The sequence below is a fragment of the Oryctolagus cuniculus genome, chromosome 3 (genome assembly GCF_051225735.1).
Source record: "Oryctolagus cuniculus isolate XC-2025 breed Fujian yellow rabbit chromosome 3, ASM5122573v1, whole genome shotgun sequence".
Classification (NCBI taxonomy): Eukaryota; Metazoa; Chordata; class Mammalia; order Lagomorpha; family Leporidae; genus Oryctolagus; species Oryctolagus cuniculus.
The window spans coordinates 3,570,605-4,704,904 of NC_142869.1; the positions used below are offsets into that span (position 1 = coordinate 3,570,605).

General features: G+C 57.7%; 5 protein-coding genes and 1 long non-coding RNA gene across 32 annotated transcripts; 3 read left to right on the forward strand and 3 right to left on the reverse strand.

The window, feature by feature from the left end:
• Window positions 1–3,983: 3,983 nt before the first annotated feature.
• On the reverse strand, window positions 3,984–10,628 carry LOC138849143 (uncharacterized). Of its 3 annotated transcripts, XR_016231336.1 has the most exons (4): window positions 10,353–10,628; window positions 4,979–5,561; window positions 4,246–4,425; window positions 3,984–4,152 (listed from the first exon to the last, which is right to left on the reverse strand). It is a non-coding gene; the product is annotated as an uncharacterized LOC138849143 (long non-coding RNA). The 3 variants fall into 3 exon arrangements; XR_011387545.2 differs by lacking the exon at window positions 10,353–10,628 and having other exon boundaries at window positions 4,979–10,134; XR_016231335.1 differs by lacking the exon at window positions 10,353–10,628 and having other exon boundaries at window positions 5,030–10,130.
• Window positions 10,629–27,265: 16,637 nt separating this feature from the next.
• On the reverse strand, window positions 27,266–38,417 carry ACKR3 (atypical chemokine receptor 3). The gene is made up of 2 exons (XM_002723240.6): window positions 37,531–38,417; window positions 27,266–29,295 (listed from the first exon to the last, which is right to left on the reverse strand). Exon 2 carries the CDS (start codon window positions 29,267–29,269, stop codon window positions 28,178–28,180), a length of 1,092 nt encoding a protein of 363 aa, XP_002723286.1. The 5' UTR covers window positions 29,270–29,295; window positions 37,531–38,417; the 3' UTR covers window positions 27,266–28,177.
• A 44,011-nt stretch (window positions 38,418–82,428) lies between these two features.
• Window positions 82,429–235,564, forward strand: DRC11 (dynein regulatory complex subunit 11). 3 transcript variants are annotated; one of them, XM_070070001.2, is made up of 19 exons: window positions 82,429–82,698; window positions 92,776–93,100; window positions 93,616–93,735; window positions 95,895–96,086; window positions 96,916–96,987; window positions 110,934–111,139; window positions 133,483–133,567; window positions 149,206–149,346; window positions 161,118–161,193; window positions 170,072–170,178; window positions 170,354–170,452; window positions 182,442–182,509; window positions 185,893–185,975; window positions 197,244–197,351; window positions 201,073–201,272; window positions 215,276–215,362; window positions 221,561–221,738; window positions 228,825–229,063; window positions 234,944–235,564. In XM_070070001.2, exons 1-19 carry the CDS (start codon window positions 82,688–82,690, stop codon window positions 235,058–235,060), a joined length of 2,514 nt encoding a protein of 837 aa, XP_069926102.2. In that variant the 5' UTR covers window positions 82,429–82,687; the 3' UTR covers window positions 235,061–235,564. The 3 variants fall into 3 exon arrangements, with proteins under 3 accessions (XP_069926102.2, XP_089185001.1, XP_089185002.1); XM_089328875.1 differs by lacking the exons at window positions 197,244–197,351; window positions 201,073–201,272; window positions 215,276–215,362; ... (1 more) ...; window positions 228,825–229,063; window positions 234,944–235,564 and adding an exon at window positions 186,655–187,639; XM_089328876.1 differs by lacking the exons at window positions 149,206–149,346; window positions 161,118–161,193; window positions 170,072–170,178; ... (7 more) ...; window positions 228,825–229,063; window positions 234,944–235,564 and adding exons at window positions 134,014–134,101; window positions 134,412–134,689.
• Window positions 235,565–271,072: 35,508 nt separating this feature from the next.
• On the forward strand, window positions 271,073–328,536 carry ASB18 (ankyrin repeat and SOCS box containing 18). 2 transcript variants are annotated; one of them, XM_070070004.2, is made up of 6 exons: window positions 271,073–271,355; window positions 286,485–286,607; window positions 290,037–290,304; window positions 308,689–309,193; window positions 326,375–326,488; window positions 327,822–328,536. In XM_070070004.2, the coding sequence occupies exons 1-6, from the start codon at window positions 271,151–271,153 to the stop codon at window positions 328,005–328,007; spliced, it is 1,401 nt and encodes a 466-aa protein (XP_069926105.2). In that variant the 5' UTR covers window positions 271,073–271,150; the 3' UTR covers window positions 328,008–328,536. The 2 variants fall into 2 exon arrangements, with proteins under 2 accessions (XP_069926105.2, XP_069926103.2); XM_070070002.2 differs by lacking the exon at window positions 286,485–286,607.
• A 13,800-nt stretch (window positions 328,537–342,336) lies between these two features.
• GBX2 (gastrulation brain homeobox 2) lies at window positions 342,337–345,423 on the forward strand. Its single transcript, XM_002723237.6, has 2 exons — window positions 342,337–343,422; window positions 344,303–345,423. The coding sequence occupies exons 1-2, from the start codon at window positions 342,912–342,914 to the stop codon at window positions 344,824–344,826; spliced, it is 1,035 nt and encodes a 344-aa protein (XP_002723283.1). The 5' UTR covers window positions 342,337–342,911; the 3' UTR covers window positions 344,827–345,423.
• Window positions 345,424–373,197: 27,774 nt separating this feature from the next.
• On the reverse strand, window positions 373,198–887,362 carry AGAP1 (ArfGAP with GTPase domain, ankyrin repeat and PH domain 1). 22 transcript variants are annotated; one of them, XM_070071487.2, is made up of 20 exons: window positions 886,523–887,362; window positions 723,594–723,652; window positions 716,076–716,163; window positions 715,365–715,376; window positions 694,541–694,626; window positions 690,737–690,878; window positions 686,918–687,052; window positions 636,814–636,941; window positions 634,997–635,152; window positions 626,331–626,423; window positions 568,668–568,772; window positions 547,917–548,085; window positions 526,430–526,588; window positions 497,910–498,071; window positions 460,440–460,514; window positions 442,092–442,246; window positions 439,008–439,098; window positions 432,349–432,571; window positions 377,524–377,779; window positions 373,198–374,411 (listed from the first exon to the last, which is right to left on the reverse strand). In XM_070071487.2, exons 1-20 carry the CDS (start codon window positions 886,683–886,685, stop codon window positions 374,208–374,210), a joined length of 2,661 nt encoding a protein of 886 aa, XP_069927588.2. In that variant the 5' UTR covers window positions 886,686–887,362; the 3' UTR covers window positions 373,198–374,207. The 22 variants fall into 22 exon arrangements, with proteins under 22 accessions (XP_069927588.2, XP_069927590.2, XP_069927579.2 ...); XM_070071489.2 differs by lacking the exon at window positions 886,523–887,362 and adding an exon at window positions 784,763–784,923; XM_070071478.2 differs by lacking the exon at window positions 886,523–887,362 and adding an exon at window positions 747,998–749,360.
• Window positions 887,363–1,134,300: the final 246,938 nt, after the last annotated feature.

The window sequence follows — 1,134,300 nt, forward strand, 5'->3', positions numbered from 1 at the left end:
TTTATTTGAAATGCAGAGGCAGAGAGAGAGAGACAGAGACAGAGAGAGGTCTTCCATTCGCTGGTTCACTCCTCAAATGGCCGCAATGGCCGGAGCTGTGCCGATCCCTAGCCAGGAGTTTCTTCCGGGTCTCCCACGTGGGTTCAGGGGCCCAAGGACCTGGGCCATCTTCCACTGCTTTCCCAGGCCACAGCAGAGAGCTGGATCGGAAGTGGAGCAGCCGGGACTCTCGGCGCCCATATGGGATGCCGGCACTGCAGGCGGCAGCTTTACCCGTTATGCCACAGTGGCGGCCCCTCCGAATGTTTTATATTATTGATGGTGCTTCCTTGAGCTCTCTTTATTATTATTTATTTATTTATTCGAGACACATCCACATAACCAGACAGTAGAGGGAGCTTCATGCGCTGTGTCAGCCCTCAGATGCCCCCATGGCTCGGCTGGGCTGAAGCTGGGAGGCGGGAACTCAATCCAGGTCTCATGGGTGCCAGGAACCCAGCTCCTTGGATCATCATGGCTGCCTCCCAAGGCCCATTCCAGCAGGAAGCTGGAGTCAGGCGCTGGAGCCAGGCCAACCTCCCAACCAACGTCTTCCCGCTCGGCTGCAAGCTCGTGCTGAAGCGCGTTAACCCGCGTCCTCTGAAATCGCTCGCTCGTTGGCCGCCCCACACGGCTTCCCGATTCACCTCCTGCTGTCCGCCCACACCCAGCGCCACACGCGGTGCCCATGAGGCGCCCCGCTCCTCGCCCACGCAGGGCCTCCCTGGAAGGGGCTCTGCACAGCCGTTAGCCCCGCCCCAGACCAGCCGTCACTTCCGGCCACGCCCACACCTGAAGACGCCGCGGTCTGCAGGGCGGAGCGTGCTCCCTTGCCTTGGGAACACGTCTGCCCTTGTCTGACTCGTGTTGCCTCCCAGCACCCAGCGCCATGCCGGGAAGGGAGCAAGCACCCAGCCAGTACTCGGTGAGCGAGAGCCAAGCAAGATGAGGCCAGTGTGGGTGTCTGGCTCGGTTCCGCCCACCACGGCCGTGGCTTCGCTGAGACCACACCATCGCCCGTGCCGAGCCACGGTCAGTCGGAAACCACCCTGCGTCTTTCTAGGCTCCACCCACACGCAAGCAGGAGCAGCCGCGAGCACAGTTCAGCCAGCGCCTTCACGCCCCTGGCCCTGCGACGGCGCCTGGACATGGTACCCATCCGCTCCCCTCAGACCCAGACTCCCAAGGTAACTCCCGCAGAGTCCACCTGTAACGGGTGCAGGGCGTCCCCCAAACCCCCTCAGAACCGGCAGCGGAGAACAGCAGGCTCAGATGTCTGGAGAGGAAATCAAGTTCAACTGATGGCACCCGGGAGTAGGGTGGGCCCTACACACAGTCCCACCAGTGTCCTGCTGAGAGGGGCGCAAGAAACACACAGAGGAGAGCTTCCTGTGAGGAGGGGAGAGGACTTCCTGTGAGGAGGGGAGAGGACTTCCTGTGAGGAGAGGGGAGCACTTCCTGTGATGAGGGGAGAGGACTTCCTGTGATGAGGGGAGAGGACTTCCTGTGAGGAGAGACAGAGGACTTCCTGTGAGGAAGGGAGAGCACTTCCTGTGGGGAAGGGAGAGGACTTCCTGTGAGGAGAGGGGAGCACTTCCTGTGAGGAGGGGAGAGGACTTCCTGTGAGGAAGGGAGAGGACTTCCTGTGAGGCGAGGGGAGCACTTCCTGTGATGAGGGGAGAGGACTTCCTGTGATGAGGGGAGAGGACTTCCTGTGAGGAGAGACAGAGGACTTCCTGTGAGGAAGGGAGAGCACTTCCTGTGGGGAAGGGAGAGGACTTCCTGTGAGGAGAGGGGAGCACTTCCTGTGAGGAGGGGAGAGGACTTCCTGTGAGGAAGGGAGAGAACTTCCTGTGATGAGGGGAGAGGACTTCCTGTGAGGAAGGGAGAGGACTTCCTGTGATGAGGGGGAGGACTTCCTGTGAGGAGAGGGGAGCACTTCCTGTGATGAGGGGAGAGGACTTCCTGTGAGGAAGGGAGAGAACTTCCTGTGATGAGGGGAGAGGACTTCCTGTGAGGAAGGGAGAGGACTTCCTGTGATGAGGGGGAGCACTTCCTGTGAGGAGAAACAGAGGACTTCCTGTGATGAGGGGAGAGGACTTCCTGTGAGGAGAAGGGAGCACTTCCTGTGAGGAGAGACAGAGGACTTCCTGTGAGGAGAGGGGAGCACTTCCTGTGAGGAGAGGAGAGGACTTCCTGTGAGGAAGGGAGAGGATTTCCTGTGAGGAGAGGGGAGGACTTCCTGTGAGGGGAGGAGAGCACTTCCTGTGAGGAGAGGGGAGCACTTCCTGTGAGGAGAGACAGGATGCAGTGCTGGTCCAGTCAGGGAATGCCGTGATTGACAGTGACCCCCGGGAGCTAGGCCGAGGCTGGAAGGACGGTCCCTGGGGTTTCAGCAGGAGCTGCCCTCAGCCTCTCCCAGGTGGCAGAGCGCGCTGTGTGGTTTGGCCGCCCGGTTGGTGGCACTAAGGACTGCAGCCCCGGTTTCACCAGGAGGTGAACCAGGCAGCCCGGCACACACAGGCTCCTCTCCAGGACAGGCGCCCCTGGATCCCCCTGAGACCCCGTGTCAGCCGTGCAGCCCGCAGAGGTGGTGCGAGAGGAATCCACAGCGGCTCTTGTTCAAGTGCTCCTCCTTCCCTGACCCTTCTCTCCACCTGTCATGGTGTGCATCCCTGCTGGGCTTTTATCTATTAAAGATTCATTCATTCATTCATTCATTTGAAAGGCAGAGTGACAGAGAGGGGTGGGGAGGAAGAGAGAAGGAGAGGGAGATCTTCCATCTGCTGGTTCACTCCCCAGATGGCCACAATGGCCAGGGCTGGGCCAGGCCAAAACCAGGAGCCTGGGACTCCATCCGGCTCTCCCAAGCGGATGGCAGGGGCCCAGACACATGGGCCATCTTCTGCCTTCCCAGATGTGTTAGCAGGAGGGACCAGAGGGCAGCATGGGATGCTGGCGTCGCAGCCGGCTGTTTACCCACTGCACCACAACTACGGTGCCTGATTCACTCTTTCTGCCGCCCTCCCTAGCGCACAGGCACAGGGACAGGGTGACTGCACAGGACAGAGCCCTGGCCTGGAGCTCAGCGGGTTCCCTCCCCACCCGCCCTCCGCCAGGTGCCGAGCGGGGGTTGGGGACAGCGGTGCTGTGGGCAGGCAGCAGCCACCCCAGGCACCCAGCCCAGCCTCCCCAGCCCCATCAGACCTCCCCTCCCAAACACAAGCCCCAAACGACACTGCTAAGGATTTCAAGATGGCAACCGCAGCATCCTAACGCCGAGTGGGGGGCCCCGTGACGGCCTCGGTCACACACCCAGGAGACCAGCCCTGCTCGGAACAAACCCAAGGCCCCTCCCATTCACTGCACTGCCGTGCGCCAGGGCCTCGGCTCCTATGTCCATCACGCCCTGGACAGGACAGACAGCTCGGTCACCCCCATTCCCGGCTGATCAGACGGAGGCTCGTGGGTGTGAGGGCGGGTCCGGGTCAGCCTCTGCGCTGCGGCCCGGGCTCTGCGTCATCCGTCCCTGCACGATCGGCTCCCCCGTGACAGGCAGCCCCCGCAGCGGACTGGGGAGAAGGTGGCCTATTTCCAGAGAAGGTCTGGGGCAATTGACGCTAAGAAAGGTGCAATAAATCCCAAAACCACTGGAGCGAGAACAAAGAACAACTACTTCAGCAGAAAAGGGAAGCTGAGATGAACGACTTTAGTCAGCACAGAACTCAGCCCCGGGCTCCCTGGCGCTGAGACAGAGGGGACGTGACGGTGACCCAGCTCTTGGCCCCTGATGAAGGGCGAGTGCCAGGACAGAGGACCGGCGGAGCTGGGTGGTGCCTGTGCCACCTGTCTGCTCGTCTGAGGGCCCAGATCAGCACGGTCGACCTGGAGAATCTGGAAGATTTTACTTTTTTTAAAAAAAAATTATTTATTTGAAGGAGTTACAGAGAGACAGGGAGAGAGGTCTTCCATCTGCTGGTTCACTCCCCAAGTGGCTGCCACAGCCAGGAGCCAGGAGCTTCATCCGGGTCTCCCATGTGGGTGGCGGGGCCCAGGGACTTGGGCCGTCTTCCACTGCTTTTCCCAGGCCACAGCAGGGAGCTGGGTTGGAACCTGGACAGGTGCATACCCAGCACAAGGCTGAGAAGCACACGGCTTCCCGTCTGCACCCCACCCAGCGTGCCCGGCCACCGCCTGTAGGCTCACCTGCACCTGCCCGCAGTGCAGGTGTGTGGGTCCCTCGGGAGGTAACGCCCAGTAGGAAGCTCCTCGCAGGGACCTTGGAGCCTGGAGCCTCCGGATTCCTCGGCCGGCACTGAGGCCCTGGGCGGGAGTGGCTGCCTTCGGGTCTCGGTGTTGTTGGTTCAGATGAGCTAACTGAGCCAGCTGGAACAAGACGGAGGGGAGTCCTTGACTGCGCGCCTTCCTCCTGCCTCCCGACAAGAAAAATGGCAGAGGGCGAGACACCACCGGAGCTGCACAGGGACACGGTGGGCCAGGCTGGCCAGGACCGCTCCGAGCCAGACAAGGCTGGACAGGGCTCAGGGCCTGACAAGCAGCCTGGGGTCCACGGCCCGGGGGGGGGGGGGTGCTCCCACAGAGAAAAGCAGCCCCTTCACACCAGGACACTCCCACTTCCTGCCCTGCACACTCGGGGTGGGGGAGGGGCGGGGAGCCTGGGGGCCGGGGCTTCATTGCAGAAAGCTTAGGCGTGAGGACAGTTGTCTGGTGGCCCGCAGGGTGTGGAGCAGCTGTGGACCGGGAGGCCCCTGCCTACAGAGCCTGGGGCTGGAGTCAGGGAGCGAGAAAGAAGGCCAGCGCCTTCTAGATGCAGCTGGATAGGTGGAGACGGAAGTCAAGGTCGACTCCCAGGTTTCAGCCCCTGCCCCCAAGCCCTGTGCAGGTCACCATGTGGGACCGGCACTGACTCTCCACCTACCCTGAGGGGGAACCGGAGAGCAAGCAGGCAGCACTCCCAGCGCTTTCCAACCTGTGCTCCTGGGAAGTGGAAGGTGACAGTTCTCCAGCGTCGGCACGGGGCTGTCCACAGCTGAAGCCACCGTTGTCCCCGGTGAACCTTCTCCAGGGTCAACAGAGCCCTGAATTTCAGGAGAGAGAGCAGCCAGGCAGGACTGTGCAGTGAGCCTCCTGCCCTCCAAAACACCTGGGCCAGCCTGTCCCATCCATCCACGCCCCGGGCACTTCCTGGGCACGCCAGCCCACCCGTGAGTGGTCCTGGCCGATCCCACGTTGGGGAAGTCGGCTTCCTGCACTTGAGGAGCGCGCGGTCCAGTGCGGAGGGACGCAGCATGTGGCTGTCACGGTCAGACAGTTGCGTAGCAACGAGCTCCCGCCTCACACCCTTCCCATAGCAGGTGCAAGGGTGCCCAGCAGGCACAACCCACAGCCGACTCTCAGAGACTACCCAGCTCCGGGTTCCTGAGTGCTGCCAAGATGGTCCATGGGATCCGCCCCCACCACTGCTGCACAGCGGCTTCTGAGAGCACTGCTCAGAGGACTTCCTGTGAGGAAACAGAGGACTTCCTGTGAGGAGAGGGGAGGACTTCCTGTGAGGAGAGGAGAGGACTTTCTGTGAGGAGACGGAGGACTTCCTGTGAGGAGAGGGGAGGACTTCCTGTGAGGAGACAGAGGACTTCCTGTGAGGAGACGGAGGACTTCCTGTGAGGAGAGGACTTCCTGTGAGGAGACAGAGGACTTCCTGTGAGGAGACGGAGGACTTCCTGTGAGGAGAGGACTTCCTGTGAGGAGACAGAGGACTTCCTGTGAGGAGAGGGGAGGACTTCCTGTGAGGGGAGGAGAGCACTTCCTGTGAGGAGAAGGGAGGACTTCCTGTAAGGAGTGGGGAGGACTTCCTGTGAGGAGACAGAGGACTTCCTGTGAAGAGACAGAGGACTTCCTGTGAGGAGGGGGAGGACTTCCTGTGAGGAGAAACAGAGGACTTCCTGTGAGGAGAAACAGAGGACTTCCTGTGAGGAGAGGGGAGGACTTCCTGTGAGGAGAGGAGAGGACTTCCTGTGAGGAGACAGAGGACTTCCTGTGAGGAGAAACAGAGGACTTCCTGTGAGGAGAGGGGAGCACTTCCTGTGAGGAGAGGCGAGGACTTCCTGTGAGGAGAGGCGAGGACTTCCTGTGAGGAGAGGGGAGCACTTCCTGTGAGGAGACAGGACTTCCTGTGAGGAGGGGGAGGACTTCCTGTGAGGAGAGGGGAGGACTTCCTGCACAGCGGCTTCTGTGAGCACTGCTCAGAGGACTTGGAGCTGAACCTGCTGGATTCCATGGAAGGCAGCACCGCGGCAGATGAGCGAGTGCTGTGGCCACCCGAGACGTCGGCGAAGCCACGGACCTGTGCTCCTGCTCTGTCCTCCGTCTACACCGCAGGCTCCAATCCCACACTGAGCCGGTGCAGGAAGAACCTCAGAGCACCTCTGACTCGGGCTGCGCTGAACGTCCGGCTTCCCCGTGCGGCCTCCCTGCCTCCCTTGCAGGCAGCTGCGACTGTCGGCAGAATAAACTTGGGCCTGGTTAGCTCACTCGAGTCGTCCACCACCAAGGCACAGCCAGGAGGTTCGGACTGAGTGATGATGTTGCTCAGGCTGAATGGAATCGGTTACGTAATTCCGAGCTGTGGAGCTGTAATTCCACTGAGCTTACATCACGCGACCGAGCGTTAGCGAGGGGGGCTTAGGAAAGGCTCCTAGGTATGGCTGAACATCACGGGCGCTATTCCTGTGTGCCGGAGACCCGCTGTCAACATGACAGTGTTTAATCAAATGCTGTGGGCCTCCCCCACCCGCCACACACACATACACTCACACTCACACACACACACACACCCCAGGGTGGTGCCAGCCACCAATCAGCCAGGCCACACATACACACAGACACACACACACACATACACACACACACGCACACACGCACACACACACGCAAGGATCTCGTAATTGAAAAGCCCCCGTGCCGGCTCCAGGACCCGAGCCTGTCTGTTCTGGGTGGTGCACATTGCATTGGCTGCTTTTGCCTCTGCTCCCCTCCGGGGGGCGCTCTGGCTGCAGGTGTCTCTGCCGCTCTCTGTCCACGCCTGACACACCAGGGAGCTTCACTTTCCAGGGGCTACCACTGCAGCTGCTGGGGACCTGAAGGGACTCCGACCTTGGCCTCTTCCTTCTAAATCTCTCCCTTCAAGACCGTGGGTGGTCATCGGTTTGTTTTACTTGCAAGAACGTTGAGTCTGGCCGTGGGTGTAGATGGGGTACACAGCGGACCCCCATGTCCCTAAACAGCCCTGGATCCCACACCTCCCCGCTTCTCCAAATGAAGCCACGTGGGTGCGTGGGTGCTGTCCCGGGGTGGGCTTGCTGTGCAGTCCTCACGGTGTTGCGTGTGTCAGTTCAGAGAGCGTTAGGAGGGCGCCTGCCCACCAACAAGCAAGACGTAAGTCTTCCCTTTCGTCAGCCTGTCACAACTCACGTCTTCCCAGTCTGGCCCAGATCACATCAAAAGCCACGTCGCGCTGTGCTGTGAGGAAGACCAGGGCTGGAGCCGAGAGCCGCACGCGCCCGGGCCGCGGCGTCATCCCCAGCCTTGCTGGCCTGACACAGAACAGGACACTGACTCAGCGGTGGCGGTGGCCACGAGACAGGGTGAGAGCCACAGGGGAGGAGCCCCTGAGTGAGGTCTGGCATGCGGGGGGCCCTGATGGCCTGGGTGCAGAAAGGAGCCCCCCATCAGTCAGTGTCTGCGTCTCCTCCCCTATCCCGGCTTTCCGGGCCACCCCAAGGCCCGCCTCCCTCCCAGCCATCCCTCGCTAAGGGGCTGTCATTTAAAAGCCTCGTTTTGTTTTGAAAATCCAGTCCTCCACCAACAAATGGAGCGCAGCTTTGATTTCGCCCTGCACTGAGCTTTATCCCTTCCCTTCTGCTGCAACGTGACTGACGTGGGTTACACATTTAATCCGAGGCTTGATCATTTCAAAACCAGAGCAAACAGCCGTGAAGTGTCAGGACGCAGCAGGAGCACAGAGCAGCGGGAATGGGCCGTCCCTGAGCTGGGTCCTGCGTCAGAGGGGCGGTCTGACTTCAGCCCCCTCCACCTTTGAAAGGCGGAGTTACAGAGAGGCAGAGAGAGAGAGAGAGAGATTCTTCCTTCTGCAGGTTCACTCCCCAATTGATCGCAACAGTCGGAACTGTGCCAATCCAAAGCCAGGAGCCAGGAGCTCCTTCCAGGTCTCCCACGTGGGTGCAGGTCCCAAGGATTGGGCCATCTTCTACTGCTTTCCCAGGCCATAGCAGAGAGCTGGATCGGAAGTGGAGCAGCCGGGTCTTGAACCAGTGCCCATATGGGCTGCCGGCACTGCAGGTGGTGGCTTCACCCTCTATGCCACAGCGCCGGCCCCTCACTTTTTTTTAGGATTTATTTATCTGAAAGGGTTAACAGAGAGAGGAGGAGGGAGAACAATCTCCTATCCCCGGAGTCACTCCCCCGATGGCCGCAATGGCCAGGGCTGGATCAGGCCGGAGCCAGGAGCTTCGGCTGGGTCTCCCGTGTGGGTGGCTGTCGGGTCATCCTTGCTGCTTTCCCAGGCACATCAGCAGGGAGCTGGATTGGAAGTGGAGCAGCCGGGACATGAAACAGCACCCATGTGGAGCGCCCATAGCTCTTCCTGCTATGCACTGCCCCAGCCCCCACCACCTTTGAACCTCCTGATCGTCTCACAGCTTTGCTTCCGCTGGAGAAGTGGTGGATAACGTCAGATTCTGTCATTGGGCTGGAAAATCTTGTTGGTGTTGCCGCAGGTGATAAACAGCAAGGACTCCCTCGTGGCCAACGAGACCTGGACGCGGCTTCCTGGACGAGCGGCCGCGAGGCACCGGGGAGGAGCTCGCGGTCAGAGACACGGCTGCAAATGAGTTTGGAAAATGCAGAACACTTGCTGCCCGCATCATCCCCTCCGTGAGTGACCTGGACGCAATAGCTTTTGCTTTTCCCGCGTCTGGCCGGCGCCGTGGGGTAGTGGGCTAAGCTGCCACCCGCCATGCCAGCATCCCATGTGGGCTCTGATTCGAGTCCCGGCTGCTCCACTTCCAACCCAGCTCCCTGCTATGGCCTGGGACAGCATCAGAAGATGGCCCAAGTGCATGGGCCCCGCCCCCATGGAGGGAGCTCCTGGCTCCTGGCTTTGGCCTGGTCCAGCCCTGGCTGCTGCAGCCATCTGGGGAGTGAACCAGAGGATGGAAAAGTCTGTCTGTCTCTCCTTCTCTCTGGAACTCTGTATTTCAAAACCTTTAAAAATATCAACAGGGAGTCTGGGTGGTTTTCAGGCTGAAACACAGTCAGAAGGCGGGGCTGCTGCTGAGCGAGCATCGGACAGCCCAGCAGTGGTGCGGATGACTCGACTCACTGGCTGCAGCCGTGCCCTGGGGTTGCCTGGGAAACCGGAGCCCTCGTTCCCCTGACACCCCTCACCAGAGACGCCCAGTCCTCAGTCTGGGGCATCTGATCCTCTTCGAGAAAAGGTTCTGCATCCAAAACGCACTGCAGGGCCACAGCCCTGCTCCAGCACAGCCCACCCTGATTACAGATGTGGAAACTGAGGCTGCTCTCCACGGCACCCCCAAACTCTGTGGGAACCCAGAGGGAGAGCCTCCCCCAGGGCCCTCTGTCCAGGCTCACGGCCCCCACCCCCGCGAGCTCGCGCTGCTCACGTCCCCACCTGTGTACCCATCAGACCACCTTACGCTGGGCCCGGCCATACTCGAGCTGTCCTGTTGTGCACAATATATAGAAAACCATGCGAGCCGGCGCCGCGGCTCACTAGGCTAATCCTCTGCCTGCGGCGCCGGCACACCGGGTTCTAGTCCCGGTTGGGGTGCCGGGTTCTGTCCCGGTTGCCCCTCTTCCAGGCCAGCTCTCTGCTGTGGCCTGGGAGTGCAGTGGAGGATGGCCCAGGTGCTTGGGCCCTGCACCCCATGGGAGACCAGGAGAAGCACCTGGCTCCTCCCATCAGATCAGCGCGGTGCGCCGGCCGCGGCGGCCACTGGAGGGTGAACCAACGGCAAAGGAAGACCTTTCTCTCTGTCTCTCTCTCTCTCACTGTCCACTCTGCCTGTCAAAAAAAAAAAAAAAAGAAAAAGAAAAGAAAAGAAAAGAAAAAGAAAAGAAAACCATGTGATACCATGGCAGACTCACGCAGCGCAGACCTGAGATCCTGCTCACAGGACTTGATGAGAAACAGAGATAATGCATCCTTTGAGATGACTCCAGAAAGCAAAATGTAAAAGAACAAAACAAACCCACGAAGGTGGTTTAGCCCTGGCGGGGTGCTGGGCTCCCGGAGGCCCGGAGCTCCTGCCGAGCGTTGCGGGGGTGGTCAGGGACACCTGTCCGGGAGAAGTTCAGTCCTAGGCTGGCTCCTGTAAGCTTTCAAAAACGTCAGGACAGGTATCAGGTAAGACAAGCGAGCCGAGGACGTAGGAACAGTCCCGCCCCTGCATTCCACGTCTGTCATCTGGAATTCGTTAGATGCTAACGTTATTAAGCTCCTAGTCACATAGGGGAAAAAGGGCTGTGTTCCCTGGAAATGTGAAGGTATTCAAATGTCAGCAACCGGGCCCCACCCCTAGAGACGAGGTTTCTTTGAAAAAACATGTTATTGCAGCAACAAATCTGTTTTCCTGGTAATTTCACCCAATTTCCACATGGCTGTCATCAAACTTCGCTTTCACAAGTGATGCAGGAGATGTGGCAATCCTTCAGGGGTCATGCACATTCCAGGTCACCACACCCGGCCTCTCCTCGCCGTTACCCCGGCCCCGCCGGGGAGGTCAACAGGGCCAAGCCAGCAGGCCAGACAGGCCCACAGTTGAGACACAGCAGAGCTGCATCTAGAAGATTCCCCCGGGCTCCTGACACCATGCACCTGACATGCCACCCGTCCCTTGTGCCCTGGTGCCTCCACAGTGGACTCACCAGTGTGCTAGGATTTGGACAGGGAAGGGACACAGGGCTGAGCTGGTCAGGACACAGCCCGGAAGCCTGGCAATGCTCTGAGGCCATCGCAGAAAGGACATGGGCACAGAGACAGAGCCGGGGCCCTGGAGGCCCGGCCTACACAGCCGGGCCCAGAAAGGGTGGCCCAGACCTGTCCACTCCTGCTCTCCTAGCCCACCCCTAGAGGGGGCCCAAAAGGAGCAGCTCCCCTCCAGGGGCTGGAGGCAGCGGGGACGCCACCCAGCATCCACCAATGGGGCTGAGGGCCAGGACGTTCAGGGTGAGGACGGAGGCCCCTGGTGTGGAGGCAAAGCTCGTGGGTCCTGCTCACACCTGCTGAGGGCTGACCCCATGAGAGGGCCACAGCGCCTGCTGCAGATCCCCGGGGACAGGCTCAAGAGCACAGCGGACGCCCACGGGGAGGAGCAGGGTGAGCAGGCACTGGGGCAGAAGAGACGGGGATGAAGGCTTGGAGCTCGTTCCTGCCCACGAAGGGACGTCCTGAGGATTTCAGTGGGCGTGGAATGCTCAGATCTGCAGTTTGGGGAGGTCACTCCGGTGGCATGGCGGGGGAGGGTGAGGCTCGGAGCAGAAGGGGCCAGCCCCCAGGCCAGCACCGTAGTCCCCGTAGCCAGCTCCTGAGCAAGGCAGAGCGGCAGAGGCAGAGGCCGGAGGGCATCGAGCCCCGGGACGGCCAGACCCACAAGGGAAGGGAGAACCTCCGGATTCCCAGAATCCTGCACGGGCTGCTGGAGACTGACAGAGGCACCATTATGGCCACAGGACAGGGGGACAGGCAGGGGGCAGGGGATTTGCTGGGGCACCTGAGAAAACCCCACAATGCTGCCACAGCGGAGGCAGGAACCGGAGCTAGGTCTCAGACGAGAGGGCTGGACTAGATGCACAGAGCAGGGGCCACGCCTCCGGGGTGGCCCCTTAGAAGACCTGCTGCTGTGGCTCAATTTTGTCCCCCATCCCAAATTCACATGCTGAAGCCCCAAGCCCTAGCAGCCCAGAATGTACCTGTATTTGCAGACGAGCCCTTTAAAGAGAAAATTGAAGGGGCCGGCAGTGTGGCACAGCAGCTTAAGCCACCGCTTACGACCCTGACATCCCATATTGGAGAGCAGTTTGAGTCCTGGCTGCTCCACTTCCTGTCCAGCTCCCTGGTAATGGGCCTGGGAAGGAAGTGGATGGTGGCCCACATGCTTGGGTCCCTGCCGTCCACGAGGGAGATCAGGATGGAGCCCTGGATGCTGCTCCTGGCTTCAACCTGGTCCAGACGTGACTGTCGCAATCATCTGGGGAATGAACCAGCTGACGGACAATCTCTCTCTCTCTCTCTCTCGCTCTCTCTGCCTTTCAAATAAATGAATCTTTTTAAAAAGAAAGATAGGGGCCTGGTGCTGTGTTGCAGTGGGTTAAACCGCTGCCTGTGGTGCCAGCATCCCATACGGACACCAGTTGGAGTCCCGGCTGCTCCACTTCAATCCAGCTCCCTGCTGTGGCCTGGGAAAGCAGCAAATGATGGCCCAAGTGCTTGGGCCCCTGCACCCACGTGGGAGACTTGGAGGAAGCTCCTGGCTCCTGGTTTTGGACTGGCTCAGGCCCAGGTGTTGCAGTCATCTGGGGAGTGAACCAGCAGATGCAAGATCTCTCTCTCCCTCTCCCCCTCCCTCTCCTCTCCCCTCCCCCTCCCCTCCCCCCTCCCTCTCCCTCTCCTTCTCCCCCTCCTATACCCCTCTCCATAGCTCTGATTTTCAAATAAGTAAATACATCTTTAAAACCTTGATTTAAGTTTGAATAGCCACAGCGGTCCTTGGCTACCATGTTGGTGAGGGAAAGCATGGCCAGGTTGAGCCAGGGACAAGACCAGGTAGCCAGGACCACCAAGGTCAGAAGCAGTAAACACGAGACTCGTTGGGGCAAGAGAACCATCCAGAAGCGTTTGATCTCCAGTCACTGAACGGAACAACTCAAGAGGAAAAGGGGCCACTCGCCCGGGAGCTGGTGGGAGGCCCTGGGCGTTTGTCCGGGATGGCTGCACCTGGCACGGGCGGATCATCTCCTAGCACATGGGGCTTCTCTCTCGGGACAGGGGTCCCCGCGCCCTCGGGGGATCCAGTGCTTCTACGGTGAGCAAGCAGCCCACCGACGCTGCCTGAAGCTGCCCAGATATCCTGGAGAGCGGCAGGCCTGGTGCTCCCGGCATTGTATCAGATCGCTGAGTGCCCCCCGTGCTATAGAGAAATCTCTCCGGGGATAAGGTGCCCGCTGGCTCGTGAGACTCCATAAACCACCATTCGCGCTCTCCCAGGGCTTGTGGCGCCACAGCTGTCCCGCAAAGGAGCCCCGGGAGGAGCTGCGTGCCTGGAGAAAACGATTCGGTCATGCTCGCTCACCCACAGAATCTCACAGGTTTTCTGCACGACAAATGCACGCTTGGAAACTTGGTGGTCCTCCATGCTCAGGCCACTGCCCCAGGTCACGCTCCCCACGTCCAAGACACGCAGCAGGCAGCCGGGACATGGTCCCCGGGCCCAGGCTGCAGGGCCCAGCCAGATCCCCATCTCTGGGTTGTGTCACGTGGTCCTCAGACACCTCGGACCCTGAACATAACACAAACACGTCAGGGCAGCCCCGCCTCCGAGTGCTGTGAAATCTCCACCATGCGTGTCCGTTCAGATGGCGAGAAGAGAAATTGTCCTGTAGTCAATCCCACGGAAGAATCATGATCAGAGAGGGAAAGCAGAGGTTGGGACGTGCTCACTCGCTAGCGACGGGGAGACCTGCACGCTGGTGCTCGCCGGAACCCTGCCCGGGCCTGCGAGCCGGGGCTCACGCGCAGGTGCGGTTGCTCTGCTCCCCCCGGGCCGCGGACCCCTGATCCTCGGACATCGCCCGCTGCCAGGGAGCCGGCCTGCCCTGTGTGTCCCAGCGATGAAACTGACGGGATTAATGAAACCTACCTTGCACCATGGTCTTCCTGGACTGACAAGGAAATGCAGGTTAACCCTTTGCTCTGGCCCCCTGTGCTCTCTGGCGGGCGCGGGAGCTGGGCCCGCCGAGGCCGAGGTGGAGGTGACCATGCTGGCCGTGGGGTTTTCGTGTCTAACCCCTTTGTGCTCTGCGTGCAAATTTGCCCCATGCACTCAAACCTAACTGACGAGAAGGTCAGGCGGAGAGAGCTGTCATTTCAGAAGTGGGAGTTTCCATTCCAACACAGTCATGACGATGTCCTTGGGGCATTTTGAAAACCAACCTTTTTCCTTCAAAGTTTCCAAAGTTGGGCTTTCCTCTGCGGGTCTTGGCGAAATGAGCATTCCCCGGTGACATTCTCGGAAGGGCCCGCAGGTGACCAAGAGGCAGTAGCTCTCTCCGGCCAAACATGAGGTCACTCGAGGTCGCTCTTAGTAAAGACATCGGAGCCGGCATTTGGTTCCTGCAGCTACAAATCTGTTACAACGTCTGCACCAGGCCGGTGAGGATTTGTTACATAGTTAACATCCTTTGTGGGCTCAGAGCTAGACAAGCAGATGTCACTTTGGCTCTGAGCTTCATCCCCGGTGGGGGGAAAAGCCTTTGACATCCTATGTCGAGTGCAGATCACCTTGTCCTGGGGTGGCAGGGGCTGTGGGAGGAGCCAGGCCGAGGTTGGTGTGGAAACTTCCACTGTTGTTCGTGCTGAGTGATGTCACGCCGTGGCCTGAGCCCGGGGCGTGGGGCGCTGTGACCGTGGGGTTAGCAGTGATGACCTGGACTGTGTGCATATCTGGCCACGCCCGGCCCCCACCGCCAGCCACCGTGCGCAGCAGGTAATTAGAGCAGAGACTGGCTTCCCCGGGGCTGTCGCTTGTGTGTCTTGGCACGATTGATGGTGTTTGGTTTTCACTAAAGGAACCCACAGAGAGTTGCTTTCAAAACCCAGCCTGCCCCGAGGATTGATGTGGTAGGTCTCGGCCAAATTTGCCGGCGTTCCCTGAACGTGCACACGTGGATCAGCTGGTGCTGGGGGGGGGGGGGGGCACAGGGCTCACGCGTCCACTCCACTGTGTGGCGGGCCCGAGCCACGATGATGGAGACGTGGCTTCCTGCTCGTTGGTTCCTCTGCCTTCCCCTGCTCCCTCTGGGTGAAAAGCACACACGCCCCCCGACTTGCCACAGGGCTGCATCCTGACGGATCCGTTGCAAGCAGAAAATACCCCAAGTCGAAGACGCACTGCAGGCACCCAACGCGGCAGCACCCCGCTGAGCAGCACAGTGCCCGCAGCTCCCACCGCCCGCTGCCCAGAGCCAGGGAGGGAGAGGAGCCGATGGAGCGTGGCCGGCCCAGGACAAGCTCCAAGCTCCAAGTATTTGCTGAGCCAGCAGCAAAGCACCCAGGCGGCCAGGGACGGCTCGCTGCTCGGGGACGGTCAGCCCAGAACGCCGTGTGCAGAGCATGTGGAGTCCGTTCTGATCCTGGTCCTGCAGGAACTCCCCTCCTCCAGGCAGCCCCCGGGGGCTGATAAAGCCGACTGGAACCCCACCATCCCTTGGCTGTTCCAGCGAAGCTGAGCTAATGGACCTCAGGGAGTGAGGCCTGACCCCAGGTCACTCAGAGCCTGGCGAAGACGGAGGGCTACGTGCGCGAGTCACTGTAGGTGGAGTCACGAGTGCGTTTTGTCTTTTTTCCACAGTTACCAGTTCTTAGCAATATGTGAATTCCTGAAATAGCACGTGTACGACTGCAGGGTGAGGTTTTGGAAGCGAGTCGCCGAGGGCCCTGAATGTCCCCGGGAACCGTGAGCACCGGGAGCTCCGGCAGACCCACGTGGGAAGAATGGCCCTGCGGGGAGCGCCCTGCCTTGGCTGACTGGAAGCCTGCGGCCCAGGGGTCGGCGTCCAGTCATGGGGAAATCGGCCGGCTTTGCTTCCATCGCGGGGCCTGTGGTCAAAGCTTTCTCCACGCCCTCTGCACTGTCCTTCCCCGGCCTGGCCAACCCCGGGGCAGAGCTGGAAGGAGGAGCCGGCCAGGGCAGCCGGGGAGCCGGGGACGACGGGAAGGCACTCACCACGCTGCGTGGCGGGGGCACAAATTTGCACAGCACCTTGAACACACACCAGGACCAAGTCCACATTCTAAAGGACAGAGGCTCAGAGAGGCCGGTCCTTGTCCAGAGTGAGAACTTTAATCCGGCCGCCCGAGCCCGGGCCCTGCCACCATCCCCGCCCCAGATGTGCTGGACAGAGACAGCAGCCGCCGCTGGCAGGCAGGGGAAGGCAGCTGGCTGGGGCCGCAGCCTTGCTCTCAGCACCGGGTTGTGTCCCACCGGTTGTGGGGAGTCTGGGGCTGGGGTCCTGAGACCCCGGACACACAGACCGGAACTGGTGGGATCGGGGAAGAACCCATCTGTCTGTCCACCCCGGTGCTGGGGATATGCAGAGGAGGGGAGCAGAGGTCACGCAGAGCCCAGTGCCAGAACCGACCTGGTGGTTTTCTCCCGTCAGCCTCGGCCACTTCCTTAGAGCTGAATTAGAGCCCAGTGGGTCCACTCTGTCTGCTGTTCCCCAGCTGGGGGGGTGGGGGCAGAGAGAGCAGCCGTTTCTGCTCCCGCTCACTCGCCTATGCCGCTAAGGAGCCTCGCGTAGGCCCCGCGTCACCAGGCACCGGGCTAGACCCTGGAGTCAGAGCTGCTGAAGGTACCTGCCCCTTAGAACGTGATCGATTGAGTCTCTGACCCCAGAGAAACATACAGAGAAGACGCTGTTAGCTGGTATTAAAATCGGCGTGCGTTTTCTACATCAAGTACCAAATGTAGGCCCTGGACCAAGGAGAGAGCGCATTACAGAAATGATTGCGTTTTAGAAAAGCAGAAACCCAGCAGGTGGAGTGGGTGTGGGATACAGTGGTTCAGATGCGCACATCCCGCATCGGAGTGCCTGGGTTCAACTCCAGGCTGCAGCCCCTGCCTCCAGTTTCCTGCTCAGGCACTCCCTGGGAGGCAGCGGTGATGGCTTGCGGGAGGCTCCCAGCTCCAGCCCCTCCCAAGGCCCAGCCATTGTGGATGTTCGCGGGGTGACCCAGCGCAGAGGAGCTGCATCCCCGAGTGTATGGATGCGTGCATGTGTGTGCATCTTTCAAATAAATTCACAAACAAATTTTAAAGTACGGTAAGCTTGGTCTGCTCTGTGAAGGGTCTTCACAAAGCCGTACAGCCCTGTCTGACCGCCCCTGAAAGCTGCGTCTGGTTCAGGATTCAGCGCCAACCCCGGCCCCATTGTTTGGGTTTTCCACCTTACGAGACTGCTCCCCGTCCAGCCAGGATCCAGCTTACAAGGAAAAGCTGGCCGTGCATCGGGCGATCCATTCTGCTTTCACAGACTGTCCGGAAGAATGACGGACGCTCAGCCTCACCATGTTGGGCTGATGGTCTCGGGTCAGGTGTAGCGGTGATGGAGGAAGGAGGCGAAAGCCACTCGAGGCGGAGGCGCCGGTACATTCTGCTCAGCTCTAAGCCTGCCTTTCCGCTCTCGCTCATTTAGCCTGGACCCCCAAGGCTCCACTTTCTATTTCAGCAAGCTCCTGGCAGCCAACCTCCCTTGCCCTCTGGCTGACTTCTGGCTCGGGAGAACTCAGTAAAACAAATCCATATCTCAGCAGGTGTGTCGGCTCTTGAAAGCCGTGACTCGAGGACTCACACCCAAACCCAACGCTTAGAGAAGAGAAAAGAAACCGGCAAATTCTTTTGCAAACCGGATCTGGGTCTCTGCCAGGGCCACGCCTCACTCTGGTCAGCCGAACTGGCTGCCTCCAAAACTGGGGGTTCCTGACGTGGAGGCTGCGCAGAGTGATCTCCTCCTCTGGACGCAGCCTGGGGAAGTGGCTCCTGATCCACCTGCTCTGCGGTTCCGATTCAGAGCTGTCAGTCAGCTGTTCCCAGGGGCCGCTCTCGTGGCATTGCTGGAGCTGCCAAAACTCTGCTGGCTGGAGCCAGAACTGCCCGGAGCACCTACGTGTGAGTACCGACGCGGCAGCTGCTTGTTTCTTTTTCTGCTCTGTGGGCCTGATACTACCTTGATTTTTTTTTTTTTTTTTTTTTGACAGGCAGAGTGGACAGTGAGAGAGAGAGACAGAGAGAAAGGGCTTCCTTTGCCGTTGGTTCACCCTCCAATGGCCGCCGCGGCCGGTGCACCGCGTTGATCTGAAGCCAGGAGCCAGGTGCTTCTCCTGGTCTCCCATGGGGTGCAGGGCCCAAGCACTTGGGCCATCCTCCACTGCACTCCCTGGCCACAGCAGAGAGCTGGCCTGGAAGAGGGGCAACCGGGACAGAATCCGGCGCCCTGACCGGGACTAGAACCCGGTGTGCCGGCGCCCTAGGTGGAGGATCAGCCTAGTGAGCCGCGGCACCGGCCCTGATAATACTACCTTTAAGGAAAACCCTATAGAGACAGAAATTAAGAAAAACCATATAGCCACATCCTCTTCAGCATCGCAGCCTCCGGGACTCAGAGCGGGAGTCCGCTGATGTGGGACGATGCTCCAAGGCCACCTCCTGGCTAGATGGGTGATGGGAGACGCCCGGCTCGGCTCTGTGATGATTCCTGATTAAACCTGTTTCAATCCATTGCGTTCCTGCTCCTGTAAAGGCCAGAGAACACGGGGGGGGGGGGAGCTTGGGGCTTACGGGGGGAGCTCTGACGTTTGTGCACTTGTTTGTTCAACAAGTACGCGGCGAGGAGCTGACACAGAGCCAGGCCCACGTGGGGTGGGGATAGTCAGCTCACTGTCTGGCTGGCGGGTTGGGGAGGTGTTCAAGCGCTACGGAAGCCCAGAGGGACACGAGTGTTGCTGCTAAGGCGTGCCCTGTCTGGAATGTGTCTGCTCAGCCGGGATTGCGCTGTCTGCTTCAGCACCGTCCCTGATTTAGCCCACGCGGAAGATACCGCGGGGATCCCCATTTCTCAAACGCAGCCGCCAAAGCTCTGGGACGTAAATAACTTTCCCCAAGTCAGAGTGGAGGGAGGAGGAAACCCACCCTGGCCCGAACCCCTGGTCCTGAACCCCAGATCCTGAATCCCCGTCCTGGCTGCCTCCCTCGTAAAGCCCCGAGGCACCTGGGTAGGGAAAATAATGCACACAGGCAAAGCACTGTCGGTGCACCCTGGGGCTCCCGTACCAGGAAGTCCTCCGTGCACTGCGCCAGGTGCTGCTGCCCGGTCACAGCCCTGCCACTGGCCCTGGGCACGGAGCGCGGCCTCTCGAACGTGGCTTACTCCCTTCGACAGCAGATTCCTTGGTGCAGCCAAGTTCAGCCACCCTGGATACCCATCAGTTGGGAGGAGCCCAGCCTCCTTGTCTCTGGGGCTTCATGGCCAGGTCCACCAGAACAGGGCACTGGTTACGGAATCGAGAAACTTCTCTCGGACGCTGGCAACCGCGGCCCTCGTCATGACGAGATGCAGGGGGAGCAACACCCCCATGTGAGCCTCCCTGGGTTCCGCGATGGCTTCACCCTGGGAGACCGGACACGGCCCAGCTGCTCCGCCCGGGGTTCCCTCTGCTCAGGGCACCTTGATGGAGCCGCCTGCAGGGGCCTCCCATGCACAGACGCCCCTGGTGCATCCATCCCCATCCACGACCCCAGGCCCCTCCTGGGGTGGGCTGGAAAGGGTCCACACACACCACAGATGGCCCCTCTGACTTGCTGGTCCCACGCTATGTTGAGTACGTTTCTTGGGTTGGGTTGGAAATGCACTCAAAGTGTCCGCCTGGATGCTGCCTGAGGCAGGGATAAACAAACACTCCCTCCTCCCCCAAGGAAGGGCTGCCACTCCGCAGCACAGGTAAGACACTGCGGAGCCGCCGCTTGGCTTTGCGCGCCCAGTGCCGCGTGAGCCGCTCCTGTGAGATGACTTTCCCCTCCAGCCGGCTGTTCCACCCCGTGAAAGACACGATTGTGCCATCAAGGTCTCTCCTGGGACGGGGTTTTCCAAGAGGCGCACCCACAGGGCGGGTCTCCGAGGGGTTTGCCCTGCCACTGACCCTTCTGTTCTGTCTGCCTCTGGAAAGCTCAGACTCGGAGGAAAAACTCGCCTCTTGGGCTCTTGGGCAGCTGAGCCCACATTCTAACCAGGAGACCAGGAGAGCTGCTTGGCTCCGTGACTTCTCAGGGGCCGGGAAGTACCCAGGACATAATGGGAGTTTCCCACAATGCAATGCAGCATCTGCCAAACTCGTTTGACTACAAGTGCTGCTAAGTATCCAGGATGGTATGGGAGTTTCCCACAATGCAATGCAGCATCTGCTGACTACAAGTGCCACTAAGCGTTTAACTGGGCTGAAATTCTTCATCCCAACAAGGGTCCCAGTGCCCTCACGGGACAGTTTCCACGGGACAGCGCTCATCTTAGCTGCATCTGTTTTCTGCCCCATAAGCTGAGCACTGACCCCGGAGGCTCGGAGTCTGAAAGCCGAGAGTGATGAGCCCGGGCTTTCAGCTCAGGCCAGGAAGGAGGTCCTGCTCATGATTTGTTTATCCCCACACGGATTCTGGCCAGGAAGATAAATGTGCAGGGCGCTCGCAGGGAGCTGGGCCCGAGCAGTCCCGGAATGATGAACGTATCCAGACAGCCCTGAGGCCGGCCACCAGCAACCACACCTAATTACTCACTGGCCACTGGGGCTGCCTACACATTCCGCATCCCTGAGTCAATGGCCCCCACCAGGCCGCCGGGGCGTTTCCCGCTGCGGTGCGCATGTTGGATGAGCCCTAGGAGGGCTCCCACCACCGCGGGCGGGTGCCGTGGACACTTGGAGCGCCACCAAGCCGCGTAGAGACCCCCAGTGCTGACCGGGAGATGATCCGAGCACAGCACTCCACCGGGGCTGGCCGCAGCAGAGATGAAGTGCCCAGGACGAGCACAGAGTGTACAGCAAACACCAAGTGCCAGTCAGAGGGAGTGACGGCTGGAAGCCCTCTGAGTGAGGCAGGGGTGTTCAGGGCAGAGTCCTCACTCGCCACCCGAGAGAGAGGGCGGCGTGGGGACCTGGGCGAGCCTCAGAAGCCGCTGCAGGCGGCGGAGCCAGGAGAGGACAGCCGCCCCCAAAGCTGGCGGGACTCAGGGAGGGGTGGTCACCCAGCCCCCAGGGAAGCCAAGGCAAAGGGGCAGGAGCAGAGCTCTGGTCAGCCACTGGCACGAGAGGCCCTGCGGGAGACGCTGACCTCAGCAGAGAGGCCGGCCGCCGTGCCCTGGGTGCCAGCAGCTGGTGACTGGGTCCCGTGCAGTGCGGGTGGCAGAAGCCACCCCCTCGATGCAGGCAGGCTGGGGAAAGCGTCAGGACACAGGAGCAAGACTGGCGTGGCGACAGATGACAGCTCAACACCTGCCCAGCAGGTGGAGGGCGCAGAGCCTGGGCCTGCCTCTGGGGTCCGCATGCATCAGGCCGCAGACCATGCCTGGGAGAGCACCCCCAGCACCGGTGTGCGGGTTGGGGGTACAAAACGCAGACACGCCTGCCTCAGAATTGGGGTGGTGAACCTCATGCGGCAGCACTGGCAGCTGGGGCAGAGCTCGTCACTGCCCAGCCCAGCCCAAGGGGATGTCTGGTCCAGTCTAGAAGCACCCCGGCCTCCGCTCACGGGGCGCCAGTAGCAACCCCTGGTTGTGGCAACCGAGACTGACTCCGGACAGAGCCACGTGTTCGGGGCCAAATCACCCCCGGCGAGAGCCACGGCTCTGAACGTGAGAAGGTGAACATCAGGGCAGCCGTGTGGCCTGTGTCCACACTTTGTCCCCTGGGCCTGTCTCCAGGGGCCTGGACTAGGAGGGCTGCCCCAGCTCCTGCAAGGCCAAGGCCACTCCTGGGCTCTGAGGCTTCGCAGGATCCTTCTCTCGTGCTGTCCAGAGCCATTTCTCTGTGTCTCAGCCCGAGGATCATTAACCCTTACAGCCAGGGAGATGTTTAGGAGGAACTGCCAAGTCCTGAGAGCTTACAGATGGGCCAGGCGCCTGGCACACCGCGGGCGCCCCACGGAGCTTGCCCAGCCCGCGGTGGAAGGAGCGAGTGTGGGGCTGGGTGACCAAGTCAGCAGGCACAAGCTCGGAACAGACCTCAGGCGGCGCGGCCGGGGGCCGGCTGATGGACACCGGGTTCTGACCCGCCTTCCCGCACCGCGACCCTGAGAAAGGCGCCGGCCTGGCAAGCTTTGATGCGCCCCTCCAGCAAATCGCGGCCCGGCCTAGGGAGTGAGAGCTGAAAGGACGCAAATCCAGCGTCGCCGGGGCGGTGAGCGGGCTCGGTGGCCCCGCGCCGGGTGACGTGTTGCCGTGCCAACACACATTCGGAGGCACCCAAGCAGATGTAATGCCGCGGCCACGCTGCCCTGCTTTGGGTCTTTTCTTCTTCTGAGAATTGTCAGGGACGATTCCGACCTACCTAGGAAATGATTCTAATCACTTTAGTTCCGGAAATCACTATGGAAATTCAGATTTTTCCATGCTGCTGCTTCCAAACGTTATATCGCCACCAATGGCCGGCGCAGGCCCCGCTTTCATCCCTGCCAGCCGCGGGCGGGAGAAAGGGCATGATTGGCAGGTGTTCCGAATCCCACACGGGGCGACTTGGGTGGATAAGCATATGAAAAGCCGGCGAGAAAGAAGCTTGCGAAAAATAAGAAAAAGTGCAAAGCCGAGCTCCACTCCTCACTCCTCACAGACAGCGCGCCCTGCACGCGGCCCGGCTGTGCATGTCAGAGTTTCAGAAGCAGGGGTTGGGGAGGGGAGACAGAGGTCACGTGCCTGCACCCCGCGGCGGCAGACAGGTGGACAGGGACCCACCGGAGCCCTCAGACGGACCTGTGAAGTCCACGGTCACGCGGACGTCCCCAGACAGCTCGTCCAGGGAGCACTGAGGGCCCAAGGAGGGACGGGAGCTGTACAGACACTGGTGTGGGCTCACGCAGACCCCAGCGCCCGTCACTCGCTCCTCCAGGCGTTCATCCGGCTGCGTCTGTCCACATGTGCATCCCTCTTCTGATGTCTTCAATAACTGCACAAAGGCCCAGAGTGACTTTAGGGTAAGGACGCGGGACTCGCGGGAGAAACACCACCAACACCGTTCACCGCGGCCAGCACAGCCCTGCTCACTGCGCTCCACCAGCAGCCCGCCTCCCACCCCCACCTCAGGTGCTAACAGACCTGTCCCGTCCTTCCCCAGGGGTGGTCAAAGGCGCTACTCAGAGGCAACGAACAGCACCCAGAAGATGTGTCTTTTTTTAAAGATTGTATTTATTTATTTATTTGAGAGGCAGAGTTACAGAGAGAGGGAGAGGCAGAGAGAGAGGTCTTCCTGCTGTTCACTCCCCAGATGGCCACAACAGCCAGAGCTCGGCCAATCTGAATCCAGGAGCCAGGAGCTTCCTCCAGGTCTCCCACACAGGTGCAGGGGCCCAAGGACTTGGGTCATCTTCCACTGCTTTCCCAGGCCACAGCAGAGAGCTGGATAGGAAGAGGAGCAGCCAGGACTTGAACCAGCACCTATATGGGATGCCAGCATCACAGGCTGAGGCTTAGCGCACTACACCACAGCACCAGCCCCCGCTTTGTGTCAGAATGATTGGTTTTAGCCCAAGCCGGGGTCTCCCATCTCAGCTCTGTTGGCTTTGGGGGCCTGGTACTTTTCTGGTGTGGAGCCATCCTGTGCACCATAGGAGGTTCAGAGCGCCTGTGGCTCAGCCCACTAGATGCCAGCAGGTGCATGTGTGTGTGCACAAACGCACATACGCAAGCACATATATGCACACACGTGTGCACATGCATGTGCATATGCACATATACATACACGTGCACACACACACAGAGACACAAACACGCACTGCCCCAAACCCCCCGGGGAAGAATCCACTGTCTGTGGTGGGCGTGCCGTGCCTTTTGAGCCACTGCCCGCAGCCCCGCCCCGGTCTTGGAAACGTGAATTCTTCTGAAAACAGGCTGTGCTCAGAGCGCACGTACCTGGACAGCTGCTGTCCTCTGCGTGTGCTCCGTGTGCCCCGGGCACTGCGACTGTGCTTTTTGGAGACAATAATCTGCTGATCTTATGCGTCAGCGCTGTCATCAGTGGGCTCTATCATTGAGGACATCGAGGTTTGGCAAAGCTAAACCCCCGCCCCGTTCCCCAGGACAGCAAAAGGTGACGGCTCCTCGGGCTGCTCACCGGCCAGCCCCACTGTGGCAGAGGCCGGGACTGCCAGAGGTGGACCTCAGCTCTGTGACCCAGGCTCCCGCTAGGACCACGCCAGACACGAGCGCAGGAACTGACCTGGGTTTGTGTGTTAGTTACACCGATGGCAGCAAGTCCAGGCATGTGCGCGTGTGTGCATGTTGTGTGTGCATACGTGTGCACGTGTGCATGATTGCGCGAGAACCAGACAAGAATCTGTAGAGGTCAGTCCTGCCCCCACCACCCAAAAGGCAGACCAACCACTGCCCAGCCCAGCGTGCACCTGCAATTTAGTTTCCTATCATACCTTGTTCAAACTAGCGTCACTCCACATCAAACGTCCTTGGTGTCAAGATGGGGGATCCACACAGGCGACACGCACATGTGCACCTGAAAGAGGGGAGCTCTCCCAGGGCCCCACAACCAGTGGAAGTGTTCGTAGCACGGGGTGAAGCTCATGATGCACTCGGACCCCCCGCGCCCGCCGACCATGAAGGGCAGAACGCTCAGCAGTGTGAACGAGGGTCTTGGTGGACAACTCGGTGAAAAGGTAGGAATGCTCACTAACAGAGATCTTGCATCTGCCGGTTCACGCCCCAGATACCTGCCGTAGCCACGGCTGGGCAGGCAGAAGCCAGAATCCCGGAGTTCAATCCCAGCCTTCCATGTTTCCAAGGAAGAGAGCCCACACCCCTGGCTGCTGCCTCCCTCAGAGACGGCCGTGCTTAGGGGGCCTGGCCGCCTCACAGACCCGAACCCACGTGTGCGCGGTTCTCAGCCTGCGGCAGCGACGCTCCTAGGGGGACGAAAGGCCACCGGCAGCGAGTGGGCCGCATCCCTCTGTGCCCGAGGCGCCCATGTCTGGCGTCTCAGTGGCATTGAAGTCAGCTGCTACGCCCGAGCCAGACGGCAGGCATTTCAACGTGACTCACGGGCGACGGCTGCCATTGGCTTTGGCTGACACAGCCCCCTGGGTGAGGGGAGGGGACAGAGAGGGAAAGCTCGCACCTCTGGGGTGAGGCAGGGGCACGCAGGAAGCAGCGTCACCTGCTTTGCTCCCAGCTGTGAGGACCTGCCCAGCCCAGGGCTCCAGCTGCCAGGGGCTGTGGTTTCTGAAGATCTGTCGTGGAAAAGACACCAGAGAATGACCCTCGAGTGGGAGAACCTCAGGTCCCCTGGTCCCTGGAGCTGAGGAGGGCCCAGGGGCTTCCCCCACCCCTTAGGCCCTCCCCCGCATCTCCTCCAGGCCGCCGTATGCACAGGGAGGGACAAAACTGTTTTCAGGGCTGGCTGATGGCTCCGCCCTCCCTGGCCACTCTGGGCCCTGACACCTAAGGCCTGATTGTCCCACGGGGCTCCAGGGGCTCTGATGAGCAGGTAACTAGGCGTGAATCGCAAGATGCAAGCCCCAGGCATCCCCAGAAGGGGATTTCTAGAAGGAACAGAGAAAGCTTAGTCACGGGGCTTCCCCCGGATGAGCTGCACCCTAGAGACCATGAACCTGGACATTCCTGAGGGGCTGGGCCCCCAGAGGCACTTGCCCCGGGCCCGTGGGAGACGGAAAGTCCCCCGGAGCACAAGGGGCAGGCTGGGGGCAGAGGTGTGTGCAGCTCAGCCCTCACCTCCCCCCGGCCCGCTCCACACCTCCACAGGGAGGCAGCAGCTGGGGCAGCCCCACCCCACCCCTGCCCCGTGGTCTTGCACAGCAGGGAGCTGCCCGAACAAGGGTGACACAGGAGACCCGCACGAGCACTGGGCCGGCAGTGACAGCTCAGACGTCAGCGTGGACGGCTGGCCATCGAGGACCCCGGCCTCCCCCATGGCACGGTGCAGCCCCCTTGAAATTCTAGGGGAAGGCAGGGACTCCAAACTGGAACTCAGCTTCCTCAGCCCCACAGCCGAGCCTGTATGTGACGCACGCCCCACACCCCCACCTGGAACCCACAGCCTGCAGGGGGAGCGTCTGTCTGAACTCGGACCCACCAGGAGCTCACAGCAGACGTGGGACCCGCTCTTATCACCCAGGCACACTCGCTGGGTCGTCAGGGGCCCCTGCTTCCCGGTGCCTTCTCCTCCAAGCCTTCCTTCCACTCGGTCTCTGCCTACCGCTGGGCTGACACCCCCTTATCGACACTGCTTGGAGCAAGGCCAGGTGCACAGACACCTGGGGAACCACGTGTGCAGAGTCAGGGCCCCTGCTGCGGAGAGCTTGGCCTTGAAGCCCTTTGCAGGAAACGGGGGCTCTCCTGCAGCCAAGTCCACGGACGGGTCCCCGGGGACGCACGTGCTGCCCGGGTCAGTGTGTGGGCGAGTCCTCACGCTGGGGTGTTTTCCTAGAGGGTCGCGGCCCCCATGCACACGGGCGAGATGGAGGCTTCTGTCTGGGGACCCCTGTGTGGCAAGCGGCCCTGTGTGCGCAGTGTGGTCTCACCCCCGGTGGAGTTGGGCAGGGCAGCGCTGGGAGCCGGCCTTGCCAGAACTCCTGCCTGTCGCAGCCTCAGCCACTCTGCTGCTGCTCCGTGCCCAGTGGGCGAGGGCAGGACCAGCCGTTCTGAGCGTGCCCTTGCTTGGTTTTCTTTGGTAATGTGCGGGCCAGGGAGTCACCTGCTGCGGATGCCTCAAGAGGATAAGGACATGGTGTGTTCTGAATAAAAAGCATTGCTCCTGAAGGCAGGCGACAGAAAGGGAGAGGCGGCCCCAAGCCACGGACCCTCGGCAGGGAAGGGGCACACAGGAGCACCGGCGGCCTGCGGCCTGGCACCTCCTCCGCCATCCCCTCTGCCCTAAACGCATCCTTGTCGGAAAACCTAAAATAAAAGCACCCCACCCTTGCCCCTCCTACCTTTTCACCCAAGCCGGCCCCTTGGGTTTGGCTCCAGGGTGGTTCCCCGGTGTGCCCGGCCACGCCGTGTGTGCCGCACGCACGCCTGGGTGTGGCTGTGCCATCGTCTTCCCAGTCACAGCCACCCAAGTGCCAAACACGCTTGCCAGACTGAAGCACGGGCAGGCACAACGTTAGGAAACAAAAATCTTTATTTAAAAAAAAAATAACTTACAAATCGAGAGAACTCTCCGTTCCTCCGTGCACAGACCTGCAGCCCGGGACAGTTCTGCTTTGTTGAAAATGTAACGTGACAACACGTTCGCGTCACACACTGCTGCTTTCAGAGCCGCTCTTGCTCCATGTCCTGTGCCGGCGCAAAACAGCACACGCACACACACGCATGCACACGCACACACACGCATGCACACGCACACACGCATGCACACGCATGCACACACACACGCACACATGCATGCACATGCACACGCACACACACACGCACACACACACACGGATATAAAACTATGGTCAATAAAACATTTCAGCCAGGACTGGCATATATTTATATATATATATGTACTTATATATATATATATATAAAGTTCCAGGTCAGCTAACAATTAATGTCATCCTTAGTCAAAACTGAAGTCAAACCAGTCCTTAAACTACCACACTCTGAATATGTCAGCACTGTATCTCCCATACAATATTTAAAATATATTTAACTTTCAAATACATTTATAAGGTACACCAATAGTGAGAAAATAAAGTCTTACAACTTAAATACAAATCACCATACCAAAAAAAAAAGAATTCCAGGAACACAGCACTTCTGTACAGGTGCCGGGGCCGGCCAGTCCTGACGCTGGCTTGAGCGTGGCTCTGGTGCACCAGCTGTGACGCTGTCCGAAGGCACAGCCAGGCGACAGCCCGTGGGCCCGAGCGAGAGGGGACGGATGCCTGGGGACACCTGTTCCCTCCTCCTGTCACTCAAGCATCGAGAGCAAAGCCACTCCGCTTCCGTCGAGAAACCCACAGCAGCCCGCCGCCGCCCCGTGGGCCGCATGCATCCGAGTCCCCGAGCCCCGGGCGGGGCCCGGCGGTCACTTGGCGCTCTGCTCCAGCGCCGAGTACTCTGCCTCGGACACCCTGGAGGCGTCGATGAGCTTGGTGAGCCCCGTCTTGGCCGAGTACTTGAAGATGAAGGCCTTCATGAGCTCGTACCTGTAGTTGCGGTTGATGAAGCTGTAGAGCACGGGGTTGACGCAGCAGTGCACCAGGGACAGGCACTGCGTCACGTGCAGCGCCGTGAAGAGCGCGTTCTCCAGCTGGCACGTGAAGGGCAGGTAGTGCAGGATGGAGAAGATGTCCAGCAGCACGACCACGTGGTAGGGCAGCCAGCACACCAGGAAGACCACCACGTAGGAGAAGATGATCTTGCGGCTGCTCTGCTTCTCCTGGTCGCCCGACGCCGCGATGGCTCTGGCGAGCAGGAAGTAGAAGACGGCGATGACGGAGAAGGGGACGGCGAAGCCCAGGACGACGGAGACCAGCTCCATGCCGATGAGCCACTCCTTGATGCTGTGCTCGGGGTAGAAGGACCGGCAGTAGGTCTCGTTGTTGGAGGCGGACGTGACGGTCTTCAGGTAGTAGGTGTCGGGCAGGGACACGCAGAAGGCCAGCAGCCACACGAGGACGCAGACGCCACGGCGCACCCTCTGCTTCCGGCAGCTCGAGGTGCCGGCGAAGCGGGTGACGGACAGGTAGCGGTCCACGCTCATGCAGGTGAGGAAGAAGATGCTGCCGAAGAGGTTGATGGAGAAGATGAGGTGGGTGACCTTGCAGGTGAGCTCGCCCATGGGCCACTGATTGTGCTGCACCAGGCTGACCACCCAGACGGGGATGGTGATGACCACCCACAGGTCCGCGATGGCCAGGTTCAGGATGTAGCAGTGCGTGTCGTAGCCCGTGGTCTTGGCCTGGACGTTCACCCAGACCACCACGGAGTTGGCGATCATGCCGATGACGAAGATGAAGATGTAGACCAAGGCGAGCGTGTACAGCAGGACGCTCTTGTTGGCCAGGCCGGGGCACTGCACCGTGTCCACCGCGATGCAGTCGCCGCTGCTGTTGCAGGGCCACACGACGTCGGAGAAGTTGCCGGGTTCCGCGTAGTCGAAGAGATGCAGATCCATGGCTCCCAGGCGAGTGGTCCCACGGCCTGTGGGGCAAACAGAGAACATGGAGCAGGAGTTTCCAGTCCAGGCGCGTTCGCGGGCGCTATGACGCTTTAGCCCTGTTTCATCTTGCATAGAACGCAGAAAAGAAAACCCTAACAGAACCCTGCATCAGACAGCCCAGCGGCTCAAGAGAAACAGTGTTTATTCTCTGTATCTTCTCCCGGCTGTGTGCTGCAGGCACCAGGCTGGCTGTGCCCAGGGTGCAGGATCCGCAAGGCACAGGGGCCGAAGAAACCGCAGACACAGGGTCCATGTGCGCCCCCGGTGGGGTCGGGGGCCCTGTGATCTGTGTCCTCCAAGAACGGCACCCTGACTCCCTCCGAACCCTGCTCTGCCTTTGGGGTCTCCCGGAACACACTGCACATCCTCTTCTGAGTCTGCACTTAAAATGTGACTCAGCGCTTTCCACCTTCCTGCACCCTTCACTTGTAAACCTTAGACGTGGCAGGAGAAACTCGCTCACCCAACCTGCGCCCCAAACCTTCAGGCCCCCGGCTTTGATTTTCAACAGAGGGCAACCAACCCTGCCCGGAGCCCTGGGCCACCTCCTGGCTTCCCAGGGAGTCCCTGTATGCGTTCAACTGCTTCAAAAACAGCAGGGGCCAAGGCCCAGAGCACCAGGGCTGCACCTGTTGCCTTGCTGCAGGGCTGAGGAATTCCTGCTGACCCCAGTGCTGTGAGCTGTCACCGCTTCACACCCCGGGAGATGCGGGCACGAGACACCGCTTTGTCTGGAAGTGACCTCCCCACCAAGGCACCAGCAAGGACAGACGGCTGCCAGGGGCTGTCTTCTCTTGCCCATCGTCACCTGAGCTCCCCACAGTTCCTGCAGGCCCCAGGCTGCCACTGGGTGATGGTCAAACACAAAGCACGAGTCCACAGCCAAGCCCACCGGGAGGGAACCCCAGGTCCCATGCAAGGACTCCCTGGGGGCTGAGGGCAACGGCCAGTGGGTCAGTGCCCCATGGCTACACTGAGGTGGTGAGGAGCCTGATTCCCAGGCCAGGGCTCCCCTGCAGCCCGACACTGGGCAGCGACACCCAGCTCAGAGCATCCCTAGGACGAAGGCCTGGCACAGAGGCCTGCATACAGCAGGTGCTCAACAAAACCTCAGCTCCAGGAAGAACGAACCTGGGGCTTCTCCAGCCGGGGAATCCGATTTCTCTTACTTCTTTACCATGTTGGAGACTGGTGAGTAAGAAACACCCCCGGGGAGGGCACCCCCAAGCGCACCCAAGGCCAGGAGTCTGATGGGTCCATCCCTCGGGACCACAGGAACAGATCCCTGAGCGGTGAGCAGTTTGGCTGCCTCCCAGGTCGGCTCCACAGCCTCCAACCCCCAGCAGAGGATCCGCTCTGGAGTCCCAGCGAGCAGAGACCCCCTACACGCTCTGTGGGCTGCACATGGCCCTGGTTCCCCTCCCGGGGACCCCCCTGGGCCTTGGTGACCGCTGCCGCCATCCATGATGGCCACCTCCCCTCCCCTCCCCTCCCCTCCCCTCCCCTCCCCTCCCCACGGTGACGGCTCTCTGCAGAGGGAGCTGCTGGCCACGCGGGCCACCCCACCAGGAGGACACCCTGCCCTGTGACCCCCAACATGACACGCAAGCACAGGAGGGCGGCCGGAGAGATGAGCGAGAGCCAGGTCAGGGGGTTCACTCACATGAGGAGCTCTGGGCTCTTCCTGTGCTGAGGCCCCCTGACCTGCCAGCGGAGCCTCGGGCCGGCGGCCAGCCCCAGACTGTGCCCTGGCCACTGAGCGCCCTGGGGCTGACCTCGCTCTGCATTGCTGACTCAGGGAGAAAGCGCAGAGGCTCCAGCGTGGGGACCCTGGTCCTCAGCCCAGTTGCCTTCAAATGAACACACGTACAGTGTGGCTCTGCGATGGAGCGTTTCGCCCCGTCATCACCCCAGACCCCAGTCCCTGGAAGAGGGGAACTCGGATGGAGACAGGCCGCAGCCCCACATCCTGGCCGGGCAGGACTGGCCCTAGGGGGAGGGCAGCTCAGCACACCTGCCTGGCCCCCTCGCCCAGACCCACTGGCCTGAGCAGAGGCAGCCATGGATGCTGGGGCCAGAACGAAAGGACCAACACTCAGTTCTGCCAGCCTGAGCCAGGATCCTGAGCCCTCCACGGCTCTGCTCTGGCCTGGGCCTCCCTTGACCTCTAGGGCTCAGCTATGTTCTGGGCCTGGCCAGGCCCTGGCCGGTGCACAGCAGGGACAGCCCCAAGCAGGACCCCACAACGAGAACACACTGTGTCCCTCCACTTCTCCCACGGACACCCCGTGGGCAGCCAGCCCTGGGGGCTCTCCGAGCTGACAGCATGGGGTGGGGTGGGGGAGCCAGCAGACAGCTTCCGCTCTGCCCTTCGGGCAAAGAACACCCGATGTCAGAAGAACTGTGCTCCTGAGCTGGATACCCCTCCCCAGTATACGGGGCTCCCCTCCCCACTCAGGGGGTGGCCCAGTGGGACACTGCCCGCAGGGCCACGGCTGTCACTGCCCAGGGGCTGAAGGGGAGAGGGGAGGCACTGATGACCGCCAGTCATCCATCACTGAGCACCATGGACCCCTGGAGTGGGCAGGAGAAGAAGCTAGAATCCCACTCGATGACCAGCCCCCTTCTCCCAGGTCCTGATGGGGGCTGTCAGTTTGCACCGTAGCAGGCTCCAGTGGCCGAAGGAAGGAAGAGAAACATAGAGACAGGAGCTGGCGGCACCCCGCACGGCCGCCCCCACACTCTGTGTACAGACAACACCACATAGCCCCTGCACGAGGGGCACCATACAACCTGGGGTCCCGCGGGAGTCTTCCCTGTCCCCCCTGCCCCAGTCCCGCTGGGCTGGAATCAATCAGCAGTCCCGCCCCCATGGGCCTGAGGCCAAAGCGTAGGCGCTACCTCTGAGTGTCAGTCACACCTGCCCACTGCCTGACTCTGTGGGCCCGGGCCCACTCAGACCCCGGGGTTGTCAGGATTCCAGCAAAGGGGGCTTGGGATCAAAGCCCGTCCCAGTGCTGCGACTTCGCAAGTTCACGCGTTTCTCTTCTGCAAACAGCCACGTCCCCCAGTGTGCACACAGATGTCGGCTGAAGCAGGATTTGTTCCCGAGCAAAACCCGAGCGAGACAACACAAACATTCGTCAGGAGAGGCCCGGCTCCAAAAAACACGTGAGCAGCCACTGCGTGAAATCGGATGCAGCTGGGGTGAGAGCGGGCGGCCGACACGCAGAACACGCAACGCTGGGAAGGGCAGGGCCCCGGGCGCACGCACACGCGCGCACACACATGCACGCGCATGCGTGTGTGGGTGTGCGTGGACAGCGAGGCGAAGGGCGAGCTGTGCAGGCAGCACAGAGCCCCGGGGGGCCGCAGAGGGGGAGCTGTGGTTTTGCTCCGCGAACTTCTGTGTGCTTGGAACCTGGACCTGGACAACGAGGCGCAAGTTAATAGCGAGAGGAATGAGCCGCGGCGCAGGCGGGGTTCAAGTTCTCTTTCTCTAGACCCCAGAGGCCCGGCCGAGAGCCAAAAGCAGTAAACGTCAGCTTCCAGCCCTGCTCCCCAACGCCACCTCGTCTCGCTCAGCCCTGGCCACGGCGACAGCGTTTCCAGCAACCTGGCCGCACACCTGCACCGAGACAGGCAGCTCCCACCCACAGCCACCCAGGGGACACGTGCACCCCTCGCGGCCCCAACACTGTGGGCCACCGCCGCGTCCAGTGGAGGACCATGCCTCTCGCCAAGGTTCCTGGATGACAGCCGAGCTGCATCCAAACAGTTGCTGGAGCCCCCCCACACACACAGCCCCCCAGCAAGCTGGGGCGAGGCCAGGATGAGCCGACTCCCGGTTTCGACTCGGGGCTGGGGGACTAGGCCTGCAGTAACGTGTCTTCCCCCTGCTGGCTCCCTCCCAGACACTGCCCTGTGTCCAGGCCCCTGGCTGGTGTTCTCCAAAACCACCTTCAACACACACAAAAGCTGCCTCCGCGACGCGGGGCGCTCCTCCCAGCTGTGCCCTGGGCCCGTCTGCCTCTCCTGCCTCCTCCCCAGCCCGCGGCCCTGAATCCTGCTGTGCACCCTACCTACCCCCCCACCTCCCTCCTGCCCATGGCTGGCACCCCCCCCCCACCATCCCTGCACAGCCACCGACGGTGCAGGCACCTGGCACAGAGCAGGTGTCCAGTGACCCACAGCCATCAGTCAGGCTCCACTGAGGCTGCACTACTAACAGTTGCAGATTTTCTGTGACCCCGGCTGAGCCAGGAGGCCCAGGAGGGAGGCAGGCCTGACTCCTCTCACCACTCGTTCCCCCCAAGAACCTCCCACCCCACTGCAGAGGCCAGGGAGGTGCAAGGGCACTGGGGCTGCCCTGCGACAGGGGTGGGGGTGTCCACTGGGCCTTCAAGGAGAAGGAGGTGACCAAGGGAGGGTGCGGGAGTCTGAAAACAGAGCCCCCAGCTGGCCCGGGCAAAGGGGAGATGAAAACCAGGAATGAGCTCAGCAGCTCGGGCAGGGAGGTCAGGCCTGGGTGCGTCCACGCAGAGCCATGGCTTTGGGGCAGAACAGGCCTTAAAGAATGGACAGTGATACAGAAAGTACTTGGGCTCTGGTGGCTGGGTGTGGGGCGGGCAGGCTCCCCCCAACAGCAGTGCAGATAAGATAAGACACCAGGCCCCCGGTGAGGGGCCCTCTGCCCTCCTTGGGCCCTGCAGGACCTCTGTCTACTGGCCACCTCCTTCCTGGTAGTCTGAGGCCTGCACCCCACAATGGCAGATGGAGGGCAAGTTCAGGGTCAGCCCTGGGCAGCCCCTTCTTCTGACACTCGCCATTCTGTGCACCTGCAGACAGAGGCCAGCGCAGGAGAAGGCGGGAGTTACTGGCTGCCTGTGGCTGGGAACAGAGTCCTCGGCCCCCTTCCGACTTCTCCAGGGATGTCATCCCCTGTGAGTCACCCTACAACAACTCAAGCCCTGGCTCTTCCCTTTGGCTGGCGTCAGGTCTTCGAGAGCGTGCCGTCAGAGTCAGCAGATCCGCGCGACCTCAGCAGCACCATTAGACTTGTTTTTATTTTTGTTTTGAATCCATCCTGAATTAAATCCATGCGGAAATCAACCAACCCAGCAGGCGGAGGGAGAAGCCAAGGGAGGCTCCGGCCCAGGCGGCTCTCTGTGGCCCTCGCCGGGATGGGAGCAGAATGGCAGCTCTGTCCCCTGGTGCCCCCCAAGCAAGAACCAGGCCTCATGGGTGACACGGTCTTCAGTGGCCTAAGCGGTCTTGCTTTCCCTAAGGAAGGAACTTCTCTGAGTTATTTGAGAACTCAAAAAAATCATGGCGGGGGGGGGGGGGGGTCATGCTCTGATGCAGGCGGGGCCCACCCAGTCCCAGAAGCCCTAGAGCCGCTTCGGGCTGACACTTGAGGGCGGCAGCCTTATCCACTGGCAAGTGTGTGGGGAAGAAAAACAAGTCCCACACCCAGAAACCCCACTGGGTCCGCCGAGCCGGGAAGAGCAAGGCTGTGGCGGCAGGAGCAGATCCAGGGGCCCCACCTGGCCAGGGTGGGGTCAGGGCTGGCCCGGGGCACTCAGACCCGACTCCCACGCAGCCTAGGACCCGGACAGGCAGCAGGCTGGGAGAATCCTCCACCCAGGGCTCCCCGCTTGGCGCAGGGGGATGCCCAGGACACTGCACAGCCAGGCTGCTCCTGGGAAAGCCAGGCCGGACACCTGCAGAGCTGTCGGTCACCATGGGAACAGCAGAAGATGCTGACAGTGCGGCCACACAGCCCTCAACACGCAGAGACCCCGCACTGCCCACCGGGGGCCCCTGTGTCCGTCCCTGGGCCAGCAGCAGCTCAAGGCCACTCCTTAGCCCCTTGTCCACCTGGAACCCAGCACTGACTGTGTGCAGACCCACTTGCGGCTCTGGAAAGCAGTCCCCATAGACAGAGGCAAGTCCACAGCCACCACAGCCACAAGGCAACAAGGGATTTTCTTCTACTCTAAGTGAGTGGCTGCTTGGAGACCAAAGTCTCCTGGCAGAAAAGCACCAAAAATTCAACATCAGGGACGGGACCCCACCTCCTTCCCGACCTGTCTTGTTGCACCCTGCTGGTTTTCATTGTAACAGAAAATACGGCTCCTGGAGCTGCCTGCTCCTTGGCTTTTCTGGACTTAAAAGTAGCTGACACACACAGACTGAATTCTTTCTAAATTACGGCTGAACGCACGCAACCCAATTAGAAGGCATTTGTACACGTTTCCTGGTCCTAATGGCAAAATGCAGCTTCCCGCTTGTCTAGTTTTAAGCACACACGCCTCCGGCCCCTGATTCCATCCCGTCCTGCAGAATCGCGGAGAGCGATCTCAAGTTGGGAAATCTCTGGGATCTGTTTCTTACTCCTGGTCACTCTCACGGTTTACAAAGTGGCCGCCCCGCAGCCCCATGTTGAAGTAACTGCAACCAACCTTCCCCCCACGCCCACTGGAAAACAGCGGCCCTCCGCCCGAACCCACCACACAAAAAGCCACTGTTCCTGATTAAGTAAGGGTTTTTGTTATTTTATTTTTTTTTCCGCCCAGAAAGCCTGCCCTTGGCCTCTCCCGGGCCTGATTAGAAGTCATCAGGCCTCCTGGCCTCTCCAAGGGCGACTCACGCACCTCCCCAGTCAGCTCCCTGTTGAGCACAAGCCTTGGAACTTTTTAAAGTTATGACTACAACGCATGCCCTTAAAAAAAAAAAAAAAAACCTGATGGACAGCCAAGGGCAGCCATTCCTCCACTTTTCCTTTGCGTTTCCACCCCGTCCTGTGCAGCCCGGCCCAGCCTCCCCGAGGCCGGAGGCTGTGGCATTGCACTCAGCTGCTGTGTGCACATTCAAGTGTTTACGGCACAAACCGGGGAAAACAGCACAAATCATTTCCAAGCGAGCCCCATGTGCAGCTCTGCTCCGAGCGAGGCTTTGCATCTGCAGAGGGCTCACAGTCTGATGAAAGAAAAGACAAGCAGTTTATCCATTTAAAATCTGCAGAGCCCTCGCAGCCCCCACTCTCCTTTCCAGCACGCCCATTTGATCTCCACATTTCCCTGGAATAAATACAGGGACACAAAGGCAGCATCTGTGTTTTGAAAGAAAAGAAAAAAGTTGTCACACGGAGACTCTGCAGGCTGAGGTTTCAGGGGACCTCACTGCCCCAAATACGTTCAAAGGACCCGAGCCATTCAAGGGGGCTCGCTCCCTCTCTGCAGACACGAATCGATCCTGTTCTAAGCAAATGAATAGAAAGGAAAGGAAAAGAAAGGAGAGAGAGAGAAAGAAAGAAGAGAGGAGAGCTAGGGAGAGAGACAGCCAGTCTGACTTTTACAACGTCTCATTGTCCTGGAAGTTACAAGCCTTGGCTAACAACCCATCCCTGATCTCACTCCAAAGTCCTCACTCGCAGTCGCCCCTCAAATCCACGGAAACACGTGCTCCACCTGGAGAGAGCGTATTTGAATTATAAAATACCCGACTTTGCTGTGCGCCCCCCCCCCTTCTTATTCTTCCAGCTGAAGCTGGCTCGGCTTAACACTTTCTGAGACAACAATAAATACTCAAATTAGATTAGCGAGGATGCAATCAAGAGGCAAGAAGACGGGGCTGTATTTAACTTCACATTTACAGCTTCCGGGCTTACCGGAGCTGGTAATCTCCAGGGGGACCCCCGGCACCCTCCCCAGCAAGGCAGGGTGGCTCCTGATAAAACACACTGCCCTTTCAGAAGCGGGCATTTACCCCCGGTTCTGTCTGCTTCCCAGCTGACAGGCCCGCAAGGAAGCCGGGAAGCAGCGTTGCCAAGCTAACCCCTTGCCAGCTCGGGGCAGGCAGAGGGGACGGTGGGCATTTTTGCAAAGCTCCCGTGCTCCCTGGTGAGTGACTATCACAGCCTCACATAAACTCCGCACTCCTAGATCCAACACACGCTCACACGCGCAAATTTCCGTCCCCAAGTGACGGAAGGAACAGCCCTTGGCTCCTGCGCTGCAGGGCGCACCCCCACCCCGCATCGGCAGAGTTTGCCATGCAGGCATGCGATGAGCAGCCAGCCTGGGCTTCCAGGCGCCAGCCGTGTGGACCCTCAGGCACTCGGCCCACCCGCGCCAGAGAAATCCTCTGGGCGGGCCCAGCAGCGGGAGCCCTGCCCGCCTCCCCTCCTGCCCCGGGGAGCCTGGCCTCCTCACCTCCGGGCTGGCTGGGCTCCGCCGTGTGCTGGCTCCCTCTGCGCAGAGCGGTTTCCTGCAACTGTGAGCTCTCTGCGGCGGACTCGCGTTTTATACGCTGCGGAAGGGCGCCTCTAGGTGGCAGCTTGCTAACTCTGGTCTAGGGCTCGCTCGCTCGCTCGCTCTCCCTCCCCTCCACACCCCCTTCCCTCTCCCGTAAGCCTCCCCCAGCCTGCTGTTTCCTGAACAAGCAAGCTCTCGGGAAACCCCAGCCTCCCCTCATTTGCAAAGCCTAATGAAGCCACAAGGTCCAGACCCCAGGGGGGGAAAGATGGCAGAAAAAAAAAAAAAAATACTGCAAAGAAACCCTGGTGCTTTGCAAAACCATCAGCCATTGATCTGGCCTCAGGTGTATCTTTAGCAATCCCATTAGCACCGCGGGAGTCCCCTGGCCGGCCCGAGACGGCGATGGCTGGGAACTTCTGAACCTCGCTGCTGACGGACAAGCCGGGTTTGGCTCCAATGCCTCCAAAGCGGAGCTCGCTCGCTCGGCCAGGGCGCCGCACCCTGACCCCAGAGTGGAGCACGCAGCCGCCAACGTCCACGTCCTTCCACCACTTGCATTTGTAAAGGACGTCAGGGCCAGAGCTCTGCAGGGCGATGCCCCGGGAGCCTGCCCGGTGCCAGACACGCCCCGGGGGGCCGCTCGGCGCGTCCCGATAGCGCCCTCCCCGCGCGGGAGCGAGCCCGTCTGCGGTTGTTGGCATTAGCCTTAGTGAGATCTACATCCTTATCGGCGCTGCGTGCGGGCCGGGGCAGGGGGCGCGTACACGGAGCTGCACTTGGGACGCACGGCCTCGCTCCACGCACGCGGTCCCCGCAGCCAGGCGCCCTGCGGCTCTCCCTTTTGCATGGACAGCAGCAGCAGGCTGCCAAATGCCGGGGCTGGGGTCGCGAGGCCAAAGTCTCCCGCGGCTGGAGGGCCTGGGTGTGGGGAGAGCACTTACAAAGGAAATATTTTGTTTAGACAAAAGCTTCGCATTTTTCTCGTGACCGAGGGCAGCCCAGGGCGGAGCCGCCGCCGGGGCAGGGAGGAGCGCACCTGCTCCCGGGGCCCTGGGGCGGGGGGGGGGGGGGCGCCGCGCGGGGGGCCGTGGCCGGGACAGAGGGGCTGCGCGGTCGCCTTTCCCCGCGCCAGGGAGCGAGTGACCCCCACCCCCGCCGACTTTCTGCCCCGTTCCCGTCTCCTGCTGCCGCGCGTCTGAGCTGGGTGTAGCCGATGGGTCCCTGTCCCCGGGGAGGGCGCCCTCAGACCCTGCAACCCGCAGCCCGCAGCCTGGGGCGAAATTCCAACGCGGCGCCGGCCCCGAGGCGCCTGGACCAAACTCTGGCGCCCAGGAAAGCCGCCTGGGCACCCGCGCGTTCTGAGCCCGGGTGCGGGGGTTGCCCCAGAGCGGGCAGGAGGGAGCGCCCACGCCCCCCGGCGGGATCCCCAGAGCCCGGAACGGACCTGCCCCCCAGCCCCCACCCAGTGCTCGGCTCCCAGCCCGGATTGCACCCAACCCCCAGGGCCTGAGCGCGCACCGGCCGCAAGGCGGCAGCCCGCATCCAACCGCGGCGCCGGGAGGATTCCGCCCCGCGGCCACAACCCTCCTGCAGCCCGACGCGCTCGGCCGGGGGCGGGGCTGCAGGGGTCCTCCCGAGGGCCTGGGCCGGCAAGCGCTGGCCGGAGCCAGTCCGGGGCTCGCCCGTGGAGCCGCACCGCGCCGGGGTTCCCCCGGGCCTTCCCCTGTCCTAGGGGCAAGGGAGCAGTAAGAAAGTACGAGTGCATTGTCCCTGGGCCTGCAGCCTCCGAGTTTTCTGCGGGATGCCCCTGCTTTTAGGGGCCTGTTGGGGGAAAGTGGTGCCTCCCGCTGCGGAGGCAAGCCTGTGCCCTGAGCCCCCAGCACGCCCGGCACTCCGAGTCCCCGGGGCATTCTGCCAGCCCCCAGTTCTCTGCCCAGAAGGGTTGGGAGGGGCTTTCAGACACTCCCCTTCCCTTCATTCTCTGTAATCTGCACCTGGGATTTCACGCCAGAATGAGCAGGCTGTGCCCTCCCCGCAGGATCTGCCTGCAGCTGTGGCGCTAGCAGGCTTAGAAGACTGAAATCCACAGTGCTTAGAAGAGCTGCGTCCCTGGGGGCAGAGCCCCAGCCCCACCCCAGCACAGCTCCAGTGCCGGTGACTGCAGACTGGCTCCGGAGCTGTCGTTTGGGCTGGGACTGGACATTCCCCGAATAGTAGTGTGGAGCCCCTTCTGTGCCGGAAGGGCCCTCAGGCAAAGGCAGGTGCTTATGAGTGCAGGTGTTGGAGCCCTGGGCGAAGCCGCCACTCGCAATGCCTGCACCCCATAGCGGGGTCCTGGCTGCTCCTCTTCCCACCCAGCTCCCCGCTAATGCACCTCAGACGGCTCAGGTGCTTGGGCCCCCACCACCTACAGGGAGCCCCTGGCTTTGGCCTGGCCCAGATCCAGCTGTTGCAGGCGTTTGGGGAGTGAACCAGCAGTTGGAAGATCTCTCTCTCTCTCTCTCTCTCCCCCTCTCTCCCTCTCTCCCTCTCTCCCTCTCCCTCTCTCCCTCTCCCTCTCTCCTCTCTGCATTTCGAATGAATAAATAAATCTCAAAAACAAAGCGACAGGCCCCATTCTCAAAGGGAGTGGCTGCCCTGGCTGGGCTCTGCCAGACATACCTGCCTGGGAACTCCGTGGTATCAGTCTACACAGCCAGCAGACGGCTTGACTCTTTGTGTATTAGGTTCCTATCTCTAGCAGTTATAACAGAACCTTCTGTACTCCCAGGTGCAGGTCAGGACGGAGTGCAAAGTCCCTCTCAGGTTCCAGAACACCTCATTCTCTTCCCACCGCCGTCCGCAGCCAGACGCCGGGGAGGGACACCACGCACTGTCTTCTGGAAGGGCTATAGCAGACGGTCCGAGCTGGGCGCAGCTTAGCCAGGCATCACTTACTGAGCCACGTGGAGTGTCCACTGCTCTCCCACCTGTCCGGCAAGTATGGGCTTCGCAGTCTTTCACTTCGTCTTCCCAGCAGCCGCGCGAGGCGTATTTCTGACTCCCTTTTGTAACCGAGGGGACCACGGCCCCGAGGGGGTGGGCAGGGAGTGAGCAGCGCTGTGGAGGCCCACGCAAGCCCACGCTTGCCCGGCCTGGTAGCAAATGCTCTTAAAAGGAAACGGAAAAGCCACCGAAAAACACGGGTGGGGGTGTCTGAAGCTGGATTCTCTAAACGCAGACCCCAAGCACCGAATTCAGAAAGAGCTGAGTTTAAGGAAATGCTCCCAGAAATTCGAAATCAACGCATGAGAACTCTCAGTGTGTTGAAAACCGATGGGCTTGTTTCCTGGACTCCATCCATGGTGTCTGTGAGTTTGGCGTAGGCCGCGTCTGAGTGCTGAGAGCCAGCCTCGTCCTCGGTGGTGACAAGTTAACACCTGACTTCTGACGTCGAGGACGAAGCAGGGATGTCCCTTTTCCACTTCCTTTCAGCTTTGCTTTGGGGTCTCAGCCAGCACCACAGAGGAGAGCAAGACAAATAAAGGACATGGAGATGGGAAGATGTAAGGGGCTGGCACCGTAGGCTAAGCCTCTAAGAGCAGCACCAGCATCCCGAGTGGGCATCAGTTCGAGTCCCTGCTGCTCCACTTCCCATCCAGCTCTCTGCTGTGGCCTGGGAAAGCAGTGGAAGATGCCCAAGTGCTTGGGCCCCTGCACCCACGTGGGAGACCTGGAGGAAGCTCCTGGCTCCTGGCTTCGGATGGGCCCAGGTCCGGCCATTGCGGCCATGTGGGGAATGAGCCAGTGGATGGAAGACTTCTCTCTCTCTCTCTTTCTGTCTCCCTCTCTTTGTAACTCTGTCTCTCAAATTAATAAATAAAATCTTCTTTAAAAAAGAGAGATGTGAAGCTGCTTTTCCTAGCAGATGACAGGGCTATTGATGCAGAAAACCCTGCTGGTCACACAACAGCTTGAAGAAGTCCTAAGTGAATTTGGAAAGATGCGGAACAGTAAATCAATGAACAGCAGCCGTAGTGTTTCCATCAGCACCAGTTAGAAAATAAAATTTAAAAATTCCTTCATGGCTCTCGACTGTTGAGGAACAGGGTTTTTTTTTTTTTTTCATTTTTCATACATTTGTGGAACTCTTTACTTAGTATAGAGTTAATCTTCTGTGTATAAAGTTAATTGAAAATAGATCTTAGGAAAAGTAAGAATGGGAATAGGAGAGGGAGGAGGAAGAAGGGTGGGAAGGCGGGTGTGGTGGGGAGAGTCACCATGTTCCTAAAGTTGTGCTTAGGACATGCATGACGTTTGTATACCTTAAATAAAAGGTTTCTGGGGAAAAAAAGTTTTTTTTTAAGTTCCTTTGCAGTAGCATCGGAACACGCAGGCATCAGTTTAACAAAAGACGTACGCGACCTGACACTGAGAACCACAAAACAGCCCTGAGAGAAATCAAAGACCTAAACCAACGGGGGCAGATCCTGCGCGGGGATCGGGACTCAGCATCGCTGCGTGTTTCTGTGACCTTTGGTAGGCGTTTTTCTCATGTCTTAGTGCAGTCAGAACAGTCAGCGTTCACAGTGAACCATGACCAACGTGCAGGTGTGCGTGCACCTGCTGACCGGCACCGTGCTGTAGTCAGGGCTCCACAGCAGAACCGTCTTGCCAGGCTCCCAGGCCCCTGTCTCCCGTGGCTGTTGGTCCCCTGGGACTGCGGGAGGGGGGCCGTTCCGGATGTGACGTCACTCAATGCTTGTCTTCAGGACCCAGATCTGAGACTGTAAGGCTCCTTCAAGATACCAGAGAGAGAAAGTTCCGTGATTCGGGTCCTGCGATGATAGGTATGACACCAGCAGCACAGGCGACAAGCACAGAGTCAGTAAGTGGGCTCACAGCCATCAACAGAGCAAAGAAAAACCCTCAGAGTGATGGCCCAGCCTATGGGGCCAGCGGTGTGGTGCAGTGGGTGGAGCTGCCGCCTGTAACACCAGCATCCTACGTGGGTGCCGATTCGAGTCCTATCTGCTCCAATTCTGATCCTGCTCCCTGCTAATGCACCTGAGGATGAGGCGGGGGATGTGGGAGACTCAGATGAAGCTCCTGGCTCCTGCCTTCAGCCTGGCTCTGCCCTGGCCATTGCAGCCATTTGGGGAGTGATACAACATACAGAAATCTCTCTCTCTCTCTCTTCTCTCTCTCTCGCTCTCTCTCTCTCTCTCTCTCTCCTATCTCTCTCTTTCTCTCTGTAACTCTGCCTTTCAAACAAATAAAGAAATCTTAAAAATAAAAAAAAGCAACCAATGGAATCAGAGAAAATATTTGCAAACCATATCTGATAAGAGGTTGGTCTCCTATATACAGGAATCTTCTGCAACTTAGCTCAAACTTAAAAATGGGCCGAGCCCTTGAATTGACATTTTCCGAAGACACACAAATGGCTGGTATGTCGACGTGGGCCGGTGCACCTGCACTCGTTCTCCTTTTGGTTTTAAGGTAAGAAAGCCGTCCACGTTGATATTATTTGTGAAATTCAGCTTGAACCAGTTTAAGCAAAAATGGGGCTCAGACAACCACACCAAGTCTGAGAATGGGGCAGAGCTGGGGCCAGGGTGACAGGAAAGGGGGCTCCGAGGGCGTCAGGATGCCTGCTCCCTGTCTCTCCTCTCTGCTCCCCTCTTGCCTCGGATGCCTCCCCCCAGCTGGCACCAGGGCTGCAGGCAGCTCCCACGGCTCCTGTCACCTGGGCTCCGTCGCCCACTGGGAAAGACTTGGCCTTCCCAGGGCAGATTGAAGCCGCTAGGTCAGAGCATCCAGCAGAAGTACCTCTTAGAACAGTCGGCTGATGTCAGGGGCAGTGAGGGCTGAGGTGGCAGAGGGTGATGCAGTTCGGCCTCCATGGGCAGGGGCAGGGCACGGCGGGGCATGGGCGGGGCAGCTTTCCGAGGGGGACGCCCCACCATGAAAGGGGGAGGGGTGTGGCAGGGAACTCACCCCTGCCCCTGGGGGCCAGGGTATAATGGGGCACCTGGCACCAGGGTATAGTGGGGTGCTCACCCCGGGGGCCAGGGTATAGTGGGCACTCACTCCTGCCCCTGGGGGCCAGGGTATAGTGGGGCATTCACACCTGCCCCTGGAGGCTGGGGTATAGTGAGGCACTCATACCTGCCCCTGGGGGCTGGGGTACAGTGGGACACTCACACCTGTGCCTGGGGGCCAGCGTATAGTGGGGTACTCACACCTGTGCCTGGGGGCTGGGGTACAGTGGGGCACTCACACCTGCCCCTGGGAGCCAGGATATAGTGGGGCACTCACACCTGCCCCTGGGGGTCAGGGTATAGTGGGGCACTCACACCTGCCCCTGGGGGTCAGGGTATAGTGGGGTACTCACACCTGCCCCTGGAGGCCAGGGTATAATGAGGCACCTGGCACCAGGGTATAGTGGGGTGCTCACCCCTGGGGGCCAGGGTATAGTGAGGCGCTCACCCCTGCCCCTGGGGGCCAGGGTATAGTGGGCACTCACACCTGCCCCTGGGGACCAGAGTATAGTGGGGCACTCACACCTGCCCCTGGAGCCTGGGGTATAGTGGGGCACTCACACCTGCCCCTGGGGGCTGGGGTACAGTGGGGCACTCACACCTGCTCCTGAAGGCCAGGGTATAGTGGGGTACTCACACCTGTGCCTGGGGGCCAGGTTATAGCAGGGCACTCACACCTGCCCCTGGAGGCTGGGGTATAGTGAGGCACTCATACCTGCCCCTGGGGGCTGGGGTACAGTGGGGCACTCACACCTGCCCCTGAGGGCCAGGGTATAGTGGGGTGCTCACACCTGTGCCTGGAGGCTGGGGTATAGTGGGGCACTCATACCTGCCCCTGGGGGCCAGGTTATAGCAGGGCACTCACACCTGCCCCTGGGGGCCAGGGTATAGTGGGGTACTCACACCTGTGCCTGGAGGCCAGGGTATAGCAGGGTACTCACACCTGCGCCTGGGGGCCAGGGTATAGTGGGGCACTCATACCTGCCCCTGGGGGCCAGGGTATAGTGGGGTACTCACACCTGTGCCTGGGAGCCAGGGTATAGCGGGGCACTCACACCTGCCCCTGGGGACCAGAGTATAGTGGGGTACTCACACCTGCCCCTGGAGGCTGGGGTATAGTGGGGCACTCACACCTGTGCCTGGGGGCTGGGGTATAGTGGGGTACTCATACCTGTGCCTGGGGGCCAGGTTATAGCAGGGCACTCCCACCTGCCCCTGGGGACCAGAGTATAGTGGGGCACTCACACCTGCCCCTGGGGGCCAGGGTATAGTGGGGTACTCACACCTGCCCCTGGGGGCAGGGGTATAGCAGGGCACTCACACCTGCGCCTGGGTCTCGTTCACAAGAGACAGAGCTGATGGCAGGGCTGGAGAGCAGTCAGGTGCAGACCAGGTAATCAACCACAGAGCTGGCGGTGGGCGCTGGCTGGGTGTGGGAGGAGCCTTCCCACACCCACAGCAGGAAGCTGCCGGTCCTGTGGGTGCTGCAGCACAAGCGAGGGGACCACGTGGTGGGCTGTGAGGGTCTGGGAGTTGAATGCCCTACGTGTGGAGGTGGCGTATAGCAAGTGGACTTTGCAAACCTGCCCCCATGGAACCCCACGGAGGCGCTGAGCCACTTACCACCTCCCGCCTACCATTTGCACCCTCCGTGCCTGTCCTGGGGCTGAGCGCTGGGGCTGCCCAAGCGTGATGCTGAGCTGATCAGGAGAGACAGAGACAGGGTGGGAGGCGGGGCTGGCTTCCCACGGGGTCAGCGCCTGTCCTGCTCACAGCTCCTCCTGTGCCGGTTCCTGCAGCGAGTGGCAGCTGGCAGTGGCCGCCCCTAGGTGCTGGATGGCTGTGGTTTGGGGTGACTTCCCCAGAGCTCTCCCCATGGTACTGGACCTCAGCCCCAGCCCAGCCGGGACCAGGACTGCTCTAGCTCTGCCAGTCCTGTCTCCTCCCATGAGCCATCCCCACCTCCGCCGCCCTCACCTTGCCCGGTGCTGGGCGGGGCCCCTTGCTGGCTCCTTGTCTTCTGCTTAGAGAAGCATCCTAAGGGCAGGCTCAGACGCAGTGCGCAAAGTGGTAAAGTTTGTCTGAGAGGTGAGAAAGCAGACACAGGAACACCTGGGTACAGCTAAGGAGTGCAGGGGAGGATGGGGGAGGAGCAGAGGGAGGGGAGAGGGAGGGAGAGAGGGAGCACCGGCCCCTCATCTAGTCTTGGGAGAACCCAGCGTGCTCACTACATAAAATCCCACAGGCAGCTGAACATTCATACTCACAGGTCCCCGGGAGCCGGGTGCTGTGACGGACAGGCCGGAGAGACTCTCACAGGGCGGGGGCTCGTGGCTGAAGACCTCCCGCCCCACTCATCTCCTTCTCCCATATCACGGGAACATTTCAGGGAGACCTGGCCGGGCCGTTGTCTTGCCTGGTGTTACTGTCATGTGTGCGAGACAGACGATGGATTAGGAGCCCTCAGTCTGTCCTTTGTTCTCCCAGCACTGGGGGAGGGAAGGGGCAGGGACAGAGGCACCTTGGGGCTTTTCTCGAAGGCCCTCTGGGGACCCAGTGCGCAGCCAGGACGCGGCTGGGGCCACCAGCGCTCCCCCAGCCCCGTGTCCTCGGCCACCTCTATCCTGCACCCACCCAAGGATGGGGCAGGCAGCAGGTGCGAGGGAAGCCCCACACTTGGGATGGCTGCACAGCGTGCAGGACACGTTCCCCAGGGGCACCGCCACAGGAAGTGACGGACCAGGGCCACACGGCCGAGGACAGCTCTGACTTCGGAGGCCGATGCTGCTTTGAGGTGCTTGGAGCGCTGCTGACCACACGTAGTGCTTCCCAACCAACGCTTGTCCTTGCCCGAGCCTGGCGCCACCCCGGACCCCCGCCCCTCCCTGCACAGAGCCCCTCCCTCTGGCCTCCGCCCTCCCGTGGTGTTTCAGGAATGAGCGCTCCCAAGCCTGTCACCAGGGTGAGGAGCTGTGGCAGGGACTTCTCCGTCAGTTCCCTAAAGCCTGGGTCCCTGTGTATGCAGCCGGAGCACGGTGAGCAGAGCCCAAGCAGGCAGCTGGAGATCAGAGTGGGCAGACAAGTGGGCTCACCCAAGCCCAGAAAACCACGGCCTGCTGCAAGTGTCCCGAGACACACCCTGGGCGACCCACCCCAAGGCCCAAGGAGGGGCAGGTGCCAGTGGCCCCTCATAACAACCATGGGAGGGGGGAGTGCTTCATGGTGCAGCTGGCCACGCCACCACGTGGGACGCCTGGTCAAAGACCCAGCGACTCCATGCTTCCAGTCCAGCTCCCTGCTATGGCCTGGGAAAGCAGCAGATGGACCAAGTGCCTGGGCCCCTGCACCCACATGGGGACCTGGGAGAAGCTCCTGGCTCCTGCTTTGGCCTGACCGAACCCCCCCCCCCCCCCGATTGCGACCGTCTGGGGAGTGAACCAGCAGATGAAAGATCTCCTCCCCGCTCTCCATAACTCAGACTTCCAAGCTAATAAATATCTTTTAAAAAAGAAGCCAATGCGAAGAACTCTAGGTAGATGATGGACCTGCTCTGTCTCCCAGCTTCTGCTCCCACACAGGAGCAGGACACACTGTCGTGTCCTGGGCCAGGGCAGCCCAGCAGGAAGCTCCCTGCCCTTTCACAACCAGAGTCAGGCCCACCTGCCCGCCTGCGTCTTACGCGCTCGCCAGCATTCTGCTCCAGGAAACGTCCGAGTCTGCGTGTCAGGCAGGAGACCCAGGGAGAGGCTGACGGAGCCAGGGGTGCAGCCGCACAAGCAGCCGAGCCTCTGACCTGCAGCCCTGCCTCCCAGGGCGAAGCTGTCTCCAGCTGACCTGGGCCCGGGGGGCGGCCCCAAATGCTGAGCACAGCTCTGCTCCCACGGCAAGGCCAACGCCCAGCAAGCTTGCATCCCACAGCCCAGGGACGTGAAGATCCTCACCCAGCTGTCGGACCTGCGCCTCTGGAACCTGGGACCTGGTCTTTATCCCAGCTGGGCGGACGGCACCGTGGCCCGGCAGACACGTGGGCAGCAGGACGCCTGCCCCACCCCCGGTATCTCCTGCCAGGACCTGGCAAAGCGAAGCTCCATCTTCCCAGGTGCCTCCCCACCCCCCAACCTGGGCACAGGCGCCAAGGAGGACGTCACGGACCCTTGCCCACCGCCTTCCCTGCCAGGCCGTCCAGGGAGAGCAGCCCCTCTCGTGACCTTGACAACAGAGAGGGACTGGGTGGGAGGCAGGAGGCCATGTGGTTCAGCTGGAGACCCTCATCTGCTGGTCACTTGCCCAAAGAAGACAGGGTGACGCCTGCACTGTCCAAGAAGCGCCTGTCACAAAGGCCAGGCTGGGCGGGCGCTGCGGTGTGGCAGGGTGAGCCACCACTTGGGACCCCTGCTTCCCGTAGCCGAGCCTATTTAGAGCCCAGCTCCTCCGCATCCGACCCCGCTTCCTGCTAGCGCACCTGGGAGGCAGCAGATGACGGCGCGAGTTGTGGGCTTCCTGCCACCCACGTGGGAGACCGGACCGGAGACCCCGGTTCCTGACGACCGCCTGGCCCAGACGAGCCTGCTGTGGGCATTTGGGTGGTGAGTCAGTGGAGGGAAGACTCTCTCTCTCTCTCTCTCTCTCTCTGCCTGTAAATAAACAATACAGCAATCAGAACAAACAAGCAACAGTGCATCTGGTGGGAAGGCGGAGCTTGCCAGCGTAGTCACCCCCACCCCCCAACAGTGACTTCAAGGACACGGGAAGCCAGGCACTTAGTCACTTAGAGAAACCGTTGATTTGCAAACACGATTCTCCCACTCTGGAAGTACAAGGAGTCTTCAAAAAAATTTTCTGGGAAAATGCGCATCATGGAGAAACTTTGCACAGATTTCCAGTTTTTCTGCCCAAGTAATCTTATTTATTACTTTTTTTTAATTTGGAAAGGCAGAGAGAGGCAGAGATCTCTCTGGTTGCCTTCAATGACAGGGGCTGTGCCAGGTCAAAGCCAGAAGCTGGGAGCTGAGTTGGGCTCTCCCACGTGGGGGGCAGGGACCCCAGCTCTCGTCTCCTGCTGCCTCCCATCGTGCCCAATGACAGGCAGCGGGACTCAGGAGTGGAGCCAGGACTCCGCGAGGCTCCCCGAGGTGCCGTGTCAGCACCCCCAAGACTGAGCTGCTGCACCCAGCGCCCCAGATTAGCTTTTTTTTTATTATTTTTTGACAGGCAGAGTGGACAGTGAGAGAGAGAGACAGAGAGAAAGGTCTTCCTTTGCCGTTGGTTCACCCTCCAATGGCCGCCGCAGCCGGCACACCGCGCTGATCCGAAGGCAGGAGCCAGGTGCTTCTCCTGGTCTCCCATGGGGTGCAGGGCTCAAGCACTTGGGCCATCCTCCACTGCACTCCCGGGCCACAGCAGAGAGCTGGCCTGGAAGAGGGGCAACCGGGACAGAATCCGGCGCCCCGAGCAGGACTAGAACCCGGTGTGCCGGAGCCGCAAGGCGGAAGATTAGCCTAGTGAGCCACGGCGCCGGCCCCCAGATTAGCTTCTGATCCACCCTTCTGCAGGTTCTTCGCAGTATCCCAGTAAGCAAGTGGAGACACGATTCACAGCCAATTGATTTTTCCCAACCCAGGACAGAGGATGTCCACACTGAGGATGTGCTCGGGGTGGATGCCAGCCACCAGGAAGGTCGTACCTGCCACAGCTCCGCAGGGCCAGCAGCGGCCACCGTGCCCTGCCAGCTGCAGCGGGGCTGGGTGGCCCGTGCTCCAAGCACAGATCACAGGCACCGGCCGTGGCCTACTCCTGTTCGCGTAGGCACAGGCAGCCAGGGGAGGAGGGTGCTCCCGTGGGCGTGCACCATGACTCCACCAGAGCTCAGCTGAGTCACGCAGCTGTCAGTGACCCTAGCCCACCGTTGGTCAGACGCTGCATGGAGTAGAGCCACGTGCAGGGCCCCAAGGAGGCAGGTCCGGGGACAGAAGGCAGGACACAGAGGGACCTGTGCCGGCAGCACCGAGCACCCGGGAGGTGCAACTGAGCAGCTCTGTACGCAGGGGGTACGGCCAGGCTTGCAGAGACCAATGAGAGGCTGTGAAGCGGCCTTGGACCGGCTACAGGGGGAAGCTGCCCCCTCCCCCACCCCAGGCCCCAAGTGTCAGGCAGATGGGTGGAGCCTGCAGCTGGCAGGGGCGAAGCTGCAGAGAGGGGAGTTGCATGGCACTTGGGGTTCAGGGGAAGCAGGCACAGCCACGCCTCCATCAGGCGGGGAGAGACCGGGCCAGAAGCCCCCAGCTAGAAAACATCACAGCCCGTGCTCTGGGGAGAGGGAAGAAAGCACCTCGTTTTAAACAACGTCTGTGCCGGGTTCGTGGATGTCGAGGCAGCCTCAGCTGAAGCTGAACCAAGTAGTTAAGGTTCTTGACTTGGGCACCTGTTCTCGTGCTTGACCCAAGGTGCTCGCTCACGCGAAGCTTCAAGAACACCACCCAGGATGCGTGCCGGCTGCCGCTCGGCGCTGTGGCCCACGCCCGTGACGTGGCCTCCGCGGATTCATGGGAATGGGCTTTTAATAAGCTAGCTGGCAGGACTCCCACCCCGCGGGTATAAATCACCAGCACGTAAATACTGACCTGCGCTCGTGTGCGTTTTTGTTGGCTGTTTGTCAGCAAAAGTCAACATCTGCTGCTCTGCTCAGACGATGCTCCGTGGTCACGGCCCTGAGGTGTTCCCCTCCCACGTGGAGCTGCCGCTCCTGCCCTGCGGCCCGCCGAGGCCTCCCCAGCTGTGCTCTTCCTGGCTGGCTTCCCCCATCCAGCTCAGACCACCACGCACGGCCACACCCTCTGCAGGACTCAGCGGGAAGATGGGAGATTGCTAGCGTCTTCTCCCTGGCTCTGGTCGAAGGCAGAAATGCTATTCCCTGAGCACTGAGGATAAGACACCAGACCTGCTGTGGGCTGGGGGCCTGATTTCCCAGCGCCTTTGTGGTCCACAAAAACAATGTGTGGAGAATGTAAATTAGCCCTTCCTGCAGGAGCAGCTTGAAGCAAACACAGATGCTCCCTGCAAGGCAGCGCTCAGCGCCCGGGCCTCCGAGGGCTTCCTGAACACCACCGACAGCAAGTCCTGATGGAACTCCGGGAGACACGAGGTCCCGCAAGCGCTTAAGCAGAGCCAACAAAGCAGCATCAAACCCACAAGGACACCACCCTCAGGGCTGCTGAGCGCCGACCGTAAAATCAGGATGTAGGAAAACGGGACGAGAAGCGGAGAGAGGGCGGGCCCGTGGGACGATCTAACCCATAGTCGATTGAAAGTCCACGGCACCGTAGACAGGGAAATGGCTCAGAATGTTCCAGAATCGATGAAGTCTCAAGTCCTCAGAACCAGGCAGCACAACACATTGTGGGCAGCTCGCAGGGAAGGGGTTCGACGCCCAGACACGTTGCAGGGGTGCACAGTGTCGGGCCACCCGACCCAGGCAACCGCAGGCAGGACTGGGAATACAGTAAACCCTCCGCGGGCTAATTTTTACATTAACTTTGCATGGCCCATGAGTGACATCCTAAATACCCAAATGGCAAAAAGCCCCACGCCTGTGAGACACAGAGAAGGTTTTGTTTTTTAAGTTGATTTATTTATTCAAAGGGCAGAGTGACAAAGACAGAAGGAGAGGCAGAGGCGGAGAGAGATCTTCCCTCTGCTGGTTCACTCCCCACATGGCCATCCTGACTGATCCAGGCCAGAGCCAGGAGCCAGGAGCTACATGTGGGTCTCCCACAAGGGCCTGGCCAATGCGGAGTGCAGGCACCATGAGTGGCAGCTTAACCTACCACGCCCCAGCGCCGGCCCTGAGGGAAGATTGCAAAAGCAGCCAGCGAGAACAAGCAGGGCACGTGGAAGCCTGGCGAGCAGACCACGGTGTGACCGCAGCTTCGCTGGGCGCTGGAAGCCGGTGGAGCAGCGTCACCCGAGAGCAGCAGCCACAGCCTCCCGCTGCAACCCAGGAGCCTTGGCATAGCGTCGTGCCCGTGCACCACCGGAACGCGGGTTTTCCAGCAGTGACACCTTCCTCCAAGCAGCTTCTTAGAAGGATCACTTCTGGAGGGGACAGGAGGGACCCCAGGGTGGGGGTGGGGAGGATCACGCTGTGGTCCAGGCACAGCCACGAGCCGCCTCCTGGACGAGGAATGCATCAGGCTTCTGCAGGGAGCTGGAGACGTAGCTTCCTGCCCGGGGACCACGCGCCACCGAGGACCTGCGCGTCAGGAGCGGAGCTTGTGCGTTTGTGCTACACGGTTTGGAACGTGTGGAGAGTGAAAGGAGAACACTGTCCAACAGCGTCTCTGTGAGAGGCTCTGAGCAAGGCGCACGTCCTGCTTCCCGTTTGAACGTGCCTTCCACATTTACTCAAACTCTGCCGCTGAGGTCTGGGTGCCACCCATCGTCATCTGTCACCGGCCTCTGACCCCTGGCCCCAGAGCCAGGGCCTCCACCCTACAACGCAGCCGGACCCCTGCCAGGGCCTGGGGGTGGGAGCTGCGTCACTGTGTGAGGCAGGACCCCTTCCCTCCCTGGAGGGAGCTGAGGCATCATGGGAAGCTGGCCCCACGGGCTGAGCGGCTGGAAAGGGCCCCGGGCAGCGGCTGCAGGACACACAGCCTCCTCGTCCTTCCTGCCCCTGGACCGGTCACCCATCTCCCAGCTCAGGTCTGGGGGCTCTGCCAGCTCCGCCTCTGGAGCTGCCCGGGCTCACGGCCGCTCTCCCTCTTCCTGGGAGTGGGGAGGGAACCTGCGGTGGGCGGTGGGGGCCAGGCAGGCAGCCGAGCACCGTCTCCACGGCCATGGCTCAGCTGCTTGTCTTGATTTTCCGTGGAAGTCTCAGAGGACATCTCGCACCCTTACATCTGGTTTTTCCACTTCACCTTTGAGAGAGCTGGCACCACGTTCTGTGGAATGTGTCATGGCACAGTATCCCCGTGACGGAAGAGCAGGACAGGGCGGCCCCTCCTGCCCTTGCCCAGAGCAAGACCGACTGAGGGACGGCGAGGAGCCGTCTGTGACCAGGGAAGCCACGCGGCTCGGCGGGCCAGCCCTAGGAGCCGGCCGGCTGGAGGGAGCCGCGAAGGAGGCCGATGCCCCTCGGGGTCACAGCATTCACGCTCTGCCTACAGCTGTGTGCCAACCAGTCTCCAGAGCACCGATCGCAAAACATAGCCAATCGTCCAGTTTCTCGTGAGACCCGAATGGTCGGAATGAATCCGGCGGACTGGTAGAGCGCTGCCATCGTCCAGAGTCCCTGATCCAGGAGTCTGTCCTGTGTGTCCACAGTAACACACGCGAGGAGCCCCTGAAGGGGAAGCCGTGCTCACGGGGCTCCGAGCTCGGCCCCGCGGGGGCAGCCCGGGGAGCAGCTGGTCCCTGAGTGCACTTCCTGTCTCACGCACCACGAACGCGAGACGTTTCAGCTCTGCCCAGGCTGCGTGTTGTAGGCCTGTGAAATCCACCAGCAGTAGACCAAGCCTCGCATGCACTCCAGTGAATAAACACGACTTCTCCTTCCAGTAACGAAAGCATTCGGCTTGGAAAACACGAGGAACTCCTGTGCCCTGCCCCTGCCACACCCAGGAAGTAGACCCCAGGGTTCCCGTCTGCCTCCCCAGAGGGAAGGGAGCCCGTGAGGTCTGGGCGTGAGGTCTGGGTGCTTTACTACCAGGTTGTCGAGGGCAGCAATGCCACGGTGTGCGGAGACCCAGGTGCGGGCGGAAGTGCCCCGTCCCCTTCTGGCCGCTGAAGCCCGGAGCTGCCTGTGGGGAGCGGAAGTGGAGCAGCAGCCCCTGCTGGGTCCCCTGACCTCCATGTCTGGGTGCACTTAGGGGAGAGACTCGGGGTGCTGATCTGACCCATTGTAACACTCATTCCTCCCTGGGGCCCTACTGTCTTGTGCACTCTCCCCGCCATCCTGAACGTCATCCTCTCCACATGCCTCAGGCACGCTGGCTCCGTGACCTTGGAGTGCGCACTGCAGTGAGCAGCCGTCTTCCCTCTTCCACATGGCTCAGGGGAGAAGGGCCAGGGACACAATGACGTGTGCACGAGTGATGGAGAAATGCCAGGCGTTCGGTCCTGATGTGACTCTGAGTCCGTGAGCCAAGCAGAAGCGCGGGGGTTGAATGCTCCGGCAGAGTGACCCACGAATGGGCTGGGCTCCCCAGAGAGCAGGCGCGTCAGCGCTGTGGACGGCACCATGCAGTGACAGAGCCGCTGGAAGGCAGGGGGCTCATCTCAACCACGCCCGGGCTTCTGAAGACCACGGATGGTCAGAGAGGAGGACACAGGCATCTCGTAGAGCCCACGGTGGTGAAGCCCGACCTCCCACAGGGTGTAGAGAGCAGGGCCCACCGGCCAGGGTCCCGGGGCCCTGGGTGCCCATAGTGAGCCAGACTTCTCTCCTCTGGGGCAAGCACAAATGGCCCGAGTCCCCTGTAAATATGTCTGAGTGTCTCCAATTAACAAGAACAGATGCCATAATTTATCATCTTATGTGTTTCTCTCACACTTCCAAAGTTTCCTCAAATAGATATCTGTGCTGCATGTCTGACTGTGTCCCAGATCCGGCCCAGACCCCTCCCCCAGGCATCAAACCTGTATTTACTCCTTCCTCAGTGCGCTCAAATTCCTGGGCGGAGCCACCCATCCTCCCCTAAACCTCCCCCCGTCCTTCCCCACCTCCCCCTCCTCTTCTTCCTCCTCCCACTCTTGTTCCTCCCCCTCCTCCCTCTCCTCCTCTTCCTCCTCCTTCTTACCCCCCTCCTCCTTTTCCTCCTCCCCCTCGTCCTCCTCCTCCTCTTCCTCCTCCTCCTTCCCCCCCTTCCTCCTCTTCTTCCTCCTCCTTCTCCCCCTTCCTCCTCTTCTTCCTCCTCCTTGCCCCCCTCTCCCTCCTCCTCTTCCTTCTCCCCCTCGTCCTCCTCCTCCTCTTCCTCCTCCTCCTTCCCCCCCCCCTTCCTCCTCTTCTTCCTCCTATGTTCCTCTCGCTCCACTTCCTAAAGAGCTCTCAAATCTGTCCTCAGCTTCACACTCCAAACTGCAAGCCCTCACCAGGGTCCTCAGCTTCCCCGCCCCCGGGCACAGAAGCCACGCCCCCAGCAGGCCACCTGCTACCAAAGGAAACCGAGGAGTCACACGCTGGGCCTGTGAGGTCTCTGACAGACAGAATGGGCTCCCGGCCTGGAGCCATGGGCCAAAGCTCTCTGCACCTTGGACCCTCTTTGAATAAAGACACAAACCCTCCCCGGGGGAAGTCACACACATCTGTGACCTCTGCATGGGCCAGCAAGACCACAACAGCAGCCACACCTGGGGTGCCGCCACCCCTCCAACTCACACTGGGAGGCTGACCCTCCTCCTGTCCCTGCATGGATGCCAGGTCCTGTCCCATTGCTCTCCTGGTCACTTTCAGCAAACAAAACTGCCCACCCAAGCTGGTGGTTAAAGCTTCCAGGGTGGGGACTTCGTCCAAACGTGCTGTTCTACAGGAAGGGACGGCTTCTTGCCAGGCTGTGCTACCGGGCACGGTGACGTTCACTCCCCTGGCTAGGGGTGAGGCCGGGGCTCACAACATGCCATAACTCTCTAGGGGTGAGGCCGGGGCTCACAACGTGCTGTAACTCTCTAGGGGTGAGGCCGGGGCTCACAACGTGCTGTAACTCTCTCCACAAGCTCCTCCATCCCCAAGCCCCGTCCTCTGGCCTCGATGGGGGGCGTGCAGAGTGACAAAGCTGCTGTTTGTCCCCACCGCCCTGCATGGTGCCCTCCAACTTCACGCTGGAACGTGGGCATCAGCCAAAGCCGAACCAAGTGGCTCATCAGGGACACCCTGCTCCACAGACTCCCTGGGGTCCACAAGTCATGAAGCCCACCCTTCCTGATGAACCCTGCCTCTGCACGTGCACCCCCGAGCCCCGGGGACCCCAGGGCCAGGCCTCCGCACCTGCTCCTCCCCCTGCCTGACACACCTCCCTCTCTGGGACGACTCCCGCTCAGCATTGCGCACTCCAGGCAGCACCTGGCCCAGAAGGTGTCCCTGGTTCCTTTGTAGGCTCAGCCAAGCTCACGACTCTACGCTATAATTGCTTGTGGCTCGGTCTCCCATGATACACCTGTGCTCTGGAGGGCAGCCTCACTCTCCCCGTCCCCCTGATGTGTGTCACAGGGCCTGCAGCCACACAGGGCGCAGAGACAATGGCGTGCTGTGCTAAGTGTGATGGAATGTTCTGGGTGTCTACAGAATGTCAAAATGTAGGGGAAAGTTCCGTGTTCCAGACCCGTCCAGCTTTCCTTTTAGGTTTACGCTGTTGATGAGAAATGTCACATACGCTTTGATTGTACGTAAACTTAATTCAAACCGAAATGCAACTTCTCTTGAAAATACCACAATGCTGTTTGGAACACAATCCACACCACTCTTCCCTAACCCAAAACATGTGTAAACAGACTTACAAGTTTCTCGCTGCCAATTTGGTCTGATGGTGTAAAAGACCCCAGAGAGTGTCCGAACACCACAGGATAATGACTGAGCTAACTGAGAAATTGTCCAGCTACGTCTGCGTGCAGGCAGCTGCCTCTGCACAAAGAGGCGTAGAAATTCTGGGACCAAGTGGTCCCGGTGCCCTGCCGATGTCGGGGTGAGCGGTCCCGGTGCCCTGCCGTTGTCGGAGTGAGCGGTCCCGGTGCCCTGCCGTTGTCGGGGTGAGCGGTCCCGGTGCCCTGCCGTTGTCGGGGTGAGCGGTCCCGGTGCCCTGCCGATGTCGGGGTGAGCGGTCCCGGTGCCCTGCCGTTGTCGGGGTGAGTGGTCCCGGTGCCCTGCGTTGTTGGAGTGAGCGGTCCTGGTGCCCTGCGTTGCTGGAATGAGCAGTCCTGGTGCCCTGCCGTTGTCGGGGTGAGCAGTCCCGGTGCCCTGCCGTTGTCGGAGTGAGCGGTCCCAGTGCCCTGCGTTGCTGGAGTGAGCGGTCCCGGTGCCCTGCGTTGCTGGAGTGAGCGGTCCCGGTGCCCTGCCGTTGCTGGGGTGAGCAGCGCCGAGGCAGGCAGGCATGCCTGGGGACGCAGAGTCGGCACCTGGGCCACTAATGAGCTGCTGTCTCCCGAGGCTGCCTGCAGATTGTTCCTGGGTGAGAGTCCCTCCTCACGCCCCCCATGACGTCACAGACTCAACGGCACTGGGGTGTGGGCCTTGACTGACCGCCCGGCGCAGCGCGAGCCCATCTTGCAGGCACCTGTCTTCTCACCAGCAGGAAGGCTGCACCCAGCGTGAGCTGAGCAACTGCTCCTGCAGAGCGGGGTGGGGGAGCCCTAACTTGACACCACTGGGGCTGATTGGAGCTTCCAACGTGGCCCTGCTGGACCTGGACCTGGGAGGAGACCAGGGCAAGCCCCTCGTGGCCACCGTGAGCTGACTCCAGGGTAGCACTTCCTGGACCCTAAATTCCCATCACCAGGAGGTACCAGGGGTTATCCCACTGCTTACTCGGGCGTCTGTCCAACAAGCACGAAACCCCTGTGCTACCTGGCGCTGTTCTGGGTCACACAACACACAGAGCCGCCGATGCACAGTGGTGCGGGACACAGGCGACCTGTCACTCAGAACGAGGAGCAGGTACAGGAGGGGTGGCCACGGAAAGCTAAGTGGAGGCTTCCGGGCCATCAGGTGCCAATCATTCTGACATCAACGCACATTTCTGAGCAGGAGGAAAAGAGTAGGGCCCTCGGGACGGTACAGGGACTTCTTTAGAGAGCTCGCAGGGCGACGGGAGTGTCACACGGGGGCGTCGCCTTTACCACGTGTCTTGTGGGAGGAGGACAAAAAGGCTGAACTCTGTCAGAATGAACAATCGTGCTGGCCTCGCTCTGTGGTGGCAGCGAAAGTAGAGAAAGACCAAAACCTAAGAGTTGAAAATGCAAAGTCAACTTTACTTGTGAGAACCTTCAACAGCTCTCATTGTACACCCTGCAAAGATAGGAAGAAATTATTGCAGAGAGAAAGAGAAAAAACAAACACGTGTCCTGTGGTGACACCATTTGGAGAGCCACTGTGAATGCTGTGGGCTCAGGAAAAGATGCAGGACCCTGGAAACACGGGCACCACGACGAGGAGGCGTGGGATGTGGGATGAAGGACGCCCAGTAACGCTTGCCCGGGGGTCCCAGCTGGGAGTCTGCCAGGAAGCAGCCATCTGGGACAGGCACTTGGGCGCACGTGGTTTAATTACCTACTGTGAAGCTGCAATCCTCAAGCGAGGGCAGAGCTGTGTAGACAGACATCTAACTCAAAGGACCAGAATGCATACAAGAGACAGGCGCGCACACACACACACACACACACACAATCATTTAATTTATAACAAAGACACCTGGTGACATGACCCTGGGAACAGAGGTGCCTGGTAACTTGGGGAAAGGGTAGGCGCCTAAGTCAATAGAATCGCAGCCATTTGGGCAGTGACACGGGGACAAGAATGCATCTGGACACTCACATGTCATCGCAGGGAAAATCCACTCACAATGTATCACAGACGTAAGTGTGAAACACCGAGCCGTACACTTTGATAGGAAAGTGATTTCTTAGAGCATGAAAAGCTCCATTCATGAAAGCAGTAAATTGAACTTACTCAAAAGTAAAGGTGATGTCTTTTCAGAAGACACCCTGCAAGTAAGCGGCAAGTCACAGGCTGGGAGAAGACGTCTGGAAGGGATTGGTGTCCCGGGTGCAGGGAGAACTCGGACAGCTCAACAAGGAAAATCGCCTAAGGAAAAATGGGCAAAAGCCGATGATTTGAACACACAATCTCAAATGCACAAGTGGACATTAAGTACGTGAAAAGATCCCGGCTGGATTATCTGAGGCATGCAAATTAGAACCATAACAAAGAACTACGTAAAACTCTCCAAACCATGAGAAAACAGCATAGACAATGCCAAGTGCTGGCAAGAAAGGAGAACGGGAACCCTCACATGGCGCTGGGGACCATGCAAAATAGTGCATCCATTCTGGAAAATGGGTGGGCAGACTTTTATAAAGTCAAATATACGCTGACCACAGGATCCAGTGACTCTACTCTTAGGTGATTGACCCAGAAAAATGAAAACATTTGCCTTCCTCTCTCTTCCTCTCTCCCCCCTGCAAAAACCCTCATTTGTACATCAAAACTCAAAGACGCTCTATTCTTAATAGATGAGACCTGGGACAACTGAGGCCATCAAGAGGTGAACGGCTAAACTGTGGTGTGATCGCACCATAGAATGCCACTCAGTATGACAAAGGACACCCACCAGCACAACAGACAGCATCTGCATGGCTCCATCTACGTGAGGTGCCAGAACCTGCCAGAACCAAACCGCCCAACACAACACACACAGCCTGTGCAGGCGCCCTCTGGGCTGCACCAGCGTTGCCAGGCTGAGCGGTAAAAATACAGGAAACTCCATTTCAGACAAATCACTTCAGACAAGCCACAGCTCCCATTTCCTAGAAACCACACAGTCATTTTGCAAATAGAATAAAGCGTCTGCATTGCCTCATGCGATATCCGGGATATACACGCACATACACGCCTGGGTCACAATTACACTGGGAAATTATCCACTGTTCATCTGAAACGCAAATGAAGCCAGGTCTATTTGTTCCGTGACGATTTCCTGCTGGCTTTGTGAGGGGCGGGGCATCCGTCAGTCAAGCGCCCCAGCGGGCCTGGTCTTACCCCAGCCTCTTCCCAGAGGGAGGGGCCCGCTCTGGCTCGGTCAGCCTGGCCCTGGATTGCTCCCTGGGCCCCTCTGGAGGAGCTGGGGAGACAGAAGCCCGTTGTCCCTGGAAGGTCAGGTGGTGGCCTGCACCCAGGGAGGGCACCTGGCTCCCCCTGGGGCCACAGACACAGCCCGGCTCTGGCGAGGTTCCAGAGAGTTTTCCTTGTGAAACTACGTCAGCGCCGTGTGGCTGCTGCTTCGGCCATTTGTGTCTGATGTGCTCTTCCTTCCAGGAGACACCCGTAAGCTCCTGACACTCCGCAGGACACGCTCCATCGCAGCAATCACGGCGGGGATTACGGTGTGCGGGATCTGGAACCGGTTTGCAGGACGTCAAACACCACACACAACGTGCCTGGTTTCCACCGCTCCGCACGACGAAGGGAGCCGGTGATTTCCACTGCTTTGTGCACCAGATAAACAAGGGAGGTCGGGAAGCTTCCAATCAGACCCGTTAAGAGCTGTTGGGGCCGGTGCAGCGGCTCACTAGGCTAATCCTCTGCCTGTGGCGCCAGCACACCGGGTTCTAGTCCCAGTCAGGGCGCTGGATTCTGTCCCGGTTGCCCCTCTTCCAGGCCAGCTTTCTGCTGTGGCCCGGGAGTGCAGTGGAGGATGGCCCAAGTGCTTGGGCCCTGCACCCCATGGGAGACCAGGATAGCACCTGGCTCCTGCCTTCGGATCAGCGCGGTGCGCCGGCCACAGCGGCCATTGGAGGGTGAACCAACGGCAAAGGAAGACCTTTCTCTCTGTCTCTCTCTCTCACTGTCCACTCTGCCTGTCAAAAAAAAAAAAAAAAAAAAAAAAAAAGAGCTCTTGGGGAATTATTTTTAAAAGCACTATCCTTTCTAGAATACTTACAGCATCAACACTTTCTGAACAGCTTATTTTTTATTTTCCTAGCACATCGATGTGAGTGAGTGCAGACAGCTGGGTGTGAGGAGGGAATCACACCTTTTGAGGAAAGTGCGGAAAATCATTAAGGAGACAGAAGGAAGCACTTGGATCATAAAATTAGTATGCGTTTTCCCTCCCCCCAGTTCTCTGAAGAAAATTGCTAACCTTGGTTCATAAATAATAGCAGGAAATAGAGAAAAACAGAAAATTGAGAGCAGGCCGTTTGATAAAAGCAAGACCCGTGGCACTGAAGCCATTCTGAAGGGTCGAGAGACGAGTGGGGGTCCGCACCTGCTGCGCCGACCTGGGGGCAGCCCAGCTGCAGGAGAAACTGGAGGAATTAAAACCTCACGGCCATGGATTGTTAAGACTGCGATAAAAGTCATGGACCTCCTTCCCACAAAAGGGCAGACACATGGGCGTATACTCGTGACCTGATGGGTTATTTTAAGGGGTTCAGACGCTGTCCCAAGTCTGTTTGTGGAGTCGGGGTTAATGATCCTTGCGCTTAGCGATGCCAACATCCCCGGTGCTCCCGGCTTCCTTAGGGCTCTCCCCACCGGCCTCTCACTGATAGCCAAGCCAGGCCGCCCGTGGGGTTGGCCTCTGCCTCCTCTGTCGGCACACAGCGGCTAGCAATCCCATTCCTAGAACACCCCGGCTCCCCAGGTTTGACCCAAGCCGTGGTGAGAGATTTGGGACCCCATGGAGGCAGAGCAGAGCCCGTGCTGTCTCGCTTACCACAAGACCCGTGGTGAGGCCTCCGGTCTCTGGGTTTCTGTGTCCTCGTTTGTGAGTGGGGGTGATCTCGGTGAGCTTCTCAGAGGTTGCAGTAAGCACCCACTGATACTGTGTGTATACAAGTGTCCAGTATACAGTAGGCACTCTAGAATGCTCATGAGGCCATCAGTCCAACTGCCAAATACATTGATGTTGGTTTTTGCCGTTAGTTATATTTCACACTTGAGTGGGGGTTTACAAATTATAGAACATTGCCACTGGAAATGCATTAATGATAATTCATCATTACCTGGAAACACCCAAGACAGAGGCAAAGTAAAGGTTGTGATTCCCATTGTGTCAGAGAGAGACAAGTCTTACATGGGCTGGGTTGCTTTCCCTGACTCCCAGACCTGGTACATTCCACCACCACCAGTAACCGGGCAGACATCCAGGAACTGAAGTCACCAATAGTCCCTCCCCCAGAGAAAGAGAGAGGTCACCCACGAGCCACGACCAAGTTCATGAACAGCTCAGGAGGCACCCAGAACACACCACAGAGCGGAACTGGAGCTCAGACCAGACCTGGCGGGAGGCCTCTCCTTGGGCCCCACCTCGCAGTCTCTCATTCCCCGTCTACACCATCATGGCCAAAGCCAGCTTCCTGCAGGAGGTACCCGTCTACACAGCAGCCCAAGTGCGGCAGCCCTGGATCAGAGGGCAGGGGCCCTGCGCCCCCTGTGTCCCCGGGCAGACCGTCCTGAGAGGTGGAGCCCTCACAGCTCCACAGAGCGTGGCAGTGGGTGGGACCCCTCAGCCCACAGGGGCGGTCAGGCTGGAGGAAGCCCATGCACAGCCCTGCCTCCCAGCTCCACCCTTCCCGGGGTGCCCTCCTGGTCCCTGAGAGGAGCCCAAATTCCCAGCTGTGCTCTGTGGGGGGCCTTGTCAGTCCCCTGGTCTCGCCCTGCCCTCCACTGCCGGGCACAGGAGCCTTCTGGCCACTAAGCACAAAGCCACGTCCCTGCAAGCTGCTGAGACCCGGGCCTCGGGTTGCCCCCCAGAGGGACCAGGATCCGGTATCCAGGTCTCAAGACTGAGCTGGAGCTGTCAGCCCTCTAACTCCCCTAAAAACCCCACACCAAGACCTGGGCTCTGCTGTGGGGACAGAAGCGCTGGCCCCAAGGCCCCTTCCCAGGGCCTCAGTCTTTTGCCCAATGAGAGATGTCAGAGAAGCCAGTGGCCTGCACCAGCTTCTGCTAGGCCCCTCCCTCGCATACCTGACCCTGGCAGGGACATCCTAACCCCTGGCCAGGCCTAGAGTCAGGTGAAAGACATTTGGGTGGCCCTGGCCAATGGCAAACCCATCTGTGCCATTTTGCTTGACACACTGCCTGGCTTTGTGCAGTGAAGCATCATGGGACCCCTGGCGTAGCTCCAAATCCCCTCCATGTGAGACCCCACCCCAATTCCCTACTGAGGCTTGTGAGCTCTTCCTGTCCATCTCAACAAGGGGAAAGAAGATGGTGAATAGACCCCCCCCCCAGGTCTTGGACAGGCACCCAGAGTTGCTGGAAGATTCCTCTTTGGAGCCAGAAGTGCTTGGAGTCTTGGGGAATTCAGAATAACCAGAGACAGACAATGCCTCCACCTGGGGCGAGATTCCCCGAGTGACAACGGCCTGAAATCCCTCGCTGGGTCCCAGCAAGTTCAGTGGGTCCCTAGGGAAGGAGGCCGCGGGGATGAAACCAGGCACCCAAGCTTCTCCTGCACAAGTTCTCTCTTTGGTTAGGGTCCCAGCTGTCCCGGGGCTGTCCGTGCTGTCGCGCTCTCTCTGAGATGAGAAGACCCAAAGGCTAACCGTAGCTCCACACCGCACTGCACACTGCACGGGCCAATCCTGATGCTTGCAGAGTGAGAGCACCTTGGTAAGACTAAGAACAAGGGCTTTGCAGGGCCGGTGCTGTGGCACAGCAGGTTAGAGCCCTGGCCTGAAGCACCGGCATCCCATATGGGCGTCGGTTCTAGTCCCAGGGGCTGCTCTTCCGAGCCAGCTCTCTGCTGTGGCCTCGGAGGGCAGTAGAGGATGGCCCAAGCGCTTGGGCCCCTGCACCCACGTGGGAGACCTGGAAGAAGCTCCTGGCTCCTGGCTTCAGATCGGCGCAGCTCTGGCCATTGCGGCCATCTGGGGAGTGAACCAGCGGATGGAAGACCTCTCTCTCTGTCTCTACCTCTCTCTGTAACTCTGTCTTTCAACCAATAAAATAAATCTTTAAAAAGAAAAGAAGAAGCGTTTTGGGAAAGGCTCATCCTCATCAAACCCTTACACTCGCTGCCTGCTGCTTACTGTGACCCCTCGAGTCCCGAGAGGCGTAAAAACAAGACAGCTTCAAGAACAGGCCTCTCGGCCTCCTCCCCGACGCGCCGTCGTGTCCCGAGGAAGTCCTATCTGCAGGGCTCCGTGCTCCATGCTGGAGCCACCAGGGCAGCCCACGCCGGCCCCTGAGTGGGACCTGAGCTTGGGTCTTGCACAATGGCTGAACTGAGCCGGACAAAACCGCACCCACGGGGAGCACGAGGGCCTGAGACGTAGGACCCTAAGCATCTGAAAGCAGCGCGGGGCCAGCGACTGCCACCAGGACGTCTGTCTATGCACGTCACAGAGCGGACAGGCGGGAGCCGGGGGGACGGAGGACAGATCCGGATGAGAGGTGACCGACCCGCTTGTGGCAGCCCACTGGAACCTTCGAGGAGGAGGACTGGCTTAGGTGGGGAGGCAGGTTGGGCGCAGATGTCCTTGTCTGAGTATGAACGCTAAGGCCTGCTTGGCTGGTGCGGCTTTTATAGACCGGGTCGGTTTTACACGATTTTTTTGTGTCTGACCAATGTGCTACCTAAGAGGAGCTTCCCCTCTGATATCACGATGGTGGGGGTAACCTTAGCCACTGCCATCAAGTCACTTCGTCCCACGACCACGAAAGCAAAAGGCTGAGAAACTGAACACAGGGAGACGCCCCTGAGAGCCAGGGACCCACCACACAGGGAGGGGGTCAGAACCTGGTGTTTCTGTGTGGGGTCCCCACTCAGGGCACGACTTCCGGGCCTCGGGAGACCATGGCACGGGGAAGCCACTGTCCCTGTGGGGCCCGGTGAGCCACCCTCCTGGGGCGGGGGAGACCGTGCCCACCACCCTCTGGTGCTCCGGGGCTGTGCGCAGAAGCAGCTGGTGGCTCCCAGTGGAAACGGGGCGTTTCTGTGGCCGGGCGCGTGGGTTGTCTGACGACAGACGGGTGTGTGAGGTGTCAGGCGGGCAAGTTCTCCGGCAAGCGAGGATGAGCAAGACCTCGGCGGGTGACAATGGGCCGAGATGGGGCGAGTGGCGTCAACGCCCCCAAACGACAGAGGGCTTCACCTGCTTTACCAAATCCAAACCCTGAGCTGGACCATCAGCAGAGGGATGCTCACTCCTCCGTCCATCCGTCTGTCCCTCCAGCCAGCCATCCGTCCATCACACACGTAACCTTGCATTCACTTCCTAGGTACTAACTGGATACCTCCTAGACACGAGTCCAGGTAATCATTAACTAACACAGGCCAACGCCAGCATTGAACTTACCTTGGACAAGGAAGCAGATGCTACACAGGTCAAAACGCATAGCTAACCTGGTTGTAGGTGGCAACTGTTGTAGGACAAGTTAGGAAAGGTTTGGGGGAGTGGAAGAACTTCTCATCAGGAGGCAGTTTCCAGTCCCTGCTGGCTTTTGGTGACTCTGCCTCTGTGCACAGAGCAAAGCAGCCCTCAATGTCTACTCAGACGTCCAGGTCGCAGGCAGAGACAGGCCGGCCACCTGTGTCAGTGAGAATCGCTCCGAGTATTAGACAAACTCCCTATCAACTCGATCGGCAGTGACTAACCGGGCCGATGGCCAGGCTCGTCACCAATTCCTGGGCTTCATTCCATTCTCCCCGCACGCCTTTTAATGGGGCAGCTCAGGTGTGTGCAAGCCAGCGTCCCTGCCCCGCGGGCAGGTCACTCTGCTTTCCCAGCATGCTCCAGAGGAGCCAGCCTGGTCGCCAGGTCAGAAGCTGCCAGGAAACACAGCTTTCCCGGATTCCGCTTCCTGCCTCACCCTTAGCTGTCTGGATCGCCTCCCAGACAGGCAATATGGACGCAGTTCCTTGCCTTTGGGAACCCAATCAGAGACAGAGAACACTGACGAAGGCAGACTCCGGGCCGACGACTTCCATGGCAGAGAGAAAGGAGCCAGACTCGGGCTGCCTGGCTCAGGTGGCCCCCAGGTGCCGGTGGTGCAAGGAGAGCTGGTGGATCACCCTGGAGAGTACACCGGAGACGGGCTTCTCCGGTGGGCAGCCCTCTTGGGGGGGGGGGGCTGCCTGCTCGCGTGCTCTGTCCTCACGGAGCACACCCACAGGCAGAGCTGCACACGTCAGCTGCCACGGACACGAGTGCCCTGGGCGGGCGCGGGCCAGTGAAGGTGTTGAGTGGGGTCCGTGACAGACAGGACCGTCGGCAGACACTCGGGGGCCTGGTTTCCGAGTGGTCACGGAAGGCTTGGCCTTGACAGTTCCCTTCCTCTCATAGTTAGTTCGGAAGAGCACAGGGAGGCAACCCCTGTCTGGGCCAACATCAGGACACAGCGCATGGAGGGAAGGGGGAGGTCTGGACATCACAGCAGGGAGCAGGGGCAGCGTGGCAGCACGACGGGAAGCCCATGGGCTCTGAGAGCCCTGACAGGTGACCGTGACCTCAGGGAGCAGTGGCCCTGGCCCTGGCTTGTGGTTAACCCTCACCTATGCAGCCAGAGCTGTTGCAATGCCACGGCCCCAGCAGGTGAGAGAGGAGTGCATGAAATAGTGCAAGGAGGCCTTTTGTCTTGCTTTGATTATTTTCAAAAACGTAGGGTCTGGCACTGTGGCATAGCGGGTAAAGCCACCGCCTCCAGCGCCAGCATCCCAAATGGGCGACAGTTTGAGTCCCGGCTTCTCCACTTCCGATCCAGCTCCCTGCTAATAGCTTGGAAAAGCAGCGGAGGACGGGCCAAGTCCTTGGGCCTCTGTACCCATGTGGGAGGCCCAGAAGAAGCTCCTGGCTCATAGGTTCAGCCTGGCCCAGCACCTGTTGTTGTGGCCATCTGGAGAGTGAACTAGTGGATGGAAGATGCCCCCACCCCCACCCCCCGTAACTCTCTCTTTCAAAAAAAAATCTTTAAAAAAAAAGTATGGCCGGCACAGTGGCTCACTAGACAAATCCTCCACCTGCGGCACCTGCACACCAGGTTCTAGTCCCGGTTGGGGCGCTGGATTCTGTCCCGGTTGCCCTTCTTCCAGGCCAGCTCTCTGCTGTGGCCAGGGAGTGCAGTGGAGGATGGCCCAAGTGCTTGGGCCCTGCACCCCATGGGAGACCAGGAGAAGCACCTGGCTCCTGCCATCGGATCAGCGTGGTGTGCTGGCCACAGCCCAACATCCACAGCAGCCACTGGAGGGTGAACCAACGGCAAAGGAAGACCTTTCTCTCTGTCTCTCTCTCACTGTCCACTCTGCCTGTAAAAAAAAGCAAGCGTGTTGTTGGATAATGCGGGTGGACGAGCGCCAACCTCAGGCCCCTTGCACCTCTCCCCACTCCCTAGATTTTCCGACAGCTGTGTCTCTTCTCTGAGCACCACCCAGCTCCAGCCCAGACCCCCAGCACATTCAGAACAAAGGGAGGCAAACCCACTGTACCCGAACGGGGAGCACGCGGGGTGGACGCTCCCACAGCTCCGCACCTGTGCCGCTCAGAGCTTCTGGTCTCACTTGCAATTCTGATATGAAGATTCGTGTGCCACTCGGCTTCAGAGTTCACCGCACAGAGGCTGCCCTGGGGCTGGGGCCACTGCTGATTTCCAGTCAGAAAATGTGTTTTCTGTCCCTCAGGAGAAGTTCCCAGGGCAGGTGGGAGTCACAGTCCTCTAAACCAGTGCCCATGGAGTGAGAGTGGGGGCCGTGCACCCTGATTACTCCCGGGAGTGAACGTTTCTCCATCTCGTTTGCTAATGGCAGCTGTTCCCGAGCGAATGTTGGCTCCCGGTCCCACGCAGCAGCTCAGTCTGTGTGCCTGTTGCTGCAACGTGGCTGCTTTCTCTGTGGCTTCCTCACGTGGCCACGTCCCCCGTGGTGACTTGTGAGTGCTGGGCTGCTGGGGTCCGGAGCTCAGGGCCATTCACGCCTGGCTCTTGGGGTCCTCCTGAGGCCGGAGCAAAGCCAGAGGCAGTGGTTCTGAACGGCTGCGGGTGTTCTGACACATCCGAGAGGATTCAGCGTTCCCAGCGAATGTGTATGAGAAAACGGCATGAAAATCAGTGTTTCCGCACCAAAATAACCTTATCTTGGAATCCCACTTCCCACAAGTGTTTGAACTCGTACAATGGAGACATTTTGGAGGCAGGCTTCCTGGTCCCAGGGTCTGTTCCACCCGCAGCCCTGGTGCCTATCTGGGAACTTCCTACACCACACCCGGATTGTTTCATAGCCTACTTTTTGTTGACTAATTATAGTCCCTCTTCTCGAGGGAAAACCATAAGCTACCCATTTCTTTCTTTATGGATTTAATATCCAATGGGAGAATCAGCGATCATTCTATACAATAGAAATCCTATCCTGAGATTTTGCTAGAGAGATGGGTGAACTTATTTATTTATTTATTTATTACTTTTGAGTGATGGCATAGCAGTATGTCTGTGAAATTTGATACGAAACACTCCATAAAAAACAATATCACCTTGTTCAAAAATGATTAATGACATTTTAAACTTGACACATGGTGCTCTCCCTCAGTGAACTATATTGGAACATACATTGTAACTTATTTGGAACATACATTGTAACTTATCAAGCCTATGCTTTCTACCAAGGAGAACCAGGGGCAGAGAAGCCCAGCGCTGAGCAAGGCGGATGCAGCAGCCCAGGCTGGGAGGCAGGACTCGGGGCTCAGCAGCCCCATGGGGAGCGAGGCAGCTGACCCGGCAGTGCCTCTGGGTCCTGGCCCTCTAAGGTCCAGCGGCCTTGGATTCCAGATCTGCCCTTGAGTCTTCTTCGTGACCTCTCTTTTGGGGAAAGTTAGTTTGTGTGGATTTCTTCTCTGACCAAAGCTCAAGCAGTAACTTGCTCTTCAAAGTTCGCCCACTCTCTGCTTCGAGTCCGCGGAGGTTCTAGGCTATGGGGTAGGTCTGGCTGTGCCACACCTGCTGTGTGACCCTGAGAAAGTCGCTGGCCGTCACTCTCACAGCCGTGCAGTTCCAATGATACAGCCGGCCTTACTGGTACACAGACGAAGCGCGATGTACACAAGAAGTGCTTCAGGAAGGACAAAGCTCCCTGCAGCCATTCCACATCAGTTTGTCCCCACAGCCGCCCTGAGTGCTACGTAAGGAGAATACGGCCGCGGCTGCTTTCTGGTGAGGATTCCGGGGTGGCGTGGAGCGGAGAAGCAGATACAGCCCCGCCCACTGCTGCTGGCAGCGCAGGGACTGAAACCCCAGCTGGGCAGGGGCCAGGCTCTGCTACAGATCCACATTTAGAGGGCGGGAAGGGCATGCACGTGCGAGTTGGTCTGAAGAAGACAAAATCGCAGGAGGAGGTTGTGGTCCTTGCCAGCCCAGCCGGGCAGGCACACGGCCGAGGCCTGCTCCACGGCCAGGGCCTTAGATGCCGGCCCCTGGGGCAGCCCCGGATAGAGCGGGACTGAGGGCTGCCGTCTCCCCCCTTGTTTTCAATTTTCTCTGCTCTCTCCTTGTCCCCTCCCCTCTCTTTCCAGAGAGAACATTGAAGAGGGCCAGCAGCCAAGAGCAGAACAGGGTCCAGCAGGGGGGGCTGGGTGATGGAGCCCCCCCCCCACAGATGAAGGGATGGAAAGAGAGGGACTGATGCTCCCCCAGACTTCAGGACTAGAAGCCAATGGAACCCTGACCTCTCCATCCTCTGCTGCCCAAACCAAGCTTATTTGAGAACATTAAAGATATACTTTTCATTTTAGTGAACAGAGTGCTTTTCTTTATCAAAGCATGGCTGTCAGTCCTACTTTCCTGGTTGCATGGACAAACGCTATTTTGGCGAAGGCTTTGAATCTTGATCTCCTTTGCTCAAACTGGGTACCTCTAATAATTCAGCAGAATGGATCGCTTCCTCCTTGTGCACTGGAACGAGACAGGCCATCGTGAGTGAGCACGTGCCGGGGCGGCAGTGCAAACAAGTGCAGCTGGCCCACATCTCGGATTCGGGGTGAACCCACACCCAGGACCCCAGGACGCACACCCAGGTTGTGTTGTGCTTCTGACTGTGGGTTGCTGCCATGCAGGTGTCACCCTGACACCTGTGAGGGACACTTGCATGTGTGAACAGGAGAGCAGTTCCAGGATAATTCAGAGATACATAATATAATAGATAACATGAACCATTAACACGCTTCCTAAAGCACAGGGAAACAGAAGAGCTAGCCCAGTACTCAGACGGCCGATCACATGTGTGCAAGATCAACGCATGCATAGCAATATCACCATTGCTGTGACTACTGTCACCAACACATAGAAGCACACACACGTGGAGTCATGCAAATGAAAGCATGACTTTGAAATTGAATCGCCTGATTTTGGCAAACACATGGCTGACTCAAGATGAGCCAGAAAAATGTCCCAGCTAGGTCATGCCCCTGCGTCACAGAGAAGGTTCTGGGTGAGGTGAGACGATGGCCCAACTCCAGGTCCCGCCTCGCAGGCAGGCAGAGCGACTCCTGGGCTGCTTGAGTTTGTATCCCAGGAAATATTTCTTTGGGCTAAGCTGCTTGATTTTAGTCCTGCCATTTACAACCTAAAAAACCAAGTGCCCAGGAGCTTAGCTGAGGGCAGCTGGCCACAGTCAGGGCCGGGAGGAGGGGTCCCCAGCAAAGGAGGGGTCCGTCCCGTCTCTGAAGGGCACAAGGAGCGAGAGGTGGGAGAGAGGCGTGACCAGAACTGCTCTCGGCTGCAGGATCAGACAGGCCCAGTCCTGACCCTCGCCAGTAACTCGTCCTAGAGAAGAAACGGAAACAGACGCCAGCCCCAGGGGGAAGCCTGCGGCGGTGGGAAGGAAAACACAGCCGGCTGCATGTTTGGGTCCATCTTTCACCACAAAGATAAGGAACAGCCCTGGCATGATGAACAGCCCGGATCGCGAGGACTCAGCCACGGGGCACGTCCAGTGCTGAGCACAGCCTCACAGCGCCTGAGCACGGGGAGTTTCCAGCGTCAGCTGGGACGTGGCTGACAGCCGTGATTGAGCGCACGTCTGCGTGTTTACACTGGAGCGCAAGGCGTCCCTCCCAGCGCCTGCAGAATGGGAGAAGTCACCCATAACGCCTCCTAACTCGCTACAAGTTCACGCCGGGTCGGTGTGCCACTATAACTCTGCCCCTGACGATTTACGCTGCTCTGCTGCTCATCATGTCCGATGCCAGGAGCAGGGAGCCGTCCCGCCAGCTCCCTAAGCAGCCGGGGGCACGCTGACGGCCTCTCGGCTTTGTCACGCTGCTCGCGCCTGCCAACAGCCGGGCTTGCCTCCACCCGTGCAGCCAGCAAGCTGGGCTGGCGCAGGTCACCCGACAGCCACCGTGAGCTGTAATGGTGCATGTGTGCTCAGGGCCTTCTGTGTTTACAATGAGGAAGAAGAGGCGCACGACGGTGGTCTGTGTCATGCTGAGAGCCGCACGCACTGCCATTCATCTGTGTAAATGTAGTGGCCTGCGAGCAGCCTCACCTCCAGCACCTGCTCCGGCCCTACTGCAGCGGCTCTGCCGTGCCTGGCGAAGGCATCGGCAGAACCGGCCCTCAGGACCCCCTGGGACAGCAGCAGCCCCTTCCTGCTACATGACGACAGCATCCGCCCCTTAATACACACATTCGATGTGCATGGGGCTCTTGTTCTTTATTCACAGCCTTGAAGTGAATGCAAGGATGATTAAGATGCAAAACACCAGCTGGAGAGGTGCTAGGCTGGTCAGGAATGGATCTGAGTACAGAGGGAACAGCAGACCAGGGGGGTGTGTGAGGACACACAGCAGACCAGGGGTGTGTGTGAGGACCTAAAGCAACCAGGTGGGTGTGTGAGGACCTAGAGCAGACCAGGGGTGTGTGAGGACCTAGAGCAGACCAGGTGGGTGTGTAAGGACACACAGCAGACCAGGTGGGTGTGCGAGGACCTAGAGCAGACCAGGGGGTGTGCAAGGACCTAGAGCAGACTAGACAGTTGTGTAAGGACCTAGAGCAGACCAGGGGTGTGTGAGGACCTAGAGCAGACCAGGTGGGTGTGTGAGGACCTAGAGCAGACCAGGGGTGTGTGAGGACCTAGAGCAGACCAGGTGGGTGTGTGAGGACCTAGAGCAGACCAGGGGGTGTGTGAGGACCTAGAGCAGACCAGGTGGGTGTGTGAGGACCTAGAGCAGACCAGGGGGTGTGTGAGGACCTAGAGCAGACCAGGTGGGTGTGTGAGGACCTAGAGGAGACCAGGTGGGTGTGCAAGGACCTAGAGCAGACTAGACGGTTGTGTAAGGACCTAGAGCAGACCAGGGGGTGTGTGAGGACCTAGAGCAGACCAGGTGGGTGTGCAAGGACCTAGAGCAGACCAGGGGGTGTGCAAGGACCTAGAGCAGACTAGACAGTTGTGTAAGGACCTAGAGCAGACCAGGGGTGTGTGAAGACCTAGAGCAGGAAGGTCCGATGGGACTTGGATGGTAAAGAGGGAGGCGTGCAGAGGGAAGCATCTGGCATGGGATATTTTGCTGCATGCTTTGTGTGTCCACACACACACATGTGTGCATGCACATGTATGCACTTGTACCCACACATACACATGCATGTCCACGTGTCCCACATGCAAAGCAGCAGTCGCTTTGCAGAGACCTTTCACATACATGACCCAGTCACTTGCCTAATCCAGTCACACATGATCCCCTCCACAGTGATCCAGCCACACATGATCCCCTCCCACGATGATCCAGTCACACATGATCCCCTCCACGGTGATCCAGTCACACACGATCCCCTCCACGGTGATCCAGTCACACATGTTCCCCTCCACAGTGATCCAGTCACACATGTTCCCCTCCCACAGTGATCCAACCACACATGATTCCCTCCACAGTGATCCAGTCACAAATGATCCCCTCCACGGTGATCCAGTCACACAGGATCCCCTCCACGGTGATCCAGTCACACACGATCCCCTCCACGGTGATCCAGTCACACATGTTCCCCTCCACGGTGATCCAGCCACACATGATCCCCTCCCATGATGATCTAGTCACAGCCGGAGCCTGGAGGAGCCGGGTTTCCTCCATCATCACCACTGCACAGAGGGTGGCCACCAATCTACCTCCCAAGAATGCTGTTATTTTCTTTTATAAAATAGGTTTCACTCACTTATTTGAAAGTCAGAGTTCCAGGGAGACAGAGAAAGACAGAGAGAGAGAGAGAACATGAGAACATGAAATCTTCCATCTCTTGGTTCAGTCCTGAGATGGCTGGGCCCGGCTGAAGCCAGGAGCTGGGAGTTTTATCCAGGTCTCCCACGTGGGTGCAGGGGTCCAAGCACTTGGGCCATCTTCTGCTGCTTTCCCAGGCCACAAGCAGAGAGCTGGATCAGCAGTGGAGCAGCTGGGACATGAACTGGTGCCCACAAGAGATGCTGGCATTGCAAGCAGCGGCTTTACCCACTACACCACAACACCGGCCCCAAATATTATTTTCTTTATCACAAAATCTGTATCGTTTTACCTACCTGATTTTATAGAATTCCAAGACAGCCACCAAGGCTGTCAGCCCGTAGCACACACCTACAACCCCCACCCCTAGGGTGCACGGGCCTCACCCGATAGTCATTCCCTAGACAAGACTCCGCCAAGGCTAACCAGAGGGAGGGTCCCCCGTGGCTTGGCCTGTGTGAGCTGCTTGTTGAGTGAGGCCCACGCAGACAGTGAGGACCCAAGAATAGCTTCTAAGGCCCAGCAGCCACAGGGAACTGAGTGCTGTCAACAAGTGGCACAAGTTTGCAAGGGAGAGAAGAGCCCAGTGGGCACCTAGGTCTGGCCTGGCAAGACTTGGGATGGGACTCGGGGCCACCAGACACCAGACGAGTGCTGTGCAGGTCACTGGGTTGCGGCATCAGTTAGCCGGCCACAGACACCAGCAGCGGCATCTTCCTTGGCTTTGCTCAATTTCCCCATTTTCTGTTGCTTTTCCTTCACTCCTGACCACTTATTGTCTCCATTTGCCTGAATTCTGTGTGCCCGACATTGTCAGTAGTAACAGAGCCTCCCAATCACAGACACGGGAAAGGTGGCGCTCGGTGACCCTAGGTCAGCCGCTCGTCCATTTCACCGGGGGCCTTGAAGGCAGCAGAAACAAAGGTGATCTCAGCCTGACTCTGGCTCCCCGAAGAACACACCTGTTTGCTTTTTTTTTTTTTTAACCAGAAATCCCTACATTTTTCAACATGTGAATGTGAAGGTTTGATTGGACCAGTGACTATCTCAGAGGGTCACATGGCCAGCGTGTGGGGACAGGGCAGAGCCTGTTGCTGGAACGTGGCTGTGGCCAGACCCGTCCTCAGAGCTGGAGGATGTCGGGCGGCTGACCACCAGTGGGGACAGGTCGGGGAGACACAAGGAGCACACGCGCTGGGTCAGGCCCCACCCCCGGCTTGCCACACCCCTGTCCTGCTTGTCCTGTCTCCAGGCCTTGGGGTGCCGTCACTTCTTTTTTTGTCCATCCTGATGCCGTCCGAGAGGAATGTGGATGGCGGCTCCCTGTCCAGGAGGAAGCTCTCTGCCAGCGCCAGAGGTTAGGACTTTGGACATTGCAATAAATCTGTCTGCACAGGAAAGAGGAGGTGGTGACATCCAGGTCTGGAATGGAGAACTGGACGGAGCAGTGATCAAACAGCAAAGAGTTAAGCGGAACCATAATTGTGAGCACACACTATTCATCTGCCCTCTGACCTCACAGCATGGCACCTCACGATCCGCTGCTCCTGCGGAATGATCTTTAGATTCTATCGGCTACCGTCCCGTGAACGCCATCAGCGCTGCAGATGGGGCGCTGCCGCTTCTTGCTAACCGTGTGCCACGAGGTCTCGAGGCAGCTAAGGCACGGGCAGAACAGAAAATACTCATGAAGCACGAAGCGGAAAGACAGATCATTGGAGAGGAATCCATCTCCCAACGCCACGGAGTCCAAAAGCCCAAGGGGACGGCTTATGAAAACGAGTCCTGTAGGGCTCTCTCCTGAAATCCTGGGTTTAAGACTATCCCTCCCCCATAATAACCCTGTTGAGTGCTCAAAGTTACCAACCTCCTGTTGTCCAGGCATTTTTCAGACAAGAGGTTGTGCAGGGTCTGAGAGAAGAGAAAGCAGAGGTGAGGGGATGCCAGGCCCAAGTCCAGGGTGAAGACAGACTCTTCTGTTCACTGTGCCCCAGCCCTGGCCTGGAGACCCTAATGCAGTCCAGCTACCCTGCTGTGGGCAGTCACCACACCGTGAGCCACAAGCCACCGTGGAAAGGTCCACGTGGGAAGACCACCTAGCAAAGCCGGCGCACACACGACGGCTCAGCCCAGTGGCTCAGGAGGCGTTTCATCCTGCCAACAGCCACGTGAGTGAGCCCGGAAGCAGAGCGTCCCCCTGCCAAGCGTTTAGATGACACCAGGGCACCAGCTGACCCCTCAACTGCAGCTGCTGGGGTCCATCTAGGAGAGGCAGCCCACTAAGCTGTGCCTGGGTTCCTGCACACAGAAGCTTGGAGATAATAACCCGTGTTGTTCTAAGCCACTGGGTTTTCGGTTTTATGCAGCAACAGACAACCAATACAGAAGACAAACAAGAAAGAAAATGAATCAAACCACAGGTTGTCTCTTTGAAAATACTAATACAAATGATAAACTCATTAGTCAAGCCAAAAAATTAGAAAGCACAAATCAGAGACATCAGGAACGAGCAAGGAGGTACCAGCACAGACCCTATAGATGTTAAAAATATAATGTTGAGGCCGGCGCCACAGCTCACTAGGCTAATTCTATGCCTGCAGCGCTGGCACACCGGGTTCTAGTCCCAGTTGGGCACTGGATTCTGTCCTGGTTGCCCCTCTTCCAGGCCAGCTCTCTGCTGTGGCCAGGGAGTGCAGTGGAGGATGGCCCAAGTATTTGGGCCCTGCACCCACATGGGAGACCAGGAGAAGCACCTGGCTCCTGGCTTCAGATCAGCGCAGTGCGCCGGCCAGAGTGTGCTGGCCGCAGCGGCCACTGGGGGCGGGGGGTGAACCAACGGCAAAAGGAAGACCTTTCTCTCTGTCTCTCTCTCTCACTGTCCACTCTGCCTGTTAAAAAATTAAAAAATATATATATAATGCTGAGCATTGTAAAGAATTTACTATAATAAATTCCACAGCTTGCATGAAATGGTCAAATCACCCGATGAAACAAGCAACAACCAAAACAGACTAAGAAGTCGTAGAAAAGCCACTGAATTTGCTTAAATGAAATGCTTCACACAAAGAAAACTTCGAGCCCATCTACAAACATTTAAGGGAGAGCTCATTGTACATGGGATTTTAGAAAACACAAGACAAAGGACACTTCCCAACTTACTTTGCACAGCCAACGAGGCTCTGGTAACTGCGACAGTCACCCACTTCAAGACTCACGGCCTTCGGGACAGTGCAGGAGCCCTCAGTCTCTTTTTTTTCTTTTCTTTTTTTTTTTTTATGATGGGCAGAGTGGACAGTGAGAGAGAGAGACAGAGAGAAAGGTCTTCCTTTGCCGTTGGTTCACCCTCCAATGGCCGCCGCAGCCGGCACACCGCGTTGATCCGAAGGCAGGAGCCAGGTGCTTCTCCTGGTCTCCCATGGGGTGCAGGGCCCAAGCACTTGGGCCATCCTCCACTGCACTCCCTGGCCACAGCAGAGAGCTGGCCTGGAAGAGGGGCAACCGGGACAGAATCCGGCGCCCCGACCGGGACTAGAACCCGGTGTGCTAGTGCCACAGGCGGAGGATCAGCCTAGTGAGCCGCGGCGCCGGCCTCAGTCTCTTCTCCCACACAGCTGAGGAGCCTAGGAAGCGGGTGAGCCGCTGAGAGGACATTTCTTCATCGTCACTGTTCGTGTATTTAAAAGTTACAGTTGTTGGGACCGGCACTGTGGTCAGGCCTCAGCCTGCGGCGCTGGCATCCCATATGAGCGCCGGCTCAAGTCCCGGCTGCTGCACTTCCGCTCCAGCTCTCTGCTGATGGTCTGGGAAAGCACTGGAAGATGGCCCAAGTCCTTGGGCCCCTGCACCCAGAGGGGGGACTTGGAAGAAGCTCCTGGCTCCTGGCTTTGGATTGGCCCAGCCCCAGCCACTTTGGTCATTTGAGGAGTGAACTAGGGGATGGAAGACCTCTCTCTCTGTGCCTCCATCTCTCTCTGTAACTCTGCCTCTCAAATAAATAAATCTTTCAAAAAAGTTATAGTTGCTATTATCACTTTTCTCTATATTCCATGCATTAGGACAACTAAAAAGTCTGCAACAACTTTCCTCACATGGAAAATATAGGTGAACAACCCCACCCAGAACACATTAGACAGGTGCAGGCCCCAGATGGCCTTGGCATTCAACCACGCCGTGATGGCAACAGGCAGCGCTGAGTTTTCTGAACAGGCCATGGGTACAGACAGATGAGGTTTGGCGTCACTCCGAGTGTCAGGACGGGCGAGGCCTTGTCTCAGGAAGCGTCACACTCCCAGGTATAAAGAGAACAGCACGAGACGAGGAGGCAGACGCCTGGGAGACAGATGGAGGAGTGCGCGTGCCAGAAGGTTTCCTAACCTCCGTGCCGCCTGGCAGCGCCCGGGGAGGGGCTCCCATCGCACCTTGCTCACGCAGCTCATGGCCCTCAATAACCTCCCGCAGGCCCACCTGTGTCACTTTTGTCTGCTGAACAATGCAGCTGTTATCCTCCCTGGGTTGTTTCCCTGCAAGCACTGGGAAAACAAAACAGCAAGAGGTGGCCTATGAAAGGCGAGCGGAACAGAACAAAACAGACACCGGGCAGACACACGTGTTATTTACTCCGAAGCATGATCAAAACACAGGACAGCAGCATTTCTGAGGCAGGCTCAGGCTGAAGTTCTCAGTGGCCGGTGGAAACCACGCTGCCTTTAGAAGACAGCAGGTGTTAAAACAATGAGCAGTGACCTCCTCCGCATCGGGGTTACGAAAGCTGCCCCAGTGCTTGTGAAAAAAACAGGATAATAATAAAGAACAACATCCTGCCTCTGGCCAGTTCCTCTGTATTTTTTTCTCACACTGGGTGGTTTTATTTATAGATAACAGAGGCAGCGAATAAGAACACACACACACACACACACACACACGCACACACTGAGACGCGTTTCCAGGGGAAGTGATACCTGACGTAAGCGGCTCTAGTGTTTCTACGCCCTCTGGAATTCCATCCAGCCTGTAACGTTCGGATTGCTCATATCCCTTTTACGTTAATTTACTCACATATTCCCAGCAAAAATCTATCACAGTAGACACTTTCCAGGACAAACTATGCTTTGGGATGCTGTTGTCAGCGGGGGGAGGGGCCGGGACCCACAGCTCGGACTGCGGCTGCTGGGAGTGCCCGTGCGTGCCGGCGTGGGGGCTGATTCATCACCCACACCCGAACCTCTGTGTGAGATCTCCGACTCCTGGGTTATGTCCCAAGGTCTCTGTGAGCCCCCAGACTAGGACTGCTGTTAACTGAGCTGCGGCCCTCCAGCTCACCCCAAGATCCCCGTGGGAGCCTAAGGGCTCACCTGCTTTGCAACCAGGTTGGCTCCAACTTGTGCCAAGGACGTTCAACACGCCCGCATTATTCATTCTGCCCTTCTCATCACCACCCTCGGAGGCAACAGAACCGCCCGTAACTGGACTCACCGTGGTCCGTGCAGCCTGCTCAGACTCCAGATGATCTTGGAGGGTTAGGTCAGGGGTCCTGGAACGATTATGAATCAACAAAACCCGTCCTCTGTCCGGTTCTGGTTACACCTAAGTTAGGCAAATGTAGCCGGCTCAGCACTTCAATCTCCTTCTGTAGGGACATAATATCCGACATCAAAAGCGGCCCATTACAGCCGTTTCATACCTGACATGTCAAACCGCCCCTCTCGTGCAGAACGGCGTGGGACTGAGCAGCACAGAAGACGCGTCTTCCACCCGAGTGCAGAGGAGGGCGCCTTTCAATCGCTCGTGAACTCTGCCCCTCCCGGCTTTCATCGGCTGACTGCACTCCCTTTCCGCAGGCCTACCTGAGGAGCAGGCAGGACTGAATCAAAGTCCACCGGCAACTCGCCTTGAAGTGCCCATCAAGTCACAGTAGTCCCTGTCCCCAGACCCCAGCACGCGCGCTCGCGGACGGCTTAAGTGGCAGCCTCGTTACAAAGCTGAGCAAACTCATTTGGGAAAGATGCGGGCCTTCCTCGGTGGGGGGAGGAGGAGAGCGGCCGGCAGTGCCGCAGGCAGAAGCAGCTGAAAGGCGCCGGTGAACAAGACCACGAGAATCGGAACCCAAGGCCATGCCATGCAGGTTTCCAGAACACGGCGATTTTTTTAAAAGATGTATTAACTTGAAAGTGTTAAGAGAGAGAAGGGGAGACATGGACAGAGGGGTCTTCCATCTGCTGAGTCACTTCCCAAGTGGCCGCAATGGCCAGGGCTGAACCGGGCAGCAGCCAAGAGCCAGGAGCTTCATCCAGGTCTCGCATACGGGGGGCAGGGCCTCAAGCACTTGGGCCAGCTTCGCTGCTTTTCCAGGCCATCAGCAGGGAGCTGGATCGGAGGCGGAGCAGCCGGGGCAGGAACTGGAGCCCATATGGGATGCCCGCACTGCAGGTGGCAGCTCTACCAGCTGTGCCACACAAAGGCCCCAAACGTGGGGGTTTAAAACCCACACAAAGCACCACCTTACAGTGCTTGCAGTGACACAGGGGACATTTTCTCACGATACAGAGAGAGACTCGGGTCCGGAAATTTCCCTGGCGCGGATTCGAGTCACACTGTAGACAATGGAAGACCTGAAACGGATTGCTCCACCTGCCGTCACTTTCCTCGCTGAAATTCAACGCCCGGTTTTGATGCTCGCGTGAGCCTGCAGCTTGGCATCCGTCTGAACGCGCTGAAACCTGTTACTGAGTTCCCAGCGGAGGAACTGAAGGATCCGAGGAGGCCGCGCAGCGTCCAGCGACACCCGCAGACCAAGCAGGTGCAGGCACACCCTCGGGAGCTGCGTGCAGGCGTACGGGCAGGGACGGCACACGGGATGCTGTCCAGCTCCCGCTGTGCTCTGGTCCCTGAGCGGACATGCCGGCCTCCGGAAGCAGACCTGTGCGGAGAGAACCTCCAGAACCAGCGCCACGGCCCACTGCTCACCGCTACTGGTTCCCTCTACACAGACAAGGAGCACTTCCAGGCCAAGGTGTAGACCCCGGGCACATCTGGCTAGGGAACACACTTCCAACTCCTTCTTTCCGCTACTGCTAAGTTCCCGCCTCCCTTCCCACAACCCTAGAAACCCTTCCAGCTACTCTCCTGTCTTCTCCAAGCTTCCACAGGCGGCCCAGACCCAGCTGTCCCGGTTCGGTACGTGTGGCTCCAGCTCCTGCCCCAGATCCTCCGCCTTCGGCGCCCACTCACCACGCTCTGCCTTCAGCTCGGTCACCGTCACGCCCTCCCCGCCAGGTGTCCGACACAGACATCTCAGTCACCTGAGCCGCACCACACCTCCCACAGATGACAAGTTCTCCATCTCTTACACCTTCTTCCCCATTCTGTCTCCTCTTCAAAGGAATCCGGGTCCTGATGACGTCAGGTACAATATCTCCTTTGCCATTTCAGCCCCCGCAAGTGTACAGTTTAGTGGCATCTGTTGTGTTCACGGTGTTGTGTGGAGGCACTGGGCAGCACAGATCTCCCTTTAAGACCTAACCCACCGCCACAGGCCCCACCTCCCTACACCACCTCCCTACACCACCATGATGGCCATCAACAGAAACTTCCGGGGGCACGAACCAACCACGTTCAAACCCCAGCACAAAGCTAACGAGAAGACAGAATGAACGAATGGACTGCAGGACCCCTGGCATAAATACGATATCAGGAAGTGGAAGAACAGCCGAAGCTCCAGAGACGCAATCAGAGAGCAGCTGGGCTGTTCCCCTGTGGTGGAATGAGAAGGCCATGCCAAGATGGCCTCTGGCAACAGAAACTGCCTGGCAACAGGCTGTGATTGGTTAGGGCATAGACCGCCCCTTGACCGGATTGGCTGCCTTGGCTATATAAGCTGCTGTACCAACTGAAATAAATGAGTCTGCAGGCTGCTCGTCTCAGGCCTGCTTTCACCCGGCTCCCGGGGTCTGTGTGGTGACTCCGCACCTCTTGCCCCCACCACACTCCTCCTCTCAGAACAAATCCACCTCAACATCCCCCTACCCTGCTTACTGGGGAGATCTGTTCCCGTCTCCTCATGTGGGGTGTTGGGCTAATCTGCGCAGCACGACTTGTATCGTGAGTCTCTGGGTTTCATCGTCAAGTGATGTATTTTCAGGCAGAGCTCACAGGCGGTGGGACAGGTGGACTGTCGCCTACACAACTACAGATCCTGCCTCCTCCGTGCTGGCAGGGTCCTGACTGGGCTCCCAGCCCACCTCTCTGCCTCTCAGCCCAGGAAGACCCACGTTGCTGTACAACAGCTTCGAGGGGCCAGCGCTGTGGCATCACAGGTTAGACCACTGCCCACGACACCGCCTTCCCACATCGGAGTCAGGTCCCAGCCCAGCTACTCCGCTTCCAATCCAGCTTCCTGCCAGTGTGCCTGGCTGACGGCCCTGGAGCCTGTGCCCCTGCCACCCATGGGGAGGGCAGGATGGATACCTGGTTCCCGGCTTCAGCCTGGCCACGCTCTGCCTGGGGCAGCTACTCGGGGAGTGAAGCAGTAGAGGGAAGATTCCTGCTCGCTCTCTCTCTGACGCTCAGCCTTTCAAATAAATGTTTAGAATTTTTTTTTTCCCAAAAAGTGTGGTCCATGGACCAGTACAAAACAAGTTAAAAAAGTAAAAAAAAAAAAAAAGTAAGTTAAAAGTAACGGCAGTGACAAAAGGAGATCCTTTTTCTATCTCAAAATGTCAGGCCTCGAGCTGCTCCAGACATTTTATGACCGTGAAGGGTTCGTCCAAAATCCTTCACTGGACAGCTCCATAAACCAGGCAGGCGGTCGCGGCTGAGCCTTGGGCCCAGGGAGCACCAGCCCTGACCCGGCCGCACTCTCTTGCCGAGGTCAAGGGTCTGGCTCACCCACGGATGGACGCACGCGGGGCCTTCCAGGGCCTGTCTGCCACCACGCCCTTCTGACAAGCACGATGCATTCCTGCGGGCGTTCCCACGTGGAACTCTGAACCCGAGGGAGGAGAGAGACTCGGGGTCACACGCGTCCCCCAGAACTCTGAGAACTCCGCTCCTGTCCACGTGGCGGCAGAAGCCAGCCAGGTGCCCGCGGCCTCTCTGAGTTCAGCAGCGCATCCGGGGTCTCAGGAAGTCTCCTGGTGTCTGGAACGCAGCGTGCTTTGATCTGCAGGTTTAATTCTCTCATTTCGGAAATGAAGATGTCTTTCTCAGCGACACCGCCTCGCCCTTCAGCGCCTAAAATTCTCCGCTCTCCCTCTGCGGGCGCTGCTGCTCCAGCGCCAGCCGGATTCAGCCTGCTCAGTGCCTCGACTTCCCTAACTTGTCTCCGGTTGCAGACTCTGTGCGACTCTCACTCGGTTTCCTGGGCCGTGGGGTGCCATTCCCACGCGCAGTCGCGGTCCCAAACGCCCGCTGTGTCTGCCCCGAGTCCTGATGAGGGTCAGCTCCACCCCACGCGCGGAAAGAACCCGCTTCTCCCGCTGGCCCGGCGCGTGGTCAGCGCCTCGCCCGCACGGGCGCCCCGTCCTCCCCCACGTGCATGGAACCCTGGGGTGGGGCGGCGTGCGTGTCCCCACGCAGCCGGGCTCCGCGCATCCAGAGGCTTCCGCAGACCCCCGCGGGGGCTGGACGCCGCCCTCTCCTCTGAGACTTCTAGAAGCTTCCCGCCGCGCCCCGAGAGCTCGGACCTCTGCGCAGGTCCTGCACGGACAGGGGCCCGTCACGCCCACTCCCCAGCCGGGAAGACTGAGGCCCACGGCGGCAGAGCGGACGGCGCGCGCCCCGCGGGGCCAGCAGGGAAGCGGGGCCGCGCGCGCCCCTCTCCGCGGCGTCCCGCGCGGTTGCCAAGGAAACCGGAGGCGGCGGCGCAGGCGCAAAGCGCGCCGGGGGGGGGCGGGGTGGGGGCGGGGAGCGTCCGCGAGGCCCCAGCGGAGCAGCACTGCGCACGCGTGGCGTCTCGGTTGCTAAGGCCACCTCGGGCCGGCTCTGGAGGCCACAGCAAGATTCGGACGCGGCGGGAAGGAGCGTAGCCAGCGCTGTGTGCCTGCGCGCGCCTTTCCCTGCCCAGCCCCCAGACCCCGGCCCCCGTCTCTGTGCGTTCGTGCCGCTGCCCCAGCCCCGCACCCGGCGGCCCCCGCAGACCCCAGCAGGAGCTTCCCAGCGGGCGAGGGGAAGAGGGGAAGTAGCCAGCCATGTCGAACGCGTAAGTGGCAGGCCCCGGGCCGCGGCCGCGGGAGGGCGTGCCCGAGCCGGACACCGGCCACCTGCGTCCTGCTTTCTCCCCCACCACGGCCTCCTCCGTGCTCCTGGAGGCCTGAGACCCGCCTCGGTGCGAGCTGGGATCTGAGGCCTAGGATATGGCTGCCCCGCACGCCGGCCGCGCCATGCCCACCCCTGTGCGGCGGGGGGCGCCTCACCCCTACGGGGGGGGGGGGGGTGGTCCTAGAGTCCGGTCCCGGAAGAGGCAGCGGCCTCCGACGAGGGTCTGGGCCGGAGGGAGCTGACGCAGGTGCTGGCCTGGGGAGCCGGGAACACCGCAAGCCTGCGGCCCCCGCAGCGCTGCCGTGCGGGGCTGGGCCCGCGAAGACCCCTGCGCCCCGCACTGGGGTGCCCTGTGCCTCCCCGCCTGAGCGCCCGATCGCGCACACGCGGGGACCGGGGCTGCGGGTCCTGGGGAGGGGCCGGCGAGTGGGGGCTCCTTCTCTGTCTCCTGGACAGGGGCATCTCAGTATTTCCATTTTACGGACGGGAAGGTTAAGGCGCAAAGAGGGAGGCCCGCACCTCGTCTAGACGGCGCCATCGGGGGCCCTGGGTCCCTTGAGTTGTTTATTTAAAGGCAGCGAGCGATGGAGAGATGGATCCCATCCTCCCTCTTCCATCCGCTGGTTCGCTTCCCAGATGGCCACAGCAGCCTGGTCTGGGCCGGGCTGGAGCCAGGAGCCCGGACCTCCCTCCTGGCGCCCCCGCGGGTGGCAGGGGCCCAGGTACCCCCTGTGTGCCCCCCCCACGCGGAGGCAGGGAGCCGGGACTGGCAGCACCCACACGACGGGGATGCTGGTGTGTCAGGCGGGCTTTGGGGCTGGCCCTGCGCGGCGCGGAGCCGGCCCCAGTAACCCCGGCCACAGCGGTCAAGGGCTGGGGGTGGGGAGACTGGAAGTTGGGTTTGTGATCTGCGGAGGGGCAGGTGTGGGGGGGGGGGCAAGAAGGCCATTGAGCGTCCGGGTCTGTGAGTCCAGGAAAGAGGACCAAACGGACACGCAAACAGGACGGCTGTTGGACACGTGTTTGTGACACGGAGTGAGGACAGGTGGGGCAAGGGACGTGACCCCCAGTGAGAGGTGGGGGGAGAGGAGACACCTGGGGAGGAAGACGCTGAATCGGGCGCTGGTGCCCTGGGCGTGCGGAGAAGGAAGTGGCGTTCTCGGAGAGGGAGGACGTAGCTGCGGGGACGTGCGGGACAGGGCCAGGAGCCGCCACTGGCCTGCGGGAGCTGGTCAGCGGACCACGGCGCGGGAAGATCCGTTGGCGGACTGCGGGGAGCCCTCTCCAGGGGCTTGGCTGCAGGGGGTGGCAGAGGCCGAGGGTCTCGACAGACTCCTTCCCAAGGCAGGACACAATAGCGTGTTTGTTTGCAGAAGGAAACTGCCGGTGTGAGGCAGAGGACACAGAGGAGGGGACCAGGGGGGAGGAGGGGACCTGGAGGAGGAGGAGGAGGAGGGGACCAGGAGGAGGAGGAGGAGGAGGGGACCTGGAGGAGGAGGAGGGGACCTGGAGGAGGAGGGGGGGGGGGACCTGGGAGGAGGAGGAGGGGACGTGGAGGAGAGGAGGAGGAGGAGGAGGGGACCTGGAGGAGGAGGAGGAGGAGGGGACCTGGAGGAGGAGGAGGGGACCTGGAGGAGGAGGGGGGGGGACCTGGAGGAGAGGAGGAGGAGGGGACCTGGAGGAGGAGGAGGAGGAGGAGGAGGAGGAAGAAGGGACCTGGGAGGAGGAGGAGGGGACCTGGAGGAGGAGGAGGAGGAGGAGGAGGAGGAAGAGGGGACCTGGGAGGAGGAGGAGGGGACCTGGAGGAGGAGGAGGGGACCTGGAGGAGGAGGAGGAGGGACCTGGGAGGAGGGGGGGACCAGGGAGGGGGTGGAGGAGGGGGGACCAGGGAGGAGGAGGGGGGGACCAGGGGGGAGGGGGGTGACCGGAGCGGGGACCAGGGGGGAGATCTGGAGGAGGAGGAGGGGACCTGGAGGAGGAGGAGGGGACCTGGAAGAGGAGGAGGAGGGGACCTGCAGGAGGAGGAGGAGAGGACCAGGAGGAGGGGGGGACCTGGGAGGAGTCCTTGACGTGAGCACCTGGGGCTTGGCGGGGGTCAGCAGTCAGCCCAGGGACAGGTGGGAGGGCAGAGGCTGCGCGGGTCCCAGTGGCTGCTGGGAGCTCGGGGAAGTGGTGTGAGCGTCTCATGCCGTGGGACTGGATGGACCAGGGGGCCTGGGATTCACATGAAGGGCAAGGAGGCCGCTTAGCGCCACACCAGGGTCGGGAGGGCTGGGAGCGGCAGGCGGAGGGTAGGGGGTGTTCTGGAAGGGGGTGAGAGCCCGGAGGGCGCTGCAGAAGCAGAAGGCTTTGTGGTGAATGGGACAGCTTGGGGGGCACTCCCCCCCCGGCAGTGCTCAGGTCCCCGCAGGAAGCATGCAGTACCCCTGACCGTCCAGTTCTCCCCAGGCTGCCCTCTGTGGGGAGAGTTAGCACTGGGTCCCCGGGCCTCCCTCCATGGGGGGAGTTAGCGCTGGGTCCCCGGGCCCACCCTCCATGGGGAGAGTTAGCGCTGGGTCCCCGGGCCTAACCTCCCTGGGGAGAGTTAGCGCTGGGTCCCCGGGCTGCCCTCCATGGGGAGAGTTAGCGCTGGGTCCCCGGGCCCACCCTCCATGGGGAGAGTTAGCGCTGGGTCCCCGGGCCCACCCTCCATGGGGAGAGTTAGCGCTGGGTCCCCGGGCTGCCCTCCATGGGGAGAGTTAGCGCTGGGTCCCCGGGCTGCCCTCCATGGGGAGAGTTAGCGCTGGGTCCCCGGGCCCACCCTCCATGGGGAGAGTTAGCGCTGGGTCCCCGGGCTGCCCTCCATGGGGAGAGTTAGCGCTGGGTCCCCGGGCTGCCCTCCATGGGGAGAGTTAGCGCTGGGTCCCTGGGCTGCCCTCCATGGGGAGAGTTAGCGCTGGGTCCCCGGGCCGCCCTCCATGGGGAGAGTTAGCGCTGGGTCCCCGGGCTGCCCTCCATGGGGAGAACTAGCCGTCTGTAGAAGCCTGGCCTTCCTCAGCTGTCGGGTCCAGTCCCCTCTACCCACAGCCCCCGGAACATCTGTGGCTCAGGTCTGAAAGTGATCACGCACTCCTACAAAGCACCGGGCAGCCTCGGGGACCAAACACGCCTTCTGTCGCCGGGCTGCTGAAAGTGTTAGGAGCGCTTTTGGCCCCTAGACTCCCTGGGGGTGTGTGGGCGCTGTCATCTCCCACCCAGCGCCGGGCGGCCTGGTAGCATGGGAGGTCAGGGGCGTGCAGGCTGAGCTGCCGCAGGAGGCGGCGTCTGTGGTCAACTCACCACACCTGTGCCTTTGACGCCCACCTTCCAATACCCACGGACATAAGAACCCACATCCACACCCAAACCGTACAGCAGTGCCTACACAGGCGAGGGACCCAAATGTCCATCACCCGAGGAGCGGATGGAGTATCCGTGCATTGGAGAACTGGAGCTGTGATTCCTGGTGCGACCTGTGGGCTTTGGACTCGTGGCAAGAGGAGGCGGCCACCAAGGGCCACCTGTCGCACCAGCCCGTTCCCAGGCAGCGCCCCGTTTGCCATGGTCTGACTTAGAGGTTTCCGACTGTTTGCTGGGGAAGAAGACACGCGCGTTCCACAGAAACTGGATCTTGATCTTGGTCTTGCCCCGGGCAAGCAGCAAGCAGCGAAGTGTCCGGGCCGCCGGGCAGCGCGGTGAGCCCCGCGGCCAGGCTGTGGCGTGCACTGTTGGCTGAGCTGCGGCGTCGGGTGGCTTAGATGACTGAAGGCATTTTCGGGCGTGGTTTCAGTCCGTGGTGGGCTGAACTTGACGTAGCCAGATAAACAGCTGGGCAGTGTCTGTGCGTGTCAGGAGATGGAGAACATTTGGGGCCCGCGGCCCTTTACGGCCTGTGAAGTCATTTGGCCTGGCCCTGCCAAGGCAACCTCAGGCAAGACTTGAAATTTAATACATCCACAGCACGCAGATTTGTAAGTCGGTAATTTTGTGTGACCTGCGAGTGCTGTGATGACTCCAAGTGACCCTTGGCAGCAGAAGGCCCCCCACCCTTGAAAGTAGACACAGAAATTGCCAAGGGCAGGGAGGGCTGGGGCTGGGGAGCCACCGCACCGGGTCTCTCTGGGGGTGATGGAAGCGGTCTGGAATTAGCGCTGATGGGCGCGCAGCTCAGCAAACACGCGGAAAACCAGGGCCGTGCGCCTGGAAGTTGGGGCATGGCGCCAGGTGCACTAGGTACAGCAGCCCCGAAACTGAGACGTCTCGCCGCGTGCCTGTCCCACGTTGTTCTCACAGACACCTGCTGTGGTGGGGGGAGCTGAGGCTGGGGGGTGGCCAGAGGCGGGGCTCACACCCAGACTGGCCCTCAGAGAGAGGGGGCTCCGGGGGCTGGTGTGGCCCAGTGGCGGTGGTCAGGTCCCTGACAGTCCAGCAAGAGATGCGCTGGTGGGTGGTGGCTGTGGTCACAGCAGGGCGGCTGGAAGGCAGGAAGCCAGAGACCACGCCTAGGAGAGAGGGGCTCCAAGCCCCCAGGAAGCAGGGGAAGACGCAGTGCCCAGGCGCTCCCCAGCTGCGGACAGCACCCCCGCCTGCCCTCCCCAGTCTGCAGTCCCTGGAAACCCAGAGGTGGGGAAGGAAGAGGCTGCAGCTCCAAGGGCAGCACCTGGCCAGTGCCGGCCCCGGGGCTGTCTGCTGAGAAATTCCAGGTCAGGGTCAGCCCTGCCCTGCCGCCGGGGCTCCCTGCTACTTTGAAACCCTGCCTGACCTGGGGCAGCACGGCTCTGCCCGGGGCGGAATCGACCTCGGGCGCCAGGTGCACCCATCCCGCCAGGTCCCGGCGGAAGCTGGAGGCTCCCTGCTCTTGGTGGGTTTGGGTCTTCCCGGTGGGGTCCTGTCATCCCACGTGCAGACTTCCCGGGAGGGTGGGCGGAGATAAATGTTGGGCAGGCCCCTAGGGCACCCTTCATCTTTCTACCTACCTGTTCTCCCACATGTAAACATCACATGTAGATCTGCTGTCGTCTCGTCTGTTTGTGCCGGATTCTTGGTGACGTCCATTCTGCAGGTCACTCGCAGGGGCTCGGGCTCCTGTCATTTGGGGCAGAAGCACATTCTGCCTCCTGCTTTTCTCACTTTCTGCATTCTAGAATTTTTTTTTTTTTTGACAGGCAGAGTGGACAGTGAGAGAGAGAGACAGAGAGAAAGGTCCTCCTTTTTGCCGTTGGTTCACCCTCCAATGGCCACCACGGCCGGTGCACTGCGCTGATCCGAAGCCAGGAGCCAGGTGCTACTCCTGGTCTCCCATGAGGTGCAGGGCCCAAGCACTTGGGCCATCCTCCACTGCACTCCCGGGCCACAGCAGAGAGCTGGCCTGGAGGAGGGGCAACCGGGACAGAATCCGGCGCCCCAACCGGGACTAGAACCCGGAGTGCCGGCGCCGCTAGGTGGAGGATTAGCCTATTGAGCCACAGTGCCAGCCACATTCTAGAATTTTCTTCAGCTGCCGCCGACTCCCACCCCGTTAATTGGTGTTACGCATGAGGTGTCTGCATGTAGCTTTTGTGGGCTTTGGGCTGAGTGCTGCAGCTTTGTGTGCTGACGGACGTGTTGGTTCGGATTTCCTGGGATTTCGCGTCATGCACGCAGTGGTGTTGGCGTGTTTTGCATTGGTCCCCTGCACAGTTCCCTGGTTCTTCTTCTCCCTGGAGGGCGTGTTCCTCGCATTTCTGCATTGAAGAGGTTGGAGCATTTGCTCCTGGGTGTTTGGTGTTTTGCACAAGTCTGTCCCCGCCGTGTGTGCCGTAGCCAGTGGTGGGCATCACGGTTGAGCAGGTTAAGTCAGCACTTAGTATGCCCCATCTGTTATCTGAGTGCCAGGTTGAGTCTTGGTTGCTCCTCTTCCTGTCCAGCTCCCTGCCAATGCACCTGGGAAGGCAGCAGATGATGACCCAAGTGTTTGGTCCATCGCCACCCACATGGGAGACCCAGATGGAGTTCCAGGCTACAACCCTGGCTGTTGCTGGCATTTGGGGAGTAACCAGTGGATAGAAGATCACTTTTGGGGCTGGCACTGTGGCGTAGATGGTTAAGCCTCCACCTGTAATACTGGCGTCTCATATGGGCTCCAGTTGGACTCCCAGCTGCTCCACTTCCAATCCAGCTCCCTGCTTATGTGCCTGGCAAAGCAGCAGAGGATGGTCCAAGTGCTTGGGCCCCTGCACCCATGTGGGAGACCTAGAAGAAGCTCCTGGCTCCTGGCTTCTACCTGGCCCAGCTCTGGCCATTGTGACCATTTGGAGTGAACCAGCGGATGGAAGATCTCTCTCTCCCTGTAACTGTGCCTTTCAGAGAAATAAATGATAAATTAAAAAAAAATCATGTCAGTCTGCCTTTCAAATAAATGAGTGAGAAAATAAACAGATAAAGAATAACCCTTTCTGTAAAAGTGCATTGAGCGCCCCCTTGGCATCCGTGCAGATGGGCTCCCGTTTTCTGTTCTGTCGGCGCAGGTCTCACGCAGGGCTTCGTGGGGAACCGCAGGCGTCCTGGTGAGCCCTCCCGGCTCCCTTTGATCGACGCCGTGTTCTGCTCGCCAAGTGGAATTTCCACTCAGTTCTACGCCAGATCTGCGAGTGCTTTCCCCCTTCGGTGTGACCCTGCCAGGCCCAGCCCCAGCCGTGTTCCGTCCCCAGGACCCTGGGAGCACCTGTGCCCGTCGGTGGGTGGCGCTCCTGCCCCCTCTGCGGTCCGGGTGACCGTCCCTTCTCAGATTCCAGTAGTGAGGGCTCTGGCACACCAGCGCCGTGCCCAGCTCCAGCCGCCCCTCCACAGCCCCGCGTCCTGCAGGCAGGGACGGAGTGCGCTCCTTGCTGCCCTGCAGAGCCCGCCTGGCCCCCGCGAGCTGCTCTCGCGCCCCCACGGCCCTCCCCGTTTGCCTGTCCTTGAGGCAGAGCCGGCCCAGGGCTGCCGGGCACTGGGGGCTCTGAACAGGCGCCAGGCGTTGCTTTCCTTGTGTGTGTTCTTTTGCGGGATGTGGTGACTGTTGGCCCTGGTCAGAGACACTGGTGGCCAGTCAGGAGTTGGGCTAGGGCTGTGATGCCCGGGGCTCCGTGGCGGCGGGGCTCTGAGCCAGTAGCGTTCTCTTTTACAAATAGGGTCACGCGCAAGTGCTCCTCCGCGAGCACACCTTCTCGGTTTTGCTAAGTTTTGGAAAGCCCGGTGCCAGGGTCAGAACGGGGTGCCCGAGACAGCAGCTCGCTCCGTGGGGTGCTGAGGGCAGGGAGCGCGCCTTGCGGCATCGTCCCTCTTATCTGGACCCTGTGGCTCCTCCTTCCCGCCGTCTTTCTTCTTGGTGGGCAGGAAGAGGTCAGACTGAGACCAGGAGGCGGCCGAATTGACCGGTTCAGAGTGCGAATTCTGGCGCCTGACCGCTGAGTGGGAATCCTGCTCGTGAAGAGCAGGATTGCTGGCAGTGGCTTCTCCTTGCCTGTCGCCTCGCCAGCAGACGGGGCGGTCGCGTACCCACGAGGAGGGGAGTGGTGGGATCGCGGGAGTGACTGTAGGTGAAGCCTTAGAACAGTGACAGACGATGTGTAAATTCAAGTGACCGTCAGCTCCGGCTTCGGCAAGGGTTGTTCCCCTGAGGACGCGCCTGGCCATTGCTCCAGTGACCGATCAGCTGTGACTGTTTGTCCCCCAGGGTGGGCAGGGCTGGGGAGGCTGGGGATTTGTCCCCCAGGGTGGGCGGGGCTGGGGGAGGCTGGGGATTTGTCCCCCAGGGTGGGCGGGGCTGGGGGAGGCTGGGGATTTGTGCCCCAGGGTGGGCGGGGCTGGGGGAGGCTGGGGATTTGTGCCCCAGGGTGGGCGGGGCTGGGGGAGGCTGGGGAGTGGCAGCAGGTGGTGGCCCGAGCAGGGGAGGTTTAGGGTGAGGGTTGAGTGCGAATCTTTGTCTTAGGCCGCAGGAAAGAACTTAGGAGGCTCTGACTTGCAAGGCAGAGAGGATATTTGAGCGTCTGACGAGAGATGCGGAGAACAGACGGGAGAGCGTGGACTTCCGTGCTCAGTCAGGACCTGGATGCCCGCCTCCCCGTCACAGGGCTGCCTGGAGCCCCAGCTCCCTGCTGGTGTGCAGGTGGTGGCGCACGTGCACCTGGGAGACCCACACAGAGTCAGCCTGGCCCGGCCCAGGCTGTCGCAGGCTTTCGGGGACTGAACCGGATGAAAGATCTCTCTCTGTCGGTCTGCTTTTCAAACAAAATGAAAATTGACTTAATTCATTAAAAAAATTTAAAAGAGAAGACGAGAGGGAGAGCAGATGGGGACGAGTGGAGGTAGAACCAGGGCAGAGACGGGCCTGGGACGAGGGGAGGGGGGCACGGTCCTGCCGGGGGACGACAAATGGAGGAGTCATTGTCCCCCAGTGTTCGGGGTTGAGACTGCCGACGTCTTGCACCCCAGGGAGCAAGGAGCCAAGGTGCTCCCAGCCCCGCAGAGGGTGGCACAGCCAGGCCAGCTGGGCCCGGGGACGCTGGGAGCGAGAGCCAGGCTGGTGGCCAGGAGGAGGGGACAGTTATTGGCCAGCTCGGCCCCCTCCCTGTGCAGCCAGGGAAGGGGTCGTCTTGTCCCTTAGCTGAGGGGACGATGGTACAGAGACGCCAGCATTCCAGGTCTCCCTCATCCCAAGGAAATCGGCGGCGCTGGCCCTGCACACCCACCCCGTGGAAGCCCCTTCCCAGACACTCTGTCGAAATTCCCCGCATGGGGGGGGGGGGTGTCAGTGCTTATCTCCGTAAGGGTCCCGGCAGGAAAGCAGCTCCCAGTAATGAAAGCCCCAAGACAGAGGTGCGGGCAGCGTCTGGGGAAACCAGCAGGGATGGTTTCAGGGCCCCCCACCCAGAGCCGGCGGTGGGGGCACCTGTGGCTTTGCTGCCCCGCCCTGGGGAGCACGGGAGCCGTCCCTGCCATCCATGGTTCCCTGCTGTGGTCGGGTCTGGCTGTCAGCCACAGGAAAGGAAGGGAGAGTGCCGTATGATAAGATGTGTGTGTGTGTGTGTGTGTGTGTGTGTGAGAGAGAGAGAGCATTCACGTAAGCTTGATGCCAGTACACTGTTGGAGTTGTGTGGTTGGTGGGCTGTTCATCTTACTGCACCTGAGTTCTATGTCTTACGTTGGCCGTCGTCACAGCTGTGTGTGACTAGGGTAGGACGTGGAATCCTCGGGTGCAGGGTCTCGTGCTGCCCACAGACTGGGGCGTCCGCTGGGCGTGTGGCTGTGTCTCCCCCAGAGTCAGGCACTGCTCCTCTGCCACACTCCTCTCTGGATCCCTGGCTCCGTGTCTGCTGACTCAGCCCACTGGAGGGACGCAGGCCATCAGCCCACTGGAGGGACGCAGGCCGTGCTGGGTGGTGATTCTGGGGCTGGAAGTTTTGCCTTTGGCTGAGTTCATCCACTCGTTTTTCATGGCTGTGTAATATCCATCGGCAAATACACTAGCATGTATTTATCCGTTCTCTCCTTAATGGATGCGTGAGTCATGTCCAGGGTTTGACTGTTGTAAAAAAATGCTGCTGTGTTCAGTCTCGGTGCGTAGTTACAAGAGCTCCTCTGGGGTCTAACTGATCCATCACAGGGCGCGCTCAAGTTCAGCTTTGCGTTGTTCCAACTAGCACTCCACCAACGGCACGCACGGGCCAATCGGTTAATTACTGCAGATCCAACAACTTCATCGTGTAAGTGGGTATGCTCAGCGCTGGCGTCACAGGTGTATTCAGGAGCAACTAAAACTCCTAGAGCAGAGGCTGTCTAAGCTGTTTGTCTGCTGGCACTAGCAGCGGTCATACCCCAAACCACGTGTGCATCAAAACAGGCCATAAATCGAGCCACGTGCGTGTTCTCGGCTCCCCCTCCACCCGCGTTGTATTTTCGCGTGCCAGATGCCCTGTGTGTGCACTTTCCAGAGGCACTTTGATTCGCTGTTTCTCCGCCGTCCCCCGTCTTCCCTCAGGATGTATAATAAGATGTGGCACCAGACCCAGGACGCCCTCCGTGCCTTGCTTCACAAAGAGTCTCAGAAGACGGCGGAGCCGCAGAGCAGTCCGGTGCTCGTCTTCCAGATGCTCGCCACCTTCTACATCAAGTACGTGCAGATCTTCGGGAACCTGGAGAACGTCTACGACCAGGTCGTCCACCCGCAGAAGCGCATTCTGATCCGCAGGATGCTGGACGGCGTGATGGGCCGCGTCCTGGAGCTGAAGAGCGAGATGGTGGAGCTGGAGCTCACCGAGTTCCACTATTTTGACGACATCTTGCAGGACCTGAAGTTAGCGCCCGTACGTACGCGGCCGGGGTTTGCGCCGAGTTCCGGTGTGCAGGCAGACTTTCTGGACGGGCTCGCTGGCTGCTGGGTGGCCCGAGGCCTCAGCCATCCCTCAAGGACATCACACTGCCACGGTCAAGGCTTGGGGTCCCTCGGCGTGGGGCGCGCAGGCCTGGACATGGCCCTGGGGTCTTCCTGACACTGTGGCATCTCCCAGGACTGACAGGACAGGGCACCTGGACCCTGTCACAAACATCCCACAGCACCCCACCCCGGGCTCCCATAGCAGCACCCCTACCCTGTGTGTGCGCGGGGAATAATCATGGGATGGTGAGGCCTCGCTGATAGAAACTGCCATCATGATTAGAACCAGGGACAGGGGCATGACGCTGCCTTGGCTGTGCCCGTGTCTCCCCCGGTGTGAGCCTCGCGTCCCCTCAGTGACGGCGGGAGGAGGGCCAGTGCCTGCCGTGCAGTCCGTGTGTGTTTTAAGTGGTTTGAGTCCTGCTTGTTCTTCGTCTTCTCCAGCAACAACTAGATATTCCCATCCCAAAGTACTTTCTGAAGGAGAAGTTGGAGGTGATAAAAGGAAGAGAGAAAATCCTCGCTCAGATATTAGCCAGCTGCGGCCTGGACACCGCGGATGTGGTTTGTATCTCCTGTTGGCAAACGTTATTTCCTAGTCGCTAGAACCTCTTTCCGGCTGCTGCTCGCCGGGCGAGACACGCTGGGTCACTCTCGGTGTGAGGAGCGAGGCGCCCTTCCCGGCTCGGGCCTTCCTAGCCCGTCCACGGGAAGTCGCGTACCGTTCGCCAGTGTCCCTGGCGCCACGTGGATTGCTGACTCTTAGACTGAGTTCACTCTCAGTTCAGTCCGACTTTTCTTCCCCACCTCACTCAACTCAAGTGAGCAGCTCAGGCCGCTCTTACACAGCCCTCAGGTGCCGGCTCAGCTCAGCAACTTGAAAATGAGTGCCCTTTCTAAAAACGGCGATTGACGTCGCTGGAAGCTGAGTGACCCTGGAGGACTGTGGGGCCAAGGAGGACACCTCCTGAAGGACCCTGCCCCCAGCTGGTTCTCTCTGTGGCCCCTGCCTCCGGGCCCCGGAACCCGTGTGGCTGCCCTTTCTTCGTGTCGGCCCTGACTCTCCTTCCCGGCTCCCGGTCCGTGCAGCTCTTCCCCGTGCAGCCTCGTGGGAGGGTGTCCTTTCCACGTGGCACTGCCAGCCAGCCTCTGCCGGCTCCGCCTGCAGCTCAGGGACCCCTCACTGCCCACGGTCTGAGCATCCCGCTCCCTGGCTGTCCTCACGGCCCAAGCAGGAGTGCAGACTTGGCCGTCACAGCGGGCACCCGGAGCGAAGGGGCACCGGTGGAGACAGCAGGTGCAGAGCGGGGTGCCCAGGCAGTGGGATGGATGGCACGTGTGATCTTCAGACCCCGGCGGGTACAGCCAGCCTGGTCATGGTGTTAGGGAGGACACTGACTGTGCCAGGGATGGCTGGGGAAAAGCGTGCCGTCTGCCTGCCACAGGGCACGGGCAGGCACAGCTGTGTAGCCAGCTCGGCCCCGGCTCTCATGGTGCCTCGGCGTGCCCGGTGCTGGAGGGAGAGCTTGCTCTCCCCCCCCCGCCATGCCCACCTGTGCAGACGGTTCACGCGTGCGGCGTCCTGACCCCGCCAGCTAGCTCCACCTGACCTCCCCTTCCTGCGCCCCTTCCCCCTTGACAGTACGAGGCCTGGAAGTCAGTGCCACGGCTGCTGGGGGGTGTCTGGCGTTTTCTGGTGCAAGCGAGCTGCCCTGCTGCCTGTGTCCATGCATGAACTGCCCCAGAGCCTGGCCACACACTCGGCTGCCCCCTCCCTGCAGAGGCAGGGGCGGGGCCTCGCCCTGAGCCTGCTCCGGGCACCCCGGGCCCTTGCACAGCCCCTCCCCGCCCCTGGTCGGCCACGCCCCAGCTGAGACTCCGAAGACCACACTGGGTGGCATGAGCCCTGCTGTGTTTTCAGGTTTGACAGCCTGGGTGTTCCACAGTGCAGACTCGTAGACAGCAGGAAGCATGTATAAAATAAATGCTCCAAAAACATACTGGGTTTAAACTCAGCATTTTGTTTCATGCGTATTTAGAATTTTAAACACTTGGTTGGAGTTGAGTTTTTAGGTTCTGTTTCTGCTTATTAATAAGCTATCAACAGCAATTACAACCTTTTTTTTAAAGATTTATTTATTTTTTACTTGAGAGAGTTGCTCAAAGAGAGGAGAAGCAGAGAGAGAGAGAGAGAGAGAGAGAGAGAAAGGTCTCCCATCCGCTGGTTCACTCCCCAATTGGCTGCAACAGCTGGAGCTGGGCTGATCCAAAGCCAGAAACCAGGAGCGTCTTCCTGGTCTCCCACGCGGGTGCAGGGCCCAAGGACCCGGGCCATCCTCCACTGCTTTCCCAGGCCACAGCAGAGAGCTGGATCGGAAGTGGAGCAGCCGGGTCCAGAACCGGCGCCCACATGGGATGCTGGCACTTCAGGCCAGGGCGTTAACCCGCTGTGCCACGGCGCCGGCCGCGGCAGTTACAACTTTTATCCAGTCTGTTTTCGTGGACTTTCTTGATTCATCAGCTGCCGCCACGAAATGCTGCGGAGCTCGGTTGGTGGTGCTGTGCCTGGAGGGTGGAGAGCCATGCGTCCCAGGATTTGGGCCCACAGCTGGGCGTGGCCTTGGGCGCCTCCTCCCCTTTCTCAGCGGGGGGACCCTGAGCGGGGCGTGGTGGGCCCGCTGCTGTTGTCAGCGTGCTTGAGGGTTGGCTTCGGGCTTTTGCAGAGATACGTCGCAAAGATCATCCCCGTGGAGGAGGCCGCCAAGTTCATCCAGATGGCCGAGCGGGCGCGGCAGGGCCGCCTCCGAGCGCTGTTCATGAAGGAGATCTACCTGCAGGAATGCCGGGCGAGGCAGGCCAAGCTGCTCAGCGAGAAGGCCGTGGACGTGGGCGCCGCTGCCCTGTGCATTCAGAAGGTGTGGCGTGGCGTGGGGGCGGGGCAGGAGGCCAACCCCAAATCCCACCTCTGAGGGCAGCGGCCAGGTCCACCCCAGGGCTGGCCGGGAACCACACTCGGTCCTGTTTCAGAGTTGGTGTCCTAGACATGAAACATGGGGCAGCTTATTCAGCTGTCGTTCGAGACTGTGGGTACTTATTGGAAATGTTGCTAAAATGCAGGGGAACATAAATCCTTAACGAAGATGTAAAATTACATTCACACCCAGGTGTACGACCACCTGAGGAGAGTGGGGTACAGGGTTAATAGCCAGTGGCCGGAAGAAGCAGGTGCACCCCAGCACGGCCAACAGGAACACAGCCCTCCCTTCTAGTGAGACGAGGCGAGGGTACCCAGGCAGTGGACACAGCTGGAGTGGGGTGGGGGGAGCGGGGGGCTGGCGGGGAGCAGTGAGATGCTGGTTTCCACCAGGTCTCTGTGGGCTGCAATTGCCCTTTGGGGCACGAAGCTCCGTGCGCCCTTGGCAGTTGCTGTGTTTCCCCCATGTGACTTTGGCCATTTTTCTGCCGAAACCACGGAGGCCCACGCTGCGATCCAGCCTCCCGCGTCTGCCATCCGGAAGTTTCGAGGAAACCCGCGTAGGCCCTCCCCACTGCAGAGCCCCGGGTCATCCCTGTGAGGTGGTCTCTCCTGGCCGCTTCCGCCTGGGGTCCCCGCAGAGTCCTCGCTCCCCGCACACGGGCGCAGCCTGCACTGAGCGTCCCCAGGGCGTTTGCGACCCACAGGGGGAAAGCCTGCGACGGCGCTTCCTGTCTGGTGTGTTTAACGAGTGCTGTCTGTGCCCCCAGGTGTGGCGAGGCTTCTGTCAGTGCAGGAAAACCAAGCGAGACAGAGAGGAGGAGATGGTCTTCCTGGGCATGGTGAGTGTGCTTGCTTTCTCCTTCTGAAGATCTGTGTGTTCATTTGAAAGTCAGAGTTAGCGAGAGAGAGAGAGAGAGGGAGAGGGAGAGAGAGGGAGGAGGGAGAGAGAGAGAGAGAGAAAGAGAGAGAGATGTGTCTTCCATCTGCTGGTTCACTCCCCAAGTAGCCACAATGGCAGGGCTGAGCCTGGCTGAAGCCAGAGCCAGGAGCTTCATCCGGGGCTCCCTCATGGGTGCAGGGCCCAGGCACTGGGCCCATCTTCCGCTGCTTCCCCAGATGCATTAGAGAGAGGTGGATTGGGTGTGGAGCAGCCGGGACTCGAGCCAGTGCTCATATGGGATGCTGGCGTTGCAGGTGGGGCTTTACCCGCTATGCCACAGTGCTGGCCCCAAGTTTGGTTTTCTTAAAGATGGTGGATTCTGTAAGTCTTCGGTCCTTTTGAGAAAGAAAGGAAACCAGAAAAAATGACCTTTGAGAATGGGGTCGCCCTCCTTGTCCAGAGTCCCGGGCTGGGGAGACCTGAAGCGGTGGGGTTGTGTGCATGCCGCCGTGGCAGCTCCCGCGTGGTCCGTCAGGCTGTGTGGCTGCTGTCCACCGCCCACAGAGCCCTCGCCTTGCTGGTGTTTGTGGCCCTGAGCCGGCTGTGCAGTGATGCTCGGGGTTTCCGCGGAAATCTTCGTGCTGGTGGTGAAATCAGAGATGTGGGGGCCGTGTTCATCCTCTGACGCCATGTACCAGCGTCCCCCCAGCTGTGGCTGAAACAGCACCCACTTGGGGGTCAGCTCCTGTGTCAGGAGTCGGGCACCGCTCGCAGCTCCCGAGGCTGCCGTCAAAGTGTGGTCCCCGGCGAGGTCTCGCCGAAGCCCGGCCGGGGAATGACCTGCTTCCTCGTGCTGAGGTTCTCCCGGGGCAGCTCCTCGCGGCTGGCAGGCCAGAGCCTCCGTTCCCCACGGGCTGACGGCAGCAGGAGGCAGAACCAGCCCCTTGGCCTACAGCCGCCTCTTCTTCAATGCCAGGGAGTCCCGTGCCATCACGGGAGGAAGGGGCCTGGCCTGTCCCTTCACTTCCGCCCTGTGGCAAGGCTCAGGAGCCAGTTGAGGGGCCACCATCACTGGGAGGGGGGGGGCCGTGGGGGTGTGAGGAGCAGGAGTGGGGGCCTTGGCGACACCCCGGAGCCTCTGACCGCAGGACCTCCTGCCTCGCCCACATCACCAGGTGCCAGTCTCCCAGGAGGATGGTCTTGTCTCCAGCCTGAGCCCCTCCCGAACAGAGACCCCTAGCTCCCACGGCCCCCTCCCTCTGAAAGCTGCTGCCTCTCCCTGGACCCGCCCACCGCCTGGGGTTCCGCCCCCTGCCCTGGTTCAGACTGTCTTGGTTCTTCTTCCCATGATACCCCCTCAAGTGCCCCCTGGAGCCCCCTAAGCTGACTCTTTACAAAGCCCACTGCCTGTGGAGGGCCCTTGTTTGCGCACCTGCTGGCCTTCAGAGACCCAGCCACGCCCCCACACACCAGGTCTTTGGAAATGCTAACAGTATGCAGAGCCCTGGCTGGCTCATCAAGAACACGTGAAAACACGAACTAGCCCCAGGAATGAGCAAGTCCAGCTGCTGTGGGAGAGGCCGGTGAGCAGCCCCAGGCACAGATCAGAGAAGTTGGCCTGGGCAGGTGCAGGCACCCAGAATCCCCTGGGGCAGCAAGGAGCCCACTCACCGTCGCCAGCACCAACACAGAAGAGGTTTGCATCCCGGTGTTGGTTTGGACGCCGTGAGAAGCAGGTGCCGAGATGGAACTGGACATGCAAGAGAGTTTTTAGGAGGTCTGTGAGGATAAAGGGAGGGGACAAAGGAGACCCTCGAGCCAGGGTGCAGGTGTGACGCGGAGGGGGCAGGAGGGAGTCTCAGATGGCAGCACAGTCCCGGTAAAGCGACGGGGCCCCTTTTAAACTCCCGTTCTCAAGAAAGGAAGAGAAGCACTCGTAACGGTGGCCGCTGGGGCAGGGAGCCGCCCCGGGTTCCGCCTGGAGGACTGCCGGTGACCCCTGGGCACACACGGCTCTGCCCTTCCCGCCCAGTCAGGCCACGCCCTGGGATTTCTTCACTGAGAACTGCGAGAAAGAATGGCGGCAGGTTTGTGGCAGATGGACAGTCCCGTCGGAGTGGATTTGTGGTTGTAAGCCGGGGCACCAGGAACAGCGGATGGCATCGGAGCAGCCGGGGCCTGGCGCGGGGCTGCCCTGGGGTCTGCCTGCACCTGCAGAACTCAGCCAGGATTCTGTGTTCTCTGTGCTGGCTCTTAGCTCTGCCGGCGGCAGACGTGCATTTGATATCTTTAAAAATTACAGATCAAATGCACATTCGAAATTACATCGGGGGAAGGACGGATTTTGACTCCAGCAGTGTGTGACTGTTTCAATTGAGACGTATTTCAATAATAGTTTGCAATGTGTTTTCCCAGTTCTCTGTGCTTATCAAATGTGCAGCTCAGGAAGACAAGAATTGGGACTTAAAGATTTTTCCTAGACATGCTCAGAAAATAAGAAATGAAAAAAACAAATATAATTTATAGTTTTTAACCAATGGGGGATATGGTTTATATATGTGTGTGTGTTATATATATATATATATATATATATATTAAGATTTATTTACTTGAAAGGCAGAGTGACAGAGAGGGAGAGAGATCTTCCATCTGCCGGTTCATTCCCCACATGCCCACTGCAGTCAGAACTGGGCCAGGCTGAAGCCAGGAGCCAAGAACTCCATCCGGTTCTCCCGCAGGGTGGCGGGGTTCGAGTCCTCGAGCCGTCACCTGCTGCTCTGCAGGCACGTTAGCAGGGAGCTGGGTGGGTGGGGAGCAGAGCACCCAGGACTCTGATAGGGGATGCAGGCCCCCAGGCAGCGGCTTCACCCACTGCACCCCGACACCCGCCTTCTTTCCCTGTGAGGCGCCATTTTCCAATGCTGCATTCCCGCGTCTCGCTCTTAGAGAAGTGAGTCCGGGGCCCCACCAGTGAGGTTGATCAGCCGAACCCCTCTGCTCTGAGGTGGGTCGCAGACGTGGCTCTTCAAGGCAGTTAGGTCCTCTGGGATTTGAGGATTTAAAATAAATTGGGAGATCCTGCCAGTGATGTGAAATATAGAAAAAGTAGAATTTAGTCCCTTTTTCAGGGCGTTGCCATGTAATTTTCCCGATTTAGACTGGCACTTTGTAAATGACAGTCTCAGGGCCCCGCCCCCTCCCATCCCGGATGGCTGCACCTGTGCGTGTGGCCGTGGTGCTTTACCCTTGTGGTCAGCACAGAATTACCCTGCTAGAGGAAGGAACTCAGGTCCCTGTTCCGGAGACATGGAAGTGCCTGGTTTCCTGGTGGGAAGGACTTAGCATCCCCACATCCGTGTTTATCAAGTGTCCAGGCTTTACCGCCTTCCCAGACAGGAGGAGGCAGACCAGAATAGCTCAGAGAATATAAGAGATGTCTTGATTTTATCACTTTTTTTTTTTTTTGACAGGCAGAGTTAGACAGAGAGAGAGAGACAGAGAGAAAGGTCTTCGTTCCATTGGTTCACTCCCCAAATGGCCACTACAGCCGGCACTGCGCCAATCCAAAGCCAGGAGCCAGGTGCTTCCTCCTGGTCTCCCACGTGGGTGCAGGGCCCAAGCACTTGGCCCATCCTCCACTGCACTCCTGGGCCACAGCAGAGAACTGGACTGGAAGAGAAGCAACTGAGACAGAACCAGTGCCCCAACTAGGACTAGAACCCGGGGTGCTGGCACCGCAGGCGGAGGATTAGCCTAGTGAGCCGCGGCGCCAGCCTACCCGCATTCTTGATTTCCCTTTGGTCTTTGAGTTTCAAAAATTAAGTTAACACTCAGGTTTTTAAATTGACACCCTGGGACCCAGCCCACCTGTATTTTCTAGTGGTGTAGGTGCGCTGTCGGAATCAGGACCGCTGTGATCGGTGTAGAAGTTCACTGGGGTGGAATATTACTCGGCCACAGAAAGAAAATTCTGACAAACGCTGGAACTCAGATCACCCTTGAGGACGCTGGGCTGAGTGAGACAAGCCAGCGACAGGTGCACAGAGAATCCACGCTTCCACTCGGGCGACAGTGTGGGGACAGGAAGTGGATGGCGGTTCCGGTGGGGGTGTGGGGTGGGGTTGACGCGTGCGGAGTTTCAGATGGTGACGAGGAGCAGCCCGAGGTCTGTCGTGCAGCCGCGTGAACACAGCACCGCTGAGCAGCGCAGGGTGGCGAGCAGGCCGTGCTTTCCACCCGACTCCGAAAAAATGCACTGGGACGGAGAAACCTGTGCTTTCCGATGGTTCTCTCTTTCTCTCTTTCTTTTTGACAGGCAGAGTGGACAGTGAGAGAGAGAGAGACACAGAGAGAAAGGTCTTCCTTTGCCGTTGGTTCACCCTCCAATGGCCGCCGCGGCCGGCGCACCGCGATGATCTGAAGCCAGGAGCCAGGTGCTTCTCCTGGTCTCCCATGGGGTGCAGGGCCCAAGCACCTGGGCCATCCTCCACTGCACTCCCTGGCCACAGCAGAGAGCTGGCCTGGAAGAGGGGCAACCGGGACAGAATCCGGCGCCCCGACCGGGACTAGAACCCGGTGTGCTGGCGCCGCAACGCGGAGGATTAGCCTAGTAAGCCGTGGCGCCGGCCCCGATGATTCTTTATAAACCATGGCTGTTGACTGGTGTCGAAAGTACAGATTCGCCATTAACCGGAACACTGCTGTGTTCCGCCGACTTTAGACGCCTCATTATTTTCAGGGGTCATTAAGGAAAAGAAGTGCTACCGACTAAGACAGAGCAGACACGTCCATTCCTGATTCCAGATGTTGAACTGGGAAGCCTGCATTGTAGAACTGTGAACAGGGGAAGTTGGGTCTGCCTGTTGACAAAGAAACGGTAGCGGTTGGGGACGGTGTTGGGGCACAGTGCGTGAAGCCACTGCTTGCAGTGATGACGTCCCGTTTCAGAGCACCAGGTCAAGTCCCAGCGTCTCCACTTCCCGTCTGGCTCCCAGCTAAGGGACCCGGAAAAGCAGCAGAAGATGGCCCGAGGACTTGGGCCTTTGCCACCCCAACGGGAGACTCAGGTCCAGACTCCGTGGCCTTGGCCTGGCCCAGCCCCAGCCATAGTGGCCATTGGGGAGTGAACCAGTAGACAGAATATCATTCTCTCTGTCTCCCTCTATAATTTTTTTTTTTTTTTGACAGGCAGAGTGGACAGTGAGAGAGAGAGACGGAGAGAAAGGTCTTCCTTTGCCGTTGGTTCACCCTCCAATGGCCGCTACGGCCGGCGCACCACACTGATCTGAAGCCAGGAGCCAGGTGCTTCTCCTGGTCTCCCATGGGGTGCAGGGCCCAAGCACTTGGGCCATCCTCCACTGCACTCCCTGGCCACAGCAGAGAGCTGGCCTGGAAGAGGGGCAACCGGGACAGAATCCGGCGCCCCGACCGGGACTAGAACCCGGTGTGCTGGCGCCGCAACGCGGAGGATTAGCCTAGTGAGCCGGGGCACCGGCCTCCCTCTATAAATCTTTACAAGAAGAGAAGAAAATTGTTCTTGTGAGGGTGTCGTGAGCTCTTGGTCTCATATGCGATGGGTTAAATGGATTCAGCATTTCTGAAAGTGAGTTAGCAAGAGGCTAAGACAGAGCAGGAGCCTGAAAATATTTAGGTCCTTCATCCTGATTCCTAGTTCTGTCCTAAGGAAGCCATCAGAGACCTGTGTGCACAGTGATGATTTTTAAGGACATAAAATGCTCATACATGAAAATTCATGATTTAGAACATACACAAACATAGACGTCCATGAACATTGAAAAGAAAATATCCAAGTTTGACTAGAATGGTTGTCTTTTTCAATTTTTATGTTTTATTGACTGAGTTTTTGTCCATTTATTTGAGAAGCAGAGGGAGGCAGATGGGCGGAGAGACAGAGAGCTCCCATCTGCAGATTCAGTCCACAAACGCCCGCAATGGACAGGGCTGGGCCAGGTCCAGGTAGGAGCCAGGATCTCAGTCTGGGTCTCTGCGTGATGGACAGGAACCCACGTCCTAGGACTGTCACTGCTGCCGCCCAGGCCGTGTACCGGCAGGAAACTGGAGTCAGGAACGGAGCTGAGACTCCAACAGTGCCACTCGCCTGTGGGATACGGGCGTCCCGAGTGTGTCTTAACCACTAGGCTAAACGCCCACTCTGTTTACTGTAAAGTTGACAGAGCTTGGTGCCAATTTATGTAGCAGTTTTCTACGGCAAAAATTAAATTACCCTTCAAAAGTTTCAGTCCAGGGTAAACTGAGTTTACGTGAGGTCTTGCAGTAGCAGCCATGTTGATGTAACAACTCCCATTTAATTACATTTCCATCGGACTTGATTCAGCCCGCTTGTCCTGGACAGCTGCTCCGTGCCACCTTCCGGAAGCTCTTCCTGAAGCCTGAACAGCTAACGTCAATACCGCACGAAGACACAACCCGTGCCTTTGTTTATTTTCCCAGTAGTTTCTGTGGGCTCGCCCCATGAAGGGGGTCTGCGTGGGTCTCTCAGCCGCACACAGCCACTCGTCGGTTTTGTACTCAGTGGGACTTTCCGCAGTTTGCTTTTTTCCCAAGTGTGTTTTTTTCTTGGTAATTCCACGTTCTGTTGAAATCTTACACCACTGAGCAATATATGGGTTCAATTTTTTAAAGAATGTTATCTTCTGTTCACTGGCTGATAACCATAAAAAATCCATTACCCCAAATCCAAGCAGTGTTTTCAGTTGAATAGATTTTCCACTGTATCACTGATTGAGATATTGCCGACTCATTTTAAAGTTTCATTTTTCCATTATTTCATTTTGCTCACCGTGCCGATGTATAAACCATTTATTTATCTGATCTGTATCTTGATGAGAAGCTTGGCGTGCTTCCAGGAGTGACTGTGGCGTCCCCAAAGCAGAACTAGAGCAAGGACCCTCCTCACGCCTCCGCCCTGGCCACACGGTCTCTTACGGTGGTCCTGTAAGGGACTATTGTGGATACTGTCGCTTTAAATATTTATATTCTAAAATCTACACAGGAAAATGGATAGCTGTCTGGGAATTCACGAGCAGTTACTTTAATTGGCACAGCCAATGGAGTGGATCCAGTAGAGGGAACTTAATGAATGTGATGCATTTCACTCTGTGCTCCCGACATGACCATCACGCTTTCTATGTGCCCCCGAAGCTATCAGCCTTCGCACTGTAATGAGGAACACCAAGCAGGAGACCTGTGCCTAGCACCGCATCGTCCTGCCCTGCGCGCTTTCAGATTCCAACATGGAACAAGCTGTGTGCCATGCTGTTTGGGGAGCAGGGCGATACATTGTATTTCCGTCCCATTAACAACAGCACTAAATGGGAGCGTGGGCGCCCCGTGCACCGGGCTCCTTTCCCAGGGTCCCTTGGGAGAGCTCAGTGCTTGTCCCGCTGCGCCTCTGTTGCCTTCAGAGCCTGGGCCCTAGGGGGACTGTGGCACTGCCACGAGAGCATGCAAATCAAGGCCTGTTGTGACGTACCCCCTAGCGTGGTCCTGCGTGGTCCAGCATGGTCCTGCGTGGTCCTGTGTGGTCTGGCGTGGTCCTGTGTGGTCCGGCATGGTCCTGCGTGGTCCTGTGTGGTCCGGCGTGGTCCTGCGTGGTCCTGTGTGGTCCCGTGTGGTCCTGTGTGGTCCGGCGTGGTCCTGCGTGGTCCTGTGTGGTCCGGCATGGTCCTGCGTGTTCCTGCGTGGTCCGGCATGGTCCTGCGTGGTCCTCTGTGGTCCTGTGTGGTCTAGCGTGGTCTTGTGTGGTCCTGTGTGGTCCTGCGTGGTCTTGTGTATTCCTGTGTGGTCCAGTGTGGTCCTGTGTGTTCCTGTGTGGTCCCGCATGGTCCTGCATGGTCCGGCGTGGTCCTGCTTGGTCTTGTGTGTTCCTGTGTGGTCCTGCATGTTCCTGTGTGGTCCGGTGTGGTCCTGTGTGTTCCTGTGTGGTCCCGCATGGTCCTGCATGGTCCGGCGTGGTCCTGCGTGTTCCTGTGTGGTCCTGCGTGTTCCTGTGTGGTCCTGCGTGGTCCGGCGTGGTCCTGTGTGGTCCAGCGTGGTCTTGTGTGTTCCTGTGTGGTCCTGCGTGTTCCTGTGTGGTCCGGTGTGGTCCTGTGTGTTCCTGTGTGGTCCTGTGTGGTCCGGTGTGGTCCCGCGTGGTCCGTGTGTTCCTGTGTGGTCCCGCGTGCTCCCACGTGGTCCAGCGTGCTGTTCGTAGTCGCTGTGATTGTTTCCAGAAACCGGGTTTGCTGTGATTCTCGGAGCTTGGTCTCCCTCCTGGGGAGAGGCAGCGCCTGGAAGTGAGCGTGTGGATGGGGCTGGCCGGAGGGGAGCCAGTACTGGAGAGGCAGCCAGGCCTGGGGCGCGGCTCAGCTCCGTCTGCGCCCATGGCAGGGCTGGCAGCCACGCGTTTCCCTCTGCCGGTGCAGGACAGCAGGGCCTGGTGCACGGAGCTGCTGGGACGACTTCCTGAGGGACGAGGGGTGGCTCCAGGGCCTAGCCGCACCCGCAGGAAATACTGGGTGGCGTTCATGATCCCAGAAAATTATGAGCCGTGCTCCCAGTGACCGAATGACTTCCCACCCTGGAGAACTCCCAGAAAGTGCAGGAACATTGTGGTGTAATGAAACAGAGGCTGCATAATCCCCGTGCGTGGATTTCAAATCGCAGGTGTCTCAGCCTTTGTTACCGTACACCACGTCCAGGCCCTGACCCGGAAGCAGGCTGTTAGAAGGCAGAGCGTCACAAGCAGCCGGGCTGCGGCCTCCTCACCCAGCTGCCCAGAGATCCCGGGGATGCCCGAGGCACAGGTGCGGCCCCACACGGCGGCTGCGCTGAGGTCCACGGGCAGGAGCAGCCCTTGAGGGACGGCCGAGCACGCGAGCTGTCCCGCGACGGGGCACCGCGGTCAGAATTCGGGGAGGACTCTCTGAAGAATCTCTGTGATTGCTTTTTTTTTAACTTTTTTTTTCATATTTCTATCTGGTCGTTTGTTATTTTTATCACAGGTGATTAGTTGCAAACAATTTTTCTTTTTTTTTTTTTAAGATTCATTTTATTTATTTGAAAGGTGAAGTGACAGAGAGAAAGAGATCTTCGACGCACTGGTCACTCCCCAAATGCCTGCAACAGCCGGAGCTAGGCCAGGCCAAGGCCCAGAGCCAAGAGCTCCCTCAGGGTCTCCCACGTGGGTGCAGGAACCAAGCACTTGGCCCATCCTTTGCTGCCTTCCCAGGCGCATTAACAGGGAGCCGGGTCAGAAGTGGCGCAGCCGGGACTATACCAGGGGTTGCTGGGGTCGCGGGAAGAGGCTTGACCTGCTGCACCCCAACACTGGCCCGATCTTTGTGATTTGAAAAGTCTACCCAGGAGGCTTCAATGTAAAAAGAATTCTTTTCCATTAAATGGGATTTTACGGTCTGGTCCCTTGGGAACCTTCGATTTCTGTTATTAATATGTCTTCATTCCGGCTATTCCCATTATTCTACTTTATTCATGTTCCAGGTCTGTAAAGGACAAAAAGCGTTCTCTTCCTTGCCCTTTCTCTTTGCTCCGGCTCCCAGGAGTCCTTCGTGTGCCCTCCAGGGCCTGACATCCGCCCTAAGCACAGACAGTGCTGGTGGCCAGAACTCCTCAGCCGGCCAGCGCCAGGACACGCTCCAGGTCTGCTGTCCCAGCCCCGTGAACTTGGTCCGGCCCCTCCACCTCTGTGTCGCGGGTTCCGTGTGTGTGCAGTGGAGACGGCACAGCAGCCGGCTCCTGGGAGTGTTCAGTTTTCAGGAAACTGACATCTGTAGAGCATTTACAATCACGCGTGGTACATCGCACACAGCACACAGCAGCTAAGTGTCAGCTGCTTTTAAAATCACGCGTGGTACATCGCACACAGCACACACCAGCTAAGTGTCAGCTGCGTTTTGGCAAATGCTTATTATCAGGGGTCTAGGTGCTCATGTCATTCATAACCCAAAAGCACCTTGTTGAATTGCCATTGTAATATTTAAATTAGCAGAGGTGAAAGGTCATTGAGAAGCGTCATCAGGGAGAAGGCATCACATCGCTCAGGCAGTACAGCAGTTACTGTTAAACCTGCGATTCTCTCTCTCTCTCTCTCTCTCTCTCTCTGTCCCTCTGCCTCTCAGATGAATATTTTTTATGAAAGGGGGCTGGTGTTTGGCTTAGAGGTTAAGACTTCGGGTCGGGCCGCCCGTATCCCCATCAGTGCCGGGGTTCCAGTCCCTGTTCCTCTTCCCTGTCCGGGCTCCTGGGGTTGCACACCCTGGGAGACAGCAGGCTCAGGCATGGTCCCCGCCACTCACTCGGGAGACGCGGATGGAGGTGGCAGCCGGTGACATCAGCCGCCTTGGCTGCTGCGGGCATTAGGAGAGGGAACAGGCAAACCGGAGATTTAACTTTCTCTCCTCCACACCTTCAGTAAACGAGTAAACACAATCTTTAAGTTACCAATATGCATCCTGTGGTCCCATATGGTTCCCTAGAAATCATTTTCAGACCACCTGCTTTGAGCCAGAGGAGACCGGTCAGCGCAGACCGCAGCGCACAGAGAGGGAGAACAGTTTCTGGCCCAAACCCCCGTCTGCCGCTCCCTGGCGATGCGCCCTGTGCCCGCGCCTCGGCCCTGTGTGCCCCAGCTTCCTCTTCTGGAAAATGAAAACAGTGGTGGGTGCCCCCCCCCACTGCAGAGAGCCCCCTGGAGGAATAAACGGACCCCTCAGAACAGCACCCGCATCTCGAGCCTGCGGCAAGCAGGACGAAGCCCCCAGCACTCCTCAGTCCCAGGCCTCACCAGACCCTGTCCCAGCCACTTCTCACGAGCACCTTTTTTAGAGTGAAGGTGTTAAATTAGGCTTAACAAGGGAGATTTTTTTTTACTCTTTTTAGAAATTATTTATTTATTTGGAAGCAGAGGGAAGAGAGCGAGCCCCCTAGTGCTGGCTTGCTCCCGGGATGTTTGCGATGGCCGGGGTGAGGCTGGAAACTCAGTGTGGGTCTCCCATGGAGGGGGCAGAAACCCAGCCACCCGAGCCGTCCCTGGCTGCCGGCCAGTGTGCACCGCAGGAAGCCGGAGTTGGGAGTCAGAGCCGGGATCAGATCCAGGCTCTGCAGGGTCGGACGTGGGCACCTTAACCGGGGTCTTAGCCGGGCTAGGCTCCACTCCAGCCCTGGTTTTTCACTGTAATGGTTTTGTCCCCACTACATGATGGCATCTAAGATAAGGCTGTAGCCTACCTCTGAGCAGAGGGCCGAGGTCCCAGGCCGCCATGTTTGCCCACCCCTCCAGCCGGGCTCCTCCTTAGGAGGAGGGACCCTGTGTGCAGGAACACAGATCCATAAATGGGAGCTCTCCCCGGAAAGAGAAGGATGCAAAATGGCCGACTCTGGTCGACGACAGAAGGATCCTGAAATGGACGGACGGAGGAGGCCCGTGGGGTGCACGGCAGGCGCCAGGCGTGCAGGGAGGCGGCTGTGGCGCCTCCGCAGCCTCTGAGGAGCGCAGCCTGGCATGCGGGCCTCCTGGGAGACTGCAGGGCGCCGTGTCTGCCCTCCCGCCTGCACCGCCCGCACCTCCCGTGACAGCAGAGCCAAGGCCAGGAGCAGCCCCCAGCCCCGCCAGGCGCGGAGACCCTCCGCCGGTCGCCAGCACTAAATCACTTGTTTGCAAGTTTATTTGCAACTGATAAATGGGACAGGTTTTCACTGGGACGATGTCCATTTTCTCTCACTAATTTGAACGCGGATCTTTAAAGACAAAACCCATCAAACATTAGCTAAGCATTGGAAGTTAATGGGCCGTGGTGTCCCATTTCCCCACGAACTCGGGCAGCACCGCGGTCTCTCCTCTGTGTGCAGCCGCATCAATTATTAATATGTATATTTTTGCTGACAGAGGACCTTGCTATAAATGTAGGTTTCGTTATCCCGTTCTGGGTCATTAACTCTGGAAAGCTTGTAAATATAATGGTGTATTCACGTGGGAAGCCTTCATTAAGATGCATTATTCTCCAGCTGATGTGTTTCAATATATATGGTATATTATCGTGCTCTGTTCTCTGCCTTTAATATTCGTAATTTATTTTTAAATGAGTTGCTGTTTGCGCGGTGAGTTAACAAATTTGAGTTCCATGTGACCGAAGTTGCTACAGAGGGAGATGCGGCAGCCCGAGGAGGAAACGCGGCTCATGAACCTGGAAGGTCTGTGTCGGGACCCACGCACAGTGCGCGGATATTAACAGCTTGGCGCGGGGCGACGGGAGACCCCCATGGCGCACAAAGGGCCCCGGAGCCCCCTGTGCTCGGGCCTGGCTGGCGGAGGCACCAAGCCCTGCGCCTCCGTTTTCTCATCTGTTCAATGGGACGGTCACATCGCGCTTCTACCTTGAAAGCCAGACATGAATGAAACAAGGTGGCGTGGTGAGGGGATGTGCGGGGCTGTGGCGCGCTGCGAGGCCGGCGTCTGGCCCGCAGGAGGTGGAGCTGCCAAGGAGCCCGTCAAACACTCCCTGCAGAGCTCTTGGCAAACGTGAGCCAGAGCTGCCTGCCCACTTGTGAAGGCCCAGCTCAAGCATCACCCGATTGCTTTGCAAACCTGGGTGTCTTATGCAATTAAAGACACAATTCTGAGACGAGATCTTAGACTCCATGGCACAGGGAAGGATGGGAGCGCGGCTCTCTGTTGGGGTCGGGAGGTCTGTGCGTCCTGCCCCTGCCCAGCTGTGTCCCTTTACCCCTAACCCACGCGTTCCCCACTCCTTGCCCCTGGGAAGGAAGACGGGCAGCAGTGGGCGGAAGGCGGCAGCCAGTGTGCGGCGGGCGGGGAGGCTCCGTCAGCGGAGCTGGGTTTGCCCAGGGTGTGCTGGGAATCGGCCAGCGGGGCTCCCTGGGTAAGGTGCGTGCGTGCGTGTCTATCCTGCGTGCAGGCATATTCGCACCTAAGTGTGTCGCAGTTTTCTTGGTCTGAGGACATGTGCACACAATTTGCAAATAATGGAACACCACCGTTCTTCGTGGTGACGCCCACAGGGCCGCTCTGAGGGTGGGGGTGTGGCGTTGGCCTGTGCGCGCTTGGCAAGCGAGTTCCGCTGGGACGTAGGTTCTCACCGGCGTCAGCAAGCAGATGGGAGGGAGTGACGCGGTGCGTGCGGATGCCAGTTACCGCTGTTCTCCAAGCTGGCCCGTCTTTGCTCAGCTGGGGATATTTCTTGGATTTTTTTTTTTTTTTTTGCAGTTCACAGCATAACTGATACAGACATGGTCTACTCTTACGTTAATCTGCATTTACTCACGTTTTATCTGCCATTTCTTAAATGAAGCAGTAAAACCAGGCGCTGACTTGCAGCCTTTGCTGGTGTCCATGGTCTGTAAATTCCCACGCCGCGTTGTGCGTCTGTTAGCAAGACCTGGCGCCCGTACTGGGCGTCGAGAGAGCGCTTCCGGGCCGAACGCTTGTTGCCTTGCCGGCTGGTGGATGGCGAGGGTCTGACGCAGTGCCGGGTGCCCGGAGCCAGCGCTGGGAGCCCCTCCTTCTGAGGGCTACAGGGGTGCAGGGGAGGGGGGTCTCCTGAGTTGACTTCACGGTTCTCTCCTCCAGTCCAGAGCAGGCCAGTGCTTGTCCTCAGCTCTTCCGTCAAGTACTTTGTTCTTATGTGTCTGGATTTGGCAGAGCTTAGCTCTCTGTAGTCTGCGGCGCCAGCCCCCAGCCTGGGAACTGGTGGGACAGGAGCCCCGCCTCCCCCCATGGTGACGAAGGGGCCCTCGGTGTCCTGCCAGAGTGGACCCAGCGTTCTGGAAGCTTCTCTCAGGCTTTTGGAGCGTCTGTTATGTTTTGCCAGCTCTGTGACCTGACGGCAACCCTTTGGCTTCTCGTTCCAGAGCCCCCCTCCCCTCTTCCATGAAGTCAGCGCCACAGTAGCCCAGGCCGAGAAGGTGAACCGGCTGCGCAGCGAGGTGCAGAGGCAGCATGAGGAGGAATACAGGGAGGCCATGGTCACCATCAAGAACGACCTGAAGGCCATCGAAGGCCCCGACATGAAGGAGAGCCTGCAGGACCAGATCCGGCACTGGTTCATCGAGTGCAGGTGAGCGCCGCGGCAGAGCCCCGGGCTGTGTTGGCACAGAGCTGCTGGTTCAGTCCTGAGGCTTCTTGGCTTTGCTTTTCGTTAAGATTTATTTATTGATTCTTTATTACTTAAGGGCAAAGAGAGAGCGAGAGCGCGCTCTTCCAACCACTGGCTCACTCCCCAAATGCCCACAACAGCTGGGGCTGAGCCAGGGTGAAGCCAGGGGCCAGGACCCACGTGGGTGGCAGGGACCCAGCTAGTTGAGCCCCCGCTGCCGCCTCCCCAGGTGCACGTCGGCAGGAAGCTGGGCCAGGAGCAGAGTGGGTTCCTGAAGGAAGGCACCTGAGACCCCAGGCTTCCCTTTTCAAAGTGAGCTGGTGGTACAAGTGGGGTCCTGCCGCGGGAAGTCCCCGCGCCGCCCTGGCCGGTCCTTCGCTCTCTGAGTCGCTGCTCTATCCCTGTGGCCCGAGGGCAGGAGTGCTGGCCTTTGGTGGGGTTCTCACTAGACGGCGAGGGCCTGGACCGCTGGGTGCGGCTGCTGCTGCCTCTGCCGCGGGATAAAGGGCTCCCTGTGCTGTGCCCTCCCCCAGGGAAACCACAGCCAGTTCCCGAGTGAGCGCCGGGCGGTGCCAGCAGCTGAGCGGTGACGTTCCCGGCGTAGCCCGCTATGTCCTGTGGCTGTCGGGAGGAGTTTGTGCACCTGCACTCGGGGAGAGTTAGCAGGGAGGGCACCTTCTAGTGAATGCGCCGTGACAGGGGTGGGAGTCCCGCTGCAGCCGTTGGGGGGCCCTCGGGAAGCACACATCCTATCGGGCGCTTGGGTCGAGTCCTGGCTTGGCTTCTGCCACAGGCTTCGTGCCAAGTCGGCATGCCCTGGGGCCGCATGGCAGGGGGCAGCTCGACTTCCTGGTTCCCTGCCGCCCACACAGACCTGGATGGGGTCGCTGTCTCCTGGCTTTGGGCACTGAGCCAGCAGATGGCAGATTTCTCTCTCTGTGCCTGTCTGCCTTTCAAGGCAAATATAAGTGGTTGTGAGTCACTTGGGGGTGTAACTAAACCCTGCATTGTCACGGTTACTGGGAGTCGCGTGCCCCGAGTTCACGAAGGTGCGTCACCAGGAACTACCAGGAGCTCCCCTCCTTTCTGTGTTGTGGAGCAGGCACTCGACACTGTGTCGTCTGTACGTGAGATGGTTTTATATGAACACTTGAAAATCCAGCTAATTGTTAGGGGCAAAACCAAGTGCAAATCACTGCGTAGAAATGCAACCCCACATTGAGTTAAAACATGCATGTATACGTACTGTGAACACAACAGTCTCCCTTATCCATGGGGGGAGGGGGTCTCTTCCAAGACCACTGGTGAGTATCTGAAGCCGTGGCTTGTCCTGAGCTCTGTATACAATGCCTGTGACAAAGTTCAACTTAGAATCAGGCACAGAAAAAATGCCTAATAATAAAGGAGGACAGAGAGAGGATAAATACCGTGTCGCGACATTGCCAGCACCGCTGCTGTGTGCATGGGGGCTCCGCTGAGTAGAGCGAGAGTGGCCAGCCCTGTGCTGCCCCAGCAGTCACTCTGACAGCTGAGAGGCGACGGCGTGATTGGCGGGCGGGGAGACTGCACGGCCGGGACGTGTCTGACAGAGGGGTGCGACTCCTCCCAGGCGGGACGCAGCGGGGCGACGCCCTGTTTCACCACCCCGCTCAGAATGGTGCGTAAGTTAAAACTTATGAATTATTTATTTCTGGAATTTTTCACTCGATGTTTTCCAACCATGGGCGACCGCAGGTAATTGAAACCATGGAGAGCGAGGCCGGCGATAAGGAGCAGGTCTGTGTTCGCACACACGTTTAACTTATTAAGTACGTGTTGGTGCGTGCGTGGAAAATTACCGGGAAGGAGCCGCTAGGAGCTGCTGGCGGGGCGGCCTCTCGGGACCCGAGTGGTGGGATCACTTCTCTTATGTTTGTGCTCTTGGAGGTCTTTTCTTATTAAGCATTGCTTTCGGTTAAAACCCCAGTTTAAAAATATGTGAGAGGAAAAACCAGAAAGGCAGGGCATCGATCCGGGTGGATTTGGAATGCAGAAGCCCCTGATTCTAGAGACGTGGGTTAGCGTTCCAGCATCCTGAGGCTCCTGGAAGCCCCCCGGGCGTGTGAGGCTGGGGGGAGGCCCTGGGAGCGCCCTGCGGGTGCCCGTGGTCGTCCCCCGGTCTGTGGGCTGCTTTGAAGACCAGCAGGCCAGGCCAGTCCCCGGAGACCACCCCGTCCCGCGTTCCTGACCCGCCGGTCTGCGGCCTGCTGGGGCTGGCCTCTCGGGTCCGCTGCGTAGGCTTCACAGGGAGAGAAAAATCCTCTTTGGAAGTAACGTAAGGTCAAAGCACATTTATTTCCACAATTGGATTACATTTCTCGGGTTGACTTTGATAAAGTCCTTCTCTTTGCTGTTTTTAAACCAAAAGCAGCTGTAAAGCAAATATTGTCTTTTGAAACATGAAACGCGATCAGTCCCCAGGATGAATTCCAACACGACACGCAGGACAGCCCGATGAGTTATTAGAAGTCACAGTTCACAGATGCGCCACCGCTCAGAGTACCTGCACTTACTCAGCCAATCCCTGTCACTCCCACGGTGGATTGTTTGGGTGGTTGTTGTTGTTTATTTGAGAGGTAGAGTTAGAGGGAGAGACAGACAGACAGACAGAGAGAAAGACAGAGAGAGAGACAGAGAGAGAGAGGTCTTCCATCCTCTGGTTCACTCCTCAGATGGCCACACGGCCAGAGGTGGGCTGATCCGAAGCCAGGAGCCAGGAACTTCTTCTTGGGCCATCATCCACGGCTCTCCCAGACCATAAGCAGAGAGCTGGATCGGAAGAGCTGGTGCACGAACCAGCGCCCACATGGGGTGCTGGTGCCACAGGCAGAGGCTTAGCCGACTCCGCCACAATGCTGGCCCCAAGACACAGCATCTTCCATCTGCTTGTTCACTCCCCAAATGGCTGCGACAGCTGGGGCTGGGCCAGGCCACATCCAGGAGCCTGGAATTCCATCCGGGCCTTCCACATGGTGCACGGGCCCAGGCGTCTGGGCCAATCACTTGGGCCGTCCTCTGCTGCTTTTCCAAGCCTCATTAGCGGGAGCTGGAGTAGCCGGGACTTGACGCTGCGCCCCTACTGGATGCCGGCACTGAGACAGCCGATCAACACGTGCGCTGCAGTGCCAACCCGATTGTTTGGTCTTCAAGTCGGTTTTTAAATGAAGTACTTCCTCTGGTGTTAAACGTAGCACGGGCTCACTGAAGGGAGTTTGAGGAAGACGGTGAGGCCCGTCGGTCAGCGCCGCCCCGACGACGACAGGGCCAGCGTTGGCTCAGCTTCCTTCCGCCCCCGTCCCTCACGCCGATCTCTAACTACAGTCTTAAGAATCCTTTTCCCAACTTTTAGAACTTCAACGTTGGGCTTTCCCGCGTCCTTTAAATGCGTTCCAAAGCACGACTTCAGTGACTGGTTAGCGCGAGACTGCCCGGGCAGTCGTTAAGGTTGATTCTGATCTTTTACGTATTTGCCAACTCGATAAGACCGCTAGGTCAGTCACCTCTTAATTTGCATTTACTATGTTCGCAGAGACGCTGAAGAATTCTCTTTTTTCTTCCTCTGTGAACTGCCCTGTCGTTTAGGTCGTTCCCCTTGTGGCACGTTTGTGCATGTGTGTGTGTGTGAGCATGTGTGTGCATGTGTGTGAGCATGTCTGTGTGCATGTGTAGGTGTGTGTGCATGTGGGGGGTATATATGTGTGTACATGTGTGTGTGCATGTGTAGGTGTGTATGAGCATGTGTGTGGGTGTGTGTGCATGTGTGTGCATGTGTAGGTATATGTGAGCATTGTGTGTGCATGTGTGTGCATGTGTATGTGTGTGTGCATGTGTAGGTGTGTGTGCATGTGTGGGGTATATATGTGTGTACATGTGTGTGCATGTGTGTGCATGTGTGTGCACGTGTGGGTGTGCATGTGTTTACATGTGTGTGCATGTGTAGGTGTGTGAGCATGTGTGTGCATGTGTGTGCATGTGGGGTATGTATGTGTGTATATGTGTGTGCATGTGTGTGCGTGTGTGAGCATGTGTGTGCATGTGTGAGCGTGTGTGTGCATGTGTAGGTGTGTGAGCATGTGTGGGTGTATGCATGTGTAGGTTGTGCGTGCATGTGTGTGGGTGTGTGTGAGCACGTGTGTGTGCATGTGTGTACATGTGTATGTGTGCATGTGCAGGTGTGTGTGCATGTGTAGGTGTGTGTGCATGTGTGGGATATATGTGTGAGCATGTGTGGGTGTGTGAGCATGTGTGAGCATGTGTGGGTGTGTGTGTGCATGTGTGTGCATGTGTAGGTATGTGTGCATGTGTGTGCATGTGTGAACATGTGTGTGCGTGTGTAGGTGTGTGTGAGCATGTGTGGGTGTGTGTGTGAGCTCTACAATGTATCTAAATGTATGAAAGATACTAGAACTTTCTGACATTTTACTTAACTTCATTCAGAAAATGTAATGTAACAGGTTTGTAGCACTCACTTTCCCTCTTATTTCTGCAAAAGTGTTTTCATAAACGTTTAGCCTCTGTGGGCGTGGTTATCTCGCATCGACACTAACTCGCGAACACAGAGCAGAGGAGACCACGTGAGAAATGGGCAGTACGAGCCTGCAAGAGGATGCGCATGGGCAGTACGAGCCTGCAACCGCGCATGCGCAGTACGAGCCTGCAGCCACGCATGAGTGGTACGATCCTGCAAGGTGATGCGCATGCGCAGTACGATCCTGCAGCCGCGCATGGGCAGTACCATCTTGCAAGGTGACGCCCTGCTGGGGCTGGGGCTGAGCGCCGTATCGGCGTCCTCTGACTGGTCCGCGGGCAGCTGGGGAGACGGGGAGGAGCGGAACCAGCTGGGGGACGGCTCGGCCCTCCCGAGCCCTGGCTGGTCTCCGAAGGGCGTGGCTTCTGTGGGAGGCAGAGGCGGCAGAGGCCGCGGCCCCGCCTCCCGGCCGGTTCTGGGGCTCAGTGAGCCCACGCACGAGACACGCGGGCGTCCCACGCTCTCTGGGTCTGCCCGTCTCCGCGGACGTGTCCTGTTCGGAGGGAGCGCGTCTCCCACTCCTGTGTGTTGCTGCTACTGGCCTTCTGCGTCTGCGCAGTTCGTGCACCGGGTGCAGGTTGGTGGGCGCGCGCTGCCCACCGCGCGCTGAGCGCTCAGGCGAGGTCCCGTCCCGCAGGCTGCCCCGCAGCCACCTTAGACAGACGGGGCCCCAGGGCTGGGGGGCACGCGCCCTCCCCGTCCTGCTGCCGCCCGACAGGAGAGGAGCCACTGGGGAAGGGAGGGTCGTCTCCGCTTACGGTTGGGAGGGTTGCCGTCGGCGGTCACGTGACCCCGTCCGTCTGGACGGTGGACGGCTGTGCAGGGGATCCCCGGGGAGTCAGGAAGCAGACTCGGCCTAAACCCCCCCTCCAGAGCCCCTGCCAGGGCGCACCCCCAGGGACCTCGAGACTGAGCCACCTCCTACTCCCCACCCTCGGACCAGGTCTCCTCGCTGCAACCCTTAAGGCTGGAGCCCAAGACCTCAACACGGGGCCTTCTTGGGGACGCTGGGACTGCTGCCCAGCCGCGCCGCAGCCCGCGCTCCTGCCCGGGGCAGCCGGGCCCCTCTGCCGCGTGTGCTCCTCGGCTTCACGCCCGCTCGCTGGGGGCTGGAGTCTTCCAGAAGGACAGTGCACCGACCGCGTTGGTTCCGCTTTGCACAGCGAGGACTGCTCGGGCCGGCCGTTCTATCAAGCTTCAGTCTGGGAAACTGGCTGGTGGAGGGGTCCTTCAGCCATTCATCAAGCCGGCCCCAGAGTGCGCCACTCACCCCGGCCCCTCCTCCTCCTCCCACCCACCGGAGCGCTCCTGGGTGCAGGGCCCCTCCCTGTCCCGCCCCCTGCTCGGAAGCGTTTGGTGATTGGCTCCATCAGGTGTCTGTTAGGAAGAGCAGTGGTCACACCAGTCACTCGGTCTGCACCCGGAGTCCCCGGGCTTCCGCGAAGAAGCAGCTACGTGAACTCGAGGTTTGTATGAGTTAGCCATCACCGCCGTGGCACGTGACCACAGAACTCGGTGGCCTGAAACCTTGGGAACCCACGTGCTGGGAGTCAGAGATGTGAAGTCGGGGTGTCTAGGGGAGACTCTGTCCCGCCTCTTCCTGCTGCTGGTGGCCGCCAGCCTGCCTAGGCTCCCATCCGCGTCACTCCGCCTCCTCTGGGGTCGCCTCACCCGCCCTCCCCCCACCCGTGTGTCCGGGCCCCCCTGCCCCTCTCATAAGGACCCGTGATTGACATCACGCCCAGGCCCTTGGTTCAGTCACGGTCACCTCCGCAATGTGTTTTCCACGCGGTTTCTGTTCTGCCAGAGCTTGAGGAATGGGTGTCAGCGGCAGGTTGTTTTTTTTTTAAATTTTAAAAATTAAGGTATAATTTTAATGCAGCCACATTCACCCTTCCCATGGACAGTCCTGGGGCTCGGCTGTGCCATTCTAGGGCTACTCCTTACTAGGACCTGGACCCCTGGGAAGACAGCTGTGCCGGCCCCTGGCGCCGGGGCAGTGAGCACGTGTGTGACGGTGTATTGCCTGGGGCGCCAGGTCCCTCTGCCCTCACCGGCCGCTCTCCTGCCTCAGCCTGGTCACGCTGTCCCTGTGGCTCTTGTCCCTCAGGTGCACCTGTGTCCCGCTTACCTGCCCTGCTAGCCCACGTGCCACAGCAGGTGCAGCCCCAGGTGCTCTGGGAACCCACAGCTCAGACGCGCTCAGTGGCTGTCTTGGGGATCCTGGCTTGTGAGCGGCAGGGCTGGAATTCATACGCTGTGTCCTGATTCCCCCAGCACTGAGTGTGTCCCTGCCTGGGGCCCTGTGCTCCGTGAGGGCTCAGGGTCGCTTTACGGAAGAGACGGCAGATACCCGAGTCCACCTGGGGCCCTCGGCTTTCCCTCTGTGTCATGCAGAGCTGGGGCTGGTTGTGTGCTCCTGGAGGAAAAGAGAGACGCAGGGAGAAAAGGAGAGAGGAGGGGAGACGAGAGGGCGAGAGCTAGAAGAATCCTGGGATTTGGGGACGCCAGCTTGTGGTTTGCCCCAATTATTTTATAGATGAGAAAGCGGACTCAGAGAAGTTGGGTAAGTTGGCTGAAAATCCGGCATAGTTCCTGGCGCCCGAGAGCTGACACGGGCGAGTGAAGACTTCTGAAACAGCGGCATCGTGTGAAACCAGAATTGGTTCTCGAGGGACGGCTCCCATTGTTCTCCGCGAGGACTTTGAAGGACATCAGAAAGCAGCGCCCAGAATGTTCACAGTGGCCGTCTTCAGAGTGGAGGGCGCGTGCCCGCGTTTGTTCTGTGCTGTGTAGCCCGAGTTTTCCACGGAGAGCATGAATTACTTTCAGAATGAAAAAGTTTCCGAGAGACACAGGGAGAGAGAGGGCCGGGCAGTCAGGGAGGTGAGCTGGGGCTCGTTATTCTGAATTCCTCGTGTAATTACATGTTCCAGGAATCCTCAAAGGCGGCTCTGGGCCGCCGGGAGACTGCACGAGTGTGTGCATTACCCGTTTCTCTCCTCTTGCTTCAGTGGGAAGAAATGCGTGGGGCTGAGTGGGGGCCGTGGGAGAAGGCGAGCAGGATCTGCCGAGGCCGCAGGGACAGGTGCACGGCCCCGTGAAATCGGGTGTTTTGATGTCAGGCGTCACAGTAAATCAAATTCAGAACACCCAGCAGCTCCAGGCGCTCAGGGCTGTGTGGGCGCCAAGTCCTGATGGCAGACAGACCCTGGGGCTCTTCAGCAGATACCGAGAGTGACTTCCCTGATAGGGGTCACGGGCTGCTGCAGGTGAGAGCCCTGGGACAGGCACGGCCTCTGCGGGGCCCCGTGTGGCCCCCCAGAGTGCGGGAGGTGAGCCCTGGGACAGGCACGGCCTCTGCGGGGCCCCGTGTGGCCCCCCAGAGTGCGGGAGGTGAGCCCTGGGACAGGCACGGCCTCTGCGGGGCCCTGTGTGGTCTCCCAGAGTGCAGGAGGTGAGCCCTGGGACAGGCACGGCCTCTGCGGGCCCCGTGTGGTCCCCCAGAGTGCGGGAGGTGAGCCCTGGGACAGGCACGGCCTCTGCGGGCCCCGTGTGGTCCTCCAGAGTGCGGGAGGTGAGCCCTGGGACAGGCACGGCCTCTGCGGGGCCCCGTGTGGTCTCCCAGAGTGCGGGAGGTGAGCCCTGGGACAGGCACGGCCTCTGCGGGGCCCCGTGTGGTCTCCCAGAGTGCAGGAGGTGAGCCCTGGGACCCGGCACGGCCTCTGCGGGGCCCCATGTGGTCCCCCGGAGTGCGGGAGGTGAGCCCTGGGACAGGCACGGCCTCTGCGGGGCCCCGTGTGGCCCCCCAGAGTGCGGGAGGTGAGCCCTGGGACAGGCACAGCCTCTGTGGGGCCCCGTGTGGTCCTCCAGAGTGCGGGAGGTGAGCCCTGGGACAGGCACGGCCTCTGCGGGCCCCGTGTGGTCCCCCAGAGTGCAGGAGGTGAGCCCTGGGACAGGCACGGCCTCTGCGGGCCCCGTGTGGCCCCCCAGAGTGCGGGAGGTGAGAGCCCTGGGACCCGGCACAGCCTCTGCAGGGCCCCGTGTGGTCCCCCAGAGTGCGGGAGGTGAGCCCTGGGACAGGCACGGCCTCTGCGGGGCCCCGTGTGGTCCTCCAGAGTGCGGGAGGTGAGCCCTGGGACAGGCACGGCCTCTGCAGGGCCCCTTGTGGCCCCCCAGAGTGCGGGAGGTGAGCCCTGGGACAGGCACGGCCTCTGTGGGGCCCCGTGTGGTCCTCCAGAGTGCAGGAGGTGAGAGCCCTGGGACCTGGCACAGCCTCTGTGGGGCCCCGTGTGGTCCTCCAGAGTGCGGGAGGTGAGCCCTGGGACAGGCATGGCCTCTGTGGGGCCCTGTGTGGTCCTCCAGAGTGCGGGAGATGAGCCAGCTCCGGGTGCTGCCATCTGCGGGGAGCGCCCTGCAGAGAGGCCACCCCTACCCAGTACAGCCGGGTCGTCCTGCAGTGTGGGGGACCCCAGACCAGCTGGGTGCGTGGGTGAGACAGGTCCACACTGGACAGGGACTCCAGGCTTGCCCAGGAGCCCTCAAGTTCCGTGTCGTGAGGGGACGCCCGTGAGAGCAGTGAATTCGAGGAATAAGCGTTGCCACTTGGTCGGATGAGGCCAGGGTGTCTGTGAATGAGCCCCAGCCCAAGGCTGCCTGCCGCAGTTCTCCCTCGTGCTGCCTAGCTTCCACAGTGTCGTGAAGGAAGGGGGTGAAGGCGTCGAGGACGGAGCGTTTCCCAGCGTTGCGCTGGGACTCGAGGGTATAAAAGCTAAGTTAATTTTGATGCAAAAAAAAAAAAAAAGAGTGAAGTGCATGCATAGGTCTTTCACAGTTTCTGTTTTCCACAAACTTTTTAAAGACCTCCTGCGTTTTCTTGGGCTTTTTGGATTCGTGAACTAGAAGAGCCAATGACTCGCTCCTATACAGGAGGAAGGGCGAGTGACGGCTGGGGTCTGAACGGGGCTGGAGAGACAGCTGACTTCGGGGGGATCTCCCTTCCTGCCCAGAGACTCTGCCCTTGCCTGGGCATCCATTCTCCTGTATAAATACAGAAAACTGAAAATAAAAACCTGCTCACCACCAGGCAGTCGTGTCACACGTAATATATTGTTCTTCCTAATAAAATTTAGAAGGCGGTTTGAGTAGAGGCTCCCGTAGGATTCAGACCTAGAATTCAAGGTCTGCTTCCCAGTCGGGAAGGGAGCCTGGGCCTCGGGTGATACCGGCGAACCACGTCTCACTCCCGCACAGCCCCGTCGGTGAAAGCGCCTGGCTCGGCACACGAGGGTCTCCGCCTGTCCTTTGGGGGGAGGTGGCCCCTCCTGGCTCGGCACACGAGGGTCTCCGCCTGTCCTTTTGGGGGAGGTGGCCCCCTCCTGGCTCGGCACACGAGGGTCTCCGCCTGTCCTTTGGGGGGAGGTGGCCCCCTCCTGGCTCGGCACACGAGGGTCTCCGCCTGTCCTTTGGGGGGAGGTGGCCCCTCCTGGCTCGGCACACGAGAGTCTCCGCCTGTCCTTTGGGGGGAGGCGGCCCCCTCCTGGCTCGGCACACGAGGGTCTCCGCTTGTCCTTTGGGGGGAGGTGGCCCCTCCTGGCTCGGCACACGAGAGTCTCCGCCTGTCCTTTGGGGGGAGGCGGCCCCCTCCTGGCTCGGCACACGAGGGTCTCCGCTTGTCCTTTGGGGGGAGGTGGCCCCTCCTGGCTCGGCACACGAGGGTCTCCGCCTGTCCTTTGGGGGGAGGTGGCCCCTCCTGCTTGGCACACGAGGGTCTCCGCCTGTCCTTTGGGGGGAGGTGGCCCCCTCCGTTTTCCAGGGAGGGTCGTGCTAATGTAGTCCATGTGCAGTCCGTTGCCTTGACTTCGTGCAAGCGAATTTATAGGCAGCGAGTGACACGTCCGGAGGCTTCCGTGCAGCGCACGAGCCGCTCTCCGTCCAGCGCGGGACCAATTTATGAGTCTGCTGACATTAATGGAGGTGGCTGGATGACGGGGCGGGGGGTGGGGTCGGCCGGAAACCCTTCCGTCCATATATTTTTCGTACTTGATGAAACACAGATAAATCTGCCCCGTGAGTCTGGAATGGTGAGGCCCGTGGACGCTCACGTCGGCCCCCGGAGGGAGATGGATCATTCCCCTCGTTCTGCTCTCTGAATCGCTGCAGGCTCCAGCGCTGGTCACGTTTGCGTTTGTGCGAGGGTTTCTGGCCATATGCTTGAATTTTCAATAGGCCCCCGCTTTACCAACCTACTGTACCTCGAGGTTGCTAGCCAGAAGTACTTGGGCGTGGGCCCCTTACTCCCCCAGCCTCCCCAAATAAAATAGGAGAGAGGCAGCTGAGGGGCTTTTATTTAAAAAGCAGCATTAACCCTTGAGTACAATTTTTAAGAAGGTAGCACTGCCCCTCCCCCGCCCGGGCACCGGTCACGTGCAAATCACAGAGTTGGGAGAGCTGAACGGAGCTTTGGGAACTGACCGCTGGCCAGCACTGTCGGCCGAGGCTCCCTAGTCTGAAATGCTTGGGGCCAGTAAGTAGTAATTTAAGACTGGGGATTTTTTTCCCACATTTTGAAGTATTTGCACGCCCATATACCTTGGAGGTGAGATCCAAGTCTAAACCCCAGATCCACCTGTGCTTCACACATACATTAGCCACGTACCCTGAAGGTGACTTACACGGTGTCTGTAATGATCGACGCGTCGAAGCTGCACGCTGGGAAAGCTTCCTCTTGTGTCTCGTCAGCACCCACAGCTCTGGGACAGTCCAGGTCTGGGGCTCCTGGATTAGGGAAGCTCAGCCTGCACCGGGTACTAAGTGCTGCACCGCAGAGGGGCAGCGCCGGGTCCCCGGGGGTGCGGTGCGGTGATTGCCGGCATAACAGCTCTGCGTTCCCAGCAAGAGGCTGCTTGCGTGGTGCAGCTCCCCTGCGGCTGCGTGGGCGTCGCGTGGGGAGGGTGCATTGTTGGCGCCTGCTCTGACAGGCTGCCGCCCCTGCCGGGCAGCTCGGCACGGCCCAGGAGCCCCGTGTGGCCGGGCTCAGGCACTGGGGGCCGTGCTCTGCCCCCGCAGGGCTGCTAAGGCTCAGTTTCCTCGTCTGAAAAACCCCAGCGACGTAACAGCACGGCTGGGGGGAGAGGGGGGTGTTGAGTGAGGCGGGGATGCCACGTGCTGAGCCTGTGAGTTTCTCTAAGTGAATGTGTTATTAAAGAGGGATTTTTTTTGGCAAATTATTCAAACAAATACACTGAGCCAAGTTCTCTAAAAGTAAAATGAGATTTCACATGATCAGAGGTCATCCGGTTTACTCGGGCTACTGGCTCCCCATAGAGCCAGCAGTGGACTTTGAGACGGTGCCCGCCTCGGCGCTCAGGGCGTGCCTGTGCAGCTAGGGGGCCACTGGACTGGGAGCGGAGTCCGGTTTCTATGGCATCGGCAGCCTCATCCCGCAGGCGTGCCCCAGGGGAGCCGCCTGTGCCCCGAGCCAGGTGCATTAGCTGGGCCAGGTCAGGCATTTTCCACTTGGGATATTTTAAACTTGGGATGGGCTGACGGGGCCATGCCCCTCGTAAACAAAGGGTCATCTGTGCACGGCAGAAGCTCCCAGGTCCACTGCGGGCTGCCCCCTCTGGCCTCCCGCGGTCACCTCACCCAGGCACGTGCCTTCAGTCACTCCCAAGCATTAGGCTCCACCCCGGCACTGTCTCTTGAACTCTGTCCGTGTGGCTCCAGGTGCCCGCTCTGCTCACCACTGAGACACGTGGCAGACAGCCACGGCTCCACCGTGCCAAAGTGAGCTGGGTCCTCCCCCACCTGCTCCGCCGCAGCCCCTGCCAGCCCTGGAGGTGGTGCCCCTCCTTGCGGGCATCTCGGGCTCTAGTCCAGCTTCACCCTTGACTCCTCTCCCTCCCCCAGCCAGCACCCATCCTCTTGACTTCACAATCAGCCCCGCGCACCCTCTCCTCAACCCTCCCTCCTCCTGCCCCTGCCCCAGAGCCGCCACTCAGGGACCTCCCGCCCATCCCTGCTCTCTCAACTCTGCTTCCCGCCACAGCCTCCTCGCCACCTACCCCCGCACGGTGGCACACACGTGTCCTCCCCCAGCGTCTGAGGTCAGAGTCGGGGCTCTGCTGGGCTGCACGAGGTGTCTGCTGAGGCCAAGGTCTCATCTGCTCCTGAGCCGCCATGGTTGGTGGCAGCATCGTATTCCCTGTGGGCTGTCAGCGCCGGGGCTCTGTTCCTCACCTCCTGGCGGGCAGCAGACACAGGAGTGTGTAGGTCAGCCTCCTGCGGGTGGCTGCACCTCCCGCAGGGCCGCCTCCTGGATTCCAGCACCTGGGAGATGCCACCTCCCGGCCCTGGCCCGGGGTTTCCCGCCCACAGAGCGCCCTGGACAGCTCCCCGTTCCCGGCAAGGGGCACCCGCGTTTCTGTACATCGTTTGTTCTCTGCGCGTTGTTTCTAGCTTGGCACACTCCCATTTTTTTCTCAGCAGCTGTTTCAGGAAGCGCTTGGAGGTTTCTTGGTGGCTCAGGATTAGACGTGACTGTCGGTCCCCAAGAGGGTATGTAGTGACCGTTGGTCCCCAAGAGCATACCAGTGAAAGGGCCGGGCAGAGCGGCATCGCGTGCGCCAGTGGAAGCTGGGTGGTCGCATCACCTCGTGCAGAAGAGGCATTTGATACAATGAAGTCCCCCCCCCCCCCCAGCTGTTTAAAACCAGAAAGGGAAGTAGGATGTCGCGAAGCCTGGGCGCGTAAAACGTAAGCCCCGTGAAGACAGGGCTGTTCGCGTCTTCTGGTCGCTGCTTTTCCCAGGGCTGCACACAGCGTCTGGTGCGTCGGAGACGCTGTCGATAAGTTCTGAGTGAGGAACCATCATCCCGAGGGAAGCGGGAAGTGCCGCCGCGCGATCGGGAGACGTGCCCGGCGCCTTCCCCGGAAATGACTGAGGGTGAGCGCCGGGTGACAGAGGACCGCAGGGCCAGGAAATAAGAGGACTAAGTGTTTGTAAATAGAGTGGAAAGGGCGCTGTCTGGAAAAGCCGTGATGAGCCCGCTGTGGGAGGGAACCGTGGGAGCCGCAGGAGACCTGCAGGAGTCGTGAACAGTGAAGGGCGGGACGGGCACTTGAGTAGATGGGGAAGTGCACCCGCTCCTGCTCGGTAGGAAGATGACGGATCTGCTGTGGGTAATTTATGGGGCTGACGCGATTTCAATTAAAATCCCAACAGGATTATTTATTGAACTTGCAAACGTAATTATTAAAGTCATTAGGGTTAAAATAAGAGACTAAGAACAGTAAGGAAGGACAAATGGCACTTTATTTTCAAGTATATCATAAAGAAAAATAAGGTAAATGCATTATACTAATAAGGAGACATACGCATAGATCAGTGAGACAGCGTGGATAGCCCAGGAGCTGGCGGAAATAGATGGAACTCGGAATCTGATAGATGAAGTTCCAGGCGCGATCAGGATGAGAAGCGTGGAGCTCCAGACACGAGGTGGCTCACACAGGAAGCCGCCGGCCACAGGAGCCACATTCGGGACTCCGACTCCCCCAGAAACGGGTCCCCGAGTTCTAAGTGTAGAGTAAGAAGAGTTTGAAAGAAGATGGAACTAATGGTGCCGTAAAAATGACACGCTCTGTGTCACAGTCAAACTCGTACGACACAGAAGGAAACCAACCGTAAAATATGAAATTTATTTTTGTTAAAAATTATTTTACTGTATTTTATTTAATTACAAACCCAGTTCCTGTCTGCTGTAGCGAGGAAAACAATACTGAAATGTATGAAAACACAGAAGAAAAGAAGTCGCTGCAACAACCCCAGGTGGCGTTTCGACGGCCGACGCGGGCACCTGCCGACGCGGGCGCCGGGGGCTTCTCCTCTGCGCCCCTCGGCCCCTCCACTTCCACTCCCTCCCCTCGTGCAGTGCCTTCGTCTTGGGGGAGACGGGGCTTTTTCAGGCACTCACCCTACAGCACTGGTGGGACTGGTTAACATCCCGTGTGTGCGTGCGAATCCCTCCCAGCTGCTGCCATCGGCAAAGAAGCCTCCGAGGTGACCGGACCTGAATTTCGAGGCGGTGGGGCAGGTGTAGACAGGCTGGGCCTGGCTGTGCAGAGAGCCTCCTCACTGCCGAGCCCTGTGGGGACGTGCCAGGCACAGGAATTCCCCCAGATCCCAGGCAACCTCTGGGTGTTTGTGCGCAATACCAGGTGCCTTCCGGAGGTTCATGGAAAAGGCATATTGCGGAAGAAGACTCTGCATGGGTTTCAAAAATTGTTTTGCAGCAAAATAAGCTTACTCTCTTTTTAATTGCTCTGTTATTATTTTAATTGTACGTATTTATGGCCTCCAGTTAGAATAGCTATTATCAAAATAAAATAAAAAAAAAAAAAAAGGCCTGGCCAGGATCCAGAGGAGGGGAGGAGGGGAGCTCTCGCGCCACATGGTGTCGGTGGGATGTAAATTATGGTACAGCCACTGTGGGAGAGCGTGGGGCTTGCTCAGAAGGGCAGAGCAGGTCTGTGAGGCGAGCCGGCAAGCTCTCACTGGGCGTGGTGCACCAGAGGAATTAAACCGTGGAACTCACCTGTAACTCCGCTTTCCCAGGAACTCGGTGACGCCACCTCCTGAGACCTCAGAGCTGAGGGCTGAGGGCAGGGCTGCAGGCAGGGCTGGAGGCTGCAGGCAGGGCTGCGGGCAGGGCTGGGGGCTGAGGGCAGGGCTGGGGGCTGCGGGCAGGGCTGGGGGCTGAGGGCGGGGCTGGGGGCTGCGGGCAGGGCTGGGGGCTGCAGGCAGGGCTGGGGGCTGCAGGCCGGGCTGGGGGCTGCAGGCCAGGCTGGGGCCTGAGGGCAGGGCTGAGGGCTGAGGGCAGGGCTAGGGGCTACTGGGCAGGGCTGGGGGCTGAGGGCTGAGGGTGGGGCTGGGGGCTGCAGGCAGGGCTGCAGGCAGGGCTGGGGGCTGCGGGCGGGGCTGGGGCTGCGGGCTGGTCTGGGGGCTGCGGGCAGGTCTGGGGCTGCAGGCAGGTCTGGGGGCTGCAGGCTGGGCTGGGGGCTGCGAGCAAGGCTGGGGGCTGCAGGTGGGCCTGGGGGCTGAGGGCGGGGCTGTCCTCTGAAGCCAAGGCAGGCCCAGCTCAGGTGCTGTATCTGTGGGACCAGAGGCAGAGACTGACAGCCAGAGCCACAGACAGGCGGAAGCGTGGCGGTCGGAGGGGACCAGGGGAGCTGGAGGTTGGGCTCCGACCAGGGGTGGTGGCGTGGCTGGGGTTCAAAGCCGTCTCAACATCTGAACCCCAGCATTCAGGGGGAGCAGCCCAGTCTAGAGCTGGGGCCGGGCCCAGACAGTGCAGCGTGGAGGAGGTGCCCCTGGGTCAGGAGCACACTGATGGGACGCACACAGGGAAGCAGGAAGGATGTATCATTCATTGCACACCAGCCAGCCCTGTCCTGGGTATGCTGGGACCTGATTTGGTGGGTGTTGGTGTCCTGAGTGGGGGAATCAAGGAATGTTAAGCAAGGAGTGGCACAGGGCGGCTTCGGTGTAGTGCATCACGGTGACATGGGTGGCCTGGTCACACCCAGGCGTGCTTGGGGGCGGAGCCAGCGGGATGTGCCGTGGTGGGCTGAGCCTGGGTATGGAGGAAGGAGGGCCAGGATCGACTCCAGGGCTGGGTCCTTGGAAGAGGAGGTTCCGTTTTCTGAAATGGGAAGGATGCGAGAGCAGCAGGAGGTTTGGGACTTGGAGCGTGTGGTGGGGAGAACCAGAGCTGAATCTGAGACTCTGAGGTTGGAGGGGCTGTCGCTGCGTTTCCCAGGGGACCGTGGGTGTGCAGCTCAGGGAGAGGAGAGGCAGGGGCGAAGCCTCAGGCTGTGTCGCCTCCAGGGTGTTTGTGACACAGCACGGGGCAGGGAGGGTGGAGGACAGTCCAGAGACCCAGCCCTGGGCCCCCGTGTTCAGGTGGGGAGGCAAGAAGCACCCGGCAGAGCAGAGAGAGCCAGGGTGGTGCAGGGGGGGAGCCACCAGGAAGGAGATGGAGAGGGCACACCCTGCCCTGGGTCACTTCATGTCCTTCCAGAGTGAGACGGGGAAGCTGGGTCACACGGGCTGGAGGAGACCTGGGGGGCTTCCACGGGAGCTGGGGGAGAGAACTTGGAGCAGGGAGGGAGACAGCCCCTCCGGCAGCAACCTCGGGGTGTTGCTAAGCTTGGGTATTGGTCTTCTGGGGGCTGTCCCGAGCAGCGTCGATGGTGCCCCCTCCCCAGGTCTCCTTGTATCCTCTTGCCCCCATGTCCATCTGTGTCCTTGGATCAGGACCTTTGTCGGAGTGATTGGCGTCTGCAAGGCCCCTCTGTCCAACAAGACCACCTCCCGAGGCGCTGGGGCTAGGACCCGACGTAGCCCAAAGGCCGAGTGAGCCCCCTCCGTGGGGCCTGTGCTGGGAGGGGCGCAGAGCCGACCAGGCAGCTCCAGGAAAACCTGTGTTTGTGACACGCCTTGGAGGGGGGAGCGCGGAGGAGAGGGAGACCCTGGGGACTGTGGCTGTGACAAGGCTGGAGGCCAAGGCTGGAGCCAGGCCACACAGGGAGGAGGTGCGTCTGAGGGCCCAGTCCTCTCTGCAGGTGGCAGCACCTGGCCCCTGCCCAGGCGGGGCTTCAGGCGGATGTGGTGAGCTCCGGTGTGTGTGGTCACCGGGGGTGACAGCATGGCCGCCCACACCGCTGCGGGTTTCCCAGGCTCTGGGCCTGCAGGTTCCGGATCTGGGACCGCAGACACAGGGAGGCAGGAGTGCACGCCCTACGGGGGATCAGGTTCCACACGCGGGAGAGAGCTTGGTTTCCGCTGCTAATCAACGGTGCCTGTTCCTGACAGCCTGTCACTTGGGGTCCGCGGTTACTCCTGGGGACGTCCCAGGTGGCCGACACCTGCAGCCAAGGCTGTCAGATCCCTTTGCCCCGGAAACATGGTGGGAGCTAAAATAATGTTTCCCTTTCACTCATCTTGTGTCGTGAGGGTCTCTCCTCGGGGCCCCTGCCGTGCTGTGGAGCACAGAGCCAGGAGCAGAACATGGTGGCCGTGTGGCTGGCCCACAGTAAGAGGCTCACAGGGGGATCAGTGGGGCGGTGAGCTGTTGGTCCCCCCACCGCTGGTGCCACAGTACTCAGCTGAAGGTGTAGGGAGCAGGCAGGGGCATCTCAGAACTACAGACTCAAGACCTGTCTCTTCTGGGACCAAGGCCCAGGGAGGGGCTTGGGACAAAGTCCCAATCAGTGTGAGCCAGGGCACCCTGGGGGTGTGGTCACTACCTCCACCCCCACCCCCCAAGGAGACAGCTGGAGCAAGGGAAGCATGAGGAGGTAGTGCACACGTTGCACACGAGTGTGTGTGTGTGAGCTGTCTGTGCACTGTCCTTTTCTAGATACAAACTTTAAAACATGTTTTAGCTTATTTAAATGGTCTTGGGTATTCTCTTTCCAGGTTTAATTTTTTTTTTTTTAACATTTGTTTTCATCTATTTGAAAGAGCAGCAGAGAGAGAGAGAAGGAGAGAGAGAGAGAGAGAGAGAGAGAGAGACTGTCTTCCACTCTGCTGGTTCACTCCCCAAATGCCCACAACAGCCTGGGCTGCGCCAGGCCCAAGCCAGACGCCCGGAATTCCCTGCAGTCTCCGGTGTGGGGGGCAGGGCTCCCAGCACTTGCAGCCGTCCCCTGCCGCCTCCCAGGGCGCACGTTAGCCGGAAGCTGCATCGGAGGCGCAGAAGCCAGGATTCAGAGCGACGCTACAGTGTGGAACGCGGGCGTCCTGAGCGCGGCTTCACCTACTGCCCACCCAGCCACAACACCCACCCCAGGACACGGCTTCAATGTGCACCCTACAACGGGGTTTTCATTCTTTCAGGATAAGATTAATTCGGTTTCAGATTATGATTGATTACATAAACAAACGTGACCAAGGATAACCAAATATTTCATCGCTCTTAAAAATAAGAGTGGTTGATGCTGTTGTTTACAGAGGCACTGTGAAAATGTGGTATTAAATCATGATACAACAATTGGCGAAAATCCTTTTTGTCTTGAATATGTGTATATAATTATACACACATACACACAGGTTGGTTTGGTTTATGTCCTTGAAAACTCTTGTCATGGATCCAGCGTTGTGTAGCAGGTAAAGCTGCTGCCTGTGAGGCCAGAATCCACTGTGGGCACCGGTTCAAGTCCCCGCTGCTCCACTTCCAGTCCAGCTCTCTGCTTATGGTCTGGGAAAGCAGTGGATGGTGGTCCAAGCGGTTGGGCCCCTGCACCCACATGGGAGACCCAGAAGAATCTTCTGGCTCCTGGCTTCAGCCTGGCTCAGCTCTGGCCATTGGAACCATGTGGGCAGTGAACCAGCAGAGGCAAGATTCTCTCTCTGTGTCTTCCTCTCTCTCCCTGTTCCTCGGACTTTCAAATTAATAATAATAATTTAAAAAAGACTTTTGTCGCATTGCATAATAGAAAAAGCCTCTAACGGTCATTATTTGGGAAGTTCAAGCATCGAGTGCATTGGAAATTCGTGTCCCGCCGTGAAGTCTGAGTGTCCTTGGGAGTACAGGGAGGTTCTTAAAGGCGAAACGAGGAGGACCGGTGAGCCGTTTCCATAGCCTTGGTTCAGGGCCGGCGGCCGGTGCTGGCAGTCCACGTAGCCTTGGTTCAGGGCCGGCAGCCGGTGCTGGCAGTCCACGTAGCGTAGCCTTGGTTCAGGGCTGGCGGCAGGTGCTGGCAGTCCACGTAGCGTAGCCTTGGTTTCAGGGCCGGCGGCCGGTGCTGGCAGTCCACGTAACGTAGCCTTGGTTCAGGGCCGGCGGCCGGTGCTGGCAGTCCACATAGCGTAGCCTTGGTTTCAGGGCCGGCGGCCGGTGCTGGCAGTCCACGTAGCGTAGCCTTGGTTCAGGGCCGGCGGCCGGTGCTGGCAGTCCACATAGCGTAGCCTTGGTTCAGGGCCGGCGGCCGGTGCTGGCAGTCCACGTAGCATAGCCTTGGTTCAGGGCCGGCGGCCGGTGCTGGCAGTCCACGTAGCGTAGCCTTGGTTCAGGGCTGGCGGCAGGTGCTGGCAGTCCACGTAGCGTAGCCTTGGTTTCAGGGCCGGCGGCCGGTGCTGGCAGTCCACGTAACGTAGCCTTGGTTCAGGGCCGGCGGCCGGTGCTGGCAGTCCACATAGCGTAGCCTTGGTTCAGGGCCGGCAGCCGGTGCTGGCAGTCCACGTAGCATAGCCTTGGTTCAGGGCCGGCGGCAGGTGCTGGCAGTCCACGTAGCGTAGCCTTGGTTCAGGGCCGGCGGCAGGTGCTGGCAGTCCACGTAGCCTTGGTTCAGGGCTGGCGGCAGGTGCTGGCAGTCCACGTAGCGTAGCCTTGGTTCAGGGCCGGCGGCAGGTGCTGGCAGTCCACTGCCAGGCGGCGCCCTCGCAGGAGCTCCCTCTCTGCCGTTGGGGGGCTCTTGGTGCGAGGCGGGTTCCTGCAGAGGCCTTGCCACTCCTCTGTCATCAGGCGCACGCGTGAGATCCTCCAGCCTTCGTCATTCCTCGGCTTGAGGAAAATGATTCCACTCTGGTTCTAACAACTTCCCGCGCAGGCTTCAGGATGAGGAAATGGAGTTGTTTTCGGGGTTGCTCGGGCAGGGGCTGTTGCAGGAATGAAGTGGGTGGGTGTGAAGAGACAGCGCTGGGATTCTCGGTGCAGAGACTTTGGTAGATTTTATCCTGGTCGGGCTGGGCAGAAGGTGGTCAGCAGTGTGCAGGGTGGAGGTATGAGGCTCGTGGACAGGCGGTGTGTCGGAGAACGCCGGGGCATCAGCCCCGTGATTGTGGACGGTGAGGCGCCACACCTGCCCCTTGGCTTCTCCGATCCCTGTCACCACTGCGTGCAGAATCTACTTGGGACTACACAGACTTTTGTTGATTCGGGCGTCTGGAACGTCCAGCCTGCAGGCCCTGTGAGGTCCTCGAAACCACTGGGTCCGGCGCTGCCAAGGGAGGCGCGGGCAGGGCTTGAAGTTCAGTGCAAGCACAGCAGGTGCACTTTGGAGGTGATGGTTGTGTGCGGCCACTATCCCACCAGCCTTCGCGGAAGAAAGGTTCCCAGCCCTGGCTCGCGTGAAAGGCCGGATGGGCGAATGGACAGGTGGGTGGTGAGTGCCCCCTGGACCTCATGGCCTTCCACTGACCGGCTCCACCACCACCCTGCCAGCGTGCTCCGAGGCCCGGAAGGTGTGGGACCTCACGCAGACCACGTCCCAGGCACTAGGGCACCGCCCTGGACCTGGTGTGAGTGGAATCAGAGCAGAGCATCCAAGCTAGGAGAGGCTCGGAGGCTCCCTCCCCTGCCCACGGCACAGCCGCGTGAGGCCGGGAGGGGCTCGGAGTCTCCCTCCCTGGTCCACGGCACAGCTGCATGAGGCCGGGAAAGGCTCGGAGTCTCCCTCCCTGGTCCACGGCACAGCTGCATGAGGCCGGGAAAGGCTCGGAGTCTCCCTCCCCTGCCCACGGCACAGCTGCGCGAGGCCGGGAGAGGCTCGGAGGCTCCCTCCCCTGCCCACGGCACAGCTGCGCGAGGCCGGGAGAGGCTCGGAGGCTCCCTCCCCTGCCCACGGCACAGCTGCGCGAGGCCGGGAGAGGCTCGGAGGCTCCCTCCCTGGCCCACAGCGCAGCCGCGTGAGGCCGGGAAAGGCTCGGAGGCTCCCTCTCTGGTCCACGGCACAGCCGCGCGAGGCCGGGTTGCCTTCGTCTGCCTCGAGACAGACAGTTTGGAATCCAGAAGCAGACACAAGCGTGCTCCTCACTCCGTGAAGGAAGGCAGTAAAGGGACCTGGAAAGATGCAAAACTGAAGCGCAACTCAGTAATTTTTTTTCAGAAAATATATTTGATATTGATAAAAATGTGTGCTTTGCATGTTAGCATTTAATGGGTTTGCATTTCCATGGATTGAATGTCTGTATTTTGAAGTCCTGGGCTTTACCGTGTAATCCAGTGAATCTCAAGGAGTGTAACTCGCGTAACGAAAGCTTTCTGGGGCCCTCAGAAATTACTGAGTGTGAAGGGTTCCTGGAGATGCAAAGTCATTTTCAACGTTACGCTGTCGATCCCTTAGATCGCACACGTTTGTGAACTAGTGGAACCAGCTTGCCAGTAACGGGGTCCTTCTCTGTGTAGAGTAAACCCAACTCCTGTGGCAACGCGAGTTTCCTTTGGAGATAGTCAATGACCCTGTTCCAGCGGGAGTTGTCAGCAGTAGGTCCCGCGTCTGCTTTAGAAAGTGCAGAGCTCGCAGGGCCAAGGAGAAAGCTGTTTGTGACACACAAATACGGGGCCCAGGCTCACGGGGAATCCGGACGTGAGAGTGCGGCTCGCACGCTGTCCCGACCTTGTGATGTGCGCAGCTCCGTCCTCCTGTTGAGTTTCGGAATCCTGTGTTTACCCCGAAGGTTAAACAGGAAGCAATGATTTGTGCTTCTGTCTTCATCCTCAGCTCACAGGCACTGAGCTTCTCAGTATTTAAGGGGAAAAGATCTGTTGCAAAGAGAAACGTTTGTCCCGTTGTAGCGGGTCCCTGGGGGAAGGGCCATGCCCTCAGTACCCCCAGTTCCTGTGCGCTGCTCCTGCTACAGGGGCCCAGCGTGTGACCACCTGCCCGTTGCCCGGCCGTGCGCAGATCCCTGAGTGCCGGTGGCTGGGCCTCACGCTGCCTCTGCTCTCCGCAGGAACCTGACCGGCACGTTTCCCAACTACCCCACCGAAGAAGAGGGAGGCTCTGCCGTCATCTTCTCCAACAAGACCCCACAGCAGGTACGGTTCCTGAGCAATGAGCCGCCGTGTGGGCTCTTGGTGACCTTCCCACGGACGTTCCCGTGAGGTTCTGTCGGGTGCTCGTCAGCAGGCACCAGGAGGCTTCAAAAAGGCCAGAAAAACGGAATTACACGGCCTTTCTTTTGGTGCAAAAAAGTTTGAAATCCATGTATGGTTTTCCATAACTCATTTTCCATGAACTTTTTGTTTTTGTTTTTAAAGATTTATTTGAAAGGCACAGTTTACAGACACACACACACACACAGGGAGAGATCTCCTCTCCACTGATTCACTACCCAAATGTCCACAGCAGCTGGAGCTGGACAGGTGTGGGAACAGGAGCCAGGAGCTTCTTCCAGGTCTCCCATGATGGTGCCGGGGCCCAGGCACTTGGGAGGGCCAAGCAGGGAGCTGGATCGGAAGTGGAGCATTTGGAATTTCAACAGGCACCCGTGTGGGAGGCTGGCTTCTCAGGCAGCGCCTTTACCCGCAGCGCCACAGCTCTGGTCACTCCCAGGAACCTTATGAAGACGCGTAAGGCCCATTTTCTGCCCTGGGTTTCAGGTGTGTCCACCCTTGGTCCTGGGTCACCTTGGAGAGGGGTGCTGACGCGGGAGGCTCATTTTCTCGGTAAATGCTCAGAGCTGGATTTCCGGAGCCCTTTCTGTGCTGGTCTCCCGGCCCCTCCCAGTGCAGCCCCTGTCCCCAGCACCGTCAGCGTCCACTCACCCACGCTCCCCAGGCCTTGGCACCTGCCCCTGTGCTGCCTGGGGGCCTGGCCCGCCCTCACCTCCCTCCAGAGCCCTCCTGCCCTCTTCCCGGCCTACTCCCTGTGCACCTGCAGGATTCACGTCTGCAGGACTCCACTCCGCGGCTGATGCGGTCGACACTGAAAGCTGCTTTCAAAATATCTTTGTTATCTCCAAGGAGGAAACTCTTCTCCAGCTCACGTGTACCATGAAAGCCAAGGGCACACACAGTTTATGCGTGACCTTGATGTGTCAGAGGCATTCCTACTAAAAGGGAAAACTTGTTAGAGGTTCCTATCAGAACTGCGAGTTAATGTTTCCTCGGAAGTTTAACAAATGTAATAAGATAAAAAGGAGCTGTAAATATTTAATAAATGAGGATATTATTTTTTACAATTACATGATTCTATTTACAGAAAACTCAATGAGTTTAATAAGAAATTATATTGATAAATATTTTTAAAGATTTATTTATTTTACTTGAAAGTCACACAGAGAGAGAAGGAGAGGCAGAGAGAGAGAGAGAGAGAGAGAGAGAGGCTTCCATCCGCTGGTTCACTCCCCAGATGGCCACAATGGCCCGGAGCTGCACCGATCCAAAGCCAGGAGTCAGGAGCTTCCTCCAGGTCTCCCACGTGGGTGCAGGGGCCCAAGGACTTGGGCCATCATCTACTGCTGTCCCAGGCCACAGCAGGGAGCCGGATCGGAAGTGGAGCAGCCGGGTCTCTTACTGGCGCCCATATGGGATGCCGGCACCACAGGTGGTAGCTTTACCTGCTGCCCAACAGTGCCGGCCCCTATATTGATAAATTTTACAGAATTGTACAGAATTATATTGATAAAAATTTACTGAAGAAAATGAAAGATTTGAACAAGTAGATTGAGGAATTACTTGAAATCACTAAAAACTCCGAGTGCAAAAGCACATTACTTTTCCACTACTCTGTGCTGTGAATCCAATTCCAATCAGAATCAGCAGTTTGAGTGAAAAGCTCACTCTGAGGTTCATAGAGAAGTGGGCTCAGGAGATGTCCAGAAAGTCCCAAAACAGGAAGAATGCAGGGGCCTGTCCTGGTGACTTGAGTTGAGATTGAAAGATACAAAGCAAATTAAACACAGCAGTACTGGAAGAAGAGCAGACCGCAGGGACAACAAAAAGAGCATTTATGGGACAAATATTCTGTGCCAGATAGTATGCAAAGTGCTTTATGTAAATTAACTCACTTCGTCACCCAGCCTTCGGAAATCAAGAGGAGGCTGATGTATTGAACAACACAAAATTCAAACGGCAGATTGCACAAGCGATGTTAAAGTCGTATTATAAACTAAGGAAAATATTTGCAACTGTGACGCAGAGAATCTTTCATCTGTAGAGGTCATAGAAAACAGTAGGAAAATTCTGAACCAGCACCATGAAAAAGAAGGCAAAGAAGAACCGAAATGTAATAAAATAGATGTTTGGAACACACTGGCAGAGAAATTTAAATGCAGGATGATCTTCCTCCATCTCCTCACCTGTGTGGTTGGTGAAAGTTTGAAATCATGATAGTGAGTTGGGGTGCGTGTGGGAAAAGTCATTCCCATCCATTGTTGCTGGATACATGTGTTAGCATGAAATTTATATGCATAGATATTTTTCAAGGATTTATTTATTTATTTGAAAGAGTTACAGAGAGAGGGAGATCACACACACATGCACACACACACACAGGGAGATCATCCCTCCACTGCTTCACTCCCCAAATGACCACAACAGCCAGGGCTGAGCCAGGCTGAAGCCAGCAGACAGGAGCTCCATCCGGGTCTCCCCCGTGGGTGCAGCTGGACTGGCAGTGGAGCAGAGCAGCGTGAGCCGGAGCCCGCAGGGGATGCGGCGTCCCAGGCCGCGGCTTTACCTGCTGCAGCACAGCACAGCCCCAGCACGACGTTTTCAGAGGAGCGTGGATCCAGGCTGGCATCGGGGCTCAGTCAGCAAGGCCAGCATCCCATACGAGCGGCGGTTCGAGTCCCACCTGCTCCAGGTCTGACCCAGCTCCCTGCTAATGAGCCAGGGAAAGCGGCAGAAGACGGCCCACGTGCTGGGGACCTGGCCCACGTGAGAGACCTGATGGCTGTAGTTCCAAGCTCCTGCCTTCCGCCTGGCCCAGCCCCAGCATTGCAGTGAAACGGCGGATGGAAGATTCATTCTCATTCATTTGCTCTCTCTCTGTCTCTCTCTCTCTCTCTCTCCCTCTCCCCTCTCTCTCGCTCCCTCCCTCTCCACCCCCCCCTTCTCTCTCTCTCCCTGCCTTTCAAATAGACAAATCTTTAAAAAGTGAGCGTGGATCAAGGACATACCAGGAATTTTAATGTGTATGCCCTTTTACTCGTACGCACTATTTGAAGAATTTATACTAAAAAATAATAAGACAAGTCGCCATAGAAGAGAAATCAGTGAGTGTTTGCCCTAAAGGGCTGAAGAGTCAATATTTTAGGTTGTGGAACTCAGGTCGTCTGCCACACGGCTCAGCTCTGAAAGCCACCAGAAGCCCCCTGTGAACGGATGGCGGGCTGCGGGCCCCTCAGTCGTCATCCCGGACCCCGACGGCAGGCCTGCTCCGGCCCACGCGGCGTGATTTGCGGATGTCTTCCATGGAGGATTTCGAAAGCTGTTTGTGTCTGCCTTGTTTGTAGTGTGGACAAAGAAGAAAACCCAGAGCAGCCTCCAGCAGGGAGCTGGTGGGGGACAGCAGCACGCCCCCCCCCCCCCGTCAGCCTCCTGTGTCCCTTCACCCGTGTGACCCCGCAGGCCGTGCACATGGGGCTCCCCTTCAACAGGAAGTGCCACGCCCCTCCCATCCCGTCACTCCCAGCCTTCCCTCTTCCCCAGAGCGCCCCAGCCTGCTCCCCGGAGCTCCACGGAAACTACGTACGGACCCTGCTGTTGGGCAGCTCATCAAGCCCTGCCTGGCATTTAGTTCTTGTCCCCCAGCTGACGTGCCGGGCACAGGTAGAGTCCTGAGCGGCCAGTGGCCAGCACAGGATCAGGTGTGAGTGGAAGGTCTGAGTGGCCAGCGAGCGGCATTCAGAAGTGGAGTTCACCGCCAGTCAAACCCAAAACCAAAGAGAACTCAGAGCAATGGTGTTACCTCCTTCAACTAAATCAGGGGACACAGAGGAGAGTGGTTGTGTTGTTGAGACAGACAGAGCTCCCGTGTACTGGCCGTGGGCTGAAGCCAGTAGCCAGGGACTCGATCCGGGTGTCCCATGTGGCTGGCACAGAGCCAGCTGCCCAAACCCTCTCCTCTGCCTCCCAGGGTGCACAGTAACAGGAAGCTGGAGCCGGAGCCAGAGCAGGTTACCACACTCGGGCACCTGATGGGGACGTAGGTGTCCCTGCCAGTCCAAACATCCACCCTCAGGCGACTGACAAGTCAGGTGGCATGTTGATTAAATATCACGCGGCACCACACAGAAGTCTGCGATTCCTCCTCTGTCGTGGGCTTCTCCTCTGTAAATGGAGATACCGGCAACACCTGCCCCCTGGTCAGAGGGGGTAATCAGATGAGATGGCACAGTTCCGTACTTAAACAGAGCCGGCACACTGACACCTGCCAAAGCCGTGGCAGTGGTCACGGGTTGTGGTTGTGGTTGTGGTTGTGGTTGTACCCATTGTGGAAGCCGCATGAAGACAGGCTGAACCAGGCGTGATCACCGTGACAACGTACCTACATGGTGAAATCTATATTTGTAAAACACAAAGATGACGCGAGGATGTTCTGTGACATAAGCGTAGCACTGATGCTAAGCCCGAGTGAGTGCAGATAAAACCACGGCTCTGTTTTGCTTTGGGGTATCAATGCATAATGCAAACTAACATATTCTCACGCTAAAGCCAGCCGCACGTTAAATCAGTAAAACACGGAACTGAGTGGTGGTTATTCCCGAGTGCAAGAGCAACTCAAGTCCGGGATGTCTAAAGAGACGTCTTCCACAGAGAGCCCAAAGGGTGATGAAAGGACAACTTACTACCTCAGTGGCCGTTCCTGATACTGAAAGGTAACACTCAGAGGGCCAGTGCTGAGGCATCACTGGTAAAGCCGTCTGTAACGCCTGCACCCACATGGTTGCCGGTTCAAGTCCCGGCTGCTCCACTTCCCATCCAGCTCCCTGCTCATGCACCTGGGAAAGCAGCAGAGGATGGCCCGGGTGTTCAGTCCCCTGCCACGTGGGAGACCTGGATGAAGCTCCTGGCCCCCGGCTCCTGTTGCAGCCATCTAGGGAGTGAACCAGTGGACTGAAGATCTCTGTCTCTCTCTGTAACTCTGACTTTCAAATAAATAAATAGATCTTGTTGTTTAAAGATTTATTTATTTATTTGAGAGGTAGAGTTACAGACAGGGAGAGACAGAAAGAAAGGTCATCCGTCCGCTGGTTCACTCCCAAGATGGCCACCATGGCTGGAGCTGTGCTGATCTGAAGCCAGGAGCCAGGAGCTTCTTCTGGGTCTCCCACGTGAGTGCAGGAGCCCAAGCACTTGGGCCATCTTCCACTGCCTTCCCAGGCCATAGCAGAGAGCTGAATTGGAAGAGGAGCAGCCAGGATTTGAACCAGTGCCTAGATGGGATGCCAGTGCCGCAGGTGGCAGCTTTACCTGCCACACCACAGCATTGACCCAATAAATAATTCTTTACAAATGGTAACACTTGGGGCTAGCGCTGTGGTGTAGTGGGTAAAGCTGCTGCCTGCAGTGCCGGCATCCCATATGGGCGCTGGTTTGAGTTCCGGCTGCTCCACTTCCGATCCAGCTCTCTGCTGTGGCCTGGGAAAGCAATAGAAGATGGCCCGAGCCCTGGGGCCCCTGCACCCACGTGGGAGACCCAGAAGAAGCTCCTGGCTCCTGGCTTTGGACCAGCTCAGCTCCAGCTGTTGCAGCCAATTGGGGAGTGAACCAGCAGATGGAAGACCTCTCTCTGTCTCTCTCTCTCTCTCTCTCTCTCTCTCTGCCTCTCTTCTCTGTGTAACTCTGACTTTCAAATGAATAAATAATTTAAAAAATGGTAACACTCAACAAAATTGGAATATGTGAGTACTTTTTTAACATAACAAAATATTTCTATCTTCATTCATAACCCAGTGTCATATTTAATTAAATTTGCTGAAAACATTTCAACAAATGGCAGCGAAAACACAAGGGCCACTTGCAGCGCTGCTGCTTGGCAGTGTCTGCCAGGAACTGCTGAGGGCTTAGGGGGACGCACGGGGAGTGGGGAGTGGGGTGGAAGGGTAAGGGATCACTGCGGGCAAATGGTTCCTACACAGAGAAAAGCAAAGCGACTTCAATGGGAATACACTTCAAGTAACAGAAGTAAGATGGGGAGCTAGGAAGTTAGCCTGCGGAAAGCTGTAGCTTTGTATATGGGAACAGCAGTTAGACAGCAGTCTGTGTACAACAGCAGTGACAGAACCGCGCGTAATAAATGGCCATGCCGTGGACAGACTGTGAGATGCATCAGATACAGAGAAATGGAAAAGTAGCCGTGTTCTTAGGTGGGAATACTCAGCATCATAAATAACTCGTTCAGACATCATCTACAACTAAAATAGAATCCAGATACAAATACCAGTAGGATTACGCTGGGGCACTTGGGGTGTGGGAGTGACCACCCTAAACTTTGGGTGGAAAACAAGTAACTGAGAGTGGCCATTAAAATTCTGAAAATGGAATGTGAGGAGGAGGACGGAATCCTGCCAGGTGTTCAGACGTGTTATTAAGAGCCCTGGCGGTCAGACAGAGGACTGGAAAGACCGCAGTGGACACGAAGAGCAGGCTGGGAAGAACACCCAGACACATATAGACGTGCACCCTGTAATTAAGGTGGCTTCCTGACATGTGAGAAAAAGGAAAGTAAATGTGTGAGAGCAACCCCCAAGCCCCTGGCAAAGGAGACAGTGCGTGTCCGTCTCCTCACGCGGTAGCCCAGACGACTCCAAGCAGACCAGAGACGTAAAACAAAAACGTGAAGGAAATACGCCATCACCTCCGGGGGGAGCAGCCTCCTAAATACGATGCAAACCCAGGAGTCAGAGAAGGGAAAATTGACCAATTCAGCTACACAGAGTCCTTCCTACATCCTACACCCGGGAAGGGAGGTTACACTCGGTACCAGACGACACCCGGGAAGGGAGGTTACACTCGGTACCGGACGGCACCCGGGAAGGGAGGTTACACTCGGTACCGGACGGCACCCGGGAAGGGTGGTTACACTCGGTACCGGACGGCACCCGGGAAGGGAGGTTACACTCGGTACCGGACGGCACCCGGGAAGGGAGGTTACACTCGGTACCGGACGGCACCCGGGAAGGGAGGTTACACTCGGTACCGGACGGCACCCGGGAAGGGTGGTTACACTCGGTACCGGACGGCACCCGGGAAGGGAGGTTACACTCGGTACCGGACGGCACCCGGGAAGGGTGGTTACACTCGGTACCGGACGGCACCCGGGAAGGGTGGTTACACTCGGTACCGGACGGCACCCGGGAAGGGAGGTTACACTCGGTACCAGACGAGAAGGCATTTTTCTGTAAGAAGGTCAATAATCCAATATAAAACATAGCAGAGGGATGTGAACAGATCTCGTAAAAGTCATGGTGGATGTGGAACATCGTAAAAGATGTTCAACACGGGAAAGGACCAGCCCCGCACATACAAGGAACGCAGGGGCCAGGGCTGTGGCGCAGTGGGTTAATCCTCCGCCTGCAGAGCCAGCATCCCCTATGGGCGCCGGTTCTAGTCCCAGCTGTTCTTCCCGTGTCCCATGCAGCTCTCTGCTGTGGCCTGGGAAAGCAGTGGAAGATGGCCCAAGTCCTTGGGCCCCTGGAAGACCTTTCTCTCTGTCTCTTTCTCACTGTCTGTAACTGTACCTCTCAAATAAATAAATAAATAAATCATCTTTTTTTAAAAAAAGGACTGCAAACTACCTGGACAGACTAAATTGCTGAATTGAACCTCACCAAAATTCAAAACTTTCCACTGCAAAAGGCATCGTTAAGAAATCAGGAAGGCAGGCAACAGACTGGAATAAGATATTTGCAAAATGTGTGCCTGCTACAGAGTTCTTACCTACTGTACAGAGTACATCTCCAGAAGACAGACGGGTGAGTGCGTGGTGCAGGGGATGCCTGTGTCCCGTACGGGAGGGCTGATTCCAGGTCTGGCTGCTCCACTTGCAATCCAGCTTCCTGCCAATGCACACCCTGGGAGGCGCACGTGATGTCCGGAGCACTGGAGCCCCAGCTCCTGCACACATGGCACAGCAGGTGGAAGTCCAGGCTCCCAGCTTCCTCCTGGCCAGGCCTTGGCTGTTGCTTGGAGAGTGAGCCAGCAGATGGGAGTTATGTCTCCGTCTCTCTCTCTCTCTCTCTCTCTCTCTCAAATAAAATTGAAATAAATAAATATTTTGGGGAAGAAGGAAGGCAATCCAATCAAAAAATGGGCAGAAGCCCTGAAAGACACCCACAAAGGAAGATGATGAGCTAAGAAGACCGTGAGAAGAGGATCCACACCACTTACCACTAAAGGAGTGAAAATGAACACCACAGTGGAAGAGTTCCTGCATTTCCCACCCACGGGGATGTCCGTGGTCAAAAAGACAAATAGTTACAAATGTTGAGGTCTTAGAGAAAAATGAGCCTCACATGGGCAGTGTAGAATGGTGGAGCCTCTTTGAAAGACAGTTTGTCAGTTTCTTAAAAGTTAATCATGGCCGGCACCACGGCTCACTAGGCTCATCCTCCGCCTGCGGCGCCAGCACACTGGGTTCTAGTCCCGGTCGGGGCGCCGGATTCTGTCCCGGTTGCTCCTCTTCCAGGCCAGCTCTCTTCTGTGGCCCGGGAGTGCAGTGGAGGATGGCCCAGGTGCTTGGGCCCGCACCCCATGGGAGACCAGGAGAAGCACCTGGCTCCTGCCTTCAGATCAGTGCAGCACTGGCTGTAGCAGCCATTTAGGGGGTGAACCAATGGAAGGAAGCCCTTTCTCTCTGTCTCTCTCTCTCTCCCTCTCTCTCTTTCTAACTCTGCCTGTCAAAAAAAGTTAATCATAAATTCACCACTCAGTTCCACTCTTAGAACTCTGTCCAGGAGAAATGAAAATATATGTCCATACAAAAATATTGCATGTGGGGCCAGCCAGCATTGTGGCACAGCAGGTTGAACTGCTGCCTACGATGCTGGTGTCCCATGTGGGTGCTGGTTCAAGTCCTGGCTGCTCCACTTCAGTCCCGCTCTTGCTAAGCACCTGGGAAAAAAACAGAAGATGCCCAAGTGCTTGGGTCGCTGACCCACGTGGGAGACCTGGGTGGAGTTCTAGGAGTTCTCGCATCTGGGAAGTGAACCAGCAGATGGAAGATTCTCTCTCCCTCTCACTGTAATTCTGCCTTTCAAATAAATAAAATATTTAAAAATACATTGTACATGAATAGTCATAGTAGCATTACTCAGCCAAAAATATAAAACAGTCCAAGATCCATATGCTGGTGAATGGATCATTGAAATACAGTGTATTTGTGCAATGGAATACTCTTTGGGAGTAAAAGCTGAACAACCGACACATGCTACAGCATAGACAAACCTAAAGAAGACTGTGCCAAGTAGAAGAAGCCAGACTCAGTAGGCCGTGCATCGTTCCGCTTCTGTTGAATGTCCACAAGAAGCAAATCTCTGCAGGCAGTGGATTATCGGTTGCCTGAGGAGAAAGGAAAGGGTTAAAGTTGACGAGCGGGAGGGGCCCTGGTTGGGACGATGACACTGATCTATTGGGATGGTTGCAACGTGGCTACAAAAAGGAGTGGGTGAATTGTGATGTGGATATATGCCTCAGGAAGGGTATAGTTGTAAAAAACAGGCAGCAGGCTAAAAAAAAAAAAAAAGTGGTGTCTGACCGAACGGGTGGCACAGCGCATTTCTAGCTTTGGAAGGTTTTGCTGTGGTTGAAGACAATGGCAAAACAAATTCACTGTTGGCTTCTTGAACAACAACAACTGCAGAGCATACCAGTTTCAGCCATGGCACACGTGCGGAGACAACTCCCTCCTGCATTGCTGGAGGGACTGTACGTTGGCACCAGCATGCAAGGGAACTGGACCGTGTCACACGCGTGCACGCTTGGGCCAGCACTCCAGCGTATGTCTGCTGATGCACGCACGCCACCTGCAGAAGTGCGTTTGCCCACATTAGTTCACCGCAGCACTGAGCGCCAGCCTGGATTCAGAAACGCCGGCCGCGCTAACCACGAGGGCCCTGCGTTTCTTCCACAGTCACAGTCTTCCTGCACCTTCTGCCTCCGTCACCCCTCTCTGGAGCCACCCGTGTCATGTGGCTGAGCCCCTCTTGGGGTCTCCCCATCCCAGGGACCCACCCTTCAGGTGTCTAAACCACCACCCATGCTGCCAGAGCCACCCCAGCTGCTGCCTCCGTGGGCCACTCTGGCCCGAGGACCCAGACCAGCGACTGCACCTGCCTGCCCAGCGCAGAACCCTGCCCCAGCCCTGCGAGCACCCAGGGCTGAGCCCTGCAGCCAGGCTGTTGGACCCTGCCAGCCTGGCCCTGCCCTCTGCCATGCTTGCACCCAGAGCTGCCCCTGCAGGAGCACCGCACATGCACTGCTGGTTTGGCCCACAACCACCCACATGCACAAATAGCCTGACCCTTCTAACTGGCCTGCAGCTTGGCCCTGCAGTCAGGAATGTACACGCTTCTGTCGCCCCTCCACGTGGTGCACTGGGTCGGTCCCAGCCCGCTACCTCTACCACCATGCTCAAGCCCATACCCGGCCTCTGATAGCACTCGTGTGCCTGCAGTCCTGCCCCGAAGAGAGTGTGCACACCCTGGCCTGCCCCTCACCCCTGCTGACTCCACCCCCTGGCTGCTGGACCCAGAGACACAGCTGGGGACTCCAGCAGCCCTCATAGCCACGAAGACCACCCCCCCAGCTTTTGACCCCAAGAATCACATAGGTGCCAACATCACAGACACCAGCTCCCTGAGTCCGAGACTCGAATTCTCACAGTGCCCCCCAGCAGGTCGCTATCCCCCTACCCCTTCAGGTGAATAGCTTTCCTTAGAAGCCACCCTAAGGTGCAGAAGAGATGACTTCATCAAGTTTGTAGGCTCCTTCACCAAGTCTGCAAGGATCATGAAGAATCAGAAAATCCGGCACCATCTGTGGTTTGGGGAGATTTGCATGTCACCCCAGGGCTTTGTGTATTGACATTTAATCATTGTGAGATATTAAAACTGCAAATGTTTGGGGAGGAAGTCAGGTTTAGATGAGGCATTATGGAGGAATCCTGGTGGTTTTGCAAAAAGGGGGAGAGACCAGACAGACAGGAATGCTATCCTTTTATTTTTATTTCTTTAAAGATATATTTATTTATTTTTAGGAGTTACAGAGAGAGGGGGAGAGAGCGAGCTTCCATCTGCTGGTTCACTCTGCAGGTAGCTGCAACGGCCAGGTCTAGGTCAGGCCAAAGCTGGGAGCCAGAAGCTTCCTCCAGGTCTCCCATGTGGGTGCAGGGCCCAAACACTGGGGCCATCTTCTGCTGCTTTTCCCAGGCCATTAGCAGGGAGCTGAATCAGAAGTGGAGCAGCCAGGAGTAGAACCAGCGCCCACGTGGGATGCCCGAATTGCAGTCGGCAGCTTTACCTGCTTTGCCACAATCGTGGCCTTGCTCACCATCTCTTGCCATGTGATGCTGTGTGGTGCCTTGCGCTCTGCCAGCAAGGAGGCCATCACCAGTGGCCAGAAGAACATCACAGAACACAAGTAAATTAATTCAGGAAAACAACACAAGAACAAACTGAAAAGGTGAACCTAGAAACAAACATGAACCTAGCAGAAACCTTGGAACTGAAGAATACAAGAGTAGAAGGAAAAAATGCAATAGAGAGTTTTGAGCACTGGCCTGATCAAGCAAAAGAAAAAATAAGCAAATGTGGGGCCGGCACTGTGGTGCAGTAGGTTAATCCTCTGCCTGTGGTGCCAGCATCCCATGTGGGTGTAAGTTCTGGTCCCGGCTGCTCCTCTTCCCATCCAGTTCTCTGCTGCGGCCTGGGAAAGCAGTAGAAGATGCCCAAGTCCTTGGGCCCCTGCACCCTGGGGAAAGAGAGACCCGGAAGAAGCTCCTGGCTTTGGATCAGTGCAGCTCCAGCCATTGTGGACCTCTCTCTGTCTGTCTCTACCTCTCTCTGTAACTCTGTCTTTCAAATAAATAAAAAATAAATCTTTTAAAAAAACAGTGTATGTGCTGCCTGCAAGAAGTTTCCTTTACCTGCAAGGACACGCGTGGACTGAGAGTGAACGGATGGGGCAGATGGCTCATGTAAATGGGAACCAAAAGGAGCAGAAGCGGCTGCAGTTGCTTCAGACAAAATAGGCTCCAAGTCAGAAACTACAGGAAGGGCAGCTCGGCGTGATGCATTGTCACCTGCGACTTGGCATCCATCCCTATGGAATGATGGGAGGGCCAGCGCGTCAGGAGGACGTAGCAGTGGCAAGCAAGCAGGCCCCAGCATCAGGACACCTAAATATACGGAGCGTGTGTGGCTGCCTCTGAAGGGAGAGCGAGATTATAACAGCACCGGTTCACCAACGTCCAGGTCACCCAAACAAGATCAGTGAGGAAACGTTGGATTCGAACTCTGCTTCAGACCCAAGGGACCCAGCAGCCGTCGGCAGGGTGTTTGATGCAACAAAATACCCACTTGGCAAGTACACACAGAACTTCTCCAGGATGAGCCGCGTGTTGGGCCACAGAACACGCCTGGCAGTATTAAAAGGATCAAAATCCCCATCAGGATCTTTGCAGAGCACAGAAGTAGGAGACTGGAACTCAGTAAAAGAAGCAGCTGGGAAAAGCAGCATACAGAAATAGGTAGAGATTCTGTATACCGAAAAAGAAATTAATTCTACATCCAAAAAAAGAAATGAAAAACAATCTCATTTACAATATGAACCATAAAATTTGGGGCAGGAGTTGTAGCGGAGTGAGCTAAGCTGCCACTCGGGACACCCACATCCCATCTCGGAGCGCCTGGGACCGAGTCCCACCCCCATTTCCATTCCAGCTCCTGCTGGTCAGCCTGAGAGACAGCAGACAGGGCCCAAGTACGTAGGGTCCTGCCGCCACGTGGGAGGCCAGGGGAAGTTCCTGGCTCTGGGCTTCAGCCTGGCCCAGCCCTGGCTGTTGTGAGCACCTGGCGGAGTGAACCAGCAGGTGGAGGATTCTCTCTCTCTCTCTCTTTCCTTCCCCCCCCCACCAAATAAATAAATAAGTAGCTTTTAAAAAGAGAACTTAGAAACAACCCTAAGCAAGGATGATCTCTACAATATAAACTATAAAACATTGATAAATTAATTTGAAAAAGTCACAGGAAGTGGAAAGATAGTTCATGATCTTAGGTTGGAAGAAATAATATTGTTAAAATGTTCATAGTACCCAGGTGATTTGCAGATTCAATGCGATCCCTGTCAAAATTCTAAGGACATTGTTCACAGAGATAGAAAGAAACCTGAAATTTATGGGAAACCACAAAAGACTTCAAACAGCCAAAGCAGTCTTGGCAAAAAGAGGAAAGTGCTAGACATCGCACCGGCTGACTTTGCAGTACATCACGAAGCTACCACAATCAAACAGTATGATGCTGTCGTAAAAGCAGACCAGCAGAACCAAGTGGAGAGTCCAGAAATACCCCACGCGCTGCAGTCCACTGGCGGTCAGCAGCGATGCTGGAGATACGCAGTGACAGGTCAGTCTCTGACAGGTGGTGCTGGGGACACTGCATGCCCTCAGGCAGAGCGTCGGTCAGGCCCTTGTCTCACACCACACACAGCAGTCAACCCAGAGTGCATTGAATACGTGAACGTAAGACCTGACAGGTGAACTCTAGAAGAAAACAGAGATGCGCTCACGACGTGGTCCGGGCAAAGACTTTCTAACTATGGGCCTGAAAGCCCGGGCAACACAGGGGTAAGGAGGCAGAAGGATCGACTCCAGCTAAAACTGCTACATAGCAAAGGAATCCGCAGGCTGGAGAGACCCCGTCTGCAAGCCACAGCCTGGTAAGCGTCCTGTGTCAGAATATGCGCGGAGCTCAAGACACGTAACCGACGGAGGGAGGGATTGGCGAAGGACCTGGTTGACTTTTCTCCAAGGAAGACTTCCAAATGGCCAACAGCCGGCTGAACAGAGCCCTGGCATCACAGGACCGTGCAAGGTCCAGGCACAGCGAGGTGCCGCCTCACGCCTGTTTGGCTGTTTGCGTTTTTTATTTATGTGTATTTCATACTGTAGAAGAAATGGACGTGTATCAAAAAGTTACGCAGGCGTGGGCCAGGACGCGGAGCGGCGGGAGCTCACTTGGCAGGGATGCAGCCACGATGGGCGAGGGCATGGGCTCCTCTGCACACTGAAAACGGAGCCGCTGCGTGACCAGCGACACTACAGGGGGCTTTCCAGAGGAACGGAAATGAGCACTGGAAATGTGGCCCCTGGCGCGTGACTCGCACCGCAGGAGTGATGTGAGACAGGCAGACACGCAGACGACCTGGGCGCGTGCCAGAGCGAGTGGATGAAGACAGCTCCTGTGCACAGTGGGAGTCCGTCCTGCCGTTTAGGAGGGACACCGTCATTGGTGACCACACGGGTGAGCCGGGAGGACATCACGCCGCGGGATGCGTTTCCTGTGCGGACTCCCTGTGCGCGACCCTGACACGCGGAGCGTGCGTGACCCTGACACCGCGGAGCGTGTGCGACCCTGACACGCGGAGCGTGTGCGACCCTGACTCGCGGGGCGTGCGCGACCCTGACACGCGGAGCGTGCGCGTTTAGTTTCCCCGTGTGCGTTTCGTGCCGTCGACTACATCCACGCGCGTTCTTCTGCACCTTGCCTCTTTCTTTCACCATTGAGAAATTCATCCCAGTTAGCAGAACCCAGCTCCGCTGCGTGGCGGTGTGTACTCGGCCAAGTTCCTGAACTTCGTGTTCCAGTTCCGTCATCTGTAATAGAGCACGCGTGTGTGTGTGTGCGCGCGCGTGTGTGTGAAGAGAGAGACTGTGTGTTTGACAGCAAGTGAGGTGGTGTTTCTGAGGCTCTCGGAGCAGGGCCTGGCGTAGCATCAGAGCTCTGGGTGGAAGCCCCAGCCTCGTTCTGCAGCGGAAGAAATGGGAGCTTTTTCCGTCACGTGACCAGGGAAGAGCAGAGCCCAGGGCCCACCAGGAGGGGGTCCAGCAGCTCCCCCGTGGTGTCTCCCAGAATTCACAGCTCTGTGGCAGTGAGCATGTCCTCAGTAAACCCCTGCTGTACTGGAATGTGGTGTATGCGGGTTTTGTTGTTGTTACAAATCTGCCGATTCTCCAGTAGCATTAATCCTGTGTGAACAAGGCGCTTTAACATAGGCTGTAAATTTTAGAATGAGTGGTCTGTGGGGCTGTAGGAAATACACATTATGAGTGAGTGAGGCCGACTGTGAGACCAGGCGTGTGGTCATTCATACAAAGGGAGTTATCTCGGGAGCACCTGTTGCCGGCTGGGCGCAGGCAGGACACAGAAGGTGTCCTGAGCTGGACTTCGGAGGGTTGTGGGCAGGGCTGGCATGCTCAGGAGGCTGTGGCCTCTGCTGACCTCCGTGGGACCCCTGAGAGCCAGGGAAGCTCCAGAGCCCTCAGAAATGTCGGCCCTCTGACATCCGGCAGACCGTGTGGTGCCCCTGTAGGGTCGGCCTCCGGGGTGCAGAGCAGGGCAGCAGAGGGCTGCTGACCGGTAAAATCGTCCTCCCAGATGGGAAGATCAGCCCTCCTCTTGAAAGGGGTCGGCTCAAATGCTACCACTGTTTTGTTTTTTTTTTTTCCCCAGGTTATTGATGATATCATTGCAAGCCAAGAAGAAGAAGAAAAAAACAAAAAGAAGAAAAAAGAAAAGGAAAAAGAAAAGGAAAAGAAACCCAAGAAACCAAAAAAGGAGATGGAAAAGAAGGCAGCAAAGGACAAAATAAAGGTAAAGAGTTTGCATATGGGATTTTAGAAATTGTATTTGATTATTAGCGACTTTTCTGGCTTGATTTGATGGGATACCCTCAGATCTCCTGACACTGACGTCACAGGCAGCTGTTCCTCCTGTCTAACCACAGTTTTGTGTTTATATAATCGATGAGCAAGTTGCCATCATTTCTAGGACTTAATATCTACGAGGATAAGGAGCAGCCCAGCGGCTCGGAGACCCTGTGTCTGTGCACACACAGAGGGGCTTCCGAGAGTTCACGGAAAATGAGTATTGTGAAAAACTATGCGCGGATAGCAAAAACCTTACACCAAAACAAGCTTATCTTTTAATGTTGCTTTTTCATGAATTTTGGAAGATCCCTACCTGTGAAAAGTTTGAGTTTTCATTCTTCAAGATAAACTGTCCCACGTGTTTTCCCACAAGTGTAGAGAGAGGGAGAGAAATACTTGACAGACAAGTAACACAGGAAAGTGAAGGTAACTAAAGCATTGCCATCTCGGGTCCATGTGAGCAGTGTTTGCTGCTTCCTACCCGAGGACACCAGAGCCCACCTGGTGTCACATGGGCCGGGCCTCCCCTGGTGGCGTCCGTGGTGAGTCAGGGGCTCCTACCCTGGGCTGGTACCTGCAGGGCCTTCATCTGTACGCATGTGAGAGGTGCGTCCCGGGCTGCAGTGAGCTCCCTGTGTGAACTCCTTCCCTGGGCACCAGGGCCCGGGTTTAGCAGTGGCATCGTCCCAGGCACGACGGTCAGACGTCCTGCACAGCTGACCACCCTCTGAAGATCCCCGTCCTGCTCTGACCCCGGCGTGTGTCACCCCTCGAGGGTGGGTCCCCCCAGGTTGTGGCCCTCTGCGCCTCATCCCAGTCGGCCCTCGGGAGTGGTCCCTAAGGATAGGACCCAGAGTGGCTGCTGGAGGCCGACCCAGCTGTGGCACAGGGAGCAAGGCCGCGCTGCCCACTCAGCAGGACGCAGAATGTGGATCCCGTGACTTTCTCAGGGAATGGCAGCCTGAACCCCAGCGCCCTGTCACAGCGGGCTTCTGCGACCACTCAGGACAGGACCAGGCTGAGGACTCAGACGTTGTAAGCAAAGAAGGAGAATGTGCAGTGGCAATGCCTAACGGCCACCTGCATCCCACAGGGACACGACGCAGACTCAAGCTCCTTGTGGACAACGGCCCCTGGCATGGTGGCAGCTGCACGGCTGGGGACAACTCGTCCCCTACCCTGGGACAAGCCACAGATCTCTCGTCTTCCCCCACCCCTTTCTCTAACCGTGTGCCTTGTCACTCGCTATGTGAACCAAAGGAGAGAGCTCCCAGGCCACAGCCCCAAACCCCTGTGTAGCTGTCCACCTGAGCCCCCACCCCATGTCTCCTGCAGGACCGAGGCATTCACCCTCAGCGACCCAGGGTGTCAGTGCCGCAGCTCACAGCCAAGTCCCCCCACCCAGGAGTTAATCCAGTGTGAGCAGTGTCTCCCTGAGTCACGTGCCTCCTGGGGAAGCCACCCCAGGGACAGTCCTGCGATGGAACCAAGCCCAGTCTCCTGCCTGCCACCTGGTGTTGAGGTGGATTTGTTGTGAGAGGAGGAATGTGGTGGGGGCAAGAGGCACGGAGTCACCACACAGACCCCGGGAGTTGGGTGAAAGCAGGCCAGAGGCGAGCAGCCCGCAGACTCGTTTATTTCAGTTGGTACAGCAGCTTATATAGCCAAGGCAGCCAATCCGGTCAGGGGGCAGTCTATGCCCTAACCAATCACAGCCTGTTACCAGGCAGGCTCTGTTGCCAGGCAGGCTCTGTTGCCAGGTGGGCTTTGAAGCCGTTCCTGAGTAACTGATGCTGGCTTGCCAGTGGCCATCTTGGCATGGCCTTCTCATTCCACCACAACCGGCAACTCGGTTCTCCCAGCCCCTGGGCCTCCTCCGGGGCCAGCTAACAACTCAGCTGCCTGAGGCTCAGCCTCTCTCTCCTTCCCCTGTGAGCAGCAGGCCCGGTCTTCCCAGGCCCTGCCCATGTCCAGGAAAGCAGCCCGTGAGACTGTCCTGTCTGCCTGCGCCCCCAAAAGTCCTACCTTGTCCCAGAAGCAGGAAGCTCACCCTCGCTCCGTACAGCGAGCTTTTATAGTCCTGCTCGCACTTTGCAGGATAGTTTTGAAGCGCCCATGCATGAGGAGGATCGGAGTAATTTCAATATTATTCTAAGCTTATTTTCCCTTAAATACACATGAGGGAGTTTTACTCTTGCACATTAACATTTTCTTGTTGGTGAAGCCTTTTACACTCAGCACAATCAAAGGTGAACTTCTGAAAAGTAGTTTTTTATCCATGAGCGAAGAGAACGAGTCTCTCCTTAAACGTCACAAGTATTTACTCAAAATGAACATGAACTTGAACAAAAAAATACGAAACCTTGGGATTAGGTGAACAGTTCTTAGGCTCAACACCAAAAGCAGGTCCCATAAAAAGAAGTGGACCTCTGGCTGGCGCCGCGGCTCAGTAGGCTAATCCTCCGCCTGCGGCGCCAGCACACGGGGTTCTAGTCCCGGTCGGGGCGCCGGATTCTGTCCTGGTTGCCCCTCTTCCAGGCCAGCTCTCTGCTGTGGCCCGGGAGTGCAGTGGAGGATGGCCCAAGTGCTTGGGCCCTGCACCCCATGGGAGACCAGGAGAAGCACCTGGCTCCTGCCTTCGGATCAGTGCAGCGCACCTGCGGCAGCGCGCCAGTCGCAGCGGCCATTGGAGGGTGAACCAACGGCAAAGGAAGACCTTTCTCTCTGTCTCTCTCTCTCTCACTGTCCACTCTGCCTGTCAAAAAATTTAAAAAAAAAAAGTGGACCTCATCAAATTAAAAAAAAAAAGTTTGCCGTATGAACAGCCCAGTGAGGAGGAGGAGGAGGAGACAAGCTGTGGACTGGAAGGAAGTGTTGGCCAAGCACTCATCGGACAGGCTGGGCTGTATCAATCACTCTCGGGATGAAACAGTAGCGAAAATCTTCGGACACCTTGTTTTTAAACCCACCATTGCTCTCTGCCCATAAGGAGCACCTCTGTCAAGAGTGCTTCAGGGACTGGCATTGTGTGGTAATGGGGACAGCTGCTGCCTGCAGCACCAGCATCCCACACAGGCGCCAGTTCAAGTCCCAGCTGCTCCACTTCCCATCCAGCTCCCTGATAGTGTGCTTGGGAATACAACGGAAGATGGCCCCAGAGCTCAGGCCCCTGCACCCACGTGGGAGACCTGGAAGAAGCTCCTGGCTCTTAGTTTTGGTCTGACCCAGCCTTGGCCATTGGGGCCATTTGGGGAGTGGATGGAAGATCTCTCTCTGTCTCTCCCTCTCTTTCTCTGTAACTCAGCCTTTCAAATAAATAAGTAAATCTTAATAAAATAAAGAAAGAATGCTGCCAGAGAGGAGAATGTTGGTGCCTCGGGCACTTTCCACAAACCGTAGTAGTGCCTCCCATACTCCCAGTGCCAGAGTGACCTCACCTCCTCGGCCTGTTGTGTGAACCTCACATTGGCTAAAAGAAAGAAGGAAGGAAGGAAGGAAGGAAGGAAGGAAGGAAGGAAGGAAGGAAGGAAGGAGGGAGGGAGGGAGGGAGGGAAGGAGGGAGGGAAGGATGGAAGGAAAAAGAAAAAGCAACAGAAAGGGTGCAGTCCATCCTTACAACTGTTTCCTCTTTGTTATGTTTCAAACCATATGAGAGCTCATTTGGAATTATTTAGAACGATTTTGACCCATCCCTTACACATAATCACTTAAATACTAACAAGTCTGCCCTAAATTCACTCCAGCCGTGAAATGACTTCTCACGGGGCTGAGTTCTGGGCAGCCCCTGGGCCCTGCGTGCAGCATGATTCACTTCACAGGCCCTCGTCTGGGCGGCATTTAGCCCAGACTTGGGCCCATCAGGTGCCTGAGCTCCGTGCCCAGATCCGGGTTCTGAGTGCAGGTGATGGCCCAAGTAAGTGCGTCCCTGCCACACTCGGGAGGCCTGGGGTAAGTTCCCAGCTCCTAGCGTTGGCCCAGCCCAGTGGATGGCAATTCCCCCTCTCTCTCGTTCTCTCTCCCCCCCACCCCTTGCTCCCTCACTCCCCTCTCACTGCCTCTCTGGTAAATAAAGTTAGAAAACCAGAAGCCCTTGTCCGTCTGCATCGGCAGCGCCACAGGCCTTATCCGACCATAGCGCGTCACCTCCTCTCGGATCCTTGGGTCCAAGCTGGTGCTCTGAACTGAACCCCTGAGAAAGCCACTTTTGTTAGTATCAGCATTTATTCAGAGCATCTCAGACCAGACTTCCCACCACTCCACGAGGATGGGAAAGTGGGTGCTGTGCCTTCCCAAAGGGCGTTGTCAGGAGTGGAGACACCCGCGTGGAAACCTACGGCCTCTGTGGAACCGAAGCACAGAGGAGACGCGGAGCAGGGAGCGGCTCAGCCGCGGAGAGAACCAGAGGTCCTTCCTGGGACGAGGGACCCCACGTCCAGACTCCCTGTCAGTGGGGGCAGAGCGTAGGGGTGTCAGGGCTGGAGGGAGGTCGGGCAGGCAGGCAGGGAGGACGCGGCTTGGAGGGGGAGGAGCTTTCTCCGCCGCAGAGCAGGGCAGGGGAAGCGGAGGGGTCCGAGAGGCCAGGAAGGGGGCTGGGGGAGGCTTACCCAGACGGCTGGAGGCAAAGCCGGGAGAGAGAGTGAGGAAGGGAGAGTATCATAGCAGCTTGGCACCGCTCAGCCGGGCCTGGGAGAGACCCACGGCATGGTCCCCGGCAGGTCTCCCTCCTGACAGCTACCATGCCCCACAGGTCAACGCCACCAGCACCAGAACCAGCCTCCACTGGGTTGCCTGAGCTCCCTGGCCCCGAGGCCAGCAGGTGGCCATGTGGAAAGAGGACAGTGATGTGCCTCCGTGAGAACCAAGCAACGGGGCAGACGGGGCCCCAGGTGCCTGGGCGCGTGTGGCACTCAGGCAATGCGCGGTGGATACAGAGGGGAAAATCAGCCACTGTGCGTGGCGGCTCTCCAGGGCCACAGAGCCGACAGGAGATAGATATGTGTATAGGTATGTGTGTATATATGTGTGTTTACATATAGCTATGTTCATATATCAGGAAGCCCATGCCTGGGAAACCGAAAGGTCTTGTTTTGGGGCAAGAATTTTTGAATCCATGCATGGTTGTTTCATAATACTTTCCATGAGCTTTTTGAACACACTAGTATGCGTGGATTTCAAAACGCATTTACACCAAAGAAAGTTATCTTTTAATTCCATTTTCAACAGACTCTTTTAAAAATGTGTGTTTTATTTGAAAGACAGAGAGCTCCCATCTGTGGGCTCACTCTCCAAATATGTGAAAAACCCAGGAGTGGACAAGGCCAAAGCCAAGAGCCAGGGGCTCATCCACGTCTCCCATGCCGGTGGCTGGGCACCTGCTGTCTCCCGTGGTGCTCGTGGGCAGGACGCTGGAATCAGAAGCGGAGCTGGAGCTCAAACCCAGGGACTCCAACACAGGGCACAAGCACCCTGAGCAGCTTCTCGCCCGCTGGGCCAAGTACTCGCCCCTACAGACGTTTTGATCCCACAAACGTCTTGAAGTCCTTCATAAGTACATACGATTTTTTCTGGGAGCACTCCCTGCAAGCCGGTCGCCGGGGCAGCCTGTGACAGGTTCTGAGTCAGGGCCAAGGCGCAGCGCTCCTGAGGACGACTGGCTGGTCCAGCCCTGGGCGATGCGGCAGCCGCCCGGCTGAGCCTGCGGCTGGCCAGGTCCTGCAGTGCAGAGAGCTCAGGCCCGGGACAGGGTCATCCAGTGAGGAGCCAGCAGAAATCAGGAAATGAAGAAGACAAAGCTGCGCTAACCAGCTTCAGCAATGTTCATTCAGCTGAGTGCGGTGTCTTGCCTGTGCTACGGGGAAGCATTCGTGTCTCTGGTTATGCTGTGGTCTCAGACACCCAGTGCACACAGACAGGGAAGAGAAAGCCAGAGTGCCTTGGACATGCACACAGACAGGGAAGAGGAAATGCACGTCTCTCAGACATGCCAGTGCACACAGACAAGGAAGAGAAAGCCAGAGTGCTTTGGATAAAGTGGGGGTGACGTGGCTGATGGTTTTCCTTTGCCTTTTAACATTTTTATGGCATTGTGATCATGGTGTCTTGTGCAGTTGATGATGATGGCTCTGCCCTGGCCAGCAGGAGAGTCCAGAGGGGTCTCTTGGAAGAGCCACTGGCAGCCAGCGCCCCTGTCTGTGTATCCCAGGCCACTGCCTCTGTAGAGCAGACCCTCTGTCATATTTGCAAGCAAGCCCAGAGCCTGGCTAGGCCCAGGTTGCTTAATGGGTCTCCTTGGAATGGTTGGGTGTGGGAACAGGCTTGCTTAGGTCAGCAGAGATAAGCTCAGGCAGGGAGCGTAGAAGGTTCCGGCCCAAGCCTGGCTGTCCTGGGAGGGGCAGGGAGTAGTCAGGACTGAGGTCCCCAGGGCCAGCTCCCGTCATGCCCCTCTCTGCAGACCTCTGTAGGTGGCTGGGTCTGTGTTCCCAGCTGGCTGTGGCCTGCTGTGCACCTGTGCTTGCCTGTCTAGAGAGCGCCACGGCGACTGGTCACTGCGTGTGGCCAGCTGCTCAGGACAAAGCTTGCTGGGGATGGCAGGGACAGTGGTGGAAGGGTTTCCTTCAGCACCGAGCTGAGGGGCCCGGCACAACCCTGACCCCCTCACAGGCTGGGCATAGAACAAAGGCTTCATTCCATGTGGTCGAGAAGTTGCATGGGGTCATTCCAATTTTTTTGAATTTGCTGAGACTTGCTTTATGGCCTCCTGTGGTCAGTCCTAGAGGAGGTTCCATGCACTGGTGAGAAGCAGGTGTATTCTGCAACTGTGGGGTGAAAAGTTCTGTAGAATCTGTTGGGTCCATTTGGTCTGGGGTGTCAATTAAATGTTGTTTTCTTGCTGATTTTCTGCTGGCTAATCTGTCCATTGCTGAAAGTGAGGTATTGAGGTCCCCATCACTGTTGTGTGGGAGTCTATGTCTCCGTTTAGATCTCTTCACATTCTTTTAAATAGCCCGGTGCCCTGTAATTACGTTTATAATAGTTACAGCTTCCTGTTGAATTGATCCCTTAATCATTGCATAGTGCCCTTCTTTGTCTCTCTTAACAGTTTCTGTGTTAAAGTCTATTTTGTCTGATATCAGGATGACTGTGTCAGCTCTTTTTTGGTTTCTGTTGGCATGGAATATCTTTTTCCAACCTTTCACTTTCAGTCAGCCTGCATTTTTGTTGGTGAGATGTGTTTCTTGTAGGCAGCAAATAGATGGGTTTTGTTTTTGAATCCATTCAGCCGGTCTGTGTCTTTTAACTGGAGAGTTGAGGCCATTTACATTCAAGCTGACTGTTGATAAGTAGTGACTTGGTCCTGCCATTTTCCCATAAATATCCCTTTTGTTCACTTTGGATTTCCTTTGTACTTTTACTGGGAGATTTTCTGCCTTCACCCTCTTTGATAGTTATGACCATGTTTCTGTGTAGCACATCCTTAAGCATCTTTTGTAAGGCTGGACGAATGGTGACAAATTCTTTCAGTTTCTGTTATGGAAGGTCTTTATTTCACCTTCATTCATAAATGAGAGCTTTGAAGGGTACAGTATTCTGGGTTGACAGTTTTTTTTCTCTTAAGACTTGGAATATATCTCGCCGTTCTCTGTTAGCCTGTGGGTTTCTTTTTTTTTTTTTAAGATTTATTTATTTATTTATTTGAAAATCAGAGTTACATAGAGAGAGGAGAGGCAGAGAGAGAGAGAGACAGGGAGAGAGAGAGAGAGAGAGAGAGAGAGAGAGAGGGAGAGAGAGGGAGAGAGAGAAGTCTTCCATCCGCTGGTTCACTCCCCAGTTGGCCACAATGGCTGGAACTGCGCCAATTTGTAGCCAGGAGCCAGGAGCTTCTTCTGGGTCTCCCACGTGGGTGCAGGGTGGGCCACTTCTACTGCTTTCCCAGGCCACAGCAGAGAGCTGGATCAGAAAAGGAGCAGCCGGGACTTGAACTGGCGCCCACATGGGATGCTGGCACTCAGGTCAGGGTGTTAACCTGCGGTGCCACAGCGCTGGCCCCAGCCTGTGGGTTTCTGATGAGAAGTCTGCTGTGAGTCTAACTGGAGAGCCTCTGAAAGTAATCTGACGTTTCTCTCCTGTATATTTTAGAATCTGTTTATGTTTTACTGTGGAGAGTTTGACTACACTGTGTTGTGGTGAAGATCTTTTCTCGTCTGTTAGGAGTTCTGTGTGTTTCCTGTACTCGGATGTTCCTTTCTTTCTCCAAATTAGGGAAGTTTTCTCTAATTATTTCACTAAAAAGGCCTTCTAATCCGTTCTGGCTTTCTACACCCTCAGGAACTAAGACCCATATGTTGGGGTATTTGATGGTATCTCCAACACTGTTTTAATTTCTGACTGCAAAATTTCCACAGATTCGTCTTCTAAGTCAGATTCTTTCTTCTGCCTCACCAGTTCTGTTGTTAAGATTTTCTACCACATTTTTATTTGTTCTATTGAATTCTTCATTTTCAATATTTTGTTGTGATTTCTCTTTAAAATCTCAATTTCTTGGGAAAAATTTTCTTTCCTGTCAGATACGGATTTCTTTAGTTTGTGGGTTTGCTCCTGAGTAATCCTGCCATCAGTTTCTGATCTGTTTCTGGCATTTCTTTAGTCTGTTTTCACGATCCACCGCTGAAGTGTTCTGTTCCTTTGGGGGCGTCATGTTGTCTTCCTTACTCTTGTCTTGAACTGCTGCGCTTCCTTCAGGCATTTGTGGAGATATTTGTTGGTTATTTTTCCCCTGTGGCGGCTTTTATCTTTGGACTGTGCCTCTGTGCATTAGGACAGTGTCTTCCCTTTCAGCAGCGACCCTGAGGCGTGTCCTGGGTGTGGCCAGGGAACTCTGTTCCGTGTCCAGGGTGAGGGGAAAGTCCAAAGTGACTCTCAAACTGGGCGTGGTAAAGCTTTATTTTTCTTTTTTTAATCAGAGAGGTTTGTTCAGCTCTGTTGACTTAGTCTCACACTCACTCCCCTCCTCGAAGGAGACCAGTGCCTGGGTGCCAGCCCCAGTGGGTGCAGTATTCATCCACCTGCCACAAGAACCACACACAGGATCCATGCCGTCCTCAGTGGGAGCAGAGACCCCACAGCAATGACCCTCACCAGGGAATCAGGGAGCCCGGAGCGTGTGGAGCAGCCACAGTGACTGCCCAACGTCCCAGCCACGCCCTGCACCCTCCCATGCAGCCACAGTGTTCTCACAGTCCTGGCACACAGGCCTGCCACAGTCACGAGACGCAGCCGCCTGTCGGTTCTCCCAGCCAGACTCGGGCGTCTCCTCTCAGCTGGTTGCTGGGCACACGGACACCAGCTGGTGCAGCTGTTATGTATGTCCAAAATGGCGCCTGCCTGCTCTCGGCTGGTTACGGGACACAGGTGCCAGGTGGTGGGGAGAGAGAAACGTTCCCCCTTTTGTCCCTCTAGGTTGGCAGGTACAGTGTCCCCGCAGGGCTCCAGGCCAGACTTAAGCCAGGCTCTTCCTGCAGCGTGGGCTGCAGCTGCCTGGTCTCACCTCACTCCAGAGCTGGGGCCGAGCCCCTGTCTGCCGGGTCCTGAGTTGTGGGCGTCCACGCCCTCCGCGTAGGTCCACAGGGTCCCTCTAATCTGCGTGGAGTTCCCTCTGCCGTTTCCCCCACTCTTCCCTGAGATTGCACTCTCCACGTTTTTTAGAACTATCTTCCCTGGGCTGGAGCAGCAAGCGCCTTCCTAACCTGCCCTCTTGGGGTCTCTCTGTAAATGTCATTTCCCCTCGCGTGCCATCCACGCCTGACCCGTGCAAGGCACTGTGCAGCGCTGGGCGGAGTAGAAACAGCAGCCAGAGCCCTGCGTGAGGGGTCCTCCAGCCCCAGCGAGCGGTCGCACGCATGCAGAAGGCCAACGATGAGTGTGAGAAGCAGGGGCCGGGAAGTACACACACAGGCTCGGAGCAGGGGCGAGGTCTGTGACCTGGGAGAACCCAGAATGGCTTCACAGAGGAGGGCACAAGTGGTGTTTCCACCAATGAAGACAGGGGAGGCAGCCGTGCTCAGAGGGCACCTGTGCCTCCCCCGGGGCTCCCTGAGCCCCGTTCCAGCCGGAGCCTTGTCCCTGGGCCGGTGCCTTCGCACCAGGCTCCTGCGGCGGTGCCCTGATCTCCAGGAGCTGCACAGTCCTCCCAGGGTCCCGTCCCTCGGCCTCGTGTCCTCGGCCAGAGCGGCAGGACTGGGCCAGGGGGAGGGAGAGGCCCTAGGAAAGCTGCAGAGACAAAAGAAGCCGGCTCGCAGCTTGCTCAGCCTCGGGGCAGGGGGAGTAATCGTGGGGACCTGAGGCAGACACGACTCGGCCACCAGGGCATGAGTCTGGGAAAGGAAGGGCACGTCAGGCGCCCAGGGCTGCGGCTCTGGGAGCAGCGCGTGGAGAGGAGTGGGCTGTGGCTGGCAGACTGTCCACTCCCGCCCTAGCTCGTGGAAGGTCCTGAGAGCGCTCTGGAAACCTCACGTGGGCACAGCACAGGCCAGCAGCGCTCCTTCTGCCTGGGGTGGTAACAGCCAGGAAGCCGGTCACTGGAAACCTGACGCACGGAGAGGTCAGACAGGGATCGGCAAGGCCTGGATCCTGGGGTCAGGAGCAGGTGGACCTGGAGGCTTCGGGCCTGAGGCCTTGTCTTGCCGGGGCTCAGAGAAGAGGCGTGTCCTGGGCGGGTGGTAGATGTTGCTGCTGTCTCCCATGTCAGAGCCGCCGAATGGGCAGCGAGCCAGAGAAGACACGGCAGGGCTGTCCCTGCAGGGGACAGGGACCCCAAGGCCCGGCTCCAGGAAGGAAGCAGGGGCTGCAGCTCCTGGCTCGGCTCAGGGTGGCTTCCAGGCCAGGGAGGGGACAGGTGAGCCAGAAGAGGGAGCCACCTGGTCCTGTAGAAGCCAAGTCCTGGAGGGTGACGTGGCAGAGGACGGGACACAGAGCCAACGCCCAGATACAGGAATGTGGGGAAGGGCACCAGGCAGGAGCAGGCAGGGAACCCGGCAAGGAGGCAGGCAGAGCAGGGAGCAGGCAGGGCAGGAGCGGGCAGGGCAGGAGCAGGCAGAGCAGGGAGCAGGCAGGGCAGGAGCGGGCAGGGCAGGAGCAGGCAGGGCAGGAGCAGGCAGGGCAGGGGCAGGCAGGGCAGGAGCAGGCAGGGCAGGAGGAGGGAGAGCAGGAGCAGGCAGGGCAGGAGCGGGCAGGGCAGGGCAGGAGCGGGCAGGGAGCAGGCAGGGCAGGAGCGGGCAGGGCAGGGAGCAGGCAGGGAGCAGGCAGGAGCAGGCAGGGCAGGAGCAGGCAGGGCAGGGGCAGGCAGGGCAGGAGCGGGCAGGGAGCAGGCAGGGCAGGGGCAGGCAGGGCAGGAGCAGGCAGGGCAGGAGCAGGCAGGGCAGGAGCGGGCAGGGCAGGAGCAGGCAGGGCAGGAGCAGGCAGAGCATTAGCAGAGCAGCCCCAGGCGGGGCGGCCGCCGAGAAGGGAGAGCCGGGGGCCGCGGGGGCCGCCCCGCCCTGGCTGGCGGGTGCAGCGTGCCCTGCTCAGATGGGCCGGCAGGGCACCGGCCAGGAGGACAAGGTCACGCCTTCCTGACCTACGTCGCAGTCACGGCAGGTGCAGCGCCCCCATCCGCGGCTGTCTGGCCTTGACACCTGGACTGGGCCTGTATTAACAAACGTGTTACTCTGCTTTGAACAGGAGGAAGAGGAGGGGTGGAAAATGTCCCCCAGCGTTTTCCTTCATACCTTGGAGGAAGAAAATAACTCATACAGAGGTCAGTCTGGGAGGATTCGATGGTGACTCTGGTAACCAAGGGGTCCCTCTGTCCAGCTCCGGGCGCGGTCACCAGAGGCTGCCGGCCGCAGCTCACGGCCACGACATTCTGTCCTGCGTTTGGTGGCGTCACGGCACCCTGGAGTCATCAAAGCTTCCCTTCTATTCTGTTTTTGCGCCTTTGGAGCCCACGACTTCAGCAGGTCGTCCTGCCACGTGGTGCTGGGGAAGAAAGCTGCTTCCCAGGTCGTTTAAATGAAGACAGTCGAGACACTGAACAGCGACGTTTCTTAATCCTATTAGACGTGTGTCCGAGTTCTGACATAATTCAGCGTAACTAGCATAGCTGCACTCAGCAAGTGTCTGGACTGGTCTTTCAGACGGTTCCCTTACACCAGGGCTTCTCCTGCACACTCAGGACGAATCCTGACACAGTGACCCGAGCGCGACCCTGGCCGGCAGTGCTGTTGTTGGAATTCCTGAACACGCCAGTCAGGATGTGGCGGGGAGTCATTCCAAATGGCAGCCTTCACGTGCCTCCTCCCCGCTCCGCTCTTCTCTGGACGGCACGGGTAGGGTCCTGGACTCTGCCGGTTCTCAAGGTTCTTGCCCCAGTACGTGGAGTCTCACCTGAGGTCCGATGTGCTGCATACAGGGGATAAGAAGGCCTGGGCACCCACAGTTCTCCACCCCGCAGTGGGAGGGCGCCGCAACTCACCAAGCCATGACACGGGGGCTCTGCCCCTGCTGTCACTGGGGAGGGAGGAGGCCGCAGCGGGGAACTAACATTCCAACATGTGGGGCTCGGTCTTCCCCTGCCAGTCGCATGGAATCCTCGTAACAGGGAGAGAGACCCGTGGTCTCCGTCTCAGCGGGTTCTGAGAATGTCACCCAGGTGGGAAAGGTGGCCAACTCCTCACCACACGGGGCACGGAGCAGCCACCCCCACTGTGCGCTCACCCGCACACTCTGCGCATTGAGCGTCTCCAGGGCCGGGGCTATGCTAGCCTAGAAGATTCCTGCATGAACGTGCCCACTGGGGGGCGTTACTAGGATGGGTGAGCCCAGGGATAAATGCCGTTGGGCAGGAAGGCAGGCAGGGTGAGGCTTTTTCTATTATCCTTTTAATATTCCTTGTTTAAAATAATGTGCATGTATTACTTCCTAATAAAAGCAAAACTTAGCTAGGGGAAAGTCAGACATTGCCATGGGAAGCCAGGGCTCGCAGCCTGGTAACCCATTCAGGAAAGCTCTTCAGACCGCCTGTGCCGTCCGTGTGACAGCTGTGCTCTGCTGGACTTTGCCACTGTCCGTGTAACAGCTGTGTTCATGGACTGCACACCATCCGTGTACAGCTGTGTCCATGGACTGCACACCGTCCATGTGACAGCTGTGTCTATGGACTGCACACCGTCCGTGTGACAGCTGTGTCCATGGACTGCACACCGTCCGTGTGACAGCTGTGTCCATGGACTGCACACCATCCGTGTGACAGCTGTGTCCATGGACTGCACACCATCCGTGTGACGGCTGGGTGCACTGGACTGCACACCATCCGTGTGACAGCTGTGTCCATGGACTGCACACCATCCGTGTGACAGCTGGGTGCACTGGACTGCACACCGTCTATGTGACAGCTGTGTCCATGGACTGCACACCGTCCATGTACAGCTGTGTCCATGGACTGCACACTGTCTATGTGACAGCTGTGTCCACTGGACTGAACACCGTCCGTGTACAGCTGTGTCCACAGGACTGAACACTGTCCGTGTACAGCTGTGTCCACTGGACTGAATACCATCCATGTGACAGCTGTGTCCACTGGACTGTGCACCGTCCATGTGACAGCTATGTCCACTGGACTGCACACCATCCGTGTACAGCTGTGTCCATGGACTGCACACCATCCGTGTACAGCTGTGTCCATGGACTACACACTGTCCATGTGACAGCTGTGTCCATGGACTGCACACCATCCATGTGACAGCTGTGTCCACTGGACTGCACACTGTGTACAGCAGTCTCCACTGGAATGCGCACTGTGTGACAGCTGTGTCCATGGACTGCACACCATCCGTGTACAGCTGTGTCCATGGACTGCACACCATCCATGTGACAGCTGTGTCCATAGACTGCACACCGTCCGTGTACAGCTGTGTCCATGGACTGCACACCATCCGTGTATAGCTGTGTCCATGGACTGCACACCATCCGTGTGACAGCTGTGTCCACTGGACTGCACACCATCTGTGTACAGCTGTGTCCATGGACTGCACACTGTCCGTGTGACAGCTGTGTCCACTGGACTGCACACTGTGTACAGCGGTGTCCACTGGAATGCGCACTGTGTGACAGCTGTGTCCATGGACTGCACACCATCCGTGTACAGCTGTGTCCATGGACTGCACACCATCCTTGTACAGCTGTGTCCATGGACTGCACACCGTCCGTGTGACAGCTGTGTCCACTGGACTGCACACCATCCGTGTACAGCTGTGTCCATGGACTGCACACCATCTGTGTACAGCTGTGTCCATGGACTGCACACCGTCCATGTGACAGCTGTGTCCATGGACTGCACACCGTCCGTGTGACAGCTGTATCCATGGACTGCACACCGTCCGTGTGACAGCTGTGTCCATGGACTGCACACCATCTGTGTACAGCTGTGTCCATGGACTGCACACCATCCATGTATAGCTGTGTCCATGGACTGCACACCATCCATGTGACAGCTGTGTCCATGGACTGCACACCATCCGTGTGACAGCTATGTCCACTGGACTGCGCACCGTCCATGTGACAGCTATGTCCACGACTGCACACCGTCTATGTGACAGCTGTGTCCACTGGACTGCACACCATCCGTGTACAGCTGTGTCCATGGACTGCACACCATCCGTGTACAGCTGTGTCCATGGACTGCACACTGTCCGTGTGACAGCTGTGTCCACTGGACTGTGCACCGTCCATGTGACAGCTGTGTCCACTGGACTGCACACCGTCCGTGTGACAGCTGTGTCCACTGGACTGCACACCATCCGTGTACAGCTGTGTCCATGGACTGCACACCGTCTGTGTACAGCTGTGTCCATGGACTGCACACCGTCCGTGTACAGCTGTGTCCATGGACTGCACACTGTCCATGTGACAGCTGTGTCCACTGGTCTGCACACCGTCCGTGTGACAGCTGTGTCCATGGACTGCACACCATCCATGTGACAGCTGTGTCCATGGACTGCACACCGTCCGTGTGACAGCTGGGTGCACTGGGGCTCAGAGCCAGGCAGTGCCCTTCCCGGGAAGGAAGCCTGTAGCCTCTTCTCCCAGTTGAGTTGGGTGCTATGGCTTTGGGTGTGCTCTCTGCCAGGTCTTTGGTGACTTCCATTAAATGTTGTGTCTTGGAATTATTTTCTTAGAAACCAAAGTTTCCCTTTTCAAGTAAAACATCAGCATTTTAATCTCTGAGATTAAACCCTCCCCTCCTGTGTCACCCTCCCGCGATGTGTGAAGCTGCCCTGGCCCCCTTTCGCATTCTCAGATAAAAGCCCATTCTGTGCTGGAGGAGAAAGTGGGGCAGTGGTTGTCTTTGAGGACCCTGAATAGCTCCCTGCGTTTTCTGAATGTCCATGAGATTCTTGCAGGGACTGGGCAGTGCCCTGTGCAGCAGTGTCGTGAGAAAAGCAGAGTGCTGGTGGAGAGCCCGGCCGGCCGAGTGATCCGGGGGGAGTGGGCAGCAGCTGCTGTGTGGTGCCCCCGGGAGGAGAATGCCGGTGGCCAACGCCAGCTGGCCTGCCACCAACCCCGCACCACTGTCGCCTTCCTGTTCAGTGTTCCGCATCCCTTTTATTACTGTCTGTGTTATCCCGCCATCTTCCCGAACCTGTCTATTGAAAAAAAAAAAAAAAAAAAAAAAGGCTGAGTTGTGAACAGCAAAGCTATCTTGCTTTAGAGACCTCCTAGACACAACAGGCAGGTTTCGCATTGTGATCCTGTCACGGGAAACCTGTTTGACCCCAGCGTACAGGACACACTGAAACCTTTCCTACTGTTGTCAAGAGGGAGAGCTTACAATTTCTACTTTACTGTTTTTTAAATTTTATTTAAGGCATACAAATTGCCCGTATTTGATACACACAGATTTGGGTACATAGTGATACTCCCCACCCTCCCCCCTCCCATCCACACTCTTACCCTTCCTCCTCCCTCCTCTCTTATTCCCTCTCTTAATTTTCACAATAATCTGTTTTCAGTTTACTTGATACTCACAAAATTAACCCCATGCCAAGTAAAGAATTCAACAAGCAGTAAGAAAAAAACTTCCTCAACATTAGAGACAAAGGCTGTAAATAATCATTCGAATCTCAAAATGTAAATTTCCCTCCTAAGCATTACATTTTGGTGCTCTCTTAGTTACCACAGGTCAGGGAAAACAGATGGTCTTTGTCTTTGACTTATTTCATTAAGTATAATGGTTTCCAGTTGCATCCATTTTGTTGCAAAACAGATTTCATTATTTTTCACAGCTGAGTAGTATTCCATGGTGTGTCTATACCATAATTTCCTTATTCAGTCACCAGCTGATGGACATCTGGGTTGACCCCACACCTTAGCTGTTGTGAATTCTGTTGCAGTGAACGTGGGGGTAGAGATAACTCTCTTATATGCTGACTTCACTTCCCTCGGGCGACTTCTCAGGAGTGGTATTTCTAGGTCATATATGGCACATTTATTTTCAGACTTGGGAAGTATCTCTATATTGTCTTCCACAGTGGCTGCACCAGTTTACATTTCTGCCAACAGTAAATTGGGGAGTCTTTTCCCCACATCCTCACCAGCATTTATTGTTTGTTGATTTCTGTATGACAGCCTTTGTAACCAAGGTGAGGTGCACCTTCGTTGTGGGTTTTAATTTACATTTTCCTGATGGCTAGTGACCCTGAGCATTTTTGAGTGTGTGTATCTATTGGCCATTTGAATTTCCCCTTTTGAAAAATGCCTGTTCAAGTCCTTTTGCCCATTTCTTAACCAGATTGTTTTGTTACTGTTGAGCTTCCTGAGTTCTCTGTAGGTTATAGGTATCCATCCTCTCTCAGTCGTGTAGTTTGCAGCTACGTCTCCCACTTTGTCAGTTGCTTCGTCTTTGCTGAATGTTTGCGTTACAGTGCAGAAGCTTCTGAACTTAATGGATCCCATTTGTCGATTGTGGCTTCAATTGCCTGTGCTCCTGGGTCTTTTCTGAGAAGTCTTTGGCTATGCCAATGTCTTGCAGAGTTTTCCCAACGTTCTCCTCTAGTAGTTTAATGGAATCAAGTCATAGGGTTAGATCCTTGATCCATTCTGAGTTGGTTTTTGTCTCAGGTGTAAGGCAGGGTCTTGTTTCTTACTTCTGCGTGTGGAGATCCAGTTTCCCCAGCACCGTTTGTTAAAGAGACCGCCCTTTCTCCAGGGCTTGATTTTAGCTCCTTCGTCAGAGATTACTTGATTGTAGATGCATGGATTTATCTCCGGAGTCTCTGTTCTAGTGGTCTACATGTCTCTCTTTGTGACAGTACCAGGCTGTTTTGATTATAACTTCCCTGTAGTATGTCCTGAAATCTGGTATTGTGATGCCTCCAGCTTTGTTTTTTTGTATAAGATTGCTTTAGCTATTCAGGGTCTCTTGTGTTTCCATATGAATTTTAGCATCATTTTTCCTAGATATGAGAAGAATGTCCTTGTATTTTGATTGGGATTGCATGAATCTGTAAACTGCTTCCGGTAGTATGGACATTTTGATGATATTAATTCTTCCAATCCATGAACATGGAAGATGTTTCCATTTTTTGTTTCTTCCATTTCTTTCTTTAATGTTTTATGATTTTCATTTTAGAGCTCTTTCGCCTCCTTGGTTAAATACATTCCAAGATATTTAATTTTTTCTGTAGCTATTATGAATTGGATTGATAGAAGTTCTTTCTCAGCCATGACACTGTCTGTGTGTACAAGCCTTTGGGTTTTTGTGTGTTAATTTTACATCCTGCCACTTTACCAAACTCTTTCATGAGTCCCAACAGTCTCTCAGTGCGGTCTTTGGTCCCCACATATGTGGAATCATGTCATCTGAAGATGGATAATTTGACTTCCTCCTTTCCAATTTGTGTCCCTTTGATTTCTTTTTCCTGCCTAATGGCTCTGGCTCAAACTTTCAGGACTATATTGAATAGCAATGGTGAGAGTAGGCATCCTTGTCTGGTTCCAGATCTTGGTGGAAATGTTTCCAACTCTTCCCAGTTCAGTAAGATGCTGGCTATGGGTTTGTCAGAAATTGCCTTGATGGTATTGAAGAACGTTCCTTCTCTATCCAATTGGCTGAAGGTTTTCATCATGATGAAAACTGAGAGCTTACAATTTTAAAACCAAAAAACAAAAGCAATTGTTATTCCTACAATTTAAAGTTTCCCACAGTTTAAGCTTATTTACATTTCAGAAAATGTACTGAAAAAAGAGCAACCACCTTCAAACGAGGAGGCCATAAACTAGCTGAGACCTTGGTATCCACACCCAAGCTAACCACAAGTCTACTCTCTGTAGGGATTCAAGACGAAGAATAAATCTCCCAATATTAATGACATAAAATTGTCCTTGCATCAATGCCATGAGCTGGACAGTGCATCTGTGCCCTTTCTGGTGTCACCCCCCCCACCCAGGAACGATTACTTAAAAAGAGAGATCAGCCCGGGCTCTCCAGCTGTCTCCTGCCTGCCCACCTCTACGGGTCCCTCTCCCTTTTTCTCCTACCTCAGTACTGGAGGGTAAGGGCCCTCCTGTGCACTTCCAATGGGCAAGACCTACACCCTCTCCCGCCTCCACTCCCCAGGCCATCTCCCCTGTGGTTGCCCTGTCTGGTCAGTGAAAAAGTGTGATTTATTTCTATCTCATTGCTTATCCATGTTTAACCATTCTGGAGGAAATTCAGATCCTTTCCACCTCGCTGTCTCCAAAGCCTGCCCCTGCAGCCCTGCATCCCCCACACACCTGCCCTGCATGCCTGGTGACGAGGCCAGGCTGAGCCGCGGCTCTCACAGCCCTGCCCTTCAGCCCACTGGGCCCAGGCAGCTCCGCTCTGGCCGCCACCTGCTGAGCCAGCTGTGCCAGCACCTGTCCAGGAAGCGGGTGGCCTCCCTCACCTGTGCAGGGTGAGTTATGCTTGCAGACCTGCACTTTTTGGAAAGGAGCTGTGTCTCCACCTCCCCTCCGCTGACAGCTGTCCATCCTGCAGGGCCCTGGCTCAGGCCACTACAGACAGCACAGGCTCGGGCCCTCGGAGCCCACCTCCTCCTCTGTCTGACAGGTGTCTGCTCTTGGGCACAAATGCTTCTCGTGGGCAGCTGTCCTGCAGGGCGCGGTCTCAGAGCAAGAGAAGGCCTTTGTGAGAGGCCACAGTTGAGAACTAACCTGGGGACTTCAGGAGGCTTATTCCACTTCAGCCTCGCCCCAGGGCTAGGAGGGAGTAAGGATTTCCATGCCTCAGAGGAAGAAACAGGCTCAGCAGGGCTACGGTCACCTAAGGTCACAGCTGGTGAGAGGAGGGACAAGGGTTCCACCTGACGCCAAGCATGGGCCTGCCAGCGGTGCTGCCAGGCGGGCGCCGGGGCCCCAGCCCCGGGATGCCCTTCCTGCCCCCTCGGCAGTGCTGCCACGCGCGTCTGCTCGCCGTGCGTCGCCGTCTCTCCAGGGATCTGGCCCTGCCTGGACTCCTTGTCCGTTCTCGGTCATCCCTCCCCTCTGCCGATCCCTGGTCCTCCGTGACTTCTCTGGATGCTGACCTCCCCTTGTGTGCCGACACCAGTCTCCAGGGGCTTTCTCGTCTCTCCACCCGTATCTGAGAACTCCGGTTCTCTGGAGCAACCAGATGTGGGTTTGTGTCTAACGCGGAGCTGCGGGGCCGCCCTTCCCCCTTCCAGGAGCTGCGTCAGGGCCAGTGGAGGCTCAGCCTCGGGACCCGAGCTCTGGGGGGGGGGGGGCCAAGGTGGAGAGCCCTCTGCGACCCTCCCTTCCTCCCAGTTGTAGCCCCTGTCCCCCAGAGATGAGTCCTAGTGCTCCCGCGGCCCTCCCCACTGCTGCCCCCAGTTGAAGGGCACTGCAGCCCTAAGCTCAGTTCCCAGGGATTCAGCCAGGCCAGGCGCAGCTGCTGGACGGTAGGCCCCAGCGAGTTTCCCCCGGTGCTGAGCCCAGGCTCAGGAAGAGGTCTTGTTTCACAAACTGGCAGGCCTTCCCCGGGGAGACGCCCCCCAGGCCCCGCCTCCAGGGCCCAGGGACCCCGCACCTCCGAGAATTCCTTTCTGAGAGATGACCTCCATGTCAATGTATCTCATGCAGAATTATCCTCACTTTCTCTAGGGTCACAGTTCTCTAGGTCTTCCTAAATACCAGGAAAAGGAAAATTTCAAATGGGTGGGACTTCAGAAACATCCAAAAAGCAATTCACAAATAAAGCTACTGAATTAGGAGAAAATCATGGGTACTTGGTGTCTCACGTTGTCTGGAACGAGGGTAGAATTACTAGTGATTGCACTGGGTAACACAACTGCTCCTGTTGTAGCGAGCCGTTTGAATAATTCAAGTGTCGGGAAAACGTATGGTGGAAATATTGACCTGCATTGTATGATCAGCTGCGGCACAGCTCCTGTTTGTTCCCTACCTTGTCTCCGCCTGGTTCCCCGGGAGCAAGCCCTTCACATCTGGATGGGAGACCTACCATTTTCTCGCCTGTTTCACTCACACTTGTACTCTGTGCACGTGGCTAGGTTAGTCTTGGCTCTGTATGCAGCAGCTGCTTTCTTTAGCCGGCGTGTTGAAGTTCTCCATTTCTTTTCCTTATCCCTTGTGGAGTACAGACATGTGGATGAACAGAGACGAGTCTTGCAACTTCCCTCAGGACTACGACCCAGAACTGCTCAAAGAGGAGAAACGGAAGGAGCTGGAGTCGGAGATCCGAGTGCAGGTGCAGCCACGTTCGGGGTACAGTGGTGACACATCCCGCACCGCGGCTCGTGTGTCTTCTCAGTCTCCTATGAGTGACTTGCCCCAGAACTTAAGTGATTTGTACATTTTGGGGAAAAAAAATACACCACGAGGCGCACAGAGGGGCTTAAACGGCGTGTTCTGTACTCACCCAGGTGGATGAGTTGATGAGACAGGAACTAAAGAACCTGCAGCTCGCTGTGAACAGAGAGAAGGAACTGCCAGTCATGGCGGGGAAGAAGAAAGCAGAAAAGGTGAGTGATAGGATGAGGGTGCGGGGAGTGAGGCGGGCGGCAGGAGCCCCTGCCCAGGCCCCGGCCCTGGCCCGTCCAGGAGGGTGCCTGGCTAGACCCAGGTGTTGCCAAGGCCCCGTGCAGTGAAACAAACAGCCCTTGCTTTGGTAAACTGAATTGGCCCTCAGCCCCCAGTGTGGTGGGTGAACCACACCCCCTCCTCCCAGCACTCACAGCTGCAGCCACCCTGCCCCAGGGGAGGCTGGGAACTGAGTGAGCAGCCAAGCACAACACGCCCAGGGGCCCGCCCGGGGCTCCCTGCAGCTGGATCCACAGAGGGGACACCCGGGCCAGCGCCCAGTGCTGGGAGGCCCAGTGTGCTTGAGCGAGGACCGTGGGGGTGGGGAGGAGAAGTCCATCCAGGGGAGGAGAAAGCAGCAGGAAGGTGGGGCTGGCGAGTGCTGCCTTTATTCCTGGGGGCTGGGGGCTGGGGTGCCACCGACAGCTTCAGCAGGGAGCGGCACAATCAGATCTGTGTTGGAAAGGCCCGCACGGAAGCCCTGTGAAGATGAGTTCCACGAGGCCGCCGTCTCTGGAAAATGCTGGCTAACGCCGCCGAATGCTGTCCGCTGGCTCCTGTCCTGCTCTGCGTCCCCTCCTCTGCAGCTGCGGACGGGACCAAGTGGGGGCCTGGCCAGCTCTTCCCCCGGTGCCGGCACAGAGGAGCAGAGCCACGTCTGCACAAACCTGGGACTGGCGAGGTGGCAGAGTAGAAGTGTCCGTCCCCTTGTCCACACAGAAGCAGCAGCTCGGCAGCCATCTGTGGACCCCGTGTGAGAGGGTGCGGCCCCCAAGGGGGACAAGGGGAAGGGAGGAGGAGGAGCCCCACCTCGCCCTCGTCTCCTCTCAGAGCCTCTCCTCCCTCCAGCGCTCACAACGGCGGCACCGGGGGAGGTGAGCCAGGCCCACGGGGTCGTGGGGGAAGAAATCAGTCAGTCACCAATATGCACCTTCCGCTCAAGCCCCGAGAAGGCAAAGCCGGGAAGGCCAACATCTGAAGAGGAGAAGAGACAGCAGCGCAGCAACAGGAAGACTTCCACAGGCCACTTTTGAACATGGCATTCTCCCCACAGCAGACCTGAACCCACTTTGGGCCAGACGAGCTAGCGGTCGTATCCAGGACATTCTGTCCAACAGCACAAGCTCGCGCATTCTTTTTTTTTCTTTTTCTTTTTTTTTTTTTTTTTTTGACAGGCAGAGTGGACAGTGAGAGAGACAGAGAGAAAGGTCTTCCTTTGCCGTTGGTTCACCCTCCAATGGCCGCCGCGGCCGGTACACCGCGCTGATCCGAAGGCAGGAGCCAGGTTGCACATTCCTCTTAAGCACACATGGACCATTCTCTAGGATGTAGGACGTGCTGGGTCACGACACAAGTTTTAAAAATTCAAGAAGGTGCCGGCACCGCAGCTCACTAGGCTAATCCTCCGCCTTGCGGCGCCGGCACACCGGGTTCCAGTCCCAGTCGGGGCGCTGGATTCTGTCCCGGTTGCCCCTCTTCCAGGCCAGCTCTCTGCTGTGGCCCGGGAGTGCAGTGGAGGATGGCCCAGGTGCTTGGGCCCTGCACCCCATGGGAGACCAGGAGAAGCACCTGGCTCCTGCCATCAGATCAGCACGGTGCGCCGGCCGCAGCGCGCCGGCTGCGCGGCCATTGGAGGGTGAACCAACGGCAAAGGAAGACCTTTCTCTCTCTCTCTCTCTCTCTCTCTCTCTCTCACTGTCCACTCTGCCTGTCAAAAAAATAAAATAAAAAAAAAATTCAAGAAGATGGAAAACATGCCATGTAACAGCTTCTTGAATCACAGTGAAATCAAACCAGAAATCAGGGAGATTGGAAAATGCCCAAATAGGTGGAAATTAAACAGCAAAAATTTGAACAGCCATTGAGTAAAAAAAAATTAAAAAATCAGAAAATGTCTCAAGACAACAATGAAAGCACAGCATACCAAGCTTATAGGATACAGTGGAAGGTGGTACTGAGAGGTTTATAGAAAGAGATGCCTGCATTTAAAAAAGATCCCAACGACCTGACACTACACCTCAAGGAACCAGAAAAAGAACAAGCTAAACTGAACCCAAAGCTGGCACAGGGAAAGGAATCATAAACGCTGGAGCAGAAATAAATGAAAGCTAAGAGTTTTTTGAAAAGATAAAATTGGCATGCAGGCAGGCACGTGGTGCGGCACTTAAGGCCTTGCTGGGAAGTCTGCATCCCACACTGAAGCTGCTGTGGTGGGGTAGGGACCTGCGTCCTTGCCAGTCACGTGGGAGACAGACAGCTCCAAGCTGTTGTGGGCACTGGGGCTGGACCAGCAGACAGAGTGTGATCTCTGCCTCCCTCCCCGCACCCCCTTTTCTCCCTGTCCCTCTTCCTTCCCCCCTCCCTCCCCTTCACACTGTTTCCTTCCAAATATGCAAAAAAATACATTTTTAAAATTAACAAACTTTATGCTAAATGAGAAAATGCCCAAATAAGTACAAAAAAAAAAAAAGAGGAGACATTACAACTAATGACATGGAAATAAAAAGAACTGTAAGAGACTATTATGAACAATTATTTTCAAAAAAAATGTAATGGATAAATTCTTAGAAACACACAACTGGCGGGCCCACACGGTGGCACAGTGGGCTAAACCTCCACCTGCAGTGCCGGAGTCCCACGTGGACACTAGTTCATGACCTGGCTGTGCGTCTTCCGATCCAGCTCCTGCTGTGGCCTGGGAGAGCAGTGGACGATGCCCAAGTCCTTGGGCCCCTGTGCCCGCATGGGAGACCTGGAAGAAGCTCCTGGCTCCTGGCTTTGGATCAGCTCAACTCAGCTGTTGTGGCCATCTGGGGAGTGAACCAGCAGATGGAAGACCTCTCTCTCTCTCTCTCTCTCTCTCACTCACTCTACCTCTCAAATAAATAAATAAAATCTTTAAGAAAAAAGACAAAAAAAAAAAAAGAAGGAAACATTCAACCTACCAAGACTGAGTCAAGAACAGAAAACCAGAACAAATCAATTGTAAATAAGGAAACTGAATCAGTAATTAAAAACTCTCCAACAAAGACATGCCCAGGACCATACAGCTTCTCCAATAAAAGGAGAATTAGCATCTCTCTCTGTTAAATGTTTCCAAAAATGGAAGAAGAGGGAACATTTCCAAACCCTTCTTACGAGGTCAGCATGGCCCTAAAACCAAACCCAGACAATGACAGCCACCACAAAGGAGAACCCAAGTCAGTATCCCTGACGAGCATGGATACAAAAATCCCCAGCAAAATGTCAGCAAGCCAAATTCAGCGGCACAGAAAAGGGTCATCCCCATGGCCAACCGGGATTCTCCCTGGACACAAGTGCTTCCGCACATGCAGGGCAGTCAGTGGTGCACACCCCATTAGCAGGATGAAGGATGAAGTCACAGGATCACCTCAGCAGATGATGACAAGGCCACCTTTGTACGTCTGCATGAAGCCTCTCCAGTTATGTACGGCGAGGACCACTAGGGACAGCTCAGCGCACTGGGGGCCACGAATGAAACACCCACAGCCACGGCACGCTGGATGGTGAGAAACTGAAAGACGGGAACCAGACAAGGGGCCAGCGCTGTCCACTTCCATTCCAGACAGTACTGGGAGTCCCGCTACAGCAACCAGGGAGGAAAAGGGAGTCACTCGGCTCAACAAGGAAGAAGTCAGCGGATCTCCACTTGCAGATGACAAGATCATGTACGGAGAAAATCCTAAAAAGCACACGCATTAAAACTTTCAGATCTAATACACAGATTTAAGAGTCTACATATCAGATTTAGTTGGATTCCTAGATATATTAACAATGAATTATACAAGAGGAAATAAGAAAATAGTCTCACAGTAGCACCAAGAACAAAGTATTTAGAAACAAACTTGGGCCCAGTGCTGTGCATAGCAGGAAAGGCCACCACCTGCAGCTCTGGCATCCCACAGGGGCACTGGTTCGAGTCCCAGCTGTTCCACTCCCCACCCACCTCCCTGCTTATGCACCAAGGAAAGCTGTGGAAGATGGCCCATGTGCTCGGGCCCCTGCACCCACGTGGGAGACCCAGAGGAGGCTCCTGGCTCCTGGCTTTGGCCTGCCTAGCCCAGACTCTTGTGGCCATTGGGGAGTGAACTAGTATATGGAGTCATTCAGTCTCTCTGTCTCTCTCTCTGTCTCTTTCAAATAAATAAAATTAAATATTAAAAAAATAGAAACAAACTGAACCAAGAAAATATAACATAGTCTGCTAAAATCTATAAAGCATTAATGAAGAAATTAAAAGAAACAGAAGTGGAAAGTCACCTTGTGTTCATGGATTGGAAGAGTGAATATTGCTGGAATATTCATACTAACCCAAGTGAACTGCTGATTCAGCGCAATCCCTAGCAATATCCCAATGACACAGGGATAGGAAAAAATAACTTAAATAGGTTAATAGGAAATAGAAAATAGGGGGAAATAACCTAGCATTTTTAAGGAACCATAGAAGACCCAAAGTAGCCAAAACAATTTTTAGCAAAAAGAACAAGGAAGCCATCACACTTCCTAATTTAAAAATATATTACAGCATAATCAAATGAGTGTGATACGTGCGTAATAACAGACAAACGGGACAGAATAGAGGACAGTGGACCACAGTAGACTCCAGTCATCAGATTTTCTCTTTGGTAGCAAGATCGCAGAATAGGGAGATGATTGTCTCTTCAATCAGTCGTTTGGAGAATACCTGCTATTTACATATAAAAGCATGGACTTGAATCCATACTATGTACCATTCACAAAAATCAACTCAAAAGATTTAAGTGTAAAACCTGAAACTCTAAAACTCCTAGGAGGGGCCAGCTCTGTGATGCACTGTGATGCCAGCATCTCATACAGCCGCCAGTTGGAGTCGCAGCTGCTCCACGTCTGATCCAGCTCCCTGCTAATGCACCTGGGAAAGCAGCGGAGAATGGCCCAAGGACTTGGGCCCTGCACCCACCTGGGAGACCCGAAGAAGCTCCTGGCTCCTGGCTTTGGCCTGGCCTTGCCCTGGCCATTGTGGCCATTTGGGGTATGAGCCCACAGATGGAAAATCTCTAGATTTCTCCCGCCTTCTCTCTGTAACTCTGCCTTTCAAATAAATAACTATTTAATAAATAAATGAAACTCTAGGGAAAAACTTCTTGACATTGGCCTTGATAATGATTTCTTGGATATGACATCAAAACTATAAGCAACAAAAGCAAAAAAATAGAAAAGTGGAATTGAATCAAACCAAAAGTCTTGTGCACAGCAAAGCAGACAATCCAAAAATTAAAAGACAGCCTACAGCCGGCGCCGCGGCTCACTAGGCTAATCCTCCGCCTAGCGGCGCCGGCACACCGGGTTCTAGTCCCGGTCGGGGCGCCGGATTCTGTCCCGGTTGCCCCTCTTCCAGGCCAGCCCTCTGCTGTGGCCAGGGAGTGCAGTGGAGGATGGCCCAGGTGCTTGGGCCCTGCACCCCATGGGAGACCAGGAAAAGCACCTGGCTCCTGGCTCCTGCCATCGGATCAGCGCGGTGCGCCGGCCGCAGTGCGCCAGCCGCGGCGGCCATTGGAGGGTGAACCAACGGCAAAGGAAGACCTTTCTCTCTGTCTCTCTCTCTCACTGTCCACTCTGCCTGTCAAAAAAAAAATAAAAAAAAAAAAAAAAAAAGACAGCCTACAGAATGGGAAAGAATACTTGCAAGTCATAAGGAGTTAACATACAAAATGCATAAGCAACCACAACGCGATACATAAGTAAAACACAGGCAGAGAACTTGAGTGGACCTTTCTCAGAGACGTACCAGCAGCAAATGGGCATATGGGAAAAAAGTTCAGCATCGCGAGGCACCCGAGAAATGCAGATCAAAGTCATGGGGTGTGTCGTCTCATATCCGCTGGGATGGTGATTATCAACAAGCTTTAGTAAGGACGTGGAGGAGACGGGAACCTTTTCACATTGTTGGTGAGAGTGTAAATTGGTGCAACTGTGGGAAAACAGTTGGAACTTCCCCCCAAATTTAAAACTAGAACTACCAGATGGTGCAGCAACTCTACCCCCGGCTGTAAAGCCGAAGGAAGTGAAACTGGTCCCAGAGAGAGCTGCACTCTTGTATTCACAAGAGCCAAGACATGGGAGCAACCTACCTGCCCCTCCGTGGGTGACTGGACAGAGAAGATGCAGTATATGCACAGAAAGACACGGACGTCCTACCATGCCTCGTCAAAGTAATGGGCCTGGAAGATTTCACGCTCAGTGAAGGAAAAAGCACATACCTAAAAACAGCAGCAGAAGGGGGCAGGCGTAAGTGTTCCTGGAAGGCTGTTTTGTGGTGCAAGGCACTGTACTGAACTACTGAAGTAGCTTCGGATTCGTTAACGACACGTGCTGTAAGCAACCAACAGAATGACATCAGTTCTTATTTGTCAGTGTTAACCTTGAATGTAGTTTTTGAATGATATCAAATGTATCATAAAAAGTAATAGTGAGAAAATGCCGAAAAATAAAAATAATAATTGGAAAGAATACAGGAAATGAAAACTAAGATAAAAAAGCAAATAAATTAAAAATGGTAAAATTAAACCCAACCAAATCCACAAATATATCAAATATAAGCAGACTGTTCTAATGAAAAGATAATGACTGTCAGACTACATAAAAAGCAAAATTTATGCTGTGTATAAGCAATGCACTTTAAACACAGAGACTAGATAGGCTGAATGTTACACAATATGGTCAAAATATGCACCATGAATACATTAAGCAGAAGATCATCGCCATACCTCAACAGATGCTGAAAAAGTAGGCTTTACATTTTTCTTAGTATTTCATAAAATTTTCAATTAAAGAAGAAGTAATACTCCTAAATTTGTTTACATCTAATAATATAGCTTCCAAATTTACAAAGCAAATGCTAGCAAAATTAATGAAAAAGATAGGCAAATTCAAAATCATTGTGAGGGGCCGGTGCTGTGACATAGCAGGCAAAACCACAACCTGCAGTGTCGACATCCCATATGGGTGCCGGTTCAAGACCCGGCTGCTCCACTTCTATCCAGCTCTCTGCCATGACCTGGGAAAGCAGTGGAGGATGGCCCAAGTCCTTGAGCCCCTGTACCTGCATGAGAGACCCGGAAGAAGCTCCTGGCTCCTGGCTTTGTATCGGCACAGCTCTGGCTATTGCGGCCATCTGGGGAGTGAACGTACAAATGGAAAACCTCTCTCTCTCTCTCTCTCTCTCTCTCTCTCTCTGCCTCTCTGTAACTCTGCCTTTCAAATAAATTAATAAATATTTTTAAAAATCATTGTTAGAGATGTTAACCAGTCTCTCTCAGTAACTGATAGAACAAACAAAATGAGTACAACACAAAAGATATGTATAATAAACAATTTGATCTAAATGACTCATAAAGATAACTTAAAAACAAAACCCTAGAGAATGTGCAGTATCTCCAGTGTTTGTACCCATTCACCAAAACAGATCCTATTTTGGAGCATAAAACAAGTTCCAGCAACTTCAGGTGGTGAGATCATGCCACGACTGGTCTTGGACAACTGTGGAATTCAGTTAAGATTGCAAAACAGATTACAAGAAAAGCATCTAAAAATGCTTGAAAATTGAGCAACAAACTTCTAAATAACTTCAAAGTAGAAATCATGAATGGAGAGAAAGTACACGCTAATCTTCATGTATTAGAAGAGAGCAAAGATTGAAAATAAATAAGCTTTTCACTGAAGAAGCTAAGAAGTGAGCAGCAAATTAAATACAAAGGATGAAACAATTATAGTTTTTTTTTAAAAACAGAGTGGGTATCTTTGAATTAGAAAACTTAGATGCAGCACAAAACATTAACAAAACTAAAGTAAATTATTTAAAACTACTAATAAGACGTAGTAGCATCTAGCATTGTATGACTAAGAAACAAAAATGACCAAAATAACATATCAAGATTGGAAAATAGGACATTACTATATATCCTATAGACATTATTGCAAATGACCCATGTCAATAAATTTGAAATGTACATAAAATCAAATTTTTTGAAACTACAATTAAACAAAACTAAGATATTTATAAAATCTAAATTAGACTATGTTTATTAAAGAAATTAATCCATAATTTAAAACCTTCCCCCAAAATAATGTAGACCTCAGTAGCTTCATCGATGAATTCTTCAAAACATTCACAGGAAAAAAAGATCATAGTCTTATACAAACTCAGAAAATAGAAAAGAGAGTGGGCACTTCCAAACTTATAAGACTGATATAACCCTGATAAGATAAAATGACAAGGACATTATAAATATGAAAATGATAATTTGGAATCTCCTTTGAATTTACACACAAAAATCTTAAGCAAGTTTTTAATGATAGCATTGAGTGTTTTTTTAAAAAAATCATAAAAATGAAAATTATTCTAGGAATGCAAAGTGGGAAATCAATCAGCATAATTAACCACATTAACAAAATAGAAGAACCATATGGTCATCTAGACACAAAGAATGAGCATTTAGTAAAATCCAGCACTTTCCAGGAAGGGGAACTCTCAGCAAACTAGCGATAAAGCGAATCGTCTCAATCTGACCCTGCAGGCCACGCCACGCTAAACAGTAAAACATTAAACACTCTCCCTGGTCTGGAGACTAAAACAAGGATATTCATTCTTACCATATCTATTCAGCGTTGCAGTGGAATGCTTGATGAGTGCAATGAGTCAAGAAAAACAAACAAAAATGTACTGATTAAAAGGAAAATAGAAAACTGTCCCTTATCAGAGATGAAATGATTATCTATGTAAACAATCCAAAAGAACTTAACAAGCTATTAGAATTAATCATTGAACTTGGCAAATTTTTTGCACAGAATTAATATATTAAAAAAAATCTTTTTTTTTTTTTTATCTTGGTCTACTGATAGGGCCTTGGAGCAATGACAGCCCAGTGGAATGAGCATGTCCAACCCCTAGACCTTGGCTTCCAGTCCCATCCCACAATAAAAGGAAGCAGGGCTGACTCTAGGGCTAGCAGGTGCCCCAGAGCCCAGAGCATCTTTTAACAGTGAGAACACCCTGAATGCACACCAAGGCCCAAAGACTTCCCACAGAGCAAGACTGGCACACCCGGAGCAAGAAGGCAGACGATGAGATACTGAGTTATAATCCAAAGTATAAAATGAAGAGCTGTGAGCATTCTGATGAGTACCTGAGTGAACAAGGGAATAAGACAGATGGCTCATGCAGAAGAATTCCAAGTAGTGAGTGCACAGTCTTCCCGCCAACGAGGTGCAGCTTAACTCCCCCAAGTGCAAACTGCTTAGTGACTTGCTCCCAAAGGCTGGAGTGTGGAAGAGATGAGACCACCTCTAGAGAAGCCTGACAAGTGCTACCTCACCCTAGTGACTGGGTTGACCTCATCTGTGATGATTCATGGGCAACAAGCACCCTCGATGTCACATTATGAAGGTGGCGGTTCACCCTCTGTTCGCCCTCCCCAAACAACCATAATCCAAGACGAATCATGCAAGACACATTAGAAAAACATAATTTAGTGACTCTACAAGATACACAATCAGCACTCCTCACAACTGCCAAGGTCTCCCCAAATAAGAAAAGTATAAAAGCAGCCACAGACCTGAGGAGACTGAGGAGCAGGACAACTAAACCTCATGTGGGGTCCCTGGGCGGGGGCAGTGCACAAAAGGACATTGGGAAGAATTAGTGGAAACCTAGTAAGCTGAACTTTTATTAAACATATGTGTTGGTAGGGGCCTGCGCTGTGGCACAGCAGGTTAACACCCTGGCCTGAAGCGCCAGCATCCCATATGGGCACCGGTTCTAGTCCCAGTTGCTCCATTTCTGATCCAGCTCTCTGCTATGGCCTGGGAAAGCAGTAGAAGATGGCCCAGGTCCTTGAGCCCCTGCACCTACGTGGGAGACCCGGAGGAAGCTCCTGGTTCCTGGCTTTGGATCGGCTCCAGCTGATTGGGGAGTGAACCAGCGGATGGAAGACCTCTCTGTCTCTCTCTCTCTCTCTCTCTCTCTCTGCCTCTCCTCTCTCTGTGTAACTCTGACTTTCAAATAAATAAATAAATCTTTAAAAAAATATATGTGTTGGCTCATAGTAAGGTAAGATGATACTAGGAAAAACTATGTGAAAAATATATGGGACATCTCTGTACTATTTTTGCAACATTTCTATAAATCCAGAACTCTACCATTAAATGAAAAAGACTTATGTGCAGATGGAATATTGTCTTTATAGAAAATCCTAAGGAATCTACAGATAAATGCCTAGAAATAATAAGTGCAGCAAGATCCCAGCATACAAGATAAACATGCAAAGATCCATTATATATCTGTATGCCAGCAATGAACACAGGGACACCAAAATTAAAATACAATATAATTTTAAATCACTCAAGAAAATGAAATATTGAGTTATGAATCTAGCAAGACATATGCAGGTCTCGTATGCTAACACTGCATGACACCTATGGAAGAAATCAGAGAAGTGCTGAATAGAAAGGCATACCATGTTCATGGATTGAAAGAGTCAACATAGTAAAAATGACAATTCCACATTTATACAAAGGTTTAATGCAGTTCTTATCAAACTCCCAGTAATATAATGTGTGCACATTGAAAAGATTATTCTAAAATTTATGTAAAGGCAATGGAACTAGAAAAACTAATGGAATTTGGAAAAAGAGGAATAAAATGAGATGGATCAACTTATGCAAAGTCAAGGCTTGTCATGATACAAACTGTGTGCAACTGGTAGATAGTTGCACAGAGAGCCACAGAAACAGGCCCACACAAATATACCAAGGAGACTTTTAGACAAAAGTGCAAAAGCAATTCGAGGTAGAAAAGATACCCTTTGAATACATGGTACTGGGCCAACTGGGCATTTATTAACCAAAAAATATGAACCTTGACCCCAGTGTCATATTTTATACAAAACCTAGTTCAAATTGAGATCCTAATGTAAGGTAAAACCATAAAACTTTTAGAAGAAAAATGCAGACTTAGGATCTAAAACTAGGCAAAGACTTCTTAGAATTACAACAAAATCCACAGAGCAAGGACAGTCTTTAACAAGTGGTGCTGGGGAAACTGGATCTCCACATGCGGAAGTATGAAACTAGACCCCTACCTGACACCTTACAGAAAAATCCACTCCACATGGATCAGAGACCTAAACCTATGGCCTGATACCATCAAATCATTAGAGAACACTGGGGAAACTCGGCAAGACTTCTTGGAAAAGACCTCAGAAGCACAGGCAATCGAAGCTCCTGCAGGTGCGGGATCCGCCAGGGGCGCAAAGCGGGCTGAGCCTGCTCCCTGCGACCTGTCTCATTAGGGCCTCGCGAGTGACGGCCCTGCCTACACGCCGGCACCTGGGGCCTGGCTTTCCCGCAGGAACTGGGGGCCGCAGACGTTCAGCCAGTGCGGCTCAAGCCTGGCACCCTTGGGGGCAGCCCAGGAGCAGAGCCCGGATGGGGGCCAGGTGGGGCCCTGGCCTGCAGCCTCACCTGCTCCCAGCGCGTCCCCCACGGCCCGGGCCACCCCACAGCCGCAGCCCGCCTAGACCCCGGCCCAGGCCTAGCACCCTTGGGGGGCAGCCCAGGAGCAGAGCCTGGAAGGGGGCCTGCCCAGGTCGGGCCCTGGCCTGCAGGCTCACCTGTGCGCCCAGTGCTGCCCCCACGGCCTGGGCCACCCCGCAGCGCAGCCCGCCTAGCCCCCGGCCCAGGCCTAGCACCCTTGGGGGGCAGCCCAGGAGCAGAGCCCGGATGGAGCCCAGGTCGGGCCCTGGCCTGCAGCCTCACCTGCTCCCAGCGCGGCCCCCACGGCCTGGGCCACCCCGCAGCGCAGCCCGCCTAGCCCCCGGCGAGGGCCCCCTGGCTGCGTGGTTTTACTAAACTCCTGGTCTTTTCCACTTTCAGAAAAAGAAAGAGAAGAGAGGCAGGCGGGGGAAGCGGGAGAAGAAGGAGAAAGACCTGACGGCCGACAGGTGCGTGGTGCGGTGGCGGGGAGACCCCACCGCGGCCCCAGCGCGGCCTGAGCCCCCTCTGCGGCCCCGCACACCTGGGAGGCCAGGGCCGCCCCGCACCCGCGCCTCCCCCGGGCACAGCCCTGCACCCGCGCACCACCCCCACTCCGGGCACGGCCCGGCCCCGCCCCGCACCCGCGCCTCCCCCCCCACCCCCGGGCACGGCCCCGCACCCGCGCCTCCCCCGGGGAACAGCCCCGCACCCGCCGCTCCGCGGGCCTCGGTGTGAACTGTCCGTAATGGCTCCCACATGGAAAACAGCGCGTGGGTTCCAGGGCCAGGGATTGTAGAGGAGTTTGCTAAATCCTGAAGAGGCCTTTCGTCCCCTGGCCCGGGGGAACCGGTCCGCGCGGGTGGGGTCTCCGGAGCCCTCACTGGGCCACGTGCTTCCCGGCGCTTGGTCACGTGCCCCCCCCCCCCCCCGGTCATTTGTTCGGGTCACGTGTTGCTCCTCCCAGGAGGAGACACAGCGTGTGCGGGGGCGCCCGGCCTTTGGCCCGTGGAAGAGCCGTGCGGGGGTGCGGGAGGCTGCCGAGAGCGGCCCGCGCGGTTCCCCAGGCGGGGCTCGGTTGTCTGGGGAGCAGCTCAGCATCCGGGCGCTGGCTGGCTGCCTGCACAGCGGGCCTGGGCCGCGTTTGAGATTGGGGTGCCCTGGTGCCTGGGGAGAGCCGTGTGCCTCTGGGCACCTGCACCGCTGTGGTGCGTCCAGCCAGGCGCATCCCTCGAGGAGGCCTGGCCCGCAGAGGCAGGAGGAGCCCCCATCCTCCGGCCCACTCCCCCAGTATTTAGGATAGCCAGGGCTGGGCCAGGCCAGAGTCGGGAGCCAGGAGCTCCATCGGGGTCTTGCACGTGGGTGGCAGCGGCCCGAGTGCTGATGCCACCAGGGCCGTGTCCGGGTCTGCACAGGCAGGAGCGAGAGGCGGGAGGGACCCGGGAGGGACCCGGCCCCCCAGTGTGGAACCTGGGCGTTTTAATCCCTAGGCCAAGCGCCTGCTCCCTTTCAGGAACCTTTTTTTTTTTTTCTGACAGGCAGAGTGGACAGTGAGAGAGAGACAGAGAAAGGTCTTCCTTTGCCGTTGGTTCACCCTCCAATGGCCGCTGCGGCCGGCGCACTGTCACAGGTGTGCCGTGCTGATCCGATGGCAGGAGCCAGGTGCTTCTCCTGGTCTCCCATGGGGTGCAGGGCCCAAGCACTTGGGCCATCCTCCACTGCACTCCCGGGGCACAGCAGAGAGCTGGCCTGGAAGAGGGGCAACCGGGACAGAATCCGGCACCCCGACCGGGACTAGAACCCGGTGTGCCGGCGCCGCAAGGCAGAGGATTAGCCTAGTGAGCCGTGGCGCCGGCCCTTTCAGGAACTTTTAAATATCCCTGTGTCACTGGCTCGGGTTCATTCTCCCACGATACTGTAAGACCACTCCTGTTTCCCTCATCAAACTGACATCACCATTACAACCAGCATTTTCAGTATGGATTAGGTAGTTTTAAAGTTGAAAATGTGTTATCCCATAGCAAAAGTCGATCTCACTGGAAAAATCCAAATACGGTTTTCTGATTGGGACTGCAGAGTTAGAGAAGAGAGAGGTCTTCCATCCACTAGTTCACTCCCCAGATGGCAGCAGTGGCTGGAGCTGGGCCCATCTGCAACCGGGAGCCAGGAGCTTCTTCCAGGTCTCCCACTCAGGTGCAGGGGCCCAAACACTGGGGCCGTCTTCCAGTGCTTTCCCAGGCCATAGCAGGGAGCTGGATCTGAAGTGGAGCAGCCAGCACCCATGTGGGATGCCTGCCCCTCACGCAGAGGCTTGACCTACTACACCACAGCACTGGCCCCAGGAGTGTCTGTTTTTTGTTTGTTTGTTTGTTTGTTTGTTTTGTTTTGTTTTTTAATTTTTTTGACAGGCAGAGTGGACAGTGAGAAAGAGAGACAGAGAGAAAGGTCTTCCTTTGCTGTTGGTTCACCCTCCAATGGCTGCCGCGGCCAGTGCACCGCACTGATCCAAAGGCAGGAACCAGGTGCTGCTCCTGGTCTCCCATGGGGTGCAGGGCCCAAGCACTTGGGCCATCCTCCACTGCACTCCCGGGCCACAGCAGAGAGCAGGCCTGGAAGAGGGGTAACCGGGACAGAATCCGGTGCCCCGACCAGGACTAGATCCCGGTGTGCTGGCGCTGCAAGGTGGAGGATTAGCCTAGTGAGCTGCGGCACCGGCAGGAGTGTCTTCATATATTCTGTTTTGATGAATGTAGACTTTCTTCAGTTTTGTGTTGGTGTTTTCACCTATGTGTTATGTTTATGTTAAATAAGTGTCAGATGAAGTAGTTGATGCTTCCTTGATAGGTCAGATTCTGTTCTCCTAAATTCCATTGCAATTAAACCATTCTTAATTTTCAGCAGGAGGCATAGTCTTTTACATATATTTGATGGAACACGGTTCCAATCAACCAAAGATGGCGATCATTAGATTGAAATTTATCCTAATAGTATTTGGCTTGAGTCTGATACTCTCGGGTCTTCTAATCGCACTAACTCAGATCACAGAACAGTGGGTCTATTTAAAAACACTTATGTTTACAATTATCAGCCTAAGGAAAGACTAGGATAAAACAGAAGAATAAAGGAAGGGAAAGACCTAACATCATAAGGGACCCTACTGAGTGGTGTTTCGCCAGCACCGCGCTGAGTTCCCTGAGCAAACCCCAGTGAGAACTGCGGGAGCCTCGTTCAGTGGGATACCACATCCGTTTCTTCTCAGTTAATATAAATGACCAGTGTGCTGGCGCCATGCCCACGCCTTCTTAGAGAAGTGGTTCAGACATCTGTAGACACTGCAGAAAAATATAGCGCCCTCCTAAAAAATCATCACACTCACAGCTTTAGACATTCTATGTTCCGTGTAAAAATGGCCTCCGGTATAAGCTTTGTTCTCTGCAGGTATTTCTTTTAAACTGTTATAGTATCGGGTTAAAAGGAAACATGTATCACAAAGAATTAATGACCTGCCATAGCTTGCAGACGCCAACTGCATATGCAGTTCTGGGCTCGTTGCATCACTATTGTTGGGTAACTTCTGATTTATGTTTGCGCCATCATAGGAGTGATGGGAGGGCGGTTTGCAGGAGCTATAGCTGGTCTCAGACACTCAGAGATAAAACTTCTCTTGCTGGGAGACTTCCAGTATGCATGTGGATGAGTGAAGGTGTTGTTTTTAGAAACCTAACGTAGTCCCAGAGTCCATCGATTTGCACATGCACAAACATGCTTTGCAGTAGGTGTGGTTCAAGTTCTTGGCGTCTGTGGTTTTGATGTCTTGTGTGTTCATGACGCAGACGCGCTGCTCTCTCCCCAGGACCATCGAGTCCCTGTACAAGGAGCTGGTGGAAGAAGGGCTGCTGATCCCAGCTCGGAAAGTCAACCTCTCTGATTACATTGGTAAGGGACACCCGCACGATGCTACCTGGGTCACGTGACTCCCCTGGGCTTGTGAGACCCCAGAGCTTGGGAATATACTTCGTTTGTGTTTTTAGCCAAACCAGAACCTAGCCCACGGTGGCTTCTGCTACATATTTGCCAGACTGAACCGATTTGAATAACCTAAGAGAACACTGTAGACTAACAGGTTCTCTTGATCAAATTGGCCCAGCTCCTCTGCCCTAACATGGTAGCAGCAGATTCTTTTTAACCTGCTAACAGGTTCCTCAGCTCATTCTGACGTACTCAGACCTCAGAAGATGAATCGTTCATGTGCTCATGGCTGAACACACATCCTTCCAGGACACATTCTTTCCAAACGAGGCCTCCAGCAGAGAGAAAGGGAAGAGGGGAGGGGAGAGGGTACCAATTCCTCAACTGATGTTTTTATCTTGATTTTTATAAAACAATACGATGAGCCCAGGACATACTGGAAGTTTGAAATTCTTGCACCCTAGTGGAGTTACTCTCTTTGCTTTCATGAAGAGTGTATGTCTGGTAAGCAGGGACCGTCTCTCTTACATAAGCACAAAGGATCGTCACACTCAGGAAACTTAGCGTCAGTCCAGATGCTGAGACCCCAGTGACGTGTGGCTAACAGTTTCCCCGTAGTCCGATCGTGTTTGTCCTCAACCCACAGTCCAGTCCGGAGTCTTCCAGGGGGCTGTCAGCTGCCTTCAGTCTTCTTGAATTGCCTTCATTCTGGAACACTGCCCTGGACTGCTCTGATCCTCCAGGACACTGACTATCTTTGAAGACTCTGAGATGTGTTCGAGGCCGCCTCAGGACTGACTTTGTTGATGGTCTCCTTGTGAGCTGATTCGGGTTCTACATGTTCAGCAGGAAACCGCAGATGGCCGGGCTTCCAGCTGAGGGTCCGTGGTGCTCCCCAGTCCCCCACGGGCAGTGCTAGGGCTGATCACAAGCAGGAGGTGCTGTTTGCCGATTTCTCCACCTCAAAGTCTCGTCTTTTCCTTTGTACTTAATGAGTGGTCTGGGGGCCGTCCTCTGAGGCTGTGGGGATGCTGTCTGCACTGGTGTCTCAGCCTCCACGGTGGCTTTTGCCTGCGTCAGTGATCACTGTGATGGGTCCTTCTTCCTCCAGCAGGTTCTGTTCCTTGTGTGGAAATACGGAATCTTGTCGAAATGTTGCAGCATCGGTGTCGACTGGTGGCCGCTCTCTGGTTAACTGTGCTGTAATGCACCCCATCCTTACTCCGTCTGTCTGTGTGGGCCCCGTTTCGGCCCGAGAGAGCGAGAAGGCCAGCATTTTCCTTTGACCAAGTGTTTATTTGACTCCTGTGAAAGGCAGCCTTGTTTCCTTCTCGGAGACTCATTTCCAGCAAGTGTAACAATTTGACCAGAACATGAATTGGCGTGTGTATTGAGTTCCTGCTTACTTCATGTGTTTCTTGTTCAAGTCCTGGACAGTTTCCTCCTGTATTCCCTTGATTGTGTTCTGTTAGTTATGTTAGTAATGAAAATGACAGCTTCTGACAGAACGGGCTCTTATGTGTGGCTCCAGTCTTGTAGCTAAAGATCCCACTGCTTCGTACAGCTCCTGGTGCTTTTACGGTGCTGGCACATGGTGCATTCCCAGTAAATATTTGTGGACTGATTTCTCAACTCCTTATGAATTTAACCATTCTGGACTTTTCCTGTGATCTTCCAGTTTCTAACCTCTGCGGTACCCAAGGTCATAGTGGGTAGCATCAGCCCCTGAGAAAATGAACCATTTCTTAAAAAAAAAAATTCAAATTTTCCCCAAGGGCTGGCATGCTTTAACCTTGTCCGTATTTGACTTATTTTTCCCCAATCAGATCTTTAGCTTCAACAGCAGCAATGGGCGTTCTGAAGTCCCCACATAAAAAATAAACAGAGCAACTAGGTAGCAAAAACACAAGTTCATAGGCCAAAAGTTTAGCTGCAACCTGGGAACTAACAGATTTTTGGAAAAGCCCAGAACAGGGAAGAAGTTAATAGAGAGTTGGCACTGAGGGGCCTCAGAACACGAGACCCCAGCACAGCCTGCACTCACTGGAAAGGGCCGTGGCCACGGTGGGACAGAGCTGACCCGGACAGGAGGGGCTGTGCCCACTTTCAGCACATGAGTTCCCTGGGGAGGAATGGGGGAGCATGGAGGAGCTGCAGCTGTCAGACTCTTGGGAGTGAGTGCGTGGTTCCTTCCCCAGCAGGGCCCCGTGGCAAGAAGAAACCTGGACTCAAAGGTCAACAGGATGGGGGAAAATAACACAAAACAGGAAAAAGGCCCAGAAACAACCGAGGACAGGAAGCAGAGCCGGAACTCCTGAAAAAGTCGCCGTGGCTGTAGTACGTACGAAAGTGTCAGCTGTCCTGACCATGGCCGCCCCTAAACATGTGGGGAAATCAGCTACATAAATTTCAGCAGTGGAAAATTCAAGGTCAAAGCCCACATAACATTAATGTGAGAAAAAAAGACTAAGGGAAAATCAGCATCCGAGGAGACAGTCCCATAAGCAAATCTGTACCGGAACTTCCTACTTCCAAACAGACTAATATGCATTAATATGCACAGAAGACACCTCAGAACAGCAGGAACAAACTGGAATCTGTGAGAACTCGGAAGTGAGGTAACAGAACTAAGTATTATAGATAAAGGGAAAATACTTGAGAAAAAATGAATTACGATGGCTGTAAGACAAAGAAGATCCAACACACGGATAACGCACTTCTCGTTCAGAAGAAGAAAGCCAAGCAGAGAAACAGAACGAATGCTGATAACTGCAGTTCATGCACACTGTCTTTACAGAGACACTGACAGCGCCCCATGGGAGGCTCACTGTGTACCCAGGGATGCAGCTCAGGCTGACAGCACCAGGGTGCTCTGCTAATAAAAGTACTTTGGGGCATCACTGTGAAACAGAGCACACAGCTTGCACAGGGAAGGAAACTAGAATATTCTCAGGCTTTTCAACAGGAATGCTTTATGGCAGAAGTAAATGGAGGGGCCGGCGCTGTGACACAGCAGGTAAAGCTGCCACGTGCCATGCCGGCATCCCATGTACGCACCAGCTCGAGTCCCGGCTGCTCCACTTCCCATCCAGCTCTCTGCTGTGGCCTGGGAAAGCAGTGGAGGATGGTCCACGTGCTTGGGCCCCTGAATCTGCAAGTGAGACCTGGAAGAAGCTTCTGGCTTCATATTGGGTCAGCTCCAGCCATTGCAGCCATTTAAGGGAGTGAACTAGTGAATGGAAGACCTCTCTCTCTCTCTCCCTCTCCCTCTCTCTCTCTCTCTCTCTCTCTCTCTGCCTCTGCCTCTCTGTAACTCTGCCTTTTTTTTTTTTTTTTGACAGGCAGAGTTAGATAGTGAGACAGAGAGAAAGGTCTTTCTTCCGTTGGTTCACCCCCCTAATGGCCGCTACACCAGCGCTGCGCCGATCCGAAGCCAGGAGCCAGGTGCTTCTCCTGGTCTCCCATGGGGTGCAGGGCCCAAGCACTTGGGCCATCCTCCACTGCACTCCCAGGCCATAGCAGAGAGCTGGACTGGAAGAGGGGCAACCGGGACAGAATCCAGAGTACCGGCACCACAGGTGGAGGATTAGCCAAGTGAGCCACAGCGCCGGCCAAACTCTGCCTTTCAAATAAATAAATCTTAAAAAAAAAAAAAAGTAAATGGAGCAATCATTTTAGATGCTCAAGAAAACAAAGTAAAAAAGATCCAAGGATTTTGTGCCCAGCCAAATTTAAGTATTCAGGACACAAACTTATAGACTTAGAATGCCTTCCCCAAGAGCATTCCTGAAGAATGTTCTAGGAATGAGCTACAGGCCACCAGAATGGTGGGGAGCCTTGACGGAGGGTGGACAGAGAACATTCAGTGTCTACTCCACTATGAACCGAGCCTCTGGGGCCAGTGTGTGGCACAGCAGGTTAGGCCGCCACTTGCAGCACCAGCATCCCGTATCAGAGCATGGGCTCAAGTCCAGCTGCTCAGCTTCTGATCCAGCTCCCTGCTGACGTGCCTGGGAAGGCAACAGAAGAGGGCCCAGGTGGCTGAGCCCCTGCCACTCATGTGGGGATTCCTGAATAGGGTTCCTGGCTCCTGGTGTCCACGTGGTCTAGTCCCAGCTGTTGTAGCCATTTGGAGAATGAACCAGTGGATGGAAGATTCGCCCTCTCTCTCCCTCTCTCTCTCTCTCTCTCTCTCTGTCTTCTTCTCTCTCCAACCATTCTGCCTTTCAAATAAACAAGTAAATCCTAAAAACAAAGCAAAAAATAAAAATACAAACTGTGCCTAACCAGGGCCTGCAAGGGAGGGAGCACGAGCCATGTGGGGCCCTGTGCTGTGGCTGCAGCACGAGGGGGAATCTGAAAACTTCAGGAAAATGAGCTATGAAAAAACTAATACGTGGATTTCAAAAACTTTTGCAGCAAAATAACTTAACCTTTTAAAAAATAGTGATTGATTGATTTGAAAGGCAGAGAGAAAAGGAGAGACAGAGAGACAGAGAGAATGAGAGTGAATGAATGAATCGTCCATCTGCTGAAATCTCCCCAAATGGCAGCAATGGCCCAGGGCTGGGCCAAGCTGAAGCCAGGAGACAGGAACCCCATCCAGTCTCCCACGTGGGTGCAGGGGCCCAAGTATTTGGACCACCCTGCTGCATTCCCAGGCTCATTAGCAGGAAGCAGAAGTACAACAGCTGAGACTGGAGCTGATGCCCACGTGGGATGCTGATGTCACAGGCCGTGGCTCTCCCACGGTGCCACAGTGCCAGCCCCAGTCATTCATCTTTTAATTCCATTTTTCCGTGAACTCCTCCCAGCACCCTCATACAGACTCGGGAACCAGGAACTCAGCCCAGTACTCCCGCATGGACGGCGGAGCCCGTCACGTGGCCCAGCACTGCTGCCCCCCGGGACTGCATTAGCAGGAAGCCGGATCAGGTGCCGGCCTGGGAACTGAAGCCCGGCACTCTGAGGTGGTCATGGGGTCTTCGCCGCTGCACCAAATGCCCTCCCTCAAGGGTATTTTTTTGAAAATACTCAGCCTGCAGTTCCAAACCACAGCGCACTCGCCAGCTCCCAGGCTGCCTGCTGTCTCTCTCCCAGGGACCGCAGACCGGCTCAGCATTGCCCAGGGACCCCACGTGAAGGGGGTCCTATGTGGGGGTGCCCCCGACCCTGCCCACAGTGCCTGCTGCTTCCCGCCTGGCAGGCCACAGCGTCACTCTCCCCGTTCTCACTGAGGCTGTTGCGGGCCCTGCGGTGAGCTCATGAGGTCACACTTGGTGCAGACCTGCAGTGTCCTTCTGAATCACTCAAATAGAGCAGCGCTCACCCAGACATCGCGACAGAGCGCACAGCGTCTGCGCAAGACTCGAGTTCTCCGGCGAAGCCTCGGCGACCTCGGGTGGCAGGTCCAGGTCGACTCTTTAACCGCAGCCTCTCTTGCTTCCTTCGTCCAGCCTGGTCATCTCAGTGGGTTGGGGCCATGGGAAAGGCTGTGCTGTAGTCCTCACAGTGGGGGAGGAGGGCCAGCCAGCTGGAAGAGAGCTCTGGTGTCTGGGCAGGTGTTTGGTTACCCATCGCTGGCTTCCCTGGACCCATGTCTGAGTCTGGAATGAACCACCCTGAAGCTACAGTCGTTTCTGCCTGCCTGCCGGTACTGACACCCGTGCTGGCCTGGTGTTTCTCACGTTGCCCTTGGCATTGGTCACCTGGCCTGGTGGCTGGCAGACTCAGCATCCAACACCAGAAGCTGTGATTAGCACCCAAGCCCGTGAGCGCTGCTCGAGGCTCAGGACACGTGCACCATCTTGGCAGGGCTCCTGCAACAAGAGGTGGAGCCGCAGGGGTCTCTGCCGGGTGCTGAGGCCGATTCCAGCCCCTGCGGGAAGCCGGGCCTCCCGCACCAAGCAGAGCTGTGTCTTTCGGCAGCTCCGGAAGACTCTAGCAGCCGTCAGTCAGCCTGGATCCCGGCTCGCTGGCCTCGCGTCGTCGCCCTGCCCTAAGGGGATAAAGCCCCTGGCCGTGCTGGCCGTCGTGGGGCGGGGTGGGTGGCGGGGAGGGGATGACTGTGTCCTGGCCGTGCCCTCAGAGGCCCGGCCACCAGTGAGAACAGTCCGTGTCCTGCCCCCGCCCGCCTGGAGTAGCTTCTCTAAGAAGCCAGTGTGGAAATGGAAAGGCCAATTCCGGCCGGCACCGCGGCTCACTAGGCTAATTCTCCGCCTTGCGGCGCCGGCACACGGAGTTCTAGTCCCGGTCGGGGCGCCGGATTCTGTCCCGGTTGCCCCTCTTCCAGGCCAGCTCTCTGCTGTGGCCAGGGAGTGCAGTGGAGGATGGCCCAAGTGCTTGGGCCCTGCACCCCATGGGAGACCAGGAAAAGCACCTGGCTCCTGGCTTCGGATAGGCGTGGTGTGCCGGCCGCAGGGGCCATTGGAGGGTGAACCAACGGCAAAGGAAGACTTTTCTCTCTGTCTCCCTCTCTCTCACTGTCCACTCTGCCTGTCAAAAATTAAAAAAAAAAAAAAAAAAGGAAAGGCCAATTCCTTTCTGTTTCTCGAATTTCGTTTTGTTTCTCGTTCCTTCCTGACTGCGCACTGACATTCTTCTTCTCTTCCGGTACGTCACTCATTCCGTGTCCGTGTGTCAGGGCGACCGTAACGTGCGCCCCTGCTGGACGGCATGGGTGATAGAAACTGACCGTCTCAGGTCCTGGAGGCCTGAAGTGCAGAGCTGAGGCATCGGTCGAGCCGCGAGGGCAGGTGGCTGCTGGCCCCTGGCATTGGCTGGGGTGCAGACACAGGGCCCCATCTCCACCTCTGCCTGCCCAGGGTGCTCTCCCTGTTCATGGGGACACCACTCCCACTGGGTTCGGGGCTCACCCTGAGGGTCTCAGCCCAAACGCGGGCATCCACAGCGACCCTATTTCTGAGTAAGGTCGCATTCCGAGCCCCCGGGAATGCACGCTTCGGCATAGAAGCACGGGGGACACAGCCCGACACTGGGCACAGGTCCTGCTTCCCTGGCCCTGCCCTGCCTCTGTCTAGGACACCCCTCCACCTGCTGTGTGCTGCTCCCCTCCCTCCTGGCCACTCTGTGCAGGGTCTCTGCGGGAATCCCGACCTTCTGAGCTCTGAACAGGAGGTGGAGGGCAGGAAGGGGCGTGGCCTTTGTGCTGGGCAGTAATCCGCTGGCAGAGCCGGCCTCAGAGCTGGCAAACACCCCGGGCTGGCCGTGCACATCACTTGATTGGGACCGACACCCACCAGTTCAACTTCACATCATTTGTTTAAAGGAAATCAGTTAGGATCCAGAAGATATGGTGCATCAGGATGTTAATATGGGTTTACAGGGGCAGGGAAATTGGGGTCACTTTCATGCCACCGCTGGTGTCACGTTTACTAGCAATAAGCGCTGGAATTAATGGCGGCGGCAGTCTCTCTGTCTAGTGGAGGCTAAATTAACCACTCCTGTAGTTATTACCTGCTCATTAAGCAGCGCGGGTAACTGGAGCCGTAATGGACGCTTTCATTAGAGCTCGTTCCCCCAGCCGACGCCGACGCCATTGTCCTTGCCGGGGACTTTCTGCTGTCACCGGGAGAGGCTGCCCTCCCCGGCAGCCCTGCGCGCATCCTGTGCGTTGGAACCTTAATTTGCATAGCGTTTGAAAACACCTAATGGGCTTTGATGTCTTCAGTGCTTTGTACACACATCCATGTGCGAGCCGCAGTCGTCAGGATGTGCAGGGCACGGAAGGCGCCACACGGCCAGAACCTGTTGTAAAAAGGAAGCACCAAGGAGCAAAATCCAGGACACTGTGGTTCATCAACTGCTTTTATTCCAGATTCAGACACAAATCAAGGGAGACGCACACGGGCACAGCAGACCCCTGCTCCTGACGAATGGAGACAGCCAAACTAATTTTCCTGGTGACCTTATCCAAGTTAGTTAGAAAATAACACTTGCGATTTATGGCGAGTTACAATTAAGACCTTTCATATCTTCTAATTAAACCCGTAAAGATTTATTTCTGCATGATTCCTTGGGTAATCCTTTAAAAATGATAAAAACTAAATGGACCTCACCTTCCAGAGGAGAAGCTTCTATTTATCCTAAATTAGACTCATACCCTTCCTTTCAAATGGCCGCCTCTCCGATTCAGATTTATACCTCTCCAGTACAAATTCCACAGCGCCCTTACGTCGTTTATTTTTAAAGTCTGTGCAAACGGTAAATGAGTATAGGAGAGCACTCCCGCACGTTCGAGGAAATGGAACTGAAAGTTTGGTTTGGGGGCCGGCGTCGTGGCACAGCGAGTTCAGCAGCTGCCTGTGCCGCTGGCATCCCGTATGAGCACCAGTGCCAGTCCCAGCTGCCCCTCTTCAACCCAGCTCCCTGTGTATGCGCTTGGAAAGGAAGCAGATGGCGGCCCGAGCGCCTGGGGCCTGCCACCCACATGGGAGACCCAGATGAAGCTCCTGGCTTCCCCCTGGCCCAGCCCGGTCTGGTGCAGCCACTTGGAGAGTGATGGGTGGGTGGGAGATCTTTCTGTTCCTCTCTCCAGCTCTGCCTTTCAAATAAACAAATAAGTCTTTTAAAAAAATTATTTCAGTGGGCCGGCGCCGCGGCTCAACAGGCTAATCCTCTGCCTGCGGCGCCGGCACACCGGGTTCTAGTCCTGGTCGGGGTGCCGGATTCTGTCCCGGTTGCCCCTCTTCCAGGCCAGCTCTCTGCTGTGGCCCGGGAGTGCAGTGGAGGATGGCCCAGGTCCTTGGGTCCTGCACCCCATGGGAGACCAGGAGAAGCACCTGGCTCCTGCCTTCAGATAGGTGCAGTGCGCCGGCCATTGGAGGGTGAACCAACGGTAAAGGAAGACCCTTTCTCTCTCTCTCTCTCTCTCTCTCTCTCTCTCTCTCCCTGTCCACTCTGCCTGTCAAAAAAAAAAAAAAAGCAAATTATTTCAGTGTAAAAATACCTTGAAAATTCATGCACCCAAATCTTTGAAGACGTCATGAAAAAGGCATATTGTGAAAAATGTGTGTGTGGATTTCAAAAAATTTTGCACCAAATTAAAATCCCCTTTAATTCCCTTTTCCACGACCTTTCGGTGCCCTGGGTAATCGCGCGTGGTTAAAGCTCAGCCCTGGCCGCCTTCCTGGTGAGCCCTCAGGGTGGGGCTCTCCCCTCGCCCACAGCCAGGACGGAAACGCCCCGGAGGCCGGCATCCAGCCAGCGTAACTCCCGGTCTACGCCGGCCGGTGCACCGGGCTTCCCGCCTTGCAAGCCTTCCCTTCAACTCTCTCTCTGCGACGTGTTCTCTGTGTGACTCCTGACATGTTCTCTGTGTGACTCCTGACGTGTTCTCTGTGTGTGACTCCTGACGTGTTCTCTGTGTGACACTCCTGACGTGTTCTCTGTGTGACTCCTGACATGTTCTCTGTGACACTCCTGACATGTTCTCTGTGTGACACTCCTGACGTGTTCTCTGTGTGACTCCTGACGTGTTCTCTGTGTGACTCCTGACGTGTTCACACTCCTGACGTGTTCTCTGTGTGTGACACTCCTGACGTGTTCACACTCCTGACGTGTTCTCTGTGACACTCCTGACGTGTTCTCTGTGTGACTCCTGACGTGTTCACACTCCTGACGTGTTCTCTGTGTGACTCCTGACATGTTCTCTGTGTGACTCCTGACGTGTTCTCTGTGTGACACTCCTGACGTGTTCTCTGTGTGTGACTCCTGACGTGTTCACACTCCTGACGTGTTCTCCGTGACACTCCTGACGTGTTCACACTCCTGACATGTTCTCTGTGTGACTCCTGACGTGTTCTCTGTGTGACACTCCTGACGTGTTCTCTGTGTGACACTCCTGACGTGTTCACACTCCTGACGTGTTCTCTGTGTGTGACTCCTGACGTGTTCTCTGTGTGACTCCTGACGTGTTCTCTGTGTGACACTCCTGACGTGTTCTCTGTGTGTGACACTCCTGACGTGTTCACACTCCTGACGTGTTCTCTGTGACACTCCTGACGTGTTCACACTCCTGACATGTTCTCTGTGTGACTCCTGACGTGTTCTCTGTGTGACACTCCTGACGTGTTCTCTGTGTGACACTCCTGACGTGTTCTCTGTGACTCCTGACGTGTTCTCTGTGTGTGACACTCCTGACGTGTTCACACTCCTGACGTGTTCTCTGTGACACTCCTGACGTGTTCACACTCCTGACATGTTCTCTGTGTGACTCCTGACGTGTTCTCTGTGTGACACTCCTGACGTGTTCTCTGTGTGACACTCCTGACGTGTTCTCTGTGTGACACTCCTGACGTGTTCACACTCCTGACGTGTTCTCTGTGTGACACTCCTGACGTGTTCTCTGTGTGACACTCCTGACGTGTTCTCTGTGTGACACTCCTGACGTGTTCACACTCCTGACATGTTCTCTGACTCCTGACGTGTTCTCTGTGTGACACTCCTGACGTGTTCTCTGTGCGACTCCTGACGTGTTCTCTGTGACACTCCTGACGTGTTCACACTCCTGACGTGTTCTCTGTGTGACACTCCTGACGTGTTCTCTGTGTGACACTCCTGACGTGTTCTCTGTGTGACACTCCTGACGGGTTCACACTCCTGACATGTTCTCTGACTCCTGACGTGTTCTCTGTGTGACACTCCTGACGTGTTCTCTGTGTGACACTCCTGACGTGTTCTCTGTGCGACTCCTGATGTGTTCTCTGTGACACTCCTGACGTGTTCTCTGTGTGACACTCCTGACGTGTTCTCTGTGACACTCCTGACGTGTTCTCTGTGTGACACTCCTGACGTGTTCTCTGTGTGACTCCTGACGTGTTCTCTGTGTGACACTCCTGACGTGTTCTCTGTGTGACACTCCTGACGTGTTCTCTGTGCGACTCCTGACGTGTTCTCTGTGTGACACTCCTGACGTGTTCTCTGTGACACTCCTGACGTGTTCTCTGTGTGACACTCCTGACGTGTTCTCTGTGCGACTCCTGACGTGTTCACACTCCTGACGTGTTCTCTGTGTGACTCCTGACGTGTTCTCTGTGTGACACTCCTGACGTGTTCTCTGTGTGTGACACTCCTGACGTGTTCTCTGTGTGACACTCCTGACGTGTTCTCTGTGTGACACTGCGTGTCTGATTCTGCCTGGAAGGTGGGTTGTGTCCTGTATCGTCCTCAGGCACCAGCTGTCACCCACTCATGTCTCCCGTCTTTTCTCCCCAGGTGAGTACAGCTACCTGGGGACCACCCTCCGCCACGTGTCCATAGAACCCATGCCGTCCCCCATGGACGTGAGACAGCTCATCACGCTGTACGGGATCCTGCCCTTAGGTGAGACCCCCCAGGCCCCAGTGGGCCTCTTCTGCCAGCAGGGGGCGCCGCTCGCTGGCTCTGACCCTGGGCTCCTGGTGGTCGCTGCAGCTCCGTGTCTTGAGCCCCTGAGTGAGCCCGGGTTCATCCCAGCAGTGCGTCCCTGGGCCCCCCGAGCGGCACCAGCAGGTGCCGTCCCCCTCCCCGTCTCCGTGTGCTGTGGCTTGCACATGGCTTGTGTGGTGCCCAGGCTTCCTGGGTCCCCATTTACCCTCACCGCCAGGTCTGGCGAGAGTGGGAACTTAGTCCTTGCTGGGACCTCTGAGCCGTGAATGGGATTAGACACGGGCATCGGAGCAGAGCCCCGCGCGGGATGCACGCATTGTGCTGGGGGCAAGAAGATAAACTGCTGGTGGGGCCCTGGGGGCTGCATACACAGATGAGCCCCGGAGCCCATCGCAGAGCCGGGAGGCAGCACCCTGCGGGCTCTCCCGCTGGGCCCCTCGCGGCGCAGACGCGGGGCGGTGGGTGCGGGTCCGGTGCTCAGGCAGCCCCGCCGGGCCCTCCCGCTGTCACCGAGGAACCTTCCGTCCACGACCGCGGCCGAGTCCTCAGGCCCCTGCGCTGGCCGAGGCGTTTGTCTCCTGGTGGGGCTTCTGCGCCCTGTGACCAGACCGCGTCCGCGGGGTGAGTGGGCGCAGGAGGGGCACAGACAGCCCTGCACGTGCTGCACCGAACCTGGCCAGGCTGACGTGGGATCCTGTTCTGAAGGCAGGTGTTTGTTGGCTGCAGCTGTTCAGGTCGGCTTGGTGGTGGCCAGCGTGTGGACACTGCGGACAGCTCCACGGGCCATGTCCCACACCTGGCCAGGGAGCAGCAGCCCCATCCGGGGCACCCGGGACGAAGGCTGAGGGTGCTGGGCCCCCTTGGTAGACAAGAGAGCCCGGAAAGTGGCTGGCCGGCGTCACCGTCCCCCAGAGGTCTGGGAGCGGAGTGGGGGTCACTTCCTCAGCAGAAACGGCCTCCTCGGGGTCCCGGCCGCGTCCAGCCCGACATTGCCCCTGCTTGTGCGGATCAGCAGGCGTCTCCGTCCCTTTTCGGTGGCTCTAGTAGAATGCTGGGCGCTGCCGAGTCAGGAAGAACAGACGTCCACTCTGGCCACAGTTCCAGAGGCAGCTGCCCGGTGCTGCCGCATCAAATGGCGGAAAACAGAGAAGCAAGGCGCGTGCAAGACACGCAAAACCCAGCGGCGGGCTTGACTTAGGACAGCCTGCGCCCGCAGGAAGCAGCCCAGTCCCTGGTGAAGTCCAGCTGCCCCTCAGAGCCCCACCTCCAGCACCACCATCCAGACCAAGAAACGTCAGCGCGAGCTCGGAAGGGGACACACCGTCTGCAAACCACAGCGCTAAGCATCTCCAAGGCCCAGGGCCAGCAAGAGACAGAGCTGGGCCGGGGACGTCCAATGCCGGCCTGCTGGTTACCCTGCGGTCCTCCCGAGGCTGGGCAGGGCTCTGAACAAAAGCTGGAAATGCCGCAGGTCTCTGGGGAGCTCCAACGAGGAGCAGGCAGAGCCGAGGGTGCAGGCAGCTGTGTCCTGTGTCCCTCCCGCCACCTCTGCCTGCCTGAGGTCAGCCAGGCCCCAGCTCAGAGGCCTCCCCGGACCACGCTCTTCCCAGCTGAGCGGCCCTGGCGGCCAGCCCTCTCCTGGGGCTCCCGCCCCTCCCGAGGTTGTGGCCCTAGCCCCAGGGCCTCCTCCCAGCCCAGGTCAGCCAGGGCCCTTGGCAAGGCTGGGTCCCGGCCCCCCACATTTCAGGAACCCCAGCAGCTGCACCCTGCTTGCGGTCCATCACCCGCCACTGCCAGTCAGTTGCCTGCCCCTCCTCCACCCCAGCCGGATCCCCGCCATGGCCCGTGCTCGGGTCCCCCTCACACCCCCTCCACTACAAGCTGCCCCCACAGTGCAGCCCGACGGCCCCGCCCCCTCGCTGGAGTCAGTTCTTCTCTGAGCGCTCTGAGGCTCTCCTGGGTCGTGGCACCATTTGCCTCCCACTCAGGTCAGATCAACGCAGGCCTCAGCTCCCCTCTTGGCAGCAACTCCTGAGTGTTTTCCACGTTGACTCCACCTCCCTTCTCACCACCCACCGAGGCCCCGAGCCAGGGCCACGCGCAGAGCAGCCTCTGATGCCCCCGCGCCGAGTGGACAGTGGGCAGGCGGCACTCCTCTCCTCCGTGGAAAGCAGCGTCTGGGACCCTCCCCCTCCGTGACCCCGCGGGAAACCTGCTCATCTCCTTCCCCTTCCATGAAGCCCGTGGTGTCATTCGAAGACCTGGCTGTGGGCTTCACCCAGGCGGAGCGCCAGGACCAGGTGACGCTCAGAGGTGCAGGGTGTGGTGCTGGAGCCAAGCCTGCCGTCCCTGGGGCACTGCATTCCCAAGCCTGATGTGGTCTCCAAATCGCAGCGAGGAGCAGAGCCCGGGACGGTGGCAAAACCCCGAAACCAGAGCCTGTAAGCGGCCCGCAGAAAGGATGAGCTGCTTGGAACCAAGTGGGAAAGTCAAGAAACAAAGTTGAGATCTGATTCTCCTTAGGCAGCCTGACAAGAGGCCAGCTGCAGAGAGACATGGTGGCCCTGGTGCTCTGGGCTCTCGCCGCGGGGCCGGGCAGAACTCAGCAGCCCAGGATTCACGCGGCGCGGGAGCTCCCCGAGCACAGTGGGAAGAGAGGCTCTGTGTCAGAGACACCTGTAACTGCGGGAAAAACAACTCCACTTTCCATCAAAATCGCGCTTCAATGAACATCAGCCAGCACACGCACTCGGGAGAGAAACTCCACGAACCTCTGGAGCTCCCCAGAGACCTTTAGGGAAAAAGGAATTGCTCCAAATTGTTTTCCAGGTTGATCGGAAAATGGGAGGTGGCCCTAAAAGTCATATTCTCGTCCCGTGAATTTCCTCTGTCTCGTCCATTACGAGCGGTGATGAACTCGACATGATCTCAGCTGATCAGAAAGGCCTAGACGTTCCCCAGAAGCGAGCTCGCCTGGCGGTGGTGGGTCCAGGGCTTGGTGCTGTGCCCTTAGAGGGGCCTCGGGGCCAGTCTGGGCTCCGCCTACCTGCGCTGCAGCCCGCAACACCCAGGCACAAGGTCCCTGTGACCTGGGAGCTCCAGTCGCTTTCTCACCCAGTGCTGGTTCACCCGGCCGCTCCTGACTGGCCAGCAGCCGGGGCGGGGGCAACAGGTCCAGGCCCCAGCTGCCTGGACCTTGGCCTTCCTTCCCCTTCCCCTCGCGAGGTTGCTCTCTTCCCCTTCCCCTCGCGAGAAGGGCTAGGAAGGAGGCTGCAGGAGTGAGCACGCCGCGTCTCACTTCCTTTCCCAGGCTGTGCGAGGATTTACTGCTGCTGCCGACAAGCAGAGAAACCCCCTCAAAAACCCACAAAGCCCGAGGCAAGCGATCGCAGGAATGCTCCTTAGAATTACGAGTGCCGCGGAAACGCTGGGGAGAGTGGGAGAGAAGAGGGTGTTGGGGACCAGAGACCCTGTGGCTCCAGCACACGCCCTGGCGTACAAATTAAGGTGTCACGGAGCCAGCTGGGACGGCCGGCGGGCCCCTGGTGCGCGATGCCCAGGGCACGTGGATCACGGTCGTGGAAGGAAGCCGGGGTCGCGGGGTGCGCGGAGGGCCTTGCTGTGGCCTCGCCCGAGAGGGGCAGGGTCTCAGCGCCTGTGCCTCTGCGTGTTTCAGGCTCCGCCTCCGTGCACGAGAAAGCTCCCCTGGTCAAGTCGCTGCTGCTGGCTGGGCCGTCCGGGGTAGGCAAGAAAATGCTGGTGCACGCCATCTGCACGGAAACGGGAGCCAACCTCTTCAACCTGTCACCGTCCAACATCGCCGGGAAGTACCCCGGCAAGAACGGCCTGCACATGATGCTGCACGTCGTCATCAAGGTACAGCGCCCCGCCCTCCGTGACCCGGCCACGGCCACACAAGACGGCCCCAGGCCGCGAGCACGAGTCCCTCAAACTTCCCATCACATCCCGCGTGAATTGCTTCATGATTGCACCCGGCCCCGCCTGTAGCTGTAAGAGACGGCTCTGTCCCTGGCCTGAGCAGCCCGCGTGCCACCCAGAGCCGCCTCTGTGGCCGGAGCCCACGCGTGCATCGCTGCAAAGGGTAACCCACTGCTCACTCTAAGAGCTGGCGTCCTCCGGCGTTTGCGTTTGGGGCATTGCTCTCTCACGTGGCCCCCTGTGCGTCAGCTCCTCACATGGGCTCCATGGGCCACGCAGGAGGCCACGCTGACCACAGGAAAGTGTCAATAGACAAAGGGATCGCAGGGCCAGAGACGGGGAGTTCCAGACAATCAAACCCGCCTCCCGGCATGTGCTCCGACCTAGCCACAGAACCGCCCCACGTGCCCCTTTTGTCGTCACCAAAATGAGTGAGTTCTAAAGAGCTTGGGTACAGACCAGTTTAGGGACATCAGGGTTGCTCTCTTCCCCACTGGCTACTGGAGGTCAGCGTCAGAACCGACACACGTGCAGACGCCGTCCCACGCTTGGGGCTGGATGTCACCCACAGGCGCTTTCTAAGGGGCTGTAAGCGAGGGGAGGAACCCATGGAGTGCACAGCTGTGTGGCCGCCCTTTCTCCTGCCTTGTGTCCTGGTCTAACTGCTTTTTTCAGAACGTCTATTCCAGCTGTCATGGAACTGTTGGATTTGTGGTTTGTTCGGGCTCTTGGTAGACACGGGATGGAAGTCTGTGTCAGATGCACCTGCTGCAGACGGCTTCCCTCAGCCGTGCTCACCTTCTCATTTTCTTACTGTTTTTTGTTATTTAATTGCTCTGTCAGTTACCAAAAGAGGGTCTTAAGGCCTCCCTCTGGGTGGATTTCTCGGTTTCTCTTCTTCCATCAGCTCTGGCCTCATCTGTGTCGGAGTGCTGTTATGAGCGGCCCCTTCGTTCAGGGTAATGTCTTGCTGATTGCTTTGTCAGGGATGAAATGCTGGTTTTGTTAGCACACCAGGTCTCAAAGCTGATCTGGCCTCATGTTAAAGCCACACGTGCTTGCGTCTGCTTCCTGCATGGGTGCATTTTTACATCTTGTGTTCAGTGCCTCCGTGTCTTGGTAGTTTAAGAGCAGTTCTTGGCCGGTGCTGTGGCTCACTTAGCTAATCTTCCACCTGCGGCGCCGGCACACCAGGTTCTAGTCTTGATTGGGGCACCGGATTCTGTCCCAGTTGCTCCTCTTCCAGGCCAGCTCTCTGCTGTGGCCCGAGAAGGCAGTGGAGGATGGCCCAAGTGCTTGGGCCCTGCACCCCATGGGAGACCAGGAGAAGCACCTGGCTCCTGGCTTCAAATCGGTGCAGCGCGCTGGCTGTAGCAGCCATTTGGGGGGTGAACCAATGGAAGGAAGATCTTTCTTGCTGTCTCTCTCTCTAACTCTGCCTGTCAAAAAAAAAAAAAAAAAAAAAGAGCAGTTCTTGTGAACAGCCCATGGTTGGGTTTTGCTTCCTTATTCACTCTGAGAATATATGCCATGTAGTGGGAACTTCACAATTATTCATAGGTGACTTAGGGCTACCATTTTGGTGTGCATTCTTAGTTTTCCTCCATTCTTTTCTATTCTGTTTCTCTTTTCCTGACTTCCTCTGGGTCAGTTCATGTGTTACTGTATTTCATTTACCTTCCTTGGCTGTCCTTTCAGCCACACTTTTTTTTTTTTTTTAACTTTTTAGTAGTTGCTCTGTTGATGACACTAGACAGTCTTAATTTATAAACCAAGATGAACTCTTTTTAAAGATTTATTTATTTATTTGAAAGAGCTACAGAGTGGTGGAGGGAGAGAGAGAGAGAGAGAGCGAGTGAGCTCTTTCATTCGCTGATCCACTCCCCAAATCGCTGCAATGGCCAGAGCTTCGCCAATCCAAAGCCAGGAGCCAGGAGCTTCTGCCAGGTCTCCCATGCAGGTGCAGGGACCCAAGGACTTGGTCCATCTTCTGCTGCTTTCCCAGGCCACAGCAGAGAGCTGGATTGGAAGAGGAGCAGCCGGGTTTTGAACCAGTGCCCGTGTGGGATGCTGGTGCTGCAGGCCATGCCACAGCACCAGCCCCAGTAAACTCTTAGTTTATCAACCGTGCAGTGTTGGTGTTGTACCCTTTTGCATAAAATGTGAAACCCTTGCAACAATGTAATCCATTTATTGTCCCCATCTTCTGTGTGTTTAGTGTCATACATCTCACATATGAATGCTACCAGTGCCTCAGCAGAATGCTTTTGTAACAGTGTAATGCTTTCTGTGCACCCACAAGTTCACTGTTTTTAATGTTCATCACTTTCTGTCAGTCCAGGTCTCCACCCGGTGTCGTGTACTTCCGTCTGAACTTCCTGGGGCGTTCGTGTTGGTGCAGGTCTGCCGGCACACGTTTTCCTGGCTTCTGTTTCATTTGTCCTAGAACGTCTTCATCACGTCCATTTTTGAAGGATTTTTTTACTGGATGTAGAAGCACAAGTTGACTGCTTTCTGCTTCCATCGTCTTGTGGCTGCCATTGTTCCTGATGAGAAGTTACCGAACACCGGGGTCCTCCGAGGGTTGTGAGATTTTCTGGGTTTTGGTTGTCGTTGGTTGACTGTAATGCAGAACAGTTTCCTTGTTTGGTTAATATTTTTTTCTATCTAATCTGTTGTGTCTCACTGTGCTCATTGAATCTGCATGTGTTCAAAACCAAATTTGGGAGATTCTGGCCATTATTTCTTCATTTTTTTCTAGCACATTCTCTTTCCTCTCCTTCTGAGGCTGCAATTACATGTGTATTTGACTTCTTGCTGTTGACTGAGTCAGTGAGGTCCTGCTCTGATTTCATGTTGGGTCGTTTTGATTAATCCGGACTCAGGTTTTCTTACTCTTCTGTGGTCTCCAGTCTACCAGCAAACCCGTCTTGTGGCTTTTTCCTTTATTTCTGGCATCTTGCTCTTCAGTGCTAGAACTTACGTTTACTGGTGAATATTACTGGTTCTCATTTCTCTGCTACAGTTTTCCACCTGTTCACTCACAATGAGCATCTTCTCCTCTATGTCCTTGACCTTAGTAGGTGCCTACAGTCCTTACCTGTTCATTCCAGCACTGGGTCATCATGGGCACGAGGACGCCTCTGTGCTTCACTGTGTGCCACACCTTCCTGTTTTGTTAGTTTGATCAGTTTTTATTGTATGTGAACATGTGGGTGATATGATGAAGAGGCCCTGAGGCAGGCAGATTGCTGGTTGTTCAGCTTGAATGCTCAGCGTTTTGTTTTCTGTGTGGTTAATGTGGGTCTGTTTGGACTTTGTCCAAAGAAAATCTGTTGGTCTCAGGACATATCGTCTGCTGCAGGGTTCCATGGAAACTCTGTCTTCCAAGCCCCTCCAACCCAACAGTAGCTGAGGCCTGTGCTCAGTTATTTTTTGTTTGGGGATTTTTTTTTTATTTCTGATTTTTGTTTTAACACATTTCTAGTAATATTGAAAAGTATAAAGCAGAGTTCAAGGAAGACAAAGATTTAGCAATGTTTAATATTTTTTGTAGACATTTAATATGTAAACATCTTACACACGCATACCATTTTTCTTGAAAGCAGAGATGGATATATTAATGTCATGTAATGTGAGACTCATGACAAAGATCATACAGTGAGGAAGAAGGGTTTACATATATATATATATTTTTTTTTTGACAGGCAGAGTTAGTCAGTGAGAGAGAGAGACAGAGAGAAAGGTCTTCCTTCCATTGGTTCACCCCCCAAATGACCGCTATGGCCAGCACTGCGCCGATCCAAAGCCAGGAGCCAGGTGCTTCCTCCTGGTCTCCCATGTGGGTGCAGGTTTGAGCCATCCTCCACTGCCTTCTCGGGCCACAGCAGAGAGCTGGATTGGAAGAGGAGCAGCCAGGACTAGAACCCGGGATGCCAGCGCCTCAGGCAGAGGATTAGCCTAGTGAGCCGTGGAGCCAGCCAAAAGGGTATATTTTTACACAAGGGGTATAATTCAGGGAAGACTACATTTATAAATATCTATATACCAAATAGTATGGCACCCACATGTTTTATGCCGAATATATTAACTTCGCATACGAGAGAAAGCGTGGAGTTTGCCTTTCTGTGTCTGGTTTATTGCATTTTGCATGGTGATCTCCAGTTCCATTCATTTTGTTGCAGGTGTCAGGATTCTGTTCTTTTTATGGCTGAGTGCTGTTCCTGTGTGTGTGTGTGTGTGCATGTGTGTGTGTGTCCCGTTTTCTTTATCCACTCATGCACTAATGGACATCTACATGGATTCCATATCTTTGCTGTTCTGAGTTGGGCTGCAGTATGTGTGGGAGTGCAGGTATCTCTTTGATAAGCTGATGGCATTTTCTACATCCCAGAAGTGGGATAGCTGGGTCATATGGCAGGTCCGTTTTTCTTTGAGGAATGGCCCTGTTTTCCACAAGCACTGTGCTAATTGGCTTTCTCACCAACAGTGTGTTGTGGTTCCATTTTCTCCACTTCCTCACCAGCACTTGATAATTTTGGCTTTTGGGTGATAGCCGTTCTAACTGAAATGACATGATACCTCACTGTGCTTTGTATTTGCATTTCCCTGATGGCTGGTGATATACTGAGCATTTTTTTCGTGTATTTGTTTGTATTTCTTGTATGTTTTAAAATATGTATTTATTTTGTTTACTTGAAAGGCACAGTCACAGAGAGATATCCCAACTTGCCATAGTGCTTGGGCCTGGGCTAGGCCAATGCCAGGAACCAGAAACTTTATCTGGGTCTCCCATGTGGGTTGCAGGTGTCCAAGGACTTGGACCATCTTCCACTGCTTTCCCAGGCACAGTTGCAGGGAGCTGGATCAGAACTGGAGCAGCCGAGACAGAAGCCAGCGCTCTAGTGTGGATGCCACGGGTGTCACCACCAGCAGCTTAACCTGCTGTGCCACAGTGCTGCCACCTTGCACTTCTGAAAACTTGCTATTCAGATTTCTTAACTGGATTGCTTGTTTTACTGCTGTTGAATTTCTCAAGCTCTGTATATGTTCTGGACTTTAGTCTCTTGTCATATGCATAGTTTGCAAATATTTTCTCCTGTTCTGTCGGTTGCCTCCTCATTCTTGGTTGTTCCCTGTGCTGTGCAGAAGCTTCTTGGTTTGATGTTAGCCCATTTGTTTAGTTTTGGTTTTGTTGTCTATGCTTTCGGGAAGGTAGCCAAAAAGTCACTGCCTTTGTTGTACCTGAGCAAGTGCAAACAAAGGAGCACCTCACACTGATACAATCCGATGGTCCTTTATTGCCGGCGATGGAGAGTGGGCTCGTGCCCTAAAGAACTCTCGACCCTGAAGCCCAAAGCAACAGGGTTTATAAAGGCAAAAACCACAAAATTGGAAGGGGAATACATGGTTGCTAGGAACAGGGGGAATACATGGCTACTGGGGTCAAGCTGACCTAAAACCTATGTGAAACTAATAGCAATTATAATCTTGGCAATACCAGTTCCAATCTTAGCAATTTCAATGATAATCTTGACATTAATCCAGCTATTGGCTTAAATCACATGTAGGACATAGACAAATTACACTTTTATCATTAACCCAGGTGCAGCCTATCCACTTCCAAGCTTGAGCGATCGTGCTAGGGGGTTGCTATGCTCTGTCAAATGTGATGTAGTGGACTGCTATTGTCCGAGAATTTTAGATCACAGTGTCAGACCAGAGCCTCACGGGGCAGGGGGCCGCTTTCCCAGAATAGAGTCTCAGGTTCTCCAAAATGGAGTCCCTACCGTCAGGGTGTTACTTCACGTTTTCCGGTACATTAGAGCATCTTCCTCGTGTAGTTAAAGATCCGACTTTAGATCTTTGAGCTGTGTGCAGTTGATTTTTATAAAGCGTGTGAGGTGAGAGTGAGGGGTGTGAGGTAGGGGTTGATGAAACCCTGTTTACCAAGCTCCTCGAACATGGCAGTGGCCACGCTGGGTGCTCGGCTCTTCCGTTTTGCAGTTTCTGCTGAGATTCTCGGGTGCCTCCCCGTGCACGCACACTGAGGTTCGCCAGACTTTGCAGCCAGGCCGCCCTGCGTGCGTTCATTCTCAGCACCAAGTCCTGCTGACACTTGGCACCGTCAGGAACGGACACACGTGCGTTGTAGCATAGTATTTGAAAGGCTTCTGCAGTGCACTGTGGTAATTCGGGGATCCTCACAAAGGCCTTCATCAGTACCCCCATTTCACTGCCTGCAAAGCTGAGGCACAGAGCACGGAAGCCACGTTCTGGGGTGGTAGTGCTGCGGTCTGACCCCAGCCTGTGTGCAGAGCCTCCAGGGTCTTCAGCCTCAGGGTCCCGCACCGCACCCCCCTGCCCGAGGTGGGGCTCACGTAGGGCCGCCCAGCATCCCGCACCCCACTCCCAAAGTGGGGCCGACACAAGGCTGTCCCGGCGTCCGGCACCCCACTCCCAAAGTGGGGCCGACACAAGGCTGTCCCGGCGTCCTGCACCCCCCTACGTGAGGTGGGGCTGAAGCAAGACCGTCCCAGGGTCCCGCACCGCACCCCCTACCTGAGGTGGGGCTCCCACAAGGCTGTCCCCTCCCACCTGCCAAGTGGCCTGGTAGCTCCCGCGGTGACTCCTGGACCTGTTCTCACTCCGGGGACTTCCGTGTTCCTGTTCTGCTGGGAGACTCTCTCGGGATACTAGAAAAGCTCTCTCCGCCTGTATCAGAGTGACTGCAAACTGACGTTGTGCGGACCACAGAGTGCTGGGGTCAAGCTGTTGGAACGGGACAGGCGGATGGATCTGGGCTGCGTCCCGCCGGAGTGCCCCACCGCCCCACCGCCCCACCCAGGGTCAGCCCAGCCTGCCCCTGCTCTCTCAGTTACCATTCAGGGTTTGCACCCAGCTCGCTCCCTCTGAGGGCTTCAGGAGATGGACATTTGCAACATAATTTTAAAACTGTGGGAACGCAGACCAAAATGTCTGCACTTACTAAGTGTTTAAAAAGAACCCAGGGACTAGCGTATGGGAAAGTGAGCCCCCACCCTGTAACCCGCACTCCACTAATCCCCTGCTAGGCGGCCGGCCCCTCGCTGGCAGCTGCTGACTGCCTGGGGACTCCCAGCCCCCAGTCGGGGCCACAGCACACAGGCAGGCACGCGGCTCCCACCAGCCTGAGCTCCCCCTGCCCGAGGCCTCACGGTGTGCGGTGAGTGAGTGACGAGGGGGCCTTTCCAGCTTGGAAAACAGAGACCGGGCAAGAGTGACATTGGTTTTCGCCTGTGGTTGTCTACGGCAAGCAAGATGGGCCCCTCGCAGCAGGAACTGCCCCCCAGCCCCTCCCCGGAGATTTGACGTCTCCTGTCGGTAACTCAGCCGCCAAAACACAGACGGGTCTTCATTGCTGAGCCACCGTATCCTAAGACTCATTTTTACGTATTCATTCATGTATTTTCATCTACTTGAAAGCAGAGAAAAAAAAGAAAAGAAATTTTCCACCCACTAGTTCATTCCCCAAATGCTCACAATTTCCCAGCGCTGGTCCAGGTTGAAGCCAGGAGCCCAGAACTCCACCCACGCCTCCCACTTGGAGCCTGAGCCCAAGCACTTGAGCCATCACCTGCCTCCTTCCAGGGTGTGCATTAGCAGGAAGCCGGACCGGGAGCAGAGCAGCTGGGTCTCAGGTGGGCACTCTGATATGAGAGGCAGCGTTCCCAGCAGTGCTGAACCCACTGCACCGCAACACCCACCCCACGACTCTAATTCTGATGGGGACCGTTTGGCGGTATTCCTTTTGGAGAATAGGAAAGGTGAAAATCCGCAGAACCCTCCGGGGTGGAGAAATCTTTGTTTGCTAGAGTCTCCCAGGATGTAAAATGCGCTCACTGGTGAAAATTCATCTTTATGCCATGAGTGACACGGAAACTAACCCCATAGAGATATTCGGTAGGACTGAAGAGCCCTCTGCTGGCCATTGAGGTAAACTATCGCATATAACTTCCGAAAAGTTCAATTATGAATTAATTACATTTAATTGTCCATGACCTCAAACTATCTGTGGGTAATTTAAGCGAAGCCTTCTCATCACTAGATGAAAATTAAGAGAGCAAAGGATACCATTTGTCATTAGCAAATTGGCAGAGATTTTTTATTGCTGACACTTGCAGAGGAGAGGCGTGGGGCACGTGTGTCGCTGCAGCGTGTGCACAGACAGCCTGCAGGTCAGCGCACCTGCACGCGTGAAGACGGGAGGCGTGTACAGGTCCTCAGCCCACAGAGGACGATGGGCCCCGAGGTGTCTGGTTAAGTAGACAGAGGGAAACTGTGCAGACGTTCAAAAGCAAGTGTTAAAGTCGGGGTGGAGAAAGGACCGTGCAGGAACCATGGGCGGGAGCAGCCGGCCCTTTAGCGCACACGCGGCGGTCCGGAGGGCCTGTGGGGGAACAGGGAGTGTTCACCCATGGATTCTGGGTGCGTCGAGGGAGGAAGGGGCTGTCTGTGGCAGCCTGTCCGTTCTGAGACTCCCAGTGATGAGCAGGACCTTTGCCGTGGCCTCTGGAGAAGCCCCTGCAGGTGCACAGCTCCTGTCTCGCCTGCTCGGGGACCTGCGGTAGCAGCCTCCCTGTCGGCTCCCCCAGACATGTGTGCTACAAGGAAGCGGAGCCCTTCTTGCCCCAGGGTCACCCTCCCCCCCCTTCCTCTTCCTCTGCGCAGCCCTCCTGCCCGGAACACACCTCGCCTCGCCCACAGTGCCCTCCCCCAGGCTTGCCGCCGGCCCACCTTTCTGTGGGCACTGTCCTGTCTGCCCTGTCTCTGACCTGTCCACACCTTAGCTGCCTGTCCCCCAGCTCCTGTCCCCTCACCTCGTGCCAAGGCCACCATGACTGCCTCATGACCAAGCCCTCCGGCCAGCCCCGGCCGCTCCTGCCCTGCCCCCTCTGTCTCCTGGCTCTGAGGCCAGCTCGCCCTTCCATGGCCCCTGTTCCCCACAGCCTGGAGCTGCGACCTCCTCCAGTGTCTTCCCTGTGGAGTCCCCGCTTCGTCTCTGCAACCCTCATCCCGCCTCCGCTCCCCTAGGATCCCTTCTACCCATTCTGCTGGCTTCCACTGCCCCTCTGGCCACTCCCTGGACCCGCTGTCCTCTGCCTGCCCGGCTGCCCTGAGCTCCCCGTGGCCCAGACCGGCCTCATCATTCCATGCCTACAGCGCCCACCCCAGCCACCCCTGCCTTCAACCTCGCCGCTCACCAAGCCCGCTGCCCGCAGTGCCCACCCCGGCCACCCCTGCCTTCAGCCTCCACTCACCAAGCCCGCTGCCCACAGTGCCCACCCCAGCCACCCCTGCCGGTGCTTCATGCTCTCACTCTCCATTGGGTTTGTCCGCAACGCTAAGTCCCCCAGCTCTCCCCTGCATGGGTAAGGCCTTCTGTGACCCCTTCCAGAAGACCCCAAGAGCCCCCATTCCACGTGTGGCGGCTCCTCCCTGCCCCCAGGCCGTGCGGCGTCAGGAGCCCCCTGAGGTTGTGACCCTGTCTGCGGTTTGCATCCCTCACCCCGCCTCCTGCCTCTGCCGATGTCGGTGCCCTTGGGCCACTCCCACCTCTGCCCTCCGCCGTCAGAGAGGGCTCCCGAGGTTGGGGCCTGCTCCGTCGATCTCTGTGACCCCAGCGCCTGCCACCCTGGGCCCTGGAGGGCACGACAGTGTCTCTGCGTTCTCCCTGCAGAGGTGACGTATGACAGAGAGAGGAGGACGCGGGCAAGGGTGGGATGCGTGGGAAGAGGCATCTGGTCTCCTGGGGCCACACATCAGGTGCAGGCAGGCGGGCAGCCCCAGGCTCAGCCCCGGCTCCAGCACTCCTGTGCCTCAGTGACTCATCCAGGAAAGGGGAGGACGCCGTGGAGGTGCTGGGCACCCCGTTGGACATGTGGCCAGTGAAGACACAGGGGCGTCGTGGGTGTTAATGCACTTTACTGGCGGCCGTCGGATTTATTGTCATCCCCATCAGATGGCCCTTTGTGTCTTTCTGATAAGAATTCCAAACCACGTCACCCCAGAGTCCCCCCACCCAGTGCCCGTGAGCCCCAGAGCAGGTGAGCATCCCGGGAAAAGAGTGCGTCACAGGTATGTGGGTTGGAAAACGCGGGAAGTGTGGCATCCCCCCACTGGGTCCAAAGGAGCACGGAGTTAAAGGAACTTCACGTGCACAGCCAGTGGAGCGGTGTGGCCGAGTTTCAAAGTAGCTCTCAGCGAGGCGCCAGAAGTAAGACTTTTGGTCTCCAGGTGACGCCAAGTTCGGAGGACTCCTGCGTTTCAAGGCAGTCTGTGCAGCTTTGATAGAAGCCGACAGAGCAAGCGCGCGGCGGTGGGCACTCCCGCCCACGGCTCCCGTCGGGAGGAGCTGCTGGAGAGGCTCGCAGCGCCCGGATGGGAGCCGCGGAAAGTCCCTTGCTGGCCGAGTGGACTCAGGGCAGGGACGGTCTGCTCTGCGGCGGGGACACCGTTCGCACTGAGACAAGAAGCGGCTGTTCACGAGAACGTGGTTCTTCCACGGGTGGCGGTTGAACCTACGAGAGACTGGAAAGAGGAAGGTTTTGCCTCTGTTACTATAAACGGCCTTTTCCGTAAGAAACTGGAAGCCTGTTTCAAGCAGCTTCTCATTTTCATGTTTGCTCTTGGGGCTGGGAAGAGGAAGGCTTTGATGTAAAAGAGCTTTCAGGGAGCGGTGGCTGGTCGGAGCCACAGACGGTGGAGCTCACGCCACAGGGCTGAGACGGGGGAGGAGCCACGCGGTGGGAGGAGCCCAGGAGGCCCAGTGCGCAGGCATCAGCGTGGGGCTGAGGCACGGGGACACCCGCGTCTGTGGGGGGTGAGACGGGTCACACTGGAGCTGGCAGGGGGCAGGGGTGCAGCATGCAGGGGAGAGGCCTGTGTGGGATTCAGAAGCTTCTAGAAGGCAGGCACCACGCCGTGAGGCTGTGGCACTGCAGAAGATGTGGTGCTGGGCATCGTCAGCACCAGAAGCCGCCTGGAGCCCCCAGGCTGCGGTGGGGGTGCGCAGAGAAGCAGGAATGAGGTCACTGTCGAGACTCGGCTGTGCGTAGCTAAGGGAGGACGCCATGGAGAGCCACGCGGTGGGGCAGCCGTGTCTGACCTTGGGGTGGTGGTGTCTGACCTTGGGGCGATGGTGTCTGATCTTGGGGCGATGGTGTCTGATCTTGGGGCGATGGTGTCCGACCTTGGGGTGGGGGCGTCTGACCTTGGGGCAGGGGTGTCTGACCTTGGGGTGGCAGTGTCAACCTTGGGGCGGGGGGGGGGTGTCTGACCTTGGGGTGGGGGTGTCTGACCTTGGGGTGGGGGTGTCTGACCTTGGGGTGGCAGTGTCAACCTTGGGGCAGGGGGGGGTGTCTGACCTTGGGGTGGCTGTGTCTGACCTTGGGGTGGTGGCGTCTGACCTTGGGGCAGGGGTGTCTGACCTTGGGGCAGGGGTGTCTGACCTTGGGGTGGTGGTGTCTGACCTTGGGGCGGGGGTGTCTGACCTTGGGTGGTGGTGTCTGACCTTGGGGTGCTGGTATCTGACCTTGGGGGTGGGAGTGTGTGACCTTGGGGTGGTGGTGTCTGACCTTGGGGCGGGGGGTGTCTGACCTTGGGTGTCGACCTTGGCTGTGCCTCAGCTTCCCCGGGGAGCTCTGGAAACCACTGGCGTCTGCACAGCACCCCAGTTACGTGGGAACCTCAGGGCCGGGGCAGCGCCGCCTTTCAGAGCTCCCTGGCGAGTCCATGAGAACCGCTGAGCTGTCAGGAGTGAAAGAGGCTGCCCTGCCTGCCTCGGTCTCCTTTCTGCGCAGTGCAAGCGTGCGGTGTTGCCGGCACCGCCCGGCACCAGCGCCCTTAGGCGGGGATGCCGTTGGCCGTGGTTTCTGGCAGGACTCACACCCCGTGCCTGTCGGTGTCTTCAGTGCCCCGGCAGCAGGCAGATGGGCCCAGGGCACAGCACGGAGCCCTCCCCACAACCCCTCCCACACTTCCCCCCGCGTCCCTGTCGTGCCCATCTTTCTGCCGGACGGTGACCTCAGTCCGTGCGTCATACGTGACCTTGCTCGGGGACGCGGGAAAACCAGCACCACGTTGCTTGCCACACAGAGAGCTGCTTGTATTCAACAAAAAAATCAGAGGGGCGCAAGAGAGCGGGCGGGTGGTAGCCCCTCTGTCTGGTGGCATCGGTCCCTCCTCCATGGAGAAGGGACCACTCACCTGGCTTGCGGTTCCCCTCTCACCTGGGTGACTGGAGATTTGAATCCACCACCGGGCAGCATCAGCCCCAGCCAGGACCCCTGTGAAGTGGCAGCCCGGTCAGAGGGCCGTGGCACCGGGCAGCACAGAGAGAAGGCGCGGTTGCCACGAGGAGGGCAGGACCCACTGCGTGCCTGGCAGGCGCAGGTGCATCTATTTCCGCCGCACCTCTCTGAGCTTCGTCTTTTTCTCTAATGATCTGAATCCAGGGAGGAGGCAGTATCTACCCAGACTCTGGTACAGGGGAAAAAACTCAGAGGCCAGGCCAAACGCAGGGGGACCAGGCAGGTGGGCGGTGCCCAGTGTGACCTAGGGGACACCAGGAAGGAAGAGAACAAGGCCTTAGGGTTCAGAAGATCAGGATTTGGGCTGTAACCCGGCCACTTGCTCCCTCTGTGTCTTGTCTGTGAAGCACGAGTGGGGGGGACCACATGGGTGGGGGGGGCCACGTGGGTGGGGGGACCACGTGTGTGCCCTGCTGCCCAGCATCACCCTGTCTTTGAGTCCTGCTTCTGCCACTTGGCAGCACTGCTGTCACTACGTCTTCCAGCCTCAGTTTCCCCATCTGTAAGCAGGGCTGGTGACAACATGAGGACACAGGAATTATCACAGGACTGGGCACATGGTGGCTCTGACCCCATGAGATGCTGTGAGTGACGTGTGTCGCCACCGCCTGGCACATGCCTGCTCACTCACCAGCGTCCAGGGCTCCCTCTTGTTGTCAGGCCACACGGCCTCAGGGACTGGGATTCCCAGGGGGGCTTCCTCATCCTTAAACTCTGGCTCTGAGTCTATACAGTGACACAGGCCCAGCAGAGCGTGGCTGGTGCTGTCTCCCCCGGGCTCCTGCCTGTGGGAGCCGTGCACACAGCCAGCCCAGGTGTTGAAGGGTCAAGTTCATCAGTGTCCACTGCTGTCCATGAAGGTGCTGTCTAGGCGGCCAGCCACTTGGTCCCCAACAGCCGAGATGTGGCACAGCGGCCCCAGAGCTTCTCCCGTCCCGGGGTGGGTGCCCGTCTTTGTTGCACGTTGAGCCTCTGCCACCGCGATGTTGTCAGACATACAAAAATAGGAGAGGACATTACGCGGCCCGATGAGGCTGACACAGCTTTCATCCGTCCCAGTTCACACAAAGCACAGACGGCTGCAGAAATGCCTGAACTTAGCTGTGGTGGCAGCGCTTTGAAGGGATTGTTGGGTGTGTGACAATGACTCGCGAGCTGCAGCAAGTCCCGGCCCAGCTCTGCCACGGAGCCCTGCAGGAGGGGCTTCAGAGCCGCTGCCTAGGGGGAGCCTCGGCCACAAAGTGCAGCCTGGGGGCCTCGGGCGGGAAGGGCCCTCCCCGTGGGGAGCAGTCCCGATGCACCCGACAGCCACGGGCAGGCTGAGGAAAACCTGTGGCCCGGGCCCCACGCATTTTCAGCAGACAGCAGCCAAATTGAGCGGAGGCAGAACACACGTCCCGCCGGTCAGGACAGGCCTGCAGGGTGGAGGGGAGGCCGAGGCCCTGTGTCCCACGCAGCAGGGCAGGTCCGGAGCCACAGGTGCAGGGGTGCACCATTGCCGGGGCCGGAGGACGGGCAGCACTGGCCAAGTGCTGTGCACAGCCGAGCGGGACTCGCAGCTGCAGGCGGCCACTTCTTTCTCCCCTGCAGGTGGCTCGGCAGCTCCAGCCCTCCGTGGTGTGGATCCAAGACACCGAGAAAACCTTCTACAAAAAAGTGCCCAATACAGAGAAGCAGGTGAGGGGCTTGTGCCCACTTCTCACAATGCTCGTTTCCTTGCCCCAAGGGGACCCCTTCCCGGGGGACCACTTCTGGAGCGGGCCTTGCCTTGCCCGGGGAGGAGGAAGGCACTGGGCTTTCGCACCTGCTGCGCTGGTCTCTGTCTGCCCCCAGCGCTCGTCTGCATTTGCAGGGACCCAGTGGTCTGCTCTTAGGAGACATAATTTAAAAGAAAATCAAAGAAAGTGGGAAAGCTGGGAGAAGGAGGGTTTTCAGCCCAAACATATGATTCACAGGAAAGAAACAACTTAGAGAACTCGGCTCAGTGACAGCAAATGGCACACACAGGAGTTATTATTAGGATTTCCTATTGTTCATCATAATAAATAGCAAAGAGCCTGAAATTTATGAACAAAGGCCGTCAACAGAACCGCTAAGTGCACCGCGTTCGGGCCTCCGGGGAGCCCGGCTCCAATTGCTTCCTTCCTCCTTTTATCCGCTCTCAATGGCCCCCCTCCCCAGGACTTCCCCCCGCAAATCACCAGCAAATTTCCCACAAGTTAAAAAAAAAAAGTGCAGACACACAGGATGGTTATCCACTTTGTCTTGCACCAGGGCCAGCAGCGTCTGGCTGGGAACCCCTGATTGACCCTGTGAGGGAGTGATCCCCGCTGATGTGCGTGTGTGGACCTCACTCTGAGCAGGCAGAGGCGACTGGGATAACAGAGGAAAGTGCCATCTCCGGTCCCCAAGTGAGCCGAGGGCCGTCAGCTCCCAGCTGTCAGAGGGCGCGTTCCTAATCACCCGGAGTCAGCCAGTCCGCTCCCTCTGCTGGCCGGCTTGCCACACTGAGGAGGAAACCCCACAGACACAGCGTGTGCCAACTCCAACTCCACGGCCGGCGGTGCCCCGAACAGGCTCCCAAGCCAAGAGGACCGCACAGCGCCACACCCTGAAGTCATCACCAGTGTGGTGCAGGGACGGACGGGGGCGACTCGCTCTCCTCCAGATGTCAGCTGGGCAGCGGCAACGCCCAGGCCTGCAACTCGGGAGATGTGGGCTGCAGGCGTGCCCTGGCTGTGTGTCCTGAAGCGTGAGTTAACTGCTTTGAGCCTCCACAACCTTACCTTTTGTGTTTTTTTTTTTTTCAAGATTTATTTATTTATTTGAAAGGCAGAGTTACTGAGAGGCAGAGGCACAGAGAGACTGGGAGGTCTTCCATCCACTGGTTCACTCCCCAGATGGCTGCAACGGCCAGAGCTGAACTGATCCAAAGCCAGGAGCCTGGAGCTTCTTCGTGGTCTCCCACGTGGGTGCAGGGGCCCAAGGACTTGGGCCATCTTCTACTGCTTTCCCAGGCCACAGCAGAGAGCTGGATAGGAAGAGGAGCAACCAGGACTAGAACTTACGCCCATATGGGATGCTGGCACTGCAGGCTGTGGCCTTACCTGCTAAACCACAGCGCCAGCCCCACTTTGTTTTTGAGATTAGTTCATTTGAAATGCAGTTATGGAGAAAGAGAGAGAGAGAGGGAGAGAGAGAGAGATTGTCCATCTGCTGGTTCACCCCTCAAATGGCCACAGCAGTGGGGGCTGGGTCAGGCCAGAGCCGGGTCTGCCATGCAGCTGACAGAGGCCCAAGCACTTGGACCATCTTCCATTGCATTCCCAGGTGCATTAGCAGGGAGCTGGATGGGAGGTGGAGCAGCCGGGACTGGAACCAGCCGGCAAATGGGATACGGGTGTTGCAGGCAGCTGCTTAACCCACTGGGTGACAGTGCCAGCGTCCTGCCACCTTCAGTTTGTCACACATGCACACCTGAGGGCCTGGAGAGTCCGAGAGAAGTGAGAGGCAAGCAGAGCAGACCAAGCCAGCAGGAAATGGAGCAGCAGCCAGGGGCCAGGGGCCACTGCACAGGGACTCGCGGCGAAGCAAGAGGCCGCCCCAGGAGGGAGCCGCGGCAGTGCAGACAGCCCCACGGCCCTGACGCCGCCATCATCGCTGCCCCGATCCCGGTCTCCACGTTTGCCCCAGTCAGCAACGAAGGCCCTCGGTGGCCCAGGCTGCGTTGTGGACGGCCAGACGCTTCCTGCTCACTTGTGCACTGGAAGCCTCTGTTACGTCGCAGGAGCCACGCATGTTGAAGACCAACCTGTGAATGCGAGTCCACACGGGAGATCCACAGTCCGGCCAGGGGTCTGAGCCACACTGGGCACAGAGCCGCTGGAGGCTGTGGTCCACCCCCAGCCTGGCCCGGCCCCAGCGCCCCAGCAGGAGGAGAGAGAGGGAGGGAATGCTGCCCATGGGAAGACAGATCTCCATCCAGCGCTGCCACACCCCCGGGACCCTGGGACCCTGGGGCTGGGCCTGGGCCAGCGCTGCCCTCTGAGATCCTGTGTCTCTGTGGACTTCCTCAGCCCCAGGGCCCTGGGCAGTCACACTGGGGGTCTCCATTCTGAGGTGATGAGCAGGAGCCAAGGGCAGCAGGCAGGCGGAAGCCGGGAGGCATCGTCACCGCCACCTCCTTGGATCCCTCACCCAGTGTCCTGCTCACCTGCCCGGGCCTCTGTGCGAGAGGCCCACCTGATCCCCAAGGGGCGAGGGTGCAAGAAGAGTGTTTGCCTGCAAAGAGGCCAGGATGCAGGTGTCCTGCCCGCCACGGCCACACTGCAGAGAGCGGGGCCCGACCTTGCCCTGGGCACTGCCTGCTAGCTGTGTGGGATCCAGGAACACCCCCTGAACACTCAGCTTCTTGTTTTAAGATTTATTTTGAAAGTCAGAGTTACAGAGAGCCAGAAGCAGAGAGAGAGAGAAATCTTCTATCCACTGGTTCACTGCTCAGATGGCTACAACGGCCAGGGCCAGGCCAGGACAAAGCCAAGAGCTAGAAGCTTCATCCAGGTCTCCTGAGTGAATGCCAGTGCCCAAGAACTTAGGTTGTCTTCCACTCCTTTCCCAGGCCATTAGCAGGGAGCTGGATCAGATGTGGAGCAGCAGGGACTCGAACCAGTGCCTGTGTGGGATGCCGGCAGCAGCTTAACCCACTGCGCCACAACACCGGCCCCAACATCCAGCTTCCAAATCCAGGACCTCCGCCTGTGGGCCGAGGCCTCTCCCGTGGCGAAATGCACAGAGCCCACACAGTCAGGCAGCGTGGAGCCTGCGTCACAGGATGCCGGAGGAGGCCATGGGGATGGTGACTGATACTTTCTCCTTCCCAGGCGCTACAGACACTGACTCCAGCCTGAGCAGGAGGCGGCCCCGCCTCTGGGACAGAGGAGGACAGGGCCTCTGAGAGGGCGCCCTCTGCTTAGAGAGTGCGGGATGGGAGCACACGGCCAAGTGCACAGTCCAGCCCCCTTGTGCGGGTTGGGAGCACACGGCCGAGTGCACGGTCCAGCTCCCTTGTGCGGGTTGGGAGCACACGGCCAAGTGCACAGTCCAGCTCCCTTGCCCGCTTCTGCCACTCACAGGCAGGAAGACCCAGAGTGCAAGCCACTGGCTCTTCCCCTCATGCCCACAAGGCTGGCCCCCTCGTGTGCACCTGTGTCCCCAGGCCCGGGCCCTCCTTGACCCCCATGTGAGCTCTAACCCTCGCCCTGAAAGCAGCCTTGGCTTTTGAAAGGTGCACTGCTCCGGGTTCTCCCTTCTCCAGGCCCCTCGTATCATCCGCAACAGCCCTCACAATGCTTTCACACGCAGGGATTTCTGGAAGGTCCGAACCCTGAGTGACCACACCTGGCAGGTGCCTGCGCGGTGCCCCCTCCCTGCCTCCTGGGAGGAGGAGCACACGGGTCCCCTCGCCCTGCGCGAGGCTGGGGTGTGCTGGGTGAGTGTGCACGGGTGCAGGCACAGAAGGACGCGGCAGGGCCGCCCGTTCCTGTGCTTTCTGCGCCATCACCCTTCGCGACTCCGTAAGACGAGCGCCTTGCTGACATCACCGCCAGCCTCCACGAGGGGGCCGCTCGCTTTGTTGGGGCTGGCGGCCGTGGTGGTTTCGTGGCGCTACCTGCAGAAAAGCAAATTGAGATGGCCGTGTGGATGCTAGCCGCTAATTTGAAACTGCCCACAGGTGCACAGCTGTGAGGGTTGGCAGGCCCGGCAGCATGGGGTGGGGCGTGAGGCAGGTTGCCAGGTGATGGGGGCTGGCTGCTGGCGTGCCGGCTGAGTGCAGGGGTCTCGCAGGGACTGGACAGCTCCGAACTGCACCAGGAGAGGCCCAAGTGCAGGAGGGAATGAACACGCCTCTTCCTTCTGCCGCCTGCCGAAGGTGCCGCGCCTCACCGTCAGCACCTGCTTCCGTCTGGACGCGGCCCGGGGTCAGCACTTGTTAGCCGCAGGGGCTTGTTAGTTTCAGATGTCCCTGCCATTTCAGGATGCACAAGCAGCCTCAGAACGGGCAGGGACCACGCTGCCATCGCCATGGCAACCGGGCAGCTGAGGATGGGCTCAGACCACACAGGTGTATCCCACCCCCACCCCGGGACCCATCCCCATGCACACCAGGACCCCCAGCTGAGTCGTTCTTCCACTGGCCTTTGGGCGGCTGACATGGACACCCTGTGTGGCCCAGTGGCCTTCGCCCCTTGCTTTGTTCTCCATCAAACTTCTCAGCAGACAGTTCCCAAAGTCCCCGGTCACTCAGCCCACCACCATCAGCTTGCCGCCCTCACCACTCCACAGAAATGGTTCTCATGAGATTCTTTGACACCAAAGAAGTGCAGAGCTTCTTTGAAAACTACAAGAATGTTGTTGAAAAAACGTGAAGATGGAAACAAAGTGAAAGACGTTGTGTGAGGCGATGTTACGGCGGCAGTGACTCCCAAGTTGATCTACAGATTGGATGCAATTCCACTCAAAATCTCAGCCAGTTGATTTGCAGAAATTCGTAAGTAAAATTCACACAGAAATTCAAGGGACTCAGTCAAAACATTCTTCAAAAATCATACAAAATCAAAATGCTCAAATTTCCCAGTTTCACTTCTGAATACGCCACAAAGCTGCACCCATCAAGACCATGTGGTGCTGGCATAATGAGAAACAACAGAGCAGTGGCACAGAACTGAGTTACCCAGGAACAAGCACCCACATTCGACAAAGGACAGTCCAGTGCGGAAAGTAGTCTTCAGCTAGTGGGCTGTGGGCCAACGGAGTGAAGTTGGACCCCTACCTCACACCATAAATGAAAATCAGAGGCCTGAAGGCTAGAGCTGCAACCTTTCTTGAGAGGCATTGGTGTGCGTTTCCGTGGCCTGGGATTAGACGGTGGTTTCCACACCAGAAGCACGAGCGACAAAAGAAAAATCAAATTGCACGTCAGCAAAATCTAAAACATTTTGGTGCAAAGGCACCACAGAGAGTGGAAAGAAGGGGAGAAAGCATTCGCCAACCTCACACTGATAGGAAACTTGGATCCAAAATATATAAAGACCTGTTACAAGTCTGCAATGAAAAGACACATCACCCGGCTTTAAAAATGAGCCAAGGAACTCAACACCCATTTTTCCAAAGAACAAATCCAAATGACAGTTCAGCCCATGGAAAGATGTCAGGCACCGTTAGCCCCAAGCCCGGGGCGAGTTCAGGTGGCCAAGACTGGGCTTGGGACTTCCCTGAAGTGCCTGTCTCCACCGCCCCCCGCGTTCTTCCACACCTCCTCTCTGCGTCTCTAAGCCAAGCGAGTTCCCTGACAGCCAAGACCTGACTCCCGGGCCGGAAGCCACCCTGACCCGCTCCTCCCTCTTGGGGCAGACACTGCACGCTGCCACAGAGGATGTCCCACAGCCCTCTGTGACTCGGTGGTTTTCAGACACGAGACCCCGCCTCCAGCAGTCAGCAAGGAAAATCTCTAGTCCACCTCCCGAACAAGTCAGGGGAAAACCGGAGCGCCGGGAACCAACCGTGCACTTGAGCGAGATTCCTTCCGCTCGGTTTCCCATTCTGAGCGCCAAGGTGCTCCGAAGGTTCAGGCAGGTGCTTCCTTCCTGCCCGCCTTCCAGATGTGAACGGCAGGGACTGGGGAAAGGAAACGCAGACAATCCCGATCACCAGCTCCCGGCGTCCCGGGACGTGTCCTGGGATAAACTTTAGGAAACGAACCTCAGCGCTTGGCCACCCCTTTAACCATCGCGTGGCACAGTGCGCCCCGTTCTGGAGAACCTTTTCTTTAGTTTTTAGTTCTGATGGGGTCTTATTTTCTTCCCCTCTCTCACCCAGAGTGAACCCAAACGCCTGAAAAAGCAGCTTCCAAAAATCCTGAAGCTCCTGAAACCAGACGACCGGATCCTGATCGTGGGGACAACACAGCGTCCTTTTGATGCTGAACTTCAGTCATTCTGCAAAGTTTACCAGAAAATCATTCTGGTTCCCAGGCCGGACTACGCCTCCAGATACGGCAAGTACCCCGCGCCCTTCCCGTGCGGCCCTGGGCTGGGCCGTGCGTCATTCGCTTAAGGGTCGTGAGGCCAGAGGGTGGTCTTCCTCACACGGGGGGCACCGGGCGCCTAGGAGGCCTGTGGACCTGGACTGAGAGTGGAGCGAGCCGGGCCCCGAGTGTCTGTTCCGTTAGCAGGTCCGTGTTACCCAAGACAAAAGCAAGTGGGATGGGGACACTTATTTGGGGCCTTGCTGGTGCTGGCTTCTCTTTCCGCAAGTGGGTTAGGGGTCACTCATCTCGTCCCCCAGGTGACAGTGACTGTCTCCTCGAGCCCCGTTTCTTTGTACTGGACTTGTTGTCACTCGCAAAGTCTAGGCCCATGTTGCCTTTTAAATGCAATAGGTTACTGCCCCCACGCTTTCTTCTTGAATTGGCAGTTTCAAAAGCCACTTCTTTTGAGACATGTTTTTAATCAAAGACAGGACAAAAGGTACCCCACCCCACCCCGCCCCCCAGAGGCAGCGAAGTGAAAGTGGGAAAAGCCGTGGGATTTTGGACCTCAAGCCCGAGAGACCCGGCTCTGCCGCTTGGGGGCCCCCAGCTTCACATCCGTGAAGTGGGAGAGGAACTGGCTGCAGGGAACTGTCGTGGCCATCACGAGGTAGTAAGCGGAATCCTGGCACCACATCCCCGGGGAGCCTGGGTGCTGGCGGTGGAGGAGGAGCCGATGGCGGGTGGTAAGTGGTGCCGGTGCCGGTGCCGGGGTGGTTCCCGTTACCCATGGCTGTACAGAAACCTCCCTGGGGTGGGCGGTTAGCCCAGCAGGGAAGAGGCCAGTTAAGGGTCTCACAGCCTGTGACAACCTGTGACATGGGCAATCAACATGTCATTCTTTTAAATCCAGGTTCCCGCTCCTACAGAGATAGAAATACTAACCAGAGACTGGTGTTGTGTGAAACAGGAAGAGTTTATTTGGCAGTGAGGAACTAAATGTACATTCACATGCAGGGGTGGGCTGCCCCACACTGAGATACCCCAATGAGCGGGCCACAGAGCTGCCTGTAGACTAGAGAGAAAAGGAGAACCGAAAACGGTGCCCCCACTTGGGAGGTCCGTCAGAGCTCCGTGGCACAAGGGTATTCCAAGAACATTCCGCCGTGGGCAGAGCAGACATGGGCACAGTACCTCCAAGCAGGGTCGGTGGTGGAAAAAGAGCCCCTGCCTCTCCCACCTCTTTTTATAAGGAAGGAGGTGGTGCCCCAGTTGGATATGCAAATGGGGTGGGGTCTGAGCACGCACCCTGGTCCCAGATGGGACGTGTGCATCCTAGGAAGGTGGGCATAGTGGACCAACAGTTACAGAGACAGCATCATTGGGCCAGGAGACAGGAGTTCTAGCTCACCGAAACTAACCTCCTGCCCACGTACCCCACGTCACTTGGGTTTAGCACCATGCTGATCCCAGCACCCTGCATTGCAGACCGTGGGACGTTGCAATGATCGCTCAAGTAATCAGGTTCCTGCCTCCACTTGGGCGAGCTGGATTGAGTTCTCAGCTTGAGCTCAGTCTCTTTGCCATTGCAAGCATTAGGAGAGGGATCCATTGGCTGGGAGAGCTCTCTCTTTCGCTCTCACTCTCGCTCTCTCTCGCTCTCTCCCCACCTCCACTTCTCAAATAAATAATAAATAAAACCCTCCCCAGTAGCTTAAGACAACACATTATTCCCTCTCATGTTTTGGAGGGTTGGAGGGTTCCGCTGGGGCCTTCTCTTTGGGTATCTCATGATGTTAGGTGCAGATGTCAGCCGGGGCTCTGCTTATCTGAAGATGGGACAGGGCTGGACTTCAAGGAAACCGGCTGAGGCGACTGGAGTTGACGCTGGCCATCAGTTGGGGACTGAGATCACATGTGCACCAGGCAGCCCACACATGACCTCACCTCTCCGTGCAGTTTTGCGCACACAAAGAGGGAACACGTGGTGGCAATGGAGGCAGTGTGTGATGCTGGGGAGGTGGCTTGGTGGTCAAGGGGACAGTGGCGTGCACAGTGGTAGATGTGACAGCGGTAGCAGCCGTGGGGTAGTGGTGGTTAGCACAGATGGTGGTAACAGACGACTGGGCCAGAATCCGTTTCCTTGACTGCTTCTCCAGTCACATTAGCACCACCAAACAAAGAGGGGTGTGGCCCTCCCTGGTTGCTCTTAGTTCCTGGTCAGTATATTTGAAAAAAAAAAAAACTAAACTAAACAAAAAACTCTGCTATGCAGTATAAACTGTCAGCCAATTGGTCATTGCAGGGTGCTCTCTAATCTGCATATAGCAAGAACTGCCAGCTGATTGGCCACTGAGTGTGTCACATGTACTCTCTAATCTGCATGTAGCATGAACTGCCGGCTGATTGGCCACTGTGTTTGCAGCGTGTGCTTACTTCTGCCTCCGTAAACTGTGATCCTGGCTTCATCCGCGGGGTTATACACCAAGCACAGGAAGCCTTGGGCTCCAGTAAATTCTCCGTGCTTCCGGTGGCTTCCCCTCCTTTCTCGGCCTCAGCAGCTTCCCCTGCACCCTCTGCATGGAGCCAGCAGCCAAAGGAAAGGGGAAGACAGCGTAGAGAACACACTGGAGACGTTAGGGACCACGTCCCCTAACCCGTATCGCTTGACCAGAGTGAGTCGCACGGCCCCAGCCAGCTTCCGGGGAGCAGGGCCGTCCAGCCAGGAGAGGAGACAGCATGGAGACAGGGGGCAGCCTTGGCTGCAGCCCGCCGCCGTCCACGTCCAGGACTCGTGCTCCCAACTTTCCCAGAGCTTTCCCAGCTGCTCTCTCATGATTTCTTCCCTTTTCATTGTGTGCGTTTTCAAGCCTCTTAGTGAGAGAAGGTAGGGAACGGCTAAGGTGTTACTCTCGACTTTGGACTGAATGGTTTCTACTGACACACACCACGGCCCCTTGTCCTTGTGGTCGGGTGTCAGGCACCCCAAGGGCTCCGGTCACAGTGCGCATTCCCCTCCGCCTCGCCTGGGGCCCAAGGAGGGGGCACGCTGCCCCAGGCAGGTGCTGACTCCCTACGTGCCCCCATGGGACCAGGGCCCGTCCACTACGCCAGGCGCCACTCGCATCTGTCGTTCTCCGTGGGTGATTGGTCCAGGCTGCCGCTCTTGCTGACACTCTACGCACTGCCCGGGGAGGGCTTCCTCTGGGGACCCCAGACTTCTCACAGCCGCAGTGGCCGGGGCATCTGTCCGAAAGGAAAGGGTTCTTGTCTTTACGGTGATCCCAGGGGGCCCCTTCTGGCCCATCGAGCTCGGGCTGCAAGTCCATCACTTGGGCCGTTGGCCAGCCAGCCATCTGCCCGCAGCAGAGCGCCACGGCTGCGGGGGCCTTCCTGGTCCCATGTGTCACGTTGCTCCAAGCCTCGCGGGAAAGTGACAGTGACAAGGCGCTGGCTGTGGGTGTCAGAGGGTCAAGGAGGCGGCGTCCCTCAGGTTCACCAAACAGAGTCCAGCATCCACTGCCTCGCGCCCCACGTCGAGCTCCCCTGCAGAGGAAGCCCACCCCCGGGTCGATGGACGCCTTGTCCGTCCCCAGGAATCTGGGTGCCTCCTCGCCACATTCCTCACGCCTCCCTTCCCTGCCTCTCCGCCATGGAGTCCGCTCTGCTAAGAGCCCCATTCATCCCGGCCCCGCCCGGCCCCGGGCTCTGCTCACACCCACACGCACGCGGCCTCCGTCTGCAGAGCTTTCCGGAATGCTAGACCTCAGAGGGGCAGGATCTGCACCAACTCCTTATCCTCTCCCGCTTCGTGAAAACTGAACATTAACACACCGCGACCTCGCAAGCTCCCAGCCTGGGTGCAGTCCAGCGGGAGCCGAGGACCAGGCCTGTTCCTTGGCAGAGAGCACAGGAAGCCGCAGAGGGGAGGTGAGCACGGAGGAGGCCGCGGGAGTGTGGACCCTTTCGCATCCAAGAGGGGAGCATGACCGAGAGCGCGCGGCCCAGGGTCCCTCCCTGCCGCGGGCACCCTGCAGGCCGGCCGCAGTGCTCACCCACCCGTGCGGGTCCCAGGGTGGCCGTGGTTTTGTGCCAGCACCGGTGGCTTGCTGGTCCCCCACTCGCATGGAGACGCCCTCTGCCTCCGTCTGCGGGAGTGTCAGGAACCATGAGGCGGTGGCTTGGTGGCAGCTGGAGAAGCGGCTCTTTGAAAGGCCGTCAATCAGGCCTGTCAATCAAGCCTGTCAATCAAGCCTGTCAATCAGGCTCACCAAGCAGGAGAAGGAAGTCAAACCTGGATGGTGAGGGGATGCCGGCGACGCATGTGGGAAGTTGGGCTGCCCCGCACGGCTCTCCTCCGGGGTCGCTACCGCTCAGCAGATGGGGAGCCCTGTGAGCGGGGGTGACGCCATTGCACACCCTGAAGGGGCGGTGGCACAGTCCCACGTCCGCTCTGCCAGGGCGAGCGCATTCGGGCTGCCTCTGGCGAATCCTGGGCGCAGTGGCTCGGTGGAAGCAGGGCGACTGCTCAGGCCGGGAGCTCCCAAGGCCCTGAGTGTTGTAGCGTCGCAGGGCAGCAGAGTGGAATGTCAGTGGGATCACACGGCCCCACTGCTGGCCCAGGCCGGCTCCACGCCGCAGCCCAGGTGGGCGAGCTGCCTGTGCTCACCAAGACTGAAGCCGCGCTGAGCCCCCGCCTGGGGACCGCTGGGCTCTCTCCTGTGACAGCCACACAGCAGGTCGTCTTCTCCACTTTCAGGTCCCCTCAGACCGGCGGCCCTTGGCGTGGGTGTCACGGGGGTGGGCAGGAGGCGTGCCGAGGCCCAGGGCTGCAACTGCACCGGCGGCGGCGGTCTTCGAGGGTCTCACCAGGGCTTGCGCGTTCTGATTTCTGACTCTGCGGCAGTTGGGCTTCGGTTCAGCCTCTCCTGCTCTGAGCTGCCTTCACACACGCGTGTTCTGAAATGTCCCCATTCGCTTAGCCTGATCTCGTGTCGCAGCTGTTTTAATGGCAGTTAGGAAGCTTAGGTGTGGATGCAATGGCAAATACAGCGACACAGCTGGGGAGGACGGAGCAGCCGGCGCCTGCAGGGGCCCCGCGCAGTGCTGTGTGGGCGTCGCCGGCCCTTCCTCACGGCGGCACCGAGAAGTCTGGCTCTCCACTCCCGGGGTATGGCTAAGATGCATTTGGGTGCGAGCTCAGGTAAACTCCCTGCGGAAGCAGCGGAGTAGGTCCAGGGTTAATGAAACTCTGGGCCACTTTGGGGTCTCCGGGGCCCCACTGGTGTCACCGCAGGTCCACACGCCCTTGATGCCCCCCCTTCCCCAGCTCAGAGAAACGGGCAGGCGCCTTGGTAAGATCGACACCTGCCGGCCACCCTGCTCCTCAGGACGGCAACGCGAGACCCGCTGATGCGGTGCACAGTGACGTTAGCCATTTTACCCCTTTGCAGTGAGTGGCCCTATTCACTTCACTTCAGCCGTCCTTGGCTGCACGTGTCTGGATGACGGAGTCACCGAACAGAGGCAGAACCAGCCCTTTGTGAGACCTGGCAATGCTCAGATCATGGTCGTTTTTTTTTTTTTAGACAAAGACTGGGCGAGCCCGTCCCAGGGCTGAGAGCGACCCCTGGTGCCGAGACCCCTCGCCTTCCCCCTGCCCCGGGCACAGCTCCATCCGTGGCAGAAAGTCTGGTTGCTCCCCTCGAAGCTCCCCGCACGTGACGGATGCGGTTCTGCAAGCCAAACGCCGCTGTAAATGTGCAAGGGAAGCGCGTTCGCTCTCGGAAGTCAGGCACCGAGCACCCATTTCCTAGTTCCCTTTCACAACATCCCCTGTTCTGGCTGAAATCTCTCGGTCCCCTGGGTCTCCCAAGCCGGAGAACAGCCCTGCACCTGCCATGGTCTCAACCAGTGGGTGCATGTGCACAGTTGCTAGGGGTGGAGGGTGAGGGGAGAATCAGAGCCCAATTGCTCTCTTGCTCTCTTCATTCTTTTTTAAGATCTATTCATGGGGCCGGCACCGTGCCTCACTTGGTTAATCCTCCACCTACGGCACCAGCATCCCATATGGGCGCCGGGTTCTAGTCCCAGTTGCCCCTCTTCCAGTCCAGCTCTCTGCTGTGGCCTGGGAAGGCAGTCAGTGGAGGATGGCCAAGTCCTTGGGCCCTGCACCCACCTGGGAGACCAGGAAGAAGCACCTGGCTCCTGGCTTCAGATTGGCGTAGCTCCAACCATAGTGGCCATTTTGGGGGGTGAACCAAGGGAAGGAAGACCTTTCTCTGTCTCTCTCACTGCCTAACTCTGTCAAATAAAAAAAAAAAAAAGGTCTATTCATTTATTCAAAACGCAGAGTTGGAGAGAGAGAGAGAGAAACGGATCGATCCTCCATTCACTGGTTCACTTTCCAAATGGCCGCAACAGCCAGGGCCGGGCCAGGCTGAAGCCAGGAGCCAGGAGCTTCTGGCAGGCCTCCCACGGTGGGTGCAGGGGCCCAGGGACTTGGGCCACCCTCCTCTGCTTTTCCAGGCACGTTAGCAGGGAGCTGGGTTGGAAGTGCAGCAGCCGAGTCTTGAGCTGGCACCCGCGTGGGATGCTGGTGTCAGAGGTGGCAGCGCTACCCACTCTGCCGCAACGCCAACCCCAAATTGCGCTATTCAATACGATGTATACTTCAGGGTCTTAGACCCAAGAGAACGAGCCGGCCCAGTCTAACAGTGATGTAAGAAGAAATTAACCTTGTGACTGGAAGTAAAGAACACTTACCTGTTCAGCCTATTCGGGAAATAATCGCATTCTGTCGAGTAGAGACGCTACTGGACAGGAACCACGAGAAAGCCGTCTGACCGCGTCTGGATTTCCGGGTCAACTTGCCAGGGACTCTGGATCTGTAGAGTCGGGTGGTTGATGGGTGGGTCTTGTGGATGAAGGTTCCCCAGAGGTGAGGTGTCAGTTATTTGACTCTCTGCCCATGAGAACCACAAATAAATGGGCGTGCCCTCCTCGCGGGTCCCTCTCTCAGCGAGATGCGACTTGGCCGCGACAGGCAGCCTGATGCCTCCTTGGTGGTAACCCTTGTTCTCTGTGTCTTTTCTACTGCCTTGGATACAACAGTTCTGTGGAAGCAAGTGATTCAGCGCCTTGGAGGGGTCCTCACCAATGCCTTGAACATCAGCTGCCTGGCCAAGGTCACCGACGGCTTCACCCAGGGACACGTGGTGGAGGTGGTTCAAAGCGTGCTCTCGGAGCAGAGGATCCGGCAGCAGGGCCGCCGGCCGCTCACCGCGGGCGAGTTCATCGCGGCGATAACCAGCATGAACCCCGTGTACAAAGAGGAAGAGGAGAGCTTTAAGGTAAAGGGGACATGTCGGTGGCCGAACCTGCACCCAGACGCCTGTCGCGTTACTCCCCCTTCCCCTGGTTTCCTGGATTCGAGCTGTCACATACAGTGAAGTTACTGGCATCACAGATCCTTTGAGCCTTAGCAGTAAAGCGTCTTCCAGATTTCAGGCAGATCATGGCCCAAGCCCTGAGACATTAGCAGTCAAACTGCAGAAGTGAGCCTCAAAACCATCGAATTCCCACACGCACACGCGTGCACACATGCACACACCAGCCTTATTCAGGTTTTCACTCCATATTGTGTGTTAAAGCTCAGGGTTTTACATGGAGAAAACTATTCCCTAAAATAATACATTTCATGCGGATGCTGCTTCTGTCCCGCATTCGCAGGGTACGCAAAAGGAAACAGCACTAAGATTTCCCTACAATTAGTTTTCCCATTTGCAAATATTCTCTGACACTCCGAGCTTCGTACATAAAGATCTGACGGCGGGGAGTTCAGGCACTGAGAGCCGAGCAGCGTCCGTCCCGAGTGTCTACCCCGTGTCCTCGCACAGAGTCACCCGCACGCGAGGTGCCAGCGCCTGGGCACAGCCAGCGGCCTGCAAAGCTTGGTTTGTAGACACAGGCAAGCGGTCACCAGGTCACATTTGGCCCTACGCCATATGTGCATGGCTCCTGCCAATCCCAGCTGAGATTTTGCCAAACATTTGAATTCATATTCTTGTGTGGTGTTTAAATCCTGTTTGTGTTAATGACTATTTTTCCTCTTCCAGTGTACTCTGTTCTCTGCTGAGATTCCCAAGCACTTTTTCTCCTCCTAAATGGCTAATTCTCCCCCTTATTTTGAAGAGCTAGGCCAAGGGTATTTTTTTTTATTTGACAGAGTTAGACAGTGAGAGAGAGAGAGAGAGAGTCTTCCTTCTGTTGGTTCAGTCCCCAAATGGCCGCTATGTCCGGTGAGCTGCACCGATCAGGAGCCAGGCACTTTCTCCTGGTCTCCCATGTGGGTACAGGGGCCCAAGGACCTGGGCTATCCTCCACTGCCCTCCCGGGCCACAGCAGAGAACTGGGCTGGAAGAGGAGCAACAGGGACGAGAACCCGGCGCCCATATGGGATGCCGGTGCCACAGGCAGAGGATTAACCTAGTGCGCCATGGCGATGGCCCCAGCTGAGGGTATTAAAAGCTGTGTGTGGCCAGCGCCGTGGCTCAATAGGCTAATCCTCCGCCTGTGGCGCCAGCACACCGGGTTCTAGTCCCCGTGGGGGCACCAGATTCTGTCCCAGTTGCCCCTCTTCCAGTCCAGCTCTCTGCTGTGGCCCAGGAGTGCAGTGGAGGATGGCCCAAGTGCTTGGGCCCTGCACCCCATGGGAGACCAGGAGAAGCACCTGGCTCCTGGCTTCGGATCAGCGTGGTGTGCCAGCCGCAGCGGCCATTGGAGGGTGAACCAAAGGCAAAGGAAGACCTTTCTCTCTGTCTCTCTCTCTCTCGCTGTCCACTCTGCCTGTCAAAAGAAAAAAAAAAAAAAGCTGTGTGTGCTCCTGGCTGGGTTTTTGACTTCCTCAAGGGACCTCGAGAAGTTTCTTGTTAAAAGTGTGAGCTCTGGCCGTGCTGTTGCGGAAGCTCACTGTGTGAGCTGGAGTGAGACTGTGCCTGCAGAGACAGCCATCCGTGTAGTGCCCACCACCTTACGTGTCCTGTAAGGGAGCTGCCCCCACACGCAGTGCTGGCCCCACGGAGGTGCTGAGTGAGTCTGTTGCACTCAACAGTGCAACACAAGTGGAGTGGCTGGACAGGTGCGAGGGGGCACCACTGCTGCGGGGCCTCTGAGTCAGGCCTCTCGTGTTTGCCCTGAGAAACTGGTCCCCACGGTGCTTCCGACACCGTGTCAGGGTGAGAGCAGGCAGAGTCCCCAGACACATCACAGCCTGCTCCGTGGGCGTGGTGGAGTAAGTAGGGAGTGAAAATGCTCACAGGAGCTGTGATCCTATGGGTGCGCTGACACTGACTGCCCCCAGCTGGTGGGCGCTACACTCACTCATGCAGATATCACAGCCCCCCTGTTTTGCAAATGAGGGCGCTGAGTTCAGAATAATCGCCCCTCAAAGAAGTCCACATCCTAACGCGCAGCAGCTGTGAGTGTGTTCAGTTCACACAGCACAGGGAGTGTGGGGGTGCGGATCAGCAGAACGTGAGATTCGCGTATTAATTATCCTGCATGACCCCGGCCAGTCCAACGTAGCCCCGAATAAGTGGAAGAGGGAATAGAAGAGAGAGCAACTGGAGAGGGACTCGGTGCTCCAGGTGGCCCGGCGTTGCCAGGCTGCACCCGGAGGAGGGCCCGCAGGCCAGAGGGACAGGTGACCTCTGGAAGCTGCGACGGCGACGGAGTGGATTTACCCCACAGCCTCCATGCGCTGGTTTTGCCCGTGGGGCACATTCAGAGCTGCGAGCCCAGGGAGCCGTGGGGAAGGCACACGCGTCAGCCTGAGCCACTGAGTCTGCAGGAGTCACCTCAACAGTAGTTCAGAGAGACAACCCAGGAGGCGAAGTCCAGCGCCGCGGCTCAGCAGCCACGGAGCCGCAGGACTGAAGCCACATTTACTGTGGCCGGGTGTCTTAACCACATTCCCTACTGCGTCCCGGCAAGTTAAGAGTTCATCACCTTAAGTACTTGGTCATCTCACTTTACATTCAAAACAGAGCCAAGGATAAAAGAAGGAAGAAGAAATCCACAAATGCCAGAAACACAGAGAAGTCTGAGAGACGGGAGTGAATGCGTGGGTGACGCAGGGAGCGTAAGATCCGAACATCGGGACGAGCAGTCCTGGCTTAGGAGCCCAACGTCCGGCTGCCCGAAGCCAGGGCATCCCCCAGGCCGCCCCGGGGAAGCCTCGAGAGGTTGTCAGGACCCCAGACGGGGAGCAGAGGCATTCCAGAGCTCCGAATCCTAGCCTTGCACACGGGCCTCCACGGTGCCGGAATCTGCAGTATTCATACATTTCCAAAAAATGGCGTGGTCTCTTTAGAGCCCCTGAAGTCACATCAAAAGCAAATCTAACAACTATCTACATGGAAATTTATCCACGTCAGTGAACAAGGGACTCCCGCGGGAAGTGTTACCCTTGCTCGAGATGGGCCTTGGAACAGAGCTTGGGCCGCGGGGAAGCCGTCTTCCGTGTGGAGAGGCAGAAGGCACACACGGCAGAACTAGCACCACCAAGGACTTTCAGGGAGGGACCTCATAACTGAAAGGACTTTCGGTTATTGGGCACCAAAGTGTTATGGTGGGAAGGCAGGCAGACCCAGAGAGGAACCAAATACAACTTCTTGTAGTGTAGTCATTGAAGTCAAAATGCAATGAATGGGAGCCAGCATTGTGGCACAGCGGGCGAAGCCACCACCTGTGACGCCAGCATCCCATGTGAGCACCGATTGGAGTCCTGGCTGCTCGGCCCCCCGCGAACGGGCCTGGGAAGGCAGTGAAGGATGGCCCAAGTGTCTGAGCCCCTTCCGTCCACGTGGGAGACGCAGATGAAGTTCCAGGCTCCTGGCTTCAGCCTGGCCCAGCCCTGCGCATTGTGACTGGCTGTTTGGGAAGTGAACCTACGGATGAAAAATCCCTCTCTATCTGTGCCTTGTAAGTAAAGTAAATCTTGGTGAATGGGTTCTCTGTGAATCAGACACAACTGAATAATAAAAGAACTAGGAAGGGAGCACAAAAAACTGTCGCGAATGCAGCGTAGAAAGAAACACATCAGGGAAGAGAAGACGACCGCTCCTGCTGCCTGGGCCTCTGACATCCACGGTAAAACCACGGGGCACTGACGGCAAAGCATCCCCGCACGGCCTGGCTCTGTGTGGGGTCAGAGAACCTCACAGAACCAAGTGCAGAGCTGCTCAGGAGAGAGAGATGACAAGCGGCACGGAGACCAGGAGTTCCCACTCAAAATAAATCTGGAAACCAGGATTCCAAACAGTTCAGAAAGTTGCGTGCCAGGTGCAACCTGACAAAACGTTTAAGGAAAGGAGTGAGGAGCTGGCTTTGTGGTGCAACGGTTGAGCTGCCACTTTCGACACAGGCGTCCCCTATCAGAGGGCTGGTGCAAGTCCCAGCTCCTCCACTTCCCATCCAGCATCCTGCTAATGCAGCTAGGAAGAGTGGAAGATGCCCATGTGGATCCCTGCCACCCACATGGGAGACCTGGATGGAGTTCCTGGCTGTTGGGTTCATTCAGAGAGTAAAAATTCTCATTCTCTCTCTCTCCATCTCTCTCTGTAATTTTGTCTGTCAAATAAATAAATGAATCTTTAAAAAATGAAAAATGACTTCCATTTAAGAAGTACACAAAGTTTCAAAAGACAGAAATCGAATAAGGAGCGATAATTATGAAAAACCCACAAAATAAAGCTTGGAAATAAAAATATAGTAATTGCCATTAAATGCAAAAAAATAAAAGGGACATAAACTCTAGGCTAGACATGGTCAGAGAGCAGATTAGTGAACTGGAGGATGAGCCTCAAGAGTTCTCCCAGAAGGTAGCCCAGAAAACAAAAAGGTAAAATCCATGAAAGTGAGGTTAAGAAACCTGTGGACAGGTTGAAAGACACTGACATGCAACTAATGGAAGTTCTGAAAGAAACAAATAACAAGAAGTCTGAGAGAATTACCTGAAAAAATACTTGCCCAAACTTCTGAACCGAAGACACGAGTTCTCAGATTAAAAACAAACCCTGAATACTCAGCATAACGTAAAAATAAGTCCATGCCTAACTACATTATTGGGGACCTAAAATTAAGATAAAAATCCAGATGTAAAAACCACTGGATCACTTGTAAAGAACTGATAAGCAGCGAATCGGATCTCTCTGAGATTATGCCCACAGTGTGTGGGGGGAATGACTATCTGCCTGGGATTTTATAGCCAGCTAAAGTAGCATCCAGGAGACAAAGGGAAATACAGGTATTTAAGACACATGAGGGCACTTCAAAAAGTTCATGGAAAATGTGAAACTGCAGGGATTCAAAACAGTTTTTCACCAAAATGTATCTGTTAGTCCCGTTTTCCACACTTTTGAAAGCACTCTCATTTGTACACTAGGGAGGTTCTCTCGCACGTCCACAAGTGCACGTGTAAACTCAGGAGCTGCAGCCTTGTTCATAACAACCAAACCCTGAAGACGACCTGTGTGCCCATGAGTAGGAGAACTGATACATGATCTGTAGTGGAATCATTCAGTGGAACAGTACAGCTGTAAGGCTTTTAAACCAAAGTGTGTCTCAGCTTTTAAATACAAGGCAAACACTGAGGGGGAATGCATCACCGAGCCAGTTCCCGTCATGAGTCCTCTGTTGGCGTTGTGGCTGTGTTCCACCCAGTCTCCCTCAGAGATCTGAATGACCCTGTGGTTCCTACATGACGCAGTAGGGGCTGCTCCTGCTGCCACTGAGCAAACGGGGTGTGTGTTCTGGGAGGCTGAGCCGAGGGGGAGACTTTTAAAGGCAAAACTGGGGAAGGCGACGTCAGCGACCCGAGATGATCACCCTTGGCCCCCAGGATCAGGAACAAGTGTGGCGCCGGTCCAGGGTGGCACAGGTGTGGGCAGACGTCCCTGCATGTGGTGGCGGTGGCTGTGGTGAAGGTGTGGTGCCGGCCGTCTCCTGCGGTAGTTCCTGTTGTTAGGACGTCATCTGTGAGGACCCTCCCTTCACAACCGCTCAGCCTTGCTGACGTGCTCGTCCTGAGGTCGGCACGGACGGCGTTCAACACGCCTGAGATGGCCAAGCGTAAGGGCTGCTCGCCCCTCCATCCTAGCGGGCTTTTCTCGTTCTTACGGAAGCTGCGGTGAATTCAAGTGCCTCTCACCTTCCCCTCTCTTCTGTTTCAGGACTGGTATGCAAGGACCCCTCTAGGCAAGAGGCGAGCCCTGGCATTAATGGGAGGCACAGAAAAGGAAACGGAAAAGGAAAAAGAAAAGGAGAAAAAGCAGAAAAAGAAGAAGTAGCGCCTGTCTGAGAAGCAGCCCTCGAGTCTCTCTCAGAAACGGAGAGGGCCCCAGCCGTCCCAGGAGAAGTTCCCACCCCTGCCCGTCGGAAGATGGCCCCGGGACTGCGCAGTGACCACAGGGGCCCGCGCTCTCCAGCCACGGTGCTCGGCTCTGCCTGGAGTAGGCTGGCCCCCGCGTTAGGTCTGCAGGACACTGTCTTCTGTGACAACAGCAGTGGTCCCTCGATGATCAGACAGTTCGCATAGGAGCGAATTCCCCTGCCTGAGCTCCACGCCTTGCCGACCCGGTCGCTGCACCTTCCCCGCTCTGCTGTCCGATTTCCAGCGTGGTAGTCGGGAGCCTTCCAGTGTGGCCGCCGGGAAGCCGCGCCAACGGCACCCGTGCACCCGTCTTCACTCGTGCACGGGCGCTGTGTATCCCCTTGCACCTTCGTATTTTAACAAATTAACCCTTTATTCTAGAAACGTCATTCATGTAGCAGAATAAAGCCATTGCTTTGAAGTGACTCTGTAATTTGACGACCAGGTCTTAGCAGGGCCCTGTTTCTGCCTCCTGATTTCGAAGGTGAGGTCGCACCACTAATAGTCGCTAATAGTTGGAGCTGGGACTGGAGCGGCGGCGCCAGGGCAGAGCTCGTTAGAAGCGTCACACGTTGGCAGTGACGAAAACCGAGACAGAAAGACCAAGGGCAAATGTGGAGAAAGAAAAAGCAAGACCAGAAAGACATAAGGAATAGAAAAGTAAAGGTTGAAAGAGAATTTTTAATTCTGTGAGGACACGAGCAGTGACTTGGTAGAAGGCAGATGAATCCCACTGCTGAACCTGGTAGACCTCACACGGTGGGAGGTGCCGCTGAGTGAGTTTCCAGTTGTGCCTCACGTAATTTAAATTTAAATAGCCACGTGGGGCCGATGAGGCGCGTCTACTGGGCAGCAAAGCGTTAGAGCAATGTGAGTATTAAAAACAGGTAGCAAACAGCCTAAATACCCTGCAGCGTGCCCGCTGCTCTCTCCCGGCACACACGCGTGGACACGGGATTCCCGTGGCCGCTGCATTCTCCCAGACGCCAACTCCCTACCCTTCCTAACTCTGCATCTACACTCTGGGGCCCGGGAACCTGGAGCCTTTGAAACCTGGGCCAGCATCCGCCAGCCCCTCCTCTTCAGATCCCAGCACCACAGCTCCGCCTCCCCCCTGTGGGGCTCCGCCTCTTTTCCCAGGTGCACACCGATGGGCCCCGTGTGTGTCCTGCACGCAGCCCAGGCTGGTACACGCTGATGCCTGCAGCACAGCCTCCTGGTCTTTGTGTGAGGCGTCTAGGGAGCAGGGGTGTAGACGTGGACATCCGTTCATGCACAGGTACGCCCCGCTTTCACACGCGTGGTCACGTGCCATCCACACAGTTTGACTTCTTTGCTCTTCGCCGATACTGTATCTCAGATACTGTGTCTTACCAACGTATACAGATCAGCCGTGTAGTTCATCCCCTACCAGCACCCCCTTGGGGGTGTAACAAGTTATCGAGCCGTCCCACTCTGGGGAACCTGTTTAAGCCGTTTCTATCCTTTCGCTGTTCCATGCATGCTGTAGTCAATGCCTGCAGATACTTGTCTCAGGCGTGTCCAAGAAAGACCTGCAAGAGAAAGTTCTAGAAGAGAATCAGTGGGCCATGCCACCTGTGCATTTTTCCTCCAGGTGGCCATTTCCAGACTGCGCTCCCTAGTGGCGCCCCCCCCAGCCATGCTCCCTAGAGGCACGCGCCCCCCCCCCCCAGCCACGCAAGGGATGCCCTGCTTGGTCCTGCACCGTGTGCCCGTCTCTCCTGCTCTGGTCCACAGAGCAGCAGTCCCCAACCTCGGGAGCCCGACAGCAGCCCAGGGGATGAAAGCCCCAGGTCCCCCGGCAGTGCCGGGGCTGCCGCCACACCTGCGCCTCCCGTGTGTGGCCATCGTGGAGACAGGAGACGGAGCAGGCCTCTGTGTCCTGGGTGAAGAGGTGGCTGGATGGGTGAGAGAGGGGACTGCAGGTTCTTCAGGGCTCGGCCGGGCCCCAGCTGTTCCTGGGCCGTTCTGTGGCGACTAGCCGCTCTTGGGCTTGTTCTTAAGTGAAGGGGACAGTAATTAACATCATTAACCCTCATTAAGGGAGCAGTGCACGCAACGGAATCTGATTGAAGTGGAATCGAAGCTCTCGGGTGTAGTGCTCGGAGCTGGCACTTAACGATAAGTACGGCCCTGCTCCCCAGGGTCTCCCCGAAGACCACTTCTGAGAGTGCAGGGCCTCGGCAAACACCCCTGCTCCCAAACAGCAGGTGTGGGATCGTCCCCCACACGCAGCTGCCCTTCCTTCAAGGCAGTGGTTGTGGTGGAGACACTGGGCCATTTCACGAGAGTGATGCTATTCGTAGCCACTAACTGTGGAACCCACGGAAGCCAAGCCACTGAGGCGGGCTAGTGATGAAAGCTCTAAGATTTTGCTGGGAGGGAGGCATGGGAGGATCTAACCAAAGCAGAGAAAGTAACAAAAGATTCCGGGTTGGAAACAAAACCGGCAGCTCCCTGGACAACACGATTACAAAATGAAAAGGACTCTGGCCCAGTGTCTGTGCCTCAGACCTCCCAGAATCTCCACCCCCAGGGTCGCAGGGTGGCCTTCGCGATCCATCGGAACTCACAGGGGCAGCCAGCGAGGCTGGAGAGCTTGTCCGCCAAGCCTTGCAGCGAGACTCGGGGAAGGAGCGGTGTCAAAATGAGGCTGGAGCCGCCTGCACCTGCCCTAACAGGTGAAGCTGGGGGCTGGGACGGGAGGAATCCTGCATGTGACTGCCTGCCAGGCGTCGTCACAGAAGTCCACCAGAGCCCCAGCCTCGCCGAGGCCACTGCGGCCATGGAGGAAGTGACCGAGTCAAGGCCACCACCCCCCCACCAGCTGCTCAACCTCACGCTAGCATCCCGCTGGCCGCGCACCCCTGGGGCCAAGGATTGCTGTTTCATGGGGACAGGTGCCTCCCTCCTCCCTCTCCCTCCTCCCTCTCCCTCCTCCTTCTCTCCTCTCTTCTTTCTTCTATTTTTTTTTTCAGTAAATTTCCTTTGCCCACTCTTCCTTGTCCATGCCCCTAATTCTTCATGGTCACAAGACACGACCCCCAGCAATTAGAACCGCCAACTCCAGCGACAACGCCAGAATCCCGTATGGGTGTGCCGGCCGAGTCCTGGCTTCTCCACGTCCAGCCCGACTTCCTGAGAATGCACTGAGGGAGGCAGCAGGACACGGCCCAGCTGTCACAGGGTGTCCCCTGCACCCATGGGGGAGACCGGATGCAGTTCTTCGCTCCTGACTTCGGCCTGGCCACGCTCTGGCTGTCGTGGCCATTTGCCAGTGAACCAACAGACGGAAGATCCGCTGTGTCTTTCAGAGAAATAAATGAATCCCTCTGCCATCAGCAGGCGCTTGCTGCCTCAGAGCTGTCAGCGAGTGGGCCTGGGAGAGGTCAGTGGGACCCCCAGAGCCGGGGGGGAGGGAATGGCCCCTCCACCTCCCGCTGGCCTTGTCATCAGAGAACAGCCTCATTGCCCAAGGTGTTTAGCCCAGTCCCTCAGCACGGCGCACGCAGTACCTCTGTCTTGCCTCTGGCCAAGGGATTAAGCCCCCAGAAGCGGTCTGCCATCAGCTCTAACGCAGAGCAAGGGCTATGAGTGACCCACACTGCAGCCCAGCCCAGCCCAGCCCTCACCCTGTTGGCTCTGCACACGCAGCACACGAGTGGGCACACCCTTGGCCTCTGCCTCACGGGGCTTCTGGGAGGTGTGGATGGCTTCCAGTGTGCTTAGCGCCACGCCAGGCACCAGGTGAGTGCCTCGAGCTGGCCACCTGCTGGCCACTTATTTCTGAGCGCCCGAGGTCGGCCCTGGCCAGCAGAGCTGGAGCTTTGAGGAAGTCTCTGCCTTCGTGAAGTGCAAACGCAGCACTAACAGCCCACGGGCGGGCAGAGGGAGACAGCGCCCGCCTGTCCCAGGCCACATAGCACACACATAGGCCGAAAACGCAGATACACACTGCGTACACACATCCTACACCTACAAACACATATACATCCCACGTGTACATGTTCACTCACATGCACACATTACCATGTGTGTAGTTACACATGCGCATGTTCACCCAGTGTGCATATACGTGTACACATTGACACGTGTGTGCACGTACATGTGTGCACATGCAAACACACCCTCACCCCCATGTACGTGTTCACTCGCATACACACAGAAACGCATGCACACACCCACAGTCCCACTGAGCCCACGGTGGGTGCCTGTGGCCCGTGCATCCCTGAGCCCCAGGCCTCCCACTGCGGGGAGCCTGGCTGCAAGTCCAGGAAATGCCCAGGCAGGCGCTGTGGGAGGGGCCTGAACACCGAGAGCCACGCGCCAGATCCCACTTCCTGCTCCTGTGGGCTGCAGCGGGAGAAGCCGAGGCAGGCGCAGTGGCTCACAGCACAGATGGGCAGGAGGGGCCATGGCTGCAGCGCAGGAGGGCACCACAGGAGAGCCACCGTGCCGCCATGCAGCCTGCTTTATGGAACTTCCAAGCCAGGGTGCCTCTGCCCTGAGAGATCTCGAGACCATGAACTCAACTCAGGGCAGCAGGCTTGCGGCTGAACACCCGGTGGGCTGGAGCCGTCCTGGGGGACCCCAGGGAGCCGTGTTCGCTTTCTCACCGTGAACGACCTGGGGTGAGCTTCGTATGTGTCCCTCTGGCTCTGAGTTCCCGTTGTCCCGAGGACTGAAGCATCCCCAGCACAGGGGTCAGTAAACTCTTAACCTGTGCTGGTCCCCGGGGCGTGACCAGGCCACCCCTCCCCCAGACAGCAGGGCTTCAGACACACCCTTGAGCAGGTACCCCAAGTGCCACGTGCAGTCCACTGCAGGCCACGGAACACCCAGCACAGACAAGCAAGGGCAGGAGAGTGCTGAGGTCTCTATCCTGACAGGTGCACGGCGAAGCACTTCCGAGAAACATGGACAGCAGGAGGGCAGAGCTCAGGTGCCCGCTACGCCGGGAGACTGAACGCCCCGGCTTGGACTAAGCCCCAGCGTCGCAGTGTTTGAGCCGGAGTGTTCTCTGGCCACACCGCCTTCGTCTCCGAGAGCAGGGACCACGCTTGCCCTGATCTTTGCCGGCTGCCCACGAGCCGTCTGGAGGCCGCTCTGGCCCCCAGGAGAGGCACTGCTCCTGCTCCCTGCTGTTGGCTGCTTGTGTGGTCTAAGCTGTCTCCACTGCAGTCCCGCCAGCCTGCGTTAGGTTGTCTGAGCCTTTACCGCCTCCCGACCTGGGGTGTGGCCACCTGCTCTCCGTCCCCTGCCACCAAGCTGTGCCTGAACGTGAGCCCCACCGCAGAGCACAGCACTGCCCCCTGCCGCTGCCTTTGTGTCCCCAGAGCCTGGAGCAGGTGTTAACCACTGGACGGATAACACACAAGAAAAGGCAGCTGCGGCTCCAGCTACTGTCTCAGCAAACTCGGGGGCTGAGCACAAGGGAAGCCCCTTGACCCAGCTAAGGGGACCTCCTCCTGCTCCGTGGCTTCACCCAGGCCCCAGGCTCTGCCGTTTTCCAAGTTCATCTTGGACATCAAAATCCACAGACGAGAGAGGAGGAAGCACGGAAGATCAGGAGAGCTTGTACAGCCCAGGCCTGCAGCGGGGCACGGATGATGTCCACCTGTCCTCGCCCAGGGCCACTCTCGGCTGTGAGGGAGGAGACACAGGTGGGCTGCATGTCCAGCCTCCACCACAGACACATGGAAAATTCTCTGCGGTTCTTGGATCATGGAACTCAAATGCATTGCTTCAAGAGAGTTCGATTTAATCGTATTTACATGGTATTTCTTTAAAAAAAAATTATTTGAGAGGCAGAGTCACAGACAGAGAGAAGAGGCGGAGAGAGAGGTCTTCCATCTGCAGGCTCACTCCCCAGATACCCACAACAGCTGGAGCTGGGCTGATCTGAAGCCGGGAGCCAGGCGCTTCTTCCAGGTCTCAGATGGGTGCAGGGGCCCAAGGACTTGGGCCACCTGCTGCTGCTTTTCCAGGTGCGTTAGCAGGGAGCTGGGTTGAAAGTGGAGCAGCCGGGACTCGAACCGGCACGCACATGGGATGCCAGCGCCGCAGGTGGCAGCTTTACCTACTACACCACAGCACTGATCCCAATACGTTATTTCTTAAGACTAATATAACTTAGCTTCTCAGTTTTCCTTTGTGATTATCATCCTTTGTGCACTCTAAGAACTCTGCGTGACGCAAGATATTGCAGCTCTTGTTGCTAATATCTTTAGAAGTTGTGTTTTCTTTATTTGCCACATTTATGTCTGTCAGCGCACCTGAGGTGATTTTTGGTTTTGAATTGAGTTTCATTTATTTTATTTATTCTAAAGGCAGAGTGACAGAGAGGGAGAGGCAGAGAGAGAAAAAGAAATCTTCCATCTGCTGGTTCACTCCCCAAATGGCTGACACAGCTGGGGCTGGTCCAGGCCAAAGCCAGGGGCCAGGAGCTCCATCCGGGTCTCCCACACGGGCTGCAGAGCCCGGGTGCTGGTGCCGTCTCCCATTGCTTTCCCAGGCGCGACAGCTGGGAGCTGCACAGAAAACAGAGCAGCATCACTGCGTGTGTGATGCCAGCGGCGGCTCAGGCAGCAGCTTAATTGCTGGCCCCTGAGTTCCATTTCTTTAAAAAAAAATTTTATGTATGTATTTTAGAAGTCAGAGTTAAAGAGAGAGGGGAAGAGACAGAGAGACAGAGAGAGAGAGAATCTTCTATCTGCCAATTCACTCCCCCAGGAGCCAGGAACTGCATCCAGATCTCCCACATGGGGGCAGGGGCCTTAACACTTGGGCCGTCTTCCACTGCTTTCCCAGGCCATTGGCAGGGAGCTGGATTGGAAGTGGAGCAGCCAGGATACAAACAGGCGTCCATGTGGGATGCCAGTGTCACAGGCGGCGGCTTTATCTGCTACACCACGATGCCAGCCCCTGAGTTTCATTACGTATTCACATGAACATGCACCAGTTACGGAAAACACTGTCCTGTCCCGGCCTCTTGGTGGTGGCCCCCGTGTCGGGGGCAGCCAGGGCCCAGCAAACCAGCAATAAGAAGACAACACGCAGGGCTGGCGCCATGGCTCACTTGGTTAATTCTCCACCTGTGGCGCTGGCATCCCATATGGGTGCCGGGTTCTAGTCCTCGTTGGGGTGCTGGGTTCTAGTCCCGGCTGCTCCTCTGCCAGTCCAGCTCTCTGCTGTGGCCCTGGAAAGCAGTGGAGGATGGCCCAAGTGCTTGGGCCCCTGCACCCGCGTGGGAGACCGGGAGGAAGCACCTGGCTCCTGGCTTAGATCGGTGCAGTGCTGGCCGTAGCGGCCATTTGGGGGGTGAACCAACGGAAGGAAGACCTTTCTCTCTGTCTCTCTCTTTCACTGTCTATAACTCCACCTCTCAAATAAAAAATAATAATAAAAATAAAAAAAGACAACACGCGGTATGCATGAGTGCAGCCGACGGGTTAGCGAGTCCTCTCCCCCGAGCTCCGCGTCTGTCTGTGCCTCTGCCGGTTCCACGCGGTCTTGGCCAGCTGCACGCGACTCCGTGTGGGCAAAGGGAGCCACCCTGCCTTGTTTTTCCGCCAGTGTCTTCCCAGCACTGGAGCGTCCTTGTCCACCCGGAGGTGGCGACGTGGTGCTGGGCCTCACCCTGCGCCACGCCGGCTTCCAGTCGTGCAAGCGGCGTCTCGCGCCGTCCGCAGCAGTCCCTGCAGTGCGCTCTCTCTGGAGCCCTCGCACACCTTTCCTGAGGCCCACCTCCGGGTGGTGGGCAGTGTTGCCTTTTAAGCTCTGTTATCTTGGGGCCGGCGTTGTGGAGTAGTGAGTTAAGCCTCCACCTGCACAGCCAGCATCTCAGATGGACACTGGTTCGAGTCCCAGATGCTCCACTTCCCATCCAGCTCTCTGCTGTGGCCTGGGAGAGCAGTGGAAGATGCCCAAGTCTTTGGGCCCCTGCACCCGCGTGTGACACCCAGAGGGAGCCCCCAGCTCCTGGCTTCAGCCTGGCCCAGCCCCAGCCCATGCGGCCACGTAGGGAGTGAACCAGCAGATGGAAGACCTCTCTCTCTGTCTCTCCTCCTCTCTCTCTAACTCTGCCTTTCAAATAAATGAAAATAAATAAATATTCTTTTAAAAATACATAAAAGGCGGCCAGCATTTTTAGAAAATATTATGTATTTATTTTTTGAAGCTGTCTTATGCTTATTTGATGCTGGTATATCTAAATATATTGACCTTTTATATTGACTTTGATATCCAGCATGCTAAACTTACTACCTAATTTTATTTATGTACAGATTCTTATACCCACTGTTATATTGTCATTAAAAAATGACAACTTTGTGGGGCCAGCACTGTGGTGCCACAGATTAACGCCCTTGCCTGAAGCGCCGGCATCCCATATGGGCACCGGTTCAAGACCCAGCTGCTCCACTTCTGATCCAGCTCTCTGCTGTGGCCTGGGAAAGCAGTGGAAGATGCCCAAGTCCTTGGGCCCCTGCACCCATGTGGAGACTCAGAAGAAGCTCCTGGCTCCTGGCTTTGGAGCGGTGCAGCTCCAGCTGTTGTGGCCATTTGGGGAGTGAACCAGCAGGTGGACGACCTCTCTCACTCTCTCTCTCTCTCTCTCCCTCTCCTCTCTCTGTGTAACTCTGACTTTCAAATAAATAAATCTTTAAAAAATGACAACTTTGCTCATCTATTAGCATGCCCCAGTTTTTGTGTCTCTCTCTGGCTTCACGGCCCTGTCTGGACCCTTGGGTTACCATGGCGTGTAGCAGCCATGCAGGCAGTCCCAGCCTGCTTCTTCCAGCGCTCACCAGGGAGGGCACTCAGCATGTGACCTCGAGTACAAAGCTGGATGCAGATTTCCTGAAAATACATTGTATCCAAGTAAAACACACACTGTCAGGTGCCGTGCGCCAAGAATTGTTACCACACACGTGCATGTGTACCAGATATTTTTTCTGCATCTATTGAAGTGATTACCTGGTTTCTCCTTTTTGTTACCGTGTTTCTTTAATTGAGTGATTTTAATTGAATTGCCATTGAGAGCAGTATTGATCCACACAGTAGTACAAACAGACGCAGGGCAAGCCCTTGCACCATTGGCCTGTCCTCCCTCAACAGTAGCATCTGTGCAACCATGGCATAGCACATTGATAAAATACACCAACTTCATTCTGTTCTCATCTCTGTGTGTGCACCAAGTGTTGTGCAGTGTCATCACCTGTGCGGGTTTTCGTATCCACGACCTCAGCCATGATACAGGAAGAGTCCAGGACCACCAGGGTCCCTCAGGCTGCCACCTCCTGAGACCCGTCCGTCTGACAACCACTACCCTGTCCCCAGTCCTCAAGTTCGTCATCGCAAGAGTGTTTTGTAAATGGAGTGACACAGCGTGATACCCTGGGAGGGCCTTCTTCACCCAGCATAAATCCACGGGAACAGCTCCAGGTGTCGGTAAATCGGTAGTTCAGGTTCTTTCTGCTCACGTGATGTGGAGGCCCCACGGCTGGTCTCAACGTCCACCTGTCAAAGGCCGTCTGGCCGATTTCCATTCCTGGCTATTATAAAGCTGCTATAAGCACGCAGGGATAGGTTTTTGAGCACAGAGGTTTCCCTTGAAAAACTGGGACAGGTGCCCAAGGGTCTGTGCGTGGTTGGCTTTGCAGGAAGCCGTCATGGCGGCCAGCCTGTTCCCGGGTTGCCTGTGCCTGTGCACGGCCGGACAGCAGTGCGTAGTGATCCGCCTTCCTCACAGCTTCTTCAGCGTTTGGTGTTGTCATCGTTGTTTATCCCAGGCTTTCTGATGGGTTCGCAGTGACCCGTTGACTTTTTTTTTTTTTTTTTGGACAGGCAGAGTGGACAGTGAGAGAGAGAGAGACAGAGAGAAAGGTCTTCCTTTGCCGTTGGTTCACCCTCCAATGGCCGCCGCGGCCGGCACACTGCGGCTGGCGCACCACGCTGATCTGATGGCAGGAGCCAGGTGCTTCTCCTGGTCTCCCATGGGGTGCAGGGCCCAAGCACTTGGGCCATCCTCCACTGCACTCCCGGGCCACAGCAGAGAGCTGGCCTGGAAGAGGGGCAACCGGGACAGAATCTGGTGCCCTGACCGGGACTAGAACCGGTGTGCTGGCACCGCAGGCAGTGCCGGCTCCGGTGACTTTTCAGTTAAACAAGCCCTGCGTTTAATTTTGTTTATTTTTGTTTAATTGTGTTAATTTTGCTTAGGATATCCGTGTCTGGGCTCTTCAGTGTCTTCATCTATAGCTTTTTTTTTTTTGGCTAGGTTTCCTATTGACACCTCATAAAATCAGTAGCAAAATTTTCTTTTTCTGTTCTATGCAAGGATTTGTGTAAAATCAGCACTATATCTTCTGTAAAGGTTTGATGGCATTCAAAGGTGAGTTCATCTGTAATTTTCTTTTTAGAAGAAAAGTTAAATTTTTAATGCATTATAAGGCTATTCAGATTTTCTATTTCTTCCAGTGTCAGCTTTGGTAAGTTGTGTGTTTTGAGGAGTGTGCCTATTTCATTGAGATTTTCAAATATATTAGCATAAAACTGTTTGCAATATCCTCTTACTACCTTTAGTATCTGAAGACCTGAAATGGTGTCGTATTTTAACTTTTTGATGCTAGTTAATTGTGCATTTTTTTTTTCATTTTTCTTGATCAGTATCATCAGGGCTTTATCTTTTTAAGAAAGAGAATTTCAAAAGGCCAGCTTTTGGATTTGTTAGCCATCTCTATTGTGATTTTTTATTTTATTAATATCTGCTCTTAACTTTCTTGTTTAACTACTTCTTGATAATTTCCCAGTCGAAAGAAACAGCTTCGGGATACGATCCACACGATGCATTTTAGGACGCACTGCACGCTGTGCATGCAGAATTAGAAGGGCAGACGTCAAAACTCGCAGGCCTCTCTGGACAACGCAGTTGTGGGGGTGCTTGTCTGCTTTATGCGTCCTGAGCTTTGCCGGCCTCCTCCCAGCTAGTACTGACCGCGTTTGCAATGAGCACAAAATACATGTGCATTAAAACTATGATGCACCGGTGTCAACACGAGAAATAAGACCATACTCCAGAACGGGGGAGGTCTAGCCGAGTGACAAACGGCTGTCACAGTCCCACGCACTCAGCGGCTGTCCGAGAGAAGGCGCAGCAGCATCTGCACACGGCTGTCAAATTATAATTTTAATTTTTGCACAAAGATCTTGTCTCTTTGTCTCTTTAGGGGGCACAGCTGGAAATTTAAGGTTTGTTTTTTTAAATGGAGGTCCTATTGAACCATGGAGATAGGGATTGTGAAGGAATGAGCTGATGATAAAAAAGTACAATAAGACACACGGATGCACTACCTGGCTACCAATCGCCCAGGCAGGAGAGGGGCGAAAGAGGAGGCCAGCGGAGCTGCACAGGTGAGCCCCCAGGGAACCCCATCTGCCTCCCCCCCCCAGAACAACCGCTGCTCTCACACCCTGGGCGTGGGCATCCAGGCATCAGCTTGTCTCCAAGACCAAACCCGGGAATCCCCCCACCGCCCCGCTGGGCTCCCAGCTCCGCAGCCCAGCCCGCCTGTGCCTGTGTGCTCACTGCTGCCTCTGAGCCCAGGACCTCACCATAAGCACTCTGTCCGTCCAACCAGCCTTCAGCCCCTGGGACCCGGGAGAGTGGCAGCGTTGCAAGCAGGGCCGGGCCACTTCAGGTCCAAGGCAGGACAAGGCTCACCCTGGACCTGAAGTGCAGAGCAGAGACCCCCTCTGGGGCTTCCCACCCGGCAGGAAGCAGCTGGGGGACTAAGGGCCCCCAGCCCACATCTACCCTCACAGTGCTTTTACGGGGCCGCCCGTCACCCCGACACTTGCTTCCTAGCCTGTACACGGAGCTGCGTCGGTCCCTCCCAGTGCTGTCCACCCAGGGCGGTGTGACGCTTTCTGCGGGCAGCCGAGTGCCAAGGTTTCCTGGGTGGAGAGTGGCACGAGGCAGGTCTGGGCTCGGGCGGAAGCTGACACTCCCCAGGGCGCAGCCTGGGGGCCGGGCTGGGGGCCGGGGACTCCTGAGCTCCGGGAGCACAGGACGCCGCCCCCGTGGCTGTGACTGGCCCGGGGCTGAAGCCTCCAGAGCAGGGACGACCAGCCTGGCTCCGGAAAGACCGAGCCGAGTCGGGACGGAAGCTGATTGTTCGTGCCTCAGCCACTTGCCCCGTTTACTGGACTTCGACAACGGGTACAGCTGCGGAAGGGGCTGCTACCTCTCTGTGAGACAGCCAGCCCCAGCCTTCAAAGGCTTCTCTAAGGTACATTTAATGACATTCTCCCCAACCAGACAGCACAAACAGCGTGGCCACGCTTTTGTGCGAGTATTGATAGGAAGCACAATGCCTGCATCCCGTGACATCAGATGTCCCCGCGCATCATTACAAACACGAGCGCTTTGCAAGTGCTCGGAGCAAATTATAATGCCCCCAGCCAGGCCCTTTTGTTACGCAGCCCTGCAGCCGCGCTGCCTGCCTGGCCCTGTGAAAGCTGTGGGCCCACCGGGGTTCAGCGGAGAACGCTGCACCCCAAGTTGGTCTTGCAAATTATTTCTGCCCTATGCAGAGTCCCTTTCTTCCCTCAGGACGCCAAGGGACTTTGAATCTTGCATAATACAAACTCACTCAATCAGAGAAGAAAGGTGATTACGCGGCCGGGATGAAATAATGCTGGCAGTAATGAGCAGGCGGCAAATGGGATCATCACGGCTTCGTGTTTGTCCCTGGAGCACGAGGGAGCCACGTCCGGGCTGGGAGGAACCTCAGGCCCGCCGGGCTCGGCTTGCCCCGACAGAGACTGGCCCAGGACCTGGATTCCGGCTGCCGTTGGCCTCGGGGAATCCAAGTCCTGCCTTCCCTCCTGGCCCCAGGCAGAGGAGCAGCGGTAGAATTTTCCAAGGTCAACCGGGGCTGGGACCGCAATGCGGCAGCAGAGGGTCTCCACCGTGGCTTCCCCGGCTGGAGGGCCATGTCGCTTGCCTCTCCCACCAACAGCTGAGCCAGCTGGGGGACAGGCGCCTGCGCACGGGCAGCCCGAGAGAGAGCTAGCCACCAACCGCCTCCAGCAGTAGCTGAGGCCGTGGCCCAACACGCTCTCTGCACACAGTGAGCAGACGGCCGGTCGCTTGGCTCTAGGCCTCTGTCCTTGGTCAGGATGGCCACATCCATGGTTCCCTGTGGAGCCCCGGAGAGCTTGGAGAAGAGGTGGACGGTCGGGCACCTGCCCCGGGGTCCCACTGAAGAGGACACCAACCCAGCCCTGGGGAGACAGTGCCCTCCAGTGGAGACTCGCAAGCACTGCTCTTTGGCCGGTGGCCGGCAGCGGGCTGTATGGACGCCATTTTTCATGTGTTGGTAGCAAAGAAGCTATTTGCCATCTTCAGAAAGTATCCGTTGGACAAATATTTTTAAATAGTCAGCATTCAGCCTGTGGATGGAAGGGCGCCACCTGGCCACCTCCCCCGGGTCTCCTTTGTGGCCCCTCCTGCACCTGCTCAGAGACCAGGCCACCCCTGAGAAGAAACAAGGGTTAGGACGGGAATTCCTCAGGTTGGGGGAGCACTGGGCGTGGGCCAGGGCGGGAGGAGGGCCGGCCAGCACGGGAAGAAGCACTCAGCTCATAAGCAGCTGCTTCAGTCCCCTCCGTGCAGGGCCCGGGCCCCCGCGGGCTCTGAGACACGCGCAGATGGGAGCTGCCTGCACTCTGGCCAGGGACAGCAGTGTGGTGGGAGGCCACGGCCCGTGTGCGCGAGCCACGTTGTCCCGGTGCGGCTCTGACTGTCCGACAGGAGCTGCAGCAGCGCTGTTTGCTAACCGCTGGAACCCCCAGCTGCTTATGAACGGACACCCTGGGGACAGCAGTGGTGGCTCAAGTCCTTGGGCCCCGGCCACCTACGGGGGAGACCCAGATCGAGTTCCTGGCTCCTGGCTTCCGACTGGCCCAGCCCGTCATTGTAGGCATTTGGGGAGAATCAGTGGATGGAAGATTTCTCTCTCCCTCTCTCTCTTTCTCTCTCTCCCCCCTCATTCTGAAGTAAATAAATATTTTAAAACTAACTTTAAAAAAATAAATATAAAGTGCAATACTGGGAATCTCTGGTCCTTACAGCAGGGCTGTTTAATCTTTGGATCAACCTGTTTATCACCACCTCTTCAGTGGATTTCATTATCGAAAAGGCATTGAACTTGGGGCTGGTGCTGTGGCACAGTGCGTTAAGCCACTGTCTGCAGCATCGGAATCCCATATGGGCGGGGATTTGGGTCCCAGCTGCTCCACTTCTGATGCAGCTCCCTACTAATGTACCGGGGAACGCAGTGGAAGACGGCCTGAGTGCTTGGAGCCCTGCACCCATGTGGGAGACCTGATGAAGCTCTTGGCTCCTGGCTTCAGCCTGGGCCAGCCCAGGTCGTTGTAGTCATTGGGGAGTAAACCAGTGGGTAGAAGATCTCTTTCTCTCCCTCTCTCTTTCTCTCTCTCTCTCTCTCTCCCCTTCTCTCTCTCTCTCCCTCCCTCACTGTAACTCTGACTTTAAAAAAAAATCAATCTTTTTTTAAAAAAAGGCATTAAACTTAATTTGTTTTATTTTTATTCTAATTGCACGTGTTTGTGGAGTAAATATGAAATCATATTAAGCTAGCACTTCCAATTCCTTAAACATTTTTTTGACAGGCAGAGTGGACAGTGAGAGAGAGAGACAGAGAGAAAGGTCTTCTTTTTACCATTGGTTCACCCTCCAACGGCCACTACGGCCAGCACACCTCGGTGATCTGATGGCAGGAGCCAGGTGCTTCTCCTGGTCTCCCATGGGATACAGGGCCCAAGCACTTGGGCCATCCTCCACTGCACTCCCTGGCCACAGCAGAGAGCTGGCCTGGAAGAGGGGCAACTGGGACAGAATCCGGTCCCCTGACCGGGACTAGAACCCGGTGTGCTGGCGCCGCAGGCGGAGGATTAGCCTAGTGAGCCGAGGCGCTAGCCCCTTAAACATTTTTAAGCTGAGATGATTACTGCTCGAATCTCTGGTACGTGACACTCGAGCACACGTCCCCACGCGCCCTGGCCGGAGCTGGTCGTGGGCCTCTTGTCCAGCCCCACTGCGGCTGAGCAGCTCTCCTGGGTGCAGGGACGTGCTGTGATTGTCACTGTCCGCTGGCTGCTTCTTCCTGTGCGTGCTGGGTCACGGTGCCCCTCCCCAGCAGCCTGTCCTTTCTGGCTCTGTGTGCCATACAGAGACGTTTCCCCGACCCCACACACGGCCGTTCCCGCACAAACGGTGTCAGTGCTCACCTTGTTGAGCCTGCTCGTGTTCCCCAGGAGTTCTCGAAGGGCCTCCCTACTCCAAGGCTTAGAAAAGTCCTCTATTTTACTTTATTATCTTTATACAGTTTTCTTTGAAATCTAGTTAATATATCTGGAATGCACGAGGGATCTGCAGAGAATGCATGAGCAATGTGTATTACAAGAAACACTAAGCACAGATTGCAAAACATTCGGCTCCAAAATAAACACCTTTGAATTCCATGGACTTTGTGAAAGCCCCTCCTGTCTCCACCTGTGCTACTGGTGCAGGACCCGGGGAGGCGGAGGAGGGGAGTGCGGAGCTGTTGACGAACAGTCAGCTCGACTGCCTTCCAGGGAGCGGCCGTCACCCCCACACTGCTCGCTGCTCTGAAAACGGGCGTCACCAAGCGTGCCGACTACAATGCCGTCTCTGAACAGAGCCTCCTGGGAATAGACCACCTGGTAGTTACGGCTTTGTCGGGTTGCTGATGGCTTCATAAGTGTTCTCTGATTCTCTAGCATGAATATGTGATAATATGTGTAAGTCTTTATTTGTGTGTTAGGTTTAATGTTAGGGAGGTGTGGGTGTGAATGGGTGTGTGGGTGCAGCATACGTGTGTGCACTTGCATGTGTGTATGTGTGTGTGTGTGCTTGTGTACAGTAGGTGTGTGCACGTGCACCTGTGTGTTCTTTGTCCACACGTCTACCCAGCACCGCCCGTGGTCGCAGGGATGTGCCGGGGCTGGGATGCGGTTTTCAGAGCTCTGCCCTGGGCCTCCCCGTGACGGTCCCTCTGTGCAGGCAGAATCCAGGCAGGGTAACCCAAGGAGCGTGGGGCACGGATTCTGTTTGCAGAATTGGGCAGAGGCACTGGCCTGCGTGGCAACTGACCGCGTGGCTCCAGACAAGAGATGGCTCCGCCCTTCCAAGCCCACCTGGGCTTCAGTTACAACAGCTCTCTCAGCTTCCACGGCCTCCGTCGCTGTGGGCCGAGTCCAGGTGCCCTGGCTGAGCCGTGGGGGCCTGCCCCTCCTGTTACTTCCTATGTCACAGCTGGGACAGAGAGGGAGACGGGACCCAGCCCCTCCCCAGCCCCTGGAGGCACCAAAGCTCAAACACCCAGGTCTGCCAGGGGCCTCGGTGCCACGGCTGCCTCTCGTCATCCGTGCTGCCGTGCCTGGCTGGGTAACGAGAATGCTGGGCGTCTTTGGGGTGATTTCGTGTGCCTTCTGTTGAGTCGTGATCGGCACCTGTCGCCCAAGCCAGCAGTGAAAACCGCGCCTTTCCCGCCCCGACGACGGGAACGCCGCCTCTTCCAGCCACAGCGCCCAGGACGGTCAGCCTCCAGCCCCTCTCCGGGCTGCCGGCAGCTTTCTCTCTCATTTTTTGCTTTCTCCAGGGGTCTCTCTTGGTGCGTTGAGGTTTTTTCTTTCCTTCTTCATTTTTGTTTTCTTTGTCCCCGCTAAATAAACCTCTTCTCCTTCCCACCCCTGCCTGGTCCGTGCTCCTCCGTTTTCGTGAACGTGAGACCCAAACCCAGCAGAGGGAAACAGATTTTAAGAACCACAGACGCCTGCAGCATAGCTCTGCTTCCATCGGCACTGACCTGTGGTTGCGCAGGCTGCTGGGAGTATCTGTGGTAAGAGTGCGCACCGTGTGTGGGTCACGGATGGGGGCGGAGCCGGCAGTGTCCAGTCCCGCAGGTGGATGCTCCCTCACTCATCTCCACGGACGAGGCCAGCCGGACATGGTGGGAGCCGACAGAGCACATGGCCAGGCTCCTTCCTGGCTGTGCCATGACGCGTGGTTCCCCAGAAGCCACCCAAGCCAGCATCAGAGACGGAGAGATTCTCCCACCCCTCTCGGCTGCACAAGAAAATTACAAATAAAAGAGAGGCATGGAGACAAGAAGGCAAGAGGCCATGTGGTCTTTCATCAAATGCAGGATAGACCCAAGCGTGGCGGCAGACAGGCCTGGAAATCAGTTCTCCCAAGTAGGATCCACCTGCACCTGGGGAAGACTCGAGGAGGACGCTAAAAACCAAAAGGTCAAACTTGGTGAAGTTACATTTTATATTTTGGCCCTTTTCTGTTCTTTCAAGGTAGATGTAAGCATACTTAGAATTTTTTATTATTTTATTTTATTTATTTGAGAAGCAGGGAGACTGAAAGACTGAGAGGTCCCATCCACTGCTCACCTCCCAAATACCTGTGACAGTAGAGATGGGCCAAGGCCAAAGCCAGGATCCAGGACCTTAACGCAGGTCTCCTACCATGGGTGGCAGGGACCAACCGCTTGGGTGTGGCGGAATGAGAAGGCCATGCCAAGATGGCCGCTGGCAAGCCAGCGTCAGTTACTCAGGAATGGCTTTGAAACCCACCTGGCAACAGAGCCTGCCTGGCAACAGGCTGTGATTGGTTAGGGCTCAAACCGCCCCTTGACCAGATTGGCTGCCTTGGCTACATAAGCTGCTGTACCAACTGAAATAAACGAGTCTGCCAGCTGCTCGGCTCTGGCCCGCTTTCACCCAACTCCTGGGGTCTGTGTGGTGACTCCACGCCTCTTGCTCCCAGAACAAATCCACCTCAACCCTTGGGCTATCGATACCTCCTTTCAGGGTCTACTTTAGCAGGAAGCTGAAGTCAGGAGTCAGAGTGGGGCGTCAGACCCAGGCGCCCCAATATGGACTCGGGCATCTTCACTGCTAGGCTGAGTGCTCGCTGAGAGTATCATTTTAAAAAATATATAGTGAAAAGACAGCTCACGGGACAAAAGAAAGTATTTGTAAGTCATACATCTGATAATGACATATTCAAAATACTTAAAAGAATAAAGAACACTCGAAATTCAGTAATGAAAAGTCGACCCCATGTTTAAATGGGCGGTGGATTTAAGCGGCCCTTTCTCCAAAGCAGAGACATCAACGACCAATAAACACATTTAAAGACACATGGAAATTCAGATCAAACCCGCAGTGAGAGGCCACGCCACGCCCACCAGGATGGCTGTCAGGGAAACACACACTCATGAGTGCTGGCGTGGACGTGGGTGTGGACATGGACGTGGAACCCTCCTGCGGCTCTGGCAGGACTTAGAACAGACAGTCGCTTTGGAGCCGCCGGCAGCTCCTCGGTGTTGAACAGACGGCCGCTGCGGGACCCAGCGGTTCCTCCCCATGCACATCCAAGAGGAACGAAAACACGTCCACACAAAACCCTGCGCACGTGACGCCATAGCAGATTTATCACGTATTACATATTGATTATACTATTTTTAATATTTATTTATTTTTGAGAGGCAGAGTTACAGAGAGAGAGAGGGAGAGACAGAGAGAGAGAAAGAGGTCTTCCACCTTCACTCCCCAAACAGCTGCAACAGCAAGAGCTGGGCCAATCCGAAGCCAGGAGCTTCTTCCAGGTCTCCCACGTGGGTGCAGGGGCCCAAGCACCTGGGCCATCTTCCACTGCTTTCCCAGGCCACAGCAGAGAGCTGGATTGGAAGTGGAGCAGCTGGGACATGAATGGGATGCTGGTGCCACAGAGAGACTTAGCCCACTACACCACAGCACTGGCCCCCGTAGTATACTGTTAGAGTCGAAACAGAACAATTATGCTTTAGATATTAGTTTGGGTGTCCCCCTAAGGTCCCTGTATGGAAGGCTTGGTCCGCAGTCTTGTGAGTGGTTGATGGATTACAGATGGAGAGCCGATGAGTTAGGAGTTTAGAAGGTGGGCCTCGTGGGGGTCCTGGAGAAGGTGGTCTCAGCAGAGGACTGGCCATGTGGCTGAGCTTGGCCCCGCCCCTCTGGCTCCACTTCCTGGCTCAGCACCTGCCCCCTCCCACACAGCCCCACCACTGCCAGCTTCCACCTGCCGGACACCAGCCTGTGGGGCCTCCCCATCCTGGACTGGGAACCTCCAAACGCTACACCGCCTTCCTCTGCTGGGAGTTTCTCTCGGGGCTTCTATCATAACAAAAGATGGACAAACCCACACAAAGGTCCTTACACAAAAGGTGACCGAGCCACACGGTGGAGATTCCTCAACCATCGGATGACTCAAGTCCCAGCGTACATGGGCCTCGCAAACAGGACGCTGGGTGAGAGGAGGCGCACACAGAAGGCCGTGTACTGTGTGGCTCCATTCACGTGAAACGTCTAGGAGAGGCACATTCAGGCCCAGAGAGGAGCTGCGGCAGCCAACGATTAGGGCCGAGGGCCCGCGAACCGTGGGCTTTCCTCTAGGCTGGTAGAAAATGTCCTAAAGCTAAGCTTCGGCAATGGCCGCACAGCCCGTAGAGGTGGGAGCTGGAACAGCATTGAGTCTTACACTTTATAAACGAGTGGCTTGTCCAGTGCCTGAACGGCGTCTCATCAAGTTGTCCATAAATCAGAGTGCCACGGAGCCCTCGCGCTGTCTCTAGGTTTGGAATTAGCAGGAAAAACATCAAAGAGAAGCGCGCGCACAGTAAGCACGCAGCCCAGTGAGTTCTCACAACTCAGACAGCCCGGGGCCAGAAGCAGCACCCAGAGGGCCATGGGCCCCTGCAGTGGCACCAGCTCAGCTGTTGAATGCCAATGTGAATTCTTTCTTCTTTACTTTATTTATTTATTTGAAAGGCAGAGTTACCGAGAGAGAGAGAGAGAGAGAGAGAGAGAGAGAGAGAGAGGGTCTTCCATCTGCGGGTTCACTCCTCAGTTGGCCGCAACAGCCAGAGCTGTGCCAATCTGAAGCCAGGAGCCAGGAGCTTCTTCTCAGTCTCCCACGTGGGTGCAGGGGCCCAAGGACTTGGACCATCTTCTACCACTTTCCCAGGCCATAGCAGAGCTGGACAGGAAGTGGAGCAGCCGGGACTCGAACCAGTGCCCATATGGGATGCCGGCACTGCAGGCAGCAGCTTTACCGGCTAGACCACAGTGCTGGCTCCCAATGTGAATTCTAATCCATCACTTGTTTCTGCTTAGACTTGAACTTCATGTAAAAATCGTCACACTGTGGACTTGTGTATCTGGCTTCTCCTTCCTGAGTCGTTTGTGCAAGGTGGAGCCATTTCTTGCACGCGATGGTAGCTGTTCCTTCCCCTTGTGTGAACACACCACGCCGCGTTTTCTGTGTAGCAGGCATTCAGTTTTCCCTAGCGCATGTTCCAGCTCGTTTGTGACCAGCAAGGCGGGGGAGCTCCAGGCGGCCCCAAGCTCGCCCACTCTAGGGGTTGTCACTGTGGTCTGGGGGGGCAGTGGAGGAGGTTAGCCATTCGGGTAGCCCCCTGCTTGCCTTATTCTTCTTTCTGAAATATCCCAGTTGGCACAGTGGGGTGAGCAGCTGCACCCCCAAGGAGCCCCTCCCCCAGCAGCGCGGGAGTCAGAGAAGGACTTTGCTCGTGGATGGCTTACCCGTCCTGGGTCACCGGCCCAGGAGTCACATGCTGACCCAGACACGCGTGTCCCGTTCCTTCGGGTGTTATGGCCCCTTGAGAACAGGATGGGTGGGCGAGGGTCTCAGGTGGGGCAAGAGGATTTGGACGTCTCCCCCCCCCCTTTTCTACTTTAGATGATTGTAGGTTCACACACACTTGCCATAAAAGATATGAGGGAGGAGATCCAGTGGAAACAGCTCTGGGAACCACGGTGCACCTCACAAGAATGCTGACAGAGGTGCAGTGCCCCCAGCTGCTGCAGACCCACAATCACTGTATCCATGTGCGTGTGTGTGTGTGCGTGCAGTCATCCCTCGGTTTCCATGGAGACCTCCTCCAGTGGCTACCAACATCCATGGCTGCACAGTCCGTCATGCGCAGTGGCATAGTGTGTGCATACAATCCGCACACGCCCTCCCGTGTGCTGGGCATCCTGGCTCTGTCACCCAGGATACCTAGGACCCTGTGTACACGGCTGTGCACGTGGTGCCATGTGCATTGTCTGGGGAAGAACGAAGAGGAGAAAGTCTGCCCATATCCAGTACCGGCACAACGATGGCAGGCCTGAGTAGAGGGAGACAGGAGGTGGAGACCTCGGATCTGTGACAGGCGGAGGCCACTGGCGGGTGAGCCCACACGTCACTTCTTCCCCATGGGTGCCCCATCATGCTGGGGCAATGCAAATCCAAGCTCTGTTTGCTAGAACTTTCTGGAAGTTCTGGGCACACTTTCACCCTTAGTTGAATCTGCAAACGTGGAGCCAGAAGATACGTAGCCGACTGTACTGCATTCTGTGGTCTGGAGGAGGCTTCCGTTTCCACCGCCCAGGCACGCTCCACATCTGCACCAGCGGGGTGCCCGGCGGCCTCACCTGCGTACCTGCCTCCTCCACGCCGCCCCGGGGCATCCACCCGCCAGCTCCATGATTCCCTTATTTCAGGAACGTTACCTAAAAGGCTTCTTACCCTGGGGGACGGACTCCCTCCCCAGGCTTCTTGCTCTTGAGATCCACCCAGGCTACCGCATGCAGAGACAGTTCTCCATGACCGCTGAGCCGTGCCCTGGCGTGGCCACAGCGTGGCTGTCCAGCCGTTCGCCCTGTGCGGGGCACTGGAGCTGTTTTTGGCTTGGGGTTACTACCAGTAGAGCTGCCGTGGATATCCACACACAGGTCCGGTGCGAACGCAGTTTCCCCTGCTCTGGGGCGAAAGTCCAGGATAGAAGGTTCTGGACGGTGGAAATCACAGGTTTGGCTTTGTAAGTGTCGCGCTGCCCCTCCCGGGCCCCCCGGCAGAGGTGGGGACTCTGCTTGCCCACAGCCTCCCGGCACTGGAGTTCCCAAGCTCACCGTCATCTCAACTTGAGCTTTCCATGGCTGATGATGTTGCACACGTGTGTTCGCCAGCTGCCTGCAGTGACACGTCTGCTCGGGGCCTTTGCCCACTTCTCTCCTTTTATCCTCATTTAATTAACTCAAAAACCCAATGCTACCCTCAGAGGAAGAGGAGGCACGGCGCAGCAAGCGTGGGAAGCTGTGCGGGCCGACCAGCCTAAAGCGGCGGAATTTAATGAGCAATTATTGTCAACGGGGGCATCCACAGACTTAAGCCGAAGCCTCCCACTCCTGCCAGGCTCTCCAACGGCCACGGGTGGTTTCCACGCCCGGCTCTCCAGCAGGTTAATGCCGGGACTATTGGAAGGAGGAGAGGTGTGTTCAGAACAGTGGCTGCTGTGTCAAGGCGGCTCCATTAGGCTGCCGGCCAGGTCTGGAAGCCCTGTGCTTCTGTTAAGATTCCATCTGGAGGCCGGCGCCGTGGCTCAATAGGCTAATCCTCCACCTTGTGGCACTGGCACACCGGGTTCTAGTCCCGGTCGGGGCGCCGGGTTCTAGTCCCGGCTGCTCCTCTTCCAGGCCAGCTCTCTGCTGTGGCCCGGGAGTGCAGTGGAGGATGGCCCAGGTGCTTGGGCCCTGCACCCCATGGGAGACCAGGAGAAGCACCTGGCTCCTGCCATCGGATCAGTGTGGTGCGCCAGCCGCGGCGGCCATTGGAGGGTGAACCAACAGCAAAGGAAGACCTTTCTCTCTGTCTCTCTCTCTCTCTCACTGTCCACTCTGCCTGTCAAAAAAATAAAAATAAAAAAAAAGATTCCATCTGGGAAGAAACGAACATTAAGGAACACTCCCGGCTTATGCTTTCCCAGGCCACAGACATTTTTTTTCTCTGCTCTCCACTGTGGCATTCTGGAAGACACTCGGCTCTTGGAGAAGAGAAACAGACTGGAGTGGCGTCCCAGCCCCGGTGGGGGGCAACCTCAGCAGCCCCTGTGGGCGGGGCGGGGGGACAGGAGGACGCAGAGCTCAGAAGCGCTCTCCCCCTCCGATGCCACCCTCCCTCCCCGCGGCAGGACCCCCCAGGCCAAGGCGGAAGCAGCCGCGGTGTCGGGAGATGGGCAGACGGATAAGCAAGCTCTGCCGTGTACATCCGCGTACCTGCAGCGGAGCATCTGGTGGCCTTGAAAGGAGGGGCCCCGACCCAGGCCACGACACCGAGGCGGGATCCGCCAGGGACCGCAGGACAAACCCTGGGCAAGTCAGCTGCACGGGGCAGAAAGGGGACGGCCGCTGCCAGGGGCTGGGGAGCGGGGCGTGGAGGCAGCGTCCCGCTGGCTCTGCAAGATGGGGCTCCCAAGATGGTGGTGACGGCTGCACCACAGCCACCACGCGACCCCCTTAAATACGGCTAACGCGGCCATTTTGTCAGGTGCACCTGCCACAGCTTATAAAGCCATCGACTCTGTCCTCTCAGACACCAGCTTTCCCGGAGACTCCCCAGCCCTGTTGGGTTCCCCAGACCTCCAGGAAACAGCAAAGCTGACCAAGTCGGCGCCGCCGCCCATCCCCGGGAAGCAGCGGCTGTGCCAGGGGCCGCGGAGGACCCCGGCCGCCCCCAGAGCTGCAGCAAAATAGGTTCTGCAGTGAGCCTGAAGGGAAAGTCAGGCCCTGCGGAGGGAGGGCACGCCGACCAAAGGCTTCGGAGCTGGGATGGAGCCCAGGGACCATGTGATCCATCGCTGTCCGTGCTGGGGAACTGAGACCACCCACGTGGGCAGGAAGGGGCAGGTCCAGGCTCCAGCCCCGCCCCACAAGCAGCCCTGGCTTCTGGGCTTCAGTCATGATGGCGTCGGGGCCGCAGTGAGGTCATCGCCACAGGTAAATGTCCAGGAGCCTCTGAGCTGTGGCCCTGCAGGGCACTCCTGGGCATCGCCAGGCACCTGCAGCCATTGGCTAAATGGACACAGGCACAGGGACGCCTGTCCTCATGAGGCCACATGCACGGCCCCGGGTCCTGGCCGACTATAGCAGGGCCCACAGGGTGCCCTGTGCAGGCCTCACCGAGTACCGTCCACACCCTGCTACAGGAGCAGTTATGGGGTCCTTGCTGGGGTCAGCACGGCACAGGGCCAGCACCAGTGCCCACAGGGGTGTTATGTTCCCGCCATTCATGCACAAGACAACCTAGGCACGTGGCAGGCGCAAGAGGTCTGCCCACATGCAAGTGGATGGGATTCAGTTTCCAGATGCTGTGCCCCACCCCCACCCCACCCCCTGGGGGCCCTAACCCTAACCCTAACCCTAACCCCCTGGGGGCCCCACCTCCTGCGGGGCCCATGGCTTTCTGACGTCACCACCTGCACCAGCCTCAAGACAGCCCAGGGAGTTCCCAGCCTGCGGTGAGCCACCTGCTCACTGGTCTGCGGGGCCAACAACTGGGTGCTGCTGCCCCCTGCTGGTCAGCCTGTGCATAGGCCCCAGGCTCACCCCATCCTGGCCCCTGGAGGACCAGGGAGGTGACCACTGGAGCCAGGATACCGCTTCCACCAGAATAGCTCCTCTCCCCACTGTGGGAGTGTGCGGAGGAGCTGTGAGTGGATCTCGGGCTCCCAGCTTCCCCCGAGTGGCCTGCCGGGTCAGGAGGCCTGGGTGTGAATTCTCTCCTTTGTCCTGGGCAATGATTTTCATCTCCTGTCTCCTAAGGAGAGAGCTAAGGTCCATCAAAAACAGAGCCAAGGGCCCCAGCAACTCACAGTCTCCACCCCCTTGGCCTTGAGTGCTGGTGCAGAAGTGAACTTAGCACAGGGGCCGGTGCTGTGGTACACGGGTTAGGCCACCACCTGGAGTGCTTCCATCCCAGGTGGGCTTCGTGTCCTGGCTGCTCCACTTCCCAACCAGCTCCCTCCTGATACACCTGGGAGAGCAGAGGAAGGTGGTCCAAGTGCTTGGGCCCCTGCATCCATGTGAGAGACCTGGAAGAAGCTCCTGGCTCCTGGCTTCGGATCGGCACAGCTCCAGCTGTTGCAGCCATCTGGGGAGTGAACCCACAGATGGAAGACCATTCTTGCTCGCTCTCTCTCTCTCTGTCTCTCTCTCAGTAACTCTGCCTTTCAAATAAATAAGTAAATCTTAAAAAAAAGAAAAAGCACTTAGTGCAAAGGGAATAAACTTGACTTCGCATAAAAATTATCTGCCTCTTAGTGTTTACGATCAGAAAGGTTCCTGGGGCAGACGCCTGCGTGGGAGGCCGGTTTATCCACAGGATTCAGAAGACAGAACAAGTCCCCTGTCTCTGCGTGTCTGAGGTCAGGGTTTTGTCGGCGCTGCCGGCCAAGCTCCACGGTCTGCCGCCCTCTGCCAAGCACGCTGCAAACACGTCCCACGGAAAACCTGCAGAGCCCCAGCTTCGTTTCCCCAGGAGTCGGGACACGGAAAACATCCTTGTCCATCCGTGGTGACGGGGACTTGATGGACGCGTTTACCAAGACTGAAAATGTCGTGTGTCCACTACATCTCAAAAAGTCACCATTGTGAAGTCTGCAGCCCGGAAACCCCCTCCGTGGAGGGTCACCGGCTCGGCGTCTCGGGCTCGGTGCAAAGCCTCTGTGGACGCTGGAGCTAACCGAGGCTGCCGTGTGCACGGTGGCCTTCATGGACTGCAAGGGCCGCGCCCCCGGGACCCCAGCCTGCTGAGCCCCGGCTCCCTTCTCTCTCAGGGCTCCCCAAGGTGGCTGCCCCAGTTTTCTCCCAACACCACCCCTCCTCTTCTGTCGCCAGTGCTCGGGCCCCTCCCTGGTTCTCTGCCCCCCTCCACAGCCTGGGTGACAGCGACCCCTGAAGGCCTCATCTGGGTGCTGACGACTCCCATGCCCCTCCCTCACCCACATTTCCTGCTGGCAGCTCGCCCCCGACCCCGCCCCAGACGCGGAGAGCCCCTCCCAAAGGTTTAGGGACCTTGAATGCAGAGGCAAGTTCACGCTGGCACAGAGGGTCTGGAAACCCACCTGTAGTGCTTTCATAACACGCATTTTGCACTCAGCGAACGGGCAACTCAGGAAGTCCAGAGTCACCCTGGGTTTAGCCTCTGAGCCCGGATCCCCCCCACGGCCACCCCGCACTCCCTCCGCTGCTCCCCACCTGGGTGTCTCCCTGGACTGCCCTGGTTCAGCAGGACGGCCGGGCTCCTCCAGCCTCCAGCGTGACCCCGGACCCAAGCCTTCCACGCCGTCACTGCCCCTGCCCTGGTCTCAGCCACCGACTCCGCCCGGGCTGTCGCAGTAGCTCCTAAGGGTCTCCCTCGCCACGTCTTGCCTCCTGCGGCCCACCCTGAGACCCCCCAGTGCCCCAGGTCTCCTAGGAGCTCCTCCACGACTTCTCCCCGTTCGCCCCGTCTCCCTGCGCTCCGGGCCTGGAGGTTCTTCTCAGTGAGAACTGGGCTCCTCTCCGACTCTGGACCCGGCTAGGCACGTGGGGCGGGCAGGGGAGCGCAGTCAGAACTAACCGTGTGCGGTCTGCACACAGCAACCTCCGGGGGAGGCAGCGCGAGGGACGGCCGGGGCCTGGGGTCTTGGGACCACAGCTCCACCCACAGCCCTGGCTCCTTCCCCTTTACCCTCCTCCCGCTCGCCACCAACAGAGCGGCAGCTTCAAGCCAGAATACATTTGAATGGCAAAGTAATTTATGCTTAATTAGAGTGCTGGATTTAAAATTAGAAGTGTGAATGCGTGATCACATGGATTGTTGAATCTCATTGTTTTGCCACTCATTAGCCTTCTTAGCAGCCTGCCGCATGGAGGGCGCGCCTCCCCTGCCCTCCTGCCTGTAATGGGGCCAGGCTAACCTTCCGAGAGCGCAGCCCAATCCCCGGGGCTGCCCACAGGCGGCCTGCCTGACCTGGGGACCCGCCTGCTGACCCCGGTCACGCACCGCCTCCTGCTCCTGCAGGCCCCCTCCAGAGGCCGCCGTCTGTGGCTGGTCCTCCTCGCTCTTGCCAGCCCCGGACTGGCCGTCTGACCGCGCCCAGCGCAGCCACGCTGTGCGTCCCGTCCAGAACTGCTCTCTTCCAGGTGCTCCTGCAGCCCCTCCCCCCACGGCACCGCCGACCCCTCCCTGTCACCGGCACGGCTTCTTCCATCACAGCTCATCTTTGTCCAGAGGAGCACGGCTCACCGGCCTCGCTTTAATCCACCCGCAACCAGAGGGAAGTGGACGCCCCTGGCAGTGGCCACCACACCGGGTCGGCAGCAGAGAGCCTGCGCAGCGGCGCGGATGTCCAGCGGCCCTGGCTGGGGGGGCCGCAGGCGTCCCGCTCACAAAGTAGACGGCTTTGCCTGTGGGTCTCTCTCCGCGACCCAGAGGCCCGAGGTCTTCTCCATGGGCTGGGCGTAGGACACCCCCCGGTGTGTGCCTCTCCCGTCTTTTATTGATGAACCCCTTCTGAATGCCCTTTTTCTTGGATAGACTGATACATTCAATTGTTTGTTTTTATTTATTTGAGAGGCAGAGAAACGCAGAGACAGAGCGAGCTCTTACATGCCGGTTCACTCCCCCATAGGCCCACAAAAGGCTGGGCTGCACCAGGCTGAAGCCAGGAACTCAGCCCAGGCCTCCCACCTGCGTGGCCGGGACCCAGTGCTTTGGGCCCTCACTGCCGCCTTCCAGGGGCAGCATTAGCAGGAAGCTGGAGTCGGGAGCCAGAGGAGGGGCTGGAGCTTACGTACCTGCTGTGGGGCGTGGCTGTCCTTACCCGTGTCTTAGCCACTAGGCTAAGCACCTGCCCCTCATTTGGTCATTTAGATTCGAGTCTTACTGGCCTGAAAGACGTCCTCTCCCCATTTGCATATAAACTGCATACAAACGGTGCATAAACTATGCCTGTGGTGTGTTCTCCAACAAAGGAAATAGATGACCGAAAAGTATGTATACAAAAAGTGGGTGTGGGGGTGTGGGGGGCGTATATATATAATACTGTGTGTATATATAATATGTATATATAGTGCAGGGAAGTCAATAGGATAAATCATGCCCTTCAAGTCTTCCCCCTAAATAAACAGTCTCTTTTACAAATCGTGGTCACACACAACAGTCACTTGGCCATGAGTAAGTTGCCAAGCTGTCAGCTGCTTCCCCAAGTCCATGTCCCAGGCTCACTAAACAGCTCCCTCTCGGACCCGGATGTCTGCGCTGATTCCGATGCCGGCCTCCGACCAGTGGCCGCTCCCAGAAGTGGCTGCCACCCTCTGAATGGCAGTTTCAAGAGTGGACCTTTGCTGAGGACGGTGTGGGGCCATCCCCCCTGCCCGTCGCCTGTCCATTCCCTCAACCAAACCACGCCCCAGTCACTGTTGCTTTGCACCTGCTGGGGAGCCCTGTCTTTCTTCATCCATCAAGCTTTCCTAAACCTCTCTCACAAATGTCTTCTTTTACAAAGATAAAAGACAGCATAATCGCAAAAGTAACACCGCTTTCTTGGAGAAAATGCAGACAAAAAGTAAACTATTCATGGAGAGGTAATCGCTGTGGGTGTCTGGAGTCTGCTTCCCACCCTTCTCAAAGTGTAATCTTGAATCCTTTACCCCCAAGGTAAATCCTGCTCGACATTCTTCTGGCAAGAAATCCGACACCTACCGGGACGTCTGTACACGTCTAGAGCACACACACGTGTTATCACTTCTTCTTAGTTTTCACTGTACGTGAAAAGCAGACAAAGACAGACACAGAGACAGCTCCTCCATCTGCTAGTTCACTCCCCAAATGCATCAAGAGCCAGGGCTGGGCCAGGCCAAACCCAGGAGCCCTGAACTCCCTCCAGGGCTCCCACGTGGGTGGCAGGGACCCAAGCACTTGAGCCATCACCTGCTTCCTCCAAGGTGCGCCGCAGCAGGAAGCTGGATCAGAAGGGGAGGCAGGACTTGAACCCAGCACTCCAATAAGGGGTACGAGTGTCCCGAGTGGTGTCTAGATTGTGTGTCAAAACCCACATTTCACAAGCTTTGCCAACTTAGTTTCTTCCTTTAATTTGCTTTTACTTGATATTGGTGAGCTGCGACGTTACAGCAGCTGCCGACACTTTAACGTCTTTGTTCTCTGACCCGGCTGCAAATGCCTTGGTTTTTTGCCTTGGAGACTGGGAGCTGTGCCTGCCTGGCGTGAAGAAGCCGTGACCCTGACCCAGGCAGGTGCGACCCCGTGTCCCAGGCGTTCCTCCGTTTGCTTTCAGGGCGTTTGGCAGGGGAAGTTTAACAGCGACCTGCTGCTGGATTGTGCCTCTGTTGGAACATTGCAGGAGCCTTCCTCACCCCCAGGATGACCCCCGTGCGTGTCTGGGTCTCAGGGATCAGAGGACTCGTCTCACTGTTTAACTTCCGAGTTCCTCGGGGACGTCTTTGGTTCACGGAGCGGCGGAGTCAGCGTCTGCCTTTCCGGTCACGCCGACCTCGTTCGCTGAGCGCCTCCCGCATCGCGTTCCAGGTCGCCTGCTGTCTTCTCCCCGGCCCTGCGGAGAGCCTGCCGCTCCTGCCGCCTGCAGAGGCGTCGTGGCCCCACACGCGTTTTGTCCCCTCGTTCTTCCTTGGCTGAATTTCCTGAACGCTGGCCTGAATCTATTTTGTTTTTTTTGTTCCATAGCTTGCCCGATTGTCTAACTTGGATGCTTTATGGAAAGGCTAGTTCGCTTTGCCATCTTCAGAGGGTGATAGGTTAGTTTACTGAAATTTATTGAGAGACAGAGAGAGAGAGAGAGAGAGAAAATATTGTAGCTGCTGGTTCACCCCCCAGATGCCTGCAGCAGTTCAGGGTGGCCAAATCCAGGAACCAGGAATAGAATCCAGGTCTCGCACCGGGCGACAGGAACCCAGTCACAGGAGCCGGGGCCGGGCATCAAACCAGGCTCTCTGGTGTGGGATGCAGGCATCCCAACTGGCCAGCGACACACCCACCCTTTACCGAATGCTTTTGTCCGTTCTAATCAATAGTTTTAGGTCGATTTTCTAAGCTGCTGAATCATCCACAGCCCATGTTCGATCACTTCTGGCTTTTCTTTAAACTGCACTGTTCCTGTTCCTTCTCCCGCCTCACCAACCTCACCACAGTAGCTGAAATGTCTCAAGGGACATAAACCTCTGCCCAGGCCCTTGGCCTTGTGCCTCTGTGGCACTCTGACCCCCCACTCTCACAGACCCCGCCTTGGGGCTCCCTGACAGCACCTGCGGGCCTGGCTCAGCCCTCTGCATTTTCTCTGGAGAGGCAGATCCCCACTCCCTGCCTCCAGGGAAGGCCAGTCCCAGCTGGCTGTGGCCAGGGCGGGTGGCTCATGGCCAGCAGCGGCTGTGCCGGCGGTGCCTCCCACAGGGATGGGCAGTAAATGCCTCTAGCTTCAGATCTAAGGCGGTGCTAAGCGGAGCTGACCGCCTGATCGCATGTCTGGCACCTGTCGGCCGACGCCAGCCTGACCCGGGGAGGAAGTGGTGACCACGAGCTTGCTGCTTTGTTCTTGATGGTGGTAAAAATATCTTGGCTTTGGCGTCCATCGTGATGTGGGTTGTTACTTTTAGAAAGATAATCTCTATTATATAAAAAAGCATGCTTTTATTCCGGCCTACTAGAGATTGTAAGAAGAAGTGGAGATAGGGGCCGGCGCTGTGGCGCAGCAGGTTAAAGCCCTGGTCTGCCGTGCCGGCATCCCATATGGGTGCCAGTTCAAGTCCCAGCTGCCCCTCTTCTGATCCATCTCTCTGCTGTGGCCTGGGAAAGCAGTGAAGATGGCCCAAGTCCTTGGGCCCCTGCACCTGCATGGGAGACCCAGAAGAAGCTCCTGGCTCCTGGCTTCAGATCAGCGCAGCTCCAGCCCTTGTGGACCTGGGGAGTGAACCAGCAGATGGAAGACTCTCTCTCTCTCTCTCTCTCCTCTCTCCTCTCTCCTCTCTCCCTCTATAGCTCTGCCTTTCAAATAAATAGATAAATCTTAAAAAAACAAAGAAGAAGAAGAAGTGGACATTACCTTTTGCCAGTAACTGGCATCTGTCGGGTGACCCTGGTGCTTCCTTCTCTGCACCCCTCGTCCGGGGAGATGAAATGGAGCCCTGGGTTGTGGGAAGCCACGTGGGGTTCCGCCTGCCACGAGCAGTCGTCTGTGTGTTACTGTTGCTGTTTTCTTAAAGACTTAAAATGCTACTCTTTGTCTAGTTACAGCCTCTTTTCCCTGTTTTTTGTTATTCTGGTTTTTTTTTATTTTTTTTATTTTATTTTTTTTTTTTATTTTTTTGACAGGCAGAGTGGACAGTGAGAGAGAGAGACAGAGAGAAAGGTCTTCCTTTGCCGTTGGTTCACCCTCCAATGGTTTTTATCGCCTTAGATTTTGCTCCCATTTGCTTGTCAAAGCGATGCTGACTTCTCAATCACGCAGACCGCTTTCCAGTCCATCTCAGTCCCCCAAGCGCGTTCGCTGCACGACCTCGCTCTCCCAGGCTTGCAGGACCTCGCTCTCCCAGGCTTGCACATCCTTGCTCTCCCAGGCTCGTATTCGCTGTTCTTTTCTGTCACTGAGGTGGACGCTCGGTTCTTTCATTTCCCATCCTTCTTGCTTCAAACTGAACACAGTTAAGGCTGTGAATTTTCTTCTGAAGACAACCTTGGCTGCCTCTCACAACTTCTGATGTAGCATTTTACCTGTCCTTTCTCTGAAATTAAAAATCTGACCATTGGTTGGGTTTTTCCTATTACCTATGAGTTACTGATAAAAACCCTTTTTTAAAAAAAAAAAAAAAGAATTCTTTAAAAAAAAAAGAATCACTTTATTTATTTGACAGACAGCGTTACAGAGCGAAGCAGAGCCCGAGAGAGAGAGAGGTCTTCCCTCTGCTGGTTCACTCCCCGAATGCTCACAACGTCCAGACCCGGGCCAATCTGAAGCCAGGAGCCAGGAGCTTCCTCTGGGCCTCCCACATGGGTGCAGGGGCCCAAGGGCTCGGGCCATCTGCCACTGCTTCCCCAGGCCATAACAGAGAGTTGGATGGGAAGTGGAGCAGCCAGGACTTGAACCGGTGCCCACATGGGATGCCGGCAGTGCAGGCTGGGGCCTTAACCTACTACACCACAGCGCTATTCTCCCCTTTTTGCTTTAATATGCCAGATGGACGATGGTTTCTGCCTTTCCTAAGGGCTCTGCTATGTTTGCACCCTGGCTACTTGTGACCACGAAACAGAAGTGCGTTTCTCTGGTGCGTGTTTGAGAAGACTGTGGCTGCGCGTTCTCGTACGACGGTGGGTGATGCGGCTGCCGCGGCTTAGCAGGCTGGGGGCTCCCCGCGGGTTCTGCCCGGCCCCCTCAGTGAGCTCTCCCCCCACGAGCCTCCCGCCCGTTTCCTGCTGCACTGCCTCCCTCTCGCCATCCGGTTTTGGGAGCTCTCTTTCCAGCAGGGTTTTTTTAATACCCAGACTCCTATATTTCTTCCTTTCTTCCCACTGCAGCCCACCTGAACAAAAACCAGAGAGAGAAGAGGGACCAGTGAGGACCAGACGGGAGCCCACACAGCCCTGAGCAGGGACAGCAGCAGCGGCCTGGGCGTGGCGCTGACCCGAGAGCGCGGACCAGGGCAGCTCTCCAGGCCTGTGGGACGGCAGAGACATTACAGGCTCAGAAGTGAGTCTGGGGTTGGAGCTGTGGCACAGCAGGTGACTCACTGCCTGGCATCCCACATGGGCACTGGGTCTGGTACTGGCTGCTCCACTTCAGATCCAGCTCCCTGCTAATGCACCTGGGAAAGCAGTGGAAGACGGCCCACGTGCTTGGATCCCCACACCCACGTGGGGGACTTGGAAGAAGCTCCTGGCTCCTGGCTTCAGCCTGGCCCTGCCCTGGCCACTGCATCTACTGGGGAAGTGAACCACCTGGCGGCCGTCTGCCCAGGTCCCGCACCTGAGCTCACGGGGGCCCCAGTGCCCCGGGACCCGCCCTCCCCCGGCCGCTGACTCAGGTTGCTGCGCCCTGAGAAATGAGACCCGAGCCGCAGCCACTTACTCATCAGCATTTTTATTTTGCTGCAAAAATGTTCAAAACTGCAAGTCTTGCCAGGGCAAAGTCCCAGGGCTGGCACTGCCTCCAGGCAGGCCTCCAAGCCCCTGCACCAGCCTGGCCTCGCGGGATGCAGACTCGTGTGAGAGAGAAAGTTCCAGCTGAGACGTGGGTCCTCTGTGTCTTTAGACCTTGTCCAGACACATCTGGACACACAGCTGATGTGAGTCGCGTCCAGGGCACCACCGGAAACACGGGAGTGACCGCACCCTCCAAGGAGGACCTCAGAGTGACATGGGATGATGAAGCAAGCTGTTAAAAAGGTTGTTTTATTTCTTTGAGGAAAGAGAGAGGAGGGGGGAGGAGGAGAAAGAGAAGAAGAAAGAAGAGGAAGAGGAGGAGGAGGAGGAGGAAGAGGAGGAGGAGGGGGAGGAGGAGGAAGAGGAGGAAGAGGAAGAGGAGGGGGAGGAGGAGGAAGGTCTTCCACCACTGCTTCAGGCCCCAAATGACCGCCACGGCTGGAGCTGCCGCAGGAACCCAGGCCGGCTCCGCTGCTTTCCCAGGCAAAGCAGCAGGGAGCTGGATGGGAAGTGCAGCACCAGGACTTAGCAGGCTGGGGGCTCCCCGCGGGTTCTGCCCGGCGCTCGGATACCGGCTGCCGGCGTCCCGGGTGGGCGGCCGCTGAGCCACTGCACCACGAGGCCAGCCCCAGAAGCGACCTTTCTCCAAGTCAGAGACAGCCCGGCTCTGCCTGCCTTCGTGCAATGGCTTAAACGCAAGGCCAAAGTCCTCCATCGGAGTCCTGAGAGCAGGTGTTGTCTGTCCCGGGTTCCCGCCTCCTTCAGGGAGGCGCCGGGTGGAGACGGGGGGCAGGCTGGGGCCACCCCAGCTAATCGCAAAGAGAGGTAAAGAAACAGAGAAGAGACGGTTCTGTGCCAAAATACAGAAATTCATGTTGCCTTAAATATAATTTGTGTTAGTTACATTTCAGTTCCTAATTTATACATCGCAGGGTTGATGAAGAATTACATTGTAACAAAATTAGCCGGCATAATTAGCATAGTGCATGTGCCACTGATTACACACCCAGCAGATAACTCGGCAATTAGGACGAGCGAGCGAGAGCCCATCGCCGCCCTTTCTGTCTGAAGTTTCGTAGCAGAGAGGCGACGTTGTCAAAAGCAGGGAGGCGTGAGGGGCTTAACGCCTGCTCCTCATCACGGCCTGAGACGCCCCTGCTGCTGCTCTTCGGACAGAGCCAGGACCCCTCCTCGACTCAGGACAGAGTGAGCACACGGCCTGCATCAACCACGAGTGCCTTCAGCTACCAGCTTCTGAGAACCCCCTAAAGGAATGAGAGCGAGAGTCTGGCGCCTGGCAGCCCTGAGCTGCCGCTGAGGTTCAGGAACGCCCTCTCCCGGCCCCTCGCCTCCTTCTGTTCCCACTCTTAGTTACTGATCCTGTGTGTCATGTCTGCTGCCTCGTGGCTGACACAGCTGCCACAGCTCCAGACATCATGTCCATGTCCAAGGAAGGAAGAAGGGAAAAGGAGGTACTAGCCCTTTCTGTCCTCTTTGATTAGGAAAGTAAACGACCTCCCAGACCACACCTGCTCTCACTGGCCAGAACCCAGTAGCAAGGGAGGCTGGGATGTCAAGTAGCCAGCAAAGGAGCCCAGGGCTGATGTTCCGACCTGAGTCAGGTGACTCCTTCCCAGGGGCTGGGGCTCTGTTGGGCTGGAGGGGCAGGAGGGGCAGCGTCCGGCACCTCCAGCGTGGGTGGGGCGGAGCCTGCAAAGCCATAGCCAGGAGCGCGGGGGAACAGGGCGCACAGGTCAGTCCTCCAGGGAAACAGAGAGATGGGTCGCACGGAGCGGGCTCGCCTGGCTGTGGACACTCGTTAAGTCCAGGATCCACAGAACGGGCCGGCAGGATTCCTCCCTCTCTGTTCCAGCCTCGCCTGCAGCTGACCGGACACGCCCCCCCCCCCCGCCCTTTCCCCAGCTTCTCCCAAGGTCGGCGTCCTGCAGACAGCAGCTCTCAGAGACATGGGGGGCGGGGGCCGGTGAGGCGGGGAGAGGGGAGGGGGGAGGAGGGGGACAAGGGGCCCGACCAGGGTGCAGAGCAGGAGGCCTGTGAAACTCTGCAGCACACGCACGGAAACTTCTGGAACCACGGTGCGGGAACCCTGGAGACAGACATCACTGTGAAAGCCCATCCCGGGGGCCAGCGCTGTAGCGTCACAGGTTAAGCCGCCACCTGCCATGTTGGCATCCCTATGGGTGCCGGTTCAGGTCCCAGCTGCTCCACTTCCGATCCAGCTCTCTGCTGTGGCCTGGGAAAGCAGTGGAGGATGACCCAAGTACTTGGGCCCCTGCACCCATGTGGGCGACCCAGAGGAGGCGCCTGGCTCCCAACTCCTGGCTTTGGATTAGCTCAGCTCCAACCGTTGCGGCCAACTGGGGAGTGAACCACCAGTGGAGGGAAGACCTCTCTCTCTCTCTCTCTCTCTCTCTCTCTCTGCCTCTCCTTCTCTTTCTGAGTTACTCTGACTTAATAAATAAATCTTAAAAAAAAAAAAAAAAGAGCCCAGCCCAGCCCCAGGACGACACAGACGCCGTCCCCAGGGACTCTGCCCTGCACGGCTCAGGGACCTGTGTGCTCTGAGCCCAAGGCCGCCTGCTGGGGGTGCGGAGGCCTCAGCTATGCCATGCTTCTGTCTGCTGAGACCGGCTGCCCAGCTCCGTCCCGCTGAGGTCTGGGCGCGTCCGGTTCGTAGGAGGGCAGGCCCGCCCCGTGACCTATCACTGTCTTTCTGCTATTTATGGCCATGCACACAGCGCCCTGGGGACAGCTGCTAACCTTGGACCTGGTGTGGGGGAGCAGACAGGCTGCTCCCGGGCAGACACAGCCACCATGTCCGGCTCTGAGTCCCTCCCTGACTTCCCGCTCGGCTGCGACTTGGTGCAGAGATTAAAGGCGGCGCTGGAGGCCCAGGATGAGCAGCGAGTCCGGGAGCTGATCTGCGCGGAGGTGGAGCCCGTGGACGCCGTGCTGGAGCTGGCCAACGACGACTGGATGAAGGAACCCGACGCTCAGCTGCCCCCCGGCGCGCTGCTAGGTACTCGGGGCGGGCGCTGGCTTCCGGGAGGAAGCCACGTGGGGGGAGGGGCATTGCCGCAGACGGCGGTGGAAGGGTAGGAAAGGCAGATGGGGTGCACTCAGATAGCTGATTCTACCTGTCCATCATCTGTCACCTGTCAATCATCCATCATCTGTCTTCTATCTGCCCATATCATCTATCATCATCACCTATCATAGCTATCATCTATCTTTAATGATCTATCAAATAGCTATCATCTTTCTATAGCATCTACTATCTAACATCTATCACCTATCTATCATGATCTATATCTGCCATCTATCATTTATATATAATCCATCATCTATCTGTCAATCATCTATCAGTCTATCATCTACGCCACCTAATCAGCACTGGAGAGAGTCTGCCAAGAATGGACTCCCTTGGGAAAGCACGTTGCAATGGGAATACCCCCGCGTGGTGACCTGGGTGGGTATCGCAGGAGGTTGCGGCAGGGAGAAAGTTAAAGATAAAATGGAGTTGAACACTAATCCGTGCCCCAGGGGTCGGGAACAAGGCTGGCGCCGACTGCAGGTTGGACAGCAGGTGGCTGGCCATGGGCCTTGCTGGAGCATTTTCCGCGCAGAGCCTCCGGTGCCAGTTCTGGTGTCAGGCCACCTCCCTCGGCACCTGCTGGCTTTCTTTACTTGTTTATTTTGTTAGTGCTTGACACGTCAATTCCACTTTGAGTCTGACAACTTTCCCATGTACTGTGTGCGTGTGCGCCTGTGTGTGCGTGTGCACATGTGTGTGCGTGTGTGCACTACGTAAGCAGCAGGTGTAGCACAACACAAAACGGTTTTAAAGACAAAAAGTAATCCTTGTACCACCATCACAGCGTCTGTGGGTCTCCAGGCTTGTCCTTTGGCGTGGGAAAATTTCTCCCATTAGAGTCACATCAGAGCCATAATTGGCATTCTGCTCTCTTGACCTCTGAAAAAAAGTCTGGAAAGGATCTCGCCCCCCCCCCCCATGACTTCCGGAGCTGCCTGTGCGCGTGCTTGTCGCTGTCGGCAGCACCGCAGCGAACGTCTCTCTCGGCATTCGCCATGGCTCTGCCTCACGGGCGATTCCATCCTTCGGGAAAACCCCTGGGAGCAGCGCTACTGGAACAAGGAGACAAAGCTGTCTGAGGTTCATTGCCAAGTGGGTTTCCCACAGCAGCCCATCCCCACTGCGAGGGACTGTGCAGTACCAGACCCCACCAGCAGCAGGCGCTCGCGTTCACACTGGGGATTCCTCACCACCCCTTCTTTCCTGGTCAGGGCCAGGGGCTGCCCGCGGGGTTTGGCTTCTCTCCATTGGCCTCTTCGCCTGGGGCGCCTCCATCTGGGTCGGCAGGCAGTCTGCCCTACTCTTCGAGTCTTGTTTGTCGTTGCGCAAGATGTCTTCTCATAACATCCTCACCAGACGTTTTCCAGACGTGTGGTTTGCTTTGCATCACCGTGTGCTGCTTCAAGCTGGTCGGATGTGCACCCCACAACGTCAGCCTGGGTGCCCGAGCGACAGAGGGCTCCCCGGCACCCACCAGGGGGACGCCCTCCCCACACCTGCGATGCATACACACACAGGCACACACGGGCATGCTCGCGTGTATAACACATGTACATGTATGCATGTACACACACGTGCGGGGGAGCACAGATCTGAGACACGAATGGGACATCAGTGTGTGGGCGTGGAACTTTCCAGGTGATGAACAGGGCAGACCAAGACAGGAGCTTGGGGGGCGGGGGGCGGCTCTGCCCCTGCAGCCCAGCCCCAGTGGGGACTTCAGCAAAACTGCTTTGAGGAGAAATGTCCCTGCTGCTGTTTCTCTTAAAAAGATTCAGCATATGTATTTGAAAGGCAGAGTGACAGAGAGAGAAACAAAGAGAGAGAGAGAGATCTCCAAACTCTGGTTCACTCACCAAATGGCCACAGCGTCTAGGACTGAGCCAGGCTGAAGCAAGGAGCCAGGAGCTTCTTCCAGGTCTCCCGGGTGGGTGCAGGGGCCAAGTATTTTCGCTGCTTTCCCAGACGCATTAGCAGGGAGCGGGCGCTCCGAAATGGGATGCCGGTGTTGCAGGCAGCGTGCTAACCCAGCACGCCACAATGCCAGCCCCATCCCCTCTTTCTTCTTGGTCTTGCTTTCCTAAAATCACAGCTCAAAGTGCAGGAGCTGCCATCCAGGATGGCAGCACCCTATCTCTCCAGGAGGTTGCTCTGGGGGGTGGGAGGGGCGGAGTTTAGAATCACAAAGGGCAGTTTGATCGGCATTGTCCAGCCCAGCTGGGCACATGCCCCGTGCCTGTCCCACGGGGCTGAGCCTTACAAGTGGCACCAATCCGCCCCCACCCTCGAGGGTCCCACAAGCAGAAGGTGCTGGAAGGAGAAGGGAAGGCAGGGTGATTGCTCCCTGGGAAGCCTCCCCACCTTGAGGGGCAGCTCAGGTCCTAACCGGCAGCTCTGGTCCCCTCGCTGGCCCCTTCACCTGCCGCCACGGCCGCGGCCACTGCCACCGGCAGCTGGCTCTCCTGGCCTCCCAACCTCTCTTCCGTCCGCTCTCCGCTGAGATTGGGGTTGGAGCAGCCGACTTCCCTCCCCTTGCGCAAACCTGTCCCAGGCCCCTAAGGAGCTGTGTGTTTGGGATCTTGGAGTTCAAGTGGCCCTGAAACGCCCCGGCTGTTCTCACGTTGCTTGAAAGCAAAACTGCTTGTGTCCGGGCAGTTTCTGCCATGCCTTCCCCGGGCAGTCTACTGTACCTTTCCCCACCCAGTGGCGGGGTTTGAGGGGCTGGGGTCTGCTCGGGGACCCCGGCCGTCACTACATGAACGTATACAGCCTGTTCCCAGTGACCTTGTCCCCAGGGAGGTGGGAACCCTGCGGTGAAACTGATGTTTGGGGTCTGGAGGAGGGGGAGCTATGAGACCCAGGTAGGAGGGGCTGGAAGGCATTTCCTGGGTGGGAGACAGGAAGGGGGTAAGCCCGGCTGTGGGGTCCGCAAGGGGTCTGGGGGGCTCTGGCGAGGAGTGGAGGGCCGTGTCCCCAGCCAGGACAGCGGATAGAGGACTGTGCCCATGACGATGCCCATGACCCAGCCTCTGCAAGGGACAACACACAGCTCCCTCCCCGGGACTCGCACCACAGAGAAGCAGGGGCCACTCAGCGGGAGATGGAGCCAAGCTCGGCCCTGCCACCAGTGGGCCATGTGACCTCAGCGAAGCCGCCTCTCCTCCCTGGGCCAGAGGTCCTGCTGGCTGGAGAAGGCTCTGTGGCCACCGGCACGCATGGCGGTCTCAGCCCCTTACTGCTGCTCTAGCGAACACCTAACGCTGGACACTGATGAGCAGAGGTGCACCAGGAGAGAGACACCCCAAGGTCGGGTGGCCCTGGTGAGGGCCTGTCGGCTGTGCCACGAGGGACGCATCATGGTGGGAGTGCACGAGGGAGGGAGAGCCAGGAAGCCCGAGGGGGTAGAGGCCAGCTGTGCTCTCTTTATAGCAACTTGCTGTCCCTGGAGCCGAGAGCAGCACCCTCAATGACCTCATGCAGGGCCCCCCATCTCCCAGCACGTGACCCCAGCCACACCCAGGGCCCAGCAGTGGCCTTCCTGGGCTGGCCTTCACGTCCCCACTGGTTATTTCAAACTCATGTAGAACCTGCTCAGGGCAAGAACCCTGACCAGCACCTGCTTGTGCCCGGCGAGGGCCGTGGCCCCAAGGAGAAGCCGGAACTCTGGGTGCGCGGCTTGGCACGGGTTGGCAGTGCCCCTCTGCTGGGTGGGTACACTATGGGTGCTTCTGGGATGCGCTCGTCTGCAGAGAGAGATTTAAATTCTACCTCCTGCTCAAGCCAGGCCTCTCCTGCTTCATATTCGCGACAATGGCATTGTTTGTCCTTGCCTCCTTCAATACTAATTGGTGTACACGCCACTGAGAACACGGAGGTGGGGGGAGAGTGGCTGGGAGAGGGGTGCTGGGATCCATTGTGCCCCCCAAATGCATCCATGGTACAATTGGGTAACTGGCGCAATCAAACTACTTAAGAAACAACTGATTACTAATTGCTATTATTAAGGATGCCAGCATCCTGTGATTTTGCGGCTGATATATTATATACAAGTCAAGATGCTACTTGAATTCCTGATTGAAATAGAAAAATAGAGGCATGATGTTGTGTTTGGGGTAATGGTATTTAAGCATCTGAAGGAAAGTTAAAGAAAGACTAATTGGGTTTTTATTAAGAGATCCCACAGCACGGAGAGGTGGGGAAGCAGAGGGGAGGCACACGATGGCCTGTGCAGCGCGGCAAATGGGGTCCCCTGGCGGATGTCAGACTTCCCACACACGTCTTGGTGCTGGATACACCGTGGCACGTGGGCTGTGTCCACTGCTGCCCAGGCCACGCCGTGGCATGTGGGCTGTGCCAACTGCTTCCCATGTCACAGCAGGCACACTGTGGTATGTGGGCTGTGTCCACTGCTCCCCAGACCACGCTGTGGCACGGGGGCTATGTCCACTGCTACCCAGTCCACACCGTGGCACGTGGGCTGTGTCAACTGCTTCCCATGTCACAGCAGGCACACTGTGGTATGTGGGCTGTGTCCACTGCTCCCCAGACCACGCTGTGGCACGTGGGTTGTGTCCACCACTCCCCAGGCACACCAGGCATGCCATGGCATGTGAGCTGTGTCCACTGCTTTCCAGGTCACACCAGGCATGCTGTGGCATGTGGGCTGTGTCCATTGCTTCCCAGGCCACACCACACATGCTGTGGCACATGGGTTCAGTTCACTGCTCCCCTATGTCAGTCATCCCTCTACCTGGAGAGGGGTCTCCTCCAGGAGGAATCAAACACCAGATACAAGTTAACTGAGCCCGGCTCCCACCACAGAAGTTAACTGAGCCCGGCTCCCACCACAGAAGTTAACTGAGCCCGGCTCCCACCACAGAAGGCTCATCTTCCGATACCTGGACAGTGGCCTCTGAGACGGGCGGGGTAGCAGGAAGGAGAGAAGTCTAACAGAAAAGGCCAGCGGCCTCCCACCTGGGCTCTGCCACTACTGGGTGGCCTGAAGCTGGCGGTCTCCTCTCAAACCTTCGTTTCCTCGTCCTGAAATCGGGATGCCTCTGAGCCACCTGTGGGGCCTTTGCAGATGGGACCACTGGAGTTCCAAGGCCGAGACTCGGGTGTGTGAAGGAGGCGGGTGGCAGCCCCCCCTCCGTGACCCTCACAGGAGTGGGGCCTCCCGACAGGGCCAGTGTCGACCTCCCCCAACCCTGTCTTCCGTGAAGGCCTCCAATAGCTGGGCTGAGGCGAGTGGACGTCGAAGGTGTAGACCACGAGTGGATGTCGAAGGTGTAGACTGGCGGGAAACTGGATTCTGAGCTCGCGAGCGGTGGGCTGAGGCCTCAGGGAGGAGAACAGGCTCTCGAGCCACAGCTGTGAGCCCTGGGTGCAGCCTTGCAGAGAGCAGGAGGGGAGGAAGCCACAGCACAGCCGAGAGCCGCTCTCCCCCATGATCGCCCGAGGGCTACTCCACGGCTGGGCCACGGCACGTGGGAAGGCCAGGCTCGGGGAGGTTGAGTCCCACTGCTGAGGCTTCACAGCCGAGAGGCCACAGGAGCCCAGCACCTCCCCACCCTGCAGGCACCTGTGGCTGGCTCTACGGACAGACATCTGGCTCTATGGACAGTCATCTGGCTCTACGGACAGACATCTGGCTCTACGGACAGACATCTGACTCTACGGACAGACATCTGCTTCTACGGAGAGACATCTGGCTTTACGGACAGTCATCTGGCTCTATGGACAGTCATCTGGCTCTACGGACAGACATCTGACTCTACGGACAGACATCTGCTTCTACGGAGAGACATCTGGCTTTACGGACAGTCATCTGGATCTACGGACAGTCATCTGCTTCTACGGACAGACATCTGGCTCTACGGACAGACATCTGCTTCTACGGACAGACATCTGCTTCTACGGACAGACATCTGGCTCTACGGACAGACATCTGCTTCTACGGACAGACATCTGCTTCTACGGACAGACATCTGGCTCTACGGACAGTCATCTGGCTCTACGGACAGACATCTGGTTCTGCGGACAGCGACACGGGTTTGCTCGGTGATCAGCGGTCAGGTAGAAGCAGAGGGTCGACCAGGCGTGGCTCCAGACTCCCGGTCAGGAGCTCATGCCGCCGGCTCTGCCAGGGCCGTCTCCTAGGGAGAGCTACGAAAACAGCTCCCCACTGGTGTTGTGGGCAACATTTGACTTGACACAATGCACATGCATGCATGTGTACACACACACAGCATCACTAGTCCAGAGACCCCAGTTTCAAAGAAATCAGAAAAAAACAATGCAGACAAATCGGGGGGGGGGGGGGGGGCCGGTCTGGAGAACGCACGCAGACAGGAGAGGCGGAGGTCACCGTGGCAGGGAGGGGAGGAGACGAGCGCTCTCCATGGCGGCCGCTCTCCCTGCTAGCGAGCGTGGGGGCAGGGAGACCCTGCTCGAAGCAAAATGAAATTAAACCTTTCTAAGTACTTATAAATCAGCACCTAATGACACTATCCCACCACCAGCCCGAGCATCGCTCTTATTACTTTGATTCACAAGCCAGGAAAAGATCCGGAATTATGCACAAATTATTGTCCCATCTTCTTAATTAACGCTGATTGCAAAATTCTTGCTAAAGTCCTTGCTAACAGACTCAATTATGCGCTGCCTGAATTGATGCACCCAGATCAAGTGGAATTTATTAGAAATACACTTTCCTACAATAACATCAGATTATCTTTGAATATAGTTAAATTATTTAGGAATAAAATGGCTGCAGCAGCAGCTCTTGCTTGAGATACAGAGAAATCTCTCTCAGCACCCAGAATTAAAATGTGTCTTTGCTTCCTACAAGGCACACGGCCCGGGCTTCTCTTCTCCCCACAATCAGGTTGAGTCGCACTGTGGATGAGATGAGATGCGTGCCTCAGAGCTAATGGTCCAGCGTCAGAGGCAGAGGGGCAGGAAGAAAACCCTACAGGGTCCTGCCGGAGCTCCCCCCAGGCTGAGCCGCCCCTGCCAGTGGAACGCGGCGCAATTGCAATTAGACCAAATCAGACTATTTCCAGAATCAAAATTGAGAAACAGGCTAATAAAGACATAATGTATGCTGATGACACACTCCTATTAGCGTCACTCCCAAGCACACTGCCGAGATCCGGGAGAACAAAAAGGAGTGAGGACGATAGCGGGAGGCTGCCCTCCCTCCCCACGTCCAGGCTGGCGACCGCCCCGGAGTGCTCGGCGGCGGAAGTCGGAAATGCCGACCTCACTCTCTCCAACACCAACCCCAGCACCTGCATGGGGTTGGTCTGGGTTTCTGTTATTTGCCATATCACTCGGTAGAGAGAAAATCGTCTTTATGGACCAAACCGTGGGGGTCTCCTGGGGTGGGGCCTGGAATGATGAAGGTGTGTGTGAGAGGCTGTGATGGGAAGGAAGGGGACCCCGGTGCGCAGAGCAGAACAGTGAATGGAGAGCGGGCAGGGCAGGGCAGCCATCGGACCCTGGGGTATTCGGGTCAGAGGGGGGAGGAAACCCCAGGCAGAGAAGTGGGCGGTGTCGCTGAGGCCAGGAACTCCAGACCCGGCGCTCCGTGCTGCCGTGGAAAGACAGTGAGCAGCCATTCCACAGAGGAGCGGCATCTTGTGATTCAGAAAGGGTCACAAAACTCACCCACGTCTGGGAAGGACCGAGCAGGAGAGACCCGAGGGAGGAGACCCCCGCTGTCTGCCCCTTGCCTACTGATGGAGCCGAGAGGGAGTGGGCGAGCCCGCTGTCCTTGACGGACGCTGGCCTCGTTCTACCGCCAGCCAGCTCAGCAGCAGGTCCCCAGTGATGGAAAACAAGAACCAGCAGAGTGGAAAGCGGCCCAGAGACCGTATCCGGTCTGCAGGACAGAGAGAAGGGATTGAAGACAAAGTGCCCAGCGGCCGCAGGATAAAGAGAAGTTCTCATTCAGAGTTCAAACAAGAGACGAAGAAGGTCACAGCAGAATGAGATTCGAGAAACCACTCCCAAGGCTTCGCAGAGTTGGTGGTGAGTTTGCCCAGCAGGGCGTGTCCTGGAATCAACACCTAGCAAGCCAGATGGGCAGAGGAGCTGGCACTCTGTGACACCGCCTGGCCGTGCCATGGCTAGTCCCACGGTGGCCTTGGAGTTGACGTGCCCTTCACGGCTTTCCCACATCAGGTCTAAAGGGCGGGACCTCTGCACCCACACCTGGACCGGTCACCAGATCTGGAAGGGTGGGCAGCTCTCTGCGGCTGAGGCCAAGGAGCTGACGGCAGGGGTGACAAGTCCTCCCCCAGAGGTGGGGTCAGCCCAGCCCTGCGCCCAGCCTAGGCTCTAGGCTCTGCCCCTCGCCCCGGCTCTGGACGTGGGGCCTGCCGTCTGCAGGGAGTTTATTTCCCATCAGACCCCCCTGCCCAGCCCCCTGCACCATGAAATCGCCGCAGGCTGGCTCCCTGAGCATCCGCCCTGTAAGAGCCTTGTCTGCCCGCGCCACGGCACTGAGGCAAGAGGAGGAAGCAGACACGCCCGGAGCAGGGAACCCTCCTTGTCCTTGCCACCCGCCCACCCCCACCCAGAGACCTTGCCTGCTGCACCCTCATCCTCTGCCCGCACCTCTGCACGGGGGATGGTTTCCTTCCACCTGTGGCTAGCGGCTGCTGCCTCGACCTCCCCCTTGGGGTGGCCAGGATCCCTGCTCTCCACCTCCCTCCGCTCCTAGGACCTGGAAGATGCACTTGGCACATCCTGGGCGCCTCCCTCTGAACAGGAACTGAGCCCCCCGCACAGACGGTGAGAGCATCGGCACCACCAACCTCTTCCAAACCTCGATTTTTAAAAAAATCTTCCACAATTTGATGGAGAAGAAAATTCAACTTGCATTTTAAAATTAGTAAAATGGGGCATTTTTCATATTCATTTTTATTTCCTATAATGATTTTTTCATATGTTTCTGTTGGATGTTGAAAGTTCCAATCGTTTGCCAATGGGTGGGGGGCACAATGAACTTTAAATCCATCAAAGGAAACTTGTCTCTCTTTCCATGCGGAGCCCCAGAGCGACCCAGAGGCTGCTGGGAGACACCGCGGGGTCCGTCAGCTCCTCATTCCTGCGAGGGGTGTGAGGGAAGATGAGGCATAACAATCAGACCCAGCCAGCTTCGCGAGGGAAGGCTGGGGCGCGCTGTGTGAGATTCATAAAAAACAATCAGTCTGAACGTGCAATTTGTCTCAAGAGGCAGGAGCTGCAATTTTATCATGTAATTAAATCCCCACGACAGTTCAAGTTTGTCACTTTTATCAGGGAGCACTTGGGTGACACGTGTTCCAGCAATGTCCCCAGTCTACAAATGGCCTCCCCGGGCTGTGTGCTCACAGTCGGACCCGCCGGGGACCTGGCCGCCGGGGTCCAGGCTCGGCCACGGCCGAGACGCAGCGTCCAAGGTCACCTTTAAATCTGAGCTTCCACAAAAGCCCTCCTGGGCCACCCAGGAAAACAGCACTGGACCTCGGATGAAACCCGGTCACTTCCGAGAGGCGACTGCGGTTCCGTGCTGCTCTGGGCTCCGCGACAGAGGTGGGTGTCCCCACCCCCACCCCGCCGTGCTCCGCTCCTCCACGAGATGGGAATGAGATTTCTGCATCTCGGAGAAGTTAGCGCAGACAATTTGGGTCATTATTAATAGACGCACTTGATCTGAGGAAGTACAATGTTTTAATGTTTTGTTAAATGAGGTGTGATGTGCTAACATTGTTATTCAGATAGGAGGTTAGTGTTTTCCAGGCTAATGTCTGTGCGTCTACTCCACAGGGTGGATTGCTTGCGCCCTAAGAAGCCGGGAAAGCAGAACCCGACACACCTGCACCGGCTCTTGCTTGTAAAAACCTCTCCAAAGGAAAAGGCACTCGGGGACCGGAGCCAGGGAAGGCTGGCCTCGCAGCCAGCTGCGTTTAGTTTAGTACGTGGTCGCTTACAGACCGTGCGGCTAGGGAGCGCAGACCTGCCCACCCAGGCCGACACTGCCGTGGCACAGTTAAGGAAGCGTGCCAGTGTCCACGAGGAGAAGTCCCCCCGCGATAGGTGCCATAGGATAGTTTCAGGAACTAGAGATATTAAACGCGCCGATCTGGGGGACAGTGTGCCCGTCAGAACCCCTCACTCTCCAGAAAGACACGCCGGTTGTGTAGAGGCATTTCCTCCAGCTCCCAGGGACTAGAAGCTGACACCGAGCAGGCCTGTGGACGCGGGGAACCAGGCTTCAGGGCGCAAGGGAGGATTGTAATGGCCGTACCAGAGAAGGAGGCAGTGAGATGAAGGAGACGCGGCTGTCCGTGCGGCGGCCAAGCCTGCCGGGTGGTGCTGTCAGAGGGCTTGCTGGAAAACCAGCCAGCCAGCCAGCAAAGCCACCCGAGCTGATCGGGGGGAGCACCTGGGACTCCCACGCTCCGTCAGGAGGCGCCAGCTCGGGCCCCGGCTGCCCCACTCCCCATCCAGCTGCCTGCTAGTGCACCCGGGAGGTGGCGCATGCTGCGGGCTCGAGTGCTGCAGTTCCTGGCTCCCACGGGAGACACCCACGTGGAGCCTTGGCCTAGCCCAGCCCTGGCTGCCGTGACTGTCTGGGGAGGGAACCAGCGGACGGAAGGGCTCTGTGTGTGTCTGTCACTGCGCCTTTCAAATGCACAAATAAATCTTTTTCAAAAAGTTCAATAGCAAATTTTTTTAAAATTCAGCTTTTAATGAAGGAGCCAATTGTGTGCCGAGGTGTAGGACAGCACATATGGGAATACTTGAAAACGTTCACAGAGGGAGGCTGCACTGTGGCGTAGGGGGTAAAGCCACTGCCTGCAATGGCAGCATCCCATATGGGCGCTGGTTCGAGTCCTGGCTGCTCCACTTCTGATCCAGCTCTCTGCTGTGGCCCGGGAGGGCAGTGGAGGATGGCCCAAGTGCTTGGGCCCTGCACCCGCATGGGAGACTTAGAGGAAGCTCCTGGCTCCTGGCTTTGGATCAATGCAGCTCTGGCTGTTGCGGCCAGTTGAGGAGTGAACCAGTGAATGGAAGACCTCTCTCCCTCTCTCTCTCTGTGTAACTCTGACTTTCAAATAAATAAATAAATAAATCTTTAAAAATATTCATGGACAAATTAAATTAAAAGTATTAGTTTATTTTGGTGCAAATTTTAACCCACACCTAGTCTTTTCATAATAGGTACTTTGCACGTTATGAAAGAAGTTTACACCAAAATAGACCCGTCCTTTCAGTTCCATGTTGGACACCCTCACATACAGTCCAAGGAAACACCTCATCTACAGAGGTCACGGGAAACACCCCAGGCAAACACAGAAGCTGCCGGGAGTGCCCGAGCGGGGAGCGGCACCCCCCGGAAGGAGCCACTCCTCCAGGGCAGACCTGCTCCCGTGTCCCAAGATAGCTTCAAACAACTCCATTTGTGCCTCCCAAATTCGGGTGTGAACACCAACACATCCATAGCGCGAACAACCTCTGAGCCTAAAAGCAAAAGGGGGCTGGTGCGTGGTGCAGCAGGTGAAGCCGCTGCCTGCGACGCCGGCATCCGTATCCAAGCACCAGTTCAAGTCCTAGCAGCTCCACTTCCTACCCAGCTCCCTGCCCGGAAGACAGCAGGAGATGAGATTGAAGCAGGCACGAGGGGCAGAGCTGTGGGGCAGCAGCAAGGAGGAGGCAGCAAGGGCACGGGGTCGGGCAGGGGCGCTGTTGCCAGGGCTGCCGAGCCCGGCGGGCTGGCAGGAAGGTCAGAGCTACTTCCGTCTGTCGGGGCCCTCTAAGTGTCGTTTTTTTCCCAGCATGATCCTGGCAGGCCAGGGTGTGTGTGTGTGTGTGTGTGTGTGTGTGTCTGAATCCCCAACGCCTCACGACATACTGAAAACATAGTAAAAGTCCCCGAAGTATTTATTAAATAAGTGGTGAATAAGTGCATTGTATTTCAGATTGGTTTGTTTCTTTGCGGCACTGGTCAACAATGTGGCTATTCTTGTCCTTAAAAAAAAAAATTGCCCCAGCTCTTGGCCACACTCATGAAGCAAAGTTCAGGCCCCACTTAGGCAACCAAGCCTGGCCACCGTGAGCTATTTTTAAAGCTCTACGAAGAACCAGGTCTGTCTCGGCACTCCTCCTCTGTCCACGGAAACCAAGCTCAGATATTTAGGGAGCTGCTGACAAATACTCGGGCAGCTAAATTTAGAGGAGGAGACCGTCTGAACGGCTCTCATCCCTGGACAGACCTCCAGGGCCCCACCCCTTTGGAAGATAACCGGTGACAAATTACTCAGGTACCAGAACTCCTCCCTCGGGAGGAGCACCACGGGCTCGTCGGATCACCGTCCCGCTCGGTCAAGGCCCCTAGAACCCCAAACAACCGGCCTGAGAAAAAGAAGCCGGCAGAAGAGCGGCGCTTCGAGAAAGGAGCTCCGGAGGACTGGGTGGGCAGAGCCGCCGGGCGGTGTTTCAGGGCGCAGGGGACCAGCAGGCGACTGCGGCCCGGAACGTCCTCCTGTGTGCAGGGGGAGGCACAGTCTCCAGGGTGCGGCTGTGCCTGCAAAGGCCTCTTCTCCCCGAGACGGCCGTGAGTTCCCAGTAGCACCCTCTTCACCCACGCACCGTCCGTGGCACCCAGCAGCGTCCGGGACACGTGACGGACCCTTGAAACAACCTGTGCTGTCCCCACCGCCGGCATGGGCTCAGCGGACGGGGGAGAGGAACTCGTCTGGCCTAGCAGCTAAAACACCCACATCCCTATGGGGGCACTCGGGCTCCGTGTCCAGCTCTGGCTCCTGACTCCAGCTTCCTGCTGACCAGAGGAGTGGTGATGGCTCACGTGATCAGGCACCTGCCACTCACGGGGGAGACCCAGAGTGAACGCCCAGCTTCCTGCTGCTTCTGACTGGGGATTGGGAAGTGAGCCAGTAGATGGGAGATCTCCCTCTCTCCCTCTCTCCCTATCTCCCTCTCTCCCTCTCTCCCTCTCTGCCTGTAAAATAAATGAGAAATGACATCTTTAAAAAAAAGAAGCAGCATCTTAAAGAGCCCTCGTGGAGCCGAGAAGGCAGAGCCCTCCCCTGAGCGTCCGAGGTGCACCTGAGCCGGCCGAGAATCCAGGCCACGGCAGCGTTCTTCCCTAAGAGGGAAAGTAGCAGAGGGCCAAGGCTAGGAGAAGCAACGGCTAAGAGAGCCTTGCACTCACTCCTCCACACATGCGCGGGAAGGACCTTCTGGGCGGGACTCACAGGGCAAGGCAGGGAGAACCCCACGTGGTGAGGAAGCCACCCCTGCCTGCCCCAGGAAGCCGGGCGGGGCCTGGGTGGTCCAGGGCATGGCCAGGACCCCAGGCTCCCAGTATGCTAAGCGGAGTGCTGAGGGAGGACCAGGCCAGCCAGTAGAGGAGGGGAAGACAGAATTCTAGGCAGAGGCAACCGCTCGGGCAGGGCAAGCACAGGACCCCCGAGCCGCACGCTGAGGTGCGATGCACAGGGGACAGTGCAGAGGACAAGGTAGGAAACCCTGGCCTCCCAGTGAGGTGCGTGTGGTTGGCTGTCTCCAATCAGGAACCCTGAGCAAGTCCTGGTTTCCTCGCCTGCCAACGGCACCAGGGGCAGCCCCGTGGGGGGATGCCCGGCCGTAAGACGGCGGGCAGTGAAGGCTTCGGGAGCGGCCGCTCCCTGCCTGCAGCTCTCCCAGGCCTCCGGGGGCTAAGCCCAGTGTGCCCTTGAGTCTCGGCCAGGTGTCACAGCACAGCCACCCGCTCCCCCCGCCAGAGCTGTCCCCCCGCCCTCCTGCTTCCAAGGCCTGGCCAGTGCCCCTTGTCTGCCTGTGAGAGGGCATCACCCCCCAGCCAGCCGGCCTCACCCCTGCACCTCTGCTCCACAAGGTGGCCTGAGACACCTTTTGGGAGGAACCTCCAGGCCTTGGCCAGTCTGTGAGGCACACTGACGCCTGTAGCTCAGTTTCCAACTGGAGTCAAGGCACCTCTGTACTAACCGACGACGGTGTGTGTTTTCCATGCCGTGTAAGGAAGATGGAAGACTTCTTTCCTGGGCTCCCTTGGCTCTGCAAAGCCCTGCGGAAGAGGCCAGGTCGTCCAGCCTCGGGAGCCGACACAAATGCCCACTCGGCCTTCCGGGGAGCTCAGAGAGACGAGGAGGCGTCGCGGCACAGCAGCCTTAGCACAACCTCGTCAGCCGTTCCGACTTCCGGTGGCGAGCAAGAGTTGTCCATATCTGCACCTGCGTAGAAGGGAACTGACGCAAGCAGAAACCCCAGAAACTGGGCAGCAGGGCTGGGGGTGGAAGGCAGAGTCTGAGACCTCCGATGAACCACACAGCCTCGGCCAGGCTGCTTCTCTCCCGCGGTTGTCACCGCAGTAAGGGCGCAAATCCACTGAAGGTGTCCGGTGCACCCCTGGCGCTTCGCGGATGCGTGTTCCTTCCCCTCGGAGCTTCAGCTGCCCTTCCAAACCCTCCACAGAGCACCCACTTTTCCACGCTGAGGGGACTGACTCACTCGCTGGGTGTTTTGGTCGCTGACGTCACATTCACAGGTTGCTCATGCAGTCTGCACGGGCAATGGGAGTCGGTGCTACTTGCGCTGGGCAGTCATGCACCGGATGAAGACGGGAGCCCTCCCAACCGAGTGTGCGTGGGGGCCTCGGCCCTGGACAGGCAGAGAGCCAGCCTCTGTCCCTGACCTCGTCCGTACAATCACAGGCGTGGCCTCTCCCCGGTCACGTGACCCTGCCCATATCAAGTAACCACCATCACATCGGCGTCCACGGGAGCTATAAATACACCGACATCGAGTCCCAACGGGGGGACAATTGAGTAATGACAATGGAAATAGCTCACACGCCCCACCTCCACCTTTCCCTTCCTGAAAAGCTTTTCTGAAATCGGCCGTCTTGCAAAATGGATAGACGGCCAGAGCCAGCCAGAGGAAGACTTCGAATCTTTGGGAAGATGGACAGGGAGCCGACAGCAGGGTCCCCGGGGCTCGAGTTCCACGCCGCGCTGGTCGCAGGAGACCTGCACCACGTCCGGGCCCTCATGGACGAGTACTTCCAGGACGCCGACGTGGTGTTTGAGATCCACACGGACGAGATGGAGTGGCAGGTGGCATCCCCTGCCACGTTCGGAGTCTCAGGTACCCGTGCCTGTCTTGATTTTTACAGAGGTGCTGACCCCAGCCAGTGTGCAGACAGCACACATAAAGCACGGGGCTAGGGCCGGCGCTATGGCTCACTAGGCTAATCCTCCACCTGCGGCACCGGCACACCTGGTTCTAGTCCCGGTCGGGGCGCCGGATTCTGTCCCGGTTGCCCCCCTTCCAGGCCAGCTCTCTGCTGTGGCCAGGGAGTGCAGTGGAGGATGGCCCAGGTGCTTGGGCCCTGCACCCCATGGGAGACCAGGAGAAGCACCTGGCTCCTGCCTTCAGATCAGCACGGTGCACCGGCCGCAGCGCGCCGGCCACAGCGGCCATTGGAGGGTGAACCAACGGCAAAAGAAGACCTTACTCCCTGTCTCTCTCTTTCACTGTCCACTCTGCCTGTCAAAAAAATGAAAAACAAAACAAAACCAAAAAAAGCACGGGGCTGAGCAAGCCCCAGGAGAGGGGTCTGTCAATTAGCGGAACTGAGCCTGCACAGCCGTGGGGTCTACACCTGGCTGCTGGCGTGGGAGACGTCCAATGGGAAAGGCAAAGCAGGGGTGAGAAATGCCGGTCTGCTGACGCCAGGCGCGGTTCTCGTCTTGAGGAAGGAGCTGGACGACTCTTGTCTTGGCAACCAGCAGGGCAGGACCTGGAAGGGGGAAGTCCCTCCTCTGGCTGCACCCTGGGAAGGCCCCTGGCACACAGCTCTGTACAAGGCCCGTCTGTGACTCGGTGACAGCCACAGCAGCTGGTGCCCAGCCGGCACGCACAGGAGGACGACCACAGGGCCAGCGGCAGGTCCTCCCTGGGGAGCCTGGGACAGAGGGAGGAAAGGGGCGGAAAGCCGGATCCTGAGGTCATCTGTCTCAGGGTCCACTGGCTACCTGCATGCAGTAGGCAGCAAGCAAGGATCCCAAATGGAGAGACAGCCCCCACCCCACCTGGGGCGAGCAGGCACCTGCCGACCACACGGCTGCCCGCGGGGCTTCTTGGCTGGCAGTCTGCCCTGGGTACCCTATCTGACACGGCTCCAGGCCGGCTTGGGTGCTGGAATCCACACAGCTCTGCCACGGCAGAAGGATTTGAGAGGCTGTGGTCAGTGGGCCAGTGGCCAGTGTCCCGTGTCCCTGACTCGTGAGTTCTGGCAGGCGAAGAATGCGGGAGGGTGGGCTTCTGGCGACACGGCACAGTTCTGATGACGCCGCACACGCTGTCCAAGGGCTGAGCGGTTCCAGCAGCCCACGCAGCAGCAGCAGCGGCTCCTAGCCGGGTCGTCCACCTCCCTCCGAGTCCCTCTGGCCTCCTGTCTTTCATCTGTCCCAGCCCAAGGACGCCTCTGCTCAACGCAGAGCTGGCTGTCCCGGACACACCCACACGCACACGCTCAGATGTCGCATTTCATGTCGCTACGAAGGCAGAGCCCTCTCACACGCTGAGTCCCTGTCTAGCCCTTCCTTCCTCCCACACCTTTCTCCCCATCAGCTCGGCTGCCCCTCTGCAGCCCACCCAGAGGACAGGAAGCGACAGCCCGCAACAGAGAAGGGACAGGAAGCGACAGCAAGCAACAGAGAAGGGACATGGGCTGTTGCTGAGGAAACACAAGCCCAGAGAGTTGGTGCCAGGCTGGGCTGGCACAGACTGGGGGAGGGGAGGCAATGCTCAGGGCTGCCCTGGTTCCTTGCCCTTGGCTCAGCTTCGTGGCTTCCGCCATGGGGCCAGTAGCAGCAAGGTGCAGACTACCAGAGAGCAGGGACCCAGGTGCTCAACCCCTCTGGCTCCCTGGAGGTCAACACCAGCTCCCCTGGCGAGGAGGTGTTGGGGGAGGAGCTGCTCTGAGTGCAGCCAGCCCTGGGTCACCTCCAAGGTGGCAGGCTGGCCCACCCAGCTCAGGGTCCCAGGAGAATGTTGGCAGTGGTGCTTAGGGGGACGGACCACGTGGAGAGAGACCTTGATCCATGCTCTTCCTGGTGGCTGAATGGGACCAGCAGGTGGGGGTTTGGGCTGCAGATTCAGGCTCTCTGATGGAGACAGCTGTCGCAGAAGCCCAGTTCTCAGGAAGGCCTGGGGGCCGCCCACCAGCATCTTCCAGGACCTGGAGAAGCGTGCTGGCCCTGTGCTGTGGCTGAACCAATGCCTACCCTTGGAGAGACTCAGGAACCCAGGGTGGGGGCAGCTGGGATTGGGCTGGGGACTTGGCGTCCCCTAGAGGAGGCCATAATGTACACTTGACAGCCCAGGGAGCACACAGAAGGAGGGAGCCCAGAGTTGGCCCTTGCAGGTACAGAGGCATCGTCATAGGGACCACAGCCACCCTTCGCCTCCACATGGGACGTGGTCTTTGCTGGGGAGGGCAGCCCAGGTCCCCGCAGGCCCCCGGCCCCAGAGCCTGGGGCCACCCCCAGTCCACACCAGGGTCCAGAGACCGCCACGCCCCCCACGGAGAGGGCAGCAAGCTGCAGGCTGGGCCTTTGGGACGCGGGCCAGGGGGCACTCGGCACCACATGCCGGGAGGTAATTAATGAGTGGTCTTTCAGAAGCGCTCAGCATGGGTCCGGGGAAGGAGGTGGCCTGTGAAAAGGTGTCCTGTGCCGCTCATTACAGCCAGCGATCGATTCTGCCGTCGTTACCAGAAGGCCTTCCTGCCGTGTGAAATCCTGTCCCTTGAAGTGGGTCCTCCGGGGACGGCTGCCTCGCTTCCACCAGCGCTCCTGGCCGCTAATAACCTGCCCCGGGCTTTTTGAAAGCACCAAAGTTTTCAGAGAAGTAAAATGTATAGCACCTGCCTCATTCAGCCCTCAAGAAAGAGCGACCCTACACACGCGCACACACACACACCCTAAAAAGCGCAAAGAAACAAACCAGAGCTGCACTGAATGCGGACGCCGCATCAAAGAGCTGCCAGAGCTCAGCTCCTTCCAGGCGGCCGCGCCGCGCCCTCCTCCGCAGCCGTCTTGGGCATGTGGGCCAGTTTGTTTCGTCTGCTGTTGCTCCTTAATGATACGGGGGAGGTCAGGGGCTCACCCCCACCAGGGCTGGATTCTGGGAGATGTCGCAGCCGTCTCCCCTCCCCGCAGCCGCCCGCCCTCCCAGCCTGGAAAATTGAGTTCTGCACTTGGGTTCTCCCGCTGTCCGCCCTGCATGGTCTGCTTTCCACTCCTGGGCTCTGCCGGATCCCCCAGTCACCCCCGTATTCTGCAAAACCCTCTTGCGTCTCCGCTCTGGACACCTCCAGGACCCTGACTCGGCTTTGTCTTTCTTGCCCCCTGCTATGTCTCTCGGGTCTCTGCCCCTTGTGTCACCTCCCTGTGCCCACCTGCTGCCTATTTCTGGAACAGAATTTCACCCCCTTGAGGCCCAACAGGCACCGTGGTCAGCTCCCCCAGCCCCCAGCTCACCTCACACCGGACCTTCCTCTCCCCCCAGGCCTTTGGACCCTCGAGTACAAGCGCGAGCTCACCACGCCCCTGTGCATCGCCGCGGCCCACGGCCACACGGCCTCCGTGCGGCACCTGCTCAGCCGCGGCGCCCACCCCGACGCCTCCCCCGGCGGCCGCGGCGCGCTGCACGAGGCCTGCCTGGGGGCGCACACGGCCTGCGCCCGGCTGCTGCTGCAACACGGCGCACACCCGGACCTGCGCAGCGCCGAGGGCCTGGCGCCCTTGCACCTGTGCCGCACTGCAGCCTCGCTGGGGTGAGTACTCCCGCCCCGAACCCGGGCGCTTCCCGCCGCCAGCCCCGCCTGGACACTTGGCGGAGCCTCAGAGCCCACATCAGCGATCGCAGACTCTAGGCCTCAGGCCTGCCCCCGGCCGCCACTCCCCAGCCCCTGGCCCCTGCCTGCGGCTCCCCGGACCCAGCCCGGCCCTGAGGGCCATCAGCCCCTGATAGAGAGTGGGCGGCGCCACGCGGCGGTAATGAGCGCGGTGGAGGCCCGAGGACGCGCGCCCGAGGACGCGCGCCCGAGGACTCTGGAAGGCCACTGTTGGATCGGGGGCTGGAGAATCAGGGTTTTAATGACAACTTTATGCAGAGTAATTGTCACAGTGGGACGTCCACGGTCGGCTCCTCGGGCGGGTGGGGGGAGGTGCCGGGGAGCACGCGCGCGCGCGCATTGGGGGCGATGCGGGACCGGGGTAGCAGATTCCGCGCACGGACCCGAGCCGGATTCGCCGTCGCTGGCCTCTACGTCCGCGGTGACGAAGCCAGAAGGCCACAGGCGGAGTGCGGGGCTCCCGCGAACCGCAGCCTCGCCGTGACCGCATTCTTCCCAGAGCGGCTTTTCCCGGGTGTAACCGACGTAAGTCAGGTGCGCCTGGCTTTAACCAGGCACGGCGTGACCGGACGCCGACCCCGCCAGAGAGCCACAGAAGCTGCGGGTCTTCCCGCAGGCGCCTCCCACCCGCCATGGCCTCCGCCCCTGGCCTCGCGCTCTCCCCGTGCGTCCCTGCCTCCCCAGACTTTTTTTTTGGGGGGGGGGGGGGTTCCGGTGGGTGGCAGGTGCTCGCTCGGTCCGGCTTCCTGTGCCGTCGTCCGTGACCCACTCCTCTTGGAAGCTGAGTCGTGACCCACGGTGTGGGTGGTCCCGTATGCACCCATTCGCGCTCTGAGAGCCACCAGGCCGCTTCCCACCTGGGGATGTTACAGACACGGCCGTGCAGGGGACCGGGGTTCCAGCTCTGCAGGGGCATCACTTTGGCTTCTGTTAGATGAACACCTGGGATTCCAAGGGCTGAGCTGCGCGATCTGATCAAGCAGAGGACAGCCCGGCAGTGGGGCCCCTGCCACCCAGGTAGGAGAGCCCGTGGGATGAAGTTCCCGCCTCTGGTCTCTGCCTGGCCCAGCCGATTCCCAGCCATCTGGGGAGTGAACCTGCGGATGGCCCCTCTCTTAGTCTCTCCCTCTCTCTCCCTGTAGCATTTTCAAATAAATAAATACATCTTTAGAATGAGAAGAAGAAGAGAGAGGGAGGGTAGAGGGAGAAAGGAAGAGAAGGAAAAACAGACAACTTCCATTCTCTGGTTCCCTCCCCAGATGGCTGCAACAGCCAGGCAGGTCTGGGTCAGGCCAGGAGCCAGGAACTCTGTCCTGGTTTCCCACGTGGGTGGTGGGGGCCTTCTCCACTGCCTTCCCAGGGGCATCAGCAGGGAGTGGGTCAGACACTGAGCAGCTGGGACTCTGACTGGCGCCTCCACTGGGGATGCACCTGCTGTGCACCTGCCCGTCTTACATCCCAGCGTGGATGTGGAACCCTCTCGCTGCCTCACGCCTGCACCAGGACTTGGTGTGTTAGTATGCTCGGTCCTTAATCACAGGCCACCTCACAGGTGTGCAGAGTCTGGACCTGCTTTCCCGTGATGAGACGCTGGTCCTCTGTCGGTGTGCTTCTTTGCCACCCACTTTGTCTTTGGTGAAATGTCTGTTCAGATCTTTCTCTAATTTTAAAAATTGGGTCAATTGTTTTCTTATACATTTGTGAGCTTTCTTTATATGTTCTAGATACAAGTCCCTTGTCAGATATGTGATTTCTAAGTATTATCTCCCAGGCTCTGCCTTATATCTTCTTCTCTTAGCAGTATCTTTTGAAGAACAGAATTCTTTAATTTTTTTTTATTTTGTTGAATTAGTGAATTTATTAGGGAGAGAAAAAGAGAGTTCTCAGTCACTGGCCTATTCCTCAAATGCCCTCAGTGACCAGGGCTGGGCCAGGGCTGGGCCAGCGCTGTGCTAGACTGAAGCAGAGAGTTGGGGACCTAATCCGGTTGTCCAAGCTAAGTAGCAGGAACTCAGCCCCCAGGGTCTGCACTGACTGGAAGTTGGAGTCAGGAGCCGGAGCCTGGAATCAAACCCAGGTCCTCCAGGATCAGGAGCTGCAGCTGGAGACCAAAGCCAACCAGAGTCCCAATGCCAGGCCAAAAAGTTCTTACTTTGGATGGAATCCAATATATCGAATTTTTTTCTCTTAGGACTTGTTTTGGATTATAGCATCTAAAGAAATCTTTGCCTAACCCAACCCAAGATTGCAAAGATTTTCTTTTGTTATCTTCAATTCTGTAATTTTATATTTGAGTTTATGACCCACATTGAGTTAATTTCTGGGTGTGGTGTGGGTATGGATTGAAGCACTTTCTCATTTGAATGTTGATCTCTAAGCATGGTTTTGTGGAATGCTTTTGCTTCCTCCAGTAGGCTGCCTTTGCAACTTTGTCCAAAAGCTGTTTTTTTCAAGAAACCCATCAGTAAAATACACATAGGCTTATTTCCAGACTCTTGTCCAGAACACGCAAGGCAGGGAAACATCTAACTGGTTAGCCTGCAAAAGACACAGGGACCCACTTGGAGGACAAGCCCAAGCCACCAGCTCCTGATGGTCCTGGCCTCCCACGCCAGGCAGGATGAGATGAAAACCGAAGGGGCTGAGGCCAGCACCATAACACACTAGGTTAATCCTCCGCTGTGGTACCGGCATTCCCTGTGGGCACTGGTTCTAGTCCAGCTCTCTGCTGTGGCCCGGGAGGGCAGTGGAGGATGGCCCAGGTGCTTGGGCACCTGCATAGGAGCCCTGGAAGAAGCTCCTGGCTCCTGGCTTCTGATCGGCACAGCTCCAGCCATTGTGGCCATTTGGGGAGTGAACCAATGGAGGGAAGACTGTTCTCTCTGTCTCTCTCTCTCTTTCTCACTGTCTGCAACTCTACCTCTCAAATAAATAAATAAAATCTTTAAAAAGAAGAAGAAGAAAAAGGGGCTGCAACAGCAGCAGGAGCTGCTGGAGGCCCCTCACGGGCCAGATCAGCGTCAGCCGAGCGTTTCAGCTCTGTTCTGAAGGGGGGAGCCCGGAAGCCACCAGAACCCAGCAGTGGACAAGAAACTGTCTGTTGGCAGCCTCGCGGGGCACACTGGGAAGGAGCAGCAGTGGCCTCGGAGCAGTTCCCCGTAGAGAGTAAGAGCGGTGCTGCCAAGATTCGGGTCCAGCGGTGGCTCCAGCTTTCGCTGGCCTGCGTGGGCACCTGCGAGGTCACCGCGGAGCATGGCAGAGCCCCTCCCCTGGATCCCTGCATCGCTCTGATCCGCTGGTCTATTTGGACGCCGCACTGTCTTGTACACTGTGATGTCATACTAAGTCTTCAAGCCAGGTCCTGTGAATTCTCAGGCCTTGCTCTTCTCTGTCAGTTATTTGGGCTATTCTAGCTCGTTTGTATTTCCATATGAAGTTTTTTAAACAAACTCTGGCAAGTTTTATTAAAGAAAAGTTTTGCACGGCCTGCTGTCGGCTAGTGTGTCAGAACTGCAGGCCCGGGGATCGCCAGCGTGCGTCCGCTGTGGTGCTGTTGCCACTGAGGCGAGGCACCCGTTTTGGCCAGGCTGCTGCATTCTGCGTCGGCGTGCTCCAGATCACGGGCAGCACCGATATCGTAGCAATGCAGAGGCTCGCGACCCGTGAGCACGAAGCGGCCTCCGGTCACTCGGGCCTTCCCTGAGCTCCCCCCGCTGGGCGTTGGTTTTCATTACACAGAACGTGCGTGCGCTATGTAGGATTTCCTAAGTACTTCACATTGTTGTTGCTATTGCAAATGGTAGGTTTTTAAAAGATTTATTTATTTATTTGAAAGGCAGAGTTACACACACACACACAGAGAGAGAGAGAGAGAGAGGTCTTCCAACCACTGGTTCACTCCCCAGTTGGCCGCAACAGTCAGAACTGCACTGATCCGAAGCCAGGAGCCAGGCACTTATTCCTGGTCTCCCATGTGGGTGCAGGGGCCCAAGGACTTGGGCCATCCTCCACTGCTTTCCCAGGCCACAGCAGAGAGCTGGATCAGAAGTGAAGCAGCCAGGACTCGAACCAGTGCCCACATGAGATACCGGCACTGCAGGTGGCAGCCCCGCCCACCATACCACAGCGCCGGCCTCTGATGGTAGTTTTTTAAATTTCAACTTCTGATTGTGTGTTGCTACTATAAAATTGATAATCATTTATTTTGTATATCAATCTTGTATCCTGGAATCTTGCTAACTCATTAATTGTTCTAATAGCTTTTTTGTAAATTCCATAGGATATCTATGTGGGCAAACACATCTCTGAAAATAAACACAGTTTTACTTCTTTTGCCACCTGGATGCCTTTTACTGCTTCCTCTTGCCTATTGCACTGCCTGGAGCCTGCAGTGCAGTGATGAGCGGAAACACTAGAGCAGCCACCCAGCTGAGCGACAGGGTTTCGCATCGGAGCGCCTGGGTTCGGGACCCAGCTCCAGCTTCCTGCTGCTGCAGACCCTGGAGGCAGCAGTGACGGCTCATGGCTTGGGCTCCTGCCACCCTGTGGGAGCCTTGGATCAGCTCCCAGCGATGGGCTTCAGCCCTAAGCAGTCCTGGTTGTTGCAGGCACTGGGGAAATGAACCAACAATGGAAGTACTCACTTGCTCGCTCTCTCTCTCTCTCTCTCTCTCTCCCTCCTCAAAATAAAAAATAAAGTAAAATAAAATAAGAAGTAGCATGAGCAGAAGTTTTCTTTGTTCCTGATCTTATAGGGAAGCATGACATCTTCCACTATTAACTGATTTGTGGATATTTTTTCAGAAATGAAGAGATTCTCTTCCTTGTGTACTGACAGTTTGTAGTATGAATAGATACTGATTTTTCTTACTTTTCCTACGTCTATGGAGACAATCATGTGGTCTATATCTTTAATCTGTTGATACATGATTTGCGTTGGTCGACTTCCAAATATCAAACCAACCTTGCATTCCTGGGCGAAGCCACACTTGCACACGAGGGAATATCCTTCGCATGTATTGTTGGGTTTATCCTGAAACAGTGTTGAATATCTGCATCTGTGTTCATGAAAGATACGGATCTGCAGTCTTACTTTCTTGTAACATCTTTGCTGGTTTCACTATCAGAGTAATGCTGGCCACAAAAGTGGTTTGGGACGAATTCCCTCCTCACCTGTTTTCTGGAAGGCCCCGTGTAAAATTGCTATCATTCATTCCTTAAATGTCCTGTAGAATTTGTCACTGAACCTATGAGCTTTCTTTGTGAGAAGATTTATAACCTGGAAATCTATTTCCTTGTTTTACATGGAGCTACTCGTACTTGGTCTGTTTCCTTCTTTTTGAGTGAGTTTAGTAGCTTGTATCTTTTAGGAAATTCATCATCTAGTTTGTGGTGACTGTAGGATCTGCAGCGATATCAGCTCTCTCACTATGAGATTGGAATTTGTCCCCCCATCTGTCTTTCTTTTGGTTTCGTTGAGTTTCTCTACTGCTTTTCTGTTTTTTTATTTCATTAATTTCCACTGTGATATCAATTAATCTCCTTTCTTTGCTTTTATTGGGTTTCATTAATGTTCTTTTTCTAGTTTCTGAACGTGGAAGCCAATGTTACTAATTAATTTGAGGATTTTCCCATTTTCTCAGTAGACTTTCTGATGTTATACCTGCCCCGCTGCACGTCATGTCAGCTCAGTCTCTCAAACTTTGGTGTGTTGTGCTTTCAACCAGTTTAATTTCCCTTTGCATTTTAAGTTGAATCATGGGTGAACAGACACCTGTGCTTCAGTCTCCAATTTTCAGAGACTTTCTGGGTATCTTTCTATTACTGATTTCTAGTTTGATCCCTTTGTAGTTAGAAACCTTCCTCTGTATGACTTTGCTGCTTTTAAATCTATACACAGCTGTTTTGTGACTCTGCTATTATGAAATAATATGCTTTATGTCTAGTCTTGCTCTGTGACCTAAAATCTAGTCTGGTGTTAACAGAGCTTTCTTGGCACTGGCACCCCGGGTTCTAGTCCTGGTCGGGGTGCTGGATTCCGTCCCGGTTGCTCCTCTTCCAGGCCAGCTCTCTGCTGTGGTGAGGGAGTGCAGTGGAGGATGGCCCAGGTCCTTGGGCCCTGCACCCCATGGGAGACCAGGAGAAGCATCTGTCTCCTGCCTTCGGATCGGTGTGGTGCACCAGCTGCAGCGTGCCGGCCACGGCAGCCATTGGAGGGTGAACCAACGGCAAAGGAAGACCTTTCTTTCTGTCTCTCTCTCTCTCACTGTCCACTCTGCCGGTCAAAAAAAAAACAAAAAAGTCGGTCACCTCTTGCATATCTTAATAGGCTCAGCCTTCGCTCTAGCCTCTCGCACATGTACAGTTTCAACAACGATTTTAGTGGCCCTGTGTACCGATTCCGTCATCTGTGTCATTTCTGGGCCAGTTCTGGATGACTTTTTTCTCTTTGTTTCATTGGGTGCTGAATATTTTTGTGTTCTTATCAGCGTTCTTGATCTCCGCTCTGGGATGTAAAGTTGCTGCAAAGCGGGTTCACCCTTTGGGTCTTGTGAGCTTCGTTAGGTGGAATTAGAGCAGAAACTGTGCAAGGTCGGTTTGTTTTCTCCACTAAGAGGACATTGGTTATTCCCTGGGGTTTCGTGCTTTGCTTGCTGAGAACAGATAGGATTCCTGGGCCCACGCATACATGAGCACTGGCCCGTCCTGGGGTGCTAGGTGGTTCCTCCATCCACATACTCATCAGTCCTCAAGGGGCCTCCTGCAAAGTCCCCTGTCTGGGAAGCTCTCTCCCCTCTGGTCCTCAGCCCTCCGAGCCACAGCTGTGTGGGCCTCCCAGGACTTCCGGCTCCACGTCCCCAGTCGGAGAGCTCCTGTGCTCATCCTCCATGTCTAAGCACCAACACTGCTCCCCAGCCCCCAGAAAAGCAGGCCTTGAGTTCTTTTATTCAAAATTAAGTTTCCTAAGTGCGACATAATCTCCTGGATTGTATCCTGGAATAGAACACGGACATCAGTGGGAAAAGTCACGAAATCCAAATGCCAGAGTCTGCAGTTGGGTTCACTGTGTGGAGCCCATGTTAATTTCTTCATTTTAACAAAGGTGGCGTAATAACATGACGTCGAGTTCTATTAGGGGAAGGTAAGTGAAGAGCGAATCCGCCATACTACCCTTGCAACGCTTCTGGAAATCTAAAATAACTTTGGGATACCAAATCAGTTCAGTTTTTATTTTTACTGGAGAGATGAAGTTGTCTTTATGCAGAGATGAGAGTGGTACAGGGTCCTGGGACTCCTGACAAGAGCCCTTAGGTGAGCCAAGGAGCTCACATGTGGCCGTCACGAGGCCCAGAGGCCGTGTGCAGGTCGTTAGAGCCGCTCGGCTCGCACTCTGCAACGGCAGCTAATCTCCTGGTCTCACTGGGTCTTTCCAGAATCATTTGGCTCCAGGACCTAGCCTGAGAAGGACTTTTCAAATGCCTTTGTGTTAGAGGGGGCATTTAAAAGGGAAAAATCTCTTTCCTCTGTCTTCTTCCGTTCCTCCTCTTTCTTCTTTTTTGTCTCATTATCTTCTCTGCGTGGCTCTGGCTGCGAGTCTGTCTTTTTCCTATTTAATTTGCCATCTGGATTCATCTTGGTTATTGGGGAACGTTTCAGAGAAGCGATGGACCCAGCAGAGGTTCAAGCAGACCTGGGTAAGACCTTCCATACCGGTGATTGTAACGGGAAAGAGCCCCTGAACACCTCCGCAATCACACAGCCGGCTCCCCTGAAGGAGACCAAGTGAACGGACGCCAGAAAGCACTGGTGGTGTGGCCAGGGCTTCGCAGCTCCAAAGAGACTCCGGGAGTCGGACCCCAAGGCGGGCTGGTTGCATAAACTGCCAGTTTGACAAGAAGGGGCTACCTTCCCTGCAAGCTGCGTCTACGTGGGAGATTCGGGGCCATCCTTAATTTCTGTGCCCATTGTGGAGAGGGGGTCATTGACCTTTGCACGGTGCCATTTCTTTCTCCCGCTCTTGACGATGGTCTGCACGCCCAGGGCCCAGCAACGCTCCGTGGACGCAGGACTTTCAAACCCTGGAGTCCCTGAGTTCCCCTGCTTCCTCCCGCGCCGACATGCTGCAGAATTCAGAACCCGGCACACAGAAAGTATCCCTATCGGAACTTTAATCTGGGAGCTTTTTGAAGTGGTTTTCCCAAAAAGCCACGTGCCAGTAGGGCTGGTCTGTGGCGGTCACAGCCTGCGCGCCAGCCACGCCCTATTTATTACCGGACTCCTCTCCCTGGGCCTTCTGTGCTGACGTCATTGAAATGAAGAAGGAACACACCAGAGCTGCCGAAATTAAAGACACTTGCTACCTTTATGGCACACATTAATACAGAGTGTGCACGCTTACTTTTTTGTATCTGTTGTGTCAAGTCAACCAAATAATAATAATAATAATAACTCAGAAGCTGGAGCCGGACCTGAGGAAGCAGCTACTTATTCTATGTGAAGGAGCAAATCGTCGGAGAAAACCATGAGGCTTTCTCGCCCGGGCCCAGCAGGCTGAGTCTGGGCAGAAAGCAGTAGCGGGCAGTCTGCAGGAGGGTGGGTTCCAGGGCCCCCCGTGGGTCCCAGAGTCTGTGGGTGTTCAGTCCCTGTGGGAGATGGTGTGACGTTTGCTTGGCACCCATGCCTGTGTCCCATGCACTTTTTTTTTTTTTTTTTTTGACAGGCAGAGTGGACAGTGAGAGAGAGAGAGACAGAGAGAAAGGTCTTCCTTTCTGTTGGTTCACCCTCCAATGGCCGCCACGGCCGGTGCACCGCGCTGATCCGATGGGAAGAGCCAGGTGCTTCTCCTGGTCGCCCATGGGGTGCAGGGCCCAAGCACTTGGACCATCCTCCACTGCACTCCCGGGCCACAGCCGAGAGCTGGCCTGGAAGAGGGGCAACCACGACAGAATCCGGCGCCCCGACCAGGACTAAAACCCAGGGTGCCGGCGCCGCAAGGCAGAGGATTAGCCTAGTGAGCCGCGGCACCAGCTCCATGCACTTTCAATCATCTAATGCCGACTGCAATGCCAATGCCACAGAAACAGTTGTGAGTCCGTCTAGGCTAGGGAATAATGACAAGAAAAAAGCCTGCATGTCTAGCAGAGATGCATGAGTGTTTTGTTTTTTTTTAAGTTTTCATTCTACGATTGGTTGAATCCATGAGTGTGGAACCCACGGACATGGCGGACTGATTTCCGAGGGCTCTCGGATGGGATCCGAGCAGGGACAACTGCCCAGATTCCCTTCCCCAGCCCGCAGCATCCACGTGAGAGGTCACCTGTGGGGGCACCAGGCTCTCGGGCCTTTGCTGCATCTCCCAGAAAACAGTCCACTCCATCCACGTCCCAGATGAGTGGCAGACTCAAGCAGAGAGGAGGAAGACGGGGTCTGGTGCCACAGGAGCTCACCGGGACTTAGGGATCGTCAAATAGCAAGGAGGCAGAGGGGGCAGCTCCCAGCGAGTGACTCAGTATCGGTCGCACGGCTCGTGCCGTGTGCCGTGAGCACGGGCTGGGGTCCTGGTAGGCCCCCGAGACACGGCCATCGCCAGGCCACGGATCCGAAAACTGAGGTCCAGGGTGGACGAAGCTTGGCCAGCAAGGCAGAGACAGGGCCCAGAGCCAAGCATTACGTGGGCAATGCATAAGGTCACCTCTTCCTGCCCGGCCTAATTCTAATTTATTTAATTTTGGAAAGCCATCCATAACCAGGAACTAGCTACATCCTCTCTCACCACTACCTTGCGAGCACGTTCTATCTCAGGCTTAGACCCTTCCCTGTCCCCTGGTGGCATCCCGGACAGACGCCTCTACATTCTGGTCACTTGCTAAGTCCCATTTTATTGCCTAAAACACAGTCCAGGCCAATTCAAAACTTTGCCCTTTGGCCACGAGTCTTGGTCAAATACTTCACAGAAGACAGTTAATAAACAATTGAAAACATGCTCAACATCATTAGTCACAGGGGAGTGTGGATTAAAACCACAGCGAGGGGCCGGCGCCGCGGCTCACTTGGTTAATCCTCCACCTGCGGCGCTGGCATCCCATATGGGCACCGGGTTCTAGTCCCAGCTGCTCCTCTTCCAGGCCAGCTCTCTGCTGTGGCCCAGGAGGGCAGTGGAGGATGGCCCAAGTGTTGGGCTCCTGTACCCGCATGGGAGACCAGGAGGAAGCACCTGGCTCCTGGCTTCGGATCAGTGCAGTGTGCCGGCCATGGCAGCCATTTGGGGGGTGAACCAACAGAAGGAAGACCTTTCTCTTTCTCACTGTCTAACTCTATCTGTCAAATAAATAAATTAAAAAAAAATTTCTTAAAGCCACAGTGAAAGCAGTCGGCAGTCAGCCTCCGGCTAAGACGCACAGGGTGCCTGGTTTGATTCCCAGCCCCTGCTCCTGGCTCCAGATTCTACTGATGCAGACCCTGGCTCAGCCGACCGCGTTCCTCCACCCACGTGGGAAACCTGGATGGAGCTCTTGGTTCCTGGCTTTGACCGTGATGCAGCCCTGGCCAGAGCAGGCATTCGAGGTGTGAACCAGCTGACGGAGCACACTCTCTCCCTCCCTCTCAAAAAGGAAATCTGAAATAGTCGCCACTGCACACTCATCAGAATGGAACAAGAAAACGGAAAGGGAAGAAGCCCGACAACAGCAAACGCTGGCAAGAATGCAGCAACAGGAACGCGCGCGTCGGAGCTGAGTGCGTAAAGTGACGTGATCTCGGGAGACGGCTTAGCGTCTCCTGGGAAGGTCAAGTCCAGTTCTAGGCATTCACCTGTGTACAAAAAGGTACCTAGCAGCTTTATTCATAATCAAATGGAAATATCCCTTGGGGCCAGCGCTGTGGCACAGCGGATTAACGCCCTGGCCTAAAGCACCAGCATCCCATATGGGCACCGGTTCAAGTCCCGGCTGCTCCACTTCCGATCCAGCTCTCTGCTGTGGCCTGGGAAAGCAGTTGAAGATGGGCCAAGCCCTTGGGCCTCTGCACCCACGTGGGAGACCCAGAAGAAGCTCCTGGCTCCTGGCTTCAAATTGGCTCAACTCCGGCCATTGTGGCCAATTAGGGAGTGAACCAGCGGACAGAAGACTCTCTGCTTCTCCTCTCTCTATGTAACTCTGACTTTCAAATAAATCTTAAAAAAAATGGAAATATCCCAATGCCCGTCAAGGTCAATAGCAGAGTAGATTAAATGTGGTGGTGTAGCCTGCCCATTGAAGATTGACAGACCAAAGACTTACTCTGCGCATGCATACAAGTATCAAAAACATTGTGCTGAGCAAAGGAAGGTAGAAAATTCTAGAACAAAGTTTAAATAATAGCGAGAGAAATCAGAGTGGGGTGGTGCTGAGTGTAGTGAACAGCAGAGACTCTCTTGTGGAGGTGGGCCTGTCCCACACCGTGGTCGGGGTCTTGGTCACCGGGTCTGTCCCTTTGCTGAGCCTCATTCAGTTGTACGCTTTTGCCGCTGTGTTACTCTGCGTACGCATTGTACCTTACTCTGCAGATACACACATTTGAATCCGACTTCTCTCTCACCCAGTTCTAGAAGGAGGCAAAGGGTCTTCCCTCCCTTCTCCACCCCCACCCTCAGGCCTCCGGGTCTCCTTCCTCATCCAGTCTCGGGGCCAGGGGAGGAAAGAAAGGCTCCCGTCTCGTGTTGAGGAAGGGGCATCAGTGAAGCTTCCGGAAGGGCGGCTGCTGCTTGTGGGGAGCGCGGTGACGCCGACTTCTCCATCTGGAGAGAATTTTCCCACCATATCATTATTCACCCCAGCCATCCGACACTCAGAAAAGCATCAAACAGCAGCCGGTGCTCCCAGGGAACCACGATGCCAGACATGGCCAACGGCCATGGCTCCCAGCCATCCCTCGCCTGGGATTTGTCCATTCTGATTGCAAACGTGTGTGCCTGGCAGTCCCGTGGCCAGCATCCCAGGAGAAGGGAGAAGGAAGACAACAGAGCACGGGAAGCAGGCAGCGGGCAGGTGCCCAGATGGTGCAGAGAAGCAAAATGGGACTGCTCTGCCATCAGCGTCTCAGGCCATGGCCGTCACGTCCCCCTGCAGCCAGCCGCTGTCCCCTGCAGCCAGCCGCTGTCCCCTGCAGCCAGCCTTTGTCCACCTACGCCAAGTGCTGTCCCCTTGCAGCCAGCCATTGTCCACCTGCGCCAGCCGCTGTCCCCTGCAGCCAGCCATTGTCTACCTGTGCCAGGTGCTATCCCTCTGCAGCCAGCCATTGTTCACCTGCGCCAGGTGCTGTCCCCCTGCAGCCAGCCGCGGAGCCATCACACAGAGGGAGCTATCCTGCACGGCTTCGGCAGAAGACTCGGCTGCGTTTTCCTCCCACGTCCCTGCCTGTTTCCCTGCCCCTCCGGCAGGCTGACCCGTGCCCGGCACCCTGACAGCCGCTCCCACCCACACCCTACATCCAGCCCTGCGGCTCCAGCTGCCCTTGCCCAGGGACGTGTCTCCAGCCCGTCCGCCTCCCTGACAGCTCCCAGGAGGAAAGGAGCAGGAACGATGATTCGGCGAGACGTCGCCTGCGCCGAGCATCCTGCTGAGTGATCGCGCCCCCCCCCCCCCGCCCCGTCTATCAGAAGGGATCAGGCAGCAGGCGAGGGAGACAGTAAAGGGCACACGGGGTCCCCGCAGACTCAGCCACTTGCGGCAAGGGGCCCCGCACAGACAGGGCCACTGGTAGCTTCCTGCCCATTGGTAGCTAAGCGCCTCCCGCGTCTGTCTCTCCCCTGCAGAAGTGGGTGGGTCTGGATCTCACAGCCGCATTTCCGGTCGTTCTTTGTGACCATTCCATTGCTCGCTCAGTGTCTTTTCTTGCTGCTCATGGAACCTTCCATCATCCCGAGAAGCTGGCGCCCCCTTCCCAAGCCAGGTGTGCTGCCTTTGAGGCCCCCATCCTCATCTCCCGGGTCCCCACCCTGCAGACCACTACTCAAACCTCAACACCCGAATCTGCACCCAAAGCCAGGGAGAATGAAATCTATCCTGTGCCTGCCCCACCGCAGGGGTCCAGCCTCCAGCGTCCCGTCCAGGAGTTCCTGTGGCCAAGAGAAGAAACACATGGGCGCGTGCTCTGTACTTGCCGAATGCATGGGTGAATGAAAGAAAAGGCTGTTGATAACCTATGGAAAATGCCTAGAGCCTGGCTCACGGAACTGCTTAGCGAATCACAGCCCGTGCAGGGATCCCTCCTGGGAAATGCATCCTGGGGAGAGTCGTAGATGGCACTTTCCAAACCCAGACGGTATACCCTCCTGCCCCCCTGGGCTGTGGGATGCCACCTAGTGCACCCAGGCTACCATCCTGTGCGGCGTGGTGCTGTACGGCACCCGTGCATCTGCACGTGGGAACGGCACAGAAAAACCCTGGGGACTCTCCAGCTCTGTTGTATGGGACGACCGTGGTCCAGGTGGTGCAGGGGCGGTGGCGAGAGGTAGCAGAGCGGGTGACGGGCGTGCGTGAGAACTAGGAAGCCGGAAGTCTGGGCCTCTGCTTTGCCGCTTCCTGCTGCCTGCCCTCGTGCCAGCCGTGGATTCCACCTCCAAGGCAGAGCTGTTGTGAGGTCTGAAGATAACATTTGTTTGAAGAAAAAACACAAAAGACCAATTCCTAAGGAATCCAAAAGACATCCCAGTCAGTCAGCAGGAGGCAGCAAGGCGCCACCTGGAGGAATTTGCATAAATGGTGACGGGCAGCCCGGAGCGCGGCAGCGTGAGTGGCTGGGCAGACAGGTGCGTCAAAGGTGGTGAAGGAAGCAGGATGCAGTGAGCAGCCAGCGGGGCCGCCAGGCAGAGGCATCGCACCTTCTGCCCCAGGGGGCGACCAGGAAAAGGGTGGCCTTGGTTAGATGCCGGCGGGCGGGTGGGAGCAGGTGCGGCGGCGGGCTCCCCTTCAGAAAGGAACTGGAGTGACACTGACCCCACAGCCTCCGGTGGGCTTCGGCTCTCGCTGTCAGCCTGGGCCCCGCAACAGCTGTCGCTGCGCTCAGCACTGAAGACCCGGAGGACGGATCAGGGGCCAAGTGTGTTTGTCCAAGTTGCTTCTCATCAGAGGCTGTGGAGACAGCAGGGTGTCCTCGCAGTCCAGGAAGACAGAGACAAAGTGGTTCTGACATGCTGATGGCAAGACGCTACCCCTGGTTCCCGACAGCGCTGTCCCCCCAACTCCTGCCCACCTGTCCATCAGACGAGCAGGAAACTCGCTCACAAAGCCCCACATCTGAGAAGAGGCGTGGACCCAGCTGGGCCCTCCAGGGAGGGGGGTGATGCTATCCCCACTGGGCCCTTTCTCCTGCGGGGGATGGGACACATACACACACACACACACACACACACACACACACATACACACACGACAATGATATGGTGGACACTGCTCAAAGGATGGGCCAGGCCCTGGGGGCAGGCCTGGGGAGTCCCCAAGGATACCATTCACTCTGCTTTCCTCTGAATACCCCACAGCCCCTGGGCTCTGTTCTCCTCGCTCCCCTTGGTCTCGGCCCCCACACAGCCTGAGATTGCCACTTACCCCTGAACAGAGCAGTGGAAAAGCTGAGCTAACGTTCTTTCCTTTTTTTTCAAAAAAAAAAAAAACACGGAGAGAGAGGGGGAGATCCCACCCGCTGGTTCACTCCCCAGGGAGGTGCCTGCAAACCCAGACCAGAGCAGGGGCCGGAGACTCTGTCCAGGTCCAAGAGGGCAGCAGGAGCCCAGCTCCTGGTGTCACCACGGCCGCTCAGGGTCCGCACCGCAGGAAGCTGGAGTCAGCAGCGGAGCCAGGAGCCAGCCCTGGTGGTCCGGGCGGGGACCCAGGCCGCTCCACCTCCAGGCTGGACGCCTTCCCCACGCTAATGTTCTTGGAATCCGCGGGCGGCTGCTGCCGTGGGTGGGGCATGGCGTTGTGGTTATTCACTTCTGTTGTTCTCTCGTCAAACTCTTCCTCCAAAGTATGTTGGAAAATTTGGAAATGCAGGCCGATGAAAAGGAAATCACGGCACTCTGACCCTGAGACAAACTCACTGCCCTTCCCTCGGCCGCCCGGACGCCAGGGGACGCACAAGTCGGTGCAAAACGAAATTCAGAGATCGGTTGATTTTGGGGAAAAAACATTTTGAAATCCAGGCATAGTTTTGTTTTTCTTTTTCATGATACTCATTTTCCAGGAATTTTGTGAAGATCCTGCATATGTATTGGTGTTTTTATTTTAAAAAATAAGATTTATTTATTTGAAAGAAAGAGCGTTATCTTCCACCCACTGATTCACTCCTCAGGTGGCTGCAAGGGCCAGGGCTGGGCCAGGCTGAAGCCGGGAGCCAGGAGCTTCTTCCAGGTCTCCCACATGGGTGCAGGGGCCCAAGCACTTGGGTCATCCTCCACTGCTTTCCCAGGCCATTAGCAGGGAGCTGGATCAGAAGAGAGGCAGTGGGGACACAAACCAGCGCCCATGTGGGATGCCAGTGCCACAGATGGCAACTTTACCTACTGTGCCACAGCGCCAGCCCCTGTATTTTGAAAGACAGGCCTGTACCCGTTATGCACCCTCACATACCCACTGCAGAGGTCCTTCCGAGACATTGGCCAGGCCGCCACTCCTGACCTTGTAACCGCGGCCTGTGTGTGCCAGCACACGCCTGCCCCCGCCGGCAGGTGTGCGTTTCCTTCCCATTCCTGCGGTTCTGTAGCTTCAGCCACTGCCCACTCTAAGAAACCGCCAAGGCTTAGCCCATTAGAAGCACAAAAGGGGAATGTAAGATGCCGAGAGCCCACAGCTGGCAGTGGATGATCCGGTGCCGAGCCCCGGGTAAGCAAATAACAGGACCCCGACAGTGGCGTGGGGGGAAACGCTGAGAGACGTAGAGCAAGGAAAAGCTCACGTTAACACGCCGCGAGGGGATCCCAGCAGCGGGCCGGGCACTGCCCCAGGCACCAGATTGGACAGCAACAAAGCCCCGTTTCTCCTGGCAAGGAGCCCAGATCTGAAACAGGAGTCAAGGTGCCAGCCCAGGCTTGAAATGCAGGGTGACAAACGCTGGAGGCTGGTGGCAGTACAGAGCTCCGCCCTCCGCCAGGTAGTGCTGGGAAGGCGGCCACGAGACAGGAGGGCAGGAGTGTGGGGCCGTCACGGGGGCAGAAGGAGCCCACATGCAGACATGGGGCGGGGGAGGGGGGCACGCAGCAGGGGGCATGCGGTGAGAACCAAGCAGGATGGAGGCTCAGAGGGTAGAGCCCAGCGGGGCATCCCATAGGGGCATTCGTTTGAGTCCTGGCTGCTCCACTTCCGATCCAGCCCTCTGCTATGGCCTGGAAAAGCAGCAGATGATGGCCTAACTGCTTGGACCCCTGCACCCACGTGGGAGACCAGGAAGCAGCTCCTGGCTCCTGGCTTCAGATGGGCACAGCTCCAGCCATTGCAGCCATTTGGGGAGTGAACCAGTGGATAGAAGACCTCTCTCTCTCTCTCTCTCTGCCTCTCTGTAACTCTGCCTTTCAAATAAATAAATCTTTAAAAATAAATAAAACAAAACAAGAGATGAGGGGAGATTATCAGCCTGTGATGGCCGAGAGCAAGATGCCGAGAGCTGCTGGACCACGCAGCATCACGGGAGAGGTTTGCTCTGGGCTGCGCAGCCTGCTGGGTCGGGCCAGGGACAAACGAGCAGACTTGGGAACATTCCTGCAAGCAGCGAGTTGGTCTCCACAAAAGACCGTGACAGTGGCAGTGGAGGAAGGACGTCGTTCGAGTGCTTATTAAGAGACGGCTCCCACAGGGCTGAGTGACAAGTGGCCGAGGGTGGGGAGAACATGTGACCACAGAGCGAGGCCCCTCCTGGGCGCCGGGGGTGGGGGAGACCGATGGGGCAGGGGCCAGGACGGCGTTCTTAGCGCAGAGCAGGCGGGGCAGCCGAGCAGCGGCACAGGTCCGCGGCTGCTGAAACCGAGTTGTGCTCGAGGCCGGGATTCCTGGACAGCCATTACTGTGCACGAGGAAGAGGGAGAGCCGGAGGACGGCGGTCAGCATTTGGAGCCACAGAAGAGCAGGGGGTGAGAAGCTGGCCTCCATCGTCCACGCCCAGCTGGGAGCGAGGCCAACCTGCAGCAGGGCCCAGCATCCCAGGCTGGGAGGTCCGGCCACTGGGAGCAGGCAGTGGCCATCTCGCCCTGGGTTCAAGGGAGCAGAGGGCGAGAGAGTGAGCGCAGTGCTGTGGGGACAGGGAGGGAAACCAGTCGGAGCTGAGCCAGGGTGGAGGGCGGCGTCCCAGGGGAGCACAGAGGACAGGCGGCACTCACAGGCGTGTGCCTGAGGGGCTGGGGCTGGGCTCTGAAGTCCGTGTGCTGGAGCCACAGACCCCAAGGCTGGAGCCACCCTGCGGATGGCAGTGTCCGGGAGATGACAACAGCAGGTGTTTTTCAGAGTGTGTGACGACAAGGGAGTCTTCAGAATGGATGAGGGTCTGTGTCTCTGTCCCCTGCCCCCACTTTAAGGGGCACAGACTGAGGGTCCCATCAAGGCCTTGTGGGACTGCCAGCCAGCAGCCACCACCATCAGAGCTGGGGGGGAGGGGTGTGCTCCCAAGGGAGGCAGAGGTCTCAGTGCCTGGGGCAGAGCACTCTGGGACAGCTGGTCAACCTGGATGCTGCATGGGACACCCACATCCGGAGGAGTGAGCAGTCTTCCGGGGGGGTCAAGAAGCCCCTGGGGACCACCTGGGGACCACCTGGGGACCCCACATCGGTTGAAGGGGAGTCTAGTAGGAAGGAAAGGAGGCGGGCGCTTGGGCGAGGTCCCACCACATGCTGCCAGCACCTGTCTGGGGACCCTGTTGTGCAAGGAGTCGCTGCCCTCCAGTCCAGGCTGGCCTCACATCCCCGCCAGGGCCTGCTCCTCGGGGGCCAGATTAGCGCCTGTCCAGGCCCCCGAGGTCTGGACTGGCCATCAGCTCCATGGAAGCACCACACGGGGCAGTCACCAGAACCTCGCTGGTTACCTCCCCAAGCGCACTAGGCAGTTCCAATCGTGACCCATGTGGGCTGGGACCCTCAGTGCTCGCCATCACTGCTCCTTCCGTCCCCCGAGACCGGTCGTGGCACGGGGGACCCCAACTCTCCCCCTCTTTCTCGGGGCCACCCTTCGTATTCTGCTGCACCAGCTCACCCTCGTAAACCCGGACCCTGGAGGGGCGGGGGGGGGGCGGCAGAGTGTGGACGCCGCGCCCCTGCCGCCCCGGTGACCCGCCCTGGCCTCCCCGCAGGTGCGCGCGGTTGCTGCTGGAGCACGGAGCCTCGGTGCAGCGCGCGGGTGGCGCGGCCCGGGACACGCCGCTGCACGTGGCGGCGCAGCGCGGCCTGGACGAGCACGCGCGCCTCTACCTGGGCCGCGGGGCGCGCGTGGACGCGAGGAACGGCCGCGGCGAGACGGCGCTGAGCGCGGCTTGCGGCGCGGCGTGGCGGCCCGAGGAGCAGGCACGCGGCCTGCGCCTATGCGCGCTGCTGCTGGGGCGCGGCGCGGCGGCGGACGCGCGCGACGAGGACGAGCGCAGCCCGCTGCACAAGGCCTGCGGCCACGCGCGCCCCGACCTGGCGAGCCTCCTGCTGCAGCACGGCGCCGACGCGGGCGCGCTCGACTACGGCGGGGCCTCGCCGCTGGCGCGCGCGCTGCAGACGGCCGCCTGCGCGCCCCAGGCCGCGGCGCAGCGCACAGTGCAGGCGCTACTCAACCACGGCTCGCCGACCGTGTGGCCCGACGCCTTCCCCAAGGTAAGGCGCGCCCCGCCAGGCTGGCATGCGCCCTGGCGCTGTAGTGGGACTGGTTCAAATGCAGACTCTGGGGTGAAAGAACCTGTGCTTCTAACAGGATCCCAGGTCGGTTCTGGGCCGTAGTCCCCTTCCCTCCCCGCTCTGAAGGTCAAGGGCTTCGAGGCTCCCTGGCCAGAGGCACGAGGGATTAGGTAGGGGTGCGCGCCAGCGAGCTAGGACTCCCGGACAGGACGCCTGGCGCGGCTCAGAGTCTTGGCAGCATATCTCTTGGTGTAATTTTCAGAGCGAGAGAAATCAGTCTCTTGTCGCATCTGGCAGTTGATCTAAAATGAAATTACCCAATCTGAGCATCCACCTTATTAATGACAGCCCCGTGCGCGTCGACAGATTGCTCTCCGCAGCCCTCAGTGCGCCGCTGTGAAATGCGCCAGGCAAGCGGGGTCTCCTTCTACCCGGGTTTCAGCCAGGTGACAGCGCGCGCGGGGTCCCGGTGTGCAGACCTGGTTCTGAGCAGCCCGTCCGTGTGCACACCCGTCAGTTCTACCTGCAGAGATAATCGTGTAGAATAAAGATGCTCCTCAAAGGCTGAACGGGAACGAACAGCTCCCCCACTAGCGATGGGAACACCGGCTTGCGCTTCCCAGAAAGACTTCGCTGAAACTCTGGGTCTAAGCAAAGCTTGGCCCCATCGCTTGCGACTCTCCAGCCACGTGCAAGACACAGAGTTGGGCAGGTAAGTTTGGAACAGGGAGCTGAGAAGCTGTTGTCCAAGGACAGCCTCCCAGGGAGTGAAGTGGTGAGCGCCACACCTCGCTGTCACCTGCACTTGGCATTAGAGATGTGTCCGGAGTAAGACACTGTGTCCACGAAAGGCGAGGAGGGGGTCGGAAGCCCGCCGAGACAGCGGCCCAGAGCCCCCCCCCCCCCGCCAAACACGACGACCACGCCCCGTCTCAGATCGCTGTGGTCTCAGCACGGCGGACTCCGGAGACGGCAGTGCAGGTGTTGGAACACCTGTGCCACCCACCTTCTACACTCCCCACTGAGGGTTTCCCCTTTCCCACCGTCAGCGGGCTTAGCTCATCCACCTGTGACGTGGAGACCAGGACCGCCCAGTGCCCTTCCGGCTCTGCCTGCCGAGTCTGCACTAATTCCCTCGTCCTGTGGGACTCCATAAAGAATGAAGACGCTCCCTCGGGGCGAGCACGTGGCACAGCGGGTAAAGCCGCCACCTGCAATGCCAACACCAGCATCGGGTCCCAGCCGCTCTGCTTCCAATGCAGCTCCCTGCCAAGGTGCGTGGGATGGCAGCAGAAGACAGCCAAGTGCTCAGGCCCCTGCCACCCACATGGGAGACCCGGAAGACACTCCTGGCTCCTGGCTTCAGCCTGGCCTAGCCCTGGCCATTGCGGCCATTTGGAGAGTGAACCAGCAGATCTCTTTCTCTCTCTCTGTCTCTCTCTGTAACTCTGCCTTTCAAATAAATATATACATCTTGAGGGAGAAAGAGAGAGAGAGAGAGGGAGAGAGAGAGAGAGAATCGGGCTTTACCTGATAGGTCATCAGTGGGAAATACTTGGGGCCATTTCTTTTGAAGAAGAAAAGGAGTCGATATAGTTCGAGAGTGATCAGAAGTAGGCTTTGTTTGCCTTGAAATCATTTCCGTGTGAGGGATGTTGGGGACAAGACCCCCAACACCTGCCGTGTCATCGGGGCTGCAGGTGTCACCCTCCCTCGGCCTGGCGTCACAGGACAAGGCACAGTGCTTCCTCTGTGGTCCTCCAGGGCCCTCTCCTGAAGCCCCCCATCCTGTGTCAGCCCCACAGAAATAGGGTGCAGTTGGCAGGGTGGCTCATCCCCTGTTCAGCTTAGCGGTGGGCAGTGTGTCGAGCAGGGCAAGAAACCATGGAAAGTGCTTTCCTGTGAGTGACGGTGGCTCTCCAGCAATCCTGTGCTGTTGTGGGAAGAATTGCAGTGGCCTTGAGACAAGCAGCACCTTGAGGCTCTCCCCCAGAAAGCATTGCTCACCATTGCCTCCCCTGGACACAGCACGCGCCGGCCTCTCAGCCTTCCGTTAGCAGGTGCAGAGCCAGTGAAAGCAATGGCCACAACTCCGGGCACCAGGCCTGCCTTGAACTCTGGGCAGAAGGCGCTGACCTCTCGGCCCTGAGATCCCTGCACCTCTAGGGGGCACTTCAGTACCTGGCCAGGAGCAGGTGCAGCCACCAGGCTGCGTCCACCACGCTGAGAATCCTTTAAGCCGACACAAGTGCCTGTGACGTTCTAGTTGGTCCTAGGACGACCAGAGCAAACCCTGCAAATCCGGAATCGGAGTCTCCCTCCACCCGGGCCCCTGCGAGGTCCCCCAGGGAAGGGGAGACCCACCTGGGCTCAGCAGCCCAGCGGAGCCCGCAGCAGACCCTCAGTCAGCCCACAAGGATGCCCAGCACAGAGCCGCCAGGAAAGTCACCGAGCCCACCTGATGTGGGCGGCAACCACCTTCCAGATGGCTGCAGAGAGACACCTGTGGAGCTACGAATCACACAGAGGTTTCCGGGTGAGCTTGTGACATATAAATCACAAAATTCCCAGGCTGGGACAAAGGTGCCAGTGGCGTGGCACGTGGATGCCCCGAGCAGCCATGGGAGCCCCGTGTGGTGCTCGGCCCTGACAATCAGCGTTGGTGCCACAGCCTGGGGAGCCAGCACGTCCACCAGGCCAGGCTGTCCTGCCCCGCTGGCTGCTGGCCAGCACCCAAGGCAGAGACAGGGACGCGAGAGCAGGGGCCGGCTGCAGCCAGGCCTGCACTCTGGAAGGTGGCAGGCGGGCCTGGGGCCAGCGTGCAGAGGAACACGGGAAGATGGGCCGAACTTGAAGTCACTTCTGGTTCGACCACCGAAGAGACTGCTGGAGCCCCAAAGAGCCTGGAAAAGGCATGCAGTCCAGCGCCTCTCCAGGCTGGGACGGGGCAGAAGTAGGTGGTGCCAGGACTGGCCCTCGCGTCCCAGACTCAAACCACTGCCCTCCTGCATGGGAGCCGCTGACCCGTCCCTCAGTGCCACCTGAGCCCTCCCACGAGCACTGCTCGTTTGCATCCAACACACGTGGCCAGCGAGCTCCAGCTCCCTGCCCCCACCCTACTGTGTTCCCAAAGACGCTTCTGTTACCCGTGGACCGGACGTCAGCACCACACTTCCCCTGGATCAGCCATGGCCCCAGCTGTCTCGTGGGACCCTCTGTGCTGGGCACTGGCCTTATGACGAGGTTCCGTCATCCTGTGTGATGTTGCCATGGTGACAAGTGCTGCCAATCCAAGGCCCATCTCACCTGACAAGTGCTGATCAGGCCTGAGCACCCCCCAGGCAAAACGGGGTCGGCAAGCCCAGATCTGAAGGCAGAGGACTCACCTAGGAAGAGGGGACAAACATCCCAAACGGAAGCAGAGCTCGAGCCCCCGTCCTGGGGCAGGGCAGAAGCCGCTCTGTGCGCCCGCAGCGAGGTGACCCGGGAGCTGGAGAGGAAGGAGACGAGGGAGACCTGAGACTGTGCAGGTGTGGGCCCTGCTCGGGGCTGGGCCTTGGCCTGAGAACAGTGAGACTCGTGACATTGTGTGCAGCAGAGGCGACCCAGGCACAGTGGCGTTTGGAGTGAAGGCAACGCCCTGGGCAGGTGCAGATGGACAAGCACCGGCCATCAGTGAGAGACACGGAGAGCTTGCACAGGGCAGGGCGGAGGCTGATGGCGAGAGTGACAGATTCTTGAGGCGTTCTGGGCTAGGCCTCCGCCTGCGGCACGAGCATCCCATATGGGTGCCGGTTCGAGTCCCGGATGCTCCTCTTCCTATCCAGCTCTCTGCTATGTCCTGGGAAGGCAGTGGAGGATGGCCCAAGTGCTTGGGCCCCTGCACCTGCATGGGAGACCAGGAAGAAGCTCCTGGCTCCTGGCTTCAGATTGGCACAGCTCCGGCCATTGCGGCCATCTGGAGAGTGAACCGGTGGATGGAAGACCTCTCTCTCTCTCTCTCTTTCTCTCTCTGTGTGTGTGTGTGTGTGTGTGTGTCTCCCTCTCTGCCTGTAACTCTGCCTCTCAAATAAATAAATAAATACATAAAGTGGCAGATTCTAGAAGTACCTACACAGCCTGGGTCTTGCCTCGCCTGGTGGGCACCTGCAATTCTGGAAATAAGAACCTCGAGTTCTGCGTGTTCTTTTTACCGAATTCCAGAATTAGGTTAAGCGACCTCACAAATGCGCCCCAGTGCACGGAGGCCTCAGTGAGAGAGCCCTGGGCGGAGCAGGCTTCACGGAGCTGTGCGTCTCCGTGTCCCCGGAGGGCGTGGGGCGCGAGGCCAGGCGCCATCAAGAGCGCGCCCGTCCTCCTTGCTTTTGCTGTATCTCTCCATCTACATACAAAGCAATGCGCCTCTGTGTGTCGCCCCTTAATTTTCTTTCTGCCGCCTCATTAGCCGGAGCGAGTGTGCGCCGACACTAATGACATCAGCATGTCAGGGTAATGTGGCAGGCGCCCCTCGGCAGACACGAGGAGGCGGCGGCGATGTTTAAACCGTGTTGGCGTAAAAATAATGAAGCCAGCCAGCTGCCTGGCACACGTGCGGCCCGGTGCCGGGGAGCCCCAGAGAGGTGGAACCGGGGACAGACAGGAAATGATTTCCCGAGACAGGCAATAAGACTTTGTTACAGTCTGTGCCCCGCGGGCGGGGGCGGGGAGGCAGGGAGGGCAGCTCGTCCTGGGGGTGGGTGCACCGGGCCTGGGAGCCATTTAGCATCCTGCAGGGAAGTGGCAGGGCCTGTCAGGGGTGGCTGGGGAGACCCGGGCAACAGGGATAGCACCGTGGAGGGGGCGTCGTGTCCGGTGTGGACCACTCTGCATGGCCTGGTTTCCTCCCGAGGACGAAGAGGGGAAGGTGGAACCGGGGCCAGGCTGGCTTGCAGAAATGGCATGTTGGTGGCGGGAAGTGGCAGCTGAGCAAGAATGTGTGGTGGGCGCCGGGCCTGGCTGGTGCGGGCGGCCTGTGTGGCCGGGCCTGCCCGGCGCTCCCTCTGCAGCAAATCTGTGCCATGCTCTATCGCTCCCTTCTCTAAGGCCTGTGCGGACAGCACTGGGTTAGGAAGAAAACAAATCGGGGGAGGGAGGAGAGCCGAGGTCATAATTCTTCCAGTGTCAGTGTGATGACCAGGTTCAAAAAGCAGCCACCTCTGTCTTCTTAAAAATGTCTCTGGGGGCCGGCGTTGTGGCCAGCAGGTAAAGCCGCTGCCTGCGACACCGACACTGGTGCGCAGGTTCAAGTCCCGGCTGCTCCACTTCCCATCCAGCTCCCTGCTGATATCCTGGGAAAGCAGCAGAGGACGGACCAAGTACTTGGGCCCCTGACACCTGTGGAGCTCCTGGCTCCTGGCTTCAGCCTGGTCCAGCCCTGGCTATGGCAGTCATCTAGGGAGTGAACCGGCGGATGGAAGACCTCTCTCTGTCTCTCTCCCTCTCTCTCTGTACCTCTGACTTTCAAATAAATGAATCTTTAAAATAAAAACATCTCTGAACTCAGAGGCAAGAGGAAGGGAGTGGGGAGGAGGGGGAGGGCAGAAATGCTCAGCGCCCTCAAGGCAAGCTCTGGGCAGGCGTCACCCCCCAAACAGGCGTCACCCCCCAGCAGGCGTCACCCCCCCCGAGCAGGTGTCACCCCCCCCCAGCAGGCGTCACCCCCCCCGAGCAGGTGTCACCCCCCCCAGCAGGCGTCACCCCCAGCAGGCGTCACCCCCCCCCAGCAGGCGTCACCCCCCAGCAGGCGTCACCCCGAGCAGGTGTCACCCCCCCCCGAGCAGGCGTCACCCCCCAGCAGGTGTCACCCCCAAACAGGTGTCACCCCCGAGCAGGCGTCACCCCCAGGCAGGCGTCACCCCCCCCGAGCAGGCGTCACCCCCCAGGCAGGCGTCACCCCCCCCCGAGCAGGCGTCACCCCCCAGCAGGCGTCACCCCCCAGCAGGCATCACCCCCAAGCAGGCGTCACCCCCCCCCGAGCAGGCATCACCCCGAGCAGGCGTCACCCCGAGCAGGCGTCACCCCCAGCAGGCGTCACCCTCCAGCAGGCGTCACCCCCAGCAGGCGTCACCCCCCCCAGCAGGCATCACCCCCAGCAGGCGTCACCCCCCCCCCCGAGCAGGCGTCACCCCCCCCCCCGAGCAGGCGTCACCCCCCCCAAGCAGGCGTCACCCCCAAACAGGCGTCACCCCCGAGCAGGCGTCACCCCCCCCAAGCAGGCGTCACCCCCAAACAGGCATCACCCCCAGCAGGCGTCACCCCCCCCCGAGCAGGCGTCACCCCCCCCAGCAGGCGTTACCCCCAGCAGGCGTCACCCCCAGCAGGCGTCACCCAGCGGAGTAGTTGGGAGTGGGGAAGCTTGGGGAGATGCAGCGTATTTGGGGAGCTGGAGTGAAGTGCCTGCCGCGGGGGCTCTGCCTCGGCCGCCGCTCAGGCCACCCCGACTCCGCCTGCACCCAGCCCACCCCTCCCCGCCGACCATGACTGGATCGCACCTTAACCAAAGTTGGGCAAAGAGAAAAGTCACCAGATTCACGGAAGAAACGGACAAAAAAGGAATCCAGAAAGGAGAGAGGAAATCCGCGTCTCCCATCCCAAGGCCCAGAAGAAAATCCCAGGAAGAAGACAGAACAGGAGGCCGCAAAGCCAGCAGGAGGCCGTGACCAGGAGGACGGAGGAGAGAACTGGCCCTGGACGACAAGGGTCCAATCCCAGGTTAAATCTTTATGTTACAACTCAGAGACAGGACTCACTCACTCAAAGCCAGCCACGTCGATGGCGCAGCTCCCGGTGCTGGGCTGGCTGCCTGCGTGGCCGCCCGCCCCTCCCTGCTGTCCTGAGTTCTCCGCTGGACGCCTTCAAGCTGAACACAGTCTCCTGGCTCCACGGGAGACGCCGCGGGAAACGAGTGAGGAGGGAAGGGAGCCACAGTGTTTCTCCTCCACCCAAGTACCTCGTGCAGCCACCAGGCAGCTCCTCCCCGCAAGGCACCAGCCACACCGGGCAGCTCCAGACTGGGATCCAGCCGCCCGTGGGCAGGCCTGCACCGTGCACTCCGAGGACCCACCAGGCATAAGGTAACAGCAGCTGTCTGGGTTCTGGTTTCTGGGCTGCCTCACTTTGCCCTTGTTGGCCTCTCGGTGGCGCTATTGCTGGTGTCTTCGGTGCCAGGTGTGAAATTCTCTCAGGTTGAAAGATCTAGAATGTTCTCTCTTGTCTGATTGGACTCTGGCTGATACAGACGGTTTTGGACACAAGTAGCAGAAAACCCAGCTCAGAGAGGTTTGAATGGGGAAACGCATCTTGTTTTGTCACAGGGCAAGATGGACAGACGTATGCACCTGAGGAGGGGCTGTCAGCGCCCTGATGATGTCATCGAGGGGCCAGCCGGGGTCTGCTCGGGGAGTCAGCTCCGTCCTCAGAATGGCTCCTCTCTCTGCCTTCCCCCGACTGCTGGACTGTCCAGCTGCCTTGTTCATGTCCAGCCCCAAGGAAACCTCCTGGATTGGCTTACTGGGGTGGGGGGAGGGGGAGTGGCCATGACTTGGCTTACTGGGGGTGGGGGGAGGGGGAGTGGCCATGACTTGGCTTACTGGGGTGGGGGTAGGGGGAGTGGCCATGACTTGGCTTACTAGGGGATGGGGGGAGAATGGCCATGACTTGGCTTACTGGGGGTGGGGGGAGGGGGGAGTGGCCATGACTTGGCTTACTAGGGGTGGGGGTGGGGGGCTGGCCATGACTTGGCTTACTAGGGGTGGGGGGAGGGGGAGTGGCCATGACTTGGCTTACTAGGGGTGGGGGGAGGGGGAGTGGCCATGACTTGGCTTACTAGGGGTGGGGGGAGGGGGAGTGGCCATGACTTGGCTTACTAGGGGTGGGGGGAGGGGGAGTGGCCATGACTTGGTTTACTGGGGGTGGGGGGAGGGGGAGTGGCCATGACTTGGCTTACTGGGGGTGGGGGTGGGGGGGTGGCCATGACTTGGCTTACTGGGGGTGGGGGGAGGGGGAGTGGCCATGACTGTCAAACAACCTCTGTGCATTGTTGGGAAGGCAACCGCAGTGCTGCTAAGAGGACTGAGGTCCAGGTTCTTCCTGGGCCCTGGGGTCTGGCATTTGGGGCAGTGGTTAAGATGCTGGGAACCTGGGTTCGAGTTGCGGCTCTGTCCCAACTCCAGCCTCCTCCTAACGCACAGCCTGGGGGGCAGCAGGTGGTGGGTGAAGTTCTCGGGTTCCTGCCACAGACGTGGAGTTGAGTTCCCAGGTCCTGGCTTCATCCTGGCCTTGTGGGCGTTTGGGAGGGAAACAGTGGAATAATCTCTCTCTCTCTCTCTCTCTCTCTCTCTCTCTCTCCTGCCTTTCAAATAAATGCAATAAAAATTTCTGTTAAGGACACACAAAAAAGAACAGAGCCAAGAAATTATAAAATAAAATAGCAATACGAAGGCAGAAAGCAGAGAGCCAACCTCTGGATAAGTCACGAGCAAGTTGGAGCAGGCAGCTCAGAAATAATCACACGGACGTAGCAGAAGACGACTTCGCTGCCTGGCAAGCCTGCGCTTCAGTCAGAAGCTGGATAGCTGTTCTCTGCAGTCAGTGGTGGAGACACACACCTGAACGCACTCCAGCAGGAATCTCCCACAAAGACCTGGAAAAATCCGCAACGTCTTCCAGGAGGAAGCAGGCTGTTCCTCGAGGAATAACAGTCAGTCTGGACCCGTATTTCCCTGCCGCAACAGAGCGCAAGACGATGAAATATCACCCGCAGATTTTTATTGTTTGAAGATTTGCTTATGTATTTGAGAGGCAGAGTTACAGATGGGGGGGGGGGGTGGTCTTCCATCCACTGACTCACTCCCCAGATGGCCGCAACAGCCAGAGCTGGGCCAGGCTGAAGCCAGGAGCCAGGAGCTTCTTCCGGGTCTCCCACATGGGTGCAGGGGCCCAAGGACTTGGGCCATCTTCTACTGCTTTCCCAGCTCATAGCAGGGAGCTGGATCAGAAGAGGAGCAGCCGGGACTCAAGCCAGTGCCACAGGCAGAGGCTTAACCTACTAGCCACAGCACAAGCCCCATCAGCAGATTTTTAAAGGGAAAGTCTGAATAATTGTAGACTCAACCAAAATAGGTTTCATCCTGATAGCAAAAGAAGGCACTTTTAGATATCAGGGTCTCAAAAACATGCCCTCCTAGTGCACTTTTTGAAAATAAACTTCTACCCAGTGGTTTGTTCAACAGTCTTCACGGAGCACCCGTTAGTTACGTAGCCGCTTAGGAGAACTGGGTGAGCAGAGCAACGTGAAGAAGTCCCTCTGCCTCACATTTGACCGAGGAAGACGGGTGCCGTAGACCGAGGAAGACGGGTGCCGTAGACCGAGGAAGATGGGTGCCGTAGACCGCAGGCACACGCAATGGACCGTTGGAGTGACAGGGCCCTCGAGAGCAGGAGCGGGAGGGGGCTGTTGCAGGCTTACGGAGGGTAGACAGGGTGGGTGACTTTCGACCAAAAGGCTTGCATCAGCCGGGCGTGGGGTGAGCTGTGCAGCAGGGGGCTGCAGGGGGCCTGGCGTGCGTGCAGAACAACAGCCCCCCACCCCCACCCCGTGGCTGCCCGTGGAAAGAGCCCCCAGCTCAGTGGAGGAGCGGGCAGGGGGAGGGAGCAGAGGCTGGCCGGGCTCCTGAGGGTCCCCGTGGTGACTTCGGCCACTGGAGGTCTGAGCAGAGGTTTGACACCCCTGACTAGTGTTTTGTGAGGATCCTCCTGGCCGCTGTGTCAAGAAAATCCTTTAGGAGGGGACAGGAGCAGAGAGGCGAGTTGGGAGGCTGTGGCTAAGATCCTACGCAGAACGACGCTGGCGTGCACGGGGAGGTGACCGGATCGGGATGGGTCTTGAACGTGGAGCCCCCAGGGTTTCAGGTTGGATGCAGGATGCCAGGGACAGAGAAGTCAGGACTGTCGTCCGAGACCAACAGGCGGCGAGCTCAGGGCGGGGGGCACAGGAGTTGGGCTTGTGCTGTGCTGTGGCCAAGAGCAGACGACAGCGCTACGTGTCAATCCTGGAGTCAGAGAGACTGAGCAAGCCGGGGCAGACCCTGCACAGCCAGCGGCGTGCGGACTCCTGGCGAGCTCACCGGGGAGTGGGGCAGCAGGGCGTTCCAGCGGGCGGACAGAGGAGACAGCAGCGGGGAGGAGTGGCCAGTGCAGCCAGTGAAGAAGGGAGAGGGTGACCTTGTGACTGGCTGGACGTGGCTGAAACAGCCAGAGAGGCGGAGCGTGGACCGTGGGCTGTGGCCAGCTCACAGTGCTCGTGGCAAGGGAGCAGTGGGGCCGAGGGCAGCTGGTGTGGAGACAGTCCAGCCACCAAGGGGACGGCGCTCAGCGAGAGCTCAGCCGGAGGAGTCACGGCCACTGTGCCCCGGAATCTTCCCTCTCCTTCCATCCTGACTGCCGCCACCATCGCCCCTCTGGATGGCGGGAACCTTGGCCAGGCTCTCTAACCTCTTGCCCGTGGTAAGATTGCCAAGATGGAAACGGAGCCCTGTCCCTTGTCCACTCCCAACCCTCGGGGCTCCCTCGTGTCTGCGGCTCCTGGCTGACCCTGCCCCGGACTCCCTCCTTCCCCGTCACGTGCCACCACTGCCCTGGTCAAACCCCATGCCCCAGCCAGCGCTGTCTGCTCCTTCTCGCCTCCCAGACACAGCACGGTGAGCCTGCCCCGCCTGCACCACCCCGCTCCCTGTCTGGCTGCAGCCTGCGGCACCATAGCCGGGTCTCGGTGGGGCTGGCACTTCCTCCAGAAATCTTCTCGCAGCCCACTCACCACCTGCCAACAATCTGCCTTTGCTGCCGTTTCTTTATTAAAAATAAAAAAGTATTTTTTTTTTAAAACCAGAGTTACAGAGCAAGGGGCATACAGAGAGAGAGAGAGAGAGAGAGATCGAGAGATCTTCCATCTGCTGGTTCACTCCCCAAAGGCCAGAGCTGGGCCAGGCCAAAGCCAAGAGCTTCATGCAGGTCTCCCACACAGGTGTCAGGGGCCCAAGCACTGGGGCCATCTTCCACTGCTTTCCCAGGCCATCAGCAGGGAGCTGGATTGGAAGTGGAGCAGCCGGGACTCAAACCGGCACCCATATGGGATGCTGGTGCTGCAGGTGGAGGTTTAACACACTACATTAACACACTACACCACAGCGCTGGCCCCTGAATTAAAGATTAAAATTAAGGGATATGCAGAAGTAACACTGGAGAAACCAAAGTAGAAAATGTATCTTTTATCAATATGCCACATGGAAGAATCGGGAAGTGAGGAGGGAAGGACTCGCCTGGTGTTGGCGAAGCCGTCAGCAGGGAAGAGATGAGGCTCTTCACCTCCAGGTGCCGAAAAAGATGCCGCTAACGTGGAGAAACGGCGGAGAGTAAGGCCAGGCGGTTTCCTAGTTCATCTCTCACGGCCCAGCTGGGGAAGAAGAGCGTGGGAGCTCCAAGTCATGAACGCGACAAATACAAATGGAACTGGAATCCAGCAAAATAGGACCGCTCCTCGTGTCCCAGCCAGAGTCTGTGCGATGTTAAAGTAAAAACTGCTCCTTTTTTTAAAGATTTATTTATTTATTTGAGAGTCAGAGTTACACAGAGAGAGAAGGAGAGAAGGGGGGGGGGGGAGGTCTTCCATCCGCTGGTTCACTCCCTAGTTGGCCACAACAGCTGCAGCTGCGCCGATCTGAAGCCAGGAGCCAGGAGCTTCTTCCGGGTCTCCCATGTGGGTGCAGGGGCCCAAGGACTTGGGCCATCTTCTACTGCTTTCCCAGGCCATAGCAGGGAGCTGGATTGGAAGTAGAGCAGCCGGGTCTCGCACCAGCGCCCATATGGGATGCCGGCACTGCAGGCGGAGGATTAACCACTTCGCCACAGCGCCAGCCCCAAGCTGTGACGTTTCTAAGGTACCCCTCTGCACATGGTGTCCCGCACTCCCAGATCACCGCCACACCTGTGGTTTCAGACTCGCAGGCAGCCAGAGCGCTGTGCCTCACAACCTACGGACACCACCACAGCCAGGTTCAGAGGCAAATTCATACCACTTCAGAAGCCGGAAAGGGAACAGCACACCCCTGCGGGAATGAACAATACAACAAAAATTAACAGGGTAGAGTATTTTGTAAGAGAACCAGTTGACAAAATACGATAACTGATTCCTTGAAAGAGAAATTAAAAGAGAAGTCTACAGCAAGACTGAACCAGGAAAAACAGGAACACTGGAAATACAATTGCAGTGAACTTCAGTGAGAAAAGGGTGCTTATTCCCGGAGTGGAGCGCCCGCCTTGCGGACTTGCTGTGCACGACAACCCCAAGGCTGCCCCGGGGTCTCCCAGCCGGGTGTAGCCAGTGGGTGTCAGGGCACTTCTGCGCCAGGCTCGCTGGGATCCCGCACCAGAGACCGGCGCCTCTGAAGAGCCAGCCCCACACCGCCGGGTGCTGAGAGCTCTGCCCCCACATCCAGGACACCGCGCCTTTCCTGTCACTCCCCAGCTCCCGCACCTGCCCCTGGAGCCCCGAGTCAACAGCACTTCCGGAATAATCTTCCGTCACCCATGCCACCTCCTCCCTGCTGCACCCACACTGAGCGCCTCTAAACGGGAGGTCGTTTTCCAGGAAAACATAGATTAGCAAAATCAAAGTCAAATATGTTAATATCCGTGGGGGAAATTGAAATTAGCCAAGTGTTTCCGGCCAGACATAGGCAATGTGAGACGCAGGCTCTACCAAGCCTTCTTCAACCTTCCCGACCGAAACGACACACATTTCTTGGGTAGCTTCACTAAGTTATTTAACATAAATTGATGTTAAAACCTGGCCAAAATAGCCCTAAAAATAAAGCTACAAGCCAAATTCAGTTATTCAAAAGTAGGCAATGGGACCAGCGCTGTGGCGCAGGAGGTTAATCCTCTGCCTGAAGCACCAGCATCCCATATGGGCGCCGGTTCGAGTCCCGGCTGCTCCACTTCTGATCCAGCTCTCTGCTGTGGCCTGGGAAAGCAGTAGAAGATGGCCCAAGTCCTTGGGCCCCTGCACCCACGTGGGAGACCTGGAAGAAGCTCCTGGCTCCTGGCTTCAGATCAGCTCAGCTCCAGCCATTGTGGCCACCTGGGGAGTGAACCAGCGGATGGAAGACCTCTCTCTCTCTCTCTCTCTCTCTCTCTCTCTGCCTCTGTGTCTCTGTAATTCTGCCTTTCAAATAAATGGATAAATCTTAAAAAAAATATAATTCTATCAAAACCAGGAATCCAGGAATAAGATGATTATGCCTACCATCATTGTTATTTAACATTGAACTTAAAAACTCTAGCCAATATAATAAGACAAGAAAAATAAACAAAAAATATTAATATTTAGTAAGAAAAAATCATCACTTGCAAAAATGCTTGTCTGCCTGAAAAATAATCTTAGTAAATGAACTTACAAATCAGTTTAAAAATGAATATAGCAACAGGAAGGTGAGGAAAAGAGAATTATCAAGTCACCAAAGAAGAGAGACAACTGGTCCATCGGAAGGAAAAGTGAATGTTCCCTGCTGCGCCTCTCGAACCCAAATAACCGATGAGACGCCTTGGGCAGAGGGCAGAGGCCTGTCACACACAGGCCTTCAAAGGCACCAAGGACGTCGGCCGTTGGTTTTCAAAGCTTTAAAATGGACCTTGCAACTCTGCTCCCAGGAATTCAATGTAAGCAATGAAAGTAGAATAGTTGGGTGCAAAAAGGAATAGATTTATGTTCTAAAACATTCATCGCCATCAAATCGAAGAAGGCTGAGCATGTGGCACAGTGGGCTAAGCCACCACTTGGCACATCTGTGTCCCCTGGGAAGTGCCTGGCTCCAGTCCAGCTTCCTGCCATGCACCTGGGAGGCAGCCAGTGAGGGCAAAGTCCTGGGCTCCTGCCACCGGTGAGGGAGACCCAGATGGAATTTCTGTATCCTAACTTTGTCCCGGCCCAGCCCCAGGTATTGCAGGCATTTGAGAAGTGAGCCGCAGAGATCTCTCTCCCTCTCTCTCTCTCTTTCTCTCTCTCTCCCTCTCTCTCTCTCCTTCTCTCTCTCCTCCTCTCTCTCTCTCTCTCTTTCTCTCTCTCTCTCTCCCTCTCCTCTCTCGGTCACTCTGACTTTCAAATAAATAAATACATCTTTTTTAAAAAAATTAAGGCAATTTACAAGTTAATTCATTGAACACATTATGGAGACATTCATGGAATAGTAAATGGCCATTACAATAATCTTGAAATTCTTGTTTATAAGTTTTGAATTTTGAGAATTTATTTTGAGTAGGAAAATGATGAAGTTTCAGAATAATATGCAGGGCAGTCTTCCGTTTTTGACCTACGATGCTCCTTGACGTGCAGTGGGTACCGTCCTGCTAACCCCACGATAAATGGGTCATAAGTGGGAAATGCACGCACACCACCCTGCCCCCGGGCAGCACAGCTCAGCAGCCCAGCCGTGACCTCTGGCTTGTCCTGTGAGCGTGGACCCAATGGAGCTGCCCAGTGCCACCATAGAGAGAGGCCGCACACGGCACTGGCCCACGGAGACCCAAATGCCCTGTTCCAAGTTTGGTGTCCATCAAATGTATGCTGCTTTTGCCCTATCATGGTCCAAAAATCCTAAGTTGAACTGTAGTCAAGTTGAGGACCATCTGTAGAAGCACTAATTTTTTTGTTTAAATGCATAAAACGTCAGCGAAACAAAATTAACAAAATGTTAGCCATGATCATCTCTAAAGAAAGAAAATTAACTTAGAAAATTACCTTAGAAAATTTTATCTTTCTTGTTTGATATTGTGAAATTCTCCTGTAGTTAGTTCATTTAAGAATTACTTACTTATTATTTGAAAGTCAGAGTTACGGAGAGAGAGGGATAGACAGAGGTCTTCCATCCGCTGGTTCACTCCCCAGATGGCTGCAACAGCCAGGGCTGGGCCAGGTCAAAGCCAGGAGCCAGGAGCTTCCTCCAGGTCTCCCACGCAGGTGCAGGGGCCCAAGCACTTGGGCATCTTCCACTGCTTCCCTAGGCCATTAGCAGAGAGCTGGATCAGAAGCAGAGCAGCCGGGACTTGAACCAGCGCCTGTGTGGGATGCTGGTGTCCCAGGCAGTGGCTTTACCCTCAGCACCACAGCACGGGCGCCGTGTCTGTCTGTTTTAAAGGGGTTTTAGGTCTGAAACCGTAGGGGTGAGTGAGAGATAACTGCAGCAGTCACGCTGAGTGATGCAAGTGCTCCCTTGGGGGGCAGGTGTTGTGGGGTGGTGGGGTCAGCCTCCACGTGGACACCCACATCCCACACTGGACCACCTAGTCCAAGACCCGGCTACTCTGTCTGTGCCTCCGATCCAGCTTCCTGCCAATGGCGTGGGAGGTAGCAGATGATGGCCAAATACTTGCATTCTCACCACTCATGTGGGCAACTCGGATGGAGATCCTGGCTCCTGGCGTCCGCCTCTCCTACCTCTGCTGGTTGGGGACGTCGAGGCAGTGGAAACTCCGTCTCCGTCTTGTTCTTGCTCTAGCTCTCACTCTCTCTTTCAAATAAACTTTATATATACACACATATGTGTATGTATGCATGCATGCATGTGTGTATATGCATGTCATATGCATGAATATACACATATGTGTGCATGTGTGTATGTTCATACGTGTGTGTGTGTATGCTTCCTTCTGTTTGACCCTGTGTTCAGAGAGTACGATGCAGGCTGGGATTGGCCATTGGCTGTGATCCTCAGCTGCAGAGACACGGTGCCTGGTCCTAGCAAAGCTGTGTCATCTCAGCCTTCCGAGCCAAGAAACAGGAAGAACTGTCTCTGTTACATGTTTATTTGGGAGTCAGACAGACAGACAGACAGACCGACAGACTCCCATCTGCTGGTCCACGTCCCAGATGCCCACATCAGCCAGGCTGAAGCCCAGAGCCAGGAACTCAATCCAGGTCTCCCAGGTGGGTGCAGGGACTCAGGTACCTGGGCCGTCACCTGCTGCCCCCCAGGGTGTGCACTAGCAGGGAGCTGGAGCCGGGGATCAGATCCAGGCTCCCTGGCGTGGGGGGTGGGGCTGGGGCAGGAGCACCGTAACCAGCGTCTTCGGTGAGGAACAGTCCTGGCCAACAGAGAGCCCTTCCCTGCCGTCTGCGTCTGGTCCGACTTCTAACGCCAACCACAAATGGACAGAAACAGGCAGAGCAGGGCGGCCCACCGGGACGCAGCCGGCAGGACCGCCGCCGTGAGGAGCTCGCGGGACAAAGCAACCCAGTTTCTACAACAGACAAATCCCATGAAACAAAAGAGAGCAATTTAAACACACATCCCATCTGCCGATTCTACTGTGTCGGCCGTCTCTGGGTTCTTCCGCAGACACAGGAGTTGTTCTGTTAATGTGACAGCATTGAAGAGAACACGGTGAGCCTGCGCCCCGGCTGCACCGCAGATGATGGCAGGAGACGGCTGTTGGTTTCCCGGGGGTCACACGGTAACCCTTTACTCACAGAAGAGAGAGGGCACACACGCAATTTGCTTCCAAATACTACTGGGGGACCGGATGGCCAGGACTGGCCAAAGGTTGGGGAAAGAGACCTGGGATTTATTGTACTATTTGGTCTACACTGACGTATGTTCAAATTTCTGCAGCATAAAAAGTTTGCCTTTTAAACAATTCTTCTTAAGTTTTAGGATTTTTAAAAAATTTTATTTGAAAGGCAGCCAAAGAGCCAAACAGACAGGGACATCTTCCACCCACTGGTTCACTCCCCTAACGCCCGCCAGCAGCGGGGGCCGAAGCCAGGAAGTCAGCCCAGGTCTCCCACGTCCCACGTGGGACCGAGCTCCCTGCATCCTCACTGCTGCCGCCCAGGGTGCGGGTCAGCAGGGCGCGGGGCCTCTGCTAAGAGATGCATCCGGCATCTCAGCCCCCAGGCTAAACGCTTGCCCCAGCCGATGCCCCCCGGCCAGCTCCCTGCAGAGCCACTGCCCCTGCTGCTCTGCACGGAGCCCTCCCGACCCCTGCGGCCACCCCCGTGTGACGTGGACGTGGTGAGGTCACCCAGGGACCTGGAACCCACGCGCCCGCCTGTCCCCACCCGGACCACAGGTGCTGAGGATCTGCGCGCCGGCCCCCGCCGTCATCGAGCTGCTTTCCAACTCCTACTCGCAGCTCCGCGTGTCTGAGTCCTGGAAGGAGGTGATCCCGGAGGACGCGCTGCAGGTGAGGGGCCGCCTTCCTCCTCTGCTCACTCTGTGTGGCGTTTTGCACTGACGTGCAGGGGGGAGAACAGGCGGGGGGCGGGGAGGAGAACAGGACGGGGGGCGGGTGTGTTTCTGCCTCTCCTCTGGAGCTCGGCGCTCGCACAGCCAGGAGAAGCTGCCGAGCCTTCGGCCCTCGGCGTCCGCGTTGCTGCTTCCGGGGACTCGGCAGCCTCGGGGCAGAAATATTGGGGAAAACACTGCACCTGTAGTGAACAAGCACAGATGTTTTTTCTTGTTATTCCCTAAGCAACGTGGTATAAAGCTATTTACATAGCATTTACGCTCCAGCAGGTATCCTAAGCCATCTGCGCATGACTGATTTATTTTAAAGATTTGTTTTATTTATTTGAAAGAGTTATAGAGAGAGGTAGAGACAGAGAGAGAGGTCTTCTGTCTGCTGGTTCACTCCCCAGATGGCCGCAACAGCTGGAGCTGTGCCGATCCGAAGCCAGGAGCCAGGAGCTTCTTCCTGGTCTCCCATGTGGGTGCAGGGGCCCAAGCATTTGGGTCACCTTCCACTGCTTTCCCAGGCCACAGCAGAGAGCTGGATCAGAAGTGGAGCAGCCGGGACTCGAACCGGCGCCCACATGGGATGGCAGCACTGCAGGCAGAGCCTTTAACCCACTGCGCCACAGCATCGGCCCCTACAGATGAGCTGAAGTGTGCAGGGAGATGTGCAAGGTTCTGTACAAATGCTGTGCCCTTTATATACAGGAGTTGAGCCATCCTGGCCAGTCCAGTGCCCTGTCACAGGGCGGGGCCTTGAAGCCAATGTCCTGTGGGCAGCCAGGACACTGTAGCTGGGGCGCACGCTGTGGGCCAAGGCTTGTGGCGAGGTTCTGGCTGCACTTTGAAGGGCCCGTGTGGCCCTGTGGGTCAGTCCAGTCTTCTAATGGTTCAGGATTGGACTGATGCAGCCACAGGCATCAGAGGTACAATTCAGAGTCTGCATCCATCGATAGACCTCAGAGCAGCCCCCATGGGCGGGCTGCTGGCCCGGGCCTGGGGCCCTGAACCCAGCACTGGCCCCAGGGAAGGGCTCGTCTGGACCGGTGAGGTTGAGAGCTGTCCCGAGGCTGCAGGGCTACTGTGCACAGGGGCAGGGCAGGGCAGGGCAGGGCAGAGTGGGAGGAGGCTGCCGGAGTCATCCATCCCCTGCGGGTGGAGGGCCGGGCCCTACATGCTGGGGGCGGCACCCTGGGAGGCGATGCTTGCTCCCTCGGGGCTGTGGCTGGGAGGAGCCCACCAGTGGTGCCGTGGCCGCCCCTGACGCTGCACCCCTTGCCTTCTAGACGCACAAGGCCTTCTACCAGTCCTTCTTTGCCCTGGGCCACGCCCCGCGCTGCCTGCAGCACCTGTGCCGCTGTGCCATCCGCAGGTTGTGCGGCAGGAAGTGCTGCTACGTCATCCCGCAGCTGCCCTTGCCCGCGGCCCTGCAGAGTTACTTGCTTCTGGAACCAGAGGGCGTCCTGCACTGAAGACCCCAGCACGGGAACCCGGCTCCTGTCCTCATGGCCACCCCTCCGAGGAGGCCTCGTGCGGAGGACCTGGAAGAGGAGGGAGGGGTGAGCCGTTGCCACCTCGCTCTGCCACGGGGCCAGGAAAGCTCGGACCTCGCTGAACTGCAGGCCCTCGAAATGGGATTGCTTTTCTACAAGCCTTGTCCGGAGTCTGGCCTTGTGGTTAGCCGCCGCCTGCAACGCCCCTGTGTCTGCGCCAGTTCCAGTCCCGGCTGCTCCACTTCCATTCCAGCCCCCTGCTAAGGCACCTGGGAGAGCAGCAGAAGGTGGCCCGAGTGCTTGGGCGCCTGACACCCACGTGGGAGACCCAGAATGGCTCCTGGCCTCAGCCTGGCCCAGCCGCAGCCGTTTCAACCATTTGGGGAATGAGCCGTGGGGTAGATCTCTCCTCTCTCCTCTCCTCCCCTCTCCCTCCCCCTCGCCCTTTCCTCTCCCCACGTCACTCTGCCTTTCAAATAAATAAAATCTTCAAAAAACAAAAACAAAAGCGCTCTCCGCCTCCCAGAATTGCCGGTGACAATCCCATGAAACCGTGGGAAAAGTGTCCCTCAAAGAAAGGACTGGGAGGTACACGCGGACTCTTCAGAGAGCTCTCGGAGACAGCGGCCCATGGGGGGCTATGCTGGCCCTCCGGGATCTCTGGCACCAAAACGAGCCTCTCTTTCGACTCCACCCCCGGGACCTGGGTGCAGTTCCCTGGCCCGCGCTCTTCCAAGCTCTGTCTGCCCCCTTTCCTCCCTGGAAAGGCTTCCCGCGGCCCTGGGGAGGCTCCGGGCTGGCCAGGACCTCAGGGACCTGCACGCTAGACAGGACGCATCCAGAGCTCGCCCGGGGGACACCTGGCAGGGGGGAGGGGCTCCCCCTGCGCTGCGTCCCTCCCCCCATGCTCCTGAGTGATGCTGGGGCTCACAGGTGGCCCCTGCCCGGGGGGGGGGGGGAGGGGGCCAACGCTGGGGCTTTTCAAGGGCAGTCGCTGTGCCCCACCTGCAGGCCTTAAGCTCGCAGCCTCTGTGGGTCCTCTGATGAGCGTGCTGTGGCTCCTGGGCTCTCTGGCTGCAGCCAAGCTACACATCACATCCTCCCGTGTGGCAGCAACTGTGCGTGGACAGTTGACCTCTCCAGGGGCTCCAAGAACATGCTGCATCCCAGGCAGCCTGTCCCCAGCCCCCACCATATCCAGAGGAAAACATCGACAAAGGCAGGGTCGGTGATGCAACCCCCCGGAGGGCAGGGTGCCCACACTTGGGCTGGGAGGGTGGGGGGCGGAGCCAGAGGGCCTCGGCTCCCCCCAGGGGGCAGGGTGCCCACACTTGGGCTGGGAGGGTGGGGGGCGGAGCCAGAGGGCCTCAGCTCCCCCCGGAGGGCAGGGCGCCCACACTTGGGCTGGGAGGGTGGGGGGGCGGAGCCAGAGGGCCTGGGCTCCCAGACCACGGACTCGGAACTTCTCTGAGTCACAGCAGGTGAGCAGCGGAGGCCGTGGTGGGACTCTGAGGGCCGGCTTTGGCCTGGGAGGGGCTGCAGCACGCTGCCCGGCCGGAGACGGGGTCAGAGCCACAGGGACGGTGGCCAGGCTCCCTGCTGACTCCTCCGTCACCCCAGGTGCTGTGCCCATGGCTTGGACTCCTCTGAACACCTCGTGCGCGTGGCACCACGCGGGCTGGGTCTTCGGCGGCTGGCTGAGGGCCCAGATGGCTCGTGCAGTTGTCCGGCTGCGTTCACATGCCACGAGGCGGAATTCATTCTCAATTCTGCAGAACTGTTCACTGCTCACAACCTGCTTTGTTAAAACCACGTGAAAAGTGCTGCGTCGATGACTGTGTGCAGCCGTGCTCTCTGCTCTGTGTGAGACATGTGAAATGCGAGGACCGCGTGATTCCACACGGACAAGAACGAAGGAAGGGAGGATACAGGGAGGGAGGGAGAGGGAGGGCGGGAATTAGTTGAGAGAGGCATCCACAAAGATGACACTAGAATCATCCTCACTTCTTTACAGTGAACTAAACACACCCTGGTAGCTTTTTATTATTATTATTAAAGAATCTAACAACGTTTTCCTTCTTAAACGCAGCCCACACTGGTGATCATTATTTTTCTCGTTGAGAGTATTATATGAGCTCAACTTACCTTGTTTTTTTTGGTGGGGGGCATGGTAAGCAGGTTTTTTTTTTTTTTTAAGATTTATTTGCTTATTTGAAAGGCAGAATTACACGGTGGAGGTGGGGGAGGGGGGAGAGAAAGAGAAATATCTTCCATCCACTGGTTCACGCTCCAAATGACCACAACAGCCAGGGCAGGGCAGGGCAGGGCAGGGCAGGCCAAATCAAGGAGACAGGCGCTTCATCTGGGTCTCCCAGGCACCTGGGCCATCTTCCACTGCTTTCCCAGGCTCATGAGCAGGGAGCTGGATCAGAAGTGGAGCAGCTGGGACTGGAACCAGTGCCCATATGCGATGCTGGCACAGCAGGTGGCAGCTTAGCCTGCTGCACCACAGCGCCAGTCCCTTAACTTATCTTCTTTAATTCCAAGTTCAGTTTTAAATCATGCACTCATAATATAACGAGCAAATAGTTGGGGCCTGTGCTGTGGCGTAGCGGGTAAAGCCGCCGCCTGTAGTGCCGGCATCCCATATGGGTGCCGGTTTGAGTCCCGGCTTCTCCATTTCCAATGCAGCTCTCTGCTATGGCCTTGGAGAAAGCAGTAGAAGATGGTCCAAGTTCTGGGTCCCTGTACCCTCCATGGGGGACCTGGAAGAAGCTCCTGGCTTCAGATCAGCATAGCTCTGGCTGTTGCAGCCAACGGGAGTGAACCGGCAGATGGAAGATCTCTCTGCCTCTCCTCTCTTTGTGTAACTCTGATTTTCAAATAAATAAATATTAAAATATAAAGAGCAAATGGTGCCTTTACCTATTTTCGCAAAAGACAGCAGGGAAATATTCCCTCTATTCCCACCTGTTATCTTTGATTATTACTCATTATTTGATCACAGAGAATTAAAACTGCACCAAGCCCGGTGCTGGGGGTGGGGCTGGCCTCTCTCGGCACCAAGCATCCCCCACACAGGCTGAGAAATCCCCCTCCCGACTCCCAGATGCGATCCACAGTCCTTGAGCAATCAGGCACCGTGTGACGTGCTAGGTTTAAAATTCTGCACGGAGCCGTGGGCCTGTCTCCCTTCCCGTGTTTGTGTCGGTTTTATTTAAAGTGACTTGGTAATCACCAACGTAGCGCGCTCTGAACAGCAAAGCCACCGACCCTGTGAGGCGCACGGGCCAATCCCAGCACCGCTGTGACTGTCAAATTTCCAATCTCGGAAACAGCCCTTTAGACACAGCGCTGATGGGACAGGCTGTTGAACCCTTGCAAAGCACACTTGACCTTGTACAGAAGCGGTGTGAAATACAGGTCTGCAGAATAAACAGTCTGCTGTGCGACCGGCCCCTCCCTCCGGGCTGAGCCTCGGCGGGGCGCCATCGGCAGGTCGGGTGCCTTTCCGCTCTTAAGGGCGCCCCAGGACCCCGTGATGAGCCAGGAACCTCTTACTCCATCACTTCAAGGATGCATTTATTCCGTGGTCTAATTTTCTGTGCAGAGCTAGCTGGGAATGTGTAACAAGGGGAAGCCCCAAACCTCGGCCGCGCCCAATACTGCAGCCGATTTCTGAGATTTAAAATCCAGAATTCGTCTCGAAGTCGTTAACATCTTTCTCTGTTAAAAGATTAATCTCAGTCCACTGCTGAAATAAGTCTCTGGGGCCCTGCAGAACAACTGGGGAGAATTTGAAACGCGTTGTCACCTCCAGGTGGCGCCATAAGCAAGCGGTCCCGGCCTCGCCCAGCCACCTGCTCCCCAGAATTAGGAGAGGAGACCGGTGAGACAGGCTGCCTTCCGCACCCTCCAGGGGTAGGGGAAGTGTAGAACTGTGCAGCCGTAATGAGAGATTCGGTAATTAAAATATCGATTATGGAGTCGCCTCCTTCCTCGGCACACGGCAGGTGCGCGTAGTAGAGGCGGTGTGCGCGCCAATCAAGGCAATTCCCAGCAGAGTGTGGAGCGACGCCACAGCCGCAAGCCGAGCGCCTTCCTCCACCGACGCACGCATTCGCCGCGGCGGTGCCCGCGCCCCCGGCGTCCCGCACAACCGCGCCTCCGAGACGCCAGCACGCGCGGCTTCGCCCCTGCGACCCCAGGAGCGCGTCTCCGGCCAGCGCCGTCCGCGCGCGGGGCGCGCCACCGAGGACGCTGGGCGCAGGCCGGCCCTGGTCGGTGACGGCTCGGGGCGGGGGCACCCCGCGTCCCCGCTCGGCTCCCCTGCTCGGACGGACCCGGAGGCCGGCAGGCGCTGGGAGCCAGGGCTGCCTGCGCGCGCCGGGCGGGAGCCGGCCTCTGATGCCGGCGGGATGCGAAGAGAACATTTTTTTTTATCTGCTAAAGACAGGAGGTCACATGAACTCGTAATACAGACACATAAAAATGCGATTATGGGTTCCAAACAGAACGCAGTAGGCCCCTAGTTAACACAATCAAATTTCCAGGAAGTGATGCAGAAATTCTTCAAAAATGACACATTGCTCACGTTCCATTCCAATTAAATTACTGAGGCAGCTAGCAGCGGCGAGCGCCGGGACGGGGATAAAATGAGGGTTTTCTTGGAACTGTGTCTCTGCGAAAGTGTATTTTTATGAGGAGCAGTTAATATTAAGCTATTATCTTCAACGGCTGCAAGGCTGTCTCAGCCCTTCCCCACGCGCGCCCCCCACGACCGCCGCCCCCTTTGTTTCCTGGGTCTGCTGGCGCTGGGCACCGCGCCCACCCGCGTCCTGGGAGGGGTCCCGCGTGCCGCGCCCCCTCCCCGCGGGGCCGGGCCGGGAGCGGCGAACGCGGAGCTGGCGCCCACCCACTCGAGATGCGCGGACGCGGGGGTCGGGAGGGGGCGGCGAACGCGGAGCTGGCCCCCCACGGCGATCGCTGTGAGGCTAAGGAGCCCCCCGCCCCCACCCCGACCGCCCCGCCGGGCTGGGTTCTCCGGGGTCCGTCGGGGCCGCGGGGAGACAAAGGCCCGGCAGCGCGAAGCTCCGGGGGGCGTTTGGGGCGGGGGCGGCGGCGGAGCGATCCCAATCAGAAACGCGCACCCGAGTCCTTAATGAACTTGATTGCGCGAACATTTATAATCCCCCGGGGCCCTAAATGAAATCAGATACAATCAGAAGATGCGGGGACGCGCGGGCGCGGGACGGGGCGACGCGGCCCGGCGTTGGTGTCGAGAATGATGGATCGCGCGGGGATGGCAAATATACTATTTGTCTAATGGCTCGGCAATTAAACTCCCCTGTAAATGACCCATGCCTCATTTCATCCTAATCTATGGAATTTTGATTGAATTCGTCAGCTCTAATTGAAAAATACTGCGCTTTAATGTCTGCATCGCCGTCTCAGGACCGTGGTGGCTTTAATGAGACGCTGCCCCTCTGACCCGGGAATATTCCAGACTTTTATTCGGAATTTAACGCCAGAAGACGGCTCGGCAGAGCCCCTCCCCTACCCCGGTCCCCTCGCCGTGCGCACGTCCGTCCGGCTCCGGACACCCAGTAACGGCCGCGCGCGCCCCCCCCCCGGGGACCCGCCCAAAGGCGCTGCCCCGGGGGCCGCCTCCCGCCAAACCCAAGCGCCCTGCCTGGAGGAGGCGCCCCCGCACGCCCCTGGCGGGCTTCCGGTGCAAAACGGAGGCGAAGCCACCCTGAGAAATGAGCTCTGGGCTGACGCGTAGCTGCTGGTGGAAACATTTTGAGTCAAGCAAACGAGATTTTTGGGCCGCGTTAAAACTGGGGTGTTTGCTCCCTTTCAAAAAGAAAAAAATGGCCGAGGAGAGGAGCGCGGTAAAGCGCGCGTGGAAACCAAGCCCCGGCTGCTCAGAGACGCGAATTCCAGGGGTGCGCCGGCGGGGACCCCCCCCCCCCGGAGGACCTCGACGGGGCGGCCCGGCCCACGGGGGCGCGCTGCGGCCAGGCTCCGGGAGGCGACAGCCGAGCACGGGGAAGGAAGGCGTCGGGTCAGCTCTGGCGCCCCGGCCGGCGCTCAGGACCCGCCCCTGGCCTCGCGCACCGCCGCCTTCCGAGGCGTTGAAACCCCCGGAGGTCCGACCCAATGCGGGGGCGGCCCGAGGCCAGACGGGCGGTTTGCCAAGAGGCTAGAACCGAACTCAGGTCCTCCGCCTCCCGGGAAGCCAGCGCCCCGCGCCCGTTCCGGGCCGTCCCCGGCGAGGCGCGCACGCCGCGGGGGCCGCTCCCGAGCCGGGGCCGCCTGTGCGCCTCGCTCTCGCTTCGTGCCGCGCGGCGACCCTGAGCCTGCCCGGCGGCGGCGCCCGGGGGCCGCTCCCTCCCCGCGGAGGCGTCGTGGGTGGCTGACATGGCAGGGCATCTGCTTTCCAACGGGGACGAGCGGAGCTCAGAGCCGCCCGGTGCTCTCGCGCGGAGCGCACCTGCTGGCGACCACGTTCGCCCGCGCCCACCGAGCGTGCTCCCGGGCGCCGGCTGCGGGCCAGGCACGCACCCTCTCTCTAGTCGGGCGCGCTGCGCTCATCATCCCGGTCTTAGGGACTCGGGCCGCTGGTGGGAGCTCTGGGACCCCCGCCCGTGACGCGGGCAGATAAGCAGAGGCCGCATGCGCTCGGCCGAGAGCGAGAAGGCCTCCGGGCTGTCCCCCGCCGGGACCCCTCGGGGTGAGTCGGATCCGGGTGCAGTTGTGGTGCCTGGCTCTCCCCACCCTAGTGACAGAGGCGTCTCTAGCGCCCTAGAAAGTTTAGAACGACGAGACGCCGTGCGCTTGGAGGCGAGACCGAGAGAGGCGCCTCAGCCCCTCGGATCCTGGGAAGGCCCGCGACCCCCGGAGCTCGGGAACCGCCGAACCCAACCCGGCCCCAAGACCGATGCCATCTCCAATGTGGCCCACAGGGGGCGCTCTGCACACCCGGCCGTGCTTCTCTGGCTCCAGGGTTCACCCGTGGCACAGCCTTGCATCCACTCGCGACAGTCTGCAATACACTTTTGAATTCTGGGTACAGATCAGAGCTACCCTTTGGTGGATGGTTAAAATAAAGATACGCGGTGCACAATTTTGTGCAACCCATTACTCTTCTCATTGCTGTATAGAGAATAAGGTACAAAATAGTGGATGAACTGAAGTGGGGTGGGTTTTGGTTGGTGGTGTTTTTTTCCCGTTAGGACGAAGCTGAACTTTGAGAAATGTCTCCTCTCATATGGTCTCTGGGGTGTTCTTTCTCTGCTTGTGGTTTAAGTGGCTTTGCAAGCAACTGAAGACAGAGGCAGGGTAGGGGGCACCATGGTAACCACGAGATAGACAGACTTAGGGACATGCCAGGAGCAAGCAGATTTTTGAAACTCAGCTTCCAAAAACAAGGGGAGGGGGAGGCCCTGGTGGGGCCCCTAGGGGAGGGGAAAGTCCCTTGATTCAGGGAGTGAATCCTGTTCAGGCACATGATTGCCAGTTGCCCTCTCTTTCTGAGCCACCTGGCCAACTTCCGCTGTGCCCCTGCACATCAGGGCCCAGCGCAGGGGGTTTGCCCAGGTGAGGACAAGCCACTGCTGCTGCTCTGGGCTCATTTCCCAGAAGGCATCAGTTTTCCTCCAGCCTCACCGCTGCCTTGCTACCGATGTCACTGCCATCCATGGGGCAGCCATGTGACACCCACAGGAGCCCCAGAGCCAGCCTCAGCCCCCGGCCTTCTGGGGGATCAGTGGCTCTGGGCCCTGCATTAGCAATTGCTTGCACACTGTAGGACCTGGAGTGGCACCGGGTCCTTGTAAAGGACTTCCTCCCGGGGGGAGGGGTTTCAGATTCAGTGTGCAGAACCAATACTGGACAGCAAATGATGAAGACCTTTTCTTTAGTTCTGTGTTCACCGTGAAGAGAAGACAAAAAAAGCCACTCTCCACACAGGTGCACGGTGCACCCCCGTGGAACACCTGCTCCACGCAGAAAGTGTGGGCTTCCGGCAGAGCCCAAAAGGGTTCTGAGGCCCCCAGGTCCTTGCCCGTCTCTCCTCCTCCCCAGGTCCTGTGGGCTCTGCTTCCGCTCCAGCACACGGGGCACTAGCTGAAGGCACTGGGGGCTCTGGGCTTGTTGTCTGACCAACCCCTGATTCTGGCTCCTTCTTTTCCTAAGTCTGGGGGGCCCCCGGGGCACACCCACAGGGCAGCCACCACGGCAGTGCCATGCCAGCTGAGTCCTCCATGTGTTCAGAGGACAAATGCAGGAGACACCTTCTGCTTGCAAGGCCCAGGAGGTCAGCATCCCTGTCACTTCTGCGGCCACCACGGAGCACTTCCAGGTTGGCACCAAGGCGGCCCAGCCTTGCATGCTCCTCTCCACCCTGCCCGGCGGCAGGGCAGCAGGCGGGGATGAGGACTCGCCTGTGGGAGGGAGAGGGAGGAGGTCCTGGCCTGTGCTGCACCCCTCAAGCCCCTCCACGGCGGGGGGGGGGGGCGGGCTCAGCCCCCTGTGAGGCCGTGACCTCCGGCCCACCCTGCAATCCCGGGGCAGGTGGAGCTGACTTCCATGGCCAGAGCTGCCCACTGCCCTCCTGCTTGCCTTTGGTTCAACAAGGCCCAGGGTGGGCTCTGCCCGCTGGGGTCCAGAGAAGCCCCCTCCCTTTCTGCTCCCCTAAGCTGGCTCTTCTTTTTTGAAAGGGCCCTGTCCTGTTTACTTGGAGGAGTGGGGCTTGGCTTCTGTTATTGCTGATGAAGAGAATGGACGCACACACCCAGCAGCGGACAGAGCTGCCCATCCGGACAGCCTGGACAGCCGGACCGGGTAGACCCACCCTTGATTTCCCAGAGACTGCTCCTGAGTTAATTTCTCTATGCTGTTTTCCCTGGGAGTCCCAGCTGGTGCTCTCCCAATCCGGTCATTCAGCCACCACCTCTCCCCTACTCACACCCGGTGTCCTGCCCCTGTCTTGTAAACTCCTACCTGGGTTACTTTAGCTCATGAGGAGAGGGACCAGTAAGCAGAAAGCAGGGTGGCGGGCTGCATGGGGGTGGCTGCTGACTTGTTTCTTCCAGCGAGGTTTCCAAGGGGTTAAACGATGTGCTCCAGGTCCAGCATGTCGGCACCACTGAAACTCCCCAGTAGGAGGTGGGGGCAGAGGGCGGGGTTGGGGCAGCTGGGGAACTGGTTGGAGGGGGTGGCGTCCAGGGTCCCCAGAGGCTCCAGCCACCCGAGCAGCCGCGCCTGGGTCCCTGGCCAGCCTCTCCCCCAATACCAGGGATCTCGCGAGGAGGGTTGGGAATTCCTCGGGCGCACAGCTGCGCCCTGGAGGCCGGCCGTTGGCCTGGCGCGTCCCCCGCCTGCTGCAAGCATAGGGCATTGGCTGTATCCACAGCCCCCATCACTAGGTGCCGGCAGCCTTCCAGGAAAGGTGGGCAGGAGGATGCGCCCGCGCAGGGGCAGACCCGTGTTCCCCAAGGGGGCTGCCCGTGCGGGGGTCCCCAAGGCCCCTAGCCCAGGCATGTGCATCTCCCTCACCCCTCCGTGCCCTCTGCGGGCCTCGCAGGCCTCGTTGGCGTGGCCCCGGGATTAGCATCTCTGTTAAGTCCCGCAAACAATGCCTGCTGTGCGGGGTGGGGGATGAAAGCCGGGCGCCGGGTGGTGGGGTGCATTTGAAGTCCCCGAAAGGTGAGGCCGCGGGAATCCGAGGGAGCAAACTGAGCCAGGCGAGAGGCGCTCTCCCTGCGGCCTGAGCCTCCCTCCGCAGTGCCCCGGGGCCTGGGGTTTCCGGACTACACGGCCTGCGGGACCCCCGTGCGTGAAGGAAGTGGACGTCAGTCGCGCGGACCCCGCGCCACCCCCGGCCGGTGCCTTCGGTGTCCTTCGTCGCTCCAGTCCGAGCCTCCGCCCTGATCGCCTTGAGGCGGGACTCCTAGCCCAGCCTCTGTAGAGTGCTCCCACTGGGCGTGCAGGGTGGGCGGTCCTGCGCCCCGGACCCCGCGGACAGGCCCCCTTGCTCGGCTGGGCACTGTTGGGGAGACGCGCGGTGAGCGCCGGCGCGCGGCTTCCAGGGGGAAGGCGCTGGACAATATGTTACCCGCGGTGGTCATGAACTCCCAGTCCGACCGTAGACGCTGCTCCGAAAAGGAGCTAGGACGCCCATCTGTGCCCCACGGGAGAGCCCGGCCCGGCGCCCAGCGCGTGGGGAGAACCCCGGCTCCGAGCGCGCTCTTGGGGCGCGCCGTCCGCGCCCGCCATCTCGGCGGCTCCCGGGGTGCGCAGGAGCCCACGCCACGCGCTGTCCCCGTGTCCCACGAGGGTCTGTCTCGAGGGCCACGCGGCTATGGCTCCAGGGCGCCTCCGAGCTGGCGTGGGGAAGGCGACGCAGGTGTGAGGGGTCGCGTTTCCTGGCCTCAGGCCGGCGGCAAACACGTTCCAACTCCCCGGAGGAAATGCAAAAGAAAAAGAAAAAGAGAAAGGAAAAGGCCCCTCCCCTTCACGTTTCGAGTTTGAGGTTTTGTTTCTACCACTTGGAGGGTGGGGACAAAAAAGCAAACTTTCTCCATAAGAATGTGGCTGTGCCGGCAGCCCTGCCAAGTGCGGCGTCTTCGGGCGCTTTAGAATAACCCCCTGTGCCGCTTTCTGCATGGCCAAGGAGCAGAATAATGAGACCAAGGACTTTTATTTTATCCACCACTTGATCTTTGCTTGGGAAACTCTATTAATTGAATGGGTTTGCCTTTTTCGCCCGGCCCCTTTATCATTATTTATGGGCTTTAAATTGTTTAAAGTTCCCTTGACGTTCAATTTACAAGTTTGGGGACTTTTTTTGTTCTGCCTTTTGTCCTGGAGAAAGACATCGTGTTGGAGGTGCTTTGACAGGCCAAACATGAGAGGCTGGGAATGAAAGGGAAGCGGCCGAGATCCCTTTTAATTCCGTCCTGTTGGTGAATGGCTCTTTTACATAATTGCAGGAGCTATTTCAAAGCCGGCCAAGGGCTGGCTTCACTTAGAGCCACATGGAGTCTATTTTGAGCTTTCAGATTTAAAAAAAAAAAAAAAAAAACTGAATAAAACAGTTTAAAAAGATGAGGCTTCAATGCTTTCTGCTACTTGCAAATTGGTGTGTCTGATGGGGAATTTTACACAAGCACCCCTTTGTGAGTGCGTCTTGGGCCAGGGAGGGACTGCTCCGGGTTAGCTGGGTGTGAATCCCAATTGCCCGTCCATAAATAAACCCATCCCGAGTTATCTCCCAACTCCTGCCAGGGGCGAGAGCCGCCACAGTGACCCAGTGGTCAGGCCCTCCAAATCCCTATAAATAAAACAACCCGGTTGCCGGAGAAACCAACCAGCCGCCTGCGCCCCGGCCCGCGAAGCCAGCGGTTTCCCCGCGTCCACCGAGATTGGGGCACCCAGGCCGCCCCCTCGCCACGACCACCAGCCGCCTCCACCCTGGCGGGCCACATCCAAGTGCGCACGGTCCTCTGCGCCTGCTCGCGAGGTCCCGGCTCAGCAGGCCCACGCGAGTTCGCTGTGTGAATATTCACTCACTCGTGTGCGTTCTGTTGTGCACGCTCGGCCTCCACACACCCGCACATGAACGCCGATGCGTGGGGCCCGCGGAATCGCCGTCCCTGTGGCTGAACGTCTAAGCTACGATTCCCGTGGCTTGGCGCCATCCGGTCACTTACTGGTCACCCCCGGAGTCCAGCGCCTAGGGGCTGACTGTCGCCCTCCTGAAGGGACGCTTCCCGGGAAAGGAGAGTTGGCTGGAACCGGGGGCCGGGTCTCGTTCCGTGCGCCCTTCCCCTTCCGCGGCTGGAGAGGGGCGGGGCTCTGAAAGGGAACTTGCGGGGATCCGGCCCGTGGGTTTTCCCGCGCAGGACCCTGCATCCGGAGTCAGCTGGCCGCAGAGCAGGTGTGAATTCAGGAATGCCTGAGCGGTGCACCTGTCGCTCGCTACCCATCAGTCTCCTTGGAGGGCCGAGGAAAAACCGTAGACTCTGGTTCTCGGCGGCGCCCACGCCTTGCGGGTCTGGAGACCCACGCGGAAACCTGAGGATCCTTTGAGGACGCGGGCAGTGGTTTCCTAAGCACTTAGGCGTTGGGTGAGAAAATATGACAGCATTGCATTCGGGGAGGGGAGGAGGAAAAAGCACACTAGTAAATAAGATTCGCACTGATGAGAATTATCTGAGCTCACTAATAAAAGATGAGCGCCATAACCCCCGCAGTCAATACTTGTCCGCCGCAATTTACGCGTCTTCAAATTATCTCAAGTGTGGCAGCAATTCCGGGACCCACACCTTCCTGCTGCTGAACTTGAAACCTGGAGTTACCACCAAAGGCATCCAGTGAATCCCTGAACCGGGATTCTGCCGGTGAACCAGCAGGGCGGGGGGGGGGGGGGGGGAGGCAGGCAGGGGAGCCGGGACCCCCAGGGAGGAGGGCCGAGCGCTGTCTCCCAGCATTGGAAACACAGGGAAAGGCCCGGAGACTGCTTATGCGCGCATCCCATAAGCAGAGCGAGTGTTGCTTGCGCCAGGAACCCAGCCTTTTTTGCCCTGGGCTTCGGTATACACACACACATATATATACTATATTTTTTCTCTCTTTCTTTCTCTTTTCCCCTTCTTGTGTGAGCGGAGAACGAGGGCTTGGAGCTCCGAGGCCCCGCGGACGCCTCCCGCCGCGGGGATGCCGGCGGAGATTCAGGGCCCCCCGCACCACCTGAGCCACCCCGGGGTCTGGGCGTGAAGTCGGTGCAGGCAGCGCAGGCCGCGTCCTAATGAATTCCTTTCAAGCCGCCTGCTGCCGAGCCATCTATTACTGCGGCCGGGAGTGGGGAAACGCGCTCCACACGTCTTTGTCCCGGGGACGGTGGGGTGGGGAGGGGGCGACGGCGAGGAGGAGGAGGGCGGCTGGCGGCGAGGCCGGCGAGCTCGCTCGGAGCCCCCCGCCCCTCCCCACCAGGGCCCGCTGGAGGGGTAGGGGGTCTCTGGGCAGACCCCAGGCGGAGGAGGCGACCGGCGATTAAGACGTCCCCCCCCCGTGGAGGGGGGGTCTCGGGGTTACAGGGAGAGATAGAGAAAGCAGGAGACAGAGCTTCGAAGAATCAGATCGATAAATTCATAAACATCGATTTGTCTTTATCTCCCAATTAAACGTGCTTGTAGGTGATCCGCACGCCCGGCATGGCCCAGCTCCCCCGCCGCTGGCTCCTTGGCCCGAGATGACTTTCCACGGCCCACGGAGCAATGCCCCCTCTCGTCTTCGCCGTGACGCGGTTCGGCAAGGACACGGAGACCCGGGACCTGGAGGCGGAGGCCCTGGCAGCTCTTGGAAGCCCCGCGCGCGCCGGCGCGCTTGGCACGGTCTGTCCTTGCCACGAAACGGCTCTGTTTCCAAAGGGACCCGAGGGCTGGAAGTTTTTGTTTTACCGTGGTGGGGGGGTGGGGGGCGGGAGCAGGGCTTTCCCCCCTCCCCCCCACCCCTTCTCCCCTAGGCCGGCATCTTTACCGGGGTCGAGCGCGGGGGAGGTATCCCGAAGGAGGCGTCCGTCCCGCAGCCGGCCAAGGAAGCCGCGCGCCCTCGCGTCCCGGCGCTGGAGCCCGAGCGGCGGCGGCGCCAGGGCGAGCGCTCCCTCCGCGCCCAACGTGCTTAATTAGCGCCTATTTACAAAACGCAGCTTTTATTTGAGCAAACATCATAAAGCTTTCATCAGGATAATCTCACGTTATACAGGCTGGAGGCGCAGCGACTCCCCCTTCCTGCCCGGGAAGGGAGCGGATAAAGGACTCGCTTTATTATCATAATTGTCGTGGCTGTTATTTCGGTGCGCGCTGGCAAAGTGTGCAAATAGGTGCGATGATTAAGAATGTGAAAAATGAGAGGAGGGACCGCTCACGCGAGGGCCCAGCTCGGGACGCGGGAGCCAGCGGCCACCGCTCCCCGCCCGGAGCGCCCGCCAGGCTCCCCGCCGCCAACAGGATCTGCCGGATCCGGGCCGGCAAGGGGCTGGGGGCGGACCTGGCGGGTCACGACCCTGCCCCCAACTCCAGGACCTTCCCCACCCCGCGCCGGGACCCCCAGCGCAGCGGCAGAGCCCAGCGCCAGGGCTGGCCTCAGGCATGAGGTGGCCACGGCCCCCGGGCCGCCCGCGGCGACTTTCGAGGAGGCTAGGCGAGGCTGTAGGGCCCCAGGGCTGCAGCCTTGGAGGTACCAGCGGCCCCCGCCAAGTTTGCTCGGCGCGGCCCGGGAGCCCGAGCCCCCGCTCTCCGACGGTGGCGCCCGCATCCCGCTCGCGGCGGGCCGGGTGGAGGGGGCGGAGCCTCCGGGCGGAGTCCCGCCTCCTCCCGGCGCAGCCAATCAGCGGCGGCGCACGGCCCCACGTGCAGCGAGCCCGGCGGGGCAGGAGGCAAAACGTGAATGAGAAAGAGGAGCGCGATTTAAAGGCGCTGGCGGCGCCCGCCCGAGACGAGTGCGCCGGCTTCGCGCGCTCCCCAGCGGCCCGCGGGCGGCGGTGGACGGCGGGACGGACGCACGGCCGGCAGCGAGTCGGGGCCGAGGGTCGCGGACGCGACGCGCGCGGGCTTGGACGAGCCAGCAGCCGGCGGCGGTTCCGGCGAGCGCGCGAGGCCCGCGCGCCCTCTCCACCCCGGGGCGCACGGCCTCTCCCGGCGCACCGCCCGCGCCCGCCGGGCATGCCGCGGGCCCAGGACTGAGGGCGCGGCCGCGTCTGCTCTGCGGGCCCCGCTCGGCCCCGGCCCGGCGCTCCCGGCGTCCGGCGGGCTTCCCGGCGGCGGCGGCGCGGCGCGGGCACTTGGCACCTCTCGCCGGCCTCTCCCGAGCGCGTCTATGAGCGCAGCGTTCCCGTCGCCGTCTCTGATGATGATGCAGCGCCCGCTGGGGAGTAGCACGGCCTTCAGCATAGACTCGCTGATCGGCAGCCCGCCGCAGCCCAGCCCCGGCCATTTCGTCTACACCGGCTACCCCATGTTCATGCCTTACCGGCCGGTGGTGCTACCGCCGCCGCCGCCGCCGCCCGCGCTGCCCCAGGCCGCGCTGCCGCCCGCGCACCCCCACCACCAGATCCCCAGCCTGCCCACCGGCTTCTGCTCCAGCCTGGCGCAGGGCATGGCGCTCACCTCCACGCTCATGGCCACGCTGCCCGGCGGCTTCTCCGCGGCCCCGCAGCACCAGGAGGCGGCGGCCGCCCGCAAGTTCGCGCCGCAGCCGCTGCCGGGCGGCGGCAACTTCGACAAAGCGGAGGCGCTGCAAGCCGACGCCGAGGACGGCAAAGGCTTCCTGTCCAAGGAGGGGTCGCTGCTCGCCTTCTCCGCCGCCGAGGCGGTGCAGGCGTCGCTCGGTGAGTCGGCGGCGCGCGCAGCCGGGGCGGGGGCGGGCGGGCGCGAGGTTCCCGCGGGGGTCCGGGGGGCGAGGCCGCGCCCCCCTGCCGGAGGAGCGGGAGGAGCCCGCTGGGTCGCGCTGCGCCGCACGGCCTCCGGCGGGCATCTAGAAACACACCGAAAGGGGGGTCTCTTGAGGGGCGTTCGGCGCCCCCAGCCAGCGGCTGCGCGGGGCGCCACATGTCTGCAGGGGCGCGTGCGGAGGAACCCGCCGCCCGGCTCCACCGGACGCAGCCTTCAGGGGAGTCTGGGCAGCTGCTCTTCACAGTGGTGCGGGTGCCCAGGAGCGCCCGGCCTCGCTGAACCCTTCCCTGGGCGTGTGTGCCGGGGGTGCCCGGTGGGAACTTCCCCCAAGGCTGCGGGAACACCTCTTCGGCCAGCACCACCTGTCTCGCGGTCTGGCACCTGCACGTCCCCGCGTCCCCGCCGTGGCTGCGATGGAATTCACCTTCGGGGAATTTTTCCTTCGTGGGCCCGGGGAAGAGCCGCCGGCTGGGTCAGGAACTTCCCCTCTGTCCCCAGCCCGCCGCCGCCGGGGGACAAAGGGGACGCGCGCCCTTGGGCCTCCCGCCTCCCACTGCTCCCTCGGTGGCCAGCGCAAGCAGGGTGCGCGGATGGCATGGCGGGCCCTTGAGCAATGGCCCCGCGGCCTGTGCGGTCCCCTGCGCTCCTGTGGGCTTTCTCAGGCTCTCCTGCCCACCCCCACCCCCACCCCCACCCAAGGCCGAGGAATCCCCGCGGGATAACGTCCAGGACTGGCGACCCGCGGCCGGAGGCGCGCAGGGGAGAGGAAGGCCGGAGTGCGGGCGGTCATAAAAGGCCGTTTGGTTTTGCTTTCAGTCGGGGCTGTCCGAGGACAAGGGAAAGACGAGCCAAAGGTGGAAGACGACCCGAAGGGCAAGGAGGAGAGCTTCTCACTGGAGAGCGATGTGGACTACAGCTCGGATGACAATCTGACCGGCCAGGCGGCCCACAAGGAGGAGGACGCGGGCCACGCGCTGGAGGAGCCCCCGGCGAGCGGCGGCGCGGCGGGCGGCACCACGTCCACCGGCAAGAACCGGCGGCGGCGGACTGCCTTCACCAGCGAGCAGCTGCTGGAGCTGGAGAAGGAGTTTCACTGCAAGAAGTACCTGTCGCTGACGGAGCGCTCGCAGATCGCCCACGCCCTCAAACTCAGCGAGGTGCAGGTGAAGATCTGGTTCCAGAACCGCCGCGCCAAGTGGAAACGCGTGAAGGCGGGCAATGCCAACTCCAAGACCGGGGAGCCCTCGCGGAACCCCAAGATCGTCGTGCCCATCCCCGTCCACGTCAGCAGGTTCGCCATTCGGAGCCAGCACCAGCAGCTGGAGCAGGCCCGGCCCTGAGCGCCCTCCCCGCCGCCAGCCGCGGAGAGGCCCAGCGCCCGCAGCTCCTTGGTGGACTCCGCTGCGTTTGAAACAACACTGGGTGTCACAGCCCAGCACATTGAGAATATACCCACAAAACAGACCGCTTTTGGGGGGCTGAAGCCAGCCACGCCTGCAGATGCATTCAGTATTTATTGTAGGAGCCTACTTTGTACATAGCTCTCTAGAGAGACCGGATCTCGGCTGCAGTATTTTGGAAAGTCACACGGGACCAAATGACCAGGAATGGGCTCCGCTCTCGCTCCCGGAGAAAGCAAACAGCCCGCGAGTCGGCAGCCATGGCAGCCGCTTTTCCAAAGGTAAACACGAACGCAACGAACACCGGGTCACACTTATTTTTGTTTCTGTTCTGGAGTTTTAGTTGACGGAAGCAGACGCTGTGGCAGCCTGCAAGTTTGCTTTGCTTTGGCCTGGCTTCCTTTCCCATCTCCAGCCGTCTCCTGTGTTTAATTTATTTCAATGTAGCTTATTTTCCTTTAAGTTATGACATTTAAGCAATCTCGATCTTGTGAATAATAAAAAGGAGAGAGGAAAGCAAAAAACAAAAACAAAAAACAAAAACAAAACAATCAGACCAACCCCTGGGCCTCCGGAGTGTGTCCAGTGGGGGGGGGGGCACTGCCAGGGTGACCCCAGGCTGGCTGGTCTTGGGCCGAAAAGCACCTCGCCTGGGGTTAAGTTGGATGGGCAAGAGTCCCGGTGGGGTTAGGAATTTAAGAAAACTGAATTCTCAGAGATGCAACCCGCCCCCCTCCGGCGCCCCCATCCAAGGCCAGAAGGCTGCCCGGCCTCAGCCGGAGGAGCGGTGGCCAGTGCGGGCACCCGGGGAGCTCCGCACAAACTCCTGGGGCCCTAGATCGACCGCAGCCAGGCAGGAAGCGCACCTCTGCGCCCACAGCCCAGACCCGAAAAGCCGCGGCGTGGCTTCGCCCGCAGGGCACGGGCTGCGTCCATCAGGGTCCCGGCCTCGTCTTCCGGCAGCACCGCCGCAGAAACCCGGCCAGCAGAGCTGGGCTTTCCCGGCGATGGAGGTGGGCGGTGGGCGGTGAGCGCGGGCGGGGGCGGAGGGGGCGGGCCTCGACCACCGCCCCACCCCAAGGGCGCCGGGGTGGTCAGCGCCACAAAGACGCAAGGCGAGAGGCGTGCGGGCGACTGGGTGTCGCGGCGCAGGGCCCTGCGCGCCGGGCTCCTCCCTGCCCTAGTGAGGCGGCCGACGGGGCGCGGGAGGGACGTGCTGGGGCCCCAAGCCCACGCCTCCGGGACCCCTGGCCCCGCCCGCTGCTTTCCCAGATGCGAGCGGCCAGGCCCCGGGTGTCCCCGGGGCGTGGAGCGGGTGAGCGCGGGGCCGGATCGCTTGCACCCACCAAAGCCAGCCCCGCGAGGAGCCGGGGGCTTCGCCTGCTCAGCCTCCCGAATGGAGGCAGGGGAGGTGGGGGGCCGCGACGAAGGCCCCGCGCGTGGCCCTTACGCGCAGGGCTCGGCCCCGGAAGGGGAAACGATGGCCGTGGGCCAGGGCTAGCAGTGACATAACTTGTCCCCTCCTCGCGGCCGGCGGACCTGGGTCCCGAGGCCGCGGCCCGAACTTCAGGGGCAGCGCGAAGGCCGGGAGTGACCGTGGCCAGGGGCGGGAAACGGCCAGGCTGGGTTTTGAGCGCAACAAACCGGAGGCGGCGGCTGCTCTGGGGACGTCCGCGGCGGCTTCCGCGGCCGGGAGGGGTGGGGGAAGTGGCTGCACGCAGGTCGCGCCGGGCCCCGAGCCCCTTGGATACCGACCCCCGGCGCGCGCCAGGATGGGCACACGCCGCCTGCCCGGGGCACGTCCCCACTGGCCACACGCGGTGGCCGCGGCATTCGAGGGCCGCGGGGGACGCCGATCGCCCGCCCTCAACACTCACACGGGGCCGCTGTGCCCTCGGGCGGACCTGTGGTTGGTGGCCCAGAGTCCGGCGGTGGGGCCAGGGGAGCTGCGGCCTCCCTACGCGCTCCGCGTCTCGGGGAGGGACCCTGCGCAACGGGGGTCCCAAACGCCCCTCCGCCACAACAGGAGCAGCATTCCTCCGCCTTCTCCGGAGCCCCCGGCAAGGATGGGGGGCACACCCGAGGGAAAGCCGAGCTCCCCGGGGAAGGAGAGGCGGCTTGCGCGGGCAGCCCCAGGCCCGGGCTCCCCGGCCCTCCCCAGCCGCCTGGCCCTCGCCCCCAGGGAGCGCCCAGAGCCCCGCAGACACTGCGGCCCCGCCGGCCCTCGCAGTCCCTGGGCGCCCGGGCGCCCCGTGGCGAAGGCCGAGGCCCAGGAGACAGGCAGGGGAGGAAGATAAACAAGCGGCGTTTGATGGCCGCTGTCATCATGGCCATCATCACCGCTTTCATTTGGCTGCCTAATGAGTCACATCACAGGCAGAGAGAAAAATTGTCAATCGCCCGGGCCCTAATGAATTTTTTTGCAAATTGTAATCAAGCCAGGCCGTCTCAGCTGGCTGATTAATGAGACCCACGAGGCTCGGCCAGCACCTCAGCTTTTTATCCCATCCCGTCCTCCCTGCACTAAATTAACAGCAACTTGTCTGAGCTTCAAATTAACTCCCAATGATTAATTCTGATGGGGGGGTCCTGAGGAATAGCTTGTTCTAATAGGCTGTGGCCCGAGATGCTGCTGGAAATTAATACACTTCCCCTCTGGCTGCCGGCTTTAATCCAAGGCTGGGTTTTGACATCACTATATTTGTTGTAACAATAAATCCCACTTACATCTGCAGATCAAATAATTACGGCTCAAGAGCACCATGGACCTGTGCCCCTGGCGGTGCCACCGGGACGCTTGGGGGCTGCCAGAGCCCTGCCTCGGCTGCCCAGGCGGAGGAACAAGGTCGGGGGCTCGGGGCAGTCGCCAGACCCCGCGACCCCCCCTGCCGTGGCTCCCCCCCCCCGGGAGCCGGGTGCCCCCCACCCCTTTGGAGACGGAGGGAACTTGGAAAACCCGAAGCCGTGACTCCGCCGTCTCCGGGCAGGGAGTCTGAGTTGGTCCCCGGTCGGAGCAGCCTCCTCTTCCAGCTCCTGACGGGGGGCGAGAGGACCCCCAGAGTGGCCTGGGCCGCCTGTGCTGGGGCCTTCCCCAACCCTAGCCTCCGTGGGACTCCGGGGCGGTGCCGGCCCTGCCGCCAGCGTCCGCTCCACCATCCCTGGGCGGGTGCTTGTTTACAGGGTTCCCTTCAGCTGCACGGGTGGAAGGTGAGGCCCTTCCAGACCCTACGGGGCCTGCATTTGCCCCCACAGAGCCATCCTGACTGCGAGGGTGCCTGCCCACTGGGCCTCCAGCCCTCGGATCCTGGCACAAGTGTCCGCATGGCAGAATGCCCCTCTCAGGGGGTCAGCGCCCCACTGGCTCCTCTCTGTTTGCTTGGGCTTAATTGGCTTAATCATTTCAGCCCGGTCTGGTGAACCCTTCACAGAGCCTCCCCCAAGGCTGTTCCTCCAGCCCGGGCCTGTCCCCAGCAGGGCTCAGCCCTGGCTGCCCAGAAAGCAGGAGAGAGATGCTGGCTTCGCCACTTCCAGGAGGGTGACTATCCCAGTTTTGTTGCTGGGCTGTCACCACTGGGTAGGGTGGTCCAATGGGCAGCGCTGGCAGCAGCATTGGCCTCCATGGCCGCCCTGTCCTCCTGCCTGCCTGCCTGCCTGCCTGGGGCTTCCACCATCCGGTGCACCACTGCCTATTCCTGTCCCTGGAGACCTGCTCGAGGGCACAGCCAGAGCAGGTGGCCTGCTCCCACCTCCACCCCCCCAAGCTGGGGCACAGGTTCGGGGGTAGCGGAGCTCTGGTATGGGGGGGTAGCCTCAGCCCAGGGTCTATAGGGATGGCCTGGACTAAAGGAAGCAGCATCAATCTTCATTTTGGGCCCTTATGGTATAAACAGGAGAAATATGATCCTGGTAAGCGAACATGAATGCAAATCGCACCGTCGGAGTAATAAAGCACCCGAAACCCCGGCACACAAAAGCAACACCATATGTATGAAGACAACCTGCATAAATTATGAATTACATCATAAAAATTGATTGTCTATTTGCACCGCTGAGAAGTGGCAGACCTGAACCGGCTGCTGCCCTCCCGGGTTCGGGGACTGGTCCAGCAGCGCCTTCTCAACCAGGACCTGGGCCCGGGTCTAGGGCAGCGCAGCGGAGCCGCCCCGTCGGCGCCGGGCCTGGGAGGCTCAGCGGACACGACGGGCCCCGCACGCGAGCAGGCGGGGCTGAGGGCGGTGGGGGCAGGCCCGCAGCGTGGACACCGCCAGCGTACTCCAGCTCGGACCCAAGGCCCGGCGAGCAGTGGTGGGAGCGAGCGCGCAGTCCTTGCGCGCGTCCCAGCGCGTGTGGCCCTGGGTTCCCCTCTCCCGCCAACCCCGCTTTGCGGGGTTTCTCCGCGTCCCTGGAGAGCCATGGGTCCCACCCCGTGGGGGGAGCCCGAAATGCGGTCTGGAGGCGCCCAGCGTAACCGAGCGGCCCCTGCTCTCCAGTCGGCTCTCTGGACCTCCTGGCAGGGCGACCCCATCCCCGACGGAAGTCCTTCTCTTCCCGGGTCCCGCCCCTGCGAGCTGCCCTCATTCAGTCCCCATTGCGCACGGGGCCCGGCTCCGCACTCGGTCCACCTTCCACGGCGCGGACCCCTCCCTTTCCGGTCTCGGGGTGACCTGGGCTGTGCAGGTCGTCCCTCTCCCCGCGGTGGGGGGGGGGTCTTTGAGCTCTCCCTGGATGGGAATGGCCTCTGGGGTGCTCCCGGTCCCTCCATCCCCTGCCTGGAACCGGCGCACGAAGCTGCGGGGCTCGCTGGAAACCCCGACCCGGCCGCGCCACCGCCAGGAGCCACAGGCGCTGCCCGAGCCGTCGTGCGCCCCGCGGGCCAAGCGGGACAGAGGTGGAGGCCGTCAGGGGCGCGGCGGCCCAGCCCGCCCGACCTCGCTCCGGGCCTGAGCCCCAAACTGAGGGCCCCGCCGCGAGGGCGCGCCCAGGCCCGAGGGCGCCCGGGGCAGGCCCGGGACGCGGGGTTGCGCCGAGCGCCCACCCCCAAGGCCTTCACTTCTGCCCTTCCCGCCACTGGAGCCCCCGCGGCCTTTGTGGTGCCGCTTGCTCTGGTGTGGCCGCGCGTCCTCTTAAAGAGCCCGGCCGCCCGAGTGACAATGGCTGAGATGGGATTACACCGACCTGATCCTATTAAGCCCGCCCGCCGGCAGGCAGGCCCCCGGGGCTGCGGGCCCCTCCTTGTCCCCTCTCTGCCTGCCCCCGACCCCACTTCCGCGGAGGCACCTGGCCCAGAGAGGGACCGGCGCTGAGCTGAGCGCCATGGGGGTCTCCAAGTGGCCGCTTGACCCCAGGAAGGGAACTCTGAATAACAAAAGCCCGGCTCGGGAAGGGAAGGGGGAGGGGCAGCCCCATCCCGCTGCCCGCCAGCAGATGTGGGTGCCGTCCGGGTCGTCGGAACCCAGCAGGCTGGTTCAGCCCACAGCTTCCCACGCACCTGTGCACCCCGCAACTGGGTGATCATGGCCCCTAGACACGGAAAAGGGCGGCCCTGTACCCAGCACTTCAGCCCACGGGGGTCTCACAGCAGCAGGGGAGCCAAGCCTGAGGCTTCCCTGCTGCACCTGTGGCTGTGAGAAGGGGCGGGGCTTTGGGCAGGGTCCGCCTGGTGGCTGGACAGGCCTGGGCCCCTCCAAAGCCTGGCTCCCAGGGGTTGCACAGGCCTTGGCTCTTAGGCCAAGGCCCGGGCACCTAGTCCTACCCCAGGGTCAGGGGCCAGGAGCCAGAGCCCGAGACCCTGGGTGGCTGACACAGGTGGGGTGGGCAGGAGCACACTGAGATGCTTGCTCCTTGTTTCGCATGGTCTGTTCCTTCTCTTCCTGGCACAGCCTTCATCTTCCCTTCAAATGCGGCGAGGGCGCCCATCACTCGGCGTCCTCCCGCTTAGCTAAGCTCACTCAGACCCCACCAGCCTCTGAACGGTGGCTCCCCAAGACGTGGTGGTTCCGGGGGAGGCTGGAGACGGGGCGTGTGATAACGCAGACCCCATGAGTGCCTGCCCGAGCCTCAGTTTCCCCGTCAGCACACGTTGGGCTGGTGCTCCGCAGAGCTGGGCACACAGCCAGTGCCTGTCCACGCTGGCCACTGCCTTCTGTCTTGGGTCCCACGGCTGAACAGAAGCCAGGGCTCAGCGGCAGTTCCCGTGCAGGTCTTTGGTCTTGGGGTTTGCCGTGTGTGGACTTCCGGTTCTGCAGAGGGAGCCCGGCCACCTGCTCAGCCCAGGTCTGGCCACATCATTCAATGCTCTCCTCATGGAGGTGGTCCGAATCAGCACCCCCACCTCCCCGCATCCAGCTGGCAAACAGCTTTCAGTTCCTTCCCAGAGACCTGAGGTTCGGGGAGGAGGGGGTGGGCAGGGACGGCCCTGTGGACCGGTGACAGAGCCCCTGTTGGATGCTCCCGCTCATCTCCTCGACCCTGCAGACCACCTCAGCCCAGCCCTCCTTAAACGAAATGGCACCTGCTTCGAGATCCTGACCTAGAGTTGGGGTCCTTGGGGCAGGGGTGCTGTGGAGGAAGTGAGCTCTGTACTGTGCAAGCCCTTAGCACCATGCCTGGCTGGGGCGGCCTCGTCGTGCAAGTCCTGAGCAGCCCAGAGAAGTCTTGCCGGCTGGCCTGGCCGTCCCTGCCATTGGCACAGGGCCTCCTCTGCGCAGGCTCCTGTCTCTGCCTGCGGAGGAGGTGCCGGGTGGGACCGTTCAGACGGCTGGCGGGGACCCAGGCCTTGTAGAAACGAAGACAAGAATTTAAGCCCCGCGTCGTCGCCCTCCCTGGGGGAAACATCTCTGAGCTGTGTGCACAGCAGCCAGACGACTCAACTGCTTTTCCGGGAACACGGGGCCCTGTGCCACCCGGTCTGGATGCTGACCTTAAAGCGATCATTTGGAGCACTTGGGTTACCAAGGCGGCCCTTTTGGGCACGTGACGGCCACGTCTGACCTTGGCTAGGGGTCATTTTAAATGTGTTCATCAGTAACTTGGAAGGGAATTTCCGTCTTCCGTGACCGTGGTGGCAAGTCTTTCCCCAGTGATGTTCCCATTTCAGCATTTTGAAAGCCATACGTTGTCCAGAAGGATGGCTGCCCATCTTTAACTGAGAAATTGTTAATCGGGGGTTTACAGACTTTTCTCGCCAAGCGATGGCTAAGTCCGCTGACTCTTCCGCCTCCCTCTGCAAGGCCATGTTTGCAAAGGCAGGCGTTCCCGTGTGCCTCCCACCCTGGCCAAGGGCCGCTCGGCAGCCAGCCCGAGCCGGGGCGCCGCAGTGGTGCCGGGGTTCCCAAGAGGGTGGCGGCCACGCAGCTGCTCTCTGGCCACCGCACGAGGGGTGCAGGACACTTCCTCAGGGCTGGCCAAGGAGGGGACGTTGTTATTTGGCTGAAGGTCTCAGCCCCTCCAGTGCCGAGGGGGCCCGAAGGCCTTCCTGGTGGTCCATCCTGGCAGCCCCAAGCTCTGGAGCCCTAGAGGTGGCTGAGCCGGCCCTGTCTCCACCTGGGCTTTGGAATGTTCTCCAGGATGCAGGAGTGACAGCGGGGGTAGATCATAATAATAATTAGCAGATAATAACACTCCTTCCACCCCACGCCACCCAGCCGCAGCCACCTGACAGCCGTGGGGACTGAGGGGCGCGGGGCTAATTGGGAGTCATTTGGCCACGTCCTTGGTGAGGTCTGAAGCCACAGCTTCCGAGGGATTCAGCAGGTGCAGCCGGTGCTGCCAGCATCCTGGCACTTGGGCGGCTTCACCGGAGGACTGAGACGATGCTCCCTGGAAACTGGCGCACTGGCGTGGTTTTTCCTAGGCCTGGCCCTCTGGGTCTGGACAGGCTGACGGGGGGAGATGAACCCCTAACCCCACACAGCTCTGGGTCAGACCCTGGCAGGCTGGGCTCTGCCCTGCTGTCCCTGCCCAGTGCTGTGGAGACCGTGGAAGGCCCTGGAGCCCTGGGGGGAGAGGGGGCTGTGAGGGGCTACCCCTCCTGCATTCCTCGACCCCCCCCCCCAGCTCAGTCCCCAGCGCAGGCCCAGCCGGCTTAGCTCTGAAACCTGACCAGATGGTTCTGAAGCTCACCGGAAGGCACTAGCAGGTGGACACGGCATCCTGCAAGCCGCTGGCACTCACGAGGAACTAAGTAAGGGGACCCCCCCACGACCCCGGAGGTGGGTGCCGCGTGGATACGTAGGAACTTGCGGGGACACAGTGGCTTGGGGCTGTTGAATTATGGCCACCGGTGGTTGGCCAAGGCACAGAAGAATTAGCACTGGTGCAGGCCACACAGCTGGACACGGGCAGACCTCGCGTTGAGCCCCACGCAGGCGGGCAGCAGGGCTGTGCTTGTAAGATGACCTTCCTCACGTGATGGACAGATCACCTCGCTCACAGGAGACCCTAGACCGCTCACAGGAGACCCTAGACTGTCCGAACATCAACCTGTGCCCGAGAAAGCTCCAGAGGCGCGGGAAGAGGAGGGATTGTGCATCCCGCGGACTGGGGAAAAGCGGCTAATTGGGGGACAGGCAGGACAGAGGCTCACCTCCCACCCTGCTCGGATCGGTTACGGATGGATTAAAGAGCGCAGCGAATCAAAGGGAGCCTCCAGCACCCGCACAAGAGGATTAGCGGGCGATTATCCGCCGGTGGGGGGGGGCGCTATGAACTGCGCACATGGAGCAGGGTGCTGATGGCGTCACCGCGCGTCCACGTGGAGAGCTGGAGTAGACGGGAAGAAGCCCAGGAGAGGGAAAGGACGGGCAGTCCAGGCATGTGAAAGGCAAGCGAATGTTTAAAGCTTTTTTGTTTATTTATTTGAAAAGTGCAGCAACAAGAGAGAGCGAGAGCCGGGGTGGGGGTGGGGGATCTTCCATCTACCGGTTCACTCCCCAAATGGCTCCCAATAACCAGGGCTGAGCCATGCTAAAGCCGGGAACCCAGAACTCCATCTGGGCCTCCCAAGGACCAGAGCCGTCACTGCTGCCCCCACGGGGACGTGCTAGTAGGAAGCTGGATCAGAAGCGAAGGCGAGACTCGAATCCAGCTCTCTGATATGGGGTGTGGGTGTCCCAAGAGGTGGCAACAACCCCTGTCCCTTGGCGCTGCAGACAGCCTGGGGCACTGGCGACTCGCCATCTTGGGGATGGAGCTGCACACCGTGGGGTGAGCACACCGACACGACACGCGGCGTGTCAACAAGTGCCACTGGCTCGCTGGCTCGGAGACAAGTCCCGGGGAAGGAGCAAGGCAGAGCGGGGCGGCAGGGCCGGGGGCTGCTGTGGGTGGGAGGTGGCTGTTGGGCACCCGCCTGGCAGAGAGAAGGGAGCGAGCACACAGGACCTCGGAGAAGAGCCGCCCAGGCCCAGGCAGGGCACTGAGTCGGCGTGACGGACAGGTAGCTGGCCAGGGGCAGGTGACGTGGGGCCGTGGGCTGACAGAGGCGGCTGGCCCCTGACCACGCGAGGCTGGGCGGCACTGGGAAGAATTTTGGATTTTATTTCAAACAACATAGAAAGGCATGGGGAGCATTAAAGCAGAGGTGTGTATTTTTTTTATTTGCTAAAAATCATGTAAAATTGCTCAGACTCAAGGAGCCGTAAGTTAAAACCAAGGTGAAGCACCAGAAATGTGCAGCTCCCCCGCCCCCGGCCATGACCGTGGTCAGAGGAGGCCCTGCTGCAGCAACCAGGCTGAGCCAGGCGGCACGGCCAAGAGAGACCGAGATCTATGCTGGGGGGCGGGGCAGAAGCTCTCTTACGCGGTAGCAGTAAGCCTCAGCGTGGGGGGGGGGGGCATTGTGGCGCAGTGAGGTTAGGCCACCCGCATCACCGCATCACCGGCATCCCGCATCCCGCATCCCGCATCCTGCATCCCGCATCGGGGTTCCTGTTGGAGTCCAGGCTGCTCCTCCCTCCTGCTGCACCTGGGAAAGCAGTGGGTGGTGGCTCCGGATGGAGCTTCCGGCTCCTGGCTTTGCAGCCACTTGGGGAGTGAACCAGTGTATGAAATCTCTCTCTCTCTCTCTCTCTCTCTCCTCTCTTTTTCTCTCCCTACCTCCCCCCTCTTTCATTCTTTTTTAAATGATTAAAATCTTTGTTAAAAAACAGAAAGAGGAAAACCAGTTTTACTGCTTTTATTCAGCACGGTAATTACCGGGCCTAACCAAAGCAGTACGACAAGAAAAATAAATACAAGGGGCAAGGGGTGGCGAGGGCGGGGAGAGAGAGCCTCTTCGTGGAAGGTACGTTTAAAACAACAAAAACAGAAAAGAAGCCGGGTCACGGACGAGGCCGATGGAGAGGCCCCTGCCTACGGCTGGGAAGAGCCCGCGTGTCAGTCACCCGCAGTCCCACTGCGAGACTGGGGTGCTCCTCTCCTAGGCTCAGACCAGGAGCTCTGAAGAGTTAGGGAGAGTCAGGGACAATGCGGGGGGCGGGGTGTCTCTGAAAGGGGCGGAGCCTGAGGGACTGCAGTGTGGGCAGCTGAGCAGAGGGGGAGCCCGGGCACGTGCCCCATGCACACACGGAGAGGAGACTCGTGGCAGGGCTCAGTGGACGAGCGCTCCATGGGAAAACAGGAAGAAACCACACTCCCGAATCGCCCTCACACTAGCCAGCCGAGGGCAAAGGCCCAAGGTAAAACCCCGTAGCTGAGAATAACGAAGACCATTTTGCTGGGGGAACACGTTTACTTTTCTATATAAACTACACTTTCTAGGGAGAAGGACTTTTTAAAAAAAGATTTATTTGAAAGGCAGAGCAACACAGAAAGGGAGAGTGGGAGGGATAGAGAGAGAGAGAGAGGGAGAGAGAGAGAGAGAGGGAGAAAGAGAGGGAGAGAGGGAGGGAGAGAGGGAGAAAGAGAGGGAGAGAGGGAGGGAGAGAGGGAGAGAGAGGGAGAGAGGGAGAGAGAGAGGGAGAGGGAGAGAGAGAGGGAGAGAGGGAGAGAGAAAGGGAGAGGGAGAGAGAGAGGGAGAGAGAGAGAGAGGGAGAGAGAGGGAGAGAGAGGGAGAGAGGGAGAGAGAGAGGGAGAGGGAGAGAGAGAGGGAGAGAGAGGGAGAGAGAGGGAGAGGGAGAGAGAGGGAGAGAGAGAGAGAGAGGGAGAGAGAGGGAGAGAGGGAGACACAACAGCTACGCTGGGCCAGGCTGTGGCCAGGAGCCAGGAACTCCATTCGGGTCTCCCACACGGGTGCAGGGGCCCAAGCACTTGACCCCTCATCCACTGCTCCCCAGGCCACAGCAGGGAGCTGGGCGGGAAGGGGAGCAGCCAGGACTCAGAGGGGCCCTGGGCACTGGATGCCCGTATCCCAAGCATAACCTACTGTGACTCAATGCCCGCCCCAGTACACGACTGGAAGAAAACCAACAGGGAGCATGGAACGAGCGCCGTGTGTGCTGCTAAGCCAGTGTCTGATCGGCCCCCTCCGTGGCTTTCCCAGGCCGCCAGGGGCTCGTTTTCTGAAAGGGGTAGCTCCGAGCACTGCGGGAGGTAACCTGGAGTCAGGCAAATAGGCCGCCATCAGGCCAGGCCTATCCCTGCTTCACACAGCCGATGGGATTCCTGAGTTCGGAATACAATGAAGCAGAGTTGCTTTGCCTGAAAAGATGATCGAACTATTTCAGCGTCAAGTGTTAATATTTACGATGCACCAGACTTACTTCCTTTTCTTTGTTGTGGTTGTTTTAAATGTTCTTTTTTTTAAAAAAGTCTTACCTTTTTAATTAGTTTTTAACAGATTCAGTGTAGTTCGTAGATATAATTCCCAGAGCTGGGCCAGGTCAAAGCCAGGAGCCAGGAGCTTCTTCCGGGTCTCCCACGTGGGTGCAGGGACCCAGGCACTTGGTCCATCTTCTGCTGCTTTCCCAGGCCACAGCAGGGAGCTGGAAGGGAAGTGGAGCAGCCAGAATTCGAACCAGCGCCCGTATGGGATGCCGGCATCACAGTGGAGGCCCAACCGGCTGCACCACAGAGCAGGCCCCTGTAGATACAGTGCTAAGAATGTAATGCTGTTTCCTCCCCCTCCCCTTCCCCCTCTCTTTTTTTAGTTTTTGAGAGAACATATTTCAAATTTACATCACAACAAAAGGCTTAATACGTCACCAAATCTGCAGTCTAACAAGTAAAAGAACCACAACCTTTTCAACTTCTCACCTTACAATAAAAAAATTGAGATTTCTCTTATTCAAAAGATTTATTTATTTTGAAAGAGTGAGAGAGACAAAGAGAGACAGACAGTGAGAGAAATCTTCCAACTGCCGGTTCACTCCCCAAATGGACACAATGGCCAGGGCTGGGCCAGACGGACACCAGGAGCCTGGCGCTCCAGCCCGGTGGCCCATGTGGGTGCAGGAGCCACCGTCTGCTGCCCTCTCGGGTCATTAGCAGAGCTGCATGGGAAGTGGAGTAGCGGGACTTGAACCGGGGCTCTGATAGGAGAGAGACGAGACGCTGGCGTCACAAGCAGTGGCTTGACCTGCTGGGCCACACCACCAGGTCCCCAGGTTGAGAGTTCAGCTTTAACACCTGCCAGAGGACACACCGCTGCCCACATCCTTTTAGAAAACACACGAAGGGAAAGTTGGAAGACCACAGACCTGGACAAAGTCCTGCATGCTGGAGTGAATGAGAATATTCCTGGTAGCCTGGTCAATGAAGGCAAGAACCAGACATTCAAACTGAGAGAAGAGGACTGAGTAAGTGGTGGCACATTCTGGAATAATGCAAATGACCCAGCTTCCGGAACACCCCACATCTCGGAAAATTTGTTGAGTGGAAAAGAATATGATTCCATCTTTGATTTATTTATTTTTTGACAGATAGAGATAGACCGTGAGAGAGAGAGAGACAGAGAGAAAGGTCTTCCTTCCGTTGATTTACCCCCCAAATGGCTGGCTGTGCCGATCTGAAGGCAGGAGCCAGGTGCTTCTCCTGGTCTCCCATGGGGTGCAGGGCCCAAGCACTTGGGCCATCCTCCACTGCACTCCCGGGCCACAGCAGAGAGCTGGACTGGAAGAGGGGCAACCAGGACAAAACTAGCACCCATATGGGATGCCGGCACCGCAGGCAGAGGATTAGCCTAGTGAGCCATGGCGCCGGCCCTGATTTATTATTATTATTATTATTATTTTTATTTATTTTTTGACAGGCAGAGTGTACAGTGAGAGAGAGAGACAGAGAGAAAGGTCTTCCTTTTGCTGTTGGTTCACCCTCCAATGGCCGCCGCGGCCAGCACACCGCGCTGATCCGATGGCAGGAGCCAGGTACTTATCCTGGTCTCCCATGGGGTGCAGGGCCCAAGCACTTGGGCCATCCTTCACTGCACTCCCTGGCCACAGCAGAGAGCTGGCCTGGAAGAGGGGCAACTGGGACAGAATCTGGCGCCCCGACCTGGACTAGAACCCAGTGTGCCGGCGCCGCAAGGCGGAGGATTAGCCTAGTGAGCTGCAGCGCTGGCTGATTTATTATTTTTAAATTTTTAAATTTATTTTAGAAGTGGGGGAAAAGAGAGACAGAAATCAGACTTCCACCCCCAAATGCCCAGAGCGGCTGGGCCGGGCCGGGCTGCAGCCAGGATCCCAGTGCTCCCTCCGCGTGTCCCAGGAGGGCGGCAGGGACGTGGTGCTCGGGGTGTGCACTAGCAGGAAGCTGGCCCCGGAGCTGAGCCGGGTATGGAACCCAGGTACGCCGACGTGGGGGTGGGCTGATTTTTTATTTTTTGAAGATGTATTTATTTATTTATTTGAAAGGTAGAGAGAGAGAGGGAGACAGACAGACAGAGGGATACACACACACACACACACACACACACAGGTCTTCCATCTGCTGGTTCACTCCCCAATTGGCCCCAACAGCTGGAGCTGTGCTGATCTGAAGCCAGGAGCCAGGAGCTTCTTCCAGGTCCCCCATGGGGGGTGCAGGGACCCAGAACTTGGGCCATCTTCTACTGCTTTCCCAGGCCATAGCAGAGAGCTGGACCAGAAGAGGAACAGCTGGGACTAGAACCAGTGCCCATACGGGACGCCGGCACTGCTGGCAGAGGCTTAGCCCACTGCGCCACGTGCCGGCCCGTCAGTTATTTCAATATCTGGTATGGTTTCCTTGTTTTCCATTTTAAATTATTCTTTCTTAATGCTTTATTTATTTCAAACCAGATTTTGTTTTTTATTTGCGAGGCAGTGAGGGGTGGAGGGAGAAGGAAGCTGGGACATGGGGTGTGGGCATCCCCTTGCGTCTCCCCTGGGACCCCCAGGGCTCACAGGGGCCTTGCTCTCACTCTGGGGCCCAGAAGAGCCCTGGACAAGCACCCTAGCCACCAGGGCCCTGGCCACTGTTCGCGCTAGGCGTGGGGCCAGATCCAGCTCTGCCGCTGGTCCCTGGGGAGCTGTGCTCCCTTGGTGGGCCCGGGACAGCGCCGGCACCAGAGGCGGCGCGACATGCGAGGCCCTGGGTTGAACTGGGCCTGCTGGCTCAGCCCCTCCGTGCTGAGGGGCAGACGGAGGCTCCACGGGGTCCTGCATTGCCATAGGCTTGCGGCCACAACGTCTTTTGGGGATGAAGGTGCAGAGAGTAAAACAGTTTCTTGTTTCTTCTACTCTCAGGCGGGAAAGCCCCTGAGTTATCCAAAAACTATTCATTTCGGGGGGGGGGGGAGGGGGGGGGAGAGGGAGGGAAAGAGAGTTGAAAGGCACAGAGAGAGAGAGAGAGCCTTAAAATGCCTGCATCATGGAACCGGCCCTGTGGAGTAGTAGGCTAGGCCTCCGCCTGTGGCCCTGACATCCCATATGGGCGCCGGTTCGGGTTCCGGCTGCTCCATTTCCCATCCAGCTGCCTCCTGATGGCCTGGGAAAGCAGAAGATGGCCCAGGTGCTTGGGCCCCTGCACCCACGTGGGAGACCCGGGAAAATCTCCTGGCTTTGGATCGGCCCAGCTTTGGTTGTTGCCGCCATCTGGGGAGTGAACCAGCACATGGAAGACCTTTCTCTCTGTCTCTCCCTCTCTCTCTCTATAACTCTACCTCTCAAATAAATACAAAAAGTCTTTTTAAAAAATTTAAATAAATGCCTGCAACAGCTGGAGCTGGGCCAGGCCTGAGCCAGGAACTCCCTCCAGGTCTCCCCCGTGGGGGGCAGGGACCCGTCCACTCGAGCCATCACCCACTGTCACCCTGGGTGCCCACTAGCAGGAAGCTGGGATCGGGAGCTGGAACTTGACCCTGGGTGCTCTGATACGGGATTCGGGTATCCCAGGTGGCACCTGTATGGCTGCGGCAAACACCCGCCCCACCGTGGCCAAGGTCCAGCCGCCCGTGTGAGTGCCGGTTTCATCCTGTCTATGCAGACCCCAGGAGGCAGCCGTGGTGGGTCAAGTAGTTGTAGCTCCAGCCACTCACGTGGGCGACCTGGATTGAGTTTCTGGCTCCTGGCTTCAGCCTGGGGTTGTGAGCATTTGAAGGGGGGAACCAATAGATGGACATGCTCTCTCTTTCTCTCTCTCTCTCTCAAAAAAAAAAGTTAGGGCTGGGTTTTGCTTCTGTCTTGCTTTGTTGAGTGAAGGAGGGACTGGTGACCTCCCGGTGCCAGGGGCTGGACGTGGCGCCCCCAGAGCCTTGAGGTGCCCAGTGTGCTGCCTGCCCGACTCTGGGGGCAGGGACCTCAGCGCCCAAGACTTCGAGCTGTCCCGAGACCTGTCCTTTGGTCACGGAACGCTCTTGCTGGGGGGAGGCACCCTCTGCAGTTGGGTGTGGCTACCTGCGGGGCGCTGGCCAGTACAGGATTGTGTCCACTTCGTCTCCTCAGTGGCCTGTGTGCAGGTGCACCTGGGGCCGTGGGGACGAGGGTCACACCCCAGCGATGGTGAGAGCTGGCCTGGAAGGAGCCTGGGCCCCCACTGCCTTGGCCCCAGAGAGCAGGGCTCTGCAGTTTGATGGAGAAGGAGTGAACTTGCCTCTCACTTCGGCTGAGTTGGACTCAGCCCTGCTGTTTCATGGTTTTGTGTCCCTGGCTGCGTGGTGGGATCCGTGGGAGACACCAGTGATGGGATGGGACCAGCGTTCGCTTTCCCTGGGGATTCCAGTGAGCAGCTACAGTTGGCAATGAGTGAGTGATCTACATACGGCACAGAACAAAATAGAAGCAAAGGGGCGGGCGCATTGCCAGTGAATTTGGGAGGAACATTTGGGGGGCTCGTGGTGGCTCCCTGGGGCACCACGAGGAGCTGGGCAGACGGGCAGCCCAGCAGGCAGAGAGGCCCTGCTGCCCGCTCCCCAGCGCACCAGGGCGGTGCCAGCCGAGAAAGCAGACAGCAGAAGCAGGAGCCCCGCCCACCGGCCGCTCTGGAGCCCAGACGGGATGGCCAACAGCATTGCCTCTCATCCGGCCCCTCTGTGGTGAGCGCTGAGATTGACCAGCCTAATCAGAGCCAGCGACTCTCCTAAGCAAGGGGGGGAGGTCAGAGTGTAGCCTTTCAATATTTTTACTGAGAACTTTCTAGATGCAAGGTGCTGCCTCTGCAGCTGGGAGAGAGGGTCGGGGAGACAGGTGTGGGTCCTGCGCCCCCAGGGCTCCTGCTGCTGGAGGCGATGCCGGGAGCCCTCCACAGTGACCGCCAGGGGCCACGCTGACTTCAGTGGCCAGCTAGGCTGAGGAGGGGGGAGGGATGGAGGTGCCTCCGTGGTGAGCTCAGAGCAGAGGAGCTGGACCGGGTGAGGGCGGTGCAGAGACCTGCAGCTCGCTGGCCTGGGTCAGTGAGGGGGGGAGCTTGTAGAGCTGGGACTGCAAGTCGAGCCAGACGAGGTCAACAGGCGCCACGAGGAGCCAGCTCGGTGGGACGGCTGGCCCCACTGCAGTGGACATCCAACAAAGGGGACGCAGAAGATGTTGGGGCTGCTGCAGTCATCCGGGACTTGGAACTGAAGAGGGGAGACCTGGACAGCGTGGGGTGGATCTTTGGGGATGGCAGAGCAGGCTGGTAGTAGGGGGTGGGGGAGGGGGAGGGCAGGGGGCAGAGGATGATGGAGAGGGGGAGGGGAGGGAGAGAATGGAGGGGGAGGGGAGGGAGTGGGGAGAGAGGATGGAGGGGGGAGGGGAAGGAGTGGGGGAGGGAGAGGATGGAGGGGGAGGGAGAGAGAGAGGGTGGAGAGGGGGAGGGGGAGTGGGGGGAAGGTGTAGGGTGGTTCCCCAGCTCTTGGCCCAGCCCCACAAGAGGGTAAAGTGAGGTTTAGTGAGAGGGAGTAACACATAACTGAAGATGACATTCTCTGGGGGATGTCCCTTAAGACAACCCCAGGCAGAAAAGCCCCATTTCCTGGTGGCCCCAGGACCTGCTCCAGCCTCCTTTCGCTCCATCCCACCGCAGAGCAGAGACTAAACAGGCCCTGTGGGCGGGTTCTGGCCAAGGGAAGGTTCCGCAGAGGACGGGGACCGCTCAGAAGGCTTGTGTGTGTGAGTGTGTATATGTGTGTATGTGTGTGTGTGTCTGTGTGTGCGTATGTATACACACACACATATATATATATTTAAAAGGCTGTGAGGACACATCTCCTATCTTGGGGGCTGTTGGGGCGGTTGGTAAGTGTCGGTGTCAGTTTCCCCTACTTTTAAGAATGGTTACCCCTGTTCAGCCAAGCAGTCAAGCTGCTGGCTAAGACACGTGCGCCCTCGTGGGAGCGTCCGCATGAGGGTCCATATCCGGCTCCTCTCCGGATTGCAGCCTCCTGCTAACGCAGCCCCTGGGAGGCAGAGGTGCCGGCTCAAGTCCCTGGGTCCCTGCCCCTCCCCCACTGGAGAGACCTGAATTGGGCTCCTGGCTCCAGCACCGGCCCAGCCCCGGCTGTTGTGGGCATCTGGGGAGTGACCCAGCGGATGTGAGCTCTCGCTCCCTCTCCGGTGTATTTCAAGTGTAGCTATAGAAGTTGTAGCATCCGGGTGGTCGAAAAACTCAAGTAAGCGAAAGGACAGCTGAATGGAAGACCCAGCTCGGAAGAACAGCCGGTGAGTGTCTGCTGGCCGATCCTCGCCGCGCTGCCCCCGGTTTCTCTCCTGCCTCAAAGGACTTGCTCTGCACCTGTGGGGGGAAACGCGCCTTTGGCACATTCTGCTTTATAAACAACTTTCCATGTTTCTAAGACAATTCTCATCGTGTTGGCGTTGTGGTGCCATGGGTTAAGTCCCCGCCTGTGGTGCTGGCATCCCAAATGGGCCAGGTTCGAGTCCTGGCTGCTCCACTTCCGACCCGGCTCCCTGCTCACGCAGCTGGGAAAGCTTCGAAAGGTGGCCCAGGTGCTTGGGCTCCTGCCGCCCACGCGGGAGACCAGGATAGAGCCCCCGACTCTTGGCTTCAGCCTGGGCAGCCCCGGCTGTTGTGGCCATTTGGGGAGTGAACCAGCGGATGGAAGATTTTCCTTTCTGTCTCTCCCGCTCTCTGTAATTCTGCCTTTCAAATAAGTAAATCAATCTTTTAGAAAAAGTAGATCACTTACCAATCAAAAATTTGGGGAGATTTTACCCGTGCGTTTGGTGATGCTGACTTGCACCGCCCACTTTGCTGTGATACTGAGTGCTGTGCACGGAGTTCTCTGGGCAGCAGCCATTGGCAGAGGACTGAGTTGGCCAGAACTGTGAGGAGACACAGTCCACGCCTTCAGTAGCCCAATGCCTGATTCACGGACAGCGTGGCATTCGCTCACACAGGGAGGGAAGAACATTTTAGCACTGCCTGTGCTCTTGGTTGCCTCGTCTCTGGGGTCATTTTGCCGAGTGTGGTTTGGCAAGGCCACACCCCTGTCCATCTGCAAAGTCCACAGCAGTGGGCGCTGTGCCGGGGTTCTCTCTCCTCTCACCGTGGCCTCAGCCAGTAGGGAGGCAGCCACCCCCCGGCGCTGCCACAGCACTGGCACAGTCACCTGGCTGGGCTGTGTCCAGTGAGAATTTGGTGAGACACAGTGAGGAACCCACACCCGGGGTGCCCCTCACCCCTGCTGCTGTGTGTGTGTGCACGTGTGCCTGTGTGTGTGCCTGCGTGTGCGTGTGTGCGTGTGCGTGTGCGTGTGCGTGGTACCTCCCCTTGTACTGCAGTCAATGAGCCCCCTCCCAGCTTTAAAAATAAACAGATCTTGCGACTGAGTGCAGCGAAGATTGGTCAATACCATATGCAAATAAATAAGTGCTAATTGCCTGCAGCGGCTCTGGGTGTCAGGTGCAGTTATTGGGCCACATTTATGGGCCAATTAGGCGCCTTCCCGGACCTCGGTGGTGATAAATCGTGGCGTGGCCGCTGCTCCGAACGTGCCGGAGACTGCGGGGCTGCGGGTTGCTCTTCCCCACGCGCACAGTCCTGTCGCCATGGGCGCCACGGTGGGGGAGGGGATCCTGTCCAGGCCCGCTCCTCACCCCCCTCCCCAGCCTGAGTTACAAGGAGGCTTGCGTTCCTGAAAAGCAGAATCCCGCCAAAGAACTGCTGCTGTAACTGGCCCCTGGCCCCTGGCCCCGGGGGCTGTCCCCTTGCTCACCCACCTCTTCCCCAGGGCGCATCCCGGCCTCGGAGCTCGAGGGAGGTGTGGGGGAGGGGCCGGTTGTCAGGGGAGCGCCATGAAAGTCAAGAGGTGTCAGGTGCACGAGCAGAGAACCCTGCTGGAGCCGGGGAGGCGTCTTGAGGCAGGGTCGCTCACCTGAGAGCCCGGAGAGAAGGAACAGGTGGGGGGGTGGGGCGGACGGGTGACAGAAGTCCTGAGTGGGACAGCGGCCAGGACGGTGGGGCAGGGTAGTGAGGCACACGAGGACAGAGCCGAGCGGGGGACGGGGTAGGAGCAGGGTGTGCAGTTAGACCCCTGGGAGCTGGGAAGGTTCCAGGCAGGAAGTGGCAGGACCAGACCCTGGGCGGGACGCTGACAGTGGAGAGGAGGCCGTTGGGGACAAGTGTGGGCCCGGGGCGGGGGCCCAGAGGAGCCGGCCACAGGCCCTGGGCGGGAGAGGAGGGCCCGGGGGGAGGGGTTCCCAGCTGCAGGTGTGGGTACAGGGGCTGCACTTGGTTCCCTTCAGATTCTAGGGCTTCCGTTCGTCCTCATCCGAACGCCCCCTAGTTTTTACTCAATTTGTTTCAGTATCAATGTTGTTTATTAATCGATTACTGTTTCTCCAATTTCAGTATCAGTGACTACTACGAACCCAACCACTTTCTTCCAAGTCAGGGGCATACCATGAAGCTTCAACAGCACTTTTTTTCCAAGATGTATTTATTTATGTGAAAGGCAGTTACAGAGGCAGAGAGAGAGAGAGAGAGAAGAGAGAGAGAGAGAGAGAGAGAGAGAGAGAGAGAGAGGTCTTCCATCTGCTGGTTCACTCCACAATTGGCCACAACGGCTGGAGCTGGACTGATCTGAAGCCAGGAGCCAGGCGCTTCTTCCAGGTCTCCCACGTGGGTACAGGGGACCAAGGACTTGGGCCATCTTCTACTGCTTTCCCAGGCCACAGCAGAGAGCTGGATCAGAAGTGGAGCAGCCGGGACTTGAATCGGCACCCATATGGGATGCCGGCACCGCAGGTGGTAGCTTTACCAGCAGTGCCACAGCGTCAGCCCCTCAACATAACTTTTAGAAAACGTTTGAGAGGCGAGAGGGTGAGCGAGCGAGTGAGCCTGCTGTCTGCTGGTTCACTCTCAAAAGCCTGCGAGGCCGACAGAGGGCTGGGCCAATGCCGGGAGCTGTGAACTCCATCTGGGCTCCCAGGTGGACGGCAGAAGCCCAACTACTCGAGGCTCCCAGAGCGCACACTGGCGGGAAGATGGAGGCCAGAGCTGGGCCAGACTCCAGTGAGGGACGTGGGTGCCTTAACCCAGGCTAAACGCCCACCTTGACATCCACGCTCATGGACGCCCACCTTGACATCCACGCTCATGGAGAGAAATGTGGACGGCAAACTCTAAAGGAGGCAAGCAGGCCGGCCAGAATCCCCACGTAGGAAGCGTGGTTGCCGTTTTCTGTCTCTGGATAGGAAGTTCGGAGATCCGTCTTCTCACACTGTACCGTTTCCTCCTGGGAAAACAGTTCCAAGGCCCGAGCTTCCCCTGTGCAGCTGTGCTATCCTGTGGGACCTTCCGTTTGTTTCCAGAACGCTGCTGTTAGGAATACCATACTCATGAACACTGTGGGCCAATTTGACATGCTCACCTTATTCCCAGGGCCACATCCTGGGGCCCTGAACCCCCCGCTGCAGCCCCACCCTGTGACGGCCTGGAGCTCAGGTCAGAGGGCAGGGAGGAGGCACTGAGTGTGAGCAGGTGCAGTCTTGGCTGTGGGATCCAAGCACTGTCAGCCTTGGGCGGCCGGCCTGAGCATTCCCCAGAGCAGAAGACCAAGTGCCTTGGCGTGGAAGCTGACTCAGCCCCCGCTGTACGGCCCAGAGAAGCTGGGCACGCTTGGGGTGGGGTGAGCTGCTGGGCATCCAAAGGCCAGGGGCCGCCTGGCCCCTCCTGCACCTCAGGGAGGGAGTGCTCCGAGTTGCCCCAGGCACGCGTGGATGCCCGGGAAACCCAGAGGGTGGACAGGCCGAGACTGTGGGCTGGCCTCCGATACCTGCTCACTCTCACTTCTCACTAGGCCAGCCTTGTTCCCCTGCAGCTGGAGGGAAAGCTGACGGTGTGTGTGTGTGTGTGTGCACGTGTGCGCGCGCCTGTGTGTGTGTGTCTGTGTGTGAGAGCGGGAACAGCCTGGAGTTAGCGAGCACCCAGGAACCAACCACAGCTGCTTCTCTCCGGAGGAAACATCCCTCCGTGTAGGGGAGCTGCCGTTTTGGAAACGTGTGACCACACACACAGGTGACCATCGTGTGGCAGTGGACCGGTTCCTCCTGGAAGCTCCTTTCTCTGACCCTGGACTGCCTGGTGGAAGACAGTCAGCTCGGCCCCTGGGCTGTGACCAAGGACAAATGCCAGTGAGTGCTGCCGGGCGTGGCCACGCCCTCCGCGGGCACCTCTGCTGCTGTGGGCTCCCTGTGACTTGGGGAGATTTCAACAGAACACGTGACCCCAGAGCCCGCACACGTGACCTGCAGGGAAGGGCATCGGCTGGCCACAGTGTCGCCGGTGTGCCGGCGTGCGCATGTTGGCCGAGTTGTCCCTTCTCTGTGTTTTTCTGATTTGGGGGTGAAGGACACGTGTGTGCACGGGAAAATCACGCCAGTGTTCATGGTAACAGCAGTTTCCAGTAGGCGGGTCCTGCCAATGCCGCGGCCCCTGGGAGTTTGTGTCCCTGTCAGGGTGGACATGGGGATGGACAGATGCCCCTGTCCCCTCGGTCAGCCGACTCCCCAGGCCTCGCGCCCGGGCCCAGGCTAATCCCTCCCTCAGGCAGCCGGCCCCTTTCTCTCTGATTTACTTTGCCTGGGAGCAGAAACCCAATTAGTTGTGACAAATGACCGACACCACACACACACACACACACACAGTCCCCGGAAGCGGTGTGGACATATTTCCATGTCTTTATTAGAAAGAGGCCTCTCCACTCCAAGCCGCCTCTGTGACTTTACACATTTTCCTTTTTTCCCTTAGAATTCTGTACAGCCGACACAAAACAATCCCCAGGCAGGAACATACAGACTGGCGTGTGGAATCCGGGCGGGAACCGGGAGAACAAGCAAGGCGAAATGTGTCAGTGGTTTTAATTACAGTACAGACAGCATAAATAAAGCACGGCTGAGCCATTGCGGAACAAAGCTGCTGAATGAGGTAATATAAAAACAACCGAAAAATATCCAAAAAAAAAAAAAACCCCAAACAAAACCCAAGCATCTCGGGATTGAGCCCACGGCGCTCTTCCGCCTTCTCTACACGGCTACGCACAGAGGGAGACGCGCCGAGGGCCCGCTCGCACCCAGACACGCCGCCTGGCTCCCTTTGGCAACAGGGGGACCCAGTGGGCAGGAGAGTGGGCAGGGGCCCGGGGTGGGTGTGGCCAATGCCAGCCCCGCCCTCTCTCCTGCCCAGCCCCCTGGGAGGGAGGGGCCACCTCCCACCCCTGCCTGGCACTCAGCTTCGGAATGTGATCTGTTTTAGACACCCACACACCCACCCACACACCCACACACACCCACACACACCCCCACACACACCCACACCCACCCACACACCCACATACACCCACACCCACACACACCCCCACACCCACACCCACCCACACACACACACCCACATACCCACATACACACCCACACACACACATCCACACCCCAACACACCACACCCCCAGAAACACCCACCCACACACCCACACCCCCCACACCCACCCACACACACACACCCACATACACACCCACACACCCCCACACACACCCACCCCCCCACACCCACACCCCCACACCCCCCCCACACCCCAGAAACACCCACCCACACCCCCACCACACCCACACACACACCCCCCCACACCCACACACACACACACCCACACCCACCCACACACACACCCACACCCACACACCCACACCCACACACCCACCCACACCCATCCACACCCACACCCCCACCACACCCACACACACACCCCCCCCCACACACACACACACCCCCACACCCACCCACACACACACCCACACACACACACACCCACCCCCCCACACCCACCCCCCCACACCCCCCCCACACCCCCAGAAACACCCACCCACACACCCACCACACCCACACCCACACCCCCCCACACCCACACACACACCCCCCCACACCCACCCACACACACACCCACACACACCCCCCCACACCCACACACACACACACACCCACACCCACCCACACACACACACCCACCCACACCCACACCCAGTGGGCGCGTGCAAAGCAGTGCTGTAGGCGCAAGTCTTTCTAACAGGAAGCTACAGGCCTCTCCCTTCTCCTGGTGCCCTGAAGCAGTTTCTAAGTGCAAGGTTTGTGAATCCACCATGGAAGGGCCGAGCCCCACCCGAGTCCTGGTGAGAAGCCTGCTGGGCCCCCTGCTGGGCCCCTGGGAGCAGCGACAGCCCAGCCCCTGGACCGGTTCTGGCCCCCCCCCCGGCACCCCCAGTCCCGTCTCTGTCCGCACACTGTGAGGAGCCGGGCAGGACATCCTTGCTGTGCCTCTCCGGGGGCGGGGGCCAGCATCCTCGCCCAGGTCAAGATCTCTCCCTGGCATGTCTTTCATCAGACCCCACAGGCTCCCGATGCCCCATTAGCCCCTGGCCACGGGGGTCCCCAGCGGGGGTGGGGTGCCATGCCTTCTTTCCAAGAATTCTCGAGCCAGCCATAAAATTAGCTCTCTGGGGAGGGGGCAAAGTGCACTCGGAGGTGGGGGCAGCTCCTCCCAGGAGCTGGTATCTTGTGGGGTTTGCCCCATCAGGAGGATCCCTGATGTCCCTGTCTGGTCCCTGTATTTCACTTGCATCTCAAGGCAAAGACCATGCCCTTCCCCCACACGGAATTCCACAGCAGCCCTCAGTGGACCTGGACAGGCAAGCTCTGGTCTGTGGCTTTAGCTCCGGCGCTGAGCTGACCCCTCTCACCCAGGAAGGTGTCCGGTCCTGGGCAGGCCGCGTGGCTGCACATGCTGGGAGTCCTGGTGTGGCTGGCCCGGGTGCCATGGAACCATGTGGGCCTCTGCCGGCCGCTCCTGCCCACCCCCAGGCCTTGGGGCCACCTTGGTGGGGGAGAGGGTCGGGAAAGGCTTCCGCGACTGCCTACCCGTGCCGTGTGGCCGCCTCGGGGCGCGGGTTCACGACGCACTTCTAAGACTTGGGCATCTTAAAGACCTGGCAGGGTTAGAGCACCCTCTCTGGAACCTGCACCCGACATAAAGCCCTCTGAACCCTGACACAGGACGCGAGCCCGCACTCAGGCAGCAGCAGGCAGGGGCGCCACGCAGGGAATCCAGCGGCGTTCTAGAAACTTCTGGCCTGTTTGAGACTTGTGCTGCTTCTCTAAGAGGGACAAGATCTGTTTGGAAAGGGATGTCTAGGTTGTTCCAGGGAGACGAGGTTGTGGACGGGGGCTCCGCCTCTCTCAGGCCCGCTGGCCTACTTCCTGGCAGTGTGGGCGATGTGTGTGTGTGTGTGGGGGGGTCGCTCTCCTCCTCCCTCGTGGTGAAGGACACCCTGAGTCGGCTGCTCGGATGAGAAAGTCCCCATCGAGACGCACAGCCGGGAACAGCTCAGCAGGGCCGGAGGATGGGGTCCCGTGCCAGGCCCAGGCACTGCACCTGTGCACACCCACCCGGCCCAGCCTGGAAAGACTCAGGACCACAGGGCGTCCTGCAGGAAGCCCCTGAGGATCCAGGAAGGGGCCTTTCCGGGTGGGGGGGAAGCAGTCAGGATCCCAAAGCCCCTGCACAGCCACGGGGAGAAAGACGCCGTCTCCACCCACTTCCTCTGCAGCCCCTGCTGCCGCGTTCCTACCCGTTCGCTCCAAAGCCATAAACGCAGGCCACGAGAGCTCTAGGAAAAGTCCCTGCCACCTTGCAGGCCACCGAGAGCGGCCGGACAAACGCGGAGAAGCCTGGGAGGCTCTGCGCTGTCCCCAGGGGCTCCTGCCCCCCTGCCCCTGCCCCCCAGGAACGCAGTCCTCATTCTCACCTCGTGCTCAGGCTGGGGAAAGGCAGTTCAGCAAGTTCACACACCAGACAGGGTGGGCGTTGGGGTGGGGGGGCTTGACAGGGAAGGCAGGTGCCCGCTGTCCACTCGCCCAAGCTCGGTGTGGGGACGGCGACGGCAAAGGGCCACACCTGGCTGGCCCTGGGGGCCCTCCGGCAGGCGCCCATCTTCAAAGGAAGGAGGCAAAGGAAGGGCTGGGAGAAAAGGACCAAGGCACGCGTGCGTCCCAGGCCGAGCCAACAAACGCCGTGCCGATGGAGGCGCCCAGAGGGAGGCTGGCTGTCTCGGGCCTGGAGCCAGACCAGCAAAAAATGGCACAGAGAGGGCAAAACGCAGCCCCTTCTGTGCCCCTGGGACAGCAAACTCGAACTCAGAAGACGTGGAGGGCTCCCCGGTCACTGCTCCCAGGCTCACCCGGGAGGGGCTGGCTCACATGACCCTCCTCGCCGCCTCCCCGGGCTGCTGGCGTGAGGGCGCCCTGTCAGCTGGGGCAGGCAGCCAGGTGTGTGCTCTGGCTGCCGGCCTACCACCATTTCTGCTCTTTGTAAATGCTTCTGCTCGCGGGGCACAGGTCCCCATGCAGGCATGCGGCCAGCACCGAATGTCACAGCAGCCTGCAAGATCCACAGACGAAGACAAAACGTCTGAGAGGCTGGATTTCTGCCCCAGGCTGCACCCTACAGGTGACCTCGGGTCACCCCTCTCCCTGATGGTCACCCTCACACCCACACAGGAACGCCCCCACGTGGGCCGGTGTCAGAGCACCAGGACACCAGTGTCCACCCTGGGTGGCGGGGGATGGACCCACCGCTCCTCCTCCCAGGCAACGTGGCAGAAGGAGCGGCCCTCCGTGCCCGGCCCTGCCAGGAGAGGCCGGCACCGGACACGCGGGCTTGGGGATTAGCGTCAGGAGTGCTGAGTGAGGGCCTTCTCCCTTCGGTGTTTGCTACGCCCTGATCAGCGAGCGCCCGGCGGCCCTCACCTGGCTGGGAGATGTGACTCCGCCCCTGCGTTGGGGACCAAAGACTCGCGGCCTGGTCATCACCTCACCCTTGAGATGCTCATCTCCTGGACTGACGGGCACGGCGCAGGGGGAGGGGGCAGAGGCCAGGACGGGGTGCGGGACCACGGGGACAGTATCCTTCCCCTGCAGGGTGTTCTCGGCCTTGCAGGGATCCAGCCCAGGAACCAGCAGGCGCCACGGTGGTGCTGCCTGGACGCCCATGTGTGCGTGTGCGTGTGGGTGCGTGTGTGTGGGGGGGCGCATCCAGGCCGCCTTCCTCGGCAGGTGTTTCTCATCAAGGCGACTCAGCTCAGCAGAGCTGTGGATTCTGCGGGGGCGGTGGCCTCTCCTGTCTTCCTCACCGTGGCCGTGAGCCCACCACTGCAGCCCCGTCCCCGCGCTGGCTGTCTGTCCCGGCCCCTCCCCGGCCACGGTGTTCCTGAGCCCGAGAGCGGAGTGAGGGCAGTGCCCGCAAAGCACGGTTTCCGGTTTGATGCTGAGACGCACGCGGAGCAGCAGAGAGCCCTGGACGCCCACTACCGCCTTTCTCTGTGCTGCCCAGTCGGGTGCCCGGGGCGGGGCTGCCTCCTGCAGCAGGCCAACCAGGTGGGGCGGGGCCGCAGGAAACCAGGAGTCCTCAGGGAAAATATTCTCTTATAAACACATACAATATGTACACACTCATGTACAGCCCACGACAAGCCTCCCAGGGCCTCGTCTGCTCTCAGGGGAAGAAGGCCCACTATGACACTGCATTCCGCTACTGGCCACCGAAATAACTTAGGGATTCCACTTCCCGGCTCTCTGTGCTCAGGCCGGGGCCGGGGCCGGGGCCGGGGCAGGCGGGTCAGAGCTGGCCTGGGCGTGGGCAATGCCCGTCTTCTCTCTGTTCACGGGGAAATTAACCACGCAGGCGCAGCGCGGGGCGGAGAGGCGGGCGCAGGCTCCCAGGCGCGGGGCGTGTGCCACAGAAACGTCCACGAAAGGCCTCCTCCCTCGAGTGCGGGTTGTCTGCCGGGCTTTATTTTGTAGCCCTCCTCCCATTTATTTATTTGTCAGTGGTGAAAGAAGAGAAAAAAAAACTCTCAGAAAATAAGGTTTCCCAAATGAGCGCAAGGAACTTAACCCAGTGCCGAGGCTGCTGGGTGGCTGAGGCCCGCTGTCCTGCGCCGCATCACGTCCTTGTCCCCCGCATGTAAGCCCCTCACGCACCCCCGAGCTGGGGGGGGGTCTAAGGCAGAGCTGCCCCCTTGCTTTCCTGGATGTGTGCCATCGCACGGCCGTGCGGAGGCTGCCTGACGCCACGGGGATGGTCAATCGGCCGAGAACTCGGGCGAGGGCCGGGCCACCCCGCCTCTGCACGCACCCTCATCTGTCACTCACGGCCGCCCCGGCCTGCCCTGCTCAGTTGGCAAAGCGGCCTTGGGTGTCAGTCACAAACCTCTCCTGCCCCCCTGCTTCCACACTGCGATGTCTTTGATTTTTTTCCCCCTCTCCTCGATTTTAATAAGCAAACTGGACCACCACAGCGGTATTTAGATAGGCTGCTTTTAAAAGCCGGGGGCCGCGTTAATGGCAGCGTGGGCTGCTGGGAACATCCCCGTGAACAATGATCTGTGACCCTCTCAGCTCAGCGAGTTGCAGTTTATAAATTAGCAGAGGTGCATATTCATGAACTGTTTTTATTCAGACCGATTTGGACACATCTCATCTAAAGACAGAATACAGAAACCTGTGGGGCTCGGGCAGCGCGGCCCCGTGGGGACCGACGCCCACCACGTCCACCTTGGTAAAAGGACAGAAAATATCTCTTACTTTTTGGGGAAAAAAATAGCCTTTTCTATATTTACTGAGTTTACTAGATGCGCCGGAGCCGCTGTTCGCAGCTGCATTCGGGACTTCCTTGTGGGTTTCCGAGTTGCTTGCTTATTTATTTATTTATTTATCTTTTTTTTTTCTTTCCATTTTTGCTTGTGCACCAAGGAGACTGTAGTCAAATACACTCAGCGACTGATTTCCTCTCTTTGGACTGAAAAATTAAACAGATACTAAATTATGACAGTGGATTTAGAAAGGAGGGCTCCAAGGGCTGGGAAGCACATGTCTGGGATAATATGATGCTTCTAAGAGTATTGCAATCACATCGAGGCACTCACCGGAGCGTGCCGCGCCGCTACCGCCTCGGCTAATATGCTTTCTTCTCCGCGATGACTAATCATGTTCTATTACACAGCGGCAATGCTGGAAGAACTCAACTCTACGAGTGTAATGAAGCCAGTATTCTCCCTGGACAGATTAGCTACAACTGATTTGACACATACCATCATAGGGGCTTCAGACCTGACAAACTCTGTGCTTGCTACTGATTTATGCCGTCAAGCTGCTCGGAGAAGAGATGAGATCCAACCAAGTGTTGGCGCGGTCGAGGTGAAAGGTACGGATGTGCTTAACTGCCATTGAAGGGGGAGCTGCCCCTTCTCGCTCCTCGCCTGCCCGCCCCTGCGTCCCCCGTCCCTGGCGCCGGACGCCCGGCGGTGGCTCCGGCCTGCTCGCGGGAGTCGACCACGAAGGGAGCGGCTCCTGCAGCCTCCTGTCCCCTCTGGGCCCCTGCAGGGGTCCGGGCTGCAGACTGCGGGAGCGGGGAGGAGGGCGGGGCCGGGCGGGACTCAGGCCGCCGCTCAGATGACGGCGGGCGCCCTCCCGCCACTGTTGCTGCGGTGGTTGCTCTTCCTGGACAGGTTGGGCGTGGCCATGAGCACGAAGCGCTCGTCCGGGCAGCCGTACTGCAGCAGGACGTCCACGCACTCCTGGCTGGGGGCCTGCCGGGCGTAGGCCAGCGCCGTGTTCCCGTGCGCGTCTCGGGCCATCACGTCCACGCCGTACTGCGGGGCAACACGGCCACGTTAGCCAAGCAACTGGGGAGCTGACCGGAGGAGGGGCGGGCCTGGGGCGGCCGCTGGCCGGGACCCCTGGGCGGGGAGCAGGGCTGCGTCCAGCCTCGCCCTGTAGGCAAGGAGGAGCAGGTGGCGGGCGGGTGGCTTCCCCGCCATTCAAGGCAAAATCGCTCCTGTGGCACCAGTTCTCCTTGTGGCAGAGACCCGGGCAACACGGGAGAGCCGCAGAGGGAGCCTGCGCCTAATGAGACCCCGCTACCCCACTCCTCAGCAACAGGGCTGTCTTCTTTTAAGGATTTATTTTCTTTATTTGAAAGGCAGAGTCACGGAGAGGGAGAGACACGGATAGACGATCTTCCACCTGCTCTTCACTCCCCAAATGGCCATGACAGTCAGGGCTGGGCCAGGCTGAAGCCAGCAGCTTCTTCCAGGTCTCCCACGTGGGTGCAGGGGCCCAAGGACCTGGGCCACCCTCCGCTGCTTTCCCAGGTGCATTAGCAGGGAGCTGGGTGGGAAGTGGAGCAGCCCGGACTTGAACCTGCACCCATATGTGGGATGCGGGCATTGCAGGCGTGGTTTACCCCGCTGCGCCCCAGTGCCGGCCCCGGAGACGGGTTTGGTCCACAAACGTGTAACAGATAAAGTGTGCATCTCGTGCCTGCCAACACTGCACTGGTGATCTTATACAAGAAGATCCCTCAAAGCGGGACACCCAGTCGCCACAGAGCGGGCCGCCCGCGGACACGATTCAGCTCCTGGCCTGGGCTGCTGCGCACTCTGCTCCGAGGCTGCCCAGGGGTACCCAGGGTCTCTGGCTGCTGGCGAGGTGACGAGAGGCAGTGTTTGTGGGGGTGGGGGGAGGTGCGTCTGGGGGGTGGGGTCAGGTGCGTCTGTGGGGGTGGGGGGAGGTGCATCTGGGGGGTGGGGTCAGGTGGGTTTGTGGGGGTGGGGGAGGTGCGTCTGTGGGGGTGGGGTCAGGTGTGTTTGTGGGGGTGGGGGGAGGTGCGTCTGTGGGGGTGGGGTCAGGTGGGTTTGTGGGGGTGGGGGGAGGTGCGTCTGGGGGGTGGGGTCAGGTGTGTTTGTGGGGGTGGGGGGAGGTGTGTCTGTGGGGGTGGGGTGAGGTGTGTCTGTGGGGGCGGGGTGAGGTGCGTCTGTGGGGGTGGGGGGAGGTGTGTCTGTGGGGGTGGGGTCAGGTGTGTCTGGGGGTGGGGTCAGGTGTGTCTGTGGGGGTGGGGTAAGGTGTTTTTGTGGGGGTGGGGTCAGGTGTGTGTGGGGGTGGGGCCAGGTGATTTGTGGGGGTGGGGTCAGGCATGTCTGTGGGGGTGGGGGGAGGTGCGTCTGTGTGGTGGAGTGAGCTGTGTTTGTGGAGGGGGGTCAGGTGTGTTTGTGGGGAGTGAGCTGTGTTTGTGGGGTGGGGTCAGGTGCGTCTGTGGGGGTGGAGTCAGGTATGTCTGTGGGGGTGAGGTGAGGTGCATCTGTGGGGGTGGGGTCAGGTGTGTCTGTGGGGGTGGGGTCAGGTGGGTCTGTGGGGGTGGGGTCAGGTGGGTCTGTGGGGGGTGGGGTCAGGTGCGTCTGTGGGGGTGGGGCCAGGTGTGTATGTGGGGGTGGGGTGGGGTGTTTTTGTGGGGGTGGGGTGAGGTGCATCTGTGGGGGTGGGGTCAGGTGGGTTTGTGGGGGTGGGGTCAGGTATGTCTGTGGGTGTGGGGTGGGGTGTTTTTGTGGGGGTGGGGGGAGGTGCGTCTGTGGGGGTGGGGTCAGGTGGGTCTGTGGGGGTGGGGTCAGGTGGGTTTGTGGAGGTGGGGTCAGGTGTTTGTGGGAGTGGGGGGAGGTGCGTCTGTGGGGGTGTGTGTGGGGGCGGGGTCAGGTGGGTTTGTGGGGAGTGAGCTGTGTCTGTGGGGTGGGGTCAGGTGCATCTGTGGGGTGGGGTCAGGTGTGTCTGTGGGGGAGGGTCCCAGGCCAGGGTGACGGGTGTCTGGAGGGAAGGCCAGGAGAGGCAGTGAGAAGGTGCCCCTGCAAGCCCAGGACAGGGGCCTCAGGAGAACCCAGTGCTGCTGGCACCTGGCACGGGCGTTCCCAGCCACCAGGACTCGGGACGGAACCTTCCTGACCCTCTGCCGAGGAAGCCCTGGTCCCTGGTGTTTGGGCACGGCAGCCGCAGCAAAGCAGGCACAAGTGTTACGGGTTTGGCAGTAAATCAGCTGTCTAGGGCCAGCATCGTGGCACAGCGGGTGAAGCCGCCGCCCGTCACGCTGGGTCCCGCGTGGCCACTTCTGATCCAACCCCCTGCTAAAGCGCCTGGGAAGGCAGCAGAAGACGGCCCGGAGAACTTGGACCCGACACCCAGGTGGGAGACCCAGATGCAGTTCCAGGCTCCTGGCTTTGACCTGGCCCAGGCTTGGCTGTCGCAGCCATTTTGGAAAGTGAACCAGCAGATGGAAGATTCTCTCGCTCGCTCTCTCTCCCTTTCTAACTCTGCCTGTCAAATAAATAAAATAAACCTTAAAAAATAATAAAAAGACTCCCGTGTCTCCCTAGTGAGGGACAGCTGGGCTGGGTACCTGGCGCCAGTCTTCATCGGGGCGCCCACTCCGGGCACGGTGCCCGCTGGTGCTGAGCACACACCTCCCCCTCCACCCACTCCAGCTTCCCGACAGGTGCTCCTGTGTGGACGGTCCCTGTCTGGGTGGGAATTCGCCCTGGGTGGGTGGGGGTCCCTCGGACAAACTCCACCAACACCACATCTCCAGGTTTGGGGGCTGGTTCTGTTGTGACGAGTGAGTGAAGACACCAAAGGTTTGGCGATGGGGAAGCTGCACCCATTTGGCTGGTTCCCGGATGAAGAAGTCAGCCACGCTGACCGTACCCGGCGACAAGGTGGACTTTCACCAAGTTGCGACCGCCGTACAGCGTGGGCACTGTTCCTGTGTCAGGACAGGCCAGCCTGGTGGCTTCACTTCTCCCTTCAGCAGCCCGGGGCTCGGGGCCCTGGTTCTCAGCCCTCACACAGGTGAGCCCACGAGGCAGCGGCCTCCGAGCCCCACTCCCTGTTAGGAGCCACCCCCCACCCTCGGTGGCCCTGCCGGGCGCGGGCCGGACCTACCCAGATCAGGAGCTGCGCCAGGACCACGCTCCCCTTGCGGCAGGCCAGGTGCAGCGCCGTGCGGCCGTCTCCCTCCCCGCAGGTCTCGTTCACCTCGTCCCGGGAGCCGTGCGCCAGCAGCAGGATGACCGTCCGCAGGTCCTCGTCGGCGGTGGCCCGCAGCAGATGCTGGCCCAGGGACAGCTCGGAGCAGGGCAGCGGGGCCAGGAACAGCTTCTGCTCATACTTGGCCCGGATCCACCGTTCCTTTTCCTCCCTGCAAGAGCCACCAGACAGGTGCGGTCACAGTCGGGCACGGGGGCGGGGCATCGGCCGGTGCAGCTGGGAGCCACAGAGGGGAAGGGCAGGCAGTGGTGTGCTGCCCCCACCTGGGGGGGGTACCTGCTGTTAACTCAGAACGCGCCTGTGGGGTTGAGGGACAGTGTGACTCCCCAGGGTCTCCCAACGCCTCCAGCTGAGAACACTGCCCTGCAGGGCGGGTCTCCGGCTCCGGCGGGAGCTGTACGAGGGGGCTCGAGGTGGGCTCCGCAGCAGTGTCCTCGGGGCCTGGGGCAGGCTCAGGTGCAGGTGGACGATGTCACCAGCTCCTTACGTGGCAGAGGCCAAAGGCAAGCCAGGGGCTCAGAGGACAGGGTGCCGCCGGGGAGGGGCCGGAGGTGGACAATGGCGGCTCCGGTCCCCTCCCCCCGCCACGTTCCGCCACCTCCCCTCTGGTGCCGTGTTGTCGCCCCTCCCCCTCCCCCACTCCGAAGGCTCCAGAGGGATCCTGCGGTCTCAGGTGTCTGACACACCTGTAAGGATGCCGAGAGAAGAGAGGAGGGGACAGGAAGCGGGAGAAGCTCCAGGGACAGGGACAGGGACAAAGCAAGCGACCCCAGCGGTGCGTCCGTCACGCCACAAGGCCAGGACCCGGCAGGCTGATCCCGAGATCCGAGGCAACTCGGGGCAGACCTGGGTTTTGTTTTCTCAGAAACGACGGACGAGAGCTCCAAGGCCCGGAAACCCTCCAGCCCGCGCAGCGCCGCCCGAGAGGACAAAAAGGGGAGACAGACAATCAAACAGGAGATTCTGACGCCGCCACGTGCGAGCCGACAGGTGGCTCTCGGAACGGCATGCGTGCAGCCGGGCGGTGCACTTTGGATGAGGATGAGGAGGGTCTCGGGTTGGCCACGTCGCGCGTGGATTCACCGTCGCCCTCTCCTGAGCCCAGGGTCCCCACCAGGCCAGTAACCGGGCACAAAGTTCCAGCCACACAGGGCGGCTGCTCGGGGCTCGGGGCTCCTGCCGCAGCCTGCAAAGAAAACTCATTACCCATGACAGCCTGCTTCCCAGGACAGGAGAAAGGCTTTGTTGACACCCTGGCCCGTGTTTACACTGCGCACGGTGATCTAGTGTCGGGTTAGCCCTAATCTGTTCTTAAATACTTAGGCAAACAGATGCTTCCAGGGGTAAATCTGGATTAGTTTTGCTTCACTTCCTGGTACATGCGGGCGACCCCAGCGTGACCCCTGATTCCTTTCATCAGGAGGTTTCCAGGACAAACACTTGTGGCGGCCGAGAGCCCGCGGGCACCCCCAGATGGCGCGAGGCGCCCTCACGCACGTCCCCGCTGGGGCAGAAGCGCTGACAGCACCCGGGGAAACAGGGTTTGAGGACAAAGACCGGCGATCCCTAGTGATGTCGATGTTCTCTTAGAACCATATTTAATATACAGTTTGGCATCTGTGGGTGCGTTCCAGGAATCGCGCAAGACAAGGAAGCGAAATGTGAACTGAGTGCGAGGGGCCCGTGGCCAAGCGGCTCCATTTGCTCCCTCTCCTGCTTTGTAAGGCATCAAACATCACAGCTTCTGATGTTACCAGTCACTGCAATCACCCAGGGATACGCCAAGGGACTCAGCACAGGGACTCTGGGCTTCAGTGCTATGCCGCAGTTTTCTTTATTTATTTGAAAGAGTTACACACAGAAGGGAAGAGAGAGAGAGAGAGCGAGAGCAAGTTTCCATCAGCTGGTTCACCTCCTAAATAGCCACAGTGGCCAGGGTGGAGGCGGCTGAAGCCAAGAGCCTGGAGCTTCTTCCTGGTCTCCCACCTGGGTGCAGGGGCCCAAGCACTTGGGCCATTGAACGAGCATCGAACGCTCGGCTAGCAGGGGCTGGAGGCCGTGGCCTGCAGAGAGCACGTCTCTCACAGTCCGGTGCGAGCAGCAAGGGCTCACCAGCGAGGGCGGCGTGTGCGGCAGGGGCAGCTGGGATGGGGTGCCAGGGCTTCTTCATGGGACTCAGTGTGCCCAGGGTGGTGAGGTGGGGCCCTGGGACCAGGCACCCGAGGGTGCAGGGGCCCTGAGGCGCTGGCCTGCTCTGAATTACCAAGCACCTGTCGGGTTGCTGGGCCCTGGCCGGTCGGCTGCTGCCCACAGCCTTGAGCCGGCTGCAGGCATGGCCCGAACTGTGCACCCTCCCTAACCCCAGCTCTGTGTATCCAAGTCCCAACCTCTGACGTCACACTCTGGCTGGACACAGGATCGTCAGGAGGTGACACGGGGTAAACCAGGTCACGAGGGTCCACAGGGCAGGTGCACCCGGGAAGGCTGCGTGAGCGGAGAGAGGCCTCCCCGGGAACCAGCCCTGCCAGCAGCCCTGCACGAACGGCAAGGAGCGCTCTCCTCCGTGCCGAACGTCCTCCATCCTACACCACACGAGGGACGGGGTCCTGACGGCGGCTTCCTTCCCATAAGGACGCGTCTGTCTAAACCACCGCCCTGTGGAGCCAGGCGGCCAAGGTGCAAGCGGGCCAACAGTCACCGCCACGTCCCGGCTTCCCTTCTGGGGTCCCTGGCCTGTCTCGGCCGAGCCTTTCGCCCTCCCCCAGGAAGGCCAGTTCAAGAGCAGCCGAGCGGCCGTAGATCACCTCGCCTCGCTCCGATCCCCCGGAGGGCCACCGCTCGCGGCCTCTGTTAGCTAATGAGCTAAGAAATGAGTTATTGGTGCGGCCAGCCGTCGGCAGGGGGGAGGGGCTGCTGCTCATTTGGTCCTTGTGCTGAGATACCTTTAAATAGATCAAGTGCACAAGTGAGGGAGGACGAGAGCAGCAACCAGGCGGAGGAGGCACTGACCGGTCCCCCAAAGTGACCAGGGAAGGCGCCTCCGGAGGCGCGTGGTAAACATTTTCTTGCTTAAAACAAAACCTCTTTTGTAGGTGGCCTTCTGCCTCCCTGGGGACCAGCTTGTGTGTGGGCCCCCCGGCCCAGCGACCCGGCCAGTGAGGGAATGACTGACTACAAGACGAGGGGTCAGGGGGCTGGCGCTGTGGCACAGTAGGTTAGGCCTCTGTCTGCAATGCTGGCATCCCATAAGGGTGCGGGTTAGAGTCCCGGCTGCTCCACTTCCCATCCAGCTCCCTGCTATAGTGCACCTGGGAAAGCAGCAGAGGGCGGACGAAGTTCCTGGGTCCCTGTGCCCACATGGGAGACCCGGATGGAACTCTAGGCTCCTGGCTTTGGCCTGGCCCAGCCCCGGCTGTTGAGGCCATTTGGGGAGTGAACCAGCAGATGGAAGATCTTTCTCTGTATCTCCCTCTTTATGTAACTCTTTCAAATAAAATAAAATTTATCACTAACAAAAACCAACACTTGGGATTGGGGGCAGGTGGGCCAGGCCCCCTCTGTGTCTTTTGGGGTCCACCAGGCCCGGGGACACTTGGCTGCACCTGATGTTGAGGGGTGCTGGCATGGCTACGGCTCCAGGTTCCCACCCCAAAGACGAGGCCCTGGGACAGGTCCCACCCGAAGCCCGCAGACTCGGTGCCCGCAGATGGAATCGGCAGATGACCCAGTGAGCCAGCGCGAGCTGTAAATATGGGAGCCCCTCCTGCAGCGACACTGAGGGGCTGCTCCCAACCGTGCCAGGCTCTTCAAGGGATGCTGGCTTGCTATCAACGTGCTTTATCGGGTGAGCTGTCTATCAGACGAGGACCCACGTGCACACACGGCGGCATGGTTGTGGCCGTCATTCACAAAATCCTGGCGAAATGCAAAGACTTCAGAGAGCTGACTCGCTTCTACTCCACGTCTCCGAAGAGGGGAAGAGGAGGGGGAGCCTGCAGCTGCCAGGGACGGCTTTTCTTTCTCTGAGACTGAGCAGCAGGACCGGGAAGGAAGTCCCGGGAAATTCTGCACCATGGAGGCTGGCCATGCCAGCAAGGCTCCCGGTCTGGCTGCGCCTGGGGATGGGATGCGGCTGCCTGGGAGCCACCCTCTCTTCTCTGGGACTGGACCACGTGGAGGCCCCTTTGGCCTGCACGGGTGTGGGTCAGGGTCCGGGGGAGCAGGGGGATACTCTGGCCGGTGCCTACCTGAGCATGGACAGCAATGACCCTGTCCCCACCCTGCCCAGTGTGACCTCCACAACGTCCAGGGCCTGTGACACAGAGATGACCAGGCAGCGAATGGAGCTACGACAGAGGCAAGAAGAGGCTGGGAGAGGTGGCCCAGGGATGGAACTAAGTGTTTCTGTTTGCAAAAGAAAACCTGCGGGGTCAGAGCTGTGGGCAGGGGGAGCTTTCTTCGTCCGTGGGGGAGGACCCTGGGGAGACGTCCCCCTCACGCAGTGCTGGAAGACCCTAGGTGGGGGCACTCGCTCCAGAGCTCCGAGAATACACCGGGGCAAGGTTGGCAACGGACAGCATGGGGGATGACCACGCGACGGGGGCCACTGCCAGTAGCAGGTGGCTGCGCAGGGACCTGTGTCCCCAGCAGTCCATGCTGCCCAATCCGAAGCCAGCGTTGCTTGTCCCAGCGGGCAGACACATTGCAGTGGGGATGCTGTCCCTGTTCTCAATACAATCTGCAGTTTTATCATTTCTAATTTTTTTTTTTTAAGAATGAGAGTAATCAGGAAAGTGAAACTTTTTTTTTTTTTATATGCAAGGCAGGCAGAGACAGAAAGACCTCTTGCATCCACTGGTTCACTTCTCAAATGCCTGTAACAGCCTGGGATGGCCCAGGCCACTAAATCCGTCTCCCACGAGGGTGGCAGGGACCAAGCACTCGGGCCAGCACTGTGCTTCCCAGCTTGTGAGTTGGAGTCAGGAGCTGAGCTGGGGCCCGAACCTTGGCATTCTGACGGGGCGCAGGCATCCAAGTGGTGGGCCAAACACCAGCCCTGGCTTGCCGCGTTATGACTGTGGTGGTCTGAGGGTGGGTCCCCCCGGGATGGCTCTGTTGAAATGTTAACCCCCTAAGAGGATGGTATTACGAGGGGGGCCGGGAGCCTTTGGGAGGTGACTCCTGAGTCCTCTATGGGATTCCCGGGATCCCCGGGATCGAGTCCTGGCTACTCCGCTTCTGATCCAGCTTCCTGCTAAGGCTCCTGGGAGGCGGCAGGTGATGGCTTCAGCGTGTGGGCTCACGCCCCCAGGTGGGATGCCCAGATGGAGTCTGGGCTCCCGGCTCCCGCCTGGTTCAGCCCTGGCTGTTGTGGGCATTTGGGGGGTGAGTCAGCAGATGGGAAAGCGCTCTCTCTCGCTCTCGCTCTCTCTCTCTCTGCCCCTGGCACTGCCTTTCAAGTAGACAAAAATAAATGAACATTAAAAAAAAGTAGAAGTGTGACCGTCCCTTCTTCCAGTGTGTGACGGTGCACGGCGAGGCACCAGCTGGGAACCAGAGAGCGCCCCCACCCCCAGACCCAGAATCCACTGGTGCTCGGACCGTGGCCTGGCCCCCTCCAGACCTGTGAGCTATGGATTTCTACTGAATATAAACTACCCAGGCTAGGTGTTCCATGACAGCAGGAGCACTCAAGTCCGACTGAAACAGCCGGACTCTGCTGCGCAGACCAGGAACGCTGTCTGCGAGTTCACAGCCAGTGCTCAGTGGGCTGACACTCGCGCACGGGAGTCCTGTTCTGATGCGCCTGGTGAGGTCGGGCGCCCACTGTGGAGCAGGAGAGGCGCACAGAGGTGAGCAGTCAGCCAGGGGCCAGCTGGGACGGTGAGCGGCCAGCCTGTGGTTCTGCCAGGCTCTTCCCCGGCCCTGCTGCCTCACGCCCATTCTCACAGCTACACCTGGGGTATGTGTGGGACCCCACAGTCCACAGCACGATTCTGCGCACCTCTGCCTTTGGCCATCTCAGAGCCGAGCCGCTGTGACTGGTAAAGGGGGAGGTGCGAGGGATCAGAGACTCTGGAGCTGTGCCACCAGGACACGGAGCCCATGGCAGACCTAGAACACGCCCAGCACTGCAGATCCAGACCACTGAGCACTGCAGGACACAGCCCCCTGCAGGCACAGGACACGCCCACCACACAGGACACGCCCACCTACAGACACAGGACACACCCACCCACACAGGACATGCCCACCTACAGAGGAACACCCACCTACACAGGACACACCCACCCACACAGGACACACCTACCACACAGGACACGCCCACCTACAGGCACAGGACACACCCACCTACAGAGATAGGACACACCCACCTACAGACACAGGACATGCCCACCCACACAGGATACGCCCACCTACAGGCACAGGACACACCTACCTACACAGGACATGCCCACCCACACAGGACACGCCCACCTACAGGCACAGGACACGCCCACCTACAGGCGCAGGACACACCCACCTACACAGGACATGCCCACCCACACAGGACACGCCCACCTACAGGCACAGGACATGCCCACCTGCAGACACAGGACACACCCACCTACAGACACAGGACACGCCCACCCACACAGGACACACCCACCCACAGACACAGGACACACCTACCCACAAGGACACACCCACCTACAGACACAGGACACACCCACCTACACAGGACACACCCACCTACAGGCACAGGACACACCCACCTACACAGGACATGCCCACCCACACAGGACACGCCCACCTACAGGCACAGGACACACCCACCTGCAGACATACTGACCTACAGACACAAGACACGCCCAGCTAGACACAGGACACGCCCACAACGTGGATTCTGGAATGAGACAGACATGCAGCAGTCGGAGGGTGTCCCGGCAGCAGGTCCCAGGGGGAGCCTTGATCACTGTGTGGCGATGACCACTGCTTGGGCACCTCCTCCATCTGTGCAGTCATCTCTAACCCTGGGTGACCTGCAGGGCAGGGAATGGTCGCACCGGGCCTGGGCCCCGCCCCAGGGAAGGTCCCCGGCAGTGCGGCTTTCTGTCCCCACAAGTCCGGGAGCTGCAGAGCCGCCTCAGCTTCCTGCCGGGTCTGGCTCGGAGGCCTCAGCACGCTGCCCGCGGCTGAGAAGGTTAATGGGCCGGATTCCCGGAAAAGGAAGTTTTTAACAAATACCCGAGAAGCTTCTGACCGGCTTTCGACACTGTCTGGTGGCGGCCGTGTGTGCGGCCGGTCAGCGGCGACTTCGTCCTCACGGGGCCGGGGGCGCTCCGGGGTGCTGCGAGGGGCCGGTCCCCGGCGGCCCGCCCCTCGCCCTTCCGATCTCCACACAGCGGCTTTCTGGACACTTCTGTGCGACACACGGCGGCGACAGCTTTTCCAGAAAGTCCACTCCCTGTCAAGTCTCATTGCATCAGCACCCCTCCTCCCCGGACGCGAACAGGCCACAGAGGGTTTGTTTTTGTGCTGCCACCTGTCACTTCGCTCCTCTGGAAATGTCTTCTTCCCGCTCTGGGGTGGGAGAGGACCCTTCCACACTCGCTTCGCGGGAGGCTCCGCAGCCGCGCCCGCGGGGTTCCGGGTGGGTGGGTGGGTGGGTGGGTAGGACAGCCTCGGGGTGGGGAGGAGAAAGGAGACAGGGCAGGGGAGGAAGGCCAGAGGAAGCCGGGAGAAGAAAGGGCTAGCAGTAAGGAATTTCCAAAGTGCTTCCTGCCTCCAGCAAAACAGGAGCGGGGAGGGGAGGCACGGAAGACGGGGCTGGAACAATGTGCAGGGCAGGCAGAGGGGCTTCCTCTCTCGGCAGGGGCAGGCCCCGGCCGCTGCGGGCCGCTGCGAGCCGCGGGCCCTCCTGCACGCATGCCTTCTCCCCGGGCCGCGTTGCTAGGGGTCGGGACACGGGACAGAGGCCCGACAAAGAGCGATGGATATTTATTCCTTAATTACTGAAAGCTTTTAAGAAACTGGCCACTGTAAATCCGCATGCAGAGAGCAGGAGGCAGCAGACAAGGATTTATGCTCGCGGGGCAAAGACAAAATAAATATCCCGCTCGACCGCGGATCAATATTATGAGTGTTTTTGCCAACCTGCAGGGTGTTTTATGAGCACGGGGGAGCAGAACAGGAGCCGTATTAATTAAGTAAAGCCAGCCGTATTGGGCTTATTACTGCTCCGAGTTACACGTGCCGTGCGCAGGTGAGGCCAGCGGGCAGCGTGCGGGCAGGTGCTGCCCGGGGAGAGCGAGGGTGGTGTGCCCAGGTGCTCCTGGCCCAGGGAGGGACTCGCACACCACCTGCTGTGCCCCCACAAGTGGCCCAGCGGCGATGTCCCAGAAGATCCACGTAGGAAGAGGGCCACTCTCCCTCTTAGCTTAGTCTGAGGTTGTGGCTGAGCTGGGGCCCTTGGAGACCTGCCCCCAAACTGCCTGCTGAGACTGAGTGGGCTGAGTAGGAAACTCCCTGACGACCCCCAGGAACAAGGCAGACGCAGCCTGGTCCCTGTGGGGGCTCCCTTGGTGTCACCGAGGCCAGCATAAAGGAGACGTGGGGTGGGGTCGGCGGCCCACGCTGGCCTGGAGTGAGGCAGCCGCCTCTCCTGGCTTGCAGCCCACCTGTATGGGGTCCAGCACACTCACGGCCAGGGCAGAGACAGCTGGCGTCCTCCATCCTGGGCCCAGGCCGTAAGCCCTGCTGACCCCTCCAGCCACCAGCACTGGGAACTGTCGCCCAGCCTGGGCGCTCCAGGGGCCCCGCCCACTGGCCCTCCCAGGGGCCCCCAGGCACTCTCTCCCATTCCATTCACGGGAAGTTCACCCCAGAAGGGGAGAATTCGCCTGGAATCACAGCACAACAGTCCCCAGAGCCTGTCCCTGCCAAACCTCTTGGGTGCACATCTGGGAAGCCACCAGGAGCTGGGGCCTTCGGGAGCTGATTAAAGTCTTCCTCCCTCCTCCTCCTCCTCCCCGATCCATCTGTCTTCCGCCCGTACCTGGCCATGATGGTAAAACTGAAGCTGTCCTTCATTTAAAAGCATGTGAGTGGGACGCCGCGTCTCACCACTCGGACCCACTGGCCACTCTGCACACCCCCAGCGGCTTTCCCATGGCCTGTGGCAGACACACTGCTGCTGGCCCACGGGCTGGGACAGTCACCCTGAGTCTGCTTCCTTGGGGACGGCCACGTTGCCCCTGACCTGGACGGAGGGAAGGAACTCAGCCGCCTCTTCGCAGCCACTCCCAGGGAGCCAGTCTCTCCGACACTAAGCCACCGGGCTGGGGTTTACTGAACTCCAGTGGGATCAACGGGGGGAGGGGTGATGCCACACCCCTGTCCCTGTCCCAGCCGCCCTGGTCTCCGCGACCTCAGTGCCACTTTCTTTTTAAACTGAGTTTTCCTCTTGCAAACTAAAATATATATATTCGAAGGGGAGAGTAAGAGAGGAAGGGAGGGGGCGGGGGAGGAGGGAGAGGGGGACAGAGAGGGAGAGATATTGGGAGAGTGCTCCCACCTGCTGGTTTGCTCCTCAAACATTCAGGACAGCTGGGCCTGGACGGAGGGCAAAGCAGAGAGCTGGGAGCTCCATCCAGATCTGCCACACGGACGGCAGGGACCCAGCTACTTAAGCCACTGCCTGCTGCCTCCCAGGTTGTGCAGCAGCTGCAGGCTGGAGACAGGTAGAGTCCAGGCTCCCCAGTGTGGGACATGGGCATCCTAACGGCTCAGCAAATTCCCAGCCCAGACCTCCCAGCCAACTGGCTTCAGAAACGGCCTGTTTCCAGGACGCAGAGGAAGAATAGGTGTGGGGTGGCTCCATGAGGGTGAACAGCTCAGACACTGGCCTCTGTGTGTGTGTGCACAGTCTCACAGCTGGGTGACACTAGGGGTGTGTGTGCAGTCACACAGCTGGGTGACACTAGGTGCGTGTGTGTGCAGTCACCCAGCTGGGTGACTCTAGGTGTGTGTGCACAGTCACACAGATGGGTGACACTAGGGGTGTGTGTGTGTGTGTGCGCACACACAGCTGGGTGACACTAGGGGTGTGTGTGTGTGTGCACAGCCACACAGCTAGGTGACACCTGCCACATTCAGAGATGTTTCCCCCCATTAGAAACACATGCAGTTTCAAAAACATAAATTCCAACAGGCCTGTGCCAAAAGAGAGCGCGGGCCAGTGAGGTGAGGCAGTCCTACAAGCGCTAATGTGGCATGAAACGTGGCATGAAATGTGGCCGCACCTCGGCGACCTCCCCGCCGCCCTGGTGGCGGAGCCCCCATCACCGCGAATCAAGTTCACCATAACAGTGGCTGGTGGGATCGGCTGTGGAACACATCGCATCATAAACAGAGGAGGGAAGAGAAATGGCCCTTCTCCTCCCGCGGGACCCTGTAAAACGGATGCAAGCTCTCGCTGTTCACGTACCAGTGCCCTGTAAACACCAGGGAGAGGACCGTCCATGGCCTCGGTCTACGCAGACGAGCCAGGAACAGCCCCGCACAACCTGCCAGCTACGTGGTGGTTCAGTGAGGGGAGGGGGCGCAGGGGCAAAGCCGCAACCCATCTGGAAACCCGCCAAGCGGCGTCCCGAACGGCGGTCCCCGGATGTCTTAAGACAGAAGACATCCGACTGTGGATTCTGAACAACGTGTTGTCTTCAGTGTAGTTTTTCTTTTGATCTGGGAGTCGGAGGGGATTAGAAAGGTCCCAGAGGTCAAACAAATAACCCCAAGAGATTTGCGGGGGGCGAAGTCTCGGGAGAGCATTTGGTGCAGCGGGGAAGCCAGCGGCCGGGACGCCCACATCTCACACTGCAGCGCCTGGGTTCCGGTCTCTCCTCGGCTTCCGATTCTAACCTCCAGGAATCAGCAGGTGATGGCTCAAGCGGCTGGGTCCCTGCCACCCAAGTGGGAGACCCACTCCTGGCTTCAGCCTGGCGCAGCCGGGCTGTTGTGGGCATTTCGGGAGTGAACCAACGGATGGAAGACCCCCAGCCCCCCAGTCCCGAGCCTCTCAAATAATTATTTTAAAAGAGGAATGGCACTGTGGGGGGTAGGCAGATTGTAACGATTTTTGAAATGTCACAGACATGTGCTGACAAACGCTCCTGGGGCTCCGTGGACCCGGCTGCTGACCTCGGCAGCAGGGAGAGCCCAGAAGGGCCGAGCGGCTTCCATCACGGCCAGGGGCAGGCTGACTGAAGAGCGCGTGCCCCCAGCACACGATGAACAGCTGGTCTTGCCCAGCTCCTCTGTTTCCTTTATAGATTTATTTATTATTTATTTGAAAGGCAGAGTTAGAGAGGGAGGGAGAGAGAGAATCTTTCATTCGCTGGTTCACTCCCTAAATGGCCATAGCCGGCCCAATCTGAAGCCAGGAGCCAGGAGCTTCTTTCAGGTCTCCCACGAGGGTACAGGGGCTCGAGCACTTGGGCCATCCTCCACTGCTTTCCCAGGCCCAGCAGCAGGGAGCTGGATCGGAAATGGAGCAGCTGGGACTTGAACCGGCACCCATATGGGGTGTCGGCACCGCAGGTGGTGGCTTTACCTGCTACGCCACAGCGCTGGCCCCCTGAGCTCATCTTAGATGTTAGGAACACTATACACAAACGCACACATCCACTAGGTGTTTTGTCCCAGCTGGGCTGAGTCATGGAGAATGAATCAGCACGGGTACAGAGCCTCACTCTCTACTGTGAGGGCAGCAAGGCTGTTTGCGAAGCCAGAGCAAATTTCTTTCCCTGACGTCAGCCCCTCCTAAGCCACGGCTCAGGAGGCAGCAGACGGCGGCCACACGTCTGATCTCCCACAGCTGCCGGATGCCACGGACCTCACCAGAACCCCGTCCGCTGAGCTTTCCGGGGAGGGGGATGGGACCCCAGGCTCTACTGCCCGAGGCTGGCTGTGCGCACGGCCTCTGCGGCTACACGGGGCCCTGCGCTCGGGAACGCCCACGCTTGCCTTAGGCTTTGCGGCTGCCATCTTGAAATGCCTGCTGATCACTGAACAAGGACCCCATAAACTCTGTGGCCGGCCCTGGAGAGCCCAGTGGCTCTCAGGCATCAGCTGCCGGCAAAGCAACTGCCAGTCCCCTGAGAAACAGCGACACAAGTCGCAGTGAGGTCTGCGTAAAGCTGCATTGGCGAGTTTCCGGGCAGTTCGTCAGAGGGTTAGGTCCTCCCTCCCTCTGTCTGTTAGAACATCCTTGGATGAAGTGACGGTGCCGGTAAGCGATGCATTCCGTATCCTTAATGTGGCAAAACTAATAGCCAGCCACCATAAGTCTGTCTTCCAAAAATATCTTCAAACCTGGCTTGGCTAGGAAGCCCAACCACCTGACCCCATGCCTGCAGAGGGGGCCCACGCCAAACTGGCCAACTGCTGGCTGCTGGCGTGCGCGTGGTGGTGGGGTCTTTGTTGCTAAGCCCGTGAGCTTTCCTCTCTGCCCTTACACACCAGGGCCATTCACGTCCCAGCTGCTCCATTTCCGATCCAGCTCCCTGCTAATGGCCTGGGAAACTAGCAGAGGATGGCTTGGTCCCCTGCCACCCACGTGGGAGACCTGGATGAAGCTCTTGGCTCCTGGGTTCAGCCTGCCTCAGTGCCTGCCGATGTGGCCATCTGGAGAGTGAACCAGTGGGTGGAAGAGTGATCTATCAATCTCTCTCTCTCTAACCCTTTTAAAATAAATAAATCTTCAAAAAAAGTTGTCTAAAAAAAGTATTTCATCCACATGGTCAACACTTGCTAAATTTATTTTATTTTTTAATAAAGATTTATTTATTTATTTGAAAGGCAGAGAGAGAGAGTCTTCCATCCACTGGTTCACTCCCCAGGTGACTTCAACAGCTGGAGCTGGGCTGATCCGAAGCCAGGAGCCTGTAGCTTCCTCCAGGTCTCCCACGCGGGTGCAGGGTACCAAGGACCTGTGCATCTTCCACTGCTTTCCCAGGCCACAGCAGAGAGCTGGATTGGAAGTGGAGCAGCCAGGACTCGAACTGGCACCCATATGGGATGCCGGCACTGCAGGCGGCAACTTTACACACCATGTCACAGTGCTGGCCCCCAACATTCACTATTCTAAAGGTGTCAAAAACCCAGAATACAGAAAAACATTGAGGGTCGTTCTTCAGATAATTAAGCATGGAATTATCACGTGACCAAGTACGCACCCCGAAGTGCTGAAGGCAGGGACTCAACAGGTATGTGTGCACCCACTGGAACTGAGCCCCAGTACGGTGCCTCGAGCGCAGACCCCAGACACCATCAGGCTCCAGGCTGCCAGCCTCTGCTCTTCCTTTTGGATAACAAATCCGTCACTGAGCCGAGAGAGGTGCAGCTGACCTCCATACAGGGTGCTGATCACCGGACCCACGGGTCTCCATACAGGTGCCGATCACCGGACCCATGGGGTCTCCATACAGGTGCCGATCACCGGACCCACGGGGTCTCCATACAGGGTGCCGATCACCTGACCCACGGGGTCTCCATACAGGTGCTGATCACCGGACCCACGGGTCTCCATACAGGGTGCTGATCACCGGACCCACGGGGTCTCCATACAGGTGCCGATCACCGGACTCACGGGGTCTCCGTACAGGTGCTGATCACCGGACCCACGGGGTCTCCATACAGGTGCTGATCACCGGACCCATGGGGTCTCCATACAGGTGCTGATCACCGGACCCACGGGGTCATTCCTTTCTCCACTGGGTAACTTCTTGAGGTTCATGCTTGTCTCCAGGGGGCTCTTTTCCAGGAACCCCAGGCCCTGAGCAAAAAGCAACCACCGTGGACGTAGCCCCAGAATGAGGGCAGCCCACTGGGCCAGCGTAACACCATATCACTGACCAACCAAAGCAAGGCCACCGGCACCACCCCCAGGAAGCCGGACATGAGCTGCGCACGCACCTCTCGGCCCCAACTTCGGTAAGAGCCTTCTCCCCCTCGCCTCCCGCAGAGCCTGGGAACCCAGGGAGAGAGCCGCCAGCCTCTTGCTCTGTGCTCTGCAATGAACGCTCCCCTTTCTCCAACACCCTGGCGTCAGCCATCGGCTCTCTGAGCGTGGGGCGGGTGGGCCGGGTCTGGGGGTTGCTCCCTGCCATCACGCTTCCGGCGGCACCATTCTCCACAGGAAAGGCACGGAAGCAACCCAGGTGCCGGGTAAGCGAAAGGTGGCGCGCACAGACAACGGAATGTCATTCGCCCTCATCGGAGAGGGAGGGAGTTCAGGTCCGCACTTGGGAGAAGCTGGAGGGCGCGTGCTGAGTGATAAGCCGGGTAGAGGAGGACAGTTTCCAACGAGTGCGCTCAGATGAGGCCACCGTGGCAGTCAGCCCCGGAGATGGGACGCAGAGTGGGAAGTCGGTGTTTAGCAGTTTGGGATGAGAGCTGGATGCTGATGGCTGCGCCTAATCAGGTAAGTGTACCTAATGCCAGCATACTGTGCCTCAGAATGGCCGGGATGGCAGATTTTATGATCTACATATCTATAAACCTTTTTTAAAAAAACTTATTTATTTGAAAGTCAGAGTCACAGAGAGAAGAGACAGAGTGAGATCTTCTATCTGCTTCCCTCACTCCCCAGATAGCTGCCGTGGCCAGTGTGGGGGCACGCTGAAGCCAGGAGCCAGGAGCCAGGTGTCTCCTCCAGGCCTCCCAGCAGGCAGCTGGACCGAAGTGGAGCAGCCAGGACATGAACTGGTGCCCAAACGGGACACCAGCATTGCAGGTGGTGGCTTTACCCTTTCTACCACAACACCAGCTCCTATAAACAATTTTTTAAAAATCCAGAGTCTGAGTGTCCTCTTGTCCCCTCAAACAGACAGCAAAGGACAAACCCTGTATGATTCCACTCATACGAGGGAGGCACCTGCAGCCCTCAGGTTCACGGAGACAGGAAGTAGAAGGGCGGTGCCCTCCAATGATTCCACTCTAGGGTTCAGCCAGGGAGGAGATGTTGCACGTGGCCACTGTCTTCTGTCCTTTCATCCCACAGTCCTGTCCAGACCGCGCCCTCCTTTTGGTCCCGCACTGCAGGGACACTCTGCAGAGCCTGGGCTGTTCCCACAGGTACAGTACAACGTGCCCCGACTGTCTCACTCCACTCGGGCCTCCCACGTGTGCCCCCAGGGCCTGCCCACTGGGTCGTCTGCCCCACTTCACAGCAGGTGCACAAGCTTACAGCAGGGGCCACCAGACCTGATCTCCATCCAGGTACCTTGTGTTCTTTTTAAAAAGATTTATTTGAAAGGCAGGGTTAGAGAGAGAGAGAAATAGAGAAGAGATCTCCATCTGCTGGTTCACTCCTCAAATGGCCACAACGGCCAGGGCTGGGCCAGGCTGAAGCCAGGAGCTAGGAGCTTCCTCCAGGTCTCCCACACGGGTGCAGGGGCCCAAGGTCGTGGGCGATCCTCCACTGCTCTCCCAGGCAGGGAGCTGGATCGGAAGTGGAGCAGCCAGGACTTGAAGTGGTGCCCACACGGGATGCTGGCACTGTAGGCTGCAGCTTAACCTATCATGCCACAGCGCCAGCCCCACCTCGTGCTCTTTATAAGTGCCAAGGGACCCGAGGGCTGGTGACCTTGAGACTGTGAATGCCTTGCTCCGTACCCCCAGAACCTGCGGCATCAGCTGAGGAGTGCTGAGTGAACCAGTGCTCACTGTCTTGGTGACAAGATGGAGACTGCAATTCCTCCATTCTCTGTTTATCAGCTGGCGTTTTCCAACACAACAGCTTCTCCCCCTCACCTTTCTCAAGCATCTCTGGACACATGGGCATTTGAACACGGCCTGTGTCATGTTAACCGTGGCCAGCATTTGAGCACACACATGTCACAATGACCACGGCCAGCGTCCTGCTTTCTGGTGCCGACAGTGTCCCTGGTGTGGCAGCGGGAGCCCCTCGGAGCTGTTCTTCTTTGCACCTGGCATGGTGCCACAGTCCCCGACAGCTCCCTGCTTCCTCCTGGCACAGCGATGCCCCAGGGCCATCCTGTACGCGCTCTGGCCGGAGTGGAAGGGGTCATTTCCCCAAAGCGACCTGGTTCTTTTTACTGAGCCACCTTTTGCTTTGATTTGCTATTATTCTCAAACTTTCTGCAGACCCACTGCAGGTTCACAGCTGTCCCCGGAGAGTCTACAGGAGACCGCAGGTGCCCCTCACCTTGTCTTGCCCAGCAGAGAAACGACAGTGCAGCATCACAACCAGGACGTCGACACAGCCCACCGACCCCGCCCAGAGGCCCCGGGTCTACCTGTGGTCACTTGTGTGCCCATGGATTTGATTCTGTGCTACTTCAACACCTGTGAGTTCCTGTGTCTACACCACAGTCAAGACCCCGAACACTCCCAACGCAGCGGTCCCCTTGCTGTCCTTTTTAAAAGATCACTCACCGCCTTCCTGCCACCCTCCCCCCCCCCCCAGCCCCTGACAAATTCTAACCAGTCGTTTCTCTCTCTACTTTTGTTCCTTCAAGAATAATGTACAAGGTCCGGCACTGTTGCTGAGGGGGTTTAGCACTACCACCTGCAGGGCCGCATCCTATGTGGGCACTGGTTCGAGTCCTGGCTGCTCCACTTCCAATCCAGCTCTCTGCTGTGTCCTGGGAAAGCAGCAGCAGATGGCCCAAGCGCTTGGGCCCCTGCACCCACGTGGGAGACCTGGAGGAAGCTCCTGCTCTGGTCTGGCCAGCTGGCCCTTGTGGCTATTTGGGCAGTGAACCAGCAGATGGAAGACCTCTCTGTCTCTCCCTCTCTAACCCTGCCTTTCGAATAATACTAATGATAGTAATAAAAAAGAATGTTGAACAACTGGACTCGCACGGCGCGTACTCCTTTCGGGGGTAGAAGCTGCAGATTCGGCCCTGCTGCTACGTGCGTCACCACTCCTCTCCATCGCCTGGCGGTTTGCTGTGGTGGGGATTGCAACAGCGGCTTGAACTATTCACCCACGAAGGACATCTGCGTGCTTCTCACACCCTTTGACTACTACCAATAAAGCTGCTACGATGTGCGCATACAGGTTTCAGTGTCAACTTGTTTGCACTTCTCTAGGATAAATACCCAAGAGTGCAGTCCCTGGGTCCACGTGGGAGTTGTATATTTAGCTTTATAAGAGCTGCAAGGGGCTGGCGTTGCGGCACAGTGGGTTAAGCCGCCACCCGTGATGCTGGCATCCGGTGCGAGTCTCGGCTTCCTGCTGACGCACCTGGAAGGCAGCAGATGATGGCTCGAGTGCTTGAGCGCTCCACCCACGTGGGAGACCCGGAGGGAGCTCATGGCTCCTGACCTCAGCCTAGCTCAGAACTGGCTGTTATGGTCATTCGGGGAGTGGACCAGTACGTGGAAGATATCTATCTCTCTCTCTCTCTCTGCCACGCTTCTAAATGAATGAAAAAATAATATTTTTTTAAAGAGAAGACTAACTGTTTTCTGGAACAGAAGCCACCAATTTTTGCCAAGAGTGTTTGATCCGTTATGAAAAGGGGCTGACGGGGGAACGCGAAACGCAGTGCACGCAGACAACCTCTGTCTCCGTCCCTTCCAAAGCTCCAGGACACAGAGAGGCAGGGATGAAGCAGACGTGATGTAGGAGTGAGTACAGGTGTGCAAGTGTGTGTGCGTGTGTAACACACGTGGCTGAGGAGGCCGTATACAGGGGAAAAAGCTCGTGTTCATAAACGTGTTTCCAAGGCAGGATTCTGCTTACAGGCTAGGCGGTAAAACCGTGAAGTGCCACCTCTGCTGTCGGATAAAAAAAAAAGCAAGAAAAACACCAGAGAAACCTGAACGTCTGCAGCCCGGGGCAGAGGGGCCTCGCACACCTGCTCCGCCCGTGCCCCCTCGCGCTTGGCAAAGCGCGGTCTGCTTTTCCACGCCTCTCTTCCCCTCCCTTGGCAGTCTCTTTGGGGCACATTTGGAAGTTATTTAAAAAGATAAAATGCCTCTAATCTGTTACCAATTAGATGAAACATGTGAATATTATTTTCTAATTTGTGGCTTGAGTGTGCGTCTCAAAAACCAGAGAGGAATAATTGGAATAATTATGCCTGCCCATGAATATTTCTATTATGTTCTTGAAACGAGAGAGGGTGGCTGTGTCCTCTCGGCGTGGCGTGCCCGCGTGTGGACTGTATCAGCAAGGACGAGGAATTCCTGTGCGTGGCCGGCCACAGAGCTGCGCGTCCCCCAGCCCTGCTGGGGCTGGGAGGGGGCGGGTGGGCCTCCTGTCTGATGGGACTCCCCCACCCCTAACTCTCCATCCAGTGCCTCATCCGCAGCGGCAGAGCGGCTGGCCAGGCGTAAGCCTGATTTATAACGGGAGCAGCTTGCATTTCTTTTTTTCAAAAGCCTAGTTAGAGTGTGACTTGAGTGACTAACCCCTGGAAATTGGTAATTTCTTGGTGGTTAACAGTGGAAGCTCTGCCAATGCCAAGTGAGGCTCGCTAATAAATTTATAGGGCGTTATATGCCCATTAGGCCTGGTCAGCCGTTCAGCAGGCAGGCAGGGCAGGCAGGCGATCAGCCACAGACGTGGTCTGCCGCCGCACTCGCTCTGCTCAACCCCCTCCCCCTCCGCGTACGCTGGAAAAGCAGCACATTAATGCTGACTGTACAGGAATCTGAAATGTGCGGAGAAGGCCCTCTTGGCTAAACCTCCTCTCCTCCCTCTTCTCCTGTGCTAAGCCCTCTTTGTTCTCCAGAGGTAAACGGGACTTGGGGGTGAGCGTGGAATCCGTACGGACCAAGGTTCCGTCCAGACTTTGGGTGTCACCCATAGGCGCAGGCCATCGGGGAGCCTCCCACACCACACAGCTTCTGCTGGGAGCTGAGCCCAGCAGGCGCTCTGCCCCCATCACAAGGTCACTGAAGGCCAAGCTCCCAGAGCAGGGCTGGCACCTAGGAGACGGGGACACCCACAGGGGCAGACTCTTCTTGGACCAGCGTGGGGACCTGCAGAGCTGCCCGGGTAAGTGTGGACGCTTGCTGTTTGCACCGAAGCCATTGACTGGACCGACTTTCACTTCATTTTTCCTTTCGGAGACACACACACACACACACACACACACACACGTGCCTGCTCCTTGAAAAGTCCTCCTTGCAGGAGTGACAAGGTGGAGGCCGTGGATGCAGCCGCCCGGGGAACACAGCCTGGTGGACACTTGCTACCCGGTATGGGACCTCCCCCTCCTCTGTCCATCCCCACACGATGGCCCGCGTTGGCCCTTCCGCCTTCTGTGCCTTCAAACACGCAAGCGAGGTCTTTCCTGTCCCCTTCTCCTGGCTGGAGTGAGCTCTCTAATCCCAGCCCTGTGTGTCTTCCACAGTGACTACGTCTCCACCGACCGCCCCGGTAGGCATCCGTTCTTCCAACAAATTATCAGTCGAGCACTCGCTGGAGCGCCAGGTTCTGCGAAACAGGTGCAAACAGGCCAACGGATAAGGAAATTGGAGACAACGAGAAAAGAGCTACACGTGTGGTACAAGCGGCCATTCGCGGGAATGAACCAGAGAGAATCTGTGTTCGCTCGGCTTTTACGGCGCAGACAACCTGGGATTTCGTTTGGAAAGGCTGAAGATAAAGAATTCCCACTGCGTCCTGCAGCCGATGACCACATCACACACCAGCAGTCATCAGACACATGTCAGTTCACAGCCGGCTCAGCCCCACCGGCACCCCGCCAGCCACCGACCCGGCAGCAGGGACCTGGCCTGGCTCGCACAGCCTCAGTGGCCACGAGGGAGGTTCAGAGGCAACCCAGGGCCCCGACTCCAGACACTCCAGAATCCGTGGGCCGGCTGTCACCCAGGCAGGCCAGACACGTCCAAGCACTGCCCGAGACCAGGCCTCTGGCCTTGCTCAGTAAGGCTGAGTGGGCATCCCACTGTCCAGTGTCGCCTGACAAGGAAGGCTGGGGACTGGGAAGAGGCATAGCTGGGGGTCCTGGAGCCCACCTGGGTCCTCACCTCTCTGGAAACGACCAAGGAGAATAAGGGTCTTTCTGCCCCAGAGGGGGTCTTGCCAGACCTGCCTATCAGCAGAGTGGATAACCTGGCTGGGGCCTGGGACAGTGAGGGTGCCACATCCCCTTCTCTGCCCCTGGCTTCGCTGGGTGCTCATTGTATTGGATAGGTAGAGACAGACAGACTGGTTCACTCTCCAGATGCCTGGGGTCAAAGCTGGGAGCCAGGAACTCCACCAGGCAGGTGGAGGGAACCCAGTTCCTTGAGCCACCCCCACCCTAGGGTTGCGCTAGCGGGAAGCTGGAGTCGGGAGACAGGGCTGGGTAACAGACCTAGGCTGTCTCATGGGTTCCTGGCCAGCGTCTTCCCCTGCGGGACCAACACCCACCCTGGCTGCTGGTGTTTAACCCGACCTCCTCCCAGGACAGGGCCAGCACAGGCCACCCTCAGAGCCTCCACACCCGCTCAGGCACGTGAGCCACAGCGTCCCCTCCCCTCGGATCTCCGGCTGCCCACTCCCCACTGCAGCACATTCTAGACCCAGCAACGATGATTAAGTGATCCCAGTTCCCGGGAAGCCAATCTCCTCATTTGGTCCTTCATGGACAGAGAAAGCAGACAGCATTCTTGGTTGTCCCTCACAGGTCCTGCCACCGTACACGGCCTCACCAGATGGTCCACGGCGCCACGTGGAAACAGAAGGAAGTTTTCAGAGGCTGGGCGGCCACGTTACCACGCTACCAGGGGGTCCCTGTTGAGGACACGGAACAGGCCGCACCTGCCGTTCCTGGGGGAGGGTGCACCGCGGGCCTGTGCTGCACCTGCTACTTGGGCAGGGCCCACGGGGCTCGTGTGGGAGGACGGAGTGGTGGACTCCCAATCAGGGGACTGCCCGGATACAAGAGGCAAACGCCCCTGAGCCGTGAGACTGATTCTCTTTCAGTGAACACGGCCGGCTGTCCCCCACCCCCACCCTGGGCCCTGGCTTCCTCTCATTCCCACCTCGCCCCCTAAACAGCACTGGAATGCCCTGTCCCCTGATGGGCTCCATAATGAGAAGCGCTGTCAATCACAGCTCCATTAGCCTGCACAGACTTTCACTTCCTGAAACAATTTATTGGATTCCCAGAAGCAAATGGGCCTTCCTCCTTTTCAGCTCTGTTTTTAGGGAGCTATTCAGAGGGAGTGTGTGTCCCTCTGTCCCCGCCGGGCGGCCTTTGTCTCCTTCATTTACTCATGAAAACAGTTTCCTGAGTTTACCCACCTCCTCTGTCCTGGGTCTCCCCAGTGTTGGCCACAACTTTTCCCCCACTGTTCCGTGGCTACACAAAACGCACCAGCTGTTTCCAGCTACTGAGCCGGGGGAGGGGGGCAGCCCTGAGTTTTATTTGCAGATTTCTGGAGGGAGGGAGGCAGGCAGGGCAGGGGGAGGGGACAGGCACATACCTGAAGAAATTAATGTAAAGAAAGGGGGAAAGAAAAGTGGAGGGGGGCATCGGTGTCAGCGGCACCTCCTGCTCCTCGACCCGGGTTCCAGTCTTTCCCACTCTTCAGGTTCTTGTTCTGGTCCATTCCCAATCCTGAATTTAACTGGCTTTACGAATACTGACTCAAAAAGCCCAGGTCAAAATTTGAATCCCAACAACACTCCTTTGTTGTTGTTGTTGTTGTTACTAATTTATCGTATTTGCAACACTTAAGTGATCTGCTGTAAGCGACGATTACAGTTTTGCTCTGATAAAATCAAGTCTTTAAAAAAAAAAAAAAAAACCTCCAGTTAGAATCCACCTGCTAACCAATGGCCTTGAAAGGCTGGTGTACCGTTCGGTTTCTGAATGGAGAGAGAGGATTCAAAATTACATGAAATAATATTTTTTCTTCTACTGCTCTTCTTAAAGAATAATATACACTGTGCAACAGCACTGGCGGAGGAAGGCGATATCCTGTGAGCATAAATCAGTTTAACTTTTAACCTGGGAAAGCAGGCTGAGGAGGGAGAGAGTTATGCCTCGCCTTCTGAGGATTCCAAGTCAACAGTAAATCCGGGGCGCTGAGTTAGTGCCACTGGGATCCAATCAGGGGAAAATTATGCAGTCATGTAAGAAATAATATCTATTAGGCTAATTTAATCACCGAATACTTTACAGATGAATTAGAATTTAGAGTCCAATTATTTCCAACATTCGACTGTCAGAGCCTGTTTCTAAGCAGGAGGAGGGGGAAAAAAGGGGGGGTGGAGATTAGGGCTGCTTTAAGCACGCAGTAAATGGGGTGCCCCACTGCTGCTCCACGGCTGTGTTAGCAGCAGAGGGGAACGGTGCTCATCAGTGGTTTTGCCATCACAGGCCCTGTGCGCAGACGTGTTACCCCTGATGGACGGCCATTGTCCCTGCCAGGAGCCCAGAGAGCCTCCTGGGAGCCCTGGAGAGCTGCATGCAGGGTGTCCTGGGGCCCACCACAGGGGCCCTGGTCATACCCGGGGCCTACCTTCCTTCTGCCCCCAGCTCTCTTGGGGTCTGCGTTTGTTAAGAAATTTTTTTAAATTAAAAAATGTGTTTGAGAAGGAGAAAGAGAGTGAAATTGCTCCCACTCACGGTGACTCCCCAAAAGCCTGCAGAGGTTAGGGCTGGGCAGGGGCCTAAGCTGGGACCTCGATCCACTCAGCCACTGGAGTCAGAGCCGAGGCTGGACGGAGCCCGGGCAGCCTGAAGTGGGATGTGGGGGTCCCAGTCAGCGTCTTCAATGCCAGGCAAAACACCTGCTCCTGCAGGTGTCTGGAGACAGAAAATGACCATGAACCTGCCTGCAGTGTTCCCGCCCCCAGCACAGGAGACACCTGGGGTGGTGTCTGCTGCGCTCTGCGTGGGGAAACTGAGGCCTGAGGAGTGAGGTCAGCACTTGAGGTGAAGTGGAAGCCATCGCAGCAAGAGCCAAGGCCTGGGAGAGGCGCCTCTCCCACTGAGCACCACCCGGACGGCCCCTGGGCCCCCGAGCTGTGGGCTGAATGTCTCCCAGACAGCCCCTGGGCCCTGAGTGTCCCCCACCAGACGGCCCCTGGACCCCAGAGCTGCAGGCAGAGTGTCCCCCACCAGACAGCCCCCCCAGACCCTGAGCTGCAGGCTGAGTGTCCCCCACCAGACAGCCCCCCCAGACCCCAGAGCTGCAGGCCGAGTGTCCCCCACCAGACAGCCCCCCCAGACCCTGAGCTGCAGGCTGAGTGTCCCCCACCAGACAGCGCCCCCAGACCCCTGAGCTGCAGGCTGAGTGTCCCTCACCAGACAGCCCCTGGACCCCCGAGTTGCGGGCAGAGTGTCCCCCAGACAGCCCCCCAGACCCCTGAGCTGCAGGCCGAGTGTCCCCCACCAGACAGCCCCCAAAGACCCCCGAGTCGCGGGCAGAGTGTCCCCCAGACAGCCCCTGGACCCGGAGCTGCGAGCTGAGTGTTCTGAAGCGGCCCACCCTGGCTCCCACCCCCTCTTACTTAGGCTGGTTCGGGGAGTAACAGGATCAGGTACATGGAAAATTCTTACAACTGATGCCTGAGTCACGAATACAACGTCAGGTTTGTTACTTAAATCCCAACCGAGCCTCGCTGGAAGAAGGCTGAAAACCCGCGCTGCTTTTGGCGTCCTCTTTAGGGAGTGGGAAGGGCAGAAGCCCTCTGCGTGGTGGCGCTCTGCAGCCTCCCCGTTCCCTGGCGCAGAACAGGAGCGCAGGGGAGGAGAAACAGTGCAACACCTCCACTTACTCCTCCCGGAATGATCCTTGCAGCGTGAAGGGAAAGCGTGCTCGCCGCACTTAGATCTTCATTTGCCATCAGGTCGTGAGCCTAAGGGGGCCGCGGAGACCCCGCACAGGCCTCCGGCTGCCTGCATTCCGGGGCGGGGGGCACGCGGGGGTTTACAGGCCGTGGGGGTTTTATGGCGGGCGCTTCCTGCCGGCTGCACACACACAGGCGACCCCTGCACGCTTTCCTCCGCCTCGCACACAAAGCGTCCTTATTACCCCCTTAATGACCGCGCTGGGCGCTCCGCGCCGTCCCACCCAGGAGCTTTGTGTGCCTGTGTGTGCGCGTCCACATTTATCTCTTTGATTCCCTTAATTGAGGGCAGGGCACTGGATAGGATCTCGGAAGAGGCATTCCTTGTTCTTGGATGATTTATTGCAGCTCTTAAAAACACCTGTTCATCAATTTATCCTTTTGTAGGAAACAGACTGAGCGTCGAGTTTCCTTAAAGTATTGAAAAAGAAAAATCTTCCTGGGAGAAACGGGACCCCCGATTTTGATACGAAAAGGGACTCTTTGGGATTCATTAGGAGAAGGTCTTCCAAATACGTGGCGCGCGCACACACACACACACACACACACACGCTTCTGTGAAATGTCAGGGACCGTGTCTTAGCAGTGGGCATTCTGCAAACAGGAAAGTTAGGCTGGGAACCGCTTGAAAATCAATGGGCTCGCCTCAAAATAACGCCGCGGGGGAGTCCCGAGCAGCACCGAGGCGCCGGGTTTGATGGGTTCCCATCAAAAACAGCCACCTCCTCGTGGCAAGATGAACACTCCGCTTTCATCTCTCCGCGGAGGACATGCCAGCCTCCAGAGTCGCGGCGGCGTAATGAGCCCGTGAGGAAAACAGCGCTTCCCTGCAACACGCCCGACTCTCCACCCCGGCATCCGCATCTTCGGGGACCCACGGTCCGACCCGGAAACCCGCACCGGGGCACCGACAGTCGCCCCTCGGCCGGGCAGGCGGCGGCTCTCCCCTTTATCCAGGTGGGCTACCGGGGCCGCTGCAGGCCAGCAGTTTGCCCTTGGCAGGCCTCGGGGGAATCACGTTCCCTTCTGCAGGGGACGGACGTGCAGGAAGGGCTCTCCCTCCCCGAGACACCAAGTGGGCAGCAGCCGCGGAGCAGGACCTGGTCGGTGAGCTCCCGCCACATGCCTAATTAATGACCCTGCTGGTCGCAGCTGGAAGAGCTGAGCTGGGGGTGATTAATTAAATTAGCTGGCAGAGGATATTACAGTGGAAAAGCCAAAGTTTGATTGCTCCATAATTAACCGCAGTGCAAATAATATCTGCATCTATAACTTCCAGCGATGAGATCAGAAGCCAATTGAATTTGGCACTGATTGAAGCTGTAAATATCCTGGGGTGAAAAATGATAGGTTTGTTCTAGAGGGAAAACTTACAGAGATGGACATCCAGCAAATGGGATCCGGGGAAAAGGGCACCAGATAACGCTGCAGGAGGAAGCCTTACCTTTCATGCCGCCGCATTCCAACATTAAAACAGCTTTTTTCCCATTTCTTTTGGATTAGTGGCGAGGCGTGCTATCTTATGTATCCTGTCTCCACGTTTCAGATTTGACTTCCCATGCATGGGAACCTATGTTGGGGGTTCCATCCCCTTTCTCGTTCCAAGGATTAAAACCCAATTCTAAAATAATTTCATAGGCTAATAGGAGGGGACCGCTTTCATCTCCCCGGGAAGAGGAATGTTCTATTTAGACCATCCAATGCGCGCGCTATTGCTGCTTTTCTGGATAATGATATTTTTTTCCTTCTTTGTGACAATTTCATGTTCAAAATATGGTTTCATTAGCAATAGGATTCTACTTAAAAGAAGAAGAGAAAGGATTTCACGCAGGTAATTGCCCTACCAAAAAAGCCCCGCGTACGGAAACGCGACTTTGCTCGCCGTCCACACGTTTCCTGCCAGCAAGGCGCTTCGAGGCAAAGCCCGGCGTCTCTCTCGCACAGCGTTTGGGGAGCCATGGCTTGGGGGCTTAGGAGCAGGAGGTGTGGTTCTGTGTGCAATGGGTCAGTCACAACTTGCCCCCTTCTGGGTACACGGAGAAGCAAGCCCTCATGGGGGGGAGCACACTCGGGCTGTCCACCTGCGACGTGGGGGACGTCCTCCACTGGAATGGGATGCGGCTCACGCACACACCCGCATTCCAGGCCCACCTCCACGGAGCCTCACCGCAGGCTGGGCCCAGGACCCTCCTCCTCTTCCTGACTGTACCCAGATCTCCTTCCTACGGATGGCTCCTGCTGTACCTAGACACCACCACACATCTGGATGGGAAGGGCCAGGCACGCAGGGCTCTGACTGTCCTGGGGGCCGATGCACGGATGGGGCAGGGTGATGGCTCCCAAAGGCACCCACGTCCTACTCCCAGGGCTGTGGAAGTGCAGGTGTGATGAGGGGTCCTGAGGCGGGGAGGGGCTTGGGTTTCCCAAGTGGGTCCCACGCAGTCACAGGGTTCCTAAGAGGGGCAGGAGAGTTAGGGCAGACATGACGTGATGACCAAGGCAGGGGCCAGAGCAGCACAGGGCCGGAGCCGAGGTCAGTGGCAGCCTGTAAGGGAGTGCCCCCGCCCCCTCCCCGAGCCTGTGGAAGGGACCCGGCTGTGTTGTTGGCCCCCTGTGGGCTGCTGACCTCCAGGACTACGAGAGAGTAGGTCTGTGTGCTTTAAACACTCTGTGATCATTTGTTATGGTGCCAGTGGGGACCTCAGGCCCTCATCGTCAGGCAGAGCGGGACGGGACACTCAGGGCTGGGGCAGGTGAAGCACGCGGAGACCTGGCTGGCGGCTGGCCCTGGTGATGTCCCCTGGCTGCAGGCTGGTGGGAGAGGCAGCCCCGCCCTGCTCCCTCTGCGGGCTCTCCCCTCTGCCAGGTCTGCCCGCAAAATGCTCTCCTTGCCTTTGTTCCAAGAAGGTGCGGAGCAAACAGCCCGGACAGGTGCTCCCTGGCCACGGAGAGGATTTGGGGTCCCTGAGTTCAGAGGCCTCACCCTTCAGCGTCTCACTCCCTGGGAGGGAGCTGCTTGGGATTCCCGCATCCCCTATCAGAGTGCCCGGGTTCAAGCCCTGGCTCTGCCTCTGATTCCAGCTTCCTGTCAGTGTGCACCCTGCGAGTAGCCCGTAATGGTTCAGGACTTGGGTCCCTGCTACCCATGTGGGAAACCTGGATCGGATTCTGGGTTCCTGGCTTCAGCCTTGCCCAGCCTTGGCTGTTGTGGGGACGTGGGGAGCGAACCAGCAGATGGGAGATCTCTGAACTCTGTAATTCAACTAAAATGGAAATAACATTTAAAACAAGGCACAGGACTGTTGTGGAAAGCTTGGCTTTGTGGGGGCACCCTGGGGAGCACACCGATGGTCGGTGTCGACGGCCCACGTTCTGGAGCCGGGAGACAGATGCTCTCCAAGTCCACCATCTTCTCTTGGCTAGGTGCCCATCTTTTATGTTCCTGCTAGATTTTGGTGAGGATCCTACAGGGGGCCCACGGCCAGGCAGGCAGGGGCCTGGTGAGAGCAGAGCTGCCCCGTGGACCCAGGCCCTCTGCCCACAACCACTGCCCAATTTTTCCGCGCACGTCTGCTCTGATGGGACCCCAGATGTCTCCCGCAAGTTACCGCAGGTGCTGAGCCACTCGCTGGGACGCAGGTTCACAGCGGTGTCTTGGTGACACTGGTGACTCCCACAGGTGCCTCGGGGTGGGGAGCTCTGTGAGGCTGGGCAAGAGCAGGGGAGACAGTGCTGACCGCCCCCCCCCCCCACCAGGGGCCCAGGGAGGGGCACCAGCAGGTCCCCTATGTACCTGGAAGGTTTTGGAAACTGAGGCAAAGAACTTGGTCAGATTCTGGAGCTGAGCTCATTGGTAGGATGTCTAAATGAGGGCGGCAGCGTCCCTGTGGCTTCAGCCTGCTTATGTGGCCTTTTTTGTCTCTTCTTGTTAAAAAAGTATGGGCTTACTTTCATATACCTCTAAGACAGAGTGACAGAGAGACAGAGATCTTCCATCCATCCGCTGGTTCACTCCCCAAATGTGCTAACAGCCAGTGCTGGGCCAGGACAAATCAGGGAACTCCATCTGGGTACCCAGGTGGACGGCAGTGGCCCGAGGACTTGAGCCATCTCTTGCTGCCTCCCTGGCTCAGAGGCGGAGGGTCTGGCACCTGAATCAGCATCCACAGGAGATGTGAGTGTCCCAAGTGGCGGCCCAGCTCACTGTGCCATGGCACCTGCTCCCTTCAGTTTTCTTAACAAACTGGGGGCTCCACGGGATGGATGTAGGCAGAAGTAGGTCTCTCCTCCACCCCCAAGAGCTCTGCTGAGGTATGACCTGGGTATGATTCACTTGTTTGAGGATAAAATTCAACAATTTCTTGTGAGTCACAGGGCTACATGGCCATCTCCAGAGTCTGCTTTGGGGACACTCTGGCCCCCAACATTCCTGCCCCCACGCCCATGCACCCGCTTGTCTGCTCTTTTACGCGCACTTCCCTTTCCTGAACACATCACGTCAACAGGGTCACGCGAGGGAACTTCAGGAAGTTCATGGACACGGGAGTGTGCAGACTGTACACAGGTTTCTTTAACGGGCATTTTCCTTGAACTTTTGAACACCCCACGCCTGCTGCGAGGGCCCACGGCGTACGGCGTCTCGCCTCCTCTCCTGAGAACTCAGCCTTCATGGGTATCCTGCAGGCTGCCAGGCAAGTGGAAGGAGGAACCGGATCTGCGTGCCCCACCCCGCCCCACCCCGAAGGCAGCGTGGGCCGCAGGTCACTCATGCCTGGAGCGCCTCCTGGCCCGCACACATCTACTCCGGGGAAGTACCTGCTGCACTCAGGTGTCGGGCTTCAGACCGCTACTGAGCAACAGCAAATGGGTTCTTTGGCTGCTTTAAATGAACTTGAAATTGCTGAGCTTAAACTTAACGAGAATTAACAACAGCCTGTGCCGTGCCGGATAGAAACTCATCATTAATTTCCCGGAGTGCGTAATGTGCAGTAACACCGCAGCTGCTGTCAGCCCGGCGATGCTGTCCCATTCTGGAGACCGGGAGGGTGATTACACGGAGAACTGGGGCGGGGGGGGGGCTCTTCTCTACGCAGTGTCTTTAGTCTACACTCAGGCTGACTCACATCAGAGAAACGTCTACGCCATTTACAGTTGATTACAGACAAAGGGACTTCCAAAATTCACAGAAAAACAGAATCGGAGGACAATGTACGGGTCCCACGGATGTCTGCAGCTGCGTGTGTGACTGTGTGTGTGTGTGCGTGTGCATGGGTATGTATGTGTTCGTGCACGTATGTGCACAGGTGTGCACATGCATGTGCAGGGGCAGGGACAGCAGAGGGAGCCACAGATATTCCCAGCTGGAGGGGAACTCCCCAGCCGCCCTGTCGAGGAGAGGGCCTGGGCTGACCGAGGCCCGAGCGGGCGGGGGATCCAGGGCTTCCGGTGGGCTCCCTGCACGGCCACCCGGGATGCAGTGTATGGACTGGGAAGGGCATGCTCTCCAGGATGTTTGGACAACCCCCTGGCAAAGACTGCCGCTGGCCTCTAACAGGGAGAGAGGCTTCTCCAAAGGGCCGTCTGGAAGTCAGGACCCTGGGCGCCCTGTTTCTGGGGGCACTGACAACCTTTTCCACATCCCATCTCCCCCAAGGGCCGCCGTGCTCACTGGCCTTGATGCCTGTAGGAGTCAGCAATGGGCCTCACGGTGCCTGCAGGTACCAGGGCTGACTTACGGGGCTGTGTTTGGGGACCAGGCTGCCTAGAAGCTGGGCGCCGCAGGTGGCTGGTGGCGTGAGGGAGGCAGACCAAGGCCGGAAGGCTCTGCTTGCCCAGGGGGCGCTGGGGCCACACAGGTGAGGGGCCTGGCAAGCCTCAGCTGGAGACAGGTGGGCAGGGTCCAGGGTTCGAGCCCAGGACTGGGGAGTGAGGCAGGACCGCAGGCCCTGTAAAGGCAAGCAAGGTGTCAAAGCACTTCACTAGAACAGGAACAGAACAGGGACGCAGTGCGGACGCACACCACCCAGTGCCCCAGGTATCACAGAAGCGGCTACGCCCACTCCCACAGCTCAGCACAGCCCTGGGAGGTGGACACTGCCCTCTCCAGGGTGCGAAGGGTCGCTGACATCCTGAAAAATCACAGAACTCGGGGCCGGCGCCGTGGCTCACTAGGCTAATCCTCCGCCTGCAGCACCAGCACACCGGGTTCTAGTCCCGGTCGGGGCGCCGGATTCTGTCCCGGTTGCCCCTCTTCCAGGCCAGCTCTCTGCTGTGGCCAGGGAGTGCAGTGGAGGATGGCCCAAGTACTTGGGCCCTGCACCCCATGGGAGACCAGGTGAAGTACCTGGCTCCTGCCATCAGATCAGCGCGGTGCACAGGCCGCAGCGCGCTGGCCGCGGTGGCCATTGGAGGGTGAACCAACGGCAAAGGAAGACCTTTCTCTCTATCTTTCTCTCTCTCTCACTGTCCACTCTGCCTGTCAAAAAAAAAAAAAAATCACAGAACCCGGCCAAGCCAAACCTAGCCACTCCGTAGAGGCGCTGCACTGCGACCAGCAATGCAAGCCAGTGGTGGCGTGCACCCCGGCTCTTCCCAACCCTGCAGGAGGGCTTGGTTTACTGCTCAGCTCTGGCTGGGCTGGGTCTGTGGGTGGGGGGCCTGGCAGGGCCTGGGGGGACAGCATGGAAGCCCCAGCCCCCTTGAAGCTCCGTTTGCCCTTCCTCGTCTTTGACACCTGCCCGGGGAGCTCCTAAGGCTAGATGATTTCCCTAGCGAGCAGCCTGCCTTGTTTGGTGGGGCTGGGGGCTCACCTGTGCAGCTTGCTCCTGGCCTTGGCTCATGGCCTCATCTCCAACCTCAACTCCGCCTGCCTGAGGCACAGCTCCTCCCCTCGCCTCCACATTGGCTTCACACAGGGACCTCCTGAGCCCCCAGGCCTGGCCCTCGCCTCTGCCAAACCGCAGTCTTGGGCTGGGCCAGGCCCCTGTCGGTTTTCGAGCTCCTAGGTGACTCCAGCGAGGAGCCAACACCCCAACCGTGCGGCCATGTGGCCAATCTCACAGTGGGGGCCCTGGACCAGCAGCCTCAGCCTGCCGGGGGAACCTGCTCCATGAGGCAGCTCTCTTCCTCCTCGGGCCTCCTCGGGCCGATGCCCTGGGGCAGGGAAGCAGCCACCTGGGTGCTGAAGACACCTCCAGGTCCTGATGAGACCGTGACCCTAGGGAGGACTTCTCAGCCTGGCACTCGGGATCAGATAATTCGGGGGGGGGGGTGCGGTTCCCTGTACATCTCAGGCTGACCTGGCCCCCATCCACCAGAGAGCGGTGACACCTCCCCTACCAGGTTGTCACAGCTCACAAGGCCACCTCACCAAGTGCCTCCCGGGCCAGAACTGGCCAGGGGTGGGAGTCAGCACTCCAGGGAGTAGCCTGGCATGCCGAGCAGTGCTCTTGACCTGGGACTGACGTAGCAGTGCCGCAGGGGAGGGGGAGCAGGGGGCAGGGGGGCTCGGGGCAGGGCTGCAGCAGGGCTGTCTACCAAGGTCTCCCGCAGCCTGGGTGGGAGAGGCAGCCCTGGCGACATCCCCCTCCAAGGGCCATCCTCGCTTCTTTCTCTCGTTCCTTCTGTAATTAAAGCTCCTGCCTTTGGGCCGGCACCGTGGCTCACTTGGCTAATCCTCCGCCTGTGGCACAGGAATCCCATATGGGCGCCGGGTTCTAGTCCCGGTTGCTCCTCTTCCAGTCCAGCTCTCTGCTGTGACCCAGGAGGGCAGTGGAAGATGGCCCAAGTGCTTGAGCCCTGCACCCGCATGGGAGACCAGGAGAAAGTGCCTGGCTCCTGGCTTCAGATCGGCGCAGCGCCAGCCGTAGCGGCCATTTGGGGGGTGAACCAAGGGAAGGAATACCTTTCTGTCTCTCAAATAAGTAAAAAAAAAAAAAAAAAAAAAAAAAGAAAGCTCCTGCCTTCAACTCGGCTCTCCCAAGAACACCCAACCACCCAACGGTTTCCCTCAGCTCTTGGGTGTCCATCAGCTGCAGGTCAGGTAGCACTTCCTGCCCCTCCCCTCATGGCAGATGATCAGTGGTGGCCGACCTGGTGACCATGTCTGCAGAGAGCACGGCCCGGTGAGGTTCTGGGGCTCACTGTTCAGGAAGTTCCAGAATGCAGAAATGCAAAGGTCCAGGTGGCCAGGCCTTGCCACCCAGCCCCCTCGATGCCGGGACCCATCGAGGACCCTGCTGGAGCCAGCAGGGCCACAGAACGCTCAGCTGGAAGCTGCCCCTGTGCAAGCCGGATCTGACCTGCGCGAGGGTCCCAGCTGGATCGCAGCCCCTCCTCGGCCTCGGACTGAATCTTTGGGACGCGGCGCCGGTCCCACACGTCTGGCTCGAGTGGTGCTTTCCTTTTCTAGAAAGCGTTCTGCAGGGGTAGGGACGCCGATGGCAGACATGAGGCAGACTGCTCCCAGGCCCGACAGGGACAGGTGTTTCCCACCCTCCCTGCGGTGGCAGAGCCGTGGCTCTTCACGGCTCCTGTCACCGGAAACCTCAGGACGACGCCAGCTTTGCTTCTTCTCATTGCTTAAGATGTGAGCCTGTGCCTGTTTTCTCTTTTTCCTAAGCACTTCGGGGAGATGTAATCCGTGGACAATGCGATTCGCTCCACATGCACAACTCAAAAACTTGGGTCTGCTTCCCAGATCACAATCACCAATTTGCGGACGTTTTCATCATCCCCCGAAGAAATCCCACAGCCGTGAGCCATGTCATTGTGGCCGTAATGAAAGGCCCGGGGCTGGCACTTTAGAAAGCGGTTCACCGAGCTCGCAGATCTGGGGGCAAGCCCCATCAGCGCCATCCTGGGAAGGGCTCCCCAGGGCTCCACCGCGACATGGCGACGGCATCACGTGGGTGCGGCTCCAGTGGCCTCGCTTTGTAACAGCCCTCTCCTGCGACGGCAGACTTCTCTCCCACCAGCGACTGGGTCGCCTCCCACGGGGCCCCACCCCCTCTCAACACCACCATGCCGGGGACCACACTTCAGGCACCCACAGCTTTGGGGGGAAACACCACATGGGAACGATGGCAATCGCAGTCCACTTCTGCCTTCGTGGGTCCGCCTACTCTGGACACTTTATGTAAGTGGAACCGGACAGCCTGACGTCTTTGGGGATTGCTGTTACCACTTAGCTTCACGCCGAAGGCTGACTTATGTTGTAGCGTCTAACAGGCCCTTGCTCCTTTATACCGCTAGATAGTATTATTTCATTTTGTTCACCCATTCATCAATCCATGGATGTGCTGGTTTCTCTCTGCTTTTTGGCCCTGTCCCTGTGTGCACGTACACGCTCGTGTCTCTATGCCTGAGCCTGGGAGCGGGGCTGCTGGCTGGCACAGGGAGCCCCGGTCCTGCTCCACCTTGTGAGGAGCCCACGGCTTTGCAGCTGTGCCTGGCCTGCCGAGAGACCCTCAGAGTTTGCCCTCCTTCTCCACAGTCCCAGGGCAGGGAAGACGCCAACCTGCCCTCTCCCACTACACAAAGGAGAACCCCCAGGTCCCAGTAAATGACACGGGGGCCCGAGGAGGGCAGGTGCAAGGCCTCACAGCTCTTCGGCAGCAGCTGGGCACAGGCGGGCACTTGGTGTAGTGGTTGAGACGCCAGGAGGGACGCCCGCACCCCTTATCAGAGCACCCGGGTGAGTCCTGGCTCCACTCCTGACCCCAGCTTCCTGCGAACGCACACTCTGGTGCGCAGCAGGTGATGGTTCAAGTGCTCAGGACTCTGCCACCCACACCCACGGGGGAGGCCTTGACTGGGTTCAGGGTTCCTGGCTTTGGCCTGGCTCAACCCTGTACGTTGGGGGCCTTTGGGGGAGTGAACCAATGGGTGGAAGATCTCTGTCTCCGTCTCTCTGCTTTTCAAATACGGTAAGTAAAAAGTAGTCAGAGCCTCATCCCCTCCCTAGAGGCAGTCCTAGTTAACAATTTGGGGATAAATTCTAATTCAGGAAGTACTCTGAGCCAACAGTCTGTGGCCGTCTCTCTCTTACACCACTTCCAGCTGGGCAGTGTTTAATGGCCACAGACGTCAGAGCATACACTCTCTGTGGGAGTATCACGATTGTATAAGTGATGCACATATATGATTACCTGATACAAGATATACACTTAAGATGCAGACGTGAGTGTGTTGATGTGTGCTAAGATGTGCATCCTATATAGGCGTCTGCATTACGGTGTACAAGCGCACACACTTTATCTCACCCCCTATTTTGGATTTTTGCTTCGTTTCAGATAGTGACTGTTATCAACAGGGGTGAAGCTGGCCAGCTCCCCCAGCTGCTCTTCCTGCTCACACCAGGAGCAGGAAGCTGAAGGAAGCAGCGTGGGCCCCGGGGCTTGCGATCTTGAGGGCTGCAGGTGCACACGGCCCACACCGGTTTTTGCCTCACCAGCAGCGCCAGGGCAGGAGGTGGGGCTACAGGTACATTTCCCTGAGGCTGTGGCCAACCCTAAGGGTCATCATTTTAGGAAACAGACTACCTTTCCCACCCACCACACATCTCACACGGATTTGCAGCTCATCCCGCGATTCCAGTAAGCGCCCCTTGTTCTATGTGTCCTTCTCTTTGCCAGCTGACCCGGCACGGGCCCCGGGTGTGGGACGCGGTGGGAAGCGCCCCAGGGACAGCCACTCCTCATCACACAGGGAGATGCTGGCTGTTCTCTGGTCTCAGCCCCCTCTGACCAGCACAGCTTGTGTTGGCTGGAGGGGTGGGCGGGAGTCCCTTCCCCAGGATCGGGGAGGAGGGGGCCGAGCTCTTCCTCAGGGCTGGGCTGCTCTCGGGCTTGGTCACCTGAGCTCCTGTGCAGGACTGCGTGTGTCACACAGAAACAATGGCACCGTCTGTCCCAAAGCCCCGCCCCTCCTACTAAATGTTGCCGTAGACGCCGAGCAAATGCGCCAAGCACGCGACCGAGCATGCCATGGAAGACACGAGGTACGCACGGCATCGTGTTTTTTCAATAATAATTCTTTAAGGATATTCCTAAAGTTGCCCAAAGTGTCTGATTCTCGGGAAAATTTCCCCTTTAAAAGCCTGGTGAGTTTTGCTTTCCCTTTGAAAGCTAACAGATGACGTTCACTGAGAATTTAATCCTCTCCTTGGAAGAGGAGAGGATTCAGCATGGGGTTACAGAGGGTACCGTCCTATCCCCGACCTTGTGGACTAGGGGACCAAGCACAGAGAGGCCAAGTGTCCGGCCCAGGTCACACAGCCAGTCACTGGAGGTTAGGCGTGGCCCTTCCTGCTGACCTCAGGGAGAGCCCTGGACCCCAGCGCCAGCACCAGGTCTCACTGGCAGGGGAGAGGGTCTGATGCTGGCGAGGATGCCTGCGTCCCACACCGCACTGCCTGGGTTGGACGCCCAGCTCCGGCTCCTGAGTCCAGCTCTTGCTAAGGAAGACCCCGGGAGGCGGCCGTGTCCCTGCCACCCGCATGGGAGACCTGGATTGAGCTCCAGCTCCCAGTCCCGGCTGTTGTGGGCACTTGGGAGGTGAACTGGTAGACGCGAAGGCTCGCTTTCTCTGTGTCTCTCAAAACAAAACAGAACAAACAAAACCTCCACACCCGGTTGGCGAGACTGTATCCTTAGAATCCAGACACAAAATCGTGCGAACAACACGACGCCATGTGTGTGGATTTCTACAGGAGGCAAAGCCAAGCTGTCCTAGTAGATGTCAGCTCTGGGCTGCTTGTGGACAGGGGGATGACGAGGAAGGGGGCTCCCCGGGTGCCGAGTATCACCGACGGGTGACGGAGTCATCAAAACTGCGGGGACTGATTGCACACTCCAGATGTGTTCCACGCAGTATGCAAATCACACCTCAATATACATCTTAAAAACCCTAAAAGAAAAGAACAGCTCCTGACCCGGTAACTCCGTGATTGTTAAGGGTCTGTGATTTACTTCATCAGCCTCAACGGGACGCCGCTCTATCTGGGCTTCTGCACCAAGCGTCACGTTTCCGGCAACGGCCTTCGCCCATCAGCTTCAGCCTACGTGTCACCCAGGGCCCACGTTTCTGAAAACGGATTTGCAAGGCCAGTCCCCCCCCCCCCCAACCCAGCATGAGGAGGGCTGTTCAGGACGCCTGGCCACGCCACGCCCAGGCACTGCGTCCCACAGGCCCACGGGCAGTGGCTCTGACATCCGCAAGGCCACGGCGGCACTCTGGCCACCAGGGAGCTTCTCTGGGGTCACAGCAGAGGAGTTCCTGGACAGCCACAGGGACGTGGACACCATCTCCACCGGCACAAGCGCTTCCTGGCAGATGAGGGATCTACAGCTTCGGAAGGCCACGAGAAAGCAAGTGCTGGGAGCCGGCCCACGGCTTTCATTTTCTCAAAAAGATGCATTTGTTTGAAAGTTAGTGAGAGAAAAGGGGAGGGGGGGGGAGAGAGAGAGAGAGAGAGAGAGAGAGAGAGAGAGAGAGAGAATGATCTTCTACCAGCTGTTCACTCCCCAAATGACTGCAACAGCCAGGCTGGGCCAGGCTGAGGCCAGGAGCCTGGAGCTCCATCCTAGTGGTCCATGTGGGTGACAGGGCCCAAGCACTTGGGTCATCTGCTGCTTTCCCAGGTGCATTAGCAGAGTACCAGGTTGAAAGTGGAGCACTGGGGACCTACACTGGTGCCTGTGTGGTTTGCCAGTGTCGCAGGTGGCGGCTTAACCAGCTATGCCACAGAGCCAGCTGCACTCCGGCACTCATTTAACAGGTGGTAAGCTGCAGTGCAGGGCTTGGAAACAACACCAGGAGGCGCCACTTAAAGAGCCCATTTTTAACAGGGTGGGGAGGGGAGCGGTTCCAGCAGGACTCACCCCCCACTCTGTGGCCTTGGAAATGGGATTTGCTGTAAATACGCACAAAGTTCGGACCCTGTACCCTGTGCTCCCACGCCCCGCCAGCGTCCCTCTTTTTTTTTTTTCCTTTAATTTTTAAAGAAGAGTTACTTATTTGAAAGATAAATTACATAAGAGAGAGGGAGAGACAGAGGTCTTTCAACTGCTGGTTTGCTCCCCAAATGGCTGAAACAGCTAGGGCTAGGCCAGGCCAAAGCAGGAGCCAGGAACTCCATCTGGGTCTCCCACATGCGTGCGGGGTCCCAAGCTCTTGGGCCACCTTCCACTGGTTGCCCAGGCTGGGAGGCAGGGAGCTAGCCAGGAAGTGAGCAGCCCAGGACTAGAACCGGCACCCCTAAGACACAACACGGGCCCAGAAGCCGATACTGAGCTGGCGCACGAGCCTCGCCCTCCAGCCTCTGCTGGTAGCAGCCTCCCTTTCGAGAGGCCCCGGCCGCCCACGTTCCGCCGTGCACGCGCCGTGTCAGCACAGGTCTGCGGCCGCCTGCTTTGATGGCTGCTTCCCAGCCAGATGAAAACCAGCTGGGGTGAGTGTGCTTCGGGAAGAACGCACCCGGTGCCATGGCAACAACGGGGGGCCGAGGACCGCAGAGCCCGCCACTGCCACGGCTAACTCAAAGCCAGGGCCGTGCTCCCAGGGCCTGAGTGGTTCAGCTTGCCCTGGATGGCTCATTTCTGAACTGCAAGCGGGAGCGCTGGGAACGCGGGTTTGTGGTGCTGTGCCGCGACCCGGCGGCTTTTCCGAGCCTGTGATGAAGTCAGGTTGCTTTGCACCGAACCTTACCCCTGCTGCTGCTTTTTTTTTTTTTTTTTGCCAGGCAGAGTTAGACAGTGAGAGAGAAAGAGACAGAGAGAAAGGTCTTCCTTCTTCCTTCCATTGGTTCACGCCCCAAATGGCTGCTACGGCTGGAGCGCTGCACCGATCCAAAGCCAGGAACCAGGTGCTTCCTCCTGGTCTCCCATGGGGTGCAGGGCCCAAGCACTTGGGCCATCCTCCACTGCACTCCCGGGCCACAGCAGAGAGCTGGCCTGGAAGAGGAGCAACCGGGACAGAACTGGCACCCCAACCGGGACTAGAACCCAGGGTGCAGGCACCGCAGGTGGAGGATTAGCCAAGTGAGCTGCGGCGCCGGCCTATCCCTGCTTCTAGTGGGTTGAAAATCGTGGGACAGAAGGGTTGGGAATGGTGGCAGGACCTGGGGGCCTTGCTTCGCCTGCTGCCTCCACTGCTCGCCAGGTCGGGATCTCGGGTCACCTGGGAGACTGGGGATCCACAGGCAGCTGGTTTCCCTGGAAGCTCCTTCCTGGGATAGTCCGCTGGGCTGGTCTCAGGTGGAAAGAACACGGGGTCTAAAAGGATGCTGGGGGTTCGGGACTTACAGATGGGGCAAGTGAGCCCAGAGCAGAGGCCCCTCAAGCCAACAGAGCAGCTAGGGCCTGTGCCCTGATATGACTGCACCCCAGGAGCCACTCCCCATGGCCTTGGGAGTGAGGGCGGGCGGAGGCCCCGCCAGCACCTGAGCAGAAGGTGCCCGTTGTGCCTGGGCCCTGTGTCTCTGGCAGGGCCAGCTGCTGGTGCAGGGCGGGCTGCCTCTCGGGCGCCAGAGAACACAGGCACCTCGGGCTCCATGTCACAGCAGCTGCAACTCCAACAGGGCTCTGGAAGGAGGGCAGCAAATGCCCGGAGCCTGCGCATGGCCCCTGTGTGGCCCCCTCCGACCCTGCGGGGTGGCAAGAAGGGAGGGGCCCGCCACCCCCAAGACCCCACCCACAGACTGTAAGCTTCAAGCATTCCGAGGAGCCCACTCAGGGCGGGGGGATGAAGCAGAAAGTCACCTCCACCCTGGGAGAGCCCGGGCCCCAGGGCAGAGACTCGGCGGGTGGGCAGGCGGGGAAGGGACGCTGAGGCCCTGGCGGCCCCGTCACAGCTCCAGTGCCCCAAGGCGGGCGTGGTGGGTGGCTGCTCACCTGCATCCTCCCGGGAAGATGCACCCGGGGATGCCGAGGATAGGCGAACCGCCCGCTTTTTGCAGAAAGTCGTTCAAGGCCCGCCTGACTTTCCACCTCGGCCCCGCTGACGTCGCGGGGCTGCCTGGATGTCCAGCAGCAGCGCTGGCCTCTGCCCACAGGACCCCAGAAGCCTATCTCCCTGCCGGGTGACAACCAAGGTGTCTACAGACATGGCCAGAGCTGCCCCCTGCAGAGAATCCCTGGACCGTCTGGCCAGACAGCCTGGTGTCTCCGGGCTGCTCTAAGACCAAAGACAAGTCAGCATCTCACTGGCACTGTGGGAAGTGGGTGGCACTGTTCCCATTTCACAGGTGACAAGACCGAGGCTGGGCAGGGTCATCTAAGCAGAGGGCGGGCTCCTGACTGCTTTGCCGACTTCCAGAGCTACCAGTTCTGTCCGCTCCTGAGTTCTCAAACTGAGTGGGAAGAGGTCGTGCTCCGGGAAACACCTTTTTTCTTTTGGACAGGCAGAGTGGACAGTGAGAGGGAGAGACAGAGAGAAAGGTCTTCCTTTTCCATTGGTTCACCCCCAAAATGGCCACTACAGCCTGATCCGAAGCCAGGAGCCAGGTGCTTCTCCTGGTCTCCCATGGGGTGCAGGGCCCAAGCACTTGGGCCATCCTCCACTGCACTCCCGGGCCACAGCAGAGAGCTGGCCTGGAAGAGGGGCAACCGGGACAGAATCCAGCACCCCAACTGGGACTAGAACCCGGTGTGCCGGCGCCGCTAGGCGGAGGATTAGCCTAGTGAGCCGCGGCGCCGGCCTTCAGGAAACACCTTTCCCAATCTCGCAAGCTGACCTGGTGACAAAATGGTGTCATTGCAATGACAGTTCCGGCAGCATCTGGGGCCCAGGCCGCCCTTGCCCTCTGCTCACCTCCTCACCTGGCCAGGCACTAGACCCGCCTGCCAGGAGACCGGCCTCATCAGGACAGCTCTGTCGGGAAGAGAATCACGCACGGAGCTCAGGGAACAGCAGGTCGGGGTGAAGTCAGCTCTCCAGCCGAGGACCGTGCAGCACGGGCGTGAAGGCCCCGGCACCACGCTCAGCCTGAGCCTCCTAAGGCCGTCCTTGGAGGGTGTGATCAGCAGGAGCCCGCCAGAGGCTGGCAGAGCGCCCTGTGTGAGTGGTGAGCTCAGAACCAGAGACTTCCGCTAACGTGTCTGTGGCCATCGGTTCCCCACGGTGCCCTGGTGGCGTGACTGCCACTGTGCACCTGAAAGACAACGGCGCCATCCTCCATAAGTGCCGCGCGAGGGGTCTGTCCCAGGCCCCAGCGGACGCCGGAGAGCACGGCCAGACAGCACAGGTTCACATCTTTCCCGTCCCACACACCTTTGGTCGAGGTTAATTTATGGACCAGGCACAGTAAAGGTAACAAGTGGCTGTCACACTACGGAATGTGGGCTCTCAAAACAGTCTACTGGAGGACACCACGATGTTCATGGAATTTATAGATTAAAAAAAAAAACACACACGCGCACACAGCTGTCTCATAGTCCACATTGTGTACAGACATTTTTGAAGCGCTCCTCGTATTCATGAATGGAAAAATGTTTTGTGCCCAAATAAACGTCTTTTCATTCCATTTCCCATGAACTTGATGAAGTAGCCTCATTTTTCCCACCTTCTCCCTTGAGGGAAGCACCCTTCGGCTTCGTGCTGCGAAGTCTGAATTACACCCCGACTCTTGCTGGCACATAACACGGAGCACCATGGCACTGTGGCAGCTGATCTGACAACCAGACGGCCACTTGGCGACTAATGCGGCGTGGACACACTGGACAGAGCCATGATCCCTTCCCTGTGCAGCGCAGGGCGTAGTAGCACGCGGGTTTGCCAGGCTCCTCAGAACAGTGCGTAGTCTACAACGTAGGAACTGTTGGTTTCTGGGATTTTCCATGTCATATTTTTGGGCCATGATTGACTGCAGACAATGAAAACTGCAGAAGCCAGACCTGCAGTAAGGGATGTGGGGGGAGGGAGGACAGGACTACTAGAAGCCACCAGGCTGCGGATGGGTGTGGAGGAGGCTGGGGTCAGGCCTGGAGACCGGTCGGTGGCTGTCCTGGGTCCGGCCACCTCCACAGCCTCCGTAGTGCCTCCCCGTCATCCAGTGTCACACACAGTGGTCCGCCCGTCGCTGACCCCTCAGTAGCTCAGCAGCAAAGCAGCGATGCTCACAGCGCAGCTCAGATCTCCTGGGGACAAACTTGGTGGCACCGCCTGTCTGCCCATGACCTCCGTGCACTCAGCTATGACACGGGAACAGTAACCACTTCTCCAGAGGGGTCCCGTGAGACTGGGACGACAGGGTCCATGCAAAGTGCCAGGTGGTCTAGCTGTGCCCCGCAGGCTCTGGGACCCTGCTGCTCTGACTGTGGGTGGGACAGAGTCAGCGCCCTGGTGCTGGCTGGGGACCCCAGCAAGTGCACCCCAGCCTCAGGCCTGGGCACCACGCAGTGCTTATAACCTCGAGGCCCAGGTTTTTGCTCGCTCTTTGGGATGAGGTGTGAAAGAGGTCAAGGTGGAGGGGTGCTGTGAACTCGTTACTTAAGCCCCCCCCCCACTCCAAATCCAAACGGCAGCGTGGCTGCACCTGGAGGCAGGAATAAAGAAGGAGGGATAAAGGTCAAATGAGGTCATAGGGCGGGGTGGGGGGATGGCAGATCCAACTGGGCTGGTGTCCTTAGGAGAAAGGGAGACCCCGGAGCCCTCTCTCAGCCACGCGAGGCCACAGAGAGGCCAGGAAGAGGCCTTCACTGGGAAGGAAGCAGCCACCCGGATCTTGGACACCCAGCCTGCCCCGCGCTGTGCGCAGTGGACAGCTGCCGCCGCCGCCGCCACCGAGGATGAGCTCGTCCCCAGCCCGCCGACACGGACGAGGGCCCTGCCGGGTGTAAGCCTGGTGCCAGGGCAGGAGCGGTGGCCGCCAGGGCCTCTCTGCAGCATTCATTCTCCCACCGGCACGACAGCCATGACTTCACCAGCACCCCGGTTCTCCCTGTCCACGCACATCCCGCCCACGGTGTCCGCCCTCTCCCAGGTCTCCTAACCACAAGCAGGACGGCAACCCCTCCCCTCCGTGGCCTCTCGCGACACCCAGACCTCCTCTGGCTCCGCCTGACAGCTCACAGCCTCGGAGGACACACGTGCGACCGCGGTCTCAACCAGCGCTCCGTGAGAAAAGCCCCGGCTCGTTTCACTGCCCGGCACAGACACTGCTTTTTTATCCCCCCACCCCCACCCCCCCGCCTTGGAAGAGAGAGCTGATTCTGGGGCATCAGAAAAATCGCACACAGACACTGCCAAGAGGAGGAATGATCGTGAAACGGTAAGACGAAGCAGAACGCGCCGTAGACATGATCGTGAGGGCAGGGACCACGACTGAAAACGCGGACACTGATTTCTGCCGCACAATTACACGGCTGCCTGGACAGAACGTCACACGGCGTCCCGCTTGTATTTTCCTGGTGCAGCCTGCTTTTTACCAAGAACTACGCCACGTGAGCACTTCGCCTGCGGTTCTGCCATCGTAACATCCTCGCCAGTCTCGGGTGATTCTAGCGTGCGGGGCTCGCTCGGCCCCCTGGGACACAGTCCCCCGTCGGACCATGAATGCCGCAGGCTCCCCCGTGCCTCACGGACCCTGGACTGTCTCAGGACCTCGTAACGGGGCTCTGGCTTTTACCGGCGGGGGAAGCGTGCGCCTCCAGTCCGTTTGCTTACTTTCCGGCTGTGCTGATATCCCAGGGACCTTTTGGCTGCCCATCTGCTTCCGCCTGCTTTCTGTCAACTGTGTATCCTGACCCCTAACTTTAGTTCTGGAAAAAGGAAAAAAAATTAAAAAGGAACTTAACTTCTCAAATATCTGTCGAGTGTCTACTACGGATCCTCCGGGATGTGACAGAACGTAACTGCGCGTACTCTTCTTAGAGCATGCATCTCCCACGAATGCTTCGGAGACAAACTCAAGTGCAAGGATCTCGGGAATACTTTTGCACCAAAATAAACACCTTCTGGACTCCATTTGGCCACGAGCTTTGTGGCGGACCCTGGGATGTGATTACTCCCGTTTTCACGGGGTACGTTGAGGAAGCGTAGCTGGGGAATGTGGAATAAAACATATTCACCATTCCCAGCTCATCCCTTCTCTTCGGCTTCCAGGAAGGCCAACCGTGCACCGGAGCCGGCCGACCACGGGTCACTGTGCACTGCTGTGGGCTTGGTGGCTTCCCATGGCCCTCAGCACGGGTGCTACTGTGTCGCTCCCCCATTCGCGGAGGAACGACACAGGTATCTGCGCTGTTCTTTTGTCTGCTCAGCCCTTCCCGGGTTTACTGCTGGTCCTTCCCGGGTTGGCTGCCGATCCTTCCACCTCCGTGGAGGGGCGGCTCCCCCTGCCACTTCCCCCACTTCCGCGGGGGAGCGGCACACCGCCGGCCGGCTCTCTCGGGGGCTGCTCAGATGTTATCCTGATGTTCCTGGTGCATGTTGTCTCTCTCCTCCTTTACAGTCCTCTTCCACCAATCCCAACTCGGCTGCCCACACGCCGAATATGCTGCTCTCCTCCAATCAGGAGCAGGTCCTACAGTTTATTGGTCGAACTGGAAGCAGCTGTGTAGAAGTTGTTTACTCCTCTCCCAGCGCCATATTGTGGGAGAGCAGATGCATAGAATAAGTCTTAATTCCAGTAACTTAGTCTAGTCCGAGTTGCTCCCCACACTACTGGCGTTCTGGACAAAGCCAAACTGCACTGTGTAGAACCGTCTTGGCTGCTGGCACCCCTGGCTGGAATGCCCTAGAGACGTGACACGGCTAGCAGTGGGCGGCAGGCCCAGCTAACCTCAGCCTGGTGCAGGCTCTGGGCTCCACTGTGAGCAAACCGATCTCCCCGCCTGGGTGTCGTCTTCTCCGATTCTGAACTGACAGCTCCTTACTTTGGCCAGAGGGCAAGGACGGACCTGTGGGAACGTCGCGGCAGCCCCGGAGGTTCTTGGGAAGAAACCTCCGTGAGTCGTCATGATTTCGTCTGTGTCCTCTGGTCATTTGTGCCAGATCGAGCCCATCAGAGATGCTTTTTGTGCCAGTGGACCCCTGAGACGGCGGATGTGCACCCTGGGAGGAGGACACCTAGCTGCTCAGAGCTGTCACGGCGCCACCCTGCTGTTCCCGCTCTCGGGGGGCCTCAAGCAGTTTCTCAAAGCAGTCAGGGCTCTGCAGCCGAAGCTGGCTTGCTTGGCCCCGTGGGCTGCAGATGGTCTGCCTTCTCAAGCCAGGACTGGATCAACCCAGCTGGGCCTGTGCTGTGTGGGGTGGTGCCTACACACACGGCCAGCGCCAAGGTCACGGGCACCGCCGTTGCTACATCTGCCTTCATGAGCGTGAAGGACACACTTGCAGAGTTTGCGGACTGGAATTCCCTGCCCGTTGGTTCCGTTTGCCACTTAGAGGCCTTGCGATCTGCCCAATGGCCCAGGAAAGAAAATTCAGCGTCAGCATGGAGCAGTCTTTTTCCCGTGCCCCACGTTCACTTAGGTGAAGAGTCCCAAGTTCACCCCAGCACCCCCACTAGGCCATGGCTGCCCCTCTGCCGTGGCTTCCTGGGGAGGGCTCTGCAGCAGACAGACCTGGGGCAGACCTGTGCTTGCAGGCAGTGCTCCGGCCACTGTCCCGGGGGGTTCGCGAGGACAACAGCAGCTGCTCTTTGGACTCCATGAGGCACAGCCTGGCTTCCCGGAGGGTCCCTCGAGGCCCTCCCCATCCAGGGTGGGGGGTGATGATCAGTGCTGCAGACCCGCTGGCTGGCTCACCTGGACACGGGCGCCACCCGCTCCCTGCTCCTGTGTTTCCCGGGCTCGCCCCTCTCTGTGCATGGCCTGCCCATGCTGAGGGGCAGTGCGCTGTCCCAGGTGGTCAGCTCCCCGCCAGCCAGCACAGCAGGTGCACCTGTGCCTCTGCCCGGGCCACCTGCTGTTGGGGGACTTCTCTGCCTCATCTGCTCTGCTCTCCTTCAGAATTCCTGCTCACAGGAATCACACGTATAGGTGTGACTCATATCAGGAAATTCACATTTTAAAAGTATGCGATTCACTGGCTTTTAGTGCATTTGCTGGTCTTTGCAGTCATCACCATGACACAGATTCCAATCACTTCCATTTCACTGTGCCCACTAAGCGGTCACTGTCGAGGTCCTTAACAAATAAGTAATCCTCACACATTTTTGTGCATTCTGTCTATTGTCTTTCTTTTTTAAAACAATTTTTTTAAATTATTTGACAGGTAGAGTTATAAACAGTGAGAGAGACAGAGAGAAAGGTCTTTCTTCTGTTGGTTCACCCCCCAAATGGCTGCTATAGCCGGTGTTCTGCGCTGATCCGAAGCCAGGAGCCAGGAGCTTCTCCTGGTCTCCCATGGGGTGCAGGGCCCAAGCACTTGGGCCATCCTCCACTGCACTCCCTGGCCACAGCAGAGAGCTGGCCTGGAAGAGGAACAACCAGGACTAGAACCCAGTGCCCAGATGGGATGCTGGCGCTGCAGGTGGAGGATTAACCAAGTGAGCCACAGCGCCGGCCCCTACTGGGGCCCTATTTCATTCTTCTTAAATCTGTCCTTTGAGTCACTAAGATTTTAAATTTGAAGTCAAATTTATCTACTTTCACCTTGGTGGCTCGTGCTTTAGGTATCGGAGCTAAGACACCGTTGTGAACCCCAAGTCACACAGACTCCCCCTTAGGCTTTCTTCCGAGAGTTCCCACAGCGGGGTCTTTGGTTCATTTGGAGGTAATATCTGTGTACGGCATGGGCGTGTGTGGGCGTGTGTGTGTGGGTGTGGGTGTGTGTGTGTGGGGTGTGTGTGTGTGTGTGTGGGCGTGTGTGTGTGTGTAGGTGTGTGTGTGTGTAGGTGTGTGTGTGCGTGTGTGTGTGTGTGGGTGTGGGTGTGTGTGGGGTGTGTGTGTGTGTGGGCGTGTGTGTGCGTGTGTGTGTGTGGGTGTGTGTGTGGGGTGTGTGTGTGTGGGGGGGGAGGTGTGTGGGGGGGAGGTGTGTGGGTGTGTGTGGGGGTATGTGTGTGCAGGGGCGTGTGTGTGTGTGGGTGTGGGCGTGTGTGTGTGTGGGGGGAGGTGTGTGTGTGGGGAGGTGTGTGTGTTTGTGTGTGTGTGGCTTCATTCTTTCAGCTGGCCCTGGATACCCACTTGTCCCAGGACACTGCGTCCGCCTCCTCTCTCTCTGAACTGTCTCGGCACCCGACTGGGAATCCGTTGATGAGTCGGGCGTATTTCTGAGCTCTCGATTCCGTCCCATTAATCCATGTGTCACTGCATGAGGGTCCTTCAGAAAGTTCACGGAAGAGCAGAAGCAAAGGATAAGCTGTGTCGCTGCAAGGAAACGGGAAGCCCACGCATGGGTTTTCACGATGCTCGTTTTCCACGAGCTCTCTGCAGACTTCTTGTACTCTTATCCCAAGGTCATTCAGGTGACTGTCCTTGGGCTTACTGTCTGGTAGTTAAGCTTTGAAACCAGGAAGTTTACTCTTTTTTTTTTTTTTGACAGGCAGAGTGGACAGTGAGAGAGAGAGACAGAGAGAAGGGTCTTCCTTTGCCGTTGGTTCACCCTCCAATGGCCGCTGTGGCTGGTGCACCGCGCTGATCCGATGGCAGGAGCCAGGTGCTTCTCCTGATCTCCCATGGGGTGCAGGGCCCAAGCACTTGGGCCATCCTCCACTGCACTCCCGGGCCACAGCAGAGAGCTGGCCTGGAAGAGGGGCAACCGGGACAGAATCTGGCACCCCAACTGGGACTAGAACCTGGTGTGCTGGCGCCGCAAGGTGGAGGATTAGCCTAGTGAGCCGTGGCGCCGGCCAAAGTTTACTCTTTTTAAAACTGTTTCGTCTGTTCGGTGGTATCTCACATTTCCATGTGAATTTTAGTACACCTCATCCATTTCTGTAGAAACAGAAACAAACAAACCCAGAATGGGCGCCGCAATTCTGAAAGGGACCGTGTTGAATCCACACTCAGTTAGGGGAGTATTAGCCATCTTGACAGCCCTAAATGCTCCAACCGGCAATACGATGTCTCCTCACTCACTCGGGCCTTTTAAAAGTTCCTTCAACGATGCTTCGCAGTTTTCAGTGTAGAGTTTAAATTTACTCCTGAGAACAAGGATTTGTCAAAAACTTCGTGGGAAAAGGAACGAAAAGATAAATTTGTTTTGGTGTAAAGTAATTTTGAAATCCAGGCATACCAACGATCTTCCGAAAGTTCATGGAAGAACCATACTATGAAAAAGTACACACGAATTCCTAATTTATTTTTAACTCTAGCTGTTTCTTGTGGTTTCCTTAAGATTTTCTACGTATAAAATTACGTCACTGCAAACAGAGATCGCGTCACGATTTTTCTATTCTGGACTGCCTTTGTTTTTTTTTTTTTTCTTTCTTTGCCTAATTCTCTGGCTTAACCTGCCAGTAAAATGTTAAATAGAAGTGGTAGCATTCTTGTCTCATTACTGATGTCAGAGGGAAAGCATGCAATATTTTACTATTAAGTATGACATTAGCTGTGTGGTTTTTTTTTGTTTTTTTTTTGTTTTTTTGCTAGATGTCATTCATCAGGCTTAGGCACTGTCCTTTCACTTGTAGTTTGTGAAGTCTTTGCACTGTGCATGGTGGCTGGATTTCTGTACTGTCTGCATCTCTAAATGCGATCAGGTGGGTTTTTCTTTCCTCTATTCATGGGATACGATGCACTGGATGGCTTTTGTGTGTTGAGCCGACCTTGCATTCCTGGGGAAAAGGTCACTTGAGTGTCACGTGTCACCCTCTTTCCTGTGCTGGGTCTACGAACGCAGATGCTCTCTGGCTGTACCACCTGCTGGGACGCCACGCTGCGTGCCCCAGGCCAGGCTGGGCGCTGGCAGGAGGGGTGGAAACACATGACTTGGGCCTCGAGAGGCGAGAGAGGACATCCAGGACCCGGGGCCGAGACATGAGCTTACAGGCAAGGCTGCAGATGTCGACTTACTGTGTTTGGTGTTCCGCAGCCTCCACGTGCGCCTCGCTCACCTGGACATCAAACCCGGGCCCCGTCCCGGCACGCTGCCTGGGCTCCTCCTGCCCCTCTGTTGTGAAGGTGAAGAGGAGCGGTTCCTCAGGAGACGGGGTCCCTGCTGCAGGGTCAACGTCACCGGAAGCAGCAGAGCGTGGGACTGCTCCACTGCTGCGCACAGCCGGGCAGAGGCAGGAGTTTCAGGGAGGGGCTGCAGGCACAGAGGTCCCGCCGGCTTCCTGCAGGTGCTCTCCCAGCTGGACGCAGGCTCTGCGTGGTCCAGGCATCGAGAGAAGACGGCTGCTGCTTGTGGCGCCTCCTCCGCTGGGGATGCTAAACACCCAGGGGAGCAGACGCTCCTCCGTCATCTCCGTGAGCGCGTTTCAGGGAGCAAACGACACGGATTTTCACCCAAAGGCAGCTCTCCGGAGGCAAGGCTGGCTTCCCGAGTGCTCCGCACTCCTGCAGGACTGAAACAGTACCCGGGTGCACGCGCAGCAGGCGGTCAGAACGAATGGCGGCGCCCTTCTGTCCACCCGGTTCAAAGGGAAACGCAAAGGTTCCGCTGTCCTTGAAAACTGGAGTCGGTCATCCTCAGCCTGACCGACAGCCTTCCTGCCACGGTGTGTGCGTAGTCGGCAGCTTCACGGGACGCACAGACCTCCACCGAGCTCTCGGGCTGGATGCTGGATGCATGGCAGCGCCTGCTGCCACTGTTCTCTCCAGGTCTTGTTCTTTTTTTTTTTATATACACCTAGTTTATTTTTATTTTATTTTTATTTTTTTATTTTTGACAGGCAGAGTGGACAGTGAGAGAGAGACAGAGAGAAAAGTCTTCCTTTGCCGTTGGTTCACCCTCCAGTGGCCGCTGTGGATGTTGGGCTGTGGCCAGTGCACCGTGCTGATCTGAAGCCAGGAGCCAGGTACTTCTCCTGGTCTCCCATGGGGTGCAGGGCCCAAGCACTTGGGCCATCCTTCACGGCACTCCCAGGCCATAGCAGAGAGCTGGCCTGGAAGAGGGGCAACCGGGACAGAATCCGGCACCCCAACTGGGACTAGAACCTGGTGTGCTGGCGCCGCAAGGCGGAGGATTAGCCTAGTGAGCCGCGGCGCCGGCCAGGTATTGTTCTTATGGCAGTGTCAATGTACTTCCCTTCGGCACGTCTTCCTAACCGGCTTAATGTTTATCGGAGAACGGTTCTGATCTGGGCTCAGAGCGCTGGCATGCGCTGTGCTAATCAGGACTACCCAGTCACAAAGCGAGTCACAGTCGGCTCTCTGGGTCTGATTCTACCCCAGCTCGCTGGGAGAAGTTGCTCAAGCACCTCCAGCAGGAGCCGAGGTCCCCGGGCGGCGGCTGGGTTGGCAGAGCCGAAGACCTACAAAGTTTCCTGGCGGCAATGTCACTCCTGCGGGCAGGCGGCCGGCTCCACGGGACACAGTGCCCGCCTGGACGGGGGGCACCGGGAGGGTGGACTGGCTCTGCGGCCGGGGCTGGGGCACGGCCGCCGAGAGGCACGCCACGGTGACAGAAATTCACTGTGAGTTGCAATTAGTGTGGCACTGTCATTTTCGGGGGCTCCTGCCAATTAATTAAGCCCGTCACACAGAAAACCACAGCGTTCACAAGATAATTTATATCGGAAGAGACTGGCCTCACCAGCGCAGCTCCCTCCGCATGCAGGATTCTCCCGCTACCAACACAGGCAAGTAAATAAACGAAAGGGAGCCACCCAGAAGGGTGCGCGCCTGCCCCACGCGCGGGTGGCGGGGGAGGGGAGGAAAAAGTTAACCTGTCCTTGCTGTAACTGCTCCCTCTGGGTCGCGGTGGCGGCAGTGGAAGGCAGGCTGATTAAAGCTCGCAGCCAGCCCCCGGCTCCCTGAGCCCTCTGCGTCCGGGATGATAGAATCAGAGGAGTTTATTCATACCATTAAGCCCCAGAGAACTTAATTGAAAGGAGAGCACAGCCCGGACCTTGACAAGCGCGAGGTCACCGTAATTGCTGCCGGACATATTTAACATTAAGATAATCAGGCCATTAATTACCCTTTGGATCATTAAATCAGCCAGTTGCAAAATGAAATTTCTGCCTCTATTACTCACTTGAGAGACCACAGGGGTGGCCTTTAATTTATCAGGGAGCTTGAGATACAAAGGCTGGGGCTGGGGCCAGGGGGGGTAGGGGGGTGGGGAGGGCAGGCGGGGAGGGGGCCGAGCGCGGCGGGGGCAGCGGGGGCAGGGCATCAATCCGCCATGCTCGGTGATCGTGGCAAATTAACTAGGTAAGAAAACCTCGGCTTCCAGAGGCAGGCGCTGGGGGTATGTAAATAGATGAGGGCAGACAGGGAGACCAGAGTGTGCATACCACTTAGCGGGATAATAAAGGAAATCAGCCTTGATTATCACTGCTAATTTGGACACTGCCGGTAGCTTGTTATGCGTGTTCTGAGTAGCATTTAATTAATTCAATTGCTTGTTAATGAGGGAAGTGACATGTGGGGAGCAGATGCCACCCAACTGCAGATGGACTCCGGTCATCACAGCGAAGTCCTTCCCCACCCCTCCCCATTTTTTTTTTTTAAAGAAAGAAAATAGGAAAAGGTGTCAAGCATAGAGGAACACTCAAAAAGAGACAAAACACTGACCTCAGCAGGCCAAGAACTGTTGAAAAATAATAAGATGAGACAGTCCCAGGGCTGCGTGGGCCGGCGCGTTCCCTGAGGCCACATTTGGAACACGGCATCTTTATGCCCGAAATTTGAGCCCGAGATTACTGTATTGTGATCTCATGATCAAACCTAACAAGACAAAGACGCGGCCAAGTGGCGCTGCTTTTAATATCCCAGAGTCAGCTGTAGGGATCCAATTATTTTCAGTTTGGATACATTTCTCCCGTATCAATACCTCCATGTGCATAAATAAGATGGATCAAAAGGAAGCGGAACTCACATCTCGGGGCAGACTCGCTCCATCTGGAAGTGCCCGGCCAGTCTCTCCCACGCGGATTTCTGATGTCCACCCCCACGTCCTCCTAGCCAAGGCGACATCTTTTCGTAGGTTAAAGACAAGAAGGGAGTTGAGGCAGGAAAGTGAACTTACAAATAATGGGGGGGGGGGAAGAGAGGGAAAAAAAAGGAAGCCAGAAAGGGGGGGGCGCAGATGGAAACCAGCCAGCGCGGTGCCCCCTCCCAAGTGCACCAGAGAGGTAACGGGCGATTTCACAGTGTGGAGAGCTGCTCTCAAGAGCGCCTGCCCAGAACTGCAAACACATTTCCCCTCCCGGTTCCCTCGCTGAAACCAGCAGGCTCCCAAACCGCCAGGTAAACAGGCAAATAGCGCTCGGTCCTGCCCACCTCCCGGATGCGGAGCTGGGAGGCGAGGGGAATGAGGCGCCAGGGGACTCTGCTCCATCCTCGCAGGAAATTATTTTCCCTGCAGTCCAGCCAAGGAGTTTCTAAGTCAACCGCGCATAGCAACAAGGAGGAACAAGATGGCCCCAGCAGCGCAGAGCAGCCCCGACACCCTGCCGGGGGTACTGAGCACGCCAGGATGCAGCCCCGAGTTCAGGTCTGAACACACAAGGAAGCCCGGGCCCCTGGTGGGACAGGTGCCGAGCAAGCAGCTGCCTCATCCACCTGACTATCCTAACGCCTTTGCCTACGGTGACACCACAGGTCCTGATGCTGGGGCCCAGAGCCCGCTCACTCAGGCCCATGAGCACAGGGCTGGCAGGTCCTGGCCCCACACACGGCAAGTGGCTCCCTCCCGAGACCCCCAAGTCTGGTGCATTCTGCCCGCCCAACGCCACCGCCGAGCCCCGCCTGCAGCCAGTGTTTTAAGTGTGTGCTGAAACGGTATCGATAGCAATTAGAGCGGGGACCGCGATTCCACCCGAGATGTAGTTAATTGTCATGGCATCGATCGCTCCTCTAACGTGATTCCTTCTCCAAATTAAACCCCCATTACAGAGGGGGACCAAGGGCGCCCTCTCCCTCGCGTGACAATAAATTTAATATTGAATGTACTGGGGAAAAAAATGTCAATTGTTGCAGGATCCATCCAAAAAGATTTTTTTTTGCTCTTCCTGAGAGTAATTAAAAGATGCTTTTCTTGACTAATGATTCCCCTGTTTAGGAGTGGGAAGTCAATACCGCTTCAGCCGCCGTCAGCTTCGATTGATCACAATGCCGCTCCAGTCTGACGGGCAGTTCTCGGGGCGGCTGAGAACCCCTGGAACCAATTACCAGCCGTCCGCGTGGCCCTAATCAGGGGTGCGCGGACAGCAGGCGGAAAGCCGGCCTGCAGCTCAAAGGCGCCAGCGCTCCCAGGCCGCCCACTGCTCTGGGGACCCCAGCGTGCGGCTGTCCCCAGGGAACGGGTAGTGTCCTTGGAGAGCGACCCTGTGTTGCTCCCGTGGTCCTGAATCCGTGTTGTACTAGTGTGTGCACCCGTGTGCGTGTGTGTCTGAGCAGGTGCATGTGAGGTGGGGGCAGCACACGTCTGATGCTATCTCACCGTCAGGATGGATCTTCTGAGCTGGACGGAACGGACCAGAGCGCCTCGGGAACACATCGGGGTCCTTTGCAAAGCACAGACCGAAGTGCTGCCCCTGGCTTGTCCCTGCACACAGATCTGCTTACTGAAGTGGGCCTGTCTGGTATGACCTTGGGCCACCCTGAGGAGGGGAGTCCTGACCGATGCCCACTTTCCCGTCACGCTGACATTCTGTGTTTCGTTGGACAGCGCAGAGGGCCTGTGAGGTGCGACTGTCCGATCAGGCCGAGCCGCCAGCTTCGCGAGTGTGGCACCAGGCACGGCACGCACCTGGCCTCTGGCCATCCTCACCCCTCAGCCATCAGGGGCCCTCCCAGGCAGCCATCCCCACCCCTCAGCCCCGGAGGGCCCAGTCCAACCGCTCACTGCCCCCGCATTCCCACCCCAGGCCACTCCACAGCCCTGGACACCCCGCCTCGGGTCAGCACCCAGCTCAGCCCCGTTCCCAGCTGGGGATCTGAGCCGGCCCTCAGACCAGTCGCTCATCACCGCAGGCACCCGCACATCGTTATCCTTTCTGCTCTAACAAGGGCTCTGTGGATACTAAGGGAGCACACTACAGGCACAGACACGGCCAACCTCACACACGTGTTATCGGAAGGAAGCAGAATGTAGACATCCACAGTTACCTTCGCAGGAATCGCAACACTGCTGGGCGCTCACCAGAGCCACGGGACCAAAGGGAGGGGGCGTGGCAGCAGCCTCGCCCTGTGAGGAAGGAGGCCTCTGAGGTGGGCGTGGCCGCAGCCCCTCCCTGGGCGAGGAAGGTGGTCCGAGGTGGGCGTGGCCCCGAGGTGGGCGTGGCCCCGAGGTGGGCGTGGCTCCTGGAACCGCTCCACACAAGAAGAACAGGTTATGGGAGAGCTTGAGTGCTACGGGAATCACCAGCTCAGGTCTCTGCACTCGTGCACCAAGATGCGGTCGACATAAGGTGGTGTTAGCTCAACAAGCAGCACAGAGCCGTGCTTCCTGGCATTGTAAACGGTTTCTAATTTTAACGGGTGGCAAGACAAACTTCCCTAACACATTGAAGCAGCGTAAGGGCCACTTTACGCACAGTGAGATGTGCAAAGTTAATTTTCTCCAACTTGTTTCAGTGCTTCCTGTATTTCTACATTAAACAGCCTTTTCCAAAATATATTCATTTTCAGGCCAGAGCGTATCCTCCTATGCCACCCTATTTTGTTACTTTTTAACCTACTAATACAGACAACAGATTTCACACATTGCACAGACAGTGCACCTATTAAAATGCAGACCTTGGAACGTGACTTAATCTTTCAGGAATCCTCGTGAGGATGGCCTGGCTGGTTCGTGGTGAATAGACCAGGGTGGTTTCTCAGAGTGTGCCCCCTCTTCAGTCACCCGCACTCACGTGGTGCTGTTGCACAGGGTACCAAACCGACGCAATCTGATCAAAGTCACCTGAACACCTTTCTTGCCTCCTCACCCCCTCCCCAGACAGCTAACTCAGAGCAGGGCTAACACACGGGCTCCGTTCCCTGCCACGCGCCAAGGGTGGCACCCCAAGTTCTCCCCTGGGTTAACGGAGTCGGGGCTCCCAGGCGCCTCACGCTACTCTCACTCCATCGCAGAAGCCGATCACGCGTGGGCTCAGGCAGGATCACCAGAGAAGTTGCCCCAGTGCCAAGGTCGGGAGGCACAGCTGCGAGGCCAACGCGGACGGCCAGCCTGGAACCCCGACCTCCGAAGTGGGAGACGACACGTGTGCGGAACTTCTGAGCAAGCCCGTAAGCCACCCGCTCGAGCCAGCCCAGGGTCGGCCTGGCACACCCGGCGGGCACACCCGGCGGGCACACCGTCCTCTCACTTCATGAGAGCATGAAACACGCATGTGTACACAGGAGCAGCTTGTAACAGCCATCAGTGAAACACGAGAAAATATGCAGGCTCCAAGTAGTGCGCACGCAACAAGGGGACACCACACGCCATGCCGGACTCGGCTGATTAAACGTGCTGGATGCGTGTTTTAGAAGATATATTCTGTCACCACAAAACCACTAGTGTGGGGGGGCGGGGCCAACAGAGCAGGTGCTTATCAATGATACAATAATGAAATTAAAGAACCCAAACTCCTAATGAGCGTTCACAGCACAGTTATGCACATTAGAAATGTACGGATTCAAGTCAAATACTCATACTTCTGAGAGGGGGAGAGAAGTCCCCCAAGACCTGAAAACACACGTAAAGAATTATGGAGCTGGAGTTAGCCATGCCAACACCTCCACGCTGGCTGCCGTGGCATTCCAGCTGTGGCCCTCGCTGAGGTCATTTCCAGTGGGGGTCATTGCCGGCAAACGCAGCGGCAGCCACCCCGACCCCCGCCACGCTCCTACCTGGTGGAGTCCAGCGAGGGTTTTGCCCGCCCCTGGCAGCTCTCCTCCCAGACGCTGTTGGCCAGCTCGTTGCCGATGGCCGACATCACCTTGATCAGCTCCACCGGCCAGTCGTCCAGGTCCAGGGAGCGGACTCGAGAAAGGTGGGTGCCGAGATTCCGGTGGATCCCCGAGCACTCGATGCACATGAGGGCTCCCAAGTTCAAGCTGGCCCAGTTGGGATCTAGGGGAGAGGCGGGGGGCCACAGGCGGTGAGAACATCATCGCTGCTTCCCGCGCCCCAGAGTCTTACAACAAAACGACCAGCCAGCCAGCGAGACGTCACCCCCAGCAGCCCCGCCCCCACCAGCCACGTGCCTGCAGCGGGCGGCCTGCTCCCTGGCCCAGTCTGGCTGCTGTCAGGATCTCAGACGGCTCTGTGCGTGCTCAGCTACTGAAAACTTTCGCTTCAATCAAAGCCTTGGCATTTCCCACCCAACAGGCAACACGACTGATCTGGAGAGAAAGGCGAACTCTGCACGACTTTCGCAGCACAGAGAAGAACCTGCAGGTGGCCTGGCATCCATGGGGGGCAGCTGGGGATGACGGAACGAGGGGGGTGCAGAGGGCACGAGCAGATGCCCTCACAGCCGGGGCTGCGCCACCAGCGTCCCCAGGAATCTTCCTTAGCGCATGATGCGCCAGCCTGGGAATGTCTGGGCGGGGGAGGGGCACACGCGGAGCTCAGTGGTCTTCTGCGCGGGTCACACTCCGGGGTCTCACCCTTCGGTCCCGTGGTTCTGACACCACCTCGCTCCGTGGACCAGGGCTGCGGGAGGGATGCACCTCTCTGGGCTGTGATTCTGTACCAAGGACGGTGAGCCAGTTCAGCCCGCAATGGCACCACTCAGGAGGCCCAGGCGGGCTGACGTTGCTGTCAGTGGCTCTCAGCATGCCGGAGCAGAGGAGGCCTGAACTCACCCAGGCACACTCCATACTGACCCCCGGTACACTGAATGGAGGAGAAACCAGGCGTCCTAGTTAACCACCGAGGAGTTGCCCTTCCTTCTGTGAACGGCAAATGACCAGGGATGGCCTCGGGCTAACTGCTCAGAAACCAGCCGGCCATTTATTTAAAGTGCATGGAAAAGGTGTATGATGAAAAAAAAAATCTGTAGATTTCAAAACTTTTTGCAGACAAATAAATTTGTGTTTGAAGCCAAGTTTTCCATGAACTCTGCAGAGTACCCTGGTACATCCCGCAGGGGGCTGTGGCCTCTGAGAGGGTCCCCTAAGCCCCTACAGCATCACCCCCCACCCCCACCATCGTCACAGCATGGACACGCTCGATGCTGAAGGGGACAGTCAGAACAGGAGGGGACGGCGAGCGGGAGGGCCTGCCCGGCCTTGGGGTGTTTGGGGAGGAGGCGTGGGGGGGCGGTGAGCATCCTGCCTCTCCACTCTGCTCCCCTGCAGCCCTCACCCCGTGTCTACATTTCCCTTCACAGAGCAACTCCGGCAGCACCTGCTGCTCAGCGCCCCAGCCTGCACCACCCTGCCCGCTGCGACAGGGCAGCCGAGGCCGCCTCCATGGGCCGAACCCGCAGGACCCCTCTCTGCTTTCCCTCTTGCTGGCAGCACACGGCCTGCCTTTCTCCTCCCAGCGCTGACCTCTGACCCCATCTTGGCTGACGACCACCCTAGCCTTTTCTCTTGCTTCCCTAGCTGCTCCGTCTTGATTGCCTGGATCGCCCCTAGCCTACAGGCATCTCCTCTTCCGATTCCGTTCTTTCAACCCACGCCCTGGCCTCAGTGACAATCCAAGTGCTGACACCCATCTTCAGCTCCGCCTCTTCCTCATTCCTGAGGGGCGCTTCCATCTGGACACCCTGCAGATACTCGCCTACCACCTCTGCAAAGCTACCTCCCTCACTGCATGGCGCCAGCACCCCCAGTCCCTCAACCCAGGATCCTCACAATCAGGTTTGGCTCCTCCCTCACCCCCGCAGCTGATCACCAAGTTCTCACTCACTCTCAGATCCCATCCTTTCCTTTTTATTTAGTTTTTTAATGATTTATCTACTTGAAAGGCAGAGTTTGGAGGGAGAGAGGGAGAGGGACAGAGTCAAGAGACAGAGAGAAAGACCGTCAGTTTGCTGGTTCACTCCCCAAATGGCCACAATGGCCAGGGCTGGGCCAGGCGGAAGCCAGGAGCTACATCTGGGTCTCCCACGTGGGTGCAGGGGACCAAGCACCTGGGCCATCCTCTGCTGCTTTCCCAGGCACAGTAGCAGGGAGCTGGATCAGAAGTGGAGCGGCTGGGATATGAACTGGCATCCACATGGGATGCTGGCAGCTTCACCCACTGTGCCCTAACACCACACTGCTCCCTCCCTCATCCTCACCACCATCGCAAGCCAGGGGCCAGAGGCTTCTGTCTGTGGCCTCAGCTTCTACCTCCCTGGAGACCTGTGTCCGCTGGGACCAGCGTCCTGTCAACCATGGCAGAACTGATCGCGTTGTGCCAACATTTAGATCCCCTCCAGGGGTGCCGCTCGCCGTTCGGATCAAGTCTAATCCCTCCCACCAGGATGAGAATGCAGCGTCCCTGTCTCACCCGTCTCACCTGAGCACCTGCAAGTTCCGGCCCCGCCCCCTGCCTGGTGCACCTGCTACTTATCCTTGGGCCTCAGCTGCAATCTCTTGTCCTAGGAAAGACTTCTTCGGCCACCGCTGCCTCAGGTGCAGGAGCTGGGGCTTGGCCCGCAGAGACCCTGGTGCCTGTAGCGGGGTCAGGAGCAGGGACAGCGCCTTTAGTGCGTGCCACCTCCTCCAGCTCCTTGGCCCACCTCGATGTGTACTTCTCAGGCGGGTGAAGACTGGCCTAACGCAGAGGACACGCCGGAGGGGCTGGTGGGAGCGAGGGTGGCCAGGCCAGGCCAGGGCTGGCTGGGAAGCCACCGAGGGCCTCAGTCTGACCGCGGGACTGCAGCAGCCATTACGGTGAAATCAGCTGACCCCACGTGCCAATCCGGGAACCTGACCTCAAAGAGGGTGAGGCTCTGTGGTGTGAGCTGGGGTGTGGGCAGGCCCCGTGCATTGCATGAGAAGCACCAGCAAGTGCACCCCCAGGGGCGCCTGGCTCTTCCTGCTTCCCCAAGTTCAGTGGTGAACGTCCCATTGCTCCCCTCTCCCCCCGGGCTCTCTTTGCTCCCTATACCACTGCCCATCTCCCGTGCGTCCTCACGGGCCCCAAGGGTGGACTTTCCTTGGCATGATCCTGGCCGAGGGGTGGCCACAGGCACTCGAAACAAAGACCTCTGCAGGCAGCGGGGTCTGCCACACACTGGGTGGGCCCCTGGGCAACGGGCGCCTGTGTGACCGGGCTCCCAGAAGCCTCCATGTGCCAAGGCTGCACTTCAGCGAGGCGGCACCGGCCAGCTGTGCAGGCAGGCGGCTCCTGGCGAGCACCATGTGGGGCGGCTGTGTCTGCAGATCTGAACCCCAGGCCGCAAGAACGTCCCCGAGCCTCGCTGTGAAGGGGCAACGTGGGGGTAACCGTGGACGGTGTTGGTGGGCGGCGACGGCTGCTGAGGGGCGGGGCTCTCACCCAGAGTCTGAGCGGCTCCTGCACCAGCCCCGGACACCACCCTTCACTGTCCTCAGATTCTGCATTGGAGGTGCTTCTGGGTTTTCAGCCCATAACCAGCAGCGCTTTGAACACCGTTCAGGCGAGGTCCCTGGGCCTGCCCGACTCATCCCTGTTGGTTTAGCTCCCAGAGTATACAGCTGGGGCCGCTCTTTAAAAGGCCTCTGTATACACTGCCAGCTGCCCTGGAGAGGGGTTTCCACTTCTCCGTCAGCGTGGGGACCATGCTTGTTCCAGCAGTTTCATCAAAACTGGGCATTTGGACTTAAAACATCCCTGCGGGCGGAGTGGGCACTTAGCAGTGTGGGAGACACCACCTGGGACCACGTATCTGCGTGCCTGGGTTTGAGTCCAGGCTCCATTCCTGATTCCAGTTTCCTGCCGATGCAGACCTTGGGAGGCAAGAGGTGAGGGTTCAAGTCCTTGGATCCCTGCCACCATTGTGGGAGACCCACATGGAGTTCCTGCCTCCTGGCTTGGGCCTTGCCTCGGCCTCGGCCTTGTGGGCATTTGGGGAGTGAACCAGTGTCTAGAAGATCTGTCCCTCAAATAGAAAAAAAAAAAAAAACCCAAATGGTTGTGCAGGTGTCCTTGGCCTCAGGCCCTGCGGCTCCCCAGGGCCTCTGGCGTGCGAGCCACGCGGCAGCTGTCAGAGATCACGTCTGAGTCTCGCCTGGAGGCTTGGCGCTGCTGCATCTGCACCCCTGTCCACGGGGGGGCGCCCCCCGCGGCACCCGCTCCCAGAGTCACAGGACTTCAGGAAGACAACCCAGGAGGCTTTGGGAGACCATGCCCCTCACAGATGGATGCCTGCCTGTCCCCTTTCTCCCGGGCCGTCAGATGCTGCCTCCCCTCAATCCCCTTGCCGGTGAGACTGCTCAGGTGGTCCCGCCCTCCTCTCCCTGCTCAGCACTTGCAGACCCGAGGCCTCCCCTGCGCACGCCATGGCCCCCGGGAGCCACGGGCCTCCCGCAGCCGTCTGCAGAACGGCGAAGGGCTGTGGCTGATCCCCTGGTGCGTGCGCTACCGTGTCTCAGAGTTTGCTTTTAGGAAAGGCCTTCCTTGAGCGCGTTTAGGATGAAAACACACTTTACACGGCTGCCGCGCCCTCCAGCTGCATTTCAGCATGCATTTCTGAAAGCTAAATTTGAAAAGTCAAACAAAAGAAGGCCCTTTAAAGACGTGTCTTTAGGGGCCGCCGCTGCGGTACAGCATCTTAAGCACGGCTTGCGTGGGTCCCGGCTGCTCTGCTTCCCATCCAGCTCCCTGCTGAGGCCCGGGAAAGCAGTAGAAGATGGCCCAAGTCCTTGGGCCCTGCACCCGTGTGGGAGACCTGGAGGAAGCTCCTGGCTCCTGGCTCAGCCCAGCTCAGCCCTGGCCGTTGTGGCCATGTGGGGAGTGTACTAGCAGATGGAAGATGGATCAATCTCTCTCTCTCATTTTGCATTTCAAATAAAGAAATAAATCTTAAAAAAAAAAAAAAAAAGGTACCTGAGGACACTTAAGGATAAACACTGCCCCACCCGGAGGACAGCCTTCCTGGCTCTGTCTCAGAGACAGCCCCTCCCCTCCCTCCCATCTGGAACAGCCCTGGCTGGTGCCTCATTTCCCACTTGGAGAGAGGCCTCACACCCACCGGGCCAGCTCCTTCTCACTCTCTCTTCCAATCTGTCAGAAATGGAACAGCCCAATCGGCACTTCCAGGACAGCACCGACGTCTCCCCTGCCGGGGACCGCTAACAGTCTCCCTCTGCCTCTGAGCGGGGACCGGAGGAGCCTCAGTCAGCCCAACACCTGCTCGTGTCCCCCAGGCGTCCACGAGTCTCCTTCCCCAGGGCTGGCTGAGCCACCAGTGCTACAGCTCCCACAGGAAGTCTGCTTGGCGTGGTCCCCCACCCCTGCGCTGTGCCCAGATGTGCGGGCGCTGGGCTTGTGTCTCGGCCACCGGGCTTCAGGCCCTAGGATGGCCGTGACCGACCACGTGGCACGCATCTGACTCGTAGGCAGCACCCAGGCTGGTACCTGTGCCTTGCCTCTTGTTGGAACTGGATTTCCTTCTCTTCCAAACACTGCCTTAACAACACGTGACTGGGGGTGGGTGGTCAGCTCAGCTCAGCAGCTAGGATACTGCCTGCAATGCCTGCATCTGTGTCAGAGCCCGGGTTCAAGTCCCCTCTCAGCTTCCCATTCCCACTTCCCATTAATGCACATTCTGGGAGGCAACAGAATGGCTCGAGTCCCTGGGGGCTCTGCCACCGCCTGGGCGCCCTGGAGCGAGTTCCAGGCTTCTTGGCTTTGGAGTGGCCCAGTTCCAGCTGTTGCACGTATCTGGGGAGTGACCCAGCAAATGGCTGATCGCTGTCCGTCTCTCTCTCCCTGCCTTGCAAGTACAATGAGAATAAATAAAACCAAAGAAGAACCGATGGGGAGTGATCTACTGAAGGCAAACTTTTCCAGGCTTGGAATTAGAGATGCAGAGAAGTCCCTACCCTCGAGGATATGAGCAAGAAATTTTCTCAAGAAGATATTATCGCAACAGAAAGCAGGAGACAAAGCCGTGTTACTCCAAGGCAGGGAGCAGTCACTATGAATTAATTCTGTCGGCCCAAATGCTTTACACTGTGTCACAAACTGAAGATTAACAGAAAGGAGAAAGATGTCAGTTGAAGGCAAAACCCACACGCATGGTTTTGAAATCAAAAAACAAAGCAAAACAAAACCCAGAAGTCACTGGGCAGGAATGAATCAATTACACCCTATTTTATGGAAAAGGCAAACAAACAAACGGCAGTTGATTAAGCAAAAGGTCACGCCCACATAAGGCACGGGGCGCGGGGTGCACGGGGCGCCCCCCTGGGACGGCTGCTGCCCCCGTGGGACTCAGGGCACCAGCGCCGTCAGCGAGGCCTTGGCGGGATGAGCGCTGCGGCAGACAAAAATCCAAAACGGTTCAGGTCCTTCAGAGCCACGAAGCTGTGTCTGCCCCCATCGCCGTGGCCCAACCGGGCCCGGGTCCCCAGGCCGCACTTACTCTGGGTGTCGCAGTCCACACAGTGGGAGTTCCCGCGGATGTTCCGGATCGACTGCAGGGCCATGGCTTCACTCTGGCTGGTGAGTCGGGACTGGGTACAGGGAGAGAGAGAGACAGGCGCAAGAGATGAGGCCGGATCAACAGACAGAGAGGGTCACGGCACGGCGCGGCGCGCGCACGCGGGGTGACGGCGTTTTCCGACTGAGGTCTTCAGCAAGCAGCCTCACTGAGCGAGGACCCGCTGTGCACGCCCGGGCTTGTCGGCTGAGGGGACTCGGGCAGAAGCGGGCACAGAGGGGAGCTCTGGGTCCTCTGTGGGTGCACCGGGAGACCAGCAGGCACCTGAGGGCTCTGGTCACAGCGCTGTCACCACCACACCCCTGCCCGGGACGAGGACTGAAGAGCAGGGAGGAAGCGATCTGGTGACGCGCCGCGCCAGGGGCGCCATTTCACATCTGAACAGACCTCGGCTGGTTCAGCAACAAAGTCGGCGCCAGAGCAGGGGCCGGGGGAGGGGGAGGAGAGCTGGGGGCTGTCTCTCTTAAATTACACCCTCTTTAGAAGAGATTCAAGAAACTACGCTGGGGCCGGCATGGTGGCGTAGCGGGTAAAGTCGCTGTCAGCAGCGCCGGCATCCCATATGGGTGCTGGTTCGAGACCTGGCTGCTCCATTTCCCACCCAGCTCTCTGCTATGGTCTGGGAAAGCAGCAGAAGATGGCCCAGGTCCTTGGGCCCCTGCACCCACGCGGGAGACCCAGAAGAAGCTCCTGGCTCCTGGCTTTGGACTGGCTCAGCTCTGGCCCTTGAGGCCAACTGGGGAGTGAACCAGTAGATGGAAGACCTCTTTCTTTCTCTCTGCAACTCTGACTTTCAAATAAACAAATAAATCTTAAAAAAAGAAAAAAAAGAAGACATGCACGCTTATTGCAGCCGCTTTAGAAACACGGAGAGTGAAGTGAACCTAGGGACGTATGACCTATCGACTGACCATCGTGGTGCAGCGTGAGTGACACTCAGCCCTCTCTCCTGTGGGCACACAGGCACTTCCCACAGGCTGATGTGACACGGTGTTGGGACCTCTCGGATGTCAGTGTTTTAAATGGGGGCAGAGTACCCCACCCACCGACGACTCCTCTACCAGGTTCTCTGACAGACTTTTCTGTTTCACAGACAGGGCTATAGAGTGTGCTCAGTGCTAAACCCACACATGTATTCGTGGTCATTTACCAAGGATGAGCTCCTGGACGCAGACCAGACGTAAAAGGGTGTGAATCGTTTTCAGGCTTTTGTTTATTAAATAGACATCTAATATTAAGGTCTAAGTGAAAACAGGTATCAGAGGACAGTTATAATAAGCTTCATTTCTGTGTAAGAGTTCTTTGTAAGCTGAACTATCTTATGTCAAGTTATCTGATGTGCAACAATTTATTACTTAATTATATAATAATGGATTATAACTTATTAATTACGGTTTCCTAATTAGCATCATGGCATTCCTGAGATTTTAATCCGTTTGGATTTTTGTTCACCTATTCAAAACATGTTTAACTTTCTATACAGGTATCCAGAGAGCATACGTGTGCACACAGAGGGACATGCTGGTCTCTGCCCCAGTGCACCAGGGTAATTTCTGTGGTTTGCTGGCCAGCTGACCGGTCGGTTCATGTGTCCACGTCCACTCCAAACTACCTCCAGGCAGCTGAGACACTGCACAGATCACTCTCAACTGAGCCTTTAGACTCTCACGCCTGTCAGCAGGTGCGCACAGTAGGCAGGGCTAAGAGTCTGCCTTCTCCCAGGGCGCCCTCCTGGAGAACACACCGGGAGCTCAGTGGAAGGCCGGAATTTGCACCTGCCCCAGGTGTACGCCACCCACTCTCACGGGGGAACTGCTGGGACGGGCTGGCCAATGTGGGAGACAGGAGGCCATGATTGTCACAGACCCAGATCCACCAGGAGAGAGGACACCCTTTTCCCTGTAGAACTGAGGGTCGCATTTGTGTGCCCAGTGACACTGGCTCCGGCCTCCTGTTCCGAAAGGAAATCTGCAGGTCTGGGGACGGCACACGGCCTTGAGGCCCAAGGACAAGGGGACCCAGGGCTCCCTGGGGGGCAGCATCTCAGGAACCACGTCTGGCTGCACGTGGACGTGACCCAGTGAGCCCCGGCGCTCAGAAAGAAGGCAGTGGCTGGCTCTCTCTACCTTGGGTATAAAACATCCTTAAAAAAGGGAAGCAAATTACATTATAATAATAATGAGTGTGGTCTGGTTTACCCTGGTTAAAAAGGGTAATAAAATAAGACACTCTGTCTTTCTGAGAGACAGACTCCCTTCTTAATGACAAAGCTGAACATAAATCATGGGCAGGCATTTCTTTAAATGGTTACAAACGCGGCTGCAGGCTGGCAGGCAAGGTCCTTTCTCTCTGTTTCCAGCTGATCATAGTCTGAAAAATCGAAATGCTCTCTTAGAGTCAAAAATGTCCCAGCAAAGGGCTTTAAAAAATCCCATCATTAGAATCAAGAAACTCAAGGAACCCTTGATGGGAAAAATGAATTTTGAATAAAGGATACTGCTGGGCAGTAGCCTAGCAAATGCAGTTTAAAATCTTTTTTTTTTTTTTCCCCCGTGGCTAAACAACTGCAGAAGGGTTGTCTGTAATTATTGAAGCAAACACACACTGGCCTTTACCAGCAGCTCAGAAAACAGAAATCCATCTTTCTCTTCCTTCCCATCTCCAACAAGAGGCAGCTCCCAGCTTGAGGTGGATTTGCATCTGGGGCATGCGTGGGGGCGGAACGTCGCTCTTCCGGTCTGCATCTCTTTATCTGGGTACATTTCACCCGAAACCGAAATACAGGTGCATGCAGGAGCCCCACGAGTCCATCCCCTGTGACACAAGGCCAGTTCCGTCCCTCTGCGACTCGCTGGGAGGCTAAGGATGCAGTCCGGCCACCGTGCCACACAGACCCGGCCGGGCCTGGAGACTGGTGCTTGGCCACAGAAGGTCTTCAGCCTTCCACAGACTCTGCCGACACTCTGCCCTCCAGGGGCCTGGCCCTGTGTCCCGCTGGGGCCTTACCTTATTCCTGCTGCTCTCGCAGGACTGGAGGCTGGCTAGGATCTGGCTCTCGATGGCTTGGACCCACGCGTCCCGCTCTTCGTACGTGGTGGCCTCAAAGTGCCACGTCTGCCCCGTGAGCGACACGATGATGAACTCGAAGTTCTCCTCTTGCTCTGAAACACAGGGTGGGGGACCAGAGTTCAGCTCGCGTGAGGCAGCCACCCCCCTGCACATCCCCCGTCACCGCAGTGCTTTTCAGCACACGCAGCCCAGGACAGCGGGGCCGCGGCCATCTGAATCCACACCTGTGCATACTCCGTGCTCTGTGGCTGCAGCTGGCCGTGGCAGGGACACGGGGACATGGCAGCCAGATGTGATGCTGGTGTCTCTGTGCTGGGCACAGATCAAGAGACTCAGGGAAGGGGCTGGCATTGTGGAAAAGCGGGTTAAACAGCCACCGAGGCACCGGACCCCATATGGGAGTGCCAGTTCGAGTCTTGGCGGCTCTACCTCTGACCCGGCTCCCTGCTTATTCACCTGGGAAATGGCCCAAGTAGCCGGGCCTTTGTCACCCACGTAGAAGACCTGGACAGAGCTCCTTCCTGGCTTCTGCCTTTGGGTTGCACCAGCCCCGACCACTGCGCCCATTTGGGGAATGAGCCAGTGGGTGGAAGCTCTCTCTGTCTCTGTGTCTCCCTCTCTCTCTCTGTAACTCTACCTTTCAAATAAATAAATAGGTATATTGAGAGAGAGAGAGAGAGAGACTCAGGGAAATGGTGCTGTCACTTGCTGCTGGCCTCAGGTCTGTGGGGGTGACAGTCAAGTTAGCACTGCTGGTCTGGGGCTGCAGCTTGTGTTCTTCATGCGCATCTGTGCGCGCAGCCGCACACGCGCCATGTCCAGGGAATGTGTGATGTTCTGTTCTTCTAAGAGCAAGCGGGAAAAGATTTCACTGCCACGTGTTCAGGGTGATGCACGCGTGGACCGCGGGGGCCCTGGAAGGGCCGTCCGTGCCTTGCACGCTGTGGCGGGGCGGCTGTCTGGATCGGGAAGTGAGGGACGCGGTAGCGTCCACACCACGGGACACGTGACTCAGCCTAAGTCCCTGCACTCGGCCAGCACCTTCTCTGCCCAGCGAGCAAGTGCGTGCCGGGGCTTCCGCAGGGTCATGGAAATAAATGCATGTTGTGAAGAAACTATATGTGCATTCCAAAAATATATGCATTTTTGTGCATGCAAACAAACATCTTTTAATTCTGTTTTTTTTTTTTTTTCCCCAAGCATTTCTTGAAGTCCCCTTGTGGCAATGCCAACAGACGCAGGGCCGTGTCCACGAGGGCTCCATGAACACGCCAGCCTTGGCCCTTATTCCTAGCCTCAGCCAGGGGGAGGGAGGCTCCCGCTCACACAGAGCAGAACTAGGTACACACAGCACCCCCACGCTGGCCCGGGGGCCCACGGACTTGCAATCACCTGGTGAGCAGTCCTAACAAAGGCAGCTGGGTTTAGTGCTGTGGCCCCCTGGGATAGGCCGCCACTGGGGTGCGGGCAGCCCAGACCCGAGTGTGGGCTTGAGTCCTGGCTGCCCTATTCAGACTCAGCTCCCTGCTGACGGCCTGGGGAGGCAGCAAAGATGGCCCAAGTGCTTGGGTCCCTGCCACCCACGTGGGAGACCTGCATCAAGATCCTGGCTCTTGGCTTCCGTCTGGCCCTGGGCATTTAGGCGGTGACCAGCAGGTGAAAGATCTCTCTCTCCCTCCCTGTCTCTGTCACTGTGCCTGTCACATCAATCAATCAATCAATCTTTAACGATAATGGTGATGGTCTACCTGCCTGCCCAGCATTTCACCCGTTTGCTGTCTCAGCCATCCACACGCTGGGTTCGGCGGGCTCACACCTCACGTGCGATCCTCTGACCCTCACGCTCTGAGCTCCTCTGCTGCAGCTCTGGGTGGGCCTGGGCCTGGGCCGGCTCCCCAAGGCCCTGCCTCACCAGCTGCCCGAAGCAGGAGAGAGCTGGCCACTCGGGCCGCCTGCCTCCAGCCACGCTTTCCTCCTCCCCTCAGTCTCAGGAGGCACGCAGCCCCCCTCTGGCGGCCGAGACCCCTTCCTGCTGACGCCAAGGGACAGCACCCGGGAACCAGATGCTCGCTGCTCCCGTAAATGAGCACCACTGGTCCCCGCAGCGGCCAGGCGGTGCCACTTCCTGTGAAGTCTTTCCACGTCTTGCAAACAACGAGCTGGCTCCCGTGGGTGCACAATCAGCTGCTTCAGGCTGAATCACCCCTCAACCTGCGGGGCTTGCTCCGAGCAGCACCTAGGGTGGGGCGGGCAGGAAGGCACCGCAAGCCCAGGGCTTCTCCTGAGAGCACCCCGCCTCAGTGCACCTGCCCAGAGGGCCTGTGGCCTCTAGCAGCCTCCCTGGGGCCTGTGACTCCCTGACTGTGACCAGCGGCTGTGCTGAGGGCCAGGCCTAGGCCCTGCAGCCCCCGGCTCTGGCCCATGAGCCCTCTAAGGGCATCTGTGCTGATGCAGACTCCACGATTTAAACCCTGTGGCTCTACAGGAGAAGAGAGAGAGAGAGAAAGAGGCAAAGACAGAGACACACACGTTCCCTGCCTCACGCCCTGCACCCCTATGGGACTCGGCCAGCAAGGAGACCTTTGCCAGCTGAGGCCCCAGACTTGGACCAGGAGCCAAGACAGACCCCTTTGCTCTAGAAAGTGGGTCTGCCTTGGGTATTTCATTACAGTGACGGAGAGCTGGCGAATGCAGCGAGAACGCTCCCCTCTCTGAACCCGGTTAGTTGCTGACTGCTGAAGGGCTGCAAACCAGAGTCCAGAAAGCCAGAGATTCGTCAAGGAGTCTCCCTCCCGTGTACAGAGCTCCTCAGCGCAGAGAACAGACAATCCCTGTGTGTGTGCACAGGCAGCGCGCTCTGCCTGCCTGGGACGGGAGACGGGGGAGGGAGGCCAGGGGTGCCCACAGGAAGACCTGGACACTCGGGGCTTGTTGGGCCCTTTCATCGAAAAACACAATCCCCGTGACTTTTAAATAGGTTTCCCCATGACTGACTTGCAATTACACCTGGCAATTAGGGGCCGGGCCACTGCACCTGCAGATTTTTAAGGTCTGGCTCCTTGATCCCTGGGCTTTCAAGTCTTAATTCCAGGAATCACAACCCCTTCCATTGAGGATTCTTGCAAGGCAGTGCAACAGCTGTCCCAGTGACCTGGTGGTCAGGCGGGAAAGAAGCGTGCCATTCACAAGGAGACCACGGGGGAGTCTAGGGGATTCCTGGACGGGACCGGCGCTCAGTCGCTGGGAGATTCCCTGAGCGAGCTCCCCCATCTTTTAAATCTGTGCACTTCGAATACACACAGAACAGTTCCCTCCGACCAGGATCTGCTGGGTCTTCTAAAATTCACAACCGTCAGCTTTCCAGTTAAATTTCTGCACAAACCAGCCTGCTCTCCTGTTCCACCTTCTCCAGAGTCACGCACAAGCCCTACTCACCCACACCTGCGGGGAGCTTCTTGGGGAAGAAAAGCTTATTTCAGCTTGCAGTCTGCAGGTGACGGCTGAGGAGTGGGTGGCCCCAGAGCCTGGTGGACGCTTGCCACGGTGGGGAGGGAGGAGGGAGCCCGTGGAAAGCCAGGAGGCAGAGAGAGAGAGCTGTAGAACTTGAACTCAAGCGATCAATCCTCTCTGAGGCCAAGCGCCAGGGATCTGAAGACCTCCCACCTCTCAGACGCCATTGATCATGAAGACAACAGCGCCTACACATCTTACACGGGGGCTGGCATTATGGCACAGTGCGTGAAGCTGCCACCTGCAACCCTGGCATCCCATATGGGCGCCGGCTCAAGTCCTGGCTGCTCCATTTCCAATCCAGCTCCCCACCAATGGGCTGGGAAAGCAGTGGAAGATGGCCCAAGTGCCTGAGCCCCTGCTGCTCATGTGGGAGACCTGGAAGAAGCTCCTGGCTCCTGGCTTGGGCCTAGCCCAGCCCCAGCTATTGCAGCCATCTGGGGAGTGAGTCAGCAGATGGAAGATCTCTCTGTCTCTTCTTCTCTTGCTGTAACTCTCACTTTCAAATAAACAAATAATTTTTTTTTTTAAATAAGCATCTTGCTTGAGTGCTATTCCCAACACAACACGCTGCGTTCATGACAACTACAGACAAAGGGCTGCTCCTGCTGGACACGGACGCAGAGCTCGGTTGCTGGCTCCTGCTGGACACGGATGCAGCGCTCGGTCCCTGGCTGCTCCAGAGGGAGGACTTCAGAGCAGGATGGACAAACCCAGTGACAGAAACAGGTCACATATGACTGGGAAGTCAGGTCTGGGGGAACGTTTGCTTTACCAGCTGCAAATACGAAAAGGCTGAGTGGCTGCAGTGAACGGCAGGCCCAAAGTGAACCAACGCAGCGCACGAGGCTGTCGGTGACAGCGCAGCTGCGAGTGCGCCGCCCTCCTCTTCCTGCAAGGTCCCTTCTGCGGTGCTTCCCTACTCTTGGTGGAGGTCACCAAGCAGCCCCAGGGGAGTGCAATGCCAAGCGGCACTCCTGGGGCCTCCTGAGTTCTGTCTGATGGAGGAGAGGGTGACACCTGTGCCGGGGGCCCTGGGGAGTCAACCCAAGGACAGGAAAAGCGGTGGAGACCTGAGAGGCAGGCAATCCTAGCCCTTCAATCATCTGCTGCTGGCACTGCTGGGCTCGGCTCCTCTGGGGTTTCAATCCCTGGTGGGAGGGAACTCAGCATCTCCAGGATGGTCGGCAGGGCCCCTTCCACTCTGAGAGCTATGAGAGCGAGCAAGACAGTCCTCAACTCCTTCATCCGCCCAGGCAGCTCGGAGCAGCCTCAGGAAATCCCACGGTGAGGGTCCCAAGGCTGGCTCCGGGCTCTGAAAGACGGATGCTGCCATCAATTAGCAATGTCTGCCTGAGGGCACGGCGGGGTGCATGGGGCGTGCCTGCCATCTCCCTGCCAGTCAGGGCTCCTCCTTCTCCTCCGTGGCTCCGCTTCACGTGGCCTTGAGTGAAGACTCGCTCCTAGTTCCTGCACCTGCCCACTCCCTCACCCTTTCTAGGGACTCACTCCCTCCTCCAAGGTTTAGACAACAGAAGTGGACAATTCTTCAGTCTTTATCTCCAGTCTCAAAATCCAACAATTCATGCATTTTTAACTGTCTACGGACATTGCCAAGTGTTCCATCTGCACACCACATTTCATATGCACGGAAGAGGTTTCCTTTCACTTTCACGTGCTCCTCTGTGGCCTCTCTGTTTCTGTTCACGGGTCAACCCTATTCCTGCTTTTGCCTTCTCAAACCTGCTGGGATCCAGCCTGCTGCTTCCCCACTGCCACCTAATGGGTCACGGCTCTGCTTGGCAACAGCCCCCGGATCCACACTTAACCCTGGATTTCCCTCTCTGGCCCAGCCCCAACCCTTCCCAGAGCCTCCTGCGGGGCACACGTCCGCTATCAGCCCCTCCAGCACTCCTCCTCTGCCTCTGGGGCTTAGCTCTCCCTTCCAGCCCAGTTGTCATGCAATACGGCAGCCCACAAAACGGCGCAGTCCGCAAGTGTGCCCCTACTGTTCCCAAGATCAACCTGCGAACGGCATGTACGAAACACCTGCGAGCGTGGGGGCTCCTCTAGGCCAAACACCTTTGGGAACCCGACAGCTAAGTCAGGATCAGAAGGGAAAGACAACTCTAAGAGCTGTGTGCCCAGCAGTCCTCCAAGGAAAGGGGTGGGTGGTGCTGTCCGGGTCTGCAGTGCCGTTGGCTCCTAGATCTTCCCACGGACAACGATCAAACATGCATGATTTCCAAACCAGACACAGACACAGAGAAGAGGACAGAGAGTGAGACCCAGAGGAAACCAGAGACACCAGAAAACAGCTCAAGGAGACTTGAACTGGCAGTCTGACATGGGACGGGGGGATTGCCGAGTGGCAGCTTAACCTGTTGTGCCCCAAGAGATGACAACAGTGACGATGACTTCTTTATTAAAGAAAATTATTTATTTATTTGAAAGGCAGAGTTACAGGGAGGGAGAGAGGAAGAGAGGGAGAGAGGGAGAGAGAGATATTCCATCTGCTGGTTCACTCCCTAAATGGCCACAATGGCTGGGGCTGGGTCTGGCTGAAGCCAGGAGCCAGGAGCTTCTTCTGGGTCTCTCCCATGGGTGGCAGAGGGCCCACGGACTTGGAACCTCTTCCAATTCTTTTCCATTTGCATTAGCAGGAAGCTAAATTGGAAGTGGAGCAGCTGGGACTCGAACCAGCACCCATATGGGATGCCAGCATTGCAGGCAGTAGCTTAACCCCCTGTGTCACAGCGTCAGCTGACAGACTTCTTCAGGGCACCAGCCAGGGGCAGGCGCTGAGCCTACAGATGCTGGGTAAGATGCCTGTGTCCCACACTGGAGTGAGTGCCTGAGCCCTCGCTTTGCCTCCTGACTCCGGCTTCTCACGTGTGTGGACCCTGGGAGGCAGCAGCAACAGCTCAAGTAACTGGGGTCCTCCACCCGCGTGGGGACCTGGATGGCGTTCTGGGCTCCTGACTTCCGCCTGGCCCAGCCGTGGCTGCTAAGGGCATCTGGGGAGTGAAGCAGGCGATGGAACTTCTCTTTGTGTTGGTGTCTCTCTGCTCCTTGAATGAATGCATGAATGAATGATGTTCAAATCCACAAGGCAAGGGGGAAAAATAGCCTCAAGAGAAAATAATGTCAGTCAAGAACTGAGACCCAGGAAAACTCCTTTCGAGAAAAAGAGTAGGACAAAACAAAAAAAAACCCAGAAAAGCACAGTACCAGTTGAGGTTTGCTACGGCGGTTACTGAGGCGCACCTCGGGAAGATTCTGGAAGGAAGGTGGGGGCGAGAAATGAAGTGACAGATACGCGGAGGGTCTCCTTAAGACTGACGCCAAACACTACTGACGACGTAGTGCGGCAGGCAGAGGTGCTGGAGAGTGGGGCGGGGGTGCACACACGGGAGTGCAGACGGCCCCCTGACGACGCAGTGCGCAGGCACAGGTGCTACAGAGCGGGGCGGGGGGGGGGGTGCGCACACGGGGGTGGAGACGGCCCCCTGACGACTCAGTGCGCAGGCACAGGTGCTAGAGAGCGGGGGCGGGGGGAGGGGTGCGCACACAGGGGCCTTGCGAGGTGAGAACTGACCCCACACTCTGGCGCAGCAGGTCTGTGTGGGAAACCAGACAAGCAGCAGAGTGTGCAGTTCCCCAACCCGCAGAGGAGAGAGGGAAAGAAGGGCGACTCCACCTTCCTGGCCCACCTTCTGCAGGGAACGCCCCGACTCTGGGCGCAGTGAAGCGATCCCCACGCCAGGGCAGAGTGAGCAGAGGCGGTCCTCTGAGCACCCGGCGACAGGACGCTGGGGACAAGGACGCTCATTGTAACGGCTCTCACTCAACCATGCCGGCCGGCGCAGGGACACAAAGCAAAGGCACGAAAGATCTAAGGACCGGAGCGGAAGAAAATCCCGTGAAACCGCTCCTCACGGGCGACACCAGGGTGCGTCAGAGGTTCCCGGAAGATGCAATTAAAAGGTGAGTTTATTTTGGTGTAGAAAAGACTGAAATCCATGCACATATTGGGGCTTCGAAAAATTCATAGAAACATGTGTTACGAAAGAACTGCGCATGGGTTTCAACATTTTTTTTTGCACCAAAATAAAGCCAGCTTTTATTCCATTTTCCAGGACCTTATGAAGTACCCTTAATAGTCAGGATAAAGCATGCAATTAAATTTCTACATTCACCTTACACCTTGTCTGTTTACTAACTGCTATAATTATTTCTGTTAAAGTCATATTTCTTTACTTATTTTCATGTTATCTGAAAGGCAGATATATATATATATATATATATATATATATATAGAGTGAAATCTATCTACTGCTTCATCCCCCAAGTGCCTGCAAGAGCTGGGGTTGGGCCAAGCTGAAGCCAGGAGCCCACAACACCATCAGGTCTCCCAAGAAGCCACGTCTACGGCCCACCAGGGTGAGCACTGGCAGGAAGCTGGGTCGGAGGCAGAGCAGCCGGGACTTGAACCAGGCTCTTGGGATTGCAGGTGTTCAAGCAGCAAGTCAGTGATTACGCCAACCCCTCCTCTGCTGTTCCCGTTTCCACTGACTTATGCACAGGTTATCTGGGGCTTCCTACGAAGACAGATAAGCTGCTTTTGGTGGCAAAATTTTGAAATGATACTTGTTTTCCTCCATCTGGGAGGGAGGGAGGGCTCCAAAGTCCATGAATTCCTAACTGACTCCCTAAAAATAACAACAGCGGGGATCCCTCGGCACCTGCAGTCCTCAGGCAATGGATGACAGACTCCGAGAGTGGCCTGGGCAGGGTTCAGGAGCCGAGACCCCGGCTCCACTGGCCCATCCAGGATGCTCTAAAACCTCCCACAGTGCTCAAGAGGTTTTGGATTTCAGATTTCACAGGGATGCTCAACCAGTAGAGTTTACGAGAATATTCCGAAATCCGAAACCCCTCTGGTCCCACGCACTTCAGGCAGGATGGCCAAAGCTGTACGACGAGACACCAGTAAGGCCCGGGAGGAGAAAGAGCAGACAGAGGCTGGACGCCCCGCGACCCAGGCGGAGGTCAGCAGCTTCGGAAGCAACGTACAGGCTGCAAAGGCCGGAACGACCCTGGAAGGCGTCAAATCCTGATGGCGTAAACTGCGAGCGCCAAGACCACTTTCTCTTAGCGCAGGGTGGGGAACCCTTTCTCTGTCAAGGGCTGGCTTGCATATTTGTAATGTCATTTGCGGGCCATACAGAACTGTCAACTTACTGATCTGCCTGCTGGAGACGTATCGAGGGCCGAGTCCCGCTGGTGGCTGCCTCGGCAGGGCCACACCAAAATGATCCCGTGGGCCTTGCAAGCCCAGGGGCCAGATGTTCCCCGCCCCTGAGTCTCGAGTGACGACTGTGCATCCATTTGGAAAGGCACAAAATCACAGCCATGACGAAGAACCAGACGCGGATGGGAATCAGTCCACGGCACCCACAGCGCTGCGACACGCCAAGGGCAACAGGCGGCGTTGTAATCACGAGGCCATCGCGTGTGGTCTGCGTGATGCAGAGAAAGGCCAGGTCTTTCGGCCTGAGCAGCGGCTCTACACAGCGAAACACGGACCCACTGTTCTCTGGGGGTCTTTGCCTGTCTTAATTGAAAACACTGGGGCTGGTCTGGGAGAGGCAAGAGAAGACGACCCCTTCGGTCCTGGCCATCGCTCCCAGTGGAGAGGCAGTGGCGCTGCTGTCCCTGACGCCGCCTTTCCCAGGAGGGCTACCCTGATGGGGCCGAGGGCTGAACTGTGATGCAGGAGCTTGGCTGCCTGCAGGAGTCGGGGAGGAAGGAGGTGGGTTCTGGGTGTTTCGGTGCAGATGGGGAGGAGGGAGGGGCAACAGGGGCTTTTCTACTGCTCTCTTTCTGGGGAGGGGGCATCAGACTCCAGGCCTCTGACTGGTCAGCCTGTGAGTGGGCTGGTCCATTGGCGCTGGGCCAGGGTGCACCGGCTCTTGCCGGCCTCCATCAGTTCTGGTAGGGGGCGCACAACCCAAGAGTCCTCCTCCAGGTTTTCCCACCTGAGTCGGGACCACACAGCCTGGTCTCCTCCTGCCCGGGGTCTGTCAGGACCTCTGCTTTAGCCCCGTCTTGGGGAGGGAACTGTGTGCCGTCAGGGCCCTCCCTGGGGACAGGCAAGTGAGCTGCTCATTAGCGAGCAGAGCCGGCTCTACCTGCCGGTCCCACGGGTGCGTACCCAAGGTAACTCATCCCTCCTTGTCCCCCAGCCCCCTCTCAACCGGGTTTCTGTCCACTGCCTGAGCCAGTGGCGACAAGCCCATCCTGGAGGCGCCCCTGGGTGCTGCCTTGCTCAGCTTCTGGGGCCCACACCCAGGAAACCTCGCTGTTTTACCCCCGCTGAAAGCTGGGTAGCGCTGCAGTGACACTTACACTCGCCAGGAGACGGGGGACAGACTTTTGCACCCAATTATTTTCCCCTTCCTCCGGGTGGACCCAGCAAGTATGCGCTCCTCTGAGTTCCCGCCAACGCCGCGGCCTTCCTCAGACCCACCCAGGCTCCAGCTCCCGGAGTGACACTGCGGTGATGTTTCAGTTACCGGCAACGAGTGACAAATGACGAAGCCATGGCGGGCAGTGTGAGGTCGTCCGTCAGGAGGCCAGGCCTGAGCGATGCTCATCTCCGTCAGGACGAGCGCTGGGGCGGCGAGGACGCGCGGTGCCTGTGTCACCCCGTGAGCAGTGTCACACCACCGACACGGACCCCCTGCCGTGACAAGCGCACGGTTCAGACCCGTTCCTTCTGACAGCAGGTGCAGACAGAGGTACGCGCTGGGTGTGAGACCCCCCACCCCGACCCTGAGAGATGAAGACGTGGCCACGCCTCTAAGGCTGAAGCGAGGGACACTGTTGTCCCACCGTGCCGCGTCCCAGGGCTGAGCCGTTTAATAAAGTTTGGTGATTGGGCTCACGGGGATTTAAACGGGTTTCCGTGTTTAACGGTTAGCTGTGGAAAGGTTCACTATAATAGTATTTTAGCGCCATGAACCTGTCGAAATCAACCTGCCCAATTATCCCAAATGACATTAATAACACCGGATATTACACTAATTGCGTCCAGTTTCCATGCAGACGAGGCCCCGTGGGACTCATTTTGCCTCCTCGGGGGCCAGCAACTTGGCCATCAGACGATTTCGCAAGGAATCCCTCCTCATTACGCAAGGCCGGACTGTCAAACTTTTTTCCTCCCTTAAAGGTTAATGGGCCAATCAGTCATCAATTACTTTTGGTAGAATCCTAGCAGACAAAGGGTTAAAAGGGCTAAAAGCAGCCGAATGTTGGGGGGGGGGGGGAGTCTCACATTTGGAAGCTGTTTTCATCAGGAGACCCCAACGGGGCTGGGGGAGGGGAGGAGAGACAGGGCTCTGCAGGGATGCAGGGAAGCGAACCCAGCTCCTGGTCCCCAACTAGGACACCAGACAGCGCTGTCACCAAGGGTGGGTGTGGCAAGCATCACGGGGCCCAGCCCATCTGCCCCTCCCTGAGTTCTGAAGGGCTGGGCGAGACTGGATCAGGACCGCAAGCTGAGAAGGGGGTGTCAGCTGCTGGGTGGTCTCGCCGGCCCTACCACCGGCTCCGTCTGAGGTTATGGGGGGCGACACCACATGCCGTCCCAGGCTCTCTGCTCATCTTCCCCAAGGCACCCGTTTCATCGATACTTCAGTGCTTGGTCTTAGCCAGCACGTAAGAGCTGAGTGGTTTAGAATTCTACTCAAGGGTGAATCTTGTGTTAATCCACACAGGATAACAGGTCAGCCCAAACACACTGTAACGATACAGTCGACTCTGATCTCAATGTTCCTCCAACTGGGGGAGGGGGGTCGATCAGTGTGGAAGGAAAACAAGCCTGCAGGATGCGGTCCAGAGTTGGGAAGAACCAAGTCCCGGGGCGGGGCAGGAGGAAGGCCTACAACCCCTCCCCAAACACACTAATGGAGAAACCATTAGTAGTAGAAAGAGCAGTCCGCAGAAACACAAGGAAACTCAGAATTTGGTAAATATCTTGGTTTAGCCGTAGAGCCCAACAGAGCTGGCGTTCAGCGGCTCAGTTCAGGACAGAGCACCAACCCTGGGAAGAGTCGGTTCCCAGAGGGACGCTCGGGGCAGGAGGGTCCTCAGGAAACACAGGGAAGGTTTCATTTCCCAGACGCCTTATACAGGGCCAGGTACAGAGACGCACAGAGGCTGTGGCCGCCAGAGCCAGGGCAGGGCCAGCACCTCCCCAAATCAGCAAAGAGTCTACGGCGAAGCTCCAGAAACACAAACCAGGGAACGCGTCCACGCCTCCCGCATTCGCTCACGTCGCAGGGACCCCGTGCGAGCTCCAGGCCCGGGCTATCGGCTTGGAAAGAGAAACCTGTCAGGTTGCTAAGCAGCAGCCAAGTATTTCCCATTAGCCACTCACTCCGCGAGGCCCTCGCTGCACCGCGACCCAGCCCTGTGCTGACTCGCTGAGCACGACGGCCAGGCGGGTCCATGGGGTTCGAGTTGTTACCCCAGCAAATCCATCTGTGTTGTGATTTATCAGCAATCAGATCAGCACGCACCAGGTACCTAGGTGTGGGGGGGTGTCCCAGGGTTCACTTCCTGTCTTCATCCATTGACCTTTAGGATGGGTTTTCCTGTCTCCGTGTTGGAGAAAGAAAAGCAAGAGGCAAGGACAGACCCAGGACTCACCCAGGCCCACACAGCCAGGCGCGGCAGGCTCCAACGTCTGGTGTTGACCTAAATTCCTACAACCAGGAATTCTCTGGAGGTAGACGGACCTGGGACTGGCAGGTTTCAAGTCTGGGGGAAAGCGCTGGAATCTGGAATCCCCTCTTACACTTTCTGGTCCAATCAGTGCTCTCGTTCTGAAAAAAGGCCCAGCATGTGCTGTTCTCTGTATGATGGGGAGAAACTGTGGGTACCTGAGTGTCGGTACTCCTGACACTGGGCAAGTCCAGCAGGGGCAAGCGGGGCCTGTGGGCCTGTGTGTCTCAGGTGTGTTCCCTCGCCGGCTCTCTCCACAGCCATGCAGGGGCACCAGGGAGGAAACAGGTGCAGAGGGCACGCCAACCTTCTCACTCAAGGTTCCGGTCGAGGCGGTGATGCGAGAGCCCACCCGACACCACCCAGGGTCTGCAAAACTCCCCATCAAATCTGACCCAAGGCTTCTGAAATCACTTGTCTGGACCTAGAACAGTCAGGGCTGAGACACAGGTTCCAGGAGGCAGCTCCGATGGTGGGGCCCTCCTCTATGGGGCCTGACAGCTGTGCGGGTCCTGGGAGACTGCTAGGGCACGTGGTGGGGACTTGCTTCTGACACTGCACGGAGTCCCTCAGGAAAGACACGCCGACACAGTCACCTCCCAGGGGTGCCGGCTATGGGCGCCTCACCGCGCTGGGCAGGCCCAGCCCTGCACACATGTAAGGCAGGGCAGCCTTCCTCTGCTGGGATGACAGCTCTCTTGCAGAGGGGTCTGGTCCAGTCCCCGGCCCCAGACAGGCATCTGCCACCTCCTCCTTCAGCCCCAAGCAGCTGCCTGCCGTTTACCGTGCACAGCTCCACGCGGCACTGACCGGGAATGCCGGCACTGTCTCCGCACTGACGTGAGTCCCCAGGGCCAATGACGGCCATTCATCAGGCTTGGGTTCTTCTTTTATAAAACGTGGAGGCTTGGGCTGGCGCTGTGGCACAGCAGGTAAAGCTGCTGCCCGCGATGCTGACATCCCATACCGGTGCCAGCTAGAGTCCCGGCTGCTCCACTTCCGATCCAGCTCCCTGCTAATGGCCTGCGAAAGCAGCGGAAGATGGCCCAAGTGCTCGAGCCCCTGTCACCCATGTGGGAGACCTGGAAGAAGCTCCTGGCTCCTGGCTTAGGCCTGGCCCAGCCCTGGCCATTGTGGCCATTTGGAGAGTGAACCAGTGGATGGAAGACCTCTCTTTCTGTCTCTCTTTCAATAAAATAAATCTCTGAAGACAGAAATGTGGAGGCACACAGCCCTCCCTCCTTAAAGGCTGCTGGGCAGGTTCCTGATGGGACGCCAGGCGCCGCCATCGGCTGTAGCTTCTGCAGACGCTGCCGCCTTCCTGAGCTCCAAGTCAGACACTGCTTCGTCCCCCCAAAGTGGAACTTGGCTTCCCCCAACCTGTGACCGGATCTTTGGCACAGCTCCCCGAGGGCGGCAGGTGCATGTCGTTCCTTCCTCCTCTGACCTGCACAGGGAAGGGGGCACCCGGGCAGGGGTGAGAGCTGCGGAGAAGGCGTGCTGTCTGTCCCCGCGCCCTCGGCAAGCTCCGTCTTCGGAGGCGTGCCCTGGAACGTGTGCCTGATATTTGCTCCACTTGCCTCAGAACGACTGGAAGGCCCAGGACCGGCCAAGCATGATGCTGGCCGGCGCAGGCTCCAGCGACTGGGCCTGTTCCCAGCTGCCCCAGGAATAGCACGGGTCTGGGCTGCTCCGTGCAGGAGACAGTGCAGAGCTCTGGCCTGGGTCCGGGGCCCGTAGCTATGCCTGCGGCCTCACGTTCTCCAGACCTGCTGCTCCCCAGCCAGGGCCTGCTGGGACCGATGGTGTCTGAGAGACCCAGCTCCATCCACGGACCAAAGCAGGGGTCTCATAGTCCTGTCTCGGGACCTTCATAAACACAGCCGGATGATGAGGTCCAATTGGGACCTCAGGCCAGTACTGACCGTGGCCAACACTCGGTGCACGCATCACCTGCGGTGCCAGTGGCCTGCTCTGAGTTTCCATTTCCTGTCTGGGAGCAGGCAGTGCGGCCCACACAATGTGCATGTGCCTAGCACCCCCAGAAATGGCCCTCTGTTCCCCAACACCTCCCTCCTTTCCCACAGGTACTGGAAACACCTTTCTGATGTCCAAAGAGAGAGCGCTCAGACTCCCTTGGAACAGTGCATCTGGGGACGCACGCGCAGCGGCCGACAGCTGCACCTGCTTCTGCATGCAGCCACGCTCCAGGCGCTGTGTGGTTCTGCCCGGGGAGAAGCTGCTGGCCACGCCCCGAGACCTCCTGCCCTGTTTTCCTCTCTGCAGTGTCCACTCTGCCACTACCACCGGTGCTGTGGGTCCTCCTCAGAAACCAAGTTACCGGGGAGTTGAACACTCCCACGGCTAGCCCGAGTCGGCACACTTTTGGCTCTTTCTGCCCCTGGAGTTGGGAGGCAGCTGCTAGCTGGTGAAGCCTAAGCCTACCGCTAACCCACCTCACAGGTTTCCAAGATCCAACCGCACAAGTCGCATTCTTGTTGGAAGACATTTAATTTTGCCAGTCTTAAAGAGTTCACTGACAGGCGACAAGGCTTCAAAAATTACTGCAACATCCTACATACCAAGCCAGGTTCTCTCTGGGTTTCAGACATAATGAGGCAGACGGACAGGCCAGTGACGACGAGAGCAGAGTTTTTGCTCGTTGTCTCGGGTTGTAGGTGTGTTTCACCTGGTTTAGTCCATGCCTGACAGCCACCTGCCCATGTCTCCCACGTGGACTCATGAGCAAACAGGGGCCTGGGCACAGATCTTGCTCTTTAAGATTTACTTTATTTATTTGAAAGATAGAGTTACAGAGTGGTAGAGAGTGGTAGAGAGAGAGAGAGAGAGAATTTTCCATCCACTGGTTCAGTCCCCAGATGGCTGCAACAGTCAGAGCTGAGCCGATCCAAAGTCAGGAGCTGGGAGCTTCCTCCACATCTCCCACGTGGGTGCAGGGGCCCAAGGACTTGCGCCAAACTCTGCTGCCTTCCCAGGTGCATCAGCAGGGAGCTGGATCGGAAGTGGAGTGGCCGGGACTCAAACGGGCGCCCCCGGGGCTTTAACCCACTGTGCCACGGCGCCGGCCCCACAGATGTCGCTGTTAATGCATTCGAGTTCACACTGCAGACACACTCGGCTTACAGAAGCCCCACTCCCTGTGTGTAACCTACCGGGCAGGGGTGCTTTGAAGACTGGACGTGGGGAAGCAGCCAAGGGGCAGGGAGAGGGCAGAGAGAGATCCACGGCTCACAGATCTTGGCCCTGCCTGGCTCTCACGACCTGGCTCCCAGGAGAGCTGCACCCAGGTTCCTCCAGGGTAGGAGCCCCCGCCCTCCTGAGACCCAGGCTGTGACTCTGCCCAGGGAATGCTGGTGCCGGTTCCGTTTGGTGCTGTTTTGAGTACCTCCGAGCACGTGACTCAGGGGAACACTTGCTCCCTTTGGCTGCGGGCACAGCTTGTCCAATTCAGTCCCCTGAGCCCTGGAAGGCCTCAGGTTGCGAATCCAGGAACCAAGTTCCCGCACAGGGCCGTTCCACAAACAGGGAGGCTGCGGCAGCATCATTCAGCTCAGCGGCTGGAAATCAGAAAGGCCTTTTGACGGTTTAGTTCACGTCATTAAATGACTTCTCCGATCCACTATTAAAGGCCGTATGAGATGAGATTGCGTGCGTTCAGATATTAATCTTAGAGGAAACCCCAAGTAAGTGAAGAATGGTCGTGCTGCTTAATCGGAAATTCACATATCTCATTCAGCACCGAATGGAATCTCACTGTGAATGAGCAGGTCCCGGACGATGGGAGGATGGGAGGATGGGGGGCGGGGCGGGGGAGGGGTCTGGTGTGCCGCCATCATTCACTCCAGGACCGCCTTCGCAGCTTCCACCACCGACCCAGGGACCCCAGATCTGCACTGCTCTTCAGCATCTGTAGACTTCGGACGGGAGCCCGAGAGCGCCGTGCGTGCGTTACTACCTGGCGGCCAGGGCAGAGGAGCCTGTACCTCTGCCGCCTGGAATCCTGAGTCTTTGGCAAGGCAGGCAGGCCGGCACGACGCTGCGGGGGACTCGCGGGCCCTCGAGAGGGAGACGCCAAACGCGAGCCCCTCCCTGGTCCCCCCAGCCCCTGAGTCTGTACACAACCACATTTGACAACACACGTTGTCGGTCAACACATCTGCTGTGACAAACCCACATCTAAACAAAAGGAAAGCGTCTTCCATAGTGGCACCGGGAAGAGAAATGACACACGTCCTGCAGACGTCAGACAGGACCCCGACAGCACTGGGGTGCACGGCTGCCCTCTGCAACGCGCAGGCACTGACGCTGACGGGACTGTCCCTCGGACCCCACTCCTGTCCCTCGGACCCCACTCCTGTCCCTCGGACTCCCACTCCTGTCCCTCGGACCCCACTCCTGTCCCTCGGACCCCACTCAATGTCCCTTGGACCCCACTCAATGTCCCTCGGACCCCACTCCTGTCCCTCGGACCCCACTCCTGTCCCTCGGACTCCACTCAATGTCCCTCGGACCCCACTCAATGTCCCTAGGACCCCACTCCTGTTCCTCGGACCCCACTCAATGTCCCTCGGACCCCACTCAATGTCCCTTGGACTCCACTCAATGTCCCTCAGACTCCACTCCTGTCCCTAGGACCCCACTCCTGTCCCTCAGACTCCACTCAATGTCCCTCAGACCCCACTCCTGTCCCCACCCTCCATTCTGCTCCTGGAGCAGACACCAAACGCGCCAGGCTCCGTGGTACCTTAACAGACAACAATTTCCCCTTGAGGAGCGAAGAGGAAATTATGATTAAAAAATGGCTCTTTAGCAGGCTGTTGGGAAGGTGAGGTTTTTGTTTCGCGGGTTCATTCTTTTTCTGGCGGGGAGCAAGGCTCTCAGCGGTGAGACGGGAGCAATTGCGGGAGGGAAGGAGAGAGGACGGTGATATAAATCAGCAAAGGTTAATGACCGGGATGGGGAGAGAGGGGCTTATTTACAGAAATGGCGTGCAATTTGAAATTTACCACAGATTTAATGCCACTGCTTGGCAATCGCTAAAATCAACAGCCCAGAAAACAGTGACATTAAGAAAAATATTACAGTTATAATCATCCCCAAATAAGTCAATTAGTGTTAGGGCACAAGCTTGCCATTACTTGACCCATTTGCCTTGCATTTAAGTGAAAAAAATCTCCCCCTATTATCCCGAGATCGCTGGATTGTGACCTGTTTTGCATCGCATGTATTACACGCCGGCCTCCCTTCCGCGGGCTGGGGCCGAGGAGGGGTGGTTTTCCCTCGCCTGGCATCAAAATAATTCTGACCCCTGACATTTGTAATCATAAAAAAAAAGGCAATTTATAATTGTGTTGTTCAAATGAAGGTGGGGGGGGGATCCAATCTGCTATTATACAAAAGCAATGACGGCTGTCTTCTGTGAAAACAGCAAGGCGAGTCAATTTGTGAACTTTGGCACCACACGACCTTTAGAAACACAACAATACACTGAATCTACAAGCTACAGCAGCCCATGCAAATGGCCCGGGCCGGCGGCCTCGCGGTGGAGCCGCGGCGAGCATTATGGAGAGTGCTTCCACAAAACAAATTAAGACTGTTACTTAAATGTCACGGCACACCATTGTATTTGGCTACAGATCATTACCCCTCATACCAACACTTTTAAAAACTGTAATAACTTGGGAAATATTACATTGGGTGCCCACATGTATAAACGAAAAGGAGAAAAAAAAAAGAGGAGAAAATAGGTTTCCGAAGTAATTTAAACATCACAACTCTGCGACTGGAGGGAAAGGTCAAAATTTAAGTGAGCTGAGAGGGACATGAATGGGAAAATAAAACACACACACAGAGCGAGATGGAGGCACGGCGGGACTGAGTGTGCACACACGAGCCGGGCACATGCACCGCGGGGCCGTGGCGCTTCCGCGTCGGCACGGGGAGGGGGGGCGGAGGAGGCGTTACCTTCGGTGTTGGCGCTGCTGCTGTATATATTTCGCAGGCTACCAACACGGTTTAGTTTCCATGCTCTGCGTTTGGCTGCATCCCGAGAGCAGAGAGGGGAGAGGGGGAGAAAGAGAGAGAACAAAAAGGAAAAGAAAAAACCAATGAAAAGGGGAGAAAAGAGATGTCAAAGCAGCAGGTGACTCAGCAGCAGGTGACGTCAGTTCCCGGGGAAGCCAGGGGCACCGCGGGCCAGGGACCTCCACTCCCCTGGCCTTTAGCACGAGAACTCAGCAAGGGCGGGCGGGCAGGCGGGCGTCAGCGCCACTGGGTTTGTGCGAAAACAAAGACGTGCCCAGGCAAAGCGGTCCATGCGCCACCTCTGCAAGCCCGTGGCCACTCCAAACGGCAACCAACTGGCCCCTCTCCTCGGCGGCTGACGGCACCTTTGCAAGGAGCTGGACCCCAGCAGCCGCAAGGCCTCTGACTGGCAGAGCTCTGGGAGTAGGCCGAATCCCACGAGACCCCGGGGGGTTACCAGAGGGCAGGTGCTTGAGGCCCTGAGCTTTCACAGAACGGGGCGGTTTTATCCAGGCAGATTTTGGTCTGGACAGTCCCTCACGGCAGCAGGCCCTGGTATCGTTGAGGGACGGTGCAGGCTCCGAGTGGGGATTAAGCCCTCAGCCAAAAAGCACAGACAGCCGGCCATCCACAGAGCGGGGCTGGGGTCAGGGTGATCGCAGAACCAACCGGACATGGGCACAGGCGACCCCTGTGTGTCGTGACCAAGTGGGTAAACGGGACCCCCGGCCTCCAGACTGCCTCACGGACACCTCCTCACCCTCCCGGCAGTCAGCTCAGGGCTGCCCACGACCCCGCATGGAGGAGGCTGACCTCCTGGCCTCCCAGGGGACATCGTGTAACAACGGGAGAGTTAGACCCAGTGGCTCCTGCGGAGCAGTCTTCACGCAGACACAGCTGGACAGAGCCTCCGACGCAGGGGCCGGACGGTGGGCCTGCCACGCAGGCACACACACACGCCCGGCCCGGCAATGTCACCGTCACACGTGCTGCCACCACACAGCAGGTGAGAGAGCGTCAGAGCACCCACGGCTCCGCTTGGGTCACCGTGTGTTCAGCACAGGTGAGGCCTCACCTGGGCCAGGCCGCCCTGGCGGCCGAGCAGCAACCCCGATGCTGACCCCAAGGTGCGAATGACGCAGGACCGTAGGACGGGTCAGCTGCTCGGGCCTGCCTGCGGCGTGACAGCGGAAGACTCAGCCCCGGGCAGCGCCTTCTGCACGTGGGTTGTAGGCTGTGTGGGTACCAGGCCTCGGTGGCCAGTGACCCCGCGTCACCACGCGGCCCCTGTGCGGGGTGTCGCTACTGAGCAAATCTGTTCTGGGCTCGTAGTGCTCCGATGGAATCCTGGACTTTTAAGGAGGTGAATGTGGTTCTGAAGCACAGCCTCCCCAGGGAGTCTTCGAAACGCCAGAGGGTGCCCGGCGTGGAGAAATTACGGGTGGGTTCCAACCTTTTTTTGTGTCGCGATAAAGTCTGCTGTGAACTTTCCGATATGGATGCAAATTTTGCATTCGCCATGAAGGGCGGAGGGAGAGACCAGCTGCGGTTTAGTTGTCTCTTGATTTCAACAGAGGAAGACTCCTAACTGAACACCTGTGAACTACTCCGTGGTCTGAAAATCAACAATTTAGTAAGAAACGTCACCCGCAGGCCTGGCAGCCGAGCCCTTCTATAGTCCATGGGTCTCTCTGGGGTTTCCCATGAGGGCTGGCCTGAGCACCTGTCCCAGGTAAGGCCACACCTGGAAGGAGGATCAGCATGGCTTTAGAGATGCTGATCATGGGGCCGGCACTGTGGCATATCGGGTTGAGAAACTGACTGCGGTGCCGGCATCCCATATGGGCACTGGTTCGAGTCCCAGCTGCCCCACTTCCAATCCAGCTCCCTGCTAAGGGGCCTGGGAAGGCAGTAGAGGATGGCCCAAGTGCCTGGGCCTCTGCACCCATGTGGGAGACCCAGATGAAGCTCCTGGCTTCGGATCGGCCCAGCTCAGGCCACTGCAGACATTTGGGGAGTGAACCAGTAGACGGAAGACCTCTCCCTCTCTCGCTCTGCCTTTCTTTCTCTGTGTGACTGCCTTTCAAAGAAAGAAAGAGACATGCTGAAGGTGTTGCTGCACCGCTGGATGCCCGCAGTCTGTATGAGCGCAGGTTCAAGTCCCCACTACTTCACTTCTGACCACGCGGAAGATGGTCCCAGCACTTGGGCCCCTGCCGCTCCCGTGAGAGACCCCACAGGAGCTCCCGGCTCCTGGCTCTTGGTTTTGGCCTGGCGCAGTCCTGGCTGTTGCGGCCATCCGTGGAATGAACCAGTGGATGGAAGATCTCCGTCTCTCTGTTTTTCCCTCTCTCTGCAACTCTGACTTTCAAATAAATAAACACATCTTTAAAAAAAAAAACCCAAAGAGACGCAGAACGACCATCGGCAGGTTCCGCAGACTGGACCATGCCGAGTCAGGAGAACGCACTTCCTTTGTCCGCAGAGGAGACCCAGCGTCTGCGGCCCTGTCCACCTGTTTCAGGACGAAGGAGCCAGGAAGGGGCTGCACCGCCTGGAGCTGCACTCACCTCCTCCCAGAGCATTTACATCCAAATCCGCGCCCCTGGGAAGGAGGCAGGCTCAAGTGCAGGCAGCCTCTTTCCCCTGCACTGTGCACTCTCTGGGCCCCATTACCGTGGGGATGGATAAGCAGGAAGTGAACTTGCGGCCTGGTTTTCTATTAACCTATTGATGAAATAATCAATGTTAATGTGTGGAATGTCATGCCTTTCCCCACGTCTGAACAAATGGCTCTTTCCTGGCTGAAGCCAAGGTCCTGATACGTGCATTTGTCTCCTGGGGCATTGATTGCTCAAGTCCCCTTGTTTAGAAGCCTCTGGACGAGAAAATACAATCACGTTATCATCGATAACATCTCGGGCTGTGTTTGATGCAGCTGCCTGATCCCCTGCCAGGGGAACGGGGACAGTGTCAGATGGAACTGGAGCTCGCTGTGTGACACCTGCCAGACCCTGCACGGGCGGCGCCCCCTGCCTGCAGGCCTCGGGAGGTCGCTAGGGCCTCGCGGAGACAAGCCAACCAGACTACATTTTGTGGGCACCCTTTATTTCAGCTAAAAACACCGGACGAGTCTACTTTCAGGCAAAGATTTTCTTCCTTTTGACAACAAGGATGATAGTTTGATTTTTCTCGTGGACGCCGTTTTCCCCAGAACTATATTACTCTGACATGGGAATATCACCTGAGATCAGACCACAGGGCAGGGGGTACGAGCCCCCGTCAGCGACTTGAGCTCAGCTGTCCCGCTGCAGGCTTGCCCGCACTGCACAGGGCTGCGTGCGTGGCACGGCGTCTGCACCGCCTGCACGGTGCGCACGATCAGATGCTGAGCCCCACAAGGTGCCGACTACCTGTCAGCCTGGGTGCGGATGGCCACTGCTCTCTTCTCCCTTTGTTCTGCAAGTTAAGTAGAACCTTCCGAGCTCCGCTCTGGACTGGCAGACAAGTCAGCGAGCCTGGGGAAAGGAAGCTGTTAGCGGGACAGCGCTGTCCCCATAATGGCCCCAAAGCCTGAGTGGGGAGCTTGGATCGAACACAAGGCTGCCACGTGGGCCTGACAGCGAGAGGCGGTGCAGGGGAAGCACAGACAGAGAGGGGAAGCCCTGCACCACTCTGGCCGCTGTGCGGGATGCTAAGCACTACAGCTCTCAACAGCTCGGGTCAGACAGTGCGCGGAGATGCCCGCACTCCCCCGACACAAGCCTGAACGCCGTGTAAGGGGACTGTGCCGGTGCAGACTTCCCTTGAAGTGAACGAGGAGCCTTCCTGCTTAGGTTCGTTCCAGTACAATCCCTGACTTACAAAGAGGCCCGTGTGGCGCCACCTGGTACCAACATGCTAACGTGGACAAGTGTGTGGACGTCCCCCCCAGCTGTCTCTTCTCTTCCTTTCCTCCATGCAAGAGGCAGAGGCACAGAGAGCGACGCACGCACAGAGGGAACTTCTAACAGCTGCTCCACTCCCCAGATGAGTGCGACCGCTGAGGCTGGGCCCGGCTGAAGCCAGCAGCCCAGAACTCAATCAATGTCTCCTACGTGGGTGGCAGGGACCCAAGTGCTTGCGCCGTCACTGCCCGCTGACTCCTGGGTGTTCATCAGGAGGAACCTGGAGTCAGGAGAAGAGCTGGGGTGCTAACCTAGGGACTTGGACCCAGGCACCCTGATGTGGGGTGTGGGTGTCCCAACCAAACAGTTAACTCCACTGCAACGCCAAAATCCTGCCCTGGCCTCATCTGCAGCAGCGGGTGGGCCACCTGCTGACGCGCCTCTGAGCTGCTGCACACCCCGAGCCACGCATCTGAAGGCTGGTCCCGACTCTAACTCACAGATCATTGCTTTAGGGAGTCCGAGAATTATAAACCACGGGTCTGGTATCCAGATGACCGAATGAGGTGTGGCATAATACACTCGGCTCCTGTGACCACTCACAGTCGTGCACCTCGCAGAGAGAGACGGAAAGGGAACATGTATGGACTACAGCTTTCTGCTGGGTCAGAGTAGCTGGAATCACTCAGAGGTGAGGACGGCCAGCGACGGCACAGCCCCGCATCTGTGGGAGCCTCAGCTATGCGGTGGGTTCATGCCCTCAGAAGCACTTCTGCTGTTATTTGGTTCTTTTTATTTTTAGAAGATTTATTTATTTATTTGAAAGGCAGAATCACAGAGGGAGGGAGAAAAGGAGGGAGGGAGAGAGAGAGAGAGGGAAAAACAACTTCCGTCTGCTAGTTCTCTCCCCAGATGGCTGCAAGAGCTGGGGCTGGGCCAGGCTGAAGCCAGGAGCCAGGTGCTTCTGCCAGGTCTCCCACGCAGGTGCAGGGGCCCAAGGACTTGGGCCATCTTCCGCTGCCTTCTCAGGTGCATTAGCGGAGAGCTGGATTGGAAGTGGAGCAGCCGGGATTCGAACCGGCACCCAGATGGGATGCAGGCATCGCAGGCAGCGCCTTCGCTGGCTATGCCATGACACTAACCCCACTCATTCTTTTCTCACAGTAAATAATTTATTATTACATCCTTCATGTTTTGTTGTTCCTTCCCACAGAGCTGAGAAATAGTCCCACGGAGGGCATAAGCCACAGTCACTCTCCGAGGCCTCCCCACCTTCCAGCAGCAGCCACTGGAAAAGCCATGGTGCGAGACACGCCAACCTTATTTTTTTTTCTTTTTCAAGATATTCTTATTTATTTGAAAGAGTTACAGTGAGAGGTTGAGCCAGAGAGAGAGAGAGAGAGAGAGAGATATCTTCCATTCTACTGGTTCACTTCCCCAAATGACTGTAATGACCAAAGCTGAGCTGATCTGAAGCCAGGAGCCAGGAGCTTCTTCCGGGCCTCCCACACGGGTGCAGGGGCCCAAGCACTTGGCCCATCTTCTACTGCTCTCCCAGGCCACAGCAGAGAGCTGGATGGGAAGAGGAGCAGCCAGGACTTGAACTGGCATCCATATGGCTGGGGCTTTAACCCACTGTGGCACAGCGCCAGCCCCTCCAACCTTAACTTTTATTTCAAAGGAAGATTTCAGGGGACGGATGCTGTGGTGCAGCGGGCGTAAGCCCTCACTTGGGTTGGCTGCTCCCACACTGGAGTGACTGGTGGGAGTCTCGCCTCTGCTTCCGCAGGGTGCTGGCTTAAGTACTTGGGCCCTGCTTGCCCATTCTGGCCTGGCCCAGCTCCGACTGCCTTGGGTATCTGCCTTTCCAATAAAATAAAAGCAAATAAAAAAATTGAAGGGATATTTCGGCTCATTTGGTTCTCTAGACAACTAAAAAAATTTAAATTTGACTACAGAGACTGCCGGGAAAGTGATCCCGGACAGCAGCGTCCAACCAGGGCATCCTTTGACGAGCTCTGTACAATCGAACAAAAATCTGCCCGGGTCTGCCACCACGCTCACACGAGCAGGGTTCATCCCAACTCTCCCTCCATCACTGTACGGCGAAGCCACAGCCTTATTAATGCCACCTCTGCTCTCCTCCTGACAGCGTTCTTTGTTGATTAGATAAATATTCCTCAGATAGCTGATTAAAAAATGATGCCGCCGTGAGGTTACGTCCAAGCCTCGTCAGCCATGTTGGATGTTCAAGTGTGCATGAATTACATCCCGGGCGTGCAGGGAATGGGGCTGGCTAAATGAGGCACGCTGCAGCGCTCAGAATCAATTATGAGGACTAATAGGGTCCTTCCACCTGCACCGAGGAAGGGCTGGGTGCAGAGGTGTGCCACCGGCTTCTGGAGACACGGGAATGTAGACTCGCACCTCTGAGGACAACAGAGTGACGACCGTGGCAGGGAGCACGGCCCTGAGGGGGCCGATGCCACGTGTGCAGGGGGAGCACCTGTGGGACTGATGCCACGTGTGCAGGGGGAGCACCTGTTGGACTGATGCCACACGTGCAGGGGAGCACCTGACTCCTGTGGGACTGATGCCACGTGTGCAGGGGAGCACCTGACTCCTGTGGGACTGATGCCACGCGTGCAGGGGGAACACCTGTGGGACTGATGCCACGTGTGCAGGGGGAGCACCTGTGGGACTGATGCCACGTGTGCAGGGGGAGCACCTGACTCCTGTGGGACTGATGCCACGTGTGCAGGGGGGCACCTGACTCCTGTGGGACTGATACCACATGTGCAGGGGGAGCACCTGACTCCTATGGGTGCTTCAGGCTGATCCTGGCACCAGGACTCCATCCATAAAAATCACCTCCCGACCTCGGAAGCTCTGCGGGTGTGAACGGATTCTGCTGCAGTTCAGTGTCGCTTCCATGCCCAGAATCCCATGAGCTTTTGTCCGTGAGGGCAGAGACTGGGATTTCTTTTGTGCTGGACACTTGATATTCATTTGCTCAACAAGTCAGAGGAAATGTGGTTCTTCTATAAGGTCCCCCACCCTGGCCCCAAGAAACAGCCTGGAAGGTTCTGACTTGACATGAATTTTCTCCAGCAGCTGCGAAGGGGCTGAGGTGTGGCTGTGTCCTGGACACAGCTGGAGGAGAGGAGAGGTGGGCACGTCTGGGAAGGGGCCTTGGCAGTCAGCAGAAGCTGAGGCCAAGCAAATACGCGGACCCGAGTCAAGGCAGCCGCTGGGTTTTGTCACCATCAGTTTCTGGAAGACTCCTCGTCTCTCCATTATTTGAAGTCAGAACACAGAAAACACTAAGTAAAACGCATGAGATGTGTAATCAGCCCTTCGTTAGAAATTTTTAACTTGATTCCTGGTAACTCCTAATGGCTTTCTTTATAGTGAGTGCAATTTCTGCACTGGCGGCTTGGTTACAGCTCTTAAGATCTGAACATGGCCAAGGCTTCTGTGAGAGTCAGGCCCACGCAGATGCACACAGGAAATGCCATTAAACCTGGAAAACGGCAGAGACAACCAAGCAAAGACTCTGGGATGTGCATGGACGCGGCCGTCCAGATTAGGGGAAGAGCCGGCGCTCCGTGGGGCCGAAGCAGGCTGGGCTGCAGATCCAGGGCTCGGAGTACCCGAGGTTAATGGGGTCACTTCTGTGCAACACCCTGAGTGTTCACTTTTCACAGGAGTGAAAATGCGTCGTGAGAGGAAGTAGAGCACTTGCCAGCGTGTTTGCGCTGTGGGTTTCCGGTCTGGCAGGTTCTCAGAAGCAGTGAGTGGGGGATACGTGTCTCCACCTTCTCACGGGGAGGCTGCACATGGCGCCCCGGGACACTCACCCTGGGGTGCCCGGGCCCCTGGCACTGCTCCTTCAGGGTGTGTGACAAGGGTCTGGCTGGGTCCTCGGCATCACCAAGAGCACCTGGCCCGCCGGGGTCCAGCACACTGTGCGTTCTGACCGTTTCGTATCACGAGACCCAACGCTTGTCATTCAAAACCGAAAACGCACACGCAGAGCAAACCAAATTCTCCACAAAGAGATGAGTGAGGTTCAGATCGGTCTTTCCAAGCAGGACGGACGGATGGACGAGGGTGTGGAGGGAACGCAGCTCTGGTGGTCACACAGCTGGCCGGGGCAGTGGGCAGGAGTGGCCGCCAATCCTGTACCCCTTCTCTCGCTCTCTCTTTCTGCCCCCCACCCCCATCTCTTGCCAATCTTGTCCAGCACTGGCTCCCGGCTCTGGGAGGTGGGCGTCGTTGGGCAGGGGCCGGCCCGCTGGGGCCACCTGCACCCTCCCGAGACAGGAGGGTGAGGTAATGGGAAGCAGTCTCTGTCCTTGTTCTCCTCGGCCTCCTCCACAGGCACACTGCAGCCCTTTCTCGGATTTCTCTTTTTTCCCCCAAATACAAACTATCTTCCAACAGTTCCAGAAAAAAAAATTGTTTCTTAATAAAACTCCAAATTGTGCTATCCTGTTTCAAAGGCGGCGACTGGCTGGAGCGACTCATCAAAGCCGTAATTATCTCATGACTGCTGCTGGGGCTCGCACGGGGCCGTAATTGAGGGGCTGTGATCACTGGACCACCAGCCTCAACAGTGGGCGGCGGCGGAGCCACCCGCTTGGGGTCACCCAGCTGGTCCCGCTCCCCTCAGAGGCGGCCAGGGGGACCCGAGAAGGCAGGCCTCTGTGCCTCTGCCACTCAGGGCCTCCCCCGGAGACTCCCAACGGGGTCCTCATCCGAGAGACTTAGTTAACCAGGAGATCGGGGTCCTTAACCGAGAGTTAACCAGGTGTAGAGATCCGAGGGGGGAGGCAGAAGGATTCCCAGCGCCTCACTCTGCTCGCCACTGGGGAACACATCCCTTTAAACACTAACAGATTTCTTGCTATAAAATTGCTGCAACTGTAACTTCACAACTTCTCAGCCTGTCCTGGGTGACTGGCAACGATTAACAGAGGGAGGCCGCGGTTACCCCGGGAGCCCTGCAAAGCGCCGCAGCGCTGACGCCAAGTCACGTCTCGTTTGTTTCGTGTCCTCCTTCAGAATCAGACACAACACCGTGGTTCAGCTTTACGCAAGAACATGCTGGAACAATGCCTTCACGTGATGGCAGGAACAAAGTGCATCTCATACCGGTTTACGCCAAGAGGAATGCGTGATGGAGCAAACTATGTTGCAACCGTGTCCCAAACTGTCCCTTTCAAAGGCTGCACCGTGGAGGTGGAATATCAGAGCTAGCAAATCTGCTACAGTCGGATATCGTGTGGTAGACACAGATGGTTATGTATCAAAATATTTACAGATACGTGTGTACAGCAAGGCCAGGACACACACATACGTTTCTTTGTTGTCTGCTGGCACAGCCAAGGAGCGATGACAGCCAGTGGTAATGCGCACCCCCCTGCAGACCATTTGCCAAGCGAGAGGATCAGGGCTCCCTGGAAGAAACGGCTGAACCCAGGACTGGGGCAGGAAAGATGAACCCAGGACTGGGGCAGGAAAAATGCAAGGGAGCCCGGAGCATCAGGGAGAGAGGGAGGACGGGCAGGCTGAAGGAGGCTCCGAGGGGCACCCGAGACGGCTGAGCTGGGGCAACAGGGGCAGATCTCCGGAGTGCAGTGCCGGTCCAGCCCACTGACATCCACACGGACGTGGATGAGTGACAGGCTGAACCCACAACCAGGCGGAAGAGACAGGTCCCCTGGGCAGAACTCCAGGGCCAGTGTGGAAAGGCGTGGGCCGTGCGCGGTGACTTCATTCCAAAGAGCCCTGTGCGGAGTGGACAGGGCAGAGTCACTTCTCCGCGGGGAGTCCTGGTGTCGGCACCCCGGGCAGCAGGCTCGACGTGATGGGAATGGCGCCCCTGCCCCAAACTCGGAGCTCAAGCCCGATCCTGAGAACAGCAGAAAGACTCCAAGAGAGGGAATCCAACAACACAGCTGACTAGAACCCTGACCAGCACCCTGCAAACCAGTACCCCGACCAGCATGCCTGCAAACCAGTACCCCGACCAGCACCCTTCAAACCAGTACCCCGACCAGCACCCTTCAAACCAGTACCCCGACCAGCACCCCTGCAAACCAGTACCCTCACCAGCACCCTGCAAACCAGTACCCCGACCAGCACCCTTCAAACCAGTACCCCGACCAGCACACCTGTAAACCAGTACCCCGACCAGCACCTTGCAGACTGCCAGCGCTCAGGAAATGCTCAGCCAGGCGGATCCTGGACCACAGCGAGGGCGGCAGCTGAAAGCTGAGGCCAGGGGAGGAAAGCAGGGGCCTTCACCACGAGGTGCGGATGGTGGTTCACGCTTTCTAAGGGGGTAGCACCGTAACAACAGACATCAACAACGGGGGAAACCGGGTGCTTGGTGTGTGTGTGTGTGGGGGGGGTGTGTTATCTGTACATTCTTCTCGATCCTTCTAAAGCTTCCCCAGAAAATAAGATCTACTACAGTGAGCATCCTGGGAAAACACAGCACACCGCCCCCAACCCACTCATTTACGTGGCTGCCACAGAACGGGACGCCAGGAGTACTCCCGGCCTGGGATACACACAGAGGGAACGGCTATCCTGTCACAGTAACTGAAGGGCTGTGGACACAGAGCAGGTCCCATGTGCTACCTGGGGCACAGCTGGAACGCCTACCTCACCTGGCCCTGGGGACTGGCAGAAGCGCTCTTGACTTAGGCGCGTGCCGACAGGCGCTTGCTAATCAACCGTCTTTGGGACCCATCGTTGACCAGCGCTGGGCCTTCTGCACGCTGTGCTGTCTCCCGGATTTCACCTGCAAGTGCTTGTAATCATGTCTGGTCCTTGGGCCACCAGCTCCAGGTCTGAGCAGTGTTCCAGCTCTCTCTCGGCACCGGTTCTTAGTGACCGGGAATGAGCTTTAGTGATCGGGAATGAGCTTTGGCCCACTGGGGATGCAGATTTTGCTTCTGCTGAGTGGACAGGCCAGCCGCCAGTCAGCGCCACAGCATCATCTGTACAAGGACAGTGACAAGGTTTGACAACAAACGTGGCGCTGGCCTTGTGAACTTGCTGACACGGCACCTGTGCAGTTGAGCCTGGCCGGGAAGGTCTGAGCTTGGAAAGGCCCCTGGACTCCACGGGGCACAGTCAGGGGGCAAAATGAGCAGCTTCCCTTACTCACAGAGGACCCGCGATAGACTTAGGCAGCAAGTGCACGCGGTCTGTGGTCATTAGACGTCCAGAAAACGCGGCCCAACACAGGAGTGCTCCACGCGGGCGTAAGAGACCAGGTACCTAGTGAGCAGCTTCCCGGAAGGCCGTCTGCTCTGCACACACCCCCGGGAGCTGCTAGCAGCAGCAACGCTAAGCGGCCAGGTTCCACACAAGCCCTGAGTCCGTGCTCTGACAGTGCTGACGCACGTATCTGCACCACATCTGCATTACTGGGGGCTTTCCGATTTAAAAACAAAAACAAAAACAACAACTTTGCTTTGCAGAGAATGCCAGACACACACATCACCAAGAAGCCAGGAGCAGGGCGGCAGCGGGCCCCACCCCCCGGGAGCTGGGTGTCATCGTGTTGGATTTCAGCCCGGCTAATGACGGAACCTGATCTGTGCAGTGGGTGGCTGCAAAGCCCTGCTCCCTGCGGGGCCAGGTGCCAGGTGAGAAAAAGAACAAGCAAGAAAAAACTGAAAACGCAAAGGCGAGTGCTGGGCGGGAGGAGCCGGTGCTCAGGATCCGATGCGGCTGCCCTGACAGGGCCGCCGGGTGGCTGGGGTGACTCAAGGCACCGTGTCACCCAGCCTCTGTCCCTGCTGCCTCGAGGACTCAACCAGCCAGCACACGGCCTGCACCCCGCCTTGACAGCGCAGGATCTGGGCTTTGCTAGAATAAAGCGAGCACCTGGGAAACCACAAGGCACCGCGGCTGCTACGTGAGTCATTTTCTGATTCAGGCTTTTGTCCGTCCTGGGCACCCCCAGGCTCCTTGCCTTCGGTGAGGAGAAGTAACACTTGGAGGTACAGCAGGTGCCTCGGGCCCTGCCCCCAGCCCAGCCACGCCAGCCCCTCCTCCGTGTGCACCTGCAGCTCTGGTTCCTGGGGAGCACGGGCACTTCTCACAACGCACTTAGTTTGAGGAAATACTGAATTCCAGGCAAGAAAGGACACAAACAGAATTAAAGGATGGTGTGAGTCAGGTTTCTGTAACTCTTGGTCAAGTTCAACAGTTTCATGAACGTGAGCTTTTGGGGCTGCCTCTAGCACTGGCCACGGCCATGGCAGTGTTCAGGAGCCTTGTTTTCACGGAGGAGGTCGAGAGCAAGCACAGGGGCCAAGGCAAGGCCTGCTGACGAGGAGAAGTACACAGACTTCTCACCTAGAAACTCCCTGACGACAGCCAGCGATGCCTGGGAGAGGGCATGACACCACACATGAGTGTATTCTTTTCACGTCCCTTCCGAACGCGTCCAGTCCTTCTCTCCCACCCACACACGTGTGCACATGCATGAGGACCAGGTAAGGGTGGCACAGGGTTGTGGGGAGAGGAGGAGGTCACGCAGATTTGCCTGCTGTTCATGACTTTGAACTCGGGCGCAGCTCAGTGGCTGTAGCGGGTGTCCCAGGTCAGGGCCACCCACCTGCTGTTCTCAGGCTGGGCCTGGTGGTCTCAGAACCCAGCAACAGCCCACGGCACACACCTTGTCCACGTGTGATGTGTGAGCGAATGGCCACTGCTTGTGCGGCGGGCGCTGACTCTCCCTGGCAAGTGGCCAGAGAGAAACTTGGCATCTCCCCTCCGTGCAGGGGCCCTGGACTGGAGGTTTCTCATGGAGACCTCACTCCCAGTCCAGGGGCAGCCATGGAAGCATGACTGACACATGCGACTGTGCCTCTGGACCAGGCAAAGCCTTGCTGCACAGATGTCGTCCTCTCTGATGGGGGCTGAGGACACATAAGCCAGATTGTTCACTGCAGCATCGTGGGGCACCCCCACCACAGAAGGAGGCCTTCTATCTGCCAGGACCCCACTTCCAAGTAAGACCCCGACTTGCAGTACCAGGGGTTCGGACTTCAGAGTACCTGGGGTGGTGGAGGAGCCACAGTTCGACCCAAATCACACACAGCTGCTGTCCTTCCTCACACGGACCCTCCTCCTCCTGCTCATCCCAAGGCTGACCTCAGAGGCCCTGACATGCTACAAGTCAAAGTGGACTCCAGCTTGAAAGCAAACCCCCGTAAGTCCCCCTCCCTCACTTGGCCCCAACTCCTGCAGGCCAGAAAGTTGCCATCAGAGCTGGAAGAGCCCCCTCCCCCAGACCTGCACAGCTGGGCTCCTGCTTGTCATTCAGGCTGCAACACAGACGTGACCTCTCTCGTGGCCCTCTGTGCACCCCCTTCCGCGCCACCACACCGCCTGGTTCGGGTTCCTGGGGCCCTCACTCTCTGCACCCATCTCTGGTTTTTGTGCTCACGCTAGATCTCCCCCGGGGGCGTAAGCGCCGAGAGCCTGGACTTCGCCTGTGCTGCTCAAGACAGAGCAGGCCTCCAGGGCTCCCCGAGGAAGCTCAGGGGACTACAGCAGGCCATCTGTGTGCAGAGCGGACGGCTTGGAACGGGGGAGGGAGGCACCGGGACTGTTTGCTCCTACAACTCTTTGTTGTTTGAGCTGTCACGAGTAGGCTGTATTGGTTTTGTAACTGGAAAGGTAAAAATAGGAACAGAATATGTAGCTCTCCAATGATCCAGAGACAAAAACTGGCCTGGAGGGTTGTACATCCTCCTGACAGGCCCCACAAACTTCACGACAATGAACAAACTTCCGGAGGATGTCGGCTGATGTGTTATTTCTGACAGCAATCAGAAGCAGGTCCAGTCGTCTAAAAGACCACTCCGGGTGTACGAGGTTTACATTGGGTATGCACTACCCCAAAATGGTTTCAAAATCATTACATACAAATCTGAATAAATGAACAGCACTCTCCTACTTGACACAGCTCAGACGTGACTGTAACACTCAGGGGATTACAGTGGTGTGGGGTTGCACTGCCCCCTGCCGCCACGCCCCACCCCCCACCTCAGAATCCCCTGCGGCACCAGCTACCAGAAAGATCAGCGCCGTCACCACACCACCCTCTATCAGGAGCACCATCCATTGCCACTGTCACTGCCGTCACCACCAGTCACCACCGGTACCATCACCATGACCTCCGCCTCTCCCCACCATCACCATCACCATCCCCGTCATCAACTCTTAGCACCATTATCACCACCACCACCATCACCACCTCTCCATCACCATCATAAACTCTTTTTTAAAAATTTTATTTATTTTATTTGAGAATTAGAGTTACAGACAGTGAGAGAGACAGAGAGAAAGGTCTTCCATCCTCTGGTTCACTCCCCAAATGGCCACAATGGCCGGAGCTGTGCCGATCCGAAGCCAGGAGCCAAGTGCTTTTTCCTGGTCTCCCACATGGGTGCAGGGGTCCAAGGACTTGGGCCATCTTCTACTGCTTTCCCAGGCCACAGCAGAGAGCTGGACTAGAAGCGGAGCAGCTGGGACTAGAACTGGTGCCCATATGGGATGCTGGCGCCACAGGCAGGCAGAGGATTAACTCACTGTGCCATGGCGCTGGCCCTTCACCATCATAAACTCTTATCACCATCATCCCCTTCATCAACTCCTAGCACCCGTTACCACCACCACCACCACCTCTCCATCACCATCACAAACTCTGATCACCATCATCATCACCATTACCCCTCTCATCAACTCCTAGCACCCGTTACCACCACCACCACCACCTCTCCATCACCATCACAAACTCTGATCACCATCATCATCACCATTACCCCTCTCATCAACTCCTAGCACCGTTGTCATCACCACCATCATCACCTTCATAAACTCCCAGCAGTGTTATCACCACCACGTCTCCCATCATCACCATCACCATCATAAACTCCCATCACCATCATCCCCTCACCAACTAACTCCTAGCACCATTATCACCACCACCACCTCTGCCCATCATCATCACCTTCACCACCATCACCTGGTGCCAACACCATCCTCACCCCTCACCATCTCCATCTCCCACCTCCCTAACTTCTGCCGAGTCAGGCCCCAGGCTGAGAACTGACCTCAGCTTTACCTCGTCCGACTGTCACAGCCCTCCTCCGACCCCCGCTAGGGAAGCATGGTGTATCTCCATGTTAGAGATGAGCTCCCTGGTGTGAGGGTGGGGTGGGCGCTCAGACAGAGGGACCCCAGGTCCTGCTGGCTCCCCTCCTACACACCTGCCTCCCACTCCTGTCCCTGGAGTCTAGGAAACACCTGCTCAAGTCTCAGGTCACCTTCAGTGCCCCCCTCGGCTTCTCCAGGAGGAGCTCACAGAGCAGAGCTTCTCACACACCCAGACACGGACGCAGACCCGGACGGGCGCTGTTCCCGCACACCCAGACACGGACGCAGACCCGGAGGGGCGCTGTTCCCGCACACCCAGGCACGGACGCAGACCTGTAGGGGCGCTGTTCCCGCACACCCAGACACGACGCAGACCTGTAGGGGCGCTGTTCCCACACACCCAGACAGGGACGCAGACCCGGAGGGGCGCTGTTCCCGCACACCCAGACACGACGCAGACCTGTAGGGGCGCTGTTCCCGCACACCCAGGCACGACGCAGACCTGTAGGGGCGCTGTTCCCGCACACCCAGGCACGGACGCGTCTGCTCGCTGCACTTCGCCAGCCTTTCTTTTCTCTCCTCTGCTCTTTGTGCGGGTTTCTTTTATGAAAAGACAGTGGTGGCGGATGGAGTTCCTGTTTTAGACACTCCTTAAACACTCTTTGCTTGGCAAAACTAAGAGGGGTGGACCTCACAGTAGCCCCCACTTTATTAACATGATCTACCTTGTTAATCCTCGAAATTAGAAATTAATGACTGGGGTCTACTCTTAGAGCACATAGCAGGTGCTGATGAGCTAATCACATCCACGGAGCTGGCTCATCAGGTACAGGGCTGACCTCAGTCCCTGACCGAAACCAGCGGCCCCATGCCAGCGTACCTGAGTTCCCTTAAAAGCAACCCCTACAGAAGGGACTGAGCCCCTGCAAACCCGCAGATCAGGACCTTCCATCTGGACGGACCTGCATCTTCCCCTCGGCAAGCAGGCAGGTTTGTATCCATCATCCTGCAGCCCGGCTGCACTGCAGAGCTGGAGGGACCTGGGGGCCCTCAGATGGGAGTCAGCAGGAGACCACGCGGTTTCCATACACTGTGCACAGCTCCCACGCGCTCGGCACGCATGGTGCAGGACACAAGGGACAGGCGTGGTAACAGCCCCCCCGAAAATGTACTGCCAAGCTGAAAAAATACACAGGAGTAACCTTCAGTGTGCGCGCGTGTGTGTGTTTATGTACTGACTTATGTCTTTATTTATTTGTGAGGCAGACAGAAACAGACACACCAAGAACTCCCATCCACTGGTTCATGCCCCAAACGCCCGCAACAGCCAGGCAGCAGCGAGGAGCCCAGTGCAGGTCTCCCACAGAGTGGCAGGAGCCAGACGCTTGAGTCATCGCTGCTGCCTCCCAGGGTCTGCATCAGCAGGGAGCTGGAGCCAGGGCTGAGCTCAGGAGGTGGGGCCAGGGCTGAGCTCACTCGGGAGGCGGGGCCAGGGCCGAGCTCACTCGGGAGGCGGGGCCAGGGCTGAGCTCTCTCAGGAGGCGGGGCCAGGGCTGAGCTCACTCGGGAGGCGGGACCAGGGCTGAGCTCACTCGGGAGGCGGGACCAGGGCTGAGCTCACTCGGGAGGCGGGGCCAGGGCTGAGCTCACTCGGGAGGCGGGGCCAGGGCTGAGCTCACTCGGGAGGCGGGGCCAGGGCTGAGCTCACTCGGGAGGCGGGGCCAGGGCTGAGCTCAGGCACAGGGGCCTCACCTGCCAGGCCACACATTCACCCCGACGTGTGTTTCTCGTATGAGAAATATAATCCAGAATGCTTTCTAAAATTATGGGATTTTAAAAGGTCTTCACCAAAGGAAGTGGGATGTACAGTAATCAGCCTTATGCACGGGGAGATGTTCTAAGACCCCCAGTGGAGGCCTGAAATTTTGGGTATTACCAAGCTCTGTGTACACCTGATACACTCTAATTCATCAATGAGGCACAGTAAGAGAGCAACAGCAAATACTAAGACAGAACGATTACCATAAAATTCTGCAGTAAACCTGCCACCACCACCGCTCCTGCTTGAAGGTGGTGATTAAGGCACAGTAAGGGTCACTTGCACACAAGCACCGAGATCGAGGTGACCAGGGTGACAACCCAGAGAGGCCTCAGTGAGCAACAGCCACCCCTGTGATGCAGGGGGTCGGTGTGAGAGTCACCACGCTGCTCAGAACAGCACACAATTTAAAATTCATAAATTGCTTATTTCTGGAATTTTCCACTTGCTGTTTGCAGAGTACATCTGAACACAGGCAACTAAAACTAAGAAGTGAAACCTTGGGGAAGTGGGGGACCACTATACATATAGGTACACACACATGCACACACACACACACACAACCAGCCCGCTCCACTACTGGCCAAGTCAGAGCTTTGCTACAGTAACCCAGTAAGCTCTCAGGGACACATAAATCAGTGAGTTTTCTTCTCTTCTAAATTAGTGGTAGAATTATTTGTTTCTGACAAACTCAAATTGAGGGAACTAAGTAAAAATGGGGAAAGACTGACCAGCGTTTCCTTTTTCAAAAATACGCAACGGCCTTTTGATGGCCAGGACCCTGCGACACCTTCCTGTGTCTGCACAGACAGGCCCCTGGGCTCAAGGCCCCAGCACCTCCAGAGGACTGAACCCTGCAGGACCGCCGAGGCCTCTTTTCCTTGCCCAGGGACACTGGCTGCGGGGTGAGCAGAGGGCTCAACTGTAGTGGACAGGCACTGCACCAATGGGGCCAGTGCTGCGGCACAGCGGGTGAAGCTGCCGCCTGCATCCCACAGGAGCACCAGTTCAATTCCTGGCTGCTCCACTTCCGATTCAGCTCCCTGCTAACGTGCCTGGGAAGGCAGCAGGAGATGGCCCGAGTGCTTGGGAACTTGCCACCCCCATGGGACGGAGTTCCGGACTCCTGGCTGCAGCCTGGCCCAACCCAGGATATGGCAGCCGTTTGGGGAGTGAACCAGCAGATGGAAGGTAAAGCGATTGCTCTCTGCGTCTCCCTCCCCCGGCACCACACTCTGTAACTCTGTCTTCCAAATAAACAAATAAACCTTTGAAAAAAGAAAGGAACTTGTGCCCCACAGCCGGACGAGATGATGTTAGCAGAGGACTGACTATGTGGCAGTGGGTGGCAGGCCCAGCCTGACCACTGCCACAGGGGTGGGCGCGGGTGGGCTCTGTACCAGGGGTGCACGCCGAGTGGCCGCTCTGCCGGCCGGAGCTGCACGCCGTTAACTACGGATGACTAAATGACAATAGCTGCTACTAATCGCTTATTGAATAATGAAACTGACACAACTGATAAAAGGCTTCAATCTTGAGAAAAATGATGGATTGCGTCTCAGTTTACCGGCACTGCTATCTGTGTGACAAACGGTCCCAGAGCCCCAGCTCATCTCCACACACCTCTGAGCCTGCTGCAGCCGCGGCGGCCGCACACACAGCCGCATCAGCAGCAGCCGCTAATGACACCGTGCGCCATGGCGAGGGCCGAAGACCGGCACTCCATCAGCGCTCATCTCTGCATCAGTTTGCACAATGGATGCTTTTGGCGATGGGTGAGGGAGAGAAGAGATGCCAGTGACATCGAGAGCACGGTCCCGGGACACAGAGGTGCCGACAGTTCAAAGCCTGCAGGAGTTCTTCCTGGCTCTGCACAGCTCATCCATGGGCGCTGATACACCCGCGGCACCACAGTGACCTGTGATGGTTGCTTGTCCCCCACAGGGCAGGGCTGCCAGGCACCAGCAGGTGGAAGTGGCTTTTCCCTTATTTTATAAATTATGAATAGTTATACATATATTTATGTATGTTATACATCTAACATATTCTAATATGTGAAAATAATATAAAAATATTGTGTGTACATATAGTAACAGGAAAGCTGCCTTTCTCTTATGTTGACTATGGGAGGCTGGAGAGTCATGAAGGCAAACCACAGACTGATTCCCAAGAAAAATTCCAAATAACACATTTACTTCTATGGTATCGTGTGCCACCTCTCATTCTAGTTTTGGTTAAAAAAAAAAAAAAAAAGAAATCAATAAACTTGTCAGGTGCCTTCCCTGGTCAGCTCATGGATCGTGGAAACCAAAGCAACTTGGTGTTCTGGGCTCTCCGCCAGTGCCAGGTCCCTGTGTCCCACAGTAAGATGCGACAGTGCCTGGCACGTGGCAAACACACAGCCTGCCACCAAGTATTCGCTGTGGGACAACAGCGACAGTGAGCCACGCCGCAGCCTGCGGAGATGACCACGCGGCCCCTTATAACCAGGCAAAGCCGGGAGGTACGTGAGCGCGTGCACGGAGGTTCGGCGGGTGAAGAGGAGCCTACGGACCACAGCATCTTCATCAGCCGGGAGACGGCACGAGGCTGCGCGCCCCTGGGTGGCCAGCTTTCAGGGACGCCGCGGAGCATGGGCGCAGGGCCACGGACTTCACACAGCAACGCACGGAGACCCCTTGGGTCACAAGGTACTGAACGAGAATGTGAAATCACATGCTTCCGGGTTTAGGACACATGTGGAAGGCGCGCTGTGCGACGGTGGGCGACACACACTCAAGTCCGGGGTGGGGTGGGGGGCAGCTGCCGGGACCACAACAGTCCCACGGGGCAGCTGTCAGGGCCGCTGGCATTTTGCAGGGCTGACAAGCACCCAGGCCTTAAGGGCCCCTCGGAAGGGCCTGGGATTTATTGTGGAGCCGTCCCTGTGCGCCGGCTTCTTCCCAAGGTGGAGGTGAGGGGCGGCCCAGCCCTGCGGATGCTGTTGGGCGCAACGACAGCAAGCACTGCGCCCAGGCCCGCTCCGGGACACGGCAGCTCTCCCAGGCACAGGGCAGTGCGCACAGGGCCAGAAGCAAAGTGGGGGTGAAGGAAAGACACCCTCGGGGTTACGGTCAGGGAGTCCCTGTTTTTGTCCTGTGAACGGAGGGCGCCTCAGAGCCTTGGACTTGGCACTGCTTATCCAGAACTCCCAGGGGGAGGCAGACTGTGCAACAGTCTCCAAACTTCACTCTCTGTGTGTACAAATGGAGTCCCAAGAGGCATCAGTGGCCTGCCCTGTGCCACGGAGGGCCCAGCTGCTGAGCACCGCCCGGTCCCGTGAATGCACCTTCCAGAAAGACTGGAGCTGCACTTCCAACCCCAGCAGCTCTTAACACCCGGGGGCTGCCAGGCAACACCACTGCTGCCATCACAGCCCAGTCCACGCAGATGCCCGTCAGTCTGGACTGGCCATGTCCATGTGCCAGGTGCCCATACCACGTGAGCAGAGCCTCACAGGCACCTGAGAGATGCTACAGAAGTCTGGACATCTCCGGGGCTGGCTGCGTCTCTGTCGTGGACAGAGTCTGGCATTTTATAAAGTTTCAGTCTGGGGAGAGGCCGGCATTGTGGCACAGTGGGTAAAGCATGCCTGTGACCCCGGGAACTGCATGTGGACACCGGCTTGCGTCCTGGCTGCTTCACTTCCAGCCCAGCTCCCTGCTGGGAGGGCAGCGGAGGACGGCCCCGGTGCCTGGGCCCCTGCACCCACCTGGGAGACTCGGAGGGAGCTCCTGGCTTCAGACCACCCAGCTCCGGCTGTTGCAGCCACTTGGGGAGTGAACCAGCAGATGGAAGACCTCTCTCTGTGTCTCTTCCCTCCCCCTCGCCCCACCCTTTCAAACAAATATTTTTAAAAAGTTTCAATCTGTGGAAAACCTTTACTTTTTTCCCTCCTGACTCAATTCAAGAAGACATCACTGGAGACAATCAGAGGCAAAAGAACATTTTCCCAAAGTTGGAGCAATGAGGAGAAATAAAACCCTTATAAGAAATATTCCAGCAAAAGAGAAATTTCTTCTTCTTCATTAGAATAAGGAATTGCAGAATGAAATGCCTTAATTACCCATGAAGAAGATAACCGTATGTGATTGCCTTCATTTTCAGAGCACTGGACAGGAGAGAATTCAGCTCCGAACGCTCACATGGTTTTCCAATTGTCAGAAAACTCCAACGCCCCCACCAACCCAGAAAATTCTCCTACGCAGAAAAACCAAAGCCATGTGTGTCTCCCCTTCTGTATTTTAAACCACTAAAGAGATACGTGCCAAAGCAGCATCCCCCCCCCCCCTTTTCCAAAGGAAAGATTGATTCTTTTGTTTAAAGGCAGAATTACAGAACGGGAGAGACAGAGGCCGAGAAAGACCTTCTTCTGCTGGTTCACTCCCTAAATGCCTGCACTACCCAGGGCTGGGCCAGGCTGACGCCAGGAGCCAGGAACTTCATCTGGGTCTTCCACACGCGTGGCAGGGGCCCAAGGACTTGGGCCATCTTCCACTGCTTTCCCAGGCCATCAGCAGGGAGCTGGATTGGAAGTGGAGCAGATGGGGTTCAAACGGGCCTCCGTATGGGATGTCGGCACTGCAGGCGGCAGCTTTACCCGTTACGCCACAGCGCCAGCCCTGGTCCCCATGCTCTTCCACAGCCCTGCCAGCTGTTATCACAGCTGTTTCTGCTCCCCTAGGGGACTCTGGGATTGTGCTGGCCACAGGCAGACGTGGTGGAGTGGCACTGGGTGCCCTCTCACACTAGGTCACAGAGAGAAACAGCGCTTACCACTGTCTCTCCCCAGAGGCCCAGCCCACGTGTTTGGGAGGAAGGTTTGGGCCACACAGAGAGGTCTCATGCAGGCGTCCTGCTGACAGCCCTGAGGCCCTGCCTGCCCAAGAGGCCACACGGACAGCCAGACCTGCTGAGGACCAAGACTCAGCATGCCACCAACTCCCGGCTCCTGAGTCTGCCAGGTGAGGCCCAGACACCACGGGCCAGACACTAGCCTTCCCATTGGCGCCACCCTGATTCCTGCCCCGTGCAGGCTGTGGGAGGCTTATGGGGGGTGGGGGTGTTCTCTGCTCCAGAGGCTGCCACACGTGCTCTGTGAGGCTGGACACAGCGGCTCTTGTCACAGAGGGGGACGAGTGCTCCTTGGGAAGGCTGGCTGGTGAACACAACAGCCGCTACTCAAAGATGTGACACACTGGTCAACACCATGGAAAGCGGTATCTGAGCTTGTATGTGCCCGGCATTCGTGGGGGCGGCTGCGGGGGGCAGCAGGTGCTGGGGTGGGGCGCACATTAGGCTGCACCGGACCCCGTGTGTCACCGCTCCGTCTCACAGCCCTGGCTGACTTCACGCCAACCCTGGTTCTCGGCCTGGCTACCTTTCAAATGCCCAGCATGGGGGCCCCCACAGGCGGAAGAGGCCAAGTCTCAGTTTTGCAGCACTGTTTGAAAACATGCCCTGGGAGCCGCCGGCTCGCTCTGCCCCGCCCCGCTCCTGCTCCCCGACCTGCTCCAGGCCACCGGACCTACCAGCGTCCACGCTGCTCCCGTGGGGCCGGTCTGGTTGCCAGCGTCTCCAGCCCTCCTCCCGCTGGTGCTCCTCCAGCACTGTCCCACCCTCCTGGTGTCCACTCGCTGCCCTTCCTCCCACCGGCAGACACCTGGTCCTGCTCACACACCCCTCACATCTGCCGATGGCCTTGCTTCCGAGGCCAGTGCTGTGGCCACGTTGCTCTTCCCGGGCCCTGCCTGCCTGGGGCCTGCTCCCTGGAGCGAGTCTGTCCCTCCTGAGGTCGCCGTTGGCCCGTCTCTTCCACCCCGGCACTAGCTGGGGTGTGGTTTCGGGGGCTGGGATTTCATTCAGCCCACAGTCCCCAGACAGGCTGGGGGACTGTGGTGAAGCCACACAGGGCACATTCCTGCCTTCCTGCTGGGGCGCCTGAGCACCAATACTTGGGGACAGCATGAAAGGAAAGTACTTAGGGGCTGGCGCTGCGGTGCAGCGGGTGAAGCCGCCGCCTGTGGCACTGGCGTCCCTTATGGGCGCCGGTTCGAGTCCCAGATGCGTTACTCTGATCCAGCTCTCTGCTACGGCCTGGGAAAGCAGCTTGGGTCCTGCACCCGCGTGGGAGACCTGAAGAAGCTTCTGGCTCCTGGCTTCAGCCTGGCCCAGTCCCCGCCACTGCAGCCATTTGGGAAGTGGATAGATCTCTCTCTATCTCTCTGTCTCTCCTCTCTCTGTAACTCTTTCAAATAAAAAAAACATCTTAAAGTCCATGGAAGAAGAGAGGACAGCGGAGGCAACAAGTCGTGCCTATCAGGTCTTGTCGCAGTCTCCGGGCCTGGGCTTCGCACAAACGAGGTCCCAGGGGGCCCTCTGCAGGACACAGGAGACGCACCCTCCTGGACGGCAGCCCTGGCCAACCGGGCACCTAGAAGACTGTGCTGCGTGGAACTAGGGAGACACGACAGCACGGAGTCCGCAGCCAGGACCTGTGCTCCCAGAAACCCCGGGCTACAACTACTGCAGCAAGCCGAAGGCAAAGCCGCGTAGGGGGTCACCACGCCTTGGGGCACCTGGGGTCGGGGAGAACCATCCATCAGAGAGGCACCTGAGTCCCACGAAGATCAAGGTCACGACAGAGACACTGACCTGGGAAATATGCACTGACCATGGCGAGACGGGCAGGAAGGAGGGGGATGAACACCGGGCCACGGCTTCTGGGGTGAAATCGGAGAGCTCCTCTCGGCCGGAGCAGAGTCAGCAGGAAAGAAAATAAATCGTTTCGTGTCTTTACGATCCCATTTACGCGCTCGGCCATGTATTAGCAGAAAGTTACAGGGAAAATGTGAATGGTGCAGAGGTGATGGGGAGCTGACCTCCCAGACGGCTGCCATGGTGGACGCCCACACTGGACGGGCAAGGGCGGGCTGCTCGGGGAGCAGAGCGCCGTCTCCAGGGTGCGTTGGCCCTGCGGCCTTGAAGCCCCGCCCCATGCTGGAGCGAGGCGGAGCAGGCACGGGGAACCAGGCCCAACCCACGTCTCATGGTAGGGAGTGTTTGTTACCCTGGTTTTATTTTTTCAAGAAAGAGGTGATGCTTATATATATTTTTAAAAAATTTAAGTTATTGCGGCTGTTAAGGAGCCTAAAAGGTTGACTCCATCTCGGCGGGGAGGCTGAGTACCTGCACAAGAGGGTTGGGGCACAGGCACAGGGAGACGGAGAGGCATTCCCCACTGGGAAGGCGTGAGGGGCCGTACCACTGAGGAGGACACTGGAGGCTACACCCCCCCCCCCCCGGGTACGTGTGAGTGTGCGTACTGGGTATGTGTGAGGCTACACCCCCACCCTGCCCGGGTACGTGTGAGTGTGAGTGCCGGGTACATGTGAGGCTACACCCCTACCTTGCCCGGGTACGTGTGAGGCTACACTCCCACCCCGCCCGGGTACATGTGAGTGCCGGGTACATGTGAGGCTACACCCCCACCTTGCCCGGGTACGTGTGAGTGCCGGGTACATGTGAGGCTACACCCCTACCTTGCCCGGGTACGTGTGAGGCTACACTCCCACCCCGCCCGGGTACGTGTGAGTGCCGGGTACATGTGAGGCTACACCCCCACCCAGCTGAGATACGTGTGAGTGTGAGTGGCCCTACCACAAGACTCAGCCAGACCCTGGTATGCCAGAGGCCCACACAGCACTGCTCACGATAGCCGGACGGTGGGAAGCGTTCACGTGTCCATTGATGGTCGAATGGACTGACCACGGGGCGGCCACGCAGCACCGAGTGCCGCTCGGCGCTCAGAAGGATGGGCGCGAGCAGGCAGTGCTCCGCCAGAGCTTACAGCGCCAAGGGAGCCAAGCCGCACCCGAGGGGCAAGAGTGTCGCGTTCCTGACCAGACAAGGCTGGGGGAGGCAGGCTCACGGGACAGGCGGCGGGCGGCGGGCGGCGGGCGGCGTGGGCTCCGCTTCCGTCTGTGCTGCGGCGGCCGTGGGGGTGGAGTGGAGTCAGCGCCACTCAGCTGCACACCGAAAGCCGCCCTGAGCATTTTGTCATAATTAAAAAAAAAAAAAAAGCTCAAAGGTTGGGGGGAGAGGAGAAGGGAAGAGAACGAGACAGTAAGGGAGGAAAAATGGCAGGTTAAAATACAGGTGGGAAAGGAGGGAGAGAGAAAACACGAGGAGACAGGGACAACCAAGGGCCGAGGAGGAGTAGAATGAGAGGCTGGGTGGGGTGGGGTGGAGCTGGACGCCAATGCTGGAGTATAGGAAAGGCCCAGGCTGCCCTTGGGAGCCCACCCCCACCCCTGCCCATCCCCGCAGTGTCCAGGGAGACCCCGAGTTCCCCCTCTCAGCAAGTGGCCCTGCAGCCTTGGGCACCTCCACACAGAGTCAGGGCTTCTGCCATGTTCCCTCCCGGTCACACCATGCACTTGTTGGTCCCGGCGGTGGGGTGGGCTGGGGTGGGGAGAAACTGGAAGCAGGAACTGGGTGTTGGCTGCCAATGCAATCATCAAGGGAAGGGATTAGAACCTAGCCCTCCAGGGCCGGCAGGCGCGTCAGCGGGCGACCAGACACAGGAAGGCACACACTAACCTCCGGTGTCCAGAAGCAAAGGAGCCGGCCGCCACCACGGACAGCCTGGCACCACTGATGGTGAGGTGGCCTGGTCTAGAAAGGCCACAACAGGGGTGGCTGTTTCCTCCCTCCCACGAGTGGACTGGGGGTGCTGGGTCCCTTCCCTGAGCCTGGGAGGTCGTCAGCTCCACCCCTGCCCCGCCCTGAGCTAACAATCATGTAGGCGGCCCCTGCTCAAGAAAAACCTGCCCCAAACTGGAGCACCGCAGGGCCCTGACAGCCTGAGAGCCCCAGCAGGACTCCTGCAGCCAGAGGGTCCTGCTCACCTCCCGCTGAGGCTCCCGGGGTGGGGGAGGGGGAACATCACAAAAACTCAGCTGTTTAATTAACTAACTGGCCTGCTCAGGGCAACTATATGTTAATCCCAAGAGCTACCCTGCGCTCCGCGGTGACACTGTCTCCTCAAGTTCACGCTCTGATGGGGGTTGGATTCCTGTTCAGCTTAGGACTTCCAGGCTGAAAACAGATCCGCGTAACGGGCGCAGCTTCCTACAATGCCAGCCTTTCAAACTCGGGTCGCTTGCCAATGAAGGATCTGATCACTTTCCAAGCACTGTCAGGTCAGAGCGCAGTCGTGGGTACGCAGCGAGAGCTCCGTGGCTCCAAGACCCACGTACCGATCCCAACACTACCCTCTTCATAGCCTGTCGTCAAACCCTTTTTTTTTGTTACGTGAATGTAATCCGCAGAAAAAGTCCTAGATCAGGCGAGATGTGGCGTGAAGGGGAGACCAGGGGGAAGGCAGACGGGGCGGGGGGGGGGGAGCTCAATGGCGGCTGTGAGCATCGGGCCCACGGCCGGCCTTGGAGGCTGGGCCTGCCAGCTTCCGTGCCTGTGGCCTTGAGCAAGGGAGTCCAGACTTCACCACTCTGGACTTCCCCAGCTGTGAATCCACGGGTGATGGCACCTGTTGAGAATTACGGGCAGACACACGAGAGGTGTGCAGTCACGGTCTCTGACACACGGCTAAGGGTCAGGAGGTGGCCACACTCACCCTTGCCTCTGTGTGTGTGCGTGCCCACACAGGCACACTCGTTTGGCACATCAAGTCAGCGATTCTGGCGACTTCTGGGGCTGCGCGGTAGCCACGCCTACGACATGGATCAGAGCTCCTGCACAGAGATGGCCGAAGGGAAAAATGATTCCCACCTGCAGAAAACTTGACTGACCCAAATGAAAGTGAAGGACTGGGACAAAGCTACCTGTTTGATTAGGGAGCCTCACACGAGCTGGTGAGACGCCGCTGGATATGGGCTGGGCGTCTCACTCCTCACTGCCAGGCTCAGACCCTTGCTCGTGGTGAACTAAGACCCACATCTGGGCCGGCGCCGCGGCTCACTAGGCTAATCCTCCACCTGCAGCGCTGGCACCCCGGGTTCTAGTCCCGGTCGGGGCACCGGATTCTGTCCTGGTGGCTCCTCTTCCAGTCCAGCTCTCTGCTGTGGCCCGGGAGTGCAGTGGAGGATGGCCCAGGTGCTTGGGCCCTGCACCTGCATGGGAGACCAGGAGGAAGCACCTGGCTCCTGGCTTCGGATCAACGCAGCGCGCCGGCCGCAACACGCCGGCTGTGGCGGCCACTTGGGGGGGGGGTGAACCAATGGCAAAGGAAGACCTTTCTCTCTGTCTCTCTCTCTCACTGTCCACTCTGCCTGTCAAAAAGGAAAAAAAAAAGACCGATGTCCAGAACCCTCCCACATCTACTCTGGGGGCAGCCATTCCTTATCCTTGCAGACAGGCGCATGCGAACGCACACACACGGAGAAAGAACTTGGGAAATTTCCTATTTAGTGAACCTGCGACGACATGTAGGCCGAGTCTGAGAGGCGCAGCACGAGGGGCACGAGCCTGGTTTACAGCAGGTTTTGCTGAAACAATCACTTGCTGAATTGCGTAACCTTCGTGGTGGGCAGTATCAAGAGCGTTGTGGTAGAAAAAAAAAACCAACACAAACTGCACCCCTTCCAATGACCCCGGGGGCTGAAACGTCCCAAAGACAGCGCTGATCTGACCCTTTGGGGTGCAGGGCACAGCTGTGTGCCCCCAAACCCAGCAACGCCGCCCTCGGCCCCGCTGCTGTTGAGGGCTCGCTGGTCGGCTGCACGAAGAATTCATCTCCTGTTTTCCTGCGATGGAAATCTCGTTAGATAATTAATGCTTTTCCGCCGAGTCAGACACTAACGGACAGATCCCTTCAAAGCCCACAGCCTCCTGCGGATTAATCAGGAACCTGCACGCGGCGGCCCCGGAACTGAGCCAGTCCTCGGCACCCGACGTGTGTGCGCAGCGGCCGGTGCAGGCGAGGGGTCTTAAATATTATCAAACATCGTATCATTAAGCAGAAATTAGATGGGGACGAGGGAAGCCTAAAAATCGACTAGGAGTTCGGATGCTCTAAATGGCTAATGTGTCCATTTTTTCACCTGAAGCCCTCTCCAAATGCGGTTTGGCTATTAAGCAAAGCCCAAAGAAAGATAATCAATTCCAACTAAAAAGCACTTACCCCGCGAGGACGGTGTGCAAGGCACTTCAAACCCCTGGCAGCCTGCCAGGGCCCAGGCACCAGCCATCAATGTTGCTGCCTATCCGAGGAGCACAGGGGCCATGCATAATTGACTAGAAGATGGGCTAAAACTGTGCCCAATCAGCGTGAGATCAAAAACGCGTGGAATATGCAGCGCCACTTGATTACACGGAGGTTCGTCCTTCTACTCTCCTCATGAAATCTCTTCAAGGTCCACAGTACTGTAATAAGATCATTACTGTCAAGCGCTACGAATCGCAGGCAATGAGTCTCGGGCTGGGGAGTCATACTTCACAGGCCCCCCTGGCCTCGTGCGCGCGCGCTCTTTTCCCTGTGTTTTACTGCACGCAGGGGCGGCGGGGCGGCGAGGCGGCGGATAACGATCACATCGCTGTGTGGCCACTAGAAAGGCACTTTTAAGAAGCAGCAGAGAGAAATCAGCTCAAGAGAAACTAACACACATTTTTCCCTTTGCTTTTTTTTTTTTTTTTTTGCCCCCTTAAAAAATTAAATAGAATTAAACGGCGTGCAGTGGGGGCTTTTCATGAACTCTGATACAATGTCATTGAAGGTAACCACTGGATGGATTTTCATATTGCGGCAAAGCCCATTACCCCACAGACAAATGGCCAATTTTCTCCATGTCCCATGTACAAAGGAAGCCCAGGATGAGTCGTGCGTGTGAGCTTGGCTGAAGTCCGCACTGCACCCGCTTCTGTCACTGGCGGTACACCCTGGGCTTAGCACCAAGGGTCTGTTACGCATCCGGGATGAGAAAGGGGCGGACGTGAGACGCAGGAGGGGACTAGGGAGGATCACTAAACAAACACACAGCCTATCCAAACCACGCCTTCTCCCGGGCACTAATAACACATCTCACTAAATGAGACTCAGCCAGGGAAGCCGATGGGATGGAGCGGTCAGGGGAGGCAGAATCTGAGGAATGATCAAATCCGCAATTCAGTAATGCAGAGGAATGACAGGAGGCGGGGCCGGGGGGGGGAGCTCCGTCACTGTCTCCTCCCACCAACTGCAAACAGACCTTAAAAACGCTCACCCTTCTCATCCCAAAGATAAAGGAGACATTTCGCCATCCTTAGTCTGAACGCGGAAAGCAGGTTCAAGGCACCTCAGCGTCCAAAACCACGTGCAGACGGCCGCCCCCTCGGGGCAGCCTGGTCTCCTCCAGCTCCGTGTGTTCTAAACGTCTGGGTGTTTTGTTTGGAGGAATCACAGTGTGTGCTCACACGCACACGAGACGGCAAGTTTGCTGGCAAGGAAGCCATCTGACGATCCTGAACAGTGGCTCCCGAGAAAAGATGGCTAGGAACCGCTGTTCCCAGTTCTTGAGGGAGACGGTGGGGCGTGGTGGACACAGCCCCCTGCAGGGCGCTGGTGAGGGGGAGGCTCCTCTGGGGCTGTGGGGCTGACAGCCACCGGCCTGCAGGAGGCTCTGCTCCACACTCCACACCCTGGAGCTGTCTGCAGTTGGAGCAGAGCAAAACGCAGACTTCCAGGTCCAGAGACGGGTCTCCAATGCACCCTCCCGCTGCTGGCCTTGGGCAAATCCCTCAGCTCCCTTCAACCAGCTTCCCCGTTCGGGGAGACAGAAACACCAGCCCCACCTCAATGCCTGCAGGACACGGTGAGCCAGGGTGGTGGGTGGATCGCTGCAACAGCGGCTGACACTCTGGGAGCCGAGGCACCCAACAGGCGAGATCTACACGCGGTTTCTGACCTGCAAGACCGAGCCCAGCAATTGCCTGCCTTAAACGGCACTGAGTGTAGGGGCCCGGACACTAACCCTGCCCCTAGACAGGAACAGAAGAGCTCCTGGTTTTAGGGACCTTCTTCCCCCTCCCCATCATACGCTGAGGCCCTAGGCCCCACGTGATGGTGTTTGGAGCGGGCGCCTATGGGAGGTGATGAAGAAGGGGGGGAGCTTGGGTTTGTCCCCCTTCCCACCCCCACACACGCTGGGGAATAGCGAGGGAGGGGCCGACTATACCCCAGGAGAGGCCTCAGGACGAAGGCGCGGGCTGCCCTGGACTTGGTCCTCCCAGCCGCCAGGTGTGGTAGAAGACACGTCTCCAGAGCTCAAACAGAAGGGCAGCCAGGTGGCCTCATCCTCCCGGGCGGCTGCTTTTACACAGGCCAGGTTCTGAGCTGTCAACGCGGCCTTTGGTCTCACAGCGTCAGGCAGAGGAGCGAAGCCTCCATGCCGTGGACATGGCCGAGTTTCACTACTCCGGGTGTCGGGAGGAAGGGAGGTGCCCTCGGCCAGAACCCCTGACTACAGCAGGAAGCCGGTGCAAACATGGGGGGCTGCATGTGGCCCCAACGTCACACAGCGAGCTTGCAGTGTGCATCCACGGAGTCTGTGACAGAACACGTGTGCAGGCTACAGTCTGAAAAGCAGGTGCCTTGTGGCACAGCAGGTTGGGGCCACTGCTGGCAGTGCCGGCATCCCATATGGGCGCCGGTTCAAGTCCCGGCTGCTCCATTTCCGATCCAGCTCCCTGCTAATACATCTGTGAACGCAGAACATGACCAAGTACTTGAGCCCTTGCCACCCACGTGGGAGACCCAGAGGAAGTTCCAGCCTCCTGGCTTTGGCCTGGCCCAGCCCTGGTCATTGCGACCATCTGGGGAGTGAACCAGTGAACAGAAGCCCTCTCTGTCTCTTTCTCCGTAACTCTGCCTTTCAAATAAATAAATCTAAAAATAAATAAGTAAATAGTAGGTGAGAGGGGCAGGCATTTGGCGCCGTGGTTAAGTTGCCGCTCAGAACGCCCCGTCCTCCATCCCGTCCAAGATGCTCTGCTCCGATCCAGCTTCCTGATCACGTGCCTCCTGGAAGGCAGCAGGTGATGACCCTGACACCCACGTGGGAGACCTGGATGGAGACCCAGGCTCCCGTCCTTGGCCTGACCCAGCCCTGGCTGTAGTGGGCGTTTGGGGAGTGAACCAGCAGATGGAAGAGCCCTGTCTCTCTGCCTTTCCACTGACATGAAAGTGAATTTTTAGAAAAAGCAGACGAGGAGTTAGAATAGCGAGGAAGACAAAAGCCAGGCAGTTCTGGTTGCAGACCCAGCTCAGGGACACTGGTCTAAGAGGGTCACCGTTTCACTGCTGAGGGCACAGACACCTGGAACCCTTCAAGACAGGGACTGCAGGGCGGAAGCGAGGCCCTTCTGAAAGTCCGCCGACCAGGCTTTCCAGGCCAGCTGGACTCCAGCCCCAGGGCTGCTCCCCGGTCCTCTGTCGTGCTGACCCAGCCCCTCCAGGGCCAGGCAAGAGACGGCGCCGAGCTCCGCCACACACACGCACTTGAGGCAGGGGCACTGGCAGCGGCTGCGGCTGTCAGAGCCAAGTGTGCTGTGCCGTGAGCAGAGACCCGGGAGCCCGAAGGCTTTGTCCCCTGGTACCGGGCGTCTCCTTGGACATCCCGGGAGCTCAGGATGCCTCAGAGGAAAACTTACCTTACATTCACTTTCAGGCCCGGAGCCCCCTTTCTTGGAGAAGTTCCTTCTTTATGTACCGGGATGTGAACACCTCGCCCCTCTGTGGAGCCTCCCGAGAGGGGCCCCGGGCAGCGCGCGCGCGCACGGGGCTCCCTGCACCAGCTTGTCCCCCCTCCTCCCCCCGATCTGCTCACCCCGCGGGCTGTGTGCATCCTGAGGGCCACGCGGCCGCGAGTCCCGGGCTCCACGTACTCTCAGAGATACGAACGCTAACCCTTTCTGCTTGCGTGGACTTTTCAAAAAAAAAAAAAAAGTGCCCCAAATCCTTATCTCGTCCGCCGGTTGTACATGATGGGAAATCCTCTGCTCTGGCCGCCCCCACTGTGACCGACTCATCTTTGTTTATTTCCAACCTGCAGGACTCCTACAAAGGATCAGAGAGCGCTGACAGCTTGCGCGTGTTTGTGGCGGCCGGACTGTACCCGGCAGGGCGGCTTTTGAGTCAGCTGTGCCCAATCTACGCTCTCAATGTCTACTGTAAGCCCAGATCTACTCAGTGGCAGCTGGAGGTACAGCCTGGGAACTCTCTTCGGAAAGCGGGTCTGTTTGTGGGCAGTAGGCAACTCCGCCAGGATGCGTGCGTCTCCCACGGCCCACGGCGCAGGGGCCGCGAGACCCACGGGTCCCCTAACCGAGTCCAAACGACTGCATTTTGGGCCTGTTTCCCGAGCAGAGGTTTTCATTCCTGTGTGTGTGTGTGTGTGTGTGTGTTTACTTGCACCATAATTAAGGGCTCAGCTATTCAGATGCACCAGCCAACTGCTCCGTAATAAGGGAGTTAATTAAGAAGTCCCTGCAGTATCAGAATGAGTGTTGGTTGCGAAGTTTTCACCGAGCTGACTACGGGGAGTTCTCATTCCCCTTCCTTTCCCGGGTAGCTGCCAGATTTAAACAAAGAACTGGCACTGGGCGCATCGGTGGAACGCTCTGAGAAGGAAATCCAGGAGCGACAAGTGACAGTAACACTTGTCCAATCAGCTCTCGGGAGTCTTCCTACACCCTCCCCTACAGCAAACTCCCAGTAACACAGATGAGAAAGCTGCCCTGACCGTGACAGTTCCTGGGCCCTGACACCGCGCCGTGCTGACTGTGCCCCGGGGGTAACGGAAGATGACAACGTGGTACCAAGACGCCGACAGCTTAGAGTCGGACACAGTGAAGAAGCTCACTGTTCTCCCAGTCGTAATGTGCAGAGTCCCCACATGGCCCAAAGACTGTCCAGACTGCTGGAAGCTGGCACAGCTACAGGCTCACAGACTAACCGGGGGCTTCCACCCAGCGACCCGACCTTTCTGGTAGAGTGCCACGTACCAGTCTTTATTCCCTCTCCAGACTGCCTTCCAGAACACCAACTAATCAACAACGAATCCTCCCGAGGTAGGCGGCAGCTGGCTAGGATGAGTGACACCTGTGGTCCACAGGCCATGGGAAACCACCACCGCATTTTGTGGCCAATTCCGTCACCAATACTGGGGTTCTGAGCCATAACCAGGCAGCGTTTAATGAAAGATTGGTGCTCTCTGCATCTGCAGAGTCTTATTAAATGACATACGTGCTTTGCACTACGTCTTCGGCAGACAGAACGGAGCTGCATGAGGGTTTCACATTCCCTAACTGCTGCAGCTAAGTCTGTGTTTGGGACACACCTGCCTGACACCCTGGGTGTAGCTTCTGACCCCCACGCCACGGCTCTAATCCTCTTGGGCAGAGCCTGTGGACCTGGGCTCAACCTCGCAGTGGCACTGCCCCTGGGGGGCCCTCTGTGTGTCGGGAAAGACTCCAGTGAGCCCAGATTCCAGGTTCCCCTCTGAAGCACTGAAGGGAAACTAAGTCCCAGGTGACCTCTGCAGCTCTGGAGTGGATGAAATCGCTCGGCGTCCAGGGCCTCGCCTCTGACTGTCCGGCCAACGCAGCTGTGAGGGACAACGCATTCTCTGCTATGACACAGCCACCCTCTACAAGACCGTCCTCCAGTACTGAGCGACGGCTCAGCCGAGCCCCGGGAGCCAGGGCAGAAGGATGAAATAAATCCCTCGGAGACCTTCGGGACAATCCCCGCGGGTCCCAGGGAGGGGTTGGGGGGTGCGGGATCTCACCACACCTGCTGTATGGTAACACCGGGCACAGCCACGCTGGCCATGCGTTTTTAAAGGAAGATCTTTGCTACACAACTTCTAGATATTGGGAACCATTTAAAAGCCAGTGTCCTCACATGGAATCTGAGAAATATCAAGGAAGCTATTCAGCCGGCCCCACTCCTAGATTCAAAAGCCGCTCCACACACCTCAAAGACTTGCGTTCTGCTGGTGGAAAGGGCTGGAGGCAGAGAATGAAGAGACAGTTCTGTCACCTACCAGCAACCTGACCCCGGACAAGAACGCCACTTAACCTCTCTCTACGTCAGCCCTTTCACTGGGGGAACGGGGAAATTAGCACTGGATGCAAACTTGCATGAATGTTCTCTGGCTAACGAGGACCACCAGACTCGGGGCCACAGAACGGGCCTGCAGGGCCGGTGGCTTCTTATCAGCCGTGCCAGCTTTGCTACAGGACTGGAGAGGACGCTGACAGCCAGCAAATGCCACCATGCAGCGCCAGTGCCGAGAGATGCCATGTTTTCACAGGCCTGGAAATCCTCAGAGCCCAGGAGCTCTCCCCGGACACAGCCTACACCTGGTCAGGCCAGGAACCCCAGGGCCACGGCGGTGCCACACTGCCAGAGCCCACCCCCTCTGTAACAGCCCAACCACGCTGCTCCCCATTGCAGGGTCAAGGACCCCCGCCTCTCACAGCAGGCAGTGTTTTCAGAGTTCTCTGTGTAACACCAGAACCAAGATCCACTTCCTTGAAGCTTCCGCCCATCAGTCCTGCGGAAATGACCTTGCCGAAGACCGCCGAGAGCCGCAAGCCGCCCTGCCCCCGGGGTGCGTCCACCAGCAGATCACATGACATGCTTGGGCCTGTCCGCTGTCACAGCTGTTCTCCTGTGACACTCCTGGCTCCCACCACCATTTTTAAAAGTTGCATCTGAATTTCTGTTTGTTGGTCTGCACCCAGATGTGAACGACACAGGTGTTTCATTTTTTTTAAAAGAATTACCTATTTTTTTTTTGACAGAGTTAGACAGTGAGAGAGACAGACAGAGAGAAAGGTCTTCCTTCCGTTGGTTCACCCGCAAATTGCTGCCATGGCTGGAACCACACCGATCCGAAGCCAGGAGCCAGGAGCTTCTGCTGGTCTCCCATGCAGGTGCAGGGCCCAAGCACTTGGGCCATCCTCCACTGCACTCCCGGGCCACAGCAGAGAGCCGGACTGGAAGAGGAGCAGCTGGAACTAGAACCCAGCGCCCATATGGGATGCCGGTGCCACAGGCGGAGGATTAACCAAGTAAGCCACGGTGCTGGCTCCGACACAGGTGTTTTATTAAGAATATCTGGTGCCTCTGCCCAAGTCAAATCCAAGTAAGAATCAAGAATGCCTCTAATATTTTAAGGCTCCCAGTGGTCGGTTAAACAGGAGTATGAGTAGAGGATGTAAGAGTGGAATTCTGTGTGGCAGGACCAGCGCGCCCAGCTTCCTAGGGGGCTCTTTCCATCCTGGCTAACCGAGCGGCCACGTGCCTACCTCTGACATTCTCAACCCACAGAATTAAAAAAAATCTCCTGAGTCTGAAAGGGCAAGCAGAGGGAAAATCCCTCAGCGAGTCAGACGGTGAGCCCTCACTTTTTCCTGGGATTCTGGTGGCCAAACTGCTGATGGGACACTCACTTCTCGTCCAGTCTTCCGGGATGGAAACATTGCAGCCTGCACGACGTCACAGAAAGAGCTGCGGTGCCTGCGTGGGAAACTCCGGACCCTACGCAAGGCCGCACAGGTCAGGGCAGGTCTATGCCTGGGAGGCGCCTGCCAGGTGGGCGGGGAGCCCGCGTCTGCTGGCGTGGTGGCACGCTTCAGCGCCTAAAGTCGGCAGCCTCGGGTGTCGGGCCTGGGCACGGCTGGGCACACGCCCACCTTTCTATGGCACATCCGCGCCAGCTGATTCGATGCCATCAGACATGGAGCACTCACGGTCTGTGTGGCTTTCACACAGTCACTTTGTGACTCCTTAAATGAGGGTGACAGCCAGTGCGCAGCCCTGAACCTGAACACGCGTCCCTGGTCCCCTTGTCTCTGTGTGACTGCTGCGCCCACGGGGAGACCTCGCAGGGGCCCCGATGTGCTGGCACAGCTCCTCTGCCTCAGCCTGGGACGCGCCTACACAGCCCCGCCACTGCAGGAAGCTGCCTCAGATGTCCAATGTGAAGGGGACGCTGGTCTGAACCCGCTCCCGGGGCACTGCGAGGCCCCGGAGCAGCCCACAGGCGGGCGGGGTGACTGAAACGTGGGGAGGGGCTACAGGCAGGCTGTGCAGGCTGCACCTGGTTGTGCTTGCCTTTGCACAAAGCAAGAGTCACAAACGTCAGCTGAGAAGACAGGACACCGACTATGACATGGTGAACCCAGACACGCGACGCGGCCTTGACCCCCAGCCCCGGGGTGAGCAGCCTGCAGGCACGGAGGCCACATTGACTGCACCAGTCAGGGTGGGGTGTGGCCCCACACAGCAGGTGCTTCTGGCCAGATGTCCCCCTGAAGGGCCCCATCAACACTCTGTGGCCAAAGCCTTTCCCAGCAGGACAGATGTCACTCTTCACCACTGCTGCTACGATGCGATCGTCTCGTGCATCCAACACGAGAACACTGGTTTTATCAGCCTGACCTGTTAGCAGGGAGCTGGCCGGAGACAAGCTGGGGAGGAGTGTGGAGAGGAGAGGGTCCGTGGGCCGTTCCGGGCAGCCGGCGAGCTCTGAGGCCCCAGCTCAGTCTGCTCCCAGTGAGCAGTGCACCTGCTGGCTCATGGCTCACAGAATGGTGGGGAACACCGCAGCCCGCCCCACACTCGGCCCTGCCCCGCTCGCTAACCCGGGCAGCGTGTGCACCGCCTCAGCTCTGGACGTCGGGAGGGGAGACGCCACTTTTGCCCACCCTGGCCCCCGTTTTGCAACTCGCAATCCTGAACACTCAGTTAGAATGTTCAGGAAGGCCGTGGTGGAAACGGAGAGGGAAGATGGTGGGCGGGGAAAAAGGCAGCTCCATGGGCCCCTTGCTGAAGTCAGGCTGTGCCACCCCCGGCGACTCCACAGTGACGCGTGCGACCACAGCCACGCTCTGCAGTGCACCGTTCCTTCCAGGGACTTCCGCAATGCGTTTACGACAATGGTGCGGGGGGTGTGTGCGTGTGTCTCTCTGCACTATCATCTGTGGACTATGAAACACAAACCCGCTGGAGGGAGCCACTCAGGGAGATCCCGGCAGCCGTACCCGAGCACAGAAACTCAGCCGGGCCAAGGGGAACGAGGGCCACGCGTGGCAGCAGGGCCCGCGACGTGCCGCGGAAAGCCACACCGGGGCGGCTCTCTCGGTGGCATTCAGGGCAGAGGAGATCCCTAAATCAGGAGCGGACGGTCCTTATCAGGGTGACACAGCATGGCCTGCCTCAGCTGGGGGCCCCAGGCTGCCCAGGTGGGGCGAGACTACGGCACTCGCCCGGCTGACGACGGGGGGACCGGCACCGTGGCCGACCAGCCACGCTGTGGGGCAGCACGAGGGGCCGGTGGTGGCCCTGCTGCAGACGCGCACGGCCCGGTGGCTGCTGGGCCTGAGGGGGCGCGGCCCGCAGCCCTGCAGGGCAGGAACGGGTTTTCAGACGCAGACTCCTGCTCTGGGAGCCCCCGGGGACCTTACCTTCCGCAGTGCCGGACAGGCCGTCGGCCTTGAAGTTGCCGGTGCTTTTCTTCCTCCGGTGCTTCTTTCTGTTGGCGTGGGGGGAGGGGGGCGGGTCGAGCTTGGGGCTGGCGGTGCTGGAGATACTTGGGCTGGAGCACACGGAGTCTCCCAGCCCCGTGTCTGCCACCGGACCGGAAAGGCAAAAGAACGCACAGGTAAGCGCTCGGAAAGGGGGCCGCGGAGACACGCACGCCGCACGCTCCCCCATCACGCGGGGCCCCGCCTGGGAAGGCTCCAGGGTGGCTGGGGCAGGTCCTAGCGGGAGGGCGGCGTTTCAGGCACGAGGTGGAGGAGGCGGTCACGGGCTCCAAGGAGGGTGGAGGTGCTATCATTACCACTCCCACGTCACAGAAAGGGAAACTGAGGCACAGAGTTACATCGCTGACAAAGCCACAGGGCTGGAGTCTGGCTCCAGGGCAAGGTGAAGACCGTGACCCACGTCTCCTGTCAGGGTTTCCACCCAGAGGGCGGCTTCGATACGTCCCTGTCCTTACCTCCCGATCCCTGTAACCTCACCGTGCCCGCTTTCTTCTCCTGTGTCTGGAGGGGAGTTTCCGGGGCACACGACACAGGGAGGGCCCAGCTTTGGCTCTTCCTGGTCCTGTGCTGACCAAGCTGCCCGCCCCACACCTCTCCTCCCTTGAAGCAGGCTGCAAGGGGACCTGGCTCACTCTCACCGCTCCACTCAAGTGCAGCTCTCTCTGCTGCCACCCCCTGTGCCCGCCCTGACACCAACACTCTTCCCCTTCTGCCTGGCCCCCGCTCTCCAGGCCACACATCTGGCCAGTCTCCCCAGATGCAGGAAACACCCCGAGCACGCTCCTGCTTGCAGTGTAGCTGTGGGGGCAGAGGAGGTGTACAAGTTTCAGTGTGGAACAGCGCCTGCCTGCATGGGGCGGGAACCCCCGGTTCAGGCTGCTTTCCAAAGCCCCTTCCCCCATGTGCAGATACCTCCGCTCTCTGCTGTTTCGTTCTTTCTGTCTCTCGGGCATGTTCTCAGCTCAACAGGACACGTCCACTCCCACCCGTGTGTCTGTCCTGCCACTCCAGGCCTACAAGGCTGTCTCCCAAACTGGCATCTCTCATCACTGAACTCCTGCTGACCCCTCAGCTGGGGCTTCTGTCCTCTCACCACAGCCTGCAGGGGCCCGTCTTCCCTCCAGGGAGCCGTGTAGTGCTGGCTACACGGTGAGGGCATCCAGACATCAGCCCAAGACAGGCAGCCCCAGCAGGGACAGCCAGCATCTACAGGTTCTGAGACAGGCGGCCCAGCAGGGACAGCCAGCATTTATAGATTCTGAGACAGGTAACCCCAGCAGGGACAGCCAGCATCTACAGGTTCTGAGACAGGTAACCCCAGCAGGGACAGTCAGGATCTACAGGATCTGAGACAGGCAGCCCAGCAGGGACAGTCAGGATCTACAGGATCTGAGACAGGTGGATCCAGCAGGGACAGCCAGCATCTACAGGTTCTGAGACAGGCGGCCCCAGCAGAGACAGCCAGCATCTACAGGTTCCGAGACAGGCGGCCCAGCAGAGACGGCCAGCATCTACAGGTTCCGAGACAGGCAGCCCAGCAGGGACAGCCAGCATCTACAGGTTCCGAGACAGGTGGACAAAACAGGGACAGCCAGCATCTATAGGTTCCGAGACAGGCAGCCCCAGCAGGGACAGCCAGCATCTACAGGTTCTGAGACAGGTGGCCCAGCAGGGACAGCCAGTGTCTACAGGTTCTAAGACAGGTGGCCCAGCAGGGACAGTCAACATCTACAGGTTCTGAGACAGGCAGCCCTGGTAGGGCAGTCAGCACTGGGCAGAGTGTAGCCACTGCAGGTTTCCAGGGTAGAAGCTGGAGACACTGAGTTTGACAATGCATGCTGTGGCCTCACAATGAAGACCTGACCGGCCTAGCACTCAAACAGTGAGACACCCTGCAGAATCTCAACTTCACATCGCCCCTCTCACCCTCAGCTGCTGGACTTACGGTCGGTCGGCACAAACTCCCTGGCAATGGTGGCCTGCTCTTGCTGAGCCCATGTCACCTTGTGCTAGCTGAGACCTGGCTCTCCCTTGGGGACGCACTTCCCAAGCACCAGTGCTAGGGACCTCCCAACCGAACACACTGTGTAGCTTGGCATCCTCCTTGCCCTGATCACCCATGCAGACCCAGCTTGTCCCTGCCAGCACCAGCTTCCAGAAGCTTCCGTGCATGGCCTCTGCAGCCCACTGCCCGCTGACCCCAGCTCAGCCCCGCTGTCTCCTGACAACTCCAGCAGCAGCCTTAACCCCTCCAGGGACCTCACCCGCATCCTGCCGCTCAGCCAGCCTCACTCAGAGTCCCCCTCAGGTGCCAAGAGCAGGAAGCCCTGTCCCCCACTCCCAGGAGGACGGACGCTCCCCTCCGTCCGCACCGTCCAGCATCTGTGCATGGCCCCCTTCTCTCCTCACAGGTGCAGCAGCCGTGCATCCTGCGCCACTGGAGACTCACACCCCCGCCCCGCCTTGAGTCCCATCTGCTCCCTTCTCCCCCCACCTTCCCTCACGGGGAAGCCCCAACTCTGTCCAGTGCTGTGCCAGCTGCACCCGGGACCAGGCTGGGGCTGGAGGCCTGCACAGCGCTGAGCCGCGGCCTTGGCGTTTGAGAGGGGCACTCCCAGGGACCTGGCCTGCCTTCCGGTCTGACCACTTCTCCAGCAACCTGGGGACCCCTTCCCAACAGCCTCTCCTTACTCCCCAAGCACCCCAACAATGACCTCACTCTTCACTTCACTGAAAACCAAAATTCAAGAAAACCCTCTTGTTCAAAAGAGGGCAGCCCCCCCGACCTGCACCCAGTGCCCACCGGCTCTGGGATCCCACCCGCAGGGAACTCTTGGTATGCAGTGACCTTGGATCAGCACTTCACGCCGTCTCCAGCCTGCACCACACATGCCAGATTACCTCCCGCCTCTAACAGCACTGTGCCTTGATGCGCTGACCACGTCCCTGTCCCACTACCATTCTGACTTCTGCTCGGCTCCCCACTGCTGTCCATGCTCCCTCCAGTCTGGCTTGCCACAGTGCACGGGCTGTGCGCATGACCTTGCTGGGGCCTCCATCTGTGCCTCCCTAGGCTGGGGGGTTTCAGGGCCCCCGCAGCCTCAGTAGCCATCCCGGATGGGGAGCGTTGAGTGGGTCTCTCTTGGCCAGCAGAACAGAAGCCAAAGGTTTTAGGTCCTAGAAGCCAAAGGAGGGAGCCCAGGAGAGGCCTGCCCCCATGCAGCCATTGTCCCACTCCCTGTGTCCCCCATGTGACCACCATCCCAGCCCCTCCCTGTGTCCCCCATGTGGCCATCGTCCCAGCCCCTCCCTGTGTCCCCCATGCGGCCATCGTCCCAGCCCCTCCCTGTGTCCCCCATGCGGCCATCGTCCCAGGCCCTCCCTGTGTCCTCCATGCGGCCATCGTCCCAGCCCCTCCCTGTGTCCCCCATGCGGCCATCGTCCCAGGCCCTCTCTGTGTCCCCCATGTGACCACCATCCCAGCCCCTCCCTGTGTCCCCCATGTGACCACCATCCCAGCCCCTCCCTGTGTCCCCCATGTGCCTGTCTCTCTGGTGACTGGAACTCCAGGCATGTGGGGCCTGGGCCATGTTCTTCCCCAGGACCCAGAAGGGCGGCTGGGGTCATGGCCGTCACGCGTTGGTGCTGGAGGGCTGACCAGTGTCTGAGGGCTCACATGGGTCGGGGGAGCCGCTGTGCGGTATGCAGCAGAGACATCCCATCAATTCTGTGACCTAGCTTTATTTTTAATTTTTTTACAAGATTTTATTTACTTATTTGAAAGGTAGAGTTACAGACAGCGAGAGGGAGAGACAGAAAAGTCTTCCTTCCATTGGTTCATTCCCCAAATGGCCGCAACCACTGGAGTTGCGCCGACCTGAAGCCAGGAGCCAGGAGCTTTTTCCTGGTCTCCCACGTGGGTGCAGGGGCCCAAGCACTTGGGCCCTCCCAGGCCACATTAGAGTGCTGGATTGGAAGAGGAGCAGCCAGGGCGAGAACCGGCGCCCATATGGGATGCTGGGGCCGCAGGCGGAGGATTAACCTACTGTGCCACGGTGCCGGCCCCTGTGACCTAGTTTTAAAACTGACCACCAGCACACAAGCACACTCGGGGTCAGACCACCATCCCATAAGTTTCCAGCTGTCTGCAACCCATTCAGGGGTGAACAGCTGAGACCACGAGGGAAGTCCACAGACCCTGACCACAACCTCCCACCCATCACCCCACACTTGCCAGGTACGCTCAACGGGCCAGCCTGTCTTCCTGCCCCGCCCCATCACTGGAGACGGATTTCCAGGGACTGCAGAGAACACCTTTCTCATCTCTTCCCCTTCCGTTAATACAAGACAAGCTCTCCTGGACCCTGCCACTGGCTCAGAGAGAGAAGAGAGGAGTCCTACCACGGCAAGTGTGCTGACTGCACGGAGCCGAAGATGGAGGGAGAGGGCGAGGGACCATGGGCTCGTCCACCAGGCCAACCCACAGCTTCCCGGGCCTCTGCATCTCCTGGCTAGGCCCTCGGGTCCAAAAGGGATGACAGTGCCACCGTGCCAGAAGGCGGTGCAGGAGCAGGGCTTGGCAGGCAGAGAACAGACAAATGCCCTGCGTGGAGGCAGCGGTGGAGGCTGGCACGGGGCCATCTTGTGCTGAGAAAACAAGCGGAATCGCAAAGACAGAGGAGGAAGCTGGACCAGCAGCTGGGCCTCATGTGGCTCCCAGAAGAGGAGGTGCAGGGTCTGAGAAACCGTGCACACAGCACCGTGGGACCCAGGGGCTCCACCGCCCAGCCTCAGCTCTGCGGCCCATGTGGCTGAGGAGGCCCTGCTCCCGGTGGGCCTGGGGGCCCCGTTCTCAGCCCAGTTTAGAGGGCACAGGTTGGGGCAGGAAGGGACTGCAGCTCATGCTGCAGGTGAGGCTGGGCTCCACCACTCCCTATCCTGCCTCTGTCCCAGTGAGAGCTCCAACACAACATGGCCCACGGCCGTCAGCTGAATTCCCGCTGTCATGCCGGAGCGGGGACAGGAGCGGCCCTGTGACCACACACAGGCTGGACACCTACAGTGGGCTCGGGGGGCGAGGACCCAAGTATTAGAGAAAGCCAGTGTCCAGGCTGGGGTCGGCTGGGGGCAGGCTCAGGCCAGGAGTGCACAGCCCCGTGGGGGAGCTGCCAGTGAGGAAGCATTTCTTCCGGGGAGGGGGGCACAGGGAGCGGATGTGGGCACGGGGCAGGGCTGTGTCACCAGGAGCAAAAACTGCACATACCAGGGAGCAGTGGCCAAGGCACGCCAGGATCTGGGTCAAGGGAGGCTGTGGCCACGGACAGGAGTAGCCTGGGTGGCCTTAGGAGAGAGCTGCTGGATTCTGGTTAACTGGTCACTGAGCCCAGGGCTGCTGGACTGATGCCCCTGGCTACTACCTCTCGCACAGGAGTTAACACGTGCCTGGTTTAAAATACGAGCAATCAGGCTGCACCCGGCACCCGTGCCGTGCCTTTCCGTTCCCTGCCACTTCTCTAGCCTGACAACAAATCCCTCAAACTCAGGAGGCCCCTGAGAGCCCCGCCTGAGACGCTGTCCACCCCAGAATGCAGCCTGCCCCCGGACTGCGTCCGCAGAATCTGTTCTATTTTGTATCAATTATGGGCACGGGGACAGAAGATGACTCCTGACTCTTAGACACGGGAGGGGAGAGGCAAAGATGAAATACGCATGTCAGACTGAAAAAGCCAACGCCTCATTACTGAACACCCAGACCAGCTCCGGCGGAGGGACCGGGGTCCCGGGCGTGTGGTGCCGAGCCAGGAGGGGGCTGGCTGGCCGCCGGCCCGAGTGTTTGGCGTCAGCCATTAGTTCTTCCCAATCGGGCATCAATGTTCCACACTCCCCCGCCCCCCAAAATACATAATGTGGGTGCTAACGACCACAATCTGCAGCCGCTCCCTCCGAGCGGCGGTACATGACGTGCGAGTCACAGGGGCTGCTCCACTTTTCACTCCGCGAGCTGACAGGCATGACTACAGGGGGAATAAAATAACATTCCGTCCGCATAAATATCAAGCAGCCTGCCTGAGACGGATGGCCAGGAACACATTCGTAGCCATCATTCCGGCAGACGGGCCCAAGGACACTCATAACTTATTTTACAATCATTTAGTTTCAGCTCAAGTGGAAAACGTGACAACTTATCTCTGCTGACAAGATGCCACATCGAACCTCACAATTAACTCTCGTCCGATGATCTGCCCAGATGATCATTAGCCGGGCCGCTTCTGATGAACTGTCGTGGGGAGCCGGGCTGGGGGGAGCGTGGGCGGCAGGTGTGTGATGGGTTTTTGATATCTGGGCTGATTCTGAGACACACACTTGGGCTTGTGGCCCCTGTGTCCTTGCCGTCCCGGGGGGTCCTTGCTTGGGCAGGAGCCCTTGAACTCCACAGACGTCACTGCTGCTGCAGCCCCTGCTGCCTACTGCCCCCGACGCCTCCCAGCGAGCACGTCCCATCCCAGCAAGGCCAGGCCCCTCCCCAACCCTGGGGTCGGTGTCTCAGGGAGTGGTGGTCCCTGCACTAAAGGGACACCCCAGACCCTTGTCCTCAGGGGCCAGGTTTGGAGGGTGACATTGAGGGCTTGCTATTAGGAGCTCCCCCTGTGGGGAAGCCACTCAAGGCCCCCCACGGGCTGGCTGGCTGGCTGTGAATCTTCTGTGTGTATTCGAGACAGGACATGCCCTGCAACTCGTGTTCCTAAGAAGCATCGTGCGTCGGCACGAAAGCAAGAAAACAAAGACAAAAGGACTAAGTCTCCTTTGCTCACGCACACCCCTTAACGGACCTCTCTGGCCGTGTTAGCTACAATGCGTGACTAAAAAAAGAAATTTTTTTTTGTATTAAAGCAATTCAAAATTATCAAAGACAGGCCCATTTGTTGGTGCCGGGGGGGAAAAATCAGCTGAAGTCCAAGAGCTTCTAGAAGACCCAGAGGAAGTCATGGCAGGAACTGGACGCGAAGGCACGCTTCCTTTGATCCAAGGCCAACAAAATAAAGCTCATTTGGGTCTTTAATGAGGCTCTGTTCTTTCTGAGGCTTGGGGAGATGTGTAGGCTGGTAAATAAAGAACAGGCCACCTCTGCCACCCAAGGAAATCATAACATCCCGGGTCTCTGTTGAAAGGTGAGTGTGAAGTGAAGTTCAAAACCTCGCCCCTTCGCGCAGTCCTTTTGACGGCTGCGTTCAGCGGGAGGAGGTTTACTTGAATCCTCATCTCTGAAGATGTTTCAGAGACGGGCGTTATTGTCCGCTTCTCTTTGCCGCACGCACAGAGGTACACAATGTCACAGGGGCAGCGGGGACACCACGGGGGGCCGGGGAAGATGACAGGTGCAGGGGGAAAGGAAAAGACAACACAGTGCTGGACGGAGTTAGACACGGGGAGGAAAGGGATACAATAGGAGAGCCCCGGCCACAGAAAATAAGGGGCCAAGAGAGTCCCCCCTCGGCCATTTTTAATCAGAGAGCTCCGTACGTGGAGGCGAAGGGAGCTGGAATTTGGGAACTTTGATCGTGAGGTGAGATGAAGCTCTGTGTTATTGCAATATGTTTAGAAAGCTTCAAAAAAAAAAAAAAAAAAAAAGGTGCAAATTCTGACCATGAATTATGGGGCTTCTCTTTTCAGGCAATGAAAATGTTCTAAAATTCACTGGTGATGGATGCTAAAAACTACTGAATTACATATTTTATGTGGGCAAGGTGTATGTTGTGTGAATTTTATCTTACTAAAGCTGCTTTCAAAAAAAAAAAAAAAAAAAAAAGAGAGGGCATCCTGTTAAATGCTACAAAGTAATTAGTTGAGGAAAATTAGGAAAAAAAAATGCTTGCCAGGACATTCTTGTGTGTTCAGAGCTGGGTGCTGGGAGGGGGCACCAGGTGCACTCAGAACCGGAAGCCAGGGCTCCATGCTGCGTGGGAGGCTTGGATCCCGTATCACAGGGCCTGGGTTTGAGTCCTGGCTCTGCTTCAGTGCCAGCTCCCTGCTACTCCCTATCCTGGAGGTAGCAGGTGACGGCCCATGTACTTGGGTCCCTGCACCCGGGTGGGAGACTTGGTTTGGTTTTCTGCCTGGCCCTGCCCTGGTTTTATAGGCATTTGGGGAGTGAACCAGTACATGGAAGATCTCTCCATCTGGTATGATTCTGCTTTTCAAATAGTTAAACTTTTTTTTTAATTAATAATAATTTAAAAAAGAAAACAGCAGCTAAAGGCCATGAGGCTGAGTTGGGGTAGGGGCGCTGACCGGGGGCCCGGTCTCCAGCCGCCTGCCAGGACCAGGCTCTGTGTGGCAGACCAGTGGTGCCCTGCAGCCCGGCTGCTCCGGGAGCCCCACACTGGGAAGCTCTCAGCCTCTCTGGTGGAGCCGAGGCCAGGCCCCCGGGGAAGCAGCTCTGTTTCCACCAAGCCATCGTGGTTGTGGTTTCTCTGTGCCCACGGATGTCTCAGTCCCCCTTGCTGTCGACCTCAGGGCCTCAGTGTTTCCGTGCCCACCGGCTCTCCCGGAGCCTTGTGGCGGCCAGGAGGAACATGGCCACGTGGGGCGGTGGCCGGAGGAGGCCGGGGCGGGACACGCCGAGGAGAAGGGACGCGCTTGGGAATGCAAGGCAGGGCCTGATCCTTGAGAGTCAGAAATCAAATTGTTCTCTAGTTGATTTCCAGCCGAACGCAAGCTGCACCAAGTTTAAATTAATCCGGTGTGCTCTGAGCAGCGCTCTGGCGTGCGGCGCAGCCCGCGAGGTGGAAATGAAATCATTTCAAGAGATTCCCGTTGCTCTCCAGCCTCATCTCTTCTCACATAATCAGCCACAACCATTTCTCAAGTTTGGTGCTTACAGCTGCTAAATCACCCGGGGACCCCATTCCCAGGGAGGGCCGCGCGGGCTGGGCGGCCGGCGAGGGGCTGAGCGCCCAGCGCCTCAGCCAGCAGTGAACCCAGCAGGTTAATGAGAACGCACACTGCTCACCTCTGGGAAACGTCCCACCCCTGTGGGGTGCAGGGAGCCGGCCCAAAGGCCTCTGTCCAGGGTCCTGAATGTGCCGCGCCTGGGCTGCAGCCGGCCTGGCGTGAGAGGGAGGTGTCTGGCACTCAGAGGCCTCCAAAGTGAGAGTTCGGTCCTGAGCATCGCCCCAAATCCCAGGGCAAACATGCTCAAAAGCTTCTTCTTCCTCTTCTTTTTAAATCATAAAGAGCAGCCCATGGCCTGGTTTGCTTAACTGTCTCCCTTTCGCTCGGATGTTTTTCAAATTCTTGACCAGGAAAATCAACACCTCTGTGTGTCTGCAATAGTGGGAACGACTTCTGTAGGGCAGTGTTCACGATGCAGGCTCAAGAAAACGGGCATTGGGGCCAGCGCTGTGGCACAGCGGGTAAGGCCACCGCCTGCGGTGCTGGCATCCCTTATGGGCACCGGTTTGAGTCCCGGCTTCTCCACTTCTGATCTGATCAGCTCTCTGCTATGGCCTGGGAAAGCAGTAGAAGATGACCCAAGTCCTTGAGCCCCTGCACCCATGTGGGAGACCTGGAAGAAGCTCCTGGCTCCTGCTTCAGACTGGCACAGCTCCGGCCATTGCGGCCATCTGGGGAGTGAACCAGCAGATGGAAGACCCCTCTCTTTCTTCTCTGCCTCTTAAATAAATAAATAATCATGAAAGAAAGAAAGAGAGAGAGAGAGAAAGAAAGACAGACAGAAAGAAAGAGGGCATATAGGGCACATGGAAACGTGTGGCTGCACTGCACAGGGACGGCCTGGGCTCCCCCCGCCCCAGTGGCATGCCAGAGCCTGGGCCCACCATGGCCTGGGGACCCACAAACCGCCCGCCATTCTGCATGCCAGCGTCTCCCCCACCTTCTCCTGATGAAGAAGCTCCAGGAGCACACAGCAGAGGCACAGGGAGGAAGCAGAAAACCAGGCAGGACAAGGGCTCTGCACACACAGAGCCCCGTGGCAGGGGCCAGGCCACTGAGCACAGAGTTCACATTCCCGGCCTGGCCCCAGCCGTGTGGCCCTGGGCTCCACCTCTCACTTAACCTCAACTCCTGCACGGGTGAGACAGGGAACGTGGCTCCAAGAACACTGCTCTCTTCCCCACCTGGGCTGATGGCAGCTGCACCCTCCGCGCCCATCCGAGAGGACACTGCACGCTCCACACTGTATGCTCAGTGGTACAACACAGATGGCCAGGGAAGTGGCTGGGTGGACGACTCACTGTGATGCCAGCAGTGGACAGCACTTGTCACACTGAGCTCTTGTCACAGTGAGGGGGACGCCCTCTCGAGGGCTGACCAAGACCACTGTGCGCAGTACAGGCAAGCACAGTAGCGAGGAGTCTAGGCGGGGTCAGGGGGTCATTGCATACTGTGGTCACCTGCCCGGGGGTGAGCCAGATTCTGCAAACAATATCCACGCACCATGGTTAAGGAACCACACACTTTCCATACAGAACTGTGACACACACACACACACACCCCACAGAGGCCAAAAGACGAGAGACGTTCAAGGGGGAACGTCTGGCCACTGTCACAGAAGATCAGATGCGCCACAGCTGACGCTGGGCACTGCACAGAGTGGCGACAGCCAGGGCCCTGAGCCTGCGTGTGGAACCCTTCTCAGCCCCACCCGAGCTTCCTTCCAGACACGGCACCCCTCTGCGCCTTTTGTGTGCTGTGGTCTGGCTCCGCGCATCGCAGGGGCCCTCTGACTTATTTTTTATGTACGTCTCGTGTATGGTCATCGCCCAGCACAGCCTAAGTGCTCAGTAGCGAGAGTCTGTCAGAGGGGTCACAGCAGGGAAAGCCGCTGCCTGCAGTGCCGCCGTTCCATGTTGGCACCAGTTCAAGTCCCAGCTGCTCCACTTCCCATCTAGCTCCTCGCTAACTTGCCTGGGAAAGTAGTGGAAGGTGGCCCATGTGCTTGGGCCCCTGCACTCAAGTGGGAGACCCAGAAGAAGCTCCTGGCTCCTGGCTTCAGCCTGGCCCAGCCCTGGCTGTGGCAGCCATTTAGGGAGTAAGCCAGCGGATGGAAGACCTCTCTCTTTTTCTGTAACACTGCCTTTCAAATAAATTAGAAACCTTAAAAAAAAAAGTTTGTCAAAAAAGGAATGTGCCCAAACAAGACCATCATGATATAAAGGAAACGTCTGACTTGGAGTTGAGTCTTCTGATGCTGGGTGGAAAACATCATTAAACCTTCTTTTCCATGGGGCATCACACATGACCTTCTGTTTTTGTCTGCAGCCAACTGTGGAAAACATCAGGGTGTTTTCCTGGGACGAAACCTGATGCTTGTTTGCAAACTCTGCTGCGGTGGCTGCAGATTCCCCCTTACCGTGGGACAGGAGTGTGAAAATGGACCCCTGTGGTCCCGAGCTGTTGCTGATGGTGGTGGCCACAGCCAGCGAGGCCTGTGGCTGCGCCACAGTGCTGCGTGCCTCAGACCCAAACCTCTGCAGAGAGAGGCCCCCGTCCTTCCACCACGGCTGGGCTCTCACTGCCACTGCACCCAAGGGGATGCAGGTGCCTGAGTGGGACTGCTTCGCTCCCCAAGCCCCCAGGTCACACGGAGGCCCTGCAGTCCCCATGGGTCATGCACCCCTGGAAGCCCGGGCAGAAGCCCCCAGAGGGGACTGGAGGGCAGGTGGCAGCCACGCAGGACACCAGGAAGGCGGAGCTGGGCGTTCGCACAATCACGACCTTGACAACACACACGGGCAGAGCCTGTGACACCACGCGGTGACCTGGTGCGCGGCTCCAAACGCAGAGGCTACGCAGCAGGAGGCACTGTTTCAGGCGGCAACCCCCGGCAGAGCAAAACACAACGAGATCACGTGTTTAGACGACAACGTGCACACCGTGAAAATCTGATGGACAAATCCAACCCCGCCCTACAGCGCTACAGGCTGACGTGTGGACACAGCGCTCCCATGCATCTGCCTAAATCTGCGCCAGCAGCTGCCTTGAGTACTTGTTTCATACCTGCGTAGCCTTCTGACCACATAAACACTTTTGATGAACATCAGGAAAACAGCCCCCAAATGTCAGTGAGAAGATGTCTCATGACATTGAAAGCAAAACAAGCGTGAGGGGCTGGCAGCATTGTGACACAGCAGGTTAAGCCACCACTGGCCACACTGGCAGCCCCAAGAGCATCAGTTCAAGTCCCGGCTGCTCCACTTCTGAGCCAGCTCCCTGCAAATGTACTTGGGAAACCAGTGGAAGGTGGCCCAAGTCCTTGGGCACCTGCCACCTACACGGGGGACCAGAATGGAATTCCAACCTCTTGGCTTTAGTCTGGCCCAGCTCTTAGTGTAGTAAACCAGTAAGAGGAAGATCTTTCTCTCTAACTATGTTTTTCAAATAAATAAATAAATCTTAAAAAAAAAAACCAAACAAACAAGAGATGGCTTCTACAACAGCCACCGTAAAAGAGAATACTTCTGTCTCTGGATGTTCTAGAATTTTGCTAACTTGTTGCTAAAGACCACTCACTGCAATGCACTTTCTACGCGGTCCCGAGGCTGGAGGGTCTCTAACTTCCTCTGCCCATCAGCCCACTCTGGTCTCCGACTGGAGGGTCTCTAACTTCCTCTGCCCATCAGCCCACTCTGGTCTCTGATTGGAGGGTCTCTAACTTCCAGCCCACTCTGGTCTCTGACTGGAGGGTCTCTAACTTCCTCTGTCCATCAGCCCACTCTGGTCTCTGATTGGAGGGTCTCTAACTTCCTCTGCGCATCAGCCAACTCTGGTCTCTGATCGGTGCAGCTGAGTGCTGTGACAGCCCCTTTCTTTGGATAAAGAAGGGGAAACACTCAGAGCCCCTGTGTGCTGGATCCTGGGGTCCACTGGTGGGGTATGAACAAGAAACCGAGGCTAGCAGCCGTCCATTTTGACTACATGACTAAACAAGTGTATCTGACATGATCACCAAAGTGTGGCAGACAGGACAGAGGGCTCCCCGAGCCAGACGGCCAAGGGGGCGATGAGGATGGGCCCCTTGCTTTCATCGAAACTCGCAGCTACGACTTCTTCTTGCAAAGGGGATGGCAGAGGCCTGCATTTGTCCAGCTCTAAACCCTGCAGGTACAGACACTGCCCAGGGCGGGAAGAGTTGGGAAGCTGGGGTGATGGGGACGCATCTGAAGCCCTGGAATCCCACGGTGTCAGAGACAGGAAATGGCCTGTTTTGTAACTGGTGCAAACATCGTGGGTGCCGAGGATGGGGCCTTCAGAGACAGCGTTGAAGGGCACGCAGGCGAGCTTCCACGCAAGAGGCAGTCCGTCCCACTTGTGCTGCCTCCTGGCCTACTGATTCACAAGCACTCCCTGCAACCTCAATCCCACCCTGAAACCACTTTCCAAAATGACAAGAAGACCAAAGTGCAAAGGGATGCTCACAACGGCGACTGCTCAAACTCCGGGCGAGGAGAAGCCCCTTCGAAAACCTGCCCCATTCCTTGGTGCGCTGTGGTACCGAAGCCCAGGCCGACCACGTCGCGGTCAGCAAGCGCGCTTGGGCAAAGTCTGCCCCAGGACGGATGGCTCCCACTCGCCCGGGAAGTTGACAGGCGCCGTGCTGGGGAGAGCTGCCCCACCAGGGCCTCTGCAGGAAGGAGACGCCATGAGTGATATCTCCATTCAGAAGCAGAGATCAAAGAGCATCTCATTTCCCCAGCGCTCCATTTAAGGTACAGCCTTTAAAAATAATTCAGGGATATTGGCCAAATGTGTCTTCCTTATTTTGTCTTTCCCGCAAAAATGAGAAATCACTTGGCGTGTGAAAAAGCTCTGGAAGTAATGACGATGTTTAAAATCCAGGGCTAAAGTTACTTCTGGCGAAGGGCGATGAATAATTCAGCACTGGTCTCAGAGCCGACTCCATCTGTGCCGCCGAAGTTTACCGTACTTCCTCCTGGCACTGTCCTGAGTTTGGGCAAAAAAGCTCTTTATTAATTAAAAAGGAAATTGAGTTGTTTGGACGTCCCACGTTGGAGCTGCTGAGTGCATACAGCGTTTTCCTTTTTACTACGCTGAAGATTTTGTCAACCTAGCTCAGATACTGCAGCTGCTCCTTGGGGGGGGGGGGGGCGGCTTTAAAGTCAAATGAAAGCTAAGACCACGCTCCAAGCACAGGAACTCACATTCTGCTGCTTTCCCTGGAGCAGAGCCCGGACAGAAGGGCCAAGGGTGCAGCAGGGCAGGGGGCTCGCTGGAGCCAGGCCTGAGCCGGCCCTGGTTCCTCTTCCCCACAGCTGCCTCCCATCGCTTGGGGGACTGGTTGCAGCCCCCAGCCCGGAGGAGGGGACCCGCTCAGCCCCCGCCCCAAGGCAAGACCTCGCTTTTCCTCTCCTCCAGTTCTGCGGGCTTCCTACCACCTGCAGCTCCCTCGGGCACACGTGCGGCTCGCTGAAGTCTCCACATGGCCCAGGCCAGGGCTGGCTGTTCCTGCTGCTGCCCACCTGGGGGTCTCCCAGCTCAGGGTCCCCACAGAATCGGGGGTGGGGGACATCAGGCTGTCTCTGCAGAAGGGGCAACTGGGATTCTGCTGCTAATTTGCGAGACCCAGCAGAACACGGAAAAAGGAAGAGGCCGATATTAGTGATAAGAGCACAGGGCTCACAGCTTAACACGCAAGATGGGCGCAAAACTCGGCCGCGCTAGGCACGTGCCGAGTGGCTCCCCAGGGGCCTTCCTCAGAGGTGCTCAGCTGGGGGAGGACAACAGGATGCAGGCAGGGGCCAGTGCAGGTGGTAGGTGGAGCGCGGCATGATGAGAGCACACAGGGACGTGGCCGGGAAGGGCTGTGGGTGCCCTCCTGACAGACTCAACCTTGATCCATGTTTCCGGCAGAACTCCCATGTGACACCACAGACCCACCCACAACGGCCGTGGCGCCTCTGGCACATGGCAAACACAAGCCTGTTTGCTCAGCCCTAGCTCCCCTGACCAAGGGTGAAGGGGGCCCATAGCACCACCCCCACCAACTCCGTGCGGACGGTCAAACGAAATGCACTCAAGCCACCCAACCTAATCAACCCCCAAGTCGAGATTCGGCCCGCTGGGGACATGGCACCCCTGCCCAGAACATGGTCTGCTTTACCACGACCTCACCACGACCCCCCACATGGGTACAGGGACCCAGGCGTCCTGACTGCTGTGAGCCAGCGGTCTCTGCCTCTCAAATCAATCAATCAATCAATCAATCTCTAAAAAACAGTTTGGGGTAGGACTAAGTTTTTTAAGAAGCTTAAAGCGTACCTGCACTTTTCATTTTTATAAAATACAATGTTTTGTTATTAGGGGGAAATCAAAAAATGGTATTTAAAAAAATGGCCGAATGAAGCGGTGCTTCCTCCCCTTGCTGAGAGCGAGCCGGCGGCCTTCCGACGGCAGGCGTAAGGCCTGTACCCGGCACCGACGCCGTCTGGTTTGCTGCCAGGACTTCTGCACCGGTACGTGCACGAGCTAGGCCTCTAAGAACAGAACCGTCTTCACAATGAGAAATTAAGCATCACTGACTGTGGGGGAAGCTGAATCGGGAGAGGCCTAGAGGAGACTTCCAGGGCCTGCCTCGAATTTGAAAACCTGACTTTAAGTTTCAAATCCCTGGTGGCAAACACCCCAGCCCCAGGGCGCGTCTGCCTAAGGATCATCAAGGTGGTACAGTAGGAGTGGCTAAGAGCCTTTTGCATCACAACACCCCACCCCTTGCCCGCATCGCTCATCTGCTCTGTACCTCAGCTACATATACACCTCCCTTTTACAATACAGTGAGAGCCTGCTCCCACTGGGCTTCACACCACGCCTGACTGTCCCCGGGGTTGGGGAAGGCTGAGTGGCGGGTGGCGCACTTGCCCTCCTCGGTCAAGGCAAGCTGCGGGCAGCCTGCCTAATTCTCCGGCGGTGGCGAGGAACAGTCACCAGTCACCACAACTAACACAATTCTGGGAAGATTATGTAAAAAAATGATTAAAAAAAAAAAAAAAGTTCCTGGCCCAAGCATTTGCATGGGCAGGATGTGGTGGCCAGCACTGGGGTTTGCCAGGCTGCCAGCATCCCCTACAGCTTGCAGAAAGCCTGGTGTTGGCCCGGCAAGGAGCCACACGTGGGCTGCTTCAGGTGGCAGCAGCTGTGACAGGTGTTCCAGAACGTGTGGCTGGCATGACGGCACCGTGGCCTCACCCCCCACCCAGGGCTCACTGCGCCCCCCCGCTGTCCTCTGAGTGATGGGGGCATGATGTGCCCCCAGCCTGGGATTCCCGCAGCCCCCAGGGAAGGCAGCCTGACAGTGGACACCACGCGGTGCTTGTGGGCACGGCGCCCTGGACCTTCTCAGGGTAAAGGAGAGCGACAGCCGGATGCGTGAGGCGGGAGGGGCTGTTTGGGGACAAAGACGCCGTTTCCCTCCTTCCACACGAACGCAGCGCTTGACGTGAACCGGAGGAAGGGGAGCGCAGCTTAGGAGCCGGCTCTGCAGGGCTGGGACGCGGACGCCGAGCTGGGGAGGACACAGAGTAGTTCCGTGTTCCTGCTCTCTGCGGGACACGCTGTGGAGGCCGCACGTTTCTCTCCGCCACAGACCACAGGCACAGTGCCCGCCCGGGAAGTAACGGCCGTGGGTGCTCCTGGGACAGAGCGGGGCCCAGGGCGGAGCAGGGCTCCTGAACGAGGACCAGGGGTGAGGGTGAGGGATGACCAGGGGTGAGCCGAGGGACGGACTTAGCCGTGACCCTGAGCCCCTCCCGTCCTGGACTTAAGCGTGATCGCCGTCGCTTTCCAGTACGTAAGCGCGCAATCTTAGAGATTCTGAGATGTACAGACACACTGCCCTGCAAGTGTACTAAGAGTTTTAAGATCCCACAGCAGAAATAATGTAGCAATTAAAACCGCATTTATAACTAAATATGTTTAAAATGCTTCTTCACATAAAAGAGTAAAATTTTAAGCCATTTAGAATAACCATCTGCTTCTGCGTGATATAAAATTTTTAGTATCATTGTGTAATTAATATTAATATCACTTTCTGTTAAATCTGTCAGATAATAAAGCAAAGACGTACAGTAAAATACGTTCGCTGAGAGAAGTTCACCAATGCAAACCCCAAGTTCCCTACAAACAGGGACGGCGACAGCACACAGGATGACCCTGGCCCATCACGGACAGCTGTTAACCGTATGTCCGTCTGTCCGTCTGTCCCCTAACCACCTCAGATCACACAGCTCGTCCCCAGCGCTCACTTGCACACTGGCTTTTGTTCTTGATACGCTTTCGCTCTGTAAAAGTTCTTAACTCTCCAGCTTTGTGTGTATCCTCAGATTCTATATCGGGAAGCAAGGGCGGACTGAAAAAGATCTGGTCCATCTAACAGTTGGCAAAGTCTGCAGGGAGAGAGTATGATCAAAGTTTCTTTCGTATTTTAACAAAGATCTATTTATTTATTTGAAAGTCAGAGAGAGAGAGATCAATCTTTTATCCACTGGTTCACTCCCCAGATGGCTGCAACAGCCAGAGAACGGGGCCAGGCCGAAACCAGGAACTTCTTCCACATCTCCCACTTGGATGACAGGGGCCTAAGCACTTGGGCCATTTTCCGCTACCCTTCCCGGGCCATTAGCAGGGAGCTGGATGGGAAGTGGAGCAGCCAGGACTTGCATCGGCGCCCATATGGGATGCTGTTTTACCTGCTACGCTATACTGCTGCCCCCGATCAAAGTTTCTTAAGCTACAGGACTACCAGGTTGAGGAACCGCACGGGACTACTTTCCTGGCCGCAAAGTGGCAGGAACCATGACAAACAGGCCTGCAGTGTTGACAAACTCCAGGAGATCCAAGGTTCTGCAGTTGCAAACACAAATCCTCACTGGCAGTGTCCCTTCCAGTTAGAGAAGCCGCCCACACACTGACCAGCCCCTTCCCACTGCACGCCCACCCGAAATCTGATGTGGGTGTAGCCGAGCACGCGTTCTGTCTTAAAAAAAAATCAGCACCCCAGAAAGGGAGTTCTGCAGCTGAACACGGAGGAACTCCACAACGATAAAATCCTATACAACGTCGTGAGCTCGAGCCTGCGTTGAACTTCTAAGTTAACACCAGACTGCTGCACTGAGATCAGAAGTGCCTAAACACTGGGGCCGAACGGCCGAGGAGGGGAACGAGGCACTCAAGGGAGGCTCCGTGGGGCCCCGAAGCTCTGGGGTGTGGGGTCAGGTGCCCGCACTGGCCACTTCGCCCCCTCCCAGCGCCCTCTGCTGGCTGGCTGTACATCAGCCCTCCCAGACCCCTCTGTTGCCCTAGGCTCAATGCAGGGTAGCAGGATCCAACCCTCTCCCCTGCACGTGCGCCCCACGTGGCCCTGCTGCCCAACCATGAAGCTCTGTGGACCCCACGCACGGCTCAGCCACTGCACGCGGCCTTCCCCTCGGCCTACTCTGCTCGATGTGTCCGTCTTCTCCGCCTGCCTGGGGGTAGCTCATGATGAAGTGCTTGCTGTGTGTCCCCGCGACCCACGTGTGGACGGACGGGCGACAACGTGCCTGCAAAGCCTCGGCTGCCCGTCACCCACGCTCTCCCCACTTGACACGCTGCATCTCAACTTGTTCACTTACTGACTGGCTGTCTCGTCTCCTCCTGGCCCGTGAGGCCCTGGGAATTCACTGGGATCCCTGCCCCTCCCAGGCCAGTGGGCAGCACGCGATCAGTGGTCAACAAACACTGGGGGACGTGGGGTGTGGGGGTCTCAGTCTCTGCTGTGGAGCCGATCCCTGCTTAACCCCGCACTGGGTTTGCTCACGACTTACTCGGGGGCTGCGGTGGTCTGAGCTGGGAAACTCGGTTTTACTCTGACTACTCCTGGCCTGGGATGGCCACTGCTTCCTGCTGGCTTCCTGCTGGTGCGGTCCACGCTGGGGTCACCGTGCTGGCTCTGCACAAGGGGCACGCGCTCTGTTAAGGAACAGTTTTCAAAGCCAGACACACAGTGTTGACGCTAAGACGCTCCATGCTAAAAATCTAAGAACTCACAAGAACTCACAGGAAACCGGAAGAGGCCTTGGAACAACAGTCTCCCCCGCGTCACCACATGGCCCGTTCTTATTTGGGGACACTCTAGTGCCTACGCATGGGTGCTCAACACCACCTCAGCAGGCACTAAGCCGCAGCTCTGGCGCCTAAAGAACACGGGAGAAGAACCAGGCCTTGAAGCTCCGGTCCGGCCGCGGTTGCACTCTTGTAGGAGAAGATCCAAGAACAGGTGAGGAGTGCCAGGATGGCAGCCCCACAGGGCGGCGCAGCAGGGCACGGTGTGCACACAGGGAGCTGAGAAGGGAGCCCGGGGGAGGGGTGCAGGGAGGGCGCAGAGCCCTGACTGATGCGGCGACTCGGGCCAGGGCTCGGCAGAGCGGCCGGAGGTGGATAGAGAAATGGGGCCGGGCCAGCTGGGGCCCTGTCGGCTGGAAACAGAGCATCAGGAAGATGTCTGTGCGTGGTGGGAAGTCCCGAGCGCCGGCGCAGGCTGGTTTTCCGGATGGGTTTGGCAGCTGGGAGGAGATGCTGGGGAAGCAAGAACAGCGGGAGGAGACGCGGCAGTGGTCTCCAGGACGCAGGACCGGGCAGGCGGAGCAGGGTGGACGCACGCCTGGCTCCTCTTCTTGGGAGTCCCGAGCAGCGAGCCCATCCCGGGGGCTGACTCTGTGAGCGGCAGCTGCGGGCGACCGTGTTTACGGCCGGGAGTGAGACGGCAGCAGAGACGCCCAGGATACCATCTGGAGCGCTGCTCTGAGCAGATCAGCCAGACTGCCACCTGTCGGGCCTGCCCTAGGGACCAGGGGACAGAGGCCTGGCAGGGGACAGCCAGGAGACCCCAGAGAGGAGCGGCTTCAAGCAAGCGGGGCGGGCCGTGTGGCTCTCTCTGCTGAGAAGAGACAGCCAAGGGAAGCAGCAGGTACCACGGGGTGTGCCGGTGGCGGGGTGCAGAGCCATGCCCCTGGGGGGCTGGGATTGGGGCGCCAGGAACAGGCCGCAGAGCAAGTGGCGATGAGCATCGGGAAAGCCTGCGGAGGGGTCGGAAGCTGCAGAGGCCCGCAGCCAAGGTGGGAGATGTCCGAGCAGGCAGCCGTGCTGAGGGGGTGGTCCAGAGCGCGGCACCAGGGGGAGGGGGAGGGATGGATCGCAAGGGCAGGGAGCGCTGTCTCTGGACAGGTGCAGTGGGGCAGGCTCGGCAGCTCTGGACGTGAGGACAAGCGAGCCGCTTCCCCTACTTCTCCCTGAAGCCATGGAAGGCGGTAGACGGCAGAGAAGGCAGCAGCCAACGGTCACTCTGCAACACACTTCACACCGTGTTCCCTTACGCTACTCTGTCCAAACTATCCTTCCTCCAACCTCTAGCTCTGGGGCCCCGCTGTGAGGATTTTCCCAGCGGGGGGCAGATCTCTCAGCTCGTGAGCAGCCTTCACGCTCACAACCACGGCCCTCTCCAAGGGTGGTTTAAATCCACAGAGTACGTTCCAGTGCTGGATCCTGTCCTAGGCCTTAGGAATCAGACCTCAGGCCCCAGTGCTCTCTGACATCCTCACACCACGGCCTCGCACACAGGGCAGCCAGACACGTGGAGCGGTACTGGCGAGGTCGCCCTCGGCCGCCGCTTCCTCGTCTGAAACGGGGGCTGGGCAGTCCTACTATCCCCTGCCCCTGAGCCCGGCAAGTGGCGAGTTTCCAGTGAATGCCACCGAGGGACACTGCTGAGCTGGCCACGCTCCACGTCCTGTGCCTCGGTGGTGGTGGGGGAGCCTGCTGCGAGCGCGCTGTGGACCACCAGCCAGTGCCTGGACTGACCGCGGTGACTCTCTCCAATGAGGCCGCTCTTCTGCCTGGGGAGGGGGCCCAGGACCAGGGTCTGCACGTCTAGGTCACTGCTGATGCTCGGGCCATGCTGTAGGGGGCACTTGGCAGCCTGCTGGGCCCTGGCACGGCCCCTCCCTCTCCAGGCTGACAGCCAAATGGCCAGGGGTTGGGGGGGGGGGAGGCTGGGGCAGGAGATGACAAAGTTGCCCCTGGTTGAGAACCACTGCTTGGGACGAGCACGCTGGGGCCCAGTGGGGCTGCGAGTCTCGGCAGCAGCACCCTTTGCTACCACGGGTTTCAAACCGTCTCTAGATTTTTGCCTGGCGGCGAAGGGAGGATCAGTGGCCGCAGGCAGGAAACCCACTGCTTCCCGCTCTGATCACAAGAGCCGCCTCTGCCCATCCTCTGCCTGGCCCGGGTCAGCAGCCACTGCTGGAAATAGCTGCCTGCAAGCAGCCAAGGAGACAAAGTACAAAGTTACAGCGTTCTGATCCCGAGGAAAAAAAAAAACGCACCTTTCCCCCCCTGTGGCCGGCTACCCCGGGAAGCTTCTGCTTTCTCTCGGCCACATGCAGAGAGAGGGAAGCAGGCTCCGAGCAGAGAAGGGAGCCGGGGTCGTCCTTTTAATTAGGCCGGCCAGCCTGGGGAGCAGAGAGACCCCCGGCGGCTGGGGCGGGGAGTGGCCAGCTTTGAGAGATGAGAGCCTGGGGCCCCGGCGGGGAAGAATTGGTAAAGGCAACTCGGGGTCCCTGAGTCTGTATTATCTAGTGTGCTCCCCTAAAAAAGCAAGCGCCGTAAAAAGACAAATAATCTTTATGACACGATGTTTGATGCTGAGCGTCCCTCGTTCCTTTGAAGAAACAGCAAGGGGCAGGGGTGGCGGGAGACAGACAGCTTTAGAATCAGAACGAGCCGGCTCGAAGCTTCTGCCGATTGTCCGGAGCGTGGTGGCAGTCTCGCGGCCCCTGGGAACCTCAGTTAGCGGTGGGGAGAACCATTGTCCGGGAACGGGCACTGAACTGAAGCCCGGGGCAGCAGAGGCAGTGGACCCTGCCTTCTCCTCCTCCCGGGGAACTAAAACCTCCCTTCAGCCCCCGGGGGGGTCAGACTGGTGGGGGCCCACTATCACCACCTGCTGGTCACGTGCAGAAATTGTCGGTATAACGTCCGCAGAGTGAAGGAGGACACTCAAGTTCTGGCCTGATGTCCCTGGGAAGAAAAGCAAGGAGGCGCAGCACGGACCAAATCTGCAACTCACATCTCTAACCACCGCCACCAAAGCAGCCTTGCAAAGAATCTCTGCGGTGGCAACGAGAATGTCAGGTTAGACAAAAACTCCAGCACTTCCAATTCAGCGCTGGCTGCCTGGTAGCCACGGACCCCGTAGGAAGACACGTGTGATTCAACGGTTAGAAGGGAACAGGGACAAACAGACACCGCGAGAGCACAGGCGCGCACACACAGATGTGAGGCCCACCTGCCCGGGGAGGCTGAGCCGGGGCGACACTCCAGGGTCGCGGGAAGAAACGCAGCATTAACCACCGCGGCCAGGCCGCGTGGCAGAAGACAAACTGCGGGACCGAAGCAATCGGGGGAAGGGGTGGAGCCATCATAACACCCTGACAGCCAGGGGGCGGGCCTGTGTGTGCTGCTCCAGAGGCAGCCAGGGCCCTGAGCCAAGGCTGGGACCCGGGGCAGACAGCGGGGCGGGGGCGCGAGGGGACGGCCAGGCTCGCCCAGTTGCTCAGGCGAGGCGGGCAAACGCGCAGGGTCCCCGGCGACGGCCTTGGCTCGCAGCGCAGACGCATCTTTCCCAGGGGTGAGACATGACAACCCAGTCGGCCCCGCCCCGCCAGCCAGCGCCTCTTCCCCCACTCGCACACGGGGTCCCTGCAGCCCAGGCTACCGCTAACTCACGGCTAACTCCTCGAGGAAAGATTACCTGCAGAGAAAATGATTAATAATCAAAGGAATGTATAGGCTTCCGATAAGATTCGAGAAAACCCTCGGCCAATAGTTGTTGCAGAGATAATTGTTCTGAATCTGTCAATACGGCAAAGCTGCCCCTCCATTGACTGCAGACACCGATTGCTTTCTCCCAGGATTACAGGTCGGGGCTCACGGGCTCAGGGCTGCCGTTACGGTGACAAACAGTTTAAGCCACAACAGGATCTGACACGGAGATCAATTCCGCCTCCATAAAGAATCCACACAAGAGGTTCCAGGATGGGGATTTACAGCCGCCAGTTTTTATTCTCTCTAGCTGCAAAAATTACTTCTGTCAAACACTTAGGAGGGTGAGAAAAGATGTAAAAAAAATTAATTTTTCATGTACTACTGGAACAGCCTTTCTCAGTGCAGACGCTCAAGATGAATATGTCCCTGCGTTTAAAAAATTACACGGAGCAGCATGTGGTAGTTGGTCCGGGGGGGATCCAGTCCTCCGAGCGGCTCGCGAGCCGGCAGACGGCAATTTCAAAGCCTGGACGGAGCTGTCTGCATTTCCTCTAAGGGCAAACGCGGGGTCTCATGTTAGCAATGCCAAATTATATTAGACATTTAATTTTAAACCTCGGGTCCTTGATGTAAAACCTCACCACGGTCACAGCCACGAAGCGGAGGCTGGCAGGGGTGGGGAGATCCATTTCGCGGGTCCGATTCTTTGCTTCTGCCCAGCACTGAACCCGCAGCTGCTGTTTTGTATTCTGCCCCCTGCAGCTCAGGAGCAGAAACCTGGGGTGCCAAGAGGGGAAGACTTGGGCCAAGTTCTCTGCAGCCAGAGTCTCCCGTAGGGGTGGGTGAGACGGGGCGGGGGCAGACAAAGATTAAATCCCAGTGTTGCTGTTGGTGTCACGTTCTCCAAGGGGGTGGGCCTGTTTGCCGGCGCAGGGGTCTCTGGGCTCAAAGGCTGCAGAGTTCCCCCCATGCCCTGCCTCTGGCCCAAATTAAGCTCTCCTGGGTCCAAAGCCCAAACCAGAGACTGGGGGGCAGAGAAAACAGGACCTTCCAAAGGGGCGGGGCTTATATCAACTGCAACATAAAAAGAAGCAGGGTGACAGGCAGTCCTCAGTCCAGGGAATGCCGAGGCCAAAGGCAGGGTCACGAAATCCATTCTTGAAGCCACCCGTGAGACTCCGTACATACCCTGGTGTTCACTAAAAATCGCCGGGGCCTGGCCACTCCACGGATCACCCACGCAGGCAGGGGGCGTGTCCGGCAGGTGTGGGTGGAGCCTGGGGTGCTGCACGTTACGGGTTCCCAGAGGCAGTCGGCCGCCACGGGGAAGCAGGGCCGTGGGTCCTCAGGCTTCAGCAAGCAACAGCCTCCCGGGGACGGCTTGTTCGCGCCCAGGCTGCTGGTGCCTGAGTTCCGGATTCGCTAAGTCCAGAGTGGGGCCCGAGAGCTTGCATTTCCAAGCAGCCGCCCCACACGGCTGCTGCGGCTGCGGGTCCCAGAGGCAGTGACGCAAGGCTGGGACCCGGAATCAGACTCTGGGTTTGGATCCTGGCCCTTGTGAGGACGCTGACTTGGGACGCAGCCTCCCCATCTGACAACGGCGCCAGTAGCAGCTCCCGGAGTGTCAAAGCGGGGCACGCACACGGCGCCCTCCGCAAAGATCAGCTCTCGGATCCAGAAAGCAAGGCATCAAGGAAGATCCCGCCAAGTGTGGGAATCGTCCCGCACCGTCCTGCCGCCTTCCCGAATCGCTGCCTTTCAACGTGAGCTCCCAGCCTCAGAACCGGCAGCTCATTAGCCGGCGGCCGGGGCCTCTCCGGGCTCCTCTCTTCCCTCGTGGCTCCTCATTGTGCTGCACCCGACCAAGACCTTTCACTTCGCGGTGGCTCCTCGGCTGCTCTGCCTTCCCTTCTCCTCCTCTCCCAGCCTTTGTCCAAATTGCCCCAATGCTTATAATAACTTCCTCCTGCTGTTTCGCGCGCGCGCTCACACACACACACACACACACACACACACACACTCCATCTCGTTCTTCGAGCACTGCTCAAGTTTGGTTCTCCTTGGGAAGATTTCCCTGATTAACTCTTTATCAGTCCTCCAACGACCTGCACAGCCCAGCCCCGGGGTTCCCAGCGCCGCCCGGCCCTGTGCCGCAGCAGCCGACACCCAGGCGCACACACCCCCGTGTTTCTCGTCTCCTGTGTCAAAGCTTGAGCCTTGTGATCAGGGAGCAGACCGGTCCTTAGCAGACACCCAAGTGCGTTAACGTCTAAGAAATTGCTTTGCCAACTGGAAACAGCATTCATGCGCTGGCGACCTGGGTCCTGTGCACATAGGCACGTCCAGGCCCACGCGTGGGTGGAGACTTCCAACCAGACCAAGGGGCTGCAAAGAACGGAGTCTCATGATCTGGGTGCATGGAAGTGTCTACCGCACACGCGTGTAACCAAGCAGAGAGAGCTGTTAGGGGGAGGGAAAGTCATGTAGAAAATCTTTTATCAGAGAGAGAGAGAGAGAGAGAGAACCGTGTAAAAAGGAAGCCACGTACAGAATGCATCTCGATTTCTGTGCTCCTGCAACGCCTTTCCTACGCGGGCAGGCGTCTGGCCTCTAGCGGCGAGGATGCGCTAGGACGCCTGCAGCCCACACAGGAGTGCGTGCGTGCATTCCTGGCTCCTGCTCCCAGCTTCCTGCGGATGTAGACCCGGGGTCGCAGCAGTGATGGCGCAAGTACCGGGTTCCCTCCACTGCCGTGGGAGCCCGGCCCGAGTTCCCAGCTCTGGGCCAAGGCCCCCGAGGCACGGGTGGTGCCGGCATTCGGAGGGTGAACCGAGGAATGGGGGATCTCCACTGGCTTCTTTCTCTCATCTCTGCTTCTCAGATACCTAACTATATCTGACTGTGTGTGTGTGTGTGCAACTGAAACACACCCTCACACACACATCCTGGGGGGAGGCTGAGATCTAAGTGACGGCCTCTCTCAGGCACTTGCTCTTTAATCCCCAGATGCCACTCCTGCAGCAGACAAGGAGCAGCAGCCAAACGCTGTCCCTCTGCTCAGAGCCCTGATGTCACCCGAGGAGGAGCTGCTCGGCAAGGCAGGGCCCTGGCTGCGTCTACACAACAGGCCCTGGGGGGCCTGCTTGCAGCCCCACACCGCTGCAGCGTGGCGGCTATGGGAGGTCGCCCCCACGGGGAGGCGGTAGAACAGAAGGCATCGCGGACAGACGGGGCCTTGAATGACGGAATCGAGTACGTGAGCTACCTGCTCCACCTAACGAGAGCCACCAGGGTGGAGATGCAGACACTCGGTGATGTAAGACGCGTGTCCCCTGTGCGGCGCCTGACGACTATGCCAGCGTGGGGGCGCCCAGGGGTCCCCTGTGTGGCGCCTGACGACTATGCCAGCGTGGGGGCGCCCAGGGGTCCCCTGTGCGGCGCCTGACGACTATGCCAGCGTGGGGGCGCCCAGGGGTCCCCTGTGTGGCGCCTGACGACTATGCCAGCGTGGGGGCGCCCAGGGGTCCCCTGTGCGGCGCCTGACGACTATGCCAGCGTGGGGGGTGCCCAGGGGTCCCCTGTGTGGTACCTGACGACTATGCCAGCGTGGGGGCGCCCAGGGGTCCCCTGTGTGGCGCCTGACGACTATGCCAGCGTGGGGGCGCCCAGGGGTCCCCTGTGTGGTGCCTGACGACTATGCCAGCGTGGGGGCGCCCAGCGGTCCCCTGTGCAAGACCTGACGACTATGCCAGTGTGGGGGCGCCCAGGGGTCCCCTGTGTGGTGCCTGACGACTATGCCAGCGTGGGGGCGCCCAGGGGTCCCCTGTGTGGTGCCTGATGACTATGCCAACGTGGGGGCTCCCAGGGGTCCCCTGTGCAAGACCTGACGACTATGCCAGCGAGGGGGCACCCAGGGGTCCCCTGTGCGAGACCTGACGACTATGCCAGCGTGGGGTGCCCAGCGGTCCCCTGTGCAGCTCCTGACTATGCCAGCATGGGGGGCACCCAGGGGTCCCCTGTGCAGCGCCTGACAACTATGCCAGCGTGGGGGCTCCCAGGGGTCCCCCGTGCAGCTCCTGACTATGCCAGCGTGGAGGCGCCCAGGGGTCTCCTGTGCGGTACCTGACGACTATGCCAGCGTGGGGGGTGCCCAGGGGTCCCCTGTGTGGTACCTGACGACTATGCCAGCGTGGAGGTGCCCAGGGGTCTCCTGTGCGGCGCCTGACGACTATGCCAGTGTGGGGGGTGCCCAGGGGTCCCCTGTGTGGTACCTGACGACTATGCCAGCGTGGGGGCTCCCAGGGGTCCCCTGTGCGGCGCCTGACGACTATGCCAGCGTGGGGGCGCCCAGGGGTCCCCTGTGTGGTACCTGACGACTATGCCAGCGTGGGGGCGCCCAGGGGTCCCCTGTGTGGTACCTACGACTATGCCAGCGTGGGGGCTCCCAGGGGTCCCCTGTGCGGCGCCTGACGACTATGCCAGCGTGGGGGCGCCCAGGGGTCCCCTGTGTGGTACCTGACGACTATGCCAGCGTGGGGGCACCCAGGGGTCCCCTGTGCGGCGCCTGACGACTATGCCAGCGTGGGGGCGCCCAGGGGCTGGTGGAGCAGGGGGAGGGGCTGTGCTCACGCCCTGAACCTCCTCCTGCAGGTGCCCGAGGAGAGGCAGAAGGCCCTGAGGTCCTTGCAGAGCCCAAATGAAGGGAGCTGGGGTGGGAAGTGGGCGTGGCTGGGCCTGGGTACAGCAAGGCTGCGTGTGTCCACGCTCCAGGGCCAAGGCACCCTCTGACCCCGCCCCTCCCCGCCATGCCCATGCAGACAGGGTCCACGTGGACCCGCGTGCCGGGGGTGCCATGTAATCAGAAATAGGGACGGGGTTTCCCCAAGCTCACGTCCCTGCTGCAGCCGCTGTGGGGTCTTCGGGGAAGGCCTGACGTGGGATCTTTTAATTAGAACAAATTACGCTAAAATCACTCTGAAACCCTGTCTCACAGATTACGTGCAAGAGTGGGCGAACGTGGCTACCGTGCCACAGGCAAAGCACACTGCAGCCTCCCACACGGAGCCAGGAGAGGTTCTGGGGGCACAGCTGGCCCCCAAGAAGGGGGCGTTCCTCAAGGGAGTCGAGGACTGGGGATTACAGAGGGACCCCCGCCCTACAATCCAATCCCATCCAGCCTCCCAACGAGGTGAGCCGACCCTAAAGGCTGAGAACAGAGTAGGGGAGGCCACGCTGTGCAGGGCTTCAAACCTGACTTTTTTTCTCAGCTCTGCCACCTCCCTTTCCTTTCAACTGGCCCTGGGTAAAGCCACTTGCCCTGTCTGTGGCCTCAGTTTCCAAATCTGTCAAATGGGGCTGGGGCTGGTGGTGGTGTGAACATGTACTCCTTGCACCCAAGAGGAACAGATGAGGTGACACGGTGGGACGGCCTGGCAAGGACAGCACGCTCCGCAAGGGATGGGCGCGACGTGCACGTGCCCTGCCGCGGGGACCGGCCTGGGCGCCACACTCACGTGGGGCGTGGACAGCTCAGACAGCACATCCTGCCGCCAGCTCGCAAGAGGGCCCTGGAGTGGCCGCGGTCCGTGGGGCTGTGCCCCTCTTACCACTGCTGATGGCCGAGTTGGCAATGACCGTAGCCTCGCTCCACTGGTCGGCACTGGAGACGGAGTAGGAGCGCTGGTGCATGCCGTCGGGCCGGCTGTTGAAGGAGACCAGGCTGATGCCGCTCGCCAGCTGAGACCCCGGCGCACTAGAGACATTCCCTAGGAATAAACAAGTTGGGTGAACACCACGGCGGACTGCAGGCTGCAGAAGCCGGCTCCACGCAGTCCTGAGAGCTGCACGCCGGCCCGCAACGTCCCTGAGCACCTGCCTACGCGGCCCAGGGCCAGGACCTGGGAGGGCACAGCGGCTGGCGCACGGCAAAGCGACGGCAAGGAAGCTGGCCCTTCCGACTGTGCGCAGGCGATCCTGCAGAGACGCGTGGCCAGCTGCAACCTGTGGGTCGCGCGGAGGTGAAGACAAAATGACGGGTCAGCTAGCATCAGGCAGGCCCCTCTGGTGGGCGCTGGGGAGCCCACACGTCCGGGGCAACCGAAAACGCTTGCCACCTCACGGTGCAGCCACACTTTACGATCTACACAAATCAACACAGAAACGCAGGCCGCGCACCAGGTAAGTCTGCCTTTAACCTTGAACGGACCCAGCAGAGGAACAACCTGAGCAGCTTTCTCGCGGCGATGAAAAACGATTCCGTTGTGTACTTAATGATTTGAGTCAGTTGCTCAACATCACGGTGAATTATTATCCGGCCACGCCAATTGCAGACTCAAAAACATAACGAAGTGCCTTTCTCGGCGGCTCCGCCAGGCCCACCTCGCTGCCGTGGACCGAGTCTGCTGGCTCCGGGGGCGGATCCCCAGAGGTTCAGGGTTGTTTTAAACTTTCCTCTGACAGTTGCCGTTCCAGACCAACTACGCTCTCAGCTGTTTCTCACACGAGGCTCTAATGGTACAAGATCTTAAACACACAGCCTACATCAGTGGTTGCCAAGCCTGCCCGATGACCAAATTTCCTAAGGAGCTTTTAAAAAACCAGAAACTTCGAAATACAGAAAGACTGTGATGCGTGGGGGCTGGGAAAGCACTCGGCTGACCAAGGCCGCGGCTGGGGGAGGAACCAGAGCGAGCGTGGCGCGATCCCGTGCGGCACAAGGCAGGCGCAAATTCAGTCAGAGAGGGGCAGCAGGCGAGCGCCCAGCGAGGACCAGGTGCAGCAGGTGAGGGGCGTGTGCTCTGAACACGGACGCGCTCCTTTAACTGGGACGCTTCGGATGCCAGGAGGAGTCCGGTCCTAAGCAGCCTGCCTGCCCGCAGACAAGAGCCAGGAACATACCCAAGGAAGGGAAGAAAACTGGCCAGGGACCTCCCTCGGACCCACAGCCGCAGCACTGCCGGGGAGTGAGGCAGAAACGCAGAGTCCCAGGCCCACCCAGCACGTGCCTGTAAGATCCCCAGGCAATTTGTGCGGAAAAACCGGCACGCGAGACGTAACCGGAACCAAAGCGCCTGAGCAGCCGCCCACGGCTGTCAGAGGCGCCTGGCGGGAGGGCCCCGGGCTGCGGCCGGAGTCCCAGGGCTGCACCCTCTGTCTTCTCCTCTAGGACCCCCCCACCTCATATCTGGGAGCTCAGCTTTAGGACCTGGGTGTGCCCCAAACCCTGGGAAGGCAGGGAACCACCCTGAGCCCCAAATGACAGTCCCTCCTCGGGGTCAGCGAGGGGAACACACGAGCTCCTCCTGGGATTCCCCCCACGCCACCCCCGGGGCCACTCCGGTGCTGAACTCTGGCACCAAGGTACTCGGACCCATGGCCGCGGTGTCCCCTGGGGAGTGGGCCCCCCCCCGCTGCCCTGTAGCTGGGGCTCCGCCTGCAGCCTGTGTCCGCTGGGTCCCTGTGCATCCCTTTTCTGCCCACTCCCCTCTGGGCGGGCACCTGTGTCCAGCACCTTCTGGCTTCTCCTGGGCTCAACCAATGGCGAGCAGAGCAGGGGTAGGAAGGCGGTGGGAGAGGGAGCTCACGCGCTTACTCCTGGGCCCTCCGTGGGCGTCACCTGGGGCTGGCTGCGCCTCTCTGCTGGGGGCTTGCTCTGGCCTCGCTCTGGTTCCTCAGCCCTCTGGGCCTGCAGGTGGTCCTAGCACCGCTCCTGCCAGTCCCGGGGTCTGCGGTGCGCCCTGGGCCCGCAGGTGGTCCTAGCACCGCTCCTGCCAGTCCCGGGGTCTGCGGTGCGCCCTGGGCCCGCAGGTGGTCCTAGCACCGCTCCTGCCAGTCCCGGGGTCTGCGGTGCGCCCTGGGCCCGCAGGTGGTCCTAGCACCGCTCCTGCCAGTCCCGGGGTGTGCGATGTGCCCTGGGCTTCTCCCCACTGGGGCCCACACAACCCCCTTTCAGAGCTGAATTCAGGGAGAGGCGCCTCCCCAGGCAGCTCCTGGGCTTCCTGGCCTGACCCCGTCCTGGCCCAAGACTTCCTGGCTGACAGAGGCTCGGGCCACGGCTGATGAGTTTATGGAAAAAGGAAAGGGGGGACAGTGAGAACTCCATGTGGGCAGGGCGAGACAAGTCACCGTGCGGAGCCCACCCCCACACACCCCCACACCAGGCACCCGGGCCCGTCCTGCCTGCGGGGGGACTGTCCTGTGCTCAGATGCCAAGGCCCACAGGGTCCAAACACCTGCAAAACTGAGATGCCCTGCCCTGTGCCCGTCCGTCCGACACCTCACTCGCAGTGCCACCTCCCGTGCGCATTCTCTCCAGAGTGGTGCTCCGAGGACAACCAGTCTAGAGGCCTCCTGGAACTACTTCCTTAGGTTATCTCAGTGCCTCTGTCACAGCCTTTCATAGCACAACTCCAGCAGTAAGCGTCCACATGCCGGAAAGACCCCCATCGGCCTGCGGTCCAGACGGCGCGCACACAGGATGTCCAGGCGGAGACCAAAGGTGGCGTTGCTGCAAATGGACTGGGGAGACGCCCACAAGGGGACACGCTATGGGCAGGTGGCGGGATGGCGCTGCTGGCCCAACGGTCTTCCGGTTTCTAGCTGTTTGTCAAGTAAAACTTCAAGCCCAGTGCACTGGGATACTGGTGGCCCAGGTACAGCCCTTTCTCAAAATATCCACGAGACGATTCCCCATTGCAGACACAAAAACAATTCTGACTTTCTTGTGAGTATATCGCTTTTTTAATATCCGAGGATACTTCAAAACGTCCATGGAAAATGCAGGTAAGAGCTAACGCAGGCAGGCTCTGGGTCCAGGAGGGCTGGGTTCGAGTCCTGGTTCCGCTCCCGACTCCAGCTTCCTGCTGACGGGCGCTCTGGCAGGCAGCAGGTGAGGGCTCTAATACTTGAGTCCCTGCCGCCCACGTGGAAGACCTGGCCTGAGTTCCCGGCTCCTGGCTTTGGCCCTGCCCAGCCTGCGTCACTGTGGGAATCTGGGCGAGTTCTATCTTCTGCCTCTCAAATAAAGAACAAAACCACCGTATTTTCCGTGACCTTTCTGAAGGCTCCTTGTATACTCCTACCACTCTGTTTTTCATCTGCTAACTACTTTCTGTAAGGACCAAAAACTAAGAAAAAAAATTGTGAAGGGCAAGAAATATTCCTTCTGCCCCAAATTTGCAATGCCTGGATCCCAAAACAGGTGTTTGCCTTCATTTGTGAAGGCAACAAGACACACATTTTAACTCGGAGGCAGACCTGTGGTCCACAGTCAGGGCCCCGTGGGGCGGCCACTGTGGCTTCGCGGGCCCGTGAGGCGTCTCGGCCCAAGTGAGAGTGGACCCGGCCAGAGGCCACACTTTCTACTCTGAGTCTATCAGCCAGAGGCAGCAGCGGCCGCCAGGTGTTGAGCGAACGCCTTCAGGAAGCGCGCACAGCGCCAGTTTCCGCTGCTTTACCCACACACATCAACCAAAGCTCACGTGCAGTCCTGCTTCTGCTGCCGCACGAGTGTCACCGAGCGGCCTTGGACCGCGACCTTGCTTGCAGTTTTTGTGAGCAGGCATCCAGCGGTGTCTGCTCTGTGGTGCCCCTCGGGAGGTCTCAACACTTGAAAACACCTTGATGCTGCGTCTGAAATCACTTGGCGCTCTCTCGCAAAGCACTGAGAGGGCGGCATCTTTCACTGAACGGTAATTCATTCCATGTGGATGAGCTGTTAATTAGGGCTCACGATCTGGAGTTCGCACTCATGAAACAAGTGGGCGACTTTATCCGACGTTCCGAGACACGAGGAGCTCGACATCCAGACCACGGGAGGTGCGAGCGTGCCTAACCACGGACCCAACCACAGAGCCAAACACCGGCTCGGCCAGCCTGAAGGGCCTCGCGCTGCTCCAAGCAGCCTGCCTGGGCGGGCAGAGCCCTCCTTGCCCGTCCTTCAGGCCCAAGAGCTGGGGAGCTGACACCTACAGCCTCAACAGTCCATGAGGACACCTAGCGCTGGTGCTGCTGTATCAAGTTCTTAGGCCTAAAGCTGGTGGCTGCAAGACCACCCCTGACCTCTTGCCACCCAGCCATCCGAAGAACGAGATGGCTCATGGCACGCAGCATTGTGGCCCGGGGGTAAGCACACACTTGCAACACTGGCATCCTGCATCAGAGCCCGGTTCAAGGCTCAGCTCCACCACTTCTTTTTTTATTATTATTATTATTATTATTTCTGACAGGCAGAGTGGATAGTGAGAGAGAGAAACAGAGAAAGGTCTTCCTTTGCCGTTGGTTCACCCTCCAATGGCCGTGCTGATCCGATGGCAGGAGCTAGGTACTTATCCTGGTCCCCCATGGGGTGCAGGGCCCAAGCACTTGGGCCATCCTCCACTGCACTCCCTGGCCACAGCAGAGAGCTGGCCTGGAAGAGGGGCAACCGGGACAGAATCCGTCGCCCTGACCGGGACTAGAACCTGGTGTGCCGGTGCCGCAAGGCGGAGGATTAGCCTAGTGAGCCGCGGCGCCGGCCTAGCTCCACCACTTCTGATCCAGCTCCCTGCTAATGCGCCTGGGAAAGCAGTGGGAGACGGTCCAAGTGCTTGGATCCCTGCCACCCAGGTGAGAGGCCTGCATGGAGGTCCAGGCTCCTGGCTTCTGGGGTCGTCTGGAGAGTGAACCAGCAGATGCGAAGTCTCGTGCTTGTTATTTCCTCTGTTGCTCTGCCCTTCACATAAATCAATCAATCCGTACAAAGGAGTCCCTGGTCACAGGCGCCAAGGGGACACCTGCCTCCCTCAGGGATGAGCACAGCCCGTGGCCTTGGGAGGGCAGGTACTTCCCATCTTGTGCCTTTCCCGCTCCCTCCCTCTCTGCGGCCTACTGGCACATCCCTGTGCCCACTGCGGGCACATGTGTCCAGTGCGCGTGGGCAAGGACACCCCCTATCCTGCCTTGTCTCTGCAGGGACACGCACACAGTGAACAGACTTGGGTGGCAGGGACAGTGAAGGGGTGGGCCTGTCAAAGCTAGTGCCCGAGGTCGCCCATGCTTGCTTGCACCCCGTTGTAAAAGGCTGGGGTCCTGCAGCCCAGGGCTCTCCTCCTGTAACGTAAGCCGAGGTGTGTGCTGGGGACCCCACTCTAACGGCACACGACGGACAGTGCTAATGTCCTGGCAGCCACAGTCATCAGGTCCCATCCCGACCCAGGAGTCTTGCCACACAAGCCAGTGGGGCAGGCTGGCTTGCTCGCTCAAAAGTGGCACAACCAGGCCCTGCCCCGTGCCTGCCAGCTCCTTGGATCACTGCATGGAGCCCCAGCTGTTCTGTCCTTAGGGAACCTGCAGTGCAGCCCAGGGAGACAGCCGACAGGCGCACAGGTGGCCCAAATGCAAGGCAGAGCAACACAAGAGCCGAAAGGAAGCAGGACGGGCAGGCAGAGCACCTTGGGGAAGGCATGGGAAAGACCCACGACGCCGCGGATCCATTTCAACTCTGGCTTCAGACCCAGCTTGTTCCAGAAGGGAGGGGAGAGGGGACAGATACCACCTTACGCTGTCCCAGGACAACCTCAGCCGCTCAGGAACTCATCAGACGGAAAGCTTTCATAAAACATTTCAAACCCCAACGCACTCTTCTCCCTCCAGGCTCCTCTTCTCATCTCACGTCCCGCCAGGCTGAAATCACAGGTGTGCATGAACGCACAGCACTACAACCAACGGCCTCGTCCTGGAGATGACCCCCGGTGCACCGCGGGACGTCCACGCCACACAGAAGGTGGCGCAAAGGAAGTTAAGTGCAAGGGACCCAGCTGTCAGGCGCCCGTTCCGCAGGCAGGAACAGCGGGGAGACTCACTCGAGAATGGGAAATCAGATGCTGGCCACTCCCGCTTGGGGAGAGGGGGCAGCGGCAGGGCCCCGGGGGTCTGGCTCCTGCTGCCTCTCGATGGCAGTGCTGGTCACCTGTGACCTCACTAGGACTCAGGACTCTGCCATCGGCACGTGCACCAGAAGCCTTCAAAACATTTGTGCAAAATGAAATTTTGAAAAATGAGTTTATTTTGGTTTGCACGTTTGAAATCCGTGCAACACATTCCCATACACTTTGACCCTTCCTATGGAGAGATGCGTCTCTGGCTTTTCTGGCACCAAAATAAACTTATATTTTTTAACTCCATTTTCCATGGAACTTTTCAAAGTCCCCTTGTTTGCCCCTTCGATGAAATTTTCCTCTGAAGAGCTGACAACATGATGTCCTTTGAATGGGTTGACATCCGGCCAGGAAGCGTCAAAGACAGAATTGGGCTGGGCAAAGAAACAGAGTGACCGGTGGAAGTGTGGAGGGTGGCCTTCCCCGCTCAGTGGGGCGGCCACACAAGGACGTACCGGGTGCCTGCCCTGGGGTCTTCCCTCCAATAGCAGAACTAATGTCAGGGTTTGAGTACCTGGCCCTTCCTGAACTCAGGGAGCGCTTCCTGGGAGACCCCGGCCCGGATCAGCGGGCGTCCGGATGGACGCGGGGCGGGGGGCACCACCATGCCAATCTGTGCTGCCTGTTAACTCCTCGACGTGCACATGCACGCGCTCACTGGGCCACCTTGCGGAGCCCTCGCTGCCGTTTGTCGAAAGCGCCGGATCCCTTGCAGAGAGTCATCGCAGCCCCACTTCCCTCCCTGAAGTGTGCGAGTTGATCTGAAAAAGGTACTTACCTCCGCCATGTGCTATTTTGCTTTACGCAATTTGCATTTCAAAATGAAAACGGCGTTTCTGTCTGAATGAGTGTCAGTATGTTGCCTGAACTGATCTCAGATGACCATGAATAGATGATGGTTTTCTATTGAACAAGAACGCTCGCATCCAGCAAGTGACATCAAAGGCAGAATCCCCGCTTTTAAGCTACAGGATTATTACATTAAAAATAGACAGCTCTGGTTTTTAAAAATTGCTCTCTGAAATGATGGCTTTTCATAGCGTTCAAATAAAGATTCGTCAACAATCAGTCCTTTAAAACACAGAATTCTTGTTCTCGGCACCTGCCAGTGTAGGTCTGTCGGTACCAAGACGACTTACTTCCATCAGAGGCCTTAGCTAGGAAAACGGCACCCGGTCCAGGACGAGTTAAGTAAGAGAGAAGGACTGCAGGAGACGTGGAGCGAGGGAGGCGATGACGAGAGAGAGAGAGCACCCTGGAGTGCTCCACACCACTGGGAGGGGGACTCTGAGCACCCAACCACAGGCACTCGCATTTTGCAACTGTGTAACAAACCAGGGGCAAAGGAGAGCCTGACTCACAGGAACTCCTCCTCCCGCTCTGGGGGCCTCCCCCTTAGGAACATCTCAGGACTGCGACCTCAGGTCCAGGCCCACTCGCACCACGGTCCTGTGGTGCAAAAATCTCGCCTTGCCACCAGCCCCCGGCTGCCCCGGGCACGGGTGGGACAGCCGGGCTCCCTGGACTCACAGCTGCATGCTGGGGGCCGTTCGAGTGGTCACATCTCTTCCAAGACACCAGGCCTTCGCCATCTGTTCGTCCTCTAATTACGAACCCAAAAAGAATGGAATGCACAGCACCACCATAAAAAGTGAGGTGCACATGATTAAAGTGCCTGGGAGCGGGGCGTTCGCTCCAGTATTTGCATTGGAAATCTGCCCTCCCCCTGGCAACCGGAATTTCAGGCCACGGGGATGTTTTCAAGGACACACACCGAGGATCCTTTCTTAAAGACGCAGCAGCCAGGGCCCTGTTTGGGGGGGTGGGGGTGCAAATCCCCACACCCGCTCCTGAGAAATCGATCTCACGGCGCTCAGCTTACTACACTTCTTCTTTTTTTTTTAAGGAATTACTTCGTTTTCCACATTATGAGAAAGAAACAAGATACACAGTTCAGACCCAGCTGCAATGACAAGTGTAGTTACTATTGAGCACAGCTTCCTGGCAAGGCTCTAGAAGCAAAATCCTGGAATCAGGGGTGGGCGTGCAGCAGGTTAAGTCACTGCTTGGGATACTGGCATCCCCCAGTGGGGCGTTGGTTCGAGTCCCGGCTGCTCTGCTTCCAGTCCAGTTCCCTGATAAGGGCCAGGGAAGGAAGAGGGAGATGGCCCACGAGCCTGGGTCCCTATCACCATGGGCAATACCAAGATGGAGCTTCTGACTCCAGGCGTTGGCCTGGCCCTGCCCCAGCTGTTGTGGCCACCTGGGGAGTGAACCAGGAACTAATCTCTGTCGCTCTGCATTTCAAATAAATAAAATAAGTAAATCTTTCTAAAAAAATCCTGGAATTGGATGGTTTATGGTTATTTCATAAAATGTGAAAACAGCTCATCTGATTCTGATTTTTCCTCTATTCCATTTATGCTGCTCAGGAAAAAATAAGAGCCTATTTTGTTCTACAGATTTCTTGAAACCAAGTCCACTGAGATCCCATCTCAACAAACCACGTTTCTATTGCACATACGCATATATTTTTCTAAGTTGTAACAGAAAAGATGTTATTTTATGTTTTCCTTCTTCAATGTGGCTTCGTAGCGTTTTCTTGTGTTGCCACACAATCAGAGTAATTTTAGCCGTGTTAACATCTTACTGATTTTCTGTGGACAATTTATGCTGCTGGGCCCCTGCTTCCGGACAGTTCCGGTTCTCCACGATTCCTCACTGTAAACAACACTGCGATGGACATCTTCTGCTTTCAGGTGTCCCTAGGACAAGTTCTCAGGAGGGTCATTACTGAGACGGCTCTCACGCCTTCCAGGCTCCTGATATATGGGGCTAATGTGTTTTCTTCACAAGTAGTGGCTCAAAGAAGTGGAACCTGAGTAGCTTTGAAACAATCCAGCCCATAATTTGTAAAAGGGATATAATAATAATAATAATAATAATAATAATAATAATAAGGAAATGTTGATAATGATGATGATAAAGTGCCTCATGTGGTTAACATGATGATCAAATTATGTAAAGCACTCTGGGAGCGGCACAGCCTCTGCACATCTCAGCTGCTGTTAATCTCAGCAGCAGTGGGTTTCCTCTCCACAGTTTTTTAGCAAAAGCTTAAAATGTGATATTCCTGATTCTGTTTGCCTTTACAATCTAAAAAGTCCGAGTGTTCTCCTTACGCCTCTCTCGCAGTGGAGCCTCTCCGCCTGCAAAGTGCCTGTCACCGTCTTGAGTTTCTGTGGCGTTGGGGCCGGCATCACTTCACATTTGCTCAACACCTGCTGCCAACCAGTGTGGTGCCCTGCACGGAGGCCAGGTCAGAGACACCCCCTCCCCTCCCCGGCTTCCAAAACTCCAAAGGCCCGAGCAGTGCCAGTATCATCAGAGCCACAGTTTACAAAAGGAGAGACAGAAAAGAAACCACGCGCTTGGGACACGGTGCCGGTGGTGGACGACGGACATTCCCCGACGACAGGCCCGGTGCGACAGGCAGGCACTGTGTGCATCCCACCGTGGTCACTGCTCTACCCGGGGGCGGGTGTGGTGTGACCGAACCTTCAGTCCGTCAGACGGTGGGCTTACGTCCTACCGTGGTCACTGCGCTACCCGGGGGCGGGTATGGTGTGACCGAACCTTCAGTCCGTCAGACGGTGGGCTTACGTCCTACCGTGGTCACTGCTCTACCCGGGGGATGGGTGTGGTGTTACTGAACCTTCAGTCCGTCAGACGGTGGGCTTACGTCCTACCGTGGTCACTGCTCTACCCGGGGGGTGGGTGTGATGTGACTGAACCTTCAGTCCGTCAGACGGTGGGCTTACGTCCTACCACAGTCACTGCTCTACCCAGGGGGCGGGTGTGATGTGACCGAACCTTCAGTCCGTCAGACGGTGGGCTTAAATACGTGCTCTCAAGACAAAGTCCACTTTTCCCCGGGACGCGGCTCCCACCCAAGGCTGCGGACGTGACGCCTGCCTTTTCCTCTCGCTCCACAGGTCCTGCGGGTGCTGGCAGGGCGGCCACTGCTGTGCCTCCCTGGCCACGACCCACTTCTTGGGGCGAGCTGCGTGGACAAGGCCTAGGCGACATGGTGGTAAGCGCGAGGAGGCTGTCTGTTCCAGCAGCGAAACCCCGAGAGCACTCAGGCGGTGCGTCTCGCAAGACACAGAGCGCGCGGCGCCAGGCCCTCGTCCGGTCCGTGGTCTCCCCGGCCGCACTCGCAGACAGCACTCAGGCGGTGTGTCTCACGACACAGAGCGCGCGGCGCCAGGCCCTCGTCCGTGGTCTCCCTGGCCGCACTCGGTCTCCCTGGCTGCACTCGCAGACAGCACTCAGGTGGTGCGCCTCGCAGGACACAGAGCGCGCGGCGCCAGGCCCTCGTCCGTGGTCTCCCTGGCCGCACTCGGTCTCCCTGGCTGCACTCGCAGACAGCACTCAGGTGGTGCGCCTCGCAGGACACAGAGCGCGCGGCGCCAGGCCCTCGTCCGTGGTCTCCCCGGCCGCACTCGCAGACAGCACTCAGGCGGTGCGTCTCGCAGGACACAGAGCGCGCGGCGCCAGGCCCTCGTCCGTGGTCTCCCCGGCCGCACTCGCAGGGAGCACTCAGGAGGTGCGCCTCGCAGGACACAGAGCGCGCGGCGCCAGGCCCTCGTCCGTGGTCTCCCCGGCCGCACTCGCAGTAACTGAGTGTGATGTTCAGGCTCTTCATTTCCCGCGCAGCGGTTCCACGTGAACAGCACGTTCTCTTCCACGCGGTACGTGCCGTGGGCCTTCTCTGCACAAAACTCAGGCTGACCCGACCGCTCTGCTGTGGGGGAGTCGCGGGCTCCCCGCCTCCCGGAGGCGCTTCCTTCTTTGCTGCCCTCACACAATCCTTTCACTCCAGCAGCGCAGGGTCAAGGGGCGCGGGGGGACGCCCACGCTCAGCCTGCTGACACCGTGGGTGAGGCTGCCGTGTGGCAGTCAGGATGCTGTGGGCTTTACCGTCTCCCCGGGGGACACTGCTGTGTGTACGAGGGGTGGCTCCCCAGCGCACAGGCGTCCGGGGCACCCTGCTGACAGCGCCCACAGCGCGGCTTCCTTTCCGCAGCTTCTTCGGTTTTCTGGGGTCAATCGCCGTCCGAAGATATTGGGGGGGGGGCGTTCCAGAAACAAGCAGTTCCTCAGATCCAGGTAAGCGGTGTTTCCACAGGAAGTCGTTACAACTGCTCTATTGTATGATCACCTGTTGTGAACCGCCTGCTGGGTCCAAAAATTAAACCTGACCCGAGGAATGCAGGGGCTCATCCAGGAAGGCCCGGTGTTTACAGGGCAGGGCAGGCACCACTGGGGCCCTGGAGATGCGGGGAGAGAGGGCTGTGCAGGGGCACATCCAGGAAGGCCCGGTGTTTACAGGGCCAGGGCAGGCACCGCTGGGGCCTGGAGATGCGGGGAGAGAGGGCTGAAGGGCGCACATTCAGGAAGGCCCGGTGTTTACAGGGCAGGGCAGGCACGGCTGGAGCCCTGGAGATGTGGGGAGAGAGGGCTGAAGGGCGCACATTCAGGAAGGCCCGGTGTTTACAGGGCAGGGCAGGCACCGCTGGGGCCCTGGAGATGCGGGGAGAGAGGGCTGTGCAGGGGCTCATCCAGGAAGACCCGGTGTTTACAGGGCCAGGGCAGGCACGGCTGGGGCCCTGGAGATGCGGGGAGAGAGGGCTGAAGGGCGCACATTCAGGAAGGCCCGGTGTTTACAGGGCCAGGGCAGGCACCGCTGGGGCCCTGAAGATGCGGGGAGAGAGGGCTGTGCAGGGGCTCATCCAGGAAGACCCGGTGTTTACAGGGCCAGGGCAGGCACCGCTGGGGGCCTGGAGATGCGGGGAGAGAGGGCTGAAGGGCGCATGCCTGGACCTAAAGGCAGAGAGCTCCTTCCCAAGGCTTAGGTTCCACCAGAGGCCGTGGGCTGCCCACCAGCTCCCTTCTGCAAGGCTGCTGGGACCCTTCCCAGCCTCCCCCCTCCTGCCCCCCCCCCCGTTCCCGCAGCTCCTCCCCTGCTGGCCACGCCCCTGGCTCAGAGCATCATTTGAACAGAAGCCCTATTCACCACGCATGGGTGTCTGAGAGGGGGAAAATAATGTAAGTTTCTAACACAACTTTTATTTACTTCTAGGCACATCTGTTGCCATGGAGACACACGGCCCAGTGTCTCTGCCATCCCTCTCATGTCTTTAACCGAAATCAAGAACCAAGTTGCTTTTGTCGGTTCTTAAAGGAAAGAGCAGGCCGTTTAAAGCTGAAATGATGGCAGAGGCTTCCTTAAACCGGAACTGAGATCTCATTTATTTCTGAGCCGAACCCCAGCGACCGATCACAGGGCAAACGTGACCGCAAAGAAACCCGGCGACGCTCGTGCTTCCCCGATGGCAAACACTCAGTAGCGTTTTGCTTAAGGAAAAAGTAGCTTCCTGGGCCACGAGACCCAAAGAGGATAAGAGAGAGAGAGAGAGAGAGAGAGAGAGAGAGAACTAACTGTCTGAGCTTTGGAGCACATACGACTGAGTGATGCAAATCTGCAGAAACCGCAGCGGGAGAAACCAGGAGCAACTAACATTCCTTAGAGAAGCCGGGAAAACTGCGAAGAATCGGGTGGGAAAGTCTCCAGGAGAAGGAATTCAATGCTGAGTTTATTTTGGTGAAAACCACTTTCTGAGATACACGCTTGCTTTTCCGTAACAACTCGTTTTCCACGAACTTTCTGATAGGACCCTGTTCCTCGTGACTTTTTAGTGTCTTTGCATTTCAGGTTTAGTTCACTTCCTGAAATTTGGGTCAAAGAGAACACTGGGAAAGCATCAGTCCTGCTCTAAAAATGAAGAACAGCCAGATGCCCACCCGATTAGGTGGCTGGGCTCTCTCTGAGAAGTAACGCGCAGTCGGAGGGGCTCCCCTCGGCCAGGCACCCACCACGGCGGCACGCGGGCCCTGGGCAGACCCACCCCATGTCTGCCTCAGAGTACTGGATGCCATGCACGGAGGCCATGGGATGCATGGACGGGGTGCCGCGGGGGGGCTATGATGTCGCCACAGGCTGCAGACCCCACGGGGCGGGCTCCGGAGTTATTAAAATGCTTCCTAGACCACTGGAAACTAAACAAAGAAAAACTTTGTTTCCATGAGACAACAGCGCATCTCATCTCATCTGATGCCGGGCTGTTTTTTCTTTTTTTTTTTTAATAGCTATTACCACTGTAACAGCAGCTTAGCCACTCGGCGTCTGCAGTGCGAGCAGTTTTGATAAACAGCCTCGGCGGGCCACACAACGGGGATAATGTATCCTTAAGTACCGCCAATGAGCTGCCATTCTGCACAGCCAATTACTTCTGTGCGTCTGTCACTCAAAGGAAAAATGACTGAGCCCATTAGATCAAACCTTTGTCACTGTTCCTAATGCACTCTTAGGCCTCATTAATCTCCGGGAGCAGCAACAGAGCCGCCGGTGCCTCATTGCCTCCCCCGACAGGCCACGTGAAGCCTCTCGTCTCTCCCCCAAGTGCCCCGCGTTAATCAAGCTCTCCTTATTACCCGGGCCCCTGTCACGGCGGAGAGCGCTCCCTCTTAAATGCTCTCATTATGACCCATCTTTAGAGCCGGCTGAGTGGAAAAAGAGAGAGAGGGAGAGAGCGAGAAAGAGGACGGGAGAGGAAGAGGAGAGGAAAAAGCAAGTCCGATCGCATTAATATTCATGACAATAATTAGTATTCTAGGTCACTGAATATTCATGCTATTAGTTTGGTTTTTTATGGGTTTGCTGGATGTCCTGATTGCTGAAGTGTGGAGAAAACAGCATGGTTGAGACTGTAGATGTCAACCGCAGTTCAATACGCAGGCAACATTTGCCAGCCCACCCCCACCCCACCCCCACCCGGGGGGAAGTCAGCGCCGACCCCCCTGGCGGCTTTCCTATTTCCCAGCCGCTGGGAGCCGGAAGAGGGGGAGAGGGAGGGGCGGGGCGGGGTGCTAACCTGCCCGGGAGGAGGACCCCACAAAGGCACGCTTTAGAGGCAAGAGGGTATCTGTCACCCTGGAACAGAACAGGAATGTTAGACCCAGAGCTGGGGGCAGCGAGAGGATGGAGCTCCAGAGATACCCCCGCGCTCCTCCCACCTGCCCCTCGCCGCCGCCAGGACGCTGTTGAGGACCAAGGGCTTACTCAGTCTCACCCACACGCCCACCAGGACTACGCAGAAGCTATCTAAACACTTCACGGCACTAGAAAACAGGTACTTTTTCTCCCCTCTTCCCTCCTATTTGCAAAACTGTTATGATGAACTAATGATAACATGCTGAAAAAAGTCTTCCCGGGCCACGCTTCTGAACGGCACACGGCGTATTATCTTTTCAAGAACAGAGGGAGTCATCATCTTCCCACTTTAAAGACAAGGAGACTGGGGTTTGGCGAAACACCTGCACCACGTCCCGAGATGGGAGAAGTGGGGCGGATTCCCAAGCCCAGACTCTGGGCGGTTATGCTTCCTGGCTCTCTCCTTAAGTGTCCCAAAAACTGTCGACAGTTAATGCAACTCGACCTCTGTCCTAGGTGCATACAGCGTGACCAAGCCTGTCCGGTCAAAAACTCACATCAGAAAATGCTTGTGAACGCTTTACCCCTCCCTCCCCTAGAAGAACTCTCTAAACTGTGGCTCCTGGTGCATCCCCGTTCATCGCACAACTTAAGCCAGGAGGCAGGTACTGCACGGGCATCCCGAGCCTGAGTGTGATCCTGCGGGAGGAGAAGACTTTACGGGAAAGGGGGACTTCCTCAGCCCTGAACACATGAATGCCTTCTTGCAGTCTTCCATGGTTCTCCTTCTGGAGCAGACCCTCGAGTAACTTTCTCAAAACCTCTCTCAGAGGGAAACGGCCTACATGCCTAGAAGCTGTCCACAGACGCCCCCTTCTGCCTGACCGGGGACGCCCAGGTCTTACACAGGCGTCCAGGCTCAGAACGACTTGTCCTCAGGGAACACCGACATTGTGTCTTCACACAGTGCACTGTCCTTGCTCAGCACGGCTGCAGTCTGCCACATTTCTCTTCTGGTGCAGGTGATCCTGCTCCATTTCGGATGTTCTAGGCCCTTCTTTCATCTTTACATCTCACTTCATTATTTTTTTAAAGATTTATTTATTTATTTGAAAGAGTTATACAAAGAAAAAGGGAAGGAGGGAGGGAGGGAAGGAGGGGGAGACAGAGATATCAAGAGGTCTTCCATCCGCTGGTTCACTCCCCAAAAGGCTGCAGGAGCCAGGGCGGGGCCGGGCTGATTCCAGGAGCCAGGAGCTTCTTCCAGGTCTCCCACATGGGTGCAGGGGCCCAAACACTTGGGCCATCCTCTGCTGCTTTCCTAGGCCATTAGCAGGAGCTGGATAGGAAGTGGAGGAACTGGGACTTGAACTGGTGCCCATTTGGGATGCTGGTGTCACAGGCGGTGGCTTTACCCGCTGCGCCACAGCACCGCCCCACCCCTGCATTCAAGCTTGATGCTCTCATGTCCGTGTTCACCTCCTGCAGTTTCTTCTGTTTTATCTCTACTGTCAGCACTGTCTTTATCCACGTCTTCACAGTCCTGAACCTGCCCATTACATTCTTTTAATTTGTGCAAACTTTTCCCTTTAATTCCCAAGAACTCTCCATCTGATCATCTCTCTCTGCTTCATTTTATGGATCTAACAACTAGCCTCCTAGGGTTTCTGATGCCAGGGGATCGTCATTTCCTTTTAAATTCTCGCTCCCCAGACCGCAGCTCCCTTCCTGCAGGATCAGCTGTCTTTGTGCTCACCTTGGTCGTCCACGCGCCCCCATGTCTGGCGGCGTGAGGGCTGCTGAGGCAGGTGCCGGGGCTCTCCCGTGGCCTCAGCAGAAGGCTGGCTCTGAGCAGGTGTGTGGCACGGCTGACGGGGACTTTCCATTCTGTCTGACAGCGGCGGGGTGGGGTGGGTGGGGGTGGGGCTGTGGGCCGGCTGGAGCACTCTGCACGGGTGGTCATGCTGCCTCGCCTCTCCCTTTGTCTCCAGGACTGTGTGGGCTCCGGTTCCCGTCTGCTTCCTGCGCTCCCAGCACAGTGCCCACTCTCTCTCTCAGCTGTGCATGCTGGGGTGGGGAGGTGGGAGAGCTGGCGGCAGGGAGACCAATGCCTGCCATGCCACAGCCCAGTCCTGCACGCGGTACAGGGGCAGGTAAAGTAGCTGCTTTGTCTTTCCTCCTGTTTCCCAAGTCCCTGGTCAAGGCTGATGTTGGGATCACCACGATCCCCACCACTTCCACGTGTGAGATGCAGCCGGTATTTCAGCGCTGGCAAACTATCCCCAGTACCAGCAGCAGCCAAACAGACCCGCCCACCAGGGATTTTCTCCCCGATTTCCCTGTGTCCCCGCAGCAGCGATCTTGAGTGTGTGTTCATCTTCTGACTCCTCCTCCCAGGTAGCTAGGTCTTCTACCACTCCCCACACCCAGTCTCCAAAGCATTCGTCATGGCTGGCCACACAGCACACTCCATAGACATGGAAACTGAAGGACATGAGAGGCAAAGCAATAAGGCATCTAACTGTGAAACTGGTTGGTAGATATTAAAAGTGGACACTGACACACAGGTAGGCATTATATAGTTGACACATGGTGTGCATTGTGACTGTGCACTACAGAAGGCAAGAGAAACTTCCAAGGGTTCAGTGAGAGGGCTGGGTATACACAATGCAAACCCTGGGGATTTCGGATTCCGCACCAGTTGGACTCACCACCCACCCAGGTAAGATCAGCATCACAAGGCACCAAAAATTATCAGCCGACAGAACAGGTGGAGAAAACACATCCAGGATCTAAATGCAGAAAAACGCTAAGCGCCACTGAGTGGTAAAACACGACCTGGCACGCACTGGCCAGCGATCAGGCTCTGTGATAGGAAAGAGGTCAGTTCCTCCACTAGTAACAGATTGCTTAGTAGTACTGTGCCAATTAAGGCCACAGTAGAATTATGTGCGGGGGGGGGGGGGGGGAGGGGCTGGTTAAAGGTATTTTGAAGTTCATTTGGAAAACATAAGCAGCATTAGCCAAGGAAAATCAGAGAGCAGAAGAGAAGCAGAGACACAGAGCACCCAGAGTTGCAGGACTGGATGCAAACTGAGTCTTCCGTCTCAGACGGCGAGGGTGTCCGCAGGGTGCCCAGCGCAGATCTGGGAAGCCTTGAACCAGGACCACGGGCCCAGAACCAGTGTGACTAAATGACAGAGTTGTACAAAAAAGGAGCTGTACAGAACTAACAGAGAAAGAAGACTGAGCAAAGAAAGAGGGAACTAGTCACTTCTTTGAAGAAAAATTTAATTAGATTTCTTGTCATGCAGAGCAGACTCAGATGAAGGTGGACTAAGGATTATATATACACATTTACATATGTAACAATCAAAGCCAAAAAGTAAAAGAAACTGATAAAACTATAAGGAATACACATTCGGGGCCAGCGCTGTGGCACTGCGGGGTAACGCGGCCTGCGGTGCCGGCCTCCCCCGTGGGTGCTGGGTGGGGTCTCCACTGCTGTGCTTCTGGTCCAGCTCCCTGCAGGTGGCCTGGGAAAGCAGCAGAGGAAGGTGCAAGAGCTTAGGCCCCTGCACCCGCGTCAGGGATCCAGAGGAGGCTCCTGGCTCCTGGCTTCAGCCTAGCCCAGCCCTGGCTACTGTGGTCATTTGGGGAGTGAACCAGCGGATGGAGGATCTCTCTCCCTCTCTCTCTCTCCTTCTCTTTCTCTATAACTTTGCCTTTCAAATAAATACATAAATCTTAAAAAAAAAAAAAGGAAGTATACTATATTCATGGATTGTGATTTGCCTTCAAAATTATATCAGATGGCTTAGAGTAGAAACCATGGAAATAAGAGACTGAGGATTTGATTATGTATAAAAAGGAGGGAATCTCTATTTGTAAATAAGAACACACAATAAAAAAAGAAGAGCAAATCACAGACTGAGGAGGCATCTGTTCCCACACACAATAAACTGTCCAAATCCTAAATCCACACTGACCAGCACCTGGTGAAAACAGGCAAAGCTGTGTCTGTCTCTACAGTCTGGGCGGGAGAAGCCCGTGGGGCCGGCAGGCGGGCGCTCGGCCTCACTGCTCACGGCAGCGCACACACAAAGCAGGCGGATTTCTTCTGCTCGTCACCCTAGCACAGACGGTGAAAACCACGCTTCCGCGCCAGCCTGTGCGTGCCATGAGACGGGCACCGTCCCGCGCACTGAAAGGCTGTTTTACACAGGACCTCCTGAGAGGTTCACTTGGAAACACGAGGATGTCTCAAGAACCTTGCAAACGGCCACACACGATGACCGAGTCGGCACACTTACTAGACATTCAGCAAGCATTCCACACGCAGATTTACACGCGTGTCTCAGGCCCACGGGAAGGCACGGAACATGCTTACACCGAGCGGAGCGCGTGCGTTAGCCTGGAATCCGCACGCAGAATCCGCACGAGCTGAGCAGGAAAAATAGGGAGAAGCAGCTTAGGAGAAGTCTGGGTAAACAGCTCTGCAATAACCGATGCCTACTTCTGGCGGAAAGCCCATCACGCAGAACAGCAGCGATTTCTCTCAGGTTAATCTGCCACGCTGGAATGAAAAAGTACTTCACGAACAGCGACTTCACACACGGGACACTCGGCAGTCAAGGAGTGATTCAGACCACAGGACTCAGATCCGCAACACTCTACTCTCGAGCCAGAAGGCGGGTATCACACTGCAGGAACTAATGCGCAGGTGTAGCGGCGGTGAGCGAAAACGAAAACTCCCCAGTATTTTAACGAAACGGCTGCCTCTCGAAGGTACGCCGGCCTGGTTCACGCCCCTGCCAATGTCATACACGCCACACCCCTGCCTCCACGCCTCTGCTCACACCACCACTGCCTCCATGCCTCTACTCACCAAACCCCTGCCTATATACCCCTGTTCATGCCACACCACACCCCTGCCTCCATGCCTCTGCTCACACCACACCCCGCCTCTACACCCCTGTTCATGCCATACCAAGCCCCTGCGAATGTCACACCCCTGTTCACACCATGCCACACCCCTGCCTCCATGCCTCTACTCACCAAACCCGTCTATATACCCATGTTCATGCCACACCACACCCCTGCCTCCACACCTCTGCTGAGAACACACCCCTGCCTCCTCACCTCTTCCTATGTCAGACCCCCCTTCTCACATCATACCTCTGCCTCGTCACCCCTGCCCACGCCAGACTCCTGCCTCCACACCCTTGCCCATGTCAGACCCCTGCTCACATTACACCCCTGCCTCCTCACCACTGCTGAGACCACACCCCTGCCTCCTCACCCCTGCTCACGTCACACCTCTGCCTCCACACCCCTGCTCATACCACACCCCCATACCTTGCAGCCTGAACCTACGGCCGGCCACGTGAGCACTGCCCCCACCCATTTCTGTGGCTACTGTGTGTGTGTGTGTGTGTGGCCGTTGAACACATCCATTTCTCTCCCCACAGGAGGCTGCGATTCTGGGGTCTGGGTCCTATAATTTAGCCCCATCCTGGGACTTAGGACAGTGGTGGGAACACAGCAGAACCTCAGCAGGTGGCTTGACTCAGGCATCCCACTCCCATGCATAGTTCAAAGAATCATGTTGGACGTGACAAATGCACACGATTTTTATTTGTCAATGAAGAAATAAATTTTTTAAAAGGCTCAACCAATGTTGGCTTTAGTGAGCGGATGGATGTGATGCGATGGGTGAGAAGGGGTGAGGCTGGTGCAGGAACCCTGGGGGCCACAGTGCACACACCTGTGGCACAGACAGGTGTGTAATGCCTTGTTTTTGGTAAGTGAGTGAATAATGTCATGTAAAACAGCAGTGAAGACCTGGCTCTCCACGGATTGCAGACAGTTTCTCGTCTCTTCCCATGCGGGGTGCTGCCCGTCCCTGGGAAGGAAGTCCACAGGTGTGTGGAAGCAAGGCCAGCCAGCGGGTCACAGGAGGGCAGGCAAGCCCACCTCCTCATTTCGGCAGGAACTGACGCCCGCGTTAGCCGAAAGCCGATCCCTCTCCTGGCTGGGTCACAACAGCTCGCGTGTGGCACTTGGTCCGTGTCCCTGCTCTCTCCCCTGTGTCATCCTACCTGGTGTCACACCTCTGCTGGGAAGACAGGCCAGGTGGGCCCGGCCTGCCTCGCACCACCTGCCACCCATGTGGGGCCCAGGCTGCTGGACCCCAGACTCGGATTCATTACTATCGTCCTGCTTTTGCCAACCAGCGCCATCTATGCCAAGAACTGTGAAGCCAGCATGTGCCCTCCTCGGGAGCACCCGTGGGAAGCAGCGAGGGGGCCAGGAGCCTGTTTTGTGACGACAGGATGTGGCTGAGTGAGCAGGAAGGGTGTTTGTGCGGGGAAAGCCAGAGCAGTTGTTGAAGGGACCCGTGTTGCAGGGTCTCAGGGCGGCTGGAGGACGAGGTGGATCTGAAGCGCTGTTCTCTGATGAGCAATCCCGGGAAGGCACAGGCCACAGCACAAGTCGTGCAAGGAGCCTTAAACAAACCCGAACAACGACCGCGAATGGCTCACAATGTACAAGGAGAGAAATCTCCAGACACATGGGATGTTGAGAAAATGCTAACGTTTTCTAATCTTGAATTAAATAATTAAAAAAAAAAAAAACCTTTTAAACGACAGTCAAGCAACCCAAATTTGCACTGAAGAGCGGCAGACGGCGGTTAAAGCACAGACAGCTGCATCTTCAGCCAGGCCAGGCGGCTTCCTTTAACCCTGCTCTGAATGGTTTTTCCACTTCCACTCACAAGGAAACCAGACATTAGTTAATCTGTGATATTTTAACCACGAATTTGTATTTTCTCGAAGAGTCTCAGTTACTCCAAGTTTACAGGCAGAATCCAACGTCAACCACAGAGCCCAGCAAAAGCTCGCTTTGGAGCTGAGAATCCGAACGCCACCGTGTGCGTGCGGGCACCCACGGGCCGGGAGGGGGCCGAGGGGTGAGGTCTCTACACCTCTGCGTGAGAGGCGACCGCTACCATCTCCACCATCTCCACCAGACCTAAAGGGCTCGGCGTTGCGCTGGAGCCACTGCCGTCTCCTGCCGCCCCGGTGCTGGGCTCCTCCAGCGAGTGTGCCGTGAGCTTACCTGAATTGGGTGAGATGTGTAAACTGCTCATGTCCTTGGACAGGCCGTTGGTTTTGGGGCTGGAGATGGGCGCGCAGGCCGACGTGGCGCGGGGCGGCCTCTTGCCGGGGACTTTCACAGTGGTTCTCAGAAGGTCGATCTCCTTGCCATGGACGTTCTGCATGTAATCCTGTTCAAAATGCCAAACACCCAAGAGAGATCAGACAGGGGACCCTGGACAGCCCGGGCCACCAGGAGGGGCCACCCACGCCCCTGCCCCACGAGGCCCTGGCGCCATCACTGCTGCATTTAGACTGGGGTTCTGCTTCTGCGTCCTGGGCTGACTCAGGGGCTGCAAACAGAGGAGCCATGGGAGACGCTCCTGGGTGGGGGATATTGTGCAAAGCATGCACAGAACACCGTGCTCTCTGAACTGGCTTCCGAGATGGCACACTGGGAACCCGGGCTGAGCCGGCAGATCCTAGGTGGCAGCCCCCGGAACAGGTGACCGCCTCCTCCCAACCTGTCTCAGCAGGGGCCGCCGTGAGACGTGCACGCACGGCCGACGCTGCCATCTGGGCATTCGGCCAGCGGAAGCTGGCTCTTCTATCAGGGCCCAGGAAGACGTCTGAGGTCAGCAAAGGGTGGTACTGAAAACATGGTGTGGGGCTGGCGCCGTGGCACAGCGGGGAAAGCCACCGCCTGCAGTGCCGGCATCCCATTTGGGCACTGGTTTGAGACCCAGCTGCTCTACTTCCGATCCAGCTCTCTGCTATGGCCTGGGAAAGCAGCAGAGGATGGCCCAAGTCCTTGGGCCCCTGTGCCCATGTGAGAGACACAGAAGAAGCTCCTGGCTCCTGGCTTCGGATCAGCCCAGCTCCAGCCATTGCGGCCATTTGGGGAGTGAACCTTTGGATGGAAGACCTCTCTCTCTCTCAAACTCTGCCTTTTAAGTAAGTAAATAAATCTTCTAAAAAGAAAATCTATGGTGCACATGGACGTATAGTCTGGATGTTACAAAGAAGGCGCATTCCCGTAAGCGTTACGCTTTCTCTAAGTGGTTCCCGGTACTCAGAGGAAGCACCTCCTCCTGCAGCCTCAGAGGTCAAGAGCACAGTCATGCAGGAGCCACAGGGAGGACAGTGTGGGTCCCGACAGCTCCCCGCAGGACACGGCTACCTGGCAGATGACAGGGGCAGAAAGGGTGAAAGGCAACCCCGAGCCCGGCGGAGGGCGCTGCTGACCAGTCACGAGTTACCGACTCGTTACACGTTGCTGTTGTTTTGGGCCTGCGCCTCCTTGTCTGTGGAATCCGTATTTTAAGCCCTCTGGACACATCTTAGTTAGTGTTGCACTTGACATACTCTAAATTGCCCTCGGATGATATATTTTGAGTGTTTTAAGACTAAAAAGGAAGTGGGAATAAATCTTTCTTTGACAGAATCTTGGTTTCTTCCCTTTGGATTCTAAGATCAGTAAATTCACATTTGTTTTAAGCTGCTGAGTTTAGGTCAATGTCCTTTTGGAAGGACCAACTGCAAGGGCCCCAGGCCGGCTGGAAAAGCGAGCAGTTTGCCCGGAACTGCCCACGGGCAGTTAGCATCATTGAGAGGGGCTGACGCTCCCGTCTGTAGGAGCAGGTCAGCTAGCCCAAGTGGGCCAGCAGGGGACACACAGAGTAGCCAGGGGGCCAAGAGAAGGACTGCAGGGACGGGCACTGACAAGGAGCCACTGCCTTATCTGCAGGCAGGATGTCTGATGGCAGGGCGAATGATGACGCGCTAGGAGCCCCCATCAGACTCCAGCGTGGGGCCAGATCCCCCTGATGGAAGGGGCCGCTCTCTGGTGGTCAGCACGAACCTGGGGTGTCACAGGCCTCACACCACAGCCCCTGGAACCAACAGGGCGGCCACCTGGGAGCCAAATCAGACAGAGGGTGCAGGAAGTCTCTGCAGAGGGACTCAGCATGGCAGGGGGCAGGGACGTGCAGATGGGATCCACAGGGCCCCAGGGGCTTCCCAGCGCCACCCCGCTAGCGGCAAAAGATGTGTCAGGGTCTCTAGTGACTTTCTGAAGGTAGACCTCAGGCGACCACTTCCTGGTAGGGAACGAAAGCTCAGAAAGTCAAGGTCAGAGCCAGGAGGAAGAGCAATGGTGGAAGACATGTGGAGAAAGGCTGGAGAGCTACATGGCAGGGGGGAGGGGCAAGGCCAGGTATCCTTCAGCCGGCACGAATGCACCTGCTGTCACCCAGGAGGCCCGCAGTGCAGGTGCCCAGCCTCCCCGGGTTGGCCCCCTGGCCCTTTCGTACCCCAGGTGTCTCAGGGAGGGACGCCCTCACGTCCACAGTGCGGGCTGGCTGTGGTCAGCCATGGCCACTTGAGAGGAGAGTCACTGCAGATTTGAGGAAGGGGAAGGCTGCATCCCGGCCGGGGACAGCAGATCTGACTCCACCTACCCGTGATGGGAGGCTCGATTTTAAAGATGGCGGCCACCCCAGAGTATCAGCAGCTAAGATACAAAGTGGTGGTTCTGGAAGGCGTGGACCAAAGATGGAGAGAAGGCGTTTATTATGAAAGCAGATGGAAAGATTGGGGGACTGGGGGACGGGCCCTCTCCCGGCAAAGCTCAGAGTTGGGCATGGTGAAAGGAATGCACGTTGGAGACGGACACGATCCTGGGCGGGGGCGGGTCACAGACAGCCAGCCTGTCCCCACGCGCCTCTAACCCACCGCCACCTGCCGTCAGCACCCGCCGGGAGGGCGCACCCAAGTTCCAGAAGCAAAGTGAACGCTCGCAAATAACGAATTTCTTCTTGCACAGTTACTCCTTTAAAAATATCAACTTGCTATAACTTTCTTCTTTAATGCCAATTCTCAACAAATTAAAATACAATAACAGGAGTGTAATTGAGCATTTATTGCTTATGGGCTCTAAAATGAGGCTAATCAGATAGTGAGCAGGCTCAGCATGGGCTCTTGCAATAGGCGCGTTTTAACATACAATAACCAGGATATTCTATCTAGAGTTATGACAGGAACGCACCACGCGCCTGCTCTTTGGGAGTGAACGCGGAGGGAACCCATTTATCTCAGCTCAGCATGGGCCGGGGGCTCTGTCTTCTTGCCTGTTGGGCGCCGAAACTTCAGAGAAAATAGAATACAAATGGGCACTTGCCGGATTTGAGCCACTAAGAATTCCTAGGACCCTACAAAACGCATTTCCTTCTCGGGACAGTCCTCTGGCCGGCCCTGGGGCTTCACAAACAGGCGGAAGGGAGAGCTGCACGGGTCTGCGGCTTGCGGCGTCCACCAAGGGAGGAGGCCGGCGCCGGGTCTGCGGGTTTTGGAAGAACTTTTCCTGCGCGTCTCTGGCTGGCTGCGAACTTAGAGCTCTGACCACTGAACACAATCCTCTCCTTAGAAGTGGGCTGTGCCGAGCCTTAAAAGGAAGACAGCAAGCCGGATTTTGATATGCAAATGTTCCAGATACTACCCCTTCTCCGTGTTAGTCCTAGAAAATGCTGATCACAGATAAAAGAGGAAAAAACCCTTTACCAAGGCATGAGGGTAATTCAAAGCCAAGCGCTTTTAAACAGCACTTAACAAGTCCCTGGGGCCTACTCAAGAGCCAAGCCCCCTGGAGGTGCCCAGTGCCTGCCCCTCAACAGCTTGAAAAAGTAGTAATTGCAAACCTATTTGCATTTTTCTTCTCAAGCTGTCCATGCTCGTCATGTGGATTATTTTTTCCAGGCAGGCGCAGGAGCAAAGGGACCCGCCGCCGAGCGCCCCGGCAGCTCCGTAACCGAGCCGCGCTGTCCCCCTGCAACCCTGCTCCCGCACCTTTGCCATTCCTTGTTTTTTACATTTCGCTCCTAATTATGTTGCATCTATTGCCGTACACTTAATTAGCTGCATTAATGTGATTTCTTTTCACATAGTCAAGCAATTAAGAGCTATGATTGAGTTTCATTCAATTAGCCTCAACAAACATGCTAATTGATGTCCCAGATGCAAATGAGGTGCAATGAGAGAAACCTGCTAGCAATTGAGCGCCGTGTCAGAGACCCAGCGCTTGCAGCTTGCTGACAGAAGCACAGCTTAACTGGCTCCCCCTTCTGTGGGGCTGCCTTAGGAGGAGGACTGGGCCGAGCCATTAGCGCCTCGCTGCAGATCGCTCCTGATACGGGGAATTAATTGATTCGCTGTTCTACAGTGATGTCCTACAATTTCACAGCTACTGTGTTCCCAGGACCGGGAGGTGAGCAGCCGGGCAGCGAGGACGGTGGTACCGAGTCCCCATCGGCCGACGGCATCAGGCTGCGCTCAGGAATGCCCCCTCCCCCCAACCACAAAGCCACCCCCGCCATCCGGGGCCTCCACGTGCACGACGGCCTTTATGGGCACTCAGCAAATGTTGAGTTCATCTCAGTCAGCTCAGGGGCATCTGGCACTCGGAGCCCAGCTCCAAATGCGGCCATCCATCAACAGTCCCTAAAAACACTCGCACTGCATCGATCCCCCCGCCCGCATCCGGAGGCTACCTTTGGCTGTTTTGGTGGAAGGCGGCTTGCTGATGCGTTCACAGGGATACCAAAAGCGGTTAACAAGATCTTGCAGCTAAAGAGTTATGCAGAAACTGTGACTGGCACCTCAGAGTCAGATCACAAGGAAAGCATAAAGGTCCAGGCACTGGCACTCCCCCGGCCGCCCGTCCCAGGCCGTGGCCAGCGGTCTCCTGTTCTACGTTCACCTTTCCAAGTCTCACGGGCCTTGACCTCCACGATTAAAGGATGGCAGAAACAACACAATTCTTTGCTCCGATTGGGTTTTTCCCAGTGAGTTCTGGCCTCTGACAGGACATTCGTGCCCACAAACCTAATGTTTCATACTAAACAACAACTAATACTTTGAGTGAGATGACTCTTCGTGCACACTGAAATCTGCTACGGTTCTCCCGAGCTGGCCAGACCATCTCCTCTTTCCGTAATCTAGTTCCGCCATCTTCAAAGCATGCTCCTTGTCGGGACAAAGCAGTTCTAACACCTTATCTGTCTTTTAATCGCCGTGATGGGGTTTGTTCTGATGGCGCAAAAGCCATGGTGGGCGAAAATGCCGGCACCTCAGTGTGAGTCAAGGTCATGGCTCCAAACCGTGCTGCTGGCGCTCGCCATATGAGCCATCACAACCTCTAAGCAGAAACAGACAAATGCTCTTCATAAACCAAAAAAAAAAAAAAAAAGACAAGCTGCTAACTTATTTATTTATAGCAACCTCAACCCCTAAGGCTCAAGTCTCAAGTGTGCGAGTGCTGACTGGCAAGTGTGCATCCGGCCTGGGGACCGGCTGCGGGATGTCTGGGTACTCTGAGTTGCAAGCTCAACTAGCCACTTCCGTGATGGCCCGTTCTGCTTGAAAGGAGACTGGGGCATGCACCATGGCCGCCCAGGCACGGCTATGCCAGGCATCTCCTTGAAATAAACAAAATGAACACTTTAAGAAAACCACCTGACAGCACCGCTGCCCAGTGGTAAACTCCGAGCTTCCTAGCGAGAGTGGGAAACTTAAGACCTCCCACGTCTCCCAGGAGCTGGGCACACCCCCAGTCCCCAGCAGCTCATCTGACAAGACTGCTGGTGACATCAACAAATGTAGCTTCAGGACACTGTATGATGGGAAGTGTCCCACCTGGAAGTCGGCATACTTCAGGGTAAAGCCAGCATTCTTGGCGTGACGGATGATGTCACGTGGATGGACGCATGTGGGCGGGCACGCATGCACGGATAAAACACGCACGACATGTCACATGGATGGACGCATGTGGGTGCCACACATGGATAAAACACACACGACATGTCACATGGATGGGCACATGTGGGTGGCCATGCACGGATAAAACACGCACGACAGAGCGCTCAAAGTCAGCCAGGTGGGTGCAACGCGGCAGAGAAGACAACACGTGACACGGTTAACATTCCACTCTGTCACTGAGATTTAAGACGCGATCAAACGTCGAGCTCCAGTGTAGAACAGAAGAGGAACATCCAATCACCTAACGTGACTGTTAGAACTTTCCTCCCTCTTCCACTCTGTTTTTGGATGTCGAGATCTTCTTGTCATAATTCAACCAAAACAACCTATCGTAACAGACGGAAGCAGGTGTGAGAATCCGGCTCTTACATTAACCCGGGCACTAACAGAGACCTGTGATAATGTGAAACGATGCTGATCTCATCACGATTTCCTTCTGTTCCTAAACCATACTTTTCCTAAGAATATTATTTACATTAAAACATAATGGGTGGTTTACTATGTTAAATGAAGTACATAAATATTTAAACATTTTTTCTCCGTTTGAATTTCTAAGCTGGTAAGTATCAATAGTTGAAACTGATCCAAGCTTCTGGGGGGCCCTGAACCCCAAAGGTTTGAGAATGGCTAACCTAGCTCATCGACTGGTTCCTTGTGCAATTCCGTGCACGTAACTGGCGGGAGAGCACTCTGCGGACACCGTAAGTAAATGCTACCCTGGTTTGCTGTCTTCCTTTCTGATGCAAAGACCAACCCATTATCCCCTTTCTCCACTGGTCCTCAGTGTGCAGGTCCAGAAAGCAGTTCTGAGATTTCCCCAATCCTCCCAAAGAAAGTATGTAAAAGAAGCCATTGTTGGCTGGACAGCTATTTCTCCAACTCCGGTTAATGCTACTTTTAGAGGACACGAATCTACACACACACGTAGCACAGTCCAGTCAGACGTCAGGCAAGGGTCAAGTCCGACACTCATGAACAGTCAACAACTACAGCCACAGGCGCAGGCGCAGAGGAAGCCGCGCCCCTGCAAACACCGCGGAGACACGGAGAAGCCGTGAGACATCTGGTGGCATCGTTCCGGACCACAGCCTCAGAGCTGGGCACGTCTCCTTCTCTCTAAAGGACCCCAGTCACCACAGCAAGGTGGGTGCAGAGAGCAAGGGCAAAAAGTCTCCTTAGGGGGCAGTTCTGCTTCCCAAGACAGCCAACGAATTCCCGCGTCACTTTGCGAGCTGCCCCCGTGAAGACCCCCTGAGGCCGGGCCTGGAAGGAGGCTGTCCTGGGCCCCGGGAATTATGTGACGCATGGCAAAGGAGCAGGGTGGCGTCCCAGCGAGGTTCCCACCCCACACAGCAGCGCTCCCGTCCCGTGGGCAGCAGTGGCTGGCATCCAGTATCTGTGGGCTGCTGCCGCCGCCCAACCGGAGCCCAGGGGGATAGGTTATTATAATATAAATCAAAACAGCGAGAACTGCAAATTGGATTATGGATCTACCTTTCGCTTCTTGAGTGTCTCTGTCTTGATTGACCTACTGTGCTGAGCTTTCCACTGCAAGATTTTCCCCAACTCAGGTTAAACTGAATTTTGTCTGCTGTAAGCTGCGCCTGCTCAAGCCGCGCCTGCAGAATGTGAGTGGACGCCCAGCACAGGAAGTGGCCGGCGGTCTCGTCCCCTTCAGTCACTGCAGGCCACTTCCACAGGCTGGCCCCAGTGAAAAGCCACCACAGCAGCCCACGTGGTGGAGCCGGCACCACGCCGTGGTTGTCCTCGTAGTTGTGACAATACTCACTCACACCTAGCCTGCAACAAGGGGACCAGCAGGCAGGGCTTGGGCCTCCTGGGTTCCAGAGAAGAGTGCCCCATAGTGATGTGAAGTCTGTCTGGGTCCCATTAAACCAGATTTCCGGGGACGCGTTTGCTGGACAGGCACCACGCTTTTCAGATGGCACGGCACGTGCACCTGCTCTCCCAGGACGCCTGCCCTCGAGCAGCAGGGAGAGACTCTCACGGCAGCGGTTGTCTGTCACAGCTTTTAAGCGCTTTTCTCATTTCTAAACTTCGGGGTCGGACCGTGGAGAAGCCTCCCACACACAGACGTGTCTCTAGCTTTCCACGCCTTGTTTGTGTGGGAGCCGTTCCCTCCGCCACACTCGGCGGCACTGGGTATCAGCCGGTTTACTAGTTCCGAGACAAAGGCCGCTGGCCGGAGGGCCAGGGATCCAGTCTCTACTTCCGTCTTGGGTGGGCGAGCTCCGCCATCGCTCCAGGTCCCTGCCTCGTGGGGTTGATGCAAGCATTGACCGAGATAACACACGAAGTGCCTAACCAGTGCTGAAGCCCTCAGTAGATGTGAGCGTTTGCGACTCCCTGTCCAGCAAAGAGACCGAAGCACGTCGCCGCTGCCCGGACTCCATGTGGCTGCTTCCTGAGCTGAAGCTTCGGCCGCCACTGGAGGTGCCGGTTCTGACACGACAAGTCATTAGGCGTGAACCGCAAAGCTATTTGTCACGTTGTAGCACGGGGGAAAAATTGTCCTCTGAAAGTGCGTGACGTCGCCTATGTTTTTTTTTTTCTCCTTTTAATTCTTTCCTTTTTTGGTGGGGGAGGCACGGATATATAAGTCAGACGTTTTTATTGCAAAACGCCGTCTGGAAAAGATGCAAAACAAAATTGCTAAAATGCAAGGGGGAGGGAAAAAAAAAAACTAAGGGGGGAAAACAAAAGGCCCCCTTCCCTTTGCTTATGGAGTTCAAAGGCATAGCAGGCAGCACCCTGCAGCAAACGGGAAGCCACACTAATTTTAAAGCCATAAAATGCTATCAAGTGCCCTGCGGGGCAGGGCTACGCTGAAGCTAGTGGCACCTAAATAAGACATGGTTCATTTACTTCGCAGCTTAGCCTAATGTAATCATCAGCGGAGTTTTCGCCTAGAGTTGAACGGGCAAGCGGCGGCTGCAGCCGGGGCGGCCCCCCCAGCCATCGAGGGGGCCGCGGCGAGGCTGCTGTTGATTAGAAAATTTTTCAGTTTTGACAAGCCCTTAATGAACATAAATCGCACCTTGATTGGTTTCCATTTGGGGCCACGGGCACACCTGAGAAGAGGCAGGAGTCTGCGGCTCCGCCTCGCCCTGCCTCGCGAGACCCTGGCAACAAGCCGGCAATCAGGTTATGAGCCAGAGAAGAAAATATTTATAAAATACAATAATGAAATTCAATTCCTTAGCAGAGGCGAAAGAACATTTCCCCGCTACCCCCCACGGCCGCCCTCTCCCACAGAGTCCTCCGCCGTGAGTCAGCGTCACGGGGGGGAGGGAGCGCTGTGATTTATTTACCTCTCGCTCCAGAATCTCTGGCCACGATTTGTAACACTAAAAGGCCTCAAATGGAAAACAAAATGAGGCAAATTGGGCACAAAGGATGGCTGGTGCTATCCGAGACCTCGCGCCGTGCACGGATAGGTCGGTGTTTCAGGGGCTCCGCGAAGCTTCAACACTCAGGCCCACAGGCTGCGCCGCCAAATCTGGATCTTTCCAGAAACGCACACACCAAGGGGCTTCGGAAGCTCCATGGAAAAGGGCATTAAGAGATAGGCTTATCCTGATGCACAAAATTTTGAAATTTCTGGTTTTTTGACATTATGCATCTTCCATAAACTCCCTGAAGACCGCTCCCCCACATGCATGGATTTCAAAAGCCTTTTTTTTTAAATCAAAAATAAACTAATTTAATTCCATTTTCCACAGACTTTTTGAAGTGCCCTTGTACACACATATGCTCTATATTTTCATTTTATTAAAAATAAAAAAAGACCAGGAGGCAGAATTTTCCAGTGTAGGAAACGGGTGGGGAGGGTGCAGCCCACTTGGTTGAATTTTGACAGGGAGATGAAGACTGCCCTGCTGAGCTATAGACACTGTGATGACATCAATACCAAGCCAAGCTGAGACCCAGTGCAGATGAATTCCGGACACTTGCTGTTTAGATCCTAAACACTTCCCAAACCGTGGAGGCGCCGAACGACACGCAGGGATCTAACCCGTGTCAGTGTACCCGGGGTGAGCTCCCCAGCGGCCGCTCTGCCCAGGTGGAGCTGCGGATGCTTCGACCACCGTGGCAGGACCGCCGCCAGGGGTTCGGCAGTGTTGACGTCTGGGAGTTACGATTTATGATGCTCTCTACAGTAGGCTGGATGAATGACTGGGGTGACAAGGATAACTCCCGGGGCACCTAAAGCACAGGCCGGGGGCGCTTCTCACCCTGCAAGGGTGCTCTGCAGATGCAGGGGGCGCACCCGTGGCCGCACGGCTGCTGGGCGGCCGCCTTTGGGCCACCGAGGCTTGGACCAACATTTGAGTTACTGATGCCCTGCAACTCACTATCCTGAGGACGGGGCCCAGCAAACGTCCCAAGGGTCGTCTCAGTCTGGCCTGGGGAGGCTGGGCGGACGGCTTTGAGATCCAGCTGTCCCCAAGAGGTCGCCCATGTCAGCTAAACCCACACGCTCTGAAGAGGTGTTTGTACATCCGTGGTCACGGCAGCATGACCACAGGCAAGAGGCGGGAGCAGACCAAGCGTCCTCTGTGGACAAGAGGATAAAAAAATTGCGGTGCAGACAGAAGAGGGAAGGGAACTGGGAAAGCGAGCAGCTCTGACCCGGGCCACAGCCTGGACGAACTCAGGACATCAGGCCAAGCCCCGCAGGCCAGTGACAAAAAAGACAGGCGTGCAGGATTCCACGAGGTGAGGGTGCTTTCATGCAGCTCACGCGAGATGTACTTAAAAGATGCGTTCATTTTGGTGCGAGAAAACGTAGGAAGCTATGTAGGTTTTTCCCTATGACGCACCATCCACTATCTTTCTTAAAGTTCCTCTTAGGCACAGATTTCTAATATTTTATGCTAAGATACACTGAGCCCTCAGTTCTAGTTTCCACACACCCTTTTAAGATTTTTTTATTCATTGAAAGGAAGAGTTAGAGAGAGAGGATTAGAGAGCAAGAGATTCTGCATCCACTGGTTCACTCCCCAAGTGGCCCCAATGGCTGGTGCTGGGCTGGGGCTGGCCCGGAGCTCGGAGCTTCTTCCAGGTCTCCACGTGCGTGCAGGGGACCAAGGACTTAGGCCACCATCCACTGCTTCCCAAGGCGCATTTACAGGGAGCTGGTTTGGAAGTGAAGCAGCCAGCCCACATGGGATGCCAGCAGAGCATGCAGGGGCTGAACCTGCTACCCACAGCACCCACCCCCTCCACAAAACCTCTTAAAGTAGCCTCATACGAGGTCCCTGGAGGAAACAAACCCAGAGATAAAGTGGAATGGAGCTGAGGGGCAGGGGTGGGAAGTCAGCGTTTCATGGGAACAGTCTCAGTTCTGAAAGGCCAGAGAATTTGGGGGATGAGCTACACGACCATAGGAATGCACTCAGCACTACGGAACTGCTTGTTTAAAAAGTGTGCATGCGTGTGTGTGTGTGTGCGTGCGTGTGCGTACTAACACGCCTGTGGCCATAGCAGAGGATCTGGTTCCATTCCCGGCCCCAGCTCCTAACTGTAGCTTCCTCCCAATGCAGGCCCTGGGAGGCAGTGGTGAAGGCCCCAGTAGCTGAGTTCCTGGACCTATACAGGAGATCCTGGATTGAGCTCCTGACTCCTGGTTCCTGTGTGACCCAGCCCTGCACACTGCAGGCATCTGGGGCAATGAACCAGTGGGAGGGAGATCTGTCTACTTGTCACTCTCTGCCTCTCAAATTAAAAAATATATTTTTGAACTTTAAGAAAATTAAAAAAAAAAAAAACAGTTAAAACATGATCCCAGAGTACACCTCATGGGGGCCACCCCAGGAGGCGGGGACATTGAAGCCCGGACTGGGCGACACTCAGGAGATGGTCTGGCAAGGAGGCGGGCAGGAAAGAACACCCCCAGGAGGGCCAGGGCTTCATCCTAGGGGGAGTGGCAACCCCGCGGTCACGGAGATGTTTCCAGAATAAACAGAACCAGGACAAGAATTCCAAGGCCAGAAGGGCTTCCACACATAAGGACTGCTCTCTTTGCACCACTGATTTGGCGTGGATGACCACGTGAGGGGCCATGTGAGAGCCACACCGTGGCCCCTGCGGCCCTGGGACCCACATCGCTGGTTGGGAGGCCAGCGAGGAGGGTCTGAGACAGCCCGTGGACTCCCAGCCCAGGGCTGCCCCAACCTGCCTGCCAGAGGAACGGGCCTGGGAGGAGCTGACGTCACACCTCATCCACCGAGGAGGGAAGGCAGGGATGAAGGGCTGGGAGCCAGAGAGAGTGACCCCAGCTTCCTCTCATCACCCACAAGGAAGCCATGGCTGCAGCTCCCGAGTGTGAGTGACTGCAGGGCCCTGGGTCGTCGCATCTCTCAGAACCTGTCTCAAACCCTTTCTCGGACACGGGCAGGTTCTCAGGGTGGGGCTCACACCCCTGGCTGGGAAGCGACTCACGGGGACACCTGAGCTATGGTGTCCCGGGGGGAAGCAGGCAACACCTGCAGATGTGAGGACGCAAGCTTGTGTCCGACCAGGACAAAGTCGTGTTATTGCGGGGCGGTGCAGGGGGGATGGGTGTCATCTCGAGGCCCAGCGGCAGCCGGCACACCTGGGGTTCTGCAGGGATGGGTGTCATCTCGAGGCCCAGCGGCAGCCGGCACACTTGGGGTTCTGCAGGGATGGGTGCCATCTCGAGGCCCAGTGGCAGCCGGCACACCTGCGGTTCTCTCTGCCTGCCTGCCTGCAATGATGCTGCCTTTTGACCACTCCCAGGAAGACCACCTGCGGCCTATCACACACGAACCCACTCCTGCCTGCCTGACACAGCTCAGAGCAGAACTCAGACACCAGAGCTCCCGTGTCTGCGTGACCCCCGAATCCACCCTGAACAGGGTGTTCTGGACTGCAGCAGAGGCTCTGGTTGCCAAGGCTCTTCCGCAATGCTGCGTGTGCGCGTTCGCTCCCCACCCCCACCACGCTGATCTACAGGCAGGGCAGTCACCCTGGGCATTGTGGGTTCCAACTGCATTGGGACTTTTTAAAAAGCAGAGCCTGGGGTTGTCAGTAGTGAGGCCTGGAGCCCGAGCAGTCTAGAAGCAAAGACCCTAACGGGGTCCTGTGGCCCAGGGCCCCAGTGTGGCCTCTCTGAAGCCGAAGAGACCTAAGTGCTGGGCACATGTGCGTGCCGGGCACTTGCCAGCCCCTGCGCAGGCTCTGGGGACCGAAGGCCACAGAGGCACAGCTGTCCAAGGACAGTGGCTGAACACGCCAGGGGCTCGGCTGGAAGGGAGCTTCCAGCACTGTGGCTTCCTAGAGGGGCAGCGAGATGAGAACTGTTGGTCATAAAGAGGAATCACGCCGACTGCGGCAACATGTCACACGCACACACACACGTGCACACGCACACACACAGACACACGACACCTCCGACTATGCGCAGCAAGGCGGGCACTCGTCGTCCCGGGGTTTCTGCCAGTTCCATCCTTCAAATGCCTTCACGTCTGTGGATTTGGGATTTGAACGTGTCCGTCTGGTCACCTTGACAGTGGCCGTGCTGACTTCCTGTGGAGAGCTTCTCCGAGGGTAACTGGAGGCCCTCAGGTGGACCTGCGGAGCTGGGAGAGGGAGTAAGCGCGGATCCTGGCCGGGCCCTGCAGCACAGCGTCCTGGCCACGGGAGGACGGTGGGCACTCGGGAGGGCGCCCACGCGCTCAGCACGGGAGGGACCGTGCTGCTCACGACTTGGGAGTCTTTTGAGAACGACTTCTTTAGGGAAGGGAAGACCCTTGGTGGGAATCACAACAGCAGGAGATGGAGTTGCTGACTCGGAGACTCGAGACGCCAAACTCTGCATTCGGAGGCCAGGCAGCATCAGTGGGACAGCGCTGACCACACACACTCAAGGGCTCCGCGTGGGGTGGCAGAGGCGGCCCTGTCCACAGTGGGCCTGCTTCCAGGGAGCCAAGCTCCTCTGCAGAGAAGGCTCCGGGGCTGCACATCAGGGAGAAGTGGACGCAGCCACAGCTGTCTCGGGCTCCGGCGACAGGCAGGACGGGAACAAACGTAGGAGTGGGAGCTTTCAAAGCCTGAGCAACTCCCACAGGACAGCGGGGGTGGCCACAGGGGAGGGCTGCTCACAGCCGCCCAAGGCCTCAGGACGATGCCAGAGGGCAGGGCCAGCTTCCTGGACAGGGGCCCAGAGTGTCCTTGGCCCGCCCGTGTGGCCTCTGAGCGCCTCCTTACAGGTCCACTTAGGAGTCCCAGCGCACACATCCTCATCACGGCCAGTTCTGCCCTGCCCTCGACGGCTGCTCTGTCGACACGCAAGATGGATAGGTGGCCACGCGGAGCTGCGAAGCCCCGAGGTCCGGGCTCTTTCTCATTATCCCCTCCATTTTTCTATCAAGGTGTTCCCTAAGGCTTGTGTCTGTGTCTCCAGCAGGCAGCCACGGACCCAAGGACAGGCCGCCCCCGTCCACCCCAACTCTGCTCTAGCCACGTGTCCTGAACCCACGCAGTACCCATTCATTATCTCTCCCAGGCAAGCCAGGCCGCTGCGGCTTTGCAAAGGGTCTCGGAGTCGGACCATCATTCAGGGTGGCAAACCCGTGGACTACGGAGGAGCAGCCGCATACGTCGCCCTGCTTGCTCCTTGCTGACGCTTTGCAAAACGTCGAGTGGAGATCAAGACCAGCCGTGCTGCTCGGTCCTGGGACAAGGGGACCCGCCTGTCCCACATGGCCTGGGCTCCTGTGGTCTTAGCAAGGCAAATCCTGAGATGCCCTCGGGCCTGGGGCAAAGCAGGGCAGCAGGACACCTCCCCGGAGCGTCGGCAGCCGCGCAGTGTTCTGCACTCTGAGCTGGGCTGTATGCACTGTTTTGATTCTTCATAGGCCCCAGAGAAAGAAAGATGGATGACCCGAACCAGGCTGGGCTGGGCCCCAGTCCCAGTCTCGCCAAGTGACTGATCGCACCCAGTGGCTTCAGCGCTGGGATAAATTTCAGTCCTGGGCTGCAGCTTCAGTCACACGCGCTTGCGTCTGAAGTGGCCGGGAGATAGCAGCACCAGACTCCTCACCCAGCGTACACATTCTCCACGCTTCCAGGAGAGACGCCGCCCACAGGTTCTCAGGTGCACCGCATGGACCTGAAGGGGCCCGACTCAGGCAGTAGGCATCTGTCCAGGGCCTGCAGGCTGTGCACACAGGTGCCACGGGGAACCAGCTGCTGGACACACTGTTGTGGAAACAATGTGTCCACACTGGCCACTGTCCCTGCCGTCCTGCCCCAGCACCGACCCCGTGGCTGGGCTGGGCACCCAGTTTGAGAGCCCCTGGGTGGTTGACACTGACCACCACGTTTTCCTCCTGTGCCCACACCTGCTCCTCTGTAACTACAAAGAAGCGAGGAGGCAGGGGGCGGCGTCATCTGGGACAGCACCCCCTGCTACGGCGTCCTTAGCCTATGGGGCCACACTGAAGCAGGCTGGAGCTTGTGGCACTGGGTGCAGGGTGGAACTAAGATTTCTTGGTACCGGAGGTGGGCGGCACTGCTCAGAGGGAATTCCAGGGAACTTGTCTCACCGGACTGGCTCAGCAGCGTTCCCAGCATGCCCCTGGCTTCCTGAGAAGCCATCACTCCCTGGGACGTGGGCTCTCACAGGGAGCTCCGCGCCACACTGACAGAGGAACACTGCTAAGGTGTCGACGGCGGGAAGCAGGCCTGGGGTGAGAGGGTTTTCCTTCCCGGGGGAGGGTAGGTACAGGTGCAGCCTGGTCGGGACAGAGGAGAGGCGGCCCAGGACCAAGGTCTCCTAAACCATCTTGGTAGGAACAGGGGCTGGGCTCAGGTGAAAATGCACAAGGACACATCTAGAGGAGGACGCCACAGAAGCGGGCAGACTGAAGCAAGAGCGAGTGCCAAATGACACCCTGGGGCCAAGGCCCACCCCAGGGCCCCTGCTCAAAGCCCCTGCCTTGAGGAAACCTGCGGGCGGCCATGGGGACAATGCACCGTCCCGTCCTAAGCACATGAGAGCCACCGAGCCTCAGGTCAGTGGTAGAGGGGCAGCAGTGCTGCATGTCCAAGCTCCGGTCAGGGTTTCAAGGAGTCCACAGTCCAGCTGGGGCCACACAGCGCTGCTGGCTTCATCGAGGGGCCGGGTTTCTATTCTAGCACACAGAGCATGGAAAGCACCCGTCTGGGATGGAAACCTGGGGTTCATGTCCCAGGGATGATCTGTTCCACAGACCCCTGTGCAATGCTGCCTGAGGCACCCAAATGAACCCTTCCGGGAGACACCTGTAAGGGCATCCAGTGGAGACATCCTCACACCCTCACCCACAGCACAGCCCGTCTGTCCCTGGCCTCCACACTGCCTGCCGGGGGTCGGCAAAGCCAGAGCCACTGCTGCTAGGGACCCTCTCCAAGCGCATGCTTGAGCAGGGGCCTTGCTGGCAGCCACGGGCGCTGAGCACGCCACTGGGAGGTGGCAGCTCCGTCCCACAGCGAACTGAACTCTCAGCCCACCGGGGAATTGAACTTCGCTCACCAAAGCAGGTGCCGTCCGGAGCGGCCCCCAGGAGGAGTGCCCCTGCCCTCCCAGAGGAGACGAGGCCTCCAGGACGGGCCGCCCAGCCCGGGCAGTGTTGGCCTTGGGCAGGGGCTCCACGTCCTGGGTTTTGATCCTCAAGAACAAGTACTCCTGAGCCCTCTAAACCAACGGTGGGGGTGGCGGGGCAAAGGGCAGCAGCGCCACGAGGGAGCTTCAAAACGCTGTTTGTGCACAGCCGCAATCAAAAGCTTACGTTCCTTCTGATGCAGAGACATTCTGAAACGCACGCATAGGCGGGGTCTCCACCAAGTTCACGGACAATGCGGATTATGAACAAAACTAAGCATGGTTCCAAAGGCTTCCTGTGCTGAAGTAAACATACCTTTCAATTCCATTTGCTAGGAACTCTGTGAAGCGGCGTCACGCGAGGGACCCTCTTTGCCTATCAGCTGGATTCCGCCGCTCGTTCTCGCTCCAGTCTTCCCTCTCCTTCCCCCCAAGTTGGCCTGAGAGCCAAGTGCAGGGTGGCCTGAGGATTCAGGGTTCAGCCCACCAGAGACCGGGAGCAGCACCCACATGGGCAGGGGACAAACGTGTGTGCTGGCATAGAGGCAGCCACACAGCAGTGCACGCACACACAAAAGTGCTGCCAGGGCTGCTGCCCGGCATCTCCTAGCCTCCAATCTGAATCCTACGTGTCAGGAGCAGCCGGGTGCTCTCCTCGCCCCACCCTGACCCCACTGTAGAACCAGTCGGCTCCCGGATCTGCAGACCCAACCAACAGAGGGCTGAAAACACTCCAAAAACTCCTGCGTCTGTGCTGGCCATGCACAGTGCCCCACCTCTCACTCCTCCCGCCACTGTGCGGTCGACCAGCTCGCCCAGCGTTTTCTCTGTGTCAGCTGCTGTAAGGGGGCTGTGCCTAGATGGTATGCAAACACAGTGTCATTTACACTGGGACTTGGCACCCACGATGCTGCCACCAGGGGGTCTTGGAGCCCATCTCCTGTGGACAGCGTGGGAAAGCTGGACTGCCTGTTGGAATCCGTTCCTTAAGCAGCTTGCTAGTTTTGTTTGTTTGTTTGTCTTCCCTTTGTAAGTTAATTACCTACACTTGTTAAACGGCAGTGGACGACACTGTGAAGTGGGACAGGCTGGTGTGGTCGTCCCACTCTTGCTGGATTTCCACAAATTGTTTAGCCTGGTCCCTTCCTGCAGCTCGATGGAAAGCAACGGGCTTGAGGCTTACACCCTGTGCTCAGGGCACAGCCCTGCTCCGGGGCTCCCAGGGGCTCCGTCCCCCAGGAAAGAGTGCTGGACGCAGCACGGAGCACGTTTCCCTGTGGCAGGGAGGAGGGAGCTATTCTGGGCCACTGACCACCTGTAATGACTTCATGTCAGTCTAGAGGGCTGGACACAGGCCCGCATCCCACGCGGCGGGGTCCTCAGGGTCAGACGGGAGCACTCCGACCGTGTGGCCAGTGACAGGGCTGTGGCCGAGCACGACGGCTCTGAATCCCCGAGCTCCCCAATACCGAACCACAAATGCCACCATCGCCCGAGCTGTCGCCTCAGTGGGCCTCCTGCCGACGTGCAGCTTGGAGCTAAGCGGACAGCGGGTGCCATGGGCGGACCCGTGTCTAACTGACACCACCTGGATCTAGCAGCTTTGGGAACTTTCCGGACTGAAACACCTGGGCCTTTCTCCAAGGGGCAGGATGCTGGGACTTGAACTAGCAACACCTTCCTGAGCTCCCAAGTCTCCCATGGGGCGATGGGGGGTGGGGCTGCCTAGATTCTGCTGACGGGGCCCCCTGGGCACACCTGTGTCTCTTAGGCACTGACTCGGCCATCAGGGATGTGCAGTGCCCCCGCAGCTCACAAAGAAGCGATGCGCTCCAGGCCCCTGTGAGACACCTGCCACCTGCTGCAGGAGCTTGGCTTGGAGATCCCACAGGGATGGCACGGCAGCGACGGGCAAGGCCAGGCCACCTCCCCTGCTCTGGCGACTCAGTCCCTTCCTGGCGTCAGCCAGGGAGCTCCCAGGAGACTGGCTTTAACTGGTCTGCACTTGGAAATGACATCATCTCCTGAGAGGCCCCAAGGTGTCCCTCTCTGCGCTCCTGGACCAGTCACGCATCCTAGGAGGATAAAGAGAATTGACAGGACAGGCAAACGGGAGGCCACGGCACGCCCACGCCTGTGAGAGGACGTGTCTGGGGCTCTGACGGTGAGCAGTCAAGGGCTGGAGTGACACAGAAGCAGAGACAGACCCTCCTGGAGGAACCTGCTGGACAGAGCGGGGCCCGGCCCCCCCTCGGCGAGAAGCCAACGTCGCTCACTGAGCCTGGGCGGGGCAGGTGTGCAGCTGGTGACCTGGAACGTGCCCTCGATCTGATCTCACTCTGCACTGGCCGCCGGGCACGGCCAAGAAGGCCACTCTGACTCTGCTCTCTGAGTTACAGAGCCGCTGGGTCAACAGGCCTGCGCCCTCCTCCGGGGCATCATGAGGAAGTGTGCCACCTACAGGGCGCCTGCCCCGGGGGCCCGGCAGCTCCGGAGCCAGAACCGGTGTTGCCCCGGTGTCCCGGTGTCCCGGGCGGGCGCTGGGTACTGCGATGGAGACTATCTGTATATGACGGAGTACACCTGTGGTCCCTGCACACGTCACAGGGAAACGGAGAGGTGGTAGCTGTGTCTTACGTGCATCTACAAAGTGCGCGCCTGACACGTGATGGGGCTGTTTCCTGACAAACTCATCCGAGGTTCAAAACGCGTTGCATGCACCATCACCTACTGAAAACCAAACACCGCCGCTTAGCCTAACCTACCTTACGCGTGCTCGGAACACGCCCCCTGGCCTAGAACTGGGCAAGGTAACGTAACACAAGTCTAGGCGCCCGACATCTCCTGGACCTATGAGATACCCAGCTGAGAGGGAAGGACAGAACGGCTGTGCAAGTTTGCTTTCGCACGATGGCGAGGCTGAGCCACTGTTACGTCGGGGATCACCTGCATATACCCCCAAAGCAAAGCACGGGCGGCATCCCGCTGAGAACCAGAGACCCGTCAGAGACACCCACACAGTGACTGGCTTCCTTCTGGCCACGGTAACTGGCGGTGCAGCCACTGCTGTCGGACAAAGGGGAGAGGGTACGTTACACCAGAAGCAGATGGAACAGCAAGGGAACCACTTGTTATCGCTAATAATGGAAAGGACTTCTCCCCCTAAAACCAGGTAGGGGTGGGCTCGCTGGAGCACTCGCGAGTACAGCATTTGACCACCCGAGAACTGGCAGGTGCCCGCGCTGACGGCAGAAACGGAGTCCGGAGCTGCACGCCACTCCTCCTCTGCTCCCCGCTGCTCAGAGCTGCATCTGGGCTCAGATGCAATCGTTTGCTTCCCTCCAGATTTTTTTTTTTTTTTTTGACAGGCAGAGTGGACAGTGAGAGAGAGAGACAGAGAGAAAGGTCTTCCTTTGCCATTGGTTCACCCTCCAGTGGCCACCGCGGCCGGCATGCTACGGCCGGCACACCGCGCTGATCCGATGGCAGGAGCCAGGTGCTTCTCCTGGTCTCCCATGGGGTGCAGGGCCCAAGCACTTGGGCCATCCTCCACTGCACTCCCTGGCCACAGCAGAGGGCTGGCCTGGAAGAGGGGCAACCGGGACAGAATCCGGCGCCCCAACCGGGACTAGAACCCGGTGTGCCGGCGCGGCAAGGCGGAGGATTAGCCTAGTGAGCCGCGGCGCCAGCCTGCTTCACTCTAGATTTTCAGACAGATGCACGCGTTCCTTCTCTCTCTAAGATTTCTTTATTTATTTGAAAGATGGAGCAAAACAGAGGGAAAGACAGAGAGGTCTTCCATCCACTGGTTCCTCCCCAGGTGCCCACACCAGCTGACGGGTGGATGACAGGACAGGCTGGGACCAGGCACCAGAAGGTCTCCCAAGTGGGTGGCAGGAACTCGAGCACGCAGGTCATCACCTGCTGCCTCCTGGGGGCACGAGCAGGAAGCTGGACGGAAAGCAGGGAGCAGGCAGGCCTCGACCCAGGCCCTCCAATAAGGACGCAGGCAGCCCAAGCGGCAGCTCAGCCCACTGCGCCATCTGCTCCTTTCACTACTTGCTCCTCCTGTCTTCTGTCTACGCTCCTTTAAACGTTTACCTGGGCTGTGTCTTTTCTAGTACTTCCTCTGTAGAATGAAAGAACCGCAGAGTGACTGTTAGGGAGCGTAGGAAGGGGAATGATACTCATTTTAATGGAGGGTGGGGGTCGGTACCATCTCTCCTCACGGAGCAGGAGCCCCGGAGCTAAGCGAACTCCAGACGGGAGGCTGGCGTGGCGCCAGGGCTCCCTGCGTGTGCCGCCGAGGCGTGCGCCTGGGGCCGTACTCACATGCAGGCTCGGGTGGTAGGTCAGCACGCCGTTGTCACACAGGGTCACGTACTTCTTCTTCCACTCCTTGTTCAGAGACTTGCCGCTCCGCTTCAGGAGCATGCCCTGCAGGGAGGAGGAGCCAAGCGTCAGGTCCCAAGTGCGCGGGCAGGGTCCCGACCCCCTCGCGGCTCTGCCATCTTCAAAGGGAGTCTGGGTTCCCCCACCCCCCGTGACATACAACGCACATATTCACACACTTCCTGTTGGACAGCCACGCACACCTGTCCTCCCACGAGGCCGGGCTGCCACGAGGGAGACCCACACTTCCTTTCTGAAAACGGCGCAGTAACCGTGCTCTCGCCCCGTGGCTGTAAGGTAGGACCCCGCAGGTTCCTTCATTTCAGATTTTTAATTTGTTAAAACTGAAATTCCGTGTGCCAACTTCAGTTAACCGTGTTAATGAACTGTGTGTAATCCTCTCTAATCCGTTCTTAATGAGCTCACATTTGGGCTTCGTGAGAACGCGGTGGGAGCGGAAGCCACGTGGAGCCCAGGCTTCCTTGAAGGGCCGACGCGTGTTCCCTCTCATTTTAACTGCCGGGTCCCAGCGACGCTCCCACCTGGTCGCAGGCTCTGCTGGGCTAGGGAGACCGAGGGCCCACAGGGCGCTGGCCAGCCCAACGCCTGGACCTCCAGCCCTCGGTCCCAGGGAGGGGCTTCTTGCTCAGGACTCCTGGACCCAGCTTTTCCATCATGATTCTCTGTCTCCCTCCTTTCCTGTCCCCTCCTAACCCCATCAACGTAACGTAACGCAAGGAGAACGGGAGACCCTTCTTACTACGGCAATGGTCCGTTTGTAAGCTGACCTGGTGGTCAGACCAAGAAAGCACACGGCTACCACCGATTCACTGGGACCGGGAATTCTGACACACTTCCGTCAGCCTCCTAATTTTGCTCTCCCTTGGGTGCCATGGTGGGAGAAAAAAATTTGGTAGGCGCTTTTGTGTGATGTGACGAAGTTCAAATTCAACTACCAATACTGTAATAATGCGCCTTTTTAATTTTCTCAAATCATAACCGAGTGTCACCAACACAGAGGTGATCTTGAGCCGGCTTGGGACTCTGACCGCCATGACACATGGTGACTGGGAGACGTAATGAAGGTTGGCAACGGCCCCCTGGCAACTGCCAACCTTTGGAAGGTCAGTTTCTCCGCAAGCCCTTACTATTTAAAGAAAACGCGTGGCAAAGCGCATCATGCCTTGGTGTTTGGAATCTAAGCCACAGGAAACCAACCCTGGCACAGAGACCAACCCAGTGAACAGCGTTACGATGCTGCAGACGCAAGCAACGGCAGCTTCCCTGCTTGGTAAGAAAGTCAGCGGGAGAGAGACAGGCACGACCGCTGATGCAATAATCCACAAGCAATCGCTTCAAATCATTACCACCCCCTCCCCACCCCCGCCCTGGGATTCCTACAGTTTTTAGACTTAGCATAACAAAACCTCACACGAGTCCTCCTGTGGCCTCACACTTCTGCATCATCCATTTCAGATGGAATTCCAACAATACCAGGGCCCAGGGATCACCCGCGGTGCTCCTGGTGCAGGAGCCGCTCTGAGCTTCAGAAGGCTTTGTCCCTCCCCGCGCTGACCAATGCCAGGGGCTCAGACAACACCCCCGGGGCTCCGTGCAGATGGACTCAGACAACTCTGGCCGGCAGGAGGCTACTTTTATGAGCAAATCCTAGCCTCGTAAGGATCCTTCTGCCGACCAAGGCCGCAAGGAGAGAAGAAAGGGAAACAGCCCAATTAGGAGGCATGGGGAGAGATGACTTCATAGCTTCCCGAGGAACTCAATTAGGCTGATGCATTTTGATGCTAGGAAAACTCGGGATCCTGGTAAGGGAAGAATCCCAATGCAGACGATCTTCAGTGAACTCGGGTTGAGCTGACGTGCTCGTCAAATGCTGCGCGAGCTGGGGGGCCTGGGAGCCCCGTCCCCACTCCCCAGCCTTGACCCCACCAGGTGTATTATCTGACACCCCAGAGACTGCTGTGGGTTTCTTTAGGTGGCCTCAGCACGGACCACCCCCGCCACACGGGCATGGCCATGTCCACTTTCGACCACGCTCCTCATAAGCAGTATGCCAGGGGCAGCAAAGTCCCAGCAGGCAGGGCTCCCTCAAGACAGAGAAGGCCCAGGGCCACAGGTGCAGAGGAACTTGGCAGCCGATGGGATATGGCAGGGCCCGCCTCCTGCCCGCCTCCTTCCCGCCGTGCTACTGTGGTTCCTGCTGGTGGTCCATGCCTCAAGGGGCCCTCCGAACGCGTCAGCATCGCCGGGCCCAACACCTTCAGTCTGGGGCCAGCAACTCCGGGGGAGGCTGCGCCTCTGCAGCCCGAGACCCCGCCACACAGGGCAGTGGGCATGCACAGCCCAGCGAGGGCCGGGGGCCCAGGCTGCACACCCACGCAGCACAGAGGATGTGCCCAGCTCCCCAGAAATGCAGGTGCAGTCAAGGAGCGGGGATGGAGGGGGGTTCTATTCCAGGAGGGCCTGCTGAGCCCATGTCTCTCCCTCCCAAACCTCCACTCAGCTACGACAGACTGGGAGTGGGAGGAAAGATGAGCGCCACTCTGAGATGCTAAAGAAAAACACCAAACAGATTCACTCCTTGTGCTGTACTGTGCATGGCCCCAGGAGAACAACTTCCTGTGTGCTACGTCCTGGGGCAGCCTAGGAAGGCCCCGAGTGCCAGGGGAACAGGAGAACACGAGGGGCATTTCTGGAAGCCACTCTCACCCCGACTGGGAGAGTCCAGGAAAGGGGTGACCCGGGCTGCTGGGAACCGGGCAGGGCCGAGTGACTCAGGGGGTGGAGTCCCTTGGCCAGAACACGATGGAGCCACATAGCGCCATGAGCCGGGCGGCCCTGTGACCCTGCGGGAAGGGCTCCTCGGGCTCTCAGACTTATGGATTATCCCACAGGAGAAAAACTGAATTCAAATGCCATGATAGTGCCTTATATTTAAATACTGCCCACAGGTCATACATGTTTACATATAACACGTCAAACCACACGTGTCCGAGGGCTGTTGCAGAAGGGTCTTGCAAATCAGAGACCTCTGGCCAAGTGTCACAGGGGCCAGTGGGGGCAGCTCTACTGTGCCAATGAGTCTTGGACAGGGCGGTGACGGTGACGGTGACGGCGATGGTGACGGTGACGGCAGCAGCAGTGCCTGGCCACACAGGGAGGTGGCTAGGAGCTGGGGGCCAGGAGGCACACCGGCCAGGCTTGCTAACACGGCTCTCTTCCCTCCTGCACGCCCACTTCCTGGCTGGCCCTGCCCCGGGAGACGTGGAGAGGAGACTGGGAGAGGGTGCAGGGGTGGTGATCCAGGTTGAGAAGGATTTCTCCGCGGCTCTGGCAAGAAGAGATCTCAGCTGCAAGACCCAGGCCCGCGGCAAGCGCGCTCGCCCCTGGCAGGGGCCACTAGGGCTGTCCCTGAGAAGTCACAGGAAACGCACGTCAGGCCCAACCCAGAGGAGAGGGATCGACACCTCCAGGCGATCCGAGCACGGGCTCGAGACGGAGCAGCACTGGGAGCCGGGCGTTTCTCCCGACTTCTCAAAAAGACCCTTCACGTTTTCATTTCTCAATCGCCTGAAAAGCATTTTGAGAACAGCCCCCGCGCTGGCGCTCACGACTGCACAGATCGGCAGCGGTGCTGACCAGGGACGCACACGGGGGCACGCAGGGTGTAAACAGCTTCTCTCTGACAACCCGGCATGGCCGCAGACTGCCGCTCCGCATGCCACACACAAGGCAACGTCCTACCGTGAGCGCAGAAAGAGGGTCTGGGTCACCCGTGTGAGTCACGTGCGAGCTGAAACCGGAGCCGGCAGTGCCGCCCGCACACTTGGACAGCGATTTGGTCCAGGAGAGCAGTATCATCTCCCACCTGAACTGCTGTTGTCACTTTCACATTCTGGTCTTTAGAAGCCGCCCCAGAAATCACTGCCTGGAACACAGAAGCACACTGGTGGCTCCAGCCGTGGTTTCTTGGAATCCCAGAAGGAGAGTGGGAGGAGACAGGTGACCACACGCTCGCAGGAGGCCCAGGGGAGCAAGCCCACTCGGGCTGCAAGGCCGACCCACAGGGGCTATGCTGGGACCACGGCCACCACACCACAGGAATCCCCACACACAGCACAGCCTCTGCTGGGAAGTCCTGCCTCTCCCTCGGAAGAGCCACTTCTCACTGGCTTTTTCTTTCTTTAAACTATATATTAGAGAGAGAGAGAGAGAGAGAGAGAGAGAGAGAGATCTTCTGCCGCCTCATTCTCCAAATGCCAGCCACAGCCCCTGTGTGGGGCACTCGCTCCAGGTCTCCCACAGGGGTGGCAGGAATCCCGTCATTTGAGCCATCACAGCTGCCTCCGAAGTCTGCGGAAGGAGGGAGCTGGCGTCGGGATCGGAGCTGTGCATCGAAGCAGGCACTCGGATGTGGGCTGGGCACACAAAGCGGCTGTTCACCCCACACAGGGAACGTACCAGCCACCCCCACCCCACTGGGGTGAGTACCAGGGATTCTCAGACAGGAAGGCAGAATCGGTGGGTTCCACTCGGTTTGCAGAGAGAACTGCGTCAAGGTCACTGCATTACTTAGTTTTTTCATTACTACAGCAAAATACCCGAGGGCACCAACTTTCCAAAGAGAACAGGTCCACGAAGCCTCACGGTCTGGGACGTTCAGGTCCAGAACTGGGTGGCCCTGCAGGGTTCACTGGTTTGGCCACTGGGGACAGCAGTGGCTGCAGGGGCTCGGGGGGCTGAGGCCGGTGGCTCGGGCTTTCCCAGCCTGTGTAGCCGTGGCTCTGAGATCAGAGGTTCAGCTGAACTATAAACGGGGCGGTGAGGGAATAAACACGTGTTTTCTTCTTCATTTGCTTACATTAATTAGGAACACTGATTTTTAAAGAATTTATGTCCCAAGTGAGAACCACAGAATCGCAGAGTCCAAGGAGGTCCCACAAGTTGCCAAATCTGCTACGAAAGTACTTCTGCATGACGGCTGCCCAGGGTTACCAGTCCCTCGCAGGGCTGCCCGGCAGATCCTGCCTTCACACCCCTGGGAACCCCGAGCTGCCTTGGAGGAAGTCTGACTGTGCTCCTGGGGAGGGTCTGAGATCACCGGGGTCTCAGACACACGAGTGCCACCACCCGCGGCTGTCTGAGCTACTTCCGCCGGGTACCAGACACGTACGGGAGAGGAGCTCTGGACACTCGGGTCTTCCAAAGCACCTGCTGGGCAGTGACAAGCTATCCTCAGAGACCTGGCCAGATGTCCTGCCCACAGAGTCACAACAGAGTCACGACAGACAGATGGGAACCTGGTACTGTTGTAAGCCACCACGTTTCGGGTTCTCTGCCCAAAGATGGATAATCCACGGGGCAGCTGGCGGCAGAACGGGGGACACGGGTTTGAGCTCGTGGCTCCAAGTCTGCACGGCCTCCCTGTGAGTCATGCTGCCCACCGCACCCACAGCACAGCCCTCATGCCTCGCACCAGTTTGCAGAGTGAGCAGTCAAGGGCTTTGTGACACCTCACGTGGCAAATGCGACCTCGCTGCCACCACCTACTAAATTTACTGACGCTTCAGAGAGGCTGGGATTTTGATGATCTACAACCCAAACACCAGGATTCCCAGCAGAGCCGTTCACTTCTTGCTGGAAGAACCCTCGTTACAGAGGAGCAGGGAGCCGGGTGTCTCGTGGCTGCCACCGTGTCTCGTGGCTGCCGTCTCTTTATTCGCCATGTGTGGTCTCTGGTCCCAGGAGGTCACTGAAAGCCAAAAGCAATGTTAAGTGCACAAGCTTTAAATAACTTACAAAGTTAATGTAACGGATGTGAGTGCTGTCTGGAATCCATCACTCAGGGCTCGCCACAGCCCCGAGCTGTGATAAAACACCACTCATAAATTTATATTAAAACTCTGCTCAATAGCAATTATTTACCAACAAAGATTTATTGACTGCGTTAGAGACTGGGGGTCTTACCCGGCAAATCAGTCTTTCTCTGGAGTCTGAGGGGCTGAACGGGCTGGCCTCTGCCTACACAGGGACCGCGGTGACACAGAGGCACCACAGGGCCGGTGCAGCAGCAGCCGTGACAAGGGCGGCTCCGCGTAGCGTTCAGGTCCCCCACAGGCTCTCTCAAGGCAGCATTTCCCAGGTGCCTCAGCAGCCCCTGGAGGCCGCGTGTACCTCCGACTGAGAGTGGAGGAGAGGGCCCGTGTGCCTTAGCAGTGGTGTGAATGCAGTCGGCCTGCCCCCGAGGGGGCGACAGCAGTCTCCTCATTGCCAAGTTGAAAAGACAACTGCCGTGCCAGGGCTTAAAAACACCCTGGCTGGGCTGGGCTGGGGCTGGGCTGGGGCTGGGCTGGGGCCGGGGCTGGGGCTGGGTGGCTGGGGCTGGGCTGTGGCTGTGGCTGTGGCTGGGGCTGGGGCCGGGGCCAGGGCTGGGGCTGGGGCGGGGTGTAGTGGGTAAGGCTGCCGCCTGCAACACTGGCATATTACATGGGTGCCCGGCTGCTCCACTTCTAATGACCTGGGAAAGCAGCAGAGAATGGCCCAAGTCTCTCTCTCTCCATCCTCCCAAAATAAATTAAAAAACCTTGTAAAAAATTCTAAAAAGAAAAGCCACCCACGTAAGTTCAGAAGTGCCAATGTTGCTATTCCCCCACCAAGAAAAAAAGCGACGTTGGAGGAACGGGCACCCGACCTGGAGAGTAAGACTCCACACCCCATCCGAGTGCCTGGCTCAAATCCTCATGCCCAAGGCCTGCTCCTCCAGAAGCACACCCTTGGGGGCAGTGGTGATGGCTCCTGCCACCCTCGTGGGAGACCTGGGCTGAGTTCCCAGCTCCTGGATCCACCCAGGGCCCAGCCCCACCTGCTGCAGGACCTGGGGCATGAGCAGGTCAGTGGGAACCCGCTGCCCGCGTCTCTGCCTCACAAGTAGAAGAAAAACCGTTGAAGGTGACGTGTGAGTACTTGGTGCTTCCCCGGGTCAGCCGCTCATCCTGTGCTCCGTGACCAGTGTTCACAACCCTTTGGGACACATTCTCCTTACAGAAGTTAAAGGTTTCTGCAAATTTCTCAAATGGCTCAGAAAAATGCTGAAATATGGAGCCAAGAGGCTGGACCCCAGTCAGCCGACCTGCATGCCTTTAATACGTTTACCCTAATTAAGATTTTCCCTGTAGTCTGCACTAGAGTCGCGGCCGATTCACATCAGATTAGCTTCCAGAGACCCAGAAAATGCCTCTGGGTGGGATTTCATCCACAGACACTGGAAAGCGAGGCTGGCGTCCTGCTCCACAGTGTCCTCGGCAGGGTCTCTCCTGCCTTCCTGCCTCGTGGCACACAGCTGTCCCTTGCAGGTCACAAGCACACACGCTGGACCCGCAGCAGCCAGTGTTGCCGTGGGGGCCGGTGAGAGCGGCCTTGCTCACAGCAGTGCCCATCGGCTCCACAAGGGACCCGTGTCAGGCTACGGTCCCAAGCACTGAACTCACTCCTGTCTCGAGAGGCCCTTGCTCCGTCAGCCGCTGCAACATTGGCTGCTGGCGCTGGGGACCCTCCAGGACCCTGGACGCACACTGTCCTCTGTGGGCCAACCTCGCCTTCAGCCTCTTTTTGCAGAGGAGGTTGTTACCGGACACAGCACTGGCGGCGGCAGGGAGTCCAGGGGAACCAGGAGGCCCCCAGTTCTCCCCAGGCTCTGCAGAAAGAGATCCCCGAGCCCTTTAACAGGGTGTGAACCACACGGAAGCCATCGGCGACCGAGTCCTCCCCCTACTTCCAGCCTCCCTGGTGACACCCCCTCCCCTCACGACTGCTGGGCTGGGCCGACTGAGCCCCACCCCACTCAGATATCAGCGTTTGGAGGTGGGGCCTTCATCGAGTTAATTATTATTTCAAAAACTTCTGTTACTTATTAGAGAGAAACAGAGCGAGTGAGCGAGCGAGCCGGCCCATCTACTGGTTCACTCCCCAAGTGCCCTCAATTTCCCCCCAGGAGCTGAAGCTGGGGGCCAGGAACTCAATTCATTTCTCGCATGCAAGTGGCAGAAGCTGCTGCCTTCCAGGGTCTGATTAGCAGGGAGCGGGAGTCAGGACCCGCAGCTGGGCATGGAGTCCAGGCACTCTGACGTGGCACTCAAGTGGCCTAGGTGGCATCTGGACCTGCGTAATGCCCACCCCAAGCCAACCACTGTAGACCGAGGCAGCCAGGGTGGGCCTCAGTCCAGCAGCACTGGCCTCCTAAGAGGACATCAGGACACAGACACACAGGGAAGAGATCCGAGGATGGAGGCCTCGGAGGGAACCAGCCTACGCACGTTGCGCTGCGATAAAATACACGTCTGTTGTTGGAACTCCCTGGTCTGCGGTGCGTGGTTAGAGTAGCCCAAGAGGTGACTGACACGCAGCCCTGTGGACGGGCTGGGGCTGCTCCAGTGCAGGAGATCCGCTGACTCTCCCAGCTGTGCCCTGCAGGGCCCCACGTCACACTTGTCCTCAGCCTCCTTTCCCTTCCCCGAGGGCCTCTCGGGCACCGAGCCCTGTGCCTGCCCCCCAACACACACAGCAAAGGTCTCTCCCCCCGAGGGAGTCTGCGGGGCTGGGGCTGGCTGAGCCAGATCTGGCCCCCAGTGTCCCGCATCCGCGGCCGGCACAGGGGACACCCTCAAACAAAGTCCCAGCAAAGTATACTACTCCCAGCAAACCTGCAGCCTCAAGCAGACGAGGGAGGGTGACCGGTTACGGTGGCACCGGTGACATCTGGATGCGTGACGTGCACGTTACAGAATTAGGGTTTAAAACAAAAAAGATCCGTCGTGGATCAAGACGGCTCGTCATTCACGGCGGAGAAAACGCTCTTCAGTGGAAGAAGCGAGTCAGTAACAGCAATCATTCGCCGCGGGCACGGAGAAACGCCAAGGACCGGCTTCCCTGGAGCATCCTCCCACAGGAAACACAACCCGACGGAAGTTCCGGCGCAGGGAGACGCCTGGGCAGTCTGGCCTCTGCCGTTCAGTCTTCCTGTCCGGGCTGAGGTGGCTCCGTGGACGCAGCAGGGACCCCTCGCTGAGCTCTTTGTGAACACGGGGCTGTCTGCCGCCCCACACCCAACATCTCACAACCCGAGGCTTCTCCACCAGCTTGCCTCGGGGGAGGGGCGAAGGCGGAGGAGAGGATTCGGGCTCTTTAGCCAGCTCCCCGGTGACCCCTCCGCCACCGGTTCGTAATATTTCTGTCATTCTGCCAGGTTGCAGGGTTACACTTTAATTGAGCTGTCAGCATCTCCAACAATCCTATAAAGCCGCGATTATGCACGGCGGGGTTAGTGACACACTTGTTATTGTGGACGCCCTATTTGCGAAACCCAAACCTGCACCACACACAGGTCAGCTCACCCGCGCGACCTTGCTGTCATTAGCCGCGTCTATTCCTACCTCACCGCTGAGAAAATCACACAGCCCCGGCTTCAAAGTGCCGGCCGGCACTGGATTCGGCCAGGAGCTAATCACCCACAAATCCAGCTCAAATGGCAATAATTGGCTAAACTGCTCCCCTCTCCAGAGCTCAGCAGTAATTTGGGATGATAAAGAAAAGAATTATTCAGCTAACTGCCCCGAAATGTATGCCTTGTGACCGGCACACTTCACATTTTAATAATGATGGACACGAATCCAATTTAATGCAGTGTCAGCCGAGTCACAAGACTGATAACAATGACAGGGAAGAGAAACAAAGTTTGTTGTGCACCCCCTCCCCGTGAACCCCACATTTTACAACCTCGTTGGCAGCGGGGGAGGCTGGAGAGACGGCCACGTCAGGTAGGTCTGGACGGCTCTGTGACGTCTGGCTGACAGCCAAGCGCTAACCAAAAGAATTAAAAAACGGGCAGAGGGAGTGACGGAACTACCACACGGCGTGCAGGCAGCACCGAGCACAGAGGCCTTCAGCACACCTCCCCTATCCAGAGGAAAATAAAACTCACATAAAACAAACATTTTTCCCCATCAGGCCTGGCAGATCCCGTCTAGATAGTTCCAGTTAAGATTATCTCATGGTTGCCTCATTTTTCTTCCCGGTCCCCCTGTCTCTCCCGTCACAAGATGTTCAGCACCAGGGACAAGACTCTGCACGCTGGCTGGGGCCAGCTGAACCGTCCATCACCTTCCTGCAGGCCGACCTCTCCTCCCACCCAGACCGCCCCTGGGGACAGAACCACAAAGAAAGCCTGAGGCTCTCACAGCAATTTCTCCTGTAGCTAAAGGAGATTAAAGTGAATGCAACGGCCTGCCTGGGAGGCAGATCCTGGCACCCACGCTGGCCAGAGTGGTCCTTCGTGGGATGGTGGCCCTTGGTGAAAATGCAAATGGTTCAGGGCCTACTAGGTGGTCTGCGGGTGTGGCAACAACACAAGCCTGTCCCTGTGTCTTTATTCAAGCCAGAAGCCTCAGCACAGGTCTCACAGAGGCTGCAGGGAGGGCTGGCTGAGTCACGGGGGGGAGTGGGGGGGGGGCTGGTGCACACTTGTGCAGAGTCAGAGCTGACTCACTGGGTAAGCCACCTGTCCCCTGTGTGCGGAGCCCTCAGACGTCTGCTAGGAGCGGTGTTTTCTCCCCAAACACGCCTGTAAAGGTGTCCTAGGACAGTCTGAACACTCTGTCCCCCAGGTGTTCTGCTCGCACTCCGGCAGCCCAGGTGTGCCAGAACACACCCTTACGCTCTAGCACCGGAGAACGCTCTGGGCTTCACTCTACCATTGCTCCCCTTGAGCTCCTCTGTCCCTTTCTGGGCGATTTCTCCTCCACTCTACTCTCTGCCCCTGCCCCGAGCTGGGGCCCAAGTCCCACTCTTCTTCCCAGACCTTACCCTGGGCTATAGACATTCAGGCCTGGGGTACCCCAGGGAGCCCCTTACCCTGTCCAGGACCAGGGATCCCGCCAGCAGTGCAGGTGGCACCTGGTGGCTGTGGCAAATCCCAGCAGTCACACCCTAGGGCCCTCCGTATCTTCTATCTTGGGTTCCCTGTAGAAGAGGCTGTCCCTGGACCTGCCCTGGACAGGAGGGCCATGACGAGCCACCTGTGACAACCATGGCCTTGCTGTGTGACCAGTCCTGAGACGTGCCATATATGTACACCACACACCGGATTTCAAAAGCTTAGTTAAGAAAAACCATAACTTTTTAGATTGAATGCATGCTGAAATGGTGAATACATACTACATATATGCAGTTAGATAGAACATAGTCTAAAAAAATTAATTTCACTTCCTTCTTTTCGTAATGTGGCCCGCACATTTGACAGAAATCCCTCATGTGGTCTGTATCACGTTTCTTTTGTTGTTGTTTTTAAGATTTAGTTTCTATGTGAAAGTCACAGTTAAAGGGAGAGAAGAGACAGAGAGAGAGAGAATGGTCCATCCGCTGGTTTGCTCTGTAGATGCTGCAGGGCTGGGGCTGGGTCAGGCCAAAGCCAGGAGCCTGGAGCTTCATGCAGGTCTCCCATGTGGGTGGCAGGGGCCTAAGGACTTGGCCGTCTTCCGCTGCTTTTCCCAGGCTTATTAGCAGGGAGCTGGATTGGAAGTGCAGCAGCAGGGACTTGAACCGGTGCCCTTACAGGTCGCCCACATCGCAGGCATCAGCTTTGCCCGCTCTGCCACAACGCCGGCCTCAGGTTTCCACAGACAGAGCTGTCCCAGGCCCACACGGGCTCCTGTGCTCCCGGTTCCCTGAGTTCTAGGTCAGTACCTTCAGGAAGATAGGACCCTCCCCCAACTCCCCCAAAACCTGGCCAACAGCAAAGGTTCAGGAGGCATTTGACCAATGGATGACTGGGCGAGTGCGGCCGTCCCGTGTATGGTCAAAGTCCTATGGCCGTGCCGTCACCACGCCAGGTAGTATCAGCTGAAGTGGAACAGGCTCCCGGCCCCGGGCGGCAACCACAGCCAGGCCTTGCCCTAGGTGGTTAGACACGGCACACAGAGGAACCGGGACCAGTCAGCTCCGAGTGTGGGTGCAGTGGACGGACGACGTCACTGCCTTCATGAGGGCGTCACCAGGGCCTGCCTCTCAGGATTCCTACCTGTCGCAGAAGCTAAGACACAGGGCGGGGGTCGTGGTGCAGCAGGATAAGCTGCCACTGGGACACGCACATCACACACTGCAGTGCCAGTTTGAGTCCCTGCTGCTCCACTTCCGATCCCGCTTCCTGCTAACAAGCCCGGGAGGCAGCAGAAGGTGGCTCAGGTACTCGGTCCCTGCCAACCACCCACACGGAGATCTGGAAACAGCTTCTGGCTCTGGACTTCAGCCTGGCCCAGTCCTCTGTGTTATGAGCATCTGGGAGGTGAACCAGCAGATGGAAGGTCTCTGTCTCTTTCTTTTCCTCTTTCTAGCACTCTGCCTCTCAAATACATAATTTTTTTTTTTTTTTTTAAAAAGACACAGATACACTGTGGCAATTCAAATCATGGGCTAGAGGTTCTACTAGAGAAATCACAGGAAAGGGAGTACTCGCTTTCCTCCTGATCAAGAGATGAGGTCTGTGCAGACCAACAGCCATGTGTCCATTTTAGACTCAGACCTAAACCAGGGATGGACAACAGGTACACGGGGCGCTCGGCTCCCAGAAGCCTTTTCAACACGGCACCCCAGGCCGTGTGCTAGGACGGGCAGAGAAGGAGCCAGCCCCTGCAGCTGGCCCTGACAGCGCCTTGCCCCTCGGTCTCTAGAAACTTCCTGTGCAATACAAAGTCGTGATGTCACGATTGTCATGGCCATGGCTCCTGCCCCTGTTTGAGTTTCTTGGAGACCTGAAGGCTTCCATGAACTGATCAAAGCGAGAAACACACTGAGGCTGTGCTTGCGGAAAACAAAGCAGATATAATCCCTGCCTGCTCCAGGACAGCGGGGTCCCACGGGGGTCTCGCACTCCACTGCATTCCTCTCCTCCCCGGGCCTCCCGCCAGGCTGAGGGTCCAGTGGCCCGGGGTGAAGGAGGGACTCCTACTCTCAGTCCGTCATGGAAAAGGACCTGCGGCAGAGGTGTCCGGATGCTCCGGGGCCGTGGGGCGGGGTCCTCCACAGCTCTCCTGCCTCTGAATGGTGCTTTTTAAAATCGTGCTGCATCGACCCGGCAGCGAGACCCTTTCTACAGATTCTGATGTCTTCGTGGCAGGGGGTGGAGGGGCTGGGGAGGGCAGTGCGAGGCTAGGGAAACTGATCAGAGGGACACAGTGCTTTAGGGTCATCCCCAGAATCACGCCCTGGACAAGCAGGAGGAACTGAGGTCCTAGCCACCCACCAGGGACCCCAACGAGCAGTCAGCTCGTCAGCCCCTCTGTCAGAGCCGACCTGGGACTGGGACGGGGGAGCCTTCGGCACGAGCGCCCTTCGGGTCCCTGGAGGGCTATGGAGCTCAGTGCAAGTGGGTAACGGAGGCGACTGTTCACGTGGGCAGTCAGATGGGCTCCACTTCCAGCTGGCTTCCTCTACAGAAGCCTGCTCTGGTCCACCCTGGTGGCTGTCAGAGAGATGAACGTCGCTGCCACTGACGACAGGGTATTTCACTGACGTGAGCAAATGTGGACGGAGACACCAGGCGTGGGCCAAGGTGCGCACCTGGAAGTGACCAGGAAAAGAGGCTGTCTTTATTTCCCTCCAAAGGTCTCAGATGCCAACGGCCGTGGGTGACGGGAGGTGAAGGCGGAGCTTCACAAATCCTCTGATTCATCACATTTAAAAAATTACTCGAATGGGCTCTCTCTGGAGAAGCTGATTGTTAATCGGGACAATTTAATGATGAAAACACCCTCAAATATCGTGTCAGCAAGTTACAAACGGCCTTGCTGTTTCCACGTAGGAATGGCACCATGTATACTATATACAAAGTATTGCATTTCACGCCTCATTTACTGCGGCATATTAGCGGCTTCAGCCATCAAGTAACAACTGTCTCTTCCCCTGGTTCAGATACTGCAGGGGGTGGGGGCCGCGCAGTGGGAGAAGGGCCCACGGAGGTTCAATGGCCGCACGCGCCTTGGGAGAGTTCGGGGCTGTCCGTTTTATGGGCCTGTCAGCAAGGCGAGATAATGGCACATCTACATTTTAGCAAACAGTGCAGTCTTTAGTAAACACTTCTTGTGTATACACAACTAATTGATGCATCATTTGGCGCATTTTTCTTCATTTAATTACTTAAGATCACTCAAAAAGATGGTAGCAGAGGATTCCTGTGATTATTTAACTGACTCACTTCACTTCTAAAATGCCTGAAAACACAGAGCCTTTGCCACCGCCTCAGCTCTCCAAAGCAAAGCAATGTACAGCCGTAATCGGGGCTGGCACTGTGGCGCAGCGGGTTAGCCGCAGCCTGCAATAGAGGCATGCCACAGTGGCACCGGCTGGGGTCTGGCTGGCTCCACTTCTGCTCCAGCTCCCTGCTAAAGTGCCTGGGAAAGCAGCAGAAGATGGCCCAGATGCTTGGGCCCCCATGTGGGAGACCCAGGTGGAGCTCCAGGCTCCTGGCTTTGGTTTGGCCCAGCCCTGGCTGTTGAAGCCATCTGGGGAGTGAACCAGTGGATGGACGATCTCTCTTTGTCTCTTCCTCTCTCTCTCTCTATGCAACTCTTTCAAATAAAAATAAGCAAATCTTAAAGAAAACTCTTTGCAATCTCAGGCACTTGTTTCAGGATCCAAAAAAATTCCAAAACCGAGAATAAGACAGAGGAGGAGGATATTCCACTTGTTGGATTCCGTTTTATGTGATGCCACCTGGATGCTGCTAGCAACATTACTGATCTGCAATTTGCACTCAGAAGGTGCAAGGGGGCTGTGGTGACAAGAGACCTGCACGGTGAGGATGAGGCAATTCTCACATGCGGAATCGTCAGCCGCCCCCCTGAGGCATCAGAAGAGAGCCAGAGCTTGGATCCACACGGAGCTTCTCTTTTTGCCAGGAGCGCCAGGACGCTCTGAGATAAGCCACATGGGAGCTGCCCGCCTGTGCACTTGCTGGGGTAAAGCCCTTCGCTGGGCCTGACGTCCAGCTGCTCACGTTCTAATACGTATCAGGATTTCTCCCGCTCTGTGATGAAGGCTTGGCCTCGAGATGGCATTGCTAAGGGCTCCCAGAAGCAGGCAGAGCTGGGCAGGGAGCGGAGTGTTGGCTCCCCCGGCCGGCACCCTCGGCAGCCACACAGCCCTCGCTGGCGGCCGGCCCCCGGCGCAGGCTGAGGCCCGAGCGTTCTGTGGCCGCGATGCCTGTCTTTGAAACGCTCGTGGTGCTGCCAGGGGCAGGCAGCAGCTTTGCAAACAGCTCTCGGCTTACTCGGCAAAGCTTGCTTTTTCCCTTCAAAGGTGGCAATCTGTTCTGCAGATACAGGTTAACGCCGAGGCCTGGCTGGAGGATGCGTGCAGCTGCTACCGTGGTGCCGTGCAGCGGGCCCAGGCGCACACACGGCGGAAGCTGCGGCTTTCTAGACACCACTCAGGGAGAACAAACTGGCGACAATCCCCTGCCCTCTTCTGAAGCCTGACCCCAACACGCTGCAAGGGGAGGGCACGGGAGAGGCGTGCGGACCGCAGCCGCAGCCCGCGTCTGGCCATGCTGCTCCCGGCAACGGAGCATGCCCCTTGGCAGAGAATTCCTCCCGCTCAACTTCTTTTAAAACTTCTTATGGGAGGAGAGGGAGTTAACATAAGAAACAATATGTATTAAAAAAAAAAATGCAAGGTGCCCAGCGAACGGCTAATGGAATCTGATGCTGGCTTTAATTTTAATGAAGAAAGTTGCCAGTAGCAACAAAACTGTCAGCAGCCGTGGAGCACCATTAATAAAGATCGAGACAACATTAGTGCCCGGCACCAGTACAAAAGGTTCCCTCGCTTCACGCTGTGCTAAATTGGCTGCCCAATTTTTCTTAAGTGTCCATTCTATTTAGAAGACAATTTATTAATTTTTGCCATTCATTGTCAGTTGACAGGCCATCATTTTGTAGACCGAATTTTAGATGAAAACTAATTGAAGAGACTGGCAGTATTTATGAGGGGTATTATTTGTCAATTACAGCGGCAAATACTCCTTGCTACCACCAACTTTGATGCCCCTGTTGTCTGGGTGTGAGAACCACTGTTACGGCTGGCATTAAAATATGAGTAAGTCTCTCCCTGCTCATCAGCTCATCAATTTCATAGGCATGGAGGGAACCCACCGCCCTGGTAGATGGATACATTGTAACTGACAAAGGGGGAGTGATCATCACAGACAAGCCACACACAAAGCAGAAGCCCAGGGAGCTGATTCAGATTCCCAGCCTTTCCTCATCTCTGGGTAATAGCCACAAGCCGTCCTTAACAGGGTTGTCTCCTGAATTTTATACAGTAGCAAAATAATTTCCCAATAAACTGCTATGTCTTAAACAAATTCAAGCAGGGATATGCACACATACAGAATGGGTGCGCATGTGAGTTGTGTGTGTGTGTCTATGCTCTGCCTATCAATTTGCCAACAAGAAAGCTCAATGTCTTGTTCTAAAAATGAAAAATATTTAAAAAAAGAAATAAAAAATGAGAATCTTGCCTTTTATAAGGAAAATGCTTGCATTCAGTAAAAAGCCCTTCAGAACTTGGAATTAAAAGTTTGATCAACCAGTTTCTGTAAGAATGTCATGTTCATGTCCGTGTTCTACAGCAAAATCTTTACATCTTCTTAACTAATGCTACCAAAAGCCTGGATCCCACATCTTAACAATGAGCAGTAATTTGCTTAACAACTAAAGGAAAATTTAATGAGCAACAATTTTATATGCCCAACTTAACTTCTCTTTCTGTTGATGATGGAATTTGCTAGATTGCTGTAGAGCCTGGATTATGTTCTCAATTTGAATTTGCACAGAATGTGAGGTTTCAGCAATTAAGACACACATTTTCCCAAAGTGGCAATACTGAATTAAATGCTGGACAGTTGTGGCGTCTTGGAAAGTATCCAGTCTAAGCCAGAACAATGAGAACACCCCGAGGTCGCCCAGGCAGCACCCAATGCATCCAAATAGTCCAGAAAAAACATGGCACACAGCGAAAGGCATGTCTCATCAACTCGGGCATCTCCGAAGGCTCTGAACGGGCAAACTGTTCTCCAGACACCCAATCATTGCCCAAACGACCACTGCGCGACACTCTCGGAGTCAGTCCCGGGGCTGCGTGGAGAATGCTGCCCAGGATCTCCTTCCACTCCTCCCTTGTCTGCTGCCATCCAAAAGCTGGCCCAGGAGGCGCAGGTCTCTGTCACCTCCCCGCGGTGTGCACGTGGAGACAGAGGACGCCGCTGTGGGAAAGATGTGTCTGTGTCTGTGTGCAGCTTCTGTTTCACAAGGGGCAGCTACGAGCCCGGATGCTCCTTAGGGACGCACGTTGTTTGAGGGTCAGGGACAGGAAAGGTGGACACCTCACAGCCAGCGGCTCCAAGGGCAGCATCCTGGAGACACACCCACTCTCACCTGAGGTCTCCCAGGACGCTGTCGGCCGGGTCAGGGTCTGCTGAGTTCCCAGGACACGGGATACTCTGCACGGCATATCTGGCTCCCAGCAAAGCAAAGCTGGGCCATTCACTGTGGTACGGAGTCTGGCTGTCCCTCCAGTCTCACACTCTCAGGCACTGCTCTCATGCCGACGGCATCGGCCCAGACCACGCTACAGGAACCACACGTGTTCTCAGGCATCTGAGTTCACAGTGACCGTCAGCACGGGCCCAACAACGGCAGGAAGCCTGTGGGGTGTGCGCCACACAAGCAGCACCAACTGCAGTTTCCAAACGGAACTGTGACTAACTCTGGAAAGGGGACACTGCCCTGCCTCTGACGCCTGTGACCACAGCCACATGTCTCTGATTTTACACTGGAAGTCAACCCTTTGCCATCTTGCCTGGGACCCCTAGGGAACGCGTAGACTCCGTCAAGGCAATGGGCCTGATCCATCCCTGGGAACAGGGGCCTCACGCGTTCGTCCAACAGTGGCTGTAGCCACATTAAGAGCTGCCTGATCTGCTCTTTGGGGCCGCCCCTTGGCTTCCGAACCATTCTGTGTGAACCACTGAGTCAGAACGAGGAGCCACAGCCCCAGAGCAGCTCAAGGAAGAGGAAAATTTAAACACGTCCCTCGTCTTTGAGACAAGGCAGCTCCTACGCGTAAGAAAGGGCCCCAGACATTTCTTCTAAGGCAGGAGAGGGGCAGGGGGTCTCCTCCCTACACAGGCGTCACATCACACACTGCCCAACGCCCGGGCTCTAATGCAAACACACCTGCTCCCTGTGACGTCAGCGGAGGCACTCGGACTCCCTGTGAGTTATGGGGATGAGACCCCAGTGGACTCGCATTCACAGCACAAAAGTCACCAGAGTCCAGAGCCACGAATGCAAAGGCAAGGCCAACAGTCTTCTCACGGTCCAACCAAGAATTACAGATTTTCAATGTAGCAGGACTCCGCTTCCACGACTTTAAAATTCACCCAAAGTAAAATAAATTTAGCACCTGGTTATAAAGAAGATAACTCTGTAATTGACTCAGTAAATTGTATCAATGCACAAAGCAAAAAGAATTCAGAATTTTAGATGGCACATAACTGGAATAAATCTGCTAAGGACTGATTGTCAAACGCCTGTCACACTACTAACTCCATCTTCTAGGGTGACCCTCGATCCCTGCGGCATGGACCAGACCTGGCTTTCCACCTCGGCTACTCAAGGGACACACGCAGAAGTGACAGATACAGCATGCCTGAAGTGTCCTGAGATGGTGATCATGTGACCAAGTACGAGCTGACCACTGGTGTTCAAGTTGGTCTTGGAGGTGACCCCTGCACCCCGGAAGGGAAGGTCGAGGAGGCGGTGCACCTGCCTGCACGTGGCAGTCCCACCTTCCCGGAGGCTGCAGGAACCCAGCCCGGCCTCAGTGGCTCCAGGAGCGGATGCATCCGGTTCCCTCCCTTCCATGCCAGCGAAGCCCAGGAAGGGTGCATCTGCCATCTCCGCTTGCCTGCAGACTCACAGCCACTGGGTGCGGCTCACCTGCCCAGCCACTACTTCCAGACCAGGAGCGGACGAAGAGAGCCTATTTAACTCGGCGGCGGCGCTCGCCACCACACTACCCAAAGTGGGCACAGTCAACGCTGACTTCCAACCCAAACCAAAACAAACTGACAATCACCCTTCCCCCATCACAACCCAGCAACTGGCAAAAGTGAACTGGTTTGTTCCATGTATTTCAGCACCCTTCACGCCCTGAATGAGGCTGAAGAGTAAATCCGTCTGATTGAATTTCACTGGCTTTCAGAGTCCTTGTTCAGTCTGACACAACTTTCTGGCTTCTGAAGCCCCACGTTAACAACCGCAGCGTCTGGAATCGCGGTACCCAGTCTTGCTGACAAGTGACGGCCCGGACGGCCGTTCCATCCACCTGGAACACCCATGGCCACCTCGGGAGGCGGGAAGAAAGACGTGCACCCTCCCAGGGGCCGCCTCCCCGGGCCCCTGAGGGGCTTCTCTCTGCCTGCCTGCCGAGGAAAATCCCCAGGAAGCTGGCAAGTCCAGCACCTTTCTATTCCATACCCTGGGAGGCAGGGAGGTCTCCACCTTGCTCCCGGGGAAATGACACACTTCCCCGCCCGGGTCGGGTCGGTGGTACACCTTCACCCAGAGCAGTGGGGGAAGCAGGTGAGTGCGCACAGGCGTCCTCACGCTTAGCTTCGAGGGCCTTGCAGCTGACCACTGCTTGCACCCCAAACATGCTGAATGCCAATCAATGGGATTTTTTTTTCTTTAAGAAAAAGGTTCCTCAAAGACAGCATAAACCCCACTGATGCCTCCTTTGTCGAGTGAACTGCCCGCTATAGAAATCCAGGCCCCTTTTGTACGCCGCCCGGTTCTGCACAGGCGCTCCCCACTCCCGGGCGCTCCCTGCCTTAACCTCTTTGTTGGAAGGTGTCAAAGGTCCATCAGTCGGGACAGACTCGGCAGCCCGCAAGCTCTCCCTGCGCGCCGTTCACTCCCACCGCTAATTCATCATGGCCTGGACAGCTGGGCTGATTGCTGGCCGCCCGGCACAATGCGGGCCCCGCTGACCAGCCCTCGGCCCTGGCCAGGGGGAGGGCTGACGGCATGGGCTCCGGTGGCCCGAGATAAGTGCTGGCTGTCAGTGCAAGGACAAAGAAGGGCAGGCCCTGGGGAGAGGAAGGAGATAAAAAAAAAATTCCCCACAACTGCTTTATCTGATGAGGGTTATGGCTAATTAATTATAAACTCAATTACCTAACCCTTACTTCAGCAGTCTCTATTCATTAAGAGATAAAACTTGACTGACGGCTAACTTTCTCTCTCCCACACACACACACACACACACACACGTGCACATGCATGCACGCACGCGCGCACACACACACACACACACAGCAGCGGCAGCAGCAGCAGGAGACTGCCTTCCACTGCTACCCACCAACGCCCCTCCTCTAAGAATACCCCTAAAGGCACCCAGAGCTTGACAGGGACAGCCTGTTTCGGGGTGCTCCCTGGCCCCGCACGCTGGGCCTCACCGTGCCCTGGCCCTGCACAGCCAGTCTGGCCAGCACTGGGGCATGCCCCACCCACGGCTGCAAGCGGGCCCGCGTGGTGCATCTCCCGTGAATCGCCTTAGCTGGTGCTGACGGCAGGTCATCAGCCGCAAGGCCCTGCTTTCCTCTTCCCAGGCGGGAACAGGGGAGCGGTGGGCACGCGGGCACCTGCTATTTTCCCACGTGGATGCCCCTCCTCCCCATACCCTGGTGGGGGCGCCTGGTCCCTGCGTCGCGGCGCCCGCTTCATCAGTAGGCTCTGCTCCAGGGAGGTTGTTAATCTCTTTCACCTTCTCTCCGCTTTGCCCACTTTAATGTATTTTCATGTCTATAAGTTCTTTTAATAAGCTGGGAGGGTCTGGGAGAGAAACACTTCAGGTTTCCTTGCTGCTCCTTGCCAGTATTACCTTGGCGGCCGGCGGCGCAGAGGCGCTAGCTGTGCATCAAAACACCAGGCTTTGATTCCTTCCCCACCAGGGGCTGCCGGGACCCCCACATTTAACATCCGCCCCATTATCTTCGTGGCCAGCGCTCAGGACGTGCCGGCCCGCCCCTTCTTTCAGAGTGTGGGACCCTTGCTGTAGCCTTTCCTGTGTGTGTGTGTGGGGTGGGGTGGGGGTTGTCTCCCGGCCTCGTTCTGGGTGCTGGGGCTGATGAGCCCAGAGTGCCCAGCTCTGGGTACGGTGGCCCTGGCTCGGACAGGGAGGACTGAGGGACACTGGTGGAAAGCAACTACAAGGACGTACCAGACAGCCTGCCTCCAGGGACCTGTGACCCCAGGGCCACCCCTACCTCCATGCTGTGGCACCTGCAGCACTGGTAGGGCAGTGAAGTTCAAGGATGGGGGTGGGGGGCGGGTGATGATGAGCCCTCAGGGGCCTGCAAGTGGGATCAGGTTCCTCTTACTATTCCCAGGACCTGGCCTTGCCCAAGGTCTCCCCTCTCCAGGGTCTCTAAACCTGCAGCCACAGGGAGCAGCTTCGCTCTCCTGGCTCTGAGGGCAGCAGGGGTCGCTACCCTGCCCACAGCACAGATTACTCAGCCTGTGGCTCTGGGGACCACTGGCTCCAGGCACCCTGAGCCGGGCTTCGATCACAGAAGGTCTAATGACACTGGCTGGCACACCCAGGGCTAAGCAGCTCGGAGGACCATGAATGGTGCCCAGGAACCTGGCCTGCTGGCTCCCTCCCGCCCAGCACCCCTCCCAGTCAGCTCTGGCGGATGCCAACCCTGGAACAGCCTGGCTGTGAGCCCGACCGGGAGGGACAGTGGGAGGACACTGGCAATGACCCTTGTTTTGCTAATCCCCTGCCCGCAGCAGGCCATGGCTCCCAGGCGGACTTGGACCCAAGACCCATGGATCCCATGGGATGGCCGTGAGGCAGACTTCCAGGTGCAGTGCGTGGTTCCTGAGATCCACGGCAGCGAGTCCACATCGCCCCACGCGCTCCCTCACATCGCTCCACCCACCCGTGGCCACCAACCAGAAACGCCAGGCCCCCATGTTCTGAACAAGGCCTCTACACCGGAGCTTTTGCCAACACAGGCAGAGCCATCAGCTGGTGCTCCGTCTGCAGCCTGGACACACAGGTGCTGGGGGCCCAAGGAAGCCAGGTCAGACACCGGCGCTGGGGTGGGCACCTCCTGTGGAGTTTGTAGAACATGATCGGGAAGACGTGGTGGCCAGTCTCTTGTGGCCACCGAGATTTCTACTGCATTTAAGTACGAGGGAGGCCATCTCTCACTGATGGGTTTGGAGGGTCTTTCTGCAGGCCTTTCTGGGATACCTGTTTCTTCCTTCCAGAGTCTCCACGCCTATGGCTCACGTGCTACAACCTGTGTTTTCCTGCATGGCTGTTAACCTGTGGTTTGTGTGTGAACAGGTGCTGTGAATGGCAGCAGGTCAGGCTCAGGGTCCCAGAGGGAGGGAAAGAGAGAAGGAAGGAGGGAGGGAGGGAGGGAGGGAGGGAGGGAGGGAGGGAGGGAGGGAGGGAGAGCAGGAGAGGAGACAGAGGTATCTATGTGTGTGTGTGTGTGTGTGTGTGTGTGACAGAGAGAGCGAGCCAGAGACAGCAAGTGTGTGAGTGAACACGTGTATATGTGAGCAGGCACACGCGTGCTTGTGTATGAGAGTGAGCGAGCCAGAGACGGCAAGTGTGTGAATGAACACGTGTATATGTGAGCAGGTGTGTGTGTGTGTGAGTGAGCAGGTGCATATGTGAGCATGTGTGTGTGTGTGTGTGTGAGTGAGCAGGTGCATATATGAGCAGGTGTGTGTGTGTGTGAGTGAGCAGGTGCATATATGAGCAGGTGTGTGTGTGAGCAGGTGCATATGTGAGCAGGTGTGTGTTTGTGTGAGAGAGCAGGTGCATATGTGAGAGGGGTGTGTGTATGTGTGTGTGTGTTTGTGTGTGTGTGTGTGAGCTGCCTGGGCAGGCACTGAGCCAGGTCCTTCTGAGGAGGCAGCAGTACTTCTCACCTCGGTTTCCCTCCCCTGACAGGAACCACAGGGGACCAAGGCAGGGGCAGGCAAGGGGTGAACCCAGAGGGAGGGAGAGAAGCATCTCAAGGCACGAAAGGGCCTGTGTGACACTTCTGGAGCTGAAGACGGGTGCATCAGGTGCCAGCACCCTGTCCAGCTTCTCCCCTACTGGGGAGAACAGCAGGTGAAACTCAGGGACTCGATCTGTCCCAGAGAAGGTGGGCTTGGGCCGACAGAGGGGAGCCCCGCACCTGACGGTACCAGCTAGCACCACAGGGCTGCAGAGCAGCGAGAAGTCACGGCACACACGCTGAGCTGTGAGTGCAGGAACATCCCAGGGTCACTCGAGGGAAGCCTCATCCCAAACCACAGTTACACAAACCCATGCCACCCGTTGCCACCGACTGCAGACGTGGTATCCGCTTGTTCATATCATCACCACCACTCAGAAGAGTCGTGTTTAAATCGATGTGAAACAATGAATACTTGGAGAGGCATCCAGGAAAAAAAAAAACCAGTTAATTATAGTCGTATGTGTAGTCATAATTGGCCCTTGTTGGCCAATAGAAGGAAGACATTTGCAACTTTTCCCAGGAAATTATACTCTGAATCCTTCACGAGGTGGACCTCGTCCTTTTCCGAGAAAACTTGATAGCAGTCTTTAGTATTCACTGGCATAATTAGGACTGCAGTTAATTTCATTAAATTCTCTTGCTGCTAAATGAAGCAGATTATGAGACATCTTTTATTGCAAGGCGTGAAATTACAGGCTGTCAGCTGCCAATGGTGGGGTGAAACTAATGAATTACAGGGTAAATAACACCAGAATTAAGCAGCCAATTTAACACAGCACCGTGGAACAAAGTCATTTTTACTCAGAGCTTTGAGAAACAGCACGACCGGCATACCTGTAACGCACGCGGATGGCGGAGGAAGCCAGCGCACGGCTAACAGAGACCCCACGCACCGGGAAAGGAGGAGGGGCAAGGGGCACGCAGCCCCCTGTGGATACAGCCCCTAAAACCTTCCCCAGTATCAGAAAAGCACCCAGAGCCCAAGTGCGAGAAGCCTCAGACACTCACGGCTGGGGGACGAGGGAGGACACGAAGGACAGCGCACAGCGTGGGTGGGGGGCTCTCGCATCTCACGCACTCCTCCTGTTCCGAGGATGGGAAGAGGCTGCTTGCATGCTGGGGGGGGGGGGTTCCTTCTTCCAAATGCCAGAGCAGGACTTGCAAGATACACACAATACACACGCACACGCTGAGGACGGTGCCCGACAGGTGCATGCCACAAGACCATCGGCGTCAGCCCCGAGAGCAATGACTCCACGGGGCACATCACCACCGACGGGTTGTTAGTTTTGCTGTGAACTACTTCCGCTTTTTGTTACACGCAAGTCGCTGTAAGGGCAATCATGATTTCCCTCTCTTTCCTAACCATTTTCCGACATGGCACAGGCAATCTGATAGCTCCCAGAATTGGAAAGGAGCCATTTGCCTGAGTGGGACTTCATTTATTACTAATTTTCCACGCACAGCGGCCGTCCCAGGTGCTGGGTGGGGCCGGGATGGGGACATGATGGCCGGATCACTCCCTGAAGGGGCTCGGTGCTGGCGGACAACTCGGGTGGGTGAGCAGACACGCACAGCTCGGCGACAGCAAGGCCAAGGCCGGCTCAGGCACTGCTGACGGGAGTCAGGGCTCGTGGACACAGACCTCGGGACGATCCGCGGGGACAGGAGGCGAGACACGCAGACTCCATCGGTCAAGGGCACCTGGAAGCAGTCCCACACGGGCCTGGCCGGCCATTTCCCTCCTGTATTGACCAGGTTGTGAAGAATAAGGCCCACGGTCCTGGAGCGGGAAGGGACGCTACAGCGAGAGGGCCACCCTGCAGCCCAAAGGCCAGCACTGGAGCATCTCGGTGGGGAGGGCATCCCGGGCGCTCCGGGGAACCCAGCTCAGGAAGCCCCTGTCCAACAGGGCAGGTGGACACAGGGGAGCCACTGCCACGGCAAACACACCCGGGATGCCAGGGGGACGGAGGTGGCGGTCCCCGTACAAGCACCAGCTGTGCTGAGCGATGAGCACTCAAAATATTGAGAATTTTTCTTGTTTGATAAAATGACACAGATTAAATTACCACGGCGAGAACAGTTCTACAATAAACTTGACTCATTTTAACCCTGTCATATCTTTTCACAGACGCAATTTTCTATACAAAATGAACTTCACGCTAAATAATGTATGAAGTGGTTCGCATTACTTATGAATTTAATACAGAGTATGTACAGGGTGCAACAACATCATTTTCATTGCGAATCATTTTTCTTTTTGGACAAAAACGGAAAGTAGGAGTCAGGGTGAATGGTAACGGCGTTCTGTGTTCCAGAATAGTGTGGGAGCCAGGGTTCCGGAACAGTGTGGGAGCCAGAAAGACCCCACTGCAGAGAGAAAACAGACAGCGGAGTGTCCGCAGTTCCGGCTAACTCTCCAAAGCGAGGAGCGCTTTCCTGAGCCAAACTGGCTTTTCCTCCTCCGTGTTCTCTCCACCACCACGCTCACAGGCACCCACCTAGTGGCCAGAGTCTCACGAGCTGCTCCTTCAACCTCCGTGTGACAGCTGCTGTGTCCTGGAGTGCTGGTCGACCGGACAGAACCCACCTGGGACGTGGCAAGCAATTGTGCTTAACCTCCGTGGGCGGGCAGGGGAGGGGGTGCCACACACCCCTGCCGGAGCTGTGGAGCCTCTGCTGAGAAGATGCGCGTCCAAACCCTCGCATCCCAGCCGGCTGCCCAGGGAGTCTCCGGAGGGCTCACCGCCACGTCTTCTGCACCTCCTGAGGCTCTGGTCCGAATTTCTGACTGCCCAGGACGCCTCTTTCAAGTCCACCAGCTTACGGAGAGACAGCTGCTCAGAATCCCACGTTAGCCATGGCTTCACTTCCACGGTCTCAATCCTGTCCAAAACCACGAAGTGCAAATTCCCATAAACAAACACTTCGTAGGTTTTGAGCTGCGTGCCGTTCTAAGTGGTCAAATCTCAGGCCATTCCTCTGAGGCTCACCCAGGATACACGTTTCCCCTTTGTCCAATGTGTCTGTCCACCAGTGACTTCCGTTCAGTCTACACTGTGGACACTACCTGTCTGTCAGTCACTTTTGTCCAATATGTCTACACCACCCACCCACTAGTCACTTTTACCCAGCGCATCTACACTGTCTACACCGCCCACCCACTAGTCACTTTTACCCAGCGCATCTACACTGTCTACACTGCTCATCCACTGGTCACTTTTACCCAGCGCATCTACTGTCTACACCGCCCACCCACTGGTCACTTTTACCCAGCGCATCTACACTGTCTACACCGCTCATCCACTAGTCACCTTTGCCCAGCGCATCTACACTGTCTACACCGCTCATCCACTGGTCACTTTTACCCAGCACATCTACACTGTCTACACCGCCCACCCACTGGTCACTTTTACCCAGCGCATCTACACTGTCTACACTGCTCATCCACTAGTCACCTTTGCCCAGTGCATCTACACTGTCTACACCGCTCATCCACTGGTCACTTTTACCCAGCGCATCTATACTGTCTACACCGCCTACTCACTAGTCACTTTTACCCAGTGCATCTACACTGTCTACACCGCCCACTCACTAGTCACTTTTACCCAGCGCATCTACAGTGTCTACACCGCCCACTCACTAGTCACTTTTACCCAGTCAGAGACTGTGCTGGGCTCCTGATGTCGGGGGAAGATGCAGCCACAAGCAGATCTGGGAGCGTCAGGAAAGGAGCAACAAGAAATAAGGGCCCACGGCTGACGGGTTGGGCTGGAGGGCTACCCAGCTGCCCTCGCATCCGGCCCCGTGCCCCGATGTGCAGGAGGGCACAGCGTGGTTTTCTGTTGTTGTGAACACTGCACCCAGGAGCAGCCGTGGGTGCTGAGCTCTGGGTGCCCCCGGAGCACATCACCAACGTGGTGCGAGCTGCATTATCGAAGCAGCAGCCTCCTGACTCAAGTGGGCTGCTGGTTTCTGAGGTCCCGGGACAGTGGAGCTGCTGCTCCAAGTCTCCCGACACTCCCTGATTTCCTGTCTGGATGAGCAGGGCTCCTGGCTGGGAAGCTGCGATTCAGTCCCGTGACACAGCCCAGCCCCACTGAGTGCCGGACCTGGGGACGCACTGCTGCCACTCACACACGAGTCACCGCCTAGCGGGGCAGGTGGAAAGGTGAAAGGCAATCAACCATCACGTGGGGTGGCGAGGGCTACAATGCTCATTTGCCAAGGGGGCCGCTTCAGGGGTGATGGCGTGGGGCGCAGGAAAGAGGCACCTCCCTAGGACCGGGAGAGGGAAGCCAGGAGGGCTTCCGCGAGGAGGCAGCACTGAAGTCCTGTGTGGAAAGGCACCAGGTGAGGACACACAGATGCCTGGGGACACAGAGGCTGAGTGGCCGGGTCAGAGCTGGAACAGGGGGAGGGGTTGAGGTGGTCATTTCCAGCCTGCAGGGGCGTTCTCATCAGCCCGTCAGTTCTTGGCAGTTTCTGGAATCAGCTGCCAACAACGGGGCGGGCGGTTGGTGCCACGGATAAGACACTGCTCGGGACGCCACCCCCCTGTACTGGAGTGCTCGGGTTCGGTTCCCGGCTCTGCTCGCATGTCTGGCTTCCTGTTAATGCACAGCCTGGGAGGCAGCAGGTGATGGCACAGGCAGTGCTTAGGTCCCCGCCACTCACGGGGAAGACCGGGATTGACTTGTGGGCTCCTGGTTTCAGCTGGTCTGGCCCAAGCTGCTGTAGGCATTGGAGAGCCAACTGGCAGTTTATTTTCTTTCAAATAACTAGTAACTATAGAAAATGAAGAGATTAAGATTCTACCTGCAGCCCACTGACTTTCCTGAGTGTGGAGGCCGCGGGCGGAGGGCCATGGCGGGAGGACGCAGCCTACCCTCCACCCCCCTCTAAAGGCCCTGCTGGGCCCCTAGAGCTATCTGTGTTTGGAACTCCTACGTTAAAATTAAATGGCTTTATTCATTCTTCAAAACACAAGACGAACTGGGGGAGGAGGTGGTGGTGGTAAAATTACAGCCTCCGTCCAGGCTGGTGTGGAGCTGGCGGGGGTGGAGAAGGGGGCGTGTGTGAGCCAGGACTGAGGCACAGGCACTGGACGGTCACAGAAGGGTCTTCAGCAGGAAAGGGCCCCCTCCCCACCGCAGCTGTGGAGAGGAGAGCTGGAGGGGCCGAGGCCGAGGCTGGGTGGCCATCTGGGGCCAACCCAGGGAAGGGAGGCTCCCACTCGGGAGGGGCGGTGGGGGAACGGCTGTCTCAAGGGCGAAGGCCCGGGGGACGCTCACGACACACACACCCCTGGTCAGGCTGGAAAGCAGCCTGGCCCTACCAAACCCACACCACCAGGGGCGTCCCCCACAGAAGGCGTCCCAGAAAGGACTCACGGGCCAGTGTGGTCGCAGGAGCAGCAGCAGGGACTCCCAGGGGTGGCCACAGGCAGCCCAGATCCCCAGCCGCTGGGCTCAGGGGGAAAGACTGGCCTGCGCACAGGGGTCCTGGACCCCCACACAGAGGCCTTCCAGGAAAGGGAGGGCAGAGAGGTGAGGACCTGAGATTCCTCAGGGAGAAGCGGGGGAGGCGGGGCATGAGGACAGCAGGCAGAGGGCACCTCCACGGAGTGGGCGTGGCCAGGCAAGGAGGCTGGGGCTGCAGCTCCAGACTCCTCACCTCTTTAAGGGCTGCGTGGTGAAGACTATGGAAGGCTATGGAAGTGTGGGAGAGCAGGCGGGAACGAGGGGCACGCATGTACAGGGAGGGAGGTGTGCCTGAAATCACGGACTCTTCTGGTGTCTGGAAGGCAGGGCCCTTGGCCAAAACGAAACTTGCAATTCTGCACAAAAAGCCAAATTACAGTGCCTAATGCAGAGTCAATGCAGCATAAATACTAATGCTAATCACAGACTGGTAAATGCTAAGCGGCTAATTTAAAAATAAATGCATGTCCAGGGATGGGCCTTTGTCGCAGTGGCTAACACTGCACTTGGGAAACCCATATCCCAGGTGGGGGTCTCTGCGTTAAGTTTTGGTTCTGCTTCCAATCCAGTTCCCTGGGAGGCAGCCGACGATGATCAAGTACATGGGTCCCTGCCACCAACATGGGAGACGTTCTGGGCTCCTGGCTTTGGCTCTGGCCCAGTCCCAGCTATCATGGGCATTTGGGGAGTGAACCAGCAGATGGAAACACACGCTCTCTCTGCCTTTCAAACAAAAGTAAATAAAAGGCGACTTCTTTGTTTTTGTTCTGCCTCCAGGGACAGCAGGTTCAAGTTTCCCTCTTGCCTCTCTGGTCCCGCCTCTCAGCTTCCTGCCCTTACCCACCTACTGAGCCTGGCAGGTAAACACTGCCTCCTAACTGGGCTCCAGCCCTCGGACCCAGCCTCCATTCTGCCACCAAGGGGAACTCTGAAGGACCTCCTGTCTGACTCCCGCCCAAGAGACTGTGGATTGGCCCATCCAGCCGCAGACTTCTAAAGGGGGGAGGGAGAGAGAGGAGGAGGCCGAGAACGGGGCTGGGGGAGACTGTGGACGTTTCCGTCTCCTCCTGGACAGAGACCCGGACACCTTCTCCGTCCCTTCGTCAGTGTCACCACGCCACGCCTCTGGGACGTGTCTCTTCTTAAACGGTCACTGCAGAGATCACATCAATCAGAACGGGTGCCCCTGGACAGCGGCTTGCTGCCAGTCAAGTCTGGCTGCCAACAGGTGCGTCATCTCTGTGCACCTGCCCGCTGCTGCCCTAAGTTCATGAGGGAGCCGGGGGGGGGGTGGTGTGTGCATGCTGGGGGGGCGGTGCATGCCGCGGGGAGACAGGGTCGCCAGCATCGCACCACGACCTGATTACAAACGCTGCTCTCAGATGCTCTGAGTACACAGCTAATATACCCTTAGCTGCGAAATTATTTTGCTCATAAATTATTTCAGATTTTAATTTTCCCCTTTTCTGGTTATGCTGCCTCCCTTCATTGACTTTCTCATTTTAAAAGAACTTCATAATTCTTTCTAAGTTTCTCTCATCCTGTGTCGGTGACATCTATTTCTGAGTGGAAATCAAGCTACAAAAACGTCTTTCAGTGATAATAACCTGCAAATAAGGAAGCATTTCACGTGTGAAGAGGCAGGTGCTCCTCCCTCGCCGGCGCCTCCCACAGGGAGGCCACGGCCGGCCCCGCCCAGCTGCCCGCTTCTCTGCAGGACCTGGGCAGTCGCTCTGCACGGCTGCCCCTCCCAAGGAGGCCGCTCGCCCAGCCTGGGTCTGCTCCTCCACCTTCGTGTTTTGCTGCTTTTAGCTCTCCAGGTGTGTTTGCTGAACACTTTTGGCCGAGAAAGACCCAGAGAGCAGGTGCCCAATCCCACACCGGGCGGGCAGAGTGCACGCCATCACCCGTGTACACAAGCAGTCATCGTGGCACCCCTCGAGGCCTGTGTCCTCAGATGCTTTGTTTCCAAACTTTTCCATAGTAAGTGTAGGCGGGGGTCCTGGAGAGAGAAAGGCCAGGGCACATCTCTGACATCCGGGCCTCTGTCACGTTAAATACCCACGTGGTTCATTTGCTAAAGAGCGAGACATCAGGGGCCAGCGCTGTGGCACAGTGGTTTAAGCTGTGGTTGGCCTGCAGTGCAAGCATCCCATATGGGTGTCAGTTCGAGTCCTGGCTGTTCCACTTCCAATCCAGCTCCCTGCTGATGTGCCTGGGAAAGCAGCACAAGATGGCCCAAGTCTCTGGCTCCCTGTACCCCAGTGGGAGATCTGGAGGAAGCTCCTGGCTCCTGGTGTCAGCCTGGCCCAGTCCTGACTGTTGCAGACATTTGGAAAGTGAACCAGTGAATAGAAGATGTTTATGTCTGTCTCTCCACCTTTCAAATAAATAAGTAAATCTTTAAAAAAAAAAAAAAAAAGCGAGACATGAACAGTTTGTCCACCACACAAGTCCCAGGTTTGTCTGAGCTAGCTTAAAGAGAGGCTTTATACTTCGAACCTAAATTCCTGAGTGGCAAAACATAACCAGGAAGTCTTGGAAACGGAATGGCCATTATTCCAGCAAATGTGCTCGGTTCTAATCTATGTTGCTTTTATTGTCTTCTCTTAGAGTCTTTAATCAATGAGGTCCCAAGAGAAAGGCTTTCTGTGCGGTAAACCTGACCTAGGGAGAACGCTGGAAAGCTGTGGACGGAGGCCACGACGTGCAGAAGTGGAGCAGGTGCTGCCGTCGGGGTGGCAGGCACCGGTCAGGGGCTCACGCAGCCTGGCGTGGGCCGCAGGGACAGAAGCAGACTGCCTGGGCAGCGAGGCCGGCAGTTTCTGGAGCGCGGCCCGCACCGCGTCCCCGCCGGCTTCCTCCTGGTAACTGGCGGCAGTGGCTGGCTCCTGCGCGGCCGGCGGAGGCTGGCTGGAGTGACTCGCAGCTGATGTCATCATCCCGTGGAATCTGGAGCAAGCTGGTTTGAATCCACTACATCTTCTGGACACCCACTCCTGGGAAAAATTCCACCGAAGAACGAATGCTCCAAGCAGCGCAGCCTTCATCCTTCCCGGCTACGTGAGCTGCGGCGGCAAACGCTCTTCCTCTTCCTCTGGACGAAATTACTTGGGAAGGCAAATGTTCTGCAGCGCCAGCCTGTTCGTCATCCACAGCATCACGCAATGACACGCATCAGACAGCCAGCTGCCAATCAAACGTGTTAGCCAAACGCGACGGTTTCGTCAAATAACTGTGCCGTTCCCTCCCGGCGCTCTGGTTATGCCTGCACTCCCTGCACCGCTTTTAGGGCCGCGTAAGTTTTTTGTGTTGATCTGACGAGAAAGGAGACCGTCCTCCCAACATAAGTGCCACAACCCAGTAAGGTGAGCACTTGGCGTTCGCAGAGTCACTTCGGACAACACGGAGACGAGGACGGTGGTGACTGCTCTTCTCGGAACTGCGGCTGCACGCAGCCTGCTCTGCTCAGCGACGTCCCGCAACCCCAGAGAAGAGTCTTGCCCTATTGCACAGGTGCACGGTAGCGGGCCGGGGTCTGGGAAGGCAGCACCACCTCACCTCAAAGCTCAGGTCTGTGCACCCGACAGCCTCCCTGGCATCTAAACAGCTGGGTCCTGGCACATCGGCGTCCAAGTTCACGCTGACACTGCATATTTGACTCTTTACAGTGTACGTAACACGCAGCGGCACCAACTGCCGCTGACCTATTTAACCTGAGCCGATCTTAGAGCCTGAGCCACCTGCCACACGCCGGCCTGTAACGATGGCCAGCGTTGCAGCAGCACTCTCAACTCCACACAGAGCAAACTCCACCACAAAGAGAAGGGCCGCTCACTGCTCCCCCACTCGTGCCGCCCCTGCCTGGCCTTGGTTACCCCATTTCTCTCTCCCTCAGCTCTAAGCACGGAGGCAGCTCTACAAACCACCCCTCGGGACGTGCTTCTCGGGGACTGTTAGGGTGCAAACAGGCCCGTGTCTCAGCAGCTAGGCAGGGGCTGCCCTCAGCGTCCCCCCGCAAAGTCTAGAGCAGGGAGGATGCACAGGCCCCCGTTTCTGGAATCACCTTGTAGATGGGTCCATTCTGAATGCCTGCCCTTAAAGACGAGATGCCGATCGACAGAGCTGGAAATCTCAAAGTCCGTGGGGACAAACGAGCGGGAAGTCCTCTGGGGCTCCACATTTCTGGCCAAGCACCTGTGGCCGGCTGCCTAGCCAGGGATCCGGTATGTAGGCGATGCGTTTCTGAGGCAATCCCAGCCATGAGTGTCATGATTGCTATTTATTTATTTATTTACTTGAAAGGCAGTCACAGAGAGAGAAGGAGAGACAGAGAGAGAGGTCTTCCATCCGCTGGTTCACTCCCCAAATGGCCACCGACAGCCGAAGCTGAGCCTGTCTGAAGCCAGGAGCCTGGAGCCTGGAGCTTCATCCGGGTCCCCCACACAAGTGCGGGGCCCAAGCACTTGGAGCATCTTCCACTGCTCTCCCAGGTCATTAGCAGGGAGCTGGATGGGAAGCGGAGCAGCTGGGACCCAAACCTATACCCTTGTGGGATGCTAGAGCCACAGGCGGCAGCCTTACCGGCTACACCACAGCACCAACTTCTATCATTCCCCCCCCCCCCCAAAAAAAAAAAAGATGGAGGTATTCCCCCAAGAGAAAGCGCGTTTCCCTGGGACCACGTCTCTGGTGGCCGTCAGCGGCCAATGCCCTCACGGACCCCGCGGGTCCCCCTCGCCGGCCGTCTCAGCCACCGCCTGCGGCGACTCTACACGGCCTCTCACGGCTGCACCTTCCCTGCAGAATGACGGGGACGGGGGTTCAGCGGTTTTCCCGGCACCCGAACCTGGATGCCTCCTCCAGACCCGGCTACGGGGTTTCAGACTCTCGCTGTTCGGTTGACTCTTTTGATTGCTTTGTCGCTATGTAAATCAATTTGTTAATGTTCCTTACAAAATGCATGAGCCAGTTATACTGACAAACACACAAAGCTCATTCGTAATTAGCAGTTAATTAGTAAGAAGGAACAGATGCTGCTGGAGTTTCGGCAGGCGAACAGGTTCTGTAAACAATGCTTATAAATCTAAATGGATTTATTAACCACAATACAACTGTCAGCGTTTTGTTGGCAACCATACAAAATATGGCGGAGTCCCCAAAATGTCTGTGCGATGCGTTAATAATCGTGGGGACAGCCTGGGCCTCTGCAGCCTCACGGGGAGGCAGTCGTCCTGCTGTACGGTAACCGGCCACACACGCGGACAAGGACACCACACGGATGCCGCGTTACCGCAGGGGAGGCGCGAGGCCGTCTCAGGGTGCCCAGGGCAGCGCTGCGTGCCAGGGACCCGGAGTCCTGCAGGTCACTGCCCTGCCTGAAAGAACTCACACAGTGTCAGGTCAGCTCACCAGTGAGGGCCGCCAGGTACACAGGAAGGGTGGGACGGGAGCCGGTGTGGTGCACTGAGTGTGGCTGCACGGGGCCTCCCGTAGCAATTGCTCACGTGCACACAAACGCGTATGCACCCACCTGGCACGGCGTGACCCCATTTCACAGATGCACAGAAATACAGACGCACCACTGCCCATCCCTCATTCGCTCATGGAACCTTGGCACCTTTAACTACATCAAGGGGTCCAGGTTTCTTCCCTCACGGAACCCAGAGCAGGGAGACATCAGGAAACGCTCCGAGTGGCACAGGATGGCTGGGGAGAGCCGATATGGGCACAGGAGGTAGGAGCAAGGGGGCCTTCAGGAGTGGGGGGGCTCCAACATGGGGGACCTTTTGTCCACGTAGGTCTCCTAACTGTGCAATGATGGGTGGGTATTTCTTCGTCTGAGTTTAGAAGGTAGTTCCACTCAGCCTCCAGCCCCTTCCTTCCCTCCCACTCACGCTGGGGAGGGCACTGCTGGCTCCTCCCCGCCCTCCCCCTCCCCTCCCCCTGGCTGGAGGCCGAGGGGCTCTCACAGGGAACCCCGGCACCCTCCCTCCAGACACCCTGCTCTCGGGCTGCCTTGTGCCCCGGCCGCTCAGCACCTCACCTGCCTGTGATGAAGCTGGGGCCCCGGGCTCAGTCCATCAAGCTCCTGGACCTGCCTGATCAGCACTGGCACAAGGAGCTCACTGCCTGGGGTGGGCAGCTCCTCTCATAGCCTGGATGCAGGGGAGAGCCAGCCTCCCCCCGCCCCTCACAGCACTGATCTGGTGCTGGGTGCTGGGTGCTGGGTGCTGGGTGCTGGCGGCTCACCTGCCTTCCTGGCCACACCGAAGGCTCAGCAGGGCTTGGTGTGCACCTGGTCGCTGCAGCCAATAACCAGACACAGGAGCTGGGCTGTTAATTACCAACGACGGCACCGACATCACACATCAGAACCATTATTCCTAAGAACTCCACACGTTCCTGAAGACTGATTAATTAAGCATTAATAGTGAAGTTTAGAATCTCTACAACGCGTACCTTAACAATGTGGCACCCATTCTAAATGTAATACAAGACACAAAAGTGCCTTTGAAGAGCTGTGCATGTACCTGGGCAATTATTTCATCAAATGGGTTAATGATTTCCAGAATGTATTCACTTGGATTTTTAAAGAATGCAGAAATTAATTCTACTGAACTGTAAAGAAAATGCTAATGAAATATTACAGACAAAATCAAACAAATCCAAGATTAGAATGAAATGGCACATCAATCAGTAGGGTGGAGAATGCTGAAGAGAGAAATTATCATCAGTATAAAGAAGACTGATCAATAGCGGACATGACAAGGCAGGCTAGGCTGGGAGAACACACTCGCGAATGCACTCTGATGAAGGAGTATTATCCAAAGCCCACCAGTGTTCAACACCAAGCGGGAGCCATGAGGTCAACCATAAGAAAATGAACAACCCAATTCAGACAGGAGAGATCTGGGGCCGGCGCAGTTGCGCACTTGGTTAATCCTCCGCCTGTGGTGTCGGCATCCCGTATTGGCTCCGGGTTCTAGTCCCGGTTGCTCCTCTTCCAGTCCAGCTCTCTGCTGTGGCCCGGGAAGGCAGTGGAGGATGGCCCAAGTCCTTGGGCCCCTGCACCCACATGGGAGATCAGGAAGAAGCTCCTGGCTCCTGTCTTTGGATTGGTGCAGCGCCGGCCATTGCGGCCATTTGGAGAGTGAACCAATGGAAGGAAAACCTTTCTCTCTGTCTCTCTCTCTCACTGTCTATAACTCTGCCAAATAAATAATAATAAAAAAAAAAATCTAAAAAAAAAAAAAAAAAAAAAAGGAGAGATCTGAACCCAACTCTCACCGAAGCCGGCACACAGATACACGGGAGAGACGGTCAGCATTGTGTGCCGTCAGGGAGACACAAACAAGAAACTGCCACCACCCGCCCATCGGGATGGCCCAAATCTAACACGGACACCACCGACTGCTGGCAGGGAGGTGGAGCCACAGGAACTGTCACTCAGTCTGCTGGGAATACAGAGTGCGCAGCCCCTGGAAGACAGCTGGGCACTCCCTGCATTCTCGCCGTGCAGTCTGGCAAGCACACAGAGTAACCGTAATGGCCCAAACCTGAAGCACCAACACGTCCTTCAGCAGACGAACAAAGGAAACAAACCTGCCGCACGTCCACATGATGGCGTATTCGTGCTAAAAAACAGACAGATGAGCTGCCAGCCCATGAAGACGTGGGGAACCTTCAACGCAGGTTAGCAAGTAAAAGCAGCCAGTCTAACAAGGTTACACGCCGAGTGACCTCAACTCTGCGACATTCTGGGAAAGGCAGAGCTCCGGGACAGTGAAAGCAGCCCTGGCTTCCAGGAGCTGGGGTGCAGGGAGGGAGGGATGAACAGGCAGGGCACAGAGCACCTTCAGGGCAGGGGGTACCGGTCACCATACACTTGGCCAAACCCACCAAACGTTCAGCACCGAGAGCGAGCCCTGACATCCACAGTGGGCTCTGGGCCAAGGCTGGCTCACAGGCTGCAGCCCGGCACCACCGGGGAATGCCGATGATAGCGGAGGCCATGTATGCGGGGCAAGGAGCACACGGCGAAGCCCTGCACCCTCCTCTTCCACCTGCCGTGAGGCACGGCGTCGACAGAGGGAGGGCCTCTGCAGCTCCCATGGACGCTGACAGTCAAGAGCGGCCCAGCCTCTGCGCCAAGCCTGGTAGCCAGAGGCCAAGGAGCCTTGGGTGGCAGAGAGAGCCCTGGTGCCAGCCTCCCTACCCTGCCAGAGCCCAGACGTAGAGAACACAGCAAAGAGACAGGCGCCCTGGCTACGGGGGTCCCGGAGCCTCAGCTGAAGACAGCGGTGCCTGAATCCCGCACTGGGCATCAGAGAGCTGTGTGCTGTCTTCCGTCAGAGCAGCAGAGGTAATCTAGGTAATCTAGGACCAGCATGTCACAGTAACACAGGGACCCCACAGTCCTGGCATCTGCTTTGAGAAATGCGAGGGGGGTGGAAACTTCCGGAATCCTCTCCCTGACCTTCCCCTCTTAGGACAGACAACAGGTTCCCAAAGTATGCTTGTGCTGAACCCTCCCTGGCCCGGCCTCTGGCTCCACCCCCACAGGGTCAGCACTGACTTGATGGGCAGCTCCTCCCCGAGCCCCACCCCCACCACTCGGTATTGTAGGCGGTGCTTCCAGAACAAACCTGGCTCTGGGCAAGTCCACGTGGTGCTGAGCTGCAGCTTAAGGCAGTTGTGAGAATCGAGATTTTTCACTCAATAAACATTCACGGAGAGCTGCTCCAGGGGCCTGGGACATGCTAGAGGCCCAGATGATCCAGAAAACCAGACACCACCTGGACTGCGTGGCGCTTACATTCCGGTGGGCTGGCACACACAGTCGCAGCAGACACGCGCCGCCACGCGCTGCTCTCAGAACGCTTCCTCTCCCACCAAGTCCAGCGTCCAAGAAAGATGGCCTCACTCATGCCCCCTACGGTCCAGAAACCTGAGAACAAACCGGAAAACGTCCGTCCCCAGGAAACCCACACTCTGTGGGAGAGCGATCACAGTTCCATCCACCTGTCCCTTTGACATGACCCACGGTGGCCCGGGCCAGCCTCGGTCCCCAAGGGTCCCCCTGCTGCCCACAAGACCCCTGCTGGGCCTGCCTGCTCTTGGGCTCAGCACTTCTGGCCACCAGGTGACCTCCCCGCACACCCCACGGCCTCTCCCGGGCCCTGGCAGCGCCGATCCGGCCACCGCTGGAAAACACCCTTCCCGCTATCAGGCTTGTCTTCCTCATCTCCAGCAGCCCTCCAGGAGAGGCAAACCATTTTAAACCATTTTCAGGGAAATCCTGCTCAAAGTGGGACCCGAGGCCTCTGGCAGGATCTGGCGATGGGGGTTGTCCTCAGGGTGACTGACACCCACGACTTCCTGCTCGGAGATGGGGGCAGAGTCACAGCCATTCCCCTACCTTGGTGGCATGGTGGTGGGGTCACAGCAAAGTATCCTGGCGCACAGAAGAACTTTTAAAAGTCATTGATAAGGCTCATTAAAGTATCAAAATGTCACTTACTCCATGCGAATCGTTAAAAATTATTAGTACAAGTATTAGTAGAGAGAGTCATTACAGCAAGGAAATACCACCAGGAGCACCGAGCAAAATGCCCGTCACCTTGGAGCTTCACCGGGGCTTCCCACCCGGCTCTGAGCCCTGTCCAGCAGGAGGACGTGAGCACTCTGCGCTGACCCTCACGTCAGAGCCCAGAACCCAGTCAGGGGCGTGCTGGCCGAGAACCGATGTCAGCGGCCAGCTGGAGAAAACCATGGGCGCTTCAGCTGAGACCAACAGGAGGACCAAACACGGACATGTGAACGGAGCGGGAGGTGCAGGCGCAGGGCCGGAATACTCTGCCTGGCTTCCCAACTCAACGTCCAACCCCATTTTCCAAGCGTATGTACACACACACACACACACACAATTATATATGTATATGTAATTATATAAAATTATATATATATTGTTTATTTGGGAGGCAGAGTTACAGACAGAGAGAGGGAGAGACTCAGAGAGAGGTCTTCTATCCGCTGGTTCACTCCCCAGATGGCCGCAACAGCTGAAGCTGGATCTATCTGAAGCCAGGAGCCAGGAGCTTCCTCCAGGTCTCCCATGTGGGTGCAGGGGCCCAAGCACTTGGGCCATCTTCTACTGCTTTCCCAGACCATTAGCAGAGAGCTGGAGCAGCAAGGACTCGAACTGGTGGCCATATGGAATGCCGGCACTGCAAGTGGAGGCTTAACCCACTACACACAGCACCGGCCCCAGAGGTAGGGACAGAGATCTTCCATCAGCTGGTTTACCCTGCAACTGTCCACACCTGCCTTCTCTGGGCCAAGCCAAAGCCAGGAGCCAGGAGCTCCATCCTGGTCTTCTACGCAGGTGCAGGGGCCCAAGCACTTGATCCATCTTCTGCTGCCTTCCCAGGCGCATTAGCAGGGAGCTGGATTGGAAGTGGAGGAGCTGAGACTTCAACTGGCATTCATATGGGATGTCAGTGTCATAGGCAGCAGCTTAACCTGCTGCGCTACAACACCAGTATATTTTTTAAAATAAAAAGCTTACAGCTGGGTCGTAATCCTGAAGGGGAGGCGTCTCCTCTCGTCTGCAATGTGGGGAGAGACGCAGAGCCAGCTGGGGCTGCACTGGTGTGGGATTTTCCAACAGGGGAACCAACATCCACACACCCTGCAAGCTTAAGGCTGCTGGATAAACCTATTCAGGGCACGGGCAAGGAAGGGGCATGAAGCCATTGCTCTGGGCTTGCTTGGCTCAACAGTGTGGAGATGTGTGCTGCCATGGCAACGGTGGGATGGAACCAGAAGCTGGCTGTAAGCATCTAAAAAGATGCGGGCAGCAGAGGCCTCCTTCTATCTGCCCGTGCAGCATCCTGGGGTGGGCAGAGGCTAGACCCGAGGAGCAGGCCTGCGACCCTGCCTGGGGGCAGCTGGGAGGCGCCCATCTGCAGTCAGCTGCGACACTGGAGAGCAAGGGCTGCCTCCCTCCTCCCGCTGGAGGTGTCAGCCAGCCTGGTGGCTCCTAGGGACAGGGCCTGCGCGCGTGGGAGCCTAGCTGAGCCCCCTCCCTCCCTGCACCCTGCTAGAATTGGGGCGGCTTTTAGACTTCGGATCCAACATTACTTCTTATTGCATACACTGACCAGGCTGCAAATCTATTCAAGAGGGAACTTCAAGAAGCCAGTGGAAAAGTAGAGTTCAAGGGAGGAGTCGGCTTTGGTACAAACAGTTTTGAAATCCACGCATAGTTTTCCCACACTGTGTATTTTTCACACATGATTTTTAAAAATACACCAAAATAAACTCATAGTTTTAATTCGATTTTCTGTGATTTTTTACAAATACCTTCATATTACAGGCCAAATTTATGCTGAGTTAGTTCTAGTCGTAATCTTATCCTTCTTAATAGAGACACTGCTCAACACAAACATTTTCTGCTCTTTCTAACTGCAAATAAAATATGAGCATATATTTTTAAAAGAAGACATTGAAATAAAGCACATTAATTGCCCCAATTAAGCAAAAATCATAATGATATACACAGAAGAGACTGTGTGGAGGGCAATGGAAAAAAAAAATAAAAAGGCTGGCTTCAAATTAATGTAGCGACATTTTTCAAACATTCTCTTCTGCTGCTTTTCAGGCTGTGGGCACAGCCAACAGAGTACTGAAAATGTCTTCCCCAAAATGAGGCCAAGACCACCTGGGAGCAGCTGTCCGAGGGTCACTGGTTCCTTCCTTACGGATCACGTGGAAATCAGTCTCTGCCTCCATTAGCAGCCGACCCCTTCCCCCTCCCTCCAGCCCTATCACCAGGTAGGAAGGGGACAAGGAGGGGCCATCCAGGACACAGGGAGCCAGGCCCCAGTGACCGATCTGGCCCTGCCCAGGACGCAGGGAGCCAGGCCTCAGCGGCTACCCCCTGCCCAGGACACCAGGGAACCAGGCCCCAGCGACTGATCCGGCCCAGGACACAGGGAGCCAGGCCCCAGCGGCTGCCCCCTGCCCAGGACACAGGGAGCCAGGCCCCAATGGCTGCTCCTGCCCAGGACACAGGGAGTCAGGTCCCAGTGGCCAGCCCGGCCCAGGACACAGGGAGCCAGGCCCCAGCGGCTGCCCCTACCCAGGATGCAGGGAGCCAGGCCCCAGCGGCTGCCCCTGCCCAGGACGCAGGGAGCCAGGCCCCAGCGGCTGCCCCTGCCCAGGACGCAGGGAGCCAGGCCCCAGCGGCTGCCCCCTGCCCAGGACGCAGGGAGCCAGGCCCCAGCGGCTGCCCCTGCCCAGGACGCAGGGAGCCAGGCCCCAGCGGCTGCCCCTGCCCAGGACGCAGGGAGCCAGGCCCCAGCGGCTGCCCCCTGCCCAGGACGCAGGGAGCCAGGCCTCGGCAGCCGCCCCAGCCCAGCCTGTGTTCATCCAGGCTCAATTTCCACAATGGGAAACAGGTCTCATTTTCTTCCAACATCATTTCCAGTAGCAATTTGCACTTTTCTACAAATGGTCTTTTGAGTGGTTATTCTTGCTGAATTGCAAACAATAAGACAAGACTTCCATCAATCAAGCCTTCTGGATCTCCTACATGGCTGATGGGAAGGCGAGTGTCCATCTTCGACCACTGCCGCCACCACCACGGCTACCAGGGAGGCGCCCCGAGGACACAGGCCCCAGAGCCGTGCTTTCCTTTGCTGAAACGATGCACCACCAGGGAGGCGCTGGTCACCGAGCCAGGGCGACTCAGACAACGCCGTGCCTGGGGAGCGCGCAGGCGCTTACGGCAGGCCTTCCTCGGTGCTGCAAACACGAGCGTGGGCAGCGTGAGGTAAGGGCGTCTCTAACCTAAGTGTGAAAAATATTTTTATTGCTCTGGGAATAGTCACCGTTAACTGAATGCAACAACAAAGAGAGCAGAAAAAGAGCATGCAGACCCGAGGGAATTAGCAAATCAATTAACAAGTAATTCAAGAACTAATTTCTACACTGCCTCTTAGCACAAAATTGTATCTTTAATTTCTCCTGCACTAAGCATCTCTGTGATGGTCCTAACACACCCTGACGCTGTAAATGAGTTTACAAGTATCTCTTTTTGATTGGCTATACAACATTATTTCTTCACAGTTCAGTGCTGCTGCAGCCAAGTGTTCTGAAATATTTAATTATACTGGTAGCTACCAGTTACCAATTTGCAAGACCCACCGTGAGTACAGTACATTTTAAAGAACTAGTAATCAACTAATTAAAACCACAGTGAATTCCAGATACTCCAATTACACACAACTGCTGGCGCACACACTTAGCGCATTTGTGCACGCAGGGGAAGGAGAGCCTGCAGGCCTGGCTCCGCCACGGAACCAGGATGCCACCCGCTGAAGGCCTGAGCACTGGCGCTTCAGAAAGTCCCCCCGAGGCGGCCCCGGCCTGCCTGGGCTTTTAACACAACTGAGCAAGCGACGTGGGACGCCCGCGGACGGAAGCGGCTGTTTGACAGGAAGATGGCGTGTTTGCGGAAGGTGCAGACCTGGGTTTCTGAGGTCACGCCAGGTGAGCTCAGCTCTCCCATCTTGAAAATGAAAGCAACGATGCCGCCTTGCCCGCAGGGCCCGCCGGGGAGAGAGATACACACCAGAGGGCTGTGCTCACCTTGGTGAGCAGGTGCTTTATAATCTGGGAGGCAGGAAAGCCAGGAGGAAGCTCCCATCTACAGGTTCACTCCCAAACTGCCTACCATCACCAGGACTGGGCAAGGGCCAGCTGGGACTGGGAACCCAATCCGGGTCTCCCCCACGGCTGGAGGAAGCCACTGACTGCCTCCCAGGGTGCACAGCACCAGGCAGCGAGAGTCAGGAGCCGAGCGGGGACTCAAACCCAGGCAGCCCAGTGTGGGAAAACGCCTATTACTTCTTTCACGAATAGTGAGACCTACGAGGAGGGAGCAGAAGGGCTCAGCGTAGGAAAACCTGGCCTCTCACAGGACTGGCAGACACACCGGTGAAACAGTGAACACACGCTGTTTGTTACTTTTAAACAGTGCCTGAGGAAGGAGAAAATACTGGAGATGTGGGTGTCCGTGACAGACAGGCAAGTGCGGCAAGTCCCTGAAGGAGGGACAGGGCCCGAACCATCGCGTCCTCCTGGGACTTGGCTTCCCCGTCTAGGAAGTGAAACCTCCCCCAGCTTTAACAAGAGGACACCGCGTTTCTGGTGGGGATGTAAGAGGAAAGAACTGAGACATCTGGGCAAAAATGGGATGTTTGCACATACACAAAAACGGTTCATCCACAGAATCTGTCATCATTATATTATAGAAATATATGTATTGCGGGTATTATTATATTACAGAAATATATGTGAATATAAACCTACATATACATACCACATTTTAAGAGTAAGTTTACTGGGGCCGGTGCTGTGACATAGCAGGTAAAGCCGTCACCTGCGGTACCAGCATCCCAGATGGGCACCAGGTTGAACCCTGGCTGCTCCACTTCTGATCCAGCTCTCTGCTATGGCCTGGGAAAGCAGTGGAAGATGCCCAAGTCCTTGGGCCCCTGCACCTGTGTGGGAGGCCTTGAAGAAGCTCCTGGCTTCTGGCGTTGGATCAGCACAGCTCCAGCTGTTGCAGCCATTTGGGGAGTGAATCAACAGATGGAAGACTTCTCTCCCTCTCTGTAACTCTGCCTTTCAAATAATAATAATAGGTAAATAAATCTTCAATAAAGAAACTAAGTTTATTTTGGGGCAGGTAGGGACGCAGTTGGGTCGCCAGCATCCCACGCCAGAGTCCTCGGTTAGAGTCCAGCTCCTCTGCTTTGATCCAGCTTCCTGCTAATCACACCCTGAGAGGCAGCAGGCGATGGCCTGGGTTCCTGCCACTCACATGGGAGTTACAGATTCCAGTTCTAGTCTCCTGGCTTCAGCCTGTCCCAGCCAGGCATTTGGGGTGTGAACCAGCAGCTCGGAAGATCTCTCTCTGACTTTCAAATGAAATGAAAATAAACAAAAAATTTTGAGATCTACACATCATCGTATCATAACATGCATTTTCCATGAACTTCGTAGAGACTCACATGCATGGATTTCAATTTTTCTTTGCACCAAAGTAAATTTATCTTTTAATTCTATTTTCCATGAACTTTTTGAAAAGCTCTAATTTACTGATATATTCTTTATTCTCTGAGAAGAATTACTTAAGAAAAACACGTAAATCCAGGTAGCAGACTTTTCAATTTTCATACGAAAAATTTCATGAGACAGAGAGTGGTACGCAATTGGTGGCCGTACCTTTAAGAAGCCATTTCTCCTTCCCTACCCAGGGCACGTAGCCGGGCCGCAGCAGCCTTCAAACCAGTCACAGACAGCTGTCGGCCTGTCCCTGGGATGGGCCGGGCATCTGCACCTGCTTGCCGTCCAGGGCCTCTCCCTGGCTCAGTGGCCCCAGCTCCTCCTAGAGGGGCAGTGTCCTCACTCTCCTGTTCCCTCCCGCACACAGGAGCCAAACAAGCAGTCAGTTCAATGTTCCCTGACAGCAAATCAACGCAGCAGCAAAGAAAACAGGAAAAATGACACTGGAACAAGCAGGCTGTGAAATACTCCCCACGTGTGTATTCCACGAGGCTAAAGGGCTTTTACTACCCGATCAATACTGTAGAATATTAGTCCACGTTTAACAACGATTCCATCAGGAGGGGCCTTTCAGGGTAGTCAGGCTTCAGGTTCACCCGGCACAGAGGTGAAAAGCGGCTGCTCTATTAAAACTCACACTGGGGCCGGCGCTGCGGCGCAGCGGGTTAAAGCTGCAGCCTGCAGGGCTGGCACCCCACATGGGCGCCAGTTCAAGTCCCAGCTGCTCCACTTCCCATCCAGCTCTCTGCTATGGCCTGGGAAAGCAGAAGAAGATGGCCCAAGTCTTTGGGCTTCTGCACCCTTGTGGGAGACCCGGAAGAAGCTCCTGGCTCCTGGCTTTGGATCAGGCCAGCTTTGGTCATTGCGGTCATTTGGGGAGCGAACCAGCAGATGGAAGACCTCTCCCTCTCTCTCTCTCTGGCTCTACTTCACTCTGCAACTCTTTAAAATAATAAATAAAATAAATCTTTAAAAAAATGCACACACAGGGTGCCCTGGGTCTTTTACTTAAAATTATATACACATATCAGAAGAAAAAAATCTTTTTTAAAAAACTTATTACTGAAAACGATTTTTAAAGTAATTAACAGAGTATCAGCACAGCCTCAAAGTATCTTGCCCAAGATCTTAATCATTATTTTCATAAAAGAGAAAAACAATAACTCCCTTTAAAATTGATTTTTTTTAATTTGAGAGGCAGGGAGACAGCTTCCATCTCCTGGTTCTGCCTCATCTGCACACAACAGACAACAGCCAGGTGCAAGCTAAAACTGGGAGACAGAAACTCAATCCAGGTCTCCCACACGGGTGGCAAGAATCCAGTCATCTGTGCTATCACTCTGCCTCCCAGGGTCTGCACGGGCAGGAAGCTGGAATCCGGAGCAGAGCCAGGCATGAAACCCAGGCAGTCTCATCCGGGAATACAGGCATCGTAACTCCTAGGCCCAAGGCCGGCTCCAGGAATAACTCCACCACAACAGTGGTGAAGTCCAGCAAGCCTCCGCTGACCCTGGTGATCACGGCTACCGCCAGCAGTAAGACAGATGGCTGTGCTGTGCCTGCAGCTGGGGGTGCTGGGAAGGGCCTGCCGTCGCCTTCCCGACGCAGGTATTTCTGCCAGAAACACACTTCCTAACATCAGGCAATCCTCACGAAAAGGCCTTCCACGGAGTAACCGGCCCACGTTCCTACGTGGTGTCGAGCTCAGGAAGGTGAGACGCGCCGAGGACGGGGCCCGGGGTGGAGGTGACAACGCCGAGAGGAGGGATCCCGGGCCGGATCAGAGGACTGGGAGACATCCCCACAGGGCCTGCAGGTTAGTGGCTACGCACGCACCAGGTCTCATTTACTGGTCCTGAGGGCTGAACCACGGTTATGCAGAAGTATTCCCGAGAGAGGAAGCTGGGTTAGGGACACACAGGAGCTCGCTGGGCCATTTTTGGCAACCTCTCTGTAAGTCTAAAAATCAGTTCTCAAGAAAAATTAAAAATTCTCCAGTTCCCTCTCCTCCAGCCCCACCCTCGGTCACCGGCTCGTGTTCCACTCCCGCAGGTCTAAGCCCGGCACACATGGATCTTGGTGTTCTAATTTTTCCAAGCACACAGCTGTACTTTCTGCCTTCACACCCACTTCACAAAGACTTCATGCTTCTCCGAAGAGCCCGGCAACTGCCCACTTGGCGGCCACTTGCCCCGTCCTGCCCAGATCCCAGCCGCTGCCTGGCCCCCGCCACACGGACATCTGGTGCTCTCGGAATTACTCGTACGTTACTGCTGTCATTATTGTACACAGCGCTGCGTGAACTGCTTCTGCACCTTCTCCTGGCGGACTCGGGTCCCCGGGACACACCTCCAGCACGGAGACTCCTGGGACAGAGGGGCTCACGGTTTTGGGTCCTGTATGAATTACGGCTCCGCGGACTGCACTACCTTCAGTGCAGCAGCGTGGCGGTTCTGAAACCCAGCGTCTGAGTTTTCCTTAGTGTAGGGTACAGCCATTCTTGTTCATGACAAACCCTCGTATCAAATGACTCCTCATCGTCCTAGTTTACTATTTCTATACAGCAGAGGCGCGCAAGGGACAGACAAACGCTCCTGTGTTTCTCCATTTCCAAGCCATCCCATCTCTCTGCCGATACTGCTGGTACCTGGCTGGTCTATGTGTGTGTATCTACCTAACTTTTACGCCTATTAATTCTGCTATGAAGGGTTCTTCTGCAGAGTACCATGAGTAATAATGGTCGTTTTGGCCTCAACGCCAGTTACCATCATGAAACTGCGGCTGGTATAGACAGAGTAACAGGCAGCCGCAAACACAGTCCAGTGCTTCCAGAATTTGTGAGTTCGGCACTTAAAATCCCTTATCAATACAATCTTTGCAATGAAGACACGAAGATGAACTCCCTTCCACAGGAATATTGAAAAGCAGACAAGTTTTGGAAGAAACCGATTTTCTGAAATGGGGGTGGGTCATTGGCAAAGGCTCTATTCTTTGAAGATTAAAAAAAAAAAAGTTGCCACATTCGGGTAACCTAAATGTGGTACCTGGGTATGGTCTGTACATGAAACGGAGTTAAACTGAAAGAACAAGGAATTTAGAAGTTTTTAAAATGTAACTTAACGTAGAATGCAATTTCTCCAAAATAACATTCTTTGAAGACTAAAGTTTGCTTGAAGGAGGGAAATAAATGTCACACCATCAACCAGTAACATTCCAACATCCCACCACCACACCTCCCACCACCCTCCCTGCTCCACACATGCCGACGGGTTCCACGTGAAGCCTGTGGCAAGAGACACGTGAAGGCCACGCGTGTCTGCACAACAGGGACGAGAGAGGCGCGAGCCCCGTCTGGGAGAGGGCAGTGCGGTGTGTCGCGGGTTGCTGGGAAATCAAGGCAGGTCCCCCGGCTACACGAAAGCATCTCAGATGTCGCACAGTGAGTGCCCGGTGCACACCACCACGATCAGGCGGGTGCCGGCGCACACTGCCAGCGCTCTCACCACGATCGGGCGGGTGCCGGCGCACACCGCCAGCGCTCTCACCACGATTCGGGGGGGGGGGTGCCGGCGCACACCGCCAGCGCTCTCACCACGATTCGGGGGGGGGGTGCCGGCGCACACCGCCAGCGCTCTCACCACGATCGGGCAGGTGCCGGCGCATACCGCCAGCGCTCTCACCACGATCCGGCGGGTGTGGGTGACCTCCAGCTGAGGGAGGTGTGGGGAGTGAAGGATGGCAGGTGCAGGCCTGACTCCACCGGGAAGAACAGGTTCAGACGGCCCTGGGAGGTTAATTGTATTTTGGACATTTCCCTTCTCAGCAGCGGACAAATACAACTGGTATCTATCTCCAGATCTCTACAGACTGTCTTAGGGTTGCCAGCTTTTGGTAAAGGGAACTTGCTATCTAGTCTCCTGGTCACTGGTCATTCAAAAATGATTCTGCTCATGAGAACGCACGCCGAACTGTACATCTCCCCCCTCTCATTTATTTTTCACAGGGATCAATTTTCAATTGGATTCAAACACCTAAGAATAATTCTGTGTTAAGTAAAGAGTTCAACTGATGGTATTAAGTAGAAAAAGAAAATACTACAAAGAATAAAATAGTAAGCTGTTCCTTGACAGCCAGGACAAGGGCTGATCAAGTCATTGCTTCTCATAGCGTCAGTTTCACTTCTACAGGTGTCCTTTTAGGTGCTCAGTTGTCACAGATCAGGGAGAACTTATGATATTTGTCCCTTTGGGACTGGCTTATTTCACTCAGCATGATGTTTTCCAGATTCCTCCATTTTGTTGCAAATTACCAGATTTCATTATTTTTTTTACTGCTGTGTAGTATTCCACAGAGTACCTATCCCATAATTTCTTTATCCAGTCTTTGGTTGATGGGCATTTAGCTTGATTCCATGTCTTAGCTATTGTGAATTGAGCTGCAATAAACATGGAGGTGCAGACAGCTCTTTTATTTGCCAATTTAATTTTCCTTGGGTAAATTCTGAGGAGTGGGATGGCTGGGTTGTATGGTAGGGTTGTATTCAGGTTTCTGAGGAATCTCCAGACTGACTTCCATAGTGGCTTTACCAGTTTGCATTCCCACCAACAGTGGGTTAGTGTCCCCTTTCCCCCACATCCTCGCCGGCTGTCGCTCCTCCTCTTCATGGAGGAACGACACAGAACCCTGCCTAGGCTTCATATCCGAGTCACGGCACCATTATGTCGCTCCCCCTCTTCGTGGAGGAACGACACAGGACCCTGCGCTGTTCTTGTCTGCTCGGCCCTCCCCGGGTTTGCTGCTGGTTCTTCCCGGGGTGGCTACCGTCCCTTCCACCTCCGTGGAAGGGCGGTTCCCCCTGCCACTTTCCCCACTTCCGCAGGGGAGCGGCATACCGCCGGCCGGCTCTCTCGGGGGCTGCACAGGTGTTCCTTCAGATAGATGTTCCCCTTAGATGTTCCTGGTGCATGCCGTCTCTCTCCTCCTTTATAGTCCTCCTCCGCCAATCCCAACTTGGCTGCCCACACGCCAAGTACGCTGCTCTCCTCCAATCAGGAGCAGGATCAGCTCCTGGAGGTCATCACTCAAGTTGGCAAGAGGCAGCTGCGTAGAAGCTGGTTCCTCCTCTCCCAGCGCCATATTGTGGGAGAGCAGATGCATAGAATAAGTCTTAATTCCAGTAACTTAGTCTAGTCCGGGTTGCTCCCCACAGCCGGCATCCGTTGTTTGTTGGTTTCTGTATGTGAGCCATTCTGACAGGGTGAGGTGGAGCCCCGCTGTGGTTTTGATCGGCAGTTCCCTGATGCTGGTGATCCTCACACTTTTTCATGTGACACTCTGCTCATGGGTGAGAACTGAGCTCCATCCGGGCTGTGAACAACACAGGAGTAAAAGCAGGCTCCAGTGAGACGACTCCCACAGGCATCCACACAGGCGACCGCGACTGTGCGCGATCCACGGCGAGGGCTGACGAGCCGCCCATCACCCACTAGGGTTGTCACATTCAGGGGGAGAGCCGCACACTGGGCGGGGCCTACCTTTCCCTCGGTGAGAGGTCGTGCATTTATGTGGGCGTCGGCTCTTAGACGTGGGAGAAATGAAGGAAACCACAGTGCTAGGGCCTTCACCGCAGTAACCTGTGCTGGGGAGGCCAGACGGAAGCTGCGCCTGAGATGAACCTGGAACCGTGCGCATCTGCGGAACACGCACCCTTCCCGGACGGCCCTGCTGCAGACCGCACAGCTGCCGCACACCCGAAGGCACCATCTCTGCACGGAGAAGAGCTTCCGGTTTTTTGTTTTTTTTTTTTCCAAAACCAACTTTAGGAGGCGTCCATTGAACAGGACGGAAAGGACATCACAGTTACAGTTAAACTCCTCGTGAGGAGTGGGAGCTCCTCGCCGCACGGGCAGATTCGTTCCATTTCCAACAGGGACAGTCACGTGTCCCCAACGACGGGGATCCACTCTGCGACGTGTCACCAGGCGATGTCACTGCTGTGCAAATGTCATGGAGCAGGCAGACAAAACTAAGACGGCTACGACCTCCCGGGCCACGTGATCTGGGAGCACCACGGGACGTGCCGTCCACTCATGGATAAACCCTCACTACGGTGCGTGACTGTAGCGCTCTGCAGCTTAGGAGTGGCCAACTGAAGCCCCTCTGGTCAGAACACCTGGAGTCTTCTTTCCTTCCCATTATGCAGAGTCTCTTAAAATAGGGTCATCCGATTCCAACTGGGTTGGACAGGCATCAGCTGGCCTCACTTCTAACACTAGGAAGGCCCAAGAAAAAACCATTACAGGGGCCAGCACTGTGGCACAGTGGGTAAAGCCACTGCCTGCAGGGCTGGCATCCCATATGGGTGCCGGTTCTAGTCCCGGCTGCTCCACTTCTGATCCAGCTCTCAGCTATGGCCAGGGAAAGCAGTAGAAGATGGCTGAAGTCCTTGGGCCCCTGCACCTGCCTGGGAGACCTGGAAAAAGCTCCTGGCTCCTGGCTTCAGGTCAGCACAGCTCCAGCCGTTGCAACCAATTAGAAAGTGAACCAGCGGATGGAAGACCTCTCTCTCTCTCTCTCTCTCTCTCTCTCTCTCTCTCTTTGCCTCTCCTTCTGTGTGTAACTCTGACACTGAAATAAATAAACAAATCTTTAAAAGAAAATTACAGATGGCCTTGGGGCCACACCTGTGCTCCCTGCCTACACCTACTAGCACTGGCTGCCCGCATGCACCTATCACAGGTGAGTCGCGTTTCCCAGCCCTCCCCGCGGTGCGACTGGACTTGGAGAGGGGGTCCTTCAGGAGGCACCCAGTGGTTAGAGAAGGTTGTCAGGGTCAAGGCCCTGACCCAACAGGCCAGGCATCCTTACAAGAAGAGGCAGAGATGGCAGGGGTGCACAGCCGATGAAGAGCCACATAAGGACACAGCGAGGAGGCGCCGGGGAGTGAGGCCCCCCGGACGCCAACTCTACGCCAATCTCCAGCCCCCAGGACTGTGGGAAGTTAGTCTGCAGTTTAAGCTGCCCTGTCTGCGGATTGTATCATGGCAGGCCGAGCAAACTGTGTGACACTGCTGGCCAGGGGACAATGTCTTCCTGAGCCTTGCTGTTCCCATCGGCGAAATGCAGACTGCTGTGTTGCCCAGGTAGAGGGGTGGCATTAAACTCCCCCACGGGTTCTGGTGCTCGGTGGATTAAGTGGTCAGTAAGCCTGGGTGACCACCACCATGCGACAAATTACCGCCACCCATCACCAGGTCGTGACGAGGACAGGGGGAGAAGAGGTGACACGATCCTATGGTGAGAAAGCAGCTCGGGACACCGTCCAGGCGCATCCTTCTCCCCGGGGGAGCCGAGAGCCCAGGCCCTGGGCAGTCACAGGGAAGCTGCCCTCTGTCTGCACATGAGTGCACATTCCTGAGCTCCCGGGGAGCCAGATTTCACCATCACTGTTGAACTTCTGAAGGCAAAAAACAAGAATGGGCTCAACAAATCCCTCAGATACGATTCTAGCTTCTGGATTATGGGTACACACAGGATACACCGAGTCTTAAAACAACTTTCAGTCTTGGAAACCTCAGGATGCTGGCGCTGCGGATGGCAGGGTGCGCAGTGCTTCAGCACGTCACCATCTCACGTCACCCCCCACGTCACCGCAGCCTGCGCCACAGATACCCCACAAACTGTTAAACAGCCTCGTTACATGCCCCAGGTGTTCGCGTGAGACCTCACTGCCCCCACCCACGCTGACAGAGGGAGGGAGGTACCGTTTATTCAAAGACGAGCGACTGTGAAGTCACACATGGGCAACCAGGTATTTTGGGCTGTTTTTCCAGTGTCACTCTGATATCTGGGGGGCAGTAGGGAGCAGAACCACGTGACACACCCCCAACCCATTCAGTTCTGCATCGTGGCTGGGCTGCGTCTGCTGCATTCCTGGCCACAGGCAATAGTCCTGGGTGCTGTTCACCCAAGTGAGGCCAGCGAGCACTCAGGGCACCAGGTCCCTGATGCCAGGCAGCACCGCCTTGCCATGTGGGTGCCTGTGGGCTGCCTGCTCCCCTTGGCTCCCCGTGGCCAGGCTGAGCAGCGGGAGCCATCATCACGGCACCTCGGCAGAACTCCCCCCTCCCACGGTTCCGGAAGCAAGGCTGCTGGCCGCCGTCCTTCTCTCTTCCAATTTCCAGTTTGCTCCCTGTGACAGCGGCCGGCCGGCTCACTGTGCACGGAGTCTGACGCCCAGGCCACTAGGGTGAGCACCCTCAGGCTGTTTCTTCTGCCCGCGCCACACGCCATGGCCGCTCACACGGACCCCAGGTACCACTCGGCACAGGTCGGTGGCCTGGGCGAGGGGCCCGCTCCCCAGGCTCCTTCACCTACTTGACAATCGCTTCTTTCTACTCAACTGTCAAAACCACAGGTGGCTGGCAAATGGGTTACGGCCTCACAGCGGGGGCGGCGGAATGCCCCAGCCTGGCCGCCTCTTCCCCCAGATGCTTGCAAAGACTACGTGGAGGCTTCAGGGGCTGCACCTGCCAGCTGACCCTCGACTCTGGATGCAGCCACATCTGGGTTCAAGGTCCAAATCAAGACTTTAAGCACTGGCACCGTAGTATAACTGGTTAAACCACCGCCCGCAATACCAGTATCCCATGCAGGTGCCGGTTCAGGTCCCAGCTTCTCCGCTTTCTGATCCAGGTCCCTGCTGGTGAGCCTGAGAAGGCAGCAGAGGCTGGACTGCACCCACGTGGGAGACCCAGATGCAGCTCCTGGCTCCGGCCCTGATTAGCCCCGGCTGGTGCAGCCACCCGAAGAGTGAACCAGCGTTTGAAGTCTCCCTGTCTGCCTTTCAGATAAATAAAATCCTTTTTAAAACACAAGACTTTAAGAAAACGGGGGAAAAAATGGAAATAAAAGATAAGTTCATTTTGCTGCAAAAATGAAATTCATGTAATATACATTTCCCATGGACTTATAACAATTTATTTATTTGAAAGGCAGACACACACATGCACAGAGGGACAGAGTCCTCCCACCCACCGGCTTAACGCCCTAACGCTGGCAACAGCTGAGACCAGGCTGGGCCTGAAGCCTGGGGCCAGGAACTCAAATCCAGACCTCCTGCAAGGATGGCAGGGACACAAGTACTTCAGCCATCAGAGCTGCCCCAGGCTGCACCTAGGCAGGAAGCTGGGACTGGAAGTGGAGCCGGGACTCAAAGCCACACACTTCCCAAGCGGCGCTTTAACCACTGCACCACACGCCCGCCCTCCGTGAGCTGCTTTGGAGTGACTGCTCCTGCTTCTCTTCGCCTACTTTTCTTCAATGCAACCAGACTTGTTTCTCGCAAAAATATCAACGACACGATGAAAGACACAAATTCAAAACTTCCAAAGTGCTAATGAGCGGGTGCAGGTTCTGTCCACGACCCTCCACCAGCCTGATGTGAGTAACCCTGGGCAAATCCTCATGGACATGGCCGGCGTCACGGGCACGGCAGTCAAAGCTCACAGAGGCCGAGCGCCCCTCCCGAGGGGCTGCACTGCACCCCGATTCCCACCCTGTGTCCCACCTTCCTAACCCCAGGAGAGCCGGTCCCCTTGTGGTCTGACACGGAGCCCCTGATGGGGAGCACCGCTAACCACAGCTGGTCTGCAGAGTGAAGACACTCCCAAACGGAAGGTATCACGGCACAAGTACCACTTTATCTTTGAAACCTCCCAAGACCACCTACTGCCTCCAAAGATTTAATGAAGAGGTTCTGTTTGTGTTTGTCCCTGCCAAATTTAAAAACATATATATGTATATATACATATGTGTGTGTGTGTGTACCTTTTCAGTTGTGTAACTATGACACCACAAACCGATCAAGATTTGCCACAACACAAATGGATTCTAGAGTCCAGTAAGGCCGAGGGAGGTCCTGTGGTCTCTGCTTTCCAACCTGAGCGTCAGGAGTGGAGGACATGGCCTGGCTCTGGCTAGCAACACAGAGGGACAGGAGGTCGGGGCTCAAGGCTGCGCATCTGAACTCAAATATAGAGATTAAAAAATGCTAAAGAGGAAGAAAGAAAGGAGAGCACACAGCTGCCATCCCCAAACAGACCTCCCATCTGCCACCCCCGATTTGCATGTCACCTTCTCGGGGCTCATTTGTACTTCATTAACTGCCATTGACTTAACAAGATTTATGCAAATGACACCACAGGAGCTCCCTGACTCCCACTGCAATCAAGCGGTTATGCACGCACAACTCCGCAGCAATGAAAAATTCATACGGGACAGGCCCACTCGCCGCGGAGCCGGGCCGCTGGCTGTTATTTCCCCCGCTTTGCTTCCACACTTGTGTTTGAATAGACCTCATCTTACCAGCAAGGAGACAGAACTCTGACCAATCCCCTCCGAGACCCCAGAGCAGACAGGAAAAGGTGAGGTGAGCCCAGGTCCACAGAGGTGGGGTCACGCCCAGGAGAGGGGTCACATTCCAGGAGAGAGGTTTAATTGGGGGGAGAGAGAAAGGGCTGAAGTCATGGGCTCTCACGGCAAGCGAGCTGCACAGGACACGTGAGACGCTGCTGAAACCCTCCACTGGGGCTCCTACACCCGGCAGAAACCCGAGCCAGGCTGTCCTGCCCTAGGCCTCAGCCACCCCTTAGAAGATTCCCGGGGGACGGGGGTCAAAAGGTCTGTGTGCAGTGACCAAAGCAGGAGCCGGTCGGAAACACAGGAGCAGGCTGCCTGGAGTTCCTGCCGTGGCTCCTCTGCCAGGGCCCGGCCGCAGGTTCTGGGGTCTCTAATCACGCAGGCCAGGCAGGTCTTTAACGGGTGAGGTTAACACAAGGCATCTGCCACTCGGGAGGGCAGGACCACGCATGTGGCCCAGAGGGTCAGGGGGACAGGGATGACCCCTGCTGTGTGAGAACGGACGGCAGAAACAAGCTGGGACAGGCACAGCCTCAGAAGCTGCTCCCACGTGGGCCTGAGACATGGTTGTCTGAGGTCACCGCTCCCACACCTTACTTAAAACACAGGGCAGCTGCTTCCTGCGCTTCTGGAAGGCTTGCTGTCAACAGGCAGCGCGATGGATGCTGAGGCCGCACACAGGCGCTTGGTCTGAATCAGCCTCCTGGTGTAGCAGGTTCACCCTCATTTCAAAGAGGGTGGCCCGTCTGCCTCCACTGTAGTAACGCTGAGGATTCAATGGGATGCAGTCCGAACAGCACCTGAACACAAACACTCACTGAACCGCTCCTGTGTTCGGGAAACAAGGCCGTGGAGTTTCTAGAACATGCCACGACCCCCACCAGAGTCCTCTCGTGTCACTTCCATGTCACAGCTGTCACGCGGGAGGGTCAGGAATCCAGGCTATCGGGAACCATCTACGTTCCTTTAGAAACACAGGCGCACAGAGGCACGGAGGAAATCGATCCGGCGCCTCCAGGCCTACATCCATCTGTGGGACGCACACAAAGGCTGTGGCCAGGGTGTCCCAGACATGACTCATTCACACGTCCGCTTCTGCAGGAGCTGAGGGCTTCTCAGTGGAACCGCCACCTCTCAGTGTCTGCGGGCAGCCAGACACCCCCCTGGAACCCAGCTACAGACGGGGACGCCACGGCCCAGGAGAGCAGGGCCCGGGGGACGCTTCGCTGGGCCAGGGGTGGACCCCGGGAAGGAGCTGCCCTGTGTGCACGGGGGTGGGGCACTCAGAGGGAGAGCAGCTCCCTCTGCCAGGAGTCACTGTGAATTCAGACCAGGATTTAGATTTCAACGGGATTACCCCAAGCACTCACGATGGAAGAAGGCGCGCAAGGCCTGGCTCATACCCACTTTCCACTGGGTGCTCAATTCCGAAACCTACACACATATTGAAAATCCAGCCCTCCGCAGGCGAGCAGGGCGCAGGCTGAATGAAGGCTCCGGTCACACCACGGCCGCCCGGCTCGTGTGCAGGAGCGTCCGGGCCCACTCGTGAGCGCCGCCACCCAACCAGGAGTGGATGTGGACAAACAACTCTAGTCAAGCATTCGTATCCGTCAGCAGCCAATGTCCCAGCACCAGGTTTTCCAGCGGGAAAACAATCACTTCCGAGATTTTCACGATTCTAGCTAACATCGGTGGCATGAACACTCTGCGCTACAACTGCAGAGGGCTGGGTTTCCAGCAAACGCGCATGTGCCAGCCAGCCCCGCGCGCGGCTTTCTCTCGGGTAAAGAGGAACGCCACCCACCGGCACCGGGGAAGGCCGTTCTGCTGTCTTAGAGCTGGCTTCAAAAACTTTCTGGAAAATCGAATTCAAAGATTAGCTTATTTGACTGCAGAAACTTTTGAAATGCACGCACACAAAGGACCTTATAAAAGCTAATAAAAAAAAAGCATGGGTTTCCTTTTTTTGTGGAGCCAAAATAAACTTATCTTTTAACTCTATTTTTCTATAACATTTTGAAGACCCCGCATATGTGGCGGGGAGAGACTCTCTTCATGGTGCCCCGTGCCAAGAAACACACTGGTCGCCGCGTCTCTGACCCAGTATCTGATGTATAGTCCTGGGGCCTCTCCTGCCTCTGCCCACAAAGGCGCCCGCAGGGCTGTGGGCAGGGACCGGAAAGCAGCTCCCGCAGCCTCGGTCAGCTGCGGGGGAGGTGGGGTTTTCTCAGCAGCCCTGGGCTTCTCGGGGACCCTGTGGCTCCGAGACCCCGTGCGACGCATTCCCCTCCCTCACCTTCCCACTCAGATCACCAGGCCTCTCCCTGCAGCTGCACCCCCACATGTTGCAGGCAGGGACCCCTACATCACAGAGGTGCTCCAGCCTCTCCCGCCGAAAGACTGGGACCCGGGGCCGACCCTGGTTCCTGAAAGACCAGTAAAAGCGGTGGAGGCCCCCGCAGGAGAGGGGTGTGCCGGGTGAGACGAGCCAGGGGGACAGAGCCGGGGGACGGAGCGTGCGCCGGCTCCGACGCCACCCACAGGTATTTTTCGCCCTCTAGCAGGATGCACCGCTGCACCAGCCGCCGGTCCCAGCTCCCAGCAGCCACCGCGCGCGGCCCAACTCCTTTCTCCTCCGTTTGGAGAGGATAACAGCCAAAGACGTCACAAGCGCACTGCAGGGCCTTTTGCTTGAGACGTGAAGTAATTTAGTATCCGGTTCCCGGCTAATGAAAACCTATTCCAGGCTAGCCGCACAGGCCAAAACAAATGCTTGAATTCAAGTCGTGTTGTGTAATGAGGAAGTTTAATTAAGGCCCCTGCATTACAGCTGTAAATGTTCCTTTATATAATAAGGTCTAAATGAAACTGAACCTAATCAAAGTTACAATTCCTTCATTAGCAAATTACAAACAAGAGCGCACAGCTGACACACCGGCCGTGATTATCACAGCTAATTGCCTCGTTGTCACAGGCCAGCCCGAAACAGTGTTCAGATGTCCGTCTGCGAGAGCAAATTAGGGCCACGTCGGGCTGTTCCTGTGATCACAAGGGGCTCTTGTACGGCGATCTGATTTACCCCTGTCGCCTGGCGGCCAGCGGCCCAATCAAAGACGCGCTACAAAGGCGGCCTTTGAAGTCAGTTCAGCCTGGAAACGCACTCCATATGCAGGCGGGCACACTGCACTTCATTAGATCTGTTGTCACATTTCCCTCTTCTTATTCTAATGATCCCATTTGAATACACACAGGAACCTCTCCTAATTGATGTCAAGTGAGTGACTTCTACATTCATCAACACGGCACATCAAACAAACCCCGGCGGCCGAGCCAGCATCGACACGGGCGGACCGAGGTGTGTCTCCAGCCTGGGGCCGGGAGGAGGGCGCGGCGTACCTGTTTAATTGGGATGGCTCGCCCGCTCCCGATGCTGTCCGCACGGCCCTCCAGCCCCTTCTTCTCTTTGTCTGGGTCGCTCCCTTTCCGAGACTGCAAAGCAAAGAGAAAGTTCGCATCTGGGTGAGGGCTGCGGCTCACAGATGGGGGCCCCGCGCATATTTAGAAACCATGTCTGAGGACACGCGTGTGTGCAGGCACACATCCTCATGCCTGCCTGCGCGCGCACACACACACACACACACAGTCACACACCTGCTACAAGCAGACTGGGAAAGGACTTACCTCCACTGACTCATCACTTCAAGGAGAATGTTCAAAACTCCCCCCCCAACTTTTCCACTGCGAAAGTATCTTTTAATTCTTTTCTTGAAAAAGTTCAAAATTCAATTACTAGAAACCAGTGGACCGTATAGGAAAGTAACGCCCGACAGGAAAGCCCATTCCAAGGCTGCGGCAAATGCAGCCCAAGAGCGGAGGGCTCTGGCTGCCTTTGTGGGAGACCCACTACCTAAGTGTACGTATTTAATTAATGTCGCAACAATTTTAAAAATCCCATCAGCTAGTCAGCTGTGCAGCTGAACGGTACACCCCTGATTAGTGCCGCGGTGCAGCTCATGCCTGCTTCTATTGCTTCGGGATCCTTAGGATGCAGCCAATTCAAAGTTAAACCAGTGTGCAGCACCACAAAACAATCATAGAGGGAGAAACACTGGAAACAGCCCTCTGACAAAGGTCAGTGTTGGGGGAATAATGAGCGGCTTTGCTTGCCACGCTCCTGAACCAATTATCCCGGCTGCACTGCCGAAGTCACGCCAACTAGCCAGGAGCCGGCGGTCGGCAGGCAGGGTGGCGCTGTCTCGCCCAGGGCGGCCCAAGCCGAGGCGCACCTGGACTGGGGAAATTGAAGGGCTCCGCCGCCGGAGCCTCCGTCTCCCGATGGCATGAGGACGTGAGCACAGTGATTTTCTGACAGATTTATTTTATTATGAGAGAAAGATCTGAGACTCGTCCTCCTTAATAACTGTGCTGACAAGTGACAACTTCACTCCATTACTTTTCAATGGGAACATTACTCACGCAATATTGAAAATGGAGAAACATTTTCATGTGCTTTTCAAATCTGAGATGATGTATGAAACGGACAGACCTGGTACTGTCCACTGCTGCCGTGGAAAGCTAATGGGAGCCAGCTTCGCGGGGACATGAGACGGAGCAGCCGCGTGCGTGCATGTGTGTGTGCGTGCGTGTGTGTGTGCGTGTGTGTGCGTGCATGTTAACTATCAGAAGGGGCAGCGTCACAGGACCTAATGGAAACAAGGCCTGCTGGTGCTTGTGTAGGATTCTGGGGTCGGGGAGGGGGTGGCCGAGACGCAGCAGCGGCAGCAGCAGGAGGAAGAAAGCTCCCAGGGAGGAGCTGCACTCCTGGGGCTCCGAAGGGGGCACAGTGCCCCCTAGAAACGCCCCTGGCTGCAGGAGCCGATGTTTCCTGAACACCTGCACGGTGCCAGGCACCGTGTGCTGCTTCTCTACACAAGTGCAGAGTCTAGAAAGCCGGCACCAGGAAGCAAAGCCAACAGCAAACCAACAGGTGCAGGAGAAGCTCAACCAGAAGGAAGGCTCGTCCCTCTGGGCCGGGGGAAACACAGGTGATTCGGGGATTCGTCTGGGAATTCGCTGGGGGCTCGCTCCTCTTTAATCAGGCAGTTCTTACATTAGCAACGCAGACCAATAGCCACCCGCGGCGGGCCTTGGGTTCTCCTCCCCCACATTTCAGTTCAGGGGAAAGCTGGCGTGGGCGGCTTCCAGTTGCAAAATAAATTTCAAAGCTCACTGTGAGGATATTTTAAAAACAGTTTAAGTTGACAAAGATATGAACGGCAGTTTGGGAATTTTATGAATACTAACATTCCAAACTTGGAAATCCATCTTCATTATTCTCTATTAACCAGAATAATTAACAAAACAAACATTCTTAAAAAAAATTAACATCTTCCTCAAGGCAGCACATCTGTCCCTCTCAGAGCAGGGTCCCAGCTTCCAGCGGGACAGGAGCAGACGGCCCATCGCACTGCTGCAAACACCTCGGAGCAGGGGCCACACGGGACTGAGCTCAAGACGGCTCGGCATCCGAGACAACCGGACGGCATCCTAGACAACCGGACGGCATCCGAGGTCAGACCGCATCGCAAGAACGGCACCAAGAACTCCCGGCAGCTCCGACCCTCGGGCAGAGGAGTCGTCGCAGACTGGACTCTCGGGGCAGAAGCAGGGCAACCCGCCACGCCCGGAGCCTGCGGCACGCCAGCCCCCCATTACCCGGTCTCCAACAGCAGGCCGGACCAGTGAAATCGGAATGCAGCAATTCCGCTAAAGCAAACGCGCCAGGCATACAACACTGCGACGCACAACCCGCAGGAAGGTCTTCTCCTGCCAGCCTTGGCGACGGCACTGCCTGTCTGCGGAAATGGCTCTGAGAAGTCGTCAGACACAGGCGCCCTCAGCGGCCACTGCGTGCGTCAAGGGCGGCCAGCAGCTGCCTCCAGGCGGGCCGCCTGCTGCTAGGGACAGCGCAGGAGATGACCACACCTTTCACAGAAGGTCTGGGACCGAAAGCCACAGCAGGGGCCGCTTCGCTCCCACTGACACTGACGAGGAAGGAGACAAATGCACGATGACCTCATCTCTGCAGAAAGGTCCAACTCGGCCTCGCCTGATGAGCAGCCAGCCAGGGACAGCTCTCAACCACCTGCGCACGGGGGCCTGGCCGCAATCGGAAACCCACCTCCCCTTCCCACCAGCTCCCGGAAGGCTGCAGGAACACGCCACACCCGGGGCCCGGCCTCCACGCTCCACACCGGCAGCTCCATCCAGACCACACTCGCTGCCGCCTCACAGCACCGGGAGCTGTGAGGACCGGGCCGCGTCCCCCTCTGGGCACTGGGCATCTAGGCCACGTCCACCTCTGGGCACCGGGAGCTGTGAGGACCGGGCCGCGTCCCCCTCTGGGCACTGGGCATCTAGGTCACGTCCACCTCTGGGCACCGGGAGCTGTGAGGACCGGGCCACGTCCACCTCTGGGCACTGGGAGCTGTGAGGACAGGGCCACATCCACCTCTGGGCACTGGGAGCTGTGAGGACCGGGCCACGTCCACCTCGGGGTACCGGGCCTACCTGGCCATTCGATGATGTCGGCATTTTACAGCAATGCTTTAAAACACCTCGTGTAGGTGCTGCCATCGCTACAAAGCTTGAAAACAGCGGGGCAACGCGGCGTGGAGTGGAAGGACACGTGAACAGACAACATACGCAAATGCAGGTGTGTGATGGGCCCAGGCGACAAGACGCGGGAGCCCGTGGGGGCTGTCCTGCGAGGGCTGTGGCGTTTGCCAACAATTTGCTCACTTTGTGACAGCGCAGCGGCCACAGAACCTGCCGGCCCTGATGGGCTGCGCGGTGAGCGAGCATTCCTTTTCTGCATGTCTGAAAATGTCCTCCAGGAAAGCATCCTAATCCCAAGTGAGTTCCGGTTACTGAGCTAAATCAGCTGCTCCAAGAACTCAGGCTATGAACCGGGGCTGAGTGGACATTGTCTTTTAACGTCTGTTTCCACAAAACAATGTTTGAAAGGAACCGGCGAGACGGGAGACGACTGAGCCTTCTTTAGTGAGGCAGATTCCACGCAGCCAAGGTAAGCCGCGCTCTGCTGCCGTGAGAGGTGGCGCGCCTGTGCCGTTCTGTAAAACGTGCAGGTGACTTATTCACACACGTGTGCGTACGCAGCTGGCAGTGTCTGGGAGCGAAGGTTCGAGCCCGCAGAGGGACACTGCAGGCCTGCTGGTGGCTGTGCAGCATGGCTGTGTGCCACCGGTCTGGCTCGCAGGTGGACGGTGCCCCCCAGGTGGCGGGTACAGCCCCGTCCCCAGGCTCGCTCCTTCGCCTCTATATACACATTTTGACAACTTCAGTCAATAATTACCCACAATTACCAGGGATGGAGAGTCTCTGAGAGGTTACATATTTAAGAAGAGGAACAAACTGTAACAATACGAATTTAATTTCTTAATTGCTATCATTTCAAAATTAATTTGCCTTCTTTCCGTTCCTTGGATGACACTGACCTCTAGTGGAGCTACTATTTCCAGGATTTCCCATGAGAAACCACACCTCCAGCGGCACCTTCACTTCCCCATTATCTTGTTCAACGTCAAACCCGCCCTGGGACTGCAGCGGCCCCCTGTGCAAAGGCCACCGCACAAGCCCTCTGTCACGTCCGCTTCTCTCTGGCCCCAAAACGGCTCCTCTCGACCATGACGACAAGGGACGCACACACCGATAAGGCGCAGACTCACAGACAGCTATTACGAGATATATTGATTATGATACACTCAAGGGTGATTTTCAGTCACTACAACGATGAGGCTTTACAATCTTTTAATTTATTTATTCTCACTTTACTTGAAAGGCAGAGAGGGAGGCGGAGAGGGAAGAGGAGCCCCCGTCTGCTGTTTCACTCCCCCGAATGCCTGCACCCCGCAGGGCTGGGCAGACTGAAGCCAGAAGCCTGGAGCTCCCTCTGAGGCTTTTAGGGACCCAAGCCCTTGAGCCATCACCACTGCCTTCCAGGGTGCACTAGCAGGAAGCTGGATCGGAATCAGAGTGGCCAGGACTTAAACCGGGCACTCTGATAGAGGGGTGTGGGCATCCAAGCAGCGATGCCCGTCCCTACAGTGAGTTTTATCAGCTCCTACACCTGCTTCGCTGGCCTAGACAGCCTCAGATTCCTGGCCTTACCTTGGATGCCTGTACATGTGTGTGAAGGTGCATATGTAGTGTGTGTGTGTGTGTGTGTGTGTGTACGTGAGCCAGGTGTGCAGACAGCGGCATATGTGAACATGCACAGGCATGTGTGAGCGTGAACCGCATGTGTACCTGTGCAGGTACGTGTGAATGTGAGTAGCCGTGTGTGCCTGTGTAGACAGGTGTACATGCACAGGCACGTGTGAACGTGAGCAGCATGTGTGTGCCTCTGCAGGAGTGTGTGTGCCTGTGCGGGCGTGTCTGTGAACATGAGCAGTGTGCGTGCAGGTGCACAGGTGGGTGTGAACGTGAGCAGTGTGCATGCACAGGTGTGTGTGAACGTGAGTAGTGTGTGCGTGCCCATGCACAGGTGTGTGTGTGAACATGAACAGTGTGCATGTACGTGCACAGGTGTGTGTGAACGTGAGTAGTGTGTGCGTGCCTATGCATGTCTGTGAACATGAGCAGTGTGCGTGCACGTGCACAGGTGTGTGTGAACATGAGCAGTGTTTGTGCACAGGTGTGTGTGAACGTGAGTAGTGTGTGCGTGCCCATGCATGTCTGTGAACGTGAGCAGTGTTTGTGCACAGGTGTGTGTGAATGTGAGTAGTGTGTGCATGCCCATGCATAGGTGTGTGTGAACATGAGCAGGCTATAACTGCACGTGAGTGAGTGACAGGTGAGTGTGTGACACATGAGTGCACGTGACAGGTGGGTGTGAACATGAGTAGCATGTGCATGCCTCTGCATGTCTGTGAACATGAATGGTGTGCATGCGCGTGCACAGGTGTGTGTGAACATGAGCAGTGTGTGTGCACGTGTATAGGTGTGTGTGAACGTGAGCAGTGTGCATGCATGTGACAGGTGGGTGTGAACATGAGTAGCGTGTGCGTGCCTCTGCATGTCTGTGAACATAGCGTGTGCGTGCACATGCACAGGTGTGTGTGAACGTGAGCAGTGTTTGTGCACGTGACAGGTGGGTGTGAACGTGAACAGTGTGCATGCACATGCAAAGGTGGGTGTGAACATGAGTAGCGTGTGAGTGCCTCTGCATGTCTGTGAACATGAACGGTGTGCGTGTACGTGCACAGGTGTGTGTGAATGTGAGCAGTGTGTGTGCACGTGACAGGTGGGTGCGAATGTGAGCAGTGTGCACGTGTATAGGTGTGTGTGAACGTGAGCAGTGTGTGTGCACGTGACAGGTGGGTGTGAACATGAGTAGCATGTGAGTGCCTCTGCATGTCTGTGAACATCAACGGGTGCATGCGTGTGCGCACACTTGTCTGCGTGGCTGGACCCTGCTGGCCGCAGACCCTCTCGGTTCTCTCGTCTGCCCTCAGCGCACAGCCCTCCCTCCCTCCTCCTCTCTAAGCCACGCCCTCCTGAACGTGGTCGACTCCCCCAGCGCACAGCCCTCCCCCTCCTCTCTAAGCCACGCTCTCCTGAACGTGGTCGACTCCCCCAGCGCACAGCCCTCCCTCCCCCTCCTCTCTAAGCCACGCCCTCCTGAACGTGGTCGACTCCCCCAGCGCACAGCCCTCCCTCCCCCTCCTCTCTAAGCCACACTCTCCTGAACGTGGTCGACTCCCCCAGCGCACAGCCCTCCCCCTCCTCTCTAAGCCACGCCCTCCTGAACGTGGTCGACTCCCCCAGCGCACAGCCCTCCCCCTCCTCTCTAAGCCACACTCTCCTGAACGTGGTCGACTCCCCCAGCGCACAGCCCTCCCCCTCCTCTCTAAGCCACACTCTCCTGAACGTGGTCGACTCCCCCAGCGCACAGCCCTCCCCCTCCTCTCTAAGCCACGCCCTCCTGAACGTGGTCGACTCCGGCAACAAGCGCCGCCCCCAGGGCCACAGGCACACCAGACCCCGCACGGCACTGGCTCGGGAGGGTTTGGATGCCTCCTGCTCGGCACACAGTGCTCTCCCCGGGGGCCCGGGCTGCCGCCTCCTGGCACACTCTGACTCCAAAGCTGCCCGGGACAGGCGGCAGGAGGGCGTGCCGCCGTCTGCTTATGCACAGACGAGTTTTAAAGGTGCTTCCTCGTTGCCCTTCCTTTCCTTAGAACAGAGCACACAGGTGTGGCCTCTGGAGGTGGGGACGGCCCGGCCGTGCTCCCCTGCCCCCCCCCCCCGGGGTTGGGACAATCACAGGAGGCTTCCCCATCTTCCCGTGCAGGCAGTGGCCCCTGAGCCCCCCCCCCCCCCCCCCCGGGAACGCGGACTGCACGGCCTGTCATGGCCTGTCCCAGACGTGCGAGCAGAAAAGAGACAGGGGTGTCGCAGCCTCCATGCAGAGCCGCTGAGGTTCCCATTGCTGTGTGTGTAGGAAGCCTATCAGATGTGCACCTGTGTTCCACAGACACCTGAACACCACCCCCAGTCACAGGCCCTAAGCCAATGCCGCCTTCCACCGACGGAAAACTCGGGGCTATAGCAGCAGCAGCGAGAAAAAATGGGGCCACAAGGGCTCCTCCCCGCCCCGTCAGGAAGTCTCCCAACAGACCCCTGCAGCAGTTCCACTGTTCTTGGCTCAGAGAGGTCAAGCAACTCGCCTGAGATCGAACAGCCACCAGCAGAGGAGGCCAGGGTCCGAGCCTGGTCTGTTCTCACCCGCCAGCAGTGGCTCAGGGCAGTCAGCAAAGGAGAGGGGAGGGTGGGAAGGGCGGGGGCTGTTGGCCATAGACCCTGGCGGGAATGACTGTCCCGTGGGAGACTGCCACCTGTGTGGGGGCAAAGGGAGGGGTTCCACCTGCAGGCACGTGGTGGCAGGTACCCTCATCAGGGAAGGCAGCGGGTCAGGTAACAGACAAGCCCGCCCCACTCCCGGCCAGAGCTCTGGTGCCCTCCTTTAGCTCAGGACAGGACATGTTCAACCTCTTTACGTCTAAGTCAGCAGGAATCAACCCCAAGAAGAAGTCAGAAGGTTGAAAACAGGGCCCCACTGACAGCCAAGGGGCTGGGCCGCGCTCTGTGCTGGGGCTGACCTGGGCACTGCGAGACGGGCAGCAGCACCCGTGGGTGCTCCCCGAGACTAGAGCTTCAGCGCTTCAAATCCCATGGCCCCGCTGGTGACACCCGAGACGCCGCCACAAACTGCCCCACGTCGGCGGGAAGTCAAGCCGCCCGGGGCTGGGAACCGGCGCTCACAAGCAGGTGCGTGTACCGCACAGAACCAGTGCAAGGCAGCCAGTGTGACCCCAGCCCCAGCACCGCAGCTCTGCCTGGCACTCAGGGCCCCACTGCGCAGCCTCGCAGGGTTGATCGGCGACTCCTGCCGCACCCATGGGCACGGACAGGGCCACAGCGCTTCTGCCTCCTCGACACATCTTAGTCGCCACAGGGACTCGGAATAACGGCACACCCCCGGGCCCACCACAGATTCTGACCAGACGTCTGACCCCCAGGTTTGAGAGGCTCCTCAGATGACTGATGCAGAACCTCAAAAGGCTCCTGGTGTCAAGAGCCCCGCCCACCTCCAAGCCCTGCCCCCACTCCGGCCCTGAGCAGGGCAAGGCGGACTGGGGATTGCAGTGCCTTAGCCAGCTCATCAGCTCGGATACACACACACACACACACACACACACAGCGGGATTTGGGGCACAGCTGTCATCCTCTCACACCTAATGCGACACGTTTTTAGCGAGAGGCCACGCAAGTCACAGGGCGGGAAAGATCTTCACCCAAAGCCTCGCTCTGCCGTTCCCACGCCAAGGACCGCCCACCCCACTGAGCATCCAAACCATCGCTTTCGGGAATGTGCTCCGGGTTCTACAGCTACTGCTGAACGGTCTGGCAGCCGAGCTCACCGCGAGAGAACTCCCGGGGACCACGCTCAAGCGTCACCTGCCCAGGTGGACACTCACGGTGAACAGGTTGGAGCGGCGCTTGGACTGCTTCCGGACGGGCGTGGGCGTGTTGGCCGTGGGGGGGACGTCGATCCGAAGCTCCTTCTGGCTGGTGCTTGGCGTCGACGGAACTGAGGAGGAGTAGTCGCTTAAACTCCCACCGCCGTTACTTGTCTGGAACGACGAAAGACCAGGGTTTTAGGAACGCTGCACGCTAGAACTGAGTCGGCCGCCCGAGCTGGCAAACCTCACTGCAGAGGCCCAGGAGACGGTTCTCTGACTCTGGTCCTACCAGGCTCACACACACACTGTCTCATTCTAGAATGTACCAATCATATCAAAAAATAAGCCTCTGGGCCGGCGCCGTGGCTCACTTGGCTAATCCTCCGCCTGCCGTGCCAGCACACCGGGTTCTAGTCTGGTCGGGGCGCCGGATTCTGTCCCGGTTGCCCCTCTTCCAGGCCAGCTCTCTGCTGTGGCCAGGGAGTGCAGTGGAGGTTGGCCCAAGTGCTTGGGCCTTGCACCCCATGGGAGACCAGGAGAAGCACCTGGCTCCTGGCTTCAGATCAGTGCAGCGGGCCAGCCGCAACACGCTGGACATTAGCGGCCACTTGGGGGGTGAACCAATGGAAAAAAAGGAAGACCTTTCTCTCTTTCTCTCACTGTCTAACTCTGTCAAAAAAAAAAAAAAAAAAAAAAAAGAAAGAAAGAAAGAAAAAGAAAAAAGAAAAAGCAGCATCTGTCCGATGCTTTCCGAGTTACGATGCCTTAACTTTCCTTTTCCCCAGAAAAATGAGGGGTTGGTTGGGCTGAACAAGTTCTAGGGTTCCCTCACTGCTCGAGACGAGAGGCAGACAGAGGACTGGCTCACTCAGGAGGGCACGACTGACCCTGGAAAATCTCAGTGCATTCGTGTATTTTGTCAAGAATGACAGAAAACGAACGCCAGCGACGGTGAAGACGCTGACATCTGGGACTGTACCTTTTGGTGGCCCAACACTTGACCCAGTAACTTACTGACTGCCCAAGCCCAAACCAAAGTCTGATGCCGAAAACCTTGCAGCTGCACCTGTTAGTAAAACCAGTGCCAACAGACACTGACCCAAAACACAAGCCAGGCAACGCCAGGCCGACAGCCTCCTGCGTGGGCCTCGGGTTGGGCTCTTCCGGGTGACAATTACCGCGTTTGCTTCCTAGTAAATAATTTAGCAAGACACTGTTACGGGAAGACAGCAGTTTCTACGGGGCCTAAGGGAGATGCTCATTACAGTCGAACGCCAGCAGCACCAGATCTGAGCGGAGAGTGGAATTGGCCATTGAGATTTACTCACAACTGTTCAGCCCACAAGCGGACCAGACCAGGCCCAGAGCTGGGTGCTTTAAATCACCCTGCCCAGCCCCCGTGCCAGCATGCCTCCTAACACAGGCAAGAACATCAAAGAACACGTCCCATAAAAACCACACGGCCACAGCAGTTTCTGAAGGGAATGTTAAAGCAATCAGCAACACGCTGCTACTTATAAAGTTGAAATTAAAAAAAAAAAAAACAAAACTCAACCCAGCAGCAGCACTGCGGGCCGTGAAAGCTGTGAGGGCACTTGGAGACCCTGGCGGACAAATGGGATTAGGAGGTGAGTTATCTTGGTCCAAACAGTTTTTGAAGGCTGGGCGGAGTTTTGTGGTAACACACGTCTTTAAGGAACTTTTTGAAAACTCCTAACATCCATAGATTACAAACAAATGCTGCGGCACAATAAACTTTCGGTTTTAATTCCATTTTCCAGCGACTTGTGGGAGCCCCCTTTGAACCCGCCGCCCCGGGCTGCCCGACATACCTGGCTTGTGTGCACGGCCGACACCTGGGCGGAGCACACAGAGGAGTGGCTGGGGGAGTTGGGGAGAGACTTGCAGGGGCCTATGGACAGCTGCTGCTTCTTCCTCGTGGCTACAATCTTCTGGGCGACTAGCGGACACAGAACAAAAGAAAAAAACGTGAGGCCGGTCTGCAGGCACAGTCGCCGCAGGGGTGATGTTGGTGAGCGCCGAAGCCCTTGCGGTCCTCCCTCCCCAGTAATACTTTCCTGGTTGCCGGGGGCAGCGGGGGGTAGGGAGGGAGACACAGCTGCCAGACTGCTCAGGGCATCCTCCCACCCTCGCTCCCAAGCGTGGCCACGCACGAAAGCTCCGGCCCATGGGGTGCGCGCAGAAGGACCACAAGGCGGTATGCGGACGTATCCCCGGAGCGAGGGCCGCCCTTTGCCCCTTTACCCCCTCGTTGCACCTGCCCGCTGCCTGAAACGCACAGGTGTTGGCCACAGCCCCGGCAGCCCTCTCGGGCAGCAGGCACCGTTAGACCAGAAGCCACCCTTGGTAAAGCAGGAGACGGGAGGAGCCGGCCCTCCGACCCCACAGAAGGCGTCAGCAGCCCTACTCAGATGATCACGGAGGACTTGAACATGAAACAAAAACACAGACTTGTCTCTTTAAGTTATTCTCATCTAAAAGTGATTCCCCCCCCCCCCAGCTTTTAGAGCAAGAATAATCCCAAGACAAGGTAATTTCACTAAATCCCTCTGAAAGCCAAAAATCTTTTTTGTGTGACCTAAAGAATTACTGTGAACTGCGTAAAGCTACACATTACAGAATTATATTCAAGGGCATGTATTGCATCAAAGACCTTTTTCTTTTACTAACCGTTAAATACATTAGGACACGCAATAGAAGTTTATCTTAATCAATACAAATTCAAATTCAACCAGCCATAACTTCTCTTGGCAAATGGCTTCGCTGATAAAGTGTACTGAATTTAATTGGAAAGGAAGTCGCGATGAGAATGCTCTTTCTCCACCAACAGGTGTCGCAGCAGGAGAACATCCCTTCAAACAAAGGGACGTGTGTCTGGGGACCGGCTCCAGGAAGCTCAGCCACACTCCATCCACATCTTTGCCCACGGCTGCTCCCGTGGCCCGAGCCAAGGAGCACCCCACCACGCCCTGGCAATGGCGTGGGACACACAAGGGACCCACACTGGACTCCCAGATAATTCCTTCTCCGCACACACGCAATTTTAATAAGGAACTGCTTTGTCCACAGCTGGTGGCTTTCATGTAAATGAACGGTGGTGCGGATGTGATGAAGTGAGGACGCAGTGCATAAAAAATGGCTCCCGGGGATGTGGCAGCAGCTTCATTAGCCGCATCCCACCCCAACAGGCCTCTCAGCATCCCGCAAGGACGGGATCAATTAATTCATCTTCCCCTAGTGTATTGATCATAACCTTCATCAGCTAATCATGTTGAAATTACCCGGGAATATCACAGCACTCTGTCATCTCAAAACCACTGGCCTATCGACCTGGGGCCTTTGAAGACATACATTAGGATATTTTAAAAACCACGATGTGGACTCAAAGGGAAAAATCTAAGTTCAGATTCCAACAGCTGTGACACACCAGTCTTTCCCATGCACTGAAATTCCAAAGACCAGAAGTGAATCCACCTAAAAATAGGCCTGCCCTGGGGAGTGCCCATTTATGTACGCACGTGTGAAGTAGCAGGAAGGGGTTTTTGAGCATCAGCTCCGCGGCACGGCGGCTTCACAGGCAGGCTGGGAGTGACCAGCGGCTGGAGGGCCACACAGACTCTGACCTTTAACCTCTCAGGAAATGCACGAGCATCAGAACGAATCGGGACCGCGGGCCATGCTGTGGGCACTGGGCACACTCCCTGGCAATGCCGAGAAACTTTCTAAGAGGAGGCAGGCGTGGTACCGATCCTCATTCTGTGAGGTTCCTCCTGCATGTGACCTGCCTACGCTCTCTGAGCTTAGGAGGAACGAGAACACGCCTACCGTCACAGCCAGCAGGTGCGGGGCACGGCCACATTCATCACACAGAAATACGGGCACTGTTGTGTAGTGGGTTAGGCCACCACGTGTGACACTGGCATCCCACACGGGTGCCGGCCGAGTCTTGGCTGCTCCACTTCCGATCCAGCTCCCTGCTAACGGCCTAGGCAAAGCAGGCAAAGGTGGCCCAGTGCTCGGCTCCTGTCTCCAGGCTTTGGCCTGAGTCAGCCATGGCCATTGCAGCCACTTGGGAAGTGAACCAGCGGATGGAAGACCTCTCTGTCTTTCCCTCTCTCTCTAACTTTTACGTTCAAAGAAGTAAGTCTTTAAAAGAAATTACACAGGGGCCGACACCGTGGCTCACTTGGCTAATCCTCCGCCTGTGGCGTCGGCATCCCGTATGGGCACCGGATTCTGTCCCGGTTGCTCCTCTTCCAGGCCAGCTCTCTGCTGTGGCCCGGGAGTGCAGTGGAGGATGGCCCAAGTGCTTGGGCCCTGCACCCCATGGGAGACCAGGATAAATACCTGGCTCCTGGCTTCGGATCGGTGCAGCACACCAGCCGTAGTAGCCATTTGGGGGGTGAACCAATGGAAGGAAGACCTTTCTCTCTCTCTCTCTCTAACTCTACCTGTCAAATAAGTAAAAAAAAAAAATAATTATAATAATAAAGAAATTACACAAAAATGAATCCACAACACACAGCAACACGGAAAACACCGTCTTTTGCTACTTTGCTTCTTGTTCTGTCTGTCCTGCGCCAACTTCCTGTTACTTTTGTCCTTCTTACTCCCAAACAGAAACACAAGGAAACAACCGACAAATATTTTGTCCCATAAATATAGTCGCTGCTTCAGAACTGCAGGACGATCCACAAACACAGGGGAAACCTGATTTAGTGGAGAATAAAGTATCTGACTCAACAGGGAGAAGAGGTGTCTGAGCAGGAAGGGGTGGGGATGCCAGGCCGTCGTGAGAGGCGGGATCTACCCTCCGGCCTGCTCACCAACAGCCACGCGTGTGCACTGCTGCTGGGGCTGGTCCCTGCTACCACCTCAGGTCCCTGCTCACCAACAGCCACGCGTGTGCACTGCTGGGTCCTTGCTCACCAACAGCCACGCGTGGGCACTGCTGGGTCCCTGCTCACCAACAGCCACGCGTGTGCACTGCTGCCACGTCAGGCCCCTGCTCACCAACAGCCACGCGTGTGCACTGCTGCTGGTGCTGGCCCCGGCTACTTGCTTTACAGCCCGGGGCGCGTGGCATCTGCTCGCCTCACTAGACGACATCCGTCAGCACAGCAGACGGAACACTGTAAACACGACCCCGAATCCTTAATCCCTAATATTTAGAATATTTGTATGTCAGAGTAAGCTTATCTTTCCATTTTCAGAATTACCTACTTATCTGAAAGGCAAGATACAGAGAAAGCGGGAGACGAGCAGAGGGCTGCCATCCACTGCTTCACGCCCCGAATGCCTAAAACCACCCGGGCTCAACCTGAGTCTCCCCAGCAGGTGGCTGCGACCCAACGACTGGAGTCATTACGTGCTGCCTCTGGGGGTGGGCACTACCAGGAAGCTGGAACTAGAATCGGAGCAGGGCTCGAACCCCGGCACTCCCCAACTGTGTCTTCACCACTCTGCCTCCGTGTTGCCAGGGTTAAATTACGCACACGACCCCAGATGATGCTGGCTCGGCAATTTTCATAACCTCTGAGTCATTGTCAACAAAATAAAGTTTGTTGACATAAACACATAAACACGGATATGAACATACATATAAATACACGCCTAATGTGAATGCGTGCGTGTGGGTGTCGGGAACACAACTGCCTGAACCTACCTGAAAGACCTGGGAATCGCTAAGGGGTGCGGTATTTTCTCAAACGCGGTGACGTACTTCCTCGATCGCTATGCGAGCTGTGCCCACACCTCAAATGGAGTCACCGGAGGCACCAGTGACAACTTCCCCCAGGCACTCCCAGTGGAATCAGCTCCTGATCCTTCGGCAGTGACACCTGCCACCGCTTCCAAAGTCACTCCTATAGCTTAAAACAGTTACTTGCACAAGATGAGGGAACTTCCAAGAGCTCGCGGGAAATGGAATTACAGAGAAGCAATATTTTGGTGTCAAAAAGTTTCAGGACCCATGAATACAAAGTGTCTTCCAAAATTTCACGTAAAATGAGTAACACAGCTTTCAAAACAATTTTGCACCAAAATAAACATGTGGTTTTTTAGAGATTTATTTAACTGAATCGCAGAGAGCATTAGAGAGAGATAAGAGATAGAGGAAGGGCCGGTGCTGTGCCGTAGCAGGTAAAGCCACTGTCTGCGGTGCTGGCATCCCATATGGGCACCGGTTTGAGACCCGGCTGCTCCACTTCCAATCCAGCTCTCTGCTATGGCCTGGGAAAGCAGTGGAAGATGGCCCAAGTGTATGGGCCCCTGCACCCACGTGGGAGACCCAGAAAAAGCTCCTGGCTCCTGGCTTTGGCTCAGCCCAGCTCTGGCTTTTGCAGCCATTTAGGGAGTGAACTAGCAGATGGAAGGCCTCTCTCTCTCTCTCTCTCTTTTTGCCTCTCTGCCTCTCTGTAACTCTGCCTTTCAAATAAATAATCTTTTTTTTTTTTTTTTTTTTTTTAAAGAGCTAGAGAAAGAGAGAGAGAGCAGCCAAGAGAGAGACTGAGAGATCGTCCATCCTCTGGTTCACTCTCCAGATGGCTGCAACAGCCAGGGCTGGGCCAGGCCAAAGCCAGGAGCCAGGAGCTTCTTCCAGGCCTCCCACATGAACGGCAGGGCCCAAGCACTGAGCTGTCTTCAGCTGCTCTCCCAGGTGCACCAGCAGGAAGGCGGATCGGAAGAGGTTGCTGGCTTCACAGGCGGCAGCCTACCTGCTGTCCCACAATACCAGCCAAGCTTACCTTTTAATTCTACTTTCCCAAAACTTTCTGAAGTACCCTGGAAGATCAATGATACCCTTTAATTACCCCTTTTGCTCCTATCTAGGGAACTCCAGCGTATCAAGTCCGGTCACAGCAAGCCATGGGAAGGGCCGGAAGTGGGAGCGTGCCCTCTTCCAGGCAGGGGGGTGGACTGGTGCTGGGGGGACATCCTCATTTTCACATCCACGTCCACACTTGTTTTTCCGTTCCTCAATTACAAAACACGTAAGAGCTTGAGCAAAGGGCCGGCGCCGTGGCTCACTTGGTTAATCCTCCACCTGCAGTGCCGGCATCCCGTATGGGCGCCAGGTTCTAGTGCCGGTTGCCCCTATTCCAGGCCAGCTCTCTGCTGTGGCCGGGAGTGCAGTGGAGGATGGCCCAGGTGCTTGGGCCCTGCACCCCATGGGAGACCAGGAGAAGCACCTGGCTCCTGGCTTCGGATCGGCGCAGCGCACCGGCCATAGTGGCCATTTGAGGGGTGAACCAATGGAAGACCTTTCTCTCTGTCTCTAACTCTGTCAAAAAAAAAAAAAAAAAAAAAAGAACTTGAGCAAAAGCATGATAATAGGCGCTACGTCTGTCCTCTAGAATTCTTGCCCGTCCTACTGGACAGAAGATGAACGGCTCCTTGTTAAATAAGTGATTACAGCAAGACTCTGAGAGAGCCCTCAGCTAGGACGTCACTCAAGGATGACATGATGACTCGTGTCTAGACCACGCTGTTTCCAAATCACTCGCACTAAGCAAGGACAAGAGCAACACCGGTCACACGAGGAAGAGTGTGGGGGCCTTGCCACCCCCACCCCCCCCAGTGCCCCCACAGCAGCCTCCTGCCCCGCCCCCGTTCAGATGCTCTGCTGCGCTGCCCCGGGCCGCCCCGGCTGTCTCCGCCCCACGGTCCCGCTGCTTTACGGATGGGAAAGACACGGTGGGCAGTGGCACCTCCGTCTGCTCGCCAGCGTCCCCAGCTGGACGGTTACCGTGGGCGCTCACACTGAGCCCCCACTTCCTCCTCAGCTCCGGGGCTGTACGTGGAACGTGACGGGAGGGGCTGTGCCGGCAACACAGCCCACCGGCGCCCTTTGGGATCTGACCTCGCCTGTGCACGGTCCCTGCCCCCTTGCAGCGTCACAGGGGTCACTGGTGGTGGCCTGGAGGTCAGGCCGTACCTTACGTGACCTCTGGGCAGCACTGGGCACTGCTGCCCGTGCCCTCCCTGGGCTCCTCGCCTGCTGGTTCCTGAAAGGTGGGGGCATCCCCCCTCAGCCTGACCTCCAGGTCCCCTTGTTGCTGACAGCTCCGGCACCGCCACAGACAGCTCCGCTTTGCATCCCGCCTGCACTCGGGACTGTGCGTCAGTCACCAGCCCCGCACCGGCCCCATGCTCCCCTCAAACCAGCGGCATCTCCCCTATTTCCTACAACACCCCCACATCACCTTCCCAGGCATGGGCAGAGGGGATTTTAACACAGGACTCACTACCGGGGGCTTGCTTCACCGCCACCGCCATGCTCCGAGGCCGGCTACCCAAACACACCGCAGGGAGCTGCCTGGCAGATCCTAGCTCGGCGGCCACGCAGCCCTTAAAGCCGATTTCCTGGTGAAAACCGGGCTCCCTCCCATGTGCCGAGGGCGGCTTCCCTGCCTCCTGCTAGCTCCCAGCCTCAGCACAGCTGTGGGCGCCACGGTGTCTCCCGGAGCAAGCAGAGACCCCGAGGGAAGCCCGTGTGCCCCACGCTTGCTGGCGTCTGGGTGGCACTGGGGAGGGGCAGCAAGCTAAGGATGACACGATGCCGTGTCCAAATTTGGCAGACATCCCGGGGCCACCGTCACCAGTGCCAAGCGGTGACCTGGTAGAAGCCACGGCCGATCTGAGGCAGCTGGCTCCTCTGTGGCTGGGAAGAGGCGGCAGTGGCTGAGGCCAACAAGTGTGCAGGGCCGGGGAGAAAATTCTAAGGAAGCCACGTGAGGAAAAGTCTCCAGGAAAAGATTTAATCAGACTGAACCCGTGCCTAGCAGTCACACTTAGCAACATCAGCTGAGCCACGGCCTCTTCTGCCTTTACCTTGGGCGCTGTCACCTGGCACCGGAAGCCTCCCTGCCAGAACCATCGTGGGGCTCACCTGCAGAATGCCCACACATAATGGAGACCACCACGGACTGTAAATCTCCCAGCAACAAATAAAAGAGCCCCGAATGTCTCAACTCGGGTTTAAATCACAGTGGACTGGTCATTAAATTAGCTTATTAATTAAGGAAAATTAATTACCAATTACCGATGATCTTTCTGAATGTGGAACTCAGGCATGGAAAGGAGTCTGAAGTGGGCCTCCTCACCACGCACAGCTCAGAGTCAACAGTGTCCAGGGCACCGTCGGCCACCCACACCCATCTCCCCAGTGCCTTACACGCTCTCTATGTTGTGAGCACAGGGGAAGCTACCCTGCTAACTAAGTAAAAGTGGAGAGAGGGGGAGAGAGGGGGAAAGAGGAGGAGAGAGAGGGGGAAGGGGGGAGAGAAGGGGAGAGGGGAGAGAGAGGGAGGGGGAGAGGGGGGAGAGGAGAGAGAGGAGAGAGAGAGGACAGAGGGAGAGAGGGGGTAGAGGGGGAGGGGGAGGGGGGTAGAGGAGGTAGAGGGGGGAGAGGGGGGAGAGGGGAGAGGGGGAGAGAGAGGACAGAGGGAGAGAGGGGAAGAGAGGGAAAGAGGGGTAGACAGGAAGAGAGAGGGAGAGAGGGAGAGAGGGAGAGAGGGAGAGAGGGAGAGGGGAGGATAGAGGTGGAGGGGGGAGGGGGGAGAGGGGGAGGGGAGAGAGGGGGAAACAGGAAGAGAGAGGAAGAGAGAGGGGGAGAGGAGGGAGAGGAGGGAGAGAGGGGGGAGACAGGGAGAGACAGGGAGACAGGAAAAGAGAGGGAGAGAGGAGGAGAGAGGGGGAGAGGAAGAGATAGGGACAGAGGGGGAGGGGGAAGGGGGGGGAGAGGGGGAGAGGAGGGGAGAGAGAGAGAGACGGAGAGAGGGGTGTAGGTGCTGGTGGAGAAGGCACAGGTACCCTGGGAGGTCTGCTGGGTTGCGTGACTGCAACAAGCAGCTTAATCACAACCAGGAACCCCGGGACCCACAGCACAGCTGACACCTGAACACCTACACCCGTGGAGACCCTGCAAAGCCATGCTGTTAACTGGAAAATGCAGCCGGCTTATGCTTCTCCAAGACAGGGGAACAGTTTCATAGACCTCTGAGCTATTTAGGAAATGCTAAATGCCATGACTTATTTGGGGCCAAAAGGCAGACCTCAGCAGAGGCAATGAATGACGGACAGATCAGCAAAGGGCTGGGGGGTAAGAACAACCAATCGGCAAGGGAGAAGGGGTAGGCGGGTTAGAGATGGCGGAGGGAGAAGCAGTTAAAAGGGATACCTGGAGACATCCTTTTAAGGACCTGGGAGGCTGCGCTGTGGCGTAGCGGGTAGAGCCGCTGCCTGCAATGCCGGCATTCCATGTGGGCGCCGGTTTGGGTCCTGGCTGCTCCACTTCCAATCCAGCTCTCTCTTATGGCCTGGGGAAGCAGAAGATGGCCCAGGTCCTTGGGCCCCTGCAACTGTGTGGGAGACCCGGAAGACGGTCCTGACTCCTGCTTCAGATCAGCACAGCTCTTGCTGTTGCAGTCATCTGAGGAGTGAACCAGTGGATGGAAGACCTCTCTCTCTCTCTCTGCCTCTCCACTCTCTGTATAACTCTTTCAAGTAAATAAATAAATCTTTACAAAAAAAAAAAAAAAAAAAAAAAGACCAGGTATGCAAAATACCAGATTAAATGTGAAAAACGTAGATATTCGTTAAGGCTGCAGGGGGCCATCAAAGCTGTCCAAAGACAGATGAGAGGACCCAAGCTTCGCAAAGACGCCTAGTGTGGTCTGGAAGACACCAAGCACTTCCACCTGGCCACGCGCGAGCTGGGGAAGAGGCTGTGGCGGAGCTGTCAGGGTCTGCACTACGGAGCCGGGCTCCCGGGGAGTCTGAGACCCCCCATATCTAAAACTGCTGCTACCCTAACCTTAGTAGTGTCTGATTAATCTCATGGCAGGTTGTAGAACTCCCGGCGGATTCTATCACATGATGAATCAAACCTACCCAAAGGAGTCCTCATAAGGTGACACGAGGTCGTGAGAAGAGTTCCAGCTACACCCCACCAGTCGCACATTAGCCTTCCCCATGGGCACTGTGACCCCAGAAGTGAAGCTGCACGGGCCACTCTCTGGAACAGGCTCACTCACCCCTACGCTTGGCTCTTCTCCCTGAGCCTCGGCTCCTCCTGGTCCAAACCACCCTTCTCACGGACACTGCCTCCATGTTCTGCAAACAGGTCTGGCCTGATCCCACCCACACTTCAACAGCACCAACCAGAAACCATCCGAGTCATTTTCCAACTATTAGCAAACACTACGGAAGGCAGGGCATCCCGCAACTCAACACGTCACGAAACTGACGGACGGATGTGCGGAAGGACACCTCTGCCACACGCCTGCTCTACGGTTCCCTGTCGGTGGAAATCCAACGAGAGGCTTGAGACAAGAGTCAGCTCCCCGGGCCCCTGCGCCCCAAGCAAGTCATTAGGACAAAGGCTTGGGGCCAGCACTGTGGCAGGCCGGGGAAAGGCCTGGCTGGGAGCAATCCTATCGCAGGACGCAGGGTGACAGTGTCCCCTCTGTGCTTTTCCTCTACACAACCCACTAATCCACCACAGGACAGTGCGGAAGCCAGACCTCCTTTAATGTTTAAAGTTTTTCCTCGAGTAATGAAGTCTGAATTCTTCATCTGAGATTCAGTTCTTGTCTGTGTTCTTTTTATCTCGTTGTATTAAAACAAATTTATCTTCATTTATGTCGCAATTACCTATTAGGGTTGTTAATTTGCTGGAAATGAAGCTATTGTTTAATTGCTCCTATTAATCGGGGGATTTAAATGCCGACTGTAATAAACAGTTACCTTCAGGACGGAGCAAAGTCAAGGCGGCTGACATTAATTTAGGAATTTCAGGACGAGGGGAAATTTCCACCATGTCCAGAGTGGCTGGACTTCCCTTTGCCTTTCAGAGAAAAGGTAAAAGAGCATAAAACATATTTTTTAAAACCACTCATCCTGAAACAAATATGGTATACCCGACATTTTTATATGTATATCCAATCCTGGTGTAAAGTTACTACTTGTGGCAAGGGGACGCCCGATCCCGCTGCAGGAAGTGCACGTCCCACCCTCCTCTGCACCTGTTCACAGCTCCTCAACCTTTGACTCCAGAGCCAGGGTGCTGCAGGTCAGGAGGCCTGACTCCCACAGCTGCCCAGACCCTGGGCTACCAGGCAGCAGAAACCGTGACACCGACCGCCTGCTTGGGTCTCAGGCCCCAAAGGAGCCAGGACCTCAGGTCCATACCCAGAGGTCTGCAAACATGTGCTGCTAACAGCTTTCTGCACCCCCGCGCACCACTGCCTGCTCATCTGAACACGGGGCTTCTGTGGGCTTGGTTCTCCTGGAATCAAAACTCTGCCCCAAATTTTGGGGGGTCTAAGAGGGAGGGTGCTCCAAGGGCCACTGTCTGAAGCCCCTCCAGTCTGCCCATGTGGCCAAAGGATGCCCACCGTCCGGTGCTCAGTCCCAGACATCCTGATGTGCCCTGAAGATGCTGATGGGTCCTTCAACAACTCCCCTCGCCTCCCCTGGCCCCAGCCTCACGCTCACCTCCACACCTTCTCCCATCTTGAAATTCCACCTCCACCCTCGTCTGAGACCCTCACCAGGCTGTCCCTGTGCAGCCCCCAGCTGGCTTCCTCTCAGCTCACTCCCAGCTGAAACTCTTCCAACTCCGTGGGTTCCACCACTCTTAGAGTCGCCCTCAACCTGCAGGACGGCCCACACCTGAAACCAGGTGATTCTGCTTGCTGTCCAGCAGGTCTCAGAGCGGGGCTCTGCTTTTCTGGGCATTTACTGGGCCTAGTGGTGGGCACGAGGTGTCCTCCGAAACTCCCATCCTGCTGGGGTCCTGACCCAGGCACAGGTTAGGTCAGGTTGATTCCTTGGAGGCCGCGGCATGGAGGCCGATGACACAGGAGACCCCTTGTCCCAGAATGCTCCTGGGCCTGCTCTTGGTCCCAGAATGCCCTTGGGCCTGCTCTTGGTCCCAGGATGCCCCTGGGCCTGCTCCTGGTCCCAGGATGCCCCTGGGCCTGCTCTTGGTCCCAGGATGCCCCTGGGCCTGCTCCTGGTCCCAGGATGCCCTTGGGCCTGCTCTTGGTCCCAGGATGCCCCTGGGCCTGCTCCTGGTCCCAGGATGCCCTTGGGCCTGCTCCTGGTCCAAGAATGAACTTGTTCATGTTCTTGGTGCCAAAATGCTCTGAGTACTGCTCTTGTTCCCAGAATGCACCTGGTCATGCTCTTCAATCTGTTCTAGGTCCCAGCATGCAGTTGGTCAGTGACCAGAACAGAGTTACACAAGACCCCAGGGGACCAAGCAAGCTGCTGTCCTTTCTGGGTTTACTGTGCGGAGGCGGCCGCTTTCTCTGCAGCGTAGCCAGAGAGGCTTCCCAGCATGCCTGCCTCCCTCCCTGATTCGTCCACCACACCAGTGCGTAGCCACGGAGAGAATGTCAGCCTTGACCAGAGTGCACCTCACCCCTCCCTGCCCACATACCCCGGATGAGGAACATTTTACCTGAAGCTCCACAACTCATTTCATTTTATTTTCTAAATTACTTTAAAGATTTACTTGAAAGAGTAACAGGGAAAGAGAGAGAGAGAGATCTATGTGCTGGCTCACTCCTTAAATGGCCGTGACAGCCATGTCTGGGCCAGACCATAGCCAGGAGCCAGGAACTCCATCTTGGTCTCCACATGGGTGCAGGAGCCCAAGTACTCGGGCTGTCCTCTGCCGTCTTCCCAGGTGCATTAGCCGGGGCCTGGGTCAGCCGTGGAGCAGCCAGGACTTGACCCATACTCAATACGGGATGCTGGCATTGCAAGCAGCAGCTTAACCCACTGAGCTACCCAGTCCCTGTCACTTTTTAAGCATTTTATTCATTCATTCATCCATTTGAAAGGCAGAGTAACAGAGAGACCTGCCATCCACTGATTCACTTCCAAATGGCCACAGTGGCCAGGGCTGGGCCAGGCTGAAGCCAGGAGCCAGGAGCTCCGCCCAGGTTCCTGGATGGGTGGTGGGGCCCAAGCATCCGGGCTACTTTCTGCTGCCTTCCCAGGCACACGAAGGGAGCTGGACCAGAAGCAGAGCAGCGGGGACTCGCACTAGCACCGTGATGTGGGACGCTGGGAGAACTGCAAGCGGCAACTGAACCCACTGCACCACAAAGCCCGCCCTCCACGATGTTTTACTAAGATTTCAAGAAGCGGTAGTCTTCATTCCCGGACCAGAAACCCCATGTCTCAGTCCTCTTCCTCTCATCATAGAGTCCACACCTCCTTCCCCACCCACGGAGTGGGTGTACGGAAAGCGCCATAAAGCAAGGTGCATATTTCAATCAGAAATCATGAAACAAGAATCTGCAATAGCAAAATACTGAGAATTTAGGAATACTGCAGACAGAGCGAGCGCTCCAAGCAGGAAACACCCACGTGGATGGATGAGACACGTGGGTCTCGGCGCTGTGCCCATGAAGCAGACAATAACGTGCATGGTGAAGAGCCGTTTCGGTGACGTGAGAAAACAGTGTGTGTGGCTGCAGCAGCAGCAGCACAGGGCTAGGACCGTCCTTGGGAGTCCCAGGTAAACCAGGAGACAGGAGTCTGAGGACTCCCGAGGTTCTGGGGGCCACAGCCCAAGCATCACTAAAACACGTACCGAGTAATGGGAGCCACTGACGGGTGCCAAGACCCTGGCGGCTGGGAGCAGAGGTGGCGACAGCGCCCCGAAAAGATATTTGATAGAGACAAAACCAGCATTTTGCAGGAAAAGGTGAGAAAGAGAACACAAGTGTAACAAGGAGGGAAGCTTGGTGTCGACGCCCAGAAGGACCAAGGCCCAGCATTCACGGAGACCTGCACTCCCACTGCAGCTGGGCCCCCATGGGACACAGGCTCCCACTGTGGGCAGAGACCCCACGGAGAGGCAGGCTCCCACTGTGGGCTGGGACCCCACGGAGACACGCGCTCCCACTGTGGGCTGGACTCCACGGAGAGGCATGCTCCTGCTGTGGGCTGGGACTCCACGGAGAGGCAGGCTCCCGCTGTGGGCAGGGACCCCACGGAGACGCAGGCTCCCACTGTGGGCTGGGACTCCACGGAGAGGCAGGCTCCCACTGTGGGCTGGGACTCCACGGAGAGGCAGGCTCCCACTGTGGGCTGGGACCCCACGGAGACATGTGCTCCCACTGTGGGCTGGGACCCCACGGAGACACGCACTCCCACTGTGGGCTGGACTCCACGGAGAGGCAGGCTCCCACTGTGGGCTGGGACCCCACGGAGACACGCGCTCCCACTGTGGGCTGGACTCCACGGAGAGGCAGGCTCCCACTGTGGGCTGGGACCCCACGGAGACACGCGCTCCCACTGTGGGCTGGGACCCCACGGAGACACGCGCTCCCACTGTGGGCTGGACTCCACGGAGAGGCAGGCTCCCACTGTGGGCTGGGACTCCACAGAGAGGCAGGCTCCCACTGTGGGCTGGGACTCCACAGAGAGGCAGGCTCCCACTGTGGGCTGGACTCCACGGAGAGGCAGGCTCCCACTGTGGGCTGGGACCCCACAGAGACATGTGCTCCCACTGTGGGTTGGGACCCCATGGGGACACATACTCTGGCTGTGGGCAGGGACCCCACAGAGAGGCATGATCCCGCTGCAGGCTGGGACCTCATGGGACGCGCACTCTAGCTCTGGGCAGGGACCCCACGGGGACTCGCACGCCCACTGTGGGCTGGGACCCCACGGGGACGCATGCTCCTGCTACAGGCTGGGACCCCATGGGGACGCACACTCTAGCTGTGGGCAGGGACCCCACAGAGACACGTGCTCCCACTGTGGGCTGGGACCCCATGGGACGCGCACTCTAGCTGTGGGCAGGGACCCCACAGAGACACGTGCTCCCACTGTGGGCTGGGACCCCATGGGGACACACACTCTGGCTGTGGGCAGGGACCCCACAGAGAGGCATGCTCCCGCTGCAGGCTGGGACCCCAGGGGGATGCACACTCTAGCGGTGGGCAGGGACCCCACGGGGACGCGCACTCTAGCCATGGGCAGGGACCCCATGAGACGCACATTCTAGTTGTGGGCAGGGACCCCACGGGGACACGCACTCTAGCCGTGGGCAGGGACCCCACAGGGACACGCACGCTAGTCATGGGCAGGGACCCCACGGGGACGCACGCTCCCGCTGTGGGCTGGATCTTAGGCACGGAGGAGCTTCTTCAAGTGCTCCCCTCCTGAGTCTGACGTACAGGGGTACAGTGAGGCTACCAGGACACGGTGAGATCAGAAGGCTGAGTGTCACTTCTCTCAACGTCCAGCTAGCATTCATGATTAACTACTCTGCTTCATGGCATAAATAATCATTAAAATCAGCAAGCAGAGTTCAAAAGCAGCTAACATAGCTTAGGTTAACCTGAAGTGCAGAATGATACGCAAAAATAATACGTTAAAGGTTCTTCCAAAGAGTACAAAAGCTTTATGGACTAGGACAATCGTCTGCCCACACTGTGACACAGGTTAGCACGCAGCTGAACGCAGTAAACTCTGAGCGGAAAGCAAGGAACACCCAAACGCTGCAATTAAACCCAGTGCCAATCTGTCCAGAAGGCCAGGGGATGATTAACTTTCTCTCTCACTTATTCTCAAATTGGATGCAAATCAGTGCCTACCGAGATGAGGCAAGTGAATATCCCAATAAATTGGCAATACAATTTAGATGGCAGGCAAGGATCTCAAAGATAAATGGCTTAAACAAAGAGGGGAAAAATGAACCTGTCACTTCTCCTCAACTCATCAAGCTGTCTGGCAGGGAGAGTTGATGGCTGCGGCGCAGACATGCATCTGACACCCCTGAAGGGGACGGCTGGGCCGGCACTGCCTGCGTCTGCGCCGCACAGCTCCTCACTCTCCCCACGCCGGCGAGGGCCACGGGACTGGTATTTGCCATCCACTGTTTGCTAAAAGGCTCAAAAATACACCAGCACGGCGGACCAGGGAAATGACAGACAGACCTAAGATGGATGCAGGCAAATGCGGTGCTAACGGAACAAGGGAACACACCTAAGATATGGGGGAGGCAGAAACGGCAGATCACAACTGGCGATGCCTGAATATCTAAGCTAAAGAAACACACAACATTTCCAAGAAAAATGGACGAGGAGAGGACAAATGAGGAACAGGGCACAGCAAATGCCCTAGACAGGAGGACGCACAGGCTGGAAAGGCCGCAAGTAGACTTTGAAGCCAGGAACCCTGAGGTAGACACAGTTGAGCCCAACAACTGGTTTTCTTTCTAAAATATTAATAGAGTTTGATGAATATGGGCGCAGGCACACGGATGAGGTCTCACTGGCTTCCTGGTTTAAGGAGCAGGTGCCACCAGGGAGAGGGGCAGCCTGGGAGCTTCCTGCCTCGCCCCGTCTGCCCCGAGCGCATCCTGCTTCAGGTATCGCCTCTCTCTCAAGAAAAATGGACTTGGCTATCGCGACGGAAGCTGTTTTCCTAGTTCCAGAGATAATTATCTTTTACAACAATCTCCATAAAAAAGACATTCTCTCCCCCCAAAGTGCGGAAATTATTCCCGTCCCCCTGGCTCCGCTGACAACGCGCCGGCAGCAGTGGCCCCTCGCGTGCAGCGACAGTGACACACGGGCTGAATTACCCAACGTATTGTGATGCAATTAGGAAAAAGGATGAGATGACAAAACAGATTTCCACCTGGCCTTCAGCGGGGCTCCACGCAGGAAGCCGCGGTGAGCCCCCCACCCCCACCCCCCGTCCGTTATTATTAGCTAACTGCACCGGCCCCTGGACTCTGCCTTCCCTGTAAGCCAGCTCCTCTGGGGGACGCTCCACCTCTTCCCATATTATAGCAGCATCGGCCACTTAAGGGATGCACTGCATGTTGAATTCAAGGGCCCAAATCAAAGGGAGAAGTGATGTACAACTGTACATGATCATCACAGAATTCCTGATAATTCTTTTGCGACGACCACGGTTACTGAAGTGTTAACTGTGGACCGGAGGAAAACCTCCCCCCACTTCTAATACAAAATTAAGTTTATCAATTGCCATTGTAATTACTCAGAGCAGCACAGGTAATTAAAAGGGGTCTGAATCTAATTTTATTTACATTTAGAATACCTGAGGTCGTCTCCGATCAGGATCTCCCGTTTGTGACTAATAAGGCTCAAGTGTTAATTAGAAATTAGCAGAGAACACGATTCTGACCGCGGTCTGCGGCGGCAAGTCCCAGGGTCCCCGCCTGTGCCGTTCCTGTGGATACCTGGAAAGCCCCAAGGACTTCTGGTCGCCTGTGAACTCCGCAGAGTTTCATTTTCTAAAACAACGCGACGCACTTCTGCGTGTTCAGTGAGCTTCACCTCGCCCCACCCCGAGTCGGCACACAGCGGAGTTCCCAACGCCGCTCCTGCGACTCTCCTCTACAATCCGGCGATGCCACTTCTTAACAACAAGCACACCCGCAGACCGGGCGCGCCTGCTGCCACTTCACCCAGGGCTCGGATTCCAACAGGACACTGCCTCTACGCCGCCCATCTATCCGTGTCACTCTCTGGGGCACTTCAAGTACATGGCAGCCCCTCACGCGGCAGCACGCATAATTAACTGCAGCTCATTAGCTGCTTAGCGTCCTCTCTTTGGAGATTCAACGTACATACTGCGGGCTCAGAAGCCTCGATGCACCGCTCCATCAGCGCTGACAAACGCTGCGGAGACACAACCCGTGGACACCCACCCAGCCGATCCCCGGCCCGCGTCCCAGCAACTCTGCAGGAGTTCTTTGCCCGTGGAGGAGCCTCGGGTGGAGGGAACTGTCCGGTGCGTGGGTCTCCTCCAGTACGGCACGACGCTCTGCAGACACCGTGGTGACCACCCGCACTGGCTGGCGACATAGGTCGAGAGCACAGGGCTCCTCCTCCTCTCGGCCAACTCAGCCGTCCCTCACCCGCTCCCCAAGGGGACTCCTGGGCAGGCAGTGCTTGCCCGCCACAGGCCGGTGACGGCCTAATTACCGTAACCTCTCCGGTCCTCCAAAGACAAGGAAGGGAAGATGGTGCTCATGTACTTGACACCCCATGCCTACTTCTAGACGTGTTTGCCCTGCAGTACCAAGTGCTAGCTGCGGATGACAGATTAGAGCAGTGTTTCCGAGCAGGGGCCTGAGACCCTTTCTTCTTCACCCAAATGTCCTGTCTGAATCTACCGAAGAAAACAGCCTAGGGGCTGGCGCTGTGGGGTAGCGGGTAAAACCGTTGCCTGCAGCACTGGCATCCCATATGGGCGCCGGTTCAAATCCCAGCTGCTCCACTTCTGATCCAGCTCTCTGCTATGGCCTGGGAAAGCAGTGAAAGATGGCCCAGGTCCTTGGGCCTCTGCACCCACATGGGAGACCTGGAGGAAGCTCCTGGCTCCTGACTTCAGATTGGCGCAGTTCCAGTCATCGTGGCTCTCTGGGGAGTGAACCAACAGATGCAAGACCTTTCTCTCTCTCTCCTTCTCTGCTTCTCTGTAACTCTGCCTTTCAAATGAATAAATAAACCTTAAAAAAAAAATAGCCCTCACTGGGGCCAGCGTCGTGGCACCGGCGTGTCCCCGCTGCTCCACTTCCAAGCCAGCTCCCTGTTAACAGCCTGGGGAAAGCAGCAGATGGCCCAAGTGTTCCAGTCCCTGTGGGGAAACGGAGGAAGCTCCTGGCTCCTGGCTTTGGCCTGGCCCAGCCCTGGCCATTGTAGCCATCTGAGGAGTGAACCTGTGGATGGAAGACCTCTCTCTCTCCGTCTCTTTCAAATCAATAAATATGTAAATCTTTAAAAAAAATGGCCCTAACTAACAAAAAGCTACGGACTATTGTCCTTGCAGACATTAATGTTGTTTAAAAAAATCCATGATGAACAGCTTGAAAACCTTCTCTGCACTCAGACTAGATCCTCACACCGTGACGCACACGTGTGCACACCCACACGCACGCACACAGATATGCACACACATCCCGCAGGTCGCAAGATTTCATCTGCATCTTAATAGTTTGAGACATTAAAACCTAAAGTAAATAAATCACATGATTTACTGCTCTTACAGCAAAGACGGCTCTCTCGTGGGCACCATCTCATTGCTGTGGGCCGCACGGCTATTATCATAAAGACCCTTCTCAAATCTGTTTTATTTATCTGAAAGGCACAAAGAAAGAGGGAAAGAGACAAAGATTTGCCATGTACTGGTTCACTCTCCAAATGGCTCTAACAGCGCCAGGGCGAGGCCAGCCCAGAGCCAGGAGACGGAATTCAATCCAGGTCTCCCCCGTGGGTAGCACTTGCGCCACGACCAGCTGCTTCCCAGGGTGCACACCGGCAGGGGTGGGGCCAGGACTTGAACCCAAGTGCGCTGATGGGGGATGCAGCGCCTCCAGCTGCAGCTTCCCCGCTGTGCCACACACCCACCTCTCAGGAACACTCCAAGAGACAGGCGACACCCGACTGCAGAACATCATTAGGGTCACCCGAATGTCGCACACTGAACATGCAGCCTGCAGTGCTGTTCCTCCAACACCACCACAGGGTGACAGGGAGGGAGGGAGGGAGGGAGGGAAGGAGGGAGAGAGGGAGGGTAGGAGGGAGAGAGGGAGGGAAGGAGGAGGGAGGAAAGGAAGGGGGGAGGGAGGGAAGGAAGGGGGGAGGGAGAGAGGGAGAGAGGGAGGGTAGGAGGGAAAGAGGGAGGGAGGGAGGGAAGGAGGGAGGGAGAGAGGGAAGAAAGGAAGGAGGGAGGGAGAGGGGAGGGAGAGAGGGAAGAAAGGAAGGAGGGAGGGAGAGAGGAGGGAGAGAGGGAGGAAAGGAAGGAGGGAGGGAGGGAGAGAGGGAGGGAGAGAGGGAGGAAAGGAAGGAGGGAGGGAGGGAGGGAGGCAGGCAGGCAGAGAGGGAGGGAAGCACTAGCAGACCGTGACTTGCATCAGGTTCCGGCAGGGGACACTGCTACCCTCACAGGGGCCCTTCCAACAGCATCTGCACTGCACAAGCTTCCCGGAGAAGCTCCGGGGAGTTCATTTCCGGGGAAGAAAGCCCAATGTGCGTGGACAAGAGCTCAAAGTCACATCAGTCAAGAACCAATCCTGAGCTCCTGGCTCGGGACCTAAGAGGAAGCCCCCACTTCCTGCAGACACTCGGGCTGTGCCTGTGGACCGGAAGCACGAGGCCGAGGCAAACCTCGCCGGGCAGGTGCGGCATGGCAAAGGAGTTCTAGAAAACCCGGCACTGGCTTCCTTCCTCCGAAAAACCGTGCCAACGAGAGAAGATGATGAACACATTGCTTTTGCTTTTTACAACAGATCTCTCCTTGGATGGGAAAAATAATCTTGGCAAGAACATACGAGGCAGTTTCAAAAAGTACACGGAATTAAAACTTCGGGACCAATTTGGGGGGCCGGCGTCGTGGTGTAGCAGGTAAAGCTGCTCCTGCGACAGTGGCATCCCATATGGGCGCCGGTTCCAGTCCCCGCTGGTGCGCCTGGGAAAGCAGCAGGAGATGGCCCGCTCCTGGCTTCGGGCCAGCCCTGCTCCAGCTGTTGGGGCCATTTGGGGAGTGAATCAGAGGATGGAAGGAGTGTCTCTCTCTCTCTCAACTCTGCCTTCCAAATAAATAAATAAATATCTTTAAAAAAAAAAAAAAAAGGCTTGGAGGCATATTTTTGAAACCACACGCAGTTTTTCCATAATATGCATTAGCATGAATGTTTTAAAGATCTCTTGCAAACACTGCGCCGTAGCTACTGTTCTCCTTCAAGGATTTTAAAGCTCAACCTTAGGAACGCACGATGGAAGACTATGCAGACACAGCAAAGATGAGGTCTCCACATCCGCTGTACGGACAGGTTCGGAGGTCACCCTTGCACCAAAGAAGCCAGACACAGACAGCGGACCACACAGGACCTGACTTGTAACAGGGACTAAGAAAGGTGACCTCGTGGGAGGCCTGGTCTGGGCCTGCCCTGCGGGAGGGACAGCCGGGGGCAAGCCCGCTAGCCTCCCAACAGAGCAAGGAGAGCAGGCCACTCGGGTACCGCTCAGGCCACCCCCTTTCAGCGTCCACTGGGTCAAAGCAGGCGGCGCTGGACAAGAGGAGGGAGCTCCAAAGAGCAGAACTGAGTTTGTTTTGGTGCAATTTTTAAGCCCACGCACACGCGGGTGTTCAAGAAGTCCATGGGAAACACGATGCATGGATTTCCAAGTTCTGCACACCAAAGTATGCTTAGCTTTTAAATACTTATTTATTTATCTGAAAGACAGCAACAGAGAGAGAGAGAGAGAGAACGAGAGAGAGAAAGAATGAGAGAGAGAAAGAGAGCGCCATCTTTCATCTGCCGGTTCTATCCCCAAAGGGTCGTAACGGCCAGGGCTGGGCCAGGCTGCAACCAGGACGGTCTTCCACACAGGTGGCTGGGGCCCAGCGCTCAGGTAACTTCCTGTTAGTGTCCCAGGCACCTCAGCAGGGAGCTGGGTTGGAAGCGGAGCAGCTGGGATTTGATCCGGTGTTCATACGGGATGCCGGTGCCCCAGTCAGTGGTTCAACCAGCTGTGCCGCAACATGGGCCCCTAAGCTTTAGCTTTTAATTCCATTTCCATGGACTGCCTGAGGGCCCCTCTTACATAGCTTCATAAAGCTCTGAGGTGCCCGAGAGACACACACAGGACGGGCAGGTGCCCGGTGAAAAGCATCTGCAGCCGGGACGCCGGCCGAGGGCCCAGCAAAGGTGCAGCTCTGCCCGGTGCCTCTGCGGCCGTCACCAGCGCTCCGCCGTCTAAGGCGCTGTAACTCGCCACAGCGAGGGCATCAGACAGCGTCTATGATAAATCTCACCAAACATGGAAGGCCCCTTTGCACTTTAATCATTTGCTAACGGTTACAATAAGATTGTATTAAAAATTGAAACTGCCCTACTTAAGCAATTTACCTTCCCACGGCCATTTCCAGGGAATGAATCCAAGCGATATGAATGTCGCACCCCGGGTCAGATTTATAGCACCAAAGAATAGTCCTCCTGATGGAGCGCTGATGAGTGAAGTCTAATGACTTTAGTTTTATTACTTTTTAAGCACTTAATGGGAAAATTCAGACATTTTCACAAGCCTGGGCTTCACCAAGAATGGTGCATATACAAAAAAAAGGAAAAAAAAGACAGGTGGGGAAAGGCGTGGGAGTTTAGAGGGAGCTGGGTCGGACGCCGTCGGCAGGGACACGCAGGCGATGGCTGGGGTCTCGGGCTTGCCTGCGCCGTTACTAGTTTGCGTTTCCCCTTCTAACGTCTTAAATAATAGTCCAGAGAATATTTAGTAGAGAGCAGCCGTGGAGCGAGTTTTATTACTACATGTGTAAAATTTTAAAACCATTTAGAAACCCCACAGTATTTAATTTTTTCCCCACACTTATAAACCACCCACCACGGGGAAGTTACAACGCAAACTCCTCAATTATCTCCGCACAATCCCCGGCGCCCCGGGCGGGGGGACTGCTCCTGCCCCAAGGCCACGGTCAGTGGGAGGACCTGGCTGCCTATGGGAAGACGCTGCCCTAAAACTTCCGGCTCCGAGGCCTTTTTTTCCCACCTAACTTAAGCCCACGGCTGTGATCTCTCAAATTTCAATTAATGCCCGGACAGTAATCCTATCAATCACTGGAAGCTGTAAATTTCTCCTCTTTCTCATTAGCCACAGCTTAAATATAAACACACCTTGCGCAGGACTGTAAATTACTCAGCCCAGCAACTCCAGCCGCGTCAGAAGGGGCAGGGAAGACGGGAGCACCCCGAGGAGCGCCTGCTGCACGGAGGCTGATTTATGCGGCTGGAGAAAACCACCCCCCACCAGAATCCCACCGACAGCGATCTCTTTGAGCTGCCTTATTTGACTTAAAACTGGTAATGACCTGTCTTTATTAGTGCTACTAAGTTTTATGTGCAAAATCCAATTTTCTGCAGAAATAAATTTTTTGCTGCATCTGCCAATAATATCTTCTGCAGTTACCTGTAGCTATTACTTTAAAAAAAAAATAAAAAAAACCCTGAAATTCCTCAACATATTTCTAAGAGCTTTCTTAAAAAAAAAAAAAGGCAAGCAAACTGTTTTCTTCTTGGAATAAAATTGGACACAACCGTATCAAGGGATGGCAGAAGCCGGTGGGGGGGGGGCGGCCCCCTCTGGGGATGTTACCTGCTATTCCTAATCATCTCTTAGACGAACGCCCTGGTGCCGTTTATCACCCCGCGCTTCCCAGGAACTGCTTTATGGAGCTCCCTCCGAGGAGACCGGGCTGCTATGCCTTTTCTCCGAGCACCGAGTTGACAGCGTGGCTTTCGAGGCCCCGCGAGCAGGCAGCGCCCGGCAGACCAGGCTGCAGCTGTCGGCTTCCAGCTTCTATCACCTCCGCTTTACGCCTGATTTAATGAATTGTATCTTTCCAATTAAAGCGGATGTGGCACGTTAACTTGCTGCCACCTCCTGTCCACAAAGCATACAGATTACTCATCAGCCCACCTGAAGGCAGCCGCGGCCGGACTCCAGGGCTGGACCCAGGCGGCTCTGGCCGGGGCGGCGCTGCCACCTAGCGGCCTTGCTGGACCTGCGCGGCTCTTCTTGGGAGCAGCCCGGGCTTGGGCCCAGAGCATTTGTGTTCCAGGGCAGCTGTGGGTGCTCCCCAGGCTCCAGGGAACAGGCTGTCAGGAGAAATGCCTACTGCATACAGTGGGAACGGGAAAGGACGCTAAGCACAAGTGGGTTTCAGAGAACGACCCCGAGAGGCAGAGGCAAAGAACAAGGCCAAGGCGTTGACAAACAAAGGAAACAGGGGCCGGGAGTGCCAACATCCCAGATGTCCTGGCGGCTCCACTTCCCACCCAGCTCCCTACTACAATGTGGCTGGGAAGGCAGCGCAAGATGGCCCAAGTGTTTGGGCCCCTGCCACCCATGTGGGCAACCCGGAGGGAGTTCCCGGCTCCTGGCTTTGGCTTGGCCCAGCCCTGGCCGTCGTCATGTGGGGAGTGAACCCGTGGATGGAAGATCTCGGTCTCTGCCTCCCTGTCTCTCCACCTTTCAAATCAATCAGTAATTTTTTTTACAGATTTATTTATTTCAAAGTCAGAGTTACACAGAGAGAGAGAGGAGAGGTAGAGAGAGAGAGGTCTTCCATCTGCTGGTTCACTGCCCAATTGGCTGCAATGGCCAGAGCTGTGCCAATCCGAAGCCAGGAGCCAGGTGCTCTTCCTGGTCTCCCACGCAGGTGCAGGGGCCAAGGACTTGGGCCATCCTCCACTGCTTTCCCAGGCCACAGCAGAGAGCTGGATCGGAAGTAGAGCAGCAGGGACTTAAACCAGCGACCATATGGGATGTCAGCACTGCAGGCGGAGGATTAACCCGCTATGTCACAGCACTGGCTCCAATAAATAATTAAAAAAAAAAATAAAAAGAACAAAAGTAAACAGTTAAGTCTGGTGGTACGTGAATTACATCTCAGCGAAAATGTCATTCAAACAAAATCTACCAAAGTACCTGCAGGGACTCTGCTGTGCAAGCCCTCCAGGTTCTCTCTCTCCCTCTCTCTCTCCCCCTCTCCCTCCTCCTCCCCTCTCCCCCTCTCCCTCCCTCTTCCCCTCTCCTCCCCCTCTCCCTCCCCCTCCCTTCTCCCTCCCCTCCCTCTCTCTCCCCCCTGCCTCCCTCACTCTCTCCCCCCTCTCTCCCCCTCCCTCCTTCTCCCCTCCCCCCCTCCCCCTCTCCCCCCTCTCAGGTTGCCAAGGTGCTGCCCCGTATCTGGACTTCTGCCAGTTATTTCCAGTCACCCTTGGGATGGGCGTGGAGGCCGCAGCCAGAGTGTCTCCTTTCCCAGCTCAGGCTCTGCCAATTTATGACCTGTGGCGTCTTGGGCAAGTGACCTGCTCTCCTGTGACTCAGTTTCCCTATGGAGGACTAGGTCGGCCAGCTGATCAGCACGCAGCACAGAGGACGTGCCAGCCTCATGCAGAGACCGCCACCTGCCCCGGGCCTGGCGGGGACAAAGACGGGGATGATGATGCGGCACTAATGCAGGGGTCACTGTCTCTGGAGTGCAGGCGTGGTCCCCGCACCGGCGTCACACGGGCCTCGGCAGGTGCACTGCCAACACCCACTCCAGTTCAGGTCCTGGAGCAGCACAGCAGTCAGGCTGAGAGGCAAGGAGTAAAGGGCAGGCAGGGGAGGAGAGACCCCCTGCCAGGTGCTGGGGCTGGGACGTCCAGGGGAGCAGGAGTCTGGGAGAGACGGAGGAGCATGGAGCAGCAAGGCCGCCGCCCTGGACTCGCAGCAGAGGTGGCAGAGCCAGGCGACTGCCGTTCTGCACCCCCTCCCCCGGCACGGTGGGCGGAGCTGGGCCCCCGCAGGTCTGTACCCGTGCACGGCCCAACCTCCTGCTCAGAAGCGGCTTCCGGGTCAGCAGAGGGCAGGGAGAGGCCTAGGCTGAGAAAGGGCTTGGAGGGGGGGACGGCCTGCAAAGGGGGCTCTGAGCTGATGCCAGCACCAGGTGGACGCACGGGACGTCACTCAGCGGAGTGTGCCTCCCACACCGAGGGCAAGCGCGGAGGTGACGTGTGACCAGAGCTCCAGGTCCAGGAAAAGAGGCAGGGCCAGGAGGGAGGCGGGCGCCCTCGAGGGAAGGGGCTCTCAGCTCCCGGCCGGCACGGCGCCCACGCGGGGGCTCTCAGCTCCCGCTCTCCCTCCACAGCTGCCAGTGAGTCCCGGACTCCCGTCAGGGTGGCAAATGCCGAGTTCAGAGGTCATGAATCTGCACTCCATCCGCCCTCAGCTGAGGAAGCCTTGGACGAGAGGGGTCACTTCACAGCCAAGAACAAGCTAGGAGGGACGAAGCTTCTGAGCACCAGGGACCAATCTGAGCAAGTCACAGGCAGGCGGGAAGCCCGAGCGGGAGACTGAGAGCCACGCCACCCGTGTGAGAAACACCCGGCCCAGACTTGCGAGCAGCCAGCGGGGAGCGGGAGAGGGGCCGACGGGCAGGGCAGGACCTCGGGCACAGGACGCCGGCACACTTTCTCCTCCCCTCACCATCTGACGGCCTCCAGCCCCCTCCTCCCTATCCTCTTCATCATCAAACCACGGGTAGAGACCCCACCACACGCCAGATGCTGTGACCCAAACCTCGAAACGGCTCCACTTGCAGCCCTGTTGGGTCTTAGCAGGAGGGTTCCAGGCATTCAGAACAAAACACAACACAGTCTCCCAGGATGAATGATGTCCTCTGTCTACACCCGGCTGTATGATGTCCCGTGTCTTCACTCGGCATGAAACTGGGAAAGCGTTACAGGAAGCCTTCAGTGAGAGTGGTGGCTGCACACAGGCAAACGCAGGCACGGGGACCCCAAACGCTAACAGGAACTGTGCACAATCGTCACGTCACCTTCTCACCGCCAACACCCGACCCACGGCCTCCGGGGAAAGCTGCCACAAACTCCAAGAAAGGGCTTTCCGGTATTTCCTCTCTCTCCAGCACGGTACCGACTCTCACGTGCGCACTAACTCCACGTACCCAGGATTTTAGGCAAAACAAAGGTTCTTTCACCCACCGGGCTCCAGAGGCCTATCGCCACTAACTCTGGAGTATAACCAAAGCCAATGCATCACAGTTAGCGCCACGGTCGGCATGGCACAGGGTGGCGCAGCCGAGCACCCACCTGCTGGCCCACAGAAGACCGGGGCTGCGGATGGTGGAGGCCGGTTCTAGGCAGTTTCCACGGCAACGCTCCCTGCTCGGCGATGAGGCCGCGACGGTGTCACTGCTCAGCTTGTTTCAATGGAAGGGAGGCCGTCACACCCACCACTTAGGAGCACAGCTCTCGGTCTACCCCTACGAAATCCTACCTTTGCCAGCCTGAAAAGGGTCAGTCATGGCGGCACCCGACACAGCCCGAGTCAGCACAAATCTCTCACGGAGGGCGGCCTACCCTGCAAGGGCCCGGGGCTGACCAGTGTGCAGTGCAGCCTGCGACAGATACAGTTTCTTTTTACAAAAAAAAATAAAATCAGGCCAGTGCTGTGGCTCATTAGCCTAATCCTGCGCCTGCGGCGCCAGCACTCCGGGTTCTAGTCCCGGTCGGGGCCCCGAATTCTGTCCTGGTTGCCCCTCTTCCAGGCCAGCTCTCTGCTGTGGCCCGGGAGTGCAGTGGAGGATGGCCCAACTGCTTGGGCCCTGCACCCCATGGGAGACCAGGAGGAAGCTCCTGGCTCCTGGCTTCGGATCGGCGCTGTGTGCCGGCCGTCGCGGCCATTTGGGGGTGAACCAATGGAAGGAAGACCTTTCCCTCTGTCTCTCTCTCTCTCTAACTCTGCTTGTCAAAAAAAAAACAAAAAACAAAACAAAAAAAAAACCTTTATTTATTTATGAGAGAGCAAGCGAGCAAGCTCCCATTCACTAGTTCACTCCCCAAATGCCCACCAGAGTTGACTGGGCCAGGCTAAAATCAGGATCCAGAAGCCATCACCACTGCCCCATAGCACGTCCATTAGCAGGAAGCTGGAGTCAGGAGCTGGAGCCTGGACTTGAACCTGGGCACTGGGATACAGGTGGGGCACAGGCATCTTAACCACCAGGAGGAATCACGTGGCTTCACGGCATATCACCGGCTGCCTCTCACCCGCGGTGGTGGACCTGTGGGCTCTGGCTCCTCCCACCCAGGCCCTGCCTCTTCCTCCAGCCCCACAGTGGCCGGCGGACTGGAGACCCTGCGACGTCCTTGGATCTGGACAGTCCCCAGCCCGTCAGTGTGACTGAGCTGACTGAATCCAGCTTTGGCACGCAGCAGTCGGACATAAGGAACCGACAACTGCTGTCTGCCTGCCCAGTTGGTTTCTGCGGAAGATTCTGATTGGAGAAGACAAGACAAGCGGCACAGATGGCTCGGATGGGAACAGCCCTCTCTGGGAGGGGAAAAAGCCACCTCGTGCGTGACTGTCTGTGAGGTCTTCAGGAGACACTTGGTATATTTTAGCTGCAAGAAGGAAAACAAGGAGCAGGCCATGCATCAGAAAGTGAAGTGCGTGTCCCAGGAGAACAAGCCCAGGCGGCTCCAGGAAGCTCACTCGGGGCAGGGGCAGGGGCAGGGGCGGGGCCAGGGCTGGGGGGGTGAACCCCTCACTCCTCCCAACAGCTACAGCAACATCTCCCCCTCTTCCTTCTCTCTAAACCAAACGTTTTAGAGAATGGGGGGAGGGGGTGCCAATACATTTTTTTAGAAGTTTTTTTTATTATTATTTTGAAGGAGTTACAGAGGGATAGAGAGGGAGACAGCGATCCTCCATCCCCTGGTTCACTCCCCGGATGGCTGCAGAGGCCAGAGTGGGCCAGGCTGAAGCCAGGAGCTTCTTCCAGGTCTCCCACGAGTAGCAGGGGCCCAACCACTTGGGCCATCCTCTGTCAATTTCCCAGTCCATAGCAGGGAGCTGATCAGAAGTGGAGCAGCCAGGATGTGACAGGCACCAATGGGATGCAGGAATGGCAGGTGGCAGCTTTACCCGTTACATCACTACACCAGCCCCACACCAGCATTTTAATGGGTGAGGCAGTGGCATCATTTAGAGGGATCAGAATTTACAGTGAGCTAAGCTGCTTGCGAAACACAGAAGGAAAAGCTCAGCTACAAGGAACTTCCTGCTGTGTCCTACGTCCCGATGGACCTGGATGCTCATCTCGGCAGCTTTGCTGGAAAGGCCCAGAAGGGCTCCATGACCTCCCCAAGGGCAGAGGGCACCAGCTCCCCGCTCTGGGAGGCACCTGGCCCCATCTCCAGGCCAATCCCAGGCGCACCTGCACTGACCAGGTGAGGCTTGGGATCACAAACTCTCTGCCCTTGCTGTGTCCCAGCTGCCTCCCTGGGCCTCCCACGGCTCCTGGAATAGGAGCAGGTGGTAGATGGTCCTCTGCTATTACAGACATTAACAGGAGGAGGTAACAGAGGGCCGGCTCTCCACCGCTCAGCAGGGTGAACTGACAAGGGAGCTGCTGAGGCATCCGGCCCGAGGCCTCTCTGGTCCAGCCCCGGGCCACGTTGCGGCAGTGCTAATGAGTGCCATCAGACGGGGACTCGATGGCTACTCGACTCTGGAGCCCGTCGGGGAGCAGCTGTCTACGCAGTGAGAAAGCTCACGGAGAGAAAGTGGGGCTTCCCGGCACAAGCTGTCGTCGGCAGCGTTAGAAGGAACGTCTGGGCCTGGGGACCTTCCGTCCACTTCAACTCTTCTGCAAATCCAGTCGTTAAAGAATTCCACTTGAGGGGCTCACTTGGCTAATCCGCCACCTGTGGTGCCACCATCCCATATGGGCACCGGGTTCTAGTCCCGGTTGGGGCGCCAGATTCTGTCCCGGTTGCCCCCTTCCAGGCCAGCTCTCTGCTGTGGCCAGGGAGTGCAGTGGAGGATGGCCCAAGTGCTTGGGCCCTGCACCCCATGGGAGACCAGGAGAAGCACCTGGCTCCTGGCTTCAGATCAGCGCGGTGCGCCGGCCGCAATGGCCATTAGGGGAGTGAACCAACAGAAGGAAGACCTTTCTCTCTGTCTCTCTCTTACTGTCTATAACTCTGTCAAATAAAACAAAAATTCACTTGAGTTGTTTGTTTCTGAAAACACTTGAGCCTGTTTGACTTCCACAGCAATTACTGTGAGACCAAGTGGAAGGGCTGGTGGTAAAGTGGAACGTACAAGGCCAGACTGGGAAAATGGCCTCGCCCCGACTTATGGCCAAGCATGGTCTAACGGCCGACGGGACACCGTCCTGGACTCCCTGGACGCCAGCGTTGGTTCTGCGGCATTGGAAAGTAGTGGCTGGAGGCAGACACTGGGCTGGGAGGCTGCCGGTGCCCATCCTCACCGGGCAGCACCAGGAGGGCCTGACCTTAAATACTCCGATTGCTACTGGGGGCCACAGACTGAAGTTCAGAACCCCGGGGAGGGCTGCCGACGGACACACACAACACGGAGCAAACACGTGGAGGCCTGGCCAGTGCAGGCCAAGGGGCTGGCACCATCTCTCACGGCTACTCAGCAGAAGCACCCAGCGCAGTTTCTTGCTCGTAAATATAGCTCTTGCACAGATGAAAAGCATGTGGGTTCTGTTTGAGATCCCTGGGTCTCAGGAAACTCCATCATGGAGCTGAGCAAGGAGAAACGCATGCAGGAGAGGGAGCAGCTGCGCTGGGGTTCAGGGACAGCGGCGTCAGTACACCCTGGGACATCTGCATTCCGTATCGGAGCGCTGGTTGAACCCTGGCTGCTCTGCTTCCGTTGCAACCACCTGCCAATGCTCCTGGGAAGGCAGCAGGTGACGGCCCGAGTGCTTGGGTCCTTGCCACCCACGTGGGAGACCGGGATGGAGCTCCTGGCCCCTGACTTGGGCCTGGCCCAGCCCTGGCCATTACAGCAACTTAGGGAGTAAATCAGTAGACACCAAGATCTCTCTCCCTGTCTCTCCCTCACTGTCATGCTGCATTTCCAACAAATAAATTTTTTTTTTTTTTTTCAAGAAAGAGCAGCCTGCTGTCTCTAGGCTTGGCTGGCAGATGTCAGCTGAGAAAGGAAGTCACCGAATCATAAGAATGTAGGTTTCAGAGAAACCTCAGAAACAGAAAATATTCTCAGGCTTTGAAAATAAGTCATTAAAATGAATATAGGATGGAATCACAATTTTACTCTTAGAGTACCGAAAACTGCCTGATGGACATCTGAAATACAATGTTAACTATTGGGGCCGGCGCCATGGCTCACTTGGTTAATCCTCTGCCTATGGCACCGGCACCCATATGGGCACCGGATTCTAGTCCGGGTTGCTCCTCTTCCAGTCCAGCTCTCTGCTATGGCCTGGGAAAGCAGTGGAGGATGGCCTAGATGCTTGGGCCCCTGCACCCGTGTGGGAGACCAGGAAGAAGCACCTGGCTCCTGGCTTCAGATTGGTGTTGCTCCTGCCGTAGCAGCCATTTGGGGGGTGAACCAACGGAAGGAAGACCTTTCTCTCTCTCTCACACTGTCTATAACTCTACCTGTCAAATAAATTAAAAAAAAAAAATGTTAGCTATTACTAGCAAGTAAGAACATATGTGATTTTGGCGTCTTACTTCTATAAACAGGTTAATCAGAGAAACACGCAAGTATGTTTAAATGCATGTAAATAACGTATGAGATGCATAACTGCCTTTGAAAAGCACACACATGAACCACAGCTTTGAGAAACAAGCACCTAAGAAAGGGCCGGTGTCGTGGCACAGCATCGACACCCGCGTCGGAGGCGGGCAGCTGCTGCTTCCGGCTGCTCCACTTCTGATCCAGCTCCCTGCTGAGGCACCTGGGGAAGCGGTGGAGGACGGCCCCAGGGCTTGGGTCTCTGCACCCACACGGGAGACCTGGCTGGAGCTCCGGGCCCCTAGATCCGGCCTGGCAGTGCCCTGGCTTCTGTGGCCATTTGGGGGGTCATCCGGCACATGCAAGAGCTCTCTGGCTGTCTCCACACCTCTCTCTGTGCCACTCTGCCTTTCAGATAAACCCTTCTTTTTTTTTTTTTTTTTTTTTTTTTAATCTTGGAAAGCAAAGGATGATATTTTAGCTGTCAAGGGTAATCGCTGCTGTCTCCAGTGTGGAACACATTCAAGTACAAACCAAGCTGCCTCCATGCCACTCACTCCAGAGTGACAGGGCTACAGGCAAAACGCGCCACCCCAAGCTCCTGCCTGTGCCTTCCGGTGACTGGCTAAGATGGCGAGAGGCGGCACCTGGCGCAGTCTTCACTCCTGATGGGCCTCCCAGGCGTGCACGGCCGCATGCGGTGACCATGGCATTCAGAGGTGATTACACATCTGCACAACGGGCTTCCTCCGGCCTGTTCTCACCACAAGCACAGCAAGACCTGGAGCCCCGAGCTGGCTGCACTTCTTTAATACCCACCTGGGAGGGAAGGGCAGGAGGCCCAGGCGTGGGCTCTGCCCTCTTGCCCAGCTCTGACGTCCCCAAGTGCTCAGTGCAAGCAGCTTTCTGGTGGGGGACGGTGTGAAGCTGTGGTGAGGGCCAGAGAGGTGGGCGGGCCATGCATGCAGCCCAGGGGCTGCTCTGCTTCTCCTGGGTTCAAAGAACCGTCCCAGCTCCATGCATGCAGGCGACAGGGCTGCCCCACCCACCCCACCCACCCCAAAAGCCCAGAGCACCGTTCCTGGCAGGGCTGTGCTAGGCACGGGCACACCGTCACCGGTGCCTGGGTCCTGGGCCTGCGATGACACAACGGTGACACAACGGTACACCTGGAGCCCAGAGAAGGAACCAGGGAAGCAGGACGTGCAGGTGAGGACCTAGCACTCCCAGCTTCTGCCCGACTGCTGCTCACATTCCCCCGCGTCCCCAGGACAGGTGCTGAGGTCCCCAGCAGGGCACACGGATACGGGCGATGCTCGTCAAACTCTCCCCTGCACCAGGCTTTTCTTCCTCCGTGAGAAACAGATCACGGAATTCCAACAGAAAAGGGGGCTGGAGCCAGCCGCTCTGTCTGCTCCGTCTGAAAGGGGATGGGCCCGGGGTGGGACCCCTCCCCCAGCTGGGACCCGCGGGCTCCGCACGACGCTGCCCCCCGTCCAGGTTCCTGGGGCGTGTGTTCAGCCCAGCCTCACCTCTGCGGACTCAGCTCAGGCCCCGCGTGCAGGTGAACATGGCCAGGACCCACTGAACTCGAGCCTGGGCCCCCTTGCAGGCGCGACTTTTGGGGGCAGCACAGCACTCTTTTCGGGCACCAGCTGACCACCACAGAGGCGCCCTCCTTGGGGGGAAACCACCAGCTCCGGCCCAACTTCCCTCCCATGGAATCTGCCACGTTTTCCCGAACCCAAGGACCGAAAGCTTCGGGACTCTAAAACACATTCGCTTCTTTCTAACTTCCGGACACTTGATTCCGAAGTACTCCAACCAAACCAAGCCAACCTGGCTCTGAAGGACACTCGCTTGTGTTCCCCCTTCGAGGCACCAGAGTGTCATCAGTCTCATTTTACAAGCAGTTTCTGATCTGAGACGCTAGAGTTTCTGCAATTCTAATGAGCATACGTGGGAAAGGTAAAACAATAAATAAAAAGGACAGTGGCAGGGAGAACCCCTCTGTCTTACAGGGAAAAACAAAGGCGGGGGGGGACTTCAGGACACCGGAGGACTCTACCCAGGTTGGATCTGATCCCCCGCCATGCCTCTCTCTACCCACTGCTGAATTCTCTGCAAGGCCACCACGCCTGCTGACGGTGCTGGGCCTGAGAGAAGGACCAGCCACGTCCCCCCAAAACAGTGCTCCCTCGGGAGCAGCTGCCTGACTCTGTCACCTGTCTCTCTCTCTCCACACTGCAGAGGGAAGTGCACAGCCCCAGTGAACACGCAGGGCAGGGTCCAGGCAGGACGGGGCCCCCAAGCTCACCCACCTGCACAGCCTCCCGCCCTGCCTGGCTGATCCCTGGCGCCCAGGATTCAAGGATGCAGACGTAAGAGCCAGATGCCTGGGCGGCTGCTCCAGCCGGCAGCCCTCCTGGTGGGGTCCAGCATGGGAACAGGGGACCGAGTGAGAGACCCGTTCCTCACACTCCTTCAGGAAACAGCCTTTGCCAAATTTTCTGAGTCTTACGCAAAGTTACAATGCGGGGGTACAAATGAAGACAGGATCTGGACTCCTCCGCCCACAGAACGCGAGAGTTCCCGTTTGGAATTCTGTTTCCCTCCTCATCCTGGCGAACGAAGCTTTGTTACTGCTGCATTCTCTTGGTGCTGATCCAGTACTTCTCACACTTCATGGACTGTATCTTATTACTGCCCGTCTAAATGGTCTCTTAAACCAGGGTGTTAGTTTCATTATGTCTGTATTCTCCATGGGGACAGCAAAAAAAAAAAAAAGGCAAATAGGAACAATCCTCATGCGTGCTTTGAGTGCCCCCTAGTGGCAGCTTGCTGAATTTCCTGAGCATTGCCGCCTGTACCTGATCTGGCCACAGAGCCCGTGTCCACCTGTGTGCAGGAGCGCTCATGAGGGAACTTCTCAGAAAGAATCTATATATCGATGTCGGCATTGCATTTAACCCAAGAACCTTCTGCGTTAAAATGGTTTACATTTCGGCTGGCACCGCGGCTCACTTGGCTAATCCTCCGCCTGCGGCACCAGTACCCCAGGTTCTAGTCCCGGCTGGGGTGCCGGATTCTGTCCTGGCTGCTCCTCTTCCGGGCCAGCTCTCTGCTGTGGCCTGGGAGTGCAGTGGAGGATGGCCCAAGTGCTTGGGCCCTGCACCCCATGGGAGACCAGGAGAAGCACCTGGCTCCTGGCTTTGGATCGGCGCAGCACGCCGGCCGTAGCGGCCATTTGGGGGTGAACCAATGGAAGGAAGACCTTTCTCTCTGTCTCTCTCACTGTCTAACTCTGCCTGTAAAAAGAAATGGTTTACATTTTATCAGAAATAACTGTTAACTCCAAGGAGCTAAGTTTTAGTTCACTACCAGCTTTTAAAATGTAACCAGTCGGGAGGACGGCCCAGGGGCTGCCCTGGTGTTCCTGGGTTGAAAGGACGGTCCCGCCAGTTCAAGTCCTGGCTGCTCTGCTCCCTACCCAGCTCCCCGCTAATGCACCTGGGAAAGCAGCAGAAGACGGCCCACGTGCTTGGGCCCCTGCCGGCCATGAGGGGAACCCAGATGAAGCTCCTGGCTCCTGGCTTCAGCCTGGCCCAGCCCTGGCTGTTGTGGCCACTGGGGGAGTGAACCAGTGAAGGCAGGACCTCTCTCTGTCTATCCCCCTCCTCCCCACCGCCTTGGTAACTGGCTTTCAAGTAAATAAATAAATCTTTTAAATATATATAAAATGTAATTGGTGGCTTTCAGGACAAGATTTATAAAACAGTCATGGTAGTGTGCAGCCCCAAGATGCAGATCCAACTTCCAGGGCCTGCGTGGGTGGTAAGCACACCGCGGGCAGAGAACCCGCCTGCCCACCTGCCCACCTGCCTGCTGCTCCTGTTACACGGGGCCTCGGGTCCTTCCATGCCCGAAAGCCTGCCATCCGTGCAGGCTCGGCCTGGGCTTTTCACTGAAGAATGACATCTGGAGCAGGGATGGGAGCATTTCCTACCAGCCAGCTGTCTGCACTGAAGTGAGTTCTTACAGTCCAGCTGCAACATGAAACACAAGGAGTGTGCTGGAACTAAAGTTCACCGTGCATCTCGGCTGCACGTGGAGCACAGCTGGCCACGGACACTTCCCAGCCCCTCCAGGGGAGCGGACACGGCGGTGAAAGCTGCGGAGCCCCGGTGCAGGGCCAGGGGTGCAGCCGGGGGCCCAGCACGAGGACAACACGACAGGAAGCCGGCCACCCCGGAGGGCGCTCTGCTGGGGTTGTTTTCTTCTAGAGGGGACGGTTGCTTGTCACGGCCCGAGCATCCCTAACCTTGTCAGGGCCCGAGCATCCCTAACCCAGAAAGCAAAGCCTGAAGCGTTCCGAGTCCCCACACAACACCCCGAGTGAAGGGCCACGCCACACCCTTCTCTTCACCAGCGGGAGGTCGCAGCTGTCACAGCCACGCGCTGGCGTGGTAGTCCAGGAAAGCCAGAGCCTCTGGGCAGCACGCAGACGGGCCCCTGCTCTCGCCAGTTCAGTGACCCCGAGCCTGGCTGGTGTAGTTACCAGATACACCACAGGAAGCAGCTGCAGGCCGCGGGAGCGAGGAGACACACAGGAATTCACGTTGGATGTGGGGCCTATCCTCAAGACTGCTCATTAGCTATGCGCACAGACCCCAACATCTGACAAAAACTGCAGTCCCAAACACTTCCGTCGCAGACATTTCAGACAAGGGCTTCTCCTGGGGGCTGCAGGGGCAGGTCCGGGTTCCCCCAGCATGGGGGCATGGGAGGGACACGACTGCGACGGAGAAGTCAACACACAACGCAGCCACCACAGAGCTCCCAGACACACACGCGCCACTGGTGGGGAGGGCCCACACGAGCCACGCACGCAGGAAGCTGCGGAAACTAGGGGTTCAGCCACGACTTGTCACCTACAGACTTCGCAGAGGCTGGCGTTCCCAGTGCAGAATAGCAGGCTAGGTTTTCACCTTCACCCACAGGGCTAAACCCCGGCCTGGGTGACATCCTGGGCCCTGTTCAGGACGACACGGAGCAGCGGGCGCACACCCGGGGCCCTCCTCTGGGGCTTGGATTTGTGCGTGGTGAGGAAGATGGAGGTGGGGGCTTCTTAAGCCCTCCAGGGGACAAACACCATGCTCCCCTCAGATGGTTCTGCGCCAGGTATTCGTCTCTAAGGGGACACAGAGCCGCCTTCCAGCCAGTGGGAAGAATTCAATGCACGCCACTTCTGACATCTGAGCTCCTGGCCTCAGCCAGACCCCGGGACCAGAGCTCCGTGCCGTTGGCCCTCGGGGAGCCGAAGCCGCACACGGGCACTGCCTCAGAGCAAAACGGATGCTGGCGGTGGGGGAACTCACTGCCATCTGAAGGGAACACCTACTGAGAACATCTGTAGACACAAGGCTTTTACAACGAAGTTCCCAGCGTGGTCTGGTGTGGCAGAAAGAAGGCTGCTGGCAGAGACTGGATAGGACCTGAACCCCGGCAAGGCTGCCAGAAGAGACCCGGGTCAGACCTGAACCCCGGAGAGGCTGCTGGAGGAGACCCAGGTCAGAGACCTGAACCCCAGCAAGGCTGCCGGCACAAACCAGGATCAGACCTGAGCCCCGGAGAGGCTGCCGCCACAGACCCGGATCAGACCTGAGCCCTGGAGAGGCAGCCAGAAGAGACCTGGGTCAGACCTGAACCCCGGCGAGGCTGCTGGCAGAGACCCAGATCAGATCTGGACCTCGGAGAGGCTGGCAGAGACCTGGATTGAGACCTGAACCCCAGAAAAGCTGCTGCACACCACCTGTTGGACGCCCTCAGCTTCACGAGCCACCGCCTGCGACCTTGATCCTGCAGGTGCAGCCCAAGGAACCGACCGAGGGCAGCAAGCGAGCCTCCGGCGAAGAGGGCCGTGCTGAAGCCTGATCCTGAAAGAGAAGTAAACCGGGCAATCCCCAGTGTCCGACACGCAGCTGGGCCCCAGCGCTGTTCTGTCCACTCAGTGGGACGCAAGGCCGATACCAGTAAACACGGACAGGAAGGGGTAGGTCGGGAAACATCACAATACTGGGAAATCCATTTTTCTCGCACACACACACCCCCAGGCCGTAAAGTCACCGCTGCCGGATGGCACTTTAATGGGTGTCCCCCCATGTCCCCCCTCCTTTAAAGGTCAACCCCCTCTTTTTGCAAACTTCCTCCAAAATCTGACCTACTCGTCAGTTTCCACAACATAGTTCCTCCTGGATAAACAAACCTGCAGTCCTCTCTCCCAGGTTCCTCTGCCCGCACCTGGGCGAGTGATGGCGCTGTCAGGGCAGTGCTCTCCTCGGCACAACTCGGAGTCTGCACGTGGCACCGAGCAGAAACCAAGCCAGACGCCAAAGCCCCGGTCTGCTCCAAGACGGTGCCTCCTGGTGCTAGGCCTGGCCGGCTCATCCCGTGAGTGCAGGTGAGAGGCGGGGGTACACAGTGAGTGCCAGGTGAGAGATCGGGGTACATGGTGAGTGCCAGGTGAGAGACCGGGGTACACGGTGAGTGCCAGGTGAGAGACACAGGGTACACGGTGAGTGCCGGGTGAGAGACAGGGTACACGGTGAGTGCCAGGTGAGAGACACAGGGTACACGGTGAGTGCCGGGTGAGAGGCGGGGGTACACAGTGAGTGCTAGGTGAGAGACCGGGGTACACGGTGAGTGCCAGGTGAGAGACACAGGGTACACGGTGAGTGCCGGGTGAGACACAGGGTACACGGTGAGTGCCAGGTGAGAGGCGGGGATACACAGTGAGTGCTAGGTGAGAGACCAGGGTACACGGTGAGTGCCAGGTGAGAGACACAGGGTACACAGTGAGTGCCGGGTGAGAGACCGGGGTACACGGTGAGTGCCAGGTGAGAGACACAGGGTACACAGTGAGTGCCAGGTGAGAGGCGGGGGTACACAGTGAGTGCTAGGTGAGAGACCGGGGTACACGGTGAGTGCCAGGTGAGAGACACAGGGTACACGGTGAGTGCCGGGTGAGACACAGGGTACACGGTGAGTGCCAGGTGAGAGACCGGGGTACACAGTGAGTGCTAGGTGAGAGACCGGGGTACATGGTGAGTGCCAGGTGAGAGACACAGGGTACACGGTGAGTGCCGGGTGAGACACAGGGTACACGGTGAGTGCCAGGTGAGGGACACAGGGTACACGGTGAGTGCCGGGTGAGACACAGGGTACACAGTGAGTGCCAGGTGAGAGACCGGGGTACACAGTGAGTGAGTGCCAGGTCAGAGGCGGGGGTACACAGTGAGTGCCGGGTGAGAGACCGGGGTACACAGTGAGTGTCGGGTGAGAGACACAGGGTACACAGTGAGTGCCGGGTGAGAGACCGGGGTATACAGTGAGTGCCGGGTGAGAGACACAGGGTACACGGTGAGTGCCGGGTGAGAGACACAGGGTACACGGTGAGTGCCGGGTGAGAGACCGGGGTATACAGTGAGTGCCGGGTGAGAGACCGGGGTACACAGTGAGTGTCGGGTGAGAGACACAGGGTACACGGTGAGTGCCGGGTGAGACACAGGGTACACAGTGAGTGCCAGGTGAGAGACCAGGGTACACGGGTGAGTGCCGGGTGAGAGACACAGGGGACACGGTGAGTGCTGGGTGAGAGACACAGGGTACACGGTGAGTGCCGGGTGAGAGACCGGGGTATACAGTGGGTGCCGGGTGAGAGACCGGGGTACACAGTGAGTGTCGGGTGAGAGACACAGGGTACACGGTGGGTGCCGGGTGAGAGACAGGGTACACGGTAAGTGCCGGGTGAGGGACACAGGGGACACGGTGAGTGCCGGGTGAGGGACACAGGGTACACGGTGAGTGCCGGGTGAGAGACAGGGTACACGGTGCGTGCCGAGTGAGGGACACAGGGGACACGGTGGGTGCCGGGTGAGACACAGGGTACACGGTGAGTGCCGGGTGAGAGACACAGGGGACACGGTGAGTGCCGGGTGAGGGACACAGGGGACATGGTGAGTGCCAGGTGAGAGACACAGGGTACACGGTGAGTGCCAGGTGAGAGGCGGGGGTACACAGTGAGTGCCGGGTGAGAGACCGGGGTGCACAGGCGCCTGCGATGTGAGAGAGATGGGGCCCATGGGTGCAGCAGCTCCTCGGAGTCACAGGACCTCAGCACCGACAGCGCGGCTCTGAGGATGGCGCTGCTTCAATTCCGTGACCTGCACCTGCCGCTAGCCTAGCAGTAGGCTCAGTGAACGACAGATTCTCGAGACACGGCTCTGCGCGTGTTCTATGAAGGGAAAACAATGCTGTAACCTGGAGGCCTCTCAGATCACCAGGAAGCGTCAGCTGGGGGGCGCAGCTACCTCCGCCTCTCCGAGGTTACTCTTCTGATCGGAGACCTCTGAGGAGGCCTAAATAGGTCAAAAAGTACATCAGCACTTAATCATCTTAAAAACATTAGAGAGAGCAGAATGCCGTGGCATTATGAGCAGATCATGAACAAAAATAAAAGCCATTTGTATGCATTAATGATACATCACGCTAATTCAAGCTGGCTAAAGCCATTACAGAGGAATCCTGGGGCAAAACACAGCCCTGATGCCGCAGCGCAGAAAAGTATTAAAATAACCATTTTCTATGTCATTGATAAAATTAATTCTACACGCTGGAGATGAGTCTTCACATGGAAATCAAAACAGAACATTTACCAAGAGTGTGTTTAATGAGCTGGCTTTGGCGGCGTGAGAGTTAACTCGGCTTTTGCCGTGCACATTATTCTGATTTCTGGACACACCGCACGTTTCCAACAAGTGCAGCGCGAAAAATTCCAGACTCTGGAAAAGATCCAAGCTGCTGTTTACACCCTAAAATTTCCCCAACACGGCAAAATAAAAGCTAACCGTCTCTGGCTGTTACAGGAACATCAACCTTCATGAAGGATTTTTTTTTTTTTTTTTTTTTTTGAGAGACAGAGAGACTCAGGCAGGGGAGGAGTTGGAAAGATGAGGGGAGAAAGAGGGAGAGACCAATCTCCCATCTGCTGGTTCACTCCCCAAGTGCCTGCAATGGCCAGAGCCGGGCTGGGTGGATGTCAGAAGCCAGGAACTCAATCCAGGTCTCGACTGCTCGAGCCCTCCCCTGCTGTCTTCCAGGGTCTGCTCCCACAGGAAGCAGACATGGGAGGCAGAGCTGGGACTAGGGCCCGGTGCTGTGTGTGAGACGCAGGCACCCTAGGCAGCGTCGTACTCACTGCAGCAAATGCCCATCCCACTGAAGACTTAGAGATGACTTCTCCCTGGCCCCGGGGCTGTGGCTCAGTGGGTTAATGCTCTGGCCTGAAGCGTCAGCATCCTATATGGGTGCTGGTTCTAGTCCCAGCTGCTCCTCTTCCGATCCAGCTCTCTGCTATGGCCTGGGAAAACAGTAGAAGATGGCCCAAGTCCTTGGGCCCCTGCACTCACATGGGAGACCTGGAGGAAGCTCCTGGCTCCTGGCTTTGGATTGGTGCAGCTCCGGCCGTTGCGGCCATCTGGGGAGTGGACCATCGGATGGAAGGCCTCTCTTTCTGTCTCTGTAGCTCTTTCAAATAAATTAAATATTTTTTTTTTAAAAAGATGACTTCTTCCTATTATTTTTGGGATGATCAATTCCGTCAGAGTTCCTTCTAAAATCTGTATGAGAAACGAGGGAAGAATTCACAAGCCTCATTGCAGACTCCGCACGACTCGGGCCGCAGCTCTGGTCTGCCAAACGGGAACCGCGACGTCAAGATTTTCCTGCCCGCCACAGGTTTTCCTCTGGGACGGGGGATTTTAAACAGGGTCAACGGTGACATTAAGGGGAAAAGCCCTGGGGCACAGCCTGGCCTCTGGGTCTGCTGAACGCTTCAATGGACCAGACATCAACTCTTGGGAAGGCGACGGCCAACAGGCATCAAGCTGCATCCGCGTCTGTCGGCTGAAGCGATCACGTTCAGAAACTCTCGGCTCGTTCAAGGACAATCACCCAAACACAGTCCCGGACCAGCTTCCCGATGGCATCGTCGCAACGCTGCCCGCTTCTCCGAGCAAGCTCAGCTCGCGTGCCGACGCCTGCTCATCTGCTCATGACTGCTGGATCTGTCATCTGAAAACACGCACCCAAAACATTTCCATTTCTGCTGTTGCCTTGTACGTGAGTTATCACAAAGAAGCTTGTACCTCGGTTTTGGAATTAATTCTTCATTTCAGACTGCGTGTGTGTGTGTGTGTGTGTATGTGTGAACCCCTCTGCCTGACAGCACCACCCTGCTTAAGAAATGAGCTGAGTCTGACCATGTGTACAAAAAAGGGTATCTGGCAACGTCGAGTCTCACAAACATCATCACTACAACACATCACACACTTCCCCATCCGGACATCCACGGCTACAGCACAGAGGGGACGGCCCACAGCAGGGAGGAGGCGTCCGACGTGGCAGCTACGACACCGCCTGGGGTGCCTGGATCCCGTATCAGTGTGCCTGGGGTAGAGAGTCCTGGCTCCACTACTGATCCCAGATTTCTGCACCCTGGGAAGCAGCGGTGACAGCTCAAGCACTCAGGTCCCTGCCACCCGTGTGGGAAACCTGGATTCAGTTGTGGACTCCTAACTTTAACCTGGCCCAGCCCCAGCTGTTGTGGGCATTGGGGGAGTGAACCAGCACATGGGAATCTCTCTTGGTCTCTCTGCCTCTCAGATAAGTAAGTAAAATCTTAAAAGGCCCACACAGGGCCAGTGCTATGGTGCAGTGTCCTAAGCGTCCACCTGTGGCACCGGCGTCCCATATGGGCACCAATTCAAGTCCCAGCTGCTCCTCTTCTGATCCAGCTCTCTGCTGTGGCCTGGAAAAGCAGTGGAGGATGACCCAAGTGCTTGGGCCCCTGCATCCACATGGACGACCCGGAAGAAGCTCCTGGTTCCTAGCTTCAGATCGGCTCAACTCTGGCCATTGTGGGCATCTGGGGAGTGAACTAGCCGATGGCATACCTTTCTCTGTCTGCCTGTAACCCTACCTCTCAAATAAAAATCTTTAAAAAAAAAAAAAAAAAAAAAAAAAGGCAAGGCCCACACAAACCTCAAACCCTCCTTCACGCGTATGTCTGACCAACAGGCTGAGCTAAGCCCGTCCAGTGCCCACGCCACAAAGCGACCTTTCCAACCGCAGGCGTGGCTCTCCTGGGGCAGCCTGCAGATCCTCCGCTCCACAGCATTTCCTGCTGTAGAAGCCTGCGCACTAGGGACACTGGCTCCCCAACCCTGGGCTGGGTCACGTCGCGCTGGGAAGCCAGCGTCTCAGACAACATGTTTCCCAGCTTTAAACCGGGACTCCCAAGATCACTCTGCCATGTGGTAAGCCCCAATCTGCTAAATACTACTACTCATTTTCATGGAAACACTGTTTAGTCTTCAAAAATTAACAAACACTTCATAACCCATTAGTTCACCTGTTCAATAAACTCACATCTATGGCTTGCTTTGAAATGTGAAAATTCTCATTTTCGAAAGTATTCCTTTGCCAAACACACAGGTACATGTGTATATGTCAGCTCCAATCTAGTTTCTAACAAAATATGTAAGGAGAGAAACAGCAGAACAGAAGGGAATGATGAAATCTGCCACCCCACGAGACAAATGCAGCTGGGTGCAGGAAGCACCCCACGAGACAAATGCAGCTGGGTGCAGGAAGCACCCCACGAGACAAATGCAGCTGGGTGCAGGAAGCAAGCAGAGGCCAGCTGAGGTGCCCTGCAACAGCACACACAACACACGGACGCACACAGCGAGGCAGCCTCGGGACACCACCTCGACACTCTCGCGCTGTAACTGGTGGCACAGGCGCTCTGACCAGCACAGCAGCCCTGGCGCTGGGCCTCCTGTGGTCAGGACCACGCAGCTGCAGGGATGTGCTCTGGGCACCGGGAATGCAACCCGCGGGATGATGCAGAGGGTGGATGAAACCAAACCGAGGCTCCCGGACCGTACCACACAGTGGGGGGGAGTGACAGGGCTTCCACCAGCTCAGACACTTGGCTCAGACCACGGCTGCCCAGGTGCACTGGGCGGAGGTGACGAGCCGAGGGGAGGGCACTGAAGGACAGACTGACTTAGAATCTCCTAGAACAGGGACCACTCTGCCAGATAAATGCTGTGTGCCAGGAGGGTGCACACGTGTGGGATTTGAGGCCTAAAGCTGTGCACACGCATGTGATCACAGGGGGCCCTGATGGGTACCACGGCTGCAGCAGGGCTGGCAATGGGCACAGAGATGCCTGCTCGGGCTGCTGTCCGCTCTCCACCCTCATGGACCTGGAACCTCTAGGTTGGAAGGTCTCCTGTGTGAGACCACTGACCTGGGCTTGGAGCCTGGCAGGCAGACAGAAGATGGCATGCAGCTTATTTTCCTGAACACGCAGTGTGGCCTGGTCCAACAGCTACCATCAGAGCAGATTTTCACGTGTGGGTTTCCCTACTCAGCACAGGAAAGAGTTACCTGTACCCCCATGTTCATTGTAGCTCATAGCTAAGATATGGGATCAATCTAGATTTCCATCAGCTGATGACGGATAAAGAAATTATGGTATAGACACACTATGGAGTACTAATCACTGGTAAAAAAAATGGAATCCCATCGTTTGCAACAAAATGGATGCAACTGAAAACCATTACACACAGTAAACCAAGCCAGTCCCAAAAAGACAAACCCCATATGTTTTCTCTAGCTGTGGTAACTAACAGAGTCCCTGAGACACCATGTACAGGAGTGAGACTGGCACTCAGATCCGACGACTGTTTGCAGCCTGGTCTCTCCTGCCGAGGAACGCTGTTTCCTTCATACTATTTGCTCTTTACTTACTGTAGTGTTCATCTTTCGAGTATAAAGTAAACTGGAAATAGATCTTAGTAAAAATTAAGAGTGGGAATCAGAGAGGGAGGAGGAAGAAGGGTGGGAGGGGAGGGGGGGTAGGAAAATCACCACGTCCTTCAATCTCTATATGAAATACATGAACAAAATTTAACAGGATCAAGTTCCCCCAACAAACAAACAAATGCAGCCGTGCAATGTGCCCGGGGATGGGGCTCAGCACAGCGGGTAAGGCGGACTCGGGGCACCCGCACCCTGCCAGCGCCCGGGTGTGAGGCCCGGACCTGCTCCCAGTCCCGCTTCCTGCGACGCACACCACCCGAGGCCGCAGCGGGCAGCTCACGCGAGTAACTACGCGGTGGAGACCTGGACCGAGTTCGTGGTTCTGGGTTCCGGCCTGGCCCAGTCCTGGCAGCTGTCACACATCTGGAGAGTGAACCAGCATGTGGGAGATCTGTGTCTCTCCACCTCTCTGCCTTTCAAATAAAACAATTAAATGTACTCATACTGATCTTATGTGTAATTGAACTATGTGCGTGAACTATGAATTCCGAATAATTATCATGGTTTTTTCTTTACATTTAGCATCAATTTTTGGTAATTCTCTATATTTTCTTCCTTACAGTTAAGCAGGACCAAATTGGAAAAAAAAGATGATGTTAGTGCTTCTGTTATTGGAATACAATGGGCTTTTATGATCAAGTAATATACCGATCCATGTGAAACCTGATGTAATTTGAAATTCCCACCCAAAATAAAGTGCCTTTCCTTCTAAAAAAAAAAAAAAAAAAAAAGAAAGAAAAGAAAAAGAGTCCACGTTTAAGACGGCAAGAAGTGGGGCTGGTGTCGTGATACAGCAGGTAAACCTCTGCCTGCAACACTGGCATCCCATACGGGTGCCGGTTTCTGTCCCGGCTCCTTCACTCCCAATCCAGCTCCTTGCTGAGGGCCTGTGAAAAGCAGCAGAAGATGGTCCAAGTGTTTGGGCCCCTGCCCCAACATGGGAGACCCTGCTGGGGCTCCTGGCTCCGGCCTGGCCCAGCCCTGGCCACTGCGGCCATATGGGGAGTGAACCTCAAATGGAAGATTCTGTGTCTCCCTCTCCCTAACTCTGACTTTCAAATACACAAAATAGATATTTTTTTTAAAAAGTGATGCTTGTGAGGCCAACGCCCCTTAGCGTGATCTACAGAATACGATGCTTTCAAAGGGAACTCGGCCGACGAAAGGCCGCCAGGACCCACACGGAAAGGTGCTGATTCCACACCCACACAGCGGGCACCCGGGCTCCCTTCACCACAACACAGCAGGAGAGCAGAGCACAGAGCCGCTCAGATACAGGGAGACGGCAGCAACTCTTCCCACACGGTCCACGCCTTGTTCACGTGTGGGCAACCACTCATCTTCAAGCCACAGGGACTGTAAACCATGGGCATCTGGGGAGTGGACAGGAAAATGGGACTGTTTGTTCTAATTAAAAAAAAAAAAAACAAAAAAACAAAAAAAAACACAAAAATTCTACATCCAATTCAGTCACCACAACTTAAAAATCAGGGGAGGCCAGCGCCGCAGCTCACTAGGCTAATCCTCCGCCTGCGGCGCTGGCACACTGGGTTCTAGTCCCGGTTGGGGTGCCAGATTCTATCCCGGTCGTTCCTCTTCCTGTCCAGCTCTCTGCTGTGGCCAGGGAGTGCAGTGGAGGATGGCCCAAGTGCTTGGGCCCTGCACCCGCATGGAAAACCAGGGGAAGCACCTGGCTCCTGGCTTCGGATCAGCACGGTGCGCCGGCCGCAGCGCACCAGCCACAGTGGCCATTGGGGGATGAACCAATGGAAAAGGAAGACCTTTCTCTCTGTCTCTCTCACTGTCCACTCTGCCTGTCAAAAAAAAAAAAAAAAAAAAAAAATCAGGGGATGGGGGGCCAGCGCCGTGGCTCACTTGGTTAATCCTCTGCCTGTGGCACCAGTATCCCATATGGGCGCCAGTTCTATTCCCGGTTGCTCCTCTTCCAGTCCAGCTCTCTGCTGTGGCCTGGGAAGGCAGTGGAGGATGGCCCAGGTGCTTGGGCCCTGCACCCACATGGGAAACCTAGAAGAAGCACCTGGCTTCTGGCTTCGGACAGGTGCAGCGCCGGCCGTGGTGGCCACTGGGGGAGTGAACCAACGGAAGGAAGACCTTTCTCTCTCTCTCTGTCTATAACTCTACCTGTAAAAAAAAAAAAAAAAAAAAAAACCACCAGGGGAATGGGCGTCATGGCCCAGTGGGAAAGCACAGACTGGCTCGTCCACACCCCATATGGGAGTGACTGATTCAAGTCACGGCTGCTCCACTTCCGATTCAGCTTCCTGCTAATGCAGAGATGGAGTTCCTGGCTCCAGGCTGGCCTGGTCCGGCCCTAGCTGTTGTGGGCATGCGGGGAATGAACCAGTAGACGAAGCTCTCTGTCTCACCTTGTCACTCTACCTTTCAAATAAATCAATCTTTCTTAAAAATGATAAAATGTGCCTAATAAAACGTAGGGCCCCTGGCTTTCTCCTGCACAATACCAAAATACACAGGACTGACGGCTTCTCAGCCTAGGGTTGGAGGAGACACTGATCCTCCATTCACACACAAGTCAGCACTCCCCACGTGTCCACCACACTGTCCCGCACCTGCCCCTGATCCAAGGGGACAATCAAACGTCTTTAGAAAGACACGAAAATCCACAGTCACCAACATCCAAGTGCAGGGAACGAACCACCTGAAAGCGCCACGCGGGGGGGACCATAGGGCGGAGCCCCCTCTCCCCAGCCAAGACGGTGCCTGACGCTGCAGGCCTCCTGCAGGTGGCCTTTCCCACCGCCAGCACTGCTTGGCCTTCCAGTGGAGAGAACCCGTGTCTGGCCCAGTTCTAAGTGTTTCAGGCCATCGCTGACCATCGAGGTTGGAGCCCAGCACCACCAGCTCCACGCTTTTCACCCCACTAAGCGCTGACTCCCGCGCAGGCGCCTGCCCAGCAAGAGCTCCGGCGCCTGGAAGGCTGCTTCCTTCCAGAACGTGGCAGAGGCCTCCCTCAGAGACGGAATCACCGGCGCGGAGCAGCAGCGTCTGCAGAGAACGGGCTCCGCTTTTCAGTAACCCTCCACCTCCCTCTTCAGAGCCCAAAGAGGAAAGGACCGGGAACGCGAATGCTGAATGCAGAAACCACCACTTCCGTGTTAAAAATGCCAAAGCCGGCACCCAGGAAATCGGCCACACACCGCGAGCAGCAGACGGAACTGCACAGACCTGACGGACGGAGACGCGGGCCACGGTGAGTGCAGGGAGAAGGGCGCTGCACGGCCATGGTGCATGGACCTGCAGCCACGCATCCAGCCTAGCCCAGGCCACAGAGCCAGGGCCACGGACGGCTGTCAGGGATGGGCCTGCAGCCTGCAGCCATGCATCCAGCCCACCTCAGTCCCCGCACACCCAGAGCTCTGGTGGGGGTCCAGACAATGGACAGGTAGCCAAGTCAGATTCAGCTGCCCGGATCAGGGAGGCAGAGAGAGACATTAATTCTCTAAAGCTCCACCTCACTTAAGGACACCCCCCACCCCACCCCAACAGAGGAGGCAAGACCACCCTGCACCCCAAGTCCCACAAGCTTGCCAGCAAGCAAGAGCAAGGACGGCCCCACACTCCAGGAAGGGGGTACGGAGAGAAAGCTGGCGGGGCACACTTCTCCATCTGGGGTTAAGACATGGCTTACCTCTCCCTGTGATGGCTCAGAGTTCCTCCCCCTGATGGACCCCAACTTCATACAGGATGGGGCCCTCCCCGTGCCTCCCTTCTGCCTCTGCCTCCCAACCAGATGGGCGAGTGAGTGGACAAGCCGGCCTCCTGCAGGACACCACGGGCTGCGCTAACACAATCTCCCTGCCAAGTCACCCGAAGCCACCTGCTGGGAGCCACGGGAGAACTATGGGAGGAAAAGCCCACAGACGCTGTTCCTCCCCTGACCTTACTGATCTGAGTTCACCCTCTGCGTCGGCACACTGAGAAGTCAGAGCTGCGAAGAACGGGGTGCCCTGGTCTCTGGAAAGACAAAGCCGGGCAGGCAGTCGGCGCGGACCCTGCACTCCCCAAGGGCGGGCAGAGTAGACCTGGAGCACCACGCTCGTCCGCTCCCTTCTACACACAATGGACACACTAGGCAGGAGCTACAGGCTCTTGCTAAATGTCTCTCCCTGCAATGCGAAGGCATAAAGAGTATGCAAGGAAGAGTGAGCCCAGAGCCCAAAGTCAAGAGCATCAAAGTAAAAGGGGCTGGCGGGTGGTGACCCTGCTGGCGGGATGCGCCTCCCACCCGCCTTCCCCTCGCCTGGTGCAACGAGGGGGAGTCTGGAGGTTCCTGGGTCCCGAGCTATTCCTTCACTCCTGAGCCTCGAGTGCTTGGTCTGTGGACTTTCCGTGTCTTCCTTCCCTGGGGGTTCAGCTGTGGTGCCCCTGCTGAGGAAGGCCAAGCACAGAGGGCTGGCTCTGTTTGGCCAGCAAGGGTTAACAGTGAAAGTGCTTGTGACCTAAGTAAACAATAAGAAAGTATGCGGCCAGCGCTGTGGGGTAGCCTGTGGTGCCGGCATCCCATATGGGCACTGGTCCAAATCTTGGCTGCTCCACTTCTCATCGAGCTCTCTCTATGGCCTGGGAAAGCAGTGGAGGACAGCCCAAGTCCTTGGGCCCTGCACCCGCGTGGGAGACCCGGAAGAAGCTCCTGGCTCCTGGCTTTGAATCAGTGCAGCTCTGGCCACTGCGGCCATCTGGCGAGTGAACCAGCGGATGGAAAACCTCTCTCCCTCCCTCCCTCCCTCTCTCTCTCTGCCTCTCTGTAACTCTGCCTTTCAAATAAATCAATCAATCTTTAAAAAAAAAAAAAAACATACTGTATAAATGCTGCGTAAGCAGGGTAACTTCAGTTTCAAGAACTTTATAAATAAAAATATTTTAAAGACTAAAAAATCTTCAGAACAGTCACATAACCATAACAAAGTGGACATCAGTCCTTGTCAGATTCTGTAAAATCCAAATATTCCGTAGCCATCTACTGTTTCTTAAATGAGAGAATGATGAAGTGGAAATCCCCCAGGCCTGTGAAAACATGGAGTGAGCGTGCACAGTGCGTCGGCGCACTGAGGGGGGCACACAGCACTGCCGCAAGGCAGCCACAGCAGTGTTCTAAGATCACCACCCTGGAGCGGGACGCCCGTCTTCCCGCCACCACCCCAACCAGCCGGCATCAAAGAAATGCTCCCAACACAGGGTGCCCACCTGCCCCCCACCCAGGACGTCCTAGCTGGTGAAATCCCGACCTCTGAGGTGATCGGGTCCTGGAGGGTGGGGCCCTCACAGCAGGCCCAGTGCCCACACAGCGAGCAACAGGAGGGAGTCCGCCTCCTCCCTCTCTGCTCTCCACCGTGTCGGAACTCAGCAGCCAGAGGCCCTCACCGCACACCAGGCCGGTGGGCACCTCCCAGACACCAGGCCGGCGGACAGCTCACCGCACACCAGGCCGGTGGGCACCTCCCAGACACCAGGCCGGTGGGCAGCTCCCCGCACATCATCAGGCGGATCAGGGTGCTGGGCCGCAGAGCGCTGCGACTTTGCCGTCCTCGGGTACTAGGTAATTTCTAAGCTCCTTCCGCTGTGGAGAGCCACGGTAAACCTGACAGCCACGGAGGACACACTCACCTGCGGCGCTAAGGTCGGCGCCTTAATCTCCGGAACAGGCAGGGAATCAATGCAGCCCAGCAACACATGGGTGTGGTGCGGCTTCCAGAAAGTTCTACGTGCCAAGACCACCAGCTGGCCAGACTGAGCGACAGGCCCCAGTTTGGGGCCATCTACGGCACTTGCACGGCGGGGTGCGTTCAGCACGGCCAGTGGTAGCCTTGCCCCACCCCGATGATGGCTACCGCATGTGCACAGTTTCACTACCCTGTCAACAACCCTGGTTCCACCCGCCGATCGGTCCACCTCCCCAGAGGGCTGTGCCAGCAGGCCCCGGATGAAGACGGACAGAAGGGACCGGGGAGCCACGGGACTCGGGGCTGCATCCCAGGCCAGCGCTGTGGCAAAGGGGAGAGGTGACGCGGGGCACAGGGACTAAGTGGTGGGAGAAAACCAGGCGAGGACCTGCGAGGCCGCGAGGAGAAACCAGGGTATAAAAACCACAACGCACCACAGGGGTGAAGGGGTGTGAGAGTGGCAGGAGGCTCAGGGCCCCATCCCCAGGCAGGGCGGCCAGGCCTGCCCCACGGCCCCCGGGGCACCAGGGCCCGCACCACGGAGCGGACCTAAGACCCCTGCGTGTCCGCCAGAGGGGAGGCAGCGTCCGGAGGTGCGCTCCGGGCCCTCTGGTCAGAGTCCCGCTCCCAGGCGTCCAGCTCTGACTTCCCCCAGGCCCCTGGACAGCGCGGCCGTCCTCCCCCGACCCCCACCACGGGGCCGTGTGCCCTCCGGCTGGCAGCCGCCACCAGCAGGTGCCAGGGGTGTGACGCCCCCCCCCCCCCCCCCGCCTGCCCCAGCCTCGGGTGCGACGCCCCAGGGGTGTGACCCTCACCCCGCCTCTTCCACCGGCCCCAGCCTCTGGGTGTGACGCCCCCAGCCTCAGGGTGTGACGCTCCTAGCCCACCCACCGGCCCCAGCCTCGGGGTGTGACGCCCCCAGCCCTGCACCAGCGGGCCCCAGCCTCGGGGTGTGACCCCCAGCCCTGCACCAGTGCGCCCCAGCCTCGGGGTGTGACCCCCACCCCGCCCCCTGGCCCCAGCCTCGGGGTGCGACGCCCCCAGCCCTGCACCGGCACGCCCCTGGGGAAGGGCCCTCTCCGGGCACAAGCGGGACAGGCGGCCGGCGGCTCCGGGGTTCCCGCCCGTCCCAGGCGCCCCCCGCCCCTATTTACCGTCCTGAAAGACCCTCTCCACGTTGAGCCCGTACGTGGCGCACGTCTCGTAGTACGTGCAGCGCTTCAGGTCGTTGGACAGCTTCCGCGCACGCGCGTCGTCGATCACCCGCGGGTTGCTGGAGCTGATGGCGTCTGCAAGACAGCACGGGGGGCGGGGGTGAGGGGGCGCCGGGGGTGAGGGGGTGCCGGGGGTGAGGGGGCGCCGGGGGTGAGGGGGCGCAGGGGGTGTGAGGGGGCGCAGGGGGTGTGAGGGGGCGCGGGGGGGTGTGAGGGGGCGCCGGGGGGGGTGAGGGAGCGCGGGGGGGAGGTGTGAGGGGGCGCCGGGGGGTGAGGGGGCGGCGGGGGTGAGGGGGCGCCGGGGGGGGGTGTGAGGGGGCGCGGGGGGGGGGGTGGAGGGGTGCCGGGGGTGTGAGGGGGCGCCAGGGGGGGTGTGAGGGGGCGCCGGGGGGGGTGTGAGGGGGCGCCGGGGGGGGGGTGGAGGGGTGCCGGGGGTGTGAGGGGGCGCCAGGGGGGGTGTGAGGGGGCGCCGGGGGGGGTGTGAGGGGGCGCCGGGGGGGGGGGTGGAGGGGTGCCGGGGGGGGTGTGAGGGGGCGCCGGGGGGGGGGTGGAGGGGTGCCGGGGGTGTGAGGGGGCGCCGGGGGGGGTGTGAGGGGGCGCCGGGGGTGAGGGAGCGCGGGGGGGGGGTGAGGGAGCGCGGGGGGGGGTGAGGGGGCGCCGGGGGGGGTGTGAGGGAGCGCCGGGGGTGAGGTGGGGCAAGGGGGGTGAGGGGGTGTGGGGGTGTGAGGGAGCGCCGGGGGGAGGATGAGGGAGCGCGGGGGAGTGTGAGGGGGCGCCGGGGCGGTGAGGGGGCGCGGGGGGGGGTGACGGGGCGCCGGGGGGGGGTGAGGGGGTGGGGCGGCCGGGGGTGAGGTGGGGCAAGGCGGGTGAGGGGGCGCGGGGGGGTGAGGGAGGCGCGGTGGGTGACCGTGGGCTCCGTGTGCAGGGGAGGAGGGAGGCAGAGGGGCGACCAGGAAGCCGTGACCACAGGAGCGGGGCCCAGGGGCAGCCTGGGGGGCAGGGGCAGGGTGGGGAGAGGAGCAGGGCCGGGGGGCCGACACCTGGTGGTCCCACAGGCTCTGCCCCACAGGCCCTGTGCTGAGGACTCCCTGGAGGGCCTCGAGGGCCACCCAAGGCTGCAGCGGAGCCGCTGGGGGCCGCAGGGCACTTGGATGGGCGGGCCTGCCCCCGCCTCCCCCTCTGCCCCGGCCGCCCGCCCAGCGCCATCTCGGGGAGATGGAGACATTCCAGGGCCAGAGGCGTCAGCTCCAGCCACTGCGCTCCCGGAACAGAAGTCAGGCCGTACCGGCCCCTGCCCCGTCCAGTTCCCTGCGGAGGGCCGGCAGCCCGCCTGCGCATGCGCGCAGAGACAGCGCCCTGCGGCAGCAGCTGCCTCCCCGGCTCTGAGGGAACGGCAGGGGCACTCCCCTTCTTACAGGATAAAACCTGGCCATCGTCAGGACACGGGTATTCTCACTGTTTCTTTCCTTTTCCCTGTCTTCTCTTTCGCCCCTAAGCAGGAGGCCCGAAGAGGCAGTTCCTCGCAGGCCGGGACTCAGGGGTCTCTGGTGCACCCCAGGAGGGCAAGGCCTGGGAGACGGGCACAGACACAGAACTCCCGCGCCGCCACCTGTCTTACAGGCCAGCGCATCTGAGCCACCAAAAGGCTTCAGAAGTGCGTCTGCGCGAAGTGGGGACCAGGCCAGAGAGCACTCCTTTGGCTTCAACAGCACCCTGACCTGGGCCCCCACTGTGGGTGGAAAGCCCACTCTGTGTCCATGTCACCAGCTGAAGGAGTCCGCACCCAGCTCTTGACCTCACAGGAGCTCACCTGTCCACCGCACCCCACAGTCCTGACAGGTCCTGCTTTCCCCACAGACTGGACGTGGAACAGCCCCCACTCCTCATCCTTCAGGTCTGGCTGAGGCTGCCTGAGCTGGAAGGTTCCTTTCCCGCTGCCTGGCGTGTGGCCAGGCTACCACCGGCACACTCAATCCACAGCCACGGGGCAGCCCTGGCACGAGGCATGGGCGGGAGACTCAGAGGGCCACACCGCTCGCCATGCACGGGGCCAGCCAGCCGGCTGCCTCTGTCCTGAGCGCAGGAGCTCAGTGCAAAGGGCTACACCCCGAAACAGCAGACAACAGACCACAGGGCCACCCAAGAATCCCGTGAGGTCCCCTGAAGGAGTTCACACGGGAGCCCCGAGAGGCAGAGGTCAGGGTCACCCAGCCACAGCCCAGCCTGCCCAGGCGCGTGCGGCCCCAGCGCCCGGGGTCTCGCTCAGACCCAGGACAGAAACGCTGGGCTGGGTGGAGAAAACAGACGGACCCAATCTGATCTTTTCGGGCCAGACAGGGAACCTGTCAGCCACGGTGACTCCGTAGCAACAAAGGCCACGAGTCCAACACACAAACTGGGACCCGAGCGGCTCCAAGGCCCCCTGTGGGTTCTGCTCAGTAAATACCCCGATCGATACTTCTGCACACAGGAAGAGGCGCCTACTTGGGACTGATCTCTGCAAGCTCAAGGCACCTTCAGGCAGAACCTGCCTGAGGAAAGTCCCCACTTTATGGCATTAAAACAATGTTCAAGACGCTCCATTAAACACACCAAGTCTGCTTAAGCATACCAAGGACTGGTAACTTCTGATTCTGAGCCCTGCGTCCTTGTCTCCCAGAGGCCACCAGGGGGCGCCCAAGGCACAAAGAACCTCTACGGCCTTTGAGCAGATGTTAGCCGTGAGCGTGACCATGGGTCAGCACACACACGTGTGCTAAAACACACACGCGGAGGGCGTCTCCCCAGGAAAACCCAAGACCTCCGAGAAGCTGCTGCTGCGTTCCACACTGTTTCTCATGCAGACCTGAGAGGGGGCTCTGCTGAGTCCTAGCCAGGATGTCTCACTACACTCCACCTTAGTGCGATCATGTGGTGAACTTTCCTGTTTGCTCTACATGGCCAACTTCTCACATGGGACACAGGAGGGCAAACCACACGCACTAATCGTCAAGAAATGAGCCCCCCCGCAAAAAAAAAAAGCTAACAGTTTCTCTTGCCATGATCATTTTATAAGGCGGATGTCGGATGAGACTTTTCAAGATGACCTTCATCAGGTTCTTAAAACATTCTACGTTATGTCAAGAACAAGGACCCTGTGTCTGACGCGGCCACGTGACGGTCACTTAGGCAGGAGACCGTTCTAAGGGACCTGGAGAAAGCAGGAAATGCACCCAGTGTGGTTCTAGACTCCTGAAGTTCCGCTGTGTTGAAAATAAGACACTGATAAGGACAGAATAAAACAAGCTTCTACGTCAGGAGTGAGCATGGAAGAGGCTTAAGTTTTTAGATTCTTCATAGCTGGTTCACAGAAGAGAACATTAACAGATGACAGCACCGAACCCGAGAGAAAAGAGACCTTTCTCAGAGCACCTGGGCTGTGTGTGTGAGGTTTCGATGTTGCAGTCCGAGTGGCTTCTCCACAGAATCGGGTCAGGAAAGGACAGTTCATTTCTGTCACAGATCCTCACTGTAAAAAGTAAGCCTTCCATAGGGAATTTTTCCTTCTTTAAACCATTTCCGAATTCCTTTTACCCTTTGCAGCTCCTAGGGCCTGGTACACGCTCACACTCTGAAACGATGTCACACTGGGTGTCCACCAGCACTCGTGGCCCCAGGGCCAGGTGCACGCTCATAGCTCGGGCCGGTCGTCACTCACCCAGGGTGCCCACCAGCCCCTGGGGCCCAGTGCATGTTCAGCGTGGGCCGGTCGTCACTCACCCTGGGTGCCCACCAGCACCAGAGGGACCTCGCCCGTGCTGCGATAGTTGGCCATCCGGCTGTAGTAGTGGTAAACCGTCTGGAAACTGATCTCGTCCTCCAAGCTGAAGACGAATATGACCGCGTCCACCCACATGGCAAACTGCGAGAGAGAGAAGAGGCGGGAGTTGAGGGAGAGGCTTGGGGGGGGGGGGGCATGGAATCCTGGCGCCAGCTGGGATGGCGGGGCCTGGGGCCCCCGTGGCTCTGACACCTGACCCTCTGCCTCCCTTGGGGTGGGCTACTGTTGCACCCCAGAGTCCTCCGAGCACACCGAGCCTCCATGTTCCCTGCCCTGTCCCCACCCGGGCCACTCAGTCATCTCTGGCCTTGACGCCCCTGTCCTCTGCCCCACCCAACCAGCCCCTGCCTTGAGGACAGGAAGTGACCCTGCCGCCCCCCAGAGCCTCTCAAGGCTACTGGCGGCCACTAAGGTGAAGCAGGGAGTGTGTGTGTGAGTGTGTGTGAGAGTGAGTATGTTTCACTCTCAGTCTCTTGGTCCCCCAGGCTGGGGGGGGGGTGCTTTTCGGGGCACCACAACCTGCTCGGAAAGGCGCCCACCCAGCTGCTGGCCGCTCCTCTGTGCGGGCAGCCCCTCGTGTGGTAAAGGCTAAGCTGCCCCTGGACCCTCGCAGACGCCCTCAGAGAAAACTGTGGTTTATTTTTAGGGAAATTCACGAAAACGGGAGGATGCCGCGACAATGGCTCCACCCTGCCCTCTCACCGCGCTCTGCCTGACCTCCGCCGAGTCCTCTGTGGGGGCCCGTGTCCTCCCTCGTTGCTACCACCACCCGGCGAGGCTGGCGCGGGGGTGCCAAGGCCCACGCAGCTCCCAGGCTCCCCGCCCGCTCCCTGCCCGACACGGAAGACCCATGTTCCAATCTGTCTGACACCGGACACCCTTCTCTGTCCACGTGAAAATGGAAAACCAGCCCCCAAACCCTGCCCTCTTTCTAGAAAAGACGCTGTTCTCAGGTGGTCTTGCGTGCTGAGCAACCCCCTCACGGTGGGTTAAGCTGCAAAGTGTGCTGGGTGACGGGCGAGACGCACACAGAACCACACCGCGGAACACCATGCGTCCTGGTGACGCTCCTGAGACTAAGCGAGGGCGAGCACTGGGAAACAAAGCCTCGGGGTGAGCCTGGGAAGACCCGGCTACAGCAGCGCTTCCTCTTCGATTCCTCCGCCTTCCATGGTCTTTCTTGTTTCTCTGGAGAAGCGGACATGGGAAGAGGGCTTCTTCCCAGGGCCAGACCTCAGCCGTGGGAACGGAGGCTGGGAGTGGGCAGAACCACGTGCAGCAAACACACCCGTCTCCATCCTCCCCAGGGTGTGCCGACTGCCTGGGCACCTGGTGTGCTGGGGCGCTGGGTAAGACCCGCTGCTCTATCGGGGCGCCCTCCACCTGCCAGCTGCCCTGAGCGGCCCCCGGTGGCCACAGGGAGACCTGCAGTCTCATCCAGCCCTGATTTTCCAGGCTGTCAGGATATCTGCCGTACCAGGAACGCTGACTTCCACCGGGGTTAGGTCCTCCGTGGAGAGGCGTTTGCTAGAACAGGGGCCGACCCGCAGCTCAGCAAATGCTCTCTCAGGGCAGAGGCATCGGGAGCTCCACGGGGGCGGGACAGCAGGTGCACCTGGCCTTAACCCCTTCAGCAAGCTGTGGCCGAAGCTCTCAGGGCACCAGGTCCTCATCCTAACACTGGGAATGACCTCCCCTGGGGCGGGCCCGGGGATGACAGGACACAACGGCGTCACCCCGTGCAGCTGTGACATCAGCATCAGAGACACAAATAACAAACAGCTGCTGGTCATAAAGTGATGGCTTCATTAATGAATTACAGCGGCTGCGGGGAGGGGACGGATCACGCTAGCGGGAGCCGGGGCACAGTCCAAGCAGTCAGGCCATGCAGAATTTTCCACGGGTTTTAGGGAAGAGCTCCTCTCAGAGGACACGGCCCCTGGGAGGCAGCGCTGGGTCTCGTCTGCCCATGGTGGACTTTCTAGTAGGGATCCGTGCAGTAACACGGGCGGCCCTGACCCCACGGCCAGCAGTCAAACCTCTCCTGCCCCACAGCCACCTCAAGGAGGGGAAGACGACCTCCTCCCTGGGCCTTGCTTCCCAGGCCGGGTAGTTACTCAGTCTTAGAGGCCATTCTCGTCACAATGCAACTCTGACCCGGGCCCTCGCTGCAGCTCCTGTGTCAATCAGGGTGAGCCACAGGCCCCGCCGTCTCTGCGTGGGAGGGAGCACAGCTCTTCTGGGAGCCACTAAGACGGCTCCTGTAGGCTTTGACCCGTCCCTGGGGTCCGTCTACACTGCCAACACCTGCTCTTTGCCAGGGTGAGCGGGAAGCCCGTGCCTGCTCACTCCACAGCGCTTATGGGCTGGGAACACTGGGCCAGGGGACCCGGGGACTCCCACACCTTGCCTCCTGCAGTGTCCTGCTGCCCGCTGGCCGCGTGGGAACCTGAGCAGAAGAGCCCTCGCTGTGGCAGAACACACAGGGCGGAGCCCGACTGAGACGGGAGCTCAGCTCCATCTCCACTGCAGGCCTAGGACAGCAGCAGCTGGGCGCCACAGTTGCCCTGTGCCACACTGATCTGCACACACTCGGCCTGTGCCACACTCGCCCTGCACACACTCGGCCTGCGCCACTCACCCTGTTCACACTCGCCCTGCACACACTCGGCCTGCGCCACTCACCCTGTTCACACTTGCCCTGCACCCTGTTCACACTTGCCCAGTGCCACACTCACCCCGTGCCACACTCGGCCTGCGCCACACTCACCCTGCCTCACTGACGCTCAGCTCACTGAGCCACCAGTGCTCCTCGCTTCTGCTGTGTCAACTACAGGACCTTTCCCTACCACGACTCAAGTCAGTGCCGAGAGGGGACTTTTCACATCTGAGCCCCCCGACGTCAGAACACACCTCGTTACTGATGGCGTCACAGTCTGACCGGTGGTGTTTTCCTCTCACGTCCTGGTGCGTCTTACAACCAGTGGTGTTTCAGATCAGCGGGTCACGGGAAACCCCTAACGCATCCTAAGTAGCTGCGTGGCCATCCCACACGTGTGCACCACGCCTTCAACCACCCAACATCAATACCTTTTCTCTCTTTGTAAATGGCTGTAATGGCCTGGGCTGGCCATCTTCCACTGCTTTCCCGGCATGTTAGGGAGCTAGGTAGGAAGTGGAGCAGCTGGGACTGGAACCGGCACCCACACAGGATGCCGGCGTCACAGGCAGTGGCTGAACCCGCTGCACATTCAACACCTTTCATTGGGGTCACCCTCTGGTCCTAGGCATCACTTTCACAACAGGGGAAGTCCCAGAAGTGACCCCACAGCAATGTGCAGCACTGAGTCTGCATCGATGGGCTGGCCGGCTCCGCCTGGTGCCTGGCTACCTCCTCATCGACGGGCTGGCCGGCTCTGACGGACGGAACAGCAGACTCCACGTCCAACCAGCAGCTTACCACACGTCAGGCTGCTGGATGGGAAAGGAGCAAAAAGCAAAAAACAAAACAAAACAAAACAAAAAAAACCGGCAGCAAGTCCCAGATGCTATTTTAACGGAGTTGACAAATAAGGGCAGATGGTGCCTTTCCTCCCTCTTCAAAACCAGAAGGTGAAAGACTCGGGCCCACAGCCCGTGTTCCAGGGTTTCTGTGTCCCCTCCTCGGAGCGCGCACGACAAAACCCGGATCTGCTGGTTCCAACAGGACCCTAACAGGCAGAGGCAGCACGTGCAGTACTCACCTGCGCCTCCGGGGGGCCCCCTTCATCACGAATCAGCAGCAGATAGCTCTGGCCGTCCACCACAATCTCTTTCTTGAACCTGCCACCTGCCACACACACACAAAACAGCTCGTTACAGAGGGGACACTGGGCACGGGGCAGGGCAGAGACGTGGGCTTCCCTTGTGGCAACACATGCCCCCAGCCACAGCCCTGGACGTGACTGCCTGCGTCTCTAGCAGAGGCTTTAAGGAACCAGATCTGAATGGCTCAGCAGCCCTGTGGGTTTCTGGGCGGGGCACTGTCCTGCAGGAAGCACAGGACACAGCGGCTGTCATTCTCTCTGTGGCTTCGCAGGCACGGGAGGCAAACCTGCCGTGCCCGACAGCTGCCTGGGCTGTGGCGTTGCGACAGACAACAGGGCTGAGGACCTGTGTTCTCCTCAAGGGAAACCCAGTTCTGGCAGGAAAACACAGAACAGCATGACGATGGTGTTTCCGGAATCACAGTTCACGAGTAAGGGGGGGGGGGGCTGGACTACTACACACGTGTTAGACAGCAACTACGAGGGGCGCCGGCACGCACACGCACAGGCCGACACACAGCAGCGCGGCAGCACGCCGGGTTAGCGGCGGGAAACCACCAGGGACCGACCACGGGCACGGGGTGCAGACACAGGAACCCCCACAGGCTGGCCCCTCACGTCCACAGCACCCGAACGGGACCCCAGGCTGGGTCCTGCGCCAGCCCCAAAGACAAAGTCGGCCGCTCGGGAGCCTGGGCCCTGCGTCTGTTCTAGTTGCTACCTCGCAGGATTCACGATTTTCGCTTTTCAGACGGGAACGCGCCAGACCCTGGCTCTGCCTTTCGGCTCCTCTGTGCAGGTGGCGTCCAGAAACCCCACCTGAACTCCAAATCACAACACACTGGGAACACCACGGGAGCACCGCCAGCAGCCCCGGGGCGGTACATCTGCCCTTGGCTACCCAGGGTCACACCCGCTCCTGCCCCTGTGACCGGGACCCCCCTGCCTGAGTCTGGTCCCTCGGGACCACCTCGCCCCACCGTACCCCAAGAAGTGACAGCAACCAGAGAAGGCCACTGGGGGAACGGATTTCCCGTGCGAGCTGCACACGCACAGGAACACACGTGTGCACTCACACTGACGCCTACACTGATGGGCCGGAAGCCACACTTCTTCAGTGTGTTCAGTGACAAAAACGAAGAACAACCTTCCAGCTTTCAAAGTTGGCTGCTCCCCTCCCCTAGTCACCGGGAGGAGAGGGCAGAGCCCCTGGGAATCGGCCAGGTGGGGCCCCCGAAGGTGGGAAGGCACGCGGGACACTGGCTGGGGACCACTGAGGTCAGCCGCGCAGAGACCAGCACGGGCCTGAACCCTGGGCCGTCCTCTGCCAGCTGCTCACCTCTGCGCCTCCGCGTCGCTGGCCATCAGACGGGTTTGACAGCTTCCCAGCGGGCAAAGAGAGCCAAGTGAGCACAAAGGACCGGGCACAGTGCCCGCCTCGGGGGGCAGCACGGGCTGGGCCGGATGTTACGCACAACGCCTGCCTTTTCGGAAGACGCAGCGAGTGTCTAACAGCCCTGCTCTCCACAGAAACACGTGCAGAGGGCCTGGTGCTAACCACCAGCACTTCCTTTTTCTTTTAATGACTTTTTAAACAAAGGATGCTGGGAGCTAGCTATTTCTTGGGGAGATTAACTGATTTCAACCCTCTTAAGAAAAACAAAAAAAACCTAGGAAAAGGCAATCTGTCGACTCTCTTCCCAGCGAATTCCCACCGGTGTGCTTCCTCGGGCTTGCGGGGAAGGCGCTGGGAGCCCCTGCGGGAGCCGGGGGGGTGGGGGGGGCGGAGCCAGGGAGACAGCCACGGGGACCGCTTCACATCAAGCCTATGGAGGCTGGCTTTCACGCTGGCTTCTAAAACCCTCCAATCGCACGAGAACACCTGTGTCCGGAGCTCTCTGAGCGAGTTCAAGGCAGCTCCCAAGCTTCCAAGACAAGAGCTGGGGTCCCGGGTCCCTCCGGGGCGGGGCTGGCCAGTAGCACTCTGCCAGCGGGCCTTCAGCGGCAGCCTCTGGCCCACGGTTAGGAGAAACTGAGGCAAGCACCCCCTCCCCCCCACACACACACCGGGCAGGAGGTGAGGTTTGAGCTTCCGAGGCCCCTGCAGGAGGCACGTGGAAAGCCCTGGCCGTCCACACGTGCGCTCCAAACAACAACACTGACTTCATGCCGTGTTCACCATCACCTCTGCCACGGCCAGTCTCTCACGTGTGTCTTATCCTGGTCAACACAGCTCTGCCCTTCCAAAGGCCCCAGAGAGGACAGCGCCGAAGCCCACATCCGATCTCATCTGTTCCTAATTGTCTTGCTGCACATCCCTCCACGGCCTCGCCCGTGGCTTGCACCAGTAACCGGCCCCGCCTCCTCTGACGCGGCTGTTACCGCACACTGTAGAGGCCAGGCAGCTGGTCCAGCGGGTGAGACACCCGGTAAGGCTCCTGCATCCCTGCATCCTGCTAGCAACCCAGCTTCACGGCTGCCGCCGGCGTCCCCCGATGCAGCCCCGGGAGGCAGTGGTGAGTGCTCTAGTGCTCGGCTGGGTTCCTGCCACCCTGTGGGAGCTCTGGACTGAGTTCCTGGCGCCGGCGCCGGATGGTCCCATGCGGGAAGTGAACCAGTGGACGGGAGTGCCTGCAGGCTCCCACCCTCCTCCTGATCGCTTCTTCTCGCTCCCTCTCAAATCGTTTTTTTTTTTTTTTAACATTGGGATCTTTTATTTATTTATTTTATTTTTTGACAGGCAGAGTGGACAGTGAGAGAGAGAGACAGAGAGAAAGGTCTTCCTTTGCCGTTGGTTCACCCTCCAATGGCCGTCCCGGCCGGCACACCGCGCTGATCCGAAGGCAGGAGCCAGGTACTTATCCTGGTCTCCCATGGGGTACAGGGCCCAAGCACTTGGGCCATCCTCCACTGCACTCCCTGGCCACAGCAGAGAGCTGGCCTGGAAGAGGGGCAACCGGGACAGAATCCGGCGCCCCAACCAGGACTAGAACCTGGTGTGCCGGCACCGCAGGCGGAAGATTAGCCTAGTGAGCCGCGGCACCGGCTGGGATAATTTTAAGAACAGGTCGGTATCCCGAAGGCTGGCCTCTGAATCGGACGCCGTCGGCACACCTGAGTGCAGCAGGCTGGATCAGCCATCCCAGGAACCCAGGGCACCCCCACCGCCGCCGTCGGGCCCCAGGGTGGGGGCTGGAATGTGCAGCCGACCGCATCTGCCCACGGAGACTCTGAGGTGGCACCAGGACTCTCTGCAGCCGTGGAAACCCCCTCCCTCAAATGGGATTCCTGCCCAGGTCTGGTGAGGCCGGGGGAGGTAACAGCCGCGCACAGAGCCCCTCCCTGCACACAGGGCAGGAGGCTGGGAGCCAGGGCCCACACTTCCGCGCTTGATTTTCTGGAAGTTTCACCCGCAGCAGAACTGAACGTCTCGCCTCCTGGGCACGACTCCCACACGGCAGGCACAGCTCTTCCTATCTGCGATCGGCCTTGGGCCACAGCCGGAAGCTTCCGGCTCACTCCCGCGGCAAGTCGTCACGGTTCCCGGAAAACTGCGCCGGCGGCTTAGCCTTCCCCTGAGAGGGCACTCGCAACGCGGCCGCATCACCTCCTCCCTCAAGCTCCCTGCAGAGACGTGCGTGAGAGCTGGACCTGTGTGTGTCCACTGCAAATGACCAGCTCCCGGGGAGAGAGGGATGCAGCTGTACTCCTCAGAGTTATTTATTTACTTGAGAGCCAGAGACAGCATAGATAGAGAGAGAGAGAGAGAGAGAGAGAGAGGCAGGGAGAGAGAGTGTGCACACTCCCATCCACGGTTCACTCCCCACAAATGCTGGTAACGGTCAAGGCCCCCAGGTGGGTGGCAGGGCCCCAAACACTTAGCCTCACCACTGCCTCCCAGCGTGCGCATCAGCAGGCAGGAAGCTGGCGTCAGGCTGAGGCCACGGGTGGATCCCAGGGGTCTTAACGGGCACGTCAGCCTCTAGTCTAACCCAGCCACTGCTGATTCCCAGCCTGGCGGTAAGGACGCTGGAGCAGGGACCACAGCCATGGACCTCCCATGACGGAAGCCCAGGCCCGGCAGGGACACGGCACAGGCCGCGCCGAGAGAGGTGAACCTGTTCTCGGGCATGCTGTCAGTCCTCCGTAGAGGGGGAAAAGCAGGCTGAATTCTCCTCGTCCGAAACAAGAGCTCAGTGGGGAGCCAACACTGCGACAGATGTCCGACATTTCTGTTTCTGTCTTTCTCGCTAATTGGACTCAAAGCTGTTAACGTACCATGAACCATTCCCCAAGCCACAGCGAGCCCCGGCGCACTTGAGCGACAGCACTCTCCTGCCCGTGTCATCCCTACGGTGCCTCACCGCGTCCCGCGACGCAGCAGGCGGCAACGTCAGCATCCGGATCTGCTCCGGAGGAAGAGCTGGGATACGGGCCCAGGCCCGGAGCTGGAACCCAGCAGGAGGAAGACACAGTCGCAGATGCTGAGTCCCTCTCCTCCCCTCTTCCAGGAGAGCGTCCGCTGTGATGGGTCCCTACAGACCCGCAGAGGGGCCCCTGCACCCCCACGGGACATCCCGGCACCCCGGGGGCCGGCGCGGAAAGCGTGGGGGAATCTGCCTTCTCCTCACTCCGCTCACAGCTCTGCCGGAGTGCCCCTGGCTTCAGTCCCCAAAGCGCATCACTGTGTTTAGGCATTGGAAAGATGCTTGGCCAGATGTCCGTGTGTTCCTGCTGACCTCTGTAAGGAAAGGGTTAAAGTTCTGCCTGAGGTGTTTTTTTTGTTTTGTTTTGTTTTGTTTTGTTTGACGGGCAGAGTGGACAATGAGAGAGAGAGAAGAGAGAAGAGAGAAGAGAGAAGAGAGAAGAGAGAGAGAGAGAGAGAGAGAGAAAGGTCTTCCTTTTGCCGTTGGTTCACCCTCCAATGGCCGCCCCAGCCGGCGCACCCTGACAAATGAGGAAGAGCAGCGGGGGCGGCTCCCGCTTCCTGAATCACCCAGCCGAGTGGAAAGGACGGAGACACTAAAGAGGACCCCAGGCCTCCGTTTCGCCCGATCCCGGTTATAAAAACAGTAATAGTAACTGCACATGGGCCAGAAATTTTTAAGAAATTAACTTGGCCTCTTTTGTTTTTTTGTTTTTTTTTTTTTTTTTTTTTTGACAGGCAGAGTGGACAGTGAGAGAGAGAGAGACAGAGAGAAAGGGCTTCCTTTGCCGTTGGTTCACCCTCCAATGGCCGCCGCGGCCGGCGCACTGCGGCTGGTGCACCACGCTGATCCAATGGCAGGAGCCAGGAGCCAGGTACTTATCCTGGTCTCCCGCGGGGTGCAGGGCCCAAGCACTTGGGCCATCCTCCACTGCACTCCTGGGCCACAGCAGAGAGCTGGCCTGGAAGGGGGGCAACCGGGACAGAATCCGGCACCCTGACCGGGACTAGAACCCGGTGTGCCGGTGCCGCAAGGCGGAGGATTAGCCTAGTGAGCCGCGGCGCCGGCCTAAGTTGGCCTTTTTAACTTGGACAGAAACACTGGAGGCAGTAACTTGCTGGCATCAGAGTCTGGAGGTTTTACAAGGCATTCTGGACCACAGGCCACGTTTGCACGCCGGGCGGGATGTCACCGGTAACCCTAGTTTACCAAACTGAACCGAACCAGCTGTCATGTCCTCGGCCAGCTCCCCTGCCTGAGACTTGCGGGGAAATGAAAAGCAAGCACCGTCCGGCGCACTGCCACGCGGAAGCCTCTCACGCACGGTGACCACGGCAGACTTCCGCGGGTGACCCGCTCCGGGGGTTAATGAGGAGACAGGACGGGGAACACCCTCATCTCTCACACCCAGGAGGGAGACGGAGACGGAGAAGGCGCCCAAGCCCATGCTCCGATCCCCCTGCCGTTCAGCCTCCTCTGCTCCGCACCTGGTGACGGCGGAGTGAAGGCAGGAGGGAGAGGATTTGAGCGCAGCGGGCACCAGCCTGGCTCCCAGCTGCAGGCCCACCCTGGGCCCACGGCACCCATGACCGCTTCACCCCCCGTGGAGGCAGAAAGGGGAGCCACCGCGGCCTTCTGTGCTCTGCCTGACCGAGGGGTGAGGCACGAAGCAAGGACACAGCTGGCGCGGCTCTGGAGGCCAAGACGGGGCGGTGCGGGGCTGCATCCCCCAGGAGTCAGGGAGTGACCCCAGGGGGTGACACCCCCGCCAAGGACAGGCGCAGCGACCCTGGTAAAATCCTAGCGAGAGCAGAGCCCTGGCCCTAACAACGCAGGCCAACTCTGGAGATCATTCCCTCGAGGAAAGATGGACACAGGACACGACGGAGGCTGAGCATCCCTGACCTAAAATACCCTGAACCCTGGAACTCGCTGAGTGCCCACAAGATGGGACCGGTCACAGTCTGTGGTGCAGCAGGTTAAAGCCTGGCCTGCACCGCCAGCATCCCATATGGGCGCCGGTTCGAGTCCCGGCTGCTCCTCTTCCGATCCAGCTCTCTGCTATGGCCTGGGAAAGCAGTGAAAGATGGCTCAAGTCCATGGGCCCCTGCACCTGCGTGGGAGAAGCTCCTGGCTCCTGGCTTCCGATCGGCGCAGCTCTGGCTGTTGTGGCCAATTGGGGAGTGAACCAGCAGATGAAGACTTCTCTCTCCCTCCCTCTCTCTCTCTCTGTCTTTTAACTCTGCCTCTCAAATAAAGAAAATCTTCAAAAATGGGGTTCACACTGAGGTCCCATCCCCAAGATACCTCATTCTGAAAACACACAGGGCCTCCAGGGTAGGGAAGCACCCTCTGGTGGCTGTGGGGCCACTGCGTTGCCCAGGGTGCTCCTAGGTGCTTTCCAGCACGGTGTCAGGGAGTCTGGAAACGACCGCTTTCGGTAAGTTTAGATACAGGCAGCCATTTCCTTCTCTCTCTCTTTTTTGTTTCTAAGATTTATTTATTAAGTTGAGAGGCAGAGTTACACAGAGTAGGAGTGGCACAGAGAGTGCTTCCATCGGGTGGTTCACTCCCCAAACGGCCACAATGGCCAGAGCTGGGCTGATCCAAACCTAGAAGCCAGGAGCTTCGTCCGGGTCTCCCATGCAGGTGCAGGGGTCCAAGCATTTGGGCCATCTCCCACTGCTTTCCCAGGCCATCAGCAGGGAGCTCGATCAGAGGGACTCAACCAGTGCCCATATGGATGCCAGTGCCACAAGAGGAGGCTTAACCTAATATGACACACGGCTGGCCCCAGCAACCGTCTCATTCTTTTTCTTTTTTTGAAAGATAGATTTATTTATTTATTTATTTATTTATTCGAAAGTCAGAGTTACACAAAGAAGGAGGCAGAGAGAGAGAGATATGGTCCTCTCCCCAACTGACCAAAACAGCCAGAGCTGCGCCAATCCAAAGCCAGCAGCTTCTTCTGGGTCTCCCACATGGGTACAGGGCCCCAAGGACTTGGGCCATCTTCTACTGCTTCCCCAGGCCATAGCAGAGAGCTAGATAGGAAGTGGAGCAGCCGGGACTAGAACTGGCGCCTATATGGGATGCCAGCGCTGCAGGTGGAGGCTTTACCCACTATGCCACAGTGCCAGCCCCAGCAACCGTTTCTGAAACTGAATCAAAATGAATCGCAGTTAAACCCAAGCCACGCCTACAAGTCTGCTGTGCGGTGCCCTCAATGGGGAACCTGGGACACGCCGGGTGAGCACAGCCCACCTGCCGCTGCTGGCCCTGGAGTGCTGGGAAAGCTGCCACTTCCCACTGTCCTGCGTGATAGGAGGCGTCCCCCCGCTCCTCCCTGCGAGGGACAGGCCAGCTGTTCTGGTGCCCAGAGTCGGGAGGGCAGGAAGGACAGCCAGGTCGCTGACTCCTGGGGGGGGGGGGGCGTCAGAGAGCATCCGAGGCTCACCATGACCCCAGAGGCTGCACAGCTGTGCAGGCTGAGAACAGCGGCTTCAACTTGGGTTTCAGAAGCCGCGCTGTTCCCATGACTTCACTTTCTGATCTGTTTCGTTGAAGGCTGTCCTGACGTTCAAGGGGATGACAGGTTTAAGGGAAGAGGGGGACGTGTACTGGAACGGCTCAGGCACCCTGGATGAGAAAGGAACAGAACAGAGATGGGACGAAGAGCAGACACAAAACCAAAGCTCGGAGTCCCTGATGTCAGAAACGGATCAGTAGAAACCTGTACGGTGTCACTCATGAAATGCCGGTAGGTTCTGCCAAGCTACTTAAAATATTTCTGAAAAACAGGATACTGCTGGAAAACCAGTGCTGTGGAAATGGCTTCTTGCCCAACAGTTCAATTCAACTTCCTGACGTCGTAACGTCCAAGGGCTTTGAGGAAAACGCACACGGGCAGCTTAACAGGCCAAACCAGTAAAAGCTCTCTCTCCTGCAGATCAGGCCTCTTGGAAACTAAAATAAAATCAAATGCTTTGGCCAGGAGGGCCAGGTTGGTCTGCAGGGGCGAGGGCCAGCGCTGGTGTCCCGGACATCACCACCTAGAATGGCTGCACGACAGCATCGGTACCCCAGCACAGCGGTCACTAGCAGCAACCGGAGAATCTCAGATACGCAGAGTGCAACACGCCCCATGGTGCCAGCAACGCGCGAGGCCTGGGCTGCTTTTCCCAGTGGCACACTGCTCACACTGCTAGGGCTCCTCTCTGAGCTGAACCCAGGTAGTACCACGGGAAGAAGCCTGCACGGGAGCGATGGCTCCCCTCCATGGGCTGGCGGCCCAGCCGTGGCGCAGGGCCTGCCTCCCCAGCCTCCAGCATGTTGGAGGCACCGCAGCCACTCAGGCTGCACAGGCCTAGGCACTCAGCCCTTCCTGCAAACCCAGGGCTGGCGGGAGGCCGGGACTTGTCAGGAGCTCACGCGCTCTCCCTGCACAGGGCTCCCACCTCTCCCAGTAACTCAGCCACCGTTCTGGGGGCTTGTGTCCTACAGTCCACACGGTGAGCCCCCGCCAGTTCACGGGTCCCTAACGTGTGTGGTGGCCCCTTGGGGCAGCAGAGTGGGGGACTACCTCGGAGCCGCTTCCACGGGTCAAGTTCAGCCGACAACTCTGGCCTGGGCAACCAGGAGCGGCTCCTGCAGCCTCTGGTGCCTCGTTCCGTCAGGGGGCGGCTCAGGTACCAACCACACCCGCCTTACCGGGCAATGGCGAGGCGGGTGCGGCCGACGCACGGCAGCTGGCCCTTAGCTTCTGAAGCTGACGCACTAATCAGCGAGGGATCGTGGGGCTGCAATGAGGACGTGGTCTCTCCCCAGGGGGAGCTCACACAAGGGGAGGAGAGTTCCAAAAGGGAAACTCAGTAAGAAGAACCAAGCCGGCGACAATCCTGCAGATGATGGGAGATGCTGCAGACGGTGACATTCCCGTGGGAAACCCAGGCCCTCTCCCGAAACATCACCCTCCACCCACGCTTTCTGGAAGACCTGGGGTCCTTCTGCTTTTGAGGTAACGGGTCTGGGACAAGAGCTCCACCGAGAAGGTCCCGCAAGTTTCCAGGATTCATCCAAGCCTGTGGCACGCGCCCAACCTCAGACCCGAGCTGCCAGGTACGGCAGTAAGAAGGCAGCAATGGGGACTGTGCCTGCTTCGCACTCAGCCAGCACCACGGCCTGGCTCCCACGAGCACGCCGCCGTGAGCGCCGGCTTCAGCTGCCCCCTCAGGAGCCCTGGCTGGTCCCCCGTGTTTCCAGCCTACACTGGGCTGACAGCACCACGGGCGTCCAAAACACCAGGCAACAAAGAGCCCGTGCCAGGCCTCAGCTGCGGCTGGGAAGCGACAGAAGACAGAGGCCGTGCTGCTGCAGCTCACGGCCGGGCACTGTGGCAGGCACAGACGTGGCCGCACTCAAGGCCAGGACAGCTAGGCTGGCGAGGGGCAGCAGGCAACCACCACGCTGAAGAAGGAAACAGGCACAAAACGAGGGCCTCCCCCAGAAGCAACTCGACCAAATAAAGACAAAAATAGTGCTGCGATGCTGGCTTCCCATACGGGCGCAGGTTCAAGTCCCAGCTGCTCCACGTGCGATCCAGCTCCCTGCTAATGCGCCTGGGAGAGCAGCAAGTGCTTGGGCCCCTGCCCCCAAGCAGGACACGGGGATGGAGACCCAGATTTGCCCAGCACTGGCTGTTGTGGCCACTTGGGGAGTGAACAAGTGGATGAAGATCTCTCTCTTCCTCTGTAACTCTGCTTTTCAAATAAACAACAACAAAATCTTTAAAAGTAAGTAAGTAAGTGAAGCGTTGGTACGAAGGCCCCCAGCACCCACTACTGGGGCCGTACAAGACCATCTGAGCACCCGAGCTCTCTGTAACAGCCAGCTTGGTAAACCAAATAGATTTACCCAGGCACATTTAGAAAATGCGCTTAAGGCTAGGTGCCTTATTTTTAATACAGTGTGCATTTATTTTTAGCTTTACCAACATCATAAAAAGGTAAACCAAACAGCAGGGCAGATTCAGGGGTGAGAGCCTAACTCCCCACCTCATGTGGTCACACACAAGGCTGCCTTGAGAGGCTAACACTACCACGGCCCGGGACGCGTGTCCTCGGGCAGGACCCTAGAACCCACGGAGAGGACAGAGGCAGGGCGGGTGCGGGAGTGTGCGCGGTGCCATCAGCCACCTCTGGCAAGGGACTCGGTGCCAACAAAAGGCGAACAGGCTCCCAGCCCCTGGAGCGTGCAGTTCCAGCTGCTGCTTCCCCGTGCAAAGAACATATGAAAAGCTGACTTGTGGGGTGACCAGGTGACCAGCGCTGTGGCGTAGCAGGTAAAGCCGTCGCCTGCAGTGCCGGCATCCCCTATGGGCACTGGGTCCAGTCCTGGCTGCTCCACTTCCGATCCAGCTCTGCTATGGCCTGGGAAAGCAGTAGTAGATGGCCCAAGTGCTTGGGTCCCTGCACCCACGTGGGAGACCCAGAAGAAGCTCCTGGCTCCAGACTGGCCTGGCTCTGGGCACTGTGGTTATTTGGGGATAAATAAATCTTTAAAACAAAAAGAGGGAGAGAGAATAAAGAAAGAGATAGAGAGACTAAAAAGAGTGGCAGCAGCTACATGGGCCGACGCGAGAGCTTTGCCAGCTGCTTCTGTATCAGAGAGCAGGACTCCGTGAACTCCCTCTGTGAAAGGACAGAGAGCAACCAGCACCCGGAGCTGCTGAGCACCACGAACCCGAGCCACTCCCCCATCCAGAGCTGGCAGGGACATCACCCCCGGGCCTTCCTCTCAGGGTGAGGGGTGTGGGCGCTGGGCTGAGCCCACTCTGCAAGGCAGCAGCTCCTTCGAGGGCACCTCCTGCACCAGCGGGCTCGCCAGGGCTTCCCAGATGAGGTCAGCGCTCACGTGGTGCCGGCACACGGCCTTGGAGGGCCCGAACGCGCCCCAGGCCAGGTTTTCTCAGCTCTAGTAAACTCCCGAAGGGCACAAGAGCCAGGCACAGAGGGTTCTGTGGCAAACCTCTTGGGCAGCTCTTCTCCACCATGGTGCGCATCTGTTGCAGGGTCCGGAGATGGCCGGGGAATCCTCTACTTGGTCCCCTTAAGTTCCTCTCCAAAGCCAGCGCACCTGCTAACCACCTGTCAGGAGCCTGCCGGGCAGGGGTGGGGGAGATCCCTGACCCCCTTCCTAAGCCCTCTACCCGGGCCTGGGCCCTCTCCTCCCTCTCCCTGGTGGTGCGCGGGACCTCGCTCCAGCAGCTGCTCCACCTCCAGATGCTGCAGGTGCACCACATCTGGGGCTGACGGCTCTTCCGGTCGCTCCGAACCTCCCTTCTTCACCAGCAGAAACCCAGGCGCCCGGTGTGTCGGTCCCTGTCACCACGGGCCCTCCAGGCACACCACCCACACGGCCCCTGCACTGTTCGTTCTCAAAGACCAGAGGTAGAGGGGGTTTTTCTTCTTATTTTGTTTGTGGTAGCATAAACTTTAAGTTAAAAAAAAAAAAAAACTCAAACAAACAAAAAGCAAAAACAGTAACAAATGGGCTCAGAAACAAATGCTGGCCACGCACGCTGCCCTCAGGGCCCCAGAACAGAGATGCCATCTGGAGCCCCAGGGCAGGCGTCAGCAGTGCCTGCTGCTAGCTAGATCCCGCCTCAGAATCCTGCCTGGCACCGCCCATCCCGGAAGCCGACACTTCATTCCTCTTCTGATACACCTGAGGCTGGCCTCAGACCACCCTCTCTTCTTTCTGCAGGGCCTTCCACAGAAATCTCTCAACCCCAAGGGCTGGACCAGTGCCCACTGAACAAAAGTCTCTCCCCTGTCCTGGGCGATGTAGAAAAATAACCCAGTGTGCTGACCTGTGAGATTCAAAGGGTGTGTAACAGCCACAAAACTAAGTGTCCCCTTGAAGGGAGGGCCAGCGCTACGGTGGAGGACAAGCCTCTGCCTGCGGCGCCAGCATTCCATGTAGGCATCAGTTTCAAGCCTCAGTTGCCCCACTGCTATTGGCCTGGGAAAGCAGCAGAAGATGGTCCAAGTGCACGGGCCCTGCACCCATGTGGGAGACCTGGGAGAAGCTCCTGGCTTCAGGCTGGCCCAGCTCCAACCGTTCCAGCCATTTGGGAAGCGAACGAGCAGACGGAAGATCTTTCTCTCCCCCTCTCTCTGTAACTCTGCCTCTTAAATAAATAACCTTAAAAGACAACGACCAAGAAGGAAACCACTTGAAAGAGTCAGAGGCCGCAGCCCGAGATGGTGAAGTCATGGAGCGCCCTTTGCCGGAGACAGCTTTGGTGGAGTTCAATCCGTGCCCCGGGCACCTCTACAGCACCCGAGTCCCACAGTGGAAACTGAGAACACGGCCATGAATTAGGGAGAAGACGTGCAGCACAACACAGTCTCTCCCTGGCTAGACCCTGAAAGGCAATGACCGTCGCACACAGGGCCTGATCTGTCTCCCACCCTTTTTCCAGGGCCTACTATCTCCCTAATCTCATTCTATGAACAGCAGTGCTCCCTGCTCAAGCCAATAGCTCAACTAGGCTGACATCACTGCCCCACTCCAAGGGACTGGCCAATCAGAACATTCCCTTAGACCCTGGACAATCTTGACTGGCTTGGAGAAAAGCATGTGATACAATCAGAGCCAATCAGAACCACCCCTGAGTCTTCTGCGGGAGTCACTGAGAACAAAGCACACCCAAGGCTTCCTCTCTTCCTGGAACCCAGGGCCACCAAGGCACCAAGGTGCGAACGGTCTGCCTCCAAGTGGGGAGGCCCCGCTGAGCACCAAGCCTAACACAGGCCAGAGACGGCAGGCAGAGGTCCCTGGTGACCTCACGGGGGCGAGGCATGAGGGTCTTCCTAAAGCTGAACCCATCCCACGGGCCGCTCCAGGTACACAGATGAATAAAGCCCTCCTTTGTGTTTAAGGCAGTGGAAATTCGTCAACTGCTCGCTCCTCGCAACCAAGGCAGCGTGGCCTAGCTGAACAAACCCTCCAGCTCAGAGCGGGCAGCTGCCCAGGCAAGCGGCAGGCCGGTCGGCTGCCAGTCAACGGCCCGCAACAGGAGCTGGCCAGCACCAAGAAGGCGCAGGCAGGCCCCGAAGGCTCGGTTCTGATGGGTCCAGTGACTGTTCCTCTGGGACGAGAGGGTGGCGCACCCCCAGCGCCAACACCTCGGGGTGACACTGACGGGCCCCCAGTCTCCTCCTGCCTACTGAGAAGAGTTTGCGGTGCCATGAGCTTCTTGGGAAAGCACCAGTTCTGTCCACAGCGTGCGCTGTCCTACCCCTGGGCCCTGTGAGTCGGAGGGGACGACTGTGTCGCCCAGGAGCTGAGACTCCTGCCCGGCACTGCCCTCTTCCGAGAAGTCACAGGCCCTCGTGGAGACAGGTGTAAATCGCCACCTGGAATCAGAGCTTTGTCCAGAAACTTCTCTCTGGAATGCAGCCCAGCCACAGGCCCAGTGCCCAGCGCAGTAAGCCCTGGATTTCTTGTTGCATTAATGATAAAAATATGGGACGATGTGTTCTGAGTTCCAAACGACCAAGTCAGAAACACATTTTGTTCTGCCAATTCTGCCACAGCCAAAACCGCGGCGGCCTCTTCACTCAGTTCACGGCTTCTTGTTCTTGCCCCGAGTGAAACAGAACCTGCGTCTTGGTCACGACCCCTGTGAAGCTCCAGGAACCGTGCGGCCCCCTCCACCTGTCTTAGGACAGCCTCCCCGGACCCTCAAGCGGCTCATGCATTACAGGGTGGAGTCCCTGAACCGTTTCGTAAAGACCATGAGAAAGGAGAAAGATGTCTGCATGGTTAAGAGATCGGGTTGGCACCGGAAGTCATCAGTGAAAGTGGCTGAACCGACTACTGATTTAGCTAGAAAACCCACCTACCAGCAGGATCATACTCTCAAGGGTCACCAAAAAAAGAAAAAAAAATCCTTGTTAAAAAAGAATTACCCCATGCTTATCATATCATCACCTGGCTATAAATAACATAAAATTGACGCTGAAAAATCTAAGTGGCCACCTTTCAAACCAGCACAAATTTTACTGGAGTTCTGCAGAGCCTGCTCCCCTGGCCCTCACCACTGGAACACTAAACAGGACCCAAGAAGAGCTGCAGAGACAAGGCCTCACATCTGTGCAGCAGTGGAAGCTGACAAAACTTCTGCAGAGTTTATTGGACTTGGAAAGGGTTTTTGGAGCTGACAGCTTAAACACATTTCTGTGTCCCAGAAACCGGGCTGCGTGTTTACCGCGCGGGTTGTTTCTAAGAAACAAAGTAAACATTCATTAACCAAATATCTGAGACCAGCGCATCTGTTCGGAAGCAGCTCCAGGCAGGGTCCTGTGAGGCTGGCGGGGTGACAGGGACGGCGGCTTGCAGGCATCCCGCAGCTTGCAGGTGCTCGGGCCGGAACAAGTGACCAGCAGGACTCTCCAGCCTGCGGCAGCCGCAGCTAGGGACAAACAGCCAGACTCAAAATCGCACTGGAAAACCCCAGGGCCCCCACCTCAGCAGAGCATGGGCTGACCTCAGAGATGCTGGAATGAGAGGATCAAGACCCTGGTGACTCCAGGAAAACCTAGCAGGGAGGGTCAGCCCTCATGTCCAGTGTTTTCTCCAGTTTCCAGAGCGTACGAGGTGCCCGGGCGCCTCGTACACTGAGCTAGTCTCTCCAGCTCAGAGCTTTACCCTGGACGATTCTGCCATCGGGGCCCAGGAACCCACGCTGGAGACCATCAGGGACCGTCACCATGGCCTGCAGCCACACTGTGAGAGGGGCTGGACGCTGGGGCTGACCGGGAACAGAGCAGACGGGAAGCCGGTGGGTGGGGGCCGCCGATTGCTGCCTTGCGGCGCTGCTCCTGTTCACTTTGCGGGGTCCTGCGGCTGTGAGGCAGACGCGGGGAATTCACGGGGGTGGGTCACCCACTGACCAGTAGGTCGCTGAGATGGGCTGGGAGCCCCAGCTTTGCACCCTCAGGTCCAGGCAGGAGGAAGGCTCGGTCACAGTGGAGTGAGGGAGCACCTAGCTGTGCATCCCAGGGTTCCGGGACCTCTCGGCTGGCTTCCCTCTCGTCCCCACCCCGGACTGTTCCTGAAACCACGCAGCCCTTCCACAGAGCCACGGCTCCCCCAACCTTTTATTTTTTATTTTATTTTATTATTTTTGTTTAAGATCTTACTTATTTGAAAGGCAGAGTTACAGAGAAGGACAGACAGAGATATTTTCCATCCACTGATTCATTACCCAAATGGCCACAATGGCCAGTGCTGGACCAGGCCAAAGCCAGGAACTGGGAGCTTCTTCCAGGTCTCCCACGTGGGTGCAGGGGCCCAGGCACTTGGGCCATCTTCTACTGCTTTCTCAGGCACATTAGCAGGGAGCTGGATAGGAAGTGGAGCAGCCGGAACACAAACTGGCACCCACATGGGAGGCCAGTGTCACAGGTGGTGACTTACCCGCCCCTCCGCTCACAATCTCTAAAGAGCATGTTACCCAGTCGTTCAAGACCCAACCAGCACAGTCCAGGAAGTGGTCAGTTCCCCTGCTGTGGAACCTCCAAGCCTTTATCAAACGTGGACATACACAGCTGAACCCAAGGACGGCCCTAGCTTCTCTGGGAGGCCCAGGAGAGCTGACACGTGCCTGGAGCACTTTGCTGCTGCCCCAGCACGGAACGGAACCACATTTCAGAATTCCCTGTAACTGACATACAAAGCAGACACATGCCTGTCTCGAGCTGCGCCAAGGGGTCCCTCTCGCCTTACGCATCGTCCCCTGCACGAGACCTGTCCGTATCCAGCAGGCTGTTACTCCAAGCATCTAAGCTCTTCCTGCTAGCCTGACTGAGGCTCCCTCAGTCCCTCCTCTCTGGACACGGGACAACCCCCATGGAGGGAGGTCCACCTGCCACCCAGGGCCTGCTCTTGCCAGTTGCCTGCGTCTTCTCTGGGCCAAACTCCTAGCACCGATGTTCTCCGATGCCGGGGGAGAGCTCCAGGTTCCCCGGCACCTGTCTGGTCACTCTGCACAGACCAGATCCAGCCAGCAGGGAGACAGGCTCACGGGTCACCCTCCTGGAGGGGAGAAGAGGGGCAGGCCTAGCCTCCCAGGAGCTTGTCCCCAGCCAGGAACCCGTTGGCTGTCAGCTGGGACAGATTCGGGGCTGCCATGCCCCCGGAGCTTTCTGCCCCCAAATCTGGGTTGGTTTAAGAGCCAAGGAGAAACCAAAGACGCCACCAGTGAAGGAACAGGCCCCCGAGGAAGTGAGCTCGTGACGACCCAGAAACGGCAGGGTCAGCTGCTTCCAGTGCCCCGCCGCGGTGGCCGCAGCCCTGCCCCCTCTAACTCTTCTGCATCTGGACGTGGGTTTAGTCCAGGTCTGGGATGAACGAGAGCTAACTGCCAGCCCAACCCCACCCTGTGCTCCTGGTGTATTTAACAGCTCAGAATTCAGTGAAAATTAGTTTAGAGCAATTTAATCATACGATGCTAGGAAGCAGGGTCTCAGAAGCATTCTTTGGTTTCTCTTTCCCAGCCTTAAAATCTTGTTTAATCTACCGCCCACTCCAATCTCCTGGCTCCCTCCACAGGAGCCGCTCTGCCCAGCTCCGTGGGGTTCGCGACCCCCAGTGCCGGGGGCCAGGACTAAGACAGGGAGAGGTGTCCCCCGGAACAAGGTCTCGGGGCAGGGACTCAGTCCTGAACTTGTGCCATCTCCGGAGGACACCACGCTGTCCACCCTCCCATGGGACACCTGCCCAACCTGGTTCCCTCCTCGGGGACGGGAGAGCTGACCTCCGAGCGCCTCACGTGAGGCAGCACACACGGAGGGTATGAGGCGTGGAAGCACCGAGGAGCGAAACGAAATCCACGCCCCAAGAGCCACACACAACTCTAACCAGCAGCCGTTAACGGGCCCGGCGGCACAGGAGTGACCGCCAACTGCTCTCTCAGCTGCGAACCTTCCTCGGAGCCGTGCAGATCCACGCAAGCTGGTCGGGTCTTCGTGAGGTCTTGCGGTGTCCGGCAGGGCCGCTGTACATCATGGGGGAACGGCGATGGCCGCAGTGACGGGGCCCAGCTGCACGGCTCTGCGTGCAGCTCCCGTCCAAATCCTGCAGGTGTGCCCCGGAGGACGCACCCAAGCCCCAGCCCTGGGTACCCGCGAGGAGATTTTAGAGGCAGGGTCTCTGTGCACGGGATTGTGTTCAGATGAGGTCGTGTTGGAACAGGGCGGCCCCTAATCCAGGGACGGGCGTCCCTATAAGAAGAGGGGCACGGGGACACAGGAAAACGCCCATGATGGCAGCAGCAAAGGCCGCAGTGGCGGGTCGACGAGCCCAGGGCTGCTGACAACCCCCAGGCAGACCCCCCCCGCCCGGACTCCTGCGAAGGAACCAACCCTGCCGGCCCTGGAGAGAGGACTTCCAGCCTCCAGACCGAGAGAAAAACTTCCATTTTAAGCTTCTCAGTGTCGTACCGTGTTAGAGCCGCCCTTGGAGTCTAAGGCACATGTATGTGCCCACGTGTGTACACGCGTGTGCACGCACACAATAAAGAGGCCATCTGCACTCCACTCCACAACTGCTTCCACAGACTCACAGGCTCCCCACTGCGTTACCCACTATCGTGCTGCTAATTCAGTCCTTGAAAAATATCGATTCACATCAGCCCCTTGCCTGAACTCAACCTGTAAAATGATCTAAAATCCTGCGAGCCAGCTCCCACCTCCACAGGGAAAAAGCGTCAGCCATGACGCATCACACGAGGAAGACAGTAGCCATCACCCTCCGGCCGCGGCTGGACGCACAGGCTGGCGTCTGGGGGTGGCTCTGTACCCAAAGTGCTTCAGCAACAGGGACCCATCTGGGAACAGGAAGTCCCTCCCCTGCAACCTGGACACCCATCCATGGGTCAGGATGGGTACGGAGACGAAGCCCATGCAGGCACTGGTGGAAGCAGAACGCGGTGTGCAGACAGAAGAGCGGGGCGCACCCTTGTGGACAAACGGACCCCGCAGCCGCGCCAAGGGATCCCGCCACACCTGGGTGGCGACACGGAAAACCGCATCCCGACTCCAGGACGTTCTGCACGTGGGAGTTTCAGGGTGAGAAGACCCCAGTGTGAGGGAACCACGGCTCTGCTCGCTCATTCTCTCCCCATCAACCCGGCAGCATTTCCTCCTGCCACTTCCCGGGGTCAGAGGGCACGGGACGGGAAGCAGCACTCAGCGCCGGGTCTTGTGACGGGGGGCAGAGGGCGGTCAGGATGTCAGCTGTGGAGCCCGCGTGCCTGCCTGGGGTCCAGTCCTGGCTCCGCTCGGATTTCAGCTTCCTGCTAACGCAGGAATGCGAGTGCTTGGGTCCCCGCCCCTGTGTGGGAGACCAGGACTGAGGTCCAGCCCGACTACTGCAGGCATCTGGAGAGTGAACTGGGTGTGTGTTGGTGTGTGCGTGCACACGCGTGTGTGTACCTCTCAAATAAACAAGCAGGTAAACACTTCAGAGACGGACAGAGGCTGCCTCCTCAGCTCTAGACTGTGAGCACAGGGCACACCAGTTCACCAGGGCGGAGGGGCTCCCGGCGCAAGGCAGCGCGCACTGTTTGCACAGTTCTCCTGGCTCCTGTAGGGCCCTAACACATCCCCACTGGGGTGAGCCTGGACGTGGCACTGCTCTACGCTTCCCTGGCCCTGCGGACACCCCACTTGCCGGGGGGGGGGGGGGAGACGAGCTCCCAGAGCGAGGGAGGGAGAAGAGGCCCAGGGGGTCAAGGAGCCACAGCTGCTCTGCAGAGCCAAGGGGAGGATGTTCTTCCACACACTCCTGCCCCGTAGGACCAGGTGTTCATAAACCACTCAGAGCGCCACGCCGTTTCAACGGAACATAACGCATTACTTGATAAACCAACGCAGCTAGGCTGCTGGTGGTCACACCTGAGGTCACCCCATGGCACAGTGTCTAGTTCTGACGCAGGGACAGTCTCGGGAAACGCTGCTGTGGTCGTCAAGGTCCGGGCCCCTCGGGGTGGCGTCTGGCCCGCTGGTTAACGTGCACCTTGCGTTCGGAGTGCCTGGGTTAGTTCTGGCTCTGAGGCCGATTCCAGCCTCCTGCTGGGGTGCGCCCTGGAAGACAGCAGGTGACGGCTCAAGTACTTGGGTTCCTGCCGCCCTTGTGGGAGACCTGGCTGGAGTCCTTGGGCTCCTGGCTTCAGCCTGGCCCAGCCGTAACTGCCGCGGGCATTTGGGGAGTGAATCAATACATGGGAGGCCTCTGAGTGTCTCCCTCTCTGCCTTTCACAATACACTAAATGCATTTTTAATCCATGGGCCCATTATAGCTTGCAAAAAAAAAAAAAAAAATCACAGCCAGGTGCAAATGCAACGGAAACAAACTGCGGACAGTGAAAGGGCAAAGGGCCGAAGCCACGCAGTGACCAGAGCGCGACACCGGGCCTGGGCTCCCGCACCGGCCACGCGCTGTGAGAGCTGGGGAAGACAGAGCAGCTACAAAGCCAGGGGCCCCCGAGAGTGCAGGGGTGAAGGCCGGGGACCCGGCAAAGGCGGCCCCCACGCTGCTGCAGCCGAGGCAGACGCACACCCTCACCAGCACCGGCTGCCTTCAACCTGCACAAGAGCAGGCGCCTCCACGTGAGGGGGAGCTCCAGGACGCAGCTCCACACGCTCCGGGGACCGTCTCAGCACCAGAGGCTGACACACACCCCCGGACAGAACCACGAACCAACGGCAAGGCCCAGGGCCACACCCCACCAGGGAGCTGCACCGACAGTGCAGTGAGGGCCACGCCAACCTTACCCCAGGCTCCGACCTCAGACGGCCCTGCCTCTGCCCGCACCTGCCCCACAGGCCCCGCCCCCGCCTCTCAGCTCCCTAAATCATCACTTCCCAAGTGGTCACTTCAAAGGGAATAAACGGGAAAAGCAGGCGGGCTGCGGACACGACCACCCACCCCGGCCCCGTTCTGCCCAGCCGTGCCCGAGCCCCCTGCAGAGCCGGACCGGCCCCGCGGTTTCCAGGACGAGAGGTGAGAACAGATCGGGTGTTACAGGGGATGTGGCAGGCTGCTCAGGACCGACTACTGCTACGGAGACATCTAAGGGACAAAACAGGGTGAAATGTCGAACTGAACCGAAAAGCAAATTAATTAATTAAATAAAGAAGGGTCAATGAAAAGGAAACAGGATGGCACACGTAACGAGGGGGGAGGGGACGCTACAGCACAGGGGGCGCCCCTGCTCTCTCTGGGAACAAGACACGCGCTGCCGTGAGGGGAGGCATAGTTACCTGCGTCCAAGTCTGCAAAGAAGGGAACAGCCAGTGAGAGAAGGAAGGAACCAGAGATTCAGCGTCTCAGAGTCGCATTTACAAGAGTTACACGGAGAGCAAAACATCCTTCCCCAGAGCTACCCCTCGGTTAGGGCACGCGGGAGCCACAGCGTGGCCGCCTGTCCTTTGCGTAAATTTTACTTAGAGCAAAAAATAAAATGTGGATGTGTTAACTAAAGAGGCAAATGCCTAATGGCAAAAATAAACATCTTATTTGCATGCAAAATGATTATTACATGTTTAGAATACGGCATAAGGGGGGGAGGGGGGACACGTACTCAAACAATGGCGGTGCTGTCGGGAAGCCTTACCCTGACCTACGGCTGAGGAACCCTGCGTACGAACCACGAGTAAACTCGATTCCCGCATCGGAGAAATGTCCACCCAATACTTAAAGCAGTAATCTGGGACTGCCAGTTTGAAAGGACAGGATCATCAGGGGAGACGTAAATGCAGCAGAACGTCTTGGTTCTACGCTGCTGCTCCGAATGCCACAGGCTCGCTAGGGATCTTCCAGAGAAACCAGTATCCCCCGGGCCTTACTGCTCGGTGAGCTTCATGGCTGTCGTCATACGTGACCCACCAGGGCACCGATTTAGAACACGCTAAGGACACATTTGCCCCTACGCTCTCTGAGGCTGGCACCCAACTGCCTGCCACACAGCATACCTTCGGGGGACTCCTCCTGCACATACGTGCCCGTCAGGTACCGGTGCACCAGGGCGGACTTGCCGCTGGCCAAGTTACCCACAATTCCCTGAAACAAAGAAAAGGACAAGCGTTAGGGACCAGTGAGCCATGCGCTCTCTCAGACCTTGAAATACACGGTGCCCTGAACAGAGCCCTGACCAACACGGGCAGCCAGACGGCTCCGAGTCAGGAAACTCGCCTGGAGCCCAGGGGCCCGAGGCCCGCGTCAGCTGTCCACACGTCGCGCTGCTGGGACAAACCCTGGGCCTGGTCTGGCACTCGGTGGCTAACACGCGTGTGGTTTACGTGGGGGATGTGTACGCCGCATCAGCTGCCCACAAGGCCCTCACGCCCTCCGCAGACTCAGGAGGGTTCCGGGTGACACGGTGGGGTGGGATGCACAGCCCCCCCCTGATGACGTGGGGTAGGTCCTGAGGGTGGGCTAGAGGAGAGAGGAGGGCAGGGGTGGGGGGAGCAGAGCCCCCAGCATGAGGACAGCAAGGCAGGGCTGGGCTGTGGGGGTGGCAGCAGGGGGGCCTGCAGGCTTGTGCTGAGTGGAAATCAACCCCGAGGGGCAGGAGACAGGAGGGCCCAGGACTAACAGCAGCCAGGCAGACAAGGCTGAGCGCACAGAGGCTACACAAGGAGCTGCCGGGGTAACACCACGGGCACCTGGGCTCAGGTGGGCCCGGGGAACCTCAACCCCCACTGCCTTCTGGGGGAGCTGCTCATCAAAGCCTTCCTCCTCTTCCTCCTCCTCCTCCACCTGCAGGAGAACAGAACCAGGAACGGACGCGGCAGGTGGAGAGCAGTCAAATCAGTTATTTCTGCAAACATCAACCAGGGACCCAACCACAGACCCGGGGCACCCCAGCCCCCGCTGCCCCTCCCACCAGAGCCAGGCCTGCCCCGTCTTCCTCCCACTTCCTGACGTCCCTCCCACCTCCACCCAACTGCAAGACTCCAAGGAGCGACCCACGAGGTCACTCACGACTTTCTTTCCTAAACCCTCTGGCCTGTGTCCCACGCGTGCTGTGCAGGGCCCCTGCCCCAGCCCTGCAGCTGATCCCAGCACTAACGCACCCACTCTGGTCCAGCACGGCCCCCGTCACCAAGCCACGCGCGACAGCCTCTCCCGCGGGAGCTACAGGCCCTGTGCGCCATCTACCCGGCACTCGGCACCTCAACGCGGCCACACCTCGCCTTCCCCTCCCCCCGGCTGCTCATCGTCCTCCACCACCACATCCCTGCCTGGCCGCTGGCCGCCCCGAGCCGCCCCATCCCCGGCTGGGAAGTGCCGGAAGCCCCCTGAGCAGACGCCACCACGTCATGGCAGAGTCCTTTCCCCCCGAGGATCTCGGGAGTCGTCGCCCGCACGGGATGACGGGGATCACCTCTGAAATCCACGAGGAAAACGCCACCCCCTCGGTTCACGGCCTGGGGAGGCCGCTGCAGGCCAAAGTGCCCATGGCTTTGGAACAATCTGTCTCCCTCCCTGAACTGCCACACGCAATCCTGCTACGGAGAAACAGGCCGGGAGGGAGGTCTGGGACCTGGCACTCCTCCGCTCACCTGGGACCCCGTCGCCGGGTCGGTTTTGCTTTCTCCTTGGGAGGTTTCCCCACCCTTCCCCTGCACGCTCAGGAGGCCTTGCACTGGGACCTGGGACGGGAGACGCTCTGGCTGTCACTGCACTACACTGTGGTCCCTGAAAGTCAAAATCTGTGTCTTCATATACTGCCGAGGGCGCCAACTATGATTCCTGCACTTACACAGTCCTGACAGTGGCCCATGAGGTCCTGATGAACATGGATTGGATGGGTGACTGTGTGAGTGGATGGAGCAATGGATGGATGGGGGACGGAAGGATAGGTGAACGGATGCATGGATCAGTGGGTGGGGTGGGGTGGGTGGGGTGGATGGGGTGGGGTGGGGTGGGATGGGATGGATGGGGTGGGGTGGGGTGGGATGGATGGGGTGGGGTGGGGTGGATGGGAGTGGGGTGGGTGGGGTGGGGTGGATGGGGTGGGATGGGGTGGATGGGAGTAGGGTGGAGTGGGGTGGGGTGGATGGGGTGGGGTGGATGGGAGTGGGGTGGGATGGGGTGGATGGGGGGGTGGGAGTAAAGATGAGAAGTAGAGGGGAGGGGAAGCCTGGCTGGCGCCAGTCACTGGAAGCACAAACAAGGAGAGGCAGGTTTGGCACAGGATGTGGTAAATAAGTTCTCTGTCCACAGGTTCCCCTTCCCAGTGGCCCGGAGCCTCCACTCCTCAGCCAGGCGACCTTTCGGAAATCCACGGCCCGTCCTGGCCCTCGCCCACGCCTCTCAGAAGCCTTCCGGGTGGTCTGAGTGTGTGTCCCCCCGAGGTGCTGGCATCAGGAGGTGGGGCCCCTGCAGGCCATCAGGTCTGAGGACGCGGCCTCCCACGCCGTCAGCGCCCTGTGGAGGAGGGCGGGGACAGAGGCTCTGGAGACACTCCGTCTTCCAAGCAGCAGACTGGCCCTCACCAGGGCCGTCCCGGCCTCCGTGGGCTCCACCGAGCGTCTGCCGTCCATCTGCCCGCTGCCAGTCTTCCCTACGGCGGCCCTAAGGATGACCCGCCCCTTCCTAAGGCCTCCATCGGCGGCCTGTCAGGCCCTGCCAGCCCTGCTCAGCAGGACGCTCTACTGGGCGCCCTCGTCCACCTGCAGGGCGCCAGCCTCTCTCCAGTGCTCACGACTCCTCCAGGGCGGGGACGCCGCACCCCGACACAGCACCCAGCCCGAGGCAGACACTCGGTGCTCTGCCTGAAAGAGAGAATGACAGACTCAGGCCGAGGAGGAGACGCGGGAGGCTCCACCACTGCAGCCAGAGCCAGACCCTGAATAAAGCTGCTTCCCCACCATCTTAGCCGACCTCGGCTTCTCGCCTCGGGCCCTTTAGTCTGAGGACGCTACCTGTTAATTATTCTCTTGCTCCAGGGTACCTACTGTTTGCCAGCTTCACGCTGAGAAGAATCCAGAAAAATATGCCGTGGAATTAAATTTTTAATTAAGATTTGAGTTTCTCCTTCCTGGGACAGAAACGCTGTGAGATCAAACCGTGTCCAGCCTGCACCTGCGCCTGTCTCCCTTCCTGAGTGATGAAGGTGGGACTGCGCTCCCGCAAGGAAGGCGGGGCGGGGGGGGGGGGGTAAGAGGGTGCAAGGAGGGCTGGGGGGGCTGGGAGGGTGCAAGGGCTGGGGCGGCTGGGAGGGTGCAAGGGCTGGGGGGGTCGGCTGGGAGGGTGCAAGGGCTGGGGCGGCTGGGAGGGTACAAGGGCTGGGGGGGCTGGGAGGGTGCAAGGGCTGGGGGCGGCTGGGAGGGTGCAAGGGCTGGGGGGGTCGGCTGGGAGGGTGCTTTATTCGGCATCAGCAGTCGACCAGGGGTGGGTGCCATCCGACCCTTGGGCTGTATACGGCCCACAGAATCATTTGGCCTGACTGGACTCAGAACTCAATACAGCCAGGGCGGGCCAATTTTCAGGTTGAGAATTTTCTATGGTCAGCCAATGACTGCAGAAATGGCCAAATGGTCCTGGGCAGGAGACGGGTTCCCCAGTCCTGCACCACGACAGGTGTCATTTTTGTTGGAAGCTCGGGTGGAAACTAACAGCCGACGGCAGGGGAGGAAAGAAGCAGGGAAAGACTCAGGAAGCTGGGAGGAGGGATCCACCCAGCGTGGGGAGAGCGAGCGGAGGAGGGATCCACCCAGCGTGGGGAGAGCGAGCGGAGGAGGGATCCACCCAGCGTGGGGAGATCGAGCGGAGGAGGGATCCACCCAACATGGAGAGCAAGCGGAGGAGGGATCCACACAGCATGGCGGAGAGCCAGGAGGAAGGATCCACCCAGCATGGAGAGCAAGCGGAGGAGGGATCCACCCAGCGTGGGGAGATCGAGCGGAGGAGGGATCCACACAGCGTGGGGAGAGCGAGCGGAGGAGGGATCCACCCAGCGTGGGGAGAGCGAGCGGAGGAGGGATCCACCCAGCGTGGGGAGAGCGAGCGGAGGAGGGATCCACCCAGGTGGGGAGAGCAAGCGGAGGAGAGTGAAGCAGAGCAGGGATCCACTCAGCGTGGGGAGAGCGAGATGGAGGAGGGATCCACCAAGCATGGGTGAGAGCCAGGCCAAGGAGGGATCCACACAGCATGGCGGAGAGCCAGGAGGAGGAGGGATCCACCCAGCGTGGGGAGAGTGAGGCGGAGCAGGGATCCACCCAGTGTGGGGGAGAGCGAGGCGTGCTGATGGCCAGGGAACCCCATGGCCGGCACTGCTACCGCGTGCTGTCTGTGCGGGGCCGTGGACTCTCGGGCCCTGAGCTGGGCCCTTCTGCATCAGGAGAGGACGAAGGGCGTGCGGTCCTTCTAGCCTGCTTCCCAGCACCCCACACTTCACTGCGTACCTGCTCCATGTGGGCCTTGCGGAGAAGAAAACTGACCTCATCTGTGAAAATCCCAGTTGGGAGCCGGAAGCCATCACACCAACAGGGGGCGACGAGACCCTCTGCAGGGGCATTTGCTCGTCCAGCCAGGCGCAGGCGTGAGCTGCCACCGCCCGTGCACACCTGCAGGGCCAGCCTCTGGACCCCCGGCAGCACCCAAAGCAACGGGTCACTGATGGCGCGACAACACCACTTCAGAAGCCCAAGGCATGGCACCACCACTGGCATCAAGGAACAGACACTGAGTGCCTTTCTCTCGAGGCTCCCAGAAGGTGGCCTGCAAAATGCCCCATAAAGAGTCCATTGGAGCTGTGCTGTGACATCACTCCACGGGAAGCAGGGGCAGGGGGCCGAGGACGCTGACCTCAAGGGCCACCTGTCTCGGGGTGGGAAACAATCGCGGCCCTATGGGCACTGGGAGGCCGCCTTCCAGCACAAAGGGGCACTTTCTGCTCCGTGCAGACCCCAAGCTCCGTGGAGGGTGGCCAAGAGCACGAGCTGCCTGCGGATGCCACGGGAGAGGGGCCTGGGCGGCTGCACAGCTCACGTCCCGTGGGGTCCTACCCATCCACACACAGGGCAGGGCGAAGACCCCACCCCCGAAGAACGGCAGAACAAGTGCCTGACTGAGCCAGACCCAGCCCTGCCGGTGAACGCACACAAGCCCTCAGATCCGGCAGGGGAGAGCGAGCAGGCCTGCTCCTCGACACTCATCCTAGAAACAGCAGAACACAAGCTACAGCGGAAGCACCCTCAGCGTCAGGCCGGGAACCTGCAACACCCGGAGCCGCCCAGGCAGGCTTCACACGTGACGGCCACACGCAGGACGGCCTCGGCCCCAGCGACTGTGTCAACCGAACAGAACTTAACAGCAGAAACCAAGCCCAGCACTGCACGGCCAGGCAGGGCCGGCGGCTGCCACGCAGGGCAGCACCGAGAGCCGGGTCTCCACTGTGTGGGGTGGAAGTGTGGACCTCAGGTCAAGCCCAGCTGTCCACGGGCTGACGGCGGCTCCACGGCCAGTTCTGCACATCTGTGGGCCCCGGCTCCTCACTCCCACGGGTGGTGAAGCACTGAGGCATGCTTGGTCAAAGTGGGTGCTCTCAGGAAGCACCGTGCCCGAGGCCTCAGGCTCACGGCAGGACCTCGTGGCACCTGGGCTGCCTCAGCAGGTGTACCTGAACCTGGCAAGTCTCCTTGAAGCATGCTGGTAACAGCCCTGCCCAGCCTGCACCGTGCACTCCACAGCTCTCTCCTGCGCCCGGCATGCTGGCCACAGAATGCACATAGCTGCCCGGCCTGTGGAACCTGGGCTTCCCAACAGGGCACTGGGGTAAGAGGGTGCTCTGTCTCCCACCAAGGCACCAGGGTAAGGGGGCGCTCTGTCTCCCACCAGGGAGGAAGCCCGCTAGCAGGTGCTGCACAGAAAGGTCAATGCTGTGGGGAGATGGACAGGGCACAGGGAAAGGGGGACACAGGTGACCACGGCTCACAGCAGCAGGCACAGGGGAAGGAGGGGACACAGTTGACCACAGCCCACAGCAGCAGAGACAAAGGAAGGAGGGGACACAGGTGACCACAGCTCACAGCAATAGGGACAGGGGAAGGGAGGGACACAGGTGACCACAGCCCACAGCAGGGATAGGGGAAGGAGGGGACACAGCTGACCACGGCTCACAGCAGCAGAGACAGAGGAGGGGACACAGGGGACCACAGCTCACAGCAATAGGGACAGGGGAAGGAGGGGACACAGCTGACCACAGCTCACAGCAGGGATAGGGGAAGGAGGGGACACAGCTGACCATGGCTCATAGCAGGGACAGGGAAGGAGGGGACACAGGGGACCACAGCTCACAGCAGGGACAGGGAAAGGAGGGGACATAGGGGACCACGGCTCACAGCAGGGACAGGGGAAGGAGGGGACACAGCTGACCACAGCTCACAGCAGCAGAGACAGGAAGGGGGGACACAGGGGACCATAGCTCACAACAGGGACAGGGGAAGGAGGGGACACAGGTGACCACGGCTCACAGCAATAGGGACAGGGAAGGGAGGGACCCAGCTGACCACAGCTCACAGCAGCAGGGACAGGGGAAGGGAGGGGACACAGGGGACCACAGCTCATAGCAGGGACAGGGGAAGGGAGGGACACAGGTGACCACGACTCACAGCAGGGACAGGGGAAGAGAGGGACGCAGGTGACCACGGCTCACAGCAGCAGGGACAGGGGAAGGAGGGGACACAGGTGACCACAGCTCACAGCAGCAGGGACAGGGGAAGGGAGGGATGCAGGTGACCACGGCTCACAGCAGCAGGGACAGGGGAAGGGAGGGACACAGGTGACCACGGCTCACAGCAGCAGGGGACAAGAGGGCCCAGGCAGTACAGCCCCCCAGGTCAGGCACCTCCCACACAGGATCCTTAGGTACTTAGGCTGAGTACCAGGTGTTCTTCCTGGTGACAACAGTCACACAGGCTCTCTCTTCAATGACCCAAAGTTCCTAGTTCCTAGCCGTTCTCCTCTCAGACCTGGGAAGCCCAACGGCCCCCTTTCCCGTCCTGTAAGCACCCTGGGAAGGAGCAGTCTACACTCACGCACACGGGGGCAAGGCAGCAGCAGGGGCCAGCATGGAAAAGTCGGATTTGTCTCTTCTCCCAGTTGTGATGGGGACGGGGCGTTGGCGGACTTCTAGGGGTGGCTGCAGCAGGCCACTTAGCACAGGGGCCAATTTGAAGCTCTACAGAATCTCCATGAATGGGTGAAGTTTCTAATGAAGAGCCAAAGTCTTAACTTCATGCCAGCATTGTGTAAGTGTGTCAGCAGCGACACTGCTTACAGCAAAGGCGGCTGCAAGGGACAGGGCAGGGGAGGACAGGCCCCGCCCCACTCTGGCTGGGTGGCTGCTGCGGCCATCACAGCTACATGAGACCACACCTGGCCCTGCCCAGGGCCACCCACAGTTACCACGGTCCTGCTCCAGCTCTGGGCCCCTTGGGAAGGGGACGAAAGCCACCAAGGCCAGAAGGGGTCACACTCACCACTTTCAGCTCCGGCACCGATCGGCTTAGCGTCCACTCCTGGCTGTTCACGAAGGCATCTGTGAAAAGAGAGCAGGGGCGAGGTGAGTCGCCACGGCCACGACCACGGCCGCACCCGGTCAGATGCCCCCAACACCTTTCCCTGCAGCCGGGAAGGCCAGTGAGGACGCGCCAACGGTCGCTCTGCGTCCCTCCCTCCGCGGGGAGAGCTCAGAACCTGCCCCCGAGGCCAGCCCGCGTCGCAGACTGCGAGTCTGTGGTCTACAGCACGCTCTGGGACTTTCCAACTTTCTCCTGCACAAGCCACAGGCCGCCCGCCGCCTGGAACCTACCTTAGGACACCCCCTGCCGGCCGGTGTTGATGGCAAGCGTGGAGACGTCCCAGGAGGGGCCCGGCCTGCCCAGAGCCGCACAGCCGGCTGTCCCACGGGAGGTCCTCCAGGACACCCCCTCAAACAGCACCGAAACAGTGGGGAAGAGGACGGGACTGTGGGAGCCCACGCAGCCGCGGTGCTAGCGACACCTCGGGCTTTGGGAGGAAGCCTTGATCCTCAGAGATATTAATAAACATGCAGGGTGGAGCCAGGACAGGTTAGGCCACGTCAGAAAGATGAGGGGGCCCGGGCTCCGGGGCGCTCTTCTCAGCAGGGCTCGTGCCCGTCCTGGGCAGCACCCTCAGACAGCCTCCCCGAGCACCCCAATGCAGCTGAGCAACAGAGCAGGCTCCGCTCGCGAGCTCACTTTCCCTGCCCCGAGCAGCAGCCAAGGCAGCGACTGTGTCACACAGACCGGGGTGGCCGGAGAGGGAGGCTGCTCCTCCACAACCCAGCAGCGGGGTCCCCCTCCTCACTCACACACCCCAACACCCTCCCCAGGAGCTGGAACTGGCTCGCCCGATGTTCTCTTCCACGAGAAGTTAGGGGATTCACAGATGCTGAGAGGCCAAGAAAAACCATCACTTCACAACCCAACGGCCCAGCCCTCCAACTAAGAACGTGCAAACCACTTTCTTTCGGTCATCAACGGCCGTACAGGGTGTGCGGGGAGACCCAATGGTTCAGGAAGACGCCCCATACAACAGAACGCTAAGCAGAACAGAAAAACCACGGGGCACCAATGCACTGAGGTGGGGCTGTGCCCAGCACCCCCTAGCCACGTTAGGTGAAGGCTGCAGGTGCACCAGAGAGGCGTGGGACTCTAACAGGTGTGCATGGCTGTGGGACTCTAACAGGTGTGCACGGCCCAGGCTGGGAGCACTCCCGTGGGATGAACCCCTCACAGCTGCCGACGAACGGTGAGGGAAAGCTGGGTGGCTCCAGGACACACAAAACCACCGACTTCCTTTTCACCGCCACCTTTCCGTCCCTTTTAAATGAACACCATCCACCACGTAAAAGACTAATAATACAGTTTTTAAAAGAACCTCCATACAAAATAAAGGGGGGCTAAAGTGAGATAAAGCACCACTGGATGGGTAAGCTCAAACTGCCTCGTTTTATCACAACAAACACTAAATATTCACTGTAAATTAAGCAGGAGCACATTAGGCAAGGATCACAACCCTATAAACACCGTGGCTTTTTTTGACTTGCAAACACATTTCTCACTCCAACAGCGTAAGTTTGTGCCTGTGGCAATTAGTTAATAAAATAAATGCCTGACTTAACTGGCAAGAATAAATTCGTATCTCCCATTAGAAAAAAGTTTTCATGGTCGCCATTGCTGAGGAACGGAGTGCTGCCCCCTCGAGCAAGGGCACACGGGAGGGCCCCTCCATGGGGGCCCCGGGTGCAGGGCCCCATCACACAGCGGGGGCTGGGACGCTGGCGTGGAGGCCGCATGCCCCTCCAAAGCCCACACGCTGAAGATGTGGTCGCCGAAGCCCCACATGAACCGTACCGAGAGGCAGGGCTTCGTGAGTGACGGGACCGTCAGGGTGCAGGCCCGTGACCAACTCCTGGTGGCTCTGGCAGCGGCCACCCTTGCTCTTGCCAGTAATGCCGGCACCACCTTGGGAATTCGCAGGAACCTCATCGTCGGAGGCTGAACCAGTGGGCTGCCCAATCTTAGACTGGGAATCCCCAAAAGCGTGAGCCAACACAAGCGTACTTTCTTCGTAATCTGAGTTGTCTTGGGTATTTCCTTCTAGTAAGAAGTGCACACACACTGAGGAGGGAGGGGCCCGGCAGCGCGGGGACCAGGCCACGCCCATGTGGGCCTGTGCAGGGATGCGAGAGCATGCACAGCTCTGTGTGAGTGTGTGTGCGTGTGTGTGTATCTGTGTATGTGTGTCTCTGTGTGAGTGTGCATGTGTGTGTTCCCCGGCCACAGGGGATCTGCCTCCTCTACAGAAGTGGTCCTTCTGGGCTTGTGGAGTTGGAGAACATGAAAAAGACACGTTCCCTGAGACAGAGAAGCAGCCGGGAACGGCGAGGTCCCACCCACATGCCCACAAGTCAGGACAGAGCTGGGATCCCACGTGGGTGGCATGGACCCATGTCCTTGAGCCATCACCTGCTGCCTCCCAGAATGCACAGCAGCAGGTGATGGAGTCAGGGGTGGAGCTGGGCTGCAGAGCCCCCATCAACGCCTCAAACTACGCCAAACATCAGCCTCGAATCCGATGCTTAAAACAACACAGCCAGCAGCCACCGATCCAATGCTTCTAGGCAATCAGTAAAACTGAAGCCCCCGGCTTTGGCTGGTCACAGGGCAGGTCCGGTGCCTGGGTAAACTGGACACAGTGCAAGACGTGGAGTCGTGCCTTACCACTAACAGGGCAGGGCTCCAACTGCATTTCACCATTCAAATTTAAATCAGGAGGTTGAAATCTGAGATCTTCATGAAGCAACAGTAACACACCAAGGTCTCTGCTCCTCCAGAAGAGAAATCAGACGGCAGAGAAATCAGACAGCGGGCAGAGAGCAGGTGGCTCTATGGGTGGCGGTGAAGACGGAGCTCACAGGGACAGGGACGTGAGGACACAGCGGGGGGTGGGGGGTATCGTCTGGGACTGAAAACCAGTGACTGAACAGTGCGGCAACGTCCAGGTACCAAACACTCAGGCCTGGCTGTGCGCATGTGGTGGCCACAACACCTGAGGTCGAAGGGCAACGCACGGAGCCCCCTGTGGACTGGACCGGAAGCACAGAGTGCTCTCTGCCCTTATCATCCCAGCACACAGGAAGGCGGCCGTGCAGGGAACCCTAAGCCAGGCAGCCGAGGGCCCCCCCAGCTCTGAGCGACAGCAGGGAAAGCGGGGTTGTGGCCGCCTGCCGCGGGCTCGTCCTTGTTTTGCTGTTTTCTCTTGTTTGCTTTTCACGAGGCCCTCTCATTAGTTAACAGTCGTTTTAAACACACAGCAAGAGGTGCTGCACCTTGACCTCACCCTGCGGTGACCTGGCCTCTGGGGCTCAGGGCTGGATTTGGGAACACGGGTGTGTTCCTAACAGGTGCCCCATTCCTTCCTCTCTTGACTGAGGGGGTACCTGGGTAATAGGCACACGGATACACAGCCAGGGGCAGCACTGCCCCAACCGCAGCTCCAGGACGGACGCAGAACGAGTGTCCACTAGGGAGGGAGAGGAGAGGGGCCGTGGCTCGGGTGCGAGCTGGTGACCCTGGGCACCTGCTAACTAGTGTGCACCTGCGGCGCCGGCTTCCCGGAAGGACCTCAGTGAGGCCACACGTTCAGAACCACCACCAGGCACAGACCGAGGCAAGATGGCCCCCGACCCTGTTTACTGCTGGACCCCACCCTGCTTCTTGTACAGCCGAAGAAACCTGTGTGGAGGCCACAGGCAGCCCTGAGCAGCTCTCTGACGGAGGGGCAGGGGCTGCCCGAACCTGGGCCTGGCCAACGGGCCGAGCGTGGAGGAGAAGGCGGCCTCCCAGGAGCACCAGCGGCAGGCCTCAGCACACTTGCAGGAGAGAGGACTGAACCCTCCCGGAATCTCGGAAGAGTCTCAGGACAGCATCTTCGTCCCCTGCCTTTAGAGACACAGCTGCCAAGACTCGGGCTCTGCTCAGAGCCCAGCCCCACCCCCTGCTCCAGGCAAAGCAGACCCCAGAGCAGGGCAGGCAGCCAGGGCTTGCGGCACCTCCCCTCCCGGGGCCACCTCCAGTCCAGTGTGCACTGCCGCTGACAGATGAGAGAGGGGACCGAGGCGCAACTGGGAGCAGAGAGCTGCAGGGGACGGAAACTCGCCAGCGGTTCATTTTTACTCCTTGGGAAACGGTTCTGCGTCCCTGCCTGGACTTTGTCGACGTTCACCCTGAGTACAAATCCCCTTTCCTCTTTGCTTGCATACACGGGACTGCGGATTCTACCGGCAGCTGCCCGAGATCCCGCCAGACAACCCAGCTCTGCCTTCAACAACCACAAATCTTCCCAGCAGAGTCAAGGCCGTCATTAAGCCCTGCACCAAAGACGTGCTCGGATTTGAACGCGAGAAAGGCTCACTTCTCAAAAATCACTCCGTGGACCAAAGCGCCCTGGGTGGCAGGCTGGGCGGGACACGCCCTCCCTCCCTGAGGTTTAATTGCCGCCTGCTGCCTGCCCAGAGTGCAGATCGCCTGATTCCTAAGCTCTAGGCACGCAGGGGAACCAGGCCAGCGCGGGGACGCATGGCAGTTGCTACATCGCACAGAAAGCCCGCGTTCGCATCCTCCCTCCCGGGGTCACTCTGCCCTTACGGCCCTGATTCCCACTCCCCGCACTGACCAGCTCTCAAAGGCCAAGAACTCCAGTCTTGGAACCGATAGGGTTCTCGCAAAGTCGGTGAACAGTTACTTCCGGTCCTTCACATCCTCCAGGCTGCAAGAACACAGCTAAGGAGCACGCTGACCTTGAGGCTCCGAGCACGCCGGGGTGGGGACCTACAACGAAATCGCCTTTCGTGACGCCCCGTCTTCCTGGGGGCCTGGAGCTAGCAGTCCCAGCGCCACGTTCAGGAAAACATCAGAACTGAGAGCCAACCCCCTCCTCGCCCACTCCGGGCCGAACACGAGTATCAGGTAGACAGGGACCCACTGGGATAATAAATCCCAATCTACACACATAATACGGGCAATTTATTGCAGGGGCTGAAATAACAATAAAAGGAGAGGTGATTTCCTTTTAAACTTCCAGTTATTTATTTATTTAAGAGGCAGAGAGCGCGCGCCCATCCGCTAGGGCTGGCCCAGGTTGACGCTGGGAACCCATGACCCCAGCCGGGTCCCCCATGGGGGTGGCCGGGATCCAATTCCTGGAGCCATCAACACTGCTTCCCAGGGTGTGCAGCAGCAGGAGGCCGACTCTGGAGCAGAGGCAGGACTGGAACCCGGGACTCCGCTGTGCGAGGCGGGCGTCCCGACTGCCAGCTCCGGCGCCCACTCCTCCCTCCGCTCCTCCTGCCCGCACGGGGCCTCCCAGCAAAGGCTTTTTAGGAGCGCAGGAGCCACAGCGAGCACAAGCCCAGGTCCCGACACAGTGCGGTCCCGACTCTGCGGTGCAGGCAGGCAGGCGGTGCCATTTTTGCATCACAATGCATCTGGTCTGTGATTTCAGTCAGCACCTAAACGCAGCTGCCCACGGCCCACAGCCCACGGCCCACGGCCCACGGCCCTGGTAGCTTCTGTGAGCACTGAACAAGGACAGGGAGGAACAGGACTTCCCTGTGCGGCCCACCAACCCCACGCCGGTCCTGGGGGCCAGGTCCCCGCGCTCACACCAGACGGTGCAGCTGGGCAGGGACAGGTCACCACCCCCAGTGCGGATCCCCAGGTCCCTGCTCACGGGGCGCTGGTCACGCAGGGCAGCCGTGGGGCCTGGACGCTGGAATCTGCACCTTACCCGCACCCTCCCTCCAGCCCACACCAGGACTCTACCTTACCCACACCCCTCCCTCCAGCCCACACCAGGACTCTACAGCTCTGCTGTTTGCAACAACTTGCTAAGCAGACACTCCAAGTGTGAAATTCTGCCAGCGGCAGCTGCTCAGGGGCCGTGAGCAGGGAGAAGGCAGCGTTGGTTGTCAGGCGCAGATGGTGCTGCACTCACTTCCTGAGGCCAAAGGCCCAGCCCTGGCCCTGCATCCGGGTGTCCGTGGGCGGCCAGGAGGAGGCAGAGGGTATCAGCGTCAGGCCTGAGAGCCTGGGTGCCGGGGTTGACTGTGACCTCGGGTGATGTCCCCGGTCCCTCTAGCGCCATGTCTTCGTCACACCATGGAGGTGTCTCCCACAGAGGGGCCACCCCTCCACAGTGGAAGGCCTGAGAGCCTGCGTCCCGGGGTTGACTGTGACCTCGGGTGATGTCCCTGGTCCCTCTAATGCCACCTCTTCATCACACCATGGAGGTGTCTCTCCCACAGAGGGGCCACCTCTCGCAGTGGAAGGCCTGAGAGCCTGCGTCCCGGGGTTGACTGTGACCTCGGGTGATGTCCCTGGTCCCTCTAACGCCACGTCTTCGTCACACCATGGAGGTGTCTCTCCCACAGAGGGGCCACCCCTCCGCAGTGGAAGGCCTGAGACCGCGGCTTCTGAGGCAGCATCTCCTGGGCACCACAGCACCTGGGGAACGCGGGCTCCTGTCCCCTGAACTCACTCACTGTGGCCTCTGACTCCAAAGAGGGGAAAAACCCACGGAGAGGTACTGCCGCAGGTGGCTGTCACCCTGGGCCAATCTGTGCCACGTCAGGTGGCGTCAAACAGCTGCACGGTGGGTCAGGAGTGCTCGAGTAACGGTACTTCAAAGGATCCCACCTACAGCGGGGTGGGGGGGGGGTATGCATGCGCAGTGATCAGTAACACGCACCAGATTCTAGACAATTCTGTGAATCCAGAATGCCGCCAGGAGCCCACTTCAGCAACTCCACCTATGCAAAAACAGGAGAGACCGAAGAACAGCGCAAGGAAGCTATGATGAAGGCAGAGATTTTCCGAGGACTGGACCTAGACTGGCAAAGCCCCCTGCCCAGTCCCAGAGTCCCTGCCTCTAAGGACCTGGCTACCAAAGGCCCAGAGAAGCCCAGCTCTGCTGCTCATCAGGGCTCCAAATCCTGGCGCGGTGTGGGGGGACCTCAGAGCCTTCAGCCGCTGGCTCACCGGCACCTCTCCCCTGGACAAGGGAGCACGAACCTCACGCTGACCACATTTAACCGATGGCCCCTGGGCTCAGTCCCCACAGGGCTGTGGGGCCCTCTCTTCCTAGCACAGTGTGGGGCAGTGGTCAGAACCACGTCACGGTCCTTGGTGGACCAGTTCATGGCTACCCCTGTGACCACAAACGCTGGTTCCAGACCAAACTCGCGAAGTTATACCCAAGGGTTAAGAAACAAATACGAAATGACAGGTGCAACACACTACCTCAGGGACCAGGGCCCCTTTTCCGAAAAACCTTCAATTTCACGAGAATATTTAAAGACTATACTTTTTTTGCAACACAAAAGTGAAGGGGCACTTATTTTTAGTTGAAAGCCTTCGTGAAGTCCCCAAATAGGAAAGAGAACGACAATGGGACAAAGCAAGCAGGTTTGCTCAGGGGCCAGGAGAGCCGGAGCAGACGCTGGGCCCAGGGCTGCCTGGATGCTGTGCTAAGAAGGAAAGGGAAGAAGACGGCCGGGCACCGCGGCCAGCGCACCACGCGCGGACGGCGTCCAGGCACGCGACTCCACGGGTGCTCGCTGGCGGGGGAAGGCGGCGTTTAACTTAGTTGAAGATGCTTGAAGCTCCAACATGAACAACCACAACATAACCTCGGGGTCAGCGGAGTAGCTGTGCACCCCATAGTTTAGTTTGCTCCTCAGTGGCCTCAGAGACCTGCACCCCCACACTCCCTGCTCTCCCCCCTTCCCTCAGGCCCAGGGCTGTCAGGGCAGGGAGGATGACAAAGGGCAGGCCACCAAGATGCCACCACGCCAAGGCCTGCACCTCCTGGCTCCTCCCTTCCTCCTGGGGGGCTCAGGATCCCCCTCCACCCTGGCCGCGCTCGGCAGGATCCTCTCTTCTCCCCTCGGGAGATCCCAAGGCCGAAGGCTGCCAGGCCAGGAGGGCTCCGGGCCACCTGCGGGCTTTTCCCTTCTCAGCTACTGCTTTCTCCCCAAGTCCTTCAAAACCCCCTTCGCTCGTCCTCAACACTGTGTGCAGAACGGTTTCAAGGACGCACGAGGGAGGACAAGCAAAGGAGAAGGAGGTGTGAAGATTTGAGAGTTCTCCTACCCTCGCACCCCCAAACTGTGAGACCAGAGCCCACCAGAGCAGCCTGCACCGGACTCCCCCGCGCCCCTCGGTGGGGTTCTGTCCCGCACGTTTCGCAGGAACAAGTCGGGGTGCCTGCAAGTAGTTCCCTCAGGAATGATGACCTATGCCCTGAAATCTGCACCCTAATTCCATGTGACGTCCGTCCTGAGCCCAGGTGGTAACAGGTTGTGCAAGTGTCCTCCTGGGACAGGTGCGGTCCCCACGGCCCCCACTTGACGCTGGCCAAGCGTACAGCTCCTCCTCCCAAGTGCCAACAGGGACATCTCCCTCTGCCACTGCACGCCTGGGGCTCCCACCTCCCGGCTCACTCTCCACACCCCAGTGGCTCCGAGAGCCTGCAGACAGCGCCACGGCGAGACGCTGCACAGGTGGCCTTCCCAGGGCCTTGTCTGAAATCAGCACAGACAGGGGACCTTCACAAATGCCTGTATTATGCAAAAACCATGCGTGGATTCGGATTTTTTTTCCAAACAAAAATAACCCTACTTTTCCAGCACTCTCACACGTTTTAGGGTCGGGAGCTACGGCATTAGAAAAAGTAGGACCCTGTGAAACCCAGCGACCGCCTGACCACCGCCACCCAAAGCCTTCACGTGAATTTATCAGCACCAGGGCAACCCTGGACGGAAGGCACTGCCCGAGTCCACAGGGCGCCTCTCTGCAGCCCCGGGGTGTCACCCGGCTTGCCCTTGCTCCCACTGGGGCAGTCACCCCTGGCCACCACCCCCCCCCCCCCGATGAGGAAAACAGAAGGGGCCGGGTGGGCAGCCCTCCAGGTTGGGACATCTGGGGTCTGCCGCCTACCCGGAGCTCTCCTCTTCCCAGTGTCCCCGGCCCTCCCGAGAGAGCCAGGGCTCCGTCTCGGCCACTGACCACAGGCCCAGAGAGCAGTGGTGGGCACAGGCCTCCCCCTGCTGTCTAGGGTCTCTGTGCCCCAGAGAGCTGCCCGCTAAGATGCCTTCACACAGAGTAAACCTTCAACCTGCGTCCCCCGAGCTCTCTACAGTCGGGACAATCTCCGGAATTTTCAAACCCCGACAGGTGTGCTCAACGACAAGGAATGGGCAGTGTGCTAGAGCGACAAGGCCGTGGGGAGAGGACTCAGGACACCCCAGGCCCCCTCTACAGGGGACGCAGCCTCCTCCCACCAGGGCCTTCCTGTGCCTTCCAGGAAGCCGCGGGATGTGGCCGTCTGGCACCGTGCAGCCAGAACCCTGAATTTTACAAGGCTTCGACTTTGAAGCACGCTTGACGGATGCTTTCAAACATTTTATCACCTAAAGCAAAACCGCAGAATTTTTGAACGTGAAAATGTGGAAACAAGGATGCGAGGGAAAGCTGTGAGCCAGCAGCTGCAAGGGAAAACAAATCTGCTCAGGGAGACGCAGGAGCGTCAGCCGCTCGCTCGGCGGGGCCAGGCTGGGGTGGAGCCGTGCCAGGGGGCGTGGGAGGACGCTGAGACACAGGGGACATCTTCCCAGGCCGCAGTGGGCAGCGGGGAGACCAGGGAAGGCACTGACCACGGGGTGCAACGCGTCAGTCCCGTGCTGCACACAGTGGGCCCGCCCGTTCTCCTTCCCCTGCAGAACCGTAAATGCAGTCCCATTCAATCTGTGGGGCAGTGAGTGTTGCTAGGTAACAGGGGCGGCTTGACAGCGGGAGCCCAGCAGTCGGAAGGTGTTCACAGGACAGAGCAGCGAGAATTACCTCGTTCCCTACTGCGCCTGAATGCTGCCCAAGACAGCAGACCACGAAGCTGGCAGTGGACAGAGGAACTGGAACCGGGGCAGGGCGGGGGCCGTGGGCCCTGGGGCCGCTCACCCTAGGTGCGGGGATGAAAGGCACCGAGAGCCCACTCGGCACCGGCCACCACAGCCGTCCAGCACCCGCAGAGAGGCATCACCACCTGGGACGGCGAGGACACAGGGGCACGTGGGCACTGAAGAGCTTGCTGAGGACACGGCCAGCCCTGAAGAGGCAGGCGGAGGGGCCAGCGTCAAGGGGCCGAGGAGGACAGGAGTGGCCGAGGAGCACCAGAGGAGGGCAATGGAGGAGCAGGAGGAAGTGTGGCCTGGCGCCGGGCCCAGGCCGGGGCATGCGGCTTGTGTGCCACCTCAATGGCAGTGGAAGTCACCAGTGGTTTTGGCGGTGGCACGGAGGTGACAGGGGTCACGCTCGCTGGTGGTGTGGAAGGCCCTCTCCTACCGGAGAGAGGGGACGAGGCATGCACGTGAGCCCCGGAGGCTCCCTGAGGAGCCCCTCCCCCTCGGTGCGTCTGGCGCTCCCATGGGAGCTGTCTGGGACCCCACCTCCCAGCCTGCAAGGCAGAGAATCCTGTGGTTGAGCGACTTCCAGGAAGGCTCTGGTGCATCTAAAATAGCAGCCTGGAGCCCGCGCCAAGCCCGCGGGCTGGCCCCCACGTGTCTACACGGCTGCATTTAGAACTCCGAAAATAAAACCATTGATTTCCACTTCTCCAAACCAATACTACGACCAGACTGGAGAGAAAAAAATAAGTCACCAGAGACACAGTGACTTCACACACAGACGCTGAGAGCACCCCACAAACTCAAGACCGGGGCGCCCACCCCAGCCAGACAGGAGCCTGCCAGAAGCCGGCAGGTCTGACCACCTGCCGGGGGCTCGGCCAAACACAGCAAGTGTCCAGGGCGCCTGGCTGTCACAGCCCCTGGACGGACCCCACCCGGCTAGCAGCCGCCCCGCACTGAATAATCTGTGCCCCCCGTGGCTGCTGGAGCGCAGGTTCTTCCCCAGCGGGAAGCCAGGAACGAAGCGCGCTGTCCCTCTGGCTTGTCACGTGCACTCTGGACCAAAAGCTGTATCTCAGTGTTTCCGATGGACAACATCGAACGCCTCGTCGATTCGGGCTCTCCACACCAGATTTTAACAGAAGAGCCAGGCTGCGGGCTGACAGGGTCCTGGATCAGGTACCCTCTGCACCTGCCCACACCTGCCCACACCACCTCCGTCCACCTCCACCTGCCCATATCCGCCTGCACCATGCCTACCTCTGTCCACCTCTGTCCACCTCCACCTGCCCACACCACCTCCGTCCACCTCCACCTGCCCATATCCGCCTGCACCATGCCTACCTCTGTCCACCTCCGTCCACCTCCGCCTGCCCGCACCACCTCCGTCCACCTCCACCTGCACCACAGCAACCTCGCCCGCCCCAGCAGCCCACGCTGGCCCAGCCAGCTTCCCACCTGGCTGCTTCCCCCTCTGAAAGAATCAAGGCGGAGGGGGGTTGGTCCAGGCCCCTTCTTGTCAACCCTGGCGGTGTGGCTGCTTGAGAAGTGTAGACTGAAGTCCTCTGAGAAGGAAGAGTGAAGCCCCTGGTTGGCCCAAGCACAGGTCAGAACAGCCCTCCAGCACAAGGAAGACACAGCAGGGACCCTCAGGACATATCCGTCGCATGTCCTGTACCACGCAAAGCCCCATGAGGACAGAGACTCGGGGCGCCAGGCTTCCAGGCACCCCTGCACGTCCCATAACATCATTTACATGAAGCATATCCAACAATTAGATACATTAACATCAGAAAATAATCCACCCAGGGAAAACAAACAGGAGAAGCATTTGTTTTTAATGCTGTAAATGCCAAGTGCTCAGCATAGCGCAGAAACTCCGAGGAAGGGGATGCAAAACGCTGGCCCGCTCCCCGCCCCTCTGCTCCCACGGAAGCAGCCCCTGCCTACGGCTGAGACTCTGCGGCCGGACAGTTCCCCGGCACTGCAGCCCCAGGACAGCGGCCAAAACCTCAACGGAGCGGCAGCATGGCGGATTCCCCACAGCTCGGGCTTGGGGCTGCGGGGGCAGAGACCCCGGGGCGGCCTCCGCATTTGAGATGCATCAGAAATTACAACAATGAACGGGGCAGGGCGCAGAGGGCCAGACCAGGACCTGGACGGGACAAGACCCCAGCCTCCTGGCTGCCTGCCTCCCGCTCTAGCTTCTGAACACCCGGCCGCTTACCCACACAGCCTGCTCGGCCAAGCCTCTCTCTTTGCCATCCCCAAATGTTAGGTCCTGTAGCCCTGCAGAAACACGACCAGCCCACTGGCAAACGTCTGCCCCGGACCGTGCTGGAGCATAGGAGGGTGGCAAGCTCACGCCAGCCCCACCACGGGCGGCCAGGGCCACGTGGACACGGAGCCCCCTCTCCATCCCTGCAGCCGTGACTCCCAAGCACCAGGACAGTCACCCCAGAGAATCCTAGTGAAACTGTGTTCCCCTCCAGCCTTGGGAGGGACCAGGTAAGAGCAGAAAGCGAGTCAGGAGAGGGTCGCCCTGGACTCCCCCCACCCCCCCCCCACCAGAACGTGGAGGTGGAACTGGAATCCGTCAGGGGGTGCGTCCGAGTCCGGCCCCTGAGCAGGTGTGCGGCTTTAATCCCCAGGATGTAAGACAGGTGGCGTTAGAACGTGAACTCTGGGGAGCAAAGAACTTGCAATACAGAATGAGTGACGCTGCCCCAGACCCCGGGCCAACTCCGTCTCCCGAGCAATGCCTCCACGGCCACCTTCCGTGGCACCCACCACCGCCTGTGCACCTCGGGCACGGCGCCACCACAGGTCGCTGTTTCAGGATCAAACACTAAAGCCTCCAGCGCCCCGTTGCCGGAGTGTCCCCTCCCTGGAAGTTAGAGAACGCTGCAACCCCTCCGGGGGCCGCTGGGACGCAGGAGGAAGCTGGAGCGGGCGCAGAGACAAGCAGGAGCACGAGTGCTCCCCCAAGAAACAGCGCGCGCGCACTGCGGGCATCCAGGAGCCGCCACAAGGGAGGGGTCCCGGGGGAGCAGGGCCAACATTCCAAGGCCAGACAGGCCCGGTCCCGCCACCACAGGGAGGACCGGCCAGCCCCAGTGCTCACACCCCAGAGGTCTCTGGAGGTCCTGACCACTTGAAAAGCCAGCCACACCTGGGCCACGGGGACCCCAGAGCAGACCTTCATTATGGTCACAGCGGTCACACCTGGAGCCGGGGCTGCGGCGCAGGGGGGTAAGCTGCCACCTGGGTACCGGTTCGAGTCCCGGCTGCTCCATGTCTGATCCCGCTCCTGCTAATGTACCTAGGACAGCAGCGGAAGGTGGCCCAGGTGCTCGGGCCCCTGCACCCACACGGGAGACCTGGACGGAGTTCCAGGTTCCTGGCCTGGCCCAGATCCAGCCACTGTGGCCTTTTGGGGAGTGAACCAGTGGATGAAAGACAGCTCTGTGTGTGTGTCCAGCTCTGTAACTTCCGTTTATAAATACACACATCTTTTTTAAAAGAGGACTGGGGCCAGCACTGTGGAGCAGCAGGTTAAGTGCAGGCCTCCCACTCGGGCTCCTGCTCGAGCCCCCGCCGCTGCGCTGGTCCAGCTCCCTGCTAACGAGCCTGGGAAAGCCCTGAGGACGGTCCACGTGTCAGGTCCCCATACCCATGTGGGAGACCAGGATGACGCTCTTGGCTTCAACCTTGCCCGATCCTGGCCATTGAGGCCATCTGGGGAGCAAACTACCACATAGAAGATCTCCCTCTATCTCTCCTTCTAACTCTGCCTTTCAATTAAATAAAACAAATCTTAAAAAAAAAAATAAATAAAATAATCCTCAAACAGTCGCCCCCAACAGATCAGAACAGGATCTGAACGGCCGGCACAGACCTGACAGGTGGCGATGTCACAGTCACAGGCCCCCCACCCCCCCTCCCCCGGCATGAAGGAATGAATGACAAGGACCAGTCCTCCGTCTCCCCGACACAGAAACCAAAGGGAACAGAGCCTGCGCTACAACACAGAGGCTGTGTGCGACTCTCCCTCCAACAGCTCCCCACCTGGGCCTCGGGAGAAACAAACGTGCGAACAGACTCAGCAAAGTCTCACAGGAGGACGCGGCTCAGAGCCGGACAGACGGACACAGCAGACGGGGCTGCAGGAGGGACCGCGCCTGGGCGGCCAGGGGCAGCGGCCAGCCTCGCACCCGGACGCCGTGGAGGAGCACAGCTCCTGTGACTAACGCACGAGGGAGGCCGTCCTGGGTGATGAGTCTGCTCACTCCACAGAGGGCAAACCCCAGGACTCCTCTCCCCCAGGCCAGGCTGGACGTGGGCTCGCGGCGGCCTTAAGGGAACGCCATGTGCTCCCCGCACAGCCAGGCGGCCCGGAGCCTCCGGCAAACGCCTCTCGCTGAGCGGCTTCCACACCCGCACCCCGAGTTAGCGACACATCTCAGAAACGTACATTGGACAAAGTACTGCAAAAAATTCTAAGCAGAGCTTATAATCCGAAAGTTTTATGTATTTGTATAATTTATAAACACTAAATACATAATGAACACTAAATTTTAATAAACTTTTTCAAATTTTGGGGGGAGAAGACAAGGACATCTCTTGGGGGAAAAAAGGTCACCAAAACAGTTACTTTTTTCCAAGGGATCATTCTTTTACCCATTCTGCTTAAAAAGAAGCTATTTTCCTGTCTAGGAGAGCCTGGTTTCCCCTGCACACAGACGCTGGCTTTCCAAGCTGGCCAGGGCAGCAGTGTCCTCCCGGGCCAGGCACCGCCTCTTGCTGGGCGATGGGAGGACTCACAAGTGGAATCGGGAAACCGGGGTGGCAGGGGGCGCACAGAGCAGCTGGTTCCCACCCTAAGTCTCGTGCACACCCCCACCCCCTCAACACACAGAGTCCCCGCACCACCTGCCCAGGGAGGCCAGGCGCTATTAACAGCCAGGTAGGGAAACTGAGGCACACAACGGGAAACAACCTGCTCGAGGCCACGCACCTCCCAAGGGGCCTTGTCCTCAGCCAACAGGCGCTACAAGGCCTCCAGAACGGGAACAGAGCGCAACAGCTCGCGGGAAGGAGCTGCAACAGAGAACAGCCGCGCCAGCATCGAGCGTGGAACGCGCAAACCAACGCAGCCCCTCGGCAGGACACGGCTCCAAGCACACGCGATACATTTCAGCAGTGCCGCGATTCTCGTCGGGCTTGATGGCGACCGACTCTTACCAGGGAATGAGCACCCGACGCGTAAGGGCGTGCTAATGCAGAAGCCCGGGTCAGTGCCAATGGCAGACGTGAGAAGTTTGTGAGTATGTTACACCCTCGGGCTCTTAGCGGACTGCACGCTCTTCTTGCCTGGAGAGCTGGAGGCCACTGAAGAACGGGCTGGCAACGTCTTCAAATTTTAACAAAGTCTTTGGAAACACAAGCTCTGTCCTAGGTGGCTCTGCAGGTGACCAGGCACCTGCTGTGTGCAGAGAAGGGAGCAAAGGTACACAACGGGTGTGCAGTAAAAACGAGCGCGGGCCACAAGCACCAGGCTTGCAGTAGCGCCCTCTACCTGGAAGGCGCGGCCAGGGTTACGAGAGAGCCACAGCTGGCCGCATGCAGGACGGGTCACCTCCCCGGGCTCAGCCCCAGCGCCCGCCGCCTACATGGATGGAGGGGGGTGCCTGTACAGACAGGGGGTGCCCAGGGGCGGGGTGGGGGTGGGTTCTGAGCTGAGCTCTGGGAGCCACGCCCCTCCCAAAGGCCACACACTGTGCCCGGGAGGCCTGAAGACCAGGCGCTGCCCAGAGCTGTTGGCCAGTGAGCCCAGCCCCAAACACCCACCGGGGCCCACCGTGCACGGCGGCATCCTTCACAAGGTGGTGCTCGCTCCTCCCCAAAGGTGAAGGGGTGGGGAGACGCCAGCCCCCGCCCACAATGCCGCCCACACGGCTTTCCAGAGGCTGCTGGGATCCCCTCCCGTGGGCTCACGGTGAGCGAGGGAACAGAGGCTGGGGGTGCAAGGGTGGGTCACACAGCAAATTACCCAAGTCATGTACCAACAGACAGGCTGGAGGGCCCTTCCGGATACAGCTCGCAGAGGCGGCCCTGGGCCCTCAGTCCTGCCCAGAACACAGCTCCCAGAGGCGGCCCTGGGCCCTGGGCCCTCAGTCCTGCCCAGAACACAGCTCCCAGAGGTGGCCCTGGGCCCTGGGCCCTCATTCCTGCCCAGAACACAGCCCGCAGAGGTGGCCCTGGGCCCTGGGCCCTCAGTCCTACACAGAACACAGCTCGCAGAGGCGGCCCTGGGCCCTCAGTCCTGCCCAGAACACAGCCCGCAGAGGTGGCCCTGGGCCCTGGGCCCTCAGTCCGGCCCAGAACACAGCCCGCAGAGGTGGCCCTGGGCCCTCAGTCCTGCCCAGAACACAGCCCGCAGAGGTGGCCCTGGGCCCTCAGTCCTACACAGAACACAGCTCTCAGAGGCGGCCCTGGGCCCTGGGCCCTCAATCCTACCCAGAACACAGCTCGCAGAGGCGGCCCTGGGCCCTCAGTCCTGCCCAGAACACAGCCCGCAGAGGCGGCCCTGGGCCCTGGGCCCTCAGTCCTGCCCAGAACACAGCTCGCAGAGGCGGCCCTGGGCCCTCAGTCCTGCCCAGAACACAGCCCGCAGAGGCGGCCCTGGGCCCTGGGCCCTCAGTCCTGCCCAGAACACAGCCCGCAGAGGCGGCCCTGGGCCCTGGGCCCTCAGTCCTGCCCAGAACACAGCTCGCAGAGGTGGCCCTGGGCCCTGGGCCCTCAGTCCTACACAGAACACAGCTCGCAGAGGCGGCCCTGGGCCCTGGGCCCTCAGTCCTGCCCAGAACACAGCTCGCAGAGGCGGCCCTGGGCCCTCAGTCCTGCCCAGAACACAGCTCACAGAGGCGGCCCTGGGCCCTCGGCCCTCAGTCCTACCCAGAACACAGCTCGCAGAGGCGGCCCTGGGCCCTCGGCCCTCAGTCCTGCCCAGAGCTCGCCCAGCCCTGGACTCTGGACTCAGGTCCAACACTGTCCAAAGCCCATAGGCACACGGTTTCTTCCTGAGTCCCTTTTCAGGGCCAACACCTATCCTGCCCATCTCCTCTGCGTCCAATGACCCCTCATCTGCAGTAGCACACCCTACCACCACCAGGACGCCCGGTATCTAGTCCCTTGCGGTGACGTCCCTCGCCGGGGCTCCTGACTGGCACTGAGGACGGACAACCGCTCACATCCTCACCCTCCGTGGCTCAGCTGCAGAGCTGTGGGCCGCAGCCGACAGCCCCAGCCCCAGGCCGCTGCCTGCCCCAGCGCGGCAGGAAACCCCAAGGTCCAAAGAGGACCCTCACCTCGGGCAGCGTGGCTGAGCTAGCCGCAGATGTGTTGCACTGGCACTTGGTGCTCTCTGGAGACTGCCGGGTCATGCCCAGCAAGGAGTGTCCATCACCCACTGCATGAAATCCGACCAGGGCTTCCCTCCCCCGGCCGCCCTCCCTCCGGGACCGAACGCCAGCAGGGAGCAGTGAGGGTGCAGCAGGCAGCCCAGCTCTCTGACATCGACACCGGCCTGGCTGGGCGCGGGAGGGACCCGAACGCATACACGGCAGAGCAATGCCACACGGCGGGGGGGGGGACACACAAGAGGAGGAACTGTCAGGGACTTCAGCAGTGCGACTGGGGTCGGGGGAAGTCCAGGAGGAAGCAGTGGAATCCAAACCCCTACCCGTGCAGCTTCGGGGCGTAGGAACACACCTCGGCAAAGCTGCTTCTCAGAGTCCCGGCAGGTACCCGCTGTCCAGGCAAACAAAGGCCGGCAGGGACCAGACGCTGGGCTGCGCGGTGCCCAGCTCGCCGTCTCAGCCAGCAGCCCAGGTGAGTGGTGCAGCAGCCATTGAACAAAGACGTGACAGGGCTCGGGACGGTCACCGGACCCCTGGGGTGCTGCAGCCGGACAAGACTCACAGCACCGAGCCCAGACACTGGCCTTCCTCCACAGAAATTGACAGGACATTCTTCCTCTCTCGCCCCCATCGCTGGGTAACTCACACACCTGAAACCAGCAACGAGGCACGCGAGGGTGGAAGAGGAGCAGGCACAGGTCCAGCCCTCACCCACCACCAGGACACCAAAAGCTCCAAGGGCTTCAGCACCCCCTGGAGGCTGTGGGGGGCGGGGGTCAGAGCCCAGCAGGAAGAGCCACCTGGGGGCAGGAGGCGGAGGGAAGGAGCAGGTGCCGGAACTAGGGCCATCAACCCAACACTTCTTCCTCCCGAGAAAGCCAGGTACGAAAATCATCAAAATCCGAGATCCCCGAGGACTCCAGACCTCGCAAACCGAGACAGATGGGGCCGTCAGAGCCTCGCTTCTCACACCCCGGTCCCAGACGAAGCACACCGTGCCCTCCCCCAGCACTCCCCGGCCTCAGAGGCCGCGTGCCCCAAAGTGGGACCCCCCAAAAGTGGGACAGCTTCCTCAGAGTCAGAGCTCCTTTCCCGCCGGCTTGGCTCATCAGCGTGAGGACCGCGCCCTCTTCCTGCTGCCTCTCCAACCCCGGGAGGGCAGACTCCCTAATCCCGCCCCCCGGGCGGCTGGGCCCACCTCTAAGGAAGCAGGACTTAAGTCGCAAGGAAAGCGTCAAAGCAAAATCTTTTCTTTGAAGAGCTAAATGGGACACAAAAGCAGCAAAGCAACCCCTCCTCCACCCCCAGCCACAGACGTGGAGTCTGAGTCACTGGGCTCGCGTGGAAGGAGAGGGCAGGAGGCTGGAGGCATTGTCTACGGGTGACTCGGTCTGACGGTCAGCAGACCGGCTCAAAGGGGCCTTTGCAACCACAGGCACGAGGACAAAAGGGAACACAACACTCGCTTTGACGAGGGTCCCCAACAAAGGAGCGTACACTCCGCCGAACCTGCGTCCCACTGGTCCCCGCGGGCAGCACGCGGGATGCAGGGAGCCGACCTGCCGGCCGAGCCAACAAACCGGCAAAGGCGCCCTCAGACTCAGCGCCGTGACTGCCACCAACAAACCACAGTGTCGGTTTCCCTGCCTCCTGCCCACCAGTGCGGGCCTCGTCAAACCATCCTCGTTTGTCTGGCAGGGAGAAGCCCAGAGGATCCCTTCCCAGCCCCTGCCTGGCGCGCCCTGGGGCCGCACGAGGGGTCCTGCAGTCTCCCCATCTCCTGAGGCTGGAGACCCGCCAGGGATGCCAGCACCGGAACCCAACCACAAAGATGGAAATCAGGAGAGGCTGGGGGAAAACAAAGACCCGAGACCCCCCCAAACCACCTCCAGCCCCCGCGTGCGTGCGGGCTCTCCACGCGCGTGCCCACAGCTCGCAGGAGGCGGGGGGGTGCAGGCACCGTGAGGCCACGTCCAGAGAGGCAGAAGCCCGAGGCCGCCACCCACAAACGAGGGAAGACGAGAACAAAGCCGCACAGGAAGACCAGGGGGCAGATGGCCCTTCCTTCAAAATAATGAGGAGACAGTAATCTCCCCTCTTTTTGCTAATCTGTTGACCCCAATACCAATTCTGCTCTTAATCACCGGGAGACAGCGCCACAGCTGTGTGCGCTCGGCTCCATCCCGAGACGGCTCCCCTTTCTCCTGGCTCACACAACTGTCTCAGCTCACAGGGGAAAACAGCTACCGGCCTCGAGGGGATCCCAGCAGAAACAACGCCCACTGTCGGAACGGGTACAGCCTCGTCTGTGCTCGGTGCTGGCGCTGGCCACACGGGTCTGCGGAAAAGCAGTGAACTCTCTGGCGTTCACCACAGCGATCCCAACTAACCTGCGCCATCGGTGAACTCCTACCCACCCCGCAGCACCCAGCTCACAGCGCCCTTCCCTTGCTTCCTCTTCCAGTTCCCCAATTCACCCAGGATTCCTCCCACATGTACCAGGAGCCCGTGTGCCACACCCAGCTGCCTCAGCTCTACAGAACAGAAGGGGAAAGCACACACTTCCTGCCTGGACCAGCTTGCTATCAGAGGTCACAGGACTGCACACGGACGAGCGCTCCACGGAGGCGCCTGCGCGGTCACAGGCAGACAGCAGAGGTGTGAACCCCCAGCTCGCGGGGCTCCTGGAGCCACTCCATCTCCCCCAGCAGGCTGACGACCTGGGACGACAGAAACCCTGCCTGGCCTGGCTGGAGCGCTCTGCTGCCGGCAAGTGCAGATGAGACTCAGTGAGTGAGGACTTAGAAAGAAACGGCACTGCCAGAGCTACAGGGCTGGGGCTCCGGTCTCCAAACACAAGACACTCGCGACCTGCGCAAGTCTCTGCAGACAGCAGCAGGCCGGGCCGCGCGCGCCTTCGGGACAAGACGGGCGCTCCCCAGGTGTGCAGGGGACACATCCGCCCGAACAACCTGCACATGGACTTTGCTCCCGTTATTTTCCTGTGCCAGGATAAACGTCTCTCTTAAGTCCATCTCTCCATGATCTTTCCAAAGCACAAGACCTCCCAGCCCGGGCGGTCACAGAGGGAGACGCTAACGGGCGTCCTGTTCTCAGACCCGGGCTCCACAGCGAGACCCAGGCCAGCGTCCGGCGGCTGTTGAAGACAGTTCCTGGCTGGCCCTCCAGGCAGCTCCTCCACGCACCCCCAGTGCGGCTGCCTGGTCCCCGGGAGTGCGGCTTTCGTGGTAAAGAAACAAGGGCACCCTGTCCAGGAATATTCAATGTTAGCAACGCAAGGCTGGGCGGGGAATCTGTTCAAGATGCCTCCAGTGAGTTCTGAGTTCCGCAGCTTCCCGACACACTCAGGGCCCGCCGCGCTCAGCCAGCCAAGTCTAAAAATAAGAATGTGTGAAGCCGTTTAAGTCAGTGGATTCCGCTTCCTTGCTGCTGCCTGCTTTCTGGGCCGAGAGCTTGCTTTTTTTATTGGTTGCGTCTCTCACCCTCCGCTAACCGAGCGCTACGCATCGAGGAAATCCAAAATTAAGGCACAAAGCCACTCATAACGTGCGCTGGCACAAAGCGGCTGCAAATTACTCATTTGAAAAGCTCACCTCGGTCAGAGCTATCAATGAATCACTTTATTGCTGTAATCAATCCTCCCAGACAGCAAGAGAGCACCCTGAGGACTCGCGTGAGGGGCTGCGGGCTGGGGGCTGGGGGCTGGCTCCGGGGAGGGAGAGCAGGCCGGCCTCTCCCGCGTCCACGGGCACGCGGGGCGCCAGCACCTGGACGGGACAGCCTACATGTCATCAATCACTGGTAATCTGATCTTCGCTTGTATTAAGTTATCCTTGTGTCAACAGCCTCTGCCCTCGTGCTGTGTGCCTGTGTGCCAGGAAACACCGCCCTGGCCCTGAGGGGTCTTTCTGCCCCGCCGAGAGCCGTGCGCAGGCCCTGCATCCGCCCCCCCCACCCCCACCCCACCCCACCGACTGGCCCACACCAGGAAGACAAACAGGGCAAGAGCGAACGCAGAGGAGCCCTGTCATCCTGGCATCCCAAATGCCCGAAGGACATGGCCTCACCACACATGTGGTCCCACCTATGTGGGAGCGGTGGACTTCCAGACAAGACCGGCCCCGCCCCCAGCTAAGCACTTCCTAGGGAACCAGGAGCATGTTCAGCACCTACTTGAGGCTTTGCAGGTACTTGGTCCTCCAGCCAACACAAAATGTTGCCAGCTGCCGCTGGAGAGAGAGGGAGGTTCTCACAGAGGAACCCCACACCCCGGCCCTGCCCGGTGTCCCCTCCCAGCTCCCCAGTTTCAGGATGTAAAGAAAGCCAGCGATGTGCCCGTGATGTGGGCCAGGTGAGGGGGCTGCGGTCTCCACCTGTGCAGCCCAGGGAGGCCTGAGCATGGATCTTCCACGCATAAACGTCTGGCAAAACCGGACCTGCGCTGGTACCTGCTGAGCCTGGGTGTCGCGGACCTCGCCGGCAAACACTGGCTCAGGCTGACCTCCAGGTGCCTTCGCTAACACCCTCCACCCTGCCTTCCAGAAACCCACTGCTCACGGACATTCACAGGGAGGTGCAGCTTGGGCCCCGCTGTCCTCAGTGTCACCCTAAAGTGGAGACATCACCTAAATGCGAACCCCACTTAAAGAGCCCCAAACCTCTGAGTAATTTATGTCGTGGGAAATACATAAAAGCTGGGAACTCTAATAAAAATCAAGAAGGCTAATAAAACACAAGAGGCCCTGAAAGCTGAGGGGGCTTGGTCCGTTTATCCGGAGCAGATACTGGCCTTGCCCAAGTCTCGCAAACAATGGTAATTCACACCTTTTAGCCAAACGCAAAAAAAAAAAAAATCATCCAGATGAAAAGTACAACTTTAAAAAGAGGGAAAAAACCAGGCACTTAGATCTTCAGAACAAAGCACGGCCCCGAGTTCTCACCTGTGTGTTTAACGAGTTCATTAAAATCGGGTTTTCGATGCAACCCACAACCCTAGCAGTGTCATTACATCTCAGGCCAAAGTAATTCCACCCCAGAAGGACCGGCCACCAGGCCACCAGGGACAAGCCATCACCATCGCAGGCTTACTGTAATTATTACTACCGCTGCCCTACAGGGAAACATCCCAACAGGCTTCACACCTCGACTGTTCTCAATCTACCAGCCCATTTGACAGAGGGGAAATACTCAGACCTCAAAGGCTTTTGGCTTGTATCAATAGGCACCGTGCGGTTCTAAGCCGTGTCTGTGCACCCCCACCCCCACCCCGCCCCGAGGGAGACTGTCTGGAACCCAGGCAGCTAATTACCATGTGTTCTGAAGTCCACAAGAACAAAGCGGCAGGCCTGCTATTAGAGGGAGGGCCGAGCCTTTCAGAGGTGAGACTTCGGAACCCAACCAAGGCCGTGCGTGGCAGGGGAGCACCAACCAGAACCCCCACCCTTTCCTAATATGTAAGAGGACCAGGCAGGGGTGGGCTAGCAGCTGCTGTCAGACAGGAAGTGCCCCCAGGCAGGTTCAAATCAGGCAGGGATGGCAGGCCACACTCCCCCCGTGGAGACCGCACCTGCCACACCTCCGGCATCCTCTTGCCCCTGAGGGTCACCAGAAGCTAAGGGAACAGGGCCCTTCTGCCTACAGGGTACCCGAGCGACCGCGGGGACCCCTCTGTGCCGACTCCCTAGGGCGGGCAGCTAACCTGCGACAGCCACTTCTCCAGGAGGCACCAAGCTGACAGCTACTACTGCAAAGGCCACGCTCCACCGGTGGGCACCCAGCCCACGGGCTGAGGTCCAGGCAGGATTCCCGCATCCTATCTCAGAGTGCCTGGGTTCCATGCCCCGCTCTGGCTCCCGACTTCAGCTTCCTGCCAGTCCCCGGGAGGCGGAGGTGAAGGCTGAGGTTGCTGGGCCCCTGCCACTCACGTGGGAAACCTGGCCTGAGTTCCAGGCTTTGGCCTGGCTTGTCTGGCCCAGGCCCAGGGGTTGTGGGTATTTGGGGAGTGGCCCAGTGGATACAAGCGTGAATAATTTTTTAAAAAAGCCACGCTGCAGCCTGCCAGCTACCTTTTCTCTGCCAGCAGTGGGCTCCGGTCATTAGGATGAGGGATATGATTAATGATAAGGGGATGTCAAGGCATATGCCCAGCCCACGTGAGCAGGGTGCAACCATCCAGCCACACCCCTTCCGAGTACCACAGACGGGATCTGTGTTTTGCAGTCTCTGGAGGCTTCTGGCCCCCAAATGCTAGCAATTAACTGACTCCTGCAAGAGGCACTCCCCAGAAGTCCCATCAGAGACCTGAGATGCTTGCCAGAGCGCCCTACTGGGAAACAGGACCCTGCCCAGGAGGATGGGGAGGGCGAAGCCCTCTCCCCATCAAGACACCTGCTGGCAGCAAGAAGGACCCCCACCCTCCACTCCTGCCCTACCCCTGCCGGGAACTCTCAGCAGGTGAGAACCGCCCAATCAGCTGAGCCCACGGCACAACACTCACAGATGGTAGCACTGACAGGGAGCCCAGACTGCAGGCTGGGGGTGGGGGTGGGGGGCACAGGATAAACCAAGACCAATGCTGATTTCTCCTGCCAGGCAGCTGCACCTGCGCCCCAGGCTGCGCAAGCCAAGCACGGCTCCCTGGAGGCCACAGGTACCAGACGTGCTGCAGGTAGCCAGCTCCCTGCCTGCTTAGGGAGAAGGCTGAGCTGGACAAGGGGATCCCTGTCCAGGTCAGACCCCCAAAGACCACACACACACACACACACACAGCCGCGGCGGCACTCATTAACTTCCAGAATGCTGCAAGACTGCTAGGGAAAAACCGCAGTGTGTCAGTCTACGTGGGGCTCCTGACCCGGCAAGGCAGGGCCCACGGCTGCTCCGCGCCGGAGCGGGACCAGGTCCGTTCCCGCCACTCCCCCCCGCCTCGCGCGCCCAGGGCCCAGCTGCCCACCTCTGCGCGGGGACCCGCCGATGCTCTCGGCGCTGGACGAGTGCACGTCGGCGGGGGCCCGCCGCAGGCTGCTGAAATAACCCCGCTGGCGCGCGGCGCCGTCCCTGCGCGCGAAGATGCCGCTGAAGAAGCGCAGCAGCCGGCGCTCCGAGGCCGCGCCGGGGCCGGCGGCGGCGGCCCGCGCGCGCTCCAGCCGCTGCAGGTCGCTGTTGTCCAGCGTGCGGTTCTTGCTCTTGCTGCACTCCCAGCGCTCCGCGTCCGAGCGCGCGTCGCCCTTGTTGAGCACCTCGCCCACGTCCAGGGTGTTGCGCTTCTCCGACGCCGGCTGCGCGGCGGCCCCGTCGCCCGCATCCCAGGTCAGGCTCCCGGAGCTGCCGTGGCGCCTCCCGACGCCCAGGGGCGGGCTCTCCTCCGGGCCGCTCCAGTGCCTGAAACTGAGGCTCCGCCGCAGGGGCGCGGCCCGGGCCCCCTCCAGGTCGGGGCTGCTGGGACCCTCCTCCGCAGCCGGAGGGCCGCCGCCGGCCAGGTCCACCGGGTCCGGGCCGCGAGCGCACGGCCGGAGCCGCCCCAGCTCCAGCTGCCCGGTGCTGCGGGTCCGGAAAGTGCGCAAGTCCCAGGCGCGCGGCTCGCGGTCCTCGGAGTCCTCAGCGCCCGCCGCCTCCTCGGCCTCCTCCACGAGCCGCCCAGGCGCGTCCGGGGAGCGCGGGGGCCGGGGCCGCCGAGCAGGGCGCGGGTCGGGGCCGGACGCGGCCAGCTGCTCCTTCCTGACCATGGTCACGGAGATGCGGTAGACCGTCTTCCTGGGGGGCGTCCCGCGAGGCATCGCGTCCGCGGGCGGCGACGCGGGCTCGCCGCTGCTGTCCAGCAGGTACATGGTGCCCCGGCCGCGGCCGTCGCGCCGCCCGCCGGGGCCCTGCGGCAGCCAGAGCGCTCGCGGGCAGCGATGGGCGGTCGGTAGGAGGGTCCCCGGGAGAGGTGCTGGGGGCCGGCGGGAGGGCCAGGAGCGGGGCCCACGCCCCCCCGCGCAGAGGCGGCCGCGCTCAGGCTGCGGGTACGGCGCCCCTGGCGCCCGCCGGCCCGTGCGCAGCGCGACCCGAGTGCGGGGGTCCGGGCCCGGGGCGCTGAGCCATGGGCCGGCGGGGCGCGGTGGCGGGCGGGCGGGCGGTCAGGCGCGGCTACGGCCTCGCCGGCAGGTGCGGCCGAGACGCGCAGGGCCTGGGGCGGGCGGCGGCGCCCGCGGCTTCATTGTCTATGGCGCGGGGCCCGCTCGCATCTCCGGGGCATCTCCGGGCCTTTTCTGCTCCGTTCGGCGACTCGGCAGCCTCCGCCACTCCCGGGGCCCGGGCCGCGCGGGCAGCTGCGCCGGCCGCGGTCGAGGGGCGGGCGGGCGGCGGTTTAAAATGGAAATGCGCGCCGGGGCGGGGCGGGGGCCGACGTGCGGGGCCGCGGGCCGCGCGCGCCCAGCGCAGCCGGCAGAGCTCGGGAGCGCGGCGGCGGCGGCGGCGAGCGCGGCGTGCCCAAGCGCCGGGCTGGATCGCGAGTGCGCGGACCGGAGCTTCGCGGCGCCGGCGCTGGCCCTGTCCTAAGGGGACGCGCGACCCAGGGCTGGGCACAGGACAAAGGAGGGGCCGCTCTCCTGCTGTGGGCTCAGGGCGGCGCTCTCAGCACGCAGCTCTGCAGACCAGACCACGCTAGGACTTGTTGGAGCACAAAGGTTCTCTTTCGTACCGGCTCCCGGGAAGACAAGAACCAGGGAGGAGGAGGAGACCCAGTGTGTGGGGAGGGGCAGGAGGAAGGGCCTGCCTGTCCAGGCCAGGTGGGGCCACCTAGGATGTCCACCTGTAAAGTGGGGAGGCAGACAAGAGCTGCTGAACTCTGACCACCGCAGGGAGGGCTGTGTGGTTTGTAACACTCTGCGCTGGGCATCGATCTATATCATCCGTCTCAGACAGAGACAGATCCTCCATTTGCCGCAACAACCAGGAGCCGGGAACTCCATCCAGGTCTTCCACGCGGGTGGCAGGGGCCCAAGCAGTTGGGCCATCTTCTGTTGCTGTCCCAGGCCATAGCAGAGAGCTGGGTGGAAGTGGAGCAGGCGGGACGGGAACTGACACTCCGTCATGGGACGCTGGCTTCACAAGCAGAGGCTGAGCGTGCTGTGCCCCCCAGCCCCAGCCCCAGCCCCCGGCCCAGCCCCAGCCCCAGCCCCAGCCCCAGCCCCAGCCCAGCCTTGATTACTTAAAAAGTTGAGCTTCTCGTCCATCAGATCCGCCCACGAGACACTGGGCCCAGGGAACATCGGATGCAGGGAGGACGCCTGTCACACGTGCCTGGTCAACACGGCGTTCCCCATGCTGTCCTGACATGCATGTGCGTTTCAGACGAGAAGCATGACAAATACAAAGTCTGCCAATCAAACCAGATGCTTCTCCAGGCCCGGGACTGCCGAAGCAGTGCCTCGGCACGGGCTAGTGATGTGCAGGCAAAAACCAGGTGCCGGTGACCCCACTCTACTGTGTTAGCAACCACTCGGGGGCTCCACTCTGTTCCTGACGCTGAAAGCAACAGAAAGATAAGCAGGTAGGCTCTCTGCTGAAAGAAGTCAGAGTCTAGCAAATCTGGAACATTACCCAGGTGAAATTACATGTTCAGACAATGAAATAAACCAGAAAGACTGCTGGGTGGTTTGCTTGTTTTTTTTTTTTTTTAATTGAGATGGGGCGATTTATTTATTTTTATTTTTTTTACTTATTATTTATTTATTTATTTACTTTCTTAAGATTTATTTATTTATTTGAAAGGCAGAATTAGAGAGAGGCAGGGGCAGAGAAAGAGAGATCTTCTACCTGCTGGTTCACTCCCCAAGTGGCAGCAGTGGCCAGAGCTGAGGGGATCCGAAGCCAGGAGCTTCCTCAGGGTGTCCCACGTGGGTGCAGGGGCCCAAGCACTTGGGCCATCCTGTGCTACTTTCCCAGGCCGTCAGCAGGGAGCTGGATCAGAAGTGGAGTGGCCAGGACTCGAACCTGTGCCCATACGGGATGCTGGCACTGCAGGCAGAGGCGTGCCCTGCTACGCCACAGCACAGGCCCTGGGAACATTTCTAGGGGCCACCCTGTCAGGGGATGCTCAGTCTCAGAGGGTGGCCCCTCCCTGGGGCATGCAGTTCACACTGTCCAGGCCCACACCTGCCTTCCGATGCTGTGTCTCTTGCCGTGGGAAGCACCCTGCTTTCTGGATGTTACAGCGAGCAGACGGGTGAGCCCTCCTGAAGTGACACCCGTCAGTGGGCCACGCCACCTGGACACGGCGCCCCGAGCCGGCGCTCACTCATTTCTTCATTCTCCCACCGGTTCGTTTATTCGTTCAATATACACTCAGGCTGCACAGTGACAAGGCGGGGTGCCAGTCCTCCAAGGCTGGGTGCTGTTACCGTAACGACTGAAAGGGGGCGAGCCACCCCAAAGAGGGCCGCGGTGCCCGGCGTTCCGTCTCACCCAAGAGTACCACGAGGACCTGGCAGGAGTCGAACATGTCACAGCCGCAGCTGCACAGCGCTCAAAGGTCGTCTGGACACGCAAGGTGAGAAGCGGACACTCGGCAGTGTGGCCAGACAGCTCTGCAGGAGGCAGAGGTGGCACCGGAACCCACCATCCCACTGTGTGCAAGAAGCCACGCAGCTTTAACACTGCGCTGCACTTCAGGACGGGGGCGCCTGGTCCACAGCCGTGCGTCTGAGACACAGGCAGCGTGGAGGCAGCGGGGAGGGGCGGCCCTGCAGAGCTCCGCACGGCACCCTCCCGGTCTCCCGGCCACCCCACCTTTGTCTAGAATCCAGCCCACGTTTTACACCGCGCCCTGCCTGGATGCAGGCTGCTGGAGTAGAAGAATCCATTTGATCCACAGATGACAGGGAGTCTTCCAGGGAATCTCTCAGCCCGGCCGGCCAGCCTGTGGTCACTGTTCCGGCTGCCCTGCCCCAGGAGGAAGCCTGACTTTGCACACCCATCATAATGACCCCACATCGGGCCTGACCATCTCAGAGCGTGGCCGCCTGCCAGCTCGGCTCCCCGGCGCCCCGGATGTGGGCTCGCCCGATGTCAAGGAGACTGGCAAGCTCCTGTCACTCCCGACCTAAATCCCCTCCACAAAGCCAGACCTGCCCTGCTCCCAAACAGCAGAACCCTGACGCTGCTCCGTGTCCACGTGGCCACGGCACTTCCATCGGCTGAGGCTTTTTAAACAAATCCCACGGCGACCATCGTTTCTTGAGTATTCCCACACCATAGAATCTATCACCATTTTGGCTAAAAAAAAAAAAAAAAAATAGAGCGGAATCGGTGTCTGTATCCAAACCCCCAGCAGCCAGGCAGTGCCCAAGTCCGGGGAGGAGAGGACTCCTGCTGCCTAAGACGCAGGCCGGCAGGGCCGAGGGCCCACCAGCCCCGCCCGCCCCTCCCAGGGCAGCCCTAGCCACCTGCAGATCAGCCTTCCCCAGGAGGTCACTCTGGCCAGCAGCACCAGCGCCCAGAGCCTCTTGAAGGAAACCTCTGGCTATGGTCGGCAGCAGCGCCATCTGCTACGCCACTGGCTTCCCACACGGCACAGCCTGACAGCCAAGAACCACGCTCACACGTCTTAGCAGACCGCAGGAGGCTGGCAATGCTGCCCTGGCCTCTGCACACCCACCCTGGCAGCCAAGAAAAAAAAACCCCGAGGGGTCATTCGAAGCCCCTTCCTGGCAGCCACCTGCCTCAAAGCTGCGTGGGAGCAGCAGAGCCGCACGTTTCGCTGCCTAGCTTGGCGTGGACTCCCAAATGTGAAGCATCGTGAGGCTCCGCTTCCAGGGGCAGACGCCATGCCCTCCTCCCCTGCTTTGGACCTTCCAGGGGAAGGCGTGAGCAACCCCGTTCTTCCCCTTGAACCTGACCCTCGTCTGCCCCGCCCCTAGGGAGGGAGGCTCTGACCCAGCAGGAAGCAGCCCACAGGAGGTCTGTCCCAGGGCAAGGGACAAAGACAAGGACCAAAGACAAGAGCCACCACCTGCCACCGGGCGGGGGGAGCTGGCGGCATCTGCTCCCCACTTTCCCTACAGGCTCCACAGCGTCTTTTCCATGGACAACCCATGTGTGGCCACAGACCCGTGAGGACAGGTCGGGGGGCAGCTACTCGTCAGAACTGAACGTGGCCCTACCTTAAGAGGAAGAGTTCTGGGGCCGGCACTGCAGCATAGCAGATAAAGCCGCCACCTGCAGTGCTGGCATCCCACACAGGCGCCGGTTCGAGTCCCGGCTTCTCCACTTCCCATCCAGCTCTCTGCTGTGGCCTGGGAAAGCAGTGGAAGATGGCCCAAGTCCTTGGGCCCCTGCACCCACGTGGGAGACCCAGAAGCAGCTCCTGGCTCCTGGCTTTGGATCGGCGCAGCTCTGGCTGTTGCGGCCATCTGGAAAGTGAAGCAGCGGATGGCAGACCTCTCCCCCAACCCTGCCTCTGCTTCTGCCTCTCTGTAATTCTGCCTTTCAAAATGAAGAAATGAATCTTTAAAAAAGAGAGCGCGTGAGCGAGTCCACTTCCTTTCAGAGGCGTTTGTGGACCTAGGTGGTGTGGTCAGCGGAAGGCCCTGGAGGAACGGGAGTGGTGACCCACCTCCCAGCCCACCCTGCCCTGGGATGCCTGAGTCCAGCTCAGTAACCTGCCAACAGTGGGCTTCCCAAGGAATTCTCTGAGACACACTCAGGGACACCAGCAGGGGGCACCTCACCTGCAGACAGCTGCACCTGCCAGGTGGGGCCGGAACGTCAACCCTCGTGGCTGGGGGGCTTCAGTGTTCCGGGCAGGTGTGCAGCATCAGCCACACCCAGATCAGTCTGTGCAGGGACAGCACTCAGGGACCGGCAAGTGTCAAAGCGACCAACACCCAGGAGAGGGGGTGACGTGTGGTAAGGCAGAGGCAGGTCAGAGAAGGCAGAAAGCTCTCATTTCTGGCTAAAACTCTCGGAGGAGCCTTCAGAAAGGGAGGTGGTATTTCGCCTTAGTCTAGAGCAGGGTGCCTCATCAATTCTCTGTTCTGGGAAGTTCTCCTGCACACAGTCGGGGCCCGCAGCACCTGCCAGCCACAACCTCAAAAATTATCCCAGGGGGCCGGCGCTGTGGCTTATCAGGTAAAACTGTCCCCTGTGGTGCCGGCATCCCACATGGGCGCCGGTTTCTGTCCCGGTTGCTCCTCTTCCAGGCCAGCTCTCTGCTGTGGCCTGGGAGTGCAGTGGAGGATGGCCCAAGTGCTTGGGCCCTGCACCCCATGGGAGACCAGGAGGAAGCACCTGGCTTCTGGCTTTGGATCAGCACAGCACCAGCCGTAGCCCCCATTTGGGGCGTGAACCAACGGAAGGAAGACCTTTCTCTGTCTCTCTAACTCTGCAAAAAAAAAAAAAAAAAAAAAGCTAAAGCAACGCTGCCTGGGTTTCCAGGAGGAAATATCCCAGCTGACCTTGGGGGAGGCTGCTGCTCACAAGTCCAGTGGCAGGGCCAGTGGCAGCCATCTTGGACCAGGTGTACAAAGCCCAGGACTCCAAGCAGGCCCTCAGCTGAGTTACCGGCTCGCCAGGGGGCCCCAGCCAGGCAGCACCACCAAGGGTCGTCCCTCCCCTCTGCTCCTGCCTGCACCTGCAGCTTCACTGTGAATGGGAGAGCTTGGTCCGCCCCAGGCACGGGGACAGGGCAGACTCAGACCCGGTCTTCCGTCTTCCACCAGCCGAGGACACTGAAGCAGAAGCAAAGCCCTGGCCACCCAAGCTGGCCGGTGAGAAGCAAGTCTTGGCTGTAACGATGCCAATAAGGATCGGCTGTGAGCGGATTCTCACGCCTCAACAAGGGAAAATGCTGGAGACGACTCGGTGGTGTCTCCCGCCAAGTTTCAGGCAAAGCTGACGTACGCTATCAGACCCGTGGCACGTCTCAGACACAGACACAAACCACTCCTGGTTCCATCATCACCGTGGCTCCCGTTCATGGTCACACGCTAGGTGCCAGACGCAGGCCACGGCCGGCGTGTCCCCATGGATGCCCCTCCGCCACCCAGCTCAGCTCTCATCCCAGGAACTCCAAGGACTCACCACGGGTGACACACAGCGTTCCATCTGTCCCTCAGCCAGCTGCAAGGTCGCTCTGGAGTTTGTGTGTGGAAGAGAAAATAAGACACTGCCTATGAATTTTCTGATCTTGTTCCCTGAGAGCACAGGGGACCAGGCCTGTCCAGCAACATCTCCCTCTGCGGGACCCACGGCAGGGAGTCGCCCCTGCTGACCTGCGCAACCCCACACACGCGCCTCTGGAACTGCGGGAAGAGCCCCGGCCGGTCAGGTCCCCTAATTATCTCCTGGAGGAGAAACAAACACCACCAGCTGTGAGAGAAGAGCTTCAACAGACCGAGGACATCCGGACGTGCTGTAAGCTTTCTTCAGCATCTACTGATCCCAAAGATTTAGAAAACGCAGGACTTACGTGAAAAATCAAAGTCACGAACAGTGCCCCGGGAACCTTTATCAGCCCATTACAGCAGCCATGATATTCTGACATGGTCATTACTTAAGTCTGCATCCCAGCTGGGATTCGGATGCACATGTATCTGAAAATCTTATCTGTGCCCAGGGGATTAGAAGATTTGATATTTTCTTCTCTAAATATTGAAAAGAAAATGTCTTAGACACCTGGTCAAAGCCTACTGCCCTCCCGGGGGCTCGGCAGAGGGAGCCCTGTGACCACGCCCCTGCCTCCACCAGCCAGTGGGACACCTGCTTGCATGCCCCAGGCTCAGGGGACAGACACACCCTCCCTCCTGGGCTACTACAGTCTGCACAGGAGCTCTCGGGAAAAAGAGGACAGGGTTCCCAGGACCACGTCCGACCCGGTAACACGGAAGGGTTGGATAGGATTATCTCGGCATCAGCTTGCCACGCACAGGTCATGGCAGCCAGTGTGCAGGGGCAAGGCTGGGCCGAGGGACACCCGCTCAGCCTGAAGCCGGATGACGCCCGCAGCAGCTGGGCTGCTTCACGGAGTTGGGGTCTGCACGCTCTCTGCCTCTTCAGAACCATCACCGGTTCTGGAATCGCCCAGGAGGGAAGGCAGACCAAGTCGGGGAATGAGAAACTAAAGGGTGCTGGCACGGTACAGGACCACACTCCAACCACGCCTGGCACTGCTGTTGACCACGGCAACCTGGTCGGTTACGTCGAAAGCAAGTTCACAACCCCTAATTCCCCCAGCTCTGGGCACTGCAGCCGAAAAGACCCCCTCAACTAGAAATCCCCATCGTGGCCTAAGACGTGACCACTGGGCTCTGCAACGGGCGGACACGCACAGCTGGGATTCAGGTGCCATCGTCTGACACTCCCTCGCTGCCGTTCCTCACCACAGACGGGCCCCAGGTGCTTCTCCCATGGCTACACTCCGCGCCAGGACTGACGCCGCCCTACAGTCGCGGCCTCAGAGAGCCGTCGTCCTGTGTCCAGAATGCCCCAGCAGCCCTCAGGAGGCTCGATTCCACGCTGTTCCTCAGATGCACCTCCCGTGCCTCCTCCCCCGTCCAGCAAAGGCAGCGCCTGCCCCTGCTCCTCAACAAGGCAAAGGCTGGTGGTCCAGCCCCTGGACCAGCAACCCGGCCCGGCCCTCAGATGTCCCTCACCTCCAGGGGCATGTCACCATGTCCACTGAGGGCACTCACGCAACAGGGGCTGCTTCTGGTGCCCCAGGCCCTCGCTGCAGCCCTGGCCACCCCTTTCCTGTCCCAACCACCCCACGATGTCTTCCCTGAAGCTGTCACTGGGCCCCCCACCCCCAGTGGAAGATACCAGAGCTCACGGACCCTCCTGCTCACAGCTGTGATGTCCGTCACAATCACATCCTGTCCCGGGGTCAGTGCGTGAAAATGCCCCATGACGCCCCGGCTCCACAAAATCCCGACACAGAACCTGCCTCGCCTGCGTGCCCTCCCTCCCCATCTCCTCCCACTGTGGCAGGAGCTTCTGGAAGGGCCGGCTCCCTGTCCTCTCCCGGCCTGCACTCCCCAGCCACTGGCCAGGCTGCACCACGCCCCGGCTCAGCCCACTGTCAGGAAACCACCCTCACCCCTGCAGCCAGAGGCCCCTCTGGGCCTCCCCCAAAGCGGCATTCAAGGCCCCTGGCACCCCCAGCCACAGGGCAGCTAAGAGGCTGGGCTCCCGGGTCAGAATGAAGCAGACCCCGTGTGACCTCAGGAAGGTGACCTTGAATCTCTGCGTCCGGTTTCCACACCGGCAACAAGGAGACGGTAGTAACAGCCTGGCCGTGGTGATCAAACGGGGTGCCACATGGGAAGCATTTGCTTGGTGCTTAAAACAGCCGTGTGCTGCATGCCACACCCCCAGATGCCTCATTCAAGCGCACCAACCGTCCCACGCCAAACCCATCTTCACCACTGTCTCCTGCTGGGACCAGCAGGATGCAGCTGCAGCCTGCACATCACTGGGGCCTGGGCACGGGAGCTCCTGGCCCGACGTTTCCCCGCTGGCCTTGGCCCTGCCCCTCCAGCCTCACCCCTGGGCGCACCTCCTCAGCACCCCCCACCCCGCCCTGACACCTCCCACGGCTCAGCCACCTCCCCTGGCAGACGGCAGCTTTAGCACCGACCCCAGCCTTCGCCAGTGTCCTGTTCCCTAAATCTGCTTGGTGGTGGACGTCGCCCAGGTAGTTGATTCAGGACCGACTGTGGAAGGCCCCAGGTGTGTGCCTCTGTTGGTGCCCAGACCACAAGGTCAGCTGACTCGCACCAAACCCCGAGGATGTCTACCAATGCTGCTGCCCCACGATGCCCCTCCCCCCATACACACCCGCAAGTTTATCCGAGCAGTCTCCGGAGGTCAGGGAACGGCACAGAGAAGAGGGTGACTCATTGCTTCCTCCGACCACAAAAATCCTCAGCTGCAGCTGATCTTGGGTGGCCGCCCTCTGAGGAAGCCTGGCCTGCCCCTCCTCCCGCACTGGAAAACATGTACACCCGCTTACCATGTGCCCGGGGGTGGGGTGGGGGTGGCTACCCAGAGTGAGGCTGCAGGGCAAAGCTGGCCCTGGCAGGGCAGGGGGTCCAGAGCCTGTGATGGAGGGACCCCGGGGTGGGGGTCTCTCCTCCCCTGCCCACCCCTCCAGACCCATCGCAAAAAAGGGGGTGGCGGCTGATTCACCCGAGAGCCCTCGGGATTCCTGAGGTCGGAGGTGGCCGGCTGCTTGGCTGTGACCTGACCATGACGTGACATCACCTGCAGAGGGCTGGGCCGTGGTTGGGAAATAAACACACACAAACCCTGGAGGCAGGGGCTTCAAGGAGCAGGCAGAGCGGCTCTGGGAGAAGGGTGATGCTGGACCCACGCCCAGGGCCGAGGAAGGAGCTGACGGCCCTGGGCACCTGCCACGGCAGAAGTTCCCAGGGCAACGGACAAGCGTTCTCCAAGGCCCCGCTCCAGGAAGCCTCTGCGAGCTGCAGGGGGCACCCGTGCTGGGTGCCACAGTCTGCGGAGCACCCACAAGGAGCGCTCTCTGTGCACATCACCCACCACCGCGCCCGGGACGCCAGCAGCTGTCACGGGAAATTGGGGTATGACAAAGGGGACGCCAGGTGACAGTCAGGGACCCTTCCTCGGACGGACTGCTCTAGTGCGATACTTGGTACAGCCTCCCTGTGTGACGGGAACGGGGCACACTTCACCCACCAAGCAGGCTCCCAACAGCCCCCCTCTGCAATTCTGGTACTCGGAGTCTGTCATCTGACACCAGCCCAAGCAGGTACACCGTGGGCACTGCCCGCTCACGAGCCACAAAGGCCTGCCTGGCTGGGACTCGCCAGAGACGGAGACACCTGCACTTCCAGGCCCCAGCCCTTGGCAAACAGGATTCCAGCGTTCTAACCGGAATGAAGACTCCAGGGTCAACAACAAGCCGTGACCTTAGAGCCAAACATCCTGTGAATGCAAACATGGGGCTCCCCCTATGAGAGGCTCGAACCCTGAGCCACCGGCAAGGGGACAGGAGGCCCCGTCCTGGTATTTCAGTCCCCGCCCCCATCCCAGGACCCTGTCCCTGTGCACTGTGCAGCCCAGGCGCCTCTCACAGGAGCTCAGCTCCCTTCCTAGGGCGACCAAGGCCAGGGCTGAAGGAGGCCACCTCGTGAAGCAGGCGCCACGTGAGACGCTGCACGGGTGCTGACGCCGCGCCCGTCGGCTGCTCCAAGGACCCGGTGGGCCAGACGCTATTATTAGACGGATGCTACACATACAGAAACGCAGGCACCCCAGATCTCACAGTGTAGGGTGGAGCTGGACTGCCCCCACCTCAGAGGCAGGGGGAAGCCTGGGTTCTGCCCTGGGGTGGGGGGAGGGTGACACAGTGCCCCATGGCCTTCCCCAGGGAGGAGGAGCCCACTCTGTGGCTGCACAACCGGAGGCTGGGGGGGGTGGGGGGCGGGGAGGACAAGGCAGAAGAGCACAGTCGTCCCAGGACAGCCGCCCCCACCCCAAAACCCTGCACATAAAATGATGGGGCCTTCGCCTGTGGCCTCTGCACGCCCCCTGTGCACTCAGCCACTTCTACATGACTTAGGACAACCGACATGCTCTCAGAGCTGTGGAAACACCGGTGACACCATCTCAGAGCCGTGGCAACACCGGTGACACCATACGGTTAGGCTGCAGCAGCAAGGACAAAGCCTGGGTGCTTTTTTTGCGAATGTTTTTTGATCCACTGTCGGCTGAATTTGGGGGTGTGGGATCTGAGGATGAGGAAGGCAGAGTGTGATCTCTGGATTATCTGGCTAGCTGGGAGTGAGCGCAGGGAGGAAGAGGAAGAGGGGAGGAGAAGAGGAAGAAAGGAAGAGGGGGAGGAGGAGAAGAGAAGGGGGAGGGGAGGGGAGGGAAGGGGAGGGGAAGGGAGGAGGAGAAGAGAAGGGGAGGGGAGGGGAGGGGAGGGGAAGGGAGGAGGAGAAGAGAAGGGGGAGGGGAGGGGAGGGGAGGGGAGAGGAGGGGAGGGGAGGGGAGGGGAAGGGAAGGGAGGAAGGTCAAAGGGGCGGGGGCGGGGGCGGGGGCTGACACTGTGGTGTAGCTGGTAAAGCCTTCAGTGCCGGCATCCCATATGGGCACTGGTTCGAATCCCAGCTGCTCCACATCCGATCCTCTCTGCTGTGGCCTGGGAAAGCAGTGGAGGATGGCCCAAGTGCTTGGGCCCCTGCATCCGCGTGGGAGACCCAGAAAAAGCTCCTGGCTCCTGGCTTCAGATCGGCCAAGCTCCAGCCTTTGCTGCCATTTGAAAGGGAGTGAACCAGCGGATGGAAGGCCTCTCTCTCTCTGCCTCTGCTTCTCTTTAACTCTTTCAAATAAATAAAAATAAATCTTTGGAATAAAAAACAAAGAGGCGGAGGGGAGTAAAACCAGGGGGGAGCCAGCGCACAGCGCTGGGTTACTGGGACAATGTCAAGAACAGAAGGCGCCTCACTGGTACTGCAGAGGTGGGTGCTGGGAGGCTCACGTTTCGGGGGGTCTCAGGACAGGGGACCGGCCCCGTGGTTGCTCCCGGGAGACGCATCCTGCCCCTTGTTCTCCCACAGCTCCGACAGACTGGCCTCCTCCTGTGTGTGCCCCCGCACCCTCTCACCCACGTCTCCCACCACACCTCCTCCCAGGCTCCTGGCCTCCACCCTGGAAGGCAGCAGAAGCATCCGGAAACAATTAGATCAACAAGGCGACGGGGCATCCAGAACCTTCCGCGCTTCTCAGCAGACACCCAGCCCGGCCACAGCAAGGACACACGCCACCCCCCCCCCCCCCGGCCTGCTGCAAGGACAGCTCTGACGCAGGATCCCGCCCTCGTGGAGACACCGCGCGGTCTAGCGGAAAAGGCACACAGACGAGAGGGAGCACGCACGCGGGGCCCACCAAGGCTCTGGTGGTCTTGAGCACCTCCACGTTAATGACCTCGACTGTGGCTGAGCCGGCTACGGCTGCCGGCACAAGCGCCACACACAGGTCTGTGTTCTCAGCGGTGCGAGGCCAGGCCACCACGGCGGCAGGCTGGCTTCTGCGGAGGCTCCCTCGCCCTGCGCCCCTCGTGGCCACGCCCCCCACATGTATCTGCATGCTGACCTCCTGCTCCTCCAAGGTCACTGGCTGGGGCTGTGCCCCCCACTGCCCTAGGGTCCTTACGTCCACATTTAGTCACACCGTGACAACGATCCTGGGGCCACAGCTCGGGCCACAGCACTCACCGAACAATAACAACGAGAGCCCAGGATTCATAAAATCCCCCTCCTCAGCAAACACCCAAAGACACGGCAACTGCAAGGCCGGCTCGGCCCAGGCTAAGCAGCGGCCGAAGACCAGAGCAGGTGTTCGCGGTCGGAGGGGGAGGGTCTCCCAGCCTCCACTCCGGCAGAGCGGACCAGGGCCCCCCAGGCACCGTACTCCGTAGGGAAGCTGGGAAACCCGCTGTCTACGACAGGGCTGGGGTCAGCTGTTCTGGGCTCTGCCTCCCACCTCCCACGGGTGCGCGAAGCCACGTGTCCAGCTCGGATGCTGTGTCATCTCCTGCGTGTCTGCAGACAGCAACTCCGCGAAAGACCCCTAGTGTACCCCCGGTGATGGGACTGCTCCCCACTTCCTCTAGGGCCCATGTGCCAAAGCCCCGCCCCGTTTGCTTCAGGTCCATGGGGGTCACAGGCTTTGTTAAATGCAATGGTTTCTTGTTCTGTTTGTCTGCAAGGCAACCCTAGAAGCGAGAACAGGATGCCTGCCCTGAGCGTGGTCTCCAGCACGGCACGGAGCCCCGGGGTACAGGAGAGCCTGGTTCTCCACCGCTCGTCCTCATCCGCGGCCATCACCAGCAGCGACCCCCGTGGCCGGCCGCTGGACAATCGCACGTCCTTGCGGGGATGCAGGGGCGCAGCCTGGACGCGGCACTGCTGGGTTTCCTGCTGGAGTCTGCAGCCCCGCAAGTTACTCGCTGGAACCCCCCACCTCCAGTGACTGCCGCACCCAGCCCCGCACAGGACCACCCCCTTTTCTGTGAGTCTCCAGACCAAAACCCAGGATCCTGTCTCAGTAAAGAGTCCCTCACAGCACCCAGGACAGCGCCTCAAATAAAACCAACAAATAAACCAAAGACCATGGAAACGTCCGCGGGATAAATCTGAGCAGGAGCAAAGCACTCTCCTGGAAATGGTAGAGACGCGCACACGCAAGGACTGGGCCCCGCGGCCACCGGCAGAGGCCCACAAAGCACCTGCTCCCTCCGGCGCTCTGCTCCGCGCCCGAAAGCTGCTCACCGGCAGCCACGCCAGAGAGGCATTTTAATTGCTCCTAATTGATCAGATAAAAGCACTCGGGCTGCTCTGAGAGCCCCCTCGGAGCTCACTCTGGACGTGAGGGACGGGAAGGGTATGCTGGTGAAATACAGGAAAGGAGACCAGGGACACACGATGCAGTTAAGGAGTGGGCCACCGAGTCGCCCAGGTGTGGTTCTGCAACTCTGACAGACGCCCCTGGGCACCGGCAATCCTAGAATCACCTGGAAGCTAATTCAGGACACATCACCTTCCAGCCTCACCTCCATTACACTTCCCACTACTGCATTTATTAACACACACCAGGAAGAGCGCAGACGCCAGGCGCCGAGCGGTGATCTGCCAGGGGAACAAAGCACCTTCAAGAACAAACACGGAGGCAACGACTCTTCTGTCTCCCAGCTTCTGTACACTTAATTAATTCCATGTTCTCGAATCCAGCATGATTCAATTTTCAAAGCGTATGTCTGCTTTTAAATCTAGCCTGACCTTGTACCGAAAAGCGCAAATGTTTCTGTTAACACACAACTCGGAAGAAAAGAACGTGGCTAGAGTAATTAATATTCTTTCTCCGTGGAAGAGCTTTGTTTGAAACGACGCGATTCAATCAGAAAGCCAGCTTCTGTCCAGGTTTGCTGGGTTTCCCGTATGAATGCAAATCGCAGTGACAACGGCAGCAAAGGGACCGGACACGCGAAACGCGCTGCTTACTCCTTGTAGCTGATTAACGTCAGTGCCGACACAACCGCAGGAACAATGCAGATCTGCTGATGGGACGGTTCGGATATTCGTATTCTAGTTTGAGACCGTCTGCCTACATGAAAACGAGGCAGCCATCCAAGATGGTAGACCCTTCCGATGAAATCATCGTCAAGCTGTCATTTAGGGAGAGAAAGGGAAGATTCCCCGGCCACCCCTGTGGGCACGAGGAGGCGCACGTGAGCCGCAGCAGTGGCCGGGGGACAAGGGGCTACTAATAACTCCTAGTACGTGGTTCATGTCACTTTCAATTTCAACTCCAGCGACCCCACGCAGGGACACTTGGGTCGACCTTCAACCTGAACCGCTGCTTTCGCTGTCGGTCTGAGCCGGCACACGGATGCTCCTCCTCCGGTTCTTCTCCGCCAGTCCACCAGCGGGGCATGTCCCCTTTTCAATCTGCCGCGCACTAAAATATTCAACTCAAAAATCTGTTCCCTTCGTCTTGCTCTTGTAGTTCCCCATGTTAGCAACCCAGCTGTCCAGGAAATACCATGGCAATGAGGACATTATTGGTCACAGAACAATCAATCAGGGTACCCATCAAGGACTCCCCATGCCACACAGAGGCCGGAGGGAGGCACACACCCGCGGTTACCCTCAGTGCGCAGTTCTGGACAAATTCCCTGCACCGCCTCCATCCCCTTATCACCACCCAGACTGAAACGAGCTGGGGAACCCAGAGGACACGAGCGCCTTCCGGGGAACCCCCGGCTCTGCCCCTGGATTTGCCGAGGTTAGCGTGCACTGCTTTCGACCTGAAAGGCTAAGGGTGACTTTTAAACGCGGATGTCGGCTGGCTTCTCAACAATTCTATTTTCACTCTGAGCAAAATACAAATGAAATTTTAAAGCACATCTCCACACCTCCCTCCGGTCGGCTCGGGGCGGCCATTTCTAAATGCATCCCGGGAAGTCTCCCCTCCGCTGATTAATCCATCCGAGAGTAACAAGCAGATTGGGGACGAGCAGGTGAGGTCCAATGAGCCTGCACTGCTGTTCCTGAAGCAGCCACGCACCTGCTCCCTGCACCAGGCAGGACCTCCTAGTGGAGGGGAAGCAGGCCCAGACCAGCACTGCACCAGCGGGTAGCTGCTGAAGGACCCTCCCTCCCCCCGCCCCGCCCCGCCCCGGCCTGGAAACAGGGCCCAAAGGCTCAGTCCTCAGAGCAGGGTGGGTCCTGGAGGGAGCTCCTTGGGCACTAAGGGGCGACTCCCCGCCCCCGCCATGCTTCCTGAGAGCTGTTAGAAGAGGAGCAGGCCTGGCCTGCTCCACTCTCTCTCTCTTCCTGGCAAAGGCAAGTAGCCACATGCTCATCTCCCTCCAGGAACTCCCACCACTGCTGACCCCGAAGGAGGCGACACAGCCGGGGGGAAGGGCCTCGCCAGGGGCTGCACCGATCCTGCAAAACACTACGTAAACCTCTTCTCCGATGAACTTAGTCGCCAGGGGAATTTCATTATAGGGACAAAAAACTCTAATTACAGGGATTCTTTAAACAAAAAACAAGATTTATTTATTTGAAAGGCAAAGCAACATAAAGAGAAATGTCTTTCATCCACTTTCCAAATGGACCCAAAGCTGGAGCTGCCCAGGCTGAAGCAGGAGCCTGGAACTCCATCTGGGGAGTGAACCAGGGCACCGAAGACCTCTCTGTCTCTCTCTGCCTGTCTGTAACTCTGCCTTTCAAATATATAAGTAAATCTAAAAAGAAAAAAATAACCATTAAGAAATTAACAGTTCCAAAAATAAAAAGGATACCCAAACCCTAAGAATTTCATATAAAAGACACTGGGTGTCGCCCAAGGCCACGTCCATGTCTTTTCAAGCTTTCTGAAGCAGACGGGGTATTAACTGGACTCGGGGGGCCGGTGCTGTGGCGTGGAAGGCTAAGCCTTTGCCTGTGGTGCCAGCATCCCACCCACATGGGCAACAGTTCAAGTCCCAGCTGCTCCATTTCTGTTCCAGCCCCCTGGTAATGCGCCTGGGAGAGCAGTGGAGGACAGACCAAGTGCTCGGGCCCCTACACCCAAGTGGGAGACCCAGAAGAAGCTCCTGGCTTTGGATCAGCTCCGCTCCAGCTGCTGCAGCCTTTTGGGGACTGAACCAGCAGATGGAAGAGACCTCTCTCTGTCTCTCCCTCTCTCTGTAACTCTGCTTCTAAAAAAGAAAGGAAGGAAGGAAGGAAGGAAGGAAGGAAGGAAGGAAGGAAGGAAGGAAGGAAGGAAGGAAGGAAGGAAGGAAGGAAGGAAGGAAGGAAGGAAGGAAGGAAGGAAGGAAGGAAGGAAGGAAGGAAGGAAGGAAGGAAGGAAGGAAGGAAGGAAGGAAGGAAGGAAGGAAGGAAGGAAGGAAGGAAGGAAGGAAGGAAGGAAGGAAGGAAGGAAGGAAGGAAGGAAGGAAGGAAGGAAGGAAGGAAGGAAGGAAGGAAGGAAGGAAGGAAGGAAGGAAGGAAGGAAGGAAGGAAGGAAGGAAGGAAGGAAGGAAGGAAGGAAGGAAGGAAGGAAGGAAGGAAGGAAGGAAGGAAGGAAGGAAGGAAGGAAGGAAGGAAGGAAGGAAGGAAGGAAGGAAGGAAGGAAGGAAGGAAGGAAGGAAGGAAGGAAGGAAGGAAGGAAGGAAGGAAGGAAGGAAGGAAGGAAGGAAGGAAGGAAGGAAGGAAGGAAGGAAGGAAGGAAGGAAGGAAGGAAGGAAGGAAGGAAGGAAGGAAGGAAGGAAGGAAGGAAGGAAGGAAGGAAGGAAGGAAGGAAGGAAGGAAGGAAGGAAGGAAGGAAGGAAGGAAGGAAGGAAGGAAGGAAGGAAGGAAGGAAGGAAGGAAGGAAGGAAGGAAGGAAGGAAGGAAGGAAGGAAGGAAGGAAGGAAGGAAGGAAGGAAGGAAGGAAGGAAGGAAGGAAGGAAGGAAGGAAGGAAGGAAGGAAGGAAGGAAGGAAGGAAGGAAGGAAGGAAGGAAGGAAGGAAGGAAGGAAGGAAGGAAGGAAGGAAGGAAGGAAGGAAGGAAAGGACTGAGTGCTTCCGTTCCTGTGGGAAGCTCTTGAACTCTCCAGGAGCACACCTCCCGGGTCAGACGCGGCAACCCCGATTCACATTTCCACACCGCGCTGCACAGCCAGCGTCATGGTTTGGGGGCCCAGGGTGCCCGGGCCCGCCCTCCCTCCGCACCCAAGCCCTGCAGTGTGGCCACTCGCTGAACAGCTCCCCGCCTCCGTCCCCACACTGTCTCTAGCCGCGGCCGACTTGCCTGCTTTGTGCCTTTTTGCTATGGGAGTCTCCTTGTTTTTGTCATGTTTGTGTGAGCTCTGTAGGCAGCAGGAACAGCTGCAAGTGTGTTTCCCTGGGAACTGTCACAGTGGGGGTCAGAGAACGGCAGGAATTAAGGCTGGAAGAACACTGCTCTTGGCCGGCGCCGCGGCTCACTAGGCTAATCCTCCACCTGCGGCACCGGCACACCGGGTTCTAGTCCCGGTCGGGGTGCTGGATTCTGTCCCGGTTGCCCCTCTTCCAGGCCAGCTCTCTGCTGTGGCCCGGGAGTGCAGTGGAGGATGGTCCAAGTGCTTGGGCCCTGCACCCCATGGGAGACCAGGAGAAGCACCCGGCTCCTGGCTTTGGATCAGCGCAGCGCCAGCCATTGTGGCCATTTGAGGGGTGAACCAACGGAAAGAAGACCTTTCTCTCTGTTTCCCCTGTCTAACTCTGCCTGTCAAAAAAACAAAAAACAAAACAAACAAAAACACTGCTCGAGAAGCTGTGTGGGGCTTGTCTCAGTGGTACCAGATCTCATTTGGTGTCGCCCACCGAGCCACTCCCCATCCTGTCCCTGGATTCCCCGGCCCATGGCCACTGCCCCCAGAGCTAGCTTTTCCTCTGCTGTCTGCTAGTCGCACCAGCACATCACAGAGGCTGGGCTCCTAACCCCCAGGCCTGCTCTGGCAGAGCACACGCAGGCACTTTCACAAGACACCCCCTTTTCACAAGACACCCCCTTTTCACAAGACACCCCCGTGTAAGTCTTTCTAGACTTTTCACTCAGAACAAGGTGCTTTCAGAGTTGTGATTTGCAAAAGCTGTACTTTGTGCTACTCTGAGAGAGTTCACATTGCGCTTTCTGTGCCCTTATTTGCTCCTCAAAGGAGCAGGATGGAAGCCAAGGTCATCTTCAGGAACCCACAGGCACCCAGAAGGCTGTGGGCGCTGTGCCCCCAGCGCTTGGAACGCAAAGCAGAGGTTTTGCTCAATCGACTAAGAAGTAATACAGGGTGGGCGGAGGGAAGGAGGGGGAGGGAGGGAGGAGCAGCGGGTAGGTGGCTGAGTAGATGGACACAAGGCTTGTCGAGTATGGATCGATGGATGGACGGATGGTCATGGTGGTCAGATGGACAGATGGATGAGTAGATGGTTGGATGGATGAGTGGATGTGCGGATGGACGGATACACAAGTGACTGAACAAACTCAACTCCCAAAACAAGGGGCCACCTCGTGATCTCTTCAGTCCCCTTACTTCTCACTGTAATCTTTTCCATCCAAAATTCACCTTCCGATTTTCTGATCACTCAGCATCGTCATCCAACTTGATTTCCTGACTTCTATTGCCTTGGAAATCCTATCAATTAACCAACCTACACATTAAAGAGCCAGTACTCTGATGGAAATGGCATTCCACAATCAAACACGGAAGCCAGCTCATGCTTGCATGGAGGAGCTGAAGTACTTCCACTGACTTCATTGTCGACCCCAGATACCTACCGACACCCCAGATTAAATAATAAATCAGTGATTCCTGTGCACTGAGCCCTACAGAGCACCCTAATGAATACAGAACCCACAGCGCTTCTCAAGGTGTGGTCCCTGGACCAGAAGCCTCGGCAGGGCTGGGAGGTGCCCGAGATGCAGAATCTGAGGCCCCAGGAGATCCTTAGGCATCGCTGCACACATGCGCCCAGTGCGCATACATTTTCCAACCCTTCAGATGCCGTACACACATCTCACACCCTCTTCCCTCCCACCCGCACATCCCCGTCTCCCAGAGGTGGGAGAATCCTGCACCATTCAAGGGACTGCTACAGCAGCAAGCTGCAGAGAGGACCCAGGTGCAAGAAGAGTGAGGGACTAACGGGAAAATGCAAATCCCCCGGAAGTAGAGGCAAGACTGCACCCAGAACGTCACCGGCACTCCTGTGAAAGAGAAACCAGACTTTCCTCTGACTCGGCCCCAGCTCAGGAAACTGAACACGGCCTGGAGGCTCTGCTTGGCGGCAGTGTTCCCCCTCCCCAGGAGCCACCGCCTGGTCCCTCCAGAGTGACACAGTGAAGTCCAACCCAGGTCACTCTCAAACGTGTCAACAGCCTTCTTTAATGCCAACCAAGCTCACCTGGGAGCTGCCCAAGTCACAGCCTCAGGTAGGCTCGGCTCTGTGCCTCCAACCTCCACGCAGGAGGAGCAGGGAGTGCAGGCAAGGGTGCCCTAGCTCTCACGCCCCGGGAACGGAGGTCACGGTTCCAGGAGAGGCGCCCTGAACAGAAAGGCCCTTTCCCTCTGAGGCCAGATGTGCAGCGGGAGTGAGCAGAAAACCCTCCTCCTACGGCAGGACCAGACAGGGATGGGGACTCTCAGCCCCGCCTCCGGGAAGTGGGCTCAGGACACCCGAGTTAGCACCTGCAGACCCTTCACAGGCCCTGCTGACACTGGTGGGGGAGGCAATGAGAGACTGGGGCTGGGGCGGGCGCATGAGAGGCAGGGTCAAGGTTCTGAGACCCTGAACATACTGAGGCGAAAGGAAAGAGAAGACTCCCGCCCGGGGAAGGGAGGGAGCAGAGAAGTGACAAGGTGACGGTGCTGCAGGTCCTGGAAGCTGCCCAGGAGAGAGGAAGAGAGAGGCTGCTGCGCACTGTGCAACAGGACCAACCCCCGCCACCTTTCTCCCCTACTGTAGCTGTGAAAGCCCAAGGCTCTTCAACACCAGCCCACGGCTGACTGGCCCGTGGGAGGCCTTCTGGGGATGGACAGGGTCAGGGTCAAGGTCAGCGACACGGACAGGGTCACCCGGTCCTCCTGAACTCCATTTCTGGTTGCATTTGCCAGGAAGTGAATTATCTCCAGGTTTTGATTTTTCTGAGTGCCAGCAATCTGTGCTAACCCATACTGCGGGGACGTGGGGGGCTGTGTCCATGCCAAGGACAAGGAGGGGACCTCTCCCCTGGGTCCCCCCCCCCCACTGCTCAGCCATGACTCTGGACAATACAACACTGTGGAAGTTCATTCCAGACCTAAACGTCTACAAGCTGATGCTAGGATGTCTGTTAGGCTGCTGCAGGTGATTCTTTGGCTACAAACCCTACGAAGCAAGTGCAAGGGCTCTTCAGACCGGAGACACTCGGGGGTCCTCGGGCGTCGGTGCAGATCACCCCCAGGTCAGTGGCAGGCGAGACCGAGGGCCTGTCCATCGCATCTGCGTGTGCACATGAGCAAACACTCACACAGAGCCTCAAGCAGCACACGGGCACGGTCCCCTGTGCCGCCGCCAGAACCCGACCTGCAAACTGACCTCCCATGAGGACGAGGATGGACTCGCTCTTGTCACGGCCACCGGGCCACCTGGCCTCCCAGATCGGCCTTGGGTTTGTGTGGCAGCCTGGACCTGCGGCTCCCGAGGTCTGCAGGGAGACGGGGGGGCTGTCTGCCCAGTCTCAGCACTGCCCCGGGCAGGTTTCTTGTGTCCATTCGGGGGCGTGAAGGATGGAGAAGTCAGGGAGAGGGTGGGAAGCTGGGGGTGAGACGCGGGCACATCCTGTGACGCACTCGGCGCAGCAGAGCCCAGCCACAGAGCTGCCCCCCTTACCCTGCCCCCCAGTTCTCAGGGAGAACCTCCCTGAAAAGTCATTAAAGCTCTCAACGCCAGCCTATGAAACAAAGGAACCCGCAGCAGAAGCCGGCCAGCCATCCCCGCACCCGGTTCCTCTACCCGCCGGTTCTCAGGGAGACAGCATTTCCCTCGGCAGGCAGCGGTAGCTGTGCGACACGAGAGAGCAGGTGGCTGTGCTGTGCACCCCTCCAGGCCTGGCTCACTAAACCCACGTGTGCACCACCCCAGAGCTCCCTCCCTTTTCACGGCGACCTCAGAGGGTTGGGGCCACCACAGGAAGCACCCCCGCGACACAGAAGCATCTCAAACTTTTTCTTTTTATAAAGATTATTTATTTGTTTACTTGAAAGTCGAGAGTTACAGAGAGAGGGGGAGAGACAGAGAGCGGTCTTCCATCTGCTGGCTCACTCCCCAAGTGGCTGCCACAGACAGGGCTGGGCCAGCTCAAAGCCAGGGACAGAAATTTCACCCAGGTCTCCCATGCGGGTGCAGGGCCCAGGCACTTGGGCCGTCCTCCACTGCTTTCCCAGGCCACAGCAGGGAGCTGGATCGAAGTGGAGTAGCTGGAACACGCACGGGCACCCACACAGATGCCAACATTGCCGGCCGCAGCTTTACCTGCTGTGCCACAACGCCAGCCCCATCTCTGAGGAACTGAGAAGGGCACCAGACACCTATTTGTGACGTCACTGAGACACAGGGCTTTATCCATTGCCTCACAGCAGCACCCAGAGACTTCTGGCTTCCCTCACCTCGCCTCCCGCACACCAGCCAGCTCTGCCTTGCTGAGCAACTCTCAAATGGTGGTTTGAATCTCTGACTCCTGCCTTAGACACAGCTCATCAGTCTTCAACTTCCGCTCTGCCGGCCTTGTGGAAGGACACAGGTCTACGAGGAGGCGGCCCACACTTATCAGCACGGCCTCGTGACACTCAGACGTCTTCCGGACAAGCCGTCCCTGCAATGCTCACTCAGGAACACTTCTGTGCGAGTACGGGTCGGCACCTCGGAGACAGACGCCCGTGCGCCGAGGGATGTGACACCGCCGGGCGGAACCACAGGCCACAGGGGTGAAGTCGCAAGTGCCTCAGCCCCTGCAGTCAACCTGGCCCAGTTTGAGGGGCCCCCTCCAAGGGGAGAGACCGCGGCTGCCCTCCAACCCCAGGGACCCAGAGGAGCTGTGTGACCCAGCACAGAACAGTGAGCTCCCCTGGACGAACAGGTGCACCGCGCTGACTGACGCTTCAGGGCGCGAGCCCCTTGGGAGCGCATGTGCTAAGCACCAGCAGGTCTGAGGAGGAGCATCCACTACAGACTCTCGGAGAAGCCCCCCAGGAACACACGCGTGGGCGCCGTGGGAGGCTGCAGCGGAAGGGACACGGTGCTGGCCACGTGCTCCGTTCCCGCTTCCCGGTCTTCCTCCGTGTTACGTAATCATGAAGAAATCCGCCTGATCTCCGGACGACCTTCTCCCAGCCTCTGCTCGTGCCTCCCAGGAGTCCCTCGGCACTCCTCAGCCACCTGCAGCGGAAGCAGCTCCACTCACCCGGCACAGCTGGGCCTGCAAGGCTGACGGCCGTGGCTCAGAACTCTCCCCGCTTCCAGTGTCCAGGCTGCTCTGCCATGCACGGCCGGGGAGGGGAGCCATCCTCTGCTCCTCCCCGACCTCCTCACCACACAGCGCCGAACACAGGCAGCGCCGGTCACGGCTCTGTCATCTGCTTCCTTTGATTAGATAATCAGTCTCTCTCAGAGGAAGATCAGAGCACACGGAAGAACTGAGTGTGAGTGCCGCCCGGATACCAGGGACCCTACTAAGAGTCAGCATGATGACAGAGATAAGTGGTCTGCTACAAAAAAAAAAAAAAATGTGTGTTTATTTATTATTTGAAAGACAGTTACAGAGAGAGAGAAGGAGAGAGAGATCTTCCATCCGATGATTCATTCCCCAGATGGCCATCAACGACCAGGGCTGGGCCAGGCTAAAGCAGGGAGCCAGGAGCTTCTTCTGGGTCTCCCATGCAGGTGCAGGGGCCCTGCCTCCCCAGCTACATCACAAGGGAGCTGGACTGGAAATGGAGCAGCCAGGACTAGAACCGGCACCCATATGGGATGCTGGCACTGCAGGCTGTGGCTTTGCGTACTGTGCCACAGCCCAGACTCTACAACGTGCATTTCTGAGCTACACTGTAGCAGTGTGTGGCTCAGGTTAGGTTTCCTATTCGAAGAAAGGGAAACAGGGCCGTGCTCAGATGGAAGCTGGACAGGACTGTACCTCTGGGGCCCCTGTCCTGAGGACCTCCCCAGTGGAGATGTTTTCCAACCTCTTCCAGGGCCCCCTCGCAGCCACGGCGACCACTCCCTGAGCAGGGGTGAGGAGAACGTCTGAAGTCCCCCGCGTTCTCCAGACCCCACAGGGCCACGGCCACTCAGCTCCCGAGGCTGCTGAGGTCTGGGCCTCTGGGCCTCTGCAGGTCCTCCTGGGGGAAGCCCTGCACCGCGGAGACGGAGCCTGGGTCGCGTGCCCACGGGGTCCCTGTGGCCATGCCCATCACAGCTGTCCTGGACAGATGAGCAGCTCCAAGCCCCCGCGGCCCAAGAGACACCCTCAGCAACCTGGGCCTCGTCTGACCCTCACAAAGCAAAGTGATTTTGCTCCGAGACAGTGAGGTAACCACCTCGCTAAAGGTCTCCTGAGTAGGTCTCCCCTTCCTAAAAGCAAGACTTGTGTCTGCACTTGTCCCAGAAACAGAGTCCCCAACTACAGTGGGAAAGTTCTGGAAACAAAAGGACTCTGGGAGGTGGCGGTCACAGCACCTGCTGACGCTGGCCTGCCTTCGAGGGTGGGTCTGCCTTCGGACAGCTGGCCCCAGGGAACGCCTTGCAACTGTTAGGAGCGGTGGAAGTAGGAAGGATACATCCAGGCATGACCAGCACTGGGGGTCTCAGCAAAACCAAGACCCGAGTGCTCATGCAGCCGCCTGCCAGGGGTGCTGCCTCCAGACAGGCACGGGCCTCAGGCTCCGGAGGCCAGGCCCACCTCAGCCACAGAACCCTCTCCAGGCTGTTAAGCCTCCCCTTGGCGCTGGCATCCCATATGGGTGCCGGTTCAAGTCCTGGCTGCTCCACTTCTGATTCAGTTCCCTGCTAATATGCCTGGGAAAGCAGTAGAAGATGGTCCAAATGCTTGGGCCCCTGCATTCATATGGGAGACCTGGAAGAAGCTCCTGGCTCCTGGCTTCAGATAAGCTCAGCTCCAGCCATTGTGGCCACTGGGGGAGTGAACCAGAGGATGGAAGACCTTTATCTCTATCTCTTACTCTGCTACTCTGCCTCTCAAATAAATAAATAAATCTTGAAAAAAAAAAAATCCCTTCCCATCAGTGCCGGGGGTCACGGTTTGAGGGCCCCAGAATGGTGTGTGCAGAATGCCCTGGGCCTTGCGTTTCTCTGTGAACACCACTCACTGAACGCCGCCCCCGTCAGCGATGGAAGACGGGCATGCGGACGTGCAGGCCCCTAGCGTGCGCTCAGCCAGCCAGCGAGACGTCCTAGGTGAATCCCCAGTGCTAGGCAGGCCGCAAGGAGCAGGTGCGAGACGCACCGTGGTCGGGCTCAGGGGAGGAGTGCCCACTGCCTGGACCCAGCAGTCTGCCATGCGGCTTGATGCTAAGTGAAAAAGCAGGACTTAAGGAGCTACCAGAGGAGTGGACAGTCAGCGCTGGACATGGACAGTCAGCAGTGGACATGGACAGTCAGCAGTGGACATGGACAGTCAGCACTGGACATGGACAGTCAGCACTGGACAACCTCCACGCGTGCTCACCAAAGGAAGGAAGACAAAACGCGGCCCGAGACGCCACATCACTATCAGAATGGCCACCGGGAGGCTAAGTAACGGCTCAGAGAATCTCTCAGAAGCACAGAGGAAAATACTGCTAGAAAGCTAACAATCCATCAGACTGGCAAAGTCACATTAGGGGGAATCCTGTTTTTACAAAAATGCTTATTTTATTTATTTAAAAAGCAGAGTTAGAAAGAGGAGGAGAAACAGAGAGAGCTGTTCCATCCACTGGCTTACTCCCTAACTGGTCACACTGGCCAGGGTGGGGTTAGATCAAAGCCAGGAGCCAGGAGCTCCTTGTAGGTCTCCCATGCGGGTGGCAGGGGCCCAAGCACTTGGGCCACCTTCTGCTGCTTTCCCAGGCCATGAGGAGGGAGCTGCATCGGAAGTGGAGCAGCCGGGACTCACACCTGTGTCCATATGGGATGCTGGCATTGTAGGTGGTAGCTTTACCCGCTATGCCACAATTCAGGCCCCGCAGGAATCCTTTTTTTTTTTTTTTAATGTTTATTAATTTAAGGAGATAGAAAGAGAAAGGGAGAAACAGGGAGTGAGGCGGGGGAGGGGGAGAGAGAGACCTTTCATCCACTGGTTCAGCCCAGAAACGGCCCTAAGAGCCAGGGCTGAGGCGGAACTCCATCTTGGCCTCCCATGCGATGGCAGGAATTCAGGAATTCACCTCCACCTACTGCCCCCCACCCCGAGCCCACCGGAGATACAAAAGAGCCCAGCCTCTGGGGTCTGGAGCCTGTGCCGTGTGTTCAACCTGTGCGCACGCTGGTGGTTGGTCGCTCACCTCTGCGGATACATTTTCTCTGAATAAATTAGGTCTGGCTGCAAGTTCGAACCCTGTCTCCTCTGTTTCTGCACCCCTCTCCCTCAGGCCAACTTCTGCCGCCGTCCCAGGCCATTAGCAGCAGGCAGCTGGATCAGAAGCGGAGCAGCCGGACAGCCATACGGGATGCGGGCGCCACAGGCAGAGGCCGCCATGACCCCAGCTTCCGACAGTAAAGGACCGTCGGGGATAAGTGCTTGTGAACAAACACAACACACACGTCGTCAGCTGAAGGGCCCCTGTCACCCGAAAACTCGGGGAGAGAAATAAAGGCTTTGGACAAAGATGGGAGGAGCAGGTTTCGGAGTGGCCTCGCGGGCAGAAAGGGGCCCACAGGCTCAGACAGGCGGTGACTCAAACAACTCCGCGTCTCCAACTTTGTGACATTTACCAAAATGCTGCTTGAATTAGTGCCTAGGAATGCAGGGCAGGCATGCTACCCAACGGGGGGGCCTGACTCTGCGAATCCCACGTGTGTGAAAGCTCAACCAGGACACACCAAGGAAGGTTAGAGTTCCGTTCCCGGGGGTCCTGCACACCTGTGCATAGTTCTGTCTGCCCGCGCAGTTTCTGCAAGATCCGAGAGCCGTTTCCAGTGCGGCACTCCCAGGCACAGACCCTCGGGGACCGGTGGGCGTGCCCCGCTGCATTCCCGCCACTGGCTGCAAGGCAGAACAGGTGCTGTGGACGACTTACGGGAAATACCTGCAAAACACCCCGAACCGCACTCCCAGGAGGAAGAACTATGGTGCCTAAGGGCATGAGGATGGGCGCTGCAAATGGGGCGGGCCAGGGCCAGGGGCTCCAGGCAGCAAAACACAGGCAGCCGCGAAGGGGGCCTCGTGGCCAGGGGCTCTGGGCGTCTCTCCCGTCTTCCCAACCCACCGAACTTCTGGAACAGCTCCCTTTGTGCCAGAGGGAAGTTCAAGGGTCTGCCTGCCAGCATGCTTTAGAATCTGCCCCACACCCCTTCTTCATGGATGACAGGGAGGGCACGGGGAAGAGAAGGGGCCGGCCTGCCCCATTCACGGTTTCCACTGCAGCCATTCCCAATTAGACGGCTTAATTACAGACTGGGCTGCTTGGGACGCCAGCAGTGAGTAAACAACCAGGAAATGCAACCCTTCCGGGTCTCTAATTAGGCCGAGCTTGCCGGTACTGACTTCCTCACTCCTGACTTGGGAGACAGGACTGGGGTCTCAGGAGGTAGCACAGTGATTCCTTCTCTGGACGGCACTCCTGCCCTGAGCTGGAACAGACTCCCCTGACCTTTGAACTCTCCAAGGAAGGAACAGCACCTTCCCTCCTGGCCCGGGGCCACCAGGGCCATTAGCAACCATTTTTCTTTTTAACTGCAGGGTAGAGCAGCCAGACTCCAGGGCAAGGAGCCAGTCAGAGTCACAGAGGGCAGGATGTGTAACAGCATCTGAGGCTTGCATAACACGATGTCCTCAACTATCTGGGAATCCGGTCAAAAACAGCAGCGAGAGCCCCCGACGGATGCCCCAGCCCTGAAATGGCCCAGGATCCCCCAGACGGGGGCCCGGTAGTGGGAGTGATGGGTGGGCAGAGGTTAAGTGCCCGTACACAGAGACACACAGTGAGGTTGCCCTGGAGGCTGATAACCACCTACTAGAGAGGAACCAAAACCAGGGGAGTCCCCTGGCCAGGGAAACGGGAGCTGCTCCAGAGGCACCGTGGGCCGCAAAGACCAACAGACCAATCACAACCACAAACAGACGCGGGTGGGGCCGGCGCTGGGGCGCTGCCGCCCGGGACACCGCATCCCATAGTGAAGTGCCAGGACGCGTCCCAGCTCTCCGCTTCCGATCCAGCTCCCTGCTAATGTGTCTGGGAAAGCGGAGGAAGATGGCCCAAGTGGGAGACCCACATGGAGTTGTGGGCCCCTGACTTTGGCCTGGCCCGGCCCTGGTCATTGTGGCCACTTGGGGAGTGAATCAGCAGGTGGAAGATCTCTCGCTCTCTATCATTCAGATAAATAAATCTTGCCCTGAAAGTTTTTCTGTTGCTCTCAGCCCCGAGCAGCCGAAGCGGGGGTGCAGAACAGCCGATCTGGGCGGAACCATACAGCCAGCCCGGCCCTGCCAGGCGCTGGGAGCGGGACAGCCCCCAGGATTCTGCGTCACACAGAAGGCACCTCCTGCACCGCCAAGGGCTCAAGGCAGGGTGTGCTGAGTGGACGGCGGGGACGAGCCCCACCCGGTATGACCTCAGCCCCGTGTTTCCACATCTGCTCCTGAGCCTCCCGCTCCGCGGCCAACAGTCACTGAGCAACAGCTCTGCCCCGAGAAACAAACTCGCTTCGCGCCTCCTCTTCCTCTGCCCACCCTGGAAACACGGGATTCCCCGGGCCCCTATCCCAGGCCAACTTCCCACGGCCAACAGTCATCATCCACCCCCACGGCCCACTGCCCCTCTCTAGATAATCTTCAAAGGAACCCATCCACCCAAGGGCCTTCCAGGCCACACCCTGGATCTCGCACAGGAACCCACGACCAATAGAGTCGCTGAGCTCTCCTGGTCCCTCCCCAGGCCGGCGCTCACCACCCCCAGCCTGGCCTCCGCCCGTCCAGGGAAAGCCCCTCTCTCCTGTCCTCTTTCTGGGTGTAAGTGTAGCTGTTTGCTTTCTCTTGTATTTCCACACAGCAGAGACCATGTTCGACCTCTCTGCAGGGAAGGAAGTGAGCCACCCTTCTGCATCGTGCCCGTCTCTCGGCGCACCCTCCAGCTCGCCTCTTCCCGCTGATGCTCATGGGACACTGTCCCCACGCAGGGCACCAGACTGGACCCTGTGCGGCGGCCAGCAGATCTAACTTCCTGTCTCACAGCCAAGGGTGCTGCAGTCCAGGAGGACAGGGAGACTGTGCCCGGGGCCTGGAGCTGGTGTGTGACAGAACCAACCAGCACCTCCACCTCCCGAGACGGCTAACTTCCGGTGTCCACTGGCCTGGGCTAAGGGCGGCCCAGACAGCCGGCCAAGCATTTTCCTACCTGTCTGAGCGTCCTGTGTGAGAGCCAGGCTGCAGCCAGCAAAGCAGGCAAAGACACGGCCTCTCCCGGGAGGCACCTGCCCAGCAAGGCCGGAGCGGACACACAGGTGAGGAGGCTGGACGCCCGCCTTCTCTGCCCTTACACGTCACTGCCCTGGTTCTCGGGCCTCTGAACTCTGACCGCCCAGGGCTTTCCTGGCTCTTGGGTCAGCAGAGAGTGGACCCTGAGAACTCCTGGCCTTGCAGTCCCGCACACCAGTTCCTATCAAGTGTCTCCTCTCGGGGCGCCACCAGCATCCCGCTGGCCCTGCCTCTCTGCAGAACCCTGACACGCCACGCTTTCCCCTCTAACACAGGGGGCGGCCTGCGGCAGACGGCACTCGGGCCCGGAGCCTTCCACCCCCACTTCCCTCCTGGAGATAACAGCTGCTCCGGGAGCTCTCGGGGGGCCCTGGGCGCACACAAGGCAGGGCTCACCCCCACCCTACAGGTAACGCAATGAGATCCGGGGTGACCGCCATACACGGTGTGCCACACCACAGGGAGTCGGACGCCCCTCAGTCCCCAGGCTGCTGAGCCAAGCCCCGGGAGCTAAGTGGCTTCAAGAACAGAAACAGGGGGCAGTGCTGTGGCATTGTAGGTTAAACTGCCTGCAGTGACGGCATCCCACATTGGCACCAGTTCGAGTCCCAGCTGCTCCTCTTCTGATCCAGCTCTCTGCCACGGCCTGGGAAAGCAGTGGAAGATGGCCCAAGTGCTTGAGCCCCTGCACCCATGTGTGAGACTCGGAAGAAGCTCTTGGCTCCGGCCTGGCCAAGCCCCAGCCACTGCAGCCATTTGGGGAGTGAACCAGTGGACGGAAGACCTCTTTCTTGTTCTGCCCCTCCTCCTCCTAACTCTGCCTTTCAAATAAATGAAATAAATCTTTTTAAAAAGAGAGAGAACAGAAGCACAGAAGACATCCCCTCCGAATCCTAGAGGCTGGGACTCTGCACTGCAGGTGTCGGCAGGGCTGCCGTGGGGGCAGTGTTCCTTGCCTGCTCCCAGCGTCCGGGCATTTGCTGGCAATACTCGGGATGCCGGGGCTTACAGAAGCAACCTCTGCCTGCACTGCCGGGGCCTGCTCCCTGTGTGTGTCTCCGTGCCCAGCCCCCTGCCCCCGAGAAGGATACCAACCCTGCTGGATGATGGGCCCAGCCTACTCTAGGTCCCCTCACCTTAACTATCACCTGTGCAGCAGACCTAGCCCCTTTCCAAGATCACGCTCTGAGGGACTCAAGGGTAGGACTTTTTTTTTTTTTTTTTTTTTTTTTTTTGACAGGCAGAGTGGACAGTGAGAGAGAGAGACAGAGAGAAAGGTCTTCCTTTTGCCGTTGGTTCACCCTCCAATGGCCACCGCGGCCGGTGCACCGCGCTGATCTGAAGCCAGGAGCCAGGTGCTTCCCCTGGTCTCCCATGTGTGTGCAGGGCCCAAGCACTTGGGCCATCCTCCACTGCCTTCCTGGGCCACAGCAGAGAGCTGGACTGGAAGAGGGGCAACCGGGACAGAATCCGGTGCCCCGACCGGGACTAGAACCTGGTGTGCTGGCGCCACAAGGCGGAGGATTAGCCTAGTGAGCCACGGCGCCGGCCAAGGTTAGGACTTTCAAGTGCACTTGAGAGGGACACGGCTGAACCCCCGAGCAGCAACATACAGATCTGGCCAGGCTGGTTCACCCCCCAGCAGCACAGTCCTGGGAAAGCGAGCGTCTGGCCCAAACCAGTCGTAGAGGGTCGGTGGGGCGGACATCCAGGAGTGGGTGCTGGGGGCCTCTTATGGGCAACGGCCTCTGACCTCCCTTGGGAAGAGTCCTCCGTCACCCACAGCACGTGTCCAGGAGCTCACAATGGGACGCCCAACTCCCCAGTGTCTCGGCCCAACAAAGCCCTGGCAAGATGATAAGAGGAAGGAAAGACCCCGCGCACCTGCTGGAGAGGAGACACAGAACTGAGCTGAAGACGACGTCAGGGCAGCCTTCTCTGGGATCCTCCGCCCGTGAAGCAGAGACGTTTGAAAGCAAGGAGAGGCCAGCAGGGACCTGCTCAGATCCTGCTGGTGAAGCGTCCAAGCTTCATCCAAGCCACCCCCTCCCAAGTCGTGCCCCTCAGGGCTCCGGACCTCTCAGCGTCAGCGACAGAGAGCTGGACGCCCCCCTAGAAGAGCTCCTTTCCAAAACACAACCAAAGCGCCCCCTCTCCTCTGCCTCACGGAGGCTTTCAGGTCACAGAATGTGGAAGGAGCCCTCAGGTCACGGAAGGTGGAAGGAGCCCTCAGGTCACGGAACACAGAAGGAGCCCTCAGGTCACGGAACACGGAAGGAGCCCTCAGGTCACGGAACACGGAAGGAGCCCTCAGATCACGGAACACGGAAGGAGCCCTCAGGTCACAGAACGTGGAAGGAGCCCTCAGGTCACGGAACACGGAAGGAGCCCTCAGGTCACGGAACACGGAAGGAGCCCTCAGGTCACGGAACCTGGAAGGAGCCCTCAGGTCACGGAACACGGAAGGAGCCCTCAGGTCACGGAACCTGGAAGGAGCCCTCAGGTCACGGAACCTGGAAGGAGCCCTCAGGTCACGGAACGTGGAAGGGGCCCTCAGGTCACGGAACACGGAAGGAGCCCTCAGATCACGGAACACGGAAGGAGCCCTCAGATCATGGAACACAGAAGAATCCACCTCACGCACCTGCAGCTGATGGAAGCCTTCAGAGCAACCGTCTCCCCAGGTGGCCCACGCAAGAGCAGAGCTGAACCCACGGGTGGACCACGTGCCCAGGGTCTCAGTCTGCACTGCCGGACCACGGGCGTGCATCACTCCCTCTCCCACGCCAGCACGGTCAGGAGTACTCAGCCCTGCTTGCAGACGGGGCAGCAGAGGCCGGGGCAGGTGAGGACCCAGTCCTGGCCACACAGCAGGGCACGCGTGAGCTCAGCGTTCACGCCAGGACGCCTGTCTGCACGCCCAGCGTGGGTTCTGCTTAGACGACAGGTGCTCCTAGGCCTGCTCCTCCTGCGGCGAAGAGCACACAGGACTCCCACCCGTTCATGCTTCAGACAGGGAACCACGCCTGGAACCGAGCGAGCATCACGGGAAACCCGCACAGACAACAGAGTGGCCACCACCTACGGCTTCCACGCACTCACACCACAAACGGATGCGTTCTGAACAAAGCAAAGCAGGTTCCTTCGTGGTAGGCAAACTCAGCTCCTGCAAACACTAAATTTTTCTCCATACTCTGAAAGATGATTTTATTTGCACCAAAATAAGGCTCAGCTTTCTCAGTCCTGAGCTGGACGACTAAAGTAGGAACACAGAGAAATCTTGGGGGGGGGGCACAAAAACGTGAAAGGCTCCCCCTGAAATGCCACGCTGGAGAAGAACTCGCCGACGTGCCCGCGGGCGCCAGGCGGTGTGGCGTTTCTCTGCCGAGTCACAGTATCCAAGGGACACAGGTGGTCAGCAATGGAGGGTGGCTGACCGATTAGACAGGCCTAACTGCATAACCACCGTGGACACACAAAGCCGCTCTCTGGCAGTTTGGAAGCGCAGCCTCCCAGGAGGAGGTGGGCTGGGAGGGGGCTGCATCTCAGAGATAACCTGGGGGGGGGGCTCCCATGGCCCCGTTACAGTGACCCACCCCCCACACGGGAAGCAGAATGGCGGCGCTGGCACTGCTGGTACTGGAGTGTGCGGCTCCCAGGACGGGCAGAGCGCTGGAGACACACGGCACTGGTTTACCCACGGCGCTCTCGGGCAGAGCTTTCACTGGCAACGCACGGTGTGAACTCGACCTCGAGCTCTAGGGGGTGCACAAAAGAAATTCAGGGGACAGACAGGGACGACTACGAGGAACCCACCACTTCCCAGGCCACAATACGGGTACACCCACCCGACTGCTGAAGTCAGGGCAGCCGACCGCAGCCTGGGGGAATGGGGTCCAGCAAAGCAGGACTCAAAAGCCGTCCACGTGCGCCCAGAGGGGCTGGGGCGAGGCGGCTCCCAGGGAACCTGACACCTCCTCCTGCAGAGTCTGGGCCGACCCGGCACGGCACAGCGGCTGCCTCTGGTATCCCACAGCGAAGCTCCCGGATCTTCCTCCAAAACAATCATGCGAATCTGCACAGGAAAATCACGGTGACCGGCACATTCCAGGAAGCACACACCAACGTGGCGCTCGGCGCCACCAAAGGAAAACTGAAGCTGCCGCCCGGCTACCGCGTCTCCGGATTAAATCAGCAGGCACCGTTCTGCAGGCTGACACGACCACCTCGGCAGAGACGGCACAGCCACATCCCCCAGGAAGGCAGAGGCCGCCGTGTTCCCGGACTGCAGCCACCAGCCGCACACCCCCGCCCAACCAGCTCAGAGAGCAAACCCTGGCACACCTGGCCCCAGCAGAGGGTCCCAGGAGGACCCCAGGTGTGTTTCAGATCTGCCGTGGGGACAGGACAGGAGAGCACAGGCAGAGCGAAGGCCCCCAGCCCCCCGGGGAGGCTGCCCAGATGAACTGCAGGGTGCCTGGGACATGGCCTTGGCCGCCCTTGATCCAGAAACTGTCCTCAGCCGCTGGGAGTGGCTGGCCAGGCAAGCCCTGGGAAGGCTGCCCAGCAGTCAGAAAGTGAGTTCATTCCTTCTGCGTAAGACACACTACTGCCAGGCAGCGGCGTTCTCTGGTTCTCGCAGCAGCACAGCCTCACCCTGTGTGCTGACCAGGATCGTCTGGCCACAGGGGCCCCAAAACCCAAACATCAGTGCCGCCACTCAGAGACAGAGAGAGTGACAACCCCAGGTGGGCCATCCCAGGAGGCCGGAGCCTCCAGAAGCCCAGGCCCCTCCCATCGCAATGCGGCCCTCACATGGGTCTGAGTTGGGGGCCAGCAGTCACATATGCCCGCAGGGAGGAAGAGGCGAAGGGACCCCCTGACTCTTAACGAGGTCTCCCAGAAGCTGTCACACGACAGCTCCAGGCCCCCTCTCGGGAGTGGCCACACCTGGCAGCAAGGGCAGCTGGCTGAGGACCCACAAGGAACCACCACCCTCACCTAATTAGCTGTGCACCTGCCACAGGCCTTGCTGGGGTCATGCACACACCACACTGGATTCGCACTGCAGAAGCATGAAGGAGCGGCTGCTGTCCCCTGCCCCCGCCAGCTGAGGGCACCAAGGCACCGAGAGTGTAAGTGGCCTGCCCAGGGTCACACAAGCCAGCCCAGGGGCCCCTCCTGGGCAGAAGTAGGGCGGGGAAGAGTGCTAGGAGGTGACAGATCTGGGAGGGATGCTCTGGGGGGACCCCTCACAAAGAGGGGCCGTGGCAGAGCGACCCTCGGTGAGCAGCCAGTGAGGCAGCCGTCCAGTCCTCCCTTCCTGCACGGAGCTCTGCTGGACTCTCTCGAGGCAACAGCCCCGGGTCCTGGCTGACACCCTTTAGGGGCGCCGGACCTGCCAGCACTGGGATCATCGGGTTTGCTAAGTGCACACTGGAAGGAGAGCTCTTGGCGCATTTCCGACGTGTTGATTTGCGGTAATGAGCCCTGATGTCATCAGCCGTGTGGTCCTGGCATTGGGGCACTGCGGCTGCATTTGCATATGAAGGAACAAGGCTGAGGGGCCTGTCAAAATATTTCCTGACAAGGCACAGTTGGCAGAGAGCGTGTTCCCAGGACGCAGGGGCGGCTCTTTGTTGTGATGGGCTGTGGCTGCTGCCACGCGGGCTCATGCATTCTACCCTCCCTGCAAAGGGGCTGGCCCAGCACGCAGGCCTCGCTGCAAATAATGAGGGCGCGGGATGGGGAAGCGAGGTCGGTGTTGCCATGGCGGCACGGCGACCCATGGGCACGTTCCACCGAGGACCAGCGTGCCGCACCCATGCCGGTGAATGAGCACAGTCCCTCCGTGAGTTAAACGGAAGCATCACTCGCCACAGCTCCCTTGAAGCAGCCACCGCGCCTTTATCAAACACAGGTTCCCACTGTGGTGGATTTGCTACATTGTAACATGATGCGGAAAAATAAACACTGCAAACCCTATCTTGAACATCTTTGAAAAACAGCCACAGGAAAATGTTGAGAAGAATTCCACCAAAACGCTAGCAGTGAAGCGAGATAAGACTCTGGGTTTCCAAGCCAAAAAAAAAAAAAAAATTTTTTTTTCAATGTGTGTTTTATCTGGCACAAAAATCTTTCCACAGTCCTCTATTTTGAGGTCTCCTATTTGTGCATTTTTAACCTGCAGGAGTAAAGACCGAATGCAGTGAGGTTTTCCTACGAAGGAAGGAGGCAGCTGATACCCGCTCTTTCGCTTTCAATAAAGCATGCGAGGAACGGCTGCTTCCTGCCTCCGTGAAGCCCACTCGCGTCCCGTTCCCGACAGTGGTTTCCGCCTCATCCAAGTTCTCACGATTTCGGGTGTTCCCACAGAAACCCTAACTTCTGGGTGACGGGCACACTGAGTGCCCCGATCCGCTCACTACACACTGGATGCGCTGGCACCTCACGGTGGGCCCACGACGCAGACAGCTGAGCCAGGTCTCCACTGAAAATAGGATTGGATGTTTAAACTAGCCTTTTAAGAACCCTCAGGTGGCCCCCACGCTGGGTACCTGCACGCCTGTGCTGTGCCCACCTTCCTCCGGGCCCTCCCGCAGGCCTGCTCACCTCATACCAGACCTGAGGGGCCCGCCCTCACCCCACAAGGCAGCACCATGCTCCTGGGTTCCCAGGGCACTCCCACCTGCCGCCTCTTCTGCATGGGGCCTGGTTTCCAGGCTTCCCTTCTGTCAAGCCCATTCCCAAACAGGGTCGCAAGGACCTCCTCTTCTCTAGCTCCCACCCGGGGTCCCGGTGCGACCTGGGTCCCCACCCAGTGTCCCCGGCACCTGGTCGTCATTAGACACAGGCACCAGCACCTCTACCACAAACAAGTGCTGGGCTCTCGTCCAGTCCTTGTCTGGGAAGGGGCTGTTGGTGCTAAGTGGCACCCAGTATGGGGCCTCATGTGTGTGGCCTGGGGGCTGCTCCCGTCCCACCCACCCCTGAACAGCCCTGGTGTCGGCGATGAGCATCCGACTTACCTTGAACGCCCCTCTGCTCCCACCAGACGCACATGCAGGTCACCAGGGCACAGGACGGGGCTGGAACCCAGCCCCCTGCCCGTCCGTTCCCTTCCATACGCCTAGGACACCACTTCCCCTCCTAAGTTTGTGCTCCTAGAAGGGCAAACCTCTTCCTGCTCCCAGTCAAGAAGATTCCAGGGCACATTTTTTTAGTTCTGACCTTGTCCGCATCTCCCTTTGGCCAGAGCTCAATCACAACACACAAACCCCTGGGAAAAGTTTCCAGGAAGAACATGAGTCCAAGCACTGAGCCATCGCGAACGAGGAGACAGAAGCCTCGGTGTGGGGACAGGGACTCGCTGGGGCACAGCAGGTTACGGGAGCGCCCTAGGGTGCACAGGACACAGCATCACTGCATGCTGCCCCACCCCCACCCCATCACCAGCAAGACCCAGCAGGGGCAGACTCGGCACCGAGATGGGACATGGGCTCACCCAGACTGAGGACGCCCTGGCTGGGGCCAGGGGCAAAATCCAGAGAACGTCTCCCCCTCGGGAGACAGGCTGAATCGGAACCCACGGCGCCAGCAGTGACAACGGCCCAGGGTGTGGCTTCCCAACTGAAGACAGCTCGGTTTGAAACTTTAAGTGAACAATGGAGATAAACCCCATGCGCCACCTGGCTTGCCCAAGCTCTGCTGGATTTCACGTAGTAACGCCCACAACGGGACCTCCTAGACCAGGCCAAGACCCACAGCTCCAGGGCCGAATCCAGCCCACGGCACGCTGTTGTAAGTAAAGTTTTACTGAACCATGGGCCCCCGCCACAGAGGCTGCACCCTCCACAGGGCCCTCCCGTGCTCAGCTCTGCACTGCCCCTGTGACCTAGACAGTACCTTTCCCTCCCAAAAGGATGCGCTTCACCTCATTCAAGTCACTCTTTCTAAATGACTTTATTATATGAGCAGTATGTGTTCACCGAAGGAAAGGGAAATAGCTGTTAACAGGAAAAATTAGCTGTGGTGGCCAACCCCTGAGACACTCACATCCCATATCCCCCACCTCCAACCAGCTCCCTGCTACCGAGATCCCGGGCAGGCAGCTGGCCATGGCTCAGGGGAGTCCCTGACACCTGTGTGGGACCCGGACGCAGCTCCTAACCCCTGTTCAGCCTGGCCCAGCCCTGGCCACTGCGGACATCGGAGTAGTGAACCAGCAGGTGGAAGTTTTGTGTGTGTGTGTGTGTGTGTGTGTGTGGGGAGGGGGGTGCACCTCCCTTTCAAAACAGCAACAACAAACACAGCTAAAACGTACCATGTTACCATCACATTCGTATGTTCTTCCAGATTTCTAAGTACATACACACACACACACACACACACACACGTCTGAAGCTGTGAGCCAGGCACTGCTCTGAGGGCCTTCGCTGGGCCCCCATATTAGTCAAGCAAGCCAACGTGCAGGGGTCAGTGTGCCAGCCTCACTCGGCTATTTCAGTCCACCGCACACCATGGACACAGACATGAGGTTTACGTATTTCTCCCAATTCTAAAGCAACAAATCCTCCTCTGTATCCCACTCTCCGACCGCCCTTCCGTGGGCCGTATTTCCAGGCTGGATGCGACAACGGTCTTCACGCTCTGGTCACGCGCCGTCACAGCGCCCTCCTGACGGCCTGGGGCACGCACGCTCCCACCAGCACGGCGCACGGCCTCCTCAGCTCCTTTATCCCAGTTGGCACCTCAGGAAGCCCTGCCGTGCCCAGCAGACCATGTCACAGCCGACCCCACGCCGTGTCAGGCCCCAACTCATCTGCCCCCAGTTAGGTTGCCGTCGCTTTTTAGATTTTTTGTTTGTTTTTGTTTACTTGAGAGGCAGCGACAGACACAGAGACCCATCCGTATGTTCACTCTCCAAATGCCTCCGACAGCCGAAATCAGACCAGGCTGAAGCCAGGAACCAGGACTCAGTCCTGGTCTCCCACGCGGGTGGCACGGAGCCAACTACCGGAGCCACCTCTGCCATCCTCCCAGGGGCCCGTAAGTAGGAAGCTGCCGTAAGCAACCGGAGCCCAGACTCAGACCCAGGGACTCCGCAAACGAACCTCCTGCTGTCCTGACCACCAGGCCAAATGCCAGCCCTGATGTCACCTCCCAGCTGCCTGTCAGGTTAAAGCTTCTAAAAAGTAAAACCTGTCCACCTACGCAGGTGGAAAGACCGCACCCGCACAGCAGTCTTCCCAGGCAGACCACAGCAGCGCCCGGCTTCACAAGAAACGCACCTTTCTCCCAGCCGCCAGCCCCAGCCCCAGCCCCAGCCCCGGCCACCCAGGCTTTCCACCGCCCAGGGTGCGCAGCTGTCTGCCTCTCACAGCCCCAGAGCTGGAGCCCTGCGGCGCCCTGTCCTTAGCCTGAGGCATCCACACCTGGTGGCAGGTAGAGACCTCCGGTCGCGGACACAAAGGGCATCGAGTTCAGAGTCTCAGGGAAGCACCCGCAGCAGACCAGAGAGCCCCCCTCCATGACCTCGGCAGGATCTGAACCTCCTCCTTCCTCCCTCAATCCATACACACAAACAATACACCCCCCGCCTCGTTCATACGTGTGCACACACTATACAGCCCAAACCTGCACGAGCAGAAATGAAGTTCTACCTGGAATATTCTAGAGAGGAAAGCGGAAGGAGAGCGGCAGGTGGCGAGACAGGATTGCTCGGCTGTCCTGCAAACCGCAGAAGGGCTCCTGGAGCCTGCTGTCGCTGAGGCCCACACCCCTCACACACAGAGCCTAAAGACACACGGGGAAGAGCTCCAGCCGCCTTCCCCAGAGCAGAGGGCAGCCACCGGCCAGGTTTTCTTCCCCAGCTCCACAGACACACACACACCAGAGAGAGCAGAGCAAGTGTGGCCGGCGCAGAACAAGGCTGCAAAAACAGCCAAGGCAAAGCATTCGCTCCGTGCGGAGAAGTCTCCTTTCGGCCGAGCCCCCCGCGGGATGGGGGCTGCAGCACTGACGCTGGGCCGGCCGCCATCGGTGCCAGATCCCCCAGTGCAGCTTCCAGGCACGCGCGGTGTGATCTAAGGTATCCGTGGGAAAGCCTGTAAAACGGAAACAGAAAATACCCCTTCTGGGCACTCTACCTTATTAACTACGACCTTCGCTGCATTAAGAGCACCAAGTGAGCCATAAATACGGAGAACACGACGCGACTCCGAGAACTCGAGTTGGACACCCATGACTGCGGCGGCAGAGGGCAGAGATGTGTCGCCCGTTCTGAGCACGCGTCTAGGACGAGAGGAGGAGTGAAGCTTCCCAAGTCCAGAAGCGGCCTGCAGTTTCGTCACGGGCCTCCAGCATGGCACCCCCACCCCACCAGTCACCCAAGGCCTGTGGGCACCACCCCGTGGGGGCCCAGCAGCACGGGGACAGGAACCCAGGAGGGGCTGGGCTCATGTCGTCCCCAAACCACAGACCAGCCAACCTGAGCCACCCGAGCAGAGCAGGTGACCTCCACTAACCTGCCATTTCCAGATTGACTCATTCCCGTCCCTACAGCGAATCTCGACCGGAGGCCGACGCCCACAGGCCCCTGGGCGGGGCCCCACGGGGGGGGGGGGGGGGGGTCAGCCTGCAGACCCTCCGCTCGGAGGCGGTGCCGCCGCCATTTGTTTAAAACCACCAGAGCGGCAGCAGCCGGACAGCACCAACCAGCGGGGAGACGGTCTGTCCCGGTGGCCTCTCAGCTCTGCCATCAACCCAACTCCAGAACACCCCCAAGTCCAGCCGTGCCATTGCTCCGGACTGCCTGGTTCCCTCCACCGTGCAGGAAGCAGCGGCCTCAGGCCACTGAGACATCAGGCCTTTCCTGGTCCGAAGCCGTGAAGCAGTGCTGACCTCTCGCAGACACGAGGAATCGCACAACCTGCTCCTTACTGGGCTGCCCGGCCGGCTGTGCTTCCTGAATCCTCGCTGCAGAGCGGAGTCTGGGGTGAAGTGGGCAGTGCTGGGGACAGCTGGCACAGCCGAACAAATGACCCCCAAGGCCTGTGTGCACGCGCGGAGAGCCGCTGCCTCTGGCCTGGCCCAGGCCCCCAGTCTTACAGGCTTTCAAGGCTGACATTGGCCAAGGGGTCAAGGGCATGGTTAGTCCACCAACAGCAGCAAGTCGGCTCCTGGGGTCCAGTCCAAGAAGCACAGGCACAGGGAGAGTCACTGATTTTTTTTTTTTTTTTTTTAAAGATTATTTATTTGAAAGGCAGAGTTACAGAGAGGCAGAAGCAGAGAAAGAGAGAGAGAGAGAGAGAAAGAGAGAGAGAGAGAGGTCTTCCATCTGCAGGCTCACTCCCCAGATGGCCATAACGGCCAGAGCTGTGCTGATCCGAAGCCTGGAGCTTCTTCCAGGTCTCCCATGTGGGTACAGGGGCCCAAGCACTCGGGCCCTCTTCCAGTGTTTTCCCAGGCCATTAGCAGGGAGCTGGATCGGAAATGGAGCAGTCAGGACTCGAACCAGAGGCCACATGGGAAGCCGGCACGGCAGATGGCAGCTTTATCTGCTAAGCCGCAGTTATACTAACTTATAAAGTTACAGTAACTTACACAGTCTTAGCATTTACGCTCTCATGTAAGCTAATGGTAACAAAGATAAAATACACTTGCATATCCTTAACTGTGCTCTGTGTCTGAACTCTGCATGTGAAACGTGTGTGAGGAAGCAAAGGCTGGGAAAAGGCGGGCAGCAGCCAGCGGAACTGGACACAACAGACTGCGACCCCAGGGCGCACGGCTCCCGGGCACTCAGCGGAGCAGGTGTGCAGCCTGTTCTAATCCTTCCGCACCTGCAGTGCAGGGAGACACACAGGAACCAGCAGTGAGGACCCAGGGTGGGGAGAGGGCATTCCGTCTCCATGGGCTCTGTATCTGTGGATTCAACCAATCGTGAGCGGGAAACATTTGGAAAGCAACACTGTGTCTGTACTGAACACCCACAGACTTCGGTCTGTGTCATGGTTCCCTGAATGCTGCCAGTGGAGCGGGGATTCTCACACACACACACACACACACACCCCTGATCACGCACAAGCAATCCAGAGACAACGGGAAGCGTACCGGAGGCGGTGGACGTGCGCTGGCTACGTGCACGCCCTGCATCCACCCTGCACGTGAGGGACTGGAGCATGGGGCACCCGGGGACGGCTGTGTTTGGAACTCTGAATCCCAGCCAGAACACAGTCAGAAAAACATCACAGGAACTCATGGACATGATGGATTACAAATCGCAGGAGCAAAACCTGTGTGCATCAAAGACTCAATTTGTACACGCCTCCGAGACGTGTGACTGCACGGACCTGAACCTGTCTGACGTGCATTCTTCTCAGGATTAGGCATGTTACACACTCCTGGCTGACATGTGCAATGTCAGTCATTCGGCTCATTCCATCTACCCCCTCTGCCCCTCCCAACCCTCACCACCACGGGGCAGACTCAGCTCCCGAATCAACACCTTAACATTCAGGTGTGAAAGGGACCATCTACACACCCCAGTACCACGGCAGCCACTTAATAAAAAATCTGACTTGAGTGCTTAGGAAAAGAAATACCCACTGAAGGCAAGCACACAGTTCTACTCAAACTGGTAGGCAGCTCACACAAGTAGAGGCTGTTACCCAAAAGCACATGACTGTACGGAAAAGTAAAAGCAGCAAGCACCATGCCGACTTGGGGTTAACAATTTCAGCCACTACCCTAACCTTTCTCAAAACTGTTGTAGAAAGCGTAACACTCCGTGCTCCGGACAGGACAAATCCAATACTCCGGACATTTTAACCTAGTTTTTAAAAATTATTTTAACGGCTGTGGCTCATCTAATTCATGCGTATCTGTTCTGTATTTTAAGATTCTTTTACCCCAACATTACAATTAATCCTTAAAATTACATTCCCCTGGGAAGACCACTTGAGCCAAAAATGAAAGCAAATGTTTCCCCAGTTCCTGCAGATTCTCAAACTATGAGCCCCGCCCAAGCCCTGGAGAGCTGGTATGACATTCAATTCTCAATTTATTCTAAGTCTTAAAAAAAGGGGGGGGGGGGGCGCTCATGTGTTCGTTTTACGAGCATCTCCAGGGACGGTAACAGTTATGCAATACGTCCATCCATGCACTTAGCCACACAACACAACTCACTTCTCTCCCAGGCTTCTCCTAAGCTACAAGTGATTTTGAAAAGCACACACCTAGGATTCACTCCTACTCTTTAATCTTCCGAAATCCATGCAGAGCAAAAACACTGACCCCCGGGGCTGCTCTGTGCTGGGCACGGAAAGAAGGCTCCCGGACAGGGGGAGACCCCAGCCAGCACTGGCAGGAGGAGCCCGGGACGCCTCCCTCCAGCCAGCATGTGCTGTGTTTTTGGTTTTGTTTTTAATTTTTATTTATTTATTTGAGAGGTAGACTTACAGAGAGAGAGACAGACAGAGAGAAAGATCTTCCATCCTCTGGTTCACTCCCCAAACAGCCACAAGTGGAGCTGGGCGATCCAAAGCCAGCAGTTTCTTCCGGGTTTCCCACCCGGGTGCAGGGGCCTAAGGACTTGGGCCATCTTCTACTGCTTTCCCAGGCCATAGTGGAGACCTGGATCAGAAGAGGAGCAGCTGGGACTCGAACCAGCGCCCATATGGGATGCTGGCACCACAGGTGGAGGCTTTAGTCCACCCCGCCACAGCGTGGGCCCCCACCTGCGTGTTTCATCTAAGGGGTCTCATGAAGCTACGGTCAAGGGCGAGCAGGTGGAAACAGCATCGCTAGGTCAGGGGTCACGAACATTTCCCACTCCTCCCCTTCCCCAGCCACTGTGCACACAGCGTCTGTGGTGTTAGCGATGGACCTCAGCAGGCTTAAACACGCATGTTCTCACCGGAACAGCCGTTTCATCAATGAAGCCAGAACAGCTGTGGCCTGAATTGCCCTTCGTTTCTTCCCTTATGAATTCTGCCTTTGGCTGGGGAGTTTTTCTTATTGTTCCCTCACAACTCTTTACATAGGAAAGACGCTCACTTCTCCTACACTGCAAACACTCTCCCTAGCCTTTCGATTCTGTTTCCTGTGTCTGTGCCGTGCAGAGGCTGTTCGGCCGTTCAGACAAGATCCACACAAACCAGTTTATATTTTCATCTCAGCGTCCCTTCGGAGCAAACACAAACATTTAAGAAGATTTATTTTTGAGGAAGGGATCCTATCTTTGGAACGGCTATAGGCAGAAAAAAAGGAAAGAAAAAAAGAAAAACAATCATTTGACCTAGTTTCACAATAAGTCAGCTCGCCAAGGGACAGGACGCATAGCTATCCTGTGAGGTCAGGGAGGCAGGCGAGAGCTGGCCCCGTTACCTTAAAATACTTTCTCTGGACACGAAGACGCAGGCTGCCAAGGCTCGCAGATAAGAACAATGCCAAGCACGCGCCTGGATCCACGTTCACAGATAAATTTAGACAAAATGTAATAAATCCTCTGCTGGAAGCACCGCGGGGCAGGGCTCTGGGAAAACATCTCGGCTGTGTGAGTACAGCACGGGCCCATTCCAACGGGCGGTCATCTGAAATCACCCTGCGTTAGCAAGGCCGGCCACTGCTCAGCGCGGCCCGGCGAGACCATGCCAGGCAGGGGGGCCGCAGGGCGGACACGGCGGAGAGATGGCTCTGAGGTCGGCTGCCCCGAAAGCTGTGGACATCCCTGGGAGGGGGAGGGGTCACGCGCACCTGTGTGGGTCTGCTGTGACGAGCAAGCACAAGCCATGGCTGCACGTTCCCCACAGGGCGTGACCGCCGGACCGGGCACCTGTATCCCTTCACAGTCGGGGCGGCTGTGGCCGCCTGCATTTTATTTGAAGTGATGATGGAAGAAACAAAAGCAGAAAAGCCTCGGGGAGCACGCTGGATCTGAGCTCCCCCATCACAGGCATGAGCGGACTGGGACGGAGGCCACAGGGACCAGATACAGAGTCATGCTCCGAGTGGACAAACCTGTGAGTTAAACAATTAGCAGCCCCAGAAGCAAACGCAGCTCCCTAAGAGGAAACCCCCAGCCGCCCTCGGCCCCCAGCGTCTGGTTCTCTCTCACACAGAGGGACCCACGGTGGATGGTGGGTGAGTCACCCAGTGTCACCTCTTCCCCAAGCCCATGAACACGAGGGCGTCTGCTCCTGACCCCGGCACAGTGCATTCCGGAGCCCCCCGGCCCTGGGAGGGGACAGGAGCTGATGCACATTACTGCAGGGACCCTGCACGCTCCAGCCGCAACTGGAGCCGCTGAACCGCTGAGCTCTGTCACCCCGAAAACCCTGCAACGCCGGCCCACGGCTCTGAGGCTGAGAGCCGGGCCCCTCCGCTCTCGTTCGTTCTCCCCCTGAGCTGCCACGGCCCCCTTCCACCTCCCCAGAGACAAGCCTCCCCGCACAGGACCTTGGCACACGCCGCTGCCTGCGGGGTGACACACGTCTCTATCCCCACTGAGACCTGGAGGAGGTGCAGTGGCTCCTGGGTCACCAACAGCCCCTCCTGCTCCTTCCTGAGGCCAGCACCAGCCACTTCCTGAGCGCACCCCTCCCAGGCGACTCTGCCCACTGCTGCCTCCCCCTTCTAAAAGCCAAGTACCCCGAGGCCAGAGCCCGCAGGCAGCCTCCCACATCAGCTGCTCCGCAGGGTGCCCAGTGCGCTCGCAGATGGCCAATAAATGTGTGAAGAATGAATAAACGAACAGATATCAGCAGAGGAAACAGGAGGTTGGGGGAGATGCCTCCGTGACGATGTGGCCGACACACACACACACGCACACGCACACGCGTGAGAAAAATCACGGTGAACGCGCTGACCCATCCACAACATGCCCGGCTGACAAAGGGCTCCAGCAGGCCAGGCGTCCGCCGAGCCGCCTGCGCGGCAGATGGACGAGGCCGCCCCGCGGAGGCCGCAGCACCGCTCCCTGCTAATTACAGCCCCTGCTCCGAGGGTGGCAGCAGCACCAGCCCCGCACCAATTAGGTGCACTCACAAAGGAATAGTTTAAAGTAATTACCAGTTTGCTTTACTCCTGCACAGATCACCTGAAACCGTGGGCCACGAAGCACATCTTCCCCTTCCGTTTCCATCTGACTCCCATCACTTTCAGGGAGAGAAAGGGGGGACGCAGACGGGAAATGCCGTGGTATCTGGCTCGGGATTAAGAAGAGGACAATGTGTGGTCCTGGATCACAGTGCATACTGAAGCAGGCACGGTGCTTCTGGGTGGAGGAAGCCAAGGGGCTGGTGCAGCCAAGGGGCTGACACCCGCGTGGGGTACGCTGGGAGAGCGTGCTCATGGGGGGGGGGGCTTACTGCCCCTGGCAGTCCACTCAAGCTCTGCGGCGTGGACACGCCAGTGGACCCGCGTTTGTCGGTTCTGAAGGGTCACAGGGAAACTCACACAGAGCCCAGGAGCCAGGGCAGCTGGGTGCGAGTCACCCACCATGGGGTGGCAGTTTGAACACGTGCAAAGGCAGAGACCACGCCACAGATCACTGGAAGGGTCGGCACTCAGGACCCTGCCGCAGAGAGCGCATTACCACTGACCTGAGTTACTGCTGGCCCTCCCATTATGCAAACGCATTCTATGCAAGCCGCGAGCACCTGGGCCCCACTTCAACCAGGCTGGATCCTATCAGATCAGAGGTGCCATCTATTAACAGGCACCTGCGGGGACAAGAAGACACAAACCCTGGCCTTGAGTCCCTACTGTGTCCCTGCCAGCACAAGGAACCCCCCAACACCAAAGAAAGCACACGGGGCTTCCCAGGAGAGAAACCCAAGAAAAATAAGCAATTTGGAAGACAAAGTTGTGAAATTGTGCTCAGATTAAAATTACAATGGGGAATAAAGCCAGTCTGATTGTTCTCCGAGAGACTGAAGCAGATGGAGTAATTCTCCAGGCAGGAGGCCCACATGCCTGGTTCAGGACTGCCTCCTGAGACAAGAGGGGGCTGCTGCACCACCACCACCACCACCACCACCCTCCAAGTCACAGAACAGTGCCCCAGGGATCCAAAGCTGGGACAGAGGGCAGGTGGCTGCTTGAGACAGAGGCATCCCACATGGGGGCGCCGGCTCCACTTCTGACCCAGCTCCCTGCTAATGCAGTCCATGGGAGGCAGCAGGTGATGGCTCAAGTACCTGGGTCCCTGCCCCCTTGTGGGAGACCCAAACTGAGGACCAGGCTCCTGGCCTTGGCCTGGCCAGCCGTAACCACTACAGACATCTGGGAGGTGCACCAGCAGATGGAAGATGGATCTCTCTCTCTGTGCCTTTCAAATAAAATGAAAATCTTACACAAATTTTAAACAAGAACAAAGGAGAGAGGTTCTTCCCTCTGCTATGAATTTGAATCGCATTTATAGCTGTTGAATGCCCTTTAAAGAAAGGCAACACTGACAGCAGACCCCGACTGTAGCAGACACTCAAGGCTGTCCCCTGCTGTCACTCCGTGGCATGCACAGAGCTGTTCACGCCACCTGCTGCCTTCCACAGGGGACACCTGAGCACCTCTGGACTCCCTGTCCACAGAGCACACGCACAGCCCCAAGCTGCAGGCCAGCCCAGAGCCAGGCAGGCAGGCACAGGAACCCGGGCGGCACCCCAGCCCCCAGGTGCACAACTGCAGGGGGTCACTCCTTAGGCGACCTCGAGGCTGCCCTGAGGATGAAGCTGACCCTGCCTGGGTCTTCCACTCACTGCAACGTCCTGAGCTCCCCTGCCCCCCACAGCCAACAACCGTGACTGACGACCCAGGAAGAGAGCTCTGGGAGCGGCCTCACCAGGACCACGACCACCGGCGGCAGGTGCTGTGGTGCAGCGGGTGAGGCCACGGCCGGCCACGCCAGCATCCCGTATCGAGGGCCGGTTCTCCAAGTCCTGGCTGCTGCACTTCTGAGCCAGCTTCCCGCTCACACACCTGGGAAAGCAGCAAAGACGGCCCAAGCGCTTGGGCCCTGCCATGCACACGGGAGAAACCTGGACGGAGTTCCCGGCTCCTGGCTTCGGCCCAGCCCAGCCCCAACCATGGCAGCCATTTGGGGAAGGAACCAGCGAAGCATTCTGTCTCTCTGTCCCTCTGCCTTTTAATTAAATAAAAATAAAAGTCTCTTTTTGAAAAAGACAACTATCTAAAATAAGTCAAAAAAGAAAGAAAACCGCCAAGCCCCCTGCAGTAAGCGTCCGGCAAAGTGGCAGCGCTCGTGCGGGGAGCTCGGCCGCTCTCACCCCTGCTGTGACATCACCACCACCACTCTCACCCCTGCTACACCACGGATGATGCACAGTCAGGCGCTGGGGTGTAGGAGAAGGAAAGGGCAGAGGTCAGAGTGCCTTCATGACACCTGTCTCCCCCAGGCCTCCTGCAGACCGCGCTCAAGCCCCCAGCAGCCACACATCACAGAAAACTGCTCCTCTCCCCCAGTGAGACACACACAGAATGACGACAGCAACAATCCTCTGGTCGCAGGCCAAGCGGCAGCCAGGCGCCAGGAGCCAGGAGCCAGGAGCCCTCGTCCTCTCCCGGCTCCGCTGTTCTCTGGGTCCAGGCTGGGGAAGGGTCGCAGAGCCAGGCAACGCATCTGGGCAGGTTCAGCACCCCACAGCCTCCTTACACCTCTGGGAGACACAGTGCTGCTGGCCCCTGGCACGCAGAACCCCTGCCACGCCCACGGAGCCGGTGACTGGGCTCAGGATCTGCAGTACGGGCGAGGGGAGGAGACACAGTGGAATTTTACAGACAGCCGTGAAGCCAGCCTGCTCGGCACTGGCGGTCTCCCTGTGAGACTCGGGGGTAAAGCTGTGCATCAGAGACAGGAGGAAGCCCAAGGCACAGCAAGGGGACATCTGGAGGAGTCACAGAGCCGCACACTACACGGTCTGTGTGCAGGAGACCAGAGTCCTAAAACGCCAATCCGCGGTCTAAAACAGCGCCCCCCACGAGGCCCTGGGGTCAGCTCCAGGAGGCCACAGGCAGTGCGTTCCCGAGTCAGCGTGAACAGACCAGGGTGCATACTCGGTCCAACACAGTTTCAGAGGAGCAGTGTTTGTTTTGGTGGAACACAACATCTAGATCTTATCTATGCCTAAGACATTCTAGAATACTAATAAAACCTCAAAGAATGTTCCCATCACAGCGTGCCGCAGCCTGGGAACGCACACCCTGCACCGCACAGCAGCCCACTCCCCCTCACCCCGTCCCCCAACCCCAGAAAGCTGCTCGGGAGCCTACATCCAAAGTGGGGTGCACACAGCCCTGGGTGAGGTGCCACTGAAGGGGGCCTCACAAGGCTGGGGGTCTGCCGTGGTCTGGATGCCATCTGGCTCCTGAACTCATGCAGGACGTTAAACCCCAAAGTCCTCCGTCCGCGGTGCCGAGGGGGCGGGAGCTCACTCGAGCACGGTGTTTAGTTACGGGGCCACGGGGGAGGCGCTCAGAATGCGCTTCCTGAGTCAGGGCCCAGCCTCTCACTATGTCCTGGATTGCCAGGGGATCACGTCTCTGTCCACACTGCACTGCCACCCTCTGCCATGGTCAGTCATCAGAGGCCAAGCCAACAGCACTGCCCAAACTTGCACTTGAACTTCCCAAACTGGGAGCTACACCAGCCTCTCTTCTCTGTAAAGCTGGGGTTGCCTGGGGCATTGCACTGCAGTAACAGAAAGCTGACAAATACACAGCCCGACCCCTGCAAGTGGGCTCCAGTCCCCTGCAAGCAAACGGCCAGGCTCCCAGGGATTCACCCGACACCAGAACACAGCCCGACCCCTGCAAGTGGGCTCCCGTCCCCCTGCAAGCAAACGGCCAGGCTCCCAGGGATTCACCCGACACCAGAACACAGCCCGACCCCTGCAAGTGGGCTCCCGTCCCCCTGCAAGCAAACGGCCAGGCTCCCAGGGATTCACCCGACACCAGAACACCCATCCCTCCGTCCTGGGCTCCGTGTGTCTCATGACTCCTAGGAGGAGTTCCAAGGGTGACATACACAGCCCCACCTGACAGTACAGCACGCCCTGGGCACAGGCTGCCCCACCACACTGCCTCCCAACTACAGTGGGGCACTGGACACTAACACTGCCCAGCTCCTCACACGCTGGTCCTCTGTAACATCCCCGTTACCCGCCCGGAGTGCCCGCAGCATGGTCTGGGGGATGCCCCACGCCAGGCCCAGGACGGAAGGCTCTGGACCTGCAGGCACAGACCCAGCTGGTCCCAACACTGCCACTCGGGAGCCTGCCCAAGTCCTCACGGATCTGCACCTGCTGCTGCACTCACGGGAAGGAGGGGAGCAGTCAGCCCTGTTCTCCCTGCCGGTCTCAGAGGCCAGGTGAGAGCACATGTGTGAAGCTGGCCTACAAACAGGTGGGGCACGGGAGAGAACTGCTGCCTCTGCCCTTGAAGTCCTTTGGCCCCTTCTACCCTGCAGGGCTGGGCTCAGAATCACCTGCAGGGGCCAGCACTGTGGGACACACAAAGGAAGCTCCTGGCTTCAGATCAGCCCAGCTCCAGCCAACACAGCCATTTGGGGAGATGGAAGACCTCTCTCTCTCTCTCTCTCTCTCTCTCTGCCTCTCCTTCTCCTCTCTGTAAGTAAGTAAGTAAACATCTGCAGAAGTGCAGGATTCACCCTGGCGGCCGATCACGTTTGGAGAAGAGACTGATTCTGATGGTGATACTGGGGCGAATCCCAGCAGGCGGCCTGGCGGAAGCCATTCCTGGTGGCTGGGTCCCTGTCACCGCCCCGCCCCCAGGCCCAGCAGGCACAGCGGGCAGAGAATTACACTCATCTTGGGCAAACAACCTCTGCTGTCCTCCAAACCCAACACACGGGGCACAGGCCTATCAGCGAGTACAAGGCTCACCGCCCGCCCAGGGCTGCTGGGTTCCACCCTGGCTCTCTCCTGACTCTGGCTTCCTGCTAACGAGCACCCCGCCAGGTGGCAGGTCTGGCTCAGGTTCCTGCCGCCCACACGGAAAACCTGGCTTGGTTTCTCCCCTGCCAGCTACAGCCCCAGCCCAGCCCTGGCCACTGCGGGCATTTGGGGAGTGAAGTATCAGAAGCTTGTTTGCTAACTCACTCTCTAATTTTTAAAAATTCTTTTCAAAAAACCATAAAACCAGGGCCAGCATTGTGGCATAGCAGGTGGTAGCACAGCATACCCCACATGGGCACTGGTTCAAGTCCCGGCTGAGCCAGCCCCCTGCTGCTGGCTTGGGTACATCAGAGGAGGATGACCCAAGCTCATGGGCCCTGGATCCCGGAGAAGGCTCCTGGCTTCGACCTGCCACAGCCCCGGCCACTGTGGCCATCTGCTGGGGGAAGGGGGGGTTGGAGATTGATCGATCGATCTCTACCTCTCCCTCTCTCCCTCTGTAACTCCTTCAAATAAATACCTAAGTCTTTTTTTAAATGATTTTTTTTATTTGAAAGAGTTACACAAAGAGAGAAGGACAGGCAGAGAGAGAGAGACGCAGAGAGAGACAGAGAGAGGTCTTCCATCCGCTGTTTCTCTCCCCAATTGGCCGCAACGGCTGGAGCTGCGCTGGTCCAAAGCCAGAAGCCTGGAGCTTCCTCAGGGTCCCCTACAAGGGTGCAGGGGCCCAAGGACTTGGGCCATCCTTCAGGGCTTTCCCAGGCCACAGCAGAGAGCTGGGTTGGAAGTGGAGCAGCTGGGACACAAACCAGTGCCCATATGGGATGCCGGCACTGCAGGCGGAGGCTTTACCCGCTATGCCACAGCACCGGCTGCAAATAAATAAGCCTTAAAAGAATAAAACAAAATAAAACTGACATTGCCAGTTCCCAGATGCCTGGCAGGCGCTATCCCTGCCTGCCACCTTAGACTCACCAGGGCGTTAGAGGAAGGGAGGGGACAGCTGGCAGCTCGGGACAGGAACGTCTGAGTGACCAAGAGCCAGTGGGCACCCGGCCAGAGCAGAAGCCGCACTTCTCACTGGACAGGAACATCTGTGGGATCAAGGACAAGTGCAGTGGCCAACCCCAGGGATCGGCGAACCTTTACAGCGTTCCCAAGAATTCTCTGTAGATAAACGTGTTTGCTGTTTTATTGTTTCCATGATAAAATACGCACTTACTGAAGCCTAGAAAAATCCCCAAAAGCTGCAAAGAATAACGCGTGGTCCCGCCAGGCCAACACATCTTCACGTCTGCAGATGGGGCGTCGACAACTGAACCTACACAACCACGGAAATGGGGGTGCGAGAGGCAGGCGCCCTGCCTGCCTGGTTACCCCGGCGACACAGGGGCTGCGGGTGTCCTCCCTGCTCCCCAGATCTGCAGCTGGGTCTCCACAGCCAGTCACCAGCCGCGGGCTGAGACGACGCACAGGCCCACAACCGTGCGTGGAAAAGCAGCGCTGTCCTGGTGGAGGCCGCCACGACGCCCACAGCTCTGTGCCTGTGCTGATGTCTCTGCACGGCTGGCGTTCTCCCGGGGCGAGCCCTGAAGACTGACTGTTTCCGCCTGTTTGGAACCCACGTCACTGGGCAGCCAGGCAAGCAGACAAGCGATGCAAACAGCGAGGTGGCGAGTGCCGAGCCAGTGGCGGGACGGACAGTGGATCAGGCTCAGAGCAGGCTCCTGGCGTAGACCACAGGCAGCAAAATGCAGCTGCACCAGGCAGGAGCTGCACAGCCCTGGGAAAGCCACAAGCGCCCAAGCCCGACTCCGCAGACGGCCAACGGGGACAGCAACAACGGGACTGGTGAAGCCGGCGGGGCTGAGATGCACGGCATCGCGCCTGGCACCTGGGAAGCTCTCGGCAGCCCTGCTTATCACCATCAGCATCGTCACGGGCTGGAGCAAATACGGACCTGCGTCCTGACACACGAGAACCGGCCGGGGGTAGTGCCGGGCGCTAAGCAGAGTCTGCAGCCAACGCCTACGGCGAGGAGCTCTCTCGCATTTGCAACACACACTGTCCAGTTCTGCCTCTTCACACACTCGCTGAGGCTTCCTTGTGCACCCAACTGCGTGGGACGACCAATGCATGCGAGCTGAAAGCAGAACCTAGTGATGTCCCTGAGTCAAGTTCCGGAAACGCCCCAGTGGCGGGGGCGGGGACGCCATGTATCCCACAAAAAAAACCACAAGGCAAACAAACAACATAGCTGAGTGGCCCAGAGCGTCTAACAAGATCCACCTGCTACGGAGCAAGTTTTTTGCTTTTCATCTAAATTCTTAAGATTAGGGCTCTATTAATAGCAGGCTTTCCGCAAGCAACAGAAAAACTCACACAGAGGCGGCGCTGACCCCACGGACCTCAGAGGAAGCTGGAGGGCTGTCTCTGCGTGACACTGACGGACACGCGTGCTGGGGGACACACGTGCTGGGGGACACAGGCTCCACGGCCCCTTCTGACACGGGAGGCTAAGACAGACCTGATGAGCCGCCTGGGGCCACAGCACACAGACTCGCAGGACGCGTTTCACGACCGACACACAGAGCCCGAGACCTAAGAGAAGAAAATACTTCACACATACGGAGGGGCTCTCAGCGCGAAGGGGGGCGGGTAGAAGGCCACGTCTCAAAAAAAAAAAAAAAAAAAAAAAACGGCAAAGTGTTCCCGCCTTACAGGATTCCACATGGTTTTCGGAAACAAGAGAAGGTAACTTTTATTTAATGACTATAATTTCCAAAGTACAGCTTATAGATTACAATGGCTCCCTCCCCCATAACTTCCCTCCCACCCCCGCTCTCTCCCCTTCCATTCACATCGAGATCCATTTTCATTTCTCTTATATACAGAAGATCAGTTTACTATACATTAAAGATTTCAATAGTTTGCACCCACACAGAAACACAAAGTGAAAAATACCGTTTGAGTGCTAGTTATAGCATTAAATCTCAATGTACAGACATTACGGGCACGCACGGTTCGTAAGCGTCCACACGCCGGGGCGTTTATGACTTCCCCGAGCACCTGAACGGCAAAGCTGTTTGTTCTGCGCTGAGTCACTCGGCAAACTCGCGTGAGCACCGGGAGGCCACAGCGGTGCCCTCGGGGAGCTGACGGCACTGCAGCAGCGCACGGGCCAGGGGCGAACACAGGAAGACGCGCTGTCGGCAGCCCTACGGAAACTGGGGGGAAAGGCACGAGGGGCCGGGGGGAGGGGGAGGCCACGGTGCTGCCATGACCAGGCTGGCCCTGCTGGCAAGACGGGGACGGTGAATGCAAAGTGGGACGGGCACCCCAGCCAGCGCAAAGGCCCCGAGGCTGACAGCCTGGGGGAACAGCGGGGATTTGATGCGGCTGAGCTGGGCAGGCAGCAGGGAACGGGACGGGGCCAGGCAGGGGCTCACAGACTTCCTGCCGGAGGCCACCGAGCAAACAGGCCAGGTATCGCAGGCCAGGAGCCAAAATCAAGGGGACACGCCAGTCTCGGTTCACAGACCCAGCTCTGGTGTGCTCACGGTGGTGTGCACGTGGGGTGGGGGTGTTCACAGGAGTATGCACGTGGGGTGGGTGTGACCACAGGGTTGTGCATGTGGGGTGGGTGTGTTCACGTGGGGTGGGTGTGCGCATGGGGGTGTACACGTGGGGTGGGTGGGCTCAGGGTGGTGTACACATGGGGTGGGTGTGACCGCAGGAGTGTACACGTGGGGTGGGTGTGCACACGGTGGTGTGCACGTGGGGTGGGTGTGCGCACGGTGTGCACGTGGGGTGGGTGTGACCACAGGGGTGTACAGTGGGGTGGGTGTGACCGCAGGAGTGTACACGGGTGGGTGTGCTCAGGGTGGTATACACGTGGGGTGGGTGTGCACACGGTGGTGTGCAGTGCGGCTTTGTGAAACACACACAGAATACGTTACCACTGTCTCCTAGAGTCAGCCGCCCTCGCAGCACCGTTGCTCCCTGCCCCCGGCTGACTGTAACTCGGTATCTTAGGTATGAATGTTCAGGAAAAGCCCTCGCTCCACGTGCTGTGGACAGCTGGCTTCGTGGCTTCCTCTAAGGACTAGGTAAGGAGCCAGCCTCGGCGCTGGACCTGCAGGGCTGCCAACCAGAGGAGGTCAGGGCAGCTGCGCGGCTCACTCCCTCCACCTACTGGCGACTTCTGCAGATGCCGCCCCAGGAAACCCAGGCTTCGACGGCCGGTGGCCGGCACTGGCACCGACAAATCGACATGGCACTGCCTGACGCAGCGTAAGGGACACGGCGGTGCGTCGGTCGGTTATACACCGCAGGATTTCACGCCAGACTCGCACGCTAGGGGAGACGCCTGAGCAGGCACAGGTAACGCTGTGGGGTAGGTAACGCTGCCATTTCTGGCCCCGCGGGAGTCTTGCTCCCAAGAGCCTTGCCGCCCTGCGCTCCGCTCTGAGCTGCCTGCAGTGGAGCGGGGGTTTCCACTGGGCAGCGCCGCACTGGCGCCCCCCGCCCCAACACATCCTCCACCTCCCGGTGCCTTCCGACCCTGTTTCTGCAGAAATCAAAGCGAGTTCCCGAGCCGTGACAGTCGGCGGATTTACCAGGAAGTCCCTGAGCTACCCTGGGCTGCTCAGGCTCCACGCCCGTCTTCCCTGGCCCCCGCCCGCGGAACCCACAGCCCCGAGCCAGCCCTCTCGTCCTGTCTGTGGGCCCAGGGCCTGCGTCCAGCTGCCTCCTCCAGCCGGACTGAGGCTACATTCTCTTTCAGAAACATCTGGCTCTCACAGCTGCATTCTATCATTTGAGCAAGCGCAGCCCAGGGCCAGGGTCCTGGGGTAGTGGGAAAGCCACAATCTTCGATGCCCACATCCCACATGGGCGCTGGTGCCTGTCCCAGCTGCTCCATTTCCCATCAGTTCCAAGCTATGGCCTGGGACAGCAGTGGAGGATGGCCTAAGTGCTGGGGCCCCTGCACCCATGTGGGAGACCCGGATGAAGCTCGTGGCCCCTGGTTTCTGCCTGGCTCAGCCGCAGCCTTTTGTGGCCATCTGGGAAGGGAATCAGCTGGTGGGGTGTCGCTCTCTCTCAAATAAATAAATAAATGTTAAAAAAAAAAAAAAAACCTTCAGCTTGGAAAACTACATGTCACATGGCAAGACTGCAGAAAGCTATGGAAAATGGAATTAAAAGATGAATTCTGGGCCGGCGCCGCGGCTCACTAGGCTAATCCTCCGCCTTGCGGCGCCGGCACACCGGGTTCTTGTCCCGGTCGGGGCGCCGGATTCTGTCCCGGTTGCCCCTCTTCCAGGCCAGCTCTCTGCTGTGGCCAGGGAGTGCAGTGGAGGATGGCCCAGGTGCTTGGGCCCTGCACCCCATGGGAGACCAGGAAAAGCACCTGGCTCCTGCCATCAGATCAGCGCGGTGCGCCGGCCGCAGCGCACCGACCGCGGCGGCCATTGGAGGGTGAACCAACGGCAAAGGAAGACCTTTCTCTCTGTCTCTCTCTCTCACTGTCCACTCTGCATGTCCAAAAAAAAAAAAAAAAAAAAAAAAAAGATGAATTCTGGCACATGAAAGTCTTGAAACCCATAGTTCGTGTTCTCTCTCTCTCTCTCTCTCTCTCTCTCTCTCTCAGATTCATTTATTTATTTGAAAGGCAGAGCGACAGAAAGAGAGGGGAAAATCTTCCACCTGCTGGTTCACTCCCCAAATGGCCACAACAGTCAGGGCTGGGCCAGGCTGAAGCCAGGAGCCAGGAGCTTCTGCAGGTCTCCCACGTGGTGCAGGGGCCCAAGCACTTGGCCGTCTTCTACTGCTTTCCCTGGTGCATTAGCAGGGAGCCGGATCAGAAGTGGAATAGCTGGGAGTGAGACCAGCGCCCATGTGGGACACCAGGGTCGCAGGCTGCAGCACTGGCCCTGTCCCCTCATTATTTCCAATTCTTTTTTACAACAGCAAATCTGTTGGTGCTCATAAAATGCCCATCACGGTGCCTGGCTCCAGACATCGGCTGCAGGGGAAGAAACAACCAGACAGGAAAACATTCTCTCTCAGAGGAACAGCCGCACCCCCCCGACCAGACCCTTGTTCCTCTGCTCGGGGAAAGATACGGAGGAAGAACCGTGACCTCCGACTCGCGTCTGCTTGTTCAGGCTTCATAACGAAAATATTAATCTGAAACAAACCAGGACGCCCACCCGGTTCTAGGGGCAGACAGGGCTGTGTCAGAATCTTTCCAGTCGCCAGCAGGGGGCAGCATCTCCCGCACCAGGCAGGACCTTCAGCGTGCACAGCAAGCAGCGCCCAGAATAAACCAGACTCCCACCTGACCGGCCCGGCTCCACCCCCTTTAGGTCCTGCGAAGAATGTCTGTTTACTGCATGTGCGCCTACGGTTTGGCAAAATACAAACGTCTGTTCATCTCGTGTGCACTCATAACCACCCAAGGATTCGATTTTTTCCAGTTCAGCTGCCGTTCTCTCCGACACCATCTGAACACACGTTTTTGTTAAATTTCGAAGCCACAACACACACTGTGTGAACGTAAGTCTAAAGCTAAACACTCAGGAAAACACACTAACGTGACACCTGGAGCTGACATAATCATCTGTCCCAACGAAGCAAAAACCGTAAAGGCGTCTTTAAAAATAAAGTTCGTCAGAAACATTTAACACGCAAATCGGGCAGGGAAAAGCGTGGGACTTAATCACAAGGAATTAGCAGTATCACTGCCACTATAAAGTAAGCCTTGACCCGGTGCTTCTAAAACCGCACCCCTGCCTGGCCGGCTCCCTTTCTGCTTCCTGTGGCCCCACCCGCCCCTGCACCGAGAGAGCTCGGCTTCACCCACACGGTCCTCCCCAGCCCTCCGCACGGCAGAACGTTCCGGAGAGACCAGGAGCCGTTCTGGTGCCAGCTGGGGAGCCGCAAGTCATCCTGCCACGGCAGGCTGGGGCTGGCTGAGCCAGGATCCACAGCCCAGCATCTCCCAGCCGTCGCAGACCCGGCCGGTAAACAGGGCCTCCGGCAGGACGGGGCCACCTGATGCTCTCGAAGCTCACCGTCCCGCAAGGCCTCCCTGCCTGCCAGTCCCAAGGCCTGCTCACGTGACCATCGGTAACAGAGCCCTTAGACAAAATGCGTCTCCCAGACCCCGATGTTCTCAGAAGCCACTGCGCCTCAACACTGCCCCACGCAGGGGCTCGTCCCCAAACCACAGAGTCCCTGTAGCAAAATCAGCTGTCGGGGCCACCGGCGTGGTGCATCCCACAGGGGTGCTGATGCGTGTCCCCTCTGCTCTGCTTCACCCAGCTCCTGCTAAGGAGCCTAGTAGGGCAGTGGAGCAGGGCCCAGGTGCACAGGCCCCAACCACGCATGGGAGAGACCAAGGCGGCCCTGGCTCCTGGCTTCGGTCTGGTCACTGTGGCTGTTTAGAGTGAACCAGCAGATGGAAGCACACTCGCTCACTCGCTCTCTCTGTATCTCCACCTCTCAAATACGTACATAAATAAGCCATGTGTAGCTTCCGGGCCAGGCTCAGCCTCCCTGACACCCCGGCGTGTCCGGCACCAGCGTCTTGCGCCTCCTGGGCCTCCTGGCCCATGAGTGTGCGTCACTGGCTTCAACACCCAGCCTCGGGGAGACCACGCTCCCCGTCAACCCAGCAATCTCGGAACAAAGACAGAGGTCCCCTAAAGGCCACTGAGAGCTGCCCTGGGGGAGGGACTCTGCCTGATTGCTGTTTATAAGAAAAACACAAACACCAGTTTAAAAGATTCAGATTTTTAAAAAAGTCACCGCTGAGTAAACACCGGGGACCACGGTGCCGGGAGAGAAGAGAAGAGACACTTCCTGACCTCTCTCTCCAGACGCCCGCACGGGGCCCGGGGCTGCCCTGCCTGAGCCCGCCTTCCCCCTACTGCCACAGTGGAGATGCTAAAGTGACAGCCACCTCCTCCCCTCACCTGCCCCCTGGAATGACGGGAAGACATTCCTGCAGGCATGGCACATGCTCCTGTTCTCCACAAGGACCGTGGTTCTGCAGGACCGAGAACCCAGGGATGAGGCCTGGTCCCAGGCAGCCCTGCAGGGGCCCCAGGTCCCAGACCCACAGGGGAGGCTGGGAAGGAGCATGCGGAACCCCCGCAGGGACGCAGCCCAGGTCAGTGAAGCCAGCCCAGGTCAGTGAACCCAGCCCAGGTCAGTGAACCCGAGTCTGTCGCATCAGGGAAACACACAGCAGAAACCCCAAGGGCTGCTGAGTGTGGGGCCAGGTAAGATTCCAGAACAGCAAGGAAACAAGGCCCCGGGGCCCCTCCTCCACGGGGCAGAGCCTCTCAGGGTCTAGGGGACGGCCAGCAGGAGGCACAGCCAGGCACGCAGAGCCAAGCGGTGTCACTGGGTCACAGCGTTCACACCGTGTCCCTCCCCACCCCAGCCAGAAAATCACCACTGGTGTCACCCCACGAACCTACGGAAACTCGGCCATCGCCCCCACAGGGATCAGAGTCCCAGGGGATGCGGCGCCCCTTCCTAAGAGCCCGCTGCCGCTGGGCCCAAGCCGACCATGTTTGGTCCAGGTTTTACTCTGCAGAGAGGTTAAGCATCAGAGGCCAGACATGACCGAGCGTGTCCCCGGCTCTCGGCACCAAAGGCTGGGAGGTGTGGGGGAGGGGCGGGGTAGTGGGGAAGCCAGGGGGTGCAGGTTCACAGTGGCGAGCGAGAAGGGAGCCCGGTCTCCCTCTGCTCTGTGATGTCCGCCACAATGAATTCTGAGAACTGCCTTCCCCATAACGGCTTCCGCTGAACAATGGGGGACGATTCCTTTGATGCGAATGAGCCGTCCAACACCTACCAGGGAATGACTTCCCCGCAGCCCCCAGGAAGCTGTGGAGGCAGGAGGTGGGGGCCGGGGAGCAGCCGGCCCTGGGGGCTCTGAGCTGAGCCACCTGCCGGAGGCCTCGGCACGTTCAGTCCACAAACACCCCCACCCAAGCCTCGAGCGCCCGCTTTAGTCAAACAGGGTGTCTGTGCCATAAAGGAAGCCGTGTGTGTGGTCCTGCAGAGAGCACCAAGCACACGGCGAGACCCCGGAGACCCCGGGCCACCCGATGCCAAGCCAGCTCCCACGCGACGCGGCAGAGGCACAACTCTGAGCAGGCTGTCCTCGCCGACGGCTTGCACGCTGCGGCCATCAGCTCCACCCTCGTCGCCCGTCGGGAACCCTGTCCTGCTCCCCCACCCAGAATGCTCTGCGCCTAATCAGGAGATGGCAGGTGTCTGCTCAGCTGACCCCTGATTCCAGGCCGGGCATCCAGCCAACAGTGGGGACGCCCACGACCCACGGTGGCCTGCGTGGATGCGACCCCCGGCTCTGGCTCCCGATTCCAGCTCCCTATTAACGCGCACCCTGGAAGACAGCACTGGCAGCTCAAGTCCCTGGTCCCTGCCACCCACAGGGGAGACCTGGACTCAGCTCCTGGACCGGCCAACCTGGCGAGCCCCGGTCACTGCGGGCGTTTGGGGAGTGACCAGCGGATGGCAGTACGCTCTCACTCTCGCTGTCTGTCAAGTAAGTTTCCTAAAACACTTTTAAGCGACTCTATCAGCATCAGGTTTAGACGTGGAGGACACAATCCCCTACAGACGGGTCAGAAACTGCTCCGATTCAGCCCACCAGCTCAGCCGCTCCAGCGAGGGCCGAACGAGCAGCGCCACCCCGAGGGGCAGCTGGGCAGGGTCAGCGTCTCGGCCTCCACAGCTCTGGAAGCCGCACCCTGGTCACTCTGCACCGTGGTCTGGCACGCGCCACACGCACTCCACTAACAGGCCACATGTGCCACGGAGGGCTGCGCCCGACACATGACCACCAGACACATCCCTCCTCCCCGTTCTGCAGCCACCCTGCCCCCACCCTCCCTGCCAGGGACGGGAGTCTGAGTCACCTGGTCTGTGATGGGGCGAGTCGGCCACACTCCCAGTGCTCTGATGCAAGTGACAAAGCCGCCATCGGCACCCGGAGTCCTGCACAGCCTCGTGCCAACAGCACCGACCCCAAGGGCTGCACGGCCAGCGGGCAGGCAGCAGAGGGTCATCACCAAGAAGCCCCCACCTGGAAGGGCCTGCTGGGCTTCCTTGGTCACAGACTCGGCAGGGACACACAGATGACCACAGCCGGCTTCACGGCCTGGCCCTCACACGGACTCTCTCATCTGCCAGTCTCCTGCACGAGACTCGGGGGATTGATGGGTCACGACCTCTCCACCAGCCCCAATATCCCGCCTCCCGCCCTGTCCGATTCCACACCGGAAGGGTCCTGTCAGCTGACCCAGCCGTTCACAGCCACCTCCTGCCCCTTCCTGGACAGGCATGCAGAGTAAGGACAGGGGCTTCTCTCTCTCTCTTCCAGCTTGTGTGCCCTGAAGGCATCTGGGGACTCACTCAACTCCATGTATGTATGTGTGAGTGTCCATGTACACACACACGCCTGCACAGCTGGTAGCTTGATTCACCATTAGCCAAAAGCTGCCAAAAACCCTTGAACGGGCTGCATTTACCAGAGGTACTTCCTCAGCCACCTCTTCCCCAACCCCATTAGCCCAGCTGACCAACTAGACTCCAAACCTCCTCTCCTCTCAGGCCCCAGGCCCCGTGTGAGGTCTGACCCTCTCCCAGGGCGCCCCGGGAGCGGCTACAATCCCACCGGCTGCCGCCGTACAGGGGGGTGTGCACCAATCCATGCAGCAACCGTCTGCAGCAGGTCTCCATGACCTCACCAAGGTGACGAGACCGGCTTCATTTCCGCACAGAAGCACGGCCAGCTCAGCAGCGGCTGCACCGGCGGCTGTTCCCGGCTGGTAGCGACACCTGCAAGGCACCTGTCGCTGTCCACCGCCTGGGGTGATTTAAATAAAGCTGGACGCAAATTTCTGTGCCATCCTTCTGTTTTCCCTCCAACCCCCGGATGGAAAATCACTTCCCTCTTAAATCCTGCTGAGGATCTAACAGTCAGAATGAATGTCGAGGGGGCGGTGCTGTGGCACAGCAGGTAAAGCCGCCACCTGTGATGCCAGCATCCCATATGGGTGCTGGTTCATGTCCTGGCTGCCCCACTTCCCATCCAGCTCCCCGCTAAGGGCCTGAGAAAGCAACAGAGGACGGCCCAGTCTTGGGCCCCTGGGACCCACGAGGCAGACCTGGAAGAAGCTCTTGGCTCCTGACTTCCGCCTGGCCCAGCCCTGGCTGATGCAGCCATCGGGAAGTGAAAACAGCAGATGGAAGACCACTCTGTCTCTCCCCCTCTCTCCGTAACTCAGTCTTTCAAATAAATACATAAATGTTTTTTTAAGTGGATGCAGAAGTAAAAGAGAAGCCGGCAAGGTGCAGTGTATTAGGCCGCCACCTATGACACCAACATCCCCTGTGAGCACCAGTTCAAGTCCCAGCTGCTCCACTTCCAATCCAGCTCCCTGCTAAGGCACCTGGGAAAGCAGAAGACGCCCAAGTGCTTGGGCCCCTGCACCAACGTGGGAGACCTGGATGGAGTTCCTGGTTCCTGGCTTCAGCCCAATCTAGCCGTGACCATTTGGGGGAGTGAACCAGGAGATGGAAGCGCGCTCGCTCGCTCTCTCTCTCTCTCTCTCTGGAACCATGCCTTTCAAATAAATAAAATAAGTCTTAAAAAACAAAAGAAGTAAAGAAAACTCCCACGCCACGAGGAATGCATGCACCTTGCGGTAGATGCAACAGCCCCTCAATGACATCCCTGTCCGACTCCCGGAACCTGTGGACACGTGACTTCATGTGGTGAAGGTGTTCTGCACACGCGACTAAGCTGCAGATCAGGAGATGGGAGGCTAGGATAATTCTGGATTACACAGGTGGGTTCAGTGTTGTCACAAGGGTTCCTCCTTGTGAGAGGGAGTTGGGAAGGCCAGGATCACTGAGGAAGGGTCAGAGTGACACACAGCCGTGAGCCAGGGGACACAGGCCACTCCTGGACAGCAGGCAAGGGACGGACCCTGCTCCAGAGCCTCCAGGAGCCGCAACGGCTCTGCCCTTGGCCCCTGAGATCCACCCTGAACTTCCAACCTCCAGAACGCTAAGATAATAAATTTGCACGGTTTTAAGCCGCTCGGTCTGTGGTGACTGGTTATGGCAGAATTAGGAAACCAAGGGAGAGAGAGAGAAACTCAGAAATTTAAAAAAAAAAAAAAAAAAAAAAAAAAACAGAGGCACAAGAAATCCATGCTGCCACATGACCAGAAAGTGGCTTCATGAACACAGAGGGAGCACATGGCTTCTTCCAAAAGTTCATGGAAAAATAACATTGAAAGGTAAGTTTATCTTGGTATAAAAGAAATAAGCCAAAAATAGATAAACAACCCATGCATGGGAGTGGTCTTCCAGAAAACGCACACAATAAAAAAACTGTGTGTACCTAGGATGTTTTTTTGCACCAAAATATACTTTTCAATTCCATTCCCCATGAAATTTATAAAAGACCCTCAGGGAAGAAGCCCTGGACTTGGGGGTGGGGGTGGCCTAGAAGGAGTCCAATAAAAGAGGTCACGGCTTGGGCACAATGCGGCTGGTAACCACAAGAGTGACACGGGCCTCAGAGTGTCCACAGAGAAAGGCAGAGACCAAAGGGCAGCGGGGTGGGGGTGCTGTCGGGGACGCTGGGGGCTCTGAGGGCTTAACAAAGCACCACGACCCAGGGGGCTGGAAGATGGGGTCTGGGCTCTCGCGCCCTGGAGCTCCGAAGTGCACGCTCCAGCTGTCCGTGGGCCCGGAGCTCCCTGTCTCGTCTCTTCCTGGCTGGCACTCCTGGCTCCAAGCTGTGCCCCAGGGTCACGTGGCCCTTCCCTGTGTGTCCCTGTCCACACGCCCCCTTCTTAGAAGGCCAGCCGTCTGTGGGTAGGCTCACCCTAACCCATACAACCTCATCTTAACTAGCTCAAAGGCCTCGTCTGCAGATGGTCACAGCCACGGGTTCCCCGCATGAGAGCCCCAGCCTTGGGGCGGGCGCTGTGCTGTAGTGGGTGAAAGCTGCCACCTGCAGGGCCGGCATCCCATATGGGCACTGGTTTGAGTCCTGGCCACTCCACTTCCAATCCAGCTCTCTGCTATGGCCTGGGAAAGCAGTGGAGGATGGCCCAAGTCCTTGGGCCCCTGCACCCACGTGGGAGACCCAGAGGAAGCTCCAGGCTCCTGGCTTTGAATTGGCTCAGCTCCAGCCGTTGCAGCCAATTGGGGAGTGAACCATTGGATGGAAGACCTCCCTCTCTCTCTCTCTCTCTCTCTCTCTCTCTGCCTCTCCTTTTCTCTGTGTATAGCTCTAACTTTCAAATAAATTAATAAATCTTAAAAAAAAAAAAAAAGCTGCAGGCTTTCTTTTGCGGGGGGAACCAATCCACCCCGCAGCAGTGTCCACGCTGCTCGTCCAGGATCAGAGAATCCCTGAACGCAGGCTGAGGTCACAGCTCACTCGCTCCGCTGACCCCTGGTTCTGAGCACAGGCCTGGACAACCCCATTTCTTCAGGGACCGTCACACCGAGCGGCTTGTCCAGAGGCGGGGGTGGCCTGACTCAGTGGCGGCACAGAAGCCTTGTGCTTTCTCCTCCGTGACCAGGCTCTCGATCTGGACAGAGCCAGGTGGAAAACTGGATGGTGAACACCAGACCACCGAGACCGACAAACAGGCGCAGAGGGGCTCAGCCAAGCGTGTGGGGCAGCTGATGCCACGTCCATCCTTCCACACAGCAGAGTCAGACCCTGCCCGGCACAGCTGTCAGACGAACACCAGCCTGAAACCACCTCGGGCAAGACAGAGAGGGCCGGGGCACCGCACCTGTGGGCCAGCCTCGGGACAGACAGCTGGGATCCCAGCCAGAGTGGCCACCAGACCTCAGCCCGCTCAGTTTCATGCTGGGGTCTTGGCTGTGGCCTTTCACCAGCATGGATCGAGGACAAATGCGGGCCATCTGGACAGCGCACAGGTGGGTCTGTGACGGCCAGTTAACAAGGGAACCGTTTCAGCCGCAACCCACGGGATCGCCCAACTCAGGCAGAATGGAAATCCACTTTACACGGCTCCTCCCCATCCCAGAAGCACAGGCCACCAAACACGCGGCCTCACTCATGCCAGAGCTGCCACGGTCACTGGGTGCTGGCGACAGGGTCAGACCAGAGGGGGCAACCACCAGGCCAGGAAGTGGAGCAGCTGATGCAGCCGGGTCCTGCTGCCCGGGACGGGAGCCCCTCGGCCCAGTGCTCCAGCGGCTCAGCCCTCCTCCCGACGCTATCCGTGGGTCCTCCCCAAAGGATTCCACTCTCCTGAGAACTCTGAAATATGCGTCCCTTCCGTCTCAAAGCTGCCAACTGAAAGCTGACCACAGAACCAGGCACGTGACCAACCCCGTGACCTGAGCTCAGAGGGCTCTGCCAGGGCGAGGAGCCGCTGTGGCGGCTAAGGACACACCCCGTGCGGCCTGCACAGCGAAAGTCAGACACGGAGCTGCCACGCGACCCAGCTGAGCGCCGACACACTCAGAACTAAAAGGGAAAACACGCTCAGGACAGCACTGCGCCCTGGGGCCCGCGTGTGCCTGTGCTCAGTGCCCAGGGGTCACAGGATGGGCACGGGGCGGGCGTCTGCAGCGTCCGTCAAGACGCCACCTGGGACGCCCACATCCCCTAAGCTCCGCCCACAACCCCAGCTTCCTGCGGACACACACCCTGGGAGGCTCAGGCAAGCAGCTGAGGCCCTGCCACCTTCATGGGAGAACCAGCCTGAGTCCAGGACCAGGCTCCTGGCTCACCTGGCCCAGCCACAGCTGTCGCAGGCCTCTGGGGAGTGAACCAGCAGACGAGAGACTGCTCGCTCTCTCGTGCTCTGCCTTTCAAATAACTGCTTTTTCTCAAAAATTGCAATCTAACAAAATATATATATATATTGAAACAATCCAAATGTCCACCAACCAACCACTAAACTGTGGAGGATCTGTGCCGTGGGTGATCAGCGGTAACACGGAGTGACGCACTTTCACAGCCACACTGTGCGTGGATCTCCAACACCACGCTAAGCGACAGAACCAGACACAGGCGGCCGCTTAGGATCAGGAGGCCCCATGCACAGCACGCCCCGAGGCGGCGAGTCCACGGGGACAGAGCGGGAAGCGCTGGCTGCCAGGGCTGGGGGCTGGGGAAGTGATGGGCGGCGGGGATGGCGCTGCCCGTCAGGCCAAGCCCGCAGTTCAGGAAATGGACGTACCAAGTACCCGTGGAGTGTGAAAACCACCCATCTCACGTCACGTGACCTCTCCTCTAAGATTTTTTTTTTTTTTTTTTTAAATATCAACAACAGGCCGGCGCCGCGGCTCACTAGGCTAATCCTCTGCCTTGCGGTACCGGCACACCAGGTTCTAGTCCCGGTCGGGGCGCCGGATTCTGTCCCAGTTGCCCCTCTTCCAGGCCAGCTCTCTGCTGTGGCCAGGAAGGCAGTGGAGGGTGGCCCAAGTGCTTGGGCCCTGCACCCCATGGGAGACCAGGAGAAGCACCCGGCGCCTGCCATCGGATCAGCGCGGTGCGCCGGCCACAGCGTGCAGGCCGCGGCGGTCATTGGAGGGTGAACCAATGGCAAAAGGAAGACCTTTCTCTCTGTCTCTCTCTCTCACTGTCCACTCTGCCTATCAAAAAAAAAAAAAAATCAACAACAGAATGGTGACCTCACCCCCTGGGATCCCAACCTACGACAGCAGGGCCAGCGAAGACCCACCAAGCCACAAGGAAAACGGCTGTAGCTGGCAGCCGGGCAGAGCCAGCACAGGGCGGCCAGCTCGCCGGGAGGGCCTGGCCTGCAGGGGATGGCGGGCGGCTTCAGGCTGGTGGCCCGAGCGCCCCAGGGCTCCCCGGGGCTCCCCGTCCTGTGGGAGCCGCGCACACCAGTGCTCCTCGGATGGGGACAGGGTTCCAGGCAACAAGCCTCAGCCTATCAGAGGCAAAGAAACGGCAGCGCGTCAACTGTATTTCTACGCTTACCTGTAAGACGATCGGCAGGTGCAGAAGATGGGTCACAGGTGTAATTCTCACCCTAAACACTGAGGAAGCTTCCGGGCAAAGGCGGGGCCTGCTGCACCTGCGGGTGCTGACCCGGCCTCTTCAGGGAGTGGCCCCACGGCGGCCCGGGGGCTCCCTCTCCGGCAGCACACAGACAAGCAGCTGACTCTGACTCAGCTGTGGCACAGCAGACAACATAAACCGTGCCGCCCTCGCCATCTTGAAGTTCACATTATGTACACTCTCACTGTGCGCTCACCGTAGCCTTCAGAGGTCTTAACCGAACCCACTGACTGCTCCCCAACCCCTGGGGTAGGAAGGAGAGCAGATGGTACCGTTCTGGACCGCAGGACGGGCAGCAGGGGTCCGTTCCTCGTGTCTGCCGTGCGGGAGCCAGGAGACTGACACCATGGCCCGTTCCACCTCTGGCAGCGGCAAGTATGTGGCCATGAGCCCCGGCTCCCACGCCGGCGCACCAAACTCTTGGCTGGGGCTGACGCTTGGCCTCACAGGGAGGACGCTGGTTGAGACGCCGCGGCCCTCATCACAGCGCCCAGGGCCAGTTTCGGCTCCAGCTCCTGATTCAGCTTCCTGCTAACACAGACGCTGGGAGGTAGCGATGGCAGCTCAAGTAACCAGTCGTCGTGCCAGCGACACGGGAGACCGGGATTGAGCTTCCGGCTGCTGCTTCAGCCTGGCCAGCTCCCAGCGTTGCAGGCATCTGGGGGAAAAGCCAGTGGACAGGAGCACTGGGTGTGCGTGTGCGTGTGCGTGTGCATGTGTCTTTCTGCCTCTCAAACGAATAAAAATTAAGGGAAAAACACAGTCGCAGCCGGCTGTGACCTTGACGTTTGTACCAAGCAACGGCACGCGAGTGAGCGCCTGGACTGAGGCTCTCATCACGCCATCCAGACGACAGTCACCTGCTTCTCGGGAGGGCCAGCCCTGCTGCAGTGCCCAGGACAAGCAGGTGCCTGGGAGGCGTCAGGTGCAGACCAGGCCTCCAAGCAAACACCGCTCCCTCCTCCCTCTGTGCCAGGAGCCTCCGGCAGCCTCCCTGCTGTTTTCCCCACGGGCACAAAGGCAATCTATCAGGTCCCTGCGCAGACATGGGCCTTTTGTGTGGCACTGAAAGAGGGATTAAATTTCAGGAATAGCAAACCTACTCTCGCTCCTGGAGGGGCCGGGGGCCTGGCCGGCCGGGCTGAATGCACTTTTTGTTTTCCTGCTCCGTTAGCCGAGCGGCCGAGGGGGTGACGACAGCCGCTCTGTGCTGGGTGCCAGGTCACAATGCTCCCAGTGACTGGCCAGGCGAAGACGGCCAGGGAGAGGGGCAGCAGATGACCTGCCCGCCCACCGGCCAGGCCAGCACAGGCTCTCGGCCACCACCGAGCCCAGAAAGCAGCCAAAGGACCTCCGAACCCACCCCGGGCTCACACCAAGCAGGTGCCGGGGCAGAGGTTAGGTGTGAATCCTAATTCCAAGCCTGTGTGTCCAGTGCACTGGCCACCAGCCACAAGGGGGCTACTGAGCCAGGGCAGGTCCTCCCTGGGACCCACTGCGAGTGACCTCCACACGCAGGAATCCAGAGACTCGGTGCCCAGAGGGACAGGCACACGGCCACTAAAGAACTGAATTCAAATCTGCCTCTTTCCACCCTTTGCACAGCACATGACCCACGGGGCCTGCATCTGACTGCCAGGGACAGAGGCACCAGGGGGCTGGAGGACATCAACCCTTCCCCCAGGGCTGAAGCAGAGGCCGAGCCTGGCATTCCGGATGTGGGCAGGGAAGGGAAGGAACAGGGCTCCCCAGAGGGAGGCTGCATTGCAATGCAGCCCGGCCCATCCCACGGGGCACCCAGGAGCCCAGGCGGCCATCAGAGTTGTCCCAGGATGGTCGAGACAGCTCCACCTCCACGCCCTTCACACCCAGGCAGGGTCCGTCCCTGGGGAGGGCCTGGGAGGCCGGGAGCTGGAGCCAAGAGCCCCTCACAAGGGCCCTCTGGATTCCCACCCATCAGAAGCTGTCCTGGAGCCCGCCCACGACGGCCTCCAAGGCCTGGGCCTTTGGTGCCCAGTGTGACCGCAGAGGAACAGTGCTCTCAATGGTACAACCACCACAGGTCTTAAAACCAGACAGGAAGTGAACGCATCCAAGTCAGGCAGCAAGCATACATCCTCCAAGCACGGGCTCTCTCCATACCCAGAAAGTTCTGAGCTTGCCACACTCCTGGAACCGCAGCACAGGGCACGGGGCACTCGGAGCCCCCTGCTAAATGCTGCATGCACACACCTGCACCGCCCCAGCTGACCACCCTGGGAAGACAACGCACAGCATGGGGTCGGCGGTGGGGGGTTGGGGGGGACCCCACCTGTGCCAGTGGGGAAGGGGGCCCAGGGTCACACGCGTGGCCCACGACAGCGGCTTTCCCAGGCTGGGCAGTGCCAGCCCAGGGCTGGAGTCCCCCCGGGAGCCGTGTCCTGTCCACATCGTCCTCTCCTGTGAACCCAGAGAGGCAGACGCTGTATCTGCTGGAGCAGGTGCCGCACTGGAGACCAGCTTGGTCCCTTCACAGGAAGAAAGCTGACACCAGAACACAAGCAATGCTGGGCGACTCTGCATTAGAAAAGAAACGGCCAGAGCCCCTGCTGTCATCTTAAAGGCACAAATCTCCAGGGTCCCTCCCCAGGAGGCGGCCCTTCCTCCCAGGCCACTGAGCTCAGGCCGCCAGCGTCAAACACTGCTCCCCAGACCAGGGAAGCGACGCGAGGCGGGCGGACACTTTCCACGGCAGCTTAGAAGCAGGTGACCCCGGTGGACACCATTCACACATCCCCTTGATGGTTCCCACCACGTCCGAACACCCGCCTGCATTGGCACCCAATCTCGTTCAACCAAGTCCAAGCGCTTTTAAATCCTGAGCTTCAGACCTAAGCAGTAGCACTCACAGATGCACACCCTCAGTGTCCCGCTGCTGCTCACTAAAATACAAACAACTGACAAACAGTCGGTGACACCAATGCAGGAGCCGGTGACGTTCAGGGACAACAAGCCCAGCTGCCCAACCTTTCTCCAAGCTACCCGTCTCCAGCTCCTCTCCAGCTTCCATTCCACAACAAAGAACTCAGGACATATTCCTGCTGGTCCTTCTGACACCACTCCTCCCCCCACCCCACCCCCAAAAAGCCAAGAGGCCTCCCCGCTAAGCACCAGGCACTCAGCAGCAGGGGCCCTTCCAAAGCTCCATGGGAAAATGGAACGAACAGATAAGTTTATTCTGGTGGAAAAAAATAAAAAATAAAAAAAAAATAAAACCTGAAATCCACCCATAGATTTCCACAGTACGCATTTTCCATGAACTTTTTGAAGACTCTTGACTGTATGCCTGGATTTTAAAACCATTTTGCACCAAGATAAATTTATCTTTTTTTGAAAGATGTATTTATTTACTTATTTGAAAGTCAGAGTTACAGAGAGAGAGGGAGAGACAGAGAAATCTTGTATCCACTGGTTCACTCCCCAAAATGGCCACAATGGCCAGGGCTTGGCCAGGCTGAAGCCAAAAGCCAGGAGCTTCTTCCGGGCCTCCCACGTGGGTGCAGGGGCCCAAGGACTTGGGCCATCTTCTGCTGCTTTCCCAGGCACATTAGAAGGAAGCTGGATTGGAAGAGGAGCAGCTGGGACTTGAACCAGCTCCCACATGGGATGCTGGTGCTGCAGACAGCAGCTTAATCCGCTGTGCCACAGCACCAGCCAGTAAGTTTATCTTTTGATTCCATTATCTTTTTTTTTTTTAATTTTTTGACAGGCAGAGTGGACAGTGAGAGAGAGAGACAGAGGGAAAGGTCTTCCTTTGCCGTTGGTTCACCCTCCAATGGCCGCCGCGGAGACGCGCTGTGGCCGACGCACCGCGCTGATCCGAAGGCAGGAGCCAGGTGCTTCTCCTGGTCTCCCATGGGGTGCAGGGCCCAAGCACTTGGGCCATCCTCCACTGCACTCCCTGGCCACAGCAGAGAGCTGGCCTGGAAGAGGGGCAACCGGGACAGAATCCGGCGCCCCGACCGGGACTAGAACCCGGTGTGCTGGCGCCACAGGGCAGAGGATTAGCCTAGTGAGCCGTGGCACCGGCCGATTCCATTTTCTATAAACTCTTTGAGGTCCCCTTTTCGCTCTGTCACCCAGAATCAAAGTGGACCTGAGGGGCTGGTGCCGTGGTTCAAGCGGGTTAACGCCCTGGACTGAAGCGCAGTTATCTCATATGGGCACTGGTTCAAATCCTGGCTGTTCCACTTCCGATCCAGCTCCCTGCTATGGCCTGGGAAAGCAGTGGAAGATGGCCCAAGTCCTTGGGCCCCTGCACCCGCATGGGAGACCCGGAAGAAGCTCCTGGCTCCTGGCTTCGGATCAGTGCGGCTCCGGCCATTGCAGCCATCTGGGGAGTGGACCAGCGGATGGAAGACCTCTCTCTCTGCCTCTCCATTCTCTGTTTAACTCTGACTTTCAAATAAATAAATAAATCTTTAAAAAAAAAAAAAAAAAAAAGTGGGCCTGAAAGTGAAAGGACGCTGGCTGAATCTCCAAACATTCGAAGCGGGACCACAGGCTGCGGAGAACAGAGGTGAAGGTGAGCTGCCCCCGCCGTCAGGGGCTTCAGTACCACAGAGCGCGCCTTCGCTAAGAACACCCTGCTGCACAGCCTGCCTGCCTAGCCAAGCGCCTGACGCACACAGAGCGACTGTACCCACTTAGCCCTTCCAGGAGTGTCGCCACACCTTCTGTTCAGAAGACTTGATGCTGGTAGCAGGAGTGGGAGTGAATTTCCCAGGTGCCTTGGGAATGACGCTCTTGAGGGTGAGTTCCTGGGGTATTTATGAAGCCCCTGAGCGAGCCCTGCCAGCCCAGAGCTCTCCAGGTGTCAGGCCTGGGAGACCCAAAGGCCTCGGACGGAGAGTCCTGCTCAACAGATGGCGTCCGTGCCTCTGCCCTCTGACAGCCAGGCCTGGCCCCATGAACCAAATCCCCAAGGTGCCCTGACCCAGCTTTCATGAGAAGCCAACGGTCAGGGCCTGGTGGAGCCAGAGGGCTCCTGGCCAGCGGGCAGTGCCAGCCTTCGGGGAAAGCGGAACAGAGTGCCAGCAGCTGGGAGATCCTGCCCTGAGCCGGCTTCAGCCGCGTGAACTCTGGAGGTCAAGACAGGGCTCGGGACGCCCACTCCCGTATCGAAGTCCCGGCTCGGTTTCTCATCCCGGCTTTCTGCTAGTGCAAGCCCTGGGCGGCAGCAGGGATGGCTTGGGTGTCTGCCACCCACATGGGAGACCTGGGTTGAGTCCCAGGCTCCTCACTTTGGCCTGGCACAGCTCCAAGTGAACCACTGGATAGGTCTTCTTTCTCCACCTTTCAAACATAAATAAATAAATACGAAAGAATGCACGGTCTGCACGGTGAGAGCCGCCTGCCCAGGCACCCTGGGCCTGTCCTCCGGGTTAACTGGCATTCTCCTTCCCTCCCAAACAAACCGGCCTCACCCACCGCCTTCCACCCCGACCACACAGAACTCGGTCCTCGAGGCCGGCAGTGCTGCTGCCAGACCCTCCTGTATCTGCTCCTCCTAACGGTGACTGCCTCACTTAATCAAACACCACACTCATCAATTACAGTCTTAATGAGTACAACGATAAATGCACCATTTGGTTAAACATTACACACACCAGTTAAACAATTTCAGTAACAGATTTTCTATGAAAATCAAATAGAATGTTTTGAGAAGACTCCAGGAAGACAAGTGACATTAAAAAAAAAAAAAAGTTGGACAAGACCACATTAAACATTGGGGCAGGGGGCGCTGCCGGTGTCATGGTACAGCAGGTAAACCCACCACCTGCAATGCTGGCATCCCACACGGGCACCAGTTTGTGTCCCAGCTGCTCCACTTCCAGCCCAGCTTCCTGCTGGTGGCCTGGGAAAGCAGTGAAGACGGCCCAGGAGTTGGGGACCCTGAACCTTCCTGGGAGACCTGGAAGAGGCTCCTGGCTTTAGCCCGGTCCAGCAATGGTCACTGCGACCATCTGGGGAGTGAACCAGCAGATGGAAGACCTCTCTCTCTCTCTCTCTCTCTCTCTCTCTCTGCCTCTGCCTCTGCCTCTCGGTAACTTTGCCTTTCAAATAAATAAATAAATCTTAAAAAAAAAAAAAAAACCTTTGGGTGTGGGCTTTTCTGGACTGAGGAAGTGAAGAGACTGTCGACATATCTGCAGCCACCGACTGGCACTGAGGATTCCGGCCCCAGCAGAGCCTGAGAACTAAAATCTGCCCGTGACTCAGCTGTGGCTCCTTAGACCTGTGGACCCCAGGAGGGCTTGGCTGGGGTGGGACGCCGCCCGAAGCAGCACGGCTCACAGCTCACGGCTCACACCTGCTGCTGGGCCGGGTTCCACAGACTCTGCAGGAGGGGCGGGCATGCGGGAGTCTGCGCCCGGAGGCCTGGGACGTGGACGCGTCGTCACTCGCTCTATTTCCACCCTGCCCTTGTCTGCTGTCAAGTCCTCCGGGAACGCCTCAGCTCCCCCACCTACAGTAACCACGTCTCCCCCGAAAGCTGCTCTGAGGGTTAAAGGAGAACACGCGTGAAGAGAGGCTGGGCCAGGGAGGGCCGGCCATGTGTGGCCACGTGTGGCCGTGCGTGGCCGTGTGTCCACGTGTGGCCATGGGCCTCCCCTAACGTCCCTTCTCACAGTAACAGGGAGACCCCCCAGATGCCCACGTCCCCGCCCTCACACCCGAGGACTTATATGGCAGTCGGGACTTAGGGTGTGAGGAAATCCTGGTTCCCCAGACATGGAGAGGGCCTGGGCTGGCCAGGGGGCCTGGGCTGGCCAGGAGGGTCCAGTGGATCCCGGGTCCCTGAAGAAGGGAGCCGCAGTGAGAGGCTGGCCTGGGCGTCCACACCTGAGGCTGAAGTGCACCCAGAGGCCAAAGAGGGAGGTGGACTGAGCAGGAATGGAGCGAGCACAGCTCAGTGTCCTTGGTACAATCGAGGCAGCTGGTGTACAGGCGTAAATTCCTGCTTTCTGGCTTTTGAAATGTTTCGTTATAAAATAATGTAAAAATAAATCTGGGTGGTAGCACAGGCTCACACCCGGCCCTGATGGGGACGCACGGTGACACCCGGCCCTGGTGGGGACCCGCGGTCACACCCGGCCCTGGAGGGAACCACAGTCACACCTGGCCCTGGTGGGAACGCACGGCCACCCCTGGCTCTGGGTGGAGTCCACAGTCACCCCTGGCCCTGGGTAAGGATGCACAGTCACACCTGGCCCTGGTGGGGACACACGGTCACCCCTGGCTCTGGTGGGGACCCATGGTCACACCTGCAAGGCGTGAGTGTCCTGGGCTCACTGCGGGCCCTGTACTGGTTCAAGGCAGGCAAGCTCTCAAGTGTGTTCAGTGGATGAAGGTGCAGAACCCTGCCTTGAGGAGGAGCTCTTCCTGGAAGCCCACGAGCCACAGCCACAGCCACAGTCTTAAGAAAGCTGGAGGCCACAGCCTAGCCCCCGGACTAACCCACCCCCACCCCACCCCACATTTACCTCCCGGACGCCCTGAGGTCTCCTCTGCCTGCGTCTGTCAGGCCAAATCAATTTCTGTGGAAAAGAACACTCGGTAATGGTCACAGCATCCCTGGGGAGGCTCCTGCTCGTGAGCAAGGCTCGTGGCGGTCACTGAAGTCCAGTTTCTCAGGCCAGGCAAGCATCCCACGATGTCACATCTCCGTCATTAGCGGCTGGCCCACTTTAAGAGCTGACGGATATGGGCCAGGGTCATGATCATAAATAGATCCTACAAGGTCTGTGGGCCGGAGAACCACGCGCACGAGACAAGGCCACGGCAAAGAGGAAGACGCGCGGACTCCTCGCAGAGCAGCCCCTCTAAGCAGAGACCGGTGGGCTGGCGGCGACCGGGCTCTCCCAGGAAGGCGCCAGCAGGGCCCCATCCCCCCGCCCCATTTCCCAGTCACTGCCCCGGGACCTGGAGCCCCAGCTCCCGTATCTGCGAGGACGGCATTACCTGCTTCCCAGGGGCTGCGGCAGGGATTAGATAAAATAACCCAATTAGGCAGCTGGCACTGAGCCTAACACATACCAGACGCTCCCTGAAAGCTGGCTTCTGTCCTTCCTTCTCCATCCCTCTCTCCGTTCTAGAGCCCTTCCCAGGCCTTAGCACAGTCGATTACAATCGAGAGAATATCGCAGACTCCTAGAATTTACCCAGAAATCGAAACAAGACAATCACTTTATTAACAATCCAAGTCCCCTGAGCTTTGCTGTAATTTACAGAGAATGTTAGAAAACTACAACTTCCTGTCCAGTTATAAAAATAGAGCAGTGTTTGAGGAAGACCCTGATTCCAACTAATGCCCTCATTTCCGCCTCGCAGGGGGCTACAGCATCTGTTTCTGCCTGCCCGGAAGGCACCGGGCTGATTAGTGGGGTTCAGGAAGCTCTCGGGGTGCTGCAGCCCTCCGGGCATGCTGTCAAGCAACGGGGAGCTTAAACCACCCACAAACAAGGAAGGGCCCGGGGGAGGTTCCAGAGGGCGGAGGTCACGGAAGGGCCAGAGCCAGACAGAAGTGGGGTGCTGGGGCCCTTCTGTGGGTCTGGGCTGGGCAGCTTGGCCCAGGCCAGGCTCTGAGAGCTGGCAGGAGACGCCAGCACAGAGAAACCTCCATGCAGGGAACACGGGCCAGGTTCTGTGTGCAGACTCCTCGCTGCCCCCATGCTACAGAGCCGGGAACAGAGGCACGGAGCAGGGCCAGGGCTGAAAACAGGGCAGTCAGGCCGGCTCCCGAGGACTCCCACGCAGGAGGCACGGGGCAGGCAGGTTTGGCAAGGACAAGACAGTGCCTCAGGGTGGCAACTGGAGGCCCAGGGCAGGGACAGCAGGGATGGGGAGTGGACCTAAGAGGGCGGCAGGGGCTGGAGGAGGAGGAAGGGCTGTCCCTGGATCGCCACACACAGGGCACAAGCAACCCACACCAGCCCATCACGCACCTCCTCCACAGCCCAGAGAAAGACCGATGGACAGAGAGGGCTGGGTCCCTCCCAGGGCTGGAGCTGAGCAGGGCGGCGGCACACCCACTGTCCCCTCCGCCCCCCAGCCCCACGGCGGCACCCGGCATTCACTGACAACATTGCAGTGTGCTGTGATTCGACCATGCCACTTGCTTCCTGTGGCACGAGAAAACACAGGGACAGGAGCTCCCACACCCCGCAGAGAAACACAGGATTGAAGGAATCCCCGTCCCCCGCAGTGAGCGGCCCTCCATGGCCTCCACACCCTCCACTCCATGCCCTCCACGCCCTCCACACCCTCCACTCCACACCCTCCACTCCACGCCCCCCACACCCCCCACTCCACGCCCCCCACACCCCCCACTCCACGCCCTCCACTCCACGCCCCCCACTCCACGCCCCCCACTCCACGCCCTCCACTCCACGCCCCCCACGCCCTCCACACCCTCCACTCCACGCCCCCCACACCCCCCACTCCACGCCCTCCACTCCACGCCCCCCACTCCACGCCCCCCACTCCACGCCCCCCACTCCACGCCCTCCACTCCACGCCCCCCACGCCCTCCACACCCTCCACTCCACGCCCCCCACACCCTCCACGCCCTCCACTCCCTCCACTCCACGCCCCCCACGCCCTCCACACTGCCCACACCCTCCACACTGCCCACACCCTCCACACTGCCCACACCCTCCACTCCATGCCCCCCACACCCTCCACGCCCTCCACACCAGCTTCCCTGAAGGAGCCCGCTTCCGCAGTCTCTTCCTTGAAACCTGTGGCGTGGCGGGTGAAGCAGCACCAGCATCCCGTATGGGCGCCAATTCGAGTCCCGGCTGCTCCACATCTGACGCGGCTCCCTGTTAATGGCCTGGGAAAGCATCAAGGACGGCCCAAGTGCTTGGGCCCCTGCACCCACTTGGGAGACCTGGAAGAAGCTCCTGGCCCCTGGCTTCTGCTTTGCTCAGCCCTGGCCATTGTGGCCTTTTAGGCAGTGAACCCAAGGATGGAGCATTTTCTCTGCCTCTCCCTCTATAATTCTCTCAACTAAATTAAGCTTAAAAAAGACCTAACGGACCACACACCCCACTCACTCAGCCCAAGCATACTCTCACCATTTGCTGAGATTTCTGCTTTTGCTCATTTCTGACATCAAGGCACACGCCAGCCTGCTCTGGGGAGAAGCCCCCGTGGAAAAGCTGGGAGCCTAAGTCAACACCAGCAGCCGGGACTTCGTAGAACGTGACAATTTCCGCCTAGGCAGGGCGCGAAGGAAGCCGTGTTATAACTTGACTGGGAGCCCACGGCTTTTCCCTGCAAACAGAAGCCATTCAGCCTCAAATCTGTCAACGGCTGTTATATCAAAGGCCTCAGTTTCCACCTTAAACTCTAAGTCAATTACAGTTCTAATCCAAAAAGGGTATTTAATGGGCGCTGACTGGAGTCCCGGATCCTGTTTCTGAATGCTGGGTTAGCTGCTGAATCCAGGCAGGAAGACAGCCAGGAGCCTCAGGAACCTTTGCCTGGGGTGGGGCGGGAGACCTTCTAGGATGGCACACACCCCCTGAGCCCAGCCCTCCTCCCCCTCCCTCTCCCCCTCCCTCCCTCCTCCCTCCCGGCAGCAGAGGCAGAGAATCCCTAATGACACCCTTGAGTCAACCGGGAGCCACGAGACTCCGTCAGGCCAGGAGACCCCGCACAGCCCCCAGATCAGCAGAGGGGCTTCTCGGGCCTCCTGTTACTCCCTCACACACCCGGGCAGCCCCTGGTCATCTGCTTCAGGCACCTTGCCCAAGGAAAGAGCACTGGAAGCGGCGGCCGGGTCTCCAGCCGCTCGCGGAGGCCTCCTCCCTCCTGCCCCATGGAGCAGGAAGTGCCGTGTTCACCCCGCGTGAGAGCCACAGCGCGAGCGCCAGGTGGGGCGACGGCGGTCCCACGCTCCCACCCCTTCTTCGGGAGTTCCCCAGGTGGCCCGGCCCCCGGGCAGCGGCACACGTGGGGAAAAACTCGCATGGCTTTGGTCTGTGCCTCGAGTCCGGTCGCTATTTTTGATGGCTTCTCCTGGGAGCACCACGTGGCCCAGTGCAGGAGCTGAACACTCCTCCTCCTCCCCACCCCACCCCTGCCGCTGGACACAGGGAGCCACTGCCTTCCGCCCTGGAGGCCACAAGGGGGCTGAGCTCTTCTCTGAAGGTCCCAGGGACAAATCGGTTTCCTGGTCTTCCCTAAACGCTCTCAGGGGCCGCCCACGAGCCGGGTACGTGGCCCCTTCTCCACCATCAGAGCCAGCGACACCGCGTCCACTGTCGCATCTCCTCCTCCTCTGTCTCCTCCTCCCTGCCACGTCCACATGTGAGCGCCCCAGCGGCTCCAGTGGGCCACGAGGTCAGCCACGTCCACGCTCTCCACCTGCATCACATCTGCGGTCCCTTCTGCCATGAACGGTGACAAAACCACAGGCCCGGAGGATCGGGTGTGGACACCTTTGGGGGCCGTTACTCTGCCCACCTTGGGGGACGAGCAGGGGAGGAAGGGGGCTCAACCTGACATTCACAACACTGCTCAATGCAGGCTCAGGGAGGGGCCTGGGGCCAGGCAGCACTAACCAGGGCTCTGCCAGAGCAAACGGTAGCCGCACTTCAGTAAGACAGACATCCGGGCACACTGACGTGGGAGACAGACATCCGGGCACACTGATGACGGAGGCGGGGAAGAACCACACTGCACAGGGGCACCTGGAGGCTCACACAGCCAAGAACTACCCCGTCTCACACCATGCCCGAGCAGATCAAAGACCTAAGTGTCAGAGAAAAGCTATGAAACTCTTAAGAGACACCCTGAGCCTGTATCTGCATGACCTTGGATCAGGCTGGGATTCCTTAACTCTGAGACCAAAAGCTCAAGCAAACAAACAAACAAACAAACAAAAGGAGGTAAACTGGATTTCATTGAGATCAAAAGCTTCAGTACTTCCAAGAACAGGGAAAGACAAAACACAGAATGAAAGCATCTATTTGCAAATCATACATCTGATAAGAGATAAAGACGGCTTACAACACAACACAAAGGTAAGTGAGCTGATTTAAAAATGGGCGCAGGCACAGGGAGATCCTCAGAGCCGCCAGGGAATGCAAATCAAAACCAGGAGAAACCACAGCGCAAAGATGCTGCAGCCAAGAGGACTCAGGGGCCAGAGGCGGAACCCTCGTCCTCTGCTGGACAGAACGCAGACCAGCAGGCCAGCCTGGGCCTACAGGTGAACGGGCAGCCGAGAGGTGAGGCACGGGTGGACGCGAGCCAACTCCTGGGTCTCGAGGAGGAGGGAGACCCTGACAGGAGCTATAGGACGGACAGGCCCTGGCGCGCCAGTCACAAAGGACCACGTGATTCCACGCCCATGCAACAGCCGGAAGAAGCGAATCCACGAGGGGAATGACGTGAGAGGTGGGAGGGGAGGGACACGGGAATGCCTCCCAGGGCACAGGGCTCTTGTTGGGACAAGAACGCCTGACACTAGACACCACTGTGTGCCAACACTACTCCAACATGGCTGGCCTTGCAAAATACAGCGCACGCTGCATCTCCTGGCACAGACATTTCTTTATATATATGTTATTTATTTATATTTTTATTTGTTTATATTATTTTATATTATATATTATATTTATTTATTTTTATTTATATATATACATATTATTTATTTGACAGAAGACAGTGAGAGAGAGAGAGAGAGAGAGAGAGAGAGAGAGAGAAAGGTCTTCCTTCTGTTGGTTTACCCCCCTAAATGGCCACTACGGCCGGAGCTACGCCGATCTGAAGCCAGGAACCAGATGCTTCTTCCAGGTCTCCCATGCGGGTGCAGGGCCCAAGCACTTGGGCCACCCTCCACTGCACTCCTGGGCCACAGTAGAGAGCTGGACTGGAAAAAGAGCAGCCAGGACTAGAACCCGGCACCCATATGGGATGCCGGCGCCGCAGGCAGAGGATTAACCAAGTGAGCCACGGCACTGGCCCCGGGCACAGACATTTCTGGAAGGATCTAGCATATCACGTGGCCTAACAATGGTTGCTCCTGGGGATGAGGGGTCATGAGAGGCCCATTCTCTGTGCTGGCTGTTTCCCCAGAGAGCAGCCGACCCTCATCGCAGACTCGGGCCCAGGGAGGAGACCCAGTACATCCTCATAACCAATCCCCTGCACAAGACAGCGCCGGCCCCCGGCCCTCCGAAGGTGCACTCAGCCCACAGCCCCAAGGCTTGCACAGAGACCCAGCAGGGTCCAGAGCACCAGGGACGGCGTCCCCAGCCCCCTCCCCAAGGTCCTGGCCACCCACCCCCCACGCCACCGTCATACATTTGTCAAGTTGGAGCTGGCAAATTAAAAGAAAAAAAAAAAAAAACCTCCAACGAGATGTGCCAGACTTTTTTTTCCGTATTAAAAACTGACCCATTTGGGTCTACGGTGGTGACAACGTCACGGCCAGGATGCTGCCCGCGGGACCCAGCTCCGCACAACAGCTGAGTGCAACGCCGCAGCCTTGGCAATCGCACCAGCGGCTGCAGATTTCCAACCAAGCACGGGGCCAGGTCCTCGGAGAGGAATGCAGCTCCCGTGGGAAGCCAGGCCTGCCTCCTGGAGCAAGCTCGGCAGGGGGAGTGGGCCAGGGTCCCCGCATTTCTGCAGAAGGGGAAGACCGGAGGGTTGCTGGGTAAAGTGGAGAGGGAGAGGCAGTGCACGGAGACGGGAGAGCGTCCTGGAAAGGCTCTGGGTACACTCGAGGGCTTGAGAGGTCAGATTTCAAAACATATGGTTTTCTGGGTCACACTCTATTCTTAGATTCACGCATATGCATGAGAGGTACCAGGAGAGAGAGACCAGCGCCACGAGGCACACACACAGCGCACACAGGAACGGAGATCTGCAGGCGGGGCAGAGCGGACGCATTTTCACGGGTGACCACAAGCAGGCGGCAGGACTGGGCTGGGAGGGCATTGATGGGGGAGAACAGGCCAGTGTCCGATGCAAACATGCAAGGAAGGCCACATGGGGTGAAACAAGACACGACGGGAGCGCGGCAGCCTGAGGGCCTGGGTGCCACAGGGCTCAGCGCCTCCCCGGAGAAACAGCGAAGACAGAGAGGCCATCACCCCGCCCACACGCGGCCCCACGGCCTCCGGGGAACTCGACAACCCCCACAAACCGTGCGTGTACTGCATGACTTCTGTGGGCTGGGAACAGCCAGGCCTCCTGCCTAGACTCCCTCAGGCAGCCGTGGGGCAGCTCAGGCGCACCCTTCCCACCCACTGACCTGCGGCCAGCGAGCTGAACGCCCAGCTCAAGGTCACACGCGAGGTGAGGCTGGGACCCTGCTCCAAGGACATCTGCCGCTCGACTCCACCGCTGGTCCAAACCCATCAATTACTTTTTATTTATTTATTTAAAAGGCAGAGAGACAAAGAGAAACTTCCCATCTTCAATGGCCCAAGTGCCCTCAAGATCCAGGGCTGGGGGCCAGTGCTGTGGCCACGGGTTAAAGCCGCCACCTGCAGTGCCGGCAGCCCACATGGGCGCCAGTTCAAGTCCTGGCTGCTCCTCTTCCGATCCAGCTCTCTGCTGTGGCCTGGGAAAGCAGTAGAAGATGGCCCAAGTGCTTCAGCCCCTGCACCCTCATGGGAGGCCCGGAAGAAGCTCCTGGCTTCAGATTGGCTCAGCTCCAACCGCTGCAGCCATTTGGGGAGTGAACCAGCAGATGGAGACCCCCCCCCCCCGCCCCGCCTCTACCTCTCTCTGTAAGTCTGTCTTTCAAATAAATCTTTAAAAAAAAAAAAAAAAAAAAAAAAAAAACTAAAGATCCAGGGCTGGGCCAGGCCCAAGCCAGGAGCTGGAAGCTCAATCCGGGTCTCCCGCAGGGACCCAAGCACTTGGGCCATTAGCAGGAAGCTGGGATCCGAGCAAGGATGGACTGTAACCCAGGCTCCCTGATGTGGAATGCAGGGTCCCAGGCAGGTCCTTGCAGGAACGTCTGTTCCCACGCATGTCACTATACACACAGGCAGCCTGCACACATGGGCCTGCCTGTCCAGGACCATGAAACCTCACACAAAAACCATGAGGACAGGCTCCAGGATGCACCAGCAGGTGCCCCAAAGGTCACGCAGCCGTCAACCCTTGACAGACAGAACACCTGACTCCTGTCCCTGCAGCTCAGCCCCGAGACACCGCAAGTGCACAGGCGGCGGGTGGAGCCCAAAGCACCTGACCCGTGGTCGGACGGTCTGAGCGGACCCTGGGCCCTGCCCGAGTGGATCCTACTTCACTGGGGACCATGAACAGCCCATGAACGCTCGTGCCTCAGTTTCCCCATCCAGACAGCAGGGGAAGTAGCACTGGGGTACAGGGGTGCAGGTTAAGCAAAGTTCTCGCACAGCAAAAAGGCCAACCTGACTTATCTGTAGGTTCTGTTTCTATAAAAGGCAGAGTGGCAGAGACAGAATGACCGGCGGACAGGTCTTCCACCGGCTGGTTCACTCCCCAGATACCTGCAGCAGGCTGAAGCCAAGGGTCCAGAACTCAATCTGGTCGCCCCCCAGGGTGGCCAAGACTCTGTCACCTGACCCCTCCATCACCTGCTGCTCCCAGAGGCAGAGGTGTCAGACTCAACCCCTCATCTCCAACCAGGGATGAGGGTGTCCCAGGCAGCAGGGCACACAAGGTGCACCCCATCAGTCTCTTGTTCTAAGGCCAGGGTCTTCGGGATGGATTCAGACTCCACGCCTTCAACCAACTCAACCCCGGCCCTCGTCACTGTCTTCAGGGTCCGGTCCTAGCTCCCACAGTTCCACTGCTGCTCTGCCCACTGTGGTCAACACGCGGTGCCTTGCCATCCTGAGTAAAACCAGCGCGGAGTGAGCAACAGCTATAAGAGGTCCGTGAACCACAGGGAGCTAGCGCGGCCCCCCAGCCTCGCAGGCCTCGGCTCGGCGGTCAGGAGCACGTGGGCTCCACTCACCCTGACAGCAGAGAGGAAGCGGACTCGCCCTTCCTGCCTCCATCCCCACTGTGCACAGGCCCTCGTGCCCAGGAGGCACACGGCATCAGAAAACGATCAAGGCCAGATCCACCCCAACACAGCCCTCCGCTCACACTCGGCGTCCACATCCCCCGAGAACAGACACAGAAGACCACACCAGGCTGTGCCAGGGGCCTCGCCAACACAGTTCCCAGGGTGCATTCTCACAGGGTAAATACAGAGGCTCTAAGGGGCGCTCACACCCCCACAGGCCCATTACAGCAGCCCAAGTCAGAGATGCAGCGAGGAGTCAGTGTCGTGGCTCAACGGGCTAAGTCGTCACCTGCAATGCCGGCATCCCACGTGGGCACTGGTTCAAGTCCAGGCTGCTCCACTTCTGATCCAGCTCCCTGCTAATGCGCCTGGGAAAGCAGCACAAGATGTTTGGGCACACCCACATGGGAGACCTGGATAAAACTGGAACCCTGGCTTTGGCCTGGCCCAGCCCTGGTCATTGTGGCCATTTGCGGAGTAAACCAGCAGATGGAAGCTCTCTCTGTCCCTCACTCTCTCTCTGCAACTCTGATAAAAACACACAAGGACTTAAGAGCTCATACACAGCCCAGACAGGATATAACCATCTCCGCCTGTGCACACACTTGGACGGAGCTGGGTGGGCACAGGTCACAGACCCCTAGCTCACAGCCCGGGAGCCTTCCATCCGGGGTCCGGCCTTATGTGAACTTCTGGCTGCATCCATGTGCCCTGGGAATCGCCACCCACCTGCTTTGGAACCACACGTGCCACTGGCTGCCGAGAGAGGGCTGGGAACCACCTTTAGACATAAGAGGCAGAGGCTGGCCTGTACAGGGAGAGGGCTGGGCAGCAGGCTGCATCACAGAGGGGACACGGGGACAGCAGGAAAGGTGGCACTGCAGCGCAGGCAAGCTGCTGGCCCCTCTAAGAGTGACTTTTCTCAGCAGTTCAGATTCGAGAGAATCTGGAGAAGAGAATGGAGACCTTCCTGGAGCTATGCTAAGGGCACCCAGGGTCACTCCACCCCACGAGACCTCGCTGTGGCTCCCTCTGCTGCTCCCACGGGGGAACCGCCCGCCAGGACCATCCACAGTTTCCAGAGAGAAGACGTTGTTCGGAAAAGGCCCAGAACAGAGCTCCAATCGGCACCGAGGCTGTAGGAGGCCCTCGGAGCCTCTGACCACAGGCATGGGCACAGCCGCTCGCACTCCCATCGGACAGCCGCAGCCTGCTGGGGGCCTCGGGAGAGGCAGCAGGTGCGGCAGGTGCAGCAGGTGCGGCAGGTGCAGCAGGTGCAGCAGGTGCAGGGGCGGACGGGCCTCTGGCTGAAGCGCAGCTTGTGCGCAGGCGTGCAGCTCTGGGTCCTTCCCGGGAGGCCCAGGGGATGGTGCCCAGCCCCACGATCGGACGTCAGCTCTGGGCTTCTGACGTGAATGCCACGTGTACTGTGGCCTCGCAAACCTCCCACGTAAGAAGCCCCAGTAAACAGGGTGAGGGGAAGCGAGGCCGGCCATGCTCTGCATCAGCCTGAACACTGCGAGGTGGGCTGCACCTGCTAATTAACACGAGATGCTTGGATCGGGGCTCCCAACCACCTGGCAAATTAATGAGCTGACAGGCGCCTTCCCGCTTCTCCCAGAAGGCCCTCCTTCCACGGGCCTTCTATTCCTGCCCGTCACTGTCCCTGGAGCCCCCGCAGGTCCTCGGCAGCAACTCCGCTCAGTCACAAACAGGCCTCCCAGACGCCTGCCCAGGGGACTCTCCGCAGAAGAGCTTCTGTCCACCAAGCAGGGAGCCCGGAGGCTGACCCTGACCGGCTCCAGCAGTGGGGGCAGGTGGCTGAGGCAGTGGCCTCAGATCCCTAAGCTCCTTTCACCCCTGAAGTGACAATGTCACTGTCAAGAGGAAACTCTGCTTCTCCCGCTCTGCAGAGCCCCACCCCTGCGGTCACCTGGCTCCCAGGTGTCCAGAACCCCTCCTCCCTCTGCAGCCCCACCCACACCTGCTGCAGGCCTTGCCCTAGGCTCCCTCCAAATCCAAGCCCTGGTCCTGCTGTGACTCTAGATGCTAACTGCCAACGGATGTCACCAGGGGCCAGGCCCCGTCCCCCACAGAGATCCCACTGCCCCCCAACTGTCAGCCAACCAGGCAGCGGGAGGCACGGAAATGCCGAGGACCGAGGACTCCGCCAAGGACACCAGCATGGTGCCTCCCCGCTGCCCCCAGGCTGACGGCCTTCGGTCAGTTCTGAACTCATCCCAACAGCTCCACAGACAGGAAGGTAAAATAAACCAGAGGCTCTGGCGATGGCAACTGAGCCCCGGACGTGGGCTGGGGCACCCACACAATCAGACACGTGCATGTGGCCGGGACCAGGGTGGGCCTGCCTCTCCGCATGGCCTAAGCTGAGCCCATGAGGTCCCCGCTCAGGGGAGGGGCAGGGCAGCTGGGTCCCTCCCCCTTTCTGACTGCGGCTGGTCTTCTCCTATTCGCAGGGCTGAGTTCAGCAGCCAGGGGTGCACCTGCCACCACCTGCAGCACCGTGGTGTCGTGGTGAGCAGGTGGGAGTGAGGGCAGTGACACAGGAAGGGCTGGGCAGGAGGGATCCGACCCTGCTCGCCGACGGTGCCTGCACAGCCCCCAGCCCCGCGTGACCGGGTCATCCTGCCTGCTCTGACAAATCCACCTGAGTGCAGAGTACGCCGGGGACACTGCCCAAACCCCGTTTCCTAGGCCACTTCTGGCTGCAAGATGTCCCCTGACAGGAGGTCTGGCCCCGCCTTCTCTCTGGCCTGGGCAGTACCTGTCTGTGAAGTCCAGCAACACCCACAAGTGTGGGAGCGGATCTCGGGAGGCCTGTCCAGAGGAACGGGGGCAGAGCTGGGGTGCAGGGAACAGGCAGGCAGGCAGGCGACACCCAGCTCAGCCCCTTCCCACCCTCCACAGTCCCAGGACAGTGGGCGGCAGGGGCCGGAGGAAAACCATCCCTTCCAGAACCACGGCAGGGGCTCCTGCAGGAAACTGCAAACTTCCCGTGCCTTTTCCAGGGGCAAACAGCCCAGGAGAACGCTGAGGGTGCCCTCCCTCACAGGACAGCAGTAGCCCCCGGCATCACCTGACGCCGCTCACTGCGGCTGCACACCTGCGGGTCCGGGGAGGGGTGCAGGTGAGCTCTTTCTACAGGAACCAGAACGCATCCAGAGACACCCGAGGCTCGCGCGGCCTCCCTTACAGGTGCACACTCAGCAAGGCCTGGCCAGGCCCTCCAGGGAGGGAGAGCAAACGCACGCCAGGCGCCATGGAAAAACGGCGGCTTAGCTCATCTCACAAAGGGTCCTGGCCGCTGCCCGGGTCCTCTCTTCACCCTCGGGATGAGCCCAGGAGACGTGAGGGTTGACCACACCTCGGCCGACTCTCCTGTCCCACAACAGAGCATCGGCCGTCCTGCAGAGCCGGGAGCTTTTCCCTCTGAAGTGACTCACTTGTAAGGAACCATTTTATCGGAGCTCGACGGCCGCCCGGGGGAAGCCTCAGCGTTCACCACCACACTCCACGCTGCGCCGGGATCACCTGCCTGCCCGGCTGTCGGGTGGATGACGGTGCTGATCCGAGGGCCTGCTGAGCCTGGGGCACCACCACGGCCAGCACACCTGCCTGTGGCTCCGCGTGAGCCCGCACGGCTTCCTCAGCTCAGACGCTGCAGGTCTGGGCCGGGGCCTGGGAACTGGCATTCCTACCAAGCTCTGGGGAGGCCGCCACTGCCGTGAGCGCCACAGGTCGGGAGGACAGAGCTGCACCGTGCGTGTGCACTCCCGACCGACCTTGCACACTGCACAGCTGCCGAGAGCCACATTGGCAAAGGCTCACAAGTTCACAGTGGGTTTCAAAGACGACAGAGCACCGCGAATAAGGCAGGGGGCCTAGAACCGCGGGCATGCTGGGGGGACACGCCTTCCCGACCTTCTGACCAGGGCTGCCCATAGCACAGCGATGGCTCGGTAGTAATAATCCACTTGCAAGGCTGGCCACAGGCCCAGGCTGCAGATGTGCAGGAATGTGTGTGACCGGGGTCTGCCCTGGACGCGGGTACACTGCCAGACTGCTACTGTCCTCCCTAAAATCCTCATCCTTGTAAGGACAAACACCAGTGCGTTGGCCACTGAGCACAGCTGCAGGTCACCTGAGGTAGCCAACGCCCTCGCCGTTCCCCCCTCACCGCGGCCCACCTCACCCCCGTGGTCATCCGAGAAATCCCACACCTCTCACTGAGCAGGGCCATTCTCCCCGCCCACTCCAGCCACTGTCTGCCCCATCCTCTAATGAAGCAGGTGGGGGCCGCAAACGCTGTCGCCACCCATGCACACAGCATATGGCACCAACGGCGATCTGTTAACAGGAAGTAGCGGTCCGCTGACCAGCAGGTGCGGGGGCGGGCGGGGGGGTTCACTGCCTGGACCCTTTACACCAGGGGTGGGAACTCCTTCTCCCAAAAGCCATTTGAGTATTTACGACATCATTCACAGGCTCTCAGCTTGAAAACTCGTCTGCTACAGATTTACTCCATCTCAGGTCCCACCTGTGGCTGCCTCGGCGCAGGTGAATGTTGGCCGACACTCCCCACGGACACACACATCACACTGGGGTTTCCAAAGCTCCCTGCACAAGCCCAGGTGTGCCAACAGCAGACCATATGCCTACTCCAGGGGGTGCAGGAGGAGGGGCCCTCACCTGGCCTCCCCAGCCTGGAGAGCTGTGCCAGGGCGGTGCCCTACCCTGCCTCTGGCACAGGTGGGTGACACCACACCTGCGGGGGGCGGGGGTGACTTCTGGCTCGGAGAGGCCTGCGACACCTGCCCCGTCGTGGGCTCACTGAGTGAGGGCGGCTGGCGGACAACGCCGGGGAAGGTGATTTGCTAGGCTGCTCCGAGCAGTGTAGTGTTCAGATAACCAGGGCCAGGGGGCTCAGAGAGCCCGGGCCCCCCCCCCCGCCCCCGCCCCAAGAGTCTGGAAAATTGTTCAAAAGCAGTGAATGCATAGGAACACGGTAAAACCACCTGGAATTCCACGGACATTGGGAGAAAAGAAAACGTTAAATAAAGAGGCAAAGACTCACAGAAACGCTTCTGAAAGGCTTTGAGACTCACCGAGAACAGCGTGCAGTTCTGGGCGCAGGTGCACAGGGCCCAGCCGCCTCCTGGGCAGGCGACATCCCTGGCGTCCAGACAAGACCCTTCCGACTTGTCTGAGAGAAGGGGGGCCACAGAGGTGAAGTGACCTGCTGGTCACGAAAGAGCCCGCTGAGGTGCCAGCGGTGTGGCGTGGCGTGGCGTGGCGTGGCGTGGCGTGGCGGGTAAAGCTGCCGCCTGGGATGCCAGCATCCCCAGTGGGCGCCAATCCTCGCCCCGGCTGCTCCACTTCCCATCCAGCTCCCTGCTAAGGGCCTGGGAAAAGCAGTGGAAGATGGCCCAAGTGGAAGACCAGAAGGAAGCTCCTGGCTTCAGCCCAGCCCAGCACTGGCTATTTGCGGCCTTTGGGGGAGTGAACCAACAGTTGACAAATCTCTGTGTGTCGCTCTCTTTCCGCAACTCTGACTTCCAAAGATAAGCAAATAAATCAAAAGCAAGCAAGCAAACGAGCTAGCACATCGAGGGGTCTCGGACAAGGGCTCCTGGCTCCCCAACCACCACTGGGTCACACAGTGAAGGGGGAAGCCCCACCCTCACTCCCAAGGACCCCCACACTCACAGCCCCAGCAACACCACTGCTGCCAAGGAGCCAGAACCCTGGCTCCCCACCAGGCTGGGCCCCGTGGAGGGCGGCACCGCAGGGCCTGCTGGGCACCGGGCGTGGGGTCCTACAGTCCCACTCTCGGCCCAGGGGAGTGACGGCCAACGACGGGAGAGGACCCACTGAGTTGCAGGCAGCAGCTCGGCTGGTCTGGCCACTTTGCTGACAGCTGTCCCCACACCCCTGAATTCCTACCCTCTGACCCCAACCCACGGACAGCTGCAGGCCGGTGTGCAGGGCAGGCACAGGCGGGGCCTCACATGCTCGCTGCAGAATGCTAACGTCGGTCCAGGCCCAGGCTGAGGGCAGGGGTGGGCGTGATGTGCAGACAGAGGGGACCCCACGCGCGGGGTGCACGGGGAGAGGCTCGCCTGGTATCAAAGGAAGGCTCTCAACCCAGTTCTCGTCCCCCCTGCCCCAAGGAGCCTCTGCCAGCTCTGTGCTGTCCCTGTGACGCGCTAAAAGATACACGGGGTACCTGCCGACGTCCCGCGGTCCTTCAGACGCCACAAACAATCCCGCAGCCTAGGATCACTCACACCGCCCCACCCACCCGAGAAGGAAGTCGTGAAGGGCCCGATGACCAGCATCGAAAGTCACGCGGGGGACCCACTCCACTCACAGCACCCACCGTCTTCCAGGACCCCACCTGTCTCACGACTGGCAGTCAGTCACTCGACAAGCACCCAGCCAACCGATGCCCGTGTCTCAGCAGATGCCACAGTGCGTCCCGCACTGCCGGCACAGCCAGCCAGAACAGAAGAGCTGAGACCAGCCGCTCGTCCACCAGGTACAACATCGGACAGGCCCAGGACAGGGCAGCACTGCGGAGGGGGGAAAGATGGCCTCTGCCCACCAATACGTCCCGACCGACAGACATGGGATCGACCGACAGGGCCCTGGAGAGACCCCCCCCCCCCCCCAGGCAGGGACGACACCCAGAGATGGCCACGAGGCTGCAGATACCTGGGGAAGAGTGACCAAGTCTGACTGCACATCGCCCCGCCCCTGCAGTTCTAAGAGCCTCAGCCGGGTGTCAGCTCCGGGCCTGCAGGACTGTGGTGAGAACAGGTGCCTGGGGCCCTGGGGCCCCGCCAGAGCTGGCCCTGGTGAGCTGCGAGGGAGGGCAGAGTGCCCAGGCCCAGGTCACAGGGCTGCTGTGAGATGAGCTTTCACAGATGGCACAGAGAACACTGACGCCGCTGGTCACCCACAGCTCGACCACGCACAGGCCTGCCCTCGGGAACAGCTCTGGACGGCACGGACTCCTCCTTCCCTTCCAGGCTCTGATCTGAACAGGAAGCAGCAGCCAGGTGAGAAGCAGGAAGCCCTGTGGTTCACAGTGTCCAGAAACAACGGCGCTCTAACACCAACGCTGGAGACTGAACCGGCGAAACCTCCCACCCAGGGACACAGGACCCCCTGGGAGGCGCTGGCACCTCCATGCAACAGCTCTGCAACCCAACACCAAGCTGGAAACGAGTCTGACAGCCGGTGCACGGGCGGGGCCCCGGCCAGGGTCTGCTGCACCACGCAGAGCACCCCCAACCCAGGAGGGCGCCCAGCAGGCCGCCCCTTCTCCTCCCAGCCCTGGACACACTGGCCACGCCTGGGCTGCAGAGGAGGGGCCCACGTGGTCCTCCGGGCCAGCCGTGCTGCAGAAATGACCTCAGCAAACCACAGGCTCCTGCAGCCTCCTGTGGGGAGGGGTCACGTGCTCAGCCCAGGGGCGGCTGCAGCCCCACGGGGGATCCTTGCCTTCTGAAATTCACACAAGAGCAGACAGACATGGACGCACTCGAGGGAGAGGGGCCACCCTGGGGGACTCGGCGGCCCTGGGCAATCCCAGGTGGTGGTTCCAGGTGGCACGCGGCCACGCTTCTGCCGGCCCCAGTCCCGGCCCCTGGCAGGGAGGAGCCGCCTCCTGAAAACCAGAGACAGAGACTTCTGAGTCATGGTCATTGCTCAGGAGGGGGGTGGCCACCCACAAATGAAAGGCCATCTCAGAGAAACGTGTCACCTGTGCCCCCATGCATGCTTCAGGGCCAGCCCACTGCAGGCCACCACGGTGCCACGGGCATGGACGGCACACACAGGAATCCTCTCACTACCGCCAGCACTGGCCAGACATCACATCCCATCACCCTGGGATCCCTCAAGACCCTACACGTCCAGAGGACAGCTGCCCCCTACAGACACCCCGAAGTGCACCTGCCAGGAACAGTGCGGGCCCGGCCTCCACTCGCCATGGCACCGTGGGGCTCCCGGGCTGCTTGGACAAATCCTGCCAACACCGCCAGCCCAGGGGGCAGAGCTCTGGGAGACAGGAAGACCTCAGAAGAGGCTCAGGGCCCCCGTCACAAGGCTGTGTGTGTGCAGCTCCAGCCAGGAGGAGGCCCAGAAAGCAGCCCAGGCGGCCACAGCTGTCCCACCCTTCCTTCAGAGCGTCCCCGCCGAGCCCCAACTGCCCACCAGTGCCCTGACAACCTCGGTGTCCAGGCTGAGAGTCCACGGCAGGAATTCCTCCCCGGATAGATGGTGATGGGGACCCACTGCAGACCGCTGTGGACAAGCCCACACGGTCTGGAACCTCACAGCAACGAAGCAGGCGACTTCCACCCCCCACAACGGCCACGTTTCCAGCAGGGGCTTCTCCCACCAGTGCCTCAGCCAAGTCCCCACCCGCTCAGCCAAGTCCCCACCAGGATCTGCAGGTGGCACTGAGCTCCTGCTCCCGTCCTGCAGCCCAGCGGCCCCCTAGTAGCAGCCACGGCCAGGGGCTCCTCAATGCTCCAAGCCCAGGAAAGACTGTGGCCCACGTGGCCCAGCAGGTCCCAGCAAACAGGAAGTCATCCCCAGCCGCAGAGACTCCCTGGAGCATCCCAGAAAGTGAAAGGTAGAATCCCGGCTGCAATCTGACCCCGGTGCACAGAGGGCCACTGGGCTGGGGCCAGGGAAAGGCCCTGGGCGGCACTGGAGGCCAGGGCTCAGGACGCCTCAGGAAAGGGTGCACGCACACCCCAGGGCCGGCGTTTCTCCTGGCAGTCAGCATCCGGCATCCCTCCCAGGAGTACCTGGGTCCCCACCTGCCACCCACACAGACAAGCCCCTGCCCGGCCCCAACCATTACAGATACTGGGGGCATGGACCAGAGCACATGAAGATGCACACGCGTACATGTATGCACACACTTACACTCACAGAGCCACAAAGTAAATACTACGCATGTTTTACTCAAGTCTCGAACAAAAACAATTTTTTTTTGGACAAAGTTAGACAGTGAGAGAGAGAGAGAGAGAGAGAGAGAGAGAGAGAAAGGTCTTCCTTCCGTTGGTTCACCCTCCAAATGGCCGCTACAGCCGGCGCGCAGCACTGATCCAAAGCCAGGAGCCAGGCGCTTCCTCCTGGTCCCCCATGCGGGTGCAGGGCCCAAGGACCAGGGCCATCCTCCACTGCACTCCTGGCCACAGCAGAGAGCTGGACTCGAACAAAAACAATTTTCTTTTTTAAGATCACCCTGAGACTTTTCAGATCAGTACATTTCTGAAATGATTCTAAATGTAAAATATACCCAGTTTTATGAACTTTTAAAAAAATGAGTGTTCTAGTATCAAACCCATCTGTTAGCATCAGGCAGAAGAAGATGTGCGGGTTTGGGATTTCCTGTATTGTCTGGGGTTTTGAACGGTGAACAGGGATTAGCGGAGAGAAAACCAGAGGTTGCTTTCTGGTGGCAGAGGCAGGAGCCGAGGAGCTGCTTGACGGCTGCCTGAACCTGCAGGGGAGAGGCGTCCCACCGGCTGCTCCCTTTTCACGTGAGGGCTCCACTCACGCGGCCACACAGGGACGGGCTCCGGGCAGGCGGAGGCCAAGACCAGCGTGATCCCTGGGCCAGGCCAGGCTCTCTGCTCTCAGATTCAAACACCCAGCCCCGGCTCCCGGGTGCCTGACAGGCAGACACGACGCACGCGCCCGGTGCTGCCTGGACAGCGGCCACCCTGCTCCCACTCAGGACGCCAACCCCACTCCAGGCAGCAACAGAGGCCTCATCCGTGCAGAACGCCAGCGCTGACCGAGCCACACGCCCGTGACGCTAAGGCGGCATTAGAAAGAGTACGTAGCACAGGACCACACGGCCAGCACACGCCGAGTCCACGGAGAGGACAGCCACCGCCAGGGGAACACGCGATCCACGGCAGAACCACACACAGCTACGCTCCACGTATGTGACGCTTACAAACGCAGGCAACACCGGGCCACACGTGTTTCGGGGACACACACGCTGAGTGGCAGAAACCAAGACAACACGGAGGGGAAGATTCAGCACGGTGGAGGCAGGGTGGGGGCAGGGAGGCAGCAGGTGCCAGGGTGGGGGACACCTCGAGGTCCTCCCAGGAGGCCCCTCCCCTGGCCGGGGGGGCTGCAGGCGCTGGCTGGACAGACCCGCGTCCGCTCCTGTCTGGGGAGGTCTCTGGGGCAGCAGCCACTCTTCCCTAGAGCCACTGCGATTTGTTTTTTTTTTTTTTTTTTTTTTTTTTTTGACAGGCAGAGTGGACAGTGAGAGACAGAGAGAGAAAAAGGTCTTCCTTTGCCGTTGGTTCACCCTCCAATGGCCGCCGCGGCCGGCGCGCTGCGGCCAGCGCACCGCGCTGATCCGATGGCAGGAGCCAGGTGCTTCTCCTGGTCTCCCATGGGGTGCAGGGCCCAAGCACTTGGGCCATCCTCCACTGCACTCCCTGGCCACAGCAGAGAGCTGGCCTGGAAGAGGGGCAACCGGGACAGAATCCGGCGCCTCAACTGGGACTAGAACCCGGTGTGCCGGCGCCGCAAGGTGGAGGATTAGCCTAGTGAGCCGTGGCGCCGGCGGCGATTTGCTTTTACAGCAGGAGACACAGGCCCACGCAGGAGCAGAAATCTAGACTGTTCCACAGATGGTCTCCACCTCCCTCTCCACTGTGAGCAAGACCATCTTTTACGCAGAACGAGTCGACGCTCTCTGAGTCCATGTCTGCCGACGGAGCACACGCACAGGACGCTGGGCAAAACCAGTGGCCAAAGCCCCTGCGGAGCTGCCCCTGTCTCATCCAGGGCACCGTGAAGGCCACAGGGCACTCACGCCTCCAGCGTGAAGCCTGCGTGCCGGCCCTCACTGCTCTCTCCCAGCTTCACGGGCTGCGAGCGGCATGAGAGAGGAACTGCTCTGCCCCCTCCTCCCTGCACAACGCCATCTTCAAACCATTTAACTCAGCAAGGATCCGCTCACCAAGTCAGCATCGCCACAATCCCTCCAGCCGCCGACCCAGGCAGGGAGCAGAGCTCTCCAGAGCCTGGGAAAGCATTTTGATTCTTTAATTTCTGCACTTTCCCCAGTAGCCAGGCTGTTTCTCTGTTTGGTTCCATCGCACGTCCTGACCCCACAGGAGGACACAGAACGGACGGAGCAGGTGGACAGCGAGAATGGAAGTGTCCCCACCTTCTGTCATCGGCCCCCTGCTCGGACCTCACTCCTGGGGACCCCAGGGCAGGAGGCAGGGCACACTGGGGCTCCCGGGGCGCCACAGCTCTCCAGCCTGGGCAGGGATCAGGGAGGCCCGAGTGGACCCCCAGACGCCAGCGCTGGGGCTTCCCTGCTTCCACTGACGCAGGGCTTATGTCCGAGGTGCAGACCCCAGACCCCAGTGGAACCTTCCACGGCCGCCCTGGATTTTCATTCAGACCACAGCTTCCCCTGTCCCCAGGGTGGGCCCCGGCACTAACAATCCCCTCCTCCACCCCCCCGACAGCCCCGCCAGCCCCGGCCACAGGAGCTCATTCACCCCCCACCCCTGCCAACCCGGGGCCACAGGAGCTCCTTCCCCCACAGCCAGTCCCAGGACACCCGAGATGCCTTCCCTGAATGCACAGGAAGTGTCCTCACTACACAGGAAGTGTCCTCACTACACAGGAAGTGTCCTCTCTACACAGAAAGTGTCCTCACTGCACAGGAAGTGTCCTCACTGCACAGGAAGTGTCCTCACTACACAGGAAGTGTCCTCTCTACACAGGAAGTGTCCTCACTACACAGGAAGTGTCCTCTACACAGGAAGTGTCCTCACTACACAGGAAGTGTCGTCACTGCACAGGAAGTGTCCTCTACACAGGAAGTGTCCTCTACACAGGAAGTGTCCTCACTACACAGGAAGTGTCCTCTCTACACAGGAAGTGTCCTCTCTACACAGGAAGTGTCCTCTACACAGGAAGTGTCCTCACTACACAGGAAGTGTCCTCACTGCACAGAAGCCCCATGGAAGCATCTTTCTCGTGTGCCTCCCTCCTCAGGGCAACACATCCACAGGGAGAGCGGAGGGTGGCCTGTGTTTCTGTCAGCCCTGCCCACAGCTCGGGACCTCTGGGGGACACTCTGGAGACTTTGCCAACACACACCTGAGTTCCCACCTTAGAGGAAATACTCGGGGCAGCAGGGAGGAGAGACACATCTGCCAAAGCAGACAGAACATGGATAACAGCACTGAGCAAGAAGGGGAAGCAAGCATCCTAAAACGAGGACAGACTCACCGGGCCAGGAGCCCCGCACAGGAGGACGTGGGCAAGGCCAAGACCTAACAGCCATCCCCAGGCCTCCAGTGGTGGCACGGGTGCAAGTCAGGACAGGCCCTAGAGGGACTGCAGTGTGGCACCCAGCGGGTTAAGCCACCGCTTACAAAGCCAGCACCCCATCCTGAAACTCCGGTTTGAGTCCCAGCTGCTCCGCTCCCGATCCAGCTCCCCACTAACGCACCCGAGAAAGCCGCCGACGATGGCCCAAGTGCCTGGGCTCCTGCCACCCGCGCGGGAGACCCGGATGGAGTCTACCAGCCTTTGTTGGAACCCCAGCTGTTGCATCTGGAGAGTGAACCAGTTGATGAAAGAGTTCTCTCTCGCTCTCTCTCCCTCTCTCTCCCTCTCCTCTTTCTCTGCCTTCCAAATAAATAAATGTTTACATGAGAAGAAGGAAACGCCTTAGGGAGCAGCCCCAGGCACAGCCAAGGATCCACCGCGCTGTCGCCCCTCTGTGCCCACAGTGGCGTCTCCTGGGCAGTGAAGATCTTGGGCGTCCCCGAGGTCCACCCACGGGCGGAAGCGTTCCCAGCACACAGCCTCCTGGCAGAGGCCGCGTGAGCAGAGTCACAGGATGTGATGGGGGAGGCCAACCGCGGCCGCCCAGGGTGCCACAGCCACACAGCTCACCCCAGGTGTAGAGGAAGGGCAGGTGCCGGCTCCTCGAAGGTCTGTGTGGAGCAATGCAGCTGCGCCTGGCTGAGAACCAGGTGGACCGCCAAACTTTCACTTTAAAAAGTGGTAAATGAGACATGACTGGGTTTTTTTTCCTGCTTCTCGCCAGGGCGGGAAATTGCTTTTAAAACACTATAATAGAGTAATAGCAGGTTCAGAAAACATTTTTCCACTTACTTTAAAAAATGCCTTTAAAGTGCTATAATAAAGTAATCGTTAAGTTGAAACAACCTCTCTCCTCGTGTTTTTCTCTCTTGGTAACCTGACTCGGCCACACTGAGATCCAAGCCCTGCTCTGGAGTACTGAACACACGGCACAAACGCCCTCCACAAGGAAAACCCACCGAGGAGCCGACTCCACGTGACGAGGAGCGAGGACAGGAAGCCCCCCGGAGTGAGTGAGGATGGGCTCCTGCATGGGGAGGACTTGCTCCCCCCTGAACAGGGGGGCAGCGAGGTGGGGGGACCCTGGCTAAGGTGCAGCTCCCTCTGTACTCCTGCTACACGGTCATGCACGCATGCACGTGTGTACACACACACAGCCAATGACAGCGGCCTTCTCTGCCCAGCCTGGAAGAGAGGCACGTACATCTTCAGACAGTCTGAGTTTAAGCCAATGGATTCCATGATCAGAGAATGCTAATCGCATAAAAATAAGATGCTACTTTTCTTTCAACAGCCCCACAGACAAGACACACCGCAGGCAAAAGTTAATTTTGCTTCTAACCTGCGAACTCCCAGTCTACACTGCAAGTCACTAATACCCAGTCTGTTCAACCATGAACACACAAAGGAGCCGCATCAGCCTGCAGCCCGCCTTTCTTCTCAACGGCACCGCACTATGGATCAGACTTCACAGCGACTCTCCGAATGTATCCTTGGTGACAGGGCCTACGCTGAGATGCAGCTGTTATCTGGAACATGCACCCATTACGACTGAACGGGGCACAGAGCAGCCGCAGAGAACACGAGTTAGCAGCTACTTAGTGTGGCTGGCACAGAACACTGGAAAGACACTTCGCGTCTGCGGTTAGGGAAATCACGTTGCATTTTCTGATGAGCGATGCACAAAATCTAACATGCGGCCGTCTGACTTAACACTACGCAGAAAAATGAAGAGAAAGGAAGAAAACAAAACAAAACAGTGCAAGTGGCTGCTAGCAGCAAGTCCCCGGATCAGCTACTTTAGCCCAGAGACATCATGACAAGCAGCCAGCAGCGTCTCCATGGCCGAAATCATTACTGCGTAGATTCAGGGCTCAGCAGCTGCACCCGCAGGTTCTGCAGCAGTAACCTCAGCAGTAAGAGAAATATCAGGTTCATAATTTTCACACGGAAAGTTGCAAGTAACGCATATTTCTTGAATTTTTAAAATGCACTTTCCATTTGAGAGAGACAGAGACACAGAGAGACAGAGATCGATCCTCTACCTGCTGGTTCACTGTACAAATGCCCACAGCAGCCAGGGCTGGGCCAGGTCAATCTGGGTCTCCCGTGAGGGTGAGAGGGACCCTTGTTCTTGGGCTCCCAGGGTGAACATGAGCAGAAAGCTGGATTAGAAGCAGAGGAGCCGGGACCTGACCCAGCCCCCCGATATGGGATGTGAGCATCTCAAGTGGCATCCTCAGTGCTGGGCCGAATGCCTGCTCCAAATTTCTCCCTTTCCCACATGGCCAGCAGCGGGAAGCCAAAGACACAAGGTTCAAGGGTGGGGTCGCCACAGGGCCATCCTCTCCCCATCACGCAAGCAACAGAGTCCGACGCTCCACTACTCCCCAGCGCACACACAGCTTCTGGGAGCTGACGGCAGCCCTCTCCCTCTGCCTCCACCTCCCTCAAGCTCCCTCTCAACACCTCCATCGCCCGCAGCCCTGTCTCCTCCAGGCCAGCACAGGGGAGCCACTCAGCGACAGCCTGCGGAGTGAGGAAGGAACCTGCCCGTGATCCGAGAATCGGGGTTACCAGGCTATCAAACCAGAGGGCGGAGCCGAGAGAGAGCAGAAGCAGGACAGACAGGAAAACAGTAACTGGGAGCTAAGAAAGGAAGGCGCCCAGCGATGCAAACCAGCACGGACTTTTAAAAACACTCATGAGCAAACTCCAGCAAGCACTCCTGTCTCAGGGCAGGCACAGCGTGGGGGCTGCACACCGGCACCTGCACACACGCACACAAGGGGGGCTGCGCTGCCAAGCCAGGAGAAAGAGCCACCGGGAAGGCAGACCCCAGCCCCTCTCACGGGAGTCAGAGGAGCCAGTGTCCGTGGAAAACTCAACATCGGATCTGTCCTTGGGAGATGACTGGGGCTGCCGCTAATGGAAGCGGAGAAATGAAGGGGAAATGAAACACACCTAGAACTGCAGCCCCACCGGGCAGGCAGGGTGGGCTCGTGGCACAGAGGTTAAGACGCCACTGGGAATGCCCACATCCCTCGGCCATGGCTGCTGTGGCCCAACCCTGCAGAGCTTCCAAGGCCAGGTGAGCCCGGGGCTTGGGCCCCAAACACTCGGGCGCCTCTCGCTGCCGTAAGTTTCTGGCTCACAGGGTGGGCTGCCACCACGGCCGGGCAGAGGCTCTCTGAGCCCAGGGCACGCCACGCGCCTCGCCGATTAGGCGTGAAAACCCAAGTTTTGTTCAAGGCGGCAGGAAGGCTTTTCTCTAGATCAAAGTGGCTGCCCAAGCGAGCCGGGAAGGGCCGGGCTCAGCGCAGCCCCTGGTCTTTGAGGAAACCTCTCACCACCACGCCGCCCCCGCCACCACCACCACCATGCAGAGTGCGCTCTGACATCCGCAAGGCTCCGTGAGATCAAGGCCTCCACGGGGCCGCCAACGTAACGAGGGTCACGCACGGAGACCTCCGCACCCTCCCCAATGAAGCTGCTCCTCCCACACCACCTCCCCCACCAAACTCAGTTCTCCCTGAAGCTCCGGTGCCGATGAAAGGAGGCGGCCGTGGCCAGGACACCCCGGAGGCACTCCAGTGCCTTCTCTCCTGCCAAGGGCGGGAAGTGGCCTGTGCAGGCCTGCGGGTAGCAGGGGCTGACCTCCACGGCTACAGCACGTCCCTGGGAAGGTCCTGGCTGAGTGGAAACCAGTTCCCCGGGGTGGCAGACACACCTGCCTCAAAACTGACAAAGGCAACCCTGGGTAGCTCCCCAGGGGCCGGCCTGTGCATGCCACCGTCACCCACTCTCCTGGGGAAATGCCAGTGCCACACCCGGTCACACACCGGAGGAAGCCCGAGGAGGGCAGGACGACCTCAGACAGAAGCGCTGCCAGTGAGAGGGAGGCCTGCAGCCCTCCCGTGCCCACTCACCCACCCCCGGGCAGGGGACTCCCGCGTCTGCACTCCCCAGCGCCGCCTGGAGGAAGTACTGCTGCTGCTATCACACCTGTGTTGCTGAACGAGGAAACTGAGGCACAGTGCATCCCTGAGGTTCAGTGAACTGACTGGTGGTGAACACTGTTCTATGGCAGTGGCGCAGTGGCGCTGTGGCGCAGCAGGTCAAGCTGTTACCTGCAATGCTGGCATCCCATCTGGGCGCTGGTTCAAGTCCCAGCAGTTTCGCATCTGATCTACCTCCCCGTTCACGCGCCTGGGAGAGCAGAAGACGGCTCAGGTGCTTGGACCCCTGCCACTCACGTGAGAGACCCAGATGAAGCTCCTGGCTTTGCCCTGGCCCAGTCCCAGCCACTAGAGCCATCTGGGGCTGACCCAGCAGATGGAAGATCTGTGTCCCCCACCCCACCCCGTCATTCTGTCTTTCAATAAATAATCTTTAAAACAGATACAAGTGAAATGGTGAAGGTGTCTTTCTGACCCTGTTCACATCCAAGCAGCCACCTCCAGGTAAGCACCTACTATGCGCCAGCAATGTGGCGGCAGGTGCTTCTCTGATCCCCATCATCTCCACATCCCCACGTTTGCACGGATCTGACGCATTCTGCAAGGAGCCCTGAGCACGTGTTCAACGCTCCGCCTGGGCCACTGAAGCATCCACACGAGCGCTGGACCCTGAACACGACACGCTGCTGCTCACGGGGAAGAGGGAAGCCACACGCCTGTCCCACAGCCCACGGCACCACCATGGTGACAGCAGGCTCCAGGGACCGAGAGCTACAGAAACACTGGTTGGGGCGCCCTCCGCTGCCCCCCAGGGTCCTACTTGCTCCCAGAGAAGCGTGGTGCGTCAAACACTGGCTTGTTTCCAAAGGCTGGGAGCTACAGTCAACAGAATGGAAGCAGCTAGCACCTGCCCGACGCACAGCCCCCGATCAACCAGCCCTCTCCACTAACCCCAGCACAGAGGGGCAGGTGCAGGGAGGTCCAGCACCAGGGGCAGGGCTGAGAAGTGGCCCACAGGGACGGGGCAAGAGCGGCTCCTTGGCCAGGAGAAAATCCGGAGCCGATTCCTAGCCTGAGTCATTTCCGAAGCAAGCCTCGTCGTTAGCGCAGAAGACAAAAGGACTAAGACATATAATAACGCCCGGCTGATGACGTGGGCAGCCCTCCACGCATTTCACCTCGGCCGATGCGTCTTCCGAGCAGAGCCTTCGCATTCTGGTCCACGGTGCAGAGTGCCACGCGGGTCCCAGTGATCAGCCATGCTTCCAGACAACGGCAATTATCGTGCCATAAGCTAACGAGGAATGCATGTGCGCATCTCCCCGAGACGGCTCTCCACTTGTGTGATCCAGAGAAATCGGTCATTAAGCCGTCTTACATAACTTCCCGTTCAAATCCGCTTGATTTCCTGCCTGCCACAAACATTTGGATCTCCATTAGTTCTGAAAGGGGGAAAGTCAAAACCTCTCTCATCAGAGTGGCTGACTGTGGGTGTGTAGTGGACGTGACTATTTCTGGGTTTAATGGACTATTTCACATGGAGGAAAAACCTCCTAAAAACGTGCACCGTGGGGGCCGTAACTCCACATCCTCGGCGCTGCTAACTTGGCACGGGCTCGCTGGTCTATTCCACGGCAGCTCAGTGCCCGCACCCAGCACCACGCATGGGGCCCCGGGGGAGGAGGCCGGCCCCCTACAGATCCGTAACAGCTCACTGCCTTCTACTTTCTTTCCTTCAAACAACACCAGGACCAGCCTGAAGCATCACCGGCAGCAGCAAACCAAGAAAAGCAAAACCAGCGTCTGCCAAACTCGAAAACCGGCATGTGGGCGTGGGGTCTGGCCTCCCAGGACGCCACACCCCACACGGATGCGCCTGGGCTCAGTCCCAGCTCCGGATTCCACAGACCCCGGGATACAGGGGGGGTGGCTCACGTGGTGGGGTTCCTGCCACCCACGCGGGAGACTGGGGCGTCAGTTCCCTCGTCCCGGCTCAACTCGGCCCAGCCACTGTGGGAGTTTGCGGAGTGAACCAGCAGAGGCTGGGACCGATCGCTCTCTTTCTCTTTTGTTGTCTCTCTGCCCTCAAACACGAATTTTTTTGTGCCATCAGCTGGGTGTGAGGGAGCCCAGCGTTGGTAGTTAACCCTGAAGCTGTGCCAAGGGCCCCAAGTCGCCGCCCAGAGATATCCGCCTGTGAACTGCACCTCCTCAACTGCACTGGAAACCTGTGGGGGCCGTCAGGGTCCACCCGTGCCCTCTGCCCTGCAGGGACCACACACGACAGCAGGGGCACAGGAGGGCAGAGGCACCTGTGAGAAACACAGGCAAAGGGACCGTGGTGGGCGGCACTGGGGTGCCCAGGAGACACGGCCCAACCCAGAACCCGGGGCTCCCCCCACTTCCCCGGTGGCAAAGGGGCTCTGTGGCTGTGACTGCGGAGGGACTGTCCCGGCAAGGCTGAACGTGGCGAACGCTGTTACAGAGCAGTGGAAAACTGATCCACAGAGGCTGGCGCTGTGGTGCAGGTTACGCCTTCACATCCCTTATGGGCACCGGTTCAAGTCCCAGCTGCTCCACTTTCCATCCAGCTCTCTGCTACGGCCTGGAAAAGCAGAAGAAGATGGCCCAGGTCCTTGGGCCCCTGCACCCGCGAGGGAGACACGGAGGAAGCTCCTGGCTCCTGGCTTCGGATCGGCCCAGCCCCAGCATTACAGTCATTTGGGGAGTGAACCAACAGATGGAGAATCTGTCTCTCTCTCTCTCTCTCTCTCTCTCTCTCTTTTCTCTCCCCCCGCCCCTTCTCACTCTATCTCTGCCTTTCAAATAAATTAATTAATTAAAAAAACAATCCTCAATGGATCACTAAGGAACCTGCAGCTCTGATCCGCGCCATGGCATCGCAGCCACAGGGGCGCAGGTCAGCAGAGCGCGGAGACGTCCAGCGCTGAGCCCCGCCGCTGCTCCCTCAGGCAACGCGCCCCCAGGCACTGACCTGCCTTTCAGGTCAGCTGCAGCAACTCAGGGGCCCACACCATCCCCTGGGGTGGGCGTCTCAGACTCAGTCTCAGGGCAGTGGCTGCGGGCAGGCTGCCCAGGGCCTTCTCAACTCAGGGCCTGGGGGCTTATCCCTGCCTCCCCCACTCTACACGGACCCCAACACCACACCGAGGGTCGATGCTGAAAAGCTACCAGCGAGCCTCTAACCTTCCCATCACCGCAGCAAACGCCAGCCCCAGGAGCCAGCCGGGGGGCTCAGTGCACGACCCCAGCTCCAGCCCTCCTCCCACCACCCACAGGGGCAGGCCCAAGCAGACTCCACCCTCCCAGCTTCCCTTCCATCTCACGTGCCCGAACTCCAGGGGCAGCAAAGGGCCTTAACTGCACGAAAGAGGACTCAGCGGGGAGGAACCACGTGTGCATCCCACGGGAGGGACCACCTGGCAGTGGTGAAAGCAGCCACGGATGCTCACCGGCCCCTCCCAGGTCTCGGGTTTCGTGATGTGGGTGCAGGCTGCAGCCTCTGAGTCCATCCCACAGACACGTGACACACTCACATGCTGCGCAGTTCCTCAGTCCCTATCCGGAGATGACTTGCTGAGCCACCCACCTATCACAGAGTAAATGAAGACGCCCACGTCTCAGACTCGGTCCATGTGCAGTGCCACACGTGGTACCCCACCTTCCATCTCACTTGCTAGTTCACTGAGTCCAGAGTCAATATTCTTTCTGTTTGTTTGAAGATTAGCTTCATCCAGGTCTCCCACGTGGGTCATCTTTCGGTGCTTTCCCAGGCGATTTAACAGGAAACTGGACTGGAAATGGGGCAGCTGGGCCTCGAACCGGCACCCACATGGGACGCTGATGTCACAGGCGGCGACTTTACCAGCTATGCCACAATGCCAGCCCCCGGAATCAGCGCCCTTATGAATTCCACAGCAAACACTTGTAAATGGCTGGAAGAAGAGGGGAGGCTGAGTGTGCAGATGGCAGCTGAACCGGGCTCACTGGGGCCCAGAACGACGGCAGCTGGGAAGGCCGCGGCACTCCACCTGCCCTCTGCCAGCCTGGCAGCTGGAGACGCCACCCCATGTGGTCCTCTAGCGCCCTCTAAAATGCACAGTCTCCAAGCACCCGAGGGAGGGCTCCGCCCTCCTTAGACGTAACCACCTGGGCTGACTTCCTGGAGCTGATGAACAAGGGTCTCTGCTTTTCGGGAAAACCGCTGCCAGGCCATTCGTGACCCACTAGGACACCACCACAGAGGCTGCCGGGAAGACGTCCCTGCCTGGCTGTCTGGAGGAGTGGAAACCAGGAAGCTTAAATATCCAGCAAGGGGCCAGCGTTGTGGCAAGGCAGGTGGGGTTGCCACCGGCAATGCTGGCATCCCATTCGGAGCTCCAGTTCGAGCCCCGGCCACTCCACTTCCCAACCAGCTCTGTATGGATGTGCCGGTGAAAGCAGCAGAGATGGCCCTAGTGCTGGGACCCCAGCACCCATGTGGGAGACCCAGCTGAAGCCCCAGGCTGCTGACTTTGGCCTGGACCAGCCATCTGGGGAGTGAAGATGGGAGCACTCTTTGTCTCTCCCTCCGTGTCTCTTTCAAATACATAAATAAATCTTTTAAAACACAATATGCAGCAAAGAGTGGCTCACTAGGAAACTCCAATCTCTCTGAGGACACCCAGCAGGGTCGGGTGAGGGGAGCCGGTGAACACACCCCCGGGGGTGAGGGCCCCAGTGTGAGGCTCCTGCACCTGCACCTCTAAGACGTGAATGCAGACGAGCGAAGGAGCCAGCACGGTCGGAAAGCAAACACTGCTGGCTTCCGGTTCTCCTGCCTCTGCTTCGAGTGGCCCTCAGTGAACACGAACTCACGTGCTCCAGGGACAGTCTGCTCAACACCGCCGCACCGGCCCAAGGGCGGGGGCCAGGCCCCTCCCCCGCACTAGTCACTCCCGGGCTCAGGTCAGGTCAAAGGTCCAGGCAGCCAGAGCCCACGCCGAGGTTGCCCCGGCCACCGGCTTGCTGACCGCCACACCCCCTTCTCCGGTCACACATCCCCCCTCATCTACCTCTGGGGGACTTTCCAAGACCCCTCCCCATCTCCTGCTCCTGATCATGGGTGTCAGAAACAGAACACAAACACGTCTCCCGCTTCTCTCCTGCTGGACAGAGTTTCACGGAAAACTCCAAGTCTGTTCCATTCCGGAAGAAAAGCAAGACCGGCGTGTGCAGAGGGGGACGCATCCGGAGGCAACACAGCCGCACCTGTGCCTCGGCTCTGCTCCCGCAGCGGATTCTGCCCACACAATTCACCCACACACACAGCTGACTGAGAGAGGAACTGTTAGGTTTACTGCAAATCCTAGCTGCTCTTAACCTAAAGGGGCCGCAAGTGCCCCAAACTGCCAGCCTCAGAACGGCCCCGGGCTGCGACACACGCCAGTCCTCATCTGCACCTCCCTTGACATTGACTGATGCACCGTCATCTTGTAAGGTTCCAACTTTTTTTCCTTCCCCATTCGCCATTCCTTGTCACTCTAATATGCACAAGATTCTTGTTGTAAGGAGCAGGATTGCAAGGGCATATTCTGCACTTTCAAATTCTGCTGCAAAAATGAAACCCTAATTCCCAGTATCCAAGTAAACCAGGATGAGTTAGGAGCAAAGGCCACAGCCACGCCCCAGACATCCCGTGGGGACACCGGCCAGGATTTCCGGGGTGCACGGAGCCCCTCCCCCAGCTCCTCCTGGCAGTCACAGGACAAAGCACACGCTGGTCCCCGTGCAGCCTCTGGAGTCACTTGGCGGAGTGGCACCCACTGAGAGAGCCGCCCTCGCCCCTCAGCTAAGCCGCCCTCGCGTCTCTCACATCAGCATCCCGACTTCTGGAGGCGGAGCCGGCATCAAACACAAGCTAACATGCAGCAGTTACCGCCCCAGAAGAGGGAGTCCATGGAAGCAGCCAGACTCCGTGTGCTCTGCTAAATTTCACGCCTGTCTCAGCTGCTAACTGTGAGAAGCAATCTGTCCTTGACGGGTGACGGTGACAATCACATTCTGCAGACCAAGGAGGAACACACAACACTGTACAGCTTCTTCTAAGTGGAAAATCCCATGTTTCCATGGACACTTGAGACTTTGCATAACAGATTCAGTTTCTCTAGAATGTATAACTGCATGGCCAGCAACAGCCGAGAATCAACCCAGGACAGCACTCGCTCCCTTGCTCCCTGTTGGTTATGTGTGGGTCGCCCTGAGCAAGGTGAGGGCCCTAGGAGGAAGGGGGTGACCCTCGCCTGCCATCAGACTGAGCACGGGAGATGCAGGCAAGCATGCACACGGCGACAACACAGCGACGAGGGCTCGCAAGGTGCGTGCAGCCCAATTCCCCTTGGGGAGGGGCCCGGGGGAAGAGGGCGTAACGGGACTTTCGAGCCCGGTGGCCCCGTGTGCCCCAGCGACTAGGAGCAGCTGCCAGGCTGCCTCACAGCACCAGGCCTGCCCCCAGCACCAGGCTGGTGCCGCCGCGCCAGCCACAGCACAGGCCTGAACTCCCACAGCACTGCAGCTCCCCAGTGACCCTGCACCCTTCCTGCCAAAGGCCTGGCTGAGGCGAGACAGGGCCACTCCAGGCCCGAGCCATCCCTGGCCTCTCCTCGGTTCTGGGCAGCACTTCCGGTCAGAGCCCAAGTCCTCCAGGTGTCGCTGGGTTCAGGGCCTGCCACGCTCAGCACAGCTGGACGCCCTGTGATGGGAAGGGACACCTCCAGTGGACTCGCCCCTCCCGGCCTGGGAGCCGGCGGGAAGCAGAGTGATCCTCAGCCCCGCAGGGCACAGGGCGGCCCGCAGGCAGTGCAGCCGAGGCCACGTCTGCCTCCCCGTCCACACCCACGGCACTGCCCACCATGCAGACGTCCAGTGCCACCTGTGGTGTGATGAGACACACACGTGCTGTGTCCTCCCTAGTGGAGGGAACCAAGGGACCCGGGCCAGCGCGCTGACTGGTGAGGCACCGTCCCCCAAGTCTGGCCCTTGAGTCAGGCCCTGGAAAAGCCAATACCAGGAAACTGCTCCCCCTCCCGAGGGCACGGAGACCAGCCCGGCATGCTGCCTTCCCACAGGCCCCGGGGCCCACCCAACCACAGGCCACGGACTGGGACACCTGCCCGCACCCATCACGACCAGGACGTCTGTGCCCCCCCCCCAGCCACACACTGCCATGTGATGGAGTCCTGAGATTAGGTGAGGCCACGAGGGTGGGGACCCCAGGGTGGGATGCGTGCCCTACAGAGGGGAAGAAGGCCCCCGGCTCCCTCTCTCCCCTCGGTGGGAGGACACAGCTAGGACACGGCCGTCTGCACACCAGGCATGTGAGCTCCGGCGTCCCAGGCACCAGGAACAGTGAGATGCAACCCCATACAACTCATCCGCCCCGCCAGCGGCCAACCACAACCAAAATCACGGAGACACACCCTTCTCCGGCAGCCGCCAGAACACAGGACCCCAGAGACACAGCTTACGAGTGACCGCCATCCTGCCCCAGCCAGGGGCCTCTTCAAACCCCGTCTGACCCGGGGTGCTCACCTCCAGCGGGAAGAGGGGGCAGGCCTACAAGCTACACCCTCTGCAGATGCTGAAGGAGCTCTCAGAACGCCCCCCAACTGTGCACGCAACCAACAGAGGATCCAAAACACCTTATCTGAACGGCGTCTGCTGCACACACAGACCTCTCACGGTGCGCTGGCGTGCTGAGCAATCCACGCTGAAGTTCATGAAAGCACGCGTCAGTCACGTGCAAATCCCAGACCGGTTAGTGGCGGGACCTGGGCGACTGCACGGGGTGGGGGCGGGGTGGGGAGGGCCTGGAACTAACCCCAGAACACACGGGGAGCAGGGGCTGGAACCAACCCCGGAAGACACAGGGCATGCACACTTCTGGAAGCTTCTCGAGGACACGGCGTGGGTGCCAGGAGCCCAGCCTCTCCGAGCAGCTGAAAACATCGCATATCCTGACGCATCCAGCACACGGCAAGACCACGCTGCAACTTCTCGGGCTGGACAATACCCAAGCGGGCGGGCACTGCCGACGCCCCCGTGGTGACCAGAATACAGAAATCTCTGGCACAACCACGTGCCCCTGCCCATCTGACTCAGCCGTCCCCAAAATCCACTGACCGGTAAGGAGAAAAAAGAGAGGCCAGCACTGTGGCAGAGCGGGTAAAGCCACGACCTGCAAAGCCAGCCTCCCCATGGGTGCCAATTCATGTCCCAGCTGCTCCACTTCTGATCCAGCTCCCTGCTAAAGACCTGATAAAGCAGTGGAAGACGGCCCAAGTCCATGGGCCCCTGCCACTCACGTGGGAGACCCGGAAGAAGCTCCCGGCTTTGGCCCAGCCCAGCCCTAGTTATTACAGCCATTTGGGGAATGAAGCAATAGATGAAAGATACCTACCTCTCTCTCTCTGCAATGCCAACTTTCAAAATAAATAGACCTTTAATAAGAACAATAACAACACATGTGCACTATACACCATGGATTTTAAATAAGAAACTAAACTAACTGGATCCATCGCAGTGTCCACTCAAGAAGCACTGGGCCTTATCCTGAGGCAGAGATAAGGGATTCCCAGGACTTCAACAGGAAAACGAAACAACCGGCAAATCCAGGAAGGAGATCAGGTGCACGGATGCCCACACACACGGCCATTTACATTTTTAATAGACAGGTGTAGCAATTTATGCTTTTAAAAAATGATTCGTTGTAGAAGCAGACTCCCAAAAGTTCATAGAAAACGCAATTAAAAGGTGAATTTTCTTTGGTGCCAAAAAAAAATTGAAATCCATGCACATAAGGGGTCTTCGGAAGTCCTGAGAAACGGATACAGGAAGAAAACTGGGTGCAAACTTCAAAACATTTTTTTTTTTGCACCAAAATAAACTTATCTTTTAATTCCCTTTCCCACGAATGTTTTCCAGTCCTCCCCCCCGCCACGCAAAAGCTCCGAGGAAAACAGGGTGGGGAAAAGCAAAACTGGATTCTGGGAATTGAAGATCCAAAGCCAGGATTCTTATCATTTGCTTCCACAATCTGACACTGATACCACATACTGTTACCTAACTCTAGGACTATTTTTACAGTCATCCTTAATACTTGGAGTTTATAGTCCAAAAGTTCACCCTAAAAAGAAATGAGGGGGGAAGAAAAAAAATCCTCCCCTCTTTCTGGCTGCCACGTATGGGTGTCCTCCTGAGGCTGTCGTGGGCAAGGCCAAAGCAAGAGAGGGACCACGCCAGCGACCTTGACAACCCCGACCTCTGGAGAGAAAGGGCCGATGTCCTGAATAAAGGAGCCTGGGACATCCTTGGACGTTTCCTGGAACACCAGAAAGCAGGAAGCTATCGACGCCACGGAGAACTCCAGAACATTCCTGGAAAGACCTGCACTGAGTAAGGATAGCGACTTCGAGTGAAACGTCAGGTCCCTCAACCCCGTGAGCTCACGGGGACCCGGAACCGCCCGGTCAGCAGATAAAGGCAGGGACGGCCACGTTCCTACGACATCCAGAAGGTACTCTTTACAGAAGTTACTCACTGTAACCAAACAGGAGCAAAACACAACACACAACACACAACCCCCACTGTGCGACCTGTAGCACGCTCACTGCCAACGCTGGCCGTCACGGTGTCAACACCGTGCCCACGAATGGGGCACCACAGAAGCCGCCCACCCAGAAAGACACAACCCGGAACCGTGGGCAAGCCCCCAGCTCAACACCGCTCTTGGGACTCTCGGGAATGGGACGCGGTCAGAGGAACGCCAGGCCTCGGAGATGCCACAACACAGCCGACCCACCCGCACGAGACGTGGGGAGAGAGCGAGGCGACTGTAGAACCCACGTTCAGAGGCTCCGGAGAGGAACCGACCAACTGCACCCCGGAGACATCCCCCGGACCCCGACCCGGACAAGCCGAGGAAAAACGACGATGATGTCACCAGACAACTGGACTCGAGACACAAAGTGGGGGCTGCTCCTTTTTCTTGGGGTGATGCTGGCCGTGCGTGCTTTCAGGGGTCCTGTCTTTCAGAGACTGAAGTGTTTATGGATGAAGCAGCAGGGTGTCTGGGAGTCACTTCAAAATAATATTGGGGGAAGGGGCTGGTGCTGTGGCACAGTGGGTAAAGCTGCCACCTACAGTGCCGGCATCCCACAAGGGCGCCAGTTCAAGTCCCGGCTGCTCTACTTCTGACACAGTTCCCTGCTAATGCGCCTGGGAAAAGGAGTGGAGGATGGTCCAAGTGCTTGGGCCCCTGCACCCATGTGGGAAAGCCTGAAGAAGCTCCAGGCTTGGGGCTGGCCCAGTGCTGGCCGTTGCAGCCATCTGGGGAGGGAACAAGTGGATGGAAGACTTCTCTCCTCTGACTTTCCAAATAAATAAATAAATCTTTCAAAACAAAAACAAAAGATAATGCAACTCTGCCATGAACTTTGTGAAGCCCCTTACATGCCATGTGCGCGCGCACACACACACACACACACCCCTACACCTGTGACATCCTGGATCTCTATGCTATCGTGAGACCACCTTCTAGAAGGGTGAGGAATGACCTGCTCATCAATCAAACTCCCAGTCTCAAATTCTGAGGCCGACGAAGTAAGAATTCTACCTCTGAATTGCTGCGGGGATTAAACCAGCTAATAAACTAATTAACGTGATTCTTGCCACACAACCTGCAAATTGCTGTCATTAACAGCAGCTCCCGCCTGCCAAGCGCTGCTCGGACAATTCTGCTATTCCGGACACCACGGGGCAAGCGGCCTCGGTCTGCTGTTGTCACGGGGCCTGAGGACAGGGCAGTCTTTGCAGGAGGGCTGGTCAGCACCACGGGGCTGCCCTGAAACGCCCCCGCCCGGAGGTGCCCTGTGGTGACGGACGGCTCCCACTGCCGTGCCATCTGTGGGGTACAAGAGCATTAACAGGAGGAAATAAAGTGATTGAGGGTGGGCCTCTGGCCCGGCAGCTCAGACACAGTCAGGACACTACCGACCCCCAGCAGCGCGCCTGTGTCGGCTTCCAGGCGGCCAGCGGCTCCTGGTTCCAGCTTCCTGCCAGTGCTGACCGGGGGAGGCAGCACCTGGGCCCTGGCCGCACACAAGGGAGACCTGGGCTGGGTTCCAGGCTCCTCACTGCGGCCCCAGCCCCACCCTGGCACAGCAGCAGATGGAAGATCTCTCTCCCTCTCCTCTGCCTTTGAAATAAATAAGCGTTTTTGCAAAGGGATAACAAATTGTTAGCCTCTTCTCTTGAGCTGTGGGCAGGAGAAGGCTGCTTCTGTAATGCTGCAGGGGCTGCTCTCCCCGTTCTTGGCCCTAGAGCAGAACACAGCAGCTGACGCGAGGCCCTCATGGCACACGGCCACGCCCAGCTTGGCCAAGGCGGTCGCAGCTGACACGAGCGACCTGCACAGGCCACCCAAGGGCCACCCTGGCTCCGGTGCCAGAGAAGGAGCAGAGGGGAGTCTACGAAGCCCTGGGCTGGGGGCGTGGGGGAGGGGGACTGGACTGATGCCACCAACTCTGTCACTTGTTCCACTCTGGACAGGAGCAGAGGTCACGGTCAGTGGGAAAGCTGCCCGAGGCTGGCTTTCAAGACCCTGTGGGCGCCCTCCAGCAACGACAGGTGCACTGTGTTTACCTGAATTAAACGCCACAGATGCAGGGAAGCCTGGGCAGGCATCGTGAGGCGGCAGGGGGCAGAAGGTCACCTCCTTCTTCTTCCAGGCCGGCATCTCCAGGCCAGCCCTCGGCGTAGGGTCCCCACGCCACGCCTGCCGTGACCTGGCCAAGCCGCCATTTCATACTCTGCCAGTCGGGGCCACAGACCCCAACGGGAGAAACAAATGGGAGAAGCCTCAACAGGACCTCTTCCCTCTATCCTCACCACTTCTACTCACACCGAAGTTTCGGTTTCCAGTACTTTATATTAAAAAAAAAAAAAAAGAAAGAAAATTTGCCTTGCACTAAACATGCACTTTTAATTTTTTTTTTCATATCACTGTAATTACCCTCTTTATTTTTCCTCCAGTCTTTGCAACCTCAATCAAAACAGAATTACAGGGGCTGGCGCTGTGGCGTAGCGGGTAAAGCCGCCGCCTGCAGTGCCGGCATCCCATATGGGCGCCAGTTCCTGTCCCAGCTGCTCCACTTCCGATCCAGCTCTCTGCTGTGGCCTGGGAAAGCAGCAGCAGATGACCCAGGTCCTTGGGCCCCTGCACCCACATGGGAGACCTGGAAGAAGCTCCTGGCTGCTGGCTTTAGACTGGCCCAGCTCCATCCATTGAGGCCATCTGGGGAGTGAACCAGCAGACAGAAGACTGCTCGCTCGCTCTCTCTGCCTCTGCCTCTGCCTCTGTGTAACTTTGCCTTTCAAATAAATAAATAAATAAATCTTTAAAACATAGAATTACGAGGACACTCAAATGTAGCATTGTAAAACATAAATAAGAGGACAGAAAACGACAGGTGCAGTCCAGGGTCAGGTGTCCCTGCACGCCGGCTCCTTCCTCGCTGGAGGTCAACAGAGCTCCCAGCCCCACAGGCAGCACCGCACACAGCCACCTCTCAAAGCAAACAATGAAACACCTGTGACCCTGCCAAGGCCACAGGTCACGGGTGCTGAGGGGAGGCCAGGGGGAGGGGCACTCTTATCATGCACTCAATAGTGTCCCCCCAAAATGTCATGTTAGCCCTAACACCCCCCAAAGAGCCAGTATTTGGAGAAAGAGCCTTTAAGGGAGTAATCAAGGACCAATCTGGTCATCAGGGTGGGCCCTGACCCTTAGGACTGCCGTCCCAGAAGAAGGGAGAGGGTGGCTCAGGGGGTTAAGCCACTGCCTACAGCACCAGCACCCCATATGGGTGCAGGTTCTAGTCCCGGCTGCTCTACTTCCAACCCGGCTCCCTGCTAATGCTGCTGGGAAAGCAGTGGAAGATGGCCCAAGTGCTTGGGTCCCTGAACCCACGTGGGAGACCTGAATGAAGCTCCTGGCTCCTGGCTTTGGCCTGGTGCAGCCCGGGCCACTGTAGCCATTTGGGGAGTGAACCAGCAGATGGTAGACCTCTCTCTCTAACTCTGCCTTTCAAATAAATAAAGAAACATTTTTCAGAAGGGAGAGAGAGGCCGGGTAAGCACCCATGGGGATGGGCCAGGCGAGGAAGTGGTAGAAGGCAGCGTCTGCCAGCCGAGGAGTCAGTCTCAGAGGGAACCAGCACACCGCCGCCAGCTCCGTCCACTGCAGCGTCTGGGGTGAGAAGCCTGCTTCCTGCTGTTGCAGCCCCAGCCCGTGGCACAAGCTAAACAGACGCCAGGCCCTGCCAGCACCACAGCAGCCCCGAGCCAGCTCTGTCGGCAGATCTCCCCCCACAGGGCCAAGAGCGTGTCCACTGGCGGCCATCCGGTGCCAGCATTTGCACCGCTGCCCCTCTTCCAGGCCAGCTCTCTGCTGTGGCCAGGGAGTGCAGTGGAGGATGGCCCAGGTGCTTGGGCCCTGCACCCCATGGGAGACCAGGAGAAGCACCTGGCTCCTGGCTCCTGCCATCGGATCAGCGCGGTGCGCCGGCCGCGGCGGCCATTGGAGGGTGAACCAACAGCAAAGGAAGACCTTTCTCTCTGTCTCTCTCTCTCACTGTCCACTCTGCCTGTCAAAAAAAAAAAAAAAAAAAAAAAAGAAGTCCGGGTCCCACAGCGGCCACTCGGTGCCAGAGGAGCACCCCACGCTGCGGCCCCTCGGGCTGGGCAGCTACACCACTGACTTCGGGGAGCGTGGGACAACCCATGAGAGCCGAGTCAGCCCACATCCACTCACAAACACCTGCTCCCCACCTGCAGGTGCACAGACAACAGGCAACACGGACGGGCGAGGCCGGCCGGGACTAGGGCCCAGGGAACCCCTCACCCTCACCTCCTCTGGAGCGGGGGAGGAGGACGCAGAGGCCCAGCCTTAGCAGGACTCTCCCATGCTCCAGGCTTCACCCTCAAACTCCTCCAAAACACGACTCACAGGTGCCCGCCCCCAATAAGCAGCTGCCCAATGTGGCCACGAGACAGGCCCACATCAGATGCCCCTCGGCATGCAGAGGGAAACAGCGCGGAGCGGGCGCTGTGTGCAGAGGGAGGGGTGCACAGCAGCCGATGGAGGTGACGTCTAGGAGAGCAAAGACTCGCGGGCAAGGGGCACCCACGCAGCAAAGCCCACGTGGCGCTCAGGGGTGAGAACCCACGGCTGAGCAGGGGCAGCCAGTGCCCACTCACCATCCCAGGATGCACAGAGCAGGGGGACCACACACACCCTGCCCCAGCAGGCCCCTAAGTCGCTCTCTGTTGCTGACCCAGCCCGGCTCTAAAAAAACATCCCGTTTCCGTGAAGACTTGGATGGCAACCCCTCCCTGCAGCTCTCTGCGTGGCTGATCTCCACCCTTTGCATTTGCACGGAGCAACAGGGGGTGTGAACACGCGCATCTCAGAGAGCAGCCGCGGGCAACACTCACCCATGCGCACAACACGGCCAACACTCACCCATGCACACGACACGGCCAACTCTCACCCATGCAGCACACGACACGGCCAACACTCACCCATGCACACGACACGGCCAACACTCACCCATGCAGCACACGACACGGCCAACACTCACCCATGCACACGACACGGCCAACACTCACCCATGCAGCACACGACACGGCCAACACTCACCCATGCACACGACATGGGCAACACTCACCCATGCGCACGACACGGCCAACACTCACCCATACACACGACACAGCCAACACTCACCCATACACACGACACAGCCAACACTCACCCATGCACAACACGGCCAACACTCACCCATGCACACGACACGGCCAACACTCACCCATGCACACGACACGGGCAACACTCACCCATGCACACGACACGGGCAACACTCACCCATGCACAACACGGCCAACACTCACCCATGCTCACGACACGGCCAACACTCACCATGCACACGACACGGCCAACACTCACCCATGCACACGACACGGCCAACACTCACCCATGCAGCACACGACAGGGCCAACACTCACCCATACACACGACACGGCCAACACTCACCCATGCAGCACACGACAGGGCCAACACTCACCATGCACACGACACGGCCAACACTCACCCATGCACACGACACGGCCAACACTCACCATGCACACGACACGGCCAACACTCACCCATGCACACGACACGGCCAACACTCACCCATGCACAACACGGCCAACACTCACCCATGCTCACGACACGGCCAACACTCACCATGCACACGACACGGCCAACACTCACCCATGCACACGACACGGCCAACACTCACCATGCACACGACACGGCCAACACTCACCCATGCACACGACACGGCCAACACTCACCCATGCACAACACGGCCAACACTCACCCATGCTCACGACACGGCCAACACTCACCATGCACACGACACGGCCAACACTCACCCATGCACACGACACGGCCAACACTCACCATGCACACGACACGGCCAACACTCACCATGCACACGACACGGGCAACACTCACCCATGCACACAACACGGGCAACACTCACCCATGCACAACACGGCCAACACTCACCCATGCACATGACACGGCCTCCTCTGCACACTGCAGCACGTGTGTGTCCAAAGCAAGCACGCGACGCCTCACGCAGGACTACGAGCCAACACGGGACTCAACGCACCAAACGACACCCACTGCTGCCAGGAGCGCCCACTGCTGGCCGGGCAGACGCCCACTGCTCACAGGAGCGCCCACTGCTGGCCGAGCAGACGCCCACTGCTCCCGGGAGCGCCCACTGCTGGCCGGGCAGCGCGTGACTCCCCCTTCACCCCCTTGGAGGGCCCTGCTCCTGCCTCCTGACCACTCACACCCCTGCCTTTTGAAGAACCTTCTCCACTCTCCTCTCTCGGCTGCCATCCTGCTACAGCTGTCAATCAAAGTGGCCAGGATCTGAGCTGATCAGCCACTGTCCAGGGACCAGGAAGGCCCAGGGACTTGCACCTGTGCCCTGTCTCAGCTGACCCTGATGCCTCTCATGCTCTCAGGCTCCACGCCGCCCCCCAGCCTCGAGTGAATTCCGCATCAGCCTGAGTTGGCTCGGCCAGCACCGGAGGAGCCCGTTTACCACACGGCTCAGACAAAGACGCCCTGCTCGGCTCACGGCGAAGACCACCTCCACCCAAGGACTTGTATTTAGTGCTCTAAACTGCCATGTTAATTTCCAACGGAAAGACTTCCCGAGTGGCAGCCACGGAACACCACGGAGCCTACATCACTGGGCTGCAGCCACGGAACACCACGGAGTCTGCATCACTGGGCTGCAGTCACAGAACACCACGGAGCCTACATCACTGGGCTGCAGCCACGGAACACCACGGAGTCTGCATCACTGGGCTGCAGTCACAGAACACCACGGAGTCTGCATCACTGGGCTGCAGTCACGGAACACCACGGAGTCTACATCACTGGGCTGCAGCCACGGAACACCACGGAGCCTACATCACTGGGCTGCAGCCACCAGCGACAACGACCTCTTCCTCAGGAACCCTGCTCATTGGCACCACACACTCGGCATGGGCCTTGCTGCCACACACACACACACACACAAGGGACACACACACACACACAAGGGACACACAGGCAGGCTCCAGGGAGCACTCCCACACACTCGGCATGGGCCTTGCTGCCACACACACACACACACACAAGGGACACACAGGCACACACACACATGCACACACACACACACAAGGGACACACAGGCAGGCTCCAGGGAGCACTCCCACACACTCAGCATAGGCCTTGCTGCCACACACACACACATACACACACAGAGGCACACACACACATGCACAGGCAGGCTCCAGGGAGCACTCCCACACACTCAGCATGGGCCTTGTTGCCACATACACACACACACACACACGCACACACATAAGGGACGCACAGGCAGGCTCCAGGGAGCACTCCCACACACCCAGCCGTGGGTGCCACATGGCTTCCCTGAGCACTGAGCCCAGGCTGGGGAGACAGAGGTGAGTCCACAGCCGGAGCACAGGGCACTGCGGGCAGCAGGCCCAGCCCTGGCACTGCCGTCAGACACCACCTGCGCGGGAAGCGGCCACCTAACCCGGGTGATGAAGTGAAGGAGTCTGTGGGGTCCAGAAACAGTCCACCGAGAGGCGGCATTCCGATGACCAAAGCCCAAGGCCCGGGGAAGCTGGGGCAGGCAGAAGCGGGGTGGGCCTCGTGCAGTCTGCAATGATGGTGCCCCCATGCAGCAGGCGAGACGGGGCTGGACCGGGCACACAGGGCCCTGGGTGTGAGCCGGACAACTCTGCCCTCATTTCTCTGTCCTCCCCACCCCCAACCCGTTCCCCAAAGGCCTGGGGTAAGGCCGAGAAGGCCAACTCCATTCCGAAAGGCACAGTGAGCCCTTTGTGGCCAGCTGTGTGCTCCGGGATCTGCCCGACACAAACTGCCACACTGGAGGCGTGTTCCGGGAGGGGAGGGCAGCAGTGACGCCCACCCAGGTGGGAGGAGCATGAGCCAGCCCCTGTGCAGGAAGCACACACAGCACAGACCAAGGGGCGGGGCCTACCACACCCGGGCCCAGCAGGGTCCCGGGTCTGTGTGTGGCCCTTCTGGTCCTAACCAAGAATGGGCTGAAAGAAGACACAGGCTCCCAGGCCCCGCACAGCCACACACGGGGCCGAGGTCTCCTGACCCTGCTGGCCACGGGGCAGGGTGGCCCTCTGCACACCAACCAGGAACGTGGCCACAGGCATTGTCCACGCGCCAGGATTCAGTTCACGCACGGCTCATCACACCACGACGTGTGGTCCAGAGTGTGGTACCCAAACCAGCCGCAGCATCTCCCAGGATCCTGCCAGAAAGCAGAGTTTTCAGGCCCCTGCCGGGCCTCCTGACTCAAAGGCAGATGCTGGGGAGTGGAAGCACACAGGACCCCACGGGCACCAATCAGCTCTGCCACCGGACGGTGTAGCCCTGCACATCCTCCCGCCCACGTGGTCATCCCGGGGTGACGACAAGTGAGCCCTGCATGGTCATGCTGCCGCTCTGTACCCGTACTGCTCAGAGAACAGGGGAGAAAAGGCTGTGCCTGCCCAGTACGGCTGCGACTTCTCTCCCAAATACCTTCAACTGTGGCTGCAGAACCTGGGGGTACAGACGGCTGACGGCACCCGCAGGTGAACACGTTAGCAAGGGGAGGCAGGCTGGACCCACACGGCAATGCCAGCACACGGCATCATCAGCACATGGCAACACAAGACACGGCAGCGCCAGCACACGGCAATGCAGCCCATGGCACGCCAGCCGGCAGCAACGCTAGCCCACAGCAATGCAGCACACGGTAATACCGGGACACGGCAGCACAGCACACGGCACCAGCACCAGCCCTGCTGTGGTGAAGAGGGAAGAGAGCGCCGCACGACCTCTTCTCAAAAGTCCCAACCTCAAACCTTCCGGATCCTTCAGGACCAAGCACATTGGAATGAAACGCACAGAAAGTCCAACGAAACTGCACACTGGGGCAGCAGTTGGCGCAGGAGTTGAGAATCTGCCTTGGAAGCCTGCCCCCCATGTTGGAGTCTTGGGTTCGAGTCCCAGCTCTGCTTCCAACTCCAGCTTCCTGCTAACGCACACCCTGGGAGGCAGCAGGTGATGGTTCAAATAGCTGGGTCCTTGTCACCCACGTGGGAGACCTGGAGTGAGTTCCTGACTCCTGCCTTGGGTCTGTCGAAGGCCCAGGTGGGTGGGCACTTGGGGAATGAACCAGCACTCTCTCTCTCTCATGCTCACTCTCCTTGCCTTTTATTTTATTTTATTTTTATTTTTTTTACTTTAAAGCTACCAACGAGATTGCTTGAAAAGTGGCCAGAACTGACGTGAAATGAACTGAGGACTAACCCTGACCACAGCCAGGGGTGCCGAACCGGAGGGACTCTCACCACAGCCATCGGCAAGGGGGTCCCAGCAGCCCCAAGCCGGCACTAACAGAACAGCACAGCTTCTGTAATGCCCCAGGCACTTAAAGGGATGCGTGCACCCACGGATCTTATCCAGCTCCTGGGAGGAGGCCCAAGGGAGGGTCCTACACTGACACAAGTCACTCGGCCTGTGGGGGCGCACGAGGACCCACAGGCCAAGACCAACTTCCAGCCGGAAGCAGCGGGGCCGCAACTGCCAGGGAGAGCAAGGCAGGGGCGGGGGAGGAGGTGTCCTGTGCAACGCCAGCTCTGCCCGGCTCTGGTCGTCTCCTCCTGGAAGCCAATCAACAGACACCTGAACTCCCGAGGACACGACAGCCCACCGGCTGGCTCCCTAGTGATACAGAACAAGGTCAAGAGTGACCACAGACGTGGGGGTGGACGCTGACCGCCACCCTCCCCCCCCCCACACACACACACACACGGGGCCCCACCACCAGCACTGCTACAAAGGGCTTTACAAACCAGAGTCCACAGTCTGGGGACAGCACCCAGCTTTCACTCCACCAGGAAAAGACCTGCAGGGGGCGCTGCTGAATGCGAGCGGTCAAGATCTAAAGGTGTGGGCTGGCACTGTGGCGTAGCAAGTAAAGCCACCACCTGCAGCACCCGCATCCCATATGGGCACGGGTTCGAGTCCCGGCTGCTCCACTTCGGATCCAACTCTCTGGCCTGGGAGAGCAGCAGGACAGCCCAAGTGCTTGGGCCCCTGCACCCACATGGGAGACCCGGAAGAAGCTCCTGGCTTCGGAACGGCGCTGCTCTGGCTGTTGCGGCCATCTGGGGAGTGAACCAGTGGATGGAAGACCCCCCGCCCCCCGCCACCTCTCCTTCTCTCTGTGTAATTCTTGACTTTCAAATAAATAAATAAATCTAAAAAAGAAAGAGGGAGGGAGGGAGGGACAAAGAGAAAGAAAGAAAGAGAGAAAGAGAGAGAGAGAGAGAGAGAAAGAAAGAAAGAACGAAGGAAAGAAAGAGAGAGAGAGAGAGAGAGAGAGAGAAAGAAAGAAAGAAAGAAAGAAAGAAAGAAAGAAAGAAAGAAAGAAAGAAAGAAAGAAAGAAAGAAAGAAAGAAAGAAAAGGAAAATCTACAGGAGAAAGCTTCCAGGAGGAAACTCCGCCAGAGAGCAGGTGAAGACTGCCCCGAGCCAAGCGAGGTTAATAATCAAAGAAGTTTGTTAAGCTGGGCCCTGGGCTCGGCTGCCAGCTGCTTAGTCACACAGAGCAGGTGCAATCTGCCTTGGGGGGGGGGGGTAAAGTTCCATCTCCACTGACAGCAGGAGCCTCAGGCAGCTCCCCCCTCCCCTCCCCAGGGCCCGGGCCACACCCACGGAGCAAGAAGGGCAGGGCATGGCTGAGAGTCCTGTAGGGCCCTGGGCAGCGTCCCTGGCCTCCACCCTGGGAAAGCAGTGCCAAAGCAAAACCGGCTCCAGACCCCGCACGCACCACCAGCACCCCCCGACACCTGCAGTGACGGCGCCTCTCTCCGGGGTCTCGCGACCTCTAAGGCAGCTTCCACTCTTCCCCTCCGTGGTGTCACCCCTAGAGCCCTCACGTCCCCACCCAAGCGTCCAGCACAGCTCCTGAGACCCAACAGCGAGTCCACAAACACCGCCAGGAGTCTGCTCAGCGGACGGCTCGCACTGCTGGCGCAGATTTGGAGCGACCAGATACACACCCGCCACATCGCCCGGCCACTCTGCGCCCAGGAATTCACCAGGAGACACGAAAGCAGGTGTCGGCTCCGAGACTCATACCCACCAGCCTTATGTGTAAAAGCCGAAAGCAGGGAACAACGCAGTCAATGCCCATTAACAGGACAGCCACCCACGGGGTAAGTGGAGTAAAGGCACACGATGGGCTATTAGTCAGCAGTAAAAAAGAGCAAGCAGCCGAGACGCTCGCCGCGTTGGATCCATCAAAACCATGACGCAGACGGAGTGGAGCCAGCCGCAGAAGGAGTGCTTCGCTGCATGTTCTCATTTCTGCTTGATTCTGGAAAGTGCACACCAACCCAGTGACAGAAAGCAGATCCCGGCCAGCAGCCTGGGCAGGAGGAAGCACTGGCCTGAGGACCGGGGGACGGATGCACGCCACACCGCGGACCTGTCAGAACACAGCAAACCCCGAGCCTTCAGCAGCTGCAATCTACCTTATACAAATCCAGCCTCTATAAAGCTGTAGAGAGGGCCGGCACCGTGGCACAGCGGGTCAAGCCGCAGTCCGTAACACCGGCATCCCATAGGGGCACGGGTTCAAGTCCCAGCTGCTCCACGTCCAATCCTGCTCCCTGCTAATGCAGTGGGGAAAGCAGTGAAGACGGCCCAGCTACTTGGGCCCCTGCCGCCCACAGAGGAGACCTGGATGAAGCTCCTGGCTTCGGCCTGGCCCAGCTCAGCCATTGCAGCCGTCTAGGAAGAGAACCAGCACGTGGAAGATCCCTCTGTGTGTGTGTGTGTGTGTGTGTGTGTGTGTGTAATTCTCATTTTCAAATAAATCTTAAAAGAAAAAAAAAAGCTGTAAAAAAATCGCCAAGTATAGCTCTAAAGGTCACCAGCAATGCTGATGAGACCTGCGGTAATCACTCACTCCACGTGAACCCTTCCAGGTGGGGGCTGCTCCAGGTGGGGAGTCCCAGGGAGGCCTGCACCCTCGCTGAGGGCCACCGCCCCCACTGCCCGCGGCAGCGGCAGTCCTCGGGCGAACCACACACTGGATCCGGCTCCCAGCTCTGCCACCTCCGCTGTGGGACCTCAGGCAAATCGCCTTGGTTCTCCAGGTTCCAACTTCTGCCCTCCGTGCTAATTATAGCTCATAGCTCGGGGAGGGAGAGCCAACTTCCATTCATAGCTGGAAAAAAATTAACTGCCTGCCAGCATCCTGCACCTGTGTGGCTTTCCGTTAAGAGCTGGGCTGCAGCCGGCTCGGAGGAAAGGCACTGCCGACTGTCTACACCCAGGTGAAACCCGTCCCCCACCACGCAGCCTGTAATCACCGGCGGCCAGCTCGCCCTCGTGCCGCCGCCTCCTGCCATCGAAACCGTCACTCGGCCTCCCCACGGCCACCAGACTCCAGCAGCAGCATGAAAGGAAACCCCACGGCTGCGATTTTCTTTATGGCCTTGGTGAGTAAAAGCCCACGTGGGCCTGGGTTTCAAATCACAACCCCGGGTCTGCAGGAGCTGCTGATGCAGCCCCTGGGCGGAGTCAGTCCAAGCTGAGTGCTGCTTTACTGATGCGTCAGCACTGTAGGTGGGCAAGGCCTGAGGCCCGACCTGCCAAATGGGGCCTTCTGCTACTGCATCTTGTAACCAAGGTGACAGCAGGACCCGGGTACGGCCCATCCCCTCCCCCTCCCCCCGTAGGCTCCCAGACAGCAAACGCCCAACACACAGTAGGTGCTACCATGGGTTTTATTAACTGAGAAGAAGGGACAAAGCTTAGAGGGTGTGTCAGGAAGACCTTGATAGAAATTTCTGGAATCTGGAGCTGCTGCAGCTGTCAGAGACGCCTGGAGGCCATGGTGTCATTTACAAGCAGAACTACTCCTGGGGGTGCAGCAGATCTGTGCCCCCCCCCCACACACACACACACAGGCAGGTCCCAGGCTCCCTGGCCCGCGTTCCCCGCCCTCTGCCCTCTGGCTGTCACTCACCCTCCTCCTTGGCAGGGTCAGCCAAGCGGCACAGAGCACCAGGTGCACAGTACAGAGCACTCGCTAACAGCCCCTCTGTGGACAAGACAGGCTGGGAGCAGCTGCTCGGCTCGGAGCCGAGTCAGGGCACGGCAGCTCCCATGCGGAAGGCCCTCTGGTGACTGCAAACCAGATCCCAGTGCCAGCACCGGCAGCCCCAGGAGAGAGCCAGGCCCTGGAGCTCCCAAGTTCAGGGTGTCAGACCAGGGACCCTACTGCAAGGGGGACGGAGACAGCAAGGACAACGCGGCCACACCCGGGCCACAGGGGCCGAGGGCTCCACACAGCACGCTCTGTCCACCACTCCCTCGCCAGTGGGCCCCCGGAGCCCTGCCTCCTCTCGCCTCCGCAGCCCTAACCAAGAACGTGGCAGGTGTCGCCCGATAGAACACTCCTGGTTTGTTTGTTTGTTTGTTTTTTAAGGATTTATTTATTTATTTGAAAGGCAGAGTTAGAGAGAGCCAGAGGCAGGCGAGGGAGGGAGGGATAGTCCTCCATCCGCTGGTTCACCCTCCAAATGATTGCTATGATCGAAGCTGGGCTGATCAGAAGCCAGGAGCAGGAGCTTCTTCTGGGTCTCCCAAGCAGGTGCAGGGGCCCAAAGACTTGGGCCATCTTCTACTGCCTTCCCAGGCCACAGCAGAGAGCTGGATTGGAAGAGGGGCAGCCAGGACTCAAACCGGCACCCATATGGGATGCCGGCACTGCAGACAGCGGCTTTACCTGCTACGCCACAGCGCCAGCCCCAGGTTTTTTTTTGTTTTTTTGTAAACCAGAAAGCCCCCAGAAGATACCATAGTTGAGATGATTTAAGTCATTTTTTAAAAAAATTATTACAGGGCCAGCACTGTAGCATAGTAGGTTCAGGCTCTGCTTGGGGCAACTGAATTCCATATGGGCACCGGTTCAAGTCCTGGCTGCTCCTCTTCTGATCCAGCTCTCTGCCATGGCCTAGGAAAGCAGTAGAAGATGGCCCAAGTCCTTGGGCCCCTGAACCCACGTGGGAGACCTGGAAGAAGCTCCTGGCTCCTGGCTTCAGATCAGCCCAGCTCCAGCTGATGCGGCCACCTGGGGAGTGAACCAGCAGGTGGAAGATCTTTCCCTCTCCCTCTCTCTGTCTGAAATTCCATCTCTCAATATATTCGAGTCCAAGCTTCAAAGTCAAGTATGCGGCTCCAACAGGAGTTACTGAACAGGAGCCAGGTGACCGTGAACATGGAAAACGGTCTTCCTAAGCAACTTCCCGAAGAAGCCAACGCACTCAGCTTCTCATGGGGGCCTTCGCCCTTCTGTACACCAGCAGAGACTCCGGCAAGAGTCCACACGTGGCTGCGGCAGCGTGGGGAGCCCGGCCTCCAACCCTGCAAGGCACAGACCCAGCCAGGATGCTCCAGGCATCTCTTCTCCCCACACCCAGGAACAAGCGTGTGCATGGCTGCCGCGCCGGGCACCATGCAGGGACTCGAGAAAGCCTCCTGTACACACACACACACAGCCTCGCTCTCCAGTAACTACCAACACGCTAGGCTTCTATGGGGGTGGGAAGGTCTGGGCGCTTCCCTGGGGAAGCAGAGGCCTTTGAGACAGGGGAAGCGCCAAGCCACAGGGAGAATCATGGTTGTCCACTGTGGGAATCACCCAAGGACCCCCCACACCGCGATGACCCTGGGGCCGGGCAGGTGCATCCTTCTCTAACCCACCTGTGAAAATGGAGGAAGGCGTGTGCCAAGGGCAGGACACGTGTTCAGAAGTGGAGCTTCCTGCACACTGGGAGGCGACAACTGAGGGTGGCGACGGGCGTAAGGGCACTTGGGGACCTGCTGTATAAACAGGACCCCCGGCTGCAGCTGAGGAAGTGACCCGGGAAAAGCACTGCTCACAGAGAACCCCCCTCCCCCGCCCACTAAAAGCCTGCTATAGGACAGACACTGCCGACGTGATCACAGAGTGCAAGCTAAAAACCCCACTTCTGGCTGCAGATTCCAACCCAGAAGCTCATCCACAGGGAAACCTGCTGCAGGAGCTGAGACCGGGCGGGAGCCAACGCGGTGTGCAGCCGGAAAGTGGGCCCGACTGGCGATGGCTGAGGTCCTACAGCGGCACGCAGTGGCACACAGCAGCGGGCCGTCCCAAAGACAACACTGCCAGCTGCACACCTGCAGAGGCTCCTGGCTCCGTGGCCAGCTCGGGGCCAGACAGAGATCCTGGGGTCAGGAGAGGGGATGGCTGGGGCCTGTGAGCCTGTGTGATGGTCAAGGGTACGAGGACAACACAGACACGGCCACAGGTGCCCAGCTGGGTGAGGAGAACGGGAATTTGGAACACGGATTTTGCAGTCAACACTTAATTAGCATGACACAGGCACGAGGTTCAGCCACTCTAAAGGCTGATCCCCTAAAATTCATGAACCAGAGAGTGGATTCAGAGGGGCCCTACACAGGCCACACACATACACAACCCAAATACTAATTATCTCTGCAGGACATGCCCTGTGCTCATCACAGTCACACACACACCACACAGACACACCACACACCCACTGTTATCTCTGCAATACACCCTGTGTTCATCACAGTCACACACACACACCCTCAGCCATCACACACATACAACACACACCCACTGTTATCTCTGCAGGACATGCCCTGTGCTCATCACAGACACACACACACACAACACACACACACATTCACACCCACTGTTATCTCTGCAGTACACCCTGTGCTCATCACAGTCACACACATACCCTCAACAGTTACACACACACAACACACACCCACTGTTATCTCTGCAGTACACCCTGTGCTCATCAGTCACACACACACCCTCAGCAGTTACACACACACAACACACACCCACTGTTATCTCTGCAGTACACCCTGTGCTCATCACAGTCACACACACACACCCACACCCTCAGCCATCACACATACAACACACACACACCTTCAGCCGTCACACACACACACACAACACACACCCACTGTTATCTCTGCAGTACACCCTGTGCTCATCACAGTCACACACACACACCCTCAGCCATCACACACACAACATACACCTACTGTTATCTCTGCAGTACACCCTGTACTCATCAGTCACACACACAGCCTCAGCAGTCACACACACAACACACACCCACTGTTATCTCTGCAGTACACCCTGTGCTCATCACAGTCACACATACACCCTCAGCAGTCACACATACACAACACACACCCAGTTATCTCTGCAGTATACCCTGTGCTCATCACAGTCACACACACACACCTTCAGCAGTTACACACACACAACACACACCCACTGTTATCTCTGCAGTACACCCTGTGCTCATCACAGTCACACACACCCTCACTGGGTCTCCGAGGTTTCATGCCTGCTTCCTACATCTCTGGTTAAGTCGGAAGGTTTCACGCCTGTTTCCTACATCTCTGGTTAAGTGGGTGACCGGGGTCCGGTGAGAAGCTGGTGATTGTCACAGAGACGTTTCCCCCAGCTGAGCTCATCCACACACAGGGGCTACAGCAAGGCTTTCAGGTGTGTGCCCACACTAAGCACGCAGGCCCCCGATCGGCCACATGCTACACAAAGTACAGGCACACAACTGTTCCCTTCCCCGCCGAGTGCTACCCTGCTGAATGCTAAGTTCACTGCCACGTCACCTTCCTGGGGGGAGAGCCACAGGTGCAACGGCAATGCCATCAGCAGCTCGCCCACCACATCCACTGTTCAGCCCAGCCCGGCCACGGCAGCCTGGTCCTGCCGCATGGAAGGGGGCAGCGGCATCACTCTGCAGTCACGAGGACTCCTGGGAGGCTGAAACTGGCCCAGAGGCCAAGTACACAACCAAGGATGCCTACAGGGCACACAGAGTTACCCAGGCCGCGACCCCCCCCCAGACACCCTCTGCTCCTCAGTTATGGGGAGACAAAGATTTCTGAGCTCCCTGGCAGCCCATCAGCTTAATCCTAAAAGCAAAGTCCAGGGACCCAAAACCACCCAAGGCCCCGCCAAGGGGCTGCCCCTCAAATACACCCCAGGTAGAGCCCCAGCAGCCGGCTGGACGTTTGCCTCTGGCTTCACGGCTAAGCCGCGTCAAGGCTGCCTGGCCAAGAGTGAGCTGAACCCACGCCCCCTGCAGAAGGAGATACCCTGGCCCTGAACCCACAGTAACAAGCACCTTGTCCCTGCCATGCCCACGCTGCACCTGGAGTCCCACACGCACCCCGACCTGCACCGTGGCTGCACACCTATGGCGCTCCAAGGCAAAACCAGACCCGCCCAAGGAAACCTCGCACTCCACAGAGAACGGATGGGCAGGGCGTGGCACACGGGACAAGCTGACTCCAGGACACCCAGGGCCACTCTGTGCTTTCTGTCAACTCCTCTGTGGGTCGGAACTTCTTCCTAGCAAACTCTGAGGAGACAGGATCCCCTTCCTCGTTCATCAGCAAAACACTTGTGATCCACAGCCCGAGTGGCCTGCAGCCTTCCCTGGGCAGCTGGAAGGCGCCCTGCCCACAAGCCCCCCAGGGTGATGCACCCAGGTCTGCCACAGTGCGTGGAGGAACACGACGACCCCTCCTCGGATCTCCACCCAGGTAGGATCATGCAACCTGAAGCACCCGCGGCATCACCATGGCCTGCCCCACATCCCAGGAGACACAAGGACTCTGTTGTGCCAGTCAGGAGCCAGCACAGTGGGGCGGTCCAAGCCAAGCTCCCACCCAGGTGCCTCGGAGGCATCAAAGATGCGCTGACAGAAGCCGGGGCCGCCTGCCCTCCAGTCTGCCGCACCCTGGGATCTTCCCAGGGAGCTAGGAGCTTGGGGAGAGAGCCTGGGGCTTAGGGAGCTTTGCAGAGTAGATGAGCAGCAGAAAGAGATAATAATTTTTAATTTCCCAGCATTTACTCAGAAAGGTAAACGCTGACTGAGGAACCTGGGGGAGAGGCCGGCACTGTGGTGTCTGCTGCCTGCGGTGCCGGCATCCCACATGGGTGCCAGTTCCAGTCCCAGCTGCTCCACTTCCAATCCAGCTCTCTGCTTATGGCCTGGGAAAGCAGCGGGAGATGACCCACGTGCTTGGGCCCCTGCATCTGCGTGGGGAACCTGGAAGATGCTCCTGGCTCCTGGCTGCAGACCAGCCCAGCTCTGCGTTGCAGCCATCTGGAGAGTGAGCCAGAGGGAGGAAGATCTCTTCCTCTCTCCTCCTCTGTCCCTCACCCTCTGTAGCTCTGCCTTTCAAATACATAAATAAATGGTTTTTTTTTTTTTTAAACATTGACTGAAGACAGTGGGCAGAGCTGAATCTCAGAGTCCTGTTGAGCAAGGTGGCGAGGTGCCTCCCCGGACCGCGGAGCCACAGCGTCCCGCGTGCTGGGCACAGACAAGGCTCCCCCAACTGTCCCCTCGGCTCTGCCAGCCCCTCAGGCATGCACCTGCCCACTCAAACAGCAAATGGCCCGTGCACCCTGCAGTCCCAAGACCTGGTTCCACAAGGACACACAGATACTGAGAGAATGCCCTGATCAGCAAGGGGACACTGGGCAGGGAGCCGGCCTGGCCACACAGGCAGGACCTCAGGACCATCAAGGCCAGGGTGTGTGTGGCACAGTCTCCATCACCGGATTCACCCCCTGGAGATGGAGCCACCCTCGCCACGCCCACAACACACTGACGCCTCCCTCCCGGGTGCAGCGGAGGCGGCAGCCTGAACACTGGCCAGGACGCTCCTGCCTCTCGGCCTGTTCCACACGACTAAGCCCCTCCCATCAGACCAGGGCCCACCTCCCAAAGAACCACTTCCACGCCCTCCCTTCCTCCAATCTCAGGGCATATCAAGACGGAACCTCCCGCACAACACAGCCCCCGTCCCACGTTCCCAGGGTAAAGCCGTAGCCCCTCCGCACCGCCCTCCATCCTGAGACTCACAGCAGCCTCGGCCCAACCCCCAGTGACCTCCGGGGCCATCTCTGCCTTCCTACTCTGCACTGACCTGACGCTGTTCCCGCGGCCACAGCCGAGCACCCACGCGGTGCCCCTGAGCCCAGGTGCAGGTGCTCCCAGCCTGCCCTCTGGGGCTCTGGCCCCTCACTGTGGCCTCCTGTCCCCAGTTCTCCCCTGGCAAAGAAAGTGTGTGCCTAAAAAGAAAAAAAGGGAGGTGGGGGGAGGCGGACGCTGTGGCACAGTGAGCTAAGTGTCCGCCTGCAGCCAGCATCCCAGGGCCCTGGTTTTAGTCCCGTTTGCTCCACTTCTGATCCAGCTCTCTGCTGTGGCCTGGGGAAGCAGCAGAAGATGCCCAAGTCCTTGGGCCCTGCATCTGCGTGGGAGACTCCTGGCTCCTGGCTTCGGATTGGCTGAGCTCCAGCCATTGCAGCCATTTGGGGAGAGAACCAGCAGATGGAAGACCTCTCTCTCTGCCTCTCCCTGTCTGTCTGTAGTCTGTAACTCTACCTCAAGTAAATAAAGAAATCTAAAAAAAAAAAAAATTTAGTCAGTCAGTCTGGGGGCTGGCACTGCAGCATAGCAGATAAAGCTGCCGCCTGCAGTGCCGGCATCCCATACGGGCGCTGTTTGAGACCCGGCTGCTCCACTTCCGATCCAGCTCTCTGCTATGGCCTGGGAAAGCAGTGGAAGATGGCCCAAGTGTATGGGCCCCTACACCTGCATGGGAGACCCGAAAGAAGCTCCTGGCTCCTGGCTTCTGATAGGCTCAGCTCTGGCCGTTGTGGTCGTCTGGGGAATGAACCAGTAGATGGAAGACCTCTCTCTCTCTGTTACTCTTGCAAATAAATTAAATTAAAAAGTCAGTCCATTCCAGGCACTCCACTACTCTCACCCACTGGCTTGAGAGCCCTCCCAGGCCTGACCCTACCCAGCCTCCAAGCCACCCTCAACCCTATCACACTAACACCCGCTGAACCCCAACCCCTCCACCGCCCCGTACCGGCGGACACCCCCACCCTGTGCCGTTCCCCCCGCTTCCCATCCTGATCTCTGCCTGCCGCAGACGCTGGATAATATCTCGCCTATTGATTCTCACGTGAGCACTTCCCACCATAAACAAAGTGTGTATGAACATGGCCCTCCCTCCACCATCCCTGAAGATAAATATTTGTCTTTGCAAAGCCACGGGGGAAGTTCCCACACGCACACACAGCCCGCGGTCCATGGCAGGTCCACGGCGGGCCACGTCCTTCCCGGGCCTGTCCCCGCTGGGCGCGGGCCTCCGAGGGGGATGGGCGCTCCCGGGAACAAAGGCGATGACCCCAGGAGAGGCAGAGACAGCTGGCAACACTTGCTTTGCTTTTCTTCTTTTGTGTCTTGGGCCTCGTAGCTACAAACAACAGAAATCAAGAGGGCTGATCTGTACCTATTCAGACCCCAAAAGGGTTCAGGCCACAGCACAGAGGGCCCCAGAACCCAGGGCCCCAGAACCCAGGGCAGAGCGGTGAGGCGGATCTGGGGTGGCCCGGCTCAGCCAGAGTGCAGCCCAGCTGAGACTGAGGGGCCCTGGCTCAGCCTCAGGCGACAGGACCGTCCTTGTTTAAAAGGAAAAGGACTTCCTGTAGGGGGACTGTGCACGCAGCTCTGTGCCCAGAGCCCCAGTCGTTCGACTAAGAAGGAGCCAAGACTGTGCACAGCCCCGTCCCACACAGGGCAGTGGACGGACTGGCCGTCAAATGGATTAACCCTCTATCCGCATCTTGGTTTACGAATAAACTGGAAGAATGAAAATCCCAGGAGCCAGCCCTGAAAGCACCACCCTCCGAGGCCCTGAGAGGTCTCCGAGGGCTGGACGGGTTTCACAAGGTCACGTCCAACCCAGCAAGAGAAAGCCACACACGGGCGGGACCTCAGAGGCCAGCCGCGCAAACCTGACAGCAACAGGGCACGCAGACGCCAAAGGGCTCAGACCAGAACGTGCCCAGCACCGCTACAACCACCAGACCCAGGCAGCCGCACAAACACCGTCCATAGCAGAGCCGATAAACAGCAGCGACATCAACACGCAATCACAGGGCCGCCCACGTTTTGTTTCTTCTTTCTCTAAATCCATTTATTTACTTGAAAGGCAAAGAGACAGAGACAGAGAGATCTCCCAGCTGCTGCGCCACTCCTCCAACACCCACAGGGCCAGAGCTGGGCCAGGCTGAAGCCAGGAGCCAGGAGCAACCCAGGTCTCCCACGTGGGCGCAGGGGCCCAACTACTGCCATGAACTGCTGGTTCCAGAGTGTCCATTCGCAGGAAGCTGGGGCTGGAACTCGAACCCAGGACTCCAGTGTGGGATGTGGGGGTCCCAGATCCAACACCCACCCTAACCCCTCCGTCCTGATCTCCACGCTGCTGATGTGCACAGTCAGTCTGCAGAACTTGGAGACCTGCGCTGCAGCACAGGGAGTTAAATCGCTACTGCAGCACTGGCATCCCACGTGGGCACCTGTTCAAGTCCCAGCTGCTCCACTTCCCAGCAGCTCCCTGCTGATGGCCTGGGAAAGCAGCAGAATTCGGTCCAAGTCCTTGGGTCCCAGCACCCACGTGGGAGACCCAGATGAATCTTCTGGCTCCTGGCTTCAACCTGGCCCAGCCCCGGCCAATGAGACCATTTGGGGAGTAAAGCAGCAGATGGAAGATTGATCTCTCTGCCTTTCAAATAAATAAAATAATTATTAAAAAAAAAAAAAAAAAAAACTCCTTTCTTTCTTGATGTTACATGTCAGAAAAGAGTTTCCAAAAATGAAGGTCTTCAAAGCAGTTTCAACCCCAAACCCAAACTCCAAATAATGCATGGACACTCAGACTCCTGCGTGCCTGTTGTCACCAAAATTAACACAACCCTCCCCCCGACCCCACCCCCCGCAAGCTGGAACGTCTGACGTGTGACAGGAGCAGGGACAGAACAGGAGCAGATAGGATCACGGCTCACAGCGGCAGCCAGCCCTGGAAAACAACACAGGGCTGGCGGCAGGAGGCCTCCCGGAAGTGCCCTCCCTGGAAAGTCCACAGCAGCGGTGTGGACGCGCAGGGCGCCCGGCTCGCTCCACCGCAGTTTCTTTGTCAACGCAAAGCTCTCAAGCAGTGAGGATGACGCCCAGTCCCCCGGAGCGCTTCCAGGCCCCCGAGTAAGACGCAGAAACTCTTCCACTCACTGCTACCGGTCTTGCGAACTGGCACAGGCACTCACGGAGAATGTCTGCAGCCTCTTCCAGGCAGGTATGGTCCATACCCAGTCACCAAAACCCAAGCTCACTTCCCAAAGGGATTGTTATGTTAAGACCAGGAGCTGGTAGCCCAAGGCTGGAAATCCACACGGTTCTATCAGCCAGAGCCTGGTGGATGTTGACATTTCTAAGACCAAACATGAGTCGTTTGCAAACAGGGCCAGTAATTATTTGCAATTCTTCTGGTCCAGGAAAACTGTTTCCCACCCTTTAAAAAAAAAGAAAGAAAGAAAAAGCACTTCTACCATGATGCTAATGACAACCAGGCGGCAGGAGCAGTTTTGGGCTTAGACAGTTGCTTGTGTAGAAACACTGTGCAAATACTCCAACACTGCAGCCCAAAAAAAGACAATCCCCACCAAACAGCGGGAGAAGTGTGAAATTTGCAAATGAGCCCCTGGTTAAACAAAACACCAGTCTGTTCCCAGAGAGCTTGGGGGTGGCCACCTGTTCCGGCCCGGGGGAGGACCGATTGCCAGTGGAAGAAACAATACTGGAGCCACCACGGCCCCCTCTGGGCCCTGGTCCCCACCCTCAAGCCTATATTTAGTCCGCTCTTTGTGGGAAACGTCCCAACCATGCACACAAACAGGCCATGTGGCTGGGCATTCACAGGACCCCAGAGCCTCTCCTGCCTGCGGTGGCATCTGCTCTCCCCGCCCTGCAGTCCCCAGACACAACCCAGATACCCACACACCCCTCCCCGGCCTCGGTCAGCTGCGAGTGGAGAACTCCAGCACCCCCTCCATGGAGGGAGGGGACCCGAAGGACAACGGCAGCCCTGCCCCTGGACGGGCCATCACCACACCTTGGGAAAGGCACGGCCAAGTGCAGGCTTCCCACACTACCACGCGGGAACCAGAAATCCCCCTGAGCGAGGGGGCACAGGCCATGCACACAAAGCCTTTTACTCACAGCCCCCCCCCCCCAAGCAAAAACAACAGATGCTGCAGAGATTAGAGATTAACATCTGTGCCGTGCGTTGTGTTCCTCAGAGAAAGGTACTTAACAAAGGGAAGGAATTATGTAGCTAAGCACCAGATCAGAACCCCAAACCCTGGATTTTAAAAATAACTAAGCCTCATCCGGCTTTGCCAGACTCCACGCTTAAGCGAGGGTACCGGGAAGGTTCTGGAGTATTGGGAAGGGGGCAGGGAGGGGGACAGAGGCTTGCTCGAGTGTTTAGAAACATGAGACAAAGCCAAATGAGTAGTTAAAACAAGCCAGAGTGAGACGAACTATAAACACCTGCGGGGTATACGGAGGTAAAAAAGGATGCAATGATGGGATTTCAGCATAACAAAATAAAAAGTCTGGTTTGGACAGAAAAAAAAGCAGAGGTGGCCGTCCCAGGGCTACAGGTTTTGTTTTGAAGGCTCCTGCAGCTGGCCCTGTGTCCCTTCTGAGTCACTTCCTGCAGGCTCCTCCAATAGCTCTTTGAAGCCACGACCGACACACAGCTCCCCTCTTTGACAGAAACCCCTTCAGCCTGGAGACGGGGGAACACAATGCATCTGGCATTCACTCCGCGAGTGAAGACGGAGGACCCCCCAGCTAAATACACAACCAACACTCTCCAACAGACACAAGGAAAATCCACAGGACCACGGCCCGAGGTTCGAAGGACGGGGACAGCAGCAGGTTCCACCTCCTGCTGGGCCATCCTGGCCAGGTCCACCCCCTGTTCACCACTGCCCTGCCACTCAGCCCCTCCGCGCCCCTGGGCTCCTCCTCCACAGTCGCACGGAGACAACGTGAACTCCCAAACACGCAGACTGTGTGCCAGGAAGCAGCCAGATCCCAGGGTGTCCTCACAGCAACCCCACCAAAACCACAGGGCCTTCTGTCCACTGACTGTGGGCGCGGTACGCACGAATGAGCCTCAGGGGCCAGACTGCCATCTGCGACGCCGGCATCCCATACAGGCGCCGTTTCGTGTCCTGGCTGCTCCACCTCTGACCCAGCTCCCTGCTACTGCACCTGTGAAGGCATCAGAAGATGGCCCAAAGTGGGCCCTGCACCCACGTGGGAGGCCTGGAGGAAGCTCCCGGCTCCTGGCTTCAGCCTGGCCCAGCCCTGGCCATTGCAGGGAGTGAACCAGCACAGGGAAGATAACTCTCTCTCTCTTGCAAATAAATAAATAAATCTTAAAAAAAAAAAAAAAAAAAAAGTCTCAGCAAGGCCAGAGAACGCCCTCCCCTACAGGTGTGCTTCCTTCTCCAAGGGTGGTCCCCAGACCACAGCATCAGGGTCCCCCAACACCTGCTACAAATGCACACGCCCGGGGCCCCATTCCAGACCTGCACAACCAGCTACTCGGGGAGGGCTGGCGGGGACCCCTCAATGTTCTGTGCTGGCACTCGGCTTTGAGAACCACTGCTCTCAGTGTCACAGCCTGTCTGTCACTCACTGGTCCCTCTCAGATTGATTCCGTATCTCACACTAACTTGCATCCAACACGGCTTTTGCAGATAAACTTGAAAACGTCACCAAGACTTACACAGATCTTTTCCTTCCCCTAAAGAAATCTCTCGGCCCAAGCAGCACGTGTTACTAGTTCTCCTCCAGGTAACCCACCAGATCCGAAAGGTGCCAGCCCTTCACCTGTGTGCACACGGGACAAGTTTCCAAACACCTTCCCTTCTGCCTGAGGATAAACTGTTCACACGCCCGGTGAGGGGCAGGAGGGCCCGGGCAAGGCCAACGGCCAGCAAACAACTGCTGGGCCTCAGACGGATCCGAAATGAGCAAGAGCTGACGCCTGCCCTCTAAGGAAGTGAGTCAAGTGGAGCAGCGGGTGCAGTCAAGGCCTGGCGTGGGTGACCCTGCCACAGGCCGGGCACCTCAGAGAGCAGGTGCACCTGTCTCAAGCAAGAGGCACGCAGCTGGACATGCAGTGCACACCGGCTTGGGGCCTCCCTCGGAGGGAGCCAGCGGGGTAGGAGCATTCACCCTGAGCGGCCCAGAGCCAGCCGATGTTGTTTTTAAGGAGGAGACCCTTGATTACAGCATGAAACAGCACCAACACAGCAGACAGCGACAGAAAACGACATTTATCCCCGGCAGGAAAGAGAGACCTATTTCCCCACACTCACACACTTGCAACAACCAGACTAAAGAAATTTCTTTTTTTAAAGATTTATTTATTTATTTGAAAGTCAGAGTTACAGAGAGAGAGAAGGAGAGGAAGAGAGAGACAAAGAGAGAGAGGTCTTCCATCTGCTGGTTCACTCCCTAATTGGGGTATTGGCTGGAGCTGGGCCAATCTGAAGCCAGGAGCCTGGAGCTTCTTCCAAGAAGGTCTCCCACGTGGGTGCAGGGGCCCAAGGACCTGGGCCATCTTCCACTGCTTTCCCAGGCCATAGCAGAGAGCTAGATCGGAAGTGGAGCAGCCAGGACTCGAACCGGTGCCCATATAGGATGCCAGCACTGTAGGTGGCGACTTTACCCACTACACCACAGTGCCGGCCCCACCAAATTTCTATATGAAAATAAACCTACAGAGGTTTAGGCACAGGAAGCAGCTTTACCGGGACCACGACAGTCTCAGTTACTCAGGGCATCTCAAAGCCCCGTCATCCTGAGCAGCCTGGGAAGGTCTGCACACGCCACTGTCCCGCTGTGAATGGCGGGGCTCCACGTCCATCCGCAAGGCGCTCCAGACCCTGCTCACTGCCACGGGACAGCCTGCCTACACTTTCTGCCCCAGGGCTGCCATCTCCCTTACTGAGTGGACACTGGGGGAGTGAGATCTGCAGGTTAAACAGCACAAACTCAACGGAGCAGCTGCACCACGGGGCTAAGTGGGCTTCCAGCCCTGTTCTCCCAGGTCCTACACATGCCAGGGCTGACATCTCCAACACCCCAGATCACCCCGTCAAATGTGCCTATGGAGTAAAAGGCACAGCGCCCCCACCGTGGGTCAGGCCAGACCAGGGGACAGCCTGGGCTTCCTCCAGCCACCTGGCGAGGGCTCCTGCTCAGGTAGAGGCCACACTGGTGCTGCCCGGGAACTGGGACTGTCCCTGCCTGCCTGCATGAGCTGGCCGGGCTACCCTCATGCTGAACTGCAGTGTGCACTTGCTACCAGGGGCTGCAGCGGTACAAGAGCAAGCTTTACTGAACAAGAAAGGCAGCCTGATCCACTCACCTCGACTCCATCCAGACAGACTTTTTTAAGGGACCCCAGTGGGGGCAAAGCCAGCCAAGCCGCTCCGGCGGGAAGCAGGGCGAGCCCCGGGTTCTTCATTTCTGGGCAGGGCAGCAGTGGAGACGATGCAGGCTGCATCTCACAGCACGCCGCGCCCCTCGGGGACACCCCAGAAACCTGACCAGGACCAGCAAGGCAGCCAGAGCTCCGGAGGGAAAATTCACCTCCCCAAGCACAGGCTCCTTTTCTGAGGAACCGACGTCACGTCTTTCAGGCTGACAAACAGGATCGCCGGCTTGTTCTCCCTGGGGAATCCTGGGGCAAATGTGTTCAGTTCAGCGCACTGTTTCCGAGATCCCCAACCCGGTCCTGCTCTGACTCACTCTGAGTTGAGCACTGGCCCCAACACCCTTCCCTCTGACAAGGCTGTGCCGCGCCCCAAAGCAGAATCCCCCAAAGACACAGCAAGCCGGAACAACCCGTGGCACGGCCCAAGGCTGGGATATTGGGCCAACAAGACAAACACTGAGCGGGACTCGCCGCTCAGCGGGAGGGACCCAGCTCTGTACCTGTCCGCACAGATGCCAGGGGCCAGAGGGGCTCTACCACGGAGAGTGACTCCTAAAGGACTTGCTGCCAGGCACTCACACTTAGCTCATCGGAAACGGTTATATTTCAAAGCCCAGAAACACGGACGTTTCGCTGATGTGCCCTGCAGGCCTCCACCCACCTCGGTGATGTTCCGAGCACCTGCTCGGTGACGGCTCCTGACCCGGGGTCGGCGAGCACACAGGTGCACAAATCCCTCCTGCTCGGTTCTCTTCCCATCCAAAAACGCCCGCTTGCCATGACTGGGCAACCCCCTCTGTTTCCAAAACGTCAACAGAGTAGGCAAAGTCACAACCACATCTTACACCCGGCACGGGCAGCGGTGGCTTCATTTTAACAGACTTCAACTTGGTCAGAAGGCGGAGGCATGAGGGCCTGAAGCAGCACTGCTCTGGGAGGTCGGAGGCCTGGGCTCCGTTCAAATGACCCCGTGGCTCAACCCAGGCCCAGAGCGACCTCAGTCAGACGTTCAGGGTCACTGACCTCTCCGAGCCCCTACGGCCTCCACCACAAACTGAAGAATAGAAGCCAGCCCCCTTCTCGCCACATGGCTACAGCTACGTAACGAGACATGAGCCCAGGCTCATCTGTGGTCCGGTCCTGCACATTCGAAAGGTAAGTGTCACTGTCGATAATGGTGCAAAGACCAGAAGAATCCTGTGCGCTTCCTAAGCCTCTCCAGTAACTGCAGCCGTACACAGTAGACATTCCCATTCCTAACAGGAAAACAAGGAGTAACAGCATCCTCAAACCTCCAAACGGATTTGCCCATCGATTCTGAGCCTCATCAAAAACGACAAGGATTCCAGCCCAACTGAGGGCCTCACATCTCATACCGTAAACGCACAAATCAAGCTATCAAAAAAAAAAAAAAAAACCATCACTGAAGAACCACACAATTTCTTTTTTAAAGAAGGAAGAAAGAGAAATGCAACCACATCCCCTTGCTAGAAAGTCGACCGGCTCTGCGGGGAGGGCTGCGGGCCCCGATCGAGGAGACGATGACGAGGCGGCCTGAATCACTCCGCGAGAGGTCTGCACGGCAACCAGGCGCTCTCGCCAGGTGTGCCTGGTACCTGGCACCAGCCTTCAAGGTGTTTCATCAGACTGCTGCGCGTGCAGCCAGAGAGCTGGTGAGAGCCGGCACAAACAACCCAGTGCACCTCTCGCCGCTCACACAGCCACCGAGCCTGGGACGCGGATCAGGAGCCTTGGCCTCCCACCCCAAGCCTTGCCCCAGGCACACAGGCCCCAGCTCCTTGAGGAATCCGGAAGCATCTTCCAGCTGCCAATGGGACAGCCAGATGCGTATGGGGCCGCGGGGAGCACTGAGAGCCAGGCCGTCGTCAGCTTGCCGCGATGTCCCCCACCACTCGCTCTCCCGTGGACACAGTCGGCCACGGCCAGCCTGCCGGAGACACGGTTCAAGCCCACGGGGCTACCAAACACCAACATTCACCTTCTCCACCTTCTGGCCATGTTCCAAACCAAAACACTCCGGGTGAGTAGTTCAGACTGCAGCGCCGTGCCAAAGCAAAGCCTTTCGGGGGGAGCCAGTGCCCCCACTCACACGAGGAGGGGAGTGGCACCTTGCCCAGAGCCAGCCTCCCCACCCACCCCTGCCGGCCCCGGAGCAGCCTCGGCGGCTGTCAGAAGAGGCGGGACAGACCGCCGTACCAGCCAGCCACCCTGCCGGCTGGCTCTCAGCACTGGCCAGCAGCCACGGAGGCCCACACACCACTGGGGGACTGCACACCGGCCTCCGACGCGCCACCTGCTCCCCAGGTGGGTCCTGGTAGGACCAAAGGGACAAAGCAGGGAAAAACGTGAAGCTCAGGAGAGGCACCGGCGAGGCAGAGAGAGAGAGAGAGAGAGAGAGAGAGGAAAGGCCGCTGAGCATCCCCTGCAGGGCCACAGCTGCTGGACGTGCTGCCGTGGCCCGGAGGAAAGCTACCAACCCATGACACCTCACACAGGCACGGCAGAGCGAGACCCCTCAGCCGGGGGATCCCCTGCCCTCCAGGCCGGCTGCTGCTCCCATGACCCAGGACTCTGGGTACAAAACACACCGCGGAGGCCAGCGTGTGACCGGCCCTGGACACGATGCTGCCTCTCCACACCAGCTAAGTTCCACAGCTCCCACCTGCCCCGGGCAGGCAGTCAGGCCCCAGGGGACAGCTCCGCTCTGCCCCAACACGCTGGCCGGACTCACCTCCAGCAGCAGCGTTTCTCTGCACGCGTCCTAACGTCCAGCAAGGCGCTCGGGCCCCGGCCTGGTCACCCGTCACGGGTGGGGCTGCGCCGACCCCCTCCAGCCGCACTCAGGCACCCAGACACCTTCTCACCCGAGAGACTGCACCGGCCATAATCAAGAGGACGCTGACCAACCCGCCTGCCCCGGCCCGGCGCGCGGCCCGGGGGGCAGGGGCACCGGCGAGCGGCCCCCGCGCGCTCCCCACCGCGCCGTCCCGGCCCTCACCTTCGATGGCGATCACGTGCTCCCGGATCTGGTTCTGCAGCACCGGCTCCTCCACGCGTTCCAGCAGCTCGTAGATGGAGTAGATGTTGGGGTGCACGGACTCGAAGCGCTGGATCTCGGCCCGGATGGCAGCCGAGTTGGCCAGCTGCTGCTGGTAGTTCATGGTGCAGGCGCCGCGCCCGGAGTCGCGCGCCCCCCGCCGCCGCCGCCGCCCCGCGCCCCGGGGCCCGCGGGCCGCCGAGCCCTGGCCGCCGCAGCCCCCGGGGAGCCGGGCCCGCCGGCGGCGGGCGGAGCAGGCGCGAGAAGAAAGGCGCAGGCGGAGCAGGCGCGGGGCCGGCCCGCGGGCTCAGTTCATGGCCGGGACGCGCGGCCGGCGATGAGCGGGCCCCGGCGCCCCGGGTCAGCGGGCCGCCCGGGGAGAGCGCGGCCCCATGGAGCGCGCCGCGGCGGGCGCGGCCGGCCCGGGAGGAGGCTCGCTCGGGCGCCTTCCAGCCCTAGGCGCTGCTGCCCGGCCGAGCAGCCATGAAAGCCCGGGCGGGCGCCGCACCGCGAGCGCCGGGGCCCAGGGCCGCCCCCGGGCAGTGGCCGCGCCGCCCCGAGCGCCCGGCCGCGGCGAGGGTCCGCGCGCGGTGTGCTGCGCCCCACGGCGCGCCGGGGGCCCCCAGAGCGCCGAGTCCGCTGCGCGCCAGGCGCCGTGCGAGCCGCGGAGACCGCTCTGCGCGCCGCCAGCCGCCCGCCTGCCCGGCCGGCCCCCTCCCCGGCACGCAGGGCCCCGGCCCACGTCCGCCCCGCCCCCGCCCGCGCGCTCGCCGCCCTCCGGCCGCCGCCGCCGCCGCCGCCGCCGCCGCTGCGTCCTCCTCGGCGCTTCCCAGCGCGCCGGATCCCGGGGAATTGCGCCAGACCCCGCCCCGCGCCGCCTCGGGGCTTCCTGGGACTTGTAGTCCGCGCCGCGGCTGCGCCCGAGCCGGGCCGCGGAGAGGGGGCGCGCGCGGAGCCTGCGGTGCGGGGCGCCGAGCTCTCCCGCGGGCGCACCCGCGCGCGCCCCGCTCGTGTCAGCCCCGCGCTGGCGGGGAGGCGGCGCGCCAGGGTCCCCGGAGCTGGTGCGGAGCCCCCGCCGCTCCCCAGCTGCCTGCCTGCCCCGCGGGGACACTGTGGACGCGGCTGCGCTGCTCGCTTGTCGGGAATGAGATTTCTTCCCGCGGGCGAGTGCGTGCGGGTTTGGGCAGGGATGCGAGGCGCCGCGGAGCCCCCTCGGAGGCAGCTCGCGCGTCCTTGTCCATCGAAAACAATTTGGGGACGCGCTGTGCACGGCGAGCTTGGGACCCCGCGCACGGACCGCACTGCAGCGGCGGCCCCAGCCAGCCGAGGGCTCCACTGGCGGCCGGGGCCCACTCGCGCGCGGCCCCGCGGGGCTCGGGGCCTTTGGCCACACAGCTAGGTCCGCGGGGCGCCCCCAGGTTTCCAGGGGGCCTGACGGAGGCCCTCGCGGTGCCCCGACCCCAGGCACCCGCGGGCCTTCGTGCGCAGCAGTCTTGCCGCCGGCTCCGGGCAGAGTTCGCGGCTGCCACCGGGAAACGCCGCGGGCTCAGCGCCAGCGCGGGACCGAAGCTGCGCGGCCACGCCTCCTCCTCCACCCGTTCTCCCTGGGGCTCTCTGGTTTCTGGGTGCCTTTTCCGGCTCCTTTTGGCTCCCCTAGCCCTAAAGCTGGGGGCTCCCGGGGCGCATCCGCAGGCTGCTTCTCGCTTGTTTGCTCTGCTCCCTGATGACTGTGGTCGATGAACCTCCGCTTTTTAACTTGAGTCCAGACCCCTCCCCCGCCCCCGGCTTAACAAGCCCACATCTGCCTCCATCTGCCTCCGCTCTTGAATGGGGATCCTGGTTTCAGCCCCTCCTGGCTCAGGCTGAGCACTGCTGCCCCTCTCCCAGCTCCTCCCACCCCATTCCAGCTCAGGCTGAAAACCTGGAGTCCTTTCCCCATCTCGCCCCTTCTCTCCCAGATAGTGTGGCTCCATCTTCAGGGGGTCCAGAGCCCCACAGCTGCCCACCGCGGGGCTAGCACGTCCCTCACCTGGCCCCTGGTGACTCCTCAGAGGAGGAGGCCCGGCTCCCAGAGCTTGACGGGCATCAGCCAGGAGCGCCCATCGGGAGCGGAGCACTCCGCTTTTCCCCTCGCAGGTGAGCCTGCCCAGGTGCTGTGGGTGCTGGCAGAAGCCGCGACACTCCCGGGGTCTGGAGCATAGAGGAGCCACAGCCGGAGTGTCTGCTTTGCTGTTGGCCAGTTCATGGAGCTCCAGGGCCCACGGGCCAGCATGAGGCCCAGTGAAACCCTGACCTCTCTGCAACCTAGGAGATGCAGCCTGGGCACCAAGAGCCCCAGTCTGCTGCCTGCCCCCCACTCCCCAAGGAGACACATCTGAGCCCCGGGCTGCCTGCCCTGCACATGCCCACGAGAGACAGGCCAGACTAGGCAGCTCCCAGGTGCGCACAGTGGACAGGCCCTCGCAGGCTTGCTACCCCAGCCGTGTGACTTGGCCAGCAGGCGACCATCTGCTCACGGTTCTGGAGGCTGGAAGTTCAGGGTCGCAGCGCTGAACGGGTTGGCTCCTCCTGACGCCCATCTGCTGGGCTTGTCCGTGCCGTCTCTCCTCTGTGTCTGCATCTCAGTCTCTTCTTAGAGATGTAGGCCCCCAGCTGTGTGGGGCCTCGTTCCACCATAATCACCTCTTTAAAGGCCTGCATCCAGGTGCGTTCGTTCCCATTCTGAGAAACTGGGGATCTGGACGTCAGTGTAGAGTTTGGGTGGACGCGATTCAGCCCATGGCTGCACCAGCCGGGCCTCCCGGCTCTTCCTTAGATACCCAGCCCTGCTGCCCCTGAGGTTTAGTGACTGCTGTCCCCTCATCAGGAAGACTGTTCCCGCAGCACCTCTGCCAGCTTGGTCCCTTCCTCCATGTGTCCACTCCTGCGCTACCCTCTCAGTGAGTCCTCCCCCCGGCCCCGGCCCCGACACCTTAGCTAAGGGAGGCCTCATCCTGTCTCCTTCCTTGCTGTGGTGGAAAATGCCCACATCCTACTCCCTGAAGCTACTAAACGTGTCTCCTCACATGACAAGATTGATCGATTGATTTGAAAGGCAGAGTTTCAGGGACACGCGCGTACACACACACACACACACACAGAGGAAGAGAGAGAGAAATCTTCCATCCCCTGGTAAATTCCCCCAAATGGCCAGACCAAAGCCAGGAGCCAGGAGCTCCATCCAGGTCTCCCACATGGGTGCAGGGTCCCAAGTACGTGGGCCGTCTTCTGCTGCTTTCCCAGGCTCATTAGCAGGGAGCTGGATTGGAAGTGGGCTGGGCTGGCCAGGACTCCAACCAGCACCCACATGGGATACCAGCATCACAGGAGGTGGCTTAACCGGCCCCACCAGCTGGCCCCTGCAGATGGGAGTGAGTTAAGGACGTAAAGATGGAAAGATTGTCCGGGGTGATCTGGGCGGGTCCACCGGAGTAAACCATCAGGTTACACAGAGCTCGTGAGTTCCCAGTGGGAACTTGGGCAGAGTCAGAGAAGCACGCATGAGGACAGGTGCAGGGGTGCAGGGAGAGAGGGAGGGGGAGAGAGAGAGAGAGAGCGCATCAGCCAAGGCGTGCAGGCAGCCTGCAGAAGCTGGAAAAGGCACAGAAATGCATTCTCTCCTGGAACCTCCTGAAGCAGCACAGCCCATCAGCCCACCTGGGACTCTGACCTCCCGACCTGCAGTCCCTGAGCTGGTGTCTTTTTTTTTTTTTTTTTGACAGGCAGAGTGGACAGTGAGAGAGAGAGAGAGACAGAGAGAAAGGGCTTCCTTTGCCGTTGGTTCACCCCTCAATGGCCGCTGCGCTGATCCGATGGCAGGAGCCAGGTGCTTCTCCTGGTCTCCCATGGGGTGCAGGGCCCAAGCGCTTGGACCATCCTCCACTGCACTCCCGGGCCACAGCAGAGAGCTGTCCTGGAAGAGGGGCAACCGGGACAGAATCCAGCGCCCCCACTGGGACTAGAACCCGGTGTGCCGGCGCCGCAAGGCGGAGGATTAGCCTAGTGAGCCGCGGCGCCGCCACAAGCGTGTGCTAATTTGTCATAGCACTAGCAGGAAACTAACACTTGCTTTGTTTTTGCGTAGCACTGCCTCCCCCCCATGAACTCACTGTGCTTATCTTGGTTATGGCCCGTGTTCCCCACAAAAACGTGCAAAACTCGATGAGGATCAGGATTTTTGTCTGTCTGTAACAGCACCTGGTACACAGGAAGTTCCCGACAAGCGTCACTAGAGTGGCTGCCCCCATTGCCTTGTAAGTGCCAGGAAGGCAGGGGCCCTACCTACCTCTTTTGCAGGTGCATCGCAATGCACCAAGCACTCAGTGATTAAGAACGAGAAGGATGGCACCTACAGGGAGGGCTTCTCTCTAGCCTTCCTGGCATTATTAAACACTCAGTAAGGGCTACTGGGCCCAACAGAAGCCTCTGCAGCCACAGGGGATGCAGTGGTCCTCACGAAGAGATGGCTGCAGATTCATGTCCTGTGAGCCTGGCCAAGACTCTGGCCACGTTTTCTGTGGCCATCCTTTAGGGCACTGCAAGTTGTGTGGAAGCCCTGCTGCTGGAGAAAGCTGATGCCCAAAGTGGAGAACCTGTCCTGTCACTAGCGGTGTGGAAGGCTGAACGTCTGCGTGCTCACACCACTCCTCCATACATCCATTCGTCCCACCACTTGCCTGGACATTCTGCAAGTCCCCATGAGCCCCTTTATTGCTGACCCACACCAGGTGCTGTGTTCCAGGATTGCCTGCCTAGGATGAGTCTGCAACCCTCCATGGAGCTCACGTGCATGGCCTTCAACGTGTGAGCTACACAAACTGTTCTGGTACTGATTAGAAGTGTGATCTGGGGCTGGCGCTGTGGCTCACTAGGCTAATCCTCCACCTGCGGTGCTGGCACACCAGGTTCTAGTCCTGGTTGGGGCGCAGGATTCTGTTCCGGTTGCTCTTCCAGTCCAGCTCTCTGCTGTGGCCAGGGAGTGCAGTGGAGCCCAAGTCCTTGGGTCCTACACCCGCATGGGAGACCAGGAGAAGCACCTGGCTCCTGGCTTCGGATCAGTGCAGCACGCCGACCGCAGCGGCCATTGAGGGGTGAACCAACGGAAAAAGGAAGCCCTTTCTCTCTGTCTCTCTCTCTCACTGTCCACTCTGCCTGTCAAAAAAAAAAAAAAGTGTGATATGGGGTGGATATTTGATGCAGCAGCTTAGATGCCTCTTGGGATACCCACGCTGGCGTGCTGGGTTCAAGTTCCAACTCCATTCCCGACTCCAGCTTCCTGAAGAAGTGCACCCTGGGAGGCAGCAGGGTTCCTGCCACTCATGTGGGAGAGCTGGACTGAGTTCCCGGTTCACAGTTTTATCCTGCCCAGCCCCAGCTGTTGCAGGCCTTTGAAGACTGAACAGAGGATGGGAATGCCTCTCTCTCTCTCTCTCTCTCTCTCTCCCTCCCTCCCTCCCTCCCTCCCCCTCTTCCCTCTCCCTCTCTCTCTTTCTCTTCCTTTCAAATAATTACAGTGAGTAATTTTTAAGATGTGAATTAAGGGCTATTCTGCTAGTGTCCAGCCACAGTTATGTGTGGTCTCCTAAAGGACAGCGGTGTGTGTCCTGTCCTCCCCAGGAGTAATTTCACAGCCACCACGCCAAACAACAAAATGCCCCCACCCCCCAAAGCTGCAGCACTGCCCCCCCACAGCCCACAGCCAATCCACCTCAGTGTCTCTAAGAAACCTTTTATTTAATTTTTAAAGATGAATTTATTTATCACAAAGGCAAAGTGAGAGAGAGAAGCAGGGAGACACAGAGAAAGAGAGAGATCTTCCATCTGCTGGTCCACTCCCCAAATGTCTGCAACAGCAAGGGCTGGGCCAGGCTGCAGCCAGGAGCCAGGAATCACGACCTGGTCACCCACGTTGGAGGCTGGAACCCAAGTACTAGGCTCATCACCCACTGCCTCCCAGGTGCATTAGCAAGAAGCTGGACTGGAGCAGCGGGGACTCTGATATGGGATTCAGGTGTCCAAGCAGTGGGGTAAGCCACCGCTCCCCAGTGCAACCCTCTAAGGGGTGGTTTAGAAACTGGAGAAAGCTGTCGCTCCCCCTCTTCGTGGAGGAACGACACAAGACCCTGCGCTGTTCTTTTGTCTGCTTGGCCTTCCCCGGGTTTGCTGCTGGTTCTTCCCGGGTTGGCTACCGACCCTTCCACCTCCGTGGAAGGGCGGTTCCCCCTGCCACTTTCCCCACTTCCGCGGGGGAGCAGCACACCGCCGGCCGGCTCTCTCGGGGGCTGCACAGGTGTTCCTTCAGATAGATGTTCCCGGTACATGTTGTCTCTCTCCTCCTTTATAGTCCTCTTCCACCAATCCCAACTCTGCTACCCACACGCCGAGTACGCTGCTCTCCTCCAATCAGGAGCAGGCTCAGCTCCTGCAGGTCATCACTCAAGTTGGCGAGAAACAGCTGCGTAGAAGCTGTTTCCTCCTCTCCCAGCGCCATATTGTGGGAGAGCAGATGCATAGAATAAGTCTTAATTCCAGTAACTTAGTCTAGTCCGAGTTGCTCCCCACAGAAAGCCTCGTGTATCTCTGGACTTCTGTGTGCGTCACACATTTGCCTGGGCTGGAGCTGATTCCTGTGCGCTCTCTCCCTTCACCACGAGCCCCAGAGATGTGTAGTTGACATCGCAAGGACTGTAACAGGCCCACCTTGCCGCCATCCGCAGGTCTCCATTCTCCCAGCAGTGGGTGGGGAAGGTGGGCTCTAGGGTCTCAAAGGCTTTGGATGCCTGGCAAAGGCGGGTTAGGGTCGTGGGGGGCAGGAGAGGAGACAGAAGAATTCAGGAAGTGCCAAGGATAAAATACCCCTCTCCCCTGTTTGTCTCCTCTCCTGGGACACAGGGAAGACCAGAGCCCCCCAGTGTGTTTGCGCCTTCATAGTTTGAGCCTTCAAGGATTGATAGTTATCAAAGCCACCTGCATCAGTTAGCTTTGCCCACAAAAATGCCACAAAACGGACACTGACTCTCAGCAGTACATGACGTCAAGCCTTTATTAGGCTCACGGTTCTGGGTCAGCAGAAAGCAGCAGATGGAGGCTGGGCTCTGCTGAGACATTCAGTCCGTGGAGTTCACGTTCTCCTCCACCCACTGCTGGACTAGACCGGGCCTGTCCATCTCTTAATGATGGCGGACGTGTGAGAGAACAGCCCGGGGGAGCTAGTGCATTCCACGTGTCACCCACATGTTTACTGATGTTTCCTTGGTCAAAGCCAGGCACAAGACTGAGCCCAGAGCCTGGGGAAGGGAAGTGCACCCTACACACAGCAGGAGGGCTCCGTAGTGGTGCAGGGCAAAGTGTGGGTGGATTCTCCAGACCCGGGTGGGGGGGGGGCAGTGCAGAGCAGGCTCCTAGTCCTGTCTGCCGCACCATCTTGGGCCACGCAAGCGAGCCGTAGGTTGAAATCACGCTCCTCACTCAGTTGATTGGCCCACTGCAGAGTTCAGTGACGTCTTCCAAGGTGGTGGTGCGCATCGGACGAGACAGGTGTGCCTGTGCCTTGTCAACCACAGGCTAGTCAGGCGGTGGAAAGCTGGGGGGCTTTCTACCTGCAAGGGACAGATTCCACCACCTGACGCATGCAGTCAGCAGTCATTCCTGCCTCAAGAGCTAGGGTCAACCTTCCCAGGCTCTAAGTGTTTTACTGCACTTCTTCATGGGAAGCGACAGAGAGGCAGGTCCTATTTTCTACCTGTGGGCAGTGATGCACAGTGTTTTAGTTTTCTTTTTTAAAATAAAATTTTTATCTATTTATTTAAAAGGCAGAGTGACAGAGAGAAAAGGAAGAGAGAGAGAGAGAGAGAGAGAGAGAGAGATCTTCCATCCACTGCTTCACTCCCCAAAATGGCTGCAATGGCCAGGATTGGTCCAGGCCAAAGCCAGGAGCTGGGAACTCCATCCTGCTCTCCTGTGTGGGTCTCAGGCACCCAGGGCCTGGGTCCTCTCCTGCTGTTTTCTCAGCAGCAGGGGGCTGGTCAGAAGCAGGGCAGGATGAACTCAAAGTGATGCCTGATACAGGGTGCCGGCATTGCAAGCACCTCAGTGGCTTAGTTTTCCATTGATCCCAATGAGGTGAGTGGCTTAAACACAAAGGTACATCCTCAGGTTGCGAAGGTCGGAAGTCTGGCTCAGGGCTCCGCAGGCTAACCCCGAGCTGTTTGCAGGGCTGCATGCTTTCTGTGGAGCCTCCCGGATAGTCCAGAGCAAGCTACTGCTTCAAGGTCATCTGAATGGCGTCCTCAAGTGCACCTGCAACCTTCCTCCCCCTGCCACGTAAGGTACCATATCCCAGGGTTCCAGGGGCGAGGACGTGCACGTCTTTGGTGGGGAGGGCGCTGTTGTGCCTGTGACACATGTAAGATCCATCGCCACTATCCCTTAAGCCTCTACTGTCTGAGTTTATCCAGTGCCATCACAGCTGCCTTTAAACCCACGTCTGCACTTAACTGGAGAAAAAGTCAAAGGAGACATTAGATGGCCAGAACCAGCCTCCAACCCGTTCACACCCCCTGGGAACTCACAAGCTCCGTGTAACCTGATGGGCCACCAACAGGGTCCGAGTCCCGGCACAGGACCCCACGCACACGCTCCACTGTCATGGGAAACAGAAACACAGATGAACACAGTTGTAAAGGTTTCCTGCTGGGGCCGGTGCTGTGGCACAGTGGGTAAAGCCGCCTCCTGCAGCACTGGCATCCCATATGGGCACCATTTGCATCCTGGCTGCTCCACTTCCGATCCAGCTCTCTGCTATGGCCTGGGAAAGCAGTAGAAGATGGCCCAAGTGCTTGGGCCCCTGCACCCATGTGGGAGACCTGAAAGAAGCTCCTGGCTCCTGGCTGTGAATTAGCGCAGCTCCGGCCATTGCAGCCATCTGGGAATTGAACCAGCAGATGGAAGACCTCTCGCTCTCTCTCTGCCTCTGCTTCTCTGTAGCTCTGCCTTTCAATAAATAAATAAATCATTAAAAAAAAGGTTTTCTGCTTTCATTTCTTTGCATTGACATTTTTAGGTCAGGGCTTATTTGTAGGATTAAAAAGAATATCTTGGGGCCGGTGTTGTGGTGTAGCGGGTAAAGCCGCCGCCTGCAGTGCCAGCATCCCATATGGGCACCCATTTGAGACCCGGCTGCTCCATTTCCAATCCAACTCTCTGCTATGGCCTAGGAAAGCAGTACAAGATGGCCCACGTCCTTGGGCCCCTGCACCTGTGTGGGAGACCCAGAAGAAGCTCCTGGCTCCTGGCTTCAGATCAGCACAGCTCCAGCCGTTGCAGCCAACTGAGTAGTAAAACAGTAGATGGAGGAAGGCCTATCTCTCTCTCTCTCTCTCTCTCTCTGTCTCTCCTTCTCTCTCTGTGTAACTCTGACTTTCAAATAATAAATACATCTTAAAATGAAATAAAAATAAAATAAATTAAAAATAAAAAAATAAAAATGACCTCTTCCCCAGGCCGGCACTGTGCTATAATGGGTAAAGCCACTGCCGGCAACACCAGCATCCCATATATGGGTGTCCAATCGAGACCCGGCTGCTCCACTTCCAATCCAGCTCCCTGCTGATGGCCTGGGAAAGCAGTGGAAGGTGGCCCAAGTCCTTGGGCGCCTGCACCCACATGGGAGACCCAGATGGAGTTCAGGGCTCCTGACTTCGGCCTAGCCCTGCCCTGGCTGTTACGGCCATCTGGGAGTGAAAGACCTCTCTCTGTCTCTCCCTCTCTCTCTCTGTAAGTCTGACTTTCAGATATATAAATAAATCTTTTTTTTTTTTTTTAAATAAAAAGAGCATCTTCCTGGTATGTAAGCTAAATGAGCAATTGTACTATTTGGCTTAAAGTTAGTTTATAAAGGAATCTCACATTTATTGGATATCACTAAAATTGATGTAATAGACTATATATGGCTTTTATTAAGATTATTGAAATCTCACTACAAATGCAAATAATTCCTGATTGAAGTCTGAGTTTTTAAAAGTTCCATTTGAGGGGGCTGGCTCTGTGGCACAGCAGGTAAAGCCGCCACCTCCAGTGCCGGCATCCCATATGGGTGCTGGTTTGAGTCCCGGCTGCTCTGCTTCCTATCCAGCTCTCTGCTATGGCCTGGGAAAGGAGTGGAAGATGGCCCAAGTCCTTGGCCCCTGCACCCATGTGGGAGACCCAGAAGAAGCTCCTGGTTCCTGGTTTCGGATCAGTGTGGCTCCAGCTGTTGCAGCTGATTGGAGAGTGAGCCAGCAGACAGAAGACCTCTTTCTCTCTCTGTGCCTCTCCGATCTCTGTGTGACTCTGTCATTCAAATAAATAAATAAATCTTTTAAAAAAATAAAAGTTCCATTTGAGAGGCAGAGGGTAATTGGAGAAAGAGACAGGAAAGACAGAGAGCTCCCAGCTGCTGGCTCATTCCTCAAATGTCACAGCTGGGGCTTGGCCAGGTCAAAGCCAGGAACCCGATCCAGGCTTCCACGTGGGTGGCAGGGAGCCAACCACTTGAGCCATCACCTACACGTTGCCTCCCGGGGTCTGCATTAGCAGGAAGCTGGAATCAAAGTGGAGCTGGGAAGACGCAGGCACTCGTGTGAAATATGGGCGCCCCACATGCAAATTCTAATCTTCCAAATGTCTCTACAGTGGGGTGCAGGTCCTGAGGTCATTCAGAAGGCTTTAGGGTCGACAAAAGGTGGGAAGGTGTGAATTAGAGCTCATGGGATGGGGTAAAGGAAAACTGAACACCGGACACCATTTTTACTGAAAATTCACAGGTCATGGTCATGTTATGCCTGGTCTCTGGCTGGTCACAGTTGTCTCACGCCTGGTCTCTGGTCATGGCTGTGTTATGCCTGGTCTCTGGTCATGGCTGTCTCATGCCTGGTCTCTGGTCATGGCCATCTCACACCTGGTCTCTGGTCATGGCATTCTCATACCTGCTCACTGGTCATGGCTGTGTTATGCCTGGTCTCTGGTCATGGCCGTCTCACACTTGCTCACTGGTCATGGCTGTCTCACGCCTGGTCTCTGGTTGTGGCCATCTCATGCCTGGTCTCTGGTCATGGCCATGTTATACTTGATTTCTGGTCATGGCTGTCTCACACCTGGTCTCTGATTGGTTGTGCTCATCCCACATCTGGTCTTTTCCCATGGGCCCCAGCTCCCTACCCCTTCCCTTACCCTCCTCACTCCTGAGGGCAGGTGTCCCCTGTTCCACAGCGTCTACCCTCTTGAATTTCAGGGAGGAATTCACCCCAAACATGACACTCTATGATACGCAGCTTTCCACTTTGGATAAGGGTGCAGGGTAGGAAAAATCAGTCAACTGCCACATTTTTCCTACCTGAAGGAGCGTTCCCCAGAGCTGAGCTGTACGGGTGATGACTCCCACACAGGTTGGGAGATCATCCCTACCAGTGGGTAGAATGGGCTGGACAGGATATCGGGGCATCACAGGTGGAGGAGCCGGCACTGTCCAGGGGTAACCATGGCTCCAGGAAGCCTGTCTATGGGTGAAGCGGGGAGGGTGCACAGCTTCTCCGAGGACAAGGGTGGAGCAGAACTCCCTCCTGCCTCCCGCCGTGTCCTGGAGTCCCCACAGTGCAGCAGCCTCCCTCGGGGTAACACAGCATCACAAGCCTAGCGACTTAAAGAACACATCTTTATTCTCTTACAGATCTGCAAGGCAGGGAGTCCTGACAGAGATACAATGAAGATGCCGGAGAGCCAGGGCTCCTCTCTGGGGGCTTGAGGGGACAAAGGGCTCCCTGGAGCTGCACAGCTTTTAGGGGCCACCTGTGTTCCTGGTCTCAAGGCCCTGCTGCCTGCTCCAAGCATCTTGCAATCTCTCTCTGTGCCTCCAGCCTCCCTCTTTCACCAGCAATGCCCCCGAGCCCCTGGGGTAATCTGGGCAAATCCCCCATCTCGAGATCCTAGTATAATCAGATCTGCGTAGTCCCATGGTCAATTTTCACAGGTGCTAGGAGTTAGCACGTGGACATCTTTGGGGGGCCTTTGTTCTGCCAATGGTACGCTGAGCATGCAATAGAGATGGGCACGCATTTTGCATATTTCAACGAAATGCATCACAGGGCGTCCTTTGGATATACCCACACCTACAAATTCTTAGTGACAGACTAACCAGAAACCAGCCTGTCTGTGGAAAATTCGAGCACCATGGGCTTCCTCATTTTAATTTAAAGCAGGGATTTAATTTAATGTTTTAGAATCTAGTCAATGAAATACATGGGATTAGGAAGGAAACCAGTTACATTAAAATGCAATTTTCAAGATACTTAACGGTGCAATACAAGAATATATGTGCTTCTTTATTAACAGATTAATTAACAAGAGGTAACAGATAGTCTACTCATTACTGTAATTTTGAACAATGTTGTGAGATATTTGCGATATCCAAATGTGGTAGCAGTCCCAGATGCTGCGAGTCCTGGGATTTGTCCTCCACCTTCCTGAAGGAGACGCAACATTTCTTTTCTTTTCTTCTTCTTTTTTTTTTTTTTTTTTTTGACAGGCAGAGTGGACAGTGAGAGAGAGAGACAGAGAAAAAGGTCTTCCTTTGCTGTTGGTTCACCCTCCATTGGCTGCCGTGGCTGGCGCACTGCGCTGATCTAAAGACAGGAGCCAGGTGCTTCTCCTGGTCTCCCATGGGGTGCAGGGCCCAAGCACTTGGGCCATCCTCCACTGCACTCCTGGGCCACAGCAGAGAGCTGGCCTGGAAGAGGGGCAACCGGGACAGACTCCGGCGCCCTGACCGGAACTAGAACCTGGTGTGCCGGCGCCGCAAGGCGGAGGATTAGCCTAGTGAGCCGCGGCGCCGGCCAGGAGATGCAACATTTCAATTAGTCTGAGTGAAATGAGAAGTCTGAGTGCTTTGCCAGTCAAGTTCATGGACTACCTGGTTCCAGAACTCAGCCCCAAGGCAGTGCCTGGCCCAGGAAAAGGGTTTGGGTCTTCACAGACATGTCTTCAAAAAAAGATTTATTGATTTACTTAAAAGGCAGAGTTACAAAGAAAGAGGGAGAGGGGCTGGCGCTGTGGCATAGTAGGTTAACACCCTGGCCTGAAGTGCCGGCATCCCATATGGGCACTGGTTCTAGTCCTGGCTGCTCCTCTTCCAATCCAGCTCTCTGCTATGGCTTGGGATAGCAGTGGAAGATGGCCCAAATGCTTGGACCCCTGCACCCACGTGGGAGACCCAGAAGAATCTCCTGGCTCCTGGCTTCGGACCAGCACAGCTCCAGCAGTTGCGGCCAACTGGGGAGTGAACCAGCGGATGGAAGACCTCTCTGTCTCTACCTCTCTCTGTAACTCTGTCTTTCAAATAAATAAAATAAATCTTAAAAAAAAAAAAAAAGAACATCATGGAACATGCACTCTGAAAGGGACCTCACCTTCCCCTCCACACCCCGAGGAGGAAACAGGCCACACAGGTGACACGACACGTCCAGCCGGGCACTGTCCCCTTGGAAGCTGACGCCAGAGCAGAGCTGAGCCCAGCCTGTGAAGCTACCCAAAGCTGAATCTGACAGCAGTGGAAGTCAGAGGGCCACTGACCCCAAAGGCTTGTGGGGTAGCATAGGCAGGAGCAGGGGGCGGGGCTGGCCCCAGGACTCAGGAAGAGGAAGGGAGGGGCTGTGCCCCTTGTCTGATGGAGCACAGCTGCTCCCCGCCCCCCACAGTCTCCCTGGATTCAAATGCAAGCGGTGGGCAAAGACTCAGCCTTTCAACACGGCCTGCAAGCCACCTTCTGCTGTCGAGAGAGAACGCTGGTGCCTGCTGGTGTCAGCTGTGGGGCCCGGGTCTGGCGTTCGCACGTCCTCCCCGGGCCGAGCAGCCTCTGAGGCGGGTATTTAGAGCGACACACGCTCTCACCGCTCTGCACTCTCCTTCTGTGTATCAAGTGCGAAGCCCCGGATCGTTCTCGGCGTCTGAGTTCTTCTCTCCTAAAAGGGAGATTAATTTGCTGACACACACTCTGCGAACTGATTAAAAGCTGCTCTCACACACATCGCTCCGGCTAATAAAGCCGACACTGAGAAATCAGAGGCAAATGAGTCGTTTACAGACGCTTTAGAAATTGGATAATCGCCCGCCGGATCCTGCAAACTGAGAAACGGCTTCAGAACGGCTGTGTGGAGGCAGCTCCACGGAGCTTCTGTAACGTTTGCCAACTTGGCTTTTCTCTGTCGGATGCTTTCGGGACCATCTCTGGACTTCAGCTTTGCTTTGCTTTATGGGGCTCCTATGGAACGATAGGGTTGGACACGCTGGGTAGACGGTGCCTTTGGACGCTCCCCCCTGGCCGGCGCACGCGCCCAGCAGAGACAGCACGGAGGGCTGCTCCTGTAGTGTTCTCTTGTTTCCAAATACAGACTCAGCGTAAATATTTACGGAACTGCCACTGGACACCTCTCAGCGTTATCTCAGGTGACCTTCTGTGACCTTGCCAGGAGCTGATTGTGTCCCCACATACATCCCCTCCCCCAAGGGGGGGGGCAGTGACTCGCTGAAGGCGGGAGGTGATGTTCAGAATCCACAGCTGGGTTCCCTGCCTGTGAGTCCCTGTGCCTCCAGCCAAGCTCGCTTCTAGCAACACAGCGACTACACGGCATCAGCGGGGCCACAGAGGCACTTTTTCTATCTCCTTAAACATTGTTTGGATTTTTAAAAAATTTGTATTTATTTATTAATTTGAAAGGCAGAGTTACAGAGAGGCAGAGACAGAGAAGAGAGAGAGAGAGAGAGAGAGAGAGAGAGGGAGAGAAAGGTCTTCCATCCGCTGGTTCACTCCCCAGGATGGTCGCAACGGCCGGAGCTGTGCCGATCCGAAGCCGGGAGCAAGGAACTTCCTCCAGGTCTCCCACACGGGTGCAGGGTCCCAAAGACTTGGGCCATTTTCCACTGCTTTCCCAGGCCATAGCAGAGAGCTGGATCGGAAGTGGAGCAGCCAGGACTCGAACCAGCATCTGCCTTACCGGCTACACCACAGCACCAGCTCCTAGATTTCTTACGAATACTTAGTGTTTGTACCTCCCATTCTAACTTTAGATCAGAGAACGTGCAGCGTTTGTTTTTCTGTGTCTGGCTTCTCTCACTTAACACGGTGTCCTCCAGTTCATCCGTTTTGCTGCCGATGATGGGATTTCATGCTTTTTTGTGGCCACATCATACTCCACTGTGCGTGCACTCCACGTGCAGAGGGAGCCGTCACAGATGGCACGTGTACCCCGCGGGCTTCCTGCAGTGCACTCCTGCTCCCCTGGCCGGGCTCACTCGTCTTCGCACGAGCCCGTGATTCAGGCTGAGTCTGACGCAGCTGGCTCGATGCCACCAGCCACAGTCCCTCTGCTCCCCCTGTGAGTGGGCACCGCGGAGGAGCCACTAGCAGGAGCCCCAGGGCTCCACACCACACTGGTCATCCTGCTGGCCACTGGCTGTCACTCTACATCTACTCCAGGAACCCAAGTGTGCCTTTGAGGAAGAAATGGCAGCCGGTCGTTTGCAAATGGTCCCTCTCTTTTCTCAAAGGCAGTCAGGCTGGTTCCATGGGGTCCCTGTTCCCAGGGACTGCTCGGGCAGGGGGCAAAGTCTCCAGACATGGGGCCAAACCACCCAGTCCTGACACAAAGCTCCACTTCTACTAACCTGCAAGGTCCCCCTTCAGGTTCCTTTGGAGGGGGAGCTAAGAATTAGGAGGATTGGGTGTCCACATGCTTCTTAGACAGTCACCTCTACCCAGAGTGCGCGACGCTCACACCACACGGCACATCCTCCTGGACTTCCGTCATCTCTGGATTCATTGTGATACCTGATACAGTGCAACTGCTATGTACAGAGCCGTCACGCTGCAGCAGTTAGGGAATACTGACAAGAAAAGTCTGTGCACGATCACTAAGGACGCGACCACCACAGGCTCAGTCAGCACAAACAGGACAGGAGCAAGCAACGCTCCAGCCACAGGTATCAGATGTGTGAGACAGCTGGACCCTGCCTGGGGCAGGGGGAGGGGGAAGGGGGCCACCTGAGGCAGGGGGAGGGAGAAGGGGGCTACCTGGGGCAGGGGGAGGGAGAAGGAGCTACCTGGGGCAGGGGGAGGGGGAAGGAGGCCACCTGGGGCAGGGGGAGGGGGAAGGAGGCTACCTGGGGCAGGGGGAGGGAGAAGGGGGCTACCTGGGGCAGGGGGAGGGGGAAGGAGGCTACCTGGGGCAGGGGGAGGGGGAAGGGGGCTACCTGGGCAGGGGGAGGGGGAAGGGAGCCACCTGGGGCAGGGGGAGGGAGAAGGGGGCTACCTGGGGCAGGGGGAGGGAGAAGGGGGCTACCTGGGGCAGGGGAGGGAAAGGGGGCCACCTGGGGCAGGGGGAGGGAGAAGGGGGCTACCTGGGGCAGGGGGAGGGAGAAGGGGGCTACCTGGGGCAGGGGGAGGGGGAAGGGGGCCACCTGGGGCAGGGGGAGGGAGAAGGGGGCCACCTGGGGCAGGGGGAGGGAGAAGGGGGCTACCTGGGGCAGGGGAGGGAGAAGGGGGCCACCTGGGGCAGGGGGAGGGAGAAGGGGGCTACCTGGGGCAGGGGAGGGAGAAGGGGGCCACCTGGGGCAGGGGGAGGGAGAAGGGGGCTACCTGGGGCAGGGGGAGGGAGAAGGGGGCTACCTGGGGCAGGGGGAGGGGGAAGGGGGCCACCTGGGGCAGGGGGAGGGAGAAGGGAGCCACCTGGGGTAGGGGGAGGGGGAAGGGGGCTACCTGGGGCAGGGGGAGGGAGAAGGGGACCACCTGGGGCAGGGGGAGGGGGGAGGGGGCTACCTGGGGCAGGGGGAGGGAGAAGGGGGCCACCTGGGGTAGGGGGAGGGGGAAGGAGGCTACCTGGGGCAGGGGGAGGGAGAAGGGGGCCACCTGGGGCAGGGGGAGGGGGAAGGAGGCTACCTGGGGCAGGGGGAGGGAGAAGGGGGCCACCTGGGGCAGGGGGAGGGGGAAGGAGGCTACCTGGGGCAGGGGGAGGGAGCTCCCCGGGGGAGGGAAGTGAGGCCACCTGGAGTGAGGGAGGAAGTCCCCTGGGGGAGGAGGAGTGAGGCTACCTGGGGAAGGGGGAGGGAGCTACCTGGGGGAGGGAGGGAGCTGCCTGGGGATGGAGAGGGAGGGTACCTGGGGGAGGAGGAGTGAGGCTACCTGGGGAAGGGGGAGGGAGCTACCTGGGGGAGGGAGGGAGCTGCCTGGGGATGGAGAGGGAGGGTACCTGGGGGAGGGGGAGTGAGACTACCTGGGGAAGGAGGAGGAAGAGCTACCTGAAGAAGAGGGAGGGAGCTGCCTGGGGAAGGGGGAGGGAGCTGCCTGGGGAAGGGGGAGGGAGCTGCCTGGGGGAGGGAGGAGCTGCCTGGGGCCTGGGGGCCCACACATCACTTTGTTCATTGGATCCAGTGAAGTACCCGGAGTGCAGTAAACTGAAGTTTTGCCTTTTGGACCCCAGATATGAGGAGCCAACCGCACTGGGGACGCGTGTGCTGCCCCGGCTCCGTGAGGGAATGGAGCCAAGGGATGACACAGGCAGAGGGGATGCGTGGAGAAGCTCCCCCTGGGAGCCCTGACACCTCCCCCGTCCTGGACCTCCCTTTCCCTCCCCCTCAGGGCCAGGCTGGCCCCTCCTTCCGCCGTCTTCTGGTGTCCTTGAGCCCCGAGGCTGCTGTGCCCAAGGCCGCCCGGCGGCCCAGTCTCCTGGCACAGGAAAGAGGAGGGGTCTCACAACTGTGGAGCAGGGAGCAGGGGCCTGGGGCTCGTCCGGCACAGCCCCCCAAAGTGTCAGCTGGACCAGGGACCTGTTGGCCGTGCTTTGCAGACTTTAACGAATCGCCACAAGCCTTTTTATGATTTGAAAGATGGACAGACAGACAGAGAGCTCCCATTCAGTGACTTACTGCTCAAATGCCTGCAACAGTGCGGGAGGCCAGGCCAAAGCCAGGAGCCCATTACCCAGTCCAGGCCTGCATGTCAGCGGCAGACGCCCACTGAGCCACCTCCTGCTCCTCCCAGGTGCACGCTAGCAGGAAGCTGGGATGGTGAACAGGGCACGGACTCAAACCAGGCGCTCCGGTGTGGATGCAGCCATCCCGATGGCAGCTTAACCTCTGTGCCAAGTGCCCGCCCCACATGCTGTCTTGGTACCAACGCAGGTTCTGATGCACAGAGTCTAACAGTGGCTGCTCGGCTGCCCTGTGTGAGGGGCCAGCCCCCGGCATCTCTGCTGAGCAGGCAGGGTGATGGCGTCTTGGAGCTCACAGCGGTCAGTGGAAAAGGCTTTTCTGTCCTAGTCCTGGCTGATGAATTTCTCGGAAATGTTTAGGTCTTCACCCTGTTTAGGAAGTCCCCGTATGTGTGGAAACCAAAGCAGTTGCTATAAGCTTCTTAGAAATGAGACCAGTCCTGAGACTCTCCCATAAAAGGACACGGGCGGGGGCCGCTGCCCTCCGCTGCCGGCCTGGTTAAGTCAGCACCAGGTGTGGAGGGTGTCCTGTCCTCACCGGGAGCAATGGGTGCTCTCGCCAGGTTTTCCCCCACACCTGGAGGGGAACCCCATGGCCTCTGGCTTCTGGCCCCGGACAATCAGCCACTGCCTTCTGCCTCACCGCCAGCCAGGGCCACAGCAGGGGCTGACTCGGCCACACTGCTCCATGCTGCGCCCAGGCGGTGCTGGGCATGTGACGTCCACACAACCAGCCCACGTGCAGCGGCTCCTCTGGCAGGCTCTTACTCACAGCTGAGGGAGCAGAGGCTGAGCGCTGGTCTCAAGTCGCCCAGTGGTCACGATGGAGGAAGGAGCAGGACGAGCTGTGAGCACGCTGCACGCTAGCCGGCGCACCTGGTTCCTGGCCTGCCTCGGCCGCGGCGAGCTGTGTGGCTTGCGGTGAACGATGCTCCTCTTCTGGCCTCGGTCCCTCATCTAAGCTGGAGCTGCCAGAGCCCCTACCCCGTGCCTGTGGTTATGTTTGCAGGCACGGATCCCACACTTGCCTTCTGGTCACAGAGGTAGCTTTAATTCGCACACGCGCAGTCGCAGGGCAGGGCGTCCTCTCTTGCTTGTCCTCACTCAGTGTGCACCTGGGGCACATATCCCCTCTGCAGTCTTGCTTTATTTTTCAAGACCTATAGATTCACAGGCTGGGTTAGGGTTAGCACTGGGAACCAACCAGTGAGCAGATGTCGACCGAGCACACACTGTGCTGGAGATTCAGAGACCACGGTAGAAGGAATGGGAGGGCTCACTTCCTGCTCAGAGCCATGTGACTGGGTGGAGGACGAGTTAATACTTTCTCTTTTAAAATATCTTTGGCCTGCGCCGCGGCTCACTAGGCTAACCCTCCGCCTAGCGGCGCCGGCACACCGGGTTCTAGTCCCGGTCGGGGCGCCGGATTCTGTCCCGGTTGCCCCTCTTCCAGGCCAGCTCTCTGCTGTGGCCAGGGAGTGCAGTGGAGGATGGCCCAGGTGCTTGGGCCCTGAACCCCATGGGAGACCAGGAGAAGCACCTGGCTCCTGCCTTCGGATAGGCACGGTGCGCCAGCTGCAGCGTGCCGGCCGTGGCGGCCATTGGAGGGTGAACCAACGGCAAAGGAAGACCTTTCTCTCTGTCTGTCTCTCTCACTGTCCACTCTGCCTGTCAAAAAAATAAAATATCTTTATTTCTTTTATTGAAAAATATTTATTTATTTGAAAGAGTTACAGAGAGAGAGAGAGAGAGAGAGAGAGCATCTTCCATTTGCTGGTTCACTCCCCAGATGGCTGCAATGGCCAGCGCTGGGCCGGGCTGAAGCCAGGAGCCAGGAGCTTCATCCGGGTCTCCCATCAGGTGCAGGGGCCCAACCACTGGGGCCATCTTCCTTTGCTTTTCCCAGGCCATTCGCAGGGAATGGACTTGGAAGCAGAGCAGCTGGGACACCAACTGGAACCCATATAGGACGCCGGCGGCTTCACCTGCTACGCTGCCGTGCTGGCCCAAGTTGATGCTTCCTTAGCACCGCAGTGGGTGCTCAGTAACGCACACTTTACGCTGGCTGCTGCCTTTGCAGCCAAGCGTCTGAGCCAGGTTCCCGTTTTCCCTTGTCCACGTTCTGGGGTTTACTTCTCCATGGGCCCAAACTTCCCTTTGACCTTGGCCGTCATGAGCTGGAGCTCCAGGGACAGGCGTCCAGGGCCTTAGCCGGTCACATTCTGGCCAATGACAGGGGGTTTTGTTTGCTTGTTTTGAAGAAAGGGAATGAATGTCTGCAGAAGAATAGCGTTTTGTTTAAAAAAAAAAAAACAACTTTGGATGACAAAATGTGGATTTCAGGCTTGATGGGACGAGAAGGACAAATGGCGAGAGGCCCAGTAGTGGGGAGTCAGACCTAAAGCTTAGGCAGAGGGGCCTGTGTTGTGGCTCAGCGGGTAAAGTCGCCGCCTGCTGCACTGGCATCCCACATGGACGCCGGTTGGGAGTCACGTCCTAAGGAACCTGCTCTTTGTGGCTGTATGCCACTCTTCTTTCCACCGACAATCAGGAGAACCTGCTTGCTTTCACGTGTATTGGATCTGGTTGTGGGTTTCGTACTGGGACGGAGTGCTGGGACGGGGGAGCAGCAGGCGTGGACGCACGAGAACTCAGAGCCGCACCCGGCAGCCTTGCCGCCTCCACTGAGCAGCCGCAGGCACCGGCTCCGGTCTCAGCGGTGCCACCTGCGGCCTCCAGAAGACTCCCTGTGGCCGAGGTGTTGAACCAAAGGGCTGTTCGGTGCCCCAGAGGACTAGGCAGGGGTGCGAGAGGCACGCTTCTCCCCCTGGCCTGGGAGCAAAGAGCTGCTCGCTGGGCGTGGGGCTGGAAGGGGATGGGGCCTCCCTCGGGGCAGTCTGAGACAGGTGAGGCACCGTGAACCTCCCTGGTGGAGCGCTGCACTCAGCCTCAGCTCTTGCATCACCTGTGTCCAAGACGCAGCGACACCAGGGCCAGCCCAGCTCTTACGGGCTCCCTCTAGCACAAACAACCTGACTTCATTGCACCAGAATCTCAGAGAGCAGGTGCGGGCATCAGGCCAAGCCTACGATCCCAACAGACCGGGGGATCCTGGTATGGATCCCCAGTGTCCACACGCAGGGGTCGGTGACCCCAAACAAGCCAGGCTGGGGTCAGTGTCCCGGTCCAGGTGTGGCCATCCAGCCCTACCCACCGTCTAATTTGTTGACTTTCCCCCAGGCTCTCGTCACACCTCACACTGACTTTCCCGCAGAGGGGCTGGGTTGCCGCTGTATCCAGGGCTCAGATAGAGCTGGGCTCAGATGGGCCCACAGGGTCCCACTGTGACTGAGTCGTGCCCCCGTCCAATTCACGTCAAAGCCCTAACTCCTGCTGTGTCTGTACGGGGTATCTCCTTTCAGAAATGTAAGGTGAAATGAGACCTAAGGGAGGGGTCCAAGCCCATCAGATGGGTGACTTCACAGGAGAGCCCACTCTTAGCACCCCCACAGAACAGGAAGGAAGCTGCCTGCAGGCCAGGGAAGCAGCCCCCACCAGAGCCCGGCCATGCCGGCACCCGACTCCGGCTTCCAGCCTGCAGAGCTGTGAGAGAGACTTCAGCTTCTGCAGTCCTCTGTTAGAGCGTCCCCAGCTACTCAGACAGCCCCTGCCTCCCTGTCCTGCTGGCTGCCTCCTGTGGCGCCATTCTTCCCAGCACGGTTATACCCCGGCTGGAAAGCAACCTGCCAAGACGTGCCTGCCCACCTGTTGCAAAAACTGCTTATGCCCTGGGCCTTGGAATTCCAGTCCTGAGTCTTTTTAAGAATCCACAGACGGGCCAGCGCTGCGGCTCACTAGGCTAATCCTCCGCCTTGTGGCGGCGGCACACCAGGTTCTAGTCCTGGTCGGGGCTCCAGATTCTGTCCCGGTTGCCCCTCTTCCAGGCCAGTTCTCTGCTGTGGCCCGGGAGTGCAGTGGAGGATGGCCCAAGTGCTTGGGCCCTGCATCCCATGGGAGACCAGGAGGAAGCACCTGGCTCCTGGCTTCGGATCGGCGCAGCCATACCGGCTGTGGGGGTAAATTTACCCATTTTGGGGGTAAAACTGTATACATTGGAGGGGTAACTTTCTGGTTATCAGATCAGACTTGTCCAAAAGTGTGCAGCTATCCAACAACAGGGAACCATGTATCCAGCTGGGGACAAGTGGAACGGTGAAGCCACAGTAGAAGGGGTACGTAGAGAGGTGGAAAATGGATTTCAAGAGCTAAAAAGACAAGGTGCCACCTTTTGTGAATATTTTCGTGAGAAATGTGAGCGTTGTATCCTCATAGCAAGGCAGGCAGGAAGATGACAATGTCAAAATGACCCGAGCTACTCAGGGTGGTGGATGTCCCTGGGGCGCCCCTGCTTGCACACAGAACTGTCAGCTTGTTCCTCGCTGCTCGTCTCTTCCAGGCCATTTGTGACCCAGCGAGGCCTTAGATGCTGTGGTCCCGGGGGCCTATTTTCTTTTTTTTTTTTTTTCTTTTTTATTTATTTATTTTTATTTTTTTATTTTTTATTTTTTGACAGGCAGAGTGGACAGTGAGAGAGAGAGACAGAGAGAAAGGTCTTCCTTTGCCGTTGGTTCACCCTCCAATGGCCGCCGCGGCCGGCGCGCTGCGGCCGGCGCACCGCGCTGATCCGATGGCAGGAGCCAGGAGCCAGGTGCTTTTCCTGGTCTCCCATGGGGTGCAGGGCCCAAGCACCTGGGCCATCCTCCATTGCACTCCCTGGCCACAGCAGAGAGCTGGCCTGGAAGAGGGGCAGCCGGGACAGAATCCGGCGCCCCGACCGGGACTAGAACCTGGTGTGCCGGCGCCGCTAGGCGGAGGATTAGCCTAGTGAGCCGCGGCGCCGGCCCCGGGGGCCTATTTTCTAACAGGAGGGAACGGCCACCTGTCCCAGGCACGGTGCTCTGCCACCGTGGGAGCTGCCACGCAGTGCCCCACAGCCTCCTCCGCAGCCTTCCGTTAACCTAGCACCTGAGCTCACCTCTGGTTAACAGAAAAACCTCCGTGAAGCCTGCAGCCAAGACCGAGCTCAATTTTCCACGGAGTTAGAACGGTCCGCCATGCTCCTCCCTGGGGGTCACGTGACTTCTCTCTAGGACAAGATTCCCTGGAAGCAGATCTTCCTCTGAGTCAGAGCTGAACCGCCTTGTGGAGGTGGCGGCTGCAGGCGGGGTGATCCCTGCACACGGAGAAGAGCGTAGCTGCGGCTGCGGGGTGACTGGCAGCAGCACCCCTGCTGTGTGAGTACAGGAACAGGTTCCACCTCCCAGCCCCCGACTCGCAGCGCCAGCCTCTTCAACCAATTGCTCAGGTGCACACCGGCCTTTGGGATCTGAATCTATGTGGGAAGTGGCAACTACTTTCCATCTAGACTGCACTCTTCTTCATGTCTGAAACCTTCCTCTATAATGTAAACAAATGAATGCACATCGTAAAGCAAACAAACAGAAAGATCTAAAGGGAAAAGCAAAGCTATGCCCCAACCACCTGTGCTACTCACTGGGAGTAATCATTAGTAGCCTTCTGTCGAGCACTTTTGCATCCATGAAGAGTGTGTGTCTTCTGTATGTCTTACTTACATACATACTATTCTGTATGTCTTTTTTCTTAAAGATTTATTTATTTACTTGAAAGTCAGAGTTACACAGAGAGAGAAGGAGAGGCATAGAGAGAGAGAAAGAGAGAGAGAAAAAGAGAGTTCGGTCTTCCATCTGCTGGTTCACTCCCCAATTGGCCACAACAGCAGGAGCTGTGCTGATCCGAAGCCAGGAGCCAGGAGCTTCTTCTGGGTCTCCCACGTGAGTGCAGGGGCCCAAGGACTTGGGCCAACTTCTACTGCTTTCCCAGGCCATGGCAGGGAGCTGGATCAGAAGTGGAGCAGCCTGGAATCGAATCGGCGCCCATATGGGATGTGGGCACTGCGGATAGCAGCTTTAATGCTATGCCACAGCGCCAGCCCCTCTGTATGTCTTAAAAATAAAACAAGGGCCAGCGCCGTGGCTCACTTGGTTAATCCTCCGCCTGAGGCACCAGCATCCCACATGGGCACCGGGTTCTGGTCCCGGTTGCCCCTCTTCCAGTCCAGCTCTCTGCTGTGGCCTGGGAGGGCAGTGGAGGATGGCCCAAGTGTTTAGGCCCTGCACCCACATGGGAGACCAGGAGAAGCACCTGGCTCCTGGCTTCGGATCGGTGTAGCTCCGGACGTAGCGGCCATTAGGGGTGTGAACCAACGGCAAAGGAAGACCTTTCTCTCTGTCTCTCTCTCTCACTGTCTATAACTCTGTCAAATAATAAAAAAATAAAATAAAAGAGACCAAATTAGGATCATGCGATGCACTGTTTCAGCCTGATGCTCTTTATTTCTGTATCTTGGGGATGTTACTTATCCACACATATGAAGGTACCTCAAAAAGCTCATGGAAAATGGAACTAAAAGACAGGTTTAGGGGCCAGCGCTATAGCCTAGAAGTTGAGCCTCCACCTGCAGTGTTGGCATCCCATGTGGACACCAGTTCAAGTCCGAGCTGCTCCACTTCTGATCCAGCTCTCTGCTAATGCACCTGGGAAAACAGTGGAGAATTTCCAGAGTCCCTGCACCCATGTGGGAGACCCAGAAGAAGCTCCTGGCCCCTGGGTTAGGTCTGGCGCAACCCCAACCCCGACAGTTGGGGTCATTTGGGAAGTGAACCAGCGGATGGACAATCTCTCTCTCTCTCTCTCCTCTCTGTACCTCTGCCTTTCAATAAATAAATCTTAAAAAGACAAGTTTATTTTGGTGCAAAATGTTTTTGGAATACATACAATGAGGTGTCTTCAAAAAGTTCATGAAAAATGCTTTTTATGAAAAAATCTATGCATAGATTTCAGTATTTTTCTACCAAAATAAACTCATCTTTTGTTTTATTTTCCATGAACATTCAGAGTATGCCCCCACCTTCCCAGTGGGTGCACGGCATGTAACTGACTGTAGCACGAATCACTTAGATACACACTTGCATGGACAGCTCAGGTGTTGTTCTGTCTTCGTTTCGCTGTGACCGATTTTTTTTTTTTTTTTTTGGACAGGCAGAGTGGATAGTGAGAGAGAGAGAGAGAGAGAGAGACAGAGAGAAAGGTCTTCCTTTACCATTGGTTCACCCCCCAATGGCCGCCACGGCCAGCACGCTGGGCCAGCGCACCGCGCTGATCCGATGGCAGGAGCCAGGTGCTTCTCCTGGTCTCCCATGGGGTGCAGGGCCCAAGCACTTGGGCCATCCTCCACTGCACTCCCGGGCCACAGCAGAGAGCTGGCCTGGAAGAGGGGCAACTGGGACAGAATCTGGTGCCCTGACCGGGACTAGAACCCGGTGTGCCGGCACCGCTAGGTGGAGGATTAGCCTATTGAGCCACGGCGCCGGCCGTGACCGATTGTTACAAGTGACCATGTGTCCATACAACTGTGTGCACATTTGTGAGTATATTTGTAAATATATATATATATATATATATATATTTGTAAATTCTTGACAACAGAAACACTGGGCTAAAGGTCACATGCATTTTAAATTTTGATTTCTGCTGACAAACTGCCTCAAGTTGTTTCAATTTACTCCTCTGCCCAGCGCGCACCAACCTCATAGATCTCCCACATGCCAGCTAATAATGCAAACTTTTGATTTTGCAAGAGATAGTTGAAAAGCGGCCTTTTCGGGGCCGGGGTTGTGGCGTAGCGGGTAGGGCCACCGCCTGCAGAGCCGGCATCACATATGGGCTCCGGTTTGGGTCCTGGCTGCTCCACTTCTGATCCAGCTCTCTGCTATGGTCTAGGAAAGCAGTGGGAGATGGCCCAAGTCCTTGGGCCCCTGCACCTGTGTGGGAGACCCAGAAGAAGCTCCTGGCTCCTGGCTTCGGATCAGCACAGCTCCAGCTGTTGTGGCCATGTGGGGAGTGAACCAGCAGATGGAAGACCTCTCTCTCTTTCTCTCTGCCTCTCCTTCTCTCTCTGTGTAGCTCTGACTTTAGAGTAAATAAATCAATCTTTGAAAAGTGGCCTTTTCCATTGTTCAGTAATGGTACTATCATTTAATTTGCATATTTGTACTTGAACATCTTTTGATATATCTGTTGGCTATGTATTTGGTTCTCTGAAATGTTTATCATTTCACACATTTTTTTTCTGTTGCGTTTTTGTCTCTTACTATTTTATTAAGTTAATCAGCTGTTTATCTGTCTTAGGTTGTAAAATCTTCCTCTGATTTTTTTTTTTTTTTTGCTATTTGAAACCTTATTAAATTATTTGTCTTACAGAGAATACCTAACATTTGTACTTATTTAAGCAAGTTTTCTATGCTGTCTAGTTCTTGAGTTTTTAAAAATATTTATTTATTAATTTTTCCTCTTTTTGAAAGCCAGAGTGAGAGAGAGAGAGAGAGAGAGAGAGAGAAAGAGAGAGAGAGCAAGTGAGAAACAGAGCTCTTCTATCCGCTTATTCACTCCTCAAACGCCCACGACAGCCAGGGCTAAGCCAGGTCCAGGCCAGGATCTCCACCCTGTGGGTGGCAGGCACCCACGTCCCGGGCCTTCACCTCTCAGGGAGCTCGGGGAGGAGCCCTGAGCCCTGGGACCAGGCTCTCGCACGCGGGCGTGGGCGTCCCCGGGGGCATTAACCTGCTGCAGCGCGACGCCTGTACCTGGGGTCTGCACTCTTTTCCATTCTGGGATTTGGGAGTTGGTGATGGCTTTTCCAGCAGTGCTTTCTTGAGGTCAGTTTTTGCATTTGGCCGTCTGGACCGTGGAGAGCAGCTCCGTCCCGCGGAGCCTCCTGTGATGGGCAAGAGGGCCCCAGGCACGCCTGGCTCTCGAGCGGCAGGCGTGTCAACGTGGCTTCACTCTGCTTAGAGGTAAGCGGCTGCACGTGAGGAATGGCTGCGCTGCTGCAAGGAGTCAGATGGTAGCTAGGGTCACCTCCTGCCTCCCCGGCGTGCCCGTCCACCCGTGCCAGTATCGGCCACTGGATCTGTCCTTCCTCTGGCTTGGAAATGTCACCATTAGCATATGCGCCATTCCCATGTGTCGCAGTCTATTTTTGGACACTCGGCTCCGCTGATTAAAGGGAACCTTTTACCTGCAAAGAGCAGCGAGCTCCTCCGGTTACGGTTACAGGGCTCACTCACAGAGCAGCCGCCCGTTCACCTGAGCACAGACGGCGGCGACTTGTTCCCGGTCTTCTCTCTCTGCCTTTGACCTTGATGTTTAATCTAAACTAACAACAATGGCAGAGAACGTGGAAAAACAATAGAAGGGTTGAAATGTTTGGCTTTAAGAACCACAGACACAAAACACACCACACATAACACACACATACACACACACACCACATATACACCACATGCACACACACACCCCACACATGTGCACACCTCACACAACACACATACCGCATACAACACACTCACCACATAGCACACACACAGCACATACATACCACATATACACCACATGCACACATACACCCCACACATATACACACCACACACAACACACATGTACCACATAGTACACATATCCCCCCACCCCACACACATACACACACTACATATACTATTCCCACCCCATGCTCCTCCATACTACACATATACACACCACATATACACACACACACACAATTTTCTGAAGGTCCCATGGAGACGCAGCTCCAGACTTTGGGGCACCCCTTCCGCTGCTCGTTCCTGGGCTTCACGCACCCTGCACCTCACTCTTATGAAAGGACAACATCGGGGCCGGCGCCGTGGCATAGGGGATTAACGCCCTGGCCTGGAGTGCCGGCATCCCATATGGGCACTGCTTCGAGACCCGGCTGCTCCACTTCCAATCCAGCTCTCTGCTGTGGCCTGGGAAAGCAGTGGAGGATGGCCCAAGTCCTTGGGCCCCTGCACCCACATGGGAGACCTGGAAGAAGCTCCTGGCTCCTGGCTTCGGATCGATGCAGCTCCAGCCATTGCAGCCAGTTGGGGAGTGAGCCAGCAGATGGAAGACCTCTCTCTCTCTGTAACTCTGACTTTCAAATAAATAAATCTTAAAAAAAAAAAGAAAAAGAAAAAAAAGAAAGAAAGAAAGAAAGAAAGAAAGAAAGAAAGAAAGAAAGAAAGAAAGAAAGAAAGAAAAGGACAGCATCAGCTCCTCCTCACAAGCAAGCCGAGGGTCCTTCCCAGGAGCTGCGATGGCAAACAGGGCAGCTCCCGGGCCTGACACAGACCACTGTTGAGGAATTCCCGTCTCTCAACAGCCGAGGGAGCGGAGCCCCCTGCCCCCGCCAAGCTTGACCTCTTGGGTCCGCTGAACGGGTGAACGGCAAGGCAGCTGTCAGAGATGTCTCCACTTACCCCTCCAGCCCTGCTCCTGGGCCTCAGGACCCCTCTGGACACTGCCCCGCCTTCCAGTCCTCTGGGCCGCGTCAGCCTCAGGTAGGTGACCCCGACCCCGTCTCGGGGTAAAGGACCCAGGCCAGGCCACCGCCACCTCCTCTACCTCTGGCAGGGTTTGCCTGGCCCCTGCAGTGGAGCCGGTGCCGGTGAGGCTGCGTCTGCCCCGTGCTCGCTGCCTGTCCTCTCCCGCCGGAGCCCTCCCGGGTCAGGGCGGGGGCAGCAGGAAGCGGTAGAAGGAAGCAAACCCCATCTCTACTGCAGGTGCTCTTTCTCGTTCTCTCGTGGCTCTCCAAGCTCTTGGCCACAGCAGGTGTCCAATGTGAGCTCTCATGGTGCTCCAGGCTCTTAGCAGGACCTTGGCTCTGCAGACTGATGGCTGGACTCCACCCAGGGCCTCTTTGTTTTAAAGATTTATTTGTTTGTTTATTTATTTGAAAGGCAGAATTAGAGAGAAAGGGGGGGGGGGAGAGAGAAAGTCTTCTCTCTGCTGTTTCATTCCCCAAATGCTGCAACAGCCAGGGCTGGGCCAGGCTGAAGCCAGGAGCCAGGACCAGGAGCCAGGAGCTAGGAGCCAGGAGCTAGGAGCTAGGAGCTAGGAGCCAGGACCAGGAGCCAGGAGCTTCTTCTGGGTCTCCCTTGTGGGTGCAGGGGCCCAAGCGCTTGGCTCGTCTTCCACTGCTTTCCCAGGTGCGTTAGCAGGGAGCTGGATCAGAAGTGGAGAAGGTGGGACTAGAACCAGCATCCATATGGGATGCCAGAGCTGCAGGCGGTAGCTTAACCTGCTATGCCACAGAGTTGCATCCCCACCGCCCCCCAATAGCCTCCTGTATCTGAGGACCCCATGTTCCCACAGCTGCCTCCTGGGTGGGCTCTACAGTCGGCTTATCTGTTCAGTATACACTGGGTCCCCTAAAACCCCATGCATTTGTACCATACCCAGCATTTACGGGGTCTGTGCAATGTGCAGCTGCCCTCTCCCTAGCCATCGCAGGCACTCCCCAGCCTCAGAGCCCTCCCGTGGGGAGCAGCCTCCAGTTCTCCCAAGCCCTCCACCACAGCTCCATCCTGGCGCATCAGGACAGGCCTAGGTTTCAATAAACCATGCACAGGTGGAAGGCAGCCACTGAGGGTCTCTAAGGAAGGTTCCCTGGGAGATTTGGGGTTTGAGGTGGGAAGACAGAGCACCCTCCTCCCCCACAGTGGGACTGCTCTAGTCCTCCCGATGGCTCTGAGCCGCTCTGGTCTTTGCCACACCACTTGCGGGGTTGAGTAGGAAGACAGCAGAGCCTCCTGGGTCAGCGCAGGGTCAGGTCCCTGGGGCTGGGCCCTGAAGCTCTGTTGTAGAACCTGGCGCTGTTGATTTCCCATCGTCCTCTGGAATGGACCTCCCTGGACATTCTTAGACTGCAGAGAAAACCATCACAAACACAGCAGGGGTGCCTCCTACCGCTCAAAGAATGAGCCTGCTCTTCAATCGTCCATGATTTCTTTTCCCTTCTCTGCCTCATCCTTTTAGCACATCCTGGTTTCGTTTAGAACAAACCCTAGGCCAACCATTAGTGGAAGAGCAAGAGAGATTACAACGAAGTTGCAAGTGCACAGATACAATTTGAAATCCTTTTGGGGCTGGTGTTGTGGCACCATGGGTAAAGCCACTGCCTGCAATGCTAGTATCCCACATGGGCGCTGGTTCCAGTCCTGGCTGCTCCACTTCCGATCCAGCTCCCTGCTAATGGCCTGGGGAAAGCAGCAGAGGATGGCCCAAGTGCTCGGGCCCCTGCCACCACCATGGGAGACCTGGAAGAAGCTCCTGGTTCCTGGCTTTGGCCAACCCATCCCCCACCATTATGGCCATCTGGGGAGTTAACCAGTTTATGGAGGATCTCTCTCTCTCCCCCTCTCTTTCTGTAACTCTGACTTTCAAATAAATAAACAAATAAAAAAGTAAATCTTTTAAAAACCCTCTTTCTCCCCATTTGGGTGCTGGAGGGAAGGTGTCTCCGCACTGTGGCAGAAGCAGGTCACATCCTCCTTTCCAGCTTTCCGTGAGCGGCCAGCGCCGGATAGCAGGAATCCCACCTGGCTGCAGCCGCAGCTGGGCAGAACCAGCCCGGGGAACGGCCGCGTTCTGCTCAGCACGGCTTGGGGTCTACTCCCGGGACCAATCAGAAATCATGCTTGTCCAGACAAGAGGTGTCTAATCGGTAAGGATTTAAAGAGGAGCCAGTGTGAGTCCTCAGGGAGTAGCGTCTGCAATTTCACAGCCCCGTGGCTACTTAGGGACGGCAGGGCCACAGTGGGTCAATTGTCCACGATGGAAAACAAGCGCAGTAGAAACTCGGGCCTCAGGCATCCGAAATGGGCAGGTGTCAGCCAGTTCTCTACGCACATTTGCCCATTGCTTGTGAACAGTGACATTTTCTGCACAGAGAAACACAAAGGATTATTTTCTTCTGTGCCAATATTGGAATTTGAAAGTCAGGCTGAGGCCTTTAGTCTCAGCTTTGAGTATCAGTAACATAATCTGTAGCCAGAGTCGCCTGACCACGTGGCCCCTGCTGGATGCCCGGATGCGTCCCAGCCCCCAAGTGCGTGTGCCTCAGCACGTGTGGTGCGGGTGTTGTATGGGGTCCACATTCCCTGAGAATTTTTATTATTATTATTTTTGACAGGCAGAGTTAGACAGTAAGAGAGAGAGACAGAGAGAAAGGTTTTCCTTCTGTTGGTTCACCCCCCAAATGGCCGCTACGGCCAGCGCTGCGCCGATCTGAAGCCAGGAGCCAGGTGCTTCCTCCTGGTCTCCCACGCAGGTGCAGGGCCCAAGCACCTGGGCCATCCTCCACTGCCTTCCCAGGCCACAGCAGAGAGCTGGCCTGGAAGAGGAGCAGCCGGGACAGAATCTGGCACCCACATGGGATACCGGCGCCGCAGGCGGAGGATTAACCAAGTTAGCCACGGTTTCTGGTAGGTGCTCTTTTCTAACCAATGCCCTACCAGTCCTTCTCGGTGCCTCAAACTAGATTCTGTTCAGAGATGTATGCTAAGCTAGGAGGAGTTTATTTTGGTATTTTAAACCCGTGTGTTTGATATGCATTTGCCACAAGCTTTTTGCACCTCCTCTGTGTACACATGTATTTCCTGCATGTGACGTACACTTACAAGCACTTGTTGTTCCATTTCTCTGTCAAGCCAGTTGCCCACCACAGATCATCCCCAGCTTGAAAATCAGAGTTACAGAGAGAAGGAGAGAGACAGAAACATATATATATATATATATATATAGAGAGAGAGATCTTCCATCTGCTGGCTCACTCCCCAGATGGCTACAAAGCCAGGGCTGGACCAAGCCAAAGCCAGGAGCCAAGAGATTCTTCCAGGTCTCCCACGGGGGTTCAGGGGCCCATACACTTGGGTCATCTTCCACTGCTTTCCCCAGGCCATTAACAGGGAGCTGGAGTGACACATGAACTGGTGCCCACATGGGATGCCGGCTTCGCAGGCAGTGGCTTTACCCAATACACCACAGCGCCGGCCCCAGCCACGGGACTTTTAAGGAGTCTCTGAACTTAGAGAGCAGCATAGATGCTCTCCCCAAAGAGCTCTGACATCAGACATGACAGGGGTTAAATCAACTCAAGGTCACTTTTCCCCCACCGCCCAACACTCACTCCGTCTCCCATTTCCCATCTCAGATTCTATCTGGCCGTGTGTCTGATGTCACTGATCCAGTGATGCCCCAAAATCTGGGGCCTCTCTTCACTAACAGATTCCCAGGAGCAAAATTAAGGCAGAAGACTGAGTCCCCTTGCAAGTTAAAGTTCAAAGAAGGGAACAGGGAGCCAAAGATGGAGTAAAGATGGTTTTGCCCTCGAGATTTAGAAGTCAAAGAAACGAAAGACCACACACATCAAGCACCACAGCTCCTGGTTTGTCTCTGGCTGATTTCGAGTCCTTCCTGCTGGGCTGTGCGGTGGACCTGGGCTCTGTGCACAGCTGGGCGTTCCTCCATTGCAGAGGGCGCACATAGCAGACACCTGGCCTCTGGAGCTCCCAGCGGGAGCTGCCATACAGAGCCTCTCAGCTGTGGAGGAGAGAAGTTCACAGCCAGGACACTGGCACGGTCGAGTACAGAAAGCGTTCTGTCCACCAGGTCAGGGAGGAGCTCTCCTGGCCTTAATCCCACCTGCGAGGCCCAGCGTGTGTGTTCCAGTGTGTGTGCACGGCACAGCTCAAGGTCAAGTCGCAGCAGCAAGCACACCAGGCCCGCCCACACAGCTCGTGCTTGGCTCCTGCACCTGCCTGGTCCCTGTGGCAGACGCTTGGCTAAGACCCAGGGTCTGTGCAGCTTCCCTGAGGCTGGTACCACCCACCAGAGGTGGCCCAGGTTATCACAGCCTGGGAGCGTTGGCTAAGGTGAGCGTAGCCTGCACGGTCAAGGTCAGGGTCTGCTGCTGCCCCTGTTTAGAAACAAAACCACACACAGTTGCCGTGACCCACCAGGATCGGATCTCGCTTGTGCTGTCTTCAGTCTGCCCGTGCGGGCTGCAGCAGTCACCGGAAACCATCCCCGTTCCACATCTGCAAGCCGCGTCCTCATCAAAGCCTCAGCAGACCTTGTGCAAACCCCAACGACTCCTGGACCACGTCAGGCTTAGAACGCGACCTATTCACTCAGGCACAGGCAAGGAGAAAGCGCAGCCGCCCGGAAGGCCCGGTGCCGGGAGGTGCCGTCTGATTGCCTGCGCCCTGCGGGGGGAGCGGGGGGGGGGGGCAGAGCTGCGAGCACCCTGGCCGCCCCCGTCTCCCAGGCAGGTCACTGACCCCAGGTCCTTTTGGAAAAGTAGGGAATAGGATAAGGGACTGGAGTGTGTAGATAAAATCTCACGGAAACCACGGAGCTGCTAAGGGCTCTTGGCCTCGCTGCTAGGGAGATGCCGACTGCCCTGCAGAGTTTCAGCGCTCGATGGAGTCATCAGGGACGAGTGCTGTGTGGGCTTACAAGGGGCAGGCGTCGCACAAGCCCCCAGCCTTGGGGTCCCGCTTGTGCCTTCTGTGGCGGGAACCCCAGGCTTGTGCAGCTCTTTCACGCGCACTGCATTCGGCTGCTGGGGCTTGGCAGACGCCCCCTACCCACAGGAACTGTGACTTCAGGAACAGATCAGTGTGAGGCCAGCACCATACTGCAGCTGCGTTGCACCAGGGGCCATGGCAATGGCATCGTTCAAGTTTTACTTCTGGTCCTGTGCTCTGTGATGGAAACAGAAGGCGAAGGCGGCTTATTCGTTTCTCCTGTTGCTGAGCCCCCAGGGAAGAGCGCAGCAAGGTGCCCCCTCCTGGACTGGGGGTTTCTGGAGGTTTGGCTTGGCTGTCGTTTCCAAGACGCCGGGAGCCCCCTCCTGTACTAACCTAGGGAAGCTGAAACGAGCCCTGTGAGGTGGATTGGGTCCAGAGGGGTCATCATAAACTCATGATTTTATACAGGTGGTAGGTAGGTAACAGAGATATGGACGTGTGTGGGCGTCAGAGAGGTGAGAGACAGCAGAGAGACACACATGGGTGTCAGAGAGGTGAGAGGCAGACGCGTGGGCGTCAGAGAGGTGAGAGATGGCAGAGAGACAGATGAGTGGGCGTCAGAGAGGTGACAGCAGGCCGGCGCCGCGGCTCAATAGGCTAATCCTCCGCCTTGTGGTGGCGGCACACAGGGTTCTAGTCCCAGTCGGGGCACCAGATTCTGTCCCGGTTGCCCCTCTTCCAGGCCAGCTCTCTGCTGTGGCCAGGGAGTGCAGTGGAGGATGGCCCAAGTGCTTGGGCCCTGCACCCCATGGGAGACCAGGAGAAGCACCTGGCTCCTGCCATCGGATCAGCTTGGTGCGCCGGCCGCGGCGGCCACTGGAGGGTGAACCAACGGCAAAGGAAGACCTTTCTCTCTGTCTGTCTCTCTCACTGTCCACTCTGCCTGTCAAAAATAAATAAATAAATAAATAAAGAGAGGTGACAGCAGAGAGACAGACGTGTGGGCGTCAGAGAGGTGAGAGACAGGTATGTGGGCGTCAGAGAGGTGAAAGACAGATGTGTGGGCGTCAGGGAGGTGAGAACGGCAGAGAGACAGACGTGTGAGTGTCAGGGAGGTGAGAGACGGCAGAGAGGCAGACGTGTGAGTGTCAGGGAGGTGAGAGACCACAGAGAGACAGACGCGTGAGCATGGGTCCGTATGCGCACATCTGTCTTCTGGCTCTGTGTGCCGAGAGCCTAGAAGCAGTGACATCCCAGTGACAAGGACACACCTGGAGCCCGTGTTCTGGTCTCTGAGCACCACTCTCCATTAAAGGGGAGCAGTGGGAGTGGTGCTGGGACAAGGACAATACCAGAGGACAAGGACAATACTAGAACACCTCGTGCTGTCAGGCGGTGGGTGAGGAGGTCCTCAGGACGAGCCAGAGCTTGTAGACAGAACGCAGGAGCCGCCCTGCAGGAACCCGGACCAGGCAGAGCTGAGACGTTCGCACAACAAAATACATGGCACTCACATTCATTTTTGGGAATTGGAAAAAAAAAGAAACCAAATGGGTTCATACTTGTAGAGATAAATGATTGAATAGATAGGTAAGGACATAAATATGACAGAAATAGAATTCTGTTTAGTAAATAAACAGAAAAAGAGGGAAATAGAGGATAACCAATAAACAACTCCCCGCCCCCCCCCGCCAGTGATAATGGTTGCAGATAAGAGCAACCAACGCTTAAATTAAATTAATTGTTTTAGAAACTACTAAACTCAACTTAAAAACTGAGAAGCTAAGTAGTTTAACTAAAAATGAAGTCGTTTTAAACCAACATTAGAAAGCTTGAGGACAGGCAGGGTTTGCAGTTTCGAGGTTTCCCCCAAGAGCCTAACCAACCGCCAAGAGAGACAGTAACTTTGTGATTAGAGCCGACACCAGCTTGACCGTGCCAAGGCGACAGCCTGTCCAGGACACGTGCTGGCCACGGCGCCTCGAGATGCACCAAGAGGGTGCCCTACACTCTGCTCTCTCGCTCCCATCCAGACGAAACACTGGGGGCTGGCCCCGTGGCACAGCAGGTTAATGCCCCAGCCTGAGCGCCGGCATCCCGTGTGGGCGCTGGTTCATGTCCTGGCTGCTCCTCTTCTGATCCAGCTCTCTGCTTTGCCCTGGGAAAGCAGTGGAAGATGGCCCAAGTCCTTGTGTCCCTGCACCTGCATGGGAGACCTGGAGGAAGCTCCTGGCTTCCAGCTTCAGTCTGGCCCAGCGCTGGCCATTGCAGCCATCTGGGGAGTGAGCCAGTGGATGGAAGACTCTCTCTTTCTCTGTCTTTACCTCTCTGTAATTCTGTGTTTCAAATAAATAAAATAAATATTTATAAAAACAAAAGAGAGAAAACATTATTCAAAGCAGAACCGCGGTGCATCCTGGGGAGTAATTGATGAGTTTTCTCCGAAGGCGTCAAGGTCAGCAGAGGCAGGGAAGGTTGGGAACACGGAGGCTGGAGGAGACCGAAGAGAATGGACTCGGGCAACGCGGCGCCTCAGGAGGCTGGCGGGGGCATCAGTGGAATGCAGGAGCAGGTTCAACAGCACCAGAGAAGCGTCGACTTCCTGTTCTAGACGAAGCCGCCTTATGGCAAATTTTCAAAAGCACATATGACTGTGAAAACATGAAGCTTCGCCCCTCACTGGGTCCTGGAGGAGGGAACCCCGAAAGCCAGCAGCCCCGAAGCCTGGAAGTCATAGCCTCACGCCCCCAGCCCCCACTTGTCCCCCTCGAGTGAAGACAGACGTTTCTTGAAACGACAGTTCTGTCCCACACTCAACGCCCGATCTGCAAACGGGCCCCTCCTGCCGTTTGGCCGGGAGCCTGTTCCCTCTTTCCTAGTCCTGGGAGCCCTGTTGACACTCTGGCTTCTTTGGGTTTTGTCTTCGAGACACAGCAACCCAGAATGACTGCTTTGGAACTGCGGAGGGCCAGACGGAGCAGGCTCCTGCCCTGGCTTGGGTTGTCTTTGCTGAAGCTCTGGTGTCACCGTAATGTGTTACCGGCGGTTAACCTGCATCAGGTGCATTATCCATCAAATATTCCCAACGCCTCTGTGAGACAGGCAAAGGTGACATTCAAAGTCGTCAACCTTGGTAGGGCCTAGGCACTGATCTATCAAAAATGCCCTGGCCTTGGAGACAGAGCAGAGCACTGGAAGCCGGCTGATGAGCCAGCATGAAGTCAGGGCGGGGGCCCGGGGGGGGGGGGGCAAAGAGATGGTGCCCCCGGTGCAGAGACAGTTAACCATTTCATGGCCCTCCCTGTGCCAGTAGCAAAACGCCAGCCGTGGAGAGAGGAGCTGCTAATTGTAAGAAGGTGGACCGAGGGAAAGTGACTTGCTCAACCCCTTGATAGAGCAGGTGGAGGCAGGGGTCAACGCCCAGTCCTGGAACCATGGGGCTCCTTCCTCCGCCACGTACTCTGCCCTCTCCTGTGGCTGTGACGGTAAAGCCACGCCTTAAAGGAGCAGAAATTACGGGAGAGCTGCTTGCTGGGGTAGCGGCGTCCAGGAATGAGCTCAGAGCACTTCGGAGCGGCTTTCTCAGCGGAGGGAACCGCCCACGGCTCCCCAGCTGTTGGCTCATTGAAGGCTCGACGTCACATAATTGTTTTTAGAACAAACAGCGCAGACACGCCAAGAAGAGCCTGACCGGATGAGCCAGGGAGTGTCTCAAACACAGCAACGCTTGGTAGAAGAACTTCCTCCAAATCCTCGCCAGTACCGCCATCTTCCAGCTGTTTAACCTTCGTGGGTCAAGCCGGAGGGCAGTGGGTTGCACCAGGGTTTTGATTCGCACTTGTGAGGTTGATTCTCTTCAGGGCACTGCTTAGCAAGGCGCTGTGTGTTGATCACCACCGCAGCGTCTGTGTTCCTTGACAGGTGAATGCAGCTTGCGGACTGTGCTGCTCACGAAAGAACACAAACATTTACGACTGTGACATCGACAACCACTGAGCATCCACCGTGACAGGTGCTGTTCCACAGTACAATGCAGTCTTATCTCATTGTCATGACAACCTGTGGGGGAGCTGCGTGTCCTCCCACTGTACAGATGGGATTACTGAGACAGACAGGGACTAGCATCTTGTCCATAAGTTACGGTGCTCACGTAGTACAGCATGTATGGAGTGGCAGCATCTGGAAATAATTCATATAGCTGTCAACTAGACATCTGGCTCAATAGAACACTAGACAGATGCTTGGGAGAGTAAGACCGAGGCTTATCTGCTAATAAGGAAAGATATTCAAGATAAAGATGAGTTACAAAATAGCATCTTAGGGGACCGGCACCGCGGCTCACTTGGTTAATCCTCCGCCTGCGGCGCCGGCATCCCATATGGGTGCTGGGTTCTAGTCCCGGCTGCCCCTCTTCCAGTCCAGCTCTCTGCTGTGGCCCGGGAGGGCAGTGGAGGATGGCCCTAGTGCTTGGGCCCTGCACACGCATGGGAGACCAGGAGGAAGCACCTGGCTCCTGCCTTCGGATTGGTGCAGCAGCCATTGTGGGGTGAACCAACGGAAGGAAGACCATTCTCTCTGTCTCTTTCTCTCTCACTGTGTAACTCTATCTGTCAAATAAATAATAAAAAATAGCATCTTAAATGTTACAAATGGCTCCATGTTTGGGCCTGCTTCTGCACGTATGGACATTATCTGGAAGAATACACAAGAGGCCCATATAGGATGGACACCACTGACCCTTGCCTATTGGAAGGAGGGGCGGGCAGTTAAGACAGCACTTGTGTCACCTGCATCCCATCCTGGGGTGTGAGAGTTTGAGTCCCAGATTTGTTCCTTTTTTAAAAATGTATGTATTTATGTATTTATTTGAAAAGCAGAGTTAGAGGGAGGAACATCTGCTGCTTTAACCCCAAAAGGTTGCAATGGCAGGACAAGGCCAGGTCGAGGCCAGGAGCCGGGAGCTTCTTCCAGGTCTCCCATGTGAGTGGCAGGGGCCCAAGGACCTGGGCCATCCTCTGCTGCTTTCCTGGGCCACAGCAGGGAGCTGGATCAGAAGTGGAGCAGCCAGGTCTTGAACCAGCACCCATATGGGCTTCTGGCATCTCAGGCATCTCCCCAACTTTGTTTGTGATTCCAACATGCACTCTGGGGAGCAGCAGGTGATGGCCCAAGTACCTGGGTCCCTGCCACCCACCTGCAAGGCCCAGAGTGAGTTTCTGGCTCCCTCCTTTGGCCTGGCCCAGGACTGACTGTCGTGGACCTTTGGGAAATGAACCAGATGATGGGAGATCTCTCTCTCTCTCTCTCTCTCTCTCTCTCTCTCTCTGCCTTTCCAATAAAATCAATAAATAAGCACAGTTTAAAGAGAAAGAATTAGGGTGACAGAGGAGAGCCTTATGTTTCACTGTATACATGGCTATAGAGTTTAGTTTAAAAAAATACCGTGAGTATGTATTACTTTAGGAATTAAAAATGAAAACAACCAGGCTTTAATGGAGGTAATGGTGTCTGTGTGGTAGTGCTGCTTTGAGCCTTGAACTTGAGGGTTGACACTGAAAGCTGGGCCTCACATGGGTCCCTCTGTGCCTAATGCGGTGCTCAGCATAGGACACTCGGTGCCTCGCTGGGGATGGAGCTTCCCGAGCCAGCATCCGACGGGAAGTCTCCGTCCTGTGCCATGAGCAAGGGCCCCCCTGCCTGAAGTCCAAGTCTCTCTTAAATCAAATCACAAAAGGAAAATGGCGTCTGGCTCGTGTGACTCCCAGGACTGCTACAAGAACTGTGCATTACAGGGAAAAGCGTCCCAAGGTTTGGCCTCGGGGAGCTGTGTGGGCATCGCAGTTCTGCCACCCACAGGTGTGTGCCCGAGGAGGAAGCGAGCCAGGCTGTGTGGATGGCAGGTGCATCGTGTATGCAAAGCCGGGCCTTCTGTGTGTGGAACGCGCCCCCAGTCCAGGATCTGGCAAGGCGTTCCACAAAACAAACCACTCATCCCCAAACGCAGCCGCGGTCATCCAGAGCCAATCAGAACAGAGCAAACTCAGCGAGTGCTCACAGGAACAGATGGACTGAACCCTTTAAGGTAAATTATTCTTTTCACAAAAGGCTGGGGACTTCCGGGTTCTGCTAGGTTCTAGAAAAGAGGAAAGAGTGGGGCTCTCGTGCCATGCGGAAGAAAACCTACCCAACTGCTGCTCCTCCGAAAGCCACCAGAACACTGAGGTCAGGAGGCAAGCGACTCAGCTGCGACCTAAGACGAGACCCACGGTTCTCAGGAGAGAGGACCGTGAGCTCCGCTGAGCCGAATCTGAGCATGGGAGGCAGAAGGGGCCGCCTACGGGGGGCCGCACACAGCAACTGAATCCCAGCCAAAGCGGCCCAGTGACCGCCGAGGCTGAGCGAGGGTTTCTGGGAGCGCAGTCCCCTCCCCGGGAGCCGCGGACGCCAGGGGAGTTTGTGTTTCCTCCCCACAGATCTCACTGACTGCACGCAGGACAGAGAAGGGAGAAAGCCTCCCAGTGGGGCAGCGACCCCTGGGGTCCTCTCACACAGGAATCCAGAGCCAGACGCCGTGGGCAGAGCAGAGGCAGACCCTGTCCTGTCCAGGCCCAGCCGAGGACCGCTTCTGGCTGGGGGCAGGCACGTGGGGCCAGCGCTCTGCCCCTGTGGCCAGAGGTCTACCTGGAAGAGAGAATCGGACGGGAATGTTAGGGAGAGAACAGCCGTGGTAGCGCGCATGAAAAATGTACGTCAGCCAGCTTGACATAGCTGAGAAAAAGATGGAGCGGGCCTGGAGTCAGGCGACCAAAAAGTAGCACCAACTGAAATCCAGAGAACAAAATGTCACACAGGGGAGACGCCCCGCGGAACACGGAACAGCATCACGTAGCGTCACATGTGCGCAACTGGGATCCCGGAAACCACGGAGAGGAGAAGAGGCTGAAGAGAGAGTTCACGAGTGGACAGCTGAGAAGTTCCCCCGACCGTCAGACTCTGATGTGAACCCCCGAGAACCCAGGGAAAACCAGGCGGGAGAAACGATAAGTAAACCAGAAAACCACACCTGCACTCGGCGTCGTTGTACTGCCGAAATACGGAAGTGCAAATATGAAAGTGACGTCTTTACAGAAAAAAATCAAGCAGCCAACCCGGATCTGTCAACCCAGAGCTCTGCACCCAGGAAAATAGCTTTGGAAAGTGGAAGCGACAGGAAAGTGTGTTTTTGTTTTTGTTTTTGCAGGAAAGCAAGGCTGAGAGAGCGTGTTAGACAGAGCTGTGCACCAGAAGAAAAGCCAAAGGCGAGTCTTCGGGCATAGGGATTAGAAAAGCAGACGGAACACCGGATCTGTACCCAGGGAGAGCGTTGAAGTGGCAAAAATGAAAGACAAACTTCCTTGTTTTCTTACTTTTGATCACTCTAAAAGGTAAATGGCTAAAAAAGCAGTAAAAATGCAGCCGAGCAAGTCTGCACAGAGAAGTGAAGGAGTGGTGGTGATAGCTCTGGGCGTGGGCGAGGGGGACAGGTCACCGCCACCAGTTCCGGCTGCGCAGGAAGGGAGTACCTGCAAAGGGTAAACAGGTCCGATTTTCAGCCTCTGTTCCCCTGTATCCATTCAGGCTTTCTCCCTCTCTGACAGCCTCCTGGGAAGATGCTGTGGCTTTCAATCTCACACTTAGCCTCGTCTGCCCCGCCTACCCCCAGCACCCCCACCTCGCCCCCTCTTCTGGGTGTCTCTTGTCTTCTGGGGCTTTCGAATCTGGCGGGGGCCGGAGCAAGGGGTGCTGGTGCCATCGCGGGCTGGGCGTGGATTGAGGTTTGGGCGTTGTTTGGCTTAGGCCACTCATGGCTCCTGTCTGCCTTCGTTCAACTCAGATTCCGCCCCTGGTCTACATCCCCAGCCTCTCGCTGCCAGGGACCCCTCTCCAGGTGAGCAGCCCTCTTGGACAGGACCAAGAATCTCAGGAAACCCAGGCATGCCAGCCAGCCAGCACAGGCAGTGGGTGGGGGTCGGCTGCTGGTGGGGCTGCCCCCACTGCCCTCCCGTCCAGCCGGGGCAGGGCAGCAGCAGCAAGTTTGCTTTATTAGCAGGTGTCCGGGTGGAGAGTGAGTGACATCTCGCTGTCTTTCCTCCAGTCCCTGTGAGGCTGTCCTGGGTCCAGTCCCCGTGAGGCTGTCTTTCCTCCAGTCCCTGTGAGGCTGTCCTGGGTCCAGTCCCTGTGAGGCTGTCTTTCCTCCAGTCCCCGTGAGGCTGTCCTGGGTCCAGTCCCCGTGAGGCTGACCTGGGTCCAGTCCCCGAGAGGCTGTCCTGGGTCCAGTCCCCGTGAGGCTGTCCTGGGGCTCCTCCTCCCTGCCCGCTGCCCTCTGGGTGCATGACTCGAGCCCAGGGTGGTGTCACTCTGCTTGCTCAGAGTTGCACGTTCTGTCCCTGGCCAGGGTCCACTCACAAGCCTGCTTGTGCTTTACGTCTCTTCTACGCCATTGAAAACACAACTGATGTGACAATGAACTTTTCTTTCTAAACATTTGTTATTTGTTTATTTTTATTTATTTATTTATTTATTTTTAGATTTTTTTTATTCATTTATTTGACAGGTAGAGTTACAGACAGTGAGAGAGAGACAGAGAGAGGTCTTCCTTCTGTTGGTTCACTCTCTAAATGGCTGCATCGGCCGGAGCTGTGCCCATCCGAAGCCAGGAGCCAGGAGCTTCCTCCTGGTCTCCCATGCAGGTACAGGGGCTCAAGCACTTGTCCATAGTCCAGAGAGCTGGACTGGAAGAGGAGCAACCGGGACTAGAACCCGGTGTCCATATGGGATGCCGGCTCCACAGGCGGAGAGGATTAACCAAGTGAGCCATGGCGTCGGGCCCTGTTATTTGTTTATTTGAAAGGCAGTTACAAAGAGACAGAGGCAGAGCAAGAGTGAGATCGAGAGCGAGAGAGAGAGAGAGGTCTTTCATCCGCTGGTTCACTCTCCAGATGGCTGCAATGGCTGGAGCTGCGCCAATCTGAAATCAGGTACCAGGAGCTTCTTCCAGGTCTCCCACGCGGGTGCAGGGACCCAAGGACTTGGGCCATCTTCTGCTGCTTTCCCAGGCCACAGCAGAGAGCTGGAGCGGAAGTGGAGCAGTTGGGTCTCGAACCGGTGCCGATATGGGATGCTGGCACTGCAGGCTTTACAGCACAACACTGGCCCCAACAATGGGCTTTAATCTTCACAAGTGAGCCCAGAGGCCAACACCAACAACTCTCTGCGTAAGAGAAGCCTGCACGGCAGGTTTAGCACCCCTCTCCTGAAAATCCCAAATCTGGAATGTTCCACAATCCAAAAACTTTTTGAGCGCGAACATGATGCCACAGCAGGAAATCCCACACTAGGAAATGGTGTCTGTCTTGTCTACGGCCACACCTCCCTGAACGCGCCCAGGCTCGTCTGATCTCAGGAGCTAAGCAGGGTTGGGCCTGGTTAGTACTTGGATGGGAAGAGATGGTGTCTGTGCACAAGATTATTGAAAACAGTGTATACAGTTGCCCCCAGGCTACGTGTATAGCATGTATATGAAACAGAGATGAATTTCATGTTTACACTTGGGCCCCTCCCCGAGATGTTGTGTTAACGTAGATGCAAACATCCCAAAACCTGAAAAAAAAAAAATCCGAAATCCATAGCACTTCTGGTAGCAAGCATTTTGGATCAAGGATACATAGCATGTTGTAATAATCACATTTTTAAAAAGATTTATTTATTTGAAGCTCAGAGTTACACACAGAGAGAAGGAGAGACAGAGAGAGAGGGTGAGAGAGAGAGAGAGAGAGAGAGGTCTCCCATCCGCTGGTTCACTCCCCAAATGGCCGCAATGGCTGGAGTTGAGCCAATCCAAAGCCAGGAGCCAGGAGCTTCCTCTGGGTCTCCCACGCGGGTGCAGGGGCCCAAGGACTTGGGCCATCCTCCACTGCTTTCTCAGGCCACCACAGAGAGCTTGGTCGTAGGCAGAGCAGGCGGGTCTTGATCCGGCACCCATATGGGATGCCAGCTGTGCAGACGGTGGTTTACCCACTACATCACAGCGCTGCATTCCTTTTGATTTCCATAACTAGGTCAAATTTCCCATAGCTGAGTACATAATTAATGGGTGTACATAATTTAGCTGAACATATTATTTTTCAAACATTATTTTATTCTTATAGAGAGCGATGTTTGTGCCTCCAGATTTGAATAAAAGAACAGTGATTTCTTTTTCTCCCTGAAGACACCGGCCACCTACACATGTTGTTCAAAGTCTGGTGCGCTAAGGAGACAGAAAAGTAACAGCACGGACCTTGCTAGCCTAACTACTCCTTGTGATCTGAATCCAGCTGCCTTTCCTGCCAGTCAGAGGAGACCACTGCCTGGGCCCCTCCCCTCAGTGTCCCCCCTCACCCCCTAGCAGCACCTGGTCTGCACTTCCCTAAAACCCCTTTATGTACATGTTCCTCTAACATGAATGTGCTGCTTTTTAAAAAAGGATCTTTTTAAAAAATTATTTGCAGAGTGATAGAGGGAGGCAGAGATGGGGAAGGAGCGGTCTTCATCCACCGGTTCTCTCCTCAAATGGATGCAACTGGCCCGTGCCAGGCTGAAGCCAGGAGCCAGGAGCTTCTTCCAGGTCTCCCATGTGATTGACAGGGACCCAAGCTCTTGGATCATCTTTCCCTGCTTTTCCCAGGCCATTAGCAGGGAGCTGGATTGGAAGTGGAGCAGCCGGGACTCGAACCAGAGCACATAGGGTATGCTGGTATTGCGGGCAGCAGTTTGACCCTCTACGCCACAACGCTGGCCCCTGCATGTGCTGTTTTGATTAAAGCCGCTGACAGAAACCCGCAGCCACGCCTCCATCCCCCGCCAGCATCAGGGTGGCAGACTCGGGTATTCCGGGCAGCTCTGCAATGCCGAGCGGCAGCGCCTGTGCCGGAACATGCGCCAGAGGGAAGGCGACAAACAGGTGCTCCTCAGAGCGGCGGAAGAGGCTCCCGGAGACACGAAGGCTTTCCGGTTGTTTCTCACGGATGGATGGGAGGGAAAGGGCCTCTCGCAAGGCTTCCTTTGGCTTTCTGACTCAGGGCTTGGCCGGCCTCACAGAACCAGCACTCCAGAAGTGGACAAGAGACAAGGAAGTCCACGGGGCAGAGGAGGGCCGGCTGGGGTGAGCGCTGGAGTAGGGTCAGGCGGGTGTGAGGCTGGGCTGGTCAGCGCGGCTGAGGGGTGCCAATGGTCAGAGGTGCGTGGGGGACTAGTCCCCCCGCCTGGGGAAGAGGTGCGTGGGGACTTGTTCCCGGCCTGGGGAAGAGGTGCGTGGGGGACTTGTTCCCCCGCCTGGGGAAGAGGTGCGTGGGGACTTGTTCCCGGCCTGGGGAAGAGGTGCGTGGGGGACTGGTTCCCCCGCCTGGGGAAGAGGTGCGTGGGGGACTTGTTCCCGGCCTGGGGAAGAGGTGCGTGGGGGACTTGTTCCCGGCCTGGGGAAGAGGTGCGTGGGGGACTGGTTCCCCCGCCTGGGGAAGAGGTGCGTGGGGGACTTGTTCCCGGCCTGGGGAAGAGGTGCGTGGGGGACTGGTTCCCCCGCCTGGGGAAGAGGTGCGTGGGGGACTGGTTCCCGGCCTGGGGAAGAGGTGCGTGGGGGACTGGTTCCCGGCCTGGGGAAGAGGTGCGTGGGGGACTGGTTCCCCCGCTGGGGGAAGAGCATTTCAGGCAAAGGGAAGAAGCAGGAGCTGCCGGGTGGGGCACACTGCACCTGCTTCCATTCATCCGAATTCTGTCTTTCCATTCATCCGAATTCTGTCTTTCCCCTGAGCCTTCCCCTGTCAGGGGTCAGCCTTCCCCAACACACACTCCTTGTGTCCTTCAGTGTCTCCGTTCACACGCGTTCCCTAGCCCCGGCCCAGTGGACCGGATGTGGTCTGACCACACCAGGCACTGTTGCCTGCCTTGAAATGAATGCCGCACCCCAGTCATGAGATCGGGGCCCAGGGCAGCTCTGTCCCTGCACTTGTGGCCGACTCCATTGAGAGCCTCTAAGAGTGCTCTCCACCACCCTGTGCTCACGTAGATGAGTGGACGCTGCTGACGACTTAGACCTTTCAAGGATATGCGGGTTGAAAGACTAGGGATCCAAATGATTCCAGTAAGCTACGCCAAATGGTGAAACACAAGGATCCAGGAGAGAGAAAGTGAAACCTGCAGGTCCGCTGGCTCCTGTGCAGCAAGGAGCCAGTCTCCTCCACCTGGGGCCGTGCATCTCTGTCCCGGTTCCAGGGAGTCTGGGGAAAAGGCCATCGCCCTGGACCTACAGCTTAGATGCTGTCCCCAACCTCCCGCTGGGAAGGAGAACGCTTTGTAGTGGGTGTGTGTGTACATGCATGTGTGTGCGCATGTGCCCGTGTGTCTCTGGGCATGTGTGTATGTGTGTGTGTCTGTGTCCATGTATGTGTGCCTGTGGGGGTGTGCAGGGGTATGTGTGTGGGGTGTGTGTGCATGTGTCCACATGTGTGTGTCTGTGTGTACATGCAAGGGTGTGTGCCTGAGTCCATGTATGTGTGCCTGTGGGGGGTGTGCACGGGTATGTGTGTGCATGTGTCCACATGTGCGTGTCTGTGTATACATGCAAGTGTGTGTGCCTGTATCCATGTATGTGTGCCTGTGGGGGTGTGCACAGGTATGTGTGTGGGGTGTGTGTGCATGCGTCCACATGTGTGTGCCTGTGTGTGCATGTATGTGAGTGTGTGTGCATGTGTCTGTGTGTGTAGACCAAGGTAGCCTTTTGTCAGGGTTTTTCTGTTCCCAATTTCCCAACGGAAGGATCAGCACGAGGGTGGTAACTGCATCAGATGCGTGCTGCGCCCCGTGCTGGCCAGGGGTGTGTACCAGGTGTCCGTCACTGCATAACGAATGGCAGACACGCAGCAGCCTACAGGACCCCATTTACGGCCTCGGGTTCTGTGGCTGGGGAGTGCCGCAGGGCCCAGCCTCTTCCCCTGCTGCGGCTCCCTTGAGTCGGGAGTCAGCGGTGACAAACCTGCTCTCCGCTCATTCACTTTCCCACACAATCCTCCTCCCGGGGGTAGCGCGTCAGGGCCACAGGGTCAGCCTCTGCTTGCAATGCCAGCATCCCAGAGCAGAGCCAGCCACGTGGGGGACCCCAGTGGAGCTCCTGGCTCTTGGCTTTGGCCTGCCCCAGACCTGAGTGTCGTGGCCATTTGAGGAGTGAACCAGAGGATGGAAGATCTCTCTCTCTCTCTCTCTCCCCCCTCCTCTGTCAATTAAATAAATAAAAATCTTAAAAAAAGAATCCTTCCTTGAGGTTGTAGAGCTGAGAGCCCGGGCTTTACGGCGGCCGTCAGCTAGAGGCTGGGCTCGGCTCCCAGGGGCCAGCAGCAGAGCCCGGGGGCTGCCCAAAGGTCCTGGTCTCGTGGCCTCTCTCGGGGTGGCCACTCCATCCACACTCAGTGAGACCCCCCAGCTCCAGTCTGCTCAGGTGGGGTCTCACAGAATTTCGCATAATCAGAGTGACACCTGTCACCCTTGTCACGTTCTGTGGCTTGGAAGTGAGCCACAGGTCTGGCCCACACTCATACAGCGGCCTCCACCGGCAGGCTGAGCTCATGGGGGCTGTCTTAGAGTCTGTCCATCACAGGACTCGGCCACCAGAGGCCAGGTCTCCAGGTCCGTGGGGCACTGACCTGCTGCACAAGTGTGTTGAGAGCGGGAGTGCCTGCCTTACACACCCTGCACGTTCGGATTCCAGCTCAGCACAGGGCATGTGGTTGGTGTTCAGCGGGCAGACAGAGTGAGGTGACTTCGTTACAGAGAGGTGAAACACCTGGCCAAGGCGGAATGTTCCAGCAAACCTGGGCGGCAGCAGTGCCAGCGAGGGCCGTTCCTGAGGGTGAAGGAAGGCACAAAGTGGAACACTTGATTCCCAGAGCGGAGGGACCTGCGGCTGCAGAACCTGCAGTATGTTTTCTGGAAAATGCAGGGTCTCATCAGTGAAGAGCTGCTTGTGGGGCCGGCGCTGTGGCGGGGCGGGTTAAGCCACTGCCTGTGCAGCCAGCATCCCTTATGGATGTCTGAGTCCCAGCTGCTCCACCACCAATCCAGCTCCCTGCTAATGCGCCTGGGAAAGCAGTGACGATGGCCCAAGGGCTTGGGTCCCTGCACCCATGTGGGAGACCCGGAAGGAACTCTGGCTTCAGTCTGACCCAGTCCTGGCCGTTGGGGCCATTTGGGGAGTGAACCACCAGATGGAAGATCTGTCTGTCTTTCCCTCTGTAACTCTGCCTTTTTTTTTGACAGGCAGAGTGCACAGTGAGAGAGAGAGACAGAGAGAAAGGTCTTCCTTTTGCTGTTGGTTCACCCTCCAATGGCCGCCGAGGCCGGCGTGCTGCGGCCGGCGCACCGCGCTGATCTGAAGACAGGAGCCAGGTGCTTCTCCTGGTCTCCCATGGGGTGCAAGGCCCAAGCACTTGGGCCATCCTCCACTGTACTCCCTGGCCACAGCAGAGAGCTGGCCTGGAAGGGGGCAACTGGGACAGAATCCGGCGCCCCGACCGGGACTAGAACCTTGTGTGCCGGCGCCGAAAGGCGAAGGATTAGCCTATTGAGCCACGGCGCTGGCTAAGTCTGCCTTTCAAATAAATAAAATAAATCTTTTTTAAAGGGTTGCTGTGATGCAGTCCCTGGGAACCAGGCATGTTCACTTCCAACCGGTCGCCGCGTGCATCCGATCAGCCTTTGCCGACAGGGAGACTGGGGATCCGGAGGGCTGGAGTACAGAATCCCATGGATACCCCTAGAAGATTCCTAAAGCCTTCCTTGCATCACTGGGACTGGGATGGAGGGCCCACAAGGTGTCCTGGGTCATAGTCCAAGGACTCATGCCTGGAGCTGAAAACCTGTACCCTGGGAACACTGATTATCCGACCAGGGCCTACAGAGAGGGTCATTTCCTGCTTCCTCGTGCCTGGGCCGACACGTGAGACATCGGAAGCCCCCTTCCTTACTCACTAGCTTGGGGACCTCTGTCCCAGCCAGAGCCCCTGAGCTTGGCTCAGCTGTGGACCCGGCTCTCCACAGCTTCCCTTCTTGGCCGTGACGCCTGCCTCGGCGACGTGTCTCCCACGTCACTCACCAGCTCTCCCGCGGGGCTCAGCCTGTATCAGCACTGTCAGTTCTTCTCACAGCCTCGGCTACCTTCTTGACAGTGAACTTGGTATTCAAAGGAGCTGAGAAGTTTTCAGAGGCTCTGCCCTTGGGCGAAGGAGACATCTGGCGAATTTCATACCACGCTCTGCTTTAGATGGAGGGTGGAGGAGGACTGAGGATGTGGTGTGGGGTGGGGAAGAGTGGGACAGAGTTATACCCCTTTCCTGAGAGGCCGCACCTGCCCCACTGCCCCCCCACCGCAGGGCGGCTACCCAAAGCGTTCTCCTGCCCAGAATCAGCCTTCTCCCTCCCCAGGTGGTTCTCTTCCTGCAGCTCCACGTTCCGCCTAACTTAGCCAACAGGTTCAGCGCAAGCTCAGAACAGCTCTCCTTGGGGTGGCCGAGGGTCCTTAGTTCCAAGGTGGTGGAATACTTAGGGCAGGATTATACTACTGAACTGAAAAAACTCTCTCTTGGCAGTTGCACAATTCTTTTATTTCTCCTGTAAACATTCAAACTGCAGTAAAGGTCACGTGTGCACAAGGGCGCATTTCAAGGTCACAGCGGAGACCAGGTCCTGGGCTGAGATGGGGCGTTCGGTTGAGGGTCGGGCACGCGTTTGGACTTGGGGACATCAGGTCTGTAAGTCCCAGGAGGGCTCTGTGGGTTCCCAGGGAAGTTGCGTTTCTCGGCTGTTCTCTGAGGCGCGGAGAACGCCGCCTTGGCGCGAGTCCCATCCTGCAAAGCCAGAGCAGCAGCCGTGTTGACCTTGGCACCGGTTGGCTCTTGTGCCCTTATCCACTGTGGTCTGTGTCCTTGGGCCCCTTCCAACAGGATGGCGTGGGCACGTGGGTGCCGAGGGACCCAGAAACAGGGCTGACGCACCGGGCACAGAGTGGAAAAGTACCCATCTCCACTCTCCGCGCAGCGTTCTTGAAAAATGCCGGGGAAGGAGCACCTGCTTCTGTTCACACCCCTGCGTGGCGTGAGCGCGTCCTCCCGGCTGCGGTCTCCATGTTTAGGCACTTCCTTCAGCCAGGGAAACACTGCAGGTCAGTGATGCCACACGGTGCAGAGCTCTGTTCCCCGGGAGTCAACACGTCTGGAAGGCGACATGCTAGGACGAGGACGCTCGCAGCCGCTAAGACAGCTATGCCTGAGAGTTGGCACCCACCCCACGGCGTCTCAGCAAATAGCAGCACTTTTGGGAAACCTGCTTTCATTATACAAGTCAGCGATGTTGATTGTGAAAATATGGGAGGTGCAGATAAGCCAGGAGTAAAAGCAAGAAAAGCGCTTGGGATCCCAGAGATGACTTTTACGGGTTTGCTGTAACTGCTTCCAGAATGTTCTGCCATGTATGAATCAATCATACATCCTATTGATAGCCTGCTTGCTTACTTCATACATTATGAATAATTTATGTCTGCAGTGTAATTGTTTATTGGCTGTGTTTTATTTCATCAGATAGATGTACCATAGCTTATTTGATTGATACCTTAAACCTTGGATGACCGAGCAACTTCCAATCTTTCACAGGTATTCTGTAACAATAGCCATGCACATTCATAACTCTTGGTTTTCTGTTCCAGGTTTACAGGACTGGATCGGACATTATCTCCAACTCAGGACATCCTATCTGCATTAATGCACTTTTGAAACTCATATTATTTTCTTTGTCACATTTATTCAAGTCTCATTCCTTTTCCTCCCATAGATTCTACTTTGTGTGTGTTTGAAAGGAAGAGAGATGAAGAGGAGGAGGAGGAGGAGGAGAGAGGCAGAGGGAAGGGGGGAGAGCGAGCTTCCACCTGCTAGTGCTCTCCTCGTATGCGAACGCTGAGCCCGGCTGGGCTGAAGCTGGGAGGCGCACTCCGTGTAGGTCTCCCGTGGGTGTCAGGGATCCAAGCACTTGACCCTCCCTGCTGCCTCCCAGGGCGCACACTAGCAGGGCGCTGGAATCGGAAGCAGAGCCAGGACCGGAGCTCAGGCGCTTGGGTATGGGGCGTGTGGGTGTTCCAGGCGGCGTCTTAACCACAGTGCCCAGCGCCCACCCCTGCTGTCGCTTTTGAAGCGGGAGCTGCTCTGAACGTCCATCTTCTGCCCCTTCCTGGTGACGTGGGCTGTGGTCCACACCCCCTTTCAACCTGGAACATGGGTGCTTCTAGATTCTAGAATCGCGCGTGCGTCTCCTTCTACCCCAGCCCGCTGGATCACAGAGCACGGCGAGACCAGGCAGCACCGGTGTTGGTGATGCAGGCCTGAGACCACAGCACTTTTCTCCCGTGATGGCCCTGTAATGCCAGGTGCCACGTGCCCACCCTGGGGGCCTCTGGCTGCATTTCCTTTAGGTCTCTTAGAACAGCATTTTCCCTGCACACACATCATCTTTCCGTCTGCTGCCAACCACCCACCAGCTTGCTTCCTCTTTGGCCGTGAGGTAGCCAGGCCAACAAGGGCCAGCTGGACGCTTGCCCAGTGCAGCCTCTCCTGTTTGCCCAGGATCTCTGTTCTTACCAGGGACAGATGGGGTCCTTGCGTCAGTGAGCAACGCCTGAGCAATCAACTGCTCTCCCCTCCCTGACAGCTTCCATTGTTTTACAACACGTAGCTGTCAATTGTGCCCAAATCAGAATTTCTTCCGGAGTTAGGTTTTTGTTTTTGTTGTTGTTGTGTGTGTGTGTGGCCGGCGCACCACGCTGATCCGATGGCAGGAGCCAGGTGCTTCTCCTGGTCTCCCGTGGGGTGCAGGGCCCAAGCACTTGGGCCATCCTCCACTGCACTCCCTGGCCACAGCAGAGAGCTGGCCTGGAAGAGGGGCAACCGGGACAGAATCTGGCGCCCCGACCGGGACTAGAACCTTGTGTGCCAGCACCGCAAGGCGGAGGATTAGCCTAGTGAGCTGCGGTGCCCGCCGGCCCAGAGTTAGGTTTTTCTTCCTTTTCCGGAGAGCTAGTTCCACTCTTTCTTTATGCGTTCATCACTTCGAGGACACTCAGGTTGATTCCACATCTTGGCTATCGTAGAAAATGATGCGATAAACACGGGAGTGATGTTCCTCCCTTTGCAGCAGTGAGGCTGGTGGAGCATATGGTGGTTACAGCCTTAGGGTTCCGGGGCATTTTCATGCTGTTTTCTATAATGGCTGCATTAATGACCACCTTCACCAACCCCAACCCTGGAGTATGGCCCACCCATAAAATCCAGAAATCCTGCCATTTGCAGCAACGTTGTGCTGAGCGACACACGTCTGACCCAGAAAGGCAAATACTGCCTGTTCTCAGTGTCGTGTAGAAGCTAAGTAAGCTGATCTCACGGAAGTGCAGGGACAGGGTTGACTGGCGCAGGCGGGGAGGGGTAGGCGTGGAGAGGCCTTCAGCTCATACAGTGTAAAACCTACAGCTAGGTGGGGGAAGCAGTTCTAGTCTGCAGGATGGTGGGGTGACTGTTAATTTCTTATCAGCCACCTCATAGTAGCTGGAGGGAAGGATTTGAATGCTGCCATTGCAAAGAAGTGATAAATGCTGGAGATGAGGGCTGTGCTAACTGTCCCGATTTCATCATCTCACGTCGTATACTTGTGTTGAGATATCACAGTCTCCCCCAGAAGTATGTACAATTTTATGTATTAAATGAAGACAAAAAATTGAGCTTAATCACACCCATACTTGGAGCCACAGTTGGAGCCCATTTCCCCAACGCAATTCCCCGAATCCTTATAGGCAGGCTTTGTTTGCATCCTCGTGAGGTTTCCCTGTCCTTGGGAGCACGCGGGTGAAAGTGAACCTGGCTGCCGCGTGAGTCAGGGGCCCTGTGTGGACTCCCTCTCGGATTTTGCGCAGAGCTCTTCGCCTCTGTCCACTCTGCGCCTGCGTCTGGGATACCACGAGCCGTGCGCTTTCACTCCCACTCTGCCCCACCCCGCCTCACCTACGGTGGGAACCCAGGCAGGCTGCTCGCTCAGGAATCGTTTGGGGTGGATAAGAAGTCCAGGGAATGTGGGGGAGGCACCCTGTGTCTGGGGTCCCGGTGGAGCTCAACAGAGCCAGTCCCCACTCTGTGTGTCCCCCCAGAATCCTGAGCTGATGCGCCTCGTGACTTGGGCGTGCTCAGATTCCGGGTGTGAGTTTGATCCAGCTAAAGCTTCTGGGGAAGCGGTTCTAGCCTGCAGGTGCAGCTCCGTGCCTGATGTGTGAGGTTCACATCTGAGGTCTGTGGTCCTCCGTTCTGACCTGTGCACCCCCCCGTGGGGAGAGGGATGTGGCGGGGGTGGGACTGGGGCAGGAGGAGCCTGGGTGTTCCCCTCCCTGCTCCGTCCCTGTCAGTCTGATTCTGGTCAAAGGACCATTCACTGCCATCTTCACTGTGACCCGGGGGTTATCATGTCTCGAGATCGTCCGATGGGTGTGGGCACCCCAGCCAGCGGGGTAAGGGGGAGCAGGCGCCGACTGGAAGCCACACAGCCGGACACGGAGAGTCAGCGCAAGGCAGGCCACAGCCTGGGAAACGGGTGTCCGAGGATCGCAGCTGGGCAGTGGCTGGAGACGCACGAAGATGGATGCTATCGAATGTCGGCCGCTCTGCGGCGTCACGGAGAGGCGGCGAGCACGGGTGCTTTGCATCATGGGACTGAACCGATATGGCGACATTTTTATGTCCCTGGTGTGGGGACCCTGCCAATTCTCAAGGTGTGTGTGGAAGCAGACAAGTGGGGGGGGGGTCTGGGCGGGCCTCAGGCCACGTTTCGTGTCTGCGGGCTCAGCTGCACAAGTCCAGGGACTTGCATTTCACGTGTGACCGACGCACTTGCTGATGAGCAGCCCAGATGAGAGTTCTGGAATGACACTGGTGTGCTCCTGACGCGCGCTGGGTTCACGTCCCGTGTCCAGGAGCACAGAGGGCTGGAAATCTCCGTGCAGCCCCGGACCAGGGTTCCTGGGAGTCTTGTTTGGGGGCAGGTCCTCCCTCCCTCCATCCCTCCCTCCCTTCCTAAGACAGGAGTACAGAGAGAGGGAGAGACATTAGAGATTAGAGAGAGTGAGTGAGATCGTCCATCTGCTGGTTCCCTCCCCAAATGGCCACAACAGCTGGAACTGGGCTGATCTGAAGCCAGGAGCCAGGAGCCTCTCCTGAGTCCCCCAAGTGGGTGCAGGGACCCAAGCACATGGGCCATCCTCTGCTGCTTTCCCAGGAGCATTAGCAGGGAGCTGGATCGGAAGAGGAGCAGCTGAACTGCGCCGAACAGGCACCCATATGGATGCCAGAGCTGCCGACAGCGGCTTAACCCCCTATGTCACAGCACCAGCCCCTCTTTTTTTCTTACAAGTACACTGTCTGTGAGGTCTTCAATTGAGCATGGTTATTAATTGTAGTTAATTTTTTAAAAATCAACTTTAGAGAAGTCTAATTTACATACAATGAAATGTATCCATTTGAAAAAGGTTTATTTATTCATTTGAAAGGCAGAGTTACAGAGAGAGGGGGAGAGATAGAGAGATAGAGAGAGATAGAGAGAGAGAGAGAGAGAGAGAGAGAGAGAGATCTTTCATCTGCTGGTTCACTCCCCAGGTGCTGGCAGCAGCCAGGGCTGGGCCAGGTTGAACCCGGGCAGGAGCTTCATGTGGGTCTCCACGTGGGGGGCAGGGGCCCGAGGACCCTGCAGTTTTCTGCTGCTTTCTCAGATGCATTAGCAGGGAGCTGGCTGGGAAGCAGAGCACCCTGAACTTGAACTGGGATGCCCGTGACAAGAGGCAGCTGACTTAACTCTGTGCCACAACTCTGCCCCATTTTTACGTAAGCCCAGTGAGCTTTGGTAAGTACGCCACTTATGTAACAGTGGTGCCAACCAAATCTAGCGCCTTTCCGTCATTCCAGAAGGCTCTGCGGTGTGCTTTGTACTCAGCCTCCACCAACAGCCCCTCCCTCCAGGCACCGCGGAGCTGCGTTCTGTCGCCGCGGGCTGGGTTTGGCTGCTCTGGATTTCCGGGAGAGGGACAGAACTAGGGCAGATTCCGCGCACTTGCTTTGGCTCAGCCGAGCACCTGTGACACGCATTCGTGCTGGGCTTGCCAGGAGTCATCTCCCCCCCGCAACTGTGTCTCTTCCTGCTCTGACGCGAGCACACCCTTATCCAGTTAGGGAGCTGTGGGCTGTCCGGCTCCTCTCTCTGGAGTGTCACCGTATCTCCTCGGGCGGTCTTCCCAGCCTGCGCGTTTTCCAATAAGTGATAATACGCGCTCCTCGTGCTAAGTGTGAGCGACCCCTTTCCCTTTCACTGGGCCAGATGTGCTAACACCCTGCAGCTGTTCACCGATGTGTGACACATACCTACACGGGAGGTTGTTACGATTCTGCAGGCTGACCACGGGCTGAATGGGGCCCGTGAGGTCGTTTGTTCCTGCCCTGCCAAGCCAGCTGCAGGTGGGACTCGAAATTTAATGCTTCTGTAGCAGCCTGATTTTTACGTTGGTAATTTTGTACGGCCTGCAAACGATGTCATACATATATAAATGTCAGCAAAAAAAAGGTTCCCCATCCCTGATAGAGGCATGGGACCATTTTGCTGTCTGCATTTTAAAAAGGAAATAGAAAAATTTCAGAGCACGTTGTACTCTGTACGCAGTGTTTTGTGTTGTGTGTGTGTGTGTGTGTGTGCACAATGGGCCACTATGTAAAATGTGCTGTTTGTTGTGGGTCTTGGTCACAAGCAATGCTTGAGAAACGCTGGTCAGGAGGGGCTCCAGGGGCCCCTCCTCCCCCTCTGCACAGAGGGAGGATGTGTCTCCCGCAGTCCCAGGAAAGCCACCTGCCTGTCACAGGGTCCCCCCGTGGATGTCCGGACTCTTCCTCCCTCCTTCTCAGGACAGGCATGGGCTGGCTGCCACCTGCCCTTTTCTGGCTGGGTCCAACCCTTGCATTACTGCTGCGCCAGCTGTGGCCTAGACCCTGGCCACCCATGGGCGTCATTGGCACAGCTGGACCCCCCACCCTCCCCCAAGTGACGCAGCCACTTGGGCTGTTCCGTGATGGCAGTCTGTACCCCTGGCTGGACCCTCGTCCCACTCCAGCTGGCCACTGTTGGCTGGTTCTACTGGCTTAAAACGGGGAAGTGAGGCCTGCACTGTAGGGCCTGGGACCTGTACCAGGTGGCGTGGCAGCCAAGGAGGTGGCCCTGGTAGTGCAGCTCTGCAAAAGTGGAGTCCTGGTGGCTGAGGGAGGCGCCAGGAGTCAGAGGGAGGGAGGAGGGGGAAGGCACGGATGGGGAAGAGAACACAAGGTTGACCTTGGGAGGCCTTGGGTCAAGGTAGTTGTGCCATGCAGATCAGCTCAGGAGCGTACGGATAGGCTCCGAATGGGAGAAGGCACCAGAGGCCCATGTGGACACGGGATGTCAGGCTGGCTGGCTGGAGAGAGCCCTGTGGCCCAGCTGACGCCACCAGGCCCCGCCTGGGCCCCTACCCATCAGCAGCTCTGTTCCCTGACGTTGCCTCTCCTCCTGGGGGTTGTCAAACTGGACTGTCTGAACCACACAGCCGATCCACCCCAGCTGCTAGTCCTTCTGCAGGTCTGCTTTGGGGAATCTTGGCTTCCTACAAATGGGGTTCCAGGACACCCCAGCTTTCCTGAATCTGACTCCCATAGGACAGTCCCCAGCAACACCCGTACCTCCCGCATATGATCAGTAGTGAGAAACAGGCAAGCAAGCAGGTGGGGGTCCCTAGCTGGGGCTGGCTGTGGACACGTTCGTGCCGCATCTTCTTTAGCACAAGGTGGGGATGGGGCCGTCGGCGAGGGTCAGGGGCTTGTCCGCTCCTTGAGGCTCTGTGGACAGGGAGGGCCTCTGCCCTGCCTGTGAGGATGCTCCTGACTTCCGTGGGCACCCAGCAGGGTGACGACACGCTGTGCGAGGATGCAGGCTTTCTTCCTGTCCAGCCCGACACGGCCTGCAGCAGGTGTTCAGCCCAGGGGTTGAGACATCTGCGTCCCTGGTTGGAGCGCTTGTGTTGGATTTCTGGCTCCCGCTCGTGGCTCCAGCCTGCCACTGCCCACCCTGGGAGGCAGCAGTGCTGGTTCAAGTGGTTGGGTCCCTGCCACACACGCGGGAGACGTGGATTGAGTTCCTGGCTGCCGGCTTCACTCCTAGTCCGCTCCCGGCTGCAGCTGGCGTTTGGGGAGTGAGCTGGAGATGGGCATTCTCTGTCTCAAATACGCGGATATTCATGTGCGAACGTTTATGTTCTTTTGAAACCAGAGAGGACGTCGCTTCCTCTTCTATTTTTCCAACACAGCCGGGGACCTGGGCACCGTGGAGGCTAATTGCATAGTTGCTGAGTTGGGCTGGAGAGCCAAGGGAGTCTTCTCACTTCTGACGATGGACGGTTCCTTCTGCTTTTAATCTCCTTCAACGGCTACGTGTGAGCGTCTCCATGGATCCTGCATCTGGGTGGGCTCTGGCTCTTCCGAGGTGGCAGGTGCGCTTCTGTAGTAGCTGCACCTCCTGTTCTGGCGCTCGCCACGTGGGGAAGACAGCACCAGGGAGGCCGTGTATGCCATGGGAGGGGCCTGTGGGTGGTGGGCAGGGCAGGGGGCGGGCGGGCGTGTTTAGGCACCATGGAAACAGGATGCACTGAGGGAATTAAAGGACAAGGGTGGCAGCTGCGTCCGCCCATTTAATTAAGTGAGTAACACAGCTGTTGGCTAAATGCAACTTCAGGGAGAGGAGGTCCCTGCCGGAGCTGGCGGCAATGGAAGATGACAAGGGCTGGGGTATAGGAACCCCAGTGGTGGGGGGTTGGGCAGGGCTGGTGCACTTGAAGTCACTCAGGTGGGAGAGAAGACAGAAGCCTGAAGTCAGGCCGGCAGAACACGGCCCTGGCTCAGCCCCAGCTGGCCGAATGACCGTGACAGGGGCGGCACACATCTGCAGTGTCTTCACACGTCCTTGTCCATCAAAGCACTGGACGGGAGACCCCAGAGGTCCTCTCACTGCAGACACTTTGAGTCTGGGGTTTTCTGTGTGTTCTCACATTGCACGGCTGAGGGGAAAGAACGGGGAGGGCCGAGGCCGCCCCTCGGGCAGCTCAGTCGGGCAGATGCTGCTGAGACCGTCCTGCCACAGCCTGGGAGCACACAAGGGCCAGCCGGGGCAGTGCAGTCGGGCAGGTGCTCACACAGAGGGCCAGCCGGGGCAGCGCAGTCGGGCAGGTGCTCACACAGAGGGCCAGCTGGGCCCTGGACGCCCTGAAGTTCTCAAGCTGCAGGGTGTGGGATTCTCCAGTTTGTCTAGTTTTTCAGTGACACGGCCATTGAGGACCTGGTGACAATCCCCTTGTCTTCTGCACTGAGGTTTGTCACATACAAGCGCGTCTCTCATCATCCTGGGGACGGGCGCTGTGGCACATCGGGTTAAGCTGCCGCCTGAGATGCTGGCTTTATCAGAGTGCCAGTTCAGCTCCCTGCGGATGTGCCTGGGAAGGCAGCGGAACATGACCCGCGTGCTTGGAACCCGGCCATCCATGTGGGAGACCCGGATGGAGTTCCAGGCCCAGGCCAGGCTGTTATGGCCATTTGAGGAGTGAACTGGTGGATGGCAGATCTCTCTCTCCTGTTCTGTCTCTTTCCCGTTCTGTCGGTCTGCCTTCCAAACGAATAAGTCTTTTACAAAAGGCAACTATGCTTTGCGAAGGTAACACGTAAGTGGTCCGTGGTCTGAAAACGTGGCTTGTTATCAGTGGGGGTGACTAGCGACAGACGTTGCAAACAACCACGCACACTGGGGTCACGCATGCAGGCTCTGGGGACGCGGCATCTTCCACAGCTCCGGGAGGACCCTTGGTTCCATCGCTCTCTGTCCCTGTTTTCTCCACGCGGAGTGAGCTGAGCAGGCCTCCAGACCTGCCGGACACCAACAGCCTCAGCTGCAAACACTTTTTTCAATTTTCAAGAAGGGCTGGAAATTTTATGTTATTTGGAAAAATGCATGTCCCAAATTATAAAATTAAGATTGCATGGGAGTTAGACTGAAGTTGAAAAATAGCTAAATGAAAAATATCAAGTGTTGAAATATTGTTTTTTAAAATTTGCTTTTATCCCCTTCAAATGCTGAGAGAGAGAGAAAGAGAAAGCGGGGAGAGTGAGGGATGTATGGTCCATCTGCTGGTTTACTTGCCACATGCTAGCAGTAGCGGGGGCTGGGCCAGGCCTAGTTGGGAGCCAGGAGCTCCGCGCAGGTCTCCCAGGTGGGTGGCAGGAACTTGAGTACTCGTGCCATCAACTGCTGCCTCCCAGGGTGTGTTAACAGGAGGCTGGAGCAGGAAGTGGAGCAGCTGAGACTGGGAATGGAACTTCGCCGGGAGGCCGGAGTCCCAGGGCTGCCCCTGTGGGAGGATTCTTATAGACATGAGCGCGAGCCCAGCGCTGTCCTCCAGGACAGGAACACGGATGGAATGCGCTCCTTCAGGGCTCCGTCTCCGAGAGGCCAGTCACACGTGGGAGAGGTGTTTCTTGGAAAGTAACTCAAATCAGCTTTCGCTTTAAAAGCTGATAAACCAGGACCAGTGTCGTGACGTAGCAGGAAAAGCTGCCACCTGCGACACTGGCATCTCATATGGGTGCCCGTTCAAGCTCCGGCTGCTCCACTTCCGACCCAGCTCCCTGCTAACGGCCTGGGAAAGCAGCAGAAGGTGGCCCAAGTGCTTGGGCCCCTGCACTCACGTGGGAGACCTGGAGGGAGCCCCAGGCTCCTGGCTCCTGGCCCTGGCTGTGTGGCCATCTCGGGACTCAGTCAGCAGATGGAAGATTCCTCTCTCTCTCTGTCTCTCCGTCTCTCTCTGTAACTCCGACTTTCAAATAAATAAATGCATTTTTTAAAAAAATAAATAAAAGTTGATCAACTATAAACAGAAAGCACAGTTTTTTAGTTTGGGATTTTGCCCAGGAGTAAATAACAGAATACCATAGATGGTGGCTTAACAACAGGCACTTACGTCATTTAAAAAAACTTTAAAAAATATTTATTTATGTATTTTAAAGAGTTACAGAAGTTGGGGAAGAGAGAGAGAGAGAGGAGAGGGAGAGGGAGAGAGTGTGCTCGCTCTTTGGCGTCTCTTCTTAGAGGGATTCTAATGGCGTCACAAAGGCCCCGCCCTGGTGATCTCCTGTGGCCCTGATCCGTCCCCATCACCCTGCCTGTGTGCAGAGACCCGAGACCTGCAGCAGGTGCGCCCCAGGGCAGCCAGATGTTCAGTGCGCAGCGTGCATTTTGTGCCAGCCATCCCGCAGTGTCCTCAGAGATGGCTCCGGGACCCCCTGCAGACCTCAGGCTGCACGAAGGCGGGGTGTGGCCTTTGCCTGTAACCTGCCACACCCTCTCTGCATCTCTGTGACACCTAAAACGACGTGGGTGCTGTGCAAACAGATCATGCTCTACTGTTCAGGGAATAAGGATGGGGAAAAAGAGGCTGCTTGGATTCAGTAAGACGTAAGTTTTCAAAATGATTTGTGACCTGCGGTCGGTTGAGTTTTGGACGCAGCCTACACAGGCACAGAGGGCTGACGGTACACGTTCCACATGATTTCATGTGAGCAGCTGACGTCTCCCGTGCACCTACTGAGCCACCTTGGAAACCACTGGGCAGCAAAACCAGGAAGCCCCAGCCAGCGCCTGGGAAGAGGTGGGTGGAGCCTGGGGACTCAGAGCCTCCCTGGGTTTGGCCATGGGTGTTGGCAGGCACTGGCAGCAGGTCCCGCTTTGTGGGGCCTCTGCCTTGACCCCAGGCCAGCCCTGCACACCTAGGGGAGGTGCGGGTCAGACGGCAGTCCGCCTCTCTGCCTGGAAGCTGACTGTCCCCAGAGCAATCGCACACACAGCCACGCGGGAGACCCCTGGCCTCAGGTTGCACCCAGGGAAGCCAGGTGTGGGGCCAGCAGGGATTCCTGGAGGCCTCGCCTTGCCGCTGGGTCTCCCGCTCTGTTCCACGTAGTTGTTGCTCAACCACAGGCTCCCCGGGACTCTCCCAGCCCTGGCTCGTCTGTGTCTACACAGCAGGCCCCCCCTGGGGGAAGTGCCACCCCCCCTCCCCGGCACCTTCCCTTTCTGCCCCAGGAACCACCTCCTGCATGACCTTCCCAGAAGGTCTGAGCCCGGAGCTCACAGCACACGCTCTCCATGAGCTGTCCCCCGTCCTTGTGCCACTGCCGCTGAGATGGGGAGGCCCGAGGTTAGCAGAAGGGGCAAATGACCCCTCCTTGAACTTGCCCCGCTGGGCAGGTGCAGGAGTGTTTGCTGATTGGATCGGGCTGGATCTCAGCTAAGCTGAGTGATGGACATTCCTTCCCTGGGCCAACGGGGCGTTTGCTTGTTGTTAGGAGGTGAGTCACAGACATGACATGCAGGACAGGGCCCCAAAGCAGAACCGTCCCCTGTCAGGTAGGAGACAGGAGAGGAGCCACAGTTATGGGGGCCGGCACCTGGCGGGTTCTTCCAACACACTATACAACTTTCACAGCAAGGCTAGGAGCTCAGTATGTGTCACCCGATTTGCAGATGTGGAAGCTGTCTTAGGGGGATCGTGTACCTTGCCCAAAGCCACACAACTAACAAATTAAAAATTGGAGGTTGACTTTGTCTTTAGCTTTTAATTTCAGAGTAGTTTTTAACTTACAAAACCAGGATTGTGACGTAGTACGGAGTTGTCATGGATTTCACACCAGCCTCCCCTGTTGTTGACATCTCGTAACAGTGATATATATTGTCACAATCACACCCAGATTTCCCTGTTTTTTAAAAAGGATTTCTTTAAAAAAGATTTATTTGAAAGTCAGAGTTACAAAAAGGCGGCGGGGAGAGAAATCTTCCATCCTCTGACTCACTTCTCGGGTGGCTCCGACAGCCACGGCTGGGCCAGACCAAAGCCAGGAGCCAGGGGCTGCATCCAGGCCGCCCACGTGGGTGCAGGGGCTCAGACATTTGGGCTATCTTCCACTGCTTTACCCAGGCCATTGGCAGGGAGCTGGATCGGAAGTTGAGTAGCCAGGACTCGAACCAGCGGCCATATGGGATGCTGGCGTTGAGATGGTGGTTTTACCCCTGTGCCACTACGTCAGCTACCCCCTCCCATTTTCTCAAATCCAAATTTCCTGTATCCCTCCCACCCCCTGGAGCCTTTGGTCGGTGTTCAGATTGAGGATGGTGCTTTTTCCTTTTTCTTTTTTTTTTTTTTAGCTCTACATATAAGTGAGAACATGAAGGTTTTTGTTTTTGTTTTTGTTTTTGTTTTTTTTACAGGCAGAGTTAGACAGTGAGAGAGAGAGAAAGGTCTTCCTTTTCCGTTGGTTCACCCCCAAAACGGTCGGCCGCTACAGCTGGCGCGCTGCGCTGATCCAAAGCCAGGAGCCAGGTGCTTCCTCCTGGTCTCCCTTGGGGTGCAGGGCCCAAGCACCTGGGCCATCCTCCACTGCACTCCCGGGCCACAGCAGAGAGCTGGCCTGGAAGAGGGGCAACCGGGACAGAATCCGGCGCTCCAACTGAGGCTAGAACCCGGTGTGCTGGCGCCGCAGGTGGAGGATTAGCCTAGTGAGCCGCAGCGCCGGCCGAAGTGTTTGTTCTTTATACGGTGTCCTGTAGCTCCGTCCGTTTTGTGGCAGACGACAGGATTTCAACCTCTTTTACGTCTGAATAGCGTTCCCTGGCCTGCACAGACCGCACTGCCTTCATCCATTCTGATGACGGACGCCTTGGATGATCCGGCTTTGGGCCGTTGTGGTGGAGCAGGTGTCTATCTGAGCAGTGAGCTCGTGTCTTTTGGTTACACACCCAGTAGTGGTGTTGCTGTATGAAAGACGCTTCCAGCACATTAGACGTCTACACATGCATTTAAACATGGTGAATTTCAGAGGAAAGATATCCTTCGTATGACGTGAACTGAATACATCCATGGATTCGCAGAGCGCCGCCTGTGTGCAGCTTGGCCCCGTGAGCCCCCTGCTGTGATTTCTGGGGCAGGAAGCTTCTCTCCATCCAGTCCAAAGTGGTGTCCCTCAGCTCCCTCAAGCCTCACGCCAAGAAGTCAGGGACTTACTGGACATTAAGCAGGGACTTTAGTGGGCTGGCATTGTGGCACAGCAGGTTAAGTCTCCACCTGTGCTGCCAGCATCCCATGTGGGCACCAGTTTGAGTCCCAGCTGCTCCACTTCTGATCCAGCTCTCTGCTATGGCCTAGGCAAATATGCAGAAGATGGCCCAAGTGCTTGGGCTTCTGCACCCACATGGGAGACCTGGAAGAAGCTCCTGGTTCCTGGTTTCAGATCGGCCCAGCCCCAGCCGTTGCAGCCATAGGGAACAAGCCACCAGCTGAAAGATCTCATGGTATCTCTCTCTCTCTCTAACTCTAACTTTCAAATAAATAAATCTTTAAAAAAAGTAAAAAAGCAGATGGCTGTATGTAAGTGGATTACTAAAGTCTGGGGCAAGGAGGAGGGAGTTGGGTTCCCAGGTACCAGGTCAGAGTTAGTGCAAAGGAACGCGTTCCGAGTGTTACACAGCACAGCGCAGTGACCACAGTTCATAATAACCTGTCATGTATTGTATGAGTAAATAAAAGTCAAAATCTCCAAGACTCCCATCGTAAGGGCATCTCAGAGAGGGGAGACCGTTGATTGTCCTGACTTCATCTGTATGCACCTTGCATACAGGGATTGAAATGTTACACTAGAGCTCACAAAAACGTACAATTATTGTTAATAAAATATTTAAAAAGCACACAAAGAGGGGTCCAATGTGATTGGTCACCAGGGAAATGCAGATGAAGCGTCAGCCACACCCCCAGGAGGGCTGTAGCAAACCTGCTGACAGGAGACAGGAAGTGCCGGGAGATTCGCGAGAAGCTGGTGGGAACGTGAAGCGTGTGTGCTCCTAGGACGAGAGGCGGCGGCGGCTCTCAAGACACGAAGTGTGAGTTGTGGGATGCACCTTGTCCACTCCCAGGGTGCACCTGAGAGAGAGAAACCGGACACCACACAAAAGCTCGCACCCGGGTGCTCACCGCGCTGTCACTCGGAAGAGCCCGGGTGGAAGCAAAGCCTAAGTCCACCGACAAAGGGGAGGAAATGCAGCGTCGTCCTACGGTCACTTTGTCACCTGACAGTAGGAGTGGAGCCCTGCGCCTGCTACAACACAGAGCGACAGGAAAACCTCTCGTTAAGTGAAGGCAGCCTGTGACAGAGGAGTGCGGATAGCAGAATCCCATTTGCACGGGATGTCCCAAATAGAGGCACCTTTAGAGACGGAGAGTGGATGAGGGGCTCCCAGGGCATGGGAGGTGAGAGTGGCTTTCCTTTTTGGGGAGCTGGAATCATTTAAAATTAGACACAGGTGATTAGTGTGTAATATGGCGAATGCACCGAGAGCTTTGGTTTGCACGTGGAAATGGGGAGACTTTGTGGTGCGTGAACTGTGTCTCAATAAATCTGATAGTAAACTGAAAAAAAAGGAAAAAAGCAAAAGAGGGCAAGAGAAAGGCATTGCTCTCCCTGGCCCTATGGGACTTGTTCCTGCAGTTGACTGGTCGGCCGCAGTGTCTCAGGCCCCAGGCACCTGCCACGCCAGGCTTCTGTTCAGCCCTGTCCACCGCCCTCACCCCACGCTCTTCCCACTCCGCCTGGCAGCCCTCCTCCTCCACCATCAGGGCCCAGTCTCCCTGCTCCCACTGCTCCCCACGGTGTCCGTGGACCGGCCTGGCCGGCGGCCTTGATCTCTTGTCTGTGCCCACAGGCACTGAGGTTCCGGGCCGCGTGCCCGGCTTCCGGCTGACTCTGAAGGCCCAGGAGGACCGGCACACTGCAGCCCTTGGTTCTGAGTGCCCCGTGGCTGGCACAGGCCTGGCTGACAGAGGGGTGGGGTCAATGTGAGGGCCCACCCAGACACCTTCCCCGGGGGAGCCGAGGCAGAAGTCAGTGCCCCTTTCTTTGTGGCCCGTTTCCTGCTTCCTGTTAGATTCTGGACACGTGACCAGGCGCGCACGCAGTTGGGTGGTGAGCCTGTTTCTGTGGACTTGTGGCCGTTGGGTGCTGTGTCGAGCTGTGGGGACTTTGTGCACCCACTTAGGACAATCACCTTGCAGTTTAGAGGGAAAAACCCCAGGGCTTGAAATCAGGAAACTTGAGATTCTACTAACCAGATCTGAGAAAGACGGGCAGGTTCTGCTGGGAATTCAGGTGCCAAAATTCAAATAGCGAGGTTTGGTGCCACTCAACGTGGATGCGCGTACTCCACGTGAAGTGAGGTTCACGATTCGCCAGTCGCGAGAAAGCTGGTCAGAACAGTGAAGACGAATGTTTGCTGCCTGCGTGCCAGGCAGATGCTTGCTGTAGCGTCTCGGGAGTGCGGAGGGGAAGTCCTGATGGCCAGCTGATCCGTCCTGGCCTTTCTTAACTCCTTCAATTAGGAATTCCGGTTGTAAACACAGAAAACCCCGTGAGCTGCCTACACAGGAAGGGAAATTCATTTTGAAAGCAGAGGGGCCTCTGTGAACCCACGGCCTGGGACTGCTGAGCCTCAGGGTGGAGTGGAACCAGACCATGGGCTCCGGGGGACCCAGGGGGGGCCAGTGCTGGGGACCTTGGCTTCTGCTCTCGCGGTTCCTGCGCCAGCCTCTTCCTTGTCGCGGTCACTGCGTTCTACATGGCGCCCCCAACCGCTCCCGCCCGCCATCCAAGACAAGGGTCAGCCTCACACGGAGACAGGCTCACCTCCGGGTTACACACATGTGCACACGCGTGCACACACACACACATGGGCTCTGGCTGATCAGTTTCAGAAGAGACCCAGCCTCCTCAGGACACTCAAGGGTGCTCAGAGTCTCCCTCCTTGGCCCGACGTCCATCAGGCGTCCAGGCCATTGTCATGGACCCGGACGTTCCCAGGACGCCCCAGAGGGGAGGGGTAACCCCAGCAGGAGGAGGGGCTGCCCGGAAGACAAAGCAGTTCAGTCCTCACCACGGTTCCTCCTGAACAACTCCGACACCGCCTTGCCACGACCGCACTGGGATTTCCCTCAGCGCGCTCCGCACGGCTCGTTAACGGCACATAGTCGGTTCCGTTCTGGCCAGGCGGCCCCATATTTCATTCTCTTCTGTTTCTTTCAGGAGGGCACTTGGTCCCTAGCAATGCACACATTCCCATGCTGCACTTGGGCTGTTCCGTCGTCAACTAGGGGCGAAGTGGAGCTTCCATGGAGACGCTGTCGGGGTGCAGGGTCCCGGGGACGAGGGTGGGGTCCACATCTCAGACGCTGTCCAGAGTTGACCGGCACTGCCCAGGTGGACTGGGGTGGGAAGTGGGAGTCGGGCTCTCCAGAAGGGAGGGGCAGGAGCCGTCCATTTAGCTGTTCCTACAGTGCTCTGGGGCTGGCTCACGGGTGCCTGGGCTTGGGTGGTTAGGAGATGCATTCACACCCGTGAGTGACCACAACCCCTGCTACTCTGCAGCCTGAGCCTGGGGGAGGGAGGAGGACTTTGGGACCCAGAGCTGGAAAGTGGGGGACTGCCGGGCTAGGGAGTCAAGGGGCCTGGCCATCGGCCTGGCCATCAGCCTGGCCCAAGGTGACTGCTGGGAGGGAGGAGGTGGAGAGGCCGTGGCTGGCAGATGTCCACGGGCTCCTAGGTCCTGAGCTGCAGAGACTCAGAGACGGGCTCAGGACCGGGCAGGGGGCCTGAGTGTGAGTGAGGAAGCTGAGGTCAGCTGTTGCTTCTTAAAGGGTGCAGAGGGCAGGGGGAGGGGTATCGTGGGACAGCGACAGCAACCCCAGTGCCGTCCCTTGGGGGTGCCAACAGCGTTCTTCCCTACTGGGATCAGGGGGAGCTGAGGCTGTAGTTCAAGGGGACCGGGAAGGGCGGGCTGGACGCTTGGAATGGGCTCCCCTGGGCGCTCGCCCCTTGCCAGTTCTTGATCTCAAGGAAAGAGCCACGCAGAGCACCCTCACCTGCAAGACGGGCAGAGACGTCGTCTCGACCCGAGAGACGCACGTCAGCCTGCCAGTCGCGCGGTGCACGCCTGTCGGCGCTCACGCCCTGCCCTCCGGCTTCTTAGCGAGGCCGAGAAGATGGTCTCCGTCTAAGTGGGGTTGGGAGTGGATGCCGGCCCCTGGGGAGTGGGCAGCCACCTCCAGGCCCGACTTGAAGAGCACCGTGACCCTCCCACCCTCTCCTTCCTCTGCGACGCGAGAAGCCGGAGGGTTGCCCAGTCCGTGCTGAGGGAAATGAAGCGTTGTAGCGGGCTTGTCACTGCAGAAGCGTGAGTCTGTCCCGACTCAAGCAGGGCTGAGACAGGAGCGGTGACAGCAAACACTCGGGCAGCACGAGAGCCGTGGCGCCAGCCCGGAGCATCGCACGCACGCTGGCCAACTCTCGGTGGAGGCTGAGACTGTCTGCGAGTTACTGTTGGAGCCTGGAGAACTGTTTCCTACCCGTGTTTCTATTCTCAGCGAAAGGCGTGCCTCTGGTAAAGATGCAGACGGTAAAACCTGCAGAGAAAGAAAGTGTTCTTCCCCGCAGGTGGCCGCCTTTGAGAGCTTCTCTTCAATCACAAGCCCTTAAAAATACGGTTGGGACGCTCTAAAGAGCTCTGCAGCAACTGCCTTTTGTTTTTATGACGGGCAGAGTGGACAGTGAGAGAGAGAGACCGTTGGTTCACCCTCCAATGGCACACTGTGGCCAGCGCACCGTGCTGATCCGAAGCCAGGAGCCAGGTACTTCTCCTGGTCTCCCATGGGGTGCAGGGCCCAAGCACTTGGGCCATCCTCCACTGCACTCCCAGGCCACAGCAGAGAGCTGGCCTGGAAGAGGGGCAACCGGGACAGAATCCGGCGCCCCGACCGGGACTAGAACCCGGTGTGCCGGCGCCACAGGCGGAGGATTAGCCTAGTGAGCCACAGCGCCGGCTGTAATTGGCTTTTAACGTTGAAGACAGATCTTTAACATCTTTCCGTGAAGATCTATTTTTAAAATGACCACATGGGGACCGTGCCGACATCCCATACGGGCGCCTGTTCAAGTCCCAACCGCTCCACTTCCGATCCAGATCCCTGTTAATGTGCCCGAGAAGGAGGCAGAAGGTGGCCCAGTCCTTGGGCCCCTGCACCCACGCGGGAGACCCGGAGGAAGCTCCTGGCTCCTGGCTTCAGATCAGCACAGCTCCAAGCATTTGGGGAGTGAATCAGCAGACGGAAGATACTCCTCCCCTTCCTCTCTCTGCCTCTGCCTCTCTGTAACTTTGCCTTTCAAATAAATAAACAAATGTTTTAACAAATGACTGCGTGGAAGCAGGGAGTTTGGTGCAGTGGTTAAGTTTGGTGCCTGGGACACCTACATCCCCCACGGCAGTGTTTGGTTTGAATCTCAGATCCTTTGCTGATCCAGCTTCCTGCTGACGTGCGCCCTGGGAGGCAGCAGATGGAGGCTTCAGTAACTGGGTCCCTCCCACCCATGTGGGAGCCTGGATGGAATTTCAGACTCCTGGTTTTGGCCTGGCCCAGCCCTGATTGTTGTGGGCAGCTGGGAAGTGAACTAGTGGGTGGAAGGTTCTCTCTCTCTCTTTCTCTCTCTCTCTTTCTCTGTCTCTCTCCCTGTCTGTCTCCCCTATCTGTCTCTCCATCTTTTTGTCTCTCCGCCTTTCAAATAAATAAAGAAAGAAAAAATTTAAGAAGAAAGATGACTGCGTAGTATTCCATCCTGTGTGTATACTGTCATGTATTTGCACATCTATATTGTTTTCAGAATTTGTAAATTACAAATAATCCTGCAATACGTGTCCATGTCTCCTACCTTTGCAAATCTTTGTGTGTGGACTTCCTATGACTTTGTTCCAACGATTATTTTAAAACAGTCCAATTGTGGTAAAATGCACATGATGTAAGACTGACCCATCCTGACCACTTGCAGCACGGTTCAGTAGTGTTTGCGTCCACGCTGTTGTGCCGCCAACCTTGAGGACTCTTGGCGTTCAAGGGCTGGGACTCTGTAAACGTCAAACAGTGACCCTCCCTCCGGCTTCCTGCAGGCCTGGACGGCCACTGCCTGCTCATTGTCTCTGTGACGGCTGCGGGCACCCACGTGAGCGGAGCACACTGCACCCGTGTCCTGCGGCCTTATTCCACTCGGCGACGTCCTCAGGGCTCCCGCGGGCTGCAGCAGGGGTTCGAGCCTCCTTCCTTTGTCAGACTGCGTGATAACCCCTCGTGTGCGTGCGTCGCGGTCTGCTTATCTGTTCCTCCATTGGCGGTCTCCGGGTTGATCCTCCTGCTGCTGCGGTCGATGCCTCGTTGAATGTGCGAGGGCAAACACCTCTGGGAGGCCCTGCCTCCTGTTCTTTGCAGTATGTACCTGGAAGTGGAATTTCTGGTTTGTACGGTAATCCTATATTTGGTTTTTTGAGCAAGCTGCATGCGGTTTTCCTTGGTGGCTGCACAGTTTTATGTTCCCAGCAAAAGGCACAAGAGTTCCAATTTCCCCATATTCTTGCCAACGTTTATTTTCTCTCTTTGGATGGCCGCCATCCTAATGGGTATAAGAGGTAACGTCACTGAGGTTTTGATCTGCGTTTCCCTACTGATGAGTGAGCCTGTCTTGTCATGGGCTTGTTTGTTTTTGTGTCTTCTCTGGGCAATGTCTATTCAAGTCCCTGGCCCATTTGTCTTTGGGTTCTTTTCTGTTTTGTTTTGTTTTTTTTTCTTCTCCTTTTAAGGTCAACATTTGTAGAAGTGAGTAGGGCAGATTCTGGCAGGTGTCGCTGGGGCTTTTTATTCTGAAATGATTGTCTTGACTCCTGGCCCTGGGCCACATTCTCCCACTGCAGAAGAACCATTTCTCCCACTCAGAGTTCAAGGAGTTCCACGCCCACGCACCTGTTGTCTGTGTTGACCTCGCACCACAAGGGCGAGTTATCCTCCAAGCCCTGCCATGTCTCTGTCCTGGCTGGGGGCTGGCGGGGGCCAGGCTGCTGCCTCCTGTGCGTTTGGGGAAGGGACATGTGACAAGGTGCTTTTCTGACTTAGAGCCTCCTGGGTTTTTCCCCGAAGCCAGCTGGTCTTTTGTTCTGTCTCCTTCCTTCAAGTCCTGGAGAGCAGCTTCCCGGAGGACTTTGGTCCCCGCAAGGGCAAGTGGAGCCCTAGCTCTCACTGTTCCCTGGCTCCTGGGGAGGGGGGACTATGCAGCCATTTGAGATCCGGAAGTCCTTGTCCAGCAGTGCCAACCAAAACAGCTCTGCTTGTCAGTGTCACTGTCACTCTTTGATGATGGCACTACCCGGACAGGCACGTACCTTCAACCCATGACCAGATCCGACTGCCAGCTGACCACCGCACATGGACGGAAGTGTGGAAACATGGCTTCTCCCTGGGGATCAGGACTCTCCAAGCCCGGCACCAGCTCCCATGAAGCTCCGACGGCCTCCAGGTCTTGGTGTCTCCTCGTCACGGCACCTTTCCCTTTGGCTTCTCCTCTGCCCTTGGTGCAGAAATGTTTGGTCCTTCAGGTGCTGTGGGTCCCTGGGAGAATCGTGAAGTTTCTTCAAGTTCTAGAGACCAAAGCATTTCGACGACACGCCATCCTTCTTCTTCGTAGCACTCGGCACCTCTCCGCACAGCATTGGGGTGAAGTAGGCATAGATGTGAAAGGCGGATTGGGAAGGAAAGACGGGAGAGGAGCTCCAATGGAATTTTTTTTTTGAATATTTTACTTAAAGGAAGTGCCCATTGGTTTGAAAGTAAGGGAGATAGTGGGAAGAAGTGGCCATAAGAGAAGGAGGTACCTTTCTCTGAAGGGAAGAGAGATCTTCCACTTTGCTTATGGCCTTGTCCAAATACTGACGGAGTCTGTGGTCACAAAAGGCTTCCATAGCCTTGGTAGCTCATGGCAAGAGCCTTGGGTGATCACTGATGTCATACGTAAGAGTGTCAGTTATTAAATCAACAACACGAGTCACTGTGCACTTGCTCCCCATGCAGGACCTCTGTCCTTAATGAGTTGTACTATGAGAATTAACTGTAAAACTTGTTCTCAAACAGTACTTTATATGTTGTGTGTGTGTGTGCAAACTATTGAAATCTTTACTTAGTATAGAGCTGATCTTCTGTATATAAAGCTAATTAAAAAAGGAACCTTAATGAAGAATGGGATGGGAGAGGGAGTAGGAGGTGGGACGGGAGTCGGGGTGGAAGGGTGGGTATGGGGGGGAAGAACCACTGAATTCCTGAAGTTGTACCTATGCAATTTGCATTCATTAAATAAAAACTTTAAAAAAATAAAAGTAAGAGAGGAAGGAGGGGAGGAAGAAAGGAAGGGAGGGAGGGCGGGAGGGAGGGAGACAGCACGCGGCATCTCTGACAGTCACTGCTCTTGGTCGGTATTCGCAGCTGCAACCCGGAGAGGGGCTCAGGATCATGACTGTGGCGGTTCTGGAATTTTCCTCCTGGAGCGTGGACTGGAGGGTCCGTGCAGGCTGCGAGAGGAGGCCCCTGGCCAGGGAGAGAAGCTGTGCGGGTCGTTAGGTCGCACATCGGGCTCCACACTCTTTCAGCAAGCGCAGACATGTCCATGCATTCCGGGGCCGCAGAGGGTGCTGGCTGCGCCGGGCTCTGTCCTCAGCCAGTGCGGTGGTTCCTCGTTCACATCCTCGCATCCGCACGGCTCACGCCATTGTGACGTGCAAGACGAGGCAGAGGGGGTGTGAGCGGCTTCCCATCGCAACCCCACAGCCCCTCGAACCTGGGCGAAGGACCCTGCAGCAGCCCCCAGCCGCCCTCGGGGAAGCAGCTTGCACTCCACGTCCAGCTACCGAAAGTCCTAGCAGAATCTAGGGTGGCTAAGGGGTGAAAAGTGGGAAATATTTCTCTCTTTGGTCAATGTTTACCTACTCTGCTCTCACATTGAAAAAAGTATTTATTTATTTGAGAGGTAAAGTCACAGAGAGAGGGAGAGATAGAGAGAGGTCTTCCATCCACTGGTTCACTCCCCAGTTGGCTGCAATGGTCGGAGCTGCACGGATCTGAAGCCAGGAGCCAGGGGCTTCCTCTGGGTCTCCCACACGGGTGCAGGGGCCCAAGGACTTGAGCCATCTTCTGCTGCTTTCCCAGGCCATAGCAGAGAGCTGGATCGGAAGTGGAACAGCCGGGACTCGAACCAGCGCCCATGTGGGATGCCAGGGTTGCAGGCGGAGGCTTAGCCTATTACACCACAGCGCCGGCCCCTGCTCTCAGGATTTCACACTAAGTGTAAAGGTGTGTCTTTCTTTACTCTGAAGCCTGGTGAGCGAGGCCCTACTCCTGGTGCAGGGCTAGGAGGACTGCTTGCAACTGACAGTGCTGCAGAGTTGAATACAGCTTCCCGGGCTCCTCTCTCAAAACGCCACCCTGCACTTGAATTGTGCTTGCGAGATCCAAAGCACTTCACAAACACCATGCCGACCCCACGAGTTTGGGGGGCTTGGATGATTTCCCTCATTTTCCAGTTGAGAAACCTGAGTCCCTGGCCCCAAGACGAGAGTGCCAGAGCCGGGGTATGAGATAAAACCTCCATTTAAATCCGCTTCCGTATCAGAGAGCCACAAATTCCGCCACCTGCTCTAATAAGAGCGGGACTGTTTTCACATCTTGTGCAGACTGGACTCTTTCCAGCCGGACTGTGTCTAAAACCGTGGTGTCCCTCGCCCCCGTCCCTCTGCTGTGTTCATGTCCCTTCGCAGGACTGGGCCCTGGCACCTGGCTAAGGCTGGTTCACAACCCCAGGGCTTCCTCTCCCCAGGGCGCTGACACTCGGGACAGATCCAAAGTTCAGTCGCCTTTCACATCCAAGAGAACAAAACAGAAACGGAAACCAGTGGCTCTCGGGAAGGCAGCGAAGACGACCCTGCACCTGTGAGACAGGGCGGGGTCAGCTCAGGGGCAGGCCCCCAAGAGCTTCGGTTTCCTGGAGGATCACGCAGTCCACGATGCTGCTACAGGGGTCCACTCCTCCCGCCCATGCTTTTTCATTGGGGGGGGGGGGAATCTTCAGAAAGTTCTCAGAAAATGCAGTTAGAAGGTAAGTTTGTCTGGGGACACAACTTTGGAAGCCATGCACGTTTCCTAACGCACACCTTCCATAACCTTCGGAAGACCTGTCACACACGCTGGTGCTCCCACCAAGGCCCCCAGCCACCTTCCCCGCCCTCGGCTGGGTGGAAGCCCTCTCTAGGGACTGATGTGCAGGGCTGGGATCTCACACCGCTCTCTCGGTGTGGCTGTTTAGGGTCTCGATTTTCTCAGACGTGTGCTGCCTTCAGGTGGGCTTGGTGGGCTCCAGTTTGCCTGGTCCTGAGGGGCTCTTGGGACGTGGGATTTTTCTGCAGTCAAACCAGAAAGCGTCCAGCAGCTGGGACAGGACCATGGCTCAGGTCGAGAGGTCGCCTCTCTTCGGGACCCTGTTTCCAGCGTGTAGGTTCTGTCTGAGGATCACTGAGGTGGACGGCGGTTACTCTTCCCTCTGGAAGTGTTGGTGTGTGGGTGGGAACTGCCCCAGGGTAAAGATCCAGCCAAGGAGATCGGTTTCAAGGTGACTTGACCATGAAATTCAGCTTCCCTTCTAGACGGTTGCGTCCTGTGCTAGGTTAGCTGTGCCCGCACTGGAGCCTACGACTGTGGCCTATTTAGGAGCAGGGTCTTTGCAGGTATAACCAGGCTATGACCTCGTCCGCGTTAGGGTGGGCCCTAAACCCTACACGATCGCTGTCTGACGTGGAAGACGAAACTTGTACACAGAGACAGACGAATCCGAGAGGAAGCCATGCCAAGATGGGGGTAGAGACTGCGGAGATGCAGCCGCCAGCCAGGGAAGGCCACGGATGGCCACGGACGGCCACGGACAGCCACGGACGGCCACCAACCTGGACATGAGAAGGGGCAAGGGAGGGCTCTGGCCGGAAGCCTGCGAGAGAGCCTGGCCCTGCTAACCCCTGGGTTTTTGGGTTTTGATCCTTCAATTACGAGAGAACAAACGGCTGCTGGTTCAGGACACACAGTTGAGGGGAATTTGTTAAGCAGCAGCCCTGGGCAAGTAACACAAACCAACCCCTCCGCCTTCGCATGGGAGGTTGCTAAGCAGATCTCCCGGGGAGAAGGCGGCGCTGGCATTGGTGGGCGTCTGTGCTCCCCGTGGGTGTCCTGACAGCCTTGCAATTACTATAAGTGACAGTGTTTTGTGATAGCGTGGTCTATGGGTCTCATCTTGTTAATCTGGGAATCTTCAAGACCCAGCAAAGTCAGATCCTGAATAGCATCTGTGGAGGGAGTTAACAGGTGTAAGAACGCGGCTGTTTCCCTTTCTTTGTGATGTCTGTGGCCATTTAATCAGGGGTTCAGCGTCCACACAGGATAAAGAACCTTTAGCACTGGTTTGTTTTTGACACAAAGAACTGAGTATCTATACATTAAGATGCTAAATCAGAGGTTGGACCTCAATGTATTCTACACATTTCTTCACTAGCTCAAGTGGAAAGAAATTTATAAAAAATAAGAGAGAAGCATAATAAAAGAGAAATAGAAAGGGAACATTTTAGAATACACAAAGGCACTTCAAAAAGTACGTGATAAATGGAATATAAAAATGCTGATTTGGGGCCAGTGCTGCGGCTCGCTAGGCTAATCCTCCACCTGCGGCACTGGCACCCTGGGTTCTAGTCCTGGTTGGGGCGCCGGATTCTGTCCCGGTTTCTCCTCTTCCAGTCCAGCTCTCTGCTGTGGCCCAGGAGGGCAGTGGAGGATGGCCCAAGTGCTTGGGCCCTGCACCTGCATGGGAGACCAGGAGAAGCACCTGGCTCCTGGCTTTGGATCAGTGCGGTATGCTGGCCACAGCGCGTCGGCCACAGCAGCCATTTGGGAGGTGAACCAATGGAAAAGGAAGACCTTTCTCTCTGTCTCTCTCTCACTGTCCACTCTGCCTGTCAAAAAAAATTGCTGATTTTGGTGCAAAACATTTTAAATCTGTGTGTATAAGGGACCTTCAAAAACTCATGAAAAACCTGTGTTATAAAAAAGTTTTGTGGGGCCGGCGCTGTGGCACAGTAGGTTAATCCTCTGCCTGTAGTGCCAGCATCCCATATGGACCCGGTTCAAGTCCTGGCTGCTCCTCTTCCAACCCAGCTCGCTGCTGTGGCCTGGGAAAGCAGTAGAAGATGGCCCAAGTCCTTGGGCCCCTGCACCCGCGTGGAAGACCTGGAGGAAGCTCCTGTCTTTGGATTGGAGCAGCTCCGGCTGTTGTGGCCATCTGGGGAGTGAACCAATGGATGGAAGTCCTCTCTCTGTCTCAACCTCTCTGTAACTCTGTCTTTCAAATAAATAAAATAAATCTTAAAAAAAAACTAAACCAAAACTAAATGAAGCCCCCTCCCTCGCAGCCTTGTTGAACGGTATTTGCTGGGTGATTTTTTCCCGGGAGTGGGCTGGGGAGAGACGTATCAGCCAGGAATTTTTATTTTCTGCAAAAATGTCTGCTTCTTGCTTGAATTTTCTAAAGCAAGTTGGAATTACTTTTACAATCAAGAAAAGCAATAAAGAGAAATTATTCCTTGAGGATAAAGTGCTAGGAAGGAGTAAAAATTCATTCTGAAAACAATTTCTGGAAAGGTTTGTAAAATTTCAGGTGCGTCTGTTGCCAGGGGTTGCTGGGAGATGGAGCTTCTCCTGGCGTCTGCGTGCGGGGGTCGATGGCGGAGGAAGGCTGTGCTCCCCCATTGCACAGGGTGCCTCCTCCCTCGGGCTGGCATTGCAGTGGCAGGGGTCTGCTCTGCCCTCTGGAAAGCCAACGAAAGGACCGAGGCTAAGGGAGGGGAACTAAACCCGGAGCTCTGTGCACACTCAATCTGTGCTGGACGGTGACAGTCACATCCCGTAGACAGAGCAGGGAGCTCAGAAGCAGACTGTCCCAGCAGAGCTGCTTCCAGTCCAGCTCCCTGCTAGTGCAGCTGGCAAAGCAGCGGAAGTTGGTCCGAGGAAGTGCCTGGACCCTGCCACCCATGCGGGGACCCAGGTGCAGCTCCAGGTTCTTGGCCTTGGCTGTTGCAGCCATCTGGGGAGTGAACCAGTGGACGGATAGATGGTTCTCTCTCTCTCTCTCTCTCTCTCTCTCTCCTTCTCTCACTGTCACTCTTTCAAATAAAAATAAATCTATTTTTTCTTTTTTTTTTTTTTTTAAGAAGTAGGACCTGTGTTGTGGTGTAGTGGTAAAGCCGCCGCCTGTGACCCATGCATCCCATATGGGTGCTGGTTCGTGTCCTGGCTGCTCCACTTCTGATCCAGCTCCCTGCTAATGCATCTGGGAATACAGGGGAGGATGGCCCAGGTGTTTGGGCCCCTGCACCCATATGGAAGACCTGGATGAATCTCCTGGCTCCTGGCTTTGGCCTGGCCCCGGGCTGGCTGTTGTGACCATCTTGGGGAGTCCCCAGCAGACAGATGGAAGATCTTTCTTTCCATCTCTCCGTCTCTCTCTGTAACTCTTTCAATAAATAAAATAAATCTTTTTTTTTTAAGAAGTAGTCATTTATCTAGCCAAACTGCTATAGGCAGGCAGATAGGATAAAATTGGTTAGATCAGTGAGCTGGAGACCACGCCTTCACCATGCCCCTGTGTGATCTCATGCCTCTACCTGATCCCACCTGTACGGCCACCTGCCAATCAGACTACGTAACCACTCCCCCTTTGGGTGTAAATAAAGGGCCTGGAGCACAGTGGGCCCTCCTTGGTTGCTGGTGCCTTCGTGGCCGTGGCCCATGGCCCGTGGCCTCCACCCGGCTCTCTGCTTTCCTGCCTGCACGCTTGCCCCACGTGGCTCCTGGTGTGGACCCAACTTAGCTTCTCGACCTCTTTCTCCCCTAATTAAAGCCCTCACGTTCCTGCGCTAATCCTAGGCTAAGTTCTCTCCCTGATAAAATCCTTAAAAGCTTTCCGTGCCGTCTGGTCTTTTTGAGCCAGCATTAATTCTTCTCTGAATACATGGCCAGAACCCACAGGATTATTAATATTTAAAATTATTGACGAGCAGGACGACATCAACACCCTGTGGCTACTTGCAGGCCGGGACTCAAACTGGAGTCCATCTGACCTAAAGATTGTGGTCTTCTCTCTGTGCCCGTCCCCCTGTGAAAGAGACAGGCCAGGTCGCTGGGGGCCTGCCGTAGCGACACAGCGAGGGGGGTTGCTGCCGGCCTGCGCTGAAGCACAGTGCCTTCTTGCCGCGAGTGGGTTCTGACATGGTGAAGCCGTGTGTTGCCTTGGAGCCCCGGATTCCAGAGAGCGTGAGTGGCTGTGAGTTCTGGAGACGTGTTTTAGTCTGTGTCTTTGCATGAGAGGATCGGAACAGCCTCATGGGAGTTAACATGAAAATGAACATTTGGCGTTTGAAGGATTTCAGTCATTGTTGGAGAAGGAGAACATCGTGGGTTGTTTCAGGTTTGGGAGATTTTCCCTCGTTGCTTCCAGGGGGTTCAGGAATTGAGTTAGTGACCCGTGTCTGAGCCGAAGCCTCAGCTCCAAAGCCCCTCTGGGCGGGAGGGCAGGGCTTGCCCGATGGGGCCTCAACCAAGGGTACTGGAGAAGGGAGTGCCTCAGGGGGTCTACGCCAGGGAAAGTCAGGCTGGGACGGGGGAGCGGCCACGTCCTGAACTCCATGCGCGGACACCAGAGCACAGCGGCTGTGCCCAAGGTCAGGGCCAAATCAGCAAAGAAGACCCAGTGGGTGCCAGTCCACACTGGGAGATTTCCACCTGGGCTGCTGGCTGTGACCTGCTGAGCTGAGCAGGTTTAACGGAAAACACGGAGGAGAATGGTCTCAGGGCTCTTAGGCCACAGTCCGGGCCACAGGAACCTCCCTCTCTCTCTCTCTCTCTCTCTCTCTCCCTCTCTCTCTCTCCACCCCACTCCCTCTCCCTCTCCCTCTCTCTCTCCACCCCACTGCCTCTCTCTCTCCCCCTCTCTCTCTCCCTCTCTCTCTCTCTCCCCCTCTCTCTCTCCCTCTCTCTCTCTCCCTCTCTCTCCCTCCACCCCACTCTCTCTCTCTCTCCCCCCCCTCTCTCTCCACCCCACTCCCTCTCCCTCTCCCTCTCTCTCTCCACCCCACCCCCCCCTCTCTCCCTCTCTCTCTCTCCACCCCACTCCCTCCCTCTCTCTCTCCCTCTCTCCACCCCACTCCCTCCCTCTCTCTCTCCCTCTCTCTCTCTCCCTCTCTCCCTCTCTCCACCCCACTCCCTCTCTCTCTCTCCCTCTCTCTCTCTCTCCCCCTCTCCACCCCACTCCCTCTCTCTCTCTCTCTCCCTCTCTCCACCCCACTCCCTCTCTCTCCCTCCCCAGATTTCTCAGCCTTCTTGGCTGATGGTTTCCGTGGTGGTCAGAGGGTGCAGCCTCCAGATATTCCCCGAGCTGTTGGCTCTTTGTGTGCTAAGAATAGAACTGGGTCCCCACAGAGGTGGGGGAGGGCCGCAGAGCCGCATTGGCGGAGGCTCAGAGGCCTCTGTCACACCAGGGCCGGCAGCTGCCAGCCCTCGGCCGGCCCCAGCTCCAGGGACTGGAACCGCAGCCGGGTCGGCCACCCCGCCCCTTGTTTGTGTGCTAGAGGACGCTCCCCCAAGTCGCATTCTCCCAAGTGCATTCACTTCCCCTTTATTTGTCTATGTTTTTAGTGGAAAAAATGACGTACGTGTATCACGCACAATATGAGCTATTGAGATTTGCGTGCGTTGTGGAATGGCGTCTGTTGGCTTCCTCTCGCTACTACAACAAATCATGGTAAACTCGGTGGCTTGAAGTGCACGTACTGCACAGTTTCATTTTTAAAGACATTTTGAATTGAAGGTATTTTAATAGACAAAATCGAATTTTGTTTTTGTATTTATATTCATGGGGCACAACGTGGTTTCTCCATGCATACACTGTGTAATGTCCCATCAGGGTAAATATGTTTACCCTGTCAAGCATTTAACTTTTCTTTTGTGCATAAAAACATCTAAAATCCTGACTTCTAGTTTTTAAATAAAGAAATATAAAAGGGCATTCATAGGGCCAGCGCTGTGGCGTAGTGGGCAAAGCTGCTGCCTGCAGCACTGGCATCCTGTTCTCCCCGTGGTCCTCTCCTCCTGTTCTCCCTGTGGTCCTCTCCCTCCTGTTCTCCCCATGGTCCTCTCCTCCTGTTCTCCCCGTGGTCCTCTCCCTCCTGTTCTCCCCATGTCCTTTCCTCCTGTGTTCCCCGTGGTCCTCTCCTCCTGTGTTCCCTGTGGTCCTCTCCCTCCTGTTCTCCCCATGGTCCTCTCCTCCTATGTTCTCTGTGATCCTCTCCTCCTGTGTTCCCTGTGGTCCTCTACCTCCTGTTCTCTCTGTGGTCCTCTCCTCCTGTGTTCCCTATGGTCCTCTCCCTCCTGTTCTCCCCGTGGTCCTCTCTCTCCTGTTCTCCCTGTGGTCCTCTCTCTCCTGTTCTCCCCGTGGTCCTCTCCCTCCTGTGCTCCCTGCCTGTGGTCTTCTTCCATGTTCAAAGCCAGCAATATCCGGTTGTGTCTTTTTCTGTCACATCCCTGTGACGCTGAGCTTCTTGCTCTCTCGTATTTAGTGACCCTGGTGATGACGTTAGAGTCACAGATCACTCTGATGACCCCGAACAATCTTTGTTTTCAGATCAGTTGGGGAGCGGCCTTCCTTCCCTCCGCCACATGCCACGCCGTGTGCTCTGTCATCCATTCTGAGTACTAGGATGTGCCCCTGGCCGGGGAGCCCACCATTCTGATTGCACACAGCGTGGGCAGGAGGCACTGCTGTGTCCCTGGGAATCTGGCCCCCTGTAGGCAGCCGATGTGCCCTGCTGTGGTCACAGCTATTCTAATTGTCACACACAGTGTGCTCTTACACAGGGAAGATGCATTGCTTGTCTGTCCAGCTCTTTCCTGGCACTAACACTCCCCTTCCAGGGTGTGGCTGCGCTGGAGTCCCAGGGGTTCGAGAGGTCAGAGCCAGGAGCCGGGCCAAGGTCCCTGGGTCTGGTCGGAGAACCTGACATGAGCCAGCCCGCTGTGCATGTCTCCCGAGGACTCGCCTCTCTGCCCTGAGACGGGAGGCTTGGCAGGTGCTGGTCACCCTACTCGAGCCCCCAGGGGAAGCCACCCCCGACTAAGGGGGGATGAGGGTGGCAAAGACAGGCCCACGTGGGCCCTGGCTCTGGCGGGTTCCGTATGCGCGCTTGTGTTCTGCAACATGTCCTTTAGTTACGTAAACCGTAAACCCTCCCTCTGTCCAAGCTAGCAGTTTTTATGGCTACCAGCGAGACCATCTTCTGCAAGTCCCCTAGGTGACATAAAGGTGAGAACAGACCACAGTTCACAAAAGCAGGGGTCTGTTCGAGGGAGGAGGAAAAACTGTCTCAGGGAATTGAGACGTTCTGAGTGTGGAGCAAAGAAGACAGGAAGAATCAAAGCACAAGTGGCGGCGAGGCGGACACGGGCTCCTGCTGGACAGGCCTTCCACTGGACTGGTGGCAAGACCAGCGGGCCTTCAGCAGCTGGCTGGGCACTGACGCTCCGGTCATTGTGTGTCTGAAGTTCTTTCTGAAAAAGGTCTATTTATTTATTTGAAAGAGTTAGAGAGAGAGAGAGAGAGAGAGAGAGAGAGAGAGAGAGAGGTCTCCCGTCCACTGGTTCACTTTCCAAATGGCTTAAACGGCTGGGGCTGGGCCAGGCCGAAGCCAGGAGCCACGTCTCCCACTTGGGTGCAGGGCCCCAACCACTTGGGCCATCTCCCACTGCTTTCCCAGGTGCGTGAGTCGGGAGGTGGAGCAGCTGGGACTTGAACCTGTGCCCACGTGGGATGCCAGTGCTGCAGGTGGCGGCTAACCCACTGCTGCGCACAGCACAGCCTTGTGTCTGAAATTCTGTGACAAAGATAGGCCAGTGATCTAGTTTTCTGTTTCCTTTTGCCTGTTTCTCTGGGAATTTCATCCTTTAGCTTTCAATTCATTTAAATTTAAATAAAAATTACAGACCCAGAGGAAGAAAACTCTGCTGGGTGGTGATGACCTTCAGGGCTGTCCCCAGTGGTGATTCTGTGACCACAGGGGTGGTAGGAGCGGGGATGATGGGTGTGGGGGCTTTGAGGAGTTTTAGTGAGGGGCAGAGAGAGGGGCACAGGGCACATTTAAGTGGGAGGGGTCCCAGGTTCTCACACAGCCCGTCCTCCAGCCAAAGGGTTCATGGACCAGGAGTTTGCAGATGTCTCTGACTTAGATTCTCCTGAAGGGAGTGGGTTTCCCCCAGGCCTGGCTCACGCCTGCACAGGTGGAGAGTCGGGGTGGGGCGGAGGGGGGTGCTCTGGGTGACAGCAGGGTCTGACAAAGTCATGTGACGATCTGGCTGAGGGACAGGGCAGCCAGTGAGAGAGCTGGAAGCAGTCAGCCTGGACGTGGTTTTGCAGGAAACGCGCGCTTAGGTTGGGACAACAGTTTCGTCAGTAGCGGGAGGCTGCGGTGTTTTGAGTGTTGCTGATTTTCACGTCCCCCACAGATGGGTTTGCAGCTTCTGGTTTTGGTCAGTGTTTGGGCTTTTGGAAGCCTTGCATTCTGCCCTCCCAGGGAGTGTAGCAAATGCTGCTAAATTCACGGCCAGAACCCAGCTCCCAGAGCGGGCGGCCTCTGCTCTCTTCCACACTCTGCCGGGAAGTGGGTGCTGATGGGAGGGTTCCGGGCTGCAGGCTTCTGCCCGCAGAGGGTTCTTACACACAGCAGAGCGGGCAGGGCCGTGCCGCCCTCGCGCGTGTCCTGTTGGGCAGGAGAAGCAGCTAACTGGCTGCCCCCTGCTCTGCTGTAGGGATGTCGGCACCTGTGGAGGGGCCTGGCTGTTGACGTTTTATGGCTTTCGATTTTACTCCATTCCAAAAATCCTAGGTGGGCTCACTCATCAGCGCCTCCACCAGGGCTGCCGCATGTGTGCACACGTGCCACAGAGAGCCGTTCTGCGCTGGCACAGCCTGGGGGCCCCGAAGGTCTCAGAGGGGCGTTTTTCTTGTCTTTTCTTTTTTAAAGATTTATTTTATTTTACTTGAAAGTCAGAGTCACACAGAGAGAGGAGAGACAGAGAGAGAGAGAGAGAGAGAGAGAGAGAGAGAGATCTTCCATCCGTTGATTCACTTCCCAGATGGCCGCAATGGCTGGAGCTGTGCCAATCTGAAGCCAGGAGCCAGGAGCTTCCTCCGGGTCTCCCACGCGGGTGCAGGGGCCCAAGTGCTTGGCCCATCTTCTACTGCTTTCCCAGGCCACAGCAGAGAGCTGGACAGGAAGTGGAGCAGCCAGGTCTCGAACCGTTGCTCATATGGGATGTTGGCACTGAAGGCCAGGGTGTTAACCCGCTGTGCCACAGTGCCGGCCCCGGGAGGAGCGTTTTTCAACCGAAAATGTGATACATTCGTATGTCAGAAATCTGGACAGAACTGAGAGGTAGAGGGTGAAGAGAGACTCCCCCCCCAAGACCCCTATCTCCCTCCCCCGGGATCCTGCTTCCCCGGCCCCTTCTCAAGGGACATCCTGCCACCTGTGAATTCTTGCAGAAATTTCCACCCGCTGATTTATTTTTGAGCTAACAACCCAAGCTTGAGTGAGCACTTTTAATTGGGTGCTGCTATTTGCCTCTGGTAATGTCTGGGGACCTGCTCCTGGCAGAGGCAGCCTTGGGCAGCGGCCTCTGGACAATGCCCTTTCTTCCCCTTTGCGGTTGCTTTTGTCTCTGACCCTGTCGATTTCTGTGACTGCATGGTCACTGTGGACGCTGCTGCCGACTGCTCAGCCACAACGCTGCTTTTGCAATGGTTTAGAATCCACGCCCTCCATCTGTGGGCCCCTCTGCCCGTCTGCACCCCTGTTCTGAGGGGGACCTGGACGCGCAGCTGCAGACGGCTCCGTTTGCTTAGACACATACTCGGTGCGTCACCTGGAGCACACCTTCCGGTCTGGAACAGCCAGTGCCAGGCCGGGGGAGGGGCAGCGCCAGGAAGGGGATGTCCAGGCGGCTCAAGTTCAAAGACGACTCGGGCAGGGCCACCGGGTTAACAACCGAGCCGGTCGTCAAGCCGTGGAATGCTGGCCGTATTGCACTCTCCAGTGCATCCTGGCATTTTTATTTGTGCCCGTGGCTGTGTCTTTCCGACCAAAGGTAGCGCTAGACGGTCACAAATGGAAATGACACCGTGCTAGTGACAGCCACATCCGGAATCCAGGCTGTTCAGCCTCACACTGCCCCCCCCCCCGGCACCGGCAAAGCTGTGCACGCATGGATCTTCGTGACAGGCTGTCCCCTGGCCCCTGGGGATTTGTCACTGTCAGGAGAGGGGACTGCAGCGTTAGGGAGCCGTTTGCCTCGGTAGCTTTGTCACGTGTTTTACGACAGCTGTGCCTGTAAAGACTAAAATCCCCAGGAGGTTTGAATGTTGCAACCCTGTGCCCTCAAAGCAATCCCACCGACCAAATGCTAGAACACACGGCCCTTTCGTGATGTTCTTTCGCTCTGCGGAAGTCAGCTTTGACTCATGCGTATGGAGGAAACTCAGAAAACATATTTATCGGAGAGCGTGCCTGGAAAGCTGTGTCTTCACGGTATTTCGTATGTTTACGGAAAACTAGCATATGGCTTGGGTCACGTGTGGAACATGTTTTACATCACTCTCTGCCTCTATGTCTATTTCTGCGTCTACATCTGAAACCACAGATTATTAGAGCTGCAATAGACGGTGGCAGCCATTCTTTAACTCGTGATGTCAGTGCTGTGCCTCATTTTCAGGCGAGGAAAGGAAAAATCCTAGGAGAGCAAGGGGCTCACCCAAGACAGCAGGGCCGGCTGGGGGCCAAGATGAGCAAATGTCTTGATTGGGAGGTTCCCACGAGTGTCCGAGACTATACCTGCTCAGGGGCTGGCGTTCTGGTGCCGCAGGTGAAGCCACTGTGTGCGACACTGGTGTCCCTTATGGGAGTGCCAGTTTGAATCCTGGCTGCTCTGCTTCCAATCCAGCTTCCTGCTAGTGAGCCTGGGAAAGCAGCGGGAGATGGCCCAAGTGCTTGGGATCCTGGCGCTCAAGTGGGAGACCCCAGTGGTGGCTCCTGGCTCAGCCCAGGTGCAACCATCTGGGTAGTGAAACACTGGATGGAAGATCTTTCTCTTTCTCTCCCCCCTCTCTCTGTTGGCTGTGCCTTTCAAATAATCAGTCAACCTTTGTTTCTTTTTTAGACACTTTGTTTCTTTTTTAGACACAGATGAGCCATAACCTCATCTGTGCTCCAAGCCAGTGGAGCCCAGCCAGCAGGTGGCACACGCATGCGAAGCCAGTCACACGAAGCCAATCGGAAATGACCCCTGGGAGTGTGGCTGACCACAAGCCACAGCGGGGGAGTCTGCGAGGGCCGCGGCGCCCTCTCATCCCACTTCCCCATATGACGGAAGACAGAAGTGCATTTCGGGGGTGAGGAGCCTGTGGGAGGATGCGCTGTGGCCCCAGAGGCCACACCGATCCCGGCCCCTGTGAACACAGTCTGCAGATGGGATTCAGGATTCTTAAAAAAAAAAAAAGATTTTATTTCATTTGAGAGGTAGAGTTACAGACAGAGAGAGGGAGAGACAGAGAGAGCTCTTCCATTCTCTGGTTCACTCTCGAGGTGGCCATAATGGCTGGAGCTGCGCCGATCCGAAGCCAGGAGCCAGGAGCTTCCTCCGGGTCTCCCACGTGGGTGCAGGGACCCAAGGACGTGGGCCATCTTCTACTGCTTTCCCAGGCCACAGCAGAGAGCTGGGGAAGAGGAGCAGCTGGGACATGAACCGGCGCCCATGTGGGATGCTCCAGGAGGAGGTTTAGCCCACTGTGACACAGCGCAGCCCAGGGATTAAGGATTTCGACACCAGGAGGCTGCCCGGGGTTATGTGGTGGCCCACTTCGGTCATGAGGGTCTCCATGGAGGGGCAGGGGGCTGAGTGCATAGGAAGAAGTGTGGTGATGAAGCGGGAGTTTTCAGGAATGCCGGGAGGGGCCTGGAGCTGAGGAAGGCAGCCGTCTCCAGGGGCTGGAAAAGGCACACAAGTGGGTTCCACCCGGAGCTTCCAGGAGGAGCCTGGTGCTGCTGAGACCTGAGACAGAGCCTGGGGGACAGTGAGTCCGTGCTGTTTGTCACCACAGTGCTGTGCACTTCTGTGTTGTCCCCACGGCCAAGTTCACATATTGAAGTTCTTGTCCCCAGTGTGACAGCTTTTAGAGACGTGGTCTTCATTAGGTAATTAAGATTAGCTGATCCTGTCCATCAGTCAATGACTGGGTAAAGAAATTGTGGTCTATAAACACGATGGACTACCACTCAGCCATGAAAGGGAGGGACCGTGGTCTGGCACTGCTGTCTTTTGCAACAGAATGGATGCAACTGGACATCACCACTGTGCTTAGGGACAAAAAGCAGCCCCCAAAGACAGATACCCTGTGTTTTCTCTGTTCTGCAGTAACTAAGAGACAGAGCACAAAAAATGCAATGCATAGGACTGAAACGAACATGATGACATTTGATGATTGCTTACAGCCCTTGTCTAAGCTCTTCAGGAACAATGGCTTGTGTCACTACTTGTTAAACTCTTTACTTAGTGGAGGGTGAAGCTTGTGACTTCAAGGTAAATCGAACGTGTGTCATTGCAAAAAATTGAAATAAAAACAAGAAAAGAAGAAAGAGGGAGGGTTTGAGCGAGGGAGGGTAGAGTGGGCAATATCATCATGTTTGTAAGACTGTATACATGGGGTGGCACTGTGATGTAACTGGTAAAGCCGCCGCCTGTAGGGGCGCTGATTTGAGTCCCGGCTGCTCCACTTCTGATCCAGCTCTCTGCTATGGCCTGGGAAAGCAGTGGAAGATGGCCAAGTCCTTGGGCCCTGCACCCACGTGGGAAGACCTGGAAGAAGCTCCTGGCTCCTGGCTTAAGATTCGCGTAGCTCCTGCCGTTGTGATCATTTGGAGAGTGAACCAGCAGATGGAGGACCTCTCTCTCTGCCTCTTCTCTCTGTTTAACTCTGACTTTCAAATACATAAATATTTTTTTTAAAAAAAAGACTGTATAGGGCCGGTGCCGCAGCTCGATAGGCGAATCCTCCACCTAGCGGCGCCGGCACACTGGGTTCTAGTCCCAGTCGGGGCACCGGATTCAGTCCCGGTTGCCCCTCTTCCAGGCCAGCTCTCTGCTGTGGCCCGGGAGTGCAGTGGAGGATGGCCCAAGTCCTTGGGCCCTGCACCCCATGGGAGACCAGGAGAAGCTCCTGGCTCCTGCCATCGGATCAGCGCAGTGCGCTGGCCACAGTGCGCCAGCCATGGCGGCCATTGGAGGGTGAACCAATGGCAAATAGGAAGACCTTTCTCTCTATCTCTCTCTCTCATTAGCCACTCTGCCTGTCAAAAAAAAAAAAAAAAAAAAAAGACTGTATACATGAAATACATTAAATCTGTTCCCTTTATGTAAGTAAAAAAAATGATTTAAAAAAGACGAGCTGATCCCATAGTTCCTGTGAGAGGCACCAGAGCCACCCTCCCCGTGTGCGCTGGGAGGGAGGGGCCTGGGACGAGAGGACCCAGCAGCTGCCTGCAGCCAGAGGAAGCCACGCGGGAGCCCACCCCGCTGCCCTTACCTGAACGCTCTGCCCCCAGGACTCGGAGACGCACATTCCAGGTGTACAAGGGGCCCAACCTGGGGGCTTCTGTGACTGGGCGGGCCCAGGTTAGGAGTCACACGGTGTGGCCAGGATTGCCGGGGCCCCCCAAGGTCGCCCATCGCTCAGGGGAGATGCACGCACCCTGAGCCTCAGTTACTGCACCTTCAGCTCGGGCAGGCGACACGGGTCCGTGACGGCCTCCCGGGAAGGGACCGCGTTGAATGCCACCACAAGCGGACACGTTTCCAGAATGGAGCAGGGGTCCTGGAGCGAGGCCTTTCGCAGGCGTGGGTGTGGGGCCGCCTGGCCACTCAGCACCACCCAGGGCGCACACACCTCAGCCCCAGAACGACAAGCGGTGCCCGATGGCTGTCCAGCGTCTGCTCCACGCAGCTTCCACGTTCTTGGCGCTGCCCCTGCCTCCGCATGGCGCTGGGGATGACGAAGCCCCTGAGCTGTCTCTCAGGCGCGGCTCACTGAGGTCACGCTTTCTGGGAAGCCCTAAAAGCGACAGGAAATGGGCGGGCAGATCCGGCTTACTCAAACCACAAGCCCGGTCAAAGGGGCTCTACCAGGAGCTCAGGAACAGGAACCCCGCGGTCTCTCCTTGGCCGAGCAGAGACGCTGCAGGGCCCCAGGGGAGCAAACAGCGAGGAGGAGAGAAGACGTCTTTCCAGGGGCCAGGGGCTGCGCCTTCCAGGCCCAGAGAGGCGTCCATGGGCCTTCTACAGAGCCCTGGAGGCCGGGGCTGTGCAGTGGTTCAGCCGCTGCCTGCAGTGCTGGTGGCAAATACGGAAGCACTGGTTTGAGTCCTGGCTGCTCCACTTCTGAACCAGCTCCCCGCTAATGCACCTCAGGGAGCAGGAGGTGATGGCCCAGGTGCGTGTGCCCCAGACCCCCCCGTGGGGGACCCCGAGAGCGTTCCCGGCTCCTGGCTTCAGCCTGGCCCAGAACAGATGGATTTCTCTCTCTCTCTCCCCGCTCTTTCAAATAAATATAATAAATCTCTTTTTTTTTTCCTTTAAGAGTCCTGATTGGTTAACAAAGTGTAGAATTGGTGCAAGAACAAAAGGAACCAAAGAAACAAAAGGCAAGCGCCAAGGCAGGTGCAGGTGTACGTGGGAACCGAGTGTGTGAGCCAGGAATCACGGGGAGACAGTGCATTGCCCTGTTGGGAACCTGGCCAACCACTGCCGCCCAGCACACACCGAGGTGGGCCTGCATCCCAGCGGTGAACTCTCAGATTGACCGTGTGTGTGCTTGTGCTGTGACCTCGGGAGGGGACTGGCTGCTGCTGCTTTTTTTTTTTTTTAAGATTTATTTATTTACTTGAAAGGCAGAGTTACACAGAGAGAGGAGAGGTGCAGAGAGAGAGGAGAGAGAGAGGTCTGTTTTTCCACTGGTTCACCCCCCACTTGGCTGCAACAGCTGGAGCTGCGCTGATCCGAAGCCAGGAGCTGCTTCCGGGTCTCTCACGCTGGTGCAGGGCTCAAGCACTCAGGCCATCTTCTACTGCTTTCCCAGGCCATAGCAGAGAGCTGGATTGGAAATGGAGCAGCCGGGACTCGAACTGGCGCCCATACGGGATGTCGGCGCTGCAGGTGGTGGCTTTACCTGCTACGCCACAGCGCCGGTCCCTGGGGCAGTCTTCTTACACAGGATTTCAACATCACTCCCTATAAGGCAAAGCCAGACCATAACAAGAAGCGACAAGGTTGCATCAAACTTTGGATCTTACCTTGTGCATTTCAAAAAGTACACCCAACTCTAAAACTAACGATAAAAAGAAAACACCTGACCAAATTAAAAGATGCTGAAAGGATTTGAACGGATATTTCTCCGAAGATCACAAGTGGCTGACGAGCACATGGAAAGGCTCTGAGCATCAGTAGCCACGAGGGAGAGTCTATCAGCAATACCCCCGTGTGCGTGTCCGCCAGGATGGCTGCAATAAAAAAGACAGGTGTAAGAAACACGGTGGGGAAGTGGAGACATCTGAACCCTGTGCGTCACGGTGGGATTGTAAATGGGCAGCCCCTGTGGAGACAGCCTGGCGTTCCTGGAAACTAAACATAGCGTTACTCTCTCAGGTGTACAAGAGAGATAAAAATACGTGTCCCTACAATAATGAGCGCACACGCGTGTTCCTAGCATCCCTACAATAATGAGCACACACACGTGTTCCTAGCATGTCTACAATAATGAGCGCATGCGCATGTTCCTAGCATGTCTACCATCATGAGCACACACACGTGTTCCTAGTATGTCTACAATAATGAGTGCACACACGTGTTCCTAGTATGTCTACAATAATGAGTGCACATGCGTGTTCCTAGCATGTCTACAATAATGAGCACACACACGTGTTCCTAGCATGTCTACAATCATGAGCACACACATGTGTTCCTAGAGTCCCTACAATAATGAGCGTACACACATGTTCCTAGCATGTCTACAATAATGAGTGCACACACGTGTTCCTAGCATGTCTACAATAATGAGCACACACATGTGTTCCTAGCATGTCTATAATAATGAGCACACACGTGTTCCTAGCATGTCTACAATAATGAGCGCACACACGTGTTCCTAGCATGTCTACAATCATGAGCACACACATGTGTTCCTAGTGTCCCTACAATAATCAGTGCACACGCGTGTTCCTAGCAGCCTCACTCACACATCAGCCAGGGACAGCAGCAATCCAAATGTCTGTCTGCTAACAAACAGGTGAACAGAATGTGGGATGGAATATTTTTGGCAATCCAGAATGAAGTCTAGACGAACGCACAACACAGAGGGCCCTAGAAGCTACCACGCTAAGAGAGAGAGGCCGATCGCAGAGGGCCACATAGCGTGTGACTGCACTGATGGGAAATGGGATGGGAAAGCGGACGAGCCATTGTGCGCGACGGGCGTTTAGTGGGGCGAGGGTAACGGGCAGTGACGGTTAGTGCGTGTGTGGCTTCTTTGGGAATGCCGGAATTGTTACTGAAAGCCATTGGATCGTACAATTGAGTGGCATGCTTGCACGCTTGTAGTTGGTGTATTGTGAGGTTTGGGGTCCCCCCAGCCTGGCTGTACAGGAAAAGCAACCTGTGAGCTTAACTCCACCTTCTTACTTGGGCTCCAAGCTCACATCAGCCAGCGCAAGGAGCCCACGTAGGGCTCTGTCTGCAACGCTGGTTCCTGGCCAGAGCTTTGAGGCCTCTTCTTCTTCTTCTTCTTCTTTTTTTAAAGAAAGTTGATTTAGGGATTCTGTGCTTTACCTGCCTCGCTTCGTGGTTCTGAAACGTTGGTCCTCGTCTCGCTGAGAACCTGCTCAAGACGGAGTTCAGTTCCTCCCTTGCTCACTGCTGCTGGTTTCGCCTGGCTTGGTCTGCGCATTCATGGTCTTGAACTGCTGGGGACCGCTGCCCGCTCCACGCTGACCTGAGAGCTGGTCGGTGCCTGCGCGGGCTCCGCTCGTGGACGTGGCACAGGCCGCTGTCTTGGCCCACCCTCGGTTGCTGTCACAGAGCACCTGAGGCTGGGTGTTTATTCGGCTCACGGTTCTGGAGGCTTCTAGTCCAAGTGCATGGGGCTGGCGTGTGCAGCGCCATCCCATGGTGGAAGGGAGAAGGCTTGCACACAGGAGAGGGCCAAGCGGGGCCGGACTGGCCCTCATCAGGCGCCCACAACGGCGAGTTCATTCCTGAGACAACAGCCTTCATCCATTTAGGAGAGCAGAGTCCTTGTGACCCAGCCGTCTCTTACCTCAGCACTAGTGCACTGGGGGTTAGGGTCCCAGCACACAGGTGTGGGTGTTGATGGAGCCGTTTAGTCACTACTTGGGATGCCTGCAGCTCTACACTGGGGCCCCTGGGTTTTAGTCTTGGCTTCTGAGCCGGCTTCCTGCTAATGTGCATCCCGGGAGGCTCAGGTTTCCTTCCTTCCTTCCTTCCTTCCTTCCTTCCTTCCTTCCTTCCTTCCTTCCTTCCCTCCCTCCCTCCCTCCCTCCCTCCCTCCTTCCTTCCTTCCTTCCTTCCTTCCTTCCTTCCTTCCTAGATTTATTTATTTATTTGAAAGGCAGAGTTACCGAGAGGCAGAGGAAGAAAGAGAGAGAGAGAGAAGTCTTCCATCTGCTGGTTTACTCCCCAATTGGCCACAAAGGCTGGAACTGTGCCAATCCGAAGCCAGGAGCCAGGAGCCTCCTCTGGGTCTCCCACGTGGGTGCAGGGGCCCAAGGACCAGGGCCATCTTGCACTGCTTTCCCAGGCCATAGCAGAGAGCTGGATCGGAAGTGGAGCTGCTGGGACCAGAACCGGCGCCCATATGGGATGCCGGCTACTACTACTACGTACACCACAGCGCTAGTCCCAAAGCTCAGGTTCTTGGGCTCCTGTCACTGACACGGGAGACACGGATTGAGTTCTGGGCTTTGGCCTGACCTGGCTCCTGCCATTGCAGACATTTGGGGAGTGAACCTGCAGAAGCTTGTTCAATCAATCAAATGCTTGCAAGGCATGGACTTTGGGGGCCACATGCAGAACACAGCTGCCCTGACCATTTATCTCCCTGGCCTTCACCTCAACTTAGTGTTCACAGCTTCTGTGGGCTCAGCTCAGGAACCAGGACAGGACAACGGCTGTGGTCTCACTGCAGGCAAGTGTGTGCCATCCTGGCCCGGGTGACAGCTGTTGTGGGTCCAGACAGCCGCCAGGAGCCCCTCTGCCTGAGGGGTCACTCTGCCAGGATGTGGCCTGCGTAGCCACAGGGGAGGAGGGGTCAGGAGTCCAGATCCGGGCTTTACTCTCTGGGGGGTGCCTCCCCCGCCCGTCCTGGTGGTAGGCATCCGGGTCATGGTGTGGCCATGCAGCCCCAGAGCCACTGAGAGGGCAGGAGGGAGCGCACGGCCTTGCCAGGCCAGAAGACAAGCCCCGTACAGCTGGGGCTTTGTGAGGACCCGGGCTGTGCCGCGTGCATCCGGGAATCCAGCCGCCTCGCCTGGGCAGACAGAGGCCCTTTCTTCCCAGAGGGTGACTTCACTGTGCGTGCCTGACCGTGGGACTGCACCAGGGTGGGGACACAGAGGAGGCAGCAGGCCCTGGCTGAGAGCCGGCAGGGGGTGGGCGAGCGCGGCCCTGCTTGCCACGCTGGTCATGTCCAGCGTGGGGCGTCCACAAAACACCCTCTGTGTGCGGGCATCAGCTGGGCAGGCGCCGGCATCCTCTCTAACCTCCCAGAGGAAGAGGTTGAAACAGCCAGCAGTGGCTAAGGCAAAGCCCAGGAGGGAGGGAGGGACCCGGTGAGCACAGGCTGAGCCCAGCGGACGCCGGCTGCCCCCCTGACGAGTGCTCAGAGACGGGAACAGAGGGTCTCACGTCCCCCGGGTACGGCTAACATCCCACGCACGGTCATCTTTGCTGCCAGGGAAGTCGGCAACCCTTCAACAAGCATCGCCCCCAAACTGCCGCGGGGCAGGCGATTAGCCCTCACTATCAATGCGTGCCATCGAATCCTTGTTTACAAACTGGATTTTCACCCTGACTCCCACCCAGGAGGGGGTGGGTGTCATTAGCCCACCTCACAGGTGAAGAGGCCGTGTGCTCGCCACAGCCCGCCTCGGTGGGCCCGCGCTCAGTGTCTCTTCCCTTTTGTCAACAATGCGGCTTCTCTGTTCCACGTCCCCGTTCTCCTTTCTGGGGAACTTGACCGAGGTTCTGCCCCAACAGCAGGGGCTCCTTTCCGGATCGGGGGTCTTGGACCCGGCCCGCTGCTCTCTGCCTCGCTGTCCCGGTGCAGACGGTGGGGAGCTCCTCCCAGCCGTGGCTCCTCTCTCCGATCGTCCGTCACTCTTCCCATGTCCTGATCTGGGACCATCTACGCCTCCTTTGCCGCACACCCGGCAGTGCCCAGCCCGCGGCACGGCCGGTGGGCGCCCAACGCCAGCCGCGGCACCCGACCAGTCCCCGTGCATTCAGGGCACAGACTCGCGCACCGTCCCTGCCCGGGGACCCCGAGAGCTGATGCTCAGTGACTCTCAACACCGCAGGTCGAGACCCTCAGCGCCGCGACCCTGGACCGCGGTCTTCCCTGGGGTGTGGTTGTGACTCCTCTGGAGCAGATCCGTGGCTAAAGGAGACCCCAGCCCAGGGCACAGCAGCTAGAGGTGACGTTATGACGCCCGCGTCCCATACTGAAGAACCGTTCCAGCCCTGGCTGCTCGGCTTCCGGTCCAGCTTCTTGCTAGAGCACTTGAGAAAGCAGAAGATGACCCGAGTGCTTCGGCCCCTGCCCCTCGCGTGGGAGACCAGGATGGAGTGCTTGGCTCCTTCTGCCTGGCCCGGTCCTGGCTGTTTCTAGCACTTGCAAAGTGAATCAGTGCGTACATGACCTCTCTCTCTCCCTTTCAAATAAATATGTAAATCTTAAAAAAAAAAAAAGAAAGAAACCCCAGGGCTGGGCTGTGGCATAGAAGCACCAGCTTCTCATATGGGCGCCGGTTCAAGTCCTGGCTGCTCCACTTCCGATCCAGCTCTCTGCTGTGGCCTGGGAAAGCAGTAGAAGATGACTCAAGTGCTTGGGCCCCTGCACCCACGTGGGAGACCTGGAAGGAGCTCCTGGCTCCTGGCTTCGGATCGGCCCAGCTCTGGCTGTTGTGGCCATTTGGGGAGTGAACCAGCAGATAGAAGACCTCTCTCTCTCTCTCCCTCTCTCTGTAACTCTGCTTCTCAAATAAATAAATAAATCTTTAAATTAAAATAAAAATTAAAAGAAGAAACTCCAGCTCTTTTCACCGAGACTTTGGGCCCTTTTCCGATTAAATAGCCCAGCTGCTACAGTGAGGGATTGACAGCCGCCAGACACGCAATCAACAGAGGAGAACGCGAGGCCGGAGACTCCACGAGCCAGGAGATCACCCAGCACAGGCTCCTAGAAGCCCAGAGCTGCACAGCTGGGGCTGAGCAAGTGGCTGACCCCTCCCCCGAGGCCGCCAGCCCCAGCGTGAGGGCCCTGCCAGGGGTGAGGAGCTGCCCAGCCCTGAAGCGCGCAGGGTGTCTGCGGGAGTGGGGTGCTCTCTGCCTGTCACGGGTCTGCTGTGGCCGTTGGCTGCTGTTTTCAGGGGCCGCCTGGCCTCAGCCATCAGCCCTGGCAGCCAGGAGAGCAGCACGGCCTGGTGGGCAGCACGGACAGGGGGCTCTGTGCCTGGGTCCCTGCGCTGATGCACTTCTCGCGAGCTTTGTCCCGGTCCCTGGATTTCATCGGCCCCAGGGCTCTCTTCTGTGAAAGGCGGGTGTGTGTCCTGTTGCTGCCTGTGTGCCCCGGGGTCCTCAAACAAGCAGCACCCTCGGCCCTGGCAGGTGCTGGTTCCAGGACCCCCGCGCCCTGTGGGTATCCAAGTTCATGGGTGTTGAAGTTGCTTCTACAGAGTGGTGCAGTATCTCCCCATAGCCTCTGCACAACTCCCCAAGCACTTCAAATAATCTCTAGGCTGCTTCTAATCCTAAGACAGTGCCAGGGCTGTGGACATATTGTTCTATTGCAATGTTTAGGGAACAAGGACTCGAAAAATCTCTATATATGTTCAGAACAGAAGCAGTTGCTTTTGTGAATATTTTTGACTATGTATAGACTTCAAGGGTTTTTTTTTTGGCACCAAAATGAACTCACATGCATGTATGTATTCACAAAGCTTTATTTATTTATTTATTTATTTGACAGGCAGAGTGGACAGTGAGAGAGAGAGACAGAGAGAAAGGTCTTCCGTTTTGCTGTTGGTTCACCCTCCAATGGCTGCCGCGGCCGGCGTGCTGTGCTGATCCGATGGCAGGAGCCAGGTGCTTATCCTGGTCTATGAGGTGCAGGGCCCAAGCACTTGGGCCATCCTCCACTGCACTCCTGGGCCACAGCAGAGAGCTGGCCTGGAAGAGGGACAACCGGGACAGAATCTGGTGCCCCGACCGGGACTAGAACCCCGTGTGCTGGTGCCGCAAGGCGGAGGATTAGCCTAGTGAGCCACGGCGCTGGCCCACAGAGCTTTATTTTAGGGAATTGGTTAATGTGCTACAGACCTGCCCTTGATAAGCTGCAGACCCGGGAAGGCAGCGGCCATGGCTCCGGTCTGAATGCAGAGGCCCGGGAAGCCGGAGAGCCCAGAGTGTGGCTCTCATCCGCTCAGCTCGGGAAGACTTGAGGTTGCAGCAGGGACAGAAAAATTCATGTCCCAGCTCGAAGGCTGGCGGACAGGGGGGCTCTCCCTCCCCTGAGGGGAGCCGGGCTCCTGTTCTATTCAGGCGTTCAGCTGATGGGTTGAGGCCCACCCACATGGGACAGGGCCATCTGCTGCACTCAGCCTGCTGATGCCAGCGTTAATCTTAGCCTCAGGCACACCCAGGCTCATGTTGGACCAAATGTGTGGGCCCCTCGTGGCCAGGTCATATTGCCAAGTAAAATTAATCGTGACAATAACTTTGAGAAGTATTTTTTCTCTCTCTCTCTTTAAAGATGTTTTTATTTAAAAGACAGAATTGTAGAAAGAAGGAAAGAGACAGAAATTAGAGAGAGAGAGAGAGGTCTTCTATCTGCTGGTTCACTCCCCAAATAGCTTCAACAGCCAGGGCTGGGCCAGATCAAAGCCAGGAGCCAGGAAGTCCTCCCAGGACTCACACGTGGATGGCAGGGGCCCAAGCGCCTGCTGCCTCCCAGGTGCTTTGGTTTGAAGCTAGATTGGAAGTGTGGAGTAGCAGGACTGGGGCCAGCTACTCTGATGTGGACTGTGGGCTTTCCATTTGGTAGCTGAACCTGCTGTGTCACATGCCTGCCCAGATTCGACTCTAAAAAGACGACTTCAGGGGCAAACCTTTAGCCCCCCGCGAAGGTGCCACATCCCACATCCCAGGAACTGGGGTTGGGCCCTGACTCCAGCTTCCTGCTAACGGAGGCCCTGGGAGACAGCGGCGATGACGTCAGTAGTCAGGCCCCCGTCACCCACGTGGGAGAAGCAGATTGGGCTCCTGGCGCCTGGCTTCAGCCCCAGCCCAGCCCAGCCCTAGCTGTTAGGCGAATTTAGAGCGAATCAGCGGATGGGACACTCTCTTTCTGCCTCTCAAATATAAGAAAAGAGATTATTTCATCATAAAAGACTATTCTCTGTCAAAAATTAATACTCTACAGATTTGCATGAAGCACAAATGAAATCCTCCGTTCGCCTTAACCAGTTCCTGCCGCTCGGCGACCATGGGCTTTCTCCCGGCTCGGGTCTGCTCAGGAGGGGGAACACCGCGTCTCAGCACAGTGGCGGCTGCAGGCCTGGCCGGGCAGGAGTCGCGCGACAGCGTGTGGCTCGGGCGCCGCCCTCACATCCCCGAGCTGAGTCACAGGTGGGTTCTGAAGCTCAGAGCTGTGGGCGGGGCACCCTCCACGTCAGCATGGAGGATTTACTGTTACAAAAAATAACGATGCCATCATTTTCTATATAGCACTTACCTCGTTTTTACCAATTGTCAGCATTGCCGTATTTGAGAGTTCTCTCTCTGTCTCCACACACACACACACGCACACACACTGACAGCTGTTATCACAGGAGCACGTGGGAGTCGGCTGGGGACGTTGTCGTCTTCGGGACAGAATATTTCCAGCGTACCTCCAGAGCGGGATGCCTTCTGACACAGGCAGGGTGCAGGTGGGCTCCAGGCAAGCTGACATCCCTGCCACACCCCTGTCCACGCCCACTGCCCGCCCGCCGTCCCCAAAATGTCCTTCCTGCAGCTTGCTTTTCTGACCCGGGACCCTGCCCAGGGCTGCCCACGGTGCTGGCTGCTGTGTCTCTCCAGACTCCCCATCTGGGCCAGTGGGCCTCCTCTCTGCGTGTTTCATGACACTGATGTCCTTTAAGGCGTCCTGGCCTGTTGTTTTGTGGGATGTCTGGGTCCCCCACCATTGTCCCATGGAGCCCTGCCTGGGGGGGGGGGCGCAGGGACGCTGCCTTCTCAGCGGTCACCCCGGGAGCCTCCTCATGGCTGCGTCTCTCAGCTTCGTGCCCTTGAACAACTGCACGGTCGTCGCATTCCATCCCGAGGCTGTAATGTGATTACTCCAGCCCTGCCCCTGCGGATGGGCGCTTAGGTGGTTCCCAGCGTCCGAGGCTGCAAGGAGTGATGTCAGCGCTGGCAGAATGAGTGTGACCCAGGAAATAAGGAAGAGCAGTGCAGGAGAGTGGTGTAATGGGAGCAGGCGTGGGGGTGGAGCTCGCCGGGAGCTTGGCTGACTGATGGGGGGAGGAGGGTGCAGGGGTGGAGTCACCTCTGTCGGTGGAGGAGGGTGGAGACTGGAGGCAGGGAGCCGCCTGGGAGGCTCCTGTAGTGGCCATGCAGGGAGGGAGGGCCTGGGGGAGAGAGCGTGGTGCCGGGCAGCATGGGAGGGAATATTGAAAGAGTCGGGAGAGAGGGCGACACCTGCCGTGACTGGGATGACCCTGAGAACTCTGAGTGGACGAAGCCAGTTACGAAAGACCCCGGGCTGCAAACCCATGGTGCTAGACAGCAGGTTCGGACTGGCCGGGGTGGGCAGAGTGGGCAGTGGGGACTGGGTTACCTGAGCTTTCTGTGCGATGCAAAGTTCAGATGTCACTGTGAAGACAGCAAACCCCAGTGCAGCGCCCGTGTCTCCTTCATCTCAGTCAGGAACCCTGGGCGATGCCGACCCCAGGCTGCAGGATTGGGTGGGCTCTGTGCCTGGGGGAGGGGTGGGCTCTGTGCCTGGGGGAGGGATGGGCTCCGTGCATTGGGAGGGGTGGGCTCCGTGCATTGGGGAGGGGTGGGCTCTGTGCATGGAGGAGGGGTGGGCTCTGTGCATGGAGGAGGGGTGGGCTCTGTGCAGTGGGGAGGGGTGGGCTCCGTGCAGTGGGGAGGGGTGGGCTCTGTGCATGGAGGAGGGGTGGGCTCTGTGCATGGAGGAGGGGTGGGCTCTGTGCAGTGGGGAGGGGTGGGCTCCGTGCAGTGGGGAGGGGTGGGCTCTGTGCATGGAGGAGGGGTGGGCTCTGTGCAGTGGGGAGGGGTGGGCTCTGTGCATGGAGGGGGTGGGCTCTGTGCATTGGGAGGGGTGGGCTCTGCATGGAGGAGGGGTGGGCTCTTGCATGGGGGAGGGGTGGGCTCTGTGCAGTGGGGAGGGGTGGGCTCCATGCATTGGGGAGGGGTGGGCTCTATGCATGGAGGAGGGGTGGGCTCTGTGCATTGAGAGGGGTGGGCTCCCTGCAGTGGGGAGGGGTGGGCTCTGTGCAGTGGGGAGGGCTGGGCTCCGTGCATTGGGAGGGGTGGGCTCTGTGCATGGAGGGGGTGGGCTCTGTGCATTGGGAGGGGTGGGCTCTGCATGGAGGAGGGGTGGGCTCTTGCATGGGGGAGGGGTGGGCTCTGTGCAGCAGGGAGGGGTGGGCTCCATGCATTGGGAGGGGTGGGCTCTGTGCATTGGGAGGGGTGCGCTCCATGCAGTGGGGAGGGGTGGGCTCTGTGCATTGGGAGGGGTGCGCTCCATGCAGTGGGGAGGGGTGGGCTCTGTGCCGTGGGGAGGGGTGGGCTCTCCAAGCATCTGGTTCAGGCACCTGGGTGGGAAAGGAGCCATGGATGGAAGGCAGACTTCAGGAAGAGCAGAACCTCCCAGGAGGAGGAAATCTCGTGCTCAGAACTTTAAATTGCTGTGTAGATGGCAAAATGTCAAACACAAGCCAAGGGGCCGGTGCTGTGGTGTGGCGGGTGAAGCTGCCACCTGTAGTGCCAGCATCCCATATGGGCGCCAGTTCGAGTCCCGGCTGCTTTACTTCCGATGCAGCTCTGCTGTGGCCTGGGAAAGCAGTAGAAGATGGCCCGAGTGCTTGGGCCCCTGCACCCGCGTGGGAGACCTGGAAGGAATCTGTGCTCCTGGCTTCAGATGGGCCCAGCTCCGGCCATTGCAGCCATCTGGGGAGAGAACCAGCGGATGGAAGACCTCTCTGCCTCTCTGTAACTCTGCCTTTCAAATAAAGAAACAAATCTTTAAACACACACACACACACACACACACGCCGAAGTACCCACTGTAGGGGGCACTGCTCAGTGACCAGGCCTGGCCAGTGTTGCTTTGTCCACGCCCCACACACCTCCACTCTTGGGTTACCATAAATTAAACCCCAGACTCCACATCCATCATATCTGCCAGCCATGAATAGTACAGAATGTGTCTCTAAAAGGTCAAGAATTAAAAAAAAAAAACACCCTCAAAACGCTGCTACTACAGCTGAAGATAACTACGAGAAATCCCTTCCTAGGGGCCGACGCTCGGTCACTGGCCAGCGTCAAAGGCCTCTTGTTTTTCTCAGGGTTTCTTTGGGTCAGAACCCAAATAGGATGTGTTCACTGGGATGGACTTAGTACTTGTCTCAAGTCTGTTTTTATTTAGAGCTTTCTCCTACAACTCTCTCCTTTACTTTACACGCTGGGGGGTTAATTGTCCGCCACGCGGTGTCTCCTGGGCTCTGCTGTGCACAATGGCGCCCACTATCTGCTCCAGGTCTCTATCCTCCATGTCCCATAGCTCGGTAGCTGTCCAGCCTTGCCCGGATCTGAGTCCAGTTTTGTAACCGGGCCCCTGTGCAGATGGTGTTTTGTTCTGCCATCAGGAGGCCAACAGTGCATGGATGTCTTTTGTGGGTGATGCTAACAGCTGTTGACATCCAGTTCCCAAACAACTGTTCCCAGACTCCTGAAACTGAGTGAATAAGTGAGAATTGCTATTTTAAACCGGTACATTTTGGGCTGATTTGTTACATAACAACAGATACCTAATAATGCAAAGTTGAATCAACATTGGGAAAAAAATCTATGACTATCACACATCATACCAGCGAGATAAAGAAGAAAAGCACAGAATTATCTCCAAAGGTGCAAAACCCGAAACCTAAAACAAAGAATGCGGCAGACAGAGAAACAGGCTTGATGACTACTTTCTTAATATGATTATGCATACGGCATCTGCTATTATAGCTACACCTCAGCCCCAAAGCCAGCGCTTTACTTAATTAGAAAAGATTGCACACTTTCCCATTAAAATAGGCGGCAAGACAAGCGCACCCATCTCTCTAACTACCACTTAATAGCTGTCCGAGTTAGTAACCACCCGTTTTAACAGGGGAAAGCAATCAAGCACATTAGTAATTGAAGGCAAAGCCAAACGACCTCCATTGCAAACAGCTTCTAGGGGTGCAGCCGGAAAACTCAAAGTGGATGCAGTAGCCAGTTAGGAGAGTAAGAGGACCACCAGTTCTCTTGTGCAGACAACAAAACGAGACGGAGAGAGAATGGGAGAGAACACTGAGTCTAGGACAGCAAGTAAGAGAGAAACAGCTCGGCTTCCACTGAACACGTGCCTCAAGCCTGCGGGGAAGAGCCATAAAGCGCTCCTACAAAAGCCGGAAGTCAGCCCGCACAGCGGAACAGTGCACGGGTGCTTGGCAAGAAAAACTGCGCCCCTTACAGATGAATATGTCGCCTGCTACTTTACGCATTTAACGCAATCCCTGTGCAAATGCTCACGGACGCCTCTCCCCCACTCCCCGGAGTTACGTTACTGGAATATGAAGTTCACTGGGAAGAACCTGTGAGCGAATGGGCTGGAAAACCCAGAAGCTGATGGTTTTCACCTTAGAGGTGATTTCCTTAAGCACCCGTGGTTTGAGAGGCCCAGTGGGGATGTGTGGCCGGGCATTGGATCACTCCTGCCGAGTCCCGAGGAACTGAGCCCACAGAGGGGTGGACTCACCAGGAGGGAGCCCGGGCTCTCCCGGGTTTCCCAGAAAAACCATTTCGCACGAGCCGAGGCCCTAGGAGAACCCGGCACACAAGGCCGATGTCCAGGGGTGGGCAGTGAGGAAGAGGCCCAAAGACGCTGGAGAGGAGGGAAGAGAGTGGAGGAGGGGCAGCGCCGTGGAAGACAAGGGTGTGCAGGAGCACCCCAAAGGAGGCGGGCACCCCAAAGGAGGCGGGTACCCCAGGGCACGCAGAGGATTAGCCTAGTGAGCCGTGGCGCCGGCCCGCATATGTTCTTAATGACAATTACAGCTATTAGGAATGATATTTGACTTAAGGCCACCTTTAAGATAGGAGCCAGTTCGGGGCCCATGGGCGACGCCGACATCACATATGAGCGCTGGTTCCTGTCCGGCTGCTCCTCTTCCAATCCAGCTCCCTGCTAATGTGCTCCCCTGGGAAAGCAGCAGACGGCCCACGTGCTTGGACCCCTGCCACTCACAGGGGAGGCCCAGATGGAGCTCCTGACTCCTTGGTTGGGCCTGGCTCGGACCCGGCTGTCCTGGCCATTTGGGCAGTGAACCAGCAGATGGAGGATCTCTTTCTTCTGCCTCCCCTCCTTTCTCTGTAACTCTACCTTTCAAATACATACATCTTAAGGAAAATAGCAAGCAATTTTAAATATCTGTAGAACAATATCTGTAGTTCCATGGAGCAACTAGCAACAAAATATGTCCTGTGACAAAAAGTTCAAGGTGGTTGTTTGGTGCAGTGTTTGCGACGCCACTAGGGATGTCCACACGTCATATCGGAGTGCTCGGGGTAAGTCCTGCCTCTGCCCCGATTCCAGCTTCCTGCTAATGTGCACCTGGGAGGCAGCGGGTGCTGGCTGTGTACTTGGGCTCCTGTCACGCTGGCTCCTGGCTTCAGCCTGGCCCAGTCCCGGCTGCTGCAGGCATTTGGGGACTGAACCAGCAGGTGGAAATCTCTCCCTCTTTCTCTGTCTCTCTACTTCCCAAATAAAATGAAAAATAAAAATATTTTATGCATTAAAATGGCTGCCTTAGAATGGATTCAATCAATATTTAATTATAACATATACTGATGGGACATAAAATATAGGACAGCATAGCAGAAACTGTTAAATACAAGCAGTTTAAGAATGTAATTTAGCAATGAGGTACTGCCAACCAAAGCGGAAAGCATAAAGCAGAATTTGGCAGGTTTTACCACACACACTAAAAGGTTAGCCTACTAAAACATACCGCATACAAAAACAGCAGTTAAATAACACATTTAAAATATTTAAAAAGTGCATGTCACAGGGCTGGTGCTGTGGCACAGCAGGTTAAAGTCCCAGCCTGCAGTGTTGGCATCCCACATGGGCGCTGGTTTGAATCCTGACTGCTCCACTTCCCATCCAGCTCTCTGACTTGAGAAAGCAGTGGAGGATGGCCAAGTCCTTGGGCCCCTGCTCCCATGTGGGAGACCCGGAGGAAACTCTTGGCTCCTGGCTTTGGATCAGCGCAGCTCTGGCCGTTGTGGCCAATTGGTGAGTGAACCAGCAGACGGAAGCTCGCTCTGCCCCTCTCTTTCCCTCCCTATCTCTGTAACTCTTTCTAATAAATAAAACAAATCTTTTAAAAAAGTGTATGTCACATAGATTCAATAGTAAATAACTTCATAAAATTTTAAAAATGTTGAGGTTAGTAAGAAGACAAACCTCAACTAGAAACTTTTTCTAATGGTGAAATAAAAATTGTCAATAAATATTTCTAAAATTGCATTTTATTTATTTTGGGAATAGAAATTGAAGTAATATTTAAATTTTCATGTCTCCAATTGACAGAGATTTAAAAAAAAGTAAATGCCGGGGGCTGGCGTTGTGGTGCAGGGGTTAAGCTGCTGGTCAGGGGCTGGCGTTGTGGTGCAGGGGTTAAGCTGCTGGTCAGGGGCTGGCGTTGTGGTGCAGGGGTTAAGCTGCTGGTCAGGGGCTGGTGTTGTGGTGCAGGGGTTAAGCTGCTGGTCGGGGAGCCGCATCCCATCCTGGAATGCCAGTTTGGGTCCTGGCTGCTCTGCTTCTGAGCCAGCTCCCTGCTAATGTGCCTGGAAGTCAGCAGACGACGGCCCCAGTATTTGGGCCCCTGCCATCCACGTGGGAGACCCAGAGGAAGCTCCTGGCTCCTGGCCTCAGCCTGGCCCAGCCCTGGCTGTTGGGGCCCTTTGGGGAGTGAACCAGTGGATAGAGGCTCTCTTTTTCTGTGCATCTCCCCATCTCTGTCACTTTGCTTTTCAAATAAATAAATAAAAATCTTTTAAAAATGAAATACATGTTAAAACTAGTGTTCTGACATGGAAGTGGTGTGTTGAAAAAATTTTTTTTTTTGACAGGCAGAGTGGACAGTGAGAGAGAGAGACAGAGAGAAAGGTCTTACCTTTGCCTCTGGTTCACCCGCCAATGGCCGCCGTGGCCAGTGTGCTGTGGCCGGCGCATCGCGCTGATCTGAAGCCAGGAGCCAGGTGCTTCCCCTGGTCTCCCATGGGGTGCAGGGCCCAAGGACTTGGGCCATCTTCCACTGCACTCCTGGGCCACAAAGAGAGCTGGCCTGGAAGAGGGGCAACCGGGACAGAATCCGGCGCCCCGACCAGGACTAGAACCCGGTGTGCCGGCGCTGCAAGGTGGAGGATTAGCCTATTGAGCCACGGCACCGGCTGGTGTGTTGAATTTTACAGAAGGAAATATTATTTTTTAATTTTGGAAAATTAGAATAGGTTCAGCATAGGAAAAAAATAAGAGCCAATTTAAATGTACATTAATAGCGAATTGATTTTCTTGGGGAAAAAACAGCTCCCCCATGGCCCTGGCCTCGAGAGGAAGTGAGAGGCGGTCCTGCACCTGCTGGTTCAGCGGCTCTGGGCACTCTCCTGGCCCCCCAGGCAGATCAGCCTCCCCCGGCCGGGCTCTAACGGGACGTTGGTGATTACACTCACGGCCACGAGGATTTGGCCTGTTTCTCTGACTTGGTGTCACCGATGACCGTCTTCATGCAGGGATCCTGTCTCACTGAGTCTCAGAAAGTTCTCCCCCGCCCCCGCCTCTTCTGCGAGTGTCGAGGAAGTGAGGATGGCGGTGGAACTGCAGCACCGTGGCAAACGCCAGAGGGCACAGAGCCTCCGGGGCAGAGCGCGCGGGCCGGGCAGCACCCAGGAACCGCCTCCCCACCCAGGTCAGAATCAGCCGGGGCGCTTTCCAGAGAAAGGACCCCCAGGCCCCAACTCACACCGCTGCTGGGTCTGGAACGTGTGCTTCAAGCTCCTTCCACAGGTGAGAACGAGTTCAGGTTCAAGAGTTGCTGCCGGGAAGCCTGGGGCCGTGCAGGGGCTGGCTGAGCTGGCTGAGCTGGCCAAGGGCACCAGGAAGCAGCCGTGGGGATGCAGGCAGGTGCACGGGCGGCTGAGACAGGTCTGTGTAAGAGCAGTGGTCAGGCGCTGGCAAAGTCTGCGCTGGGGCCGCTTGATGCTGTGGCCGACCCATCCGTCCTGGTGAAGAAGCGTGCGTAAGAGAGGAAGCGACAGGGCCCAGAGTGTGGGCACCAGAGGGGGCGAGCAGGCGGAAGAGCATCTGTCTGGTGGCACCTAGTGATGCCTCTGCCTTCCGGGGGACCGCCAGGACCTGAGGCACACCCGCCGACCGCTTCCGGCCCTTGGGCTCCCCGGAAGGGACAGTGACAGTACTTACGCCATCGCGACAACTCCTTTGAATGGTTCTGTTACCTCTCTTGGTTACTCTGGCCCCTGTCTCAGGTCAGCGCAGGTGCACCTGACCGTCCGCCATTGTGGAGGTCACTGCGGCTCTGTTCCCACTCCAGGGCCTGGCAGCGCCCGATCCCGGGAAGTCAGCAGAGGTGAGGGCTGCCTGGGGCTGGAGGGCCACACTCCCCTGTGGGTGGGAACCAGCTGGGGACGCTGAGGGTCCGTGGCTGTCATTACAGCCTGACTTGAGGGAACTCTCGACATCTGATGCACTGACCGTCTTTGGAGGAGCGAGGCTGATTTCTGCCACTTGGGTCCTGCCAAGGGAGCAGTCCCGTGGTCTGGGGTCAGGGCGAGCCCAGGTGTAGGGCGATGCCACACGAGCCTCTTCCCCGGGACAGGAGCTCCGTGATGCTCAGGCGCAGCCTCCCAGAGGAGGGCCTTGGCATCGATGAGTTCAAGTTCTACAGCATCCTGCACCACGCCTCGCTCAGTCCCGCCCCTCCCAGCCCTCCTCCTCCCTCCTCTCTTGCTCGCCTCCTTGCATCACCCAGTGGCCCGGCAAGACAACGCTCATCCCCAAGATGCTTTTCCACTCCTGGTCTTTGCGAGTGCGGCCTCTCCCCGGGAGCCCAGCTCCTGCAGGGACATCCAAGGCCCAGGCCCAGCGCCGTCTCCTTCGTCATCTCCCTGCACCCCTGTAACTCAGGGACACCCTCCTCCTCCCACCCCATCACGTCTGCCTGCTCCTGTCCCCCTCCCCCCTGGCGGGCTCATCCCTGCCTTCATCCCCCCCCCCCGCGGGCTCATCCCTGCCTTCATCCCCCCCCCCCGCGGGCTCATCCCTGCCTTCATCCCCCCCCCCCGCGGGCTCATCCCTGTATTCATCCCCCCCCCCCGCGGGCTCATCCCTGCCTTCATCCCCCCCCCCCGCGGGCTCATCCCTGCCTTCATCCCCCCCCCCCGCGGGCTCATCCCTGTATTCATCCCCCCCCCCGCGGGCTCATCCCTGCCTTCATCCCCCCCCCCGCGGGCTCATCCCTGCCTTCATCCCCCCCCCCCGCGGGCTCATCCCTGCCTTCATCCCCTCCCCCCGCGGGCTCATCCCTGCCTTCATCCCCCCCCCCCCGCGGGCTCATCCCTGCCTTCATCCCCCCCCCCCGCGGGCTCATCCCTGCCTTCATCCCCTCCCCCCGCGGGCTCATCCCTGCCTTCATCCCCCCCCCCCGCGGGCTCATCCCTGCCTTCATCCCCTCCCCCCGCGGGCTCATCCCTGCCTTCATCCCCCCCCCCCGCGGGCTCATCCCTGCCTTCATCCCCCCCCCCCCGCGGGCTCATCCCTGCCTTCATCCCCCCCCCCGCGGGCTCATCCCTGCCTTCATCCCCTCCCCCCGCGGGCTCATCCCTGCCTTCATCCCCCCCCCCCGCGGGCTCATCCCTGCCTTCATCCCCTCCCCCCGCGGGCTTATCCCTGTCTTCATCCCCCCCCCCCGCGGGCTCATCCCTGTCTTCATCCCCCCCCCCCCCGCGGGCTCATCCCTGTCTTCATCCCCTCCCCCCGCGGGCTCATCCCTGTCTTCATCCCCCCCCCCCGCGGGCTCATCCCTGTCTTCATCCCCCCCCCCCCCGCGGGCTCATCCCTGTCTTCATCCCCTCCCCCCGCGGGCTCATCCCTGTCTTCATCCCCCCCCCCCCCGCGGGCTCATCCCTGCCTTCATCCCCCCCCCCGCGGGCTCATCCCTGTCTTCATCCCCCTCCCCCCGCGGGCTCATCCCTGCCTTCATCCCCCCCCCCGCGGGCTCATCCCTGCCTTCATCCCCCCCCCCCCGCGGGCTCATCCCTGCCTTCATCCCCTCCCCCCGCGGGCTTATCCCTGTCTTCATCCCCCTCCCCCCGCGGGCTCATCCCTGCCTTCATCCCCCCCCCCCGCGGGCTCATCCCTGTCTTCATCCCCCCCCCCCGCGGGCTCATCCCTGTATTCATCCCCCCCCCCCGCGGGCTCATCCCTGCCTTCATCCCCCCCCCCGCAGACTCATCCCTGCCTTCATCCCCCCCCCCCGCAGACTCATCCCTGCCTTCATCCCCCTCCCCCCGCGGGCTCATCCCTGTCTTCATCCCCCCCCCCCCGCGGGCTCATCCCTGCCTTCATCCCCCTCCCCCCGGCAGGCTCATCCCTGTCTTCATCCCCTCCCCCCGCGGGCTCATCCCTGCCTTCATCCCCCCCCCCCGCGGGCTCATCCCTGCCTTCATCCCCCTCCCCCCGCGGGCTCATCCCTGTCTTCATCCCCCCCCCCCCGCGGGCTTATCCCTGCCTTCATCCCCCCCCCCGCGGGCTCATCCCTGCCTTCATCCCCCCCCCCCCGCAGACTCATCCCTGCCTTCATCCCCCCCCCCCCCCGCGGGCTTATCCCTGCCTTCATCCCCCCCCCCGCGGGCTCATCCCTGCCTTCATCCCCCCCCCCCCGCAGACTCATCCCTGCCTTCATCCCCCTCCCCCCCCCGGCGGACTCATCCCTGCCTTCATCCCCCCCCCCCGCGGGCTCATCCCTGTATTCATCCCCCCCCCCCCGCGGGCTCATCCCTGCCTTCATCCCCCCCCCCCGCGGGCTCATCCCTGCCTTCATCCCCCCCCCCGCGGGCTCATCCCTGCCTTCATCCCCCCCCCCCGCGGGCTCATCCCTGTATTCATCCCCCCCCCCCCGCGGGCTCATCCCTGTATTCATCCCCCCCCCCCCGCGGGCTCATCCCTGTCTTCATCCCCCTCCCCCCGCGGGCTCATCCCTGCCTTCATCCCCCCCCCCCGCAGACTCATCCCTGCCTTCATCCCCTCCCCCCGCGGGCTCATCCCTGCCTTCATCCCCCCCCCCCGCGGGCTCATCCCTGTATTCATCCCCCCCCCCCCGCGGGCTCATCCCTGTCTTCATCCCCCTCCCCCCGCGGGCTCATCCCTGCCTTCATCCCCCCCCCCCGCAGACTCATCCCTGCCTTCATCCCCTCCCCCCGCGGGCTCATCCCTGCCTTCATCCCCCCCCCCCGCGGGCTCATCCCTGTATTCATCCCCCCCCCCCCGCGGGCTCATCCCTGCCTTCATCCCCCCCCCCCGCGGGCTCATCCCTGTATTCATCCCCCCCCCCCCGCGGGCTCATCCCTGCCTTCATCCCCCCCCCCCCGCGGGCTCATCCCTGCCTTCATCCCCTCCCCCCGCGGGCTCATCCCTGTATTCATCCCCCCCCCCCCGCGGGCTCATCCCTGCCTTCATCCCCCCCCCCCCGCAGACTCATCCCTGCCTTCATCCCCTCCCCCCGCGGGCTCATCCCTGTATTCATCCCCCCCCCCCCGCGGGCTCATCCCTGCCTTCATCCCCCCCCCCCGCAGACTCATCCCTGCCTTCATCCCCCCCCCCCGCAGACTCATCCCTGCCTTCATCCCCTCCCCCCGCGGGCTCATCCCTGTCTTCATCCCCCCCCCCCGCGGGCTCATCCCTGCCTTCATCCCCCCCCCCGCGGGCTCATCCCTGTATTCATCCCCCCCCCCCGCGGGCTCATCCCTGCCTTCATCCCCTCCCCCCGCGGGCTCATCCCTGCCTTCATCCCCTCCCCCCGCGGGCTCATCCCTGTATTCATCCCCCCCCCCCCGCGGGCTCATCCCTGCCTTCATCCCCCCCCCCGCGGGCTCATCCCTGTATTCATCCCCCCCCCCCGCGGGCTCATCCCTGCCTTCATCCCCCCCCCCGCGGGCTCATCCCTGCCTTCATCCCCCCCCCCGCGGGCTCATCCCTGTATTCATCCCCCCCCCCCGCGGGCTCATCCCTGCCTTCATCCCCCCCCCCGCGGGCTCATCCCTGCCTTCATCCCCCCCCCCCGCGGGCTCATCCCTGTATTCATCCCCCCCCCGGCGGGCTCATCCCTGTCTTCATCCCCCTCCCCCCCGCGGGCTCATCCCTGCCTTCATCCTGGACCTGCCTGGGTGCTGCCTGTGGAGCCCCCACCTCTCTCCTCTTCAGGGCCGGCGCACACTGCCTGGGAGGGCAGGGGCTCTGTAGATGCTGCCCAAGGCCCGAGGGGAGGAGGGACCGCCGTGGTGATGTGGGCAGGGCAGGCAGGCTTGGATATGGCTGGGCTCTACCGGGATATGTGGAAAAACGTCTCAACTTTCAATTTTAGTTAACTAATTGTGTGTGTGTGTGTGTGTGTGTGTGTGCATGAGAGAGAGAGAGAGAGAGAGAGAGAGAGAGAGATCGTGTTTACGCCGTGGGGCTGGAGCTGCTGCCCTGTTCCTCGTTTGTGAAATGAGCAAGGACCTGCCCCAGTCAAAGCTGTTTTCTCTCTGTGCAGATTCTCACAGATGTGCTTTGCTGCCCATTTTCTTTGAGAAAACTACAGCTTACACCCGAGGACGAAGTTGGGGGGCATCTATTGCAACGGCACCGTCTGAGTGGAAATGGACAGACGGCTTCCCTTGTCCTGGTTATGTCTCCCGTTGTCTTCTCCCACAGGCAGAAAGTCACGTTTTTCTGAGTCAGCTCCTTTCCTCGGGCCCAAGCACATCTGTGCGGGAGGTGTAGACCTCAGGTGTGCAGCGCTGGGGCTGTGCCAGGGTGTAGACCTCAGGTGTGCAGCGCTGGGGCTGTGCGGGAGGTGTAGACCTCAGGTGTGCAGCACTGGGGCTGTGCGGGAGGTGTAGACCTCAGGTGTGCAGCACTGGGGCTGTGCCAGGGTGTAGACCTCAGGTGTGCAGCGCTGGGGCTGTGCGGGAGGTGTAGACATCAGGTGTGCTGTTCTGGGGCTGTGTGGGAGGGGAAGACCTCAGGTGTGCAGCGCTGGGGCTGTGTGGTAGGTGTAGACCTCAGGTGTGCAGCACTGGGGCTGTGCGGGGTGTAGACCTCAGGTGTGCAGCGCTGAGGCTGTGCGGGGTGTAGACCTCAGGTGTGCAGCGCTGGGGCTGTGCGGGGTGTAGACCTCAGGTGTGCAGCACTGGGGCTGTGCGGGAGGTGTAGACATCAGGTGTGCTGTTCTGGGGCTGTGTGGGAGGGGAAGACCTCGGGTGTGCAGCCCTGGGGCTGTGTGGGGCACAGACCTCCGGTGTGCAGCGTTAGCCCCATGCATTCTGGGAGCTGACAGAGACCAAGCCTTCTTCAGGCGAGGAAACGGACACCTGTCGATTCTGGGCAGAGCCGTAATGAGTCGCGATTTAGTTTCAGGTGAAAATGGACAGCAGAGAGGCCAGAGCGGAGGAGAGAGGCCAGGCAGGTGTTGCTGGTGGGGACGGGTGAGGGTGTCTTGGACCACTTGGTGGTGGCAGGGCTGAGAAGCCACAGCTTCTGGATACATTTTGGAGGCAGCGTCTACGCGGTCTGTCGTGGAGGGGATGGGAGGAGTGAGAGAGCAGAGGGACGTGAAGGCAAGCCGCTGTGTTGGCCTGATGGCACGCCGGTGTTGGCCTGACCCGGTCAAGGGACGAGCTGTTCCAGTGCAGAGGCGGCGAGAGCGACTAGGGTGGTTCTGTTTGGGGCAGGCTCCGTTTGAGACGCCCAGGGGACGCCACCGATCTATCTGCAAGGAAGCCGTGCGAGAGCGGGGCAGGAGTCAGTTCACGGTTAGATTTGGCAACACGGAGGCCTGGGTGGCGTGGGCCAGGCTGGAGTTGGAAGCGAAGGGGAGAAGGCATCAGTGGCAGATGGTGACGGGTGAGTGGCAGGGAAGGAGGGCAGGCACACGCGTGGACGGCTCTTTTCAGGAGCTCTGCTGTGAGGGCAATGGGGGGCGGGGCGGAGGGTGGGTGGGAGGTCACCAGGCTGGAAGTGGCCCATGGTGGTGCCTGCCTGTGACAGTGTGGCCTGCGACAGGTGTCCATTGGCACGGTTGGACTTGAACGAGGCACCTCATTAAAGCTGACACATCCTAACTGCAGGACGCCTTGCGTCACGGTTCAGAACCCCCCAGCTAAGAATAACAACGGCGTGGAACCCTTGCCAGCGCTTTGCCCGCTAATTAGCTCATTCTTGCCCCTTAATGGTTTGATTTGTGCGACTCCTCCCTGCGTGGGGCGAGCCACTGGGGGAGGGAGTGCAGAGACCCCTGGGCGTGCCAAGGGTGCCTCAGGCCGCCGCAGCTCCCCACTCGCTGACAGGCCTCAGGGCGCAGCAGGGCCGCTGGGTGGTCAGGAGGCTCTTGCTGCTGGGGGCGCAGGAAGGAGCTTCCGTACTCTGGGAGCAGAGTGGCAGGACTGGGTCATGAAGCATCGGGGAGGCTCCTCTGTGGGAGCGCCGAGTGGGGTGGCCGGCAGTGGTGCCAGCAGGGAGCCGGGGCCGTGAGCCTGCCGTGCTGTGTCCAGCTCCCCCTCTCTCCCCGCCCCGGTCCTTTCTGGTTCCCAGCGAGAATCACTTTCAAATTAGACCAAAGGGTCAGCACGGGTGCTGCTTCTGAGAACTGTCCCATCTTGTTCTGTTACAAGGTGCTCTGAAGGGAGCAACGCAGTGGCTTCCCCGGTGTTGGTCGGGAGGGGCACAGCATGGCCAGCCCCAGGCCAGGCAGACGCGGTCAGAAGCGTGCAGGGCTGTCCTTGGTCTGGGCAGCCTGGCCAGCTTGCCCGATCCCCAGGTCACCGCTGTCCTTTCTCTGCAGCTTGGGCTGAGGGCTGCGGGCAGGAGCGAGGTGCTGCCGGCAGCTTCCTGCTTGGGAGGGATGAGGCAGGGCTGCTGGGTAGCAAGGGAGCGGGACCTGGGGAGCAGGTGCACCTGCCCCCACCCCCTTCCATGAGTTATTGTTTGCCTGGGCGCATGGTCCATGGGGGATAATTGTTGTCCCACCTGCCTTGAAGATGGACTTGAGGGTTCTTGTATTACAAGTGGGCAGAGATGTCTGCCTGCTGCTGCCTGGGGGGTCCTGGGCTCTTTGCTGAGGCCCCCCTCCCCACCCTGTTCTACTGCTAGAGAGGGAGGTGGCTTCAGCCTGGGCCAGCCCCAGCTCTTGTGGCCATTTGGGGATGGAAGATCTCTCTCCTTCTGTGTCTCTCTACCTTTCAAATAACATCTCTCTCCCTTTCCCTTTCCCTCTCCCTCTCCCTCTCCCTCTCCCTCTCCCTCTCCCTCTCCCTCTCCCTCTCCCTCTCTCTCTCTCTCCCTCTCTCTCTCCCTCCCTCTCCTCCCCCCTCTCTCTGTGAGTCAAGCCTGCTTTGCTTTCACAGACTCACTACGCACCCCAGAAGTCGGGAATCTCCCCCTCTTCCTTCCCGTGGCCGTCTCCATGGCAGGTTATGAAGAACGGTATCTTTTCATGACGGTCCTGTACCCGCAGGGCAGGGAGGGGCCTCCCGCTGGGGCAGGATGGGAAACTCGGGGTCCCTGCCAGCCTCACCTGTGGGTCCCCCATCCTCAGCCGCTGCGTGACGGCCCTACACCCCTCAGAGACACTCCTGGGGCAGAGGTGGTGCTGCGTGCAGGGGAGAAGGCGTCTGGGCCATCCTCTCCCCCAGCAGCAGACCAGAAGCTCCAGGGCGAGCCACGTCTGGAATTTCACACCCCACGCACCTCCCAACTGCGTGGGCAGTGCGTGCGCTGCGGCTGCCCAGCACAAGCACCGCGGTGCGGCACGGAACCGCGTCACGCTGCCCGAGTGGTTAGCAGGTAAAAGCTGCCCTTGCTTATTTCTGGAATGTTCTGTTTCGTGTTCTTGGGGCGGCTGAAAACCTCAGGGCGGGACCCCGGCACGGCTTTTCTGCTGGTGCTGCCTTTGATGTTCGCCCAAAGCTGCAGCTCCCAGAACCTTCCTGGTGCGTCAGCATCACGTGGGGCTTGTTAGAAACACGGGTTCTCAGGCCCCGCCCCCCTGCGCTCGGCCTGGGCACTGCAGTGCGGGGGCAGGGGGCCCCGTCACCTGGGCCTGCGCCATCCTGTGTGGCAGCTGTCCGTCACTGTGACTGCTCAGCACTTCAGGTGTGGCTGGTGAGACTCAGCTCAGTGTTGCAATCTAGCACCAAGAATGTGCGCGGGACACTGCACTAAAATGTTCACAGTGAGGGGCCGGCGCTGTGGCGCAGCGGGTTAAAGCTCTGGCCCGCAGGGCCAGCATCCCATATGGGCTCCCGTTCTAGTCCTGGCCTCTCCTCTTCCCATCCAGCTCTCTGCTGTGGCCTGGGAAAGCAGTGGAAGATGCCCAAGTCCTTGGGCCCCTGCACCCACGTAGGAGACCGTGAAGAAGCTCCTGGCTCCTGGCTTCGGATCGGCGCAGCTCCGGCTGTTGCGGCCAACTGGGGAGTGAACCAGCAGATGGAAGAACTCTCACTGTCTACCTCTCCCTGTAACTCTGTCTTTCAAATAAATAAAATAAATCTTAAAAAAAAAAGTTCATGGTGATTACCTGTTGAAATAATATCTTGGCTATACTGGGTTAACTAAAAAATGGTATTAAAAGTCACCTTTTTTTTAAGAGTTTATTTATTTGAAAGACAGAGCCACAGATAGACGTGGAGACAGATAGAGGGAGCGAGGGAGGGAGAGGGAGAGAGAGAGAGAATCCTCGATCCTGTGGTTCATTCCCCAAATGGCCGCAATGGCCGGAGCTGAGCCGATCCAGAGCCAGGAGCTTCTTCCAAGTCTCTATGTGGGTGCAGGGCCGTCCTCTGCTGCTTTCCCAGGTGCATCAGCAGGGACCTGGATCAGAAGTGGAGCAGCCGGGACTTGAACCAGCGCCCACGTGGGATATTGTTGCCACAGGCCAGGCTTTAACTCGCGGTGCCACAGCACTGGCCCCACCTGCTTCTTTTAACCGTGTCTTGACACAGCTGCTGGCATATTTAAAACCCCCAAAGTGGTCACCCTAGGTAAGCTGAGTGCAGGCCGGTGCGTGGGAGGTGCTGTCCTTAAACTTGGGGCCTGTAGGGCTTCAGAGGTCAGAGCAGTGGACAGGCACCTGCTGCAGGCTGGAGAGCGAGGGGCATCAGCCACCCTCGAGGACCTGCTGGGTGTAAGTTGGAGCCCGAGTTTCTCATTTACTATCCATTCACATTTGTTTTTGCTATGCTCTTGCAGAACTAAATAGAATGAGCCTAATCAGACTAACATCAAAGCCACGATGCTGCACCCCCGACACTGAGCTAAAAAGAGGAGAATGGGGGGGAAGGCTGTTTGCAGCGCTTAGCGGAGCGGGGAGAGGCAGGGAAGGAATCTCGCTCGCTGCTGACGCACGTGGCAGGCGCTCCGTGTCCTCCACAATCCGCATCTCGCTCGGCACAGGTGCACATGTCCACTGCTGCTGTGCAAACTGGGCCACTCTCTCCAGAACACAGCTCTTGGCTCCTGCCCCCGACGGCTACCTGGGCGTCGGATCCTTCCTCTCAGTTGACTGTGTCCGCCCCCAGCAGTTTGTGCACAGGGTCTTGGAACAGCTTCCCTCCCAGGGGGCAGGGGGAAGAAGGGTTGGGCGTATTTCCCGGGACAGGGACTTGCGGTGTTTGGGGGATGTGTCTGCAGAACTCGTGCCAGGGGACGGCAGAGCCGAGCTGCCCAGCTGCCCCTGTGTCAGCTGACTGGGCTGCTGCCCTGACTGGGGGGTGTCACCACCACACCTCCCTGCTCCAGGGCCCCAGTGAGCAGCAGAGCAGGGTCAAGGTGCTAAGAACGGGAGGAAGCTGTGCATTCAGAAGCTTCAAAGCTTTTGCTTCCTTGTGGGTTTCTCGTTTTTTGTGTTTGCATTTATGGGAGACCCGAGTGAGGAGCGAGCGCATGGCCCAGGGCGGAAGCTGCTGTTGGCCTGACTTAGGACAGGGAATGGACGGACCCTGCTGAGATGACCAAGGTGGCCCTTCTGTCTCTCCTGATGCGCAGACCTGAAGCGGGAGTCAAGGTTGGGAGGAGGAAGTACAGACTTCCTGTTCTGTGTCCCCGGGGAGGTGCTGGCAGGGGTGGGGAGGGGCAGGGCCAGCTCGCCTTGCTCTCCAGTGCTGCCTATTTAGAATTCACACTTCTGGCAGGCGACCCGGTGCTTTCAAAGAGCGGCCAGTGGGGGTGAAGCTTGCGTCCCTCGCCAGCCTGGTGGAGGGACACGGACGTCCTCAGTGGCAAGGGGACCCCTGTGCATCCTCTCCAGCCGCGGGCATCTGTCAGGGTTCTCCAGGGACACACAACTCACAGGTGGTGTCTGTATGGAAGGAGGTGCGTTTCAAGGAACTGGTTCCAAAATCTGCAGGGCGGGCTGTCGGGGCAGAGGACCTGCAGCGAGCTCGTGCCGCGGGAGTGGTCCTTGCTCTGGTGGCCAGTCCTCGGGTCTGCTCAGGCCTTCAGAGCATTAGCAGAAGCCCACCCCCATTAGGGTGGGAGAGCGACTGTACTCAAAGTCCACTCATCGATGTGTGAACAGGCTCACAGACACGCTCGGGATAGTGTCGACCCCGCGCCTGGGCACACCGCAGCCCAGCCAGCTCAACTGCCCCCATGTGAGCTGGTACATCCTGGGGCGGCTTTCCAGGCGGGATCTTAATCCTTGATGACCGAGGACATGGAAACGTGGGACGTTAAAGCCGCCGGCCTGGGTAGTGTCCTAAATCTGTAGGAGCTGTCCAGGCTCTGCTCTGGGGCTCCTGGGCACAAGGAAGCCATCGGAAGTCTCCCACTCTGCAGGAAGCGTGGGTCGCCATTGCTTTCTTGATGCTGTGGCCTCTGCCTTTCTCCTGAGAGGTGCCCAGGGGCGCTGCCTGGGGGAGGTCCCAGGCGATGGGGGCGTGGCCTTGGAGCGTGGCCTTCCTGGGACCTCTGTGACTCTCAGGGGAGGGTTATCGTAGGGGGAGCAAGCCTGGCCCCATCTCTCTCTGTGGCTGTCTGGGGCCTTTGCAGCTCACGGAGCTGGGGGGCAGCTGGGGGAGAGGGTGCTCGCTAGAACTGAGCTGACGCCAGCGCCACGCTCTTGTACCTCCCAGACATGAGTAATTCTCCTCCACACAGGCGGGTGCCCCCGTGCTCTGCTCACTGGGCAGTGGCCAGCAGTCAGTGCCTTCCCCGCGCATCTGGGAGCTCCTCCCCATGCGAACCTTTGTCTTGCTTTCTCGCCGGCCAAGTGACGGCTTCTACTGGGAGGTGGATGGTGAGACGCACTGGCTGGGGCTGCTTCTGCTGGCCCCTGTGCTGTGGCAGGCGTGGCCGATGGCTCCTTCCTTGTGACCACACCTCTACTGCTTGCGTCCCAGTCCTGAGCTCCTTGATGCTTCAAGGCTGGATGGGTGGCCAGGCCTGTGTTGAAGAATGGGTCAGCCATCTCCCGGGGGCAGGGGCGTCGGGGTAGATCTGCCCCGCTGTGTCTGAGGGCTCCGGGGGGGCCTCGAGTCTCTTCCTCAAATAGTCAGGAAGGCACAAGGTGTCTCTGGGAAGTTTGGAGGTGGCTGCCCTCCATGGCTGGCATGCCCTCAGAGAGCCTCCTGTTGGATGGGTGCCCTGCTGCATATGGGCTGTGGGCACTTCAGGAACAGAGACAGAAGCAGGTGAACGCAGGGAGGCGGGAGGGGTGTGTTGACCCCCAGGGCTCTGGCTTGGTAACCACCTGGATGACGGTTCCCTTAGGGTTGGGACAGGCAAGCAGAGACTCGCTTTACTCCTACGATGAACACTTGTGTCCTGGATCTGCAGGAGACCTCTCCCGGCACCTGAGCGTGCGACCTTCGGAAGCAGAGTCTTGGCAAGATGTGGTCAGATTAAGATGAGGTCACACTTGAGGAGGGTGGGCCCCTGGTTGGGGGTCCTTATGAGAAGGGGAGATGTGGGTACAGAGGTGTGGGGGAGACACCTTGCGGGGAAGCCACGTGATGTGGGGCTGGGCTGGGGGGCTCCCAGGGACTCCCAGCGCTGCTGACCCTGGATCTCATGCTTCCAGACCAGGAACCTGGACAGTCAGGTCTCTGTGGTCTCCCTTTTCTCCTCCCTCACCAATGCATTCTTAGCCGCAGGCAATGCCACAGGAAAATGCAGAATTAAAATACATTTGTCTGTGGGTTTGGAAATTGAGACTCTCACCAGCAAAGTTCTCATCTGTGAGCGTCCACCTGTGCTGCCCGCGGCCGTCGAGGGAGGCACCTTCAGCTTTCCCATGCTCCTGGTGCCCTGTGCAGAGCTGCCCGCTTAGGGGGCAGGGACGCTGTCTGGGAGGCAGGGACCAGAGACGCACACCTGAATGCCGACGTGCAGGGCTCAGGGAGCTGCGCTGTCCCCACGGGACTCCCTCCAGCACAGCCTCCTCCACTCTGGGCATCTGAAGGCGTGATACATGTGTGTCCACTCAGAACCGTGCCTGGTATGTTACACCTGTGCACCTTACTGTGTGTGGTGTGACACACACCTGTCTACCTGTACTGTCTATAGTATGACACACGCCTGTCCACCTTTACTATGTGTGGTGTGACACACACATGCCTGTCTACCTGTCCCACGTGTGTTGTGACACACATGCTTGTCCACTTGTACCATGTGTGGTATGACACACGCCTATCCACCTGTCCCATTTGTGCTGTGACACACACATGCCTGTCCACCTGTACCATGTGTGCTGTGACACACGTCTGTCCACCTGTACCATGTGTGCTGTGACACATGTCTGTCCACCTGTACTGTGTGTGGTGTAACACATGCATGCCTGTCCACCTGTACCATGTGTAGTATGACACATACATGCCTGTCCACCTGTCCCGTGTGTGCTGTGACACACACATGCCTGTCCACCTGTCCCGTGTGTGCTGTGACACACACCTGTCCACCTGTCCCGTGTGTGCTGTGACACACACATGCCTGTCCACCTGTCCTGTGTGTGCTGTGACACACACCTGTCCACCTGTCCCATGTGTGCTGTGACACACACCTGTCCACCTGTCCCGTGTGTGCTGTGACACACACATGTCTGTCCACCTGTACCGTGTGTGGTGTGACACATGCCTGTCCACCTATCCCGTGTGTGCTGTGACACACACCTGTCCACCTGTCCTGTGTGTGCTGACACACACCTGTCCACCTATCCCGTGTGTGCCGTGACACACACCTGTCCACCTGTACCGTGTGTGGTGTGACACACACCTGTCCACCTGTACTGTGTGTGGTGTGACACACGCCTGTCCACCTGTACCGTGTGTAGTATGACACATGCATGCCTGTCCACCTGTCCCATGTGTGCTGTGACACACGCATGCCTGTCCACCTGTCCCGTGTGTGCTGTGACACGTCGTGTGACTCACACGTGGATGGAGGTGAAGGGGACTCCTTGTGGGACCTCATTACAGCTTCTCTCCAAGCAGGACCCCCGCCTTCACCGTGGACACATTTCGGACTATGAGATCATCTTGGTCAGTGATGCACTGGGCTCGGGGAGCTGCCACCACCTGGAGTGACCGTCACCTCGGTGTATCTGTTTTAATTTAGAATTCCATCTGTCACAGAAGTCATGACACTCAAAAAATCAACCTTGACATCTGATTAAAACGTCCAGGCAGCTGGGCACCCCTCACTCTGTGGCTTTTACGAATGCTTTGATGAGCTTCCCTGGGGGGCTCGCAGCTCCTGTTTCCTTTTCAACTCCGCCCACCCGGTCCCAGCGCTCTGGGGGCAGTTGTGTCTGCTCCACACGGAAGCCGACGAGGCAGAAATTCCCCGTGACGATCGAGCACGGCCCTGCAGCTAGTTCAGGGGAATCCTGCCCGCCGTTGGCCGCCCCTGTCTTCCCCCTCCCTCTCACCTCTGCTTCCCCAGCCAGCTGAGCCCCAGCTCGGTCCCAGCGACACTGCTGTGCGTGGAGGCAGAGCAGGCTTCCAGCTCACTGCTCGAATGAGTGCACTGGCAAGCGTGGCACTGGCTGAGTGTGCCCCAGGGACCACGGTTCCTCCACGTGGCACCGTTGGCGCCGTGGGCTCCGTGGTGGGGCTGTCCTGCCCCTGCTGGGTGCTTGGCAGCAGCCCCGGTCCTGTGTGCTCCCCGTCCTTTCTGATGGTGCACGGGCTCTTTCCCTCCCTTTCTGTCCCTGGCCGTGGCGGTGGTTCCGACCCCTGGCAGTCTCTTCTCCCGGAACCCGGCCGCACGCTGGCTCCTGGATGGGACGTTGGCACCATTGGGTTTCCCCAGACCGCAGCCTGGCTCTGGACTCTTTCTAACCAAGCGAGATTCGTGCTGTTGGCTCGGCAGGCTCCTGCAGAAGCTTTGGCCTCCTGCCCTCGGAGCTCAGCCCGTCACCGTCGCTCCGACTCTCATCCAGCTGGCAGCCTGACCCCTGAACTTGGGGTGTCCCCACCCCGTATCCCCGTTCCTGGTTGCACAGCTCTCAGCCTCACTGCGCGGCTCCCCAGGGTGCCCAGGCCCTTCCCGAGGGCCCAGCCTGCCCAAGCCTTGAACGTGGAGTTCCTGGGGTTGAGCAGTGCAGACGGGACACAGGCTGGGCATAGACGAGGATGCTGCATGTGGGAGCACGGTGGCCCATTCCCCATCCTGATCCCTGAGAGAGCCTGGCAGGCTGGGGCGACGGACCGCCCCCCACGGGCTCCCCAGCTGCAGGGCGGCCTCTCGCTGCTCACGCTCCGAACCGCCGGGAGCCGAGGCCAGCTCTGGACCCTCTCGGTCGCCTTTCTTCATCTCCAGTGCCATCTTCTCTTCCCAGGTGTGTCTCTCCTGTGCAAGAGGAGAAAATGGCTCTCCTAGGCCAAGCATGATTTTATCAATACGCTTCCAATAAATCATCGCAGGCTGTGGCCACGGGAACAAAGCCGGAAGCACTGGCTCTTTCATCTTATTTTTAGATATTCTCAAATGCGGCGCCGTTCCTCGTAGGAGGAAGGGCACAGGCTCTAAATCAAACCCCAGGGGCTGTCTAGCGGGGGGAGATGCATCGGCCAGAATGAGCAATCTCCGACTCTAATGGGTGTTTCATTTCCTGTTACGAGCAGGCCTTGCGGTACTGTCTGCCGTCCGCTGATGAGACAGTGCCCGAGCTGACCCCTTAGGCGCACAATGGGGTCGTTTTAGGGCCCCCGGGCTAGGTTGTGAGTCAGAGTCTGGTGTCTGAGGGGGTGGCAAGACCCCAAGAACATGTGAGCAAATTTTCTGGAAAAGAAACAGAAAACCAAGAGTTTGTCGGACACATGGAAGCGTGGAGGGCCAGCCGGGGGACTAGGGGGTGTCCTCATGGTGGTGATGTGTAGATGTTGTTCTTGGGTCGGGGTTACCCGTGGGAACAGGCAGAAGCGCAGGGGCTGGGAAGCCGCAGCAGAGACCAGCAGCGCCCACGCTCCGGCCCCTCGGGGAGCCCGCGGCCTCTGGGGGCTGAGACATCGTCCTGGGGAAGTTCCAAGTCCTTGGCTAGGAACCAGGGTCATCGCAGTCAGAGTTCCTGGGAGCACTCTGCCCGGGGACGCTGGGCTGTGTGCTTTGGATGGAACCAGGCAGGGAAGTCCTGAAGGAGGAGGGGGTGGGCAGCCAGGATGGGGCATAAGGTGGGCTCTCGCGGGGACACTGGCTGGTGGGGAGGCGCAGCTGGCGTGGGAGCTGGGGTGCAGCCAGCCGCCTGCAGAAGGTGGGGGCCTTGGGCACAGCTGTGTGGCAGGAGCTGGCGCCGTGGCTGTTTCTCTGGACTCGGGTGAAATGGGAGGTGTGAGAGAGGGAGCACTGGGAGAGAGGTGTTCGGGCAAGGCGAGGCATCATGGGGGGCCTGACCAGACGCGGGTGCTGCACTCGGGTTGGGTTGCTCCAGGGGGGTTTGATGAGGGGGTGCTGGCACAGGCGTGAGTGTGAGACTGACGTGGGGAGGGCCCCGGGGACACGCACCCCACTCGGGGCCAGCTATGGTGCTCTCATCTGTGGTGGTGGGATGTTTGTGCCCCCAAATTCTTCTTTTAAAAGATGTATTTATTTATTTGAAAGGCAGAGTTTCAGAGAGAGAGAGAGAGAGAGAGAGAGAATCGCCCATTCACTGGCTCCCTCTCCGGTGACTGCAATGGCTGGGGCTGGGCCAGGCTGAAGCCAGGAGCCAGGAACTCCATCCAGGTCTCCCACGTGGGTGCAGGGGCCCGAGCACTTGGACCCTCTTCTGCTGCCTCCTCAGGTGCGTTAGCAGGGAGCTGGGTCAGCAGTGGAGCAGCCGGACGTGAAATGGGAGGAAGAGGTTCCTGTTGTCTATCGTGTGTGGTCTCAGCACCCTGAGCGGAGACGCTGAGCTGGGGCATGAGCTGAGATCTTTCACCAGCGGATGATGGGGCCACCGGCAGGGGGCATCCAACCATGCCCTCTTCCCTCGCACCCCCCTGGCCTGGGCATGCCATGGGCTGACCCCACTGGAGTCCAGAAGGCAACAGCTGCTGTGGACGTGGTCCTGGGGCAGACAACAGCAACTCAAGGCGCACCAGGGGTGCAGGGTGTGGAGCAGAGTGGAGGGTGTGGAGTACCTGCTGGGCTGTTTGGGGGCGTCCATCATCAGCCCCCTCATTGTCCCCCTGGGAAGTCTTGCCTGCCCACAGCCCTGCTTTCTGTCCTTTCTCTCTGGAAGGGGTCCTCCTGCCTCCCCCCCCGCTCTGTGCAGTGGAGCTGTTGTGAGTGACAGAGGTAGCGAGGGGTGGCGGCCGTGCCACCCTCACACTGCTGTGCCCCATCCGCCACGGCCTCCTTGTCCACCTTTCACTTCCCTTTGCCCAGGGGTCAGAGTGTGGGGTCCCCAGAGCGACACCCACTGGAAACCGAGAGTGTTGGCACCATCTGGCCAGCAGGGGTGTAGGAAGGGCCCCCTCCCGATGCCCGCGGCCTGCTGCTCTCCCCCCCCGGCCCAGCACAGTTGTTCTGACATTTGACAATCTGATGTGCGCACAGGGATTGGGGGGGACTTTAAACTTTATTCTGCCCTTAAACTGCATCTGCTGATGTTGCTCAGAATGTATTGATTGGATAATTTCTACTTCCTGAAAAGAAATTCACCTTGGAGTTAGGGCCAGGCTGGGAAAATGATAGAAAATTTGACAGAATGAGAAAACATAAAAAACAGGGTTTGGGGAGAAAAATTCCCTCAGAATTTCTGTGGCACTACTATGGATGCCGTCTCTTCACACACAAACACAACCATAAATACAACCATACACCACCACACACACACTGACACACAACCCTACCCACAACCATAAATACAACCATATACCACACACACACACAACCCTACCCACAACCATATACACCATCACACACACAACCACACACAACTCTACCCACAACTGTACACCACCACACCCACACACCAACACACAACCCTACCCACAACCATACACACCATCATAAATACAACTGTACACCATCACACAACAACCACACACAACTCTACCCACAACTGTACACCACCACACCCACACACCAACACACAACTCTACCCACAACCATATACACCATCATAAATACAACCATACACCATCACCCCACACCCCCACACAATCCTACCCAAAGCCATACACCATCACACACACAACACACACAATCATATGCACAACCACACACACAACCATAAATACAACCATATACTATCACACATACAACCACATATAACCATACACACATCCATACACTTACAGTCATAAACACTACCATACACCATCACACACAGTCATACTCACATCTATACATGCACAACCATAAACACAACCTTACACAATCACACACACAACTACACACAATCATACCCACAACCATAAATACAACTATACACCATCACACAGCACAGCCAGACACAAGCCAAACTCACAACCACACATAACCATACATACAACACAATCATAAATATAACCATATACCATCACACACACAACCACACACAACCATACACACAGTCATAGATATAACCATATACCATCACACACACAACCACACACACATAGATATAACCATACACCATATCACATAGACATACAACCACATATAACCATACACACAACCATACACATACAGCATTAACATAACCATCATACTCACAAGCATGCACACACAACCATAAATACAGCCATATAGCATCATACACACAACCACATACAACCATACCCACACTATACAAACAACCTCACATGTAATTACACATAAAACCACACAGAATCGTATCCACAACTATATACTCAATCACATATACATGCAGTCATGCACACGATTGTACACAGCACACATATAGAGCATGTGCAAACACAGAATTACTTACATACACAATCATGCACACACCCACATATACACACAGCCACACATAACATAGTGCACACAAACATACACAACCACGTGCACACTCACACAACCACACACACACACACACCACAATGCGCAGCACACATTTACAACCATGTGCACACACAGAGAATCACACACAAGCACACAATCATGTACACGTGTGTGTGCATGTGAACACACACACATGCACAAAGTGCCACACCACCCACATCATACACCTGGATACATCACATGTCATGTGTATCAGGCACACACAACTACGCGTGACCCATTCTCTCCTACAGGCACACACACTACACCATACACAACCACCTCCCAGGCCCTCCCTGCCCCCCCGGGAGCCAGATGCCCCAGGGTTTGGGCGTCCTGTGCAGCTGTAGAGCCCCGCGGTTTTCTCCCCCAGAGGAAGCGGTGCAGGCTGGCCCCAGCCCGCCAACCCCAGCCCTCCCCTCGCAGACGGCCGAGGAGCCCGGATCGGGGCTGAGGGTGCACGAGCCAGGCAGGGCTGTGCCTTCCTCTTCTTCCCCAGGGCTCTGCAGCTGTGTGTGCGTGTGTGTGTGTGTGTGCACATGCGCATGCGTGTGCTCCGTGAGTGTGTGGGCTGAGGAAGAGGTGGGGCGAGGCAGAAATCGCCCCTGTGGGAGCCGAGCCGAGCCGAGCCGAGCCAGCATCATGAATTTGGCCACGCTCTGGTTTCCAGAGTGTGTCTGAGTAAACGCTTCAGGCCATGGTCCCCTGGAAATCGGGTGTGAAAGCCCAGAGGTGGCATGGCATCAGATTTCCAGAGCCCAAAGCCAAGAGCTTCCTGTGCAGACTCGGCTTCTGGGGGCTCTGGGTGGGAGGGCCACGGGGCACCGGCTGGAGGTGTCCCCCAGGTGGGCATCTCGGCACGTGGTACAGCCTCCCGGTTGGCCCTAGCGGGAGCTTTCCCTGGAAAGAGCCAGACTTCCTCCAGGGTGGTCCCCACAGAGGGAAGCCCACGTCCCCGCCCCTCCTGCTGGTTCCTTCTTCCCCTGGGGATGGCTGGCCCAGTGGGTTGGGTGACCGGCCCTTCCCAGCACCCTGGCTCATAGGAGCGCCCTCGGCCAAGGACGGGTGGGATTCCCGGCGTGGGTGAGCGGGTGAGCGTGAGCACCCATGCAAGTGTATTTAGACTCAGAGCCCCCGTCCTCCAGACGTGCAAAGTCAGGGTCTCCGGAAGTGGTCCCGGCGTGGGTGTTTCCAAGCAGCCACCGCGGAACAGGGAGACGACGGTGAATCAGTCTTGCGGTTTGTCTGTGGTTCAGCCCGGCTTCCCAGGGGGGACAGGGGAGCAGTGGGGCAGGATGTGCGGATGAGGGGAGCTCCCCTGCTGGCCTCTGCCCTGCTCGCAGCCCCAGCTCTGGCACGGGGAGTTCCCTTCTGCTCTTCCCCTCCCGGTTCCTGCTCGGGCTCAAGGCCTCAGTGTGTACCCCCCTCCCCACCTTCTCTGACCTCATAGCTGCGCCATGTGTCCCTTCTGTCTGCTCCCAAGTGGGTCAGCATTGCTGTGGCATAGTTGGTAAAGCTGCCTCCTGCAATGTCGGCATCCCATATGGGCACTGGTTCACTCTCGGCTGCTCCACTTCTGGTCCAGCTCTCTGCTATGCTCTGGGAAAGCAGGAGAAGACAGCCCAAATCATTGGGCCCCTGCACCCACATGGGAGACCTGGAAGAAGCTCCTGGCTCCTGGCTCCTGGCTTTAGCCTGGCCCAGCTCTGGCCGTTGCAGCCATCTGGAGAGTGAGCCAGCAGAAGGAAGACCTCTCTCTCTCTCTCTCTTTTTCTGCCTTTGCCTCTCTGTAATTCTGCCTTTCAAATAAATTAATAAATACATCCCCCCTTTTTTAAAAAAGAAGACACGATTTGTTTTAAGATTTTTATTTTATTCATTTGGAAGGCAGAGTTACAGAGAGAGAGGGAGAGGCATAGATCTTCCATCCACTGATTCACTCCCTGGCCAGGTGGGAGCCAGGAGCTTTATCCGGGTCTCCCACATGGGTTCAGGGGCCCAGGTATCTGGACCATCCTCTGCTGCTTTCCCAGGCCATTAGCAGGGAACTGGACCGGAAGTGGAGCAGCCAGGACTTGAAGTGGTGCCCAGACACACTGCTGATGTCACATGCTACACCACAATGCCACACCCTCTCTCTTTTAAAAAATTTTTTTATTCACTTGTAAGGCAGAATTACAGATAGCGGGAGAGACAGAGAGGACACAACATTTGCTGAATGCTTCCTTCCAAGGTCGGCTGAGTCTGTGGATGTGCAGGTTTGGGGGCTCCACTGTGATCGTTCGGGTCACATTCCTAAGGGCCTGGCAGAGAGGACTCTGGGGGTGGGGGTCCCAGGCCCAGGGGAAGTAGAGGCGTAGACACAGGATGAGGACAGGAGACATGACTGACCCCAAAAGGCTTCCTTACCTGCAGGCTTTGCGTGTCTCGGACAGCAATGGCCACAGCTATGCTGTGAACCAGACTCTCCCAGATCACAGCCGCCCGAGAGGACGACCGTTCCCCCTGCGTACGTGGTTGGCTGCATCCGCTCTGCCGGGCTGGAGTTCAGCCTTGGCGTGGCAGGCTTTGCCCTGCCGGTCTTGGGTCTGCTCTCTTCCCGCTCCCCTCCCTGCCAGCTGAGTGGGCCGCAGCTACCGGGCCCTGCACTGCTGGCAGAGATCCGAGGCCTCCGGAGGACAAAGGGTGAAGTCCTTTTTAAAGCGCAGGTGTGCATCCTGTCCACTGCCATTCAATCGATGAAGACAAGCTCATGGCCAGGCTGAGTCGCGGTGGGCAGGGGGACGCCTCGATCCTCCCTAGTTTACAGGGATTTTATTCCAAGGCCCCCAGTGGGTGCCTGACACGGCAGAGAGCACCCAGCTCTGAGCACACGACGCCTTTTCCTTGGCAAGCCTACCTGTGAGACGGTCTGTCTTGTAGACAGGACACGGCGGGTAAGAGAGTGACTACAGTCGCCACAGGGCAGAGCAGCCCTCACCGGACAGTGTAACAAAACGATGTGACTGTGCTCTCGCTCTGTCTCTTGCTCTGTCTCTCTCTCTCTCAAGATTTCTTACTGTGCGGTACTCAGCCTTCCTCTTGTGATGCTGGGATGTGGGGCGAGTGACACGGATGCAGTGGTGTAGCGTTAGGTCACCGTGACAGCTGCCGAGTCGCCGACGTGTGGGCAGCGTATGCAGTGTGGATGCGCTGGGCTCAGCGCCAGGCAGGACAGAGCAGGAAGGCACAGGTTTCTGTGACTTGGAAATAAAGATTTAAAAATATTTATAAAATATAAAATATTTAATCTTTGTTTCCAAGGCATGGAGTCTCAGTAGGATGCACAGTTAAAAAGTGTGGAGTGGCTGGCGCTGCGGCTCACTAGGCTAATCCTCCGCCTTGCAGTGCCGGCACACCGGGTTCTAGTCCCGGTCGGGGCACCGGATTCTGTCCTGGTTGCCCCTCTTCCAGGCCAGCTCTCTGCTGTGGCCAGGGAGTGCAGTGGAGGATGGCCCAAGTGCTTGGGCCCTGCACCCCATGGGAGACCAGGAGAAGCACCTGGCTCCTGGCTCCTGCCTTTGGATCAGCGCGGTGCCCCGGCCGCAGTGCGCCAGCCATGGCAGCCATTGGAGGATGAACCAATGGCAAAAGGAAGACCTTTCTCTCTGTCTCTCTCTCTCACTGTCCACTCTGCCTGTCAAAAAAAAAAAAAAAAAAAAAAAAAAGAGTGTGGATTGTGTTGTATTTAATACTCTTGGACCTCAGCTAGTCACGGTGTCGGAAACTGAGAGAAATGGAACGGGGGCGAGGGGAGCGCTGCGTCCCCGTCCGTGCACCTCAGGGGGAGAGGGAACTTGTTCTAGAAGGAAGTGGGCATCCTAAGAGGTCTTTTTCCTGGTCCATTGATGGCCTGGTCATTTCCTAAGGAGGCGCAGCAAGAACACGGTTGGACGTGGTTTTGAGTCCTCACTAATGTCAAGTGCGGGGACCGGGGACTCCATGTGCACTTCCTCATCCAGTTCTACGAATGCCTTGAACTTGGTGCAGGGTTTCTGCCTGCGCTGGGAGCTGGCACCTCCCTACCTTCTCAGCAGAGCTTTCTCCTCCAAGGCGGAGGTTGGCCGGAGTTTAAATTGTTACCCGGACTTGAACTTGGCACTAGAGGTCTGAGAGAGGCTGTGATGGGAAGGCAGGAAAAAGAAGCTCCAAGGTGGACACTGGGGCAGGCCCCAGATGTCTTAGCCGTGTTGTGCGCTGTGACAGATAGCCTGCATCTTGGCCATGTATAAAGAAAAGAAGCTGTTAGCTTCATGATTCCGGGGGCCGGAGAGTCACACGGCGAGGGCCCTGTGGGGCATCACGGCTTGGTGATGGCATCACATAGTGGCCCCATGGGCTGCAGAGCTTGCAAGAGGCAAGGTGAGGGAGCTGAACTCGTTCTAAGCAACCTGCGGTCACGGTCACCCATCCAGACCCGTGATGGCTAACCTGCCCCAAGATGTCATCGGCCTCCTCTGGGGGTGGGGTCCCCGGGACGGAGTCACCTCCCTCATGGGCCCCACGGTCTCAAGGCCAGGACAGCAGGGGTCTGGGCCTCTGCAAGCTCCATGAAGCCCAGACCCACAGGCGTCTTCTGTTTTACTACGCGGCCACGGGAGTGCGCACATCCCCAGAACTCAGAATGCCCAGTGTTTGGGGCCCAGCTGCTGGACGTGTTGCCTGGGGCGCATGCAGACCTGGGTGAGCTCTGTGGCTCCAAACCCACTCTCTGTTCCTGACTCCTCCGTGGGAGCCGGGAAGGCGGCACGGGTGCTGCTGCCCTGAGGGGAGGGCCTGGGTAACGGATCACGATGGAACATTCCACGGAAGCTCCAGGATCGAGGCGTGTGCACGGGCTTCAGTCTGCAGCTGGCTTCCTGGCACCTGCAGGCGGCCTTGGTGGGTCTTAGCTCACGCAGTCCCTGGCATCCCCACGGTCCTACAGAGCCTTTCGTGGTGGTGAGCGAAGCGTCAGTTGTCTGCTGAGCTGTTTTCTTAACAAGCGAAGGGATGCAAAGCAAATGAAGGTTAGGCTAGAGGGGCAGAATTGCCTAGAGATAGCGCTTACTGTTAATATTTAAAAATATTTATAAAATGTAAAATATTTAATTCTTATTTCTAACAGCAAGCATGACTTTGATTGTAGTTTCTAAGAGCAAGCAGAGTACAGAGAAAATAAAGTCATCCAGTTTTGGTGTCGGCACTGTGGCATAGCGGGTGAAGACGCTGCCTGCAGTGCCAGCATCCCATATGGGTACCTGTTCAACTCCCAGCTGTTCCGCTTCCGATCCAGCTCTCTGCTGTGGCCTGGGAAAGCAGCAGAAGATGGCCCAAGCCTTTGGGCCCCTGCACCCGCGTGGGAGACCTGGAAGAAGCTCCAGGCTCCTGGCTTCGGATTGGCATAGCTCTGGCCTTTGCAGCCATTGGGGAGTGAACCAGTGGATGGAAGACCTCTCTCTCTCTCTCTCTCTCTCTCTCTCTCTCTCTCTCTTTCTGCCTCTGCCTCTCTGTAATTCTGCCTTTCAAAGAATAAATAAATAAGTAAATAAATATTTTTAAAAAGAAGTCATTCAGTTTTGCACACGTCAGAGGTGGCATGATAAGGGTTGTGAAAACTTCGTTCATCGGGAAAGAAACAACACACATGGCATTGGAGGCAGGTGTCTGGCCAGGGGTCAGGGCCCTAATAGTGACAACTGCATCCCACATTTAGAGCGCCTGTGTTCCACATCAGCTTCCGGCTTCCGACTCCAGCTTCCTGCTATTGCAGACCTGGAAGGCAGCAAGGGTGGCTCAGTAATTGGATTCCTGCCGCCCACGTGGGAGACTATAGCTTCAGCTCCAGCCCAGCCTTGCTGCAGCAGACATTTGAGAAGTGAGCAAGTGGGTGGGCTCTCTCTCTCTCTCTCTCTCTCTCTCTCTCTCTCTCCTTCTTTGTCTTTCAAATGAATAAATAAGAATTTAAAAAAAATCTAAAAATCAGGTTCAATAGAATCACCAAAATCCATCCCGGGCAGCAGCATCTCTCTCTGCCGTTGCTGTCGGCTCTGGAACCTGCAGATTCTCACTGATGCTCTGGGCTGGCGTCCGGAGCGTGTCTCTTCCTCACCACCGCATCCCGAGCAGTGGGCGTGGACAGGGTCTCGGACGTGACCATTGGCCACCTGTGTTTGTGGACCAGGAGTTTCCTCTCCACACCAGGATGCAGACGATCTTCGCAGACCACCACCTATACCATAGGAACTAGAAAAGAAGAGAACGTAAGAATATTTTAATAAACCATCTACGAGCTGCAAAGAAATCCAAAGCAGTAGAATTCTAGACAAAGGCAAATCGTTCCTGGGAGCCCTGGGAGCCGCCGCCGCGCTCCTCTCTGCTAGTCTGGGGGAGAGCAGACGGGGAATCCGGGACGCTGAGAGCAGAGGCACTGCACGTCCACGCGGGGCGGCCGTATGGAGAGGAATCGGGGAGCCCCACATGCAGGCTCATTCTCCCGCCCATTGGACTACAGAGGGCACGGAGGTGCAGAAGCCGGGGGATGGGCTGGCAAGCAGAGGGAGGTGGGGGTGGGGGAGGGCAGCAGAGAAGGAAATGTGCAGATTTTAAGAAAAACAAACAAGAAAACTTAGACACCGTTCACCTCAAGAAGAGATCCAAGCAAGAGAGAAATATATATATACACACACACACACACATACATATATATATATATATATATATATATAAATATATATAACCAAGACAGAAAATAGAGAAGTAAGACAGAAATGAAAGAGAAGGAATGATGGAAATAATAAATAAGGGTAAAGGTAGAAACTAGGAGATAAAAAACAGAGAAACTGCAGTTGGATCTCTCAGTGAGATTCGTACACGGATCCGCTCGCAGCAAGGCTGAGCGTAATGATAGAAAACTCGACGATCAGGATTAGAAGGAAAAACGAAATTATAACAGATTGTAACATTTAATGGATATATGCTATCAGGACACCGTATCTTTGTGAATTTGTGTTAATAAGTTGGACAGATTTAGATGACACGGCAGTGTTATTGAAATGTCCACTTACCCAATCTGACGCAGGAACAATATCAAACACACGCTGAGTGAGTGAGCACCTTGTGCAATTAAGACCTTTTTCCAGGCTCCTGACCCAGCCCGTAGGGGGTTGAAACTGGTCGTTCACACTTGGATTTCCCCTTGTGCTGGGGGCCATCAGGTGTTTCTAGTGGTCTTGTGGCCCCTCCTGCCACAGGCTGTGAAGTCTGGTCACAGCCCCCACGCTGAGCAGTAGGAAGAGCTGCGAGTGCTTTGTGCAGCTGTGCCCAGGCAGTCCATGGCCCGGGGAGCGAGGCTGTGTGCCCAGGCAGTCCATGGCCCAGGGAGCGAGGCTGTGTGCCCAGGCAGTCCACGGGCCCTGGGAGTGAGACTACATGAGCAGGCAGTCCACAGGCCTGGGGACTGAGACTGTGTGACCAGGCAGTCCATGGCCTGGGGAGCGAGACTACATGAGCAGGCAGTCCATGGCCCGGGGAGCGAGGCTGTGTGACCAGGCAGTCCACGGGCCCGGGGAGCGAGACTACATGAGCAGGCAGTCCATGGGCCCAAGGAACAAGACTGCATGACCAGGCAGTGCACGGCCCAGGGAGCAAGGCTGTGGGGAGTTCTCTGAGATTCCTGGTGCTCTGGTTCATGGCCTTCCATTGCTTTCAGAAGAGAGTCAGCCATCTTTTCTTCAAACGTTTCTTCTGCTTTTTAATCTCTCCTTTACTCTTCCAGGATTGCAGTTTGTATGCTAAGCCTGTTGGTATTTTCCCATGATCCTTCAATGTCTCGTTCTTTTTTTCTTACTTTTTTCATCTTTGTGCCTCACTTGAGTACTTTCTTCCAACCCACTGATTCTCTCCTTAGGTGTATCAGGCCTACTGAGGACCCTGGCCAAGGCCTTCTTCAGTTCAGTTTTAGAATTTCAAGTGTTTCTTTTGGCCCTTACAGTTTTCATCTTTCTATTAATTTTCCCCAATTTTCATACACTAGAGCCTTGATTTAATAGTCATGCATGTTGGAAGATTCCTACCCGATAGCAACACTGTCTGCACCATCTCTGAGTGTGGCTTTAGGGATTTCTTGGTCTCCTGGAAGAACGTTGCTTCATCTTCTGTGTCCCGGGATTTTTGTGTTCATGCTGGACATCATGCACAGAGCAGCAGAGACTGGGACACATGGTATGATGCCAGAAGTGGACAAACATTCTCCCCTGTGCTGTGGCCATGGTGCTGGTCACTCAGGACAGGGGTTTAGCTGCATTTGGGGTTCTCTGTTGCCATGGTTGTGTTCAGTGATCCAGCATTACTTCCTTGCGGGTGGATCTGGGGTGCTGGAGGGTTTTTCTCAGTTCTCAGTCCTGTTCCACCCTTCTCTGTGTGTTTCTGTCACTGTGGGTTCTCTCCCCATGTGCCCGCGCCTTTCCCAGTGTAGACTCCCATGCTTCTTGGTGCTTGGTAATGGGGGTGATTGGGCTTGATTGGTGGTTCCCTGAGATTTTCCTTTAAATAAACCTGTAAAAATAATCTTGATTTTTTTCCCTCAAATTTGATTTTCATCCCGGGACAGTCATTTCTGGCTGCAAGGCTGGGGCTGGTGCATAGATGGGGCAGCTCCAGTTATGCAGATCCTCTGAGTCTCTGTGTGGAAGAAGGAGGCCCCGTGACTGTGTTTAATACTTTTAAATCTGTAGCACGTTGACCTTTGTCATAAAGGGCGTTAGGACAATCTTAAGACTTTAAAAAAAACACGTATTTATTGGCCTTACCCACCTTATGGCCTCATTGTGATAAGGTCTGGGTGACATTGTTGTCTTTCATGCTGTCCCCCACAGCAAACAGAGCCCCTCTATTCTCTGACTGTGTCCTCTGGAACCATGGATACTCTGGAGAACCAAGACCAAAACTGACTACCCAGGAATCGCAGTCTGGTGAGGCCACGTTGACCTAGCTTCTCTGGAATCCCAAAACTGTGGCTTGTGTTCTTTAAGAGAAAATTGCTTCTCCTTGCAATCTTCTCTGTGTGATGCTTTCTCTGTTGTGAGAGTGCAGATTACTTCATGGTAACCTCAAGCAGGGAGCACTGGAGGGTTCATCGCCCGGCCGCTGTCGCGTGCTCACAGCAGGCTCAAATCCTCCCCCCCCCACCCCGTGGAGGTACAAGCCTCCCAGGAGCCTCGCTGAAGTCTAGATTTAATGGCCATTGGAGTCGCTTCCAAAACTATTAGGGTGGCAATCAATTTATGGTTAATTAACTGCAGGGATAACCACTGGAGCCGAGGCTTGGCAATGATGCTTGAAGTTTACAGACGGGAGGAAGGGGAGGTTTTGTGCAGGGAAATGCCAGAGACCCAGCGGGAGGAAGCACAAAGGAAAGCTGAAGACGGGTACAGCAGGTTTCACAGTTTTACATCACTGCTGCTGTGCAGAGCCTCCGCGCAGGTGGATGCCTGCAGAGCAAAGCGGAAAAACAGGCTGTTCTGACGGGCTCAGGTACTGCCTGTGGTTAGCAGTGTCGCTGAGAGCGAGCAGCCCTCCTCCTGAGGTCGGAGCCCTCTTCACGACACCCTTCATGTTCCAGGGCTTCCTCTGGGAGGGGACAGATGCTGCAGTGGGAACCTCACCCAAGTGACTCAGGAGGTCCCCGAGGGGCCCGACGGTGCCGGACCAGGGAGGGGGCCCAGGGAGGGAGGGGTCCTCAGGCCTCAGCCCCAGCTGCTGAAGGTGCAGACGGAAACAGGCGGGAGAGCCCAAGAAGGATGACAGCTAAAGGGTTTTGCCACCCAAAGGTCCTGAGACTAAGCTGCCCCTGGACTACCAGTGAGGAGTCCCAGAACATGCGTGTTTTGCGTGGGAGTTGGAAGACTGGAAGCAAGGATGGTGTCTGGCCCACGGCCTGGAGTTCACCCTAATGGGTTCATTTAACCTCAGCTATTTCATTTCAGACCCCGTGTCAGAGCCGGCGCTGTGGCGTAGCAGGTAGAGCTGCTGCCTGCAGTGCCGGCGTCCCATAGGGGCCCGACTCCATTCCTGGCTGCTCCACTTCTGATCCAGTTCTCTGCTAATGCGCCTGAGAAAGCACTGGAAGATGGTCCAAGTGCTTGGGCCCCTGCACCCACATGGGAGACCTGGAAGAAGCTCCTGGCTTCTGAGTCTTTGGATTGGCCCAGCTCCGGCCCTTGCAGCCACTTGGAGTGTAAGCCAGTGAATGGAAGACTTTCTCTCTGTCTTTCCCTCTCTCTGTGTCTCTGCCTTAAAAAAAAAAAAAAAAGTGCGTAAATGTGGTCACACTGTAAGGTCCTGGGGCTTGGGCTTTAGCACATGAACTCGAGGGGCCACCATCCAGCCCCTCCCACCCCTCCCACGGTGAGCTCTGGGATGCCAGCCACCTTTACTCCAACAGCCTTTGCTCTAAGCCCCCGGTTTTGTTTTTCCTTCTGGCCCTGTTGACCCACTGTAGACAGCAGGTGCACACAAACACACTGCAATGCAAACAAGGAGCTTTGTCTTTCCCAGCCAATCACGAAGCTGCCTTCTAGAAGGTTCTCTCAGGTTGTCCCGGCTTCCCAGACTCTCTGTCACCCATTAGCGACCTCTGGCTGGCTGCACGCGAGACAGATCACACCTGCTGGGAGTCTGAGCTCAGAGAGAGAGCCACAGGCAAGTGCTTTGGGGATGCCTTCCCGTCCCTGTCTCGACCCTCTAGACAAACTGCCCCAGATACGGCTCCATTTCTTGTGGATAAGTTCAAGACTTTAAAGAGCGATTGGACGAGGGCCTTGGAGATCACAGAGAGAAGAATCTGAATGGAGAAGGTGTCTATTTCTATGGGTGATGCGATGTTGGGAGAAACCCAAAAATATCCTGACCACGTGAACGGTGGACCGACCGTAGCAAGAGGAAGTCCGAGGCAGGTAACCGGACTGTGTAGCATTCACACTGAGACAGCGCAGCTCTGAGACGCAGGGCAAGGGGATGCGGCAGGGAGACGACCTCGGGGCTTGGCTGACAGTGATTTCGCTGAGTCACCTGTGTCGGACTCCCCAGGGCCCAGGGCAAGCTTAGCCGCTGCAACCATGAGGTTTGGTCATGGTGAGGGCGGAAATGGTTCCACTTTTCTTGGGGCAGAGCAGATTCCTCTTGGGCTTGTCCTTCAGACGTGGGCACCACGCTTTAAAGGGATGATGGGAGAGGAAGCAAAGGCTGCTGAAACCGCACCCGGGAGAGGACGGGCACGCTGGACGTGTGACGTCCTCACCGCGCTGTCAGGGGGGTGACACACGAGGCTGCAATACGGAGACCGCTGGGTGGAAGTGGAGGGCAGTCGACTGTTCACCACAGACACAGCAGAGCTTGGTTCCCACACGCTGGGGATGTTCAAGGAGAAAGGAGGCTCGGCGAGTCACAGAGGTGATGCAATTATGGAGAATAATTGAAGAAGTACACTGACAGAGAGCCTGAAACAGAAGACACGGCCACAATGACGGCAGGCACGAGTGGGTGAAGGTACCACCTGTGGAGAGGTGTGAAGTCCAAGCAGGTGTTTTTGACCAGAGTAAAACACAAGATGACACTGAGAGGGGTCAAAAGTGAAGAGCCAGAAAAACACACACAGAACTGAGCATCCGTAATCTGAAAATCTGAAATGCTCCAGGCTTTTAAACTTTTTAAAAAGATTTTACTTATTTATTTGAGAGGTAGAGTTACATAGAGTGAGAGAGAGAGGTCTTCTATCCACTGGTTCACTCCCCAAATGGTTGCAACAGCTGGATCTGGGCCGTTCGGAAGTCAGGACCAGGAGCTTCCTCCAGGTCTCCCACGTGATGCAGGAGCCCAAGCACTCAGGCCATCTTCCATTGCTTTCCAAGACCGTAGCAGAGAACTGGATCAGAAGTGGAGCATCCGGGACACAAACTGATGCCCATATGAGATGCTGGTGCCGCAGGTGGAGGCTTAGTCCACTACACCACAGCACTGGCCCCCAGGATTTGAAACTTTTTGATCATGATGTTGACTCTTTACAAGTTACAGATTTTTGCAGTTTTCAGATTTCAGATTTTCAGGTAGGGAGGCTCAACCAGTGAAGTCTCAGCAAATATCCCCAAGTCCAAGTCCAAAAAACTCTAAAATTTGAAAGCCTTCTGGTCCCAGGTTTTTGGACAAGGGACACTCCACCTGTAGCAGATAAACATTGAGAGAAAGAAAACTGGAAGTTTATAGCTGGAAAACATCAGTACCGATGTCAGACAAAACGTATAATGTGAGGTTATGTGACTTACTATCTTAATTCTCAATACAGCTGTTGCTACTGATGCTTTCTCCCCACCTTGTCGTCTCTGCTTACTGCTGAGTCTTGAGTCTTGGCCCATGGTAAGTGCTCAGGGCTGCTCATCAGATGGAGAGATGGCTCCTGAGACTTCTTAGAGTACTGGGATTCCAGGATGGAGGGCTTGGGAGCTGGCCTGGGCTCTGCTTATTTGGTACTGAGTAAGAAACCACCCTAATGTTTGGTGGCTAACAACACAACCTTGCTGCTGTCTCCTGTGGTTCTGCAGGTTGACTGGGCTCAGCCGGGCGGTTTTCATTTGGAATCTCCCAGGCAGTGGCAGTTTGTACAGCCCAGTCTATTGCACTGGACGTCCAAGGTGGCACAGTTTCATGGCCATGCCTCCAGTGGGCAGCTCAGCCAGGGCTGTCAACCAGAGCATCCACTATGCGTGGCCTGGGCTCCCAACACCCAGGTGTCTGGAATCCGCTAGTAAGCACTGTAAGAGAAAGGAAGTGGAGACGGCAGTCTGGTAACCCTGGAGATGAGACAGCATCACTTCCGGGTCAGTCTACTGGCCACGCCATCCTGGAGTTCACCTAGACTCAAGGGAGGGACACAGATCCCCTCCCTGGTGCCCTTTTCAGTAGGAGAAGAGTCTGTGGCCATCTTCAGTCCACACAGACGTCCTAGCAACGGGGACTTTGTGCCTAATCTCCGCATGTGACAGCGCCTGGCAGGTGTGATTCATGGCATCTGCGGTGCACCTTTGCCGGGGAAGCAGAGAGAAGAGTGCTGACCTAGAAGCTTCGCAGGATGTGGGTTGGACAAGATGCAACTCGCGGGCCGGCGCCGCGGCTCACTAGGCTAATCCTCCACCTGCGGTGCTGGCACACCGGGTTCTAGTCCCAGTCGGGGCGCCGGATTCTGCCTGGTTGCCCCTCTTCCAGGCCAGCTCTGCTGTGGCCCAGGAGTGCAGTGGATGATGGCCCAAGTGCTTGGGCCCTGCACCCCATGGGAGACCAGGAGAAGCACCTGGCTCCTGGCTTCGGATCAGCGCGGTACGCCAGCCACAGCGTGCCAGCCGCGGCAGCCATTGGAGGGTGAACCAACGGCAAAGGAAGACCTTTCTCTCTGTCTCTCTCTCTCACTGTCCACTCTGCCTGTCAAAAAACCAAAACAAACAAACAAACAACAAAAAAAAAACAAAAACAAAACAAAACAAAACAAAACAAAAACCAAAACAAAACAAAAGCAAAACAAAACAAAACAAAAAGATGTAACTCGCACACTGGGAGGAAGCCACCGTGGTTCAGTTAAACCACAGCAGATTGCAGGGTTCACGACGGAAGGGACCTGAGGTCCCACTGGGAGCCGCTGGCTTCCTCCTCTCTCACCTCCCACACTAAGCACCTTCTTCTAGCGCCGCCCCTCTGGAATCTGAGCGAGGCACTGCCCTAGGGTGTGAAGCACCTGCGTCCGGGATGGCAGCTCCTCAGAGGGCTGCAGTCCGTGTCACACGGATGCCGGCGTCCACCGGGCCCCTGAGTCACGGGTGCTGGCACCCACGACTCTCAGAACGTTCTGAAAGTGCAGGTGAAATAGAAAAGCAAGAGCTTTAGGTCTGGTCGATTTTTTGTGTGTGGGACACACTTGGGAAATTGCTAATGAATTCCTCCTGCTTTCTCACCTCCTGTTCCGAGGCTGTAGAAACCTCTCCATGACCTACAGCTTTCTGGGATGAGCCCTCAGGGGCTTCCTGGGGTCACAGCTTCCCCGCCAGGCCACAGCAGAGGAGAGACAGGGCAGCCGCTCTGTGACCTTGACCCATGTTCTGCCATCATTGGAGCGAGACCCTGGAGCCCTTCTGGTAACTCATGCCTCTCTCGATTGCGTTTCCTGCTTCTCATTGCCCAGGGCCAGCACAGGCGTCGTTGAGGGCTGGCGAGCTGCAGAACCCAGAGCAGAGGACAGACCTGCCACCTGCCTCCACTGACGGCTGAGGGCCCTGGCACACGCTGCGCTCTGCAGTATCTCTCCCCATCTTTTTACAGATGCACACGGCTGCTGTCCCCTGCCCTCTCTGGTCAGGCTCAGAGGGCAGCTGGTAGACAGGCGAGGCCATTGGCGCTGTGTGTTTTCTGGGTGGTGGTAACCAAGCGCAGTACCCCGGGGGCCCTTCACATAGCAGAAGCGTACGCTCCCCTAGCGTCACAGGCCATGGGTGCACCATCGCGGCCCTGATAGGCTTGTATCTTCCTAGGGGCTCTCAGGGGAATTCACTCCATGGCTGTTCCAGCTGCACGGGGCTGCCGGCCACCCTGTGCATCCTTCCAGCCTCTGCCTCCATCCTTACATGGCCTCCTCCCTGAGTGTGTGAGTCTTGTCGACTTCTAAGGAAGCCGGCCACTGGCTTTGGTCCCACCCTGATCCAGTAGGACCTCATCTTAACCAATGACAGTGCAGAGACTCTATTTCCAACCGTCCTATCCCGAGGCTGCCTGCGGACATGGCTTTCAAGGGGACATGACTCAGCATGCTCCGTGGGTGCTGTGGGAGGGCCGAGAGGAGACTGCAGAGCTGGGAAAGGCCTCAGGGAGCCGTGGAGAGGGGTAGCGTTGGAACGAGGAAGGGGAGAGGGCAGAGGAGCGCACAGCGCGTCCCGTGGTCCAGGCAACAGCGACCACACCTGCTGGGGCGTGGGTTTGGGGCGATGGTACGGGACTGGGGAGTCGAATCCAATAAGGCCCGAATCATGACTCTCGCTGCAGGTTTGGCTCGACAGAGCAGATGTGGGTGGCTTTCCCACTCAACCCGTGCTCTACAGAGCAGCCCATGCTGTTACCCCCACTTTTCTCACAAAAGCACACGGTTTGGACATCGTCCCATGGCACGACAGAGTCTTCCGTGAGCCACTGCCCCGCACAGACGGAAGAGAAGGAGCCGCGGAGTTGAGCTCCCGCCGTCAGGATGTCCAGCCGGCTGACCTAGGGGAGGGACTTGGTGTTTCTGTTCCGCTGTCTCAAACCTGAAGGGAGAAAGATGCAGACGCCGCTCGCCACGGCCCCCACGTAGCAGGGTCCACTTACTGAGTTCATTGTGACGCAACCCCAAGGCAGCTGGGACTGTCTGCACCAGCGGACAGCTCCTGGCCTTGTTGGGGATGCCACGAGCTGCGCTGAGAGCCCCAGGCCTCTGAAGGCCTCTGCAAAGCCAGGGGCAGCAATCTCACGGTTGTTGGTCCTACCAATTCTGAGCGGCCCCTTTGCCACTTGGCCCTGCCCTGCAGGCACTGATGAATCCATGAAGCCTGTGCTGGGATCTACACTCGCTTTGTACTGAACACCCTTTGTATTCCTAGAGGGAGCCGCGAATTCAATACCCCACTATAGGAGCAGGTTCCCCCCAGTGGCCGCCATGCCCCACTGGTCCGTGGGTTTGAGTTCGCACCAGTCTGCTCCACGTCCAGGCCACAACCCGTGAGCCCCGGCTCTGCTAACCCAAGGGCTCGCCCCTGCCTCGCCTCCCAGCTGCAGAGGCTTGGCTGTCCCTTGAGATCTCCCAGCCATTCCCTCCCAGCCACGCATCGGCTCTCTCCTCTGCCTGGAACCCTGTTCCTCGGGTCAGTCCACGCCTGGCTGCTTCTCTTCCTAACACAGTCAGCTCAAACAATGCCTCCTCTGGGAAGCCATCCTTGACTGCCCACCGGAACAGGGCCCGAGAGGTTTAAAGGAGTAAGGAATAAGGTTAAATAAGGAAGAAGGTTAAAGGCAAGGAATAAGCTGAGATCATCTTGCTTCGTGATGGTGCCCCTGAAAGGTTGAAGGTCAGTAAGAGCAGAGCGGGGGTTTGTGTGTCACAGACACGTCCTGCACCTAAACATTTGCAGAGTGGATGCGAGTGCAGGGGACCCCGTGCGTGGTCGCAAGTGACAGCAAATTCACTCCGACATCACAGGTTGTCATTCGCAGTGCTGGAGGCGAGCAGGTCTCCCCACAGCGCTGCTTTCCTCCTCCTGGGGGCTGCAGAGTGGGGGCTGCGTCCTTGACCTTCCAGGCTGTGGGGAGTCACCTGCCTCTCAGCTCAGGGCCTGTGAGTGCCCAGGGTGTCCATTGTCACCCTGATGTTGCTGCACACTGGGGTTCATTCTCACCTCTTCTCCCTCCCGTGCCCACAATCAGGCTTTTCCTGGGGTAGGGGGCGACGAGGGGCGCTCCTCCCCCGCTGTTGTCACCCCTGGGCCACTCCCCATGGTGCTGAAGCTTGCAAAACCGTGGAGCCACAGCTGGGCCATGTGTCACTTTTCAGACAGGGCCTGGGACTGTGGATCAATGGGTTACTCTGGGAAGCAGGAGCAGCAGGTTCCCCTGGCCAGGCCAACAGGCCAGAGAGCCGTGTTCTCCATTTTTCACCTGGGAGAGCCGGCGGCGTCTCTGGGTGTTTGATCAATGAGGTTGGAAAGATGGCTGTGGCCTCCGGGGGTTGTCTGCATCTTCCGGGTTAGGAAGCCCACGGAGGAAAGCAGTAGAGAGAGGTGTGCTCGTCCTGGGGAGAGGTGTGGCAAAGACAGGTGCTCGCCCCTCTCGCTGCAAACAGAGCTGGCTGAGGGGCGTGCTGTACCTTATACAACACACAGAGCAAGGTGGGTTTGTCCTTTCTGGAAGGCTTATCAGAAAAGGGAGCTCCTTAAGCCCGGATGTTTCCGCCCACGGGTTAATCCCAAGGGCCCAGAGGAATGCATGATGTAATGGTGTCTGATAAATGAGTGGAGTGAAGGAGTGGGTGGCGTTTCTCAGAATCCATCACGTGACCTGTGAATTCAAGTGGACCCCGGTGTGGCCCTTACGGAGGTGTGGCTCGCTCCAGACAGAAGTGGGACAGGAGTGCGGGGAACCAGTCCTGCAGAGGAATCCTCTTCAGCCCGTCAAACGCCTCTGCACACAACCGGTGCCTGTTGTGTCAATGATCTGATCCCTTGTCCCCCAGGGCCAGGCTCTCACTGCGCATGGGGCGGGGTGGGAGGGGGAGCTCATCGGAGGTGCCTAGGTTGATTTCAGACAAGCAGTTGTGGCGGCCCCTCCCCCCAGGGTAATAACATTTCAGGATAAACTCTGTTTCCACTGAACTTGCGCTTGCTACTGTTGGCTCCGAAATGAAACTCCTGCTGGGTCAACTCTGCTTCTTAACTCCTCTGTCAAGTGTTGATTGTCAGTCACAATATTATTCCATCCAGTCGGTTTCCTCAAAGCTGTGCTCTGTATGTCAGAGTCTTGCTCTTTCCCCGGGACTTGGACTCCTCGGCTGTTTTATTGCTCTGGGTTTGATGTGGGAGATTGAAACGCTCATCTCCCGAGCTTCCGTCGTGGTAGACTGCTGTATTTATTTTGGATTCCAAACTCATTTTCAGTGTTTTTTTTTTTCCCCCTGTCAAATCCACGAGTTTTTTCTTATTTTTCCCCCTGCAGCTTGGTAGAGGTGCAGCTGACAAACTTGTATAAATGGAGAGGCACAGTGCGATGACTCGGAGGATGTACGCACCGTGAGGGGATTGCCACCGTCCACTTAGTGACTGCACACACGGCTCCCAGACACCTTTTAGGGGTGTGCGTGTGTGTGTGTGTGTTAAGAATATTCAATTTCAGTCCGGCACCGCCGCTCACTAGGCTAATCCTCCTAGCGGCGCCGGCACACCGGGTTCTAGTCCCGGTCGGGGCGCCGGATTCTGTCCCAGTTGCCCCTCTTCCAGGCCAGCTCTCTGCTGTGGCCAGGGAGTGCAGTGGAGGATGGTCCAAGTGCTTGGGCCTTGCACCTGCATTGGAGACCAGGAGAAGTACCTGGCTCCTGGCTTCGGATCAGCGCCGTGCGCCGGCCGCGGCGGCCATTGGAGGGTGAACCAACAGCAAAAGGAAGACCTTTCTCTCTGTCTCTCTCTCACTGTCCACTCTGCCTGTCAAAAAAAAAAAAAAAAAAAAAAAAAAAAAGAAAAGAAAAGAAAAAAGAATATTCAGTCCTGACTCTCCCAGCACATCGAGTGTTCAGTACGTTATCATACAGTCACCATGCCTCTCCTAGCCCTCAACTCACTCATGGATGACTGAAATCCGTGTTCTCTGTTTAATTCCACCTGTGCCGCCGGCTCGTCCCTGGCCCCGTGCCAATTTTTGTGTTTGTATTTGATCTCTCTGATCGTGAGCCCTGTGGCTTGGAGTCTCCTGACTCTCAGAGCCTGATTCTAGACCCGTGGGCGGCAAGGGTGCTGTTTTGTTTTTTTTTTTTAAGATTTATTTCTTTATTTAAAAGTCAGAGTTACAGAGAGAGGGAGAGGCAGAGAGAGAGAGAAAGCTCTTCCATCTGCTGGTTCACTCCCCAGTTGGCCACAATGGCCAGAGCTGCGCCGACCCAAAGCCAGAAGCCAGGAGCTTCTTCTGGGTCTCCCATGCAGGTGCAGGGACCCAAGGACTTGGGCCATCTTCTACTGCTTTCCCAGGCCACAGCAGAGAGCTGGATCGGAAGTGGAGCAGCCCGGACATGAACTATCACCCATATGGTGCAGGCAGCTTTACTTGCTATGCCACAGCACCGGCCCCAAAGGTTTTCCTCTGGGGAGGGAGACGTGTCCCTCCACTCGGATTCTCTCAGGCCACATGCTTCTGGTCCTTGGTGGGGCAGCTCGGGCATTCCAGAGCGTGGATTCAGACAACAGCGGCCGTGGGAGCAGGCGCAGAGGATGGGAAACCGTCTGCTCCCCTGGGCTTGCTTCTCAGAGAGTGTTCCTGGAAGGCCCGTCCTGCCCGCATTGCACTTGGAGGCCAGGCCCCAGGGCAGCCAAGGAAAGCTGCGCGCAGCCAGCGAGTCCTGGAACACCTGTCGCACGCAGGCGTGAGCTGCTGCGCCCTACCCCTTGCTCTAACAGCCCGGCAAGCTGCTGCCCCAGCCCCTCCCGAGTCACGGGCAAGCAAAGCTTTGCTCTGGGCTCCTCCGCTGGAGGCCGATTGTTCGGTGAGCGCTCGAATCTGCTGACCCTTGTCGGTTTTATTCCCAGCCCTACAGCAAAGCCCTGATTTCCTGCGTGGATGTCAGCTCGGATCTTACCTCCTGCACACACTCCCGGAAGCTTGTCCCCTGTCCCAGGGCTGCTATCTGTGCCCCAGGGCAATCCGGGGCTGTGCAGGCGCTGCCCACGCCCCTGCTGCTGCCGCCTGGGCTTTGGGAGGCCATGTTGTTTTGTGCTGTTCCTCCTGCATTTCTGGTGGGAGGGCCTCCGCACGTGTTGAAAGCCACCTTGCAAGAAACAAGAGCTCTTCAGCTTCCTCCCTGCCATCACCCTGCCTGGGCGGGGATCTCCAAAAGGTGGGGCGTAACCGAGTCTCCCGCTTGCTGTGGGCGTCTGGGCCGAAGCCTTGACCTTCTCTGGTTTTAGCCTCATGCTGATCTCCAGCAGTTGGTCTCAGCTGGGCACGATTCTGCCTCCCAGGGGACAAGTGACCGTGTCTAGACATGGTTTTAGTGCCATGACTGCAGGGTGGGGGCAGGGCAGGGCTGCTACTGATCTCAGGCCCACAGGATGCCTCCCTCCCACAGTGCACCCTGGTCCCAGAGGCTGAGAGCTTGTTGGAGAGGCACTGCAGTCCAGGCAGGGTCCTGCCTTCAGTAAGCGTGAGCTGCTCCGTGTGCGGGTTCCTGCGATCTGTCCGTGTCCTGTGATCTGTCCGTGAGCTGCCCCGTGTGCAGGTCCTCTGCCTGCCCTCCTGCTGGCTGTCCGTGAGCTGCCCCGTGTGCAGGTCCTCTGCCTGCCCTCCTGCTGTCTGTCTGCACCCTCCCTCGCTCTGCAGTCCACGAGGCTTGCTCCTCCCATCCACATCACTTTACCTGGCCCGCCAGCTGGCTCTGTTTGGCACTGACATCGGGTGGGGGCACAGTCGCCAATGAGTGGGGAGAGGTCTGGCGTGTCCCCCCTTCCTGCTCAGGGCTGCCTTGTTTTAGGCCTGCATGTCTGCATCTCCTATGGGACAGCCCGTCCTCCAGGCTTCCACTCCTGCTGGGCTCTCGCTGAGCCACGGCCACAGCTGGACAGTCTCCTCCCAGGTGTGTGCTCACAGCTCCTCCCACTCCTGCTGGGTCCGGGCTGCCTCCCAGCTCTCCGACGCGTGTGTCTGCTCTGCCCGCGGCTCTGAAGACAGGAACTCCATCAGTTTTGCTCTTCAAGCATCTGAGCTGGACTCTGTGTCCTGCCAGCGTTCTGACGGATACCGTCACTATGGTTGCACGGACGGCAGGTCAGGGTGACCCCATCAAAGCGCCGGGCTGCTTTTCATCTTGTCCTGTGTCTCGGCTGCAGGAGGCCCCCGCAGGCCATCACCCAACAAGGACGCCCGTGTGTCCCTTCATTGCCACGGGGGGCCTTGACCCCAGGCTCCTGCTGTGGGGAGAGCCACGGAGACAGAACTGAAGGCAGAGATGCTGTGACTCGGGGGGGGGGGGGGCGCTGGCAGCCTGAGGCTGGCCTGGGCGGCTTCATTTCTCTCCATGCAGGCACCTGCCACGTGCACGTTCTTTCTCTCGGCTCTTCTCATGGCGGTTTCTCCCCTTTCCTTGAGAATCGTGCCCGCTTTTCTAAGGCCTGGACTTGGTACGTCTCACTTCCCTGGGAGCCCTGGGGTTTCCCTCTCTAGTGTCTGTTGGTAGGCTGATGCTAAGAGCAGGGCAGCTTGGGGCTGGTGCTGTGGTGTAACGGGCTAAGCCTTTGCCTGCAGTACTGGCATCCCACAGGGGCACCAGTTCATATCCCGGCTGCTCCTCTTCAAGTCCAGCTCTCTGCTGTGGCCTGGGAAAGCAATGGAAGATGCCCAAGAGCTTGGGCCCCTGCACCCGCGTGGGAGACCCTGAAGAAGCTCCTGGCTCCTGGCATCGGATCGGCTGTTGCAGCCACTTGGGGAGTGAACCAACTGATGGAGGACCTTTCTCTTTGTCTCTCCCTCTCTCTCTGTAACTCTGTCTCTCACATAAATAAATAATTTTTTTTTAAAGAGAAGAGCAGCTCTTTTGTTCCACATTCACGTCCCTGGGACTCGCCTGCCAAGCTGGGCGATGCCTGCCTTGTGAGAGGCCTGTGCTTGTGTTAATGAACTCTGGGCCAGGAGCCAGGCACCGCTGCCAGACTCAGAGGGTGACCTTGGAGACCTGTACACTGGCCCCTCCCCCTCCTCGGGAGGGGCCACCCCTCCGTTGACACTGCAAGAGGAAGCCCCAGGGGGACTGCGCAAGTGCGAGGGGAGGGGTCTTTGCCGGCCTGGTGGTAGGGGGCACCAAGTGAGCCAAGCGGACGCTGAGTGGTGCTTTGGATGGGGTGGGCTGAGCACCTGGGCTCGTTGTCACGGGAGCCTTGGTCATTTTGGATCCCCTAGAGTGACCCCAAACTTCCTTGTCCTTCCACCAGCCATGAGAGCTGAGTTAGGCCCCCAGGCCCCCTCCTCCACCCCTGTCTTCCCTGGGTCACAGTTAGGAGCGGTCATTCAGGGGACTTCTGTCTCTGAGGGAGACCCGGGCCCCATGGGAGAATTTTGAGGCCGGGCAGGGCAGCGGGGAGGAAAGATCGGGCCCAACGGCCGCCAGCAGGGCAGGGTCCACTGCAGGGGAACGGCCCCTCGGGCTGGCGGCTGACACTCTGCCTGCCCCGGCTCTGTGGGCACCGCGGCTCCCTGCTGCGGAATGTGGGTGAGGCTGGCGCGGGGCCCTGGAGGACCTGGCAGGGGCCGAGACAGACGCTGTGCGGCTGAGGGCTTAGCTTCTGCAGAGCAGGCCGCGACTGGCCGGCAGGGGAGGGGCAGCGGCCTCCTGCCCTCACCTGGGGGCCGGGGCTGGGCTGGCTGGGGGTCCTCGCCTGTCTCGGAGCTCCGCCCGCCCTCCCTGTTTCACTAACCCGTGGTGCTCATTCACTCAGCTGATGATTTTTGGGTTAAGAAGTTTGAGAGTTCCTGTTCCTCCTCTTAGTCACTTCATTCATATTCTGTCCTGTCATTTTTTAATGTCACTCTTTGTATCTTTTAAGTTGAAAACATTCTCTTGGCTGGCGCTGTGGCTCAATAGGCTAATCCTCCACCTGCGGCGCCGGCACACCGGGTTCTAGTCCCAGTCGGGGCGCCGGATTCTGTCCCGGTTGCCCCTCTTCCAGGCCAGCTCTCTGCTGTGGCCAGGGAGTGCAGTGGAGGATGGCCCAAGTGCTTGGGCCCTGCACCCCATGGGAGACCAGGAGAAGCACCTGGCTCCTGCCATCGGATCAGCCAGCCGTAGCGGCCATTGGAGGGTGAGCCAGCAGAAGGAAGACCTTTAAAAAAAAGAAAAAAAATTCTCTTGGAATTTATTATTTTTATGTTGGCCAGTAAAATGTTTAAATTCTACTTTATTACCCTTTACCACCGACTTATACAACTTACTATCTTTTTAAAGTTTTATTTGTTCAAATTATTTTTATTTCCCTTTTTCAAAGTGGTAATTGTAATAGAAAATCCCTTGAAATTGCATTTTTTTTGGTTGATCTGATTCATCCCTGTAAAAGCCCTTTGTCTACAGGCTTGCAGACTTAAGTTGAAGAAAGAGAGACAGCCCACGCCTTAAGCCCAAAGATCACTTTCATTTTCCGTTGCTGCTATGTAACCATTTATTGCAAACGTGGCAGCTGAAGACAGCACCAGCACCGTCAGCTCAGCCCTGCAGGAGAGAGGGTGGGCGGGGCCTGCTGTCGGCTGGAGGCAGGGTGTCACCTGGGCGTGTTCTCCAGAAGGTTCTGCAGAGGAATCTGCTTCTGGGCCTGCTGACTGTCACCGGCTGTGGGACGGAGGTCCCCGCCTCCTGGCTGCCTGCCCTCTGCCCCTGGAGCAGCCCCCTCCTTGCAGCAAGTCCTCTCGAGCTTTGAATCTCTCTTCCCAAGAAGAGTCCGGTCCTTCCATGTTAAAAACCGCTTTCTGGATATAAAGTCTGTATGCCATGCGGTGCATCCGCGTAGAGTGCACAGCTGGACATGTCTTAGTAGAGTCACACGATATTTACCATCTAATTTTGGGGCATTCTTATGACCCCACTGTCAGTCACCCTCCATTTCCCTCCAGTCTTCAATGCTAGACAGCTGCTAATACACGTTCTGTCTCTTCTGGAATGTTCCATGTAGATAGAATTCTACAAGACATGATGCTCTGTGATTTGCCTCTTTCCCTTGCATAACTTTTCCAGGTCCCTCCACGTCGTGGTGCACATCCCACATCACTTTTCATTGCCCAACACTACTCCGTTGGGTGGCTGTGCCGCGGTCTGTTCACTGTCTCATTAGTCGATGCCACTTGGGTTGTTTCCGTTTCTTGGGTACTGCAGGTTGTGCTCTGTGAATGTCTGTCGTACAGGCTTCCTGTGGGCCTGTGTTTGCACTGCTCTCAGGCACACCCGGGAGTGGTGCTCTGTTTTCCACGGCAGCTGCGCCACTTCAACAACGTACAAGGGCTCCGTATTCTCTACCTCTTCACAAATAGCTGCTGTTACCCGTCTTTTTGGTTATGGCCAGTCCATGGGCAAAGTAGTATCTCATTTTTTGGTAAATGTTTTCTTTATTTTTTAAATGGCTGCCACTCCTGGATTATTTTTGTTTTTAAAGATTTATTTATTTGAAAGGCAGAGTTACAGAGAGGGAGAAACAGATCTTTCTGCTGGGTCACTCTCCAAATGGCCACAGCAGCCAGGGCTGGGCCAGACTGAAGCCAGGAGCCACAGGCTTCTTCCAGGTCTCCCAGGTGGAAGCAGGGGCCCAAGTGCCATCTTCCACTACTTTCTCAGGCACATTAGTAGGGATCTGGATTGGAAGTGGAGCAGCCGGGCCTCTAACCAGGGCCCATGTAGGATGCTGGTGTCACAGGTGGTGGCTTTACCCACTGCGCCACAATGCTGGCCTCTTTGTATATTTTCTTCTTCTTTTCTTTTTGTATGCATTTTCTTAATGGCTGATGACACTGAACTTTTTTTCAATGTGCTTATTGGCCATTTGAATAACATTTTTGGAGAATTATCTATTCAAATTTTTTGCTCATTTATAATTTCTTTTTTATATTCTTGAGCTAAAAGAATCACTTATATATTCTGAATATCAAGCCCTTATCAGATTTCTTTAAAAGCTTTATGTACTTTATTTGAAAGGCAGAGTTACAGAGAGAGAAGGGGAGAGAGAATATTCCAACTTCTGCTTCACTCTCCAAATGGCCATAATGGCCAGGGCTTGGCCAGGAGCTTCTTCTAGGTCTCCCACATGGGTGCAGGGGCCCAAATACTTGGCCATCTTCCACTGCTTCCCCAGGCCATAGCAGAGAGTTGGATGGGAAGTGGAGCAGCTGGGACTCGAACTGCCCAGGGGGATGCTGGTGTGACAGATGGCGGCTTTACCCACTATGCCACAGCACCAGCCCTCTTTTTTCCTTTCTTAGTAGTGTCTTTGGAGGCAGAGTTTTTTTGTTTCAAAGAAGTCTGTCTTATGTGTTTTTGGTTGCTTGTGTTTTTGATGTCTTAAGAGGCTCTTACCTGACTGAAGGAGAGAGAAAGTCCCTCTTCTAAGGATTTTGTCATTTTAGGGCTTACATTTAGTTCTGTGGTCTTTACTGGGTTAACTTTTCACGTGTGGTGTGATATTGGGGCCTAACTTCCTACTTTTGTGGATCTCAGGTTGTCCCAGCACCACTTGTTGAAAAGACAACTGCTCCCCCCATTGAATCTCTGGACATCCTTGTCAAGAACCAATGGACCAGCGGGTTACTGCTGGATTCCCAGTTCTGTTCCATTGACCTTTATGTCAATCCTTTTTTTTTTTTTGTTAAGAAAAGATTTATTTATTTGTTTGAAAGTCAGAGTTAAAGAGGAGGGAAGGGAGAGAGATCTTCCATCTGCTGAGCCAATCCCTAGATGGCTGCAACAGCCAGGGCTGGGCCAGGCCAAAGCCAGGAGCCAGGAGCCTTCTCTGGGTGTCCCCGGGGGCCCAAGCACTTGAGGCATCTTCTGCTGCTTTCCCAGGCCATAGCTGGGAGCTGGATCAGAAGTGGAGCAGCCAGGACACTGACCAGTGCCCATATAGGAGGCCAGTGTCACACAGGCCCCTTGACACCGGAAACACACATCATGCTGATTGCTGTCCCTTTGTAGTAGGACTTGAACATAGAAGGGTAACTCCTTCAACTTTGCTCTTAATTTTGAAGGTTAATTTAGCTACTACAGGTTCTTACATTTCCAGATGACTGTTAGGATTAGCTTTCCTGTTTCTACAAAGAAGGAAAGTGGAGTTTGGGTGAGAGTTGCCTTGACTCTGTAGATTACGTTGAAAGTGCTGCCATTTAGACAATGTTAATTCTGCCATCCATGAACATAGGATACTTTTCCATGTGCTCCGTCTTCTTTAACTTCTTCCAGTGATATTTTAAAGTTTTAAGTGTTCAGCTTTTACACTTCTTTTGTTGAATTTATTCCTGATATTATTTTTATGACTGTTTTTCATACAATGAGATTGCTCATTGTTAATGTAGAGAAATAAAATCAATCTTTTAATATTGATATTGTATCTTGAAACCTTGTTGAATTATTTAATAATTCCAGTAGTTGCTTCATTTTTCTTTTCTGGATAAATTCTTAGGGTTTTTCTATGTGTGTGGTTATTCCATCTACAAATAAATACAATTTCATGTCATCTTTCAAAACTCTTGGTTTCTTTTCCTTGCCCAATTGCTGGGCCGGGGACTCCAGGATGATGTTGAGCAGGGGGTGCAAGGACAGCGTCGTTGTTCTATTCCTAATCTAAGGGGACATTTTTCAGAAAGTCTTGCACCGTGAGGTGTGATGTTAGCAGTAATACGATTTCATGGATGTTCTCACGTTGTTATTTTTCAGGGACCTTATTAAAATATTTACAGGGGAAATCATATGGTGTTGGATTTGCTTCTGAACAGCCCGTCAAGACGGAAATTGAGGATATAGATTTGCTGTACGTCAATGTTTGCTGAGATCGGTGACGAGAAGGAGAGTTCGTGATGCTATTTGCTCTACTGTTGTGTGGTTTTGAAATTGTCCGTAAAAGAGCTTGACAGAAGGTCCAGTGGGCACAAACTGTCCGCTTCATTCCCAGACCTGGAGCGACAGTAGGAAAGGGCTCTGGGCGTGGATGAAGCCTCGCTAGACAGGACTGCATGTTACTGATGCAAGCAGCGGTCGGCTCCAGATTCCCAAGCAGAACGGATGTCACTGGCCGGAAGATGCATCGCTGCGTCTCAGAGCAGGTTGGTTCCTTATGAGACCATGAGACCGACCGGATACACAAGTGACCAGGCACTGACCCGTGAACGAGAGGACACTCTTAGTCCTTCTTCCTTGGATGCAGGCTCTGGGTGTGCAAGGACTCCAGCCCCAGGAATTTCCTTGCAAGATAACCCCAGGGAGCACCAATAATGCTGGAAAGAAAACCAATACTGGAAACGAAGGAAAACCACGGTGCAGCTTTCCAGGTGCCCCGGGCCCTGCTGCACAACTCGACTCTGCAAAGCGGCAGGCAGCATCCCATTTCCAGGCGCTGAGTGGCCCGCGGCTCCGATGGCGCTCCAGCCTCAGCCGCACTGCCTCCTGGGAAAGCTGACTTCCTGGGCTGCCTTTAGATCCTGAGAAAGCAGCCGGTGACTCAGCAGAGAACTCAGCCGGGAGCCAACCCCCCCCCCCCCCCCCCGCAGTGTGCTGGTGAGTGTTTCACAATGACTTGTACATCAAAAGAATAAAAGGACTCCTGCCTGATTTGTTAGCACGTGTTGATTTGCATGGAGTGCCTGTTCCCGTGTCAGCCGTCTTCAAGCTGAACCACCGGGTTGCAGAATTTCCGAAGATGCACTCATGGGCACTCGTAAGCGGTCACAGGCTGGCTCCAGCGCCCAGTCCCCTGGACCCTGTGGTGCAGAGCCCAGCGCCTGCGAATCCTGCCAGCAGCTGTGACGGCACGGACAGGAGCAGCCCCGTGCGCCTCAGGGCAGCAGTGTGGCCCACTGCTTCTTCCATGAAGGCCAGAACCTCACAGTGCCTTCCCCAGACTGTACCCAGAGCCTGGCAGTGCCACAGACCAGGGCAGTGTGGACGATGTCAGTGTTAAAAGACAAAATTAGTGCAAATGTGGTTTTGTGGCTCTTAATTGGCTCTGTGTGCGATGCCAGAATCGGGCTGCAAAGTGGCTCAGAGCCATCTACTCCACCACATGGGCAGCGGTTGGAAAGGAAGTGACAGAGAGATGTGAGGGACAGGGGCAGCCTGATTGGTTAGCGCTCCGGGCTGTCTGATTGGACACAGTTTGAACACTTGGCTGCCTGTGATTGGGTGAGACTCGTCTACATGTTACAAGAGTAGGTTATGGCTGTTTAGGTCACAGACTGTACACGATGATGGAGTTAGGCCACAGTGTGCTGCTGCAGAGAAACCTTCAGCCCAAATATCAGGTAAATGCAGAGGCAGCCGCGGACCCAACAGGCTCAGTTACCGACCAGCAAAGGCGAGAATGCAGGGGTCCCCGGGGGCAAACGCCCCGGCAGGAGGCTAACGGCAGCTTATGGGGTCCTCAGCATATACTGATGGGGGTGGGGAGCCCCAGGCTGGCTGAGTTACCCCACATCACTGGAGGACCCCAGGCCCCCCTGAGCTGGCGTGACCCTACAGTCTCTCTTCACCCTTCCTTCACTAGGAGCCAACTTCATTTTTGCATATCAGAGTCTGGTGTAGCTAACGAGGAATGCACACTTGCAAGGGATGGTGGCCTTTGTGCCCACGACAACAAGAAATTCTAACTCTAGAATGTTCTACCCATTGAGTTGAGCGACTGTACTGAGATTAGGTAACTATTTTTCTACATTAGTGTTTCATGAGAACTCCAAGAAAATGTAGATTGAGGAGGAAAATTGTGTGAGGAAATAAAAAAAAAAAAAAACAGGGAAATTCGGGGTAATTTAAGAAACTGCCGTGGGAGAGCCACTAGAAACGTTGCATAATTTCTGAGCATGGCTCTTCTTTGAACATCACATTTTTTGTGCATAAATATATTTGCACTATGAGACAATATTAGTCCATCGCGTCACAATGACAGATCAGAGTACAACGTGTTTCTTTTGAATGTTCAAAGAGTCCTCCCACCGGATGGGAAATCTTTTAAGCTTCACGGCTCCTGGCTGCGGAAAGGGACCTCAGCCAGTGCAGCCAAGTTCTCCTGTTGCTTTTCCACCACAGAGCGGAGAGAGCGCCAGCTTATTAGCCGCTTCCCGCAGTAGGAACGAGCAAAGTGGCTCTGTTCATTTTTCATCTGTGCGACAATATCCCAGTGCTTACAGACTGCACCAAAACGCTGCACAGGAGGAAAACAAAGGCGTTTTCTGCACTTGTCTCGCAAAATTCCTGCAGACGACAATAATCCCGTTGACACCAAGAGCCACACAGAGGAAGGTAGCCTGGGGGACCTCACTCAAATTGAACTATTTAAAAATTGATTTTAAACGCCTAACACGTCTTTGGAAAACACGGAGCCACTTGTGTAGGTATTCTGCCTGACAACTGCTGAAGCCCTGCTAACAAATGAAACTTGAATTAGAGGATTAAAAACGATGACAATCTCCCGTTGAAAGCCCTCCACTTCGCTGTCAGACGCATGGACTGCGAGAGACGAGTGAGAGAGGCAGAGAATGTGGGGGAGACTGGCAGCGCCGGAGGTTTGGGAAGGAAACACGCCTGTGGGGGTGACGGCTGGGGACCAGGACCTTGGCCACGGAAGCAGTGCAAGGTTGCCAGCCGTGGGCACGGGGACACCCGGAGCCGTGAATTCACTTCTCTGAAGCCTGCTTCTGCTCGTCCTAAAGTCGTCTCCTTCCTCCCGGAGTGCAGAGCGGGCTGGGAGACAGGTGCGGATGCTGTAGAGGAGGGCGAGGGCACAGGAGGCTGGGAGAGGGTGCTGCCCTGGCTCCCACGTGGGGGCAGGGGCCCAAGCACTTGGGCCGTCCTCCACTGCTTTCCCAGGCCATGAGCAGGGAGCTGGATCCGAAGAGGAGCAGCCAGGACTTGAACTGGTGCCGGCATTGCAGACGGCAGCTTAACCCACTAAGCCACAACGCCAGCTCCAGTTGCGTCCTGAGAAGCTCCAGGATTCGTGTCAGGCTGCACTGGCCTTCCTGCGGCCTCTCCTGCAACCAGCAGCCGGAGGGACCAGAGGCTCGGGCGCCCTCCCAGCTGCTGCCCTCGGGAGCTTTCCCGCAGCCGGGACAGAGCCCTGCCTGACGCCGACCACGGCACTTCCTTTGCTCAGCTCTCGCTGCCGCCCAGACGTACCACTGCCTCTGCCACTTCCTTCACGCTGTCTTTCCAGGCTGCCTCTCTCCCCGCCTTCGGATCTCAACTTCCTTGCCCTTTGGTCGGGGTGGGGTGGGGGCTTATGGAGAGAGCTGCTCTCTGCCACCCCCTCCTCAGCCTCTGGCTTCTGTCAAAGCTCTCCCTCCTTTACAGCGTGCTTCTCAGGGTGGCCGCTGGGCAGCACCCTACCCACAGGGCATGCTGTGGGGCCTGCAGAGTGCAGGCACTCAGGAATGGCTTCAGAAAGAATCGTGAAGGCACCGGCACTGTGGCATAGCAAGTGAGGCCATCGCCTGCAATGCGGCACCCCATCTGGGCGCCGGTTCAGGTCCCAGCTGCTCCACTTCCGATCCAGCTTCCTGCTCATGGCCTGGGAAAGCAGTGGAGGATGACCGAAGTGCTTGGGCCCCTGCACCCACGTGGGAGACCTGGAAGAGGCTCCTGGCTCTTGGCTTCAGCCTGGCCCAGCCCGAGCCATTGCAGATATTTGAGGAGTGAACCAGTGGATGGAAGATCTCTCTCTCACACACATACTCTGTCTCTCTCCGTTTAACTGTGGAGAGGGTCTCCGGAGTCTTGGAATCATTGAGGAGGGGATGAGAACATCGGAGGTGCCGCCAGCCAGGCCAGGGCTGGCCATCTCGCCTAGGAAGGAGGTTAGGGGAATGGGTCTCAGGAGACAACTGATGGAGAGAACACAGCCCTCAGACGCCAGTGTTTCCATTTGGGCTCATGGGCGTCTGGTTTGCTCTGTGGCCCCAGGTGTCCCTGTGTGGCCTGCAGGTGTGGACTGGCACTGCTCGAGTAGGCACTGGGGGCCCAGTGGCAGGGCTCACACCTGTCTCTGAGCAGTGCCCTTGCCATGGCTGACCCGGGATGATGTCAACGCAAGATCTTTGCTGAGAGATGCAGGTGGATGTAATGGAGTCGGGCGTGATCTTCGGGGGACACTGATGCTCACATCAGGGAAAGGGAGTGACAACGTCATACGTGGTGGGTTTGGTGGGATCTTCGGGAAGTGTGCAGCGTGTGCCCACATATGGCCGTGCCCCAGCCTTGCCTCCACTGGCCTCGCGTGCTTTCTCTCACCGTGACGCTTCACCTGGTTGTGCCCAGGCGAGGTATGAGAAGGGCAGGCTGGGCTCCAGAGTGGCCGGCTGCCACGGGCATCTGCACGTTTGCTCCCCTGCACAGAGGCACCTGTGCTTGGAGTTACAGACGTTTGGAACCGGGACAGACTTAGGGGCTCCCTGGTTCTTTAGCAAAGATTCTGGGTGGGTTTTTCTTGTTCCATAAACTCTGAAGCCGTCCGTTGTCTATCTCATTTTTTCTTGGATCAGGCCGTCCCAGGACCTGAGACCTTAAAGTGGCTGGAATTGGCTCTCCAGCTTGCTCGTTAGGCCTGGAGAGACTGAGGACCAGGGAGAGGACAGCTTGGGGAAGGCTCTGTGGGGAATGGGGTGGTGGTGGTGACGGCAAAGCCGGGGTGAGGACGGAAACCAGCCCCCTCCTCATTAGCGTGTGCTTTGAAGAACTCTCTGGAAGAGTCCCAAGGAAACTTAATTTGCTGTAGGGAAATGTGACGGCCATGAACCATGTTTCTGCTAAGTAGGCATTCATGTGTCAATAGCAGGTCTCTACCATGCAGAATGGAGGGGGCTTTGTGTTCAAAAAACACTGCCCACCAACCTTCTCAAAGTTCTGTGTGACTATATATTTTTTTTTGACAGGCAGAGTGGACAGTGAGAGAGAGAGACAGAGAGAAAGGTCTTCCTTTGCCGTTGGTCCACCCTCCAATGGCCGCCGTTGCTGGCATGCTACGGCCGGCACACCGCGCTGATCCAAAGGCAGGAGCCAGGTGCTTCTCCTGGTCTCCCATAGGGTGCAGGGCCCAAGCACTTGGGCCATCCTCCACTGCACTCCCGGGCCACAGCAGAGAGCTAGACTGGAAGAGGAGCAACCGGGACAGAATCTGGCGTCCCTACCAGGACTGGAACCCGGTGTGCCGGCGCCGCAAGGCGGAGGATTAGCCTAGTGAGCTGCGGCGCCAGCCTAGTTCTGTGTGAATATTACCCCGTGAATCCCCGTGTTCATTCCACATGGGAGTCACAGTCCTTCCGTTAGGGTTACTACATCTTAGGCGTTAAAGCTCTCAAAACAAAGCAGAACGCCGAGACGTAAGTCAGGAACTGTCTTTCATGGGGGGAAAGGATGTGGAGAAATCTTTTACTACAGCTGGGTGCTGCGTTTGGCGTCAAGATTCCTGGCTACAAAAGCAAAGGGGAAACCCGGCCTGCATGTTCCAGTCAGGTACCCCAGCCTGATTAGCACCGTGTCTGTGCTGCGGGAGGAGAAACCTGCGAGTTTATCTAACACACGTGCTTACGGGAATGGCCTGGTGCTTCCATCGTGGCTTGCAGAGCGAGAGTAGTGACGGCTGAAGTCTTCTCTGGGGAGGGCAGGAAGGGCAGACAGATACCCAGGGTGACCAACCCACCGGCTTGACAGAGAAGAGGTTACTGAGCTCAGAGTTTTGGAGGTTCAAGTCTAAGACGGGGCAGCTTCCTAAGGCTTCTGATGGGAGCGGTGGATGACAAGGGCAGAGCACACAAGGTGAGCCAGGAAGCAGAGAGACAGACCGGCCCACACTCGGGCTGTACTAGCCACCTTCCCAGGAGAGCGACCCTGGAGTTGCGCTGCTGTCATTTTCCTCCAAGCAAGAACTTGCCGTCGAAGTGCAGTTGGTGCCGTCAGGACCCGGGTCAGCGCTGGAGAAGAGGCAGCCTTCAGCCAATGCTTGAGCACGGCGCAGGTTCCAGGCACTGCCCACTTACGCCCTGTAGAGGACTCCTAGTGGGCCAGCTTCTCTTCAGAGCCCCCTGCTGTATGGCAGACTCATTACAGAGTCCCATGAGAAGGTCTGAGCACCTGGGGCTCACCACGGCCACCAGGCGGTGAGCTGCTGGTGGGAGGGGCAAGAGTAGCCCAGGGGGCCGCTGCTCCCTGGCTGCCCTCCGGCATGCCCATCAGTCCCCTGCTCCCCTTGGGTCGTGAGAATTAGTGCCTTTCTGTTTTGTTCCACGTGAGATGCTTAGAGCTCATTGGACGTACGCTGTGACAAGGTGCTAGAAGTGCTGTCTGGAACTTGGCTCACTGAGAGTAATAGGGACCCTGAGGCAGTGGAGTCCAGGGGCCAGCACGTCACCACGGGAAGCCAGGTGGCCACAGGGATCAAGACAACCAGCAGAGCTGCAAAGAATTACAGAGATGTTTAATGCAACACAGCATCCAAGAGGAAAATGCTGGGCTCTGAGCAGGACTCACCTCCCCAGTGTTGTAAGGAACTCTTCCAAGAAGGCCATACATTCACTCTAAAAAGAGAGAGAGAGAAATACAGCATATTTGGGGGGAAAAAAATAAAACTTATGAAACTGTTTAAAGAAATGTTGAAAGAAAGGACTTCAGATCATTAAATAAAAAAAAATCTATTTGGACACTACCTCTAAACTACACTCCTGTTAAATTAAAGCAAGCATCTGACTGTAGGAATGCTTTGCCTTCCTCGGTTCTGGAAGAGGGCTGTGTTGCCACACACGTTGGAGGTGGTGTTCTGGGTCTGCTAAGACAGGTGCAGGAAAGCTCTTTGAATAGACACATAAACATTCCAAAAAGCTAACCATGGAATTAGACTCTAATAGTCGTTTAGCTAAGCAGATGGCCACCAGCGAGTAGAGGAGAAAGTGGGAATTTTGATTTGACAAATGAACCAAAGCAAACCCCCACCCCCACCCCGTTCTTTCCGAAAGAGCCGGCACTGCTGCTTATGAGACACAAAGGATCGGGGGAAGCCTGCGATTTCCATTTCTCTCCGCTGCAAATCTGTTTTCCCAGCTGTAACGACCGAGCCAATGATTCCACCAGGGTGGGTCATTAATTGAATTCCCCACCAGGCTGACTCCAGGAACCGGGAAGCCCAGAGATGGATTAGCAGCAGGGCACTTACGGTTGATGCGATTAAAATGATTTAGCCGGGCCTGGGAGAGCGTCATTATTCCTCTGAGGCTCTCAGAAGGGCTGCCAGGCACCGGGAGGCCAGCCATGCTGTGCCCGCTGCAGAACCGGCTGCATCTGCCTCGTGTATACAGCGACGTGTGCCATCAGAGAGACGTGGCGAGTGACGGGGGATGCTCTGCGCGCAGGGGCTCACAGCCTGAGCTCTGAGGGTGATGATGGCAGGATTCAGCAGGGGCGAGGTTGCTGATGCAAATGAATCCTGAAACATTGTTTCCAAGGCAGGGATTCGCCTGCCGGCTGCTTCTGCACCACAACCCCTGGGCTTGCAGAAGCTCCAGGCTCCTGGATTCTGCTTGGTCCTGCTCTGGCCATGACAGCCACTTGGGGAGTGAACCAGAGGATGGAAGATCTCTCTCTCACTCTCTCTCTCTCTGACTGTGTAACTCTGCCTTTCAAATAAATAAATAAATTTTTTTTAAAAAAAACCAATGTTACTTGATCCCTCATATGTATCACTTCAGGGTTCTCTGTAACTTTCCTCTCTTTGGGTTTATAATTTACTTCTTAGAGAACGGGGAAGCCAGCCCCGAGAGAGCAGAGTCAGAAATGCCAACCCACACCATTGAGGGGAACAGAGCTCCTTCCCGGAGGTCGGTAGCTGCTCGCTGTTCTCCGCAGGCTGGTGGCCCAGATGCTGTCTCCTGCTGTTTGGTTTGTTCTGTCTCCTCCCTTTGGTGGGTTCTGTGGGGAGCAACTCGGACTGGACTGTTACTGGAATTAAGACTTATTCTATGCATCTGCTCTCCCACAATACGGCGCTGGGAGAGGAGCAAACAGCTTCTACACAGCTGCCTCCAGTTCAACCAATAAACTGCAGGACCTGCTCCTGATTGGAGGAGAGCAGCGTACTCGGCGTGTGGGTAGCAGAGTTGGGATTGGCGGAAGAGGACTATAAAGGAGGAGAGAGACAACATGCACCGGGAACATCTATCTAAGAGGAACACCTGTGCAGCCCCCGAGAGAGCCGGCCGGCGGTGTGCCGCTCCCCCGCGGAAGTGGGGAAAGTGGCAGGGGGAACCGCCCTTCCACAGAGGTGGAAGGGACGGTAGCCAACCCGGGAAGAACCAGCAGCAAACCCGGGGAGGGCCGAGCAGACAAAAGAACAGTGCAGGGTCCTGTGTCATTCCTCCGCGAAGAGGCGGAGCGACATAATGGTGCCGTGACTCGGATATGAAGCCTAGGCAGGGTTTAGTGTCGTTCCTCCATGAAGAGGGGGAGCGACAGGTTCTGCTACTCATTTGAAGCACAAACAGTGAAGCCTGTTTTTGTTTGTATTTCATTGTTGGTTCAATTGTTCTCATTGTTTTTTCTTTAACATTTATTTATTGATTTGAAAGGGAGAGTTAGAGAGAGAGAGAGGGAGAGACAGAGATCTTCTGTCTGCTGGTTCTCTCTCCAAATGGCTGTAACAGCCAGGACTGAGCCAGTGTTGAAATCAGGAGCCAGGAGCCTCTTCCAGGTCTCCCACGCGGGTGCAGGGGCCCAAGCACCTGGGCCATCCTCTGCTGCTTTCCCAGGCCACAGCAGAGAGCTGGGTCGGAAGTGGAGCAGCCGGGACTTGAACTGGCGCCCATATGGGATGCTGGCACTGCAGGCCACAGCTTAACCAGCTGTGCCACAGCACTGGCTCTCATTCTTCCCGAGCTGTGGTGTGTGCAGCGTGAATAGGGCTCCGCTCAGGGAGGCGTTCTTCCCTTCTCCCCCTGCAGGCTGGCGGAGCCCGTGACTTCCTGCTGGTCTTCTCTGGGTTCTTTCTGCACAAAGCAGCGGATAGGTATGTATCCTCTTATTGCCTCCTCCCTCTTTTGTCCCCTTTTGCACTTTGCCTTTTGCTGTTTTTACCTTAATAATTTTCTCCTGGAAATCTCCCTGTCACGCCACGGAGTTGTCTGTGGTTTTGTGCAGCTGCACAGTACGCCCCTCCGAGTTCTGCCGCGGTTCATTCCCCACAGCCTTAGCAGGCGGAGTCTGTGCTGTAATAGGAGGGTGTCACGGCAGGGCTGTCCTCACACTCAGCTCAGAGGGCAAACACTGCCAAACCCCTCCCCGACGTGGGCTGTGCCCATCAGGAGGCCCCACGGCGCCTTGGGAGGGGGCCTGTGTCCCTGCAGCTTCCACGGTGGGCTGTGTTCGCGCACTTGTGGCTTTTTGTCCACCTGATGTGGCAAGAATGACGTCTCAGAGCAGGTTTCTTAAGAAGAAATTTGAGGACTGTCCACCCCCGTTTGTCCACACCTTTCATTCTCACAGCAAGCGCTTCGTTAGACGTGGGCACTTCTCTGGGAGAGTCCCACCCGGCCTTCCCCTCAGCCCTCTGGGCAATCCTGGGGATGACCAGTGTGCCTGTCCCCACGTGGTCACTCCAGTTGTGTATTTAGGGCTGGGGGACACCACTTCCAAGACTGGTCACCTCCCTCCTTCCAGCTCAACCTTAGGTCACACTGTGTGAACATTGCTGTCACCAAAATACCCGAATTCTCCCTTTTCTACCCTGTGAGATAGCTTTGAAGAAACTCTGTGCTTAGCAGAGAAATCATCGCGAGGGTTCCCGGACGCCATCTCAAACCTGCAGATCAGCCAGGGAGAGTAAACATATAACCACAGAGAACCCGGAGTCCTTGGCATCATGTATCTGTCACTTTATATTTGTCTAAATATCTTTATAGTTCCAGCATTGTAAGACTGAACTTGTTGAGCTTCTAATGTGGGATCACGATTTATCTCTAATTAAAGAATCTTATCTTTTATTTTGGGTAAATTTTGCCTTGAACGGAAACTTTATTGGAGAACGATTAATACACAAACTTGCCCATATTTAATGTACATGTATTGATGCGTTAGGACATGTACCTACACCTGTGACATAATCTCAATGCGGTTTTAATTTGCATTTCTCTTATATAAGTGGAAGTGAAAACCTTCTCATATTTTGGGTCATTGTTTTGCATTGTTCACGTCTTCTGCCCAGTTTTCTCTCAGGGTTTTGGTCATCTTCCCGTCAGTGCTAAGGAACCGCTTATTCCGGGCTACTTCCCTGCGCCCTGGGTCTCCGTGTGACTGTCCCCTGAGTGTCATTTACCTTCGACCTCATGATTTTTCTGTGTGCGGTGTTGTTTTGTTTATGAAGCTGAATTTGTGGGTCCTTTTACGGCTTCTGCGGCCCAGTGAGGAGGCCTGTCCCTGTGTGTGCCGAGGGCAGGGGGAATCAGCCACGTCCACGCGTCGTGGGCACCAGGAGTCCAGTTTCACACCCGGTCCCTGCTGCATCGGGGTTTATTCTTTGGTTGGGGTGAGAGCGGTGGCGCTCACCCTGTCTCTTCCCACACGGCTACCTAGTTGCCCTGGCACCATGCAAAACTCTTTGCTCTGGAGCTTTGAGTCCTGTCTTTATCCACCACCGAATGTCCACACATATGCACTTCGGTCTTTTTCCAGACTTGATTCCATTACACCACCCGGCCGTCTCTTGAAGCCACAGAACCACTACGTTAGCAAGGCCAACTGGGATATTCCCAGGGTAAGACACCATCACGCATTTTTTCCTCCACTTTCTCTGGTTTTCCTAGCTATTTTTATATACTTAATTTTCCATTTAAATTTCAGTGTCAACTTTCCTAGCTTCGTAAAGGGCTTCTTGATGTTTTTGTTGGAATTGACAGATGAACTAGGGAGGAGCACTGAGACCTCTGTGATGCTGACGGATCCTATCCAAGGATTGTTCACTGCCTTGGGTCCCTGGGGAGCAGAGATTGTGAGAGAACCAGGAGCTAGGGTTGGGCATGGAAGAGGGTTTTGGGGTTACACTTGTGGAGGTGACCGAAGGTAGTGCCCCACTTCCTTGGGTGCAGGGGAGTGAGTGGTGATGATGTAATGAGGCACATTCTTTTTTTTTTAATGATTTATTTTATTTATTTGAAAGTCAGAGTTATAGAGAGAGGTAGAGACAGAGAGAGAGGTCTTCCATCCGCTGGTTCATTTCCCAGATGGCCACAATGGCTGGAGCTGTGACGATCCAAAGCCAGGAGCCAGGAGCTTCTTCCGGGTCTCCCACGTGGGTGCAGGGGCCCAAGGACTTGGACCATCTTCTGCTGCTTTCCCAGGCCACAGCAGAGAACTGGATAGGAAGTGGAGCAGCTGGGTCTGGAACCGGCACCCATATGGGATGCCGGCACCTCAGGCCAGGGCTTTAACCCGCTGCGCCACAGTGCTGGCCCCATGCAGCATATTCTAACAGAAAGCCCCAAGTGAGTTGATAAATAAGAGCCAGGTGGTAAACCACAGTATTTAAGTTTTGAATTTATTTGAGAAGGAGATGGAGCAAGCAAATGACTGAGCAAGTGCCGTCATTCTCTGGTTCACTCCCTAAATGCCCGCAGCAGGGGGGAGCTAGACCCTGCTGCAGCCGGGAGCCAGGAACTCATCCGGTCTCCCCTGTGGGTGGCAGGAACACCATCACTGGAGCCACCACTGCTGCCCCCTGGGGTCTGCATTAGCAGGGAGCTGGAGTGAGGAGCTGGAGCCGGGAACTGAACCCAGGCTTCCAAGGTGGGAATGCAGGGTCTTGACTACTAGGACAAACACCTGCTCCTTATGCACAGTGTTCAGACACGAGGCATAATGCTTGGGAGAAAGGAAAAGGACCCAAAGCCGAACAGTGCAGCCTTGGAGCACCGGCTGAGAAGACAGCGTGGAGCAGGAATCTGCTGCCACCATTACTTCCAGAACCTTCTGGTTTGTTTAAACCAATGCCCAGGTTCCATTGTGCCACACAACAAGTCAGTCACAGACATGCACTTCTGTAGCCACAAATGATCCCCGAATAGCTCATCCCTTGAGGCCTGAGACTAGCGCTGCTGGCAATAATGTGCAAACTCACCAGGAGGGCACCACGTGGACAGAGTGCGGAAGGGAAGGAAACGGTTAATTCGGGAGCTGGGTTGAACGCCAAGAACACAATTAATTCCACACATCAGCTTCCAGAGTGAGAGGGGGATTTGTCAGCCCGCATCGGTGGCTTCTTAATTACATCCTTGCCTATCCAAGAGCCATGGAGATGTCAATCACCCGTACCCATGAAGTCATTCCCAGCACAAAACTTCCATTATTCCCCTAGCATCTTTTATTTGCACAGGCTCTGTCTAGGTTGTCAGTGGACAAAACGACCAGTTAAAAGATTAAAAAAACACAGAGTCACTCAAACAGCTGTTTTGTTTATAATTGTTGTGCGTATTAAATGTTGGAGCTGATGGGCTATTGTGACGGCCGGTAGCTCTGGTCTCAGGATTCCCAAGTGGCTCCCAGTGGAGCAGTGTCAGTGGAGCGGGCGCCGTGAGAACCAGAAGCTCACGGCGGGGAGGCGGCCGTCAGGGAAGCCGAGAGGCAGCCCAGAGAGACCCACCGCGGCCACAGGGGCCGCCTAGTAACTATCTCCTTTCCTGGTGGTGCCAATCTTCCTCCGGTTCACTCCAGGAGGAACGGATGTGTGGAAGTGCACGCTGAGTGGAGGGCGCCAATGAGTTGGTCACACCCGTCCATGTGTGCCCACTCGATTGTTTTCAAGTGCTCGTGTCATTCGATCTACAGGAAGCTCCCGGAGTGAAGTTTGCAAAGGATTTGGGTTGGGGTGTGTTAGGCAGAGTAATGGCCCCAGAGATGGCCACACGCTCGTCTGCCACAGCGCGTGGCTGGATCACCTGATGTGGCAAAGGCACCTTGCATATGTGAGCGAGGGTGAAGACCTTGAGGTGGGGAAATTATCCTGCTTTATCCTTGTGGCCCAAATGCATCACCTGAATCTTTTTTCTTTTTTTTTTTTTTTTTAAGATTTATTTGTTCACTTGGGTGGCAGAGTTACAGATAGAGAGAGGGAGAGGCAGAGAGACAGGTCTTCCGTCTGCTGGTTCACTCCCTAAATGGCCACAATGGCTGGAGCTGTGCTGATCCAACACCAGGAGCCAGAGGCTTCTTCTGAGTCTCCCATATGGGTGCAGGGGCTCAAGGACTTGGGCCATCTTCCACTGCTTTCCCAGGCCATAGCAGAGAGCTGGATCAGAAGTGGAGCAGCCGGGACTTGAACCTGCGCCCATATGGGATGCCGGCACTGCAGGCAGACGCTTAGCCCACTACACCACAGCGCCGGCCCCTCCCCCGAGTCTTTAAGAGTGGGAGAGGTGGCAAGCAAACAGGCCAGAGGGACAGCAGCATGAGAAAGGCCCGAAGCCCGAGGCTGGGGTGGGGGGAATTAAGTACAAGCACTTTCGAGGGCACTGATGGCTCCAGCAGCCCCCAGCTGACAGCCAGCGCGGACATGGAGAACACAGTCTCACTATAGCGTGGAACTGGACTCTGCCAATGCCAGGATAAGCCGGGAAACGCCCCAGCACATCCAGAGAGAACCGCAGCATTGCTAATTCTTGGATTGTAACCCAATGAGGGCCGCGTGGGAACTGAGAGCTGAACTGTGGGCTACTAAGACATTGATGTCATAAGCTGCCAAGTTCATGGCAACCTGCTACTGCAGCAAGACCAAGCAAACACACTTTTCCACAGCCACACTCAGGTGGGTGCAGTGAGGTGGATGACACAGGTGGCATGAGGTACTATAGGCCACTACGTAAACGCTACTTGAACACAGGCAATGCAATCCTCGACAGTTGATTCAATAACCAAGAGAGCAGCAGATGACTTACGGAAGTGGGGTGTACACGGCATAGAAGCACGGGACAAAGGGAAGGTGCGTGTCTCGGAGAGACAGAGTAGGGCAGAGAGATCTCAGCATGTCACTCAGAATGGCACATGGATAAGCCTTACAAATTGTTGAGTTCTGCAGTGTTCCTTTTAGGGCGGTTGAAGCATGGTGGATTGTGGGTGACTGAAACCATGGACTCTGAAATGGTGGATAAGGGGAGATCACTGTCACTGCAGTGCTAGTGGTGCCAGGCAGTGGGAGCTGGAGGAACAACTGGGATGGTTGTAGTTGGCCAACAAGAGGAGGAAGGCACACAGAAAAGCTTGGATGGGAACATTCACCCCACACTTTCTTAACTGAGCTCAGGTACAAACCAGGTAAGCTGGGACTCTATCACCCAACTGCCCATGGACATGCACCCGTCTCACGATTGCATAGCTGCGTGTTCAGACTCACTAAATGCAAGTCAAGCTTTCTCCTGGCCCGTCTCTTCCAACTCACCATACCCTCCACTGTTCCAGGTGTGCAGCCTGCGGCCACCTGCCTCGTTGTGTTGACCCACAGGATAAGCATTGGTGACTGGAGGGCTCAGCAGGGTCTCCCGAAGACGCAGAAGACAGCGGTGGCTGGTGGTCCCAGCGCTCTGGTCCTCTCCACGCTTCTCCGGGGGACATGACTCGCTGCCAGCAGATGGAGTCCAGTGGAGAGGACCAGGGCAACAGGACCTCTGTTCAAACCCAAATCAGTGAATTAGAGGGGTAACAGGAGAGTCTGTCTTAAAATATAAAATACGAAAGATAAAAGACAAAAAATGGTCCAAGAAAAGGCCATAGGGGAGCAACACAGGAGAGGCATTGCGGGCATGAAGTCTCCAGGGGTTATACTCAAAGAAACCGCCCCCCTGGACGTACCTGGTGATGCGTCTGCACTTCCACAAGAGGGGATTCTAGCGGCCGGCGCTGTGGTGAGCGGGTAAAGCCTCTGCCTGCAGTGCCTGCAGCCCATATAGGTTCTAGTCCCGGCTGCTCCACTTCCCATCCAGCTCTCTGCTATGGCCTGGGAAAACAGTAGAAGATGGCCCAAGTCCTTGGGCCCCTACACCTGCATGGGGGACCCAGAAGAGGCTCCTGGCTCCTGACTTTGGATGGGTGCAGCTCCGGCCGTTGTGGCCAGTTGGGGAGTGAACCAGCAGATGGAAGACCTCTCTCTCTCTCTCTCTCTGCCTCTCCTTCTCTCTCTGTATAACTCTGACTTTTCAAATAAATAAATAAATCTTAAAAAAGAGAGGTGATTCTACTTGATCTCGGTTGGGAAAAAGAGGTTGCTTAAAATGAAAGCGTTCTAATTCTTGTGCAGCATCTCGCTTGCAACCCAGTATGGAAAGACAGCGATTTCTGTAGGGTTCAGAAGCGGCCCTGGGGTTTTATTCCCAATCTAATTATTGCCCACATGGAAGGCCCAGCTATTTTCAAATATTTAAGGGCCCAGACAATATGCCACAGTTGTCCTCATTATGAAAGGAATATTGCAGGAAGCAGTAAGCAGATTGAGGATTGAATCAGGCTAAAAATATTACAAGAAGGGAGATGGAACATAAAAGTAACAGTGCGCACAAGGAAATGAATCTAACTGGCAAATATCTAAGTAATTTTTGATAATGTAGGGATGATATTTAATGCAATTTTTAGGGAAATAGTCTTAATAGAGAAAGTTGTCTTGTAGCACTAAGTGAAATAAGCCAGGCCCAGAGAGACACATACTGCATGACCTCACTTCTGTGGGGAGCTGGAAAAAGTGAACTCGCAGAAGCAGAGAGTAGAGCCATGGTTGCAGGAATTGTGGGGGAGAATGGGGTGTGGGGAGAGGAGAGACGACGGCCAAAGGGTACGAAGTCCCAGTGAGGTGGGAGGAATAAGGCTTAAGGGTCTCTTGGTTTACATACTGGCCACAGTTAATACTAATGCATTATAGGGGCCTGTGCTGTGGTGTAGCAGGTAAAGCCATCGCCTGTAGTGCCGACATCCCAAGTGGGAGCCAGTTCAAGCCCTGGCTGCTCCTCTTCTGATCCAGCTCTCTGCTTATGGCCTGGAAAAGCAGTGGAAGATGATGGCCAAGTGCTTGTGCCCTGCACCTGTGTGGGAGACCTGGAAGAAGCTCTTGGCTCCTGGCTTCAGATGGGCTCAGCCCCGGTCAATGTGCCCATCTGAGGAGTGAACCAACAGATATAAGATCTCTCTCTATATATAACTCTGCCTTTAAGATAAAACAAATAAATCTTTAAAAAATAATAATGCATTATCTATTCCAAAATTGCTATTCTTAGTAAACTCACCCTAAAAGAATAAGTTGTTGAGGTGATGGGTGTATCAGTTAGCCTGAGAGACATCACGTGTACACAGTTCAGCATCACATTTTAGAGATGTGCACAGAGGTTATTTCTCAACTCAAAAAGGAGGCACGGGGGAGGTGCTTGTGCAGCAGCTCAGGTGCCAACTGGGGCCCCAGCACCCACGTCCTGCACGCCCGAGTCTGAGTCCTGGACCTGGTTCCAATCCCAGCTCGCCGTACGGTGTACCCTGAGAGGTGGCAGAGGATGGCGCAAGTACATGGGCCCCTGCCACCCACTTGGGGAACCCAGGTTGAGCTCTGAGCTCCTGGCCTAACCTGGCCCAGCTCCAGCTGGTGTAGACATTCGGGGAAAGTGAACCAGCAGATGGAAGATCTCTCTATGTCTCTGTCTCTCTCTTGATAAGGAACCCATCAAAAGCACAAAGAAGTTGCAAATAAAGAATGGGCAAAGGTAGATTTTATATACATACATATATATATTTATATAATCTTTGATATATTTTACTTTCAACTTGAGGATTTTTGCCTTAAATTCTACCTTAGTGCTAATATTGGTCCATATTAACATCGAAGTAGAATTTAAAGCAAAAGTCATTAAAGGATGAGAAGGGAGTTTTGATGTTCACGAAAGATACAATCAAAGCATTTTGCATATCAGTTGTTGTGTGCTGAACATAGCTGCCTAATATGGAAAGTATAATGAGAATTACGGGGATTACCTGACGGGAGGTTGCCACAGCACGGGAGTCCTCATCCTCATGACCAGACGATCAATCAGAGAAACCAGGCAACATCTGAATAACACAGCTGACAAGCACACAAGCACATCATGGGCATGACTCGGTCACTTCTAGCCAATTTTACTGAGTACCTGCTCTTTGTTCTAAACTGGAAATTAGCAATGAATCAGACAGCCCTCGAGGAGCGGGCAGGCTGTGTTGGCCAGATCTGTCCCACGTGGCTGCCTCTGCACTGGAGGGAGGCGGTGATGCAAACGTTCTGCTGCTTACGGCCAGGGCTAGCTACCTAACACTCAGGACTCGATTCCAGATGAAAGAATCCAGGGCCTCTGGTTCAAAAAACAAGGGGAAGTTCTCCTTTCTCATATGGCCCTGGTCCTGATATGGTGTGGGGTGGGGGGCACCTGCCCGACTCCCTGTGCCACACTGAGGTGTAGCGGGGGCACCTGCCCGACTCCCTGTTCACACTGAGGTGGGGGGGCACCTGCCCAACTCCCTGTTCACACTGAGGTGTGGGGACACCTGCCCGACTCCCTGTTCACACTGAGGTGGGGGGCACCTGCCCGACTCCTTGTTCACACTGAGGTGGGGGGCACCTGCCCGACTCCCTGTTCACACTGAGGTGGGGGGCACCTGCCCAACTCCCTCTGTTCACACTGAGGTGGGGGGCACCTGCCCGACTCCCTGTTCACACTGAGGTGGGGGGCACCTGCCCAACTCCCTCTGTTCACACTGAGGTGGGGGGCACCTGCCCGACTCCCTGTTCACACTGAGGTGTGGGGACACCTGCCTGACTCCCTGTTCACACTGAGGTGGGGGGCGCCTGCCCGACTCCCTGTGTCACACTGAGGTGGGGGGCACCTGCCCAATTCCCTCTGTTCACACTGAGGTGGGGGGCACCTGCCCGACTCCCTGTTCACACTGAGGTGTGGGGACACCTGCCCGACTCCCTGTTCACACTGAGGTGTGGGGACACCTGCCCGACTCCCTATTCACACTGAGGTGGCGGGGCACCTGCCCGACTCCCTGTGCCACACTGAGGTGGGGGGCACCTGCCTGACACCATGTGCCACACTGAGGTGTAGGGGGGGCACCTGTCTGACTCCCTGTTCACACTGAGGTGGGGGGGCACCTGCCCGATTCCCTCTGTTCACACTGAGGTGGGGGGCACCTGCCCGACTCCCTGTTCACACTGGGGGGGGCACCTGCCCGACTCCCTGTTCACACTGAGGTGGGGGGCTCCTGCCCGACTCCCCCTGTTCACACTGAGGTGGGGGGCACCTGCCCGACTCCCTGTGCCACAGTGAGATGCTTGGTCACAGGTGCTGTCTGGGTTGCTGAAGATGCTGAGAACTGGTGAGGGAGGTGGCTGGGGAGGTGGTGAGAGGCAGGACTGCACGTGAGCTGAGGCTCCAAGCCCCTGACACTGCCCATCGTCCCTTCGACCTAATCACAAAATCAAAGAGAAAACTGTTAAGAGTTTGAATATCGGCCACAGAGAATGAACCCACACCCGTACAGACGGCGTGCTCATGTAGTCAGCCCTGACCGTGCTCTCCATGGCAGAGCCTGGCAAGGGAGCGAGAGGTGAGAACAGACGTCAGATTGGCCAAGCCACGCTTCCTGCCAGCAGGCACCGCGGCCGTGAACACAGCAGCGCAGGGTGCTGCCTCTGGAGCTCGCCCTGAGAGCCACGCCTGCGGGGACACAGTCAGCGAAGCCCGGCCCCTGTCCTGAAATCTGGAAACAAAACCGAGGGAGCGGGAGGGCTTACTTTTTCTAGAACGTTCAGCAGGAAATAAGACCCTCAGCGTAGTAGACTCTTCCCGTTGTACGTGATGTTCTGAGCCTCTTACAGCATCAAAGAGGCCGTGGTCGTCACCCCAGGGAGCATCTGCAGGGACTATGAGTGGCTCCCCGCCAGTCCTTCCTGACCAGAGCGTCCGCTTGATAGCCAAGTCCACACCACGTCCTCAGTTCTGGACTCCATGCTTTTATTTATTTATTTATTTATTTATTTCCATTTTGTAGCACCCCACCCCCAACACCTAGAACAGAGCCTGGTGCAGAGTGAGAGCCGATCCAAGTCTGTCCAAGGAAGGTATTCAGAATTCAGGCTCCAGAGTTCCCAGGTAACTTCCAGTCCTCGTAAGTAAAATCAAAGAGAAGAACGGACACCTCGGCTGGTTCAGTTCTTCGGGTGGTTTTTCTTTCCCTTTTGGTTTTGTCATGGATGAATATAACTTCCCTTTTTTTTTTTAAAGAAATATTCATTAATTTATTTGAAAGAGTTATAGAGAGAGGGAGAGAGAGAAAGAGAGAGAGAGAGAGATTCCATCCATTGGTTTACTCCCCAAATGGCTGCAATGGCTGGAGCTGAGCTGATCCAAAACCAGGAGTCAGGAGCTTCCTGCAGGTCTCCCATGCAGGTGCAGGGGCCAAAGCACTTGGGCCATCCTCCACTGTTTTCCCAGGCCACAGCAGAGAGCTGGATTAGAAGAGGAGTAGCCAGGACGTGAACCGGCGCCCACATGAGATGTCGGCGCTGCAGGTGGAGGCCTAGCCCACTACACCACAGCACCGGCCCCTGACTGATTTAAGTTGCATGAGAAATGCATGTGGAAAATGGCCCAAGCGCTTGGGCCCCTGCACTTATGTGGAAGACTCAGAAGAAGCTCCTGCTCCTGACTCCTGGTTTTGGATCAGCTCAGCTCCAGCCATATGACCATTTGGGGAGTGATCCAACTGATGGAAGACTCTCCCCCCCCCCCCCCCCAGGCCATAGCAGAGAGCTGGATTGGAAGAGGAGCAGCCGGGGCTCAAACAGGCACTTATATGGGATGCCAGCACTGCAGGTGGTGGCTTTACCCGCTACTCCATAGTGCCTTGTTTCCACCAAGTCAGGCAGCTGTGCCTCGATCAGTAAACCACCTCTTGGCGATGACCGCATTTGGACACAGAGATGATAAAGTGGAGGACATGGCAGGGTTTGATCCTCAGAAGGAGGGTCCCTGGGCGACAGCGCTGGGGTCCTGGGCAGGGGCTGGGTGGGAGGAGGGACTGTCCTTTGGCCGGTGCACCTGTTGCTGTTGTCTTCTGGCCTGTGGGGCTGGCACCAGCACAAGTGGGCTGCCTACCCTGGCCGTCCTGCTGGCTTTCCCACACCCAGGAGGGCAAGGAGCAGGTGCCTTGACCCTGTCTCTTGTGGTGGTCACTGGCAATGAGTGTTGAGTCCCAGAGGGGGCCGAGTGCACTTGTCACTCTGCCTGCACAGGTCACAGGGATGGTGTCTCTTCACCTCCCAGCTCTCTGCCAGCCCACTCCTTGCTGAAGCCCCAGCACGGGTGGGGACTTGCTCTCCTAGTGCTCAGTGAGCCAAGGGTGCTTTGGGATGGCCCAGGGGACCCACGCCCTGAGATGGCTCCATCAGCCTAGCAGGGGTGCACGCAGGGCAGTGGCTGAGTGCCGCCCGCCTGTCAGTCTCCTGGGCGCCTGTGTCCGAGTGAGATTGCAGAAGGTCCCTTTAAAGTGGTGCAGGTAGGCGTATGATAGACACAGACCTCACATTAATAAGCCATGGAATTCTTCCGCATTCTGGGGCCAAGCACTGAGGCTTTGAGATGCGCTCCAGCCCCACAGTGCACAGGGAGTGGAGGAGGAGGCTGGTAGCCCGCTGGTGGCTGGGAGCTGTCCTCACAGCGGCCACTCCTTCCGCTCTGGTGACCGCCCAGCCTGACGCCCACTCTGCCTGCTCACCCCCTTTCTTTCTAAGACCCGGGGTGTGGAGGGCCAGGGAGGGTGGAGAAGAGGGGCCCCTCCCTGGTGCTAGGGCTGGGCACCGAGGAACCTGGGCTGAGGTCCCCGTGGGTCATCTCTCCGGCCAGCATTGGGCCGGTCCTCCAGCCATGTGTCAGGGGAACCTTCCCCATCTCACAAACCTGGAGAGGGAGGCCAGAACGACCACACAGGTGGACACACGGGGGCGCCACTGAGGCCCGGCTCTGCGGGGCGGACAGCACCAGCCCTGTCTCCTTTCTGCCCCATTTCCTCCCCACCCTCTTGGACTCTGCACAGGGGCCTCTCCAGGTGCCCGAAGTTAAAGCTTGTTGGTTTCTTGGTTTCCCTGCCATCTCTTTGGGGGCGTGGCTGATTCTCCCAGTAAGGCGTGTCCTATCATTGGGTGATCACCGTGATGGCAGGGCCTGGTGGGGACCGGCAGGTGCGCCCCAGAGGGAGGAGTGAAGATGACCCTGGGGGTCATTCACAAGGAGTGGGCAGGGTCAGGGCTGGTGGAGCTCTCTGGCTGCCGCGAGGGCCTGGTTCTGAGAGCTGGCGGTGACTCAAGGAGTGACCCTTGATGGGGACTTCGGGAGAGGGGTGTGGCCTTGGAGAGGTGGAGCCCCAGGGTGGACGCCTGCCCTTTGAACATCCTGCCAGTGCCTCCCGGGGCCCAACCCCCACTGCCTGCTGGAGCCATTGCGGGCGGGGGACAGTGGAGGTGGACCTGCAGGGGCTGTGAGTGTGGGGTGGGGGTGGGGGTGCACAGATACCTATGCCGGCTTCAAGGCCACCCTGTCCGTCGGGTTATTTTATAGCTCCAATTAGTTCCGGAGTTAACCATGCATTTCTTTCCATCCTCCATCGCGGCCTTATGAGCACTATAAATTCAACAGCCTGTCTGGATACTTGGGGATTTCATAACAGCATCCTGTTCTCTCCCCAGGAATCTTCCTCTTCCTGCAGCCCGGAAGGCCCGGGTGATGCCGACTTGCTTCGCTGAGTCTCTGGCTCACCCACCACCCTGCAGGGGAAGCGTAACAGGAACCTCAAACGGGGGCCACAGAAGCAGTTTAAGGTTTCGGGAGAGTCGCACAGAACATGTGGAAATGAACAGATGGAATGAGTTTTAATGAATTTCGTTTTAACCCAGTCAGTACAACTTACTGCATATAGTCAGTATAGAGGAGTTATTGACTACGCATTTTATATTTTGGGCAGGAGGGTACTTGAGCACATTCATGGAAATGGCATTAGGAGATAAGCTTCTGGTGCAAATGTGTTTTTGAAATCCACGTGCAGTGTTTTCATAATGTGCATTTTCGTGAGTTCATTGGAGACCCCGTGTACGCACGATTTCAGGATGTTTGCAGTAAAATAAACGCATCTTTCCGTTCCACTCCGCTCCGCTCTCCATGAGCTCGGTGCAGGGCTCTCGCACACGTGCCGGGCACACTGGGGCGCTGAAGCCTGGTGCGCGTCACTAGCGAAGTGGAGCTCGGCTTGGTCTGAGCTCACTGCAGGTGCAGCAGCGGCGGCTCCGGGCAGCACAGGTGCACACCTTGTTCTCGCCCTGCAAACACACACACACTCTCCCACCTGCACCTCTGCCCAGGCTGCTCTCCAGCAGGGCTCCTAGACAAGAGCTCCCCTTTCCTGCCCACTGCTCCAAAGAAACACGTAATAGACCAACCTTTAACCCAGCGGTTAAGATCCACGCTTGGACAGCCACATCCCACATTGCCGTGCCCAGGTTCAAGCCCCAGCTGCGGCTCTTGACTCCAGCTTCCTGCTAATGTGCACCCTAGGAGGCAGCAGGTGGTGGCTCAAGTGGCTGGGTCCTGCCACCCACCTGGAAGACCCAGATTGGCTTTCTAGCTCCCAGCTTTGGCCTGGCCCAGTCCCTGCTGTTGCAGGCATTTGGAGAGTGAAGCAGCAGGCGGGAGCCCATACTCTCTCTCTCTCCCTGTCTCTCTGTCTCTCAAATAAAAAAAGACTTACCTAGTAGATCCTTTGAGAACTTGAGCACACAGTCTCAACTTCTCCAGCACAGGTTCCCAGGCTTCAAGGGCAGAAGCAAGGGTAACTTGGGTTGAGCAGTCAGCAGACCGGTTCTCTGCATCCCCGCGGGAGTTCACTGCCTCCATGGAAAGCAAAGGCACAATGACTCTCCCTGTGCTCCCCAGCAGGGGGCGCTGGGGGCAGGCACAGCCTTGGGTTCGGGTCTGGGTCGCCTCTGAGCCACGTGAGCCTGGCTCTTGAGTTTCAGTCTCTTTCAGTACCTTTATGGGGTTGAAATTCATAACTGAATCAGTGTATCTAAGTTGCCACCCACACATCCTACAACTGGGCAGGTGACGGCTGTAGTCCAATGTCAGCGGGAAGTGTGTCAGAGAGGAGGACAAGAGTGTGTATCTGACCACCACTGTGTCTTCTGAGGGTTCGCCCAGCTGTGCCTGGCCCCACAGGTCCAGAGGATGATGGGAAACAGGTCGCACAGGTGAGGACCAGCCCTGGGCTCAGAAACGACGGGAGTCACGGGTGCCCCGACAGTTCCTGCGGAGTGCGTCGGCCACCGGCTCTGTGAGCTGGACCCAGAGGAAGCCACGTGGAGATCAAGAGGACAGCGACCGAAGCGTGAATCCGAGGAGGGCCAGGGTGCAGTCCCCTCCCTCTGCACACACGCAGGCTTTGTCACAGATTGGTCTGCTTACACAAGGGGCCAGGGAGTTTCCAGTGGTGTTTGAGCTTTGCATTTGCTGTCTGTCTGAGCTGGTCAGTGGACCGGAGCTCTGGGGGGCGCTGGGGGAGCTCGGAGGTGTTCAGACGCTGGGTGCGCTTGTTAACCTCCCGTGGTGAACCGTGCACGGGGCGGGACAGTGAATTTACTGTACTTGCAGCACGATCACGACACCGACTTTCACGGATTCTGTCCCATCTAACCTAGCGACACGTCCTGCATGGCCACTGTCACGCCTGAGAACCCCACGTGTACGGCTCCTCCTTGGGAAAGTGGTTCTGGCGGGTGAGTGAGGGAGCCACCCAGCAGGTTAATGTTGGAACAGAATCTACAATTACTGCACTTTCGCCTGTGTTTCATTTGGTCCTCGGCTTTTTACAATTAGGATTCCAACGTTTGAATCTCAGTGTATTTGAAACCATCCATTCTTCACCCCAAGAAAATTGTTAGCTATTATTTTCGAACTTCGAATGTTTTTTCATTTATATATTTTAAAAAGTGTTTATTTGTGGGGGCAGCACTGTGGCATAGAAGGCTGAGCCTCTGCCTGAGGTGTGGGCATCCCACATGGTCACTAGTTCATGTCCCGGCTGCTCCACTTCCCATCCAGCTCTCTGCTATGGCCTGGGAAAGCAGTGGAAGATGGCCCAAGTCCTTGGGCCCCTGCACCCGTGTGGGAGACCCAGAAGAAGCTCCTGGCTCCTGGCTTTGGATCGGCCCAGCTCCGGCTGTTAGAGCCATATGGGGAGTGAACCAGCGGATGGAAGACCTCGCTCTCTCTCTGTCTCCCTCTCTCTGCAACTCTTCCCTCAAATAAATGAATATAATCTTTAAAAATATTTGTGTTTTTTGAGAGGGGGCATAAAGAAGAGAGAGAAAGAGAGAGAGAGAGGAGAGAGAGAGAGAGAATCTCTCGTCCACTCACTCACTCCTGAAATGCTTGCAACAGCAGGAGCTGGGAGCCTGGTGCTCAGTCCAGGTCTCCCATGGGGGTGGCAGGAACCCAACTACCTGAGCCGTCCCCTGCTGCCTCCCAGGTGTGCACCAGCAGGGAGCTGGACTCCGGAGCACAGCCATTTCGCGAATCCAGGCATTCGGATATGGAATACAGGCATCCAACCAACGGCTTAACCACTAAGACAAACACCTGCCCCCAATTTCATTTTTTTAAATAAAATATTTATTTCATTTTCTCAAGGAGTTCTGAAGTATTTGAGTATGAAAAGGCACGTCAGGACGACAGGGTTTTGTGTGGCCTCTGCACGATTCAGCAGCTCAGCAGATGTATTTGCAGGGCCTTGCTAGCCCCGCAGGGGGTCGGGGCCTTCCCGTGGGCTGCTGTTGGGTTAGCTGTCTGAGACACCTGGTCTGCCCCCTGGGAGACGCCTCGCAGCCGGATCTGGCTTAGCACCCAGTTCAGGTCAGCAAGCTCTTTTCCAAAGCCAGCCTGGGTGTTTCTCCTGCGACGGTCCCACGACGGCTCCTGTGGCAATTCTGTGTCGCAGCAGGTCCTGGCACAGCTTCCACGTCAGCCGCACACACTCGTGTGCGCACGAGACAAGCAGGGGGTTTCCCGCGGGCGTCTGCTGGCCACTTGGGCGATTGTTTGTTTCCCGCCTTTTTCCTTTTCGCTAAGTTTTTGAACTTTCGTAAGACTTGCAGCTGTCAGTTTGAGCACGGGAAACGAACGTGTGTTGCTCCCTTGCCAGGGGCCTCTGCCTCCCCCTGAGCCACCGTGGTCCAGCAGGACCCTCCTGGCCAACATTTCCACCACCGCTCGTTTAAAGCATTGACCGATTAGATGGAGATCTGCCTTCCGGCTGTGGGTCAGATGGACACACCTTGCTTACCTAACAAGCTGGCGGGAGTCAGTTCCCCTTCACCCCGGGGACACAGCACGGACCAGGTGACTCAGTTCATTTGAAAACTTGAATCTTACTTCATGGTGCAGCCTGACTGTCAGTCTCGGAGAATGTCCCCCAAGAACACAGGAAAAATATAAAATATATGTTCTGTAGCTGCCGGGAGAAATGAGGCGTGTTCATTGCACTTGCTGTTCAGATCCACGTCTGTACTGATGTAGATAGAACATGATGGTTCCATTCGGTGCCGTGAGTGGTGTTTGTGGGGCTCCACTCTGATTCTGCCTCCCGATTCCTGCTAAGTTTTGCTTTGGGGTTTTGGATCCACGCTGTTGGTGCACTGAGGTTTGGAATTCTCATGTCTGCCTGGAGGACTTGAGTTCCTGCATCATGAAACACCCCCCTTTGTCTAGCAATGCTTCCTGCTTGTGGTTCCTTGTGTCTGACGTCGACGTCGGGGTAGCTCTCCCTGCCTCCTTTTAGTTGATGCTTGTATGACATATCTTTTCCCATGCTTTTAATGTCAATTCTGGGCTGTGACAAACGAATCATCATGGGGACAGTGCTGCGGCGCCATGGCTTAGCCACCACTGGGACACCCTCAGCCCATGTCAGAGCACTGGTCCAGGTCCCGACCGCCCTGCTTCCAACGCAGCTCCCTGCTAAGGTGCTTGGGAAAGCAGCGGCTGTGACCACACCCACGTGGAGGACCCAGGGGGAGCTCCTGGCTCCTGGCTTCAGCCTGGCCCAGACCTTGCTGCTTTGCCATTTGGGGAGTGAACCCGAGGGTGAAGATCTCTCTCTCTTTGTCTCTCTCTTTGTCTTTGTCTCTGTCTCTGTGTGTCTCAGCTTTTCCCTCTGCCTCTCTGCCTTTTGAGGAAAGACGTCTCTAAAACAACGCCTGAAGACATGAATCACACAGAAGTCATTCCCCTGGGAGTCCTGGGCGCTGCACTTACTCAGCCTTTCCTCTGCCTTTCTTATTTGAGATGCAGTTAGAGAGAGACAGACCACACATGCATGCACACAGAGACAGACCACACATGCACGCATGCACACAGAGACAGACCACACACGCACGCATGCACACAGAGACAGACCACGCACGCACGCATGCACACACAGACAGACCACACACGCACGCATGCACACACAGACAGACCACACACGCACGCATGCACACAGAGGCAGACCACACACGCACGCATGCACACAGAGACAGACCACACATGCATGCATGCACACAGAGGCAGACCACACACGCACGCATGCACACAGAGGCAGACCACACACACACGCATGCACACAGAGGCAGACCACGCACGCACACATGCACACACACAGAGACAGACCACACACATGCACACACACAGAGACAGACCACACACGCACACATGCACACAGAGACAGACCACGCATGCACACATGCACACAGAGGCAGACCACGCACGCACACATGCACACACACAGAGACAGACCACACACGCACACATGCACACAGAGACAGACCACACACACACGCATGCACACAGAGACAGACCACGCATGCACACATGCACACAGAAACAGACCACACACACATGCACGCATGCACACACACACATGAACACAGAGCGAGACTACACACATATTCACACACACAGATCACACACGCATGCACACAGACCACACACACAGACCACACACACAATCACATACACACCACACAGAGCCAGAGAGACCACACACACACAGACCACACATGCACGCATGCACACAGAGACAGACCACGCACACACGCATGCACACACACAGAAACAGACCACACTCACACACATGCACACAGAGACAGACCACACACGCACGCATGCACACAGAAATAGACCACACACACATGAACACAGAGTGAGACTACACACATATTCACACACACAGATCACACACGCATGCACACAGACCACACACACAGACCACACACACAATCACATACACACCACACAGAGCCAGAGAGACCACACACAGAGACCACACATGCACGCATGCACACAGAGAGAGACCACACACGCATGCATGCACACACACAGAGACAGACAGACCACACACGCACGCACACACACATGCACACAGAGCGAGACTACACACACACAGATCACACATGCACACACACAGACCACACACACAATCACATACACACACAGAGAGATGACACAGACACACACACCACACAGAGCCAGAGAGACCACATACACAGAGACAGACCACACACACAATGCACACACACACAATGCACACACACAGAGAGACAGACCACACACTCACACACACATACACACACACGGAGTGAGCATGGACTCTCATTTGTTGCCTGACTCTTCAAACGCCTTCCAAGGCCCAGGCTGGGCCAGGCTGAAGCTGGGGACTGGGAGTTCGGTCCGGATCTCTCCTTACGTGAGCCGTCGCCACTGCCTGCCAGGCTTGCATGAGCAGGAGGCTGGAGCCAGGAGTGGAGCTGGGACTTGAACTCACTGTCACACGGGCACCCTGACTGCTCGCCCAAGCCCCCCCCCCCCTCCTCCTTTGCCATCTTTGGCTTTTGAGTGTAATATTTAGTCTGCTTGAGAACAACAGGATTGCTAAACTATTTTAACTCTGCCTCTAACGGTTGCATTTCCACATGTTCCGGTTGTTCTGTGACCCTTTTCCCATCCATTTATGTGTTTCCTTCCTTTTCTCTCTCACTTTATTATTTACCCACTCTTGTCCTCTGAAGTTACCCAGGGATTGGAAGATATTTCCTTGTTGTTTTTTTTTTTTTCTTAAAAAAGCAGAGAGAGAGAGAGAGAGAGAGAGAGAGAGAGAGATTGATTCTGATTATTGATTCCCAAAATGACTGTAACAGCTGGGGCTGAGCCAGGCTGAACCAGGAGCCAGGAGCTTTGTCCAGGTCTCCCACATGAGTGCAGGGGCCCAGGCACTTGGCCCATCTTCTACTGCTTTTCCAGGCACATTAGCAGGGAGCTGGATTGGAAGAGGAGCAGCTGGGACTTGAACCGTCTCTCATACGGGCTGCTGGTGTTGTAGGCACCACTTTAACCCCCTGCACCACAACAAGGGCCCCCGCCCTTGCTTTTGCAGTGTCTAATATGGGCTAATATGGACTAGTATTTTCTGTGTGTCCCACACTGTACTAAGGACCTGAATACTCTGTTTATTGACCACCCTCCCACTGCGTGTGTTATCACCTCGTATTTAGTTCTCGGTTTGAAAGCTCCCAGCCATTTCTTCCTCCTAGACATCACTATTCCGCGCATTTGCCCACCCGTTCCCCTGCTCTGTGCCTTCACGTGCCCACCTGCCTCGCCAAATTCTACATCAAATCATTGCTTTCTGCCTTAAGGAGAATGGCAGCCAGAAGAAGAGAAAAACTTTGTTCAAAGAAGCAAAAATCAGACTGCTCATCTCTCTACAGACAATAGGCTGCTGACAGGCGACTGGCACGGAGTCTGGGACCCCGCGTCCCACACCGGAGTCCTGGCGTCAAGTCCTGGCTCTGTTCCCAGCAGCAGCTTCCTGCTAACATGCACCCTGGGAGGCCACAGGGACGGCTGAGTCCTTAGGTCCCTGCCACCCACATGGAAGCCTGCATGGCCACCCCAGCTCTTGCAGGCATCTGGGGAATGACCAGCAGATGGGATCTCCCTCCCCCTTTCAAATAAAATAAAGAAATAAGAACTTAAGAGAGATGACAAGACTGTTAACTCCTAACGTGCCCTTTCTTCACTGACAATAAAAACCAGAAGGCAGTGGAATTACTTTGGAAGTGATGAAAGTGACTGGCAACCTCGAGTTCTATACATACGGTTCACGGGCAGACTGGATAACGTGAGGACAGGATTAGCCAACCGGAAGACAGTATTTAAAACAAGTTCACGGACATTAAAAGATTGAGGACGTAAAAGAACAAGAGGAACATGGTGTCAAGTCCGTGTCCGTGAGGTCTCTTCCAAGTAAACACCCCTCAAAAACAAAGACAAATAACTGTATTTCCAAACTGGCAGGATCTGAGACAAAAGATTGTAGGTAGACCTGCATGAAGGAAAAGATAAATGAACTCTTTTTTTAAAAAAGAGATTTTATTTTTTTATCTGAGAAGCAAAGTTATAGACAGAGAGAGAGAGAGAGGTCTTCCATCCACTGAGTCACTCCCCGCCCGGGGCAAGCTGCAGTCAGGAGCCGGCAGATTCATCTCTGTCTCCACGTGGGTGCAGGGGTCCAAGCACTTGGTTCATCTCCCACTGTTTTTCATGGCCATTAGCAGGGAGCTGGATCAGAAGTGGAGCAGCTGGGACTCGAACCGGCGCCCATATGGGATTCTCTGGCATCACAAGCTGCGACTTTATCAGCTCTGCAACGGCACAGTCCCTCTCCATATATTTTTAAGTAAATCGCTGTGTTTCCAAAAAAAAAATGTCTAAAGTTTTGATCAGGATTTCACTGAATTTATGTCACCTGCAGGCCTAGAACAGCTCTCTGTTTACTGAGATCCTCCTGGTTCTGTCATCCGCCTTGGACATTTCCCTGCCAAACCCTGCACATCATTGAACTCCCAGTACTAGGAAGCTGCTGCCCCTGCGAGTGGGCTTGCTTTGGATCACATTTTTGTTGTTACTGCCGATGTAGACAATGTTACTGATTTTTGGAGATTTGGTCTTGAAATTTAAAAAGGGTTTAAAAGGTTTATTTATTTTATTATTTATTGAAAGGCAGAGAGAGAGAGAGAGAGAGAGAGGTCTTCAACCTGCAGGTTCACTCCCCAAATGGGCCAGGCCAAAGCCAGGAGCCGGGAACTCCATAGGGTCCCCCACATGGGTGCAGGGACCCGAGCATTTGAGTCGTCACCTGCCGCTTCCCAAGCGCACAGCAGGGAGCTGGATCAGCAGCGGAGTTGGGACTTGACCCAGCCCTGTGCTGCGGGTGTGGGGCCCGGAGACGTAGCTCCACCCACTGCGCCACGATGCGACCCCTGAAATCAAAGTTGACGCACAATCTTCGCAGCCCCCTGCACTGCCTGCGCCGCCCTCTGGGTTTGCAGGGGGGGATCTTTCGGCGATGGTGGCTTCCTCGTCACTTGTCCGCCTTTTCCTCTCTTCCGTGAGTCATCTGCTGCTGGCCGGAACCTCTGACGGCGTCTTTGCAGCCCCAGTGGGCGTGGGCGTTCCTATCCTGTCATTTTCACAAGGGTTGGAGTGAGTGGAAAGCTCCCAGCTCCCTTTTCCGTCTCTAACTCCCTGCCTGCTTCCCATCCCGCAGGACGTGGCACTGAGGCCGGCATTGGATCCCCGGGTGCTGTGGCACGTGTTGGCGCTGGTTTTGCAGGCTGGGGCTGGCCCTTGGCCTGTGCCACAAACAGTTTTGAGGGAGGCGGTAGCTGGCAAGGCAGGGAGGGGCGTGCAGGAGCCCCTGGTGCTGCACAGTAAAATGAGAGCAGAAAGCCCCGAACCCCAACAGCTGCACGGGCATCCAGCGGATTCCTCCCCAGGCCACGTTAGGGGCCACACCGCCCATTCAGAGACCCCAAGGCAGAGAAGCCTGGATTCCAAACCCCACTCAGAGCGGGGCCGCTGGTCAGTGGCTGACAGATGCACAGATGTGTCGCTCCCATCCAGGGCAGGGCTTGGATCTCAAACCCCTCCCTTCTTCCTGGGCTCCTCCTTCTCACACCGCCTGGAACTGAGCAAGGCACAAAGACACCTGTTGTGAAAGACATACTGAGGTTCAGAACTGGGGAGAGTAATGCAGGACATCCGACTTGCAAGGAATTCAAGCTCCTTGGGGCCCATTCACTTCCTACGCCGGCGCTGGCCAGGGGCCAAGTTAGCACAGACTGTCAGGGGTCTGGGTCCTCGACCGGTAGCATCCCAGGAGGCCTTTGTCAGCGGGAGGTCCAGATCCAGAACGACTCTGGTGGGCGTGGTGTCGCCGGGCTGACAGCCGCGGTGGCCGTCCGGGCAGGCTGGCTGCACAGAGCTTGTCCCGTGGCTGTTTCCACCTGCTCAGGGAACGGTGTCCAACCACCCACGGCTCATCATGCCAGTCCCTCCGTGGATTTTGTGACTTTATTAAAAAACCTTTTTTTTCTTATTTCCGTGTGGTTGAAAGGCAGAGGAAGAGTCTGAAAGAGTGGTGGAGGGGGGACACTTCCACTGCTGGTCCCCTCCCCAGATGCCTGCAACAGCCAGGGCTGGGCCAGGTGGAAGCCAGGAGCCAGGAGCTCCGTCCACCCAGGGCTCCACTGGAGGGGACGGGGCATCCCTAGCGGTGCCTTGGCCTGCAGCGCCACAACGCCTGCCCCCCACTCCCAATTTTATGGCTTTTACGCAAGGCTCCTGTTACCAAAGCTCAGTCCCTGTCCCTGGTGCTGAATCAAAGTGACGGCGACGAGGTTTGGGGGTGAAGGAAGGAGATGTTTGATCTGCCGAAAGATGAGTGGGTAGCAGACCTCTGGGCCATGAGGACCACTGCTCTGCCAGAGGAGGGGCTTGGGGGCTTATTAAGGGACCGCAAGGAAGGGGGCACTAGTGTGCAGTCCCGAGAGCCGCAGGGCTCTGGGGCCAGGCCCCAGGCTTGTTGCTGGCTGATGGCAATGCCTGCCTTCCCTGCTTCGTCCCGGCGGTGGTGAAACGAGACCCAGCCCGGCCAGGCCCTGCAGCTCTGCAGAAGTTGGGGTGAGAACAAGGCAATGGGCGCCATAGGCCTCGGGCAAGCGGGGAGCCAGCAGCCCGGGCCTGGAGCTTCAGCCCCCGGGCTCTGCACCTGAGTGGCGAAAAGCTGCCCTCACGATGTTTTATACCCAGTCCCGGAGTTACCGCAACAACCACCCAGCAGCGCTCCACGGCCGGCTTCCTTTTCGAGAGCTAACATGTGCTGATGAGAAGTGGCAGGCGGGGCCAAAGGCAGGAGACCGAACTCTGCGCTTGGCCCAGGGTGCTGGGCGAGATGGAGTGTTAGGGAGGAGGGGGAGGGGAGGGTGCTCATCAGCCATGCGTTTCCGGTCCCAGAGGGATCTTCGGCAAATCCTGGTCGGCTTGTTTCCGGGCTCTGACTGTCGACCGGCAGAGCTCCGGATGGGTGAAGGAGTCCGGGCTGTCAGCTTCGCCAGCTGGGAGCCAGGCCTTGGTCCACTCACTCACAGCTGGAGCGGTGACGCCTCCCCACCCCCCCCCCCCCGCCGCCATCAAGCCCAGCTGCCTGCTCATCTATTGTGCGCCCAGAATGAGTCCTTATTGGACGCAGGAGGCAGGGAGCATGGCCCACAGTCAGGGAACGTGGGTGTGATTCCCACCCAGGGCTACACCACAGTGTGCGGCCAACACGACTCCCAGTGACGCAGGGCAGGCTCCAACCAGGTGGTAGATCTTGGACTAAATTCTGAAAGGCGAGGAGGTGCTCAGTGGGTAGACTGCAAAGGGAAGGGTGTTCCTGGCAGCAAGGGGAGCACGTGCAAAGGCCCTGTGGCAGGTGAGAACTGCGGCAACACGAGGGAACAGCAGGAGGCTGCTTCTGCAGGGAGGGAGGCGAGTTCCTCTGGACAGCAGGCAGGAGAAGATGGCAGGGAGGTCTGGACAGATTTCTGATTAGAAGAGGCAGGCTTGGGACAGACGCTGGAAACCCTTGTTCCTAAAACACCGCCGTAACAGTAGCGAGGGTTTTGTTTATTAAAACAGAAGCACAAATCCACAGGGCAGAACAAAAGACAGAGCAGCAGAAGCCCCGTGGGAGCCGTGGACGTCAGAGAAGCCCTGCGGGAGCCGTGGACGTCAGAGAAGCCCTGCGGGGGCCGTGGACGTCAGAGAAGCCCTGCGGGGGCCGTGGACGTCAGAGAAGCCCTGTGGGAGCCGTGGACGTCAGAGAAGCCCTGTGGGGGCCGTGGACGTCAGAGAAGCCCTGCGGGGGCCGTGGACGTCAGAGAAGCCCTGCGGGAGCCGTGGACGTCAGAGAAGCCCTGCGGGAGCCGTGGACGTCAGAGAAGCCCTGTGGGAGCCGTGGACGTCAGAGAAGCCCTGTGGGGGCCGTGGACGTCAGAGAAGCCCTGTGGGAGCCGTGGACGTCAGAGAAGCCCCGTGGGAGCCGTGGACGTCAGAGAAGCCCCGTGGGAGCCGTGGACGTCAGAGAAGCCCCGTGGGAGCCGTGGACGTCAGAGAAGCCCCGTGGGAGCCGTGGACGTCAGAGAAGCCCCGTGGGAGCCGTGGACGTCAGAGAAGCCCCGTGGGGGCCGTGGACGTCAGAGAAGCCCTGTGGGGGCCGTGGACGTCAGAGAAGCCCTGTGGGAGCCGTGGACGTCAGAGAAGCCCCGTGGGAGCCGTGGACGTCAGAGAAGCCCCGTGGGGGCCGTGGACGTCAGAGAAGCCCCGTGGGGGCCGTGGACGTCAGAGAAGCCCCGTGGGGGCCGTGGACGTCAGAGAAGCCCCGTGGGGGCCGTGGACGTCAGAGAAGCCCCGTGGGGGCCGTGGACGTCAGAGAAGCCCCGTGGGAGCCGTGGACGTCAGAGAAGCCCCGTGGGAGCCGTGGACGTCAGAGAAGCCCCGTGGGAGCCGTGGACGTCAGAGAAGCCCCGTGGGAGCCGTGGACGTCAGAGAAGCCCCGTGGGAGCCGTGGACGTCAGAGAAGCCCCGTGGGAGCCGTGGACGTCAGAGAAGCCCCGTGGGAGCCGTGGACGTCAGAGAAGCCCCGTGGGAGCCGTGGACGTCAGAGAAGCCCTGTGGGAGCCGTGGACGTCAGAGAAGCCCCGTGGGAGCCGTGGACGTCAGAGAAGCCCCGTGGGAGCCGTGGACGTCAGAGAAGCCCCGTGGGAGCCGTGGACGTCAGAGAAGCCCCGTGGGGGCCGTGGACGTCAGAGAAGCCCCGTGGGGGCCGTGGACGTCAGAGAAGCCCCGTGGGGGCCGTGGACGTCAGAGAAGCCCCGTGGGGGCCGTGGACGTCAGAGAAGCCCCGTGGGAGCCGTGGACGTCAGAGAAGCCCCGTGGGAGCCGTGGACGTCAGAGAAGCCCCGTGGGAGCCGTGGACGTCAGAGAAGCCCCGTGGGAGCCGTGGACGTCAGAGAAGCCCCGTGGGAGCCGTGGACGTCAGAGAAGCCCCGTGGGAGCCGTGGACGTCAGAGAAGCCCTGTGGGGGCCGTGGACGTCAGAGAAGCCCTGTGGGGGCCGTGGACGTCAGAGAAGCCCTGTGGGAGCCGTGGACGTCAGAGAAGCCCTGTGGGAGCCGTGGACGTCAGAGAAGCCCTGTGGGGGCCGTGGACGTCAGAGAAGCCCTGCGGGAGCCGTGGACGTCAGAGAAGCCCTGTGGGAGCCGTGGACGTCAGAGAAGCCCTGTGGGAGCCGTGGACGTCAGAGAAGCCCTGTGGGGGCCGTGGACGTCAGAGAAGCCCTGTGGGGGCCGTGGACGTCAGAGAAGCCCTGTGGGGGCCGTGGACGTCAGAGAAGCCCTGTGGGGGCCGTGGACGTCAGAGAAGCCCTGTGGGGGCCGTGGACGTCAGAGAAGCCCTGCGGGAGCCGTGGACGTCAGAGAAGCCCTGCGGGAGCCGTGGACGTCAGAGAAGCCCTGTGGGAGCCGTGGACGTCAGAGAAGCCCTGTGGGGGCCGTGGACGTCAGAGAAGCCCTGCGGGAGCCGTGGACGTCAGAGAAGCCCCGTGGGAGCCGTGGACGTCAGAGAAGCCCCGTGGGAGCCGTGGACGTCAGAGAAGCCCCGTGGGAGCCGTGGACGTCAGAGAAGCCCCGTGGGAGCCGTGGACGTCAGAGAAGCCCTGTGGGAGCCGTGGACGTCAGAGAAGCCCTGTGGGGGCCGTGGATGTCAGAGAAGCCCTGTGGGGGCCGTGGACGTCAGAGAAGCCCTGTGGGAGCCGTGGACGTCAGAGAAGCCCTGTGGGAGCCGTGGACGTCAGAGAAGCCCTGTGGGAGCCGTGGACGTCAGAGAAGCCCTGTGGGAGCCGTGGACGTCAGAGAAGCCCTGTGGGAGCCGTGGACGTCAGAGAAGCCCTGTGGGAGCCGTGGACGTCAGAGAAGCCCTGTGGGAGCCGTGGACGTCAGAGAAGCCCTGTGGGGGCTGTGGACATCAGAGAAGCCCTGTGGGAGCCGTGGACATCAGAGAAGCCCTGTGGGGGCTGTGGACATCAGAGAAGCCCTGTGGGAGCCGTGGACGTCAGAGAAGCCCTGTGGGAGCTGTGGACGTCAGAGAAGCCCTGTGGGAGCTGTGGACGTCAGAGAAGCCCTGTGGGAGCCGTGGACGTCAGAGAAGCCCTGTGGGAGCCGTGGACGTCAGAGAAGCCGGCCGACCTGCACTGCAGGCCCGAGACCCACGGCAAGGCTTCCCAGCCGGCTGCTCTGTCCCCGGCTCCAGGCTCCTTCCCCAGCTGGCCCGACACCTCAGGAAGGAGCCCTCTCATCAGCTAGACGTGGTTCTTCTTGGGGTGCAACACGGAGGCCCCCAATTGTGGGACCTGGACCGCCATGCTGTGGGTCAGCTAGACCCCTGCGGGGACCCGCGGCTGGCGTCCTCACCCCACACGGGGCTCGGGGCTTCCACTCGGCTCTCCAGGGCCTGGCCCCAAGGGCAATGAGATGGGGAAACAGGTGCTGGGCACCTGGGGCGCTCAACAGAGGCAGCGCCGGCACCGCCCCCAGAAACTCCGGCCTGAGTTTCCCAGGGCGGCACCTGCTTCCTTGTGCTTGTTGTCGAGCTGCGGCTTTTAACTTCAGCCGGTGGTGTTCAAGGAAGACTGAGGACAGCGGAGGGAGTCTGGAGGGTACGGGATTCGGGGTCACAACCCTGGGGGCCAAGTCCACCCCCCAGCAGCTAGCCAGAGGCAGACACAGATGATGGATACAGATGCATGGATACATAGACAGAGACAGGTACAGGCGATAAATACAGGCCCACTATAGACAGAGACAGGTATAGACCATAAATACAGACCCACTATAGACAGAGACAGGTATAGACCATAAATACAGATCCACAGATACATAGATAGAGACAGGTACCAATACAGGTGATAGGCACAGACACATATGTGGGCACACCGTCTGTTTCCTTGACCTTGGTTGTGAGAGCCTGGCCTGGGTTCCTGGCTATGCCACTTGCTGGCCGAGAGACTGAATCGTTTCCATCTGTACAATGGGACGGCAACACTGCCTCCGAGGGCTGTGGCGAGGCTGAGAGGAGTCCACACATCAGTGCTTAGAATGCCGTCCAGTGTGTGAGAGAATGTATTAGCATATAATTAAATATTCATGTTTACTTTGCATTCATTGGTGTTTGAAGCATGCCCTCTGTCAAAATCCTGTGTCCACTTCCTGTTGATGTCTAATTGCTTTTCCTAATGTCTGTGAGCTGTGTGTGGACCATAGATATTTTCTGGGACTATTTTATTTTAGCCTGTCTTCATTTATACTTTTTAATCATTTTTAAAACCAAATCTTTTGAACCTCTCCTGATCTCTTAAAAATTAGCTGTTTATTTGAAAGAGAGAAGAAGTCTTGCACCTGCTGGTTCACTCCCCAGGTGCCTGCTGAAGTGCGGGCTGAGCCCAGAACTTGATCTGAGTCTCCCGCGTGGGTGGCAGGGAAGCAGGCCCCTGAGCCATCAACTGCTGCCTGCTGGGGTGTGCATCAGCGGGAAGCTGGAATCAGAAGCGGGGACGGGACTCGAACCCAGGCCCCCTGATCCGAGATGCAGGTGCCCCACGCAGTGTCTTAACCGGTGCGCCGTATGCCCACCTGTTCTGTGACTTTGAAAACAATTTCGTCAAAGCTCATAAAGAAATACTGCATTCAAACTGTAACATTGGATTTTACTTTTTAGACATGAATTATTATTATAATTTTGCCTCAATACACGGCATTTTATTTTCCATTTTTTTCAAATCACTGACTATTAAGTTCTTCATGCCGTTTGCTAGGTAAGCATTATTCAGGCAAGCTCTTGAAGGCGTTGGCGAGGACAGAGTGTCTGCAAGTAGAAACGGCTCACATTAGAATATGTTATAGCGGGGCCGTAAATACGGATAGGAATATTTCGACTTTAAAATGTACTGAAAATTTCTTTATGACTGTGGAGAGAGGCAGTTGCTGCCCATAAATTCTGTTTTGCATCTTGAGAATAACCAGCTCCTTGACGCTGCCCTGCGGTCAACAAAGCCCTTTGTACGTCCGGGTCCCCCACCGCGAGTCCCGGCGGCTGTGACACGCGCCGTCCTCTCTCCCATGCACGCAGTGAGTCCCCTCTGCCTAGTTTGCTGTCGCGCCGTCCAGCGCACCTGGACGCTGGCTGAGCTTGAACAGGTCACTTAACTCACAGCCCCGTGTCCCTGCTGTTGGGGACAGGGTGGGGCGGGGGACGCCCACGTCCTGTGGCCAGCAGCGAGTGGGCGTCAGACTCACATCTGATCCTTGTGCTGCTGCACTGCCCGGGGACAGTGGAGCAAAATGGCCACAATGGCCGGAGCTGGGCCGATCCAAAGCCAGGAGCCAGGAGCTTCTTCCAGGTCTCCCATGAGGGTGCAGGGGCCCAAGGACTTGGGCCATCCTCCACTGCTTTCCCAGGCCATAGCAGAGAGCTGGATGGAAAGTGGAGCAGCCCAGACTTGAACTGGTACCCATTTGGGATGCTGGCACTGCAGGTGGCAGCTTTACCTGCTATGCCACAGCAATGGCCCCTAACTATTTTCTTTAAAAAATTGTTTATCTGAAAGTCAGAATTACAGAGAAGGAGAGAGGGAGAGAGGGAGAGAGGGAGAGAGGGAGAGAGAGAGAGAGAGAGATTTTCCACCTACTGGTTTACTCCCCAGATGGCCACAATGGCTGGGGCTGGGTCAGGCCCAAGCCAGGAGCTAGGAGTGTCTTTCGGGTCTCCTGCATGCGTTCAGGGGCCCAAGCACTTGGGCCATCCTGTGCTGCTTTTCCCAGGCCATTAGCAGGGAGCAGGATTGGAAATGGAGCAAGTGGGACTCGAACTGGCACCCATATGGGATACTGGTGTTGCAGATGGTGGCTTTACCTGCTATGCCACAGCCCTGGCTCCTAGGTTTATTTTTTATTTATTTGAAAGGCAGAGTGACAGAGAGCAGGAGACACACACACACACACACACACAGAGAGAGAGAGAGAGAGAGAGAGAGAGAGAGAGAGACATGTTCCATCTGCTGGTCTACTCCCCAGAAGACCACAATGGCTGGGGCTGGGCCAGGCCGAAGCTGAGGCCCTGGAACTCCATCCAGATCTCCCAGTGATTGGCAGGTGCTCAGACACGTGGGCCATCTTCCCCTGAGTTCCCAGGTGCATTAGCAGGGAGCTGGATGGGAAGTGGAGCAGCCGGGACTCGAACCAGTGCCCTGTTTACAACCTTCTTCTCTGCGCCACGGTCCCCCACCCACCAGCCCTGCACAGCGTCTGGAACCCTCCGGTGAATTGCTTGCAGCCAAGGGTGAAGAGGCACGTGCCGGACGTCAAACCCGGGAGCCCCAGGAGCCCAGTGCGACCTCGTGCTGGCACCTGCAAAGCAACCAAGTCACATCGCCTCTTAGGGTCTCGGGGAGGCGTTCTCTTGCCTGGCACGCTGATCAGTCACCCAGCGGTGCCCCCTTCTCCCCCAGGCAGGACAGGTCAGGCACCTGGGTCTGTCTCCAGGCTGTCAGCCCACTCAGGTCTGGTTACCTCCCCACCCCGGGCCCCCTGACACTCTGAGGCCAGGGGCAGGCGTTTGGGGGTCTGAGACCAGGTGGGAAGATTGGAGAGATCAACTTCACAACATAATGATGTCTCAGCGCAGGCCAGCGCACGGGAACGTACGACGTGGCAGGAAGCGTCGGGGACCGCAACCGAGGGCACCAGCAGAGGGTGGGCAGACTTCACTCATCTGCACACTGCAAAGGAAGCCGGCCCAGGCCAGGGGGCGGCTCCCGCTGCCACACAGCCTGTCATCGGGGGGGGGGACACCCTCCTTCTGAGGGTGGCTGCTGCCACACGCTTGCCGGCCAGCCTGAGGCTGTGCACTTGGGCTACAACCCATCCAGTCATCCTTGCAACTGTAGTGTTTTCTCGGTTAGGGTGAGTTTCCTGTGGTCCAAGAGGTTTTCCCAGCTGGGCGATCTGCAGTCCTGGCTGGAGCTGGGGAGCTTACAGCCCCTTTATCCTGGGGGACTGTGTGGACTGTCCCGGTGCCGCCTCTGCAGGAACCACGGTGTGTTCTGGAGCATTCCAAAGACAGGAGCCCACGCTGTGCCGGCTGAGACGCGTCTTCTCTTCATGAGATCCTGTGATGTGGTACCCGCTGGCGCCACACTGGAGAGGCTCAGCACGGGCAGGCGCTGAGGGTGGCACCGAGGTGGGACCAGGGGCGGCCCTGCCACCTCGTCCTGGGGACCAGACGGAGTCCACTGAGTGAAGACGTAAGACGACGTCCCCTTCCCGAGTTCACTGTCACCACCACAGCAGTGACCCTGGTGTGGCGAGACGCTGGCTGTGGAGGTGGGAACGCCGTCCTCCGGCTCCAGGGCTGATTTCAGCCCAGTGGGAGAATGAGGTTGACAAGGGAGACTGGGCGGCGCCTGGACCACAGCCACCACCCGCACGCAACACAGTGGGGGGTTCCACAGCGCCACCCCGCTGGAGCCCGCGCTGGGCTGTCCCGCTGCCCCTGCTGGCTGCCCCCCCAGCCCGGCACAGCTGCAGCCTGGGGCCAGCTCCCCCCCCACCCCACGGCTGCAGCCTGGGGCCAGCTCCCCCCCCCCCACGGCTGCAGCCTGGGGCCAGCTCCCCCCCCCCACGGCTGCAGCCTGGGGCCAGCTCCCCCCCCCCCCCCCCGCACGGCTGCAGCCTGGGGCCAGCTCCCCCCCCCAACGGATGCAGCCTGGGGCCAGCTCCCCCCCCCACGGCTGCAGCCTGGGGCCAGCTCCCCCCCCCAACGGATGCAGCCTGGGGCCAGCTCCCCCCCCCCACGGCTGCAGCCTGGGGCCAGCTCCCCCCCCCAGCCCGGCACAGCTGCAGCCTGGGCCAGCTCCCTCCCACCCCCACGGCTGCAGCCTGGGGCCAGCTCCCCCCCCCCCCCCCCCCCCCGCACGGCTGCAGCCTGGGGCCAGCTCCCCCCGCCCCGCACGGCTGCAGCCTGGGGCCAGCTCCCCCCCCCCACGGCTGCAGCCTGGGGCCAGCTCCCCCCCCCACGGCTGCAGCCTGGGGCCAGCTCCCCCCCCCCCACGGCTGCAGCCTGGGGCCAGCTCCCCCCCCCACGGCTGCAGCCTGGGGCCAGCTCCCCCCCCCACGGCTGCAGCCTGGGGCCAGCTCCCCCCCCCCCACGGCTGCAGCCTGGGGCCAGCTCCCCCCCCCACGGCTGCAGCCTGGGGCCAGCTCCCGGGCTCCATGTGCCGCCAGCGCCCAGGATGAGGTGCAATTCTGACTGGCGGCGGCCAATCACTCCTTGACTGCAAGGGAAGCTGGGAAACGGGGGGGTCCTGCTTTTGGGGTGCTGCTTCCTACCAAGCCAAAAGCAAACCTCAGCAAAACCAAAGGAGGAAGCGGTTGGAAGCTGGTGCAGACCCCAGCGCCAGACAGCGGATCCGTAAGGGAGGGGGCACGGAACGCGAGAAACACAGGGAACCTAAGACGCAGCCCTGGGATCCCGGCCCAGGCCGCTGCTCGGCGGTGCTGCTGCTGGTTTCTCCTCTGAGTCACTTAACATTTAGGGCAGGAGGAAAGGGGGACCGACCCTCCCCGGGGACCCAGCCCCGCCCCCACAATGAGCCTCCCCTGCTCTGGAGGCCTCATTGTGCCCCCACGGCATCACAGGACATAGTTTCCTAATGTTGTCCTCAGAGCATTCTGGCAATAGCCTCCAGCTAGCTTCCTGATGAACAAGGGCTGTTTCTTTGGGATATTTGAGAACTCAAATGCCCTGGAGCGAGTCCCCTCGAGTTTGCAGACGCTGGGCTGGCACAGGAAGCCGGGGGAGTCTCTGCTGCCCCCACCACGGCTGTGCCGGCCGCATCGTGGCTGCTTGGCTACTGGATTCCCCCGTAATTACCATCAAACCCAAAATTGCTATACAATTCAGATGTAATTATACCGTCAAAGAATAATCCCGCAGCTACTCCGGCAGAGAGACTTGCGGAGCTGAACGCGTATTTTTGAAAGGAGTCTTGGAAGTTCTTCTCCACACGGCATTGCTATCTCCTCCAGACTCGGCGCCCCCTGGGCCCTGCCCCGAGAGTGTCTGGGCTGCCACGTTGTCAAGGTCAACTGCACAAATATTTGCTTCTGAAAACATGACCCGGGCTCCTGGAGTGCTCTAATTACTGCTGTGTTCGGAAAATAGAAAATAAATTCCGTATACTTTGGAAGCACACATTCCAAGAGCTCCAATCTTACCATAAATCCTTGGGCTAGAGAATTAATTACCAATGCCTTGTTGAGCCTCTGGGAGGGGGAAAGAAAGGAGAGAGAGAGAGAGAGAGAGAGAGAGAGAGAGAAGAGAGGGAGGACAAAGGAAAGAGACACTGGGCTCTGTGACACTCTGGGGCGGTGCCCAGGAGATCTGATGCTGGAAGCCCCCCTGCCTCCTCGCCCTGACCCTCCCCTGCCTTCTGGCTTCCTTGCTCCTGGTTGAGCACCTGTTTCTCCCTCTTTGTCCTTTGCTCTTTGCCCTTTGCCCTTTGCCTTGCTCCATCCCTCCGTCTCTGCCTCCTGTGAACCCCGAGGGGGCAGGGACCCAACAGGGCTGTGTCTGCAGAGCCTCCTGCTTCAGCAGCACTGCCGGGCTGGGTGTGGAAGGCAGCTCCCCCCAAACGTGGTCCACAGGGCCTGAGATGCCTCCTGGCTCCTCCTGCATGGAGGAGAGCGAGCCTGTCCCGAGTGTGTCAGAGACAAGGAAACAGGAAGTGAGCGCAGGCGCCCCCAGGGCTGAGGCAAGGGAGTGAAGAGGGAGGCAGGGGTGGGATAAGACCCAGCACCAATGGGGCGCGCTGGCCACCCACGGGGCACATTCAGGCCAAAATCAGGCCTTGGGTACTGCAGCAGAACCCAAGGATGAAGAGGCCCCGGGTCATTGCCAGCATTCTCCGTCTAAAACGCACTGCAACGCCAAGAACGGGAGCCCCGAGTGTGGCACCGAGATGGTTCGCTCAACCTTCCAAGATCGCGGCCAGAGACGTCGAAATCTCGTACAAAACGCCCGCGTCGCAGAGCAGAGAGAGGTTATGATTCAAGGCTTTTTAAAAGATATGAAAACCTAGTCTCTACAGTATATAATTACTACTTGAAATAACATAATATTAAGCAGCATTAACATTATAGTGTAATACAGCTTATTTATCTTTATTATTTATAATAATTGCAACTCCCGTTATGCATTCTGTCCCAAGAAATGTATGATGTGTTGTTGAGCTAAATATTTTTATTGGAGAGAGAGAGGCATGAGAGAGAGACAGTGAGCAACAGAGAAGAGAAGAGAGAGAGGGGGGAGAGAGAGAGGGAGAGAGAGTACGCGCACGCGCGAGCTGTCATCTGCTAGCTCACATCTCAGATACCTGCGATGGCAGAGTGGCTGGGGCCAGGAACCAGGGTCTCCATCCTGGTCTCCCACATGGTGGCAGTGTCCCGGCTGCTGCTCTGTCCAGCACCGGCAGGGCTGCCCCTCCAAAACCACGCTGCCCACCTCTTCTGTGCTCCCCAGCGTTCCTCCATCACTGCTGTCTTCCAGGGTCTGCTCCGGCAGGAAGCTGCAGTCAGGAGCCAGAGCGGGGTTTGCACTCAGGTGCTTGGATGTGGGACCCAGGTGTGCACACTGCTGGGCCAGGCACCTGCTCCTTGAACCCAATTCTAAAGCCGTGCCTGGGACCGGGTGACTCCATCTCTATTTTGCAGCCGATGGAGCTGAAACTGGACAGGCTGCCTGCCTCCTGGGGCGCGCACGTGGGTCTTGGGCAGCCGGGCCCGGCAGGTGCGCGCTCACGCTGGCGGCCTCACCGAGGGACAGACACAGCATTCCGGAAGCCGCACAGGCAGGTGCCAGGCAGCCAGCTGCTCACAGTGTGTGATTTCAAGGCTGCCGCCTTTAATCGACCTTGCATCAGTTTGCAAGGCAAAGAAAAAAAAACACCTTAAAAACAAAACTTCTGACCTTGGAGAGCAGCCCTGGTTTGTAAATAGCCCTGATTCACCGAGTTTGCAGGAAGAACGCTGGGGAGGACAGCAGAGGTGGGCAGCGTGGTTTTGGAGGGGCAGCCCTGCCGGTGCTGGACAGATCAGCATGGACGGGCTGAAGAGCCCCTCCCAGCACGCTCGGCACCAACACAGCGGGGCAGAGAGGAGACCTCGCCGGCGCCCAGCGGCCGGGAGACAAATGGGAAACGGGGGTCTTTCCAGCGTGGCTGAAGTGCTTGCTGTCCACAGGAGTGCCCTGGGGACCGGGGCTGCTGTCTCTGTCACGGGGCAGAGACCCGAGAGCAGCTGGAGGGGGCCCGGCTTGGCCAGTGAGCTCCTTGGGTCTGGCACCAAGTGTGCAGAGCCTGGCATCGCTCCCTGGGAGGGGCTGGCTTTCCTTCACCAAGGACGAGGTGGCCCTGACTACGAGCACATAGCAACGCCAGGGGGCAGGTGCAGAGGGAAGAGAGCCCAGGGCAGGGCCACGAGGGCCCTGGGTTGCAGCTCCCTGCAATGTCCCCTCTTTCTTGTTTTATGTCCTTGTCCCCACTGCAAAATATACAAAGGTGCTTCCAAAATCTAGGTGGCAGGCACTATGGTGTAGCAGGTAAAGTTGCTGTCTGCAGTGTCAGCATCCCATATGGTACTGGTTCGAGTCCCGGCTGCTCCACTTCTGATCCAGCTCCCTGCCATGGCCTGGGAAAGCAGTGGAAGATGGCCTGAATCCTTGGGCTCCCGAAACCCACGTGGGAGACTTGGAAGAAGCTTCTGGCTCCTGGCTTCGGATCAGCCCAGCCGTGACCTCTCTCTGTAATTCCACCTTCCAAATAAATAAATAAATCTTTTTTTAAAGAATGACTCTGTTAAAAACATGTCTATGGTAAAATGGAACTTAAAAGTTGTTTTTGGTGCCCAAATGATTTTAAAATTTTTCTGTGACTTTCTCATAATACATTTTCCATCGGCCTTTTGCAGCGCCCTCCTCTGCACTGGTCTCTGCTCCCAGGCCCCTGACTCAGATTCCCATTCCCTGGTGGACAGATGTGCTAGGGCGTGCTGGGTTCTGGGGTCCTGGCTCCTGACCCGGAGCCCCCGTGGGACTTCTGAGTGACAGGAGAGACTGACTCAGCACGTGCCTGGCAGACTGACTTTACAAGGAGAGGTTTTGGAGGTTCATCGTCCACGGTCAGATGGGTGCCATCAGATCGACTGTGGCGACAGCGGTTCATGCTGGCCGAGTCCTGGAGTGGCACAGAACACACACAGCACAGACGGGCGCTGAGTCTGTGTCTCTCATGGAGTCGAGAGCTTTCTCTCTTGGGGGCTCCGTCCTAACGACCAAATCCAGTGCAATCCCCTCCCGCTGTTAAGTTCCCACTGGTGTTTGGCTTGAAGTCCTGCACGAGCGTGAGTGCCCAATCCTATCACATTGGCAGCAGCTCCCGGGCAGCCTGTGCACGGTGCCAGTGGCCGGGAGAGCCAATCGTGTGGTCAGTCCCTACAGCGAGGGGTGGTGAAGATGGAGTTGGTCACCTGGAGCTCAGGATCCGATCCACGGTGCCTCTGTGATGAGGCTGAGGAAGCCGTGGGACAGCTGGACGCCTGGAGGCCCCTGGAGGGTGGCGCCCCAGAGGGCCCGGAAGCTCGCTGGTCCTCCCCAGCCGCCTGGCCTCAGGCATCCCTTCCCCCTGACTGCTCACCTGGCTTCTTTGTCACATCCTTCCTGACAGACAGGTGAGTGGAAGCGAGCTGCCCCCACAAACCAATCGGACCTGAAGTGGACGCTGGTCACAAGTGCAGGTGGCAGCCGGCGCGGCCGGTGCCTGCAGAGAATTGGTTGTCGGAGTGGGGAACCCCAACACACATAGCCTGGTGACCAGAGGGGAGGGATTCTGCACTCTGAGTGGAAAAATGTCTGCTGTTCCCCTCTGCCTTGCCTTCTTCTCCCACGTCTCCTTCCGCCCTGCCTCCCCACCTGCGTCATCACTGTGGCGTGTTGTGGACCCCCCCCACCCCGCCGCCGGCTCCTCTGGATCAGCCCTGCTCCCTGCTGACCCTGCTCACGCCCACTGGCACCGTCCAGGGGCCGTTCCTGTCCTTACAGCAGCGGCTCTGAACGCTGATCTGATTTCGTCCTGTGCCCCCAGCGAGCAGGCTAGCACCTGCTGCAAAGTAAAAGAAAATCCAATAAAAGTTCTTTGCATTGTTCTAAGCCTCCATGGCAGAAATAGAAGCATGGATTGGGAGCCGTGGTGGCGAGGCAGGCTGGGGAGAAGCCTTTGTGAGAAGGACAGGCTCCCGAGGCTTCGGGATGTAGAAATTCGCGCAGGTGCAGCTGCCCACAGTGCCCACAGCGCCACCACGTGGCGACGGCAGCAGCATGCCTCTGCAGTCCAGCTTGCCAGCCTTGATATGCGATTCTAGGTTCTTTAAGGAGTTGCATTATTATCTTATTAGTTTTAAAATAGTACACTATTTCAAATTTTCATAAGCTTAAAATATTTATTTTACTTAGTTGAGAGGCAGAGAGAGAATTTCTGATCCGCTGGTTTGCTTCCCAAATACCCACAATATTCGGGGCTGGGCCAGACCAAAGCCAGAAGCTGAGAATCAGTCTGGGCCTCCCAGCCACGTGGGCCGTCACTGCTGCCTCCCAGGACACGCATTAGCTGCAAGCAGGAATGGGAACGGGGCTGAGACTGGAACGCAGGCTCTGATGGCCGCATGCATCTGAGCTGCTAGGCTGACACCTGCCCCAGATTTGCATAAGTTATCCTCAGAAATACAATATTTATACTTTTTAAAATTTTTATTTATTTATTTGAGAGGTAGAGTTACAGGCAGTGAGAGGGAGAGACAGAGAGAAAGGCCTTCTCTCCGCTGGTTCACTCCCTAAATGGCTGCAACGGCTGGAGCTGGGCTGATCTGAAGCCAGGAGCCAGGAGCTTCTTCCTGGTATCCCATGCGAGTTCAAGGGCCCAAGCACCTGGGCCACCTTCTACTGCCCTCCCAGGCCATAGTGGAGAGCTAGGTTGGAAGAGGAACAGCCGGGACCAGAACCGGTGCCCACATGGGATGCTGGCGCCGCAGGCGGAGGATTAACCCACAGCGCCACGACGCTGGCCCCCAGAAATACAATGCTTACAGTTATCCAAACACAGAGGAGGTCTGCCAGCCCCTGTCATGAGGACCTGAAGGGCCCGGGGCCAGCAGGTGACTGCAGAAAGCAGGTGCAGGTAGAGCAGCCAGCACAGTGGGGGCCGGCGTCCCCGTGAGGCTGTGGCCACTGTGGTGACAGCGATGACCATGGGAGATGCTTTTGGTGGGTGCTAGGCATGGGCAGGTCCGTCCTCCTGGTGACTCTTGGGGTAGATTCTATCAGCAGTGAGGAGACTGAGCTACAAAGATGTAGCGGTGTCCTGTCCACAAGTGTGTGGAGCGTGTATAGCCCGTGTCTCAGGTGGTGGCCTGTCTCTGGAGTTGGCACCTTCACCCGCCCGCCCCTGCCCGGCCCCCATGAGCCTCAGGCATTGACGTCATTAACCATCAGGAGAACCTCGTCTGGACTCTGCAGAATTCAACAAGCATTGCTCTGTCGTCCACTGTCTCGGGGAGCAATCCCTCTTCGCACGCAAGGCGCTCGCTGTGCAGAAGTTCCAAGTGTCCAAAACTGGCCTTTCTGTGGCCACTTTGGAGCCGCTAAAACTCAGAACGAAGCACGCAGATGTGCGGGAGACCTCTCTGAGGCCTTGCTGGAGCAGGGACGGCCGCAGACGGAGCAAGACCCTCGCTCCCATGGCCGGGGCGCAACAAGCTCTGCCCTCGTATAATCCTGCTGGCCTTCGGCACTGGGTTTCATTCCTGGTCTAGGCAGTGTGCCCGCATGCACAGATTGTCACTCACCAAGGAGCCATGGCCGTTCTGAAGGAGAGACGCTGGCTTCTTGCTGTGGCGGTGAAATGGGTCATCCCGGGTGCTTCAGTCCCTCAGGTTCCTCACCAAGACCAGCCAGCAGCCAGCAGCTGCAGGCTGCGGATGCTCTGGTACGTGCATCTGGTCAACCTCAGACTCCAGAGGGAAGATTGCAGGAAGGCTCTGAGCTTGGGCTTGGAGCTCTCCCCAGCGCTCGCAGCGGGCACTGAATGGGAGGCAGGCTCACCTCGGGCCCCTGTCTCCACCCACAGAGCTGCTCTCTGGTTTCTGAAACAGGAAGCAAACCAAAGCAGAGGAACCTGTGTTCCCTGAAGATGGAACGCAGGTATTCTTGGAAACGGAACTTGCGTGGCTCTAAACCCAGGTGGTTTAGGGGTAGGATTTCCAGCACTGGGAGGCAGCCGGTGTTTGCGGGTTAAATGCCGGTTGCTGGCACTGCAGAAAGCCATGGAAACAGCAGCAGCTGTCTGGAAACAGAGCTGCACAACCAGCCTCCAGCTGTTGGGGACAAAAGCTGGAAAAAAACCCACAGCAGGACGCTGGCTGTGGTGCCAGTTTAAATCCCCTTAACCCCTTTCGTATCATCTGTGAAGTGGGACGAAAGCTCTGAACCCCGCGGCAGGATCTTTCTGTGTTGAGGAATGGTCGGTAAGAAAAACGCAGCCAGAGACGGCGAGGAGCCCTCAGCACGTGTGTGGGGATGGCATGGAAAGAAAAAAATAAGCACAGACGCTGCATTTCTCAACAGGAGCTCCACCAAGTTCAAGGCGCGTGTGTAGGTGAGGACGCCAGCCACTGGGCACATCCCTGTAGCGCCGAGAGGCCTGCAAGCAGGGCCATGGCCGGCAGTGGCTTCTTCACACCCTTCACGGAGAACAACTGGGGGCTGGTCAGCTGTTGTGAAGATGGGCAAACAGGAAGATGCCAAAGAGGGGCCCAATCATGCCTGCTGGGAGGCGGCTGCTGATTTCCCACCACCGGTCGCGCTGCGTTTCGGACACGGGCAGTGCCAGGAGTGCAGTCGAGTGGGTGTCTTCCTGCTGCAGCTTTGGTTAAGTTTCCCGGCACGCTCCCGTCACCAGCTGATGCTACACCCAGCGAAGCGCCATGAGCGTCCCCCAAAACCGTTGTGGCAGCCTTTGCTGCTGACCAGTGTGCATCTGTTCTGACCGAGCCACGCGCAGGGATCGGGCTGTGTCTTCAGGACCTTCCTGGCAAAGCCGGTTTTCGTCTCCTGTTGCAGCTCTGGGAAGAAGTGCTTCGGGACCCCGAGCCCGCTTGTTTAACACGGGGCTGCTCTTCCCAGGGCTGATCTGGGAGTGGCCGTCCGGGCGCCCATCAGCCAGGAGGTTGGCTTCCCTGTGGTCTCCCCAGCAGATCTGTGTCGGCTGTGGTTCCTGCTGGGAATCACGGGTTCTCAAAGCTCAGCTGGTCCTTTGTTCTCCCAGACTGGTGGTGGTCGATCGGCTGCAGGGGGCTTCATCTTCAACAACATTTCGACCTTTCTTGAAATGAGTTATTCTTCTACCAACTGCTGATGGGGGCCGGGCTCACTGTCCCCATAATTGTTCACAAAGAATCAGTGATGTCACTGTCCACCCATGCTTCACCACTAATTTGATGTGTGTTCTTGTTTCAGTATTGCCCTGATATTGCCCCCTGTTCAAGCTAATGTCTTGGCTTTCCTGGTGGCTCCAACTAGGTCCTGTTGAGACACATTGTAACAAGTTCGTACCTGGTGATCTTGTGTAAAAAAAAAATTGGAATTTATGTAGACTTTTTCATAGTCTGCATTTCTGTGAACTTTTTGAAGATACTGCATAGACCCAGCACAGAATATTTTAAAATCTCATCAACGTGACAAAAGATGAATATTCCTACACACAGCTCTCAGAGATAAGAAAAAACAAATATCCGAACAAAAAAATGGTCAACACATAAGAACAAGTAGTTGACAGAAGAAATACAGATAATTATTAAGTGTAGGGAAATGCTTAGTAATTAAATAAATGCAAATTAAAGTGGGGAAATATTTTTTCTGCCAGGTTGGAAACATAGGAGATTGATGACATCTCTCTAGCATAGTGAAGGTGTGCGGAAGCAGATCCTTTTACACAATAATGTGATTTGGGGGATTAGAATAAGCTTTTGGGGGTCAGCATTGTGGAGCAGTGACTGCCTGTGGTGCCAGAATCCTGTATCGGAACAATGGTTTGAGTTCTGGCTGCTTTGCTTCTAAACCAGCTCCTTGCCAATGCACCTGGGAAAGCCCAAGTTCTTGGGTTCCTGTCACCCACATGGGAGACCTGAATCCTGGCTTTGGCCTGGAACAGCCTTGGTGATAGCAGTCACTGGGGAGGGAACCAGCGGATGGAAGATCTCTCTCTCCATCTTTCTCCCTCACTCTCTGTCGCGCTGCCTTTCAAATAAATTAATTAAATTTAAAAAGCTTTGAAGGAAGCCAGTGCTGTGGTGTAGTGGGTAAAGCTGCCACCTGCAGTGCCGGCATCCCATATGGGCACTGGTTCGAGTCCCAGCTGCTCCATTTTCGATCCAGCACCCTGATAATGGCCTGGGAAAGCAGTGGAAGATGGCTCAAGTGCATGGGCCTCTGCACCCATGTGGGAGACCTGGAGGAAGCTCCTGGCTCCTGGATTGAGATCTGTGCAGCTCCAGCTGTTGTAGCTGTCTGGGGAGTGAACCAGCGGATGGACGAACTCTCCATCTGTAACTCTGCCTCTCAAATAAATAAGTACATCTTAAAAAAAAGCTTTTAAAAGAAAAATTTGAAATTAAATATAACAATTTCAAGATTGTCATCCTGTAATAGGAGAAATTTATAGTTATGCAATAGTACCATGAATGCATAAAGTATATGTAAGGCTATTTTTAAAAGAATTTTCTCCAGAAAAGTGATGTCAAGAGGGAAAAAAGAAACCTTTTATTACCTCTCCAAGTTCATGAAATACGAAACCTCGAATATGGATGCCTGTTTACCCACAACTGCAAAATCTGTTTGAATTTCTTTCTTGTAGTGGATGAAGCTTTATTTAGCAAAATGTGAATTGCAGCTTGTCCTGACCCCAATTTGACACTGTCCCAGCTGCGGGTTGAGTTTTTAATCTCTAGCAGTAGGTTTTTGGGGAAGAAAGAGATTAAGTCTTGCCAAGAGGGGAAACTCATGTCTGGGTACAAATTGGGTCGCGCTCCTGTGGCTGCGGGGACCCCGTCATTTACAAAGCTACAGCTAATGCCTTGGCCGAGTCCACGGGCTGCGTGACGGCTGCATACCGTCCGGGGCAGAGGGCCTGGCTGAGCTTCTGGGCACAGCAGGGAAACCACGGGGCAAACTGATACCTGTGGCTCCGTGTGGTTTGGCCAATGTGGTGGTTAGAGAGGACTCTGACGCCAGGGAAGTCGTCCTGAAGCCTGTGCGGGAGAGGAGGACAAGCGAACACAGCCCCAGCCTCGATTCTCACGCTCAGGAGCAGCGGTGGGCGCGGGGGGAGTCGGCAGCCTACAGGGCACGGGCTACGCAGTACGTGGAGCCGCTCGGCGCTAGGATCGAAACCCAAGGACGATGCAAGCCGTGAGCGCCAGGTGGAGACGAGAGAGGGGTCTGAGCAAACAATGCATTCGTGTGAAAAGACATTGAATCTGTACTCTGCTAACAGAGGCGATTTTCCTCCCGAATAACCACAGACTAGGTAATCCGTCCACCTGTAGCCTAAGAGAAAGCTTGGTTACACTCCTCCAACTGGAAATTACACAGGCCACCATATTATTTAACCACCAGGTCTTAAATCTAGAAATAGACTCCAAACAAATAATAAAAAATAAAATCCAAGCGGGCTTGGGCCTGTTGAAAATATTCTTGCACATATTTTTGAGTCAAAGAACCAATCAATCTATTGTCAAAGTAAAATTTTTTAGGAATTAATAAAAGAGAAAGCTAGAAATGGAGCGTTGCCAATCAACACTCACAGCTTTAAAAGTCTTTCCCTTTAAAAGTCTTTCACCCTTTTCAGAGGTGAAAATGCTGTAAGAATTCACTCAGTAGTCAGCTCAGAAAATGACATGAAAGCAAAGGCAGGTGCTAATCACAACAAAAGAAAGTCTTAAGTCAGAAATAAGATGTGTGAGAGTAATGGCGTCAGGATCTGGCTTTTTGAAAAGATCAGTGCAATAGAGGAGCTCTTGGGAGGTGTGGTTAACGAGACAATGAGAGAAATGAAGGCACACAGAGGGTTAACCAGCACCTGCGATGCAGGCAGCCCGGTGGGCGCTGGTTCGAGTCCCGGCTGCTCCACTTCTGATCCAGCTCCCTGCTAATGCACCTGGGCAAGCAGCAGAAGATGGCCCAAGTCCTTGGCCCCAGCAACCCATGTGGGAGGCCTGGATGGAGCTCCAGGATCCTGGCTTCCACCTGGCCCAGCCCTGGCTGTTGTGGCCATCTGGGGAATGAAACAGAATGGAAAATCTGCTGCTCTCTGTCTTGTTCTTTCTCTCTGTAACTCTGCCTTTCAAATACATAAATAAATCTTTAAAGAGAAAGAAATTAAAGCAGGCAGCATTTGAAATTAGAGAATATTATTACCTATGTAAAACTAAAGCTTTTAAGATAAAGAACATATTTTTTCATACCAGTAGTGTTCTTGATATAAAAAAATAAGTAAATAATCATCAGTAGGACAAACATGTTGCAGCCATTCTGTGGAATACTATGCTGCCATGAAAAGACGGAAACTGACCCTTATGTACTAATATGGAAGAAAATCAGAACTAAGTACAGTTGGCTGTCCATGTTCATGATTCCCATAGACCCAGCACAGTTCTGATTTAAAACATCTGAAGAAAATTTGTGCTGACATGTGCAGAATTGGTTCTTGTCATTGTTTCTTAGACAAAGCAGTGGAACAGCTATTCACAAACCGTGTACACTGCATCAGCTACTATAAGTGACTTGGGGGTGAGGTAAGGTGCACTGGAGGGTGTGGACGGGTCCTGCACAAAGACCACGTCTCTCTGTGGCTCTGTGGTAGGGCCTTCAGCATGCATGGACCTCGGCCTCCTGGGGGGCCCTGAGGGGACCCAGCACAGACGCCGAGGGTGACCACACATAAGGTGCTTCAGCTTGTGTTGAAAACGACACACACATTGATCTCTGCGTCCCCGGAGTTTACGAAGGGGAACTGATACACCAAGGCCAGCACCACGTGGTCACGGTCACTTACTGGGCACCATCAGACGGCGAGGGGAGAGAGGCTCACTGTGTCCCCTTCTATGCTGCTTGACTTCCGAGATCCGTGAATGTAACATAAGTTAAGTAAAATAAGACGGTGCTGAACTTAGGTTAGTCAGCGCAGCGACCTGGGTGTGAGTGATAGGTTTGCAATGTGTCACAAATGGCTAGCGTTGACCAGGAAGGCGTGCAAACCGAAATAGGGGAGGCACCAGGACTGCATTTACTACAGATATTCCACGCCCACCGAAGACGATGTTATCTCTTCTTCACCTTGCCCAAACCCAGTGCCCTGGGCTGGGCGGTGGACAGCTCTCGGAGCAGACCACTCGTCTCTGGCCCTCCTGCTGACCCGCATCCACCCGTTAGGACCACCAGCGCCAGCCGTGGCTGCGTGTGTGAGCGTTGCCGTCCCCTCGGGGTTCTGGATCCATGTCACCGTCTGCCCCACTTGGAAGGTGGGGATGGTGACAACAGCACTTCCACCGTGGGGCTGCGTAGGGGCCGACTGGCTTAGCAGAGGACGCACTGTGCCCTGGCAAGTGCCGCGCCCCCACGGTGGCCCCCACGCAGCCACGTACCTCCCCTTCAAGGGCAGGCGGCCGCCCGACCGCCTCCATCTGTCGGCTTCTGCAGGGCTCACCTTGGGCTTCCGAGTGCAGCCCACACTCTTCTCAGGGTGGTCCTGGACGAGGGCACAGGGGTCACGGAGAGAGGAGGCCACGGGGCCTGGCCACGTCTGCCACGTCTTGGGCTTCCATCAGTGGGAACCCCCTTGGAGGACGGGGGCTTTGTGGCTCCCACACCAAAGTCTGGAGCCCCCTCGCAGGGGCCTCCCCTCCCTTCGCAGAAGTCCTCCCCGACAAGCCCGGATGCTCCCAGCTCCTCTCAGTCTCAGCATCGGCTCATTCTGCCAGAACCCTCACACGCAAGACAAAGGCCTTTGTGTTGCAGCCGGGACCTTAAAGACATTCCTGGTCTCTTCTTTAATGTCCTGTGAGTTCTCATCCTTGCTAAAGTTCCCTGGGACCCCCGAAGGCTGCCTGCTCCCCCGCCCTCAGCCCACTCCCTCTGTTCCCAGGGCGGAGCAGACACAGCAGACACCAATCTTGTTCTCGATGCAAACTCAGATCGTCTCCGGGATTTCCCGTGTGCGCCCACATTCTAAGAGAATATTACGGAATTGTTGGACTTCAATCAGAAGCTCCATGAGATTTACACCCCCGTCTTTTTTAATAAGACTATCCATTTAATGGAATCATAAATGTTAATCGGTTCAATGCGTTTTCCCGTGTGATTCTAATAAGTGGAACCACCCAGGTCCTTTATTTGTTCCATTATGTTGGGCTGGGGAGGCGGTCATTGTTTTCTTTTACTTGGTGTTTTTTGATTTGGGAGAAAAAATATTCTGAAATGAATTGAAATTCCTTTATACAACACTGGTGACAGAGTCGTCAGCCGCAGCCCCGGGGCGTGTGACGGCAGAGAAGATGCTAGGAGGACATCCTGACTGCTGGCTGAGCATCCGGGTGGCCCAGGTGAGGCCGGGCCGCAGGCGCACACAGGCCGGGCGTGGCGTGAGCTGGCAGCTGGCGGAGGTGGCTCCCTGACCCCGGCCCCACCCTCCCCTGAGACGCATCGGCTCCCTCAGCCTCATCTGATTGGGTTCTTCAGAAGATAAACAGCAGCTGATGGAAGGCTCACTCAGAAGCACAAGGTTGGGGGACTGGGAGATCGTTAGCTGTTTTCTGGTCTGAGCTCCTGGGAAGATAAGTGGGGGGACCGCAGCCCGGTGAGGGAAGGGGCCACCCCAGGCGGTGCTGGGACTCGGGTCTCTGTCCTTCTAATTCCGAGCCTCCCATCCTCTCTGCCCACTGATGGGACCTCTAGGGGTAACGTTAGCAGGGAGCACGGAGTGACTTCGCCTGTACCGAGCAACCAACAACCCAACGAAACTGGTGCCATTACGACCCTTGTGTGCGAGAGAAAACCTAGGTTCACGGATCAGGAAATGTCCCCACGGCCGAGCAGCGGTGACGGCAGGTGCAGGTCTGGAGCCCGGCCGTGGCAGCCAGAACGCTGCCGGTACCCACGACTCCTGGAACAGTCCTTAGTGGTAACGGGCAGTCTATTTCGTTCTCCGGATTCCTGCCGCTTGTCTGTAGCTGTTGGCATTCACGCATAGAGACAAGAACACAGGGATTGCATCTTGAATAATGCATCTTCAACACAAGTGTTCTCAGGTGCTCCTTTCTCAACTGTTTCTCTCTTCTGCTGAGTCTTCCTAGTGTTGCCGTCCATGAAAGAACCAGAGCACTCACACCTATGAGCGCTCACACGGGCGCACGCACACACGGTTCTTTTCATCACGCCTCCCTCGTTTAAAAACAACTCACTCGTTCCTTCTTCAAAATATTTATGCTTTGATTAAAACAGCAAAGCTGATTTTCCCGGGAGATGATTCCTCAGTGGGCTCCCGGTGCGGGTGGTTGCCATAGCTACGCCTGAACTCGGCCCCTTGCCTGCTCCAGGTGCACGTGTCCTCCCCCCCCCCCCCCCCCCCCCCGCCCGCCGAGGAAGCTGCTTTGCTTTGCAGGACTTCCCCTCCCAGAAGAAGCAGCGGGAAAGGTTGAATATTTACGAGAACAGGACAGTGGGTCAACGGCAGAGTTGGAAGGTTGTTCTAGGGGACGGCGCTGTGGCGTAGCGGGTAAAGTCACTGCCTGCAGTGCCGGCATCCCATATGGATGCTGGTTCATGTCCCGGCTGCTCCACTTCCGATCCAGCTCTCTGCTGTGGCCTGGGAAAGCAGTGGAAGATGGCCCAAGTGCTTGGGTCCCTGCACCCATGTGGGAGACCAGGAAGGAGCTCCTAGCTCCTGGCTTCGGATCAGCATAGCTCCAGCCATCATGGCCAGCTGAGGAGTGAACCAGTGGATAGAAGACCTCTCTCTCTCTCTCTCTCTCTCTCTCTATCTCTTTCTGCATCTGCTCTCTGTAACTCTGCCTTTCAAATAGATAAAATACATCTTAAAAAAAGAAAGAAGGTTGTTCTAGAAGATGCCCAGCACTGAGAAGACACTGCACAGCGACTCTTAGACAAAACCCACGGAGGAGCCCACCGAGTCGGCATCAGCAGAAATCGTGCCGGAGCTGAGCAGAGGGGGCACGCTTTCCACAGGGAGCTCCAGGAGAGGCCTTTTCCAGTCTGTTCTCTCCTTACTGGCTTCGAGTGAGGACAGGATCCCCCCGACATCCTGGGGAGAACTGTCAGGGGAACAAGGCAGAGACGGGCGTGTGACCGTGACTCCCATGCTTTGAACACTCTTCAGTCCCCACTGACCTCGTGGAGCAGAATGAACCCCTCCCCCAGGGTGGGGGGAGCTGGGATACGGACGTCAGATGGTGAAGGGCGGACGCGGAAGGGAGTTCTTGGGCACTGAGACGCACACCTGCGAGTTAGAACCAAGGCCGAGGCCACTTCTGTGCCGGCTAATAGATGAGCAGTAGACGCATCGGGGGCCCATGTGCTTTTCATCCCAGTTCTAGACACTTCTTGGAAATTCTCAGATTTTTCCCACGAGCTTTGAAGAGCTTCAGCCTGGATGCTGAGCCATCTTCCTGCTGAGGAGTTTTCCTCCTACTCAGAGAGTGAGGAAGACAAAGGGACTCACGCCGCCCCACCCCCTGGTGGGCCATCTTCTGGGCACCCCTGCAAGGCAGGTGTCCTGACCCTTGCTTGGGGACCAGGCAGTCAAGCCCGGGGGAAGCAATGCCCGGATGCCTCAGCAGGTGGGTCCCACCATGGATGGCACTGGCTCTCTGCCCAGCCTCCGGCCCTTGGCTGTGTCTTTGCCCCGACCAAGCAGAGCAGAAAGGGACCCCACGTCCACGTTGTTGCCACATTCTCATCCTGTCGTCCTAAAAACTCAAGCAAGCGTTTTAGGCGAGAAGAGACTAATCCGGGGACCCTGCCATATTCTTCGGCTGATCCGTCAGAATTTTACATTTGCGTTTCCTTAATTCTGAAGCATTTTCCCTAACCTATTGCCCCAATTTCTTTCTTTTTTTAAAAGATTTATTTATCATTTGAAAGGGAGAGAGGGAGAGGGTGGAGGAGACAGAGAGGGGGAGAGAGAGAGAGAGGGAGAGAGATGGGGGAGAGAGAGAGAGAGAGAGAGAGAGAGAGAGTCTTCCATCTGCTAGTTCACTCCCCATTGGTTGCGTGGCCAGGGCTGGGCCAGGCCAAAGCCAGGAGCCTGGAGCTCCATCTGGGCTCCCACACGGGAGGCAGGGACTCGAGTCTTTGGGCCGTCTTCTGCTGCCTTCTCAGGTGCTCTAGCAGGAAGCTGGAGTGGGAGCAGAGCTCCACTATGGGATGCTGGTGCTGCAGGTGACAGCTTAACCTGCTGTGTCACAGCGCAAGCTACTGTTGCCTCCACGTGCCAGTTTCTTTATCCTTGTATGATACTCAGACTTTGTGCATGGAAGAGTGCAAATATTATAATCATTATTCACTCCAGATTGTTTTGAAATGCATTCAACCTCCTCTGTCCCCCACCCCCCGGGATTATTTTAGAGGAAATCCTGGCCTTGCCTGCCCCCCACCCCAGGAGAGTTCCCTCAACATAAATTGGTACTTGATGGGGAGGAGTCTGAAGCCCTCCGCACCCTGGAGCGCATGTTTTTGGTCTGCTCACCTGTCACCCAGGTGGACAATAACCGACCTCACTAGCAGAACATCGATCTCATTTCCTGGTTGCTTTCTCTCCAACCCTGTTAGGACACACAGAAGCCTCTCTGTCTTTGACTGGCCACCCTGGCCCGGGGCTTCCCAGCCTCCCTGCTTTCCCACCGTGAACTTGGCGGGGCCGAGAAAGGCCATCATCTGTTGTGTTCCTTGGGTCCTGCCGCGTGGCTGGGGACTGAGCACCAGTTTCAATTCGAGGTGACAGTTCCACGAGTGTGTGATACCCTAACCCAGGCTGTGGGGTTTTCACTCCCCCCTCACCCACTGTCTGTGGCTTTTCCTTTTAGAGGTTCTGCTGGGCAGCCTGCTGTGAGCCTAACGGGTTTTCCCTTACGTGTGACTTGATGTTTTCCTCTCACGGTCTTTAGGGTTCTCTCCTTTTGCTTTTTAAAGATATATTTATTTATATGAAATCAGAGTTACACAGAGAGAGAAGGAGGAGAGAGAGAGAGAGAGAGAGAGAGAGAGAGAGGTCTTCCCTCTGATGGTTCACTCCACAGCTGGCTGCAACGGCTGGAGCTGTGCTGATCCGAAGGCAGGAGCCAGGAGCTTCTTCCGGGTCCCCCACATGGGTGCAGGGGTCCAAGGACTTGGGTCATCTTCTTCTTTCCCAGGCCATAGCAGAGAGCTGGATCAGAAGTGGAGCAGCTGGGACTCGAAGCAGCGCCCATATGGGATGCTGGCACTGCAGGTGGTGGCTTTACCTGCTAAGCCCCAAGGCTGGACTCTCTCCTTAACTTTTTTTTTTTTTTTGCTTTTTTTGATAGGCAGAGTTAGACAGTGAGAGAGAGAGAAAGGTCTTCCTTTTCTGTTGGTTCAACCCCCAAAGGTCTGCTATGGCTGGCGTGCTGTGCCGATCCGAAGCCAGGAGCCAGGTGCTTCTCCTGGTCTCCCATGCGGGTGCAGGGCCCAAGGACCTGGGCCATCCTCCACTGCACTCCCGGGCCACAGCAGAGAGCTGGACTGGAAGAGGGGCAACCGGGACAGAATCCGGCACCCCGACCGGGACTAGAACCCGGTGTGCCAGTGCCGCAGGCGGAGGATTAGCCTAGTGAGCCCCGGCACCGGCCTCTCTCCTTAACTTTTAACAATTTGACTGTAAAATCCCTTGGAAGGTTTTCATATTTGTCTGGTTTTGGCTTTGGCTGAGTCTGGGGTCCTTTAAGCTTTTTGTATGTGTACATCCATCTCTCTCTCAAGACTCGGAAAGTTTTCAAATGTTTTATTCAACAGATTCTCAATGTCCTTTCCTTCTCTTCGACTTCAGGCATCTCTAAACATGAATGTTTGTTTGCTTAGTGTTTGCTGCCTGTGTATCTTGCAGGCTTTCTTCACTCTTTTAAATTCTTCTCTCTTTTTTTTTTTCCTCACTGGATTCTTTCAAAAGTCTTGTCCTCAAGACCAGAAATTCTTCTGGTTGAGGCTCTCAATTGTATTTTTTAATTTCATTAAAGTGTTCAGCTCCAAGATTTCTGATGGATCCTTTTTAGTGACTTCTCATTCCTATCATGCATTGCTTTTCTCATTCCGTTGAACTGTCTGTATGCTCTTGCATCTCATTGGGTTTCCTTAGGATTATAATTTTGGATTATTTTTCAGTCACTTTGTACTGGATCCCTTTCTAGGAACAACTGGGATTTTTTTTTTAGGTGTCTTGCTTCCCTCCTTCTCACATGTCCTGGGTCCCTTTTGTGCTCTGCATATCTGCTGTAATAGTTCCTTCTAATTCTTCATGCTTTGCTCAAATGCAGGGTGTCAGAGGGATGGTTGTTTCGGCTCTGGTTCTAGGTGAGCCTGGTGTAGCCTCTGGGTGATTTCTGTGGCTGTAACCGATGTTAGCAGCGTCTGCAGCTGTTCGTGGAGGTGGAAGCTTCCAGAGGTGTGTGTCTTCCGGTCCCAGAGAGCTGGGTGTCAACGTACTAGGATCTGTGGTGGCTTTAGCCATTTCTGCTGCTGTGGGACACAAAGGGGCCTGTCCCCTTGGCCCATCAGGCAAGCTTGAGTGACGCTTGGGCCTGTGAAACCACTCCAGCTCTGAGACTGTGTGACGTGGACAGGATCTTCCCCAGGCCCTGCCGGCTGGCTGGGTGACATGGGGACATATTGTACCAAATGTCCTAGTCCCAGTACTAAGGAATGCAAAGGAGAGTTTTTCTCAACCCCATGGAGTAAATACAGCTCATTCTGGTACTGTGCACTGGCAGATGTGGCCTTGGGGTGGTGGGATGCAGGTAGTCTTCCTGTGTCCCCAGGGAGGGGTGGGCTCTGGGGACTCCGAGGAAAGCAGCACTAGCGGTCATGGTCCTGGAGCTGCAGGGTGGGTTGGTACCTCATCCAGATCCCACAGAGAAGGCAGTGACTGTGCACTGGTGGCCGTGGGCCCGCAGCCGTGCTCCCACGGGGTACGCACTGCTGTTCCTGGACTGATGGAGCCAACAGTGCCAGGCCCAGAGCTGCAGCAGGCTGCCGTGGACTCCGCTCCAGGTCTCATGCTTTGTGTGCGGGTGGTGCTGGGGCCCGTGCGCTGGTAGGCGTGGGTGTGAGCAGTGGAATGCAGATGATCCCACCCCCAGGTACTGTGAGGAGGGCTCGGGGGACTCTGTGGAACGTGGCTGCAACAGTCCCGATCTCAGAGATGCAGGATGGGCAGGGGGACTTACCCACATCCCGCAGGCTGATCAGAGGTCACACTGGGATCGTGCGCTGGCCTGTGCAGCCTGGACTAGAGAGTTGCAGACAGGACCTTAACCAGACCCCGCGTGAGAGCGCGAGTGTCCCTGGGACCTATGGAAGCAGCAGTTGCAGTCCCAGAGCTGCAGGCTGCAATGGGCTCCTTATCCAGGTCCCCCGGTGTGAACTCCGATGACTGTAGCCAGGCGCTGTGACAGTCCAAGTCCCAGAGCTGCAGGAATCCGTTGGTTCCTTACCCACATCCTGCATGGTGATCACGTGTTGTCCAGGCCTGGAGTAGAGGAATGCAGACAGGGTCTCCCCCAGATCTCCCTGGGACTGATAGAACCAACAGCCACAGGATGCAGGTGTCCCGGGCAGAGTGCCAACCACACTGGGGGCTGTGGACTGAGAGCTGCCAGTCTGAGGCAGGGGACACAGATAGGGCCCTCCAGGTGCCACTGGTGAGCTTGAGCTATTCAAGGGACGGTGGGGTCCACAGCCATAGTCCCAGAGCCACAGGGCACAGACGGGACTGTTCCCAGTTCCCGCTTGGGTTGTGCCCTGGCCACCCAGCACCCTGTGCTAAGAGACAGAGAAGGAGATGTCCTCGGGTCTGGTTCCCTGGGCTTGTGTCCTCGGCCGCAGAGGGGAAGCAGAGGGTGACTTCCTGGGTCTTGCAGGGGGAGGGAGCAGGGCTCAGGGTCTGTGCCCCGCAATCCTGCAGCTGCAGGACGCAGAGGGGCCTGCTCCCTGCCCCGGTTCCGTCTCTGGGCTCTTCAGGTAGTGACTGGGCTGCTGGCCGTCCCCTGAGACGGAGCGGAGCTCAGCGGCGGCGGCCCGCAGCAGCTCGGGTCCAGGCTTTGCTGGGCAGAGGGGGCAGAGCAGTCGCTCAGGCCCCCGGGCAGCTTTCCCACTGGACTTAAAGCCGGTGAGCACCGTGGGGCCCTCCGTGGTTGGGGCTGCGATGACGGCGGGGCGTGCCAGGCTGAGCCAGGGCACGGGTGAGCCCCGCAGGGTGCTGGCTCCCTCTGTGGCTGCCGGCTGTCTGCGTCTGCGCCGTGCTGAGTTCCCCTCACTTCCTACGCCCGTCTCCCTGAGCGACTTTCCTGGTTCCTCCCTGGCAGGGGCAAGCTCAGGCCCTCTCTATGTGCCCTCTCACATGCTGGGGTTTCTCCTCAGGGTGGGGTGCCAAGGGGAGGGCCCTGATCCAGCCGTGGGTTGGGGGCGGCGTCTTCAGGAGGCCGTGAGGACTGGAGAAGGTCTGCTCAACCCTGTGGTTGAGCCCTGCTGGCTTCTGTAGGTAGAGGAGAGACACACACATGCACACACACACACATGCACACACACACACACACATGCACACATGTATATGCACACATACATGCACACACACATGCATACACACGCACGTGCACACACGTGCTCCTTGTCACTCGGCGATGCCTTGGGAAGACAAGGACGTCTTAGACCCTGGAACGCCACAGCTGTGAGCCAGAATCGATCCGGGGCCTTTTCAAAACAGCCTGCCTCAGGCGTCGCGTCACAGTGAGTTAAAGCCGTCACAGAGACCCCAGCCCCAGCCCCTGAAGAACCCCCTCCCGCCCTCTCACCTCCGAGCGCAGATCCATTCAAGCCCCCTGCTCAGCATCCTGGCAGCTTCCCCCATGGCAGACAGAGGGGGCGTCGCAACTTCACCCAGCCCTCGCCCAGCCTGTTGGCTTGGGCAGAAAATGTGACGGAGGCAGGGAGGGAGGCTGTCCGGTGCCAGGCGCGGGCTTCAGCTCTGTAACTCGAGGCAGGCGGTGGCCTAGCAGCTAAGACCCCGGTGAGGAGGCCCATGTCCCACGCTGCAGTGCCTGGCTGACTTCTGTTTCCATCTCTCTGCTGCTGCAGCCCTAGGGGGAGGCAGAGGTCGAGGCTCAAGTAACTGCAGGGTGGAAAAGGCCCCGGGTTGGCCAGGTTGGAGAAGTAGGAAGACGCAGGTGGAAAGTCACCCCCGTGGCATTACGCAGATGGTCCCCCTTCCCTGGGCAGCCACAGAACTGTGGGGTACAGAGCACTGCAGGTAATGGAGTTAAGGGGTTTTGTGGGATGAGGAAGAACTATGAGTACCACAGGTGATATACGAGAGAGAAAGAACGAGGTAGCTACGATGGACAGCAATCAAGCGCCCAATGCTACCTCATTTAATGCTCAGAATGACATCGAAGGGAGGGACCGGGATCCTCATCACTCCGAGGAGGCAGCAGGGACTTGGAGGAAGTCTCTGGCGTGCTCGCGAGAAGCTCATTCTTCTAGCTTGGCCTCCCCCGGGTCAGAGGTGGAGGAACAGAGAGAGGCATTTCAGGATGCAGGATGTCCCGACTCTCTCCTGTAGAAAACGGTAGTGCCACGGTGCCAGGGCCCCTTGCTTCTGCAGGTGTGATGGCTTTGCACCCGCTGGGGTACAAACGGGGGACGAAGGGGACGCAGAGACACGAGGGAGGACGGATGCTGTGTCTGGGGGTAAAGGGAGGGCAAGGAGGGTCAGCAGTGAGCCCTGAATTCGGCACTGCTGGCCTGGAATCGGTCTTACACGACCTCCCTGGAGGTGGCTGCTGCATCAGCGCCTCCCGGGGGCCAAGTTCAAAGCCTTCCGAGAGCTGGCGGCCCCGCACAACTCTGCACAGCGAGGCCATCTTGCTGGCAGTGACGCCTCCCAAGGGCTTTGGGTGGTGACACAGAGCTGTCAGCCTTCGTCAGGATGCTGTCAGGTGTCCAGCCATCTTTCTCTGCACGCAGGCTCCTGGATCCCCGGGGGAAAACACCCCAGCCATCGCCACCATTTACATAATCTGTCCTTGGCTGCGCTACATTGGACTTCTTAGGAAAATGCTGCTGAGCCTAAATTCTTTCTTCTTAACCATTTGCAAAATGAAATTGTTTTCCAGGCTTCAGAAGTTTCTAAGTAGATGTGATCTAAGCTGTAAAACACAAAACCAAAAACCAAAAACCAGCCATCGTTTCTCATCAGCAGCCCGAGGGCTGGGCTTGCACAAGGCTGTTTCCCTGGGGTGACTGGCAGGAGGACACTGTGAGAAAGGAGCTGCCAATCAAGTGCTCCCCCTGCGAACTGTCCCTGGATCCTGAGTACTGTTCTTTCAGGGTCTGCAGTTTGCTGGGCACAAGGAGAGATGGGACGGCCGGATTGGCTGGGGTTGGCTGGGATTGGTTGGCTGGGATTGGCTGAATTGGCTGGGGTTGGCCGGGGTTGGCTGGGATTGGCCGGGGTTGGCTGGGATTGGCTGGGGTTGGCTGGGATTGGCTGGGATTGGCTGGGATTGGCTGGGATTGGCTGGGATTGGCTGAATTGGCTGGGATTGGCTGGGATTGGCTGAATTGGCTGGGGTTGGCCGGGGTTGGCTGGGGTTGGCTGGGATTGGCTGGTGGGATGGTCCCACAGTTTAGTTTCTTATCTAGTCCTGAACCAGCACAGCTCAGCGTTCATGAAACTCAAATGGGCGAAGCAGAATCAATGGTAAAGTGGACCTTTAATTTCTTTTTTAATTTGAAAGTCATAAAGGCAGAGAGACGGGGAGGTAACAAAGAGTTTCCATCTGCTGGTTCATCCTCCAAAAGACCAGGGCTGGGCCAGGCCAAAGCAAGGGGCCTCCCACGTGGGTGACCTGAGCCACCACTGCTGCCCCCCAGGCACGTGAGCAGGAAGCTGGATCAGAAGCGGAGCAGCCAGGACCCAAACTGTCGCTCCAGGTGGGGTTTGGGTGTTCCAAGTGTTGCTTAACCTCCCCCTCCGTGCCACACACCTCCACCTAGGAGAGGACCCTCCCAAATGAGCGGCACAAGAACCACTTCTGAGCAATTAAGAACATTTAAATATCAAACTAGCATTGAATCGCACAAAGGAATTATTGTTAATTATGTTAGGTGTCCATAGCAATGCAATTATGTAAGAAAATGCTCATTTAAATTTTTTTGACCATTTATCTTGGTGGGGGGGCAACACTCCCACTCACTGATCGGCTCCTCAAATGTCTGCAATGGCTGGGACTAGGCCAGGTGTGGAAGCCTGGAGCCAGGAACTCAACCAGGTCTCCTGCGTGATGGCAGGGACCCGGTCACCTGAGCCATCACCTGCCGTTTCCAGGGTCTGCATTCGCAGCAGAATGGAGTCAGGAGTTGGAGCCGGAATTCGAACCCAGGCCCCCTGATGCAGATGCCAGTGTCTCAACCTCCAGGCTAAATGCTTGCTCCAGACGACGCCCAGGTTTAAGAGAAACGTGTCCTGGAGAGGGTAAGGCTGATGTCTGGAACTGGCTTTAAATTATTTCAGAAAGAAGGAAGAAACGGAGGGAGGGAGGGGGTAGAGAGAAAGGAAATAAAGAAAGGATTATGGCAGTTTTTGATATTGTCTTAATCTGGGTGATGGGAACATGAGTCAGTGTTCCACCGTCATCATCATACAAGCAAGAGGCCTGCAGTGTTCCTAAGCTACACCGATGAAACTCCGGGTTTGGGGAGCGAGGGAAGCAGGGAGCAGCGAGGCGCGACCAAGGCGGAGGAAAAACATCTGAGACGTGAAGGGACTGTTTGGTTTCCCGGGAAAAGCTTTGCCCGGAAGTAAATACGTTTCGTGGATCAAAGGAAAATCTTACAAGGGAGTGGGTGTCTGTTCTTGCGGCGATGAAAAATTGTGTCATCTGATGGTGGGAGGGGAGAATGCAGCACGTCGTAAACCGAGTAATAAACTGGACGAAGAACTGAAAAGGGGGCTGGTGCCGTGGCCTGGCAGGACCAGCCGCCGTCCGGGCGCCAGCATCCCACCCGGGAGCCAACTGAGTCCCTGCTGCTCCACTCCGACCCCGCAATGCGCCTGGAAAAGCAGCAGAGGACGGCCCACGTCCTCGGCACCCTGCACCCACGGGGGAGACCCGCATGAGGCTCCTGGCTTCAGGCTGGCCCAGCTGTGGCCGTTGCTGCCATTTGGGGAGTGAACAAACAGATGGAAGGTCTCTCCCTGTGTGTCTCTCTGTAATTCTGATTTTCAAATAAATAATAAATCTAAAAAAAAGAATGAAGAGAAAAACAACACTTTGGCCAGCTGAGCGAGAGACTGTCGGGGCGTTCTGTGTTGTGCTGGTTGAGGCTTCGCAACAGGCTGACCAGAGAAAACCGTACACTGTGAGCATAACTTCACCCACAGTGTGCTTTGTACACAGGATCTGCACCGCGTCCTTGCAAACAGCTCTCCCAGTGAATCGTGGCTGGGTGTGGTTTTGACCTGAATGTGGGTGGGTGTTTTTGCCGGCGCCGAGACTCACTAGGCTAATCCTCCGCCTTGCGGCGCCGGCACACCGGGTTCTAGTCCCGGTCGGGGCGCCAGATTCTGTCCCAGTTGCCCCTCTTCCAGGCCAGCTCTCTGCTGTGGCCAGGGAGTGCAGTGGAGGATGGCCCAAGTGCTTGGGCCCTGCACCTCATGGGAGACCAGGATAAGTACCTGGCTCCTGCCTTCGGATCAGCGTGGTGCGCCGGCCGCAGCGCGCCGGCCGTGGCGGCCATTGGAGGGTGAACCAACGGCAAAGGAAGACCTTTCTCTCTGTCTCTCTCTCTCTCACTGTCCACTCTGCCTGTCAAAAAAATAAATAAATAAAAATAAAAAAGAAGATCAATTTAGTATATAAAGTTATATATAAGTAAAGATTTCAACAGCTTGCACTCACACAGATATACAAAGTATAGAGTACTGTTTGAGTACTAGTTATACCGTTAATTCACATAGTACGACACATTAAGAACAGAGATCCTACATGGGGAGTAAGTGCACAGTGACTCCTGTTGTTGATTTAACAATGGACACTTTTATTCATGGCGTCAGTAATCACCCGAGGCTCTTGTCATGAGCTGCCTAGGCTAAAGAAGCCTCTTGAGTTCTCAAACTCCAACCTTGTTTAGACCAGGCCATAGTCAAAGTGGAAGTTCTCTCCTCCCTTCAGAGAAAGGTACCTCCTTCTTTGATGGCCTGTTCTTTCTGCTGGGATCTCACTCATAGAGATCTTTCATTTAGGTCATTTTTTTTTTTTTTTTTGCCACAGTCTTGGCTTTCCATGCCTGTGAAACTCTCATGGGCTTTTTAGCTGGATCCACATGCCTTAAGGGCTGATTCTGAGGCCAGAGTGCTGTTTAGGACATCTGCCATTCTATGAGTCTGCTGTGTATCCTGCTTCCCATGTTGGATCGTTCTCTCCTTTTTAATTCTATCAGTTAGTATCAGCAGACACTAGTCTTGTTTAAGTGATCCCTTTGACACTTAATCCTATCTTTATGATCAATTATGAACTTAAACCAATCACTTTGACTAATAAGATGGCATTGGTAAATGCCACCTTAGTGGGACTTGGAATCCCCTGGCACGTTTCAAGCTCTACCATTAGGGGTACGTCTGAGTGAGCATGTACCGAACTGTGCATCTCCTCCCTCTCTTATTCCCACTCTTATATATAGCAGGGTTAAATTTAAACACCTAAGAATAATTGTATCACTCATTTCTTAATAGTGCCTGCGTTTAACAACCAGCTTACAAAATCCCGCAAAACCCAACAGCTGGCGCAGTGTGGACGACTCTGTGGCTGCAGGAGGGGAGAACAGATGAAGATGCCACTCCACCGTGTGTCAGGGTCAAGGTCAGGTCTGGGAGTGTGGGGGGGTGCATGTTAACAAGAGAGCCGGGCAGCACACAGAGCAGAGGGGCTTCTACATCAGCCCAGTAGGATTTGGGGAGGAGAATCCATGCCCCCTCTGCCACAGAGCGAGACCCCAGACCACCACTCTGGGATGCACTGGGCTCCCCTCGGGTGTGGAGGGTGGTGGGAAGTTCTGTGCACCCTGGAGGGGGCCACTCAGCGACCACCAGAGTCTGACCTGGGGGCTCTGCAGAGGCACGGGCAGGGTGCGCTGAAATGACTCTGGAGACAGACTCACGGCACCAAACACCTGAGCTGAAAATGGTGGGAATCACCATCAGACCCAGGGCAGACCCTGGGGGAGAGTGGAGATGGTGCCCGGCCAGCAGAGGGAGCCACTGGGGTCACCATGCTGAGAACAGACACACGTGTGCCTGCCAGGGGGCTGAGCAGTAGTGCATGGCAAGACACCGAGAGAAAGAGCCGCACTGGCCACCAGACCGTGCACGCCGGGGCCGCCTTTGCCTTGATGCACGGTGGCCCTTGCGTCCCCCGTGCTCAGAAGTTCCCGTGGCCCGGAGCAGGGAGGGGTGCAGTTTGGAGCCTTCGGGAGCTAACCCGAGGAGCTGTCTGGGTTATAGGGTCGAGGCATTTATTAGACTGGATGAGCGTGCAGCTTCCCCCGGCTGCTCGGCTCTCACGGAGCAGGAAACCAGTGAAAGGAACCTGCCTTCCGCATTTCCCTGCTCTGGTACCGGTCAGCATGCAACCCAGGGCAGGATCTTCACTGAGGACCTGCAAATGGAAGGTGGCTTTTTTCTCTGTCTCCATCTCTCCCTCTCTCTGTCATTGCCTTCCAAATAAATAAATCTCTTTATAAAAAAGATTGATTTATTTGAAAGGCAGAAATACAGAAAGAGAAGGGGAGAGAGAGGTCTTCCATCCACTGGTTCACTCCTCAAATGGCCACAACAGCCAGGGCTGGGCTAGGCTGAAGCCAGGAGCCAGGAGCTTCATCCGGGTCTCCCACGCGGTGCAGGGGCCCAAGCACTTGGACCGTCCCTCACTGCCTTCCCAAACCCATTAGCAGAGACCTGGATCACAAGTGGAGCAGACGGAACTCAAACTGGTGTCTGTATGGGATGCCAGCCCTGCAGGTGGAGGCTTAACCTTCTACCCCACAACAAAGGCCCTAATAAGTCTCTTTTTTTTAAAAAAAAGAAGTCGCATTTGATTGGGCTTGGGCATTAACTCATGACGGGGAGGACAGCCTGGGAGGACCCGACTGGCTTGCAAGCAGTCGGCAGGGTTGCAGTGCCCAGGGAGCACCAGCTGGGCAGGGAGGGAGGACAGAGCTCAGTCTAAGGAAAACAGAGGGTGACAAGGAAATCGTGGGAGGAGCTTTTCTAAGACAGAAGAGGGGGCTTCAGACAGTTCACGGAAAAAGTGGAATTAAAAGATGCATTTATTTTGGTGCAAAAGAATTTGAAATGCATGCAAAAATACGCATTTTCTGTGACTGCTTTGAAGACCCCTTGTCTCTCTGACACGGGCTGCATATGTGGAAAACAGAGCTCTGTGCTCCGTGAAAAAGAAACCCAATGGAAAGTCGGAAAAGACAGGACTGAGTACTTCCCCAGAGTTATCCAGTGGCCGAGGTGTGTGTGCGAGGGCACTCCATAAACCACGAGGACGCGCCGCAGCACGCCCACCAGATGGCTAAAACAAGCAGGCAGGCGGGGCCCAGCGCTGGTGAGGACTTGCTGTTCGCTGTGTCACCCACCGATCATAGTGTCTCGGACACTGCACGTCCGCGGCTGCACCCTGCGACCCAGCAGTTTCTCCATCAGCTGGCATCCAGCAGGAGCGCGTGTGAGTGTCCACTCAGAGACAGGCACGGAGGAACAGTCCCAGCAGCCGTGTTCTGCTGGGGGAGAACTGGAACCAGTCCAGGAGTCCATTGAGAGAAGCAAGGACAAGTACCGTGGAACCCACCCAGCGATAGAAACGGACAAATGAAAGCTCTATGCAGCGCAACACCATAAACACAGCTAGACGATACGATAGCGAATGATAGAAGCCAAGCGCTGAAGAGAGGGGCAGAATGATCCTGTTCCCGGAAAGTTCAAAGCCAGAGCGTCCTGCCCTGCACTTGACCATGGGTAGCTGGAGTCACCCACGTGACCTGTTCCCCTCCCCAGCCCGCCGAGCCAGAGGGCTTTGACAGGTGTCAGAGCTGGGAGAGGAAACAGGTGTGTGGAAGATCTCCCTGGCCGCCTCTCCCTGGGGAGAAAATCAGGTGTTCTTGTCCACAGAGGGCCGTGCCCAGCGTTCCAGCCTGGGCTAGGATCACACTGGTCCCCCACGTTCAGGATCAGTGTGGCGAGCGGCTGCCTGGGACTGGTTTGTGTGTGAGTTCTGGGCGGAAGCCTTCAGGAGGGAGGCCAGGAGTTGCCACGTGACCAGCACCACCTCACCTCCTTGTCGTGGGCCCCTGGGTGAGGGGCTGAGCAGCCTCCAGCTGGGGTGGACGTGCAGCGTAGAGCAGATGCAGGCCAGAAGCCCCTGAGATTTCACTGCAGCCCAACCCAGCCGCTCGCATGCTGCACCTGCCCTCCGTGGAGACGCAGATGAAGACCAAGTATTCATCCCGGAGCTCCGTGCCCTCGGCCTGTTGGCTGCAACAATTAGGCTTTCCAGAAGGTTCTGCCAGGGCCCGCCCCCCAGCTCTGGGTCCCTGGATTGGCATCACCATGACAGGCCGGCGTCTTGTGCTTGTGTTCAGCCAGGACCTGAAGCGTGAATTTGGAAGAGCAGTGTAGTCTGGGACCATCCGTGCTGCTAAGACTGTTACAGGTGTCATCCAAACGTGTTTGGAGCCCAAGTCCACGGTGAAGCTGCGTCGTGATGACCAGCGACGGCCGTGCCAGTATTCAAGAGATCCAAGTGCGGCGTCCAGCCAGGCCCACGGTCGAAGTTAGCCAGGCCCAGGATGAAGAGGTGGGAGACCGCACCACATCAGAAGCTGTTCTTGCTGGGGGCGTGCTGTCTGAGGCTGAGCAGTTCCCACAGTGGTGGGGGTCCGTGCTTCCAAGGGAGTTGGATGCTGTGACCCATGTCCTACAGAAATCAGTGTTCCCGCGGACATCAACGGCCACGGTACGAAGCTGACACCACCGGCAGCTCCATCGCCGCCCACGCAGGCCGCCGGCGAGCCGCTCGGGTGCTGCCCAAAAGGAGCAGGTGGAGGAGAGGGGTCGGGAGGAGCCATGCGCGAGGGTGGAAAAGACGCCTGTAGGTGTCCCTGAAGACTCGGGCATCTCACGCGGGGTCACCAGTGACTAGGATGTGACCCTCTGTGGGTGTGGCGCTCTGTCGGGAACCCCTGTGGCTCTGCTGGAATACGAGGACCCCTGTAGCGCCTCTGGAATACGAGGGAGGAAGCCAGGCTGAGGCTGAGCAAGACCCCCGGGGTTCTCCAGGCGGAAGAAGAGCACACCCACTCTGCGCGGGCTTCGTCCAACCGCAGCCCAACGCGGCCGTCGCCCAGGAGGGCATCTCAGGGTGGGCTGAGCACAGCCAATATCTCGGCCACTTGCAGAGTGCGGGGGACAGACCATGCCTGCATTGCTACAGCTGGTGGGGCCTGGAGGGTTGGCTCACCAGGGAAGCAGAGACAGGAATGTGCTGGAACAGGAGCTGGCCTGCTGGAAACCGAGGGAACCTGGGATGGGCACTGTGTGTCCATCACTGGTGCCAAGACCCCAAGGCCTGCACCTGCTCTCGGGGGGAGGTGGGGGGCATCTCTGGGAAGCAGAACACAGCCTCCCAGATGCCCTGCGCGTGTCCTGCCGGGTCCTCCTGCACCCTCTGCTGCTGTCAGGGTCGGGGACTCTGCCACGGTCATGGCCCATGCTTTGAGACGAAAATGTAGGTGGAGTGGAACCACGGCCCCACAGGCTGCTGCCCAGGCCCTAGGGGTCACCCCTCACAGCCTGACCCGCAAGAGGGGTCTCCTTACCTCCCTCCAGGTCACACACACCCAGGACAACCGTGAGGCCTGGGGCATAGATGGCCAGGTGGGGACTTTGGTGGATGCAGAAGTGGGCGTAGGGGAGCCACTGGCTGCCGAACCGCAAACGGACACGACAGGAGCAGAGACGGCAGCTCTGACGCTGGGGGCTGATGACGGCACCCACAAGAAGAAGGACAATGCCCAGGCGGCAAGGCGGGGTTCCCGGCACGGGCCGACAGTGAGCAGTGGACAGGGTGAGCTCGACACCCAGACCCAGCGAGTCTCCCCGTCTCCTGAGCCAGGGCCTGGCACACCTCCTCTGTTTGGAAGGGGTGGAGCTGAGGGGCAGCCCCTGTCACTTTCTGTCTTAGCTCAGTCTGCAAAAGGCACCGGCATGTCATCTCCCTGCTGCCGGCTTTCCATTGAACTCTCTCTGCTGACTCAGTTGGAGTCGGAGTCATCTGGGTTAAAGACAGCCACCGCAGACCAGGCTATGGTGCACCGGGACCCACGGCTGGCCCCTTCAGGAGACAGGAGCCACTGCTCGGTACTCTCACAACGTCACAGTCAATTTACTCTCCTCCCCAGGCTGGCTTTGAAACAGTGCAGGGGCTGGTGCTGTGGCAAAGTGGGTAAAGCCACTGCCTGCAGTGCCGGCATCCCATATGGGCGCCAGTTCGAGTCCCGGATGCTCTACTTCCGATCCAGCTCTCTGCTATGGCCTGGGAAAGCAGTAGAAGATGGCCCAAGTCCTTGGGCCCCTGCACCCATGTGGGAGACCTGGAAGAAGCTCCTGGCTCCTGGCTTCAGATCGGCGAAGCTCCAGCCATTGTGGCCAAATGGGGAGTGAACCAGCGGATGGAAGACCTCTCTCTCTCTCTCTCTCTCTGTCTCTCTCTCTCTCTCTGTCTCTCCTCTCTCTGTGTAACTCTGACTTTCAAATAAATAACTAAATCCTTAAAAATAGCAAAAAAAAAAAAATAGAAAAGAAACAGTGCAGAGCAGTACATTAGCCACACCTGCCCCGTGACATACGGGGTCCTGGTTGAGTCGGACCCTCCATTCTGGTAGCCGCCATGCCTGATGCCCAGCTGGGAGCCCGCCACAGCGCCCCCCCCCCCGAGGCTTTTCAGTGTGATCAGAGACCACGCCAGGGCTGCACCCCGATTTTCCACAGGTGCAACGCCAGCCAACTTCCCTACGGACCCACAGATGGGAGGGAAGGCGACGGACACGGAACGTGAAAGGAAGCTCTCTGTGGTCCGTGACCAGGTCCACAGCCCCACACTTGCGTGGGGAACTCTGCTGCTGGGATCGGGGCAGACGGGGCTGGGGGCCATGCTTCTCCCTGCTAGCGACAGCCTCGCACCCAGACCGCTTCCACGTGACAGGGAGCACAGCTTCTCTCCAGTTGGCTCGGTGCTTGGTCACGTGACCAGTTTTGCTGGCCAATAGGAACTTAGCCAACAGGGCACTAACAGAGGCCTTGTGGCTACCTGCATGGTAGCCAAAATGGCTGTGCTTTTGCCAAAAGGGCTGGAAATCAACCCCAACCCCCAGCCACTGTTCTCAGGTGAAGGAAGGGATTTGGGGAGCACCCTGTGGTCACAGCCTGCGGTCAAGCCCAGCCAAGCCCGGCTGCACCCGGCTGAGGCACGGGGGCACGTGAACCATGATTTCAGTGTGTCTATGAAGCAGCAAACAAAGCAAGAAAGCCAACCCAGAGGCTCCCCTGCCAGAGCGGAAGTCGCGACAACCCTCAGTCACCAGGCCTTAGAGTCGGGTCCCTTCTTGCGCACTGTGGCTCCGAGCCTTGTGCCTCTGGTGCCCGGGCACTGTGTGGAGGGGACACTGGCACCCCGGGCCACACTGCTGCTGTCACAACCTCCCTCACCATAGCGCTGCTCCAGCCCGTGAACTCTAGGGCTGGAGGTGAACTCACCTCTCCCGCTCAGCGAATCCGCCGGCAGGAGGCGCACTCTTGGCTCATTCCCCGAACAGCGGCAGCTGGGGTGCTCTGGAGGGCTCGCCGCCCCTGCCGGCTGCTCCCCGCTCCAGGCCCCGTTGGCTCAGCGTTGACCCTGCTGTCCTCGAGGCTCAGAGCAGAAGCAGCCGGTCCCGGAGCGGGCTCCCTCCGTGGGCTCCCTCCGTGGGCTCCCTCCATGGGCTCCCTCCATGGGCTCCCATCATGGGCTCCCTCCGTGGGCTCCCTCCGTGGGCTCCATCATGTCAGGAATCTCCTCCTAGTGGCCGGGTCAGCCCCTTCCCCTGCTCGGCTGCTGCAGACAGAGGCCTCCGGTGAGGGCTGCCTGGATCATGCACCTGATCCCCACCCCGCTTCAGTGCGGGTTTTCATTTGTTTATGAGCAAAAGCGAAGCCACGATCAGGTTTCCCAAGAGATTAGGGAGCAGCCAGGTAAGGGCTGAGAAAGTTCCCCATGGGCTTTGACGAGGTCGGACAAGGGGCTGTGGAAAATCCTGAAATCTCTCCTGGTGCAAACGCCCACCGGGGGTGACACCAGGGGAGACGAAGCAAACCGCTGCCTGCGATGGCCTGGGCGCCCAGGTCCTGCGGCTACGCGTGGTAGAAGCCATGGAGACGCTCTCCTGGCTTGTCTAGCCTGCCGTGGCCCGGCTGGACCTGGGTAAGTCAGGTCAAGGGCAGTCCTCACCTGTTAGCAGCCAGCTCCAGCACTGCTCCTGGGACTCCACCGAGGTCAAAGGCCTGGGCTCCCGGCAGCATTGAGGCTCAGAGCCGCTCCCCGACCGCTCCCCATCCCTCTCCCCAGCTCCGAGAAGCCAATGTTTCCCCGCTGCCTCTCCGTCTTCTCCCCCCCCCCCCAGTCCCCAGCCAGGCCCAGATGCACCCAGAGCAGCATGGCAGATCGGCCTCCCTCTGCGAATGCAGACTTGAGCTGTGCCCAGAGCCACGGCCTGCTCCCTGACCCCAGGGCTCCCAGCGGAAGCTGCAGCACAGGTGCACTGGGAAGACGCAGGCCTCCCGGGCTTCCCAAGGCCTCCAGAAGGCAGGCCCTGCCTACCGTGCTGAGCCCAGGGCAGCAGGGACAGAGAGGAGCTTCCTGCCAAGGAGGGGCTTGGTGCCCGCACAGCTGCCCTCCTCCCAGCCTCAACTGCTGAGCCCTGGGTGACTGTGGGGCCAAGGGGACGGCCACTGTCCTTCTGTGTCCTCTCTCCCCACTGCACAGACCCGAGGAGTAGACACTGGCCTCCGTCCTCGGTTCATGCACGTTCCCTCTGTTCTGGGTTGAATGGGACCCTTCCACCCTGAATTCCTGCCTTCCTGGACCTTCAGAACACGGCTTCTTTGAAAACAGGTCATTGTTGGATGCGGTTTTTAAGATGAGGCCGCGCTGGTGCAGGAACTGGTGTCTGGACAGGAAGAGGAGACACAGAAAGAAACACTGGAGACACAGCCAAGGCAGAGGCGGGTGGTGCAGCCACAGGCAGGGGACAGCCTGGCTCTGCTCGCCTCTGGCCTCCGATCTGTGGGAGAATCCATTCCTGGTGTTCTGGGGCTTTGTTACAGGGGCCCTAGGAGACTCGGGCACATGTCTCAATGGCTTGAGAGTCTAAACCCTTATCAGGGAGACGCTGGAAAGCCCGAGAAGGCAGGCACCTGCCCAGCTGGAACCCAGAAGCGCAGTGGATCTGGTCCCCGGAAGACAGGCACAGTGTTCCGGGAGGGACAGATCTGTCTGTCCGTGCTGGAGCCGGCCAAGTTCACAGATGCACCTGCGCATGCTTCCATCGCAAGGCTGAGCCCAGAGAAGCGCAGCCGTCCTGGGGTGGACTGTGCTGCACTTGCTTGCTGGCAGCTGCGTGTGCAGGGCGGTTCTCCCTGGGACCCCAGATTCCACCTCAACGGCACAGAGGTGGAAGACACGGCGAGCTGATTCCTGGCGAGTTGGATTCAACGAACGCTCAGCCGAGCTCTTGGCCCAGGGCCAGCACGGAAGCAGCAGCAGCAGCAGCAGTTTTCTTCACCGTGGTCATTGAGCGACCACCAGATATTAACTGTGCCGCTGGCAATGGCAGAGACACGGGCACACATGTGTGTACGAGCAACCTGTGTTAAGAAGGTAGCATTGGTCAAAATGGCTGCTGAATCTATAAAGAAAGGAAGAACGGTTCAAACGTTTGGAGGGAGATCAGCTGTGCTCGAGGCTGGTGTTCAGGGCGGTGCTGTGGTGCAGCGGGCTCGGCTGCCTCCTGTGACGCCGGCATCCCGAATTGAAGCACTGGTTCAAGTCCCGGATGCTCCACTTCCGATCCAGCTCTCTGCTCATGCACCTGGGAAAGCAGCAGAAGATGGCCCATGTGCTTGGGCCCCAGCACCCACGTGGGAGACCCAGAGGAAGCTCCTGGCTCCTGGTTATGGCTCGCCCAGCCCTGGCTGTTGTGACCATCTGAAGAATGAACCAGTAGTGAACTGATGGAAGATCTCTCTCTCTCTCTCTCCCCCCATCCCCCTCTCTCACTGTAACTCTTTCAGATAAATTAATTAAGAAAAGGAAGATGCACAATTTTAACGACCACAGGTTTAACAGCTCTGAGAAAAGATGATGCCTTGTTTGTGGTTCTTTAAGCTGGACACCCCCACACTCAGGGAGCTAAGCCAGCTCTCGTGTTGCTGGGTGAGGCACAAGATGGCTCAGATGTTATGAAAAACAAAATGACGCCATACCCCAAGAATCTTAAAAACGATCACACTGTTGACCCTGGAGTTCATTTTTAGGAAGCTTTCCAAAACAACATAAATACTTGCAAACAGGCACTAAAAATATCCGGATTCCTCTACGTATCACGAGGAAGACGGGGTCTGTAGCTGCATGTGGGCAGCGAGCAGGCCCAGGCTTCCTATGCCAAGAGCGGCTATGCTGGGGCACAGAGCCTGCACCTCCCTTCAGCTCAGGGGCAGTGGAGCTGGCAGCCTCGGCCCTAAGCAAAGTCAGGGTCAGCGCCAGTCTCTGGGCTGGGGCCAGGCTCCTCCCTGGTGGGGGCGGGGCCTGTCTGCCAGGCCGTCTGCTCGGGGTGCTGGGCTGTGCACCCCTGTATCAGATCTGCACCGCTGCTGAGCCCAGCCCGCCACTGCTGGGGGCTAGGTGTCAGCTCTGCCCTCGGTCCTGTTTTCTACCTTTGTGTCTTCCATGCGTTGTCCACGCCCAAGGGGTTGCAGGTGGGAGAGCCCCGCCAGGCTTGGCCAGACCTCCCTGGGCCGTGGACTCTTCCAGTGGTCCTCAGTCCTGCTTGCTCTCCTTCCCCGCGTCACCCCTGGGTGAGGTCGCGGCTGTCCCCTGCTGCCTGCTCCCTGCCGCTGTCCTCCTGGGAGCTGCTCAGAGGCCCTGGAACCTTCCATTTCCACCCAGTGTGTGAGCTGGGCCCAGGTCGGTTGGCCGAGATGGTGTCAGGGTCACATCGTGGCCGGGATTGAAGGCTCTCTCTGTCTAACCCCGTTAGTCTCTGTGTAATCCCATAGTCATAGTTCTCTCTGTCTAATCCCATTTGTCTCCCCTAATGCCCTCAGGAAGCCAGAACTGAATCCAAGTAGGGCAGGAGCCCAACCTGTTGAGCCATCGCCTCTGCCTCTCAGGGTCTGCACTAGCAGGAAGCTGGCGTCGGGAGCCAGCGGCAGGACTGACCCGGGCACGCCCACGTGGGACACGGCATCCTGGCCGCCTGCTCCTCTCTCGTCTCCCCCAGTAGTCCCCCTGATTTCCTAACTCCAGCTCAGCATCTGTCTCTCGGAGGACCCAGCCCACACATTGGGCAAAAATGAATGAGGAAAAAAACGAATGTGTGCATGCCTCAGGGTGCTGACCGTGGTCGTCCGAGGAATTCTTTCAAAGCAACAAGGTCAAATGTTCTGTGATGGGGGAAAACCCAGTAAACTTGTTGGAAAAAAAAAAAACACTAGGTGACATTTATGAGTACCTGCTATGTGTCAGGCATTTGACCAAGGTGTGTATTGGCCTGTTTAATTGTTTTGTCCATGCAAAGCAGTTTTTACCACTTCCATTCAACATATTGTAAGGCAAGAGCGTAGGAAGCTTGACTAATTTAGATCCTAGAACTACAGAGTGGGCCGGCGTCCTGGCTCACTAGGCTAATCCTCCGCCTGCGGCGCCGGCACCCAGGGTTCTAGTCCCAGTTGGGGCGCTGGTTCTGTCCCGGTTGCTCCTCTTCCAGTCCAGCTCTCTGCTGTGGCCCGGGAGGGCAGTGGAGGATGGCCCAAGTCCTTGGGCCCTGCACTCCATGGGAGACCAGGAGGAAGCACCTGGGTCCTGGCTTCGGATCAGTGCAGCGCTGGCTGTAGCGGCCGTTTGGGGGGTGAACCGATGGAAGGAAAACCTTTCTCTCTGTCTCTCTCTCACTGTCTGTTTTTTTTTTTTTTTTTTTTTTTTTTTTTTTTTTTTTTTTTTTTTTAAAGAACTACAGAGTGGATTTAGGTGTACCTGTTAGGTGTACCTGACTTTTTCTTTTATTATTTTTATTTATTTATCTTCATTTCATTTGAAAGGCAGAGAGACAGACAGAAGATCTTTCATCTGCTGGCTCATTCCCCAAGTGCCTGCAATAGCCAAGGCTGGGACAGGTCAGGGCCAGGAGCCGAGAACTTGACAGGCTCCCACGTGGGTGGCAGGACCCAGCTCCTTGAGTCATCGCCTGCTGCCCCCCCCCCCCCACCCCGGGTGCACATCAGCAGGACGCTGGAATCAAATCAGGAGCGGGGACTGGATACGGGATGCAGGATCCCGGTCGGCACTGCCTCACCAAACATCTGCCCCTACCTGAGTTTTTTTTTTTTTTTTTAAGATTCATTTATTTACTTATTTGAGAGGCAGAGTTACAGAGAGAGAGAGGTAGAGAGAGAGAGAGAATCTTCCATCTGCTGGTTCATTCCCTGAATGGCTGCAATGGCCAGAGTTGCGCCAATATGAAGCCAGGAGCCAGGAGCTTCTTCTGGGTCTCCTACATGAGTGCAGGGGCCCAAGCACGTGGGCCACCTTCTGCTGCTTTCCCAGGCCATAGCAGGGAGCTGGATGGGAAGTGGAGCAGCGGGGACTCGAACTGGTGCCCACATGGGTTGCTGGCACTGCAGGCAGAGGCTTACCCTCCTACGCCACAGCGCTGCCGCTCTGCCTCCCCACGCCCTGACTTCTGAGCTAACTTCCCCCAGAACTATGCTCACAAACGTGCGGCACACACACCACCGTCACCATCACGGCCACCTCTGCCTGCGGGTGGGTGATTTAGTTCAGAATTGGCAAAGAGGGCCAGATAGTAAGTGTTTTAGGTTTCGTACACCACAGGTGGCCTCTGTCATCGCTTCGTCCGTTCTCTGCTGTGACAGAAGACTCTCAGAGAGTAGGAAATGTGTAGAGAAACGGGCTTTATCGGTCCCACAGTTCTGGGGGTCTGAGAGCAAGGGGCTGGCATCTGCTCAGCCTCTGGTGAGGGCCGCCTGCTGCTCCACGTGTGGCGGAGGAGCAGAAGGGAAGCTGGACTAGAAAGAGAGGGAGGAGACAGAGGAGCCAACGCACAGAAAAAGCCACTCTCTAAACCTCTCAGCCACGCTCAGGGCGTCATGCTGACCCCTCACGGGCTCCCACCACCTCACAGGGCCGCTCCAGTGGCACCCAAACTGTAGCCCGAGTTTGGTGGGGACAGAACACATCCACACCATAGCGTCTCTCCTCCTCCTCCTCCTCCTCCTCTTCCTCCTCCTCCTCCTCCTCCTCCTCTTCCTCATCTTCATGCCTTAATCTTTCGTCTTTAATTCTTAGCTCGTGGACTCCACAGAACAAGGCTGGGGACCAGCTGTTGTTTGCAAGCCCCTGATTTAGTTTGGTGTTTCCATAAATAGACTTTGTGAATGAATTCTATTTATTTTCTTTGTTATTTAGCCTTATCCTAAGCAGTGGTATCTGTGAAGTATGTTTTTAATATACACCCAAATAAATGCGTGCCTGTTCATTCAAAATATTAGTTGTGAGCCCCTGGGCCCTGCCAGTGCTCTGCCGGCTGATGGGTGTGAGTGGACCACAGCAGGGTGGGCACAAGCTAGACCTGGGAAATGCCTGAGTCTCGTGATTGACATGTGTCTTGGTAGAAAATCTTAGTGGGGCAGGGGGCGGAGCCTCCCTTGGTTGTAGGTTGTGGGCAGAGTCTGGCCTTGAAGACCTGGCTTGAATGTCAAGCAGTCAGCGTAGCTCCAGCAGCAGATGGATGATGGGGGCAGGCATGTGAGTGCACCATCAGCAGCAACACGCGTGCACGCACACACACACACACATGCACACACACACGCACACACACACATGCACACACACAAACACACACACACATGCACACACACTGCTGTGTATAACAACCTGTGTGACACCCATAGCGTGGCCAGCTGCCGAGGACGGGGGCAGGAGCCCAGACACCCGTGCTTTGGTCCCTGGTGGTAGGTGTCAGTTGGTGACTCCGTTCCTGTAGGAAGCGATGGTCCGGGATGATACGGGGGTGAGGCCCTGCCCGAGCGTGCACAGGGCTCTTGCTGCATACATGTGACATACATGTGTCAGGTGGACATAACAGAACGTGGCTTTCTGAGCCAGGAGCTGGGCGCTGGATGTATGTGTGCCTGTCTATAAATCCTGCGAACACAGACACTGGCCCGTGTGTCCTGGGAGGCCGTGGGAATGGTCCAAGCAGTTGGGCCCCTGCCACCCACGCGGGAGAACTGGGTGAGTTCTGAGCTCCTGACTTGGGCCCGGCCCAGCCCTGGCTGTTGCGGGCATTTGGGAGTGAACCAGCAGTTGGAAGGTGTGTGTCTCTCTGTCTCTCTGACTTTCAAGGAGAGCATTTTGACTTCATGGGGAGGCCGTGGGCTTAGAGCCTGGACGTAGACCAAAGGCGAATTATCCAGTGGTGAATCTTTACCCAGTGGCCTTGAGCAAGGTCCTTGCTGATCAGTGTCTTCAACTGTCCAATGGGCCGCAGGCCACCTGCCTCAGGGTGGAGGAGTGGAGGATCAAAGACAATCTTGGAATGACTAAATAGGAGATGGGTGGGGGACAGCACGGTGGCTTAGAGGGTAAAGCTGCTGCCTGCTGTGCCGGCATCCCGTATGGGCGCCGGTTCAAGTCCCGGCTGCTGCTCTTCCAATCCAGCTCCCTGCTATGGCCCGGGAAGGCAGTGGAAGATGGCCCAAGTACTTGGGCCCCTGCACCTGCCTGGGAGACCAGGAAGAAGCTCTTGGCTCCTGGCTTAAGATCAGCACGGCTCTGGCTGTTGTAGCCATTTGGGAAGTGAACCAGCAGATGGAAGATTTTCTCTCTCTCTTTCTCTCAAATAAATAAATAAATAAATAAAATCTTTTTAAAAAATCAAAAGAGAGGAGACAGGGAGATGGTTAATGTGTGTGCACAGCTACACGTGGGTGCACGTGAGGGGCCTCAGGAGTGGGCACAGGTGGCATAACCAGGTTATCAAGAGCGGGGACTTCTCCTGAGCTGCCTGCCCTGGCGTGACTCAGCATAAGCAGGAACATCTTAGTCATGGCTCAGTGTGAGGGACTCCCCGGGGTGGGGGTGGGGGTAGAGTCCAGGTCACTTCCGCTGGCCGTGCGACCATCAGAAGGTGAGTTTCTCCAAGGGACCACCGGGCGCTGATGCACACAACGTGCAGTGCACCGCCTTCCTGTCCCCGGAGCTCACCTCTGCCTCCCTTCCTCTCCGGGCAGGTGTGCACCGAATTCCCTGGGGAGCTCTGGGAGGTGACGGAAGGCGCAAGTCAGGGGACATCTCGGTCGCACGTGCCTGGGGGCTGCGTTATGCAACCGTGCTTTTCTTTCATCACCGCTTCAAATGCAGAGAATGCCCAAGCGACGCCTTGGGAGTGAGCATGGAGGGCAAATTGCAGGGAAGTGGCGAGGCGCTAATTAAGACGAACAGCTTCCACCCCGGCCGGCAAGGCTTCTGTACATCAAAGTAGCGACTTTGAGATGACAGAAGCCGGCAGAAGGCACTCGCTGTGTCTGATCCGCCAGGTTAAAGCAGAAAAGGACTTATGTGGGTGAAATAGCCGGGTCCACACAGGCTGCTGTCTCGCAGGGTCTGCGGGTTGGAGCTGGCCATTGGTCCCTCCCGTGATGGTGCCCACGGAGACAGGTGCATGGCTGGGCAGTGCCAGGCCCAGCACATCTGTGAGTGCACTTGGCTGGGTGGGGGTGCGGCCATGCCACCGAGACAGAGCAGAGAGGCTGCTGTGAGCTGCTCCGGGTGCAAAGAGCCCTCCTCTCCCTTCCCTTCCCTTTAAAAGGAGAAGTCAAGGCAGCTAAGACCCTGTTTGAGAGCCCCCCACCCCGTATCAGAGTGCCTGGGTTTGAGTCCTGGCTCCCCGCCTGATTCCAGCTTCCTGTTGATGTGCACCCTGGGAGGGCGCATCGCGGGTCCTTGTAGTTGGGTCCCTGCAGAGCCCAGGAGGCGAGCAGTTGTAGGGTTGTAAGGCCAAGAGGAGTCCGGTCTCACTGTGCCTGTGACAGGAAATATCCATCATGGGTTTGTGCAGCCCACGGCAGGGCTGACGGGGAAGTGGCTGCCGCCCGCCACGGTTGCGCCTGCATTCAGTGGGCTGAGATGGGGAGACTGGGAGAAAGGCCAACGGAAAGTGACTGGACATGGGCAGTCCTCAGCTGATGACCTGATGACCTCTGACCTCATCCCCCAAGGAGGAGGAGACCTGTTCCCCGTTTGCTCTCCGAACCTCTCCATCCTCGTTCGCACTCCCGGGGCTGCTTTTCCTGGCTGCATGCAGGCACGCCTTCCGATGCCAGCGCACGCTCCTTCTGGCCCTGGATTCCGTTTCGCTCCATCACCTGCCAGCCACGCCTGATTCCTGGGGCGGGCAAAGCGGCCGAGGCTCATCAGTAAAAAAATTACAGCTGGCCGCTCTGTCCACAGCCGCGGATCCAAGCAACTGCAGATGGAAAAAAATCAGGAAAAAATGATTGGTCTGCCCTGAACACACAAGACACAGCACAGCGTCTGTTTACAAGGCATCGACATTGTGAGTGATGATTTAAAGTGTGGAGGGGGTTGTGGTTGTTATACGCTAATACAATGTCATTTTATATGAGGGACTTGAGCATCTTGGATTCTGGCATCCTTGAAGGGTCTGGGAACCAACCCCCTGCAGGCAACCTTGGTGGGGGGTCCTGGCCTGGGAGGGGGAGGTGCCCCGCCATGGAAGGACAATGGATTTCAGGGAAGCAGCTCTGAGATGCCCGGCTTCACACGGCTGCAGGCAGACCAGGTGGGGGCGACTTCCTGCAGGCTTCATCTCTCCGAGCCCTGGAAGTGGGTCAGACCCACAGGCAAGACGCAGGGGAGCAGGGAGCCAGCTGTCATCTGTGCGCTGGGAAATGTTGATGCCACTGAGGGCAGAGCAAGGACCTGGCACGGATGTGCGTGGACTCCACTGCCGTGCACGCAGGAGGGGGAACCCACGCAGTCCCCCGCAGAACCACAGCAGGTACGCTAGCCAAGGTGTCTTCAAGATCTCACCCAGGCAGGGGCGGAAAGGGTTTCTGCCGCCCCCTGCCTCCCCCCTGTATTTGCTTAAAATAAACTCGCAGTGCTGCAGGGCCAGGGAGAGCTGAAGCGGACTGGGAAGCACAGACAGGGAGTGGCATCTGGGAGGCCTTCTGCTCTGCGCCCAGTAGGTTTAGTCTCGTGTTTCGAGCTCTCGGGGGTCTTAGTCTGTAACCTGTCGCAGTTGAGGGAGACGGCCGACCCCTGGAGTCCTTCCTAGCCCTGCCCTGGGTGGTTCGAGGGGGTGTCTCATGGTCCTGGGAACTGGCGATTGCAACACGTGAAACCCAAAGACGTTTGTGACACGAGAATTTTAAGGATGACCGGTCAGCAGGGGAGGTTGCAGAATTTCACTGCCCGCAGGCCCCTTGAGGATGACCTGAAAACTCGCCTCCTGGGCTTCCTGAACGCATTCCTGCCCGGGGAGAGGGCTGGCCCCCTGCTCCTGGGTTCTACGCCGGCTGGCTGTGTCATCCTGGAGCCCCTCCCTCCAGCTCTGGTGGAGGGCCGGTGCCAGCACCCAGGAATCCCTGCCGTTCTCCCCTGGCAAACACGTCTTAGGCCACAAGTGCACAGGGCTTCACGGTGAAGCCCTGTGGTCCCTCTCCCCCCACGCCGTGGGGACTGTGACAAGGTCCCTATCTTGGGCAGTCTCGTCTGCAGTGGGCCACCTGAGGACAATGGGTGGGCCCTTGGTGCAGGAAACTGACGGCGTAACCCACAGCAGCGTTTAAGCTGTGCCTTCTGGTAGCTGTTCTGTGTCGCTTGATGGTTACTGTGGGAATGCTGGCTTCAGCCGTGGTTGTTGTGGCCATTGGAAGAGTGGACCAGCAGAGGAGGCTCGCGCTCTCTCTCTCTCTCTCCTCTTTCTCTCTGTCACTCTGCCTTTTAAATAAGTAACTCTTTTATTTATTTTTTTATTATTTTTTTTGACAGGCAGAGTGGACAGTGAGAGAGAGAGAGACAGAGAGAAAGGTCTTCCTTTGCCATTGGTTCACCCTCCAATGGCCGCCGCGGCCGGCGCACCGCGCTGATCCGATGGCAGGAGCCAGGTGCTTCTCCTGGTCTCCCATGGGGTGCAGGGCCCAAGCACTTGGGCCATCCTCCACTGCACTCCCTGGCCACAGCAGAGAGCTGGCCTGGAAGAGGGGCAACCGGGACAGAATCTGGCGCCCCGACGGGGACTAGAACCCGCTGTGCCGGCGCCGCAAGGCAGAGGATTAGCCTAGTGAGCTGCGGTGCCGGCTGAGCCATCTTCTACTGCTTTCCCAGGCCATAGCAGAGAGCTGGATTGGAAGAGTAGCAACCGGGACTAGAACCAGCACCCATATGGGATGGCGGCACTGCAGGTGGAGGATAAACCTACTATGCCATGGCCCCAACCCAGGAGTTTCTTCTGGGTCTCCCACATGGGTGGCAGGGGCACAAGCCCTTGGGCCATCCTCAGCTGCTTTCCCAGGACATTAACAGGGAGCTGGATTGGAAGTGGAACAGCTGAGATTTGAACTGGTATCCGTGTGGGATGCCAGTATTGTAGGCTGCAGCTTAACTGGCTATGCCACAATGCTGACCCCGTGAGTCAAGTTTTAGTGAGCAAAATCACCTTAACTACAATGGATTAATGCGCTTCTTTGAGGAATCCTGCCAAAAAGCCCTAGTGCAAAGGTGTGACGAGGCTGGATGCTGGTGCATCCATCTGCAATGAAGAAAACAAAGAGGCAGGCAGGTGTTTGAGAATTCGCGTTCTTCAGGGTGAATTTGCCCTTACATGGAAAGTCGCATGCACTAGAAAGGGTTTCTGGGGAAACGCCATCCCATCCGCGTTCTCGTCCCCTCGCGATTCACGGCGCTGCCCCCACACTGAGGCAGGGCCCAGACCCCAGAGCTGGGGAGGGAGGCTGGGCCGGGGCTGGGCTGGCTGCGTTGGAAGGAGCTAAGGGGGACAGAGTCTCAGTGCAACGACTCAAGTCCCCGTGTCCACCGTGAGGCTGGGTTGTGAGTGCTGTGGAAGCTATAACGTCCCCGCGGAGTCTCCCTCCGAGATCCTAACCGCACTCAGAACGTTCTCTGTCACTGCAGACCCCGTCCAGGTCCTGCCAAGCCCAGGGCAGCCCCTCGCAGCCCTCGCGGAGCCCAGGCAGAGCGCGTCCGAGGAGGAGGTGTAGGGACAGGTGCAGGGACAGAGGCGCTGTGGAGGCTGCGGGCTCAGCACACTGAAGGCGGCCCCGACCTCCGGGCCAGTGAGGCGGGATGGGGAGTGGTGCTCACAGCCTGCCTTGGAGCTACTGCTGCTCTGTTCCAGGGGCAACGGGGTGGGGAAAAGCATGTGTTCCACACCTGCGGAGCCAGAGGGGCCAGACGTGCCTCAGAGTGGTGCAGGGGTCCTCCAAAGGACAGGGTGCACCCCCAAGAGACAGTGTGTACCCCCAAAGCATAGAATGTACCCCCAAAGACAGCACATTTCCCCAAAGACAGGATGTACCTCCAAAGACATATACCCCCAAGTATCCCCCAAAGACAGCAGGTACCCCAAAGACAGTATATACTCCCAAAGAACAGCATGCATCCCCAAAGAAGCGTGGATCCACAAAAGGACAGTATGTTTCCCCAAAGACAGCACATATCCACAAAGAATAGCACGTACCCCCAAAAGGCCAGTGTGGGGAGCAACTCGGACTAGACTAAGTTACTGGAATTAAGACTTATTCTATGCATCTGCTCTCCCACAATATGGCGCTGGGAGAGGAAGTAACAGCTTCTACACAGCTGCCTCCAGTTCAACCAATAAACAGCAGGACCTGCTCCTGATTGGAGGAGAGCAGCGTACTCGGCGTGTGGGTAGCAGAGTTGGGATTGGTGGAAGAGGACTATAAAGGAGGAGAGAGACAACATGCACCAAGAACATCTATCTGAAGGAACACCTGTGCAGCCCCCGAGAGAGCCGGCCGGCAGTGTGCCGCTCCCCCGCGGAAGTGGGGAAAAGTGGCAGGGGGAACCGCCCTTCCACGGAGGTGGAAGGGTCGGTAGCCAACCCGGGAAGAACCAGCAGCAAACCCGGGGAGGGCCGAGCAGACAAAAGAACAGCGCAGGGTCCTGTGTCGTTCCTCCACGAAGACGGGGAACCACATAATGGTGCCGTGACTCGGATATGAAGCCTAGGCAGGGTTTAGTGTCGTTCCTCCATGAAGAGGGGGAGCGACAGGCCAGCACATACCCCCCAAAACAGCATGTATCCACAAAAGGCCAGCACGTACCCCCAAAGACAGCACATACTCTCAAAGCATAGAATGTACCCCAAAAGACAGCATGCACCCCCAAATGCACCTGCACCCCCGTCAGGGCAGTTACCCAGCGCACAGGCCGGTGCCAGGCTCCGGCTGCTCCGAGCCAAGGTAGAAGCGTTTTCGGTGTGGTGCAGGTGGAGGACCACGGGGACCCTCAGTCTACTGCGGAGCTCACAGGGTTCAGCTCTGGGAGGCACCTGGCTGCTTCTCACAGAACTACAGCTGCTCTCCCCTGACACGCAGTTGCCAGCCTCCTGGGCACCTGCCCAGAGGAGCTGAGCATTACAACCTCCCAAAACCCTGCACGTAGACGTTGACGGCCGCTGGACTCGTAACTGCTGGTACTTAGGGACCCCGAGACGCCACAACGGGGTGCATAGACGGCGGAATGCCAGGCAATGCTGAGAAGTGCGCCGCCGTCTGGGGCTGGCGTGGGGTGCAGCAGGTTAAGCTGCCCCTGCAATACCCATACAGAAGAGCCAGCTGGATCCCAGCTGCTCCAGGTTTGTCGCAGCTCCCTGCTACTGTGCCTGTGAAAGCAGGAGGATATCCCAAGTCTGTGGACCCCTGCCACCCATGCAGGGACCTGTGTGGAGGTACTGGCTCCTGCTTTTAACCTAGACCAGCCCCAGCAGGTGTGGGCATTTGGGGAGTGAACCAACAGATGGAAGATTTCAATCTCTCTCTCTCTCTTTCTCTCTCTCTCCCCTTGTCTCTCCCTCTCTCTCTGTCACTCAGTCTTATAGACAAATGAATAAATAAATAAATAATCTTTTTTTTTAAGTGGAGGTGGTCCAAGGAAGACGTACAAATGGACAGGAAACATACAAACATGTTCAACGTCACAAGTCATCAGGGAAGTGCAAATTGAAACCACAATTAGGTGCCACTTCACTACGCCTTAGGGTGACCGCTACAAAAAAGAAGAAAAAATCCCAGAAAGCAAGGAGTGGGCATTTAGCCCAGCGGTCAATGTGCCTGCACCCCACCCAGGACCCGGGGTCCTCTCACTGGCACCGGCCGGTGAGGTGGTGGCCGGCAGCCGAGGCGCTCTGAGAAAGCAGCTCCATCCCTCTTCCTCGGACTCTCATCTCTGTCTTTCCCTTCTCAGAGGGCGGCCGGCCTCTCCCCATCACCTCCGTACCCGGGCACTTGTGTGTTTCCTTGAACCCTAGGCTTGGTGCTGCCGTCCAGCTAAATCCAAACCCCGAATCCGTGTTCTTCTCAGGGCGACCCTGGACTCCACGCGGAGCCTCCTGGTACGCGTGGGCAATATCACCGTTTATACACAGGCTGCGTGTCAGCTGCACTTAAGGTCAGTGGGGCCCATCCCTGTGCTGTGGGTCATTGCCAGGGTGAAATAAACACACATGTATAGCACCTGGCATGCTGGTCGCACCGTGATACTTACTATTTTGTGCAAATCAGAGCTGATTCGATGACTGTGAGAACAACACTAAGTTGAAGGGGCTTTCTCTTCTCCTTCTCACATCCGAATCTCCCCAGCAGTCTCTTCAGGCAGTTACTATTCTGCTATGCTAATGGCCTGTCTTGAGGCCAGAGACATTTCCAGGCCTGAGAGCAGAAACTTAGGTGTTTGAAGCTGATGGTCTGTCTTTTGAAGTATTTTTAAAATTTATTTGAGATGTAGAGAGACGGAGACAGAGAGAGATATCTGATCTTCTCACTTACTCTCCAAATGCTTGCAAAAGCCAGGGCTGGGCTGGGCTGAAGCCAGGACCCAGGAACTGGACCCAGGCCTCCCACACGGAGAGCAGGGATCCAAGTACTTGAGCTGTCATCTGCTGCCTCCCAGGGTCCCCGTTAGCAGGAGGCTGGGACCAGAGCCGGAGTCGGGACTGAAGGCAGGACCCAGGAACTGGACCCAGGCCTCCCACACGGAGAGCAGGGATCCAAGTACTTGAGCCGTCATCTGCTGCCTCCCAGGGTCCCCGTTAGCAGGAGGCTGGGACCAGAGCCGGAGTCGGGACTGAAGGCAGGCACTGCAGTGTGGGTGCAGGAGTCTCAACTGCTGTGTTAGCTGCAAGGCCAAACCTCCACCCCAGGGTCCTCTCTCTTCCCAGATCACAGATCTTCAGTGATGCGGCCTGAGCGAGTGTTTCTAACGTGCTTATTGTCCAGGAAACTCTAGCTGCTCTACAGCGTTCATCGGCTTTCACTGGGCACCCGCACGCTGGCAGAGCCGGGCTTTGCTTGCCAGGAGTCCTGTTGTGTTTGCCTTTTTCTTCCTCTTCCTCCCGCTTCAGCAACAGCACCTGAAGCTCCTCCATCCCCCCTCCTGGTCGCCTCCTGGGTGTGCAGAGGAGACGTCAGTTAACTGGCCTGCGACACAAACGTAGGTAGTTTACCTTTCTTAAGAGAGAACAGGGAAATCTGTTTGATCCGATGACATTCATGCAATTTGGAATCCTTGGTGGGTTTTTGGACATACGGGGGAGAGAAACCTTTACATCAAGAGTTGACAGTGGAGGCTGGCATTATGGCGCTGCACATCAAGGAGTTGCCTGCAAGCCTTCATCCCACGTAAGCTCCAGTTCTGGCTCCAGCTGCTCCACTTCCCTGCAGCTTCATGCTCGCTGATGTACCTGGGAAAGCAGCAAAAGACGGGCCAAGTGCTTGGGTCCCTGCCACCCCTGTGGGCGACCTGGATGGAGGTCCAGGCTCCCGGCTTCGGCGTGGCCCAGCCCCAGCTGCTGTGACTATCTGGGGGAGTGAACCAGCAGATGGAAAATCTCCTCTCTCTCTCTCTCTCTCTCTCTCTCTCTTTTTCTCTGTTAACTCTGCCTTTCAAATAAGCACATAAATCTTTTTAAAAGTCTATCAAAAAAATGAGTCGGCAGTAGGTACAGGTGTTACTAGGAAACCGCAGTGTGCTTTGGCTGAGCTGTTCTGCAAGAAGTCATCAGAAGGGGTTGGACTTTCCAGGACAGGAGCAAGCTTGGGACAGGTGGAGTCGGGGTGATGTGGCCTTGCAGTGTTTGCGCAGGGCCCCTGGAAGCCCAGGGACCTCCGCGTGGACGTGTGGATGCGTGATCTTTTCCTGCCAGCACTGGAGGCAGTGGTGCGGGGCTTCGAGAGAGGACCTCGCCGTCCTGTGGACAAAGGAGCTGACACAACTCAAATCGCCTTCATGCAGCTGGACCCCGGGACACAAGGGTGCCAGGGTGGACAAAGTGGGATGAGTGCAGCACTGGGACCGTGGCCATCACATCCTCTCCTCACGGTTTGCAGCTCACTGGCTTAACGCGCAAACGTCAGGAGCCTTGTCATCCTCCTGCTTCTTGGGCACCCTTGGCAAGCAGTAGCCTCCTCACAGAGAGCAGGGTAGGTGCTATTCTGACGCCCTAAAAGACGGAAGTGAGGAGGCCAGCACTGTGGTGTAGCAGGTTAAACCTCTGCCTGTGACGTCAGCTGCTCCACTTCTGATCCAGCTCCCTGTTGGTGCACCTGGGAAACAGTGGAAGATGGTCCAAGTGCTTGGGTCCCTGCACCTGCGTGGGAGACCCCAAGGGACCTCCTGGCTTCTGGCTTCAGCTCCCTCCTCCAGGGCCTCTGTCCTTACTCCCATGGGCGGCCACTGCCCATCCCTGCTAGACGTGGCCCAACATCTCATCCTCGACAGCTCCCCCTGAAGACCTCGTCTCGAAGTCTACAAGCGCCTCCCTCCCCTGTCGCCCTTTGTCCCACTGCTCTGCTTAGCTGCTCTGAGCACACATGTTCTGATGCCGCGCCGTTATCAGTCCCCTGATTTCTGGCTTACCGCCCCCGCTCTAATGTCACCTCCACAAAGGTGCGGATTTTCTCCTAATCCCCGTCGGATCACCAGCACCTGAGGCCGTGAGTGACAGGAGCTCAGAGCTTCCCACGCCGGGCCCTGCTGCAGGGCGGAGTCCAGAAGGAAAGCGGGCAGTGCCCTGGGCTGGATCAGGCACCAGAGGGACCCTCTGCTCCCTGGGCTCCAGACTGTGCAAACCCCGTAGGCCAGAAGTGTCCCAAACCAACACCGAGACATCAGCGTTTTCTCGGGTATGTCTATTCTCACGGGCTCCATATGAGGCTTTTAAACTGCACAAGTTGCTACAGCCTCAGTGACTTAACACATGTGTGTCCCACCTCGGTCTCCGTGGTCTGGAGTCTGTGTGACAAGACTGAAACCGAGAGGTGACCTCTGCGCTCACCAGGAAAGACCCAAGTCTGAGCTCTGGGGGAGTCGAGTGCCTCCCAATTGCAGAACTGAAATCCTGGCTTCCCCGCTGGCTGGCAACCGAGGCTGTGGTCAGCCCCAAGGCCACGCGCCGTCCCCAGCCGGGCGGCTCTCCCATAGGCCAGCAGGGCGGCTCTCCCATTGGCCAGCAGAGCACTCTCCCACGCCTGAGTCTCTCCAGCCCCCTAGGAGGCTCATGCGAATCAGAGCAGGCCCACGTGATTAGGCATCCTGTCGACGAATCCAAGCCGGCTGAGCAGGGATCTCAAGAACATGGCACAACCTGCAGAGACAGCACCAGGGCCACACAGATGTACTGCCTTGTAGGCCAAGACCGTCCGGCCTGCGGAAGCCTTGAGCCGCGGCCACAGCCAAGGTCACGTCCCTCGGGCTTCAGCTTCTGTCCTCCCCGGCGAGACCGAGGGACCTTGACTCCATCTGCAGAATCCTCTGCTGGAGACGGTAGCTCGCCCCTGAGAGCCGCATCCTGTTACGTTCAGAGGGTCCACTCCACCCACACAGCTGGGAGTCTCTACAGGACATGTACCCGGGACACGGGAGGCTGGGGTCCCCTGAGAATTCTGCCCACAAGAACTCTGCCCACGACCTCCTCCATCCACTGTCCCGTGACCATCACTCAGATGTCAGCCTCTGGCCACCGTCCGTCCCCTGAGCGCTAACGTGCTTTGTGATTAAGTTTGTGTTTTCTGGGACAAGCAACCAAGGCCACTGCGCCTGCTTCCTCAGCTGTACCCAGCGCCCGGCACAGCCTCTGGAACACGGCGGCGGCTGGATCCACGCACCGAGGCGGGGAACTGCGTGGTGTGCTTGGTGCCATGGCACACGCTGGCAGGAAGTCCGGCCTTCCCGCGGCTTTTGAACCCTGCGTGAATATAGCAGGCCAAACGCTCGTGTGCAGAGGACTTCGCCCAAACACCAAGGCTTCCTTGGAGAAGTTGCAAGAAGTTTCCCAAGCACGCCCCCACACACAGTCGGCCGTCTCCACCTGCAGGCTCTGGATCCACAGTGCAGCCGACCAGAGATCCCAGATATTCAGGACAGTGAATCGTGTCTGTGCTGAACACCTACAGACTTCTTCTTTCCATTGTCCCCTGCTGACACAGCACTTACATCAGGTATTGTGCGTGATGACAGGGCACGCAACAGGAAGCCGGCTTTTGGCCTAGGGGTTAAGACACGCTTTAACGTGCCCACATCCCACATTGGGGTGCCTGGGTTTGACACCTGCCTCTGGCCCCTGACTCCAGCTGCCCGACACTGCACACCCTGAGAGACAGTGGTGACGGCTCAACTACTTGGGTCCCAGCCCATGTGGGAGACATGGACTGTGATCCTGGCTTCTTTCTTTGGCCCTGGCCCAGCCCCAGTCATTGTGGACGTTTAGGGAGTGACCCCTAGATGGGAAGTCTCTGTCTCTCCATCTCCTTCTCTTCTGTCTCTCTGCATCTCAAAGAAATATTTTTTAAAAATTTAAAGTATACAGGAAGGAGTGTGTAGGTGCAGTGCAGCTACTCCATTTAGGTATGGGCTCGAGCATCCATAGATCGTGGTATCTCTGGGGGGTCCTGGAAGTGATCCCCACGGACCCCAAGGGACGCCTGCATCCCCACGCCTGCCCCACGCTGAGGTCGCCCGCTGCACGGAGGGTCCTGCTGCTCCCAGCTCACCTGGCTGCTGTCTTCCCCCAAGCTCACTCTTTCTTTTCTCTGCACAAAAGCTGGTGTCCACCCTGCCGGATAAGCTGTCGTCCCGAACACAAACGCACGGACAGACGTGCACCGTGAAGGCGCTGGAGGGAGAGCAGAGAAGACGTCGGAAGCCGAGGCTGAGCAGTGGAGCCTGCAGAGCCACAGCCGCTGCCCGGGGTGGGAGGAGGGGGCTCTGCAGATGGGCCCCCCCCCGAGGAAGGGTCCCCAGGGCTGAGAGACACTGCGGGGAGCGCAGCACAGCACAGGTGTCCGGGTTCCCCTTAGCGCTGCTTCCAAGGCTGTCAGGACAGTGCAGAACAGGGTGTGGCCCCAGCAACCCACGCAGAACCAAGGAGGTAAGTGTAGCCCTGCCACCCGGAGCACAGCAGCTCCTCTGCTCCCACCCCTGCCCATGCCGGGGGCCTCAGGGGCCTGGGTGGCCCTGGCTGCTTGCAGCTGACCAAGGAAGGCCAGCACCTTCTTGGGGGAGCTGCAAGTGCCCGGAGAGGCTGTTGCTAATTGCACCACCGAGGCTGGCTTCTCGCACCTGGAAGGAGATCACCGCAGGGTCCCACGTGTCCACGTGGCTGGTGGCTCTCTTGAGAGCAGAACCTTGGAGAAGGGCGTGTTCCAGCCGAAAATCCATCCAGGCAGTCCAGGGCCAGGCCGGGACGGCCCTTAGAGTATCTTGCACCTGTCGTCCCAGGACAGCCCCACGAGGCACGTGTTGTCAGCCTGTGAGTGGCTGGCCCACGAGCACACAGCCAGATGCAAGGGACACAAGAGTGCACCCCGGCTCTCGGAAGCTTACTGGAGGCTGGGGGTGGCAATGGGAGGCCCTGAGTGGTGGCTGACCCTGAAGCAGGAAGGTCAGTAACCACGGAGCAGCCCGGGGAGCAGCCATGGGGAAGGCGCTTGGCACCCCCAACGCATCCCCCCCGGGCGGGGTCGCCCACACTGGAGGGAAGCAGGCGGTGCCGAGGCTGTCAGCCTGGGCTGCATGCAGACCCACGCTCCGTCCCACGCTCTGTCCTGTGCTCTGAGAGTCATCGGCTGCTGGGTGATTCTGCGGGGCCTCCTGGTAACACTCCCAGCCCAGGGCCGGGTGTCTGGAACCTTGCTCTTCCCAGTCTGGCCCCTGGGTCAGCAGATCAGCATCGTCCGAGACCTTGCCTTGGCCGACCCCAGACCTGGGAGCAGGAACCTCTGTTTCGGGCGGTCCACGTGCATGACCAGTTTCTTGGCCCTCAGGCTCATCTGCATGTTGGAACCACCGGCTGCTTAAACAACAGCCAGCGCTGGGCCCCTGCCGACGAGGACACCAGAAGAGAGGGGCGGGGCTGCCGTCAGCCACCTTTAACATGCGCCAGGTGTCGGATGTGAGGAGCCTTCTGGGCCTGTGCTGGGCTCAGCATACTTCTAGGTCCAGTCTGCTCCCAGCTGCCATTCCCGCCAGCTGCCCGACGCCCCCAGAGCCCCAGCCGGGAGCAGGGAGGCCAGCCTCGCCTTCTGTGGGTCCACTGTCCTGTGTGGGGAGGGAGGGGACCCACGGGAGGTGGCAGCCTCCATCCTGGGTGTACTCCGGGCCTGGGTTGGGGCTGCTCAAGTGATGTGGCACTGCCGGTCTGCAAGAGACACCCCCACCCTCTGTGTCCACGTCTTGAGCTCCCCCGACCCAGGGGGGAGCAGAACAAAGGCCTCTCCCATGGAAGGCACCTGACCCTGTCCCAGGCAGAGGGACACAGTCTGAGAGCAGGGGACGAAGCCGGGGCACCAAGGGCCTGGAACCCATCCCAGTGGGCTGGCAAGCGGCAGCGCCCGACTTGAGCGGGAGCTCCAGGCCCCGGCCCCTCCAGGCCCCTCCAGGCCCCTCCAAGCCCCTGGCCCCTCCAGGCCCCTCCAGGCGCCTCCAGGCCCCTCCAGGCCCCTGGCCCAGGCTCTGTGCTTCCTCCCAGAGCTCAGCCCCAGTGAGAAGACGGGTCTGAGATTCAGTGATGCTGAACACGAATGCCTGCCGTGGCTTTGAGAGACAGCCGGAGTCTCCGGAAGCAAATGGCAGGATGGCCAGACTTCCGGAGTGCCCGAGTCCACTCCAGGATCCCCAGGGCAGAGGCCTGGCCGTTGGTGCCGCAGCAGCCTCCAGCAGCCTCCAGCAGCCCTCAGCACCAGGCCCAGCCGCGCGCCCGCGTCCCTGCTGCGGGTGCCCAGGCAGCACGTTCTCGGCCGACGGCCGCTCTGTTGGGCTGGGACCCTGACTCCGGCAATCTGGTTAGGCTGGGGGTAGGCAGATGGCCCAGGGACAGGCACTGTAAGCCGGCCAGCACCTTACAGCACAGCCTCACACGACCGCTGTGCCGGCTGGGGGCGAGGGTCCTACCAATGAACAGATAGAGGAAGACATGCACATACATGCACACACATGAACACACATGCACACACATGAACAGCCAAACTAATACATACGTACACACATGCACATGTGCACGAGAGCACACATACACACGCATGAATGCACCCACATTAACACATATAAGCACACACATGCACACACATGCACACACGCATGTACACGCATGCACACACGCATGCACACGCACATCAGCTGAGTCAGGTTAGCAGGGAGCCACAGCCTGGCTGGAGAGACTCCCCACACGAGGACACGGCCCCCAGAGCTCGTGGCCATCAGCAGTGCTGCCACCGGACTCCCAGAACCGTGGCTCCGAGCCACACCTGGTCAGTCCCCTGGGCGAGATGGACACACGTTCCAGACCCTTGCTGTCCTTCCTTACAGTATCTCCTTCGCTCTTTGGACAAAACCTGAATGAGTCTCTGCTTCTGCGACCAGCAGCAGGTCATTGTCGTCTGAGAGACGAGAGCGCGGTGTGATGTCACACACGCGCGTGACCCCTAGAGCCTCGACCATGGGTGGCCCGGGGAGGGGCGGTGGGGAGCCTGCTGAGCATGCACGGTGAGGGCTCCAGAGCCAGGGGCCGCTCAGAACTCGGGCCCTGAGCAGTCCCCCCGCTGAAGCACTAGCTGGCCCCATCCCGCCCTCCCTGGCCGCCCGGGGTGGGGGGGGCCTCAGCAGCAGCCTGGGAAGCCACAGCTGCACTGCCTCGGGCAAACCACTGAGGAGGTATCTGCTAGTTCCTTCCTAGCAAGGGGGAGGGGGAGGGGAGGGGGAGGGGGAGGGAGAGAGAGCGGGAGAGAGGGCAGAACCGGTCGGAGCCTGTGGGTGGGGGCCCAGGGCTGGGCACCTCCCGAGCAGGCTGACGGGGAGACAGGCCCCCGTTGCCTCTGGGTCAGAGTCCTGAGCCCTCCCCACGCTGCTCCAAGGTTCCCGGCCGCATGTGGTTAAGGCACACCCATGCCCAGGCTCTTGTCCGAGTTATTCACTGCCTGGAGCTTTCCCCCTGGGGCTTGGCCAGAGCGGCTTGGTTTGGCTTTAACAACTCTTAGCCGGAATGCCGTGGGCCAGGCTTCCGCAGGGAAGTGATTGGTGGGCTTCCTCACGGGCAGCCCGGGGGGCTCGTTTTAGGAGAGGATTTCCACCAGCGGCATTGAGTGACCTGCCTGCTACATGGAAACCCTCCCTCCTCCCGCCCCGTCTCTCATCTCTGCTGCATGGTTGCTTGTCCTGACCAATGCTCACCTCATGCCCCTGGACGCTTGTTTTCTTTCTCCTTCTCCGATTGGACCTGCTGTTGAAAACAGATTATATAGAATATTCAGGAAGGTCACTTTTGTTCCTATAAGCCCCCCAAATCTTCAGCCTACAAGCCGTAACCTTGAACGGACTCCACAGCCTTGGGAACACAAAGTTGCTGAGTCAGACCGTGAGGCTTCTAGAATTTGCCCTAAAAAGGGCTCTGCAGACGGAGCAGCAGCATTTCCTGGTCACACGGCTCGGATTTCTAGGACAGAGGTAGAGGGATACGACCAAGGCAGAGCGCCGCTCACCACTTCTCAGTCCCCAAGAGGGAAGGCAGAGTTTCCATTCCCGTTGGTTAAGCTGGGTTTGCCACTGGGAGGCATCCCAGAGCTGGCTGCCTGGGGCTGCAGGAAGCAGCTTGTGGGGGGCGTTTGGCCTCGCAGTTCAAATGCCTGCGTCCAGCGTGAGAGTCCCTGGGCGCGATTCCAGCTCTGGCTCCTGGCTCCAGCTTCCTGCTGAGGCAGGCTCAGGGAGGTCGTGGTGACAGCTCTAGTGACGGGGTGCTTGCTCCCAACGTGGGGAACTTGGGGCGAGTCCCCAGGTCCTAGCCCCAGCCACTGCCGGCATTTGGGGAAGTGAATCAGCAAATGATCTCCCTCCCTCTCTCTCTCTCTCTCTCTCTCTAAGTATCTAAGTAAGTACAAACATAAACCAGGAGCACGTTATTTGCCCCGTCTGCCAGGGCAGAGGACCGGAGCTGGTGCCCTCAGTCCCACCGTGCAGGGGCCTCCCTGGGAAGCTCCAGGTCTTGCGGGGTTGGGCTCCCAGCCCTGTTTACTCCAAGTTCTTGTCTCAGTGTGAGAGAAGAATCCAAGGCAGAGACCCAGACAAGGCGCAGGAAGGAAAGCGGACAGCACACAGGAGTGCCGGTGGCCTCTCTCCATGACGAAAGAGTGGCACCTGTCCTTACCAAACAGGTCCTCCCTTTATGGAATAGGGGGCAGTGCCCTAATTGAATGCAGAAATGGGGCAGAGTTGGGGCAGGGCTCCAGTCTAGCGGCGATCTCCTGGAAGGTGTCGTGGCGTCTCCATGTGGAACTGCGGCGTGGCCATCACAGTGGCCTGTGCGTGATGGGGTCGGGGAGTGTTGAGGCTGGAGCTATGTTGGATTGGCACAGGGAGGGATGTGATTTTAGGCAGTTCAGGGCGCCTAGCCCATGTCAGAGGGCCTGGCATGTGGAAGGCACCCTGGCCATCACTGTTCTCCCAAGGGCACAGTACGTATTCCACATGCAAGGCAGCGTGTCTGTGAGCAGGGAAGGACGTGGTCTCCAGCACCAGGGTTTGCATGTGGCCTGAGTGTGTCCCTCGAGTGCGAGGTGCGTAGATCGTGGGCTGGGTCACCATCCCAGGAGAAGATTAATACTGATCTTGCAGAGTAGTCAGCTGTTCTTGTGAGAGCAAGTTGCTCTCCAGGTGCCAGACGTCCCCAGTCCCTGCTCCCCGTCGTGCTGGGTGACCTCTGCCTGTCACGGGTGCTGCCACCTGCCAAGTGGTGCAGCCAAGACTGAGCAGATGTTGATGGCATGGTCTAGAGCACCCTAAAGTGTGAGCTCATCACCACCTCCTTGCTTTATACTGGGCCGGCTGGCAGCAGACAAGGGACCAACACTGAAGTCGGGATCAGAGCTGCTCCCTCCACGCGGGTTGGCTGACCCCTTGGCTGTGCTGTCAAGGGCAGAGTAGGACAGTTGTCTTAACTGAAAGTCTAGCAGCCAGGAAGGTGGGGTGCGCCGGCTACCTATACGCTTGGCCCAGTCCCTTTCTGAGTATTTTCAACCAAAGTTTAAACCGGGATGAAGTGTTGAGCACTCGACACAGCCTTTGACCCTGAACAGGGCTGCAGCATCCAGTCTGCTTGGTTAGCAGTGCAGTGTGAAATGTGATTGAGGCTGTTCACGCACCGCTGTCCCGTTGTAAATATTCATGGCACTCCACAGTGCTACTGTCTGGATCAGAAATTAGGTAGTGCCCCAAGAGGTGAAGCAGGAATGAAATCATAGCTGAACAGGACTAGCCTGCCTCTCAGGAAGAAAGAGCCTTTCCTTTGTCAGGCCTTTGAATCATCATTATCTCCCCATCACCACCCTTATCACCAGAGCTATCGCTGTCACCATCACCATCATCATCACCATCATCACCATAATTAATAATCAATACCACCACCACCACCAACACCATCAACACCATCATCATCACCATCATGACTATCAGCCACCTTACCTTTGTCACCATCACTGTTGTCACCATCAATATCAACATCAACACCCCCATCATCATTACCATCACCATCACCATCACCACCACCATCACCACCACCATCACCATCACCACCACCATCACCATCACCACCACCATCTTTACACCACCATCACCCCATCATCACCATCATCATGACCACCATCACCACTACCACCCTCACCTCACCATCATCTTCACACCACCATCACCCCATCATCATCACCACCACCACCATCACCATCATCACCACCACCATCATCACCATCATCATCCTCACCTCCCCATCATCTTCACACCACCATCACCGTCATCACCGTCATCACCATCATCACCACCCTCTTCATACCACCATCACCCCATCATAACCATCATCATGACCACCATCACCCCATCATAACCATCATCATCACCACCATCACCACCACCATCATCACCACCATCACCACCACCACCATCACCATCACCACCACCATCATCTTCACACCACCATCACCATCATCACCATCATCAACATCATCACCACCATCACCACCATCATCCTCACCTCACCTCATCTTCACCATCACCATCATCACCACCCTCTTCATACCATCATCATCAACATCAACACCCCATCATCACCATCACCCCATCAACACTTCACCATTAACATCATGCTACCAACACCACTACCATTATCATCATCATCACCACCACCATCCTCGCCTCACCATCGTATTCATGCCACCACCACCACCACCATCATCACCATCACCATCAGCACTACCATCCCCACCATCACCATCCTCACCTCACCATCAACTTCACATCACCATCACCACCATCATCATCGTCACCTTCACCACCACCATCACCATCATCACTGTTACCACCACCGCAGTGTGTCTCCTCCTCTGTGACGCTTGGCCATGGGTTCCTCCTCTGCCCCACCGCTGTACCTGTGCCCGCTCCTACACTGACTGCTTCTCTGGGTGCCGTGGCAGGGCTCTGAGCTGTAGCTGTCCCCTCCACACCCACTGCTGGGGTCTGGCATGCAGCGGTAGCCTGGGCAAACAGCATGGCAACCTTGGTACAAGCTGAAGGGGTGCCCTGAGTCTCCTGTCTTGTGGTCGGGCAAATGGGTGGGCTTCCTACAGGTGGAGGGGCCGGAGAGCCTCTGGGAGGGAAGTCCTTGGAAGAGGGAAGGAGCCATAAAGGAAGAGTTGCACTGATGAGAGAACTTGGGCTGCCAACAGTAAGAGAGGTTCTTAAATATTTATTTATTTATTTATTTATTTGAAAGAGCTACAGAGGAGAGAGGGAGACAGTAAGAGAGAGATCTTCCATCCACTGGTTCACTCCCCAGATGGTCACGATGTTCAGCACTGGGCTGGGCTGAAGCCGGAAGAAGGAGCTTCCTCTGGTCTCCTGGGTTCTGGGACCCAAGCACTTG

Coding starts and splice junctions, on each gene's coding strand:
- DRC11 (XM_070070001.2), top strand. Junction 201,273..215,275: donor TGCTGCACGTCGTCATCAAG/GTACAGCGCCCC, acceptor TCTCCCCTGCAG/GTGGCTCGGCAGCTCCAGCC. Junction 221,739..228,824: donor GGACTACGCCTCCAGATACG/GCAAGTACCCCG, acceptor TGGATACAACAG/TTCTGTGGAAGCAAGTGATT.
- AGAP1 (XM_070071478.2), bottom strand. CDS start 748,871: ATGTACCTGCTGGACAGCAGCGGCGAGCCCGCGTCGCCGCCCGCGGAC. Junction 716,164..723,593: donor CGGTGCCGGAGCTGAAAGTG/GTGAGTGTGACC, acceptor TCTTTGTTTCAG/GGAATTGTGGGTAACTTGGC. Junction 626,424..634,996: donor GCCGCTCCAACCTGTTCACC/GTGAGTGTCCAC, acceptor TTTGCTTTGCAG/TCTCGGAAAGGGAGCGACCC.
- GBX2 (XM_002723237.6), top strand. CDS start 342,912: ATGAGCGCAGCGTTCCCGTCGCCGTCTCTGATGATGATGCAGCGCCCG. Junction 343,423..344,302: donor GGCGGTGCAGGCGTCGCTCG/GTGAGTCGGCGG, acceptor TTTTGCTTTCAG/TCGGGGCTGTCCGAGGACAA.
- ASB18 (XM_070070004.2), top strand. CDS start 271,151: ATGTCCGGCTCTGAGTCCCTCCCTGACTTCCCGCTCGGCTGCGACTTG. Junction 271,356..286,484: donor GCCCCCCGGCGCGCTGCTAG/GTACTCGGGGCG, acceptor CGCTGGTCGCAG/GAGACCTGCACCACGTCCGG. Junction 286,608..290,036: donor TGCCACGTTCGGAGTCTCAG/GTACCCGTGCCT, acceptor CTCTCCCCCCAG/GCCTTTGGACCCTCGAGTAC.
- ACKR3 (XM_002723240.6), bottom strand. CDS start 29,269: ATGGATCTGCATCTCTTCGACTACGCGGAACCCGGCAACTTCTCCGAC.